At 36.6% G+C, this 1,103,270-nt stretch overlaps 2 protein-coding genes, 3 long non-coding RNA genes, 2 other non-coding genes and 2 pseudogenes across 15 annotated transcripts; 6 read left to right on the plus strand and 3 right to left on the minus strand.

The window, feature by feature from the left end:
• Positions 1-110,878: 110,878 nt before the first annotated feature.
• On the plus strand, positions 110,879-134,163 carry LOC143662609 (uncharacterized). Its single transcript, XR_013165466.1, has 3 exons — positions 110,879-110,968; positions 133,826-133,885; positions 134,086-134,163. It is a non-coding gene; the product is annotated as an uncharacterized LOC143662609 (long non-coding RNA).
• Positions 134,164-154,487: 20,324 nt separating this feature from the next.
• LOC143662132 (uncharacterized) lies at positions 154,488-481,165 on the minus strand. Of its 3 annotated transcripts, none has more exons than XR_013165165.1 (6): positions 480,472-481,165; positions 478,692-478,787; positions 277,512-277,643; positions 245,684-245,821; positions 156,670-156,759; positions 154,488-154,578 (listed from the first exon to the last, which is right to left on the minus strand). It is a non-coding gene; the product is annotated as an uncharacterized LOC143662132 (long non-coding RNA). The 3 variants fall into 3 exon arrangements; XR_013165164.1 differs by having other exon boundaries at positions 277,495-277,643; XR_013165163.1 differs by lacking the exons at positions 154,488-154,578; positions 156,670-156,759; positions 245,684-245,821 and having other exon boundaries at positions 277,065-277,643.
• Positions 265,497-267,767, plus strand: LOC143662610 (uncharacterized). The gene is made up of 3 exons (XR_013165467.1): positions 265,497-265,590; positions 266,089-266,307; positions 266,952-267,767. It is a non-coding gene; the product is annotated as an uncharacterized LOC143662610 (long non-coding RNA).
• Positions 306,662-316,530, plus strand: SYT4 (synaptotagmin 4). Its single transcript, XM_077136136.1, has 4 exons — positions 306,662-306,857; positions 309,772-310,586; positions 312,361-312,481; positions 313,821-316,530. Exons 1-4 carry the CDS (start codon positions 306,824-306,826, stop codon positions 314,126-314,128), a joined length of 1,278 nt encoding a protein of 425 aa, XP_076992251.1. The 5' UTR covers positions 306,662-306,823; the 3' UTR covers positions 314,129-316,530.
• On the plus strand, positions 410,558-411,152 carry LOC143662612 (integrin beta-1-binding protein 1 pseudogene; annotated as a pseudogene).
• LOC143662613 (tetraspanin-31 pseudogene) lies at positions 414,229-415,246 on the minus strand (annotated as a pseudogene).
• LOC143662865 (U2 spliceosomal RNA) lies at positions 433,828-434,018 on the minus strand. The gene has a single exon (XR_013165633.1). It is a non-coding gene; the product is annotated as a U2 spliceosomal RNA (small nuclear RNA).
• On the plus strand, positions 473,078-892,066 carry RIT2 (Ras like without CAAX 2). 7 transcript variants are annotated; one of them, XM_077135582.1, is made up of 6 exons: positions 480,898-480,990; positions 543,809-543,874; positions 574,836-574,892; positions 628,693-628,766; positions 702,177-702,368; positions 891,572-892,066. In XM_077135582.1, exons 3-6 carry the CDS (start codon positions 574,838-574,840, stop codon positions 891,797-891,799), a joined length of 549 nt encoding a protein of 182 aa, XP_076991697.1. In that variant the 5' UTR covers positions 480,898-480,990; positions 543,809-543,874; positions 574,836-574,837; the 3' UTR covers positions 891,800-892,066. The 7 variants fall into 7 exon arrangements, 2 of the variants coding, with proteins under 2 accessions (XP_076991698.1, XP_076991697.1); XM_077135583.1 differs by lacking the exons at positions 480,898-480,990; positions 543,809-543,874 and adding an exon at positions 473,078-473,189; XR_013165160.1 differs by lacking the exons at positions 480,898-480,990; positions 543,809-543,874; positions 574,836-574,892; positions 628,693-628,766; positions 702,177-702,368 and adding exons at positions 870,159-870,212; positions 872,501-872,646 and having other exon boundaries at positions 891,572-891,677.
• On the plus strand, positions 680,397-680,469 carry TRNAG-ACC (transfer RNA glycine (anticodon ACC)). The gene has a single exon. It is a non-coding gene; the product is annotated as a tRNA-Gly (tRNA).
• Positions 892,067-1,103,270: the final 211,204 nt, after the last annotated feature.

Here is a 1,103,270-nt window from a genome sequence, read left to right on the forward strand (position 1 = left end):
GCTTCTTTATTGATCCTCTGCCTAGATATTCTATCCATTGATGAGGGCAGGGAATTGAAGTCTCCAACTATTGGGGTAAAAGTGCCTATTTCTCCTTTTAATGTTTGCCTCATGTACTTTGAAGCACTCTGGTTTAGTGCATAAATATTTATGATTGTTATGTCTTCTTGTTGAATTGTTACTTTGAATAATACATAGTGTCCTTCTTTGTGTCTTTTGTTTTACATTTGAAGTCTAAACTGTTAGATATTAGTATAGCTACTCTTGCTCTTTTCTGTTTGTTGTTTGCATGAAATATCTTTTCCCAAACTTTCACTTTCAACTTATTTTTGTCCTTGGGTCTAAAATGAGTCTTTTGTAGACAGCATGTAGATGGGTCCTGTTTCTGTCAGTCTATGTCTTTTGATTGGGAAGTTTAATCCATTAACATTTAGTGTTAATACTGTAAAGGCAGTACTTCTACCATTTCACCTTTTAGATTTTATATGTCATAGCTAATTTTTTTTCTCTTTTTACCTTTACTTATAGTTTTCATTTTTACACTCTTCTGCAGACCTCTCTCCTGCCTTTTCCTATTTGCTTGTAGGGTTCTTTTTAGTATTTCTTGCATATCTGGTCTCTTGGTCATAAATTCTCTCAGTGATTGTTTGTCTGGAAATATTTTCATCTCCCCCTCATTTTTGAAGAATAATTTTTCTGCATATAGAATTCTTGGTTGGCAGTTTTTCTCTTTTAGAATCTTTAGTATATCATACCATTGCCTTCTTGCCTCCAAGGGTTCTGCTGAGAAATCAACACATATTCTTATTGAACTTCCCTAGTATGTGATAAATTGCTTTTCTCTTTCTGCTTTCAAAATTTTCTTTCTCTTTAACATATGACAATCTGATTAGTGAGTGTCTTGGAATGTGTCTGTTTTGATTTATTCTGTTTGGGTTATGCTGCACTTCTTAGATCTATAAATTTATGTCCTTCATAAGTGTGCCAGTTTGAAAGGATGTATGTACCCTAGAAAAGCCATGTTTTAATCCTAATCCCATTTGTTTCTTCTAATCTCTATTTGGTACTGTATATTTGAAACTGTAATTAGATCATCCTCCTGGAGATGTGACTCAATCAAGAGCAGTTGTTAAACTGGATTAGGAGGAGATGTGTCTCCACCCATTTGGGTGGGTCTTGATTAGTTTATGGAATCCTATAAAAGAAGAAATATCTTGGAGAATGTGAGCGATTCAGAGAGAGCAGAGAATGCTGCAGCACCATGAAGCACAGAGTCTACCAGGGAGTGACCTTTGGAGATGAAGAAGGAAAATGCCTCCTGGGGAGCTTCATGAAATAGGAAGCCAGAAGTGAAAGCTAACAGGTGATGCCATGTTTGCCACGTGCCTTTCTAGATGAGAGAGAAACTCTGACTATGCTTGCCATGTGCCTTCTCACTTGAGATAGAAACCCTGAACTTCATTGGCCTTCTTGAACCAAGGTATCTTTCCCTGGATGCCTTAGATTGGACATTTCTATAGACTTGTTTTAATTGGGACATTTTCTCAGTCTTAGAACTGTAAACTTGCAATTTATTAAATTCCCCCTTTTTAAAGCCATTCTGTTTCTTGTATGTTGCATTCTGGCAGCTAGCAAACTAGAACATATTTTGGTACTAGAGGAGTGGGGTGCTACTGTGGTTTGCAAATACCAAACATGTTGGAATGGCTTTTTAAATGGATAAAGGAAAGATTTTGGAGGAGTTGTGAGGAGCTTGATAGAGAAGGCCTAGAATGTTTTGAAGAGACTGTTGGTAAATATGTGGACTCTAAAGATAACTCTAACTAGGCTCTACACAGAAATGAGGCATGCATTATCGAAGACTGGAAGGAAGACAATCCCTTGTTTTAAAATGGTAGATAATCTGGTGAAGTTGACTACTGGCTGTGGCTGGAAGGAAGATTTTAAAAGCCAAGAACTTGGATATTTAGCAGAAGAGATTTCCAAATTAAATGTGGAAAGCACAGCCTGGTTTCTCCTTGCAGTTTTTAGGGAAATGTGACAGGAAAGGAATAAACTGAGAACTGAACTCTTGGGTACACATAAACCAGAAATTGAAGTTCTGGAAAATTCTGGGCCTCCAAAAAGGCGGACCCCAGGAAACAATGCCCCACAGGAGAACTTGACCAAATGTGGAACCAGTCAGTCATTTCAGAGAAAACCAGGATTGGACATGGAGCTATCCAGGAAGGATTTGTGGAAATTCCTTATGTCTGATGGGCATGGTCCAAGGATACTACATAGAAAGCCAATGAGAGTGTTGCAGGATCTGTATAAAGAGAACCACTGCCAATTGGGACTGAGAGGAACAGAGAAGGGACACATTGGAGTAAAAATAACTTCAGAGACAAAACCATTGAGGCTGGGGTCTGAAGTCAAGAAGTCCCAGGCTAGGAGAGCAGACCCATCCAAGCATGTGGAGAGGATGAGTTTTCCCCAAAGGCAGAGGATGGGTCTTCCACCTTGTTGCAGTGTAAGAGCCATGCTGTCTCAGGCCTTGGAGAGAGTGAAGCACATTCTTTGGGGGTTTGGGGAGATCCTAGTTGCCACTACATGGAGGGATTGAACATGTGCCCGAAGATGGCAGAGTCTTCTCCATGCTTGGAGAGGGTGGAGCCAAGAAAAAGGTGGTCTCCCCAATGTCCCCCAAGTTTGCATTTGGAGAAAGGTAGGCCTCTGCGTAGGCCTTTGGAAAGGGTGGGACTGCCACTTTTAAAGTCCCAAAGATAAATGACTCTCAGACTTTGAAATCTAAAGGACTTTGCCCTGTGGGTTTTCAAACTACACAATTTCAGTGACCCCTGTGTTCCTTCCTCCCTATGGAAATGGTTATATGTATCCTATGACTGTTCCTCCTTTGTATGTTGGCAGTAAATAACGTGTTTGAGTTTTACAGGTCCAGAGCCAGAGGATATTTGTTTCCCTTAGAACAGACCTTGCCTGTAACTAAGTTTGCTAGGAGTCTGTACTGTTTCTAACTTTGCATTTCATTTGTATTACCATTGAAATGGTTTAAGGATTCCTGATATTGTGGTGGAATTAATGTATTTTGTATATGGGGAAAGCATGTCTTTTTTAGGGTCCTGAGGGTGGAATATGCCAGTTTGAAAGTATGTATGTACCCTAGAAAAGCCATGTTTTAATCCTAATCCCATTTTATAAAGGCAGCTGTTTTTTTCTAATCTCTTTTCAGTACTGTATATTTGAAACTGTAATTAGATCATCTCTCTGGAGATGTGACTCAATCAAGAGCGGTTGTTAAACTGGATTAGGTGGAGACATGTCTCCACCCATTTGGGTGGGTCTTGACTATTTTAGGGAATCCTATAAAAGAGGAAATATTTTGGAGAATGTGAGAGATTCAGAGAGAGCAGAGAATGCTGCAGCACCATGAAGCACAGAGTCTACCAACCAGCGACCTTTGGAGATAAAGAAGGAAAACACCTCCTGGGGAGCTTCATGAAACAGGAAGCCAGGAGCAAAAGCTAGCAGATGATGCCATGTTTGCCATGTGCCTTCTCATTTGAGAGATATCTTTCCCTGGATGCCTTAGATTGGACATTTCTATAGACTTGTTTTAATTGGGATATTTTCTCAGTCTTAGAACTGTAAACTTGCAGCTTATTAAATTCCCCCTTTTAAAAGCCATTCTGTTTCTGGTATATTGAATTCTGGCAGCTAGAAAACTAGAACAATAAGAGATGGAAAATTTTCAGTGATTATTTCCTCTATTAGTCTTCCTTCTCATTTTCCCTTCTGTTCTCCTTCTGGGCCACACAAATCACATATATTCATGCACTTCATGTTGTCATTAATTCCCTGAGACCTTGCTCATATTTTTCCATTCTTTTCCCTATATTTTCTTTTGTGTCAGATTTCAGATGTCCAGTTTTCTAGTTCACTAATCCTTTCTTCTACCTCATAATCTATTGTCATAGGTTTCCATAGTTTTTTTCATCTCTTCTACTATGCCTTTCATTCCCATAAGTTCTGTGATTTGTTTTTTCAGACTTTTGATTTCTTCTTTTTCTTGGTCCAATGTCTTCTTTATATCCTTCCTCAACTCATTGCTTTGATTTTTGATGAAACTTTCCATGTCTTTTCGAACATCTTGAATTAGTTGTTTCAACTCCTGTATCTCACTTGAATTGCTGGTTTGTTCCTTTGATTGGGCCATGTTTTTGATTTTCCTAGTATTACTCATTATTTTTTTTTATGGCATCTGGACATTTGATTTCCTTAATTACCTTATTTGAAGGTTAACTTCACTCTTTTACCTAGAATTTTCTTGTTGCATCGCTTTGTTCTCTATCTGTTCTTTGACATTCATTTCAACTTTTTCTGGACCTCTAGCATAGGTTCTGTTTAACTGATTACAATTTTTCAATTCTTTTCTTTCTGTTCTTGTCCTGTCTATATGGGAGCCTTTTTTTTTTTTTTTTTTTTTTTTGAGGAGGAGGAGGAGGAGGATCTCAGATATTACAGACCCCAGTCAGATTTTCCCAGACCAGAGTGGCCTACTCTCAGGAGGAAAGAATTGCTAGCATCAGTTTTCCCTGAGGGTGAGACCCAGCAGGTTGTCAGACTTTTCAGTGGAGCATCTAGAATCTGTGCTTTTCCTATCCAGCCCAGCATGTGATGCTTGTCTGCCTGTGGCTTCCCACCAGCATAAAGTAATATGGTGCCTTTAATTTCAGCAGACTGTTCCTGCCAGGGGTGTGGGTGAGGCAGAGTTGAGGTTATAGGTTGGCATTAATTGTTTCAGTTTTCCAGTACTTGGGGCCTGGATTCATTGAAGGAGGGATTCCACTTGAGCAGAGCCCCACCTTTCTCTTGGGAAAGGTATAGTCTTTAGGGAATTAACTCCTTTCACTTGACTAGTTACTTGGTCTCTCAGGTAAATTTAATGCCACCCTTGCCTGGGGCAGTGCTGGAGCCTGAGTATGTTTCCAGATCTATCTAATGAACTATGACAGAGTAGAAAAAAAGCAAAAGCAAAAGTCTTTTCAGAGCAGAACCCCCACTCCTCAGATTTGTCAATCAAGAGCTTAAGTTGGTTACATGGCTCTATGTATCTCCAGGTTCCATGTGCCCCTTTTCTTGAGGTCCAGTATTTTGGGCTATCCAACTCAAAAAGCCTGTTTTTTGTTCTTAGTTTTTTATTTTCCATTAGCCCCATCCCCTCTCTTCCAGGAAAAAAACTCCTAGTACCTTCAGTGTTTATTCCAGGTTTATCTGTGCTGAAGGCCTGTTTTCAGTAGTCAAAATTTGTTAATTAATTCCACAATTGGAGCTTGGTTGAACTAAGCCCCTGCTGCTAGTAAAGTCTGTTTCCTTTCCCCTTGGGGAACCAGGCTGCCATGCCCATGGGAGAAAGGCACCAGCCTCTGTGGCTTGGAGGACTTACAGTTCTGTGTAGCATCTCAGCTGGTCCACCTGGTCCAGACTGGTGTACGCTATGTGTCTGGTCACTGATATAGCCCCAGCAGCTGTTCTCTACTATTCCTGGCTATTTACTTCCTGCTCTGGAGGACAAACTAAATTCCACATCTCACTAACCCACCATCTTGCCCCACCTCTCTCATTGATATCTAAATGCTCTTCCCTTTTGTAAGGCCATTACTTTCACTCTTTTCTACTGTCAATATGTCTTCCTCTACTGTATCTCTCCCCCAATATCTGTGTATTTGATATTTATAATTTTTTTGATAGAGAGTCAGATGTATTTAGAAGGAATATGTTAAATTTATGTTCAGTGAAATTATAGAGAGCTAAATGTGAATATCTGAGTGCCACTCAACCTCAGGGCATAGATCTTATGACCTCTAGATCTTATGACCTCTATTATGATTGTCCAGGAATCTTAAATGTGCTAAGTTGGAAAGCAAAAGCTCTAATATAGTTCTTGTCTAAGAGAACAAAGAAATCTAGTAAGGACTCTTAACTTCTCTGAATATCAGCTTCTTCAGCTGTATTATTGGATGATAATAATATCTAGCTCATAGATTGTTTTGGGCCTTAAATGAGTTAATACCAGAAAATTGCTTGGAATGGTACTCAAAGAGTGTACATTGAATAGAAACCAATGATTATTTCCTTACTATATGGACATGTATTGGCACCAGAAACCCTGCCTGATGCCTTGGCAATAGACCTATACTCTGGGGAAGTTGAGATTTCCAGGTAGTCTTTGGACACTTAGAAGATCTGACCACAGAAAGAGATTAGTATTGTGAAAACTTGGTTCTTGAGGAATCAGGCTCTAGAGGTCAGGGATCTTTGAATTGTGGTCAAGACAAGATCAGGGGAAGAGGTCAAGGAGATCACAAACACTACCTTTCATACAAATAAAGTGTGAGTTTCAATGGGCTGAAATGGCTGGGGGGAAAAAACTGTAGGGAAATAATACTTAAATTCACAGCTTTCTTGCCCATCTATTTCCTTCTGCAGTTCAACAAAGTTGGTTAGTGTTATTTGAGGCTCTTTGTTATGTGTCACTCATCTCAAAATGTTTTATGACTATGTGAGCCTGCATTCTCTTTTCCATGTCATATAATGATTTTTTGCAATTTAATATAAAAATTTCCTTTATATTTCCCCATCACCTAGGTATGGTGAGGCTACATACACAGACTTCCTTGTGTATACTAACTTCTAATCCTCACCCTTCTCTGAGCCTGGCTCCATTTGTAGCAGAGACCCCACAGCTGCTTCATTTGGTGTTATCAGTTGAAATGGCAAACACTCTGATCCATGTGCAAAGGTGTATAGCAGAAATGAAGATGGAATGGATTATTTGCCACCATATCAGCAACTTGGTGCTTTACCTGTGTTCCAGTGACTATCCTTCACATTGCAGACAACAAGAGAAAAGATTCCTTATAGAACCCTTACCTCTTTCATTATTGGTATGTGCTTGGTTGTCACCCTATTGTAAGAGGATCATTCTTCCTACTGAGATGGATGACAGAGCATAGGCATCCTCAAAAAACATTGACTAACTTCCCCCAGAGTCCTTGACCGGCCATCTATCCCCTGAAATACATCTTTCACATTTTGCAAACAAAGAAACCCAGCATATGGCTGTTAGTTTGAATCTTAACAACTCTTAACTTTGAAAAGACAAATGATCAGCAAGCTGTTTCATACCTTAACCTACAATTTGAAAGGAATAATGTATTACCTAAACAAAATTCCTTTATTAATCAAAGCTTAACATTAAAGTCAAAATTAAGTTATGCTACCAAGGCCATATGTTGGCAGGCATACACACTCTCTCCTCTTCTACAGACACAATACTTTGTCCTATATGAGTTTAAAGCATGTTTTTTTTTAAGTTAATTAAACTCAGACAATGTGTTGTTCATTGGACACATCTCAATAGCTCTTTTAATCAAAGGCTGGCTTGAATAAAAAGCTATTAAACATTTCTGTGAAAGAGAAAGGCACTAGTTAATGAAGAATATAGCAGCAGAAGCAGTCGTCAATTTGCCAGGCAGGGAATGAAATGAAAGTGAAAGTTTGCCGTAAAATTGGCAATAATGACAAAATCCACAAAATAATCTGCAAAGAACTCATGATCCAACAGCAAGCTTCCATCATTAGATTTCTAGACTTCTTAACAAACTGGAAACTAGTTATCTTTCAATTTTAAATACAGAGAAAGAAAATAAGTTTGGGAAAGAAACAAAATCTAAAACCTTTATGATTAAACAAAAAATAGAGATCCCAATGCAAGCACCAGTTGGCATGCCCCTTACTCAATAGCTCAGGTTTTATAAATGATATGATTTGTATGTAATTATAACAAGTGGTCAGTAAATTTGCAAGTCTAGATTACATAAAAACAAACCAATTGAAAGTGGGGAAATAGGTTATAAGAGAGAACATAAAACAAAGCAAAATTATATCTAAGAAAGAAGTCAGAAAAATGTTAAATTGTCAAAAGGGATTAAATAAATTTGAATATGGCTATTTTCTGGAAGGAAATATAATATATTCCTATATATTACAGGAGCTCCTGAAAGATTATTACATAAAAATTGAAGGCAATAGAATAATGACCCAGGAATGGCATTAAATTAAGCATACTATCTATAATACAAGAAGGTAATTAACTACTTATCACTACTATCTAATATTATATAAATTTATACTTTTTTTTTTTTTTTGCATGGGCAGGTATTGGCATGCCCCAGTCTCTGGCATGGTGGGCAAGAACTCTGCCACTGAGCCATCATTGCACCACCTTAATATTATACAAATTTAAATAAATAACTTAGTGCATCCAATGAACATGTTTCAATAACCATTTGTTCCCCTGGTATGCTAGGTATGGAAAGTTTCCCTTTACTTTTCTGGCGCAAAGTTAATTTGGCCTGAGAACTTTAAAGAAAACTCACGGTAGGGTATGAACCTGTATCTGGTGGAATGGGTTTTTAATAGATCCCATGTCAGACCAACTTGGAAGAACTGTAAGTGAGGGTGATACTGGGCTTTCTAGAGATCCCTCATATCACATTGTGAAGACATTCAAATTAGGTTACAAGAGTAAATACTTGGGGGATGCATTAAAAAGGGTTTTTGAAACTCTTTTCATCAGAACCTTAAATTTCCCTGAAACAATTTGGATTTTTAAAACCACTTCATGGGGTGCATGGATGGTTCAGTGGTAGAGTGCTTGCCTTTCATGCGGGAGACCCAGGTTCGATTCCCAGACCATGCACCCAAACAGACAAACAAACAAACAAAAACCACTTTGCTCCTTTTTCTTTCTGTTCTTCCTCCCATCCTCCCTCTCTCCCTCCTTCCTTCCTTCCCTTCGTCTCTGAATCACTTCTGGGCTCACTCTGCATATATAGAAGGGAATTTTCAAGGTTAAGATTATCAGATTATCAGAGATCAGCTATTTATCAACTGGTGAAAACCTGGGCCCTATAGTATTTATGGCCTGGGGATATCCAGTTGAGAAGATCTGCCAGGGAGAAGACACTCTCCACCTGCAGCAGGAAATCGGGGGATGTGAGGGAGTCCTTGATGGCAGAGGAATGTTAGAGCTGAGTCTCTGAGCAGCAAAGAGGCATGAAGCGGTACGGAAGAAAAGCTTCCCTATCCAATCATCATGTTTAAGTCAATCCTGGCTGACTAATATACCATGTTCAGCCAGAAAGCTCCACATCAAGCATATAGAGAGGGAGGGGAAAATAAACAATCAAACCACAGAAACAACTGAAGAAGAGTATCACAAACCCCCTAAGATATTTCTGTTTCATCATGAAGATTTTCTTTAAAAGAGAGGAAAATAAATTAAAATAACTTAAAGTCTTAAAGGCAAACACAGTCTTTACATTTATGCATGCCAATTGCCTCTTTTAATACATAAGGAAACTAAGGCCAATGGAAATCATGATACTGATCCAATGACATAAAGGGCATTGCTACAGAACCATGATAAGAACCATATCATCTAATTTGTCATGTGTGGTGTTATTTGTGCCCCCACCCAATGTCCCAAACCAGTTAACAGCTGTGTAATCTTTGTGATTTATGTGGGTAGCTGAGGAAGGAACAAGAATGAGAAGGAAAAAAAACTACTGATCAGGTGTGGAGCCTTTTTAATGAATTGTCCTTTTAAGTTTTATATTTGGTACAGATTTCTAAATCTCCAAGCCTCCACTTCCTTTCTCTCTCCTTCTTTACTTCTGCCTTTCCCATCCTTTCCCTCTTCTTCCCTTCCCTTTCTCTCTTCGCTTCCCTCTTCTCCTTCGTCCTTTCCCTCCCTCCCTCTCTCTATCTTCCCCCAATCCTTTCCTCTCCTTTCTTCTCCTTACTCTCTTTTTCTATCTCTACTGCTTTGATTTTCTTTGTCTTTTGTTTTCCAATATGTTCTTTCCTACTGAACTGTCTGGTTTCTTTCTACATAATTTACTGATGACTATTACCTGGCCCACTCTTTGTTTATTCCCATCTATTTTTCTATCAGTAGCAGCTGATTAAGGAAGAAAACATTTACTTAGGACAATATACTTAAAAGATTATGTGGCTCTATAATTGTGAAATTTAATGAAAAAAAAAGACATCTATGGATTAATATAAAAGAACTAATCTCATTCATTAATGGAATAATTTAATCCTCGTAAGATTATATGGAAAAGAAGATAGCATAGACTATATTAATAAGACAAATGAACTTTTCTTTTCATGCTCTTAAGCTTTGTGGTCATTTTTCATTATCAATTTTTTTAATAGTTCTCATTAAACAAATAGCTATGTTTTCTTTGATTTGGTGAGTTCAAAATTCAATCATGATAGAGCCTCTTGACATCTCTTAATAGCAGTATTTCAGAACTTTTTGCAGTCTGGGGAAAGGGACAGGATGTTAGCTGAAAGGAGTTTCTGGAGTTTCAGCTCAGTTGCTATAGGATTCATTAAAGCAAACATTTTGTTCTTTGTTAAACTGGTTTGATAATTAGCAATCATATTCTAGTTTCTAACTGAATCTACTACAAATATACAAGGATACTGTTCTGACAGACAAGAAAAGATTCTAGTTGCTCTACCTGCCAGCTCCCTTCTCTGCCTCCCCTCTCCCTTAATTATAGACATTGGGAGAAAACATGAAAACATAATTTTAGTATTCTCTCTTATAAGTATATAATGAATTAAATGAACTTTATTGGCAAATTCATTCAAATTCTGGCCTTATTATTTTCTGTGTGGCATTAGGTAGATTGTTTAAGCCTCAGGTTCCTCATCCATGTTTAGGAATAATAACAATGCTTGTCTCATATCCAAAATAAGAGCTATTTATAACATAAAATCAAAGTAAAGGGTATTGCCTACTGTTTGCGACAGAGAAAATGCTTTACAAATATTGATCCTCTTCATAATGATGATATAATCAATCCAATTTGTCCTAAATATTAATATCTAGAAGCATATATTCCTTAGATTTTCTTATAGCAAAATGGTTTTTGTCTTTATCAGAGTGCTAAGTGACTAGAGTTCTTTATTTGCTCAATATCAATATTAAGAAAAAGAGGTGGGGCAACATAGCAGCATAGGGAAGTGTGGAATTTAGTTAGTCCTCTAGGACAGCTAGTAAATAGACAGGAACTGTCTCGAACAACAGTTTAGGGGACATCTGTGACAGGAGACATATTGTACACCACTCTGGAATTGGTGGAAGCAAGTCTCCTAAATTGTGGAGGCTGGTGGTCCTTCCCTCTGACATGGCAGGCCATTTGGAGACACTTCCCCATGGGAAAAAGTAGCAGTCTCTACTAGAAGCAAGGGAAAGTAGCTCAACTAAGCTCCAATTGCGATTTTAATGAGCAAATTTGCAATGCTGATACAAGCTCTGAGCACAGATAAACCCAAAAAACAAGCACAAAAGGAACCTTGAGATCTCTCCTGACAGAGAGGTAGTGGGGCTGACAGGAAAAAAAAAAAAAACAAAAATCAAAAAACTTAGGCTTTCAGAGTTGGCTGAGCTTAGAATACTGAAAAATACCTGGGCCCCAAGAAAACAGGCACACAAAGCTGGGTACAAAATCCAGCTTTTGATCGGAAAATCTGGGGGGCTAGGGACTGGCTCTGAAAAGGGATATTTTTATTCTTTTTAATTATTCTTAGAAGCCCATTAAATTAAGCCTCAGCCATTTTCAATTGTCAGCACTGACCCAGGTAAGGGTGGAGTAAAGGCATGTCTGAGAGACAAAGTAAGTAGTCAGGAGAAGAAGATAATTCCCTAAAGGGCATATCTTGCCAAGGAGAAGGTTGGGCAGGGGACAGGGCCCAGCACAAATGGTGGCTTGTATTCAGATAAATTCAGATCCCAGAGGCAGGAAAAGAGAAATCACTTAAGCCTGTCTTTTACCTCATCCTGTCTCAACCACACCCACGGTGTGGTTACACCACTGTGGAATGAGAAGTATCACCTGATGGGAGGATAGGAAAAGCAAAGTCAAGAGACTTCACAGGAAAGACTAGCAACCCCCTGGCCTGATTCTCAGGGGAAACTTAAACTGATTCAACTCTCTTCCTGAGACTTGGGTCTGTCTTGTATGGGAAGATCTCATCGGGGTCAGACATATCTGGGAAGACTCTTTCCAAAAAAAGGTTCCATATAAGCAGGGCAAGAACCAGAAAAGCAAGAGCTGATAAACACTGATCAGTTAAACAGTTGCTATGCTAGATGTCTAGAATAAGTTGAACGGAATGTCAAAGAAACGATAGAGAACAAAGGGAAAGCAACAAGAATACTCCACATAAAAGAGTGAAGAAAAAATCTGCAAAATAAACTAATCAAGGAAATCAAATGCCTAGACATCAACAACCACAAAAAATCACAAGATATGTACTAGTAAGCACAAAGACATGGCCCAGACAAAGGAAAAAACTAACACTTCAAAGGAAATACAGGAGTTGAAACAACTAATTAAAGATGTTCAAACAAACCGTCTAAATCAAATCAATGAGTTGAGGGAAGAATGGCAAAACAGATGAAAGATATAAAGAAGACATTGGGCAACAATAAAGAAGAACTCAAAAGCTTGAAGAAACAAATGGCAGAACTTATGGGAAAGAAAGACATAATAGAAAAGATGAAAAACAACGGAGACATACACCAGCAGATTTAAGAGGCAGAAGACAGAATTAATGAACTAGAGGAGAGGACATATGAAATACTACACACACACAAAACAAAAAAAACAGATAGGTAAAAGAAAGGAAAAATATGAGCAGGGTCTCAGAGAATTGAATGACAACATGAAGCACATAATGTGTGTTATGGATGCCCTAGAAGGAGAAAAGAAGGGATAATGCCAAAAAAGTAATAGAGGAAATAATCACTGAAAATTCACTGTTGGTGGGAATGAGGAATGGTACAACTGCTCTGGAAGGCAGGGCAGTTCCTCGGGAAACTTAGAATTGCTGCATGATCCAGCATTCCCATTACTAGGTATATAATCAGAGGAACCGAAGGTAGGGACATGAATGGACATTTGCACATTGATGTCTATGGTGGCATTAGTCACAATTGCCAAGAGATGGAAACAGCTCAGATGCCCATCAACGGATGAGTGGATTAACAAACTGTGGTATGTACATATGATGGAATATTATGCAGCTATAAGACAGAGTAAAATCATGATATATGAAACAACACAGAGGAAGTTTGAGGACATTATGTTGTGCAAAATTAGCCAGAAATAAAAGGACAAATACTGTAAGGTCTCACTAATATGACCCAACTATAATGAGAAAATTCTGAGAGTTTTATGTTGAGAACACAGGTTATCAAGAGATAGAATAAGGGTAGAGATTGGGCATTTGATGCTGAAGGAATGCAGAATGTTTAACAGGACTCATAGCAATGATCCTGAAATACATAGCACAGTTCTAACTGATGGTAGCTCAATATTTCAAGTATTATAAGCAAAGCCGAGTGTGATTACGGTTGAAAGAAGATGGTTAGGGGCATTTATGACACTAGAAGGAAAATAGAGGTTAGAAACTGGGACTGTATAACTTAGCAAAACCTAGAGTGCACAATCATGGTGATTAAATGTTCAAATAGAAGAAAGTTTTACATGAGGGAAACAAATGAATGTCAACATTGCAAGGTGTTGAAAATGGGATGGTATATAGAAAAATACAGTCAATGCAAACTAGGGTCTGTAGTTAACAATAACACTGTATTATGCTTCCATTAATTATAACAAAGCAATATGTCAAAGCTAAATGTCAATATGAGGGGGATATAAGGAAAGGGTATGGGATTCTTGTTGTTGTATCTCCTTTTTATTTTTTTATTCTTCATTTTTTCCCTCTTCTTTCTTTATGAAAGAAATGGAAATGTCCTCATATAGATTGCGGTGATGAATGCATAACTATGTGATTATACGGGGAGCCAATGATTATTTTCTTAGTGTGAATTGTATGGTGTGTGAATAAAACTGTTTAAAAAATAAACAGAAATATATGATTGCTGAAGAAAATGTGGAGAGACAGACGTACCTATTCACTGTTGGTAGGGAAGTAGAATGGTGCAGTCTCTCTGGAGGGCCGTGTGGTGGTTCCACTGGAGGCTAAGTATAGAGTTGCCATATCATCCTGCAACTTTGTTATTAAGTATGCACTTGAAAGAACAGAAAGCAGGAACATGAATTATCATTTGTACATCACTGTTTATGGTGGCAGTTTTCACGATTTGCAGTGGATGGAGGTGGCCTAAGGGTACAACGACTGAGAAATGGAAGGATGAACTGTGGTGTATATATACAATGGAATACAGAACAACTGAAAGAAGGAATGAAGTTATGAGGCATGCAACTAGGTGAATGAACCTTGAAGATGTTATGTTGAGCGAAATAAGCCAAAATCAAAAAAACCAATTTATAAGGCCTCACAAATGGAATTACTAAAATATACAAACTCTGAGAATTGAATTCAGGAGAATAAATTATCAGAGGATAGAATGTGGGCAGACATTGGGCAATCAATGATTAACGAGTACAGAATGTTCAATAAGGCTTGTTATTGTGAAGATTCCTAGATTGAAAGCTCTTATAGCAGTCACATCTATCCCTGACTTTTAACTGCTATTTCTAAATTCTGACATGATGAGCTCTTTGTGTATGACCTGCTCATTCCCTAAAATTTGGGTATCTTTGTGACACCTGAGACTCAGAATCAGGGTTTTTCAGCTCTGAAAGTCAGCATTACCCTTTAAAAAAAGCTTAAAAAAAGAGATCAGACTTCAGTTAGAGATATGAATGAAGCTGCTCTGGTTAGAACTAAGGTAAATCAGAATACAGGGTAAAGTATGATATTGACTATTTTAAAACATCAACTTCTTTGTGAGATCAAGGAAGAGATGTTTGCTGGGTACAAAAAAAATCTATCTTCTATAGCACACTATCTAATTTAACCTGTATGGTCAGTTTATTCAAACAACATAAATACATAGAACCTTGAATAGGGCATAAGATCTTGTTATTTTGTACAGGTTAATGTAGTACCCTGATACATCCTCGCGTAATGTAGGCAGAAAATGAAAAAGTACTTGCAAAGTCCCCTTGAAGGACTGGGGAAAATGTAGAAATATTAACCTTCCTAACCTGGGATATTCCTAATATTCTCTCAAGCATTATAAACTACCAAGTTAATAAGTCAAGCTCTTGATCTTGGGGCTTGTCCTAATGAAACTTATTCCTGCTAAAGAGAAGCTAAGCCTATTTATTAGTATGCCTGAGAGTCACCCCAAGAGAACCTCTTTTGCTGCTCAGATATGGCCTTTCTCTCTAAACCATTACTATAAATAAACTTACTGCCCTCACCCCTAAGTGAGACATAACTCCAGGGATGAGCCTGACCTGGGCACATGGACTGAGAAAACTTTCTGGACCAAAGGGAGAAAAAGAAATGATACAAAGTAAAGTGTCAGTAGCTAAGAAATTTCAAAGAGTTGAAAGATCATTCTGGAGGTTATTTTTATACATTATTTAGATATTCTTTTTAGTTCCTAGTATATTAGAATAGCTAGAAGGAAATTCCTGAAACTGTTGAACTGTAATCCAGTAGCCTTGATTCCTAGAGGTGATTATATAACTATATAGCTTTTATGGTGTGACTGTGTGATTGTGAAAACCTTATGATTGACACTCTCTATCCAATGTATGAGCACACGAGTAAGAAACTAAAGATAAGCAAACAAGCAAATAAAATTTTAAAAATGTTCTGGGAGTTTTTTTTTTTAATTTTTACTCTTATTTTTATGTTTTTTGAGTAATGAAAATGTTCAATAATTGATTGTGGTTACAAACGCACAAATATATGATGATATTGTTAGTCGTTGATTGTATACCTTGGATGATTACAAAGTATGTGAATAGATTTCAATAAAATTGCATTATTTAATGTCTGCCAAATTGACATCTTTATTCTCCCATTGTTTTATTGTCAAATATGGCTGCTAGAGGTCCAGTCAACATGTCAGCCTTCCAAATAGGAAAAAAGGAGAAAGAGGAGGGGCATAGGAAAAGGGAAAGAACAGGGACAAGTACCAACTATCTGGACTAGCTAATTTCTTAATTTCCTTCCACCCTTATGAGTCTAAAGAAAATACTATGCTGAGGAACAGAAAGAGTGCTTTTATATAAACTTTATGTTACATCTAGCTAAAAGGAGGGCTGTCATTAAGATATGACACTGATAATCTGATGAAGTAATCTAAAACTTGCTCTTTCTTTGGAGGGAAAATAGTTCCTCTCCACTTCTCCTTAATTTCTGACCTTTCTCCATTTTCAGCTTCACTATCAATTAATATCTGCTAGTTTGGGAAAGTTTTAAGTACACTGGGTTGCGTTCTTGCTTCAGCATTCTGCAGCCTTCCACACCCCTTAGGCATCCCCCTGGATGTCTAAGCCTCTTCCAGATGAGACCATGCTCAAGCACTGCGATCATCCTTCTTCTTTCCATGTCATTAAAGTCTCCCTGTGCTATTTTCCCAAATTCCCAGAGGAAAAGAAAAGCCTCAACTAACTCACCTTGGGGCATTACCCATGGGCTCTTAGTTTAGTACCCTCCATAAAATGTTCCCTGGCCCCCTCCCCCATATTACTATAATCTGAATTTCTCCTGTGAACTACTACAATCTGTATTACCCATACAATTTACTCCTTCTTTACATATTGCTTTGTATTCCTTAGAAATCATTCTCATGTTTTTCCTCTTCTAGACTGTATGACTTCTGATGCTGTAATATTAAATATTTTACTAGATCCTAGACACATATCTCAGCACTAGACATACTGTATTTGAATTGATGTGATTATTGCTTTTCAAATACTGTTATCATAAAACACAAACTAGAGACTCATGGCATAAGTAGTTTGAAGATGGTTATTTGAAGGTACTAGTTCTAGTTTGTTAGCTGCCATAATGCATTCTACCACAAATGGAATGGCTTTTTAAAAAGAGGAATTTAATAAGTTCCAAATGACTGTTCTAAGGCTGTGAAATTGTCCAAATTAAAACAAGTCTATAGACATGTCCAATCTAAGGCATCCAGGGAAAGATACCTTGATTCAAGAAGGCTGATGATGTTCAGCATTTCTCTTTCAGCTGGAAGGGCACACGGCAGACATGGCAGCATCTGCTAGCTTTCTCTCCAGGCCTCTTGCTTCAGGAAGCTCCCCAGGAGGCTTCTTCATCTGAAGGTCACTGGCTGGTGGCCTCTGTGGTTATCTTATCCTTTGTCATAGTTCTGCAGCCCTCTCCTCATTCTCAAAAGGAACTCTTTCTGAAATGTGTCCTCTTTTATAGGATTCCAGTAAACCAATCAAGACCCACATAGAATGAGTGGAGACACCTCCATCTAATGAATTTTAATACCCACAATTGATTGCGTCACATCTCCATGGTGACAAGCTAATCAAATTTCCAATCTATAGTACTGAATAGGGATTAGAAGAAACCATTGCTCCCACAAAATTGATTAGGATTAAAACATGGCTTCTCTAGGGGACATAAATTCTTTCAAACCAGCACAGTATCAAAGTAGAACTAAAATGCTATGAGAAAACGTAGATGAGATACAAACCAGAGTGACTATATTGCAGTGAACCTAGATGTTCTGAAATTAAAGCTAATCTAAAGGATTAGCAAGAGACATTCTTTGTACAGATAAGAATAAGGTACCATCACATTAAGGTTCCTGTGAAGACTTACACAGACGATTGACAATGACAAAAGTGCTTCCATTGTGGAGAAGCATGTCAAAAAATTATTTCCAGAGGACACCTTCACATTTTCAAATCTATTCCCTATTTAATGAGCACTTAGTTGATTGAAAACACTGTGCTAGTTTTGCATACCAAGGAAATGACTGCTCTAAAAAGCATCAAGGGGACTGTCACATCACCATGTCTCTGTGGTCACATTCACTGTATGAGCTGAACTGCTGAGTGGGCATTACAACTTGTTTTCTCACTCTCATTGTGCCTCATCAAGACTCAATCTCAGTTGAAGAACTCAATCTCTGTTTCTCAGCTCTACGTTATTTGAAATTCAACTTTGATGATCTGAAACAGCAGTGTCTTGAAAAACTGATTTCTGACATCGAAATCTTAGATTCTGCCTGCAAATAGGGTTGATATGAATTTTGGGTGGGAAAACCTTTCAATATTTTTCAACTCCTAATAGTAGATCACTGTTGATTCCTGCATTTTGGGTACGATTGGAGCCACCCTCGCACAGGAAATCATATAGTATAGTTTTTAAACTATTTCCCTTTATGTTAAGTGTATGAAAAGTCAAATAATCACTAATTCAGATATGGCCCCATCTGTGGCCACTCATTGATTCTGCGGTGTTTTTCATTTGGAATCTATCACAGAACTAGCTGCTCTGGGCCCCTGCAAACACCATTAACTGCAATTCAGGGAGTGCCGATTCACCTGGGGGCCAATTGATCCTCAGATATTCTTCTCTTCTTGACTTGAACTGAGCCCAGCCAAGAGTCTGAAGATTTAGCAAAAGTTTCCATCATTTGAGGGATGTATGATGTTATGCCCAGTGACTCCTATTTCCATTGTTTCTGTTTTTGCTCCTTGTGTAGAAAACAGATTTTTAATGTTTTAATAGGAAATCTCAAAAATGTTCATAAATGTTGGTGGAGTTTAGTTACAATTTGAGGCACTGCTTGGGAATGTTAGTGTAATGGTTAGGGACAGGTGTCAACTTGGCCAAGTTGTGGTACCTGTTCATCTGATTGGGCAAGCGCCGGCCTGTCTGTTGCAATGAGGACATTTCATAGGATTAGGTCATGATCACGTCAGCTACATCCACAGCTGATTCCATTTGTAATCAGCCAAGGGGGAGTGTCTTCTGCAATTAGTGATGCTAAATGCAATCATGGGAAGCCTTTTAAGGAGGACTCAGAGGAGACAGATTCCATTCCTGCTTTGGCTGGTGAGCCTCTCCTGTGGAGTTCATCCAGGCCATCCTACAGTCACATGAGACACTTTCATAAATTTTATATTTGCAAGTGTTCCCTGTTGATTCTGTTTCTCTAGAGAACCCTAACTAATACAGTTAGTCATGTGGCTATGTGAACAAATTTTGACATCACCAGGGGCTACTTTCTCTTGCCTCCTTCCCTTATCTTCTCCTCACCCCCTCCTTCCTACTTCCCTCCTCACCCCAAATTTACCTCCCTTTACTATATTGAACCTGTAGAAACTCCTTCTGGGGCAAAGTGAGATTGCAGCTTCACCCACTTCCCTTGGTGCATTCACAAATTTTTACCATGATCTACTGTAGGAAATTCTTTTAACACATGCATGCGTACAAAGAAATGAAACAAAAATTCAACAGAGCATCCTTTTTAGGGAAGAGGTACTTCAATACCATGCATTCTAGTTTGGTCTAGTTTTGAGTATGACTTAATCTATTGCCTTATAAGCAGACTGAAACACCAAACTGATTTCAAATTCCACTAACGGTTATCACAAGCAGCTTTAAAAACAGTACTCTAACTTGTGTACACAAATCTCTCAAGACACCTGACAGAACAATTAGCCTTTTGTTACAATCTATATCTACCTTGAAGAGATATTGGGATTGAGGAAGTAAAAGGTTTTTGTCTCTTTAGTAACAAGCACACTGGTGATAAGAAGGCATATTCGTAGCACTACCTCATCACTTGAAGTGGTCTTGCCACACAGGGAATTATCTGAGTGATATCTCTGAGTCTCCTTACCTTGACTTGCCTACATTTATGAAATTCCCTTGGACATTTTCCTTGTGAGCATTTAATTGTTCTTGGCTTTTGAAAGCATAGAGTTTTAGTTCTTTTTCTGCTCTAATAGATATTCATCATGTCTCAAACCGATTAGCTAGATCATTTTTAACTCATCCATATTAATAGACCTTTTTATTATAGGTGAAGTCATTTTGACTTGACACGGGCCACATGCTTTTATAAAATTTTAATTTTCTATTATTCTTTCTGCAGGTAGAAAGGACGGGTCCTCTTTGAGGAACTGGTATTTTGGGAACATGCAAAAAGATTTTGAGACATAGATACACAGGTCTTCTTGGCCCATACTATATCTCTTTTGTGTGTACATTTATGTATGAATCTTCTATAACTTGCATATACCTCTATTACAGAATGTATTGTACTCTGTTATTCATCTTTTATATCTCTCAGTATATCTGCATTTATTTAAAACCCGTGCTTCTGTAGGTCATCCTAGTTGTGGGATACAAATAAGGGTCATAATTTAATTTCTCTGAATCTTATCCCATCTGCTAGTGTAGCTCCTCCAGCCTTTTATATCCTTCCTCCAGAGTGGCTTCTGCTACTCTGCTGAAAGTTGCAAGCTCTTCCTTCTCCCCTGCAGGAGTCCTCCCAGCAAGCTGCCCTGGGCACTGCTACCAAGCACCAGCCCCTCCGTTGCCCCAACCTGGGGTGCTGTAAATGCCCTGGGGCCCTTGGTGCTCACTCGAGAACCCCAGTGTGTCCAGGACACACAGTGTCAAGCACAGGTGGGGAAGGGAGGTATGGATGCATTTTTACTTATCTCCCAACACCTCACAAAATATCTGCGAATATATATGCTTTTTTAGGAGATATTTTTATCCATAATATTCAGATACTAGACCTGGTTGGAATATATGATGTTTTCAAAGACAACTGAATTATTCCTGAGCCAAGGTTTTTCTCTGGATATTTTTCAGCTTTTCTACCAAATTCTCCTTGTTCCTTATTCACTTATACAAATAATTCCTTATAGTTTTGCTCACTAGTATGTCAGATATTTTAAGAAAGGTCTAAATCCCAGTCATTGACACAATTCAAAGTCAAGATGTAAAACCTCTCTAAGTATAGATGTTTACAGAACTGTCTCCTTTTGAAGAACAGGCTGTTCTATTTGTTTCCACATCATCAGCAATGTGTCTGCCACACAGAAGTCACTTAATATTCATTTGAGTACATCTTAAAGCCAGATAAAGGTGGTTTTAATTATTTGTTTTCATCCACATGGATTTATAGGAATGAAAGCCAGTGCCCTTGCTAGTTAATCAAGTAGCCAATTTTTTTTTCAGGTTCAGTAATGGATTTACAGTATGGAAAAATAAGAAGATACTGGCTGCATAAGGGCTACTTTGTTTTGTTTTGTTTTTAATTTCTGCTACCTAGTCACTGTGTGAGTTAGATAACACATATTTTCCCTTCTCTGAAACTGTTTAATTTTGTATTAAATGAGAGAGTTCAATAAAATAATCGATAACCTTTTATAAATCTATTATTTTATTAATCTAGTTTGTTCTTTATCTGGCATGGTCATTTTGCAGGTTTCCTAGTATGTATTTGGTCCATATTGAAAGCTACTTTTTTCCTGAATAAAATTGCCCATATGAAGTCCACAGTAAGAGCTCTCTGCAATTCACATCATTTGAGTACCAAATCTGTGTCTGACTCATTAAATGTGTATAAATAGACAAAGGATAGTGATATTGGCAAACCATTCATGAATTTCATTTGTGTCTTTCTATTTCAGCAAATTCAGAGCTAGATCTGTACTGAGTACCCAGTTAATGGTTTAAAAGTGAATTTGAAGTGTTAAACTTTGAAAATTTCCCTCTAACTATACTTTTACCTCTTTATGCTTCTTCCCATGAATTTCATCTACATTTATCAGTCATTCCTCAGCTCTAATTCCAGATTACCAGATCCTCCACTCTTTTTTTCTCTACTCATTCTTTTACATCCACCCTTACATACCTGTCACATTTCCTTCTGTACCATTTTATTAATCTCCGAATCTGGACAAGGCTAATTATCTTTTTCTTTAGCTCTTATTTATCCAAGGTTGGTTTTACATTTGTATACAATTGTTTAGATATATTTTAGAATTTGCCTCACTAAAATGTATATTAAATGTATTAGTTTCCTGTGGCTGCTGTAACAAAATACCATAAACTTAGCAGCTTAAAACAGTACAGATTTATCATCTTGCAGTTCTGGAGGTCAGAGGACCAAAGCAGTTCCATTGCGCTAAGTCAGTAGAGCCCCCCACAGTTAAATCTCTTGTTCCTTTCTCCAGTTTCAGCTCTCTTTTCTCCACTGGGTCCTAACCTTTCAGGCAGACATAAGAGTCCCTAGGCTATATCCTACTCAGTAACTGTGATGTATTTGTCTTGGCTGTTCCTTCTACAGTCTTTGCCTGAGGTCATCTTGCACTTCACCCAACCTGCTCTGGCACTTTCCACACCCACACACAAACCCACCCCAGCACATAAAGATACACATACAAGCCCATTCCCACACCTATCCCCCAACAAACTTCCCACACAAACACATACTACACCTTTATATTTCCCCTATATATCCACACTTGCACTGACACCCATCTACCTACACAGATACCATCCACTCATGCACACACACCCGCACTCACCCATACTCACACACATACCTACATCCCCCACACAAATAACCCTCCTCCACATACCTCCTTACAAGCACACACTCAAAAACACACATACCCAAACACAAACCTATCCACTGCCCATACACTCATCCTCCCACACACACTCATATTTGCCTCACGCGCTCACACAAAGACACACAAAAATACACTCACATCCCCGCAGGCCAATAAACTTTCAAATACACAGATCAAAGCACACACACAAACCCATTCACCTCCAAAAACTCACAGAGAAACACACCTTTACCCTCACACACTTGTGCATTCATCTACCCATCTATATACACTAAAATACATCCACACACACCACACACATACCCCCCGCTCACACACAGACACGATGAACTCCAGAAACCTCCCACACATACATGTGGACACACATATACAGTAACATTCACATACACATAGCCCCTTATTCACATATCCCCCACACCTCTACACACGCTTGCACATACTCACACAACTAGCAGTGTCTTTTATAAAACAGAAAGTAAACAGCCCTACATTATCACACCAAAATACAGGCAAATTAGAAAACTGCAATAGAATTTCAGTTAACAACAGTAATAGAACACAAATCTCTTTAGTGTTAAATGAAACATTCTGTAAAGTGAGCATTCTGTGAATGGATTAGGAAATAAGAGAAAACATTTTAAAAATAAATAAATAACAGTGAAATCACCACAAATCAATACCTTGAGATTTTCACAAAACAACATCCAGAAGAAAATTAACCACTTTATAATTGGTTAAAACCTCTACATTTCCACAACAGCCTCTGACACCAACCACAACTACTGCATTAACTCAATCAATTTAATCCTGGCTCTAACTACTGGGCGTCAGGCCAGCCTCCTCAACATAAGAGCAATCTCTGACTCTGCCTTGCAAACAAACCAGTGGTAAGTTTGGAGGCCCAGAGACCTACCACACTTCTGACCAACGGGTTACAAATTCTGGGGGTTCCCATCACCCCTTCAGGTTTGATAATTATCTAGAATGACTCAGAACTCACTGAAAGCTCTATACTTACAATTATAGTTGAATTATAGTAGAAGAACACAAATATGAAGCCAAGAGAAGAGGTGCACAGGGTGAGCTCTGGTAGGGTCTGAGATGCAGACTTCCATGTCCTCTCCAGGTGGAGTCAGCATATACCCACCTCCCCCTCCATCCAGCAGCAATGTATTTTCTCAATCATGAAGTTCTTTGGAGCATCAGGTGTCCAGAGCTTAGTGGGACTAATTAAGTAGGCACAATTGATAGACTCAATGCCCACGTGGATGAACTCAATCTGCAACCTCCCAGAGGTCTAGGAGGTGGGCTGATGGGATGTGGCTCAAAGCCCCAACCTCCTAATCACATGGTTGGTCTTTCCGGGATGGCCAGCCCCCACCCTGTAACTATCTGGCCTGGTCCTGGGACCTGTAAGAGAAAAAAAAGTCCCTCCAATCAGGGGAAATGCCAGAGATTCAGGGGTTGCTTCCCCAGGAACTAGTGACAAAGACCAGTCAAGTTTTTCATTATATCACAATAATAAATTATTATTATAAAATTATTTAAAAGGTAAAAATATAGCAAATTTGAAATTCAATACAATATACTAGGAAAATATGAAAACAGAAATTCTGGGGCATAGACACAATAAAAATGGCAAAAACTAAGTAATTAAACATTAAAATTAACCTAATTTATAATTCATGAGATTTTTCCTTAAAAAAAATTTACTAAATTATACAAACATCTATAAAATAAAACAAAAAGAAGAGAGATATATATTGCCTATAAAGTTGAAAATAAGTTTTTAATAGTATTCTCATATAACCATATGCTGATAGATTTAAATCCTCAATGAAATGGATGATTTTGAGCAAAATATTAATTGTAGAAATAAAAGCTAAAGTAAAAAGCATTGAGAGCATAAAGTTGCAAGTGATAAAAGGATTAAGGTACTACTTTTAAAAATTCTCTAAAAATAAAATCTAATAGTCTCATCTGTTAATTTAACTTCTTGTATATTATATAATTTGGTCAAATTCTCAGACAAATCCTGGTCCAATTTTTATCAAAAGTAGGTAATTCTATAAGCAATTTTGGAAAAAAAATTAAGTATTTTACATTAGGATGAATTTGCAATAGAGAGTGCTTTACAGACATTAAACCAAGTGAAATACAGATTTACCACCTCTTCATGCACAAACCTGGTCAGCACTGTTCATCACTTTAGTTGATTTATATGCAATTTCACACTGAATGTCTTGAGTTTGCTTTATTGCCTTTTCGATTGTCTTAAAAAAGACTTCACTCTGATTCAACACTGAAATGAAAATTTTATGCAGAAAGGCACGAAAACAGCGCATGAGGTGTGCAGGTGATTATCATGAAGCAAACTGTTATTTCTGGAAATGACCACCACCAACAAACCTGGGGAATTCATGTCAGCACCTTAGAAGAAAACCTTAGAGGCAATCTAAGACACATTTTCAGAAGTGCAGCATCACTAATACTCTTCATGCAGTTTCTTCATTGCTAAATTGGGAATCTACTGCTGAAATTGCTATTTTTGGCCCCATATTTATTTCTTAGGAATACAACACCAATCTTTAGCCAGGCGCGTTGCCTCACAGAATATAAATACCTTTTGCAATCTCCCTTCAAACCAGGTCTGAAAGCCATGTTAACAAAATCTTTCCAAATAGATGAAAGTAGAAATACTAAGTGAAACTTCCAAGAAGTGTTTTTAAGAAGGGAGAGTGTCTCCACTTTCTTTTTTTTGCTAAATGTAGGCATGATGGTGAGAACTTGAATAGACATCTTAGATAATGGGATAGAAAACCCATGTCAAGAACAGACAAGTAACAGGATACCACGTTTGTGGGTTCCTAATGATTATGGTGCCATTTCGCTATCTTTGAATCTCATTTATCTGAGAAAACTTAATTTCTATGGTGTTGAACACACTTTCATTTTGGTTTTCTGTCATTTGCAGCCAAAATTCATCTTAACTCATATGGTACCATAATGCATGTGCTTTTTAAAATTTTCTTCTGTGTTTGAAAACTTATATGGTAGAGGTCAACTTTTAACTTTACAGGAAATGCAAAAAAGATGTGACTTTATGAATTATATTTAAACTCATTTTACTCATTCAATCCCCCTAGTGGTGAATATGTGGGTATTGCAATATCTCTTCATAATATGCCACGGAGTATCAGTCTGTTTTTCTTTTCTCAAGAGGTCCTCCTTCCCTCCTTTTTCCAAGTGCTCTGTCTGAGGGAAGCTAATTTATCTTCCCAGAAATGGAACAAATGGCAGCTTCAGTTCACACAACAGTCTGACTCCCCAAGACAGACCTCATCCCAATGGGGTGATGAGATTAATGAAAACAGAAACACTTTGATTTAATATCTCAAAACATTATCTGTATTATGCTTACAATATCATTTAATGCAAATTATAACTGTTACAGTGAACCTAATAGAGCTAGCCAAACACACAATGAGCTAACTTACCATGGCTATTTTGAAGAAACTTCTAGGAAAATACCTTGGAGACAGAAATTTACTTAAGCAACATAGGAAAATGAATTAATGTGTCTTAGTAGTTGATTTGAATTCATTCTAGCTCTAAAATTCAGAATTGCCCTTTCTTTCTTATATCTTGGAAATTGATTTATATATGAAGATTTGGAGGCATCAGATTAGAGATTCAATTGACCTTTCCATGTTTTCAAACACTATGGTTTGAAAGGACAGCCTTGATAGTGTTCAAGCAAGAGAAATATAGACTTCTTGCAGGGCATTAAAGATGGGCAGTCTCTGAATGTTCATTCAGCTGTAAAATACTGGTTTATGATTTCAAGTTAATGCTTGTTAACATCCTGTAATATAGATCTATGGTCATTTCATTTTAACCCAAACTTAAATCTAACTGACCCTCAGTGGAGCTTTATTCAAAACGATTGTGCTGGTTTTAAATGGAAGTCTACAGATTCAGCAGGAGAAAGTGTGCATATGCATTTCAAGTCATTCTTCTGAAAAAAAAATCAATGTTCAATGTGCATGATGTTAGATTTCAGTTGGCCAAATCAATACATTCTGGATGTACATGCCTTGTGATTCTTTTAGTTATCCTCAAGAAGAAAAGAATATGATCTGTAGAAGATGTCAAAAATGTTCACCTTAATTTAAAATTCCATTTTTAAGTTACAAGCTACTTCTGTAATCTTTGGAGTATATTTTAAAGACATGTGCAATGTTGTGAAAATAACTCTGATCTTGGGATTTAAAAAAACCTTGTTTTCAAATATAGTCCCACTGCAACATCTGCACTAGAATCCTTAACAGAAGGCACATACAACTTTAATATCATAAACCCATGACTTCATTTTTTAATTTATTTATTATTAATCAATTTTTAAGGAATAATGCATTTACAAAGAAAACCACCAGTCTACTCTCTGTTGGTGGGTCAGCCAGTTTTCTTCTCCAAAGACAGCCTTGGTTAGCAGTGTCTGATGCATTCCCATAGAGACTGCACCAGCTTGAAAAGGTTTATGTACCCTAGAAAAGCCATGTTTTAATCCTAATCCTACTCTAACTGTTGTGGGAGCAACAGTTTCTCCTAATCCCTATTCAGTACTGTATGGTGGGAACTTTAATTAGCTTATTTCCTTGGAGATGTGACTCAATCAAATATGGGTATTAAACTTGATTAGATAGAGGCATGGTTCCACACGTTTGGGTGGGTCTTGATTAGTTTACTAGAACCCTATAAAAGAGGAAACATTTTGAAGACTGAGGGAGATTCTGAGAGAGCAGAGAATTACATGGCTATGAGAAGCAAAGTCCACCAACCAGCACCCTTTGGAGATGAAAAAGGAAAATGCCTCCCAGGGAGCTTCATGAAACAGGAAGCCAGGAAAGAAAGCTAGCAGATGATGTCGTGTTCACCACATGCCTTTGCAGCTGAGAGAGAAACTCTGACCATGTTTGCCATATGCCTTCTCATTTGGGAGAGAAACCCTGAACTTCTTCAGCCTTCTTGAATCAATATCTTTTCCCTGGATGCCTCAGATTGGACATTTCTATAGACTTGTTTTAATTGGGACATTTTCTTGGCCTTAGAACTGTGAACCTGCAACTTATTAAATTCCCTTTTTAAAAAGCCATTCCGTTCTGGTATATTCCACTCCAGCAGCTGGCAAACTAGAACAGAGACATTCTATATGCATTGAGCATATGTATAAAATTAAATATACATCTGTTGAAATATGTTAAGATGATTGCTTCCTAAGCACCATTCTATGCCTTGAGTTTTCTCTTAGGCTTTCTTGGAGATTCTACCTCAGCTTTCACATCAACCAAACCCTAGTCCTGAAACTTGACTCCATTTTATCTTGTAAAGTTACCATAATTTATCGAATAATTTCCTTATTAATTGTGCTGGTTTGAAGCTATTATGTACCTCAGAAGAGCCATTTCCTTTAATCCTCATTCAATATTGTTTGGTGGAATCTTTTAGATTGTTTCCATGGAGATCCATCCAATTGTAGGTGGTAACTTTTGATTAGGTGGTTTCCATGGTGATGTGTCTCCACTCATTCAAGATGGGGTTGCTTACTGGAGCCCTTACTGGAGTTCTTTAAAAGGGAACCATTTTGGAAAAAGCTTGAGAGTCACCATAACCAACAGAACCCACACAGCCAGAGATCTCTGGAGACGAAGAAGGAAAATGTCCCCAGAGGAGCTTCATGAACCAAGAGAAAAGATAGCAGATATCGCCATGTGCCTTGCCAGCTAAGAGAGAAATCCCGAACATTATCTGCCTTTTTGAACGAAGGTATCTTTCCCTGGATGCCTTAATTTGGACATTTTTATAGCCTGGCCTTAATTTGGACATTTTCATGGCCTGAGAACTGTAAACTTGCAACTCAATAAATTCCCCTTTTTAAAAGCCATTCCTTTTCTAGTATATGCCATTCCATCAGCTTTCAGACTAAAATATTAATGAACATTTAGGTTATTTCTAATCTTTTTCTTTATTAAACATTGTTGTAATGAATATCATATGTTTGTTTTGTGGAGTTCACTTGCAATATATTAGGAGCATAAATTGCTAAATATTAAGTCTTGGGTGAAAGTACATTGAATGATTTGAATACTGTGTCCAAAATTCCTTCATAGAATTTGTACTATTTTATATCCCCATCAACGATGTTTGAGAATGCTAGTCCTCCCACCCAATGGTATCAAATTATTTAATTGAATATATGAAAACGGTACATTATGCCTATCATGTACATTCACTTTATTATGAAATTTAGTCATTTTTTTCTGTTTAAAGGCTGTTTAAATTATTTTTGTTATTGTTGAAGTAGTGTTCACATCCAATTTTATAGAAGCATCTTGTTTTATTTTTCTCATTGTTTTGAATGAGCTTTTTATATATGAGAAATTTAGATATTTGTGAGTATGTTGAAAATATATTCCCCAGTTTTTCATTTATTTTTGAATTTCTTTCTGGTAATTATTTCTTTTCATTCAGATTTTTAAATGTAATCACAGCTATCACTCCTTAATTTATTGCATTTGGGTAATGCATCCAATTTCAAGGACTTTTCCATTCTTGGATTTATTTTAAATTAGTATATATGTCTAAGACCCTTTTCTTGATTTTTACACATAAATTTTGGTTCTATCTAGAATTTATATTGATGTTAAAAGGAAATAGGAAGCACATTTTTAAATCTATATAACTACCTAGTTGTCACAAATTATTTATTGAGATACATTGGGTTTCATCCAGACATATAATATTATTTTCTCATTTGAAGGGAATTGATGAACAGATTTAACTGAACAAGACTCTGGTAAAGATACCCTGACCCTGAATTGCTACTTCCTTGTCAAATACTTGGTTCCAAATTCATTTTGTCAAGACTTGCAACTTCTAAGAAAAAAAAAATGCAGATGTAAACTATTTCTAAATTATAGAATATATTCTGGACTAGTTACAATTCTTATTTTCAAGCAATAGAATCCATTCTAGCTAGTTTAAGGAGAAATACAATTTTTGAAAACAGTTTTAATTGGCTCAAAGAGCAACAAAAGAAGGCCGGTGGGCCAGATTCTGGACATACTCAGATACAGTAACATGCCCAACTCAGTCATGTTGGCTGCTCCATTGAAACACCACTCCCATCATCTCTTGGCACTAAAGAAGCTCAGGGCTGGTCACCACAAGCTTCCCCATTGCCACCCCCATAAACAGATTCCCCTGACACAGCCCTTTTCTGATTAACTCACATAAGGCCACCTTCCACTATTGCTTATTTCCAAATTCAGATCTTTCAGAGTCACAATTTGGTGGAAGCTAAGTCACATACCTATCTACAAAGGAAATGGAGAATGAGAGTTCTCTGTCTTCCTCCTTGGGAATTAACAGAACAGAGGAGGGTGCCTGAAAACATCACAAATGTCCATTTCATATCCATGAGCTAACTTGGTGCCTACCACCACCCTATGAAATAGAGAGCTTTTATCATTGTGCATCCATTTTACGGTTGAGAAAACAAAGCCCAGAGAGGAAGTAAGAAATTAACATTTATATGTCAGCAACTATACTCAGTCTTCCACTTATGTTTTCCCTTTCGATTCTCACTAATCAATGAGTAAGCTAACTACCCTCATTGTATAGATAATGTAATTGTGTCTTAAAACAGTTATCTGATTTGCTAATTGTCACAATGTTAGTAAATTACAGAATGAAGATTAAAATCTCAGGCACTTGGCTCTGCGACCAGTATTTGTTCCAAACTAGTAGGTTGCCTTATTAAAAATACAGTATCATAAATCAAAGACAAGTATATCCCAAAGTCAGCTTCTACTTAAGGAACTGTATCTAGATTTTTTCTTTTTTTTTACATGGGCAGGCACCAGGAAACGAACACAGGTCTCCGGCATGGCAGGCAAGAACTCTGCCACTGAGCCACCATTGTCCACCCCAGATTTCTTAGAATTATCAGTTTAAGATTCCAAAATATGTATGCACAAAAGTACTTGTATAGATTGCATAATACATGGGAAATTAAATTTATTTGTGTATAATTTTATTGTGATTTATAGAATATTATTATATTATTGCAATATTATCTGATCATTTATTATGGTAAAGAGACTTCTCTTTGGTTACACTGACCCAGACAATGGTCTTCCAAATCGTTGGCATTTTCAAGTCAAAATATCTGAGTTATCAACTAAACTAGAAGTCATATTATTTTGAGATTTAAGGATCTATGGTATAAATTAGATTGTGGGGGAGAAGTTAAAGGTTTGAGAATATTATTTCTAAAACCTATACCAGGACATTCTGAATGTCCTAGAATGAAAATCACTTTTTTAAGTTTTCTAAAAGCTTGCATGGCTGAGCCAGTTCAGTTTTTAAGAAATGCCAATACAGAGCTTGGAAAATTCTTTTCCCTCCTCTAGGTACCTGTTTTATCTTCTTCCCATCTACTCCATATTAACTTCCAATTAATCTCAAAAAATGTGAATTCTTATGATGAGGCTTTGTAAGTAAAACTACCTACCTTTGAGACTATAAAATTTAATGAACTGTCTTCTGCCATTATTAGTATAAACATTATTATTGTGACAGCTTCCCGTGTTTATTCTGTCTGCTGTATTTAGTTTATCCTGACTGCTACAGCAGATGTTCACATTCTCCACTTTCAACCCTAACAACCCATTGTGCTTATGAGCCTTTCTAAGGCAGTGATGCTTGAATGTGCACATCAAATATTCCAATAGCCATCCTACCTACCTGACACTTCCCTCCTCTTCTGCTTGGTTCTTCTATGCCGAGGAGTGTTTTTGCTAAACCATCCCATGGATCCTCTATGATGCCTTCACTTTTCCTAAACTCTGCCAAATCCTAGCCCCAGCAGGATAGCCTGTTGCTTCACCAGAAACCCTTTCTGGTACCTGCTGGTTGGGATGCCACTGTTGGCTCATGTGGGTGCCTTGGCGGGAGCTGAAGCCTGTGATGTTACAAACCCACTCAGCACTGGGTGACAAAGTATGGGATATGCCACTCTATTCTGGTTACTCTATAAAAGGGACACCAAAATATTACCTCCTTGGACCCTAATACCTTTAGATCCTTGGTTAGATTTATAGATCTTAGACCCAGAGGCCATGTGGTCACTGGAACGGCAGCATCATGACGTCACTTGACCCAACCCACCTACTGGATCAGAATCTGCATTTTAACAAAAACCTTAGGGGATTCACATGTGTATTAAAGTTTGAGAAGCTATGATTTAGAGGATTTAACTTAAAAAGTGGATCTTTTGATCGTGACTCTGTGATCTCTCCCTTTCTCTTTCACCCTATAATAAAAATGGGCTGAGTCAAGGATATTTCTAGTCTCAGACTTACTATGTGCTCAGAATGATGGACTTCCTTTTAGGAAGTAAATTTGTTATAGAGTTAAACTTGCTGTTTCTAGACCTTTATTCCCACGAAGTGCCTTAGAACCTGATGCAAAGATCTTTGACAAGTTGACTCTCCAGATTCTCAAACACACTTCAGGATAACTGTATCTTAGTAGCTGTCTCTGAACAGCTTACTCCATATGTGTCATGAGTCATTTTTGCTCAAGGGTCTTTCAATTGAAGACTCAACTTTAAGTGAACAACATTTAATCCATTGCAGTAGGAAGCACTTTCTGTGGTCTCTCAGAAAGACCTTGTACAATCGTTTTATTTATCAACTTTGCAGAAACATTTCAAAAAGCAGGTAGGAGGGAAGTTAAAAATAAAACAGGATAATTCTAAAATTTACACCAGGTCATGCTGATGTGTCTCCTAGATGGAGAATCTTTTATTTTATTTTTATTTCTTTAAGCTTTCTAAAATGGTTTCTTGGTTTACTATAAGCAAATCAGTTTGTGAGCTTTAAAATGTTCTTAGAGACAGTCAGCTTTATTAATGCCAGCTGACTGACAGGCTAATTTGTTAATATCCCTTAACAAAACACACTAAATATCTGTTAATCTGCTTATATATAGCATTTGAAGATTTTCTCACTCTCTTCCTCCAAGTCTGCTATTCATTTTGGAATAGCAGTAACTAGAAAAGTGCCTTTGGATTTTTTTTTCCATTGGTCCAATAATTTTGTTACCTTCCAGATCCAACTACCCATTCAGTATTGTACTAGAACTTTTATATGAGAACTTCTGTCTATGTACTAGAACCTATACAGGACATAGTGTGCTGTGCTAAACTAAAAATATTGTACTGCCTTATCCCAGCTCTGTGTTCATCCTTATCATAATCAGTATTATCTTCATTATCGTCCTCATCATATTTCCTTATCCTTTAGCTATGTCTTTAAAATATTAATTGGAATTCTGAGCTTGGTCTTTCTCATCTCCTACTCACAAATAGAGTCAGACCCTTTATTTGTGTACCCTACTGTTGCTCATAGTAACGATCTTGATAGCTTGGACGTAATATTAAAAAATAATAAAGGATCTCGCTAATTAAAGATATAAAAGAGCTAATCCAATTAACCAGGAACTTAATTATTTATTTTAATATCTATTCAAGTTTCTAAAGGCACACCAGGGAAGTGATCAAACAAATAGCAGAGCTACAGCGGCTTGAGTCATGATTCAGAACATAGTCAGCAAGCTGAACACATTCCTTCTGAAGTCTCCGTATAACCAACAAATCAAATAGACTCAGGAAACAAAAACCAACAGAGTAGTTATACAGTTGCCACCGAAGGAAAAACCCATGAACTTTTCTGATGGTCAAAAGCAGAAAATAAAGGACCCAAGGATACAGTGTAAAGGGAGGTCATTAACTCATTTATAATCCCTGTCACCATACAATGGTTTTATTATTATAAATTGTCTTCTATTATTAGTAAAATTCTGTGTTGTTTTACGAATCATTTTGACCAATTATTCCACAAATGACAAAGTTGATAGATCATATATTACCAGAAGTACTATGGTCATTCTCTCTCCTCTTGGTGTATTTTCTGTAAAAGTAAAACATGAGATAAAAGTACATATATTTGTGTTTGTGTACGTGTGTAAATATGCATGTAAAAAAATGTATAGAAATTAGACACACAGGATCCGTAGCCATGTGGCATTGTGGCTTTATCTAGGATGGTAAATGGGTTGGGAAAGGGTCAGCTTGAAGGAAAACTTTCACTCTACCAGGATTATCAGTTTTGTGTGAAATTTTCACAAAGAGAATATTTTTATAGATTATTTGTGTAATTATTTATAACCAAGTATGATTATAAGGAAAAGCATATAGGGAAATGTGTATGTTCTTTGTGAGAGAGAAGTTTTTCCTAAGCATGACACCAAAGACAGAGACAAGTAAGAAAATGGTTATATATTTACTGCATAGAAATATGAGTTCTCAGCATGTCAAACATGTTAAGTAATGTTAACAGTGAATAAACTGAGGAACTGTTGCAACATATTTCTCAGAACAAGAGTCAGACTCCATAATTATAACTCACATGTTAAGGAAGGGAAACACCCTAAAAAAATTATATGGGAGAAAACTTTAGAAGGCTATTCACAAAAGTTTAAATACAAAAATAATAAACTTGTAAATAATGTAGAACCACACTGTAAAACAAACAAACAAAAAAAACAATGTAAAAGCATTATTACAACAATTTCCCTATAAAATTGGCAAAGATTGAAATTAAACGCTAACCCCCAGTTTTGCCATGTGAGAGACATGAGCACAAACTGCTATTGGCAGGAGAAACTGGTAGAAAATAATAAAGGAAGAATTATAAAAACAATTATTTCTGGAGGCCAATTTTGCAATGTGGATCAAAATCCCTAAACCTTGTTTACTGTTTGTCATAACAATTTTGCTTCTAGGAATCAGTCTTAAGGATTTAATTGCATATGTATAGAGATTAATATTCATGTCTGCCTACCATAGTGTCGTTTAAAAAGGCAAACATTAAAAGATTCTAAATATCCAATAGTTTGGAACTTAACTGCAATGGAATGCTGTGGAATTATTAAAAAAGATATTATAATTCTTTATGTTGTGAAACATGTAGCATTGAATTTAAAAAGTCAGTTTATAAAGAAAGGAAGTATATCATAATTTTATTTTGTTTAAAATACAGTGAATAAGAAGGGCAAATAGTACTTTATAGATAGTAGTGCTACTAAAGACAATTTTGGTTTCTTCTATTTGCTTATTTTCTGTATTAAAGTTTTATTACATGCATAATAAAAAGTGTTTCTTGAAAATAACTTTTTTTATTTGCAATTCATAAATCCTGTACAGTGTACACAGATTGATTATAACTGAGTTTGGGATCTTTCATCTTCAGAAAAGAATACAAATCAGAATTAATCTCCCAGGACTCTAGTTCTAGTTATTTTTGAGTTCGGCCAAAGTTTAAAAGTCATTTAATCTCCAATCTTGACAGGATTCAGCGGGTGGCCAATGTAACATGGATTGACATCAAAATGTCAGCTTTAGAAATTTAATCCAAAAGGGATATTTTTTTTCCAGATAGGATGAAATGAGATAACCCGAGGGGGTGAGAATGGAAGCAACAGAGCATTTAATTGAAAAAAAAAAGGCTCTATTGGTTTCAGGATTTCCAGTGCTTTATTGGGCTTTCAGGAAGGAAGGAAACCTTTTGAAATTGGTGGCTGGATACATCTCCCCCAAGGTCCCCTGCAACCTTCTAAATAGTTGACATTTCTCTAGCAGCTTTATAAAATCAATTTACTTTGGGAATTGTACCCATTCAACTTTACAGCTTTAATTTAGTCAAGGTCCTTATATATTTCCAAAGCTTGATTAGTTAAGAAACAAACAAAAATCAAAGTAGTTTGGGATAGTATGAAATCCAATAAAATTAAATACAAGTAACAGTTAGTATTTATGGTGACTTATTGCAAACCATTTTCATATGCATCACTTAGTTGATTCCATATAAGATCATTGTTCAGGTAGATAATTATATAATCCCATATTTATAGATGAAGAACTTGTCCTGGTCACATAACCATGCATGTTATGCTAACAGTCATAATAACAGTTCAAGGCTGACAGCCTGAGATGGAACTACATATTCCAAACAATATGTTAGGACTTTATATAACTTATCTCCAACCTGTAGAATAGAGCTAGAAGATAAGTATCATCATTCCCATATTAAATATTTAGAAACTGGCACACAAACATTAACATGCCTAAGTTCACTTGTCTAGTAAATAGTATTTTCCCCTCTTCTAAATTAATTTCTGATGAACATGTTCACGGGTTCTTAATTGTCTATAAGTTTTTTATCCTGTGCAAGGGGAACAAAAAAGACAGGGTTAAAATTTAGACTGTTTGGAAATTCACGAAACAAGCCAACAAGCCTTTTGAGATGCACAGGGGGGGAAATAGTTACCTTTGTGATCCATTTTTCGGGAGGCCAAAGTAGAACACTCAAATCTGCTTTTCCAGAATACTTGGAGTTTGGTTTTACAGCCTTGAGGCCTTGAGAAATTGATGAAATCTGCATTCTGAGTAGAAATAGGAAACATGAGATTAAAATAGGTGTAGGATAGAATTTTTAAAAATATGTTGGGAAATGCATTGGGATGGCTGGAAAGTTAATTCCAAGATGTATAGTCTCCCCGCCTCCACACACATACACGCACACATTGGAACAATTAAGATAGAGTTAAGAGGCATAATTGCCTTGAAAATGTCTAGAGAACAGCGAAAATATTAAGGCTTAAGGCACACCAGAATCCAAAGTCAGGTGCCTGTCCACCCTAAGACTCTGCTATAGTTAACTTCTAACTCTGTATTAATTTGATAACATAGGGGACATTTAATTATGATTTTTTTTTAAATAATTGTAACTGGCTGTGCTGGTTTGAAGGGAAGTATGCCCCCTAAGAAAAGCCATGTTTTAATATGGATCCCATTTCTTAAAGGTAGAATAGTCTCTATTCAATGCTGTGTATTTGGGACTGTGATGGGATCATCTCCCTGGTTGATGAGATTTGGTTAAGAACGGTTGTTAAACAGGATTAGGGGATGACATGTCTCCACCCATCTGAGTGGGTCTTGATTAGTTTCTGAAGTCCTATAAAAGAGGAAACATTTTGGAGAATGAGAGACTCAGAGAGAGCAGAGAATGCTGCAGCACCACGATGCAGAGTCCACGAGCCAGCAACCTTTGGAGATGAAGAAGGAAAGTGCCTCCCGGGGAGCTTCATGAGATAGGAAGCCAGGAGAGAAAGCTAGCAGATGATGCTGTATTTGCCATGTGCCCTTCCAGCTGAGAGAGGAGCCCTGACCATGTTCACCATGTGCCTTTCCAGATGAGAGAGAAACCCTGAACTTCATCGGCCTTCTTGAACCAAGGTATCTTTCCCTGGATGCCTTTGATTGGACATATCTATAGACTTGTTTTAATTGTTTTAATTCTCGGCCTTAGAACTGTAAACTAGCAACTCATTAAATCACCCCTTGTTAAAAGCCATTCCGTTTCTGGTATATTGCATTCCAGCAGCTAGCAAACTAGAACAGATTTTGGTACCGGAGAGTGGGGTGCTGCTGCTGCAGTTTGCAAATACCAAACATGTTGGAACGGCTTTTTAATTGGATAAGGGGAAGATTCTGGAGGAGTTGTGAGAAGCTTGATAGAGAAGGCCTAGAATGCTTTGGAGAGACTGTTGGTAGAAATGTGGACTCTAAAGACACTTCTGATGAGGCCTTAGACAGAAATGAGGTCCGTGTTATTGTAGACTGGAAGGAAGGCGATCCTTGTTTTAAAATGGCAGATAATCTGGCAAAATTGACTGGTAGTTTTGGCTGGAAGGCAGATTTTAAAAGCCATGAACTTGGATATTTAGCAGAAGAGATCTCCAAATTAAATGTCGAAAGTGCAGTCTGGTTTCTCCTTGCAGCTTATAGTGAAATGCGACAGGAAAGAGATAAACTGAAAACTGAACTCTAGAATAAAAAGAAACCAGAAATTGAGGTCCTGGAAAATTCTGGGCCTACAGAAAGGGAGACTACAGAGTATAGTGTGGATTTAACCAAATGTGGAACCAGCCAGCCATTTCAGAGAAAGTCAGGATCGGACATGGAGTTATCCAGGAAAGATTTGTGGAAACTCCTTATGTCTGATGGGCATGATCCAAGGCTACTGCATAGAAAGCCAACGAGAGTGCTGCGGGACCTGTATAAACAGAGCCGCTGCCAGTCTGGACTGAGGGGTTCAGAGAAGGGACACATTGGAGGAAAAATAACTTCAGAGGCAAAACCGTGGAGGCTGAGGTCTGAAGTCAGGAAGCCTCGGGCCAGGAGAGTGGACCCACCCAAGCCCGTGGAGAGGGTGAGTTTGCCCCAAAGGCAGAGAATGGGCCTTCCACCTCGTTGCAGTGGGAGAGTCATGCCGCCTCAGGTCTTGGAGAGAATGAAGCATATTCCTTGGGGTTTGGGGGGAGCCTGGCTGCCACCACATGGAGGGGTTGAGCGTGTGCCCCGTAGATGGCAGAGAGCCCGGGTGCGGCCCCAATGCTTGGAGAGGGTGGAGCCAAGAGAAAGGTGGTCTCCCCAATATCCCCCAAGGTTGCATTCAGAGAGAGGCAGGCGTAGGCATTTGGAAAGGGTGGGACTGCCACTTTCTAAAGCCCTGAGGATAAATGAGTCTCAGACTTTGAAATCTAATGGACTTTGCCCTGCGGGTTTTCGAAACTGTATGGGTCTGGTGACCCCTGTGTTCCTTCCTCCCTATGGAAATGTGTCTATGTATCCTATGAATGTTCCTTCTTTGTATGTGGGCAGCAAATAACTTGTTATGAGTTTTCAAAGGTCCAGAGCAAATGGAGAGAATTTTGCCTTAGCACAGACCATGCCTGTAACTGATTTGATGCGATTTTATACTGTCTCTAATTTTTTACTTCATTGTATTGCTACTGATAGGTTTAAGGATTTCTGATATTGTTGTGAAGTTAGTGTATTTTGTATTTGGGAAAAACATGTCTTTTTTAGGGGCCAGAGGGTGGAATGTGCTGGTTTGAAGGGAAGTATGCCCCCTAAGAAAAGCCATGTTTTAATATGGATCCCATTTCTTAAAGGTAGAATAGTCTCTATTCAATGCTGTGTATTTGGGACTGTGATGGGATCATCTCCCTGGTTGATGAGATTTGGTTAAGAACGGTTGTTAAACAGGATTAGGGGATGACATGTCTCCACCCATCTGAGTGGGTCTTGATTAGTTTCTGAAGTCCTATAAAAGAGGAAACATTTTGGAGAATGAGAGACTCAGAGAGAGCAGAGAATGCTGCAGCACCACGATGCAGAGTCCACGAGCCAGCAACCTTTGGAGATGAAGAAGGAAAGTGCCTCCCGGGGAGCTTCATGAGATAGGAAGCCAGGAGAGAAAGCTAGCAGATGATGCTGTATTTGCCATGTGCCCTTCCAGCTGAGAGAGGAGCCCTGACCATGTTCACCATGTGCCTTTCCAGATGAGAGAGAAACCCTGAACTTCATCGGCCTTCTTGAACCAAGGTATCTTTCCCTGGATGCCTTTGATTGGACATATCTATAGACTTGTTTTAATTGTTTTAATTCTCGGCCTTAGAACTGTAAACTAGCAACTCATTAAATCACCCCTTGTTAAAAGCCATTCCGTTTCTGGTATATTGCATTCCAGCAGCTAGCAAACTAGAACACTGGCTTAATTTGAAATGATGGCATGCTGGTTTGAAAGGATTTATGTACCCTAGAAAAGCCATTTTTTAATCCTAATCAATCTCCTGGGAGCAACCATTTTTTCTAATCCCTGTTCAGTACGATAGGTTGGAAGCTTAATTAGGTTATCTCCACGGAGATATGATTCAATCAATTGTGGGTATTAAATTTGATTAGATGGAGACATGTCTCTACCCATTCTAAGCGGGTCTGATCAGTTTACTGGAATCCAATAAAAGAGGAGACATGTCGGAGACAGTTCCTTTTAAGAATGAGAGAGAGCTGCAGAACCATGACAGGGCAAGAGAACCACCAGCTAGTGACCTTTGGAGATGAAGAAGGAAAATGCTTCCAGGGGAACTTCATGAAGCAAGAGACCTGGAGAGAAAGCTAACAGACATCATCATATTCGCCATGTGCCCATTCAGCTGAGAGGAATGCTGAACATCACTGGCCTTTTTGAACCAAGGTATCTTTCCCTGGATGCCATAAATTGGACATTTCAATAGGCCTATTTTAATTTGGACAATTTCATAGCCTTAGAACTGTAAACTAGGAACTTATTAAATTCCCCTTTTTGAAAGCTGTTCTGTTTCTGGTATATTGCACTCCGGCAGCTAACAAACTAGAACAGTTGGTTTTGACAGCAAAAAGTAGCCCATTAACTAAAGAAAAGAAACTTAAAATAGGAATTAGGATACTATTTTATTCTTGAAGTTCAATTAGTTATTTAAAAAAGAAATCGATTATGTTCTTTCAAGGAATGAGCTAAATATTTGTTTTAGTTAGGAAATTTAATTTTCATGTACTCTAAAATAGTGATGAATTGAACATCACGTACACTCAATTTAGAATACAGAGGTCAGATTAGATCAGAATAGACTAAAGTCAGGTAATTAAAAGCCTATGAACAGCATAAAATATTATGATTGGGAATTAGGTGCTCTCACTTCATAGATGTCTTATTTATCATTTATTCATATTGCAAACTTTCTTAGATGGATTCAAAAACAGCAAAGTTGAGCAGCTTTTAATCTTAAAACTTTCTTGGAAATATATTTGATTTGATCCTTATCAATGCTTCCCAACCTTGACTCCTCAATGGAATTTGCTGGGAAGCTTTATAAAAACTAATGCCTGGGACTTTTCCCCAGAGCTCCTAATTTACTTGGTCTAGATGCAGCCTATGCAGGGATTTTTAAATCTTCCTTAGTAAATTCTAAAGCATGAGAACACTGGTTTGGAGAAAAAGAGACTTCAGCAACTCCTTATTTCTGCATGACACTGGTTGTCATAAATGAAAGTAGGCATAGTCCAGAGTGGATCTGTGGAATAAGATTGAACCAGAAAGTGTTTTCCAAATGTGCTTTGAATTTATGGCAGTCTTGTTCTCACTGTTCCTATGTCTGTAAAATAACAACTGAACAACAATCATATTGGGAGTTGTGGTAAATATGATTGTAGATATTTAAGGAGTTGTGAGGAGCTCAATTAAAGGAAGATCTCCATAGAAGAACTTTATCTGAATTTTCTATAAAATACTTAGGATTCTTTCTGATATAGTTTGCCTACTTCAGGCCATTATTTAAGTCAATAGCTATTTATGAGCACCGGTTATGTACTAACAATAGTGCTGGATAGAAAAGTGAGTAATAAATGAGCCTTGCTCCAGAAATGCTTACACATGAAAAGATACAACATGTGCACAAAAAGGAATACACAAACATAACTAGAAAGACATGTGATAAACGTGGCTGAAGTACAAGTCAATTACTATGAGGGGTCACCAAAGATGATCTATTCTTCCAGAATTGGGCACTGCTAATTGTAAAGTAAATGACTATGGAAAAAGCATGTCTCATCAAAAATATATATTTCTTAATTGTTTATTATGTGCATTTTGTTCACAGATAAAAATTCAAAGCTAAGAATTCTGTTGTATTTATTTTTATATGTCTTGGATCTAGAAGCATTTAAGACTCGGAGCTGGCCCCAATACATTTTGTTGAACTAAAGCAAATTTACAATTAAAGCAGGTGGAAACACTAATGGATCAAGGACACGTTAGACCTTACCTCTATTTGAAAGCAGAATAGGGGAAGTCTAACAGAGGGTATTACAAGAGAGATGCTATTAAGAATTTTTGTGGGTCTGAGTCCTTAGTTCCAAAACACAGCATCTATTATAGCTTGTTTATAGAGAAAAGATTAGCTTAAGTCATATAGATATTTCACAAAATCGTTGGAAAGGCTAAATAAATTAGCTCTGGGCTGAACTTCCAGCCTATTTCTATTCCACATTACTGAACTGGAAGAAATTTCCCCAGGAAGGAAATTGCCAGCTCTACCCTATTCAAGAAACTTTCAGATCAGGAAACCACCAACACAAGTGCTGGATCTGGCAATTCATACCAGTGAAATAGATGTTTCATTCACACTAGTCACCTTTTCCCCACACAATTTAACTCTGAATCAGCGTTATATCTCATAGGGATACATCTAATTGGCAAAGCTGAAATCATATCCCCGTACTTTAGAATCAATAACTGTAATAACAGCAGTATATATATATATATGCTGGTTTTTGTTTTCATGTTTGCTAATCTGAAATGAAAAGAAGGAACTGTGGGACACTGACGCACTGACTACAGGGCCGAGATGCACCCTGAGAGCACCCCCCCCACAAATGACCTACGCAATCAAGGATGGTAGGAATGCATTAGGAATGAAGACTTACTTCACTGAGTTTTCTAGGCTGTTGGAGTGTAGTTCTCATAAAAGCCTCTTCTGGAATTGGAAATCTGGAGAAAGATTCAAGTTGCCCTAAGAAAACAGCAGTTCCTAATAGCTCACCCCATCTTCCCATGCCTCAAGGGAACTATCCCTAGAGTCCATCCGGGAACCTGATATCTCTGCCAGGCTGGTCCTCATGGTAGCACACTGACCAAGCCACAAGTCTGCTATTGGGAATGAAATCTCAATCCTGTCTTGCCCACTGAAACTACTGATTCTGTCATTGTTTGCAGGACACTCAGCCTGCAGGCTTTCAGGTCTTGCTCTTCCCCCTCCCAGCTCCTTCCAGTCCCCATGCCTACCTCTTCTGCTCTAGGGTCAACAGTGCCAACTTCTCTCCTGATGTTGTTGAAACCAAATCTAAGAAAATCCCCTTGATCAGCCTCTACAGTAGTGCTGACGGTCTGCGTATAAATGACTCTGCTTTGCACCAGACCTCTCAGTGCTAATCACAGGGAAGTGTTTGCTCCTCCTTAGATGCAATTAAACATCATAAAAAGGAAAAAGACTTTTCATATTTGAATGAAAAAAACTATGAGTAACCCATGAGACAGAAAGTTCTTAAACATGACATGTGTAAGAGAAAAATCCTGGACTGAGGAGTGCAGTCAAATGAGAGGACTTCTGAAGCCACAACCAGTTAATTCTATTTAGGTTTCCAGTTAATCAGATTATTTTCTGCCTCAAGACCAGTTCTTTCTCATCAACTAAGCTAAATCCCTTGAAGCAGTTAGAAGGTCTAAATGTTTCCATCCTTCGTTTAGAAACACATTGAATGTCTACTAAGTGAGCTGTTATGCGCAAGTAGATTTGGGTACTGATTTATATTTTTTTGTAATTTTCATGTTTCAAAACATGTCTTCTTCACAGTGTGCAAGATCCATGATTTCCTATAGTTATTTTTCATGGTTTATTCCCTAGTAGATATTCACGTCTTAAACTCCTTTGAAAGTGTATCTCAGAAAGATCTACATCTTAATATATATCTGGATAGTCTTTACTTCTTAAATCAACTGCTTCTGTTGCCTGCTAATTCACTCCTTTTTTTGGAGTAATTCTATTGTTTTCATATCCACCAAGTTCACTGTTGGAAGTTTCAGCTACTACTTTATCCATGTTTTTTTACAAACTTCTGGATTTCTGTTTTACTGAGCTCCTTCCCTTTACTGATTTCAATCTCAGCCTTCAGAATTTCATTTTTCAAAACAGATCTGAGTTCCTATAGGCATCAACAACTTAAAATTATTCCTGATTTGAAAAGATACATTTATAAAAATTGCCTTTGAATAGCAAAATTTTCAGGAACTTTGTTCTATCTATCAGAGAACTCTTCTGTGCCACTAAACATTATCAGATGGTGACAAAAAAGATGATTGAATGAATCATCATTATGAAGTTGACCTGGTTGGTGGGAATCAATATTTTTTTGTTTAATAAAAAGTAAAACAACCAAAGAGTGGCATAATCAACTAGGCAATGTAAACAGCTACTGAAAACCTCTTTCCAGAGATTCAGCAAAAAAAAAAAAGACAATTCTCACTTGTTCCAGGACTCTGGAGGAAGGTATAGACTGGAAAAGGATCCCATGAATGATGACTTGAAGACAGAGAAAAATATTAGGTAAGAAACTTCTTGCCCAGACGGGCCAATCCTGTCCCATCCCCCTCACACAATCCCCTGCAGCTTGGTCCCAGAGACAGTGGTCGAGATCCCTCCCACCTCCCACCAGGACACAGACTATGAAATTTCTCACCACAGAGGCAGATTTCCCCTATATGAGACACAGAGACCCAAACCCACAGGGGCCCGTGGCAGACTTAACCTCTGAGGTTGGGGTGAGTGGGCAGAATATAAAAGAGCAACAAGGAGGACTTTCCAAAATGGAGAATGGCATTCTAAGGGAATGGCAGAAAAAATTTCCCCAAAGCAGCAAGTCACCAGGCAGAAGTTGTCTGAATCAACTCTTTGGGCACCCAGGGGATAAGACCTAGGTCAGTGAGGGACAAAGAGTCTGAGAAAATGTGGACAGAGACTATGTTTCCAGCCATGAGTCTTGATGTCCATCCCTAACCCATGAGGGAAATAGCAACAGGGGCCTCAATCCTTGCCTGGGGAATGGCTGCAGACTGAGGCAGCTGGAGGAATCCTTCGCCACAAGTAAAGTGGGGGACCCAGCCCCACATTGAGCCATTTCAGCCCCACCTCTTCAGACAGTGCTGAGGTCAGACAGCACGTTATTGTGAGAATAATTAACAATGCTGAATGACATATGAATGTGGTGGAAAGGGGAAGTTTAGAGTCATGTATGTCACCAGAGGGAAAGGTGGAGTTTAAATTATGGGAATGTATAACAGCACATCTTGCGGTGGACAATGCCCATGATTAACTGTACAAATATTAAAAAGTTCTTTTATGAACTTTAACAAATGTATGACACTATTAGTAGGAGTTTATAGGGAGGTTTATGGGAAAAATTTATCTATTGCAAATTATGGACTATAGTTAATAGTAATATTTTAGTACTCTTTCATCAATAGTGAGAAATATACTACTTTTAGTACCACAGCAATACTATGGGTCAGTAATCAGGGTGGGGAGGGGATAAAGGGTATGGAAATTTAGGTTGTCTTTATTTTTTCTTTATTTCTTTTCTGGGAGTGTTCTACAATTGATCATGGGATTATATGCACAACTATGTGATGATACTGTGAACCAGTAATAATATTCTTTGGATGGTTTGTATGGTGTGTGAATATATCTCAATAAAATGCAAAAAATAGTAAATGAAAATTTAAAAAGAAAAGAAAAGAGCCACACCCATGTATTCTTAAAGTTTGTTTTTTAAAGCTAACTCTGTAGACCCTGTGGAATAACACTGTAGTTCACCAGTCAGGTCGCATCGCTGGGCACCCTAGTCAATCTGCTGTGACTGCAGCATTAAATCTACCAGATTCCCTCAGTAAAAGGATAAACTTGTCAATGTGACTCCATATTTAAAAATTAAATTAATTGCCTTTGCAAAAAGAAACAGGCCAACAAGTGAGACAGCAAGACCTAGATGGTTCAGAGGAATATGCAGACTTGTTTAAGGACATTAAAATAATCTCTAAAACCCTGAGGACATCCAGCAATAAATGAGGCTCCAATCCGATGACTGTGGAGTGGAGGAGCATTGGGGAGAAACTTGATCCTTGATCACGTCATTGAGATTGTGGACCGTCCATCCCTATAATTCACCCCAACTCAGTGCTTCCCAATTATATCAACTCAAATGGCCTTCTTCTAGTTGTAATAGTGACACTTACATGGTGGCTACGAGAAATGTTGTGTTTTACATATATTAACTCACTTAATCCTCATCGTAAAAAATTATTCTATGGGAGCGATGATACAAGTTAGCTCTCTCCAAATAAAGAAATTTTAAAATTTCTTATTGTTAAAGCATCTTGCTTAGAAAATCTTAAATATTTACGTCTGCAATAATTGTCTCAAAATAATGAATTGATGTCATTAAAAAAAGATCTGGGGGTGCATGGGTGGTTCAGTTGCAGAATGCTCACCTTCCATGCAAGAGACCCAGTTCAATTCCTGGACCATGCACCACCTCCCCAAAAAAAAATCTGAAAAAAAGTAGTAGAAAAAGAAACCCATGAGGTTGCTTCCATTAATATCCCATGTTACAAATAGGGAAAATGAAGTGCAGCTGCAGAGAGATCAACACAATCAGTATACAAAGGAGTTGGATCAAAGCTCTGAAGTATGGTTGCAGAATCCATTTTCTTGACCAATATGCATCATCTTTCAAAGAGTGGCTCCAAGACAGTTGATATTTATTGAGGTCCTTACAATGTGCTAGGTAACTCAGTACTCATTAAGCAGCAATTTCCCATTCTTCCCTCCCCCATCCCTTGTCCACCTCTAATCTTTCTGTCTCTGAATTTGCATAGTCTGGATAGTTCATTTAAGTGTAAGCATAGAATAGAATAGTTGTCCTTTTTTATCTGGTTTATTTCATTTAGCATAATATTGTTAAGGTTCGTTCATGTGTAGCATGTATCAGTACTTCATTTCTTCTTATGACTAATAATAGTCCGCTCTGTTATACCACATTTCGTTTTTCCATTCATCTTTTGATGGACATTTAGGTTGTTTCCACCTTTTGGCCACTGTGAATAATGCTGCTGTGAACACTGCTGTACAAATTCTTGTCTGAGTCTCTGTTTTAATTCTTTGGGGTATATTCCTTGGAATGGAATTGCTGGATCATATTATAGCTCTATGTTTAACTTTTTGAGGAACTGCCAAACTCTTTGTTTTACATTTCCACGAGCAGTAGAGGAGTGACCCAACTTTTTAAGTGTATAATAATTGAGGCCTTTATTTTGTTTCAAGTTTTAAATTAAATTGTATCTCCATGTTGGGTGAAGTTTATTCTCTTTACATTCTTCAGGCATCCTGCAGCCTTCCATGGAAATTTGGGCTCCAAACGAAGGGTAGAAGTTGTGTTTTCAAATACTCCTTTCAGAAGTTATGCTCTGAGTGACCATAAGGAATACATCATGTTCCTTTTAGACTCTCATGGGGACTAAAGATGACAACCATGCTTATCTCACTGTTTCAGGAATCACATGAACTGGCATTTGCAGAATCTCTTTGTGCCTTATAAAGTGCCCTGTAAAGCTTGCTTGTCCTGTCTCCCTTAGCATCTGCCTGTCTGCACGCCACCCTCTCTTTCAGGCTTCTTCCCACCCTAACTTGCTTATCTCAGTCCTTCTCTGGAGTGGACCTTGTTCAGAACATTTCCTGACATTGTAACCTCTACAAACAGAGCCATTTATCCTCTGAAACTCCACATGGGTAATTTAATTCCTCTTAAAAAGATACCACACTAATGCACCCATGCAAAGGTGTGTTAACACTGAAATTAAACATTTAAATACAACATGTTTAATGGTAGTTGCCTCTGGAGAAGGGCACTTTAAATAATGTCAGTGGTGGATAATATATGTTTTCATGCATAAACTCTCTGAGAGTAGTCTTTGTGGCAAAGGATAACTAAGAACAACATGTCTTCATCCAAAGGAATGAACCACTACTGATATTTTCAGGTGCCATGTCTGGATTGGGTGGGGACAGATGTTTCTAAGGTGTTAAGTGAAAACACCAATGCCACACCTGGGCAATAATCAATCCCATGATAGAGTCACAGCTCCTGTTCTTCCCATCATTATGAAAAGACAAGTTGATCTTTGAGCCTCATCACCTGAAATATGACCAAGGCCCGTCATTAGCTCTCTGGATACCCTGGTGACTATGGAGGGAATTGTCATGTTCTCCACACCCACTCACTTTTGACTCTCAGTCTGGTGGGCACAGGCTGAAGTCATGGTAATTGGACGAAAACTGATTAAATCTCTTTAATCTGGAATGACAAAGCAGAAGATAATGCAGAACATTACCAAAAGACTAACTGTCATGTCAGAGCTATCATCTGAGAAGAAATTATAATTTGTGTTTGTTAAAAAAGTCAATTAATTGAATATCATCCTGTATGTTTGATATGATAGATATTTATGCTTTAACTGCAACTGAGAAAAGATATTGTATGATTTTAACACTTCCTTTCCAATTAAAAAAAAGGTAAATACTTCTATTATTTATGCAAGAACCTTAAATTCTGCTAGGTTCCTGCATTTCTTGGCTGAGGTACAAGTTAAAGATATAAGTCACATAATATAAAAACTACATTAAACAAATATTTGTTTCAGGCCCACTATGTACCAATACACTATTCTAGGTATTAGGGAAATAGATGATAACCTATGGCCTTTTAAATTTACAACTTAGTGAAAAGAGGGAGTAAGAAAAAAAAAAAAAAACAAAGGGAGTCAAGAATTGCTAAGTGCAATGAAGAGAAGTAAAGCATGAAAAGAGCACAGATGTGCCTCAACTGGAAGGAGTTTCAATTTTAATTAGTCATCCTGAGAAGGCTTTGTTGAGCTGAAATTTAAAAAAAGATGACGGAAGAATCCACACAGTACCAAGCAAAAATGTTCCATGTAGAGGAAACACCAAGCACATTGTCCAGAAGCAAGAGCAGACTGGCATGTTCGAAGAACTGCAAAGCAACCAGTGTAGCCCGAGTAGACTCGGCAAGGAAGAGAATAGAAGCAGCTGACACCAAACAGGGTAACATGGAGACCATATTGTATGGGTCCCTAAAGATGACTGTAAGCATTTTAATTTTGTTTTGAATGAAATAAGAAGCTATTGGAAAATTTTGACCAAAAATGTTACATGTTGTGAATTATGTTTTTTAACAGCGTTATTGAACTACACTTAGCGTACCATACAATTCACCATTTTAATTTGTGCGAGTCAATGCTTTATTGTTGAATTTTAGTCACAAATGCTCTGTATCCACCAAATATACCCTCCCCAAACATACACCGAGGAATGTTAATTGTGCTTACAATATATTTAAAATATATTCTCAGGGTTATGCAGTCATCAAGTCAATCTAACTTTAGAACATTTTGTTTTCCCAAAAAGAAGCTTCAAATCTGTTAGCAGTCACTTCACATTGTCCCCTTCCCCGTCCCCTCTTTTTTATCCCTAGAAAGATTACTAGTCATTCTGGCAAGTTTAAATCTACTGTAGACTCCCTCTAGGGAATTTTCATTTTGGATGTTTTATTTTCCAAGTCCAGAATTTCCATTTAAAAAAATAATTTCTATCTCTTTTTAGATACACTTTCTATTTTATGAGACATCATCATCTTACCTTCCTTGAATTTTTTAAGCATGGTTTCCTTTAGTTCTTTGGACATATTTATAGTAACTTCTTTGAAGTCTTTGCCTGCTAAGTTTACCATCTGGGCCTTTTCAAAGGGAATTTTATTATCTGCTATTTTTCCTGTATATGAGTCATACTTTCTATTTCTTCGTGTGTCTCATAATTTCTTTTGTTGAAAACTAGGCATTTATTATAGTAACCCCAGTCATTAATCACCACGGAGGTTTTTTTTGTTGTTCTTGTTGTTGTTTGTTTAATGACATGACTGAATTAATTCTGCAATCTATTTCCTCCACAATGTGTAGTAAGCAGAAAAATTCTGTTCAGAATTTCTCCCATGTTTCTTTTCTATACTTTATTTTTTGTTAGAGAAGTTGTAGCTTTACAAAAAAAAATATATACAAAAAATATGGAGTTCCCAAATATTATCCCTCACACACAAACACACTCACACTGTTTTCCCTATTAACACTTTGCATTAGTGTGGAGGCTTTGTTATAATCAATGAGACAATAATATAGTTAAACTACTAACTACAGTACATACTTTACATTAGGTTTCACTGTTTGCATTGTACAACCCCATGTTGCTTTTTTTTTGTAAATGTATATTCTAGTAGCATATGTTCAACCTAAAATTTCCCCTTTCAAGCAAATTAAAGCATATAACTCAGTTATGTTAATTACATTCACAATATTGTGCTACTATCACACCATCCAATACCAAAATTTTCCATCACCCCAAACACAAGGTCTGCACCAATTGAGTACTAATTCCCCACTTCCTACTTCCATCCCAGCCCCCGATAATATGTATTCTAGTTTCCGATTCTATGAATTTGCTAATTCTATTTCATATCAGTGGGATAATACAGTATTTGTCCTTTTGTGTCTGGGTCTTTTCACTCAACATGATGTCTTCAAGGCTTATCCATGTTGTAGCATATATCAGAACTTCATTCCTTTCTATGGCTGAATAATATACCCTTGCGTGTATATACCACATTTTGTATATCCATTCATTTATTGATGAGCACTTGAGTAGCTTCTCTCTTTTGGCAATTATGAATAATACCATATGTACATTGGTGTGCAAATATCTGTTCGAATCCGTGCTTTCAATTTGGAGGGTATATGGCTAGAAGTGACATTACCAGGTCATACTTAATTCTATACTTTCTGAGAAACCACCACTATTTTCCATAGTGTTTCACCATTTTACATTCCCACCAACAATGAATGAATGTTCCTATTTTTCTATGTCCTCACCAATCCTTATCTTCCATTTTTTAAAAAATAACAGTCATTCTAGTGGATGTGAAACAGTATCTCCTTGTGTTTTTTTATTTGTATTTCCCTAATGGCTTATGAGTTTGAACATCTCTTCATCTGCTTTTTTGGCATTTGTTTATTTTCTTTGGAAAAATACTTACTCAAATCTTTTTTGTCATATTTTGCTTGGGTCATGTGCCTTTTGCCATTGAATTGTAGGATTTATTTATATAATCTGGATGTTACACACTTACTGAATATATGGTTTCGAATATTTTCTCCTATTCTGTAGGTCATCTTTACTTTTGTGATGAAGTCTTTTGATGCACAAAATTTTTAATTTTGGTGAAGCCCTATTTATCTAGCTTTTCTTTGGTTGCTCATGCTTTCCTTTGGGTTTAGGAAGCCATTGCCTAACACAAGGTCCTAAAGATTTTCTCCTATGTTTTCTTTTAGGAGCTTTATAGTCCTTGTTCTTTTATTTAGGTCTTTGATTATTTTGATTCAGTTTTTGTATAGACTATGGGTAGGAGCCAACCTTCATTCTTTTTCATATGAATATCCCAGAATCATTTAATGAAGAGACTATTCTTTCTACATTGTGTTGGCTTGGCACGCTTGTTATAAACCAATTGAACATAGATATGAGGGCTTATTTATGAACTCTCAATTTGATTTTAATTGGTCTATTTTTCTGTCCTTATGCTAGAAACATGATGTTTTGATCACTGTAGCTTGTAATAAGTTTTAAAATCAGAAAGTATGAGTAGTCCTCTTTGTTCTCTTTAAAGATATTTTTGGCTATTCAGGGTCCCATAACTTTCCATATAAATTTGATAATTGACATTTCATTTCCACAAAGAAGCCTGCTGAAATTGTGATTGGGATAGCATTGACTCTAAATTGCTTTGGATAGAATTGACATCTTTAGAAAATTTAGTCTTCCAATCCATGAGCACAGAATATCCTTCCATTTATTTAAGTTTTCTTGATTTCTTTTAGCAATATGTTAAGATTTTCCAAGTACAAATCCTTTACATTTGAGGTTAAGAGGTTAAATTCATTACTAGATATTTAATTCTTTTATTTTTTACTGCAAATGCAATTTTTCTTTGATTTCCACTTTGTATAGTTTATTACCAGTAGTAGAAACACTTCTGAATTTGCATGTTGGTATTGTATTCCACCACTTTGCTGAAATCATTTTTAACTTACTAGCTTTGTTGTAGAGTTTTCAGGATTTTTTATATAGAGAGGCATGTCATCTGCAAATAGGAATAGTTTTACTTCTTTTCCAATATAAACATCTTTTATTTATTTTCTTGCCTAATTGCTATGGCTACTTCAAGAATAATGTTGAATAACAATGGTAACAGTGGGTATCCTTGTCTTGTTCCAGATGTGTTTTTATCAAGAAAGTGTGCTAGATTTTGTCAGTTGCCTTTTCTGCAACAAATGAGACAAGCATGTGTTTTTGTCTTTCATTCTATTAATGTGATATCTTACATTAATTGATTTTTTTAAATGTTGGTCCACCCTTAAATATCTGGAATAAGTCTCACTGGATCAAAGTGTATAATTTTTTAATGTGCCATTGGATTTTTGTTTGCTAGCATTTTGTTGAAAGATTATTACATCTCTATTTATAAGGGATATTGATCTGTAAGTTTATTTTGTTAAGATATCTTTACCTGGCTTTGGTATTAGGGAGGGTATACTGGCTTCATAGAATGAGCTAGGACGTGTTCTCTCTTTAATTTTGGAGGAGAGTTTGAGCAGGATTGATGTCAATTCTTGGAATGTTTGGTAAAATTCACCAGTCATCTGGTGCTGGGCTCAATCTCTTGTTATTACTCTATTGACCTTCTATTTTTTCATAAGTCAGGGTAGGGTAGCTTTCTTGTTTCTAGGTATTTGTCCATTTCATTTAAGTTATCTAATTTGTTGGTGTACAGTTGTTCATATTATCTTGTTAAAATCCTTTTAATTTCTGTGGGGTCATAGTAATGTCTTCCCTCTCACTTCTGATTTTAGTCATTTGTATTCTCTTGTTTTCCTTGTTAGTCTAGCTAAAGATTTGTCAATTTTATTGAACTTTTCAAAGAACTAACTTTTGGTTTTACTGATTTTCTCTATTTTTTAAATTATTATTCTCTATTTCATTATTTCTGATCTGCTCATGGTCTAACTATTAGACATATATGTGGCTTGTATGTTGATATTATAGTTCAAGAAGCTCACTTTTTGTTGTTATTGTTGTTTATTTGTTTTGCCCCCAATCAGTAACTTCAACTTTCTTTTTCTGAGTTCTCCTGAGAAGGCACACCTTTGGCATTTATAGTCTTCCAGATTGCCAGGGATTAATCTGTCTATCCATCCTTTTTCCAATAATCTTTTTTATTTCTAGACCAGAGCACCTAAGATGTGGTTGCATTAAAATATTTCTCTTTTAAACTATCTTTTTCTTAAGTGGTGATATTAATCAACTCAGTATAGATTTTTCTAATCAGACTACTTTCCTCTTAACATCTAACTAATATCAGACAAGATAAAGAAAAGAGACTTTTGATAATGGATAAGATAACTTAGGAACTTTGAGTAACCCAGGTGACAGTGTTAGACAGCTATGGATAGTGTTTTGACACCCAGCTCAAGGAGTTTGATGTTATCAAAGAATAAAGGGAGACAACTCAGTATTAAGGGCAAACTTCTCTTACTTGAAAAGTACTCTTCTTCCTTATGCCTCTGTATTCCTATGTATTTTCTAAACCCTTTTTTTCCTACCTCTACACATGACAGAAGATTACAATAGGCACAAAACAGAGAGAGACTCTGCTAGCACATTACTGACTAAATCACTGAACTCTGGGTTCTTTCACTAAACTGGAGAATGAAACAAATCTGGAGAACTAAGGTAAATTTTAAAGAGTCATTCCTTCACAATATCGAAATACTATGTGCACTGACAGGTCATCTATATATGGCTCTGTAATTTATTACATGTGTTAAATATGATTGTTACTATCATCTGTATTTTGTCCTCTGAATCTTTTCACAGACATGCAATGGCTTGTAATAGTATGTGTCATTTCATGTATGATTAAAGCTGTAAGCAATAATAGATGATGTCAAGTCCAAAATCTTCTATTACAGATAAGGAAAATGCGGCCGAAAGAAAATAATCTAAGTCTGATCACGCCCTTAATATAACTCATTGAGATTATTATTCCTGGTATTCCAACTGGCTACTTTTTACTTCTTTTCATATTCTTCTATCCTATGATGCTTTAAGGTGGCCTATTGGAAGGATCTTTTTTTTCTGTCTCTTAAAGAAATAAAAATTACTTCTTGGTCTTTCACTAATATATGCCTATTTAAGTAGGAATCACATTCTCCAAAATTTCCTTTAAATTCCAAGTTGTTTGCTTAGCTCTACATCTAATGTATTTTTTGTAAAAATGTTTGAACAATAGGACTGATTCAACTGTTAGGAGAAAACAAATCCAAATCTCAAATGCATGTAGTTGATGAAGTGTCAAGAGCAGAATGGAAGAATTATATAGGAATCTGCCACAAAGCCAGAAGTACCATGCTTAATCACCTCTTTGCAGCCCTTAGAAGTCAGTAAGCCAAGATTTTTATCCCAACTTGTTGGTTAAGCATATATGCCACTACCTCCCAACTACCTTATTTCAATAAAGCCAAAAGATTTACTTTATAGCACAAAATCAAATAAATTGGAAATGTCAGAGCTACAACTTGCTTCCAATGTAAACCTACTGGTTAGAATAGTACAGAATTGCAAATATGCCCAGGATCAGCCATTGTAAACCCACTGGTAGGAATAATACAGAATTGCAAACATGCCCAGGACCAGGATAGAGTTTGTCACTCCACTTGATGCTTTATAAACATTTCTTAATTTACCAGAGAAATCTGGGGAATGAGGTAGATTGAGTGCTTATGTTTGAGAAGTGGTAGGACCATTGGGCAACATGAATCAGGGTGGAAGCAGAGGAAGTTAATCCTGTTACAAAAGCTGCCCCTATAAAGACAGCCATGTGGTCCAAACTGCAGCATCCAGAGAGTGCACTATTCTGAGGGAGAGGCACCATCAGTTTCAGGGGTAGGGAGGAGGGCGAGGTTGAAAGAACAGTGGAATGGCAAAATCCAGCAATATAACACAAGGGAATTCCAGACAGCTACAGGATAAAGCTGCTAAATAGGCACAATAATATCACATTTCTAAGATATTCCCCCCCTGTAGTCTATGGTGTAGAAAGAGTCTTTAAATAATCTCCCATACATCCAGAGAGAAAAGATAGGAAATTGTTAAAAGGGGCTCCTTTGCTCTAGTCCACTGGGCTGGGGTTCAAGACAGTGTCCCTGGACTAAAGCTAAATGGCAATACCAAGCAGAGTAAATTGCTAGATTACAGGGTAGCTGTCAAGTTCAGAGTCAAGCTCCATAAAATAGTCAATGAAATATTTGTGTGGGCTTAAATGAGTGTGTGTGTGTGTATATCCTTGGAGTTGGGGGTATGGGAGGAGAAATGGGGAATATAGTTGTTCCAAGGATATGACAGTATAATTGAATCTACAAAGTAATTTCAGCAGAGATTGGTGGTGATGCTCTTGGTAATTTATCACCCCTACAATGACTGTCTCAGAAACTGGAATGGCCTTGACTCAAAGGAAGTTCAGTGGATTCAATGGACAATGTGCCATGAAAATATTACCATCCAGTTGGTAGGTGAGTGGAACACATATGTAGCTAAATAAGTAAGGAATTTGGGTCACTGTGCTTAATAATTGTCTGTGCAGTAGCAGTATGAAAAGGGAGAGATTAATCTGAGCTAAATACATCTGAGAAGGATAAATGGATGAAGAACAACTCAAATTCTAAGTTAGAGCATGTGAAACATGGGTAGATATAAGTGAAGAGAGAGGTCACTTCAGGTGTAAAGAGAATAAATTTAGAGAGGTCAGAAAAACTCTACTAGGTAGATTTGAAAGTGAATAAAGAAGTATGATTAAATCAGATTATAGATATTTTTGAACATTATAAAAATATAATTAAAAAGTAGGTGTGCAATGCTGTTGTCAGAGCCAGGCCATGATGTGGGGTCTCTGAGAGGTAATCAGAGCTGTGATACATCTCAAAGTGGTTAGGCACATGGGCTATGGTGAAGTGTGTGATTTAGGAGGACAAGTCTGATGGTGTGCTGCAGTTAGGTAAGAACAGTAAGTGAAAGAGGGGGACAATTAATATAAAATAAAAGGGGGAACTGGATAAATATCTGAAGAAAAATGGGCCTGATATGGTAGCAAAAGAGACATATCCTTTTGATTTCTTTGTATAACATGCTGGATGAGAATAAAATGAAGACCACAGCAATATTACCATTTCTAATGATTTCACTGTTTTCTGCCTTTAATCTGATCTCTCAGACACTAGCTATGTAAAGTGCCTTTCCTGTTAATTTTCCTACCCAAAATAAGAGACTTAATTGACTGTTGCTTCTAAACTTCTCACTAATATTCCCAGACAATCTCAGGAGAAATAAATTTTTCATCACGTATTTTCTCATTATAGAGAACTAATTAGAGTTCTAATTAGTATATAAGTGGTTTTCAAAATAATCTTATTCATACTATGAAATAATTTACTTTTTCAATTAAATTTTGTGTTTGGCAAAATATTGGATTGATTATATTCTGAAAGACTTAGATATTATGGCTGAGATCCTGTTAGAATTCTATTTCCCTGGGGAAGACCAGAGGAAGAAGAAAGAATGAGCATTAATAGAGCTTGTTCTAACTTTATAACTCTGTACATGTCATTAATAGTTCTGTCTCTTTCCAGGTCTTTGATCTTGACTCCTCAACTTCCTTCTTATTTTTTGAAAACTAATTAATTAATTAACTGATTTATCTGTTTGAGTGCGTGTGTGTGTGTGTGTGTGTGCGCATCCAGAGGAACATGTTCCTCAGGGTGCCAGGAAGAGTTAGGGAAAAGAATGACATTCCAAGTTATGCTAGTGAGAAAGTGTGGCATACCCCAGAAAAGCCATGTCCTTTAATCTTGATACAATATTGTAGGGTGGAACCATTCTGATTAGATTATCTCCATAGAAATGCGGTTTCGTGCTTTTGATTGGATTATCTTCACAAAGATGCAGAGTGCCCAATTATTGGTATGGCCTTTTCATTAGATGGAGATGTGACTCCACCCATTCAAGGTGGTCTTGATTAGTTTACTGGAGTTCTTTGAAAGGGGAGACATTTTGAAGAAACCTGAGATGCAGGCACTTGGAAAACTGTTGCTTCAGAGTTGAAAGAGACATGGATGATTCTTAGAGTGCTGACAGAGAAAGCAAATGCCTAGACATGGACAGAGAGAGAGATGTTGTCATGTGCCTTTCAATGAGATGCTAAGCAAGCCAGAACCCAGAGTTGTGTCCCAGAAGAACTAAGTGAAGGTCCACAGAAGCCAAGTGAAGAGCCCCTACAGGAAACAGAGGCTGAAAGTACAGAGCCCAGAAACAAGAAACCAGTAGCAGCTGAGAGGTGTTCTGGATGGCATTAGCCTTTCTTGAGTGAAGGTAAACTCTTGTTGGTGCCTTAATTTGGACATTTTCACAGCCTTAGAATTGTAAACTGGCAACTTAATAAATTCACCTTTTAAAAGCCATTGCATTTCTGGTATACTGCATTCTGGCAGCTTTAGCAAACCATACACAGGTCTTTTAGAAGATCCTGCAAAACAAGCCAAATGAATTTTTAGTGAACTCAGATATAATTTTTAAAGATGAGAAAGTGTTACTCTAAAATACTAAGTACAGAGAGAGGTGATTCTAGCAAGATGTACAAAAGACAGATCTTATGTGTTCTTATAAATCTCTTAAGGAGTTTTGCCTTTATCTTATGAGCAATTAGAAAGCATAAGTATATTTAAGTCAGGAGGTTTTCCAACCCAGCTCTTCAAAGACTCAGGATGGGGCAACTGGAAGACCAAAGAACGTGCCAGGCACAGAGTCAGACATGAGTTTTATTATGAACAGGAGAGTCTCCTGTGGTGGCCATCTGGAAAAGGGAAGTAGCATTCCAAAAAATGGAAGACACACCCCAGGAAATGGAAATAATATTCCACAAAGGCAGGAGTGCAAGGGGCAGCTATAAGGGTTTAAGACAAAGACATTGTATAGGGTATGAGAACAGTGTTTTCTCAGGGTCTTATGACACAGGGGTCTGGAGATTTATTATCAACATATACATTAGGAGAGAGGAGTTTCAGTGCTTTACAAGATAAGCAGCTTATGATACCATCTATTCATTCTTTCGTCCCTGAGGAGGTCTCTTGATACTTAACTTCTGTCTGAGTCATATAGGCAGCTCTGTGCAAAAACTTACTTCCATATGGAGCAGAGAATCTAGCCCTGTGTCTTCACAGGCGGTCACATGATCAGAGTTTCGGTTGGAAAGATTGTTCTGTGTGTAGTGTAGAGAACAAATTTAATGTGGCCCAAGTGGATGACAGTGTAAATATTCATTCCTTGATTCCTTCCAATGACCATTTCTTCCACAAATATTATTAGGTCACTTATGATATTTTAGACACTTGGATACAGATTGAAGTTACTGGTTTTAGTTTCCTGTAATTGGAAATATAGATAAACACATTTTTTAATATTTTCAAGTCTCGAACCCCAGATCCAACACTCTACCTATTGTTCTGACTTGCTTTGCAGAAAAAGTGATTATCACATGATTCTAGCTCACTCAGTTTCTCTCTTTTCCTTTTTAATAGTTATTTATAGTCATATATTTGATCAATAAAAATGCACATGTACTCACACACATATGTATATATCACCTGCTGTATATGCATATATACTATACTATAGTAATATACTGTATATCATTCTCAGTACTGAAGATATATCATTGAACCATAAAAAAAGACCCCTGCCCTTCTAGTCTTATATTCTATTAAATCTCTTCTCATTTGCCAGTCTCAAAACACTGAGTTCCTTCCCTTTTGCAGTCTCTGTTTACGCTTTTCAAATTGAATTAATCACTTCTCATTTACACATTTCCTTTGCAATTAATTTCAAGTGAGAAGCATAGGTTTGATTCCCAGAATCCCTACTGGCTCTACTTCACTTATCTGAACAACAATTCTATTGTCATTATAATGAGAAAATAATCCTTTTCTTCTTAGAACATTGTGATATTTTTCCTTTTTCTAAAAAATAAAGGTATAATTTACATGCAGTAAGCTTCATTCTATTGTTCAGTTCTGTGAGTTTTAAAAAATATATTCAGTCATGCAAATACTACTACAATGAAGACATCAAGCAGTTTCATCACCCAGAAATATTCCTCCATGTCACTTTTAGTCAAACTCTCTACAATATCTAGCCACTGGAAACCACTGGATCTGTTATTTGTCACTTTAATTTTTTGCCTTTTCTAGAATGTATATAAATGAAATCATACAGTGTATAGTCTTTTGGGTCTGCCTATTTTCACTTAGCAAAATGCATTTGAAATTCATCTACATTGCCGCATATATCAACAGTTTCATCCTTTTAATTGTTAAGTATTACTCTATTGAATGATGTGTTACTGTTGAACATTTCCACAGTTGAGGGAAATTTAGGCTGTTTCAAGTTCTCTTGATGATTACAAATAAAGCCTATATATACATTTAAAAAGGGATTTTTCTCTTAAAGATAAGACAACTTCATTTGGATAAATATTAGTTGGATTATTAAGCCATATTGTAAGTGTATGTATAACTTCATAAGAAACTGGCAGAGTGTTCTCCAAAGTGGCCGTATCATTTTTACATTTCTATTACCAGTGTATGAAAGTGCTATTTACTCTGCATCTGTCAGCGCTGGTATTCATTTTTTCTCTTCTTTTCTTTTCCTTTCTTAATTTTTCTTTTCTTTCTTTCTTCCTTCTTGCCTTTCTTTCTTTGTTTTGTTTGTTTGTTTATTTATTTCTTTTTTAAGTATTCTAAAATGTATACAGTGGTATCTCACTGAGGTTTTAAATTGTATTTCTCTAATGACTAATGATGTTGAACATATATTACTGCACTTATTTTCACTCATAAATCATTTTTGGTAAAGTGTCTGTAATAGTCAGGTTTCTCTAGTGAAACAGAACCAACAGGAGATATTTGTAAATATGAGATTTATGAAGGTGACTCATGCAACCATGGGAACGGAAGAGTCCAAAATCCACAGGGTAGGCTGTGAAGCTGGCAGATCCAATGAAGAGACTGGACAAACTTCACAGGAGAGGCTCACTAGCTGAAGAAGCAGTGAAAAAGTCTCTCTTCTTCCTTAAAAGTCTTTGACTGATTGAATTATCTTTTGGCATGTCTAGTTGATCACAAACGTAATCAACTGCAGATGCAATCAACTGATGGATAATTTAATATTCCAGTTTATCAACCAGTCATGAATATCCTTGCAGGAACAGTCAGGCCAGTGCTTATCTAAGCAGACAACGAAGGATCATCACTTGGTCAAGTTAACATCAGAACCTAACCATCACAGGTTCACCATTTGTCAACCTTGCAGCTATACACATCACCTTGAAACATGCTTAATTACCAAATAGAACACAATAACAAACATGTTTAACCTAGCAATGCACAATTTATTGTGACTACAACTAGAAATGTACTGCATCTCTCCAGAATAGGGCGCAAGCCTTTAGGTAACACTGTGAAACTTCATATCCTATGATTTAAATGCTATAATGGGTATAATACAATTTATGTCATATGATAAGAGGAAAACAAGATATTAGCTTATAATACAAATGAAAACATACTCATAACAAAACAGGGAGGAAATATTCATACAATCACGGTCCTTGTTTCTATAATTGGTCACACGGTCATAGTTCATATTTATCGCTACCTTCCTCTACTATCCATTCCATGTTTCCTTTTCCCTCAGCAAGCACTTCAGCCGGGCATGGTTCTTTATCAGGTGGGGTGACCCAAACTTCATTCCTTAAATTTTGAGCCATTGATAGTTCTGTCTGGATTGGGTTGTTGCAGTTTTCCACTGACTTCAATCGCAGGATATGATAGTACTAAGAGACGCCCTAGGGCATTTCCTGTATTTCAGGAAAAAAACCTCTTTTTTTACCTCCATTGTGTAGTTGTAGTCTTATTTCCACTTGATAGTCAGGATTAATCACCCTAGACAGAACAGTAATCCCCTTTCATGCTTCTTGATTCAGTGCATGAGAAGCCCAAAGTAGCCAGTGGCAACTGTAACTTTGAGTTCAATGTAATTATTGTTGTGTCTCCTGGTAGGCACTCTCCTCCTTTTGGAACTAAGACCTGCAGACCAGCAGAGTCAAGGTTTCAGGGACTAGGAAGCAAACATTTTCCTAGTGTATAACTAGGGGTGATAGTAAGTGGTACCACTCCCATTTCCTCTCCTGATTCCTGGACCCATGAATTCTGGCTATGGGAGAAAGAGCACATACAGTGGATGCTGATTCAGAGCATAAACAGCTTCCTGGAGAACACTGCTCCACCCTGCACGGTATTGCCACCTAGTTGGCACCATAATTGCGTCTTCAAAAGGCCATTCCACTGTTCTAACAACCCAGCTGCTTCTGGATGATGGGAAACATGGTAAGACCAGAGAATTCCACGAGCATGTGCCTATTCCCACATTTCATTTGCTGTACAGTGGGTTCCTTGGTCAAAAGCAATGTTGTGTAGGATACCATAGCAGTAGATAAGGCATTCTGTAAGTCCACAGATGGTAGTTTTGTGGAAGCAGACAAGGCAAAATTATATCCAGAGTATCTGTCTATTCCAGTTAGAACAAATTGATGCCCCTTCCATGATGTAAGTGGTCCAATGTAATCAACCTGTCACCAGATAACGGGCTGATCACCTTGGGGAATGGTGCTATATTGGGGACTGAGAGTGGGTTTCTGCAGCTGGTAGATTGAGCACTGAGCAGTGGCCACAGCCAGGTCAGGCTTGGTAAGTGGAAGTCCATGTTTCTGAGCCTCTACATAACCTCCATTTCTACCGCCATGCTCACTTTGTTCATGAGCCCATAAGGCAATGGCTGGAGTGGCTGAGGAAAGAGGATGACTTGTATCCACAGGATGGGTCATCTTATCCACTTGACTAGTAAAACCTTCTTCTGCTGAAGCAACCCTCTGGTAATAATTCACATGGGACAAATATCTGCATGTTCTTTCCCTGTTCAGAAAGCTATCCACACACCTCTTCCCCAACCTCTTTGTCACTAATGTTCCAATCATGCTCCTTCCTAGTCCCTGACTATCCAGCCAAACCGTTCATTAGCAATGACCCATGAGTCAGTACAAATGCACCTCTGTCCAGTTCTCCTTCCAAGCAAAATGAACAACCAGGTGCACTGCTTGAAGATCCATCCACTGGAAGGATTTCCTGTAACCACTGTACTTTGAGGACAACACAGAAAGGCTGTAGTGCTGCAGCTGTCCACTTCTGGGTGGTCTCTGTATATTGTTCACAAGCATCTTTAGACCAGACCCAAGTTTTCTCTTCCTCAGTCAACTGACTGTAAGTCACTTCCCAAGAGGCCATAACTCTAGTCTGAGAAAGAGAAAGTAATGTGGCAGGAGTGGGAGCCATGGGCATTTGAGCCACTTCCTCATGTGACTCACTTATGCCTTCAGGACCTGCTCAAACCCTATGTCTTATATATCATTTTCATGTTATGGTAGAGTGCTGCTGTGTATGCCCAACTTTATGTCCTGGTGGGTCAGACAATGCTCAGCTCATGATAGGCAACTCAGGTCTCATGGTAACTTAGTGGCCCACGGTTAAGTGTTCTTTTCTACTAAGGCCCCATAGCAGGTTAAAAGCTGTTTCTCAAAAGGACAGTATTATCAACAGCAGTTGCTAAGGCTTGCTCCAAAATTGTAAGACTCTGTGTAGTGATTCTCCTATAGGGACTGCCAAAGGCTCCAGACAGCATCCCTATTTGCCACTGACACTTCCAGGACCATTGGATCTCCTGGATCATATGGCCCAAGTTGCATAGCAGCTTGCACAGCAGCCTGGACTTGTCACAGAGCCTCTTCTTATTCAAGATCCCACTCAAAACTAGCAGCTTTTCTTGTCACTCAGTAAATGGGCTGGAGTAGCCCACCCAAATGAGGAATATGTTGTCTCCAAAATCCGAAAAAGTCATCCAGGTGGTGTGTGTCTTTTTTGGTCAAAGGAGGGGCCAGATGCAACAGCTTATCCTTTACCTTAGAAGGGATATCTTGCCATGCCCCACACCACTGGTCACTTAGAAATTTCACTGAGGTTGAAGGCCCTGTATTTTAATTGGATTTATCTTCCATATCCTAACATGGAAATGCCTTACCAATAAGTCTAGAGTAGTTGCTACTTCTTGCTCACTAAGTCCAATCAATTTGATATCACCAATATAATAGACCAGTGTGATATCTTGTGGGAGGGAGAAATGATCAAAGTCCCTGCAGACAAATTTTGACATGGGGTTGGAGAGTTGATATCCCCTGAGTAAGGACAGTGAAGGTATATGTTGTCCTTACTGCTGAATTCAAACTGTTTCTGGCAGTCCTTACTAATAGCTATTGAGAGAAAAAAGCATTTTCCAGATCAGTAGCTGCAACCAGGTACCAAGTAATGTGTTGATTTGTTCCAAGCAATGATACCACATCTGGAGCAGCAGTTGCAATTGGAGTCAATCCTGGTTAAGTTTACTATAATCCACTGTCATGCTCCAAGACCCATTTACTTTCTGCACAGGACAAATAAGAGAGTTGAATGGGGAATATGGTTGGAATCACTACCACTGCATCTTTCAAGTCCTTAAGAGTGCACTAATTTCTTCAATCCCTCCAGAAATCCAGTATTGCTTCTGATTCACTATTTTGCCAGGTAGGGGCAGTTTTAGTGGCTTCCACTTGGCCTTTCCTACCATAATAACCCTTACTCCATGAGTCAGAGAACCAATGTGGAGATTTTTCTAGTTGCTGAATATGTCGATTCCAATTATGCATTCTAGAACTGGGGAAATGAACACAGAATAGGTCCAGGGACCCACTGGACCCACTGTAAGAAGGACCTGAGCTAAAACTCCATTGATCCCCTGACCTCCATAAGCCCCTGCTCTGACTGGTGGACCAAACACTGATCTACTGGAATAGGGTCTACTGGAATTGTCACTTCTGAACCACTGTCTAATATTCCCCCAAATATTTGATCATCTCCTTTTCCCCAATGCAGTCACCCTAGTTAAAGGTCATAGGTCTCCTTGGGAAAGGCTAGGAGGTAGGTTAACAGTGTAAATTTTGAGCAATATAAAAGGGTTCTTCCCCAAGGGGATCTGGCCCTCTCCTTATTCAAGGGGCATTGTGTTTTCAAACTGTCTTAGTCTAGGAATTGATTAAGGGGTCATGAGTCTCTGTTTTTGTAATTCAAATTAGATTTCTGTTCATTTGGCTAGAATTCTTCTGCTTATGCAGCTCAAACAAAAATTTAGTATACTGCCCATCTATTTTATTTCTAGGTACTCCATGATCTACTAGCCAACGCCTCAAGTCTCTGAGTCAGATTATTTTGACTGCTGCTTTGAGTCTACTGTCCATTATGGTGGCCATGCTCGCCTTGTCTCTGGTGATTCTGTTACCACATGGCTTATGCCAACTAAGGATCACATCATCTCCATTGGGTTTCTGGATTACAGTTCAGTGACAGCAGTTCCCATAGTAATATCTGAACAACAGAGAAGGGTGACTCAGAGCTCTTCAGGGATGATGGAGCTAGTCTCATGAATTTATTGCTCAAGCTCTGGTGAAAGATGTGTCCTCTGGACATTCCTGAGGTGTATGATCAGGTCTTCCATGACAAATCCATTCTAAAATTCCAATCTCTCTAAGCCTCTGTATCCCCGCATGCACATTATTCCAAGGAAGTTCTTGCATTTTGACCTCAGGTAATGTTGGCCACCTTTTGATCCACATTTCAGCCAACCACCCAAACAAACTGTTAATCCCATTTCTAACCCATCAAGCTACGACACTGAATGCAGAATCTCCACTTAGTGAGCCTATATCAACAAAGACAACTTGATCCAACTTTATAATCCTTCCACCATTACCCTACAACCTTAATATCCAACCCCACACATATCCCTTTATCTATATAGATTGGAAAACTCATGCAGTTCTTTTGGTGTATAGTGACCTCCTGATGAGTCACACTTTGTATCTCATCTTTCAGGGCCTGTTAGAACTTCAGTCTAGTTATAGGTCTTGAAGTAAAGAGGGGTGGTGGGGGTGGGTCATGAAGAGAAGCAGAAGTGTCTTTCAAGCCAATTATGCAGTTTCATCTGGTGAAACAGAATTAGTTGCTTCAGACAGAGGAGCGAAGGTTTTTTCCCCTGGGGAGGGAGTTACAGGGTTAGCAGGCACTAAAGGGTTACTCTTTTTAGGTGATGGTTGGAGGGCAGACTCCACTGGGCAGACTGGAGGCCAGGAAGCTGTTTCCTCAAGGTAGGCTGGAGGTCAGGAAGGATTTTTTGTCAGGGCAGTCTATTACAGGTCTATCTAGCAAAGATTCCAGGATCTCATCTCCCCATTGTCATCATTATCAAGCCATATATCACCACCCCAAATTTCAGGTTCTCATTCTTTTCCAACCAAAGCCCTTACTTTAACAGCAGACAATCTGCTAGGTTGGAATTTTAGTTGAAAATGTGCTACTTGCGCAATGAAGCTGTGTGTCTAGTTTTCAGAGCTCTCAAATCTTCAACCACAGGAAGTAAGATTTTCTTTCAGGGTACACAGAAACATTTACATCATTCATATGGTGTTTAAGTTGCAAATTTGAATGTTCAGCTCATCCCTTTCCCTCATCACTGTGCCCAGCATATCCAACAAAACTCCATAAAGGTGTCAAAAACACTTTCACCCAGAGTCTTGTTTGGTATAAGTGTACCATTAGCAGAATCTAATGGTGACATTTTGCATATCTCTCTTGGCAACTCAACCCACAGACTGTCAGTGCCATCTTCATTATGGAAACAGTTAGTAGTGCCTTTTAGTCTAGTCAGAGTAGAAAACCAACTGGAAAACCCAGTTTTAAGATTCTGTTTCTCAAGACCCATTCCTGGTACCAAGCTGAATTAGTCAGGGTTCTCTAGAAAACAGAAAAAACAGGAGACATCTGAAAATATGAGATTTTTAAAGGAATCTATGCAACCATGGGACGGAAGAGTCCAAAATTGGTAAGGCAGGCTGTGAAGCGGGCAGCTCTGATGAAGGGTCTGGACAAACTCCACAGGAGAGGCCTGCTGACTGAAGAAGCAGTGAAAAAGTCTCTTCTTCCTTAAAATTTTCAGCTGATTAGATTATCTCATAAGGTGCCTAGGTTGCTTGCAAATGTAACCAACCTCAGATGCAATCAACTGACTAATGATATAATACACCAGCCTTCCGGTTTATCAACTAGCCATAAAATATCCTTGCAGCAGACAACTGGGTCTCATCACTTGGCTAAGTGACACCAGAACCTAACCATCATAATGTCTGCTGAAATATTTTACCCATTTAAAGTTATTATTGAATTTTGGGATATATTTAATTTCTGGGTGTCAGTTCTTTGTTGAATATATCATTTGCAAAATTTTTCTCCGAATCTGTAGCTTGTCTTTTCATCATAACACTTTCATAGATTGTGCTTTCAGTTTTGATGAAGTCCAATGTATCAATTTATTTTATTATGGGCCATGTATTTGATGTCATATCTAAGAACTCTATCTAATTCCAGTCGCTAAAATTTTCTCTTTTATCTTCTTCTAAAAGAAAGCTTATTGTTTTCTGTTTTATATTTAAATCTATGATCCATTTTATATACAATTTTGTATACAATGTGAAGTTTAGGACAGTTTGTTTATTTCCTTTTATTATTTACTTTTGTTTATAAATTCCCAATGGTCACAATACTGTTTGAAAAAGAGACTAGCCTTTCTCCATTGTACTGCATTTGCACATTGGTTAAAAAACATTTAGGTATATTCTTGTTAGTCTATTTTTAAATTCTGTAATCTATTCCATTGATTGAAATGTCTATGTCTTTAAAAATACTTCACTGTCTTGAAAAACTGTCTTTTTAAACTATCATAAAATCAGAAAGTCTGATTACTTTAAATTCATTCTTCTTTCTTAAAATTGTCTTAGCTATTTTAGTTTCCTTGTTTTCTATAAAAATTTTGAATCAAATTCAGGTTAAATTTAGAAATATATTTGGAGAGTTTGGTATATCTTAAATATATTTTTATTTAAGACTGAGTTTTAGGACAGTAGGTTTAGGTTTAGATTTTGTGATCCATAGCACCATATGTTTCTCCATTTGTCTAGGTATTTAATTTTTTATTTCTTTGAACAGCCTTTTGTCATTTTCAGCATACAGATTCTGTGCATTTTGTTAGATTTGTACCTAAGCCTTAATTCTTTGTGGTGCTATTTGTAAATGTAATTTCTCATTTTCTTTAATGTTTATCTCCAGTAGTTCATTGCTAGTATATAGAATTACTATTGTGGTTTTGAATGCTGACTTTGCATCCTGACTCCTTGCTAACTCACTAATAATTAGTGCAAGAAGATTTTTGTTTATGTGTTTGTTTTTTGTAGATTTCTTTGTTTGTTATGTAGAAAAGCCATGTTACCTGCAAATAGGGGTAGCTTTTTTTCTTTCCAATATGTATGTATTTCTTTTTATTTTTCTTGTCTATTTGTACTAGATGGGGCTTTCAGTACAATTTAAAAAAGAATCGAGGGAGTAGACTTCCTTGCCTATTCCCAAGCTGTGCCAGTTTGAAACTGTTGTGTGCCCAAGAAAAGCCATGTTTTTTAATACACATTCAAAATTGTTGGGTAGGATCTTTCTGATTAAATTGTTTCCGTGGAGATGTGACCCACCCAATTGTGAGTCAAACCTTTTGATTAGGTGGTTTCAATGGAAATGTGTCTCCACTCGTTCAAGGTGGGTTTACTTACAGGAGTCCTTTAAGAGGGAACATTTTGGAAAGAGCTAACAGAGCCAAAATGACACCCAGATGTTTGGAGATGCAGAAAGAAAATACCCCTGTGGAAATTGTTTGAAACAAGAAGCCAAAGGGCCAGCAGATGCCAGCCCCGTGCCCTCCCAACTGTGTTACAGACACATCAGCCTTTCTTGAGTCATGGCATCTTTTTTTGGATGCCATATTTTTATGGCTTTGGAATTGTAATCTTGCAACTTAATAAATTCCCTTTTTAAAGATCCATTCTATTTATGGTATATTGCACTCCAACAGCTTTAGCAAAATAAAACATCACCTTAGAGGAAAACATTAAATTTTTCATCATTAAGTATGATGTTATAGTAGATGCCCTTTATCAGTTTAAGGAAGTTTTCTTCTATTTCCACTTGGCAGATAGTTTTATAATGAATGCATATTGAAACCTATCAGTGCTTTTCCTGCATCAATGGATACAATCATGTCAATTTACTTTTTTAGTCTGTTAATATAAAAGATTTGTATGGACTGATGTTGAAAACAGCTTTTGCATTCCCCGGATAAATTATACTTAAGTGTGATTTATCTGTTTTTGTAAATATCCCTGGATTAAATATGCTAATATTTTGTAATCCAAATATGCATTAGCTAATGTACAAGCTAATCAAATGTAGCTTGTGTTTTCATCATCTTAACACTTTCATAGATCATGTTTTTAGTTTTGATGAAGTCCAGTGTATCAATTTATTTTATTATGGGTCATGTATTTGATGTCTAATATTTGTGGATTAAATATGTTAATATCTTTATGTTCATAAGAGATGTTGGCCTGTAGATTTCTTTTCTTGCTCTATCTTTGTCTCATTTTGGTATCAGATTATTGCTGGCTTCATAAGTTCTGTAAGAGAATTGATGAAAATTTAGAATTGATATTATTTTTTCTTTAAATTTTTCATAAAATTCACCAGTGAAACCATTTGGGCCTGGAGATATCTTTTACATAAGATTTTTTCGTTGTTTTGTTTTTTTTTCTTTTTAACTACATAAGAATATTCAGGATATCCATTTCTTCTTGGTGACTTTTGTTTATTTGTAATTTTTGAGGAATTGGTTTATTTCTTTTAAATTGCTGAATTTATGTGCATAGACTAGTATTCCTTTATCATCCTTTCAGTGTCTGTGGGGTCTGTAGTGATATCTGCTCTATCATTTCTGATACTGGTACTATATGTCTACTTTCTTATTTTATCTTGGTCTCTTAGTTTTGACAAATATACCATGGTAATATTTTAGGTCAACAATAGGGGAAAAGGAATAAGGGGTATTAAGGGAACTCTAAGCACTATTTTTTGTGACTTGTAAATTGATATTTTTTGTCCACAGATCATTAGGTTTATTAATTTATATATTATTTCAATATCATATATTGGACAAATGCTAATTATTAATCAATAATAAATAATTGTGAGTTTGATTATATGGAAAATAGAGTCTTCCCTTTCTAGTTTCAATCCAAGTTCTCTTTAATACTTAAACAGAACAATATGAAATAGATTTTGAAGTCAAATATATTTGTCTAATTGTAGCTTAATTACCTAGACCCTTTGCAATACTAGGCACATTAATTTAGTCTTCCAAAGCCTGTTTCTTCTTTTATACAAAAAGGACAATTGACTTTTTCATATACAGCTGTGAAAATTAAATCAGATATCATATCTCATGAGTCTAGAACAGTCTCTGGGACTTATTAACTGCCCAAAAAATATTTTTTTCCCCTTTCAGCCTAAAAAATTGTTTGCCTGTGCTTAGATGCTAATTTCCTTTATATTCTCTCTTTCTTTTTTCTTAGTTTTCTTTTTTGTTTATAAAATTATTAGCTATTAATATTTTACTTGAAGGAAACAGATTTAATCCATAAACCAGAAGACCATAACTTCTGCATCTAATGACTAAAATCTCAAAACCCAGGAAAGCTATGACTTTATCCTAGTGATGTTGTCATAATGGGAAATATCATTTGAAACATGTCATATACCTCTTATAAAAGAGCTTTCAGAGTCTGCTTGAAACACTAAACAATAGTGTCTTATTACTTATATGCATATTATATGACTTAAATGGAAAGTGATGGGGGCTCATTGGTATGTGTAAATAGACAAATTCTTCATTTTCATATCTTCCTGTATGATTTTTATATAAAAATCATTAAAGCCTCATAAAATGAGTAGGAAATTATTCCCTTTTTCTCTGTCTTGGATATATTTTTGAAAGTTTTGGGTGATCTACCACTTGAATTTTTAAACCAGCTGGAAAACATCTCTCTTTCTCTTTTTAAGTTTGAAAGATTTTAAATTAATGATTCAATTTCTTTGATGATTATAAAACTAGTCTGTCTATTTTATCTTGGGTAATTTTTGGTTAGTTATACTTTTCTTGGAGTTTTCAATTTTGTCTAAGCTTTCAAATATATTGCCATAAAAATTATTCAAAGTTGTTTTTCTGTTTTCTTAATTTCTTCAGTATCTAAACTCATGTATTATTTTTCAACCTTATTTATTTTTTTCTTGATCAAGTTTACCATAATTTAATCTATTTTATCAGTTTTCCAATGTCAGCTTTTGAATTTGTCAATTCTGCCTATGTGATTCTTTGTTTTAACTTTTTATAATTTCTGCTCTTTCGATTAGATTATTTTCAAAGAGATGTGGCATACCCAATTGTGAGTGTGAACTTTTGATTAGATGGAGATGTGACTCCACCCATTGCAGATGGGTCTTAATTACTTTACTAGAGTCCTTAACATTTTTGAGAGATCTCCGAGCCAACAGACAGAGCAAATGAAGACATTTGGAAATCAGACAAAAATAGCCCGGGTACTAAGCAAGGACTCACAGAAATAGCCAGAACCTGAAGACAAGAAATCTCCACCCCAAAAGACACTAAGCTAAGACATGAAGCCCAGAGTTTTGTTCTGGAGAAGCTAAGTGAAGGCCTATAAATGCCAAATAAGGAATCCTTACAGGAAACAGAGGCTGAAAGAAACAGAGCCTAGGGACAAGGGATTAGCAGATGCCAACCATGTGCCTTCCCAGATGACAAAGGTGTTCTGGACAGCATTAGTCTTTCTTGAGTGAAGGTAACTTCTTATTGGTGTCTTAATTTGGACACTTTCATGCCATTATAACTGTAAACTTGTAATGTATTACGTTCCCTTTTTAAAAACTGTTCCATTTCTGGCATATTGCATTCTGACAGCTTAACAAGCTGATACACACACTCTATTTGAAATCCTTTCTCCTACATTTGTTGTGAATTTATTCTGTTATTATTTCTTAACTCCTTGGGTTAGATTCTTTACTTGTCAATTGTCAGCTTTACTTATTTTCTATTATAGGTATTTAATATGATAGATTTCCTCCAGGAACTACACTTGCTGCATCCCACAAGTTTTTAAATCTAGTATTACTATTATCATTTGGTTTTAAGTATTTTTAAATTTGTATTATATCTTCTTTGAGCCATCAAATTATATTATGTCCAAATACATGGGAATTTAATATTTGGAATATTATATAATACATGAAACAGGGAGCCAAACAGAGAATCATAGGTAGTTTATAATCATATAAGAAATAAAGCATTATAGATTCTTATTTCTTTGCATTCATTTTTCTAAACAGCACAGAATTCTCTGGGAATTGTCCTTTTAAATTTCCTTTCAAAATGCTCTCATATACAGACATGGAAATGAAAAAAAAAAACAAAACTCACTTTTAGGGCTCTTTATTACAGTATAATTTCCAGATGTTAATATTAATTAGCTATCATCACTTAGCTTTCTCTGACAAAAGAATCAACCGGTTTCTCATTTCTCTATTTTGCATCTCAAATATGCCTGATATGAGGTCCCTGGCTATACAAGAACAAAAGTCCAGTTTCAAATATATGAAAAAATTTTAAAGTTAATTATTATTACTTATTGTTTTTCTTGTTATTGTTAGTTTTATATTCCCTGTGTAGAAATTTCACTAAAGGAACGTATAGTAAGAGTTCATCATGACTTCTGTTTGTGATCTGTTTAATAAAACAAACAAAAAGCTGCAGGAAAAGGTAATATTCAGAAGATGTATTCTTTTCTGAACTTTGTTAATATAAACTACCCAAAAAGTTGTCTGGCTAAAATTTGCACATCCTTCTAGTGACTGCTTAATTCTAATTTACAGAATGAGAATCTTTCTGCTCAAAGAGTACATTTCTCATATATTGTAAGAATTAAATGGTGTAAAAATACTTAATCAGATGATTAAATACTTAGTCACTCAACCAGTAACTTTGTCTGAAAAGCTTGAGGAAATCATTTTAATGGATATAATTGCAATCTCACTGGCATTTTAATTAATTTAACTACTCTTTTAACTAGTAAGAATTTTAAGCACGTACTGTTAGTTTCAAACTATCCCAGTTTTCACAGAGTATTAAAAATCATAAAAAGTAGTTTCACTTCATAAGCAGATAAAATGCACATTAGAAAAATAGTATAAATTAAAATGCTTGATGCTGTGTATAATTAAATAAAAGCAGCTTGAAAAAGTACCAAATATTCTGTTACCACCTACTTTGGACCAAATATTCATTTAAAAGCCAAAAATTATTATAAAGCTTCTATGTGTAAAAGGCACTGCAAATGCAATTATGAGTAGGAAAGAATCTTTTACTAATAGGTCACAGGAAAATGAAAAAAATCATAGTAGGCGAGTAAGCAATTAATTATAATAGAGTGATAGGTATGCTATGCAAATGACAGAGTGTTTACAATCCCACTTGGAGGGTCATCTAACCTGGTCTTTGCAAGCCAGAGAAAATCAAAACCTCACAGATGAGTTCCGGGGGAATAATCAGGAAGAGGAGGAGCCAAGAGTGTGTATTCCAGGATATTACTATGTGCAAAGGACAAGAGAAAGAATGGCACATTAAAAAAATTGCAACTAATATACACAGTTGGAGATGTGTGGAAAGATAGCCAAGAAATGAAGCTAATAAACCTGGAGATGGAAGCAGAGACTAAAACATGAAAGATCTTGTAAGTTATACTGAAAAATTGAGGTACATATTCTGAAAGCTATAGTCCTGGAGGTTTATAAGTAAGGTATCATAAGAGTTTTCTTTCAAAATTTAATCTGCCTTTATCATGGAGAACAGATTGGACATAAGCAAGGCTAGAAGCTCTCTATACACTGCTGCTTTAATCCAAGAACACTGATGGAGGCATAAATTGGGGTAGTTACAATGGGAATATAGCCAACTGCAAGTGTGGAATCAAAAGTTATTAAAGAAGTCAAGTGCAAAGGACCTGTGAATGTCTTACTTTACAGACAAAAGGGAAAATGAAAAGTCAATGGTGAAGTTTAGGCTGATGATTTCTACTATTTAGTGAATGGCAGTGTCATTCACTGAGTTAGAAAACAAAAGAGGAGGTTTAGGTGAATAAGATAGTGAATTTTAGATATATTGAGCTAGAACTGCCTTTGAGATACCCAAGAGGAGATAGTCATTAGGGTGTGGGATGTAGGATGTCTACTGAGCACTGGAGAGAATCTGGATGAGAGATGAAAATCTGGGAGCATCATTATATAAATTATTCTATACACCTCCCCAAATTGTAGATAAGAAAGTTGAGGCTCTGAGTTGTTAAAGGAACTGCCAAATTGTAACACCTGCTAAAAAATGGAATCGATAAAATTCACACCTACCTTTCCTCAAGGTCAATGTTTTCCAAAATGCACTTGCTTATTAAACTCTATTAAAGGAAAAAAAATTCTCATGAATATCCAGTTCATTTAAATTTATTTTTATTATAAAACTAAATACATACAAAAAAGTTACAATATTCTTTTATCTATACTTCTTAAAATAAACTAAAACTAAACTTGAAAAAAATGCAAAAATCAAAACACAAAGTTAATAGAATTTGCTTTAAGGAGATCAGTTTAATATAATAAATGATGTTGTTTAGCTGAAACTAAATCTCTGCTTAGCCTTTGCATGTGATGTGCGGTCTTTTCCATTTGGTTGCCTTTACTACTTGTGCTGGGTAGGAACACAGTTTTCTGTAATTTTTCTTGGTTCTAATTACTGAGAAACTTTCAAACTGATGTTCTCTTGGACTTTCTTCTAGAGGGAGGCCAACAACCATATATTTTCTCTTTTCTCCTTAGGTACAACTAAAGTCGTACAGGGCGAGAATGCTATTGTAAGCACAAATCAAAGCAGGCACAAATCACGTTGTAAGACATTCACTTATATAATGCAGAATATGCTCGTGTTAATTTTGTGAGCATGGTACCATCAAAATGGAGACCAAACCTTAAAATATCATCTTAGAGAATTTGTAAAACCTTGAGAGCATGTAGACAGTCCCCAAGAGGAAATCTGCTGTCTTTTTCTATGAGCCTCCCCTCACAATTGTTAGGTGGACTTTCTCTTTTATCTTTTTTCATACATCTCATTCAGGTAGCCTCTTTGTATTTGTTGTCCACATGAGAACTAAGGTTTTTTGGAAGATATTTTTGGCTAATTAACATTTGATTTCTTCACTTCTCTAGACTATTGTCTAAGCTTGGTTTAAATTTTACATACAATGCTTAATTCCTACACAACTTGATTTGAAAAGGAAAAGTTGTAAGAAAATGGACAAATAAGTTTTGAATATGCGAGGCAGGAACCTCAGGGTTTCTGAGGATGGGGACTCCAAAACGGAGGGAATGTTTTGAACCATTCATTGGAATCTTTTGGAAAGAAATGCAGAAATTCCAGAAACAGAGTCCGTTTGACAATAATGAATATTTTTATGGTGGTTGCATTACAGATGCAGCTCTGCAAAGAGGGAATTCACAGCTGCACAGACATTCTCTATTGAGGAGCTATAGACAACAATTATTAGTTTGCACCCACAGTGCCTGGACAACTTTTGCTAGTACATATTTTCTTCTTGTTCATCACAATGCCCTTCAACACTACCGAGCCTGAGCACAGTGCTTCTTAAACCTTGTTTCATATTGGAGTTTCCTGGTTGGTTTTTAAAAAGCCAATATGCAGAGGCTGCACTTGATGCCAATTAATTCAGAATCCCTGGGGAAGGGAATCTAGACATCAGTAATTTTTAACTCTCCCCAGATTATTCCCAGGTGCAGTCATATTTGAGAATCAGTGCTTTTCGTAGAGAGTGGTGTGAACAATTTATTCAAGCTCTCCCTTCATTTTCTTTGATTAGTGTAAAGTGTGTGAATATGATTACTTCATAAACTATAAATTGTCTGGATTTTATTTAATAGTAGAGACACATGGGGGTCATTTGTTTATAGGAATGATTATAAACAAATCAAGGTTAAAAGTGTCTCTTAGTTTGAGGATTAAAAACCCACATATAAAAAATTGGAAGCAATTGCTTTCTTAACTTCTTCAATATGGACAGGAATGTCAGGGAATTTTGGGTAAAAAAAAAAAAAGATATCCTACAGAATGATTTCTATTTGATACTTAAGCCAATAAGAGTAAATTGCCAAATAATAATTTAATTTGTGATTAAATTAAAATTAGCCTTAAACATGGGTAGAAAAGACAGTCATCTTTGCAGTATTTAAGGAACATTGCTGTCCCCAAACTCACTCCCAATTCTAAAATATCTATACTCGGGCAAGAAAATGCTTCCTCGGTTTGTACATCAGACCTTAGTCATTAATTTCACTGCCAACTCTTTCTCCCTAGAATAAATGTGGGGAGAGCCAGAACCTGAGCAAAGTTAACTGGTTACAGTAGATATTTAATAAATATATATTGACTATATATAAAATAAATGGTTTCTAAAACTCTAAAAATAAAACTCAAGAAGAAATATGCTTTTTACAAAATTTTGTTGGATTTTATTGTGCAGATTATAAAACTGAAGAGCAGTAGAAAATTTTAGCGTTCTTTGTCTTTCATTGGATGTCCGGAAGTTTTATCATTTAAGAAAGAATAGAAGTGATATCAAAGTCTATGAAAGTCAAATAAACCTACAGCAAACTAAGATCTTTTCAGGGTAAATAAGTAGTTTCGAAGTAAGAGCTGTCTGCATTAAATAGAGATCAAAAGTTCTTAGTCTAGAACTCTCTCTTTTGAACAGTAGACATTTGCTTACTTGATATCCAGGTAAACATCCAATAGCTATGTCTTAGTCTCAACACATACCAAATAGAATTCTTGATTTTACTTCCAAATCTCATGCATCCTTGTTCTTTTCCACCTAAATACATGGCATCATCCATCCAGGGACTTAGATTAAATCCTTTATTCCGCTCTTTTCATCACACTTTGTATCCAATCCCTTGGCAAATTCATACTGCTTTACCTTCAAAATATTTAGAAAATTTCACCATTTCTCAAACTTTCCATTAGTAATTATTCAGTATGAATCAGTATGAGTATGGGTAGAAAAAGAGGTTTTTAATTAGCCATGAATCTCTAATATAATTATGTATTTGTTTGTGTCCAGGATACATGTAAACTAAGAAGACTGAGATATAAAAACTGCTGTCTAGGAGGCTAGAATCTAGTTGAAGTGATGAACTTTATTTTTCCTTTTGACATTTCTGTGAGAAGTCTTAAGCATCTAAAGATTATCGAGAAAAATAGATTTAAACTCTGCAAGTATGGAGAACTGAAATTCGTAGACTATGACTATGAAGTAGAAGGGAGGGGATTGGATGAGAGGACCATTCTTGGGATCTCACTTGAAGAAGAGAAGGATTTCTGTCTAGAGAGGGAGATAGCAGAAACAAGAAAAGTGCTGAAAGTCAGAACACAACAAAGGATTCTACAGCATTAACATGGTGGTCAGTTTGTTTTTAAGTGGAATTGAGTCACAAAATTTAACAGAAATCTTACTACCCATTTGTTTCATCTGGAAAACCTCAGAGAGTGAAACATGAGTGTGGAATAAAATGAATCGATGGGGGAGAGTGTTAAGCAGAAGCAAACACAGCATCTCACCTTAGGAATTTTCAGCATAGTTTCCAAATGAATCAGACTTCGGAAAACAGGATCATTGTAAGGGAAGGGATTAAAATAAGGACAGGAGAGCAAATAAGGAAGAAGCAAAAGGCTAAGGAAAATCATACTTAAGCTTTAACTGGGCATAATTTGGAGGAAAAGGAGGATAAGAAAGGGAGGGAAAAGGAGAATAGGAAATAATAAAAGAAAACAAAAGAAGGTGACATTATGAAGCAACACAAGAAGCATGAGTTTAATTTCCATTATCTTGTATAAAAAATGAGAAATTAGCTCATGTGTGCTGGATCTTTAGAGCAGCCTGACATCGTCAGTTACCATTCAGATAATTCTATAGAGGGTTGCTTTGTTTTCCAAATCCAATAATGAAGTCCAAAACTTTCACAGCCCAGAAATAAATGTCTCTCTGCTTTCTCAGTAATCACTTCAATTGGCAAATAGCTGTAACAGCACCATTACCATTTAGTGTCTCCAGCAGTTCCAATGATACCTGAAGATAATAAAGAGGTGTCAGTATTATTCATATCTTTTAATTGCTTCTATTAGCATTTCTTTTGTTATCCTGTGGGCAAAACTGTAACACTTGGCTAGGCATACATTGACATAACAGTCCAGACTAAAATACTCTTCTAAGTACCCATTACACTGGATAGCTATGAGCAACAATATAACTTTGCAATAAAACCTATTTACTGGTAAAAATTAAAATTGCTTTTAACAGCTTTATAGCATGCAAACAATTAAAATAGTTATATCAAGTTGCAGCTGCTGTTCTTGTAGTTCTGACTAAGAAATAGAATAAACCCTTAAGGGAAACAAAAGAAATAAAGGAGAAGAAAAGAAAGTGTACATCCCAAGAACACATGCAAGAACCCTGTGAAATCAGAGACCCTGGAGCCTAGCATTGCCCCCTTTCCCCCAAAGTGATTCTATATTCACACCATTCATATCGTTATAGGCATCTTCATACATACACTTTCATGTTCATAAGTGTTAAAGTAATGAATTGTTTCTACTTATTTACAAGTTCTTATGCAACATTTTGAATGTTCAGTTTTTATAAGGTGTGAGAAATACCTCTTTGATGAATCACTAAGCAATCTTTTCATTTTGCCTTAGTAAACCTTGTCTACAAGCCAGAAATCCCCTTGGCATGATGAATAAAATCATTCCAAAAAGAATTGGAAATCTTACCACATCCATACATTTCATTTGAACATATACTTTTGGTTTTAGTTGTCAGTAAACAATTTACTTTTCTAATAATTCAGTAAAATATTGGAAGTGACTTTTGTGTGAAGTCCAGCAAAACAATAGAAGGAAAGACATGCATGCCACATCAGGCAAGTAAAACCATGAGTTGCCGTCAGTCCACCTTCCGTTCTTTCTACATCTGTATTAGCACACATGGTTGGGTAACCTGAGACTCAGAGGAGACAGGACTGACTCAACATCAAACATGATTCCCAAACAGTAGTAGGGAGATGGTCCTATGAACTGATATTATTTATTTATTCATCATGCAGATTCCAAATATCTGTTATATGCTGGCATTCTATTTCTCATGTAGAATGAAACAATCAGTAGATCACAACCCTTTAAAAATCCGTATGATATAGTGGGAAAGAATGCCACCTAAAGAAGTTATTGCAATGTTATTAGTTCTCAAGGAAAGAGATGAACAAAATATGGGGTGTTTCCTTACTTATATCAGGTAATTCATTTTTCTTCCCAAGTATAATTTAAAACCACATTTCTAGATCCAGGAAGATGGCAGAATAGGATAGGTTGTTCACCCCTGCTCCAAGGAACAACTAGAGAAGTGACAGGAAAGCTAATGGGATGGCAATTCCAGGGTGCTTGTTGATTCCAGAGTATAAGTGACCTGTGAGGGTCATCTACTTCACATAGGGAAGCCCTTGTTGCAAAAGCTGAAAAATTGAGACACAGAGAACCAGAGACTATCCAGCTGGTGCAAACAGAAGCCTGTAGCCCTTGGGAGTGAACAGACAGGGAGACATGGACAAGAAAGTAAGCCAAGCTTCACTCCTTGAAAGAGCTGCCCCAGCCCAGTGACCCCTAACTCCACCCACACCCCATGCACCTAAACTCTGCCACCCACACCCCCACCACACTCCAAGCACCCCCTCCCCTTCCCTGCACATTCCTGCCCCTCACCACCACCCAGCACAAGCGCAAACACCTGTCCCAGCCCAACCCACCCCTCTTGCCCAAGCCCATAGTCTCGCCTGACCCTTCCAGAGACCCATGCGCCAATGCCCAGGCCCTCAACCCCCAATTCCCCCTCCCTGCCCCTTGCAGGTGGGTCCAGTGCATCCTGGCTTCAGGAACTCACCTTTATACCCTGGCCACTTCTGTCCCCTGCCCATACAATCACGCAACCCCGCCCTACTCCCATTAGCTCTGCACATGCATACATCAGCATCTGGACCCCCCCCCCCCAGGTCCTTGCGTGCATGCACATGCATGCACAGATGCCACCCTACCCCACCCCCAAGCTCTGGGCAAGCACTGAGCTGCTCACCTAGGCCACACCTGTCCCCGGCCCATGTAGATGCAACTCTTGCCTGCTCTCCCTGAGCTCTATGCATAAGCACACTAGGGCCCCATCCCACAGACCCATGCACACCAGGCCCTAGACTCCCAGATCATGCACATGCACAACCAGATCCTCCTTGCCAGTGACCCACACATCCATATACTGAACTCTTTACTCCTGTACCCCACCCATTCTGCCCCACACACGTGCACACCCTTGTCTCACCTCCCAGCAAAAGCACCCTGCTCCCACATCTGGCAGATTCTCACCCAGCAAATCTGTACTACATAACCCCTGCCCTGCACATGTGTGCACCCCTGCCCAACCCCCACACACCTACGCAACTGCACCAAGGCCCCACCCACCTGACATCACCCTCTGTCACCACTATTATTCAACATTGTACGAGAAGTTCTAGCGAGAGCAATCGGGCAGGAAGAAGAAATAAAAGGTATCCAAATTGGAAAGGAAGAAATAAAACTTTCATTATTTGCAGATGATACTATACTTGGAAAATCTTGAGAAATCTACAACAAAGTTATTTGAGCTAATGAACAAATTCAGCAAAGTGATAGGATATAAAATAAATGTGCAAAAATCATTATTGTTTCTATACATAAGCAATGACCTAACTGAGGAGTCAATTAAGGAAATAAATCCATTCAAAATAACAACTAAGAGAATAAAATATCTAGGAATGAACTTAACTGGGGATATAAAGGACTTGTACACGGAAAACTACCTAACATTTGTAAAAGATATTATAGAAGATCTAGAAGCTATTTCTAGAAGATATCATAGAAGAAATAGGTGTAAACACATTTCCTGCTCATGGATAGGAAGGTTAAATGTAGTAAAGATGTCAATTCTATCCAAATTGATCTACAGATACAATGCAGTACCAATCAATATTCCAACAGTCTACTTTGAAGACTTGGAAAAGCTCGTTGCCAAGTTTATCTGGAATGGAAAGAGGCCCAGAATAGCTAAAAGCATCCTAAAAAAGAAAAACAAAGTGGGGGGATTAACACCTCCTGACTTTGAAACTTATTATAAAGCCACAGTGGTCAAAATAGCATGGTACTGGCACAAAGTTAGAAATATTGACCAATGGAATTGAATTGAGAGCACAGAAATAAACTACCAAATCTAAATTCAGCTGATCTTTGATGAGGCCCCCAAATCCAGTGAACTGGGACAAAATAGTCTTTTCAATAAATGGGCATGGGAGAACAAATGGCTGATTACACCTGTAATCAACTGAGGAGATTGCTTCAGCAATGAGAGATGTCTCATCCAATCTGTTGAAGGTTTTAAAAGGAGAAATGATGATTTCAGCAGTCAAAGGAGAGAATTTTCATCTGTACTTCAGCCAGCAAGATTCTCCTGGGGAATTAATCAAAAACCTCTTTTGGAATTCCCAGCTTGCAGCCTGCCCTACAGAATTTGGACTTGTACATCTCCACAGTTGCATGAGTCATTTTGTAAAATCTCATATTTACAGATATAGCTTGTCAGTTATGGAGTTCCTGGAGAACTCTGTCTAATACAGCTTTGGTACCAGGATGGGTGGGTAACAAGAAAAATTAGATAGATCTCACTTTCACAAGCCACTTACTTAAGGGCATTCCATTGCAGTTTCATCTGTTGAAACAGGAAACTCTTCAGACAGAGGACTGAGGGCTATTTCCTTAGGGAAGGTTTATCAGGCACAGTAGGGTTAATCTCTTCCAGCAGTGGTTGAATGGGAGGTTCCTCAGGGCAGATTATTAGAGGTCTAGAAATTGTTTCCTCAGGGCAGAGCATTACAGATGTATCTGACAAATACTCAGCAGAATCTAGGGTTTCAATATCCCCACTGGCATCGTTATCAACCCATATGTCCCCATTCCAAATTTTCAGGATTTCATTCCTTGTGAATTAATCCCTTCACTTTAACAGCAGATATGATGTAAGGTTGGGAATTCAGTTTTAGCTTGTAATTTTGTCACTCATACAATAAGACTCTGGGTCTGATTTTCAGAGCTCTCAAGTCTGTAGCTACACAAAATAAGATTTTCTTTCAGGTTACACAGAGATACTTTCACATCTTTCATGCAGCATTTAAATTGCAAATTTGAAGTCTTCAGCTCATCCCTTTCTTTAATAATTGTACCCAGCATATTTAGAAGCAACCAGCCAACATTGTTATACTTTTTAACTCCTCAAAACTATGTTAAGGTGTCAAAAACACTTACACCCAGAGTCTTGCCTCTTATAAGCGTTTGAGTAGTCATATCCATTGGTGATATTTTGCATATCTGAATTGCTAACTCATACCATGGACTATCGTGCCATCTTGATAACTGGAAATCAAGTTCCTTTGAATTTGAAAATTAGTGCCTTTGAATCTAATCAAAGTAGAGAGCCAATTGAAATAACCCCAGAACCAATTCATAAATCCTGTTTTTAGGACTGCTTCTGAAGAATCTCTGACTAACACGTATACCCACCAAGGCCTTGTATTGGTCCAAACTCATGTGGCTTTGAAAATCATGTAGTTGTTTTTCAAGTGTGTGATATAATGCCAATGACTTCCTATGATATCTTCCTTTTTGATGAATAGAATTTCTTAATCTCAATAACAATAAGCTTCATAAGCTTTCTTCATGGCTTATGCATTTTATAGCTAATTTCAGAACTCTTTCCCCAACCAAAGTCATAACAATCTTCTCCTATGTTGTCTTCTAAACTTTTTGTCTTTTATTTTCTTTCCTTAAATAGCCTGTATTTAAAGTTTTAACAGTCAATAACCAATTGTGCAAGACCATTTAGTAAAATTAAAAACTTGATCTACAATAATAAATTTTTTATAAAGCCAGCTTTCCAAAAATGCATGGACAGAAAGTCATCACACTGCATATCTTCCTATCAATATTATCACCCTGTCATGATTGCTTTTCAGGCACATCTTTCATCTTTTTAAAGATATCCTTGACTCTTCTTGGATTGTTCTCCTCCATATAAATTATAGAATCAGATTGTAAAATTCCAATAAATTAATAAATAAATAAGCATTAGGTTCCTGATTTAACTATAGTGGATTTGAATATGAATTTTTGGGAAATTGACATTGTTTCAACCCATGGACATAGTAACTTCCCAAATATATTTTGGTCTTATTTAATAGCAACTTCCTAAATATATTTTGTTCTTATTTAATATATTTCAACAATGTTTTGTAATATTTTTCTTTAAGTACTGTGCATCTTTTTAGATGAACTCTTAAATACTTTATAATTTTTCTATAAAGGCTACTTTGAAACATGACATATTATGTTACATATTTATTTAACATATACATATACTACACAAAGACACACACACACACAGAAAATTAACAAGTATTTTGTACCCAGCAACTTATCAATTTAAATTCTAATAATTGGCCTATAGAGCTTGCATATTTTCTATGTAGATAATCATATTAAATTTTTATTTTTTTCGTTCTCAAACCTTAATCATTTTTTTTTGCCTCATATACTCATTAGGACTTTTGGTTCAATGCTGAATAGAAGTGATGATAGAAGGCAACTTTGTCTTTTTCTTTTTTAAAGAGAATGCCTTTAACATTTTATCACATAGCATGCTCTTCTCTATGATTTTTTTTTTCCATTCGATTCTATCCCTAACTTTCTATTTCTAAAAAATTTCATATGAAAAAAAGTTACTTTTGCCAAATGCTATTCCACCTCTCTTGAATGAAGAGATTGTGTTTCTCCTTTACTTGTTAATGTGATTTTGTTTATCAATTTTCTAAGGTTAAATCTTGTATTCATTCCTAGTGAAAACCCAGTGTGGTCTTAATGTATTATCTTTTTTTTTTGTTAAAACTTGCTGGGATTTAATGAGCCAATGCGTTTTTTTTTGTTTTTTTTTTTTTTTATTGTAAGATGTTACCTCTGTTTTGTTGAGTGAGATTAGACTATAGTTTTCCTCTTTAATATTTTCCAGGCTTTGGTATTATTGCATAAAAATTGAGTTGGGGATGTGTTCTCTATACTTTTTTTTTGACTTTTTAATTGTATAGTATAACATATATACAAAGCAAAGAAATAAAAGAAGGAATAGTTTTCAAAGCACTCTTCAACAAGTAGTTACAGGACAGATTCCAGAGTTTGTCATGTGCTACCATATAATCCTCTCAGATTTTTCCTTCTAGCTGCTCCAGAATATAGGAAGCTAGAAGGCATAAATATTTTTTTATCACCACAGTCGACTTTTTTTCTTCCATTTTTGTGAAAGATAACATAAATAAAAAAAGTAATAAATTTCAAAGCACAGTTCTATTAGTTGTAGAACATATTTCAGAGTTTGACCTGGGTTACCATCCCACAATTTAGGTTTTTACTTCTAACTGTTCTAAAATACTGAAGACTAAAAGAAATATCATTTAATGATTCAGCAATCATATATATTCATTTTTTAAATCCTATCTTCTCTGTACAGCTCCACCATCACCTTTGCTCTTTCTATCCCTCTCTTTAGGGGTATTTGGGCTATGGCCATTCTAACCTTTTTATGTTGGGAGGGCCTGTCACTAATATGGAGCAGGGAGATGGAACTATCTGATGTCCTATACTTTTCCAATATTGGTAAATTGGTGTAACATTTATAATTTTTTCCCTGAATGTTTGACAGAATGTGGCAGAATAATCCTGTCTCTAGTGTTGTGTATGGAGGAAATTTTAAACTTCTGTTTTAACTTTTAAAAAGTAATGAGGCCTTTCAGTTTTCCTATTTCTTTATATTCCCTTCTGATAAGATAGGTTTCTAGGAACATAGGTTTTTAATCCAATGTTGTAATATTTTATACTATCCTTTAATATTATTTTATTACTTACAATGATTATAGTATCACCAGTATCATTCTTGGCAGGTATGTGCATGTGTCTGGGGTGGGGGTGAGGAACATTAGCCTTCTTTCTTTCTTTACCAATATTACTTGAGTTTATAAGGAACTAGCTTTTGAATATGTTAATCTTCACAATTGATGTTCAGACAGTCCACAGTTTGCACAGTTGTGATATGAGTGAATTTAAGTACCCATGGTTTAGTTAATAAACACCAGTTCCCCAACTACACAGTCCAGATTTCAGCTACCATGTTAACTGTGGATTACTTGCATAAACTACAAACTTTGCTGCTAGATCTCTATTTCACCAATCACTCTATAAACACAGGTGCATACCATGAGCAGTCATCAAAAACATCACATTTTTCAAATTTTTTCAGCATTTGGACACTGCAAAGCTGTCACTCAATTCGTGCACAGACTGGAAGGTATGTAATTTTGTTCATCCTTTTTCTCAGTGGTAAACCTATATAATCTTTCAACATGGGTGTCCAAAAGAGGGAATCGGCCAACAAAGATGAAAGTATAGCAAAGAAACAAAAATGATAACACTGGAAGTAAGATTTGGAGTAATTAGAAGATTTGAAAATGTTCACCTAAAGCAAAGATAAGAAAAGACCTATATCTGCATTGAAAAAAGTCTGATAAAGTTAAAAAACAAAGTGAAGTGGCTTCAACATCTTTTAGTTTAAATTGCATTAAGACCAGAAAACACCTTATGATTGAAATAGAGCATTTACTTCTCCTTTGTACTGAAGGCTGTAAAAACACTGTGCTGGTTTGAAAGTATTATGTACCCTAGAAAAGCCATGTTTCAATCCTGATTCAATCTTGTGGGGGCAGCCGTTTCATTTTTTTAAATCCTAATTCAATCTTGTGGTTGGAAAACCTTGATTAGATTATCTTCACAGAGATGTGACACACCCAATTGTTGGTGTGACCTTTGATTAGATGGAGATTGACTCCACCCATTCTGGATGGGTCTCGATGAGTTTACTGGAATCCTTTAAAACAGGAAACATTTGGGAGAGAGCCAGAAACAACAGAAGCCTCAGAGCCTACAGAAATGGCAAAGCCAACAGAGAGAGAGAGTTGACTCAGATGCTTGGGGTCCAGCAGATGTCGTCATGAGAGGTTAAGCCAGCCAGAACCTGAAGAGAGCCAAGGTAAGCCAAGAGACAAAAGCCAGCCATGGAGAAGCAAAGCGAGGAACCCTCACAGGAACAGGCTGAAAGCAATGGAGCCCAGGAACAAGGGATGAGCAGACGGCAGCCACGTGACTTCCCACCTGACAGAGCTGTTCTAGACCCATCGGCCTTTCTTGAATGAAGTGCCTTAATTTGGACAGTTTCACTTCCTTAGAACTGTAAACTTGTAACTTGTTAAATTCCCTTTATAAAAACCATTCCATTTCTGATATACTGCATTCCAAAAGCTTTCAAATTAATACACACACATACACACACATAACTTCCTAAATCAGGAATCCCATTCAGAAATCAGGAATCTCATTCAGGCCAAAGCATTAAAGTTTCTTGGGACATTGAAAGAGAACAGTAATTATGAAGAGACTGGAGAGCATGAAATTTCTTTGGTGAGTTTTGGAAGAAATATAGCAAAGAATGCAACCTAAAATATTCAAGCATCATGTCCATGAAAGGACAATGAGAATATATATGCTTTGAATATATATGCTTTTTAAAAATATATATATATATATTTACAATGCTTTGCAAATAACTTTGCAAAATTCAAATCCAACATCAATGGGCTTTCAGGAGAAATAGCCAACTGAAGGAATATTGACACTGATACCATTTGTGAGCCTCTAGATATAAAAGGAAAAAGAACTTAGTGAAGAAGAACTCCTGGAAATAAATTAGGAGAGAGGTTGTTTGGAAAAGGTTGAAGATATCCCAGAGAAAGTGATGCCTGCAAAATCTTCACATTAAGGAACTCTCGAGATACATCATAACATTGAAAGTACAAATACTAAAAATACTAGTTTTACTATATTTCCCTATATATTATAACTAACAACAAGACAGTTCTTAATACATTGGCAAAACTTTATAAAGGTCACAGAACAACTGTAATTTTTCACTTTGATTATTGTTTGCTTTGTATGTTATTGGCTTGCCTGGTTAATTTTACTATCTGAGCTTAGCGAGGACTGTTATTTGTTTTCTATTTCATTACTTTTTGTTCTTTGCTTACTGTATTCATTATTTCTTTCCTCCTGTTTTCAAGGTATATTTCCTTTTTCTGAATTCTTAGATTGAATGGTTAACACATTAATATTTAGCCTTTCTTATTACTAATTAAGGTTACAAATTTTTATCTAAATATTACTTTGGCTGCATCCCACAATTTGATAGAAAATATTTCATTTTATTCATTTCCAAATCTTTTCTAATTTTCTTCTTTTACATAAGAGTTTACTGGAAGATTATTGCTTAATTCAAAAATGTATGGTATTTAGCTGATTATCTCTGTTATTAAGATTTTAATTTAATTGCATTGTAGTAAGACTACATGATTTATATGCTATGAAACCTTTGAGATTTATTGGTACTTACTATAAATGTGTGGCCAACTTTTATAAATATTTCATGTGTGCTTAAAAAGGATGTGTATTCTATAGTTTTTGAGAGCAGTGTTTTATGTATTTCATAATTACTCAGCTTTTTAATAGTACTGTTCATACCTTAGTGATAGTTTATGTACTTGATTTATCAATTATTGACAGAGATATGTAAAATTTTAAGATCTATTTTTCTGCTAGTAATGTAGCTACTCTTGTTTTATTTTTTAATTTTTTTTTTTAAAGTTATGTTTAGGGGGGTGCAAGGGTGTATCAGTGGTAGAATTCTTACCTATCCTGTGGGAGACCTGTTTTGATTCCTGGCTTATGCACCTCCCAAAACAAACAAACAAAAAATTCAACAAATGGTGCTGCAATAATGGGATACTCACATGGAAAAATAAAGAAATGTGACCCTGGCCATACACCATGCAAAAAAAAAAATTACATTTAAACTTTATTTCTTTAGATTCTGGATAAACCTCCCTTAAAGAACATGTGGTTGGATTTTGAAGGTTTAAAACATTTGGATTTTATTGTTGATGTTAACTGAACCACATATTCATATTGTCATTTGTTGTACTTATTAATATATTTGGATTTATTTTAAGGTAAATGTATATGCCTCTTATGTTTTCCATTTGAACTCCTTGTTTTGCTATTCCTTATCTTTTCTTTTCTTTGTTTTTATTGGATTGAATGTACTTTCTCTTCAATTATTTGACTTTCTATTAGTTTAGCAGTCTAATACTAATTTTTAGTGGTTGTCCTTGAACATTTCTTTTTCTTAATTAAGTCTGCCCAGTATTTTAACCCTTTGCCAAAGAATTCTGTAACTTTAAAAACATACCATTTCAAATATTTCTGTAATGAATTACATAAAAGAGTTGTCAAATATTTAGGTCCATCTTATTTTTTTAACGACACAAGATATTATTATTATTATTTTATACATTCAAATATTTTTTTAATTCATCCAATTAACTGCTACTTTTTTCCCCTTTTGTCATATCACTTTTTTAAATGAAGAACAACTATTTTAAAAGCCTTTAGAGGGGCTGTATAAGTTGGAACTCTCTCCATTTTTTTAAATCTGTAAAACACTTTCTTTTCTCTCACTTTCAAATAATACACATTTCTGTTGATTTAATTAATTTAATTTAATTAAGCCACACTCTGTTGTGGCTGAAAGTTCAGCTGTCATCTAGCAGTTTCTCCTTTGAAAGCAATTCATTCTTTCACACTGGATGCTTTTAAGGTTTTCTTTTGGATGTTTATGTTCTGTCTTTTTACTGTGTTTAAAATTATTTGGAGTTTCTGGGTATATTCATTGTCATTCATAATTTCTAAAACTTTTTCAGCCATTACATATTCAATTATTCCTTCTATATCATTCTCCTCCTTTGAACACATATTAAAACATTCTCCTTATATTCTTCATTCTTTTAAATAGCTTATATTTTTCATCACTTATACTTTCTGTGTAGTATTTTGGATGACTTCTTCAATTTTATTATCCACACCATTAATTTCCTTCTTAACTGAGCCTAATATGTTAAATCTAGTATACTTTATTTCTATTATTGTTATTATTTATTTATGTAGGTTTTTTTTTTTTTTTTTTTTTTTGCATGGGCAGGTACCAGAATCCAACCCAGGTCTTCGGCATGGCAGGTGAGAATTCTGCCACTGAGCCACCATCGCACCACCCTGTAAGTTCTTTCTAATTGAAAAATTCTCTTTAGTTATTTTTCACAGGCTCCTAGTTTTAATAATATTTTTAATGCATTTTTGACTATATTAAACATTTATTTCTGAGTCTACACTGTTAATATCTGAGCTATTTTGAGATCTTTTTCTATGTGTGCATGTTTTTTTTTTTATTTGGCTTTAACTCATAATGCATCATGTTTTTGTATATTTTGTTGTTTTTGAATGTGAGGTCATAGTTCTTGGAACTATGACTGTGATAAGTCTTTAAAGGCAAATTTAAGATAGGTTCTTTCTGAAAAGATTTGCACATACTTCTGCCAATTTCCAGGAAGAACTACATGTTAGAAGCTACTTTAAAACAAATTATTGGCTTGAGATTTTTTCCCAAACCATCAAGGTAGCAGGAATTTAGGATTCCAAGTCATAAGAGAGACTGATTTTTTTGGTATAAATCTTTTTCTCCAATTCTGCTGAGCAACAAGTTTCAAAACTGCACTTTCTCTTTCTTTTTTTTTAATTCCTTTTTTCTTTTTTTGGTAGTTCACTGAAACATTTAAAAATATGTTTAAAATATATTTTTACATTTCTCCAACACAGTGGAGTCATGGGTGTCATTCCACATCGAGCCAGAAATGAAAGAAAGCCCCATCCAGCCTATCACTGCCACATGCTTAATTTTGCTTTATTGTTCCTTTAACTTGTTGGCATTATCTTTTCGTATATTTTCCTTTCAATATGAACTAGCAGTAAGCTCCATAAGGATATGGTCTTTTTTATTGTTATTTTAGATTTTCACATCTGTATTCCATCACCTAGCACATAGCTTAATAAATTTTTATTGGATGGAATAATGATGAATTTCAGGTGGTTAGTGATAAGAGTCAGGGGCAGTCCTTTTCTCTGTTTTCTTTTTTGCTCTTTAAACCTTCTAACTTCCTTACATGTGAGAGGTAGTGTTAAGTCTATTACACCGATCTGTGAAAGCATTAGTTTTGCATCTCACTGAAGCTACAGATTCCAAATTAATATTTAAAATTGGGAACATCAAAGGCACCTAGGTATGCTTTCTTGGCAAAAGCTGTGTCCATTGGTTTAACAGAATCTGTTAGCTCTCTACAGGGTAAAACCTCCAATACTTTACTTAATTAGGGCCAAGAAAGCATTTGTATATTCATTAAATTTTATTTTGGTTTAATTGTTACTGTTTTGTTTTGTTTTGATTTCTGGCTACTCAAATTCATACTTCCAAATACCTTGACCTTAAACTTACATTTAGAGTCCTGGTTACGTAGGTCCCTATTGCACTATGAGAACACAAGTTCCTATTATGAAAACAAATTACCTAAAATTTCTTTAAAGAAATCAGTGTTCCTAGAAGATGAGTTCTAAATTCATGTGTATATGTGTGCATGTACATGTATGTGGTGGGTGTGTGTACACAGATGCTTATACACTTCGATAAAAGGGCTCAGTGTTTTTGAACAAGAGCTGGTTGTATGATTTATTACCCCTCCACTGAACCCCAATTTATTCATTTAATGAAACTGTATTCTTTTTTGGTTCCAACTGGACTCAATTAATGACTACTTATAATCTACTGTTTTAACTATGTGGTTCGGCCTATTTGCTTTTAAAAAGCCACTTTTCAGGTGGGCCACAGTGGCTCAGCAGGTAAGAGTGCTTGCCTGCCATTCCTGAGGACCAGGGTTCGATTCCTAGTGCCTGCCCATGAAAAAAAGAGTAAAAAGCCGTTTTCTTCAAAAGGTTGATTTTTAAAAATGTGTTTTTAGCTGAATGTTTTAACATCCCCTTTTAAAAATACAACTCTTAAATTAAAACTATAATTTCCTTTCTTTATTCTATCAGATGCAACCTTCCTTCCTCCGGCTGCTCCATTCTGCTCATTTGCAAAATGTACTTCTGTTGGTTTTCATATTATAATCTTCTCTCTGTATTAGATGGTCTCTTTTAAAAGATTGTTCAAAGATAAAGCTGAATCCAATGTTTTATTGATGAGTCCCTAGAGAAAAAGCTCTTTCAAAATCATCTGGATTGGAGAAAGCTATTGGCTAAGTACCTGTGGCATTATCTTAAATAGCATCACTAATCTTTATAGAGCAAAAGAAGCCACTTCTGTCATTGTTAAGTCTTAGTGCTGAGCTTCAGAAGCATGGAAGCCTGAAGGCAATGCCTCAGGCATTTGTACTGCTGGTCGTTAATATAAAAATGAGGAGGGCATTATGGGCTGTTGTTATTATGCACTGAATTTACTTTTATGTCTGAAGAGGGGAAAAAAAAGAGCTCATTACTCTTGCTTCTCTTGACTTTTTTGCCCCTACTCATAATTAAAGTGCTTAGAAAATAAAATAGCCGTGGATTCTTATTAGACACATGGAAGGTACTACAACTGATTGCAGATATCATTTTCCTGTCTTCAAGGAAGCAAGTTATTATTCATTTATTATTCATTTATCTGAAGTATTCTCAGAAAAAAACCTCTAATACCATGTTTCTTGTCAAAAGATTTCTTGGCAAAATCTCATTTTCTCAAGAAAATATCTATAGGATAAATCTTTTGGGATTATAAGAACTTTATTTTTAAAAGGAAGCTTTCATAAACTAAGGCTGGAAGTAAAGGATAATATATGAATTAAGTCACTAATGGAGATAATGTGAGTAAGAATATGTATTTTTTTTCATATTTGAGGGAAAATGGATAGAATTGCAAAAAAAGTATTTACCACAGTCCTCTCCTGATTTCAATGACTTGTAGATCCAAGGATTCAAATGGAATTTGGCCCAGATCACCAGCCATGCAACTAATCAATTATAGGGATTTTGTTATATGCATAAACTCTTTAGTAATAAAGATATGTATAGAAATCAGAATAAACCTGGTATTAATTTTGCCAGCTGTAGAAGAAAGAAAAGGCTTCCAACACAAAGAACATGTGCAAAAGTTCAGAAGAGTCAAAAATCAGGGTGGTTTAAGAAACTGCAACTACTTCAATATAACTGAAACACAAAATGAGAAAGAGATTGGTGGAAATGCGACTTAACAGGTGAACAGGAATAGACCAGAAAAGGTCTTAAAAGCAGTGCCAACAAGCCTTCATTTAATCTTATCACTCATGGCCTCTCAACCAAATCTACATGTTGCCTAGTACTGAGGGAACTTTTTCAAATTAGTCATACTTAGTGTTGTTTCTGGATATTTTAATGTAATAGATGTACTGCGGGTCCTCCATAAACATTACATTGAAAAAGAATGCCATTGCCCATGCTCCACTAATGTAGGCAAAGAATGATGATTGAAAAATTTTGAATGAGCCAATTAAATGTACCTGTTAGAAACGACACTCTCTCTAGTAAGAACAAGGTCGAAATAAGAACAGGCAGGCAATATAATTATATTAAGGAGAGAGATGAGCCCTGAATTTAGGCAGTAGCAGAACTGATAAGAGTATAGAAATAAGAAAGACTTTTAGGTGGTTAAGCCAGGAGAACTGACTAAATGTGAGAGGTAAGGAAAAGGAAAGAATACAGAATGACTCAGGGATTTGGGGTTTGTTAAGGTGGGTAGATATAGTTGACACTGATAAAAATATGAAGATCAAATGATAAGTGACTTTTGAGAGTGTGAAGTTAGGATGGTAAATAGCTTTAATAATCACCTTAATTTGCTTTAACTTCCATTTTTGCTCAGGAAGCTACAAAGAAGAAACAAAAAGCAACTGAGGCAGACTGACATACCAACAACCCTTTGCAGTGCTAATCAATACCTCTGCCTCCATGGGAAAGAAGAATTGCAATAAACAAGTCATACTGTCACCAGAAATTCTGCTTATCTTTACCAGATAAGTCCACTCATACATAAACACCCTGGCAAGCAGTTCTTGCAAATTTGTGGCCCATGATCCAAGGACATTCTGCCCCATACAACTCACATAACTCAAGTCCTCCTTGCCTCCCCTTCCCCATCCCCCAAAATCCTTTCATTGTTCTAAGTAGCTATATAAAATGTTTCCCCACCACTTTTCTTTGAACAGTAACTTTATTTTAGTTCTGCTCCCACATGTGTCACTTAGTGCAATGAAGTTATTTGGAACCCTGGTTTTCAGCATCTCTTTTCAACTTAAGAGAAATTTGAGAAGATGAACATATTGAACTGAGGTGTCTTTGAGCCACATGAATGGAGACATCTATAAGGTAATTGATGATATCTTTCCTTGAGGGTTTAGAAATTATGGAAGATAGTATGATTTCAGAAGATTTGAGATGGACTATGGAGAAGCCTGAAAACTAGGTAGTATCGGTTGAAGTCAATGCAGAAGGCATTATGAACTCAGAGGAAAATTTTCCAACTGAGAGCAAAATTGATGAAGATGACATGTGTCAGGCAACTACAATATGTTTGAGGACTAGGATGGGAAAAAAAAAATGCAACAAATTCTGGGAAATCAGCCAGGAAGCTTTTACAATAATTCATCTTAAGAGTCAGGACCAAAATGGCATTTGTAGAGATCAACAAAGAAAGGGAAATATTAAGAAACCGTGGGACTTGGCAACTGAATTAATCCAGAGGAGACTGAAAATAGGGAAGAGGCATGATGTTACTAATTCAAAGTTAAGGTACCCTTTTAGTAGGATTGCAGTTTTGCATGTACCATTAAACAAGCTAGAAAAACATTACAACATAGGCAGGTAGATGAGAAATTCCAAAGGATCACATGAATCAGACCTCATAACTTGACATACTGAAAATGCCAAGGTCCCCAGTCCCTCTGGAACTGTTATTGGACAAAAACAGTGATTTGTTGTCTGATGTGCTCAAATGACCAATTCCTAAGACACTGGCATTTCAAAGAGGAAAAAAATTTATTACTAAGCACACTCAGGAGATTAGATAGCCTCTCAGTCCAAAATCTATCTCCTTGAACTGTAGTAATTTTGATAGTTTATAGCATCAAAAGATGGGCAGGCTTTAAGATAATGACCATGATAGAAAATGAGGTAATTAGAGTGATTTAATTATTGAGCATGTGCAAATTGATTACATGATTAGTTACAGAACTTTTGTAAGAAAATGGTGGCCTAGAGCCAACATAAAGAGAGATATTTGGAGATGTAGAAAGAAAATGCCCCTGGAGAAGCTGTTTGAAACCAAAAGCCAAAGAAACAACAGGTACGAGCCATGGCCTTCCAGCTGCCACAGATGTTCTGGATCTACTGACTTTTCTTGAGTCAAGGAGTCTTCCCTGGATGCCTTAGTTTGGACATATTTATGGCCTCAGAACTGTAAACTTTTAACTTAATAAATTTACTTTATAAAAGCCAACCCATTTCTGATATTTTAAATTCCACCAGCATTAATAAACTAAAAAATATTTTTGTGTCAGAGAAGTGGGATGCTGCAGATAGCAAATACCAAACATGTTGGAATGGCTTTTTAATGGATAAGGGGAAGAACCTGGAAAGGTTGTGAGAAGCTTGATAGAGAAGGTTGAATGCTTTGAAGAGACTGTTGGCAAAATGTGGACTCTAAAGATACTTCTGATAAAGACTTAGACAGAAATGATGCATGTACTATAGTAAACTAGAAGAAAGGTAATCCTTGTTTTAAAGTGGCAGATAAGTTAGCAAAATTTTGTCCTGGTTTTGCATAGAAGATAGAGTTTAAAAGCCAGAAGATGGGATATTTAGGTGAAGATAGTTCCTAATTAAAATATGGAAAATGCAGCCTGACTTCTCCTTGCAGCTTATAGTAAAATATGACAGGAAAGAGATAAGCTGATAAGTGAACTCTGGGGTATAAAGAACCCCAAAACTGATGTTCTGGAAAATTCTAGGCTTCCAGAAAGGAAAACTCCAGATAATAGTGCCCTACATGGTGATTTAAACAAACATGGAACGAGTCAGCCATTTCTGAAAAAGCCAGAATTGGAAATGGAGCTATCCAGAAAGGATTTATGGAAGGCCCTATTATCTGATGAATGTGAGATGTGTATATTGCATGGAAAAATAAGAAGTTTCTTGAGAGCTCTGTATAAACAGAACCACTTCCAGCCTGGACTAAAAGGGACAGAAGGGGACAAATTGATGGAAAAAAAAATTACTTCAAAGGCAGAACCATGGAAGCTAAGGTCTGAAGCCAAGAAATCTTAGGCCAGGAAAGTGGACCCACTTATTCATTTGGAGAGCGTAAGTTTGCCCTGAAGGCAAAGGGTGGGTATTCCACCTCTATGTTTAGGAAGAGTTTTGGTGCCCCAGGTTTAAGAGAGTGTGGAATACATTCCTTGGGGATTGGGGAGAGCTTTGCTGCTGCCCCATTAATCTGAGGGGATTGAGTGTGTGCCATAGAGATGGTAGAGAGCTTGGTTGCTTCCCTGATGTTTGGAGAGAGTGAAGCCAAGAAAAAGGTAGTCTCCCCAATGTTCCCCAAGGTTGTAACCTCACCCCAGCATTTGGAGAGAACAAGGCCACTGTGTAGGCCCTAAGAAAGGGTGGGACTGCTGTTTTCTAAAGCCCTAAGGATGAGTGACACTCAGACTTCAAAATGTAATAAGTTTGCCCTGCACAGTTATAGAACTGTTTGAGTCCAGTGACCCCTGTTTTCCCTCCAATATCCTTCTATGGCAATGGGATCATTTATTCTATGACTTTTCCTCCTCTGTATATTAGCGGCAGATAACTTGTTCCAAGTTTTATGACCTCAATGAGACTTTGTACTGGTTTTGACTTTCTATTGTATTTGTATTGGTAATGAAATGGTTTAAGGTTTTGTGATATTGTAATGGAATGAATGTATTTTGTATATGGAAAGAGCATGTCTTTGGGATGCAAAAGGTGGAATGTGTTGGTCTGAAACTGTTTCATACCCCAGAAAAGCCATGTTCTTTAATCCTGATTCAATATTTTTGGGTGGGATCTTTTCAAGTTGTTTCCATGGAGACATGACCCACCCAATTATGATTGGAACCTTTTGATTAGGTGTTTTTCATGGGGATGTGTCTTCACCCTTTCAAGATGGGTTACTTACTGGAGTCCTTTAAGAAGGAACCATTTTGGGAAGATGCTTCGGAGCTGACACAGAAAGACATTTTGAGATGCAGAAAGAAAATGCCCCCGAAGAAGCTGTTTCAAACTAGAAGCTAAAGGACCAGCAGCATGCCTTCCCAGATAGGCCTTTCTTGAGTTAAGGTATCTGTGCTAGTCTGAATCTGTGGTGGACCCCAGAAAAGCCATGCCCTTTGACCCTCATTCAATATTGCTGGGTGGGAGCATTTTGATTGTTTCCATGAAGATGTGACCCAACCAATTGTGAATGGTAACTTCTGATTGGATGATTTCCATGGAGGTGTTTCTCCACCCACTGAAGGTAGAGTTGCTTACTGGAATCCTATAAAAGAGGAAACATTTTGGAGAAAGGAGATTCAGGGAGAGCAGAGAATGCTGCAGCACCACAAAGCAGAGAGTCCACCAGCCAGCGACCTTTGGAGATGAAGAAGGAAAATGTCCCCCAGGGAGCTTCATGAAACCGGAAGCCAGGAGAGAAAGCTAGCAGATGACCCTGTGTTCGCCATGTGCCCTTCCAGCTGAGAGAGAAGCCCTGAATTTCATCGGCCTTCTTGAACCAAGGCATCTTTCCCTGGGTACATTTTATTGGACATTTCTATAGACTTGCTTTAATTGGGACATTTTCTTGGCCTTAGAACTGTAAATCAGAAATGTATTAAATTCCCCTTTTTAAAAGCCATTCTGCTTCTGGTATATTGCATTCTGGCAGCTAGCAAGCTAGAACAGTATCTTTACCTGGATGCCTCAGTTGGGGCATTTTTATAGGCTTAGAACTGTAAATTTGTAACTTAATAAATTCCCTTTATAAAAGTCAACCCATTCCTGGTATGTTTCATTTATAACAGCATCAACAAACTAAAGCAACACAATGTGGAACATTATTCACCTGTAAAACTGATTGAAGTTCTGGTACATGTGACAACCTGTATTAACCTTGAGGATACCATGTTGAGTGAAATAAGTTCAAAGGGACACAAAGGGACAAATATCATATAAGGTCACTGATATGAAATACTTACAACAAGCAAACCCATAGAGTTAGATTCTACAATAACGGTTACCAGGGGATAAATCGGAGTTAGGGAATAAGGAGTTAGGTATTAAATTATAGCTTCTATTTGGGACAATGGAAATACTTTGGAAATGGATGGCTTTGATGGTAACACAACCTTGTAAATGTAATTAACAGGACTGAGCTATGTGTTTGAATTTGGTTAAAACTGGAGAGTTGGGTTGTATATATGTTGATAAAATAAAAATTTTAAAAAATCATGGAACTGCACAACACAATGATGCCTAAATTAAGCTATGGATCATAGTTAACAATACAATTATAAAAATGTGCTTTTTTCAGTTGTATCAAATGTTCCATATGAATGCAAGTTGTTAACCACAGGGAAGTATTTGGGAACCCTGTACTTTGTGCATAACTATCTGTAAGCTTTCAACTTCCCTAATGAAAAAGAGGGGGGAATATCAGCTTTAATATGAAGATAGGCATGATGTTTAGTATTATAATGAGATATAGGAAACTTGTAAGTTAAAGTCTAAGCTACTGCACATGTCAGGAGGGCCCTTTTTGGTTAGATCCAGTCTTGGTCATCAAGATAACTTTGGACTTGGTGTGGGTTAGTTCTGGACTGACACAGGACCCTTCATTAATAAAAATGAATCTAGTAATCACAAACTCTAAAGTCAAAAACCAGATAAATGAATATAAGTGAAAGTTAGTTACAAGTTTTTTACAGTCACAAGGGCACAAGATCAAGGCTATACAACCATTATCCAAGATCAAAGCAGCTGAATTACAATTCAAAGATTTCAGGTATTTCCCTCTGTCTGTACCGGAAAGCAAAAAGGAGTATCTATATAGTGATTCAGCAGTTTCTCAATTATAGAATGTCTATGGCAGAGTTTTGTATTGCCTGTTCCTGAGATTTCTTGAAATCATTAGAAAGAAATTTATGTTAGCAATATTTTTAAATCAGTCATTATATATTTATTAAGATGCTATAAATGTCTTGGTTCGTGGAACTTGGTTTCCCTTCTTCAAGAGGCAGATCTGATTATCCCTTGAACTACTTTGAACTAACAGTTAAAAATGACCTCCCTGCCTATCCTCCAAAAATATGCTTTTGCATTGGATATCTAAATACTTCTGATTCCAATTGAAGAGATAATGGAAATATGAATTGCCGACTGTTTTCTTTTTTTTGTTTGTTTGTTTTTAACTTTAAAAAAGCTAGAAAATGGAAGTAATGTAATGAAGAATTAACTTTACACAAAGGTAGGTCTGGCCTATTTCTAGTCTCCTTGGAGGTAACATCTAAACAATTGGAATTTCCCTTGATAGGAGTGTCTTTGTTACTCATATCAGGGTTTGGGAGGATGGTGGAGGCCATCTGAGGACACCTCCATACCTGGTAGTTAATGATAGCAAGATGACTAAGGTGGGACCACTCCAGTAGTCTTGGGTGGGTGAGGAGCTGGCCATTCCTGAAAGATCAACCCTGTGAGAAGAGGATTGAGGCAATGAGTCACATGATATCAGCCTAAATTGTAGGAAAAAAGGCATGCTGAAGATGGCCTTCAACCTCATGGGCAATGATTCAGTCAATCATGCCTATATATAAAACCCCAAAAGAACTTAGAACACAGAAGCTCCAGGGGACCTCAGGTTGACAATATACTCTGAGAATTGTCATGCATTGTATGCAGGAGAGCTATGTCCTGGGGAAAGGATAATAGAAGCTCCACACCTGGGACCTTTCCAGACCTCACCTTATGCGTTTCTTCATTTGGTTGGTTTTTATTTGTATCCTTTGCTATAATAAAACTATAATCAGAAGTATAGTACATTCCTGAATTTGTACTTTCCTGAGTTCTATGAATTCTTTTAGCAAGCTCTCTATACCTGAGGAAGTAAAAATCCAAGTCCAATCAGAAACACTGGATAATGTTATCCAGTGTTTCTGATTGGACTTGGATTTTTGATAATTCAAATTTTTGATAATTCAAAAACTTCATTTGAGCTTTCTGATTCCCAAATATATGTGATAAGACTAAGATATCTTTTATCAAAACCCATTTCTTTTCCAAATAGCAAACTGCATTTCTATTTGGATCCTCTAAAATTACATGAACACAACCCAAACAAAAATAGCAAATACATTATTGATCACCACCCTAACATGCCATCTATTTATTCACAGTTTGTATTCTCTACATAAAGTTCTAGTTATTGATATCAATCAAAAGTAAGGTTCTCAGCCCAATGCACAAACATCCAATCTATGACGCTGGGGTTTCAAAAGGAAGAGATTATCACTATGTGAAGCAAGGAGAACAGATGGCCTATCAGCCTAAAATCCATCTCCTTGAGTCTAAGGGGTTTAGGGCTCTTATGGATTCCAGCAAAGGGACGTGAAATCATTACCATTACAATAATAAGTACGAACAGCAATTTACAAAATGTAAAGGAGTGGAAAACAACCATTACAATAACAAGTATAAACAACTATAGTGCCATGTAAAAGCGTGGAAAGTAACAATTACAATATCAAGTACAAATAGTTATAGAATCATGTAAAGGGGTAAAACTATACTGGAGCTAAGCTAAAATAACCATTACAATAACAAGTATAAACATTGCAGTCAGAGTTTAGTTCTGGACTGACTCATATTCCTTCATTATAAATATTAGGGATTGTCTTTGTGATCATGTAAGAATAAAATTAAGTTTAGCTTTCACACAAGATGGTGCAGGAAAAGAGAAACGGAACTCACTAAACAAAGGGCTGCAAGACAACTCAAACTGGTCTTGCAGGTAAGGAAAAGAGTGAGCCTCTGATGCAAACCTAGAATTGGCACCAAATCCTTATATGGGTAAACACAAGTTTAAATAAATTATGACCAGGGTCACTGGAATGTAAAATGCAATCAAAAGCAGGGATTCTCAGAGAGAAATTTGAAATAATTAAGCTGCTCAGATAGGCTGTAACCTCTGGAGTATCCAATCAGGGAGAGACAGGGAAGGGACCTGTATGCTAAGCTTAGGGAATAAATACTACTGCTTTTGGTTGCTTGGCATGCCAGCCATCGTTTTTCGGTTGCACACCTGTTCTTGCAAGATTGTGAATAAATTATTTTCTTCTCCACAATCAGATGAGCAATCATTCTTTTACAGGAAAGGCTGTCTTTCTAACAACTTTGGGGGGCTCATCCAGGGATCCAAGGATTCGGAGGAGGACCCCCCAGGGAGGACAAAGGGAAGGCACCACCCACGGATTGAGCAATCTCGTACTCCACCATTGGGGGCTCACTTCTGACTGCCAGAAGGTCCCAAGACTGGATGTTTGGATCCACTGATTGTGAATGAGAAAAGGGGGAAGGGGTAATCTGCCTCTATGACCATGCACAGATGAAGGTAAGAAAAAGGATTATTAAGTATTTCCTTGGTGGTCAGGAAGAATTCTGATGAGCCTGGAGTTGAGTAAGTGAGTGCAGAGTCCCAATCCATGGTTCCCTTCTTCCAAAGGAAAGGGCTGCAGATGGAAGAACTGAAATGGTGTTGAGAGAAAGGAACCCAGGCAAAACTCAGAATGGGTAATAGAGGCAGTCAGATGACCAGGAAAAAAAGGAACGGGGTACCTATAGAGTCTACCAGGAATGTTCCTCTAGACAGTCCATTAGAATGTTAGAACTTTGTACTGATAGTGATTGGACCAAGGGAAAGGACAACAACAACAAAAAGATTAAATATTCTTGTTACATTTGAACAAAAGAAAGCATTGTCCATCCGATGTATTCTGGCCAAAATACAGGGTAGATGAGGGCTGGCTCTGTGCCCACTTTGTATTTTATGTTAATGGAAAGAAAGTCTACTTCAAACAGAAATATGATTATGCTGTGTGTTAGCTAAAAGAAGATGGGACCACTCTTTATGCCATAAAAGTTAAAACCCCAGACCCAGAAAATAAATCTTTAGAAAGTAAAGCCTAGGATCCTTTGTTGACTCTTCCCCTGCCCTGTGCTTCCCGACCCCTCCGCTCTAGGGCAGGGACTGTTGGACCCTGAAAGCCCAGTAAAACTAACTCACATTGCCCTCCATCCCTCCAGGGAGCTGTAGGGGCAATCAGGGCCAACTGCTCTACCCGTAACAACCCACCAACAATTGAGGAAGGAGTAGGAACAGTGTAAGAAAAATATACAGAATTTTCCATTTCTGGGGGCTCCTGAGGGAAGAAAAGGTGAAAGAACACAGACCTGTTGAGTCCCTATATCCTCTAAGAGAAGTACCTATTGGACCAGGGGAAATCAGTATGTAAACACCCCATTAATGAGTACAGAAGTAAGGAACTTTAAGAAAGAGATGAAATCATTAATGGATGATCCAGCAGGGCTAGCCAAACAACTGGTTCATTTTTTTGGGTCCAGTTTATATACCTGGTTTGGATTTATGTCCATCCTGAATATCCTCTTTATGGGAGAAGAAAGGGGAAAGTGAGGAAGGCAGCTATGAAAGAATAGGAGAGGCAGTACCCACCTGGACAAGGGGCAATGGCAGCAGAGCAGAAATTTCCCAATGTAGATCCCAACTGGTATAATAATGATCAGGAAGACAGGGCACAAGTGAGGGATCTTGGAGACCTCATCATGCAAGGGATAAAATTGGCTGAACCCAAATCTCAGAACTTAAATAAGGCCTTTGAGGTGGTTCAAGATAAAGATGAAACACTCACTGCTTACGTGCAAAAGTTGAGAGATCAGGTGAGGAAATACTCAGGAATGGACCCTGATGGTCCACAGGATGCTAAAAATCAGTTATATAAAGGGGTCTTGGCCTGACATTCAGTAAAAGATCTAGAAAATAGATGGTTGGATGGATAACCCACTAGAAGAGTTATTGAGAGAGTCTCAGAAAGTGTTTGTGAGGAGGGAAGAGGAAAAACAGAAGCAACAAGCTAAAGTCAAGAAGAGATTAGAGATAAAGCAAGGAGGAGACAGGCAGAGACAAGATAGAGAAAGAGTCTGGGCCAAAGGGGATAAAGGAGCAAGGAGGGCACAGGACTCATCAGGGTGTTCTCACTGTGGGAAACATGGTCATTTCAAAAAGGAGTGCATGAGTTTAAAGAAAGGAGAAGTGAAACCCCTGATGGATTTTGAGGATTAGAGGGATCAGAGGCTCTTTGTCTCAAGAGCCCATTGGGAACCTTTGGAAAATCTGAAGGTGGGCCCATATAAGGAAGCAACTACATTTTTGGTAGACATTGAGGCAGCTCAAACTTCTGTGAACCACATCCCAAAGGGGACTGAATTCTCTGGTAGTTCCCTCACAGTTTCAGGGGTAAAAGAGGAGGGGCTTAAGGTTCCCATTTTCAAACCTACTAATATCTATTGGGAAGATAACCAAATTACAAGCCCCCTGCTGTACATTATAGAAGCTGGGTGTAACTGTTGGGAAGGGGCCTGATAGTACCCATGGGACTGGACCTGAAGGTAAGAGATGACCAAATAGAAGTGTTCTTAGCCTTGTTTACCAAGGGACATAAGAAAGGCATCCAAGAAAAAGTGTGGGTGAGGGAGGGAAACAGGAGGGATGTTGCAAGTTCCCTCTAAAACTTGAAAATTTTCATTTTCAAAATTAAAATGAAAAGGGAAGAGGAGGTGGTTTTTCAAAAACAGTATCCCATCCCATTGAAGGGGAGACAGGAACTTCAGCCCATCATTGAAGGTCTCCTTCAAGATGGTCTCTTGGAAATCTGTATGTTCCCTTTCCATACTCCCATACTTTCCATCCAGAAAGCAGACAGCATTTGGAGGATGGTACAAGACCTGAGAGTCATCAACCAAATTGTTAAAGTTAGATACTCCGTGGTCCCTAACCCTTATACTCTCCTTAGTAGCATTCCTTACCATCAAGGATGGTTCATTGCAGTAGAGCTGAAGGATGCCTTTTGGGCCTGCCCTCTTGATCCAGAGAGTTGAGACTTGTTTACATTTGAATAAGAAAATCCCTTTACTGGAAGCAGGCAGCAATATAGGTGGACAGTCCTACTCTAGGGCTTCACAGAATCCCCCAATCTCTTTGGGCAGAATCTAGAAAAAGTGGTGGAAAGATTTTTTATTCCATCTGAAATTACCCTTTTACTGTATGTAGATGATTTGTTAATATCAGGTAAAGAAAAACAGGTCGTTTCCGAGGCTACAAAGGACCTGTTGAACTCCCTAGGAGACCAAGGGATAAGGGTATCAAAAATTAAACCATAGTTTGTGGAAAAGGAAGTTAAGTACTTAAGCCATTTCATAAGTGAAGGAAGAAGGAAAATAAATCCAGAAAGAATTCAGGGCATAATTCAATTGCCTCTTCCCCAGACAAAGAGGGAACTAAGGAAGTTCTTAGGATTAGTGGGGTATTGTAGATTGTGGATATATTCTTATGCCTCTCAAACTAAAGGACTGTTAGAAGGAGAGCCTGACAAATTACAATAGAGGGAGAGGGAAGTAGTAGACTTAGAAGAGCTCAAATGGGCACTGTTCTGGCTCTCCCCTCACTCAAGAAGCTTTTCCATCTATTTGTTACATTAGATAAAGGAACAGCCTTAGGGAAACCAACCCAAACCTGGGGAGGCCAAAGGAGACCCATAGCCTTCCTTTCTAAAATTTTGGACCCTGTCTCCAGAGGACGGCCCAGGTATGTTCATGCTGTTTCAGCAATAGCTCTCCTTGTAGAAGAAAGTAAGAAACTGAACTTTGATGGGGCAGGAGTGGTCAGCACCCTTCATCACGTCAGGACTATCCCAAAGGGCAGGTTGGGATCAGATGGTTGACTGATTTCCAAATCCTGAAGTATGAGGCAATTTTAATGAAAAAGGATGACTTGGTTTTAACTGCAGATAATACCTTAAACCTGGCCTCCTTTCTTTGGAAAGTGCCTGCCAAATGGAAACTCTTGAACATGACTGTTTGGACTTAATTGAGTATCAAACCCAAGTTTGGTCTGACCTAGGGGATTTCTCCTTACATTCAGGGGAAAAACTATTCATAGATGGGTCCTCTAGGGTCCTGGAGGGAAAAAGGCACAATGGTTATACAATTGTGGATGGGCTAACTTGTAAAGTAAGAGAAGCTAGTTGATTGCCCAATAATTGGTCAGCTCAAACTTATGAATTTTATGCATTAAACCAAGCCCTCAGATTATTAGAAGGAAAAGATGGTACAGTCTATACTAACTCTAAGTACACCTTTGGGGTGGTCCACACCTTTCAAAAAATTTGGAAAGAAAGGGAATTAATTAATAGCAAGGGGAAGGCATTGGTCCATGGAGAATTAATAAAACAAGTATTAATTAATTTACTCTTGCCAAGGAAAATATTGGTGGTGTAGGTAAACAGACACCAGAAAGGCCATACCTTTGAGGCAAAAGGCAACAGGTTAGCAGATGAAAAGGCTAAGGAAGCTTCCCTTTGTCCCCCTTCAAAGTTAATGGACTTAATACCCTCCATTCCCAGAGAATTTGAGGTCCCTGTATTCTCTGAGAAGGAAGTAAAGGAACTGGAACGATTGGGAGCAATCACAGATAGTCAGAGGAGATGGGTCCTCCCAGATGACAGGCAGATTTTGAATGAACAAGTAATAGGGGAAATACTAGCAGTCTTACATCAGGGAAGTCACTGGGGAAGGCAGGCCATATATGATCTAGCTCTTAAACATTTTGGGTGTGTGGGCCTCTACACCATAGCTAAACAAATAGGTTAACAATGCATAATCTGCCAAAAGATCAACTAAAAAGTCCTAAGGAAAAGTACAAGGGGGAAGGGAACCAGACCTCAGACCATTTCAGAGCATTGCCGTTGATTACACAGAGATGTCTCCAATAGGAAGACAAAAATGTATTCTGATTCTTGTAGACCATCTACAGGGTAGATAGAGATGTATCCTCTAGCCTCAGCTACAGCATTAGGAACTTCCAAAATTATCCCTGCTATGAGTTGGTAGAAAATATCGATTCTGACAGTGGTAGCCACTTTACCTTCCATATACTACGAGGTGCTATGCAAAACTTAAATATTGCATGGGATTTCCATATACCCTGGCATCTGCTGTCCTCAGGAAGGGTGGAAGGAATGAATCAAACCTAAGGGAAAAAAAATATCTTTCTAAACCAGTTTTAGAAACCAAGTTACCTTGGACTAAGTGTCTATCCATAGCTCTGCTAAGAATTAGAACTGCCCCTAGGAAAGAAAGGGATCTCCTCCAATGAAATGCTCTTTGGCTTACCTTTTCCTGGGAAAACTAGAGATCTTCCTTCCTTAGACTCAAAGGACCTCTTCCTTAAGAATTATGTACTGGCTTTGTCCTCTCCTTTGTCATCCCTCAGGCACCATGGCTTGCTGGCCCAGACCCCACCTCTTGAATTTACTGTCCATCAACACCAACCTAGCAGTTGGGTCCTCATCAAATCATGGAAAGAGCCCAAACTCCAACTGGCCTGGGAAGGACCCTATCAAGTTCTGTCGACAACTGAGACAGCCATCTGAATAGCAGAGAAAAGTTGGACTCACTATACCCGAGTGAAAGGACCAGTATCTGAGCTGGACAATAAGTATACAACAATGCAGCCTGATTCCTTGGAAATAACTACAACTTCAAACCCTTTAAAAATTACTTTAAAGAGACAATAGTTGGGAGGGTAGAAGGGATTTTCGGATTTGCAGTTTAGATTCTGTATTTTAATCTAACGTAGTTAATAGTGATCCTGGTCAGAGAGTCTTACCAAGAAAGATAGATGAGGATTTAAAGCTCAATTTTAAATTGAAAATAATTATACTAGCTATCATGTTCCTAATTCAGGATGCAACAAGCCCCATCAGATTGGTGGTGAATGTAACCAAAAGTTTAGAGTCCTGAACTGTACAGTTTGATGCTTGTTAAGTAATAGACTGTGGAAACTTAATGAGTCAATGGCAATTAAGCAGGGAAAACAAGTACCTGTGTCCAGAACCAGTAGGGGGTAGTTACATTCAAGCCTCTCCTTGCCGCTCCTGGGATGATGCATGATGGACTACCTGGTTTCAAGAGTTGACCATGAATATGGGATTAATTTCACAGACTTAGAGGCCATTAAAGGATGAAATAACCTTTCATAAAGGAAACTCCCCCCACCAAATTGCAAAAATCATCAATATAACCTGGTGGTGATAACCATCCAGAAAATAGATAAACATCCAGCAAGGGGTGGCAGCAGAGATGCAGTGCTAGTTGATAAAATATATGGGATGGGGCAGACATTAATGGGAGAGGCCCTCTGGGAAGGTTCAGGATACAAGTCCTCTCCCTGACACCAAAAACGTCCTCACCAGTTAACTCTGCAATAGTGCCTAAGGAGAACTCAGCTAGAGGTTAGTTCCCCAATACAGCATGATCCCAAAGTTGTCAGGGTGGTCAAGGCAGAAAATTTGAAGCAAACCATGAAATAGAGATAAGGTACAGAGATAAAAATGCCTGGGTGAAATGAATTAAATATACAGTCCAGAGTCCAGACAAAAGCAACTGTTATGCTTGTGCAAGAGGCCAAAGCAGTGCTCTTGTCATGCCCTTTCTGATTGATATGGAGAAACACAAAAAGGAATTCAAATGCATGGTACCCCTTTTATAGAATGCTACTTCAGGTGAAAATTATAGTACATGGTCCTCTTTTTTCATCCAGTCAGGGGTGGAAAAGTCAAGGGCATACTGCCTTCCCACCTCACTCCAGGAAACCACTCAGCCTATCTCTCTAGATGGGGAGAAAAGGTTCAGGACCTTTGGACCAAGGCCTCATGTACTCAAGCATGGGATGTGACTGAGGAGAGTACTGAGAATTTCTTCAGTTCAACCATACCCTGAGTAGACCTTTGGTGGTATTGTGGAAAGGGCATCGTCCTACCAGTATTACCTAAGAAGTGGAAGGGGACCTGTGCTCTGGTCTAATTGGCCATCCTGCTCACCCTGGCATTTGAAAAGAAAGAAGATGTTCTAACCCAAGGAAAAATAAATAAAAGAAGCTTAGTTTGTTCCTTCAATAACTGAGTTTATTTAGACAGTATAGGTGTGCCACAGGGAATCCCAGACAAATTTAAGGCTAGGAATCAAGTAGCTGTAGCATCTGAGTCATCCTTATTCTGGTGTGTCACCATCGACAAAAATGTGGATTGGATTAATTATATATATTATAATCAGCAAAGATTTATCAATTACACCAAGGATGCAGTTAAGGGAATAGCAGAGCAGTTGGATGCTACTAGCTGAATGATATGGGAGAATAGGATGGCCCTAAACCTGATGCTAGCTGAAAAGGGAGGCATTTGTGTTATGATCAGGGGTAGTTGTTTCACATTTATCCCCAATTCAGGGGTAGTTGTTTTATATTTATCCCCAATAATACAGCTCCAGATGGAACTATCACCAAAGCTAAACAAGGCCTAAGGGCATTATCTGAAGAATTGGTGGAAAATTCAGGCATCAATAACCCCCTCATGGGATAGTTAGAAATCTGGTTTGGGAAATGGAAAGGGATGGCACTGTCCATGTTGACTTTAATAATCGTAGCTGGGGGACACAGTACTTGGGTGCTGCATTATCCCATGCCTGAGGATTAGTTCAGAGACTCATTGAGGCTGTCTTAACCAAGCAAATACTTGTTCAGTACAGGCAAAACTATTTGTATCACCTTAAAGAGGAAGATCTCTATGATGAAAGTGTGAAAAGGCTCTTATCGAGTTAAAAAAAACTAACTAAAATGTGAAAGCTAAAAGAGTTCAAAAAGGAAGAGGGAGAATTTGTAAGAATAAAATTAAGTTTAGCTTTCATCATGTAAGATGGTGCAGGAAGAGAGAAATGGAAATCACTAAACAAAGGGCTGCAGGACAACTCAAACCAGTCTTGCAGGTAAGGAAAGGAGAGAGCCTCTGATGCAAACCTAGAATTGGCATCAAATCCTTATATGATCAGAGTCTCATCATTCCTTCCCTGAAATATTGTGCTAAGATACTGAATATATGAACAGACAATGGCCAGACCATCCATAACAACATAATTCTGAACTACAATCTCTGCAGCAACCAGCCCAGAACAGTCAGGATTTGGTCAATGACTGCCAGTTTCCCTAATTTTTTCCTCTTCTCTCAACTCAGGACCAACCAGATACAGCCAATTTGTTTCCCAAACCAATCACAAAAACATCCCCTGCTTTGGTTAGGCTGCCTCCTGCTTTCTCATACCAACAACCTCAATTAGAGTGTGCCTGAAGATTTGCTTTCCCTTTCTTTCACTCGAAAGATTTTCCATCGTCTACCTGTCTTTAAATTTATGCCCAACAAAAATAATGGTAGCTGACTCTCTTGCAAACTCTGAAAAATAGCCCCTGTTTGTTCTCATTTGGGTGACTGTTGTTTACTTCCACAGGGCCCCCTAGGGTCCTGGCTCTGTCAATGACAATTTGAAGATATATCAGTCTAACAGAAAACTATAGATACAATCAATTCCTTTTATTTTTTTAACCTAGACTCTCTACAAAACACAGTAGAGTGGGAAGTGTAAAAAGCCTTGAAATCCTCACTGTCCATTGCTGTTATTCTCAAAGTTCTTCACAAAATGGCATGCCTAAAACTCTATCTCTCTCACTTTCTGCCCCTAACTAAAAGGTTCTTTCCTTCCAACCTGTTCTAGTTTGCTAGCCGCTGGAATGTAATATACAGAAATGGAATGGCTTTTAAAAAGGGGAATTTAATAAGTTGCTAGTTTACAGTTCTAAGGCCAAGATAATGTCCCAATTAAAACAAGTCTATAGAAATGTCCAATCAAAGGCATCCATGGAAAGATACCTTGGTTCACGAAGACCGATGAAGTTCAGAGTTTCTCTCTCAAGTGAGAAGGCACATGGCAAACTCAGTCAGGGCTTCTCTCTCTCTCAGGTGGAAGGGTACATGGTGAACATGGCATCATCTGCTAGCTTTCTCTCCTGGCTTCCTGCTTCATGAAGCTCCCCAGGCGGTGTTTGCCTCCTTCATCTCCAAAGGTCGCCGGTTAATGGACTCTGCCTCTCATGGCTGTGTCATTCTCCTCTGCTCTCTTCGAATCTCTCTCATTCTCCAAAATGTTTCCTCTTTTATAGGATTTCAGAAACTAATTAAGACCCACCCAAATGAGTGGAGGCATGTTGTCACCTAATTGAGTTTAACAACCACTTTTGATTAAATCACATCTCCAGGGAGATGATCTAAATATAATTTCAAACATACAGTATTGAATAGGGATTAGAAGAAACAACTGCCTTTACAAAATGGGATTAGGATTAAAATATTGCTTTTCTAGGGTACATACATCATTTCAAACCAGCACACAACCCAACCATGAACATCCCTACCCTTCTAATTACCCCCATAATTTTCTCACGTTCATGGAATTGCATCCCTTTCTGATGTAAATCTTCTTCATAGGCTCGCCAATTGTTTCCTTTTTTACCCTTTGCTAAGATTCTGTATCAAAAGATATCTGGTGAACTACTAGCACTGAAATATGTAAATGAACATGGTTAAAAGAGGGAATGTTAGGTTGTATACAAGGCAATAGAACAACAATTAAAAAAAAATCCTTGGACCTGCACTATACAAACTGAACCCTATGTTAAACCATGAACTATAGTTAATATATGTGTGCTTTCGACCATGGCAGCAAATGTACCACACCAACGGAAGGTGTAAACAATAGGGTGGTAAATAGGAATTCTGCATGATTTTTCTATAATCCTACAACTTCCCTAAATACATATATATGTATTTTAGGTGCATGGTCCAGGAACTGAACCCTGTTCTCCCACATGGAAGGTATGCATTCTGATCACTGAACTACCCATGCACCTCTAACAATAATTTTTAAGATACCTGGTAATTAAAACTGGGAAAATTTGAATAAGATCTGTGAATTGATTAATGTCAATTATGCTGATGGATAGGCCCTACAGTTTTGCAAAATGTTATTATTGGGAGAAATAGGCAAAATTTACAAGGAATCATTCTATATTATTTCCCGTAGCTGCATGTGAACCTACAATTATCCAAGTAAACATTTCAGTAAAAATAAAAAAGACATCTGGAACTGAAGTAGTCAGCAAAATTCTTCTTCAAGAATGAGATGGGGGCTTAATTGTTAAGTCAAAGACAGAATTCTTTTCTTTTTCTTTAACTTAGGAAAAAAACAGTAGGCTATGAATAGCCTATATAATGCAGTCATAGATATGTTCATTCACAATTCACAATGATGCACTATGATTTTGGGTAGTTGTGTTAATAAGTGACTAGCAAATAGTTTTTGAAAGCATCTACTGAGCATAGGATCTCAGTCTTGGAAATTTGGAAGTTTGGAAAAGTTTAACTGTCCATGTCATACTAAAATTATTTTTATAATATTCCACCTGTGGATATTTAGCCTAGAACTAAATACATACCCTCAGAATGCACTTACTCACAGAGATAACCATGCCTTGCCAAGTCCTTTCTCAAATTGGATGTGCATCTTGCTCTCTGAAGTATTCACCCACTCATATTAGTTGCACTCATTTGGCGACATACCAAGCAAGTCAAAAAACTCTTTTATCTGATTCCCTTCATATATTAATTATAACTATCATTTCCCTAATGAGTCCTTCCTTTCCTAAGTTAAATGCTCTCATTTCCTCTGAATTACCTTCACATAACAAGTTGTTTCACAATGCTAGATATACTGCTCTTTTCACACATAAGTATCCCTCTTAATGGGCATATAGTTAAGTATAGCACTTTGGGCAACATAAGTAGAGTACACTGACCTCTGCTTTTATTTTTAATTTTTAAAGTAACATAATTGCAGTAACTTTGTTGACCAAATAATGCAAACTTACCAATTCTTTTTTTTCTGCCAGTTTCTTTAACTCGCATGTCTTTCTTTCCCATATATACATTTGTTCAGATGTCGCTTTGTTTTATTAGATGTATATTTTAATCAAGGTATTTGATCTCCTTTCCAGTTATAAGGCATCTGACAATCTGATAATCACACTTTTAATGGTATCCAGATCTCAACCTTTAAAGGTCTAAGCAAGATTGGTGTAACCCTCCTACAAGTCCTACGCAAAGTCCAACATCCTTCTTGAAATTTCTGTGGAACACATACCCTGCTCCAGCTTTTTCTGTTTCTCTAAAAGTTCAGTATCTTTCCTTGATCTGTTATCTTCCTGTCCCACATTTTATTTTTAACTTACTTTTACCTTTTTGTAAGTAGCAGACTTTACTTTGTGTTTGTGTTTCAGTGTGCCAGTTTGAAAGGATGTATGTACCCAAAAAAAGCAATGTTTTAATCCTAATCAACCTCGTAGGAGCAACAGTTTCTTCTAATCCCTATTCAGCACTGTATGTTGGAAACTTTAACTAGATTATCTCCATGGAGATGTGACTCAATCAATTGTTGGGCTTGATTAGTTCACTGGAATCCTGTAAAAGAAGTATTTTGGAAAAAGCTTCAGAATGCTGCAGAACCACGAAGCACAGAGTCCACCAGCCAGCAACCTTTGGTGATTCTGGGAGAGCTGAGAAGGAGGACAAACTGACAGAGCCACAAGAAAGCTGCAGCAGAGCCGGGCAGAGCCACAAGGCCAAGAGAACCACAGAGTTCACCAGCCTCTGGAGATGAAGAAAGAGAATGCCCCGGGGGAACGTCATAAAGCAGGAAACCTGGGGAGGAAGCTAGCAGACATAGTGTTCACCATGTGTCTTCCCAGCTGAGAGAGAAACCCTGAAGTTCATTGGCTTTCTTGAATCAAGGTATCTTTCCCTGAATGTCTTAGATTGGACATTTGATTTAATTGGGATATTTTCATGTTTTTAGAACTATAAACTTGTAACTTATTAAATTCCCTTTTTTTTAGCTGTATTCTGGCAGCTAACAAACTAGAACATTGGGGGATAAGCACCAATTCAAAAGTTAAAATACAACACTGTTCTTTAAAAAAAATGATTCAACCATTTCCAAATTTTGCACTGATTGCTCTTACCACTTTGATTTGCTTTTTTCTCTCTATACATCCATCCTCCTCTTACTCTAAATTCATGTTCCACTATAAAACAGAGGTTTTTTGTTTCTTTTGTTTTATTATAGCCTACTGGCCTACAATGTACTTATTTTACTGAGAACTGAGTTTTTAAAAGAAATCTTAAAAGAATTCTACTGTTAGCTAGTAAGAGATATATGTAGTTTATCACTACTCATTAGGCAAGAACACTATATAAGGAAAAGATGCCTAATGGTTCTTTTGCCAAGGAACAAAGAACTTTCGTATTTGCTGTAAAGTGCATGTCTAGAATGAACCTATTAAAAGGCAGTGTCTGGATGTTGAGAACACTGTTGACTAAGCCTCAGTCCTTGCCCTAAAACTGTTCAGAGTCGAGCTGGGGAGATAGAACAATAAATAAAAAAAACATAAGAATTCATCATTGTTATAATAGATACATTTATATAAACTTGAGAAGCACAGATGATGGAATAACTTATTCATGAAACTGAGATGGGTATGACAACCAGAAAAACTGTAAGAAATTATTTGCACTAAATCTTAAATGATTGAACAGGGGGAAACATTCCAACAAAAGGGGAAAACATGGACAAAGTCATGGACTTAATGAATTGTAGAGAATACTTAGAAAAAGGAATGACTAGACTTATGATGAAATGGAGTACTGGTGAAAGGATATAATATGAGAGTAAGATCAGGTTGTACAGGATTCATGTGGACAGTTTTATCGTTTAGTCTATAATAAACCAAAGGACAAAGGAGCTTTAAAATTAGAAAGTCTCATTATCATATATATTCCGTAGGAAGATTGCCTTGACAAGGTGGCAAATTAATTGGCAGGTAGAGATACCTAAATCTGGGGACAGGCAAAGCTATTAAACTAATATATGATATAGGGAAATAGTCACTGAAAACTGGTGCAGACAAGTGGATGTATGGAAAATAGCAATGAATTAAACAACACTGCTTGGCTTAAGTGACTCAATTAGTTGTTAATATCCAATTAATAATCCTTTATGTTGTAGGTGGATATTGGAGCTTCTCAAGACTAAATACATTTTCAGGATCTTCTCCTTTGTGCTAATAGAAGAAGTTATGCTATTATAGCATGAATGGTCTTTATTGATTTCATCATAGATTGTAATGGTCATATTTTTGTTCTTCTCCATGGTTACTAGCAATCCTTTAATAATTCTCCTTCAAATATTTGCAAGGCTGATGAAAGTTTGTATATAAATTGTAGAATGCACTTTTCTCTTTTTAAAAATTGTAATGATGCACATACATTTTTCTCCTTCCAGAAGAACTCTGTTTATTATTTTTTAACTTAACCTAGGTAGATTTTTTATTTTGTATTATTTATTTAACTTTAATTCATCTGTGAGGAGACTTGAAATTACTTGAAAGAACTAGTTTCTGTCTTTCAAACTTTCTTTTCATCTGTGGTTTCAGTTCAAAGATCATTTTCTTTGACAAAAAATCCAAAAGACAAATTAGGGTCAATATTTTCCTCTTTATGTAATCTATTAACAATATACCATCATTTCCAAATGGTTCCAAAGCCTATTTTGTTCCCTTGTATTTTTACAAGACACAGTTTTAACCAATTTCTGAAATTGCCTTAGTTCATTATTTATATTTTAAAGAATAGTTTAAGTATTGATCATTAAAGACTTCTCATCTCTACTGTATTGTTTTCTTCATGGGGGACATTTTTCAGCATACTCACAAATGCAGTGTACAATTGGAGTCTTATAAAAAAAATTCTATGCATGTTTTGTTTTCAGAAAGACTAGGGTTTGAATGTCCTCTTCATTCTAATCACGCTCTTGAAAAGCCACTTAGGTTTCATCATCATATTGTTCTCACCTGTAAAAATGGAAATAATATCTCATTTGATGAGTAAATGAGAAATTGGAAAACCCATTGTCTTAGTTTGCCAGGGCTGCTATGACAAATACACCCAGTAGATTGGTGTAAACAAAAAGAATTTATTGGCCCAGAGTTTGGAATAGAAATCTAAAATCAAGCTGTTCGCAAAGCTATGCTTTCTTTTGGAGTCAATGGCATTCTGGTGACGGCAATACTTGGTCACAAGGCAATCTCTCGATCCTGTGACTTCTTTTTTCTTTTCTTATTGTTTTAATTAGAAATATTGTAGGTTTACAGAAAAGTCATGTAAAAAGTACAGCATTCCTTTATACCTCACCCATCAGTATTAACACTCTGCCTTCGTGAGGTACCATTGTTATAGCTGATCAAAGAATATTACAATTACACTATCAACTGTAGCCCATAGCTTACATTAGGGTATGTTTTTTATCCCAATATACCACCTTATTCTTCACACCTTGCATTAATAGGGTGCATTTGTTAATATTCATGAAAAAACATTCTTATTCTTGTACTATTAAGTATAGTATCAGCTATGACAGGGTTCACTGTGCTGTACTGTCCTATGTTTTATCTTTTATCTTTTATTCTTGTAATATATACAACCTAAAGTTTCTCCCTTTTAGCCACATTCACACATATAGTTCAGTGTTGTTAATTACACTTATAATTGCGCTACCATCACCACCATCCTTTTCCAAAACTTTATGCTCAATCCCAATAGAAATTCTGCACAAATTAAGCACTGGCTCCCCAATCCTTATCTCCAACCCCATCTCTGTCTTCTTGTGACTTACAGCTACTAATACTGACTCCGTTCCAATTCCCTGTTTTGGTAAGGCCTCCAGCCATCAGGATTAAGACCTGCCCTGATTCAATTTGGCCACAACTTAACTAAGCACATCTTCAAAAAGTCCTATTTACAAATGGCTTCACACCCACAAGAACACAGACTAGGGCTTGAACTTGTGTTTTGTGGGAGTTCATGATTTACTCCCCAACCCCCATGTGACAGCTTTAGAAGAGAATTTGGCACATAACATGTTTTTAAATAATAATTTGCATCTTCTAAATTTCTTTTTGAATATAATGATATTGGAATCATGGCTAAGTATTCTCTATTTTTGGAATCGTCTCTATTTTTGGAATCTATCTGTTGTAAAAGTTGGCTCCCATGCTAAAATGATATAAATATTCTTTCTTCAAGTTTATGATTATGGTCACTTTATCAAACAGTCTAACTCAGAAAAAGGAAGAATTAGAGTAAGAGTTCTCTAGTAATTATTTCTGGCTGCAGCTGTTTGACTTTGTCATTATAATGACTCTTGACTAATTCAGGTCTCCATTCTCTAATTCTGTGTGCTCTGTTAACGTCTCTATTTTCCCATTGGCTTGGGACAATGTTGCATGTCAAGTTTTCTTGGACTCACCTAATCACCACAAACAAAAAGCTTACCAGGTGCTCTAAGCCTGGCATTCAGTCTTACTGGCAAGTGTTATGCAATCTTGTTATACAAAGTGTAGTGCATGGGCAAATATGCAGCCTTGGTGTTACCTGGGAGCTTGTTAGGAATGCAGAATCTTAGGCTATACCCCAGGCCTATCAAATTAGAATTCGCATTTTAACAAAATCTTCAGGCGATTCATGTGTGTATTAGCTCTTGAGAAATACTACTATAGAAGGTCAGAGGAGGGGGAAATCTATTTAACAAAAGAATAGAATAGAATAGGCTTTACTTTTATGTAATGAAATATAGGTGAGAACTGAAGGTGAAAGGCTGACTTAAGAAACATCTCAACCTATTCTAGTTTTCTATTTCAGTAAAGAAACCTCAAAAAGCATTTAATTTAATAGAAACTAATTGTTCTCCTACAACTTTCAGGAAGCAGACTCATTTAAATTTGAGATTTCCGACCTTAGAATTTGCATTTAACTGTCATAGTATTAAGATGACTCTACCTTAATAAAATGACAAAACGGGAGTACGGTAATTGCTTCTTAAATGCAATAATGTGAAAGTCTCTGAATCAAGTGAAATAAATGTTGGGCTATGTAGTAGTTAAGTGTCACATGTCAACTTGTCCAGTAATGGTGCTGAGATATTCTGCTGCTTGGACTTAACTCATCAGCATGAGAAATTCATCTATGGCTGATTACATCTGCAGTCAGTTAAGGGGAGTGCCTTCCATGAGTCGTGTTTAACTTAATTAGCTGGAGGCTTAAAAGAGAGAGGTCAGAGCAGTTCAGTACAACTCAGCACACCTCAGTTCAGAGCTTAGTGAAGCTCAGACCCAGATGTTTGGATATGCAGAAAGGACATGCCCCAGGAAAAGCCATTGGAACCCAGAAGTCAGGAAAGGTCAGCAAACATATCAGAAACATAGGATGTGCCTTCCCATGTGACAGAGAAACTCAGATGAAAGCTAGCTGCCTATCCTGTGAGGAACTGTAAATTTGTAACTAAAAAAATTCCCTTTAAAATCCGATTCATCTCTGCTGTGTTGATTCTGGCACCTTTAGCAAACTAAAATAGACTATAAAAGCGTTAACCCATTCTCATTTCTTGATTTATTGCAATGTAAAAATTATCATTAAATTTAGCAATCTGAACAAATAAATATCATTGAATAATCACACTCCCTTTTTATTAGGATTTCCACAATAATAAAGATATTTAAATTTCCCTTTCACATTATATTTGTATTAAATATTTCAGATGAAATGAACAATATGATCAGAGTAGTGAGGGTAAAACTATTTAAAAGGAAATAAGTTGTATTACCAGAAAGGGTCTGCCTCTTTTCTGACCTATTTTGAGTTCCTTTTCTTCTTCTATTGTCCTTTCCTTCCTTTTCCTTTCCTCCCCATCTCTTCTCTCCTCTCTCACCTATTTTTTTCTTTTTCTTTTCTTCCCTTCCTTTCCTTCCTTCCTTCCTCTCCTTCCTTCCTTCTTCCCTTTCTCCTTCTTTCTCTCTCCCATTCATCAACTATTTCTTGAGAATTGTCTATGTGCCCAGAGTAGGAAATGAAGATACCACAGAAAACAACATGAAGTCACTGATCTCTTAAAGTTTACATTTTTAGTGACCTGTTTATACAACAAGACGTGGGTATGCAACCTTACATTGGCAATTATCTGGATTTTTTCTACTTGTGCATCACGCATATCTTTTTTTCCACAATCTATAATGTTTGACTCCTCCTCAAACCTCAGAGCCCTTATTGACTGCTGTGACTCCTTCATTCTCCGTATCAAGCCACCAAAAGCAAGTTTAGTCAATTCTATATATTTTGAACCTACCCAATTGTTTTTATCATTTATTCTCTTCCTGCAAATTTGGTTATTCTCAAGATTATAGAATGATCTCTATAATCTAAATTACATCTCATCTGAATATACCTAATGAAAGGTGAAGACATCTCTACTGGAACCAACAAAATACTTTTGGGGAGGAATTAAAGAAAACCTTAATAATCTGAGGGATTTTATTTAACAGAATTAAAATCAGTACTATAAAGATGTCAGTTTTCCCAAATTAATCTATAGATTTAACCAATCCCAATTAATATCTAAACATCTTTTTTTTTAAACTTTACAAATTAAATTTTAAACTCTTTTAGCAATGCAAAGGTCAAGAATATCCAAGACAGTTTTGTAAAACAAATTTGGAGAACTCCCAACAGTAGATACATGTATTGTAAAGGTATAGTAGTTAAGACAATATGGTATTGTTGCAAAGATAGACAAACTGACTGATAAACCTGAATAGACATTTCAGAAACAGACCAGCAAACACTGCAGAGCAGTGGGGAAAGAATGGCCTTTGCAATAACAGTACTGGGCTGTTAAAACAGTTTGACGCTGTTACGTACCCCAGAAAAGTCATGTCCTTTCTCCTGATCCAGACTTGTGGGGGCAACCATGTTTCTTTAAATCACAACAAATTTGGAGAACCTTGTTATAAATCCAAATATCAGGGAGAATAAACTTGGAATCCCACTATAGTTACTATGAGGAAAGAATACAATTGATTTGATACAGGAAATTTAAGGCTGAAAATGCTACCAGAATGCAATATACCAGAAATGGAATGGCTCTTTTTTTTTTTTTTTTGCATGGGCAGGCACCAGAAATCAAACCCGGTCTCCAGCATGGCAGGTGAGAATTCTGCCACTGAGCTACCTTTGCACCTCCTCTGGAATGGCTTTTAAAAAGGGAATTTATTAAGTCACAAATTTACAGTTCTAAGGCCACAAAAACATCCGAACGAAGGCATCCAGAAAACTATACCTTGACTCAAGAAAGGTACATATTTGTCACCTGTGGCTGGTGTCTGCTGATCCTTGTTCCCAGTTCTGTTGGTTTCAGGTTCTGATGACTGTGGGCTTCCTCTCTAAGCATCTGTGGGCCTTCACTTAGCAAATCCAGGACACAACTCTGGGTTCTGGCTTGCTTAGCATCTCATGGGAAGGCACATGGTGATTTTACCTGGGGCTCTGCATCTCCAAACATCTGTGTCTAGGTGTCTGCTCTCTTTGTCACCATTCCAAGCATCTCCAAACCTCTGCATACCTGTTGGCTCTGAAGCAACTGTATTTTCTCCAAAATGTCTCCATTTTTAAAAGACTCCAGTAAGCTAGTCAAGACTAGGACCTTATATGTATGGAGTCATATTTCCATCTAATCATAAGGCCACACCAACAATTGGGTGTGTCGCATCTCCATGGAGCAATCTAATCAAAAGTTCACACCAATAATTGAGTAGGTCAGTCTCCATAGAAACAATCCAATCAAAGTTTCCACCACACAATATTGAATCAGGATTAAAAGAAACATGATTGCCTCCGCAAGTCTGGATCAGGAAAAAAGACATGGCTTTTCTGGAGTACATAGCAGCTTCAAACTGACCCAGGATGCCATAGTGACTCTAAGATATTCTTTCAGTCTAGATGACTGATAATAGTAGCTGACATTAATACAAACAAGGAAATAGAGAAAGAGTTGTTGGTTTGAGACAGGGGCTCATTGGTTTGATTTTGGATATTTAGATAAACTCATCATTCACAGTAAATGTGTTTGGCCACTCATCGTTGAAAAAAGAACAGTAACCAATAAAAACCCTCAGTGGACGTAACCCAGGAAAAAAAAGTATATCATCTAGGATTCTTGCTCACTTCTCAGACCTATAAAAATATTCATTTACATATATTCTTTAATATAGAGGCACCTGCAAGAAACACTCAATTTAGTCGGTATTATTAAGCTACCGATTCTATGGAGAGAGATGGAGAAGATGGACTATTAAGGACAAAAATCTTTGTTGCCTTTCAAAACTTCCTTTGTTTGTCTTTCTCCTGTGCTTGACAATGCATGATATTTTGTTATTTAGTTTTTGTACTCAGTCCAGGTATGCACATGCTGCTCAGTACATCGTGGAACTTTGAGAATAACCAAATTTAGGGCAATAAAAATGATAAATTATAAGGCCATGTGAGACTCTACAGAAAAAACAAGCAAACAAACAAAAAACTTGTTTTAGCAGTTGGTCTATATTCTGCCTTAAGGCAGGGCCAAATGAGACCGTCAATTCTTCTGACAACAGTGTTTCCACATGCTGCTCAGAGAGCAGAGAATACCTTAGCCTATGGCAATGCTTCAAAGTTTTTGAAATGACACAAGAATTACGTTATTTTACAAATATAGCAAAATATTATCACAGGAGGATGACAAATAGGAAGAGTGGTCTCTCCTTGGCACTTTCTGCTAATTCAAATTTAATACCACCCGATTTACTTTCCAGGTGATGTCAAGAAACACAAAGTGTTTTAGTGGGGATACTGGGGACAGGCATATGTCATCATTAAATTTTAAATAAATAAGATGTCATATTTATTTCTATTACATTCAGCGAAAAACAAATAGTTTAGCAAGCCCATCAATAATTTGATTGTTATTAGCATTCACCATAAATGCATCATTTTTTGACACTGCTAGCATGGTAGCCACTGCAGAGTAAAAGTCTATTGATAACTTTGTTGCTCACATTTTAAATTCTTAAGCACCTACCAAATCCAAGAGACTGTCTCCTCTATAAAGGCAGGTGTTCACTTTTCTGCTCTTTTTAATGTAATCCTTACATATGCGTCAATACAAACCAATTACAATCTACATGGACAAAAATTAACTTCTTCATGAATTTGACAATTAATAGAACCATAAAGTATCAGAAATAGAAAGTGTATTAGAAATCATTTGCTTTGGCCTTATTTGATATTTGGAAGTCAGTAGAGGGTAGGAGAAAAAAATTCACCTGAGACTGATGATAAAAATTGCTAAAGTCATTTGCCTCACCTCTATCTTATAACTATCTCTACCCTAGTACCCTGAATGCATAAAGAATTCTTGCAAACCAGTAAGAAAAATCAAATGTTGTAACAGAAAAAAGAAAAAAAGGCAAGAATATGAATTGCAAGTTCACAGAAGAGAAAATCTGGAAAGCTAATATCAATTTGAAGAGATGTTTAGACTCATTAGTAACCAGAGAAATCAAAATAAAATGACAGTGAGACTATGTATCACACCAGCAGATTATCAAAAACAAAAAATTAGAACTGATCAATTCTAGATGTTGGTCAAAATGTACAGCAGAAACTGGAGCTCTCCCAATTGCTCCAGAGAGTAGTTTGGTTATACCTAGTGGAGGTGAAAATAAAAAATGCCCAGGGACTCAAAAATTTCACTTTTTGGTACATACTCTAAGGGAATTCTTGCAAAGGTACATAAGTACCTATATTCTGGGAAATTCACTGAAGTAGTGTTTGCAATAGCAAAGAATAAATTGTGGCTATGTTTAGCAATGGATATTCTACATATGGTAAAATTAGAGAACTAGATTCACATGTGTCCAAAGGACAAATCTAATAATTAAATATCCTTTAGAAAATGAATACATTATTTATGCAAAAAATTTAAAATACAAAAAGTAATATGCTATACATGGATATATATGTAGGAATAAAACTAAAAAAATACATGGGTTGAAATCAAACCAAACTCATGTTTATGCTACTGAGAAGGGAGAGAAAAATAAGACTAGGGAATAGAATGAGGGACTTAAAACATTTTTTTGTGATATATTATTTCCCCCACAAATTATCCAGGGCTCAATTAAATGGGTCAGTGTTAAAAAGGCATTACATTATATTTCTTAGGAAGAACAAGAACATGAAGAGAAGTTTATCATCTTTTCATTATGAGTAATTCAAATGTACACAAAAGTGCATAGAAGAGTCTTATATTCAACCAGATTCAACAATTGTCAACTCCTGGTCAATCTCTTTCATATATCCTTCCCCTCACATTCTGGTCCTACATGTGTGCATTATTCTGAAATGAATCCCAGCCATCATCTCAACTAATATATTAATTCTAAGGAAAAACTTGTGAAACATAAGATAGTATCATTTGGTAATTCTTGGTGGTGAGTACATGGACAGTTGTTATTTTAGCCTTTAGACATTTCTATAATTAACTTTTTTAAAGGTTTATGGTGGGTTTCATTCATAATTACCCAAACTAACAAATGTAGACCATAGTTCATCCATGCTATTCATTCCATAGAATCCTACTCAGCAAATAAAAGGAGCAAACTACGGATACATAAAAGTCATGGATGACTCTCAAATGCATTTTAAGTGAAAGAAGCCAGAATCAAAAGCCCACATTGTATGACTACATTTATATGATGTTATCATGAAGGAAAAGCTATGGAGACAGAAAACAGGGCAGTACTTGCCCGGGTCAGGAAGTGGGGATGGGACTGGGGATTGACTATAAATGGACATGAAAGAATCTGAGGGGGGCAGATAGGAAATATTCTATATTTTGATCATGTGGCTGTTTACACCACTGTGTACGTTTGTCAAAACTTGCAGAACTACACAAGCAGTGTGGACAACCAAAGCTATAGGCTGAGCCCCCAGTCTTGGGGTTTGTTCATATGAAACTTAACCCCACAAAGGATAGGTCAAGTCTACTTAAAATTTAGGCCTAAGGGTCACCCCCAAGGGAGCCTCTTTCGTTGCTCAGATGTGGCCTCTCTCTCCAGTCAACACAACACGCAATCTCACTGCCCTCCCCCTGTCTAAGTGGGACATGACTCCCAGGGGTGTGGACCTTCCTGGCAACATGGGACAGAAATCCTAGAATGAGCTGAGATTCAGCATCAAGGGATTGAGAAAAACCCTAGAATGAGCTGAAACTCAGCATCAAGGGATTGAGAAAACCTTCTCCACCAAAAGGGGGAAGAGGGAAATGAGACAACGTGTCAATGGCTGAGATATTCCAAACAGAGTTGAGAGGTTATCCTGGAGGTTATTCTTATGCATTGAGTAGATATCACCTTGTTATTCAAGATGTAATGGAGAGGCTGGAGGGAACTGCCTGAAAATGTAGAGCTGTGTTCCAGTAGCCATGTTTCTTGAGGATGATTGAACAATGATATAGCTGTCACAATGTGACTGTGTGATTGTGAAAACCTGTGTCTGATGCTCCTTTTATCTACCTTGTCAACAAATGAGCAGAACATATGGAATAAAAATAAATAATAGGGGGAACAAATGTTAAAATAAATTTAGTTTGAAATGCTAATGATCAATGAAAGTGAGGGGTAAGGGGTATGGTAGGTATAATCTTTTTTTTTTTCTGTTTTCATTTTATCTCTTTTTCTATTGTCTTTTTATTTCTTTTTCTGAAGGATGCAAATGTTCTAGGAAATGATAAATATGCAACTAAGTGATGATATTGTGAATTACTGATTATATATGTTAACGTTCTATTTCGTTTGCTAGTTAATTAAATAATTAATTATTTTTTTAAATTAATAAATAAATTTTAAAAACTTGCAGAACTACCCTAAAAAAGGTGAATTTTTTAACATTCTTTTTTTTTTTAAGAAAATGCAATTTTATTGAGCTATTCACACACCATACAAAGCATCCCATGTGTACAATCACTGGCTGACAGTATCATCACATAGTTGTGGATACATCCCCATGATTAAATTTAGAACGTTTTTTTTTTTTTGGTGGTAAAAATATTTATTGAGTGAATAAGGTTAATTAATACATATTGAATCGGTAATATTACATGTTAACTGAATTAGTGCATTTTGGTAATAGTACTGTTAGAATGACAGTACAAACAAAACTGGTTCTAGAAGTCGGGGTGGGGGTGGGTGGATTTTGAAGTGGCATACTTATTGTGACTCTCTCCCACCTGCTGTCTGGTTCCTGCTGAACCCTTCCTTTTCTTGTCAGATTTTCTCTACAGCACCTCTTGATTTAGCCAGGTGCAAATATTTCCTAAACAACTGAATGTACTGAGAACAATCACTTCTTTGGGAAGCCTCACTGCAGGGAAAGTGCTGGGGTCTCTCCACTTCTCACCTATGGAGCCTTAGATCTGATTTCCCCAAGAGCTGGCACAGCTGTATCTTTTTTTTTTTTTAAACTTTTTTTATTAATTAAAAAAATTAACAAACAAAACATTAAGATACCATTCCATTCTACATATACAATCAGTAATTCTTAATATCATCACATAGTTGCATATTCATCATTTCTTAGAACATTTGTAATTAATTTTTAGAACATTTGTAATTAATTTTTAATTTAAGGAAAAGAAACAATAACATGGCAGGCAGGGATGGGGGACGAAAACAGAAATAACAGAAACAATAGCCCTTGACTATTTCCAATCATTTTATCCAAGGTAATTATACACTTTCACCAATAGATTTACTTTGAATTCTATATAATATAGGTTATTTTCATCTTTCATCCAATTGTAGGATTCTCCTTCCTATACAGAAGGAAGCAGAATTTTAAGATGTCAACATAGAAGAATGTGGTTTTTGTTGTGTTTCTTTTTAACAGAGGAAAGAAGCATCGGGTGGTTATTTCATTAGACAGATTTCCCTTCAGTAAGAATGTCTACAGTTGGGAACTTGCTGGTACGGGACTCCATTCATGCACTTTTCTCAAGGCAACTGTTCAATAAAGCAAGAGAGAGTGTGAGATTTTCAATGTTACCTTTAAGCATCAGAATTGTAAAGAAGATTTTCAGAAGGCTTGTCATCAAGTTCATCTAAACACTCCTCAAACAATCCCCTGGACTCAATAATCTAGAGAGGGAGAGTTTTCACAAGTATTTTTACTTCAGTAAGTGGTAAGAAATTAATATTCAAAAAACTCCCAAGACATCTGTCAGCACGTACTTCTGACTGGGGGAAAGTGCTCCAAGAAATATGCAAACTAGAAATATAAATTTACCCACATACCAGGGGATAGATTAATGACAGGCATAAATTAGAAAGTGGTGAAAAGAAATTTATTATCTTCCTTTATTTTATATAGTAAACACATTATTTGTATGTAGGTGTCCAGGACAGTCAATTTTACTCAGGTGAGAGAGAAGATAATTAGGTATCAGGAGGAAGTATTCCTATGCAGAACTATTTCCTCTTGAATTTGAAAATTTAATCCACATGTCAGATATTAGTTTAAAATTTCTTCTTAGAACATACCAATTGAAATTAAGATGGGAAAATGTTATATGACAAGAAATATTCACTTGGACTCATAAATGGCATAATTAACATTTTCTTAGTTAAATGAACATTTTTTTCAAAAGTAGAACTAGATCATAGAGCTGTTTGATAAATAGCTCAGGAAGAATTGTAACCAAAATTTCAGAAAGTGCAAATATGGAAAATCTTATTTTTTCTTTACTTTAAATTCATATAAATAATTTAAATATAAATATTTAAACAATTTTGGGGGTAGGGCAATTATATTTTAGGAAACTATGAAATACTCAGAAAACTAGAAATGTAGGAATACCTAGCAGCCATCTTCCAGTCCTCACCTACCTCTGCCTCCCTTTCTATGTAAAGTGCAGATGTTTCAGTTTGTTTCTTCCACACCCTGGGGGAGATGTTAGGTCTAATAAAAAGGCCTGACCATACCTTAAACCTGAAAGCAGGGCCAAGCAGCCCCAAATGCTTATCAGGGTGTGAACTCTGTGTCAGGACCTACCACATCCTGGGCTGCATAAATACCACACTCTGGGCAGCACAGATTTGTCTCTCCTCTCCTAAGTGAGGTGGCGTATGCAACGCTGCCATCCACTGACCCTCATATGTAAGGCCACTGGGCCTCTCTGGGAGATGGCCCCAATGCAATCTCTTCCCCTGCTCTTTTGGACCCTTTGTGCTGTGTAGGTAATAAAGTCATCATTTGTTGAAAGTTTGTGCTATGCTTGAGCCTATGTTCCATGAAGCACCATGTAGCAATTTGTTCCACAATGTCCATGAGAGATTTTTGTTCCTCCTGATTACATCTAATTTTAAACATCAGTTGGTTTTATGTCCTACCAGGCTTTAAATGTTTTTCTTCCCATCCCCTCATCCCCAAAGTCAGGTGACTACCTCATTCAACTAAGCACCTGGCAGTTAATAGTGCACATGTAGGTACTGGCTACTCATTAGCTGTTTGCATTTAGGCAAAGTTTAATCTTTCCAAGTCTCAGTTTCTTCATCTATAAAATAGGGATAATAATGGTAACTTCTTTGTATACTTATAATGAGAATTAAGCAAGATATTATGTATAAAGTTCTTTGTATTGTGCTTGGAAATAAATAGCACATACTTATTAAGTGAGTTATTATGATGAATATTTTTATGGGGAAGGCTAAAGTATATTATCTTAATTTATACTTTTTTGTTTGGTTAGAAATGTATATTTAGCAATATTATTGATATTAATACAATTATTTGTATAGATAATTTTCTTCATGGGTTAAAGCTTTTACCAATATCTCTCAGAGGAAAAAGTCCTGGCATAGGAGTGAGAAAACTTAGGGCAGTAAACAATTACTCTGGTCGAGCAAGAAAAATCATTTGAATGGGGTGGGTAGGGCTTGGAAGACAGGGAGGAAGGGGCAATTTCAATAGAATAGGTCAGAAATGCTGCTGGCCTAAATTAATACCAGGGCACTGAAGATGAAAAGGATGGGGTACATTTGAGAGAGATGCAAGGCATATATGCAATGATATCAATAGATATTGCGGAGCCAATATTGGGATTGAAGAGTCTGAAGAAGTAGAAGGCATGCAGGTGGATTCCTATTTTTCTGGTTTGAGTGGCCTGTTGCCTGATAAAACTATTAGCTTGTACATAGTCCACAGAAGGAAGACAGGTCCATAGAGGGGAGGGTGAGTTCAGTATTTTATTGCATCTCTGACAATCTGCATGTACCAATCCACTGGACAGTCTTTTTTTTAAATTATGCTGAATGGTGGGGGTCACATTTTCATTTTTTTTCCACGTGAATATCCCATTATTGCAGCACCATTTGTTGATTTTTTTTATTGTTTGTGGGGAAGTGCAAGACCAGGTATTGAACCCAGATCTCCAATATGACAGGTAAGAATTCTACCACTGAACTACCCTTGCACCTCCTTAGACACTCTTTTAAGAGTCAGCTACAATCATGGATTAGTGATGACTTAAGATATAGGGAAAAGCTTCATATGGGCTTTGGGGCCAAAGTTCTATATTTAAAGCCTATATTTGTCAGTTATTATCTGTGTGACCTTGGACAACTTGTATAAATGTCTTGAGCCTCAGTTTCCCCATATGTAAAATATTTTATTGTGTGTGTGCACACACATGTGCATGTGCAAGAAAGCAAGAGAAGAAAATGATCACTGAGCACATGACTTAGCAAATAATAAGCCTCCAAAAAATCATAATCATTGTTATTACTATTATTACTATTAGGGGGAATTTGAAATCAAATAAGTTAAGCCTCTATAAAGTATTTGTTGCCAGGCATTGTGCTAGGTAGTTTACATATGTGATACACTCATATGAAGATAGTTTGTTCCCATTTCACAGATAAAGGGGGGGAAACTTAGAACTTTGAAGCTGTCATGCCTGTATATTCTGGCTCCCAGACCCCAGCTTCTTTCTACCCTAGGAGTTCCCATGCTCCAGGCTCTTTCTACCCTACCTTTCCTGGCATTTATAGTTTAAGTAGAATGGGAAATAGGAATTGAAAGGATAGCCCAGCCAATTTCACAGGGGTGGAGATGAGCATGAGTTGTTTCAGGGACAGTGGTTCCTGTCAGGGTGTCATTTCCTTGGATGCTGTGGTTCAGACAGAGGATAGCATTTTTGCCAGTTTACCATCCCATCAGCTTCCATCATCCAGCAAGACTTCCCACCCCTAGTGCTATGCTGGGGAGTACTTTTTAATGAAGAGGGAAATGGGTCAAGTTCATTTTTACTGAGTACCTACCAGGATTGGAGGACTTCTCAATAGCATTTGGTGGACTTTTCTGATTCTAAATGCAGTGCAAGTCTATTGTGAAATGTAAGAATACACAAATTTCCTACCATTTCCAACATACAAAAAATAAAAAAAAAGATTTAGCACTTTGGATGGTGGACATCGTCTTTTCCTATGCACATTTAAATTCACACATAAACACAATCATTTTACACATATCAGTATATAGTGTAATTGAACTTGTACATAAATTCTCATAACCATTTTTGCAGTAAGAAGTATTATCTCTAATTTTATAGATGAGAAGACTGAAGCCAGGTTCTTTACTACTATCTCAAGGACTCATAGATAACAAGAGAGATGGCTGGGTTTTAAATGTAGAAGTGCCTACCTCCTAAAGCCTCATTCCTCCTCTTCCATTCTGAGGCTAATCCCTACTTGGTGACTGATGTTTCAGGGAGGTCATGAGGACTCAGCCAAAAGGATACTGTCATGGTCAGGTTCATGTGTCAACTTGGCCAAGTGGTGGAACATGTTTGTCTGGTTAGGCAAGTACTGGCCTGTCTGTTGGAATGAGGACATTTCATAGATTTAAATTATGATCATGTCAGCTGCATCCATAGCTGATTCCATTTGTAATCAGCTAAGGGGAGTGTCTTATGCAATGAGTGATGCTCAATCTAATCACTGGGAGCCTTTTAAGGAGGATTCAGAAGAGACAGGCTCTCTTCTTGCTTTGGCTGGTGAGCCTCTCCTGTAGAATTCGTCCAGACCCTGCATTAGACTCATCAGCTTCACAGCTTGCCCTGTGGATTTTGGACTCTGTGTTCCCAGGGTCATGTGAGACACTTTTATAAATTTTATATTTGGGAGTATTCCCTGTTGATTTTGTTTCTCTAGAGAACCCTAACTAATACATCTTGGTACCAGGAGTGGTTCTTAAGAAATAGAACCTTAAAAAATGGGTTTTTATGAATGGTTTTCTACTCTGACTGGACTCAAAGGCACTAAGGATCCTGACTCTCATAATCAGAATGACACTCTCAATCCATGGAATGAGTTGGCCAAAGAGATAGTCAAAATATCACCATTCAGTTCTCCTAAAGCTTAACTTGTACGAAGCCAGGTTTTGGGGGATAATGTTTTTGACACCTTTACAGAGTTTTGTGGAAATAAGAGGTATAGAGATGTTGGCTTGTTGTTGTTAGATACACTGGCTACATTAAGGAGTGAAAGGGATGAGCTTAAGTCTTCAAACGAGAAGCTTAAGTGCCATTGGACAGATGTAGACGCTTCTATGAATATCCTGAAGGAAAACCTTATTTCCTGTAGCCGTAGACATGAGATCTCTGAAAATAAGACTCAGAATCTTATTGTTAGAGTAGCAACTTTACAATGTAAACTGAAATCTCAATGTTGCATGGTGTCTGCCATTAAAGTAAGGGCATTGATTGGAAAGGAGTGGGACCCTGAAAAATAGGATGGTTACATATGGATTGATGATGTCAGGGGTGAAGTTGAAACCCTAGGTCATGCTGAGTCTTCTCTAGATAACCCTATAATAATCTGCCCTGAGGACACAGCCACCTCATCTCCAGCCTGCCTTGAGGAGTTGGCCACCCAACCTCCTCCTGAAGGGATTAGCCTAGAGTGATTAATCCTGTTTCACCAGATGAAACTGCAAATGAAGGCCCTGAAGCAAATGGTTTGGAAGCTATTTCTAATTCTTTTCATGACCCACCCCGACTACCCCTCATTTCTTCCAGACCTATAACTAGACTAAAGTCACAAAAGGCCCCTAAAGGTGAGGTACAAAGTATCACACATGAGGAGGTACGTTATACTCCAAAAGAACTGTGTGGGTTTTCCAATTTATATAGACAGAAATCAGGGGTATATGTGTGGCAATGGATTTTAAGGATGCTGGATAATGGTGGGAGGAATATAAGGCTGGATCAGGCTGAATCTATTGATATGGGCCCACTTAGCAGAGATTCTGCATTCAATGTTATAGCTCAAGGGGTTAGAAAAGGTATTAGCAGTTTGTTTGGATGGTTGGTTGAAACATGGATCAAAAGGTGGCTGACATTACCTGAGGTTGAAATGCCAGAACTGCCCTGGTATAATGTAGATGAGGGGATCCAAAGGCTTAGAGAGATTGGAATGTTAGAGTGGATTTATCATGCAAAGTCTGCTCTTACACTCCAGGAATGTCCAGAGGATGCACCTTTTACCAGAACAGTGAGAAATAAATTTGTGAGACTAGCACCATCATCCCTGAAGAGCTCTATAGTTGCACTTCTCTGTAGGTCAGATATTACTGTAGGAACTGCTGTCATTGATCTGGAATCCTTAAACACAATGGGAATGATGGGATCCCAAGTTGGCAGAAACCAGTTGGCAGCACTTAAATGCCAAAAACAGGGTAGACGTGGCTATTATAATAGACAGCAAACCCAAAGCAGGAGTTAAGATTATATGACTCACAGAGATTTGTGGCACTGACTAGTAAATCATGGATTACCTAGAAATACAATAGAAGGGCAGTCTACTAAATTCTTATTTGAGTTGTATAAACAAAAGAGTTCTAGGTCAAGTGAACAGAAATCTAACCTGAATTACAAAAACACAGAGTCACAGCCCCTTAATCAATTTCCAGGCTTGAGATAGTTTACAGACCCAGAGCCCCTTGAATGAAGGGGAGGCCAGGTCCCTTTCGGGGAGGACCCTGTTACATTGCCACAAATTTATACTGTTAATTTTCCTCCAAGCCTTCCCCAAGGAGTTGAATGGACTTTTATCAGGGTAACTGTGCACTGGGGTAAAGGAAATGATCAGGTATTTCAGGGATTATTAGACACTGGTTCAGGAGTGACATTAATTCCAGGGGACCCAAAACATCACTCTGGTCTACCAGTCAGGAGGGGGGCTTATGGAGGCCAGGTGATCAATGGAGTTTTAGCTCAGGTCCATCTCACAGTGGGTCCATGGGCCCCCGGACCCATTTTGTAGTTATTTCCCCAGTTCCAGAATGTATAATTGGTATAGGCATACTGAGCAACTGGCAGAATTCCCAAATTGGCTCTCTAACTCATTCAGTGAGGGCTATTATGGTGGGAAAGGCCAAGTGGAAGCTACCAGAACTGCCTCTACTTAGCAAAATAGTAAATCAGAAGCAATGCCCGATTCCTAGAGGAATTGCAGAGATTACTGCCACTCTTAAGGACTTGAAGGGTGCAGGGGTGGTGATTCCCACCACATCCCCATTCAACTCTCCTGTTTGGCCTGTGCAGAAAAGAAATGGGTCTTGGAGGATGACAGTGGATTATTGTAAGCTCAAACAGGTGGTAATTCCAATTGTAGCTGTGTTCCAGATGTGGTACCATTGCTTGAGTAAATCAATGCATCCCCTGGTACCTGGTATGCAGCTATTGATCTGGCAAATGCTTTTTTTTTTTCAATAGCTATTAGTAAGGACCACCAGAAACAGTTTGTTTTCAGCTGGCAAGGTCAGCAATATACTTTCACTGTCCTACCTCAGGGATATATCAACTCTTCAGCCCTAAGTCATAGTCTTGTCCGCAGGGAACTTGTTCATTTCTCCCTCCCACAAGACATCACACTGGTCCATTATATTGATGATATCATATTGATTGGACCTAGTGAGCAAGAAGTAGAAACTACTCTAGACTTACTGGTAAGGCATTTGTGTGTCAGAGGATGGGAGGTAAATCCAAGAAAAATACAGGGGCCTTCCACCTTAGTGGAATTTCTAGGTGTCCAGTTGTGTGGGAATGTTGAGATGTTGAGATATCCCTTCTAAGGTGAAGGAGAAGTTGCTGCATCTGGCCCCTCCAATGACCAAAAAAGAGGCACAACACCTAGTTGGTCTCTTTGGTCACTGGCGACAACGTACTCCTCATTTGGGTGTGCTACTCTGGCCCATTTATTGAGTGACCAGAAAAGCTGCTAATTTTGAGAGGGACCTGAACAAGAGGAGGCTCTGCCACAGGTACAGGCTGATGTACAAGCTGCTCTGCCACTTGGGCCATATGATCCAGCAGATCCAATGGTGCTAGAAGTGTCAGTGGCAAATAGAAATGCTGTCTGAAGCCTTTGGCAGGCCCCTATAGGAGAATCACAATGCAGACCCTTAGGATTTTGGAGCAAAGCCTTACCATCTGCTGCAGATAACTACTCTCCTTTTGAGAAACAGCTTTTGGCCTGCTACTGGGCCTTAGTAGAGACTGAATGCTTAACCATGGGCCACCAAGTTACCATGAGAACTGAGTTGCCTATAACGAGCTGGGTGTTGTCTGACCCACCAAGCCATAAAGTTGGGTGTGCACAGAAGCACTCTATTGTAAAATGGAAATGGTATATATGAGATAGGGCCAGAGCAGGTCCTGAAGGCACAAGTAGGTTACATGAAGAAGTGGTACAAATGCCCATGGTCTCCACTCCTGCCACATTACCTTCCCTTTCCTAGACCAGAGCTATGGCCTCTTGGGGAATTCCTTACAGTGAATTGACTGAGGAAGAGAAAACCCAGGCCTGGTTTACAGATGGTTCAGCATGATATGCAGGTGCCACCTGAAAGTGGCCAGCTGAAGCACTACAACCCCTTTCTGAGGTATCCTTGAAGGACAGTGGTGAGAGGAAATCCTCCCAGTGGGAAGAATTTCAAGCAGTGCACCTGATTGTTCATTTTGCTTGGAAGGAAAACTGGCCAGAGGTGCATTTGTATACAGACTCATAGGCTGTTGCTAATGGCTTGGCTGGATGGTCAGGGACTTGGAAAAACCATAATTGGAAAATTGGTGACAAAGAGGTCTGGGGAAGAATTATGTGGATAGACCTTTCCGAGTGGGCTAAAAACATGAACACATTTGTGTCCCATGTGAATGCACACCAGATGGTGACTTCAGCAAAGGAAGGTTTTAATAATCAAGTGGGTAAGATGACCCATTCTGTGGATGCCACTCAGCCTCTTTCCTCAGCAACTCCTGTCATTGCCCAATGGGCTCATGAACAAAGTGGTCATGATGGTAGGGATGGAGGTTGTGCATGGGCTCAGCTACATGGACTTCCATTCACCAAGGCCGACCTGGCTGCAGCCACTGCTGAGTGCCCAATCTGCCAGCAGCAGAGACCCACACTCATCCCCCAATATGGCACCATTCCCTGAGGTGACCAGCCAGCTACATGGTGGCAGGTTGGTTACAATGGACCACTCCCTTCAATGAAAGGGCAGTGATTTGTTCTAACTGGAATAGACACATACTCTGGATATGGGTTTGCTCTCCCTGCATGCAATGCTTCTGCCAAAACTACCATCCGTGGGCTCACAGAATATCTTATCCATTGTCATGGTATTCCACATAGCTTTTCTTCTGATCAAAGAACACACTTCACAGAAAATGAAGTGCGGGAATGGGCCCATGCTCATGGAATTCTCTGGTCTTACCATTTTTCCCATTATCCAGAAGGAGCTGGATTGATAGAAAGGTGGAATGGCTTTTTGAAAACTCAATTATGGTGCCAACGAGGTAGCAATACCTTGAAAGGCTGGGGTAATGTTCTCCAGGAAGCTGTATATGCTCTGAATCAGCATCTGCTGTATGGTGCTGTTTCTCCCATAGCCAGGATCCATGGGTCCAGGAACCAAGGAGCAGAAATGAGAGTGGCACCACTCACTATTACCCTTAGTGATCCATTTGGAAAATTTTTGCGTCCTGTCCCTGCGACCATGAGCTCTGCTGGTCTATAAGTTTCAGTTCCAAAAGAGGGGAGTGCTTCCATCAGGAGAAACAACAATGATTCCATTGAACTGGTATCTGAGAATGCCACCTGGTCACTTTGGGCTACTCATGCCCCTGGATCAACAAGCCAAGGGGATTGCATTAATGTCTGGAGTGATTGACCCTGACTATCGGGGGAAATAGGACTGCAACTACACAATGGAGGTAAAGAAGTTTTCTTGGAATATAGGAGATCCCCTAGGGCATCTTTTAGTACTACCATGCCTTGTGATTTAAATCAACGGGAAACTGCAACAGCCCAATTCAGGCAGGACTACCAATGGGTTTGAAACTTCAGGAATGAAGGTTTGGGTCACCCCACCAAGCAAAGAACCATGGCCAGCTGAAGTGCTTGCTGAGGGTAAAGAGAATATGGAATGAGTAGTGGAAGAAGGTAGCAATAAGTATGAACTACAATGACGTGATCAGTTACAGAAATGAGGACTGTGATGCTGTTTTGTTCCTGTTATACTATTTGAGTTGTAAGATATCAAGTTTAAGAATGAATATTACCCAAGGACTTGCACCCTATTCTGGAGAGAGTTAATTTATTTCCAGTTATATTCAGAACAGTTGAGTATTGTTAGGTGAAAGAAAAAAAATGTGTGTTTTAATGTTTTTTATTCAGCAATTAGGTATGGTTTAAGGTGATATATGTAGCTGCCGAGTTGACAAGGGGTGGACTGTCATGGTCAGGTTCATGTGTCAACTTGGTCAAGTGGTGGAACATGTTTGTCTGGTTGGGCAAGTGCTGGCCTGTCTGTTACAATGAGGATATTTCATAGAGTTAGATCATGATCATGTCAGCTGTCTCCACAGCTGATTCCATTTGTAATCAGCTAAGAGGAGTATCTTCTGCAATGAGTGATGCTCAGTCTAATCACTGGAAGCCTTTTAAGGAGGATTCAGAAGAGAAAGGCTCTCTTCCTGCTTTGGCTGGCGAGCCTCTCCTGTGGAGTTTATCCAGGCCCTCCATTGGAATCGTAAGCTTCACAGCCTGACCTTATGGATTTTGGGCTCTGTGTTCCCATGGTCACATGAGACACTTTTATAAATTTTACATTTGGGAGTGTTCCCTGTTGATTTTGTTTCTCTAGAGAACCCTAATCAATACAGATACTATGGTGCCCTCAAGCCAGAGCAAGGCAGCAAATTAAAAGACCCAAGTCAGCGTTAGGAGCTGTGACATGAGGTGGGGGGTTGGGGGTTAAGGGTTAAAGGGGCAGGTTGGAGGGTTTCTAAGTCACAGGACTTAGAGGTAGAAAAGATGATAAGTCAAAGTGCTCAACTCACACATTGGCCACAGTCCTCTGCCCAATCAGGAAATGTCTATGAGGAAGGAGGTATGGGTTGAGAGGGAGCCAGATGGAGTACTTAGAGGGAATACTGCTGAGCCTGGACTGGTATCTGGTGGGTCAAATTCTGTGATGCAGTGGTAGCCTTTACCAGACACCATCATATCCCAGTGGTATTTTGATTTCTGCATTTTCTGGATTTTCTTGTCACTGGTTTGCATTCTTCAATTTACTCTTCTCTTCTTTGTAACTATTTTATTGCAGATGCAGTGGTTGAAATATCCAAAATGTAAAAGTCCTAGGAGTAAAGTTCAAGCTCAAATGGTAAATAAATTAAGACACATCTTGTGTGTACATTTATTGCTTAGCTGTAAATACCATTAAGTATTTAACCTTAAAATAATGGGTTTTGTAGAGTTCCTAAACTTCTCCCAGAAATACCAGTATGTCTTTTGTATCTCCTCTCTTCTGATGTCAGACATAACTCAGCAAGCAATACATTCAACTTTGTCTTTTTATTCCAGATATCAATGTGTGGTCTCCTCGTCCTTTGACACCTACAATGAGTTAAGCATTGCACTAAGAACATAATATGTAGTGCCTCATGTAACTCTTACAACTGTTTCATGAACTCCGTGTCATTGTTTTTTGTTATTTTTTTCATGGGCAGGCACTGGGAAGCAAACCCGGGTCTCCAGCATGGCAGGCAAGAACTCTACCTGCTGAGCCACCATGGCCTGCCTAGTATCATTGGCTTTTACATGAAGAAACATAGCCTTGGGGAGAAAGGACATATGGGTACACATGACAAAGCCAAAATTTGACCATAGCTATTTTAAACCCAAAAGACATTATCATATAACAGTCTGCTGAGAGAGTAATTCTATTTCTGTTTATTTTCTTACTTCTGTTAATGGTAAAATGCATTATGTAAAGATTGGACTATGCCTCTCTAAAATTTATCATAGGAGCTGTTCATTTCTCAGTCTCTTTCATTCCACAACTGTCATTTTACACACACACACACACACACACCAAGAAGTTCATAGACTTGTGAAGTTTTTAAGCTGAAAGGAAATTTAGAGACCAATTAAGCCTCATACCTCATTTTTTCTGAGAGGGCAAAACAGTGTTTCTTTCTTTTTTGATTCCCCTTTCCAGGTGATCCACAGATTCAGTTACTTCTCCAACTATATCACATAATCCCAAACAAGGCGCATACATGAACACAACTATCCTCCTTTCCCTCTCCACGATAATGCACATCTCACATCAAGGGAATCAGAATCCATAGTTAAGGTGTGACATAGATCCCTGTTTATACCCAAGAATCTCATTTCTATCAGGGGGAAAAGAGTGACTTGATCACACATCTTATTTTTGGCATGATTATATTTATGTTATCTCAAAAGCTTCTCTTTTTCTTTTCATGTTTAGGACAATGATGTAATGGAAATTGTACCAAGTTTCCTTATCTTTGTTTAAGACAAAAGTTTTATTTTCCTTTTGACTAGAGTCCAAATAAATAGCAAAGATGGATATGTTAGGGGCATACAGAGTTGTCTTGCTTAATCCGACAGAATGAATTTTGCCGTACAAATTACTGTGCAAAATGGAATTACATTAGAGATTATATTGCTCAATTTCCACATGAAATTTTGCTTTCCCCATAACTTTTTTTTTGTTTTCAAGGGAATCAAACCAACATCCATCCCTTTACTCTTTGTAAGCAAGTGATGCTTTTCACAACTGCATCAAACATGGTTTTATTTTTCAGAACTCAAGTTAATGATAGTTGTGTTCACATGTGTGTCTTGTTTGGGATTGTGTGATATAGTTGAAGTAGCTGAATCTGTGGATCACTGGAAAAGGGGAATCAAAAAAGAAAGAAACACTATTTTACCCTCTCAGAAAAATGAGGTATGAGACTTAATTGGTCTCTAAGGTTCCTTTCAGCTTAAAACCTTAACGAGTCTATGAACTTCTTGGTGTGTGTGTGTGTAAAATGACAGTTGTGGAATGAAAGAGACTGAGAAATGAACAGCTCCTATGTCTTATCTTGCATTGATGTCTAATTCTAATATTGCTTTATTCTCCTAAGTTGATTTTATAATTCACAAAGCAACTAACATAGCACTGGTCTGTGGTAGTTTGGAGCTGCATGTACCCCAGAAAAATATTCTAAAATATAATCCATTCCTGTGGGTGTGGACTCATTCTAAGTAAGACCCTTTGTTGAGAGGTTACTTTAGTTAAGATGTGACCTATCTTATTCAGGATGGGTCTTAATCCTATTAATGGAATCCTTTATAAACAGAATGAATACAGAGAGAGAGAGAGGAGAAAAAGCCATGGAAGCAAGAAGATAAAGGCAATGAAACATGGAAGAGAAAGGGGAGACCAGCAGAAGCCACCATGTGCCTTGCCAAGTGACAGAGAAGCCAGAGATTGCCCAAAGCTGGTCCTCCAGAAGAAAGCATCAATTTGATGATGACTTGATTTGTACATTTTCCAAGGCTCTAACTATAAGCTAATAAATTCCTATAGTTTAAGCAAACCCATTTCATAATATTTGCTTTAAGCAGCCTAGGAAACTAAAACATGAGCAGATTGAAAATTTAGTAAATACTCATAAAGCTAAAAAATCTTGGACAAAAGAAACAGCTAATTTATTTACTAGTTGCCATAGTACAAATGAAAAATATCCCTTCCCTTTCCTAAAGTTCAGTAATGGTATATGCATTTAAAATGTGCCCTGTTGGCTTAAATACATTTCCTTTTGTCCTACTGAAAAGTGAGCCTAACAACTGATTAATGTCAAGAACCACAGAAATGAAAATTCCATGAGATGAGTATTATTGACCATGGAATTTCCTTTACATTTTACTATATCATTTAATTATCACAGCACACTTGGAAAGTAGGTCAGGAAGATATTATTTCCAGTTGTAATATAAGTATGAAAACTGAGATTCAGAAAATTTAAGCAATTTAATCATGGTGCCACAATTTTAAATGCTCAGGTCTTCTTTAAATGCTCTAGTCTTCCACTTTCCATTCCACTGCCTCCAAGGTCACAGTGCATGGTCAGGCACCCTCTTCCTATGATTGAGGGCCTTTACAGGAGTTTCAGAAGGAACTGACAGTATCCTTTTATCTGAGCAAGTTTCTCATACCTTGAAAATAAATAGCACTGAGGAAAGTCCTGCATCCTTCCAAAAGATTTAGAAGAGAGTCAAAGAGGGCTGATTTTGCTGAACAAGATGTGAGTACAGTAATAGAGTAAAATCAAGATCTTTAGGTTCTGTCATCACCTCCACCATTATCAGTAATGACCACCAACATAAGCTGCATTCCCATGGAGTCAGAACTGAAAATGTTTTTTTTTTTCTTATATGACTGACCCATGCTCCAGACCTTAGCATGAGTTGACATTTCTTAGATTCTGACTTTTTTAGTCTACTGCTCTTTTCTTCTCCTTGGTATATTTATGAATATAGGAACTTAAGTGCTCCTGAGTCTGTTCTGTACCCACCATTTTTTCCCTTTTCCCAAGCGTCTTCTCATTCCACCCCCACCCTCACTCCCTCATTCTCTATGAAACCACATTCCTTCTTCAGGTGCTAGTCTAGGTGGCATCGTCATTGTAATGCTGACTTGTGGAAAGAAAAGTACCACAAAACTCATTCATTCCACATGTATTAGTTTGTTAAGCTGCCAGAAGCTGTGAGATTCAAGAAATGGAATGGCCTTTTAAAAATGGAATTTAATAAATTGAAAGTTTTCCATTCCAATCCTATAAAAATGTCCAAACTAAGGCATCCAGTGAAAGATACCTTCATTCAAGGAAGGCCTGGAATTAAGTCTGGATATGGGTCTGGGACACCTGTCAGCTGGGAAGTCATGTTGCTGGCATCTGCTGGTCCCTTGCTTTCAGTTTCTGTTACTGTGGGGTTCGTCACTTTACTTCTCCAGGGCTAACTTTTATCTTTTGGCTTCCCTTGGCTCTCTCCAGATTCTGGCTTACTTAATATCTCATGGTGATATCTACTGGGCTCCAAGCATCTTCAAATATCCATATCTCTGTTTATGCCAGTCAGCTCTGCTCTGAAGTTTCCACTGACTTTTTCTCTGTCAGCTCTTAGTTTTTTTCAAAATGTTTCCTCTTTTAAAGGATTCCAGTAAACTAATAAAGACTTACCCTGAATATGTGGAGTCACATCTCCATCTAATCAAAAGGCCACACCCACAATTGGGCAAGATACAGCTTTGTGGAGAAAATCTAATCAAAAAGCTTCTTTCTGCCCTACAATATTGAATCAGGATTAAAAGAAACAGCTGCCTCTGCAAGATTGAAACGGAATTAAAACATGGTTTTTCTGGGGTATACAATAATTCAAACCAGCCCAAAAGATTCAAACCACAAGATATATTGGCTGTGATCATATAATATTTTGCCATCTGCCAGCTGGGAATGGAATGTGTGGTTTGTAAAGTCAGAAGACTTGAGTTCATCTTCAGCTCCCAGAAAAATGAACCATGTGACTTTGGGCAAACCATTTAAATTCTTAAGGCATTTGTGTGTTTGTCATAATTTTTCAATATAAAAAATAGGGGTTACATTAATAAATGTAAATTTCATTATAAAAATAGCAGTTGTATTAATACTTTGACATAATTTTTCAATATAAAATAGGGGTTATGTTAATAATAATTAGCAAACAAAACTAAGAATAATATATTTAAAAGTGCTTTGTCATACTTTGCCAAGTTATAACTTGATTTTTTAATTTAATTATAAAGTTCACAAGAATGTCTCATTAGTTATGTCCTTTCCACTGTATCTAAAGCAATGTTCTTTCTGTATTATATAATCAATGGATACTTACTGAATACATATAACTCCACTTCCCAATTTTCTTTTAAAGCTGTACAATATGTTGGTGTATTCCCCTGTCCTGTTCCAAATGTTATCTATAAACTAAAGATTGAACAATGAATGAATAACAGAATAAATAGCTGCAACTAGAATCAATGCACAGAGAAAAGATATGTTATTGATGTAGAAGTATTTCATTTTTCCACATATATTTCCCTTGGATTGTGCCTGGGCTGCAAGTTTTCTTATTAAGCCAATAAAGATGTAATGAACTATTAGCAGTGAATCCTTGATTATCTTATGGTAATAAGTTAATTATATTATGAAATTAAATGAATATTGCAATAACAACATAACAAAGATTTATAGGGGAAATTTCATGTTCTCAGGCGTTAACCTATTTATTGATGAAATAATAGGTAGATAGATTAATTAAACCCTCTCACCCTCATCAAATGACATATACCAACTTGACTATGCACTTTAACTAGGAGATTGGAAAGTAAATATTGGCAAGTAAAAACTTGCCAATATATTATAGGAGGAAGTTACATCATTTTAAAATATTTACCATTTGGTGTTATTCCTTTTTTCAGGGGAAGATCCTGAAGTGTATGACAAAATATGTTGCACCCTCTTAGCCTTCTCCTCTTCAGTTTTAAGATGCCATTCTGCTCTAATTCTGATTCATTTATAAGCAGGGAACAAATGGAAAGACATGAAATGTAAAGAGATCTTCATTCTTCTCCATCTCCCATCTCCTTCACTTTTCTGACCACAGTTGGAGAGTATAGGAGTTTGCAAATTTAAATCAGACTAAAAAAGATTAAGTTCAGCAGGGCAGAGGCATCCATGATTACTTGGTTACAAATCTTGGGCCTGGTAGAACTCGTATCATGTGGCATTTATCAGGGCTTCAGTGCATTGTCTATAAATGATTTTTGTTTCAAGATAAATTTTTCATGTGTACAGGATAGTTGCTATAATTAATGCCCACTTTTACTTGCTTTGTTTTCTATAAGGAGACCTGAATTAGAACAGATTTACTTTTTCAAAATTCATATCTCCAAAAGTCTCTCAACTGTCATCAAATAAAGCAAAGTCTATTACTGGGGCCATGACAGAGTAACCAGTGCCAGCTTGTCCTTCCATAGAAGAAAAAAGTAAAACTTCACAATATGATAAGGCATCTGTTTGCTACTATAACATGAAGTGCAGGTCTGTGATCCTTGAGAAAGGGGAAAAACATTATATGAGCCCACGATTAAATCTGCATTCTGCCTCGGGAAAGAACTAATCATTCATCTTAAAATCTCTTAAGAGAGAGCTGTGGAGTAATAGTACACTAGTAGCAAGGGGTATACCTACCACCCAGATATTGGTTTCTAAATGCAATTCTTCATTAAAAGGAATCAGGACTTCTTAAAGAAAAGTCTGATTCTAGTTCTGAAGCAGTGAAAGTACTAAATGAGGCTGGAACATCTTGTTACCCCAGAAAGTAAGGAAATGTTCAAGGGATGATGAGGACATATAAAAAATGCACAGGGATCAGTTTGAAGATTAAATTGGCCATACCTTGTCAATTTGAGCATCAAAATAAATAATGACATTAATAAGTAAAGTAAGAATCCATGAAACTATAGTAATATAAATAAATGAACAAATGAGAACAAGATCAAGCACTTTTAGATATAGAAGGAATGAATAAGTTAGGAGATAATCAATGGATCCTAAAAATAGTGGTGAAAAACATGATATTAAAGTTTTTTCAAAGTATCCCCAAACAAAATAGCAATTAGTTTATAAAAGAAAACTTTCTAGTGTCAATTCCTGGTGCATAACACCTTGTGCATCACCCAATTTGAGACTAAATGATATCACGTAACTCCTGATATGATGAACTGAGAGGGGCTCAGCATCACTTCAGAGAATGCATGCAATGGAGAGATCAGAATAATGAACCACAAACTTTAAACTGGCTAAGAAATGAAGAGGAGAACCTGAGGGATTCACACTGTTAGCCTCGTGTTACAGATAAAATCACTGAGATCCAGTAGGTCAACTGATTTTTTCAAATTCTCCCTCCAGTGGAAACAGCTCCAAGCCCTACAATTTTTTATTCCTTCTGTATAATTGCAAACAATTAAAACATGAGATTAGAGAATGGAAATTAAATGGGTTTCCACCCAGAACAAATGCACAATTTTAGATTCACAACTCTGTGTACCTCTATTAATCTTTGCCAATTTGCAATCATATTGTTAAAGTAGAAGGCCTGTGTTTTAGGGTTATTCCCTTATGTGACAGCCCAGTTCCCATATACACACATCAAGTAAAATCCATTCTTTGTGATATTCAAACATATTCAATGTTTTCACATTAAACATAAGTCCAATTCTGGACTTTTATCTGTCATCTCCAAACTGTCAGTAAGAAAGATATAAAAAGTAAAGCAGTAAGTACTGGCAGTATAAAAAAACTGTGCTGACAGACAATGCGTCTATGAAGAAGGAATGCTCATTTAAAACACTACACCACTCAAAAGCACTTAAGAAATTACCCTTTAGGGTTTCCAGATCTCTGTGACAATTTAACTTCTATTTGGAGGTAGTCATGAATAATTACTCCAAATACAGAATTTTCTGTAGGCTCATGCAAATCTCCTAGTTTAATATTTTTTAAAAAGTTTATGAGAGAGACTGGACATGCAGCGTGCCCCAGTCTGGACCAGCTGGACCGGGTGTGAGTCTCCGCAGCAGTGAGTTCCCCGAGCTGCGAGCACTTCCCCAAGCTGCGGCGGTCGGCGGCCAGTGCCCCTCCCCCACAGGTGGCATCCCAGAGGGAAAGGAAGGAGTCTCCAACAGTAGCAGGGACTGAGTCTGACCGAACACCAATAGTGGCATTAATGAACAAATTCTAACTACTGAAAATAGGCCCCCAGCTCAGGCGAAACTGATTGGGGTGGAAGTCACCTATTGGGCTGGCTGGAAGGGAGGAAAGGGGACAAAACAGAGCCTTCTGCGGCTGTTTCTATGGAGGCTTGGTTGCCTCTGGAGTCAGCACCGAGATTACACAGGCTGCAACTGCCCCAAACGCAGAAACAGGCTGCTTTCAGGGCTGTCTACCACCTGAACCTTCCCCACGGGAGGGGTGAAATGCAACTCAAGTGGAATCCCTCTCTCAAGGAATTCAGATCTCATGGCTTCGCAATTTGAACCATTAAAAGCAGCCTACAACCTTTCCTCTGTCTCCAAAATGCCCCCAGCAGGGAGAGCCTTCCAAAGTTAAAGGAGCCACAACATATTTTGCTGGTGGGACCCACAGACAGACAAGCACCACATACTGGGCAGGATAAGAAAAACAGAGCCCAGAGACTTCACAGGAAAGTCTTTCAACCTGCTGGGTCTCACACTCAGGGAAAACTGATGCAGGTAATTCCTTCCCGCCAAAGGAGGCCAGCTTAGTTTGGGAAAACCCAGCTGGAGTCTGTAATACCTATGTAGACCCTGCTAAGGGTAGGAAGGGAAAAGGCACCTTACAAGCAGGACAAGAAACAAGAAAATAAGAACTGAAAATTTACCCTCTGTTAAACAAAACTTAAGCTAGAGGCCCAGAAAAAGCTGAACTGAAGGTCAATGAACAGACAATAAACTCATCTAACAAGAAAACCCTAGGTAAGATAAGTGAAAGCAATCTCCAGAATAAACTAATTAAGGTAATTAAATGTCCAGATGCCAGCAAAAAATAACAAATCACACCAGGAAAATTGAAGATATGGCCCAGTCAAAGGAACAAACCAATAGTTCAAATGAGATACAGGAGCTGAGACAACTAATTCTGAATATACGAACAGAAATGGAAAACTTCTTCAAAAAACAAATCAATAAATTGAGGAAGGACATGAAGAAGGCAAGGAATGAACAAAAAGAAGAAAAGGAAAGTCTGAAAAAACAAATCACAGAACTTATGGGAATGAAAGATACAGTAGAAGAGATGAAAAAAACAATGGAAACCTACAATGGTAGATTTCAAGAGACAGAGGTTAGAATTAGTGAACTGGAGGATGGAACATCTGAAATCCAAAAAGAAACAGAAACTATAGGGAAAAGAATGGAAAAATTTGAGCAGGGGCTCAGGGAATTGAATGACAATATGAAGCACACAAATATATGTGTTGTGGGTGTCCTGGAAGGAGAAGAGAAGGGAAAAGGAGAAAAACTAATGGAAGAAATTATCACTGAAAATTTCCTAACTCTTATGAAAGACCTAAAATTACTGATCCAAGAAGTGCAGCGCACCCCAAAGAGAATAGATCCAAATAGGTGTTCTCCAAGACACTTACTAGTTAGAATGTCAGAGGTCAAAGAGAAAGAGAGGATCTTGAAAGCAGCAAGAGAAAAACAATCCCTCACATACAAGGGAAACCCAATAAGACTATGTGTAGATTTCTCAGCAGAAACCATGAAGGCAAGAAGACAGTGGGATGATATATTTAAATTACTAAAAGAGAAAAACTGCCAACAAAGAATTCTATATCCAGCAAAACTGTCCTTCAAAAATGAGGGAGAAATTAAAACATTTTCAGACAAAAAGTCACTGAGAGAATTTGTGACCAAGAGACCAGCTCTGTAAGAAATACTAAAGGGAGAACTAGAGACAGATATGAAAAGACAAAAGAGAGAGGTGTGGAGAAGAGTGTAGAAAGAAGGAAAATTAGATATGATATATATAATACAAAAGGCAAAATGGTAGAGGAAAGTATTACCCAAACAGCAATAACACTAAATGTTAATGGACTGAACTCCCCAATCAAAAGACATAGACTGGCAGAATGGATTAAAAAACAGGATCCTTCTATATGCTGTCTACAGGAAACACATCTTAGACCCAAAGATAAACATAGGTTGAAAGTGAAAGGTTAGGAAAAGATATTTCATGCAAATAACAACCAAAAAAGAGCAGAAGTACCTATACTAATATCCAACAAATTAGGCTTCAAATGTAAAACAGTTAAAAGAGACAAAGAATGATACCATCTACTAATAAAAGGAACAATTCAACAAGAAGACATAACAATCATAAATATTTATGCACCGAACCAGAATGCCCCAAAATATGTGAGGAATACACTGCAAATATTGAAAAGGGAAATAGACACATCTACCATAATAGTTGGAGACTTCAATTCCCCATTCTCATCAAAGGACAGAACATCTAGACAGAGGATCAATAAAGAAACAGAGAATTTGAATATTACAATAAATGAGCTAGACTTAACAGACATTTATAGGACATTACATCCCACAACAGCAGGATACACCTTTTTCTCAAGTGCTCATGGATCGTTCTCAAAGATAGACCATATGCTGGGTCACAAAGAAAGTCTCAACAAATTTAAAAAGATTGAAATCATACAAAACACTTTCTCAGATCATAAAGGAATGAAGTTGGAAATCAATAATAGGCAGAGTGCCAGAAAATTCACAAATACATGGAGGCTCAACAACATACTCTTAAACAACCAGTGGGTCAAGGAAGAAATTACAAGAGAAATTAGTAAATATCTCGAGGTGAATGAAAATGAAAACACAACATATCAAAACCTATGGGACCCAGCAAAGGCAGTGCTAAGAGGAAAACTGATTGCCCTAAATGCCTATATCAAAAAAGAAGAAAGGGCAAAAATTTGGGAATTAACTGTTCACTTGGAAGAACTGGAGAAAGAACAGCAAACTAACCCCAAAGCAAGCAAAAGGAAAGAAATAACAAAGATTAGAGCAGAAATAAATGAAATTGAGAACATGAAAACAATAGAGAAAATCAATTAGACCGGAAGTTGGTTCTATGAGAAAATCAACAAGATTGATGGGCCCTTAGCAAGATTGACAAAAAGAAGAAGACAGAGGATGCAAATAAATAAGATCAGAAATGGAAGAGGAGACGTAATCACTGACCTCACAGAAATAAAGGAGGTAATAACAGGATACTATGAACAACTCTATGCTAATAAATACAACAATGTAGATGAAATGGACAAGTTCCTAGAAAGGCATGAACAACCAACTTTGACTCAAGAAGAAATAGATGACCTCAACAAACCAATCACAAGTAACGAAATTGAATCAGTCATTCAAAAGCTTTCCAAAAAGAAAAGTCCAGGACCAGATGGCTTCACATGTGAATTCTACCAAACATTCCAGAAAGAATTAGTACCAACTCTGCTCAAACTCTTCAAAAAAATTGAAGTGGAGGGAAAGCTACCTAATTCATTCTATGAAGCCAACATCACCCTCATACCAAAACCAGGCAAAGATATTACAAAAAAAGAAAACTACAGACCAATCTCTCTAATGAATATAGATGCAAAAATCCTCAACAAAATTCTAGCAAATCAAATGCAGCAACACATTAAAAGAATTATACATCATGACCAAGCAGGATTCATCCCAGGTATGCAAGGATGGTTTAACAAGAAAATCAATTAATGTAATACACCATATCAACAAATCAAAGCAGAAAATTCACATGATCCTCTCAATTGATGCAGAGAAGGCATTTGACAGGATTCAACATCCTTTCCTGTTGAAAACACTTCAGAGGATAGGAATACAAGGGAACTTCCTTGAAATGATACAGGGAATATATGAAAAACCCACAGCTAATATCATCCTCAATGGGGAAAAATTGAAAACTTTCCCCCTAAGATTAGGAACAAGACAAGGATGTCCACTATCACCACTGTTATTCAACATCATGTTGGAAGTTCTAACCAGAGCAATTAGACAAGAAAAAGAAATATAAGGCATCAAAATTGGAAAGGAAGAAGTAAAACTCTCACTGTTTGCAGATGATATGATACTATACATCGAAAACCCAGAAAAATCCACAGCAAAACTACTAGAGCTAATAAATGAGTACAGCAAAGTAGCAGATTACAAGATCAACATTCAAAAATCTGTAGTGTTTCTATACACCAGCAATGAACAAGCTGAGGGGGAAATCAAGAAACGAATTCCATTTACAATTGCAACTAAAAGAATAAAATACTTAGGAATAAATTTAACTAAAGAGACAAAAGACCTACAGAAAGAAAACTACAAGAAACTGTTAAAAGAAATCACAGAAGACCTAAATAGACGGAAGGGCATACCATGTTCATGGATTGGAAGACTAAATACAGTTAAGGTGTCAATTCTACCTAAACTGATTTACAGATTCAACGCAATACCAATCAAAATCCCAACAACTTATTTTTCAGAAATAGAAAAACCAATAAGCAAATTTATCTGGAAGGGCAGGGTGCCCCGAATTGCTAAAAGTATCTTGAGGAAAAACAATGAAGCTGGAGGTCTCACGCTGCCTGACTTTACGGCATATTATGAAGTCACAGTGGTCAGAACAGCATGGTACTGGCATAAAGATAGATATATCGACCAATGGAATTGAATAGGGTGCTCAGATATAGACCCTCTCATCTATGGACATTTGATCTTTGATAAGGCAGTCAAGCCAACTCACCTGGGACAGAACAGTCTCTTCAATAAATGGTGCCTAGAGAACTGGATATCCATATGCAAAAGAATGAAAGAGGACCCGTATCTCACACCCTATACAAAAGTTAACTCAAAACAGATCAAAGATCTAAACATTAGGTCTAAGACCATAAAACAGTTAGAGGAAAATGTAGGGAGATATCTTATGAATCTTATAACTGGAGGTGGTTTTATGGACCTTACACCTAAAGCAAGAGCACTGAAGAAATAAATAAATAAATGGGAGCTCCTCAAAATTAAACACTTTTGTGCATCAAAGAACTTCATCAAGAAAGTAGAAAGACACCCAATGGGAGACAATATTTGGAAACGACATATCAGATAAAAGTCTAATATCCAGAATTTATAAAGAGATTGTTCAACTCAACAACAAAAAGACAGCCAATCCAATGACAAAATGGGAAAAAGACTTGAACAGACACTTCTCAGAAGAGGAAATACAAATGGCCAAAAGGCAAATGAAGAGATGCTCAATGTCTCTGGCCATTAGAGAAATGCAAATCAAAACCACAATGAGATATCATCTCACACCCACCATAATGGTCATTATCAACAAAACAGAAAATGACAAGTGCTGGAGAGGATGTGGAGAAAGAGGCACACTTATCCACTGTTGGTGGGAATGTCAAATGGTGCAACCACTGTGGAAGGCAGTTTGGCGGTTCCTCAAAAAGCTGAATATAGAATTGCCATATGACCCAGCAATACCATTGCTAGGTATCTACTCAGAGGACTTAAGGGCAAAGACACAAACGGACATTTGCACACCAATGTTTATAGCAGCATTATTTACAATTGCAAAGAGATGAAAACAGCCAAAATGTCCATCAACAGATGAGTGGTAAACAAACTGTGGTATATACATACGATGGAATATTATGCAGCGCTAAGACAGAATAAACTTATGAAGCATGTAATAACATGGATGGACCTAGAGAACATTATGCTGAGTGAGACTAGCCAAAAACTAAAGGACAAATACTGTATGGTCTCACTGATATGAACTGACATTAGTGAATAAACTTGGAATATGTCATTCATAACAGAGTCCATCAGGAGATAGAAATAGGGTAAGATAATGGGTAATTGGAGCTGAAGGGATACAGACTGTGCAACAGGACTGGATACAAAAACTCAGAAATGGACAGCACAATACTACCTAATTGTAATGTAATTATGTTAAAACATTGAATGAAGCTGCATGTGAGGTATAGTTTTTTTTTTCTATTATCGTTTTATTTCTTTTTCTGTTGTTTTTTTATTTCTTTTTCTAAATCGATGCAAGTGTACTAAGAAAGGATGAATATGCAACTATGTGATGATACTAAAAATTACTGATTGTATATGTAGAATGGAATGATTTCTAAATGTTTTGTTAGTTAATTTTTTAAATTAATAATAAAAAAAAGGTTATGAAAATTTTCAGGCTCTTAAAAATTTTATAGGAAAAATTATTCCCCAAAATTTGTAAAACATGAACTACATATTAAACACAGTTCTAGGGTAGAGATGCCTGAAATACAACACTATCTCCAAGAATTTAAACTCTTAACAGACCCAAAACCCCACATTCATGCAGAGGCTAATAGAGAATGTATCCGAATACCCTATATTCACACACACACTAAGAGAGAATTTCTTGTTGCTATATAGAGACAAGGCCAGGCATGTGTGGTGCAAAGGCAAAAGGAACCTAGAGCTGGGTCTATAATAACTGTGTGAAAAGTTAAGTTTAGCTAAGGGAGTATGGGGTTTGCCATAGATATTAAAGTAAATCATAGGTATGGAGAAATTCTGAAATGTAAAAGCACAGGTTGTATAAGGCATTATATTAACCAATTGTATATATCCATATGCTTCTCTTTTCTGATGTTACCGTTTATTTGGGATGGGGTGTATGAAAAGACACCAGACATGGAGAAACTCACAGAGGCCTTCATTTCATGGGGGCATCCCAGTGAGCCTGTGAGTGTCTGTAGCAGGATTTGAGGGATCTGCAATGATCTTGGAAGGTGATCCCCACTTGTACCCCTATCTTCCCTCCACTTCTGCTCCGACTGCTTTGTTTCTACAAATCTGAGAACGTACTGCTCTTAAAAAAAACATTAGCATAAGGGATGATCAAATTTTCTCATCTAACATTTTTGGAAATATGCCAAAGAGCTCGCTCTGGTAATGGAACCCTAGGACTTCATATTGCCCATATAAATGAAAGAAAAACACACAGTATCTGCAAGTTATGAATTACGAATTGTCTACAGAAGATATTAGAACCTATAATAAAGGTACATATTTTTATCGACAATTACAATTTTAAGAAGAGAAACAAATGACAATAAAGCAAAGTTCTAACACATTTAGAGTCAATAAGGAGAGATCTCTGCATAAGAAAAGGTAAATAGGTACATGCATAAACTAAATAAAAATCCTTTTACCCATAACAATCAGTTAAAAATATATATATAAATAGAAGAGGGAACGCTTTTATAGCACATAACATCAACCAAGTAAAGGTCCAGTGTTTTATATATATTTGACTCATTTAATCTTCTCAACAACACTTTGAGGTAGGTAACTTTTCCAAGGTCATAGAGCTAATGTTGCAGAGTCAAAGTCAAAACAAGGCAGCCCGTCAAAACAAGGCAGCCTGTCCATGGAGTCTTTGCTCATACCACCACCTATTAATTATCCAAATGCCAATTTCAGTGCTGGATACTGGGGACTCAAAGGCACATAAAACTAAGTTTTAATCACAAGAAACTTTCTGCCTGGGAAGAAAAGCATTGAGGGTGTAATGCACAGAGGGATGTGGGCCAGAACACAAAAGTCAGACATCAACTCCAATCTGGACATTAAAGATGAAAAGAAGTGGGGATGTGAAAGAAAATTCCTGGAAGACTTTTGGATTTTATTTATAAATTGTATGTCTTAATATTTATTCATTTTTTTTTCTGATATCACATGGTCGTATATCTTATTTTGGAAAGATAGTGCTAAAAAGATAGGAACCAAGAAAGGGACAACTGCCAGGCTACCATTTTCTGCCTATTTAAATCTTATTTATTTTCAAGGCCCATTTAAATCTTACTTTTTCCTTGAAGCCATCCATGACCAACCAAGCTCATATTTTATCCCTTCCTCCTCTTAACCCTAAAATCATTATGTATCATATTCAAATACAGCCCATTTTGTAACTAGAAAATGCCTTCTTTCAAATAACTGTTAACTTTGAATGCAGTATTTGGTACTGATGAAGAGAATGGCTCTGGATTTTCTACCTATTGAATGTATGTCCTTGAGTAAGTTGTTCAGCTTCTATGAGTTGTTATTTCCTCATCTATGAAATGACTTTAATGATAATTTCAATCTTATGTTGTTCAGAAAATTGAAGAGCTAACGTGTGAAGTGTTTATAAGTGTCTGTTATGCATTATACAAGTTTCAGACATATTTATTATGTGCCAGTCACTCTTTATATTCCAGTCACTGGGTTAGAACAGTGAGCTTACACTTTTCTTCTGTTCTTCACAGCCAGTTCTCAAATATTACATAATATTTTGAATTGGAATAACAGTAATAACTGATAGTAAACCAGAGTATTAGGTTTTTCATGGATAGTTTTTTCCAAATCTATTTATGCTTATCTCAGTATTTGAACATTCACATCAACTGTTCTTTGATCTCAAGCAAGGCACTAAATAAATACAAATTTTTACTTATTTAGTTTTACAATAGTCTTTTTGTAAAAGCAATGAAATCACAGTGTTTTTATTTATAATAATTATCAATTTATTAGATAAATTTGCATAATAGTTATCCATAAACATAAATTAATGAGTCATAATGTTTTCTTTTTTCCTTTTAATCAATTGTTAAAAATAGGGATTCTGCTTTTGTTTAGTTCCTGCTCCTACCTTTGAAAAATCTAAGTTTTATTCAATCACATAGTAAACAATCTTATTTTTTTCTTTTTTTTTTTCTTCATTAACAGCAAATATCATGCCAATGCTATCCAGTATGGTAATGACTATCCACATGTGGCCATTGGGCACTTGAAATGTGTCTAGTCCAAAAATATATGCTGCATTTCTATGAAAAAAATGAATGCAAACATCTTATTAAATGTTTACATTGGTTGCATGCTGAAATGATAATATTTTCATTTCATATATTGGATTAAATAAGATATTTAAACCAATTTCACCTGTTTATTTTTAATTTTTTAATGTTACTACTAGTAAATCTCAAATTACATATGTGGCTTGCATTGTATTTATATTGGACCATTCTGGTCCAAGCAGTAAAAGTGTCTTATCCATAATGAGCATTCAGTTGGTATTCTGATGCATTGCTTGTCTCCTTCTCTACTCCATTCTTCAACTCTAATTGTTGGTACTTGGAGACAGCAGTGGTAGAAAGCATTTACTGAAAGGTAAAAAGATATTGAGAGCTCATTTAATTTATTCTTCAAACTAGAAGCCAAGGGATGTTAAAATGAACCTATGATCATATTACTATCTGTATTAAAAAATTTCAGTGGCTTCCTGTTTTCCTCAGGGTAATTTCCAGAGTCTTTAATACAGTTTATGAGGACTTGCTTTTTTCAAGCTGCATTTCTTCCTACTCACATCTGGCTTTCACATCTGAGTTGGGAAAATTTCGTTGTATCCCTTGAACAGGGTGTCTTCTCTCTTCCCTGCAGACTTTTGCACAAGCCCCAAACCCTTTTCATATGATTAATTTGTATTCATTCTTCACTTTGCCAGATCTTTTGAAAGAACTTCCCTAATTTTCTAAGACACCAAAGTTGGGTTGGACATTTCTAACATATGCTGTGATATCCCTCATATATGACGCAATTCTGCATTTTACATTTTATATATTATGCCATATTTTAAGTGTATATCAATTGTCTTTCCTTCCTGTAAGGTTTGTCAAGACACTATTAGAATTTTGGGCAGGACAATTCTTTCTTGTATGGGTCTCTCCCATGCAGTGCAGGGGTTTAGCCTACCTGGATCTTACCCATTGAGGACCCATAGTACTGCCTAATCACTATGTCAATCAGTAGCATCACTTCTTGGGCACTGCCCCTGCTCTCCCCAACCCTCACCCCACTACCCACATTCCCACCTGCCACTTTCCACTTCTCCAGATACTCTCTAGAGAAGATAATCACTGCAGCTTGAGACTCACCTGACTGTAAGTCCCACGATTCACTACTAGATTTGTTTAATACAGAATTGAGAAAGTTCAAGTGAATTATCTTCCTTATTTAGCAAATATTCATGGAATCTCACAGCCCAGCCCCCACAAGTATCCATGAATTTAGAGCTGAAGAAACTGTATTTCTCCTCATGGTCTCTGAATTCCAAGCTCATTTAAAGACCAAGAATTCTATCTTGGTGCATTTCAAATGAACATATGCAACATGCAGCTAAATAAAGTCATTTCCAACGATTAAAGGATTTAGTCCATGTTTATTGTTCAATAAGCATTTATTAAATTAGATTCCTGTGTAAGTGTATATTTTCTATAAAAGATAATGTTTGGACAAGAAATAAAAATAGGTTTAACATTTCAAGAAAAAGAAGTAATTGGGATTAATGTGGTACTTTGTTGACTAACCCATTGCTAACAAGTTTCTGTGATCCTCCAATTATTATTAAGCAGATGTAGCTTAATGCACAGACGTACTAGACATGGCTGTGGAAGAAAAGGAGGTTTTATTTACACTGGCGGGGGGCAGGAGACCATTCCCAAATCTGCCTCCTCATAGTGATTTTTCTTGTGTTTTTTATATAAGTTAGAGACAAAGAAAGTTAATCATCTTGGGTAACGTAACATTTAGCAGGGGGCCGGAGAACTTCATTAGTTTCTTATCTCAGTTATTTATTATATCTTTTAGGATTACATTCTTTAAGATACATGGTGTATGGTGCCTCTAAGTCTGGGGCAGTGAGGATTAGAAACATAAACAACAGTGATTAATGTATAGCTTAATTAGGGCCTATGTGTGAATGGGTTTTGCTTCTCTGTGAGACTAAAATTTACACATAGCTTGCTTACAGTTTCAGAGTTACATTTAAAATTCTAACACTACAATGTCTAGTGCCTGTTTTCTCCTAAATTCATCTAAATGTCAGATGAAATACTTACCTTGGCTCTCTCATTTCCATCTTCCAAGAATGGCTTCAACATTCCACCTATGCTACCCAAGATACCAGGGTTGACAAAGAGCCCCAGTATCATTGCTGAAATACCCTATATATGTGCCTTGGATCTTTTGTACTAAATAATGAAACTCAAATCTTAAGCTCTGGCCATTAATGGCACAAGATAGAAAATGGGGATTCCTTTCTGGTTCAGAGATTAAAGCCCGACCCCAGCTTTTACAATCAATATTTACGCAACTGTTATGATATTCATAAAATGGAAGCCAGCACAGGCTCAGAAAACAACCAAGTGAGCAAAATGTTTGTCTTTCTGTATCATTATAAACTGCTTAAAATCATTTTGGATTAAGGCTTGAGTGTAAATAAACTAAAAATAACATGTGTTTTTATTTTAAGGGGAAAAGAACTTAGGATCTTGGTGGCTGACATGAGAACAGAAATCAACATCTGCAGAAGAAGAGTGATGACTTTAGAATTTTGTTGTTGTTGTTAGACAGATTTTTAAACCACCTGGCACACCATCTGTGCCAAGAATCTAACAAATTAAAAGAAATGATTTGCGATGTGCAAGCCTAGAAGTACAATAGTCCTCTCCCCCTGTTCCATATTTAGTCTACCACCTGAAAATGTATATTTATGCAGAAATCAAGAATGAAACTTTTAATTCATTTCTATTTCTTTTTATTCTTTTAATTCATTTTCCTACAAGGAGGGTGTATTATTGTTTCATTTAAATGATTCAACATCCAGACTTACGATTCTTATTGATGCCGTGCCAGAAAAATATTTCACCAAGATTGACTGTGTCATCATTTCCTAGTCATAGCTCTTCTAATCAATTTTAGCAGTAATCACTATTGTATATGCTTGTCTTCCTTCTTTGTTGCATTAAAAGAATTTTTGGGTGAAGCACAATATCATTATAGTTGTATACATTCATGTATATATTTAACTGCTTATCAGACATGAATTGAACATTTCCTGAATGGAAAAGCAACAGAAAAAATTTATTTGAATAAAATTTCTTTGGATAATCATTTATCTGAATAAAATATAAATAATGCCTTCAAGGAAGTTGCATTTAAGTGGAAGAGTGAGATTTGAACAAATGGCTTGATTTAAAGACTATAAGATCAGAGTAGTTAGGAATGGGCAGTATCTGGTATATTTTGAGGATGTACTTAAGATTCCATTCTGGAACACCATGTTATGTTAGGTGCAACTTTAAAATCATATTTCAGGAGCTACCTGCTCATTTTTAGAGCTTAATTACTGGAAGCCTGAAAGTGGGCTTATTTCAAGGACTACCTCCAAAGCAATATGCTCAAATTTAAATTTTATCTGGGCAATCAATGAGATTCCTCACTGCTGGAACTCTGTTAAATATTCAACAAAGAAATTCAACAAAGAAATGTCTGGATATTGATACTACAGTGGATACCAATGGTGCCCTTCCCAGATTCCCTTTATTGAGCTACTGCGGCTGTTCTCCAGCTGCTGGAGTAACATCTGCTAATGCTTACAACAGCACATTTCTCTAGAGAATCACCCTCAGTCAAGCGTGAGTTGCCTTGCCTGGAAGGTATGCCTCTTCTCCCCACAACAGGTGGAATCAAAAGATTAGCTGACATGAAAAGCCAGCTTCCTTGCTTTAAAGTTTTCCTTTGTTATTAGGCATGATGTGCCTAACCCCTAGCAAATATCCCAAGAAACTTCCTCCCTCTGTGATTTCCAGGAAACCCCCAACCCGGCCCATACCTTCTTGCCTTCGGGCAGCTGTAATCTTGCGGTAAGCTCCCCTTTCCCCAACATCTGCCCTCTGGCAGTTGCAACCCCGTTTAACTATGGTGGTGTTTAACTTTTAAATCCTGCCAATGAAGAGTTGCCAACTCCCAACTTAGCCCCCTGCTTCCAAAACCAAGCAATGGAAGCCTGCCAACTTCCTGCTAGATAAAGAAAGCCCACTGCCTCCTTTCCCCTATTTCCCCCAATCATCCTATATAACCTGTACCCCTTCCCCGGGCTGTCGCCACTTTAGGCTTCAGCCTCTCAGCTCATAGCCTTGCAATAAGGCTCCTGTAATCGAGTTTTGGTCTCTTCTCCTACCTCCTGGTGGAGAAACTTATCATCTGGGTTGTACAATTTATACTCCACAGAGATTGAGCTGAATCTGGTCTCCAGTTTAGCACATCTGGCTTAGGTTTTTTTTTATCGTATGGGCAGGCCCAGAGAATTGAACCTAGGTCTCCGGCATGGCAGGCAAGAACTCTGCCTGCTGAGCCACCCTGGCCCGCCCAGGTTTTTCCTTGCCCTGTTGCACTTACCTCTTGCTTTTTCTTCAGATGGTGTGCCCTTAAAGAGTCATGTGCACTCAAATCCTTGTCTCAGGTTTTGATTCTAGGATATCTGACTTTACAAAAGCATGCAAAAAATAATTACGTGCAGTACATCTAACTGTAGAAGCTGCATAGTAAGTCTACTAGTAGCTCAGCCTTCCACTGCTTATTATAATATGGAATTTGGTGTACAGTGAATGTAATCTAATTCATAAATATTCACATAATAAAGGACGAAAAGAATTTCACTAAATCTAGTTTCCTTTGTAAAGCATTTCCCTTTAGAAAACATTTACTGAGAACTTCATAGGCTTGATGAAAGATATAGTGATGATTTAAAAATATCACTCTCCTCAAAACATGGTCTTAATGATCACCTGGGTCAATGTAATATGGAGGTGTTTAAAAATAGGGATGTCAGGGTTCTCAAAAGGCCTACCAAATAAGAATAATAGGGAGTGGGTTCTGGGAATCTAGATTTAAAATATTAACATCTTTACCCACCACCCTGAGGGAAAGTAAACATGAAATCACCTACAATACAAAATAGAAAGAAAAGAAAAAAAAAAAAGTTGCTTTAATAAACAAAATCACATTTGCATTGACACAGAGGAAAGAAAACATAGAAGAAAAGCCTTTTATCCTAAACTCATATATATATATAATAGTGCAGTTGATACATGTAATATACAAAACTGGTTCAAAAATGTGTGTGTGTGTGTGCATGTGTGTGTGTGCATGTGAATGTGATAAAATAAGTAAATGGGGTTAAATGCAAACAATGGTGAAACTGGGCAAAGTGTATATGTGTGTGCCTTGTACTATATATTTCTGCAGCATTGTGTAAGCTGGACAAATAGAAAGTTTTTAAAAGTAGTTCAGGACTTTGATAAGTAAGAAAATATTCTTCATGATGGAACAATGATGGCAGATTGCACAAATGAAGGATGAATGTACCAAATACCCTCCTCAGTAAGTTTTTAGAGTCTGTGGGGTTTCACCTCACAGTATCAAGGCCTTCTGTTACTGTTATTTTATTGCCTCTGCTTCTGGAAATTCCCATGGAGTATGGGAAGTATGGAGTATGAGATTCAGAGAATTCCAGTTGCTGTGCTCTTGCAGAAGCATTATAGATTCCAATTCTTTTTTTCACAGGCACGATTTTTTCCCTCTTTGCACAATGGACACTGTGCTGTTTTGAAAATATTGTGTACCCCAGAAAAGCCATGTTTTAATCCTGATTCAGTCTTGTGGAGGCAGCCATTTCTTTTATTCCTGATTCAATAATGCATGTTGGAAACTTTTGATTAAATTATCTTCAAGGAGATGTAGCATGTGCAATTGTGAGTGTAATCCTTTGATTAGATGGAGATGTGACTCCATCCATTCCAAGTGGGTCTTGATTAGTTTACTGAGATCCTTTAAAAGAGGAAACATTTTGGAGAGAGTCGGAAAAGACAGAAATGACAGACACCTCAGAGCCGACAGAAACTTCACAACAGAGATGACACAGATGTGAATATGTGGAGAACAGAGACATGGATGTTTGGAGAGGTTTGGAGTCCAGCAAATATCGCCATGAGATGTTAAGCAAACCAGAACATGGAGAGAATGAAAAGAAGGCCAAGAGATCAACGCCAATCTTGGAGAAGTAAAGTGAAGGACACCCACAAGAACAGAGGCTGAAAGCAATGGAGCCAAGGAGCAAGGGACCAGCAGATGCCAGTCACGTGACTTCCTAGCTCACACAGTTGTTCTAGACCCATTGGCCTTTCTCGATTGAAGGTAACCTCTTGTTTGTCCTTAATTTGGACATTTCCATATAACTGTAAATTGGTAACTTATTAAATTCTCCTTTTTAAAAACTGTTCCAGTTCTAGTATATTGCATTCTGGCAGCTTGCAAACTGAGAGAGACACTCTATGACCACAAAAATTGTAATTTTATGTAAATAGAATAAATTTTTCCCAGGCATATGATTTTCCTATCCACTATACCTAGCAAAGAAAGAAGCGTGGAAGAGCACATGCATGCACCGTTTTTTCCACATCCCTCCATCTCTTGCTTCTTATCTCATCTACTACGGCCATAAGCCACTTTGTAACTTGCTCAGTTTCTGGCCAATAGGAAACATCCACATTTTAGAATGTGCAAACATATCTCACCTTTCCCTTTCTCAATGAACTATGAAATACTTTTCCTGATATGCAGTTCGATCAGTTATTTCCTTATGACTGTGTGATTTGTGTACACATCTGCTGGAAACAGGAAACAATTGGTTATTACATAGTTCAGTTTATAAGTATAACTTGAAATTGATTATAGTGAATGAATGTCGCAATCACTAAAATTGTTCCTACTTTGTGTTGAGTTGGAATGTCTGAAAATCTGGTTTTCCTTGAGTGTGGAGTAGATGGGAAATGTAGAAAGATGAAATTGAAAAAATGGGATAGAGTGAAATCACAAAAGAAATTCAGTGAACAGGGTAGTATTTTGGGCCTCATTCTGCAGAAAACAGGGAGTCACTCAATGCTTTTAAAGGGAGCCATGGTATTATCTGACTGGTGATGTAAGAAGATAAATTGGCCCACAGTGTGAAGGGAAGATTGTTGAGGAAACCAGCCAGGAGACCACTGCCACAATTATCCAGCAACGGCTGCTGAGGGACTGTATGAGGAGCTGTGGCAAAAGTTCCTAATATACTGGATACCATGGCTTGTTGGATGTGGGAAGTGAGCAGAATCTAAAATGATGTTGAGTTTCAAAGAAGTTCAAATTTTCATGTTTATGAATACTGGAGAAGGTATTAATTTGGGGCCAGCCCGAACAGTGATAGTAGCTATTAGGAACTTTCCAGCCTTTAGATATGGGTTTGAATTTGATATGGAGAGATAAGAAATACAAAGAAAAAGCAACTGTTACTTCCATTCCTAAAAATATTCATATGTGTTCTCTATCGTTCTACAGCCGAAGCACACTAGTGACAACATCCCATTTTGGGAAAGCACGTAATTCCCAATGTCTTTCTATGCGTGCTATTTTGTTTTAATGAATGTCAGTAGCCTTCATCAGGGTATGATTTGGAGGATGTCATATGGAGTCAATAACTCTTTAGTGGGGCTCTCTTATACCTAGCACACATATAAATATGTTAATTATGCCTAATTGAAATAGCTCCACTCATTATAGAAATATATTTGTTCTCTTATACAGCCCTGTAGGCGAGTCATATGATAATGTTAACGCTAATTGGCATTTTGTAAATGTAGATGCAGAAATGTGGGCACCAGGTGTTGTTTTTTATTCTTTCAAATTGCATGTCTTGCTAATTTGACTTTCTCAGCACTGAAAGGTAAAGAAGACTTTTGACATGTATTTTATTCTTCAATCTTTAGGAAGACTCTCTTAGATCATGTCCATTTTTAGGTGACAACATGTTTTAGTGGTGTATTAATATGTGATCATTTTAAGCTAAGTACTCCCTATAAGTGATACCTAAGACTCTTGGAGGCATCATGAAACCAGTCTGAGTAACATATTAATTAAGTCTGTTGAACTAAATTATCCCATTGCTTAACCTACTTTATGATTTTTGAAGTAACTGCTCAATCTGCACTCAATTCAATATATTAAGGCTCTTTTAATATATTTTATATACCAGTTCGCATAAAGAAATGTTGTTGGCAATGACAAATATTTGTTTATAATTTAATTTTTCTATTCCATTTCAAAATTAATATTATAATTATAATTAACTGATCATTCTACTAAGAGCTTTTACATGCACTGAAGTATAGCACTAGCATTTCCATGAGCTAGGAACATGGAAAGCTAATATCCCTAGCATTGTTTGACTTTTCACAGCATGATTGGAACATGTTTCTTCAGAAAGAATGAGGGCTTCACTCTAAGATGACTGTTACCCATGGAGATAACCTATTTCCTACTGTACTATCATCAGTATGAGAGTTAATGAATGGGTCCTTTTTGTTTTACAGGGACAAATTTTGATAAAATAATTTAATCCACTAATTTCTAAATATGACTATGCATGAAAATAAACTGTGGGTTTTGTTTAATTTCAAATTTCAAATACACTGAATGGAATCTCTGATTACCCAGAAGATTCTTACACAATTATCCCATCATTAATCCACAAATAGATAAGTGTTTAGGAACCATTGATATGATCAACTTCATCCCTTCCACATTAAAATTCTCTAGACAAATCACTCAGTTTTCAATAAGTCGTATTGCTAGAAAAAGTGAGCACAGTTTAGCAGTCAAGAGCAAAAGGTCTGAAGCTGGTTGGCTTCAGATTTAATTCATTCACTGCCTTTCTCTGGTTATGGCAAGTTACATAATTTCTCTGAGTCTCACTTTGTACATCTATAAAATGGGTTGTTATGCATATTGAATAAGCTAAGATGTCTGACACAGAATGAAGATTATATAAACATTAAATGATAAGATATCTAGCAGTGTCATTTATAACAATGTAACACTATACATTTTTCCTGGCATACATTGATATCTTTAGAGAATGAAGCTGTGTAACAAAAGCCTGCATTTCTCATGGCAAAATGTCACACACCAGTGAAGAGTTGACAGGCCAGAAATGAAACTACAAGTTTTTCTTACTTTCACTGATTCAACAATTATATTTACAGTAAAACAGACAAATACCTAAATGCCAAAAATGTGAGAATAAGATACACTTTCTATACAAAAGAAATCAGTAATTTAATTAGCAAGTCAGCATGTTAATTAATAATTGCAGTATGAAACTAAATAAAAAAACAAATTAAGTACAAGTGAGAGTAGTTTGTACAAAGGAGTGGGTATCAGAAAAGGTAGAAGCATTTGACTTGAGTCTTGAAAGAATTGCATGACTTCACCAGACAAACTATTTTATGTTAGTCATTAATGCTGTGTGCCAGATATTTTAGGATCCTACTACTTTGGGACATATTCTTTTCCTAATCCCCCCACTGAGACAGGCAGGGCACTGGCCAGTTTTTCCCAATGAGCCAGGCTCTTCCTTCTCCCTCTGCCACTGTGATTGGCCACACTGGGGATGGTGTCTGCTCTGCCTGCTGGGTCTCTAAGTGATGAGCAGTGAATATATATGGTTAACAAGAGATGGATCTTGTTGGTTTAGTCCTCTGAGATTTTAGGATATTTATTTATTTTGAACTGCAAAATAATTCAGTGCAGGAAGACAGAAAGAGTTGCAGGTGATGGGGCATGAATGTGTGAGTCAGAGTATTCAGGGGATTTATCAGTAGTTTATTATGGCTGGAGTAGATAGTGAATCATGAGATTTGACGCTCATGAAAGAGGCAGGGTCAGTGAGAAATGAAATTTCAACAGAGGGGTTTAGATTGAGGAATAAAATGGTGAGATCTATGAACTACTAAAATATATTGGTCATTTGGCAGTGTAGAAGGTAAATTCAAGGGGACCAATTTTGAAGAGAGAGAAGCAAAGTAGCAGATTGGTTCATCCTGCTAATTCTGTTCTGCCTGTTTCTCCTATACTAAAGACAATGCTACCTAACAATGATTAGTGCCAGCCTTTAAAAGGTTTACAAATGAAACAGCTTATGTAAAATGCCAAGCCAGCATAGAACCTGGTGTGTGGAAACTGGGAGTAAACAGAAGGACCTCTTACCCCTGAAGGATTAATGTCTATTAGATGAAGGATATGTGAGTGTGTTTGTATTCTCCCTACACCTAGCTCAGCAACCTGCTGTGCTTGTTTGCAACAAAATAAGAATATGGCATTGGAAAGTAAATGCTGTGTTGGAAAACTTAAATCATGACTCCTCTGACATTTTTATAATGCCTAGATCATAGGACATTGATTTGTAAGTTTTGCATGTAATGTACCAAAGTGAAGTGATACATCATTTTTTCAGAACAGTCTCAAAAATTAGGTTATTGATTTTTCTGGTTAGTTGAATCTAACCCATTTAAATAGAACTTGGTAATTATTAATTTTAGAAAGAAAACTTTTTTTTATTGTTTTGTGCTTTATTCCACCTTCAAATTATTATTATTATTATTTTTTCTTACATGGACAGGCACCAGGAACCAAACCCGGGTCTCCGGCATAGGAGATGAAAACTCTGCCACTACACCTTCAAATATAAGGTATCAAAAATAACTTTAAGATATCTTCATAACACACATTTTCCCCACTCTGTTTACTGCATGGATTGCCCTAGAAAAGTCTTATTTTTTTTACAGCAGCCAACCCTTTTTATAAACTTGATTACCTAACTCCAAAGATTACCTTTTCCACTCCAGCTACCCAATTGCAGAGACACATTATTCAAAAAATCCTCTCTGCTTTAGAAAGCAAATGAAAACATTTTACCTTTTAATCCAACATCTACCTTTCAAGACCTGTTATTTCTTTATTCTAATTAGAAATGCTTTTCAGCAAAGGATCTCAACTCTATAGTTGTGTTGCTTGGTTTTAAATTCTACCTTCATTATTAGTGTAAAAACTTTTTACTTAGTATTTCTACACTTCAGTTTACCCAGTTCTAAAATGCAGAGAGTAGAACAGGTGTCATGACGTTGTTGGGACAACTAGATAATCTGTTCAAATGCTTGGGACGCAACATATGTTCATTTATATTAGCTATTATTACTGGTTACTTCCTAGCAGCCAGAAATCTTGTTCAATTTCCTTGATTCCAATAGAGTATCCTCACTTGATCCTCTGTCCAATTCTAGTTTTCTTCCCTTATTACTCTGCTGCTCTTCAAGTACATTTTCCAAGGAATGTCTAAATATGCTGTGCTGGTTTGAAAAGATTTATGTAGTAGAAAAGCCATATTTTGATCCTTGTCAGTCTTTTGAGAGTAACCATTTCTTCTAATCCCTATTCAGTACTATAGGTTGGAACTTGATTAAGTTATCTCCATGGAGATATAACTCAATTGTGGGTATTAAACTTGATTAGATGGAGATGTGTCTCCACCTATTTTATGAGAGTCTTGATTAGTTTACTGGAATTTTACCAAAAAAAAAAAAAAAAGCATTTTGAAGAAAGCTTAGAATACTGCAGAACCATGAAGCAGAGCCCACCAGCCAGCGACTTTCGGAGATGAAGAAGTAAAATGCCATGTGCCTTTCCAGTTGAGAGAGAAATCCTTAACATCATTGGCCTTCTTGAGCCAAAGTATCTTTCCCTAGATGTCTTAGATTGGATATTTCTATAGCCTTGCTTTAGTTGGGACATTTTCACAGCCTTAGAACTATAGACTTGCAACTTAATAAATTCCCCTCTTTAAAAGCCGTTCTATTTCTGGTATATTGTGTTCCAGCAGCTAGCAAATTAGAATAGATTTTAGTACTGGAGAAGTGGGGTGCTGCTGCAGTTGGCAAATATCAAACTTGTTGGAACAGCTGTTTAAATGGATAAGGGGAAGATTTTGCAAGTTGTGAGGAGCTTGATAGAGAAGGCCTAGAATGCTTTGAAGAGACTGTTGGTAGAAATGTGGACTCTAAAGCTACCTCTGATGAGGCTCTAGACAGAAATGAGGCATGTGTTATTGCAAACTGAAAGGAAGGTGGGCCTTGTTTTAAAATGGCAGATAATCTGGCAAAATTGACTAGTGGCTTTGGCTAGAAGGCAGATTTTAAAAGCCACGAACTTGGATATTTAGCACTTTTTAAAAAAATAAGTTACCTTTGTAACTATAGGCTACAACTGGGTTCATTGTGTTGCAGAGTCCTATGTTTTATCTTGTAATCTTTGTTTTAGTAATATATACAACCTAAAATTTCCCCTTTTAACCACATTCACCTGTATATTTCAGTGCTATTGATTATACTCATAATAACTTCCATCTCCAGATCTTTATCATCAACCTAAATAGAAACTCTATACAAGTTAAGGAACAACTCCCCATTCTCTTAACCTAGCCTATCTCCTGGTAACCTATATTCTAGATACTAACTCTGTGAGTTTGCTTATAACAATCAGTTCATAACAGTGGGATTATACAGTATTTGCCCTATTCTGTCTGGCTTAACTCAACATAATATCTTCAAGGTTTGTCCATCTTGACAAGTTTCAAAGCTTCATTCCTTTTTACAGCTGAATAATATTCCACTATATGTAAACACCACATTTTATTTATCATTCATCAATTGATGGACACTTGGGTTGTGGCCATGCTTTGGCAATTTGAATAATGTTGCTATGAACATTGTGTGTGAATATCTGTTCAAGTCCCTGCTTTCAGTTCTTCAGGGTATATATAGTAGGATTGCCAGATCATATGATAATTCTATACTCAGATTCCTGAGGAATTGTTTTCCAGGGCAGCTGCACCAGTTTCCCTTGCCACCAGCAATGTATGAGTGTTTCTATTTCTCCACATCCTCTCTTACACTTACAGTTTTCTGCTTCTTAAATAGCTGCCATTTTAGTAGGTGTGAAATGATATCTGATTGTGGCTTTGATTTGCAAAACCATTGCCTATCACCAGATCCTGAAGATACTTCCCTACATTCTTTTCTAGGAGTTTTATAGTCCTGGTTCTTATATTTAAATGTTTCAACCATTCCGAGTTGATTTTTAGAGTTCGTATGATGTGAGATAAGGTCCTCTTTCATTTTTTTGCATATGGTTATACAGTTTTACCAGTGCTGTTTTTTGAAGTGTCTAGCTTTCCTAGTGGGCAGTTTTCCCAAAAATCAATTGACCATCGAAATGAGGGTCTATTTCCCTATGCAAGTAACATGTTGTTTTGACTACCGTAGCTTTGCAATATGATTTAAAATCAGGAAGTGTGAGGCCTCCAACTTTGTTTTTTTCCAGTGTTCTCTCATCTTCCTTTTTTTTTTTTTAAGAGTTTGAGGAGGATTAAATTAATTCTTTTGAAATAATTGGTAGAATTCACCTGTGAAATCATCTGGTTCTGGACTTTTTCCTTGTTAGGAGGTTTTTGATATTTGATTTCATCTCTTTATTTATAATTGGTCTGTTGAGGTCTTCTATTTCTTCTAGAGTCAGTGTGGGTTGTTCATGTGTTTCTAGGAATTTGCCAATTTCATCTAAGTTGTCTAATTTGTTGGCATATAGTTGTTCATAGTATTCTCTTTTGATCCTTCTTATTTCTGTGGGATCAGTAGTATGGCTCCCCCTCTCTTTTCTGATTTTATTTGCATCCTCCTCCTCCTTCTCTCTTTCTCACTCTCAATCTCATATCAGTCTAGCTAAGGGTTTGTAATTTTATTGATCTTCTAAAAGAGACAACTTTTGGTCTTGCTAATTCTATTGTTTCATTTTCAATTTCCAATAAATTTCATTTATTTCTGCTCTAATACTTATTTCTTTCCTTCTGCTTGTTTTGGGGTTAGTTATTATTCTATTTCTAGTTCCTCCAGGTTTGTAGTTAGTTCGTTGATATTAGCTCTTTCTTCTTTTTTAATGTAAGTTATAAATTTCTCTTTCAGCACTGTCCTCATGCATGCCTTAAGTTTTGATATGTTGGGTTCTAATTTTCATTTGTTTTGAGCTATTTATTGATTTCCCTTGTAATTTCTTCTTTGACTTGCTGATTGTTTAACAACGTGTTTTCTAACTTCCATATATTTGTGAATTTCCCAGTTCTCTGCCCATAATTGATTTCCAGCTTCATTCCATTATCATCAGAGAAAGTGCTTTGTATAATTCAGACTTTTTAAATTTATTGAGTCTTGTGACCCAGCATGTGCTCTACCCTGGAGAATGATCCCATGCACACTTAGAAAAATGTATAATCTACTGTTCTGGGGTGCAATAATCTGTTTGTGTCTGTTAAGTCTAGTTCATTTATTATTTTATTCAAGTTCTGTTTCCTTATTGATCTATATTGTCTATATTGATCTATATTGGCCTATATGTTCTATCTATTGGTGGTAAAGGCATATATAACTCTCCAATTCTTATTGTAGACACACCAATCCTTCCCTTCAATTTTGCCAGTGTTTGCCTCATCTATTTTGGTGGGAACATGATTAGGTGTATAGATATTTATGATTGTTATTTCTTGGTGGATTGCCCCTTTTATTTACACATAAGGTACTTTTTGGCTCTTATAACAGCTTTGCACTTAAAGTCTATTTTGCCTGATATTAGCATAGCTACCCTAGCTCTTTTTGGTCACTGTTTGCATGGAATATCTTTCTCCAACCTTTTACTTTCAACCTATTTGTGGTTTTGGGTTTAAGGAGAATCTCTTGTAAATGGCATATAGTATATCATGTTTTTTCATCCATTCTGCTAATCTGTGTCTTTTGATTGGGGAGTTGAATCCAGTAAAATTCAGTCTTATTACTATAAAAGCATTTACTTCACCCATTTTATCCTTTGGATTTTATATGTCATATCTTATGTTTTCTCTCTTTTTTACCCTTTTATTAACACTTACTAATAATTTTCATTTCTGTACTGTTCTCTATGCCTCTGTCTCCTGCCTTTTCCTTTCAGTTAGAGCAAGAAGATGAAACAACATTTCAAGAAAATGATGGAGCAGGCATGCTTCTGAAGAGTGAATTTCAGAAGACACAGTGAAAGAGTATGTGGCTTATGAAGGGCATAATTGTGGGTTATTGTAGGAGATATTCAGAGCTATAGTGTAAGAAGATCCTGGGAAATCAAGGATCATATTATGGACTTGAATTTCTTTCAGAACCTGAGGAAAACAGGATGTAGGACTCCATTAGTTGTAGCAGTCTTTAGCAAAGATGGTCTACTTTCGGCCTCTTCTTAGAAGTCTGCATTTAGGCTGTTTCAGTGTTGAAGCCTGAGATTATACCAATGATAATATTTCATATTTTAATTTTTCCTTCTAATAATTCTATGGAATGAGAAACTGTATATTAAAGCTATTGAAACAGTGAAATAAATGAGTAATAGTCTGAGATTAGTATTTGCAATAATCATTCAGTGCAGATTTTATTACATTTTTAGCACCTTTAAGTTGTTTTCTATTTTGTCAGTGTCCAACATGTTAAGGATGCTGATCCAGTAATCTCAATTTAGTTAAGTTGTATTATTACTTTATTTTCTCACATAGGCTGTAATAGAAAGATCACAGTAGTTGGAGTCAGACTACCAGTTTAGTTATATATCTCATCTCTGTAATTATGCTTCTCAACGCAACATGTGCATTAGAATCACTTGGGGGAACTCTTGAATATAACGATACCCAGGGCCCACTCTAGAAAAATTATTCAGAATTCTGGGGATGGGGTTGAGGCATTGGTAGCTTTTCAAAGCTCTCTCTGCCATTCTACTGTGAAGCCAGAATTGAGAATCTTTGTCTTACAGCTTGCTGATAATTGCCAATGTGTAAGTACCAATGTAGCTAACCTTTTTGAGCTTTGATTTTTCATGCCTAAAAATAGGAATAATGATCCTTTCTTGACTGATTATTATAAAAATGAAATATTCATACTTAAAACTTAGCTCTGACACTTTAATAAAAATACATGCACTGCATCTATCACAAGGCCTTCCTTTCTTGTAATCAACCCATTGTTTTACTCAACAGAAGTTACAAATAGGACCCAAAAAATTACTATGTAGGCAGCAAGTGATTTTGAGATGATGACTCATAGATTTTAAGTTACTGTGTGGCCTATTCATACATCAATACCTGATTCAAAGCCAACTTTTAGGTAGAAAGAGATACAAGTAACCTTGCTTAAGAAGGTTGGCTGTAGGCCTTTTGATTTTCAAACTTTTTATTTTCTAGCAATTTCAAATTTACAAAAATGTTGCAAGCAATAGTACAAGGAATTTCTGTATATGCTTTACCCAGATCTGCCAAATATTTGCATTTCGTCTCCTTTGCTTTAGTATTTATTGTAATCCTTTTATTTTCTGAATCCTTTGAAAATAAGGTGAGAGTATTGTACCTTTTTGCCATTAAGTATTTGTATTCATATTTCCTAAAACAAGGAAATTTTCTTATAGAACTATATGACATTTATCAAAATCAGGAAATCTGTCATTGATACAATATGATCATCTAATCCACGTTCTATGTTCAAATTTCAGCAATTATACCTATGGAGGTCCATTTTTAAGTGTTTTCTAGCTAGGATTTTCATAGAGTCTATTTCAACATGTATAATGGAGTTAGGACCTCACTCAGGTAATTGTGGTTGCCCCAGGACATAAGCAATTCAGATGGTATGACCACAGACTTCCAAATAAACTGTCATATGTCAGTCTGCTACTTCAAACCTCACCTGGCTCCACTACTTTCAGACCAAGCCACACCAGCCTTTACCATTCTCCAGGTGAAACCTTTGCATAGTAGATATCAGAAAACATTTGTTGATAGAATAAACAAACGAAAGGAAAACCTGTACTTTCTACCACCTGGAATACTTATTCCCTCTACTCTGTACAATCAAAATCACCCTTCTGTAGCTATAGTAATCATTCTTAATGAATCATGCATAGAATAATTATTGATTGTCTATTTATGTGCTAGGCTATGGATTAGGGGCCAGGAATTCAATAGTAAATAAGTTGGATAATGTTCCTACCTCATGGCACTTTCATTCTAATGAAGGGGGTCTCCTCTTTTCTGACCACATGTTTTAAAAACCTTTTTCATTGTATAATCTAACATATATACAAAGCAAAGAAAGAAAAAAAAAAAAAAACAATGGTTTTCAAAGCACTCTTCAACAAGTAGTTACAGGACAGATTCCAGAGTTTGTCATGGGCCACGATGCCATCATCTCAGATCTTTCCTTCTAGCTGTTCTAAAACATTAGAGGCTAAAAGGAATAAATTTTTATCACAACTGACTTTTTTTCTCTTTTGTGAAAAATAACATATGCTCAAAACAGCAATAAATTTCAAAGCACAGCACAACACTTAGCTGGGTGCAGAACAGATTTCAGAGTTTGGTATGGGTTACAATTCCACAATTTTAGGTTTTTGCTTCTAGCTGCCCTAAGATACTGGAGATGAAAAAGAAATATCGATATAATGATTCAACAATCATACTCATTTGTTAAACCCTACCTTCTCTATAACTCCAGCATCACCTTGATTTTTCTATCCCACTCTTTAGGGGTATTTGTGCTATGCCCATTCTAACTTTTACATGTTGGAAGGGGTTATTGATAATATGGGGTAGGGAGATGGAACCAGCTGTTCTGAAAAGGCTGGCCCCTCTAGGTTTCAGGACTTATCTGGTCCAGGGATCCATCCGGGGGTTGTAGGTTTCTGGAAAGTTACCCTGGTACATGGAATCTTTGTAGAATCTTATATATTGCCATAGATGTTCTTTAGGATTGGCTGGAATGGTTAGATTGGGGTTTGGCAAGTTATGGAAGGTAGCAATGTCTAACTGCAACCTGCATAAGAGTGACCTCCAGAGCAGCCTCTCAATTCTATTTGAACTTTCTCAGCCACTGATACTTTGTTACACTTCTTTTCCCCCTTTTAGTCAGGATAGCATTTGTTGATCCCATGGATGAGGGCCAGGCTCATTCCTAGAAGTCATCTCCCATGCTGCCAGGGAGACCTTCCCCCCCTGGATGTCATGTCCCACGTAGAGGGGAGAGCAATAATTTCACTTGCGGAGTTGAGCTTAGAGTGAGTGAGGCCACATCTGGGCAACAAAAGATCCTGACCGATTTGAATATCTAAAATTGAGCATCTCCTGTTGTGTATTTTACTATGTTATACATCCTTAGGTGGTTTGTTTGCATATTTTGTCTTTAGGCCATTGATAAAACTTAAGAGTTTGAGGTTCAGGGTCTGATTGCTTTGGTCTAAGTACTTGCTCTGCAGCTTGCTAGCCATGTGATAGTAAACAGTTCTCTTTACCATTGGAAGCTTTTCTGGAGTAACACCAAGACCACTTACACCACAGTGCAAAGGAGATGATGCTTGCAAAGCTCCTAACAGAGTGCCAGGCACAATGTAAATATTAACCATCAACTGTTAGGATTAAGTATTAATTTTGAGGACTGGGCTTTCTGCTTATACATTTTCTTTTCATGTCCCATAGCAATCAGAGTGGTTCTGGAGTCACAGGCAGGTACACAGTAAATTCTTAATGAATTTAACTAAGTTGAAAACAAATAAAGCTGTGAAAAAGGGTTCATCTAGAAATAATTTGCCAAATATCTATACATAAAACTTTTACTGTTTTTGCTGATATAAGAAAAATAAAAACTTGTCTTTCTAAATGTCTATTCTAATGTTCTATTCTTTCTACTCCATCGAGGTAACATGCTTTACTCTGGAATAATGATTACTTTTTAATAATAATTACTTATTATTCACACCATCATTTGGCAAAATTTTAATGTTGTTTATTTTGTTATTAATATACTTGTAAGCATGAAATAAGCATCTGAAAAACACTTATAGGAAGGTAGCAAGTCCTTTAGACTGAGAAACTGAAATAACAAAGTAACCATCCATAAAACAGAAATGATAACATATATTTCCTAACTTTATTGTAAGGCTCAGTGAGATAGTTTATATGAAATCTATTTAGCGATAAGGAGGTATAGTGGCTATTGTAATTGATATTTAATTTTACATTAATTATGGTCAAATCTAACATCATGATTGGATTCAGGCTACTTGATCTTGTTCATGATAAAGATAATGGAATCAAGAGCAGTTAAGTCAATGGATATGCTGTACACATATGTACTACAGAACATTATCTTTCCTCCTTTGAACAACAGTCTTAGATCCCATTCCATCTTCCTTATAGTTAATAGGAAAGCCACGAGGAAGCAGAAGTGGAGGAGTGGGCCAAGCAGCAGATTTCCAGCAGGGAACCTCTGCCCCCCCCCCCCCCCTTGGTAGGTGACTACTGATATTCTTTAATAGCACCATGCTTTTTTATTACAAGATCAGAGATAAAGCTTAAATTGCAAATTCCCACTGAAAAAGCAACACTGATTTAATCATGTTCAAAAAAGTTGTAACTGATTTTATGGGAAGATAGGTATTCACTTGTCTGTTTACTGAGAGCAAGTTTGATGAGGGAAGTCAGAGAGAGAATACACTGTGTCCAAGTAATAACTTGAGAGGAAATTATAAAAGAGGGAAAAGGGAACAAGAAATGAAGGTCCCCAGAGTAAGGCCACACTCTACTACTATTATATTTGTTAATGACTTCTTGTAGTTGAAGCATTCGAAAGAGATTTATTTTCAAAATTCTATTCCTTAGAACTAAAACTCCACGTCTGTGGGCCCCCCACACCACCCCCAGAGGAGCTTAGGGAAGAGGAGACAGGGGAAAGGGGCCTTCTTCGGCCCACATGTCTGCCCTGTTACTCAGGCCGTCCACCAGCTCCAGAGCTCAGGGAGGACCCCTGATAAGTATGTGTACGTGTGCTGGTGCCAGCAGCGTGGGACACTATCTTTTTGCTTCTGGTTTACTTCAACCTTGAGAATCATGGATTTTGTATCCAGCTTGCAAAAAATCATAAATATGGCCTACTTTTTTACTTTCTGTCTTCCTGTATCTGCCTTCAGTGCCCTCACTCCCTTCTTTCATCCTGTTTTTGCTGCTGCTTTGTTTGTACTCAGACCCCACCCCCACCCCCCACCCTGAGCTCACTCTCCATGGGCGGGACACAAACATTTGAACCTGAACTTTACTCCATCCATATATTTGTGGAAGTTCTACGTTTATCTCATGATCTAGTGTTTGTGGTCTTAAGATAAGCAGTTAATAAATTGATAAGTTGTTTTGTTTTTGTTTTTGTTTTTACTACAATTCTAAAATTCCAGTAATGGAAAGAACATTGATTTGGTAATCACATTTCCACCTTCAAATGTTGTCTTTGTCGTATAACAACTATGTGACTTTGAATGACTTGTTTAACCTCATGAAAGCAGAATCAGGTTTCTCTTCAAGGTAGGAAACGGGCATTCTATAATGATTTAAACATTGTTCCAAATCACAGACAAGAGTAAATCAGGCTTTTCTCTTAATTTTCCAAGTTTTACTCTTATGTGTGTTTTCTTAAGATAAACATTTAAACATTTTTAGAATAGTTTAGATTTCTTTAGTATTTTTAGTTTTGGATAAATATTTTTCTTCATTCTTTCAACTTGATGTTAAAGAAAATCTGGTTATAAATTCCTAAGAAACAATATTGTAAAGCAGAGATTCAAAGAGAACTATTACATATACTTGATTTCTTGGAGAATGAAAAACATTTCTGCATGATATTAAATCAAAATGATACTGTCCACACAAAACAAATAGGTAGTAAGATTGAAGGAGGTTGAAGTGAAAATCAGTATATTCTATAATTTTTCTGTTTTGCGATTTGTATGTGTTTTTTGGAGTGAAAAAGGTAGCATGTCACTTATATTTCTACTACAGTGATGACCCAAAACACCTAAATTTCCTAGTATTCCTAGGTCATTCCTGGAAATGGATAATGAATAGTTTCCACTTAACTTTCTCATTCTTGCATTGAATGATTTGGCATACTGGATTTCAAGAACAATTCCAGGCAATTAAGTTATCACATCAAGACAGTATTATTTTCCCACAGTTGAATATATGCACTCCTATATTGATTCTACTGGCTTTTTGTGTGGTAGTTCTACCACCAGAAACAGACCATGAATTCAATAAGGGCATTGATTATGCACTGGCCCTCTTTTACCTTCTCTAGCTACAGCATTCTACAGGGAGATTTTGAAAGAAATTCCTTATTTGAGCACATCAGTATTATTTTCAATCACCATACACTATAGAAGATCAAACAATACTCTTGTAAACCTTGAAAATAGAAATGCTTTTTATTGGTTTTAGTAGTTGCACATGACGTGGTTGTTACAGAACCCCAAATGAGCACACTCTACCACCTATCTTAGTCAAGCAAGAGGCATATAAGCTTTTAAGCATTATGAAATAACATAATCATTGTTGGTTTTATTACTATGAATAGTTGCCTGAAACTTCTGCAAGGATAAACTAATGCTGCCTAATAAACAAAAAAGACATTTGATAAACTAATGAATATTTATTGCTTATGTGTGTTTGTATGCAGATACACTTAAAGTTCACTCCCATGCACATTATATCACAGTATGAATTACACATTGTATCTATAAAATTCATTTTAAAAAGCATGTGGATAAAACATAATATAGAAATGCTTATTTGGTCTAATTTCTTATATTTAACCTTTAAACATTTACCAATGTAAATCATTGTCATTTGCACAATGCCCCTCCTCCCCCTTGCTTTTACTGCTCTAACTGGTTTTACTTGTAATTTTGCATTTAAGACAGAGCCAGAGCTTTCAGTATTCTCAGAGGAATACTCTACTAACCACACTACTCAGAGAAAAATCACTGATCTTGATGAACACCTCACTACTTAGAGAAAAATCACTGATCTTTATGAACATTAAGGATTACATATTTTACTAACAATTCATCCCTCCAGCAAGAGCAAGCTTGCTGATCTCTCCTGTGCATTCACAGTGCTTAAACTGTAAATGGCTCAAATGCAGGAGGGAGATGGTGCAGCTAATTTCATACTTGGAAGCCTTTCTAATATGCAAAATGGGAATCTTTTAGGTAAATAGTCTATTGTCCTGCCCACATTCTCCAGACATGACTTGAACTTACACACACTTAGTGCTGGGAAGGTGCTTCATCAGCAGTCTTTGACATATCTTCTTTTCCTTGAAATGGCTGCTTTCAGATCTAGTAAGGCAACCTGTAGGAGAGGCAAGGGAATGGTGGCCAATCAGGTCCAAGAGGCTGCCTTGTTCTGCTTCAAAAGAAAACCTGGAGCCTGGGAAGGGTTCTTTGGTCTCCTAGTCAGTTCAGAAAGTGTGATGGGCATCTGTGGAGGCCAATATTGCTTTTTCTCTGTGACAGCAGAGTTCTAAGGTCAGCTGTGTCAATCTCAAAGAAGAGTAATTCTTCCTGTCACATGCTGGGCCTTTCCCCTAGCATGAGGAACCCATATGAGGTGGTAATTTGGGGGAGGTATAGAAATGATAGGGCAGTCTGGGTCGCTGGGTCTGGGTGATCCATCATTCTTTGAACGTTGGTGCAGTCAGCAAGACCTTCAGGCAAACACAGAGAATCTTTTTGTTCAGGGTTTATCTTTTGCTCACACACTTCTTTTTTACGAAGATTCTAATTTGTATGGAGTTGGTGGGGATTCACTGTTTATCACATCAGACGGCCTTCTCTCTAGATACCAGTCTTCTGGGAATTTGACAGATTTTAGATGAAAGTACACATGTACCATATCTAAAGAGGGGATAAAGAAATCAGGGGTGTGATTGGGAGTCATAGCAACTTGGAAAAAAAAGTCCTTGTTTTTACATGTTAGTTTATCTTTTGCTGCAGGCTTTTTTAGACTGGAGCTGGTCCAAACAAACATGCTTTCAGTAGTACTCTTCACTGCAAGATGTGATGCTGCCCACAGCATGATTTCAACCTGAAGGTAGTTTGAGTCCCAGGCTGTGAGGTGATTGAAATCGCTCTCCTGAAATGTTGGAAGGGAACTTGTTGCCTTTTATTAAACCAGACAGCTCTCATTACGTCACACCACGGTCACATATGTCATTGGCATAGCAACAGGAGATAAAGAGCCTGTTATACCCCACTTCAAACTCACCCTGATTCATGCAGCTCCATTACATTGAAGCAGCTCAAAGTGTTTCACATAAAACATGTTTTTTTAAATCTCACACATCTGAGGTGCAAAGTTTAGGAAAGAAAGCTGAGTAAAGTAAAATTATTTGGCAAAATTATTTTGTAGGATACACTTTTTTAATATTATATATATTTATTTTATATACAATGTATAGACTTGAAAGTTTGCTGGTAAAAATGAGCAGGAGGATAAAAAAAGGCTTGTCAATATACTAAATATATACTAAAAATTTGGATACAGTTGGAGTCACTACAGGGGCATCTGTATGTAATTTATAGTGTCCTTATTGATAACATTTATGCTTGTTTTTCATGTTTAGAACACAGCTCTTTCCATTTCCAAAAGCATTTGGAAATTTTATTTTGCTATTTTATATTAAGCATGCCCTAAAGGCTCAGTAATGTACTAATTCACATGGAGGGATTAACATACCACCCCTGACCTTCAGGAACACACACTGTAGACATTTAGTCTTGCAAAAATGATTACAGTGAGAGTAGTATAAATGAAAATGCTGAACTGTGTTTCATGCAGGTATGTGTGATTCGTAGAAGCATGGGCTATTGTAATTAAGGGAAATTGTGGATGAGGCAAAAGCAGTCATCATCTTATGGAGAAAAAAAAGGAAAAGGGCACGGTGCTGGGCATAGAGATAGGACTGTGTACCTTGGTTGTATGGACAGTGGAGAGACTGGCCCAGCCCGGGTGGTGGGGATTATATGCACAAGAAACATAAGGTTGATTAGTAAGTGATGGGAACAGACACCTATGGGGGCTTGAAAAATAAAAAGAGAAGGATAAAATGCATGTACCAGACAATCAGGACACACTACTACTTTGAGAAAATAACTGCAGGCAGTGATTAGGTCAAAGGCTCCACACTGCCTGTCCATGCAGGGGTGAATCCTGCACTCTGGTCTAACTGAAGCTTGCTTTAAGAGCCGATTGCTATTTTGCACTTCCTAGGATACTGGACGTCTCACCTAATCATTCGCTCATCATGTGCTGCATTCAGCTGCCCTGCACTGTAGTGCTCTGTCAAACTATCTAGCTTGCAAGAAAGAACAGATCTGCTATAGCATTTGAAGTTGGGCTTCAATGGGGCCTCTGATGGCGTCTTCAGCCCTCCTTCCTCCAACAGGCAAAATAGCACTTGTAAGAACTAACTTTGCTTTTCATTCATGTGCACGCTATTAAAACAACTAAATCTTTGGAGTAAGATTTGATCATTTTGATCAGCCTTGTGGTATTTGAGGCAGCAGATTGAGTGACAAACTCTCTCTGTAGACTGAGGCTGCTCTTGCTACTGTGGAGGCAGCTAGATTATAGTGGAATGCTAAAGGGTATTGATTCAAAAGTCCACATTTGGTTCATGCCCTGAATTGCCTGAGAACAACTCTTCTAAGGTCCCAGTTCACTGACCTGATCCACCATTATCAAGAGGAAATAAAATAACTATGATAAAATACTTTACAATAACAAAACCTAAGCATTCATGTATTAACAAATAAGTCCATCTGTCCAGTCAAATATATATTGAAACATCCCCTCTGACCTTTACTTAGCACTGGCGATACCAAGGTTAAAAGGGTAGGTTTGTTTCTCTCTCTCATGAAGTGTCCAACCCTGTAAACTAGGGAGTTGGAAGATGAGGTGAAGGTCATTGGGCTAGGAAGAAAGAGGAGGAACGTGAAGGGTGCCAGGCTAAAAAGCTTAGAATAACTAAAATGTAAACTGTAAGTTTCTTGGTAGAAGGAAAAGTAGCAGAATTTGAATTTCCTTGTCCATAATCTCTTGTGTCATTTTGTTCTAATGGCATTCCTACCCCTGTCTTAGAGGATCTGCTGAAATCCTAACATTACTTGTCCCTTAAATATTCCCAGCCTAGCCAGATAAACCACTTGTATGTAGTTGGGTGCAGGTGTCAACTGGGTCAGGTGATGGTGCCTAGTTCTATTACTGCGGACTTAAATCATTAGCATGTGAAATTCATCTATGGCTGATTACATCTCTGGTCGGTGAAGGGAAGTGCCTTCCGTGATGAATAAGTCTTTAAAGGAGAGATCAGAAGAAAGAGGAACAGTTCAGTACAGTCCAACAGAGCTCAGCACAACACAGCACAACCCAGATCAACCTAGCACAATCTAGCACAACCCAGCTTTGGGACTGTGTCAACTCTGATACAGTTGGAAGATGCAGAAAGGAATTGCCCTGAGGAAAGCCGGTTGGACCCAGAAGTCAGGAGGAAAGGCACACAGACATTGTTGGGTACCTTCCCAAGTGACAGAGAAAACCAGAGGAAAGCCAGCTGCCTTTCCTCTGAAGAACTGTAAATCTGTAACTAAATAAATCACCCTTATAAAAGTCAATTCATTTCTGGTGTATGGCATTCTAGCAGCCTTAGAAAATTTAAACTGTTCTAATTCTTAGAATCTCTGTAAATTGATCTGACATCATAGGAATCTTCTCTGGATATTAGATGTGAACAATGAGTTGCAGAGACCATGAAGGAAGGACAAGGGACAATTAAGGCAAAAACAGAGAAACAATGGAGCTTGAGAAAAAAATAGTTAAAATCCTGGCATTCATGTTGATTTTCCTATATCCAGAAGCTCACATTAATATTTTCATTCTTCTACCTTTTGTTGAATTTGTATTAGCGTTTGGTCACATTGAGTTAGATAGTTATGACTATGGTCATAAATGAAAACTAATTCAAATTAGATTAAGCAAAAATCAATGTTAATAATAATCAAAGTGACTTATTCAAGTCTGCAAGGTTGACACACAGAATGGAAAGGCAGCACCACAGCTGGATTCAGGAAACTGAAAGCAAATAATGTACAGTTAACATGGTTGTCTTTTTGACTCTTGTCTCTGCCTTTCTCTGCCTGCTTTATTCAACTCACTAAGCAACAGCTGTCTCTGTTGCAAGTTGGGTTTCTGGGATGAAGAGGCTGAAATAGAGTTAAGGATACAAGTTATTTATCAGGAATCAGCTGTTAAGGGAAGTGCAGGATTGGGTAGAAAAAGAATTCAAATGCTGGCCTCAGCTGCTGCGACAGGCAGCTAGCTCTGGACCAACTATTACCCGTCAGTGCTGCCCACTGTCTGGCCAAAATGGGGCACCTTTGTATGCCTCCTCACTCAGGCACTGGATTCAGGCTGGCCTGAAAAGAAGAGAAAGAGCATAACTTCTGGAAAAGGTGGCTCTGACTCCATGCAGCTGAGCATGATCCTGAAAGGGATGACACTGAGGCCCTCTACTGACCCGACTCGCTACAGTGGGCAGAAGTCCTCCCTCAAAGGGAGATCTGGGCAGCACATCTCTGCATCCATGGCAGTCTCAGACTTTCTTACCCTCATAAGAGTGTAATGGTTCCACTGCAACAGGGTTTCATTCACCTGCTGTCTATCCATTAAACTGTCAGGTTTGGAAGGCTGAAATGGACCTTTACCACTTACATGTTCCCCACAATAGTCTGAGCAATTAGAAACTAGGCAGGCAGAGCCTAGTTTACGTGAACTAGGCTCTTTACATGAAGTGCTACAATCAGTAAGCACTGGTGAAATTCTTGATTAATCTCTAAACAGGGTAAATCTATATAAAATTAGGGATTCTTACAGTTTGGTTGTACAGAAAGAAAGCATTCCAATGAGAAAGAACAATAGAACAGTGTATGAAATAACTTCAAGAGAAAACACATAATTTGTCTAAGAAAAAAAACCATAAAAATTAGTGTTAGCAATCTCAGTTACCGCCTAAATCAAAAACGAATTAGATGTATGACATTGTTTGAGGCACTTAGCTTCCCTGGGTTCAAGTTGCTTAATATGTTAAATAAGAGATTGAGATGAGTTGGCACATTTATTATAATATTTTATTAGATCCATAAGCACATAGAAGGTGACATAATGGGTAGTTTAGCCATGGCACCGAAGAGATAATTTGCATTTTATTTTTCAAAAGTTTTCCAATTTAGGTCTTTGATTTAAAAATGAAAGGTTCATGTGATACATGAATAAAAAGAGAAAAAGAAAGGGGGACAAACTTGAGAAGACAAATTGAAGTAAGTCCCTTACAGGTAGCATGTATAACAATAGTAAAAGCATTTTTTGAAGACTGATTAATAGATAGCACTGCTGTGTGGTGGAAATCAAAGTTTAGAGTGGAAAAATCTGAGTTTCAATTCATCTTCTCCTGCTGATTAGATTAGTGACTGTGGATATATCACTTAAACCCCTCCAACATTTTCCTTGCCTTTTACAAGAGGTACAAATAAGGATATAATCAGATGATATATAGAAAGGTGTTTTGCAAAGTATTAAAGCCATAATTATACAAACATTAGTAATGTGGTTATAATTATTTCAATCCAAGATGGATAATGGATTTGGTAATTTTAAAGCATTTAAAGTACTACAGCTCAGGGTGGGTAAGACCACTTCTCACAATGGCTTGGTAACCTGGGATGATTTGAGGCCCTGAACAGTTGATGAGAGTTAGGGATGTTTGAAACATGCAAACCTGAAGAAAGCAGGGTTGGGGTGCAAAGGATAAAGGTTATTTGTAATTTTTCTGTGATCCAGACCTAACTTCCCATATTATTTTTGTCCCAAGTCTATCAGTTCTTACTATTTCATGATATTTTTTTATTTTACTCCTTAAACTAAAATGCAATTTATGAGAGAAATGTAGTAAAATTTAGCTCTTAAAGAAATAAAGCAAGTCATAAAATTAAGTCCTCTTCAAACCATAAATTTCACTGAAGCCAGCCATTTCAATTAGTCTTCATTCCAAGCATTCATGAGGTTTTCATCTTCTTTTCAGTCATCAGGATATTTCATGGAGCAGGCATAAACTCAGTCATGGATTAATAGTCCAATGATTAATGGAAGAGTTGTGAAATTATCATTTTTAATCACTATAGTTTATAAACAGAAAATTGCACAACAATGGTAAGATGATAATATTTATAATCTCCTGATCTCATATTCATCATGTACTGACCAATTATATTTCATAACAGAAAAGTTGTGCAGAATTCAAATGGTATAAATAAACCCACAAGAGCTTGCATTTTAAAAGAACTCCTTTATGCAACAAAGATTAACTTTGTGAATTAAAAACTTGGCTTATTGTTTGTGTGGCTTTGAATAATCATCTACTGGAATTTTTAGAAATGAAGCATATCTCAATTTCTATTTAAACACAATCACTTAGAGCTGGTAAAACTATTTGAGATTATCTGGTGCAACCTATTTCATCCTTCCCAGAGGATAAAACTGAAACTCTGGAAAGTGAAGACACCTGGCCAAAGCTCACAGTTTTTTTATTGGCAGAACCTGAGACCAGCCTCAGGTTTCTGTGACAAGACCACTGGAAGAACATGCCTCCCTTTGCCCTCCATGCTCTTTGCATGAATACTCATTCTCAAAGTTCTGGATTCTTCCACATTTATAGAAAATTATTGTGCCCAATAGAGAGCATCTTTTGAATTCTAAGTCCTCCAATATCTCTTTAAAAAAAATTTTTTTTTGTATGCATATGGCATGGTCTCATTTCATTATTTTTCTGTGTAAGTAACTTATTATTCCAACACCAATTGTTGAATTTTTGTTTGCTTTTTGTTTGTTTGTTTTTTTGGGAATTGCATGGACCAGGCATCAAACCTGGTTCTTCTGCACGGCAGGTAAGAATTCTACCACTGAACTACCCTTGCACCCCCACTCCAATATCTTTTACCAGTGAATCAATAGTGCATGTCATTTGTATGAATCCATTTAATTCTAGTATACATGATAGTTACAGCAAAAAGTAAAAATCATAATAAAAAAAAGACAGATCTTTGTCTTTTGGGGTAGAAAGATGAGTACTTAGTAGTCTCGTCCTTCCGTGAATGTTTTGATCACTTTTTTCCCTACCCTGAGCCAATAAGCAGTCTTTCTGGTGAGGATCATTCTATGAAGCTAGATGCAGATTACCAAGGATCTGCATGGGTGTAAGGAATGGGGAGCTAATGCTTAAACTATACAGAGTTTCTAACTGGGTGGATGGGAAAATTTACCAATAGGCAGTGGTGATGGTAGTATAGCATTGTGGATGTAAATGACAGTAGTGAATTATATATCTGAATGTATTTAAAAGGGGAACTTTTAGGTTATATATATGTTACTAGAATAAACATTTTTAAAAATAGGACTGTATAACAGTGTACACTATTGTAAATAATGGACTATAGTTAATAGTACAATGGTAAAAATGTTCTTTCATGAATTATAACAGATGTATCACTCTAATGCAAGGTGTTAATAGTAGGATGATATATGAGAACTCTGGATTGTATGTATGATTTTTTTTGTAAACCTACAACCTCTCCAATTTTAAAAAAGAATAGAGAACTCTAAACAGGAGAAAAAAAAATTGTCTTCTGTGGTTGCAGTGCTCAGTACACTTCTGCATGTGACTGGGCTGGGCCAGGTGTGGACTGCGTGTGGCCCATAGAGCGCCAAAGGCTTGGCCCAACCCAAGGGTTACACTGGCGCCAGTGCCCTGGGCCTGCAGGGCTGCATGCAACTCTCTAACTCCCTCCTATTTACTATTGCCCATTTGTTACCTTAATTTCTCTGCCTTCTAGAAGGCACGTTGTCATCTTCAATGTAGTTGCCTGCAAAAGGCCTTATTCCTGATTCCCATCTGCGTTTAAGAATCCTGATTTCAAGAGAGACCTAGATATATTGCTGTTTCTTCTGCCACTTGATTTTTGTGGTTTGGGGTAACTGATTCCAGATCCTCGCTTTGGATTGAGGATTCAGAGGCCTATTGCTGTCTCACGGTTGTGCTTTTACCATTTCCATCTGCAGCACACTAACTGCTTATTAGGGTCTCTAGATACGTTTCCTTGGGATCCTTGGTTGAAGGAAGTTAATTAAAATTGTCCTTATATGACTGATGATTAATCTTGAAACTGAATTTCACTGATCCTCAGGTGTTTAGGGAACGTCATTATCAACTAAAGAATTATTTTCTTGCATGATCATCTCTAAAGTAAAGGAAATACAGTTACCTTAAAAAGAGAGAGAGGGAGGGACATCTTGGAAGTCATTTATTATAACCCTTTACTCCATGTATAAATCCTTTAAACAATGTGGTCATCTAACCCTTGATGAAGTACCTCCAAAGACAGAAACCTCCAGCTTTATGTACTTTTGTTGGGCAGTTTGTTGGGCATTTGTCATTCATGTGTTCAAAAGCACAATATTTTGACTGAAATCAGAAGTTATTTGAGGCAGGATTTTTTCTCCCTACCTATTCTCTTTCTAAGTAAACACAAAAACATTAAGTGATATGGTGATGCTTTATCATAACTACTAATTCTCTATAATCTCCAAATTGATCAGGTCCTTTATTCATTACATAATCATTTGAGAATTTAAAAGATGCATGGCACCAGGCAACAGAAAAATAAATTTGTAAAATAGCTACTAGCATAAAGAATTCACAATCCAGTGGAAAGAAAAGTTAGGTGACTAAATAATTGCAAAACTCCTATATAACCACAATAAAAATTATGCACAAGACAGTGTAGGAACATAAATACTTGAGGATATGTGCCTAAAGCAGAGCAAGGCAGAGGGTTTCAGGAAGCATGCGACTGTTGTACTTGGTGGAATTAGCCCAAGGACCAGAAACAGTAGGGTGCTAAAGATCACTTCCTCTTGCTACATTTAGAGATGGATAAATGGAATCTCAGAAAAAGTAAAGTCCTATTGCTTCTTTAAGGAAGAGCTAAAGGGAGGCTTTGCCAAGAAACTGGAGTTTTGACCCAGAAAGGGATTCAGAAGGGCCCAGAGGTCCTTCAATAAGCAGCACATGGTGGAAGGACTGTTCAGGCCTATGGAAGGCCTGGGAGCAAGAAGCTTCAGGGGTTGCTGGGGTCGGGTTACAGTGAGCAGTTCAGTATGGTGAAGAATGTAGCATCAGGGAAGGTCAAGAGATAGAAAACTTACTATTTGTAAAAATAAGATAAAATAAAATGTCTTCACTGCTTCCATTGTTATCCCAGTTCCAATGTTTCATAACATCCACTGTCAGAAAATTCTTCCTTCCTACTAACATCATTCATTCGTTGTTACCAATTAGAATTATAGAAAAAAATTATATGCTTGCTCTTTATTCATTGTTTTGGCTCAAACTAATGGCTCTTGCTCTTCATATTTTCATAGCAGTTTTCCTCATTTATATCCTGTATAACACAGGGTAGTAGGTTTCTTGTTATCACTTGATATATTTCCTTATTATCTTAAAGCAGGAGAAGCTGGGCCATAACACTGCAGAAATCTACTTGTTTCCTCCTCAGCCCTTTCATTTGATTTCCTATTCTCCACTGACATAGTGGAAGTACCATGCACTTCACCTCATCATCCTTTCTCGGGGCTTCACTTGTTGTCCACCCATATGATATTGTAGAGATGGAACTCAGAGCCCAAGAGCTAAGAAGCCAGGCCTCTGGGAGTCACCACCCCTGGGCTCCTTGTACAGATGAGTGACTGATGTTAGATCGAAAGTAAATAAATGTTACCCTCTGCTGTTTTCCATCTGTAAATATGAGAGTGAACTCAGGAGGAAGAGAGGTGAAATCCTGTCTGCTTAACAACTGAATAACTACATGAAGCCTTAAAAGCCTATAATTTACCTAGGAGCTGAAACATATGTACTCTGAAAATAACCAAAACAAAGCAATCATCTGTTTAAAAGTCATGGGCATTATATTCTCTTAGTTCAAAATTGCATCTTCCATTAATGTGGGAAGAAACCACTTGGATGTATTTTAAAGATAAACAACAAATGTGTTTATGAGGTCCCCAGGAGCTTTGGGGGGTACAACGAAGATGAGCAGGCTCCCTCACAGAAGAGGGGGTGCTGTTTCTGAGCAGACAATGGTAAAGTCTGCCACGGAGAAAAACAAGGATTTCAGGTGTGTGTGTGAGGGGCTGTGAATATGAATCAATTTTCATGATGGTTATATGAGAAAATTTTCAAGCAATATTCTGAAAGAATGGAATTTGGTTCTTTAGATACACTGGGGAAAACAGAAGCAGCATTTTGTCTTTGTGTAATGCTTATTCCTTCTCTCTGCAGCTGTAGGCTCCATCACCACCATCACCATCACCACTCTCCTCTACAGTCCTACCCTGGCCACCACCTCAGACTCAGATTAAACGCTGATTGTTATAGCTGACTTCTAAGGACATTCCAGTAGGTTCAGAGCCTCAATAACATTTGGAAATCAGGGTTTTTTAAATTAATGCATTGGTTAAACCAAGCTCCCACCATCTGCCAAAATTATTGTTCTAGAAGAACTTTCAGACCAGAAGAGGAAACAGAGATGTAAACAAACTCTGAATTACGAGGTAGTATTGTACATTTGGAAATAGAGTTTAATTCCAGGAGTTACAGAAGCATAGGTAAGAGGAAGCTCTTCAGCAAGAGCTCTTTGGCATTTGGGTTCTTTTCCTTCCTATTTTCCTTACCTGAGGGTCTGTATTGCTGACCTACTCTTTCCTCACTGCATTCCCATTGCACCTTATTACCCCAACATCACCTCTCTCAGAGTCTCAAAACGCTGCTTTCAAATCTTCTATTTGAAAGATTTACACTGAGATTTAACCAATAAGAAGGACATGGATGAGAAGTGCTAAATGAAACTCTAGAAGTAAATTTTAAAGCAGAATCCAATCCAATGTATAAAAAAGTACATGCAGCATGTACTGTGAGGGGAAAGAGTCAAAATTAGGCCCTTTGTTGGGACTCTCTGATAATCCACACCAATGCACAAAGCTAATGCTAGAAGGCTTCTTGTAGTTATTCAGTTGTTAGCTCAGATATGCTCAAGAGCAAGCAAAGTCTTTTCTACCTACCATTTCTTGCTATAGTTCTGGTCTTCTGTTTGAGTCATCTGCTTTGCACCTCGGGCTTACATGTTTTCTGTGCTTTTGGTGATTTCAGAAGCTGGTGTTTGTTCCTTTAAGTTATCCCCTGAATGGAGGGTATTCAAGTAGGGTTTACTAAAGAGGTATAACTAATTCCCTTAGCCTTAGACACAGTGACCATAATTCTCAAAACAAAATATGGAACTTAAAAAGGAATATCTTCTAATAAGTGATATATTTATATGAAAACTCTTACACTTTTACAGAAAATAAATTCACATTTATACAATTACATTACTAAATAATAATACAATTATGTAATATAGTGGTTATTAAAATGATTATTTTAATCAGTTACAGTGTCTTACCATGCTTTTTGATTACCATAACTGTTGAAATCTCAATTGCAGAAAATAATTTTGTAAGAAAAATTATTTATTTTGCTTCTAGATATCATCATATAGTATCTTTCAGGCATTTCTATGGCATATGAGGAAACAGAGACAGATACTTGAAAATGGAATCCCTAAAAGTTTTCCTTGCCTTCAAGATCTCTATAGGAAGCAGTCAAACAGAGTTACAATGATTTCAGCAGTAATTGCATTTTATTGAGGTTAACTTACTTCAGGTTACCAAATGATACTCTTTTACTTCCCTGCTGATACCTAACTACTCAGACAGATGTCTGCTTAATTAAAAAACAACAACAAAACATTTTGAAAAGCTAATCAAAGTAGGTAGCTTTGTTGCATTGGGGTTTTTACACTGGTTTATGAGGTCATTAGTACTTCATAGGTGGTTTTGATATCCAATTACTCTGGACAGCCAGTTACAGAATTGGGGCAAGTGTAAGGGATTGTAGGTATTATTTCATTACGTGGAAGTCTAGCAAGACTGACTAGGACAATCGTGATCATTTTTGAGTGTCCCTTGTGCTCACATGAGATTCAGGAGTTTGCCCCATTCTTTATCACATCCCTGCTTTTCCCAATCATGACTACCTTCTCTCCAATGTTCCTTGTACCACACACAACAGTGAAGAAAAAATCGAGCAGAAGACTTCTCGTGATATGCCTCAGTCTCTGTCTTTCCCTTCCTAAATTTGAACTTATTGTGTCAACAGATAATTTCCTGAATTTCTTTACTAGTATCCACAAACTCTTAAATGGAACATGGATGAAAGTATGGGTTCAATTGTGTCCCTCAAAATGTCTGTTGAAGGCCTAACCCCTAATTCCTCAGAATGTGGACTTATTTGGAAATAGAGTTTTTGCAGGTATAGTCAAATTAAGTTGATTTCAGACTTCTAGCCTCCAGAACTGCAAGAGAATAAATTTATATTATTTCAAGTCATCCAGTTGGTGGCACTTTGATGCAGCAGCCCTAGGAAACTGATAGAGAAAATACTGAGGGAATAATGATAGTCTGTGCAAAAATTTAGGTTATATATTTTCAGGTATTTTCCTGGAGAGAGACAGTATCAGGGATTCCATATTTATTCTCCCACCCCACAAGGGACTTTGTCAATACTTTTTAATTATCTGCCCAACATACTCTGGGGTATATCTAGGCATTACATTAAGCTACATGGAATTACACACCCTCATTCCCATTCTGGGCTACATGTGTTTGGGTTGTTTAAATGATCTATCCAGATATACTGGTTAGATTATTTGCTACAGAAAACTTAGGTTTTAGACCACATAAACCTCTCTTCCTTTGATCTCATGCATAGGTGAAGTTCTAAAATACCAAAATATCATCTTTACCCCCGTATTCTGATTTACCTTAGCTCCAACCTGATCAGCTTTGTTCTAATCTCGAATTGAAGCCCAATCTCTTTTTCAGTTTCTTTAACAATTGTGTGTAGCAATGCTGATTTTCAGAGCTGCAGAGCTCCAACTCTGAGTCTTAGATGTCACACAGATAGCCAAAGTTCCAGGCTATCTGTGTATATACAGATATATACACAAGGGTGTATATATATATAGCACAGCATCTCAAAATTTAGAAATAACATTTACAGTTCTGGACTAAATGTGAACTGCTATAAGAGCTTACAATCTATACCCAGATTTTCTTATACATATTTTCTAAAAGAGATCACGTGATATTTGTTCTTTTGTTTCTGGCTTATTTTGTAACACATAATGTCCCCAAGGTTCATTCACCTCATTGCATGCCCCATGCCTTCATTCCTTTCTGTAGCCACATGACATTCCATAATATGTATACACCACAGTTTGCCACTGTACTTCTCAGTTAATGTATCCTTCAGCTAACTTCCATTGGGCATCATGTATAAGGTCCACAGTCAATAATTCATGTGTCACATTATTTGTAAAATCATCAATACACCCAATTTTAGACAATTTTCATTGCTCCAAAGAGAAAAATAATTGATAAACACATGCTCACCAAATAGAAAATCCAAACCTCCCTTAACTTTTGTCCTTCACCCCCAATTACGTACCCCTGATATTGCTGTGGTGTTGTTGACATCTTCCTGTTAAATATATACCATAACATTTGCATAGTAGTTTTTTTCCCTATACCCCTCTATTATTTACTCTTCACAGAAGATTCATACTTTTGAAGTAGTTCATGCAAGAACTTTTGTTTGTAGTGTTAACTGGTGGGATATATAGCTCTATACAACCCTTTTCAATCATGTTCACTTTCAATATGGCAATATTATTTATAGACTCACTATTGAACTGCCTTCATTTCTGTCCATTTCCTTACATTTAAGTTCAACATCATTAGGTAACCATTCACCAGCCTCTAGCTTCAGTGCATCTCTAGGTCCCCTATGTTGTACATTATAAGCCTCTGAGTTTATCTTTACCAAGATCATTATAGGGAAATCATACAGTATCTATCCTTTTGTGTCTGGCTTATTTCACTCAGCATTGTTTCATGTTGTCATGTGCTTCAGGACTTCATTTTGTCTTACTGCTGCATAAAATTCCATCATATGTATATACCGCATTTTGTTTATCTACTCTTCTGTTGAGGGGCACTTGGATTGTTTCCAACTTTTGGCAATTGTGAATAATGCGTCTATGAACATCCATGCGCAAATGTCTGTTTCAGGTCTTTGAGTATATACCAAGTAGTAGTATTGCCAGGTTGTAGGGCAACTCGATGTTTAGTTTTCTAAGGAACTGCCAAACTGTCTTTCATAGTGACTGTGTCATTACACATTGCCATCAATAGTGCATGTATTCCAATTTCTCCAAATCCTTGCCAACATTTGTAGTTTCTTGTTTGTTTAATAATAGTAGCTATTCTTATATGTATGAGGGGATAGCTCATTGTAGTCTTGATCTGCATTTCCCTTATAGCTAATGAAAATGAGTATGTCTTCATGTGTTTTTCAGCCATCTATATTTGCTCTTCAGAAAAATATCTATTCATGTCTTTAGTTCATTTTGTATTTGGGTTTTTTGTTGTTTAGTTGTTGTGTCATATGATTTATTTACGTATACAGGGTATTAAACTTTTATCTGAAAAGCAATTTCCAAATATTTTCATTAAGTTGGCTACCTCTTCACCTTTTTGACAGTCTTTTGAGGCACAGAAGCATTTGATTTTGAGGTGTTCCTATTTACCCATTTTTTCTTTCATTGCTTGTGGTATGGGAGCAAAGTTAGGAAGCTACCTCCTATTACTAGGTTTTGAAGATGTGTCCCTATATTTTCTTCTAGGAGTTTTATTAGTACTGGCTCTTATATTTAGGTCTTTGACTCACTTTGAGTTAATTTTTGTTGTAGGGTAAGGTCTTTTTCATCCTTTGGTTATTAATAACCAGTTCTCCCATGTTGATGTATTGAAAAGACTTTTCTGTACTAGTTCAGTGGATTTGGGAACCTTGTTGAGGATCAATTGACCAAAGATTTGGTGACCTATCTCTGCACTCTTGACTTGATTCCAATGGTTGATACTTCTATCTTTGTGCCAGTACCATGCTGTTTTGACCACTGTGGCTTTGTAATAAGTTTTAAAATCAGAGGGTTAATCCTCCTACTTTGTTTTTCTTTTTTAGGATATTTTTAGCTATTTGAGGTCTCTTTCCCTTCCAAATAAATTTGACAGCAGCTTTTCCAAGTCTTCAAAGTAGGTTGTTGGAATTTTTATTAGTATTGCATTGAATCTGTGTATCAATTTGGGTAGAACTGACATCTTAACATTTAACTCTCCTATCCATGAGCAGGGAATATCTTCCCACCTATTAATATCTTCTAATAAAGCTTTCTTAAGTAGGACAATAAATGCACAAACTATAAAAGAAAATTCTCTGGATTTCATCAACACTAAAGATTTTCCTTTTAAAAGACATTTATGAAAATGAAAATACAAGCCACAGACTTGGAAAAGGTTTGCAAAATGTTTATCTGAACAAATAATTTTATATAAAATACACAAAGAACTTTTACAACTCTCAATAAGAAAATAAACAGCTCAATATAAAGGAGGCAAAATATTTTAATAGACACTTTACAAAGAAGATATATGGGTGGCAAATATGTACTTGAAAAGATACTTACCATTAACCACTAGGGAAATATTACTTTATACTAGAATGAGATATACTACACTCCCAAAAGAATGAGTAAAATGATAAATACTAATGATACTAGTGTTGACAAGAATGTGGAGCAACTGGAAATTTCCTATTCTGCTGGTGGGAATGTAAAGTAGTTCAACCACTTTAGAAAAAATTTACAACTTCTTAAATATTAAGCCTATACCTACTATATGACCTAACCACTATATTCCTAGGTATTTACCTCAGAGAAATGAAAGTATGTGTCCAAACAAAGATTTATACAAGAATATTCATAGCAGTTTTGTTTCTAATATCCTTAAACTGTAAAAAAACAATTGTTTATTTACAGGTGAATAGATAAACAAATTCCACTTGCTATATCCATGCAGTGGAATACTACTCAAGAATACCAAAGAAACACTCATACATGCACTGGTTAAGTGGAGTCAGCTCATACTGGCTCACGAAACCTGGTGTGTGTATCGCCTCCCAATATCAAGTTCATTAACTTGATGCTGACTTGATGTTGACAATTTTAAATCAGTCATCGTAATAATGAGAATCAGCAAATGCAACAAAACTGGGTCCTCCACTGTCACCAGAGAACTGTTTGTTAAATATTTACAAGTGTACCACTGGATACATGCCAAAATATGGATGAATCTGAAATCAGTTATCCTGATTGAAATAAAGCAGACAATAAAAGAGTATGAGTCCATTCAGAAAAAGTTCTAGAAAATGCAAACCAAACTACAGTTCTGGAAAAGATATCAGTGGTTTCCTAGGGACAGAAAGAGCATGGATTTTGATACAAAGGAATACAAGGAAGCTTTTGGAGAAATAAAAATGTTCATTATCTTGGTAGTGATGATAGTTTCATAGGTAGATAGATAGATAAAGATAATAGGTAGATATTGATAGATATAGATATATACATCAATGCTCATCAAATTGTACTCTTTAAATACATGCAGTTTATTGAATGTCAATTTTACCTCAATAAAGATGAAAAAAACTAAATTGATCTACTTCCTGTTACCAAATTATGCTCTGTTGTCCTCCTCAGCATTTTTTTTTCATTAATTCTATATCTTATCCTAGAATTTTTGTCCCCTTCCCTCTTTAATTTTTTTTTGCTACAGAGGTCCATATAATGACCTCCCTGCAGTGCAACACTGCTTCATCACAGCATGTGGAAATTCACCCTTCCTGCTCTGCACCCCCACAATTCTGGCTGCCTGTACTACATTTCAGGACCTTAATTTATCAAGCTTTGAATAGTTTATTAATTTGGTCTATGGACATAAGAATGATAAAAAATGATCCTATAAGAAGAATAATAAGGGACCATTGCACAGAATGGATTTATGTAAAAAGAGTTTGGGCTCATGTCTCCATTAAAAGTATCAGAAGGCAAAAGATGGGTATTCTCCAGAAGCTATTCCAGGGGAAAGCAATACTTAAGCTCATATGATTGAATTCTTTAGAGTGATGCAATTTTTCTGTTTGAGAGGACTATGGAAATCAAGTTCTGAGAACAAACTGGATATTAAAGAATTTGGACAATAATGCATATTCTCAAGGAATCATGTCAACATTTAGAAGATTGAGGAGAGAGTGGAGATATAGGTCACAGCTTAGCTTTTTCTCCAACTTTTCTGCAAATACACAAGGTTCTTCTTCATAAACAAATCATATTGTCTTAAACCTATAGATATACCAGGCCATATATAAGTGTTTCTTCAGGTGGAGAAAATTAATGTCTAGTTCTCATGAAGCATATGAAAGCTCTGAAGAAAGAAAATGCAGGATTGTTAGAAATGATAGATGGGAGCATGAGATGGGTTGCAAAATACTCAAAGCACTCATGCCTGGCTCCCTGGGGTCTTGGAGGAAGAAGGAATCAAAGGAAAATATTGGTAAAATAAAATGTCTGGCTACTTCTTATCACCCAAATTCTTCATTCTATAGTACACTAATTCTTCTCTGAAAATTTTTTTTTCTGAAATATCAAGCAAGCCCAGACAATTTAAAATTTTCATTCTGAAACTAACAATTTTATTTTGCTTTTTAAAGATAGTCAAGCCATCATTTATTTTAAAGAACTGTAAGCAATTTTCACAATGAAACTGTCATGAATTAAATTGCATAAATTAAATTAATGCAGAGTTACTTCATATACCAAATCCTATTTTAAAACTGTTGGAAAAATTCTAAATTCAAAGTAACCTGGCCAAGTAGTCCTGCTATAAATGTTCTTAAAAGTAATTGCTCATTCTCTGATGGAGTATAAGTTGAATTTTTAAAATTCAATTTGTATAATTGTGTCTTCCTATCTTACAAAAAAAAAAATTATTATTTTTTAACACAGAGCATGACCACATAGTGAATTAAAGTGCAGAGTGAGAGAAAATTTTTACCTAAATGGAGAAGTATTTTAAAGGACATGAACAGTGGAAAATAGTGTGCCTGAGGAGAACTGCTCCTACAAACAGGGAAACTATTAACTCAGGTCAGACCCAGCCCAGGTATTGATGGCTGTCCCTAAGTTCCTGGAACTCTGAAAGTTCATTGGAGTCTGGAGATGGACATGACAGTTTCTCCTTGAAAGCAAATGAGGAGAAAGAAACTGTCAAGCCATGCTGTTTCTTAAGGATGAGCAACAAAGGGCATTGGCCCAAGTCTTCAGTTCAGTGATTGAAATTACCCAAATGAAGAAAAGCAAGAACAATATTCTAGGCAGATGGAATGAAATGACCCAAAATCTGAAGCATTAAATAAAAAATATAGATGTAGCTTTATATTTAAACATAAATTGTTAGGTGAGATATGACAGGGAAAATAAGTTAAGGTCAGCATTTTTATGGAGAGGGATGATGTTGTTTGCCATGATGAGTGCCTGTAGAGGGGCTTAAAGCAGGCCAGAAATGTGGTCAGATTTTAGTTTCATATATTGTAATGTGAATGATCAAGTGACTATGAAGTAAAGTAGAACAGTTCAGCTAAAATTTTTATGCTAGATGTATGTTGAAATAAGGTTGACAGAAAAGTAAAGACCAGTTCATCAAAGGTCTTGAAGACTTGCACCATTCTTAAAATCGAGGCCCCAGGGTATATCATTGCTTCCTATTCACCCCTTTGGTGAGGGAAGGAGTCCCACCCTATGCTCATGGAGATCAACAAACACGTGATGGAGGAACACATGATGCCCAACAGTGTCAATGAGACAGAGAGCAATTTATTAGTAATATACCCAAAGCCCAGGAAGGAGGATACCACATACTACTCAGGATCACACGGGAGTTGTGATTGGAAACAAAGTGAAAAACCAGGGACTATGGCAGGCAGACTTTATAGTATCAAGAGGGGATGGAGCATCCCTTGTTTCCTGCAAGAGGATGTGATTGGCTTCTTTGAATAATTCCAAGGGATGGCAGGAAACTGAAACCCATTACTCAGGGATAAAAAGAAACCATGCTTGACTCCCATGTTAAGGAGAATTGTTTGGCTTAGGAACCTTATCCATGGGGAGGGGAATAGGTGGCTGGGCCATTCAAGGCCTTCCCAGTTTCAGTTGTCAAAGCAGTACATAATATTGGGTCAATTTTAGGGTGGCACCACAGTTCTGTATCTCTCCCAGTGAGGATAACAAACATTTCTAACATTTATTGGCCATTTTGTATGTGCTAGGCACTGTTCTAAGAGTTTTACAAGTGTTACTTTTTTCAATAGTCACACAAATCTTTAATAGAAATCTCTCCTCATTTTAAACACAAGGAAACTGAAGTATAAAAAGGTTGTAAGTATGGAAAGGTTATATAATTTTCTTAATTCCTAGTTAATAAATGTTAGAACCAAGATTTGAACCCAGGTTTGTCTAGAGCTGAGGTCCTTGGAATACATATGATACATTATAATAGAAGTCTAGTTTATTCAATGATTTATGTTTGAACTAAGTCCAGCCCAAATATATTATGAATGAAAACATCAAATATGTTTAAATTCTCAGGACAAATTCAAATTATTTTTGCCCACAGGGTACTATTTTGGACTCTGCTCTTAGATCCTCTGCCTTTAAGGGTACATCAGTGGAAATATGTAAAATAACTGGTACTAGAAAGATGTCTGGGTCTCAGTTCTAGCTCTGTCACTAAGAGTAAGACCTGGCATAACATTTGACTTTCCTGAGTTTCAGCTTCCTCATATGTCAAAGGGGGTGGATTAAATTGTTCTCTGAGAACCTAGATAGAGCTCTGGCTACCCAGTCATGAGGATTACAAAATCCTGCCCTCACAGAAATTATATTCTGGCTGTTGGGGATTAAATCATGTCCCCAACAAAAGTCCCAATCCCTGGTCCTGTGGGTGTGATTCACTTATAAACTGGACCTTTGAAGATGTTATTAATTAAGGTGGATCCAAACTGAATGAGGGCAGGCCTTAAGCAAATATGGCTGAAGTCTTTATAAGCAAAGGATATTGGACACTAAAAGGAAGCCACTGGGAGCAGCCAGAAACTAAGTCAACAATACTGGAAAAGAAAGGAGAAGGCATCGCTGTGTGCATTGCAAAGTGATAGAAAAGCCAAGGAACCCCAAGATTGCTGACCAGCTAGAAGATATCAAACCCAGGAGAAAGCAAGTCTTTTAGCCTCTGAAACCATGAGCCAATCAATTGCTATTGTTAAGCCAACCTATTGTATGGTATTTATTTTACCCAAGAAATGAAGAGACTGTTTATGGAAGACAATAAGGAGGCATAAAATAAATAATTGATATCCATTCAGATTGTGATAAGTGCTACAAAGAAAATTAATAATGGTGAAGAGTTAAACTCAGGGAAAGAAAACCCTAAGCAGAGGACAGAAGAAAAGTCTCAGTGTATGTCTGGAAAGCAAGAAGAACATTGAGGGTAGAATGGAGTGAATAAGGAGAACAGTAAGGATTTAGGAAGACAAGCAGTCAAGAGATAAGAGAGACAAGCCACAACTTTGAAATGTGTGTCTAGATTCTTTCACCTAGGATATGTCATCTTTGGAAATATGGCATCTTATACAGGAAAAAAATCTTAGAAAAATATGTAAATTATCTGAATTGAAGAATATTGGATGTAAAAGAGCTAATTCTTATCCAGCAGTATCAGAGATGGAGTCTACCTGGTGGGAGCAGACATCAATAACTAGACAGTGATATCATATACAGTGTAGAAATAATTCCAAGAAAGAAATGAGGTCCACATTATCTAATGCTACAGGATATCAAGAAAGATAATGTGTGACATATTTCCATCACTTGGGGATCAGACAGGGCAACTGGTGATCTTCAAAATTCCAATATAGAAACCAAGAGAAGTCATATTACAGTAGGCAAAAAAATAAATGAGAGATGAGGGAGAGGAGAGAGTGAAGACTATCAAGAGGAGCTTAAAATCCTAAAGGAGTAACTAGGGTGGAAAAATATAACTACAAGATTGATGGGGGAAATTTTAAGTATGACAGAAATTTAAATGTATTTTATGCAGACAGTAAAGAATCAGTAGGGAGAGAGAAATTGCTGGTTCCAAAGAAAAAAGAGTTGATAGAAAAATGTCTTCATTCCAGGCTGAATAGGAAAAAGAAAAAGAATGAATAGTGGAAAGTATAAAGGGGTGGTATGGGTTGAGTTGTGCCCCTGCAAAATATATTGAAGCCCTACCCCCTCACCTTCCAATACCTATGAATGTGAACTTATTTAGAAATAAGTCATTTTAGGTGGCATTAATTAAGTAAATGGAGACATACTGGAGTAGGGTGGGCCTTTAATGCACTATAACTGGCATCCTTACCAGAAGGGAAGAAAAGATACAACAGGAGAAGGTCAGGTGACAACTCAGGTAGAAATTGAATCCCAAAGGATTATGGGTAAAGTACAAAAAACTAGAAAGAAACAAAGTGGCAAGGGAAGAATTTTCCCTACAAATTTTAGATTTCTATCCTCAAAAAGAATGAAACAATAAACGCCTATTGTTTTAACCCATCCAGTTTGTGGTACTTTGTTAAGCTGCTCTAGAAAACCAAGACAGGGCCTTTATAGCAAGATACGGTATGATAAGCACCTGGATTACTGAGAAAAGAGAAGAAAACTGCATGAGATTTAAGGACATGCAAACGAGAACAATAAAAGTGCAAGGACAGAGATTGGAAATTTAGGGATTAAGATTTGGGGGTTGAAATGTTGCACGGACACCAAAAGAATTGGAACTGAGGCACCAGAGCTTCAGGAAGCAAGATTTTATTCATCCACGAGCACAGGGCTCAGCCAAGTCATCTCAAAAGTCTGAGCCTTGAAAAAAAAGGGTACAAAAGCTTTTATAGTCAGGATGACGTATTAAAGACAAGTTATGAAGTGGTGGTGTTGGAAGAAAACAATTGGCTGATTTAAATTGGGAAAGGCGCAAAGCTGGGTTTACAGAAGTGGATGAGTGATTAGGGGAGGGGTTTCTTCACAGGAATTTGTCTTACCTTGTCTACATGCAATTTTGCCCATTCTCAGGGCAAGATTCCTGTTTACCTATAGTTCGAACTGCTCAGAGGAATTTGGGGAATTTCTTTCAGGAGAAGGTAATTTAAATTTGCAGGGAGTGGTGAGGGGCCCACCTGTTGCAAGAGGAAATGGCTTCAGCAAACAGGGGCTGCCTGCTACAAAAGTAGTTCTCAGCATAGTTTGTTATTCTTTCCATGCAGCCCAAAGGATTGTTTATCCTCTTCCTTTATGTCAGAAGTGTTATATGAACCTCTCTTTCTGTCATTTCTGTTGTACACAATTGCTTCCTTTTGTACTATACCTGAGGGCCTTTGGACTTGCATTCTCTTTTGATTATATCAATCTGATTCTAGTTATGGAAAAATGAATCTGGATTAAAAATAGAGTATGCCTTGGTTGATTTTATAAAATCATTCACTTTTCCACATTCTTTTGTATATTTGAAACACCAATGTATTTTCTAGATTTTGAAATTGAGAATTAGGCACTATACATAAACTTTAAATCTGAGTAAGTGTCATAACAGTCCCTGCTCTCATGGACTCAATTTATTTTCCAAATGTATCACACTATGAAATTGGGTTCACAAACAGAAAGGCTTAGAATAGTACTACTCAAAATGTGATCCATGAACCAACAATCAATTCAGGAAATATTTTAGATCATTTGGTGACAAATAAGAAATTGAGAGTAAACATCTAGAAAATTTTGAAGCAATTTGATAGATTAAATTTATGTGAATTGAATATAATAATAAAAATGGGAGCCAGATTGCTTTTTATGTGTCTTTCTTGTTTTTATAGTTCAATTTTCTAGTTTATTCTTGTACTTTCTAAAGGTAGCCAATGTAATAGATTGAAAGAAAAAGCAAAAACAAAATACCTGGCCCTTCAAAACACAGTTTGAAAAGTCTTAGCTTTTCACCAGCTTCAGGTGGCTTTTTGATAAGATGCAAATTACCAAACTTTTTGATGAGATGCAAAATTGTCAAGTTGCAAACCAGGATTGCAATTCAGGTCCTTTCTCCCATATTTCACATAAGCCCTCCAGCCAATATTTGGGCTCCACATTTATACTTCTAGGCCATTGACTGGCATAAGATTCTGAGAATAATACTGATGTCTCAAAAATAGGGCATTTAGCTTCTAATTATCTATGATATCTGAATATTTCCAGAAGACATGGACACTCTAAGGGCCATCTCCCAGCCCTGGCCTACCCCCCACTTCCATTTCTATTGTATGCACAGATATTTCAATATGTTTCCATCCCACAGCCTGGGGTGGAATGCTAGGTGTCATGGGAAGGCCTGATTATACCTTAAAACCATGCAAAGAACTATTAATATTTATTCTAATTCCAATTGAATGTATGACTGCCTTTCTTTTTTTATTTTTATTTTTTTGCTGGAGAGAGAGGCCACATCTGAGCAACAAAAGAGGCTCCTTGGGGGTAACTCTTAGGCCTAGATTTTAAGTAGACTTGACCTATCCTTTGTGGGGTTAAATTTCATATGAACAAACCCCAAGACTGGGGGCTCAGCCTATAGCTTTGGTTGTCACACTGCTTGTGAGAATATCAAGAATTCAACTTGGGGAAGTTGAATTTCTCCCCATTCTCACCTTTCCCGGAAGGGCGCTTTGCAAATACTTTTCCACTCACTGATCGAATCACTCTGGGATTTATAGGGGCATCACTCTGGACAAACCAACAAAATCTCATGTCCTACCTGAGATTCCAAGTACTTATGGCGTTCAATCAAACTATCTACATAAGTTATATTAGGAAATGCACTAGTCAAAACATAAATTTTGTAACAAATAATTTTTTTGCTTTAGTCTCGCACATAAGGTGACATTTTACAACATTAATTACCATCTGTTTTCAGCACCCTGCAATAATGACATTCCTTTGTTCTTCCTCATGCAAAAACATTTTTAAATTTTGTACATTGTACATTTCACTATTATTGTACACTCTAGGCATTCCTAGATTATACCATCTCACTCTTTAACATCTATCTTTCTTTCTGATTTCATTTATGTCCCCAGCCCTCCTCCCTCTATCATTCTCACATGCAGCTTCATTCAGTGTTTTAACATAATTATATTACAGTTAGGTAGTATTGTGCTGTCCATTTCTGAGTTTTTGTATCCAGTCCTGTTGCACAGTCTGTATCCCTTCAGCTCCAATTACCCAATATCTTACCCTATTTCTATCTCCTGATGATCTCTGTTGCCTTTCAATTACAGAAAATCACCAAGACAATTTAGCCAACAAGACAGGTTTCAATTCGCACAGGAATGTAAAGTTTTCAGGTGCTAAATGTGTACATAAATTAATTATGGGGCACAATGCTACAGCAGAGACACAATGGGCTAATAATACTTCATCTTGAAACTAAAAGCAGGCACAGGCCCAAAACAACGGTTGTTTTCTAAAGATTTGCTGCAAAGAAATATTAAGTCCATTCTCTAGGTGGCAGCAGAAGTCTAAAGACTCTCATTCAGGAAAGAGTGTCTGCAAATGCCTAAGGTGAATCTAGGATGAAATCAGTTTTGTAAAACAAGCTCTCTCTCCTTCATGAGTCTGTGAGAAATCAGAATTTTTTAACTGCACAAAAACTCTTGGACTTTGTAAGCCAATTAAATAATATACTAGAGAGTTACTGGTTGCAACAAAATGGCAGCAACTCATCCAGTTTGTGTCTGAGAAGTAAGCAGTTGTCTTATATTTTATTATAGGCAAAAAAGGAAGGTAGAGGAAGATAAAAATATTCTTTCCATATGACAAAGTATATTTTAAATTGTACTGCAAAAGTCCTTCTTATTTTCTTCAAGACCTTGATCACAGATACAAATTTCTTTGGATAACTTAGTATTTAATAGGCAGGAGTTATTTATAATTGAAAAACTGAAGGAAGAATTAAAGTTCTCAGCTAGCCCTCCTTTATTTCTCTCTTTTCCCTTCTGCTGGATTTCTCTGTTTACTTTTCAATTCTTACACCATTTTCTTCACCCCTTTGTTCCTTTCTCCTTTTGTATTCTGAGTCATGTCTACAATTTTAAATCTCTGTATATAAGGAAGGAAAGAAATATTTAGAATTTTAAAAGTGTACAAGAAAACCACTTTTTTGTTTGTTTGTTTTGCTAGTGCTTTTCTTAAAGAAGGGTGTTGACATGTAAGAAGCTCATGTCAGACTAGAGATATGAATGAAGCTGATCTGGATAGGACGAAGGTAAATCAGAAATCAGGGTACAGGATGATATGGTCCATATTTTAAAACTTCAACTTCTGTGTAAGACCAAAGGGAAAGATGTTTATTTGGTGCAAAATTTATATTTTGGGTAGTACATTACCTAATTTAATTTGTATGGTCAATTTAGTACAACATCATAAGTACATGGAATCTTGAGTAGGGCATGAGATCTTACTGGTTTGTACGTGTTAGGTGATACCTATATATATATAGGATATATATATATATATATATATATATATATATATATATATATATATATATATATAGGATAATTAGAGCAGAGAATAAAAAAGTATTTGCAAAATCCCCTTGAGGGACTGAAGAGAAAGAAGGATATATCCAACTTCTCCATTTGGGAAATTCCTGATATTCTCGCAAGCAGTGGGAACAACCAATTCAAGAGGCTGAACCCTCAATCTTGGGGTTTGCCCCTGTGAAATTTATTCCTGCAAAGGAAGGCTAAGCTTACTTAAAATTAAGCCTAAGAGTCACCCCCAGAGAACCTCTTTTGTTGCTCAGATGTGTCCTCTCTCTCTAAGCCAACTCAGCATGTGAACTCACTGCCCTCCCACCTACATGGGTCATGACTCCCAGAGCTGTAAATATCCTTTGCAATGTGGGACAGAACTACAGGGATGAGCCAGGTCCCAGCATCATTGCATTGAGAAAGCCTTCTTGACCAAAGGGGGAAGAGAGAAATGAGGCAAAATAAAGTTTCAGTGGCTGAGGGATTTCAAACAGAGCCAAGAAATTATCCTGGAGGTCATTCTTATGCATAATATAGATACCTTTTTTAGTTTTTAGTGTATTGGAGTGGCTGGGGGAAATACCTGAAACTGTTGAGCTGTGTCCTAGTAGCCTTGATTCTTGAAGAATCAACATAGCTTTCACAATGTGACCATGTGATTATGAAAACCTGATGTCTGATGCTTCTTTTATCCAGGGTATAGGCAGTTGAGTTAAAAAGAAGAAATAAATAAACAATAGAGGGATAAAGGGTAAAAATTGGGTAGATTGAAATACTGCGGTCAATGAGAAGGAAGGGTAAGGAATATGGGATATGTGGGTTTTTTCTTTTTTCTTTTTATTTCTTTTTCTGGAGTCATGGAAATGTCTAAAAATGATCATATGATGAATACACAACTATATGATGATATTGTGAGCTATTGGTTGTATACCATCTATGGACTATATGTGTGTGAAGATTTCTCATTGAACTTTTTTTAAAAAAAGCTCGTGTCAGAGCTAGATGTAATTTTTTATGGCTGAATCAATTCTTCTAGTAATGTAAGGTGATGTCTGGAGCTAGTTAATAAGTTATAAAGATGTGATGCAAAGATTCGAAATACATAATAAATTAAGATAATTTTAATTTTCCAATGGAAGCCTGGGAGATAGGTTCTGAGAGGCTCAAAACTTACATAAGAAGGAAGTAGGAGAAAGCTCCTACAAGGAGAGACACTAAGTCCCTATTACATCGCAGCAAGTGGAGGTCTAAGGAAAAATAGTTCATGAAAAAAATCTTTGTGTTGGTCATTTTCTTTGAAAAGAAAATGTTTGTCTCACTGTAATTCTTACCTAGGAGCTATCAAAACTGACTTTTGTCCATGTAAAAATTTGTACACAAATGTTTATAGCAACAACCTAAATGTCCATCATCTGATGAGTCGATAAACAAAATGGTTATCCATTCATTGGAATACTATTTGGCCAAAGAATGAAAAATTCCTGATACATGCTTTTGAAGCCAGACAGCCCCAAGAGTTCTCAGAGAAATCGAGAACTCAACCAAGGGCTGGCATTGCGAGGGTTCTTGATTCAATTTCAGGAAAGAATTCAAGGACTAGTCAATGTGTACTGCCAGATAGTTTAATAAGCTCAATGCAGAGGAGCTCAAATAGTTCTTGGTGGGATGTGGAAAGCCACTTGAGTTCTAGGTTGGATGCTGCAGATGCCTGGAAATTATCTATTAGATGTCAGAGAGCCCCGGAAATTCTCAACATGATATCAGAGAGCCCTGGGAATTCTCAGAGAAATTGAGACTTTGACCAGGGGCTGACACCATGAAGGTTTCTGACTCAGCCGCGGGATAGAACTTGAGGATTAGTCAATGTATACAGCTCAAAACTTTAATGCATTGTGAAAGCACACACTCGAAGGGAGATGAGCACGGGTCTTCAGCAAAGAAGGAGAAGCAGTCTGAGATCATATCCTTGCATTATAAGGACATGACGGGATCCTTCCCCCTTTGCTATGCTATTAAGGGATTGATAAATTGCACTTTTTATTGGTTCTTTTTAGATGGCTACCTGAATGAGGGCTAGATGTGTGTAGGCTAGGTGTGTCCCCATGCAAAAAACTTCTTGTTATGGATCTTACAGTCACATTCCCCTCTTCTTCCCTATCTAAACTGACTCACATTGACATGGATGAACCTTGGAAACATTTCTAGATAAAAGAAGGTAGTAACAAAAGACCATATTCATCATATGATATGTCCAGAACATGGAAATCTATAAAGACAGAAAGTAGATCAGTGGTTGTTGAAGGTTGAGGGGAATGAGAGTATAGCAGGTAATTCTTAAAGAGTAAGGGGGCTCTTTTGGAGTTGATAATTGTACTTATTTGTTAAAATACTAAAAACCATTGGATTGTACACTTTAAATAGGTGAATTGTATGGTGAATTGTATGGTATGACCTGACTGTTGGATTTCACTCCAAAGGTTCTAACCTGCTAAAGCTGATATAGGACCATAAGTTTTCACTAAGGCACCAGACACTTACTGAATCTAATTAAAGACTTTCTTGACCAGAGAACAAATAAACTGTTTTAATAGCTGAATATAGACCTATTCTGTCCTCTTCAGTGTACTAGTTTTCTGTGCTGCATTAGCATAACTGTCATGGACTTCGTTTTATTTCTTCAAGACCCTGGAGCTTCTCTTTCACTGAAATACTTAGCAAATTTAATCACTGGTCTATCTTCTCTTGCTTGGCACAGTTAATATAGACTCTGCTATATATATATATTTTTTTTGTAGCTCTGCTATTTGTCTTATTTGACACTCTGATATCTAATATTTAATTTGAAGTCCTGTTTTTACTGTCTTCTATTTCTCTTTCCTCATTGCCAAACTTTGACTATAAGTCCATTACATAAAACAGCATTTTCTCCATAGTGCTTTGTGAAATGTCTCTCAAATACCTCACTTTTATTATGTTTTTATTTCTGTAAACACCTGTGTCAGTTTGCTAAAGCTGCCAGAATGCAAAGTACCAGAAATGGGCTCATTTTTAACAATACAGATTTATTAACTTATAATTACAGTTCTTAGGCCATGAAAATGTCCCAATTAAGGCATCAACAGGATGATACCTGAACTCTGAAGAAACACCACTGGCATCTGGGACTCCTCTGTCACATGGGAAGGCACATGGCTGGCATCTGCTAGTCCTTCACTCCTGGCTTCCGTTGCTTTCAGCTTCTGATTCCAGGGGCTTTCTCTCTGAGCATCTGTGGGTCTTTTTTTTTTTTTGAGCATCTCTGGGGCTATTCTTCTCTGTGCTCTCTCTCCAGGTGTTTCTCTCTTTGTGTTTCTCTGGGCTTTTCTCTCTCAATTCTCTCTGGTTGCTTCTCTCTGAGCTCTCTCTGTTGTTTTTTTTTTTTTTTTTTTTTGTCCTGTATCCTCTCATGAAGGACTCCAGTAAAATGTGTTAAGACCTATCTTGCATTGGATGAGCTACATCTCAAAGGAAACAACCTAATCAAAAGGTCCCACCCAAAATAAGTCTGCATCCACAAGAATGGATTAAAAGAACATGGCTTTCTCTGGGGGTACATAATAGCTTCAAACAACTACAACCCTTCTTTAGGATTCCAACAACTGACCCTATAATTAGTCACCCAATTCTCTTATTCCCTTAGTAATGAACTTCAACAGTTTCTACTTATAGAATAAACCCCAAATTCCTTGAATTTCATGAAGGATTTCCTGTATCTGGCCCTAAAACACTTTTGCAGTCTTATCTCCTTCTAGTCTCTTGAATTTATGCATTGCATTGTTGGTTTCTTCCAAACATACCTATTTATTATTCTCTCAATCTGCCTGAACTTCATGACATCCTTATGCTTATTTTTATGTTTTACTTCAAGTCCCATCTTTAACCTAGAATACTATGTTTACCTCTTCAAATTCTATATATGTACCTGATTAAAGTTTTTCTATTTCCAAGAAGTCTTTTAGAGCTTGTTCTTAGCCATTTCTCAAGTCCCCTGGAATCATAGCTCTCATTGTGTGTGCCTTTTTTCAGTGACCAAGCAAGCACTACCTGGTAGCATCTCTTGACTTGTGATTCTGTGTTATAATTTAATTTTCCATAGGCATTTCTCAAATTTATGGCACATTAAGGTAGTAGGTCTTTTCTTCTATGCACTTTTATATTCTCCTCAGCAACTGAAGTGGTCCAGCAATTCAGTTTGGTAAAATCATGTTAAGCATCCATGATGAAACAGAAATCATCCTAGGCTTCAATGTGTCCCAGTCAAGATGTATTGGAGTATAATACAACAACATAGATTTATTTCTCACTCAGGCAATGTTTCCATCACAGGTTGCCTGGGCATCCTGCTCGCTCCCAGATCCAGACTATCAGAGCATCGACTATTGAGAATGTAGCTGCCTCCATGGCACAGGAAAAGAAAGAATGGCTAGTCTTGCACTGGTTCTAAATGGTTTCCACCTGGAATTGATATGCAGCTCTACTGTTCAAAGTTTACTGGTAAAACAAGTCACATGTTCAAACCTTATATGAAGGGTATAGGTTAAGTTCAATTCTACTAGATGCTCAGGAGGAGAACTGGAAATACTTGGCACTGTGGGCAGACAGGATGCAAAAGATAAAATGCTACCTCATGTGATAACTCAATTATCTATTTACAATAGATCATTCTTGTTATAAACTTTGTACACAGTTGTTGGTACTATTAAAACACCTAGCATGTATTCAGTCATCAACTACCATTTAATTATGTATTCTGTATGTTTTCCTTCTTATAATGATCAATTATTTATTAGATTTACTAATAGTGAAGGATGACTGCATCACAGTCCCACTTTGTTCCTTCATCATATACTCCAAATGATAGCCGGAGAATATGCTTACCCTAGCTGAGCTTAGCAGTTTACTCTTTGTACTTAATCCCCAGGACATCAACTAGACCTTCTCAGTTCTGTTTTCAGGAATAAGATAACAGAATAGCATCAAGAACCCCTGTGGCCCAGTGAATCAGTGACTTCCTCCTCAAAAGACAAAAGTTTGAAAAGAGTTTTGAAGATGCCGCATGCAAGAGCTTACACATCAATATCTAAAGCTAATCACTGATGCTGGAGCAACAAGATGTGCTTCAGACAACACATAACTGAGAAATTGCTCATGCCTTCCTTACAAAGATCCAATGTCACTGCTGACCTAACAAGAATGAATCATATGGACAATATTTAGTTTTTGACCCCCTACCCACTTTCTGTTACCTATAAAAACCCTAACTCACATCATTAAACTTGTTTGGGGAAAATTCCTGCAGTTCCTTACAAAGTGCACTTGCAATAAATCACCTTCACACTGAGGGACATTCTCCTTTGTAGCATGGGGTCAGGCAGACCCTTCTATGGAAAGATCCCTGCTTATGAAATCTCGAATAGTTAAGACTTGTAGATAAGCCCTAGGCAAAAATAAATAACAATAAGAAGCATTGAGTTAAATTATTTTCTGTCTAGTCCTTGGAAAGCAGAGCTAATTATAACAGAAAAGAAAAATAATTTAGAGCTGGAATAATCTTCTTGTACTGGTTTTGAAAGTCTACTTAAAATGAGATGTGAATTTGTTTAGAATATATACTCCCTCAAACATGGGCTTGGAGTTATGCTTATACTGTAATTATTATTCAAAATAATGTAAAATATATCAGTTGCATTAACCCCTCATAAAATTCATAGGCTCTAGGGCACATCCTTGTACCTGAGTGCCTGTAGAAAGAATAACCTTTAGCAATCTGCATTTAATTGGAATTTACCTGTTGCTTTAGTTCCATAAAAAGTAATCTTATAAAAGACATCTGTATTGGGAAAAAAAAAAAGGAACAACTAGAACCTCCAATAAAAACAGGACCTGCAGGTGTTGCTTTCTCCACATAGATGTTGGTTCTGTAAATCCAGTCTTGCCTTGTAAAGTTAATGAGGCTCCTCCAAGCCTTTAAAATGACTACAACATGGAATCCACATAACTAGAGAAATGAGGTTAACTGAACCATTGGCTTATTACACGCTCTGTGCTAACAGTCCCATAAAAACTTGAGCTAAGTGAACAGTGATATTAAACCTTTTATTGCATATATATTGAGAACAATTGTTTATTAGGGCTACTGTGAATTGGGCAGTACAGTCAGATCACCCAAGTATATGGTTGTAGTGATTTGGAGCTGCATATAACACAGATAAACATGTTCTTAAACTTAATCCATTCCTGTGGGGTTGAACCCAATGAAAGTAGGACCTTTTGATGAGGTTATTTCAGTTAAGTTATGGCCAATCTCCATCAGGATGGGTTTTCATCCTATTATGGGAATATTTTATAAGTGAAATGAAATTCAGATGTAGAAAAAGCAATAGAGGGAGCAGCCAAAAGCTCAACACAAGGGAATCCAGAAGAAAAGGGAGAGACAAGGAGATACCACCATGTGCACTGCCACATGACAAACTAAGGACCAAAGATCACTAGCAGCCAGTGTCAGAATGTCACAGTCTTTGGGGAAAAAGCATGGCTTTGATGGTGGCTTGATTTGGACTTTTTCTCAGCCTCAAACTATGAGCCATTAAATTCTCATTGTTTAATCCAACCCATTGCATGGTATTTGTTTGAGCAACCAAGGAAAGAAAACAATGGTCTTTTAAAGAGGAAGGAAAAGGAGTAAGTCCAGAAGGAATATAAGACATTGGGATAAACATGAAAACAATTGACAGGGATCCAAAAGCAGAAAAATGATGTGAGAAGAACAAAGGATGGGAAAAAGAAGAGAGCAGAAAAATGATGAAGTGCACAGTGCTGAGCTGTTTTCATAATGAAGGATCTGTACTAAAATTGACAGCTAAAGATTTCTGCACCTATGTTTCCCTTTGGAGCGTGTGTGTGTCTCAACTATTTTTAATGAAGTATAACATACCTAAAGAGGCTAAATCCTAAGTGTTTATCTTAATCCTTTGTTTTTTGTTTTTTTTTTTTTTGCATGGGTAGGCTCCGGGAATCGAACCCTGGTCTCCGGCATGGCAGATGAGAATTCTGCCACTAAGCCACTGTTGCCCACCCTTAATGCATTTTTAAAAAGTTAAACCACCTATGTAATCATCACTCAAATACAAATTCAGAAGCTTTCCAGAGCCCTAAAAGGCCCCCTAGTTAATTGCCTCCACAAGTCACTACCCCTTGCAGTATTTGAAAGTTTGAATCGTACAGAACCTACTCTTTGGTGTCTGGTTTCTTTACCTCAGTGTTGTCTTTGAGATTCGTTCATGCTCTTGTGTGTAGCTTTAGTTTGTTCTTTTTCATTGTTCCATAACATTCTCTTATGAACATACCACAACTTATTGATCCACCTAGTGGACTCGAGGGTTAGTTTAACTGGGTGTTATACTGAATTCTGCTGCTACTGGACTTCTTGGATGTGTCATTTGAGACTCAGGTGTATACATTCATGCTGGGTATACACCTAGTAGTGGAGTTTGGGAATATGAGGTAAGCGCATGTTCAATTTTCCACATGATTTGTACCTATTTACACTTTCAGCAGTGAATGAGAATTAATTCTCATTAAGACTTGATATTGTCAGTGTGTTCAAGTATTTATTTCAAATTTTGCTATTCTGTTAATTTCATATTTTACCATACTTTAATTTTAACTGGCATTTCTACAATGAGTTCTGAAACTAAGCACCTCTTTATATGTTCGACACACTTAATATATCTGCATTTGGGAGGTAGCTGTTCAGATAAACTCTTTTTTGAGACTTCTCTATGTTTTTCTTATTGATGTATAGACATTTTTATATATTCTGGATATAAGTTTTTTTTCAGTTAAATCTTTTCTCCTATACAATAGCTTGCCTTTTCACACTTCCATGGTATTATTAAATAAATATATGCTTCTTAATTTTAATGGAACTTAATTCATCAATCTTTCCACTTAGCATTGGTGCTTTTGTGTGATCTTAAGAAATCTTTGTCCACTTGAAGATTATGATAGAGTTTAGAAGTGATATTGATTACGTCACATATTTAGTTCAACAATTTATTTGGAAATGGTTTTTGCTTTTGGTAAGAGGAAGGGGTTACAGTTCAGAATGTTTTGGGCTTTTTTTTTTTTTTATACACATATGCAGTTGACACAGGACTACTTCTTGAAAAAACTATCTCTAGCTACCCCACCCCCAACCACTACATTGCTGTGGCATCCTTATTTTTAATCAGAGCACTCTACATGTGTGGATCTGTTTCTGGAATCGCCTTTCCTCTCCATTGTTTTATTTAATTATTAAGACATAATTACCATGCTGTTTTAATTATATTGCTTTATAATATGCCTCGGTGTTTGATAGTGTAAATTTTGCCACGTTGTTCTTGTTAGCCATTTTTGGCCCTGTGCATTTCCATAGACATTTTCAGAATCAGCTTGTCACCCTCCACATGGCAAAAATTAATTTCTGCTAGAGTTTTGATTAGGATGAGATTAAATCTATAGATCAATTTGGGAAAGATTGAAATCTTCACACTACTGAGATTCTCAATTATGCATCTGAACTATCTCTCTCTAACTTCTTTAATTTCTGTCAGTGATTTTTGTCATTTTCAGAGTACAGTTCTTAAAATATCATTAATTAAATTTATTCCTAGATATCAGTTGCTATTATTTTCTTCTTTTTTTCAATGAGTTTTGAGATATAATCATACAAATTTTATAACTAGTGGTTCACAGTATCATCATAAAGCAATTACATCACTACAATTGATTTGTGAACATTTTCTTTACTCTAAAAACAATACTAATAAGACTAAAGAATAAAAATCAAAATCAAAGTAAAAAAGAATACCCAAAACATAACCCCCACTCATATCCATTGTTCATTTATTCTTTTGCCTTTTTTTTTACTCATCTGTCCATACATCGTACAAAGGTAGTATCAGTCACAAAGTTTTCACACTCACACATTCACACTGTAAAAGCTCTATAGTCATTCAATCATCTTTAAGAATTAAGGCTACTGGATTACAGCTCAACAGTTTCAGGTATTTCCCTTTAGCTACTCTAATACACCAAAAACTGTAAAGGGATATCTATACACTGCATAAGAATAACCTCCAGAAAGACCTCTCAACTCTATTTGAAATCTCTCAGCCACTGAAGCTTTATTTTATTTCATATATCTTCCCCCTTTTGGTCCAGAAGGATTTCTCATTCCCATGCTGCTAGGGCCAGGCTCCTCCCCAGGATTCATGTTCCACATTGCCAGGGAGATTTACACCCCTGGGAGTCATGTTCCTTGTAGGGGAGAGGGCAATGAGTTTACTTGCTCACATGTGAGCCACAAAAGAGGTTCTCTGGGAGTGACTCTTAGGCATCATAAGTAGACTTAGCTTCTTCTTTGCAGAAATAAGTTCTATAAGGACAAACCCCAAGATCGAAGGCCCATCCCATCAAACTGGCAGTCCCCAGTACTTGCAACTATATCAGGTCTTCCCCAGGTGGGGAAGTTTAAAATCTCAACCTTTTTCCTCAGTCCCTCAAGAGGACTTTGCAAATACTTTTTAATCTTCTGTCCAGCTTAACTCTGGGATATATTGGGGCACCAAACCAACCTGTAAAAACCAATAAGATCTCAGTCCTTATTGAAGTTTCCATGTAATTATGGTGTTCAAATAAGGTGACCATGCAAGTTAAATTAGATAATGTGCTACCTAAAGTATACATTTTTCACCAAATAAAAATCCTTTCCTTTGGTCTTTTACAGAAGTTGAAGTTTTAAAATACCATCAATATCATACTTCTTTAGTCCAATTTATCTGATACTATTAAAATGGTCTTTTAAAATTTCATTTTGATTTATATTCTGCTATTATGCAGAAATACAATTGAAATGTTTACATTGACCTTATACCCAGAAACTTAACTAAAGGCACCTATTAATTGTAATCATTATTTTTTTATTCTTCTAAAATTTTTACATATAAAAGTATACTGTTGACCTATGCTTTTATTTCTTTATTTTTTTATTGCACTGGCTAGGACCTCAAGAATAGTTTTGAACAACCCAGCCATCTTTATTTTGTTCTTCTTCTTTGGGGTAAGTAGTCCCTTGTTTTGATTTTTGTTTTTCATAGGTAGCTTTTATCAAATTAAGAATGTTCTCTTCCATTCTTCCTTTGTTAGATGGTTTTTGTTTTTGCTGTTTTCATCATGAATGGGTGTTGAATTTGATGGCTATATGAGTACTCTCCTTTATTATGTTAATGTGGTGATTTACATTGCCTTGTTTTTAATAAAAGATTGACTTTAAAAAAGTTATATTGGAACCATTCAGATTTTCTCATTTCTTCTTCTATCAGATATTTTAATGCTAATTTTTGGGTAATTTTTCATTTCACCTAAAATTTCATATTTATTATCCTTTAATATCTTCAGTATCTGTAGTGATATTCACATACTGAAATTCTCTGTTGAACCTTGTTTTCTGTTTAATCAATTTTTATTTATTTTTCCTTCTTTCTCCTTTAACTTGTGCTTAACTTGCTGTAGTTTTGAAAAGTTTCTTTATAAACTCCTTACAACATAATTTTTCCATTTTTCTTATTTTATAAAATAGGTGTTTGACAATAGTTTTCCACTATGTTCTTTATTTACTGCATGCCATATGTTTTAATATGCAATGTTTTCATCACCAATCAGTTCAAAATATTTTTCTATTTTTAATTCTGATTTTTGTTGACCACAGGATATTTAGAGTTGTATTTTTTTTTTAATTTCCAAGCATTTGGGATTTTAAAATTTCAGCATTCGTTATTACTTTCTATTTTAATCCACTATAGCCAATGAAAATGTTCTGTATGTTATTTGCTTTATGCTTCACTTGCTGTATGATCCAGCATACTGCCCTTTATTTTAAAGGTTGCATGGTTACTTAAAACATATTTTGCATTTGTTTGTTACATTATTGCATATATGTCCATAAGATCAGTTTTGATAATAATGTTTTCCAATTTCTTTACAAATCTATTGATTTTTTTGTTAGCCTGTCTATCAGTTGTAAGAGAGTTATTTTTAAACCTCCCATGGCAATTTAGGCTTTTCTAATCATCCTTTTATTTTTGAGTCTCTGGTTCAATTTTCAGTTTATCTATTAGGAACATACATACTTATGATAGTTTTTTGCATTGTATTAACCATTTTTATTATTAAGAAATGTTCCTTTTATCTTTAGTAATAATTCTTTCCTTAAAATACACTTAATCAATGAATTTAGGTACACCAGTTTCTATTAGTGTCTGCATGGCAGAAGATTTGCCAACCTTTTCAGTTAAACCTTTCGTGTCATTATATTTATGATGTACCTATTTCAAGCATCAATTGTTGTTTGTTGATGTGTTTGTTTTTACCCAATCTGATCACCTTTGTGCTTTAGTTAGGGCATTTAGTTTAGTCATACTGATATCAACTGATATATTTGAGTTTAAGTACTATGCCAACTTACAGTTTGTTTTCTTTTGCATCCCATGTATTCTTTTGTTTTTTATTCCTTGTTCCTTACTCCTTTTGGCGGGATCTCTCTATATCTACATCTATATAATCATCTGCATCTGCCTATTTCTCTCTGTCTCTCTATCTGTCTATTGATATTCTATTTTCTCTCCTTTGCTATTATTTAAAATTTTTCTCTAGGGCTCATATCATTCTCAATTTACTAGAGTTGTTCTTAGATTATTACTTTCAGCATTTCACATATAATACAAAGATCTACTTAAAACTCATTTACTCCCACTACCAACAATCGTCACATATTTTGATTTCACATAAGTTTAAACTCCACAAGCTTTTGTGAGGAGACACTTTCATTTAGATTTCTTCGATTTACCTTTCACTGCTCTTCATTGCATCCTTCATTACAAAACTGCCATCTATCTGCCTAAAACACTCCTTTAATATTAATTTTAGGGTTGTGGGCTGGCAAAGAATTTTCTCTGTCCCTATTTCACTCTATTTTTGAGTGACATATTAGCTGGGTAGAAAATTCTATGTTCTAAGTTTCAGAAACTCTAAATTTGCCTTTCTATATCCCTGGTTTATCTCCTTTCTGTTAAAGTCAGTGTTCAGTGTCACATTTCTCCTTCAAATATAATATACTTTTCTCGACAGATATTAAGATCTCCCTTTTGATTCTGGTTGTTAGCAATTTTTCTATAATGTACCCTTTGATTAGTGTGTTTACTTCTTGGAGTACGAAGAAATTCTTTCATCTCTGGCTTGAAATTTTCCCTCAGTTTTTAAAGGCATATTCTATATTGCTTTAAATATTGGCCTGCCTATTCTTTACTATATTCCTTTTTTTTTGTGATTCTGCAATGGCAGAGTATGAGCTGTTTCAAGAAGAAGGTGATCTGTGCCAGGGGCATCAGGGAAGGGTGAGACCCAGAACCTGCCGATGCAGCTGCTGATGTACACACAGGAAAAGGAGAGGGGGCCTTGGAAGCCCAGAAAGGACATGGGACCGGACCTGGGGCTTAGGGGAAGGCTTTCTGGAGGAGGTGAAATCTAAGTGAACCCTAAACAGTGACTGAAAGTGAACTAGACAAAGGCACAGGGAGAAAAAAGAGACAGGAAGGAGTATGGCCAAGGGGGTGGGGGTGGCGCAGAGCCATGGGAGGGTTTTTAAAAACATTAATTTTTATTTGTAGTAAAAATATATATATAACATAAAACTCATTTTAACCACTTTAAGTGGATAATTCTTTGACATTAAATACATTGGTAGTACAGTGTAACTTTCACCACTATCAATTTCTAGACCCTTTTCATCATCCCAAACCAAAACTCATATCATTTAGCAATATCTCCCTGTTTGCCCCTCCTCCCACCCCTAATAACTACTCTTCGGCTTTCTACCTCTATGAATTTATTTATTCTAAGTATTTCATAAAAGAGAAATCACACAATAAAAAAAAGAAGAAGAAGAAGAAGGTGATCTATTTTCCAGTTTTTATTTATTCCTTGAGTTTTGTCCCTGCAGTTTCACAATTAAGTCTGCAATTTTTACATGAACCTCTTTTCCTTGGTGGAAATTCAGTTTTTATCTTCTCTAAATCATGAAATTACAGTACTATCTATTCAGGTCTTTAGCAGCTGCTTTCTGTTTTACCATGTTTCGTTTTTCATGCATAGTTTAGGAGTCAGCAAATACCCTAGGAGAACAGTATACACAGAATTTTGGGCCCTGTAGTTCTCTTATCTCAAGGATCTTAGCTTCCCAAGTTCTGGCTGCTTGGTAGTCCTGAACTCTATTTTCTCATGTGACTGCTTTACTCAGCCTCTCATCTGCAGGAATTTGGCCAGTACCACAGAAGCAACAACAACAGAGAATTCAGAGCTCACTTCAATGCATTTCCCTTCTCTCGTGGATCTTAGTTTCTCCATTCTTGACCGCTTTGGTTACTCTCCAGTGCTTTCAGCTGTTGCATATATAGTATCCAGCTTTTATAATTGTTCTCAGAGGGATAGTCAGTCTAATACCAGGTATTATGGTATAGCCAGCCACAGAAGTTACATTTCCTCTTTTATAAGGCCAACAAAATTGACAAGTAAATGACCCTACTGTATTTCTAAATATACTGAGAAAATATCTCAGCAAAAATGCTATGAGCAAGAATATATTGTCCTTTAAATTTCATGAATTATTTGGATTAAAGTTTAATTATAAATGATCACTTATCACCGCAATCAACATTGTCATGGAAGCAAATGTTGTGTTTTTTTTTTACTGCCTAAATTTTAATCAGTAATTGACTGTTCAACTCTATATTGGAACAGGCTAAAAACACAAACTCACCGATAAATGAGTTACCAGCATCCATTTTTGTTAGAACCATTGAATTCAATGGAAAATATAAAACTGACCCAAACAAAGAATCTGAGGTTAAGGATCATGGGTCACTATGTCATCTTCCCATGGAACGGCAACCTCTGAGACCCTTTTCTTGGTTTCCTTCTGGGGGATGCTCCGTGATTGCTCCAACGAGAAGAGCATGAAGACAGCAACAGGATGGGGAGTCACTGTGAATCTGGTCAGGCCACCACAAATGGTAACTGTTTTTACTGATGTATTATTTCACTGTTTAAAAATAAAAAGCTCTGTTTGCTTAAATTGCAGATGAAAATCTTATTGTATGTTAATTTTGGACAAAATTATATAAAGGCAAACAATTTTATGAGGTCTGGAGGGGAAAAGCAGTTTAAATCAAAGGTTGGCAAACTATAATCCACAGCCAAATACAACCTGCACCTGCTTTTGTAAATAAAGTTTTATGGAACATAGTAATGCTCATTCATCTACAGACTGTGTATGGTTGCTTTCACAGTTTAATTGCAGAATTGACTAGTTTCAAAAAAGGCTATTTGGGACCCACAAATCTGAAAATATTTGCCAACAGATCCTTTACAGAAAGAATGTGCTGGTCCCCGATTCAGACATGAATACTGTGTCTTAGTCTCCTAAATCAAAGATAAGGAAATGACACCCAGGATGAAATTAGGAGAGAAACTTCCTTGGTATGAAAAGAAAATTTGAACTCCTAAAACTCAAAGATGGAAGAATCAACTCTGCTTCCTCATAAACATTTTTTTCTGATACGCCTTTCTATCTACTTGCTAACTGTAGGATTTTCCACCTCCAAGTTTTAGTATCCTCAACCATGAATGTCAACAATCTCACTAGCTTCATGGGCTACTTGTGGTGATTAAGAGAGTATTACCTAAAAAATGCCTAGACTAGTGTTTAAGAGTAAAGACCTAATAACTTCTTCTTATCATATATATCTCAAAATTTTTTCAGAGGAAATTTATATAAAACTTTCCTAGGAAGAGCTATAACAAGAAAATTTAACTGGTTAACTTTGACATTGAGAAAATCTCTCTTTTAGCAGATTGTGCCAGATATTTAACAATACTCTCTTCATAAGCTCTGTTTTAAGATTCTTACTGACTGGCTAAGCATTAATATCTGTTTTACTTTTCAGATCAAGTAGTGAAGGAGGTATGATGTATAGAGTGTGTCCTAAAATGCAAAATTGATTTTGAATATGACCTAGATGAGAAAGATTTAATAATTTAAATATTAGGAAATTTTTAGACTTCCAAAAATTTTGTGTAAACACATAGAAAGCCCCTCTATTGCAATCTGCAAATGAGAAAGCTAAGACCTCCAAACAATGAATATTTGTTACATAGATAATTAGAGAATTGGGGTCAGAGATGGGTAAATGACCTGCTCCACGAGATTCTTAAACAGTTGTGCACTTTGCTCTCACTGACTTTCCCATTGCTAATCCAGCAAAATATTATTGGGATTTCTTTGTGCTCAATAAATTATTTTTTTCTGTTGTTGTTTTGACCAATTATCCTTGAAATTCATGAGGATTTTGTTCAGAAGCATACAATTATGTCTTGATTGCTATTTATTTGTTTAAATCTCATAGTGCTTTTTAGTCTTTTAAAATTCCACTTTTCCATTTCAATTGGTTTAGCACATAATTGACAGCAATTATTCATTTTCATTCACAGAAACTAAAATGAAATATGTGATTAAATTTCATACTCCAATGACATGGCATTCATTTGATCTTTATGAGTAATTTTTTTCTTTTTTTATACAGAATTATTCACAGGGTACTCTGAGGATTAGTGGTGAACAGTACTACAGAATGGCTTGTGGGCTGAGGAAGAAATTACCATCTAAGTAAAAAATATTGCTAGTTTCATGGTTGGGTGTTCATTAACTGAATTGTTTCAACATTCAGTTTAGTGCTCTCATGGGCTGCTAGTTAGTCTCACTAATCTCCATAGGAACAGAGTGTTGGCCCTCCAGGCTGAAGCCAGCCATCTTGTAGATACATGCTATTGGATTCAAAGAGTTCTAAGTAGGAGCATGTATTAGGGTATGCAAACCACCAACAAAGTACCTGAAGTGTTAAAACAATTCAAAATGGGCAGGGCACTAATTTACATTCCCACCACTTGACTCCATTCTCTAGTTAGTTAGAGAGCATACTACCTGGAGATCCAGCATAGGTTCCAGAATCAGACACCTAGCTTCTATTTGATAAATCAGTGGCAACAGGGAAATCACTCATATAGGGAAGTTCCATCATCTATGAATTGTGAAGAATAAATAGTAGTTATCTCAGTTATCGGGAATGAATGAGTAACTAGAGCCTGGCACAATGTAGCAACTCAGGAAATGTTAGTTAGGATGATGATGATGATGATGACGATGATGATGCTTACTACTGTTATTTATGGTGAGTCCAATTTTGCCAACTCTTCTATCATGGACTCTTAAACTGTGGAAAGATCTTTAAAATCAGGCATTTTTTTTAGTAAGCAGACATTTTTTTTACTAAGCACAATGTTTAGTAGTGGAACATTGTGCTGGACACTTGGTTAGACACTGTACTTACAAAAATGATGATACATCACAACCAAGCCAAGTCAGCTGCTCTTGCAGCATGCAAGACAAGGGGATGGACATTTAGTCTCATCCTATAAGTCTCTTCCTGACATAGTGCAATTTACTGTTGTATAGATTTTTGTTTACATTTTCAAACCCATTTCATAACACAGTAGTTATAACAACAACTAAAATAGCAATAAAACAAATAAACATTTTACTGTGCTTGATATTTATGATAGTTTCAGTTATATCTGTATAACAAATCACCCCAAACCGATGATCTAGAACAACAACAATTTCCTCTTGCTTATGGATGCTTTGTTTCAGGAATTAGGAAAGAGCATAGAAGAAATGGACTTCTCTTTTCACAGTGTTGTGGAACTCAGGAAGACTCAAATCCTGAGGTGACTCAAAGGCTGTGGACTTGAGTCACCCCCTTGTAAACTCATTCATTCAGATGTCTGGTAATTGGTACAGGTTATTGGCTGGGACCTGAGCAGTGGTGTCTGTCTGCTGGATTGCCTTCATGTGGTCTTGCCACATAGCTGCTTGAACTTCATCACAGCATTGCAGCTGGAATCTAAAGGCGGAATCCTAAGAGAACCTGTTGGAAGCTGTATAGCCTTTTATCACCTAGCCTCAGAAATCACATAGGGTAACTTCTGCTGTAGTCAAGGCCCAAACAAAAGGAACAGGAAGGGACACACATTCCAACTTTCAATGGAAGAGTGTCAAAGTTACATTTTAAGAAATGTGTGTGGGATGAGAAACATTGTTGCCATCATTTTTGAAAAATAACATTCTGAATAAAGATAAAGGGATTTAACTGACATTATCAAAACTTGGGTACGGATTTAGATTTAATTTAATTCAGTCTGCTATTGATGAAACTGAGGCCAGAGAAATAAACTTGCCATTATCTGATCAGAACTTTTGATATTGTGTACTTTTGGAAATTATTCTTTAATCCTCCCACTCCCCTCTAAACATAAAACTTATTAGCAAGAGACCAAGGATATTAATAATGTTATATTTTATGCACAGAGTTATAGTTATCCTGAAGTCATTGCCCAGAAAAATCTTCACCCATCTTAATTGTTACCTCCTGGCCTAGTCTTTTCCAAAGATTTTGTTTTTTCCGTAATCTCAGCTGATAACACAGTTTTGGGATTTAGCCAGGCTCTCATCATTTCTGCTTTTATTATGTAATCACAAAAATTGAATACATTATTGCCTACTGTCTAATAAACATCTCTATAACAAATATCTCAAGTATCTGAGAAAATATTTGTAAGCACAAAAGCTGAGCTGTCTTTAACTAAGAGAACCCACTTCATATTTATTATTCACACACAAAAATAACACTGTAGATGAATAAAGAATTAAAAATAAAACTGAAAAAAGAGAACATTCATAAAAATGTAAAGGTATAGGAACGCTAAAGGAGTTTCATTTTTAAATTTTTGTCATTGTGTAATTATTTTTTAAAATATTGGAAACAGACTCTATAAGGCAAGAATATAATGATAAATTTTAAGATAGTAGTAGTGTGTGAGCTCACAATTTAAACTAAAGGAATGTTGCACTCATTTAAAATTTTATTGCTTGTTAGGGGTGCATGGGTGGGTCAGTGGTTAGAATGCCCACTTTCCATGTGAGAGACCCAGGTTTGATTCCCAGACCATGCACACACACCCCCCCCCCCCCAAATAATGTTTACTGCTTGTTAAAGTTCATTTTTTTATCTACTGAGAGAAAAACATCTTAGTGTTTGCCTTTACCACCTCTAAAGAAATAAACATTAATGACCAACAAGTCTTTCAAATACAGAATGCATAAAAGAAGCAACCCTGTTGTGTAAACTGGGTTTGTACTCACTTTGCTCTGGGTGAAGCTTACTCTGAGGTTGATGTGGGAGTCCTGGTAAGGAAATGCCCACTTGATCTTTAAGAAGCCAATCTGTGCCTCTCAATATAGAAAAAGAAATCTTTGTGCAAAATACTAATTTTTAATCTAAGATCGAAAATCCTGACTCTGTTTGGCTAGGAAACTTTTCTTTTTTTAATTGAACACCTATGTTATACTTGGTTGCTACTAACAGGCTTGTAGAACATTTAACCACTTAGTCATAACTTCCAGTGGTTAGAAAACATGAATCTTTATGAATCATTCCCAAGTTAAACACAAAGGATTCCATCAGCAAAGGAAATTTACATCTTAGAGGGAGACAGGAATGTTTATTCCCTAAGTGAAAATTTTTACTTTGTGAATTAAGTATGGTTTATTTTGTTGTTGTTCCTCTCTATATCATTTGTTTTCCCTCTTTTATCTATCAAAATCAAATTCCCTTTGAGTTATTTGACTCTGCAAGGCCCAAGGCCAGATGCAATGAGATATAATGAGGTTTACAGGAAAACCAGGGTCTGTGACATGAAGGAAAGTCCTGTTTAGAGCAGAATGCAATCAAGTACCTAAATATAGGTGGGGCAAGAAGGCAGGATAGGGAGGTGTGAAATTTAGTTAGTCCTCTACAGCAGTTAGTATAGAGCCAGAACAGCTTTTTTAGGGACATCAGTGAATGGACACACATTGTATACCAGGGTGGAATGGGTGAAAGGACTGAGATCACAGCATTTAACTGTAAAGTGAAGACCCCAAATGCTGAAGCTAGCATTCCTCCCACACTGGTGTGACAGGCTACTGGAGACATTTCCTGGTGGGAAAAAGAAGCAGACACTACTAGAACAAGGGGAGGTAGCTCAACCAATTTTCAATTACAGCATTAATGAACAAATCTGGACTGCTGAATACAAGCTCCAAGCACAGATAGACCCAGGAAAGCAGGAAAATAACCCCGAGATCTCTAAGGGATTGATGAAGAAAAACAAAACAAAAAACAAAAAACAAAAAACAAAACAAAACAAAGACTTCTAGAAACAGCTGAGATCAGAAACTGGGAAAGTGTTGTGTCCTTTTATAGAGTGGGTACCAATACTGGCTCTTGACTGGTAAACCTGGGAGGCTAAGGACTGGCTCGAAAAGGGATTTTATTTCATTTGTTTTCTCTCTTTTTTTCTTTTTTAAAAGTATTCTAAGTAGCTCATTAGAGAAATCCTCAGGATTTTTAACTGTCAGCACTGAACTAGTCAGGGGCAGAGTTAAGATAGGTCTGAGAGACAAAGTAACAAGTTAAGTGAAGGAGATAATTCCCTAAAGGGCATATTTTCCCAAAGTAAAGGAGGGGTGGGGCCCAGCTCAAGTGGCAGCCCTCCTTCAGAGAATTGACAGCCCAGAGGTTGGGAATCAGAAACAGCTTAAACTTTCACCTCAGCCTATATCTCAATCATATACCTGGCAGGCTGAGAATTAAAGACTTCACACCACATTATGCTGGTGGGGTACTGCAGGCCCACAGGCCCCACCTACTGGGCAGGACAGGAAAAACACAGAGTCTAGAGTTTCCGCAGGAAAGTCAGACGACCTGTTGGGTCTCATCCTTAGCAAAACTTGATACTGATAACATCCTCCTCCTAAGACCTGGGCCTGCCTGGTCTTGGAAAATCTGATTGCAGTTGAGCATATTTTGGGAGACCCTCCTCAAAAAAAAATGTTCCATATAGGCAGGGCAAGAAATATAAAAACAAGAGCTGAAAAATTCTGAACAGTTAAATAGAAGCTATGCCGGAGGTCTATAATAAGTTTAACTGAATGCCAAAAAAAAAAAAAAAGAAAAAGAAACAGATAGAGAACAAAGCCAACCAACAAGAAAATCCTAGGTAAAAGGTAAAAATGACCTTCAGAATAAACTAATCAAGGAAATCAATGTCAAGACACCAATACAAAATTGCAAATCATAGTAGGAAAAACAAACATATGGTCCAGTCAAAGGAACAAACTAACACTTCAAATAAGATAGAGGAGTTGAAATGACAATCAATGTCCAATAAAACAAGCTAAGTCAAGTAAAAAATCCAAGCAATGAGTTGCAGGAAGATATGGCAAAAGAGATGAAGAATAAAAAGAAGACATTGGGTGACCATAAAGAAGAACTCAGAAGCTTGAAAAATCAAATGGCAGAAATTATGGGAATGAAAGGCACAATAAAAATTGAACAACACAATGTAGAACTACAACAGCAGATATGAAGATGCAGAGGAAAGGATTAGAGAAACAGAAGACAGGACATCTGAAATCCTACACACAAAAGAACAGATAGGGAAAAGAATGGAGAAATATGAGCAGATTCTCAAGGAATTGAATGACAACATGAAGCACACAAATATACATGTTATGGGTGTCCCAGAAGGAGAAGGGAAAATGGCCAGAAAGAATAACAGAGGAACTTATCACTGAAAATTTCCATCACTTATGAAAGACATAAAATTACAGATTCAAGAAGTGCAGTGTACTTCAAACAGAATAGATCCACATAGACCTACTCAAAGACACTTACTAATAAAATTGTCAAATGTCAAAGACAGAGAGAATTTGGAAAGCAGCAAGGAAAAAGTGATCCATCACACACAAGAGAAGTTCAATAAGAATATGCAGATTTGTCAGCAGAAACCATGGATGCAAGAAGACAGTAGTTGATATATTTAAGATACTGAGAGAGAAACTGCGAACCAATAATTCTATATCCAGCAAAACTGTCTTTCAAAAATGAGTGAGAGTTTAAAATATTTTCAGACAAACAGTCACTGATAGAGGTTGTGAATAAAAGACTAGCTCTACAAGAAATACTAAAGGGAGTATTATAGGCAGATAGGAAAAGACAAGAGAGTGAGGTCTGAAGAAGAATGGAAAAATTAAGACTATCACTAAAGGTAAAAGAAAGATATGACAAATAAAATCCAAAAGACAAAATGGCAGAAGAAAGTACTGCCTTTACAGTAATAACATTAAATATTAATGAATTAAATTCCCTAATCAAAAGACATAGACTAGCAGAATGGATTAAAAAACAGGACCCAACTATAAGCTGTCTACAAGAGATTCACTTTATATCCAAGACAAAATGGTTGAAAGGTTAGAAAAAGATATTTCACACAAACAACAACCAGAAAAGAATGGGGGTAGCTATATTAATATCTGACAAATTAGACTATAAATGTAAAACATTTAAAAGAGACAAAGGAATTATTTGTCTTTTTTATTTTATTAATACATAATTATTACATAATAATTATGTATTAATAAAAGGAAAAATTAATCAAGAAGACATAACAATCATAAATATTTATGCATTGAACCAGAGTGTCCAAAAATACATGAGGCACACACTGACAACACTGAAGGGGAAAGTAGACACCTCCACAATAATATTCAGAGACATCGATACACTGCTCTCATCAATGGAAAGAACATCTAGACAGAGGATCAATAAGGTAACAGAGATATTGAATAGCACAATAAATGAACTAGATTTAAAAGATTTACAGAAGATTATGCCCCACACAGCAGGATACCCATTTTTCTCAAGTGCTCATGGATCATTCTCAAGGATAGCCCATATTAAGTCACAAAGCCAGGCTCCATAAATTTGAAAAGATTGAAATTACACAAAACACTTTTTCATATCATAATGGAATGAAGTTGGAAATCAGTAAAAGGTGGAAGGCAGGAAAACTCACAAATATATGAATGCTAAATAACCTATTCTTAAACTACCAGTGTGTCAAGGAAGAAATTATAAGAGAAATCAGTAAATATCTTGAGGCAAATGAAAACAAAAATATAACATATCAAAATTTGTGGGTTGAAACAAAGATGGTGCTGAAAGGGAAATTTATTTCTCTAAATGCCCATATTAAAAATGAAGAAAGAGCTAAAAATGAGCAATTAAACATACACCTGGAAGAACTAGAGAAAGAACAGCAAAAAAACCCCAAAGTACACAGAAGGAAAGAAATAATGAAGATTAAAATAGGAATAAATGAAATTGAGAACATTGAAAACGATAGAGAGAATCAACAAAATAGAAGTTGGTTCTTTGAGAAAATCAATAAAATCAATGGTCCCTTAGCCAGCCTGAAAGAAAGGAGAGAGAGAGAAAGAGAAAGAGAGAGAGAGAGAGAGAGAGAGAGAGAGAGAGAGAGAGAGAGAGAGAGAGATGCAAATAAACAAAATCAGGAATGGGAGAGGGGGACCTAACTACTGATCCCACAAAAATAAAGAAGATAATGAGAGGATACTATGAGCAACTATATGATAAACTAAATAATGTAGACAAAAGGTGCAACTTCATAAAAAAATTTGAAAAACCAATAATAAATACCCTCAACAAACCAATCACAAGTAAACAGACTGAATCAGTCATCCAGAAACTTCCACAAAAGAAAAATCCAGCTGGCTTCACATGTGTATTCTACCAAGTATTCAAGAAAGAATATCAATTGTTCTAGTTTGCTAGCTGCCGGAATGCAATATATCAGAAATGGAATGACTTTTAAAAAGGAAAGTTTAATAAGTTGCTAGTTTACAGTTCTAAGGCTGAGAAAGTGTTCCCATTAAAGCAAGTCTATAGAAATGTCCAATCTAAGGCATCCAGAGAAAGATACCTTGGTTCAAGAAGGCCAATGAAGTTCAGAGTTTTTTTTCTCAAGTGAGAAGGCACATGGTGAACACAATCAGAGTTTCTCTCTCATCTGGAAAGGCACATGGTGAACACAGTCAGAGTTCCTCTCTCATCTGGAAGGGCACATGGAGAACATGGTATCATCTGCTAGCTTCTTCTGGCTTCCTGTTTCATGATGCTCCCTGAGAGGCAATTTCCTTCTTCATCTCCAAAGGTCTCTGGCTGGTGGACTCTGCTTCTTGTGGATGTGTTGTTCTGCTCTCTCAGAATCTTTCTCATTCTCCAAAATGTTTCCTCTTTTATAGGACTTCAGAAACTAATCAAGACCCACCCAAATGGGTGGAGACATGTTATCATCTAATCTAGTTTAACAACCACTTTGGATTAAATCACATCTCCAGGGAGATGATCTGATTATAGTATCAAACATACAGTATTGAGTAGGGATTATTCTGACTTTACAAAATGGGATTTTGATTAAAACATGGCTTTTCTAGGGGACATACATCCTTTCAAACAAGCACACCAATCCTGCTCAAACTGTTCAAAAAAATTGAGGAGGGAAAGCTACCTAATTCATTCCATGAAGTCAATATTACCCTAATACCAAAGCCAGAGAAAGATGCTAAAAGAAAATAAAATAACAGACGAATCTCTTTAATGAAAACAAATGCAAAAATCTTTAGCAAAATACTTGCAAATTGAATCCAGCAGCACATTAAAAGAATTATACATGATGACCAAGTGGCATTTATTCCAGGTAATGCAAGGTGGGTTCAACACAAGAAAACGAATTAACATAATACACCATATCAATAAATCAAAGTGGAAAAACCACATGATCATCTTGATTGATATAGAAAAGCCATTTGGCAAAATTCAACATCCTTTCTTGATAAAAAATACTTCAAAGGATAGGAATAGAGGGAAATTTCCTCAACATGAGAAAGATAATATATGAAAAACTCACACCTAATATCATGTTCAATGGGCAAAAACTGAAAGCTTTCTCTCTAAGATCAGGAACAAGGCAAGGATGCCCACAGTTACCATTGTGTTCAACATTGTGCTGTAAGTTCTAGCTAGAGAAATGAGACAAGAAAAAGAAAGAAAAGACACCCACATTGGAAAGGAAGAATAAGACTTTCACTGTTTGCAGAGGGTATGACACTATATGTGGAAAATACCAAAAAATATACAGCAAAGTTACTATAGCTAATAAATGAATACAGCAAAGTAGCAGGGTACAAGATCAACACTGAAAATCAGCAGTGTTTCTATACATTAGTAATGAGCAACCTAAGGAAGAAGTCAAGAAAACATATATCATTGACAATAGCAACCAAAAGAATCAAATGTTTAGGAATAAATTTAATCAAGGCCACAAAAGGCCTATACATGTAAAACTGAAACAAATTGCTAAAAGAAATCAGGGAAGACCTAAATAAATGGAAGAACTTATCATGTTCATGGATTGGAAGACTAAAATATAGTTAAGATGTCAATTCTACCCAAATTGATTAATAGATTCAATCAATACCAATTAAAATCTTAAGATCTGGGTGGTGCAAGGGTAGTTCAGTGGTAGAATTCTTGTCTGCCATGTGGGAGACCCAGGTTCCATTTCCAGACCATGCACCCTCAAAAATTTTTTTCTTTAAATTCTAAGAACTTATTGTACAGAAATAGAAAAAACACTCACCAAATCTATCTGGAAGGGTAATGTTCCCTGAATAGCTAAAAATATCTTGCAAAAGAGGAATGAAGTAGTAGGTCTCACACTACCTGAGACCTACTACTTTAAAGTAGCATATTTTAAATCTACAGTGGCCAAAACAGCATGGTTCTGGAATAAAGATACACTAACCAATGCAATCTAGAGCCTCTCATAAGGCAGTCAAGCCAACTCAACTGGGACAGCAGTCTCTTCAATAAATGGTGTTTGGAGTACTGGATATCCATATCCCAAAGAAAGAAAAAGGACCCATATCTCACATCTTATACAAAAATAAACTCAAAATGGATCAAACACCTAAATGTTAGGGGTAAGACCATAAAACTTTTAGAAGAAAGTGTTGGGAAATATTTTAAAGACCTAGTGATATTAGGTGGTTTTCTAGACCTTATACCTAGAGCAATGAAAAAAGAATTTCATGAGCAATGAAAAAAGAAATAGATGAATGGGATGTCCTCAAAAGTAAACACTTTGTGCATGAAAGGACTTTGCCAGGAAAGTAAAAAGGCAGCCTACACAATAGGAGACAATATTTGGAAAAACATATCAGATAAGGGATTAATATCCAGAATATTTAAATATGTTCTACAAATCAACAACAACAACAACAACAAAAAACAACCCCAAAATGGGCAAAAGACATAGACAGACTCTTTTTAGATGAAATACAAATGGCTCAAAAACATATGAAAAGATGCTCAATCCCACTGGCTGTTAGGGAAATGCAAATCAAAACCACAATGAGATATCATCTCACACCAACTAGAATGGCCATAATAAATAAAAAGAAAAAAAAAAAACAGAAAACAACAAGTGTTGGAGAGTTGGTGGGAATGTAGAGTGGTGCAACCACTCTGGAGGGCAGTTTGGCAGTTCCTCAGTCTATCAGTCAGGGTTCTCTAGAGAAACAGAACCAACAGGAGATATCTGTAAATTTAAGATTTATAAAAGTATCTCATGCAACCGTCGGAATGAAAGAGTTCCAAATCCATAGGGCAGACTGTGAGGCTGGCAACTCAGATGAAGTGTCTTTATGAACTCCACAAGACAGCTCACTGGCTGAAGAAGCAGTGAAATTTTTCTCTTCTCTCTTAAAAGTCTCCCACTGATAGGATCAAATTCAACTGATTGGCTTATCTTGTTTGTAAGAGACACACCCTTATTTGATCATAGATGTAATCAGCTACAGTTGCAATTAACTGACTGATGACTTAACAAAGCAAACTTCTGGGTGATCAATGAGCCACAAAATATCCTTGCAGTAATGGTTAGGGCAGTGCTTGCCAGACAACTGGGCACTATCACCTGGCCAAGTTGACACCCTAACCATCACACTCACAAAGCTAAGTTTAGAATTACAAATGATCCAGCAATCCTATTACTAGGTATATATATACATATATTTTCACATGAACTGAAGGCAAGGGTACAAACAGACATTTGCACACCTATGTTTAAAGCAGAATTATTCACAATTGCCAAGAGATGGAAAAGCCCAAATATCCACCAATGGACAAGTGGCCAAACTGTGGTAAATACATATGATAGAAAATTACATAGTGCAAGACAGAATAAAGTAGTGAGGCATGTAACAAAGTGGATGAATTTTTAGGACATTATGCTGGGTGAAATTAGCCAGAAACAAAAGGTCAAATCTTATATGGTCTCACTAATATGAACTAACATCAATGAATGAACTGTGAGAGTTAAAGTTATGAGAAGATAGAAAGAGGGCAGAGATTGGACATTTGATGCAGAAGGATTACAGAATGTTCAATAGGAATGACTATAAAGATTCAGAAATGGATAATACAAGTCTATCTGATGGTAGCACAATATTGTAAGTACATTGAATGAAGCTGAGTGTGATTATGGTCAAGGGAGGTGAGCTGGAGGCATGTATGACACCAGAAGGAAAGACAGAGGATAAAGACTGGGAGGGTAAAATTTAGCAATGCCTAGAATGAACAATGATGGTGATTAAATGTACAAATATAAGAATGTTTTTGCCTGAGAACAAATGAATGGCAACAATGCAAGGTGTTGAAAATGAGACAGTATATGGGGAAAAATACAAACAATACAAACTAGGGTCTACAGTTAGCAATAATGTTGCAATATGCTTCCATTGAATGGAACAAAGACAAAGCTAAATGTCAATAAGTGGGGGATATGGAGAGGGGTATGGAATTCTTTGCAGAAAAAATGGAAATGTCCTCATATAGGTTCCTGGTAGTGACTATACCAGGAACCGCCGATATTTTTACTTAGGTTAGACTGTATGATGTTTGAATAAAACTGTTTAAAAATAAACAGAGAGATAAAAGTTCTGGAGAAAATGTGGAGAGAGATGTACCTAGTCACTGTTGGTAGGGAAACAGTGTGGTGCAGCCCCTCTGGAGGCTAGGTTTGGGGTTGCCATACGATCATACAATCTCATAGCTAGGTATTTAGTTGGAAGAATTGAGAGCAGGGACAGGAACGGACATTTGCATACTGTTGTTTATGGTGGCAGTGTTTATGATTTGCAATGAATGGAGGTAGCCCATGGGTACATGACTGACAATGGAGGGAGGAACCATGGTGCATCCATACAATGGACTGTTGAGCAACTACAAGAAGGAATGAAGTTGTGAGACATACAATGAAGTGAATGAAACTTGAGGTCAGTATGCTGAGTGAAATAAGCCAGAAATGAAAAGACGAATATTATAATGCCTCACTAATATGGACTAACTATAATGTGCAAACTCTGAAAATTGAATTTAAGAGCATAGATTATTAGGTGAAGGCCTATCATAAAGGTTCCTATATTGTGAGCTCTTAGAGTAGTCACATCTATCTCTGAGTTGTAACAGTTATTTCTAAATTCTGAGGTGCTGAGCTCTTTGTGTACAGCCTGGTCATTCCCTGTAACTTTGGATATTTGTGTAACACCTGAGACTCAGAGCTAGAGTTCTACAGCTATGAAAGTCAGAGTTACCCAATACAATAACTGTTAAAAACACTGAAAATGTGATCAGACTTCAATTAGAGATATGAATGGGGCTGATCTGGGTAAGACCAAGGTAAATTAGAATAAATGGTAAAGGATGATATTGACTGTGTTTCAAAGCTCAACTTCTGTATGAGACCAAAGGAAGAAATGTTTATTTCATGCAAAATTTATATTTTAAGTAGCACACTATTCAGATTAATTTATATGGTCACTTTATTTGAACACCATAATTACATTAAACCTTGAATAGGGAGTGAGATCTTGTTGGTTTGTACAGGTTGGTGTGATGCCCCAATATATCCCAATGTAATCTGGGTGGAAGATTAAAAAGTATTTGCAATGTCCCTTTGAGAGACTGGGGAAAAAGGTGGAGATATTGAACTTCCCCACCTGGGGAAGACCTGATGTACTTGCAAGCATTGAGGACTGCCAATTTGATGGCATGGGCCCTTGATTTTGGACTTGCTGTTATGAAACTTAGTTGTGTAGAGGAGAGGCCAAGCCTGCTTATGATTAGTCTAAGAGTCATCCCCAGAGAACCTCTTTTGTTGCTCAGATGTGGCCTTGCTCTTTAATCCAACTATACAGGTGAACAACCCCTCCTCCCCAACATGGGACATGACTCCCAGGGGTGTAAATCTCTTAACAATGTGGGCCATGTCTCTCAGGGATGAGCCTGGCACTGGCAATGTGGGAGTGAAAAAGTCTTGTGGACCAAAAGGGGAAATATAAATAAAACAAAATAAAGTTTCAGTGGTTGAGAAATTTCAAATGGAGTTGAGAGGTCATTCTGGAGGTTATTCAGATATCCCTTTTCAGTTCTTGGTGTATTGGAGTAGCTAGAGTGAAATACCTGAAACTACTGAACTCCAGTCTAATAGCCCTGATTCTTGAAGATGAATGAATAACTATAGAGCTTTCAAGGTGTGTTTGTGTTATTGTGCAAACTTTGTTATTGACAATCCCTTTATCCAGTGTATGGACAGATGAGTATGAGAGAAAAATACAAAAAATAAATAAACAATAGGGGTTATGGTATGTTTGAGTATTCTTTTTTACTTTTACTTTTATTCTTTGTTTTTTGAATAATGAAAATGTTCAAAACTTGCTTGTGATGTTGAATGTATGTCCTTATACATGATGATCTGATTGATGACCTGATTGGATGATTATATGGCATATGAATATATAATATATGTCAATAAAAATTTTTTAAAGTACCTAGATATAAAAGTGGAGCATGGTAAATTCCTAAAGAAGTAAGAGCCATATTTCCAATGTAGAAGCTTAATGAAGATGTGTTATCTGAGTCTGAAGTATGGGGGACAGGGGTAGATTGCAGAGAATGAACTAGATATGAATGTGCAGAATCTCTTCTGATCACAGAGGAAACTGGTCAGATAAATCCCTTTATCACAGATACCCACTCAGAATTACTCCATTCCCCAAAGAAGTGCCTGCCCTCATGGAAAGCCACATATGAAAGTAAGACATTTTTATTTGAGGATGCTCCTTATGTTCATCAATTACACCATGGATTTGAATTTCTGTTCCAACTTAACAAACACCTTTGCTTCTAACACAAGATTGCAATAGTTAATTGTGCTTTCAAGTGTGGTCAGATGTGTGTTAGCCAGATATAAATAAAGGAAGTGAACCATAGGTAGTTTATGACTTTGTGGATAGTGAGATGTCCTTGGGAAGGCATGCATTTGAGTTTCCACTGGGCCTTTAAGGTATATTATGGAGACATGTGGGCCAAGGAAAGGGTGTTGCATGAAAAGATAGATAGTAACAGGAAGAAGAAGGAAAATCAGTCAGGAGTTTATAAACTTCCTTCAAAAAGTGAAACTCTACTGCTTAAAGTATTTAATTGACAATGAATCTCCAAGCTTTTTCTCTTGGTCCAATATATCTTCCTAAGTGTCTGGTACTCCAGAAGTACCCTAAAATTTCACCAGTCCAACTATTTGGCGTTTCCCAAATGAGAGGTGTGGTCAATCTCTTGATACATATCTACACCTTGATTTCCCATCCTGAAGTGGTTCGTAACTCCTTTCTTAGTAAATGCTTTCTAAATTTTCAAACTCAGCTCAGATTTTAATCTTCCTGTGAACTTTTCTTTAATATTTTCATTTTACTCTGTCATTATTTGTTTAAAGTTGATTTGATCCATTCTGCTAAGGAACCCTTACATAAGTTGAAACATTAAGTCATAAGTAGTTGTCTATATTCCTGTCACAACTCTCACCATAATTTTGCCACTGAGTGTAAAAACCCATGCCTATTCAGCTTAACATTTTAGTGGTCCATAATATAGTAAATGGCATGTAGTTATCACCCAATAAAAATGTGGGGAATGAATAAAGAAATGAAGGCAGGGCTGATAAAAGCATATAATGAGGCATCAAGGGCCCGTGTAGAATACACATAAACGTAAGACAAATTCCCAGCATCCTTGTTTAGGTGGGATTGGAAGTTGATATTGAAAACAAGTTAAGCCAATGTGGTAGTTAGATTCACTTGTCAACTTGGCCAGGTGAACGTGCCTCGTTCTGTTGCTGTGGACATGAGCCAATGGCATGTGAACCTCATCTGTTGCTCATTACATCTGCAGTGGGCTAAGAGATGTGCCTGCTGCAATGAATGATGTTTGAGTTAATTGGCTGGTGCTTAAATGAGGGAGCTCAGTGTAGAACAGCCCAAGCTGCTTAGCATACCTTCTCTCAACACTCACAGCTCAGCCCAGGCCTTTGGAGATGCAGAAAGAAATCACCCTGGGGAAAGTTGTTGGAATCCAGAGGTCTGGAGAGAAGGCCAGCAGAGACCATCCTCTGCCTTTCCATGTAAGAAAGAACCTCAGAGGAAAGTTAGCTGCCTTTCCTCTGAAGAACTAACAAAATAAATCCCCTTTTATTAAAAGCCAATCCGTCTCTGTTGTGTTGCATTCTGGCAGCTAGCAAACTAGAACAGTCAATATAGTCAAACTTAAACAAAATAAGTCCAAGACTTTTACTCTCTTTGGAAAGTTTATCCATACACTAAAAGCATAGTAAAATATGGCAATGCTAACAGGATGGTTACCCTTGATGGGGGCTGATGAAATTCATTTAAACTTCAGGTGGAGATGGCAGTTGATGAGGCTAGTCCTTTGTGGAAAATGAATCAATGCTAATAAGTGTCACTGTAAGTAAGAACTGCTGAAAGATTGTTAGATAATGAGGGAAATAAGAATTAGTCATAGTTCTTGAAAATCTTATAATCCAGTGGGGCAAGTAAGATCTGAATAATTATAGAAGAAAAAAGAAAATCCATTTATTAGGAGATTAGTGTAGAATTATTTAGAGGCAGGATTGGTTCTGGACTGTATTTAGGGACAGGAAGAAGGTCAAAGTACTGGATAATGGGTTGCATCTGAGTGAAAAAGTTTATATAATGCTAGATCAGTGTTTATATAGGCAGGATGAAAGTGATAATAGTGCTAGATTAGTGTTTATATAGGCAAGATGGAAGTGATATAACTGTTAATAAAATTCCCTAACACTAATTCAGCTCCTCTTTTATTCTGATTATGACTGGCGACTTACATAGGTATGATACCAGTAATTGTCATACTTGCCTAGTAAGTACGTTATGATTTATTTCTGCTTATGTGGACAAAATTAAAAATCTTCATGATTCTTAAGATTGTTTCAAGATTATCAATGCTTTCATGATTGCCCACCATGGATAAGCTGGTATGAAGCCATGTTAGTCAGGGTTCTCTAGAGAAAAAGAACCAACAGAAGAAATCTGTAAATATGAGATTTATAAAGTTGCTTCACACAACCATGGAAATAGAAGAGTCCAAAATCCAGAGGGCAGGCTGATGAAACTAGCAGCTCCAATGAAGGGTCAGGACAAACTCCATAGGAGAGGCTTACCGGCTGAAGAAGCAGTGTAAGAGTCTTCTTCCTTAAAGACCTTCAGCTGACTGCTTTATCTCATTGTTTGAGAAATGCCTTAGTTGATCACAGATGTAACCAACCACAGATGCAATCAAATGACTGATAGTTTAGTACACCAGCCTTTCCATTATCAACTAGCCATGAAATATCATTGCAGCAATAGACAGGCCAGTGCTTGCCTAACCAGACAACTGGGCATTGTGTTTAAGGATTCCCGTTGAGTGACAACAGTTTCAACAGTAATATCTGACCTATAGAGAAGGGCGACTACTGAGGTCTTCAGGGATGATGGAGCTAGTCCCATGAATTTATTTTTCAAAGTTCTGGTGAAAGATATATCCTCTGGATATTCCTGGGGTGTGTGAGCAGGTCTTCCATGATAAATTAACTTTAACATTTCCATCTCTCTAATCTCACCTACATTATACCAGGGCAGTTCTGGCATTTTGACCTCAGATAATGTTGGCCACCTTTTAATCCATATTTCAGCCAGCCATGCAAATAAACTGTTAGTGCCCTTTCTAACCCCTTGTGCACAACCCTGAATGCAAAATCTCTGCTTAGTGGGGCCATATCAATAAATTCAGCTTGATCCAACATTTTATTCTTTCTATCATTTATCCCACACCCTTAATATCCATTTGCACATATATTCCTCTGATTTCTGACTACATAGATGGGAAAACTTAGGAAGTTCTTTTGAAGTATAGCATACCTCCTCATGGGTCACACTATGCACCTCACCTTTTGGGGCCATTGGGACTTTAGTCATAGAACTTGAAAAAAAGTGGGGTGGTGGGGGTGGGTCCTGAAAAGAAATAGAAGGGTCTTTCAAGCTAATTACCTTAGGGCATTCCATTGCAGTTTCATCTTTTGAAACAGGATTAGTCACTCCAGAATGAGGAGTGAGGGCTGTTTCCCCAGGGGACATGGTTACAGGGTTAGCAAGCAGTGAAGGGTGAATCTCAATAGGTAGAGATTGGATGGCAGATTCCTCTGAAGAGACTGGAGGCTGGAAAGCTCTTTCCTCTGCTAGCTGGAGGTCAGAAAGCTCCTTCTTCAGGGCAGTCTATTACAGGTCTATCTAGCAAAGGCTTGGGATGTTCCAGGGATCCCTTCTTCTCATCACCATCATTATCAAGCCATAAATCATCATCCCACATTTCAGGATCCCATTCTTTTCCAAAGTCCTTACTTTAACAAAAGACATCTTGCAAGTTTAAGATTTTAGTTTATGTTGCAAATCTGTACAATAAGGCTTTTTGTCTGGTTTTCAGAGATCTCAAGTCTGTGACCACAGAAAATAAGATTTTCTTTCAGGTCACATATGGAAACTTTTACATTGTTCATATGGCACTTAAGGTGCAAATTTGAAGCCTTCAACTCATCCCTTTCACTCATCACTGTATCCAGTGTATCTAACAACAACCAGCCATCATTATACCTCTAATTCACAAAATTCCATAAAGGTGTCAAAAATACTATCACTTAGAGTCTTGTCTCAATAAGCATACCATTAGCAGAATCTAATGGTGATGTTTTGAGTGCCTATTTTGGCAGCTCACCTCATGGATTGTCAGTGCAATCTTGATTATCAGAAATAGTCATTAGTGCCTCTGAGTCTAGTCAGAGTAGAAAACCAATTGTAAAAACCCATTTTTAAGATTCTATTTCTCATAAACTACTCCTGGTACCAAGCTGTGTTAGTTAGGATTCTCTAGAGAGACAGAACCAACAGGAGAGATCTGTAAATATGAGACTTATGAAGACGTCTCAGACAACCATGGGAATGGAAGGTCCAAAAGGGCAGGCTGTGAAGCTGGTAGCTCCAATGAAGGATTCAGATGAACTCCATAGGAGAGGCTCACTGGTTGAAGAAGCAGTGAAATACACCAGCCTTCCAGTTTATCAACCAGCCACAAAATATCCTTGCAGCAATGGTCAGGCCAGTGCTTGCATGACCAGACAACTGGGCATAAACACTTGACCAAGTGGACACCAGAATCTAAGCATAACAGAAGCCAAGACTAAGACTCATGTGGATCAGACCCCAAAGTCTATTCCATTATGCCATTTTCATTCTTGGTGTGAGGTTCACGTAGATATATTCTTTAAGTGAGGAATAGTCTTCACTCTGAGTATATTTTCAGGTCAGAAATTGTCTGCATTAATTTTATTAATTTAATCAATTAAATTAATTAATTAGATTAATTCCAGGTGCTGAAAACAAAAACCCAACTCTAATTTTAAACGATATAATTTTTAAATCATTACCATCATGCCGATATAAAATGAACATGTGTTAAAGGTTTTATTTGACTCATTATTAATGAAAACTTATATGATGTTATAAGTTGAAAAGCAAAATCAAAGTACAAATACATTTATAGATCAGGAATATTAATATTTACACATAAATGGACACACAACTGGCTTTTGGAAGGTGGATTTCCCTCTACTGTACAGAATTATTTGCAAGAATTACTTGCATTGCAATCAGTTATCTACAACTTCCAGAGTTGTAAGACAGATACAAGAAAATGAACTTGCCAGAATTAGATAACCCAGAAGAGTGTATGCAAAACAATGTGTAATTTTTCACTCAAGTTACCAGTAAGATTTATTTGCTAATTCAAATTTTCTTTATAGTGAGTTAAGTAAAATAAACTGTAATCATAAAGACATACTGATCATGATACCCAACCACAGCTCACTCAGAGAATAATTAAACCAGGAGCCCTAATGCTTTCCTGAATCCTTAGCATTCATGTCTTTTCCCTTTCTCTCTCTCTTTTTCCTCTTTCTTATTCCATAAGACAGAAGATAACTACTAACAGCATGGGAGTTTACATATTTCATGGAAAGCAGCCATAATATTCTGGTTCTCATTCTCCAATTAAAAATTCCTAAGGAAAAAAGTCTGATTTATCCTTCTTGGGTTAATCACCCATTCTTGGACTTATAGATTTATGACAAGGGAGCTGTTCTGGTTTGAATCTGTTGTATATCCTAGAAAAGCCAAGTTCTTTAATCCTCATTTAATTTTGCTGGGTGGGAGCTTTTTATTGTTACCATGGAGATGTGATCCACCCAATTGTAGGTGGTAACTTTTATTAACTGGTTTCCATGGAGATGTGTCTCCACCTATTCAAGGTGGGGCTTGCTTACTGGAGTCCTTTAAGAGGGAACCATTTTGGAAAAAGCAATCAATTTTTCACAACTTCCAGAGTCGTAAGACAGGTCCAAGAAAATGAACTGTCAGAATCAGATAGTCCAGAAGGGTGTGTGCAAACAATGTGTAATTTTTCATTGAAGCAGCCAGACACCTTTGGACATAAAGAAGGAAAACATCCCTGAGGGAGCTTCATGAAACAAGAAGCCTGGAGAGAAACCTAGCAGAAGTAGGCATGTTCACCATGTGCTTTTCCAGTTGAGAGAGAAACCCTGAACATCATCAGCTTTCTTGAATCAAGGTATCTTTCCCTGAATGCCTTAGATTGGACTTGCTTTAATTTGGACATTTTCATAGCCTTGCTGTAACTTGGAAATTTTCATGGCCTTAGAACTGTAAACTAGCAACTTAATAAATTCCCCTGTTTAAAAGCCATTCTGGAGTGGTGCAATGGTGGTTCAGGGTGGCACAACAGTGGTTTAGCGGCAGAATTCTCACCTGCCATACTGGAGACCGGGGTTTGATTCCTGGTGCTAGCTCATGCAAAAGAAAAAAAAAGCCATTCTGTTTCTGGTATAAAGCATTCTGGCAGCTTGCAGACTAACATAGTAGTGCTATTTCATTAACATAATTGAACGATTTACTTAGTAACAAGGTGGATGGAGGAATGAAGAACAGTGGTGATTCCACAAGAAGGGGTAAAGCTGGGCAGATAAAACAATTGATACTTAACTCACTGTGTAGGCCAGAAGGAAAAATCCAATGTAGACAACCTTCCTTTGGTCACAATTCTATTATTTTGAGAACTCATCTTCTCACTCCACTTTTCTCCATTTGTAGGAGATATCTTTGGTAAATTGAGAAGTACCCTAAACCACTGTTTCTCAAATTTTAAAGTATATTCTAATCATCTGGGGAAATGAAATTCAAACCTGATACTGTAGGTGTTAAGGGCTTGAGCATCTGCATTTTGAAAAATTCTTCAGATGATGCTAATGTTACTGCTTCTAGAACAACTCTGAGAAGCTAAGTTCCAGAACCATCAACATATAGATTTTTAAGTTGATTTAGATGATGGTGTGTGAATTTCATTATCTTCTTTGTTCTGACTAGGCAATTTTTACTGAAACTGAGTAATAGGGGCTGGAAGATCAAGGCCATTTAAGGTCTTAGATTGTCTTTCTGAGCAGCACTTGAAAGCTTAATTAGAAGTAGAGAAATAAAATTCTTGTTTTTTAATTTGGTAGGCACATATTAAACTTGATAACATAGAAAGTATGTTTGCAAAGCATATTCTTAATGCACCCATGGACAAAGATTTTTAGCTGCCTTATTAACCCATAAAACACTTTTTGTGTATACCTACTATGTGTTGCACACTAGAGACACACAGGTCTTGACTTATAGAATGTTCATTTTAGCAGGGAAATGGTCGCATATGCAGAAAGTTTCAAAGCACTGTGGTAAGTTCAAGAAGACTTTTGTACTGGGAACTAAAACTAAGAGGGATTTGCATGTCATTTACTTATAATTAACCTGCCCAATAACCAGCAAAATTGTGAAAAGCTGCTGTTGGAATGTAAGACAATGAAGAAAGAATGAGGAATTTGGTCTCACTTTCAACAGTGTTCTACTGCCAGTGGCCTTCTCTTGAAACATTTAAAGATCCAAGGAGGTGCTCTCCTTGTCTGTGGTTGCAGGTTTATTTATAACAGATACAATTTACGTTACTTAGATTATTCTCCATCATCTTTTTGAAGGATTAGAATAAAAGCACACTATTTGATAAATACATCTGATATTCACAGTAGTGTTTTGGAATTTGGGAAGTAATGGAAAGCAGTAAGATTTAGGGAAAGGGGAAACTCCAGTGAAATTATGATAAACCTGCCCAAATGGGGAAGAAGGTTATCACTAGATAATAGAATTTCGTAGTTGACAGATGATAACTGAAACCCCTTTTTCTCTCACCTTATTGAAAAAACTCTCCACAGTATGTGGTCACATTACCATGCTTTAGTTAATAAAATATAGAAACTTGAATTTCATTTATATTAAAATTCTGTGAAATGCTGCACTGGTTTGCTAAAGCTGCTAGAATGCAATATACCAGAAATAGAATGGCTTTGAAAAGGGAATTCAATAAGTTACTAGTTTACAGTTCTATGGTCATAAATATGTCCAAACTAAGGCATCCAGAGAAAGATACTTGACTCAAGGAAGGCTGATCTGGGAAGGCATGTGGCTGGTGTCTGCTGGTCCATGTTCCTGATTCATGGCTTCCAACTTGTGATGCCAGTGGTTTCCTTTCAGAGTGTCTGTGGGCCTTCACTTACTTCCTTTGGGACACAATTTTGGATTCTGGCTTGCCTAGCATCTCATGGGAAGGCACATGGTAACATCTGCCAGGCTCTGCCCATGTCTAAGCATCTGCTCTCTTTATTTGCACTCTAAGCGTCTCCAAACATGTGTGTCTCTGTCAGCACTGAAGCAACTATTCTTCAAGTGTCTGCATCTGCGGTTTCTCCAAAATGTTTCCTCTTTTAAAGGACTCTAGTAAACTAATCAAGACTTAGTAAACTAAGCTAGTAAATCTAATATCTAGTAAATCTAGTAATCTAGTAAACTAATCAACTCATCTGGTCATACTCACCATTGGACGTGTCAACTTTCCATGGAAGTACTTTAACCAAAAGATCATACCCACAACTGTGTGTGCCACATCTCCATGGAAACAATCCAATCAAAGTTTCCCACCCTAAACAATAGGTCTGGCCCCATGAGATTGGATCAGGATTAAAACATGGCTTTTCTGGGGTACATAATAGTTTCAATCCAGTACTGATGTCTTTCCTGGGTCTTCACTCATGTTTTTTGGTGTTCAAGTCAGGTGCCAAAGGAAACACATAGTAATTTTACAGTCTTGTTATTTTTTCTGTCATCAAAAGAAATATACAAAATATATTTTTCACTGAGAAATACATTGAAAAGCTGACTCTGTTTATCGGTGTTGTTCATTTCAAATTAATTTCAATTATTTGAATAAGGCAATATATATTTGGAAAAATCAATCAGCCACAGATTATAAATATTCTTAAAGTTCAGAAGCCATGTACTTCCTTGCTTAAATGAAAATACCTTTCTCATGGTACTCTATTTGGAAACCAAACTCCCTAAACTCAATGTATTTCTAAATATATCTTCATTCTGAGGGACCTGGATGTAGAGTAGCTGATCCTGACTTTTGCCAGCTTTCCCTTTTCCCCTAGGAAGTAATTTCTTAATTGGTTGGGTACAGCGGTATGTGTAAAGGAAATGGAATGATTGTAAAGAGAAATCTCTTCCTTCAGGGAACTTATGCTTATGCTTAGTTTTAGGCATATATGACTGGCAGATGTTAGTTCTGGAGGCTGAATCTAGGGCAGAACAATATCTAAACCTAAGGTTTGTTATCCTAGTTGCTAGAGACCAGGAAGGCAAAATAACTCAAAGAGATGAGTTCCAAATCTAGGAGGTGAGCAGCTAACATTGTTTCAGCAATTGAAGGCATAACTTCTACCCATGGAGACAATAAGGTAGGCCAATACTGGAGGAAAAGAAGAAAGACAAACAGATTCCTCAGAAAAAGCAGAACCTTGACATTTGTTTTGATTTGCTAAGCTGCCAGAATATCAGAAATGGACTGATTTTTATAAAGGTGAGTTATTACATTACAAATTTACAGTTCTAAGTCAATGAAAATGTCCAAATTAAGGCATCAACAAGAGCATATATTTACTCAAGAAAGTACAATTATGTCTGGGGCTTCTCTGTCAAATGCAAAGGCACATGGTGATTTCTGCTTTTCTTCTCTCCTGGTTTCTGGGTTCAAATGGCTCTCTCAGCAACTTCTGCATCTCCAGATGTCTGGGTGTGAGTTTTCTCCAAAATGTTTCCTTTCTTAAAGGGCTCCACTAAGTGGATTGAGACCAACCATGAATGAGTGGGGTCACATCTCCATGGAAACACCTAATCAAAAGTCTCACCCACAATATGTCTGACCCAAAAGATTCGATTAGAAGAACATAGTGTTTCTGGGATTCATAACAGTTTCAAACCAATACATTCCTTCCTCTGGACCCCCAAAAGACATTTCCTTCCATATATATAAAAAAAAATTCAGGCAGTGCAATGGTGGCTAAGTGGCAGAATTCTTGCCTTCCATGCCAGAGACCCAGGTTTGATTCCCAAAGCCTGCCCATGCCCAACCCCCCCCTCAAAAAAAAAATTTCATCACAGTATCACAAAAGCCTTAAACCATTTTAGTAATAATCAAAGTCAGTTACAGGTGTGGATTGTCATAAGGTAGAATTCTCTTCTGGCTATGGACCTGTGAAACTTAGAACAAGTTACCTGCTGCCAATATACAAAGGAGGGAAAGTCATAGGATGCATATTCCTATTTTCAAAAGGAAAAATTGAAATGGACCAAACAATTCTGAAAATCTGCAGGGCCTATTCCCTTAGATTTCAAAGTCTGAGAGTCACTTATAGACTTTTTTTCTATCTCAGAGCTTGAAAATGTGGTAGTTCTACCCTTTTCAAGGGTTTAGACAGTGGCCCTTCTCTCTCCAAACACTGGGGTGTGAGGGTTTTAATATATCCAAGCACTGGGGAGATCACCTTGTTCTTGGCCCTACCTTCTTCAAGCATCAGGGCAGCACCTAGACTCTCTGCCATCTCTGGGGTACATGCTTAACCCCTTCAGAACAATGGGATGGTCACCAGGTTGCCTCCAATCACTTGGGAATGTGCTCCCTCTCTGAGGCCTGAGGGGGTGACATTCTTCCTGAATATCGAGACAAAGGACCACCCTTGGCCTTCAGGGCAAACTCACCCTCTCTGTGTGCATGGGTGGACCCCCAGATTTCCTGGCTCTGGACCTTATCTTCCATGGTTCTTACTTTTAAGTCATTTCTCCTTCAATCTGTCCCTATAGACCAGATTTGCAATGTTCTGTTCATACAGATCTCACAAAAAATTTGTCAACTTGGCATGCAGCATACATGGGTCAAAACCATCAGACAATAGGACTCTCCACAAATTCTTTCTGGATAACTCCATTCCAATCCTGGCTTTTCCTGAAATCAGGCAGTACAATGGTGGCTATTTCTATGTTTGGTTAAGTCCTCACATATGGCAATGTTCTTTTTACAAAAGCTCAGAATTTTCCAAACTACCAGTTTCTGTTTTCTTTGTACCCAAGAATTCAGTTCTCAGCTTATCTCTTTCCTGTAACATTTTACTATAAGCTGTAAGAAGCCAGACTACACTTTCCACATTTAGTGTGGAAATTTCCTCAGCTAGATATCCAAGCTCATTGCTATCAAATTCTAACTTCTATTCAACACCAGGACTCAATTTTGCCAAATTCATTGTCACTTTATAACAAGGGCTGTCTTCCTTTCAGTTGCCACATTCATTATTTCTAAATGTCATTGGAAGTATCTTTAGAGTCTACATATCTACCAACAGTCCATTCAAAGTAATTCAGGCCTTTTCTATCAAGTATATCACAGTTCTTCCAGACCCTTCCTTTTATCCATGTAAAAAGCCATTCCAACATGTTTGCTATTTGTAAACTGCACCTCTTCACTTGTCTGGCACCAAAATCTGTTTCAGTTTGCTAGGGCTACTGGAATGCAATGTACCAGAAGTGGACTGGCTTTTACAAAGGGTATTTATTAAGTTACAAGTTTTCAGTTCTAGGCCCATAAAAATGTCCAAATTAAGGTATCAAAAAGAGAACACCTTCATTCAAGAAAGGCTGATCATGTGCAGGGTTTTTTGGTCAGCTGGGAAGGATGTGGCTGGCATCTCCTGGTCCTTTGCTCACAGGTTGTGTTGCTTTCTGATTCCAGCAGTTTTATATGTTGGCTCTCCAAGTATTTCCAAAAGTCTGTGTCCAGACATCTGCTCTCTGTATTGGTTCTGACTCTTATGAGCTCTTTTAAGGACTTCAGTAAATTAATTAATACCCACCTAGAATGAGCATGTCTGCATTTCCATGGAAATAAAATTAAAAATCCTACCCAAACAATAGGTCTGTCCCCCCAAGACTGGATTTGGACTAAAAGAAAGTCACTTTTCTGGGGTACATAACAGTCTCAAACCAGCACAACATCTGAGGAATTTTATATATGAATGTGAAAAGATCAGCCATCATGATAAAAGCCAATTCTGAGTGAACTTGGTCTGTGAAAAGTGAACAGCTGTGTACATCTAAATGGACAGTAAATGTAGGTGGGAGGAAAAGAAGAACAGGGATTGATTGAATATATCAGATAAAACCTTAGGCTCTGAGAGTAAGCATACCTAGGTCAGAATTCCAGTTCATTATTTCCTAGCTGTGTGCTCTTGTGCAACTTCATTTCTTTCATCTGTACAATGGGGAGAAATATAGGAATTACCTCAGAGGGTACCGGACAATTCAATAGGAAACTGCACATAAAGCACAAGGTTTGGGCTAAGAGTTGTTTATTATTACGGTAGGCAGCTTCTGAGATGGCCCCCAATGATCCTGGGAATCACACTCTACTATGGCCCCTACCACATAAACCAGGGGTGGTTGGCGTTACCAATAGGCCTATGGGGAGGGTAAGTGTATATGACTTCTGAGATTAGTTTATGAAAGACTGTGGCTTCCATCTCAGGCACTCTCTCCATCTCCTTTCTCTTGAAGAAAAAGCCATGTCATAAGAAGTTCTCTGGGGATGCCCATATGTGAAGAACTGAGGTCTCAGGCCAATGAGGAGACATGAGTGATATATTCTCCAGTAGGCCTTGAGATGACAGCATCCCTCACAGATACTGTGAGCCAGTACCACACAGCTCCCAGATTCCTGACTCTTAGAAACTATATGAAATACTAATAAATATGCATGGTTTAAGCTGCCAGATTTGGGATAATTTATTATACAGCAATAAATAACTAATATAATCATTGTCATACAGAATAATATAGTTCCCACTTCTAAATTTAAGGCAAGACATGGATTCAGATGAAACCATGAGACTATTAAGTATTCATATATGCCAAAGAGCAAGGGTACATAAGAACTTAGGAAGTAATGAAATCAATGAGTATTAAATTCTCTGTTTTTCAATATAAGCTGTGTTGAGTAATATAAACAAGCAGAAATGGGTTCATATTGAAAATCAGCCACCTGAGTTTCAGGGAGAAATATATATTCCAGATCTGTTCCATATCTCAAAGTGAGTATTGCTATTGCATCCAGCACTTTTCTATAATTTGTCCTTCACCCCTAAAGGACATATTGGTTCATATGTAGCTTCTTCCTTTTTGCAATTGAAGGTAAAAGTAAATGCTTAATCCCATTTACAGAAAACTAGATTTGATAGCTCCTAGGAGAATGCTCTAGAAACTTAGTGGACAAGCATTTGGAGGAATCAAAATTTCTTTGCTTCCTTTTTTTTTTTATGTTTTAAATTTCTTTGCTTCTTATAAATGCATTTTTCATTGTGCCAATGAAACAGTAAACGTCCCATGAAGTGTACCAGGATAAAATCCACAAATAAAGGGCACAAATTTCCACCATTTCAGTGTATTCCTTCTAATAAAAACAACAGAAAGAGAGCCTCCCCTTCAAATCTTTCTTTGGTTCTCTTAAGATGTAGGTTGTTCTAGTTTATCTAAGAGGTTTCTTGAATACTCCCCTTCTTTTTTTAATATTCTAAGACATTAATTTATGAATGCCCTTTTGTGGGACACTTTCCAAGAACCTACACATTTGACATGAACTTCTTATAAATTATCAATAAAGTCTTTAAAGCCAAAACAATATATTTTACATGTTTATGCACATGCCTGTGTGTATATGCAAACATATAGGCCAGGCAAGGCCAGTGTTTGTGCTTATCAAGGACTTGGTTCCTATTGCCTAGAATAAAGGAATTATACTTCAAGGCAGGCTAATGGGTAGATAATTTCTAACAGATTTTTCATTCTTTTTATCCCTCCTTGTTACTCTCAAATGAAATATACTATGAAGCCAATTCACATAATCACTTGCACATATCAAATGCTCTTCAAATATTGCTTCTCCTCTTGTCATTTTTTTTTCTTACAGTAATAGCAATGTGCCTATGAGAAACAAATTAAATGAAGCCTAATCTCTGTTTTCTACCCTCTCTGCACAAGACTGTGAGAGGATGGTAAGAGACACTTAAAAAATCCCCAGTCACCTTTAAACACTTAATCTTACCACAGTTCATCACAGGATCTTCCAGAAAGAAAAACAAAAGTGGTTTACTGAAATTGCTATTACAGTAAACTATAAAATTAAACAAGTAATTATATCTGTGGATGAAAAGGATATTGGCAAAATGATACTGGACAATGTTTGATTTGAGAGCTAGTAAATGGGGTTTTATATTTGAAAGACCCTTATTTTCACTTATTAAAATTAGGGAATAAAACCCCTCAGATTTATTTTAAAAATCAGCATGGTCTAAGTATATTATATAAAAAAGAGTCTAAACCAAAAGAGCCTTAGAAACGTTAAAACAGAAGGATAAGCACAGAGTCCCTGCATATGCAAAAAAAAAGCAGAACTGCAATATTATTAAGAGCAAGGTAGAATTTAAGGTGAAATGAACCAAATAGGACAAAGAAGGTCATGTTTTGTGGGTAAAATGTTAAATCTAAAATGGTCATATAAACATCACAGATCTTTATTTGCTAAATAGCAAAGCTTTAAAATATATTAATTGAAAATTCTTGAAAATCAAGAAAAAATGAGACACTGTAGTAAGTGAAGGCTTTAGATATCACTCTTGGTCCCAGTTAGATCAAACAGGGCAAAAGTAAATAAGGATGAAGAACATCTAAACAATATAGTGAATAAGGTTGCTTAATAGTGATATAGTACATTTTAAATTTCTTACTCTACACACAGAAAATATACCCTCTTCAACATGACCACAAAATATACTCAAAAGAACTGACTATGCATTAAGCCACAAGGAATACATCTACAAAAAAAAGCAGTCTCATATGGGCCATATTCTTTAATCAAAGTAATAAGTTAGAAATTGATGAAAAATAGAAACAATAGCAACAACTAGTTAAAAAATTGTGGGTAAAAACATTACCCTTAATACTTGCTACAACTCCAAAACGGACTATGCCAAGTTGCACTCATGGTGGAAGAAATGGCAATTATGAAGCTAATGTAATTTCACATTGCAAAGGCCTTTAGTGGAAAACCTAGTTACTTGTTCTATCAGAACAAAGTATTGCCTCCTGTCTCTTATGTATCACTTCACACCACATCCTTATTCAATGGCTCTGTATTTTTTTTTTTTACAGAAGAAAGAAGAGACGAGCATGAAGATTCTTCTCCTTCTACCATCTCTTTCATTATACCAAAATCAATGTTTCTAGAAATGAACAGCTTCCAACCACACAAAAGCATTCTAGTCACCCAGTGTCAAAATGAATGAGTTATAAGATAAGCCTCAAACTCTGGAATGTAAAAAAAAAAAAAGGGTGGGGGTGGTTACATAATAATAACCAAATAGACTTCAGTCAATGATTGAGAAAACTCAGATTAAAAAACCCAGTGAATCTCAAAAAATTTATTAAAGACTGACATGAATTCCCTCTATAATCAACTGTTCTAGTTTGCTAGCTGCCGGAATGCAATATACCAGAAACTGAATGGCTTTTAAAAGGGGGGATTTTATAAGTTGCTAGTGTACAGTTTTAAGGCTGAGAAAATGTCCCAATTAAACAAGTCTATAGAAATTTCCAATCACATGCATCCAGGGAAAGATACTTTGATTCAGGAAGGCTGATGAAGTTCAGGGTTTCTCTCTCAAATGAGAAGGTGCACGGTGAACACAGTCAGAGTTTCTCTCTCAGATGGAAAGGCACATGGCAAACACGGTATCATCTGCTAGCTTTCTCTCCTGGCTTCCTGTTTCATGACACTCCGCAGGAGGTGTTTTCCTTCTTCATCTCCAACAGTCGTTGGCCAGTGGACTCTGATTTGTGGTGCTGCAGCATTCTCTACTCTCTCTGAATCTCTTATTCTCCAAAATGTTTCCTCTTTTATAGGATTTCAGAAACTAATCAAGAGCCACGCAAATGGGTGGAGACACACCTCTACCTAATCCACTTAACAACCACTCTTGATCAAATCACATCTCCAGGGAGATTATCTAATTACAATTCAAACATACAATACTGAATAGGGATTAGAAGAAATGGCTGTCTTTACAAAATGGGATTAGGATTAAAATATGGCTTTTCTAGGGTACATACATCATTTCAAACCAACACATCAGCTTTACTTAAAATATAGACATTTATTTGATTTTTGTTTTTATTCAAAGAAAATAAGGAAAATACTTTTAATCCTTAATTATTTTCACAAGTGAGTTGCTTGACATCTGTAACCATCTTTTTTATTTCTCTAGTGCCTTGTTCAATATCTGGTATATTACAGGAAATAAATAAATGCTTGATGAATATATGAAATATTGGATGAATTAAGCCCTTAAAGTTTGGACCAGGGTAAAAGTAAAAGTCTAAGCAGGAACTACTGAAGCACACGAAGAAATCCTCTTATGTAAAGAAGTGAATCAACAATACCAAAGTGGGTCAAAATTTCCCCAGAACTTCAATGAGTTAAAGAGATTAGAGTTTAGTTTTTGTGGTTTTAGTTCTTTTTTTAAATATCACAATGCTCCAATAGCTGTAAGAGGAGACAAAAAGGGTGTTCAATCTAAGAGAAGAGAGTCAATAATCTGTGCTAAGAAGTTCCTCATGAAAGGATTCAGTTGACATTAAATTCACTTGTACTTCTCAGAAGAGCTTTAGGGGATTTTTATTTTAAAATCTCCTTACAATTTTTTAGACCTAATTAGTTTGAATAGGATTTTCAGCTGAGGAAAGTAGTCAGGATACCAGCTTTTCTGTGCTATGTGCTTTTCAGTGCTATGGACTATACATATAGGCAACTTCAGCATTGATGGTCCCTGATTTCCCCCATTCCTTCTAAATATGCCATAGAGTTGTTTGCTTTAACTGCCAATTGTAGGGAAAAAGATAAGAGTCAACTTAAAAGTACTTATGAATGTTGCAGTTTGCTGCATGGATAAGCTACTGAGAAAGGCATGTTATCAGATATGCTCTGGTGGGGTGAGGAGCCAAGCAGAAGGACAGAGCAGCAGCAGAGGGAAGACTGCAAGTCCACAGGTTGCACAACCACAGAAGTCCTCTGAGATGGAACAGTTAACAGCCAAGTCGAGACTGGGAGCTTACTTCTTGGTTATAATCCACATCAGAGAGCACAAGGAGCCATCTTGTGCCTGCCATTTTGATAAGCAAGACTTCCTCAAACAGCACCCCTCCCCCAGCCCCATCATGCCATTCTCTCTTGCACACTTTCTCTCTATTCACTAAATAACTTTCATTGAGATAAGCTAAGTTCATAGTGATTATTCCTTACAGTCACTCACTACACCCTAGACCAAGCTACCATAAAAGACTTAAAACTTAGCAAAGCATTAAGACATGTATGAACATAGAAGAATCAAGCATGTGATCTATCAATTTCTTTTGTTTGTAAACATGAGAGGCTATTACCTTTAATGTGCACAGCTAACAGGTGTGCTGGTTTGAATCTGTTATGTACTCCAGAAAAGCCTATATTCTTTTAATCCATTCCTGTGTTTGCAGACCTACTGTGGGTGAGACATTTTGCTAAGGTTGTTTCCATGGAGATGTGACCCAGCCCATTCAAGGTGGGTATTAACCCACTTCTTGAAGTCCTTCACGAGAGGATAAAAGGCATAGACTATTTTGGAGAGAGCTCAGAGAAGCTAAGAGAGAAACACCCAGATATATTTTGGAGAGAAGGACCAGCAGACATCACTATGTGTCTTCCCATGTGACAGAAGAAACTTGGATAACAGCAGCCTTTCCTGAGAGATGTTCTCTTCCTCTTGATGCCTTAATTTGGACATTTTCATGGCCTTAGAACTGTAACCTTCTAACCTAATAAATCCCCTTTGTAAAAGCCAACCCATTTCTAGTAAATTGCATTCTAGCAGCTTTAGCAAACTAAAACCATGGGCTACTTCTGGAACGTAACATCTCTTTCAATCAAGCATTTAAAAACTATTTTAGGAAAAAATAAAGGCAATCATATTCACCTATACTCAATTGTTCTTTTAAAATGCAGCCCTATAACAATTTGGATTATCAGCTATTCTGGCTGATTCTGGACCAAATAAAATTGTCTCCTGTCCTAGTATAACTACTCAGAATTCTGAGAATAAATGGGCACGTGTGATTCCTTACGAACATGAGTCTAACTTTCACACCAAGGCTTACAATGAAGGAAAATACAATGATCACCAGATGGGATGCTATTTCTCTTGATAGAACACATAATACAGTGTGGGAGCCATTCAAAAAGCCTTACATGGAACCAACAGAAATCTAGATGGCTATTAGCACATTGCGTAAAGATTGAGACCATGTTTTCCTGGAAGCTCCTTCCTTTCTTCCTCCCTTTCTTCCTTCCCTCCTTCTTTTTCTTGTCTACTTGCCTGCCCTTCTTTCATCAATTTCCACACATTGATATTGAGCACAATATTTCACGTACATTTTATTTTTCAGGAGTTCAAGAAATATAATTTTATCGCTATAGTGCAATGCAGTTATGATTTTTGATTGCCAGATTAGCACTTCAGACAATTTTAAAGTTTAATTTAATCTTTTCGTCTCACTTTAGCTCATTGTTATCCTTTTATTTTGTATGCTGAACTCACAGAACCTCAAAATCCGCATTTGGCAATCCATCATCTGTTATAAACATTTTATGTTTACTTCATATTAACATTTGGTATATTTATTCCTTGTATAAATTTAATATGTTCCTATCTATACATATATCTTATGTCCCACCATACCTGTTGCAATAGTGGGCACCTAATAAATACTCACAGCCTTTGATGAATGAATGGTAGTGTGCAGCTGGCTGGGTTCTCACATTAGCTACACTCATGCAAGGAAGAAATGAAACAAGAAATGCTGAGCCAAGATATTACATTTCTTGTGGGGATACCATAGGCAGTTAAAAAGCTGAGGACCATAAAGGAAAAGATTGATAGATTTAATTTTATAAAAATTAAAAAGTGCTCTACATTAAATAATAAAAATCATTAAAAGTCAAATAATGCACTAAGGAAATTTATAACATAGACAAGTAATCATTTATATCCTTTATATATAAAGAAATATTACATTTTTTTAGAAAAAAATGTAGGCACTATTCACAGAATGCAGCAATGAGCAAAAAGACAAAGATAGCTGCCCTCATTACATTCACAGTCTAGTGGTGGGGAGTAGACAGAATAACTTTTAAAATTAAGCAAATTCTAACAAGCTCCAGTCTTCTGAGTATGGCTTGTGCTTGTTTAACTACACTGCATTTAAAAAAAAACAAAGGTTCTAACTTTGTTTTACTATTTTATAAAGATACATGCACACACACACACACACACACACACACACACACACACACACACACACACACACACACACACAGAAGCAACAGAAAATGCTGGACATTTCTGGCGTTTCAAGAGGAGCCAGAAGTCACTATCTCAACAGAATACAAGACCATCAGGCAGGAACTGACAACCCCGTTTGAAACAAAGCTCTTTCCTCTTTGTAGGAGATAAAGACAATCAGGGTTGGGGAGCAGAGGAAGGAGCATGGCTAAGAATTATTTGTTGTATAAAGATGATAAATTACTGTCCTATTCATTTTCGAAACCATCAACCATGGCTAATGGTATGAGAGCTAGTCATTGCAGCTATATTTTGTGATTTTTGTATTCTCTGAAAATCGGAAATCTACAAATGGTACACAAGCCCTAACTCTCGTGGATAACTGGGAGATGAAGATATCTCTCACTTCAGTCAGTTCAGTTCAAAAGAAAAATACAAAAACCTTCACTGAAGCAAAATATTTTTTGGCTCAAAGATGAAATTCCAAGTTTAAAGTAAATGAAGTTATTTTAGATAGGCTATGTCAATATTTTACAAGTCAGAGAGCTGAAGTGTCTGGGATGGCTGGCAAACTGAGAAAACTTCATTGTAGATATGCTAAGGAAAAGGGAATAAAAGGACAGGACCTGCCCTAGCCTAAAAATTTAAACAGCCATTGAAAGAGAGTAGCGATCCAACCCTGTGGCATCTCTAAGACGGAAATATGCAATGTTTCTACAAGATGATTGATCTGTAGTTCAAAGGAAATTTATTCTCTTGAAATCTGAGCAAAGAGCTTGAGCCTTTTTGCAAGTTTGGCATATAGAATATTCACACTCTCCCATAAACTCTGCATTTTTCTCCAGTGAGATACAGAAAAAAATTCATTTTTCAGGAATCCTACAGGTTTTTAAAGACAGACAGATGATTTTTGTCGACATATATAGGTTTATTTAGAGTCCTCTCATCATAGCTAGGTGCACTAGTTAAATACTAGCAGCCTTTTCATACAAACATACAGTTTAGTTCTAAAAACCCTGTGGTGATGCCCAGAAACAAAAACACTCCAATTTTATTAACATTTATAACTCTAATACTATTTTAATGAGGGAAATAAGAGCCATGATTATTATTGTGTCTGGCTAACAGACATTTCTGAGGAAAAGAACCAAGGCTTCTTGAGGTATGGATGTTTTCTACCAAAGATACATGAGATTTTTAGAGCAATGTTTCTTACACAGGAGGCCATGAATTTTTTTTTTCTTTTTTATGGTTCCAAGCTTTTTACTTTGTACTTTCTACTTTGACACATTTTATATCATTTAATCTTTACAACAACCCTTTAAGGTAGGAATTTTCTGCATTTTGCAGATGAAAAAACAATTGCAAAGAGGTTCATTGATTTGTTCAAGTGTATCATACAGCATTTTTTTAATACACACACACTATACTGTTAGCGAGGCCTGTATGTGTAGGTTGCTTTATCACTTAGTATTTCTTGTCTTCTCTATTTGTGGAGCAATTGCTCCACTTGTACAGGTCCCCTTCTTTCTTCTCTTTTCAACAGCCCATGTGGGCTTTTCTTTTTTAATACTGCATTTAATAGCACAAAAAAAAAATCACAAATACAAAGAAACTAGCAAAGATGTTTGTCAATGAAATATCCCTGCCTCCTCCACTTTTTTGCCTTGATACCCATATACTTAATGGGCTACTTTTTTGCAAACTTTTCTTCTTATCCCCCAAACTTGTAACTGTTACATGATCAGTTAGTTGAAGCTGGAACATGCACAAAGAAAGATGTTTTATGGTTACAAGGGCACACTTGGTATATACCTAAAATTGCTGAGGGCAGTGACAAGAACAGACGTTTGCATACCGATGTTCATAGAGGTACTGTTCACAATTGCCAAAAGATGGAAGCTATCCAAATGTCCATCAAAAGATGAAGGGATAAACAAAATGTGGTATATAAATAAGATGGAATAATTATTATGCGGTAGTAAGATGAAATGAGGTCATGAAGCATATAACACATGGATGAACATTGAGGACGTAACACTGAGTGAAATAAATTAGACAAAAGGACAGATACTGTATGATTCCACTATTACGACTCTTGTAAAGGTAACCAATAGCAAAGGATTAAAAAAAAAGTGAATTGATATGTATAAGACACAAACTGGTAAGATATTTTACCAAGGAGGGGGAGGAGGGATTCCTAGTATGCCTTATTTCGGATCATGAAGACGTATACCAACAGAGTCAGTAAAATTGGGTCATTGTAGCCTAGTCGTGGCTTCGGTATAATCAATTTGGTCTGAACTGAACCAATCTGAAATGAGGCTGCATCTCAGATAGTGGAGGAGGTCTTGGCACAGAACAGAGAATCTATATGTGGTTATTTTTGTCATAAATACAAAGGGTTAAGGGTTTAGTATCACTAATGCACAACTTTTTAAATAAAAAAAATGTTTCCACCCTGATCAAGGAAAATAGAGCACTAGGGTGGAAGAAACATTTAGAACTTCAGTATTTACTTGAGGGAAAAATGTAATTTTTTTGTAAAAAATGTAATTTTACATTTGTAAAATGTAACCTTTTGCTTAGGTGTGATCATTCCATATTTTATAGGGACAATTTTTAATAAAATTGATAATAAAATAAAGATAGATTTTCAAGAACTTAGAGGTTCATCTTTCTTCCCATAATAGAGTAGAACCCAAAGGAGAAAGAAAGTAGGTATGAATGGTAGAAGAAAGTACTACCCATACAGTAATAACACTAAATGTTAATGGATTAAACTCCTCAATCAAAAACATAGACTGGAAGAATGGATTAAAAAACAGGACCCATCTATATGCTGTCTGCAGGAAACACATCTTAGACCCAAGGATAAACATAGGTTGAAAGTGAAAGGTTGGCATAAAAAGATATTTCATGCAAATAACAATCAGAAAAGAGCAGGAGTAGCTATACCAATATCCAACAAATTAGACTTAAAATGTAAAACAGTTGAAAGAGACAAAAAAGGACACTATGTATTAATAAGAGAAAAAATTCAATAAGATGACATAACAATCATAAATATTTATGCACCAAACCAGAATGCTCCAAAATACAAGGTGTGCTGGTTTGAAAGGAAGTATGCCCCATAAGAAAAGCCATGTTTTAATATAAATCCCATTTCATAAAGGTAGAATAATCTCTATTCAATACTGTATGTTTGAAACTGTAATGAGATCATCTCCCTGGATGATGTGATTTAGTCAAGAGTGGTTGTTAAACTGGATTAGGGGATGACATGTCTCCACCCATCTGAGTGGGTCTTGATTGGTTTATTGGAGTCCTATAAAAGAGGAAATATTTTGGAGAATGAGAGATTCAGAGAGAGCAGAGAATGCTGCAACACTACGAAGCAGAGAGTCCACTAGCCAGTGCCCTTTGGAGATGAAGAAGGAAGACGCCTCCCAGGGAGCTTCATGAAACCGGAAGCCAGGAGAGAAAGCTAGCAGATGATGCCGTGTTCACCATGTGCCCCTTCCAGATGAGAGAGAAACCCTGAACTTCATCAGCCTTCTTGAACCAAGGTATCTTTCGATGGATGCCTTAGATTGGACATTTCTATAGACTTGTTTTAATTGGGACATTTTCTCAGCCTTAGAACTGTAAACTAGCAACTCATTAAATTCCCCTTGTTAAAAGCCATTCCATTTCTGGTATATTGCATTCTGGCAGCAAGCAAACTAGAACACAAGGCAAACACTGAAAAGAGAAATAGACACATCTACCTTAATAGTTGGGGACTTCAATTCCCCACTCTCATCAATGGACAGAACATCTAGGCAGAGGATCAATAAAGAAACAGAGAATTTGAACAATGCAGCAAATGAATTAGACTTAACAGACATTTATAGAACATTATACCCCACAACAGCAGGATACACATTTTTCTCAAGTGCTCATGAATCATTCTCAAGGATAGACCATACACTGGGTCACAAAGCAAGGCTCAATAAATTTAAAAAGATTGAAATCATACAAAACACTTTCTCAGATCATAAAGAAATGAAGTTGGAAATCAATACTAGGCAGAGTGCCAGAAAGTTCACAAATATGTGGAGGCTCAACAACATACTCTTAAACAACCAGTGGGTCAATCATTAGGAATCAGTCATTAGGAAGCTCCCCAAAAAGAAAAGTTCAGGACCAGATGGCTTCACATGTGAATTGTATCAAACATTCCAGAAAGAATTAGTACCAATCCTGCTCAAACTCTTCAAAAAAATTGAAGAGGAGGGAAAGCTACCTAACTAATTCTATGAAGCCAACATCACCCTCATACCAAAGCCAGACAAAGATATTACAAAAAAAGAATACTACAGAATAATCTCTCTAATGAATATAGATGCAAAAATCCTCAACAAAATTCTAGCAAATCAAATCCAGCAACACATTAAAATAATTATACACCATGACCAAGTAAGATTCATCCCAGGGATGCAAGGATGTTTCAACAAATGAAAATCAATTAATGTAATACACCATATCAACAAATCAAAGCAGAAAAACCACATGATCATCACAATTGAAGCAGAAAAGGCATTTGACAAAATTCAACATCTTTTCCTGTTGAAAACACTTCAAAGATAGGAATAAAGGGGAACTCCCACTAAATGATAAAGAGAATATATGAAAAACCCACAGCTAACATCATCCTCAATGGGGAAAAACTGAAAACTTTCCCCCTAAGATCAGGAACAAGACAAAGATGTCCACTATCACCACTGTTATTCAACATTGTGTTGGAAGTTCTAGCCAGAGCAATTAGACAAGAAAAAGAAATATAAGCATCAAAATTGGAAAGGAAGAAGTAAAAGTCTCACTGTTTGTAGATGATATGATACTATATGTTAAAAACCTTGAAAAATCCACAGCAAAACTACTAGAGGTAATAAATGAATACAGCAAAGCAGCAGGTTACAAGATCAATACTCAAAAATCTGTAGTATTTCTGTACACCAGTAATGAACAATCTGAGGGGTAATCAAGAAAAAAAATTCCATTTACAATTGCAACCAAAAGAATAAAATATTTAGGAATAAATTTAACTAAAGAGACAAAAGACCTATACAAAGAAAACTACAAGAAATTGTTAAAAGAAATCACAGAAGACCTAAATAAATGGAAGGGCATACCAGGTTCATGGAAGACTAAATATAGTTAAGATGTCAATTCTACCTAAATTGATTTATAGATTCAATGCAATACTTTAATTGAGAATTAAAGTCTGAAAAACTTACTTTTCAGAAATAAAAAATAACAAAAACAATAACCAAATTTATCTGGAAGGGCAGGGTGCCCAAGATAGCTAAAAGTATCCTGATAAAAAACAAAACAAAACAAAACAACAACAACAACAAAAAACGAAGTGAGAGGTCTCACACTACCTGACTTTTAGGCGTACTATGAAGCGACAGTGGTCAAAACAGCATGGTACTGGCATAAAAAAGATAGATATACTGACCAATGAAATAGAATAGAGTGTTCAGATATTGACCCTCTCATCTATGGACAATTGATCTTTGATAAGGCAATTAAGGCAACTCACCTGGGACAGAACAATCTCTTCAATAAATGGTGCCTAGAGAACTGGATATCCATATGCAAAAGAATGAAAGAGGATTCATATCTCACATCCTATACAAAAATTAATTCAAAATGGATCAAAGGCCTAAACATTAGATCTAAGACCATAAAACTGTCAGAAGAAAATGTAGGGAACTATCTTATAAACCTTATACTAGGAAGAGGTTTTCTAGACCTTACATGCAAAGCAAGAGCATTGAAGAAATAAATAAATAAATGGAATTCCTCAAAAGTAAACACTTTTGCACATCAAAGAACTTTGTCAAGAAAGTAAAAAGACAGCCTACACAATGGGAGACAATATTTGGAAACAGTATATCAGATAAAGGTCTAGTATCCAAAATATATAAAGAGATTGTTCAACTCAACAACAAAAAGACAGACAACCCAATTACAAAATGGGCAAAAGACTTGAACAGACACTTCTCGAAAGAGGGAATACAAATGGCCAAAAGGCACATGAAAAGATGCTCAACTTCCCTGGCTATTAGAGAAATGCAAATCAAAACCACAATGAGATATCAACTCACATCACCAGAATGGCCATTATCAATAAAACAGAAAATAAAAAGTGCTGGAAAGGATGTGGTGAAAGAGGCACACTTATCCACTGTTGGTGGGAATGTTAAATGGCACAACTGCTGTGGAAGGCAGTTTGGTGGTTCCTCAGGAAGCTAAATATAGAATTGCCATATGACCTGGCAATACCATTGTTAGTTATCTACACAGAGGACATGAATGCAAGGACACAAATGGACATTTGCACACCAATGTTTATAGCAGCATTATTTACAATTGCAAAGAGATGGAAACAGCCAAAATATCCATCAACAGATGAGTGGCTAAACAAACTGTGGTATATACATACAATGGAATATTATGCAGCTGTAAGACAGAATAAATTTATGAAGTATGTAACAACATGGATGGACCTTAAGGACATTATGCTGAGTGAGACTAGCCAGAAACAGAAGGACAAATACTGCATGGTTTCACTGATATGAACTGACATTAGTGGGTAAACTTGGAGAATTTCACTGGTAACAGAGACCATCAGGAGATAGAAATGGGGTAAGATATTGGGTAATTGGAGCTGAAGGGATACAGATTATGCAACAGGACTGATTGTAAAAATTCAGAAATGGACAGCACAATACTACCTAAGTGTAATACAATTATGTTAAAACACTGAATGAAGCAGAATGTGAGAATGATAGAGGGAGGAGGGCTGGGGGCACAAATGAAGTCAGAAAGAAAGATAGAAAACAAAGACTGAGATGGTATACTCTAGGAATGCCTAGAGTGTATAATGATAGTGACTAAACATACAAATTTAAAACATGTTTTTGCATGAGGAACAACAAAGGAATGTCATTACTGCAGGGTATTGAAAATAGATGGTAATTAATATTTTAAAATTTTAACTTATGTGTGAGACTAAAGGAAAAAAATGTTTATTTGGTACAAAATTTATGTTCTGACTAGTGGATTTTCTAATATAACTTATGTAGACAGCTTAATTGAACACCATAAGTACATGGAACTTTGAGTAGGGCATGAGATTTTGTTGGTTTGTCCAGAGTGATGCCCTGATAAATCCCAGAGTGATTTGAACAGCGAATAAAAAAGTATTTGCAAAGTCCCCTTCAGGGAATGGTGAGAAAGGGGGAAAATTCACCTTCCCCAAGTTAAATTTTTGAGATAATCACAAGCACTGAGGACAACCAAAGCTATAGGCTGAGCCCCCAATCTTGGGGTTTGTTCATATGAAACTTAACCCCACAAAGGATAGGTCAAGCCTACTGAAAATTAGGCCTAAGAGTCACCCCCAAGAGAACCTCTTTTGTTGCTCAGATGTGGCCTCTCTCTTTCCAGGCAACACAACAAGCAAACTCACTGCCCTCCCCCTGTCTACATGGGACATGACTCCCAGGGGTGCAGACCTTCCTGGCAACGTGAGACAGAAATCCTAGAATGAGCTGAGACTCAGCATCAAGGGATTGAGAAACCCCCTAGAATGAGCTGAGACTCAGAATCAAGGGATTGAGAAAAACTTCTCGACCAAAAGGGGGAAGAGTGAAATGAGACAAAATAAAGAGTCAATGGCTGAGAGATTCCAAACAGAGTCGAGAGACTATCCTGGAAGTTATTCTTACATATTAAACAGATATCACCTTGTTAGTCAAGATGTAATGGAGAGGCTGGAGGGAACTGCCTGAAAATATAGAGCTGTGTTCCAGTAGCCATGTTACTTGAAGATGATTGTATATTGATATAGCTTTCACAATGTGACTGTGTGGATTGTGAAAACCTTGTGTCCAATGCTCCTTTTATCTACCTTATTAACAGATGAGTAAAACATATGAAATAAAAATAAATAATAGGGGGAACAAATGTTACAAAAAATTTAGATTGAAATGCTAGTGATCAATGAAAGGGGGAGTAAGGGGTATGGTATTTATTTCTTTCTGTTGTCTCTTTATTTCTTTTTCTGAATCGATGCAAATGTTCTAAGAAATGATCACGATGATGAATATGTCAAAAAAAAAAAAAAACCAAACCAAAAAAACCTAGTGGCCAATAAAATGCCCATGGCCTGAGGGAGGATTTCTCTTTCTTGGTGGTCAAGTAAAAAATCCTTGGTCTTGGCCATTCCTTTTTAATTTTTTGTGTTTCCCTACTTGAACGAATATCTATATTTATGCATACATACATACACATAGAGGCAGATATATGTAATGTATATTATAGGGAATTTTTGCTCACAATATTTTTTTGGTGGGGGTCGGTAGTGGATGGACCAGGAATCGAACTGGGTCTCCTGCATTGGACCATTCCTATTAATAGGAATGATGAAAAGGAAGAGTCTTCCATTTCACTTAAACACCAATATTTCAACTAAATCACTCACTGTTCCAGATCATATGCCCAATGCTTCACCTTCCAGTGACACTTAGGTTGCTAAGAATCAGGAGACTCTGTGATATCATAGAAGGATATAAAACACTTATTTCTATTCCCTGCCAGGGGAAGCAGGTGAATTATGCTCTCCTAAAAATGGCTGTCTATTAATCCATGCCAAAACCTTTCATGACATCAAAGCAATTTGATGGTGTGGCAATATATATATTTACAGAGTGGCTATTTTTCCCTTGGCATTGTGAATTTTTTTAATTTAAATTATTTAGTTATTTAATTCACATTGGTATATCTTTATTTTTTTTAATCTAGCTCAGGTCAAATTCAGCTGAAAATCAGAATCTTCAATTTCACATGTTTGTCTATTAATTCTTACCTTATAAACAATAATTATAACATTTACAATTATAACAAAGGCATGTAATCATATAAATACTTTTTTTTAAATAAGCCTATATTCCCAGAGCCTGCCCATGCCAAAAAAAAAAAAAAAAAAAAAAAAAAAAGCCTATAAAACCTTGAAATCTCTGAGTATGGGAAATAAGTACCTTAAAATTGACTCCATTTTTCACTTTATTTTTGAAATTCTAGATGTTATGGTATTCTATAAATACCATTAATTTGAGCACTATACTAGCTTTTCATATGGTAACAAGGCCTCCTGACACAAAGGCAACAACTTCCTCACTCAATTCCTACACTCAGCAGTTGTTCACTTACATAGCTCATGGATTTGCATTTATCTAAATATTTATTAAGCTGGCAAAGGCGATAACAGTGTGGAGGAATTTGTTTCTGATAAGTCAGATTCTAAAGAATAACATAGGGAAAAAGCCAAAATTTTGCAAGAGTTTTCCTATGATCCTCTTCTCTACATTCCCTGCACTGCTTTGTCAACCAAGAAATAACAAACTGAGCTGTAAAGCCAAAAAAAAAGCGTTTATTTAGGGTCTAGAATTGCAATTCAGGAAGCAAAGATTCAGGTAGCAACCTAAATTATGTCCCAAGTTGGAGTTGTCAAGCAAGAGATTTTAAAAGGAAAAAAAGGAAGATGAAAAAGAAGTTGGTTAGGATGAGAGTTTTAGAAATAGGTTTCGTTTTTCCAGAAAGGGAATGGTTTTGTTGGCTGCTTAAGTTTTGCTTATAACAGCCAGTTTTTGGGTTTCAGGGGTGGCGTAAGGGCCTTTATGTTGTGCACAGTTCTCCAACTTCTTTTTAAGTCTCTTAGCCTAAGTTACTTTATTTTGTTTTATCTTCTGCCGCAGATTTAAGAATTGGGTTCTTAAAGAATGGATTGCACAGTATTGGCCAACACACAGGCTATAAGTTAACTTTTCCTACTGGTAAGGAATGTAGGAACACTGGAAATCCAAGCTTTCCATAATAAAAATAAAAATAATAATAATAATGTAAAACTACAGGAGAAGATTTTAGAAAATAATGAAATCTCATTTATCTCACAGTGAACTCAAGTATATACATTGATTTTACAGTGAAAATAAAGGAGATGAGTAAATTGTAGCTCAGAGGAGCAGTGGGGTAGGAGAGTCAAGGTGAGTGGTTCTGACAATTTCACATTTCCACTAAAAAAACTTTCAATGATTTTTCATTGTCCAATTTAATATAAATCCCTCATCTCATTATATAATTTCATATATTCTGAGAAATAGCTATTATGCTATTTTACAGATGAGGAAAGCAGTTCTCAAATTAGGTATGTGGTGTAAATTCATACAACCACTAAGGGGAGCATTTGGGATGTGAACCTGTCCATCCTGGGTCTAATTAGGTATTCTTTCTAGATCTGCATTGTCTGTCATTTAAGGCACTCCAGAATATGACCCTACACTGCATTTTCCATTTTATCTCCCACTAATTTGCTACATCTGGCTCCATCCTTGACTTTGTTCCTTTATAATGTCTTCTTGTCTTCCACTCCAATCTCTGCCTGCTAAAATTTTGTCCATCCTTCAAGGTTTTACCCCAAATATCAACTATTTCATAAAGTAGATGTCCTCAACTTTGGTTGCAGGAGATTTTAAAATCCCAATGTCCCACCAGTAAATGATAAATCAGTGTCATGGGGATGGGGGCAGCTATAAATATTTCTCAAATACTTATAGCTTAATACAGGTGATTCCAGTGTGTGGTCAAAGGTGAGTATAACCTTAAAATAGTCCCTCATCCCATCATCAGCTAACTATTTGTCAACATTTTTCTCTAATGGATTTCTCTATTACATTTTACTGGTTGTTTTCTTCCTCTCCCCCACTCTCACCAACCACAACCCCTTATATATTTTAGGCACTTAGTAAGAATGCATTTTAATTGAAATTAATTGATTCACTTAAGGAGAGTAAAAAACAATTGGGGGTGGTTCTAGTCTCATTATTCAGAAAATAACTTTTAATATTTTTCCTGGAAGATTGACTTGAACTTTTGGCCAAAAAGATACACAGTAAGCAGAAACATAACAAAAAGAAATCCATATTTTAGGGCTTCCCTTTATGGTGTTGCTGACTTATTCTTTTAGCTGGAAGACTTTAAACTTAGTGCACATATATTGGAATTTTCCACTTAAAATAATTATCCATTTATAACGTAATGTCTGTCTTATCTCAAAGGCAATATTATAATGGATTGAAATTATATAGCTGTCATGTATCAGGGTATTTATATTTCCAAGAAAGCCAGATGAGTATAATTTATTCTGATTTGCTTTATATCTTTTATTCCAATGGCCTTTACCTATAGGTACCACAAAAATGTTCTCATCCTGATAGATCATATCCATAACAGCATCATCCTCACTGTTATTATCATTTCCTAGCTATTGGCCTCAGCCTATCATCAATGCTGAGTTCTACTATTGCAGTAGCTTACTACCTGATCAAATCACCCTTTTCATTCTCTAAATCTGCTTTCATTATGATTCTACAGGTAGTTTCCTAAATTACTGATTTTCTTAGTTTAGCCACAACTTCAGTGGCTGCCTAAACTTGTAGGATCAAGACAAAGGTCCTCAGTGGGGCATTCAAGTTTCTATCAAATAGGACTTCTACCTAAAATTTGCAGTATTTCTCCACAGGGCATAGTCCTTGTACCTTATAGTCTGTAGAGGTCCTCCTACCTTTGTTTGATTATACATCAAATATGTTCTGCTGTTTCCGATATCTATCTGGGAAAATTCTTTAAAATTCCTTATAAACACATTAAATCCATTCCATCAAAAAACCTTTTCATAGTCTCCCCAATGAAATTAATTTCTGTCATGTTTTCTTAGTAATTCTCTGGTTCTTCCAATGCAGAATCATGAATGGGGTTTAAAGTTTCATTGATAGTATGGTAAATTATAATCAAGATTTCTTGTGTATGTGATTGGGTGGGCGGGGGGGGGTTCCATCATCAAAAATGTCTGTGTTCCCCAAAATAGGTAGGAACCAATGATCTGTGATAACGCTTATTAGTCTACTTTGGTTTAAGTTGTTTATCCATCCCCCATTTCATCTACAGTCTGTTAGACAGGTCTTTGCACTATGGTTTAGTTTTCTTGGCTGCTCCCTGTGACTTTCTCTTTGTATGAATTTCAGGCTCTTATGAAGGACTCCAATAATACTATTAAGTTCTATCCTGATAGAGGAGGGCCACACCTTAACCAAAGTAATCCTATCAAAAAGTCCAACTTGCAATGCTTTGCACCACAGGAATGGTTTAAGTTTAAGGACATGTTTTTCTGGGGTATCAACAGCTCCAAACCATCACATTTCCCTCACAGAACTTAACTTAAAATGAAGCATAAGAATGATCTAGAAACAAATGGAAATTGAGCTAGTCTATAAAAACTGGGTGGGCATCTATTTGCATCATGTGGTTTAATTACTATATAACTTCTTTCTAGCTGATTAGACTAGATTCACAGGAATGAGAAAACTAGTCTAGGGAACAACACCTTAAGGGAATTTTTTAAAGACCTGATAGCACAGTGAACATAGAGGCTTGTTTCTAAGAAAGAGTAGGTAAAATATAAAAATAACACTGGAATTCACCATCACAAGAGCAGTGAATTCCTAAGGAATAAGGAAGTAGTTTGGGTGAAAAGAAATATCACACTATTTTTTTCTTGTCTGCGTTTCTCTAATACCTAGCCCAGTTTCCTGGAAGTGATAGGTACTGAATATAAGTTTACGGATTCACTAAGTGAATGAGAAGCTCACAGGTGTCTGAATCATATGCATGTATCAGAAGAGGCAAATTGTTGAGACTGGCAACTTGGTGAGATTATCTCATCTTCCCTAGAAGAAGAGGTGATGCCTAAGTAAAGAGACATTGGAAAGTTTATTTCACTTTCCCCCTACCACATAAGGCCAGTGAATCATTTTGCAGACCATGTACTCTTACAGTTAAAATACTGGATCAAAAATAGTTAATAGGTTATATCCCAGATGGCTGATATTTAACTCATTTGGGCATCAATTTATTGGAGCTATATTACCAGGTGGCTTATGTTACAAAATACATAATTGTGGGGACAAAATCAAACATGAATGTGAGAACTTGGCTTTGAATAAACGCTTAAAGATCAAACCTTTAGTGGTTTTGTTACTTTTTTCCTAATTCTTTCAATATTCCTCTAATGATAAAATAAATGAAGAGTGGTGATTTTAACTTAAATTCATCATGACCATTTTAGGGGTTCCCTGATATTAGAATATGCAAAAGAAAATTTTATGATAATGTTTGGTGCCTAGGCTAACTCCCTACCATTACAAACATTTCCTAGGTGTACAAAAACAAAACCATACATTGCACAGGGAATTCTGAATTGGAGTTTGGAGAATGGCAGTCTTCTACCACCAACGGACACCATGATGAAAAGAATAAGAACACGGGCTTTACCATAGTTACAAGGTATTTGCCATACATTTCTCACCCTTCAAATCTGCACTGTTTTTAGTGTTTGAAATGTTCATAGGCTGTCCCAGCTGCAAGAGCAAAGAAACCAGGATCACGCCAAGAGAAGGATCCTCTTAAAAGCATTTCTTCAAGAGAATAAACACTACTCTGAACTATAGCTTGATTTGATACATAGCATAGTTTCAGGGCAGCCAGATAATTTGCCTATTGCACTAGCATGTTTAACACAGAGGCAGAATTGAAATGCTTCATCCAACAACCTCCAAAATCCCAAATTGCCCACTTGTAGGCACAGCAAGAAAATGGCTCACTATTGAGCTTGCCACATTTCCCTGGAACAGGTAGGGAAAACTCTGCTGTTCCAGTCACCCACATATGATCATTCCGAACAACGCGGACCCTACTCACATATAGGGAGGGCCTACTGATAGCTGCCATCATGTTATCATTTCAGATATTTGAGACAAATAATTTCTCTACTTTGGGCCAAAGTAAGTTAATATTTATTTTTCTTAACCCTTTTGTCATTGTTTTGGGATGTGAGACATATAAATCGTCATAGTTGTTAAGGTATTTGGTATTAAGTTGTTTCTACACAAACTTACCAAAAAAAAATGATCATTTTTATCTTAAGTACGGTGCCATTATAGAACTCTTTACATAGAAAAGAGTATCTTAATTATGAATGGCAGTATTTTTTGAACTTGAACATGTATAAGAATTATGTGAAAGACTTATTGAAACGTGGACTGCCAGGTCCCATCCCACAGGACTGGGTTCTGTGGGTCTGGGTGGGGCCTGAGAATTTTTAGTGAATTCTTAGTGAAAATTCTTAGAATTTTCAACGTGATACTACTACTGTGGTCCAGAAACCACAGTTTTAAATCAGTGATGTAAGGATGTATGGGTCATATTTAGTGAGGATGGTAAGATTATGAGGAAATTCATGCCATCTCTAAGGTATCATGTTACTCTGTATGTGAAGATTGTGATGCTGTCATTGGAGAAAGTTGGACTTTCATGTTTATTGTTCATCCAGGGTTTTTTTTTTTTTTTTTTAACTTACCACAGTGAAATAGGTTTGTTCCACTGTATCCACTCACTTCCCTACACCCCCACTCTTGCCAATGTTTGTAGTTGAGAGTCACCTAGGAAACTAGTAACTGCTTTGGAATATAGCTGATTCAGGCCAACACAGTGAATTCAACTAGAACTGTGTATAGAAAAAAGAACATGCCTTCTGCTATTTTCAACTCAAGATGGTATAAAATATTCATGTTCTATCTTCATATTTTTAAAAGAAGTATGATTGCTTTACTGCTTTTTACCTTTGGTTATCAAGTTCAGCTCTAAACAAGTTCTTTATTTCCCTTTCTAAACACTTGTCCATAGTTAGTACTTAGTGAGTGGGATTCCTACCTATGGCCTTAAGGCAGATAATAGAAGAATTTCAACTCTAGGCATAGCTAGGGCAATAACAACACACACCCAGGCACACACACACACATTCACTGAGGTTAACCATAAAAGAGAAAAAAACAAAGGTCTAATTTATTTGTTTAGTGCTTGTTTTGTGTTCTTAAACCTCCCCTTTGATCAGCATATTCCTTTAGGGACACCATTTATCTTGGTTCAACTTTTATATCCTGTCACTTTCATTACTCCAGAGACACAGGTCAACCTAGCATCTTAAGTCCTAGAAATGTCTATGACTCAGTCTTCTGGCATGTCAACTGAGAGTAAAATTATGACTACAAACTTTTGTGGGCTACTCCTGAAGAAATACAGCATTTGTTTACCTCCTTTCTCTTTGTACTTGTCTTTCAAAAAATATTTAAAAATCAACAACATTCACCTGTATAATTTAAACTTATTTTTGACAGAGACATTCCACCTGCCTTACTTATTTGATTTTGTCCAGTTAGCTGTCTAGTGAGCTAGGAGGAATTTAACTTTATATTCCCCCCAACAGTAAGATATCATACTTGCTTATAATATAGAGATTATAAATTTCAAATCTCAGTTTTTAGCAGAAGTTGCTCTGAAAATTTTTGGCAAGGTTTTAAAACTGAGTCTTTAATTTATTTTCCTCCTAAAAATTTTACATTTTAGAGATTTAAAGTGATGAGTTATAAAAATATGATTATTTTAAATTAGCATCTGTGTATTCTATATGCTAAATACTTGGATTTTGACTTTTCATATAGCATTCCAATTGACAGGCTGTGGGCCCAGAGCATTTTTTCTATTTAGAAACTTTTTAAAAAAATTTGTCAGAATACCATGAGTTTAATAACTGTACATGTATAGGTATGTTGATATCTAGAAATGGCACAATTTAAAGTGAGGAAAATATTTGGGGTAACTGTGACAAGAGGGAAATCTACAGGTCACAGTGTTCCATGAACTAGAAGGAACTCATATATATGTAGGAAAGCACTGGAAGACTGCACATAAAATGCTAAGAAAGTTCTTGCTTATTTTTCTGGGTAACAAGCTTGTTTTTTTTTTTTTTTTTTAAACTTTTTTTTTTTAACATGGGCAGGCACCAGGAATCGAACCCGGGTCCTCTGGCATGGCAGGCACGCATTCTTGCCTGCTGAGCCACCGTGGCCCGCCCACAAGCTTGTTTTTATTCCACTTATTTTTGCCTATCTTTATTTACTAAATTACTATAGTAAAACCATGCTGCTTATGTAACATTTTTTAAAAAGAAAAAAATATAACACATGTTAACTCTATTGGTATTGTAAGGAGAAACTTTGGAGAGTTTTTGTATTTTTGCGGTCAGTTAAAGCACAAAATATCTTCCAAAAAATAAGAATAGAAGAAGTTTTTCTAGGTATGTCATCTATGAACCTAGCATTGCAGTAGATACATTATAAATGCCAACTAAATTCTTTCTTTGGTGATCTTAGATTATCAGTTTTTCAATTATGCTGTGTTTAAAAAATGTCAAATAACTGGTAATTAAATCTTTGAATGGCAGGATTCTAGAATACTCTGTAGGCATACTATTAAATTTTTCCTGACTCCTTTTTCTAAATTGGGGTCAATTACGTCACATTTGTAAAGATGGTGATGCATTTACGACACTTTTCTCTATCACTTTCTTTTTCTTTAATGTGCATCTTACTTCATACATGTGCTGTCATTTCTCAATTCTTGCCACCCTTACCTCTCTTGGTCAAGGATTATAATTATGGTCTTCTTACTAGCTGCTCCCCTCCCCACAACATTTTTTTCTTCTTTTTCAAACGATTCTGTATGTTATATTAATAATCAACTTGCTAGTCTAGATTTCAAAGTTTCATAAGAACTATACTTAAATGTCTTTCATGTTCAGTTTACTTCTCAAACCCTTTCATGAATTGTATCCTCTTGCCATAGCTTAACTATTCACTTTTCCCATATGCCCCCAAGGGTACCTTCATGTGAACACTTTGTCCATGCAGGCAAAGTGCTTTTTTGCACAGAGCTGATTGAATGCAGGAGTTCAGAAAATGCTAACGCACCTTCATCTGTAGCTGTGCAAATTCTCCCTACACTACCCTCAACAAAGTCCTGATCAAATACCACTGCATCAGGAAACCTTAATTAACACAACTAGAGCTCATTTTACCTCCTTTTCAATTTCCATAGTACTTAGTTGTAATATTCATGACAATTGTTGTTTCTACCCAGAATCATAGCAAGCTATGTATTTCTCTTTATTGGACTTAACACCCCTAAAGCTCAAACAAGGTCTTTGTATCTCCAACATTGCCTAATATTTACTTCCCTATAGTTGTTGCTCAATAAATATCTACTGAATTCAGGAATAAAATCTGCAGCTTACTGGAGGTCCTTATTAGGTGACCCATTTTGCTGAAGTGTAACCCTTTTCCTGGTATGTCTTTGCAAAAATAAACAGTGCTCATCTTTTTGAAAATGTAGTCTCAGGAAACATAATTTAAAACTTCTCACCAAAAAAAAAAAATTTAAATCTTGATTTTAAGCTAAAAAAAATTCTACATTTTCATACACTTGTTCGTATATAGGTGTACACCCAAACATGTGCATGTGAACACCCACATCATTCTTCACAGTCTGGTTATAATGGCCACACTGGGGAAGGGTGGTTTATCAGAGAGAGGCGAGAGGCAATTTACACTTAGATTCAGGAAAATGCATCTAAAAGTTTAACTTCCTTGGACTGTTGTTGGGGGTTTTGATAGGCCTTAACAATGTGTTTAAAATATTCCTGTCCTGGAAAAACAAAATTAACAGTGGTTTTCCCTGCCAAAACTTTGTTTCATTTACTTTCAAATGTGACTTGGTACTGTGAAAAAGTTTAGCAGTTGCGGTTAAACTGTTAACAGTTCTAATGGCAGTTGCTGTTAAACTGTTAACAGTTCTAACTTGTACTGTTAAAAGTTAAACAGAACTACCATATGACCTGGCAATCTCAATGCTAGTTTTGTGCCTACAAGAACTGAAAGTAGGAACTCAGTCAGACATTTGTACAATCAATGTTCATAGCAGCATTATTCACAGTAGTCAATGAATGGAAGCAACCCAAATGTCCATCAGCAGATGCATGGAAAACAAAATGCAGTATGTACATGCAATGGAATATTACTCAGTTCTATCAGGAATGAAGTTTTGATACATGCTGCTACATGGATGAACTGCGAAGACATCATGTTGAGTGAAGTAAATCAAATAGAAAGAGCCCAATGTTGAATGATTCCTTTTATACAAACCAGCTAGAATATGCAAACACAGAGACAAAAAGAAGAATACAGGTATGAGGGTTTGAAGCTATTATGTACCCCAGAAAAACTATGTCCTTTAGTCCTCATTCAGTATTGCTGGGTGGGACAGAGCCCTGGGGAAGCCATTGAAAAGAAAGCTAGCAGATCTCACCATGTGTCTTTTGAGCTGAGAGAGAAACCCTAAATGTCATCGGCCTTTTTGAGCCAAGGTATTTTTCCTTAGATGCCTTAGATTGGACATTTTTATAGCCTTGCTTTAATTTAGACATTTTCATGGCCTTAGAACTGTAAATTAGAAACTTAGTAAATTTCCTTTTAGAAAAATTGCTAAATTTCTGTGTATCGTATTCTGGCAGCTTGCAAACTAAAACAGCAGGTTACTAGGACTCTTGGGTGTAACCATGATGAAGGGATCATATTTTGGTTTTCGGGAGATGACTTGTTTCTTACAAATGTTGGGACCCCACTTCATCTCTGGGATGGATAGTTCTGTTTTCTAGCCATGTGAAACTCATCATCTCTCTTTTTTGGAATAGAATGGCGTTCTAGTATGCCAGCTGCTGGAATGCGATCTACCAGAAATGGAATGGCTTTTAAAAGGGGAAATTTATTAAGTTGCAAGTTTACAGTTCTAAGGCCATGCAGGTCTATAAAAATATTCAAATTAAGGCACCAACAAGAGGCTACCTTCACTCAAGGAAGGCTGATGAAGTTCAGGGTTTCTCTCTCAACTGGAAAGGCACAAGGCAAACATGGCAATGTCTGCTAGCTTTCTCTCTAGGATTCTTGTTTTATGAAGCTCCCAGGGGGGCATATTCCTTCTAAATCTCCAAAAGTCTCTGGTTGCATGGGTTCTGTGGTTCTTGTGGCTCTGTTGCTCTCTCCAAAATGCTTCCTCTTTTATAGGTATCCAGTAAACTAATCAAGACCCACCCGGAATGGGTGGAGTCACATCTCCATCCAATCAAAAAGTTAACACCCATAATTGGGTGTGTCACATCTCCATGGAGACATTCCAACCAAAACATTCCATCCAACATTTTTGAGTAAGAATTACAAGAAACTGTTGCTCCCACAAGATTGGATTCAGGGCCAAAATTTTTGGATCAGCTTTTCTAGGGTATATAAATCCTTTCAAACTGGCACAAATGGAACTTGAAGAAAAATTTAATTAAGAATTCAGAAATTGGGGCAGGCCACAGTGGCTCAGCAGGCAGAGTCCTTGCCTGCCATGCAGGAGACCAAGGTTTGATTCCCGGTGCCTGCCCATGCAAAAATAAATAAAAGAATTAAAAAATTATCCAATTGTAGAAAATCTGTTCTCCTTTGTTGAAAACTAAAAGTGAAATAGAAATAGGTAGGAATAAGGAAGTGTTGGAAGGAGTAATAAAAAGCACAGGATCACACTGCTTGGACCATTTAATTTGGTTACTTCAGGTGGTTTCCAACTAACTTTATTATTTAAATTACTTCTTTAGTCATTAAAACTGCAAAAGGCATGTCCCTAGATCAACAAAATAACAATCAGGTGGTATTTCCTTCAGGGACCTCTTAGTGCACTGCAGAGACAAGGAAACTGATATACAACTTCTGCAATTAACATTTCTCTTCCACACAGGAGCATAAAGAGAAGTAAGTATACGTCACTTTGCCCAGGTGGGAAAATAGCAGCTCCTTGCATTAATGGAAAGAAGATGATAATGAAATGTGGGCAAGTTAATGGAGATCCTATCACTTGTATTCCTACAATCATCATTGCCAGCACCTCCTTGTGTGCTAGCACACAGATATTTATTGAGCTGTGTCATACACCGTACTAATCAATGGAGAGATGACGGTAAGCAAGATAGACATGATCCCTGCCCTACTTTCTAGTGGAGAGAAACACAGAAAAACAGTAAGCAAGTGAATTTTTCAAATTAGAACAGAAAAGAAATGAACAGTTATAATCGGTGATAACACTGGGAAAAAATTCAAAGCGTGGTCCAAAAAGGCTTTTCTGAAAAGCTGACATTACTTAAAAAGTGGTAGAATACATATTTTGCTGTTCTCATATATAAATGTGCTTGTATATTACTAAACTTCTATAAACTTTATAACTACATCTTTAGATGTATCGGATTGATCCAGTGGTTAAATTTTTCCAGACATTCCCTATTGCCCTGGTTTAAAATTGAAGGTACACATCATGGCCTATAAGAATGGCTCTTCTTAAAGGTCTAACTTTTTTCCCGTGATACTATTGCTTCATATCCTTCTCCCAAGTCAGAGTGACTACCTGCATTTCCCTAATTAATGTGTTCTTCCAAAGTAGACAAATTTTTATTGCTAAGTACCCCCAAAACCCTGGACGTTAAATATAATACCAACATAGGAAGACTCTTAAAGGTAGAGAGAAGAAGGAAGATTGGCTAGGGATCTTGGGATATGAGGGCTGACATGGTTGTGAATTCCTTGTTTTTTTTGCCTCATATATCCCAGATTTAGACCTGAAGAAGCAAGCAACCCAGAATCACCAACAGGCTTTGATAAAGGTCATTATACTCACCCCAAAGCCTACTTGCTCTAGAAGAAGGACCAGTGAAGAGGCAGCCTAGCAAGGCAGAAAACTTTTAGACAATGAACACGCTATTCAGTCAAACACCACAGAAATAAACATTAATTTCCACCCAATAACGGCTAAGTAAAGAGCCTAGAATTCCACCCTTCTCAAGGTGAAACAAACTGCCCCAACATCTCTGCTTGGATGGTGTCAAAGGTCAATTAGGGATTCTGGATTTTCACTTCTGTCAGACAGAACTGCGTGCCTACCTTCCCACTGTCACAGTGTCAATGGAGACCACTTGGGATACTTGGACTTCCATTCCCACCGGTAATAACAAGATAGCCCTCACTCATTGCACTTAGCCAGAGGTAACAAGGCCCTCCTACCTATCCTAGCCAGGGAAGTTTCACCTGAGGTTGAGAAGGATCCAGAACTCCCACTTCTACCTAGCAATAACAAAAACGCCATGTTACTGAAAAGGCACAGGAATATATGTCCCACATCATTAGCTATTAGGGAAATGCAAATTAACACCACAATGAGATATCAGAATGGCTGTGATAAGAAACAGTGACAACACCAATTTTGGCAAGGATGTGATGAAACTGGATCACTCATATATTGCTGGTAGGAATGTTAAATGTTGCACACACTATGGAAAAGAGTTTGGCAGTTAAAAAATAAAATAAACATGCAATTCCTATGCCACCCAGCAACTGCATTCCTGGGCATTTATTCCAGAGAATTGAAAATTTATGTTCACACAAAATCCCATTAAAAATGGGTATAACAGCTTTATTTGAAACATTCAATTAATGGAAGCAACTCATATGTCTTTCAGTGGGTGAATGGTTAATCCATCCCATGAAATACTATTCAGCAATAAAATGGAACAATTATATATGCAACAATCTGAATGAATCTCCAGAGATTGTGTTGATTGACAAAAGCCAATCCCAAAAGGCTGCGTGCTGTATGACTTAATTTATATTACATTTTTGAAATGGAAAAATTATAGAAATGGAGAACAGATAGTGGTTGCCAGGAGTTGGGGGAGGGGTGTAGTGGGCAGGAAGGAAGTAACTCTGACTACAAAAATACAAAATAAGGAATATTTATGGGAATGGGAATGTTCTGCATCTTGACTTTATCAATGTAAATATCCTAGTTATGACATTATCCTGTAGTTCTGCAAGACTCTGATTTTTAGAAGAGACTGGGTAAAAAGTACAAGGAATTTCTGTTTTATTTTGTATAACTGTATGTGAATCCATACTTATCTCAAAATAAGAAGTTTAATTAAAAATATAATAATCTCTACAAAAATCCAGTAAATTTATTTTTCAGCAGCATTTTTCATAATTTCCAAACTGTAGAAACAACACATATGTCTTTCAATGGATAAATGGATAAACAAACTATTATATATTCATTCAATGGAATACTACTATGCAATAAAAAGCAACTCAGTATAGGGAACAACATGTACAAATCTCAAATTATTTTGCTAAATGAAATATGCCAGTATCAAAAGTTTACCTACTCTGTGATTCCATTTGTATGATACTCTTTAAAAGGCAAAATTATACTGTCAGAACAGTTCAGTGGTTGCCAGAGGTTAAGGGGCAGGATGTGTCTGAAAAGGAGCAACAGAAGGGGATTTTTTTAGAGCATTAGGATTGTTCCATATCCTGTTTGTGGTGGCAGCTACAAGAAGTAGGCATGGACTACTTCTTGTAGCCATAAAACTGTACCTACAAAAAGTAAATTTTACTGCATGTAAATTTAAAATGCAGTAAATATTAGAAAAATTAAGTCACAACAACACAATAGTAATACTAAAAATAAACCTTTGTGGTGCTTGGCAAGGATTTCAACATAGTCAAATTCCTCTACAATTATGTGGAAGTCCAGAGTCTTTGCTTCAAATTAAAAAAAAAAAAAAACTTGTATAGACTGCCTTCCCTGTTCCTGCTCCCACCCTCTCCAACTTCACCTTGACCTCTTTGGCTGGGAAGCTTCATCATCCAATTTTGCCAGAGCTGAAGAAACCCAGTCCAAAGTTTCCATCCCACTGATAACCATGATAAAGACACCAACACGAAATGTTCTCTCTGGTTTCTTACATGGTCCTAGTGGATGATGTTTCACCTTGATGCTCATTCCAGTAGGGGCTGATAGTTTAGCCAAATAGAGAAAATATCTAGAATCTTTCATTGTATTAAAAGGCAATATTGTCTTACCCTATAAATTTACAGAGAACTTAGGTTTCTTCTAGTTATTATTATAGTTTTTAGTCCACCAAATCTCTACTACCATCCCAGCAAATTCTAATAGTAATTCAAAGGATTCTGTTGGACAACCTCCTAAGTTCTACATTTATGCTACTCTCAGAATTGCCAATTCTGTCTCTTTTTCTTGACCAAAGCTTTGCTCTTCACTGTGAGGATAACTTTCATAATCTACTTCTAGTGGGCATGTAAGACTAGTCCTTCCCACTTTCCCAGCATGTAGGAACCCAGGATGAACATGTCTTTGCTTCTAGCTAGAACTGCCTCTTACAAAGGAACCAAATCATAGATAACTGTCACTAAAAAACTAAAAGATCAAGCTTGCTCTTTTGTGATGCACTATTAGATTTTACCCCACTATGGACCAAAGAATTTCCATTTTCTTCTATCAAGTATGAAAATAAGAGTGGGATAGCAGCCATTATACAAGCTACCTTATTAGGAATGGAGATGATCATTTCTGATTCTGTCCAAGGAATATTAATAACTGTACAGATAGCAAGAAACAGCAAGTAAGAAATTGCCTACCTAATTAAAATTTCCAATATTTCAATTATAGTGAGCTATTGAACATATAAATGCAACCAACCTTGTAATACATATGAATTATGTTCTGGCCATGGAAAACAGCCTCACAATGTCTCCACTTGATAGAGTAAATAGCATCTCATTCATTAATAAAGGTTGTCAATGTAAATATTGAAAGGCTGTTGTAGAGAATGCACACACAGTGCTCACCAATGGTATATTGGTCAGGGCCTATTTTGCCCTCTTACCTCTTCATCATGATTCAATGTCAAATGGCATCTTTGTGAAGAAAAGGAACTTCTTGTTTCTTTCCTTCTTAGCTCTCACCAACTAAATAGACAATCATTGTTATGAGCTTGGAAAATCCACTCGACACTTAAGTGGCTCTCTTCATTTGAAATCAGCCATCGTTTCTCTCTTACCAGAAAAAAGAAGTGCAATTTCAGCCCCATTTCTTATTATGAATATCAATCTTCTGAAAGTTTATATTAGAGTTTATATATACCTTTTATATATATAAAAAGTTTATATATATCTTTTCACTAATTCAAAGTGATCAGCATGTGTGCTTCATTCCATTTTTCCCAAAATTGTTTTAACATTGACATAATTTTTATTCTTTACATGATAATATGTTATATAGCAATAAATGATAATTTCTTGCAAGTTGTTATTACAATTAATGTGGTATAATAATATCCTTTGGACAGGTTCCTGATGGCAGTGATGATATATGTCAATGGTAAAGAATTGCTATAGTAACTAAAGTGTGGAAAGAGAAAAATATTATTCCCCACTCATTTTCCAGAGAACTCCACTTAACAGTCCTTTTACATGTAATCAAGCACATGTTTTATTTCTTTCACCTTAATGATACTGCTTATCCCATTGCTTCTTCCTAAAGTTGCTCTTTTTTTTTTTTTTTACATGGGCAGGCACCGGGAATTGAACCTGGGTCCTCTGGCATGGCAGGCGAGCATTCTTGCCTGCTGAGCCACCATGGCCCGCCCCTAAAATTACTTCTTGCTAAAATGCGGATAATGTTAGCCTATAGTTGATACCGTCTTCCTCAAGAAAAATGTTACCAAGCTGATCCCACCCTTGTGTGTGCTTGCTATGTATGCATCCACACATGTATGTATTTTTTACTGCACCACTAGCATTATATTGTAATTTCTAAGAAATGCAAATTCTTGGGCACACCTCAGTCCCACTGAATTTAGATCTCTTATGTGGGGAACAGTAATCTTGTTTTAACAAGATCTCCAGCCAATTCTTCCACATACTGAAGTTTAAGAAGATCTGCTTTCATCACACTTTCTTTTAAATCACTGATTCCTTCAGGAAATTTTAATTAAGCACTTTCCAAATCAAGAGACTTTTCTGGATAGAACAGACATGAATCCTCTCCTGAGAGAGTAAACCATCTAGAAGGAATGGTAATAGAAACTAAATAACATTCCTAAGTGGTTCTAATGGATATTGTCACAAGAGAGATTCAGATACAGCTCTTTGGGCAATTGTATGAGGCAAAAGATTCTTTCTAACTAAGAGATTTAGTAAGATGTGATACAGAAGTGGGATTGCTGTAGGATTTTGATGGAATGGGCTGTGGAACTAGAAATGTAGGAAGAGAGAGGGCCAGTGGTGTGGAAGACAGAAAGAACAAAGGTACAAGGAACAGGGTGGCATATGGTAGCAGCAGGGAATGGCGAATTGAAGCATGTGGTGCATAAATGCTTATAGCTGGACATAAGAAAATATAGCATAGTCAAGGATATACCAGAAAGGACTTTGAAAGAAAGTCTAATACATGTTTACTTAGGTCATTTTGTTGTTGTTGTTATTTTCACTTAATCTTAGGGAAAAAAAAAAGCTCTCAACCCACACACTATAAAAGTCCTTAGGCTTTGGCATCTTTGCATCCACAATACTCAGCATGGTTCCTGACACACCACAGAGACTCAATATTTATTTACTGGGTAAATCACTGTGTTAGAGTCCTCCAGAGCAACAGAACCAACAGGAGAGATCTGTAAATATGAGATTTATAAAGGTGTCTCATGCAACCGTGGGAGTGGAAGAGTCTAAAGTGTGCAGGGCAGGCTATGCAGTAGGCAGCTCAGATGAAGGGTCTGGATGAACTCCACAGAAGAGGCTTGCTGGCTGAAGAGGCAGTGAAAGAGTCTCTCTTCTTCCTTAAAAGCCTACAACTGATTGGATTATCACATTGTGGGAGGTATGCCTTAGTTGACCTCAAATGTAAGCAGCCACAGATATAATCGACTGATTGATAAGTTAATCAACCAGTCACAAAATATCCTTGCAGCATAATCCTGGGCATAATTCTTTGGTCAAGTTGAACCAGAACCTAACCATCACAATCATTGACATTTTATTCAGAAAGTTAAGAATTTATATCTTCCAAATAACTAACAGCAAACAGAAGCTTTAACTTTGCATATGGGCCACATATATCTGGTTGAAAACTCCAAAGAGAAATTTAGATGGCTCATTGCATCCAAATATTCAATGACACAGCAAAATAATGGGATTTTTAGGAAATATTCATTTTTTTCTTTATGAAAGTATTAGTGTAATGAAATCCTTTTTTGAGAAATTAGAAATATGTTACAATGTGTTTGAAATGTTCTGATAATTCTATCATAGGATTCTACATCACTTCTTGTGGGCCACTGGTGATTATAATTTTGGCTAATTCTAAAACTTTGGACAAGAAGAGAAGGTGATAAGCTCTTTTAGGCAAGAGGCCATGTTTATTCATTACCATCTTTCATGATGTCTTGCACATAATAGGTAATCAATAAACATTCTTAAAATTAAATAAACACCTGGGGGATATTTGAGGTAGCCTAGGTTTTAAAACACATTGCAAAATAACAGTGCTTATGACTGAAATAAAAATTCTCTGGATTAAAAGGCTATATTTACAATAGTAGGTGGGGGTGGGGATTTTATTACTATGTAGGGAAAATACGCAGTCAGCGCTTCTGGGAAGTCAGGGGCTCAGCGAAATGACCCATGCATATCTACCATCATAATTTTATTGCTGCTCTGGGATTTGGACACTGAATGGAGACAGTTATAAAGCCTCATTTTGCAAGCACAATAACATCTCCTTCACCTTAAATGAGCCAGGGTAAGTGCAATAATGCTCTCTTCCTTCTCTGGAAGGGGTCGGGTTACATGCTAGGCTCCAAGATAGAAAGCAAACTGACTAATGGGAAAGACCTGTTTTTATTTCTCTCTCTTCTCCAACTGTGGCTCAGAAATATAGGAAAGGTGAAGACTTTATTAACCCTGTGTGAGTCTTCGAGGAGAAATTTCGTTTTGCTGAGCTTTCACAAGACATGTAGATAGAAGTGATGACTTCTACCATCGATTTTCTGGTGGAAAATAAGAAACAAGTAGCTACTTCGGCTAGTAAAATTCTCAACAGGCAAATCTGTCCCACACAACGGGGCTGCAATTTCAAAGTCTTGCAAAGAAAACAATAGTTTTGAGGCAAAATGAACAAGTTCTTTCTCTCATCCACTTCCTTTTTCTCTCTTCTCTTCCAAAACCAGTTGATAGCCCTATTAAATATCTTCTTGGCTAAGTAGGAAGACAAATGGTTTGTCACGAAAGATTGCTGTTCTCGTTTGCTAGCTGCCAGAATGCAACACACCAGAGATGGATTGGCTTTTAATAAAAGGGGATTTATTTCATTAGTTCTTCAGAGGAAAGGCAGCTAACTTACAACTGAGGTTCTTTCTTATGTGGGAAGGCACAGGGAGATCTCTAATGGCCTTCTCTCCAGGCCTCTGGGTTCCAACAACTTTCCCTGGGGCAATTCCTTTCTGCATCTCCAAAGGCCTGGGCTGAACTGCGAGTGCTAAGATTAGGTATGTGAGCTGCTTAGGGTGTGCTATGTTGTGCTCTCTCATTTAAGCACCAGCCAATTAATCAAACATCATTCATTGCAGCAGGCATGCCTCCTAGCCAACTGCAGATATAATGAGCAACAGATGAGATTCATGTACCATTGGCTCATGTCCACAGCAATAGAAATAAGCACCTTCACCTAGCCAAGTTGACACCTGAATCTAACTACCACAATTGCTTACCCAGAAGACATCAAACTTTTGTCTTTTGGCCTGGATATGCTGTTGGTGGTACTGAGGAAGGTAACTTTACAATCCATGTCCTTTCCTCCTCTTCTACACAGAGTATCATTTCCTATGGTTGGGAGAGCTAACTTCCAGCACTCAGATCTTTTCTTGGAGACATTGAAGCAAACATGAAGGATAAAAATTGCTATTTTGAATGGCTTGTAGGCTATGATTTAGAGTAGTGTGTCCTTTAAATGATTTGAAGACCAGTTTGCAATGCAGCAGTATATATGAACACTTGGAACCTCCTAGAACTGGAAAACTTTTTTTTTACAACATAACACATTACCATTTAAAAAAATATAATCCTATCTAATTCTTTATTATAAGTCAAGGAAAGTGCTAAAAAAATTATCTGGATTCTCTCTCTCATTTACAGGACAACCTCTAAATATTATTCATCATTAACTATTGCCTCTCTACCCTTCACCCATCCCCAACCAATGACCACTACACAGAAATGAAGCTCCAAGAGAAGAGAGTATTGTCTGATTTGTCTACACCTTGCTCACCAGTTTAGGATTGAGCCCAATGCATAATAGGTGCTTATTTAAAATGTTCAGATAAATTACTCCAGTATTATTAATTAGGAGCCTGTGGGCTGTACTCTACACAAAGTTATGCAGTGGTGGTGGGACTGAAATCCATCCTGTGCTCATAGATGCTGGCATTAGCCTAGGGGAGGAAAGTGTTCCTTTTAGTAATAATCATAGAGACCCCCTAGTGCTATCAGCCTCTGTGCTGGAGACTTTTTTGACCTGAACTGATTAGCTCAATTTTAGCATGCACAGTGGAGCCAGGAGGACAAACAAGTCCTCACTCCAGCTACACTCTCATGATTATATCAAAAGAGACATGTTCTCCTTTCAGCCAGTTGCCATTATCCGATTCAGAGGTATATGGTGATGACGGTGGTAAGCGTTCCCTTGGCAAAACTAATCAAAGCTCTGAATCCTCTCTCCAGATGAAGATACACACGCACACACACACACTTTTGTACACAATTTTAAAGACTTCATGAAAGTACTGTAGCAAAGATTAAGAATTCTTGTCTTTGTACAGTCTTTGTTCCTGCCTGCTGTAAGCTAGTGTAGGTTTCTAGGTTTGAACTTGTATTAGAGGACCTCCTTCTCTGATAAACACTGATATTTGATGTTAAATCTAGAATCTGAAAGCAAGTTGAATTTGTCTCACCAGATCCAGAGGACCTCTGAGTCAAGTTAGTGTTCTACTGTCCCTCTGAACCCTCATCAGCATCTCAAACTCTTGCCCTTGCTCAATAAGCACTGAGAGGTGCACTTGTCAAGGACAAATTATACTCAGAAAGGGCACTGTCAGTCTGTAAGAACCTCTCCTTTTGACTGAAAAGTCTGAGGTTAGCATTATGAGAGTCCCAAATATAAATAACTCCATTATCATAAAATGGAAGACATGCACCTAGTTCGAAAATGTGAACTTAATTTTAAGTCTCAGTAGAATCCTTAAATATTTGAAAAAAATTTTTTCAATAATTGTAATATCTCTTTAGACTGAATAGTCTCTTTTGATTCATAGGGTAATAGAATTAGAACAAACTTTTAAAAATCAGAAAACATTCATGAACTGGGTTTAAGATCTGAAGACCTGAGTGCTGACCTAATAATTGATGAAGAGTGCATCTAGCCAAGGAGGCTATCTTTGATCTAAGGTAAAAATGTAGGTATATTTGCTACAGAACTGCAAAGTTATCATTCAAAATATCTGTTCCAAGTAGTAAAGGACATTACTAGGAAAATTTATACTTAATTCATTAAAAACTACCAGTGGGATTTTGTCTAACTCTTTTTACAACTAGTTTTCACTAAAAAAAGAAAATTATAGTGTGATCATCTTGCAAAGTAAATTTTTGTTTGATAACAAGATAAATTATTTATAGTGGCATAATTTTGATTTTTTCATTATGCCCAGTGTCAGTAGATGACTATTTTGCTTACATTGTAAATGGCTCATGGATTTTTTCACCTCATATTTAATCTCTTAAAAGCAAAATTATAATATAATACATAAATGAGAGTAAGATTTTTAGCAAGATGTTTTCTACTAACAACTGTAATGATAATGTGTTTTTGCTTATTTGTTATATAAATCCTGATTGCATTTCCACCTTAAATCTTGATAAAATAACTTGCATTTCAATGCATTCTTAATTTAAGCATTAAAAACTAAGCATTTTTAAAGCAAAAATCTGTTTTGGTTTTTGTATAAAAAGCACCATAATTGTAATTAAGGACAAAAGCTGCTGTGGTTTTCTTATTATAGTGATAGATAAATACTGTAACTACATTGTTGGTGTCTAAATGAATGTAATAAGCTGTCAGCAGAAGATGGTTCTATTGTAGATATGGATATATTCTGCCTTGTAAAGCTAAAAATTCATTTTGCTATCAATTTCTTAATTATTTATTATGCAGAGTATATTTAAGCCATGTCTACATGAGATAAGAGCTTTACATTGCTCTGCATCCTTTGGCCCCAAATGATTCTTTCTTTTCACCAATACATAAAAATTCAGATAACAGAAATCCAGTAAATTAGAGTATTAAAGAGAAGCCAAGGCTTTAATTGATTGGGAATGGCTGTTGACCCACGTACTTTGGTAGTGAACACTGTCTCATTTTATTCTGGTAAAATACTGTCTTTGTTCATTGTCTGATATATAGGGTAGGATGATAACTTGCATTTATAGACATGAAATAAACAGGAGAATAATTTCCTCTCACAATAGTATAATTCATCACTAATTTAAAAGTAATATTCAAACAGGGAGCTCAATCTCTAGCGTATGGAAACTATATCTCAAACTAATATGCATCTCTTGATTCTTGGTTGAGATGTCCTTTCCTCTAACAGACCTTTGGGAATATCATGGGGTCATTGATTTTCAGTTGCTTTTATAGCAGGCTTCCCTGCGCTCACACAGAAGGAATTGAGCTCTGCATCCCTTAGTAATTTGGTTCTTTGTGTTTAGGATTGAGGGCTGGGGGAATACACTGGAAGGCACTTACATTCAATCAATATTTATTGCTTATACAACATGGTAAGGTAAGGGCTAGTTGCAATAAAGCAGTCATTTACTAAAATCTCCCCCAAATTCTGGTAGATAAGCAACTGGAGCGAAAATGAGTAAAAGTACAATTAACCCTCAATTAACCCTCACACTTAAGAGTTTGTTTACAGATATCAAAAGGGAGCTCTTTTAGAAAAACATCTGTGGTACCACTGCCTTCTCCTCCTCCAACTTCTACATCCTCTATACCTTCATATATGCAGCTACAGCTTTCTGGGCGACATGCAGCATATACATCATTCTAGGAAGCACACAACTTCAGCAAAAATTATGGCTGGAGAGAATAAATTTTGAATGTTCATGCAGCTGAAAAGCTGTTTACTGTAGCATTAGTTGGTCTGAGCATTGGAGAATCAAATCAGACACACTCTTATTTGCATACCAGAAAGCAGAGCCCACCTGGAGCCTTCCAGCCTACAGCTGTTTCTAAAGACTGTTTCTCTGGTTCTGAGTGCAGAGGTGGAGCCATCTGTACTGCCGTAGGTTTTCTGGTGGGCACATCCAGTACTCTGCTACAGGCTCTTTAATTAACTGAAAGTGAGATAAAGAATGTTCAGCTTCTGAAGCTAGAGTAAGAAAGCCAAAATCAAACAAAAAGCACATTATTTTATTATTATTGAGTGACTCATATCCTGTACACAATACCCTGAAAACAGACCCCGGTTTGAACCAGTTCCCAGAGTACTATATCAGTTCAAAAGGACAGAGACATTAGCGCAGTATGAAGAAGGGGAGCAAATCATCATAGTTATGCAGAGTAGAACGAGCGTGGTGCTACAGGGCCTTATCCACAAAATGTAAGTGTTTGAGATTTACTATAAAGGTAAAATGCATTCACTGAAATAGAGAGCCCCAGAAAGTATAATGCACTACGGAGTTTACTTTTGATTTTGCTGAAGGTGTTTTCTAAATAGCTCAATTAGAATAATTTTCTCCATTTAAGATTAAACTCATTTAAGTACAAATCTTTGCATATAATAGCATGATTCAAATGTACAACTATAGCCAAGTAGTTTAGAATGTATTTCATCATTATCTTTCTAAGCATTTGCCACCTCCCCACTCTGTGATCCTCTTTCACAGTATTCTCTCCCTGTCCCACTCCTGCAGTTCCTACTCTCCCTGCTGTCCTGTGATTTTTGCTGCAATCTTAGGGATGGAAAGTCTGTTATTTAAGTTTTATTTAAGCAATTAATACACTATTCAGAGGTAAGTTTCAGTGGAATTCTACAAAAGAAACAGTTTTTACTCTATTATAATTATAGTGTTTAAATATCACAAGTAATTTTTATCATAATTACCAATTTTTTCAGCTCTCTACCATCAGTGAATGTCAACAAATAACTCCACCTAGTCTGATTTTACCTCTAAAGCAACCAAATTGCATTTTCCTTTTTTTCGCATGGGCAGGCACCAGAAATCGAACCCGGGTCTCCAGCATGGCAGGCAAGAACTCTGCCTGCTGAGCCTCCATGGCCGCCCTGTATTTTCCTTTTGATTCTTCCAAAAAAATAAAGGGAGTACTGCTGTCGGGTTTAGTGTGTGTAAACGATCCCCACTGTTGTTTAGAAAAGATTCCACAGAAAAAGACAATTCCAATCAGTAACATTGGCTCATATGTTCCTGAAATGGACCAGTATTCACTGAACAGATTGAATCAATAAATCACTACTTTTTAATAAATTTTCATCTTGAAACCCAGTTTCAGCCCTAGGTTACAACTTTACCTTTCTAAAGGCATGGTGAGTATTTCTGTTTGCATTTAATCACATTTACTATTAAAACTACTTCTGCTTGAGACTACTACCCTAGATTTCATTTCTATCACTAACAAAGTGAATTTACCACAGCAAACAACATTTAAAATTGTAGTGATTTTCCCATTCCCTACTACTACCTACATTATGTTGCTGCAATTCTTGCTTTGTATTACTACTTGAATATGCATGCTTTTTCCTGTTTCTACCGAGAACACCCTAAAGCAAGTACCTCATCCCTTCCTGATCCTTTTGGCACATGCCTTTTTCCTTGAGCCTGTGTTTGTGGTCCTCAGAATTTCCCATCTACACATCTCTGGGGAAAGTTTCCTCATGGTCCTGGGCACCACACTAGATGTTCTACTGCCACTTGCTTTTGTAAACAAAGTTTGACTGGAATACAGCCATGTCCCCTTTTTACATTTTATCTATGGCTGCTTCCACACTATATGGTGGAGTTGAATAGTTTGGTGACAGATACCACCGGCCTGCAAAACTTTAAATACTTAGTCTCTGATCTTGTACAAAACATATTGGCTGAATGCTAGTGTAAACTGATGTTATAAATACTGGGGGAACTTGATTCAGTAACCGGATTTCAGACTTAAAGAAGGCAAGAGATGTCAATTTAACAGAAGTCAGTAATTAACCTCATATAAGTATTTAAGTTTTATAAAAATCCTTTGGTTGGCATATATTATATGCAAAAACTTAATCATAGGACTCTCTTTATTCACAAATTCTTATAGATAAAAGCCCCCTAAAGAGCACTGCTTATGTCATTTTCCAAAATTCTATTCTGACCATGTTATACTCCATACTGAAAAAGGGCTGAGGCTATGCTTCCTACGTGTTACACTCAGCCAACAACTAAGTGCAACAGGGATACTAAGACAGATTCATTCTTGGGGAACATGTGCTCCTTTTATTGGCTGGCTTTGCCTTGTAGGTTCCTCAAAGACCTTGTTGAATATTCCTTAGATTGTTCAGTGCCTTAGGACGGTTCTACCCAATCTGTTTTCTTCACTCAGAGACAGACTTGCATCTCGATCTGACAGCTCTGCCTGTTTTTTCTGGCTCTCACCCCATTTTCTCTTACTGTTGTTTTCGTAATAAAATTCTTACACATTAATTCCACCATAGTGTCTGCTCTAGAGGTATCTGAATATTCCTTTTTCTACAAAAGAGGTCTTATTGCACTTAATCTTTTCCCCGTCCTTTCCTCATTTGTCTTTCCCCCACTGTTGAAAAAAAATCATGCTTTTTCTTTGCTATTTTATTTTTCTCTAGAGAATTTCTGTAAATAAATAATTAAGTCTGGAAAGCACCTTAACCAAACTTTGTTCCTTCTGTTGGAATTTATTAAAATGTTGTTCTTTTGGACACGTAAAATTGTCATCTAGCCTTTATTTGTACACTTGTATTTTAATTTGTTAAGGCTGCTGGAATGCAATATATCAGAAATGGAACAGCTTTTAAAAAGGGAATTCATTAAGTTGCAAGTTTACAGTTCTAAGGCCATGAAAATGTCCAAATTAAGGCACCAACAAGAGATTACCATCACTCAAGAAAGGCTGATACCATCTGGAACACTTCTGTCAGCTGGGAAGGCATGTGACTGGCGCCTACTGGGGTCTCTGGCTTCTGGACACCTCTCTCAGCTGAGAAGGCATATGATGTCTGCCAGCCTTCTCTCCTCATTTCATAAGGCTTCTCCAGGGGTATTTTTTTTCTGCATCTCCAAAGATGTCTCGATGTGTAGACTCTGTCAGCACTTTCCAAAATGATTCCTTCTTAAACGGCTCCAGTTAGCAATCCCACCTTGAATGGATGGAGACACATCTCCATGGAAACCATCTAATCAAAAGTCACCACCCACAACTGGATGGGTCACATCTCCATGGAAACAATAAAAAACCCCCTCTAGCAATATTGAATGACGATCATAAAGATTAAAGGGCATGCTTTTCTGGGGTACATGACAGTTTCCCACTGGCACAACTTGTAAGCATACTGTAGGGCATGGTGATTAAAGGTCCATAGTGGAGTATTTTCAGTGAAATCATGTAAAGTGGCCATTCTGCACCTCCTTACTTTCTTGAAAGCATCATGATTTGCAGAATTCCAGAATAAGCTGGATGTTATTCTCTGACCCATCCATAAAGCTTTGAGAATAGTAAGTAAATTGGACATAAAAGTTTCTATTTTCATCTGGGGATATTCTACTCTTATTAATTAAAGAAGTGGAGAGCTCAAAATTGTGATATGCTCACATGGTGTCCATTTCCTGAGTCATAAAGCAAGTATTTATTGAACATTTGCTGTGTATGAGTCAGGCACTGTTCTAGGCTATGAATCGGGCCCTTCATTCAGCAGACTTCAGGATGTTGGTACCAAATTTCTCATATTATGGCTATACTTCTTGGGGAGAACTTTGATGATTCAGGGATTAGTCAATGAATTAGAAAGTACCTATTTGCTGAAATATACTCACCCACATATTCTATAAATGGGAAGTTAATTTGGGCCCACTTTTAAATTGCAAATATATTTTTGAAGAGTTAAGATGAAATCAGATCACAATCTAGAATTTGTTTATTTAATCAAACAATTATATCTCAGCTAGAGACTTGAATGATTTCTCAGTGTGAAGCTTAGCAATATAAAATAAACTCAGAAAGCACAAAATGAACAAAATTTCTATTTGGAATGATGGAAATCCTTCCATAATGAATGGTGGTGATGGCGGCAAAGCATTGTAAATGTAATTAATAGCACTGAAATACATATCTGAATGAAGCTAAAAGGGGAGATACTAGGATGTATATATGGTAACAGAATAAAAAAAAAATCATCGAATTAAACTGCATAAACAGTGTAAGTTTCCCTGGCAATGTGGGACATGATTTCCAGATACGAGCCTGGTCCTGGCACTGTGGGATTGAGAATGGTTTCTTGACCAAAATTTGGAAAAATAAATGAAACAAATTAAAGTTTCAGTGGCTGCAATATTTCAAATACAGTCAAGACATCATTCTGCAGGTTATTCTTATGCAAGCTTCAGTCAGATATTTCGAATTGCAACAGTATGCCAAGCCCTAACCAATAATATTCCTGAAACCTAAAGAATACCTTCAGCTCTATCTAAGACTAGAAATGTTTTACTTAGTAAGTTTATTTTTTTCATAAACTTAAGGCCTCTAGATTGTTCCTATGTCAGATAAGCTCTGAAACCCAGAGGTACCAGTCTCTCCAAGGATAACAACAAGTTTCATTCCTCTATGCTTTAAGGTCAACACCACCTTAAAGCATAGAGGAAGCTAAAATGGTTATTGCCCAGATATTCCTGAAGATTGAGGAAATGATCAAATGAGAGGGAGGAGGTATAACTGAGAAATTAGGGTTTAACAAATGATTATGACTACTGACTCATTTTATAGAAATTTTTTTTTTAGTTTCTACTGTATCTGAATATCCAGAAGGAAATACCTGAAATTTTGAACTGTAATCCACTGGCCTTGATGTTTGATAATGATTATATAATTTTATAGCTTTTATCATGGGTTCTAGTTTGCTAGCTGCCGGAATGCAATATACCAGAAATGGAATGGCTTTTATAAGGGGGAATTTAATGAGTTGCTAGTTTGCAGTTCTAAGGCCAAGAAAATGTTCCAATTAAAACAAGTCTATAGAGATGTCCAATCTATGGCATCCATCCAGGGAAACATACCTTGGTTCAAGAAGGCTGATGAACTTCAGGATTGCTCTCTCAAGTGAGAAGGCACACGGCGAACATAGTCAGGGCTTCTTTCAGCTGGAAGGGCACATGGCGAACACAGCGTCATCTGCTAGCTTTCTCTCCTGGCTTCTGGTTCCATGAAGCTCCCTGGGAGGCATTTTCCTTCTTCATCTCCAAAGGTCACTGGCTCGTGAATTCTTTGCTTCATGGTGCTGTAGCATTCTCTGCTCCCATTTGAATCTCCCATTCTCCAAAATGTTTCCTCTTTTATAGGACTCCAATAAACCAATCAAGACCCACCCAAATGGGTGGAGACATGTCTTTACCTAATCCAGTTTAACAACCACTTTGACTAAATCATATCATACAGGGAGATGATCTGATTACAGTTTCAAACATACAGTATTGAATAGGGATTACTCTACCTTTATGAAATGGGATTTTGATTAAAACATGGCTTTTCTAGGGGGGCATACATCCTTTCAAACCAGCACATCATGTGACCATGTGATTGTTAAAACCGTGTGACTGACACTACCTTTATCCAAGGTATGGGTAGATGATAATAAAATAAAGACATGCATGAAAAAAATAGGTCGCAAATATGGTGAAAAACTACCCCCATGTAAACTATGGACAATATTTATAATACTACTTTAATAATCTTTCATCAATTGTAACAAATGTAACAACTGTTAAAAAAGAGTAGAATTACAAAAAAAGTGTTAACATCAATTTTAACAAATTTTCCACACCAATATAAGTTTGGTGGTGGAATGGTATATGAGAATCCTGCATTTTATGCCTGATTATTCTGTTAACCCAGAACTTCTCTAATAAAAACATTTTTCAAAAAAGAATGCATAAAGACTCCAACAAATAAAAATAAAAGCAGCAATAACCTAATTTTAAAATGGGCAAAAAACAATAAACAAACATTTCTAAAGAAGCTGAGAGATGATGATCATGCTCCTAACAGGAAACCGCAAATCAGGACTGCAATGAGATAGCATTTTAAACCTGCTCAATTGGGGCAAAAACGTTTAACAATGCCAAGCAAATGTAGACCACTAATTTATTATATACTTTTGGTTAAGAATGTAAATTTTCAAAATTATTTTGCTAATAGTAACAGAATAGTTTCTGTTATATCTGACCATTCTTTTACCCTCTGATCCAGCAATTTCTCATGTTGGTAAGTAACTAAGAAAAAAATTGCATATGTGTAATAGGAAATGTGTACAAGAACTTTTTTTTCAGAAGCACTGTTTATAATACAAGAATATGGAAATAACACAAGCATCCATTGACAGGAGAGAAGGAAAATAAACTTACATTCACCCAATGAAATAATGTATGTTCTAGCATTCTGATATTGATATAATAAATTACAACAAACTTAGTGACAGAAGACAAATTTATTATCTTACAATTCTAGAGGTATGAAGCCCAAGATGGGAGATTTTCTGGGCTAAAATCAGTGTTTCTGCAGGGTTATCTTTCTCTTTGGAGATTCTAAGGGAGACTCTGTTTTGTGGCCTTTTCCAATTTCTAGGAGGTTGCCTGAATTTCTTGGCTTGTTGCCCCTTTCTCACATGAGCATGTCTTTCTCACATGGATTGATTGATTCTCACTCTCCTAACTCACTCTTCTATTTATAGGACTTCTGTGGTTACACTGCTCATATCTTCATAAACTATCTTTTTGACTGAATTACTCCCCCAACAGAGGCATATTCATGTCCCAACCCCTGGTCCTGTGGATACAAACCCCTTTGTAAATTGGACCTTTCAAGATGTCACTAGTTATCATGTGCCAGAATTGAATGAGGGTGCACCTTAAAAGCAAAGGAAATTGGACACAGAGGGACAACCATAAATTGGAAGTCAATGGGGCCTGGGAGGAAAAGAAGAAGACACCACAATGTACACTGCAATGTGATGTAAAAGCCAAGGAACGTCAAAGATTACTCATCGGCCAAAAGATACCAACCACAGGAGGAAGCAAGCTTTCTAGCCTCTGAAAATATGACCCAATAAATTACTAGTGTATGGTATTTGTTTTAGCAGCCAAGAAATTCAAAGGAAAGCTCCCCATTTCAAGGTCAGCTGACAGCAACTTTAATTCCATCTGTATCCTTATTCCTCTTTGTCATGTAACTTAACATAAACACAGTTTCCAGGGATTAGAACTTGGACATCTTTGTGGGGTCATTATTCTACCTACTATAGTAAACTACCATCAAAACAAATAAGTTACACTGATGTCACATATGATTGAACTTTTGCAACATAATATTATGTGAAAAGTTATTGTTGGAAAATTATATATAGTATGGCATCTTTTTTTAAAGTAAAAATAAATGTTTAAAAAGCATATACTTAAAAAACAATGGGGCATTATAGAAAATGGGAGTTTGGGGCACTCTGAATGTATGGCTGTAGGAAGTGGGTGAAGGGGATGGGATGAGCAAGGTGGAATTTTTGGAACACCTACAAGAATGTCTCAGGTATAGCTTAATTTGTAAGGAAACAACTTATCTTCCTCCACCAAGTAATTTTTAACAGTGTGGATTTTAATCTTCTGATGGAAAATTTTCTACACCTTACAGGAAATTTAAATCAATATTGCTGCTCTGTAGGCCAAAAAAAATACATATCTTCAACTTAATTATATATGCAACTCTACTATATTTCAGGCAATTATGCAGAAATAAATGCAAAAGCGGGTCAGGGAATTTGAAAGTTCTGCTCAGAATTTTAAGAGTTTGGCCATTTAGCATCACTCCAATGACTTCACACGTAATATTTTTTTTCCATTGATGTATCTACTAGAGAGAATGAGATTAATCTGATTTAGATCTGAGTGAAGCTATCAGTTAGATTATGATTGACCTTTGTTTTTAATTTAGTGTTTCTCCTGAGAATGTCATGTTCAGGGGAGCAGCTTCAAACTGAGGTGTGAAAGACAGAGCCTTTTGGAACCATGTGATAATTCTGTTTCTCTAGAACATTGTGAGGCTTCCTCTATACTAATCACCATTTAAGAAGTTGACATGGGAATCAACCATTTATAAAAGTAGCAAGATCTGCTGTTCTTCAATTTACTGGTCACTTGAGAGGCCTGGACATCTGAAATTATTTTATAAAGCCCTGCACTCATATCATGCATCAGGCTTTGCAAAGTGTTCTCAGATCCATTATCTTCTTAGGGTACTCTTGTGATCCTGTATGATTGGTTAGAAAAACATCATTTGTGCCATTCTACAGATGAGGACATTGAGATATGGCAAGATTAAACACATCATCTGAATTTTAGTCTCATCAGCATCTGATGATAAAACCCAAAGCATATTTCAATTCTACTGAATCTTAGCTGTGTTAATTAAGGTAATACTGTTTATTACAACAAACACCAAAGCAAGTAATAGCTAAAATAGACAGACATTTATTTCACATTCATGTAAATGCTAACTGGTGTTTTTAATTGGTGGGTAATTTCCTCCAAGCATGATTCAAGGAAGAGGCTCAACTACAAACTTCCAAGGTCAATGTGTCTATGTGCGTCAAGCCAGGTTTGTAGGGCCCAATCCAGGAAGTAGCATGCATCACTTTCACTCATATTCCATTGGCAAAGTTTAGGCTAAAGGAAGGAAAGCTAGAAAATAACATCTAGTGTGTTCCCAGGAAGATGAGAAAACAATTTGAAGAACACACAGTCTGTGTCTGCTATACTAGCTGAAGGCATTTTCTACTATATTAAGTTACCACATAGGAGAGCAAACTGAAGATTCTACCACAGTGGTTAATTTATACCCATTTCCTCTTCCAAAGCCATGTAGTACTGAAGATTAAGAAGCTTCTTCTCTCAGGATCTGTAATATATCAAGTGACCATGTTCAATGAGTATTATGAATGTGTCAGAGACAAACCTAAATGGATGTGTCAATAAGGGGCCAACAGGCTTTTGTGTCAATCTTGCCATTGCTAACCTTTTACTGTCCACCTGGATGAAGACAGAGAAGACATAACAGCCAATATTTCAGGTTCCAAAAATTACTGAAAACTAGTTAATGTGATATTCCATTCCTAGAAATGGAAGAAGTGTCTTAAGGATATTGCATTTAATAACAGGGGCCATTTTATTAAACAATGTTTCCATGTGCCAGGCATAGTCCTGATCAGTTTAAAATGTATTATCTCCTAGATAACATAAGTGTTATTATTATACCCATTTATAAATGCAGTTATGAGACCTGGAGAGGTCAAATGACTTGCTAAAGTCACGTTACTGATAAGTTATAGGTCCTGAGTCTACTCGGCTCTAGAGCCTGAGCCCTTAATCATGATGCTATTTATCTCATGATTCCTCTGCTGTGGCTCATGAGTCAATAACCCTATAAAAGGGATCCTTATATGTATATGCAAACAGAGTTGTCAGACTACATGACTTCTATTGAGATTCAATTATTCTAAGAGTGATTTTCTTGTTTTTGTAAGTTCTAATGTATTATGGGGTTGAAATTTTGACAATTTCTCTAACAGGCTGACATATTTTTCTATAAGCTCTAAACAATTTTAACTGTGATTTATATAATCACATTTATATATATATTATTTATATATATAAATATTATTATATATATATTCTTTATATAATCACATAATAAATGAGTGATTTATTATGCAGTATTTCTTTACCATCTTCTATAACATAAAAACATTAAATATGGACAGCTTTACTAAGCCTCTTTTACAAAAATCTAGATTAGGAATCTTTCTGAATTTTTGCTGTTATCATTCAATGAGAGACAGATCCAATTTTGTGCAGGCTATGATTTGTTTTTCATTCCTATTACATGCCTCTGGTAACATTCAGGGGCCTTGCACAATAATATGGTCAGGAATCACAAATACTAAGTTGGCCTTTTTGAGAAATTCAATTTGACCTCAGTTCTCAAAAGTAGGTTCTGAAATTCTTCACTAGATATTACATTTTGTATCATAATTTCTAACATTAAAAATTGCTAATATGAACTATTATACTTCCAATTGTATATAGCATCCTCTTACTATCCTCATCGCTCTGTTAATCAAATTCTTGAGGTAATCATAAATTTAAAGGGATCTTCTAAAGACAGGGAGGAAAGGGGCAGGAATTGAATAAGAAACTTAACCCAATCATCAGAGATATTTCCTGGATATTGAAACAAAACTTCCCCAAATCTCCACTCCTGCATGGTTTTAGCAGTAGGAATTTATGAAAAATATTTCAGTAGAAGGGGCTCCACCATGAAATATGCAGGGTTACCAAGAAGGATTTCTTTTTACAAAATAAGAATCTCTTTCTTTGGCAATGTTTGGAGCAAAATGTTTTAAATTTATTCCTAGTCACATGATCAGGCTCAATTTGTTATTTTTCTATTATACTTTCTTTCCAGATCCTCTGTCAGAATACTTTTAGGGGCAAATTTTCCCACTGTAATTTGTGTCATTGGTCTCATTTTTTTCTCTTATGTAATGCATGAATGAAGGAATATTTCATAAATCCCTGTAGCTATATTTATATAGCGTTTACGGACAATGTATGAAATAAATAGTACAGTGATCTATGATGATGCCTTAACCTCTTCACAGAAGTTGGACTAAATCAATGAATTGGATGGAGAACCTATGCACTTTTCCTTATGGAATCACAAATCTGGTAATATCTCCTGCAACTAGCAGAAGTCATGTACAGGATTCTGCTCTCCAACATTAGTCCTGGGAGCCCAGTGGACACCAGGCCATGTACCAAACTCATTCACCATGCTGCACAGCTTTTAGGAGTGCTCTGTATGTCTTGGCCACTGCTGCATGTCTCCTTGCACTTCTTCTTCATAGACAATCACCTCTGCATGGGCTCTAGCTGTTTCTGAATTCTACACATCAGCAAACAGTAGCCTAGGTGACACAATCCATCTTTGGAGGTCAATCAATGTGTTCACCTGAACAGGACTCATGCCTGGCTTCTGAGATGCTGCACTTCTATCACTCTTATGGCCTTGTAAAGTAGGTTATTAGGGCTTTTAAAATGAAGCCTACTAAGCAAACCAGATAAAGTTGATAAAAGTTGCCATGGTTACCCAGATTTCCCATGTTCATCAATCCTTGCAAATGGAGCCTGAGTTTTCTGCATGATTCCCCAAGGCTTTGTGACTAAAGTCTAAATCCATTTGACTAATTAGAGACCTAGGGTTAAGTCATGATTCCATCTCATTCTCTGGAAGCTCTCAGGAACTTTTGCTGCTGTCTTAGACCTTCTTTCAGACCAGAGTCCTATGCCGATCCCCAATAACTTGGATGGGGCCTCCCTCCTGCATCTTCCTCTTCCTATGAAATTAGGGCTCTATTGTAAATGGAAGAATTGCCCAGAACTATGATGCAACTTGAAATTTCCTTTTACTCCCTCATTAGATTTTGTAGCTGACTCCTGTTGCTTTGCTTTCACTGATTTGATTCCCCAGCTTAGACTTCATCTTAGGACACATCAGCTCCAGATGGACAGAAGTAACCAATATATGTCATGGTAAATTGAGTTATGTACCCCAGAAAATACATGTTCTTAATCCTAAGGACATTTGAAGATGTTATTATTAACTTAATTGAGCTCAAATGGAATAAGGGTGTATCTTAATGCAAAATAGTGAAGTCCTTATGAACATAGAAAACTGTACATGGAAGAGGTAGCTACAGGGAGAAGCCAAAAGTTAGCAGGAAACTGCAAGAAAAAGAAGAAGACAAAGCTATGTGATGGGAAAGTCAAGGAACCTAAGAATTGCCAGCCCACCAATATGCTGTCCCAGGAAGAAGCCCACCAATATGCTGCCCCAAGTTTCCTGCTTCTGAAACCATGACACAATAAATTCCTGTTGTTTAAGCCAACCCATCATGTGGTATTTGTCATAACAGCTGGAAAACTAAGACATGTGAAGACAAAGGTATCCAAATTAGATACAGCCCCAGATTTGAGACTGTAGCATAAAACACCTTCCAAATTTTCATCCTCCACCCCAAGTTACACCTTGATCTGGGTGTAGAGCTCTCAGCACCTAGCACACAAATTCTTCCAGGAGTTCTTTTACCCCTTGTCCATAAAGGGCTATGAAACACTTTGCCACTGCTGCTGAAGTCTAGGAGGCAAAATCCCTTCTGGGCTGCACTCCAATCTGTGTAATGCAATAACAAGGATCAATTTCACCCAGCATGGCAGTTCAGTGTGGGGACATTGGGATGCACCATGAGAACCTGCTCCAAGGAGTCCAAGAGGTAGCCATCTAATGGTGAAGGGGAGTTCCCAAGAGATTTGTCTGCCCCAGGCCCAGCCACCTTGAGGAATCAGTGATTAAATTATTGAATCAAATATAGATCAGTTCTGTCCACTGTGCATCACAGATTACATTGACTGGATTAAGCAATAGGAGGTTCAAGGATGAAAGAGAAGACAGCTTCAGGGACCTGGTAACATATTCCCATGTGGGACCTAACCAGTCGTGCAGGGGAGACAAAAGGGATATAGTGGTACTTTGTATCTTAGAGAGATAATGGTGATAGATCCCTTTAAGAGCAGCCACCATGATGTTTATCCCTACCTCATTTCAGACATCCTCTTAAACTTCATTAGAAAGAAGGAGACTGTATGCTAAAACATATATCAACACACACACACACAGACATATGTGCCCCTGTTTTCTCTGAGTAAAATAGGCAATTGATTAGTTAATATTTGGAATTTACTACCATTCTATGTTGAGTATTTCTGCTTGTTCTGAATGTCTGACTTGAGGTGCAGCCACTTTAACATTACTCATTATTATTCATGAGCTTTAAACAGGGTGAGAAATTCTTAATGAGAGAAAGTTCTTTGGGGTCTGATTATGATGACTAAATTCAGCTGACCACTCTATAGTTCTGGTGGCTTTGCTTCAGCTCAGATAAGAATTGCTATAGAAATTCCAGTAGTTGGGTTATAGAAAGAATACTCATTTTCCCATTAGAGGAGAACCCAATCAATGATGCATTGCTTTAGAACCAATAGTTAAAGGGGTTAGCTATAGAACCATTTCTACCACCAGATGTTGTTTGTCTGCTTCTGTGTATTAATTGCTATCAATAATTAAATACAGGCCTCTGATTCATGGGCACAGAGGCAGTGATTCTTAAATTAAACATTTCAGAATCATTATAGTGCAGTTTATAGGTTCAGCTAAACACAAAACTCTGGCTGATTATGATTAAACATACTGATACTAAATTACATATTGATCCCATAAATATCAATGCATACAAGGAAGCAATGAGAAGAATGCTTGTAACTAGAAGGAGAATTCTAGTCTTAGAGGATGATGGGGGCAGATTTTAGTGGGGCATCTTGCAGAAGTTTTGGCTTTCCCAGCTAACTTCCATTACAAAGGAAATAGGTTTATTTTTCTTCCCTACTATTAAACATTAATTATAGACTATGTCTAATTTTTTGAAGTACATAACCAGCTGAAGTATATTTAGATATCTGAAATATGAAAAGGAGAACTATTTTAGGTTATCTCAGTGTTTTCTTTGGACTTTAAACATAATAACATAACTTAAAGCTGTTTCTACTTCCTTGAATTTTTATCAGTAGTAGAGACAGATGAACTAAATAGCATTTACAAAATGCAGAAAATGTAAAAGTTCTTTTAAAAAGGACATCACTTTGAATGTTAAAAATTAACAACATGAAAGGATTGTGGTTCAGAGAGGCTGCTACCTTTCCATGTGACCTTGTACCAAGACTCTTAAGCAAACTGCGTGTTACTGTCCTCACCTTGGTTATAAACCATATAGCTCAAAGATCTCAGAGGTCTCTTACAGCTCTAAAATTATATGATTCTACTGTCTTATTAAAATCCACAGCTATTTGAAAGGAAGGCACATTAATGCAAGTAGGAACTGAGACTTCTCACCGAAGCCAGAAGTTACTCTTGATGATTCACTCATTTCCAGTCATTTCATCTGCATATGCATTGAATGATGCAGATACTTTACACATTCTGCATCATCATCTTCCACCAAAGCCATCAGATGATGCAACTGTATAAAGGTTTGTCTCTCAATTATGAATCATATGTTAAACTGTGCAACAGGAGACAATAAATAATGAAAACATCTATATCAGAAGTGGAAAAGCACTGTTTTTATAAAAATACATAAGTGAATTAATATTTTGTTTTGGTAAATTGCTAACTGCTTTGTCTCTGGTTTTACTAAATTGGTTACTAATCTCTGGCAAATTATAGTGTGTGAGATATATAAAGAACTGATGACTCCTCAGATACTTTTTAGTGCTTTTGCCTTCAAAGGGTTCCAAACAACTTACAGTAGATTTTTAAAGTCATATTTGATTCATTCTCACTTGTTTCCTCTTGCTTTACCTTGCTACAGGAGTGCCTGTGCCAGGTTAGAGATGAGTACAACACAGCGACATAGCAACACAAGGCACATAGTTTCAATAACGTCAAAGAACTAACCTTTTAAAAGAAGGAGTAACCACAGCCCAATTCATCAGGTTTTTGAAATGTGGCGTCAGGGATTTATCAACTCCTTCAGCTTCTAGGGGTCTCATTTTCTAAGGAAATATTTTTCAAAATAGGTGATAAACACATCTTCATCTGTAAAATCAAACTATCGGGCAGTGCAACGGTGGCTCAATGGCAGAATTCTTGCCTGCCTTTGCAGAGACCTGGGTTCAAGTCCCAGAGTCTGCCCATGCCAAAAAAGAAACTATGAATATTCTCATGCAAGTATTAAATATGTTGAAGGCTAAGGCTTGTCAATTAATGGAATTAAATCATCATGTTGTAGTCCATAGCCCACCCTGAGCACTGTATTTTATCTGTTGCCTAAACAAATGATACAGAAATAAAACATAGTAGCCACTACTCTTAGTAGCCTCTTCAAATTCCTTCTACTCTCTAGCTGTAATGACACTGCTTGTTTTTTTTTTGTTTATTTGGAAATTTTAACTAACATACATAAAATGATGGTGTCATTTTAGGTTGATGGAAACACTATAAATATATTAGATTTCAACATAAATGTAACATCATTTTAGATTACTTACTCAGCACATTGAAGTAACCAAGATAATGGCAGTGTAAAATTTTAAATATATTGATCTGTAATGTATTTTATGGATTATAAAGACATATTTCATAGTAAAATAAAAAATATATATTAAAATAACAAGAGTCAGAAATACAATAGGATGTACATTTTACATGTTACAGAAGAAGTCAAGTATACAATGAAAGTGCCATCCATCCCAAGCTTAGTGATTGGGAAAAAAATAAGAACAATAGAAAAGCATATTTAGAGCAGAGAACATATTTTTATTTTCCTAACATTGTGCTTCAGAGTGAACTCTCAATAAATACTGACACAAAGTAAACTGAAGCAAACATCACAAGGGGCCATAAAGACAATACAAAGAATTGGATGACTGCAGCTAAATCTATAGAGACCTGAGAAGAGAAAATGCAGTTCATGGTACATACAAAGATACAAACAAAGAACCACATTACACATGTAAGCTGCTGCCCAGACAGGCAAAAAAACATTATTCATAAGCTCACAAAGGTCATTTGAAATGGAGAAATAGCCAAAATACAAGACTGCATAGAACAAGCATGCTGTGATGCAGATACTCATGTACAGATGTGCTTTGGAAAGGAATAACATTGTCATCACCTGTTTTTGCCAGTTCAGAATGTAAGTCTGAGTGGATAAGAATGTTATTAACTTTTGAGTCTCTATGTAAGGACACTATTATCTGCAAAGGGAATTAATGCCAAGTGTGACTGATAAGGAACACCTGACAAGGGAACATTTTTGTTATTGATCTTGAGAAATCCTTAGGAGAAGTAACAGGAGGTTGTGCTCATAGGATTTGGGCATTTCCCCTTGCAATAGGCACTTTATTCATTTAACAATCTGATTCTGAGAAGGCACAATAATTTGATGGCCCCATAGTGAAGGGAATCACTGCAGCAATTACTTCATTTATTGCACATCAGTCTTCAAACCTGGTGACATTTATTTAGTCCAGTCCAAGTACTTTCCATTCCATTTAGAAAAATACACAACTACATTTTACATGTAAAGCATCAGGGCATTTTTTACTCTCATCCTGTGTGAAAGTGCCTAATATGTGTCTTGAAATTTACAGCTATATTTAGCTATTTACTAAAACTTGTTCTCAGGTTTTAATTTTGGCTCCAGCATTAGTGAAGGTAGTGCAAAAGCCATATAAGAAAATTACCTTCATTATTGTCTTCTTGAATGAATCCTGTATTCATGATTCACCTGAGCTCCTTGGAGCTGTTCAGTTAGTTCATAATATTGTAACATAGAGAATATTGCAACATAGAGAATATTCTCTCTATAATTAAGCCAATTATTAAGGCGGGTCCGATATTTGCCAAAGAGAGGTTGTCAGTATGATGTATCTATTGTCTCAGACCCTAGCAAATATTTTAGTTTCCCCAACTTCTCCAGTAAATAACTTGAAATGGGTTGGCTTGAACAATGGGGATTTACTAGCATATAATTTTGAGGTTGAGAAAATGTCCAAATCAAGGAATCATGAGGGTGATGCATGGTTCCCAAAGATTGGCTACCAGCAGTCTTTGGTTCCTCTCCCACATGGCAAGGAACAAGGCATCATTTCCTGGTCTCCACTTTCTCTTCTGGGTTTTGTTGATTCCAGCTTCTTGCTTCTGTGGCTTTTTCTCTGTCTAAATTTCATTGTCTTATAAAGGACTCTGGTAATAGGATTAAAACTCACCCTGTGTGAGATGGGTCATATCTTAGCTGAAGTAGCCTCATGAAGAAGTCCTCCTTATATGAATCCACACCCATAGGAATGGATTAAATTTAAACACATACTTTTCTGTGGTACATACAACTTCAATTCACTTATTAATTTATAACGGGTACCAGAGAATAGTGCCTGCAGAAAGGATTGCGATTCAATACTAAACTGAATCTAGTTTATCAGATAAGCCCAAGACAAGCTAGAATAAAGGAGGGAAAAGTAAAGGAAGAGCTAGGAAAGTTTGGATTATGGGCAAATTCCTTACCCCGAGTGGGGCTTTGGAAGTAAATTCTTGGAATCATTGCTGTTGACAAAGAAAAAGGAAGAAATGCTGATGGTAAATACAGAAATGCTGTAATTTTTATTTTATCATTTTTATACCAAGGGCCACACCTGAATAAATGTTGTCATACCCTGAACATCTGTCAGGGAAATGTTATTGTAGAAAAAAGGACCAGAATTAGACTCTGCCTTTTTCTTCCTCAACCTCTTCAACCCTATGTCATTCATTTTGATAGACAGCAGTAGAAAGCAAATGTTAGAAGTAATTTAGAAAATGTTATAAATTATTAAAAGATAAGGATACAAAACCAGGGGGAGGAGCTTTGGATTTGGGATATCCTGATAGCACTGTTAGTCTAAAGCATGGTATGAAAACCTGTTTATCCAATAAAATATGTTTCTCAAAGACAAGGGTCAACATTCATACATCTCATAAGCTACCCCCATTTTTTAGAGACGCTAATAAGGGTTTTCACTCCTTGAGATGAGCTTGGGTTCTAAATTCACATGGAATGAAAAGTTTGCTGATGACCTGACCTAACTGTGTTAGTCCCAACTGCTGCTAATAATAACTAGAAGAGTAATTGCTCTAGGTTAATAATTTCTGGCCAGATGAGGCATAATTTGTGAATGATTGAATTTGGAAAGATATTGGGAATAGACTAAAATAAAATTCATTTCCTCTTATGAAAGAGCTAGAATAATTTAAAACTACTTTTAATATATCATTCCTTACCCCTTCAAAGCATGAAATATTTCCAAATTACCAAGTGGATAGACTGAGTAAATGTGCATTCTCATTTATAACACTTACCGTACATTACTGTGATTTTGTTTCACTGAAATATGAAATCCTTGAATACAGATTCTGAAATTTTTTTGATCCTTTTAGGTTCAGTCTCTACAATATTCCATAGGGTATATAGACACTCAGTAAATGCTTATTGAATAAATCACTCAAACAAATTCAAAGCCCTTAAGTTTGTGTTCAAGCTGTATTACAAACACTTCCAACACTATTTCCAATATTTTAATCACTACTGTCCTGTACAAATGGTACTAAAATAAACCTAACTTCTATACTCACTGTACTCATTTAAATCCTTCCTTTTCAGGACAACCTTTGATGATGCAGCTCTCTTTCTTTTTATATGATGAATCATTTATACAATTTTCCAGTGGTTGATACTGGTTTAACCATACTGCTACAGACCATTTACATTTGGGACTAATATTCTAAAATGTCTGTTGGTCCTGCCTTACTCCAAGAAAGGCCAGAAAATGGTAGAACACAAATGTATTTATCTCCCGTGAAATTTTTTAAATAAACTTTATTTTGGAATAACTTTAGATTTACATAAATGTTGCAAAGATAATATAGATAAGTTCTTTTTTTTATTTTTTATGGAGAAAATCCCAGGGAATAAGAGAAAAAAATACTTCCAGAACTAATAAGTGAGTTTAGCAAGGCCACAGGATACAAAGTCAATGCAGAAAATTCCATCATACTTCTATATACAGGCAGTGAAAATATGGACACCAAAATTTAAAAACACAGTATTATCATCTATAATAGATTAAAAAAATGAAATACTTAGGCATTAATCTTACAAAATAGGTATAGGATGTGTATATGGAACTCTACAAAATGTTGATAAAATAAATTTTAAAAGACTTTCAATGGAGAGACTTACTGTGTTCATGGTTTGATAGACTCAACATAGTAAAGATTTCAATTCTTCTCAAAGTGATCTATGGATATAACACAATACCAATCTAAATCCCAACTGGAGTTTTATAGATGCAGACAGTCTGATTCTAAAGTTTATATGGAAGGGCAAAGGAACTGGAATAGCCAAAGCAATTTTGAAAAATAACAATATTGGAGGAATCACACTATGATTTTAAGAGTTAATAGTAGGCTCAGTAATCGAGACAGTTGCAAATGGTTATACATATAGATAAATGCAACAGAATAGAGAGTCCAGAAAGTCCACACAAACATGGTCATTTGAGCATGACAAAGTGCAAAAGCAATTCAATAAAGAAAGGAAAGCCTTCTCAACAAACAGTTTTGGGACAACTGTTAATACATATGCAAACAAAGATAAACCTTGATATAAACCTCATACCTTATTCAAAATTAACTCAAAATTGATTATAGATCTAAATGGAAAAATAAAACTGAATATAAAAAAACTTTTAAAAGAAAACCTTCACTAGTCAAGCAAAGAGTTCTTCAAAATGACAGCGTGATCCATAAAAGTAAAACTTGATACATTGTACTTTTTCAAAATTAATAACTTTTTCACTGCCAAAGACACAGTCAAGAAAATGCAAAGACATGCTACAGACTGGGAGCAAATATTTGTAAAACATTATTATATAATAAAGCAAAGGATTTGAATATATAAAAGTCCTCCAGAACATATAAAGAAATCTCAAAACTCAAAAATAATAAAACAAACAACCCAGTTTGAAAACTAGTGGGCCAAAGACTTGAACAAACTGGTAAAGTGTTTGTTCAAGTGGGTATACAGATGTCAAGCAAGCATTTGAAAAAATGTTTGACATTAATGCCTGTTAGGGAAATACAAATTAAAATCACAATGAGACATCACTATACATATTTCATACCTGGTAGGAAGTCTAAAATGAAAATTACTAACCAATGCACAATCTTGGCAAGGATGCGGAACAACTGGAATGCCCATGCATTAATGATGAGAATGCAAAATGGTACAGTAATTCTGCAAAATGATTTGGCAGCTTCTTATAAAACTGTACACATACTACAAGACCCATCAATCCCACTCCTGGGTATTTATCCTAGAAAAATGAAAAGATATTTACACAAAAGCCTGGACATGAAAGTTCTTAGCAGCTTTCTTCGTAATAGACAAAACCTTCACTGGGTGAGTGAGCTATGAGTCATCCACACAACGAAATATTATTCAGCGATAAAAAGGAGCAAACTATTAGATGCAACAACTTTTGATTCTCAAAAGACCTTATGCTGCATGAGAGAAGACTATCTTAAAAGATACCTACTGAATGATTCCTTCTACATGACGTACTCAGAAAGACAAAACTATAATCTTGGAGAACAGAAGCAGTTTTCTGCTTTATGCATGGAAAAATAGTATAGCTACAAAGGGGTAACATACGAGGGTTTGTTGGAGTGGTGGAACTGTATCTTGATTGTGGTTGGGGGTATGTGAATCTTTACATGTGTTTAAATTCACAAAACCATGCCAAAACAAGGAAAGATATGTCAATTTTGCTGTATGATAATTTAAACTATTAAATTTTTAAAACTCCATAAAAATGGCAGAATAAAAAAGACAAAGGGAGGAAACAGAAGAAAAAAGAGGATAATAATGAAAATAGAGTCCAAAGGAAGTAAATTTCTGTGACTAATAACCAGTTATTTGCTGGTAAATGACCAAATTATCTCGATACTAATTTCTCTGTTCTAGAGAAATTCTCTTTTCTTTTCCTCCTCTCTTCCTTTCTCCATCCCAACCTTCTCTCCTTCCTCCCTTCTACTTTTCCTTCTTTCCTTTCTTCCTCACTCATCTCTTTGCCAAACTTCTTCCTTTCTGTTTCCCTTCTGCTTCTCTAGTTTTAAATCTTCTTTTCCCTTGCCCCATCCCTTAACTCTAGTTTCTCTGCATCCTTTCATCCTTTATTTCTAAGCTCATGCTGTATCCTAGACATTGACAACAATTTAACCTTGGATGTTTAGATGACAGTTCATGATTTTCCTTAACTTCCAAAGAACTGATCAGCAATTCTATGGGCCATGGCTGTATATCAGATGGGATAAATGTGGTTGAATGCCAAATGTTACTCAGTAGGTCGCAATTAAAAAAAAAAAAAAAGATTCCTGTAAAAGACGTGAGAAGTGCAGGAAAAATGTGCAAACCAGACAAAATTAATTTCAGTTATAACTAGTTGTTATAACTAATTGTGTACTATCATCTAAAAATATAAGATTTCAATAGTCATGATTTGGGTAAATAAAATATCATTGACATTTCTTTTTCTTACAGATTATGGATCTGTTCTCAGCATCAAATGATTCCTAATTTTCAATTTTTTAACTTTTCAATTTATTTTTCTATCTCTCTGCCACTATTAAATCAATATTTTAAACTGTGATCTTAATTTCTCCAATATTTCTCATATGTGGTGCCATCCTCTGCTCCTGAGAAGGCATGAAGAAGTACTTCCTATGCCTGCTTTCCAAGGGAAGTGTTATTGGTTCATTCAATTCACCAAAAAGAAATATTGAATTTCTAAACCCTGTACCTGTTAATGTGATCTTATTTGGAAATAAGGCAACCACAAATGTAATTAGTTGACTTGAAATGAGGTCATGGTGTAGCAGGGTGGCCCCTTAATCAAATATGACTGCATTCTTATAAGAAGAAAAAATTGAGAGACACACAAAGACAAACACTGGAAGAACACAATGTGATGACTGGGGCAGAGATTGAAATGCTTTAAGCCAAGGAATGAAAAAGATTGAAGCATATCACCAGAAGCTAGGAAGAGGCAAGAATGGATTCTGTTCTACAGGTTTCAGATGGAGCACGGTTCTGCTAATACCTTAATTTCAGACTTCTATTCTCCAGAACTGTAAGACAATACATTTCCTCTGTTTTTAAGCAATCCAGTTTGTGTCAATTTGTTAAGATAGCCCTTGGAAACTAAAGCAAGGAAATACTGTAAGGAGAGACAAAACATCATAATCACTACATGTTTTAAGAAGCTCAGGTTGAGGCACAGTTGATTTCCATCTTTTTCTTTTTTTCTTGGAGTATAGAAGGGTCTTTTACTATACACAGATGTAATTTAAAAAAAAATACTTATCTTCTCAGAAGTCACAAAAGGATTTTATCTGCAAGTAAACTATGAACGACTGTTACTAGCTTTTTTTAAAAAACCTTTTTTGTTGGTGTTTTGTTTTAAAATCTTTTTAATATGGGTATTAAGTGCGCTTAAAGTTATTATCATTACTGATATCTTTGGTTAATACCATCCAACGTTTTATGTTTTCTATTGTACCACTTTGTTGCCTATTTCTTTTCTTTAACATGTATTACCTTTTGGCACCTAGTAGGTTCTTACACGCACATTTTTCCCTGGTATTTATTAAGATTCATCTGAGTGATTTCAAGATAAATATACTTTTAACATTTCTGATATTTTAAAACACTGGAACTAAATATATCCCTTTTTACTCTTTTAACCATTGTTGGTCATGAATTTCAATTATATATATAATGGATATTGGATAGCAAACATCACAATGCATTTTTATTATTTTAAGCAGTTAATATTCATTTATTTCAGATACACATTTGCTCTTATCATTGTTTTTATTTTGCTCTGAATTTCTGTATTTTTGGTCTTTGATTGTTTTCCTTCTGTTAATTGGCATTTGCTGTCAATGAGTTCTCTCAGTTTTCTTTTGTTTTTCCTAAAAATATCTTTCACCTTATTTTTAAAGAATAATTTTGTTGGTACATAATTCTAGATTGGCAGTGATTTTAATGTTTTCAGACTTTTATCTTCTCTCATGAAACCTAAGGTAAGTTTTTTGATGCTGCATGAAGGTAGTGTAGCTTATTTTTGGATGGTTTTCAAGATTATTGTCTTTGCCTTCTGTTTTCAGCCATTTAACTGTGGGCTTCCCCTGTGTGATTTCCTTTATGCTAATCTTGCTTAGAACTCTTAGTGAAGCTTGTACATGTGGGTTGATACTTTTCATTGAAATTTTGTTATTTCTCTTCAAATATTGCTTATACCTCATCATGACTTTCTAATATATATATTTGCTGTCTCAAACTCTTTTCTGAATTTTCTGTTTCTTTTAGTGCTCTATGCTTTAGTCTGGAGATTACCTGTTGACTAGACTTTTCTTCCAGTTCACTAATCCTCTCTACTGTTGTACTCAATCATTCATTTATTATAGTCACTTATTTCTTCATCTCAAAAATTGTATTTTTCAGGTCTAGTATGTCTAGTATAGTCTGAGTCATATAGATTCTTGTTCTCTGGTAAATTTTCTGATTTTACTTTTTTTATCAAACTATTAATAGCAGTTATCTGCAGATCATCTACGGGTCTGTTTTTATTATCTATTTTCTCCTTTGTTAGATTTCCCATTATGACTAATGATTATTGATTGAATGCTGACAATGTGTATGAAAAGTTGTAATAACTGTAGATGATATCTTCTAGCAAGTTTTGTTAGGGCTTATTCCACATTCATCTATTAAGGAAGTAATCTGAGCCTAGGTTATGTTTCTATAAGGCTTTTTCTATTGGTGATTTATCTTCTCTCCTTGATATACTTCTTCAACAGTACCAAGTACAGCCTGTGGTGTTTGCTTTTGATATTTTCCCTGGTAGGTAATAAGGTATACTTTTTGTCTTTACAGCCTGTGAGTCAGGTGAAATCACCGTTTTGTTTTTCAATGGCTTTCTGGTTAGCATCTAAGACTCTTGATTTCAATTTTGAAGAACTGAACATGTGTCTTGGGAGGAAATCCACTCAGTGCAGGGACCATTTCTAGGTACCTCCTTCCTTTCCAAGATGTGGAGGCCTTTTCTCTTAGCTGCCTTGATGTCCTAACTCCACTTATCATTTCTCCATTCCTGTAAGACTGCCAACAGATCGACTTCTCTCTTTCTTACCTATGCTTTTTTTAATTGCCTGATTTCTTAATTTCTCATTGTGTTTTAAAAATCAGATAGTTCCCTGTGAAGAAAAGTGACAAGCAGAATGAAAGCTCACCTCCTTGTCGCTTCCTTTCTCTTGTAGCTTGGCTCTTGTAGGTTTAGTTGCCTCCGTATTTCTTAACTGCCTTAAAATAAATTCTTATAACAGGTTTTATTTGTGTTTTCTAATTATCCTTGGCAGGTCTGCCACAAATGAATCCATTATTGATTTATACTGAATCAATAGTATTGAAAAATATGTAGTGATATTTGCATGTATATGCATTTATTTTGCATAAATGATGCTTTGCTCTAACTCTGTTTTGTAGTGTTCTCTTCAAAACAATCTTTTATAAAGTACAGATATGTTGGAAAGTATATATCTAATTTAATGCCTTTAACTGCAGAATAATGTTAACATGAATTGTTCCCAACACTATTTATTTATTCATTCATATTATGATGGATATTCACATGGGGTCTTCAACTCCCTGAAACTATAAACAATGCTGTCATGTATATTATTATGTGTGTTCCATTTCTGGCCCTGTGTGATAATTTATCTTTTATGTATATGTACGAATAAAATAATTGTTGGATCATTAGGTATATATGCACTTAAGTTACTTTACCTCTTTAAATATTGTTCAAAGTTATACTCTTTGAAAATTATGGCTTATTTATGTTAAAGTTCCTTATTAAATACCAATATTACATATTTTAATATCTTCTTTTTTCTTAATATTCTTAGTAATCCCAGATGAAAATACTTTAAGAAAAGTTTTCATTATTTTCCCTGCTATTCAGAGTTTGTATGCTTGAGAAATATTTATTCTTTAAAGCTTGAGAAAAAGCCACATATAAAATAAATATAAAATTGCATAATTTCTCCTTTTTTATTTTTTCTTTACTTTTTTCTTGATGTTTATTTTTTTATCTCCATATTTTAAGTAAATAATCGTACCTTCTGTTATTTCAATATTTCTTAGCCATTTTTGTTCAGGTATTTTTACTGTAAACAGCATATATTTTAACGTTACTTTCTAACAATTTATCTTGATGCCTATAAATCTTTTATGTTTACTTAGATAATTATATTTTAATTTATTTTCTGTTTTTTATTGTATTTTTGATCATTTTTGTTTTTCCCTTACGTCCTCTATTTTATATCACTATTTTATGTTAGAACAGATATTATGCAGTGACTTTTTAGATATTAACCTTTTCAATTGTACAATGTCAGTCTTTTAAAAAAAAATATATATATATATATCATGAATTGTCAAGTAACATAAACCATTGTTAAATCTCCACTAATTAAGATGGAAAATTTTGTCTACTTCTAGTGCTCCCACACTTCCCAACACACATAAAAAATATCCCTAATGGAAGGAAAAAGCTCTCATAGGGATATATGAAAGAAAGAGAATGGATGTGTCATGAGGAGCTATAAAGAATGCCTTAAAGGTAAACTAAAATTCAGTAATAAAATTCAGAATAATTCAGGTCAAAATTCATGTTGGGGAACAAAGATTCAAAAACAGGGTAAATCAGTTCAAACACTACATCTTAAATAAATATCTAGGATATAAAAATAAAATGATGCATAGTTATAAAAAAACAAATGGAGAAAGCAGATCAGGATGCAGGGACTTGTATTATATTTGGGTGTGCATTAATGGAGGTCTTCGGTTTACTTTTGGGATACTTGCTGGTATATAGATTAAAGATGCATTAAGCTGCTTTAAGGACATCATTAGAAATAGTGCTATAAGGACATCATCACAAATAGTGATATAAAAATTCAAAGTAGAGAAAAAAATCCAGGAGTTGGTAAGTCAGAGATTCATAATATAAATGAAACTTTAAAATTAAAGGAGAAAGATGATGTGGGCAAGGCAGAAGGAATGAAATTATGTGTTCTCTGTGTTAAAATCATTCATTAATCCACAGACATGAAAAAAGGGTCAATAAGATCACTCTGGGTGGAAGAGGGTGGTGGCTGTGTAATAATGTGGAACAGAGTTAAGTAACAGGTAAAACAAATATAAATATAATAATAATCATAGACATTTTTCCCTAATTCTAGAGGAAGGACTGTCAATTTCTTCAGTAGTCTGTAAACTCCATGAGGGCAAGAATCGTTTTTAGCATCTTGGCCCATGTAAATCTTCCTCTTAGCAAGAGCCTAGGAGGTGATACATATTTAATAAGTATGCGCTAAAAGAAAGGAAAGAAGAAAGCAAGGAAGATTGTAAGCTTACTTTTAGTTTGGACTAATGAGTTTTTCATTTGTGTGCCATTAGAAAGGAAGATAGGCTGGCATATAACAAATGTTGAATATGTGAAAGAAAGACAAACATAGAAAAAGGACTTCTGAGCTACCTATTGGGAAAGCATTTGCCTTGCAGAATTTTAACTTGGTTGTGCTTGCAATATATATATATTCCATTAGCGTTCTAATAGCGTGATATGGAACATTAAAACAATTACCATTATCTGTTATCAAATACTCCATTCTACTCCACCCACACACTGGAACATGCTTTTATTAATGCTCATATTAATCTGAGTATTACTAAAGATTATTGCAACATTTCCAAAACCTAAAGTTTCTTTTGTTTAACAGAAGTCTCTAATTACATCCTGCAATCATATCTTTAAAGAAAAGACTGAAGAATATATAGAATAACCATATAATTAATAACTGATATGAATAAAATGTGTAATTCAAACTATATATTAAGTTAATATAAATAAAATGAGTGATAGAGAAAAAAGTGTCATGTATTGAGTTATCAATACTGTTTAAATTCAACTGGATTTCTTACAACTAAATTGAATTTAAATATTTTGTTAATAGTTTCTCAGAGTATATAGAGACATTGGCAATCAGAACTAATGTAAACACTAAGCACCTTCAAGAGTCAAGGAATCATTCTGAAGTAAACACTGCCGCCTGTGTTTCCCAGGGCAAGAACTTGTTTGAGGCTGTGTGTTTAGGATAGTGAGGAGATGGTTACCTAGCAACAACCCCTCCTCCCAAGTCTTTGCTGCAAGAGTGATATTGCGCATGTCAGTGAATTGATTACTGGTTTGCTGGATCTGAAATGAACAATGCAATAATGTGGTAGGGCATTCGTCTTGATCGTAAGAAACTTACTGTTTTTTATTTTTTTTTCCTCTACATGGGGTCTCCTGCCATTTCTCATCTAATGCTGTTAGAAGTATATCTAAAGAGATTGGGTAGCGAATAATATGCTATTCAGCATATTCAGACACTTTAATTAATAACATTTATTTTCAATTTCCTTTTAAAGCAAGCAATGAAACAGTTACTACGTCCACAATAGCACCAGCTCCGGGCAAGAGGTAATCTAATCACAGTGTGTCCTCGTATGAGGCAGCCAAGGTGGGGTGGGGTTTTGTGGAAACAGAGTTTAAACAATCTAGGCAGATTTTAGATGACAGCTTTTTACCACCTGAAAGTAAAACTAATGAGATACTAATTTATATAGAACATACAAATAAACTACCTATGTATACAACAAATGAGCTTAACCATATGTCAGCAATAACTTAGATGGAAAACAAGCACTTTAGTAAACCTCACACCATATATTTTGCCTACCTGATATACATCACAAATAGTGCCACCCTTTCTTTCATTAAATGGATGTTTATTCCTAGGGACAATTTCACCAGGTGCACGCATCACTGAGGAAGCAGCCAATCTGAATGAAGTGAAAAGAGAAGGACACAAAACATAGACAAAGCCAACAGAAATATCAAATAGAGTATAATAGTTTGTGCATTTTCATAGTGTGAAAATACAAGACAAAAGTACAAATCTTTAAGAAGAATGCTAAAATACCAAGTATGTGGGGGCAGATAGAAACAGAAAAAAAAGAAGTTTTGGTTTATAAAATTTTCCATGATGCAAAGGACTGAAGCCAAGCTCTCCCCAGACACAGCCCTGATGCTCAGGGAAGTTACTCTCTAATGTACAGGAACCTGTCACTTGTACAGTAGATTTTAGAGACCCACCCACTGCCCCCTCTCCCCCATCCCTGCACACACTGAATGCCATTTACTCACTGAGCTTCAAAGCAAAGGAGTTCTTCGAGGAGCAATCGTTGACATTTGTAGTCATAACTCTTATTCTGTCCTCTGGAAATTTGATAAATATTGTTTTAAAAGGCACAGATTCAAATAATTAGAAGATGACATCATATTTTCCTCATTTCCTCACCCCCCAGAATGTCATCAATTTTGCAAAAATAATGTTTACCACTGAAAATAACCAATAATAATCCATGCCACTTTAGATTTTTGTCTTTATCTTATAACTATGTTGCATGAGCCTATAAGAAGTTGGGCTTTTAATCAGAAATGCCATTGCAGAAGAAGTTTTATTCTACACAAAAATCATAGCTGAGCGTGAGTACAGATTATTCCCATCTGCTCTAAGTACTATGGTCAAATTTCAGATATTAAGGGGAAGAGTTTGGGATAGAACAACATTATCAGGAAAATGTTTAAAATAATAATTTATTTGAAAATAAGGGATTATAATGGGGAAATGTCATCCTATTTCAGATAGATCAAAGTGAAGTTGATTTTTTGAGGCATAAATATAATGTGTCAAAGAAAAAAGCAGGAAAGGCAGAAAATATGTTCTTACATTTTACAATGGGTCATACGATGCAGAAGTTTTCCCTCTTTTAATTCCTTCCTTAATCCTTTCTGTAAATCATATGTTATTCTGAAAACTTAGAGATAAATTTTTACTCATCTAGATCAGCATATTTTTGTATTAGGAACTGATAGGTAACAGTTTCGGGGAGCATTTCCGTGTGCCTCCAAGTCCCCCCGCCCCCCCCCCCCCCCCAAGAATAGGAAAGCTAATCTTCAGTCTTTCATCAGTTAAAATAATTGATGATTGTGTGTGGAATCCTCAGGAGAGAAGGGAGGAAGCAAGAAAGAGGCAGAGAGGAGGTTGGGGGGGCGGGGGGGCAGGTGCTGATTTCAGCCCTGTAGCGTCAAGATTGCGTCAATTCGGGTTTCAGCCACGTCTAGAGTCTGGGGAGACAGCTTCTCAGAAGAGCCAAAACAGGAACAAGGGTGGCAAATCACTGCGCGAGGGCAAGTGGACCTCCCTCTTTGCCTCCTCCCCGTTCCAGGCGCAGGTCCCCTGAGCTCTGCGTTGTTGTTTTCAGCACTCGGGAAAGCCGGCGTCTCCGCGTCCTGGCAAGTGCACCAAGCTAGGGAGTTTTCCGTTCAGCACCTCGGACAGAACACTCAGCAAAAAAATGGCTCCGATCAGTAGCACCCGGGAAGAATTTGGTAAGCAAGTTCCACACTCAACTTCTAACTGTGGCTGTTCCTTGAATACTCTGGGGTGGTCTTTTTTTTTTTTTTTTTTTTTTTTCCCCTCGCTGAATGTTGGATATCAATTTCCAAGGTAGTTAATCTGAAAGGAAAATGAGAACAGCAGCCTGGCAATCGTGATTTAGCTCTGCTCTTTCTCTCTTCGGTATCTTTTTCTTCTTAGAAATTGCTCTCTGCTAGTGCATTTTTACCTCCAAGAAGTTCCTAAACGTTCAGGCAGCTCTGTAAATTGTAGCACGCGTTGAGAAAAGGAAAAGAGATCTGTTGTTTGCTTGTTTGTTTCATCTATATCGTAGGTGATTCTAATTTCTAGGTAAATCTGATCTACATTTAACTTATGAGGGGAACCAAATATATCTGTGGTTACATAAGGATTTGATCTTGGTACCAACAACTTGTACAGCTTGGTTTGTAATGTATATCTCATTGCAGGATGTTTTTCTCTGCTGTGCTTTTTCTTGGATCCTTAGAATATGTTGCTAATGAAAGAAATAGAATCCTATAATTAGATTTAAAGAGATTTTCAAGATGATCTAGTCCTGTCCATTTCATTTCACTGGCGAGATAACTGAAGCTCAAAGAGGTGACGAGAAATGTTTCAGGTCACACAGCTAGCTAAAAGGTGCTGGGCACTGGAATTAGGGCTCCCACCTTCCAGTTCAATATCCCTTTCCTACATCAAATTTTTGGCATCATTTTTCTCCTTTTCTGTTTCAGTAAATAAAATCAAGCACACTTTTCTGAATGAAAAAGTAGTATTATATAGCATCCCATTACATGGCAAAGTCAATTGGAGTTTTACTTACTCTACTAGTTAAAAAGAAAAAAAAAAGAACAAGAAGGCTTATGCATATAGGGAATGGTATCTACAAATATGGGATTATTTTTAGTAAACTGAGTGAAATGACTGAGATCTTTGCTCTCAAAAGCTTAAGTCTTAACAGTAGAGAATACATCAGGAGTAGATGAGTCTTTCCAAGTTATATTGAATGTTTTGCTATTAGACATGTTTATCCAATAGAGAAAATTTGTGATATCATATTCAGAATTTTTTCTTTCCCCTACAGACTTCCATTTGGGTGTTTGGGTTTATTTTGCCATGATATTTATTCCCAATTACTATATTTAAAAATGAGCAATTTTCTAATACTGAGGGTTTCAGAAACTGTGCTTATGAAAGTATGTTTTAGCTTGGGCTACTAGTTAATTTATGAAAAATAATTAAATGCTTTTATTGTTGTTTGTGCATTGGCCAAAGGATTACCTTAGTTCATGACTTTGCTTTGCTTCTTGGCTTTGGCTTATAAGAGAGTTCAAGAGTGAGGGTGGTGGTGTATTTCTTTTTTCTTCCCACAAAGATTTGGTAGAAGGAAAAACTAAAAAGCTGATACTAAGTTTAGCAGATAAGCTTCAGCTCTTGCCTCATTCATTTTCCATAGCAGTCTCTGCTTCTTCTATTTTAGGATTCCAAAGGATAATTTTTTATCTCTACATGATTGAAGTTTTTGAGATCAACAAAATACAATATGTTTATTTTTATATTCTCAGATACTTCTGCTCCTATTTTCCTATACTTTTTGTGTTCAGTTTTGTGATTATGAAATAAGTAGAAGGAAGATTTGGTGGGATGGGGAAGGGAGGTAACATAAGATTGGGGTTATCGAAACAAGCTTTAACCCTTTCCTGACTGGGATGTTTGACTTCATTTTCACCATTTGGAATAGAAATTAGGAACGGAACTAAGGACAATCAACATTACATTAGTTACAGTCACTTTGTGCTAAATCCTGATTCATTTGATGTATTTTGTCCAATTGTAATGTTGCTTTTACCTACAGAGTGTTATTAATCATTGTTGGAGATATATGCTTATATACAGAACATGATGAGCTTCATGCATAATCGATGTTACCTAATGTCGGTAATTTAGTGTGCCCTCATTCAAGGAAAGAATGCCAATTTGTAGTTGACTGTCATTTACCATGTGGACATATGCTAGAAAAAAATTAGTTATAGATACAATTGAACTCAGAATTATCTATGCCTACTTACTCTTCTCATTATGTGTTAGGGAGCAGTGATTTACTTATAACCACTGTTCTGTTTTTATCTTATTTAAGTGTAATTAATTTGTACTTCAGATAATTCAGTGCTTGCTTAAGAGAGGAATCTGAGTTGGACTATAACAGTTTGCAATGTTATAAGTTATATGATATTAGTATCCTGCTGCTCCTCTTTTTTTCTAATATATGCACATTTCTCTTAAAACTCTTCTATAATTAGAATGAAACTAATCAATGTATCTGTGGCAATGGCAAATAATGTTCCAATGCTTCTTAAAATTCCCTGTACCACTGAGTCCATAGACATTTGCTGCTCAAATCCTGAGGAATTAAAGAACTGCTAAGAATCCCTCATATATGAAGAATGTGTGCATTTAGATTTCCAGTCAGTGAGAACTGATCCTTCTGTAAAGCATCAAAATGTCAATGAAAAAATAATGAAATTAGTATTGAACCATCATACTATAGTTGTCTCATACAATCTGAGAAAATGAAGATGAGTCAGAGTCTTTAAGCTTCTAACATCGCTGACCCAAGCCCAGTTTCATCTTTGTATTTTATTTATGGAAAACCACTAAAAGGAAGGAGTTTCCATTATACAGTATTTTTTTCTGCTTGTCAAACAGATGATGTGTTTATCCCTGAAGGTAGTGTGAAATGTGTACATAACTCATACTCAGAAGAGCTGGAAAGTAATTCAGTCTGTCTAACCTACAGCACTTGCCAGCTCTATTATGCTTTTCAAATAGGCTTCTATCTCCAATCCTGCTCTTTTAATGTATGTTATTCGTCATTTGATTTTTCAGATGAAATTCCCACAGTGGTGGGGATCTTCAGCGCATTTGGCCTGGTCTTCACAGTTTCTCTGTTTGCATGGATCTGCTGTCAGAGAAAATCATCCAAGTCTAACAAGACTCCTCCATACAAGTTTGTGCATGTGCTTAAGGGAGTTGATATTTACCCTGAAAACCTAAATAGCAAAAAGAAGTTTGGAGTGGATGACAAAAATGAAGGAAAGAATAAACCAGCTGTGCCAAAGAATTCATTGCATCTCGACCTTGAGAAAAGAGATCTCAATGGCAATTTTCCCAAAACAAATCTTAAAGCTGGCAGCCCTTCTAACCCTGAGAATGTGACCAATAAGGTCTTTTCAGAAGGGGAGAAAGAGGCTATTTCCCCTGATAGCTTGAAGTCCAACACTTCCTTGTCTTCTGAAGAGAAACAAGAGAAGCTGGGAACCCTCTTTTTCTCCTTAGAGTACAATTTTGAGAAGAAAGCATTTGTCGTAAATATCAAGGAAGCACGTGGCTTGCCAGCCATGGATGAGCAGTCAATGACCTCTGACCCATACATCAAAATGACGATCCTCCCAGAGAAGAAGCATAAAGTGAAAACCAGAGTTCTAAGAAAGACCTTGGACCCAGCTTTTGATGAGACCTTTACATTCTATGGCATCCCCTATACCCAGATCCAAGAGTTGGCCCTAAACTTCACAGTCTTGAGTTTTGACAGGTTTTCAAGAGATGATATCATTGGAGAAGTCCTTATCCCTCTCTCAGGAATTGAATTGTCTAATGGAAAAATGTTAATGAACAGAGAAATTATCAAGAGAAATGTTAGGGTAATTCATTTTTAGTACTTAAAGTATTTATTAACAATTTTTTACATTGCTTTTTTGTTTCTAGGGGATTTTCATCAAAATGATGAGTTTATGTCATTATGTCCTTGCCATTTTAAATTATTGTTAATTATAATCAAATGGAGATCAAAGGAAGAGAGTAGAGAAAAGAAAATTTAAACCACAACTGAAAACGTTAAAAGTATTTTAAGGATATAAAATAAATATGTATCTATTATGTGTATTTAAATATCAATTAAATAAATATTTTTAATAATTTTTATCGTAAATGTTTTGACAAAGACTATAACAAACTAAATTCCAAGTAAGCGTTTCTTATTCATAAACAAGTTAACACAGATGTTTCCCAGTTAAGGCAATTGAATTTGAGATTGAAATTGAAAATTAAATCACTTTATCCTGAGGACTTGAAACTTACATTGACTTTTAATTGAATTGCTTTTCAAGGAGGAGATATCACATTATATTGAGTTATAAATGTCCATCCTTATGCTGTACAATAGGAAGTGAGTTCCTTTGCCTTTGCATTACATTTATTTTGGTTGTTCTGTGATTATTGGAAAATGATAAGGCATACATTAAACAGATTTAATCCTCTTTCCATGTTAAACTCAAGACTCGGTATTTAAAATGACTTGTGCCTATAGTGACATAATTTTGTACAATTCCATAAATATGTTAGTTTATGATTTTTAACCATATTTTATAACTACATTTTTGAGCTCATTTTGACCATATCTTCATTTTTTGTCTTTTTGTTGAAGCTAAAAATATTCAAGACCCACATTAAATAGCTAGTTTGAGATACCTGGCTATTTAATGGCACAGCGGAAATAAAGATATGTCCTCTTACTGATATTCTTTTTGGAGTACTTATTAATATATTTACCCCCTGTCTGCTTCTATATAAATATAAACTGAAGTTATAGGGACCTTGGCCCAGTCATCATTCTTAGTTATAACCAAGACTTATTATAATCAAGCCCTACGTTTATATTTTCTTTTCAGTTAAAATTTATATTTTGAATTTTTGGTCATTCTACTAATGTCTTTAATGTACAAATAAAATCTATGTAGCATGCAAAGAAGGATCCTATGACATCATCTAGAGACAAAGGATTGTCCAAAAACAAAGGATTAGAAAGTATGAGCCAATTCTCTCCCAAATTTAATTCATTCCTTGCATTAAATTGGATTGTGGGGTAGGGCCAGAGAGTTTTAGCTTCATCAGCACTTAGGGTCAGTGGACTTGGTAGGGGTCAGGAAAAATATCCGTTGGTCTGAACTCGAATTTCAATAATGTCAGTGCTAAAGAGTTATAAATCAAATCAAATTTAATATAAGGATGAGTCATTTTCTACTACACAAATTCATTCAAGTGATCCAATACTTTTTAAACTGTTATTTACTACAAAAAGTATATGTGTAACTAAAAAGCAAGAGTCACAAATATTCCCTATATTTGAAATATCCTTTTAAATATTTTTATAATGGGTGTGGCTAACTCATGACGAATTATAACATCTGCAGTATCTAAAACGTCCACGAGATGGCAGGCAGGTGTTCTTAGGAGGCCACAGCACAGCACAACTTTCAGTTATTCTGATTCTTGAGCATATTAAATAAAAATAAGTAGGAACGTTTTAATTTAAATACTACAAAATGCTACTATATTGCTTTAAAATATTTAGAAGTCCAAATTACAAAACTAAAAAATAATAAAATAGTTATAACTCATTTCTCTTCATTTGTTTAGAAGTCCTCAGGTCGGGGTGAGCTACTGATCTCTCTCTGCTACCAGTCTACCACAAATACTCTCACTGTGGTTGTTTTAAAAGCTCGACACCTGCCTAAATCTGATGTTTCTGGGCTTTCAGGTAAGTTTATATGTGTATAATATATCAGGCAAAATAGTTAAGTTTCGCCTCTGATTTTTATTTAGCCTGTTATTCACAATTTCAAGTGCTGTGACTGTTTTTCTGAGTTCATGGAACACTAATTGAGGTAAAATCATTAGCAAGAAGAAGATATTTACATAGATCTCAGAAATCTAAGCCAAAGCTAGGTACATGGTAGAAATCTGATTGATTGGGGTTGGAGAAGAAAGTAGTGATGAATGCAGAAGCCAGAGGCTAATGCCAAAAGTACAATGATAGAAATAAAATTAAGATTTGAGAGATTTTTTTATTGTAATAGTTAAATTAGGCTGCCCATACTTACCCTCCTGTTATTTTTTTTATATTTAATTCTTTATGCATTTGCTTTAAGAATCAAAACCAGCTTTCAGTTTTGGAACTAGTTTTACAGAACACTCACAACAAAAACTTTGTGGTGTAGTGTGATGGAAAAGAACATGAATTATAATTAGAATAACCTATGTTCAAATCCTAACCCTTCCATTTCTTAGTTTAGTAACCTTGACTATGTTTCTTAAACTCTGAAGATTGGACACTGTGCCTATTGTGAGAATTAGAAATGTATAGCTCATTGAATATCATCTAGTGCTGCCATTATTTTGTCATTAGATCATGGAAGTTGAAGGTATGGTATTAAAGGTTTATATGAGAAAGCTAAAATTAACTTATATGACTCAATAGGAAGAAGTAAACAAAAATAATATATTTTAATGTGTGATAAAATAGCATGATTCTAAAATCCATACAACAAATGTTTAGAAGGGCGACACAGGAAATACCAACACTGAGAAACAGGAAGCAAACCTAGCAGGTGTTTAAAGAACCACAGAAAAGTTAAAGCCAAAAAAAAAAAAAAAAAAGGCAGTAGCATTAAGGAATCTAAATTTCCATTTATTAGAATAAACTATTGAAACCCCAGAGAGGTAGAGAGTTTTATCCAAAGTCACACAATTCAGCAGTGCCAAACGTCATCTAATGAGTCTTCTTACTATCTCATTCTCTGGCATGAGTTATCAATAATCAGAATGTATCCACAGAACATTTTTAAAATTTTCTCTTCAGTTCCTTCCCCATCTGCTGGTTAAGAAGCAAGTTTTCTCTTATGTAGCATATACTTACTTCATTGCAATTTGTTGACAAGAGAGAGGTGAGGTTTTATCCTTATTTGCACTTTGTTCTGACTCATTTTTGTTGTAATTACATTTCAATGGCATGCAATGATCTTAAAAGGCACCTTAATCTTGAGATTCACTTTCCAGCCCTGTTCTGTGAGGATAATGCCTGCTATTTGCGGTTGCAGATCCCTATGTCAAAGTGAACCTGTACCATGCCAAAAAGAGGATCTCCAAAAAGAAGACTCATGTGAAGAAATGCACCCCTAACGCAGTTTTCAATGAATTGTTTGTCTTTGATATTCCTTGTGAGGGTCTTGAAGAAATAAGTGTTGAATTTCTAGTTTTGGATTCCGAAAGGGGATCCCGAAATGAGGTCATTGGTCGGTTGGTCCTGGGCGCAGCAGCAGAAGGAACCGGTGGAGAGCACTGGAAGGAGATCTGTGACTACCCCAGGAGACAAATCGCCAAATGGCATATGCTTTGTGATGGTTAGCATGCTAGCCGAGAGTTGGAACTTAACTGATTTTTACTAGGCAAGGAGCAATTTTCTTTCTTTGTGAAACATAACTGTAAGCCTGTAACAGCAAGCTATCTTTTTTGTTAGAGAAGAAATGAATTAGCAGATCAGAAAGTAACTGTAAAGGTGTACCATGATAATTTCCCCCTTTATCTAGAGAAATTGGATAAATTTTCAGAAGATGTTGAATTTTCCTTGAAGGGTAACAGTGATATAAATAAGAGTAGTCAAGCACATTATAAACATGGGACCATAATCCCAGATTATGGGTGCTGTTTAGAAGGTGATGACTTCATTGGAATATGTCATTGGAAGTTAATATGATTGTTAGGATTTAGAAATTAAAAGTATGCCTTCTCTTATGAAAATTAATCCATTTTCTTCAGGTTGGGAAATCAGTTTTTCTTTAAATCCAAAGATATTGCAGAAATGTTCTCTAGTTTGTTTTTCATTAATTATGTCATGTGCAAATGGTTGTCCTGCATTTAAAAGTGTGTGGTCATTTCTCTTTGGTTTGTAATCATGAGGGGAATAACTTCGGTTTATTTTTTAAGGACAGTGACCAAGCTGAGAAATCATTTTATCAAAGGGCTTAACTGAGAACTCTGTAGCTGAAATGTGACTTTCCTTTCTCCTAAAGTTACATGTGAGTCAAAAGATTGTAAAATATAATCTCACATACAAAGCATAATCTTGAATTATTCACTGTCTGTCATAAACCTCAGTGTGGCCTAAGGAATCCCTATTTACCTTTGTGAATTTGTTGACTTAGCTAATGGATAAAGAATAAATTTCAGTGAGAATACAGTTTTCTTATAGGAAATATGTACAGTGTGCAGGTGTGTTTTCAGAGTCATTCTCTGTACCCAGAGATGGCACTGCTAACAATGTCTTCCTTTAGTTTGTTCTCCCAGACAGTTGACTAAGCTATTTGGTAACAAAATGAAATAAAATAAAAGGCCTGTGGAGTTTTAACCATTTCCAGACAGAAAGTGTTAGATAAAACTAAGTGATAAGACTAAAAAATAGTTAAACAATAAGCCTAATATAATTTACATATTTTCGCACAAATATATTTAGGCTGTCAAATTAGCACAATGGAGTATGTGTTTCATTATCTTTTCTAGGCTAATTTGTCTTGAGCTGTTGTCTGTGGAACAGTTTATAGACTTGTGTCTTGTACCATTTTCCAGTGCCAGGGCTCTGAAATTCATTTAAAAACCTCTTAAAGTAAAGCAGTGCCATGTAATTATTTGGAAGAATTAACTTGAGGCAACTTCACTATATTTGAGTTTTTAGAGAAGTACGAGTGAAATTCGGGTAGAGTTGAAATATTAAATATGCAAGTTAGAAATAAGGTCTTCTGAAAATTTTACATTTAGAGTCTTTCAGGTTTTGTGTCAGTACTTTAGCAGTTTTTGAGAATGTGTTTGATATGACAGTGTTTGTAAAATTCTATGAAAATGCATTTTCAAAACAACTTATACATGCTTTTTATGACTATACCTAATGTAAAAAATGTATTTCATTCTAGATGTACAAGGATTAAAAATCAACCTCTTCTTTTTTTGTGCTTTAAGCTGACTTAAAACAAACACACACATCCCTATCACTGTTTTTATCCTACCACAAAATCACGTCAAGCATCTTGTTCCACTCAACATTTCTGTAAAAGCAACAGGAAGCAAGTTGTAGTCAGTTTGTGGTTTGGGGAAATCAGATGGCCTTTTTACTGATGTATGTTTTGATATCTGAGGCCATGGAACAGCATTTATTCTGAAGCTCTGCAAGACTGTAAGTGAGAAGTCAGGAGTTAATGGTGTTACCAACTTAAAAATGGTTGTTGGAAAATTGTGAATTTTTCTTTAAGTGGAAAAACAAAACCAACAACAAATACTTTTAAAATTACACTGGGTAATTTGTACATAGGTTTTACCTTTAGCTTTAAAATTTTAAGGTGTTTTTGAGTGTGAAAAGTCAAGTAAACTATTTGCAACTAGTTTTAAGAAAAGAAGGATGAAAAACAAGAAAGAAATTGAAACAGGCAGGGACATATATGATCCCATCATCTTCTAAAAATTTTAACGTTTTATAATGTATACAATATCAATGTGGGTATCTTGAACTGTTACAAATCCTGCACTGTAATAAACATGTAAATTAACTGTTTGTCTGATTAGCCAACCTAAACACCCTACTAGGGTGGCATTCATATTTGAAAAACTGTGTAACTCAGTAACTGACTTGTTCTGTTGTCGTAACTTAATAGAAGTGATTTGGAAGGAAGCATGGTGTGTGAGATGGTGTCTCTTCTTTCGTGACAGCTCTGTATGGTATCTGTAAGACCATGTTTGTAAGACATGAATAAATTGCTGCTTTTGCCCACCCTGTTTCAATTCAAACTTTCTGCCAATGGATTCTTCAGTAAATCTTCTCTCATTGCTGTTTGAGCTCTCAAGTTTCTCGAATATATCTCTTGGCACAAATTCAGAAGCATTAGTGACTGAATACCAATCTCTTCCATGTGCTTTATTTTATTTATTCCTCACAACAATCTTCTGTGGCAAATATCATTATACCCCCTATACTGAAGTAAAACTTGAGCCCCAGAGAGCACAGGCAATTGACTCAAGTATCCACTGATGGTAAGTAAAAGGATTTCATGCATAACCCATTCTTCCTTCCAACCCACTCTCTCCCAGGGCATCTCATTAATTTGTTCTATTAGATTCTTAAAGGAGATTATCCCCACTTTCTTTGCCTTCTCCTTTCTACATTTTTATTTGCTTTTCCATTTTATTTACTTTTTTGCACTATTTTCCATTGCCATTCTTTCTCTACTTGTTTCAGTTTGCTAATGTGGCCAGAATGCAATATACCAGAAATGAACTGGGCTTTTCAAATGAGATTCATTAGGTTACAAATTTATAGTTCTAAGGCCATGAAAATGTCTAACTTAAGGCATCAACAAGTGTATACCTTTACTCTAAAAAGGCTGATCACTTCTGGGATCTCTCTGTTATATGGGAAGTTACTAGGCAACATCTGCTGGCCCTTTGCTCCGGGTTTCATTGCTTTCAGCTCCTGCTTCCAGGCCTCGTCTCTGAACATCTGAAAGCCTTCACTTAGCTTTTCTGGGACAAACTCTGGATTAGCATCTCCAAATGTCTATGTCTCAGTTTCTTTCCTTTGCTCTCCATGTCGGCTCTGAGCTCATCTCTCTCCATGAGCTCCTTTAAGGATTCCAATAAACTAATTAAGACCCACCTTGAATGGGCAAGGTCACAACTCCATGAATGCAATCTAATTGCAATGTCACACCCACAATTAGTTGGGTCACATCTCCATGGAAACAACTTAATCAAAAGATCGCATCCTCCAATAGGTCTGCACCCATGAGATTGGTTTAGGATTAAAAGATCACTTTTACACCAGATCACTTTTCTGGTGTACATAACAGTTTTAAACCAGCACATTATACCCTCTGGACCCCAAAAAGACATGTTCTTTGAATATACAAACTACATTTATTCCATCACAATATCACAAAAGCCTTAAACCATTTCGGTAACAATATAAATACCAACAGCCACTCAAAAGTACTATGAAATCTCATCAAAGTCAGTTACAGGCATGGTCTGTCCTATGGTAAAAATTATCCTCTGGCTGTAGACCTGTGAAGCTTAGAACAAGTTATCTGCTGCCAATATACAAAGGAGGGACAGTCATAGGATAAATATTCCCATTTACATAGGGTGATATTAGAAGGAAAACAGGGGTCAAAGGTCTCAAACAGATCCTAAAACCTGCAGGGCAAACTCTATTAGACTTTAAAGTCTAAGAGTCATTTATCCTCATGGCTTGAGAGAGCAGTAGTCCCACCCTTTCCAGGGGCTTATGCAGTGGTCCTGTTCTCTCCAAACACTGGAATGAGGGTTGCAACATTAGGGGGCATTGAGAAGACCATCTTTTTTGGCCCCATCCTCTTCAAGCATCTGAGTGGGACCCAGATTCTCTGCCATCTCCAAGGCACATACTCAACCCGTTCCAAACAACAGACTGGCAGCCAGGCTCCTCGCAATCTCTGGGGAATGTGTTCCACCCTCTCTGAGGCCTGAGGTAGCAAAATTCTTCCTGAGCAATGAAACAGAAGTCCTGTCCTTTGCTTCCAGGGCAAACTCACCCTCTCCACATGCATGGCTGGATCCACTCTCCCTGTCTGAGATTTCTTGGCTTCAGATGTTAGCTCCCCTGGTTCTGCCTTTGAAGTCATTTTTCCTTCAATCTAGTCTCTTTTCTTTCCCTTTAAACCACTGTATTGATGGCAGCAATTCCGTTTACACAGATCTCACAAAAATTATTGGTTTAGCATGTAGCATATAGGAATCAAAGCCATCAGACAATAGGACCTTCTACAAATTCTGTTTTGTGCTGAAATGGCTGACTAGTTTCATGTTTGGTTAAATCCTCATGTGGGACACTAGCATCTGGGGATCTCACTTTCTGGAAGCCCAGGATTTTCTAGACCATTAATTTCTGATTTCTTTGTACCCAAGAGTTCAGTTCTCAGCTTATCCCTTTCCTGTTGCATTTTACTATTAGCTGCAAGAATAAGCCAGCTACATTTGCCACATTCAATTTGGAAATTTCTTCAGCTAGATATCCAAGATCATTGTCTTTAAGTTCTACCTTTCACCCAACACAAGGACTTTATTTTGCCAAATTATCTTCCACTTTATTAAAACAAGTATCATGTTTCTTCCAGTTTGCAATGATATATTCACTACTTCTGTCTAAGGCCTCATTGGAAACACCTTTAGTATCAAATTTTTTACCAACAGTTCTTTTCAAAGCAATCCAAGCCTCTCCTATTCACCTACTCAAAATTCTTCCAGAACCTTCTCCTTAGCCATAAAAAAAAGCAGTTCCAGCATGTTCCATGTTTGGTGTTTGTAAAATGCAGCACCCCACTTCTCTGGTACCCAAATCTGTTTCCATTTACCAATGTTACCAGAGTTCAATATATCAGAAATGGGTTGGCTTTTACAAAGGAGATTTATTAGGTTACAAATTTACAGTTCTATTGCCATGAAAATGTCCAAAAATTAAGGCAAATTAAGTATGCCTTCACTCCAGAAGGGCCAGTCACTTCTGGGGTTTCTCTGCCACATGCAAAGGACCATGGCAACATCTGCTGGCCCTTTGCTTCTGGGTTTCATTGCTTTCAGCTCCTGCTTAAGTGGCCTCCTCTCTGAGCTTCTGTGGGCCCTCACTTAGCTTCTTCAGTGCAAACTCTGGATCAATATCTCCAAACATTTGTGCCTTGGTTTCCTTTTTCAGCTCTCTGTGTTGGTTCTGAGCTTTTTCTCTCTCCATGAGCTTCTTTAAGAACTCCAGCAAACTAATTAAGACCCACCTTGAATGGGCAGGGGACACAACTCCATGGAAGTACTAATTGAAAAGTCACACCCACAACTGGGTGGGTCACATCTCCATAGAAACAACCTCATCAAAATACCTCACCTTGCATAGGTCTGCATTCACCCACATGATTGGATTAGGATTAAGAGAACATGGCTTTTCCGGGGTACATAATAGTTTCAACCAGCAGACTCTCCTTCCTTTTTTCTATTTATTTTACTTCTTACTTTCAAGCTCTTTAATTTCTTCTTTTATGTTACACCTTTTTATTCATGTATTCATTATTTCAACTCCACATTCCTGCACTGGATGGATTTAGTTAGGAAAATGGGTGTGAAAATGGAAGTCTTATTTCTTCTCAAGCAGGGAGCAAACCTCAGGACATCTGCAATATATCTATCAGACACTTCCTAAGGTAAGTGGGAGCAAGAAGCTCCACTACGTGGAGGGTCAGCCATTTTTTAAGGCACTGGGATTTTGCAGTTATTCGGTATTGACCAAATTTGAAAAAATAGCCTTGTAATTAGAATACAACTAGAATTCACTGCCATTATATTTTTCCTTTAAATAATATTGACAATATCAAAAGTATATACATGTATATTAAAACTGATTGGTCCTTATAGGTGATTGATCATTATCAGTAGTTGGTCATTGATTCAAGAGCTCAAATATATTTGAAGGATGCCCCCAAACAACCAGAAGCATCGAAGAGATTTTCCAAGGTCATTAGTATTATTAGGGAAAAGTTCATTAAAACCACAGTGTGATACCACTGCATACCTATTTAGAACGGCTAAATTAAAACAACAGGCCAAGAGATGGCGATGATATGGAGGAACTGGACGTCTCCTACACTGCTGGTGGGAATATAAAATGTGCATCTCCAATGGAACACATATTGGTTTCCTAAAAATTTAAATATACACCTGATGTAAGACCCAGTTATTCCACTTCTAGGTAACTACCCAAAAGAAATGAAAGCATTTTATTTACACAAACACTTGCATATGAATACTCATAGCAGCTTATCTGTAATAGTCTCAAACTAAAATTAGCTCAAATGGTCATCAACAGGTGAATGAATAAACAATTTGTGGTATACCCACACAATGGAATATAATAAAAAACAGAATAAACTATTGATACCTACAACATATATGAATCTCAAAATAATTTTGCTGAGTGAAAGAAGTCAGACACCCACCCAAAATAGAGCACATTCCATAAGATTTCATTTGTAAAGAGTTTTAGAAAATGAAACCTAGTCTATAGGGATAAAAAATAGATCTATGTTTACCCAGGAACAGATAATGAGATGTGAGGAGGTGTGAGAGCTGTTTGTATATAAACTGGTCATTTCCAGAAACTTTGGGTATTTATGTAACACTTGATACTCAGAGTTAGAGCTCTGAAGTTATTCAAGTCAGCAGTCCCCTACACAGGAACTGTTTAAAAAGTTCAAAAAGTGATTGGACTTTGAGTAGAGATATAGATGAAGCCAATCTGGATAGGACTAACAGAAATCAGAATACAGGGTAAAGGATGATATTGCCCATATTTTAAAACTTCAATGTGTATGTGAAATTAAAGGGAGAGACATTTATTTGGTGCAAAATTTATATTTTTGGGTAGTGCATTATCTAATTTAACTTGTATGGTCAGTTTAGTTGAACACCATAAGTACATGGAATCTTGAATAGGACATGAGATTTTATTGGTTTGTCCAGGTTAGTGTGAAGCCCCAATATATCCCTGAGTAATTTAGGCAGTGAATAAACAAGTATTTGCAAAGTTTCCTTTGGGAACTGGGGAGAAAGGAGGAAATAGTCAACTTCCCCATTTGGAGAATTTCTGATAGTCTCACAAGAACTGGGGAAACCAAATTAATACGCTATGCCCTTGATCTTTGGGGCTTGTTCCTCCAAAAGATAGGCTAAGTCTATTTAAAATTAGGTCTAAGAGTCACCCTCAGATAACTTCTTTTGTAGCTCAGATGTGGCCTCCCTCCCTCTAAGCAACTCAGCATAACCCTTAGGGGTGAAAATCTCCCTGGCAATATGGGACAGAACTCCTGGGATGAGCTAGGACCCAGCATCAAGGGAACGAGAAAGCCTTCTTGATCAAAAGGGGGAAGAGAGAAATGAGACAAAATAAAGTTTCAATGTCTGGGAGATTCAAACAGAGAGGTTATCCTGGAGGCTATTCTTATGCATTACATAGACATCCTTTTTTAGTTCATGGTGTATTGGAATGGCTGGAGGGAAGTACTTGAAACTGTTAAGCCTTGTGTTCCAGTAATCTTGATACTTGAAGATGACTGTATAAAGATATAATTTTTACAGTTGAGTGAAAAAATACGGGTTAAAATAAATAAATAATAGGGAAGATAAGGGGTAAAATAAATTGGGTAGATGGAAATACTAGTGATCAATGAGAGGGAGGGGTAAGGGGTATAATATGTATGAGTTTTTTCTTTTTTCTTTTCATTTCTTTTTCTGGAGTGACGTAATTGTTCTAAAAAATTTTTTTTTTTTTTACATGGGCAGGCACCAGGAATCAGACCCCGGTCCTCTGGCATGGCAGGTGAGCATTCTTGCCTGCTGAGCCACTGTGGCCCGCCCCTAAAATTTTTTTATGTTGATGAATACACAACTATGTGTTGATATTGTGAGCCACTAGCTTGTACTCCATGTATGGAATGTATGTGTGTGAAGATTTATTAATAAAAATATTTTTTAAAAAAGGGGAAAGAGAAAACTTTTAAGAGTTATGAATAAATTAATTATTTTGACTGTGGTGATGATTTCATGGGTGTGTACTACCAAAATACATCAAATTTTACACTTTAATGTGTGCACTTTATTGTATATAAATTATACTTGAACAAAACTATACAAGCGGAATTGTATAACAAAATTATACAAGGGGAAAAAAAAACATAATGCAAAAGCCAGTTACAACCCACATTAAAAAAATAATAATTTGACACCATTACTACCAGCAACATGATTTCTGAAAATTTAGTAATAAATTTTGATATTCCTCTTGGTCAGTTCCTTTGTCTCTTAAGATTCATCTCCCTAAGGATATATAGTTATGTGATTAATTTTTTTTATGTGATTAATTTTTAAGGTCATTTGCGATAATTCTTGCATTATAATGCCACCAACTCATAGTTAATTTAAGTACATTTCTTTGTTTGCTTTTTATTTCAATTTATAAGAAATTGCTTTTTAAATTATATTTTGTTTTAGAGTTATGTAAAATATTTACATTGTTCTACAGTAAAATTTACAAAGCAAATTATATTTAGAGAATTCTTTATCATATAAGAAGATTTTCAAAGTGTAGGTTAATACTTTTACTTTTAATATAAGCAAATATATACATATATTAATATTTCCCTCTCTATAGATGAACAAAATCATGCTATACACAATCTTCTCCACTTGCAATTGTCATTTAACAATATATTCTCAAGTCATTCCCTAACTCCCATAGAAATAGTCTTCATTCTTTTTTACTGCTGTATGGTACTACTGAACAGCATCCATTTTTGATCATGTGTCTGCTCTCCTACTTTAAAATAAGACTGTCACAAAGAAGAAATTTAGTTTTATTGATATTACTTTTCCATACGAGTTAGGTTGGAGTTTTCAGATAATAAGCTCAGTGAGTACCTATTTAATTAATGAAAATGTGAGCCACCATAAATGTCAAATTTGTATCAGATTTAATTAATTTTATATAGGAAAGCATCATGAAACCAATTATTGTACAGAAATAGTAGACAAAAAAAGCACTTATTCCCAAAGATTTAAAAGGATTTTTGTCATTCTGATATAATTGATTACATAGGAGGAACCACAGAGATATAATAGATACACACTAGATTTTTAAAAATTAGTCTTCATCTTTTTTTCCTTAGAATTGAATTTGTATTCCTGATGTTAGTATGAAGCTAATAAAGATGGATCTTTTTTTTAATCCCTATAGACTAGTTTGCATTTTCTAAAACTCTCTACAAATGAAATCATATGGTATGTGCTCTATTTTGGGTGTGGATGCCTGACTTCTTTCACTCAACAAAATTATTTTGCTGGAAGAGATTTTGTATTTTTTTGATAGGACATCAAGGAAATATAATTGAAAAGTTAACAGTTTGCTTATGCTGCTTTGAAAAACACCACACAACGGGCTGGCTTAAACAGAAAGCATTTATTATCTTATGGTTTTGAAACCTATTAGTTCAAAATCAAAGCTTCTGCAAGGCCATGCTTTCTCCCTGAGTCAGTAACATTCTGGGGATGGCAAACTTCTGTCAAAGGGAAATGTCCTTGGCCTCCTCCTGTGGCTGTGTCTTATTTCTGCCTTCTCTTTATAAGCCCTCTGACAACAAAGAATTAAACCTACTCTGATTTAGTTGGCCACACCTAAAGAGGACCCTGGAAGATCCCTTTTACAAAGGAGTCCACACCCTGATTTATCTTTACATATTCAAAAGATACTATCTACAAATGGGTTCACATCCACAGGATCATGGATTAAGACTTGAATATATCTTTTGTGTGGTGCATGATTAAATCTCCAACAGAACTAATAAAGTATCAAAGATCATCTAAGCAAAATATTTTAAGATCAAATAATTATTGGAGGTCCTGCTATGGTGGGCTGTGCAGAGCCATGCAGATAGCATGTGGGAAATCACAGTAAACAGGCAGGTGTCTAGGCTGCTCCTCAAATGTCCACATAACTCAGGCAAAGAAAAGACAGGAGCATACTGAAAGCATCATTTCAGCCTCTGCTATATTTATTGGCTTTTTATTCAAAGGAGAACCCCTAGAAACACATGACCCTGGAATGGGGACTAAGGTCCAGTTCTCAGCCGTAAACAGTTTCCCAGGGTCATAGATAGCACTGATCATGCTTAAGCTGCTGCTGCTGTATTTCCTGTAAACCACCACCTTATACTTAGAACTACTTGTTTAAAGTTCATCTTCTAGCTTGCTAGGGAACTGTTCTGTGAGTTTCATTGCTGTATTCCAGGGCCTTGATTCACAGGTACCCAAACATTCATTGGATTGAAATAGAAAACAATACTGTTGTGATTTTCTAACTTATATCATCACATTTAATTCACAACACAACTCAAGGTGTAGGTATTATTCCTCTAGTTCTGCTTATAATAAGACTAAATCTCAAAATGTTATCTAATTTGAAACCACAAAATGGCAGTGATAGTATGTAACCCAGGGCTGCTTGAAACTCAAATCCCTGCTTTTTGATAAGCCTCATACTGACTACTTCAAAGCAGCAAGGTATCATATGTTTTAATTCTTTGCACCACAATTCCTGGGATAATGGGAAATAGGAAATAAATAAATAGCAAATAAGGAAATATTGAGGTTTACTGGTTGAATTAATTTCCTGCTTTTGTTGTTATTTCTAACAAAGATCATATAACAAGTAAATGGTAGAATCAGGCACCAGGAACAGAATACATGTTTTTTTTCCACTGAAAGTTTTAAGAATTACTGTCTACTTCTCTGAACATTCAGGTTTGCAAGTTTGTTGCAGAGAAGAGAACTGGATGTCATCTTGAATACAAATACCCATGCAGTGCTCAAAACTAACCAGGAACATCATGTTGAAATGCATTATGAGGCCAATTCAGGGCTTAACAAAAAACTATTGGACTTGATTTTCTATGGAGTGGGATAGGTTTTTAATGGTCTTAGGAAAGTTAAATTCCATACTTCTTGATTTTATGTTGGAGAAAAGGGAATTGATTAAATTGTTTTAGTAAGTCAATTTCTCTCTTTTTTATTTAAAATGATATTTTCATTCTCCTTGTAGCTTAGTGTATAAAGCTGAAGCTCAATAGTCAGACTCCCTTTGGTATGAACCCTGGTTGTATCTCTTACTAGCTGTGTGAGCACTGTCATGGGTTAATAATAATTAGCTCATTAAATGGGCTAATAATAATAATTCCACAAAATCAGAATGTCCATATTGCATAGAATAGTGGTGAGAGTGATAAGGTCAATGTGAAGAAGGAGGATAAGATCTCCCGAGTATCCAGACACCTTGTCCAGAAGCATCATGTTTATAGCACCAACCAGCTCTAGACAGCGCCATCAGCATGCTTATAGGCAGCTCAGTCTAACATGCCCAGAGCCAAACAACGTCTTTCAGCATAAGCCCTCTCCCTCTGAAATGTCTTCCACATATAACAGCACCAGGAACTAAGCTAGAAACCAGGGTCCATATGAAGTAGAGTTGAGGTTTTCTTGAATAGATGCAGGTAGAAACTGATGATGACTAATGTTTCAGTTTTGGGTTTCAGGCTTGGGTTTTAGCTTTAGGATTTTAGATTTGGTGACTCAAAGGGTACTTAGAAGAAGATGAATAGTAACTTTATGATTATTTTTCAACCACTTTCATCATGACACTAACAATTTTATGTAACATGTTCAATCTTTTATGTGTGGAGTTTGAAATATTTATTACAGGAAAGAAAGTAAGGGAAGAAGTAATTTGAAGGCGATGTATTAAGTGCCATGAAGAGGTCAACTTCGAACTGAAAAAAAAGTCTTCACATTTGATAACTAGTCGGCTTTAGGAATTGGTGAGATAAATTTCAATGGATAAGTGGTGGTCAATACCACACTGCAGTGATTTGAGGTGTCTATTTCACTTTCTTTATCTCCTTAAAGGGCTAACAATAATCCCATTATAGTAGTGTGTCAAAACTTCATAGAAAAAGAAATCAGAGGTGATCTAAAAATGTGGAAAGACATTCCCTGCTCATGGATAGAGAAAGTTAAACAAAGTTAAGATGTCAATTTTCCCCAAATTGATCTACAGGTTCAATGCAATACCAATCAAAATTCCAACAACCTACTTTGAAAACTTGGAAAAGCTAGTTACCAAATTCATCTGCAAGGGAAAGAGACCTCAAATAGCTAAAAGCATCCTAAAAAAAGAAGAACAAAGTGGGAGGATTAACACTTTCTGACTTTAAAACTCATTATAAAAGCCACAGTGGTCAAAACAGCATGGTACTGGCACAAAGATAGAAGTATTGACCAAGGGAGTTGAATCAAGAGTACAGAAATAGACCACCAACTCTATGGTCAACTGATTTTTGACAAGGCCCCCAAATCCACTGAACTGGGACAAAATAGTCTTCTCAGTAAATGGGCATGGGAAAACTGGATATCAATAGCCAAAAGAATGAAAGAGGTTCCTTATCTTACACCCTATTCAAAAATTAACTCAAAATGGATCAAACACCTAACTATAAGAACTAACACCATAAAGCTTCCAGAAGAAAATGTAAGGAAACATCGTCAAAACCTAGTAATAGGAGATAGCTTCCTAAACTTCAGTCCCAAAGCACAAGCAACAAAATAAATAATAGATAAATGGGAACTCCTCAAAATCAGATGCTTTTGCACCTCAAAAGACTCTGTCAAAAAGATGAAGAGGCAGCCAACTCAATGGGAAAAAAATTTGGAAATCACACAGTGGATAAAGGTTTGATATCTTGCATATATAAAGAAATCATACAACTCAACAACAAAAGAGAAAACAACCCAATTATAAAATGGGCTAAAGATATGAGTAGGCATTTTTCTGAACAGCAAATACAGATGGCTTGAAAGCACATGAAGAGATGCTCATTTTCATTAACTGTAAGAGAAATTCACATGAAGACTATAATGAGATAACACCTCACACCTGTAAGAATGACTGCTATTAAACAAACAGGAAGCTATAAAAATATTGGAGAGTATGTAGATAATTCGGGACACCAATGCACTGCTGGTGGGAATATATAATGAAATAGCTGCTATGGAAGACAGTTTGGTGGTTCCTTAGGAAACTAAATATCGAGTTGCCCCATGACCCAGCAACAGGACTACTTGATACATACCCAGAAGAGCTGAAAGCAGTGACACAGACATTTGCACACTGATATTCACAGCAGCATTATTCACAATTGCCAAAAGATGGAAACAATCCAAATGCCCATCAATAGACAAGTGGATTAACAAAATGTGGTATATACATATGATGGAATATTATGCAGAACTAAGACAAAATGATATCCTCAAGCACATGACAAGATGGATGAGTGTTGAGGACATAATGCTGAATGAAAAAAGCCAGACACAAAAGGATAGGTATTGTATGTCTCCACTTTTTTACCATGGTAAAGGTAAAATCAGAGGCATATAAAACAGAATATAGGGGACTTAGAGATACATAGAAGCTAAAGCTGGGTGAATGGTTAGCTAATGAAGTTGAATTCAAATGTAGGGGAATAGATAGAAGTGGAGGCAGTTCTCTAGTGGGTCTATAAGTAATATTACCATATTGAAGGTGAACAAGATTGAAAGGAGTTGTATAGACCTATGTGTCCCACTGATTAACACTAAAAATATGAATCTGTTCTTGTGAGAACTACTTCAAAGGTATGATTCATGTACAAAGAGTGTTTAAGTCCAGGGTACAGGGCGAAAAATACTATTACATGCTATGGGTTATGTTTAACAGGAAAACATCAGCAGTACCAGAGCAACAGCAGAGGTAAATAATGGGAGGAGGGACAAGAGTTAAGGGGAGGTTTAGATTTCCTATTTGGTCAGGGTGCATTTATTAGTTATTGCCATGGTTAGGGACATATGTCAACTTGGCCAAGTTGTGGTACCTGCTTATCTGATTGGGCAAGGGCTGGCCTGTCCATTGCAATGAGGACATTTCATAGGATTAGGTCATGATCACGTCAGCTGCATCCACAGTTGATTCCATTTGTAATCGGCCAAAGGGGGGAGTGTCTTCTACAATTAGTGATGCTAAATCTAATCATGGGAAGCCTTTTAAGGAGGACTCAGAGGAGACAGGTTCCATTCCTGCTTCGGCTGGTGAGCCTCTCCTGTGGAGTTCATCCAGACCTTCCATCGGAGTCGTTGGCTTCACAGCCTGCCCTGTGGATTTTGGACTCTGCGTTCCTGCGGTCACGTGAGACAACTTTATAGATTTTATATTTGCAAGTGTTCCCTGTCAATTCTGTTTCTCTAGAGAACCCTAACTAGTTATCTTTCTCTTGGGAACAATCAAATTACCTAAAATTGAGAGTGTTGGTGGACTGTGGATTTTGGACATTATACATGATGCCTAATGAATGTAGATGGCTGAAAGAAGCAATGATTAGGAAGTAGGTTGTTGAATGATGGTAGATACAGATGATGAAAATTGTGTTACTACAAAAAGGAACAAAGTCATGAGACATGCAATGATGTGAATGGACTTGTGGGATATTTGGTGAGGCAAAATAAGCCAGAAATGAAAGAACAAATATTGTATGGTCTCCTTTAGAAAATGCTTACAAGGAAACAGGGGACTAGATTGTAAGCTCTTATAGCAGACACATTTAGTCTGGAGTGGTAACTATTATTTCTGGATTTTGAGAGGCTGTTTTATGTATCCATAACCTTGTATTTAGAGGTAAGAATGAATCCAATCAGGTTGGGATTAAAGTAACTTAGAACACAGGGATAAGGAAGACATTGTACCACACTTACTCTTTGAGACCAAAGTAAGAAAACTTTATTTTGTATGAAACATAAATTTTCTAACTCAACCTGCCGGTATAGCTTTTTGAACAATTAAAACACGGGGGCCTTTAGTCCTGTGTATACCTTAATGTAGTGCCTTGATATAACCTAGAATATTAAGCAAATAATCAAAAAGTATTGGCAAAGTCCCTTAGGGATGGGAGAAAAAATATGGAACTATTAAACTTTACCATCAGGGAATCACCTGATACTGTGTCAAACATTAGGGACACCCAAATCAATAGGCCAAGTGCTTGATCTTGAGGCTTACTCTTGCTTATGTAGGTAGCAGAGAAGCTTAGTCTACTTGTAGGTATGCCTAAGAGTTACTTCTGGAGGACTTCTTTTGTTGCTCAAATGTGGCCTCGCTCTCTCTAAGCCCAACTCTGCAAGGGAAATCATTGCCTTCCCCTCTACGTGGGGCATGACATCCAGGGGTGAAAGTCTCCCTGGCAGCATGGGAGTTGACTCCCAGGGATGAGTCCAGCCCTGGCATCAAGGGATCAACAATTTCATCTTGACCAAAATGGGGAAAAGAAGTGTAACTAATAAAATATCAGAAGCTTGGAGAGTTCAAATAGAGTTGAGAGGCTACTCTGGAGGTCACCCTTACCCCTAAAGAGTGGTATAGGCAAAGGTGATGGTGGAATTATACAAAGAAGGTAGGTTTTAACAAGCAAATATGATTGCTGAATCATAAATTGATATTTCTTTTAGTCTCCAGTATCTTAGAGCACTAGAAGTAAAAACCTAAAATACCAAACTCTGAAATATGTTCTACAACAAATTGTTATGCTGTGCTTTGAGATGTATCGCCTTTTTGTATATATGTTATTTTTCTCAAAAAAAAGAAAAAAGTGGTGATTGTGATGATTAAAAAAAAATGTTTATTCCTTCTAGCCTCCTATATTATGGAGCAACTAGAAGGAAAAATCTGAGAGGATGGTATGGTAGCCATGATAAACTCTGGGATCTGTTCTGTAACTAAGTGTTGAAGGAAGCTTTGAAACTTATTGCTTTTTTCTTTCTTTGCTTTGTATATATGTTATATTATACAATTGAAAAAGTTTGCATAGAAGACTTGTGGAGGGAGTGCAGTGAGAAGTGGAACCATAAAGTTCATCAAGTGCAAAAACTGAGCTGCATCAAGGGAATGGAAGAATAAGGTTTTAATTATAGAATGTGATACTAGAATTAAAACTTCCATACGTGGACTAGTTGAAGGTGACAATAAGCTCTAGGATGAGACTTCAGTGTGAATTGCTGAAGTGAGTTTAACAATGAGTTTTCAGAAAATGCTTATTAGATTTCTTTATATCCAAAAATACAAAAAGGAAAACTCTAGTAAATCAAACTGAGAGCCTTTAAAAATAGGTATTGATATCCTTAGTAGTGCAACTGCTCCTAGAAGTATTTTATTTCATACCATAGCATAGATTCATTTTAATATTTAATCTTCCCAACAAATCTATAAAGATATTGGCTTTTATCATTTGACACATCAAATTTGACATATCAGAGGATAACATTTCCATTTTATCAGTGGAAGCAGTTGGGGATAGAAAATAAGGTCGCAGCAGAGAGAGATAGCATTTCAGGGAGAGTTTAGGATTAGGGTAGGACAGACCCAATTCACATTAGAAAGAGAAAAAACATGTTGACTTAGGGAAAATCCAAACCATTCAGTGACATGAATGATAGGGAGTTTTGATGGGGTAAAGAGGGTGAGTAGACATACCACTTAAGTGAAAAATATTTTGTTTGTAGATAATTGAAACTCCAAATATTTTTTGGTGGACCTATTTTATTACTCTGCTAATGCAAGCTCTGGGTTCTTTCATGCACCTTAATACATACATGCAGAATCCTGGATGCTTTGTATGTAACTAAATATCAAATAAGCTATCAACTTTATTAAGTTTTGAAAGCTGTTAAAGGAATCATACTAAGGCAAAATATTTATAAAGATGAACATTATTAAATATCATTCATTTAGCATTACAATTTTACTAAAACAACTATAGCAGAAGCACATAGGTATACAACATAAAGAATTGCATAGTGACCATACCAAAAACAAATATAGACTTATACTCTGAGAAATGTAAAAAAGAGACAGATGGAGGGCAGGTCACGGTGGCTCAGCAGGCAGAGTTCTCATCTGCCATGCTGGAGACCCGGGTTTGATTTCTGGTGCCTGCCCATATGAAAAAAAAAAAAGAGGAGAGAGAGATAGATGGAGGAGGAGAAAGAATAATTTATTCTCCCAAATGTATACTGAGATGCTGTTTTATATTCAATGTAGAAGAAACACCTTTTCAAGATCACATTAACTTCAAGACTTTGTTATACTATTATTGCCTCCTTTAACATATATGGGTAACAGAGTCTGCTTACTTATGCCCCAAAGACGGTCACAGAAACAGTCATGTATATCCAGAGAGAGATTGTGTAAACATTGTAACTTCATTTGGAAAACATAATTTGTGGGAAGAAATTAGTAAAAAGAAATTCACTGTTATTAATAAATATATTAATACTATTTTTAGATAATATCATAGGTGGCTTTTTCATTACATTAATAAAATAAAACTAGTCTTTTCATGATTTACCTAATTAGAGATAGGAAGACGTCTAAAGGATAGATTAGACTTTCATTTTCTATAGCATAGAGAAACTAAATTTTGACTTAAAAGTGATAACAAAATTGCTACAGAGTTTAAATTGTTTTCATAATCTTGTCATGTTGACTATCCTAGAGATATGTGCATTGAAAAAATGATGAGGTAGTATGGTACAGTGCTACAATGAGATAGGAATGGCAGTTAAGATATCAAGGTCCTAATCTAAGTTCTACAATTAACAGGGGCAAGTCTGTTGTCTGTTTCATTCTAATATTTTAATGTTTTGTGATTTTGCTTGATCAATATAACTTTTTTGGGGGGGCAGCATTTAGTTATTTAAGGAATGTAAGTGAAGTCAATACAAATCTTCCATATTTTTCATCAAAGTCAATTTGGCAAGAAACAGTAGATAAAAGCAACAATGTTGAAACCAAGATCCATATTTGATCAATATGGACCTTTTTTCTTCTGGTATTTGGTCTTCACCATCACCCTGCCAAATGAGAAGTAAAAGGATCTGTTGATTTCTTCAGTGACTGACCTGGGCCCTCTGTTGCCACCACATTCTCTCAGACTGATCAAGACTCATCTTCCCTGCAGGTGACAGGGACTGCTTTCTAAATAGCATGGTATGAATGGTTCAAACACAGCCCATCTATTAAATAAATATTCAGCTGGAAATACTTTGGATTTTACCATTTATCCTTTAGAAGTCAATATTGCCTCTTCCAAATGACCACTTTAGAATATGCTGACAACTTAAGAGGCACATTAAGTTGTTCCTCAGAACTAAGATCCTCAGAACTAAGGTGAAAACATGTAAATCAATCAGGTTACTCTGGACAGGGGAATCTGGGTTCTTATATGTGAGTATAAGATGGGCAAGTTAAAAAAAAAGAAAAAAGAGAGGGTGTGTAAAGGAACGGTAGAATCTGAAGGTGAACTTGATGTTCTTCAGCATTGTGCTGGAGATTTGGCCTTAGAATTGTGACAGAATTGCGTTATCTTGTGCAATACACCAATAGTTTATCATTGAAAAAGAGTGAACAAAACAACATGTTATAAAACAAATTCTACTTAATACTGATTTGTGGAGTTGATTATACAAAGGAATGAGATTTTTAAAATTTACGTGTAAATAAAAAAAATTATGTGTATAATCATTTGGAGCAGGGAGACTTAAAAGTGGAGGGAGATGGAAGATGGAAGACATTCAGATTTTAGAGAGGTATCTTAAAAATTGCCACTCTGGAAGGTTCTGTCTCAGTAGACTTCAGGTAGGACTATTCAGACTGGACTATTTCCATAACTTCTTACTTTTTCCTCTGCTTACATCTTTTAACCACCCACCAAAACTATTCTTCACACAACAACCAGAATCATTTTTTTTAAACATAAGCATATCCTTTTATTCTATGCTGAAAACCCATGAGAACCTTCCCATCTGAACACGGCCAGGAAGCTCCATGAGCTCCGTCAGTCTTCTTTCTGATCTCTTCATCTGATCTTTCCCTCCCTTACTGTGCTTCAGCCAAAATAAGGCTTAATATTCTTCAGACATATCAAACACATTGCTCTCTCAGAAACTTCACATGCATTGCCCTCTGCCTTGAATGGTTTCCTTGCAGAACTCCAACATGCTTTGTTCTTCATTTTCTCCAGATTTCTGTTTAGCTTTCCTTCATCAGAGATTTACTGGAGTTCCATATTCTGCCCCACCCCCTCCCTCACTCTATTTTTCTCCATGGTTCTTATTGCCTCCTTAAAAAAAGTATTTGGTTGTGTACTTTTTTGTCTCACCCACTAGACTGGAAGCTTCATGAGAGAAATGAGTTTCTTTATTCCCAGATCCTAGAAGAAGGACTGATATATTCTGAGTTCTCTGTTAACATTTGTTAAATGGATGTATGAGTGTAAGAAGCTAGGCCTATAAATGTCAAAAGTGAAGTTTCTGAAAATTTTACCAGACATTTTGAACTATGTTCCTTTGTGAAAACCCCTTTCATCTGTGTAGCAGTCCTACCAGGGGATTTTATGGGAAGAAAGGAAGCCAGCTGAGGGTAGAAGTCCCCAGAACTCTCTGGGAAAGGTTCTCTGCTGCCTACTAGCAGATGAGGACAGCCAGACTCCTAATTATTTCCGAATCACACCATCCTGTTCCCAACCACTTTCTGGAAGGCCTTTCATAAATGTGTTTAACAATTAAGAGTTGGACATTTTCAAGGCCTATAAATGTAATCAGTCCTCATCAACAGTCTGTCAAAGAGATGTGAGCAGGTCCTTGAAAACCAAAATTGGGCCTCTTTAATCTTAACTTCTAACCAATTTCTTAATTTAGGAAGGTCCATACAGGAAGGAAAAGCTTAAGGAAAACTGTGTACAAAACCTTCTCTCCTGAATCTGAAACACAAAATAATTTCAGAAATCCTGCCTGACCTTTGGAACGTTATTGCCATGTTCTTTAAATTGACAGCTACTCCCTCACAATGAAGGTGAAAAGGCTAAATCTGCCATGGGAGCACTAGCAGCAAACTGGAACACAATGCAATCCATCCAGGGAACAGCAGACTGGCCCTTTCATTTTGTTGCAATTTGTAATAACTTCTGAGAGATGAAAATGTTACCAACAAAATATGTTCCAGACAGCTTACAAGTCAGTGGAGCGAGATATGGGCTGATGGGTGAAAGACGGCTGAATGCAGATAGAGCCCTCTGCTCCGAAGGATGACTATGACCCACTGTGTCATCTTGGAGTCCTGAAATTCCAACAGTGGCAGTAAACTAGAATATGAATGATAGGCTTTCAGACCTTGCAGAGATGTAAATATCTAATATTCTCATTTAATAAGAGGAATTTAGGAAGGCACATGGTAGTAACAGTGTTACCTGTAGAACTCACTGACCTAAGGGTCAGAGCAATGCGTATCACCAAACAGGGCTGGATTGACATGCAGGCACCAGTTTCCTGGTACCACAAAATTGACAATTTGAACAACATATTCATTGTCGTTTGCATTATGACAAGGCAAAAGTTTGATTTGGTGAATGGTTTAGTTTGGTGTAGTGTCAGAGGTTAAAAAAAAATGGATGCATTTTTGAGGGCCTCAAGTAGGTCCCTTGGCCAGTTGAAGAGCACCCTGATGGTGTTTGGCATCTTGTGCAAGTAAGGGTGGAAAATTCAAGCTTTAGGAAATAATGAAGAAAGTCTGGGAAGGAAAATGTAAGCTTTCATTCTCCTAGTTGTGCAAAATTTCATTTCCCAAGACATAAGTTTCCTCATCCCTAAGAGGCCATACGAGTTAGGGCTGACAAACAAAATTTCACTGACAGTCATAATCAACCGTAGTCGGGATCTTCCTGTAAAAGCTCCTAGTATAAGTATTGCCAGTTTTTCTCCCTGATTCCACCTCCATTCCCACCCACACAGAATCTTCTGTCTGTGAGAGCTACCAGGGAGTGTCAACCATATGCATCATAGCCAACATTTTCAACATTGCCCATTTGCTTCCACTCAGCAGTGAGCTTCTCTCCTCTGCAAACTTCAGTAATCCAAATGAGTCTTCCCTGAAGTCACAGTGACTTTCCTCCTGCCTCTGCCCCAGTACTGTGGGTAATCTCATTTTTCAACCAATGAATGCCTCTGTCTGAAGCTGCTCTGTACTACTAGCATTGTCAGTGTTCAACTAGTGTGGTATTTTTCAAAGCCCAGAAATCACCACTGCAACTCTCTTTTCCATGAAACAGGGGAGAACTGTCCACCTCCTTTTTGTCAAATTATGTGCGTCCTTGAAATTTTCCCTTTCCTGCTACCAAAAGAACATAGTTCTTCTATTCAAAGAGTAGCTGTGGCCATAAGATATGTTCCATTGCTCTGAGATAAGCCCATAAAAGTTGCCAGAGAGTAAGGTAAAGTACACAAGTTGTAATTTGTGGTACTGACAGCCTTCCACAGTCTGTCCCCCTCCTCCATCCCCGACACTTTATCTTTAGATTGAGTTTATATACCTTTGTGTGTGTGTGTATGTGGATGGATCATCTCCCAGAAGATTCTAGGGTACTCTGGCAGGACCCCTGAAGCTCCCTGACAAACTTTCCAAACATACCTGAATCCCAGAGTGAGTGGAGCGGAAGTTTGCACTAAGCAGACTCCTGTTACTTATAAAATTGGGAGGTCAGATGAGCCCTATTGTCCACCCGTGATTAAAGTGCTTGCCTCAAGCTAAATATTAGCCAGAATTATCATGGTAACACCACGAACCATCAGGATTTCTATCTCTAAAAAGCTAAACTAGTGTTCTGATATTTGGAAATTGAACAGCTTCATATATCTCAGTAGTCTTTTCCTAAAAAATGTTTGAAGATGTTTTAAAAATAGCAAGTATAATTTGTGCAATGACAAGGAATTTGGGAGGTAAATGGTATACTGGTAGAGCAAGGGGAATTTATTTCAAATCAAGGAAAGTATTAAGCACACAAATGCTTGTAGAATTGAAACTGATGGGATTAAATGATCAATAAAACATGTTTCCTGCCCTCAAGGCCTCCACCAGTGTTGCTAGAAAAAGTAGACCTAAGTGCAAAAACTTAAAAGTACAGGGCAGAATGTGCTACATGCTATAATTATGCTATAAAGTAAGATGGGGCTTATAGGAAATGGAGAGAATAATTATAATGAAAAAATCTATTGTGTCATTGCAGAGGAGATTTTAAGCTAAAGATTTAAAAGTTTGTATGTTAATAAGCATTTATACAAGGAAAACATGGATAAACCAAAAGAAAGCACATGGCTTGTCATAATTAGGGAACAAATGCTTGGAGAGATATAGTTATAAATATATACTTAGTCTAGATTTTAGAAGGCTATAAATGACTTGGTAAAGCATTTAAATATTATTTTACAAATACCGAGTAAACAGAAAGTTGTTTGTTGCTGTTTTACTACCACTTTGGGCTTTTATCTTTATCACCCCATCCCACCTCCTCCAAAAGTAGCAAATGTGGAGTTTCAAATACTGGAGGGGGTTGTGCCAATTTGAAACTGTTGTGTACCCCAAAAAAGCCATACTCTTCATTCAATATTGCTAACTGGGATCTTTTTTCTTGTTTCCATGGAGATGTGCCCCACCCAATTGTGGGTGGTAATTTTTTATTGGATGGTTTCCATGGAGGTGTGTCTCTACCTATTCAAAGTGGGGTTGCATACTGGAGCCCTTGAAGAGGGAACCATTTCGTAAAAAGCTCAGAACTGACAGAGCCCACACAATCAGAGACCTTAGGAGATGCAGGAGGAAGATGCCCCTGGGGAAGCCTTATGAAATGAGGGGTGAAAGCTACAGATGTTGCCATGTACCCACCCAGCTGACAGTGAAACCCTGAACTTCATTGACCCATTCTTTGGGGTTGAGGAATCTTTTTCTGGATGCCTTAATTTGGACATTTTCATTGCCTTAGAAATATGAACTTGCAAATTAATAAAAGCCATTTAAAAGCCTTTTTAAAAACCATTCCATTTCTGGTATATTGCCTTTCCAATAGCTTTTACAAACTAAAATGGGGGGGGGGTGTATTTTTAAAAATTTCTAGTATGTTTTCCTTCTATAAGAGACAATCTCAATTGGTTACTGAAAGATGGTATTTTATATATATACTGTTCATTTTGAAATATTTCAAACTTACAGGACAGATGAAAAATAATACTAACTCCATACAGTGAAATCCAACATTCCTTCAACCCCTAGATATTCAGATCCACCAATGTGAACATTTTGCCACCTTTGTCACCTTCCTTCCTCCTTCTCTCCCTTCCTTTCTCCCTCTCTCCCTCTCTCTCACTATTTTATGAACACTTGAGAGTAGGTTGCACAATTCGTACTCCTTGAACACGCAATAATTCATTATAGATTTTCTATGAACAAGAATATTTACTTATGTAACACCTTAAGTGCAGTTATCAAGTTCAAAAAAATTAACATTGATGTAAAGCTTACATCTATATGCCAATTTTTTCTTAAGTCTCAATAATGTCCTTTTGAGCCTTTCCCTTCCATTCTCAATACACTCAGTCAGTATGTATTGCATTTAATTGTCATTATCTGACTAGTTTATTTATTTAAATTTTGGAAATATATATGCCACTTAAATCTTCCTATCCCTACCCCTCTCAAACATACCATTCAGTGGGATTAATCACATTCACAATGTTGCAATACCCTCACCATCATCCATTGCTATAAATAGCCCTTCACCCCAACAGAAACCCTACACTCATGTTCCATGAATTTCACATTGTCCCTGCCCCACAACACTAGTAACCTGTATTCTACTTTCTTTCTCTATGAGTTTGCATATTCTCTGATATTTTTGTTGTGGTTACCATAGGGCTTAAATTTAATATCATAAATCTGTAACAAACTCCTTTGCTTTGATACCAATTTAACTATTTCAATAGCTAATACAATGTTCCTTTATCCCACTGTGCTGCCACACTTATGTAATTATTGTTACAAATTATCTAGTTATATTTTGAGCTAAAACATTGATGCATCATTATATTTTATACATTTGCCTTTTACATCACATAGGAAGTAAAACTTGGAGTTACAAATAAAAAATCCAATAGTACTGTTATTTATATTTACCTATGCCATTATCTTTACCAGAGATCTTGATTTCTTCATGTGGAGCCACTCAATTTTCTAGTGCCTTTCTTTTCAACCTGCAGAACTCTTTATAGCATTACTTGTAGGAATGTCTATGAAGTCTCTTAGCTTTTGTTAATCTGGGACTATTTTAATTTCACCCTCATTTTTGAAGACAGTTTTTCCAGAAACAGAATTCTTGTTTGGCATTTTTGTTTTGTTTCGTTTTGTTTTCAGTGTACAAATATGTCTTCCCACTGCCTTCCTGTGTCAATGGCTTCTGTTGAAAAATTGACACTTCATCTCAGTGAGGCTCACTTGTATGTAACACCTTGGTGTCCTCTTGTGGCTTTCAGAATTCTCTCTTTATTTCTGGTATTTAAAAGTTTAATTATAGCATGGTATGGTGCTGGTCTATTTGAGTTTATCCTGTATGGAGTTCACTGACCATCTTGGCTGTATATATTCATTCATGACTTTTGTTAAATTGGCAAAATTTTCAACCATTATTTCTTTGAGTAGTCTCTCTTTCACCTTGCCCTCAGACAGATGAGAGTTTCAACCTCATTTTTCTCAATTATTGGTTTGTGTGACCTTGAGTAACTTATTTTGGAACTTGGTTTCCTCATCGGTAGAAAGATACAAGAAATATGTCCATTGCAGGCCTTCCTGAGATCAATGTGTGCAAAATGCTTGACAAACCAAAGATGCCCCAAAATTGGAAGAATAGATACCCTAGCAGGCTTTTCTCTGCCCTTTTCTATGCTGCAGCAATCAGGCCCAGCTGCAGAATAGTGGCTCCCTCTGGAAAATACAAATGGTAAGCCGTATTCTCTAAGTAATACTAAAGAACGTATAAAATGCTAGACATACATACTTGTCAGGTCCTCTTTAATTTTTCCCATACTGCAAGTGTGCTTAACACCAAGGGAAAGAACAGACACCTCCTGGTAAGGGTTATTTTTCTCTATCATGGTGACACTCTTATATGGGTCTACACATGAGAAAGAATTTGGATACAGAAGTACTGCGGCGGGTCTCCCAGTCTGATCTCTACTGCAATAGTTTTATGTTTTCTTCTTCATATTTGGACACAGGCTTCTTCCAAAATTCAGAGACTATGTCTTTACCATGCCTTCAATATGTTTTATTTCTCTTGACCCTATACATACCTAATATCTTACTGTTTCTTCTGTTTTGGCCATTTCCACAAATATGAACATGGGATGTCCTGAGCCATGTTTCTTTTTTTTTTTTAGTTTGAATAGATACTCTTTTTTTTTTTTTTTTTTTTTTAAGAAAGGGAAACATCTTTAAACATTTTCTTATTTTATTATATTTTGTTTGTTTGTTTGTTTTTTACATGGGCTGGGGCCGGGAATCGAACCGGGGTCCTCCGGCATGGCAGGCAAGCACTCTTGCCCGCTGAGCCACCGCGGCCCGCCTGAATAGATACTCTTAAGCTATTAGTTGTTTTTTTTACCTTCCAAAGTCATGTTAGCTGCACATACTTTCTTCCTTTATTAACATTTCTCAGAAATCCTTGTACACACTACTTTCAGCCAGAAAGCCATGTCTGGTTCACCATGTATTTGCTTGCTTACTGCTATCAATAGCTTAGCACTGATGCTGAGAAAGAAAATATGTGGACTAAGAGTCATGGAACCTCAAACGTGGACCACAAGCTCTTGATATGCAACATAAGAAAGGGACCAAGTGAAATAAATATGAAATCATTTCCTTTCTCTTTATACATGTGGAGACCCCTGCTACAATTCTTCATTTTCACTAAATGCTAAAATAATTCAACATAATTTAGGTCCTGTAACCATCTGGGAATTGACTCAAATGGGATATAGTTTACTACAAGCTGAGCACTGCTGCCAATTTTTCCATGTGGGAACAGCCAGAGAAGTCCTGGACATATTTAGAGAAAGACTGAGCTACATCTCACTTGGCAGACTCGGGACTGCAGATCATACGGATGAGCAATTTTTCTAAGGTTAAGGTCCTGACCCTGGAGGGCTCATCCATATCCATAAGGTCAATAAAAAAATACTACAATTGTGCTATGCTGAGCATACCTTGTCTATACCTTGTCTATACCTTGTCTGTACCTTGTCTATGCCTTGTCTGTACCTTGGGCCTGGTTTCTATTGTGACCTTAGCAAAACTTCTCTGGCTTTGTGCTAAAATTTCACTCATTGCTCCTTTTTCAACCAAATCCATTTGTTGACTTGATGTAACTTAAACCCATTAGATGCATTTCCATATAAGCAGACAATATTTAATGTGACATCTAATGTTTGTTGAAAAAACCTTAAAACAAAAAAACTCAAAATGTTGGATATGTAGGTGGTAAGCAGCCAGATGACTGGTACATTCTCCATCTCCTCCACCCACTAGAATCTTGCAGCGTGGTGTTCCAACATTCATTAGGATCCCAGGGCCTATCTCATGTTATATTAATAAATATTTGCTAATAATAGTTCATTATTAAAATATTATATTTCAGGGGTGTGCAAGGGTAGTTCAGTGGTAGAATTCTCACCTGCCATGCAGACACCTGGGTTCAATCTCCAGCCCATTCCAAAGGGGAGGAAAATTTAACAAACGGTGCTGCAATAATGGGACAGTCACTTGGAAAATGAATAAAATGTGACCCGCACCATACAGCATACACGAAACATTATATTTTAATAAATAAATATTTAATAAATAAATATTTAAGTTCATGGGCCTGATTAATTGAGCTACCAGAGAAGTCAAGAGGTAGAGAGTAAATAGAGACATCCAATGTGTACAAATTCCCTATTTACTATATCTAAATGAGGCTGTCTTATAATGCTTTGTTACCATGAAGCTCAGTCTTGAAATCAGAAGAAATGAATTTGGGAGCTTAGATTTGGAACTTTATCATTGTATTTTCAACAAAATACTTAACTTCTCAGTTTCAGTTTTCCCATCTGTAAAATGGGATAATAGCATCCTACCTTTCTAGCTGTTGAGAAGGTCATGGGATAATATGTTAAAATAAGTTTTCAAGCCATTGTTTGGATTAAAGTAAATATTTCTATAAAATGAGCAGTTATTCTTATCATTTCCTTTTGCTCACATCTATGACATTTGCTCATGTGTGATATAGTCAATGTAATTCAGCCAAAATCACATCCATTTCTTAAATACTACATAAATCTTTAGTTCTGAATTATTGATAATGTATGGCTCCTACCCGAACCAGAAGGGCTAGAGTACAGTACAGAAGTTTAAACACTCGAGGAGTGCGATAAATAAATATGGGCATATTGAAAAGTGAGCCATTATTTCAAGCTGGGATGACCTAAAGAGTAAAGTATATGAAAACTAAAGTGAGCCTTGAATTATTTGAGGAATTTTGAAGATAGAAATATAGGAGAGGCACTTAAGAGAATGTGTCAAAACCAAGTGCATACTACTAAAAGCTGAAGCCCAGGAAACATGCAAGAGAAAGTGAGAGATATAGTGGAAAAGGTATGTTAGTGCTACATTACTGAGGTTATTGAATACCAGGATGAGATCTGTGAACATCATTTTGTAGGCAATGAAATAATTTAAAAGCCTAAACAGGGGTTGAGAGAATCTAAGCAGCGCTTAGAGAAACAAAATTAAGAGTGGTCCAAAAAGGAAAGAAAGATCAGGTTTTAAAAAAATGAGTAACTAGGATGCAGACATGTGGTAGCTACTGTCTTCACCATCCCTCCTCCACCCCTGCCATCCTTTCATTGTTAGGTCAGTAGTTAAAATGCAAAATGACATACATTGTACAAGTGAAAAAGAAGCCACAGGTAGACATCTTGGATGTATGTTTATAATAATGTACAACTTCTCATGTTATTACTTGATAATTCCTACCTTTTACTTTTGACACAAGTTTTCTGTTTGTTTTACTTTTGTTTTTATCCTGCCCAGGAATTTCTACTATTGCTCTTATTCCTTTCTAAATTCAACATATGCCTTTAATATGGGATCAAGACTTATGGCTCCTGTAAAATCACTACTGGCTCATCCAGTTCCTACTATTCTTCCACTTATTTGCATACATTCTTATTTTATAATCTAAAACTTATAAATAAATGCCTAGTTATGTTCATATGCTGTGTGGCTAACTTACTATGTGTTCATCTTGAATCTCTTGTTATACCTCAAACTTCTAAATGTATAGTTCTATAATTTACGCTTTGTTTTGTTTTGTTTTGAGCATATAGTAAATATTCAGGCAATATGTCCAGAGGCATTACCTAATTTGGTTATAGTAATCCTTTTCCTGTAGTATCATTTATTCTTATTCTCCAGCATGCGGAAATCAGTTAATCTGCATAGGTAGAATTTTCTTGTTGGGTGTGGACAAATAGATGTTCAACTTCAAGTTTCTAATTTTATAGGTGAAACCAAGGAACCAGAAAATAGGACCAGATCAGGGTAATGAGTTTACCATGGTTTCCCTGCTGCTTACCTTGGAACCAGAATTCAGCACTAGCGAAAAGTTGTGTCTGTGGATGTGTGTTCAATCTCTCAGATCTTGCTTTTTGTATACAGAAGCATACAGACATTTTTTCTCAGAGAGTAGAGAAGAAAAAAAGAAGTTATTCCTCACTAAATTTTAGAGAAAGTGTATGATGGAGATCATACATAAGGTGAAATTAATCACTTATTTTCATATTATGGTAATCTTATCCCCATAATAAGAAACTACCTAAACTGAGTTTCTTCCCTGAGTTTCTTATTGCTCCTGCCTGCTCTATACCTTGGAAAATTGAACCAATTTTAAAGGACATCTCAAATCTTACGAAGGATAGGAAAAGAAAAAATGAAAAAAAGAATCACTGAATCCAATTAAGTCTAAATTATCCCAATAATTAATATAAATATAGACAGTATTAATAAGGAAACTGAGACTTAAAGAGATTGACTTATCCATGGTCATTCTTAAATATCAACAACAACAACAACAACAAAAAACAATTGAAAGACCAAATACGCTTAAACTAACTAAGTAATAACTACTTTCCACCTCATTTTGTGCACATTTGCTATGGCAACATTGTTCTAAGGTTTAATGTATTTTAAAGCATTCTGATCCTTTAAGTGTATATAAGTGGAAAGATTTACAGGCATATATAGATGAAGGAAGTCAGAAAACTAATTGTGCCATGGCTTTCTGTATAAAAACAATATAACACAAAGTTTCTGAATTATAATATTTAGGATGATGAATCAATTCACTAGTTCTTGAATTGATCGTGGGGAACATACAAGTGAACTGGTGTACTGGTTGAACTCCATCGATAAAGCCTGCAGAATATTGTCTGCATTCCTCCAATTTAAGGTAAACCTAAATTCATTTAGAATTTGTTAATTTTATGAGGAATTTCTGAGGATATAGAGCAAACTGACTACTGAATTTAGAGATAAAATCTAAGCCCCAGCAAAATTCAGGATATGAAATTTGACCAGGTCAACATGGGGTCTATTTTTTATTTTTATATGCTATATGATGTGGTCACATTTCATTAATTTTCTATATGCACACCCTGTTATTACAGCACCAATCGTTGAATTTTTGTTTGTTTGGGTTTTTGTTTGTTTGTTTGCTTTGCTTGTTTATTTTTGGGGAAGTGCACGGACTGGGAATCGAACCCAGGTCTCCACATGGCAGGCAAGAATTCTACACTCAACTACTCTTGCAACCCTCAACATAGGGTCTATTTAAGATCAGTGTTTCATTCTAAAGAAGCAGATATTTTCCCAAAGAGGTGACAATGAAAGTCAAAAACAGATAGAAGATTACAAGTAACTGAGTTGTAATTTAAGAAAATACTTGCTACAGTACCATATAAAAGAGTAATATATAAGCCTGGCAGGTACACAGCCTTGATGAAATAGTGTATTGGGTGAAAAAAAAGGACCAAAATATAGAAACCAGACTATGGTGATAAATAGCCTTCCTAATGGAAATAGCAAAAGTTCCATCACTGAGGTCATTTACAATTGAATTGGTCAAAGTACTAGAAAATATTTTCAAATAACAACCCTGGAAGAGATGGAGTAGATGTTCTAGCAGGCTCTTCCTTTGGAGACCAAGTAGCTAAGAATCACATAAATTTGATAGGTAGAATTTTAAAGAGAATCAGGTCTGGGTATATTCCTACACATACGAAACACTGTGAGAGTAAGAGAAAACATAACTAAAGTTAGGATGCATCTGCCTAACGAGAAATACTGCTTAATTCTGTCTCATAAGGCAATGAATGACACCATAATTCTTTGATCTTATGGTGACAAGGCAATTCAATGAATCTTAACTCTGTAAAAATAATTAAATAAAATAAGAGAATTAGAAATCCATTCTTACAAACTTGTCTTAATTAAATATATAACATCGTTGAACTTTTAATTTTGCAATCTACTTTATAGCATGGACGATTTTTATTGGTCTTTACATTCCCTGTTTCTAGCACAAAATCACACAATGATTAGGTATTAAAAATTTTTGTTGAATTAATGAATCAATCAATTAATTAATATACCACAGTTTAGGAACCATATGATAAAAAATAATAGAAGATGTGACAGGATATGAAATTGCACATTATATGATAATAATGCTATTTAGAATACAGTGATATCTAAAAGTGTAACTTAGAATGGGATTTGAAGCAGAGAAAATAACATTTGGCCTGGGAGTTTGGAAAGCCTTTATAAGGGCCATGTTTGAGATGATCAAAATTTTAATAGACTGGGAGAGAAAAAATGTCTGTGAAAAGCAAAAGAGCAGAATCAGCAAAGAAATGGAGAGAATGTGTATGGACAATAGTAAGGGGTTGAACTGCATTGGCATATAGGTTATGTTTAGAGAAATAAGAGAAAATAAGCTGGCCAAAGAAAATTAAGGGTATGGTAGATGAGACCATATAACAGTGACACTATCAGTGACAAAATGTTATGGGATGAGGAAACCACATTTGTAAAGGAAAGAGGAACACCAACACGACACACACATTTATATCTCTTTCAGTATCCAATATGGTACAATAAAAATTTTCAAACATAAAAGTAGTTGAAAGAACAATGTGATGAATACCCAAATGCCCACCATCAAGAACTAATGACCACTGATATCTGGTAGATCTGGCACATTTGACAAAATATCAAATATGGTCTTTTAAAGGCTTTCCAAACTCCCAGGCCAAATGTTATTTTCTCTGTTTCAAATCCTATCTGTTCGTTTATTTTTGTGGAAGCATCTGGAAATCAGATACATCACCTCTACAAAGTTCAGAATGTACCTCAGAAAATAGTAGTGTGCATAATTGTCATACATTTGTCATATCAAAAAAGCTGTAATAATTCACTAGCATCATCTAATAATCAGTTTATTAGCTTTTTAAAAATTTTTATTTTTTCATTTATTTTATTTTTTTAGTTGTGCATTTATCATCCCAATTGACTTTTTTCTTTTTTGTGAAAAATAAAATGTATATGGAAAATTAATATATTTCAAAGCACATCACAACAATTAGTCGTAGAACAGGTTTCAGAGTTTGGTATAGGTTACAATTCCACAATTTTAGGTTTTTACTTCTAGCTGCTCTAAGATACTGGAGACTAAAAGACATATTAACATATTAATGATTCAGCAATAGTAATCATTTGTTAAATTTAACCTTCTCTGTATAATTCCACCATTACCTTTAATCTTTCTCTCACCTTTTAGGGATATTTAGGCTATGCCCATTCTGTCTTTTTCATATTGGAAGGAGCTGTCAATAATATGGGATAAAGAGATGGAACTAGGTGATTTTCTGGAGAGGCTGGCCCCTCTGCATTACAGAATTCACCTGGTCCAGGAACCCATCTGGAGGTTGTACAGTTCTGGAAAGTTACCCTAGTGCATGGACCCTTTGTAGAATAACACCCTAGGTGCTCTTTAGGATTGGCAGGAATGGTTTTGATTGGGGTTTGGCAAGTTATGATAGGTAGTTATGTGTAACTGAAGCCTGTATAAGAGTAACCTCCAGAGTAGCCTCTCAACTTTATTTGATCTCACTCAGCCTCCAAAACCTTATTTGTTACACTTCTTTTCCCCCTTTTGGTCACGATAGCATTGTCAATCCCACAGTGCCAAGACCAGGATCATCCCTGCAAGTCACCTCCCATGCTGTCAGGGAGACTTTCACCCTCGAATGTTAAGTCCCATGTAGGGGATAGGACAATATACTAGCTTTTTAATTTTTTTTTTTGCTTTGTTTTGGTTTTGCTTCTGTAAACCAGGATACAATCAAGGTTTACCCATAGTATTTACCATTTAGGCTTTTTTAGTCTCTTTAATTTAAGATAGCTTACCACCATTTTTCTTTCTTCCTTCCTTCCTTCCTTCTTTCTTTCTTTTTAACAAAACTGACTTTCTGAGGAGACTAGGTCAATTTTCCAGAATGTCCTACCATTCTAGACTCATGTGATTATTTCTTCTAGGTACTCATCAACATATTTCTTTATTCCCCTGCATTTATTGTAAAATAAAAAATAGATAAAGTCTTGATGAGATTAGTGAGAATGCATCATAGAAATGTTTTTGTTATTATTGCCTCATATCAGCAGGCACATACTGCTGATATTTTTGTCATGCTATTATTGATTGTAAGTTTACTCACTGGGTTAAAGCAGTGATTGATAGATCTGCCCATAAAGGTATATATATTTCCCTTGTCAATTAGCTATTAATTTGTGAGATGATGCTTTGATACCTGGTGAATATCTTATTAGCCATTTCCCTAAGGAATGCATTTGTTAAGAAACTGACATATGGGTGCTGGAGATACTGCTCCTGTAGTGTCATAGCCTCCAGACACTTTTGATAAGAATATATGTGTTTAAACGATATATCTATTCTACTATTTTCAATAAAATTTTAGCACAGTGTATATTTCCTTTGTTTACCTCACTTTTGATTTCTTTTTTTTTCTTATAATGAATATCATGGCTCCACATAACATGAATATTTTTACTTATTTGTTTCATCTGCAACATACACAAAATAGTTTCAAAACTGCAATGTTATTATTAACAGATTTCCTCCATGGTGAATTTCTTGTTCATCTCCTTTGCTCATTTTTCTATTCAATTTCTCTTTAATAATTTGTGCTTTTTCATTAATATGGATATTAGCAATGTTTTCTGACATATATATTGGAAATAACAAGGATTGCTCCCTGCCTTATCTTCGTCCTTCCTTACACATTTAACCTTGCTGGCTACCTTGGAAGTTGGAATTTTTTTCCCCATTTCACAGATGATGACAAATATGTTCCTATGTATGGGAGCAAAATCACAGGATATGGGGACAGAATTCAAGCCTAGTTCAGTTTTTATTTTTCGTCTTTCTACTCTATTTCTATGATATTTCTTATACATTTATTCTGATTACTGAGCTCACAATTAGTACATCTTGGTTATTTTGAATGTTTTTGAATATCTGTCCACATTTTGGCGCTTTTCTTTGAAGAGTTTCTATGAATGGTATTCCTGTATAAAAGTACTACAATCTTAGCAAATGTAATATAACATGTGTGCATAAAACAGAAATAAGAGTGCTGTATTACACCATTAAGAAACAAGCGGGTATACATAAATGGGTAAAATGTAGAAGTTGAAGTGCATGTAAGGTTTAATCGCTCTTTTATAATTGCTCAGTAAACAGTGGTTTTGCAGGCATCCCTTAATAAAATTAAGGGAATGCATTTTCCTATCCAAATGGAGTTTTAGGCAATTGTTCAGAGAAAGCCTGCTTTTTTTTTTTTTTTTTTGAGGATTTTAGCTAAGGTGAGGATTCACTATATGCTAATTATCTAATTATCTCATTTAATCCTCTCTAAATAAGCTTGTATTTCTCATTAAAGAGTTTCATTGCACAAGTAACTTAAGTGTATCTGAGGAAGTGTTAAGCAACCTGCTTAAATGTACAGAGCTAATGAGAGTGAAGCCAAGATTAAATTCTAGTTTGTTCTATTTTTAAAAAGTCTATTTTCTCTAGTAATTCCAAAACTGCTTCCAAGAAAAGAGAACACAATTTTAGTTTGCAAAAAAGAGAACCACAGTACTTAGATTAAGGGCTTGCATATTCTGTTGTTCTCTTCCCTGGCTAATCACCTCCAGAGCATTGAACTAATATTGGGAAATGATGACTATCCAGAAAAGAACAACTTGGCTGGTGAAGTCACAGGCAAACTATATCATTTGAGAGTAAGAAGGAAGTAGGGGTATTTAGTGAGAAGAGGAAGAGATTTAAGTCTTATCTCCAGATCTTTGGAAGGGTGAAGTATTGAAAAGGAGATTCATTTTATCCTTTGAAGTAATTAAACAAAGGAAGAAGTTATGGATATTATTTCATTATAAGAGAGGAATGAGTTTTTCAGTCAAGAAAAGGTCCAGACAAGTACTCCACCATGATTATATTTTTCTTGGTTTATCTTAGACCAACAATGGAAGAATGGGTATTCTAGTGACTTCTCACAGGACCACATGGAAATCAGTGGAGAAGCTTTCTCCCTAACCAAAGTTAGGTAAAAAGTTCTTTTCAGCAAGAGATGGCTTTCCTTGAGCGAGCTTCTGCCAGTACACATACAGAGATTAGTAACACAGAAAACCTGTTTTCCCTTTCACTTACATGTAAGTCAAAGTGGACACAGGCAAGATTATATTTTCTAATGACCTGTTTTAATGTTTATTTCTATATTATCAGAATTTCCCAATCTTTTTTTGAACCCTTGTAGAAATGTATGCAAGTCCAAACCTCATTGGAGAAGCCACTAAAATATTCCCCTTAGACATCATAGAAAGAGCAAGATAATTTCAATTACAGATTAGCATAAATATTTTATACAATAAAAATATTAACCTGAGTGAAATTTAGCCTTCTTACTCTACCCATTGTTTTCATGTACCTTCAGCCAAATTTGGTTTCTGTCTCTGACTTCCTGCTTTTTGGGCATTACCTAGTTTCAATTATAGCTTTCTTTACCTGCTCTGAATCTCTGTTTCTGGTAGCCTATCCTTCACTCCCTTCTGTTTCTAAGTTTGTCCCTGTGGACTACAGGACTCCTTCTCTTACGGGTGAGATGTGCTGTTTGAAATGATGTATGTACCCTAGAAAAGCCACGTTTTAATCCTAATCCCATTTTGTAAATGCAGCCGTTTCTTTTAATCCCTATTCAACACTATATGTTTGAATCTGTAATCAGATCATCTCCCTGGAGATGTGATTTAATCGAGACTGGTTGTTAAACTGGATTAAGTGATGACATGTGTCCACCCATTCAGGTGGATCTTGATAAACTTCTGGAGTCCTATAAAAGAGGAAACATTTTGGAGAATAAAAGAGATTCAGAGAGAGCAGAGCAGAATGACATAGCCACAAGAAGCAGAGCCCACCAGCCAGTGACCTTTGGAGATGAAGAAGAAAAATGTCTCCTGGGGAGCTTCATGAAACAGGAAACCAGGAGAAGAAGCCAGTAGATGATGCTGTATTTGCCATGTGCCCTTCCAGATGAGAGAGGGACCTTGACTGTGTCCACTATGTGCCCTTCCAGCTGAGACAGAAACCCTGACTGTGTTCGCCATATGCCTTTTCACTTGGAAGAGAAACCCTGAATTTCATTGACCTTCTTGAACCAAGGTATCTTTCCCTGGATGCCTTTAATTGGACATTTCTACAGACTTCTGGTATCTTTCCCTGGATGCCTTTGATTGGACATTTCTATAGACGTCTATGGACATTTTTTCAGGCTTAGAACTGTAAACTAGCAACTCATTATATTCCCCTTTTTAAAAGCCATTCCATTTCCAGTATATTACATTCTGGCAGCTAGCAAACTAGAACAGGAGACTTCAGAGATTATTCAGGATATCTAACATCCTATACCAATAGTTCTCAAACTTCAGTGTGCATAAAAATTTCATGGGTCGAGTGAGATTCTACAAACGTAGACTCCAAGGACCAATCCTCCCAAAATATGACATAGTAGGTAAAGCATACAAATCTGCACTTTAACAAGAACTCCAGGTGGCTCTGCCAGAGGTTGTCTGCACCGGTTGCCTTATCAATAAATTTGATGACATAATAATAACATAATTTCTATCTAGGTTAAGGATTTTTGTGACACTTAAAGGCAATATGTATCTTATAAGTGTATACAAAGATAAGTTTGCATTGATAACAATTTTGTTTATTATGATCATTACTAGAGATGTGGATTATGTGCACTGGTCCATGCACATTGCTTATTCCTTTTTATTAGTTTACTAGAGACTACTTCCTCAGAGCCAGTCTTACCTCCAGGAGCTGGGTGATACAAAAAACTGTAGAAATTTAGAGATAGAAGGATTGTCAAGAGTGTAGATAAAACCTCTTATTTTTTAATTCATCCATTCACTCACTCACTCAGTTAAATACTGTTCTAGAAGCATGCTCAGTATGTACAAAAAAGCCAGAGGAAAAAAATGGCCAACTTCCAGATGAAGTAAAGAGAAGATTTGCAAAAATAGACCTGTAATCTAGGTCTTGAATATGGAGTATAATTTTGACAAACAACAACATGTGGGATAGGCAGAAATAATGGTGTGAACAAAATGCATTTTAACAGAGAGGGCTTATTCTTTTATGATGCTGGGTGGGTTTGAAATGTGTCCAGTTGGCAATGGAGAATCATTGGAAGCCAACTGTATATAATGTTATATACATATGTATACATACACATTATACACACATACACACAGGCATATGTATATAATATGTGTGAGGATTAGGTTAGCCATGTGAAGAATTGAGCGGAACGTGGTGTGAGGAGACAAATTAGGAGACTATTGCAATAGTCTAGGTATTAGAGAGTAAAGAAACCTAAACTAAAGTTGTGGGTGTGAAAAGGAGTAATGCAAACCAGGAAAGACTAAATTTAAATGAACATATTTTTGTCAATAATAGTTCCCCACAGATGACAGAATACAGAACTTCCTATTGTCTGCCCCACTTTATGATAGGAACTGAGCCAAGGCCTAGGGAGATTGGATTAGCTGCACACTAGTGAACCAGTGAGAGGAAGGGGTAACAAGTGGTTGGTATGCTCTTGAGAAAATTTTTCACTAGCGAATGAGGGTAGTACTGGGTCTAAGACTGAACTGGATTAGATTCTGAGGGTTTAGCACGTGAAGTAGAAGACTGGATAAAGAAGGAGGCCATGTTAAGCACCAGAGAAAATCAACTTACCAGAGCAAACCTGGAAAGCAAAGAAACATGGCTTAAACTTGAATCTTTTGTCACTAAATCATACACAATATTGCTATATTTCTTGTTTCTATTGTTTCTATGAAACTGGACAATTCATTAGATTTTAAATCTATGTTAATATTTCTGTTTTAGATAGTAGGGTTCTTTCAAATCTCCTTGTAGCAGGAGTTCAAAAACAGATTGCTAAATTTTAAAGGAATCAAAACAAAATAAAAGGAAAATCTCAACTGTTAAGTATATCAAATTATTTCTTTATCTCTTTCATTCAGAATCTACTTGCTTTTTAAGTGTCAGGCTGGCTTAAGTTATTTGCATTCAGGACTCAGCCAAATGGTGAATATGCTCTTGTTTGTCCAGGAAAGAGAAACCATTTATTTTAAAGATAAGATAACCATCTACATGTTCCTACAGTTGTAAATACCAGAGGAAAAAGCTGAATTATTTACTACCTAAAAGGGCGTAATTAACTCTCTATGTAATGTGAAGAGATTGAAAGGAGGAAATTGAAGGTAAAGTCAGAGAACTATGACTTTAGGGTAAGACCTATGAGAGGTCTGATGCAGAAACTTCCTAGGATGTGGTAGAAGCTCAGGTATTTTAAGTGCTTCACTCATACTGGGCAGAGGTTGAAATACTTGATATCAAAAAATGACACCCTGAAAAAAGAAGAGACAAAAAAAGTTAAGATCCAACCTTGTTCCAGTCCCTAGAAACATGAAATTATTCTTCATTCCTATTTGAAAAGGGAGACAAGATTGAGGAGACCAAAGTTACACATATCATTACTATGAGGGTTCAACAAATTCACAGAAAATCGAACTGGATAAAGCAGTGTGCATTGCCAAAATCAGGGGAGGAACTTTGCACTTTGTGACTCTTCTCTATAACTCATTATTTTGAGTGTGTACCTTGAAATTGCCCGTCAAACCATCTCCCCCCACCCAACACCCATAACACATATTCACACACATCCCTACCTCCTACCATACATATTTCTCTTTCTGAGATAGCTACGCTGGGAATTATTGCAAACATAATAGGGAGAAATGAGTGGGAAAGCTGTTTGCAAACAATGCATGACACTGCAGAGAAACACACTAATAATGGAGGGCAATTAACTATTTCACAATAAAGCCAGAAGCTTATAGATTGGTAATTGCACTTTTTTACCCTTTTCTAAATCCAATTAGGTGAATTTAGCAGGAGTTGCCATTGCAATCTTGGTATCTATGGTAACTCTTGAGAGGGGGGAAAAAAGCAGCTTCTGTGTTATTCTGTCCTCATATTTAAGGAGTTCTTGGAATGTGGATATTTTAAGTTTTAATAACCCAAATGAGTCACAGACTGTTTTTCCTTAATAGCAAAACATGCCCATTAGAGACGAAGAGTCATGTTGAAAGTAGGCGCTACTAGAATTAATGGTGCCAATGAGAGAGATACTGCAATGTAACTTAGCTAGGACATGACCAACCAACCATAGCTGCAGAATATGGCCTGATGCCCTAAATTCTGACATATGGGGTAGATGAGACAAATAGCAAGAGTGGTGTCAGACATCTCTTTCTAAGAGCTTAGCCCCTTTGGAGCTTGAGCAGGTATCTTTTCCACAATTGGACATTGTACCCCCTGCTATGAAGGGTGGTAGGAGGAACTTCTGCATATTTAACCATTGCTTTCCAGTGTTCAGAATAAAGGATGGCAAGTTTCCAATGTCCCTATTTGTTCACTTTGATCATACTTTCCATTTGTAGCAGAGTAGCATGGTGTGCTATAAGTTAAAAGCAAGATGAATCTTTGGAGATCTGATTAGAATTTTAATTTTACCACTGAAGAAAGAATGTATGTTAGTATGTAAGGAGTGAACCCCAGAGAGGGAAAATATCTGCCCCAAGCTTATAGTGCCAAAGCACTTTCTGCTTGTCATTATATTGCCTTCACTCCAACATTCCTGTGAAGAGATAGGATGCAAATATATGTTTGGAGGCCCAGATAGGACCAAAATGTCATCCCTGGTATAAATTGTTTATTTCCTCATAGTTCAGTATGAACATGGTTTGATTCACATCTGATTAGAATTTCTGTTTCAACTGCATTTTAATTCTCTAACAATTTGGGAAGTTCAATTTTATCTTGAACTGAATCATTTAATTTTCCACCTGAAAATTACTTTGAACTCCCCAGAGATAATACTAACAAAGGAGAAGACATTGTCATTGTTTTTGCATTACTTGAAAACTACAGATGCTAATGAATAACTCTAAGCATAGTGGTATTTATTTTTCACATAGATAGTTCTACAGTGGCTTAAAGCATGTCAGACTTTTTACTCAGTTATGAGGGGAAAATTCCTGGAGCTTAAGTTAATATTTCCTATCTAGAATGAAATATCCTTAAGGGAAAGGACTATTTCTCATGTACTTATACTTCTTCTATTACTAGTATTGATGGCTATCATTTATTGAGCCTTTGTTCTTTAAAACAATCTCTAACCCACTTACCAATCCTACAAAGAAGGCATTATTAGCTATCAATCTTCTCCCCCTTTTTTATTACAGATAAGGGTGATAATGAATCATGTAATGTGTAGTTCCCTAAACAGTTAAGTGATTCATCATTATGTTAAGTAACATAAAGTAGCATAAAACAGTTAAATAATATATTAAAAATCCCATAGCTAAAATGAGGTTCAGTGTTTTGAAAACAAGGTCTATATGATTCTAAATCTTACACTTTTTCCATTATAGCACACACAGAGTATCCCATTTTATGTAGTAGAATTTCAATAATTCCATGATGTGTATGGTATTATATTATACTAGGTATATATTAGGGTTGCATGACTGATGATAAGACTACATAGAAAAAACAGAAAATGTAGTCAATTCCATAAAGAACTTTCCAATAATAATTCCACATTGCAGTTTTCAAATTCTATGATGCATTCTTTAGAATATTCACAGTAATTTCACAGTAATTTATTTTAATGTTATTATCTACATTTTACAGAAAAGGATGCTGAGGAAAAAATATAACAGAATCCACCACTGTCATTTCTGGAAATGAGACTTTAAGATGTATTAGGTATAAGGATATCATTTAACAATAAATAAGTGCAGTGAATAACTGTTAATTGTTTATGATGCACCCAGTATATGATAAAGATGAGGAAAAGCTGTATCACAGCTCCAGTCAAGATAGAGAAGTGAGAATTTTCAGAAGCTTTGAACAAACAGTAAGATCTGGCAGAAACATTTCTCCAAAGTGCCAGGCAACAGTTAAAGAAATGTAATAACAGGCGAGCAGCAAATCAAGAGGAAGGCTATTTTAAAGTCTTAGGATTGAAAGATGCTTCCCTATGTTTCCTTCTAAGTGATGATACTGTAATATTGTAAATGCAATTAACAGCACTGAAATATATATCTGAATGTGATTAAAAGGTGGAAATGTTAGATTGTATATATAGTTACAAAATAAAAACTTTTTAAAAAAGTCCATCAAACTACAGTACTCAGTGAACCCTAAGTCAAACCAACATGGACTATAGTTAATACTACAATTATAAACATGTACTTTTGTTAGGCACAGAGTCCTTAAGGAATCCATGTAGGACAGCAAGTCAAAGCTTAACAGATTTATTGAGGTGAGGAGGCAGTGAGAAGGTAGGTAGGAGCCTGAAAGAGAGAAAGCAGGTGGGAACCATTTTCAGGCTCCCACCTGGGGAGCCAGTGAAAGGGAAGAGAAAATGGCTCCAGTTTTTTGTTCTGGGAGCTGGGTTTTAAAGGTACAGCGATGTTGGGCGGGGAGGGTGCCCATTAGGTGGTGTGTCGTCCCTTGATTGTATGGGATTCATGACTTATGATTTGATTGGGTGCTGGGTTTCTTACACACTGTTCTGTCACTGACACACTGCTTTGTCTCTCAAACATCAGGCTCTGCAAAAAAAGCTGACGAAAAGAAGCCGAGGGACCCCTGGTTCACAAGTCCATTTTAAAAGTTCCTTTTCTGAGACCTGGGATTTTAATCAATTGTAACAAATGTTGCAACCATTGCAAGGTATTGTTGGTGGTGTGGTGTGTGGGAATCCTGTATTTTATGCATGATTGTTAGGCAAACCCATACCTTCTCTACAGAATGCTGTGGGAGAAAAGTCAAGTCATGCCACCTGAGGTAAGGGATTACTGGCTTTAGGACACAGAGTGCAGTGTCTAGAACCATGAAGAAACTGTTTCCTAGGGAAGAGGGGATGTTTCTATCTGTATAAATGGAGGAATTCCTAGGGCCAAATGTGCACACCTAAGAGAAGACACTTACACAGAAACAACCACAGAGGGCCCTACGTTTTGGCCTGGCTCTTTCTCTAAAATAATTTTATGGTTAAGTCCTGAAGGAGAGCAGCCTCATACTCTTTTTGTTTTCTTTTTGTCCTTTTTCTTTTTTGTTAGTTCCTGGCATTTAAGGAAAAGTCTGTCATAATATTAGCTGGAAACAAGCTTAAGGAACAGATGACTCAGAATTTAAATTCCAGTGATAAATATTAAAATATCAAAAAATCTAGGCTTCAACAAAAGATTACAAAACATACAAAGAAAGTGGAAGCAATGACTCAGGCAAAGGAAAAGATTAAAGCATTACAAACCATCAAGGAGTAGGATCAAGTATGGGACATTCCAGACAAAGACGTAAAAGAAAAAAGGCCCTAAATGTGCACAAAGAGCTAAAGAAAAACATGGATAAAAAGCTGAAGGGAATTAAAAAAACAATAGATGAGCACAAATTGAATATCAATATAGAGGTGGAAAATATGTAAAGGAACCAAACATATCTGAAGACCACTGTAAAAGAAATTAAAAATACCCTAGAACATTATCAATATGGTGATATAAGACATCCCCTGAAAATACCGCCCCAGAAATTCAGCAAATGAAAAGACAAATCCCACTGGCTTAGAATTTTGGAGGAAGGTAGGGACTAGTGAAGGACTCCACAAATGCTAAATGGAAGAAGGAAAAAAAATATATAAGGGAGGAAACTTCTGTCCTCACCCACTGATCCTCTTCCCTTCCCCTCACTTGGTCTCAGCTAGGGGGTTGCTTGGAGTTGCTAAGAGGCAGAGAGCAACTGCTCACTCAAAGGCAGCAAACTAGATCCCTCCCTCCCACCAGGAACATAGACTATAAAGCCACTTAGAGAAGTCACTTAGAACCCCACACATATTCAGGTTCAGGGACCCAAGTCCACAGAGACTCAGGACAGAACACAAGCCACTGAGGAGTGATGCAAGCAAAAGCGGCCCTGGGGGTAATGATAGCAATAAAGTAGTTGCCAAGTCCTGTACTGATTTAGTCCAGTTCCTGTTAGCCTGAGAGCCTAAAAGCAAAACAGACTCTTCTGGAGTGATCTACCTTTCTGAATTGACCCACTCTGGGTCAGAAAAGTCTCACGGGGGTGGAAAAAAAAAGTAGGGGTGGGGGGCAGGGATGAACTGAACTGCTATAAGACGGGGGGGCCTAAGAATTTAAAAGTACAAGGAAAACAGGGCACTAAGTGAGGGAGAGAATTAAAACAAATCAAATCACAGGAGCTGGGGAGAAAACTGTACACAAAAACAAACGGAACAGATCAGATTTCTGGAGAAGGAGCAGATGAAAGGAAGCTTTCTTCCTGAGGTAAAACAGTTACACAAAGGTACAATCTTAAAGATTGTACTGCATATCCAGAGCAATAAAGGAAAAGAGAGAAAAAAAAATACATATCTATCATCTAAAAACCAAAGGACAAGAGGTGCAAGGGTAGTTCAGCGGTAGAATTCTAGTCTGCCATGCCAGGTTCGATTCCCAGTCCATGAACTTCCTAAAAAGCAAACAAATAAGCAAAACAAACAAACAAACAATTCAACAAATGGTGCTACAGTAACAGGGTACTCACATGGAAAAATAATGAAATGTGACCCTGCCATACACAGCATACAAAAATAAATAAATAAATTAATTAATTAATTAAAAAAAAATCAACCAAAGGACAAAATGGCTGAAGTAAGCACTGCCTTTACAGTAATAACACACAATGTCAATAGCTTAACCTCTCCAAACGAAAGACATAGATTGGCAGAATGGATTAAAAAGCATGATCCAACTATAGGTTGTTTACAAGAGACTCATTTTAGACCCAAAGTCACAAATAGGTTGAAAGTGAAGGTTGGAAAAGGATATTCCAAGCAATAAGCAACCAAAATAGAGCTGGGCTAATTATACTAATTTTGGAGAAAATATATTTTATGTCAAAAGCTGTTATAAGACAAAGAAGGACACAATATATAACAATAAAAGGGGCAACCCAACAAGAAGAAATAGCAATCATAAATATTCATGTATCTAGCCATGGTACCCCAAAATACATTGAGCAAACACTGGAAAAAGTGAAGGGTGAAATAGACACCTCTACAATAATATTTGGAAACTTCAATAAACTACTCTCATCAATAGATAGAACATCTGGACAAAAGATCAATAAGAAAACAGAGAACTTGAATAATATGATAAATGAGCTAGATGTAACAGACACATAAGAACACTGAACCCCAAAACAGTAAGATACACATATTTCTCAAGTGTTCATGGAATATTCTCCAGGATAGACCACACATTTGGTCATAAAACAAGTCTCAGTAAATTTAAAAAGATTGAAATTATACACAGCACTTTCTCTGACCATAATGGAATAAATCTGGAAATCAATAATGTGTAGAGAAGTGGAAAATTCACAAATATGTGGAAGTTAAATAACACACTTTTAAATGATCAGTGGTTCAAATAAAAAACTTCAAGAGAAATCAGTAAATACCTTGAGACGAAGGAAAACAAGAACACAATATATAAAAACTTATGAGATTCAGCAAAGACAGTGCTAGAAGGAAAATTTATAGCCCTAAGAACGCACATAAAAAAAGAAGAAAGGGGTTGCTCGGGTGGTTCAGTGGTAGAATGTTAGCCTTCCCATGCAGGAGACCTTGGTTAAATTCCCGGACCATGCACCCAGACCCCCCCAAAAAAATTAAAAAAGAAGAAATGGCTAAAATCAAAGACCTAACTACACACCTGGAAGAACTAGGAAAAAAAATGGCAAACTCATCCCAAAGCAAGCAGAAAGTAAGAAATAAAAATTAGAGTAGAAATAAATGAAATGAAGAAAAAAAGGAGAGAAAATGAATAAAACTAAAAGTTGGTTGTTTGAAAAAGTCAATAAAATCAACAAACTCTTAGCTAAATCAACAAAGAAAAAAAGGGAGAAAACACAAATAAATAAAATAAAAAAGGAGAAGGGGTATTTAACAACTGACCCCTCCCCCCAAATATAAAGGATCATAAGAGGATACTATAAATAACTGTATGCCAAAAAATTAGACAACCTGTATGAAATGGACAAATTCCCAGAAACATATGAACAACCTACATGGACTCTAGAGGAAATACATTATCTCAATAGATTAGTGGTCACAGCATCATGGTATTACCCCAAGGATAGATATATTGACCAATGTAATCAAATTGACAGCTGAGAAATAAACACACATATCTATGGCCAACTGATTTTGACAAGGGTGCCAAGTTTACTCAGTTGGGAAAGAATAGTCTCTTCAACAGATAGTGCTTGGATAATTGTATATCTATATGTGAAAGAATGAAAAGGGACCTCTATCTCACCCCATGTACAAAAATTAACTTAAAATGGATCAAAGACTGAAATATAAGAACCATGACTACAAAACTCTTAGAAAAACATGTCAGAAAGTATCTTCAGGATCTTGTGCTATGCAATGATTTTTAGACCTTACACCCAAAGCACAAGCAACAACAACACAAAAATAAATAAATGGGATCTCTAAAAATTAAAAAAAAAAAAACTTTTGCATTTCAAAGGACTTTCTCATGAAAGTGAAAAGACATCGATTTAATGGGAGAAAGAGGTTGGAAACCACATATCCACATATCTTGGATGCTTAAGGGTTAAATATCCAAAATATTCAAAGAAATCCTACAACTCAACAATGAAAGGACTAACAACATAATTTAAAAATGGGCAAAAGCCCTAAATACACATTTTTCCAAAGAATATATACAAATGGCTAAAAAGCACATGAAAATATGCTCACATTCCTAGCTATTAGAGAAATGTGAATCAAAACCACACAGTTATCATTTCACACCCACTAGAATAGCTACTATTGAAAAAAACTAGAAGTATTGGAGATAATGTTCAAAAACAAGAACACTCATTCATTGCTAGGGAGAATGTAAAATGGTACAGCCACTGTGGAAGACAGTTTGACAGTTTGACAATTCCTTGGGAAGCTAAGTATAGAATTACCAAAAGTATTAGTTAGGGTTCTCTAGAGAAACAGAATCAATAGTGAACACTCGCAAATATACAATTTATAAAAGTGTCTCAGGTGACTGTGGGAACACAGAGTCCAAAATACACAGGGCATGCTGTGAAGCCAAAGATTCCAATGGAGGGTCTGGATGAACTCCACAGTAAAGGCTCACCAATAGAAGCAAGAAGAGAACCTGTCTCTTCTGAATCCTCCTTAAAAGGCTTTAAGTGATTAGATTGAGCATTACTCATTGTAGAAGACACTCCCCTTGGCTGATTACAAATGGAATCATCTGTGGATGCAGCTGACGTGATCATGACTTAATTCTATGAAATGTCCTCACTGCAACAGACAGGCAAGCACTTGACCAACCAGACAAACCGGTACCACCACTTGGCCAAGTTGACATATGAACCTGACCATGACAGTCCATCCCTTTTTCAACTTGGTAACTATACATACCATCTTAAACCATACCTAATTTCTAAATAAAAAACATTAAAACCCACATTTTTTCTCTCACCTAACAAATACTCAACTGTTCCAAATATAACTGGAAACAAATTAACTCTATCCAGAATAGGGTGCAAGATCTTGGGTAATATTCATTCTCAAACTTGATATCTTACAACTTAAGTAGTATAACAGGAATAAAACAGCATCATAGTCCTCGTTTCTGAAACTGATCATGTGGTCATAGTTCAGATTTATCACTACCTTCTTCCATAACCCATTCCATGTTCCCTTTAACCTCAGCAAGCACTTCAGCTGGCCGTGGTTCTTTGCCTGGTGGGGTGACCCAAACCTTCATTCCTGAAGTTTCAGACCCATTGGTAGTCCTGCCTGGATTGGGTTGTTGCAATTTTCCATTGATTTTAATCACAGGGCATGGTAGTACTAAAGGATGCCCTAGGATATCTCCTATGTTCCAAGAAAACTCTTCTTTACCTCAGTTGTGTAGTTGCAGTCCTATTTCCCCCTGATAGTCAGGGTTAATCACCCCAGACAATAATGCAATCCCCTTCTTGGCTTGTTGATCCAGGAGCATGAGTAGCCCAAAGTGACCAGGTGGCAGTCTTAGATTCCAGTTCAATGGAATCATTGTTGTTTCTCCTGGTGGAAACACTACCCTTTTTGGAACTAAAACCTGTAGACCAGCAGAGCTCAGGGTCGAAGGGACAGGAAGCAAAAATTTTCCTAGTGGATTACTAGGGGTAATACTGAGAGGTACCACTCCCATTTCCACCTGTTGGTTCCTGGACCCATGGATCCCGGCTATGGGAGAAACAGCACCATACAGCGGATGCTGATTGAGAGCATATACAGCTTCCTGGAGAACATTACCCCAGTCTTTCAAGGTACTGCCACCTAGTTGGCACCATAATTGGGTTTTCAAAAGGCCATTCCACCATTCTATCAATCTAGCTGCTTCTGGATGATGGAGAACATGGTAAGACCAGAGAATTCCATGAGCATGTGCCCATTCCCACACTTCATTTGTTATGAAATGTGTTCCTTGATCAGAAGCAATGCTATGTGGAATACCATGATGATGGATAAGGCATTCTGTAAGCCCATGGACGGTAGTTTTGGCAGAAGCATTGCATGCAGGGAAAGCAAGCCCCATATCCAGAGTACGTGTCTATTCCAGTTAGAACAAATCACTGCCACTTCCAGGAAGGGAGTGGTCCAATGTAATCAACCTGCCAACATGTAGCTGGCTGGTCACCTCAGGGAATGGTGCCATATCGGGGGCTGAGGGTGGGTCTCTGCTGCTGGCATATTGGGCACTCAGCAGTGGCTGTAGCCAAGTCAGCCTTGGTAAGTGGAAGTCCATGTTGCTGAGCCCATGCATAACCTCCATCTCTACCACCATGCCCACTTTTTTCATGAGCCCATTGGGCAATGACAGGATTTGCTGGAGAAAGAGGCTGACTGGTATTCACAGAACAGGTCATTTTATCCATTTAATTATTAAAACCATACTCTGCTGAAGTCACCCTCTGGTGTGCATTCACATGGGATATGTTCATGTTTTTAGCCCACTCAAAAGGTCTATCCACATACTTCTTCCCCAGACCTCTTTGTCACCAATTTTCTAATTATGGTCTTTCCAAGTCCCTGACCATCCAGCCAAACCATTGGCAACAGCCATGAGTCAGTATAAAAATGCATCTCTGGCCAATTCTCCTTTCATGTAAAATTAACAACCAGGTGTACTGCTTGAAATTCTGCCCACTGGGAGGATTTCCTCTCACCACTGTCCTTCAAGGACACCCCAGAAAGGGGTTCTAGTGCTGCAGTTGTCCACTTTTGGGTGGTACGTGCATATTGTGCTGAACCATCTGTAAACCAGGCCCAAGTTTTCTCTTCCTCAGTCAATTCACTGTAAGGACTCCCCAAGAGGCCATAGCTCTGGTCTGGGAAAGAGAAGGCAATGTGGCAGGAGTGGAGACTATGGGCATTTGGGCCACTTCCTCATGTAACTTATTTGTGCCTTCAGGACCTGCTCTGGCCCTATCTCATATATACCATTTCCATTTTACAATAGAGTGCTGCTGTGCACACCCAACTTTATGGCTTGGTGGGTCAGACAACATCCAGCTCATGATAGGCAACTCAGGTCTCTTGGTAACTTGATGGCCCATGGTTAAGTGTTCATTCTCTGCTAAGGCCCAGTAGCAGGACAAAATCTGTTTCAAAAGGGAGAGTAGTTATCTGCAGCAGATGGTAAGGCTTTGCTCCAAAATCCTAAGGGTCTGTGTGTGATTCTCCTATAGGAGCCTGCCAAAGGCTCCAGATAGCATCTCTATTTGCCACTGACACTTCCAGCACCACTGGATCTGCTGGATCATACGGCCCAACTGGCAGAGCAGCTTGTACAGCAGCCTGGACCTATCGCAGCGCCTCCTCTTGGTCAGGTCCCCACTCAAAATTAGCAGCTTTTCTGGTCACTCGATAAGTGGGCCAGAGTAACACATCCAAATGAGGAATATGTTGTCACCAAAATTCAAAGAGACCAACTAGGCATTGTGCCTATTTTTTGGTCTTAGAAGGGGCCAGATGCAGCAAATTATCCTTCACCTGAGAAGGTATATCGCGACATGCCCCACACCACTGGACACCTAGAAATTTCACTAAGGTGGAAGTCCCCTGTATTTTTGTTGGATTTATCTCCCATCCTCTGACACGCAAATGCCTTACCAGTAAGTCTAGAGTAGTCGCTACTTCTTGCTCACTAGGTGTGATCAACATGATGTCATCAATGTAATGGACCAGTATGATGTCTTGTGGGAGGGAGAAATGATCAAGGCCCCTGTCCCTGCAACCCTGAGCTAAAACTCTATTGATCACCTGGCCTCCATAAGGCCTCACTCTGACTGGTAGAGCAGAGTGATGTTTTGGGTCCCCTCCAATTAATGTTACTTCTGAACTAGTGTCTAATAATCCCTGAAATATCTGATCATTTCTTTTTCCCCAATGCACGGATACCCTGGTAAAAGGCCATCAGTCTCCTTGGGGAAGGCTTGGAGGAAGATTACCAGTATAAATTTGTGGCAGTATAACAGAGTTCTCCCCCAAAAGGACCTGGCTTCCCTTTCATTCAAGGGGCTCCGGGTCTGAAAACTGTCTCAAGTCTGGAAATTGATTAAAGGGGCCATGACTCTGTGTTTTTGTAATTCAGGTTAGACTTCTGTTCATTTGACCTAGAATGCTTTTGTTTATACAGCTCAAACAAGAATTTAGTAGACTGCCCTTCTATTGTATTTCTAGGTACCCCATGATTTACTAGCCAATGCCACAAATCTCTGTGAGTCATATAATTTTGACTCCTGCTTTGAGTTTGCTGTCTATTATAATAGCCACATCAAGTCTGTCTTTGGTGATTAAGTGCTGCCACCTGGCTTCTGCCAACTCGGGATCCCATCATCCCCATTGTGTTTAAGGATTCCAGCTCAGTGGCAGCAGTTTCTACAGTAATATCTGACCTACAGAGAAGTGCAACTATAGAGCTTTTCAGGGATGATGGTGCTAGTCTCACAAATTTATTTCTTACTGTTCTGGTAAAAGGTGCATCCTCTGGACATTCCTGGGGTATAAGGACAGGCTTTGCATAATAAATCCACTCTAAAATTCCAATCTCTCTAAGCCTCTAGATCCCCTCATATACATTATACCAGGGCAGTTCTGGCATTTTAACCTCAGGTAATGTCGACCACCTTTTGATCCATGTTTCAACCAACCATCCAAACAAACTGTTAATACCTTTTCTAACCCCTCAAGCTATAACATTGAATGCAGAATCTCTGCTTAGTGGGCCCAAATCAATAAATTCAGCCTGATCCAGCCTTATATTCCTTCCATAATTATCCCACACCCTTAAAATCCATTGCCACACATATTCCCCTGATTTCTGTCTATATAAATTGGAAAACTCACATAGTTCTCTTGGAATATAATGTAACTTCTCATGTGTGATACTTTGTACCTCACCTTTAGGGGCCTGTTGGGACTTTAGTCTAGTAATAGGTCTGGAAGAAACGAGGGGTGATGGGGGTGGGTCATGAAAAGAATTAGAAATAGCTTCTAAGCCATTTGCTTCAGGGCATTCATTTGCAGTTTCATCTGGTGCAACAGGATTAATCACTCTAGGGCTAATCCCTTCAGAAGGAAGTTGGGTAGCCAATTCCTCAAGGCAGGCTGGAGGTGGGATAGCTATGTCTTCAGGGCAGACTATTACAGTGTTATCTAGAGAAGACGCAGCATTACCTAGGGCTTCAACCTCATCCCCAACATCATTATCAATCCATATGTCACCATCCATTTTTCAGGGTCCCACTCCTTTCCAATCAATGCCCTCACTTGAACAGCAGACACCATGCAACATTGAGATTTCAGTTTATGTTGTAAAGTTGCTACTCTAACAATAAGATTCTGAGCCCAATTTTCAGAGATCTCAAGTTTACGGCTAAAGGAAATAAGATTTCCCTTCAGGATATTCATAGAAACTTCTACATCTGTCAGGAAGCACTTAAGCTTCTTGTTTGAAGCCTTAAGAACATCCCTTTTACCCCTTAATGTAGCCAGTGTATCTAACAACAACCAGCCAACATCTCTATACCTCTGATTTCCAAAAAAACTCTGTAAAGGTGTCAAAAACATTATTCATATAAGTGAAGCATTAGGAGAATCAAACGGTGATATTTTGACTATCTCTTTTGCCAACTCACTCCATGGATTGGGATTGTCATTCTGATTATGGGAATCAGAGTCATTGAGTCTAGTCCGAGTAGAAAACCATTCATAAAAACCCATTTTTAAGATTCTGTCTCTTAAGAACCACTCCTTGTACCAAGTTATATTAGAGTTCTCTAGAGAAACAGAATCAACAGGGAACACTTGCAAATACAAAATTTATAAAAGTGTCTCACATGACTGAGGGAACACAGAGTCCAAAATCCACAGGGCAGGCTGTGAAGTCGATGATTCCAATGGAGGTTCTGGACAAACTCCACAGGAAAGGCTCACCAGCAGAAGCAGGAAGAGAGCCTGTCTCTTCTGAATCCTCCTTAAAAGGCTTCTAATGATTAGATTGAGCATCACTCATTGCAGAAGACACTCCCTTTGGCTGATTACAAATGGAATTAGCTGTGGATGCAGTTGACATGATCATGATTTAATTCTATGAAATGTCCTCAGTGCAACAGACAGTCCAGCACCTGGCCTACCAGACAAACAGGTACCACCACTTGGTCAAGTTGACACATGTACCTGACCAGGACACCATATGACCCAGCAATCCTGCTACTAGATATATACCGAGAAGACTTGAAAGCAAGGACGCAAACTGATATTTGCACACCAATGTTCATATTTGCATTATTCACAATTGCCAAAAGATTGAATAAACCTAAATGTACTTCAGCCATGAATGAATAACAAAATGTATATACATACAATGAAATATTATTCAGCTGTAGAAAGGAATGAAGTCCTGATACATGAGATGACATGAATGAACCTTGAAGCCATTATGCTGAGTGAAATAAGGTAGATGCAAAAGGATGAATGCTGTATGATCTCACTGATATGAAAGAATTCTAATTAGCAAACTCACTGAGTTAGAATCTAGAATGTATGCTACTAGGGGATAGATTGGGGTCAATAAATGGGGAGTTGATTCTTAATTTGTACAGATTTTCTATTAGGTTAGTTGCAATGGTTTAGAAACGGATAGTAGTGATGGTTGCACATTACTGGTGGTGTGCTGGTTTGAAAGGATATATGTCCCCTAGAAAAGCCATTTTTTGTAAAGGCAGAATAATCCCTATTCAATACTGTATATTTGAAACTATAATCAGATTATCTCCCTGGAGATGTTTTTTTAATCAAGAGTGGTTGCTAAACTGGATTAGGTGATGACATGTCTCCACCCATTTGGGTGGGTCTTGATAAGTTTCTAGAGTTCTATAAATGAGGAAACATTTCAGAGAATGGAAGATTCAGAGAGAGCAGAGAATGCTGCAGCACCATGAAGCAGAGAATTTGACAACCAATTCTTTGGAGATGAAGAAGGAAAATGCCTCCTGGGGAGCTTCATGAAACAGGAAGGCAGGAGAAGAAGCTAGCAGATGACACCGTGTTTGCCATGTGTACTTTCAGCTGATAGAGAAGCCATGACTGTGTTCACCATGTGCCTTCTCACTTGAGAGCGAAACCCTGAACTTCATCGGCCTTCTTGAACCAAGGTATCTTTTCCTGGATGCCTTTGATTGTACATTTCTATAGACTTGCTTTAATTGGAACATTTTCTTGGTCTTAGAACTATAAACTAGCAACTTATTAAATTCTCCTTTTTAAAAGCCATTCTGCTTCTGGTATACTGCATTCTGGCAGCTAGCAAACTAGAACAGATTTTGGTACTGGAGAGTGGGGTGTTGCTGCTGTGGTTTGCAAATGCCAAACATGTTGAAATGGCTTTTTAAATGGATAAGGGGAAGAATCTGGAGGAGTTGTGAAAAGCTTGATAGAGAAGGCCTAGAATGCTTTGAAGAGACTGTTGGTAGAAATGTGGACTCTAAAGATACCTCTGACTAGGCTTTAGACAGAGATGAGTGATGTGCTATTGTAGACTGGAAGGAAAGCAATCCTTGTTTTAAAATGGCAGCTAATCTGGCAAAATTGACTGGCTTTGGCTGGAAGGCAGATTTTACAAGCCATGAACTTGGATATTTAACAGAAGAGATCTCTAAATTAAATGTGGAAAGTGTAGCCTGGTTTCTCCTCACAGCTTATAGTGAAATGTGACAGGAAAGAGATAAGCTGAGAATTGAACTCCTGGGTACAAAGAAACCAGAAGTTGATGTTCTGGAGAATTCTGGGCTTCCTGGAAGGGAGACACCAGACAATAGTGCCCTACGTGACAACTTGGCCAAATGTGAAACCAGTCAGATGTTTCAGAGAAAGCAGAGATCGGGCATGGAGTTGTCCTAGGAAGGAATTGTGGAAACTCCTTATGTCTGATGGGCATGATCCAAGGTTACTGCATAGAAAGCCAATGAGAGTGCCATGGGACCTGAATAAACAGAGCTGCTGCCAGTCTGGACTGGGGGGTTCAGAAAAGGGACATATTGGAGGAAAAATAACTTCAGAGGCAAAACCATGGAGGCTGAGGTCTGAAGTGAAGAAGCCTCGGGCCAGGAGAGCAGACCCACCCAAGCCCGTGAAGAGGGTGAGTTTGCCCCGAAGTCACAGGATGGGCCTTCCACCTCATTGCAGTGGAAGAGTCATGCTGCCTCAGGCCTTGGAGATGGTGAAGCACATTTCTTGGGGTTTGGGGAGAGTCTGGCTGCCACTACATGGTGGGGTTGAGCATGTGCCTTGGAGATGGCAGAGAGCCTGGGTGCATTCCCAATGCTTGGAGAGGGTGGAGCCAAGAAAAAGATGGTCTTCCCAATGTCCCCCAAGGTTGCATTTAGAGAGAGGCAGGGCTCTGTGTAGGCCTTTGGAAAGGGTGGAACTGATGCTTTCAGAAGCCCCGAAGATAAATGACACTTAGACTTTGAAATCTAATGGACTTTGCCCTGTGAGTTTTCAAAACCGTGTGTGTCCAGTGACCCCTGTGTTCTTTCCTCCCTATGGAAATGTGTATATGAATCCCATGACTGTTCCTCCTTTGTATGTTGGCAGCAAATAACTTGTTATGAGTTTTTAAAGGTCCAAAGCCAGAGGATAATTTTGCCTTAGAAAGACCATGCCCATAACTAACTTTGATAGGAGTTTGTACTGTTTCTAATTTTATATTTCATTTGTACTGCTACTGAAATGGTTAAAGGATTTCTGATATTGTTATGGAATGGATGTATTTTGCATATGGGAAAACATGTCTTTTTTAGGGTTCAGAGGGTGGAATGTGCTGGTTTGAAAGGATGTATGCCCCCTAGAAAAGCCATGTTTTAATCAAAATCCCATTTTGTAAAGGCAAAATAATCCCTACTCAATACTGTATGTTTGAAACTGAAAACAGATCATCTTCCTGGAGGTGTGATTTAATCAAGAGTGGTTGCTAAGCTGAATTAGGTGATGACATGTCTCCACCCATTTGGGTGGGTCTTGATAAGTTTCTAGAGTCCTATAAATGAGGAAACATTTTGGAGAATGGTAGATTCAGAGAGAGCAGAGAATGCTGCAGCACCATGAAGCAGAGAGTTCATCAGCCAGTTCTTTGGAAATGAAGAAGGAAAATGCCTCCTGGGGAGCTTCATGAAACAGGAAGGCAGGAGAAGAAGCTAGCAGATGACACTGTGTTTGCCATGTGTGCTTCCAGCTGAGAGAGAAGACCTGACTGTGTTCACCATGTGCCATTTCACTTGAGAGAGAAACCCTGAACTTCATCAGCGTTCTTGAACCAAGATCTCTTTCCCTGGATGCCTTTGATTGGACATTTCTATAGACTTGCTTTAATTGGGGCATTTTCTCAGCCTTAGAACTATAAACTAGTAACTTATTAAATTTCCCTTTAAAAGCCGTTCTGTTTCTAGTTTACTGCATTCTGGCAGCTAGCAAGCTAGAACAGTTGGCACAATTAACAACAATGAAATTATATCAGTAAATGTGGTTAATAGGGGAAACTTTAGGCTGCACATAATTTCTCAAGTAAAAAATTGAAAGATAAAGTAGGTCTGTGTAACATAGTGAACCCTATATTAGATGATGGACTATAGTTAATAGTACAAGTATAAGAACATTCATAAATTATAATAAATGTACAGCACTAATATAAGGTGCTAATAATAGGGTAGAATATGGGAAAAATACATACAGTGTAAACTATGGATGATAATAATAGTACTATTTTAATAATCTTTCATCAATTAGAACCAAGGGGTAACTACTATTAAAAATAGCATAATTATGAAAAAATACTGTCATCAATTGAAACAAAAGTTCCACATCAATGCAAGGTGTTGCTGGTAGAGTGGTATATAGGAATTCTGTATTTCATGCATTATTGTTTTGTAAACCCACAACTTCTCTAATAATAAATAAATAAATAAATAAATAAATAAATAAATAAATAGAATGGAAATGTTTTTCACATTACAAAAAACAAAAATAGAAACAAAAAATCTAGATGGGTTCAACAGTAGATGGGAGTTAAAAGAAAAAATAGTCCATGAACTTGAAGATAAGACCACTGAAATCATTCAGAATGAGGAACAGAAAGAAGAATGAAAAAAAAAAAGTGAAAAGAGTTTGAGGAACCTGCAAGACAACATCAAATATACCAATATGTGCATTGTGAAAGTCCCAGATGGAGAATCAATAAAAGGGCAAAGAAAAATTCAAAGAAATAATGGCTGAAAATTTCACAAATTTAATGAAATGCATGGATATAAATATACAAGGTGCTAAAAAAAAATCCATATAGGATGAACCCAAATATGCCCACAATGTGACATATTATAATGAAACTCCTGAATGCCAAAGATAAAGAGAATTCTGCAAGTCTCAAGAGAGAAGCAACTTGTTATGTACAAGGGAATCTCAATAAGATTAAGTTCTGATTTCTCATCAGAAACCATGGATGCAAGATGGTAGTTGGATGACATATTTAAAATGCTGAAAGCAAAAAATCACCAACCAAGAATTCTGTGTTTGACAAAACTGTCTTTCATATATGAGGAAGAATTAAGGCATTTCTAGATACATGAAAGCTGAGAGATTTTGTCACCACTAGAACAGATCTATAACAAATGATGAGAAAACAGTCTTTTCATTTCTGGACAAGCGATCTATTTAACCCATCATATTATATTTTATTTCAGTCACATAATCAATGTTTCCAGTATTCATGTTAAGACTGGATATAGGCATTACTATGCACAGATTCCAGCTGATTGAGTACTTAATGAAAATCTTCTGCCCTAATTAAAGGGCCTCTGCTATATATGATCCCACTCCACATTCTTCATCTATAAATTCCCCTGATTTAGCCAGAACAGTCTCCAGTGTGTCCTCTATCCATCCATAATTAAGCCAACTTTCTCTACTCAATGCCTTCACTCATTCCATACCTCCCACTAAACTTTCTGCCCCTACTCTCTAACTAATAAAATCCTATAGAGTTTTTAAGAACCACTTTTCACAGGATGCCTCATCTGGCTACTGAAGTCAATAGTTCCACCCTTTCCAGGATTATTGCATTTAAGTATTTTTTTCCAATTCTTTTATTAATGACCTTTTGTCTTGCTCTTAATTTTCTTCCTATTCATAATTTAATAGATCTCCTCAAAGTGAGAATGTTTCCTCCTTCCTTGATAATTCCCACAGTGTTAATCAAATAAACCCTGTCATTTCATTGACTTCTTGGTCTTCAATAAACTTAGTTATATTAACTGAATTTATGTAAATTATAGTGGAACCCAGGGAAAATCCCAAAACCCAGTTTATAGTGTTTAGCATTTTTATTTATAAGACATACTGATAAACAAAATCATCATAGCAATTAAATTTCACTTTTCTATTAATCACATGGTCAGAGGTGAGAGAAGGACATGAAGATAATCCTCTGGGGAGTTCAATCACATTGGGAAACCTGACAAGGAGTTAATAGGAAAAGCTCTTGGCCATGTAACTATTCATGGCGCTAAAAGTTTATGCTATGGATTACCACGATGCTTCAAACCCAGTGACTTCTCTTCTGATATGAGAGATCATTGCCATTCTGCAAGTTTGAGGTACAAAGACTTAAAATTGCCCACCCTACCTGGGGATTAAAACACACATTCATGGTGCAGTTTAAAATCCTCTCCAAGGTTTATAGAGGCAGCTGCTGGCAGCCACAATATTAAAACAATCTTCCTTCAACCAGCAAAATGATTTTACTCGGGAGATCTATTATTCAATAATGACTCTTTAGAGTAAAAGTTTTATTGGGGTAGAGGAAAAAAAATAGCAATAAATAGACCATCAGAAACACTGGAGCCTGTCTGATTAGGTCTACATAATGAGAAAGTCATAATACAGATAGAGAATAATTTTCAGGAAATTTCCAACCAAGACGTGTAAAAATCGTAGCTTCTGATTGACTCTTTCCATTTTTATAGAAACAATATTGCAGAATGAATTATTTATTGAATGTAAGAGGCAAAAAGTCCAGTAAACAGTTTTTGGGAGCCAAAATCAAACTATTCAGGTTCCAGTGGAGACCTTGGCCCATTCTGGGGAAGAAGTATCCATTAACTTCTGTGTAAACTCAGGATTTAGCTCAACTGACCATTTCTGAAGTTTTACTTTTGAAAAGAAAGGGCATTTGTTACTGCCACGTCTCCTTATGATATATATATATTTTATCTATGTCTCCAATGGTCAGTGTGGGTGATTTAATTTAATAAAGTATGTGTCAATGAGGATCTAATTCGATTAAACAATAGAAGGCTATTTAACTTACTTGGTGATAATTTTATTAAACAAGGTTCCTCCAGGGAGACATTACCTACATTTCCCCTCCCTTTCTGTTTCAGTACATTCCTCTTCCTTCCTTCTATCACTTACCTCCTCACCAGCCACTTTTAACAGTTTTCATTTTCCTCAACTAATATAAACACAGAATTTTGCAACATAAAAGAATCTTACTATGGCTTAAATTGTATTTTTCTTCTCGGATATCCAAAGAACAAGAGAATTTCACAATTTGAGAAAACAAACACACTTAGGTATCAGTCAGCTGATAATGATTTCACTATCTCTCTTTGGAAAGAAAATGAGGAAAGACAAGAAGAAAACATTGTCACAGCAAAGCAGATAATCCAAAACAGATTTTGAGTATAAGCAGAAGTGTCATTGCATACATACATTTAAGAGAGATATTTTAATGAAAGGTGAGCAGTCTGAGATTCTGAAGAAGGAAGGTTTAGGGAAGCAATCCTGGGTGAGAGAGCTTTATACAAGGTGTTCAGCATACATACTAATTTCACAACCTCCTTGGATGGTGCATTTTTTTATTCCTATTTTGAGATTAAAATGCATGGCCCAAGATCTAAATGACTCTCCAAATATCACACAGCAGCTAATCAGAACTCTAGCCTAGATTCAAACCCCATATAACCTACTCTGGAGCCCATGTTGTTGACTCAAACTAGTCTTTCCTTATTATCTCCCATTGGTAATTGCCAAACTCCAGACTACCTTTGTTAGCAGTTGTGTAATTTATTGCATAGGGGGCATAGACCAACTGAGATATTTAATCTCTTTGCTTTTAAATGGATGCATTTGTATTCAGAACATCTTAAAATTTTTGAATGGTGAAAAATGATAAAAGTTGTCTAACTTTTGTAATGAAGTGATCAGAATATGCTTGTCACTGTCTATTCTGTCCATTCAGTGAATGGACTCCTGAAATGGAAAAAAAAAATCTCTCTTTAGGCATTCTGCCCTTTTTTAACTCTGCTCTTTGTACAAAGCACTAGCAATGTAACAAAAGGGATGGGGCAAGGGATGAAGTGGGATATTCGTGCAATATAGTATAACTAGAGGTCTAGACAATACCAAACTAATTATCAACAATGAAAGCCTTTTCTCCTTGGTCTTTCCTCTATCAGAGGGACCAGAGGGAAGGGAGTTCAGAGGCTAAGCAGAAATATGGCATCAAGTAAAGAGGTCCTGGAACGAAGGATAGGAAATAAGTTAGCTACATTACCTTGCAAACTATTTAAACTCACTGAGCCGCAGGATCACATCTGCAGGTAAAAATAAGTTTGCATTATCCACAGCAGATCTGGCCAATTTGGAGCCATGTGAAAAGCAACAGTGCTTCTTTGGCTTGCCACTACTGTCCACTGCAGGCAGGACTTTTGGCTTGCTTTCCATTCTCCCAACTCACCACACTTTGGTGAGGTCCTCATTCAATAAGTGTGAAGCCACCAGTTTTTACTCCCTTTTCTTCCCAACTCACCATCTACACTTTGCTCATAAAAGCGGTTACAAATGACAACTACTATTTCCTACTGCAATAGGTGTCCACATCCAAGAAAAGAGTGTTTTATATCCCCATCTTTGGGGCACTACAAATATTTTCCATAGATTAAAGTGTGCTGATTTGAGATTTCACTAAATTCATTGCTACTTGTGTCAGAACATCTCTGGAAAGATGATGAGAAGAGGTGCTTCCCATCCCCTTTTTATCTATAACCTATTTGTGAATACAGAGCCCATATAGAATAATTTACAAAGGAAGATTCTTGTAGGGGAAAAAGAAATAATAACAGGGATGTGAATAATTATTTAAAGGAAATGCCCTGCTCAAAGTAAGTCAAAGCTTGGTATGGTAGGTAACTCCAAAGTGTCAAAGTGCAATCAGAGGAAGTGAAAAATGTAATTGGGATTAAAGAAATATGGGAGCAAATATTTGAATTCAGAGTAAAATTATGGTTTAGTTTACAGTTTGACATAGAGCAGCTCCCAAAATCTGAAAGGTCTTCATAGAGAGAAAATTGGAATTGAAGGAATTCAAAAGACTAATGCAGTATGAATAATGTATGAAAATTCAAGGTGATGAGAGAAAAATTCCAATATACATTTAGGTCAAGTGACATGAAAATCTCTGACACCTCTAACTCTGAAAGAGGTCAAGTTGGAACCTGACAACAGGCCAAGGGAATGAATGAGACAGTATAGAATGAAAGGAGGAGAAAATAGAAGAGATCTCTAAGTGTGAATCACACAACTAATGAGGAAATTCCTGGGGGTCAAACGAACTGTGTACAATCCCAAAATACAGTCAAATGACACAAATAAAACAATCCTGCTAAAAGGGAATATATCTATATTTATATATCTACATTTGTTTTGAAAGAAAGTGGCCATAGTGGGATACTAAACTAGAGCACATCATATGTTCTTGAGTGGGAAAAGGAAGGTTCAGGGAAAAGGAACTAGCTGAAATCCTGGAGTCAACTGAAGAAATAATCATTACCCAAATCAGCTGAAGAAATCGCAGTGAATACCACATTAAGCCAAGGCAGAGCAGTCTCTTAGAGAATGTTGTACATCAAACCTTGACACATCTGTGCAAAGGCAATCCCCTAAACAGTTAAAGGTCGCTAGTACAAGTCATAGTTTCTGAGACCTCAATATATCTATAAATGATGTAAGGACATCTTGGAAATATCAACATAAATGCATTTCATACCTGCTCCATCTCCTTAAAAGTGCAGTTTTAAAAATAATTGAATTTATGGAATAGATGAATGAGAACAAATAGAAACTAATCACTACAAAAAGTCAAATTAATATTATAAAAATAAATGGGTAAATTGTACTAGGGAATACGTGGAAGGAGATTTCTATAGCAGACAAAATGCTATCATTTACCTCCTTAGCACATGAGGACTTATATTTCCCAGTGTTGCTGATGTTTAGGCTGGGCCATATTATTCATTCTGGCCATGGATTTGTGGGTAGAAGCCTTGTCATAAAACTTCTCTTTTTATCCCTCAGGTGTTTTTTCATCTTTTCCATGCAGCCAGAAGCAAAAGACTGAATACCAGAGTCCCATGAATGAGGCAGCTGGAATCTCTGAAACACCACATGGAGCAGAGTAGCCCTGGACAACCTAATCAGTAACCTCCAGGTTAGACAGTACATGCTGGTGATATAAACCTTTGTTATACTAGGCCATTCTGATTTGATGGGGTGGGGTTGGAGGGCATGGGGGATATCTGTTATTACTGCATAGCTTATTCTACCTGGAATAATATATTGCCAACTACACACTTTTTTTTTTGAGAATATTTTAGAATTCTGTCTTTTATTCCAGGATTAACTGCCATGTGCTTTTTCTTCTCCTTCTCATCCACTTCTTTCTCTTTCCCCCCCTCTTTCTTCTTTTTCTTCTTCCAACTAATATTAAATACCTCTTCGATGGAAATGCAATCTGATAGGTGATACAAAGTCTAAAATGTTAACTCTGCCCAACAGTTTATAATCAACTTCATGTCTTTTTCTTTCACTTTGAGACCAATAACTTGGCATATTCATGTTAAAATGTGGAAACAAGATCAAAACTTCCTGAGCATATAGGAAAATCATATTATATACAGTACAGATTATTTATAACTATTATCTACTTTTATTCTGGACAAAAATCTTCAAGTAATGGATCTAAGAACAATTAGATAGTTTTGGTAGCTGCTACAATATTTTTTCTTTTTAGCTTATGTTAGATTTATAGTCACCTATTCTATCTTTTATATTAATTGTGGTTGACACATTTTTCACAATTATCTCTCACCTCTGTAATGTATGTATTAAATACATTAATTATTGCCCGTATTAAACATTGGCAGATTCCTATTAGATGAGAAAAGGCTGTGACAATATGCAAAGGAAAAGTGGGCTAATTTCTGAATCTTCCAAAGACCATCTTTTGAAGGTGTTGCTGCCTTTCTATTCTTGGAAGCTTCATTCCAACGGAATGTACATAGTAGCAATCCATTTGACTGATTTTCTAGTGAGTAAATACATAGTCAACTCCATTTGACAATATATATGCCCTTAAATCCAGGACTGACTCACAAAGGGGAGTGATCATGTCATCTAAATGTTATGATTAACTGAAAGTTAAATAGAAAGGGGAAGATCGACCAAAATGCCAACTTGCTAATTTTCTTCAGTTACCATAACTTTTATCTTTCAAACTGAAATAAAACCATTTTAACCTTTCATTTCAGATATCATTTACAATTTAATCACCGAATATGTTCATATATTGCTAATAATGTCTCCGACATTCAGTAATTTTTGGGTGGTTTGCAGAATTTAATTGCTGTTATTTCACAGAAGTATTCATTCTAAATAGCAGTAGCACAATTTTAAATGTATTTAGAACTGATTTTTTTTTTTAATGGAAACACTTTTTGAGAAAAAAAATTCATTTTTTTTTTGCCTAGAAAGAAACCTCAACAACAACAAAAAATGTCTATCATTGGTTTTTGATCTAGTTACTTTATTTATTATATTTTAAGAATTTAGATAGTATATTCTTCATTACTGTTCAAATACCACATGCAAAAATATCTCTCTGACAATTCTACTCTTGGATAAACAAATCCTAATTTCTGTGATTATGAGGAAATTTTTCTGCTATTCCATTCTGAAAGCACTCAAATAGCTACAGAAATAGATTCTTCAGTCTCTTGGATGTAATGTCTGTTGGAATAATTGCCTGCAATACTGAAGGATATTACTTGAAAAAAGTGATTTATAATTTTTTAAGTACCTTACACTTCGACTACTAGTTCTGGGCACAGCTTTCAAAGACTCACATTGTATTCTTTTGGCTTAAATTTTATTTAAGTTGATTATATATATTTGTGAATAGTTTAGAATTATGAAATATCTTCATATTCCTTTGCAGACCCTTTATGACCTTTAAACCTAGAAAACTAATGTTACATGTACAAAAAGGTAAGTTTTATATTGAAGACTCATGGAAGATTAGAATTGGAAATGAATTTAAACATAAATCAGTATCAGAGTATTAAGTTTTTAGATTGGGGAACTGAACACTAGAGAAGAAAAGACAAAGTAACAGACAATAGGCAGAGCAAGACTGCAAATTCTGGCAGAAGGAATATACAAGAAGTCCTTAAACTGCCCTGGCACTCTGCCTAGAGAAAAGTAGTCAGCTGCAACACAGAGAACTCCAGTCTGAGCACAGCTCATTGGACTTTCTGTGATGAGCAGGCATGGGTAAGAATGAATGGAAACCACAATACCTGGGATCTGCAGTAAGGCAGGGAGAAAGGGATTGTTCAGAGTAGTCTCCAGAAACATATATTAAGATCCCATGTGAGTCTTTTGTGGAAGAATGGGCAACACATTTGCAGAGCAATACTACCTGAGGGTTATCAGAGAATAGGTGTTGTGACGTTGAGAGCAGAACAGAGAGACTGGCAAGTCTAATGGTGCTGTAGGGCATTGCTTTTTTCAGTCAGAGGACACAACTGTCTAACTTCATTAACACTTCAGACATCCAGCTAAGACACCAGAAAAATCCTCCTGTAATGAACAAGCACCATACCCTAAGTTAGGATCTATTCTTGATCCTCCCTAGCAAAGATATGAGATAGGAAAAGAAAACAGAGTTTGGAATTCTCATCCATAAAAGTTTGCTGTAGTCCCCAGGAATCTCATGGGCAACTGTCTTTCATATGGTAGCACTGTGGTTTGTTGCTTAGTAACTTGATTTTTTTTTTTTTTTAGAATATAAGCAGGACAGGTCAAAAAGTATAATCCTCTTACCATATGTGGGGATGAAACATTCCATTCTAATAAGAAGAGATTCATCGGGGCATCACTCTGGACAAACCAGCAAAATCTCATGTCCTACCTGATATTCCAAGTACTTATGGTGTTCAATCAAACTATCTACATAAGTTATATTAGGAAATACACTAGTCAAAATATAAATTTTTTAACAAATAAATATAGTAATTTGATTTTGTTTTCTCAAAAGTAGGCCAACTCCATGATCAGCACAGTATTCATAGAGAAACAAGAATCACATCAGCAAAGAAATGCTGCAGCATGTGACACATCACTTCTGCTCCATATACAACAGCAAGAACTAGCACATAACTATGCCTAACTACCAACAGATAGAGAATTATAATTTTCTCATTTCCCAGCAAATTAGAAGAACTGGATGTGTGTGGACAATAAAAGTCTCTACCACAGATAAATTCTAGAAATAAACCTTGTTTTGTTAAACCAGTGAGATTTTGGAATTGCTTTTGCCATAGTAAAATATTACTGACAAAAATATTCACTCATGTACTGAAAGGTATATAAAAAATATTTATTCTTATAATATGATATATAGAAAAGAATATTCATTGTTATAATAATAATAAAAAAAAACAACCTGGGAACAAGTAAATCCCATACATAGGAAACATTAAATAAATTATAGTACAGATATACAATGCATACGGAAAAATATACAATTCATTTTTGACAGTACTCATTTGTGGAGAATCCTATGATTAGATGTGACAGTGGAAACATACTCATTTGTCATGATGAAATATTCTGCATCATTTTAATTGTAATGGACTAACGTTATTTTTATAGCAACCTTTTTAAAAAACTTTAATTTATATTGATTCACTGTTATGCACTACAAATTTGCAAACCTTAAGACTTTAATATACATTGAAAAAATTAACTTTATTAAACAAATATTAATGTCTGACTAAATTATTAACCAATCCAAATTTACTAATTAATGAATGTGAACAGATTATAAAATTAAAAATTAAAAAATTAAAAACTGAACATTAAATATTGAAAAACAATGTATCAACTTCTTCAAGTTAAAGCCAATTCATTGAAAAATAATTGTTAAAGAATTTATAAAGATAAGTAGTTATAACAATAAAACTGGGTGAATCAGGATTTTCGACCTAGACAAATTATAAATGTAAATATTGAGCCAGTTTTTCATGCATAATTCTATAGGTTTCAAATTCTTGTGGTCATAAAATAGACTTACTCTTCCTATTGACTGGTGTGCTGCTTTGAAATGAATGTATGGACCCTAGAAAAACCATGCTTTAATCCTAATCCCATTTTGTAAAGGCAATCATTTCTTCTAATTCCTATTCAGCATTGTATGTTTGAAAGTGTAATTAGATCATCTCCCCGGAGATGTGATTTAATCAAGAGTGGTTGTTAAACCGGATTAGGTGTAGGTGTGTCTCCACCCATTTGAGTGGGTCTTGATTATTTTACTGGAATCCTAGAAAAGAGGAAACATTTTGGAGAATGTGAGATATTTCTGAGAGAGCAGAAAAATGACATAGCCATGAGAAGCAGAGAGTCTATCAGCCAGCAACCTTTGGAGATGAAAAAGGAAAATGCCTCCCAGGGAGCTTCATGAAACAGAAAGCCAGGAGAGAGAGCTAGCAGATGCCATGTTCACCATGTGCCTTTCCAGCTGAGAGAGAACCCCGACTTTGTTTGCCATGTGCCTTTCCACTTGCGAGAGAAATCCTGAACTTCATCAGCCTTCATGAATCAAGGTATCTTTCCCTGGATGCCTGTGATTGGACATTTCTATGGACTTGTTTAATTGGGACATTTTCTCGGCCTTAGAACTGTACACTAGCAACTTATTAAATTCCCCTTTTTAAAAGCCATTCATTTCTGGTATATTGCATTCCAGCAGCTAGCAAACTAGTAACAACTGGTTTTATGACAAATAAATAATTATTAAATGAAATTTATAGGATATATTTATGCTAATCAAATACCTATCTTCTCATGTATAAGGTTCTGCTTAAGATTTTGTTTGCAAAAATGGTTTCTATAATGGAAATGATCACAATGGATCATTTTTCAACTCTAGGATTTAATGATTCTATGATCATTTTCTAATAATTATAAGCCAGAGTTGGTAATGTTCATCAATCTACTTAACACTTGACACATTAAGTGTATCTCTTCAACAGAGCTGAAATTGGGAAATTATTACTCTTTTTTGAGCCTAGAAGAATATATATGCTGAATAAATTGCTAGTGACTGAATAACTCACTTTGTGAGGAGAATGGAAAGAAAGAACATTTGACAGATTTTTAAAATGCAATATTCAGGGGCAATACCCTGCATATATTCATTTCTGAGGTGCCTAGCGACAATAGCTTCACTTAAAATACTACCAATTGTTTAACAAGGGAATCATCACTGAAATTCAGACAGCTTAAAGTGAAAGTAACTCCTTGCAACTATTCTTCAAGTATTATATTCATTTAACACAGCTTTTATTGGAGCCTAGTTTTAAAGAAACTTAAACATCATAAAAAAATCCCAATTTACAGACTGAAAGCATTCATTTCTTTAGCTTTTAAAGTGCTTTTTATGAGACAACAAATCCATAAAAACATCTTAAGATGTGATTTTATGTGGTAAATTACTGACCCAATAATGTCTCTGTTCTCCCATATATTATCTCGTGGTCTTTCATTTCAACTGCATCTTATTTCAAAAACCATGTATGTACACCCTCCTATGTGTCCAGCATTGAACTCGTTTTGAAAACATGATTGGACTGGTTCTCCACTACTGAAGAACTCTCTATAATTCTTGTCTCTATTTCTGCCTTTTTCATGTACAGGCATGCACAAGCACACACACACAAACACACACACACACAAATGTGCACACATTCACACAAAATAAGATTATTTTCATAGAGTACTACACCTCACCAGAGTTTTACTATTAGTATTAGTGGAAGTTCTTTCTTACATCATTATTTTCAGCATTATAATAGTTATACTCAAATGGAAAGGTTCTTTGGATGCTGCGTAGAAAAAAAAAAACAAAGCATAACTTTCTGTAACAGAGAGTTTATCATTCTGTTCCTAAAACTAAGTGATGGGTTGCTGGAAGGAAGATACATGGTTCATACAGTTCTCAATAAACTAACTACCAGCAGGACCATTTGCAGAAGGCATCAATGACTATTTGGCAAGTGTTGACAGCTATGGTTGGCTTCAACTAATTTAGTCTTCTTGTATCAGTGAACTATCTCTGAAATGAGTGAAAACTATAATAGTAGATTTTCTTGAAATGTAGACAATATCTTATCTTTTTTAAAAAGTGTGCTTCTATGTATTTTTTGTGTCTCATATCTACATTAGCAATCTCCTCTGTCTATTTATCTTGATTATTCCAATTATGGAAACTAATGGGAAGGTGTAGGACATTTTTTGAATAATATTACCTAATATGGTGAATTATAATGGTTTAGTTCTCATTCACATGTACCAGTTTGCCTTATTTTTTCCTTTTCTCCCTTGATGTTAGCAGTGATTTGGAAGCAGAAAATAGAAAGATATAACTCTGAGAGCAAGAAAGAACATTTGGGAATTATGCAAAAATGGCATCCAAAAGTTTTACCAGGAATTTGATTTAAACACAGAGTGAAATTCTAGCCTGAGATGCTGACTGAATTTTAATGATATGAGCTGGTTCCTAATTTAAGTCTCAGGCAATCAAGTCTAGAAAAATGTAAAATATCTTGGGAACTGAAGATGACATAGCTTGACTACACCTGCCTCTTCATTTAACTCTGAATCCTTTGTCATTTTTACCTACATGTGGCATCTCTTTTTGCTATCATCTCATAGTAGTTAAGATTACCATTTTCATGTAGTTTTGCTCAGTTAAATTTCTTTAGGAGAGCATTATCAGAGAATTAAGAGACTCCTGAAAGTATAATTAAGCTCCACTAAAATTCAGGTTTCTAGTATTATGAAAATTAGAATTAGTTCAAATATAAAAATAATATAAAAACATTGCCATTGCCAGCGAATGAGAATATTTTAAAAATAAATAGGCCAAACATAAATGAACATAAAAATACATCTTCAAAGAACTTCCTTTGGGAGGGAGTATATTTATTTTATCGATGCTGCCTTTTCTAAACTCAATTTAGAACAGCTTTAGAAATTATATTTAAATTAAGATTACAGGTTTTACATGAAAATCAATCTAATTTATTTTGACTCCTATATTGTTTCAGGTTTATTAGACATATATCCCAGGTTGATTTGTAAACAATTAATTAACAAAATAATTAATATGCATGTACCATGCACCAATCTTACATGTATGGTTTATAAAAACAAACAAAATAGACAATCCATTGATGAACATTCGATAGCTTTGGTTCCCATGACAAATAATGCTGCAATAAAGGTTACATTTTAATGGCAGACAAAGATATCAATCAATTAAAAAAAAAAAAAAGCCCCAAATTTCCTTTGAGATAAATGCCATGAAGGACAATACAAAGGGAGACCTAATTTAAGATGAGGAAAGTAATACTTTATATGGGATGTAGAAAATAACTTGGCACCATTGGGGGGGATTAAGGATAAAAAGTATTCCACAAGAATAGAAAGCATGTAAAAAGTGTCAACTCCTTGAAAAGCTTTGTGTAGTCAAAGAACCGAAATTCAGTACGAAACTGATTTGGGAGCCATATTTAGGATAGTGGTGTTTCTCTTAAGAGTGGTTATCTGCCATTGAAATTATTTCAACATGGGGTTGACTAATCAAGTGCTCAGAGGAAACAAAGGTTTGGTGAATCAGTGTGTTGGGTTGAGGGGAGAAAAACCTCACCTGCTTCTGTAAGTAACAGCCTAAAACCTGGGTAGGCTAAATCTTAGGAGGAAGCTTCCACTTCTGTACCTAGGTAAGGCTAAAGAAGGAAAGGATTGACCACAAAAGATTAATCAAATGTGTGCTTTGTCCTAAATTAAACATGTTTTAGCAGGTAAATGGCATATACATGCATAGTAATAATATTTGGTAAGAAGTGGTATAATGTATGTTTTTTGTATTACTTGAGAGTATTCTTTTCAGCTTTGTTAAGGAATGAAGAGAAAAAGGATGGATGAAACTCATGAGAAGTTTTATGTACATATAGTGTGTACATTAGTAATCTGTGAGAAAATGGAGTACATGTTGGATGGAAAATCAAGAGTGTCTGATAAATAAAATAAGATACAAAGACCAAGTAAATCTTAAATATAGGGAGTAGATATTGACAGCTCCAGATTGACAACTTTGTAAAGCATAGACACACACTGATGGAGAGTTGCCAGAATTAGCAAACAAAAATATAGGACACACAGTTAACTTTGCATTCCAGATAAATTGTGTACAATTTTTACTACAAGTATTGACCATACAATATTTGGGACATATCTATACTGAAAAATATTCATTGTCTAATTGAAATTCAAATTTAGCTGGGTACCTAAATTCTGCTGTTCTTGAAACTGTTATGTATACCAGAAGAGCCATGTTCTTTTAATTCAATCATGTGGGGGCAGACCTACTGTTGGGTGGGACCTTTTGATTAGGCTGTTTCCATAGAGATGTGACCCTGCCAGTTCAGGGTGGGTCCTAATCCATTTACTGGAGACCTATAAGAGGGAGACCTTTGGAGAAAGCAAAGATACTTGGTTGCAGAATTGTCCTGGGAGATGCTAACAAAGGACCAACAGAATCTGAAGGACCTAGAAACTAGAGAGATGCAATCTAAAGTTTGTCCCAGAGAAGATAAGGGAGGACCCACAGATGCCTGAAGGAGGAAAATGCCCCAGGAGAGGCCAGAATGACCCACGGGAGCTGAGAGTGTCATTCTGGAGACCAATTCAGGAGAGGGGCCAGCAGACTCACCATGTGCCTTCCCATATGTCAGAGAAACCCCAGACATGACTAGCCTTTCTCAAGTGAAGGAATTCTCTTGTTGATGCCTTTAATTTGGACATTTTCATAGCCTTAGAACTAAAATTTGTAGCCTAATAAATCCTCTTTATGAAAGCTAATCCATTTCTGATATATTGCATTCTGGCAGCCTTAGCAAACTGGAACACCTGTATTTTATCTGATATTTCTACACTAATGCCACATATTATGTTCTTGATCTTGCCCCATGCAGATAAAACCTATACCTGCTAAGCACATTAGTCACCAGGCTACAGCTTTAGCAGATAATTGGCCCTCTATTTCTTCAATGGAGCAAGGGTGTCCTGTTGGCTTCAGGTATATTCCATATGCTGAGGCCCCCAGCTCAAACCTCAACTTTGGTCCTTGTAACCAAACTAGCAATGGGGCTGGCTGCTGCTACAGACAATAACAGGAGATAGGACTGTTGCATGACAGAAAATTCAGGCACAGAAATATTTCAACCATGGCCCAAGGTTGTTAACCTATCCTATTTCTTTCCCCTGCTTCTTACTGCATTTAATGTATTGATTTAAGAAACTGTTTGATTTGAGCATCTTAGTTTGGTATGCAAGTCTCTCTAGTCTATTACCACTGGGATAGTCTGCCAGGTATGCACTTGTTGACAAGCATTGCATCAGCATAACTTCCCACATGACAAATAGTATAAAATTGGGCAGATCAAGAAATTCTACTTCAAGAGATTTATCTATAGAAAACAAGAACCATAAATATAGTCAGAGATATGTGTAAAGACAGTTCTCATTTGTTATTTTTAGGACAAGAAAATGATCTAAAAATAACACACTGAAAGGATTTATTAAATTAACTATGGTTCATTCAAAGAATTAGACATCATGCAGATACTAATACTGATATTATAGAAGAATGTTATTCAAAGGAACATAGCAGAATTTTTATGGTGAAAAAGCAGAGTGCGATGCCAAAGGGAGTGTAAATTGCTGTAGTCTTTTTGAAAAACCATCTGGTCCTATATGGTAGGTTTTAAAATGCATATAACTTTTATCCCAGAAATTCATCTTTTAGGTGTCTAGCCCACATTTATCTAAAGATATGTGTGCAGTTTGTTTTTCATTTACTTCTTCCCTGTTTTTTGCCTAGTACAGAGGGAGCAGGACTGACAGAAAAAGAAAAAGAAAAAGAAAAAACAAAGGTTTTTTTGGATTTGAAAAGTTCTGGGCCCTGAAGAAAAGGAGGGGGCACACAGGACCCAGAGATACACAGAACAATGTACCAACTTAAGCTTTTGATTGGCAAGCCTGAGTATCGGGGTCCTTCTCTGAAAATTATTTTTCTCTTTCATTTTGGTGGTGTTTCTATGGTTTGACTACTCTTTGGATTCAGCTGCAAGGCTTCTTGGGCTCCACTGCCCCAGGCATAGGCAGAATTAAGCTTGTCTGAATGTTTATCTGGAGCCTGTGCCTTCCCCAGGAGAGGAGTGGGGCCCATCTCAGGTGGAATCCCTTCCTCAAGGAGTTCAGACCCCAGGGTCTGGGAAAGTGAAGCGATTAAAACCAGACTACAACCTCTCCTCTGTTTCCTCCATGCCCCAGCAGTGAGAGTCTGATAAAGTTAAAGATACTGCATCACCTTATGCTGGTTGGACCTGCAGGCAGACAGGCACCACATACTGGGCAGGATAGGAAAAATGGAGAGCCCAGAGGCTTCACAGGAAAGCCTTTTAAGCTGCTGGGTCTCACCCTTAGGGAAAACTGATGCAGGTGACTCTTCCTCCTGACAGGAGGCCAGTTTGGTCTGGGAAAATCTGGCTGCGGTCTATAACACCTAAGTAGACCTTCTTAAGGTGGGGAAAAAAGGCACCATGCAGGCAAGGTGAGAAACAAGAAAACAAGAATTGAAAAATTCTGATCTGTTAAACAAAACCTATGCTAGAGGTCCAAAATAAGCTGAACTGAATGTCAAAGAACAGACAGACAACAAAGTCATCCAGCAAGAAAATTCTAGGTGAAAAAAAAAAAAAAAATGAAAGCAATCTCCAGAATAAACTAATTATGGTAATCAAATGCCTAGATGCCAGCAAAAAATAACAAATCACACTAGGAAAATTGAAGATATGACCAATCAAAGGAACAAACCAACAACTCAAATGAGATACAGGAGTTGAAACAATTAATTCAGAAGGTTTGAACAGAAATGGAAAACCTCATCAAAAATAAAATCAGTGAATTGAGGGAGGATATAAAGAAGGCAAGGAATGAACAAAAAGAATAAATCAAAAGTCTGAAAAACAAATTACAGAACTTATGGGAATGAAAGGCACAGTAGAAGAGATGAAAGAAACAATGGAAACCTACAATGTCAGATTTCAAGAGGCAGGAGATAGGATTAGTGAACTGGAGGATGGGAAATCTGAAATCTGATGAGCACAAGAAAATATTTGGAAAGAATGGAAAAATATGAACAAGGACTCAGGGAATTGAATGACAATATGAAGCACAGGAATATACATGTTGTGTGTGTCCAAGAAGGAGAAGAGAAGGGAAAAGGAAGAGAAAAACTAATGGAGGAAATTACCACTGAAAATTTCCCAACTCTTATAAAAGACCTAAAATTACAGATCCAAGAAGTGCAGCATAACCCAAACAAAATAGATCCAAATAGATGTACTCCAAGACACTTACTAATCAGAATGTTAGATGTCAAAGAGAAAGAGAGAATCTTGAAAGCAGCAAGAGAAAAGTAATCCATCACATACAAGGGAAGCCCAATAAGACTATGCATAGATTTCTCAGCAGAAACCATGGAGGTGAGAAGACAGTGGGATGATATATTTAAATTACTAAAACAGAAAAAGTGCCAATCAAGAATTCTATATCCTGCAAAACTGTCCTTCAAAAATGAGGGAGAAATTAAAACATTTTCAGACAAAAAAAATCACTGAGAGAATGTGTGACCAAGAGACCAGCTCTGCAATAAATACCAAAGGGAGCACTATAGACAGATACAAAAAGACAGGAGAGAGAGGTGTGGAGAAGAGTTTAGAAATGAGACTATCGGTAAAAGTAAAAAGAAGGAAAATTAGATAAGACATATGAAATCCAAAAGGCAAAATGGTAGAAGAAAGTACTGCCCATATACTAATAACACTAAATGTTAATGGATTAAACTCCCCAATCAAAAGACATAGACTGGCAGAACAGGTTAAAAAACAGGACCTATTTTTTTTTTTTTTTAACATTTGATTCAACATAGTTACAAATTGCTTTTTATTTATTTATTTTTTTTACATACATGGGCAGGCACCGGGAATCGAACGGGGGTCCTCTGGCATTCCAGGCAAGCGTTCTTGCCTGCTGAGCCACCATGGCCCAAAACAGGATCTATTTATATGCTGTCTATAGGAAATGATCTTAGACCCAAGTATAAACATAGGTTGAAAGTGAAAGGTTGGGAAAAGATATTTCATGCAAATAACATTCAGAAAAGAGCAGGAGTAGCTATAGCAATATCCAACAAATTAGACTTAAAATTTAAAACAGTTGAAAGAGACAAAAAAGGACACTATGTATTAATAAGAGAAACAATTCAACAAGAAGACATAACAATCATAAATATTTATGCACCAAGCCAGAATGCTCCAAAATATGAGGCAAACACTGAAAAGAGAAATAGACACATTTACCACAATAGTTAGAGACTTCAATTTCCCACTCTCATCAATGGACAGAGCATCTAACAGAGGATCAATAAAGAAACAGAGAATTTGAACAATGCAATAAATTAATTAGACTTAACAGACATTTATAGAACATTACACCCCACAGCAGCAGGATATATCTTTTTCTCAAGAGCACATGGATCATTCTCAAGGATAGACCATTTACTGGGTCACAAAGCAAGACTCAATAAATTTAAAAAGATTGAAATCATACAAAACACTTTCTCAGATCATAAAGGAACAAAGTTGGAAATCAATACTAGGCAGAGTGTCAGAAAATTCACAAATATAGGAAGGTTCAACAACACACTCTTAAACAACCAGTAGGTAAAGGGAGAAATTAGTAAATATCTTGAGGCAAATTAATATGAAAACAGCATATTAAAATTTATGGAATGCAGCAAAGGCAGTGCTAAGAGGGAAATTTATTGCCCTAAATGCCTATATCAAAAAAGAAGAAAGAGCAAAAGTCGAGGAATTAATTGTCCACTTGGAAGAACTAGAGAAAGAACAGAAAACTAACCCCAAAACAAGCAAAAGGAAAGAAATAATGAAGATTAGAGCAGAAATAAACGAAATTGAGAACATGAAAACAATTGAGAAAATCAACAAAACCAGAAGTTGGTTCTGTGAGAAAATCAATAAGATTGATGGACCCTTAGCAAGGTTGACAAAAAGGAGAAGACAGAGGATGCAAATAAATAAAATCAGAAATGGAAGAGGAGACATAACCACTGACCCCACAGAAATAAAGGAAGTAATGATAGGATACTATGAACAACTTTATGCTAATAAACTCGACAATGTATATGAAATGGACAACTTCCTAGAATGGTATGAACCAGGAACACTGACTCGAGAAGAAACAGAGGATCTCAACAAGCCAATCACAAGTAAAGAAACTGAATCAGTCATTAAGAAGCTCCCCAAAAAGAAAAGTCCAGGACCAGATGGCTTCACATGTGAAGTCTACCAAACATTCAAGAAACAATTAGTATCAATCCTGCTCAAACTCCTCATGAAAATTGAAGAAGAGGGAAAGCTACCTAACTCATTCTATAAAGCCACATCACCCTCATACCAAAGCCAAAGATATTACCAAAAAAGAAAACTACAGACCAGTCTCTCTAATGAGTATAGATGCAAAAACCTCAACAAAATACTTGCAGATTGAATCCAACAGCATATTAAAAGAATTATACACCATGACCAAGTAGGATTCATCCCAGGTATGCAAGGAAATCAATTAATGTAATATATCATATCAACAAATCAAAGCAGAAAAATCACATGATCATTTCGATTGATGCAGAAAAGGCATTTGACAAAATTCAACATCCTTTCCTGTTGAAAACACTTCAAAGGATAGGAATAGGGGGGAACTTTCTCAACATGATAAAGGAAATACATGAAAAACCCACAGCTAACATCATCCTCAATAGGGAAAAACTGAAAACATTCCCCCTAAGATCAGGAACAAGACAAGGATGTCCACTATCATCACTGTTATTCACCATTGTGTTAGAAGTTAGTCAGAGCAATTAGTCAAGAAAAAGAAGATACAAGGCATCTAAATTGGAAAGGAAGAAGTAAAACTCTCACTGTTTGCAGATGATATGTAACTATATGTCAAAAACCCCAAAAAATCCACAGCAAAACTACAAGAGCTAATAAATGAGTACAGCAAAGTGGCAGGTTACAAGATCAACACTCAAAAATCTGTAGTATTTCTATACACTAGTAATGAACAATCTGAGGGGGAATCAAGATAAAAATTCAATTTACAATTGCAACCAAAAGAATAAAATATTTAGGAATAAATTTAACTAAAGAGACAAAAAACAGAGAAAACTAAAAGAAATTGTTAAAAGAAATCACAGAAGACATAAGTAGATGGAAGGGCATACTGTGTTCATGGATTGGAAGACTAAATATAGTTAAGATATCAATTCTACCTAAATTGATTTACAGTTTCAATGCAATATCAATTAAAATCCCAAAAACTTACTTTTCAGAAATAGAAAAACAAATAACGAAATTTATCTGGAAAAGCAGGGTGCCCCAAATAGCTAAAAGTATCCTGAGAAAGAAAAATGAAGTTGGAGGTCTCACGCTACCTGACTTTCAGGCATATTACGAAGCTACAGTAGTCAAAACAGCATGGTACTGGCATAAAGATAGATATATTGAGCAATGGAATCTAATAGTGTTCAAATATAGACCCTCCCACCTATGGACAATTGATCTTTGACAAGGCAGTTAAGGCAACTTACCCGGGACAGAACAGTCTGTTCACTAAATGGTGTCTAGAAAACTGGATATCCACTTGCAAAAGAATGAAGGAGGATCCATATCTCATACCCTGTACAAAAATTAACTCAAAATGGATCAAAGACCTAAACGTTAGATATAAAACTGTTAGAAGAAAGTGTAGGGAAATTTATTATAAATCTTATAATAGGAGGCAGTTTCCTAGACCTTACACCCAAAGCATGAGCATTGAATAAATAAATATATGGCAATTTCTCAAAATTAAACACTTTTGTGCATCAAATAACTTCATTAAGAAAGTAAACAGACAGCCTACACAATGGGAGACAATATTTGGAAACAATATATTTGATAAAGGTCTAGTATCCAGAATACATAAACAGATTGTTCAACTCAACAACAAAAAGACAGACAACCCAATTACAAAATGGGCAAAAGGCATGAACAGACACTTCTCAGAAGAGGAAATAAAAATTGTCAAAAGGCACATGAAAAGATGCTTAACTTCCCTGGCTATTAGGGAAATGTAAATCAAAACCACAATGAGATATCATCTCACACCCACCAGAATGGCCATTATCAATAAAACAGAAAACGACAACTGCTGGAGAGGACATGGAGAAAGATGCACACTGATCCACTATTGGTGGGAATGTGAAATGGTGCAAGTGCTGTGGAAGGCAGTTTGGTGATTCCTCAGGAAGCTCAGTATAGACTTACAATATGACCTGGCAATACCATTGCTAGGTATCTACTCAGTGGACATGAGGGCAAAGACACAAGTGGATGTTTTCACACCAATGTTTATAGCAGCGTTATTACAATTGCCAAGAGATGGAAATAGCTCAAATGTCCGTCAAGAGATGAGTGACTAAACAAGCTGTGGTATGTACATACAATGGAATATTATGCAGCTGCAAGGCAGAATAAAGTGATGAAGTATGTAACAACATGGATGGACCTTAATGACATGCTGAGTGAGATTATCCAGAAATAAAAGGACATATACTGTATGGTCTCACTGATAGGAAGTTACAGTAATGAATGACCTTGGATAATTTCAGTTAAGAACAGAGGTCATCAGGAGCTAGAAATAAGGTAGATAGACATTGGGTGATTGGAGCTGTAAGTTTAAAGGTTGTGTGACGGGACTTATTGTAAAAATTCAGAAATGGATAGCACAATATTACCTAACTGTAACACAGTAATATTAAAACACTGAATGAAGCTGAATGTGAGAATGATAGAGGGTGGAGGTCTGGGGGCACAAAGGAAATCAGAAGGAAAGACATGCAATAAAAACTGAGATGGTATAATGTAGGAATACCTAGAGTATATAATAACAGTGACTAAATGTACAAATTAAAAAATGTTTTTGCATGAGGAAGAACAAAAGAATGTCAATAATGCAGGGTGTTGAAAATAGATGGTAATTACTATTTTAAAACTTTAACTCATGTGTGAGACTAAAGCAAAAAATGTTTATTTGTACAAAATTTATATTTTGACTAGTACATTTCCTAATATAATTTATGTGGACAGCTTAATTGAACACCATAAGTACATGTAACCTTGAGTAGGGCATGAGATTTTGTAGGTTTGTCCAGACTGATGCCTCAATAAATCCCAGAAGGAATTAAACAGTGAATGAAAAAGTATCAGCTAAGTACTCTTGGGGCAATGGTGAGAAAGGGGGAAAATTCAACTTCCTCAAGTAGAGAATTCTTGATATTCTCACAACAAGAATTGGGGACAACCAAAGCAATAGGCTGAGCCTCCAAACTTGGGGTTTGTTCATATGAAACTTAACCCTGCAAAAGATAGGCTAAGCCTACTTAAAAATAGGCCTAAGAGTCACCTCCAAGAGAACCTCTTTTGTTGCTCAGATGTGGCCTCTCTCTCTCTCAGTCAACACGGCAAGCAAACTCACTGCCCTCTCCACGTGGGACATGACTCCCAGGGCTGTGGACCTTCCTGGCAACATGGGACAGAAATCCTAGAATAAACTGAGACTCAACATCAAGGAATTGAGAAAACCTTCTCGACCAAAAGGGGGATGAGAGAAATGAGACAAAATAAAGTGTTGATGGCTGAGAGATTCCAAATAGAGTTGAGAGATTATCCTGGAGGTTATTCTTATGCATTAAACAGATATCATCCTTTTAGTTAAGGCCTAACAGAGAGGCTGGAGGAAACTGCCTGAAAATTTAGAGCTGTGTTCCAGTAGCTATATTTCTTGAAAATTATTGTATAATGATATAGCTGTTGCAATGTGACTGTGTGATTGTGAGAACCTTGTGCTGATGCTTCTTTTATCTACCTTATGGACAGAAGAGTAAAACATATGGATTAAAAATAAATAAATAATAGGGGGAACAAATGTTAAAATAAATTTAGTAGATTGAGGTACTAGTGATCAATGAGGGGGAGGGATAAGGGGTATGGTATGTATGAATTTTTTTCTGTTTTCTTTTTATTTATTTTTCTGAATTGATGCAAATGTTCTAAGGAATGATCATGATGATAAATATACAATTATGTGATAAAAAAGAATGTTCACATTGTATGTTGATTGGTTTTATTAATAAAATTTTTTTAAAAATTAAAAAAAAATAAAATAAAATGTCCTAGAATTAATAGTGAGTTCACAGTTCTGGGATATAAGATAAACACATAAAAACAAATTTTATTTCTAAATACTAGTTATGAACATAAACTGAAATTGAAAATACAATACCATTTACAATTGCTCAAAACAATGAGGCACTTAAATAGCAATGTATCAAAAAATATTTAAAAAAAGTCAGTTGGCTCATTTATAAAATTTTTAATAAAAATATGCAGTCCTTTCAAATTAAAAATAAAACACAATACTGATGAAATGTACAAAGAGTGAGAAAAGAGTCAAATATATACTGAAGTTTGAGCCAGGGTGATGGGGAGGATGGTGACAGCATTGCCAAGGCAGTGAAAATTAGGCAGAGAGCAGACTTGCGCTGGTCTCAGGGTCATCACTTTGAGTATGCAGACAGCCTCCTTCATTAGCCTTGTTTCCTCCTTTTTGCAAGACTGATTAAAATTAGAAACTGGTTAAACATGCTATTTTAGGTCCTCTTAGAACATCTGTGTTAGGATGCATATGAGTAGAGTGTTGGAAACAGTAGAATTTAGTCCAGAAGAAAGTGATTGGAGTTATCAAAATAGATATGGGAAATTTTCCACAAAAAATTTGTATCCGATACCTGAGATCTGAGGTTGGAAGGAACACAGTGAGCACAAATTAAGGTAGAATCAATGACTCTTGAAGGTCAGAGTGAGAAGAGGAAAAATATGTCTAAGACACTAAAGGCTATTCACAACCCGAAACCGTAGATTTTTCCTTAATGTAATATTCTGCATTTTGTAACAAGGTATGATTTCTAAAAGGGACTGTTTTCACTTCCAGTAATATTTCTGGTCTCAAATTGGTTCTCAAAGACTAGCCTGCAGCAGAATCACCTGGGAAGCTTGTTAAAACACAAGCTGGACCCCACCTGAGAGACTCTCATTCAGCAGGTCTTGGTGGGACTCTGGAATTTGCATTTCTTACAAGTTTCCTAAAAGGAGCACTTGCTATTTTCCACAGTCTTTCCTAGGCATCTTACATGTATTACACACATAATATTCACAACAACTGAGAGATAGGTTCTAATACAATACATTTTGGGGGAGAGAAAACAAGGAGTTGAAATTATTAATTCAACCAGATCACAGAAAAAGCATGTCGTATTAAAAAGTATACACAGAAAGTTTGACTCTTCACTGCATTAACTAGTTAGTGACAGAATTTTTCTTTATTCTCTTTCAAATAATTCATAGGAAAAATAATTTATCTTTAGAGTTCTTGTAAACTTGGGATTCTTAATTCAGTCTATCTATTCTTATTTCAACAGCAAAGTATTATCTCACACAGTTTACCATTTAGAAAAGTAATGCTCTAGGATTATATGGCAAGCCTATTCTGTGGCTTCATGGGGCCTCTTAAAACTTCTAGGTATCATCAAAACTAAATTTACTGCAGTTTGAAAAATACAGCTATGAGGGATGTAAATAATAGTGTGATTATTTATGCATAAGACATCATCTCTACCATCTAGAAAAAAACAAGAATTGGGAAAATATATTCATTTATGAATGAACAAGTATTAAGTAATATGATGTGCACTATATTAAAATGTTATGATTGAGAACAATTTACTTATTCAGTTTCCTCTTAACTGGATCTGGTAAAACTACATTCTTGTACTTAATATTTGCCTTCTTAACAAGGATTTAACCCACAATTGGGTCTAGAAGTTTTGGTTTTGTTTTCTTAACTGGGGTATTAATATTCCAAAATGTCAAAACAATATCACAAATATTAATATGAAGATGCTAATAATAGTGGTTGTGATACTGTCAAAATGCTTTCACTATCTCATTTGATGATTTTCTCTTCATTATCAGATTATTATTTTATTCCCATTCAACTCTAAGAGCTCTGGTCTTGTGATTAAAAAAGAAATTGATTTCTGCATGGACTAGGCATATGAATTTTAGAGAGTTTTGCACAGCAAAGCTTCTAACAACAATGGATTTTGGAGTTTTATTTTTATGTAGTACTTTTTCTTCAGCATTTGGAGATTATTAATAAGAAGTCTATATACTTATTTTAGGGGAGAAGACATGAATCCATACAGTGTTTTCTCATTTTTTTTTCTCAAAATATTTAATAAGCTATTCTAGAAATCAGCTTCAATTCTCTGGGCACAAGGTAAAACTCCATGTGAAGAAACCAAGTTCCACAGAAAGGTGAAAATTTAGTAATTCTGCCTCCAGCAATCCGCTATGATCTAAATTCTCCTCTCTTCTACTCACAAAAGTCTGGCTTTCCGTTCAGATAGATAAATAGAAGACACTAAACAAATTAATAAAAAGGAAAATTATAGTCCACTTTGTTGTGAAGACCTTTGAAACACCTAGTTCTCAAATTTTATCAAGTGAATCAAAAACTACTCAATTCCAATAATTTGCATATATATGCATCTGTGTCTCAGCAAGCAATTTAAAACAATTCCATTTCACTCAAGTTACATTAGAATTCAGATTGTCTCCAATTTAATTTAACTGTCTTTCTCAATGATCTCAAGTGTGTTGGATATAAAAGTCCACATTGACAGTTGGGAGACTTGGTTCAAATAAGAAATATCACTGAATATTTTCTAGCTTGTCTTCACTATAACTTCAAAATGAAATTCTCTGAACAGTAATTTCCTGCTAATATCTGGGCCATTGTCCCATAATAATCTAACTTTCTTGTTTGGAAACCAGTAAGAATAATGAACTGAACACATGATGAGAGTTAACAATTTAAAACTCATATCAAAGATGGTTTTTACAGTTTTGTGAGTAGATATTTCCTTAAGGAATCATTTTTAGCACAGCAGTTTTTGAGCATGGGGTGGTAGATGTAATCCAGAGCCCATCTATGGTGGAATTAGTACTGGCCTTGGTTTTTATTGGCTCTGGAAGACACAATTCCACATAATCTCCATAAAAAGAGTTAGAGAAATGAACTTATGTTCCAATTCAGATCAAGGAGCCTTTTTCCCTGAGAAAAGTCAGAAAGTAAAAAGAAAGGTGTGTGTCTACAATCAACCTGACTTTACTTCATAAAGAATCTGATACTCAGGCTTTAGTATCTCTTAGGTTAATTGCTTAGTCCACAAATTTGTAATGAATGTCTTTGTGTATCTGGCACCTTTCTACAACCTGGGAGGAGACAGAGGGTGTCACGAAAATCCATAATCTGTTAGGGAAAAGACCTGTATCTTTCCCCTGTTCATCTGCCTACCAGATATTTGGCATTAAAGAACTTGGTTAAATGTTTAAAATGCTAGGAAATGTTAATACTATTTCTCTTAAGATGTCTGGAAAATGCTTAGCATAACGGATGATACACAGTTGATACCCTGTTAATACTGGTTTATGGTTAATTTCATGTGTCAACTTCGCTAGGTTATGGTGTTCAGTTGTTTGGTCAAACAAACATTGGCCTGATCGTAACTTTGAGGGTATTTCATAGATGAATTAGCATCTATAGTCAGTGATTGCACATGTGGTTTAATTGCATCTACAGTCAACAAAGGAGAGTGCCCTCAGCAATGAGAGGAGTCTACTTATCCAATCAGTTAGAGGTTTTAAAGAAAGAAGTGAGGATTTCAGAAGTCAGAAAGAAGAATTTCTGCCTCTTTTAGCTAGGCAGGTTCTTCTGGGGGCTACAACTTCACCTTAATCGGCATTTCCAGCTTGCCTTTTATCCTATGGAATTCAGACTTTCCAATCTCCATGGTTGTGTGAATAAATTCCTAAAATAAATCAACCTCGGAAGAGAGAGAGGGAACAGGGAGAGAGGGGAAAGAAGGGAGACAGAGGAGAGAGGGGAGAGAGGAGAGAGAGAGAGGTGAAAGAAAGAGAAGCATATACATACATCCTGTGAGTTATGTTTCTCTGAAGAACTCTGACTTGATACAACTGGTTCATTCTCTTATTTCTGATTTCTGTGAGATTTTAGTATAATAGATGGTCTTTGTCCTCAAAGAACTAATAAACCAGGGTAAGATATGGATGCAAACAACTACAAAAGAAGATGATGGAAAATTAACTTTGTTTAAAATATTCTAAAGGCCAGACACAGAGTATGATTCTCATATATTATCTTCCTTAATCTCAGAGTGGATACATAATACAAAACACAAAGTAATCCAAAATACATGAGATCTTAATGATGATCATAATAACAATAAAAACACTATGCCAAGCTTTGTGCTAAATTCTTTATTTTGGATAAACCTCACAATAACAATGAAGCATATATCTATCATTATTATTGCTGTTATTATTTTCAGATGAAGAAATTGAGGATTAGAAAAGTAAAATAACTTTCCCATATCACACAGCTAGTAAGTAGAGAGGGACTAAACTTAGCTCATACTCAAAATAAGCAAACCTTTTACTGAAATTTCAGCTCAGCCCTACAACTCCACTCTCTACATTCTGCATTGATATCAGTGTGTTTATTCATTATCTAAAATGAAAATGATTTATTATTTACAATATGTTTTAACTAAAAATTAGGCAGTGAAAAACCTGGATTATAACTAAACATTGCCGATACAATATTCACTTTGTAAATTTTGAAAAAAATATGATTATTCAGATGTAAATATAATAATTCTAAATATAAAGAAGACATTTACAGCACACATCATTTTTTTGAGTGAGACAGTTTATAAACAATCTAAAATACATATCTATCTCAGAATAACACAGAAATTACTGAATCGAGCCAACTAGAGGCCTTCCAGCTGTTCTCATATGTAAACTAATCTGACTTTCATTTCTTTCCCACTGACTTTCTTCCATGAGGTGAATTTTTTCATGATATCATATTGCTCTTTTCCTCCTGAGGCACCAACAACGATATATTCTTTATCATCTAAGACCTCGCATTTCAAATGATATCTTCTTGCCATGAGCTCTCATTTTATTAATTTAACAAATTTATAAACTATTCGTAATCTAAAATGATTAAATAACATAATATATACATAATTCCTAAATAAAGTGTTCATTAATTTATCAGTACTATATTAATTTTTACTCTATAGAACATGATGTATAATTTCATAAGATAATCCACAAAGACAAATTCTCAAATTTTGTCCTGAGAAACCAGAGTTGTAAAAGTAATTGAAAACACAGCTAATACCAGGGGTAAAAATAGAAATTAAAAAATTTTGAGGGAGTTATTGCAATTACCGAAATAAGAAACCATGTAGGCTTGAATGTAGAGATGTGAATTTTGTGACATGTGTAAGGAAAAGGAAAGAGACAAACATAATTTTGAACTAAGTGACTTGTTCTACAGACTCACTGCAAAATTAAGAGAAATGTTAGAGCTCATCTACCCTGGAGATTCACACCCAGATATTTGGCAACCTTGCCCAAGGTTTTCAATTTGTCCACTGAAAAAAGAATTAGGATCTGGAGCAGAGAAGTCCAAACCGCCAAATGTTCAGTCAAATGTTCTTTTAGGTATCCTAGACTCATAAACAAAAATGGGAGAATCATCAGGTAGAAGTGAGTGTGTGTGTATACGTGTGTTTGTCAGTTCCATTTTAGAATACAAATTGTAAGCAGATAATTTGAGGGTTTTTTGTTTTGCTTTGATTTTTAAGTCTATTCTGGTAAAATGTTTAATACAATTTAGAATAATTTCAAACCTGATTAACCATCATTATATTTTTTTATGCATTGGTATGTACATGTATAGGAATCCATTATCTGACCATTTAATTTTGAGGCGACTCCTTCCCTACAATGTCTAAAAATATGGAGGTTATGCTCTGTCCAATATACTGTACAGATCTCTATAGTTAGTTAAAACATTCAAAGTGATTTCTGTGACTTTACTTATGTAGAAGGATAGAAATCTGTTAATATTCAGCTCTTCTACATTTCTGGTGAAAATGTAAAGTACTATAACCCCAGATGAGGGTAATCTAGCAGGATCAATTGACATGTAGTTCCATTCTTTAGAATTGAATATGTATGCAGCTATTGATTTCAACATTGCTTATAAGAACCAAAGAATAAAATCACCCCAATGTCCTAATACTGCTTTAAAAAATATTTTTAAAAATTGGGGCAATCTCTTTACTTTTTGATATGGAATGCTTGCCAAGGTGCATTAAGTAAAAAAGCCAAGAAACAAAAAATTCTTTACCATTTTTCTAAAAAAGGAGAAAAAAATCATACACATGCATACACACATGCATGTGCATAGATATACACACATATGCTTGTATATGTATAACAGTTCTGGAAGGATAAACAAAAAACAAGTTACAATGGTTTACATATTGGGGAATGGATATATAGGAGAAAATAATGGGTGGGAAATTTTTTTACTCAAACTTTTTTGCATTTTCAAGTATTTGAAAGTTACAAGTATATTACCTATCTAATAAATAAGCAAACAAATAATAAGTCTCCAGTCATTAGATAGAGGTTTTTTTTTTTTCTATTTTAAGATAAAACTTTATTCATCTGGTCATATTTTTCTTGTTTTGTTCTTTTTCTTTTTAAGTTTTAAATAGTATTTTTGGAAATCTACTATGCTAATCTCTTATTAAGATATAAAAAGACACATCCAATTTGCCTTCTAAGGAATGACTTTTTAAGGATACATTTATAAGAACCAAAGAATAAAATCACCCCAATGTCCTAATAATACTGCTTTACTTGGTACACTGGTACACAATCCTAGGACCAAGTAGTGTGATTTGCCTTAGATTTTATCTTTACTAGCTATAGTAGTTAGGTTCTATACTAACTACCAAGTAGTAGTTCTATACTAGTACTAGTAGTACTAACTACTTGGTTGTTAGTATAGAACCTATACTTGGTAGACTGGGCACAATCCTAGGACCAAGCAGTGTGATTTGCCTTAGATTTTGTCTTTATTAGCTATAGTAGTTAGGTTCAGGTTTCAACTTGGCAACTCAAACAGTGGCTTTGAAGTGATGGTGATCAGTTGTTCTGGTGCTGTGGACTTAAATCAGCAGCATGTGAATTTCATCTATGATTGACTGCATCTGCAGTCAGTTAAGGGGAGTGCCTTCCACAATGAATGAGGCTTGAAAGGAGAGGTCAGAAGAAAGAGAAACAGCTTAGTATAGCTCAGAGTAGCTCAGACCTAGACATTTGGAGATGCAACAAAGGATATGCCCTGGGGAAAACCGTTGGAACCCAGAAGCCAGGAGAGACGGCCAAAAGATGTCCCCAAGTGCTTTCCCAATAACAGAAATGCAGATGAAAGTCGGTGGCCTTTCTTTCATGGAACTGTAAATTCGTAAGTAAATAAACCCCCTTACTAAAAGCCAATCCATTTCTGGTGTGTTGCATTCCAGAAGTTTTAGCAAACTAAAATACTAGCTTTACTAACTATGCTATATCAAAACCTTTCCCCTTCCCTATTCCACCTGATAATTATGATGGTCAGAAGTAACAGAATGCTTACAGCAAAATTCCATGCAAGAAGGTAAAACATTGCACAATAATAATTGTTTTTAACATGCTTCACAATTTTCAAGCACTGTATATTATTTGATTCTTGTAAATAAGTTTCATAATACTCATTTTCCAGATAGGAAAACTAATGCTTTCCTTGATTTAACCTTTCATTTAAAGGCATATGGCAAAACATTAAAAAGCAAAGGGGAGTAACTAGCTTTACTTTCAAATCTATTCTACTGGTCTTATGAAGCGTTAGTAATAATTTGATCATTGTAATGAGTTAGTAATCATTTGATAATCGTAATGAGCAAGAATTATATTCACAAGAACCTAAAATGAAGTAAAACCTAGAAGAGGGCCCAAATCATTAAACATCTTGATCAAAGCTTCCATTTAGATTCAGTTCAAAGGCAGAGATGCAATGTCCCCCAAATACGATGCTACTACTGATTCATTTCCTCCCTATCAACCTCATACAACCATGAAGGTTTTCCCCATTCTGATCTCTTGTTAGTTTTCTCACCATATCCCTGATGAGAATCTCCTTTCCCCTTCCTTATCTTGCCTATTATTTTACCTCGGAGTCAAGTGCCACTTCTTCCACATACCACCTATCTGGAAGATGGTTTTTGAATAGGAGGATGAAGGAGAAGAATGATGTGTGTACCAAGCAATAAATTAATAAATTAATCTGCATTAGAGGTTTTACATCTTGAAATTTACACAAAAATGTTTTCATATGAATGGAATGGCTTAATGCTCTCACTAAGGACATTTGAATTTTGTAAGCTGATTCTGAACTTTTTAACTCAAGCAAATAAGTGCATACTGGTGAAAAAGAATAAGTTGAAACTAAAGACTAATACAAAAAAAAAAAATCAGGAAAGGGGTATATTTCCAATACTGGATCTTGTGAGTTTCCTGCTCTGCTACATAAAAGCAGGATCAAGGAATGTGTGCTATAAATAACTGCTAGGGCTATATTCATCTGCAACAGAGTGAGGTGGTTTGAGACCTGGCTCCTAGAGCCAAATTGCCTGAATTCCAATCCAGCTCTGACACTTTACTACTTTACTGGCCATATGAATGTGGACAAGCCACTCCCCCTTTCTGCCCATCAGTGGCATCATCTGCAAAGTGGAAGATAATACAAGTACCTACCTCATAGGGTGGTTGCAATTCAAAGGACATAGAAGGGTGCCTGACCCAGAAAAAGTATATTAGGTGTTAGCATTTGGAAATATTCTGCTTCTTATGTCTCCTTTTCTTGCTCTTGTGTTCAATTTGGTTATGAGTGACTAGATTATATACATCATGCACAGTTTGTAGCACTGGTATCACCAAAATTTAGAAGGTTGGTTTTCCTACACAAAGCAGTTTTCTATTGTAATGAGGACATACAGACTGGAAGATACTTGTCAAATCAAACAGAATCAATTCTCATTATTTGCAGATTCTACATTTGTGTATTTGTCTACTTGCTAAAATTTATTTGGAACCCTAAGATCAATACTCATAGTGCTTTTGCAATCATTTACAGGCATGCACTGAGCAGCAAAATGTTTGAGTTGCCTGATGTGCATGTTTCCAGATGAGGTTGAACAAGAAATATTTTATCTTTTTGTTTTAGCTTTCATACTGTAAACATGTGTCTATTTGTGGCATATTTGGTACCATGTTTTTCATATATATATATTGAGATCTCATTGTTTAAAATGACCTCCAAAGACAGGGCTTAACTATTGTCTATTGTTCATAAGCTCAAGAATGCTGTGATGTGCATTATGGAGAAAATACGCGTGTTAGATAGATGTGTCAAAGTGCTGTTGGCTGTGAATTCAATGTCAATGAATCAACAATATATATTAAGTAGGATTTCTTTAAATATAAAACAAAATTATGTATTTATTGGTTGATGAAAATTTGTGACCAGAGGCTTGCAGGAACCTAACAATATATTTCTCTAAGTAAGAGTCGTTTAGTATTCACAAATTCAGTGTCTTTGGTAACTTTATAGGACATATTACCATGAAGAATGAGAATTGAGCATAGCACAATCACTTCAAGTTCCAGATGAGAACACTGTGGCTCCCTGGTGACTGGCCAGTATTAGAAAACTGCTGGTTTGTTCATGATCATAAAGCCGAGGTTTTTAGGTAGAACAAGCAACAGGCAGACCTGGACTTGAACCTTGCCTCTAGTCCACATAGTAAATATTTTTTGAGAACATTGTTTAATTTTCCTGAGCCCCTTTACATACAAAGCACATCTTCTTTATTATTGTTGTTCAAGATTAATACATGAAAGAACACAACACAGTTCCTACAGATATTATGTGTGTTAGTCACAAAAGTCAATGCTGTATCAAATCAGCCACTGAATGTAAAATGGCTGTGGTTGATTATATTACTATTCTCAATTACTTTCTACTTCCTTGAAGGGGATAATATGACCATTCTTCTCCCCTCACCTTGGCCTTGACTTTGGGCTTATTCATGTGACTTTTTTCTGTTTTGTTTTTGCTAAAAAAAATGCACATAGATATAATGAATACCACTGAATTATAAATGTGATTGCCCTCTACTTTGGCCAGGCTTGTATCTTTTCCTCTGACAAGAGAATGGCATCCCTTAGATAAAGGCTATTCTGCCCTGGCCCCAGATTTGAAGACATGTGCAGTAAACCCAGAGTCATCTACTGCCTGGGGAATAGCTGCTTCTGACTTTCAACTGTCAGGTAATATAAATGAAATATATATATATATATATATATATATATATATATTTGCTCTTATTAGAAACTGAGGTTTTAGGGCATCCACCCAGAAAATCTTATCAACCAAGATCCTCAAACACAATAGAAGCTTATTTCTTACATAAGTCCAAAACAAGTGTTTCTGATTAGTGGGCAACTCTTCTCCAAGCTGTACGTCAGGGAACATTTTGCAGCTTCAAGTGTTTCAATATATGGCTTCCAAAGTCCCCAAGCTCCCTAAGAGCAAGACTTGAAGTATTATTAGAAAGATCATGAAGAATTGAGAATGGGTAGTTTTATGCACAGGGCCTAGAAGTGAAGCACAATATTTAAACTTATTCCATTGGTGGAAACTTAATCATATGGCCACATCTAGCTGCAAGGTAGGCAGAATATGTAGTTTATCTGGATATTCAAGAAGGAAAGAAAGTTGTTTCAATGAAACACTTGCCAGCCTCTGTCACAATAGGATGCAAATAAGTATCAGTTTACTTTATTTTCACACTGCATCTGCATTATTTTTGTCATTTAGTGATTAAGAAAACAAAAATCTATTTTCTTTAACAGCCAATCCATTCTATATATAGCTAATAGAGTGGCTTTGCCAGAGTTTGACTAGGATTTCATGCTCCTCTGCCAATTCATGCAAAGGCTTCCCAATATCTAAAAATACCAACAACAACAGTAATAAAGCTCTCCAAACTTTATAACTAGGTATTCAAGATCCTCCTATATAATGCCAACTTAAATCTTTAATACTTCTTTGGGTATCTCTCATAAACAGGTGAAGCCAGGTATGTCCTGTTGGCTCAGACAGGGATAATACTTTTTGCCTATATAGTCATTGTGTGTCACACAGAGGGGAAATTATTGGAAGAAGCATGCAAAAGGTAAATCAGTAAAGAACCAGATTTTGATTACCAGATTCAACTGGTAATTATTAATTTTGATTATCAAATTTGAACTGGACTAGGCAGGGCATGGGTTGCAAGTGACAGGGCCAGGAAAATTTGGGGCCAAAAAAGGGATTTTAAAGCATGAAAGAAAAGTAAGCCTGTGCAAATGCCTTGATCTAAGCACAGATTGCTCTTGTTGGTTTTTATAAGGCTGTTCAGAACCTGAATTGAAAATCCAGGATAACTTAAAACAGCTGAAATTGGGCACACTCTCACCACTGTTGAGAGTATTACCATTCCAGTGTAACTTGCTTTGATTTCTTCCAATGAAAGTTAACCTTTCTTTTTCTGAACTTACTTTTATCAAATATCTTCTGCATATGATTCAATACTTAGTATATTTTCATATTATAATAAAAGCTTATGTGTTTACATGTCATAACTCTCTATTAAGTCACTAATTGGACACCAGAATTTTATAAAATAAATAATATTTTAAAACATCAAACAAAATATTGAATACATAACAGTGTTAAAAAAATTAGTGATCCTTCTCTCAAAAATATCCCAAGTCTCCTACCTTCTTCATTCCTTACAAAACAGTTTTTAATTTTTTTTTTTTTTTTTTTTTTTTTTTGTACACAGGCAGGCTCCAGGAATCGAACCCAGGTCTCTGGCTTGGTAGGCAAGAATTCTGCCTGCTGAGCCACCATTGCACTGCCCTCAAATAATATTTTTGAGTTAATAAATCAACAGACAAATGTAGTATAGAAATTAGGAGACTATTTAATGATATAATTGCTTATAATCTATGACATTGGGCAACTTCTCTTGAGCTTACTATAAGAATCTCTCTAAGATCCTGCCTACTTCTCAAATGTATTAGTTTTCAATTGTGGTTTAACACATTACCACCAACTAAACAGCACATATTTACTAACTCACAATTCCATGGGTCAAAACTCAGACATAACTTAACACAGTTGGCTCCTCTGCTTAGGGTCTCACAGGATTGAAATTAATGTGGGAACTAGACTGGACTCATATCTGGAGACTCTGGGGATTAATATACTTCTAAAATCTTTCAGGTTGTTGGTATAAATTAATTTCTTTGGTAAAAAACTTTACCCTTCTTCCTTGAATGTGGCCCCTTCCATCTTCAATCCAACAAAGGCACATTTAATCTTTTTCATACTTCAGATATCTTTCTCTTTTTCTTGTAAAGGCTCATGTGACTACTTTGGACTGACCTGTATAATTCATAATTGTCATTTTGACTTAAGGTCAGCTGATGAGTAACCTTTAAAACGTCTGCAAATTGCTGTTGTCATGTAATGTAATATAATCTTGGGAATAAAGTCAGAGAGCAGAGATCATGGGGACCAAAATCTACCTACTGTAAACATTGCGATATTGACAAATTCAGAAAAAAAAAAAGTTTCAGAAGTAATATGTGTCCAAAAATTGGAGGTTTTCAAGCAAAGGCATTTTAGATGAGCACCAATTGAAGCATATGCTTTTTCAGACCCTTTTCAACTCTGAGAATAAATGATTCTTTGTTACATAGTTTGCTATTTTAAATTATTAATTTAGTGGATTTTTCTATTTGCTGCAGCATACTGTAGTTCTTTGATCTCATGGAATGCCTGAGGAAGATGCAAAAGATACTCCAGGGCATGGTAGGGTCAAAAGGAAAAATTCTTTGAGCTCTTTCCTTTATTTTCAAAGATAAGGAGTCACAATAACATATTCCACTATATTATATAAAGGTGTACCTAATTCATGCCTCTTGTTTAACTGATATATCTAGTCCTGGCATAAGCTTTAATGTTAATGTACATATTGCAATACTGCCAGCAAACTTGGAAAAGTATGTGAAATGTATTTAGAAATAATGCAAATCAGAGAAAGAAACTCCTCAAAAATATCTGGAATGCATCTGAATGCAGAATGAGCATCATCTGGGAATGTTTCAATTTCACCTGCTGTCATCTCTCTCTAAATTATTTCAGAAATGCCATGCTTGGTTGAGTGCTATATACACAGGTGGCTCTGTATCAATGGTTTTTAATGATGGTATGTATATAGAAGAGAGGGGAGGAGTGAAATACAATCTTAGAATATGTGACTTTGAGCAGAACTACATTAACAAATGTAAAGCATGTTATAATAAAACCTCTATCATCTGGAGAGCTATTGAGGAGAGTAAAGTGTTCCAGAAACCTCAATATCCTGGTCTGTGGATGATAAGTCTGTCCTCTCTCCCTTCTTTCACACTTGTTGAAATATATTTTTTAAATTGTACATGTTCACTGTTCTGGATTGAAACTTTTACTATCATGAAATACTAAATTATTATGTGAAGAACTCTATCATAGATCTTTGTTGAAGATTGAAAGTAGGAAATGGATAAGATATAGTGGGCTGGACTGAACTGCTCTGATCTCAACACATGCCCCAGAAATGTTGAGTGTAAGTGAACTGCACGAGATGTCAAATCAATTTGTCATACTGACCTGTATTGCTGTCGTTAAGCTCTAGCATTGAAATGCAGTAAATTCAATTGGCTGAGGATATTGGTGAGTAAAAGCTTATTTTTCTGTGTGTGTGTGTGTGTGTGTGTGTGTGTGTGTGTGTGTGTGTGTACACTCACTTGCAAACTGAAACAAATGCTGGCACTTGTTCCTTTAGCTGTTCACAACTTTATGGCCAGCTGGTGATGAGAGAGATGCACTGTCGTTATTTGAAAATACTTTTTATAACTCTTGGTAAAGACCAAGGACACTGAAGGAATAATTTTGGAGGTCTTGAGTTGAAATGATGTGATTTTGAGGGCCAATTTTTTCAGCCTCAAAACAAAAATGACTAGAATAAACAGATTATTTCCAAACTGAGGTATGTCTGTCAAATGACCATATATCCAGTTTATCCAGGAAAGATTTAATTTATGTTAGGTCTCACAAAATAATTATTATTTGTGTTCCCTTCTACTTTCAACTGTCCCAATGGGCTAATAAATTATACATAAATACCATATTGGTGCACTTCTTTTGGAAGAAAAAACTTTTTTCCTGTATTCTCAGAGTGCAAAAATAAAGCTTGGTAAAATCTACATATGCTTATAATTCTCATGTAGTATTATACATAAAGATATTTACAAAGGAAATAAAAACTCACCTGCAAAACCTATACAATTCTAAGAACTCCAATATTAATTTTTGTTGTAGATAATGTTTGGCTGATAATGCTGCTTGTGGCATAATGTCTTTCATCAGTTTTGGAAAATACCAGCTATTATTTCTTCAAGTATTGCACTTGCCTCATCATCTCTTTGAGTTGTTTTTTTTGGTCTACTATAGAGGTTGTTTAAGTTTTCTGGGTTCTAAAACAAATACCATATAATAGGTTGGCATAACATAGGAATTTATTGTCTCATGGTTTAAGAGACTACAGGGCTTACTTCCTCTTGGTGTAGGTATCTTTTGACTAGCCGTTAATCCCTGGGGTTCCCTGGCTTTTCCATAACATGGAGATATCCTCTCCTTTCTCTTCTGGCTTCTACCTCTTGCAGCTTCCTGCAGCTTTTCACTCTGTGACCTTCTGTGTAAAGCCTCCAGCAACAGCATTAAGACCCATCCTGATTCAGCTGGGCCACATCTTTAACAAGGTTATTTCATCAGAAGTCCTATTTACACTGGGTTCACACCTATAGGAATGGATTAAGACTAAGATTATGTTTTTCTGGAGTAGATAACTCCCAGTCATCACAGTCTGCTCTCTGGACCCCAAAAAGATATGTTTTGCCCATATGCACAATACATTCATTTCAACATAACATCCAAAAGCCTTAAATCATTTCAGTGACAATGCTAAGTATGAAGTCTCATAAAAATCAACTATGGGTATAGTCTATACTGGGGCAAAATTCCTCCTCAATTGACAGACCTGTGAAACCTAGCAAGTAAGTCATTCATGTCCAATATTATACAATGGTTAGACAGGCATAGAATACATATTTCCATTCCAGAAAGAAGAAATTGGGAGGAAATCAGGGGTCATGGGACACAAGTCTGAAACTGAGCAGAGAAAACTCCATTAGATAACAAGGTCTAAGAGCCATTTATGGATCAAAATTTGTCCTCTAGAACTACCAGAGCTGCTCTCACAAATTTATTTCTTATATTTCTGGTGAAAAGAATATCCTTTGGACATTCCTGGGGTGGGTGAGGAGGTCTCTCATGATAAATCCACTCTAATATTCAATTATTTTTAAGGTTTTGGATCCCCTCACCTACATTATACCAAGGCAATTCTGGTATTTCAACTTCAAGTAATGTAGGCTACCTTTTGATCCATTCTTTACCCAACCACCCAAATAAACTGTTAGAGCCCTTTCTAACCCCTTGAGCCACAACACTGAATCCAGGATCTCTGCTTAGTGTGTCCATATAAAAAAATGTGACCTTATACAACTTTATGTTCCTTCCATCATTACCACACATACTTCCCTGATTTTGCTATATATAAACTGTAAAAATCATGCAGTTATTTTGGAGTGTCATGCACCTCCTCATGAGTCACACTTTGTATCTTAGCTTTCAGGGCCTGTTGTGGCTACAGTCTAGCTATATGTCTGAAAGAAGGGTGGAGTCATAGGGATGGGTCATGAGAAGAACTGGCAGTGACCTGCAAGCCAATGAGATATTCTCTTACAGTTTCATCTGTTGAAACAGAGTTAATTTCTCTAGATGGAGGTGTGAAGACCATTTCCTTGGGGGAAGCAGTTACAGGTTTATCAGTCATAGCAAGGATAATCTCTTCAGATAGAGGCAGGGTGACTAATTTCCTAAAGACTGAAGGTCAGGAAGCTGATTCCTCAGGGTAGAGTGGAAGTTGGGTGGCTGATCCCTCAGGGGGATACCATTACAACTTTATCTGGCAAAGAGGACTCAACAGAATATAGGGTTTCAAAATCTCAACCATCATTATTATTAGCCCTCATGTTCTCATTGCAATATTCAGGATCCCATTCCTCTCCAATGAAAGTTTTTTTCAGGGAACACATAGACATTTTCACGTCCTTCATGAACTAGGAAACTGAAGCCTTGAACTCATCCTTTTCTTTAACAAGTATATTCAGCATATTTAGGTACCACCAGCCAACATCATTATAATAACTTTTAACTCCAGAAAACTCTGTTAAAATATCAAACACACTTTCATCCAGAGTTTTGCTTCTTATAAGCATTTGAGTAGCAATATCTATTGGTGATATTTTGCATATCTCTATTGCCAATTTATACCACTGACTATCAGTGCCATCTTGATCACTGGAAATAGTCATTAGTGCCTTTTAATTTACTCAGATTAGAGGACAGATTACAAAATAAATCACCTGAATTAATTCAGAAATCTCATACTTAAGATTCTGTTTCTTAAGAACCACTCTTGGTGCCAAAATCTATTTGTCCAAGTTGAAACAGAACTGATAGTATTCCTGGATTTTGGCTTCCAGGTTCTTGGCTATGCCATGAGAAAGACTTCAAAGGCCTGGCACAGAACAAAATAAGGCAGAAAATTTATTGAGAACACATGTGTGGTAGTTAGATTCAGTTGTCAACTTGGCCAGGTGAAGGCACCTAGTTCTGTTGCTGTGGCCATGAGCCAATAGTATGTGAACCTTATCTGTTGCTGATTTACATCTGCATTTGGCTAGGAGGCTTGCCTGCTGCAATGAATGACTTTTGACTTAAGTGGCTGGTGCTTAAATGAGAGAGCGCAGTGTAGCACAGCCTAAGCAGCTCGGCATACCTCATCTCAGCACTCGCAGCTCAGCCCAGGTTTTTGGAGATGCAGAAAGAAATCACCCCAGGGAAAGTTGTTGGAACCCGGAGGCCTGGAGAGAAGGCCAGTAGAGACCATCCTGTGCCTTCCCACATAAGAAAGAACCTCAGTGGAAAGTTAGCTGCCTTTCCTCTGAAGAACTAACAAAATAAATCCCCTTTAATAAAAGCCAATCTGTCTCTGATGTGTTGCATTCCAGCAGCTAGCAAACTAGAACAACATGCAAGAGAAAATGTAAGCACTCTCAAAAATAGAGGTGAGGAAGGCAAGAGGCAATAGGCAATAGGCAATGTGGGACTATTTGCCTTTATAGATGAGCTTTATTTGTTCCCCCTCCCCCTTCCTTGTTCAGGGCTTTTTATTCTACCTTCCTTTCTCTCCAACGCAGTGCCTAGTGGTAGATAGAGCATTTGGGTGGGTTGACTGGCTCCAGTCTTCTCTGTATAGATTACTCAGGTGGGGTCCCTTGGCTTCAGATAGGTAGGCTGTCACTGGGTGTTTCCAATAAGTGGGTGCAGATTGTCTGTCCAGGAGGGCCTGACTTTGATTAATCATCTTTGCTTAAAGGATCCTTCATGTTTTGTTTTCTTTTTTCTCTCTCCCATCTCTCCTTGTCATAGCCTGTCTCAACAGGATATAAATATTTATGTAAATATTAGGAGATTTATTATAGGAATTGAGTCACATGACCATGGGACTGGCAGATCCAAATTCCATAGGGCAGGTTGCAAGTTAGGAACTCTGATGAAGGTTTCAATAAATTCCCTAGGAGACAGAGGACTGAAAAGTTGGCGCCAGAATTAGAACTGGAAGAACTGCCCTGCATGCTGGCTGCCAGAGTAGACCCCTCTGATCCCAACCAAAAGCAGCTCCAAAGATGGGTTGGCAGTTATGAGGCACATCCTTTTTCCTAAAGGAACTGATCATGTCAGAAAGAAAGGAAGCCAACTGTATAGACTGCTGTCTATGGAACTTTGGAAGACATTAAAATAGCAATCATTTCTATAGGGAGCTTCTTTGGATTAAGTTATGGTGAAAATGTTTCAGAAAAGCAAAAAACGACACAGTAGTAGCAGTTTCCAAAGTAGTGAAATCAGTACTAAGAGCAAGTCTGTAGATTTCAGCTTTGGGGGGCTCTCCCGATCCAGTACTGTAGCACCCGCCTCAATACAGACTTACCAAAATCTCAGGACAAAGCAGCAATAATTCAGATACCTGCACAGAATTTCAAATAAAATATGTTGGTGCCATTGAGAAACTGAAAGTCTCTGAGGGAAGATGTCTTGAAGGGCCAATAGATCTGACAAATTTATAGATGTTACCCAGAAAGACAGAAAGCTGCCCTTTGTTCCTTTGCAGGGAGAATTTATTCTGGGAGTTTCCAAGTATGGTATAAAAATATCAACATCAGATCAGTCTGATGTTCTGCCATAGGCATGTTCTGCATAGGATGGTGTGCTATGATGATGGTCTGGGGGCAGAGAAAAGCTTACTGGCGCTGAACACCACAGATGCAAGCAATAAAGAATACAGCCTACGGATTTATCAGTGCAACAGCCTGGAACAAGCACAAGTCATTTACAAAGTTTTATCCACTGCTTTTGACTTTGTATTGTTATCTGAGAAATCCTGAATTCTGCAATCAAGTAGAAGTTGACTTCATTTGGAAGAAAGTTCAGATGTTTTCTAAATAGTTATTTTTTTCAATCTGCAATGTTGAACAATTATGGAAATTTGAAGTGATCCCTTGTTCTAGAGTTTTTGAAGAAAAGGAAATGTATAAAATACTGATCATGTTTTTATATTAATATGTGAGTGTCTTAAAGAAAAAAAGAAGAAGCTGGTTGGCTGAATAAGAGAAATTCTTCTCTTTGACTGCTAAAATCTCCCTTTAAGCCCTCCAATTGATTAGATGTGACTTCTCATGCTGAAGTCAATTACCTTTGCTGATTATAGATGTTATTGGTCACAGATGAAATCAACTAATGATTTCAATCCATGAAATACCCTCAAAGTAACAACCAAGCCGGTGCTTGCTTGACCAAATAAACAGGACACCCTAACCCAGCCAAGTTGACATGTGAGCTTATCATCACAGATGTATTATCAAAATATTAAGAAGAGAAAAAAATGGAGTTTTCAGGGAAGTTTTCCTACAGGATTAGGAGGTTGAAAGAAAACTAGAATTTGCAATAAGTAGAGTCATGTGGAATCATTTTTTCAGTAATATCTCTGATAAACAATATGATGAAATAAATGTTAAAAATGTGTATTTAATGGAAGGGAACATTTACATATTGAAAAAATCTTACTCATTGAAAATACCACAATTATTCTGCTATTGCAATTAAATAAAAAAACTTTATATCAATTATAGCCTATGAATTCTATCACCAGAATTACTGATGGAACCTACAAAAATAAAATTTATCAATTGAGGAAGAAATAAAATTCAGTAATACAAAATAAGAAGAGTAATAGTACAAACTATTCAATCAGTAATTAATTCTGAGTTGATTAATTAAAAAAGCTCACTAAGATGCTTTAATAGAAACATCTTTGAAGTATGACCTATTATTATCACTTATTATGAAAGGAGAGCTTATTAAATTCATTGCAGTTTGGTCTGGAGGTGGTATATATTATAAACAGGAGTGATTAGTGATTTATAATTTACAACTTTCTTTTCTACAGGTTCATTGCAGTTTGGTCTGGAGGTGGTATATATTATAAACAGGAGTGATTAGTGATTTATAATTTACAACTTTCTTTTCTACAGGAACAACTGAAATGTTCTTTGGATGGATTTATGGCAAACCACAGAGCACTGTTTTTATTTTGCTGTTGTTGTCTGCTTGTTTTTCCATGCCCAGACCTGAAAAGCTCTTCTCAGAGCATTTGAATCCCTCTGTATTACATTCGGTTTGACAAGTCCCTTCTCTCAACCCAGTTTAGACCATATTATCAAGCACAGACAGTTTTTTCCTAGGCATTTCAGGAATCCATCTTTTGTTTCTGAAGGGCTGAGAAGCAAAAGAAAAGAGAGGAGAAAGGTGAGTTAAAAGCTCTACTGAAATACTTATAGCTCCATTATGGTCATAGCATCTGAGATTATATTTTTCGTATTTGGCTTAAGTTTCAGTTCAGAACTACCTTTCCAGAATTAGTTCATGATTGTTGGCCAGTTAGGGGCCAAATTGATATTATCAGCAGTCTCAGTTTGCTAAAGCTGTCAGAATGCAATATACCAGAAATGGGTTGGTTTTTACAAGGGGGTTTATTAGGTTACAAATTTTCAGTTTTAAGGTCATTAAAATATCTGAATTAAGGCATCAACAGGATGATACCTGGACTCTGAAGAAAGGCTGCTGGCATCTGGAACACCTCTTCAGCTGGGAAGGCACATAGCTGGCATCTGCTGGTCCTTGCCCCCAGTTCATTGCTTTTAACTTCTGATTCTCATGGCTTTCTCTCTATGAGTCTTCTCTTAGCATCTCAGGGACTTTTCTCTCTCTAAGCATCTGTGGGTCCTCTCAGCTTCTCTGGGGCAAACTCTGGATTTCATCTCAGCTTAGCATCTCCTGGTACATTGATTGTCGTCAAGCATCTGTGCTCTGATTTTCATAGCTGTCTCCAAAATTCATTCTCATAAAGAACTCCAGTGAGCAGATTAAGAATCCCCAAGAACATGGCTTTTCTGAGGCACATAAGAGATTCAAAACAGCACTAGACACCCCCCCATAAAAAAAAAAAACAGAAACAACAACAAAACTGATTCCATCAGAGTTTCAGAATAAGCCACAGTTTAAGTTTTTAAACATCAGAAGATAATTCAGCCATCAATGAGAACAACCAGTCTTCCATGGATCATCACCATTTTATTTCCTCTGAAAGTAATCCTAGATGCTCCCTCTTTCATTAGATGTGCCAACAGGCTTACTATCTCTCCTTAACTGTGATCAATCACAGAAGGCTAAGCTGCCAAGAAAGATTTCCTCAAATATGAACAAAAATCTACTATCTGAAGTTAAGAAACCCATAACATGTATATTTTCTACAGTCACTTTTGGACTTTGCTGCATGTGTACAAACACAGCAGCAACAGAATGTGTGGGCTGATGAGAAAAATGCAAACAAACTGATTTCACTAAATTTAAGAATCATGGAGATGATCCTAATTGCTAAGAATATATATTATCAAATTGTGAAATCATTTTGCCTCAGTTTTAAATTAACATATGAATATAGAAAGCAGCTTCTTTAAATAAGCAATATAAGAATGATCAGTGTGGTAGACTACAATAATGGCTCCAAATCTGTATCATAATCCTTTGGAATTTGGCTTTGCAGAACACCCCCTCCATGAGCACAGTGGTGACTTATCCCACCCCTTGACACTGTGACCCACCATGTGACTTGCTTTGGCCATTGGGAAGTGGCAGACATGAAGCAAAATGAGGCTTGAAATGGCTTATGTATTTGAACAGGTCTGCAAAACTTGACTATTAAGAATTCAGGACTTTATGAGCCATAAATTAAATCACTGATGGCATGAAATCAGCTATGGTGGGAGAATTAATACCACAGAAGCCAAAAAATGCTACAAAGCAGGGTTTTTATATTTTATTCCTAGACAATCAGTTTACCAGCACATCATTGCATGTGGAATAGAGCCAAGTCACCTGCTGGCCCAAAGCACTAACCAGCCAACCACCAGACATATGACCAAACCCAGCCTAGACCAGTCAATCTGCTTAGCCAATACTCACCTGACCAGACATGTGAGCAGTAAATGTACTGTATGTCATTAAGGCATTGCTGTGTGTGTGTATGTGTGCACACGCATGATGTGTGTTTGGTCTTTTAAAAACACTTCTTCCTCTGATTGGCTTTTCCATTGGAGGATTTGGAAAAACCACTTGGAAGAAAGAACTTCCTTGCAGAATGTTAAAGATTCTCCTTAAGTCACCGTGCCTACCCAGAAGGAAGTCAGTGGAATCCCTTGGCTGATAAAGAGAAGAAATGAACATAAATTTCTTCTTTGAATGTGGAGTTAAATGGTCTTCATTTTTATATCCACTGAACTGTCCTACACTGAGTCCTGCTTAGTATAAGAAAGAGGTCTTGTTGTTTTCTATCTCTTCTTCTGGTCCTGATTGATCAGGTGTTTTAGCATATGAAAGGAGGAAGAGGAGAAACAGAGTCAGGCCACTTTGGGTGAGCAGAAGCAGGAGAGAACTCAGAAGAAACCAAAATCTCATAGAAAGGCACTGGGGCTGGCTTTAGGGGTTTTTTGATTCTGAAATTTCATCACTAGCCAAACATCAAAAATCTCTGAAAAACTGAAGAAGAGTCCATTCCCACCCCCAAACCCCAGGATTTTCAGAGCCTCATCTGAAGGCTTAAGGAACTTTTCTTCATCTTCTTGCTACAAGATTGTGAGTTTGAAGAAGCTACAACAATAAGTTTCTTTGTAGTTCATCCAGTGTCTTTTTAGTTATGACCCACCAAAAAACATTGATGGCATCTATCTGTTTGCTTCTATTAATAGTCAAACATGAATAAGAAACCCCAACCTGGAAGACAAAGATAAAACCAAGGCTGATCATGTAAAAGAACAGAAGGACTTGGTGGATTAGAGCATCTACCAGTCTAGCCACCATGATGAGGAGAAGGAAGACTCCATAGCAGTGATTCCCCCACTGATGTGTTTGCTCAACACCAGTCCTAAGCCCTTAAACCTAGTAGCTACTCCATTAAGCAACAAATCCACCAGCTATGGGAAACAGAATGAATTCAGTGCAGGTTATATTTCAGAAGAATCCTAGTGTGATGCATAGTCCAAGGCCATGCAAGGTCTGCAGCATGGGCAGAAAAGGAGTATTGAATTGTATGTGAATGTGGGGAGGGAAGATGGGGGAAGAAGAAGAGGAGCATCCCAGGAGACTACTGCTATTAGAAGTCAAGTGGCAGAAATGCAGTTATCAGATGGCAGGGAAGGGAGACTCTTTGAATATAAAAATGGAAGCCCTTAGCTTCATCTCTTCACTTCTCTCCATTTTGGGAGAAACTGAGGTTCACAGAAGGGAACTTTATGTCCACAGATTTCTGTTTATCTCCCCCAACACACACATACCCACTGTGCTTTTTTTATACATTATTGTGGGATATGTAACTGATATAACTAGAAAATTGACTTTACAAATTAATGCAGAGGATAACTGGGATATGAGACATGAGGTTTTCAGTCTTCCTAAGTCTTGTATTGATTATAGGCAAAGATGAGTATATAAAGAGTGAATAATTACTTTATTATTTATTAAAGAGAGAAAAGAATTGTTGAGTACTTAGAATGTTTCAAGAATTTCATATTTACTAAGAGCAATCCAGTAATATTACTTATCATCAAATGGAAAACAGGCTGATTAAAGTTTCCAAAATGGCTACAACAAGAGTTCTCATCCCATATATTCTCGTTTAATGTGATATTGACTCTCCTCCCATGAAGAGGCGAATCATTCCTCTTGAATATAGAAAGTCTTATGACTAAGGCAGAAATGATGTGAAAATGACTTTCAGGCCTAGGTCATAAAATGGAATACAACTTCTACTTGGTTCCCTTGGGATGGTTACTCTTAGAAACAAGCTGTTTTTTGTTTTTGCTTTTTTCTTTTGGGACTTAGACCTTATATAAGGACAGGCTACATGCATGTGTCCCAGCACAAATCTCCAGCTGAGAGCCAGCACCAGATGACAGCTATACCAATTCCAGAAATGTGAGTGAGAAAGTTTTTGAGATGACAACAGTCTCAGCTACCATAATGAGGAATGAGTCTTTTAAATCTATATCAATTTTGGGGCCACATTAAGAACTATGTCTAAAATGAGGAAATCATATAGTTTTTTTTTTTTCTTTTTTTTAATTTCCAAACTTTAAAAATTTTTATTCTAGAGAAATTAAGTTATGAGAAAGGGACAAATTTAAAGAGGTAAAAAGTCATATGCAGCAATTTGGGGACTGTGTAATGGAGAATGGAGAGTCCTAGTTCTTTTGGTTTCCTTATGGCAGAATTAGAAAGAGGAATGGAACATAAGACCCACTGGCAACTCCAGTCTCTCAAAGGTTGTATGGGGTCACAATCCTTTAAGTAAAGCCTAACTTTTGAAAGTTTGCTCATCTTAAAAGTCCAATTCACATTTCTCCTCCTTCTTAAATATTTTACATTTTCTCTCTCTCCCTGGTTAGAATTTATTACTTCCTCCTTGGTGGTCACATGCAGTTGTATTTTCTAGTAAAGGCACGGTATGTACTTGGAATTTTATAAGTATTTCATTTAATGCTCAAAACTCCCTGAGGAAGGAGTTGTTGCTTTCCCCCTTTTATAGGTGAGGTAAAGGAGACTTGGAGAAGGCTAGATACTTCCCTATGGCTATTCAATGAGTGTTGGAGCTTGTATTAGTTAGGGTTCTCTAGAGAAACAGAATCAACAGGGAACACTTGCAAATATAAAATTTATGAAAGTGTCTCACGTGACCGTAGGAACGCAGAGTCCAAAATCCACAGGGCAGGCTGCGAAGTTGATGACTCCAATGGATGGCCTGGATGAACTCCACAGGAGAGGCTCACCAGCCAAAGCAGGAATGCAACCTGTCTCCTCTGAGTCCTCCTTAAAAGGCTTCCCATGATTGGATTTAGCATCACTAATTGCAGAAGACACTCCCCTTTGGCTGATTACAAATGGAATCAGCTGTGGATGTAGCTGATGTGATCATGACCTAATCCTATGAAATGTCCTCATTGCAACAGACAGGCCAGCGCTTGCCCAATCAGATGAACAGGTACGTCAACTTACACCTGTCCCTAACCATGACAGTCCATCCCTTGTCAACTTGGCACACACACACACACACACACACACACACACACACACACATATATATATATATATATATCACCTTAGACCATACTTAATTTCGAAATGAAAACAAATAAGCACACATTTTTTTTTTTACCTGACAATACTCAACTGTCCTGCATATAACTGGAAACACATTAAATCTCTCCAGATAGCGTGCAAATCCTTGGGCAACATTCATTCTTAAACTTGATATCTTACAACTTAAATAGTATAACACAAACAAAACAGCATTACAGTCCTCGTTTCTGTAACTGATCACGTGGTCGAAGTTCATATTTATCACTACCTTCTTCCACTACCCATTCCATGTTCCCTTTCCCCTCAGCAAGCACTTCAGCTGGCCATGGTTTTTTGCCTGGTGGGGTGACCCAAACCTTCATTCCTGAAGTCTCAGAGCCATTAGTGGTCCTGCCTGGATTGTGTTGTTGCAGTTTTCCATTGATTTTAATCACAGGGCATGGTAGTACTAATACACGCCCCAGGGGATCTCCTATATTCCAAGAAAACTCTTCTTTACCTCCATTATGTAGTTGCAGTCCTACTTCCTTCTGATAGTCAGGGTCAATTACCCCAGACAATAATGTAATCCCCTTCTTGGTGTGTTGATCCAGAGGCATAAGTAGCCCAAAGTGGCCAGGTGGCAATCTTAACTTCCAGTTCAGTGGTATCACTGTTGTTTCTCCTGGAGAAAGCACACCCTGTTTTGGAACTAAAACCTGTAGACCAGCAGAACTCAGGGTAGCAGGGACAGGAAGCAAAAATTTTCCTAGCGGATCACTAGGAGTAATAGTGAGTGGCACCACACCCATTTCCACCCCTTGGTTCCTGGACCCATGGATCCTGGCTATGGGAGAAACAGCACCATACAGCGGACGCTGATTCAGAGCATACACAGCTTCCTGGAGAACATTACCCCAGCCTTTCAAGTTTTTGCCACCTAGTTGACACCGTAATTGAGTTTTCAAAAGGCCATTCCACCGTTCTATCAATCCAGCTGCTTCTGGATGATGGGGAACATGGTAAGACCAGAGAATTCCATGAGCATGTGCCCATTCCCGCACTTCATTTGCTGTGAAGTGTGTTCCTTGATCCGAAGCAATGCTATGTGGAATGCCATGATGATGGATAAGGCATTCTGTAAGCCCATGGATGGTAGTTTTGGCAGAAGCATTGCGTGCAGGGAAAGAAAACCCATATCCAGAGTATGTGTCTATTCCAGTTAGAACAAATCGCTGCCCCTTCCATGAAGGGAGTGGTCCAATGTAATCAACCTGCCACCATGTAGCTGGCTGGTCACCTCGGGGAATGGTGCCATATCGGGGGCTGAGTGTGGGTCTCTGCTGCTGGCAGATTGGGCACTCAGCAGTGGCTGTAGCCAGGTCAGCCTTGGTGAGTGGAAGCCCATGTTGCTGAGCCCATGCATAACCTCCATCCCTACCACCATGACCACTTTGTTCATGAGCCCATTGGGCAATAACAGGAGTTGCTGGGTAAAGAGGCTGACTGGTATCCACAGAACGGGTCATCTTATCCACTTGATTATTAAAATCTTCCTCTGCTGAAGTCACCCTCTGGTGTGCATTCACATGGGACACAAATATCTTCATCTTTTTAGCCCACTCAGAAAGGTCTATCCACATACTTCTTCCCCAGACCTCTTTGTCACCAATTTTCCAATTATGGTCTTTCCAAGTCCCTGACCATCCAGCCAAACCATTAGCAACAGCCCATGAGTCAGTATACAAACGCACCTCTGGCCAGTTTTCCTTCCAAGCAAAATGAACAACCAGGTGCACTGCTCAAAGTTCTGCCCACTGGGAGGATTTCCCCTCACCACTGTCCTTCAAGGACACCCCAGAAAGGGGTTGTAATGCTGCAGCTGTCCACTTTCGGGTAGTACCTGCATATCGTGCTGAACCATCTGTAAACCAGGCCCGAGTTTTCTCTTCCTCAGTCAATTCACTGTAAGGAACACCCCAAGAGGCCATAGCTCTGGTCTGGGAAAGAGAAGGTAATGTGGCAGCAGGAGTGGAAACCATGGGCATTTGTGCCACTTCTTCAGGTAACTTACTTGTGCCTTCAGGACCTGCTCTGGCTCTATCTCGTATATACCATTTCCACTTTACAATAGAGTGCTACTGTGCACGCCCAACTTTATGGCTTGGTGGGTCAGACAACACCCAACTCATGATAGGCAACTCAGGTCTCATGGTAACTTGGTGGCCCATGGTTAAGCGTTCAGTCTCTACTAAGGCCCAGTAGCAGGCCAAAAGCTGTTTCTCAAAAGGAGAGCAGTTATCTGCAGCAGATGGTAAGGCTTTGCTCCAAAATCCTAAGGGTCTGCGTTGTGATTCTCCTATTGGGGCCTGCCAAAGGCTCCAGACAGCATCTCTATTTGCCACTGACACTTCCAGCACCATTGGATCTGCTGGATCATATGGCCCAAGTGGCAGAGCAGCTTGCACAGCAGCCTGGACCTGTCGTAGAGCCTCCTCTTGTTCAGGTCCCCACTCAAAATTAGCAGCTTTTCTGGTCACTCGATAAATGGGCTGCAGTAGCACACCCAAATGAGGAATATGTTGTCGCCAAAATCCAAAAAGACCCACTAGGCGTTGTGCCTCTTTTTTGGATGTGGGAGGGGCCAGATGCAGCAATTTATCCTTCACCTTAGAAGGGATATCCCAACATGCCCCACACCACTGGACACCTAAAAATTTTACTGAGGTGGAAGGCCCCTGTATTTTTGTTGGATTTATCTCCCATCCTCTGACACGCAAATGCCTTACCAGTAAATCTAGAGTAGTTGCTACTTCTTGCTCACTAGGTTCAATCAACATGATATCATCAATATAATGGACCAGTGTGATGTCTTGTAGGAGGGAGAAACGATCAAGGTCTCTGTGAACAAGATTATGACATAGGGCTGGAGAGTTGATATACCCCTGAGGTAGGACAGTGAAAGTATATTGCTGACCTTGCCAGCTGAAAGCAAACTGTTTCTGGTGGTCCTTACTAATAGCTATTGAGAAAAAAGCATTTGCCAGATCAATAGCTGCATACCAGGTACCAGGGGATGTATTGATTTGCTCAAGCAATGATATTACATCTGGAACAGCAGCTGCAATTGGAGTTACCACCTGGTTGAGTTTACGATAATCCACTGTCATTCTCCAAGACCCATCTGTTTTCTGCACAGGCCAAATAAGAGAGTTGAACGGGGATGTGGTGGGAATCACCACCCCTGCATCTTTCAAGTCCTTAAGAGTGGCAGTAATCTCTGCAATCCCTCCAGGAATATGGTATTGCTTCTGATTTACTATTTTGCTTGGTAGGGGCAGTTCTAGTGGCTTCCACTTGGCCTTTCCCACCATAATAGCCCTCACTGCACGAGTTAGAGAACCAACGTGGGGATTCTGCCAGTTGCTCAGTATGTCTATGCCAATTATACATTCCGGAACTGGGGAAATAACTACAGGATGGGTCCGGGGGCCCACTGGACCCACTGTGAGACAGACCTGAGCTAAAACTCCATTGATCACCTGGCCTCCATAAGCCCCCACTCTGACTGGTGGTCCAGAGTGACGTTTTGGGTCCCCTGGAATTAATGTCACTTCTGAACCAGTGTCTAATAATCCCCAAAATATCTGATCATTTCCTTTTCCCCAATGCACAGTTACCCTGGTAAAAGGCTGTCGGTCTCCTTGGGGAAGACTTAGAGGAAGGTTAACAGTATAAATTTGTGGCAATGTAACAGGTTTCTCCCCCATAGGGACCTGGCCTCCCCTTCATTCAAGGGGCTCAGGGTCTGTAAACTGTTTCAAGTCTGGAAATTGGTTAAGGGGCCGTGACTCTGTGTTTTTGTAATTCAGGTTAGACTTCTGTTCCCTTGACCTAGAACTCTTTTGTTTATACAGCTCCAACAAGAATTTAGTAGACTGCCCTTCTATTATATTTCTAGGCAACCCATGATTTACTAGCCAATGCCACAAATCTCTGCGTGTCATATAATTTTGATGCCTCCTTTGAGTTTGCTGTCTATTATAATAGCCACATCTACCCTGTCTTTGGTGATTAAGTGCTGCCACCTGGCTTCTGCCAACTCGGGATCCCATCATCCCCATTGTGTTTAAGGATTCCAGCTCAGTGACAGCAGTTCCTACAGTAATATCTGACCTACAGAGAAGTGCAACCACAGAGCTCTTGAGGGATGATGGTGCTAGTCTCACAAATTTATTTCTCACTGTTCTGGTAAAAGGTGCATCCTCTGGACATTCCTGGGGTGTAAGAGCAGGCTTTGCATGATAAATCCACTCTAACATCCCAATCTCTCTAAGCCTCTGGATCCCATCATCTACATTATACCAGGGCAGTTCTGGCATTTCAACCTCAGGTAATGTTGGCCACCTTTTGATCCATGTTTCAACCAACCACCCAAACAAGCTGTTAACACCTTTTCTAACTGCTCTAGCTATAACATTGAATGCAGAATCTCTGCTTTGTGGGCCCATATCAATAAATTCAGCCTGATCCAGCCTTATATTCCTCCCACCATTATCCCACACTCTTAAAATCCATTGCCACACATATTCCCCTGATTTCTGTCTATATAAATTGGAAAACTCACACAGTTCTTTTGAAGTATAACGTACCTCCTCATGTGTGATACTTTGTACCTCACCTTTAGGGGCCTGTTGGGACTTTAGTCTAGTTATAGGTCTAGAAGAAATGAGGGGTGGTGGGGGTGGGTCATGAAAAGAATTAGAAATAGCTTCTAAGCCATTTGCTTCAGGGCATTCATTTGCAGTTTCATCTGGTGAAACAGGATTAATAACTCTAGGACTAATCCCTTCAGGAGGAGGTTGGGTGGCCAATTCCTCAAGGCAGGCTGGAGGTGGGGCGGCTATGTCCTCAGGGCAGACTATTACAGGGTTATCTAAAGAAGGCTCAGCATGGTCTAGGGTTTCAACCTCACCCCCAACATCATTATCAATCCATATGTCACCATCCCATTTTTCAGGGTCCCACTCCTTTCCAATCAATGCCCTCACTTTAATGGCAGACACCATGCAAGACTGAGATTTCAGTTTACGTTGTAAAGTTGCTACTCTAACAATAAGATTCTGAGTCTGATTTTCAGAGATCTCAAGTCTACGGCTACAGGAAATAAAATTTTCCTTCAGGATACTCATAGAAACCTCTACATCTTTCAGACGGCACTTACGCTTCTTGTTTGAAGCCTTAAGCCCATCCCTTTCACCCTTTAATGTAGACAGTGTATCTAACAACAACCAACCAACATCTCTATAACTCTTATTTCTACAAAACTCTGTAAAGGTGTCAAAAACATTATCCCGCAGAGTCTGGCTTCGTACAAGCGAAGCATTAGGAGAATCGAATGATGATATTTTGACTATCTCTTTTGCCAACTCAGTCCATGGATTGGGAGTGTCATTCTGATTATGGGAATCAGAGTCCTTAGTGTCTCTGAGCCCAGTCAGAGTAGAAAACCATTCATAAAAACCCATTTTTAAGATTCTGTTCCTTGAGAACCACTCCTGGTACCAAGATGTATTAGTTAGGGTTCTCTAGAGAAACAGAATCAACAGGGAACACTTGCAAATATAAAATTTATGAAAGTGTCTCATGTGACCGTAGGAACGCAGAGTCCAAAATCCACAGGGCAGGCTGCAAAGTCGATGACTCCAATGGATGGCCTGGCTGAACTCCACAGGAGAGGCTCACCAGCCAAAGCAGAAATGCAACCTGTCTCCTCTGAGTCCTCCTTAAAAGGCTTCCCATGTTTGGATTTAGCATCACTAATTGCAGAAGACACTCCCCTTTGGCTGATTACAAATGGAATCAGCTGTGGATGTAGCTGATGTGATCATGACCTAATCCTATGAAATGTCCTCATTGCAACAGACAGGCCAGCGCTTGCCCAATCAGATGAACAGGTACCACAACTTGGCCAAGTTGACACCTGACCCTAACCATGACAGAGCTTGTCCTTGAACCCTGTCTTTTCTGACTCCATAGCAGGGATTCAATTTACTCTACCATTCTGCTCCTTGGTTCCTATTATTTCATTAAAAAAAAAAACTGGGCAGGCCACAGTGACTCAGCAGGCAGAGTTCTTGCCTGCCAGCCCGGAGACCCGGGTCCGATTCCCAAACAACAACAAAAAAATGTCAGAACCCATAAAATGATCTAAAATCTTCCACTTCATCGTACTTAATCTTTCAGAATCTCTACATAGCATTAAATTTGTGTAGAGATTAGGTCTATCATAATGTGCCATTAGTTTCTTTTAACAAACCACAAGAAAAAAACAAATTTCTTAGTCTGATATAAAGGGCTTTGTTTTAGTTTGCTAATGCTGCCAGAATGCCGTATACCTGAAATGGAATGGTTTTTACAAAGGGGATTTATTAAATTACAAGTTTACAGTTCTAAGGGCTCAAAAATGTCCATACTTAAGGCATTCATAAAAAGACACCTTGACTCCAAAGAAAGGCTGATCTCTGTAACATGTGAAGGCATGTGGCTGGCATCTGCTGGTCCTTATTCCTGGTTCCATTGCCCTCAGTTTTGGATTTCAATGGCTTTTTCTTTAGGTGTCTGTAGGTCCTGACTTAGCTGCTCTGGGACAAAACTCTGGGTTTCATCTCTTAGCTTAGCATCTCATGAAAAAGGCACATGGTGACCTCTGCTGGGCTCTGATTCCTATCTAGCTTCTCTTGGCTTTCTCAGCTTCTGATGTCTCCTGGAACTTCTGCATTTCCAAATGTCTGCATCTAAGCTCTCTCTGTATTTGCTATCCGTGTATCTCTGTCGGCCACTTCAAATATCTGCATCTCTCAGTTCTGACTGGTCTCTTTCTCTGTAAGCTCTTTTTTTGCATGGGCAGGCACCTCCATAAGCTCTTTTGAGGACTCCAGTAAAAACTAATTAAGACCCACCTTGACAGGTGAGTATAACATTTCCATCTAATCAAAAGGTCACACCCACAATTGGGTGTGTCACGTCTCCATGGAAACAATTTAATCAAAGGTTCCACCCTCAACAATAGGTCTACCCCCACAAATGTGAATTAGGATTGAAAGAATATGGCTTTTCTGGGGTACATAAAAGTTTTAAACAAGCACAGGCCTCCATTCTTTAGCCCTAAGTTTCCCCTTCAGCCTTATCTCTCAGTGCTTGCTTACCCTGTCTCTTCCATCCAAGTAAACTTCTTGTGTCCTTAAAATTCTGTGCTTATGTACATATATGTTAATTATTCTTGGTATACTCCCTTTTATCTACTTTTTTGAGTTACTCAAGTTGCAATTCCCTATTAAAACCTATTTTACTCTTCCAGCCTACAAGTACTTCTTAGTACTCTGAAAATCTATAGTTCTTTCTGCCATTCATTTAAACTTAATACATATTTATTTTATTGATTATGTTTTGCATAATATTTTTTAATCAGATTACATGAAAACTCTTATGTTAAAATGGCTGTAGTATTAGTTTTCTGAGTGAAAGAAACCTGACAAATAAAAGAATACACTATATGATTCTAATAATATAACATTCCAGAACAGGAAAAACTAATCAACTGTTGCGAAAGACATTCAAACAGCAGTTTCTTTGATTGACTGGAAAAGGCCATGAGGGAATTGTCTGGAGTGTTACAACTCAGTAATCCATACCACCTAATACTCCACATTTTAATTATTGTAAATTTATGCCTCATAAAATTTTAAGAATAATTTTATGCCAAAAAATGAAATGCCAAAAATTAAAATATACTTTATTTTTTATTTCTTTGTTCCCTACATTTACTATGAGTCATTTTCCAAAATTGTAACTGTGGAAGTTGAAATGGTTGAAATATATCCATAGTGATTCCAATATATTCTCTGCATATATTCTCTTAAAATAAAATAAAATTACAGCCAGGATATCAAGTCCCTCATCGCCTATCTCTTTGAATATACTACTTTCTACAAAGCATGTACAGCAGAATTCAGATTCCATTAAACAATGACTCCGTTTGGTGAACTGAGGCTCTTGTAGCAAGTAGAAGGGCTTGAGCATTTCCCCAATCTATAATGTTGCCTCCTGAACAACTTAACCTTTCTATACCTCATTTTCTTACTCTTTAAAAGGAAGATAACTCTGTAAAAAATAGTTCTCAAATAGTTTTAAAGTTTTTTTGAAGTCCAGAATAGAGTCAGTAGAAAAGTGAAAATCATATCTGATAGTAACTGCTTTGGAAATAATGTAGAATTTAAATAAGATATAATAGTAAATTGTTCTAATACTGTTCTGACATGTGGAGTTCTTAATGCCAGATACATTGATAGGTTTTCCTTATCTCACTTTATTTTACATTATTTTCCTTGTGGAATTATTTTATTATTCTTCCTACATTAAGTTCAAACCAGCAACCATATTTCAAGCCTTATCATTCTGAAGCAGCTATCTTTAGTGCATTTCAGATGATATTAAGACACTAGACTGAAGTTATACTGATTTGTTATGCTGAGTTTCTTGAGATAGCCTATCTTATTGCTGATCAAAAAATGAAATTTGGATATGAAATATGAATTCTTATTAGTCCTCTCTGCAGTCACTGACTTAACGGCTAAGGTTATGTTGTAAGAATTCGAGAGTTTTGCCATGCAAAGGAGGACTCCAAGAGACGTTCTCTCATGCAACACGCAAGGGGTTTATTTACCACACATGCGTGGGGCTCACTGAACACGCAGGAACAGAGAGCCCCTAGCCTGGGTTTGGGGAAGCTTTTTAAGGGGGAGGAGGAGGGGGGTGGGGGTCAAGCATGGGTCACAGGTGCTGCTTCATGCAAGAAGCAGGTAACGATCATTTTCACAACAAGCATTTCTGGCGCAAGGAGTCATGGGGGTTGGGAGAGGCAGATAACCACCCCGGAAGGTCCCGAGTTGTTTTTCTTAGCCTGATGGGGCCCATAACTCTTTCCTTTACAATCCTTAACTCACACCAAATGCATAGTAGTGAATATAAAATGACACAAATCCTTTTGCTAGATATTTCTATCATTCAGAAGCTAAAATACATGTAAACAGCTAAATTAGGCAAGAAAAGTTAGCTACTGCTAAGTTTTATAAAATCCTTCTTTACATAAGAAAAGTTAGCTACTGTTAAGTTTTATAAAATCCTTCTTTACATAAGAAAAGTTAGCTACTGTTAAGCTTTATAAAATCCTTCTTTACCTAAGAAAAGTTAGCTACTGTTAAGCTTTATAAAATCCTTCTTTACCTAAGAAAAGTTAGCTACTGTTAAGCTTTATAAAATCCTTCTTTACAACGTCATTGTTGACAGCTGCTCAGAATGCCTCAGTGTTCTTTGTTACAAACCCATTGATACCAACACTTTTGCTTGAATACGCTGAAGGAAATTTTAAGAATAAAACATACATGTTTTCTTGATTTATGAAGTGTTCTAGAAACAATTCACTAGATTTTTGCTCTTTATAGAGAGAAACATATGCACAGAAGAACTTCTCAGGGAAAATTCGGCAAGTGAGTAGGATGAATAGCCAACACGATCTGGGTGGTCTGGCAGGAAGTATTTCATGCCATGGTCAGCTGTTTCTCAAGATGAGCTGTTAAGGGAGAATGCTCAGCATTTTAGTGCTTGCTCAGTCTTGGGGGGCAAGCCAAAATTCAGAAGCCTATGGGGAGGAAAGAAGTCTAAGTTAATTTGGCCAAGCTAAGTTAATGGGCAAGTAAATGCGCAAGCAGTTGTAACAAACTGGTTGTTAATTTGCTAGAAACCCTATTTTTAAATCAAATTGAATTCCAGTCAACAAACACTTTTGAGTGCTTACCATGAACAAGACTGTGAAAAATGACAAATTATGTTCAAAATAATCTTGTTACCCATAACCTTCTCTCTTTCTTTGGTATTGACCACTGGGAACTTTCTGTTCTACTGTACCTTTATTGTACTTGTTTCCTATAACTTGGAACACTTTAATGAATGACTGATGGCAAGGCAATAGAAATAAACCCAGTCGTAAGTTCACTAAAAGTGCCTATAGGTAGTGGTAGATATTCTCTGCTAGGGAGTCCATTTTTCATGAGTGGATTTAGAAATAATTTATGGCAAAAAGATATCATGGAGTGTGAGTGTGTGTGTGTGTGTGTGTGTGTGTGTGTATGTGTTTGTGTGTGTGTGTTTCATGTATTGAGATGGTGCTGAAAGGGTCAATTAGCAAGAGGCAAAGTTTCCTGGCAAGTAGTCTACGGTTGGTTGAGTGCCTTCCTCAGAACACAAGTTGGGTACTCCATAAATAGAAATAAAGACTAAACTTACAAATTTGAAACCAAAGAAATGACAGGAAAAAACAACAGCAAGAGGCCTTACTCCTTTTAAAGTGTAAGAAAACGAGGTATAGAAAGGTTAGGTTGTTCAGGAGGCAACATTATAGATCATGTTATGCAAGCCGTTTTACTCTTTGAACATCAGGGCTAGCATCTCCAGAATAATGAAGGTATTTGATGAATGTTAGTTTATTTTTTAGTTTGTTTTGAATTCTAACAAACTATGATCATCATTGATCACAATAAAGTTGCATATTAAATTTCATTTACCTTTGCAGAGATATGAGAAAATGTAAATTTCAACATTTTATTTGGTTAAATATAATAATAGTCAAATATTATATGTGATTATCAAATAAATGCTATAGATATTTATGTAATGGTAGTTAATAGAAGAGTGAGAACACTTGCAAAAAACATGAGAAAAATGCAACATTCTATTCAAATTTTCAATTTTTTCCCCTTTGAAACACATTAGGCAAACTTATTTTTTGTGGTTTGGAAGTTAGTGTATCAGGAAAAAGCAACTCATGGACTGACGATTTTTTGTTTGGAGGAACTTTAAATGAATCACTTATGAAGGTATTTTCTCAAGCTAATCTATTTGTTTATTCATGAGAATTGGGTCTGAAATATATGATCACCTGGCATGCATGCATAGATGCAGTTTTTATCAATATTTATACTATTTAAATTTACCACAGGGTGATATAATGTTTGACTATGAATCGTGGCTTTTGGGTAATAATAATGTCAACTTTCAAAACCTGAGAAAATGAAAAATAAAACTTGATAACTTGATAGGTTTTTTTTATGTTATCAGAGACAAATGGTAGTTAATAATTAACTCAGCCCCATATTGAACCAAACTTCTTAGTATATTTAATAGAATCTATTCAAATCTATCAGAGAAAATGTAAAATTTACAATGCAATGCAATAAAATAAACTGCAAATACAATTCATTTATCTGTAAATATTAACTGTAATTGCATAAACTGTAAATGTAAATACAATTATACAACTCATTAATATGCAGGTGTCTCTTAAAGTGGCCTTAAAGCATGACATATTCAAAGTAGGATATAGTCATTATATCTGAACTAAGAATTAGAGTGTGAGTAGCCATGAAAAGTGGTAGCACATTAATCTATATTTTAAAGAGAAAGGCTCACATGTGGAGAGAGCATTTTGGTATTAGAGAAGGTAGGCATTACATGATTTGCTATGAACCAACAAATAGGATTAATCCCTACCTATCTATCAGGAAGACGGATGGCCCCTTTTAGCTAGTTAATGCAGGGTCCTTTCAAGTATCTGATCTCTTTGTAATGTGCATTTTATGGCTCAATAATTTTCCAAGGTTACTCTATTTATGTTGGAGAGTAATTTGCCAATTCAACCACTGTTGCTTGGATCTTCAACTACAAGTTCATATTTATTATGATATGTAATGAATGTCCTGTCACTACTGAGTGAGGCCCAAAACATTTACTGTAGTAACTGCAAGACAGTAAAAAATTTTCCCAAACCTTCTTTGGAGTTAAAATATAAATGAGCTTACATTCACATCTGTTGTCATCTCATTCTTATATTTATGTACAGAATTTCCAAGATCTTCATTCTGTTCTTTGTTAACAATTGATGAAATAGACCCAGTAACTTTCAGAATTTTTGCTGTTCTATAAATATATTTGGTCTAAAGAGGAAGAAAGAGCTAAAATATAGCTAACATCTGTTAGTGCTTCCTGTGTACTGGGTACTGTATCAGATATATTATTCCCTTTATTCATAAAACATCCTCAAACTGTACTACATTAGTCTCTCTAGGAGGCAAGGGTAATCTGTCTTTTAGAGGAAATGTAATGAATATATTCATTTCTCAAATACAAGGAATTTCCATACCTAAAATGCAAAGATGTCTTAATTTCAGTCTGAGTAGTAATATTAGACAATGTACAAATCCAGTAGAACATGCAGGGATGGTGTTCCCTAGAATTCCACAGTATTTACAAAATGCTCTTGAGTATCTAGCACCATTAATTGTAGTTGGGTGTCAAGAGATCCTCTAGAATGCATGGAAGTGAGATGGCACCACGTATAGGCCAGAGCAGTTCAAGAAATCTAGAGAGGGACAGATATACAAAGGATGGCAAGGTAGAGAGGAGAAAAAGGCATGTAGAGGGAGCAGGGCTGGTAGCCTGCCATCACCAGCTGTTCTCCAAAGAAGACCCCAGGCCTTTTCAGGAGATAGGGATTCTCACTCTTCCACACTGAAGCTGGGTTGGGATTATGACTAGCTTCAACTGATACAAGGTGATAGTAGGAGCACTGGGTCCATTGTGAGTCAGCATCTTAAACAGGCCTGGCAGTTTCTGTCTGTGTGCTTTGGGGAGACCTGAGCCTCCATGTAAGGGGTCTGACTACCCTGCTGGAAAGGCCACTTGGGACAGGGAGAAACCCTGAGGCTATGTGTAAAATATATTCCTCCATGAGTATGAAAGAACTTATGAATTCTATATCCTGAAATAATTAAATTGCCCTATTACTGGTTTGAAAGGATGCATGTACCCTATAAAAGCCATGTTTTAATCAAAATCTCATTTCATAAAGGCAGAATAATCCCTATTCAATACTATATGTTTGAAACTGTAATCAGATCATCTCCCTGGAGATGTGACTTCATCAAGAGTGGTTGTTAAACTGGATTAGGTGATGACATGTCTCCACCCACTTGGGTGGTTCTTGATAAGTTTCTGGAGTCCTATAAATGAAGAAACATTTTAGAGAATGAAGGAGATTCAGAGAGAGCAGAGAATGCTGCAGCACCACGAAGTAGAGAGTCCATTCAACAGCGCTTTGGAGATGAAGAAGGAAAACACCTCCCGCGGAGCTTCATGAAACTAGTAGCCAGGAGAGAAAGCTAGCAGATGACACCTTTTTCGCCATGTGCCCTTCCAGCCAAGAGAGAAACCCAGACCCTGTTCACCATGTGCCTTCTCACTTGAGAGAGAAACTGTGAACTTCATCAACCTTCTAGAATCAAGGTATCTTTCCCTGGGTGCCTGTGATTGGACATTTCTATAGACTTGTTTAATTGGGACATTTTCTCAGCCTTAGAACTGTACACTAGCAACTTATTAAATTCCCCTTTTTAAAAGCCATTCCATTTCTGGTATATTGCATTCTGACACCTAGCAAACTAGAACACCCTAAAGTGTATTTATGCTTATTTATACCACCAACAATTGAGTGTAACTTTCTCATCACTTTATAAATATATAAAATGCATTCTTAAATATGCTTGTGTGAATTGTCCATATTCATTTTTTGCTTCTACTGAATTAGTAGTATTTCTCTTGCTGGTTTCCAAGACTTCACATATTTTTATTGCAGTAACACATATAGCATTTTTTTTTCAAAAGTCTTTTCTTTTTTTCTGAAGTGTACAATTCAGTAGTATTAATTCTTTCAAAATGTTGTGTTAATATGACCCTTATCTATTACCAAAACTTTCACCTCAAACAGAAACTCTGTACCCATTAAGCAATAACTTCCATTCCCCCTCCTCCCAGTTCCAGGTAACTTCTAACCACTTTTCTTCTTTATAAATTTGCTAATTCTAGATACTTCATATAAGTATAATCATACAGTATTTGTTCTTTTGTGTCTGGCTTGTTTCACTGAACAAAATATTTTTAAGTTTCTAACATGTTGTACCATGTATCAGAACTTCATTTCTTTCTATGGCTGAATAATAATTGATTGTGTATATAATAGTTCCTCATATGTTAAAAATATGTGTATGTACATATGTATCTATCTATCATCTATTTGTCTATCCTTTGTCATGTTATAAATATGTTTACTAGTCTTTTATTTGTCTTTTGAATACTTCAGGGTACATTTGCAAAGCAGAATTTTTTAATAGTTCAACTTATCAATTCATCCCTCTATAAAATTTTGGCTCTCTGCCTTTCTTAGAAAATTTAGCCTCACTCTGAATTAAAAAGGAAAAAAATCTACCATGCTTCCATCAGTATTTTTATACTTTTATATTTTACAAGAAAAACTTTGACATATCTTATGGGTTGTTTATGTATATATGGTTTAAGGTAAATATCTGTATTTTCCCATATGGTTATTAATTACGTCAAATTCAATTATTAAGCAATGTGGGTTTGGGAGGAGTGGGAGGACATGTTACAACTATTTAAGGAAATGTTTCATTGAGAAAATATGACATAGTCATATAATATATTCATATTCTTACCTTACAATGTATACAAGGATAACTAAATCACACTTAAGTTACTAAGCATAAATTAATATATATCTAAATGACACCATATAAGTGTTTAGATGACTATCCTTATAAACTTGGCTTGGGGGAAGTCTTTACAACTAATAATTTTTGAAAGAAATGTTTTCAATTAAAAAAAATATTTTCTCAGAAGCTAGTAGGAAAATCACTGCAAAAATATTGTAAATATTTAGAAGAGACAGTGTGATACACTTAAGGACATAAGGAATCACTATCCACTTCCCTATCTACCACCACCAACAGTAGGTGATGGGCGAGTCATGGCTGGATACAAAAGCCTGTTCCTCTGCCTGAAGGGGAAATAACCCTGCAGGTTTTTTTCTGCCCTAGAGGAATCCCAGAAAGGGTCAGCAAACTATAGCCCAAGGGCCAAATCCAGCTTGTTTTTGTAAACAGAGCATTGCTGGAACACAGCCACATCCATTCATTTATGTATCATCCATAGTTAATGGACCGAATATTTGACAAGTGGTGACAAAGATCACACTTTGTCTTCAAACTGAAAATATTTACTCCTTGGTTTTAGACTGAAAAACTTTGCTGATCCCTGTCTAGCAGAGCCTACTGGTGGTTTTATTTATTGATTTAGTTCATCTATTAATTGGGCAATTGCCTTCTGGGCTTAATAAGTATAACAAGTTGTAAGAGATAATTCTGGCTTTTGGACAGTTTGCAGTCTAAAATAGGACAAACGCACATGAAGATAAACTCAAAGCTCAACCAGCATTGGGATCACCTCTCGCCTTCTCAACACTCTATTTCCAGATCTAGCCATTACTCAGCATACAATAAATAACCATATATCTGTTGAGTTAAATCCCAAGAAGCATATTTTTAAAATATTTTATTAGATAAATTATCAGTTTACACAACAATCGTGCAAAAACATACAGGATTCCCATATACCCCATTATTAACAATTGGCATTGGTATGGTACATTTGATATAATTGATGAAAGCACATTTTTATAATTGCACTATTAATTATAGTCCATGATTTAACTTAGGGTACACTGTTTGTGAAGGGAAGTTTCATGGATTTTTAAGCATTTTTTGTTCTATTACTAAATATACAATCTAAGATATTCTGCAACAATCACCTAAGCACCTAAGAAGCATATTAAGTAAAATATTGTTGCATATTCAGTAAATAAGTTTGATGTGTTTGAGAAGCTTCAAAGAGGGGTAATGTTTTGAGCTGGACTCTTGAAGAGAAGGGAATATTTTAAATGGAGATGAGTGAGGATGACCCATCATACAAAAGAGGCAAAATGAAATAAAATACAAGGGTGAGTTATGCATGTGGTGGGTCTGCACACCAATCATGGAGTAGTTTTTTTTTTTTTCAAGCATCCTCTTCCTCCTTTTCTCTCTCTTCCCCTTCTTCCTTCCCTTCTTTTCTTCCTCCTTCTCCTAATCAAGAGTTTTAGAAACTTTAACCATAGAAAAACATTTGGAGAAAATTTATGCTCAGTTTACAGAAGACTTTAATAGTAGGCTAAGAAATTTTTATTTTGTAGTCATGGAGGGGGATGTTAAAATGTTTGATACAAGGAAACCGTAAATCCCATAACCAAATGAACTTTCAGAATAAACTTTATAACCACAGGTTAGCTTACTCATGAAAGAACTTCTTGATGAAATCAGGCAACAATTACTCTTGAACTTATATTCTTTTTTTTTTCTTCTGATTTTTCATATGTTTATTATTTCCCCGAAGTGGTGCACTGTTCCTAGAAGTACTGCAATACCAAGTTGATGCATGGAGTGGACAGAGCAAGCTTCTATTCCATCTCTTAACTCCAAAAATCCGTTTAATATATTGTCCTCAGATAGAGGACGTATCAGATATTAAACTGATAAGAACAGACACTACTCCTGATTTTAGCCAAAAGGCCGAGAAGCTATTTTGAACTTATTCTTGATTAGATTATAACATAGTAAATCCATGCCCATATACGTGTTAATACCCATTGAATAATGTATACCAGCAACCACTTCATAGTAATTTTTTTGCATTTGCCTTGAGGCAAAAAAAGGTCAGTTACTAATTCTTTTTCCTTTCTCATAAATATGTATGCAATATATATATATATGTGTGTGTGTGTGTGTGTGTGTGTGTGTATAATAACTTTTATACTCTTCTTGAAAATACAAAACTCACTGGATGCATTGCTGGGCAGTTGACAAATTTATACATTTTCTTTTTAATCAGCCTATGTCAGCATTGTCTCAGGAGAATATGGTTAGAAAATTACCTGGAAACTTGCTTAGCATAAATGTGATGTTTACTCCTACAGTCAAATTCATCATTAAAATTTAGGATAAAATTCAGTATAAGTCATTTTAAGAGGAAAGTCTCTTAGGAAAAAAAGGAGGAAGATAAGTGTCAAGGGCGAGCATTACCAAAAAATAAATCCTCAGTCCCCAAGACCCCTAGTTTCTCTGTTTCCATTGATGCACAGTCTAAGTAACCTTGTTTGACTCTCTCCTGGTGGGATATAGATTTTTTGCTTCTGTAAAGTGGGAAATGATAGAACAGTTAATAGAGTTTAACAATGATCTGGCTGTTTATAAATCATAAATATATAAAAGAATGAAAAATAGTTAACCACAATGGATTATAGAAATAGGAAGTTAGCCAAAAATGCGAACACATAGTGGAAAAATATTGTTGGAACACAGAAGTTTATGATTGCTGTTCGCTAGATTGGAATGAAGATCAGATAAACAGGAAGTTACACCGAGATAATGCCGTGAAATTCACAGACTAAACCAAGTTTTATGTATCTTTATAAAAATCATTTCTCTTGTAGGTCAAAAACCTAGTGTGGGCCCAATGTTGAGGTGCTGTCATATCAGAGATATAAGACACTGATAAGTACTAAAATATTATTTTAACGGATATAGAAGACTTCACAAAGAAACAGCTTTGTGGGTCTTTGTTATCGGCAGGAGGGAATTATAAGTTTATGCTTGCAAGGTTTCAATAGGTCTGCATTTTGCTATTTAAGATTCAATGAAGCTGATTCTAAAGGTGAACTGAATGTTAGAAGAAAGACTGATAATTATAACAGAAAATCTCAGGTAAGGACACTTGCTGAAATCGGGCATGTGTTTTAGTTTGGTTCTTCCTGGAAAACTAGAAATCTCATGAGTTATTGATCTCATAAGAGAATGTTTGTCATGAAATTCAGCCTTTTGTCTTATGAGTTTAATCAGGAACAAGAACAGAGTAATGATTCCGAATAGCTATGTTTTAGTTAAATTAGAGTGATAGCTCTATTATTTCAGTTACCCAAGAAGATAGTAGTGATTATCTGGACAGGGTCTCTGGGATGAAAACTTCCCTTGTATTCTAATATTCCTGTGGGAGAGTTTTTTTTAGAAGTTTTGACTATTGCTTGTTTCTGTCATTCCAGTAACTAAGAGATAACCTGGCACACAGTAGGAGCTCAATATATATATATATATATATATATATATATATATATATATATATATATATATATATATATATATAATCAATGAATGGCATAGTCACTTCTAAATTAAAGTGGAATTTAAAGGGAGTTTGAGGTGGTTTTACAGGAAAAGAGCAATGAAAATTTTTCTCAATAAAATAGCAGCAAGAAGTCCTATATCCAAATGACTATACTGTGTCAAGCTCTAAATTTGTTAACTATTTCAGGGGGAATCAGATAGCCCACATGTTTCTCAAAATTCAAGTGCAAATGATTTAGGCTGGCTTAGACAAAAGTAATCTAATGTTTTGGACATCTTAGAATATTTTATGCCTTTCTCCTCTAGTGGTCATAACTCTTACAGATCGCTTATTTCTAATGCTATTAGCCAGAGGCAAAATTGAATAGTAAAAAGTAATTTGTGGAAGTCAGGCCTGTTTTACAGGGTCCTGGGTTAATGTGAACCATTAAGAACAAGTGTGTTAAATATTCACTTGCCAGTTTTTTCCTTTCTTTTTTCTTCAGCATATTTTCCTTTTCCTTTTTTGTTTTTAGCTTCATGATGTATCTTAAAATCTTTTGGTATATGGCATGAGATGAGGTATTAACCTGATTATGTTCCCTAAATAATAATATATTAGGCAATGTGGTGCTTTTCATATACATGCATGTATATGAAATATGTATATATGTATTTTGTACCTTTACCAAAAATTCCATTCCTTAATTGTGAAGAAGGCAGAAGGCAGACTTGTTATATGATGACTTCATTTTGTGTATGTCCTTGATGCATCCATTTAGTCCTTGACACATAGTAAAATGTTTTCTTGAGGTGTTCTGAGTAATGGTAGGGGGAAGAGGGTGATTGCAGCCATTCCTGACCTCTGGCACCACAAATGAAACCATTCTATGCAGCTGCCCACCTAAGATAGAATTCTTTGCCAATACTATGTGTTAATATCATTAAGTGGAAATGGACAAATGTAGCTTTATGCTGCTGACATCTCCAAATGAACCTATCTCTTTCATACTGATGGGAATTCCTTTCCCTCTTCATTATCCTGACTCCTAAATGTAAGAATTTTCAAAGCTTTGGTGCAACATAAGCCCCTATTTCCAATAAGTTACCAAATCATGTCTCTATTCACCATATCTTTTGGGTCCAGTTCCTCTCCTCTGTCCCATTTCCCAATACCATTCTAGATAACTGGATCTCTGAACTCCTCCCCACCCCTGCAAATGGTCTTCCTTTCTGCTATTTTATCCCCTCTAATGTATCTAAAACTGTTGCTCTGAATGTATCAGACTGTTGCTCTGAATCATTACTCTGTTCTTGTTCCTGATTAAATCATAAAACAAAGGCTGGGTTTCATGACAAAATATTCTCATTACAAGATCAATAACTCACGAGATTTCTAAATTTCCAGGAAGCACTGAACAAAAATCCATGCCCAATTTTAGCAAGTGTCCTTAGCTGAGATTTTCTGTTAGAATTACCGTATCTATTTCAGCTTTAGTTTCCCTTTTTTGCCTCTTTGTAAGAATTTGCTGTTAAGTCTAGAATTCTTTTTACAAACTGGCAGATTAAAAAAAAAAACTGTGATTAAAATTTACAAGCAGATTCATCCTCCTAAGTAAATTAAATCTAAATATAAAATAGAACTTACTTTTTTTTTGTATGCTGTATAGCAGGGTCACATTTCATTATTTTTCCATCTGAGTTTCCCATTATTGCAGTACCATTTGTTGAATTTTTCTTTGTTTTTTTTGTTTGCTTTGCTTATTTGTTTGTTTTTTGGGAAGTACATGGACCAGGAATTGAACCCAGGTCTCCCACATGGCAGGCAAGAATTCTACCTCTGAACTACCCTTGAGCCCTCCAGAATTTACTTTTAAGGTAAACTATTGATTTTTATTTTCAGCAAATGACAATATACAAGTTGTCATTTTCTCAGTGATGTGAGTTATTTCTTGAATAGTGAAGTAAATTTTAGGAGGTTGTCTTCAATTTAGTAAACCACTCTGCTTAATAATGGAAAAACTCTTAGCATAGTCAAGCCACTGCAGAGATTTTAATGCTGGTGACAAGAAAGCTACAATGGCATAGTTCTACAATTCTTTATATTATAACGCCTCTACTAGTCATATATGTTCTACTGAACATTCTCCTTTGGCTGCTCTAGATCCACTCTCCAACCTAACCTTTATAGATTTCATCAACTGGGCCCCTTTGCCGTGTCCTTCTGGTTGGGTTCAGCCAAGGTGAGGTACTAACCAGGAGATCAAGGGAGGGAGAAGAGAGATTAGGGAGTTTATTCTCCCAGTTCTCTCCTTCTGTAATGAGTGGTAGTATAACTATTAGAGAAGGAGAGTAGAAATACAGCAGTAGTACAGTACAGCAGTGATTGAGTTTTTATCCCCAAGACCTCAGCTCCTGTAGAGTAAGCATCTCCTACTGCCATATGTGTCACTGGGTTCTAAAGGCATTCAGCACTTATCACAGCTCCATTGCAATCACAAGCTTCACCATTCACTGCTGGCCTCCATTAATTCTGTTCAAGTTTTAAAATATTCTCTTTATTAAACATTATTTAGTTGCAATTTTATCATTTTTTAAAAATTTGCCATCTGTTTCTTGCCTGGGCCTGACCAATACATCCAAGCTCTTGTTTGCCTGAGCAGGAAAAACAGGTGAAATCTTTGTTTGTACATCTACCCTCAACCCTTTCTGGCTGCAAAAAGTCATGAACTTCACCTCACATGGGAGAAGAGTTAGAAAAAAGGTACCTGGATTAAATCCATGATGTGATGTATTTTAAAACTTACTTAACTTAAAATATACCAAATGTAATAGATTAGTCTCTTGTATCTTGATATAGCTGAGATGGCCTAATAATTGCTCTAAGGGCAATACAAAACTCTTGTGTGATGGCGAGTTTCTACTGTCCACCATAAATAGAAGGAACTGATTCTAGGAAAGGAAATGAGAACTTGGGAAATGAGCCTTAGACAAGGGTGAAGGAGAAACACTGTCTATTTTCTGAGACATTATGTCTGCTCTGTCTAGATTATAGGGCATGATGAATCCTGTGAACTTCTTAAAGAGATGTAAGTTGAGCTTGCAAAAAGTGAAGTGTTAGACAGGAAGACAGAACTGGAAAGTACAAATGATGCTATTTCAAACAGCAAAAGTGCTCTATGTAATACCTGCTTGGGTTAACAAGATTTTACCAAAAGTTAGGCTGATGCAATGGTCTGGACATTCTAGGCCTAGCTGGGTGCCTTAAAGTACTGGTGGCTCAGTTATGGCAACTAAACAATAACTATGTTCAGGAAAGATTAATTTCCAGAGGTTCATCATCAAACAAGCAGCAATAAAAGCAAATAAACAGCAGGAAACTGGTTCTTAGTCTACCTTTGGTAGCTTGTGCGAGTACTCTCAGAAACACTTGAGAAACATTTGAGATGGGATAATTTCTGGTAATCAACCTGGAAAGAACTAATGCATGCAAACAATGGCTCCTGAAAGAACAACTGACCCCTATTTTATAATCAGTTGTTGATGAATCCAGACCATTTGTATTATAATTGTTTAATGCTTGACTACACTCTAAATACTTTCACTGTAAGCTGGTCTTTTATCTTTCTCCAATTCTTTTTGGTTATCGGTATACAAATAAAAGTAAGTATACATAGTAAATACGCATAAGAGAAAATGAGAAATATTGGATAGATGAAAGAGGCCCTATTCCAGAATGGGTTAAGGCCATGAGTTTCAAGAACTCGGTGACCACAGGCAAGTTACTTAACCTTACTCTCTGCTTCAGTTTTCATCACCACTAAAATGGGGTTAACAAAAATACTTAGCACAAACAGTTGTTGTGAATAATAAGCTTTCAATATATGTAAAGCACATAGATCAGTGTTGGTATATACTGAAGTCCAAACAGGTTAGTTGCTAATTTTATAATTTTTATCATTGTCATTACTACCAGTACTTAAGGGAATGGTTATAGAAAGTAATTGGATACAAATGAGATAGCAGTGACAGCTAAAACTCTTATCTTTCAAGAGATTTTTCATTTATCCTCTCTAATTACTTTTTTCACTATCATCTTTCCTAAAGCTGAACCATTATGCTTTAATTATACATAAACACAAGTATGTACAGAGAGTTATACTAACTTTTTGTTCTTTTTTTTTTGCATTTGTTTCATGTATTCTATTGCTATAAGATTTCTCCAAACTTGTTATTTCTTTAAAGACTGGGCATTTTCTCTTGTTCCCTTTGGATACTTCATATTTCTATCACATTGCTGAATAGAAAGCTAAGGCACAAATGATAAGTGCAAATTCACTGGAAATGAGTAAACAGGAAAATAATTATGGACATTTTTATAATGACTAAATATCTTCATACCATTAATTTCGGTTTAGTAATTAGACAATTTTACTATTGCATTAATATAACTTCTTAATGGACAAATAGAGAATTGGTCATTTTTCTCTTTGCTTCAAAGAGTTTCTCTTCATTATTTTTAGATTATTTAAAGCCAAAGTGCATGGACTAGAAAGCCAGGATGTTCATGTTGGTTTGAGCAGAAAAGAAAGGTAAACATTATATATGTGTAACAAACATTTTATGTCCAAGTTTGGATGTCCTAAGGGCAGAGAAACCCAATTTGCTTGGACCATAGAATTATCACCATCTCAGCACAAACCCAGGAAAGATTGGCTTTACATAATGTTCTATTTTTCTAGCTGCCAGAATGCAATATACCAGAAACAGAATGGCTTTTAAAAGGGGAAATTTAATAAGTTGCTAGTTTACAGTTCTAAGGCTGAGAAAATGTCCCAATTAAGACAAGTCTATAGAAATGTCCAATTTAAAGCATCCAGGGAAAGATACCTTGGTTCAGGAAGGCCGTTAAAGTTCAATGTTTCTCTCTCAGCTGGAAGGGCACATGGTGAACATGGTGGTGTCCGCTGCCTTTCTCGTGGCTCTACAAAAGGGACGCTCTCTAAAATGTTTCCTCTTTTAAAGGATTCCAGCAAGCAACGACACCTTCAGTGGGTGGAGACACACCTCCATGGGAAATCATCTAATCAAAAGTTACCATCCACAATTGGGTGGGTCACATCATCATGGAAACAATCAAAATGCTCCCACCTAGCAATACCAAATGAGAATTCAAGGGCATGGCTTTTCTGGGGTCCACCACAAATTCAAGCTGACACACATAAGCAAAGCTGGCAGCTGTTTGTATTATTACACAACTTGTGATATTTGAGAAAAGTTCTACTGGATTAAAACCATCTCCTCCATAACTATTACAATCTATAACACCTGGAATTCTATCATTAATTTTTTTCCAGGAGATGATGTACTTTCCCTTTTAAAATGTAAAAAATAAGGAATTGAAATTAAGGCATTATATAGGTGAAATAGGCTCATCAAGGCTTCCCCCAAGTGACCATACCTTAAGCTGGGTCCCTCCAGTTAGATATAAGGGAATCAAATGACAGAGCATATGATATGAAATCTTGAAGCATTAGTCAGGCAACCTGGATTCTACTTGTGAATCTCCCACTACCTTGGCATATGACTTCTACAAATGTATTCACTCATTTTAGGGTCATTCACTCATTCATTGAGCACTCTGGGTGTAAAATGGTGTGCTGGCCTAACATGGCTTCTAATCTTGAGAATATTACAGACCTGTTGAGGAAATAAAATAGGCCCATGTGACAGGTGAAATACCAGTGCAATGTCATGCATAGTTTTCAAATGAGTAGTATAAAAAATATTAGAATTTAGAGGAAGGTGGATTATTGTGAGCTGATTAGTTAGGGGAAGTAGTTCTGAGGAATTTGTGAAGGGTGAGACTGGTTGAGGTCTCTGAAAAGAGAGTACAACATGGACAAGCTAAGTGCATTATATTAGGTAACTTGGGATACAAACTTTTTATGACTCAGTCAAACAATTATAGAGAGGAAATTTTGTTTTATGATCTCATTAAAATTCCTGATAGCTTACACTGGAATGCACATTTCTAGTTTCATTTTTTTTAGGCAAGAGTTAGCATTCTCTGTTTAACTAAGAATTTATACATAAGACGGAAATAATCGGGAGATCTAGATGTTTCTCTTTGGTTTAATAAAACAAAGATTTTTTTTTAAGACAATGCCAAATGGAACTGCTGATTTTTATTTCGAACTAAGTTAACTACAGTCTATTCTTTGATAAAAATGAAGAATTTTGTTTTCTTACAGGGTGTTTATCTTTGGCTAATCACAGAAAGAACTTGGCCCTAAGGATCCATCTGCTTTTATGAGAATTTGTTAACACAAAGTAACAATGAGGCTGAAAATGGCTTTTGACTATCAGATCCTTATATTATCTGGCACTCCATCAATGAAGGAAACTAAAAGTCAGGTGACAATTAAAGCAGATGAACATTTTCTAAAATCAAAACAAATGTGGGAAATGGAAGGCTTCCCCCCCTCATTCTCAGGTACTATATGAAAATTACTGTCTCTTGTGTTCCCAAAGAATAAAGTTCTTCATTCTTATCTCCTTTGTCTTGAAAGCATGTGCTTAGTTAGCATAGTATGTGAACAAAGAAAGAAATCTAGGGCTTAATCCTACAGCAACCCATTCTTTTTTTTTTTTTATATGTTGTATGGTGGGGTCACATTTCATTATTTTTCCATGTGAGCATCCCATTATTGCAGCACCCCTTGTTGAATTTTTGTTTGTTTGCTTTTTGGGGAGGTGCATGGACCAGGAATTGAACCTAGGTCTCCCGCATGGCAGGCGAGAATTCTATCACTCAGCTTTCCCCACCCCCACCCCCACCCCCCACCCCCCACAGCAATCCATTCTTAAACCTCCTTGACAATTATCTCAGCAGTTTGGGATGTCCTTACAAGCTGGAGGTTGTGATACAGCTACTGCAGAATGAGGTAAAATAAACCACGGGAGGAGAATATTATTTCTGCTCTCATATTGTAAATTTCTAGAAGGATCTCCACAGAATTTTCTTTTTTTTTTTTTACATATTAAAAATAAAAATGTCTCAATAAAGTCAACTCTCTTAATGACAACTTTTATAAGAAGTAAAGGGTACTTTCTGATTCTCTTATTATTACAACTATGTATCAGTGTGGGAAAATGATCAACCTCAATGATCACTTTGTCTTCAGCATTAGAATCTCTTCTAAGAATCCTTAATATATGTCTATTCAATACCTGCTTGAACAGCTCCACTAAAAGGAGTTCCTACTCCTGGAGATAACTGATCCCATTTTGCACAGCTAATACTGTTAGGCAGCTACTCTTAGGCTGAGTTTTCTCTTAATAGGTTTTTTTTTTTACAAAGAAACAATGGTTTCTTTGTAAAAAAGCATATTAGTGCTTCAAATATTTGAAGAACTCCTCTTTGTATTTTATTTATTTGTTCATGAATTTTTAGCTTTCTCTACTACTGGCATTCTCACCTGCTGTAACTCTAAATCATGTGACTTGGTTCCTATTATCCTGGCCTTTACCCTGTGGACTTATTTTAATATAAAAATAAGTCTATTAAATATTTTATTCAGAATTGAACACTGTATTCCAGGTTTGAATTGACAAGTATAGACCACTCTGAGGAATTATACAGGAAAGTGTGACTTGGTATTTTTACCGAAGTAATCTATTAATACGCATATCATGTGATTTGGAGCCAATCCAAATCCCAAGATTTGTTTTTGTTCTCATCTGCTAATATCTACTTGCAGATAGGTACTTTTTAAGAATCTAAGCATAAAAGTTAGCATTATTACAGTTAAATTTCAACTTGTCCTTTGTGCCCAGCATTTGCTATTCATAGGTGTTGTGCATTTATGATCTTGCCTTCTAGGAATTTATCTAGAACACTGATTACAGATATCAAGGACTATTGTCATGGAAAGAGTTTTCAGATACATGAGTGACTCCAGTACTCCCATGAGGGTATGTCCTGGTTTGAAAGGATGTATGTACCCTAGAAAAGTCATGTCTTAATCTTAATCCCACTTTGTAAAGACAGCCGTTCCTTCTAATCCTTATTCAGTACTGTATGTTTGAAACTGTTATTAGATCATCTCCCTGGAGATGTGACTCAATCAAGAATGGTTATTAAACTGAATTTGGTGGAGACATGTCTCCACCCATTCACATGGCTCTTGATTAGTTTACTGGAATCCTATAAAAGAGGAAACATTTGGGAGAAAGCTACAGATTCTGAGAGAGCAGAACAACACAGCCACGATAAGCAGAGAGTCCACCAGTCAGCAAACTTTGGAGATGAAGAAGGAAAATGCCTCCCAGGGAGCTTCATGAAAGGAAGTCAGGAGAGAAAGCTAGCAGATGATGCTGTGTTCGCCACATGCCTTTACAGATGAGAGAAAAACCCTGACCCTCATCACCTCATGCCTTCTCACTTGAGAGAGAGACCTTGAACTTCATCAGTCTTCTTGAACAAAGGTATCTTTCCCTGGATGCCTTAGATTGGACATTTCTATAGACTTATTTTAATTGGGACATTTTCTCAGACTCAGAACTATAAACTAGCAATTTATTAAATTCCCCTTTTTAAAACCCATTCCGTTTCTGGTATATTATATTCCAGCAGCTAGCAAACAAGAACAGTAGTCATCACAGAGTGCTCTCTTATCATGGACTTTCTCCACTCTTCTTAAAGACCTTAGGCCTTACCAGTTGTGTTTCAGTTCAAGTCACATATAAATAAAGGGGAGTTTTAGTGTCCCTTTAACACAAACTCAGATATTTTACTAAAGTTCAAAGTTTCCAAACAGAAAATAAGATAAAAGGAAAGTATTGATTAAAAACACAGTACTTTCAGAAATGGGATTTTATAGCTACAAGATAACAAAGTTTATGCAAGGAATCCTCATTAAAATAACCAATTAACAAGTAATCTTTAAATGTACTAGTGGTGAAGGACACACAAGAAAGGGCTAGACACAATTACACTCTAAAGGAGAGTATAGTCTAGTCAGGTGATACATGAGGACAAGACTAACATGAAAAAATGAAGGAAAATTAAATGTTTTATACAGATATTTTAGGTAAAAGCATAGGAGAAGTTACAGATAAGTGGTGAGTGTAAAATGTGTGGCATAGGTAATGAATGAGGTCACTGTACAGTGGTGTGGTCCAACAGAACTCTGACAGGGCAGCTTAAATGGGGCTTAAAAGGTGAGAAGGGGTTGCCATTGTAAAGCATGAGGAGTTACAGCATGGACTGTCTTCATTGACACCAGCTCATTTCATATTCTGGAATATTTTACTACTCTGTTTATATGATCAGGGTCCTATTTGTTTTGGAAAATAATTTAATTCCCATACAGTCTTTGAGAGAGATGATTATTAATGGTTCTACTGTAATGTGAAGGATTTTTAAAGAAATATATTGGAATTATATATCCAAATGTAAGTTTTCTTTCCTTGTTTTCAAAATGAGAGGACCTTAAAAAGCTGTATATCATGTCTGGGGTGCAGAGAGAGAAATCAGAAAAGCCATGATTTTCTGGGGTAGAACTATGGGGCTTCACAAGGCCATTCCTCTGTTCTGTCAACCCAGCTGCCTCTTGACGATGGAAAACATGGTAAGACCAGAGAATTCCATGAGCATGTGCCCATTTCCACATTTCACTTGCTGTGAAGTGGGTTCCTTGATCAGAAGTAGTGTTGTGTGGAATACCACGACTGTGGATAAGGCATTCTGCAAGCCCACGTCTAATAGTTGGCATTCTGTAAGACCCAGTTTGGTGAAGAAGAGACATTACATGCAAATCATATAGGCCAACTCTGAGAAGGGCATAAGTCTAAGTTACAACAATTCAGAGGGACCCAGATAGCTTTTCTAGAGAGCACGGAAGCACAAAGTCCAGGAGCAAGGTTAAATTATGGAATGTTCTGTGTGAATTTGGTCTCATATAAATTTCAGAATTTCTTCAAATATTCTTCCTTAACACTCTAAACTATTTTTTTTTCTAATGAGATTCCTTACCTGAGATGATCTTAAAGCATCTATGCACTTAGATTATACTGTCTACTTAGTCCAAGGTACTGCCTTGTTTAGAACAAAGTAAGCTATTTTCTTTGGGAATTTCTTTAAAGCCTGAGGTATACTGTTCGGAACATGATCATTGGGTGGGATAATAAACAATACGAAACAGTAAATTCTTGAGACTTATATTTACTATTTTATGAACTGGTATGATGGTTAGGTTCTGGTATCAACTTGGCCAAATGATTATGCCCAGTTGTCTGGTTAGGCAAGCCTGGCCTGACCATTGCTACAAGGATATTTCCTTGAGTACACTGGACCACTTCCATCATGGAACGGACAGCAATATGTTCTAACAGGAATAGAACACATACTCCACATATGGGTTTGCATTCCCTGCATTCAATGCTTCTGCAAAAACTACCAGATGTGGGCTTACAGAATCCTTATTCACAGTCATGGTATTCCATGAAGCACTGCTTCTGATCAGGGAACCCACTTCACAGAAAATGAAATGTGAGAATGGGCACATGCTCATGGAATTCTCTGATCTTACCATGTTTCCCATCATCAAGAGGCAGCTGGGTTGATAGAACAGTGTAATGGCCTTTTGAAGACCCAATTATAGTGCCAACTAGGTGGCAATACCTTGCAGGGCTGGGGCAATATTCTCTAGGAGGCTGTGTCTGCTCTGAATCAGTGTCCACTGTATGGTGTTCTTTCTCCAGTAGCTAGGATTTACAGGTCCAGGAATCAAGTGGTGGAAATGGCAATGGCACCAGTCTCTATCATCCCTATGTTCCACTAGGACATTTTTGCTTCTTGTCCCTGAAACCTTAAGTTCTGCTGGTCTGCAGGTTTTAGCTCCAAAAGGAGGAGAGCGCCAACCAAGAGACACAATGATTTCATTGAACTGGAAGTTAAAACTGCCACCTGGTGGGCAGTGCAAAGGTGGTTCAGTGGCAGAATTCTCGCTTGCCATGCTGAGGCCTGGGTTCGATATCTGGTGCTCTGCCCATGCAATAAAAACAAACAAGAAAACTGCCACCTGACCATTTGGGTTTCTTATGTCACTGAATCAACAGGTACTAAGGGGGACTACTATTCTGTCTGGGGTGATTGTTTCTGACTATCAAGGGGAAATAGGACTGCAACTACACAATGGATGTAAAGAAGAATATTCTTGGACTAAAGGAGATGCCCTAGGGTGTTTCTTAGTACTATGATTAAAATCAATGGAAAACTGCCACAGCCTAATCCAGGTAGGACTACTAATGGCCCAGAAACTTCAGGAATGAAGGTCTAGGTCACCCCACCTGGAAAAGAACCATGGCCAGCTAAAGTGCTTGGTGAGGGTGAAGGGAATATGGAATGGGTAGTAGAAGAAGGCAGTGATAAATATCAACTATGATTATGTTACCAGTTACAGAAATAAGGACTATGATTACATGAATATTTTTTCCTTGTTTTGTTAGGAGTATGTTTTGCATTTGTACATAAGCAAATATCTTGTTTTCCTCTTATCATATGACATAGGTTGTATTGTTCCTGTTATAGTATTTAAGTCATAGGCTGTGAAGTTTGAGAGTGAATGTTACCTAAGAACTTGCACCTTATTCTAGAGAGATGTGGTACATTTCTGGTTGCACACAGGAAAGCTGAGTACTGTTAGGTGAAATACATGTCTGTTATACCGAGTTCTATTTGGAAATTAAGCATTTTTAAAGGTGACAGGTATAGCTGCCAAGTTGACAAGGGGTGGACTGTGATGGTTAGGTTTTGGTGTCAACTTGGCCAAATGATTATGCCCAGTTGTCTGGTCAGACAAATGCCGGCCTGACCATTGCTGCAAGGATATTTTGTGGCTGGTTGATTAAATCACCAGCCAGTTGATTGCATCTGTGGCTGATTATACCTGTGATCACCTAAGGTATGTCTCCCACAAATATATAATCTAACTAGTTGAAGGCTTTTAAGGAAGAAGAGAGACTCTTTTACTGTTTCTTCTGCCAGAGAGCTTCTCCTGTAGTTTGTCCAGATACCTCATCAGAGCCACCAGCTTCACAGCCTGCCCTATGAATTTTGGATTCTTCCATTCCCACAGATGTGTGAGATACTTTCATAAATCTCATATTTACAAATCTCTCCTGTTGGTTCTGTTCCTCTAGAGTACCCTAACACAGTTGGCTCTGAAGATAAGTCCAAAGAAGAGTTGCTGAAATACTTGTGCTCCTTTTGAATATTTATAACAGTGATGGTTTATGGAGAATACATTAATAATATTCATCTGAGTGTATGAGTTTTAATCTACTTGTAAAAATATCAGTTCAATTAATTTATAATCATAAACTGATATTACGACTATAAACCTAACAAATTGAGAGACATGTAATTAAAATTTTCTGAAAAGATAATTTATCTTTACTTTTCAATTTAGAAGCCATTTTTCTATATCTTAAAAGGCTAAAGTTTTATTTATGGGCTTCTGATAACTACTACAACTGCAATAGTTAAAGTGAATGGGGGCAGGCCATGGTGGCTCAGCAGGCAGAGTTCTCGCGAGTCCCTGGTTCGATTACCAGTGCATGCCCATGCAAAAAACAAAACAAAACACTTACAAAAGTGAATGGGGAACGAGGTGGGCAATGGTGGCTCAGTGGCAGAGTTCTCACCTGCCACACCAGTACCCGGGTTCGCTTCCCAGAGTCTGCTTATGTTTAAAAAAAAAAAAAAAGTGAATATATTCAGATTTGTTCACAATATCCAAATGCCAAAATTTTATAGGAAGGAGCTCTGGAAAATTCCTTCAAGATACTATACCAAAGAATGCTGCCTGGCATGGGGGCAGTATAGGGGATGGAGTAACCACAAGTATTTCACAGGCAATAATTATCCTGTAACCCTGCCCCTAAGTACTTACTAAACCCAGTAATTAATACCTTCATCTCTATTAACAGGGTAATGAAGAACAAGAGAATGGAAACTGACCATCCTGGAGCATCACATGAGTGGTGACTATGTGGATATTCTCCTTTTGCACTGCTACACAGTCTCAGTCTTGAAATCGTTGACCAACTCAAACTTGAAAGCCATTGTCCTGGGATTTCTGAACTTTAAATTCCTGGCAAACTTTAGGTTATATTCAGCATCTTTTGCCTTAGTACAGTGACCATGATGGATGATATTTTAATTTACATGCATTTTAACTAGGAGTGAGTGAGAGATAACATAAAAAAAGCTAGGATCATAGTATGGAAAGTCTTGAATGACAGGTGACAGGGTAAGAATTGGAAATAACTCTGTAATAGTGTCGAATCCAACAGATTTGTGAACAAACATGTCATTTGTATGGAGCAATTCTTTTGGAAGATTAATCTGGCAACTCTGTGTAAGAATTCCATGAAGAAAATGAGTAAAGAGGAGGACTTGGTAGCTATTCAAGTAGTAGTAAGTACTTGAACTATGGGTTATGGTAATGTCAATGGCAACAACATCTTGAAGGACACAGATTCATTGGGAGATGGTGGGGGGGGCACGGTGGATATTTGGCTTAGCAATTGGCAAGGAGGTAGCTGTGAGGTAGATTAAATAGACAGACGGCTAACTTATCCAGGTCTACAATATACCAGGCATGGTACCAAGAATATTATATGTTATATACATGGCAGTAACTGTCTCTCCACCTATGTATCATTTATAGAAAACCAGCCTTAGTATAGCTGCTGGAAGAGTTTTTAACTCCATGTGCCACAAGATTCTCCCTTCCATTCCACTCACCCTTAACCACAGAGGAAGGAACAACAGCTGTCACTTGTCCAATCAGACCCTACCTACAGTCCTTTTAATTGCACTCTGAGAGACAGATTCAGGATGGTAGGCATCTGAAGTTGAAATAAACTCACATGGAGACTGAAATTATAGCAGCAGTGATTGTATTTGTTGGAACACACAGAACTGTCTATAGAGAGAATAAAAAATAGTCAGCAAAATGGATCTTGTCATGTAGGATTTATCATCTGTATCATGGAAACAGCATCTAAATATATGAAATTTAAAGCAAGAATACAACATTTTAATTATGCACCCAGATATTACTAGAAAAAATATATAGTTGTAAGAAATCTTAGAAGTCATCTATCCATAGCTTTTATTTTACAGATAAACAAAAATGAAATTAAGGAAGCATACAGTAAGAACTGGTACCTATCCATCATGCCATGTTGCCCTGTAATATCACCAGGAGGTGTACAGTTCAATGCTATTTTATCTAATTATCCTTAGTCATCCATTAAGTAACTACTGTGTGATTTCTATAATTTAGGAACTGAATTGGTCACTAAAGATACAGAGCTGAATAAATTCAGGTCCCTGACACAAATAACTAGACTCTAATGAAAAATAATAAGAAGCACATAAATATTTCAATACAGTATGACAGGTATTAGGGGATATTTAAGCGAAAGATGCTATCAAATTTGATTGGGTAGGCATCTGAATCAAACTGCACATCTGGGAGAGTGGAAATATTTAGATGAATGGGAGATATGATTAAGTTTATATTTCAGAAATCTCACTGTTGCAAAGGGAAAGGAAAGGGTCAACTGCAGCCAATAGTTACCCTTGGGGCCTGTTTCAGAGATCCCAGCAAAGATGGGGTGGGGATGCTAAAGAGAGATGATTGTTAAAGCTTTTTAGAGAGAATGGAGTCCTTGGAGTGGTAGAAGTAATAGAAGGACTTGGACACATCCTTGACATAGATGAGAGGAGAAGCAGCCTAGGACATAGCAGGAATTGCTGGGCAACACCCAGGGCTAGAAACTAAGCATTAGTAGCAGCATTCAACTTTCAGGCTTGGTGATTCTCTGCAGCAGAGCTTAAGGCTTTGGGTACTGTAAATGCATACAGTGGTTAGATCGATTAGGGATTGTCATTTGTCAGGGTATCTGTGACAGAAAAACAAATATACTAAAGGGTCAAAAATGCATTCTTTATCTGCTGAGGAACTGCAAGTCCTTCTCATATAAATGATCAGTGCCAGACTCATGGGGAAGGATTATATCCTAGCATGTGGAGAGATCCTGGGAAAGAGGTAATTCTGGTTTCTCTTCCAAAATCTGGGCAAGAACTCAAAGGGAATACATACGCATCAAGTGGTGACTACTCTGTTTCTATGTCATAGTACATAGCAGAGAACCTCAGAAAATAAGAAAATACAAAGTCTTTCTTTGATTTTTAAGTTACGCCTACATTAAAGGGAAGATATGAATGTACAGATCTAAGAAGCCCAGAAAATAGGAAACAGCCCCAACACAAACTGGTCCAATTGTTAAACGGAAAGAACTAGAAGAGTATTCTAAAAGCTGGAAAAGAAAAGCAACACATTAGTCTCAATTAGATTGTGTGCCAGTGTCTCATCAGAAATCATGGAGGCAAGAAAGCAGTGGGTTGAAATATTTAACATGCAGAGAAAACAACTACCAACTATGAATTTTATATCCAGCAAGACTTTCTTTTTCAGAATGAGGGAGAGATTAAGACATTCCCAGATAAATACAAACTAAGGGAGGTCATTACCATTAGACATTCCCTACAAGCAATGCTAAAGGAGCTTTTCAGATTGAAAGAAAAGGACACTAGACAGTGTTACAAAGAGACATAAAGAAATAAAGAACTCCATGGGTAATTATAAATGCCAGTACTATTGTATTATATTTTTTGGAGTGCATTCCACATCTTACATCCTACAGGTACTAAATGCAAATGCATAAAAAGTAATGATATCTCTTACTGCTACATAATTTGAAATAAGTAAAAAAAAAGGGGGTGTGATGGGATATAGGAACAGTGATTTTATATGCTATTGAAATCAAATTGTTATACATACAATATACAAAAGTATAAGTAACAGCAAGTATGAAAAAAGGTGGATGGGGGAGGGAGGAGTACAGGGAAAATACATGTGTATGCTATTCAAGTTAAGCTGGTATCAAACCAGCTTGACTGTCATAAATTTAGGAAAGTAAAATTTAACCCCATGGGAAAATAGGAAAATATATGTAAAGTAAATCCAGAAGGAAATGAGAAGTATCTCAATGTGGTACAATACAAAACAATCAAATAAATATGGGGAAACTAGGCACTAAAAGAATAATTGAGGGACAAGTAAGGTTCACGAGTGACAGAAATTAAATAGCAAAATGGCAGAAGAAAGTAGTTCATTATAAATAGTGACCATAAGTGTAAATGGATTAAAATCCTCAGCCAAAAGGCAGAGACTAGTGCAATGGATAAAAACGCTGTCTGTGAGAGACTAACCTTAAATGCAAAACATAAGTAGGGTGAAAGTGAAAGGATAGAAAAAATATATACCATGCAAGTAGTGACCAAAAGAGAGCTGAATAGCTGTACTAATATCATATAAAATACATATAAAGTAAAAAACTTTTATGAAGGACAAAGATAGCCATTATAGCCTGATAAAGGAGTCAATTTGACAAGAAGATACAATAATTATAAATATACAGCACCTGAAAGCAGGGCCCCAAAATATATGAAGTAAATACTGACATATTTGAAAACAGAAATAGATGGTTCTATATTAAACATAGGAAACTTTAATGTGCAACTTTTAATAATGAATACAACATCTGGAAAGAAGATCAATAAGGAAATAGAAAACTTGAATAATGTTCTAAATCAACAAGACCTAACAGACATATAGAGCATTTCAGCCAATAGCAACAGAACACACATTCTTCTCAAGTGCACATGGATCATTCTACAGGATAGACTATATGTTAGGTCGTGAAACAAGTCTCAATAAATTAGAAAATCTTGAAATCATACAATGTTGTATTTTCTCTGACAACAATGGAATAAAGGTAGAAATCAGTAACAGAGGGAGACATGGAAAAATCACAAATATGTGGAAATTAAACAATGTACTATTACACAAGCCATGGGTGAAAGAGCAAATCACATGAGAAAATTAGGAAATATCTTAAGGCAAATGAAAATGAAAACACAACATACCAAACCTTATAGGATGCAGCAAAGGCAGTGCTGAAAAGGAAATTTATAGCTTAATTGCTTACATTAAAAAACAGGAATGATTTCATATTAGAGACCTATTTACCTCAAAACTGGAAGAAATAAAAAAGGAAGAGTAATCTAAATCCAAATCAATCAGAACATTGATTAGAGTAGAGATAAATGAAATATAGAATAAAAACATAATAGAATCAACAAAACCAAATTTGGCTCTTTGAAAGTGGTAATATAATTGACAAACTTTTATCTAGACTATCAAAGAAAAAATGGATGCAGAAACAAATAACTAAAATCAGAAAAGGGGACATTACTATAAATCCCACTGAAATAAAAAAAAAAAGACAGTAAGAGGATGCTATTAAGAACTGTATGACAACAAATTAGATAGCCTAAATAAAATGGACAAATTCCTAAAAAAACAGAGATGATGTACACTGACTAAAGAAGAAAGGGAAGATGCTGATAAACTCATAACCAGTAAAGAGACTGAATCAGTAATCAAAAATGTCCCACCAGAGAAATCCCAGGACCAGATGGCAACACGGGGGAATTTTTACCAAACATTCTAAAAAGGCAATGCAAATTCTACTCAATCTCTTCTAAAAACTGAAGAGAAGGGAACATTCCCTAACTCATTCTGCGAGGCTAACATCACCCATATACCAAAGCCAGGTAAAGACAGTATACACATAAAAATTCTAGACCAGTATGTCTTATGAAAATAGACACAAAAATTTTTAACAAAAATAGTAGCAAAATAAATCCAACAGCATATTAAAAGAGTAATACACCATGATCAAGTAGGATTTATTTCAGGTATGCAAGAGTGGCTCAATATATGAAAATCAATTAATATAGTACAACACATTAGCAGAATGACGGAAAACACACAAGCAAACATGATCATCTCAATGGAGAAAAGGCATTTGACAAAATCCAGTACTTCTTCTTGAAAGAAACATTTAGGAAACTAGGAACAGAATGAAACTCCTTAATATGATAAAGGACCTATAAGAAAAACCCACGGCTAACCTCATACTTAATAGTGAAAGAATGAAAGCATTTCCTGTAAGATAAGGAACAAAGCAAGGATGCCCACTGTCAACACTGCTCTTCAATATAATAATGGAAGTTCTAGCTAGAGCAATTAAAAAATAAATAAAAGGCTTTCAAATTGCAAAGAGAGGAGTCAAACTTTCCCTATTTGCAGATGCCATGATTTTATATGCAAAAAAACCCTAAAAATCCACAACAAAGCTCCTAGAGCTCATAAACAAATTCAGTAAAGTGGTGGGATATAAGAAAAATACCCCCCAAATCAGCAGTGTTTTTATACACTAGTAATCAACAATTAGAAGAATAAATCAAGAATTTATTCTACTACTGTTTACAATAGTAACTAAAAGAACTAAATATCTAGGAATAAATATAGCCAAAGATGTAAAAACTGAATGCAGAAAACTATAAAAGACTGTTAAAAGAAATCCAAGAACACCTAAATGAATGGAAGGACATTATTTTTTCTTGGCTTGGAAGATTAAATTTGTTAAGATGTCAATTCTACCCAAAGTGATTTGCAGATTGAATGAAATCTAACAACCTTCTTTGCAGAAAAGGAAAAGTCAGTCATCAAATTTATGTGGAAGGGTATGGGCTCGAAATAGTAAAAGCCATCTTGAAAAAGAAGAACAAAGTTAAAGAACTCATACTTTTTGATCTTAAAACTTATTAGAAAGCCACAGAAATCAAAACAGCATGGACTGGCACAAAGGCAGACATACAGACCAATGGAATTAATTAGAAAGCTCAGAAATCAACACTCATATTTATGGCCAAATGATTTTTGACAAGGGGCAAAGATCAGTAAAGTGAGAAAGAATAGTCTCTTCAACAGATGCTACTGTGAAACTGGGTTTCCATATGCAAAAGAATGAAGGTGGACCTCTATTTCACACCATATAAAAAAATCAACTCAATATGGATGGAAGATCTAAACATGAGAGCCAAAACTATCAGACTCCTAGAAGAAAATGTAGGGGGAAGCCATCTCCTGGACCTTGTTTTAGATGATGGCATCTTAGACTTTATATCCAAAGTACAAGCAGCAAAAGAAAAAAAAAAAAACTAGATAAATGGAACTTCACGGAAATTAAAAACTTTTGTGTATCAAAGGACTTTATAATGCAAGAAAAATGACAACCAATGCAATGAGAGAAAGCATTTAGATACCATATATGTGCTAAGGGTTTAATATCCAGAATATTAAAGAAATCCTTCAACTTAACAAAAAAATGGAACACAACTTAAAAATGGGGAACAGATTTGAAAAGACACTTCTCCAAAGAAGATACACAAAGGAGAGCGCATGAAAAGATGGTCAATATCGTTAGCCAAGAGGGAAATTCAAATCAAACCACCAAGAGATATTTTTCCACACCAATTAGAATGGCTATTTAAAAAACAAACAAACAAACAAACAGAAAAATACAAGTGTTGGAGAGCATGTAGATAAACTGAAACATTCATCCATTGCTGGGGTAATGTAAAATGGTGATGCCTGTGGAATATGGTTTGATTGTTCCTCATAAAGTTAGGCAGAAAATTACCATATGACCAGCCATATATATACACACCAAAGAATTAAAAGCAACAACTTGAACAGATATTTTCCCACCAATGTTCATAGCAACATTATTCACAATTGTCAAAAGATGAAAGTAACCCCAGTGTCCATCAACTGATGAATGGATAAGCAAAAAGTGGTATATACACACAATGGAATATTGTTCAGCAATAAAAAGGAATGATCCTTACGACAATATGGATGAACCTTGAATACACCAGGTGGAGTTAAATAAAACAGATACAAAAGCACAAATATTGTATGATTTCACTGACTTGAAATAATTAAAATAAACAAATGCATGTAGTCAGAATCTAGAATTAGGTCACCAGAGATGGGGTAGGCATGGGGAATAGGAACTCAGTGCTTAAAATGTACAGAATTTTTATTTGAGATGATGGAAAAGTTTTAGTAATTGATTATGGCTTGGTAACACAATATTTCAAAAGTAATTAAAGGTACTGAAGAAAATATTTGAATGTGGTTTTATTAAAAAGGGAAACTTTAGGTTGTAAATATAAATGTTTATTTATATATATATTTATGTGTGCATATATATATATATATATACATATATATATATAATTTTTTAAAATAATGGCACTATACAACACAGAGTGGACCCTAACTTAATTAATGGACCATAGTTAGTACAATTATAAAAATGTGCTTTTATCAATTGTAACAATTGTACCATAATAATGCAAGGTGTAATTATAAGGTATTATATGGGAATTCTGTATTTTCATGTATCTTATGCATGATTTCTGCAAGCCTACAACTTCTCTCTATAAATAAATAAACAAACAAAAAACAAATTAAAAAGAAAAAAAAAGCCATGAATTATTTCCCATCTTTAAATTGGATATCAAAATTTGACATACTATGTACATGACATTAAAATTTTTCTCATTTTCAATTCAAAATTTCCTATTTTCCTTTCAAATTAAAAATGCATATCTGGTGAACTCATTATTTGGAAATGTTAGTGAAGCACTTAAATTAAAATCAGATAGTTCAACTATGGCATATTCAACCATGAACTATAAGGCAGACTGTTTTCAGTCCTGTTATCAGCATGCTTCACATACAGCTTCATGGAAAAATGAGGCTACACCTAGTGGAATAGGGTTAGCATTTCCCAAATTCCTCTTCAAAATTGAAGCTTTTCTTTTGGTTTAACCTTTGTGTTTTGTTCCAACCTTTCTGGTCTTATTAGAATCTGTAAACTATGCACTTGTATAGGTTTGATCTTTTTTTTAACTTTTTTTTTATTAATAAAACCAATCAACATACAACATGAACATTCTTAATGTTTGAAAATTCCATACTTTGTGTGTAATCAAGGGCTTACAATATCATCACATAGTTGTATATTCATCACTATGATCATTTCTCAGAACATTTACATCACTCCAGAAAAAGAAGTTAAAAGATAAAAGAAAAAACTCTTACATACCATACTCTTTACCCCTCCCTCTCATTGACCACTAGTACTTCCCTCTACCCAATTTATTTTAGTATTTGTTCCCCCTATTATTTATTTATTTTTAATCCATAGGTTTTTTACTCATCTGTCCATACCACAGAAAAAAGGAGCATCAGAACAAGGTTTTCACAATCACACAGTCACTTTGTGAAAGTTATATCGTTATACACTCATCTTAAAGAAACATGGCTATTGGAACACAGCTCTACAGTTTCAGGCACTTTCCTCTAGCCTCTCCAATACACCTTAAACTAAAAAGGGGTTATCTATATAATGTGTGAGAATAATCTCCAGGATAACCATTCGACTCTACTTGAAATTTCTCAGCCACTGTCACTTTTTTTGTCGCATTTCTCTCTTCCCCCTTTCAGTCAAGAAGGTTTTCTCAATCCCTTGATGCTGAGTCCAGCTGATCCTAAGATTTCTGTCCCATATTGCCAGGGAGGTTTACATCCCTGGGAGTGATGTCCCATGTAGAGAGGGGGAGGGCAGTGAGTATGCTTGCCATGTTGGCTGAGAGGTAGACCACATATGAGCAACAAAAGAGGTTCTCTGGAGGTGGTTCTTAGGCCTAATTTTAAGTAGGCTTAGCCTATCTTTTGCGGGGATAAGTTTCAGATGAACAAATCCCAAGACTGAGGGCTTGGCCTATTGATTTTGTTGTCCTCACTGCTTGCAAGAATATCAGGCCTTCTCCAAATGGGGAAGTTGAATTTTCCCTCTTTCTCACCATTACTCCAAGGGGATTTTGCAAATTCTTTTTTTATTCACTGTTCAAATCACTCTGGGATTTATTAGGGCATCACTCTGGACAAACCTACAAAATCTTATGCCCTATTTAAGGTTCCATATATTTATGGTGTTCAGTTATATTAGGAGATGCACTAGTCAAGATATAAATTTTGTACCAAAGAAACATTTTTTGCTTTAATCTCACATAAAAATTAAAGTTTTAAAATATGATTTACCATTTTAAAATATGAATTGCCAAGTTTGATAATTTTTAAGAGAAATACTCTTTTATTCAAAGGGAAAAATAATAGGGAGGGAGAACACCAGTTGGATCAGTTTTCACCTAAGGTTGATTTTTTTATTTGTTTTTTAATTTTTAATTTTTTAACTCCCAGGACAGAGGATGCTTCCCATGCAAATTTGGGTTACTAGGTGATAATCACAAGTTTTCAACTGAAAGTGTAAACTTTTTAATGCTAAATCTTCTCCCAAAGCAGTGAGTAGTGAGCTGGAAGTGTTAGGCTGTTTTAACTTATAGCGACAGGCTGGAGTGAAGATTGCCTGTTCTAAGGGGCCTAGTCTCCAGATTTGGAGAAACTCTTCTATCTCCAAAATCCTCTCCAGTGCAACTCCCTGTGGGGCTTATTATTTTCAAAGTCATAATCTGGAGACTCCAACCTGACCTTTTGCCTCACAGAGCCTCTTGTTTCCTCAGTTACAACTCTAGCCTGATGCTTCACTGAGGCAGAATATCTAAGGGCTTTCTTTGTCATTGCTGATATAAAGGGGCACGGAGGTTTTCGCTTGGCTATATTATAGCTCACCTACTCACACCTTACTCTACAGAACACTTCTCCAAATTAAGGGGTGCAACAAGAATATCTTCAAGTGTCTGAAAACAATCCATGGATCTGATGATAAATGTCAGAAATGCTACAAGAGTGTCAAATTATATTATAAAAGAAAGAGGGGATGAGAAAATATAAGAATGAAGGCATGTTAGGTTGAATTATGTGCCCCGATTTAGACATGATCTTAATCTTAATCCACATTCCTTTGGGTGTGAACCTACTATAAATAGGATCTCCTGAAGATGTTATTTAAGTTGGGGCCGAATTGAATTAGATTGGGCCTTAATCTGGATTACTTGAGAATTTATAAAAGAACAGAAACTGGAAGCCAGAGTGAGAGAAGGTCACAGGGAGAAGCCAGGAAGCCAAGTATTCCCAAGGATTACCGGTAGCCAGAATCAGAATGTTAGACTCTGGGGGGAAAGCATTGCCTTCCTGATGCCTTGATTTTGAATTTCACCTAGCCTCAAGACTGTGAGCCATAAATTCCTGTTGTTTAAGACAGCCTGTTTAGTGGTATTTGTCACAGCAACCTGACAAACTAAGACTGAAAGCTGTAAATCACATAACATTTACATGTAGGATAGTACAAAAGAATTGGCATTTGTGGAAAGGACAGGCCAGAGTATAGAACAGCAAACTGAGTGCCAAGATGCTGTCAGTTCCCTGTAGCCTTCTGAGGAGATACACTGCACACTGGGGTTGCTGTTGAGGGGGCATGAAAACCTCCACTCCATTCTATCAGTGCCTCCTGAAGTGTTCACTGTAGACAAAAAACCTTTACAAATCAAACCCTTGCTTGCCCCAGGCTTAGATCTCCGTCGCGTGATGATCAATCTTCATTTCTGATTGATCCTCAATTAGCAGTGGTTCCAAACTCTTTAGCTTTAATTTTCACCTCCCCCTTGTCCCCATTCCCCACAGCCTCTCAATCAAATGCTTAATGATCTAGAAACAATTAAAGGTACTAGGAGAGTGGGATGCTTTAATGGGCCTTTTGAAAACTGGAATAATTTTTTAAGGGAACAGTCATTTGCTAATATATTAGCAAATTCTGATCAAGATATATTCATTTTTCTTAAAGAAAGTCTATCCTCTCCTAAGTCTTCACACGATATATTGGAATGCTATCATAAGGCTTCCATACAGATTCTGTAAATATTCACAAAAAGATTTTATTGAACATAGGTTAATTGCATTGGAGGTAGGTGATCTTTGCCAGCCTTTTTTATTTTGTGTTTTCCTGTGATTCTAATTTTCTTACTTTCTGTAACAAGAATGTTCTTAGCTAGTATCATGTATGTTAAAGAACAAGCTTACTTTGTACTTTAGTAAAGTACAGTTTAATTTGACATGATTTAACATATAATCTCTTTGAGTACCTACTATAAACTCTGCACTAGGCCAGTGGCCATTTGGGGCCCGAAGGAGGAATCTCTACCCTTAAGAAATTTGCCATCTATCTGGAAAAATATGTCATAGATAAAAAATAAACAGTAAAAGGGAGGATTTGTATGAACATCAAAATGCACAAAACAAAACAAAACAAAAAGCCTGATTTATTTTTATGAATGCATAGTTGACTAAAATAAGATGCCTTAATAAAAACACATGATCCAGATTGTGAGAACAGTTATCTCACAGGATTTGGGTGTGCGCAATGATATTGGAAGTGTTATGTCACACCCAGCCCCCATTGCGCGAGTTACACAGACAAATCAGAGATGATACACTGAGGAAGGTAAGTAACAGGATGTGTGGATTTTCTCACATAAGGAACACTGGTGAAAGTTGAGGGTAGCTTACCTACAAAAGAGAAAACTAAATCTAAGAAAAGTAATGGCCTCCAAGTATATGAACACTTCTGGAGAACAGAGAGTATATTTAAAAACTAAAATAAATACAAAGAAATTACCAAAAAAAAAAAAAAAAAAACTAGATTTTACTAGATTGTAAATTTTTTATACATACATCCACACATATATAATGAAATTTATAAAACCTAGTGCATCATCCTTGTAATAAATGTCAGAGTCCTTAACTGAGCCATTACTGGCACTGTGGATTCACCCTGAAGACTGAGCTTATTCTCTATCACAGAAGGGGTTCAAGCCAACATGGCAAGACCATCTTCAGGGGTCCTTAATTAGGTAGTAAATTGTGCTGGGACAAACTGTTAACACTCCTGTAGCTCTAAGACAAGGATTTTTTTTTTTCCTTCTATTTTTAGCAGTTACAGACTCCACAAGTGATTCACAAAACAACTTCTGTTAAACTGGCTCATGGGTGAGAATGACTTAGGTAAGTTACTTTTAACTGGTCCTTTTCTTATTTGAAAGTCAAAATTTCCTACTGATGCTGTCTGTAAAAGGTCAATAGGACTTCAGGTTACTAGACTCTCCACTTTAAGCATCTAACAGATACCTAATGATATTTCAGCCTCAATCTTTAGCCAACCTCATTCCTTTAAGAGCCTGCAGAAATCTAAAGGCAGTAAGTAATATTTTCCTCACTTCTCCTAATCTTTCTTCTTCAAGCCCAATAATACTTCAGCAACATTTCTCATGCACTGTGAGTCTTAACATATATACTTAAATTCTCAGTGAATCCATATTTATCAATTTCATTAAGGATTTTGTCTTACTTTAATTTATCTAACATTTAGCCCCCATTATTTTCTCAAAGCTGCCAATGTCTTCTTCCTTTGGAAACTGAGATTAACCACAAAAAATCTGCACTTCACATTGTTGATCTATTTTGGGGTTTTTATGAGATTCACCAAGCACGTCAGCAAGCAACAGGAAATACACAACCATTGGATATTTCATGTCTTCTTCTGTCTAGGAAGTTGTTTGAGGCATTTCTGCATGCATGCATAAATCCACATTTGGAAAAAAAAATAGAGGCTGTGTTCCTATGTGTGTAAAACAGCTATTAAACCTAAGAATTACTTTGGTTGGAATTTGAGGCCACATAGAACAGAGCATACTGTTTGCTCAATATGATTACAGATGACTTTTATTGATTTCTCCAGTCATGCTAGTACATAGATCATGTTTGAACTAGTTATCTGGTTGTAAAAAAAGATATTGTATGTTTTCTGATATAGCAGTAAGAAGAATTTTGAAGAGAACTTTTATGAGGGTGAACAGGATGCGGTAAAGTCTCAATCTATGTCAGAAATGATAACAGAAACTGTTGTTGTGCCTGTAAAGTAGAAGAGTAGGAGATGAAGCACCTGCATTAAAAGCACAAAAGGCTTTTTCATCAAAGTTGGGCTAGATTGCTTCTGCTTCACTTCAGAAGGCAGAACTAGGATAGGTAGAAAATAAGATAAAGATTTAAACTCAATATAAAACAATTCTTTGTAACCATCACAATGGAAAATACTGAATTAGGTCACTTTGCACTCTCAGTTTCTGGATGTATCAAGTAGAAGCCAGATAAATAATGCAAATCTGGAATGTGACCGGGAATGTTGCAAAGATGGAGAAGTAAATCTTTGTGACCACTAAAAAGTGTCCCTGTTTCAGAACTGAGGATAAAACTTCCTGGATAGAAAAATTAAAACCAGAATGCTGCTTAATGAGCACAGAGTTAACAAGCTCCAAGTGCTTCAGCCAGGGGTGGGCTCTGAGGGCTCCTGGAGCTCTCCCCATTATAGACAGGAACATCTGACTAGGTACATAGAGTATATCAGCTGATGTCCCAGCAACTCTTTCTCCTTGACTCTCATTTCATTGGCTAGGCTTCTTGCTGGCCATTCATCTTTATTTAGATCAGCATTCTCTTTCTTAAACATCTTTATGAACTATGCTCAGTACAAAACAAAATAAGACTTCATAACCTGAGACACAAATTAGCTATTTGAACTTAGACAAATAACAAATTTTCTGGAAACCAGATTCTCTCCAGGCAAAACTGGCCCCTGGAATGGCTACCTCTCATTCAAAACTTAAAGGCAAAGACACCTAATTAAACACAGTGTTTGTGACCCAAGAAATTTCTCCTAGCTTGATCACCTCAATGTCAGCTATGGATTCTCTTGTTTTTGTTGGGATTCCTTTGTTTCTACATTATCTGTGTGTCTTTGGATTCCCACCTCAGATTAGCTGCTTTTGCTTCTGTTTTTAATACTTTCCAGGATGTTCTTCCTTATGTTTGTTTCCTAAGGTATAACAGAGCAGTTAAATGGAGAAAGAATTCTATTTCTTATCTGCCCTGTACCTGTTCCTTCAGTCCCAGAGTTTTGAACTGACAGCTTTAGCTGATGCTTTGTATAAAATCCTTCATTATGCCCAAGAGTATTCACTCTTCACTTCTCTAAGAGGAATGGAGAGAATTAAAACAATTAATAAAACAATTTGGGTGAAAGTACAATGCCTTCCAGCTCTGTCCTTTCATCCTTCCTACCAACTTGTCTTTTTCTTCTGCATTCTGGGAAAAGTCTTTTCAGTTTTTCTTCCACACCACTGCTGTAACTTTCAATAAAGTCAGTTCCAATTTTACAACCTCCAATTTGGATTTACACTCCATTATCAAAACATAAGATTCCTTGCCTTTTCCAGTAGCATACGTTATAATCTTTATATCAGTCTGTTGTGATTGCATATAGGAGGTAATATTTTTTAAGAATCCACTGTATATCAGTCCTGTTACCCAGTGCTAACTAACATGGATTACCTTATGAACATTAATTAACTCCCACTACTGTACTTCTTTTTTTTTTCAATGCCACATATTTTTCAGAAGCTCCTTTTCTGGTTACTGATCCTCATATGGTAGTTCTGTCTGAACCTCATGTTTCACCGCCTGCTTGATTGTGACTCTTAGATCCTTTAATAGGAGTGCACAGATGATTTACAGTATCTGGCATGTCCTCCTTCCATATATATTCATTTTTCAGGGTTTTTGAGACTAACTTCCCAGAATGTAATATATAACAATCCACACCTCTCTCATGTCCCTAACACGTTGTCATTTTCTGTGAGTTGCAAATATGAATAGATTAAAAAAAACAAAAAGGGTAATGGGAAAGTGAGCATCTGACCATCTCCAAAATCACTATCTGAATTATAGAGCAATCCATTCAATTTTATGTTTGGTTCAGACCCTTGTCTTTACACCAGCAGGAGGGTGCCGAGAGTGCGTGACTGTTGGAGACTGAATTATGTCTCCCACAAAAGTCATGTTTGGGTCCTAACTATTGGTCCTACAGTTGTGAATCCATTGTAAATAGGACTTTTGAAGATGTTCTTAGTTAAAGTGCGCCCAAATTGAATGAGGGTGGGCCTTAATCCAGTGTGATTGAAGCCTTTATAAGCAAAAGAAACTAGACTCAGAAAAAGAAGCCACAGGGAGCAGCCAGAAACTGGAAGAGAAAGGAGGAAGTTGCTATCATGTGCATTGCCTTGTGATAGAAAAGCTTTAATTCCCAAAGACTGTCCACAAGGCAGAAGACAGTAATCCTGGGAGGAAACATACTTTCTAGTCTCTAAAACTGTAAGCCAATGAATTCCTGTTGTTAAGCCAATCCATTGTGTAATATTTGTTTGGCTTTCACATATCTCCCTATTTCTTTTAGGACAGCAGACTTGGTAGATTTCATCATGCCAAGTACAAGAAGTATCAGAGATTTTTTCCACCTCTATTTAGCCTTATAGCTTCTTGACTTTAACTTCTATGTAATTGTTCTTGTTTTTCCACATCTTCATAAATACGTTAGTTAAAAATGTTAAAGAAGCTATTTTTTTTGCTTTTTGTCAGATATCATTAGCTTCCCATCCTAGTTTTTCTCTGCAATACTGACAAGCTATAGAAGTGATCTGAGAAAAAAAAAATCAGAAGGCCACCAAAATATCTCCCAGGATAAGAGGGCAAGACATATGAGTTTAGACATAAGGGACTAAATTTATACAGTCTAAAAAGAGAGGTATCCAAAGAAAACTCTCTATGACATGATCTATACATATCCTTAAGGTAATGAAATAAACAAAGTGAAGAATTTATAGTCACAGAAGATAATAGGGCAGGAATGACTGTCTGGAGTTAAGCGGGGTTATAAAAAGAAAAAAAAAATTGGCTGAGAGCAAAACCAAGCAATACAACCAACACACAAAAGTAAAGACCCATCATAGATATAACAAATATATATATTTTTAATTACAGGAATAGACAATAATATGCATATCTTTTTAAACTAAAGATGAATGATCATCAAATATTCATTGTAAAAGTTAACTCTCAGTGTTTCCTGCTCCCTAGATATATGATATTTGATGCACTATTTTTAAATATATATAATTAGAATGCTGATTACATCATAAGTATTGGTTCCACTAGATTCTAAAAGTGATTTACCATAAATTCTATAACCATTTCAAATTATGTCCTCAACAATGACAACATGTAATCTTATTTCACCCTTTTCTTTCACTACCAACTTTTCCAAATGAAATTGAATGTGTCTGTATTTAATTTCTCAACTCCAACTTATTTCTCATCTTTTATCTGATTTCCATTTTTTTCTTTTCTATCAAGATCTTTCTGTTTTCACTGATGAGCTCTTTAAATGGTATGGCACATCACCCTTTCTATTCTTACATGACCAATCTGATCATTTGATGCCATTGACCAATTTTTGCTTCTTGAAGGCTCTCCTTGCTCAGATCCTATTCTCCTACTGACTTTCCTAAATCTCTGATTTTCTTTGTCCTCTTAATAACATGGACACAAACCTCAGAGGATTATTGTGCAGATTCAATAATAAAATGCATAAAAAGTGCTTAGCGAATTACCTTATACAGGGAACTCATTAAATATTATCTCTGTCAATCATAGAGCATTCATAAAGATATCCTTTGTTCTCTTCTTCTTCTAGCAAGCACTCCATAGGGAAACTCATCTCTTGCTGTGCTTTTATTTACCACTACTAAGCAGATTTCTTAATCAACGATCCATTTTTCTATGTCTCAACTCTCCCGAGTTTCAAACCTGTTTTAAAATTGTCTTTCTTTCATATCTAACAAGATATTTAAAAATCTCCTCAAACAATCTAAATTGAACTCCTTATTACATTTCCCCACTTTTACTGTACCCCCTGCCCATCTTTCTTTTCTATATCTCAACCAATGATGATTTAACCCACCTGGTATTACCAGTGATCCAAGAAAATTATCTCAGTCATTTTTTATTCCTGTCCCTCTCTTATTTCCATACACCCATGGAGCACCTGCACCTGCCAATTTTCCTCCAGTAATGTGACATGAGTCACATTCCCTTTTCCCAGTGCTTCCACTACTGGCCTAGTTAACCTCCTCCACATCATCATCTTCTCTCAGCTGATGACTACAAGAGTCATCAGGCAAGTTTCTTGACCCCTGGCTTCTTTTCACTATAATCAATCCTCTACACTACCTTGAGAGAGAGCTTTGTAAATTACAGACCTGCTTAAAAACCATCCTTGGCTTTGCATCACTTGTCAGGTAAGTCCAAATTTCTCAAAGTAGGAAAAAAAAAATGGCCACCACAGTTTGAACAGTTTAGTTTCAAACCATCCTTCCAGACTTCTCTGCAACCCTCCTATACATAGCACCCAGGAGACGGAGCAACGTTCCTAAGCACTCCACATCTTTTCTCCCATGTTTTGGTATAAACTGAACATCTGCATTTGTGATTCTTCCATGCTCCAACTCAGTGTTCATCTTGCATGTGACTGGAATAACCAAGACCCCAAACTCACTCCTCTCTTTCTTGGATGGTGGTTGGCAAATTAGTGACCTTTCTAATATTTAATTGTCCAATTAACAATTGCTTCCAGGCACTGGGTTTATATCATCTCATATTAATCTCACAAAACCAAGTAAATTAGTATTCTGTTTTGCAGATGAGAAACTGAAGCTCTGGGAAGAGAAAAGGGTTTGTCCATTTTCAAACTGCTAGTAAGTTGGTGAGAAAGGCCAGATTCATATTGTGGCCTCCCTTACTCCAAAACCTAAGTGTTCTTCCATTATGTCAGACTGCCACAGCAGGTTATCTAGTCATGTAGTGAACTCTCTGACAAATAGTAATCAAATAGATTCAGTGGTCACTGGCTTGGAACATCTGTCCCAGATGGAAGGCTATGCTAAGCATGTCTAAGGCATTCGCAAATTAGAATTTCTTATCTCTCTCTAAGGGGAGACTGAATCAGAGAGGGCACAAAGTTTTCCAACTAACCTGTGGTGAAATTGTAACAATATCTCAATTTTTTAAGTGCTGAGAAACTATTATTACAATACTAACAATATTAGTATTAGGTGGCATTTCACTTAACATTAGTTATTAGGTGGCATTTTCAACCAAATATAAAATTATCCAAGCACAACATTATTAAATTTGACTACTTATTTAGTCTGCTATACCACCATGTGTGCAGTAGGGAGGTTATACTGGTCTTTTGTTTATCCAGAATTTGCAAACAATAATATATTCTGAATATTCAACTAATCAAATTGATAATTAACTGACAATCTCTATTATAAGATAAAATTATGATAAATATATCAGTAAATACATTGATCAAATTAAATATTTATTTTACATTATATTAAGGGAACTCACAAGGTCTCAGGGTCATCAATACATACATTAACTACAGTTGTACTGTAAATAAATAAAAGTAAAAGGTAATTACAAATTCTGGTCAATAAAATACAGAAAGAAAATCTGTATGATATTCATCTGAAATTTACCACAATTCAAAAATTTGTTTTCATCTAGTTTAAATATTCACATTATCTTGTTATGTGTTTTTAAAAGCCTTAACTTAGCATTTTTTTCCCTTTTATATGATAAGTCAACTTTGAGTGGAGCAAAAATTGCAACCAGATTTTATTATGAAGTATAACAATATAAAAAAAAATAACAGCCTTTATTTGGTGCTTATGATATGCCAATAACTGATCCCAGAATCACGGGAAATAAAAAGAAAAATAGAACATGGACCTCTCTCTCAAGCAGCTTACATTTTAATAAATTGTGGGTGAATGCTAAGTGTCAGATTACTGATCCAGATAATAATATATATTATAGAAATATAGCTGAGTTACAAATCACTGGGATTTTGGAAAGCGAAAATGGTACTTTGAAGTGGGCACCAAGCTTTACTTAAAGAAAAAAAAAAGTAAAAAAAAAACACAAGCAAAACAAACAACACAAATAAATCTAAACTCTGCATGCTATAATTTAAAACTCTCCATGATTCACCTATAATCAATTTTTTTAATATGTTCCTGTACTCTCATGTATATGCTAACAGCTTATAATTCGCCAAATACCCCCTATACTTTAAATTTTGAATCTCTCTGTTGCTTGTAATCAGTCCCATTTAAAGTCCTACTTTAAGTCCTAGTCTCAACTACTCCCCTTTCTTAACATTCACCTTGCCTTTCTATATGGGATCTAGTTCTTCTTACCCTGAATTTCTGTCACACTGTGCTTTCATTTTTTCAATCACTTGGCACATTCTGGTTTATTCCAGAGCCTGGAATGCAGGTGTCTTTCTCACACACAAGGGTACAATTACTTTATTGTGCTTTCCTTTACTTTTCTGAAAAGCCTATAAAAGTTTATTGAATGAATGAATGAATGAATTTGAGAATAAGCAAATTAGTCCATATTTAATGAATGAATACATGTTATATGATAAGTGAATAGATTCAGGTTTTGTAGAACAGATCTATTTTTTCTAGGTTTTCAACCCTAATAAGCCTTTAGGATGAAAGTTGGACAGTCCCACAAACAGAAATATTAACACTTTATTGTAAAATGCTGTGAGAAGGGTAGTGTGATATACAAGTCTGTGTTCTGCAAACAGAAATCAAACTAATGATGTGTCTGGAGGTCTTCCCTCCTGTGCTGGTTTGGAACTATTATGTATCCCAGCAAAGCCATGCCCTTTAATTCTCATTCCATGCTGCTGGGTGGGATCTTTTTTATTGTTTTCATGGAGATGTGACCCATCCAATTGTGGGAGGTAACTTTTGATTAGATGGCTTCCATGGAGATGTCTCCACCCATTAAAGGTGGGGTTGCTTATTGGAGCCCTTTTAAGAGGGAACCATCTTGGAAAAAGCTCAGAGCCAACAGAACTGAAAGAGCTCACACAGCCAGAGATCTTTGAAGATACAGAAGAACACCCCCAGGGAATCCTAATGAAATGAGAAGCCAGGAGAGAAAGCTAGCAGACCTTGCCATGTGTCTTTCCAGCTGACAGAGGTGTTCTGAACCTACCAGTCTTTCTTGAATCAAGGAATCTTCCCCTGGATGCCTTCATTTGGACACTTTCATGGCCTTAGAACTGCAAACTTGCAACTTAATAAATCCCTCTTTTCAATGCCATTCCATTTCTGGTAGGTGCATTCCAGCAGCTTGTACAAAATCAAACATCTCCACTCCCCAAATGACCTTTTTACTATTCATCCTTTGGCTTGAAGCTCCCAGTTTATTTTTGGCCTGAGTTTTGTGTTATTTTCTACCCATATAGTAATGGTTCACAATGGTCATAAACTTCATGGTGAGCAAATGTATACAGAATATTCATTTACCCAGAGGTTAACAGCAAAGTTTCTAACTATTTCTGTCCTCCATGATTTATTGTTTCATTAGAGTATAAACAGAAAATAGCACATGCTAACCAGTTAATTTCATTAGTCGAGGCGATAGGCAGTCATCTACTTGGTACAATTAATTCCCTCATTTCATAAAAATATCTCAATAACCAACACATACTAGATTCTGTGTTAAGCTCTAAGCTTTCTATGCATATAAAGATGAATATAGCTAGCTGGAGGTTGCAGCCTTTAACCAACTTGACAACTAGTAAGGTGATTTGAAATAGGAGTAAATACTTGTAATAAATATAATAAATACTCTAATAAAGGAAATAGTGGCTTTGTGGACAAGGTTATGAGAAATCTACCTGCCAGTGATTGGAGAGTAAGAAAAGGACTCTCTGCTACAGATCTATCATAATGGACGGCTTAGCCAGTCCTAAAGGGGTTTTGAAAGATCTCAGTTTGAATGGTTAATGGAGGAAATTGCTTTTTAGGGAATTACTTGATAAAATTATTTCCTCCTTTTGTCTTCTAGGAAGGAATGGAAAGATGAGCAGGATCAGCAGGTAGAGCCAGCCAATGATGAATTTTATGAGGTAAAGTGTACTTGGAGCTTGCTCAGGGAGTTGAGTGGCTCCAAATGGGCACTAAACACCTAGGTCTTCATTTGATGGGAATGGGACCTCAAAAGGGAATAATGTGCATCCAAAAAGGATGGCAACTGCCATGGTAGATTAGGGGAAGGGAATACAAACCCCAATCATTTAAGAATTTTCCCGAGATTAAAGCAATCTATCCTGTTATGATTTTGATTATTCAGAGGTCCTGTTTCAATCAGTATTTATATATCTGTGAGTGCACTTGCTCTTACACTGTCACTCACGCAAACACACACATACACATATACAAACATCAAAAACACACTTTCGTGGGTGTAATAATCAAGAAACAAGACATACAAACACATAAAAGTTCATTAATCAGAATGGAAAACCAGTAGCACTGGAATATTCTATAACTAAACCATTATTAGTTGGGGATGGGGTTGTGGCTCTTTGTAATTCAAGAGAAAGAAACAAAGTAGAGTAGTGCTTTAGAATTTCAAGGAAGAGTAGACAAAGAGGGCTTTGTGGCTGGGGAAGTCTCTTACCCGTCATGATTTTGCTCTTCTATGTATACAGGGAAAACATACTGACTTCCATATGAGGAATGCAGACAGTTCTTAACTAACTGTTATGAAGAAATTCACTAGCTAAATTTGCTTAGTACAGTGTCCACTGAGACTTGGCAAGCCATTCATTTATTTACCTTGAAGGGATATTTCCACATACTCGTCTCTCTTACCCAGCATTAAAATAGTGTGCCAGATATAGAATAGGACAAAGACACAGCTGGTATGACAGTTCCTGCATTTTATCACCAATCAGAATGGCTGACACCAAAAGCAGAGTAACAGATGGTGGGACAGATAGCTAGAGAGTCAAGTGATTTGTTCAAGGTCATAAGAATTTCAGCAGTAAAACTAATATAAATATCCAGAAAGACCTTGAAGCTAAATGGTATTGTGTGTATATATATATCCTATCTCACTGATTAATTAGTTACAGGAAAATTATCTTGTATCCACAGTTCTTTATTATATCCAAATTATGGAAATGATAGTTTTGTTGGAAAAAATGCAAGTAGCCCACTTTGCCTGCCTCTCCAGAACAGAATGGGAGGGGAACACTGGAATGTGAGACTGGAATAAATGCTGAGTCCCAATTGTCATTCTAATCGATTGAACTGTATTCTTTATACATTTGATTTATGAATATGTGCAGAGAAGTCATTCAGGTTGACATCTTAAGTGGATTCCCTTGATATCAGTGTTTAGGATGAATTGAGCAGAGCATGGAAGAGGGGAAAGGGCAGTGAGCTTGAACTCAGACAGGATAAACTAGGAAGTGCTTCAGTCAAGGAGGTCAAATATAAGAAGAGGCTAAACCATAGATAGGACTTTAAGGGTGGTGATGCCCCATAAAGATAGAAAAGTATTGGCTTTTCTTATTCATGATGAGAGTGCTGTTTTTCTGCACTAAGACAACATCACAGTCTCTGATGGGAATATCCATGAGGCAGTCAGATACACTTCTGCATCTCAGAGGGAAAACTGGATCTAGAGTTACAGACTTGGCAGTCACCCACAAAAGGTGATAAATAGCGCTATGACAGTGAGAGACAGATGAGAAGATAGACAGGAACAGAATGATTGGGCAAGATTTCATTTAAAATTTGATGGATGATCCAAAAAGAAAAATAATGATAAATTAGACTACAACAAATTTTAAAACTTCTGCTCTTTGAAGGACACTGTTAAAAAAAAAATAAAAAAGAAAAGCTCACAGACTGGGAGAAAATATATGCAGAACACTTATTTTATAAAAGGCTTACATTCAGAATATATAAAGAATTCTCCAAACTAAGTAATGAGAAAGTAAACAGCTCGGTAAAAAAAAAAAAAGTGAACTAAATGTTTGAATAGGTTCTTCAGTAAAGTACATATTCAGATGGCTAATAAACATGTGAAAAGATCATCTTTTCTACTGATAAGTGGTTATACATAATGGTCTGGGGGCACCATTAACTCAAAATAATAAAAGAATAGTTATAACAGCAGAAATCATGTAGTTCTTATCACTTGCCAGACACTGTTATAAGCACTCTACATATATTAGCTCAATGAGTTAACCAAGTAGCATTTTAATAAAAAAATTTACAGATGAAGAAACCGAAGCACAAAGAGATGAAGTAATCTGCCCAAGGCTATACATCTAGTAAGTAGCTGACCCCAGATTTGAACACAGCAATCTAACTCCAGACACTGTGGTCTCGGCTACGACTGTCTATTGCCTCTCAAATAACCAACAACTAAGTATCGGGCACCTACCAGTGCCCAGTACTTGGCCATATGCTATAGGAATTATTTAGTCACAAAGAATTGATTAAACATAGTTCCTTCCTTAGAGGAATTTAAAGTCTAGATGCAGAGACAGGACTATGTCCACCAAACACTTGACTGGATCTAATTATATCAGAAAATAGATCATAAATATGCAGAACACTATCATTTTGTTTGAAAGACAGGGTCTGACTAAGGCAATTAGGGATTACTGAAAGCATTCTAAAACCTTTATAGCTTAGAAGCTCTCCAGAGAAAAGCAAAAACTCCAACGTTTTGAAAGAGTTCAAATAAGGAAGAGGAGTTTAAACATTTTGGAAAATAATCTTCTATTATCTTTTATGCTTCTATAATTTTCAGCAAGAATATTCATCAAGTTTTCCTTTCATGCTTAGCTGTGTCCTTGGATTTTAGGTTGTTTTTAATATAGTGTAAACAAGGATGATCCATGTCTAAACATGACAATGACACATTTAAAATACCTCCCTATGTTAGTCTTGTAACTGTCAAGGTAACTGAAGCACTTCCTGTTAGTCCTGAATTATCTCAACAGATAAAGACCTATTCTTGAGTCCTGAGTTTCTGTTTTTGTCTTTATTTTTCCTTTTCTCAGATTGAAAATGTACAGGAGGATAGTGATAAAAAGCAATAGAAATCTTTATTAATTAATTGGCTCTGTGAAGCACAGCATTTCTGCTTAATCTCAGATTCCCTCCATTCCGGCAACCCAGCCTATTTGGAAGGAAGCCAAATAGGTGTGCCTCTAACAACGCGATTGTGGGGGATGGGCATGAAGAGAAAGGAGAATGACAGTCAGGAATGGAAATGGGGAAAGAAACAGAAAAGAGAAGAAGTAAAAAAGAAAAGAAAGGCAGTGAGAGAGAGAAAGAGTGTGTACGTTAGGGGAGATTGTGGGAGAGATTTGAGAGTGAAGGATTGGGGCGGGGGGGGGGGGGATGTAAAAGCCAGATTTTTATTGGAAGCAATTGAAGTGGTTGCTATGAGACCCGCTCCCGCACAGGACCAGCAGCCAGCCCCTTGCTGATGGTTCTTACCTCGCACTACACCTTTCTATTGACAGTTTTAGAGTTCTTTAATATCTGAGCAAGCACCTGACACGGGCGACTTTTTCCTTCCTATTTTTTTTTTTTTTCCTCCAGTCCCTCGGGTAAGATGGAGGTAGAAAATGAAGCCAGCTGCTCCACGAGCAGCGGATCAGGAGGGTCCAGAGAGTACAAGGTGGTGATGCTGGGAGCAGGGGGAGTTGGTAAAAGCGGTAAGTTTTAATACCAAATGCTGGGGAATGAGGGTTAGGGGATGAAGCAACTCTATAGAATTAAAACAACAATAATAATGCTAATGCTGTCAGTGACTAACTGTAGCAGTTAAACACTGAGCATCTGGAAGGATGTTTAAAAACATAGAGACTGATAAAGGGATGTTGATGAGTCAGGAGAATGTAGAGACAGCTAGCGATGACATATATAACTTTAAGAGGAATGTTTACCCTTTGATTCCATGCTGGGTGATATTTGCTCTTATTTTATATGCTTTTCTGAAAAATAAAAATGTGACATTTATTAAATAGCCGTGAAATGAAAAACGTGTGTTCCTATTTTCAAAATAGTCACATAAAGAAATGTTGTAAATATTCAACTAAATACACATTCACACACACTCAAGATTGTTAGAGCGGAGTGCTTTCGTTTCTTACATTGAGGAGCTTTAGGTCTCCTGTTCCTTATTTGTGCTCTCACTTAGTGTGTGTGGGTGTTGAATACCAAAAGAAAAGTTGATTTTTGAAAGTGACAGAGGTTTAAGGTTTATAGAATGTTATTCACTGTGGGTCCTGTTTGCAGGTTGAGGGGTATGGGGGATCAAACAAAACTTAGTGTTTAACTGAATTGAAAGGGAGAGCTACAAGAATAAAGGAAGGTGTTGGTGGTGACAGTGAATACTAGTAAATTTGTTTCCATACATGTATGAAGGAAAAAAGAGTATCAGTGGTTGGGTTTCTTGGAGGATCTTTTTAAACACAAAATACAGCAAATTAAGAAATGGATATGTAGTTGTAGCATATGAGGATGAGTAAATGTGGATAGCCTGGGGCTATGAATGTCACTGGAAAATAAACAGATGAATATAACATTTTATGTGAGGCTGGGAGTGGGGGCCCAAAGGGGCTACATTCTTGGGGAGGTAAAAGCTAGAAGAAATATTAGAGTAACATGGAGGAAAATAATCAAAATGCTTCAAAAGTTTTAGTGCTTAACAAAAAGATTCAAAATTCAGGCCAAAATTCTACGCACAAGAAATCCAGAAACTATTAACTTTGATGGAGGATTATCAAAAGTTAAGCAATAAAGAAATGAGGAAGGAAAGTGTGTTTTGGGGCTATAGCAAAGATGTAGAGGTAAGAAAAATAGTAAGAGATGTAAAAGGGGCACTCTCTCAAATAACATTCCTCTCCAAAAATGAATGACCATAAAGAGAAAAGATGTGGTCAGCTGCTAAATGCTTGGCAAAATGTGAAAAATAATTCATCTTTCCTAAGAAGGACAGGTGAAATAAAAACTTTGCAACTGTGTATATATGAGGAATTAAAAAAAAAAGCTTTCCATTTATTTTTTAATATAATGGTTTGAGAGGGGAGGAATCAAAGAAGCTGACATTTTAAAAAGAGAGAAAGGAAGGGGGAAGTTGTGGGGGAGGGACAAAAAGAAGAAAGATAAGGAGAAAAATCTATATAAAAGAAACCCATGCTTTGAAAGAATACAAGTAGGCAGCCATGATGAGGAAGAAACACACAGTAAGTGAGAATAGAATTTAAAGAACTATCTAAGAAAAAAGTAGGAAGTCAATCAATAAAAAAATGCCACCCAGCAGCTTATGAGGGAGTTTGTGCTACAAGGGTCCTATAAAGAACATGTCCACATATTACCCGTGTTTGCTGGCTCCATATTTTCTTGATAAATCAGGAGGTTGGGTTGTAGCAACAGAATGACTACTTTTCACCTACCTTATTGTTCATAGAAACAGAACTTGGAGAGGTAAGGTGTTGGACAGGGGCATCCTTCAGCAATACTCTTATCTTACCCTGGAGGTGACTTGATCTCTCCTATTTTGACCACTTCCAACACTGTACTGATTGATCACTGTCACCACTGATCATATTTCAACATAAATGCAATAGCAGACAGAGTGGCTTTGGTTGCTCCCACCTTTGCTTTATACAAAAGAAGTCAGTTCATGATTAAATGGTAGAGCAAAAACTTTTCCAATATGATAAAGACTAGATAGGAGTAGCTACTTCTCCTCAGAGAGGATTAACAATAAAAGAGGGTAAATGAGTCTAGTTGTCCTGATTATATGAATGGCATACTTGGTTATTTGTGCAGAGAGAATGTTATTCAAATTCAAATTCCACACCTGGAAATTGTTGTCCTTTTGGCCAAATGCCACTCAGGCCTTAATTTCTTGCCCCTATGATAAGAAATGTTCAAGCACTGATTTCCAATATTATCTTCTCTTGAAAGTTAAAACACTCACTTTCAAATGAATTAGAAAAAACACTTTAAAAATAAAAAGTCACTTTTTATATTGCTGAAGATCTGGAGCAATAGAGGTACATTTAAAATTTTCTTCCTACATTTTCAGTGGCTTATGTGAAGGGATTTTACAAGTCAATTGGAGTGGACTGTGTAAAGGTTTTTCAAGCAGTCTGCTGTTCTAAAGAAACTAAAGAAGATGAATCAAACTATCACCTATTTCCAGTTCTGAGATTCAATTCACATCAGCCATGAGCATGGATGAGAAACTCAATTTACTGTACTATAAATAAAAGCCAAAAAACCCACACTCTTGGAGAGTTACTTTGCTTCCCAAGAAATTAGCTTGCTTTCTACCTATAAATTTCTAAGTTTGCTTATGTGAGTAGGAAATTTTGAAAGAATTTGCAACTTCATTGGAGAACTTTGCATAAAATTTAAAATATGTTATTGCATAAGTGTACTGTGTGTGAGAAATTTCAAAGCACAAGCAATCAATCAACAAGTTATTGAACATATACTACACATGGGCACTTTACTGATTACTGTAGAGGGGAGGTAAGAAGGAAATAAACATTTATAGAGCACCTACTGTGTAGCTATGAGTTCTTCGGCTTATATTCAGTCCCCACCACAATCTGATTGGGTTATCTCCATTTTACAGATGGAAAAATTGATGCTCAGGGAAATAACTTGTGCCTGGTCATCTGGATAACAAATTATAGAGTTGAATGAAGTTGTATCTAACTCTACTACATCAAATACAATACCTTGAGAAGGAAAAGCAAAACATTGCACCACTATTTAGATGAAACCAGAGCTGCTGGTAATGCATTCTCTACCTCTTGAATGCTGAAACTGGAAGAGATCTTAACTAGATAGACTAACACTCCCATTTATATATCTATGTCCTTTAAATATTTAAATTTGTATAATGAAATATTATACATACTGTTTATATTCAATAAGTACAATTAAGCATTATATGTAAGTGCTGACAAAACAGAGCTAAATACGTTATAGTTCCTGCCCTCAAGGAGCTGACATCTATTTTGAAAGATAAACTGAGGCCCTGAAAATTGAAGGAATTTGTCAAGCTCATGCATACAGTAGCGGTAGAGTCATATCTGGAATGCAACCCTCCTGAACCCCTTTATGTTGCTTTTCCTGCTACAGTCCAAGTTTTATATAGGGTAAACGAAATAAAAATTGGACCAATTATCCAATAAATTTGATACAATTTACATACAATCTTAGACCTCTCTCCTTGCTCCACTGCCTACCCTCCATTCCACTCTTCAAAAAAAAAAGAGAGGGCAGGCCACAGTGGTTCAGCAGGTAAGAATGCTTGCCTGCCAAGCCCGAGGACCCGGGTTCGATTCCCGGTGCCTGCCCATGTCAAAAAAAAAAAAAAAAAAAGAATTAAAATCTCACAGTTATAGTTTAGAATTTTGTTGAGACTAAACATCTATGGGACTTTTAAATAATGATTTTTCTCTATCTTTGTGGTTTGATGTATCAAGGAGGTTCCTCAATGATAGAATACGAATGGTGTCTGTTTGCTTTCATTTTCCAAAATACATTTTACCTATTCTGTTTTATGGTCTTATTTGATACTAAAATAAGTAGGCTGCCTATCCCTATGTTTAGATGAGGTATCTACGACTCAGAAATGTTAAGAGATTTGCCCTGAAATGTATATTATGTTAGAAGTAGGATATCAACTCAGATTTTCTAATTCTAACTTATTTTTCTATGTTTTTTGGGAAAAACATAGAAAGTATCCAAATATTTGATGAGATCTACATGTTCTTCTTAGTTCCCTAGGACACATCTTGGAACTACCTTGATAAAATATTGTCTTAATGTACATCTTCAAGTGTCAAAATTGTACTAAATGTTATGCAAGACACTGGTTAAGGGAGAGGATATTAATTAAAATTTCAGATTTCATTCCTGCCCTTTAGAAGATGAACATTTTCAGGAGGCGGGCAGGGGGGCGATGTAAAATATAAATATTAAGTATAGTACAAAATTATAACTTTATATTAGGCCTATGAACTAAGAACCGTGGAAATTTAAGGTAAGAGATGGCTAACTCTGCAAGGGAAAGTTGAGAAGGAATCACAATGGAGATGGTGTTTGAATTGTGCATTGAAGGATGAATAAGATTTCTTGAGATTGAGAAGGGAAAAAAAGGGAGAAATGGGGCTAGGGAGGAAGAGATATTCAAGGGAACAGTGTAAGCAAGAAAAGAAGGAATGTGGGGAATTATAACTTTTCAAGAAGAGAGTATGATAATCTACTGTCTTTTTACTCTCTTGAGATTTTCTTTTAAATACAGATCTTAGGAAACTGTAAAAAGTTATACCAAACAAAGCAAACAATCTGAAAACATGTTATAAATGTATTTGATGACTCAGAAGATATTCAAATACATCCATTGTGAATTTTCCGCAAAGGAAAAAATCATTTGCAAATTAAGAAATCATACTCCCCCACTCCCACCATTTTGTAATTTGTCTCTTTTATAAAGTCAGAGTTTTGTGTAGCAGGAGCTCATAAAATTAAAGCAAGAGCAATATTTTCTGAGGTGCTAAGAAATCAGCACAAAAAACAATTCCTGCAACTTCAATGAACTGGCATAAGCAGACAAAAAAAATTGAGCCTTTATCTGATGAATCATATCAAGGCAAACCAAGTGAATCATTCATGTCCCTGAGGCTTTGCATTTTACCTCATTAGCAGAACTCTGGTTCTGACAAAACTGAACACTGTCACGTCATGGCCATGTGTTATCTGAAACTGCGGAATTGCAAAAGTAAATGCAAAAATAAACAAGATTTTAAGACCCAGGGCCTCTGGCTTTCTCCCTTAATTGTTACCAGCCTCATTATACTTCATACAATCATTCACTGCAATCCTGCAGCAAGGAGGTCAACTCCCAAGAAAAGTAAATTGGTTAATATCTGCTCACTCAAATAGCAAGTGGAGGCATAATTCAGGCAAACAAGGTTGACTGACAATATTTCCAAGATTATTTGGACCCTACAGATTCTCAGTTGATGAAAAATATTACAGCTCTGTGACTTCATCAGAGAAAGGGACTAGAGATGAAGGAGCATGTATGACACCAGCCAAACTGATGTATACTAAGATACTGGAAAATTATCATTTTTTTACCCCCAAATCCTTATTAGATGAAGCAAGGGAGAATGGGGAGTTCTGACCTGAAAATTTCAGTGTGGAGGCACTGAAGATACAGGGTGCTCTTGTCCATTCATGGATGCCTGGGAGCCTTGGCCACGAGAGAATGGATGATAATCCTTGAAAAATCAAACAATACGGTAATTACAAGAACTTATTACACACTGTGATCATGCTAGTGAAGAAACTGAAACACGATGCTGAATATACCAGGTGGATGTTTGAAATGTATTAAGTGTTGATATACTTGGGGAAGGATGTTTTCTCTAAATATATATATCAGAGAGTGATAGACTTACAGAAGTACAAGTCAGAAATGGAATATGTCTTCCGTATTCCATTTATTTAACAGGAACTGAGGGTGAAAGTGTGTGGGTGAGTGAATGAATACATTCCAGACCTGTGCAAGGCACCAAATAAAAAGAACTGTAATGCAATATAGTAGGTACAATAATAGAGATGCATACATGGGTATTTTGAAAGCAATGGGGACCATGGCCCAGGAAGTTAGAGTGCCCTACAATAGGCTGGCCAGCACTGGGACTAGAAGCCAAGCTTCATGACTTCTAGGGCCATGGATTTTTCCACTAGGCCTTGCTGCTTCCCAGAAACCAGCAAAAATCTGCCACTCCTAGGTGAAGATTAGATTGCTGATGATGATTGAAATTATTTCTCTGTGCACATATGTCTTTGTGGTGTGGAGGAATTGTGACTACACACTGATCAACTGTAGTCCTTGGCATTGCTCACACTCATGAAGTTAACTATTTTATCACTGAATTTGTTGTTATTTACAAAGTATGTCTATGATCTCAAGTCTGCCATTTGGAATTTCTTCATAAATATCAGCTCTCTGATGACTGTCACCAAGAGACGGCATTTGCTCTTCTGGTCTGGCAGCAGGTACAGCTAAGTGCCATCTGGTAGCTGGGCCAGATAATCCTTTCTGCCCTTTCTGTCTCTCATGACCTCTCTCCAGCTAATGCTACAGAATCAGAATGGGAATACTGACCTGTTCTAGTTTCTACACACTCCCATACTCTTCAACATCCTGCCACTGCCAAGTGTATGGAAAGGATGCAAGTACATGCCTGTTCTTGCTGTAGTATGTGTGAAGGATGAAAAGATAAGGCCTGTAGTCTTTCCTGGGATATGTATTGAGAGGAAAGTCAGGAAACACAGGGTCTGAAGTCCCAGGAAAAATAACCTACTGAACTGGAATGAGAATGTATAGAAAATTTATGTTCATGCAATGGAACACCCAGAAGAGGATTTTTAACTGGATAGAAAAGTTTTGGAAGGGAGGATTTTAGGTATTTGGTTAGAAGATTGCTTTTGCATAAGTAAGGCTATGATTGCTGAGTAGTCACATATTGAATGGATAAGAAAACCTAAAACAGATTACCAGGCCATAGTTTCCCTTAATATACTTTAAAATATATCTATATATCCATAAATCTATATGTACTCACAGAGATTATCCTGCAAAAATGATTCTCTTTTCTTCATATATATATATGTATATATGTATATATATATACATATTTATATATGATATAATGTGTGTGTGTATATATATATATATATATATATATATATATATATATATATACATTTTTTTTTTAAGAGCGTTGACAATGTCCATGATTGGTTATTGGAATGTCTGTTCTTCCTCTGTTGGTTTTATTTTAATTCCTTCAAATGTGCCATCTCTTTCTTTGTATGTCTTATAAGCCTTAGCTGAAATCTGGGAATTTGATTATTCTAATGTTATAACTTTGTAAGTTATATTCTCATTCTTACCTAAGGTTTCAGTGCAGATTTTCCTCAACTTAGACCAGTTTACATGGACCCTATAGAAGAGCTTGTGGCTAAGGCTCAGGCGAGCCTCTTCCTGCTGTAGGCTGCCAGGTACTTTCAAGTACTCCCCAGAATGTGACTATTTCCCCTCAAGAAAGGAGTGCGTCTTTTTCCTCACGGGCCCTAGGCCTGTGTCTTGGTTTTTAACCACAGTTTTCCCCCCTGGAAGCTCCGGCACCTCTGGGGGCTGTTTCACTCCAGCGTTTGGCTGTGCGTCCACTCCGCGCTTGTGCGGCTCAGAGCCTCCTTGGCACCGCTTTTCTACTCCGGTAATTTCCGGGTTAGGAGATCCCAGACCCATGCCTGGAGTTTGTCTTCCACGGAGACGGCTGGGGTCAGTGTACAGACACTCAGTATTTTTGTGTGGGTTCTCCAGGAATCAGGCCACAGGGCCTCGCATAGGGAATGCGCCCAGCCGCCAAACCGTCCTCGCAGTTCCGAACTTAGGGAGGGGTCAGGCCGGTAAGTTTGTCCCGTTCCTACCTTTATAAATGTTATTTTATTTTTTAATTCAGCGATCCATTGACTTGTTCTCTAGTCCCAGTAGTCTTTCAGAGTTTTGAGGAAGTTGATTCTACCCATCTTTTGCTGTTTCTAAGGGGGGACGTTCACCAGGCCGGCTCTCGCCGCCATTTTGATGACGTCACCAGGGAGTCTTAATTGGCTCGAACTGTTTCTCCATCTTTCACTTTCTTCCCCAGTGAATAGTAAAATTAAAAGATAACATTTTCTAGTGTTACATATGCCTGGCACTGTCCTAAGTGTTTCACACACATCATTTCATTGAATTCGTGTAAAACCCTGCATGATGGAGGTGCGGTGATCTTGAATTTACAAAAGAGAAAAGTGAGTGTTAAAGTGAGTGAGTAATTTATGCAGGAACCCAGAGCCTCTAGTGGCTTTGAAGGATTTATCCATTATCAGACCCCCATGACATTTGCCAACCCCAGTGTTCTTTCATCTACTCTTGATTTATATAATGAGGTCTCAATCAAGAGATTATGACAGTAATATGAATTGCAGATTTTGGCCTCCTAGGAAGTCCAGCTTTCTGTTTCATCCTCTGTAAAATCAGATAACAGTGATAGCTACAGCAATGACTCCTGCTTATATAGGATGAATAAGCTGACCCTGTGTTTAGGATGCTCAGTAACATCAACAAACTGAGTAGATCAAAACCTGATGGATAGTCAAAGACAAGTAAGATGAAAATGCTGTAAAACAAAAGGTGATCTCATGGCAGGCAGAGGCCCTAGAACCAGGAGAAGTGCACAGTCATTGAAAGCCAACCTGTAAGGACAGCTGGCAGTGGAATACATGTGAGATATTGAAAATTGTTACCCAAAGCACTTGCCATTGGATGCCAAACCTGGGGATGGATCCTCAAAATTCAGTTTCCCCAAAAGGGCAAAAAAAAAAAAAAAAAAGAACAAAAAGTATTTTTATTTACTGGGAAAACCTCAGTAAATAAGCCTGTACAGCTTTGTTCACTCTTGTGGTTTTGAGTTCAAAATGCTTATTAACATCTCAGTGAACATTTTTTTTTGTGAACACAAGGAAACACTGAGTTAGATTATAATTAAGAAACAGGATTTTGAGTCAGCCACAAGTACCACGCTTTTTTTATGATGATGAAAATCAATCCTGGGACATGATTTAATTTTGATAACCTTTATTCTAAAATGAGATCAATAGTAACCCCTGAGCATAGCAGATAATCAGAGGGTTAGATGATAATCAAGGCATGAACATGCCTTCTCCTTGATTTCAAGAAGTTCTAAAATGAAGAAGGCAGGATTCATTTCGTAGGTAAAGTTGTTGCTGCTATTAAAAGAAAAAAAGAAAAAAAAATATTCCTATTTTTCTCCTCTTATTTACCTACTCTATCTTTTCTACTTGCTTGATTATAACAAAAAAGCTTAAGCAATTTAATAGCGACTGCTGTTTCTTTAGGCCCACTTCCACAACAATCTTTAATATATTTGTGCCTTTAAAAGACGTGTATCTTTGATTTCAGCCAACACAAAGTAGCAAATGGAAACCATTTTCACATAAAATTCTCTGTATAGCCAAAGTACAAGCATAGCAAATTGTCTTCTAGACTTGTTTACAGACTCCATAGTACAACAAAATTCTAAGGTAGCTCAGCATAATTGAAACAGTGTGGACTTTGATGACAGATGGACATCACTTCTGCTGCTTACTAGCAGGGCCAAGTGACTTTGACCTCTTGTTTTCCAGCCATTGTTCTAGGTCTAGAAATAGAGCACTGTACTAATTCCAACTTCTGGGCTTCAAAAACCTGTGGCATAATGGCAAAGAGAGGCAAGTAATCAGGAAACTATAATTACCAAAGCTGCAGAGATGATTTTGTTAGTGTTCATTCCATTTTATCTTTCTCATGTCAATTTGCCTCATCTGTTTTATCTAGAACCAAATAGTGACACTGATCAAAAGCAATGGGTTCTCTGCCTGGTGCACTTAAATTCCTGAGACCCATGAGTGTTTCAAAGAGAGAGGAGTTTATTGATAGTCATAAAGCAAATCAGATGGCCTATTGAGCTAAAAGCCTGTCTTCTCAAACTCCAGTAATTCTGAAAGTTTTATAGTCATAAAAGATGGGCAGGTTTTAGGAAAATGAGCTTGAGATGACAAAGTTAGAGATGATCTAATTACTGAGCATGTGCAGATTGATTACATGTTTAGTCATATAACATATGTAAGGAAATGGTGGCTTTAATGTGATGATGGGCACTGAAAATTAGTATTATAATGAGGGTATAGGTCACTTATAGGTTAAAGTTTAAGCTATTGTGCATCTCAGGCTGGCCAATTTTGGCTAGATCCAATTCTGTCTAGCAAGATAGTTTTGGAATTGGAGTGGTTTAGTCCTGGGCTGACATAGGACCCTTCATTAATAAACATTCGGGGCTGTCTTGAGTGATCATAAGACTGACTCTAAAGTTGAAAAGCAGAATAAGAAGGTACGAGTGAGGGTCAGTCACAAGGTTTTTTATAATCATAAGATAAAGACTATGTAGTTAGACAGTCATTATCAGGGCTTAAAGCAGCTGGATTACAGTTCAGAGATTTCAGGCATTTCCCTCTGGCTAATCTAATACATTTGGAAAGTAAAAAGAAATATCTATATAATGATTCAGTAATCATAATCATTTCTTAAATCCTAACTTCTCAGTCACAATAGAAAACCAGAAAACTCTGGTTTTCTTCCTTTCCCTATTTGTACCTCTGCTGTTAGTCATGTGGGTTTCACTCCTGTGCGCAGCCAGGATGTTGCCTTTCTGTCTCTGTATTTAATCCTAGATACTGACGTGACTGTTCAGTCATTGTGGGCTAAGTTTGCTTTATATGGGATATGCTTATTAAGAGCACTGTTTTAGGAACCTGACTGACAGTATTAAAATCCTCATTCATTCATTTAGTAGTGATGTGATCTTGGGCATGTTACTCAGCATCTCTGAACCTGTTTCCATCTTAGACAAATGGGGATAATAAAGCATTTTAAATCATAGACTTCAAATGAACTAATGTAAATAAAGTGCTGACAACAGTATCAGGCATTTCTATATAAGTGTTAGCTATTCTTATTATTATCTCTTTCCAGACACATTATTCAGCACAGCCCGGGCTGAGTTTTCTATATTTTATCAAAGGCTGAGATAACATTTCTTTCCCTTACTCCTAGAAAAGTGTTCCTTATTTGCATCCCAGTTTACAACAACTCATTTTGGGGTCTAGGGTAAATATATTAATGTAACTCTGAGCTCATGGGTCAGAGAGATAGGGACCTAAGTCTCCCTCCCCTCCCCATCCCCCAACACACTAACTAGATTCTGGAGTAGAAATGACTTCTGATTTCAAAAACTCTAGTCCTTCCTAGAAAGGAAGAGACATGGTTCTGAATTTTTCAAAAATTCTCTCCATTTGAGTGTAAACAGTCACTACCTGGAACCACTCTGGAACTTCCTAATAATAGTTCTTCCAAAATTTCAAGCTTGTATCTAGTTTCTTAGGTAGAAAACCTCATATATAATGAAATTTTAGAATCGGACTAATTTAAATGAGAATTAGGGAAGCCAGGGTAGTCTCAGTGTCTTGTTCCATTTGAACTCATAATGGAAGGTCACACCTTTTCCGTCTCTCTGAGTTTCTTCCCATTGTACTTGACATATGCAGTCATTTTTAATTTACAACGTTTATGGTCAGCGCTTGAGCTATACCTGTCTAACTAATAAGGTCCTCTGCTTGCACCTTTATTGATTCATTATCTGTTGGAGTTTTTAATATACATTTTTGTTTAATTTTCTGAGATTAAAAATGTCTTATTCCTGACAGTGATAAAGCGTCTTCTAAAAGATAGGACTTTGGTTTTTATTTATGTAATAGTGAGTTCACTGGAGTCTGGCTAGAAACTTGCCCTTGGAAATAATTTTAATAAAGGGCCCTGTAATGGACACTTAGAGTGCAATGGACACTTACTGCCCAATGGATAAACATTTTTTTCTAGATTTTCTAGCCTCTACTTCCAATAAGACTAGTCCAATGCCAACTACTTTTTCCAGGCACAAACCTACTGCTGCAGTCAGAGGGATCTTCTCATTTTGTCCCAAACTGTGTATGTCCTACTAATTCCCAATGACTTCCTAGAATTTTCTCTGCCTATTTGAATTACATTTATTCCTCAAGAACCATCAGGTAAACATCCAAACCTATAATAATTTATACTTCCCATCAATATTTCTAGCTTTTATTGTCTTTAAAATTCCGTTAATACTTAACATATTCTGATTTGTATTTTTAACTCTCTCTGGGTATACCCTATCTGTTCACTATTATATAAACTCCTTTAAGTTAAAAACTAGTTTTATATGCTTGATACCATTAGTTCTCAAAGTGTGGTTCCCTGGCCTTCAGCAGCAGCTGGGAACTTGTTAGAAAAATTCTCTGCTCCCCTCCAGACCTTCAGAATCAGAAACTCCCAGAGTGAGACTCCACAACTTCTATTTTATTAGCCCTTTTGGTGACACTAATGTAAGTTCAAGTTTGAGAATCACTGCCTTGCATACTGCTTCTCAAACTTGGGTGAGCATTGGAATCACTTGAGAGAGTTATAAAAATACTGATTCTTGGGTTCCATCCCAAGATATTCAGATTTACTAAGTTTTGGGTGCAGCCCAGGCAATGAAATGTTTCACAGCTTCCCATCTGATTATATTGTGCATCAATGTTTGGGAACCTCTACATTCCACTACCCTACTTTGTTTCTCTCAGTGCAGCCAGGGCTAAGCATATACTGAGCACTTATATTTGTGAGGTAAAAATGAGCTTCTCCTAAATCTATCCAGAGCTAAAACAATATGATAGCTACAAAGACACATCTCTTCCAGAGCACAAATCTTGTTTTGATTTTCTTTCTCCATTTTTCTTCATTCCTTTACTACATTCCTCTCCCAACCATTTAGATTTCATCTTTAGTATTATACTTTCTCATAGAATTCCACATTCAACATACAAAATACTTATGTGAGTAACTGTGGCATAGATGAGTGTATCAATTATTTCCCTGGGATTTTATTTTTCTTGTATAATTTTTTAGTATGAAATAATTGACAGATGAACAAGAATATATGCAGCATAGAGTCAGGAAGAAAAATGGAACAAATACCTGTGAACCCATCACCCCACTTAACTATATGATTTTGGTTGTTCTTAAGTATCTTTAATTACCCAAAACAAGGGAAAACAGAGAGCATGTTTTTCAAATGAAACCGTTTTAGATATATTAAAGGCTTGTGAAAGAGAAATATTGGGCCAAAGGTATGTTTAGAGTGGTAATCAAAACATAATATGTAGTCAAAGAGAAAGCCATGGAAGCAAGAAGCTGAAAACAATGGAACTTGGAAAAGAAGGGAGAGACCAACAGATACTGTCATGTGCCCTGCCATGTTACAGAAGTGTCCAGGATTGTCAGCAGCTGGTCTTCAGGAAGAAAGCATCATCTTTTTTATTTTTTAATTTTTTTTAAACATAACATACAAACACAAGCATTCTTATCATATGCTCATTCCATTCTTGGTATATAATCAGTAACTCGCAATATCATCACGTAGTTGTTTATTAATCACCATGATCATTTCTTAGAACATTTAAATCAATTCAGAAAAAGAAATAAGAAAAAAACTCATATGTACCATACGTTTTACCCCTCCCTCTCATTGACTGCTAGTATTTCCATCTACCCAATATATTTTAACTTTTGTTTCCCCTTTTTTTTCTATAACCCTTGCCACTTCCCTTCATTGATCACTAGCATTTCTGTCTACTAAATATATTTTAGTGTTTGTTCCCCCTATTGTTTGCTTATTTTTAATCCATATGTTTTACTCATCTGTCCATACTATAGATAAAAGGAGCATCAGACACAAGGTTTTCACAGTCACACAGTCACATTGCAAAAGCTATATCATTATACAATCGTCTTCAAGAAACGTGGCTACTGGAACACAGCTCCACATTTTCAGGCACATCCTTCCAGCCCCTCCAATATACCTTAACTAAAAAGGTGATATCTAAACAATGTGTAAGAATAACCTCTAGGATAACCTCTAAACTCTGTTTGAAATCTCTCAGCCATTGACACTTTATTTTGTCTCATTTCTCTCCTCCCCATTTTGGTCTAGAAGGTTTTCTCAATTCCTTGATGCTGAGTCCCAGCTCATTCTAGGATTTCTGTCTCATGTTGCCAGGTTGGTTTACACCCCTGGGAGTCAAATCCCATGTAGAGAAGGAGAAGGCAGTGAGTTTGCTTGCCATTTGGTCTGAGAGAGAGATAGGCCACATCTGAGCAACAAAAGAAGTTCTCTGGGGGTGACTGATAGGCCTAATTTTAAGTAGGCTTAGCCTATCCTTTGCAGGGATAAGTTTCATATGAAGAAACCCCAAGACTGAGGGCTCAGCCTATTGCTTTGTTTGTCCCCACTGCTTATGAGAATATTAGGAATTCTCCACATGGTGAAGAATTAATTCCCCCAAGGGGACATTGCAAATATTTTTTTTTATTTACTGTTCAAATTACTCTGGGATTTATTCGGGCATCGTTCTGGACAAACCAACAAAATCTCATGCCCTACTCAAGGTTCTATGTACTTATGGCGTTCAATTGAACTGTCTACATAAGTTGTATTAGGAAATGCACTAGTCAAATGATAAGTTTTGTACCAAATAAACATTTTTTGCTTTAGTCTTACACAGAAGTTAAAGTTTTAAAATATTAAATACAGTCTATTTTCAACACCCTGCAATATTGACATCCCTTTGTTCTTCCTCATGCAAAATCATTTTTAATTTTGTACATTTAGTCACTATTGTTGTACACTCTAGGCATTCCTAGATTATGCCATCTCAGTCTTTGTCATCTATCTTTCCTTCTGATTTCATTTGTGCCTCCAGCCCTCCTCCCTCTATCATTCTCACATTCAGCTTCATTCAGTGTACTAATATTATTGTATTACAGTCAAGTAGTATTGTGCTATTCATTTCTGAATTTTTACAATCAGTCCTGTTGCACAATCTGTATCCCTTCAGCTCTAATACCCCAATATCTGCCCTATTGCTGTCTCCTAATGGTCTCTGTTCTTGGCTGAAGTTCTCCAAGTTCATTCACTAATGTTAGTTCATATCAGTGAGACCATACAGTATTTATCCTTTTGTTTCTGGCTATTCTCACTCAGCATTATGTCTTCAAGGTCCATCCATGTTGTTACATACTTCGTAACTTTGTTTTGTCTTACAGCTGCATCGTATTCTATCCTATGTATATACCACAACTTGTTTAGCCACTCATCTGTTGATGGACATCTGGTCATTTCCATCTCTTGGCAATTGTAAATAATGCTGCTATAAACATTGGTGTGCAAATGTCCGTATGTGTTCTTGCCCTCATGTCTTCTGAGTAAATACCTAGTAATGCTATGGCCAGATCATATGACAGTTCTATACTTAGCTTCCTGAGGAACTGCTGAACTGCCTTCCACAGCGGTTGTAACATTTTACATTCCCACCAACAGTAGATAAGTTTGCCTCTTTCTCCACATCCTCTCCAGCACTTGTCATTTTCTGGTTTATTGATAATGGCCATTCTGGTGGTGTGAGATGATATCATTGTGGTTTTGATTTGCATTTTCCTAATAGCCAGGGGAAGTTGAGCATCTTTTCATGTGCCTTTTGGCCATTTGCAGTTCCTCTTTTGAGAAGTGTCTGTTAAGTCTTTTGCCCATTTTGGAATTGGGTTATTTGTCTTTTTGTTGTTGAGTTGAACAATCTCTTTATATATTCTGGATACTAGACTTTTATCTGATAAGTCATTTCCCAAAATTGTCTCCTATTGTGTAAGCTGTCTTTTTTCACTTTCTTGATGAAGTTCTTTGATGCACAAAAGTGTTTAATTTGAGGCGCTCCCATTTCTTTCTTTCTTTCTTCAATGCTTGTGCTTTGGGTGTAAGATCTAGGAAACTGCCTCCTATTATAAGATTTATATGATATTTCCCTACATTTTCTTCTAAAATTTTTATGGTCTCAGATCTAATGTTTAGGTCTTTGATCCATTTTGAGTTAATTTTTGTATAGGATGTGAGATATGGATCCTCTTTCATTCTTTTGTTTGTGGATATCCAGTTCTCTAGGCACCATTTATTGAAGCGACTGTTCTGTCCCAGATGAGTTGGCTTGACTGCCTTATCAAAGATCAAATGTCCATAGCTGAGAGGGTCTACATCTGAATAATCTATTCAATTCCATTGGTCAGTATATCTATCTTTATGCTGTTTTTGACCACTGTAGCTTCATAATACACCTTAAAGTCAGGTAGTGTGAGACCTCTGACTTCATTTTTCTTTCTCAGTATATTTTTTTGCTATTTGAAGCACCCTCCCCTTCCAGGTAAATTTGGTTACTGGTTTTTCTGTTTCTGAAAAGTAAGATTTTGGGATTTTAATTGTTATTGCATTGAATCTGTAAATCAGTTTAGGTAGAATTGACATCTTAACTGTATTTAGTCTTCCAGTCCATGAACATGGTATGTCCTTCCATTTATTTAGGTTTTTCTGCTTTGATTTGTTGATATGCCTATTACATTAGTTGATTTTCTTATGTTGAACCATCCTTAGAAAGCATCATTTTGGGGCTGCTACTCCATCAGGCCCAGAGGTCACAACATCATTCTATAGATAACTCTTAGACCTTGAAATATAATGCTGTATACCCTGCAGGGTTTTGGAACTGTTTGCGACCTGTGACCCCTGTTTTCCTTTCAGCTTCTCCCTGTGAGAATGGGAATGGGAATGTTTATCCTATGATGTCCCTCCTTTGTATATTGGAAATGATGCCTTGATTTGGACATTTTCAGTTTCAAAACTGTAAGCTAATAAGGCAGTAAATTCCCAACTCATTTCTTAGTATCTTCTTTGAGCAGCTTAGCAAACTAAAACAGATTTTGGTACCAGAGGAGTGGGTTGCTGCTTTTGCAAATACCAAAAATGTTTTTAAAAGTCTTTATAATTGGGTTTTGAAGAGAGATGTGAAGAATTGTGAGGTGTTTGATAGAAAAGGCCTTGATTGCTTTGAAGAGACTGTAGGTAGAAATATGGATGCTAAAGATCCAGTGAAGCCTTAGACAGAAATGGTGAAAGTGACTTTGCAAACTGGAAAAAAGGTGACCCTTGTTTTTAAGTGGCAGAGAACTTGACAACCTTTTCTGATGTTAGATGGAAGACAGAGTTTGAAAATGACAAGCTTTGATATTTAGCTAAGGAAATTCCCAAGCAAAATGTTGAAAGTACAGCTTGGCTACTCCATGCAGCTTATAGTAAAAAGTGAGAGGAAAGGAATAAGCCGATAACTGAATTCCTGGGCACCCCCCTGCCCACACACACACACACAAAACAGAAATATATGAATTGAAAATTCTGAGCTTCTACAAAATGAGTACCCCAGAGAACAATGTTCCATGTGAGGGTTTAACTGAACATGGAACAGTCTCCCCATTTCAGTGCAAGTCACCATTGGGAAATGCAGTTACCCAGAAAGGATTTGTGGAACATTCTTTCATATTATGGTTTGGACCCCTGTGTACTACATGTGAAACCAGTAAGCTTTTTTTGTGAGATCTGTAAGAAAAGGACCACTGTCAGCTGGACTAAAAGGGACAGAAAAAGGAGTGATTAAAGGAAAAGTGACTTCAAAGGAAAAACCATGGAAAATGAGGTCTAGACAGAAGACATCTTCTCAGGCCAAGAGAATAGTCCCACTCATGTATGTGGAAAAGGTGACCTTCCACCCTGTTGTTCAGGAAGAGTGTTATCACTCCAGTGTTCTCAGATACTTGGGGGATTGTAGTGAGTCTGGCCATCATTCAGATGCTTGAAGATAATGAAACCTTCATCCCAGTGTTTGGGGAGACAATGGCCACTATACAAGCACTTGCAAAGGGTGGGGCTGCTACTCCATCAGGCCCAGAGGTCACAACATCATTCTGTAGATAACTCTTAGACCTTGAAATATAATGCTGTATACCCTGCAGGATTTTGGAACTGTGTGCGACCTGTGACCCCTGTTTTCCTTTCAACTTCTCCCTATGGGAATGGGAATGTTTATCCTATGATGTCCCTTCTTTGTATATTGGAAGCAGATAATTTATTCTCTAGGTTTCACAGGCCCACAGACTTAGGGGAATTATGCCCCAGGACAGTCCATACCTATAACTGATTTTGATGAGACTTTGTATTTAGTATTGTCAACAAAATGATTTAAGGCTTTTGGGATATTGTGATGGAATGGATGTATTTTGCATACAGAAAGGACATCCAGAGGGTAAAGTATAGTAGTTTGGAAATGTATATATTCCAGAAAATTACATTCTTAAAACTAATCCATTCCTATGGGTGTGGACTCATTGCAAGTAGGATCTTTTGGTGAGGCTACTTACATTAAGGTATGACCCACCTCATTTGTGGGGGGGGGGGTCGTCTTAATCCTTTTACTGGAATCCTTTATAAGAAATGAAATTTAGGCAAAGAGAGAAAGCCATGAGAGAGAGAAGCTGAAAGCAGTAAAACTTGGAAGAGAAGGCCGACAACAGCAGTTACTCCCATGTGCCTTGCTGTGTGATAGAGAAGCCCAGGATAACCAGCAGCTGGTCTTCAGGAAGAAAGCATCAGCTAGATGATTCCTTGATTTGGACGTTTTCATGATTTCAAAACTGCAAGCTTGTGAGGTAATAAATTCCGATAATTAAAGCCAAAAAACCCCAAATAAACATAATATATACATGACCTGTTCCCATACTAGCATGTTTCTTTGAATAGTATAAATGTATATTGTTGTTTTAATAGGAATTTGACATATTATGAAATAATCTTTATAGTTCCTTTATTATAGGATGAATGTGCTTGCTTCTTCTTGAAAATATGGATTCATTTTTTAATTTAGGAAGCCTGTTAACTTTATAGGAAGGGTTGTTTTAATAAAATGATATTGAAGAACACTTTCCCTGTAATTCAAGCCTCTGAATTACTAAACTATGGGCCATGGATATTAAAATAGGCTGAATTTTACAATTCCATTTAAATTCATCTGCATCTGATTTGCTGTGATCTAGGCTATCTTCATTAGAAAATGTTTTTTTTTTTTTTTTGTCAGATTTCCTAATAGACCTTCAGCAAACACTTGTAAAAAAATAATGAATTTTTATATTCGTGTCTCTGTTCCCTACCTCCCATATTTTACTCTAAGGTGAAATGTCCTCCCTACTCTGATTGTTCAGCTTCTTGAACATGTACTCTTTGAGACTTTTCCTGATTATCACCATTTCTGCAATATTTGTACTACTGTAAGTGTAGACATTGTCTATAAGCTTTGGTGTATTCTAATAAGCCAGTATTCAACAGCAGAGCTGAGGGATCAGACCTCTCCTGATCTTAGTTTCCTCACCTTTAATCTTAGAGTTAAGACAATAGGTGGATAAGATGGTATACAAAATCAGTGTACCATTTTTTTTCAGGAATAATAATATTAAATATCTTGTCCAATAACATTGTCATGGCAATTGAGTTAAATTCTTAGAATCTGCTTCTTTGAAGTAGTACTCAAGTTACAAAATCAGCCAGCATATGAAATTATACTGCAGGTAGATATATAGATAGATCTTAGAGATATGATCTTCTTTATGGCATTTTGGTTTACATGAAATGATTGCATTGAATTTTAAATGAAATTTATTTTTTAACATTGTTCTAGTGATTTAAATAAATTTTCTCCTGAGTAGTAAGTTTTGAATTTATTTGTCAGCTTGTCTGTGTTTTTCAACTGTACTTATGATCTCGGTTTTCTACTTGGTGGCAACAATAGTTTGTTCATTTATGCCCGATAGTCTAATATATTTTCATCCCTCATTCCTTATAATTATTTTCCCACATTTCATTCCATAATACCTATTAATTTATTAACTGTGGAACCTTTATACACAAAGTAAGCATGTATTCAATACAGTTTTTCCAAATATACTTCCATGTGAAACTCAGCACCATTTTCAATATTGTCAAACTCCTGTTATCCCAAATGTATCTTTAGTCTTTCTTATACCAGTTTATTCAATTTGACGTTATTAAAAATCCATGGTATTATCAAGTACCAGATAAAGAGAAAATATATTGCACAATTTATGAACACTAATTCAGAGTATGGAATGATTGAAAGCATGAGGGAGGTGAATATGAAACTGATCAATACACAGTCATTTCACATCGGTTTCTACACCAAATTCTGTCATTATTCATCCTCTCTAATCCCATTCCTATAATATTCAATACCATGAAAATATATAATTTCTCAATTTCCTTCCAGTTTTCTTTGATCTTTGATATCTTCTGTGAGGGCCTTGCTGAGCTGTATTGGAGCCAGAGGAAAAATGAAAAATCAGTAATACTGATTCTGATCTGTTCCTCCTTGTGAATTTCTTGCATTAATTTTGAATTTTCATATACTGCATTAAAGTATTATTTATCATGATTAATGAATTTTTTGGTGTCTCTCAGATCTTGTCCCCACCTCTCCTGGCCCTGGCTTCCATTTTAATATTCCCTTTATACATTCATTTTTTTTCTGTGTAACCCAAACACTGGTGGCTGAAGTCGCATGACGCCTCTCAGCCTAAAGTGAAAATGTAAGTTGTATGTCTGAGGGAAAATTTAGTATTTCCAAGAGGCCATATCAGTCCTGATATGAGTGATAACTAAGAACTTGCTTTCCCTTCACCGTTCTCCGCAGGCATCTCTTCCCCCCACACCCTCCTCTTCCTTCCCAAATCAAATACTGGAGTTAACACCTAAGCAGAAAAGTTTTATTCTCTTTTCCACTGAGTTGGCACTTAACTGACACCTGGAAATTTCAGTTTTGAAGGAAACGTTGCCTTCCCCATGCCAACAGGTCCCATCAGCTCCAGTGTATTCATGCTCTCTTCCTTTGTTATATGCTTAAATGTGGCTACTTCTGGGAAACTTACCCTCCTCCACCATCAACGAGTTATTAAAAACAGGGAGTGGGGGGTTAAGTAGAAGAGTAGAGTCTATAAAAATAAATTGCTGATGGTAGTACATATTTTAAAAAATGCATCACCCTTATACATAGCTAAGATAAGTGTGTTTTATTGCTACTGAAAATCAGGGAAGCATCTATTCCTCTCCTAAATGAAAGCCATTTGTTAGACTTTGCCCTTGTTAGGAGGGAGTGAGTTACAGAGGAATCTGATGGACTCAGAGACATGAGCGTTTTAACTTAATTGGCAGACATGGCTTAGAAAGAAATACCACCATAAACCCCACTCCTTTAGGGTTCAGGTCTCTCATTTAAAAAAAATAAAGCACTTTTTGGTTTAACTCAGGATGTTTTTCAGCTCTTAAAAAAATTCCCACCTACTCATACTTTCTCCAGAAGTTTCTCTGTTTGACTCAATTTATAAATGTTAGTGGGATTATAGAGCAATTTCATTCTTTTAAACATTATAATAGTCATTGTGTAGAAACGATTACCCTGCTTACGGATAAAAATGTGTCATGGCCTTATCAAAGCTTATATTAGCTAATGTGTGGTGATGAAAATGGAATCTTTTAAATTGTTCTTATCATTAATAGAAAGACTGAAACTTGCCCTGACCACTGCAGTGGCAAAGGAGACAGAAACTAAGCTCCAGCCCTGATTCTTGGCTTTATTAATACTATATTACTCATAATTATAATACTGTCTTGCACCACTGTTGTTTCTTGAGCATGTACTTGATAATGAGAAGCAGCTCGGGAGCAGAGTGTTGCCTGTAAGCCCAGTGCTCTTACAACAGTCAACGTGGAGCTCATCTTTGGGACCAGCATTCTCCCACTTTGCAGTCAGATAGGTCTTTGATGTGAAAGAGGACTTAACGCCTTTCATATGCTCCCAGGATACCCCATAGTTAGTCTAGAGACCATATTTAGCCACCCAAAGTCACACATACACTCCTTATTTAGTAAGAATCTGTTTTGCCCTTCTTATATGATGAAATAACAAATTTGACTTTAGTTAACCAGATTTTGGAAGATAAGGGCACTTTTGTACAAAGTAGCTCAAAGACTTTGTGAACTGCTCAGACAGGTGATTCCTTAATTTTAAAGATGAAAAAAATGTGGATAGTGGCTCATGCAAATGGACTACAGCCTGAGATTCTTCTAACCCCAAGAATATCAACTTTTGGAACCTAAGATGTTAGAATTTTCTGGAGCCTTTGCTAAAAATACATAATAATAATAAAATAAAATGAAACAGATGTTTCCTGGGATGGGATAACTGCATGAGCATCTTCAGACAAGAGTCTTTCTCTGCTCTCTAACAACAGTTTTATAATTTAAGTGGGGATCCTGGTACCTTGTAAAGTAGGAATATTTCTAACATTGTGTCTGTATGTGATTCCATGGACAGAAGAGCTCTGTGATCTGTGTTGACCATAAATATCATTAAAACTCTCTGTGAAATAATGTGCATGGAGGTATCAATGCCTGGAATTATTTCACTTAGGTATGTGTAGCTAATGCCTAAAAACCTAGATGTAGCTGAAGTCCAAGGAAAAATGGACTCATTAGATGTTTTAAAATATTGCTAAAGAAGGAAAGGTTAAATGAAACAGATGATATTTTCTCTCAGTTATTGCAGGCAAGGATGGGATCAGAAGCATGCAGAATCCTAAATAACAGATAATTCAAAGGTCATCTTTGTCTTTGGACCATATAATGCAATTTGTTTGGCAGTACATCTCCTTCCTGCTACATAACCAAACCAATTTTGTTTTAATTTCTGTGGAACAATTCAGTTTATGGTGCAGGGCTCACAGATACATGTGGCTCCCAGGAAGTCAGGGTCACAGTTCCAGTCACAGGTGAAGGTCCAAATGAAGATAACCATGATCCTGCTTATGGTCACGTTTGCCAGAAGCAAGGGGGTTTCCAAATGGGGCTACCGAAAAGGTTGCATTATTCAACTCTTTATTTCCTTAATAGCTTTAACCCTCGTGTTTATATCACCCAAAGCAAAATATAAATATCAGGACACATAATCAAACTTCTAACAGGGGATACTAGTGAAACTCATCACTTAATCTTGGTGAGGAAAAACAGCAATAACAAAAAATAAACACTAAAAGCAGAAAACAAAGTTTACTTCTGTCTCAAGACTTGCATGGGTACTTTAGTCTCCCCAGTAAATTACTGTATAAAATTTTGCAGCACAACAATTACAGTTTCTTTGTCTTGTATCAGAGCATAGAACCCAGTGCCTTGAACAAAGAAAATATTTAATTCATACATATTAAAAGAAAGAATGAATGAAAACACATCCTCTTTATTTACTTTTAAGTTATGGCTAAAGAATTAGGTAACTTGATTAAAAAAACAAACAAATAAACAAAAAACCTACCTGGGGAACCATGGATTAACTTTTGCTTAACTGTATATTCAATGAACTCTCATACTGTATTTTCCAGAAATAGTGGATGACAAAACATTTGCCATATGTTATATGTTTTTTTCATAATTAATACCTTCACATTCATTTCCTTAGATTATCTGTTTCTGGTCCAAACATTCCAGGAAGGAAAATATCAATGGATATGTTTCCTTTGGATTTCCCTAAGCTAGGTTGTCCGTGTCTCCTCGCTCAACGTCGGGCCCCCGGCCGGCGGAGGGTACGACAAGAAAAGGGGGAGAGAGAAAGAGACGCAGACAAACCGGTCCTGGCGGTAGAAAACGAGTCCAGAATACGCAGCAGTTGTAAGTACAAATCTTTACTGGGTCTAAGCTTGCATTATCTATAACTTTCCCCGACCGGGTGAATACATCCCGCGGGGGAGCGACCTCTGTGCGGCCGTCAGGCACGGCTCCTTGTGGGTCGTCCCCCCCGCCTCGTCCGGGTAATACCTTATATACATAATTCAAGCCCAATAGGTTGTTGCCGCGTCTAAGAGGGTGATTGGTAGATCGGGTTGGTGGGCGTGTGTGTCATACGCGGAAGCAGGATGTGGGCGCCATCTTGGCTCACTCGATGGGCGGGGGGAGCTCTAGAGCAGGCTGCAGCGCGTCCACTAGGCCTGACCCGGGTGGCGGCTCTCCACATCTCCCCCTTTTTTACTTATTTTGACCCGGTGTCTCCATTGATGAGTGAGCTCCCGTGGGCCGGAACGGCCCACTACATGTTTTGGTGCTTTGGGGAGTCTGGACTAGGCTTGCTAGGCACCAACCAGAATGCCTCCTCATATAGAGACCGGAGGGCCCGTGAACCGGAAACCACGTGACCCTCCCTGCAGTGCTTCGCCTCGCAACCGGGTTATGAGGGGGGCAGGAGAGCGGCAACCAGAGTCGAGAGTGTCGTAGGTGTCTCTGTGCAATGGCTTAAGTCTAGTCTGGCCAGGACCGCGACTTTGCCTAGAGACCCTCTTTCGACCAAAATTATGACTTCTGGTGCCGCCACTTATACCCGGGATACAGTCATGGGCTTTGCGGCAGACCTTACTTTCGAGCGTCCCGCCTTGAGTGGCCGTGACGGGCCACGCAGTGGGGGGGAGGACAGGGCTACGGTGCGGGTGTCGCCAGGGGCATCAGGGGCAAGTGACATAGCCAACATAGTGGTGACGCGTAGCGCGATTGGCAAACGAGAGGATCAACGTGTCGTCGGTAAGGGGGAAAGACTCATTAAAGGACATACATGAAATGTTGTTAGTTAAAGGCAGATAATGGAGGCTTAAGGAGGGAGCACGAGTGAAGAGTTGAGGAGAGGCGGGAGACCCAGCGGAAAATGGACTGAGAAGGCAAAGGTAAGTTAGAAGGAAGCTCGTAGTGGGAAAAGTGGGGTTAAAGCTAGTTTCTCTTCTACTCGGTCGGAGGGTCACTTGCACTGTTGTTGTCATCTTTTCGGTCGTCGCCATCATCAGTAGGGCTGGAGACCGGGCCTGATGGTTCAGGTCGAAAACTTGCTGACTTGTCGGGCAGCAGTTTCTCGGCGCCCCTGGGCGGTGTCACGGTTCTCACCAGTCTCTCCGGAATCCACACCGGCTGGCGTCCTGGTTCCTGGGGAAAGACACAAACAGAGCCTCTGGCCCAGCTGAGCACCGGGTCAGGGCCTTGCCACAGTCCTGACAAGACATCTTTCCATCGGACCAAACCTCTATGTGATGGGTTTGGAGTGGTATGCTGGAGGGCAGGTGTCATTCCTTGTGAGTTTTCATTTAAGAAATTATATGTAAACAAGGCTACTGACAGTTGGGCTTTTGGGGATAGGCCGTGGCCTATTCCTTCCTTTTGTTTTTTAAGCAATTCTTTGAGAGATCTGTGTGCTCTCTCTATGATACCTTGCCCTTGGGGATTGTAAGGGATACCATGCTTTAACTGCACTTCCATAGTTTCACAAAATTTTTGAAAGGTTTTACTGGTATAAGCAGGTCCGTTATCTGTTTTCAATATTTTTGGCTTGCCCCATGCCGCCCAGGCGGCAAGGCAGTGAGCAATAACTTGATGGACCTTTTCTCCTGTTTCAGCGGAGGCAAACATAACTTGAGAGCATGTGTCTATTGACACATGTAGATATTTGGCCTTACCATACTCTGAATGGTGAGTGACATCCATTTGCCAGATGTCTCCCGGAATGAGGCCTCTAGGGTTGACTCCGATTGAAGGAAGCACTCTTGACTCTGTGCAATTTTGGCAGGCTCTGACTATATCTCTAGCAGCTGCGCGCGGTATGTTGAATCGCTTGGCTAGAGTGCCTGCATTGATGTGAAACTTAGCGTGAAACTCTTGAGCTTGCTGATGGGGTGTCAGCGCTGGGAAAATGTGTGGCTGTCGCGTGGCCATATCTACTATGTTATTTCCCTGTGCCATAGGGCCTGGCAAGCCTGTATGAGCTCTAATGTGGGTTATGTAAAAGGGACACTGTCGGGCATGTATAGTTTCCTGAAGCTCGATAAAGAACGGTCTTACTGGGGAGGAATATTTTATCATGCCTACCGTTTCTAAGACCGCCACAGAATTCACGACATAATTGGAGTCGGATATAATATTCAGGGGGTCGTCAAACTCTTTTAGGATTGCGATGACGACTTGTAATTCAACCCATTGAGGCCTCTGTGGCTGAAAGAGTACTGTTTTTGGGGTACGCCCTTCTACCCAGTATGCTCCTGCACCAGTGCTTGAACCATCCGTATACACGGTGATTGCGCCTACCAGGGGCTTGGGCGAGGTTACTTTGGGAAAAATTACCGGGTGCCGGGTGATAAATTGTAAGAGGGGATCTTTTGGGAACTGGTTGTTAATATTTCCTTGGAAGGTACATCGAAGAATGGCCCATTGATCTATGCACCCAGTAAGCACCTCAAGTTGTTGGGCGGTGTAAGGTACCCTGAGATCTTTAGGTTGTTGGCCAAAATGCTGCACAGCCCTTTTGATTGCTTCCAATGCTAAATCTGCGAGTGCCGTAGGGTAATGCTCTAAACTTTTCTTTGGGGAGATTCCAGGATGGATCCAAAGTAATGGCCCTTGTTGCCATAACACTGCTGTGGGCTGTAGTATGGTTGGCAGCAGACAAGCTTCAAGAGGTTTTTGGGGGTCTATTCTTGTTAAAGCAGTGCTACTGAGCGCTTGTTCTACCTGACCGAGTGCTTGTCTCGCCTCCGGAGAGAGGCACCGGGATGAATTTATGTCTGGATTTCCTTTTAGTAAATCGAATAGAGGCATCAGGCTCGCGTTGGGTATTTTTAGATACGGACGAACCCAATTGATGTCTCCCACAAGTTTCTGTAGATCATTGAGGGTGCGTATGCCATCTAGTCTGAGGGTCATTTTTTGGGGGGAGACTTGACTAGGCATAATCTTTGCTCCCAGGAATGTGCTGACTTCTGCTATTTGAATCTTCTCCGGGGCTACTTCTAGGCATGCCTTTTTAAGCGTCAGGACTAGGTGTGAGAGAGCTGTTTTAAGAAGTTCCATGTCTTTATAGGCTAGTAGAATGTTGTCCATATAATGGATAATTTTTACTTGTGGGAACTGCTGTCGAGTGCTAGCCAGCGTTGTGGTAACGTACAGCTGGCACATAGTGGGGCTATTAATCATGCCTTGAGGTAAAACTGTCCACTCGAAACGTAGACAGGGCTCCTCTTGGTTAATAGAGGGCACGGTAAAGGCAAACCTTTTAGTGTCTTCGGGGTGAAGGGGAATGGAAAAGAAACAGTCTTTGAGATCTAGTATAAAAATGGGCCAGTGTTTTGGCAGGGCTGAAAGGAGGGGCAACCCCATTTGAACAGGCCCTAAGGACTCTATGCAGTTGTTGATGGCTCTCAAATCTTGTAACAATCTCCATTTGCCCGATTTCTTCTTTATAACAAACACAGGGGTGTTCCAAGGTGATGTGGAAGGGATAATGTGACCTTTTTCTAATTGCTCTGTGACGAGATGGTGTAGTGCTGAGAGTTTTTCCTTTGGTAGGGGCCACTGAGGCACCCAAACTGGAGTTTCGGTTTTCCACCGCAATCGTATAGGCGTGAGTGGGAAATTCCCCTCAGTGGCCCCTAGGAAAAACCCAGACCTCGTTTGTCGGGGTTGGACACAGTTTGTACAGGCACTGTGCGCCCTTGTAGTGAGGCTCCTAAACCCTTGCCAGGGACGTATCCCATCCCTTTCAACAGATGTTTTGAGGTTGGGGAGCAGTTACTAGTTAAGGTGACGTCCATTTGGGTAAGGACGTCTCTCCCCCATAAGGATACGGGCAGGGGTAATACATATGGTTGGAAACTGCCTTGGTGTCCTTCATCATCAGCCCAATGAAGGGCAGTTGCGCTCAACATGGGTGTCGAGACTTGACCTATGCCGTTAAGGGTTTCTTCTGCCCTGCACGTTGGCCAGGCAGAGGGCCATTCTTGCTGTCTTATGATTGACCTATCAGCCCCGGTATCTAGCAGGCCCAAAAGGGGCCTGCCTTGCACTTTAATAGTCAGCATGGGTCGGTGCTCTAAAGACATATGAAGGCCTTCAAAAATCCCCTCGGTAGATTTTTGTTCCTTTTCCGTTTTCCTCCTGTTTTTGCTCGGAAGGAGCGCGTGTAAGCTGGGAAGGAGTAAAAGTTGTGCTATTTTATCACCCTCTTCAATAACCAGGGTGCCTCGCATAGATTGAACCATGATCTGGACAGTATTTGTGGAGTTAGGGTTGATAACACCTGGCACAACTGCCAATCCTTTCAGGGTTGTGGACGCTCTTCCTAACAGGAGCCCCACAGTGCCTGGTGGCAGAGGTCCTTTAAAGGAGGTTTCTACCAACCGAACTCCTTCAGATGGGGTCAGTATGAGTGTGGAGGTGGCACAGAGGTCCAGTCCTGCTGACTCATGGGAGGCACGGACTTGGACTGGTGTTGCATCATTGTATTGCCAGCAAGGGGGTCCACCGGAAAGGCGGACCCCCTCTGCCCGTTTTTTGGCGCCTGCTCCGGGCGGCCAGAGAGGCGCTTGCCGTTTGCATCGAAGGCTGATCTACAGTCCTCCGCGCGATGGGGTCCCTTACGGCAACGGCCACAGAGCTTGGCCACCTGTTGAGTGTGGGTTAGCTGGCTCATATTAGGACAATTTCTTTTAATGTGTCCTGGTTTTCCACATTGGAAACATCCTTTCTGCCTCGCTACTGCGTTCTTAGCTTGTTCTGCATTTACTCGCAGTGAGCTAGCCAGCATGGCAGCTAGAGTTGTACTAGTTAGTGGGCTGCCAGTGTCCCTGCATAAACGAACCCAATCGGTTAGGCTTTTACCCTTGTTCTGCACTAGGATTACCTTGCAGTCTTTGTTGCATTGTTCAAATATCATTTGTTTGACTACAGTTTCTGCTATCCCTGGGTCGGTGAAAATCCTTTCTGCTGTGTTTTGCATCCTAGCTACGAACTCGACAAATGGTTCAGTGGGGCCCTGGTGTATGTTACTGAGAGATGCTTGAGCTTCTCCCTGGCTCGTTAATTTCTTCCAGGCGCCTATGAAGCAGCGGAAGATCTGCCCATAGACTTCTATAGGGAACCCTGTTTGATTTTGGGAGTGGGGCCCTTTCCCTAGGAGCATGTCCGCATTCCAGGCGCCACGTCTAACCGCGGCGTTTTTCGCGGCTTGCTCTTCAGCTAGCTCTTCAAACCAGGCCTTCCAGTCTATATACCGACCCGGTGGCAAACAAGCACGGGCTAGCTGGTATATATCTGCGGGCGTGTGGTTTAGGGTGGCAAGATTTTCAACTAAATTTAACGTAAAAGGAGCATTGGGGCCATATTGATGGACGGCTTGCCTCAATTCCCTCAGAACTTTATAATCATAGGATTCATGCTGATTACCACCTTGGGGATTGATAATAACCGGATACATTTCTGAGTCTGGTTCTGATTTAAGCGGCTGGTATCCGCCTAGAACTCCGAAAGGTCTAAAGGTAAATGAAGGGGTCCATTTCCAGAAATGCCTTTTACCACTGCTTAATGAGATGGAGTCCTGAGGGCCTGCGTACGCAGGTGGGGGATACAGCTGTGGCTGCCCCTCCCCTACCCAGCTTCCAGGGAACTCTGGGCTGTGCAAGGGCGGGCCAGTGCAGCCTGATTCGGCCACCAGGGGGAGCCCTCAGTGAGGTTTTTTGGCGGGATCGCCGTGACCACTCGCTGAAAACCGCCGCGTACTCATTGGCGGGGCAGAGGGCTGCGTGGGTGAGGCAGGGGGCTTCTCCCAATCGATCAGCGGAGGTTCGTCTACACCCTCATTCTGATCATCATCCGACTCAGAGTCAGAGGTGTCCGAACTATCGCTGGACTCTGGCCGTTCACGGATTGGCGGCTCCCCTTTACAGGAGCCATCCGCAGACAAAACTGATTGAGTTTCCCGAAGCGCGCCCCGTGCCTGCTGCAGGACGAGGGACGGGCCGAGGCCCGTGGCAGCCTCTGCCTCAAGACAAGCGCGAACAGTTTCCCAAACGGGAACTAGGATTGGGTCCAGACATAGGCCCGTCCGGCGCGCTCGGTCCATGTCGTGGCCAAGCTTTATCCAGGAGGGCAAACTAAGGCTCCCAGTCTGGGCGAACCAGGGGGCAAAAACTGTAACATCATCAAGGAACCTTAGGAGAGAACTTTTCTTAACTGAGAGGCCCCGCTGTTTCAAGAGGGTCATTAGCGGAGCTAACAGGGGTGAGCTTTCGGACTGCCCCATGATTGCAGTCGGCGCTGTCTCTTAACCACTCGGGGAGCTCTCCCGAGTCACCGGGGCTGCCTGAAAACCCGCGGCCCTTAGTTTCCACGTAAAGAAAAAGTACTTACCTCTCCGCGATGATCAGGCGCGGAAAGACAACCACAGACTCCGGAGGCACGTCCTCATCAGCTCGCGGATGCAAAGGGAGGTTCCCCGTATGGGCCACCACTTGTCCGTGTCTCCTCGCTCAATGTCGGGCCCCCGGCCGGCGGAGGGTACGACAAGAAAAGGGGGAGAGAGAAAGAGACGCAGACAAACCGGTCCTGGCGGTAGAAAACGAGTCCAGAATACGCAGCAGTTGTAAGTACAAATCTTTACTGGGTCTAAGATTGCATTATCTATAACTTTCCCCGACCGGGTGAATACATCCCGCAGGGGAGCGACCTCTGTGCGGCCGTCAGGCACGGCTCCTTGTGGGTCGTCCCCCCCGCCTCGTCCGGGTAATACCTTATATACATAATTCAAGCCCAATAGGTTGTTGCCGCGTCTAAGAGGGTGATTGGTAGATCGGGTTGGTGGGCGTGTGTGTCATACGCGGAAGCAGGATGTGGGCGCCATCTTGGCTCACTCGATGGGCGGGGGGAGCTCTAGAGCAGGCTGCAGCGCGTCCACTAGGCCTGACCCGGGTGGCGGCTCTCCACACTAGGTTACTGTGGCTTCGGTTAATTTGATATATCTGTTCAATAATGATTCAAGCAAAGTAGAATGGAGACTGTGGAAATGATGATGAATATTTCTGATCAAAGACAATGTGTTCATCAAAGTTCATTTCTAGTTCAAGAAAATATTTGTGGACAAATTTCATAAATAATTCAGCCTGAATATCACTGTTATCTGTTAATGAAAATCATGAAATACTAATTTACTTCAACTTTGTGTATGTCTCTCTTCATCCTGTTTCTGTTCTTCCCCTGAGTTGTACCAGTCCTTTCACCTGAGGTAAAATTCATGCAATGGAATTATTCATAAAAGTCTACTTCATATGTTTGCACAACATAGGGACTAGCCAACTTTTTATGCTGCTTCATTTTTCTCATAAGCTACTTTGACTGTACTGCCCATAAATAAAATGCAATTTATTAGACATTTGAACACTGAAAAACTTTTAATGGGGCATTATTGTTTTATATGTTGCCGTTTTTTAAAATGTTGAGCAGCTGTAAACAGAAAGGTTTACAGTAAGCCTGTCTCAGATAATAAATCATTTATAATTCTTTGGTAACAGTTTAAAGTCTTTAAAGCTTTTTCTTTAATTCTATGATAGTTCCTCTAAGAACCACTAAAAAAGATGGTATATGGAGTAATATGCCTTTTTCAGTGATGAGGAATCTGAGACCCTATTAAAAAATTTCTTATGGCTATGCAGCTACTACATGACAGGAACTGAACTAGAGCCCGACTGTTCTGATTATTAGGTATTTGCTCTGTAATCTTGTTCTGAGGCTAGGCTGGTATTACAGTAATAAAATGATGAGTACACAATAGGCTAATAATAGAGCATGGAGAGGATTAATATTGTGTGTAACTTGGGGCAAACTTTGAGTTCTAGATATATTTCCCATGTCGTTTTCACTCGGTGTGTTCCCAGAAACAGACCATTATTTTTGTTCATGTCTCAGAAACAATACATAGTTGTATAAGGAGTGAGGCCATTTCTTTACTCCATGTCACAACTCTCTGTGTCCACTTGCACGATGGTGTTAGGTGTGGTGAGCAGAGAAATGGCAGTTGACCTCAGATACTACCAGCTACACAAAGAATCACTAAATAAGAGGTTCTTACAGGAATGACAAAAATAAACAAGTGCTTCTTAATAATCTTATGAGTGTTCATGCAGTATTGAAATAGACAAATTCTGTCAAGACCCTTACCAACTAAACCCGAAGGACAAAGATAGTGCAAGAAAGACATATGATGAAGAACACTTGAAGTAAGGTGATATGAGGTTTTCAGTAATAATATTGTTGAATACAGATACTCTAGGATCAGAGAGAAGAAAGAACCATACTTCTACTTTTGGGTAGCGCCGAGTAAGGTAAACTTACCATCAGTTAAAACTAATCAAAACCCAAATACCTGTTTTGGGCTCAAAGGAAGAAGTAGGTACTCACATGCCTCATAGGGTTATCTTGAAGATTAGTTGTAATATTGCATGTAAAATTCTCACTAGAGTGGATAGCAAGGCAGTGTGTTAGCTCTTTTTATAGCAATTATTGAAATTATGGGGTCATCTCATCCAGAGAATTGAAGTCCTCAGGCTTTCTACTGTTTGCCCACAGCCCTTGCTGTGGCACCCTTTGTGTGCTCTAGGTGACTGGACACCGTGGGCCCTGGGGCAGTGTTGTGGGTAGCTCTTGAGCACATTTTTGCAGAGTGAGATATGGTGCCTAGCAGCAGTATTTACGTTAAAGTACAAATCCTACAGTGAGACATCATGACCTTCAATATTTGACCTACCTTCCTCTTCAATTTCTATACAAGTTTTGGCTCAGATGCTACTTCTGAGTCTTGCACCAGCTAATGCTCCAGAGACTTTTTTCTCTCATTCTGCCAAGGACCGACTCTTACCTGTCCGGGACTTCTCGCTCAGCGTCAAGCCCCCGGCCGGCGAAGGGGACAGAGGAGAGAGAGACAGACGCAGACAAACCGACTTGAATGGCAGACACGAATCCGTAACACGCGGCGGTTGTGAGCACAGACCTTTACTGGAGCTAAGCTTGCATTCTTTGTAACAGGTTCCGCGCGGGCTAAAATACCCCACGGGGGAGCAACCTCTATGCGGCCGTCAGGTACGGCTCCCTGCGGGTCGTCTCACTTTCCCCGTCCGGGTAACGCCTTTATATACAAAATCCAAACCCAATGGGCTAACGCCACGTATACAAGGGTGATTGGTAGACAGGGTTGGCGGGCGCGTACGTCATACGCGGAGGCAGGATGCGGGCGCCATCTTGGCTCACTCGATGGGCGGGGGGAACTCTAGGGCAGGCTGCGGCGTGTCCACTAGGCCCGACCCGGGAGGCGGCTCTCCACATCTCCCCCTTTTTTATTCATTTTGACCCAGTGTCTCCATTGATGAGTGAGCTCCCGTGGGCCACTCAGGCCCACTACATGTTTTGGTGCTTTGGGGAGTCTGGACTAGGCTTGCTAGGCACCAACCAGAATGCCTCCTCATATAGAGACCGGAGAGCCCGTGAACTGGAAACAACGTGACTCTCCCTGCAGTGCTTCGCCTCGCAACTGGGTTATGAGGGGGGGCAGGAGAGCGGCAACCAGAATCGAGAGTGTCGCTAGGTGTCTCTGTGCAATGGCTGGAGTCTAGTCTGGCCAGGACTGCGACTTCGCCTAAGAGATCAGCCTACGACCAAAATTATGACTGCTGGTGCCGCCTTTTATACCCGGGACACAGCCATGGGCCTTGCAGCGGGTCTTGCTTTCGAGCGTCCCGCCCTGAGTGGCCGGGATGGGTCATACGGTGAAATGGGGGACTGGGCAGCAGGGCGGTCGTTGTCAGGAGCACCAGGGGCGAGTGACATAGCCAACATGGTAGTAACACGCAATTGCTGCTGTGTCTGGAACAAGCGTTCTAACAAGCATTTAACAGTGACTAATCCCACTAATAGTCCCACCGCTACGAGAATCCAAGTAGTCAAATTGGGCCAAGAGAACCAAGAGGTGACTCGGTTCCACAGACTTTGTACAGTCTCGCCCAGTTTGGAAAGGTCGAAGGCAACGGGGGTTAACTTGATCTTCCCAAGCACTTTAAGGTCTGATTCCACCTGTTGGGAGAGCGGGGGGTATTAAAACTGGTCCCCCCCTTCTAAACAGTCGAAGGGTGACCGGCGTTTTCGTTGCCATCTCGTCAGTCGCCGCCGTCATCAGCAGAGTTGGAGGCTTGATATGATGGTTCAGGTTGAAGGCTTGTTGGTTTTTTGGGCAACAGCTCCGTGGCCTCCTCGGGCGATGTCACGGTTCTCACCAGTCTTTCCGGAACCCACACTGGTTGACGTCCTGGTTCCTGGGGAAAAACACAAACAGAGCCTCTGGCCCAGCTGAGCACTGGGTCAGGGCCTTGCCATTGTCCTGACAGGACATCCTTCCAACGGACTAGACCTCTATGTGGAGGACTCGGAGTAGTGTGCTGAAGAGCAGGTGTCATTCCTAGTGAATTTTCATTTAAAAAATTATATGTAAATAAGGCTACAGACAGTTGAGCCTTCGGGGACAGGCCGTGGCCTATTCCCCCTTTCTGTTTTTTGAGCAAGTCTTTAAGAGACCTGTGTGCTCTTTCAATGATTCCTTGCCCTTGAGGGTTGTAGGGGATACCATGTTTTAATTGCACTTCCATATTTGCACAAAATCTTTGGAAGGCTTTGCTGGTGTAAGCGGGTCCGTTGTCTGTTTTTAATATTTTCGGCTTACCCCAAGCTGCCCAAGCGGCAAGGCAGTGTGCAATTACTTGGTGGACTCTTTCTCCTGATTCGGCAGAGGCAAATAAAACTTGAGAACAAGTATCCACTGACACATGCAGGTATTTAACTTTACCATACTCTGAGTGATGGGTGACATCCATTTGCCAAATGTCTCCCGGGATGAGACCTTTAGGGTTAACCCCAACTGAAGGGACTGCTCTTTGTTCTACACAATTTCCGCACGCTCGGACTATATCTCTAGCTGTCGCACGTGGTATATTAAACCGCCTAGCTAGGGTACCTGCATTGATGTGAAATCTGTCATGGAATTCTCGGGCTTGCTGATATGGTGTCAGCGCAGGGAAGATGTGTGGCTGTCGAGTGGCTACATCTACTATGTGATTTCCTTGTGCCATGGGGCCAGGCAGGCCTGTATGCGCTCTAATGTGAGTTATGTAGAAAGGATGTTGTCTGGCACATATTGTCTCTTGAAGTTTGATAAAGAATGGTCTTACTGAGGAGGAATATTTTATAATGCCCACCGTCTCTAAAATATTTACAGAATTTACGACATAAATCGAATCAGATATAATATTTATGGGATCGGTAATTTCTTTCAGGACTGTAATAATGACCTGTAATTCTACCCATTGAGGTCTCTGTGGTTGGAAGAACACTGTTTTGGGAGTACTCCCTTCCACACAGTATGCTCCTGAACCGGAGCTGGAACCGTCCGTGTACACGGTGAGGGCGTTCACTAGTGGCTTGGGTGAAGTCACTCTAGGAAAGATTACTGGGTGTCGGGTAACGAATTGCAAGAGGGGATCTTTTGGGTATTGGTTGTCAATACTTCCTAAAAAGGTACACCGGAGAATGGCCCATTGATCTATACATCCAGTAAGTGTCTCAAGTTGCTGGGAAGAGTAAGGTACTCTGAGGTTTTTAGGTTGTTGGCCAAAATGTTGTACGGCCCTTTTTATGGCTTCTAAGGCCAACTCTGCAATCGCCGTAGGATAATGCTCTAAACTCTTCTTAGGAGAAACTCCGGGGTGGACCCAGAGTAATGGTCCCTGTTGCCACAGCACCGCCGTGGGCTGTAGCTCTGTTGGCAGTAAGCAGGCCTCAAAGGGCTCATGGGGGTTTATTCTTTTTAAAGCAGCGCTACTGAGTGCCTGTTCTACTTGATATAGTGCTTGCCTCGCTTCGGGAGTGAGGTGCCGGGGCGAAGTTATGTTCGAATCCCCTTTTAGCAAGTCAAATAAAGGCGCTAATTTGGCATTAGGTAATTTCAGGTACGGGCGAATCCAATTGATATCTCCCATGAGTTGTTGCAAGTCATTGAGGGTATGTATGTTGTCTAGCCTAAGAGACACCTTTCGGGGGGATACATGAGTAGGTGTAATTTTTGCCCCCAGGAAGGTGGTAATCTCTGCTATCTGGACTTTTTCAGGGGCTACTTCTAGGTTGGCTTTTCTAAGTGTAAGGACTAAATGTGACAGAGCTGTCTTAAGGAGATCTGTGTCTTTATGAGTCAGCAAAATGTCATCCATATAATGAAGGATTTTTACTTGGGGGAAGTGCTGCCGGGTATCGGCCAGTTTTGCAGCAACATACAACTGGCACATGGTAGGGCTGTTAGTCATGCCCTGGGGCAGGACTGTCCACTCGAAGCGGTGACAGGGCTTCTCTTGGTTAAGAGAGGGCACAGTAAAAGCAAATTTTGGGGTATCTTCAGGGTGAAGTGGAATGGAAAAGAAGCAGTCCTTGAGATCCAAGATGACAATAGGCCAATGTTTTGGTAGAGCTGAGAGGAGGGGCAGCCCAATCTGAACAGGTCCTAAGGGCTCCATGCAGTTATTAATAGCCCTTAAGTCATGTAACAGTCTCCATTTACCTGATTTCTTTTTTATGACAAATACGGGGGTGTTCCAAGGTGATGTGGAAGGAATGATGTGGCCCTTTTTTAGTTGTGCTGACACAAGAGTGTGTAATGCTGAGAGTTTTTCCTTTGGTAAGGGCCACTGAGGCACCCAAACCGGGGTTTCGGTTTTCCACCTTAGTCTTATAGGTGTGGATGGGAATCTCCCCTCAGTGGCCCCTAGGAAAAACCCAGGCCTCGTTTATCAGAATTGGAGACAGCCTGTATAGGTGTTGTGCGCCCCTGCAATGAGGCTCCTAAGCCTTTGCCAGGGACATATCCCATTCCTTTTAACAGATGCTTAGAAGTTGGAGAACAGTTACTGGTCAAAGTAACGTCCATCTGGGCTAGAATGTCTCTTCCCCATAAGGACACGGGCAGGGCTAACACATAAGGCTGAAAGCTACCTTGATGTCCTTCTTCATCTGCCCAATGAAGGGCAGTTGCACTCAGCATGGGTGCTGAGACCTGGCCTATTCCTCTAATGGTGTCCTCCGCCTTGCACGTCGGCCAGGCGGAGGGCCATTCTTGTTGTCTTATAATCGACCGATCGGCCCCGGTATCTAGCAGGCCCAGGAAGGGTCTGCCTTGTACCTTAATAGTCAACATGGGTCGAGACTCCAGAGACATATGGAGGCCCTCAAAAACTTCTCCAGTAGACCCAAATCCCTTATCTCCTCTTTGTCTGGCTTTACTCGGAAAGAGCGGATGTAAGCTGGGCAAGAGCAGGAGCTGTGCCAGCTTATCACCCTCTGCAATGACCAGAGTACCTTGCTGAGATTGTACCATAATCTGGACATAACCTGTGAAATCTGAGTCTACAATACCTGGTATAACTGTTAATCCTTTCAAGGCTGTGGATGCTCTCCCTAATAGGAGCCCCACAGTACCTGTTGGTAAGGGCCCTTTAAAGGAGGTCCCCACCAATTGGACTCCCATGGAGGGGGTCAGTACAAGCCTGGAGGTGGCACAGAGGTCCAGTCCTGCTGATCCGGGGGATGCACGAACGTGGACGGATGTTGTGTCGTCGTATGGCAAGCAAGGGGGCCCACCGGAAGGGCGGACCCCCTCTGCCCGTTTTTTGGAACCTGCTCAGGACGGCCAGAAATGCGCTTGCCCTGCGCATCGAAGGCTGATCTACAGTCTTCTGCGCGATGGGGTCCCTTGCGGCAACGGCCACATAGTCTGGTCATCGCATGCGGCCTATCATATTGTTGAGTGGTGGGTGGTTGGTCTTTATTGGGACAGTTTCTCTTAATGTGTCCCGACCGGCCACAGTGATAACATCCCTTAGGTCTTATTCCTAAGTCTTTGGTTTTCTTTGTATTTACTTGTAAGGAGCTGGCTAGCATGGCAGCTAGACCTGCAGCAGTTAACGGGCTGCCAGCGTCTCTACAGAGACGAACCCACTCCGTCATGCTCTTTCCCTTGTTTTGTACCAGGATAGCTTTACACTCTTTATTGCATTGTTCAAATATCATTTGTTTGACTACGGTCTCTGCTACTCCTGGGTCTGAGAAAATTCTCTCAGCCGCAGTTTGCATTCTGGCTATAAAATCCACGAATGGTTCAGTGGGGCCCTGGTGTATGCTACTGAGTGAAGCTTGAGCCTCTCCCTGGCCTGCCAACTTTTTCCAGGCGCCTATGAAACAGCGGAAAATCTGTCCATAGACTTCTTGAGGGAACCCTGTTTGATTCTGGGAATGGGCACCTTTCCCCAATAGCATATCTGCATTCCACCCGCCACGTCTCCCCGCTGCGTTTTTTGCGGCTTGTTCCTCAGCCAACTCCTCAAACCATGCTTTCCAATCTATGTATCGGCCTGGTGGCAAAGAAGCACGGGCCAACTGATATATATCTGCGGGTGTGTGATTCAGGGCGGAAAGGTTTTCAACCATATTCAATGTAAAAGGGGCATTGGGGCCATACTGATGGACGGCCTGCCTCAACTCCTTTAAGACTTTGTAATCATATGACTCATACTGATTATTACCTTGGGGATTGATAATAACCGGGTACATTTCTGAAGCTGGTTCTGGCTTAAGCGGTTGGTAACCGCCCAGCACACCGAAAGGTCTAAAGGTTGAAAAAGGAATCCAATTCCAGAAATGCCTCCCTCTATTGTTTGATGACGTGGGACCCTGAGGGCCTGCGTACGCAGGCGGGGGGCACAGCTGTAACTGCCCCTCCCTAGACCAGCCTGTAGGGGGTTCCGGGTCTCGCAAAGGAGGGCCACTGTAATTACCTGATTCGGCCACCAGAGGGAGCCCGTGGTGAGGGTTTTTGGCGAGATCACCAAAACCATTCACCGGAAACCGCCGCGCCCCTGCAGCAGGCGCTGGCGGGGCGGAAGGCTGCGTGGGTGAGACAGGGGGCCTCCCCCAATCGATCAGCGGAGGCGCGTCTGCACCCTCGGTCTCATCACCATCTGACTCTGAGTCAGAGGTGTCTGAACTAGTGCTTGACTCTGGCGGCTTACAAGTGGGCGGCTCACTTTCACAGGAGCCGTCCGCTAAAAGGGTCTTTAAGGGAGCTAACAAAGGTGAACTTCCTGACTGCCCCATGCTTGCAGTCGGCACTGGACCTTAACCAATCGGGGAGCTCTCCCGACTCACTGGGGCTACCTGAACGCCCACAGCCCTTAACTCTCACGTAGCAGAAAGCACTTACCCTCTCACGTTGATCAGGCGCGGAGGTTCCGCCGTGAACCCGAGAAGCACGTCCTCACCAGCTCGGGGAGAGGCAGCAGAAGAAGGTTCCCCGTACGGGCCACCACTTGTCCGGGACTTCTTGCTCAGCGTCAAGCCCCCGGCCGGCGAAGGGGACAGAGGAGAGAGAGACAGACGCAGACAAACCGACTTGAATGGCAGACATGAATCCGTAACACGCGGCGGTTGTGAGCACAGACCTTTACTGGAGCTAAGCTTGCATTCTTTGTAACAGGTTCCGCGCGGGCTAAAATACCCCACGGGGGAGCAACCTCTATGCGGCCGTCAGGTACGGCTCCCTGCGGGTCGTCTCGCTTTCCCCGTCCGGGTAACGCCTTTATATACAAAATCCAAACCCAATGGGCTAACGCCACGTATACAAGGGTGATTGGTAGACAGGGTTGGCGGGCGCGTACGTCATACGCGGAGGCAGGATGCGGGCGCCATCTTGGCTCACTCGATGGGCGGGGGGAGCTCTAGGGCAGGCTGCGGCGTGTCCACTAGGCCCGACCCGGGAGGCGGCTCTCCACACTTACCTACCTTCCATGGCCCGTCCTCAAAGAAGTCTTCTGTCTTCTCTTCCCCTTTCTTTCTGTTTCTTTCTACCATACCTCTTCTCCCAGTTCCATCTACAGGGCAGATACTTGCTCCCACTGTCCCTCATACCTCACGCTGGTGCAGAGTACAGTAATTCTTGACTTACAGCTCTGCATGCTCCCTTAGATTGTGGGCATCTTAAACAAAGTGGCTGTGTCTTGAGTGCCCCGCACCCATCCTAATGCTAAGAATAAAGCAGGTATTCAAAGGATGTTTAATGATGGAATGCAAGAAAGAAGAACGGTAGGAGAATGGGAAAGAAGGAAGGGGGGTGGGAAGGAAACTTAAAAGAGAATGAGAGAAAATGCAATTAGTGTAGGCCTTGAAGCTCAAATTAAAGAGCTGAAATATGATTCAGTGAGCTATTGTGTTGATTAAAAATAAATCTATTATTCATGAAGCACTGAGGGATAAAAGAGGGGAAAACTGACAGGAAATGAAAATACCTGAGTTTCAAATATAGTTCTTCCACTTAGTAATCAGGAGAGTTTTAGGAAGAACTTGTCCTATCTATACCTCAGTTTGCTCATGTGTGAAAGAAACAGGAAGGATGACACAAACCCTGTCTGTGTCAGGGTGGAGAAACTAATAATGCAGTGTGGTTAAGAGGACACTTCTGGCAGTGTTATTTTTACTGGCAGTGTTACAGGCAGTATGATGGTAAAGTTACCAGACCTTTCTATCCTTCAGTTTTTATCCCTGTTATATAGAGAGAATAATAATATTTACTCCTTAGGTTACTGTGAAAACTGATTGAGAGGATGCATTCAAAGCATTTAGGACATAAGAGTTTCTCAATTAATAGTAATCATCATTATTATGATCATTATGACTATTATCATATATTTTTTAATATTAAATTATATAATCTGCTTCTGAGAAGCAATATATAAATTGTAAAGTACCGTGACACAAGCAATATTATAATTATTCTGTTTTTGATATAAAAAATAAGTTCAAAGGCCATTGCTTAAAATATTCTGAAGCCTTCTGACTAGTGTTTATGTATATCCATTAACAAAGTCTGCTAATGATAACGATTTCCAAGGAAAACAGGATTACGTAAATAACAGGGATTGAAATATGTCACCTGAATTTCTAACAATTTGATAACCAGCATTGTTATTCTTTTTTAAAGAGAATTTTGGGTTCATTAAAATTAGAGTGACCATTTGGTAAAACATACCTAGGAGTTCCTGTGTATTCCTGTTGTCCTGGCTTAATTTTTGACAGTAGCCCATTTCATTCTCAAAACTGTCCTAATCTGAATAATAAATGATATGGTCAAGCTCCTTAAGAAGAAGAATCCCATGGAAGGTACACAGAACACAAAAAGAGAAAGAGGCCTGTTCTTAGAACAGTGACACTAAGAAATATTAAAGCAGTCATTGAAGCTCTGCCTTGAGATTCAATTTCCTCTACAGTTGATTGAGGTATTTAGAGTTTTCTTCTTACCTGCTATATTTTGAAAGCATCAAATAAGCATATGATGGACTTTAAAAAATAAATAATTTATTAATGTCCATTTTTCAAATCTGATGGCATAGGAAATGAGGCACAGAAAAGCAGTAAGGAGGGGAAGGGGAAAGTAGAGTTAGGGGGGTGAAAATATAGGCTATTTTGTCATTTGGCTTTGGGTAGCCTTGAGTGACCACATTCTTTTCATCAGTAAAACGAGAGGAAAATGCTCTGCCTTTGCAGAGGCATGCTGAGGAATTAGGCAATGTGCATACATTCTGTAGCAGGGAAAGGTGTCCTGGTACAAAGTAGGAATGAAGGGATTAGTGACCTAAGAGTCAATGAGGTCCTTGCCCCTCAGAATGACATAGAAAGATAAGAACTGACTGTAAAGAATACTGCGTGAAATTTAAGGCCACAATGCCTCAATTCTCTCCCATTGGTTATTTTTTAAAGATGGAAAATAACCAACTTCTTAATAAAACTACAGCATCCACAAAGCAGTTTTCATCACATGGGATAAAAATGAGTGTGATTTACAGTGTTTGTGACAGGACCCAAGCATATGACAGAAGGTAATTTTTCCAGCTAAAACTGTACACTGATGCTCAGAAATCTTTCCAGGACTCTAATTTAACAAGACTCAGAAATTCAAAGAGGGGAGATACCTCAGCTTATATGTAGGTGAGAAGTCCAATAGTGAGGAGGTCGCTGGCCCATAGTGAGCCTGATGAAAACAGAATTATGGCTTCCAAACTTAACATTTCAACATAGTGTATCTCTAGTTTTCTTCAATAGGCTACTGGAGCCTAGAATACAGAATAGGGAAAATAGAGTTAAAAAATTAACTCAGAGACTTGGAAGGAAAAGCATTTTTTGTACTCACCTGTCATAAATCAGGTCACTCTAACATGCAGTTTCTCCAAGGCACCCACTTGATGGCTGTCATCAGAGCCCAACTCAAAATGGTCCACAGGGATCCTGCCTGCCTATAGAATAGACCAAAATGCTTCACTTGCTAATTAGCGTTGTCTTAATTCAGGTATAAAGATCAGGATAGTGTACCTTTTCTTGATGTGTGGTCATCTGGCTGCCAAAGTCTTCATTGTGGATTAAAAAGAAATCATTAATTATATTGTGCCTGATAAATCCTTTCTGATTTATCAGTTTAATTTTTTTTTATTCCCAGTCTTTTTATTAAAAACAACATGAGGCTATTCAGCTCCAGCATTCACTCCTGGGTGGTCATGTGTGAATTTTACAAACTCCTGTGATTATTGCTATTATTGTTGTCATGATTATTGGTTCTTCATTTGAAAACTTAAAAGATTGAATTAGATGATGTGTAAGGCCCTATATTTCAATAAATAATTTGGTTACCACTGGAACAATATTTATAAAGCAACTGCAAGGGGCTTATTTTCTTTTTTAAAGGAAACAATTATCTTTGATGTTTGCCCAAGAGAGGAAAGTGCTAAGTATCTAAACAGAATGTAATTTGTCTGACACAGCTTTCCTCTGTCACTGAAATTCTGTTTAATTACTGTGTAGATCATACAGTCCAGCCAGGGCATGTCCTTTAAAGTGCCCCCAGCTTCTTGCTCTGTTCCTCTGGACTGCACACTGGCCCCTCTTGGCTCTGTAGATGTGCCCAAACAGAAGATTGATGCAGCTAAAATTAAAGGGACATAGTCATAGTGAAACAAATCAAAAGACAGTGAGAAAAATATCTGAGAGTCTGCCTCTAGATCTCCTATGTTTAAAGTCAAGAATGCCTGGGACTAGGAGTCTGGGATGCCCTTACACTTCTCTCAATTTTTTTCAACTCTATTCTAGTTTGCCAGCTGCTAGAATGCAATATACCAGAAACAGAACAGCTTTTAAAAGGGGGAATTTTATTAAGTTGCAAGTTTACACTTCTAGGCCTGTGATAACATTGAAATTAAAGCAAGGCTATAGAAATGTTCGATCTAAGGCATCTAGGGAAAAATACCTTGGTTCAAGAAGGCCAATGAAGTTCAGGGTCTCTCTGTCAACTGGAAAGGCACATGGCAAACATGGCGACATCTGCTAGCTTTCTCTCCAGGCTTGTGGTTTCATGAAGCTCCCCTGGGGGAGTTTTCCTTCTTCATCTCCAAAGGTCTCTGGCTGTGTGGCCTCTTTGGTGCTCTCCAAAATGTTTCCTCTTTTAAAGAATTCTGGTAAACTAATCAAGCCCCTCCTGAAATAGGTAGGATTTTATCTCTCGCTAATACCCACTGCTGGGTGTATCCTATCTCTGTGGAGATAACCTAATCAAGTTTCCAAACTACAGTGATGAATAGGGATTACAAGAAATGGTTACCTACACATGACAGATCAGGATTAATACATGACTTTTCTAGGGTGCATGATCCTTTCAAATTGGCGCAAACTCCCTGCCTATACTCTGGAGGGAAGTTAGGGTATGCTAAATGGTATTTAGAGTCACTGATATTTAGTGTGTATACAATATGAGGATCAGTCTGACTTAGAGAAATTTGCAGAGTGCTGGGGGACGTTTGCCATGCTTATAAAAACAGAATTCTCGAGTTCCAGGAGACTTGACTGTGCCTGGAAGGAAGAACAGCTGGAAAGAAATGAGCAGGGACTTCCAATGAGTACTGGGAAGAGGTGCAGAGGCAAAAATGTACCTGACTCACTGAGTTCTGCAGGGACCGGCTCAGCACTTGAAGGATCAGGTTTGTTGAAAGGGAGATATGGTTAGAGGAATGCAGTAGGACCAGACTATGGAGAGATGTGAAATCCTAACCTAGGAAGTTAAAAATAAACATATTAACAGCACATGATGATTACTCACAGTATCTGGGGTTATGTCTGAAATTGGACTCAGACATGGGACGACTCTTTTTGTTATGCATCCCTTTAGGAATAACATGTCTTTGTGGTAAGAAGTTAATGTCTGTTTGAAATACAGAAATGTTTTGCTGAATTTGAAGATCTGATGATGCTATTAGGCTGGGTTAGCTAATGCAAAGGAGTGACCATCTCAGTTTGTTTCACTTTATACAGAAAAACAGAAACATATAACATTTTTGAAAAATATTTGTTTTCCAGAAAAAAATGTACTACCGACTCTTGACACTAATTGCCTTGAGCTCCAATCCAGTCTAATAAAGGACAGATGGATAAATACACATTTACTTTTGGTATTCAGGCAATAGAAATAGACATGATGACAGAGCATTGGGTAAAATCGCTGTCAGATAAACAAGGGGCTGTGAGATAAAAAATAACTTATATTGCTCATGTGATAAATTACGTGAAGAAGAGCCTGCATGAATCATCACTACTAGTTAGGGTTCAAACCTGGACTAGAACTTGTATTTCCTAACAATATAGTTTTCTCACTGAAAATGCAATAAAGATAAAATGGATAAGATCTTGAGTTACAAAGGGCCAGACATAAACTGAACACAGAGAAGTACTTCTTTGGAATACAAGCCATCCAACTGTTGCATGCAATTGCAAGAAAAAGGGGACAAGGCTTTAAGCCTCCTGGAATGTTATATAGAAATAGAATAAACCAGGCTGAGGCTCTGAAGTTTCAGGAAGTAGGTTTTATTTTCTATGGCCATAGGGCTCAGCCCAGTAGCCTCTGAAAGTCTGAGCCCCGAACAAAAGGCAACCTTAGCTTTTATAGACTGTATTACATGCTAGAGATAAGGTAATCTTAATATGGCCACTGGCAATATTAAAGGAAAAACAATTGGTTAGTTCAAGGTGCAAAATGGGTTACAGAAGCAAATGAGCTGTTAGGGGAGGGTCCCCATCCCAGGTGTCTTACCTCACTTGCCTGCAGTTTCACCTGGTCCTGAAGGCGAGGAGAGGGGTGTCTATCCCAGGAATGTGTGTTATCTTGCTTACCTGCAGTTTTACCTGTTCCTGAAGGTCAGGAGAGGGGGTTTGGGGATTTTCCACCGAGAAGGCAGCTGAACCAGAAGAAGAAGGGGTGGAGAACCCTGCCTGCTTTAAAGCCTGCTCGCTACACCACAACAAAATACCACCAAAGGAAAGTGTTCAGGGATGCTTTAGCCATCTGGTCAGGGATGTGTGCAAGGAATTCCTGCCCCAGCTTATGAGTTTGAACTAGATGCCATCTGCTACCTGATAATGGGCACTTTATGGATAAGATTCTATAATAAACATCTATACATGCACAAACAAAACTTTTCCTTCTCAGTAGCTATGTTTGGAAAGCACTCATAGGGATCCTTTCACTTCCAGGCACCATATAACTAAACTTGCTCTGACAGTCTTTGCAAAGAAACAGATATTATAGGTCATATGTTAGATTCAATTGAAAATTTTTGTGAGTTTCTTAAAAAGAAACAACTAAATTGTTGTTACCTTGGAACAAAACATTGCCCCCAGCCCCTTCCACACCTGTGTCATAAAAGGAGCCCTGATTCATTTCCTGGACCATGCATTGAAAAAAAAAGGAGCACTGGGTTGAAGGAAATCACGGTGCTGACCACATGCAGCAGGATTTTGCTGTGGTCAGTAATACCAGCCCTAAAGGCAGACAGCCTGATTCAAAGCCAGGCTGTACAAGTGATGTGACATCAAGTTTATTTACTGCTCTAAGCCTCTCTTTTCTCACCTGTAATATGGGAATAGTATGTGTACGTACTTCATAGAATTGCTATGAGGACTAAGTAAATGAGATGATGAGTGTAAAGTACCTTATACAAAGTCTTGTGCATATTATATGCTATTAGATATAATATGCACAGGACTCTATGCATATTAGAATCTGCTATCAGAATCATTACTGTTTTTGTTACCATGGTAATTTTCATATTTCTATGACCCCAAATGAACCAGTTTACCTTTGTTACACTGCTTTATGTGCTCCATTGCTTGTGTGCAAATGTTGTATTATATGAATGAAATATATCTATTGTTATGGGATATATTTTGTCTGTGAATCCACATGTTGTGAAAAAATTATGTATGAGGGACTGCCTTATATATAATAAGATTTTAAATATGAAATGTGGTTCTTAGTGTCTCAGCTCTGCCTACTTTGTTGAGATCTTTAGATCTAGGGAAAGAGTTGTAGGCTTAGCATCAGAGCAATATTTTAATTAAACTCCTTTAACCATTAGGCTTCTAACTTTGGGGAAATATTTTCATGATCCAAAGCCTGCCTTCTTTGGAAAATAAACATAACACTAACTTATCAACCTCATTAGGAGGCTATGAAGAACAAATGAGAAATAAATGTAAAATTACTTTGAAAAATTGATTGCCCTATCAAATATAATTTATTTATATGTGGATATGTCCACATGCATCTCATGGCGCATATCAAGGTATGTGGATATTTATATTGCAGAGTAGTCAGGAGTTCACAGTATGGAGGCAGATAGACATGGGTTTGGATCTAGCTTTGAATCTGGTTCTTCCATTTGTTAGCTGTGCACAAGTTTCAGTGTCCTTCCTTGTTAAATGAAATACTATAATTTGTCTCAGAAAGTTGATGAAAGGATTAAATGAAATACTATATTTAAAGAACTTTACAAAATGTCTTATAAGTATTATGCATTCAAGTAGTTCTTAAAAAGAAACAGAGTCTCCATGTGAAATCGAGTAGCTCAGAAATTCGCTCAAAGTTTCAGCAAGTAGGAGTGAGAGTGCACAGTGAAAATTCTGAACTTCCCTTTGGATTGAAGTCATGCCCAGTCTTTTCTGGTTACATGAATCTTCCCTACCTTCTTCAGAATCTTGGAATGAAAATAAATCCCTGCAAATATCTAGAGCTTATCCCTTCACCTCTTTTAGGGCTTTACTCAAAAGTCACCTCTACGTGACATTCCTGGCAACTGTCCCTGCTCCTATGCCCTATACATACTTTCTAAATTCCTTGCCTGCTTTAAGACTCTCCTTAGCACTTACTATAATCCAATATAGTTTGTGTTATACATGCTGTTCTTTCCTACATAATATAACTATGTGAGATAGTGATATATATATATATATTTATATTCTGTTCATTGGTGGATCCACAGCTTAACATATAGTAGATGTTCAATAATTGTTTGTTGACTAATAAATCAGTTTCAAGGGAAAAAGGCTGTAGTTATGCAGCTATAATATAAGGAGCTTATAAGCACTTAATAAACTGTAGAAATCATGGTCATCACATTTTGGGGACTGTTTTGATTTCATTGCAGTTCTGTATATCCAGGTCTCACTTCTGTTTTAAGCTCTTTAGAAAGAAACACTAATATAGTCTCACAGTCTAAATAATGTGAAGCTGTAAATACTACATTATAAGGCAGAGGAAATAGAATAGCATTTAGATATTATAAAAAAAAGAGCCTTTCTAGGAATGCCAACAACTCTCTAAAGCCAAGCCTATGTTTAATTGTCCTCTATCTAGCTTGTTTCTATTGAATTGCATCCCATGTTAAATTGACAAAAAGATAGGATACTTGGTATTGCAGGAGTTTGCAAATATCCTTTGATTCACTAAAGCCAGAAAGGAAATGAATTTTGGATTCACACAAAATTCAATCATCTTCATCAAAAAGCCCATTTTTCTCTCTTTTCCTTTTTGTTTACAGCAGCTTAAAAAGAGCTAGGGCATGCTGCTCATTTGATGAGGCTGATGGTGTTTTCAGGCCAAGGGGGAGGAGCAGACTGAAATTTTGTGGTGAGAGGCAAAAGTATGTCAGCATTATTGAATGCTGGTTGCAACCACAATTCCAACTATGATTAAATCATGCTGAAAATAATACACGTGTGTATTTAAGCAGAAAAAAACAAGTACCATATTTAAACAAAGTCTGTTGGAAGTGCATGCTTTTGATTGTGAACCTTAGGGCAGAATTCAAATTAATTTTTTATAAAAAGTCATTCTTTAAAAAGTGTGGGTCATGTATGCTGAGAACCGGCTATATCTAAGTCTCCTACAGTTTCAGAACTAATTAAGCATTAGCATTCACAAGCGAGTCTATTTCTTGTTTGGAATTGCACCTCTATTCATGGGCTAACAAAGAAAGAAAATGCCAGTACATTTTCTCCACCACAATCTTTGTTCACAATATTGTTCATAAACTGATGTAAAAGAATGTATTTTTCAGTTGGTAATCCTAGCCGTATTAGCAATAGAAGAGGCAGAGCTGCTGATTTGAAAATTAAATATAGTAGGAAAGTATGTAAGCATGATACCAAAACATTATATATTTGGATTTAAACAACATCATCAACACAGCCAAACTAAGAATGATAAATAATTTAAGACACATTTTTGGACTGGGCTAAGTTAAAAAGAGCCATAGGTATAAAACAATAAGGGGAAATGCACAGTTCTGGATAGAATCCCAGTTTGGACAAATAAGCTATGAAGGACATGTTGGAAATCATTGGAGAAATTTAAATATACACTGAATTTTAGCTAAGAGAATATTTATGGAAATAGAAATATGCAGGTTATTAGCTGAAAAAGTAAGGTAAACAAAAGTATATACAGTGCAATCTCATTTCTACTTAATACATATATTTATATTTAAACATGAAAATACATAATATACATGTAAAGGAAAAAATTGAAAGGATATACAATAAGGCATTAAGAACTTTAAGTATTAAAATCTCTGGGTGGTTTTGACTTATACTTTTATTTAAATATTAAACTTATTTTAGCTTATCTCTACTTTTTAAATGCTGCCACTGTGCATATACTGCCTCTAAATTTAGATTATTCAACAAGAATTACTGTTTGAAATTGTATATTCAAAGACACGAGACCTGGCTGCTGAAGCCATCTACTTTTTGTTAAAACTACCTACCCATTCCTCTTCCCTCACACACATTACGATCCAGGCACACCAGATTATGCAACCTTTCTTTTCTTCCTCCATTTCTCTCTCTCACCTCTGCCTGTCCAATTCCCATCTATGGTTCCAGACCTATTGCAGATGCCACTCCTTCCATGAAGTATCATGGAGCTTCTGTTAGTTTTCTAGCTACCAGAATGCAGTGTATCAGAACTGGAAGGGCTTTTATTAAAGGTAATTTAATAAGTTACAAGTTTACAGTTCTGAGGAAGTGAAAGTGTCCAAACTAAGGCGTCCAGGAACAGATACCTTGCTTCAAGGAAAACTGTTGCATCTGCAACACCTCTGTCAGCTGGGAAGGTACACTAGTCTCTTGCTCCTGGGCTCTGTTGCTCCTGGGTCCCTTGCTCCTTTGTTCCTATGGAGGTTCCTCACTTTACTTCACCAGAGCTGGCTTTCATCTCTTGGCTGTGCTTGGCTCTCTCCAGGTTCTGGCTTACTTAACATCTCATGGCGATGTCTGCTGAGCTCCAAGCATCCCCAGACATCCATGTCTCTGTTCTCCACATGTGCACATCTATGTCAGCTCTGCTATGAAGCTTCTGTTGGTTCTGAGGCTTCTGTTGTTTCTGTAGGCTGTGTCTGCTCTGAGCTCTCTCCAAAATGTTTTCCTCCTTTAAAGGATACCGGTGAGCTAATCAAGACCCACCTGGATGGAGTCACTTCTTCAACTAATCAGAGTTAATACTCACAATTGGGTGTGTCCTATCTCTCTGGAGAAAATCTAATAAAAAATTCTAACATATAGTACTGAATAGGGACTAAAAGAAACAGTTGCTCCCACAAGATTGGATCAGGGTTAAAACATGGCTTTTCTGGGGTACATAATAGATTCAAGCCAGCACAGAGCTCAAAAAAACTTATAATATATATTTTTTTCTGTTTGTTGCAACAGTTCTTCAAACTCCAATAGATTCTTACTCTGTTTTGTTTTATGGTTAATTGAACCACTTATGCCTTTCCCACCAGCCAGCACATGCTGGGGTGGCAGCGCCCATGCACTCTTTCATCTTTGCATCCACCTCCACATCAAGCTCAGTGGACACAAGAAGAGATCTGTAAAAGTTAATCCATGGTTAGAGAAAGAAAACTGCATTTTAAACTTAGCTGATCCAACTAGATCATCTTTAGATGAGGACCTTGAGTTACATAAAAGATAAATAATGGAGATGATAAATTTATGTCAGAAGTTAGCATAAAAAGAATGAAATTGTGTCTTTAAAGACTATTACTAACACCCAAAGAAAGAAAACTATTAGAAACTTTGAACTTCTTTAACATTTTTCTTGTATTATGTTGTAATGAAATGGGCATACCAAACACTTAAAGTCAAAACTCGAGCGTATGCCAGTTTCCTTTTAAACAGTTATGTGGTGAGTTCTAAGGGCTATTGGAGAAACAAAAAGCATTTCAAGATGGTGCAACCTTTAATGGTTTTACCAGGATTGGCACTAAATAATGGGAAGATGAGATGTCATCAGATTGGGAAGATTAGGGGCATTAAGTTTTTCAAATTATACAGTCCTTCTCCCACCTCACTCTTTAGACCTAGAGTATGGCCTCTCCTCTCACCTTATTGGGTAGTCCTATACCTAAGTTACTTTTTTTAGTAATGTTCTAAGGTCACTTTTCTTTTTTTTGCTTGAATAATTGATTGAATGAAGAATATTTTCATAAGGCCCTCATGTCATTATCTAAATACTTTATTTTTGTATTATTTGTTTTATTCCATCATTTGAAATTCCCACTAGGTATATATTAGATTCGTGCAAACTACCTGTTATGGCTTTTTAAATAATTTTTTTCTCATAATTTTAATCTATCATTATTTTTATCTAGGGTTTGCAGTCTATTCTTTAGCTTTTAATGGATTTTGATTTCTTATTTTATGTTTTATCAGTTATGTATTTTATTTTCCAAGAATTTTGCTTCTGTTTTATGGCATATTTTATTCTTATTTTATAAGTGTAATATACTCTCATATCACTGAGGGAACTCATTTTACTTATTTCAAAGTTGTCTTCTATTTCTTGAGTTTGCTCTATGCTTGTGGGGCCTTCAGTTCTTTCAGTCTGCTATTTCTCTTTTATAATGCTGTTTTCCTTGAATAGTTGGAAATTTTAGATTGTCTACTCACTTTTAAAATTGATTCTCTAAGCATCTAAATATATATGCTGTACCTAACTTATTCCCTTTACTAATTGAAGGGGAAATGAAAATGAATCACAATAGGTCTGTGAGTGTTCAGTTTATTCTCTGCATTTGAGAATATGGGGATTATTCGATATGTGGTCATAGTCCATTAAAGTGTTCAAGTAAGATTATTGTGCCTGTACTAAATTGCCAGGCATTGAAGACAGAAATATGAGTAAGTTTCTGCCCTTCTTCTTTTCAGTTAAGTAAGGGGAGACATACATGTAAACAGGTTATGATCGCATGCTATTAAAGCTATGATGATAATGGATTGTCAAAAAAGAAAACAGAAAGATAAGAATTTGGAAAAGTTCTGAAGTCTTTGAAAGGGACAAAGGCAGTTATTTCCGCTTTGCAGCCCTAGTGTCTGGGACATAGCATGTACACTTCTATTGCAGCACAGACATTCAGACAGAATTCATGTAAAAATAGATCACTTCTAAAATTCACATCCAAGATATGCTGGTTAGAAAGGATTATGTACCCTAGAAAAGCTGTGTTTTAATCCTGATCCAATCTTGTGAGAGCAACCATTTCTTTTAATCCCTATTCAGTGCTATAGGTTGGAAACTTTATGAGATTATCTCCATGGAGATGTGACTTACCCAATATGGGTATTAACCTTTCATTTGAGGGAAATGTGACTCACCCATTCCAGGTGGGTCTTGATTAGTTTGCTGAAATCCTTTAAAAATGGAAGGGTTTTAGAGAGTCCCTTTTAGAGCCACAGCAGAGCCATGAGATGAGAGAGCCGCAAGAACCACAGAGTCCATACAACCAGAGACCTTTGGAGATGAAGAAGGAATACTCCCCCAGGGGAGCTTCATGAAACAAGAATCCTGGAGAGAAAGCCAGCACATGTTGCCGTGTTTGCCATGTGCCTTTCCAGTTGCGAAAGAAACCCTGAACTTCATCAGCCTTTCTTGAGTGAAGGTAATCTCTTGTTGGTGCCTTAACATGGACATTTTTATAGACTCACTTTAGTTGGGACATTTTCATGACCTTAGAATTGTAAACTTGCAACTTAATAAATTCACCCTTTTAAAAGCCATTCCATTTCTGATATATCACATACTAGTAGCTAGCAAACTAGAACACAAGGATAACAAAGGAACATATGGGGAGCAAATTGCAATGAGGAGAGACTATATTGTATGAGAGAGCCTTGAGGTCAGGCACCATGCTTTATTTTTCTTTCTCTCCACAATCTCTAGCATCTAGTAAGTGTTCAATAAATGTTGAATAAATTAATAAGTCAATGTTAAGTGAATTTTTCCTCAACCTTTCTTTCTTATTTTAGTTTCATTTCTATTAACATATGACTTAGCTATCTCCTTGCATGATACAGGGAGTGCCAAAAAGTGTGAGGAAATGAGATGTGGAAAAGATACAATGCAAACATAGCAGAGAATGCAAGAAGGGAAATATTTGTGGAAGAAACCTGTATGGGGAAATATTCTCACTATCCTTCAGCCAGAGTGGCCCTACAATCCATTCTAGTTATTTAGCTAGAGTTAATGGAAATGGATAGCTTGTTAGTTGATTGTTTTGTTTTACACCGTAACAATAGGACTGTGATTTCCTGAAGATTTGGAGGGTTTCTTTTCATTTACCTCAAAGAATGATGTTAGATTTCCTTATGCAATTCTGAATATTCATAAAAAAAGCTCAAAAGAATTCTTAGTCCTATATGACTAGCTGAATTGTCAACTCTGTCAGCAGCATTATGAGCAGAGCAATTTGCAAAAAAAAAGATCCCCTCCCCCTGCCACTCTGGAAATTTCTTAGTGAATTCATTAGGAATAAAAGTACCAAAGATTAGAATATGAAGAAGCATGGAGGAACATTTTGAAAATTGATGATTATTTTGATTATAGTCTGATTTATAGAACAACAAGGTGTGTGAACAAAATAGAACAGACTATCCTAACCCCATCTCTCAGGTTTTGACCCATGCACATCTTTAGCCATCTATGGAATCCCTCCTCAGAATAATGCTTTTAAATGCATAAAATAAAGCACATAGAACCTCAAAGGAAAACAATTATGCTCAAATACATTTATCAGAATAGTAAAAACTGAGCTGCGTTAATGTAAATGCTTCTTTAATAACACATTAAGTGATAAGAGCTAGCAGAAGAGAAAATAACTACTGTAATATCAAAGTAGTAGCAACCATAAGTGATATCTAATGAGATATATGCACAAGTTGCAGGTGATGTGAAAATACTGTCATTTCTAATGATATCAGAGACATCAATACTGCTAATAGTATTCCAGTAGTTTTGGCACTGTTCACAATGGAAGGAAATGCCACCTCTTGATTAGAGATTAGTTAAAAATGAAGATGTTCTCTTTTGTCCCATTCAAATTCACAGACCCTATAAATTCAAATGTATGCTCTGCTGCATTTATTCTGGCAACTCAGAAATAATAGTATGGATTACAGTTGAAATAAAACATGAGTGTATGATAATTCAATGTGTTTCAGGAAACTTAAGACTAACTTCAAGGCTGTTTTGCAGGTGAGGTTCTTTAAGACCTAAACTGTTTTCAAATTTCTGGAAACTGAGCCACTAAAGCAAGTCTCTGGATTGGAAATCTGCATCCTTGACAAAAGCAATAGGAGGACATCTGCATGATCTCTATTATTCAGATGGAGGAAATAATTGGGGAAAATTTGGAGGAAGATTTCTTATTAAGAAAAGTATTGGAAAAAAATACCCATTTCATTTTGAAGCAAAAAAACCCCAAGAAAACTAGTGTTCTTGTTCATTTCTATTTTAAACTGCTTCAGAGGCATGTTCTGTACAAGTATAAGAAAGGGTTAATTACCAGCTCCTTTACAGGATCTAAGGGGTGATAAAACTGATTGCATATGAAAAGTAAATGAATAAGGTAGACCTGGCTTGAAAGTGCCAGAAGCATGTGGACTGTTATAGAAATATCCAAATCTATGGGCAGACATTTAGTGGGCTGGATTAGCTGCTGTATATCTCACGGGCATTATTCTACAAAAGAGTTGCTCTGGTAATTTTCAACCTAATATATTCATTGTGTTGGAGAAATTCACTACATAATAGCTGATGCACTTAATGAACACTGTGGTAAACAGGCAAATCATGTTTTCATATAAATAACAAGATCAATAAAAGCTGCTTCCCTTATCCCCTGTTGTGTTCATTCTGGTTAAAAATGCACCCTATGTGACTTGAGTACAAATTTGATTTTTTGTGTGTGAGCCCATGTTTATTCTTATTTTTTTAATGATTATTTAAAAAATGCCACTTTGCTGTTGGTATCTAGGGCAGTCCTTGTCACTTAGGAGCTTGCTGTATTTTTAATTAGTTGATCTGAATCATCAGCCTTAAGATCATGTTCCATGTTGACATAAATAGAGAAGTTGGAGAACCATGGAAGCTTTGTCTTCTGAATAATTCTACATGGAGAAAGAGAAATTGTGACCTTAGCTTTCCTTTGAATTCCCAAGCTTTTAAATCCTGGCAAAGCAAGTATATTCTATTGATTATCAATTCCTGCTACCTCACATTTTCTGTTTGCCAATGTGATGATAAATGTTCTTTTCCAACAATGTGCACCATTACTATAAACATCCTTTCCTTCCTCTGTTAATTAGGCACATTTATCAAGGATTATTCTATGCAAGCCTCTGTTCTGGATTTGAGACTCAGGGGATTTACATTTTAAGAGAGCTAATACATAAGTATGCCATATATATATTAATGATAAGTGCTGTGATGAAAACAAGAGAGGGCAAGAGGAGCAGAGAATCATGGGGAGCTATTATAGTGTTCAAGAATGCCCTCTCTGAGGATATGACATTTGTGTAGAGACCAGAAGGAAGTGAGGGAATACATTTGGTGAATAAATTGAGGGAAGCAAAATCCAGAAAGAGACACAATAAGGTATGAAGTCATAGAGGTACTAGGGGTCACGTTAGGAAGGCCATGCAGGCTTTTGATAAATATTTTATATTTTATATTAATTGGGATAAGAGGTCCATTGGAGGATTTTGAGTTGGAATTTGATATGGTCTGTTTGAAATTTTCCAAATATCACTTTGTTCTATGGAGAATAGACTGTAAATGGGCAAGGGCAGAAGGAGGAAGTTAGGATGTGGGGACAATTGAGTCCATTTGGGATTAAGGATAGTGATTACTGGTTCTCCTAAATTAAAAGATACATCCCTAAGGTTTACTCAGAACAAACTGAATTTAGGTAAGGTTTAGAAGTTGCATATCTTTGAAGACTGGCAGCTAAACAAGTCACAGCCTTTCGTCTTTGTCCTTGAATTTATCTTGTTTTTTTCTCTTACAAACTTTCAAAAAAAGTAGTGATGGTCACTTTACTCAGTTATTGCATTCCCAATTCTGATCCCACTTGTATCCCAAAATTCTACTGAGACTGCTTGCACAAATACTTTCTCTTAACTGCCAAATCAATGAGGACTTTTTCATTAACCTCTCAGACACAGTTATATGATTGATCACTACTTTCCTCTCTAGTCTCTTGACTAATCATGACACTGTGCAGCCTGGTTCTCCGTGGATTTCTCTAATTTGTCTCACTCATAAACACACCTTCTGCTAAAATAATAAATTTGGAACACCAAGTGCTGGAATTCCCCAGGGCTCTGCCTTTCCCCACACCTCCTCACACTCAATCTACACTCTTCCACTGAAGCCAAATAGCCCAGTAGTTACAGGCAGATTCTCTGAGCTTGGGTCTGAGCTTTGCTACTCCTTGGTAGCTGTTTGACTTAGGGTAATTCACTTCTTGATACCAAGCTTCAAGTTACTCATCTATAATATGAGGACTTTATTAGTTCCTATTTCATAGATTTGTTGTGAGTCTAAAATGGGAAAAAGTCCCTTAAAGGACTTTGGATAGTGGCATGCTATAATTGCTGAATTAATTGAAGCTATCACAGCCTCAAACGTCATCATCAATTATTTAACTGTTAAACTGTTGGATCTTAATACTGTATTTTTAGGGCATAGCATTTGTCCATATTTTAGATTTGCATATTCATTTACGAACAGAGCTTTTAACTTGACATCCCACAAGCTCTACAATCTCAATGTGTCAAAAATTAAACTTATTATTTTCTCTTTGATGTTTTCTTTTATTATACTACTCTCATTCTCAGTTGATACATATTTCCTAACTAGAAAACTGGTTTATTCCTGATTCCCTCCTTTCAGTCCTTCCCTCATGCAGTCATGTGGTGCTTTTACTCTTGGAATATATTTCTCATCTTTCTGTTATCTTTCTCTGTCACCAGTATTTTACCCTAGGTCTTTATCATTGTTTTGAATAATATTACAAACTCCTATATGGCTATTATCCCTATAATTCTTCCTCTCAGAGTTATCATACTAAAATGCAAAGTTAACTAGGTCACTGATTGCTTTCTATATTACAGGAGCTATATGACTTAAAACCAGCTCTTTAACACAGATTTACTACATCTGCAGGGACCTAACTACTATCTCCTTTTCCATTCTCATTCCCTAATATGCAACAGCTTTGCACTTTTGCAGTGTCAAAGAAACATTATTCATACCCTTTTTTCTGCTTTCAGTATGCCTCCCCCACTTCCACCCCTGGCTTTTACACAAACACATGCCCAAACATATACTTAAACACAGTGTCTGTTCCCTGCTTAACATTTGGCCCTACCATTTCCGACTTCCAAGCTTTATTAAATGGTACTTCTCTGTCAATTTCTCTACCATTACATCCCCATATTGAATTCTTATATGTCAAGAGGCCTTCTTCCCAAATAGACTGTGAGCTTCTTTACGGCAGGAACCATATATCCATCTTTGTTTCACTAACGCATAGTACCTAGGTGGAACTTCAGGGCTTAACTAAATGTTGATTGATAGAATCATTTAATGAGCAAGTTATTTCAAAGGATTCCTAGTGTCTCTTCAGATGAAATTCTGAATATTTTTTTCTAAAGTGCCAGTTTGATTGCACTTTAAATTCTAATGGCTCTTGACTATGAAACAGTGCTTCCCTAAATTGGGGTTTATGAACCTTTGCTTTCAGGATTTATATTTATCTTCAGGGTTTATAATCTCTCCATGGATTTTTTTTAATTTTGTAAATTCATTAAAATGGCAATCTATTAATTATTGTAAGCATATTCTGGATCATTCTGGATGGTCAGCTTGCAGCCCATACTTCCTCTTGGTTTCAGTGTGTATGTTTACATTTTTATTGTAATGATAAGACATCAAGTATATATTTAGATAGACAGCACTCAATTTTAAATTCAGCTACAATCTCTGGACCTGGTGAAACATTGAAATATCTTTGGGAGATCCACAGAGCCTCAAATTTGAAAAATATTACTATTAATTCAAATCAATTAAAGCACTGTATTCCAAATATGATTTAATAGTCTAAACATAAATGCTACTCTTTAAACAGACCCTCCACATAATTTATTCTATCCTATCTCCATTCTTCAGATTAAGCCATTATCACTGTTTCAAAGAAATACTACTTGTCATTCTTCCTATCTAAATTCAGATTATTTTTCATGTTCTCACTCAGGTACTATCTTCTGTATATAATGCAGTGGGGTGGGGAGGGTTACCTAGTTCTACTCTCTTTGACCCTCTTTTGTTACTATAATTCCTTTATGGCTTGCAAGTGCACCTGTATGATATCTTACATTTTTTTCAAAGCAGAAACTTGGGAGAAGAGGGGTATTATTCATTCAAGTGAATATAGAGGAGAAACCATTTTGATTATTATACAAGTACCAGTACCTGTATAAATTGCTGAAGATGCTTTCCCTGCATCTCGCAAAGTGAATTTATTAACATTAATTCACTCAAGGAAAACATAGAGAAGTAAGAGCAGAAGTAGAAGAATGGCCATGAAAATCACATAAATTACTATGATGTAACTTACTTTGCATTCTTATAAAAGAACATTAGGATAGAACTGGACTCTTGATGAGAAAACTCAGTAAAGTCCAATACCCCTTGATAAAATATATTTGTTAGAAGTATTTTAGGAGGATGGTAGAATTTCAATTTGTTTGTTGATTTGTGGCTAGAGTGACATCTGGTCAGTGAACTAGTCACCTCATTGGGCATAAGAGTTTGATGCTCAATGATTTTAAAATAAATGCTTGAAAGTGTCCATATTGACCTATCATTATTTGAGAACTTCATTGTACAAGTCATTGCATTGTATTAAAATACATCTCATTAACACAGAAGAAAAACTGCTCCAAAATCATATTGCTCCAGTGTTCTTTAAGTGTTTTATGGGGATCTGTCTGGCATCCAGTGATCCCAAGTACTATGCTCTGACTGAAATTGCATCTCTTTATTTAATTCCTGCATTATCCTGGGCAAAATGTTCATAACTTAGTAATAGGATGTAAAAGAGATTTGTCACCTCCAAATAGTACATTACTTAGAGCTACTGCAGTCAGGGGAATAAGCTATTCACCAATAATAAATGCACTTAACTCTCTTCTGAAAAGGCTATGCATTACTCTACTTGAAATTAATGTATAACAAATGTTTTTTTTTATTAGTTTATTATATATTCTGGTATATGACTTTATGGTGTGTTGATATTTCTGGAGTTGGGAAGATGCCGGTATTCCTACAGCCTTGCTCCTTGATGTGCTTTCTTTCAACAGAAGTTAAGATTGGATTCTACCAATTTCTGTTCAGAAATTTGTGACTGCCTTATGAAGGCATTTATTCATTAATTTAATAGACTTTCTTTACTGAGTGAATGTCAAGGATGTCTTGAAATCTTTGTGTCTGCTTCCAGTGGTATCATCACACAAGCATGTATAATCCTAACTAAATCCCTCAGCCTCTCTAGATATTGAATTTTTCATCTGTAAAATAAGTGGTTGAATTTTTAAGATGCTGGAATTCTATAATGAAGAGATGGCACCTGAGTGAGACCTCTCTTCCACATGTAATCCCACAATGTCAAATATGTAGATTCCTAATAGACTTTTCCATCTTCATCCCCAAGGACCACATTTTGTTTTAACATAATGTATCAAGTTGTTTGTATAGTAACAAATTGAAAGAAGTCTCTGATCCTTGATTTTGTGAAAAGGGTTTTAGTCCTCATTAAAGATTTTATATCCTAAACAAAGGAAAATATCCAGTGACCCCAAAGTGAAGTTTAAAGATATCAGATTGGATTCCCAATGTGGATACTAAAAAGTACTCATAAAGCTTCTCCAACAAGCCTTAAAATCAATTTTTAAAAAACACAGTAAAATGAAAGACTTTTATGAAATGTACCAGTGGTTTAGGGTTACCCAGGGACCCTAAATTATTCATTATACAAATGGAAATGTTTTAGGTTGATCTTGTGACTTTGTTTCCTATATATAAACCAGAGTTTGTCCATCTCATTAGTCCTAAAGGTCACCAGTTGTACTGGTTTGAGATGATGTATGTACCCTAAAAAAGCCATTTTTTAATCCTATTCCCATTTTGTAAAGGTAGTCATTTCTTCTAATCCCTATTCAGTGTTGTATGTTTGAGACTTTAATTAGATCATCTCCCTGGAGATATGATTTAATCTAGAGTGGTTGTTAAACTGGATTAGCTGGAGGCATGTCTCCACCCATTTGGGTGGATCTTGATTAGTTTCTGAAGTCTTATAAAAGAGGAAACATTTTGGAGAATGAGAGTGATTCAGAGAGAACAGAACAGAATGACACACCCATGAGAAGCAGAGTCCACCAGCCAGTGACCTTTGGAGATGAAGAAGAAAAATGCCTCCCAGGGAGCTTCATGAAACCGGAAGCCAGGAGAAGAAGCTAGCAGATGATGCCATGTTTGCCATGTGCACTTGCAGATGAGAGAGAAGCTTGGACTGTGTTTGGCATGTGCCCTTCCAGTTAAGAGAGAAACCCTGAACTTCATCAGGCTTCTTGAACCAAGGTATCTTTCCCTGGATGTCTTAGATTGGACATTTCTATAGACTTGTTTTAATTGGGACAATTTCTCAGCCTTAGATCTGTAAACTAGCCCCTTATTAAATTCCCCTTTTGAAAGCCATTCTATTTCTGGTATGTTGCATTCCAGCAGCTAGCAAATTAGACCGCCAGTGAAGTCAAGAAAGTCAATTGATACTGGTCACTGCCCTCATGAGGTTGAAGTTGTACAAAACTAGCTTTGAGTGGCTGTCATGGAACAAAAATTCCAAATACAAATAAGGTTCCTATTATTTTAAACCACCCTCTCCCTAAGGTAGATCACACAATACAGTGATTTGCATCTACTCTTGTTGTTTAAGCTTGTTTCTCTGGTCTTACCCTCTGAGAAAATATACAGTAGCTGCCTGAGTCATCTCTTCATTTTATCCCTAGCTTCAATATGGCCCCAGCTTCTCCCTTTAAAGCAAACTAACCACAACTTTCTAATTAAAAAAAAATCTTAATTATCACATACTCTCTGAGTTATCTACATAGTACTTGAGTAGTATATCTTTGTCTAATCAATGCTTAATCTGCCACTCTGAATCTCTATTTGTGTGCCAGAATTACTTTCTCCTTTTCATGTACCTAGTTAATTCTGCATCACTAACACATTTTTAACCATGTTAGTCATTCCATTCTGTCAGCTAATATGAATACTTATCAAAAGTGTATTAACTTTCCCAGGGTGTGAGGGTAATTCAGTGGTAGAATTCTCGCCTGCCATGTGGGAGACCCGGGTTCCATTCCCAGCCCATGTATTTCCCAAACAAAGAAACCAACAAAAGCAAACAAACAAAAAAATTCAATAAATGGTACTGCAATAAAAGGATACTTACATGGAAAAAGAGTGAAATGTGACCCTGCAATACAACATACAATAAAAAAAAAATGTGTTAACTTTCCTAGGGCTGTTCTAGAGAGCCTACATAGATGAGAGAATTAAGTTAATGATCTTGAGTTTATGGAGCTCACTAGTTCACCAGTTCTCATGGCAACAAAGAATGTCTTATCAAAATCTGTATGGGTATGTAAGCAGTTTGAAAATGCATATTCAATATTATAATCTAATATTTATTTTGAACAAAATGTCAGGATCCATGATTCTTAAAATATGTACCATCATCAAAATGTTTCTAGGCACTGAGATTTATAGAATACAGGATATATAGAGATACATAAAATATACAGATTAGGAAAGAATGCAGCATTTTTGTTTCTAACTGAGACACATCTGGCCATCTTGAGGATTTCTTCTGAGTCTGGAAGCCTTGAAGCACAATGTAGATATTTATTGTCAATTTTCTTGAGGGGATAGTGAGGAGATTTTAAGAATATATCACACAGCAAATGCCTTACTTTTATTTTTCATCCATCCATATTCCAATGTCTACCCAATTAATAATAAAACAGTTCAAACATGTGACCCTCCCTGCAGCATACAGCACACTGACAAAAACATTCAGGTCTTCCATGCTTATTATTTTTCTCTCTTGGAAAAGAGGCCCCTAGTATTTCTTTGAACACATTTACATAAGTGAATCAGAAAATTTTGGACTTTTAAAAAGGGTAATGCAGAATTCTGTTTTGTGAATTATTTCTTATATATGAGTCTAAACAAAAGAGCATAAAGTCATTATTATAAAAAAAAATGAAAAACTGCAAATTGTCTTAGAAACCAGAAAATAAACCATCATAAAATGTTTGAGATAACTGGTTTTGGAATCTGGTAAACCTGAAAACAGATTCTGTCTTGACTATCAGTTATGTGACTCTATGCTAATTACCTTACAATATTTCTGAGCCTCCACATTCTTCATATGTAGTTTGGGAATGGTAATGCCTCGATCAAGGGATTGTTGTAGAAAATAAGTGTGTTGAAAGCACTCGCTATGGGGTGAATAATACTCAACTACTTAATCCTGGGCACATGATCACTGCTGTATTTATTTAAAATATGACCTGCATAGGGGAGCTTTTCTCATATTGGAGTTGCCTGAAAGAGGATTTATATGTGCAGGATGGATCAGGGCAGTCAAACATGTGCAAGATCCTTTTCCTTCATAAAGTGGAGACAATTTGTGAACATTTTGTTTCAGTTCATTTATTTATTTGCTGAATTGCTTTTGTTGGATTGGTCTCCTTGGTGTACTTCATCGTATATATGCCTACATTTTGAGAAAAGTTCTCATGAGAACTCATCCTATCTTCAATGAATTTAATGCCATTAGCATCAGCCAAGTCATTGGATCTAGTTTGTTAGTGATTGCTATACCCCAAATCCTCTGGAATGATATTGAGGCATTGCCACTTCTCTTGAAGTGTACCTTGACCCTACCTCCAGCCACATCGGCACTCAACTGCAAGCAAGATTTTATCTGAGGGATTATTCTGGCATCATTATGGTGATATTTTGGGTCTCAGAATCAAGTGCATTATTAAAAGAGATTATTTCACATATATGGCCAGTACATGTTTCACAAGCATGTCAAGTCCACCCAAAAGGGAAAGAATAGTCTGCTTTACATATGGTATTAGTAAAACTGGGTATCCATATTGAAAAGAATATGGATGCATACAAAAGAAAACCTCAATATGGACTAACAACCTAAATATAAGAACCAGAACTATAAAATCCTAGAAGAAAACACAGGGAAGTATCTTCAAGACTTTGTGTTAGACAATGGTTACTTAAACTTTACACCAAAAATATGAACAGTAAAATTAAAAATATATAAATTGGACTTCATCAAAATTTAAAATTGTTTTACATCAAAAGACTTCATCATGAAAGTAAAAAGTACCTATAGAATGGGAGAAAATATTTGGAAATCACATATCTGATAAAGGTTTAATACCATGCCTATATAAATCATTCCTGTAACTCAATAACAAAAATAAACCCTGTTTAAAATGGGTAACAACTTGAATAGCCATTTCTCCATGAGGATATACAAATGACCAAGAAGCACATGAAGAGATGCTCAACATCATTAGCCATTAGGGAAATACAAATCAAAACAATAATGAGACACCATTTCACACCCAGTAGAATGGTTACTATTAAAAAACAGAAAAGCACAAGTATTAGAGAGGATGCTAAGAAATAGGAACACTAATTTATTATTGGTGGAATCTTTTTTTTTAGGTGCATGGTCCGGGAATCAAACCAGGGTCTCCCACATGGAACGTGGGCATTCTCACCACTGAACTACCTGTGCACCCTTGTTGGTGGGAATTTAAATGGTGCAGCCACTATAGAAAACAGTTTGATGTTCCTTAAAACATTAAGTAGAGAATTACCATATGACATGGTATTCCCACTTCTAGGTATTACCCAAAGGTTTTAAAGCTTGGACACCACGATTTGTACACAAATGTTCAGAGAAACGTTACTCACAATTGTCGAAAGATGTACATAACACATGCCCATCAATAACTAAATGAATAAATAAAATGCGATATATACATACAGTGAAACATTATTCAGCTATAAAAGGGAATGAAGTTCTGATATATTCAGCAATGTGGATGAACAGTGAAGACATCATATTGAGTGAAATAAGGCACAAAAGGACAGATATTGTATGGCCTCATTGATATAATTAGAAAAAGCAAAATCATAGCATCAGAAACTTGAATTAGTTACCAGAGGCCAGTATAGGGGTGTTTGGGTGTTTAATGCTTAATTGATGCATTTCTGTTTCAGATGGTGGACAAGTTTTTGCAATGGATGTTGGTGATGGAACATCACAACATAAATGCAGTTAACAGCACTGAATTATTTATTTGAATGTGGTTTAAAGGGGAAATGTTAGGGTGTATATATATTACTAGGATAAAAATGTTAAAAAAAAATTTGTAGGTGTGGGACACCCATGCATCAGTTTAAGAAGACTTCATCTAAGGGTTGGTACACCATTATGCAAGTTGACTTGTTCAGGCAGGCTGAGAGAATAACAAATAGTTCTGTTTGCTGTCCTATTTCTAACCTAATGATGCTATCCTAGTCGAACTTCTGATTTCGATTTTGTCTGTGATAATTTGTACTAAATCCTGGAATTGCTCAAACTTAAAGTAGTGTCCAACCCCTGCTTTGCACACACATAAAAAGAGAGTAACATAGTGGGTTATGTTGTATGAATCTTGGCTCTGCCACTTGCTATTACTGTGTGCCCCTAGGCAATTTATTTAAAGTTTCTAAAACTCAGTATTGGCATCTTGAAAACATGGGGATAATCATATCCACATCATAGGGTTGTTATGAGGATAAATGAGGCAATGCATATAAAACTCTTGGAAGCAACATTGCATGTTTGCACCTGCTTAATAAATGTTATCAATTACTCATTATTTTAAGAAGATTATCATGACATCCTTCACTGGAGGAAGTCAGAGGGAATTTATGCACCTTCTGAGACCTTCACATTCTGCAAGCTTGCCCAGGGTGTAAGGCTAGAAGGAATGGGGTGCTTTACTAAAGATAACAGAAAATTGGGAGTTAATAGTTCCTGTGGTGCAGGTAAATGGGACCAGTATTAATAATCAACCCAAGATCGCAACATGTTAGACATTGAAAGAGGTTTTTTTAGAGATTGTGACTTTTGATGATACTATGGATACTATGATTTGTTGTGAATGATTTGTGTGTATCTTGCACACTCATGTATATCAACAAAGACGCAAAAATTCCTGAGTATAATTGAGCAGTGTTTCTCAAATGTGGATGTGCATAGGAATCGCCTGAGGTTCTTGTTAAGCTGTGAATCTAATTCAGCAGGCCTGCATTTCTAACAAGCTCCCTGGTAATAATACCAATGCTGTTGTATATGGACCACTATTTGAGTTGCAAGGTAGACTTCACAGCTAGGCCTCTCATATTGGTCACTTGTTTCATTTTTCTGTATATAAATCCAGTAGTAATTTTTGTGTCATATATTCAAGTATTATTTTTATTTAAAATATTAAAAAAAGAAATACTTCAACATTACTACAGAAAAATTTACAACAACCAGATTGCGATTCTAAATCATCTAGTATGGCAATGATGTATTTGACTCCTAAGCCACCACACATTTTATTTTTCTCTCATTTCAATCACCACATTAATTTGGGTATAATAAACTGACCAGATGCCAGGCCCAAAATGAAATCTTCCTGGTACATTTGTGATTAGCTTTGTTTGTTCCTTGTGTATTGATTGCTTCTTCTCACATAAATCCAGAAAGTCCAATGCTGTATTTTGTATTGCCCAGACAGGACTCACCAAAACCCTCCTGTACTGGTTTGAAAAGATTTATGTACCCTAGAAAAGCCATGTATTAATCCTAATCAGCCTTGTGGGAGCAATGGTTTCTTCTAATCCCTATTCAGTACTGTATGTTTGAAACTTTAATTAAATCACCCCCCTGGAGAAGTGACTCAATCAAGAGTTGTTTAAACTGTATTGGGTGGAGACGTGTCTCTGCCCATTCCAGGTGGGCCTTGATTAGTTTACTGGAATCCTATAAAAGAGGAAACATTTTGGAGAAAGGAGAAGATTCTGAGAGAACAGAGAATAACATAGCCACGAGAAGCAGAGAATTCACCAGCCAGCGACCTTTGAAGATGAAGAAGGAAAATGCCTCCTGGGGAGCTTTGTGAAACAGGAAGCCAGGAGAGAAAGCTAGCAGATGATGTGTTCACCATGTGCCTTTCCAGATGAGAGAGAAACCCTGACTGTTTGCCACGTCCCTTCTCACTTGAGAAGCGCTGAACTTCATTGGTCTTCTTGACCCAAGGTATCTTTCACTGGATGCCTTAGATTGAACATTTCTATAGACTTGTTTTAATTGGAACATTTTCTCAGCCTTAGAACTGTAAACTTGCAACTTATTAAATTCCCCTTTTTAAAAGCCACTCTGTTTCTGGTATATTGCATTCAGGCAGCTAGCAAACTAGAATGCTTCCTAAGGAGATTCAGCTTCTGAGCTAATTCTCAATTCTAGGCCAAATGCATTTGCTGCATCTGGCTCTGCTTTAGACAATATATCAATAAGTGTCAATCCTTTGGAGATTAGCTCCATTGTTAGAAAAAGTAATAACATCTGCTGCTCCATGACTGTTTGCTCTTCTTGGGTGGTATGTGGAAAACAGCAGGGTGCTTCCAGTATATATTAAACCCAAACTAAATACCTTTTGCTTTTTACACTAGCTAAATATTGAATGCCAGTTTAATGTGGCACATGCACACACACACACGATAGCCCCACATCAGAAGCAATTCAAAATGATGCATGTTTAATACTCCCATTTCCTTTGCATTGTTGAGAGTGTGTTGAAACATGAGATTCATAAATGCCTAACATTAATAGAAGCTTGCCCTTTTTCAGTGCAAGGTAGTATCAGGAAAATGCATGGGTCTATTTGGAAATGAAATCCTAGAGATGAGGTTGATAGGTTTATGGCACTGGCCCTTGTCTTATTTTCAGTAATTCATTTTATATATAGTGCCTCACATTGGGGAAGTGAAGGGCTAGAGCCCTCTGTGATTTAACTCAAACAATAAGTGAGATTGTGGCATCAAAGAGGACAGAAAATAGGTCGGCTGATTAGAACAATATATTATGGCACAAGAGGAGGCAAAATGCAAAAAATAAACAAACTGGATGCAATAAATATGAGCAAGCATTTCCCTTACTGAATAAATAGGGTAACACAATGTGCTATATCTAGAAATAGCCTCTGCTGACACCCCACAGTTGTGTAACCTGTGGTTGGACTTCCTATCTAACCTTCATAAGAACTAGAGCAAGGCATTTTGTTTGTTTTTGTCAGAATTCAGGCTATGGAAAAGCAAAGCACTGTGAGTAGAATTAAAGCTTATTTAGGGCACTTGAAGTATCAGAGGGCAGGAGTAATGAAACAGGGAGTTTACTTTGTTTGGTGATAAGGTGATTCAAAGATTATAACAGCTCAGTCAAAAGCTATTGTCCCAACCAAAGCTCTGCTGAGGACTGGGGGACACAAGACTGCCAAGTTCCGTACCAATGCTCCGAGCAATTCAGACAAGTTCAGTGCCTAGAATCCATCTTCTGAGTCTCCATGAAGATTGGCTTTTGTTCCCAGGCCTAGGGTTTCAAAACCCCAAATTCTTTATGACCTTCATGGCTTATTTCTTTAATATGTTCAAGGTCTAATAAAATGGCTGTCAAGTGTCAACATCTTGTTTCATAAGTGCCACCACTGACATCATCCCCTATTGGTCATTTCTCAACCTAAAATATGATGGATGATGGAGTTTCCTTTAAACCGCAGCTCCTGTAAGTACATATTTCCCCGGGAGAAAACAGCTCCGGGAAGCTACCCAATAATCTTTTGCAATAAATGTTTATTAGCTTTGATGACAGTGTCAGCAGTCTTGGAAGTATTACTTCTGTGGGTTTTCAAATTTGGTGTGCTGTGGTATCTGGACTTTGTCTTTACCAATAACTTTGAAAAGTTAAACACTTATTTGTACCATTAAATGTATCCATGAGCAAGAAATTCCTGAAAAGCTTAGGATTCTGCATGTGTAATAATAATAATAGACAGTTACTGAGTGGCCACTACATGCGAGCATAGACATGTTGTTTACATGTCCTCATTTAATTCTTACTGCCACCAGATAGAACTGGACTCTGCACACAAACACCACCTCCACGCTCTAAGTCACCCACCCACACACAACATGGAAACCAATGAAATTCAGAGAACAGCTGTGGGCTAGGTCTAAAATAGGTCCAGAATTCACCTTCAGTGGATCCTCATTTTTAGACTGCAATTGCTAACCTGTAACATCAGTTTGCCAACACCTATAGTATCTGTCTAGCCCTGGCTCATTTAATTTGCTTCTCTGCACTCAGACCCGTGTTTATTAAACTCATTGTTTGCCTATTAACTTTTATGTTCCTTTGAACCCAAATTCTTCCCTCTTAGACCAACAACTTACAAAAAAACTTTGAAACTATCCCTACAATACCTTCTTTGTTACTCGACATTATTTGACATGAGTCTTATGGAGTTTCTCTTTGTGCCATATGGTAAATGACATTATTTTCATTAAAAAAAAAAATGGGACACTCTTTTTATCTTTTTTTTAAGGAAGTACTAAATGAGCTGCAAAAAAAAAAAGCTGAAAAGGTAGCATGCAACCTGCTCGTCGTAAATGGGGAAGAGACTAGTAATTTTTTATTCTTCTGTGGAGAACTTAAAGAACATCATAAGCACCATCTTTTGCTTTAGAGGAAGATACACTTGAAGTTGAGAGACTGTACTAATTAATTTGCTTCTACTTCAGCCTCTGATATAGCATTGTCAGACATCCACAATCATAATTTCCATCTTTGTGTGCTTGTGCCATTTCATCATTCTTTTCATCACTAGACATCCATCACTCTCAGAGGATATGGCTCTACATGTGGTCTTCTGGGGAGTACAGAGGGAATTATGCTCCTTGCACTGATTATCTCTGTAAGAATATGTTTTTTTTTTTTTTGAGGTTGTGATTTGCACAAATAATTAAGAAGCTATTTCAGATTTATCAAGCCAATCTTCCATAAATATGGTATGATTTTAATTCATAAAGTATGGCAAATGCAGCATCAGAATCAAGCTGAAGAGCATTTTTTAATAGAAATGTATTAGCCCCAGCTGATAGCACAGGTCTGGAGGGGTACCCATGGATTAATGCATTTAACAGCAACCCAGGTGAATTCAGTGCACAGCTAGACTTGACAGCCCCTGGTGTATCTGAAAGATATCTGCAGACTGAAAGTCACAAATGTCACTATGGGGGCATCTCAGCAGATTCAGGACCTCCTTGACTTTGCAGTTTCAGAAACAAGCATGTAAGAATGTACCACTGAAAAACCTGAATGGCTAATTTACAGTGAGTTACGTGTTTTTTTTTTTGTTTTTTTTTTTTTGGTGATCAGAAAATTCATTTTTTCTATGCCAGAAACCCTTCTATTATTAAGAAACCAAGCAAACAATATGATAGGAAAGAAGACAGGTTTTAGAACATAAGGAAAAAGAGCATAAGAAATTGGAAAGACCTGTGGAAATTTTATCCAGATTATCCTGAATCTTTCTGATGATTAAAATACTCATTTGCCAGATATCATTTCTTTCTCCTCAGTCATTGCTGAATGAACCCTGACATCTATTTACTCTCCAATTAATTTTCTTGAATCCACACAGACACTTTTCTTATTATGCATCTTAAAAAAAAAAAAAAACATGTCACTTGACATGATCCAATTTAGCTCTCTGGATTTACAGGCGAGTCTTCTTTCTGAGATTTAGTAATCTTCCTAATCTTATTAGTAACATATTTATAAATTGCCTCAAGGGGTGAATTTGGATTTCATTCTGAAATTCTCTGAATCCCCAGCTTGGTGTTCTCATTAACCTGTCTACATTCAGACTCTCCATTTACCTATCCTCACCCTACCCCCACCCCCAATAAAGGAGATATTTGTGAACTGATCCAGCAGTACTTTCTAGCCTTGCCATCCCTATAATCCAGACATACATTTTCAGTGGGGCTGTCTGGAATTTAGGGATGGGGACAAAGTAAAGCTAACTTTCACAAAAGTGCTCACTCCACAATTTTTACCCTCCCAGCACAAATATAAAAGCCATAATAGCCAATGCCTTCCAGGAACTCTGCTGTGGGAGCCTCTAAATATCCAAGTGTGATAAAGGGAGTAATAGAAACTGATGGGACAGAGCCCACAGTATATTTGGTTTTCTGTTCTAGGCAAATGCATTTAAACAAGTACTCTGATTTTGTGGTAGATTAAATTGATAGTATGCATTGTCAAATGAATGTAAGATCCAGTGAGGGAATTTGCCCCTCAAGGTGATTCTTCTTATATTCTAGCATAAAACAAGGCTCTTATTGTTTACTCTGCCTAAAATCTAAAGTAAATTGATACTATGCCAATTTATATCACTATTTGATAATGTCCTACCTATTTTCTCCTTACCATCTTTCAAAAAAACCAATGTATTAAATAATAAAATCAGCAAGTATCTATGAAGCAGTAACTATATGTGCAACCCAGATGCTCTGTGATGAGCTGAAGATATCTGCTCCCTACCCCTACCCCTCCAGACAGCCCTGTAAAATAACGATGGTAACAACAATCATTAATTATTCACTTCCTACTATGTGTAAGCCGTTATTTTAGTGTCCTTCTATTATTCTATTTAATCCTCAAAACAACACTATCTCCATTTTATAGGTGAGAAAACTATGGATGCTTAAAGGGAAGTTTTCTATAAAGGCTGTATAGCATGATGATTAAGAGGTAAGGTTCAAACTGCCTGGGATCAAAATAAGGTTATGCATCTTACTGTTTAACCTTGTAACCTTGAATAAATTAGTGCAGACTCCCTGTGCTTCAGGTCCCTTGTTTATAAAATGAGGATAATATCAGGGATTTTGCTACAACCCAATCTGTAATAAGTTTGAAGACATAGAAAGTATTAAATAAATTAGCCCACAAAACTAGTGACGAGTGGCATTGGGGTTCAAAACCCACCACCTTGACTCTGAAGCCTGTTTCCGCTATATGATGTGACTGCAGATAACAGGAGGAAGAGTATTCATCAGGCAGTACTGGATTAAAATCCAGCGCCTCAAAATATGCTGAGGAGGCTTTAGTAAATTATTTGAACTGCTCTGTGTCTCTTTTTATAATCTAAAAGTAATAATACCCACCTAACAATACTAAGAGGTTGACTTGAAAAAACATGCCTGGCGCTAATAGGCAAGACATGAGTGTTATCCAGTTATCACTTCTGGACACCCTATCATAGGCTACTTGGGGGACCTAAGATCTTTATATATATATATATATTAAAAAATGATTGGGGTGCAGAGAATAAATGCTAAAGGTAATTACAGATCACTAGAGACTGGAAGGATCAGGGAGGTTCTCAGGGAAGAAGAAAAATGGAACTGAAAGCTGTAGAGTTTAGATAGAGAGTAAGGATGCAGGCATATAGAGACATGGTGGGGATCAATGACAAAGGTCTAGAAAGGAGCAGCTGAGCAGATAAGGAGACCAGCCTTACCAGAGCTCACAGGTGATATTCCTGTGTGACATCAGATTAGGAAGAATTTTTGAGTGTCAAATCAGGGAGTTTCAAATTGTTCCCTATTTGGAGTTGCTCCTATATGTAATGTGGATTAGGGATTCTTATGTGAGAGGTTACATGATATATTTCATGAAGCATTCAGGGAGTTAGAGATAGAAAATATTTATTATCAGTTTTCAAGTCAGGTTTAGATCATAAAAATTGCCATGCCTATTATAATAGAAACAAATAAATCCACTTAATAAATTATTCCTATAAACAGCTCAAAATGTTCAAATTAAATTTCTCAGATTATTCATTTTTTTGGTAATGATTTCGGTTCAGATCTTTTTCACATATGTAAGTTACCATATGACATGTTAATTAGATGTATAATAAAAGTTAATGCACTAATTAAAGGTTGACATTTTTAGGAAAATAAAGGTCATGAGTTTTATATGTTAGTCATTTTGTAATAGAAAGACAGTGAGCCAAAAGGAGAAATAGTTTAAGGTCAGTCATAAGAGAAGAATATCTGTTGCTCCAGAAGCTATTGTCTGGCAATTCTCGGCCTGAAAAATTTCAGTAGAACCCTAGGTGCCCTATCTCTATATCAGGAGGAGTATGAGCAGACTTGTGATAATTGAAAAAAAATCACACATACAAAGAATGGGAGTGGAAAAACAGTTTAAAGGAAGCACTTGCTTAAAATATAATTAATTTCATCTGGAAAGAGGTGATTGAGGGATAGCCTCAAGATGTTAAACAATTAAAAATTGTACAATTTCTTTGGAATTTATTTCCTATCATGGAAGATAATTATTATACAGCATAACTGTGATGGTTAAATTCATGTGTCAACTTAGCCAGGTGATGGTGCCCAGTGATCTGGTCAAGCAAGAACTGGCCTATATTTTGCTGTGAAGAGATTTTGTGGACTTAAATCATCAGTATGTTGGTTGCATCTATGGCTAATTACATCTGCGATCAGGTAAGGAGCTGTCTTCTGCAATGAGTGACACTTAGTCAAATCACCTGGAGGCTTTGATGGAGCATTCAGAAGAAAGAATCTCTCTCTCTCTCCTTCAGCCAGCCAGTGTCTTCTGGGAAGTTTGTTGAGGACCTTCATTGGAGCTGCCAGCTTGCAGCCTGCCCTACAAATTTTGAACTCTTTCATCCCCACAGTTGTGTGAGGCGCTTTTATAATCTCATATTCACAGTATCAACCATTGGTTCTGTTTCTCTGAAAACTCTAATACAATGACTTACATCCTTTCTAACTGAGCTTATTCAAAGCAACAGAGATATATAGCAAATATCCAAATAATATTTATTTGTTTGTTTATTTAGATTTAGAGTGATGCTTAGCACATAGTTAATGCTGAAATGTTTTCTGTAGTTGAATTTATTGTTTTTTGTTTGTAAATTTATTTACAGTATTTGTTTTAAGTTACCTGAGAGATCATCTCTAGACTCATATGTCTAATATCTTGAAGGATATTTTTCATTATAAACCCACAGGTGCCTTAAACTCAACCTATCCTATGTGGGAATTCACCATCTTTCTCAACCTCTTTTCATTCCTATGTTCCCTCAGCAAAGGGCACCACCACCATCCAGCCAGCATAATAACTCTCATTTCCTACATTCAGTTAGTCTCCAATTCCTGCATGTTCTATTCCTGTTATATTTTTTGTGCTGGTTTGAAAGGATGTATGTTTTACACCCCAGAAAAGCCATGTTTTAATCAAATACCCATTTTATAAAGGCAGAATAATCCCTATTCAATACTGTGTGTTTGAAACTGTAATCAGAGTATCTCCCTGAAGATGTGATTTAGTCAAGAGCAGTTGTTAAGCTCGATTAGGTGACAACATGTTCCCACCCATTTGTGTGGGTCTTGATAAGTTTCCGGAGTCCTATAAAAACAAAACATTTTGGAGAATGAGCGATTCAGAGACAGCAGAGCAGAATGACATAGCCACGAGAAGCAGAGTCCACCAGCCAGCAAACTTTGGAGATGAAGAAGGTAAATGCCTCCTGGGAAGCGTCATGAAACAGGAAATGAGGAGAAGAAGGTAGCAGATGATGCCATGTTCACCATGTGCCCTTCCAGATGAGAGAGGAACCCTGACCGTGTTCACCATGTACCTTTCCAGATGAAAGAGAAACTGTGACTGTGTTTGCCATGTGCCTTCTCACTTGAGAGAGAAATCCTGAACTTCATTGGCCTTCTTGAACCAAGGTACCTTTCCTTGGATGCCTTTGATTAGACATTTCTATAGACTTATTTTAATTGGGACATTTTCTCAGCCTTAGAACTGTAAACTAGCAACTTATTAAATTCCCCTTTTTAAAAAGTCGTTCTGTTTCTGGTATATTACATTCTGGTAGTTAGCAAACTAGAACATTTGTCAGTTTTCTGTTCGTTCCTTTCTGCCTCAACTTTTGGAGCCTTCCTCATGTTTCACTTAGTTTCTCACAGTAGCTTCTGAACAGGTATACCTGTTCTGATTTCTCCCACTGGATTTTGTTTTCAAAATGTAAATCTGATTGTCACATCCCTCAAAAAATTCCTTAAAGATTTCTCATTGCTTTCAGCATATCCTTGGTGATAGGATCTCAGTTTCTCTCTCCAGCCACCATCTTTCCCTGGGTACCTTACATCTACTCTGATTCCATCTGTTCTGAACTACCAGACATGTCTTATTGTAGCATGTTACCTTTGCCTGTTGATTTAGGACTTCAGAGCATGCTGTTTCCTTTGGCTGAAAGTCTCTTCTAGTCCCTGCCTCATTTGCATTATTAACACATGCTCATTCTTCAAGACTGAGAGGAGCCACCACCTTGTCAGAGAATCATTGGCTAATCTTTGAGTTTAGATTTCATTCTCCTCTGCTTTGCCTAAATTAGAACCTGTGATTAGCTATCATAACATTAAGAATACAGTGATATAATTGTCTATCTAATTCTCATCCTTCACTCTACCGAGAGTTCCTTGCAGGCAAGGTTTACCTCTTTCAACCCTGAGTTCCAAAAATGTTACAGAATCCCTAGTTGCTGTGCAATTGTTTGTTGAATAAAAGTACAGAAACATTATAATAATACTAAAGAGCAAATCTGTTGCAGCCCTTGTGGCTTAGAATTAAGGAAATTTAAACTAGAGCATCTTTTTTGTGATTTTTCTAAATTAATTTAATGGGCTAGCATTAGCCATTATGAAAACTCAGTTCTCTTGATACTGTTGCTCAATGTTCTTTCTGTCAAATCCTGGACAACTTCCAGGTCATTCCTGTTATATCATTGTTTTTATGAAAGGAAAGTGAAGGCTGTCTTTGGGACTTCACAGGCCAGGATTTACTCTCATCATGTATGCCAGTGCTGTTTTGCCAGTTATCTGTTCATAATTCACTTAGCTTTTGTTCTAGAGCTAGAGTGCCATAGTGGTCATGCTGCAATTTATATTAACAAAAGTAAGCAAACAAACAGCAACCCTAACCAACTAAGCAGAGTGTTTATTCCAGATTCAAATAAATTTTCCGTTCAGTGTAACATATGGTTGGGCCAATTTTAGAAACCAGTACATTAATTATATTCTCTTCTCATTGTTTAATATTCAACAACAAGAAAAATGAACAGTTGACATTCCCATGATATTACAAAAATGATCAAACAAGGTACACTCATAAAATAAAAACACCAGTTGGTTGAAAGATTTATATTTCAAACAGATGTGATAGCATCATATGAACATATGTGAGTTGTGGTTAAAAAGCAACCATGTATTTTACCTGATTTGACCTTGAGACCATCGTGCAATATTAGAAAAGAGAAAATATTTGAATGGGTCTAAGTATTAGAGTTTAAGAGCAAACTTTGGTAAATAATGCTCATTGAGAGCTTACAATTGTCCAGTTGGTAGTTCAAGTTCTTTAGATATATTGTCTTACTTTTCCTAATCACCCCAGTACTAGGAATTATTGTTAATCCATTTTACAGATGACACTGTTCAGAAACAGAACAAATTATTTATTGATTCCCCAAAATCACACAACATGTAAGTAATGGGGTAAGATTCAAATCCAGGAAATGTCTTAATATTCTAGGCATTTTTTCGTTAATCATTCACCAGCATGGTAAAATTTGGTGTGATCTTTTATTGAATACCTCCTATACTTAGTGTGTTGTTTGAATTAATGGGTTCACAAGAGAAATAGGAACTGGAGTCCCAAAAAAGTCCCTTTTACTGAATACCTCCTATACTTAGTGTGTTGTTTGAATTAATGGGTTCACAAGAGAAATAGGAAGAGTCCCTAGAATCTTTTACTGAATACCTCCTATACTTAGTGTGTTGTTTGAATTAATGGATTCACAAGAGAAATAGGAACTGGAGTCCCTAACTTAGTTTTCCAGGGCTGCTATGACAAATACTGTGCAATGAATTGGCTTTAAAAACAGGAATTTAGTGACTCACAATTTTGGAGGCTCAAAATCCAAAATCAAGAACTCAGCAGGCCATGTCTTCTCCTAGATTCCATAGCATTATGGTGCTGGCTTGCATCAGTGCTTGTGGTTCAGTAACATGACTCTGCCTCCTTCACATGGTGATCTGTTACCTTTGTCTCCTCTTATGGCTTTCTCTGACTAGTTGCATCCAAATTTCTTCTGCCTTATTCAGACTCCACTCATATGGATTCAGGCATCCTGATTCAGTTTGGTCTCATCTAAATAGGATCTTCAAAGATCCTATTCACAAGTTAGTCCATACCTTAATTGCTATACTATTTTCAAAGGTCCTATTTACAAATAAGTGCACACCTGCAGAAAAATGGATTAGACTTGAACATTCTTCTAGCTTTATATCAAATAGAAGATAAAACCAATTAACATAATACAATTATAGGGAAAAGAACTGGATTAGAAGTTAAAGAATCTCTCAGTTGAATAGCTCAAGCCCTGACATAATACATTGTATGAAGGTAAACATACCCTTCTCTACACTTTTGACAATTCCAAAGGTGACTTGTATTTTACTGAGTCAGTCCACAGTTGCAGCTTCTTCACTGCTTTTATGTCCTCTTTAACCAGCCTTTTTCCACTCCATGATGGAACTAAACATTAGAATCCCCCTAAAATTTTGCTTGTAATTTTTCTAAAGGGAGGTATAACAGAGTATATTTTTAACATAATACAAGAACAAATATCAAATTTGACATCCATTATTAAATCACCCCAAATTTCTAACCATTAATCGTTGCAGAGCATTTCCCCCTGGCTTTGCCCCTTCCTTCTAGGCCCCTGGCTTCAGACATTGTCAAGGCAGCTTTTTCATTTTTATTCATGTTCACCTACTCTTCTCATTATGAGACTCCTAACTCCCAAGTTTATAAATAAAATAATTTTAACTTACTTTCTCTATGCATTTCTAAGGATGTTAAAATGCATTTCTAGAAAAAATTCTAAACATTACGTTAAAGTGTATCTTATATTTGGTGTTTTTCTGGTTTTAGGAATAGTCTCTAAAATTTTAACATCAGTTATCTCCAAAAATGAAGGGAGGGATATAGTATAACACTTACTGAAATTTATTAACTAGACAAAGCAATTATTTTAATTTTATAATTTATGAAATTATAAAATGATTATTACAATAATCATTGTCATAGATAGAGTTCACTGTGCTGCACAGTCCTGTGTTTTTAAAACAATATTTTATTGAGCTATATTCATGCATCAGAGACTTCATCCAAAGATACCATCAGTGGCTCCCAGTAGCATCATACTTGTACAATCATCACCACATTCAATTTTAGAACATTTTCGTTACTCTATAATAATAATAGTAGTAATAATAATAGCATGAAATATAAAAGAACCCCCCCGCCAAAAAAAAACCCATACTCCTTATACCCACCTATTGTTGATGCCTAATATTGATGTGGTACATTTGTACCTGTTGAAAGAGAATATTAAGATATTACTGTTAATTATAGTCCAATTGTTTGCAATTGGTACATTTTCTCTCAAATACACCTCTATTATTAACTCTTACAGTAGTATTTTGCATTTGTTCTTGTTCATAAGAGAGCCTTTTAATATTTGAGCTGTTAATCATGTTAATCATAATCATCATCCACCACAAGATTCATTGTGTTATATATTCCCATGTTTTCACCTCTAGCTTTCCTTCTGTTGACATGCATGGCTCTAGATATGATTATGTCTTCTTGTTGAATTGTTCCTTTTATTAATAACTAGTGTCCCTCTTTGTCTCTTTTAACATTTTTTACATTTGAAGTCTAATTTGTTGGATATTGGTATAGCTACTCCTGCTCTTTTCTGATTGTTATTTGCATGAAATATATTTTCACAACCTTTCACTTTCAACCTATGTTTATCCTTGGGTCTAAGATGTGTTTCCTGTAGACAGCATATAGATGGGTCCTATTTTTTAATCCTTTCTGCTAGTCTATGTCTTTTGATTGGGGAGTTTAATCCATTAACATTTAGTGTTATTACTGTACAGGTAGTACTTTCTTCTACCATTTTGCCTTTTGGATTTGATATGTCATATTTAACTTTTCTTCTTTTTACCTTTACTCATAGCCTTCATTTCTACACTCTTCTCCACGCCTCTCTCTCCTGTCTTTTTGTATCTGCCTCTAGTGCTCCCTTTAGTATTTCTTGCAGAGTCAGTCTCTGTCTGGGTCACAAATTCTCTCAGTGATTTTTTGTCTGAAAGTGTTTTAATTTCTCCCTTATTTCTGAAGGACAATTTTGCTGGATATAGAATTCTTGGTTGGCAGTTTTTCTTTTTTAGTATTTTAAATACATCATTCCACTGTCTTCTCGCCTCCATGGTTTTTGCTGAGAAATCTACACATAGTCTTATTGGGCTTCTTTTGTATGTGATGGATTCCTTTTGTCTTGCTGCTTTCAAGATTCTCTCTTTCACTTTGACATCTGACATTCTGATTAGTAAGTGTCTTGAAGTATGTTTATTTGGATCTATTCTGTTTGGGGTACACTGCACTTCTCGGATCTGTAATTTTAAGTCTTTCATAAGAGTTAGGAAGTTATCAGTGATAATTTCCTCCATTAGGTTTTCTCCTCCTTTTCCCTTATCTTCTCCTTCTGGCATACCCACAACACGTATATCTGTGTGCTTCATGTTCTCATTCAATTCACTGAGTCTCTGCTTATATATTTTTTCCATTCTTTTCCCTATATTTTATTTTGCTTGTTGGATTTCAGATGTCCTGTCCTCCAGTTCACTAATCCTGTCTTCTGTCTCTTGGAATCTGACATTGTAAGTTTCCATTGTTTTTTTCATGTCTTCTACTGTGCCTTTCATCCCCATAAGTTCTGTAATTTGTTTTTTCAGACTTTTGATTTCTTCTTTTTGTTCACTCCTTGCCTTCTTTATATCCTCCCTCAATTCATTGATTTGATTTTTGATGAGGTTTTCCATGTCTGTCTGAACATTCTGAATTAATTGTTTCAACTCCTGTATCTCATTTGAATAGTTAGCTTGTTCCTTTAACTGGGCCATATCTTCAATTTCCCTAGTGTGATTTGTTATTTTTTGTTGGTGTCTAGGCATTTAATTACCTTAATTAGTTTATCTGGAGATTGTTTTCACTTCTTTTACCTAGGATTTTCTTGCCAGATAACTTTGTTGTGTATTTGTTCTTTGACATTCAGTTCAGCTTATTCTGGACCACTAGCTTAAGTTTTGTTTAACAGAGCAGAATTTTTCCGTTCTTGTTTTCTTGTTTCTTGCCCTGCCTGTATAGTGCCTTCCCCCCCCCCCCCCGCCCATCCTTAGGAGGGTCAACTCAGGTATTATAGACCCCAGCCAGATTTTCCCAGACCAAACTGGCTTCCTTTAAGGAGAAAAGAGTCACCTACATCAGTTTTCCCTGAGGGTGAGACTCAGCAGGTTGAAAGACCTTCCTGTGAAGTCTCTGGACTCTGGGTTTTTCCTATCCTGCCCAGTATGTGGCACTTGTCTGCCTGCAGGTACCACCAGCATAAGGGGATGTGGTACCCTTTAACTTTGGCAGACTCTCCCTACTGGGGGCATGGTGGAGACAGAGGAGAGATTGTAGGCTGGCTTTAATTGTTTTAAATTTCCAAACCCTGTGTTCTGAATTCCTTGAGGGAGGTAATCCACCTGAGCTGGGCCCTACCCCTCCCTTGGGGAAGGCACAGGCTCCAGATAAGCTCTCAAACAAGCTTGTTTCTGCCTATGCCTGGGGCAGTTGCAGCCTGAGAAGCCCAACCATTGTATCCAAAGGCAGTCAAGCCTTTGTAGAAGCACAGCCACAAAAAAGAAAGAGAAAAGTCCTTCTCAGAGCAGGACCCCCATTCCTCAGGTTTGCCAGTCAAGAGCATATGTTGGCATGTAGCTTTGTGTACCATCAGATCCTATGTGCCCCCTCCTTTCCTTCAGGGCCCAGACCCTTTCAAGTATTATCTGCTAGCCAATTAAAAAAAAACTCTGTTTCTTTTTTTTTCTTTGTTCTTTTTCTATCAGCCCTGCACCCTTAGTGCTGGGGCAAAAATCAGCAACCTCTGCTTTGACCAGGTTCAGCCGAGCTAGGGGCCTATTTTTAGTAGTCAGAATTTGTGAATTAATTCCGCACTTGACGCTTAGTTGTGTTCAGCCCCTGCTACTGGTAATGTCCCTTTTCTATCCCCTCTGGGAAGCAGCCTGTGGGGGAGGAGCACCGGCCACTGCCGCTTGGGGAACTCACAGTTCTGAGGGTGCTCACAGCCAGTTCTGCTGGTCCAGACTGGGGTACATTGAGTGTCCGGTCACTGACATGGCCCCAGCAGTTGTTCTGTTCTGTTGCTGGCTATTTAGTAGCTGTTCTGGGGAATAAACTAAATCCCATACCTCACTAAGCCGCCATCTTCCCCCTATTGACATACATGACTCTAAACCACCTTTTTCAACCACATTCACTCACAATTCAGCACTATTAATTCTACTGGCAATTACTGTCATGTCTATCCATTTCCAAACATTTAAGTTCAACCTAGTTTAACATTCTGCACATATTAATTAGCCGGTCCGCATTCCATAGCCTCATTTTGTCCCCTGATAACTTATATTCTAGATTTTATAGCTATGAGTTTACATATTATAATTAGTTCATATTCATGAGATCATATAATATTTGTCCCTAGGTATCTGACTTATTTTACTCAACATAATGTCCTCCAAAGTTCATCCATATTGTTGTGTACTTTAGAGCACCATTCCTTGTTTTGTTTATTTATTTATTAATGGACACTTGGGTTGTTTCCATCTTTTGGTAATTGTGAACAATGTCAGTATGAATATCACTGTGCAAATGTCTGTTCATGTACCTCCTTTCACATCTTTTTTTAGTATATACTGAGTAACAGAATTGGCAATTCATAAGACACCTCAATACTTAGCTTTCTGACAAACTGCCTGCCTTGTCTTCCACAGCAACTGTACAATTTTGCATTCCCACCAGCAATGAAGAAATGTTCCTGTTTCACTACATCGTCTCCACCACTTGTGGTTTCCTGTTTGTTTAATAGCTGCCATTATAGTAGGTGTGAAATGATGTCTCATTGTGGTTTTGATTTGTATTTCTGTAATAGCTGGTGAAGTGGAGTATCTTTTCAATGTACTTTTTTACCATTTGTCTTTCTTCTTTGAAGGAATGTTTATTCATGTTTTTTCCCCATTTTTAAATTGGGCTGTTTGTCTTTTAATTGTTGCATTCTAGGATTTCTTTATATATTCTAGATATCAAACCCTTGTCAAATATAGGGTTTCCAAATATTTTCTCCCATTGAGTTGGCTGCCTTTTCACCCTTTGACAAAGTCCTTTGAAGCACGAAAGTATTCAGTTTTGAGGAGTATTCATTTGTCTATTTTTTCTTTCTTACTTGTGGTTTGGGTATAACGTCTAAGAAGCTGCCTCTCATTACTAGATCTTGAAGATGTTTCCCTATATTTTCCTCTATGAATTTTATGGCACTGGCTCTGATATTTAGTTCTTTATCTGTTTTTAATTAATTTTTATATAGGGTGTAAGATAGGCACCTTCTTAATTTTTTGGATATGGATATCCAGTTCTCCCAACACCATTTACTGAAGAGACTATTCTGTCCCAGGTGGGTGGATTTTGGAGCCTTGTAAAAAATCAGTTGACCATAGATCTAAGGGTCTACCTCTGAACTCTCAATTTGATTCCATTGATCAATATGTCTATCCTTATGGCAGTACCATGCTGTTTTGAACACTGGTTTTATAATATGCCTTGAAGTCCAGAAGTATGAGTCCTTCTGCTTCATTTCAAGATGTTTTTGGCAATTTGAGGCCCCTTACGCTTCCAAATAAATTTTATAATTAGCTTTTCCATTTTTACAAAGTAGGCTGTTGGGAATTTGATTGGTATTGCATTGAATTTGTAAATCCATTTGGGTAGAATTGACATCTTAACGACATTTAGTGTTTTGATCCTTGAACACAGGGTGTCTTTCCATGTATTTAGGTCTTCTTTGATTTATTTTAGTAATGTTTTGTGGTTGTCTGCGTACAGATGCTTTATATTCTTAGTTAAGTTTATTCCTAGATATTTAATTCTTTTAATGGCTATTGCAAATGAAAGTTTTTTTCCTTTATTACCTTCTTGGATAGCTTATTACTAGTGTATAGAAACCCTACTGATTTTTGCATGTTGATCTTGTTTCCTGCCATTTTGCTGAAATAGTTTGTTAGCGTAAGTAGCTTTGCTGCAAGTTTTTTTTTTTTTTGGTATTTTCTAAATATAGGATCATGGTGTCTGCAAATACAGAAAGTTGCTTCTTCCTTTGTGATTTGGATGCCCTTTTTTTCTGCCTAACTACTTTAGCTAGAACATCTACACAATGTTGAGGAACAGGGGGACAGTGAGAATCTTTGTCTTGTTCCCAATCTAAAAGGGAAATCTTTCAATCTCTCACGATTGAGTACAATGTTAGCTGTTCATTTTTCATATATGCCTTTATCATGTTGAGGAAATTTTCTTCAGTTCCTGTCTTTTGAAGTGTTTTATCAAGAAAGGGTGCTGAATTTTGTCAATGCCTTTTCTGTATCAATCGAGAAGATCAGGTGGTTTTTCCCTTTTGATTTATTGATGATGTGTATTACATTAATTGATTTTCATTGTTGAACCACCCTTCCTACCTGGGATAAAATCCACTTGGTCATGATGTATAATCCTTTTTAATGTGTATTTGATTTGCAAGTATTGTATTGAAGATTTTTGCATCTGTATTCATTAGAAATATTGGTCTGTAGTTTTCTTGTTTTATCTTTAGCAGGCTTCGATATAAGGATGATATTGGCTTCATAGAATAAGTTAATTTTTCTTAGAATACTTGGTAAAATTCACTTCTGAATTTATCTAGATTGGGCTTTTCTTTGTGGGAAGGTTGTTGATGACTGATTCAATTCTTTTGATTGATATATTGAGATTTTCTGCTTCTTGAGTCAGTGTAGGTTATGTGTTTCAAAGAAATTGTTCATTTCTTGTAAGTTGTCTAGTTTGTTGGCATACAGCTGTTCATTGTATTCCTTGAGCACTTTTTATTTCTCTGGGGTCCATGGTAACGACCCCCTCTCATTTCAGGGTTTTTTTATGTGCATCCTCTCTCGATTTATCTTTGTCAGTTTAAGGGTTTGTCATTTTTATTGATACTCCCAAAAAACCAACTTTTGCTTTTATTGATTCTCTCTGTTGTTTTCTTGTTCTCCCTTTTATTTAATTTTTCTTCAATCTTTGCTACTTCTTTCCTTTTGCTTGCTTTACAATTAGTTTGCGGTTCTTTCTCTACATTCTTTAGTTGTTCAATTAGGTCTTTTCTTCCTTTTAAATGTAGGCATTTAGGTCTATGAATATCTCTCTCAGAACTGCCTTTGCTGAATCCCTTAAGTTTTGATATGCTGTATTCGTATTTTCATTCATCTTGAGATATATACTGATTTCTCTTACATTTGTTTCACCCACTGATTGTGTAACTGTTGTTGAACTTCATATGTTTGAATTTTCCAATTCCCTGCTTGTTATAGATTTCCATATTCATTCTATATGGTCAGAGTAGGTGCTTTGTATAATTTCAGTCTTTCTACATTTATTGAAACTTGTTTGTGACCCTACATGTGGTCTCTCCTGGAGAATGATCCATGAGCACTTGAAAAGAATGTATATCCTGTGGTTTTGTGGTACAGTGTTATGCCTATGTGTTAGATCTAGTTCATTTATCAAATTATTCCAACTCTCTGTTTCCTTATTGATCATCTCTAAATGTTCTATGTATTGATGAGAGTGGTATATTGAAGTCTTGAACTATTATTATACAGGTATATAATTCACCCTTCAGTTTTACTATTTGCTTAATGTATTTTGGGACTTCATGGTTAGATACATAAATATTTGACTTATTTCTTTTTGGTGAATTGCCATTTTATTATTACATAGTGTCTTTCTTTGTGTCTTATAGCAGTTTTGCATTTAAAGGCTATTCTGTCTGATATTATTATTGCTGTCCCAGCTCTTTTTTGGTTATGGTTTGCATGGAATATCTTTTCCCAATATTTCATTTTCGACTTGCATGTGTCTTTGGGTCTAAAGTGAGTCTCTGTTAGACAGCTTATAGTTGGATCATACTTTTTTTTATCCCATCTGCCAATCTGTGTCTTTTGATTGGGGAGTTTAATCAATTACCATTCAATGTTACTAATGTAAAAGCAGACCTTATCCAACCATTTTTAACCTATGGCTATATATGTCATATATTTTTATGTCTCTCTGTTTCCCCTTTTAGTTATCCTTACCATAGTCTTCATTTTTACAATCTCAAGCCTCACTTTTCTGTCTTTTCCTTTCATCCTACAGAACTCCCTTTAGTATTTCTTATAGAGCAGGTCTCTTGTTGAGGAACCCTCTGAGTTTTTTATCTGTGAATATTTTAAACTCTCCCTTGTTTTTTAAGGCTAATTTGCCAGAGGAAGAATTATTCATTGGCCATATTTTTCTTTCCATACATTAAATATATCATATCACTGCCTTCCTGCCTCCATGGTTTTTAATGAGAAAACAGGACTTAGTCATATAGCAGTTTTCTTGTATGTGATGAATTGCTTTTCTCTTGCTGCTTCCAGGATTCTCTCTTTGGCATTTGACATTCTTATTTATGTGTCTTGGAGTACACATAATGGTCTACTAAGATTTATTCTGTTTAGAGTTCATTGTGTTCTTGGACATGTATATTTATGTCCTTTATAAGAGGTGCGTAATTTTCAGCTGTTATTTCCTCAGATATTCTTTCTGTCCCTTTTCCCTTCTCTTCTCCTTTTGGGACACCCATGATGTATATGTTTGTGGACTTCATGCTTTCACTCAAATAACTGAGACCATTTTTTTCCCTTTCCTTTTTTGTTTCTGTTCTTCTATCTGTAAGATTTTTATTTTGCCTTCTAGTTTGCGGATTTCTTTATTCTGCCTGTGCAAATTTCTTATATGCCTCTGGTATATTTTTTAAGCTCCTGTATTTGTACCTTTCATTCCCATAATTTCTGTTATATTTCTTTTTAAATTCTCAAATTCTTCTTTATCTTCACACATTGTTGTCTTAATATCCTTTATCTCTTTAGCCATATTTTACTCCATCTCCTTCAATTGTTTTAGGAGATTTGTTTGAACATCTTTGATGAGTTCAAAGTTCCATGTTTCCTTTGAGGTTTTCATTTGTTCCTTTGACTGGTTTACATGTTCCTGTTTCTTAATATGGCTTTTAATTTTTTGCTGTCATCTAGGTATCTGATTATCTTGATGAGTTACTCTGAAGTTCAATTTTTCTTTCTTGCCTGGATTTTATTCTTGGTTGGCTTTGTGTTATAGCTCTTCCTTTGACACAGGATTAAATCATGCTTAACCTTTAGAATAGGTGTGTTTAACTGATCAGATTTTTTTCAGCTCTTCATCTGATTCTTACCCTGGTACAACTTTTAAGACTGTACTATTTGTACAGTTATTTCACCTCCATGACAAAGCTTCCTTTTCTCTGTTACTTCTCCATGAATCTTGATCTGTTTTTTTTTGTTTTTTTTTTTTTTGCACCATAATTTTTTTTTTCTTCTTTGTCTTCTTTTTTTCCTTACACTCCTTTCATTGACTTTTTCTGCTTTTGTTGAGGGAAAATTCTAAAAGGATGGTCATCCTGGAGAGAACTTTCCCAAGTTAATATTTTCTAGCCCAAACAGGGCCATAGACCTACAAATGTGGTACAGACCAACTCCACAGCGACTTGGTGAGAGGGTCAGGAAAGATGCCAGAAGACTTTTTGATGTTTTCCCCAAGCCGTGCTTTCCTAGCTTTCCCATAAGATGGCACCCTTCATCACACTGTTCTCCACAGTCCTAGGAGGCAGTATGCCTTTAAAATCCACTGCCTCAGTCCACCAGGGTTGAAAGAGTGGCTATCACTGTTGTGCCTTTATTTGGGGTGGGTTGAAACAGTAGCTTAGAAATGGGACCCAGCACTCTGAGTTCTCTGATCAAAAGCCAAGATCAGGGTGTGCAAGGGTAGTTCAGTGGTAGAATTCTCGCCTGTCATGAGAGAGACCCGGTTTTCATTCCTGGACCATGCACTTTCCAAAAAACAAACAAGCAAAAACAAACAAGCAACAAAAATTCAACAAAATGGTGTTACAATTACAATAAAAGGATATTCACATGGGAAAAGAATGAAATGTGACCTTGCCATACAGCATAAAAAAAAAAAAAAAAAAGCCAAGATCTTGTAGTCAGTGGTGTCTTCTCCTCTACCCCTCATCTTTGGGGAAGACAATTATTATATCTTTTTCTGTCAACAGCAGCTAGCCTGGGCCTGGATCCTGAGGCCTGCTAGGTGAGTCTTGGATGAGCACTGGCAGCTGCTGTGCAGAGTGAGCTACTCACAGCTCTTTACCACAGTTTATCATCCTCTTCCCTCTGCTCTTCCCTAGATGATGTACAGTGTTATTCTTGCCTCCAGAGCCCTGGAACAATTGTTTCAGACAATTCCTGACAGTTTTCTAGCTGTTAGTCATTCGTGGAACTCCTTACTTTTCCACCCTCCCTGGAAATTCTCTATGTGGGCTATTTATTTTTTTTTTTACTATTTACCACATTATAAATTAAAACTAAGAAAAGATAATATTTACTAATTCACTTAAAAATAATCAAATACATTAACATAAGTAACATAGCTTTAAAAAAAAACTGCACTTTTGAAACAACAAAACTATTAAGTGAAAAGAATGACATTGTTTCTCATCCAAAGGTGCCTAGCCTATTAAACAGATTCTCATATCTGCTTCTGAATGCTATAGCATGTTGTTTTAGTTGAGTATATTAATAAAATACAGTTTCACACAGATACGAAGTTGAAAAAGGGAGGACTTTCGAACACTGTGAAAGGCCTTATAGACCCATAGAGGTCATCTGATCGTACTTTGATAACCACTGCCCTAGAAAGCAAAGACACAATTCAGTTCAGTAAATGTTGACTGAGCAAGCACCTGTAATCTTCTGGCCACCACACTGCCAGTCACCAGGGAGCCAGGGTCCAGGCCTGCCAGCCATGTACAGGGTATCAGAAGCAGCCTAACTCTAGGCACAGCTCCTCTCAGGGTTGTGTCCAAGGCCTAAGCATATTGCCACATGGGCTAAATGTAAGCAAGCCCCAGTTGCTGAATCAGCCAGTAGACTAAATGTCCACGTGTACTACAACACTACCAATATAGAGAACCGAGCAATGCCATGTTGAAATCTAATAATGTATTCACAGTCTGCCCTAAATTGAACATCTACTTCAAATTTTGTGCTGTATCAGATAAATTTGTAGTCCTAGCCATAACTTCCAAGCCTTTTAAAAATCAAACATGTCATAGATCCAACCGGTTCTGGACTTTTGTAATTGTAAAAATAATTATTTGAATTCAAATGTAAGACTTTTGCATTGACTTGTTGCCATTCATATTTCTGGGTTTGTCTCATCCTTCCAGTCAGTCAGGATTGCTCTAAATCTTGCTTCTGACCCCCAGCCTGTAAAACATCGCCTTTAAATTGATGTCCTCTGAACTTCACATTTGTTATAAAAAGAAATGTATACAAAATAATATATAACCAAAAAGTATTCTATAAAAGGTATAGTGTTATTATCAAGATTATTGTAATTGTTAGAATTATTAATGTATAAGGCCTTGGAAAAATTGTGCCTTTAATCCAAATACAGCCCATCCCCCCTTTCAGAGCTTTTCTCCCTTGCTGGGGCATCAATTGCATCTTGAAGAACTGTGAAATCTGAGAGAAGCTAATACAGTCTTAAAAAGGAAGTCCAGGGACCTAAAAAAACATTCAAGGCACAAGGTACTAAATAGAAAATTTCAGGCAGGAAAGAGAGAGTTATTATGGGTAAAGAAAAAGTTGTTCGTGCCCTTCAGTGCCTCCTGGTCAGTAGGTGACTGATGAGCCTGTAAGTTGGCCTACATCTCTGTACAGTACAGCATTTTTAAGAAGAGGGTGGAAATCCATCAAATAAACTAAAATGCTTAGCAAGTAGAATAATAATATTTAAGTCACTGGTATTTTAGTTTTTGGGAATTTTCTTTTAAACCTAGGAAAGGAAAAATCTCAGCCCAAAGGTATAATGTATTGTCAGTCAGTTAACATGAAATGCCAGAAGATATTTTCACTACAGGATTAGGGTACAAAGGGAAAGTAAACTCTTATTATGGCAAATAAGAATATCAACTCTGGGCTACGCTAGTTATTAATGCCTATGATAATGTCTGTGACAGATCATACACATTCTGAAACCTGAGCAGTCCAGAATTATCTGTGGGTACCACCACCCATTTACATGAATGAGGCTCCTATAATTGCCTCATTAACTGTCATGCTCTCAGGATGGAGCTAAAGAGAAATATACACTACTTGTGTTGGTCCAGGCAGGCAAGGCATCAGCGGTGTTTCATTTACCTGAGGAGAATATACGATAAAATGCTTGAGAAAGAATTGATGAAAATGTCTATTTTTCTTCTTTGTTTTATTGAATATAAAACAAACTGTCAGCATAGAGAGCAAATAAGTAATGACTAGTAATACTGAGTTTTTTTTTTTTTTTTTTTTTTTTTTTTAAAGGAAAGACAGAGAGAAGGAAGGAAGGATAGAAGGAAGGAAGGAAGGAAGAAAGGGAAACATTTTTAAACATTTTCTTGTTTTATTGTATTCTGTTTCTCCGTTTTTGTTACATGGGCTGGGGCCGGGAATCGAACCGAGGTCCTCCGGCATAGCAGGCAAGCACTTTGCCCGCTGAGCCACCGCGGCCCACCCAAATACTGAGTTTTAATATTCGTTGCTTCTTTTTGTGTCCCATCAATCTTCCTTTAAAATCAGTCAGTAAAGATGAATAGATTTTTTTGAAGTCCTGGAAAGCACAGTTTCTTTCAGTTAGTAGTGGTCTGAGGGGGAGAGAAAGAGAAAGCTTAGTGAAGGGAATGTTTCATAGAAGGGGAAACCTAAGGGAAATGGAGAACAGCAAAAGTTGCCTCTACCATCAAGCTCTCTAATTTAAAACTGATCTCCCAACTAAATGGCTCCATTTTCTAATCTGTCCTTCAATCCCTAAATCTCAACCCTCTCTTACTTAACATCAGTTACCAAGAAACATATGAAAACATATAGGAGGCCTGTAATAAATATTTTATGAATAAATGAGCAAATTAAATTACATGCTCAGGTTAACTGTTTCCCTTTGAATTATGATAGTTTTATTGTGAGAAAATAATAATTGATGGAGAAAATCTGACAATTGTAGGTGTAGGTTAGCTCTGACTATCTTTCTTGCTTGGGTTACTGAGTTACATGCTTTGTAATATAAATATGTGGGAATGTATTTTTGATTTGGCATAATTCACCAAGCATTACCATAATGACACCCGACAAGTTGTTCTGAATACCCCTTTCTAAATATTAATTTTATAAAGTTGTAGAACCAGTTGGGCCCCTAGAGAAGAAAGAAGAGAACCCCTGTCATGTTAGAAGTTCATTACTAAGAAAAAAAAAAGATGACATTACTGTGGAAATTAGGATTCTCTTCACCCAATTTGGCATTCTTTTATTCTACACCACAGTTCAGCCTCTTCAAAACTAAAATGTGCAAAGAGAAATGGATGAAGCCATTGGTAGTCTTGGTCAAACTCCACGAAGACCTTATTTTACCATTATTCTTAACACCTTCCTACTACCTCGATTTTAAAAGTATCCTATTATTCCCTTCTGGAGACATTCCAGGTTGGTGGCCATCTCAGCACATTCAAGATGATCAGCTAGATGGCTGCCAGGGTGCCCCACAGCTGTGCTTCCTTCAGGCATGCCCTCCTTGTGAAATATCCCATGCTTTGGTTTCTCATGAACTTATTCCTGCCCCTCACCCCAACACAATTTAGAAAATGTTTATAAATGTGGGTCTTGATGAGCAAATGATGACTATGAACCATTTTACTTGAGTTTGACTCAAGTCAAGAGATAATTTTAGATGCATTCATTAATTTATTCATTAAGAGAAACAATTCTCTTCTCATACATCCATTCTATCATTCAGCAATTATCATGAACTACCTATCACAGAGCACAAATTTGTTAAGAAAGAGGAATTAATGGCAAACAATTAACAATGGAAAGCATCTGACTTTGGAGTACTATGACCTGTTAAGTTTGAATCCCATGATTTATTCTTTTATAGTTCTTTCATCCTGGTCAAGTTAATTCAGAGATCTTAAAAACATTTTTGTTAAAATATACCCTATAGGACTTTTGAAAGATTAGGTACCCACTTACACACTTAAAGATTTATATCTAAAAATTTCATGCTAAATTTCAATTGTTTTAGAGGATATGATTCCCCAGTTTATTAAAACTTATGATGCTTTAAACAAAAAATGCTACATTTCTTATCTACTGTGACATAAATAACATAGTAATTGATACTATTACCAATTAAAAAATGTATATCCATAACATTTCTTCCACAAACTTTCATCTTACTGAATTTTTTTTTGTTTTCATGGACAGGCACCAGGAATGTAATGCATTTTTGTATTTTAATGTTTCCTGTAAAAAAAAGTATTTTTCCCTAGCAGTTGTCACTATCTAAAATATGTGTGTATATATTTTATAGTTTGTATCCCTCTCAAACTCCCCATCTTCATCTAGAACACAAGCCCCTAGAGGACAAAGGTTTTATTGTTTTGTTCACTGATGTGTCCCAAAAAAACTAAAGCAAAGTCTTTCATATGATGAATGTTTTTGAATATGTGAGCAAATGAAGGAAGGAGGGAGAGAGGGATTTCCAGCCAGCAGAAATGGACTCTGATTATAAATACAGTAGTGAGGGAAAGCCTCCTAAAGGAAGCCGCATGTGAGTTATAATCTGAAAGAGGTAAGCAAACAAGCCAAGCAGTTATCTGGGAGAAGAGCATTCCAGGAAGAGGGGCTTGCCCTAAGAGGAGCACCACTAGTAGCATTTGGGAAGGAGCATGCCTAGAGGGTTTGTAAAACTCCCAGGAGGCCAGCAGCGTCAAAATAAGATGAGTAAGACAGAAGCTGGAAGTGGAAGGGATATAATAGCAACCAGATTCTAAATAGTTGAAGAATGAATGATGATGGTGATAGTGATGATGTAATAAAGAAGACAGAGGAATTGAAGAATGCTTAATGTGGATGCAGATTTAAATAAAATCTTTCCTCCCTCTTCTCATTTTGTAGAGGAGAAAACTGAGCCATGGGAGGTTAAGTAATTTTCCAAGCGCGTGAGCGTGCACGCACACACACACACACACACACACACACACACACACACACAACACACACACAAGAGGAATGGGACTAAATCCCAGACACCCATTTCACCATTTGCAATTCACAGACAGGCCATTAAGTCCCAAAAGAACAGTGAATTATCAACCTCTATTTCTCTGTTATTAAATTGTATCATTCTTCAGAGTGTGTCTGTTTAAAACTTCCCATAAATCTTAAATTTCTTTGAGGGGGAAATAATAATAATAAAGTAGTGTGATTTTAACAGTATTTTAATCTTTGTTATAGAAAATAACTCCTTTCTTTTTATAATTTTCCTTTTTTGTAACTGACATTTTCTGCCTCTGGCTAAATACCACTGAGAATCCAAGAGGAGTAATATATAATATTGTCAGATTTTTCAGTTAGGTGAATTCGATGGTTTAATACTGATTTTTGTAAAATAGGAAACAGTTGATTTAAATGCAACTTTAAAGCTAATAGTAAATTGGAATATCCGAATAATAAAATGGAAATTTAAATAAAAAACATATGCATGAAAAAGAGGAATAAATCCTATCAAATGGGTTTGCTTTAAAAATGAGTGTTTTTAATCTCTCACCACTCCTTTTTTGAGAACATTTATGATGCAATGAGTTTGCTTTAAAAATGAGTGTTTTTAATCTCTCACCACTCCTTTTTTGAGAACATTTATGATGCAATTGGCCCTTATTTATTGTATGCATTCAATGAATATTTTAAAATGTCTGGGTAAACACTACATTTACATAACATATGTTAACAGTATGGCCACTAATGAAGGAAAAAAAATCTTTGATATGGAATCCATCAGGTACTTTCTGATGGTTTTTACAGTTTAAAATTAAGTAAATGTCCATTTCTGAAGAGACAAAAGAGGATTCTTTTGTTATGAAAGGTTGCTCACTAATTATAATTTCAGAAAGCAAAATACAGAAGCTATTTGAGTCCATCAAATATTCTTTATTTCTATCCTTAATTATTTTTATTAAATTTACAACAGGTGCTTCTATTTTTCTGATCTTCAAATGGTTTCTGTATGCACACACATTGTGCATTTTCTTTGCATTTATAAAGCCAGTGAAAGACTGTCACAATGAGAAACACTTATGTGTATGGAATGGCACAAATTTCCTATTGCTATTTCTTTTCCCAGATTTTTTCATGATGGTCACACAGAACTGGGCTGAAAAGGCTCCTACTCTATCATTTCAGCCACATTGCCTAGCTAAAGAATTCATATGCTAGAGCCTGCTTTGTGTTCACTAAAACCCATTTTCTTTTCCTACTAACATAGAGCCCAGCCTCATAGCAGTTAGATACTCAGGTAACTGAATTCTGAGAATGGATACAGGTAACATACGGAGTTTTTCCCTAGATATCTCTCAGGGAGTCCTCCATGAATTCTTTCTTTTAACTCCTCTGCCAGTTTGATATAAAGAATCCAGTGTAGATCATGGAGGCCTGAGGTGTGGCAGAGTTACCTGGAAGGATCCTGGGCCCCTGAATGACTCCATGGAATGGAGCCTTCAGTTCTTCCCACCTCTGCATTGTGCTTTGACATGAGTAAAAAATAAATATTTGTGAAAAGAAACTGCAGTTTTCCTCAGATATTGGTAAATCCCCTTTTACACAAAGTCAGAAAATAGTTTTCTTATGCATTCTACTAATGGCAGGGTAACCATTTCTGTCAACCTCTCCCCACCCCACACTGATACATGCAGGCACCCTAATTTTCTGATTCAGGAGGCATAAAATGGGTTTTGAATATAACACATTCAAAGGGCTCAACTTATTAATTTGGTGTTAATTATCCAGTATGTAGCGCATAGTAAGTGTTTTGTGGGTGAACTGGAAAATCATTTGAAGTGGACAGTACATTTTTTGGTTATTCAAAGTGACTTTGATCAAAGTGTAATTGCGTGACATCCTTTTTGCACTCCTCTCTCTGCCTTCCTTATATTAATGCATTTCTAGTCATCCAGTTAAAGTAATTCATTGCATAGATACCATTGGAAGAAAAACTAAATATACTACCTTTAGGTCATATTTGACCTAAATTCTCAGTCAGAAAAATTTACTGCTCATTTCTGTCACTAAGCTACAGTGATGTACAGCTCATGAATTTTGTTGCCTCCACCTTATACATTCAAAATTTAATGCTCAATGAGAAATGAATTGGAGACCTTGGAATCCACTTGAATCTGAATTTCTCTGTGAATCCTGACCCAAAGCCATAATACCAACATTGAAGACAAAATTATATGTGATTCACAACATAAATATCAAATTACTTGTAAGCAGAGAAATAAAACTGAATTTCAACAGAACTTTCACTGCCATTACAAGCCAGTGATTATAGAGTGTGAAGACAGTGAAGATTTAAAATACTCTGTGTAAAATAGGAGAGGTAAGTGAAATACTTAATGAAGCACAGGTAAAATCATCCTCAGAAAGAAAGAGTCTAATACTACCAAAATACTAAAAAGATGTCTGGAATTTGGTGTTTCACTGCTGGAGACCAAGCATTTTATATCCACCCAAGCTGCCTTCCAAGTATCAAGGCTACAAGGAAACAGTTTTGAATGGGGAAGACCTATGGAAACACTGTACCCATGAACACCTTTAAAGAAGTTTCCTGAAAAATAAGCAACATCCACCTAAAAGATGACTGAGAAAATGTTGGCAAAAGGACTAATGGTGAAGATATAATATATGTAATTGTAAAACTAAGAATACAGCATAGGTAGGGAAATAGGTGAAGAAGAGTAGGCAAATGTGAATGGTCTTAACTTACCTATTAAAGGGGCTCTATGTAAATTGGTTCTAAAACAAAATTTAACTCTATATGGTACAGAAAAGAACCCCCAAACACATTAACTTAAAAGATCATAAACATAAAAGAATGGGCAAATTTAAACTAGGCACATTAAAACAAAAATAAAACAGGAATTACTTTATACCAAAGTAGACAAAAAGAATTATATGAAACAAGGACAATGTTAATAATAAAAACTATAATCTACAATGAAAATATTACAGTTAAGAATAAAGATATACACACGGTTTGGTTCCTGGTGCCTGCCCATGCCAAAAAAAAAGAATATATACATGCAAAATAATGCTAAAAGTACCTAAATAAGTGATTGGTAAGTTTGTGTATCACTCAGGTGAAAGGAGAAATGAAAAGAGAAATTATAAAATTTCAAGAAAATAATACCATAATATATAGGTAAATTTAAAATAGAGAGCAGAAGACAATATTAATAAAATTATGAATTTAATCAAAATAAACTTAAAAGAATGAAAATAAATGCTTTGAAGTAAAAATGCATGAGCTAGGAAAAAAGCAAAGAAATAAATCTAAAGAATCGCAATACATAAATAACAATGGGAAAAGCAGAAAAGTACAGCAAATAAAATTAGGAATGATGATTATGATAGTAATGATGATGAAATAAAATGATGATTGTTTGAAAAATAAAATAGACAAACCACTAGTTAATTTAGTCAAATTAAATAGGAGAGAGCATGAATGAAAAATTATAAGAGAAAATAGCTATTAATATGGTAGAAATTTAAAACATGAAATATGTTGGCACATCTACTTGAAAATAAGATCGGAAACCTAAATAAAATGGCTAATTTCTTAGGATAATATAATTTTCCAATTTTTTTCCTGTAGAATTAGAAAGCTTAAAGATACTAAATTGCATAGAAGAAACAAGGAAACATTATTAATTAACCCTATTAAAAAAATCAACATAAGGCCCACATGTTTCACAGGGGATTCTACCAAACTTTTAAAGATCAGATAGTTCCAATGTTAGAAAAATTATGCTAGAGCATAAAAAATAAATGAAAACTTCCAAAATTATTTTATAAAACACATACAACATTGATAACTAATGCCGATAAAGATATCCCCCCAAAGAAAACTGCAATATCACTTATGGATAATAATTTGAAAATCTTAGTATATTAGCCAATAGGCTGTAGCAACTCATTAAGAAAATAAAACATTATTACATTTACCAAAAGATGGAAGCAATCTGAGTGTCTATCAACCAGTGAATGGATAAAGAAATTATGGTATATAAGCACAAAGTAATGACATTCTGATACATGTGAGGACAAAGGTGACCCTTGAAGATGCCATGTTGAGTGAAAAAGCCAGATGCAAAAGTACAAATGTCATATGATCTCACTGAAATGAAATAATTAGATTAAACAAATTCATAGAATCAGAATCTAGAATATAGATTACCAGGGGACAGGGTAGAAATAGGGAATGGGAAGTTGAGGCTTAAAATATACAGTTTCTATTTGGGTTGATGGAAAAGTTTTGGTAATGGATGGAGGTGATGATAATACAATATTGTGAATGTAATTAACAACACTGAATTATATATTTGAATGTGATTAAAAGGGGGAAATTTTAGGTTGCATTTATGTTTCTAGAATAAAAATTTGTGAAAAAACCCAAGATTGTACAGGACAAAGAATGAACCCTAAATTAAAGCATAGTTCTATTATAAATATATTCTTTCATGAATTATAACAAATGTGCACTAATGCAAGTTGTTAATAATTGAGTGGTATATGGGAAACTGCATTTTTGCATGATTTTTCTGTAAATCTATGATTTCTCTAATAACAAAAAAAGAGTGTGACTAAAAACACTCTATTTTCAATAGATTTTGAACCTTGATTGAAGGATGTCTTAATATTTGGAGGTCTATCAATATTGGTCACCACATTAATAATTCTAAGGAGAAAAAACATATAATTATCTTTCTATTACTGAAATGCCTTTGAAAAAGTATAATCTTTTTTCCTTATTAAAGATTTCAGGAAAATAGAAATGAATGGCTACCTCCATAACATGACTATGTATATAAATATAGTTCAATACTTAAACCTGTATCTTATTTAGTGGGGACAAAAAAGAAAAAAGTTATTCTCACTAAGGTCACAAACAAGTTAGAAATGACAGATATCTTCACTACTGTTATATTGTTTCAAATGGACTAACCAATGAATGCACACATACAACAGAAGTTTGCAGATGATATGATAGTACATATGGAAGCACCTGTACAATCAATGATAAAAATAACTCAAACAAAATAACTTAGCAAGGTGAAAGAATATAAAATTTACATACCTAACCAACATGGAACAAAACCTTTATGGAACAAATAACTGCTTTATGGCTTCACTCTGATGTAAAGATTCAGTGGTTGAATACCAGTATTCACCTGATTCATACTCATAATTCTGTTTTACTCTAGGAGTCTAAAATACTTCATGAGATTCACCCACTTCTTTTTTTTTAATTTTTAAATTTTTATTATTTTTAAAAATATTTTTATTGAAAATATCCACACATGTACAATCCAATCATATTCTACAATCAGTGGCTCTCATCATCTCATTGTGTATTCATCACCAAGATCATTTTTTAGAACATTTGCTTCACTCTAGAAAAGGAAATAACAAGAAAAAAAAAGAACTCATATATCCATACCCCTTACCACTCCCTCTGATTGCCCCACAGTATTTCAATCCACTGAATTTTACCCTTTACCTCCCCTTATTATTTATTTATATTTTATCCTTAATTTTTTACTTATCTCTCCATATTCTGGATAAATGGAGCAGCCAACACAAGATTTTCACAGTCACCATCACATTGTAAAACCTGTATAGTAAACAGTCTTCTTCAAGAATTAAGGCTACTGAAACAGAGTTCAGCAATTTCAGGTACTTCCCTCCAGCCACTCCAATGCACCATTAACTAAAAAGGAATATCTACATAATGCGTAAGAATAATCTCCAAGACAGTCTCCTGACTCTGTTAGAAATCTTTCAGCCACTGAGACTTTATTTTGTCTCATTTCTCTCTTCCCTCTTTTGGTCAAGAAGATTTTCTCATTCCCCTGCTCCTGGGTCCTGGCTCATTGCCAGGAGTGAGGTCCCACACTGCCAGGGATATTTACACACCTGGGAGTCATTTCCCACTTAGGGGGACAGGGCGATGCATTTACCTGCCAAGTTGGCTTAGGCCACATCTAAGCAACAAAAGAGGCTCTCCAGGGGTGACTCTTAGGCATAGTTATCAGTAAGCTTAGTCACTCCTTTGCAGGAATAAGCTTCATAGGGGTGAGTCCCGAGATTGAGAGCTCAGTCTCTTGAATTGGTTGTCCCCACTTCTTGTAAGAATATCAGGAATTCCCCAGATGGAGAAGTTGAATATTTCTTCCTTTCTCCCCAGCCCCACTTTGTAAGCACTGTTTTTCTTCACTGTCCAAATTACTCTGATATATATCAGGTATCACACTTAGCTGTACAAAACCAACAAGATCTCATGCCCTTTCTGAGATTCCATGTAATTATGGTGTTCAAGTAAACTGACTATATAAGTTAAATTAGATAATGTGCTACTCAGTATTAATTTTGCTCCAAATAAACATCTTTCCCCTTGGTCTCGCACAGAGGTTGAAGTGTGAAAATAAAAGCCATATCATCTTTTACCCAATATTGTGATTTACCTTAGTCCTATCCAGATCAGCTTCATTTGTCTATCTAGACAAAGTCTGATCACTTTTTCAGCCTTTTTTAACAGTTACTGAATGCGGTAATTTTCATAGATTCAGTGCTCTAACTTACTTGAGTATCAGTCAACCATTTCTTGAGCTGACTTCTCATCATCCCAACTTTTCACATCCCAGTTCTTCCTGGCTAACATCCATGGCCTCCTGCTGACTTGGGTGTTAAGTCTTCTTTGACATGAACTGCTAAGTGTTGTTGGCGATGATCTTGTCGGTGAGTGAATCCTTGAGTACAGTAAATGCATCATGATATCATCCAGAGGTTCAGTACTGTGTAGAAAATGTCTAACCACTTCAAATACACCCATGTAAACAGGTTTCTCCATCATTGAAATACAGTAATTTCTGGTAATCCCAGCAAACTGTCCTGAGTCTATTGACTTAGCACATTTTCTTAAGTGGTTGTGAAGTTGTCATGGCCTCGATGGGAGACTGTCCTCTCTGAAATTTTCAGAGATGACTTACTGAACTTTCATAGAACAGCAAAGCCTCACTTAGGCTAAGTTCTAGGATGAGTATTCCCAAAATTTATTTTCAATACTATCTTGTCCTGCTTTGTTGTTTCTTTCCTGAACATATTTTCAGATACAGTCCATATTGTCAGGTGGACATTATTACTTGGTTCATTTAACTGGTTTATACTCAAGTATTAGGAGCTTTATGTATTACTCCTCCAAAGGTGTACTTGCATTTTAAAAACATAGATGGTAAGGATTTAACACCTAAGTTGCATGATAAGAATGTCTGAGATGGGGGTTCCAGATTCTCTGAAATTGCATTGTTCATGGTTATCCCTTCTTTCCCATCAGAATGCTGATTGCTGACTTATGTTGGTATCTGCTAAGGCAGATGTTATTACATGAGGCCTATTGATTCCTATATGTCCTTCAATAGTATGTGTGTGAGTGTATTTGAGGACATATCTTAGAAGGAAGACATAGACCTGTTTTTCTTTAGCTTCTTAGGAACCACTGTATTATGGAGTCAATACAACTGAAATCTCTGAATAGAGACATAGATGCAATATTTGAATTTCTCAAGCTTTGACTGTTCAGCAAAGAATGATAGAATCCTAAATTTCTGAGGATGAAAACCCGTACATCATAAAAATAGTGTTTATTCCCCAGTCTTGCATATTTGGCTGGTTGTGTCTAACATTGAACTTGGTAGATATTTAAGAAGTGTTTTTTTTTTTTAATATTTGTTTTACATATTACTTTGCAAAGGAAAATAGCTCGTAGATGTTCCATCAGACATCCACTTTGTAAAACACAAAAGAAACTTTTACAAATCAATTTTTCTACAGTTATCTTTTAAAGTTCTAGAACAGAGCTCTGTTGGCTCCCTTTTCTTTAGTTCTGTCTCAGTGGTATGTCAGAGGATTTGAGAATTAAGGTGCTTTTTCAATTATACAATAAGCAGCAGGTTTCCAATAAAGTACAAACTCTATCATCTAAATATATGTTAGGTATTCTTATAAATAACTGCAATAGGTAAATCCTTGACTGATTTATTTATTTTTGAGACTGGTTGTGTGATTCTCCAGTTTAATATCCACAAAAGTCTGGCACTTCATAAAATGTTTATATATCTTTGCTTTAAACCTGTTCCACAGTTCTTTCACATGCAAAACTTCTTCCCAGGTCTAAGGTACTTAACCCATAATTATACACAACGTTGTCTACTATGTCTTGATATCCTCCATGACTATCATGTACTGGCACTTGGTAAATAAAAAGTTTAAATGTGTTTGAGTGAATCATTGACATTTGAACAGAGATATGAATTGTTAGGATATAAAAATGGAGGAAACGGTAAAAGCCTCTTCTCAGCCATAAGGGATAAAGGCATGTTCATGGAGGGAAAGAACTTCTGTAAATCTGAGAACACAGAATACATTTTTTGAGAGTAGGAGAAGTTGAGACTGAAAAGATAAGATGAGGCTGTTTTACCAAAGATCACGTTTACTAGCATGTCATGTTAATGATTGTGTATGGTGGTCTAAATAGTTGCTAGCATATGAGTGACATGAATTTTGTTTAAATGATTATTGTGGTGCCATTGTGAAAGATCAAATGGAAGGGAAAGAAAATGAAATTGTTATATAGAAAACATTTTAAAGTCCACTGTAATAAAGATTTTCAAGAGAAATACAGGATTCTGAATCAGAATAATGCCTGAAAGAATGGAGGTATATTTGAAAGATATTTTTGAAATAAAATAGAAAGTTCGTAGTGACTGATTGGATGGGGTGGGGGTGGAGCACGAGAGAGGAAGGGTTCAAAGACATCTTCAAAATTTTAGCCTAAAAAAACTATGATAAGGTGCATGATGGTAAGGCTGTTAATCACATTAGGGAATAGGTTTCTTTCTATATTTTTAGTTTAAGTGGGCTGGAGTAAGAATCATCTGATTATAATTTTAAATTTACTGATTCTGACTTACCTTTGAAATTGAGATGACTGATTAGCCAAAATTGTGCACTAGGAGGGCAGGCCTCTGACCCCTGTGGTTAATTTGAGAGCAAGCCAGCCAGAGGACAAGAAATACCACTCATGAGTGATTATATTTTAAAACTCAGAAAAATATTTTCCAATTTCTCCTAGTATCTTTGATGCCACTTCATAAACTTTAGGTTGGATTGCTGAAATATTCTAACTCCTGAGGCTATCTGTAAAAGATTTTGATTTGCATTTCAAAAATTTGCCCTTGAACTGCCAAACTAAGGAATAATTTCTTGTGATAACATCCTCAGTCAGTGCAAAAATGGGTGCTAAGCACCTGTTAACACGTTAAACAGAAATTATCTTCCACTGGGTCAAGTTTCATTTCTTTGCATTTCTCAGTAGGTTAGACTAGTGGCTTGTATATGTTTGTTGAATTTAATGGATTAACCCTGCTCTGAGCAGTTACTGAAGTACATTCTGTATGCATACGTGTATGAACATAACCCTAGATAATAAGAAAAGAAAGAAAATCTTTATTTTTCCCTTCCAATGCTTGATCCTTCACTTCAGAATTCTTCGTCTCCAAAAATGGAAATTTGCATAAGGAAATATCTCTATAATAGAAACACTGCAAATGTTTTACAAAATCATTGATTTGGTAAGAATGCAGAGAATTTGGAGGGCACAGAAAAAAATGAAAATTTGTAAACATTTGTAAATAGCATGGGTTGGGCAAAATAAAAGTGACTGAGATTACTTAAACTGAGAAAAGTTGACTAAGAATAAAAAATCATATAATAACACACCTTTATAATTATCAGGGAGCTCAGAGATTATCTCCTCATTTTAAAGATAAGGAAAGTCCCAGCAAATTTACAGGTCCTTTAGTGAACAGACCTACCCCCTCTATACCAACTATTGAACCACAGCAAGCCAACAAGGATTATACAGCTAGTTTACATTCTCATTAGGTCAATAAGAACCTTCTTATTTTTATTTTAATATACTTAAAAATTCAACATATTTATTCCAGGGAAATATCTGACTTATCTCACACATTTTTCCCTCTATATTTTGTCTTCATTATTATCATTTGGTGATTCATATTATGAAATATTAACACAAATAAGTTATATATCCTGTTAAAGTTTGTGACCTTCATTGATGAATTGGTGAATTTTTATTAAATTGAATTTATTTTTACCTTTTATTCTTTCAGCAATGACAATGCAGTTTATTAGTCATCAGTTCCCTGATTATCATGACCCCACAATAGGTGAGTAAAAGCCTCTTTTTTCCTTTTGTCCAAATATAGAAGCTCCAAATAAGTGGCTTACAAATATGACACAATTACAAATATGAACCATTTATATATGTACAATATATGTGTATAATATATAAGCTACCAAATTAAAAGTTTCCAGAAATAATATTTTCCCTTAGTTCTTGTGTCATGCACTCTGCGCTTTTCTATCCCATTCTGTTTCTTTCTGGGCAGTGGTGATTGGTATTTATTAAGTTGATCTCAGTATCCACTAATGGATCAGATGTACCTGCATTTAAAAAACTGTTCTTTGGAAAATATAACTGGTATAATTATTTGCTTATTTGGATATTTATTCATTTTTATCAATCTCTGAATCTTCTATTGTAGAATTACTTAAGAATATTAATGTAATGTTTGGAAAAGGCACAATAAAAGTTTTCTTCCTCAAAGCAGAAAGTATGTCTTGAAATAACTTTACTCATTCAAAGAGCTACTTAATGGAATAGGTTGACAATTACCAAGCAAAGTGCCATAACATTCTTTGTTTAAAAACACATTGACACTGGAAATACAAATACATGTTATTTCGTAGGAGAGAGAAGCAGGTAGCTTCTGAACCTCTAATGGCTGACTACTTGACTGGACTGTGAGCAACTTAGTGTATACCCTGTTACTTACTCTGTTTATTCCCTTAGCTTGAATATCTCCTGTCCCCACTCCTGGTGGGTAAGATCTTCTAATTTCTATTCTGCTTATGAAACAATTTCAGTTCAAAGCCTTAAAATATAACATTTTATCCTGCATATAGTTATCCTCTGTTTCTTCCTGAAACTCCTCCAGGACATTTTATTGAAAGCTATTGTTGAAATGAATAAAATATAGTTTTTTTTTTAAATGTTCAATAATGCAGTAAAACCTTCTCATCAACTGTGGCAAATTAGTAAGATTTAACTGTGGGCTATTAATATGTCGCTAATCAAGAAGGACTTCCACAAGGAGTTGAGTTTTGGTTCTGAAAAGAAAATATTACTCTGTAAAGTTTTAGAAGTGATTAGCTAGACTACTTGTTTAATAATCTAAACCCACGTTTTAAAAATCTTGATTCTGGAATATCAGTTACTTTGTATCACCAGCTATGAGTTATAGAAGAGGGAAAACCTCTGAGAAAAAGCTCTCAATCTTTAATCTTGGTCAAGTTCAACAGTAGAATATATCATCTAAAAAGCCGCAAATTCATTCTGTTGTTCATATAGTCCAGTTTTTAAGCTTTATAAACATAGTGTTTCAAAAATCTGCCTCTTGCTCACTCACCTCTCACTTCTAATAGTCTGAATAGTGCAACAGATGTGAATAAATCATAAATGGCTTCTTCAAGAGGAAGAAATGAGAAGTATGTGATGATGACTCCTTTACATATCATGAGGCACATCAGTCATTTGAGATTAACCTAAATGGACATTTGCTACTAACTGATAGCTGAAATCATACCTTTATCTAGCAGTAAATAAAATAGCTTTAAGGAAAGATGTTTTAAAATGGAGGCACAGAACACTTTATTACTTTCAGTTCAATTTTCCATCACTTCATTTCTTCACTTCTCTAAGGGAACATTGGTTAACAGTTTTCCATTGCTACCCTGCTGGAAAAGGTGAAAGACCCAAATAATTTACTTTTCTTCTGCTAAGGCTACATAACTGTAACTCAGTCTAGCTCACTTAATGACCCTTCAAGAGGAAATTCATATTAGTGCAATTTATAAATCATACAAATTAGACAATAAGAACACCAATCAAGGGTGCTTATTGCACAGTTTAGATAAGAATATTTTTCAAAGGAATTGAAATGAATATTGAAAGTAAATGTTTTTCAATATGTGTCCAGACTGTCATCCTATTGACTAAGGTTTTTGATAGATTTTCCCTGAAATTTTTAAAAGATTTGAACAGTGTTTCTTTCTTGCTTGTGTTTAGCTTAGAATTATGTTCTGTCAAATCTCTATCATTTCTGAAAGCCTAGATTCCCTTTATAACTAACAAGAATTAGAGATACTATACTAATGTTTCTCCTAAAGGAGTAACTACTCTTCTTATTTACTTGGTGACAGTTTCAAAATTCCAGAAATTCCTGCATCTGTTATAGAACTCAGAAGTTCTTCTGTGAGGACATTTTTCAGAGAACTCTAGATTTCTTGAAGACTTTTGTGAAAATGCAGCAGAAAATTGTGTTTTTGCTCTGCCCCTTTAGTCTCATTGCATACTGCTTAAAATTATTGTACATAATTATAATGCAATGTGAATTGAAATGTATTAGAAATCAAATTGTTGAATATTTTTCTGCATTAGAAATGATATCCCTTTTCTTAAAGAATATAAATATCAGATTCTCATTTGTAGTCTATATATTTTAGTTCAAGTGTACAATGAAAGAGTACCAGTATTGGTTACTGACGTCTTGATATGTTGAGGATTCCTTCTGTTCATACTTACTGGTAATCTGGGGAATGCAGAAATGTAAGTGTAGAAAACCATGTTACTTCACTTAGAAAATGAATACAAATGGAAGCAAGATAGAGAATCCCAAGTAGCTTGTTCTGAATAAGATATTTGGTACTGGCCAGAAAATTCTGAACTCTGAAGAATTTATAATCCCTCTGAGTTACAAGAATATCATAACTTTGATAAAGTCGTATTTGTGACTAGGGATAATTGCCTATAATTGTCAAAGACTGCTGTCTTAGCATCCTTTCCCTTGATGTCTATAAGACTTAGCCATATTTGTACATAGCACCTATTATGTTCCAAGTTCCAAGATAGATGTGGGATATATAGAGATTTTAAAAAGTCTCTGCTATCAAAGCACTAATAATCTATTAGAGAAGGTAAATAAGCAAACAAGACAGCATCATGAGTTCATGAAATAGAAGGGCATAGGGTAAAGAAGAGGGAGAGTGTTTTGGTTTGTTTAACATCTCATGGGAAGACACGTGGTAACGTCTTCTGGGCTGTCCAAATATCTGCAATTGAGTTTTTGCCAAAATGTTTCCCCTTTTGAAAGACTATAATAAACTAATCAAGACCCACCTTGAATGGGCATGTTGACAGTTTCGTAGAAATAACCTAGCCAAAAGGTTCCACCTAAGCAATAGTCTTCCCCCATAAGACTGAATTTGGACTAAAAGAATGTTGCTTTTCTGGGGGTACATAACGGTTTTAAACCAGTACATTCTACCCTCTGAACTACAAGAAGACATGTTCTTTCCATATACAAATATGTTCATTCTATCACAATATTACAAAGCCTTAAACCATTTCAGTAATAATACAAATACAATACCAAGTGAGAAGCAGTACAAAATCTAATCAAAGTCAGTTACAGATGTGGTCCATCCTAAGGCAAAAATCTCCTCTGGCTGTTGACCTGTGAAAGTCTGAACAAGTTATATGCTTCCATTATACAAAGGTGGGATAGTCATAGGATAAACATTCCCATTACCATAGGGAGATATTGAAAGGAAAACAGGGGTCACCAGACCCAAACAGTTCCAAAAACCTGCAGGGCAAACCCCATTAGATTTCGAAGTCTGTGAATCATTTATCATCCTCAGGGCTTGGGAGAGTAGCAGTCCCACCCATTCCAAAAGCTTATTAAGAGGCCCTGTTCTCTTTAAATGCTGGCGTGAGAATTGCAACCTTGGGGAACTTTGGGGAGACTACCTTCTACTTGGCTCCATTCTCTCCAAGTATCAGGACAGCATCAGGTCTGTCTTCCATCTCAGAGGCACACACTCAATCCCCTCAGAACAGTGAGGTGGCAGCAAGGCTCCCCCCAATCCTCAAGGAATGTGCTCCACCCTCTCTTAGGCCTGTGATACCAAAACTTGTCCTGAACATAGAGGCAGAAGGCCTGCCCTCTGCCTTTGGGGAAAACTCACACTTTCCATGTGGATGGGTGGGTTTGCTCTCTTTCCTTGAGATTCCTTGGCTTAAAACCTTAGCTTCCAAGATTCTGCCTTTGAAGTCATTTTTCCTTCAGTCTGTCCTTTTTCTGTCCCTTTTAGTCCAGACTTGCAGTAGTTCTGTTTATACAGATCTCACAAAAAAATTGTTCATTTAGCATGTAACATACAGAGATCAGAGCCATCAGACAATAGAACCTTCCACAAATCCTTTCTGGGCAACTCCATCTCCAAACCTGGCTTTTTCTGAAATGATTAACTGGTTCCATGTGTGGTTAAATCCTCATGTGCTACCCTAGCCTTTGGGGTCTCACTTTTTGCAAGCCCAGAATTTTCCAGACCATCAATTTCTGGTTCCTTTGTACTCAGGATTTCAGTACTTAGTTTATCCCTTTCATGTCTCATTTCTTCAACAAAGTATCCCAGCTCATTGCTTTTAAATTCTCCCTCCCAACCAACATGGAACTCAATTTTGCCAAATTCTTTGCCATTGTAAAATAAGGATCAGCTTCCTTCCAGTTTGCAGTGACACATTCATCATTTCTATGTGAAGCCTCATTGGAAATATCTTTTAAATCCATATTTCTATCAATAGTCTCTTTAAAACATTCTAAGCCTTTCCTATTAAACTCATCACAATTCTTCCAAAATCTTCCCCTTATCAAGTTAAAAAGCCTTTCCAACATGTATGGTATTTACAAACTGCAGCACCCTGCCCTGCTTATCTGGTACCAAAATCTATTTTGGCTTGCTTAGCATCTCATGGGAAGGCACATAGTGATGTGTGCTGGGGTCTCCAAATATCTACATCTGAGCTTTCTCCAAAATATTTTCCCTTTTAAAGGACCCCAGTAAAGTAATCAAGATTCACTTTCAATGGGCAGGGTCATACAGCTGTGCAAAAATCTAATCAAAAGACTCTACCCAAAACAAATCTAATCAAAAGGGCTACTCCCCTCACAAGATTGGATTAGTATTTTAAGAACATGGCTCTTGTGGGGTACATAACAGTTTCTAATCAGCACAGACAACATAGGTATCTTCTCCCTTGAAGGAAAAGGGCAAGAAATGCTTTAAGAGAAGAGAAATGCTCTTTGCACTGATTATTATTATTATTTTTTTGTATGAGCAAGCACTGGGAATCAAACCCAGGTCTTCAGCATGGTAGGGAAGAACTCTCCTTGCTGAGCCACTGTGGCTCTCCCTGCACTGATTTTTGAAGGGTGTATAGGAATTAAACAAGTGAAGAAGACAGAAAAATAGTTATTCTCAGAAGAACAAAAAACACAGTCACTAGAGCAGGGCAACACAGCATGTGACTGAGATTGGACATTTTTTTGGAACCAGAATTTCCAAGAGGAAAGTGAATGGCATAATGCAGAGGGTGGCAAGAGAGAGCTGAAGAGATTGTCAGAGATCTCATCTTGAAAATTTTATGGACCAAGTTAGGAGTTTAGATATCTGCAGCCTTGTCCTCAGCTCTGAGATAAAGATGACTATTGCTGATTGCCTACTTTTCATTGAGATCACTTCAAGGCAGTCAAAAGTAAACATGGCTAAATGTTAACTAATCATTCTCCGAAGTAGACTTTTCTCATCGTGGTAAGGCATCTTCATTTACCAAGATCTTATGCCAGGAACCCAATAATAATCCTCGATATCTGCTTTGCGTTCTCTTATATTAAGTCATTCAACAAGCTGTGCTGTTTCTATGTTCTAAATATGTATTGAACTTGTCGCCATCTCTCCCTCACCTCTGCTGTCATCTTGATCTAAGTCACCCCATCTTCAATGTGGACTAGACCTTCTAAGTAGTTTTTACATGGAACCCACAAATGTCTTTATAAATACAAATTTAGGCTACTTTAATATCTACTAAAAAGCTTCTCAGTTGTTTTTATGATAAAGAACAAAATTCTAAGCATAAAGTGAAGGCTCCCATAATCCTGCCACTATTTACCTCTCCAGTTTCCATACTTGCTGCTTCCAACTTTTTGGTTTTCAGCTACATCTACTTTTTTGGGGTGGTCCCCAAGCTAGTTAAGTCCCTTGCTCCCTTAGGGCATTTACATCCTTCTGCCGATAATACTCTTAACTCCCTGTTCTAGTTTGCTAGCTGCAGGAATGCAATATACCAGAAATTAATGGCTTTTAAAAAGGGGAATTTAGTAAGTTGCTAGTTTATAGTTCTAAGGCCGAGAAAATGTCCCAATTAAAACAAGTCTATAAAATGTCCAATTTAAGGCATCCAGAGAAAGATACCTTGGTTCAAGAAGGCCAGTGAAGTTCAGTGTTTCCCTCTCAGCTAGAAGGGTACATGGCAAACATGGCAGCGTCTGCTGGCTTTCTCGTGGCTCTACAAAAAGGGACTCTCTCCAAAATGTTTCCTCTTTTAAAGGATTCCAATAAGCAACTCCACCTTCAATGGGTGGAGATACACCTCCATGGAAGTCATCTAATCAAAAGTTACCACCCACAATTGGGTGGGTCTCCCCTCCATGGGAACTATCAAAATGTTCCCATCCAGCAATAATGAATGAAGATTAAAGGACATGGCTTTTCTGGGGTCCACCACAGAACAAACCGGCACACTCCACCCTTTGGACCCCAAAAAGACATGGTCTTTTCCAAATGCAAATTACATTCATTCCATGACAGTATTAGAAAACCATTTCTGTATTCATACAAATACAAAGTTAGAAACAGCATAAAATCTCATCAAAGTTAGTTACAGGAATGGTCTGTCCTAAGGCAAAATCTCCTCTGGCTCTGGACCTGTAAAACTCACAACAAGTTATTTACTGCCAACATACAAAAGAGGAACATTCATAGGATAAATATACCCATTTCCATAGGGAGGAAGGAACATAGAGGTCACCGAATCCAAGCAGTTTGAAAAACCTGCAGGGCCAAGTCCATTAGATTTTAAGGTCTGAGAGTCATTTATCTTCGGGGTTTTAGAAAGCAGCAATTCCACCCTTTCCAAGGGCCTATGCAGTGGCTTGCCTCTCTCCAAATACAACCTTGGGGGACACTGGGGAGACCTCTTTTTTCTTGGCTCCACCTTCTCCAAGCATCGAGGCTGCACCCAGGCTCTCTCCCATCTCCAGGGTACACGCTCAACCCCTCCATGTGGTGGCAGCCAGGCTCTCTCCCCAAACCCCAAGGAATGTGCTTCACCCTCTCCAAGGCCTGAGGCAGCATGATTCTTCCACTGCAACCAGATGGAAGGCCCATCCTCTGCCTTTGGGGCAAACTCACCCTCTCCACATGCTTGGGTGGGTCTGCTCTCCTGGCCCAAGTCTTCTTGACTCCAAATCCCAGCCTCAATGGTTTTGCCTCTGAAGTTATTTTTCCTCCAGTGTGTCCCTTCTCTGAACCCCCCAGTACAGACTGGCAGTTGCTCTGTTTATACAGGTCCCACAGCACTCTCGTTGGCTTTCTATGCAGTAGCCTTGGATTGTACCCATCAGACATAAGAAGTTTCCACAAATCCTTCCTGGATAACTCCATGTCTTATCCTGGCTTTCTCTGAAATGGTTGACTGGTTTCACATTTGGTCACATCCTCATGTGGGGCACTTTTCTCTAGGGTGTCTCCTCCAGGAAGCCCAGAATTCTCCAGAACATCAACTTCTGGTTTCTTTGTACCCAAGAGTTCAGTTCTCAGCTTATCTCTTTCCTGTCACATTTCACTATAAGCTGCAAGGGGACACCAGGCTGTACTTTCCACATTTAATTTGGAGATCCCTTCTGCTAAATATTCAAGTTAATGGCTTTTAAAATATGCCTTCTAGCCAAAGCCACTAGTCAGTTTTGCCAGATTATCTGCTGTTTTAAAACAAGGATTGGCTTCCTTCCAGTCTGCAATAGCACACACCTCATTTCTGTCTAGAGCCTGATCAGAGGTATCTTTAGAGTCCACATTTCTACCAACAGTTTCTTCTAAGCATTCTAGGCCTTCTCTATCAAGCTTCTCACAACTCCTCCAATGTCTTCACCTTATCCATTTAAAAAGCCACTCCGACATGTTTGATATTTGCAAACCGTAACAGCACCCCACTCCTTAGGTACCAAAATCTGTTCTAGTTTGCTAGCTGCCAGAATGCAATATACCAGAAACAGAATGGCTTTTAAAAAGGGGAATTTGTTAAGTTGCTAGTTTACAGTTCTAAGGCCGAGAAAATGACCCAATTAAAACAAGTCTATAAAATGTCCAATTTAAGGCATCCAGAGAAAGATGCCTTGGTTCAAGAAGGCTGAGGAAGTTTAATGTTTCCCTCTCAGCTGGAAGGGCACATGGAGAACATGGCAGTGTCTGCTGGCTTTCTCGCAGCTCTACAAAAAGGGACTCTCTCCAAAATGTTTCCTCTTTTAAAAGATTCCAGTAAGCAACTCCACCTTCAATGGGTAGAGATACACCTCCATGAAAATCATCTAATCAAAAGTTACCACCCACAATTGGGCAGTTGGGTGGATCACTTCTCCATGGGAACAATCAAAATGTTCCCATCTTGCAATATTGAATGAGGATTAAAGGACATGGCTTTTCTGGGTCCACCACAGATTCAAACCAGCACACTCTCCAACCTCCGTCTTTGCCAGATTACATTCACTTTTTGTCAAATTTCAGTTTAAATATTGCTTACTCAAAAGAGACCTCTTTTACTATCCAAAATAAGAAAAGTCCTCTTTCATGTATTCTTTCAGAACCTTAAATTTCTCCTTAATATTATTTATCTCTATGTAATTAAATAGTTATATGGGTAGTTATCTGTTTAATTAAAGTGTCATGAAGGTAGTAGCCCCCAGTATATTATTCAGCAGTGTATCCCAGAGTATAACAGAATAGCTAACATATAGTAGGTAATAAATATTTACTGAGTGAAAATAAAGGTAAGAACAAATACATTGGAAAGTATGACTTTTTTTTTTTTTAGAATTTGCTACAGCTAAATTTAGAGTCCTGGGGTAAATTAAACTAAGAGTTAGTCAAAGATATTTTAGTGGCCTTTAGTAGAAATTTTCTGTGTATGTTAATTTCTATTTATTGGCCTGACATCATTATTAGAAAAAGAGTCTTTGAAAAAATTAAAAACACCATGCTAATGTCAACTATTATTTCTTCTATTTCCACTTCTTCTTCTCCATTTAATATTAATTCATTTAAATATTTGTTGGATATTCACTATATGCCAGGCATTGTACAAGGCCTCGCTATTTTAGTGACCAAGAAGGCAGGGATTCTGTCTTCAATGAACTTTCCTAATTTTATTTCATCTGTCTCTAGGAGTTAATATCCCTATATCTCTCGCTCTGTTTTTTTTTTTTGTATGCTGTATGGCAGAGTCACATTTCAGTATTTTTCCATGTAAGCTGCCCATTATTATGGCACCATTTGTTGAAATTTTGTTTGTTTTCATTTGCTTTTTGGGAGGAAGTACGTAGACTGGGTTATCAAACCCGGGTCTCCCACATGGCAGGTGAGAACTCTACCACTGAACTGCTCTTGCACCTCTTATCCCTCTATCTCTTTATCTTTATTTTTTCTCATTGTATTAAGATGACTTTATGTCCTTATACAAGTAAGCAAACAATTTTATTAGAGTAAACTAACCTCAAGGACCTATCCAATATTTCTTTGGTTGCTTTTCCTATAGAAAGAAAATAGCTTTAACAATTCAGGAATCAGTTATCACTTTATTACCTCACCTGCCCAAATATATATTCAATTCGTTCAATGTTCAGGAATTCATGAGACCAGCAGATTTCCAACTCTACTGTATAACCTATTTTCGAGGAACACAATTGTACATATTCTTGTAATTGACTCAACTGTGAATGCTTTTCCGCTTTCAGTGTTTTAGCCCTCCAATTTCACTTACAAGCCATGAATACTGCATAATGTACTCATCTGAAAGATTTATATTCTCCCTGAGCAATTGGTAAGGACTGTAACAAGCTCTACTGGAAAAGAATGAAATACCATATATACAGTTAAATCTTCCTGAATGATTTGGAAGGCTTGAAAAAACAAGGACCTCGTGTAAGTGGCAAAGTGCATGGACAAAGTAGACAGCTCATTTGTAGAGAGCATCAGGCCCAATGACTGTTAGTGCACTGCAATGCATGGAACATGAAAAATATCAACACGATTAAACTAGTGTGGGACTAATGTACCACATCAAGCATATATATCCCTAGTGTTTCTGGAGAGATTCACAGTTCCTAAGCTAAGGCTATTAGGAAAATAGTGTGTTTGGAGCACACTAATATAGCCTGCTGAGTGTCTAAAATATACACCTACAGAGTCATTCCTTTGTCTCTCCAGAAAATCCCTTTTGAAATGTGAATGCTCCTGGGAGAGGTAATTCCCAGTCATTAGAAGTCATTTATATATTAGCATAGATTAATGCATCCATTTATTCTGTGGAGCAATCACAGAGCTGTGGTCTACAGAACAGCACTGAAGGGACAGCCATGAGATCTGGCATGAGGTCACTCCCAAGTAGAATAAGTGCTACAGTGTAATACTTGAAGGCAATCAAGGCTTGTAAACTGAACTTGTAGAATTAAAATTATTAGTGACTCTGTTACATTAAACATGATAGGCTATCATGAAATTAATGCAGATTGGTAGATCATAAATTGAATTCTTCCTTCACACTTGGCTCTGATTCTCCTTCCTTGTTCATCCTGTGCCACCTCTTTTCTGTTTTGCTTCAGTCACACTGGTCTCCCTTCAGTTACTTAAATATGACTCGGGGGGCCCTTCCCTGCCTTTGGACTTTCAACAACATGCTTTCTTCTACCATGAATATTTTCCTTCTGCTTTCTTCATTCTTAAAGTCTCAGCTTGTATATTGCCTCTTTCTTTGACCTTTCTTCTTCCATTGCCTTATCTAAATTAACTAACATAAGAACAGAGACACCTTCCAACACACTCACGTGTAGGTGCAACGTACAAATTTATTCCCTATATCAGCACTTAGCTTGTTTCCTTAATAATATTGAATTTTGCGTTAAACATTTTGCTGTTTTTTTTCTTTGTATCCCCAGTTGTTATGAAGGCAGGAACCACATCTCCCCTATATATTGTACTTTACGCCGGACCAAGCATATTCAGTAGATCTCGTCCCCTTTCCTGTTCAAAGATCCTGCTCCAATAAATCTCCCTCTTATGGATCATCTCCAGCAGCATAAAAAAAAAAATGCTGTTATTTCTTCTATTCTAAAAATTAAAAAAAGGAAACAAATTTTATAATCCCTGTTGGATCCCTTTTCCTCTGCCAAATCCTGCCACATTTCTCTGCTTTTTTGCTATAAAACAACTCAGAGTTGTTTGTACTACGGTCTCTAATTCCCCTTTTCCTATCTTATTAAATCAACTCCAGCATGGTTCTACCCCCACTATCCCACTGAAATTGCTTTAAGCAAGGTCACTTTGACCCCTTCACTACTAAGCCAATGATTAATTTCGTTCTCTTCAACTTGACCTATGAGTAGTGTTTTACAGTGTCTTTCACACTCTCTTGACTTTTTATCCACTATCACTTTTTTCACTTGCCATGCAGGACATTGTGTTCTCTTAGTTTTCCTCTAACCTGTATAACAGTCTCCCTGACCCCCTTGTCTGGCTCTCCCTCTTCTCCCGGACATCTGAATAATAAAGTGCCCATAGGACTTAGTGCTTGGTCTGCTTATTGTCGCTATCCAAATTCCGTAGCTTAGTGATCCCCTTCACTGTTTTGGCCTTCAGTGTTATTTATATGCTACAACTCCAAAATTTACATCTCCATCTCATATTTCAATCCCAGACATGTATAACAAACTTCCTTCTCAAATTCTGCAATTGGAAGTCTAATAGACATCATAAACTTACCTTGTCCAAAACTGACTTCTGTTTTTTTTTTCTCACCAAAAAAAAAATCTTTTACTTTTGTAGTCTTTCTCACCACCATGACAATTCCATCCTTCCAGATATTGTTGACTGAAATTTTTAAATCTTCCTTGATTCCTTTCTTTTTCTCAAAAACATATCCTTAATTAAATCTTGTTGACTCTACTCTCAAAATATATCCTCAAACCCTCTTCTTCTCACTACTTCTACTGCCACCATCTTGATGTAAATCAGAAGAATTCCCATCCTGGATTACTTCACTAGCTCCTAAGAAGTCTCCCTGCTTCTTCTCTTGCCCTCCCCTCCAACTCCAAGTCTTTTTCAACACAGCAGACACAATGTTATTTAAAAAATAATAATAAGATGGATTATGTTATTCTATTCAAAATCCTCCAGTGAATCCTTATTTCTCTCAGAGTAAAAGCCAACACGCTGACGAAGTATGTTCCTTACCTCTCAGACTTCATTTCCCTACTCTCCCTTCCTTCATTTTGTCTTAATCATCCTGCAATCCTTGCTGTTTCTGAAACATGTCAGAGAATCTCCAATCTTGGCATCTTTGCATTGCCTTTTCCTTTCCTGGAACACTCTTTCCCTGGATGACCACTGAGTAACTTCATTATTTTCTTCAAATTGTTCAGATGCTTCTCAATCAAGCCTATCCTGACACCCCCAGAACTGCTGACTGCCCTCACCCTCTTCTATGTGTCTTCTCCAGAACACGTACTACATTCTGACTTACTATATAATTATGTCTGTTTTCCTTTAAACTGAGTCCAGAAACTATCAAAAGAACACTTTCTGTTTTCTTAGCATTCATGATAAACTAACTGCCTTAATGATATATCCATCAAGGTATCATTAAGTATGTTTAGATATATGCTAAAAGCATCTTATTTCTATAGAGTACACTACAGGTTTGGGGCAATTTTGATTCTTTCAGATTGCTTTGTCTATCTGTATTCTGACTCATGTCCACTCATTCTTTCACAAATAATTATTACCTACTTAATGTGTGGTATACCCTCTTCTTGGAGTTGGACTACAGCAGTGAACAAAACAAAGTTACTGCCCTTAATGAGTTTACTTTTCAGTTGAGGAAACAAATAATACACACTTTCCAACAAAAATGTAATATCAGGTGATGATAAAAGCAATGGACAAAAATAAGGCAGAGTAAGAGTTAGAGAGTGATAGTAATTAACCCTCCCTGTGGGGTGACATATTGGCAGAGTCATGAATGAAGAGAAGGAACAGGAAAAACCCTGGGGAAGGAGCCTTCAGGCAAGGGTACCTCAGAGGCCTGTAGGCTGTGACACTTGTGAAATGTAAGCTTCAAGGCTGCTCACTTACAGGGGCCCCTTCCAAGCCCCATAACTATTTCTTCATTCAAAATTTTGCATATTTTTTTCATGAAAAGGGGTAGAAGTATTTCTGGAAGTCATGTTCAGTGAGCTGGCAAGAACTTAACTATCCATGGAAGTGACTGCAAACCAAATAAGTGTATACAGCAAATTAATTGTGTCCTGAAATTAGCCTTCCTTTAGCCAGAACCTCCAAAATACATGTGGATACACTACTATTTTCTTTGTAGTTACCATGGAGCTTAAATTAAACGTCCTAAGTCTTTAACAGTGTTGTTTGCTTCAGTAGCTACTTAACTTCAAAAGTATATACAAACTATGTTTCTATGCCCCTCCATCACCCTGTTTATATGTAGTTCTTGTCACAAACTACATGTTTATACATTATGAGGCTAAAACCACAGATTTTTCATTACATTTTATACAGGTGCCTTTAAGATACTTTTAAGAACTATGCATTTATTTTAGGAAATAAAAAGGGGAGTTACAAACACAAAATACAATTGTACTAGCATTTATATTTACCCATGTTGTTATCTTTACCAGAAATCATTACTTCTTCCTGTGGCTTCAATCTATTGTCTGTTGTCCTTCCTCTTCAACATGCAGAACTCTCCTTAGCACTTCTGGTAGGGCTTGTCCAATGGTATGAATTCCCTCAGTTTTTGTTTATTTGGAATGTCAGTCTTTTCTGCATCTTTGAAAGACAGTTTAGTAGATATAGAATTCTTGGTTGGCAGTGTTTTGCTTGGAGCACTTTAAATATATCATTCCACTGCCTTTTGGCCTTGATGGTTTCCAAACAGAAATTAGCACTTAATCTTTTTGTTTTTAATGTATTTTATTGAGATATATTCAGATGCTTATAATCATCCAAAGTGCACAGTGGTTCACAGTATCATGGTATAGTTGTGTATTCATTACCACAACCAATTTTTGAACATGTTATTTACTCCAAAAAAATAAAAATAAAAATAAAAAAGAACACCCAAAACACCCCATACACCTTGTCCCCCCTATTATTTATTTATTTTTTGTCATTATTTTCTTACTCATCTGTCCATACACTGCATAAAGGGAGTGTCCATCACAAGGTTTTAATAATCACATGGTTGCATCATGGAACTTATATAGTTATATAATCATCTTCAGGAATCAAGGCTACTGGATTACAGTTCAATAGTTTCAGGTATTTCCTTTTAGCTATTTTAATACATTAAAAGTGAAAAGAAATATCTATATAATGTATAAAAATAACTTTCAGAATGTCCTCTTGACTCTACTTGAAATCTCTCAGCCACTGAAATTTATTTTGTTTCATTTCTGTTCCCCCTTTTGGTCAAGAAAGCTTTCACAATCCCAGGATGCCAGGTCCAGGCTTATATACAGGCATCATGTCCCACATTCCCAGGGAGATTTACACCCATGGGAGTCATATCCCTTGTAGGATGGAAGACAGTGAGTTTACCTGCAGAGCTGACTTTGAAAGAGAGGCCGCATCTGACCAACAGAAGAGTTTCTCTGGGATTGATTCTTAGGCATAATTATAAGTAGGCTTAGCTTCTTCTCCTCTGCAGGAATAAATTTCATAAGGTCAAGCCCCAAGATTTGCTTGGCCTATTAAATTGGTAGTCTCCAGTGCGTACAGGAATATTAGGAATTCCCCAGGTGGGGAAGTTTAATATTTCCAGTTTTTCTCCCCGTCCCTCACGGGATTTTGCAAATCCTTTTTTATTTTCTACCCAGTTTACTCTGGGCTGTATCGGGCCATCACACTAACCTGTACAAACCAACAAGATCTCACTACTTTTCAAGGTTCCATGAAATTATGGTGTTCAAGTAAGTTGACCATTCAAGTTAAATTAGATAGTGTGCTACAGGAAGTATAAATTTTGCAACAAATAAACCTCTCTTCCTTTGGTCTCAAATAGAAGTTGAAATCTTAAAACATAGTCAATATCGTCCTTTACCCTGAATTCTCATTTACCATAGTCCTAACTAGATCAGCTTCATTCATATCTCTAACTGGTGTCCAATCTCTTTTTTCCGCTTTTTAAACAGTTGCTCTCTGGAGTATGTTGACTTTCATAGCTATAGAACTCACTTTGAGCCTCAGGTGTCACACAGATACCTGATCAGTTTATAGACAAAGAGCCCAGCATCTCAGAATTTAGATATAACCATTACAATTCAGGAATAGATGTAACTGCTATAAAAGCTTACAATCTAGCAGTCTTTAAAATAAGCCTTCCCCTGATAACCTATACTCTCAAATTCAAATCTCAGAGCTTGCACATTATGATCAGTCCATATTAATGAAATGTTGTAATATTTGTCTTTTTGTTTCTGGCTTATTTCACTCAACATAATGTCCTCAGGTTCATTCACCGGGTTACATGCCTCACAGCTTCATTTCTTCTTGCACCCACTCAATATTCCCTTGTATGTGTATGCCACAGTTCAGCCTTCTGTTCTTCAATTGATGTACCCTTGAATCACCTCCATCCATTGTAAATTGTGAATACTGCCACTATAAACAACAGGGGTGCAAATGTCCATCCATATTCCTGCTTTCAGGTCTTTCAAATATATACCTAATGACAGTGTTGGACAATCATATGGCAGCCCTATACTTAGCCTCCTATAGTACCACCACAGTGCCCTCCAGAAGGACTGCACCATTCTACTTCCCTACCAACAGTGAATAAGTACATCCCTCTCTCCACATCTTTTGACACTTGTATCTTTCTGTTTCTTTTTTAAACGGTTTATTCACACACCATACAGTCCATCCTAAGTAAACAGTGGTTCCCTGTATAATTGCGTAGTTATGTATTTACCACCACAGTCTATAGGAGCATATTTCCATTTCTTCCACAAAGAAAGAAGGGGAAAAATGAAGAATAAAACATTAAAAATAGCAAGTAAATAAAAGGAGAAATAATAACACCACCAAGAACCCATGCCTTTCCCTTATATCCCCCTTTTATTGACATTCAGCTTTCATATATTGCCTTTGCTACATTTAATGGAAGCATATAGTGCAATGTTACTGTTAACTATAGACCCTGTTTGCATTGATTGTATTTTTCTATATACCATCCCATTTTTGACTCTTTGCAATGTTGACATTCATTTATTTTCCCTCATGTAAAAGCTTTCTTACATTTGTGCTTGATTTCTCTAAGTTTTGCAGTCTCAGACTTTATTCTCTACCTTTCCTTCTGGTGTCACATATGCTCCTAGTCTTCCTCTTTCAACAATACTCACACTCAGCTTTGTTCTTTGTACTTACAGTATTGTGCTACTATCATATAGTATTGTGATATCCATTTCTGGATCTTTAAAATCAGTCCTGCTGAACATTCTGTACTCCTTCAGCATCAAATGTCCAATCTTTACACTCTTTTTACCTCCTGATAGCCTGTATCCTCAACTTTAACTCTCAAAGTATGCTCATTATTGTTAGTTAATATTCAGTTAGTTCATAGTAAGTCCATATAATATTTGTCTTTTTGTTTCTGGATAGTTTCACCATGTTTATTTGAACATCTTTAGTTGTTTTAACTCCTGCATCTCATTTGAAGTGTGAGTTTGTTCCTTTGACTGGGCCATATCTTAGTTTTTCCTAGTATGACTTGTAATTTTTTGCTGGTGTTCAGGCATCCTATTTCCTTGATTAATTTATTCTGGAGGTTGTTTTCAGTCTTTTACCTAGGGTTTTCTTGTTGGCTGTCTTTGTTCTCTGTCTGTTCTTTGGCTTTCAAAAGCTCTAGCTTTGCTTCTGTTTAGCTGATCCAATGTTTTTGAGCTCTTGTTTTTCTGGTTCTTTCCCTACCTATATGGAATTTTCTTTTTGAGAAGGGTCTCCCCAAATATGACTAATCTCTATCAGATTTTCCCAGACAAAACAAGCCCAGGTCTCAGAAGGTGTGTGTAATCGATATCAAGATTCCCTGAGGATCAGATTGTCAGACTTTGCTCTGAAGTCCCTAGATTCTGTGTTTTTACTCCTTCCAGTAGGTGGCACTTGTTAGCCCTCAACTCCCTACCAGCTTAACATGGTGTGGTGCCTTTAATTCTCAACAGACCCTTTCCCTGTCAGGGATATGTTGAGACAGAGGCTGAGCTAGAAGGCAGCCTTAGGTTGTTTCTGTTTTCCAGGACCTGGGGGTCTGAATTCTCTGAATGAGTGCCACCTCTTGACCCTTTGCTTGGGAAAGATACACCCTTTAGGGAATAATCTCTTTCACTTGACTAGTTACTTGTCTTTCAGATGTATCTTAACTTTGCCTTGCCTGGGTCAGTGACAATTGAAAATGTTGAAGCTTCTTCTAATGAGCAACTTAGAATAATTTAAAAAATAAAATAAAATAAGGAATCCCTTTTCAGAGCCAGTCTCCAGCCCTCAAGTTTTACCAGTCAAAAGCCAATTGGTACTGGGGATCTATGCACCTCTTTTCTTGGGGCACAGTCCTTTTCCAGTATTCTGAGCTTGGCCTAGTCCACAAGCCTCTGTTGTTTTTTTGTTTGTTTTTTTTGTTTTTTGTCAGCTCTGCCTCTCTCTGCTGGGAGAGACCTCAGGGCTTCGTTCCTGCTTGCCATGGGTTTATCTGTGCTCAAAGCTTGTATACAGTAGTCCAAATTTGTTCATTAAAACTTCAGTTACAGCTTGGTTGCACTACCATCCTTTGCTCCTAGTACAGAGTACTCCTTTTTCAATGGGGAAGTGTTTCCAACACAGCCTGCCATGCCAGTGGAGTAGGGGCACCAGCCTCCACAGTTTTCAGGCTTAATTTAACAGTTCTGTGCTGTAATCTGGGCCCGTACACCCATTCCAAACTGGTGCATGATGTGTGTCTGGTCACGGATGTCCCACGAAGAGTTGTTTCAGACAGTTCTGGGCTATCTAATAACTGCCCTAGAGGACTAATTAAATTCCACACCTTCCTGTGCTGCCGTCTTGCCCTGCTTCCCTCTTAATCTTATTGAGACTCTCTTGTATTTGCCATGTTGCTTCATCTTACAGACTTCAGAATTCCTTCTTTATCTTAGGCATTTGGCAGTTTGATTATAACAGGGTTATATTTGGGTTTATCCTTTTTGGAGTTTGTTAAGTTTCTTGGATGTTTATATTCCTGCCTTTTTTCAAATTTGGGAAATTTTCAGATATTAATTTTTGAATATTCTATTTCCCCCTTTCTTTCTTCTCCTTCTGGGACCTAAGACCTTTCCTTAAATACTAGGAGATAACAAATAAATTAAGGAGATAAGAAAACCCTTTTTCTGGTCTTTGCAGATTGACCTGTGTAGGTGCTCTCCTTCAGGGCTTTTCCATACAAGGAATTTATAGCATATCTCCAGGCCAAAGTGAAGAAGCCTCCTTGATCCTTTCTGAGCATAGGTTAGATGTAGTTTCCTCATGGTCTTGGCCACTTCACAGTGTATCCTCTGGCCAGAAATCCCTTGCCCCAGGCAGCATGACTTGACTCTTTTTCCATGGTGTTCTGTGCTAGAGCACTGTGAACTGCCTTCTATACATAGGGGGAGTTCTGGGATGGTCTGCAACAAGTATCCTGTTTCCGTCCCTCAAATTGCCACCAGCCAGATTGTGCCAGACATGCAGGCTCCCAGTATGTGCGTGAGAATTACTCTGCTCCCTCTAGAACTGGGAGCATAAACTTGTACTGAGAATGTGGACTAGCTCTGCATTGAGCTAGTGAGAGGGTAGGGAGGTACCAACCAAGGAACCTTGAAATTGTACTGCTTTTCAGTAGACTTTTCCTTGAGTCATCATTCACCCTGTTTTGCAAGCCTTTATCTATTCTCTGGAGCTTTTAGGAAGATATTTCTCCTGGTTCTTGCTGATCGTTCAGATTTTCTGTGGGAGGATGGAGTCCTGAAACTGCTCATTCTGTCATCTTGATCAGAGTGGGATCACTGTATGCTTTTTTTTTTGTTTGTTTGTTTATTTTTCATGGACAGGCACCGTAAATTGAACCCTGATCTCCAGCATGGCAGGTGAGAACTCTGCCTGCTAAGTCACTGTGGCCCACCCTGTATGTCTTTTTAAATACATGAATAGTAATGAATCACATGCAGCATTCTGCAACTTGCATTTTTAATTAAAAAAAATATGATTTGGAAGAATTATCATGTCAGTATCCACAAAACTATCTTGGTGAATATAAAACTTGTGTGACCAGTACATGCAACTGATATAACTCAATCTTTTTAACTGATGGATAGCATCTATTTCCTAGTTTTTGATCATTTCCAACGATGATCAATTAAATTATAGCAATTTTCTAATGTTAATCAATTTTTACTGGTTTCTAATGATAGTTACCTAATTTTTCAGCATTTCTTAGAAATGGACAGACTTATTTGTTTCTAGTGTTTCTCTGATATAAATAACACTACAGTGAACATCTTCCTTGGGCACAGATTTGGGTGTTTTCTATAAGTTAGATATTGATCTATGGAATTGCAAAAGCGTAGCATGTATAAATTTTATATTTCAATAAAACCTATAAAATTACCCTCTGAAGAGTCAATACTAAATCCCATGACAGTATATGAGAGTTATATATTTTATAATTTGCCTAACACTTAATAGTCACATTTTTTTCAAAAATTTTTCCCTAATGAATAAATTATGTCATATTGTGGTTTTTCTTTTTTAAAACTTGCTGCGAAATATATAGAAGCTGTACTAAGTAAAATTCAAAAATCAATAATTTTTCAGATAGTAACTATTTATATAACTACCACACAGTTAAAATATTTTACAACATTGCCAGTACCTCAGAAGCACCGTTCTTCTGCCTACCAGTTATAACACTCTCTAACATCTAAGTTTTTTTGTGATCTCCTTGCTTTTCTTAATAGTTTTAAAACTGATCAAGCATCACTAAACATATGGCCAATTTTTTTTTCCCATTTTGTGATAATTATAAAAATGGAATCATAAAATCTGTATTGTTCAGCATCTGGCTTCTTAAATCAACCTTATGTTTGTATAGGTCATCAGTGTTATTGAACATAGTCATAAATATGTCAGTTATTGAGATAATTATTTAATTGTATAATTATCATTTGATATTAACAATTATTAATTGTTGAGATAATGATTATCTCTATAATAGGCTGTACCGATTATTGAAAGATTTATTGCTACCTATATATACAGCTTTTATTAAATTTTTCATTTAATCAGATAATTTTTGTTTATAATAGGTGACTCTGACCCATTCACATTCATTTTGATTTCTGACATATGTAAAATCATTCCTGTTACCTTGTTTTCTGTTTTCTATTCGCCTTGCTTTTTTCTTTGCTCTTATTCCCATCTTTCTTCCCTCTTTCTTTTCTTGCAGGCATTCCTCAAAGTTTCTAATCCACTGAGAGTCTCATTCCTGCAAGGGTAGGGGATTGATTATTTTTTATTATATATATTTTAAAACCCTCTTTGTAAAAAAAAAAAATCACTTCTAAGTTTTGAGGCAGGAAGAAAAACTTCCATCTTGAAATGAAAGTCTCCAGAGTGATCTTTTGAAAATAGAAATATGTTGATATCTTAACATAAATTCACACAACATACACATGTACATATGCACACAGACATCACTATTACTGCTTAAAATTCTTGCTTGCATTGGCATTTAGAAAAAAAACAATTATATAATATACACTGCTGGAATGCCAGGTCTGCTTTTTGCCAGCATTTCAAGACTCGTCAGGGATCCTTCTCTCTCCTTTCTCTGTATTTAAGTAATTTTGGCTTTCTTTCAGTTTTGCTCTAAAATTCAGTGTCTACCCTCTCTCCACAGCATTCCTTCAGAAAGTGATCCGTGGGCCTGAGTGTTTTCTCACTCCTTGTTCCATTCCTCCTTCTACCTAGTTCTTTCTGTTTTGTTTAGTTAACTTCAATTCATGCTTCAGAGCTCAGCTCAAATTCTGCATCTTCAGGAATTAATACCCTCACATTTCTGTCTCCCTGGACCATATGTAACCATGTCTTCATGAATGCAATTATTAGTTTCATGCTCACCTTTTCCTCTCTAATGCCAATGGCTGGCCCAGTAACAGAGCCTTGAAGAAACAACAATTTGTATTTGGTGAATACGTTTCTCAATACTATTGTTTTACTTCTCAAGAAAAGGTTTATGTTTCAATTATAGTAACACTTCACATACCTAGGCTGGAGCTGGAGAACCTTGAAGAAACCAAATAAAGTCTCAGTTTATGAAAGGGATTCATAGGAGAAAATCTCAGTCCTCCTGTTAAAGTCTGTTTAGCCTTTTTATTTTTACGCTTACAATTCTAATAAACTTATTTATTTAGTTACCAAGCCCATAGCATTGGATACCAAAAATTTCAGTGGCATAATAGATCACTCAGATGATCACTCTGATAGTACCAAAAATAATAGCTTCCAAAGGAAGACACAGTGAATCAAGTCCAATGGCTTAAATCCACATAATGCAGGATTAAAGTTATGATACAGGGATATTTCAGGTCCTTTGGTAGCATAACAAAAATAGCCCTGTTGTCTTTGTCGTAAATGATAGCATATTTGTCTGACAGAGTTGTACTTTTCTTTTCTGAGTTCATCTATAAATACTAAGAACAATAAACTTTGTCACTGGATAATGAAAGTTCAACATGGTCCCCACTAGAAATCAGGAACTGCAAGAACAGCAATTCTTAATTCTGTTCTCCAGATACCATAATATCACTAATGCTACTAGGAAAAGTGAAAATGATTGAAACATATTTATGTTCATCACACATATGCACACTATATATCTGTTTAGGTGCTAGCTAGCTATATCTCATAGTATATTTTAATTTGTTTTATTAAGAAATAAACCACTGTGCTTGATCATAACAGTTTGTAACAGTTTGTAAACAAAGTATCAAGTATTCAAATAAGAGTGTCTTCTTCAAATTGATCATGTTGAATACTTAATTATTTCAATGATGTTGCAATTTTTCAAACATGATTCCACTGTGCGTTTTCTGCACACATAAACACATATGCACAGGGAGAGAGAGAAAAGGAGGGGGAGGAGATCATTCTCACAGAGAAGATTTAACTTCTACATGGAAGAGATGAGTTAAGTGATTGATTTCGAGAAGAGCATTTGGAACACAAACTGATATGGCTGAAGCTTTTTTTTTCTTCTTTGTACAACTTATTAGCAACTTAAATGGGATTTTATTTAACAGAGGAACTCCTGAAATATTTATCAAATCAGTAATATTGTTATAAATGTGCAGCTCTTCACATGATGGTTAGTATCTATCTTATCAAAATGCAGGGTTGTGATAAGGACTGTTCATATAATATATGGCAAACTTTATAAACTATAAAAAGTCATTACTTAAAAATTAACTTACTCTATATAATCACAGTTTGTAAATATATGCTAACTTTTATTTATATAGAAACATTGTACACATATTTACTCTGTGTAATTCTTAGAGACCAGAGTAGAGAAAGTAAAACCAAGGAAGTAAGTGCAGATTAACACTCAGAATTCAGGAATATACATGCTACTATTTAAATTTCCATAAATTTGATTGAAATAATATTTATTTTTTCTCTTAGACTTTCAGAAGTATAATACACAAATCTTTCATAATAATCTGTATCATATTTTAAATAAGATGCTGATGTATTATATATGAATTTAAGTTTAAACTGCAGCCCTGAAGAACATGTATTTGAAAAACACTGTAGTTTGAGATTATAGAAACCAGAAAAAAAAAAAAAAATGAAAAGCAGTCTGTGATGGCAATAAGGTATTTTTCTCTTGCTGCAATCCAATAAATTTAAATCATATAGTCTTGATCTTTGCACAATAATGCTCAGTCCGCAGTAATTTATATTTCTAGGTCACACCATATAAAAAAGAGAAATGTGTTGAACATTGAAGAACCTTAAACTTTAGTATAACCCCTTTCACAATTGATGTTGCTCATAGCTGGATTCTGCCTGGTGCAGTCCTAGGGTTATAGGTTGGGTTACACGCAGACATAGGAAGAATAGATAGCTGCCCACTGGAGTAATTTCAGGGATATCAGAAGGCTCTTCTGGCCTTGAGTATCCTACTGTCTGTGACTTATATCATCCTTAATTTAATAGCAAAATATTGATGTTTCCTATTAAAAAACAAAAGTATAAATGTAAGGGGTCTATTATTACTTTCTCAAATATTGCAAGACAATGACATTTAGACTATGTATTTTGGAATTCCAGAGAGTAACAGTGATCCCTTCGGGTTAGAGAAGTCTCAGAAAACACTAGAAGGCATAATATTGGAGCTGACACTGAAATAACTGTAGGATTCATAGAAGGAAAAAAGGTGAGAGGGAAGTGGGCAGACAAAAAAAGACCAGGGCAGTGCAATCTGGATTTTGTCATCTAGATATTATCTTAACTGTCTTCTCTTTAGAATATTTCGCTGAATCAGACAATCTTTTTAAAATGTACTGCATAGCACCTATCAATATCTGCTAACCTTACTGGACATATATTTAGTGTTTCATTGTCTTTCATGGGAACAGAGACCTTGTCTGTCTCCTTCAGTGCTGTGTCCCCAGTACCCAGAATTTTATGGTGGTGACAGCTGTTGTTAGGGATCAAATTATTCTCCCACATTTCTCACCTAATTATGTAATGTTGAATATGTGGAAACGTCCAACCATAACAAAATCATTTATGATTTTTTTCTCCAATTTTATTCCCATAACATTAATCATTGCCCAGAGCTCTGGAATGTGTGTATGTAGATGCATTCTCAAATAATAATAGTACAGCTCTTCAATTAAACTAGTAGCTTACCCATGAATAGTATGGAACCAAGATTCCCAATGGCTACTTTTCCTTTGTGAAACAGAAATATAGCCTGATTCTTGCATTCAAAACTAACCATTTTAGGGTGGTGCAACAGTGGCTGAGTGGCAGAATTCTCGCTTGCCATGCAGAGACCCGGGTTCGATTCCCAGTGTCTGCCTATGCAAAGAAAAAGAAAAAGCAACCATTTAAAAAAGCAACTATTTTATTTTATTTTTAAGAGTTTGTAATAATTATTAATGATGAATCAAACCTGAACAGAACTGTTGCAAAGGACATACAATAGTTTTCTTTTGGAGTTATACATGAGTTAGAAAATTTGTCAATTAAATTGAGATGGTGTGAAAGTAAGACAAACAGAACATAATTTTCATGTTATGACCGGATGTTCAAAGAATAAAAAATTGCAAAGTTCAGTTAGTGGTGACAGGGAGAAAAAGGAATAAAATATGGTGGTAAGAAAACAATAGCATACATCTTTCATTTCTGTGTTATAAAACTATTTTTACATAAATGCCCTTCTGTTTGAGGATTGCAGCCTAATCCAACTTTGATAGCAACAACTCATTATGAGAATTTCCCTACAAACCTCAGTGTTTTCTTCCGGGACTGGAGAATGAAGGTTGTGGAGTACAAGTTTGGGGTATGATAAATATTGAATATTGAATATTGAAGAGTTGAGAGGTTGGGTTTGTGAGTAAAGGGAAATACTTGCTGATATAAATATGATAATTAATTGTCCTTACCAGTGGAAAACAAGTTACAAACTGCAGTCGATGTGATTGTTTTCTGGAACAAATGGACAAGCATAATTTATACTGTGTACAACCACTTGGCAACAGCTGGGAGACTTAATCGAGTCTGGTAGTGGGAATAAGGAGAGCATGACAGAGTGTATAAAATTGGACACTCTCCAAGATGCTCATTAACCACGTGACTAATCTGAAAATGAATGCATCATGCAAATTAGAGGTGAAAGTGGCTTCCTGGTTTGGAGCGATACCAGCTTGTGAGATTGTGCGCATTCTCAATGCTTCATAAGGCGGGATCCCAGGTCGTGTCAATATCATGCTTTAATTGGAATGGGGTAGTGGGTGGAACATGTTTTAGAATTAAACATAAATTTCCATAAGATTTATTCTGGTTAAAACGACATCCAGTGATGCAGGGAAACATTTCTGAAATTGTCTTTAGAAAGACCATGGAAATATTCAGCTTTTTCCAAGAAGAGATGAGGAAGGGTGGGGATGGGGTGGGGGTTGGGCAGATATACTGTGAAAATATTACAGCTGCCTAATTTCTCTGAATTCCACCAATGATCAACTCTCCATTTCCTGACACTTCTCTTCTTCTACTCCATTTTTATTGAAAATGGGAGGTTTTTTTTTTAGCTCTTTGAGGAAATCTGCTTTATTCTAGCCCTATAAATATAACCAGAGAGAGCACAAGAACAACTTTTGTCTAAGTGCAAATTCTTCTTCGGCCATGTGTCATAAATGATCCATCCATTCAGGCAATTAGATCAACTGAATGCAAAGGATAACTGGCATTTTCTAGCATTTCTTTTCTTTTTATAAAACAATAAACAAAAAATTACATTTTCAAAAAATTTTAAATGTTTATAATGATGTATTGTGTATACTAAATAAAAATCTTTCCTGGCATAGACATGGAGAATCAGAATATTTTAGATTATATTTAGATAAACTGAGATTCTTCATAGACATTCTTACTGATTTATTGGTATCTAATTCATATTTTAGAATAAATACTAATTATTTAAAATTTTTACTACTTGAAGATACTATAGAGTAGTAGGCTTTTGCCACATTGCGTGTTGTTTTTTTTTCCTGTTTTCTGTTTAATATCTTATCTAATCCAACAGAGCAGGCTTACTCCCTATATATTTTTAACCATAATTTTTAACTCCATAAATACTGTGAATTCTTCAAGCTTACACAACTAGAAAGCATCTTCTGAATTCTGTGTTTTGTGTACTTTTGTAATAAAACAAAATTGATGCTGTTTGTTCAGACAGAGCTCATTTGTCTTATTCATCAAGGTGCTATTACTACTTTTTTAAAAAACTGTTTTTTTTCCTAGTGCAGAAGGATGTATACAAATCCATCCACACTTTGTTTTTCAGAGCCTGTGGAAATATAAGATGCATTCAGGGGGTTAATAAGGTTTATTTCATAATGAAAATAGAGATCTGGTTAAATGGAATAACCAACTCTAGCTCTTTTTTTATTATTCTTTCATTGCTCTATGCGGTAGTCTGATTTTAGAACCCCTAATTTAGATGTGTTCTTAATCTTAATCCTCATTCCTGTGGATGTGAACCCATTGTAAATAATATCTCTTGAAGATGTTATTTTAGTTAAGATATGGCCTAACTAAATGATGGTGGGCCTTAATCTTCATTACTGCAGTCATTTATAAGCAGAATAAATTCAGACAGAGAGAAAGCCGAGAGGAGGAGCTAAAAGGCAGAAGTCAGTGGAACCCTAAAGATAAAGAAGAGGATATCACGGTAGGATGCAAAGCAGAGGTACAAGCCTAGGATTCCCCAAGGATCGCTAGCAGTTAGCTCCAAAATGTTATCGACTTTGTGAAGAAAGCATCACTTTGCTGATGCCCCAATGGATTTCTCCTAGCCTCAAAATCATGAACAAATAATTTCCCATTGTTTAAGCCAATCCATAGTGTAGAATTTAACCTAGCACCCTGGGAAACTAAGACAATGTGTATTTAAAAGAGTGTAAAAATGTCCAACTTAATAAGGTATGATAAGGAAAACATTCCTATAACTAGCACCCACAAAAGAAAATACAACCTTGCCAGCTACCCCAAAGGCTTTCTTTATGCCCTTTCTACTATGAGTAACCCCTATTGTTGCTTTTATGAACTGAGTTTTTAAATTTTCTTTAAAGTTTTTGTAACCCAATTCACTGTTATTTAACTTTGCCTTTCCCACCCATCATTAGATATTCTATTTTCTTCAATCTATACATGTCCCCTTAATTAGTTTGTTCCCTTGAAGAGTTTGTTTAAAAAAAACATGTAATTTGTCCTATAGTGTTATCCATAATGTATTTTAATGTATTAGTCTACACTCTGTATTTCCTACAAATTGGTAGTTGGATCTAGAGGTTTGATCAGATTCAGGTTTAATATTATGTGAGAAGACTACTTCATATATAGTGTTGTATTCTTTATCCAAAGAAGGCATATCACGTCTTATTGTTTCTCTTTTGTATTGTTAACAGTCACTGATGCTCAGTGCTTATATATTTAGATTCATTAAAGGTTGGAAAAATATTACAATTCTATCATTTTTATTTTATGTTTTTTTGAGGTACTTTTGTAAAGCAGAATATTCTGTCAGATACTATTTGGTTATCCAGTGATTTAGTTGGTATAAGAATGGCCAAATGAATTCTTGAGTCTCTCCTTTTTATTTATTAGTTGATTCTCTTACATCCTCCAAAGGTAACCAATTAGATTTTTTTTATATATCATTGTGAACTTATAGACCCTGATGTATTTGCTGGGTTCTAGTTCATTGAAGTTTTTATTCCTAGTGATGTTCATAATGTCCCATCATTTGTCAATGTCAATCTTTTAAGTTAACTCCCGAGCCATTGGAACACATCCCAATTACTCATTCATAGTTTTGTACCTATCTGATATGACAAGATTTTCTAGGCTCATCTTGCTTGTCTCCAGCCACAGAACCAGATTCAGTCATCTCTCCAAGAAATCCTAAATTGTTTTAATGATAAATTACAATTCAAGAATCAAAACTGAGTGGTAGGATTACTAATTGCTTTTGTGTTACCCCTTGTTCGTAAGCATTTTTAGTGGCCAGAGCTAGGAAATATGATTACTAAAAGTAAATATTTTTTTCATATGTTCCTCCAATTCTCTTTATATTTATTTTACAGTTTTAGCATATCTCTGTTGCTAGAGTATATGGCCATTATATAACTCTTCTTCATGTAGTCTTAATTCTACACATAACTATAGAATTAATGCTTTCCAACAGTTTTATGTCAGTGCCTCTCCATCTGTTTTGGTCATCTGAAGTTTCTTCTCTAGCATATGCCTAAGAAATGATTTATCAAAATAAAGACTTTAACTTTTTGCACATAAGGTAGTTTGTCTTTTGCCTTTATTCTTTTTAAGTTAGTTTGCATGCATTTAAAATCCTTGGCTTGTATTTATTCCTTGAGCACATTTTGGGGTTCTTTGGGCGCCTTTTCATTTACGTTTTGATTTTGTCCTAGATGCCTTGTATGTGTATGTATCTGTGTGGTGTATATGTATTGTGTGTATGTGTGTATTTGTGTGTGTGTTACCTTTGGGAAAGAGGCAATTAAGGAAGATTCAAACTCTATGCCATCCACCATCTACCCAGAATCCAATTTGGACTTCTTAGGAAACAGAACTCACTGGTTTCACCTTAATCAATCATAGTCAGTTCCACTAATATTTATTAAGGTTTTGCAGTATATTCTATAAGTGCCACAAAGTTGGGACACACATTAGAGCAACGGGGTGAAGCCCTCATCATGAAACATGGATATGCATTTGTTATACTCTGTTTTCCTACTGTCATTACATTCAGACCCATTAGCTCATGGACTCAAAAAATAGAAACACATCTTAGAGAAGATGATTTTTTTAATTGTAGATATTTAACGTATTTTCTTTGTAAAGAACTGAAATATATATATGTAGAAATTAGAAAGCAACACTATTTTATTATTTATTATTAGCCTGTTTTCGCTCCAATCTCATAAATCAATATTATAATAACTAGTCGACCTACAGACATCTTTTTATAAACATCTCATATTCTCAGACTTTGGTTAGTGTTAATCACTGATGTCTTGGAACCCAAAATGGATGAAATGAGATAGAATTATCTCATACATTAGAGATGAAGAGTACATGCTATAATTTAATAGTTCTATATTATAATCCCTATTCTATATTATGCTCCCTACTATTATTTTTTTACTATTTTTTTCTTCCTTAGCTGTCCTCCACATGATGTTCCCTCCCTCCTATGGGAGTAATATCCAATATTTCATTAAAAAGATCAACTTTTTATTTCTCTAAAATCTTGGAGCATGCACACGGAAACTTAAAATATATTCCCTGAACTATTAAAAGTGAATTGTGTTGTGAAAATGGGTGCTGATAGAGACATTCCTGAGTACTGTGGCAGAGGGAAGTTACTCTTGATTGTGTTAAAGTTTATATTTTATTTAGCTATGAGTAGCAGAGACCCCATAAAATAGAGTTTAATCAGGAAAGGTTAACTGTTCCCATAAATCAAGAAATCAGAAGGCATGAATTCCTAAAATTATGTGACAGCTAAGAGAGGCCTCTTGGCCCAATATTCTCATGAATTCTACCACACTTTTCTCTGTTGTGCTTATCATACTATGGATAAAATGTGACTCCAGCAAATCCAGAAATTACATTTGAGACAGAAAAAACAAGGCCAGGTGTATGGCAAAGGACAAAACAGGGATGCAAGAAATGCAAGGTGATTCTTACTCCTTTAAAATGCTTTTCTGGAATCATCATCTAGGAAATTGCCATTAAGTGAGTTATATTACAAAATCTATCTGCAAGGAAGTATAAGAGGGCTGATGCATATTATTACACTGCTTCTGTGACCAAAAATTGAGCTTCTCTTTATAATCATGGTAGGTAAAATTGTATGCTGTCCCACAGTGAGTTATATGCTTGTGTAACCTCCGTTCCCCCCTCCCCCTGAGTGTGATGGAACCTGTGACTTGCTTCTAACCATATGGAATATGACCAGAAGATGAAGGAATTTGCAGGTATCATTAAAACCCCTCATCAGTGGACTTCAAGTTAATCATCTGAATTCTTTAGAAGCAGCTCAGAGGCTGAGAAAGTCATAGAGTCTCCTCCTGGCTTTGAATAAATAAGCTACCATATTGTGAGTAGGCATGTGACTAGGCTACTAAAGGTGGTTTCTTGGAGCTGAAAATGATCCTTCACCAAAAGTCTGTGAGAAAATGTCAATTTTTGACCTACCACTATAAGGAATTGAATTCTGCCAATAACCTGAATAAATTTGGAAGTAAACTCAGATTCTACAGAGTATATTAGACTCCTTACACCTTCATATCAGCCTATGAGACACTGAGCAGAGAACCAACTGTTCCATGTACAGATTTTTAACCCAAAAACTGTTAGTAAATGGATGTTGTTTTAAGATGTTGAGTTTGTGGTAATTTGTTATGTCCCAATATAACACTTATAAAATAATAAGTAGTATAGAATGTAAATTTGAAGGCAAATTGAAGAACTACCACAAATAACACATTCTAGCAAATCCTGAGAGGAAAATGGGATATTAGAAGAGATTTGCAAGGCTAAAATTTCAAAGCACTATCATTGTATCTAACTTTAATATAATAGCAAACTATGAGGTAGGGAGGTTGATATATTTCCATTAATATTTTACATACAGTCAATTTAGCTAAATATAATATGTGATTTCCTAAAGCATCACAGCACTATGTAAAATCACACTGTAAAATACAAGCAAATGAACAACAAAAACAGTGACTTCAAGGGAAAAGTGGGGATGGAACACAATGCTCAAAAACGTCATTAATGACCACTTAAAAAAAAAAGATAGGAACTTAATAGGAATGGAAGCATGATTTTATATATGTTAAATGGTTACAAAATACATAAATATTAGTATAAATATGGCACTTTACCTTGAAAAAGACAAAGGTGTCTGTGGAAGTGGGTGTTGGAAGGATTGTGGCTTGTTAGTTATTGTGAAATCGAGGAAGGAAATTGATCTGAAACCAGACAGAAAGTTGTAATACCAGATATGGGTAGTTGAGGCTTATACTATGCAGTGGATTGTGGCAGCTAGTAGCTGTTTGAGGTGTTTGTGTGTGTGTGTGAGAGAGAGAAGGTGTGTGTGCATCTGTTTTATATTCCTACTCAGCTCAGTTCATCTGGTTGCAGTTTTTTGCCTTCAGTTAGTATTTCACAAGGATAAAATCATTCAGAAGAGAACATGAGATTTACCTTATGATGCAACTGTTCCCTAATATATCAGTTGCCTTGTAAGTAATTCACATTTACGCAACATTTCTTTATAGTAGAAATCACTATATGAGGAAACTTATTCTCAGAGAACTGCAGTGATTTGTTTAAAGGCCATCAGCTAAGAAGTACCCAAGCTTATGAAAAAGTAGTTTTTCTAGATTCTGGCATAGTAGACTCTCCTCTGTCTGACTCCTCTCTTTGATAGTTTAGTTCACATTCTATGAGCCAGGTGATATGTCCAGTGCTGTAGAGACAGGCAAATGCAAATAAGACACAGTTACAGCTCTGCAAATCTTACAAACTAATAGGAACCTAATAACCAGCAAAAATAATACAATAAAAAGTGTAATGTGAAAAACACTACAGAAAAGGAAAATCAGTGGGAGTAGCAAAGGACAATTATTGCTATAATCTAGAGAATGGTCTCATGAAAGTGCAGGAAGTATTTAGCCCAAGTCCTGCAGGATGTGTGTGAAGCAGTAGTGGTACGAATGTATTCCAAGGGGAAGATCAGTATAGGAGCAAAACCCAGAGTCAGCAAAATGGACTAATTGTACTTCCCAGAACTCACATGGTACATTGGGCAATTTGAAGACTCCCAGCAGATTTGAATTTGCTTACTGGGATGCCTGCTACATGACTTATGCTAACTTAAAAAAAAAAGATAAATATATGAAAGTGTATGATTTTCATATTGCTTTTTCAAAGTGTTATAGCCCCCTTGGAGATAAATTGAAATACTCTAATATATTGTATGCCAACTATTGTGAATCACATATCCATAAAATGTCTCTAATATCAGTTCCTACTGAGCTAAATTTAATCTATGCAACACTGGGAACGCTGACCTGCGGGGAGTGTTGCCTCTCTATGATAGACATGTTAATTCAGGCCTAGGAAACAAGAATGGGAAACCCTTTCATAATGGTATATGTTTATTATAGACCCAATTTTTTAGTATTCCCCACTTTGAAAGATAGGTTTATAACCCAAAGAAAAAAGATGTTTGGTCTGGAACCTACATTTTTTGTAGCACATAATCTAACTCAACCTATCTGTATAGCTCATTTGAACAATTGAAACACAGGGTGCCCAGAATAAGAAAGAGGTCCTTTAATCCTGTATAACTTATTATAATGCCTGGATTCATCCTAGAGTATATTAAGCAGATAATCAAAAAGTATTGACAAAGTCTCTTGAGGGATGGGAGTTAAAATATGAAACTTTTAAACTTTATCATCAAGGAATCACCTAATACTGTGTCAAACTTTAGGGACACCCAAATCAAGAAGCCAAACCCTTGATCTTGAGGCTTACTCTGGTGAAGTTTGTGGAGAAGCTTAGACTACCTATAAGTATCCTAACAGTGACTTCTGGAGAACCTCTTTTATTGCTCAGATGTGGTCTCACTCTCTGTAAGTCCAACTCTGCAAGTGAAATAAATCATTGCCCTCCCCCTTACTTGGAAGATGACATTCAGGGGTAAAAGTCTCCCTGGTGACATGGAAGATGACTCCCAGGGATGAATCCGGCCCTGACACTATGGGATCAACAATGCCATCCTGACCAAAAGGGAGAAAAGAAATATAACTAATAAAGTGTCAGTAGCAGAGAGAGTTCAAATAGATTTAAGAGGCTACTCTAGAGGTTGTGCTTATGCAATTTTCTGTTAGACAATGCTACCTATCATAACCTGCCAAACTCTAACCAGGACTATTCCAGTCAATCTGAAAGAACACCTAGGGCAATATATAAGATCACAAAATGGTTCCATGCACTAGAGTAATTTTTCAGAAACCTACAACCTCCAGATGGGTCCCTAGACCAGATAAATCCTGAAAACTACAGGGCCCAGCCTCTCCAGAACAACAGCTAGTTCCATCTCCCTACCCCGTATTAGTGATAGACCCTTTCCACATGAAAAAGTTAGAATAGCCATAGCCCAAATATTCCTAAAGAGAGGGATAGAAAGATCAAAGGTGATGGTGGAATTATACAGAGAAGATAGGATTTAACAAATGAATATGATTGCTGAATCATTAAATTGATATCTCTTTTAGTCTCCAGTATCTTAGAGTAACTAGGAATAAAAACCTAAAATTGTGGAATTGTAACCCATACCAAACTCTGAAATATGTTTTGCAACTAATTGTAGTGCTGTGCTTTGAAATTTATTGTTTTTTGTATATATGTTACTTTTTGCAAAAAAGGAAAAAAAAGGTCGATAGTGATGATAAAAAAATATTTAAGCCTTCTAGCCTCCTACATTCTGTAGTAGCTAAAAGGAAAAATCTGAGAGGGTCATTTAGTAGCCCATGACAAACTCTGGGATATGTCCTGTAAATACTTGTTGAAGAGTGCTTTGAAAACTATTGCTTTTTTATTTCTTTACTTTGTATATATGTTATATTATACAATTAAAACATTTTAAAAAAGATAGGTTTATAAACAACAACAGCAAATGAAAATCCTCTGCATAGAGATAAGTAGAACAGATGGCCAGGGTAACCAAATAATTGAAGGACATCTGGACTGCTTTTGGCAGTTAAAGAAACAACTGTGAAAAAGCATTATAGGTTTGTTGGGGATCAATTCATGTCCCACACGAAATGATTTACTAGGTCCTAACCCCTAGTCCTGTGGGTATGAACCCATTTACGAATAGGACCTTTGAAGATGTTATTAGTTAAGGTTTCCCCAAAGTAAATAAAAAAGGGGCTTAATCCAGTTTGACTGAAGTCCTTATAGTAAAGGAAATTGGACATGTGGTGGTAGTGAGGAGACCATGGGGAACAGCTGGAAGCTGGAAGTCAACAGAACCTGGAGGAGAAAGGAAAAGACATTGCTGCATGCATTGCCACATGATAGAAAAGCCAAGGAACTCCAAAGATGGCTGACCAGCCTGAAAATACTAACTCCAGGAGGAAGCAAGCCTTTTTGCCTCTGAAACCATGAACTAATAAAGTCCTATCATTAAGCCAATGCATTTTATGGTATGTGTTTTAGCAGCAAGGAAACTAAAACAAGGTCAAACGTAGATCCTTCTCAACTGTTGAATACAGCACAGAAGAAACCGTGAGAAAAAAAGTATGCTTTGCCATAGAAGGAGGTCACAGCAAATATATTAGTAGGGTTGAAAGTGGTGGGAGTGAGAGTGGCGGGATTTAGATGTTTTTTTCTTTTCAAAGGGGATAGTGGGAAAACAACTATTAAGACACCTATTATGGATCTTAGTGACCATTCTTCTAAATCTGGGTTGGTCCAGAAGTAATACATTTATAGAGCAGACAAAAACGTTTGTAAATGATGGATTGGAAAGGAAGAGGATCTGGTATCAGACAGACAAAGGTTTTAGTCCCAGAATTCCAGTATTTGGGAAGAAAGCACCATCTTGATGATGCCTTGACTTGAACTTTCTTTTGGCCTCAAAACCATAAACTAATCAATTCTCATTGGTTAAGCAACTCATCTCATGGTGTTTGCTTTGAGCAGAATAGGAAATGAAAACATGAAATACTCTCAATTGTCTTAATTTTCCCAGACTTAAAACAGCATTTTTAAAAATTGCTTAATCCTATTTTAATTAATGAATAGTCTTTTGTTAAATAAAATATGAAAAAAGTGCAATTTGAGAATGTAACATAAGGAAAAAACAAATAAAATAATATTTAAAAGAAATGAAATAAAAAACGTTCATGTCTCCTGATAAAATCTATAAAGCCATTATGGAGTAAGTATTATTTCTCTTCTCAGATCTCTTTATAATTATCTGAGTCATGTCTGTTTTTATAATTCCTCCTTAAGAAAATGGAGGAAGTCTTAAAGATGGGTAGCTTAACTACCCATCATATGTTTGAACCCTCTTTACCACATCTCCTCTAATGATTATACAGTCTGTGTTTGCCTGCACCAGTTTTCCTTAAAGATAACCCAATCCTCTATTTTGGCACTTTCTTGCCTATTTTTTTTTTCCTTTCTTATATTGAGCTAAAATATTTTCCCTTGAAATTTAAACAACCACTGGAAATTGTTTGTCTTCCTGCCTCGCTTGGGGCCACTTAGAAAATGTCTAATTCTTGTTCCACATGAAAGCTCTTCAAATATTTGAAGATATTAAACATTTATTGCATGACTCTTATCCTCTCCAGGCTGAACATCTGTCACTCCTCAATCATCTCTTCTGTGGCAAGGTCTCAAATCTAGACATGCCTCTTGTCTTTCCTTGCTTACATCACAGTCTGCCAATATCCCACCTGGAATAGTATTCCAGTGCACTGGATAAAACTTTCCTATAGCATGACCAGTGGAGACCACGGTGGGTTCTTTCCACCCTTGTTCTAAACAAATGAAGTTTCCCCCACCTTCCCCGATTCTAATCCCCTACAGCCCAAGAGAGTTTCTCTGTTACTTTTTGTATGTGTTTGTGTGTGTGTGTGTGTGTGTGTGTGAATATTTTAACTCATATTAGAATAACTTTCAATAGGAAAATCCTCAGATATTTTATCATAACTTCCATTTAGAATTAAAATCTCTTTCATCCTATTCATAAGCATTAAGTGTAAAAACACCCTCAAAAAATTATGTCAACCTCTAATGAGTGTTGTTCTGTTACATACAGTCCATTTCCCAAATGTCCTTCTGCCATGGACATTTGTGTACCAATTATATCATTCCTACTATTCACTACATCTCTTGAGTTTCTAATCATCTTTCCATAAGAACATGTATTCTTCCTACATTAAAATCATTAATAAAAATGGAAAACATATGGCCAGCAGCAGAGTGCATAGCAAACATGCTATATAATGACAACAGTGTACATTTATCATTGTGAATAAGGGGCTTCAATCATTTACTACTCATTCCAGTCATCTTTCCCTTCAGTTTATACTCCATTTCATCAACTGAAATTACAAATAAAACACCTATCTGAAGTCCATTTCCTTGCTCAGTTATGGATCAAAAAGCCATTCATTCATTTTCTTAGAAGGCTAGAAAATCATTAATCTGAAGAGAGTTGTATTCAGAGTAACTATATGTTCCCTTAAAATCTAATCACATATTTTGGCATTTCATTCTGTCTTTATTAGTACTAGTTCTATATTTTGATTCTCAATGCAATTATCCTGATAAAAAAGGAAATAAGGAATTCTGTTGTTTTTCCATTCATAAACATTTCACATTCATGATGAAGTTGTTTGGTTCATAACAGTTTTACTTTTGATTAAGTCCCATTTATCTAATTTTTCTTTTGTAGTTCAGGTTTTGTAAAGTTCAAGAAATCATGTATAATACAAGGTCCTGAAAATGTTTTCCTGTTTTTTTTTTTTAATATACATTTTATTTTATAGTTTGGGTTCTTACAAATCTTTGATCCATATCGAGTTGATTTTTGTATATGGTGTGAGATAGGGGACCACCTTCATTCTTTTGCATATGGATATACAGCTTTCCCAGAACCATTTGTTGAAGTGACTTTTATTTTCCTATGGAGTAGACATGGCATCCTTGACAAAGATGAACTGGCCAAAGGTGTGAGGGTTTATCTCTGAACCCTCAGTTCTTGGTCTATATATCTGTCTTTGTGCTGCTACCATGTTGTTCTGCTTACTATAGCTTTGTAATATTTTTTATAATCAGGAAGTGGAGAACAAAGCAAACTTTTATTTATTCTCACGATGGTTTTCACTATTTGAAACTTCTTACCTTTCTATATAAATTCAGTGATTGACATTTCCATTTCTGCAGAGAAGTATGTTGGAATTTTGTTTGGTATTGTATTGAATCTGATATTGAATCTGGATATTGTTGGAGGATTTGACTCAACAAAACTTAATCTTAAAATTCATAAACATGAACTGTCCTTTTTGTGTATTTAGATCTTAATTTCTTCATCACTATTTTCTCGTTTTTCATGTACAGGTCCTTTAGATCCTTGGTTAAATTTATTCCTTGATATTTGATCATTTTATTTGCTATTATAAATGGAACTTATTGTTTCCTCTTCAAATTGTTTAGTACTAATGTCTAGAAACACCACTGATTTTTGCATGTTGATGATGTGTCCCATTATTTTGCTGAATTCATTTATTAGCCATTGAGGCTTTATTGTGGATTTGCCAGGATTCTTCATGTGTAAAATCATATTATCTGCATTTTTAGGTTGCTTTTCTCTTTCTAAATCCTTCAGTTATGAAGTGAGGTCTCTGAATTGAGATTTTGCTTCTTTTTTAATGTAATCATTTAGAGCTGTAAATTTCCCTCTCAGTATGACTTTGCTGCATACCATAAGGTTTGATATTTTGTGTTTCCAACCTCATTTATCTCAAGATAAATTCCTGATTTCTGTGTTGATTTCTTCTTTGATCCATTGATGTTTTAAGAACATATCATTTAACTTTCATGTATTTGTTTATTTTATGGTTCTCCCTCTCTCTTTTATTTCTCATGTCATTCCATTATGGTCGGGGAAAGTGCTTTGTATGATTTCAATCTTTTTGAACTTTTTGGGGCTTCTTTTCTGACCTACCATGTGATCCATGCTGGAAAATGTGCCTTGTGCCCTTGAGAAGAATATGTATTCTGCTGTTTTAGGGTGCAGTGTTCTGTCTGTATCTATTCAGTCTAGTTCATTTATAGTATTGTTCACATTTTCTGTTTCCTTATTGATGTTTTCTCTAGATGTTCTATCCATTGGTGAAAGTGGTGTATTGAAGTGTCAAAGTGTTATTGTAGAATTGTCAGTTTTTCCCTTCAGCTCTGTCAATGTTTGCTTCATATATTTTGGGCCACTGTCATTAGATGCATAACATTTGGGTTATTATTTTTCATGTTGTATTGACCATTTTATTAATATATAGTGTCCTTCTTTGTCTCTTGAAACAGTTTTTGATTTAACATCTATTTTTTTGCTCAATATTGGAATGGCTACTCCAGCTCTCTTCTGGTTACTGTTTTCATGGGATATTTTTCCCCATTCTTCCACTTTCAATTTTTGTGAGTATTTGGATCTAAGATGAATCTTTTGTAAATCATGTAATGTTGGTTTCCAATTCTGCTAATCTGTGTCTTTTGACTCTGGAGTTTAATGCATTTACATTCAGTGTAATTACTTATAAGCTAAGACTTACTTCAGCCATTTATCCTTTGTTTCTTGTATATCTTACATATTTTTTTGTATCTCTTTGCCTTATCATACCCCTCTTTTGTGTATAGTTGATCCTTTGTGATACAACTGATTGCTTCTTTTCCATTTCTATTTCTATATATTTTTATCTTTTTTGGCATGGACAGGCTCTGGGAATCAAACCCGGGTCTCTGGCATGGCAGGCAAAATTCTGCCACTGAGCTACTGTTACACCACCCTCTCTCTATATTTTAAATGCTTTGCATTTACCCTGAGGTTTATATAAACAATGTAAGTCTGTAATCTACACTTCAAAATATACCGATTTAAATTCAATAGCATACACAATCTTTGCTCCTATACCTCTCTGTATCCCCTCTTTATGTTGTTTATGTTACACATTCTCTTTAATTTTGTGTGTTCATGGCGTAGATATATGATTATTTCTTATTTCAACGTTTTCTTAATCTTATAATAAATAAATAATGGAGGATACTTTACTATTGGGTTTTTCATACACCCATGTAATTATGTTTACTGCAGGCCTTCACTTTTTCATACTGCTCCAAGCTATTTTCTCTTATCTTTTCCCTTCAATCTGAAGAACTCCCTTTAGCATTTCTTGGTTATTAGCTCTTTCAGTTTTTATTTTATCCATGAATGTCTTAAATTGTCCCTCATTTTTGAAAGATGCTGTTGCCAGATATAGAATTCTTGGCTGGCAATTTGTCTTTTTTAAGATTTGTGAAATTTGTGGCCATTAATTCCTCAAATATTCTTTCTGCCCCTTTTTCCATCTCCTCATCTTCATTAGATAAATATCTCCTTGAGTCACTAGTTATTTTCCAAAGTTTAAGGGGAACACCTTGAATTAATAAAATTATACCTTCATGTTTATCATGTTTTATTGTTTTTAGGCTCTCTACCTTTGGGTTATAAATATGTGAGGACAGGGACAATGTCTGCTTCATTCACATTATACCCCAGACCAAAATACACAGAGTCGCTAAAAATATTTTTGAATGATTTGATGAAATTCATGATGACAAATATAGGATACAAGATTAACCACACTAGCTGTGTCTTTTCTTGCATAAAAAAGTATAAAGAAATGAGCTTCTAGTCAGGTAATAACTCCAGGCCAGGTTCTTCTCTGATGTCTCAAAGGTTGTTTTTTTTTTTTTTTTTTTCCAAAATAGAGCCATAACATCAAACATAAGAAGGAGAGTAGGAGAAGGGATAGGTGAAAGAGGTCTACATCTGTGAATCCTTGCTGATAGTGTTACAATCAAATAGAGGGGACATATATCAGTCATGCAGCCTTCAGACTTGTCAAACATCTTCTATATTTAGTACTTCAAAAAAGGAGAGAAAAAAATGAAGAGAAAGTAGTGTGTTTTGAAAATCAGTAAGGCTCTGTCTGTACCTTGTGTGTCCATTCTTTCTGCTCTGATACCTAGCTCTGAAGCACCAGGTGTTCCCACTGAATGATAGAAAGGTAAACGGAGAACAGATGTTTGAGGGTTACACATAGACTGTAAGTGATAGTGGATGCTGTGGGGAAGAGAAGAGAAAGCTAAATAGTACATGGTTGAGAACCTGTAAGAAGAAAGGAAGAATCAGAATAGGGTCTGGGAAAAATTCTCATAATGAGGGCCAGGTTGTGGGATGGTCAGTTCAAGTACTCTTTAAAGAGGAGTGTGCAGTCACTTTTCTAGGATGGTTTGAAGGTACCCAATTTTAGAAGATCTTAGGCATAGATTTCTCACACAACTTCCAGTGGATACAGAGAAGTGGACCCAGAGGATATACGTACTGTGCAAGGTCTAAGTTGTATCCTGACTGTACCCATCAAGAAAGGAAGCTGTCCCTGCTGCCACTGTGTGTGGGAAGGGTGTTTGCCATGCTCTGCCATACTCCCAGAGCCAATTACTCATGGTATAAGCATCCTTTGTGGCTCATGTTTGAGTAGAAGATTTGGGTGGCTGTATCTGAATGGCAGAGCTTCTGTCACATTCCTGTAATAATTGCAAAGAAGTCTGGGAAAGTGACTTACTAATTCTATCTCAGTCATGGAATGTAGAGCTCAAAAGATACAGGTGGAGGCTACCCATGTTAAAAAAAAATAAAAGATACTGGATGGCCACAGACTTAACAGTTGTCCTAGATGCTGCCTTACAATGCATGGCTTCAGGAGAGATTCAGCTCTCTGTTATCTATATCTGTGTGTTAACTTAAGCTTGGACCAGATTTGGGAGTTATTTATTCACTCAGTTCATTTACGGAACACTACCTAATATACAAAGTGAACCTCTTTACTTACTTGATTCATCTTTGAAAAGCTGTCAATCTGGCAAACAAGGACAGCCTTTGGTGTCTAATAGGCTTAGTTCAGTCTCCCAACCACCTCCTGCTTGTTGGTTTTGTGAGCTTTGTAAAATTTAATAGCTCTCTCATTTTTTCATATTTAAAATATGCATATTGATATATACCTCACAGCATGTTGGTATCAAATCTGAAAAAAATCAAGTTCTAGTCACAATATGAAAAGAAGGTGATTGAATTCATTCAGTACTTATGTATCCATCAGGATGCTAGAAAATGCATATGGAAAGATGAGTAAGTCATCCATGAATAAGTGTTCCATCCTTTCAAATAGCTAAGATTAAGTCAAATAATTAGAATAGAATTGTTAGCATGCTTTAATAGAGCTATGAGCAGGATGTTACAGAAGTACCTGAGGGGGCATGGAAGTCTCTTCCTGAGTAAATCCAGGTGGGCTTCTCAGGATAAGTAAAATATAGAACATTTACCTGAAGAGTAGGTAGGAATTTACAATATAATTAGGGAAGTATGTATTTTAAATTCATATTCAGCCTCCTCTAATAAAAAAGGCCATAAATGACTGTGAGAGAATATCTTTTACTTACATTTTGAGTCTGTGGAAATCCATTGCTTTACAGAAATCTGTTCTCTCTGCCTAGACCTGCCCTGCCCAACAGAGCAACCATGTGACACATGGTATTATTGTGTACTCGACAGGTGGCTAATCCAAAATGAGATATGCTGTAAATGTAAAATAGTCAATGGCTTTTGAAACTTAGTACAGACAAGAGTATATGAAATATCTCATTAATGTCTTTGCTTATACATTCAAATGATATTTTGGAAAATTGAGGTAAATAAAGTAGATTAAAACTAATTTTCCCATTTCCCCATTCCAGCCTTGGCTGAATGTATGCCTTTTAACAAAGTCCCCAGGTAATTCATATGTACCACAAAGTCTGTGAAGTCCTCCTGTAACTTACTACCCTAAAATATCCCCTTGTTCCTCCATCCGTAAAGGTTTCATTTCTGCAGCCTCTTCTCCTAGACAGGCTGACATGGTAAGGGTTGTCTGACTATATAAAAGGCAAACTTAGAATTCTGAAAATCATGTTACCCTGGATCAAGTTTATTTTTAGTGTTGACGTGGAATTCAATTGTTAAAACCCCATACTCAGAAAGCTTAGAAAACTAAAAGCTTCATTTTAGAGCAGACTTTTGTCATCAGTATTGAGCAAGAGGCAGACTCAGCAGGTCCTTTCTGGTCCTCAGGGCTCCATCGGCCTCCTGCAACTCCTTTGTTCACCTGCCATTTTTTCCAGTCTCTGCACCCTAAGCTGTTAGCAGACCCCCTTCCCCAACCCCTCCTTTTCCATCCTGCCTTCCACTCCCCTATATCATCCCTGCTGATCATCCCCTCAGGCTCTGCTTTCTGCTTTCTCTCTTGTGACAGCTAATTTTGTGCAAAAGTGATCTCAGTGTAAGGTGTTTGTGGTTGATAATAGCTTAATATTTTACCTCTTCCGTAGTTTTATTGCATTTTAATAAGGGGTTCCTGGAATTAAAATGGCCTATCGTAACCAGAAGAAAAGAAGCAGGAAAGGTAGAATTTTGGGCATCATGCCAGGCCAATGAGAAAGATATTTTGGCAGAAAGGTCCCCTGACATCATTCTGTTTTCTCTTCCCATAGGCCAAATTGATCAGCATTGTCAGCCATATATTTATTGAGTGTGAAGATTAAATATCTAGAAATTGTCCTTATATGAGATAACATAGATACACACTACAGGAAAAAAAAGAGGGAAATCATTGAAAAATGCTAGTTAACTTGTGGTTTAATATCATGCCAATATTTTTTATTATGAAGAATATGAACAACTGAGAACTGGGATTGGATATTTTCTTCTTCTCTTACAGTTGAGTAATTTGTAATATTCCCCTTTTAAAACTTTTTTCTAAAAAAACTTACAGTGGGCAATGCAGCTGTGGCTCGGTGGCACAATTCTCATCTGCCATGGCAGAGACCAGGGTTCAATTCCTGGAGCCTGCTCATGCCAAAAAAAAAAAAAAAAAAGTTGAAGTATGATACAAAGAAAAAAGTATATGATACAATGGATTATTGCAAATCAAATATCCAAGCAATCTCCAGCCTGGTTAAGAAAGTCGTTCCCAATAACTATAGCTTAGTTTGAGTGTTTTTTATTTTGAATTTTATGTCTGACTTCTTTCACTTATGTTTCTAAGATTCAGCTATGTTGTTTTGTGCTGTAGTTTTTAAATTCTATAGCTAAAATTAATCCACTGTAGGAGGATATACTGCAGCTTATTTATACACCCTACTACTGGTGCACTTTGGGTTGTTTTTAGCTTAGGGTTTTAAAGAGTAATGTTGCTAATGCATATTCTTGCCCGTGCCTTTTTGTGCTCATGTATATCTTTATATGTGCAGATATTCCTGATAGGTGAGATTTCTTGTTATTAGATTTCTAATAAGTTTTTACTTTGAATATTAAAGCTAGTAAGTTTTAATATTCTTGATAGGTGAGATTGCTTGTTATTAGCTTTCTAGATAGATTTTACTTTGAGTAGTGGAAAATAATATTTACCTTTCACTTAAACACCTGTAGGTAAACTGGGGTGCCTTTGCTTCAGACTGGCATATATCTTGCTTCTAAAACCAGTGAATTTCCCTTGGTGTATTCTTCTCATGGAGATGGCAGAATCAAAAGAGCACAGACCTTCCTGCACATGTATTTCATGCCTCTGTGCACAGCACATTCATTAACATTTCATTGGCCAAAGCAAGTGACATGGTCATCCTAAAACTAAAGGTTAGGGAAATGCACTCCACCCACCATCAGGCCATGGCAGGGATGTAGATATATCATATTAGTACAGAGAAAAACTAGGACCAGTAGTCCAACATGCAAAATATATTATGCATATAGCTTTAGTAGAAAGTCCCATTGAGTTTTTGAAACTGGTAAACTATTTTGCACTCCATCTGTAGTGTAAAAGAGATCTCATGGCTCCACAAGCTTAACACTGTTAAAAGACTGGCTGCAGTCTTTTAAATTAAATTTGTTATTCTTCTTGTTGAGCACTTGTATATACTCGTTTGATGCGAAACTCAATTCTGTTGCCTACTTTTCATTTGACAGTGTTACCTCTTCCTGATTGATTTGTAGGAATTCTTTTCATATTCTGGATATTAACCCTTTGTTGTTACACATACTTTCTCCTACACCATGGCTTGCATTTTGTTCTCTTAATAATGCCTTTGATGAACCAAATTCCTGTCTTTGAATATAGTCCAATTTTAATAAATGTACCCCAGTTTTTCAGTGTTTTTTAGTTAGGATGTTGATATTAATGTTTAAGAGGTCTTAATATTTGCCAACCTGAGAAGATATTCTCCTACACTCTCTACTAGATTATTTATTGTTCAGTTTGTCATACTTAGATTTATAATATAACCAGAATTTATTTTTTTCTACACTGAGAGGTTTCAGTCAATTCCATTATTTTCCATATTTATATCCCATTGACAGGGTTATTTATTGAAAAGATTGTTTTTCTCCCTTCTGTGATATACCAACTCTGTCATTAAAAAAAAAAATAGGTTCATAATGTGCCATTCCTCTATTTTATTAACTTATTTTTCAGCCCATGTGTGAATACCACCTTATCTTAATTAATGTGGACTGACACTAAATCTTGATGTATGGTAGGAATTGTCCTTTTTCAACATTGTCTCAACCATTCTTGACTGTGTTCTTCTCTATGTAAATTTAAAATCAGATGGTGAAATATCCCCCACCCCCCAAAAAAAACTATTTGGTGTGTGTTATAGATGAGTTAGAAAAAAATTGACATCCTTACAATATTGAATTTTCCAATCCATAAACATGGCATGTACTTCCACTTATTTAGATCATTTTTAATTCTACTTATCTTAAGTAGAGATCTTGTGAAACTTTTCTCAGATTTATCCTTTGACATTTTTTATGGTATGGTAAATAATAATTTAAAAATTTTTCCTTATCTGTTTGTTGTTCATATATAGGAATAAAACTGATTTTTTTGGTTGATTTTGTTGCCAGAAAACTTGCTGAATTCATTTACGTAATCTATTATTTTAGCAGTAGCTTCTTGGAATTTTCTACATACTCAGAGGATATTTTCCATGAATAATGATTTTCTTCTTTCTGAAATTTTATATTCATCAGCCATTATTTTTGCCTAAATAAGCAGATTAGAACCACCAATGTAATGTTGAATAGAAGTGGTGTTGGTGACTTCATTTGTTTGTTTGTTTGATTTAATCTTGTATCCAATTTCAGAGGACCTGATTTTAGTGTTTAGATTTTGTTTAGATCAAGCAAACTACCTTCTATACCTGGTTTTCTAAGGGTAGTTTTTGAGATTTTGTAGTTTTTTTTTTTTTTTTTTTAATATGAATGGATATTGTTTGGTGGTAGTTTATGGTTTACAAGGAATTAGTCTATTTAATCTACGTTGTCAAGCATATGTGTATATGGTTATTTGTAGTATGCTCTATTATCTTTTGTTTTCTGAAAGGTCTGTAGTGATAGCTGCTGTATCATTTTTTTCTTGTTGTTGGTAATTTGTGTCTTTAATTTTTCTTTTTCAGTCTTGCTAGATGTTTGCCAACTTTATGGACATCTTCAAAGGACTGGCTCTCAGTTACATTGATTTGATACCTTGTTTTTCTTTCCAATTCCATTGACATCTGATCTTATAGTAATTATTTCTTTTATTCTGCTTGCTGTGAATTTATTTTACTCTTCTTTGTGTGGATTCTTGAGATGGGAGCTTAGATCGTTGAGTTGCATCTTTTCCTCTTTTCTAATGTATGTATTTAGTGTTATAAATTTTCTTCTCAGCATTGCTTTAGCTGTTTCCCATACATTTTAAAATATTTTTTAACAGTTTTAAATTGTGAAATATAACATAAATACAAAAACCAATAAACTTCCAAGTACATTTAAAAAGTAGTTATGGACAGATTTTAAAGTTTAATTACAGTTCCATGATTTTTCTTTCCTGTTTTCTTCTAACTGCTCCAAGATACTGAAGATCAAAAGAAATATCAATATAATGATTCAGCAGTCATACTCATTTAAGTCTTATTTTCTCTGTTATACTCCTCATTCTCTTTTTTCTTTCTCTTGTGTGATAAATAACATATATACAAAAAGGCAATACATTTCAAAGTACATCACAACGATTAGTTGTAGAACAGATTTCAGAATTTGTATGGATTACAATTCCACAACTTTAGGTCTTTACTTCTAGCTGCTCTAAGATATTGGAGACCAAAAGAGATGTCAGTTGAATGATTCAGCAATCATACTCATTTGTTAAACCCTACCTTTTCTGTATACCTTCACCATCACCTTTGATCTTTCTCCCATTCTTTAGGAGTATTTGGGATATGACCATTCTAACTTTTTCCTGTTGGAAGGGGCTGTTGATAATATGGAATAGGGGCTGGAACTAATTGATGTTCTGGAGAGATTAACTCCTCTGCATTTCAGGACTTGTCTGGTCCAGGGACCCATCTGGAGGTTGTAGGTTTCTAGAAAGTTACTCTAATTGAATGGAACCTTTGTGGAATCGTATATATTGCCCTAGGTGTTCTTTAGGATTGGCTGGAAAGATCCTGATTGGGATTTGGCAGGTTATGTTAAATAGCAATGTCTAACTGAAGCTTGCATAAGAGTGACCTCCAGAGTAGCCCCTTGACTCTATTTGAATTCTCTCAGCCACTGATAACTTATTTGTAACACTTATTTTCCCCCTCTTGGTCAGGATGGCACTGTTGATCCCACAATGTCAGGGCCAGACTCACCCTTGAGAGTCATCTCCCATGCCACCAGAGAGGCTTTCACCCGTGGATGTCATGCCCATGCTGCAGGGAGGGCAGTGGTTTCACTTACAAAATTGGGCTTAGAGAGAGAAAGAGAGGCCACATCTGAGCAATGAAAGAGATCCTCTGGATGTGACTCTTAGACATACCTATAGGTAGACTAAGCTCCTCCAGTACATACATAAGCTTCACAAGAGCAAGCCTAAAGATCAAGGGCTTGGCCTGTTGATTTGGTTGTCTCTAATGTTTGACACAGTATCAGGGGTTTCCCCAGTGGTAAAGTTTAATAGTTCCATATTTTATCTCCCATCCCTCAAGGGACGCAGCCAATACTCTTTGATTGTCTGGTTAATGTACTCTGGGATGTATCCAGGCATTACATTAAGCTATATAGGATTACCATACAGTTTTATATACTATATTTTATTTTCACTGAGTTCAATATATTATTTGATTTCCTTGACATTTCCTCTTTGACCTATGGATTATTTATAAGTATGCTGTTTGTTTCCAATAACTTGGAAATTTTCCTGTTATTCTGTTATTGATTCTATTTTAATCTGTTATGGTCAGAGAACACACTCTGTATATAATTTCAATTCTTTAAATTTGTTGAGAAGGTTTGTTTTAAGAACAGGATATGATCTATTTTGGTATGTGTTCTGTGAGCACTTGGGAAGTATGTGCATCTTTCTATTGTTGAGTTGTTGCTCTATATATGTAAATAAAATAATGTTGTTTAGTGTTGACATCCATTTATATCCTTGTTCCTTTTCTCTCTAGTGGTTGTATCCACTAAGTCTCCAACTAGAATTATAGGTTTGTTTATTTTTCATTTCAGTTGTATCAGATTCTGCTTCACATGTTTTGAAGCTGTGTAGGGTATGAATACATTGTAAGATGATTTTGCCTTTCTGATGGATTGACCCTTTTATGATTATATAATTTCCCTCTCTGTTGGCAAATTTTGCTGTTAAATCTGCTTTACCTGATATTAATATTGATACACCAGTTTTCCTTTTATTAAGGTTTGCATTACATATCTTTTCCATTTTTTTTTTATTTTCAACTTGTCTGTATCATTGCAACTAGTGAATTTCTTATAAATAGCATATGGTTATCATATTTTTAATCTATTCTGTCAATCTCCATCCTTTAACTGGTATAGTTAAGCCATTTATATTTAATGTATTTAATTTATATGCCAGGGCTTGTCTGACATTTTATTTTTTGTTTTCTCTTTGTTCTCTGCTTTTATTTATTTATCTTTTTTCTTTTTTTTTCTTTTTTTTTTTTTGCCTTCCTCTAGGTTACTTAGTTTTGTAAACTGGATTCCTCTATCCTCTCAGTTTATGATCAAAGAAATACTCTACAACATTTTCTGTAACTGATGGCCTTAGGGAAGAACTTTGTTTCTAACTCCTGCACCAGCAATCTCTTACCTAGGCTGCAAGGCCACTTGCTGGAGGTAGCATGTTTCTTTTCAAAGGCTTCCCCAGCTTCTGTTCCTGCTCTCGGCAGCCTTTGTTTGGAATGATATCTCCATTAGAGGCCTTCTGCAGGTGCAGATCTCCATGTGAGAACCTATAGCTCCAGAGGGGCTCTACAGCTCATGCCCCTCATTGTGTCTGACTGTGACAGTCTCCTGCAGCAAAGACACTATACCAGCAAATCTTCCTGAGAACAGTCTAGAATGTATGTTGTTCTCTAGAATCTATGTTGTTGGCTGTCCTGGGGTCAGACTCCCCAGAGCGGCAGCATTGGTCCCCTGGAACCAGCAGAGAGATGTGGGCTGATATGAACTAAGCCACTAGGATCTCTTTGTATGTTACTTTCTCTGTAATCCAGATAGCATTAAGGAGTCCATAGCCTTCAGAGACCCAAGAAAACTTGGCTCAAATCTCCGATTTCACAGCAGGAGAAAAACAATGCATATGTAATTCCTGTGACTTTCCAAGACTTATATTCTTATTGCTCTCTTTCCTGCAGCTCTGATTTCCATGGTGGGAACAGTGTTTTCCTTTGTCCTGAGTCAGCCCAAAACTTAAATTTAGCCAATTTTCAAAACCTTTCCATCCCTGACAGGATTTATATTCTTCTTAGATTTCACTGAATTAGTTTAGGTTCAAGGAAGGGGTTACATCAGCCCACACACAGCCCTTCTTTTTCTCTTCCTGGCCTCTCACATGCTTCCGCCTTCAAAACTCTTTTCCATCCCCTTCCTTTGAGGACTGAATTCAGCTTGACATCAGCTCTTCTAGATGTCCTCTGCTGTCTCCCTAAATAAGCAACTTTCAATGTGCTTCTAACAAAGCACTCATTATTATACAGAGAAATTATCTATTTATTTTTATATATTTCCCTAAGATTATAAACACTACATGAACAGAAACCATCTTTGCTTTTTAGCGTTGTAGACTCTGTCTAATAAAGTGAGTTGCACATATTAAGCACTCAGGTGTTTATTGAATTCATTATTGATGAATATATTGATAAGTGCATTGCAATTGTATCCATGCTGATTCAGGTATGGTTTAACTTGTTCAAGAGAAACTGACCAGTAAGTCTACATTGCAGTAGACTTACAATATAGTCTGCTATACACACTCATGCACATACACACACACACAAACATACACACACACACACACACACAACTGAGGTAAGATTTAAGTAACACTTTGAGAAAATTCTAATAAACACACTATTTTTTAAAGAACTTTGGATTGACTGTTAATATCCAGGAGATTTATGCTAGCACAGTGCTATATAAAAATAGCTTCCCTGTAATACCACTTTTCATACATTTCAGATTTAGGGATAGACTGATACTAGAAATATTCAACTGTCATAAGACTTCTTAAAGTCACCTGGAAAAATTCACCTTCCTACTATTTTTTCTCATGATATATTGTTGTGATTTTAAATTATTCTAATTTCATATTAAAAACAAAATATTTAAAAATAATTTTAAATTCATGTTTGTTTTGCTAGCAGAATGAAATAAAGTACTTTTGGAAATTATCTAGAACACCTTAATGCTTTTTAATTAAGAATTTTATATTCTGTATGGTTATTGCAAAATATCCTATCAAATCTTCTATGATTTACTTGTTGGGTAGAAAGTATTCCCACATGGGTAAATATAAATAGCAGAAGTGATTTAGTTTTTAATATAATTTCATGATTAATTTGAAGCAATATTAAAAAGAAATCCCAAATAATATAACTTGAGTTTGTATTATGCTTCCTTTTCTTTCAAAGCATTACTAATATGATACTTATGTTTATTCTTACAGAGTTCCTATGCATTGAATAGCATATATTATTATCTCCATCTTACAAATAAGGTTAGATGGTTGGCCAATAGTAACATATAATTAGTGATAGATTTGAGGCTTAAAAACAGGCCTTTTATAATTTCTTGTTGAATTCTTCTGGAGGGGGAGAGTGAAAAGACATATTCAAAAAGAAACAATTATTTAAAATGAAACATTGTGTTTCAAAATAAGTGTTAAGATGGTAGATACCTCCAAGAATAGGGCTCCATTTTGCTTTTCTGTGCAAATCATATAGCAGGCAGCTAAGACCATTTCTGCCTGATAAAGCTTTGTGTATATTTGGTCTCTGCCTTGGGAAGATAAATGAGCTCACTTCAGAGTTGAGTCTATAGGCAGATGATTGAAATTCAGGAAGGGGTTTATATGCATTCAATAGAGTATTTCTGTCAGTGTGTTTCTGCATGAGAGGTCTCAAAGGGAGTGAATGGAGGAAACAGAAGAGAAGATTTTGTTTATTGAGAGGAAATGAAAGGGATTAGTTTCTATGGAGGCCAGCCAGGTGACATAGATTTCTAACACTGGAATGTGTACTCTGATGGACACACTTTAAAAGAGGGAAAGAAACCTTGGATAGAGAGCCTGGCTTTAGTTTCTAACCAATTCATATCAAGTTTCTTTGAAGAGGTTTTCTCATCCCAAGAGAAGCCTTTATTTAATATATGTCTCATGTGCCAGGCTTACATAGGGCTTAGATAATTACACAGAGCATTTCTCGTCTACATTAATCAGCATGCTCCTGGCCTCAGCAGGCTCTTCTTTGGACCTTTGAGTTTAAATAAACAAACATGAAATCTGTAAGACTCACATGTGAAGAGCCCCTCACAGAGAAAATATTCTTATTTCCTTGTGAAATTGAAATACAACTCTATGTGTTTTCAAAGAAAGTGCAAGTAATTCCGCAAAATTTCTCTTCTGTGAAAAGAAGATTAGTTAAAGTACAAAGGAAACTAGAAAGATTGTGCGGTTGGCCATGCACTGAATGGATTTAGAATGGCTGGCAGTTGCTAAATCTACACTAGATTGACCACTTTGCAAATGATATTTCCCATAACTTCAGCCTTTGGTGCAATCATAAAGAATGAAGTTCTTTTGAAGGTAAGAAATGTATGCTGTAAATTTTTTTAGCTTTTACATCCCATTGCATATCTGTGTTTATATATCTCTGTCATAATTATGCTTTCATTTAATGTCTTCATAAGCTAGTGCTGATTTATCTTTTAAGATTCATCAGTCAATATTCACTCCTCTCAATTGTAGCACATAACCACACTGAAATGATCTAAATTCATTTTTTGTTCCAAACTTTCTTTAATATCTGGCTTCTGTCTTTCAGTTTTCCTCTGTTCTCATTTTTTTCCTAATTCCAGTGCTCTGTCTTCCAGACCACAGTTCGTGCCCTTCCAACTATATACTGGAAGTCCTTCTATGCTCTGTTAACACCTAGAATTTTTATTGTCGTGGTTCTCATCAATTTGTCCTCTATCTGCTTTATAACATAGTTTTGGTCAGCATTTCTCCCATTAAATCTTCGTCAATTTTGCATGATTAGAAAATATATCTGACTCATATGTAATTTTATCTTTATCAAGCCAAGTGCCCGGCACAGAGTAGGAGTTCAATAAATTCTTATTGAATGAGTAACATAATAAATTATAAAGGAAGGAAAAATATGAAAGTGATATTATGAAGGAAAGGCCCTAAAAAGTACTTCCCCTGCATTCTCCAGCTACCTGTTGTTGAATCCTATGTATAACTCCAAGACCATCCACTGCCTGAACTAATCAATTAAGATTAAAAGGGTAGAGTTGAATGTTCCTTTTGGGTCGAAGGAAATGATGGAAAGAGGAGAATGTAATTCAAGGGAGTGGTGAACATTGAAGAGAAAGGGTTCTAATGGGCATAGTCCTAATAAATTGGAGAGTGTGCAGGGAAGGTTTGACCTCAAGACTGGGACAAAATAGAAAGAGAAATTATTTAGAAGTTGTGCAAACTTGTTGACAGCACTGTCACAGATAATGAGATAAAAAGGTAAGAAACAATAGTAAACAAAAGATTCATTAATTTTTCCAGATACTCTGATTCAGTATCATAGGGTATGACCAGGCTACTGTATTAAAAAAAAAAAAAAAATCGCTACAGATGCTTATCTACTCATGATGATCAATCATTAAAGCATGCACATACACACACACACACACACACACACACACACACAAAACGCTATTCTAGAACAGCAAATGTTAACTTTAAAAACCATGTAAGAAAGGCATCTTTCATGGAGTGTCAAGTTTCTGTAGGTCTCCTGGAATTATGTTTTTATCTTATCAAGATTGTCCTACTCGAAAGAGATACTACCTCTCCTGGGAATGTCCCTCATTCTTTCTTATGGAAATCTCCCATTCACTCTGACAAGCTGTTCAAACATTCATTTCTCTGTAAAGTTTTAAACTGTAATCCCCACTAGATAAAATTTATCAATTTCTCTTCATGACTTAGACATTTAAACATATTTTAGTTGAAAACATAATATATTCTGCTCTTTACATGTATGCTACCTTTCATTAGACCATAAGTTTCTTAATGCACAAATGAGGACTTATTGTTCTGAATCCAAGAACCTTGCACATGTTAAATACTCAAATTTATTTATCTCTTTTTCATAGCACTGTAAATTCCTTTTTTGTTCCATACTTGCCAAAGAAGAGAACTAGAAGTACCTAGTCAATTACAACACCTGGTGACTTTTAAAACTTTCTAGTCTCTTCCTAACAGACACAACAACTCTGAATAAAATCACACTTCTCTGATGAAAGTTTAAAGGGATTGTCCTGTTCTTCAGAAACCTGAAGAAAAATGTTCTCTCTGAATGGGAATGCAAAACTTGCAAGTCATTCAATCTTCAGTGTGTGTACTGAATTGTGTGAGCATCACATAATAAAATACTAATGAAAACTAAATAAAAATTAGCTAATGAAAGCTAAATGAAAATACGAATATAAAGGATTTCATAAATCTTGGGCCAGAAAGTTCTGTCACTGGACAGAGCTCTCTGTGGGGCTATCACCCCCAAATCTCATTAGTTATAAATGCCTACTCATGTGGCCCTTCTCATCCCAACACATTCTGATTCTTCTCACTCAGCTTTATTCTTCCTGGAAGGAATAGAATAGTCCCCAAATTAAAATATTTTGATATATTATGAATAATATTAATTAGGGATAGTACCTGCTTTTTACTCATCCTCAGTGTTTATCTTTACAACCTATGTTTCAGTGTTCTTTTCCCTTTTATATTTCTTTCTTCCCTCCCTCTCCTCTCTATGAACTGATCTGGACCTGGTCTTATCAACATCTCAATAGGTGATCTCACTGTTGCTTATTTCTGTCTTTAAGGTCATTTGTATTTATGAAATTTCAAAATAGTAAATTATTTCTAGGTAGAGACTGCTCCAAGTTTGGACTGGTACAGTTCTTCAGGATTCTTCTTTGTTAAACATACTTATGACAATGGACCTATTAGAAAACTCTCAAGAACAGGCTTCTTCTGAGTTCCTCATATTTTGTGGTCTTAGTTGATATAAAACCTTTAGCCTCATTTATTGTGCATATTTTCTATTATTTATGTAGAAGGGATGCAATTTTGAGATGTATAACTTAAAAATAGCTGATGCATTTGTTCCATGGGTTGTTATCTAAGTAGCATAACTAGGGCACCTCAGATCAATTATCCTTTCTTATATCTACTTTCTAGATACTACTCTATTCCAGTGTTACAATGTTCTCATTCATATACTCTTCCTGGGTAGAGTACGCATTTCTCTTAATTAATCATTTAGAAGTTCTTCTTTGTTATTTAATCTAGAAGTTGATTATGTACTACTGTTGGATATGTTTAAGTGTATATCTTATCTTGTGTTTTTCAGAAGATGCTTATAAGACCCAGGTTAGGATCGACAGTGAACCAGCTTATTTGGATATCTTAGACACTGCTGGTCAGGTATGTGATTTTTCTTAGACTTCACCATCCTCCAGGACCAGCTTACGTTTTGGCTTCAAATATACTTACCATGATGTAGAAGATGAGTTTAACTATTCAAACCGAAGAAGAACATGTTTTCAGTGGTGTTCAGCAATTAGATACAGAATGGAAAAAGGCACTGTTGGCAGGGAAATGTGACTCATTGCCAGGAAGAATAATTCAACATTCCCTTAATTTTCTCAATATAAAAGTAAAAGTATATGGACTCTCGTTATCAGTACTACCTTAATATTCTTTCATCAACAGTAACAAAGGTACTACACAAATACTAGGGATGAATAATAGGGCAGGATAAAGGGTATAGGATATTTGGGTTTTTTTTTCTTTCTGTTTATTTTTGAAATAATGAACATACTCTAAAATTGATCGTGGCAATGTTGCTGAGAGCCATTGATTGTATACTTTGGATGGTTTATATGGTATTTGAATATATTTCAATAAAATTGTATTAAAAATAAAATTATAGGCATAATATTGCTAAAAATTTTAATTGAATACTCAAAAGAAAGGTCTACCTAGCAAACATGCCCATGAAACCAAGGCTTTGTCAATGGAATAGGTTGATATAATCAAAATTTAACATGATCTAATGGTCTGGAATGCTAAGTCTCAAATTCATTGCACAGAGATAGTATTTTCAGAAAACAAACCTGTAGTTTTATCTGGTTTGACAACACTTACTGTGAGAAAAAGCTCTAGGGGTCTTTATGTCCTAGGCAATATGGTGGAATAGTAAACTTTTTTATTGGAAACATCTAGAAAGGGTAAATGTAATATGACAAACATGTTTTAAATGCAAAGATGAACTTAAACAAATGTATTTGAAATCATTGGAGTGACAAACAGAGGTATGAAAACCATTCTTAATATTAATAAAATTAATAATATAAGGGCTTAAATCTTAGTATCTTTTTTTATTAATTAAAGAAAAAAAGAAATTAACACAACATTTAGAAATCATTCCATTCTACATATGCAATCAGTAATTCTTAACATCATCACATAGATGCATGATCATCATTTCTTAGTACATTTGCATCAATTTAGGAAAAGAACTAGCAAAACAACAGAAAAATATATAGAATGTTAATATAGGAAAAAAATAAAAATGATAATAATAGTTAAAAAAAAAGAAAAGAAAAAAGAAAAAAAGACAAACAAACAAACAGACAGACAAAAAAAAAAAACCTATAGCTCAGATGCAGCTTCATTCAGTGTTTTAACAGGATTACTTTACAATTAGGTATTATTGTGCTGTCCATTTTTGAGTTTTTGTATCTAGTCCTGTTGCACAGTCTGTATCCCTTCAGCTCCAATTACCCATTATCTTACCCTGTTTCTAACTCCTGCTGGACTCTGTTACCAATGACATATTCCAAGTTTATTCTCGAATGTTGGTTCACATCAGTGGGACCATACAGTATTTGTCCTTTAGTTTTTGGCTAGACTCACTCAGCATAATATTCTCTAGGTCCATCCATGTTATTACATGCTTCATAAGTTTATTCTGTCTTAAAGCTGCATAATATTCCATCGTATGTATATACCACAGTTTGTTTAGCCACTCCTCTGTTGATGGACATTTTGGCTGTTTCCATCTCTTTGCAATTGTAAATAACGCTGCTATAAACATTGGTGTGCAAATGTCCGTTTGTGTCTTTGCCCTTAAGTCCTTTGAGTAGATACCTAGCAATGGTATTGCTGGGTCGTATGGCAATTCTATATTCAGCTTTTTGAGGAACCGCCAAACTGCCTTCCACAGTGGTGGCACCATTTGACATTCCCACCAACAGTGGATAAGTGTGCCTCTTTCTCCACATCCTCTCCAGCACTTGTCATTTTCTGTTTTGTTGATAATGGCCATTCTGGTGGGTGTGAGATGATTTCTCATTGTGGTTTTGATTTGCATTTCTCTAATAGCCAGGGACATTGAGCATCTCTTCATGTGCCTTTTGGCCATTTGTATTTCCTCTTCTGAGAGGTGTCTGTTCAAGTCTTTTTCCCATTTTGTAATTGGGTTGACTGTCTTTTTGTTGTTGAGTTGGACAATCTCTTTATAAATTCTGGATACTAGACCTTTATCTGATATGTCGTTTCCAAATATTGTCTCCCATTGTGTAGGCTGTCTTTCTACTTTCTTGATGAAGTTCTTGATGCACAAAAGTGTTTAATTTTGAGGAGCTCCCATTTATTTATTTCCTTCTTCAGTGCTCTTGCTTTAGGTTTAAGGTCCATAAATCCGCCTCCAATTGTAAGTTTCATAAGATATCTCTCTACATTTTCCTCTAACTGTTTTATGGTCTTAGACCTAATGTTTAGATCTTTGATCCATTTTGAGTTAACTTTTGTATAGGGTGTGAGAGATGGGTCTTCTTTCATTCTTTTGCGTATGGATATCCAGTTTTCAAGGCACCATTTATTGAAGAGACTGTTCTGTCCCAGGTGAGTTGGCTTGACTGCCTTATCAAAGATCAAATGTCCATAGATGAGAGGGTCTATATCTGAGCACTCTATTCGATTCCACTGGTCGATATATCTATCTTTATGCCAATACCATGATGTTTTGACCACTGTGGCTTCATAATATGCCTTAAAGTCAGGCAGCGTGAGACCTCCAGCTTCGTTTTTTTTTCCTCAAGATGTTTTTAGCAATTCGGGGGCACCCTGCCCTTCCAGATAAATTTGCTTATTGGTTTTTCTATTTTTGAAAAATAAGTTGTTGGGATTTTGATTGGTATTATATTGAATCTGTAAATCAATTTAGGTAGGATCTTAGTATCATAGTATAGATACTAAGAGATAAGGAGATAAGGTGAATACAAGGCAGGTAGTTGGAATTCAATCCAGCAAAAAGCAAGATCCTAAATGATTTCACCCTCAGTGAAAGAAAGGATTTAAAACAATCTATCTTTTAGCATATTGAGATGACAGAGATTGTTTTGTCTTGCCCTAGACTAGATAGAACAAAGATAATTTATTCTGAAAATTTGTAAATAGAGGCCTGCCTTCATATGTGTGTAGGTTCACAAGTATAATACATGGAGGGTTTTACCCTCAAAGTCAGGAAACTACCATAAAAATTGATTCCAGGACAGTGATAGCTGGGATACTTAACAGAAGCAAATGCTAAATTGTCCTGAATGGACATATCCTCAAGCACAGCTATACAGGACTCCTGCAGTGAAGATTGATAGTGAGCTCAAAGTCCCAAATTACAGAACCTACAAAAAAACAATTCACTATAAATGGGAATCAAACACATAATACAATTGGGTTGAATTTCAACCAATAAAACAATTTGATGGAAACTAAAAATACTTGTTTATTAAATAACAATTCACTTTTAAAAACATTGTCAAAAAATAACTTGCAGAATATCAATATAATTAAATGAAAGCTCTTAAAATGAAAGAATATTGAAATTATAAATAGACATGCTGAAAAGAAATTTTGTGAAGTGGAAGATGAATATGAGAAAATGACCCTGCATGCAGTAAATAGTGGCAAAGAAATAGAAAATATGAAAGAGAGGTTTGAGGATTGTGCAAGAAAGTATGCCATATTTCTAACAGTACTTGTAGAAAAAGAGAATAGAAAAGTGTTGATATTTAAAGAGATATGGATGAGAATTTTTCAGAATTCATAAGACACAGGACTTATAATCAGGAAACACAGTTAATCCAAGTAGAACAAATAAAATGATCCAAGCAGATAAAACATAGCAGATTACCTTTAAAAGACAAAGTAATTAGACCACTGTTGTCTCAATTATAATAGCTCAGACCAAAAAAACAACAAAATATCATCAAAATGCTGAGAGAAAATAAATATCATCTTAGGATACTGGAACAAGTTAAAAGATCAATAAAGAATAGAAAAAATAAGGACATTTTTAGATAAAGACTAAAAGACGTAACCACTAACAGATGCACATTTTAAAAGGACTGCTAAAGATAGGCTTCAGGAAGAAGGAAACTGAAACCCATATGTAAGAAGTGAAAGGGAGAGACAATGATGAAGAAAGAAATTAGGAAACAATATGTGTAAACCAAAATAGACTATATAAAATAAAGGCAATCTTGATAATAATAAACAAGCATGAAAAATTTGTGTCATATAAAAATAACACTAGGACTAACATAAAATAGGGAGTACTGTCAATGTTATTTTAAATAAAACAATAAAAGTAACTGTTCTAGTTTGCTAGCTGCTGGAATGCAATATACCAGAAACGGAATGGCTTTTAACAAGGGGAATTTAATGAGTTGCTAGTTTACAGTTCTAAGGCTGAGAATTAAAACAAGTCTATAGAAAAGTCCAATCAAAGGCATCCAGGGAAAGATACCTTGGTTCAAGAAGGCCGATGAAGTTCAGGGTTTCTCTCTCATCTGGAAAGGCACATGGCGAATGCAGTCAGGGCTTCTCTCTCGGCTGGAAGGGCACATGGCAGACACGGCGTCATCTGCTAGCTTACTCTCCTGGCTTCTGGTTTCATGAAGCTCCCCGGGAGGCATTTCCCTTCTTCATCTTCAAAGGTCACTGGCTGGTGGACTCTCTGCTTCGTGGTGCTGCAGCATTCTCTGCTCTCTCCGAGTCTCTCTGAGTCTCCAAAATATTTCCTCTTTTATAGGACTCCAGTAAACCAATCAAGACCCACTCAAATGGGTGGAGACATGTCATCCCCTAATCCGGTTTAACAACCGTTCTTAACTAAATCTCATCAACCAGGGAGATGATCCCATCACAGTCCCAAATACACAGCATTGAATAGAGACTATTCTACCTTTAAGAAATGGGATCCATATTAAAACATGGCTTTTCTTAGGGGGCATACTTCCCTTCAAACCAGCACATTCCACCCTCTGGCCCCTAAAAAAGACATGTTTTTCCCAAATACAAAATACATTAATTTCATAACAATATCAGAAATCTTAAACCTTTCAGTAGCAATACAAATGAAGTACAAAATTAAAGACAGTATAAAATCTCATCAAGTCAGTTACAGGCATGGTCTGTCCTAAGGCAAAATTCTCTCCATTTGCTCTGGACCTTTGAAAACTCATAACAAGTTATTTGCTGCCAACATACAAAGAAGGAACATTCATAGGATACATACACACATTTCCATAGGGAGGAAGGAACACAGGGGTCACCAGACCCATACAGTTTCGAAAACCCACAGGGCAAAGTCCATTAGATTTCAAAGTCTGAGACTCATTTACCCTCAGGGCTTTAGAAAGTGGCAGTCCCACCCTTTCCAAATGCCTACGTCTGCCTCTCTCTGAATACAACCTTGGGGGATATTGGGGAGACCACCTTTCTCTCGGCTCCACCCTCTCCAAACATTGGGGCCGCACCCGGGCTCTCTGCCATCTCCGGGGCACACACTCAACCCCTCCATGTGGTGGCAGCCAGGCTCTCCCCAAACCCCAAGAAACGTGCTTCACCCTCTCCAAGGCCTGAGGCGGCATGACTCTTCCACTGCAACGAGGTGGAAGGCCCATTCTCTGCCTTTGGGGCAAACTCACCCTCTCCACGGGCTTGGGTGGGTCTGCTCTCCTGGCCCGAGGCTTCTTGACTTCAGACCTCAACCTCCATGGTTTTGCCTCTGAAGTTATTTTTCCTCCAATGTGTCCCTTCTCTGAACCCCTCAGTCCAGACTGGCAGCAGCTCTGTTTATACAGGTCCCACAGCACTCTCATTGGCTTTCTATGCAGTAGCCTTGGATCATGCCCATCAGACATAAGGATTTTCCACAAATCCTTCCTGGATAACTTCATGTCCGATCCTGACTTTCTCTGAAATAGCTGGCTGGTTTCACATTTGGTTAAATCCACACACAGGGTTCTATTCTCTGGGATCTCCTCTCCTGGAAGCCCAGAATTTTCTAGGACATCAATTTCTGGTTTCTTTGTACCCAAGAGTTCACTTTTCAGCTTATCTCTTTCCTGTCGCATTTCACTATAAGCTGTAAGGAGAAACCAGGCTGCACTTTCCACATTTAATTTGGAGATCTCTTCTGCTAAATATCCAAGTTCATGGCTTTTAAAATCTGCCTTCCAGCCAAAGCCACTAGTCAATTTTGCCAGATTATCTGCCATTTTAAAACAAGGATCGCCTTCCTTCCAGTTTTCAATAACACGTACCTCATTTCTTTCTAAGGCCTCATCAGAAGTATCTTTAGAGTCTACATTTCTACCAACAGTCTCTCCAAAGCATTCTAGGCCTTCTCTATCAAGCTTTTCACAACTCTTCCAGAATCTTCCCCATATCCATTTAAAAAGCCATTTCAACATGTTTGGTATTTGCAAACTGCAGCAGCAGCACCCCACTCCCGGTACCAAAATCTGTTCTGGTTTGCTAGCTGCTGGAATGCAATATACCAGAAACGGAATGGCTTTTAAAAGGGGTGATTTAATGAGTTGCTAGTTTACAGTTCTAAGGCCGAGAATTAAAACAAGTCTATAGAAAAGTCCAATCAAAGGCATCCAGGGAAAGATACCTTGGTTCAAGAAGGCCGATGAAGTTCAGGGTTTCTCTCTCATCTGGAAAGGCACATGGCGAACGCAGTCAGGGCTTCTCTCTCGGCTGGAAGGGCACATGGCAGACATGGCGTCATCTGCTAGCTTACTCTCCTGGCTTCTGGTTTCATAAAGCTCCCCGGGAGGCATTTCCCTTCTTCATCTCCAAAGGTCGCTGGCTGGTGGACTCTCTGCTTTGTGGTGCTGCAGCATTCTCTGCTCTCTCTGAGTCTCTCATTCTCCAAAATATTTCCTCTTTTATAGGACTCCAGTAAACCAATCAAGACCCACTCAAATGGGTGGAGACATGTCATCCCCTAATCCGGTTTAACAACCGTTCTTAACTAAATCTCATCAACCAGGGAGATGATCCCATCACAGTCCCAAATACACAGCATTGAATAGAGACTATTCTACCTTTAAGAAATGGGATCCATATTAAAACATGGCTTTTCTTAGGGGGCATACTTCCCTTCAAACCAGCACAGTAACCTATATTTAGATCTTGTTTAAGAAATCTTTAGAGAAACCCAAAGACAACAGGGGAGACAAAAACAAACACACCAGAGGAATTTTAGCATCTAACACATGCAGCTACAGAAAATGATAAACAAAGCCTAACTCTAAGCTAGAAAAACATAAAACCTCACATTCAAGGCACTTCTACCTGTTATGTTATATCTTGCTTTCCACAAAAAAAATTATAAGGCATACTGTTCTAGTTTGCTAGCTGCCAGAATGCAACACATTAAAGAGGGATTGGCTTTTAATAAAAGGGGATTTATTTTGTTAGTTCTTCGGAGGAAAGGCAGCTAACTTTCAACTAAGGTTCTTTCTTATGTGAGAAGGCACAGGGTGATCTATGCTGGCCTTCTCTCCAGGCCTCTGGCTTCCAACAATTTTCCCTGGAGTGATTTCTTTCTGAATCTCCAAAGGCCTGGGCTGAGCTTCAGGTGCTGAGATGAGGTATGCTGAGCTGCTTGGGCTGTGCTATGTTGAGCTCTCTCATTTAAGCACCAGCCAATTAAATGGAACATCATTCATTACAGCAGGCATGCCTCTTAGCCAGCTGCAGATGTAATGAGTAACAGATGAGGTTCAGGTACCATTGGCTCATGTCCACAGCAATAGAACTAGGCACTTTCACCTAGCCAAGTTGCACCTGAGTCTAACTACCACACATACTGACAGATCAAAAAAACATGGTCTGGAGAAACAGAGTAAGCATCAGAACAAGCCTCAGATATGACAGAGATATTGGAATCATAACCAAGAACTTAAATGATTGATTAATATGCTAAGGGTTCTAATGGAAAAAGTGGACTACATGTAAGAACAGATGGGTAATGTAAGCAAAGAGATGAAAATTCTAAGAAACAATAAAAGGAAATGCCAGAAGTCAAAAACACTTTTACAGAAATGAAGAGTATTTTCTATGGACTGAACAGCAGACTTGACCCAGATAAGGAAAGAATTAGGGAGCTTGAAGAGATACCAATAAAAACTTCCAAAACTAAAATACAAAGACAAAAAATACAATGAAAAAAATGATTAAAAAGTTTTAAAAATTCAATGTAAAATATTAAAGACAAATGGAGGGGGTTATAAAGAGAAAATTGTAAATCCAAAATCCTACATAGTAGAAAAACTAAATATACCTCTTTCAGCAAGTGTTAGATCACAAAGTAGTATAGTTGTAGAGTAGCTTAAAAAGAATGCTGCATTCTTTTCACATACACATGTTGTTTATATTCCTATTGATTTCTAATCTAATAGCAAAGAAAATGTTATATTATGTAGGAGATTAATTATTTGATGTATTTAGAATTTTATTTTGTGGCTTACAATGTGATAATTTTTTATAAAATGTTTAAGCTAGTGGTTATCTCTTAAAGGCAAGACAGAAATTGCTAGAGATACAAAGCAGACTTCAACTATTTAAATAATACTTTGTTTTTATAAAAGTTCTGATTAAATGTAGCAAATTTTAATATTTATTCATGGGTACAAAGATCTTTACATTGCTTTCCTTTATACTTAAACTAGTTCATAATTTTTAAAACACCTTTTATTGTTTCATGTATTTGGTGTAACTTTTTAAATGAATGTGTTAATTTGGAATATAGATAGTTTACAAGCCCCTGGAAATAGAGTTCTATTTCTACATTCATGAGAATATCAAAATTATTTAAAATGTATTTACTGATAAGCTGATTTGAGTCCAGGACAGGGAGATTTTGACAATTGATTTTTGGGGGAAGAAATTTGAAGTCATTAGGAATATTTAGGATGGAAAAATAATTTCAAATATTGGAAAGGCTGATCTTATCAAAGTAAAAGTGCCCTTTTTTTTCAAGGGAACTGGAGGACTAATAGGAAGAAGATTAAGTAGGCCAAATTTGTGTTCAGTATAATAAAGCATTTGTAACAACTGAAATCCTCAAACTAAAAAAGTTGCATTGGGAAATAGCAAATATGCATCACTAAAGTACTCAAGTAGAATTATGCTTTGGTTCATTTCCACCAAAATGAAAAATACATTCAGTTTACAAGTATCTATGAGCACTTAACCTGATTCCAAGCATTGTGCTAATGTAATGGTGAATACCTATATAGTTATCCTCTGCACTCACATAGTCTTGCTCTGTTAACTACTTAAGCCAATGGGCTGTAGGCAGATGAAATAATCTACTAGTACTGGGCCAAGGCTTAAGAGGCATTGAGAGTGCTTCTGATCTTTCCCAGGAGGAGAGCAGACCCACAGGAAGCTTCCTAGGAGAATGAGGAATGTGTAGCACAGACTTAAACTCAACTCAGAGGCTGGAACCCAGGCCAGCTCTCCTAAAGTTAGAAGCAGATCTGCCCCAGCTACCACACAGGCATGTTAATTGGAAAAATTATGCATGCAGGTTACTATAAGCCTCCGAGTTTGAGGAGATTTTAATGCAGCATTATGGTAGCAGTACCTGATCAATATATCATATTAAGGGAACATTTAGCAGTTCAGTATGGCTGGAGATGCAGAACATTACCTGTTTGTGGATGAAGTGGTGAGTGATGAGAGAGAAATCTGCATATATTCACTTAATGGTTTTCTAACTCTGAACTTTTATGCTGTGGAAACAATGAGAAACTTGCAAATATACAATAAAAAAAGATTAAGTAATTAAATTTGAATACCATTAAATATTTGAGAAGCTAGTCTTAACTATAGTCAAACATAGTCAGGAGTACATCAGGCTAAACAGATGGTGGCTCATTGACATCCAAACAATTATTAAATTCTCATATGCAGGAGATGGTCTATGCAGTTGATTTAACAGAATTTATGTGCCTGAGAGAACTCCATTGAAATGTTTTTCGTACTTTTAATACCACCTTGTTTTCTTTGTATGCTACCATGTTTTTCTATCTTTTTTTATCATCACAATCAACTTTTTTTCTCTTTTTTGTGAGAATTAGCATATGTACAAAAAAGCAATAAATTTAAAAGTACATCACAACAATTAGTTGTATAATAGATTTCAGAGTTTGGTATAAGTTACAATTCCACAATTTTAGGTTTTTACTTCTTCTAGCTGTTCTAAGATACTGGAGAATAAAAAAAATATCAATACAATGATTCAGCACTCATACTCCTTTGTTAAACCCTACCTTCTTTGTATAACTCCACCTTCACCTTTGATCTTTCTCCCACTCTTTAGGGGTATTTAGGCTATGCCCATTCTAACCTTTTCATGTTGGAAGGGACTATCAATAATATAAAATGGGGAATGGAATGAGTTGATGTTCTAGAGAGGCTGGCCTCTCTGCATTTCAGGACTTCTCTGGTCCAGGGACCCATCTGAAGGTTGTAGGTTTCTATAAAGTTACCCATGTGCATGGAATCATTGTGGAATCTTATAGAATGCCCAAGGTGTTCTTTAGGTTTGGCAGGGATGGTAAGTAGCAGTGTCTAAGTGAACCTTGCTTAAGAGTGACCTCCAGAGTAGCCTCTCAACTCTATTTGAACTCTCTCAACCACTGATACTGAGCCACCGTGGCCCGCCCAATACTTTATTTGTTACACTTCTTTTCCCCCTTTTGGTCAGGATGGCATTGTTGATCCCACTGTGCCAGGGCCAGACTCATCCCTGAGAGTCAGATCCCACGCCGCCAGGAGACTTTCACCCCTGAATGTCATGTTTCATATAGAGGAGAGAGGAATGATTTCAATTGTATAGTTGACTTAAAGAGAGGTCATATTTGACAACTAAAGAGGGCCTCTGGAAGTAACTCTTAAGCATACCTATCAGTAGGCTTAACTTCTCTGATACATATATAAGCTTCAGAAGAGCAAGCCTCAAGATCAAGGGCTTGGCCTGTTGATTTGGGTGTCCCTAATGTTTGACACAGTGTCAGTACCATGCCTCCCTGGTGGTAAAGTTTAATAGTTCCATACTTTTTGTCTCATCCCTCAAAGGATCTTGTCAATACTTTTTTTTTTTTTTAACTTTTTTATTGTACAATATAACATATATACAAAGCAAAGAAATAAAAAAGTAATAGTTTTAAAAGCATTCTTCAACAAGAATGGGCTGCTATATGATCCTCTCAGATATTTTTCCTTCCAGCTGCTCCAGAATATAGGAGGCTAGAAGGCTTGAATATTTTTTGTCATCATAATCGACTTTTTTCCCTCTTTTTTTTGTGAAAAATAACAGATGTACAAAAAAGCAATAAATTTCAAAGTACAGCACCACAATTAGTTGTAGAACATATTTCAGGGTTTGACATGGGTTAAAATTCCACAATTTTAGGTTTTTACTTCTAGCTGCTCTAAGATTCTGGATACTAAAAGAAATATCAATTTAATGATTCAGCATTCATATCCATTGTTAAACACTATCTTCACTGTATAACTCCACCATCACCTTTGATCTTTCCATACCTCTTTTAGGGTTGTTTGGGCTATGGCCATTCTAACTTTTTCATATTGGACGAGTCCATCACTAATATGGGGTAAGGAGATGAAACTATCTGATATTCTGGAGAGGCTGGGGCCTCTAGGTTTCAGACATCTGGTCCAGGGACCTATCTGGAGGTTGTAGGTTTCTGGAGAGTTACTCTAGTGCCTGAAACCCTTGTGGAACCTTATATATTGCCCTAGGTGTTCTTTAGGATGGGTTGGAATGGTCCTGGTTGGGGGTTGGCATGTTTTGATAGTTAGCAAGGTCTAACTGAAGCTTGCATAAGAGCAACCTCCAGAGTAGCCTCTCAATTCTATTTGAACTCTCCCAGCCACTGATATTTTATTAGTTATACTTCTTTTCCCCATTTTGGTCAGGATGGAATTGTTGGATCCCAACATGCCAGGGCCAGATTCATCACTGGGAGTCATCTCCCACGTCGCCAGGGAGACTTTCACCCCTGGATATCATGTCCCGTGCAGCGGGGAGGGAAATTTTTTCACTTGCAAAGTTGGGCTTAGAGAGAGTGAAGCCACATGTGAGCGACAATAGAGGTCCTCCAGAAGTAACTCTTAGGCATGCCTATTGGTAATCTGAGCTTCTCCACTACCTACATAAGCTTCACAAGAGTAAGCATCAGGATCAAGGGTATGGCCTATTGATTTGGGTGTCCCTAAATTTTGACACAGTACCAGGGGATTTAATAGTTCCATATTCTTTCTGCCATCCCTCAAGGGACTTTGCCAATACTTTTTGATTATCTGCTTAATATACTGTAAGATGTATCCAGGCATTATAATGATCTATCCAAGATTAAAGGACTTCTTTCTTATTCTGGGCTCCCTGTGTTTCAGTTGTTCAAATAAGGTTGAGTATATTATGTGCTAGAGAAAATTTCAGCTCCAGACCAAATAAACCTTTCTTCTTTTGATTTCAAAGAGTATGTGTGGTTCTAAAAGATAGACACTGTCTTCCTTACCCCTGTGTTCTGAATTACTTTAACCCCAACCTGATCGGCATTGTTCTTATTTGTAAATATCAGGTTATATGTATCTACATCTATATCTAGACAGACAGACAGACAGACAGACAGACAGACAGACAGACAGACAGATAGATAGATAGATAGATAGATAGATAGATAGATAGATAGACAGATAGACAGATAGATAGAAAACAGCCTCTCAAAATCCAGAAATAATAATCACGACTCCAGACTTTTGTGTCTGCTCTACAAGCTTACCATCTAGGCCCCTGTTTTCTTATAAGCATTTTCTAAAGATGACCATACCATTGTTGTCCTTTTGTTCCTAGCTTCTTTTGCTTCACCAAATGCCCCTCATGTTCATTCACATCATTGCATGCCTCACGACTTTGTTTCTTTTTGTAGCAGCACAATGTTCATTCATAAGTATACACCATCATTTGCCAATCTACTTCTCATTCAGTGCATCCTTCAACCATCTGCTTTCATCAGGCATCATGTATAGTACCCAAAGTCCACAGTCCATCAACATTCTCAATTTTAGGTAATTTAATTGTTCCCAAGTGAAAGAAAACCAATAAACACATACTCACCAAATAGGAAATCTAAACCTCCTCTTAACTCCTATCCCTCCCCCGTTATTTACCTCCTCATTCCTGTGGTAGTGCTGATATTTTCCTTCTGAGCTTAGCCCATAGCATGCAATAGCAGTTTTCCCCCTGCACCCTGCACTTAAACACTCTTTGTACGGGAAGCCTATCTTTGAAGTAATTATTGCAAGAACTAATTCATATTTCTAGGGTTAATCGGTGGGACACATAGGTCTATACAACACTTTCAATCTTGTTCATCTCAATATGGTATTACTTATAGAGAACGACCTTTTACTTCTATCTTTTCCTTTACTTTGGAATTCAACCTCATTAGCTAACAGTTCACCCATCTCTAGCTTCTATGTATCTCTAAGTCCCATAGTCTATGTATTAAAAGCCTCTGGTTATACCTTTATGCTGGTCATAAAAGTAGAATCATACAGTATCTATCCTTTTGCATCTGGCTTATTTCACTCAGCATTATGTCCTCAAGGCTCATCCATCTTGTCATGTGCTTCAGGCTGTCATTTCACCTTACTAATGCATAATATTCCTTCATATATATATATATATATATATATACATACATATATATATATATATATATATATATATATATATATATATATATATGTATGTATATACACACCATCTTTTTTTGATCCACTAGTCTGTTGATGGGCATTTGGTTTGTTTCTATCTTTTGGCAATTGTGAATAATGCTGCTATGAACATAGGTTGCAAGTGCCTGTTTATGTCATTGCTTTCAGCTCTTCTGGGTATATAACAAGTAGTAGTATTGCTGGGTCACAGGGCAACTCGATATTTAGTTTTCTAAAGAAGCACCAAACGGTCTTCCATTGTGGCTGCACCATTATACATTCCCACCAGCAGTGCATCAATGTACCAGTTTCTCCACATCCTCTCCAACATTTATAGTTTCCCGTTTGTTTAATAGCAGCCATTCTTATAGGTGTGAGGTGGTATCTCATTGTAGTCTTTTTTTTAAATTTTTTTATTGTATAGTATAATATATATACAAAGCAAAGAAATAAAAAATGCAGTAGTTTTCAAAGCACTCTTCAACAAGTGGTTACAGGACAGATCCCAGAGTTTGTCATGGGCTACCATACAATCCTCTCAGATTTTTCCTTCCAGCTGCTCCAGAAGATAGGAGGCTAGAAGACTTAAATACTTTTTTATCATCACAGTTGGCTTTTTTTTCCTTCTTTTTTTTTTGTGAAAAACAATATATATACAAAAAAGCTATAAATTTCAAAGCACAGCACCATAATTAGTTGTGGAACATTTTTCAGACTTTGACATGGGTTACAATTTCACAATTTTAGGTTTTTACTTCTAGCTGCTCTAAAATACTGGAGACTAAAAGAGATATCAATTTAATGGTTCAGCATTCATATTCATTTGTTAAGTCTTATCTTTTATGTGTAATTCCACCATCACATTGATCTTTCCATACCTCTCTTTAGGGTTGTTTGGGCTATGATAAATCTAAATTTTTGGTATTGGAAGGGTCTGTCACTAATATGGTATACGGAAATGGAGCTATCTGATGTTCTGGAGAGGTTGGACTAGGTTTCAGGACTTACCTGGACCAGGTTCCCATCTAGAGGTTGTAGGTTTCTGGAAAGTTACTCTAGTACCTGGAACCCCTGTGGAATCTTATATATTGCCCTAGGAGTTCTTTAGGATTGCTGGAATGGTCCTGGTGGTGGTTGACAGGTTAGAATAGGTAGCAAGGTCTGCCTGAAACTTGCATAAGAGCAACTTCCACAGTAGGCTCTCGACTCTATTTGAACTCTCTCTGCCACCGATACTTTATTAATTACAGTTCTTTTCCCCCTTTTGGTCAAGATGTAATTGTTGATCCCATGGTTCCAGGTCTGGATTTATCCCTGAGAGTCATCTCCCACGTTGCCAGGGAGACTTTCACCACTGGATGTCATGTCCCATGTAGGGGGCAGTTGTCAATACTTTTTGGTTATCTGTTTAATATGCTCTAGGATATATCCAAGCATTATATTAAGCTCTACAGGATTAAAGGTCCTCATTCTTATTCTGGGCTCCCTCTGTTTGGATTGTTTAAATAATCTATCCAGACAGGTTGAGTTAGATTATGTACTACAGAAAATTTAGGTACAGGACAAAATAAACCTTTCTTCCTTTGGTCTCAAAGAGTAGATGAGGTTCTATGCTGTAGACAATGTCTTCCTTACCCCTGTACTCTGAATTACCTTAATTCCGACCTGATCAGGTTCATTCTTATCTCTAAATACCAGGTTATACACGTATAAAACAGCCTCTCAAAATCCAGAAATAACAATTACCACTCTGGACCGTGTGATTGCTAGAAATGCTTACAATCTAGGCCCCTGTTTTCTTATACATGTTTTCTAAATGAAACCATACAATATATGCTCTTTTGTTTCTGGCTTATTTTGCCTGACCAATGTCCTACATTCACAATGTTGCATGTCTCACAACTTCGTTCCTTTTGTAGCAGCAGAATATTTGATCATATGTGTATACCATTGTTAGCCAATCTTCTTCTCAGTCAGTGCATTATTCAGCCACCTCCATTCACAAACCCTGACCAAAAAGAAAATCTAAACCTCCCCTTAACTCTTATCTCCCCCCTGCCATTATTTACCCCTGGTGTGGCTGTGGTACTGCTGATGTTTTCCTGTTAAACATAGCCAATAGCATCTAATAGCAGTTTTCCATTTATATCCCAAACTTACACACACGTGTACAAGATTCATACCTTTGCAGTAGTTCATTCAAGAAATAATTAATATTTATAATGTTAATCAGTGGGACACATGGGTCAATACAACCACTTTCAATTATGTTCATCTTCAATATGGTAATATTACTTATAGACACACTAATGAACTACCTTCACTTTTTTCTATTCCCTTACATTTAAGTTAAATCTCATTAGCTAACCATTCACCCATATCTACCTTCTGTGTATCTCCAGGGCCCCTATATTCTGTATTAGAAGCCTCTGATTTTACCTGTACCATGATCATAAAGTAGAATCATACGGTATCTATCCTTTTATGTCTGGCTTATTTCACTCAGCATTATGTCCTCAAGGTTCATCCATTTTGTCATGTGCTTCAGGACGTCATTTTGTCTTACTGCTGCATAATATTCCATCATATGTATATACCACATTTTCTTAATCCACTGGTCAGTTGATGGGCACTTGGATTGTTTCTATCTTTTGGTGATTGTGAATAATACTGTTATGGACATCGGTTTGGGAATTCCTGTCTGTGTCACTGCTTTGAGCTCTTCTGGCTATATACCAAGTAGTGGTGTTTCTGGATCATGGGGCAACTCGATATTTAATTTCCTAAGGAACCACCAAACTGTATTCCATAGCAGCTGTACCACTATACATTCCCACCAGCAGTACATAAGTGTTCCAATTTATCCAAATCCTCTCCAACATTTGTAGTTTGCTGTTTGATTAATAGTAGCCTTTTTTATAAGTATGAGGTGGTATCTCATTGTAGTCCTGATCCACATTTCCCTTATCACTAATGAAAATGAGCATCTCTTCATGAGCTTTTTAGCCACCTGTATTTGCTCTTCAGAAAAAATGATTGTTCATATGTTTAGCCCATTTTATATTTGGGTTGTCTGTTCTTTTGTTGTAGAGTTGTATGATTTCCTTATGTATACAGGATATCAAACCTTTATCTGATGTGTCATTTCCAAATATTTTCTTCCATTGAGTGGCTATCTTTACACCTTTTTGACAGAGTCATTTGAGGCACAAAAGCATTTGATTTTGAGGAGTTCCCATTTATCTGTTTTTTTCTTTTCATTGCTTATGCTTTGGATGTCAAGTTTAGGAAGGTATCTACTATTATTAGGTCTTGAAGATGTTTCCCTACATTTTCTTCTAGGAGCTTTATGGTACTGGTTCTTATATTTAGGTGTTTGATGCACTTTGAGTTATTTTTTGTGTAAGGTAAGGGTCCTCCTTCTTCTTTTGGCTAATGATATACAGCTCTACCATGCCCATTTATTGAAAAGGCTGTTTTGTCCCAGTTCAGTGGATTTGGAGGCCTTCTCAAAAATTAGTTGACCATAGATTTGTTTGTCTATTTCTGCACTCTCAATTCAATTCTGTGAGTTAGTACTTCTGTCTTTGTGCCAGTACTATGCTGTTTTGACCACTGTGGTTTTATAAGTTTTAAAATCAGGAAGCGTTAATCCTCCCACTTTCTTCTTCTTTTTTAGAATCCTTTTAGCTATTTGGGGTCTCTTTCCCTTCCAGATGAATTTGGTAAGTAGCTTTTACAAGTCTTCAAAATAGGTTGTTGGAATTTTGATTGGTATTGCATTAAATCTGTAGATCAGTTTGGATAGAATTAACATCTTAACTACATTTAACCTTCCTGTCCAAGAGGAGGGTATGCCTTTCCACCTATTTAGATCTTCTTTGATTTCTTTTAGCAATGCTGTGTAGTTTTCTGTGTACAAGTCATTTGCGTCCCTAGTTAAGTTCATCTGTAGATACTTGATTATTTTTGTTGCTATTTTGAATGGACTTTTTTCCTTAATTGACTCCTCAGGTCATTGCTTGTGTCTAGAAACATTACTTGATTTTTGCACATTGATTTTATATCCCACCACCTTGCTGAATATGTTTTTTGGCTCAAGTAACTTTGTTGTAGATTTCTCAGGATTTTCCATGTATAGTATCATGTCATAAGCAAATAATGAAAGTTTTACTTCTTCCTTTCCAATCTAGATGCTTTTTATTTCTTTTCCTGCCTGATTGTTCAAGTTAGAACTGGTAGTACAATGTTGAATTATAGTGGTGACAGTGGCATCCTTTTCTCATTCCTAATCTTAGGGTAAAAGCTTTCATTCTCTCATCATTGAGTATGATGCTAGCTATGGGTTTATCATATATGCCCTCAATCATATTGAGGAAGTTACTGTTGATTCTTTCTTTTTGAAGGGTTTGTGTCAGAAAAGGATGTTGAATTTTATCAAATGCTTTTTCAGTATCAATCAAGATGATCATGTGATTTTCTCCTTTCAATTTGTTAATGTACCATATTATATTTATTGATTTTTTTTTGTGTTGAACCATCCTTGCATTCCTGGTATAACCCCCACTTGGTTGTGGTGTATAATTATTTTAATGTATTGTTGGATTCGATTTACTAATATTTTCTTGAGAATTTTTGCGTCTATGGATGAAAAAAATCTCCATCTAGGGAGATTGGCCTGTAGTTTTCCTTTCTTAAAGCATCTTTATCCAGCTTTGGTATTAAGTGATGTTAGCTTCATAAAATGCTTTAGATAGTGTTCCTTTTCCCACAATTTTTGGAAAAGTTTAAACAGGATTGGTGTTAGTTCTTCTTGGAATGTTTGATAAAATTCTCCTGTGAAGTCATCTGGTCCTGGGTTTTTTTTACTTGCGATTGGTTTGAAATCTTCTGTTTCTTCTTGAGGCAGTGTGGCTTGTTCCTATTTTTCCAGGAATTTATCCATTTAATCTAAGTCATCTAGTTTGTTGGCATGTACTTGTTCATAGTATCCCCTTATAATTTTTTTTTTTTTTCTTCAGGGTCTGTGAATAGTAGTGATTGCCCTCTCATTCCTGGTTTTGCTTATTTGCATCCTCTCTCTATTTTTCTTTGTCAGCCTTGCTAGTGGCCCATCAATTTTATTGATTTTCTCAAAAAACAACTTTTGATTTTATTGATTTTTTCTACTCTTGCTTTCTTTTCCCATTCACTTAAGTTTGCTTTAATCATTGTTATTTCTCTTCTTATATTTGCTTTGGGATTAGTCTGCTGTTCTTTCTCAAGTTCTTCAGGTGTGCAGTTAAGTCCTTGATTTTTGCTCTTTTTTCTTTTTAATATAGGCATTTAGGGCAATAAATTTCTCTCTCAGTAGAGCCATTGTTGCATCCCATAAATTCTGATTTGTTGTATTCTTGTTTTCATTCATTTCCACATAGCTACTGATTTCTCTAGCAATTTCTTCTTTAACCTATTGGTTTTTTAAGAGTGTGTTATTTAATTTCCATACATTTGTGAAAGTTCTCATTCTTTGGTGGTTATTGATACCCAGCTTCATTCCATTGTGATCAGAGAAGGTGATCTGAATAATTTCAATGTTTTTAAATTTATTAAGATCTTTTTTGTGCCCCAGCATATGCTCTATCCTGAAGAATGTTCTATGAGCACTAGAGAAGAATGCATATCCTTGTGTTTTGGGGCATAACTACATATATATATATATATATATATATATATATATATGTGTGTGTGTTAGATCTCATTCAGTTATCAAATTGTTTAAGTTCTTTATTTCCTTGTTGATCCTTTATATAGTTGTTCTATTTATAGAGGAGAGTGGTGCTTTGAAATCTTCTACTATTATTGTTGAAATGTCCATCACTCCCTTCAGTTTTGCCAAAATTTGTCTCATGTACTTTGGAGCTCCTTGAATGAGAGCATAAACATTTATGATTGTAATTTCTTCTTGATGAATTGTCCTTTTTATTAATTTATAGTGCCCTTCTTTGTATTTAATGATGTCTTTACATTTAAAACCTATTTTGTCTGATATTACTATAGTTACTCATGCTTACTTTTGATTACAGCTTGTGTGGAACATTTTTTCCATCCTTTCACCTTCAGTCTATTTGTGTCCTTGTGTTTTAGATGAGTCTCCTGTAAACAGCATATAGCTGGATTGTATTTCTTAATCCATTCTGCCAATCTGTATCTTTTAATTGGTAAGTTCAGACCATTAACATTAAATGTTATTACTGTAAAGGTGTTATTTGATCTAATATCTTGTCCTTTGGACATTATGTATCAGATCTATATATTTTTTTCCTTCTTTCTCTTTTAATCTTTTAAATTACCCTTACCAGTACTCTTCAATTCTGTGCCCTTCTCCAGACCTCCCTCTCCTGTCTTTTTTTCAGCCGGCAGAAATCCCTTTAGTACTTCTTGTACAGCTGGTCTCTTTTTGACACATTCTTTCAGGATTTGTTTGTCTCTGAAAATTTTAGTCTCTCCCTCAGTTTTGAAGGACAGTTTGGCTGGGTACAGAATTCTTGGTTAGAAGTCTTCATCTTTCAGGATCTAAAATACATCATACCACTGCCTTCTGGCCTCCATAGTGACAGTTGAGTGGTCCAAATTCAGTCTTATGTGATTTCCCTTGTATGTAGTAGATTGTTTTTCTCTTGCCGCTTTCAGGATTTTCTGATTCTCTTCAGCATTTGACAGACTGATTTGTATGTATCTTGGGGAAGGCCTATTTGGATTTATTCTATTTGGAATTCATTGGGCTTCTTTGATTTGCATATTAATCTTCCTAGGCCTTTACTCTTCTCTTCTCCTTCTGGGACACTGATGATTCTTAAGTTTTTCACTTTGTCTTGTCTATCATTTTCCTAGGATCCAGTTCAAATTTTTCCATCTTTTTTGCCGTTTGCTATTTTGTGCATTAGAAATCGGTTGTCTTAGCCTCTAGTTTGCTTATTCTTTCTTCTGCCTCTTCAATTCTGCTGTTATGTGTCTCCAATATATTTTTTATTTTGTCTGCAACATCTTTAATCTCTGTGATAAGGAGATTTTTTTTCTATTCTTTCAAATTCATCTTTATGCCCTTCTAATGTCTTCTTGATCTCCTTTATGTCATTAGCCATCCCAATGATTTTTTTTTAGTAGAGTTATATGAACATCTTTGATTAGTTGTTCCAAAGTCTATGTATCCTCTGGTGTTTTAATTTGGTCATTAGGCTGGGCTATATCTGTCTGCATCTTGATCAGCTTAGTAATCTTCTGTTGCCTTCAAGTCATGTAAGTATTTTGATAGGGTTACTCTGGAAGTTGATTTCCTTCAGTTATCTAAAGCTTTGCGTTTGTGGGATGGATGTGAAGCAGGATGTGGGGTGTGGACTGGGGTACAACAGTGCACTGACAGGTTGCATTGCCGTATATGCATGGGTTAGGGACTCTGCGCTGGTGCCTGTAAGCATGGGATGTGGAGCCCATGGTTGTGGAGGTGTGGTATAGGGGCTGTTGGTATAGAGTACAGTTCAGGCAGGCCTTGAACTGTGGGAGCAGGTTGTGGCATGGGGGACACAGAGTTGGGGTGTGGTGAGATGCTGATGGGGGGGCTGTGCAGATGCCTGGGGGTCTGGTACACAGGGAGGATGTGGGTAGGCACATGGGGCATGGGGGTTGTGGGTATCAAGGTGTGGGGTATGGGGCACAGAGTTTGGGGCACAAGGATAGCAGGACACAGGTGTGTCCTTGCACAGAAGAGGGTGTCCAGGGGGACCCAGAATGCAGATGCATGAGTAGGTAGGGGAGGGACACAGAACCTAGGTGTTGCAGGATGTGCATCTGGGGCGGGTGATGTTGGGTGAATGGGGCTCTGTCACAGGTGTGCAGGTGCAAAGGTGGGGGTTTAGGTCAGGGGTGCAGATGTGTGCAGGGTGGGGGCTATATAGCACAGATGCACATATGAGCACCTACCAGGTGTGGGAGCAGGGCACTTGTGCTGGGGGATGGTGCAAGGGTGTGCACATGTGCTGGGCCTGGGGTTGGGGTGCAGGGGTCAAGAGGTTGGTGCACGGATGCCTGGGTGCCATGTGGAGAGGAGGTGGTTGTGTGCGTGTGTCTCTCTAATTGGGTAGGGTCCTGGTTTTCCTGTGCACAGAGCTCAGTGGCAGCGGGGCTGGGATTGTGCCTGTGTGGGCTGGGGATGAGTGTCCACCAGATGCACAGATCAGCACTTGCCCAAAGCTGGGGTGCATAGCGGGCATGTGAGCGTGAGTGTGTGTGGATGGGGGGGCTGGACACTGATGCATGCATGTGCAGAGCTGGGTGGGGGCAAAGTGGGTCTGTACGACTGTATGAGCTGGGGGTGGTTGTGGCCCAGTTATGAAGGTGGGTGTCCATAGCCGAGTTGCACAGGTGACTGCCTACAGGGGGCATGTATGGGGAGGTGGAGGTCTTGGGAGGGGCGGGACAAGATGAGACGGCTCTCCAGGGAGATGTAGGTTGGGCTGGGACAGGCATTTGCATGCGGGTCGGAAGCGTGGGGGGCGGGGCGAGTGACAAAGTTCAAGTGCATGGCTTGTGAGCGGAGTCGTGGGTCTTGGGGCCAGGTCACCGCATGTGAAGGTAGCGGGTTCAAGGAATGTGACTCGGCTACTTCCTAGTCCCCATTTCCCTGTCCCTGCACTCCTAAGGTCTCCATTCGGTAAGGGATGCATTAGGCTGTTTGCAGTAGGGGACTGTCTCCAGTTCTCTGCCTCTTGCTACTGCTTTTTAACATGTTGAAATTTAGTACACTTATAACAAACCCAGGAGGTAGACAGAAAAAGTATTAATTTTCATCACCATCTTGAATTTGAGTGAAGTGTTGTACAGAGAAGTAAAGTGACTGCCTAATTGGAGGCAGTATTGGCACCTTGGTCAAGTCTTAATGTGTCCCGGTGATTGTACTTGTACAATCAATGAACAGTAACCCTGTCATGGTCAGATTCATGTGTCAACTTGGCTAAGATGTGGTAGCCGATTGTCTGGTTGGACGCAGTGCTTCTGCCAAAACTACCATCTGTGGGTTTACAGAATGCCTTATCCATCATCATGGCATTCCACATAGCATTGCTTCTGATCAAGGAACACACTTCACAGCAAATGAAGTGAGGGAATGGGCACATGTTTATGGAATTCTCTGGTCTTACCATGTTCCCTATCATCCAGAAGCAGCTGGATTGATAGAACGGTGGAATGGCCTTTTGAAAACTCAATTACGGTGCCAACTAGGTGACAATACCTTGAAAGTCTGGGTAATGTTCTCCAGGAAGCTGTATATGCTCTCAATCAGTGTCCACTGTATGGTGCTGTTTCTCCCATACCAGAATCCATGGGTCCAGGAACCAAGTGGGGGAAATGGGAATGGTATCACTCACTATTACCCCTAGTGATCCACTAGGAAAATGTTTGCTTCCTGTCCCTGTGACCCTGAGCTCTGCTGGTCTACAGGTTTTATTTCCAAAATGGAGAGTGCTTCCTCCAGGAGAAACAACGATTCCACTGAACTGGAAGTTAAGACTGCCACCTGGTCAACTGTGGGCTACTTATGCCACTGGATCAACAAGCCAAGAAGGGGATTACATTATTGTCTGGGGTGATTGACCCTGACTATCAGGAGGAAGTAGGACTGCAACTACATAATGGAGGTAAAGAAGAGTTTTCTTAGAATATAGGAGATCCCCTAGGGAGTCTATTAGTACTGCCATTCCCTGTGATTAAAATCAATGGAAAACTGCAACAACCCAATCCAGGCAGAACTACCAATGGCTCTGAAACTTCAGGAATGAAGGTCTGGGTCACCCCAGCAGGCAAAGAACCACGGCCAGCTGAAGTGCTTTCTGAGGGTGAAGGGAACATGAAATGGGTAGTGGAAGAAGGTAGTGATAAATATGAACTTCAACCATGTGATCAGTTACAGAAATGAGGACTGTAATGCTGTTTTGTTCATGTTATACTGTTTAAGTTGTAAGATATCAAGTTTAAGAATGAATGTTGCCCAAGGATTTGTGCCCTATTCTAGAGAGATTTAATGTGTTTCCAGTTATATGCAGGAGAGTTGAGTATTGTTAGGTAAAAGAAAAAATGTGTTTTATTGTTTTTATTTGGAAACTGTGTATGGCTTAAGGTGATGTATATAACTGCCAAATTGGCAAAGGGTGGACTGTCATGGTCAGGTTCATGTGTCAACTTGGCCAAGTTGTGGTGCCTGTTTGTCTGGTTGGGCAAATGCTGGCCTATCTGTTGCACTGATGACATTTCATAGAATTAGATCATGATCACATCAGCTGCATCCATAGCTAATTCCATTTGTAATCAGCCAAAGGGGAGTGTCTTCTGCAATGAGTGTAGCTTAATCTAATCACAGGAAGCCTTTTAAGGAGGATTCAGAAGAGACACGCTGTATTCCTGCTGGCGAGCCTCTCCTGTGGAGTTTGTCCAGACCCTCCATCGGAGTTGTCGGCTTCACAGCCTGCCCTGTGGATTTTGGATCTGCATTCCCACAGTCATGTGAGACACTTCTATAAATTTTATATTTGCAAATATTCCCTGTTGATTCTGTTTCTCTAGAGAACCCTAACAATACAGACCCCATGGAAGAAAGAATGGCCATCACCAAATCTCAGGTTGGAAAGGATTTTTATCTCCAGTGTTTGAATTCTCTTTTCCATCTTCCCACCAAATGCTATGTTAAGCCTATGTTTGAGCACTTCTATTGATCAGGAACTCAACTGCTAGAGACAAGTTTAGTCTTTGCAGAGCTTTGTTAGAATTTTTTTCTAAATTTTTTTTTCTAAAAATTGAGATGAAATTTTATTCTCTCTTGTTTTCACCTATTAACCTCATATACATCCATTTATAAAATTATATTATTCAACTTACAGATGACAAATTTAAAGCTCATGAAGGTTAACTGATTTATTTAAAGCAACACAGCAGGTTATTGATTTAGCTATGACAAGAATCCATCCATTCTCCCTCTCCAGCTCTTACTTATTTCACTCCTGTTATGTAATCTATCTTATATAACAGAACCAAACACTGTCCTAGGCCAGAGAAATACAGACTAGAATAAAATTTAATCTCTACTCTCAAAGTGCTAGAGATTTGGAGCATTGTGGGCTGGGGAACACAAAATTAAAGATTGTAACAAATTGTGCATGTCTACAATGGTAGACGTGTAAAAGTTTTCTAATGGGTTTCCTTTGATCCCTAAAGTCTCATTTGTCCTGGCATAAATACAGCAACCATGTTACCTAAACCAAAAATATAAATATATAGATTTTCTTCTAATTTATAAATGTATTTGTGAGTAACTCTGGCAATTATTTATAGTAAGTTAACCTGAATTGTGAATGTATTAAGTCATCCTCATTCTTACTAGAAATAATAAATGTAGTTCTCCTCAAAATCATCCAGATTCCATTATTTTAGCATGACAATATATCCAGTTACTGAAACTTCTTAAACTTAGGCATTTTCTGGACCCCTGGCTGGATGCTGCCTGTTTTAAAGAATTGAGGAACAATGAGAAATGTAATTGTCAGCTGGTATTTGGTTCAGCCTCTGACCAGCTGTGCAGTCACAAGTGAGTCCATTGGCCTCTCTGGACTCAAATTACTCATCTATGAAGTGGATTTGGATTTGATCTCTAAGGTTTCTGCCATTAGTAAAACCTTGTGATTCTCTGAATTTTTATTAGCCTCACTTTCATAGAATTCTTATCTGAAAGCTTTGCTTTTTTTTAGCTACAGATCTTTAAAAATATATATATATATTTGTGCTTTACCCTTAGTGTAAGAGTTTTAGAGCATGATCCCTTCCTTCAGGAATCATCTCATTCTGCAAATGGTTGTGAATATTTCAGGGTTCTTGGGATGGAATTTTTCCCAAACTGGAATGAAGCTCTGGGATAGTCAAGAGATCCTGTTGGAGAAATGGGTATTTAGGAAAGCTCCTCACTAATTATATCCTAGTGCTGGCACACATTTCCTAACTTATTGGTTAGCTTTTGTTGCATTTTGATATTTTAAACTTTTTATAGATGCTGACTAATCTACAGAGAACCAGTGCAGAGAAGATCAAGTCAAAACTGAAAGACGTGAGGAGGTGGCATTAAGAATGCTCCCCATCTTGAGTTTGACAGGAGCTGTCTTCAATTATGTTCATCAGGATCTGACACTGAGAAAATATAGAGCTCTCTGCTGTCCTTCAACTACTCCCTTCAGTGTCCATCTCACTTCTGCCCACCCAACACCAGACTCTAATAGAGGTCTCCTATAACACTAACCTTAAAATATGGGTTCCCTTCAGACATTTCTCAAATTACACTGTGAACATAACACTTAATTCATCAAAAAATGACATGTTTGAAGAAATGGTTTTAATTCTAATAATAAGACTTTCTTAGAAGGGCTTACCGTATAGCCAGAAATATATGAGGAAAAGTTAAAAGAAAATATTAAAAATTTAAAATGTAAAAAAAATTAATGTAGAGAGATTAAAGTGAAAACCAAAATTCAAATATTGGTATTCAGTGAATCAACAATGGTTCATCCGGCTCTAAATATGAGAAGATGGAGCATGTTCATAACCAAATTTATTTCCTAAATTGGTTTGTCTTGGTCAAAGCCTTTGATCTTGGAGAAATGGGCCAATGTCATGGTGATCATTGTATTGGGTCTAAGACACTTGAAAAAAATTCACTGTTAATGTCTAATATAAATAGAATGGTCATGAATCCTGATTTTCCAAGGACAGTCTTAATTTTTACCTGCTATGCATTGATTAATGCTTGTTAATTCCTTTAATAGCACTGCCTTTTGTTCTAAAAAATTTTCCAGTTTGGGTGATAATGTACATAGTCATACTAACTATAAGCAACTCACTCTCTCTCCTTCTCCAATAAGTCACAATTATAAAGCTGCCTGTTATCTAATTATGCAAACCAAAACAGAATCCACTGTACCAGATAAAACCATAATCCAGAAACCAAACAAAAACGATTCTGAGTAGCCAAAACAAATGTCAAAAATCCATAAAATAAAGTTCATATTCTCTATTAACAAGAAAGAACATCAGGTTCTCATTCTGAGTCTATTTGATATTAGGGTCAGAAATAATATGCTGGTTACTACATTTTTCAGTTCATGGTTCTTTGGAACCAATATTACAAGAAGTTAATTTCTAGAAGCAAAGATTTTTTATAGTAAAATACATTAACAACTGATAATTTTGGAGCAAGAGAAAAAGATTTTTAAATATAAGATGAAATTTTTAAAAAAATTAGAAGCATATGAGTCTGGTACTGTTTGCTGTAAAGACAAACATTACTACAGATAGGTGCAATAATGGATATTCATAAATTATGTTATTAAATTACAGAGAAATTATGGATTATGTTTTAGATTTTCTCCAAAGAAGTCAAAAAGTCTGCAATTAAAATTTTTCTACAAGATAACCATTTTTAAAGGATGTTTTAAGAATAAATTTCCACTGACAGAAAAAAATCTGTGATTCATGAACTATATAAAAATCTATAAAAGATAGGCCAATCATAATGCCTTTAGTAATTCTATATATGTGAGATATAATTATATAAGATTATATGTCTTTATCTGTGTGTGTATCTCACATCCTCAACTTGATTTTTGGGGTTTCATAGTTAATGGATTAATTGTTCTGTGGTGATACAAAAGGCATAGAACCACTGTAGCCTCTGACCTTGAAAAGCTTACACTTTTATTTATGCACATGTGAATTTAGACTTAAAACAGAGGATTGAGATCTCAGATTTCACTGGCATGCCTTTAATCATGTCACTTCTTTAGGCTTCTTTCATAAACACCAAGTGTTCCTTATCAAACCATGTTTAAAAATATATTTACTCACCATTGTGATATGTAAAATATTAAGTTTTATATTTATCATTTATATTTTAGGTGAAACATAACAGTTTCAAGAATATATCTTCCAAATGTAATAAAAAATAAGACAATTTATAGTTGGCATAAATATACTAAGATGATTGCTCTAAAGTATATTTTGAATGAAAATAGCTGAAAAACAGAATGTTATTCATGACTTCATCATTCATATCTCAGCTTACTGTGCCATTAATTCAAAGCATTTCCTTCAGTTCCATTTTTTTGGTGGACAATGCCAGAGCTTTATAACCTATTATTATAGATGTGCCACTGTAAATTTTAAACTTTCATAATGGTCCCTAGCAGAAATTGTGCAGTCAAATCCACAAGTATGTCTATTTACTAACTATGCTAATGACCCATAAACATGAATATCTAAATTTAGAAAGGACTTTAGAAGTCACTTATTTCAGTTTTCTCTGTTGACAAATATGGACACTGAGATTCAGAAGAGGTATGTGGCTTCCCAAGGTCACATGGCTTCCAGGGACCAAAATTGGAATGATCCCAGCACTCTACCCATGAGTCATCCCTGAAGTCCTATAGCAACCTGACTGTATTACTTCTTCTAAAAGCCATCACTGTGAACAGTGATTAGTACTGGACTATCTATAATGGTAACATTTGTTATCTGTGTATTATTTTCTCTATTGTGTCTATGATCTTTTGATGAAAAATTTTAATTGAAAACCAGTACTTGCATGAACAATGTATCCAAAAAATCAGATTTTTCCTAGAAAATTATATTGCCCATACATTGATCCGTTAGAAAAAGATTTAGATGACATAAATGAAAGACAATATTGCGTTCTATTTGGTATCTAGGTGAATGATCAAATTAGCAAGAACAGTAGGTTCAGCCCATCTGACTTCCTGAAATTCCTGTAGAGCTCCATCATGAAGAATGGGCCAAGTTAAGAATAAACTACTCAATTAAGGTTAAAGAAACATATATGTCTTATGATCTTCATTTTTACAATGTCTGACATAATTTTGATATATGGCATTAGAAAAAAATATTCATTGTCTCTGAAATAAACTTTCTCCCATTTTTTAGATGGAGAGCTTGGATTAAGTGTTATTTAAAACATTTTCTGGGGCCACGGTGGCTCAGTAGGTAAGAGTGCTTGCCTGCCATGCCCGAGGACCCGGATTTGATTCCCGGTGCCTGCCCATGTTAAAAAGAAAAAAAAAAACATTTTCTGCTCTAAAAATCTATCATTTTCAAAACCTGTTCATTCATTCAACAGTGAGCTATTATATCGTGGACACTGATTATGCTTTCTGAACAGTGCTAGTAGCTATGAAAGATTCAAACTAGCTTGAAAAATGTTTCTTGCCCCAGGTATCATACGATTTAGTTATAGAGGCAAGATGCACCTTGTTGGTTAAGAGAAAATATCATTAATGCATCATAAAAGTAGTTCTGAACTAAGTGTTAAGAATGAAAATGCAGACAAAAGAAGACAGAGAAGTATGAGAGTAGACCAGCTACCAACAAGCTGTTAATTTCTCTGTGGAAGTACAACTAAACACACATATTCTAGTGTCCTTTTCTATGAAAAGAAAAACAAATGAGTAATACTATCTGTCATCACAGGCACTCTGGAGTGGGGTAGTTTGATGAGAAAACCAAAGGTAATGTAAAAACTTTTCCTTTGATTTGTCTCTTTTCTTCCTTTATTAACATAGTTAAATTTATGATGCTAAAACATCTCCCTGTACTCTTTTTTTCTTTTTTTTTTTTTTTCTGGAGAGAAGTCATGGAGGGAGGTTGACTCTGGGTGTATTTAAAGCAGTTTGTATACATAGAAAGTTACCAGAAGTCAAGACAGAATTCAGAGGAAAGCAAATGGAAAATTGTGTTCTTCAAACTAATTCTGTGCTTAAGGAAGAATTTTGATGTTTCTTTCTAGAGCATTTTTCCACACTTTTCAGCCCAAATCAGTAGGTTGGGAAGATATATGACAAAGGGGAAAAAAGCCTTATCCAGAAATTAGTACATGAATTTGGCTGGAGTGATCTGTAGACTGAGTAGATGAGATGCAATCAAAAATCACTTGGAAATACCAATAATCCTTGATTACTTACTTCATAGCTAATATATTAAATTTTTAAGTAGGTTACTTAATCGCCTTTGTAAAATGAAAATATCCTTTGAGGTGATTGATTGTGCCTTATTTTATGCAACTGTCCATGATATCTTCTTAGATATATTGTGAGAGCTTCATTATGTAACTTTTTCAATCAATTATAGACGCAAAGAATATATACAGTATTTTTTGGCCCAAGACTCCCATCAAACTTATTTTTCCTTAAACCCATTCTTAGTCCTAAGAGTCTTCAAAGGCCCTGAAAAATAAGGATGTTACATTTCATTTGAAATTCAGAGACAGATGGAGAAAGGAGAACCAAACTTTTCCTTTAGAAATCAATTCTGCAATTAGGCAGCAGAACTGCTAAAATATTCTCAGTTCTAAGGGACTTGGGTTATATTTGTTGGACTAACTGGTAAATAGCATGCTGATTTCTACTTCAGTGAGCAACTGGAGACAAACTGTGATCAAAAGAGTTGGAAAATATTTTGCCCCAGAGTCATTAAGTGCCTTCAAAGTAACAAACTTCTTCTAATCAACAGAATTTGATGAGGAGGTACTTTTTATAATATTGTTCTAGAGAATGTTCACCATATATATATATATATATATATATACCAGCATTCTCTGAATTCCTTTTAACACAAATGAAAATGATAATGAGCACCTCATTCAGAGACTGCTGAAGTAATAGGGGGTCTGTGGTAGGCTGACAGTTTGAAACTAAATGATAAGTCCACCCACTGGACTAACAAGCATCTTTGGTACCAAAGAAGACAAAAGACTTGCAGGATCCTAAGCCAAAAACTTTGCACCCTGCTTTCTGCTTTGAAGCAAAACTATTCCAGTCCAAAAGCTCTTCAGATAAACACACTTTCATATTCTAAGCAATATATTTCTGTGAGTTGCACTGGAAGTTATCTAGGATCTTCCAGATTATTATCCAAACAGGCTACTGTCTCTTCCTGTAGCAAATCAAGTTTCAAATGAAAGCAAAAATATTTTATCTAATGAAAATTCAAAATGTGTTTTATCAGTAATATTTTAATGGACTCATAAACTGAGTTCCTCAAAGGATAAAAACAGTTTTAAAACCATTTTAAATTGGTTTCCCCTACTGTAATATGGGAAAAACACATTTATGATAAATTACAGAGTGATATTACTTTTCTTTGCAGATATCCAACTTTGATTTCAAAATCAAGTTGCTTTTCTGGGAAACCCAAAGTGCTTACTGGTGGAATGATTCACTGTATTATATAGGGGAGGTTTCATGCAAAGTAAGATAGAAGTCTGCCTTTATAGCAACCAATGTTTTCGCTCCTTAACATTTCCCTCCTTTATTCTTAACATATAATTTTAGAGAAAAAAGATTGTGCTATAGAATGTTAAAAATAGGCAAACACAGGTGAGACAGTCATTTTTTTGTCTAAAAATTACAATGGGCTAATCCCGCTAAATAGCATATTCTCATTAAACTAGAGCAAGTCAATAGGACCAACAGATTTATAATAACTATAATGCCAGTGCTGTGTAACATACAAGCCATTTCTCCCCTCTGAGAGAATACCAGTTGAGGAGGCACTTCTGCTAATAGGCGCCAAAATGTCAGAACACTTCACCTTGTAAATTGTAGTGGTTAATGAAAGATCATTGCTTCTTTTACTTTTGTCACTTGTGAGACCATAGGAAATATAGCCTAAATAGCAATACCCCAGAGGTTCCAAGGAGATCCTTATGAAAACTGAATTGTGGTGTTAAATTTTTCATGTGGGTAAGGCATCTTCAAAATGATCACTAAGAAGATGCCGCAATTCTTCTCTTGAATTGGTCATAAGCCCAATGCCTGTTTCCGCCTTGAGTTAGCACTCTACTTATACATAAGTGAAGCAGTGTGTGATTACAACTAAAAGTCAGGATGGGCCACAGTGGCTCAGCAGACAGAGTTCTAGCCTGCCATGCTGGAGAACTGGGTTCAAATCCCGGTGCCTGCCCATGCAAAAAAAAAAAAAAAAAAAAAAAAAAAAAAAATATATATATATATATATATATATATATATATATATACACACTAAAAGTCACTTAGCAGAGGGAAGTGTAAACATGGCTGAAACTTGGATGATTTTACTTAAATGTTGATAAGAACTCTAGTATTAGGGAATTCAGCATTCATGTTGTTGAACTCAAGGTCATATGTCCAGCAATACATTAGCCTTACTGTCCAATCACCTCCAAGCCTCCATTTCTGACCTTCCTCATCCGTCTGCAATGCCCAGACTGTTTTCTTAGGAATAACAGAGTACACTGATGACAGCTCTAGTAATATTTCTAATCAGACACTTATATAACATTGAGAGAAAAAAGTCAGTTCAGAATGTGAGCCACTCCAGGAAGAACTGAAATTATTGATTTATTTTCACAATAGTTGATTGGGATATGTGTTAGCTGGATATATGTGATAGTGTCTATGACATCTATGGATTTCAATTTTTTGTTTTATTATATATAGCCTTATAAACCAGAATGACTTCTCAGATAATCCCCAAAGTTATATCCTCTGCTTATCTTATAAATAATATAGTCTTGAAATATGGCAACACATCTGGAATCCTACAAATCATACTCTCCAAGATATAATGAGAATCATTTAGGATGATGGGTGATAGGTAGATGGATAAATAGATAGATAGAAAAACAAATAGTTTTAAAATTAAAATGCAATTGTAAAACAAAGACACTTGGTTAAAAATAAACAAATAATTTTAAAATTAAAACACAATTGTAAAACAAAGACACTTGGTTAAAAATATGCAAATACATGATATTTTTAAACTTTTTTTTGAATAGTATAACATATATACAAAGCAAAAAAAAAAAAAAAGTAATAATTTTCAAAGCACTCTTCAATAGGTAGTTACAGGACAGATCCCAGAGTTTATCATGGGTTGCCATACGATCCTCTCAGATTTTTCCTTCTAGCTGCTACAGAATATAGGAGGCTAGAAGGCTTAACTATTTTTTTTATCATCACAATCGACTTCTTTTCTTTTTTGTGAAAAATAAGATACAAACAAAAAAGCAATAAATTTCAAAGCACAGCACCACAATTAATTGTAGAACATATTTCAGAGTTTGGCATGTGTAACAATTTCACGTTTTTGCTTCTAGCTGCTCTAATATACTGGAGACTAAAAGAGATATCAATTTAATGATTCAGCAATCATATGCATTTGTTAAATCCTATCTTCTCTGTATAACTCCACCATCACCTTTGATCTTTCTGTTCTTCTCTTTAGGGATGCTTGGGCTATAGCCATTCTGAATTTTTCATGTTGGAAGGGTCTGTCACTAATATGGGGTAGGGAGACGGAACTATCTGATGTTATGGAGAGGCTGGGCTGTCTAGGTTTCAGGAGTTATCTGGTCCAGGGGCCCATCTGGAAGTTGTAGGTTTCTGGAAGGCTACAGTAGTGCATGGAACCCTTGTGGATTCTTATATATTGCCCTAGATGTCTTTAGGATTGGCTGGAAAGATCCTGGTTGGGGGTTGGCAGGCTATGATAGATAGCTATGTCTAACTGAAGCTTGAGTAAGAGCAATCTCCAGAGGGGCCTCTCGACTGCTGGCAAATACATGATATTTTAAAAAGCATGTATAGTGACTTTCTTGTATCTGAAGAAGGTCATGAGTTATACTTTCTCTATAATAAAAGAAAAATGCTAGTCAGTGTATTTGCTGGTAATAGCTCTCTGTATTTAATCTTAATGAATATGTGCTAGCCTACAACATCAGTAGAGAACCTGTTGAGAATATATGGTTGGGAAATATCTTTACGCTTATTTAGATTAGAGAGCGGGTGTCAACCTCCAGCTTGAACTCATGATTACTTAGAAGTACTACTGCAAATACTAGCAATAACAAAGACTTTTCCCAAAATCTTCTGAACTGTACATGGCTTCTGGTTGTAAGTATGCTCATCATGTGAGGCAATGTAAACCTCCGTGACAATTCTTACATTTCCTCCTGAGATGATCTTCAGAATGGTCAACCTTCATAAAGATTATGTGTCCTTGAAAATCTACCACAGGAGAGAGAAGTTTGATTAGGGCTTAACATATCTTAATTAATCTGCAGAAATAAGCTTTGTGACTATTCGTTATTGATATCATTTACTTTTTTGGGGGAGGTGGGGTCTTTTTTGGGGGGGATACATGGTCCAGGAATCGAACCTGGGTCTCCTGCATGAAAGGCGGGCATCCTAACCACTAAACTACCTGCACACCCGATATCATTTACTTTTAAAATATCTTTATTCAAAGTTGTCTTCTGTTTGGTAATAGATATATTATCATTCAGCTTGTCCTTTAACTTTACTTAAGTTAAAATTATGTTCATGAAGAGGTACAAGCTAATAGCTTCGTCAAGAGTTCACATGCATGTTGATCCCCTAGTCATCATTTCAGAAAATTTCCAAATTTAATCATAAGATAAATGACTCAGTTATTTTCCATAAGCAGGGTAATGCCCTCACCAGACTGTTGATTTCCCTTTGGAACAGTTAAATCTCTAAACAGTGGTTGGTAGTGCAAATGAATTATGAACTTTTATTAATGTAACAGTTTCCTCACATGAATTAATCTTAAATGGAGTGCAGTGACCTAAATCTGACAAATGACTGGTCCCCACAGCCTATTAAGAGAATAGTGACATTCTAGCCTGGGCCTTCAATTCTGTTTGCTTTAAGACAGAATGAAAGCCTCTTATCATGTAAATCTCAGAGATTGATATATAAAAATTTTCAGCAAGCCACCCAACTGTCATTTCAGGTTTAGTTCAGTTTAGGATCTACAGTGAAAGCTTTAACTATTTATCTGTAGGATTTAAGAGTGATGGTGCAATCTTTTCCATACTTATGATTACATGTACTATCCTTGAAAACAGAAAAGATGTTTAGCTTAAAATTTTTTGTAAACAAATTCTTACAAAAGTATTTTTATTTGTTGTCTTAAAATGTCTGTCTTCTAATATTGACAAATTTTCTGCAACTTTTAACTTTAGCAATCAAAAAAGTCAAACAATAAGCCCCCAGTTGTTTTCCAAACAATAAAAAAAATTCAGTCAGTAAATTTTGATTGAGTCTATGTTTACATATGAGGCTGGACACAAGGAACTGTAATGACAAAGCAGAGATTGGACTTTGGTGTCACAGAGCTTGGTCTAGGGCAGAAGACAAAGTAAAACAAACCAAAACAAAAACATAAAAGAACAGCGTGCAAAGGGTACCTGCTCAAATGTGGAGGATTAAGGTTAGTGAAGTCTTTAAGTTAAGATCTAAGCTTGAGTTCATGAGGCAAGTGGGGAAAGGTGGGAAATAAAAACTATTCCAGGTATAGGAGATGGCATGTTGGGCTATCTGTAGCAGGAAAGAGAATGTTAAGATTGCTGAAAGAAACTCAGTACAGCTCAGAGAGGGTTATATGGGAGCTGTGTGACAAGATGGGACTAAAGAGGTCACCTTGAACATTGCAAGCCAGGTTGAGCATCCTGAATTTTATTCCAGGAGTAATGGGAAGCTGTTGAAGGAGAGTAATAAAATTCAGGCTGTATTTTTTAATTCTCATCCTGGAGCAGTATAGAGAAAGAACTATAAGGAGACAATAAATATGGAAAAATCTGTAAGAGACCCTTGCAGAATTCCAGACAGTGATGGCAGACTGGCCAGGTGGGTGGAGGGAAGTGGCACACTTCAGAGTCATTTCAGAGTTAGAAATAAGATTTTGGGGAAATGTTCCAGAAACTTGGCAATATTGTTACAGTTTAGCTATGGTTTGATACTTTAGTATTTTTCATGATCAAATTTTAAATTTCTAATTGGTATAATAATTTAGTTCTAAAAACATTTTTCCCCAGATTTTCATGAAAAGCACTCAGTTTATTTATGTACCATTAATATGGTTGTATGATTATGCTAACTGACTCTTGGCTTGTTGACACAGCCATGCTAATCCAAATGGATATTATTCTTATCACAGCACCTGGACCCAGCTAAAATGGCACTTGTATTTTCTGAGTGCAGAGGTAGGCAGTGAAAGGCTAAATACCCTGGTCAATAATATTCTATATATTTATTAATCCAAAAGAGCCAGATCCTCAGCTTTATGGAAAATGATACATGGAAATTTCTGGAATTCTCTTGCAAAATGACATTTAAAAACAGAAATTATGCATCTACTAATTTTATAAACCTGCAAATTTTCAAGTCACTGCTCTTGGAATAAAGTCTTATATAAAAAACTCATTTTTATAGTCCAGGTTTTGCCTTGCCAAGCACATGCACATTCATGGTTTCATGGAGACTCATGCTAGTACTAGGAAAAAAGCACCTTATTTTTGTATTTATTTCACAGATGGAGGTGCTTAGGCACTGGGAGGTAAAGTATTTCATTGTATTTTGGCATCTCAGCTAGAATTCAGGCATTTTTATTCCCTACCCAATGCACTTACTCTTCTGCATTGCTTAAATACATATTAGGAAGACAAGTGGTAAGGGATTAGATGTTAGCAGTGCACCTACAGAAATTTCAGGCATCATGCCAAAGCTTATCTGGGAAGACCTTGTTTACCTAAAGATTTAATGAGCCTTTTTTGGGGTGCAGAGTATGGAGTGATAAGTACGTTGGGGTTAATGAGTGCCCCCAAACTAAAAAGCATGAAATACTGAAGCTCCTATCTTGCCCTTTACAGCCATATGTCTTCAAGTTTCTCTAGTCTTTCTTATAGATAAATATATATATATGTACATATCATCCGTCATGTTATATATACAGCTCTATATGTATTTTATCTAATATATGTGTATAGTGTATTAAATGTGTATAATATATTATGTATTATTTCAATGAAATGTATGATATTTGCCTTGCCAAAAGTGAGAAAATATATTATTTGTAATTCCATCAGGATTTCTTTCACTTGGGGTGACCTGTTTCTTTTCTCTTTCAGGCCAAGGCCTTTTCAAGCACTCCGATCTCACATTTCCTGGGTTGGGTGAAAGATGAGCAACCCCTTGACTCCCAATATATGCAACATCACACTACCCTCTGTTCTTGTGACCAGTTATAGCAGGAACTCTTAACCAACCTCCATTTAGCTCACCCACCAGGTTAACTGGGGACCTCTGCTCCGTCTCTAAGCCATAATGATTGATGCTCCCTGCTCTCTAAATGCAGACAGGCAGGAGTTATACCTACACTTCAGCTTTCCCCAAAGCACTTACTTAGAGTCAGTTATGTTTGTTTTCAACCAATTTAGACCAGTTGTTTTTAAATTTGTAATTATGTAATTTGAATAAATCATATTACCTGATAAAATACTGTGAGAAAGTCAACATTTAAACTAAGTGTTTTGTGTTTTGTAGTGATATGTTAAAGATGAATTTTACCTCCTTTCCTCCCCAAATTGTTGATGGAATAGATATAGGCAGTACAATTTAAAAATTGGGATTAAAAAGAAAATCATGATTCTGAACTCTGATGACTTCAAAGTGTCTTAAATTCTTGTTCCACTTTAAAGATGTCAAAACATTAAGGCATAAAGGATGCATTATGGATGTTTTGTGCAAAAATAACAACTCCATTTGGCAGGCATTTTTAGAAAAGGAGTCTTGGATCACCATCAAAGATTGAAAAATGAGTATACATTTGTATGTTTAAATGAATATAAAATGTTTAATGTATATATAATTTAAAATTATTCCACTTCTTAACCAATATCAATTAACCAGAATTTTATGATGCCAGATTGAGCGGTTTGTTGTCTCGTAAAGGCCCTGGCCAGAGAATAGCCCAGACATCAGAAATTCCTTGCTTAAATCATCAGTTGATATTCTGTCTTCTGGATCTCTGCTCACTTTCCTGGACTAAACTCTGGCTTCCCTGATTTACAACAGTCTTCACTTTACTTCTTGCCAAAAAGACTTCTGTCCAGATTGGCCTGCTCTCCTGTCTTAGCAGCCTCTGTGACACCAGGATTCCATTGTAATTGTTGACACATATCGAGATCAAACCTTTGAACTCTGCCTCCCACTACCAAATTAAAGCTGAGAAATCGAGTACTGAGCTTTTGGATTTTTTCCTTCCCTCTCTTAGGTACCAAGAGAGTAATAACTAAGATAGCATCAGGTGCAAGCAAACCCTTATCCAAGAGGCTGCTGACTGCTGCCCGTTGATGGTGCAACACCTTGGAATAATTAAAACAGGCAGTTTGATCACAGATGCATTTCTCTTGTTAATCATCAGGTCATTAGCCTTAATAAGATCAATCTGTGATTAAATTCACTGTATCGCAAACCAGTGAAATGGAGTAGAGAAGAAATCAGATTTCAACTACATGTTTCATTTGTAATCTTTATTTTATGCTACAAAGCTGAAATTGAATAGTCTGTGGAGGTTACAGATGTGCTACTCAATGCCTAAGTGAATAAGGTTTCAGCAGAATGACAGCAAAGGGAGGACATGTAGAAGAATAAAAGGTACTTATTAGTGATATATCCGCATTTCTGGGACACCTGACCAGTGTTGGTTAGCTGTACTGCCTGGGATTTGACTTATTTCTTTTAATTATCAGTGGCCTCCAGCAGAGATGTAGATTGTGGATAGAAGCTAGCACTGTCATTTTGGTGGTAAAGGAAGCAGATCTGTCCTTAGATATCAAGGATTACCTCGAACCCCAAAGTAAACCTAAACCCTGATACCTCAGTGATTCAGTTTTTGCATGCTGTTGTGGTTCTTTCTGAAGTCAAGAGCTCTTTGTGCGGTAAGAGCTTCAAAGGAGATGAACCTTGAAACAGTTATGCTAATTGAAAGAAGACCCATGCTAAACACCACTTATTGAATGATTCCACTTGTATAAAATGTCCAGAATAGGCATATCCATATAGACAGAAACCTATCAGTGGTTGCCAGGGGCTGGTTGAGGGAGAATGGGGAATGACTGCTAATGGCCATGGGGTCTCTTTTTGAGGTAATGAAAATGTTTTTGGTTTAGATAGTGGTGATGGTGCCATAACTTTATGAATATTCTAAGAACAAAACTTAAAATAGTATACTTTAAAATGGCAAATTTTATTATACGTGAATTTTTTCAATAAAGAACAAAGATGATTAAAATTTTGAAAACAACCTGTAGCTCAGCCTGCACCCAGACGAATTGCATCAGAATATCTGGTCAGAGACCTGGGGCTTATAACCAAAGAACAGAGGTCCCAGCTTTTGTTGTAACATTGACTTGATATGTCACATGAGAATGCAGTGATATTGTAAAAGGTGAGAAGTAGAAGAACTTTGTGACCCCTTATCTGGCAGTAACCTCTTTAAAACTTAGCTGCAAAGAGTCTCAGGGCAACTTCAATACAAAAACAAAGGTCAGTTTAAAATCAAACTGTTATTTTTCATGTACCATCATGGTCTTCTGGCCTCCACCTTCTCATCAACCTCGTATCATTTGTGCATCTTGCTTGTTCTCTTACTCATCTATAGGTCAAAAGTTTTATCTGAGTCCTTGGACTCTCCAGCACCAAATCTTTTGTTGGTTACAGCAGGAACTCTTGGTTGAAATGGCAATAGAGCTACTGGAAAACTTCAGTGAGTGCATACAGCTGTGTCCTCTATTTTGACGTAAAGTACGATACGCAACTCTTTTCTGATCATTTGATAATTATTTATATGATTCCTTAGAAATGTCATAAAATTTTGATCTTAGTCTCTTAATATCTACAAGGAGTAAATTATGTGCTCTCTTGGTGTCTTGGAGTGCCTCAGATAATATGTTGACTGAAGTAAAATACATTGGAATGAATGTCCAATGACACAAGTATTATTAAACAAAATACAAATTATTGCCTTCACATGTATTTTGACCTAAATCTGTTGTACACAGAGGGAACAATAATATATTGAATAATATGTTGAAGATGATAAGAGGACTGGCTAAAGTAAACATTTATAATATTGAAAGGATAAGGTTGACAAATGTATGAATTTAAATATCCTTTAAATTCATGAAGTAAATATGAAGAGGGAAGGATGGGTTCCTTTGATACCTGACAGAGGCAAAGTTAAGTCACCAAAAGGATTTATAGTGCAGTTTCACACTACATGGAGTAAACTAATGAAAAATATATTTCTGAAACAGTTGATAGGTATTATGTATCTAGTTCACGAATATGTCTGTTCACAGTACCATCTCTCTATGAGCTATTATTTTACATTTATTAATATGCTTTTGGCTTTTGATCATTCCTGTCTGTTCAACATACATTTTTAACCATTTCTGCATGATTCTGAAAGAAGGACAGTAAAGTGTAGAGACAATTCCTTGTACATTATAATTGTTTGCATAACCCTCAGCAACATTTCACTTGGCAGAGTTGCAACTAATTAAGACAATCCCTCACCATTGTTTTTGTCAACATTGAGATGGCATGATTTTTATATGTGTTCATTAGAACTAAAACCACATTATTAGTATTGGAAAATATATATAGATTAGAGTTTAATATCAGTCATTTTAAATGAAAGAAGATGGCAATTGTTGCTCCATCTTCCAGGTCTCTTCTAGAAAGGACTCTTTTTGTTACAAGATAAAGCACCAACTCACCATATAAGCTGGATATTAAGGCCCTAAAAATGCAGCAGAAAAGCAGTTAGAAGACTATGAATTTACATATGTGTCTCAGTACGATTTAAAAAATAAAACAAAGGAATATAAAGGTCCAAAATACATTTGGTTTCAAGCTAGTTAAGAGATGGCTCAAAAACTAAAAAGTTATCATATCTCTATAACATGGAATTTGTGGGGGATTCTGCATCTTAAGTTAGAACATGACTCAGAAGACATTTCATGCAGTTCTATCATTTATCTATCTGGTTTCTTTTGGAGGTTGATGCCCTTTAGAAATTATATATACTATATTTTTAAACATATAATACCATAGTTATTGATTTTTGTCCTCACTCTTCTCTATGATACTTTTTTCCTTCTGACCTCAGGAATTTGGGGGGCATAAAGCCTGTATTTTGCAAGGGAATCCTGGTCAGCAAGCTTGTAACCCTTTCTTTTCAAGACTTAGATGAATAAAATCCCCTTTAGAAGATAAGGAAAGCACACTGTCCATGCTCAGCCCGGAATATTATAGCTACAAGGCTCTCTAGATATGATCTGGCCTTTAGTATTATTCTTATGAGTGTGTCACCCACTTTTAGTTGACATTGAGATGTTTTTTTCTTACACAAAATACCTTTCCCTTATAATCATTGATTCTTAGAATTCCCTTACCATGAGTCAATACTATAATAAAGATGCCATTTTTGGGAGAGGGAACCCAGTTATTTAAATTTGTATTTTAATGATATCTGATGACTTACAGATAAACATGACAATTCTCAACATGTATCTATCTGTTCTTCCTTTCAAAACATATCAAAATGATGCTAAAGGACTAAATATGTTACAGTCACAAAGAGTGAGAGTGGGGACAGCAGATGAGAGATCACAACACAAGTTTGGAAGAAACAAAATGAATATGAATGGGACTGAATTTGTAGGTGACGCAAACTACAACCTTGGTGTCTGCAGACATGAGCAACAATGAAATACCATGTGATTTACCCTGTAGAAAGGGCTAAAGCAGTGGAGGTATAAATTACTTAAAAAGAAACAGGATATAAAATCATTTAAAAAAAAAAACAAGAGATAAACACAAAATGCAGAATAGCATTCACTTTGGGAAGAAGAAGTTGTTTTCAGGGAAAGATATATAAGAGACTTTAATAGTCTAGTGGTATTTTATTTATTAAGCTGGGTGGTGGCTTATATTATTTCTTATATATTATAAATGTAGTATATATTATTTTGTATTTTAAAAACTAAGAATATGATTTTTAAAGTAAACTGAAAGGGTTAAAGCTTGAGATTAAGTATAGAGGAATTTGCTGAGGATTTATGTAGAAGGATACTGTTGGGAGGAACAGAATAGATGACTATTGCTTTTTGATATAAGCCTTGTCCTATGATTTAACTTTTAAAATCTTGTCCATAGATTATTAAAAATATCAAAACAGACATGCAAAGAAAAACTTTACAGCTGCTAAGACAGGGTTCCTCTGTCTTGTGTATCTAAGTGAGTAGCAGATAGTCATTCTTTTCATCTTGTTCTTTTATTATTTTATTCTCTCTTACTCTATTATTTATTCTTACAAACTCTAGGAATGCTTCTTCTGGAGTGGCTTTGAATGTTGATCAGTTGGGGGTAGAGATTCTGTGAGATTTTTTTCCTTTTCTATTCAACCAAAAATGTACTTTAAATGCTCTCTCCACTGTGGAGACAGTTTTCAGGCCATAAAACCAAAAGTCCTGTGCTGTTCTGTTCCCTTTGCAGATCCTTCATCCAGAGAGTTTCTCACTGTCCTCGAGTTAAATGGGATGGATTGCCACTTCATGGGATACCTTCTCCCCAATCCTAAACACACACACCTTTTGGAGCAGGCGGATGTGTTTGTTGTACAGGTCTTTTTTGGCTTGGAAGCTCTGGTCTATGTTACTCTCCTAGTTGTGATTATTGCTGCAGCAATCTCTATTTTAATTTCTCTCCAGCTGTGAGACTGGCTGAAACACAGATGGGAAGTAGAGCTGTGGGAAATCAGAATTGAAAAGTGAGTTGAAAAACCAATGAAGCTTTAACAAGAGCAGAGTTGCTCAGAGAGCTCTACATGCCCAGGGTGGGCAGGGTTCTCTGACTTTTTTCATTTCCTTTCTTACTCTTTGGGGTTCACCTTGTATCTTGATGTATAAAAGGGGAGGAAAGTGGGTGGTTGGAAGGTATCTTGGGAGATGATTGCTCCCAGTGAACCTCTTTTCTTCTGGTTAAGGTGACCATATAATTATTCCTCAAAATTGGACACTTTTTAGAGCATCAGAATATATTAATAAATAATGAAGACAAGTCAAGCATATCCAGGACTCCTCATTCAAACTGAGACATCTTCTGTTTTGTATTCTGCTGGGTGTGTTACCTAGACTGCATGTCCACTTTCTAAACTTGTATTTCATTTTTTGACTTCCATTTTCATACGCCCATCTCATATGGTCCATTCATATGATAATTAAATTACCAGTCTCCTATTTGACATCATTCTGGGACCTGCCATACTTGTGCTTTACCCTTTAGCTTCAGACCCTCATGCTCCAGCAGACTTTTCACTGTCACTGGAAAAAATCAAATATCAGTGATCTGACCTTGGGAGTAAACTCATAATAGCGAAATCTCCCACTCTCCACTACTAACTAAACCTTGCTAATGCCTTTGAGCATTTGAACCACACATCATCTCCTTGTATTATTTAAGAAAATTAACCCTGACTTTAGTTTTCCATCTCTCATTCTAATTATGGTATCATAAATGTCTCAAAATAATCTGTATAAGATAAAATGCAATTCATGCCAAGTAAAAACATAGTATATGTACCTTATCTAGGACAATAGGAGGTACAGTATATCACATAGAGACAGAAATAATTCCATCGAAAAGGGCATTCTACAAGGAGTTCTGTTAACTTTATTTATATGCAATCCATCTAATTTATATATATATAAATATGTATCAGCAATTCCTGACCAAGTTGTTTACTTTAGATCTTTAGGCACAGGACAAAATTATATATTAAAAGCAACAGTATCTATCCTCTAGGGTAAGAATTGCATATATTTTATTCTGCTGTCAATCTCAACATATTTTATATATAGCAAACTGCAAATATTGAACAGTGGTAATCCATTTCAACTCTCAGTTCTTCCAGTGTCCTCTGTCCTGATGCTGTCTGGACTGTACTTTATCCATGTGATGCTGATCCTCTCTTCTTTGTCTAACTCCTTTGCGTGCCCCTTGCTTTCTTTGCTAGAATAGCAGCTGTGTTGCTATTGCATGGCCTCATCTGTACAAAAAACCTTCATATTTATATCTCTAAGTTTTAAAGTTCCTTTTAAATGTAGTCTTTATCAAGTGGTTTCTAGGAAGGTTTGCTCTGATGTGCCCTGTAAAATCAGACCCATGAAATGACACAGAAAGTAACAAAGGTTAATACAGGAAATCAAAACAAACCACCGGAGAAACCAAATTCCATTTTCTTAATGTGTTCAGTCATGGGCAATGAAAGATTCACTCACTGAATTGTAAAGAATCACCCAATCTGAACATTTACAAACAATTTGACCTGGATTCCACAAATGGAATAATCAATCCAGTTGTCAACCATGTTTTCAAGACAAAGGAATTCAGTTGGCAATCTTGTGAACCTTCTCACCAAACAGAACCGCTAGCCAGTCACCATTTATTTATGCATCTCAATTTCCAGCCTTTTTGTCTTTGGAAATATTCTTTTGTGCTCCTATAGGGTCACTTTACCCCATACCCACATGTCTCAATTCTTTCTTGAGTAAAGGAGTTACACAAACCTAGCTCTTCTATGAATCATCCCCTGAACTGCTTAGCTGGAAATGCTGTATTGTCTCCTCATATTCGTAGTCATACTTTTCATATTGAGGTATGTAAGAAAGGTAAGCAAGAAATTCCATCTCTTCTGTGACCTATCCCCTTTCTTGGTGCAAAATACCTCTTGCCAGGCAAAGGACTGCAAGCAAGAGGAAAAAGGTGGGGGGTAGGGGTGGGGTTCATCTTCTCTGGAGCTTCTAAAGCTTAGGCTAGGTAATTTAAAGTTAATAAATTTTGACCCAGCATATTTTTCTCTTTTATTCCCATTGCATAGTAACTGATGGATCCCACTTAAATTTACATCTCTTCTGAACTTGCAGAGGACTTGAAAACCTTCTGTACCAGGAATGACACCTAGTTCCTAATTGTTTCACAAGTCCCTTAGCAAGAACCAGTGTGACAAGTGTTAGATTAGTAGAGCTTCTTATAGTATTTAGAAAGGATTTCTATCCCTAACATTATATCCCCATCAACAATAGGAAAAATACCTAGTCTTCAACCACTTTGAAGTCTCTTTTAATTTCAGGTACAGTATATATGATGAATTAAATGGTATTTAAAGAATTACTCTGTGTTTCAGTTTGTTAAAGCTGCCAGAATGCAGTATACCAAAAATGGAATGTGTTTTAAAAAGAGAATTTATTGTTACAAGTTTATAGTTCTAAGACTATAAAATGTTAAAACTAAGGCATCCAGATAAAGACACCATAGTTCAAAAAAGGCCAATGGGTCCAGAACAGCTCTATCAGCTGGGAAGGCATGTGGCTGGCATCTGCTAGGTTCTCTGGCTTCTTGTTTCAAACGTCTTCCCTAGGGGCATTTTCTCTCTTCATCTCCAAAGGTCTCTGGCTGTGTGAGCACTGTTGGCACTAAAGCTTTTTCTAAAATGATTCCCTCTTAAAGAACTCCAGTAAGCAACCCCACCTTGAAAGAGTAGAGACACTCTCCATGGAAACCACCTAATCAAAAGTTATTTTGATCACATGTCGATGGAAACAATCCAAAGGATCCCACTCAGAATATTGACTAAGGATTAAAGAACATGGTTTTTCTGGGATACACAATAGTTTCAAACCAGCACACCCTATATATAAACTAGTTTAGTAGCAAATAGGGAACATTGTATTCACTGAAATTTAAAGGAGAGTAGGTTCCTACCTGAGCGCAAAGATTTTGTTTTGTAATGTGTTTATGGAGTTATAGGAGGCCCGCCAAAAAGGGGGGATATAGAAAGGCATTGTCTACATCAGTGGTTTTCAAAGAGTAATTCCCAGACCAGCAGTGATAGTATCCCTTGGGAATTTGTTACAAATGCAAAATCCAGGAGCTAGCAATATGTGGTTGAAGAAGTGCTACAGGTGATTCTTATGCATGCTAAAATTTCAGAAATTTTTATCTACATTAGTTTGCTAAGGACTGGACAGTTTTTTCACAGTGTGATGTCTGCTTGAAACTTATACCCCTTATACTACCATAATATTTTGTAATGTTTACATATCATGGTTAGTTTATTTAATTTTATATATTGTTTTTGTTTTAAAGGATAGTATAGGGTTACAAAAATGTGCATCCAAAATATTCATAGCACTAAAAATTTGCCCATGTATGATTCTTAAAAAAAAAAATAATAGAATGAAAACTTAAATAGTAAAAATTAGCAAATCAAAAGGTTTGTTGCTTCTAACTACAACCCATTTCTGATATTCTTCATTTCTGTGTTTTTTCATGCAGGTATTACAGATGCTCTAACTAGCTAAATCCATCAAATTAATGTTTTGTTTAATTTTTTTGCCTCCTCTTTGTTGATAAACTGATTGGTATGACTACTGGTTTTGTTATATGTAGCTTATAAATATGACCCTTAACAGATATGCATTTTAGAAAAAGGATGAAAGATAGTGGTTAATGAGAGATCACACCTAATACAAAATAATTTCATTAGTTGCCAAATCAAATCTAATCTCATCATTGCCTAATTGAAGCAAGCGTGTTTTCCTGCCATGAAGGGAAACGCAACCACAAAACCCATACTGTTTGCTTATGTATGTTTCCAGTGTCAGACACCTCAACCCAGTTCATACAGTTTTTGTGCCCCTATTCTCATTCAGCCTATCATGTCCTAAAAGAATGAGTTTTTGCCTATGTTTTGCCTCTTTAAAGAAGAGTGCTACTTAAATGAGGGTTAAACTGACATCCCAACATTTTCTCTTCCGTGGTACAAACAAAGAAAATAAAACAAAACAATACACACCAAAATTAGTTCACTGCCAATTCTTATTTGCAGAAAACATTTTCTGTAATAGATCATTTTATAGTTTAATTAAATGGTCAGTGACATAAATGCACCTGTCAAATATCTTGTAAAGTACAAATGCCATATTTTTCTGATGAAAGGAAATTGCATTTGAGAAAAAATATATAAAAATAAATCTACCACCTTCAGTAACATAGTTAATGATTAAGGAGCAATTTGAGAAATACTTTTCTATAAATACAACCCAGAAACTAATGCTTGGATTTCAGACAGAAGGACAAGCTAATGCCATTACCTCGAGGTAGGTGCTTGTCTGGCTTGTTTGAAGAACAGAGAAGGTGGCAGTGTGGCTGGAATGAGGTGATCAAGGGGGTTGTAGTAAGAGGCATGGTCAGAGAGATAGGGACACTCTACATAAGGCCTTGGGGCCCATTGACAGGCCAGTGGCTTTTCCTCTGAATGACACAGGGAGTCATTAACCAGTTCTGAGCAGGGAAGTGACATGATCTGACTTTCACTAATCTGAATGCTGTGTTGAGGAGTAAGTATTAGAGCAGGAAGAGCAGCTGGGGGCTACAGCAGTGATGTAAATGAGAGGTGATGGTGGCTTACACCACAGTGGTGGCAGTGGTAAAAGAAAAGGAGCCAGGTTCTGGATATCCAGCTTAACAGTAGAACTGGCAAAAACTTAATAGAATTAATGTGAGACGTGGGGAAAAGATAAAAGTCAAGGATGCCCCCACAAATTGGGACCAGAGCAAGTGAAAGGTGGAATGATTGTTAAGTAAGAAAAGAAAGATTGTACGTAATAAGAAAATTAAATTTGGCATTAATTACACCAGAAAACAAGTTATTGGACTGAAAGTCCACTTGTTCATTTTTCCAAGGGTGAAGGGACATGCATGCCTTCTTTGTAGATTTGAAAGTATTACATACCCAAGAAAAGCCGTGCTTAATCCCAATCCATTTTGTGGAGGCACCCGTTTCTTTTAATCCCTATCCAGCACTGTAGGTTAGAAACTTGATCATCTACACAGAGATGTGACACACCCAATTGTGGGTATTAACTTTTGATTAGAGAGAGATATGGTTCCACCCATTCCAGGTGGGTCTTGATTAGCTTACTGGAATCCTTTAAAAGAGGGAATCTTTTTGGAAAAAAGCTTGAGAGCCATAAGAACCATGAGGACCCACACAGCTAGAGACCTTTGGAAATGAAAAAGGAAAATCCCCACGGAGGAGTTCATGAAACAAGAAGCCTGAAGAGAAAGCTAGCAGATTGCCATGTTCACCATGTGCCCTTCTGGTTGAGAGAGAAACCCTGAAATTCATTGCCCTTTCTTGAGTGAAGGCAACCTTTTGTTGGTGCCTTAATTTGGATATTTTTATAGACTTGCTTTAACTGGGACATTTTCATGGCCTTAGAACTGTAACCTAGCAATTTAATAAATCCTCCCTTTTAAAAGCTGTTCTGTTTCTGGCACATTGCATTCCATCAGCTAGCAAACTAGAACACCTCTATGGATTAAAAAATTATAGAAGGAGTCAGGGAGGAAGGCCTGGCAGCAGCAACCAGATATTTACCAGAGAAAAGCAATCTGTAAACTAAATGTGCATCCAGAAGTTTTTCTGTGATCACTTCCTATTTCTAGGTTCTAGGAGATAGTTTTTCTTGGAAAAGGCAAAGGGTAATTTGATATAAGTTGTGACATACTATTTTCTTAAACATTTGTGATAATTCTAAAGCAATTTATATGAAGGTTTAACCTTATATGATACCTGGCATGTTTATCTGCCAATGAGAAAATAAACTATCTTTTTTTTTAATTGTTGCAATGAAAATGAGAGAGATAAAAATATTTACTGCTGTAATCCCAGTTCTACCACTAACTAGCCTTGTGGCAATGGACAAGTTGCTTAGCCCCTCTATACTTTAGTGTTTTACCACTTTAATTCCTTAGTCCCTTCCATGTTGGGTTGTTCCTAAAACTATTGAACACACACAGACACACACATATATAGATATGTGTGTGTAATTATACATAGGTATATGCATGCATAATAAAAACATGTATGTAATATATATAAACAGATATGTATAAAGTGTACAGAATAATAGCTGATAACTAGTATGAAATAAATGTTAGTTCTTAATTGTATGACTGTTTTTAAATGCAACATATTAGATATCAGTATTTTTTAAATAAAGAAGAATATATTATATTTGTCTAGCACATTTTCTCCTAGAAAATTGATGCGATTCATTTTGTCCCACAAAAATGTTGTTAGGAAGGGCAGGTATTATCATCACCTTTTCTGAAGAAACTGGGCCTGTGGGGACTCTTACTCAAGACCATATCATAATTGGTGGTAGTTCCAGTTCTTTCAGTGAGACCTTCCCTCTAATGGTGTATGGAATGATACGCCTGTGGGACTGCAGCATCTTGAGACTTTCTCTAAGTTCTGAATAATTCCCCTTATTTTTAGAGCTAAAGTTGTAAACAGGCAAGTAAGTAATTGGAACAATGAATTCAAGTAAAGAGTTTTTAGCAACATTTCTCTAGATACTTTATGTTAGATTTTCTAGCATTGTTTTAAGGTTCTTATTACACAAAGCCCTTTCTAATCAGATCATCCATTTCACATTATGTCAAAGGGCAGCAAATAGTGAAAGTTTCACCCCTCATAGAAAACAGACTTGCCTGCAAACAGAAACTTTTGATGCCCTAACTCAGAAAAATAACTAGTGTGGGAGGAGAAGAGGTCAGTAGGGGAAGTGTTTTTAGGCAAGGGAATGGCTTTTAGGGTCCCTCTAATCATACCATCCTGACAGTTTCTGATCCTGATTTTATGTGCAGCCAGTCCGTCTTCTTCCCTGACAGAAGCTCTTGGCTCCAGTCATGCAAATCTATTTGAAATGATAAACGCGACTTGTTCATCTCTTCCCTTCCCCACATTCAAGACCACACTATTCCTTCTTTCCCTTACACATGCTTTAAAATTCCCCTTCTCCTGAATAATGCCATTAAGCCAAATGTATGTGTTAGAAGCCTGAATGTCAAGCCTGACAGAATGAACACAATTTTCGAAGCTATAAAAGTGGGAATAAATGGGACCCCAGTTATACCATCAGAGTGGTTGCATTTAGACCACTGGGGTTTTGTACAAGGAAACAAATAACTCCATTACTCTAAGAGTCAGAAACTTATCAGTTTGGTACTGAGGAAAGTACACAGAAATTAGTCAGACGGGGCTAAGTTTAAATCCTCATTCCCCCACTTGCAAACTGTGTACATGTGGTCAAAATACTGAATATTCCTGAGCCTCATTTTCACTAACTGTAAAGTGGAGTTCTTGATACTCTCCTAGTCAATGCTGTTGTCTTAAGGAAATAAAGTTTCTGAGAGCAATAGACATTACATAAAGTATGACTCGCTATTCACTTTTCACGTGGTTGTGGGGAACTTAATAAGTGCCCAGCTCTGTTGGCACTGTCCTCACTCCCATTGGTAAGATCCAGCACTGACCTTGCAGCCTCCAGGAGTGGAATATACAAACTAGATGATGAAATGCATGCTTGAGGAGAGGGGACATGACAGGGGTATATACATATCACATGCTTTGAGTTTTCAGAAATAGCATTTCTCCTCTGAACAGAAGGTTGAGAGATGACCTGCGATATTTAAATGGAACCTTGAGGAATAAAAATGAAATTTAAGGCGTTGGCCACCACTTAAGCAAATGCATGGGTGCATTACAATTTCTCTCTACTCGGCCATTGTTATTCAGAGATGGTTACAGTAACTTGCATAAAGGCATTAAAATACCAGTGTTGGCTTCTTCTCAGAATGTTAATCTATATGATTTATACCTATGAAGACCTTCATTCAGGTAGACAAACAGTAGGGGAGCAGTCAGATTAGTGTGAATTGCCATGAGCTTGTATGAAATCCTCTCAAGCAAATCCTTCTGGCTATAGTTATTATTTTCCAACTATTGTACTTATGAAAATTAAAAAAGAAAAAACAACCTTATTTTGTGTTCATGCTGTAGCAAGAGCTGTCAAAGCTTATATTGTTTTCTATCATGTTGGAAGGGAGCACTGTGTTTGTAACTAGCCTTGCTGTTCAGACTTAGAAATGACTATTAATGCCACTACACTATATTTTATAAGTAACTATTTTATAAAGGTACCTTTACTTGGAATAAATATGAAAAACATTAGGAATCAATATGAAAAAATTTTTGGAACTTTGAAAAATTATTTTCTTTTAGTAGTAATATCAGATGAAGCATTAGTAAACTCTTTCATGGGATAAGTAAAATTTCCTCCAGAAGGGTTATTATCTGAGGCTTTAGGCTCATTTGTAACTCTGTCATCCTAACTATAGGTGATTAAAAGGGACAAGTCCAAATTGCAAATTACACATTACATATCCCATTCCTGACCATTTATGACAAATAGAGCTATTAGTTCTCGTGTGCTAAGCAGAAGAAACAGAGCTAGTAGAACAAGGAATATTAATAGTACCTAAAGTGTAGTAGGTCGTACTGTGTCCAGGAACTCTTGAAGTCTTTACATAGAGAAATCTTCGCAGCGCTTTAGAGGTGCTAACCTACCTGGTCCTCACAACAACCTTATGCGTTACATTCTGTTATTAATACCACTTCACAGGTAAAGACACAGTCTGAGGAAGCTGTGAAGAGGTAGAGTCAGAATTCAAACCCAGCCAGTCTGACTCAAGAGTCCCATACTCAGTATCCCTCTTTGGCTGCTCGCTGTTTGTAATTCTGTGATAGATTTTAGGCTTTCAAACCATCTGTTTTTTGTGACTTGAATGTCAGTATTATAGATGTTTCTGTTAAGTTAGTTGTTTTATTCAATCTCTTCTCTGCAAATCAGAAGTAGTCTATCATATCTGTTACTAATAATCTTGTATCTGATTATGTTATTATTCTGTTGATTTTTTTAACCTAAATATGAATAGAACATTTTTCCATATTTGGGTCATTATTAATTTAGTAATACTAAAGTCTAACACTGCAGTATGTGGTTGTCTATTTGTGGAAACAAAATCAAATCATGGGGATGCAAGGGTAGTTTAGTGGTAGAATTCTTGCCTACCATGCAGGAGACCTGGGTTCGATTCCCAGCCCATGTGCTCCCCAAAGAAACAAGCAAAACAAACAAATGACAAAAAAAAAAAACAAGTAAACAAACAAAAATTCAACAAATGGTGCTGCAAAATGGGATACTCACATGGAAAAAATAAATAAAATGAGACCCTGCCATACAGCATACAAAAAAATATCATACCACAAAGTGTGTTTTTAGGTTAAGACTTGGTTATCTTGTTATGCCTTACTTCAGCAACTTCAAAATATCAAATGTATTGCAAATTTTGGAAGTACCATCAACTGGTGTTATTCTCTACAGATTCTTGAAAACTAAATGAGAAAGACTTTATGTTGTTTTGCTCTTCCTCATCCAGGACAGAAATCTCATGAAATAGATTAGTTCAGCCTTGTTCAGTCTCAAGGTAAATATGATTGGGACTAACATTTCTACTATCAGACTGTCTTGCATGGGCTACTTAAAAGTCCCTTGTCTTCATTTTCTTCTATGATTCCTCTTTCGTTTCTGCCCCTACTTGGTCATGCTCAATACAGTATCTCCTTTCTCATTTAGAGCTTTCAAATACCGAATTGCAAACATCTGTTGAACCAAGGGGAACATGTTTCATTTTTGCCTTTTTCTTTCCTATCACTCATATTCCCTTTATTAAATACTTGAATACTTGGAATCTTTTGGACACCCATATTTCAACACCCTTCCATTAATCTACTCTAGCTGGTGCTGAGGCTTCTGGAGACAATGATTTTCCAAAGGCATTGGAGTCTTCAGAAAGTGGTAGAAAACTTTGTCTCTCAAATAACCCGGGCCAATCCCTTATCCCCTTCATACCATTACCTCCCTAAATAGATAGACACCATTACTATTTCCTGATTTCTTTGCACTGTTTAAGATTAGGTTTGCTTTTATTTTTCCCTAATGTATTTTCATTTCTGTTGTTTGCAATTTGTGTTGACTCCCTAAAATATTCCATACATGTCCATCTTTTTTTCCCCATCTGATTTTAATAGACTGAATACAACACTGAAATTCTGTAGAGCAGGAAGTTTTGTGGTTAGTTGATAGCTAAACCAGCTTTACAGATGGTTTAACATTTCCCAGAGCACATTTCCTACTTACCTTTTTTTGGTTTCCTACATATATTCCATACATGCCAGCCTATTTGCTGCCCAAATGCCAGCAGAATGAGTCTCTTATTATCTTCTTCATCAGCTTCTCTAATATATCTATGAGGTTGACAGAGTGTAAAACAAAATTTTAGAATCACCTTAATAATATAACATTCTCCACATGGTTATTGCATATCAAGTAGACACATTTTTGTGGACTTCTACAGACAATAATAGTGAACAGATTATTCAGTAATAAAAATTGAACTTAGTGTGCTAGTTTGAATCTGTTATATACCCCAGAAAAGCCTATGATCTTTTAATCCAATCTTGTGGGGCAGACCTATTGTTAGTGGGAGTTTTTGATTAGGTTGTTTCCATGGAGAGGCGACTCTGCCCATTCAAGAGGGGTCTTAATCCGCTTGCTGATGTCCTTTAAGGAAGAGACATTTTGGAGAGAGCTCAGAGCTAAAAGAAGCACAGAGAGATGGAAGTGGGGAGAACAAGCAAGGACACGCTGAAGTCCAGAGACATTTTGGAGAGAAGGACCAGCAGGTGTCGCCATGTGCCTGGATGCCATCGATCTTTCTTCAGAGTCAAAGTATCTGTCTCTGGATGCCTTAGTTTCGACATTTTCATGGCCTGAAAACTGTATATTGCAACCTAATAAATCCCCTTTGTAAAACCCAACTCATTTCTGGTATATTACATTCCAGCAGCTTTAGCAAACCAAAACATTAGGGTTTGTTTAGTACTTGGCAAATTCCATGAACTATTAAAAGAGAGTGATAGGAGCAGGAGGCATATACCTAGTATTTTTTAGCAGCAAACCCGTTTAGAGCCAAACCCATTTAAAATATTTTTCATGCGATATCTCCTTTAACCCTAACAACTGTGGTATTAGAGAGACATTGATCTCCCACATTCTAGATAAGGAAATAGATGGTCCGAGAGAGGAAACTTGCCTACGGGACCAAAGTCTTTTTGTGGGGCTCTCAAGTCCTTATTCTCTTTATTATGTCACATGAACTCTCTGATCTTGAAGAATCAGTGGAGTGACAAGACTGTCAAATATAATAAAGAATTATGTACTTCATTGTTAAATTGGTGTTTCATGTATGACAGTTCCTAAAAGATGGAGATTATGGGATGGTGAAGGACTCAGAACAGTCTTGACTGTTCTAATATCTCTTGATTCTTTACTTCAGCAGTTTAAAATGTGTGAGAATGGCCCATATATACAAGTTCCCTGAATAAATAAAACCCTCCTGTTTTTTCTTTGTTGTTCCACATATTTAATGAAAACTCCCTAAAAGCGTTGCTTCATGTGAATAGAAACTCTGGTTCTAGTTTTGTTATGACACAAAGCTTGTTGGGAAATGGAAGCCTGTATGTGTCATGACAGTTTTACCAGTTAAATAATAATGTGCATGGTACTGTGATTAAAAAATTCCTGTCTAGTTATTAAACATATATTTATAATGTGCCTAATATTACGTATCAGACACCATTGGGTGAATGTAAAGATGAACACATTAGACAACTTTCCTTCCTTCATGGGCCTTGGATCCAGCCAGGGTACCAGATAATTATGATCACACCCTGTAATATGCTTTTCAATAATTTGATCCAGGGCATCACGACATTTAACTAGCTGCAAGGCATCAGTATACACTGGAACCTCAGGGACAAATGCCAATAGCTATTTAGTGAGTGCCTACTATGCACATGACAGGGGATAGAAAGGGCAGGAAGGGAAAGAGGGATATGGGTAGAAGGAACAGCAAAGTGGGAGCAAAAGGTAGCTTTTCTAGTTTGCTAGCTGCTGAAATGCAATGTACCAGAAATGGAATGGCTTTTAAAAAGGAGGAATTTATTAACTTGCAAGTTTACAGTTCTGAGGCCATGAAAATGTCCCAATTAAAGTAAGACATATAGAAATGTCCAAATTAAGGCACCAACAAGAGGTTACCTTCACTCAAGAAAGGTCAGTGATGTTCAGTGTCCCTCTTTCAGCTGGAAAGGTGCATGTCAAACATGGTGACATCTGCTAGCTTTCTCTCCAGGCTTCTTCTTACTTTGTGAAGCTCTCCGAAGGGCATTTTCCTTCTTTGTCTCCAAAAGTCTTGGTGAACTCTCCACATGGCTCTTGTCATTCTCCAAAATGCTTCCTCTTTTAAAGAATTCCAGTAAACTGAGCAAGATCCACCTAGATTTGGGTGGAGTCACATCTCTCTCTAATACAGGTTAATACCCACATTTGGATGAGTCACATCTCCTTGGAGATAATTGAATCCATCCTACATTATTGAATGGGGATTAAAAGAAACATTGCTCCCACAAAATTGGATCAGGATCAGAACATGGCTTATCTCCTTACATAATCCTTTCAAACCAGTACATTGGCAAAAGAGAGTCATGTCAAATTTTCCCACAAACTATTAAAAGAAGTGAATCATTGATACCAGGTCTTTCAGGACAAAACAAAATGCTGACATTGGCTTCTGAAAGACCAAAATTTTTTGTAGTCCAGTGTTATAACTTAAAAATTTGTGGAAATATTTATTTTAGAGTGCTCATTAAGGTGCATAAGAAAGGAACAGTCTTGCAGATGTGAGACCTGCATAATAGGAGATTCTTCTCCAGGAGTGATACAGGGGATTCCTTGAGCATATTTTCCACCTGAGCAGGGTCCTCATTCATTCACCCCCTGCCATGATCCACTGTCTTGTGAATTCAGAATTCAGAATCACCTCTGAATTTTCTGGTTCCTCTCTTGAAACCCTAATATCCCCAGCTACAGTCAGGGGAAAGGGTATTATTTGTTTAAGATTTGTTTTTTGTTTTTTTTTAATTTACCTTGATCACTGCCTACTCTTTCTCTTTCTGTTTATTCTGGCACTGAGTTTGAAGATTTCTGAGATTTCATTAGGAAGTCATATCACCTCTGATCATCTTTTTTCTGCTTTTACCTTTAATGTTCCAAAACCTTGAGGCACTTTTGCCACCAATGTTGTTTTCCAGTGGTGATATATCTATATGTGTGTGTATTTCTGAGATACAGTGCATTTTTGAGGAACAAGGGAAGAAACTCTTCTCCCCAGTCGTGAAGTGGAATCTTCCAAAATTTAAATGCTACTTAAGTGACGCGTTTTCAGAAAATTATTGCTTGAGATTTTTAACATATGAGCATATATAAATATCTATACTTTTTATATTGACTGCTGAAGCTTATCAACAATTCACAAGAGCTATCGTCTCCACTCTCAAATCCATTTTGAGGCATCTCGCAAACAACAGTAGCTATAATAGTAACCAACCCTGATTTTTAAAACTCACTTTTCCTGATTATCTTGTCTTTCTCCATTATCCCCATAAGTTTCCTGGCTTTAGTCTAATACTGCAAAACCCTGTTTTTCACAATATATATAGTCAAATATGCAATTTTAAAATTATTATATTTTATACAGCTATGGGAAAATGATTTTTAAATTACCAAACCAAAATTTACAATATATTTATGTTACCGAAGAACTCAATGAAGCAAAAAGTAGAACCAAGCACAATTACGTTTGGGCAATCAAATTACTTGCTAAAGCACAGTTGCTGCAGGAAGTTAACATAATTGGGGAAAACAATGCTTTTTGTATATTAAAAAGAATCTTTAAATATATTGATATACAAGGCTGCAAATTTATTTAAAGAAGAGAGAAAGATGTTGACTTAATTAAGATAGAAATTATACTGATTTTGCTTGTGGGAACATGTTCTTTAAAAATGTAATTTTTCAACTTTTATTTTTCCTCCAAAGTATGTTAAAAGATTGATATTGGAAGATATATCTTATATATCCTTGCAAACCCCCTTAGTGTTAGAAGCTTGCTTATTATCTCTGCTCCATTCTTTATACATTCTCTATAGGGAAAACATATCAATTTATTTATTTGAAATGATATCCATTCATTCAAACAATAGCTGTTTAATGGTAGCTTTTCAGATGTCCAAAATCTACTGGGGAATATGAGAATTAGAGATAGTTTAAGTGTATTTGTTGACCATCCCCCCCCCCCAGAATATTATAAATCTACTAGGTGACACAAATCTAACTCCCCTAAATAATAATATGAGGAAGATGTAATTAATTGCTAATTTTAGAGTTTTATAAGTGATGAAAATGTACAAAAAAGGAATCATCAATAAGGACTAGATTTGTTATACATAGGCTCATAAAAAAGGAAAGAATTTAATTTTTTTGTGAAACTCAGAGCATTCAGGAGAAAGGAAGGTTCTCTATACAATGTAAAAATGATTGAAATACTGTTTTCTGACCTGGCTATTTTTTAACTAGCCATGAGGAAATGATGTTATCACTGGATTTCTGTGCCCTGATTTCTTCGTCTGTAAAATAAAAGGGTTGTGTCTGCTAACCACTCTGTTGGCTAGAAAAAGTGCAAGCACAGGCAATAATGAGAGTGAAAGCACAATGGTGACAGGAGGCAACTTATATGATTAAGCCGAGAGAGAAGTGACCCCATTAGAGCAGAGAGTGCATAGTCAGGATTAATTGAAAATAAAGCAGGATATGTAGCATGATATCAGATTGCATAGGGTCTTAAAATCAGGCAGATGAGTAAAGATTTGATGTGAAAGCAAAAGAGTAACCAATGGACCTTTGGAGGCAGAATAGCTGCATAATGAATGTTGTGCTTAAATGAGATTAATCTCACTGGGCAATGCATGATGGATGGATGGCACTTGAGAGAGCCTGGGGTTAGAGTGGCCACCAGGAGATTAACTAAACTGGATGGTGAGGTATATGCAACACTTTATGACCAGGAACCCTGTAATCTCTTCCTTCACCATACCTCTGATATTAAGGAGGATTTGGAAAAGCACATACTTCATCTGGGCATAACTTTATTCACTTGTGTAATGAAGGAGTGCATGCTTCTCAATACGACTCTAAAAGTCTAGGATTCTTTGGTGATAATTTATGATAAATTTTATAAAACTTGGTCATTTGGTTATTACCTGGGGATGAACTCGAAAGTAATTTATTTTCCTTTTTAGTCTATAGAAATTTAAATATTTTGTGTGATGGAGGAGCATTTTAGCTCTTTGATATAATATTTTTTTCATTTTTTTTACTGTAGTATCCTATCATATACACTAAATCATTAGCAATTACAACTTCTTTGTGAATTTTTGTATTCATTGTAATTTTGTGTTGGGATCATGCTTTCAGAATTACATTGGGGAAGACTAAAATGCAGTGGATGAAATCCTCTCATAGCACAGTTATGCTGGATTCTTCCAAGATGTGTTCCTGTAGGTTTTATCAGCAGGAAAACTGTTTTCAATATGTGTGACTTCCAGGATAAGCAGGCAACCAGCTGTGATTAGAAATACCTCTTAGAGAATTTGTACCACCAGAGGTAGTCCCAAAAGCTTAAGTCTTTAACCAAGTACAAGTCTGACAGAGAGGTGAAAAGCGAATAGACATCTCTAGGAAAGATATTTTGATGCATCCAAAGATAGTAAAATGCATCTTTCCTCCCTTCTTAGAATTAGACAAAAGATGGAAGCTAGAGAATGAAATAAGAAATATTAAATTGCTTTTTATTTCAGGTGGATTTGGTAGGATATATGTTTACATAAAAGTTAAACCAGACCTGGTCCTACATGTACAGGAAGAAATAAGTCACTAAGAGCTTTGTCACTTGATTTAAAGACTCAATTGTCTTTTCCTTTTATCTCTACCCTCTGGTCTCCAAACCTCATCCTCCTTACAGTATAGCTATCTTGGGAATGGTAACATACTTAAAAACATATGACTTAAGTAAGTAAGCAAATGATAATTTTATACTTATCTATTGGGCTCTGATCCAAACACTATACCTAGTGCTTTAGAGAAAATGATGCTGAATTGTCCATATCTCAGGTAGTTTATAGTCTACTCGTGGTATTGAGAACAAAGTAAATGTAATTATAAGACAAAGAAAGAGTTATAGGTGCCACAGGATGCAAATAGTGAAGTATTGGACCTGTTTGGCAAGAGATAGCAACTTGAAAAAAGCTGTCAAAAACAATTTTTATAAAATCTCCTTTAAAATAGATGAAAATATTCTCAATGGGGAGAATAAACAAAAGATAAAAGTTTGTGCAAACAATTTCTGTCCCCCAAAACTGATCCTAGATAGTTAACTTTGCACCTTAATTTCTGTCCTCATATTCTATCTAAAGTGTGGCTTTTACCAAATTGAATGAGCATTAAAGGACATGGCTTTTCTGGGGTACATAATAGCTTCAAACCAGCACAGATAGTGAAAATATCTTTTCACGTGCTTTTTAGCCATTTGTCCATCATTCTGGATAAATGTTTAAGTATTTTGCCCATTTTTAAATGTAGTTAGTTGTCTTTTTATTGTTGCACATGGGATCACTTTATATATTCTGGAGTTTAAACTCTTATTGGATATATGGTTCCTATTGAGTAAGCTGTATTTTCACTTTCATGATAAAGCCCTTTGATACACAGAAGTTTTTAATTTTGATGGGGGCCCATTTATCTTTTTTTTGTGCTGCTTGTGCTTAGGATGTAAAGTCTAAGAAGCCATTGCCTAATAGAAGATCCTAAAGATGCTTCACTACATTTTTTTCTAGATGTTTTATAGTTGTGGTGATTATATTTAGGTCTTTGTTCCATTTTGAGTTAATTTTTGTATATGGTGTGAGGGAGAAGCCCTCTTTTATTCTTTCAGAAATGAATATCCAGTTCTCCCAGCACCATCTGCTGAAGAGACTATTATTTCCCAGTTGTGTAAACTTGGAACGCTTTTCAAAAATCAGTTAGCCATAGATGCAAGAGTTTATTTCTGAATTCTCAATTTGATTCCATTGGTCAATATTTCTATCTTTGTGCCAGTATCATGCCGTTTTAACCACTGTTCCTTTGTAATAAACTTTAAAGTAAGAAAGTGGAAGTCCTCAACTTCATTCTTCTTTTTCAAGATGTTTTGGTTACTCAGGGTCTCTTACCCTACCAAAATATTTCAATGATTGGCTTTTCTATTTCTGCAAAATGGTCTGTTGGAATTTTTTTTGGGATTGCATTGAATCTATGAATCATTTCATGGAGAATTGACACTTTAACGATATTTAGTCTTTCAAGTGAGCATGAAATCTTGTTCCCTTTATTTAGGTCTTCTTTGATTCACTTTAGCAATGTTTTGTAGTTTTCTGTATACAAGTCCCTGGCATCCTTGGTTAAATTTATGCCTATATATTTGACTTTTTCAGTTGCTATTATATTTTTTTTTATTTCCTTTTCAGATAGTTCATTACTCATATATAGAAACCCTATCACTTTTGAGTGTTGATCTTATACCCTTCTTCTTTGTTGAATTTGCTTATTAGCTCTAGTAGCTTTGTTATTGATTTCTACATGTAAAATAATGTCATCTGCAAACAGTGAAAGTTTTATTTCTTCCTTTCCAATTTGGATACCTTTTATTTCTTTTTCTTGTGCGACTGCTCTGGATATAATTTCCAGTGCAGTACTGAATAACAGTGGTGACGATGGGTGTTCTTGTCTTATTCCATATCTTAGAGGGAATGTTTTTAGTCCTTCCCCACTGAGAAATAATTTTCAAAGAAGTTGCCTTTTATAATGTTGAGGAAGTTGCCTTCTATTCCTATTTTCCAAAGCATCTTCATCAAAAAAGGATGCCGGATTTGGCAATGCCTTTTCCGTGTCAATTGGAGTTACCAATGACTTTTTCTTCACGTTTTGTTAACATGATGTATTACATTAATTGATTTTCTTATATTGAACCATCCTTACCTACCATTGTGTATAATTATCTTAATGTACTGTGGTATTTGATTTGCAAGTATTTTGTTGAGAATTTTTGCATCTATATTCGTAAGAGAAATTGGTCTCTAATTTTCTTTTCTTGTGCGATTTTGCGTAGTTTGGGTATTAGGGTGATATTGGCTTCATAAAATGAGTTAGTATATTCCCTCCTCTTCAGTTTTTGGATGAATTTAAGCAGGACTGTTAATTATTCTTGGAATGATCTGTAAAATTCACCTGCAAATCCATCTGGTCCTGGGCTTTTCTTAGTTGGAAGTTCTTGATGATTGATTCCATTTCTTTGCTTGTAATTTATCTGTTGATATCTTCTATTTCTTCTAGAGTCAGGATAAGTTGTTCCTGTATTTCTTGAAATCAGTCCATTTCTTTTAGTTTGACTACTTTGTTGGCCTACAGTTATTCATAGTATCTCTTATGATCCTTTTATTTCTGTGGAGTCAATAGTGTCCGTAGTAACATCTCCCACACCTCATTTCTGATATTATTTATTTGCATATTCTCTCTCTTTCCTTTTTTTTTCTGTGTCAACCTAACTAAGGGTTTGTCAATTTTATTGATGTTTGCAAAGAATCAACGTTTGGTTTTATTAATGTGCTCTACTGATTTTATGTTCTTATTTCACTTATTTCTGTTCTAATCTTTGTTATTTCTCTCCAGCTTGCTTTGGGTTTTGTTTTGCTGCTCTTTTTCTAATTCCTCCAGGTATGCAGATAGCTCTTTGATTTAACTCTTTCTAGTGTTTTGATGAAGTGTTTAGGGCTGTAAATTTCTTTCTCAGTACGGCCTTCACTGCAGCCCATAAGTTTCAATATGTGTGATCTTGTTTTCATTCATCTCAAAATAGTTGCTGTTTCTGTTGCATTTATTTTTTGACCCACTGGTTTTTTAAAAATGTATTATTTAAATCCCATGTATTTTAATATTTTCCAGTTCTCTGCCTGACATTGATTTCTAGCTTCTTTCCATTGTGGTCAGAGAAGATAATTTTTATAATTTCAATATTTTTAAATTTATTTTGTGACCCAACATATGTTCTATCCTGGAGAATGTCCATGTGCACTTGAGAAAACTATATAGTCTGCTGTTTAGGGATGTGATGTGGTATGCATGTCTGTTAGGTCTAGTGCACTTATTGTATTATTCAAATTTTCTGTTTTCTTACTGATTTTCTGTCTAGATGGTCAGTCTATTGAGTATGGTGTATTGAAGTCTCCAACTGTTATTGTAGAGGTGTCTGTTTCTCCCTTCAGTTTTACTAGGGTTATCTTCACATATTTTGTAGCCCCATAGTAGAGGCATGAATATTTATGATTGTTATTTCTTCCTGATGGATTGCCCCTTTTACTAATACATAGTGTCCTTCTTTATCTTTAAAACAGCTTTTGACTTAAAGTCTATTTTGTCCATTATCAGTATAGCTACTCCAGTTCTTTTTTTATTACTATTTTCATGAATTATATTTTTCTATCCTTTCACTTTCAACTTATTTGTGTCTTCAGGTTTAAGTTGAGTCTCTTGTAAACAACATATTGTTTGATCATTCTTTTTTTTTTTATCTGTTCTTCTTATCTGTGTCTTTTAATTCAGGAGCTTAATCCAATGCATTCAGTGTTTTTACTGTAAAGGCTATACTTACTTCAGCCATTTTTTCCTTTGGTTTTCACATATCCTATCTTTTTGTTTTTTTTTATTTTTTTATTTTTTTTATTTTTATTTTGTGTATGTGTGCGTGGGCAGGCACTGGAAATCGAACCTGGGTCTCCGGCATGGCAGACAAGAATCCTGCCGCTGAGCCACCATCGCATCATCCCATATGTCCTCTCTTTTTGTTGTCTCTATTTGTCTTTATCGCAAACTTCTTTTCTGTATAGTTGATCTTTTGTTATGTATTTGACTGGTTGCTTTCTCACTTCTGTTTCTGCATATTTTTAAAATATTCTCTTTGTGATTACCCTAATGCTTTATTATATAACCTACATTTATAACTTAGTAATTTGAAAAGATACTGAACTCAGTTCAAAAGCATATATTTTCTCTGCTTTCATATCCTTCTGTTTTCCCTCTTTATGTTGTTTTTGTCCCCTCTTTATGCTTTTTATATTTCCCATGTCTGTTATCAAGAAATATGCCTTTTCCTGGTTCAATTGTATTCTGACTTATAGAAATTAAAGAGTAGAGTTGTACATTGAGTCCACAGTACTATATGTTTTTACATTCATTTTTTGTTACCCTTTTTGATGATCTTCATTTTTTTCACTCTACTCCAAGCCACTCTTTAATGCCTTCTCCTTTCAACCTGCAGAACTCTCTTTAACAATTCCTATAGGGTAATCTCTTGTTGATAAATTATCTGTATCTGTTTACCTATAATATTTTTAAACTCTTCCTCAATTTTGAAGGACAGATTTGCCAAATAAAGAGTATTTGGCTGGCAGTTTTTGTCTTTCAATACCTTAAATATATTATATAACTGCCTTCTCACCTCCTTGATTTCTAATGAGAAATCAACACTAACTTCAGTAGAGGATCCTTTGTATGTGACAAATTGCCTTTCTCTTGCTTCTTTCAAGATTATCTCTTTATCTCTAGCATTTGACATTCTGATTAGTATGTTTCTTGGAGTAAGTCTGTTCAGATTTATTCTGTTCAGAATATGTTGCACCTTTTGAACATGTGTCTTTACCTTTCATAAGAGTTGGGAAAATTTTGGCAGTTCTTTCCTCAAATATTCTTTCTGTCTCTTTTCCTTTTCTTCTCCTCTGGAATACTCATGACATGTCTATTTCTATACTTAATCCTGTCACTGTAATCCCTGAAACACTGCTCATTTTTTTCCCAATCTTTTTTCTATCTGTTCTGACTGTATCATTTCCATTGTCCTATCTTCTAGTTCCCTGATTCTTTCTTCTTCCTGTTTAAATCTGTATGCTTCTATTGTATTTTTAATCTCTATTATCATGCCTTCATCCCCATAGTTTCTGTTATGTTTCTTTTTATATATTAAAATTCTTCTTTATGTTCACATTGTCATCTTAATATTGCTTAACTCCCTTATCCATATTTTCCTTCATCTCCTTGAATTGATTTAGGAGATTTGTTTGAAGTTATTTGATTAGTTTCAAAGTCTGTGTCTCCTCTGAAGTTTTAGTCTGTTCTCTGGATATGTGGTACAGTTTTCAAGATTGTGGTTTACCTCCAAGAGAAAGCTTCCTTTCCTCTATTCCTTCTCCAGGAGTCTTGATTTGTTCTGTTTGTTATTGTACAGAATTTTCTACCCTGCTCATATTATTTGTTTAAATTCTCTCCCTGACTTAGTGTCCTGTTTTTCAGTTCTAGGACCTGTTCTGTCCTACAGTGGTTCAGCACCACCCTGTCTCGTTCTCCCCCCCCCCCACTACCCCCCACCCAATACACATACCTTCTTTTATTTCATGAGGCTTTTCTGCCTCTGGTTTCTTTTCCAATAGGATACACCACCCTGGGGACCCAGACAGGATAAATACAGAAAGGTTAGCCAATCCAGAAAAGTCCTTTTTGCATTTAGTGATCCTGCCAACAGAACCTGAGTTCAATATGCAGACCACTTGTCAAAGGTTCTTATGTGGTCCCTCTCTCCATATTTCCCTGCTGTGGTCCCTTTTGCATGCAGCACACAGCATGACTCAGTAGCTTATGTTATGCTTTGGGTCTCCAGACTTGTGTCCTTGTGCCTAGATATGCATAGGGTTCTAACTTGCTGCTGTGAGTGGCTTTATAATCTCCATCTGTGACATGAAGGACCCAAATCATGCTGCTTCTGTGACATGTGCTGGACTGAGAAAGCAGGGAAGGAGGGTCTGGACTAACAGGCCCAGGACAGAAATTTCCTACCTGATCTTAGAGATCATTTTTCTTTTTCTTCAATTCAGCATTTCTAGAGTCCCTCTTCAGTATCTGTTATCCTCCAGTGTTCTAAAAATCAGTGGGATTTGTCCTTTTATTAGCTTATTCTGAGGGGAGTTTTTCCAGGGGATGTCTTACATCACCATGCTGGTGACTCAATATATTGTTTTACATATCACAAAAGTCACTCGTGTTTCCGTTGTAGCTTTAACTGTCTAGAAGCTCAGGGTCAAATTTGCCGATCAATCTCTGTCTTCTCACTCATCCTGGTTTTGATATTTTAGTTTCTCTTTGCTCTTTTCCAAATTTATTTCTTCCTCTTTTTGTTTTATTCTATGTATTCATTTAAGCTCTCTTAAATCTTACATGCCTGCCACATATAAAGTAAGTACTCAATAAATATTTGATGAATGATTTAGGCAGAATACAGGCAGTACTCTATGACATAATGCTTTCCTCAAAATATATGAGAGTTGAATATTTAGAGGCAGATGATAAATTGATTATAATCGTGGAAATAGTTATGTTCTCTGCATATAAATATATAGAAAATAATATGCACTACTTAATTATATTTTGCCTTTTAGACATAATTTTGACCATATATTGTCAGCATTTGTAAAAGTTCTTTTTTTTATTTCAATTGACCACCTCTAACCATTTAAGACATCTAACAGACTTCATAAGTCACTACTACTGATTTTAATCTATTTGCTTTGTGTCAATTACAAACAGTTTTTGACATACACTTTCATGACTAATATTTTAATTTTCTGTGTTTTTCGTTTTTTAAAAGCAAACAAACAAAGGCAGCAATAACTACTTTGCTCCTCTGGTAGCCTCTGGAACATGAACTTTGACAGTGAGCAGGCACCAGATGTTTAAGGGCACATGAAAGCTGAATTTGGATCATGAAAGCTTGTTTCAGATCATACTGTATCACTTTGGAAATGGGGTTGCATGAAAGTTGACCTCTTATATAAATAATATTTTTTAAAAAATTTATTAATGAAGTTGTTGGTGTACCAAACAATAATGTATACAATACAGGATACACATACCAACACTTGCATTAGTGTGGAAAATTAATTAAAATTGGTGATAACGCTTTCTTCATAATTCTATTTTTTTAACAGTAGCTAAATTTGTTATACTTGATAAAAGATTATTAAAATAGTATTATAACTATTGTCCATTGTTTACATAGGGGTGTTTTTTCCCTGTATTCCTGACCTATTATTTTATTTTTCATGTATTTTGTAATTGTTTTATTACTCATCTACCCATACACTGGATAGAGGGAGTGTCAGTCACATGGGTTTTACAATTACATGGTGACATGATAAAAGTTATATAGTTATACAGTCATTATCAAAGATCAGGGTTACTGGATTATAGTTCAACAATTTCAGGTGTTTCCTTCTGGCCATTCTGATATTCTAGAAACTAAAAAGAAATATCTGTGTAATGAGTCAGTAGTCATAATCATGTGTGAAATCCTAATTTCTCAGTTACAACTCCTTCTCATTTGATCATTCTCTCAATCTTCAGGGATATCTGGGCAATGACCATTTTAGCTTCTTGGTACTAGAAAGAGGTGTCACCCTTATGGGGTAGAGGAATGAAACTGGTTGATGTTCTTAGAGAGACTAGTACCTCTAGGTTTCAGAGCTTATCTGGCCTAGGAACAATCTGGAGGCCTTAAATTTCTGAAAAAGTAAATGTATTAAGTAAAACATGTATAGAGTCTTAGGAAGAGCCCAGGGTATTCTTTAGGATTTTCAGGTATTCTTTTGGTTGGTTCTTGATGTACAGTAGCATTTTGCAGTATCTGGTAAAGCTTGCATAAGAGTAACTCTAGAATGACTTCTCAACTCTATTTGAACTCTCTTAGCCACTGAAACTTTATTTTTTTTCATTTCTCTTCCCACTTTTGGTGATAAATAATAATTAAGGGGAAAAAAATCACATCTCCTTTTCTCTATCAAGCCCTCTCTGCCGTCCTCTTGCAGAGCTCTTGCTCTTCTCTGAACTCCCATGGTTCACTTAGCACTTAATTGTTCTTCATTTGTTTTATACCTCTTAGTTGTGTTTTTCCAACCAGGAAAACACCATGTCCTATTTTGCTTCTTATATATCCTAACAGTTGGCATGGTGTTAGGTGCAGAGCAAGCAGTAAATGCTTAATTTGCATTTTACTTTCTGCTCTAGGAGGCTAAACCTTGTGGCTATGATGGAGACGGTAAGAAGGCTTTTGGATCACAATAAGCAGTGGTATGTGCATGTTAAACTAGGGAGGGGGTAGTTAAAAAGCTGATCTGAATATAATGCTATTTTTTAAAAACAGGATTTATAATTTATAGTACTGTGAGTTGCATGCAATGGGATGCTGTTCCATTCCCTGGATTTCCTAAATCTGCACATAATAGCTTATTCTGATAATCAAGATGCTGGAATGGGAAATTAATTAAAAAATTCTTTATTTTGAGAATTGAGAAAATTCCCACTCTATTTTAATACCAGAAAGAAAATCAAAGGGAACAGATCAAACTTCAGTGTTGTATTCAGAACAAATTTGAAGATATTAGAAATGCTTATCTTCTGTGTAGCATTTTACATGATGGGCCTGTTTCATAGATATTTTGCTACTTATGGGTAGCAAATGGAATCTTGTAATGTTCCTGAATAATTAACCAACAAGTTTCTTTTATAGCAGGAAGCAAATGAGGATGATATTAACATTCAGGATACACAGAACATAAAGCACAAGGATCTTTAATTCATGGATGAATGAAAACTGAAACAGAATATTGAACATAGCATTTTTCCTTATAATTGACTACAGTATCATATATTATTAAATGAATACATAGCTTCAAAGGTTCTGCTCAGTTCCTTGGGTCCCATCAGCCTCCAGTGCATCTTTAAGTAAAACACATATGTATTGGGTAAGACCAGCTCAAAGGAAGTATCCTCCCTGTTCAGTCTGATAATTTTATCTGTTTTATTGGTGGAGAGAGTCTATTTGAGAAAAAAATAGCTTAATAATTTCCTGATTAAGCATATTTGAAAATACTGCCACATTTATGTGTAAAGCTGCTCAAAGAGGATTTCATGCATGTTCTCACAGCAAAAGGTTTTATTCTCCTGGATCTGTACCCAAGATAATAATAGGGTTATTTTTTATTGTATTTTAAATATTCATCAAAGTATTTTCACATCTGTTCTCTCATGTGATACTTTCTACAGCCCCATAAAGATGGGTTAAGTGTGTATCCTAATCCATCTTTGAGAAAGAAAGAAATTGAGGCATTGAAGGAATATGTGATTTGTTAGAGGATACATTCTAAGTCAGTAATGGTCCTAGAATTCAGGTTCCATGCCTTTCAGATTCTAGGCTTACATGTCATGAAGACAGTTTTTGAATATATTCACAGAATTGCATTCTCCTACATGCATGTGGAAAGCAGAGTCAACAAAGGAACTTATTGAAAATTCATATGATGGGACCTCATACCTGGAGATTCTAATTCAGATCAGATGGGTGGGCTGGTATACCTAATTTATGGGGGGTGAGTGGGGGGGGACATGGTCCAGGAATCGAATCTGGGTCTCCTGCATGACAGGTGAGCATTCTACCACTGAACCAGCTGTGCATCTGGTGTACCTATTTTTAACATAACTTATAATATGACTTTGAGCTAGACTTTGTCTAGTTGGACACTAATTCATCTAATATTGTTCTCTCTGTATTTTCCCTTCATGTTCATTGCCTGTCTTTCTGATAGGCTGATGGATTTTTTTTTTATTTTTTTTTATTTATTGGCCTTTTTTTATATTATTATTTAAGTAGTCAGATTTTTTTTTTTTCTTATTTCTTGTATGGAAAGGATCTTCTCCAATACAGATTTTACAATATTAAATTTTAAAATAAGCTGAATTTTCTATTTCATTCCTTACAACAAATTGAAATCCACACACAGAAGAAAATAATTATAGAAGATGCCCAGTATTACTCATAAATGCATGTCTACTAAAGAAAACAGGATACATTTTTTTAACCATGAAAATGTTGTAAAATTATTCTGATAACCAGCTTTGGTGAGTATGAAGGGAAACAGCCACTTTAATATAATTTAAGGAAAGTATCATTGTTAATGTCCTGGAAGTGATATTGGCATTATCTCTCAAAATTAAAAATGTATGTTTTCTTTGATCTAGAAATACCCCTTCTCAAATCTGTACAATATGGATGTTTAAGAATATGCATCACATCCATCAACAGACAAGTGGCTAAACAAACTGTGATATATATATACGTACGATGGAATATTATGCAACTGTAAGACAGAATAAAGTTATAAAGTATGCAACAACATGGATAGACCTTAAGGACATTATGCTGAGTGAGATTAGCCAGAAACAAAAGAACAAATACTGTATGGTCTCACTGACATGAACTAACATTAATGAATGAAGTTGGATAATTTCAGTTAAGAACAGAGATCATCAGGAAATAGAAATAGGGTAGATACTGGGTAATTGGAACTGAAGGGATACAGATTGTACAATGAAACTGATTGTAAAAATTCAGAAATAGATAGCACAATACTACCTAACTGCAATACAATAATGTTAGAACAATAAATGAAGCTGAATATGAGGATGATAGAGGAAGGAGGCCTGGGAGCACAAATGAAATCAGAAGGAAAAATATGTGATAAATACTGAGATGGTATAATCTAGGAATGCCTAGAGTGTATAATGATAGTGACTAAATGTACAAATTTTAAAATGTTTTGCATGAAGAAGAACAAAGGAATGTCAATAATGCAGGGTGTTAAAAATAGATGGTAATTAATATTTTAAAACTTTAACTTATATGTGAGACTAAAGCAAAAAATATTTATTTGGTACAAAATTTATATTTCGACTAGTACATTTCCTAGTATAACTTATGTGAACCCCTTAATTGAACACCATAAATACATGGAACCTTGAGTAGGGCATGAAATTTTGTAGGTTTGTCCAGAGTGATGCCTCGATAAATCCCAGAAGGAATTAAACAGTGAATGAAAAAGTATTGGCTAAGTACTCTTGGGGGAATGGTGAGAAAGGGGGAAAATTCAATTTCCCCAAGTGGAGAATTCTTGATATTCTCACAACAAGAATTGGGGACAACCAAAGCAATAGGCTGAGCCTCCAAACTTGGGGTTTGTTCATATGAAACTTAACCCTGCAAAGGATAGGCTAAGCCTACTTAAAAATAGGCCTAAGAGTCACCCCCAAGAGAACCTCTTTTGTTGCTCAGATGTGGCCTCTCTCTGGGCCATCTCGGCAAGCAAACTCACTGCCCTCTCCCTCTCTACGTGGGACATGACTCCCAGGCATGTGGACCTTCCTGGCAACATGGGACAGAAATCCTAGAATAAGCTGAGACTTAACATCAGAAATTGAGAAAACCTTCTCGACCAAAAGGGGGAAGAGAGAAATGAGACAAAATAAAGTGTTGATGGTTGAGAGATTCCAAATAGAGTTGGGAGGTTATCCAGGAGGTTATTCTTATGCATTAAACAGATATCACCCTTTTAGTTAAGGTGTAACAGAGAGGCTGGAGGAAACTGCCTGAAAATGTAGAGCTGTGTTCCAGTAGCCGTGTTTATTGAAGATCATTGTATAATGATAGAGCTTTCACAATGTGACTGTGTGATTGTGGAAAAAAAAAAAAAAAGAATATGCATTGCAGCATTGTTTTTAAAAGGAATAAAAGGAAAATATCTAAATGTTCATTCATAGTAAATCAGTTAAATTATCATACATGCATAAAATGAACTGTGAAAAGATGCACTCATAGATATGAGCAATATTTATATATGTTTCTATGGAATGGTCTCAAAGGTGTATTAAGGCTACTGTATTTTAGTTAATGATAAACTAAAAGTTTCTGGAAGATAAAGAACTGTTAACCGTGATTGCTTTAGGGAAGTCAACTGGGAATTTAATGGGTAGAAAATTAAATTCATTACATATATTTCTGTGCCATTTGACTATTTTACCATGAGTATTTGCTATATTTCAATAAAATGAGAAATTAAAAATAAAGAACTCCAATGCTTAAAATAATAATTGGCAAATAGAATGATTTGTACATCTGTGATAACTTCTGTCGTCAACTATATGCTATTCTGATTCTAATTACCTGAGTTAAGGGCAGATTCCTCCATAAGACTTAAGATACCAGCCATGGGTTTGGGGATTCTGAGACCACCTTCACTGTAGATCAAGTGGCTCCAAATCTGGGGATGCCCATTTTCCCCTCAGTTTGGATAATTCACTCAAATGACTCAGAGAACTCAGGAAAGTATGTACTTAGGGATATAGTTTTCCTATAGCAAAATGGCTGCAGAACAGGACCAGCCAAAAGAGAAGATGCATAGGGTAAGGACTGGGTGGACTCTCAAACATCAAGCTCCTGTGTCCTTTCCCTGTGGAGTCAGGATGGGTTACCTTCCTGGAACATCATTCTCATTACCAATCTTAGAAGACCTCCCAAGTTTCTGTATCCAGGGTTGTAAATTTTTTTTTAATTTTTTAATTAGCATTTCATTACTTAAGGATGGTTAATGGAATCAATGCCCATTTGGTTTGAATTCATTTTCTAGTCTCCTCCCTTTCCCAGAAGTCAGGCTGGTATCACCTGGTTCAAGGTCTAATCACATGGTTAGCCTTTCTGATGTGGTCAGCCTCCACCCCAAAACAGCTGGTGTGGTCAGCCCCTCCCTGAGTCCCCTCATTAGCACAAACTATCAGGTGTGGCTCTGGCCCACCATGAATAACAAAGACACTTCTTTAGTTTCTACAGATTTAGAGGATATCTTTCCAAAACCTGGAAAAAGGCCAAATTCTTTAATATACAATGATATTCCTTACCCGTTTAGTTTGCATTTTTTATGGTTTCAAATCCTATACAATTGATGTAACAAATCCATTTATATTTTCTTGAAAACCATATATATTTCTATATTTTCATAAAATTTGGGAAACATCACCTATCATATTTAGTTCATTCTTTTCCCACCTATCTATCCCTATCAACTGTGGGGTTCTGACTGAGGTCAGAATATAATATAAATCAGGGAATATGAGTGGAAGGTGATTTCATATATTTTATAATCCTGCTTTACTTTGGAGATGAATAAAATAAGGACCAGTAGGAGTTCCCCCATGTCTCCTTACCCCTCCATGGTGAAATCAAGGTTTGCATTAAAGTAAAATTAATGCTAAGATAATTGATAAGTGAGAGTCAGGAAATATGAATTATTTAAACCAATTCTACATTACCTGGTTGTTCTGCCTTGAACAAGTCCTCCTTTCCTTTCTGGGCACCTGTTCTTACAACTTTGAAATGATTGGTTGAAACTGAATTTGCATTTATTCCATATTGACTGGGAATGACTTAAGAGATTCATCCACTAACTCAGGACCTTACTAACTTTATCACGACATCTGTATTTACAAGAATCCCATTTTTCTAAATTTCCTGCATCTATGTAAATGCCATCATCCTTCAAATGTCAAGTAATATTAAATCAGATTAACATTTGTTTAGGTAATTACTCTGAGCAGGGCCTATCAGTAGTTCTTGTAAACCATTTGTTGGGTTAAGGAATCCCATCTTCTCAAAGTCTTGAAACGCACTTCAAGCTCACCTAAACTTTCCTTTCTTTGATTACTTAGAACACATATTGTCAGCGTCTCAATATGTCATTGTGGTGCCCTTTTGTTGTTTTATGTGGCTTGTTCCCTAGCCAAAGTCTAAGTTTTTTATTTCCCGTTGCAGATATCTAATTAGTCCTTGTAAATTTAATACAGTCAAGAAAAAAAAGTGATTAAAAACAGATATTTCATCCTCAAGAAATTTTCCAGATTGCAATTCAGACCAAATTTATGAATTTTTAATTGCAAGGTACTTACAGTTTGATTAGAATGCAACATCAGAAGCTGATGCAGCAATTTCTTCCAGACTGCATTAGTACAGTCTGGAAAGTGTTGCTGTCCTCCCCCATAAGAGAGAAGATACAGGAGTGAGCCGAAGGTGGAAGTTGACCCATGGTTCATCTCTCTAGATCCCTCTGCTTGTGTGCCTCATGGAGACAAATTTAAGAATGCCCAAACATATAACTGGGTTTGAGATTATCTGTGCTAATAATTTGTTCCATTCACAAAGATATTCAAAGTTGAACTCATTTGTTTTCATATATTTTAGTAGAAAATTAGTTCCTCCTTGGAGGCTGTATGGCAGATTCCCTATGAAACCCACTCTCATTTGCAAGGTGTAGCCAAGTTCTTTAGATCACACATAATTTTTTTTCCCCAAATGACTTCTAGAAAAAACCGGTTTCAAGTGGCTGGAAATGAGAAAATATCTGAAGTAAGTAGTTTAAAGAACCTTTAGCATAGGTTCAAATAAGTTTACTGATGTGAGTGTACGAGTTTAGGTTCCTTTTCTTAAAATGGTATTAAATGGAAGACCAAAACAAAAACATATAATCTGTATATAAGGCCCAAGAGTTCTTGAGTAAAGTCTATTTTATATATCATCCTAAGAACTCTTTAATCAAAGCTTCTATAATTAAAGATCAATAGTCCGACAAGTTTAAAACATTCAGATTTTAAATGGTACATTTAGACCTCACATGGCTTCTCTGTATCCAAAGGTAATAAACGTGATTTTTGAAAATTTCTTCCCAAACTAGTTAGTCTTACAATATATCTTCCTTTGATATTTTATTTTGTTGATGTTATGTATTGGCTTTCTTGCGTTCACTTATATAACAAAGCAAATACATAATTTTGCTCTTTCTCTGCAGGCGGAATTCACAGCCATGCGGGAGCAGTACATGCGAGGTGGGGAGGGCTTTATCATCTGCTACTCTGTCACTGACCGCCAGTCATTCCAGGAGGCTGCCAAGTTTAAAGAGCTCATTTTCCAGGTCCGCCACACTTGTGAAATTCCCCTGGTGCTGGTGGGCAACAAAATCGACCTGGAACAGTTTCGCCAGGTGAGTGCTAATTTCATCTGTTATCTCTGCTTTTTCTTCTGGGGATCTATAACAAAAAGTATGGCTGCTTTCCAAGGTTCACATTGAGAAACATGAGGAAGAAATGTTGCACATGGCTTTTCTAGGAAGTCTGTGGGTACCAATGGTAGATTGTTATCCCATCCCACATGCTATTTTCCATGTCCTTAACACTACCCAGTCAGGAAGCTTAGCCTATTTCCCCATTCCCCTCAAATATTACCTATGCTAATCACTTACATCCTAATGCTAATAACAAAATAATAACATGCTATGCTAATAACAAAAGTAGAAATGGCTCTGTGATTTGTTTTAATGAGTAGAGTGTGGTAAAAGTGATGCTGTTTAACTTCTGAGTTCGGGTGTTGAGTTGTGCAACATCCATCTGCCTTTGCCATTTGAAATGCTCACTCTTGAGATCCAGCCACCATTTAAAGAAGCTCATGTGGAGAGAAGTATGTGGACAAAGCAAGAGGGTTGTCCTAACCTCAGGGCTGTAACACCAAAACACCATACATGTGGGTGAAGCTGGAATTTGGAATTTCCAGCACCAGCTGCCATCGGACTGTAGTCTCATAAGGGACTCTGCCAGTGTCACCTGGAGCAAAAGGCTCACCTGGCTGAGCCTTGTCTTGATTTCCAAACCTTCAGAACTATGGGCAAATAAAGTGGTTCCTGTTTTAAGCCATTAAGTTTTGGGGTAATTTGTCATGGAGCAATAGATCACCAAAGCAGGACATTTCCTCCTTCCTGAATTACAGCAAGACACGACCTGTCAGTTTGAACTGGAAAAACCCCTATATGCATCAACTGCTACAAGCTGCTCCTGTAAATCATCAGGATCCTCATGGTTGGTGCCCCCCCCCAAAAAAAACAGAATTGATAAGGCAGAAATAATTTTTGCTTTAGACTGGTATTTACAACAAATTCATATAGCTTACTATAGTTTATATTCATCTATAAAGATACTACTTCTTGGACAGGACCTGATGGACAAGCTATGATAGCCTCCTCCCTGACATCACTGCATGCCAAGGATGCTTCAGCTGTCCTTAGTACACCTGAGGAGACAAAGGGAACACCTAGTTCAGTGACGAGACAGATAATCTCACAATTCCATTGCCATGACTCAGTTTGTACAAGGTTATAGTACCAAGAAGTTATATGCAAAGTAAACTTTTGTAAATCATGTTCTCTAGACCCAATAGCTTAGTTATAATTTGAGATGCCTCATCTTTATTTGCATTGAGCTTAAATTCCAACTAGTTTTTAATAGTTTACATTATTCCAGTTAATGATTTATTTTTAGTCTGCTTAAAAGTGGCCTGCTAATAGTACCTTTTGCTAAGGTAAGATTTTTTAAATTATTCTTTCATATTTTAACTGTTTTATATAGTTGGATTTTCATATTTAATGTACTTTGAGTTTTCTTTGAGTAGATCTTACAGAGAATCAATGTTTATAAAATTATACTTAAATTATTATGTGAAAACATAATACTATGATTTAATGCCATGCATGTTTTATATATTTTATTTGGAAACCTAACCTTCTTCAATGTGTAGCTAACACTTTTAAAGAAGCCATAGGAATCGCTTGCCTCTTACACCTGTTCTTCTGCCTTGCTTTGTTGTTTCCTTTTTCTAAAACAATGTTTAATGTGATGTGGTTGCATTTTCTTGGAGTTGAAAAGCCAAGTTTCAACTTAAATAAGAATTAATTCTCAGGGACTTGGTAGAAAGGAAGAAGTAGGAGTATAGGCATAGCGATTGAGCCCTTCACATATTCCTCTCAAGAATGGAGATGTTTTACTTTTTTAGGACTTTGAAAGGAGCTTGAGAGAGTACCCTAAGAGGGAAGTATGTACCATCAGTGACCCTAAGACCACTTTTGTTGCACTTCTCAGAATTCTTGGAGACAAATCCTCTGATTAGGTGCTAGATGACCATTAAGTGATTCTGAGAAAGCTGATAAATTTAAGAAAATTAGGGAGTCCAGCTCATTCTACAGCAGATGTTAACCAGATTTTCTCCAGAGCCAGAATCCAGAATTCTCAGTGATTCCAATGTGAGCTGACATTTCCCTTCCCCCATACTCCCGGGCACAGAGTCAGCTTTCTTAGGCTCAGAGATGATCCTTAGACGATCAAAGAATTGTTCAGCAAGACCCCCCCGCCCCCATCCCAGCTTGGTAATGAACTATTCCTTTCAGATTAGCAGGGAAGTGAATCACAAGCATCACAATTGTCACAGACACAAACACCAGAAAGATGTTAAGTAATTTTGCAGATTTGACAGACCTTTCCTCTTAGATAAAAGCAAGTAAACAAGATAGTTACAAAAAGTGCAAAAAACATGAAAACTCAAATTACAGTCTTTGTAAAAATGTTCATGTACCAACATCTCCAATAATGAAGTGAGGATGTGTAAATTTGGCTTCTGGCTATGGTGTTTGTGCTGGAAATAAGTATTCCTATAATTGTAGAGTGTTTTTTTTTTTCCTTTTCAAAATGCTTTCAATTCACACTTTATTCTAATCTCATAACTGCCCTGTGTAGTTGTAAGGCAAGCATTTGTGGGATGAGAATATTTGAGAAGTGAATATATTGATAGAAATGGACTGTACTTCACTGAAGTTAGTAATGAAATTAAGACCCAAACCCAGATAGCGTATTTTCCTTTTGTCACATCAATATGTGAAAGGTTTAGGTCTCTACTTCATCCAAAAAAAGGCAAAAAAAAAAAAAAAAGGATGCTGACATTTGATCCTTTACAGCTAAAAGAAGTTTTGAGAGGATTCTAAAAGTTAAACTCTTAAAGGCCCTGAAGAAAGCCACCTAGGTTGGTGCTTTTGTTTATTGCTGAGAGGAAGAGAAGTAGGATTCTCATTAGCCAGTTCTTCTACCTCAGACTACAATGGAAGATTTTATATGGGAAGAAAATACTGAAAACTAAACCTGTTTCTTATATTTGGTAGAGAGTTAGAGGCCTGAACTCTTAGTGCATTTTGACAAATTGCAAATCCCTCTCTCCCAAAAAAAAAGGTTTTCATTTTTTGTTGCTATTTACTTCTTTAAGCTAAGCTATAAAAGGCTGGTATTTTATATGGGAACCACATTCTTTTTGATGCTGATGTTGCTGATTCTGCCCTTGCTATTTGCTGGCACTTTGCACCAATTAGTTTTATTTAATCCTTACGACAAGCCCATGCCACAGTCTGTGTAATACCTACTCACTTATGAGTCAGCTGATGTTTCAGTAGGTCAGCACACTTAATCAAAGTCACAACATTACTAAGAATTGAGAGACAAAACCCATTCTGTTCTGATTCTAAACCTCACTGTTTTATACTGCTGGCCTGCCAACCACTGCTGTTTCATCATAAATAAGTTGTTTATTTTTTAATTCTCAGCTTCAAGATCTTAGCGTGTTCCTCAGAGAATGGAACAGAAGCAATTACATTTTATTGGCAAATAGGAGCAGGCAAGATTAGGACAAGAATGCCTTCAGTGTGAAGTGGGGGGCTCCAGGCAATGGACAAGCCAGAAATAGCCAGATGTTGCAAGGAAAAATAAGCATAAAGTGGCAAGATTCAGTACTGCAAAAAAGGAACTATTTTCTAATCAGCTGAACAATTTTGTCCTGTCTGCCTAAAGCCCTTTTAGACTCCCAAGCAATGTTAGGTCCCTGTGCTTCCATGTTCTTTGTCCCGATTTATCATGTCTTCAGCTACTACACAAGGGAGAAAGGGATAATTCTATTTACTATTTTTTTTTACAAAGCCCTGACCAACTGTGCAAGGCAAAAATGATGCTACAAATGGAATGATTTCCAGGGATTTGGGAGCTAGATTAAAAAAGTTTTTCATCTGTCATAGACCACAGACTGAAATAGTCCATGACAAACCCCTCAGTGCTGAAGGTCTAATTGCAGCTTAATAATCAGCCAGCTGAGTCCTGGGAGCTCGGCTTTCCACAACCTTAGTAACTCTTTGAGTGCTGACTTGGGATCAATATAGACTCCTTATTTATTCTTTAGTGAAATTAGTAATGAAAATAGCAAGAACAAATCTAGAGAGGATGAAATAAATTTGTGGGGCTGTACATGTGTGTACAAGTGATGGAGAGTGCTTGCTGGGGATTTGGGGAGATCAGTCTACCTAGAAACACACATCAAGCATCCTTAGGATGATTTCATAAGCAGTATCTGCCTTGAAAACACATGTAATCAAAGACAAACTATAAATATTGAATATGCTGCAATGCATATTAATAATTGCAAATGTTACTCAAACAAAGAATAGGAAAGTGCTGATTCATCCATCATCAGTGTATCAGATAATCCACATAATCACGTTTTCCAAATTATTAAGATTTTTTAATTGTGAAATATAACATATAAACAAAAAAGCAGTAAATTTCCAAATATATTTTAACAAGTAGCTATAGAACAGATTTTAAAGTTTGGTATGGATTACAGTTCAATGATTTTTTGTTTTTTCTTCTAGCTGCTCCAAGACACTGGAGACCAAGAGAAATATCAATTTAATGATTCAGCAGTCATACTCATTTGTTAAATCCTATCTTCTCTATTATACTCCTCCTTCTCTTTAAATAACATATACATAAAAGCAATAAATTTCAAAGTACATTGCAACAATTAGTTGTAGAACAGATTTCACAGTTTGGCATGGGTTACAGTTGCACAGTTTCAGGTTTTTATTTCTAGCTACTCTAAGGTATTGAAAGCTAAAAGAAATATCAGTGTAATGATTCAGCACTCATACTCATTTGTTAAACCCGACCTTCTCTGTATAACTCTACCATCACCTTTGATCTTACTCCCATTCTTTAGGGGTATTTGGGCTGTGCACATTCTAACTTTTTCATTTTGGTAGAGGCTGTCAAAAATATGGGATAGGGAGATAGAACTAGTTGATGTTCTGAAAAGGCTAGCCCCTCCGCATTTCAAGACTTATCTGGTCCAAAGATCCATCTGGAGGTTGTAGGTTTTGAAGAATATTAAGGTTTATTTTTTAAGAAAAAAAAAGTTTTTGGTAATTTTATAGAAATATGTACTGAAATTCAATTAGCAATTATTTTAACTCTATTCTTTTCATGACATTTTCTTTATATGTTATATCACTCAATTACAAAAAAACACAACGTAAATGTATTAATTAATTTGAAATGGTTATTTATTCCTTCAACCCTCCTATATTTTGGAGCAGCTGGAAGGAAGAAACTGAGATGATGGAATGGTAGTCCATGACAAACTCTGGGATCTGTCCTATAACTACTTGTTGAAGAGTGCTTTGAAAACGGTTGCTTTTTTCTTTATTTACTTTGTATATATATTATGTTATACAATAAAAAGGTTTAAAAACATAAAAAACTATTATCCACTAAAAAAAGTTTTTTTTGAGATGGTAAATAAAACAAAACAAAGCTTAGAGTTTTAAAGTAATTTATTCAAACTGGTAGGTTGTAGGTAGTTTTCTGACTGTTAACATTTCTTCCTATCATCTTTCTTTCATTCAATTTGTTTACCAAATATGTAATAATCACCAAATGCGTGACAAGTACTATTTAAGAATCTAGGTGCTCAGGAGTAAACAGGATAGGTAAAGTCTCTACTTTTAAGGAAATAAAATTATAGTGGAGAAGTAAAATACTGAATAAATTGACTGTGTGTGTGTGGTCACGCATATGTGTGTGTGTATGTATGTATCTCAACTGCACACAACAAAAACTACTGCTATGAATAAAATTGATTCAACTGCAATTAAAATTAACTAATGCAATTAAGCATTGAGGAGTTTATCACGGTCTGTCTTCAGGATAAACCAGTCTGTGGTCTATGACAGAAGTAAAACTTTTCTAATCTAGTTCCTATATCCCTGTATGTCATCCCATTTGTGACACCATTTTTGCTTTGCACAGACACCCAGACACATGATTTCAAGTAGTGAGAAGAGATACGGAGAAAAAGAAATCAGGGAAAGGGGACATAGTAGCATGAAGTGAATGAGAGAGAGTGTTCACTTAGCTAGAGCAGTCAGGGAAGATGTCATTGAGCAGGAGGAGATCTGGAGGGAAGTGAGGATTTTGGCAATGAGCATTCCAGACAGAGCCAACAGCATCTGTAAAGTCTTTGTGGTGGAATTTAGCTCAAAGTGTTTGAAGGTCCAATGGCTAGTGAGGAGATAGAGTCAGGCTGCATAGGGTCTTTAAAGGACTTTGGTGTAGAGATTGGATTTTATTAAGTGTGAAGAGAAATTATTTAAACTGTTTGAGCAGAGTTGTGGCATGAGTGGATTTTCATTAAATCGGTCTAGCTGTTGGGGTGGAGCAAGAATAAAAGCAGGTAGAGCACTTAAGAGACTCCTCAGGTAGTCAGGATGAAAAATTATGGTGTCTTGGGTAGAGTAATAGAGTAATAAGGTTGGCCATTTGCTGATTAGATAGTCATGCAGCACAGTGACAGGATGACAGGTAAAACAATTACAGTGAGATTTGGTCACCTTTCAGGGAAGGACAAACTCTATTATATTCCTATGATTCCTGATCATTTAATTATCAGACGAAACAGTGGGTGTCCATAATGGACTTCTCAAGACATAGTAAAGAAATAAACTTAGTATATATATTTTACAGTAACAAAGAATATGGGCAACAAAAGCAGACAGTCCTGGGTTTGAATTTTCACTCAGATAATTACTACATATGTTTGGATAGATCTGTGGCAGACACAAGATACTTCTTCAAAGATGTACTTGCTTTCCCACTGTGGGGCTGGGAGAATATATTGAGTAGACAGCTTCCACCACCCACCCCAACCTGAGGTCACACCCGTCCTGGGGAGACCTACTCTTATGGATTGAAGTGGGTCCCCCAGTAAGACCGATAAAGACGAGCTGCCTGTGATCCTTGATTCCTCTACCACATGGCAAGGCACATGATGACGTTGCTAGTCTCTCTCTTCCCTTCTGGGTTTCATTGCTTTCAGCTTCTTGCTTCGGTGGTTCCCTCCCTCCTTCCTTCCCTCTCTCTCTTCCTTCATTCCTTCCTTCCTCTGTATTCATCCTATTTATAAAGGACACCAGTAAGAAAATTACGCCATAAATGAAGTAACCTCAACCAAAGGTCCTACTTAAAATAGGTTTACACCCACAGGAATGGATTAGCTTTAAGAACATGATTTTCTTGGGTACATACAATGCCAAACCACCACAGTATGTATCTCTGTGTGTGTTTAATATGGGATATAGGTAGATTTAAATAAGTTTTAGATAGTATGAGTTGGAGCTTTCAAAAATAAGATTATATAGGGCCTACAAAGGTCCTAAAATGACCTTAGTGACTTGAACCTCAAAGACCCTCCCTTCAGTGACAAAAATATTACAGATTAAATCCAGTTTTAACTGGAAAATTCATCATATGCAATGAAACTTCACTGTATATATTGTTCAAGTACAGCTAATTGGCCTTCCAGTTGATAGTTTCTTGTTTCATGGGAACAGAGGTTGTGCCTGTTCAGCTTGAACTGACATTGAAACTGTTTGCTTCCCTTCCTTATTCAAATCATGTTACACTGAATTGTTTAGTTTTCTTGGATCATTGACTGCATTTGTAAAATTGACAAGTCAGTGAAAGGTTGTGAAAATAAGCTTGTTTCTTTTTTTAAGGAAAAGAGGAAAGAAAAGAGATATGGGGTCACTTGAAATGACAGGATTGCTCTGCAGATATTTGATGTTTTAAAACCAACCACTTTGGGAGCAGAACCAAAGGGGAGGGGGGAATGTCCAAAGTGTGAAGTTTTTAATTTTGTATTGTCCTATCAAGATTTCAGCATTCTATGACCTTCCCAAAGTATTTTAGCCTGACCAAACTCTGACATTTTTGAGACTTTTCATCAACAACTTCTGGTTGTACCCAATAAATCTGCGTATGTGAATGTGCATATTGGTGTATCTTTTCCATCCTTTCACTTTCAAATTACCTATATCATTATGTTTGAAGTGAGTTTCTTGTAGCATGCATATAGTTGGAATGTGTTTTATTAATCTACTCTTTCAGTCTCTTTTAATTGGGTTTTGTAGACCAGTTACATTTAAAATGACTATTAATAGGTTAGGGCCAAGATGTATTTGCTCCCTCTGTTACTCATTCTTGTGTTGTTGTACTTTTTCTTGCCTTGCTGTGGGTTACTAGAACTTTTTTTTTGGTTCCATTTTGACTTATTTATGATGTTTTTGAGTATAGCCCTCTGTAGAGTTTTCTTAGCAGTTGGTCTAAGCATTACCATATAACATATGTACCAATCAAAGCTTACTAGAGTCAATGATTTACCACTGTGAATGAAGTGTAGAAACTTTATTTCAGTTTCAATCTTTTAATCCAATTTTAAGTATGTTTATCTTAAGATTTCCTTTACATACACTGAGCACTACAACAGATGATATTATGTCTTTTATTCAACTATAAGATATGATTAAAGAACCTCATAAAGTAAAGGTTTTTTACTTCTTTGCTTTTGTTCTTCTTTACTTTCTGAAGGTCCAAGCCTCATGCTCTTATTATTATTTTATGTTTGGAGAGCTTCCTTTACTCATGGTTTAAGGGTAGTTCTGCTAGCAGCAAACTGTCTTAGTTTCCCTTAGTTTCCCTTCATCTGAGAGTGTCTGTTTCCCCTTCATTCCTGATGCAAATTTCCAATCTTTATAATGAACTTTATTTCTTTTTCTTAAAAAAAAATTAAGAAATTATTTTTTTCTTAATTGCTGGGAACTCCGATAAATGTTGAGTAGAACTGTTAATCTAAATGTGAAAGGTAAATTAAATTGGACATACTGTCTCTTTCCTGATTTCAGAGAGGAAATTCTAAGCATTTCTTCATTAAATGTGTTTTCAGTACTTTTTCCAGGTATCCTTTTTTACAGAAAGTTCCTTTCTGTATTTGGTAAGAGTCTTAATCATGAGAAGATACTGAATTTAATCGATGGTTTTGCTGTCTTTTGAGAATATCATGATTTTTCTCCTTTACTTTATCAAATTGATGGATTTCATTCATTTATTTTCAATTTTAAAATCCACCGTATTTTTTTTAACAAGCCAAATCTTGATGTATTACTACTTTTATTTTGCTGGATTCAGTTGGTTGCTATTTTGTTTGCAATTTCTTGCTTCTATACTAATAAGCGAGAATGACCTGCTTTCCTCTATTGTTATATCATGGCCAGCTGTTGATTTCAAGATTATAGTGGCTTCAAAACAAGTTTGGAGTTGTTCTCTCTCTGTTATCCTAAATAAGTTGTGTAAGATTGATGCTATTTCTAGAATGTTTAGAATAACTTTATTGAAGTATTTTCAGACTGTTTTCATTATTAGAAATTTTTAATTATGGATTCAACATTTTTAAGAGTTATAGGACTATTCGGGTTTCCTATTTCTTCTTTTATTCATTTGGGTAATTTTTTTTATTTTTTCTGTAAATTTGTCTTTAAATTCTTAAATTTGTTTGAATAAAATTATTATAATAGGCTCTCCTCATATTTTTCATGTCTGTAAAGTCTGAAATGATGTCTACTTTATTCCTGATATTGCTTATGTGTGCTTCTTTTATATTTTTTTGACTAGTCTTGACATGTATTTACAAACTGTGATAGTCTTCTCAAAGTACCAATTTCTGACTTCGTTATTAAGATGTTGAATTCCATTGATTCATTTTGAATTGTAAAATCTATAGCGTATTTCTGGAATAAACCCAGGTTTTGATGTTATGTTACTTAAAAAATCTTACTAGTTTTAGGAGTGAGATTATCCTGAAATTTTCTTATTTTATTATTAACTGCTCTTATTTAGTTATTTCTTCCTTCAATTTTGTGGGAGTTTAATATGCAATTCTGTTTCTGAATGATCGGGATGATGCTTAGCTCATTTACTCAGTATTTTTTTTCTAGCATAGGTACTTAAGGATGTGATTGTCCTACCAAGGAAGACTTTAGCTATTTAGTTATATTCCATATTTCTCTATTTTGTATTTTCATCATTATTTATTTTAACATATTTTCTGATTTCCATTGTGATTTCTGTTTTGACTCATGGGTGTTCAGAGTATATTTCTTAAGTTCTGATGATTTGGGAAATTGCTAGTTGTCATTTTATTACTGATTTTCTGCCTAATTTCTCCTCTTCTTAAAGGAAATGCTGCATAATTTTAGTTCTTTGAAATTTATAGAGTATTGATTTTTAGCACTCATATAATAGATTTGGTAAATGTCCCATTCACATTTGAAAGGAATATATTGTTTTTGGCTGCCACATTCTATATCTAGTTTGGCAGTTATTTTCTTTCAGCAATTTGAAGATAATGTTCCACTTTTGGGGTTGAAAACTCAGCTGTACATCCAATTTTTATTTTGAAGGTAAACTACAGCATACCTCTATGCCGAACGTCCCCAATCCTAATGCGTTTAAGATTTTTGTACTTTTCAACTGGTTCAGTCTTCTGTTCCTTTGTCTCCTTATGTCTCTCTCTCTTGCCCCCACACCTCTGTTTAGGAGTTTCTTGTTATCTGTAGTGCTTTTTGAATTATGGGCTCCTTTTCTTTAAAATCAGATTTGAAAATTCTTAGTCATTATATCCATATATTACCTCTGTTTATTCTCTCCGCTCTTCTGGCTTTCCATTTAGACTGGTGGCAACCCTTTTCACCTTATTCTATATATTTTGGTGCTCTTGTCTGTATTTTCTATCCTATCTCCTTTTGCTTCATTCTGAGTATTTTCTCCTGACCTTTCTTTCTGTTAACTACTTCTCTCTTCCCTTATGTCTAATCTGGGTTGCACTCATCCACTGAGTTCTGAATCTCATTTTTTTTTTTGTATTTTTTAGTTTCCAAAATTCTGTTTTCTTAAATATCATCTTCTTTGCTGAAAATTTTGATCTTTTAGTTCAAAATACCAAGCACAGTAATTTTATAACTTGTGATTAACAACTTTTCCTTAATCTACTTAGTTTCTCTGTCTTTCTTTTTAGTCTTTGTTTTTCAGTCATTGTGACTTATCATATTTACTTTCAGCAGAAGGCTGAAAGGACTAGAAACCCCACATATCCATTTACACCAACCAGGAATTTAAATAAATGGAAGCTGAATTACAGACCCTGTGAGAGCATGTTTTATTCCCTTATTCTTAGTGTGAGGATGTTTGGGCCCCAATCCAAATCTTGCAAGGAAAGGTACCTTCCAGCCATCCCTCTCCTTGGCATGACCTGCATTATCATTTTTGCAGTCATTCCTGTGATTCTGTCTGAAGCTCTGTTTGGTTTCTCAGTGAGAGGGCACATACCTCTGCGGTAAACAATTCCAGCACCTGTCTCCCTCTTTGGCTTTCCTTTTCTGCTTTATCTGTTCCTTAGTAACAGTTCAGCACCTTCAAAGAGATTATTTTTTCCCTTCAGCTCTGCTAGCTTGCCTCGATGGGATGATTGTTTCCCATTACCTAGGCTGCCATTGCCAAAAGTGGAACTCACCCTCAAGTTTTGACACTTTTCTTTGACAAGCAGACTCTCTGCTAAAGTGGTTGAAGCTTGTATACCTTGTACATACAGAGAGCTGTTCTAAATTGATCCTTAATTTAAATGCCACTGAGTGTGATTGGATTTTAAGTATGTTTTTTAAAAGATCTGTGAGTTGTGTCACACCTGCCTGCTGAAGTCCTGCTATTCTTTTTTTTTTCTTTATGCTGTATGGTGGGGTCACATTTCATTATTATTTTTCCATGTGAGTATCCCACTATTGCAGCATCATATGTTGAATTTTTGCTTGTTTGTTTGTTTTTTGGGAAGTGCATGGACCAGGAGTCAAACCCAGGTCTCCCGCATGGCAGGCAAGAATTCTACCACTGAACTGCCCTTGCAGCCCCCCAGTCCTGCTATTTTTGATAAGAATAGGAATATATCAATATGGTCCTATATAGCCCATAGGGGAGGCAGCCACCATCTAAATAGAAGCTGAAGTGCAAGTGTCACATCCAAGTAAGGGAGTACTTATGTTAGACTCTTCCCAGCCCACATCCAGCACCCTTGGTAGGTTTTGGCTTTGAGCTCACGCTTTGTTTTCCCCTGAATACATGTCTGGTAAAGTCTTTATTCCCTATGCTCAGTGCTTCTGTTTTTCCACAGGAAATTCCAATGCTCTACCCCATCTGACATGGCCCTTGGCTTTTTTTTTAAGTAGGAAGTCTGCTTTTATTACATTGTACTTGGCAAAGAGCTGTATCAGTGATAGGAAAAGGTAGAAACAAGGGTGAGAAGCCAACGTCTATATGGAGATGCTCATGGGAAAATGTTAAGAAGGATTTGGAAATGGGTGGACATCAGCAGATACACCGCCAAGAGGATAGGTGACTCCTATGATGAAAACTGTCTGATTTTCTGGATCCTTCCATGGCCAGTCTATCAGCTTCTTCATTGCCTTCGATGCTACAATGACCAGGAACATATTTCTGTTGAATATCCATTCCTTGGGAAGCTTCATCAATCTTCTCAAAATCTGCCCTGTTGAACAACATCCCTTCTGGAAACCGATTTCCATCCATTTTCTTTCCAGTGTATCAATCCATTCTGTCATGCCTTTGATGACAGACTTGCTATCTGCTACAATAATGAATTTGCCCAGGTTTTGGCTCTTCACTTGCTTAGTTACTGTGTGGGCTTCCTGCAGTTCAGCTCTTTGGTTTGTCTGCTGTCCAAAACCTCTCTTACTTACATTTAAGAGATTGTCAGGTGCCAAGTAAACTCCAAATCCTGCATTTGCACCATTTCTTCCATTATTTTTATAGTTGCCATCTATACAAACAGTTGGGTATGGTCTTGGCCCCAGCCAGAAGCCAGTCCCTGTCATCCCTAGGAGCTCATGTCATCCTTTTCCAATCCAAACGCTCAGCATTGTCCCGGTATCCAGAGAAGGGGTATCTTTGGTTTCCTCACCCTTGACTGTTAAACCATCACCATACTAAACCACTTACAGTTCACTGTGTGCAGTACACATTGGTTTGCCCTTTTCTTGGACCTCTCTACTTGTCCGTGCTTCTGCTTTTTTACTTTCTGCACCGTATTCATTTGTGCATACGTCTATCTACACAACTAGTCTGTGAACTTAATGGGGGCATGAAACAGTCATACAAAATTAGAAAAAAAGTATTTTCAGAAAGGAAACGTATTTTCTGGCAGTAAAAAGAAACAGGTACTTATTATTTCTTTTTGTCTTGAAATGCAAATGGAAGAACATAGGAGAGAAATAGAAAGTTGGAGATAGTGACCCAGTAGAACATAACCATGCTAAGGAAAGACAATACAAAAATAAATGATTATCTCCTCTCTAAGCACCAGACCCTGGGGATGGTATGGAAATGATGAAAGAAAGAAACAGAGAACAGGCAGGAAGCTTGGTCTAGTGCAGGCATTAAGTGAAGTGTAAGGAGAAAAAAAAATAATTGGAAAAGCTGAACTGCTTTCAGTAGTGGTTCTCTTAATGGTGAATAATTACCATTTTTGTAATAATCAGACAAAATTTGGGGTAGACGAGACAGGTTTTGAAATCCAGTGCTCTTCACATAGCGAGTAATGATGTATAGCACCTGTATCCAATCTTTCAATAGTGTCTCAAGTCAAGAATAATTCCCAATTAAAATTATTATAAGGGGCGGGCCGCGGTGGCTCAGCGGGCAAAGTGCTTGCCTGCTATGCCGGAGGACCTCGGTTCGATTCCCGGCCCCAGCCCATGTAACAAAAACGGAGAAACAGAATACAATAAAACAAGAAAATGTTTAAAAATGTTTCCCTTTCTTCCTTCCTTCCTTCCTTCTATCCTTCCTTCCTTCTCTCTGTCTTTAAAAAAAAAAAAAAAAATTATTATAAGGAGCCACAGGACAGAGAATGGAAAGGAGGTGTTTTTTTTCCCTAATAAACCAATAATTTCAGAAATATCATTTGAGTGTCTTAAGTATATCATGCAAAATTTTTAAAATTAATATGTATTCTTTAAAGTTTATTTTTAATTAGAAGAGCTCAAAGAATACGGACCCTTTCCTTTGTAATCAAAGGTGATATTTCTTATAAAGAAACCCATATAGCAATAAATAACATTTATATGATTTAGCAGTTTTATGACTGCATTTTGCTGTATATTCACTATTATGTGTACATATGTAGAGATGAGACATTAGGAAAGGGAGGATTTAGTTTTTGTTGTTGTTTTGTTTGGGCAGCCACTGGGAATCGAACCCAGGTCTCCAGCATGGCAGGCAAGAATTCTTGCCACTGAGCCACCATTGCACCACACTGGATTTGTTTTTTATTTGGAGAATAAGAAAAAACATATCATTTGGTTCCTGCCTCATGGCAGGTAGAGCCTGAATAATGTTCAGTGCATGTTATTGCCTATGTAATGGGAATTCAGGCTGGCAGGGGCACTCCCAGGCAGGGAATACGTTCTTCCCCTGCTTACTGAAATGTGGTATATCATATTGGAAATACAAAGGCTTAAAATGAAAATACTCCTGGGAGTAGATATGTTTAATTAAATTTGCTTCAGTTACTTTTATTGAATAAAACAAAAAAAAATTTTGCTTATAAATACAGGTTCATCTTTTTACTTCTTCAGCTTTTTTTCCTAGTTCTGTGTAATGTAGCAAGCCACCTGCCACTTACCTGTTTTTCTCTTTGTTTAGATCATCACCCCTAGATTCTGGCTCTTTAAGAGTAGAGATGATAAATAGCATAAATATATGTTGTTGTACCTTTATAAAGCTTACATACCTAGAAATAATATCCGTTGTTGTATTACCTATATGTAAAGTTTAAATACATTTAAGTACACTATCATATACACACATACCTATTCATATACACAGATGTACATGTATAGGCACATGTAAAAGAAATCCCCTGGTAGAAATAACTTGAAGTAGAGTATAAACATGTACATTTACAGTTTTAATGGCTATAGACAGGTTGCTTTTCAAATTTTTTTTTGTACCAGTTTATACACCCTCTGGCATATATAGAATTCATCCTTCGATGTTCTAATTATTGGTATTGTTAGACTTTTTTGCCAGTCTCGTGTGAAATATTCTATCTTTCTTCTGTTCTGATTTTCATTTTCCTGATTATCTATGAGGCTTGGGAAATTTTTCGTTTGCCTCTGGTTTCCTTTTCTGTGAATTGTTTGTTCACACACTTTGCCCACTTTTTTATTCTATTACCTTCCCTTTGCATATGGATTAATAGGAGTTTCTTATATATCCTGACTAATCCTTTGTTAATATATATATATCTGTATGTGTGTGTACCAGTCAGTCACTTCTCTTTTAACTTTATTGTCTCAAATTTCCTTTGTGAGTTGCTTAGTGTGATTTACTTTAAAATTTCTTCCTTAGTAGGACAGATTGGCATTGGTGGTTACACATTGATACAGAATGCTTATTATAAAAACATTGAAATAGTCTTGTACTGGTTCTTAATAACCACCTCCCAGACCTCCTAAGTGCCCCACTGCTGCCTGAGCCTTCTACAACCTGCTTTTGGACAACTCCCCTCTGCCCCCTCCACCCCGGCCACTACAGATTCACATTTGGCACCGCTGAGACCAATGGGATCCTACTCCAGTGCTTCGGCAGAGAGCTTCTGGTTGAGTGGTTCTCAGTGTTGTCTGTGCTGTTAAAGACTTTGAATATCACTCTTGCTTAAAACCGTAGGGATATTCCTCTATGTTCTATTCTAATAAAATGAAAGTTTTGAGTTTTACGTTTATGCCTTTAATCCATCTGGAATTTATTTTGTGTATGGTATAAGGTTGAGAGAGAATATTTTTCCCATTATAAAAATTTGTTTGGCCAAACATCAGATTTTGATTTACAGTATCACATAAAGCAAGTTCCCATACATGCCTGGGTCCATTTCAGGGAACACTATATATTTCCATTTCTCTTCCTGGTATATTATTTTAATTAATATACTGCAGTGATTCATCCTAATATATTGTAGGCAAGTATCCCTTCTTAATTTTTATTGTAGTTTGCTTGCTTTTAGTATCACTTTGTTTATTCTTGGACCTGCATTCTTTCACATGCCTATTTTTGCGGAGTGGCTGGGTGGTGTGCATAGTCCAGGAAATAACCCAGGTCTCCCGCATGGAAAGTGATAATTCTACTACTGAACCACCCGTCTTTCATATGCATTTTAGAAACAGTTTACCTGGTTTCATGAAAAATTCTGTTTTGAATTTGGAATTTTGTTAATTGATTTGCATATCTTTTTTTTCATTTAGGATTCCTTTTGTTTGTATTTGTAAGTAAAATTGGCTTATTTTTTTTGTTCTTATTTCTTATCTATTTTTGGCATCAAAGGAAAGAATGACTTATAAAATGAGTCTGTTAGTTTACCTTCTTTATCTATGCCCTAAAATAGAATTATCTCTTCTATGAAGGCCCTCTTGTAAGGGTCGTTTAACATGGAAGGCTCTCTTCCATGTTAAAACCCTCTTGTAAACTTTCTGGACTTGATGTATTTTCCCTTTTGTGGGAATGGGTTGTACTGGTAATGGGTTAGGCTGAAAGGTTACCCTTTATTTAAGAGGTAATTATTATAGTTTAAATTTCTGTAAATAAATATCATAACTTCATGATGTCCAGGACTTATCATATGTTTAGGTTTCACACATGTATTTATTTATCTATATTGCTGATTGAGTTATATTGTGGCTAGATACCTTAGTCTCTATGAGATCAGTTCTTTGAATGGAAAATCTCTTTGCAATTGTAAAATCTTCTTTGCCTGAAAATAACTTCCCTTCGGTATTTGTTGGGCTGTAGAAATAGACCTCTAGCTATCCACCTAATGAATTATCTATTTATTTGTTCTGTATCTGTCTATCTGCCTTTCTTTCTTTCTATCTATCTATCTACCTATCAACCTACCTACCTACCTACCTATCTTCCTATTACCGATCATTGATCACATGAAGTTTAAATTGGTCTCTATTGTATGAGACTCTGAAAGAGACGTATTAAAATTCTCACATTAAGATAGAATATTTGTCATTTTTTTCTTATAACTTAACCAGTTTGTGCCATGTTCAAGATGGTTTTCTTAAGTGTGTGCATGTACATGGATGCTGAATCTTGTAGATTTCTTTTATCTATTTTTTTTGTTTCTCTCTCCTTTTTATTGCTTTGCACATCAAATTCTATTACTATATCTTCTTTCCTTTAGTTATATTTTCCATCCTTTTATTTTCTATTTTTTGCCATTTTGTTTAAATTGTTCTTGTAATTAGCATATAAACTGATTTTATTTTAATATGAAATCCACTTTTTAGATTTCTTAATAGAAAATACTCAGCAATTTGCATTGATTGTAATTACTGATACATTTTTTGTTTGATTAGTATTTCCTTTTTTGTTGTTATTTGTTTCTCTTTAATCCTTTTATGGTTTTAAAGAATCTTTTTCTTTTTTTTCCCTTTTTGTCCCTCTTTTTGTTTGGAAGTTATAAGCTTCATTTTTTTTTAATGCTGTATGCTACTCTCCACATCCTCACAAACATATTTATCTTTATTTTTTCTGAAGAAAATCCAAAATTATTCAGCGTTTTTATTCTCTTGATAAACAGTTTACAGCATACCTTAATTGCCCTAGTTTTAGTCACTCACCAATTCCAATTAATTGTTACCTGAATTTTGCTTCTACCTTTAAAATTTTAAAATAGTTGATATAACAGTTTATTTTTCCCATTGATGGACATTTGAAATGTTGCCTGCAGACTTTTGTTTTGCGTGGGCCAGGCACTGGGAATCAAACTCAGGTCCCTGGCATGGCAGGCAAGAATTCTGCCACTGAGTCACCATCACATCTTCGCTCCTGCAGGCTTTTTGAAAAAAATTTTTTTTCCAATATTTTTTATTGTGAAGTATAAAATATATACAAAAAGCAATAAATTTCAAAGTACAATGTAACAAGTAGTTATAGAACAGATTTCAGAGTTTGGTATGGGTTACAGATCCACAATTTTACAGTTTTCCTTCTAGCTTCTCCATGACCCTGGAGACTAAAAGAAATGTCAATATAATGATTCAACAGTCATACTCATTTATTAAATCCTATCTTCTCTGTTATAACTCCACCTTCTCCTTTGATCCTTCTTCCAATCTTAAGGAGTATTTGGGCTATGCCAATTCTAACTTTTTCATGTTGGAGAGGGCTGTCAACAATATGAAATAGGGGGATGGAACTGGATGTTGTCTGGAGAGGCTGGCCCCTCTATGTTTCAGGATTTAACTGTCCTAGGAACCCATCTGGAGGTTGTAGGTTTTTGGAAAGAAATCATAATGTGTGACACTTTTATAGAATCTCAGATAAAGCCCTAGCTGTTCTTTAGTTAAAAAAAAAATTAATCTAAGAAATGCTGCCATGAACATTCTTATGAAGGGCTCCTGCTGTTCTAACATTAAAAGTTCTTTAAGGTATATGATGAGGAAAGAGATTGCTAGGTCATAGTAAAGATAAGTTTAATCGGAAGTGTAATATCAGTTTATACTACAATGAGATCTAAATGAGAGTTCTATTCCTTCGCATTCTATTTCATATTTGGTATCATCACTATTTTAAATTTTGGGTAATCTGAATGGGTATAAAATGTAATCTTAAAGTAATTCTAATTCACATATCCTTTTACTAGTGTAGGTGAATAGTTTTTTAGTGTTTATTTACCGTTTTACTTTTTCTGTGAAATGTTCATTCACGTTTTTGCTTATTTTTCTATGTGTTTATTTTGTTGATCAATTTATGTTATTTTCCCAGGACTGCTATGGCAGATAGCCCATACAGGCTGGCATAAATAAACTGAATGTCTCACCATTTTGGAGTCTAAAAATCCAAAATCAGGGTCTCCACAGACCGTGTTTTCTCTTGGAGTCTCTGTCTTCCCTGCTCTATCCCTAAGCAATGAGAGTGTTAAAAATTGTTTATTGTTAGCTGACATCTTGAACTCATACATCATTCTGAATGAGTTATACTCTATTCCTAAACTGGAAAGGCATTATTTTGTAAAGAAAATTGTGTATAGATTGTGGAAGCTGAATATTCTTCTCTGAAGACAAAAACTTCCATTTTTATATCTTGGCCCGGTGTTTGTTCTGGTGGCAGGTAATTTTCTTATAGCATCTTCACCATCAAACATATAGAATCTACTATTGTATAAAGGTGACAGAGATACAAAAAGGTAGAACAAACAGTGCCAGGACAGATGGAGCCTTGTTTGTTTATAGAGGATTTATTCATTGCAGAATGGTTAAAAATCCAAGAAAAATCTATAAATTGCCAAGGAAAAGGCACAAACACCAGATAAAATTCCAAGAAAAAGGAAATTTAATTGCAGTAAACCCTAAAGAAATGATCCAAATTTGGATTGTCCTGAAATTTTAAATGTGACTCTTCTGGGAGCTCTAAGTGAGCATGACCCAAGCCTTTGGAAGTCTTGCTGATGGACTCAGACTTTAGAAGTCATATGCTTATTTCATATAATTTGTCTTTATAAGTATATATTTGATTTGGAATCCAGAGACTTAGGGTGGAATAAAAACACATTGGTTGGAATTCTGGTTTTGCATAGGTCGTTTCAGCACCTATGCTTTAGTTTTCTCAGCTGTAAACAGCGGTTAACATAATCTCTTCTGCTTTCTTTGTGAGGCTCAAATAAAAGCCGCAGTAATGCATGTGAAAGTGCTTTTACATGCATAAAAATGTTCATTTATAAATCATGACTGAATAAGCCTCATTCTGATATTCTCCAATTATCATATTGTCTTTAGTCAGCGTGCTACAGGCTTATCTCCTTAAAAACCTGTAACAACCTGAAACTCGGGAATCATGCATCTATCATCTTTGTAACTCCAGTCACCAGCATAGGGTCTGACGCATGTTATGTGCTCAGTAAGTGCTGACCAGTGCATGGGTAAAAGGATAAACGACTCCCTTAGTTTTCCAGGGTTGCTATGACAAATTACAAACACTGATTGGCTTGAACAACAGGAATTTATTGTCTCATTGCTTTGGAGGCTAATAGTCCAACATCAAGGAATTGGCAGGGTTGCTTTCTCCTGGAGTCTGTACCATAGTGGCAATCTTCTATCACATTGCAATCTCTCTCTCTCTCTCGTCTCTTTTATCTACTCTGGTTTCTGCTGACTTCTGACTTAAACTTCCGTTTCCAATTTCATTTGCTTATACGGACTTTAGCCATACTGGACTAAGGCCCATCTTCATTCGGTTTGACCACATCTTAAATAATAATTGAACCTAATTACTAATGTGTTCCCATGGGAAAGTAGATTAAAACTTGAATATGTCTTCTGTTGGGTACATGATTCAATCCCAAGTAATAATATAGCCTTAAGATTATTCATATGTGCATCCTATGGTCAAAATGCTCAAATAGCCTCTTGGTTTTGATTATTATGGTTCCCAAGTTCAGCACTTCTTGGGTGTCTGAATAGCATTCTGATGCTTGCCAGGAGGGCATTAATAAATTAATCAGAAATGGACTTTATCAAACTTGACTTTACATCCCAATCAAATTGTTTTACATGATTGACTCTAGCTCCTGGGATTTTGAGATGATTTGTGCTTTTGGTTCATTATTGTCTAACAACTCTAGTATTATGCATTGAAAACATGAGAAGAGTAGAGAGGGACAGCGGAGTTGAAAATGATTGTGAAGGGGCAGGCCATAGCAGCTCAGTGGCAGAGTTCTCTCCTGCCATGCGGAGACCTGGGTTCGTTTCTTGGTGCCTGCCCATGTGAAAAAAAAAAAAGAGGAAGGTTGAGAAAAATAATACAAATAAAGGTATTCTAATCCTGAAAAACTGTTTTGTTCTAAGAGAAAGATAAGCTTTCTCACATTTTTCTTTTATACAAGAACTGATAAACTTAGTCACTGTCTGATAACTATCTTCAATTTGGATAGTACTTTTTGTTTTCCAAAAGAATTACCTTATTTTAAAATCAAAATAGCCTCTGGAAATAAATAGGGCTCCAATAATTTACTGCATACAAGTAATTAATCATTTTACCCAAAATCATGTGATTGTTCAGTCTAGGATACAGGTCTTCTATCTCTCCCCCAGTTGTATCCACCAGATTCCTCTGTTAGCTTGTCACATAATATCCAGCAACTTTCTTCTCAAGCCCTCAGTAACATTATTTTTCCCTTTATTTTCAATATTGATTTCACCTTTATTTTACTTTTACTATCATGCTTTTACTACCACTTTAAAGTATCTCTGTATATTTACCCATCTTAATTATAATAATTATGGCTATATTGCTACCATAGTGGAAGTAAAAATAGTCCTTCAGTAATAATAACAACTATTTTCTGAGAGGAAATCCTTTAAACCCTTAAGAAAATACTTTTGCTTACTCTTCACAAGATGCCTTTAAGTAGATATTTTATGTGCATTTTTGTAACAGCTTTATTGGGATGTGATTAGCATGCCATACAATTCACCATTTCAATGTGCACAATTACATGGTTTTTCATATAGTCCAAGAATTGTGTACCCATCACCAAGACTATTTTTAGAATATTTGCATCCTTCTAAAAGAAACCCTAAGCTCTTTAGCCCGCTCTCCCCAAACTCATCATATCCACCAGCCATAAGCAAATAGTAATCCAGTACCCATCTCTATAGATTTGTCTATTCTGGACAGTTCACATAAATGAATTCATACTATATGTGGTCTTCTATGACTTCCTTCTTTTACTTGGTGTGATTATTCCAAGGTTCGTTCATGTAGCATGTATCATTACTTCATTTTTTTTTATGGCTGAATAATATCGCATTGTATGGATATACAATATTTTATTTATCCATTCTTCAGTTGATTGACTTTGATTGTTTACACCTTTTGGGTATTATATACAATTAATATTTTTTTCTAAATGGATCTCAAGTTCATGGAATTTACTAATCAGCATCATGCCCATTTATACAGAATTTATAGATAAGAAAAAGAAAAAGAAATAAGATATAAGGCTTTTCATCAAGACCAGCAGTTCTCAAGGACCCCTTAATACTTTTAAAATTATTGAGAACCCAAAAAAGCTTTTCTTTATCTAGGTCATATATGTTGATATAGCTATACTAAAAATTGAAAAGAGACAATTTGAATGGATCATTGTTAATTATTTCATTTAAATTAATAATAATAAACCCATTGCATGTTAATAAGATATTTTTATGAAAAATACTTATATTTTCCATCAAAATTAGTGACAAGTGAAATTGTTGTATTTTTTTGTACATCTTTTAAATGTCTGGCCTCATGGAATACAGCTCGATTATCATATCTGCTTCTTCATTTACTCTGTTGTGAATATATTTTATTTAAAACGTGAAAAGAAAATTCAGTCTCTGAAAAGAGGATATTTTAATGGCTTTTTCAGGTAATTGTGGATATTCTTTGATACCGCAACAAAATTTAACAAGTAATATTTTTCTTAAAATTAGTTGCATAATGGAATCTAAAACCAAAAATATGAAATGTCTTACTTTGCTGCATTAAAATCCATTGGTCTATCTTGTACTTTGAATACAACATCAGCCCATGTATGTTTTGTAATATTATGCATTGTTTTTTTGGAAAATATTGGTTCAAGAACTTATGCAAAAACAATATTTCATTATATATCATCCAAACATCAAATTTATTAATTTCATCACCAATCTCATTTCAGAAATTCTTTCAGATTTGGAAAGTCACCAAGTTCATGGGAGAGGATACAGGTTTTCCAAATTTCTAGTTTTTTTGTTTGGAAACAATTTTTTTTTTGGCCACAATTACAGTTGTTTTCCATGAAATAAAAGTTTTTCTTCCTTCCTTGTCAAAATAATGTGTGCTGGATACCCAAGTCTGAATAATTATGGTTTGACTGCCAGTCGTTTTTTTCAAGCAAATGTGGTGTTCTGTAAAAATGTGGGTAGTTCAGTTTGCAAATAAAACACTTGTGCATGTACTTTAATGTGGTCTTCCGTGACTCATTTCTTTCACTTGTATTTCCAGGATTCACCCATGTAGCCTGAGCCATTCCTTCATTTCTTTTTACAGCGGAATAATACTCCATTGTATGGATATGCCACATTTTAAAAATCTATTCATTAGCTGATGGAAATTTGGATTCTTTGTTATACCATTGTACATTGGCAACAGATGTGTTTATGCATACTTCACATTCATTACACAAAATACTGTAAAAAATAGAAACTCAAGGGTCCAGATTTAATACAATTAATAATTTTTACCGCTTCATCAAGTTTATTAAATTAACTTGCTATTCTTTACACTGTGAGTATACACAATGAAAAACACAGGAGGAATAGTTCAATTGGTGCCACTGCCTTGATTTGTGCTGAAGCAAGAGCAGTTTTAACTTATATTACTCCTGCACCATCAGTCCAAATATCAGCACAGTGAAAGAGCAAAGTACAATCTTAGTATTATATGGAAATGGTTTTGGCCTCCTGAATCCTCTGAAAGAATTTTGGGAATGCCCAGGATTCTGTGTTCTACACTTTGAGAACTGCTTAATGATTAATCCACTTTCACTACTTTTGTATTGTATGCTCTCTATCTCTTGGTGATGCAATTTCATAAACTTTTCTGTTTCACCGAAATCTTCAAATTATCTCTTTCCTCTAACCCTATCCTACAAAGTTGAGTTTTTGCTATCCACATATATCTTTTTACTGAAAATACTATCAACATTGATCTAAAAGAGTAGAGAATTTTTTAGTCTAATATTAATCCTTTCAGGGAAGTATTTTGTAGAACTTTGAACCAGGGAGGTGATATATGGTATTTAGATTTACTCCATACCATCAGAAGAGAGCCTTTCATTAAGGGATATTTACAGGTAAATATTTTAACTTCTTTTTGTACTGAGAGCTGTAGTATGAGGATCAACTTGGTACATTTTAAACCCAATCATTTAATCTAAGAATTAGATTAATTTAAACTATTACCTGTGCTTGCCTATATCATGACATGAAACACTAACCTGACTTCTCATTTAGATTTTTGACTCCAAGGTGGGTTTTGTTCAAAATTCCAGGGACATCGTTTGAATTTTAGAACTAGTTAAATGACTATACAGTGTATTATAATGATATCTTTCACCTAAGAGAAGGAGAAATTTCCCCCAAATTATATAGCAGTTGCATTTTGTAGAATGCAAAACACCTTACTAAAAATAAAATTATCTTAATTTTCTTAATCACACACTTAATTTAAATCAATTAAAAGAGATAATGCATGCTCTGTAATTACTAATTGATTATTTAATATAATTATTAGAATTTAGTTAATAATTAGTTTCTGGTTTTTCATTTTCATTAATTGTTTTGAAATTGCATGGTTTTACATTTATTAATCCAACTTGCTCAATTTAATAAAAAATGAAATTATATGTGTAATGCAGTGTTGAAGGAGTATGCACATTTATGAAGATTATTTTGAAACTTAACTACAATGTTAAATGGTTCTATATATTTTAATGTCAGAAAGAAAGTAATCCAGACATGTTATGGACATTTGTTAACTGTTTATTGAATGTTGCCATTTAATTAACAGTAGAAATCATTGAGGGAAGTGCCTTTTCTTATGCTTAAGTATACAGATATTTCAGGTCATGTTTTTTTAGCTATTTTGCAACCAACTCATTAAATAAAAATGGGTACAGAAAAAACTAACTTGAAATTCTTCTTTTAGAAATAGAAGAGATGCTACAATGATTTTTTTTTTCTGTGAAAATCAGGATATCCAAATTTCAGGACATGTTTAAGTACATTTACGTCTTTAAATACAAAAATACATAATATTTCCTGAAGGAAATGAATTTCTCAAAACTGGACTCTTTATGTGTCTCAGGTTTGCATTACCTCATAGTCTTGACCATGAGTCAAAATGGGTAAAAATCAGTATGAACTTAGTCTTGAAGTTTGGGGAAGTTCTTGATAAATAGGTATACAGGAAGGGTGTTCTTGAAGTTTGGGGAAGTTCTTGATAAATAGGTATACAGGAAGGGTGTTCATGGTCTGATGAATATAAGTGAACAAATACTGAGAAACAACAATGGCGTTGGGAACATAGAGGGGCCATATAAAGGACCCCACAGACAACAAGATCTCACTCACTTTGGAGGCCATCTAAACTCTCCTGATCTCTCCCTCAGCCTGATCTCTGTCTCATCCACAAATCCACTGAATTGAAGCAGCTTAACTTTCAAATATATCGAAGTTTCTCACATTTCAGTGGGCATGGGAAATACTCAGGGAGAGCATAAGTTTTGAAGATTCTTGTGCTTTACCTACTGAGATTTGTATTTGTTCTGTCTGGGCTGGGAACCCCAGAATTTGCATGTTAATGAGCACTCACGATGATTCTAATGAAGATGTTCCATGGACTGCTATTTGAGAAACACTGCCTGAGACAACGTTTTCCCAGGACAAATGTCATCTCTCTCTATCACTAACTATTAAGTCAGACTTACTTCTGTCATGCTGTGACAGCTCTCTGATCTAGTACCCCAGTTCTGTGCATGGGCTTCTTGTCCTCTTGTGTTTGACCAGCCTTTCAACTTAGATCTTTATTTAGATCACTTAGTTCTTATTCATCCTGTCCTCAGTCACCTGCTTAGTTACCTGCTTAATTCTCTTCATATGTGGATGGGTGCTCAAGAATCTTCATGACCACCTGAACCAGCCTTCTTGTTGGTCACATGTCATATAACTTTTCTAAGTCCTACTCTTGATACATCTAAATATGACCTTATTTGAACATAGGTTTTTGTAGATGTAACTAAGTTAAGGGTCTTGAGGTGGGATCATCCTGAATTTAGGGTGGAACCTAAATCCATTGACTGGTGTCCTCTGAAGAAAGGGAGTGAACACAGAGACATACAGGGAGACAGAAGATATGGGAAGACAGAGCAGAGACTGAAGTTAAGCCAAGCAATGTCAGGAGCCACCAAAGAGTAAGAGGTAAGGACAGATTCTCCTCTATATTCTTCAGAGGGAGCATGGCCCTACTATACTAACCCCTTAATTTTGGACTTCTGGGCTCCAGAACTATGAGAGAAAAGGTGTCTCTGTTTTAAACTGCCAAGTTTTGGGGATTTTTTTATTTCAGCAGCCCTACACTTTTAGTTTCCTAGCTGCTAAGAAACTACCATGAAATGGTTCAGCTTAAACAATGGGAATTTATTCGCTCACAGTTTTGAGGCTGAAAAATGTCCAAATCAAGGCATCATCAAGGTGATGCTTTTTTTCCCCAAAGACCAGCTGCTGGTGATCCTTGGCTCCCCTGTCACATGGAAGGGTACATGACAGCATCTATTGGTCTCTCCCTTCACTTCCAGCTTTTGTTGATTTCAGCTTCTTGCTTCTGGGGCTTTCTTTCCGTCTAACTTCTATTCTCTTTTAAAGGATTCCAGTAAGAGGATTAAGACCCATCCTGATTGAGTTGGGACACACCTTCACTGAAGTAACCTCATCAAAAGTTCCTGCTTACAATTGCTTTATATCCACAAGAATAGATTAGATTTAAGAACATGCTCTTTGGGGGGTACATACAGCTTCAAACCAACACATATACCTTAAAAATGGGGCCTAAATTTTATTTTTTTTTCATAATTACATTCACAAGTATGCAGAAGTAACAGCTGTTGTGTGATTATTTTGCATCACTTTGTCCCACTCAGTGATCATGGTGTTCATGATATCCCAAGCTCAACCATAGATTCCTCTGAGGTGGCTGTTATCCTATTCTTGTTCATTTTTGTTCTCAGTTTATGCTCTATCTATATTAACTCTACTGCCCAATTTACCCAGGCAAATCTCAGTTTATGCATCTGGTGCACCTTAGCATCTTTCTTGAATTTTTCATTTTTGGGTGAAGTATTATTAAAATTATATTTTGGAAAATAGTGTTTTTTGATAAATTCATTTTGCATGTTTAACAATGTAACAAAAGCAGCTTCACTGATTTGAAACTGTTATGTACCCCCAGAAAAGCCATGCTCTTCTAATACAGTTTTATGGGGTCAGACTTATTGTTGGTGGGATCTTTTTGTTTAGGTTATTTCTTGGAGGTACAAGCCATCCAGCTGTGGATGGGGCCTTTTGATTAGATTATTTGTATGGCGATGTGGCACCACTCATTCAAGGTAGGTCTTAATTGGTTTACTGGAGTCTTTAAAAGAGCTCACAGAGAGAGAAAATGCTTAGAGCTGACTCAGAGAGCAGAGAGTACAGATCCTTGGAGACACACAGAAGCTCATAAAGGAGGCCACTGGAACCAGGAACTGAAAGCAGTGAAACCTGGGAGCAAAGAGCCAGCAGATGTTGCCATGTGTCTTCCCATGTGTGTTAGTTTGCAAGCTGCCAAAATGCCATATGCCAGAACTGGAATAGTTTTTAAAAAGGAGAATTTAATAAGTTACAAGCTTATAGTTCTATGCCTATAAAAATGTCCAAACTAAGGCATCCAGGGAAAGACACCTGAATTCAAGGAAGGTCAATGGGTCAAGAACACCTGTGTCAGCTAGGTAGTCACATGGCCGGCATCTGCTGGTCCCTTGCTCCTGGGCTCTGTTGCTTTCAGCCTCTGTTTCTGTGGGGGCTTCTCACTTCGCTTTTCCAGTGCTGGCTTTTATCTCTTGGCTTCCTTTTGTGCTCTCCAGTTTTTGACTTGCTTAACATCTCATGGCAACGACTACTTGGCTCCAAGCATTTCCAAACATCTGTGTGTCTGTTCTCCTGGTGTTGGCATCTGTGTCAGCTCTACTCTGAAGTTTCTGTTGGCTCTTGTGCCAGTTTGAAAGGATTTATGTACCCTAGAAAAGGCATATTTTAATTCTGATCCAATCTTGTGAGAGCAACCATTTCTTTTAATCCCTATTCAATACTGTAGCTTGGGTGTTTTTGATTAGATTATCTCCACAGAGATGTGATTTACCCAATTGTAGGTATTAACCTTGGATTAGAGGGAGATGATCCACCTATTCCACATGGGTCTTGATTAGCTTACTGGAATTCTTTAAAAGTGGAAGCATTTTAGAGAAAGCTTCATAATGACAAAGAGAGTGACAAGAGCCATAAGAGACAAGAGAGCTCATGCAGCCAGAGACCTTTGGAAATGAATGCTTCTGGGGGAGCTTCTTGAAACAAGAAGCCTGGAGAGAAAACTAGCAGATGTTGCCATGTTAGCCATGTGCCTTTCCAGTTGAGAGAGAAACCCTTAACTTCATCAACCTTTTTTTGAGTGAAGGTAATTTCTTGTCCATGCCTTAATTTGGACATTTTTATAGACTTGCTTTAATTTGGATTTTTCCATGGCCTTAGAACTGTAAACTAGAAATTTATTAAATTCCCTTTTTTAAAAACCATTCCATTTCTTGTATATGGCATTCTGGCAGCTAGCAAAATAGAATAGCTCTGAAGTTTCTCTAAAATGTTTCCCCTCTTAAAGACTCTAGTAAACTAATCAAGGCCCACCAGGAATGGGTGGAGTTACACCACCATGTAATCAAAAGGTCATACCCACAATTGGGTGTATCACATCTCTGTGGAGATAATCTAATCAAACATTTCCAACCTACAGTTTCGAATTAGGATTAAAAGACACAGCTGCCCCTACAAGATTGTATTAGGATTAATACATGGCTTTTCTATGGTAGATCATATTTTCAAATCAGCACATCATCTAACAGAGGAATACTGGAAGTGATTGGCCTTTAAGTGAAGGCATCTCTTGTTGATGCCTTAATTTGGACATTTTCCTAGCCTTAGAACTGTAAATTTGTAACCTAATAAATTCCCGCTGTAAAGGCCAATCTATTTCTGATATATTGCATTCCAGCAGCATTAGCAAACTGAAACACCAGCTTATTCATCAGTAAATAAATATTATAAAAATATGAAATAATTTATTTAGACAAGAGCTATCAATAATGTTAAAACTGTTGTGTGATAACTTGATGAGGAACAGAATGTTTAGATAGCAAAAAATAGCTTCATACAAATTATTTACTCATGACAAAAGGGAAAAGTTTTAACCTTACAGTGGAGACCCCTATAATTTATTATCTTAACCAAATAATCAAACTTAATACCAATAGTATAGAGGCAAAAAATATCTTGTGCTTCGATTTAATACATTGAGAAGGACAAAACTCATTGAATCATTCCTGCCTGAACTGTGTAACTTAAACCCAATCACAATAAAATAACAGAGGAGCCTAAATTGTGGAAACCTCTACAAAATAACTGCCCATACTTTTCACAATTTGTCTATGTGATGAAAGACAAAGAAAGGCTGCAGATATGCCAGATTGAAGGAAGCTAAAGAAACAGGAAATCATATGCATCATTTTATATACCTGTCAGCAATGTATAAGGGTTCTAATTTCTCTACATCCTTAGCAAAACTTGTAATTTATTTTATTTTTATTATTTCCATCCTATTATGTGTGAAATAATATTTCATTGTGGGTTTTATTTGTATTTCCCTAAGACTAATGATATTGAGCATTTTTCATGTGATTATTGGCCATATGTTTCTCTTCTTTTGAGAAATTGTATTCGAGTATTTTGCTCATTTTTTATAAACTATTTATTATAGTAACATATGCACAACAAAAAATGTCCCATTTTATATAGTGAGCTTTTTACTTTTTACTTTTGTGTTTCTATAAGCACTGATACTTTAATGTTGAAGTCTATGTCTAGATATCTATCTCCCACCAAACAGTTAAAATTTGGAGATTGAAAAAACATAAAGTATAAATCAAAAAATGCCTATAAAAGGGAATCACCCAAGATTCCTAAGATTGTAATGAGGGGTAAATAGGAAATATGCTATTTTCAAATAATTCTGTTTCAATAGCAAGAATCTAGACTGTATGTGACAGATAACAAGAGGAAAAAGTATTTTAAGTGAGATCTTTAATTGGTAACAAATGGTACACTTACAGACAATGTACAAATTATTGAGGATTTGAGTATTATGATATAAGGCAATGCTGTTTGGGCAGAAAAAAATCATAAAAAAAAAAAACATAAAGAATGGGGGGTGGGTGAGAAAAGTGAGGTTTCTCCATTTGCATCCTATATCTGATTGCATGAATTTAAAATGCCATAGCTGAATTCCTCATCTTAAAACTATCTGCAGATTTTCACATTGTAAATAAGAGAGAAAACTCTCATTTTCTCCCTCTACTTAATTTGCAGCTTCTCCTCTAAAACTAGAATATTCATGATGTGAGAAGAGACTGTGAGTTAACACCTGAATTTGTTTTCATGCTACCTGGAACAGCAAAACCAGAGGAATTGATCCCTAGGCTAAAAACTGGTTCCCTAATCTATGACAATTATGGTTAGTTCCTGAACATTCTTATACAAGGTGGCATACACAACCTATTCAAAAGTGTATCTAAATACATAAAGTCTATCACATTCCAAGAAGTCTTGTAATACAAAAGTATGATTTCTTGATGCAACACCATATAATTTAATTCTAAATTAACTGCAATTTTAACTGTAACTGTAAATTCACTCTTAATTTTGACTTACTAGGCCTACTCATTTAATCTCCTTTTTAGAGATGATTTTATAGTTTACTATTTATCAATACCAGAAATATTCACGATCTATTTCATGAAATATCATAACCCAGTCCATATACTGACCCATTGGCTATTTTATCGCTGTACTCTGAATGTATTTACTTTAGATGTAGTTCTGCAAAATGTCTACATTTTTGGCTTTTAAAATATTTTTTCAGCAAGTAGGAAGCTTCTTTCATGATCATCATATGCAACTTGCGCCTTAGATAAATTTGTCTTTGTTGAAGTGTGAAATCTTCCCCTGACACTTCAAGCAAGTATGTGTCTTGCTGATGATTGGGTTCCCATTGGTTTTTTACTGATTACTGCTAGGATTTGGGCTTCAAGAAATTCATAGTTTGTGTCATCTGTGCCTTTTGATGGACAATCTCTTTGTTTTGCCAGCTATCTGGCAAAGCACTCACTGCATTGACTATGCCAGTTCCTTTCCTCTCTCCATTTTCGTGTGTCATTGACACCACAGGGTTCATAGGGAAATGACAGCAGTGATGTATAGCTGCAAGGGCTCAACTAAGCTGCACAGTTTCTGTTGAGTGCCTTCAACATTCTGACAAAAAACAAAGCACTCGGTCCGGCTTCTTGTCCCAAACACAATTTAGTCTTTCAATTTGTAAATTCATGTTACTAAAATTTGATCTTTTGGATGCAAAGATTTCTTAAAGAAGCTAATCCTAATGCTCATTCACATTTCTGTGTCATTTTTTTTTTTAATCTGGTGAGCTGACCCACTCAAAAAACAAGCAAAAAAATCGAAAAGGAATAAAAGGATGAGAAACACCACAGCCCACGATAGAATAGAGTCAATGGATCATTTTATCATTGACTCCCTCTTCCTTTCCTCACTTTCATCTCTTTTATAAATACTTAGAAATTCTCTACTAGCAGAAACATATAAAATCTTTTCAAAGATGGGGTTTTCTTTTCACCATATTTCATTTCCTAGCTTGACCTATTCTTTGTCCTTAATATCCTACAGCATTATGTTCTCTTTAAAAAATCTGATGTAAACCTTAAGTCTCCAAATACCATGGACTTGATATTGTAAAGCTGACCAGTTCTCTGTCTGAAATAAAATTTCAATAAAGCCCACCATGCTGCCGTATGATTTTTTGCCTCAAGACCTTATGGAGATCAAAGTAGTACACAAAGACAATCAATGTTAGTTACCATACTTTAGCACACCTAACTTAGATTGCCTTGACGATGGCCCAGCCAGAGATCTGTAACATAACCTCATGATTTCAGTGTACAGACTTACTTCCAGGCAAAGTAGAATGATTTAGACAATCTTTTAATATTTATAAACAAGAGATTTACAGTAATTTTATTTAGCTGTTTTTGTCTAAAGGAAAAAGATATTATTAGTTTATTTCTCATCAGCATTTGGTCCCTAATGCATATTTTATGTTCATAATTCTAAATTCACATTATTTCCCAAACAGCTTTGTTGTTTTCTCCAATACATTTTCAAGTGTTGTGCTTTGTTTAGATTTGAAGCAACTCTAGATTTTGAGCATTAAAGGGTCAGGCAGCCCAATTACAGATAAAATTTAATGGGGGTAAAACTCTTTAGGAATGCAGATCTCAGCTTCTTAAGTGGTATTACTTTTTCTGAAATAGCAAGATATTCTGAAAACAGAGATGTTTTGAGGGGAAAATAAACCCAAAGCTCAAGAGTTGGTATAATTCAATGGACCACACAAAGCTTGTATTAAAATACATTAATTCATGAGAGTTTTGTAGTCATAGTAAGTCTAGCACTGGGCTAGATTTGACAAAAAATGTTTATACTTCACTGGAGAAAATGGAACATATACATATGAAAGATTTTACCAGTGCAAGGTAGAAAGTTCTAAATGCTGAATTAGGGTTCCAGGTGAGAAGTGCCACAGGTGTTTAGGATTAGTGTAGACTGAAAAAGGCAAGCATGAGCTTTGGCAGGAGGTAGCACTATCTAGGGTTCTCATAATCTACATAAATAAGATACAGATAAAAATATTTGAACGAACTGAGTAACAATACGTGCTTTATGTTTTTAGTATAGAGATAGAGAATTACATGACAATTCAATTAAAACACATAAATATTTGGGCAGTGAGTTTAATTTGCTTTCAGGTGACTATTTTTAAAATTCTAGTAGAGCATTTATTTAGTATTTATTTACTTTGAGCACAGCAGTAGGAAAAGGCAAAAAAAGGACTACCTGTGCCAATTATGGGTCTCTGTCGTTGTCTGTCATTGAGCTGTGCCCCATACTCTGAACTTAGCAAAACACAAACTCTGTAGTTCCCCCCACTTTTCTCATCTTAAGCCGTTGAATGATGATCTGTTTTGATTTGAATATATCTGTTGGAGTTCTCAATCTTCCCCCTCACCCAAAGGGTTTATCGAAACATTAATTCCAACTACAAACCGAATAATCTCTGACATAAATCTGATAAATATAAATTTCTTCACTGTGTTCTATTTCTAGTGATAGTTTAGTGTCCCTTTAGAATCAAACCCCAGGCTGCTTATTACTTAATATAGCTCTCTGCTTATGGAAGTTTAATAAGGAGCATGTAAAATGATTTATCTTTATTATTTTTATTTTGTTTGTTTATATAATTTTTGATTTGGCATTATAGCTAAGAAAATGGGGAACCAATTGAGTAGTTCTAAAATAACTGACTATATTAATGTCCTAAGTCTTCGCACAGAAAATGCCTAGAGGACATATTTTTTGGACTTTTTTGTTGTCTCTTAAGAAATCCTTCCTTCCTTCTTCTTTATAACTCTCTTTCTGATTACTTCCTTCCTTCCTTTCTTGGTATTTTAAGAATTGCACAAACTAAGTTTCCTGCCAAATAGGGTTCAAGCTGTCTTTGAAACAGTCTTTAAAAATTTATCTACAAGGTAAAAACTAAATTGTAATTCTCTTTGCTTTTTTGTGAATACTTAGAAGAAGCATTTTATTTAGAAATTGATAGTAGTAATATTGATGGTGATAATGATTAGTCCAAATAAAGAGTAGCCATGTTTTCTTCTGTCATGCCTGTGCACACTTAGAATTGGACGGTAATATAGTGATAAACTATTCTAAAGTTCTCATTTTGTAAATTGGAATCCCTAAAATCAAATGATTTCCCTGTGGTCATATCAGTGATAGCCAAAAATGGCACCTAAATCACTCAGAAGCTTGTATTATTACAATGTATAATGGCATAATACATAACCACATTAATATAGCTAATGATAATTTAAAGAAATCACTCAAAAGAGACTAATCATTTGAAGGGAGGAAGTTTTATCTCTTCAGATGTATGTCCTTTGTAGAAAATAAAACAAAACAAAATCATAGCAGAAGGTAAATATAGTTAAGTAGATGGTGAATCTTATCCCTACTTGGAAATGTTTAAAGTTGTAGAATATAAATAGCAATGCAACTTCATGTTCTTTTTGTATTTCTCTGTCCCTTTCTTGTCTACACACGTGCCTGCTTATGTTACAAGACACATTGTTCATGTTTATCTTCTGTAATTATATGTATAAATGTTTGATAGCAGTATACATTTTTAAAAGGAAGCTTGTCAATAATGTGTCTATCATAAAATGACTTTTCTCCTTAGCTTTGCGGCACATATGCCAATCACCAACCCATTATAAATGAATCAGTTTGCTGATTTTCCATTTGGGGCATTGCAAAACCAGCACCTTTCTTTAGTTAACAACCCACTTCAAATGAACATAATAAAGAACATAGGTCTTCCACCATATCAAGGATGTCAAGAAATTAAATATACATGAAATTTCATATTTAATTGTGACTGTGTTTATTTCTTTGCAGAAAAGCAATGCAAATAACCACATTATACTATAGTTGTAGTGATATAAATAATGTAATATACTGAGCATGGACTGAAATTGGAAATTTTAACATCTGGTAAGGGTAAGGAATCTAGTTTTTTATAGTCTATTTAAATTCACTTGCATGCTATAATTATACTTGAGCAGATACCTCTGAGTAACTTTGGGTCAGTAGAATGTCTTCATGGATCAATAGCTGAGGAGTCACCTTGGTGATTTTTAAAGGCATGTATCATTATTTTTGAAAAAGCATATATGTAACTCTTTATGTAACTTATACAATTGATTGAAGTATTGTCCATTATATTAAAATACATTTACATTTCTTATCTAGAGTATTATTTTTCTCTTACTTCTAAGTTTCCAAATAACTTTTTACAATTGATAATTGTGAATGCTTACTCTAAATAAGCAGGGGAAATGAGGATGGCCCCTGCCCTCTATTGTTTATAGTTGAGTAGGGAAGATGAAACAGAGAAACACAACAAATTTTAGTTGAAGCATAATGTGGTTGAGTTAAAGGATACTCCCAAACAAAGTGTCATTCAGGTTCGGGGAAAGGAGAGATCACAGCCAGGCAGGGGAAGACATGAAAAGCTTTTGGATTTTTGGAAGTGAAGGGAAATGTGTTAGATGACTTTGTATGTCAGACCCTCTCACATGCACAGAGTTGAGCTTATCTGGAGCCTGTTTCTGATCAACTTAAGCACGATGGAGTCATGTAACTTATTAGTATGGACAATCTCTTATCCTGTTAATCAAGAACAGTCACAGTATCTAAAAGAAATGATTAAAGTTGAAGTGCAAAGTATAGCCTTCATTGGACAATATTCTGAATTTATGAATTAAGAAAAAGATATTAGGAGGTTTGGAATGTCAATTTTAAATTTTAGATGCAGTACACTTAGCAACTCCCTAAATAAACTCTGCTTTTTATTGGAGTTTGTCTTAAAGTAGAATTCACCAGCCATTCAACCATAATGAATTATCTGATTTTAAAGCACAAAATGCTTAATTGGTGAACTGCCAACACTCTCCTTATTGCCCCTTGTAGCAAACCCAATTATTTCCAACTTTTTCTGCTATTCTTGTAGCTGTGATTGTGAGGGTTTGGGGATACAGGTATTAGAGATTACCTTTGGGAAGTTTTTCTTTTCTTTCCTAACATTTTTCTTAGTGTAGTAATGAAACCAGAGTCCAATTTCATACGTTCACTTCTTGGCTCTGTTTCTTTTTTGTATTTCACTGATGAAGTCATTTGATTTCTCCATTTAGAAAACCAAGATCATGGTACATGTCATATCCATTTTGAATAGCTGCTTTGGATATAGATGTCAGAGAGTTTGTGAGAAACTGTTTTAAAATTGCACATCCTACAAATATAAAAGGCCATTATTAACACTTATAGTATTGTTGACTCAGTAAATATTATTGTATCATCCACAAAGATTCTGAGAGCCGCAGAGAAGATGTCTTCCTTCTTTCCTTTCTTTATTAAAATATTTATTCAACAAATATTTGTTAATCACCTATTATGGGAGGCTTCTCATCACTGAGGATTCAGAAATGAACGAAGACAAGGCCCCTGCACTCATGGACTTTACATATTAATGTCAGATGGTGAAGAAGGGAGCCAGAAAATAAAGGAGAAAATAAATTAACAAGATAATTTCTGAGTGTGTTTAGTGCTCTTAAGAAAATTTTAAAAAGAGTAATGGAGTAGGAAGAAAGTGTGATGTGGGAACTACTCTAGATATATGATGAGGGAAATGTTTTTTTAAAGAAGTATTATCTGAGTGATCATCTGAGAGATGAGAAGGAATCAGCCATGGAGAGACCCAGAGGAAGTATGTTACAGAGAGAGGGAATAAAGAGGAGTAAACCAGCTTCACAAGTTAAAAATTAGCAACAGCCCAGGGGCAGGAGCCCAAAGTTGGAGGAAAAGAAGATTTTGGTGAAGTCAGAGCGATAGACAGGGAACAGATCAGGTTGCATTTTGATGACTGTTGTAAAATATATTTTCTAAGTGCAGTGGTTACCCCTGGAAGGATTTCCGAACAGGGCTGTGATAGAATGTGATTTGTGTTTTGAAATGCTTACCCTGATATTGTGTGGGAGAAAAGAGCAGAGGAAAGAAAATCAGTTTGGAGGCTATTCCAAGGGAGAAAGGATGATGACTCGGACAGCAAGGCTGGTAGCAAGGAATATAGTCAGATGTGGACAGATTCAAAAAGTATGTAGGCAAGAAGAGCCCTGTAATGGTTGGATGTAGATACTGAAGACATGAGAGATGAGGGATGTCTTTTAGACAGTATGCTGGTGCCATTATTTGAAATGGGGAAGACTAGGAAAGTAAGTTTGTGGTAGATGAGCAGAAAATCAAGGGTTCCATTTTGTCCATGTTCAGTTTGATATGCACATAGCCAAGAGATGATGTTAATGGGCAGTCTGGTACTCAGATTGAAGTCAGAGCTGGAGGTAGAAATTAGAGAATTCCAGCAAATGAAGTCTATGGTATCTCCTCTTGAAGACCTTACAAGAAAGAAAGACAGGACAATCAAGTGTGGATTTTTCCAGAACATTATAACAGCTAACTTACCACACATATAAGATCAATTATAATTGCAGTGATTGGCATTTATATATACACTGGTGTAGAAAGGTGATTCAAATGGTAGATCATTTTAGTTTATCACTGTAAGTACTGAGTAAGGTACTGAGGCAAATTTTCCATCTGATTTGATAATCTCTGGACAGGTGTGCTGGTGTGGGAGAGCATAAAAAAGACAAATGCGATTTTCCTGGTTTTGTGTGTGTGTGTGTGTGTGTGTGTATGTGTGTGTGTATGTGAAATAGACTGTCAGCTCTTTTGAAAGTGTTAATGTACCCAGATCTGCCAATTAAGGACACAGTATAGGATAGAATTATAGAACCAGCTGTTCTTCATTATAAAAGAAATTCAGAGTCCATTACTCTACACATTATTAAAATCAAATATTGGGTGGGCCACGGTGGCTCAGCAGGCAGAGTTCTCACCTGCCATGCCGGAGACCCAGGTTCATTTCCCGGTGCCTGCCCATGGGGAAAAAAAATCAGATATTACAGTTTGAGATAGATGAGATCAATAATCTTCTTGGCAGTGGTCTAAGAAAAGAGTACCCTGGGGGGGTTGTATCTCTCCCCTTTGCTTTTAAGCCAAAAGTGTGGAAAAGCAGCTCTTTTTCCTCTTGTCAAAATTCGTGTTTTGAAGGAAGCAAAGTGGATCATCATTTACATAAAATAATGGGGGTATTTGGAGATATTGATCAGTCCCAAATCTTTCCCCTTCATCAGCTGGCAAATTACTGGGAAACCAAGGTTATCTGAGGATCAGTAGCTGTGACTCCAAGTTTGGGGGCACACTAGAGGATATGAAAAGAAACAGAAGATAATTTGTCAACTCATGAGAGAATAGCCTTACAAGGGAAAAACATATTAAGCACCTTATTAGTTTATTGCTTCCTAGTCTCTGGCTTTCTAACTATCCATTTCCTCTGTGTTAACTTGCAAGAGGAGAAATTGATTTTCTCAGTGACCTGACTGGCTCCTGATGATATCTTAGGAAGTCATTTTGTTGTTCTGATGCATTTCTTTAACAGCCCTGGGCTATAGGGCCCAGAACAGATGGGCTATTTGTTTTCCCTCATTCTAAATGATGAAGTTTTGCCTGAAAAGAAAACTTCTGTAAGAGCCTGGATTCTTAGACATCAAGAAAGAGGTTCCTGCTTCTCCGTAAGGTAGCATCTTAGAAAATAAGCACTCACAAGTACTAGTTCCTTAGGATAAAGGCAGTAGTAGGAGGTATTGAACTTTTAAATACGCTGGTAGAATCAATAAACCTTGAAAAACAAAATATCCTAGAAAACACCCAGGAATCTACAGAATTTAGCATTGATATTTATGCGATGTGTTAATGATAGTAATTTCTTGGGGGACTTTATATGATACACCTTTATGAATCAACTCTTACTAAAGCTGCATGGTAAATCTTGGGTTCTGAAATTTGAGCATGTTTTAATTTCTGTTGTTGCATCTAAACAGCTTTTCATATTAAAGGGAAAGCTTCCAATAGCCCCTCCATCTCTGTTGTTATGGCCAGGGCCACATAGCATCCATTTGTCAGCTCATCCCAATTGCAGAAACTGACTGTATCTTAACCTCAGGGGGGATGACAGCATAAAATCCTCTGGAACAAGTTACTGATTAGCTTAGAGCAAACTGAATAGCAGTAACATTAATAAAAACAATTGCCATCGACTAATAAACAGCAGTAAAAGCATTGCTCTGGATAAATATAGATATGTAAGTATAAATATTAATATAAACAACACTGTTAAGACTTATAACCAAGCTTTTATCCTGTATTATTAAGCCCATTTTTCAAATGAGGAAACAGGGTCAGAAAGAATTCATTATCATTCCCAAGTCTTACAGATAATACTGGGGTGTTTGATTCTAATAAAGTTCAGCCTGACTCCACAGCCCATGCTTTTCCTCCCTTCATATTACTTTTATACGTAACTCTAGAAATTTCTCCCATAACCAAGTTTGCTTTCTAGGACTACAGTTTCTTCCCTAGTCTTGCCCCTGGTGTGCTTTATACTATACTTTGCACTATAGAGTCAGCCCAGGCAAGAGATCTTGCCTGTGAATGCCCATAAATGACCTTTCAGGGGCAAAATAGTGAATGTCCATTAGGGTAGGATGTGCCCACCTGAGGCCACTTGTGGGGGTAGTCTTTTGAGAGTGGCTTCAAGTCAGATCATTTCACAAACTGGGTATTCAATCAGATGCCAAAGTAAGTAGTGGTGGCCTTTAAGATAGAAAGTGTCTAATGTAAAGGAAGACCTTTTCAACCCAGTGTGGATAGATGGTGGGGAGGGGGTTTGGGTATACTGCTGGATGGTTCTGGAATTCTGGATACAGCATTCTAGTCATTGTACGTTTTTAAATATGCATTTCCACTTAGGCCAGATGATTAAATTTGTGCACACTTGGATCGCTGTTCCCATGACTGAGCTTCTGTAGTTGGAACCCACCATGTTCTATGACATTATGTGCTAACCACTTGGGACTTGAATTTGCCATGTATTTCTCTGGCCTTCTGGAGGCCATGCTTGAACAAGTTCTTGCATCATCTGCTAAGCCTGAACTCCGGAACTTTTTAGTTTATACTACTTCTCAAAGTCTAGGAGAAATGACCATGAACTCAGATGTGCACATGCTTGGCTATAAAATCCTTGTTAAGATTGTTTTTCCCAAATAGAAGATGTATTTTCTTTCTTGGAGGAAACACTGTTTTCTCTCTTAATTATTTAGGTGTGGGGTATTTACTGATTAAATACTTATATTTTTATATATTTAATCTACTTAGTAACTCTCCTAACAGACCATTAAACTTTAAACTGGATGCTTTTATTTAGCCTAATATTTGCTTAGATATTAATAGGATTACATCCTTTACTCCCCAAACTATACTTTAAAATGAATTAAATGGAACAAAGCATTATTCTTAAACAGATTTATAAAGAAATTTTGTAATGAAAAAATCTTTTTTTATGCACCACCATTTTACAAAATATGATCCTTGCCAATTTCTAGAAATAACCTCGAATGATCTAAGACTTGAACTCTAATCCTTGAGGAATGAATTTGGCACTGAGGTATTGAGAAAAATATGAGACCTCATTTGTATTCTTTTTTAAATAAATGGCTACCAATCCAAAGAAATTGGGCAGGGGGGTGGGCAGGTGGCAGCCAGACATGCCTATATTGTCCTGTAGTTAGAAAACAGCCAATCTTACTACCAATCACTGTTTGTAGTTTAATTTTCACATTGCCCTTTATCGTTCCTATGTTGGTTCATTTCATTTGTTGTATTAATGCTCAGCACTAAAATTACATTAGCATTCATTTTGTGCTACAAAATAATCTGCCAATTTACTCGTACAATAGATTTCATTAAGACAAGGTATGGCAATAAAACTTGACTGCTCAGTTACCTTCTCTCTTCTAAGATTCACAATTATTTCCATAATTTCCCAAATGTTCCAGCAGCCCTTCTTGACCATGAAAGACCATAAGAAAGCTGGCATTTGAATCTCTGTTCCATAATAGGAGCAAATAGCTAAGATAGGAGTTTATAAAGTCTCGACATTTCAATTTATTAATGGTCTATCTTTTCCTATTTTGTTGTCTGGCTGATCATCATTTTTGTTATTAGAGTTTACTTATACCCCACTAATTATTATTAAACTTGTGTCGTTATCTGCTCACAATATGATTACTAAGATATGTTTAAAATATCCATCATTCTGTTGTCTGATGGAGCTTTCATGATGCTTTTGTTGGGAAGCAACTACCACAACTGACAGAAATGAAAATGTATTTTCAAATTTATATTTTTAAAACTTATACTTTAATCAGCAGCCTATCATGGGAAATTAGAGGGAGCCATAAATCAGAGATTACATTTTGCCTTTATTTCCCATTTCAATTTAAAGTAAAAATCGAAAGAATGCATTTTGAAGGGAAAAAAAAAAACGATAAACGGAGTTAATGTAATCACACATCCCGGTTATTAAACCGGCACTGCCTAAGGAGGAAGCAGTGCGGTTTTTGAACTCAGATCCTTAGATAGTCATGGTAGAGAACTAATGTAAATCAGTTTACTTCCAAGGCAGAGAACTAAAGCAATCAGCTTAATTCCAGGGTTTTTTTCTTGCAAATTTGTGGAATTCATGAAGAATGGGAGAGTTAATACCATAAAGCAATAAGATGGATTAATTAGTATGCCAGAATTCCAGAAACTACACATGTCAGCATGGGTCAAATCATTCAAAAAAGTTTTACATTAATTTTAAGAGATTTTGGTTGTTTATTTTAAATATCTATATGGAAATCCTACAATATGAAAATTAATCGAATATTATTGCCATCACACGAACCCTCTCCTGTAATAGTGAAGATTCTTATAAATATTTTAGTAGTATTTACAAAATATCTTCCCATTGTGGCCTCCATTTGTTTGTTCTCTAGACTTCACTACAAGATGCTTCTTCATTAGTAATCAGTGCTTTTGTTAGGGATGTAACCAAGTCCAACTTTCTTTCTCTAAAATGAATGTTACATAGGATACCATCACCTAACATTGATTGAGTTATTTGTCTGATTGCTTTCCACTTCCATTTCAGTGCTCTTCATGCTACTTGCTGTCAGCCACACCTATGATAGCCAACTGTTATCTTCATTTAAGATTAAATAGCATTAGAGGTTGTTCTAGTTTGCTCGCTGCCGGAATGCAACACACCAGAGATGGATTGGCTTTTTAATAAAAGGGGATTTATTTTGTTAGTTCTTCAGAGGAAAGGCAGCTAACTTTCCACTGAGGTTCTTTCTTACGTGGGAAGGCACAGGATGGTCTCTGCTGGCCTTCTCTCCAGGCCCCTGGGTTCCAACAACTTTCCCCGGGGTGACTTCTTTCTGTACCTCCAAAGGCCTGGGCTGAGCTGCGAGTGCTGAGATGACAAATGCCGAGCTGCTTAGGCTGTGCTACATTGTGCTCTCTCATTTAGGCACCAGCCAATTAAGTCAAACGTCATTCATTGCAGTAGGCATGTCTCCTAGCTGACTGTAGATAAATGTGCAACAGATGAGGTTCAGGTACCATTGGCTCATGTCCACAGCAACAGAACTAGGTGCCTTCACCTGGCCAAGTTGACAACTGAATCTAACTACCACAGAAGTCATTCAAAAATCACAGTTGACTTTAGGTATGATCCAGGGCCTAAGATGCTCTGAAAAGCCATTCACTTTGGTAACCTTGGTGAGACAGTTTCAGAGGAGGGGGGAGCTGTAGAAGAAACTCCTTGGTTTAAATCGGTTAAAGAGTGAGAGCTGAGGAGGTAGAAATTTTAATTGCAGATAGCCCTTAAAGAAGCTTGACTGTAAAATGGAGGAAGATTTCTGTGAGGTGGGGTCCAAAGGTGTCCTTTTATAATATGCACTAATTGCATTATAACAAACCAGCCTAGCCTCTTCAAGTTCCAAAATTTTCTAATGTTCCTCAACCAAAGTTTTACCTATTCTAAATTCTGTTTCCTTTGACCTATCAGGTAGCATTTTGCTCCTCTGACAAATTAATCTTTGCTCTGTGGATAATAACAGGTTGCTAGAGTACTATTCCAGGTAACGTAATAATACACTGACAGAACTCTCCAGGAGAATGAAATGAATGCCTCTAATAATGGGTGTAGTGTCAGGGAATGAAATTTGAGAACAACTGGGGTATCTAACATTTTGAGAACGATGTGGCCTATGAAAGCTACAACATCAACAGCCATAATGTGGAGAAAATGTGATGGAAAACTATCAACCATTACAAAAGCTGGACCCAAAGTTCCTTTTATTTATTCCAGGGTTATGTATGGAGATTTCCAAAGGGAACTTTTCTCAGATGACTAGTATTACCTTGGGTTTCTTATAGCTTTGACCTTAACTGTTGACATTAGGAAAAAGAGGGTAGTTTCCTTCAGAGGTTTGCACCATCTGTGCTGAGATAATTCAACTGACAATCCATAGGGACAAACAGCCTCAGAAGATATATCAAGTTCAAAAACTGTAAGCTCCCAAGAGAGACTGCCTAGATTGACCATGGGCTACCAGTGTCTTCTTAGAATGCCTTTGGGATTCACTGCTATGCTTAGCTTTAAACTGACAGTTTTCAGAATGTTTCTCTGAGTTGAGTCTTAAGATATCACAATTCTTAATTTTGTGATATGTATTATTTGGGTTTATTTGGATTATTTGCTAGAAATTGATGCCTTGAAAACATTTTTTATCTTTTTTAAAGCTGCATGACTCTCAGATTTCTATGGAAAAAGTAATAGGGTGTTGGGAAGACACTGCTCTGCTCCTTATAAGCTGCATCATTTCAGGGGAGCCAGTTGATGCTCCTGGGTTCCTAATCAGAATATGATACTGGCTGGACTCATGATCTTCATGGCCCCTGTTTTAATAAGTAATAGTTGGATTAAAGAGAAAAATTAGTCATCTGAGCAGAGGATCTCTGGGGTGTGAAACATCTGGGTATTTTGGATCACCCAAGATTTGAATAAAACTTTTCCCTCTTTATATGCCTGGAATCATAAAATCATACTTCAAAGGATTATTTACATAGTCACAATTCAACTTTTTCTGAAAATAGTACTGGGGCTTCCCACTGAGAGAAGAGATTTGCTCTTCCTTTCAAGTGTTGGACAAAACAAAAGGAAATTTGAGAAACCCTAAGCATTCATCCTTAGTAACCAATTTGCAAAAGTGCCGTGTGGAATCTGTCTCCTGCTGAGGCTCTAATGTCCAATTTCTTCGACAGAGAATTTGCACATGAAGTATGATAATATTTGGCAAGGAAATTAACGTAGTTATAGATGGAACAAATACAGAGTACCTGAAATTAACTACAGAGCAATTACAATGACGTTGTGCACCGTGCAATACTCCATTAAGCAATATTAGATCACCAGCTACTTCTGTGTCTGGCTTTATTGTCAGGAAAAAAACTTACATAGCCTTAGTAGAGTTTTGTGTAATCATCAGGGTTTTACATATGGTAGCATCTCCGGTCTACCTGGGTTCTGAAATTCATAAAGAAACACACACACACCAGTTTAAACCCCAAGGTATTTATTTAATTTTATTTCAAAAGTGCTCTTATTTTGTAACTTATAGACTTATGACTATTGGTCTTTAGATACACAGTGAGAACATATATTTCTTAGGTAAGGATTTTATTAATATATTTAAATGTATATAATTTCATATTCATTTAAATGAAGATTAACTGTATACAATAAACAAAGATTGTGGAGTATCGTATCAAGGGAGAAGATATCACACTATCAAATTCCCTGCCATCACACTGCTTTCAAATGGGACTTTATCCAAATTCTCCTAGGTAATTATCTTTATCCAATTTGAAAATATTTTAGATAAAACAAACTTACCACTTTCTCTATGTCTAATTCCAATAAAAACTTTCTTTTCCAGGCAAAATCCTCTCTCTATACACATGGGTCATGATTGTTTTTTCTGTGGAGGTAGTCAGTACTGATCTATATACACAGCTACAAATGCAATTAAAATGTAGGCTCATAAAGGACTTTGTTCTGTTGCTCACTGTGTTCCAAGCACCTAGAGCATTTCCTCTTACACAAGGGCTGCTCAATAAATATGTTATTAATATTGGGCTAGGATGCCTGTATGCAACACTAGAGGTGGAGGCAGGTGCTGACAGTAGATCCCCCATTGCAAATACATGGCCAAACAATGACCCCCTTGGTTACCAACCCTCCTATTCACTATTAAACATTGTTTAAGTGTGAGGGGAGGCATATCATAAATCTAAAAATAATTCTGCATAGCTTACTAGAATTATAAACCAATGTTCTCACAGACTGTACAAGAAGTTCTGCAACAGGAATTAATTATACAAGTAGAGCTCTATGTTCAACATGAGACAGTGGTCTCCTCCAGTGCACACCATTCTCATGCAACCACCCCATTTGCCACTAGCAGAAATCAAAGCTTATCATTTCACTGATTGATCAGAGTCAAGCTAGTAGTGAGCAATTGCCAGTGACTGGAACCAATGATCTTCCTTCCAAATTCAGGCCTGTTTTATGCTGACATGAAAAATTCACCCCTTTTGACTGAATTTCTAGTCAGTTCCACAAGCCAAGCAGTACACTTAGCATAAAGCATAACAAGAATTAACTGGTTGTTTAACTGGACTGATGGATACTTCCAGGTCCAAATACTTGAAGCAAATGGTCATAGTTCCTGTTCTAAGTAAATAACCATCACTGAATTTACCAAACACTACTGTAAGCATAACATTTTTAAATGGGTAACATAGAGGAATGAAAAATGATCAGCCTCATAAGAAGTAATATACCACCGTCTAAGACCCAGACACCTCACATTCGGCCTGCAAGCGTTTGCAGACATATGTCAAGGGTGGCAAGGATGGATCAGCATTGCCTCTAGTTTGATATCTTCAGTGCCTCAGTAGCTGGATGATTTCCCATCCTTGACTGCTGTCCCATTAAGCTTGCATTTTACTGCCCAGCCATAAACTTGAATGACAGAAAATAAATAGTTAAAAACTAATCAGATGGAAGGCTAGGGCCCAATGTGACCTCATCTGTTTGAAATAGGAAGGCATAAATGGCAACTCGAGGCTAATTTGGAAAAAGCATGAAGTGCTTGTTTTCTGTAGCAAGGAGGAAATAAGGTCTTTATAGCCCCGTGAAAGAAACTTTTAGATTTAAATAAACAACAAGCTCTGGAATGATCCATCCTTGTGCCTGGAAACAATTTAAAAAGGAAGATTCATATTTCCTTTATAAAACATCCAGATTATGTGATTTAGAGCTTAGTTGAGGAGGAAAAACATAATGGAAACTCGGTGTGCATTTGGACAATAATATACAGAGAATCTTGCCTGACTGTTTTAGATTTGCCTTGCTGCATGGTAGGTCCAGCTAATCACTGTACTGCTGATTATAAAACATGACAGAGTATAGTAATGCATTGCTCTCTGTCCAGTATAATAGTGGTTATACCATAACAACCTGTGTTAAAAATAAGCCCTCCCTTTTGATCCTTATGGTCTGCTACAGGCAAAAACATCTGTGCAAAATTAAGATGTAGACTCTTAAGTTTTGCTCCATTCTACCGCTTTCTTTTTTCTAAATGTGTCCCTTTGGTTGTCCAATTCTCTACTCATTGCCAGGACATAAACAACAGGTGTTTATAATTAGAGCCAGCTTCGCTCCTTCCACATTATACCTTGTTGCTTTCCAACATTCATTAATTCAATAAATATTCCTCATCCACTTCCTGAGTACTGAATATTGGCCATGAATGCAATGCACATTTGTTTCTTGGCAAGCTCTTGATTGAATGGCCATAATGTGCATAATGTTTAACGTACCAAGGGAATTAATGAACAGGGGGCAGAAGAGGGACATCTACCCAAGTTGACCATTTAGGGATGTTTAGTAGAGGAGATAACATCTAAATTGAGATCCTAATGGAGAACTGGCATTACTTAGATGAAGAAAGAGATAAACAGAACAGAGTATGATGAGAGAGAGAGAGCATGGACAATCTGAAGAATTTCAAATCATTTCTGGGTATACTGCATGCATATGGAGGAGTCAGAAAGGAACCAGAAGAGTGGCCAAGCAGCTGGATCATGGAGAGCCTTAGGCTTTTACACCCCAATTTGTATTTTACCCTGAAGATTAAGAGATATTACTGATAGATTTAAATAAAGGAGTTACTTATTTTTATTTACATATTAGAAAAGATCATTCCAGAGACAGAATAAAAGGTCATTTAAAGGGACAAAACCAGATACAATCAGTTAAATCTACTACAGTGAGAAAAGAAATGCAGAATGGTAACTCAACAAGGCAGTGACAATGGGAAAGCAGAGAGGTGTTGGGAGACAGAAGAAAGAAATGGATTCAAGGCTACTGAGATAGTCAATAAGAAATTTATTGAATAATTTTAATTACATAACAAGTAAAAATGAGGTGTTTGAGCAAACTCCCAGGCTGGTTGGTTTGTTTCTTTCTTGGGTTGTGCTTTGCTTTTTATTTGTTTTTGTTTTTGCTTTGGCATGTGCAGGCTCCAGGTTTTTTTTGTTTTTTTTTTTTTGTTTTTGTGCTTTGTTTTTATAATCAGTGTGTTAGGTGTAGTGCCATTCACAATGATGTATGGATTATCAGAGAAGCAGCAGGCTTGCAGTGGGTGGGGAAGAAAAGAGGAATTTTGCATAGGACCCACAGCTTGCCTTTAGTCACTGTTTCAAAATAAAGAAGTTTGGAGATTCCAGTTTCAAAGTCATCAATGATATGTAGTATTCAAAGGAGGGGAAGTAACAGAAAAAAAGACAGAGACAGGAAGCTTTGGGGATCAGGGACGAGACCAGGGAGAAAATATCTAAGAAAGAAAGTGAGAAAATTAACCTTAAATGAAGAACAGGGAAGAACAATGACACAAACGCAATGACAAAGAAAAGGTTTCGAGAATGGCAGAATGGTTCCTGCTACAGGTGGTAGATTGAACACGTGCAGACATTTTCAGTCCTCTGCCAATCCTACAAAATCAACAGTAAGTGGATGTTTTCAGGGGGGAAAATCTACAGGGTAAAGTAAACAGAAGAGAAGACATGCACAATAAAAGTTGAGAAGCTGGAAAGCAGTTCCTAACTTAGCAGTAACGGAAACTGATAAATAAACTGATTTATGACACAGAATCACCAAATGACTCTGTTTATTGATGGGGCTAGAGATAGGGCTTAATTAGGAGGATAACTGGATAGTCTGTGTTAAAATAAATTTTAATAGTACATGTGCTACCCTTTACCCTTCTTGCATTGAGAAAAAGGTTGATTTGGGGAAGGGCAGAATAGCAACTCTAACAGGGACACAAGGCTCGCTTGAGTGAGGTGGGACCATACTCTAAGGAGAGGAATTAAATGAACATTGTAATCCTGTGTGTTGCAGCCCTTAGCCCTCTTTTCCACTCAGCTCCCAGAAATTTGGTGGCCAGATCAGAAAATTGGAGTCAGTGTTTCCAGAAGAAAATGAGCAGCCCGAAAGAAAGTAATGCCTAAATATTTTCATATAAAAACTTTTCAGCCAAATCACCATTTTATGAAGCTTATGATTGAGAGACCTTACCTATCATTCAGAATTTCTTATTAACTGTTTGGTTCCCCACTCTTAAATCTGAGAAGATGGCGTCAGATCACCTCATGTTGGAGGAAAGCCTTTTAAGGTAAAATCTAGAAGACAAAACAAATGGAAATGGGGAAGAAAATTTAAGACACAAATCCTTCATTGTTGTCCTCAGAAAGAGGAAACAATACTGTATCCATGAAATAAGAAAAAAGATACTGTTATAAAAGGAATATTTAAAGAACCAAAACAATCAGTTTGTAGAAAGAAAATAAAAAACAAACAAAACACAAATGACACATAAAGGATCAGGAATTAAAATTACTCCTGCTCCATGAGACTTTCTAGCAACATTTGAACTTTGAAAACAGTGAAACAATGTCTTAAAAAGTCTGAGTGTGAATTCCAATAAAATCCATATCTAGCCTAAAATTAATTAAGGGTGATATCCAGATTTTAAGATCTTATTTTCCTCCATGCACCTTTTTTAGTTAACTCTGGGAAAATATTCTCCATCAAATGAAGGGGTATAACAATGTAGAGGAAGACCTGATGCATAGAAAAGGAGGGCTTCACCTCCAAAGGAAGGTGAAGGAAATTCCTCAGAGTGGTGCTGAAAGGATATTCCAGGATGACAACTGTATACCAGGGTTGGAAACCAACCACTCAGATTGGAACAGGTCAGAAGTTATTAGGAAACATTTCTATAGGGAGATAGATTTGGTAGACTACCTGATATATCTATATGACTATATAATATAGTAATATAATGAGAGAATGAGGATAATTGGAGGAGAGGTTAGTGTTGCTAAAAATACAGAAACAAAAACAAAGACCCAGGTATTTATTAACTCCAGAATTAATAAAAGCTGAGGAATCACATGGCTCGATTTAGATTAAAATCCAACACTCCAATCAAATTATGTTATAAGGATATGGGGAAAATGATTGATCAGACAATATGTATGTGCATAGGGAAGAGGAGATTAAAAAAGCTAGATCCTCACTTTCCAGAGTGGGATGTCAAGAGAAAATGCCTAACACAGGAAAATCAGGAAGTAGCAATATAAGCATAGTTTGTTGTAATGTGAAAGGTTAACACTGAAAGAATAACAAAAGGTTTGAAAGTGTTTACAAATAAGAAGGGAAAGTTTAGCAGAAGAAATGGGGGAGTGGTATGGAGGTAGTGAGAGGCAGGAGATTGTTGTTTTTGTAGCTTTAGTAAGTATAAATTTCAAGCTAGAACCTAGGCACCTAGAGGATAGAGGTTTTGTCTATATGTTCCGTCATGTATGGCCAGCATCTAGACCACAGCCTAGCACACAGTGGCTACATAAGAAATATTCACTGATGAGATGCCAACATTAGCCATGGAGAATTAGGAAGTTACTATTATAGAGATAATTCCAGAAATAAAAATTAATAGTATTTGCAATTTCAATGTCACCTTAGAGAAAGATCTCTCAGGTCAGTAACACAGTAGAAATTGAACATTAAACCATAAATGAGGGAGGGCCATGGTGGCTCAGCGGCAGAGTTCTCACCTGCCATGCCAGAGACCCCTGGTTCGATTCCCAGTGCCTGCCCACTCAAAAACAACAATGACAACAAAGAAACCGTAAATGAAAATTAAGAACATCACATTAAGTTATATATATATCACACAGCCTGATTATATGTTTTCTACCTATATCTGAGCTGTTCTGATTCTTTTAATAACTTGATAGTTCTATTCTTTGGCTTCAAAAATATCTATCTTTAAACATGATATTTCTCATGGGTAGTAGGAGATGGGGTGGGGGTGGGGCAAAATGTTTTCTTTACTCCTTGGAAAAATGGAAATCCTTAGATAATTAAAAATGAGAATAAACTTTCTCTATGGCTAATGTTCTGTGTCATTCTTTACTGTCAGGTGTGGCCTATCCTGGGAAAGTGGAGTTTAAAGCTGTGAGTGGAATGGCTCAAAGGGTCTGGATTTTCCACTACTGCTTTCACAGCTAGCAAGACTTTTAAAAATCTAGGTCTCTAAATGTCACAAGAATTGACCTTTAATCATCTTAATGCATGTGATAGAAGCTAATTTTCACAAAATATTGTTATGTAGTAACAGAGAATTAAATATACCCGTAAAAGACCATAAGAGCATAATGCTGCCACTTAAACAATGTACTTCCCAGTGCATTCACTGTTACTTATTAGAGAAAACATGCAGTGAAATAAATATGGATCTCTAAATAAATGAACAGGAAAGACGCATTTCTCAAAACTACCTGAGGACATGTTTTCCAGTGTTATTTACCAACTTTACAAGATTCGGTTATAATGTTATTCAAGGTGTGGTGTTTTTTCCCTCTCCTCTTGTGATTACTTTTCTCACAAGTGGTGGAGACCAGGGAGAGCCAAGAGGCATGCAATTGAAAACAAAGTTAATATAAGATCTCGTTCCTCCTCCCTCATCCTAGATGCTCCCTTTCCCTCTACTCCCCTAAAAGGTGGTACGTTATATGAAGAATCTTTCTTCACAAATTAGTATATTTTCTTTCCCAAACGATTTCTTACACAGTTCAAATAATGCTTGATTTCAAAATGCATTATGAGTATTTGGTTATGTGGAAAGCATCTGAGCTAGGAGTCAGAGACCTAAGTTATATACAATCTCGGTTATTCTAGTGAGAGCTGTTTTAGTCATCTCACTTCTCTGAGAACAAATTTTTAAACCACTGGTCACAGTATTGAAATCTTAAATGGGTTGGGAGGACCTTTCCAGCTTAAAATGTTGTGATTTTAATATTTCAGTGACTAATTGAATTGACTTTTTTTTTTTTTTTTACGTGTGTGATTTGACCTTCAGACATCTGTTGATGTTTTAGGAGGTACACAGGTTAAGGGATCCCCTTGCAAAAAGCATCTCCTTCCCAAGTGTCATTCTGATGATGACAACATTTGAGAAGAATCCATTGGCATAAAGACTTTTTTCCTCTCTCTTTCAATGCTCTTCTCAAATGCAAATAGCAGAGTCATGCAGTGCGTTGCATCTTTAGAACTCTGTCATGATAAAATTGATTAGATCACTCGATTCACCATGAGAAAAAGGACAGGAAAAAAAATACGATAAGAATATTTAAGGTGGGGATGAACAAAAGGTGGCATCAGTAATTGTATCTATTCTTGCTCATTTTTCCTGAAGCTATCTGTAATTGTAATATAAGTATCTGGCTTTCCAATTGTGTTCTTTTTGCAAGCTCCCAAAATGTGTCATTAAACTAATCTGCAGCTACATGAAATCAACATGTTGAATAAGGACTGTAAAAATGGTATCAACCAAAAGATTTGCCCACATTCCATTAAGTATCTCAATGTTTCCACATATTCAAATGTTTGTTATTTGTGGCGCAATAACCAAAACATCAATGACAGCACAATACCTCTTACTAATGCTTTGCAATATGTGACATAATGTTCTCTTGCTTATGTACTAAACAATGCTGGAGAGTTGACTGGTGTATTATTTACTTATTTTTAGCAAAGAAGGCAACTAGGGGCTTTAGGAAGAATAACTTAGCGTACCGAAGTATGACAGCCAAAAATCCTAAAACCCAAGACTGTATTCATTGCCCTTTGCCTCAAGAGACAAGAATGACATGGGCAAGCAAAAGCTACAGAGCAAAGAAAGTAAAATATGGGCAGAACGAGAAATACTAAAAGAAAATGAAGTAAAGAGGCTGCAGACACCATTCTAGAGATAGCTGAGAGGAAGAAAAGCTATTCGCAGAAGTAATGACATGCTTTAGGTGATTACTATCAAGGGTGCCAGACACACTGAGAGGCCAACTTCTCTGATTCTGAAGTTTTCTGCCTGCTTGGATCTGGACTGTGTGACTTTACTTCTCCACCAGAGGCTGCATGTGCACATCAGTCTGTGCCTGAGAATAGGTGTGATTCCATGTGTTCAAATATTTGTTATTCATGGTGCAGTAACCAAGACAGCTGGTTCTTAACCAAGAGGGGTGAGCCCTCTTCACCCCCCTCACTACTGTTTCCTCTACAGATTTCCCGAACTGTGGACTGGTGTGCAAAATTACATCATCAGAACTTCAGCTTAGCATTTTGGTGCCTGAGAGAATTCACATCCCACAGTGAAGAGATGTTTTCCCAGTTCTCAGGACACACAACACTGTGACCAGGGGGACCCGGTTAGAAGTCAGGGCAGAGGGCCTGGGACATGACATATGGGGAACAGTCACACGGTGTCACGACGGCAAGGCCTCAGAAACACAAGACTGATTCTTAGTCCCGAACACACATGAATAAAAATAGAGCATTTCACCAAAATTACTTTTTCAGTTAAAATTAGAAATCTTCAAGAGTTTCAACAAGGCAAAAGAGAACAAGGTTTCTTCTGCTGTAAAGATTCCTATTTCAGTCACATACAAATATCAGTTGTGTTTATGTAAAACAGTTTGACTAAAATATGGATCCTCAACAAATCTGCAAGTATAAATACGAAGACAAAAAAAAAAAAAAAAGAAAACTTCTTTTACATAGACCTCAATTAAATTACAATATTAAGCAGGCTGCAGCAGGAGTCCATTAAAGATTTAGTTACCTTCTGTGGCAAACATTAAGAAGCTATTACTCAAATTCTATTTAAACTGTTAAAAGGAATTAAAATGTATAAGAAATACCAATACATATCATAAGCTAATTTTCTAAGAAAAGCTTAGCAGCTGATAGATTGTTTAAGCCTGTCCAAGGTTTTAGTCTCATACTCAATAATTCAGAGCCGAGAGCTAGGTTATGTTGATTCGTAATTTGCTCCCGTCCATCTCTCAGTGGAATGGTGATGGAGAATCGGGCCTTGTTGCCCGTTCTGCATCGGAAGTTGTGCTCTCCAACTTAAACTCAGCAGTTATCAGCAAGTAAGTGACTGTCTTCTTCCAGGGCCTACAGATCACTCACCCTCGAGGTTTCTGATTCCCAATTCACTACTTCACACTGTCATGCAGCACTTTCTGCTTCAAAACCATTGCTAAGAACAGAGAAGTTAGTATTTCCCTTTTTTTTTAGCTTAGAAAATTTGTGCTCCCCCTCCTTCCTGAAATGAATTACTTTTAAGGATGGAGGGTTCCTTCTTTTTAGTTTTATTTCTGTTGTATGCTTGCTTTAAAAAGTTTGCAACATCTGCTTTCATCATCTTGAGAGTGCTTTCTGTTCAGCAAAAGAAAAATACTATTTTTTTCCTCCTTAGTGTGCTTACACCATTTTTCTCTAATCAAAAGATTGTCAAGTAGCTGTTATCCAGTTAGGTGGATAACAAAAGAAAATAATTTACTAGACCTGTGTAAAATGAAACTATGCAAAATAAAAAAGGGGAATTATTATTTAGAATTAAAGTGTCCTTTAATTTGCCTTTTGTGTTTTCACTCATAAGAATTACTCTCACTCTCATAATTAGTCAGTAATTATTTATTGAGTACCATCTATTATGTGAATCAGCTTTGCTTTACTTACAGGGGATAATTTAATAGTATGAATTGTGCTATGAACATTAAATGTAATGGTTTCAACGATAGGAATATTTCCTCCATTGGAAAGCTTTAAGTTTCATTCAGGAGATAAAAAGAGGGAGCGGGGGTGGGGGAGAGAGAGAGAGGGAGGGAGAAAGGAAGAGAAAGATTACATTTCAATGATAAAAAAATAAACTGGGCATAATGGACATGCTACTGCCCAGCAATGCTCTGATATTTTTTATTATTAGAGAAGTTGTAGCTTAAGAGAAAAATCACACAGAAGAAACAGAGTTTCCATATAGCCACCATTACACACAGTTTTACTGATTATTAACTTTGAATTAACATGGCACCTTTTTTACAATTGGTGAAGCAAAATTATAATTATACTATGAACTATAGGTTATACATAGTTTGCATTAGGGTTCACTGTTGTACAGTCCCATGGTTGTTTTGTTGTTGTTGTTATATTCTAGTAACATATATACAATGTAAAATTTCCCTTTTTACCACATTCACATATATAAGTGTTGTTCATTACATTCACAATATTGTGCTACCATTGTGCATTATCAAAAGTTTTCTGTCATCCCAAACAGAAACTCTGTACCAATTTAGCCCTAAACCACCATTCCCAACCCCCACTGTGGCCCCTGGTAAGTGTATTCTAGTTTCTGTCCCTATGGATTTGCTTATTCTAATTATTTCGTATCTGTGAGCTCTCACAACATTTGTCCTTTTGTGTATGGCTTATTTTATTCAACATTATGTCTTCAAGGTTCATTCACATTGTCACATGTATATCAGAACTTCATTATTTTTACAGCTGAATAATATACCATTGAGTGCATATACCACTTTTTATTTATTCATCCATTGGTCAATACACACTTGGGTTATGACCATCTTTGGCAATTGTGAATAATGCCTCTATGAACATAGGTGTGCAAATATCTGTTTGAACCCCTGCTTTCAAATCTTTTGGGTATATTTATATCTAGAAGTGGGTTTGTTAGGTCATATGGTAATTCTATACTTACATTTCTGAGAAAGCCCTGATCTGTTTTCCACAGAGATTCTGCCATTTTTCATTTCCACCAGCAATGGACAAGTGTTCCTATTTCTCTACATTCTTCCCCACACTTGTTTTTTGTTTTGTTTTAATAGTAGTCATTCTAGTGGGTGTGAAGTGGTATCTCATTGTGGTTTTGATTTATATTTCCCTAATGGCTAATAATATTCAGCATCTTTACTTCATGTGCTTTTTGGCCATTTGAATATCTTCTTTGGAGAAATGTGTATTTGCATCTTTTGCTCAATTATAAATTCGGCTGTTTGTTTTTTTCTGTTGTTGTTATTAAGTTCTAGGATTTCTTCATATATTCTGAATATTAAACACTTATCAGATGTATAGTTCCCAAATATTTTCTCCCATTAAGTAGGTTATCTTTTTAATTTCATGGTCAAGTCCTTTTGTGCACAGAAGTTTTACTTTTGATGAAGTTTCATTTATCTATTTTCTTCTTTTGTTGTCCATGCTTTTGATGTAAGGTCTGAGAAACCGTTGCTTAATAAAAGGTGCTGCAATGCTTCCCTATGTTTCCTTCTAGAAGTTTTATAGTTTTGTTTCTTGTAATTGGGTCTTTGGTCCATTTTGGGTAATTTTGTATATAGTATGTGGTAGGGGTCTGCTTCAGTTTGCTAAAGCCACCAGAATGCAGTATACCAGAAATGAGTTGGCTTTTGCAACAGGGATTTATTAGTTTACAAATTTACTGTTCTAAGGCCATGAAAATGTTCAAGTTAAGGCATCAGAGAAGGAAGATACCTTCTCTGAGGAAAGGCTGCTTGCATCTGGGGTTCCTCTGTCATATGGGAAAGCACATGGCTAGGAATCTGCTGGTCTTTCACTCCCTATTCCGTTGTTTTCAGCTTCTAATTCCAGTGACTTTCTCTCTGTGTCCTGTAGATCTTCTCTTGGTGTCTCTGGGGCATTTCTCTCTCTGAGCTCACTCTCATTGTTTCTGCCTTTTATCCTTTCATAAAGGACTCCAGTAAAACATTAAGACCCACCTTGAATTCAGTGGGTCACATCTTTTTTTTTTTTTGGCATGGGTAGGCACTGGGAATTGTTCACATCCAATTGAAACAACCTAACCAAAAAGTCCTGCCCACAATAGGTCTGCACCCATGTTTTAGTATGCCAAAGCTGCCAGAATTCAACACACCAGAAATGGATCAGCTTTTAACCAAAGGAGATTTATTTAGTTAAAAATTTATAGTTCTTCAGAGGAAAGACAGCTAACTTTAATCTAAGGTTCTCTGTTACATGGGAAGGCACACAGCCATGTCTGATGGCCTTCTCTCCTGGCTTCGGGGTCCAAGGGCCTTCCCTGGGGTGATTCCTTTCTGCATCTCTAAACAGTTGGGCTGAGCTGTGACTGCTGAGATGATGTATACTGAGCTTCTTGGGTTGTGCTGGGTTGAGCTCTCTTCTGATCTCTCTCTCTTTTAAGCCTCCAGCTAATTAAACTAAACATCACTCATTGTCGAAGGCACTCCCCTTTTCACATTGGAATTTCACATGCTAATGATTCAAGTCTACAGCATGAGAACTCAGCACCATTAACCTGGCCAAGTTGACACCTGAGCCTAACTACCACAACCCATAAGACTGGATTAAAGGAACATGGCCTTTTCTGGTACATAACAGCTCCAAACTACCACAGGGTCCACTTCCATGCTTTTGGATATGGACAGCCTGTTTTCCTAGCAGCATTTGTTGAAGAAACTATTATTTCCCCATGAGTAGACTTGACCTCCTTGCAGAAATCATTTTGTTGTATATTTGAGGACTTATTTCTGAACTCAATTCGATTCATTAGTCTATATGTCTGTTCTTATGCCAGTACGATGCTGTTTTGTTTACTGTAGATTTAAAATGTTTTAAAATCAGGAGGTGTGAGTCCTCTACCTTTGTTCTTTTTCAAGATGTTTTTGGCCACTGGGACTCTTAGCCTTCCTTATGGATTTGATGATTGGCTTTTCCATTTCCTCAAAAAAGGCTATTGGAATTTTGATCAAGGTTGTATTGAATCTGTTCATTGCTTTGAGTAGACTTGACATCTTAACAGTATTTAGTCCCCCAGTTCATGTGTCCATGAACAGAAAATGTGCTTCCAATGATTTAGGTCATCTTTGGTTTCTTTTATACATTGTTTTCCATATACAAGGGCTTTACATTCTTGGTTGTGTTTATTATAAATATATTACAAATAGAATTTTTTTCTTGATTTCTTCTTCAGATTATTCATTGCTAATGTATAAAAGCAGTATGAATTTTCGTGTGTTTATCTTGTATCCTGCCACTTACTGATTTCATTTATTAGCTCTGGTAGCTTTGTTGTAGATTTTTCAGGATTTTTCTATATAAAGGACCATGTCATCTGCAAATAGGGAAAGTTTCATTTTTTCCTTTCCAACATAGATACCTTTTCTTTCTTTCTTTTGCCTAATTCCTCTGGCTAGAATTTACAGTAAAGGATTGAATAACAGTGGTAACAGGGGGCAGCTTTATCTTATTCTTCATATTAGTGGGAAAGTTTTCAGTATTTCACCAGTATAATGTTAGCTATGGATTTTTCATATATACCTTCTGATTTCTTTTAATAAAACTGTCCCTTTGGTTCCCATCGGGGAAAGACACATTATTGCTTTTTGCCATGTGGAGTCAGCTTGGGGATTGGATATGACCAGTTAAGCACAAGAAGCAAAGTCCGTCATTCTGACCACAGCTGTGGTTCCCAAACTGTGAGCCATAGGATCTGGGAAATTTTCAAGAGGAACAGCATTAAGTCACATCTTTTGGACACCATAACACAACAGATGGAACTGCAGCTTTCCACAACATCACATATTTGTGAAACTGGCTTTTCAGCATTTATTGTGATATTAAAAACAAAACAAAAAACCAAGCACTAAGTGCAAATCAATATGAGATAGTCTGAATCTAATATTTGAGTTGTATGATACCCAATAAGCAGGAAATCCTGCTAGTAATTACTTGTGATTATTTAAGTATAAAAATTTAAATAATTTTCTTTCAATTTACATGTACTGTGTTTTCAAATGGCTACTACATTTTTTTTTTTTTAACATGGGCAGGCACCGGGAATCGAACCCAGGTCCTCAGGCACAGCAGGCAAGCGTTCTTGCCTGCTGAGCCACTGTGGCCCTACTACATTTTAATTAGCAGTACATAATGCTAATTAAATTGATTGGATCTAACTACTTAACAAAGAGAACTGTTAAGTGTATTTACTTTGGCCTGGCACGCCATGAAAAAATTGAGACACAAGTGAATAGAATTGTTTGGAATCCCCTCGACAAAAGTGATTGATTCAGGATGGGCACAGAATGCACATCTAGCCAGTGAGTTCTAAGTCCTCTATTTAAGGGTTGTAGGGGGAAGTTCTTTTCCCTCTGGCAGAAATTTTGTGATGTGAGGGGGAGGTCTGACAGTGCTTAGGGTCACAACATGAACCTTGAAGATGAAGCCAACAATAGATCACAAGGAAGAAGAAAACAAATCAGGATCTTGGTGACATTTGAGCAACTGAAACAATACATGACTGAATCCCAGTTCTGTCTCTGGACCTTTAAGCTTTATGAGCTAACAAAATTCCCTCTATTATCTTAGATATATTGAGTCTATATTTTAGCTATATTTTATGTCACTTACTACTAGAATAATTTAGAATGATAAATTGATAGAACAAAGTCAAGTCCTGTATATTTTGTTTAGTTAATATAAAAAATGTATATATGGAAAATCACTTAAAAAATTTTTTTTTGTATGCTGGGTCACATTTCAGTATTTTTCCGTGTGAGTATCCCATTACTGCAGCATCATTTATTGAATTTTTGTTTGTTGTTTGTTTGTTTTGCTTGTTTGTTTTTGGGGAAGTGCATGGACTAAGAATCGAACCCGGGTTCCCCACATGGCAAACAAAAATTCTACCACTGAACTACCTTTGCACCCCCTTCATTTTTTTAAAGCTCTATGATGAGAAACAATGTCGATGGCTCTGCGTGTTCGTTTTCTTCCCCCTTTTGATTGTGTAGCAGGAGGTAGTTCCCTGAAAGGAGCAAGTCTATGGGACAAGGCCTTGGACAACATCCATTTCCTGGTGCATAGGCTGTCCTCCAGGGCCTGATGTATGCACTCCTTAACATGGTTCGGGGTCCCAGATTCCTTGATATTTCCCTTGTTACTTAGATAAACTGCCACTTAGCAACTCTTGAAGCAGACGTGTAAATATGTTGCTTGGTAAAGAGGTGGAGTTTACTCTCCATTGCATGTTCAGCCTCTTGGACAAAGCAGGCCCAGTTCTTCTATATATTTTTGCCCATCATATACACCTGACAGGCTTAGGCTGTGGAATATTGAGGTTGGGGAATGCATTTGCTCTTCTACTTCTCTGCTTATAAGTTTTCCCCCAATGGTATGTGTTCATGACACACTATTATCTACAGATAGAAATAACATCTGGCTTAAAACCTAAAGTAGTTTGGTATGGATTCCTTGTGTGCTCAGGTAATACTTTATTTGGTATAAATCAGACGATCCACCAAAAACCAGATGATCTGGTTTTATTTTGGCATCATATAATACAAAATATAATTAATTAACTAATCAGCTAATATATGTACATATATCTCCACATCATGTATATGTATTTGTACTTCAAAGAGTTTAAATATAATTTAAAATAAACTTTCCCAGATGAAATAGCATCAGACAAGAAATAACTAGAAAATATTAACCACTAAAATGTGTGTTTATTAGTATAACTGAGTTAAGAAGGGTTAGGGAATGAATATGAGCTTGAGCAATCATTGAAGGTTTAATCTGAGGAGCTTTTACAAACATCAGTTAAATCATAATCTCCCATCATGAGATAGTTATTTTAAGAGTGGTCCATTGTCTGATGTAGGTCACTGCAATTCGAATGTAGACCATAACAATAGCTAAGAGGTCTGCATTCCATATAATAACAATAATAATAGTAGACTTCTTTCAGTTGATGGGAAAGTTAATCCTTTAGGGTGAAATGCTTAATCTTTTGGAGCAAACTTACATTTTTCAGGACTTAAGTAGTTGTTTGTGTACCATAAATCTATTAAGTAATATATAGGAAAAACAAATGGAATTGAAATTCACTGGTGTTAAAACTTAAATCTAAATGTTCTCATTTTTGAGTTTATTTTGGACAGGGTTGCCAACATGCACGTTAACATAGGGAACATTTTACAAGGAATATAGGAGGTATCCTTGCTTCTCCACTGCCCATTACTTCCTCGTGTATGGGATCCTCACTAGTGACACTTTAAAAATGAGTCTGCAGTGAAAGGGAGGTATAAGGGGTATGGAATGTATGATTTTTTCTGTTTTCTTTTTCTTTCTTTTTCTGTATTGATGCAAATGTTCTAAGAAATGATCACGATGATGAATATACCAAAAAAAAAAGAGTCTGTTTCTAAAGTGTTTGATACTCTTTATTGTGTTTTTCATAATTAATAAATAACAAAACCAATACTAGAAAAAGAAGATTTATTTATATGAGAACATTCTTCAGAAGATCAGCTATGTAAACCTCAGCTGATTATGTTGTTAAGAAAAATTCTGATTATGCGTATTTGCTATATATATAAATTTGAATCAGATGACAAGAAAATGGTTCAGGTAGAAATAATATTTTCTAATGCTCAGTTATGTATTGAAGCAAGTAGTCCTTGAGCCATTATCATTCAAGAAACCCGAACTGAAAGAGTATCATTTGGAAGAGAAAGTAAATCTGTTCTGGAACTTGAACTAAAGGAACCTTTTGCATGCAAACATGTTTGGGGCTTCACTGGGGGAGTAATTCACCAATTAGAGCTTCCAGCAATGTAATGGACTGTCCAGCAAAAAAGTGAGAGTCTCTTCAATCCAAATGTACAAGCCAGGGCTGAACTAACATCAGTAACATATGTTTTATAATGGAATTATTGAATTGGGAGAAGAAAGCCAGAAAAAGATGGTCAGTAAGTACCCTCATTCTATGATGATTCTATAATAATTCCAGTTTCCAGTAGAATATTACAATAATAAGTAAAATTGTGGAACCTTCACACATGGTAATTTCTAAGTCATTTGTCAGCCTGTACTCTTCAGTCTTTGGCTTTGATGTTAACAAACATGGATTATTTCTTCCTGAATCCTGTATGTATTCCATCTCCATATAGTTCAGCATAATTTTAATTTAATATAGAGTAGAAGTTAAAAGTTTCCATAATACACACTCTGGTGCCTAGCAAATAATAAGCACTCAATACATCTTTTGGAATGAAAGAATATGTGAAATAAAACATATGCCTGTTGTATCTACCACTAACTGTCCTTAAGACCTTATGAAAATTACCTTGTCAGTTTCAGTTTATTTTCATTGAGATTTAAAAAGTAGAACCTTGCCCTTTACCTACCTCAGATGTCCAGCATATAATTAGCTATTAATATTAATAAGTTATTGAGTATGGGCATGGAAACAAAGGGGACAATTCTGAGAGATCTTATTGAAAAAAAAAATGTTGATTTTGACTTACCTTGTGAAAAGAATACACAAAGTAAGACGGTGATTCTCAGTCTCAGCTGCACATTGAAATCATCTTTGTAGTTTTAGCAGCTACTAATGACTGGGCCCCACCACCAAGGTATTGTGATTTAATTGACCTGGGAGTCCAGAGATTTAACAACTTTCAGGTGATTATAATGGTCAGGCCTTGTGAGAACCATGGGGCACCATGGATGATCCCATGAGGTAGTAAGCATCAGAACGTAGAGAGAGCTGATGTAGAAAAGCTAAGTGAAGGTCCATGGATGCTTGGAGAGGAAACCACTGGAATCACAAGCACAAAGCAGCAAATCAGGAGCCAGGATCTCAGTTGCCAGCCACATGCCTTCCCATCTGACAGAGAAATTCCAGATGCCATTTGGCTTTTCTTTGGAGTCAAGGTATCTTTTTCTGGATGTCTTAGTTTGGACATTTTATGGGCTTACAACTGTAGGCTTTTAACTTAATAAATCCCCTTTATAAAAGCAAATCCATTTCTGGAATATTACATTCCAGAAGCATTAGCAAACTGGAACAGATGGTGAGCTCAAACTAAGGTGGTTTCCTTTTGCTGATGTGTATGGAGGTCCTTAACAAGTAAACTATCTTTTAACACTTAATGGGAAACTGGGAGGTGTTGAGCCTGTAGATTGAACTCACTAAAACTTTTAACAAGGCAGGAATGTGAAAGCAGTATAGACAGCCTCAGTGAAAAGGAATCACAATTACTAGTCTTTTTTGTAATGCATAGATACCATAGTAGATGGACTGGTATGGTGGAAATAGCAAAAATTCCCCTAAAGTGACCAAGAATTTCAGTATGAGTGAGTATCTTTGACAAGTGTCAGACTTACTAAATAAAGGACTTTAATTCCCTTCCTGTGCTTTACTCATTTTGTAATAGGATCCAGACTCTGGCTATTTCCTGTGAAAATACAGATACAGTAGCCCTAGTTTCCTTTCAGGTATACCAGAGTATAGAACAGGCAGTGGAAGTGCCAATTACTCTATTAATGATGACAACAGCAGAAAGAATTGAGTAATTAAATAACTATTTTACACAGGGGTTTCATGGGGATTTGTAATTTATAAAACTTCTTTCAATTATTCAGGGGCATGATGTGGAAAACAATGAAATTGAAAAGCAAATTGAAAGTCTCATTAATATTGTAGACACCTCAGTTGTTGATATCAGATTCTTCTTTGATGGTTTTCAAATAAGAGGGAGACAGGCCTAACGATCAGCAGGCAGCCATGATTGATTGATAAAAAAAGTGGTTATTTACTGTGTTCTGGTTCAGGAAGTTATTGAAAAGACTGATTGATTCTGTTTAACAGTGCCACCTTCATATAGTTTTTCTCCATTTTCTTAAGTAGTCTTGGTATTTGATTTGTGAGTAGAGTTGTTAGTACCCCAGATCAACTCCTCATATTTTGTGACTGTTAATTCCTTTTTATGGAACTAGTATCTGATTTAATTAGTGTATCTTCCATCTCCCATTTCATAGATATCAATTATTTATTTCTTCACTCTAATTCATTTAGATTTATTTTTGAAGTATAGGTCCTGCTATACCCATTCAAAAGGATTACATAGAGTTTTTTGTAATGTGAGCTGAGATTGGAAATCAGACATATTCAAATTTTATGTACTGGGAAAGTAACTCTCTTAGCCTAGTTGAAAAAAGGTTTAGAAGTAGAGAAGGTTCTAAGGAGTACCCTAGGAGTTAAGTAAGGGGAAGAATTGAAGAGTACATTTCCTCGAATTTACAAGGGACCATGTTTGGTTTCTGTATTTAATTTGGAAGATACTTACTATATGTAATATATATATAGTATATATATATATATATATATATATATATATATATATATATATATATATATTATAACATTTTACTGAAGCCCGATGAAATGAATATAAGACTCTTAATCTAAATTGTCATAGTTTACTTCTACCATTATTTTCCCATTAAATAAGCCTGATTCTCCTTTTGACATTTTTAGAAAAGAGAAGAAAATTATCTCTTTATACCTCAACTGATTTCTCCAGTTCAGCTAAAGAAAAAAAATCTGGTGGCTTAAAACAACAGAAATTTATTCTCACAGTTCTGGAGCCTAGAATTCTGAAATAAAATTGTCATCATGGCCATGATCTTTTTGAAGGTTCTAGGAAAGAATCCTTCTTTGCCTCTTCCTAACTTCTGATATTCACAGGCATACCTTGGCTTATAACAGCATAACTCCAATTTCTGCCTCTGTCTTCTCTGACTTCTACCTTTGTATCTTCATACACCATTCTCCTCTGTCTTTTCTCATCTTTAAATGAGAATATCAGTCATATTGGATTAAGGGCACCCTCCTCCAGTATAATCACATCTCAACTAATTATATCTTCAACCATCCTATTTCCAAATAAGATCACATTCTGAAGTAGTGGAGGTTAGCACTTCAACATATCTTTGGGTGACTCAATTCAATCCATAACAATTCCCCTGATTTTGACAAACTGAGGGGTAATTTGAATTCTTCCCCCACTGCCTATGCTTATGGACAGCCTTGGATTGAGGCTTTACACTCTAGGTTATTGAGTCTACAATGGGCTGATAGATGCCCCAAGACCACATGGGATTTCGGTTAATGATCCTGAAACTTCTCTTGTCTAAAACCACTGTGAAGGATTTTTATTTAGTGTTTAAATACAGATCGAGTTTCCTACTCCAGAGTCTGATTCAACACATGGGGAAATGCACCTAGGAATTTGCATTTTAAACAAGTACCCTTGGGAATTCTGAAGGAGTATTTGTGAGAAGTCTCTCTCTCTCTGGCACCAAATCAAAACAAGTATGTTTTTTAAAAAGTGTCCTTTTGAATGATGTGAAGTCCAAAATACACACATTCACACACACACACAAATGTCAAAAGGAGAAATTTCTGATACACTAAGTACACTTCTCTGAACATTTTCATCTGTCACGAAGCATTTATTCCATTGGCATATCAACACAGTAAATTCTGAGATTCCTGCCTAGAGGAAAATCACAAACTATAAATGTTATTCTAAAATTACTTGATGTGAGTCTTCTGCTCAATTCATTGGATCAAAGTACTTCATCTTTTTGATGTATCTGTCCTTAAAAAGAGATAGGAAACAGATAAACAGGAAGCATGTGAATTCAAATTTGGTTCCTTTGTGAGGACTTAATGTCTGTAAATAGTAATAGATTATTCAGTGTGTATTTTATACAGCCTAGCAGTATGCACAACCTAATAGTTGTTGTTAAAAATATAAGAATTAGGGCCATGCAACAGTGGCTCAGTGGCAGAATTCTCACCTGCCGTGCCAGAGATCCAGGTTCGATTCCCGGAGACTGCCCATGAAATAATAATAATAATAATAATAATAATAATAATAATAATTTTATATATATATATATATATATATTCATATATATATATATATGTTAGGAAATTTATCCTCTCATAAGTTTCATAATTTTATTAGGGAAGTTAGAGGTACCCAAAAGAGAGAGTTAAATTATAATGAAAAGTGATACCCACTGAGGAGGCTGAATCAATCATGTTGATAAGCACACTTTTGGATTCAGACAGTTTGAATATTGGGCTGTTAAGTAAAGTGCGTGGTGCATAGTACACCATAAAGGACATGGAGAAATAGAGAACCTCTGAGAATTAAGCCATGTTTGGATGGATACATGAAATATGGAATTGGCATTACAAGTTCACTATTTATAATTTGCAGCTAGTAACCTCAAATTGCTGATTCTTGCTTTTTGATGGATATGGTTGTATTGAATGTTATTTGCCATAGTGAAATGTGCCTGGCCTCATAAATCACTGTATCTCTCTCTGGGTATCCGGATCGTATTGAAGATATAAGTAATGTTAATATTTGGTGGAAAAATAAAGAGCAATATGATTTGTTCTCTTACTTTTCCATATATTGACCTTTTTTTCCCATCAAGGATAAATATTCAACTACCAGGGTAAAAGGCTGGATTAGGTTTGTGGTAGCAGAAATAGAAAAAAAAAGTACTTCTGGGACTCAAAATAATATTATGCCCTGATTAAATAGAATTAAAATCTGGTAATTATTGAAAGAGATGAAATTGTCTCATTCCTTTAGCCCCTCTTTAGAATGGACCTAGTGGAGGAGAGAGAAGATGTATTGGATTAGTTGATGGAATACTGAGGGCAGAGGGATCCTTGACACATTTATTTTAGACCCTGTAGAAGGAGGTTGCTCTGCAGAATCCTCCAACTAAGAGTGACCCCCAAACCAACATAGAAAAGCATCACATTATCAATAGTGTGGGACAGTATGGTCAGAAAGAAAGAGGGTGTATTTTGTAATTCTGAGCCTTCCTCTGTCTCCCTGCCATGTGAGCATTCAAGGCAGTGCACCTGCCATGGGGCATACAGTGGTGGGAAGCCTCTGGCAATGTCACCCCACAGATGTGGATTCAGGGGTTTGAAATTACCCATTAAAAAGTGTGGCAGTTTTTTAGGGCCACAGAAGAGAAGATTTCTCAATAAAAATATTTTTAAAAAGAGACCACAGAATAATTTTAGTCAAATTCCAATATCATACAGAAACAGTCCCAGAATGGCAGAGTAAGAACCTGCAAAAATCTATTCCTCCATAAAAGCAATGAGATCACTGGCAAAAATTGGCAAGATCAACTTTTTTACAAACTCTGAAAATAAACAAATACTTGCAAAAAAGCCAAGAAGCATTTATTTTAAAAATCTGACTCTTAGTATGGTTAGAAAGAGTGGTATTTTAACTTTTACCATTCCCACCCTTCTCTCCCCAGCTTTATGGTAGCCTTGAAAACTAGCAGTCTCAGAGCCATGGTATATGACAACACCAGCCACCTGGCATTCAACAGAGAGGAGAACCTAAGAGGTTTCTAGCACCCCCAAAAAAGCTTAATTTCCAGAAAATCGTCACTATGCATGTGTCTGAGAGCTCCCTGAAACAGCCATGTGCTGGTTTGAAAGGATTATGTAACCTAGAAAAGCCATGTTTTAATTTTGATCCATCTTGTGGAGGCAGCCATTTCTTTTAATTCCTATTTGGCACTGTAGGAGAAACTTGATTAGATTATCTCCACACACCCAATTGTAGGCATTAACCTTTGATTAGAGGGAGGTGTGACTCCACTCATTCCAGCTGGGTCTTGATTAGTTTACTGGAATCCTTTAAAAGAGGAAACATTTTTGGGGGGGAGCAAAAGAGCCATGAGAGAGCCACAGCAGAGCCATAAGAACCACAGGAGCCCACACAGCTAGAGACCTTTGGAGATGAAGAAGGAAACCTCCTGGGGGAGTTTCATTAAACAAGAAGATTGAAGAGAAAATTAGCAGATGTTGCCATGATAGCCATGTGCCTTTCAAGTTGAGAGAAAAACCCTGAACTTCATCAGTCTTTCTTGAGTGAAAATAATCTCTTGTTGGTGCCTTAATTTGGTCATTTCTAAAGATTTGCTTTAATTGGGACATTTTCATGGCCTTAAAACTGTAAACTAGCAACTTAATAAATTCCCCCTTTTTAGAAGCCATTCCATTTCTGGTATATTGCATTCTGGCAGCTAGCAAACTAGAACAAGCCCCATTAACAGAGTTGACTTTCTTTAAAAAGAAATAGAAAATCTGTATAGCCCTACAACAAGAGATTGAATTAATAATTAAAAGTTGCCACTAGAAAATCCCAGATGCAGATAATTCCACTAGTAAATTCTACCTAATGTTTAAAGAATACCAATCTTTCACAATCTCTTTCCAAAAAAAATAGAGGAGGGGATGAACCCTTCTCAAATCAACTTTTGAAGCCTGAATAACCTTAATAACAATGCCAGACAAAGACATCACAAGAAAACTGCAGACCAATATCCTTTGTGAATTTAGACACAAAAATCCTCAGGAAAATACTAGCAAACGGAATTCAGCAACATATAAAAAGAATTATGCACTATGGCCAAATGGAATTTATCCCAGGAATGCAAGGTTGGATCAACATATAAAATCAGCCAATATAATGCTGCATGTTAATAGAATACAGGATAAAAAACACTTGATCATCTCAATAGAAGAGAAAAACATTTGAAAAAATGTAATACTTTTTCAGGAGAAAACACTGAATGACCTAGGAACAGAAATGAACTTCCCCTTCCCCATTAAGGGCATCTATGAAATACCCAAAGCAACATAGCTAATGGCTAAAGACTGAATGCTTTCACCTTAAGTCAGAAAGAAAATAAAGATATCTACTCTCACTGCTTCTGTTCAATGGTGTACTAGAGTTTCTAGCCACTGCAATAGGAAAGAAAAAAAAATGCATCCATATTATGAAAGAAGTAAAACTATCTTTATTTGCATATGAATATTTGTGTATTTAGAAAATCCTAAGGAATCCACCAGAAAAAGAATATTAGAACTAATAAACCAGCTCAGCAGGTGTTCTAGTTGCTAGCTGCTGGAATGGAATATGTCAGAAACAGAATGGCTTTTAAAAAGGGGAATTTAATAAGTCGCTAGTTCACAGTTCTAAGGCTGAGAAAAAGGTATCTTTCCCTAGGTGCCTTTGATTGGACATTTCTATAGACTTGTTTTAATTGGGACATTATCTTGGCCTTAGAACTGTAAACTAACAATTTATTAAAGTTCCCTTTTTAAAAAACCATTCCATTTCTGGTATATTATATTCCGGAAGCTAGCAAACTAGACCAGTAGGCTTACAGGATACATTATCAATATGCAAAAATTAATTGTATTTGTATACAATAGCAATGAGCAATCCGAAAATGAAATTAAGAACACAATTCTGTTTGAAATTTTGACCACCTGACACTTTTTATTCCATTTACAAAGGAATAAAATACCAAGAAATGATTTAACAAAGTAAGTGAAAGATAAAGTTTGTTACCACAAATGACAAAATATTATTGACAGAAATTAAAGAAGATTCTGTTAGTTTGTTAAAACTGCCAGAATGCAATATACTATAAATGGAAAGGCTTTTTAAAAGGGGAATTTATTAAATTGCAATTTCATTGTTCTAAGACCATGGAAATGTCCAAATTAAGGTATCTAAGGAAAAATACCTTGATTTCAAGAAAGGTTAATAGGTCTTGAAAAACGTCTGTCCTCTGGGAAGGCAGATGGTGATGTCTACTAGCATTGTCTTCTCATTTCATTAGGTTTCCCCAGGGGCATTCTCCTTCTGCATCTCCAAAGCTCTCTGGCTGTATGTGTTAAGTTGGCTCTCCAGTCTTTTTCCCTCTTAAAGGACTCCAGTAAGCAACCCCACCTTGAATGGGTAGAGACACATCTCCATGGAAACCATCTAATCAAAAGTTACCACCCCAATTAGGTGGGTCACATCTCCATGGAAATAATCAAAAGAATCCCACCCAGTAATATTGAATGAGGATTAAGGACATGGCTTTTCTGGGTACATGACAGTTTCAAACTAGAACAAAGATTTACATAAATGGTGAGACATCCTATGCTCATGGATTAGATGACATAATATTGTTAAAATGGCAGTACTTCCCATATTGATGTAGAGATTCAGTGTGATCCTTATTAAAATTGAAAACAACTTCCAGCTGACTTTTTGGAAAAAAATGATGAGCTGCCAAAATCCTAGCTTACTATTTGGCAGAAATTTAAAAGCTGATCCTAAAATTCTTATTAATTTTTAGGAGACCCAGAATAGCCCTAGAAATCTTTAAAAAAAAGAACAAAGTTCGAGAACTCACACTTCCTGGCTTCAGAAATTACTACAAACTACATAGTAAAGATAGTGTAGCACTAGGACAAGGATTAACATATGGATCAATGGAGCAGAATTGAGACTCTAAAAATGACCCCTTTCTTTTACAGTAAGTTGATTTTGACAAAGGAGTGAAGATAATTCAATGGGAAATAAATACCCTTATTTTCAAATGATGCTGAAGAATGCGATATACACTTGTAAAATAATTACCTTGGACTTTTATGTCACACCATATAGAAAAGTTAGCTAAAAATGAATAATATAAATGTATGAGGTAAAACTACAAAAATTTTAGAAGAAAACATTGGAGTAAATCATCATTGGCTTGCTTAAGCAACAGTTTCTTAGATATAACACCAAAAGAACAAGTGGCAAAAGGGAAAAATAAGATAATTTGGACTTCTTCATATTATAAGCCTTTGTATTTCAAGAATGCCATCAAGAAAGTATAAAGGTAACCCACAGAATGGGAGAAAATATTTTCAAATCATTTATATACTAAGGAATTTGTATCCAGAGTATATAAGAAACACTTGTACCTCAACAATATAAAAACAAATAATCCAACTTAAAATATTGGCACAGGCTATAAGTAGGCATTTTGCAAAAGAAAATATAAAAATCACACAAAAGAAAAGATGCTCAACATCATTTGTCATTAGGGAAATGCAAATCAAAACTAAACTTAGCGCCACTAAGATGGCAAACTGAAGAGAAGGAATCCAATGAGTGTTGATGAAGATGTGGAGATATTGGAACTCTCATACATTGCTGGTGGGGTGTTAAAATGGTGTACCGTTTCTACTTTGAGAAAGAATTTAATCACTCCTAAGATTCTAAACATAGAGGTTTCCTATGACCCAGCAGTTCCCCTCCTAAGTGCAAACCAAAAAGAAATGAAAATATATGTCCATGCATAAAATTGTACATGAATGTTCATAGCAGCATTAATCATAACACCCCAAAAGCAGTAAAAACCCAAATGCTCACCAACTGATAAATTTTTAAACAAAATGTGGTATATCATACGATGAAATATTATTAGGCAATACAGAGGAATGAAGTACTGATACATGCTACAACGTGGATGAACCTTATAAACATTATGCTAAGTGAAAGAAACCAATCACAAAAGACTACATATTCTATAGTTCCATATTTATGAATCATCCAGAGTGGATAAATCTATAGAAACAGAAAGTAGGTTAATGGTTGCCAGAGGCTATGGCCAAGGGACAATAGGGAATGGGGAGTGACTGCTTCAAAGGGTTCAGAATTTCTTTTAGGGTGGTAAAAATGTTCTAAAATTAGAAAATATTGATGGTTGTATGACTCTCTGAATATATTAAAAATCACTTAATTATATACTTTAAAGAGGTGATTTTATCATATGTGAATTTTACTTCAATATAGCTGTGATATATAAGAATTTCCAATAGGGCAATATCTCAGAGGATTCCCTTGTGCCATATAAGCCACAACATTCACTTGCCTTCCATGAATTCATCTTTCCTCTTCTGGCATCCAATCATATCTTTTTATTCCCTCTTCTTATGAAACATTTGGTATAAGTATCAGCTCCCAATCCTATGGGGGCCCACTTATGATAATACTGGTCAAAAAGTCTTCAATGAGAATTATTATATCTCTCACCTCTCTAGTCATAACTCTTTCCCAGAACAAGGGTGTTGAGCATCGCCAGATAATATGCAGTTACATCCATATATTTTATCTTTTGCCTACAGCCTGACCCTAATCAAAGCATCTCACCCCTGTCACAAAAGTAAGGACCCCATGAAGATCAATAGATGTATAAATATCTTAGGCACAGCCAAATTGTTGCACAATTTTAAAGTTGTGCAGGGTAGAGATCCTTTACAGGGACTGGCTATGATGTGTGTGTTATGATCATTAACTCTCCCAATATGTCTGAGCTCTTTCATTGAAAATATTTGTTCTATAAACATGTACCTTTTTTCTAGTAATTTTTTTCTATTATTGTATTGTGTTGTGTGAATTCAATTGTGTTTTTATGTGCTAAGGATCTGTTAGACTGGGTTCGGAAAAAAAATAGCACCAGAGTAATGAGAAATTCTAACTTACAGCAAATAACGCAGTGCTATTTGCCACAACTTTGTGTATAATATGTATATATAAATGAGCTATATATAAAAATGAGCTGTGTAGAACCACATGGATCAGGAATTTACAGCAAGAATTTTAGAACTTGAAGGGATGTTTGAGATGCTTTAGGACAGAGTTATTCAACTGTAGCCCTATTGACATCTTGGCCTAGATCATTCTTTGTTGTTAGACATTGTCCTATGCTGGGGAGGATATTTAGCAGTACCTTGGCCTCTCCCATTAGATTCTAATTGCATGTCCCACCCCCAGAAGACACATTTGAAAATGTCTCCAGGCATTGCTAATTTACCCTTGAGCAAGGCAAGGTTCTTCCCCATTGAGAACCACTCTTTTAGTCTAATTCCTTCATTTCAGGAGGGAAATTGTGGGTTGGTGAATTTTAATAAATTCTTTGTGGTAACATACAATGGAAGGTACAACCAGGTTAGAATAGTCTTATGACTCCTTGTCTGGTATTTCTACTCCACCCCCCCCACCTTATATACAGAAAAGACATACTGGATATTAAAAATATATATATTCCTCAAATTTCACTAATTGTATGATTTAGTTAGAATAATTATTTATGTGGAGGCCAATATTTATCATATACTTACATATTAACCTCTTTTTGTGGCCTTTAATTTAATAACTCTGAAACAAGCTGAAAAACTATGCAATAGACAAAAGAACCGGATTCAATATGTTCTTCTTGATTAAACTCTATACCTGTTATATACAATGCTGACTAGACTTTTGTGAACTTTCTAAAATGGAAGAGAGGTAAGATTTAGAAAAGATATATTGTGAAATAATCTAAGGAAAACCATGAGGTTACAGCTGAATTGTGACTTTTACAAGGTGTGATTCTGTAGCATTTCCCTCTTTCTACTTACATCTTGGGTCAAATGAATAGATGAATTAATTCCATTTTCTGTTCTCATTACAGGTTTTGTCAGGAAAAGTGAGTTATCACAGAATTTTATTGTGTGATACATTTGGTGAATTATTACAGTGAGCAGAAGACGGTTAACCTCTCTTGTAATTGTATATCTTGAGTGACTATTCTGCCCTTTCTAAGCCCTCCTAGAATAAAAATTTACCTCTTAATCTCTATCTAAATTTCAAAGTGGTAATGCTTAAATGAAGGGTTAAGCATATTTTCTTGATGAAGAAAAGTTTCTCTCCAATAATTGAAGCTCAAACAAAAGCAAGCTCCTACCAGTCTTTATCTGAAGAATGCAAACTGTAGTTAGGAATCTCATAAATAACATTTAATGTAGATGTGTCATAGCTTTCAAATAGTTTGCTATATTCTAGATGTGAAAAAAATTTAAATATGTAATTTGGCTAACTGATTTTCTACCTTGCCTAAAAGATTGTTGATTGTTGACACTCCTAAAAGACCACTAAAATAGCCTAAGGTAAGCTAGGTTTTTTTTTTTTTTTTTGTACCTACTGCAGTAAGAGAGACCAGTGTCCTTGATAAGCTCTTAGAAATATCTCAGAACAGGGAGGGAGGTCAGAGGAGGCTATTCAAAGGATTTTGGGCTTAGGATGCATAATTTTAAAGTGGACCTTGTAAGAAGGATAAATTGTTGGGGATACTCAGTTTACAACATACTGGCTTTGGATTAATAACTAGTGAGTCTTGATGAGCAAGCTTTAGCCTTCATATGAAGCTATTTTAATTGGATCATAGTCTTAGCTTTCTGGAGCACGTATCTCCTGAAGCAAGTAATTTAGTTATTTTGTTTATTTTCAGTATTAACAGTATGCGTGGCCCTATTATTTCTCAGTAATACAGGGAAAGAAAATTATTTTGGTTTCAGTTTCAAAGACCATTCTAAAATCGGCAAAATGCTATTAAGGCCCCTAAGGAAGTTTTGGGACTAATTAACAGCAGAGCATCCTGGGAAATGCAGAAGACCCAAAACAGTCCCACCAAGGAATGGTCTACGACTGTGTTTATTGGTAAATTGGGGTAGAATTTTGCCTCTCATTAGCCTTCCTTTGTAATGTACAAGGTCTTTTGTCTGCCAGTTACTTATATGTTCACAATATTTAAGATACTATGAACCATACATAGCCCCTTATTAATTGAGCAAAAGTTATAACATCTTGCTACCTGACATATTGGTTGGACAACTGGGAGCCTTACAACTAAGAAAGCAATGAAAGTGTATGTAAAATAACCACTTTGGGCTATGTCCTAGCTGATAGAATGTGGGGAACTAAAGTAGTTTAAGAAGTGGCTGTTGCCTTCAAGGAGTTCACAACCTATTTGTTCTATCTGTAGAGAATAATTTATTTAAAATGTTATATAATAAACAAATTTCACAGCATAATTAAAGGATGAAGCAATGTAGTAAGCTGCCAGTTGTGTGAAATAATAAGAGGTAGAGAAGAAATAGGTTGTTTCCTTTGAGTCTATTTTCAACAGAACTTCCAAGTTGAAAATAAGTTTCCTTTGCACAGAGTGAACTTAATCATCTGATCAGTTTGTAAACTCAAAGAGCTCTTCTCTAAGCATTTACTGCAACCTATTTTTAAGCACACAGGTCAGAGATTTAGGGAGAGATATTCAACTTGCATCTTAGCAGAACCAAAATAGAAAACCCAAGCAACTGGTTAAAAGTATTGAACATGTACACAGGGCTTTAATAGCTTCACTAGGAGATACAGACCTACAGGAGAGAGTCCTCAGATTCTGAACAGTTCTGCTACAGAAGCAGTATTAAGTTATAATAGTAGCTTAAAACCTGAGGTTGAAATGCAAAATATAAAGTTATAAATGAGAAGAGGGATCCTGCAATGCTCATGATCTGTACAACTATTGGACTTTATCTTTCTTAACTTCAGATTTTATGCTTGTAACATGCAAAGATTAGAAAATACATACTCATGACAAAGTAATCAGAATTTTTAGAAGGGAGACTTTATCAATTTATTCCAAATTATAGATTCAGTTGCTATGCTTAGTCATAGCCTGCATTTAATCCAGTGTCTAAGAGGGTTTCTGACTTAGACATGGTCAGTGCATGGTCAGGCTTTATGAAAATAGAGTGTCTTATTACAGGTAGCAAAGCAGATGCAATTATGGCAAGGGCATTAAATTCCTCAAATGGCTTAGCAGCTAGATCTAGTTTTTTCTATCATTGTTACATTACTAGTGAAGGCATAAGTAGCTAACTGTAAGTGTAAGTACAAGACTGGTATCTCAAATATATTTCAAAACCCATTACAGAATTCTCAAATTCATGTCTTTAAAGAGAATTAGGTTGAATTCACTAAATTTTAGAGAGATTTGTAAATTATAGGGCCCTCAGCTATAAAGAGAATGTGATATGACTGTAGAGGGCATGTGATCATTAAAAAGGGCATGATCTTGAAACTGGAGAGCGTTTGGAAATGGAATTCCATTGCCATTTAGTTTTGTCTCTACTTTCTGTCCCTTAACAGCGTCTCTGAATGACAAATAAATGCCATAGGTGAGGAAGAAGTCCCAGAGTCACTCCGCCGTTTGGTAAACTTCCTGTGACTTCAGCTAATCTCAACCCCATATTTAGCCACATCAGTTCAGGTGTTCAGGGAATTATTAGTGCTTTTATGTCTCTAAGTTCACTAGGACTTTTTACTGTGTCCTCTATATTCTAAATTCATTATTCCTTTTCTTGTTACCTTCAATCTCTATCAAAACTGACCTTTCCTAAGTTTTAGGGCCATTCTCATGGATTTAAAAGCAACAGTGAGGAAGTCTAATTAACTTGTTCATCTAAATATATTAAACCATAAATGAGAAAGAGCAGTATCATAATCTGCTTTCATTTTACTGACTTAAGGAACAGTTTGTGTTTTTATAGATGTCTTCAGGACTTAATGACTTAATTTGAAGAATACATTTTTTTTTTGGTGGAGAGTTGAAGGTGATAGTAGCCTGTGAACACCACAGTAATGTCTCTGTGGTTGTCTCTAACTGGAGATCAGGTGTACGGTTCTAGTGCATGGAAGCACACAGAGATCAGAGAATGCCTTTGTAGCTACATATGGAATGCTGCAGCCTGTATCATCACTGCAGCCAAGTCCATAGAGCAAACATCATAGGAGGTAGACTTCCATGCTTTGAGCATTATTAGTCCTTTAAGTGTGTGGAGGTAAAAAGAAAAAACATTATAAAGAACCTCCATGTAACTATTCCATCTACATCAACCACTGGTTTTATAAATAAGACATGATAGACACTATTGAGCATACTGGAAAATCGATGTATATTTTTTGTTGTTACTGTTGTTGTTTGTTTTTCAAAACACTGAGCCTTTTGATCTCTTCTGTGTGAATTATAAAACAACCTACAGGCAAAATTAGGATTCTAAAATACACTACTAGGTTCAGTGTCCCAATTAAACAAAATTCTACATTAGAAAATAAATGTTAAACAGTTAACACACTGCAAATATAAAGTATCAAGTGGTGGTCAGAGTTAGGAAAGAGAATAACTACCTCAGAATGGTTGGGGACATCTAAGGAATAACAGCCTAATCAGGCTAGATTTCTTGAATCATCCAAATAAAATAGCAGAATCAATTTATCAAGATTAAAGGAACGTTATCTTTAGTTATTGGCACTACCACTTAGTTTATTAGTTCATTGTCATTTATTTTTTTCACTTCCTTGGTCATGAACACTGTTGTTTACACTACTCTAGGAGGATTTAAAATAATTTAATACCTGTTTTCTTGGCTTCTAGAAATTCTAGGGTAGTTGAGGAACCATGGTATATACATGACAGGAAAAACAGTAGAGAGCATGTTTAATGTGTTGTCAAAACATTAATTTCAGAGATGGATGAGATCATTGGGGAATCAGGGCTGGAGGGGGGTGATGGACAGAGAGAGGTAGAAAAAGAAGCAACCTGGACAAAGTGGGACTTGCAGTGAGCATTTGAGCTAAGTTAGCGTTAGTCAAGTTTCTTGACTGAAATTTGCTGTCAAGAAAACAACTTTAGTTTCTCTCATATGGAGCCCAAAGGAAAGGCAAAATGTATCTATTGAGTCTTCTATTCATTACTCGCATGAAAATATTTCCTTTCCATGTATACATACCGTACAACTTCAACTTTCTCTAAGCATTGAATTTCTGACTGGCACATGAAAGCATAGCTGTGCTTCATCTATTCTCAATAATCTGCCCCAAGCCTTTGAAATCACTCTGTTTTCTAGGAATATTTTTGCCAGTGACTCTGCTTGGCATGTAAAAGGAACTCATGCATAAAGGCTATTAACACATTCATCATCAAATGCAGTGTGCCACCAGATTTATGTCCAGACCAACCTTACTCTTTACAATACAATCCATTAACTGTGCACAAATATGTTCAGGCAATTGAGATAATGTAAGTAATGGTGAAACTGAGTGATGATCATGCCCTAATGATTCAAAACTGGTGGCATTTGAATTTGCTGGCCAGATGTTAACTGATTTTTATAGCAAATTAAACAGAAAGGGGTAAAAGGGGGAGCATTCAAAAGAATTATCATGCCCAGATATGTTTCTTTTCTACATATCCCTCCATGACCCAAAATGGATTCATTATCATTCTGTTCATCTCAGTTATTTTTACTTACATACATACATATGCACAAGTGTTTTTTGCTTAAAGGAAAAATTTTCCTCCTGGAATATTTCAGAATGAAGATATATTTTGATCCTTAGTTTAGAATTCTTAGCATAAGAATTGTGGGCTTTTAGGTTTTTATGGTTTAAAGGAAATTTAGAGATTATCTGATTCAGTCCTAATTTATAGATGGGAAAATTGAAGTCCAAGAGGACTGGTTAAATGGCTTGATCCACATTGGATAGCTCATTATAGGCTGAACTGAAAACCTGGCTCACTTTCTGCCTCCCTTAGATTCTCTGATATGTTAACTTTCCATGATCCCACTGCACGTCAGAGAGGTCAGCATTGAAGGTTTGTATGTGTGTGTGTTTTCCTTATTGTTGAAACCCCACTCTTTAACTTAAAGATAATTTGGTACTTCAGCAGTAGTAATATAAATAGTCATGATAATTAGTGACTTTATTGAGTGAGTACTATGTGCTGCACACTATGTTGAGCACTTAAATGTATCATCTCAGCTAATCCTCTTGGTTAATCAGAAAAAGCACTAGTTCAAGTCCCATTTTACCTATTGTAGAATTGGCTAAGAATGTTGAGCTATAACTTGGCTAAGGTCTTAAGGTAGTAATAGTGGTACTGGGATTTGATTCCAGTTAGTCTGACTCTAAAATATATTTAGATGCATTGACAAACATAGACAGTAACTCAAGAGTTATTCCTTCTGTTTTCTTCTAAAACTAATTTCATAATTGCAAGAGGAGAGCCTAGCTATAGTTGACTCTAGGCTTATAGTACTATTGTAGACAAATCATAATCAATTATTTTGTGTTCCCTAATTTTATACAGACAATTTAAAGCAGTCAAAAAGTTAATTCATTTATCAAGTTTTTTCAATGAATAACTCCTAAAAATGAATGCTTTACTAATGATTTCAGAACTATACTTTGAAAATATTTATCACTATTTAACTTAACACACCTCTACAAAGTTCTTTCTTTGAAGAAGAAGCAGTTTCGTCTAACAGATGAGGGGACTCTGTTGCCAGACTACCTTTATGAACCCTAGTTATCGTGCATTAGCCCCACAAAAAAATACGTTCACATAACAGAGCCTGTAAATATGACCTAACTTGGTAAAGTTGTCTTTAAAGCTGTAATTAAGTTAAGCCTCAGGAAGAGATGATCCTGAATAATCCACATGGGTCATAAATCCAATGATAAATGTCCTTCTAAGAAACATAGAGGAGAGAGACACACAGAATGAAGAGATGAAAGCCATATGAAGACAGAAGCAAGGATTGGAGTTATGCAGCCACAAGCCAAGGAACACCTGGAGCCCCTAGAGGCTGTATTATGAGAGGATTTTCCTCTATGGCCCTAAAAACAGGGTCCTGACAACACATTGATTTTGGACTTCTACAGTCCAGAACTGTCAGAAAATAAATGTCTGTTTTCAGCCAACAAGTTTGCAGTAATTTGTTATGGCAGTCCATGGAAACTAATATGATGGGCCATTTTTGGGCTCTATAACCTGAGCTAGCTCCTTAGAATATCTACATCAATTTTCTCATTAAAAAATGGTGGTAATAATAACTCTTACCTTATAATGCAGTTGTTAGGAATTAATACATCCACATGGACACATAACTAACAGCTCTATTATTTTTCCTTACTAGATGATTAGGTTCTAGTTGGGACTATTTTAGTCTGTGAACACAGAGAGATATTGATAATCTGAAATATATACTTTAACTCACATTGGAGAAAACCACTCAGGTCTTATATTCTTGGACATTTCATATTAGCATAGCTTTTTTAAGACCCTGGGGCTGTTGCAATCTAAATTCTGTAAGAAGCAGACTTGGAGATGTAGTTTAGCATGCAGTTGTCCCAGGAAGGAGCATGATGTTGGGCTAAGTGGCACTCTGCAGCACAGGCAATGCCTAAAGGAGCTGACAGCTGAAGACTATCTTCCCATAATACTCCTGGCAGCTGAGCCTAATGTAATCACACAAGTGTTTTTCCCTCCTCGTGGCAAAAGAAGACTGTAAGAAAGACTCAGAGCATTGTTGTTTTGAAGATTGAAGAGCCACGTGAAAAAGCATGTGGGCAGCCTCCTAGGCTGAGGGTGACTACCAGCTGGCACACTACAGAACTTTGAACTAATAAATGTGTATTGTTTTTAAGCTGCTAAATTTGTGGCAATTGTTATCTAGCAATAGCATACTGGCTCAGGCTGTATCTCATGGACAGTACATAGATGAGGGACCAGTGGATCTTAGAAGATTGTCAAAGGATATTGGTGTAGGGTATTTCTAATGATGAAAGAGACCATGGTCATCCTCTGCTTACTTTCTGTTCATCCCTGTTGTAGTCTTGCCTCTTCTCCCAATATCATTGCCCTAGTAAATTACCCTAGTAAAGCTTACCAATAACTTGTTTGTTATCAAATTTGATGGACTATCTTCATGTAGAATCTTATCTCACCTCTTAATGCTATCTGAAAGAGTTAATCTACTATCTTGTCTCTGTAATCTCTTCTCCCTTTAGCTTGTCTTTAATTTTTGCTGCTGTATGGAGTTTCATCTTCAATTCTGTTTTATTTTTTATGTGTTTTTATTTTTTATGTGCCTCCTAAGAAATCTCTTCAATTTTTATTGCCCCAGTTGTCACAATATGTGGTGACACTAAATCTGTATTACAGTGTAGATTTTTTTTAACTGAGTTATAATCCCGAACACCCAGCTTCCTAATTTGGATATCTTATAAATCTTTCAAATTCAAGGCATTCAAACTTGAGCTTATCATCTTTCTTCAAACCTTCTTATGTTTTTGTATCAATAAATGACAACCTTGTCCACTAAGATGCCTTCTCTGCAAACCTTAATATTATAATTGATTACTTCATCATATTCCTGGGCAATGAATAAAACAATCATTCTCACATACTTATTGAATGTCTCTTATATGTCTGGAATTGATTTAATTGCCAGTTAGATTCCTACTTTAATATGTCTTAAATCATTCTTATCTTTCTATCCCTGCCACAGATAACATATTCCCTTTTCCAGGAGCATTCTTATCCTTTTTCTTCACCAAAGTAATTCCTATTTGTCATCAATTTCTTTGGGAATTTATGTATTCTGAGATTTCTTCTGAGCTTAGAGACCTTGTTTTATAACTGTCACTATTGTTATTACCACGAAACTCAACAATTTCCTGATATCCAAATCTCAGCTGCATAACTGCCAAAGTTCTAGAGAAATGGGTCACAATAACTTTCTAAACTTGGAAGCCCTTATGCTTGCCTGCATTATTCCAGTGTCACTGAGGACAATAAAATGGTAAATGAGGAGAGTTGTGCTTTGAATGTGGAGTGCTATACATCTATATATCCTACTTGAGCTCTTCCCTTTGTGTCTTCCTGTGTCTGACTTCTATATGCCTACCTTCTATACAGGACATCATGCTTTGAAAGGAATCTTGGAATGAGCATTAACAATTTTATTAAAATGTATTTTATAATTTCCAAACTATTATCCTGAGATTGATATTATTCCCCTGTTTTGATATCTTAATAGGAAAATAGAAATTCTTGGGAGAAACATGTAAGCAGTTGTGACTGAAAAGTCTAAGAAGGTGGATTTTAAAGTTCATGGATTTTACACATGTAATATTAAAGTATGATGCCTTCATGGATAGTTTTTTTTAGTTCAACATGCTGTCCCTTTTCGGTCTCCCACAGAAGACAAATATGATGTCTCTCTTTGGAGTTCCCATAGCCTTGTGCTTTCTGTAGCATGCATCACATTCTGTATGAGTTGCCTGTTAACCTGGCTGCACTGACCAGAATTCTTTAGATATATGTTGACAGGGCTTTCATATTTTTCCCTATAATATCCCCAGTGTTTGGAATAATACCTAGTGCCACAGTAATTATTAGGTAAATATGTTGAATTTAATAGATTCCAACGAAGACATGGATAGAAGTGCCACTGGCTTAAAAATCATTGGAAACGTGATAAAATCAGTAAACTTCTATGGGTCTTAGTTTCTTATGTTTAAAATGATGTTAGAATAGATTTGTTCTAAATTTTCTTTCTGCCATAACAGATGATAATTCCAAGTATCAAATGAAATGGTCCACAGAAAGGACAAGTTGATAGAGATGGATTTGGGAGCTCAACTGAAGTCATCAGGACCTGATATTCTCCATTCCTTAACTACATTTTCTTTGGGATAAGTTCATTCTCAAGTAATCATTTCTCATGGTTACATGATAGTTACCAGCAGAAACGAAATCTTCATTTCCCTTATAATTTGAGCAAAAGTCTTATACCAGACTCTTTTTGAATAGAATTGAGTCATATGCCTTTCATTATTTTGAGGAGTGGTATAACTCACTGACTGACTTAGGCTTGGATCAGGTGCTTATTCCTGAATAGGAGAGAGGAGTCAGCCTTATTCAAAACTATACATTGATAATAGGGTAATTATCACTTAGAAGAAGACCCAAAGAAGGGAGAAAAGATGTTGAGTGGTCAAAAAACAACTTTCCAAATGTCTGCTGCAACTAATGAAAGTCATAAATATTAATACTCACTACTCCAAATATATATAAATGGAACTTCAGCTTTTGGAGATAAATTATATCCTTCCATTGTATGTCCTTTGGAACATTTATGATAAACTAGAAAGAACATGGATCTCACCCAGTGTTGTAATGCATATGTTTCAAAGAAACACTTATTTGACATGCATCAATTACTGGTTAATAGTTTTAAAAATAGTTTCACATATTTATAATTTCTTTCATCCCTCCTAACCCCAAAGCCAATACCGTTCAGTCATCATACACTAACTGCATGCCCAGTGGCTACTGATAAAGCTATTAAGTGATTTGGGGAAAGTCAGTTTGGCTATGGTGGAAGCAATCCAGATTGAGGACTTTCTCCATCACTCATTTCTTCTTGAAATGAATGACTGAAAATTTATCTCAGCTTGAGGTGGGAATATAAATAGATAAGTCTCCTCTTAAAATTTAGCTCAACCTCTTAAATTTGAGCTTGATAAGCATCTGAAGAACATTTTTATAAGGCTTTAGTCATTCTACTATCTTCAATTTACATATGCATAAGTTGAGTATCTTATAGTTATATTCAATAAAATGATGTTTTGTGGGAAGGCAAATATTTTTCATCAGTAATTTGCATCTTCAATTTTGGCCTATTTCTGGGTAAGTAATCTATATACTTTTGTTAGAGGATGACAGACATTGATAATAAGGGACCCAAAGCAATTTTATTCCTAAACAGTTTGATAACGTCCCTGGTACACTTTCTACCAGATGGAAAATAAGTTAATCGTGGGTGACATATATATTAATGGATCAATGAATGCAAATAAAGATAACAAATGGCAATCAGACCTGCATCACAGCAGAAGGTGAACCTGACAGAGATCTTGAACAAATGCTTTCCCCCGGGTGGAACCATCATTAATAGGCAAACTGGTTGCATATCAGCTCCCAGCAAATAAGTGCTTTCTATCTTCCCCAGTTGGCTAGAAATTGCTTGGAACAATGGAGTAAACCACAGAAATGAATTGTAGCTTGATAAATATGACATTCTAACTATATGTTTAGAAGAACAGAGTCTCTGACTATGGAGTGAGGACATGCAAGACCTGAGTGACAATAAGCTTTAAGAAAAAGTTTTGAGGGTTGAATTGCAATAGATACTTGATGTCACTTGATGGTATAAATAAGGTACTTCAAAGGTTGGATAGTCCTGGGCTGAATTAAAAAAAATGTGATTGCGCCCCAGTATTGTTTATTGTTCAAGCTAATTTGGAGTAATTATGTATTTATAATTTATGATGCAGAATCCACTAACTTTTCATTAGGATTTGAAGGAGTTACAACCATGGAAGCATATACATATGTTAGAATGTTAAAAGAGTAAATTAAAATGCACAGAGGGGAAGGGAAAATAAATAAGACACAATCCAAATTATTATACTCTACTGGCCTAATAGTGTTATTGAATGATCAAATATAGAAATATAAAGAAAAGGTCAGAGCTTGAAGGAAGCATAATCTGTGTAAACTGAGACCCCAAATTTAGACATCTTAAATTTGACTCTAATTTCTGCTTGTCAGGGCATAAAGAGGAAAAATTATGGGTTACCTATTTTTATTGTTAGACAAAAGAAGCATATTAATAGGAGCAAGAAACATTTTTTCTAGAAATGAATTTTCAACTAAATTCAACATATAGATACTTGTAGAAGGGAAAGGCAGTTTGAAGAAGGAGCTGCTATAATGCTAACTGAAGGCTTTTTTCTACAAGTTTAAGGTGAGCAGGGGGTGTGAGAGAGAGGACAATATATGTGAGTTTTTCAGCTATACCAATCATAGTTATTATGTTTGCTATTTGAATTTCTTAAATTCGATTTTCATCAGAGCATTTACTGGCACTGACCATTGATAGCCTTCACAGTATTCGCTCACTCTCATTTCCTTCCTCCCCCCACCATATCTGCTGTATCCCTTATGCTGAGGAGCCTAAGCTGCCAGATTCTGCCTGCTGACTACCAGCTCGTGGATTAGCATCCAAGTCTTGTAAAACAGGAGTTGTGCACAGATTTTGTTGTGGAAATTCTCTCAATTCTGGAAAGTAGTCTAAAGGTAAAGGACATAGGCTTTGCCATCTGACTGATGTGGTTTTGAAAACCCTCCTCCTAGCACTCAAGCACATTGCTAGATATCTCTAGGCCACAGTTTCCCAATTTGGGAACGATAATACCTACTTCAGAATATTGTCAGAGGGTTAAAAGCAAAACTGTGTCAATATCTTAAAGCTGTTCTTGGCACATGGTAAGAAAGTTTCACCAGAATTAGCCCATAAGACAATAGGATATCCATTTAAATTTGAATTTTAATTGGACGACAAATAATTGTATAGTGTAGGTGTGTCACAAATATTGGGTGGTGTTCTGTATTTTATCTGGCAGCCCTAATATTAAGCACTTACTAAATGATAGCTGTCATATTGATAATGACTTGATGGATTATCTGCCCATCGCAAATTGCATTTTATGAAAAGACCAATGAAGACATGATACTTTATTGTGATGAAATCGGCCTCTGATGATGTACTTACTTCTAGCTGTGGAATTTTCTTGAGGGAACTTTAAGTCCATCAAGTCCTCAAATCACTCTGTGCTTATGATGGTTAATAAATCATCATAAGTAAACTGAGTCAAGACATAATCTCTTTCAGGTGATAAAAATAGTTTAGATTGGTTAGAAAATACTTGGCTCCCAAGCAGTTACCTATACCTTTCACCTTAGTAAAGTCTGGTATTCTCACAGTAGTTTTTTCTTGCCTCCCTCTCTCTAGACCCTCTGATGTTTATTGATTCTACATCCTTTATCACTTTTCATTGATTGGAGGCTGTCTATAGTTATGCATTAAGGGTATTGATCTTGAAGGAATGGCCTTCTAATGGGGGTCAGCTAAAGGCGTACATAGAACTTGGCCCTTTCTTGATTTTTGTTAATTTGGTTTATCGGGATTTTGCTCATATTTTCCAGTGTGCAATGGATTGGTTTGGGTTGAGGGAAGACTTTTAGCATGTTCTCTCCTGGGCTGGTTGCTGTGCGGTAGCAACCTTGTTACTCTGAGGTGGGCTGTTGATGTACATTGCCTCACCCCATCTGCTTTGAGATGTAGATGCAGGAAATTGCTCTGCATGAGGTGTGCACCAACTCTCACAAGCTCTTTTTTACTCAAGTGAGAGGAAGCTTGCCAGTTTCAATAACATATGTAGCTATTACTTATGCTTGTTCTCTTTGGTTTGCTGAGGCAAACTGTCTAATTCTCAGTCAGAACTCATGGGGTATAGAGTATCTAATTGAAACCACAGGTTTTGGTTTTCAAATTCCAATGCCCACCAATAAGGAAAACACTGTAAGTTTAAAAATGCAACATGGTCTAGAGAGAAACATCAGTATGAAGAAAAGGGGCTGTGGAACCATATAGACCTGTTTTAATACTTTTGCACCAACAAAAGTATTAATAGCTATTTGAGCATAAGTTATTTAACTGATCTCTGATTTTCAGTTTCTCATCTATGAATTTGGGAGTAATACCTCTTTCATTGCCATGGAGGATTAGAGGTGATAGATACATTTCAAAACCCTCTAGCCTTGAATCTTGTCATCAATACTCACTCGTCAGCATCATTGTTGTCACAACATTATTACAATTTAGAAGGTGGAGAAGGACTTCTAGAAATTATTTTAAAGATTCAGTAGGGCTCCAGCACATCATATTTTCAACCAAAAATGCTATTGAATAAACTTAGGAGGAAATTTTTCCAAATTGACTGAAAAAGTTGAAAAGTGCTCTTCCTTGGAACCTCACTCTTTCTTGATGAGCAAAAGTCAACAGAAGTTTTGGAGTCACAGGAAAAAATGACATGTTGCATGAACCTAGCTTTTGGAAAGCTTTTAATCTGCTTGGAGAAGGGAAAAGGTAAATAAAATATATAAAACAATTAGAGAGTAGCACCATGGAATACATAATCAAGAATCAGGTTATGTGGTACCACATAGGTTCTGCAGTACCTCAGTTAAGAGATTAATCAGCCTGAGCTGGTCGAGTTTTCATAATTCCATGTTGTTTGCATTGCCTTTCCTCCATATTTCTCCCACAAAGTCCCTCAAGTGTTTTCCTTCCTGGAAAATACTTGGTAGTATGTTTCATTTGTGTTTGTACTTAATGTTTCAGTGTTACTTGCACTGACTTAATTTCATTGATGCCATGTAGACACAAACTTAGAGTATGCTACTTCTGAAATCCTGGTTTAATTTTAGTTTCAAGTATATCTTTAAAACATGTATGTCAATTGATTAAAAATAAAACAACAAAGCTTGAGCAAAATGGCATAACATCTCAAGTCAAGACCACAGAAAGATTGTGATTTTCTTTGTTCAACTCCCAGTATTTTCTTTATTTATCTTCCTTCATGTAGTTGTGTCCACCTAACCTGTGTTCCCCTAATTTGGAGAGTATACTTGCATAAATTCTTATGCAAACAACTGAATAGCCTTGAGTAACAGGTCTACTCAAAGTAGTCCCCTGACCTGAAGCCAGTCAGAGAACTGTGTGTTCTTGGTAAAATATAGTTTTAAAGATAAATACAGAATATGAGAGTGTTTAGAAATTTTTATAGCAATTCAACACTGCCGTGATATTCAAGGGCATAATTAGTGGTGTCACTGAAGAGAATTAGCTCAGTTTGGGTATGGGTGAATTCACGTGGTAAGTTGTAAAGTGACTTGAAGTTTTTAGAATTTCAGATAAAGCTGTAGGTATTCTTTAGGGTTGACTGCAATGGTTTTATTTGGGGTTTGGCAAACTATGATAGGTAGCAATGTCTACCTGAGGCTTGTGTAAGAATAGCCTCCAGAGTAGCCTCTCAACTCTATTTGAACTCTCTCAGCCACTGATATCTTACACTTCTTTTCCCTTTTTTAGTCAGGATGACATTTTGGATCTCAGGGTGCCAGGGCCAGGCTCATCTCTGTGAGTCATCTCCCACGCCGCCAAAGAGACTTTCACCCCTGATGTCACATCCCATGTATGGGAGAGGGTGAAGACCTAATCTTTTTTAAAAAAGATTATTTTAAGGCACAATTCTAATTTTTAATGTGTGTTTCTCTGCATATGTTTGTACATGTCCTGCTGTCATGTCTATTGAATTTGAGGTAGAAATTTGAGTATTGAAACCTTGAATAAGCAAATAGAAGTGGAAGTTTTTTAAGAAGACCAAATGAGTTGAGTGGACTAATGTAAGCTCGGGGGAAATGTCTTTACAACTGTGTTTAGTGTGGCCAGAGTACAATATGGATTTCCAGAATCACTTTAATCTAGTTAGAAATATTTTTTAAAGGGAGGTTTTAACTGGAGCCTTTATGGATTAAAATTGCATATGGGTCTCAAGTAGAATCATTTGTCTTATGTCGAATGCTAGAGTGAGGACAAATTGCAGACTCCCATTTGACCAACTCATTCAGCAAAATTAAATGAATTTTATTTTGTGCTCAGGTGATTTAGCAATCATGTCTGTTATGGGACTAATTTGTGTCAAGCATGTCAAAAGCATTCTGAAAGATACAATGAATTCAATGTGGCATCAGCTGTTTTTAGCTTAATTTGCAGGTACATATTTAAGTGAACAAAATATTGAACGTATCTATTGTAGTAGGACCTTTTTTGAAAAGAATAGTACAATTCTCCACAGTATATTAAAACTTCTTTCTTTTTAAAAAATATTCCTATTTTGGTAAGTTGAATTTTTTCCTTTGTAATTTAATAGACGTATTCATGTATAGATAATCCTCTTTTGATTGGGAAGAAATTTTGAAAGCTGCTCAAAACCACTGTAGAAGAGAGAAAGATGAAGAGAGGAAGGGAAAAAAATATTTCATCTCCTCCCCATTACATATAAATAATAGAATTGCAATATCCTGTAATATGATTTAGACAGACCAAGCTCAGTTAAAGAATTATTTCAGAAATAAGAGGGACTATTGGATGCATCTAATTCAATCCACCCATTTACAGGTGAGAAAACTAAGAGTCATGGAATTTATATGCATTGCTTGAGCTTGCAAAATGAATGCAAAGCAGAGACAAACCTAGACTACAAATTCTTTAATTTCCTATTTAGAAAACTTTCAGCCACCCCGTAAGAGTCTGGAACTTTGTACAAAACAGTCAATCCTATTCTGTCCTCCCTGTGAACTTCCAGAATAAATGAGTTTTTACCTGTCATTTATTTATACACCAGAGGAAGGAACAAAGGATGGAAGCAGCTTTGAGGCTAAACAAGTCCACCCCACACTAGCAGGAGGACAGTGGGCAAGTTATTTAAATTCTCTTTGTCAGCCTTCACTCTGTGTAAAACAGAAACAGTTTGTACCCTGAATGATTGTTGGAAGGATTAAAGTATATTGCCTGCATTAAATTACATGACACTATACAACATAATGCTTCTCCCCCAGTGCCTTTTCACTGCAGTAAGATTGTACCTTAAAGACAGTTTTGTGTCTTATATTTTCTTTGTTTTTTTTAATTTTTTCTTTAAGCAGTGCTTACCACAATGCTGGGCACAGAGTTGGTACTTAATAAACATCTGTTGAGCTATAGTGACTGAATTGAATCAATCAATTAGAATATATGGAATAAGTGGCAACTCTTGTTTAATTTGCAATTGAGACAACTTGAGATTTTGACTCAGAAAAATCCATTTGAGTCTGCCTGTGGCTTTCAAGCTGCCTGATCTGAGATACAAATTATTTTATATATTTTAGTTGCATGAGATAGTATATGTGAATGCATGTGTAAGAAAGAAAATGCTGTGCAAAATAAAGTAGCTCTCTTACTGACAGAGTTTATCCTCTTATTTGGAAGAAAAAAAAATTGTTTTCAAAGACCTTTTCACAGTTCTATGAGAAGGAACTGTTCTTTAATTCAACCCCAGAGACTTCAGAAAGGAACCACGTTTAAGTTATAGGTTGATCTGATCAGGGGATCTTTAGCCATGCTTTTGCCAACTACGTTAGGGAAGATTAGATAAGATCATGTAGGAGCAATACTTGCCTAGAAGACCCAATGTTTATTGAGTGCATTTAAACTGTTTTCTTACAGTGGGAAATGTTTGGAAATCTGCTTTTGAGTAAAATGACTTAAACAAGAATACCTCATTTTATCACTTTGTGGATGAGACAGAGAAGTGATTACTTTTTATATGTGTATTTCATTGCCACTTTCCATCTGGCATTTGCAGTATTGATAAATAAATTCAAACCTAAAGTTGTTCTGCTTGATCACATGTTTCTTCCAGCCCTGGATATTTGTTACTGCTTCCAACTCAAGATCAGTCCTTGTGGATGAGCTTATTCATATCTGAGCCAATACTAAATGTGATCCACATCCCAGACCACAAGCTGCCTCCTCATCAGCTTCCTGCTTGCTCCCTCTCTTCCCACCCATTTTACAACTTCTCCTGTGGTCTTAGCTCGTTCTGAAGCTTTCTCTGAATCTACATCTGACCTCGGAAGAGAAAGTATAAAACTAGGACATGATACTCTGTGTCTCAGGCTAGTCAGGAGTGTATGTTGGATAAGAAGAAAGTCAGTTGAGTATCAAGTCTGATCATCCAAAGTCAGTGGTCTAGAAACCAGGATATCAACACAGAGTCATGGCTGTTGGAAGAAAGGGTGATTACAGAGAAAGGCATGAGCAGTGGTTAATCACTCAGCTGATTTTTCCAACTGTGATGTGTCTTTGTACCTGGGGAGTGGGCAGAGAAACTACAGTCAAGTCCCCTGGGACATTCCTTGCTGAATTTAGTGTTTTATATGCCTGTGCTCCATACCTGCATGGCTTAAGTCATTATCATTCACAGAAGTAGCCTGTTTAAGTTGTTCTTCCTGCCTCCAACCCTGTCTCCTCTCCCTTGGTTCTCTATCAGTTTTTCTGCATTTTGGGTCTCTTCTTTTAGGCCTTCAGCACCCCCCCACACACACACACACATGCACACACATACACACACATAGAGCATGCCTGTCTTCCTGACACCTACCAGGAGATTTAAAGTTAAAAGAAAAGAAACTTAATCAGAACAATTCTTAACCCAAAAGGAAGAATCTTTTAAAAATAAATAAATAAATAAAACCAAAGAAGAACTAATTTTATAGAGAATGGGTACTTCCTACTGTCCTTCAAATTATTCTTCTGAAACATTTGTGTGTTTAGATATAAAACCAGCTTTATGAGTGTTTTACCACTGAGATGATTCTAAGCCCAGATGTTTAATTCATTTTATTTGAGAAACCATCCCTGTCTCTCATTGCACGCCCAAAGAATAAACTATCAAATATTCTCATTTACATAATCTGTTCAGTTTTAAATGGCAGTTAGTCCCAGGCTAGAATATACAGCTCAGCAGGCGAAAGTAATTTTAAGATCATTAGACTTATATGTCATGGTCAGGAGGTCAGCACACTTGAATTTCATTATGCAATAAGGAAAAGCACTTTCTTTCAGTTCTCACATCTTTGTTCTGTGTCCTTATTTGGAATAGTAAATTAGAAAATAATATGGGAGGGAGAATCCTTTTCTATCACTTTCAAGAAGAAAATAAAATTGGTGACCAAGTGATTCTGTTTGTAAGTGGAGACCTTCCTCCACTTAATGGTCCTGGAAAGGAAAAAAAATAATTCAAAACAACAAGCTTACCGTTAAAAAGCAGTTGTTATAAACCTGTCTGTTATTGAAGCAGCATTCATTCACTATCTTGGCTTAAATTCCTATAGCACCTACTGTTTTGCACACTTATATAATACTCAGACAAGGAGGGCACAATGTTATGAGAGGAAATTAGCTCATTTCTGCCATTATTTAGTTCCAGTGGAGCTTGGGTCTGCACATCTCAGATCCAGAGTTTAATCTTCTGCCAGCACTCCAGCAAGCCTGATGAAGAGGCTGCATATACTTCCCTCTGAGCCGTTCATGGAGGCTCCTTCTCCTGGAAGATTCCTCAAAACAGGGTGAAGCCTTTATTGAAGGATTTCTCACTGATGTCCACTCATATGAATCATATGAAACCAGCATACACTGACCATCTTACAGTGGAGAACAGTTCAAATTGCCATTTCAAATAACCATTGTGAATAGAAAACAACAGACCAGGCAACACCAAACAGGGTTGTTTTCTTAGCATAGACTCTCTGCTGCTTTTGTAACCCAGAAATCAGACCCACAGCTCCATACTAAAAGCCCATGTTCTCATCTTTTCACATAGGGGCCCATCAGCCTGCTCCTTAAGAAATGGAGAGCTGACTGGACATAGCTGGCAAGTAAGTTATTGTCCGTAAATTCTGTCGATAAGGATCACAAGACAGAGGGAAGGGTATCTCTCAAGGACAACTGGACAGCCCCACGAACTCTGTATGCTTCTAATAATGTTTTTTTTTTATCTTCCCTTTTCCTGTTGTTTCTCATCTTCTCATTATTTGATTTATCATTTAAATATGCTTTTCTTTGATTCTGTTTTTATATTGATATTTTTGTTATTTAATTCCTGCTATTAGTACTAGAGCCCAACTCATTTTCTGTTCAACATTTTAATTTCTATTTGATCGTAGATTTATTTTCTGGTCTTTTAATTTATAAATTATAACGTGGCCTTTATATCTTTTTTCTTTTTTCTCTTACTACTCCTATTTATTATAATAGCAAATGTTTTTTGATCCACTTCCTCTCACCTCACACACTATGTATTTTCTTTCTGGTTTTTGTCCTCTTATAATTTTCCTTCTGTTTTCTTGAGTTAGACTGCTCTTTATGCTGACTTTTAGTAAGCATAGCCAGAAAGATGCTGTTTATTTGAAAGAGTCCAGTACAACAACAAAGAATCAGGGGTTGACTCCGTACTCTTCAGAAGCCACTCTGTGCACCCAAAGCCACACTGAGCATTCATGATCTCCTGCAAGAGATCCCTGTGCCATTTAAGACCAAATCTAGAGACACCAGAAGCTCACAAGTCAACCCTCCACAGACTGCTAATTTTTCCTCTGCATAATTTAACTTTGTGTGAGGATGTTACTTCCTGGAATTTCACACTGTCCAGACATTATATAAAGAGATGTATTTACAATATTACTATCACTTTTACTTTTGTAATCTCAATTTTTAAAACCATATTTTAAAAGTCATGCTCTTGATATCAAGAAAATATTTATTAACATAGGTCATTATGATAGCAATGCAGATATTTATAAGAACTTTCGACTTGATATTTTGAGAACATTCACAGTTTTGACAGCTGATCAAATGGTATCTAAATTAGTGTTTAATATTTAGAATTTAAGAACTCTGTTATCTGAATTTGTAGATTTTTTCCTTGTTGCCTTAATTTTAAACTGGTTGATGAAGTTTATGCGTAAACACAGGTTTTACAATGATTACATGGATACTTTATTTAAATATGCCTATGGCTAAGCTAAGATATCCATTTTTGGTGGTTCTACGTGTATTGTTTGTTTTCTTAAATAAAAAATTTAAAAATGTAAAAAAAAAAGTCATGCTATCCTAATGTGTTGGTCATCTTATCTTGTATGAACAATATTTATTGCAGACATGAAGCAGAAAGATAAAAATGAGGGGTCAGGGGTCTTCCTTAAAGAGGTGCCTTCATTGCTATCTGCTACTCCCCCTGCCACGAGTCACTTTGCTGAAGAGTCAGATAGAATTGGATTTTCAGAGAGGGACAATCTAAGGAAAAAAAGTCAGACTTCTGGCACTAACCCATCTCTAATATACTTCCACATTTCCAGATGGTTCCTCCAACCATCTAAGTAAGATCCCAAGAAGTTGTTTTCAGCCACACTGTAACTGCCATGAAAGGGCCACTCAGAATAGGCAGCCACTCTGCACTTGCTGGAATTACCTCTTGTTTTTGTCAGGACTTATTTTAGATTTTTTGAGCCCACTCTGAAGATTAGAGCCTAAGGCGAAGGGATGCTAATTTCACTTCTTGAACACGGGTTTAGTTCTTAGGAAACATGATGATGGCTGAGGCTGGGCTTTTTCAGTCTTCTGCCTCCAGAGGTAGAACAAGAAACTATGAATCTTCAGACTCCAGACTTATGATGATAATTCCTTTGACTTCACACATTTCATTACCTGAAATTGATGTTGAATTTCCTTTCAGAATACTACCAAGAGTTAGTTTTCATTTCATAAAGGGCTTAAGTCCATTATCATTTAAGCTGACTGATTATCTCTGCAAATTTAATTGCTTTAATAGCCAACCAGCCTTGTTAATGAGTTTATGCCAAAATGAATGGGTACATGTCAACTATTCTGAAACCAAAGTCATCACTTTAAATAGAAATCTCCAGTCATATAACTAGATGGTAGTTGAGAATTCTACTGGTGGATTAAACAATATAGTCACCTAAGCAGATATTTTGCAACAGCTTATCTTTGAGAATGCTCCAAGTGATGCTTAAGATGAAATATTCTATGGGTACCAGACCATGAGGTTCTAATTTCAGTGACTAATGTGTTTGATAATAACTGTACTGATATCTCCTAAGCTGTTTTTGAGATTAATGAGTACACGTGCACAATGTGCTAAATATTGGCAAACCACTCTCCAAAGTGGTTAAAAACTTACGTTGACAGTAGAGTCTGAGAGTTTCTTATCAACACATATCCTTACCAATACTACATATTGTCATGCTTGCCATTACAATAATGGACATTTCAATGTTGAGATAAAATTAACAGTCCTAATATTCAAAATATGGTTTTGTTACTTATTATATGAGTGGCCTTGATGAAGTTATTTAACATTTCTATGCTTCAGCTTTCTCTTCCATAAAATGGGGCTCACAGCATGCATACCTCATTGGGTATTTTATCATATATAATGTATTTGCATTTCTCATATATGATGTATTTGTATTTACACACATACATATGTGTGTGTGTGTATGCATAGGTATGTGAGTGTGGCTGGCCACAACTTCCTGTTTATACTTAGTGTTAAGAGGTTATAGTTAAATTCATAATTCACTCTAGCTTATATTTAAGACACTGTGGCAAGGATTTTGCTTCATGTTATTTTTCTTGCTCTTATTTTTGCTTTATCCAATTTTCCCCATTATTTATTTTAATGTTTATTTTATCTTGATGACGTAATGCGTATGCTTATGGAACCCACTTTGACCAGTTAAAAAAAGAAACTTGAAGTGATCATTATTTTTTATTAAATTGAGTAACATGAATTTGACTAAATCACGAAATTATTTGACTAAACTGACTGAAGAATTCAGTCAAAAGTATAGAACTAGTTGTGTGTGTAAAATGTCAAATTCCTGCAATTAATGGAATTGATGAGAACAGTCCACTCAAATATTATTCTTTTTAGCCTAGAAATGGAAGTTAATTCAGCTGCATGAAAAGAGCCCTCTGAAAATGACCTTCTATCAGGCATGGACACAACTTGTAAAATTTTACAAACGAAATGGTTATATTATGTGCTTGGCATTTTTCTTCTTTCTCAAAAATTTTCTCCTTAGTTCTTTTTCCCATTAATGAAAAAAAAAACATGATTTACACTAGCTTTAGCTAGAGATTTATCTAGAGAGTAATTTGATATGAATATCATTATTACAGTCCCACTGCTCCAAATGGATTTTTAGATTAATATATCTGCAGAGATATAAAATTATCTGATTTATAACTATGCATTATTAGATCTGAAATGTCAGTTATTATCTCCTCAGCATAACACTTAGATTACCATATAATTTTATGCATCTTTGAGAAAAAAGGTTGAAAAGTAGCATGGAAATGAATCTTGTGTCTATTATTACAATTGGAATGTCGTGTCAAGAATAGCTATGGATAATGTACAACTTCATATTGACTTAATTCTAAGCACGAAGGGACAATGGTAACAAAAGTGGCACACATCTTCATTAATCATTCCTTATTTATGTCTATTCTTTGTAACACTAATTGATTTACTGTACTATGACCTTCCACCCATTCTTTTGCTTTTAAATTGGGAATGTATGAAATTAAACCAAGATAATTTATCAACTCAACTTTCATGTATAACATTCAAGGTTAGCAAAATGCTGCATACTGAAGGAGAGATTTGAGGGTTCAAATCTTTCTCATAAGGCCCTCAGCTCATGAATCTAGGAGTCATTAATAGTAGTAAAATTTATCTTTTCTCATGCCTTATTTACTGACACTTATTAACTATTTGATATAAGGCTGAAAGTGAGTGGAGGCTAAAGTCTTCATCTGTAAAGATGATGTCTAATATGGAATTATTATATATGGAGCTTTGCCAAGTAATAGTAATGTTGAATGCATTCTTATTCAACAAACGTCCCAATAGTAGAATAGGGAAAAGAATAATAATGAAGATGGCATGGGCTTCAATCCAAGCTCTCCCTCTTACTCACTTTGTGAATTCAACCCAAGTTTCCTTATCCAGTAAATGCAGGTATGTCTCATGTTTACTATGAACATTAACAAATGATGAATGGAAATACACCTGCTATATTATTGATGCATTACAAAATTCCATAAATTTTAGCCACTGTATTTTCCATTATTATTTTTTATTGTAATCCACATCCTTATTTTATAATTAAGAAACTTGGGTATATTGAAAGCCAGTTGCCAGCTTGAGGCTCAAGCATATTAGGCAAAACTAAAAGTAGAAGCTCGATTGGTTGACTCTCTTATAGTGCTATTTCCACCAAAATATGCTTTTTTTATATTGGCAATTATTTAATAGTCAAATATTTGTTCAAACAGCTTTATCAAAGTGCCTTGCATGAAGTAGGCATTTAGTAAATGCCTGTGGAACGCAGATGCATGGAAATAAGTTCATTTTCCTCTCATTCGTTTTCAGCCAAATTGTTACAGGCTAAATAATAGACAGGGATTAGTTACTTGCCATATCCCTCCTTCTCCATAATTTTGAAACAAATGTGTGAGACATTTTCTTGTATCATTGTAGTTGAATTGACTGGGCTCTGAGGTTTTAGTTTGTAAAAACATCACAGCTGAAGGAGCATTTGTGGAATTTTTCCTACTAAAAACGGAAATGGTTATTGTTTGCATTTACCTCTCACAGAGCAGGCTTTGGGGTTGTCTGATTTGATACTATCAATACATCTGGCCCATCAGGACCTCCACAGGATCTAGATACCACATTGTTGGTTGTCTGATGCTGATTTCTCTGCCAGTGTCATGGGGTCACACCAGAGATGGACCTGGCAGAACAACCTTCTCTGGCACAGTTTCAACATTGGGTATCAGTTAGCTTCTTTCTTCTCTCTTTGGATGTTGGCCAATGTTTTGTATTTCAAATTTCATGTGGAAGCTTTGTAAGCTATGGATTCTTAATTCCTGTTTTCAAATTGCTGCAAGTGTAATTTGTAAGGACATTTGCATAGCATTTTAATATAGTCTCAAAGACTGATTCCATTATTTCTTTAACAATGTAGAATAAGAATTGTATTGGCAAACCTATTTAATAGAGAGATCCTAGACACACAGTTTTAGGAATTTTTTGAATGTCAGAATACTTAGAAGCATAGCTGGAGGTAGGTTCCAGGTTTCCTGCCACTCAGTCTATTGTACTTTCTACCAGTACTCCAGCCTTGGGCAGAGTGCTGTGCTTTTTAAAATTAATAGTAGTCCTCCAGACTATTAGGAACAAACATTGCAGATGAATTAGACTGGGTCATAAGGTCTAAGAAGACTTGGGACATCTTTTTAAACTGCCACCCTCATCTGTCTTCAGTAGCAGGCACCCAGTTTTCTTCAGTATGAGTGAAATTGGCAAACAACCTTAGGGTCCAAATTTTAGATCTAGAGTTTGTACATTGTCTAGCCATTGAGCCAACTACAATTGGTGCCATTTATAAGTCATCTCCCAAGGTGTGGAGGCTTTGAGAAGTTTAAGATGGTTCTTAGTTCTTGCTCTTTAGAAGGGAAGAAAGCAGCTTCAAGCATAAATGTAATCATTAAATAAAAATATTCTAGTAACAAAGTATTTCATAACTTGAAAACATACATGTAATAACTAGTGGAATCTGCCAATTCCTCGTATCTCTAAAGTCTTCATGTGTTGTCTCTTCTGTATCCAGCTTTCTTTCCTGAATTACCCGATTCCTACTGAATTCTTGTTCAGACAAATCTTTTCTGACCTAATTGGCAATCCCTTCCACCTACCATTTTAAGTTCTCTTCTTTGCAGTTGCCACACTTTACGCGGTTTGTATTTTATATTTATTTGTAAAATTATTTTTATTAAGGACCACTTTCTCCATTTAAGTCTATTCTCAGTAAGATTAGGGACAATGTTCCTTTTTGTATACTACTCTATCCCAGTGCTTCACATTGTGAGGTAGGTGCTTAGTAAGTATTTGTTGAATTAATGAAACTTTCCTGAATTTTTGTGGAAGGACAAACAGTCAACTAGTATCAAATGTATTCCAAAATTGGCTTTAAAGCAGGGTTTTCAACCTTGGCACCATTGACATTTTGGGCTGGATAATTGTTTGTGGAGGGGCTATTCTGCGCACTGTAGGCTATTTAGCAGTATCCCTGGACTGTTCCCCTAGCTGTCAGTAGCACTTCACCCCCAACCCCAAATCTCCAGTCCTAACAAAAAAAAATGTCTCTAGACATAGCCAATATGATAATCCCTGGTTGAGAACCACTGCTTTAAAATAATTACAACATTATTCTCTGCCTTTTCAAAGTATAAATTATACACTCATTGAAACTAATGTATTTGCAGTCCTGTAAATCCACCTTGCTCTATCCTGCCATAGTTATTGTGGTGTGTTTGTTTATTCTTATTTCCTTAAATCTGTGTCATTCTACCTCATTTCCCCGAATATACTTCATTCTTGAGCTTCAATTCCCATTAGTTAAATGAAGCTCTTCCTATCAGTTAGAGTCCCACCAGGAAACAGAGGCCATACCCAAATTAGGATAAAAAGATTCTGTACAAGGGATAACGTAGCACTCCAGAGTTGCTATCACCTTTAGGCCTGTCAGGACAAAAGGATGGAGTGATGACCAGAATCTAGATTGCCACCTTCATAGGCTCTGCGACTTTCAGTAGAAGCGCCAAGCCAAACCAAAGTGACCCAGTAGGGAGGAAGACAAAGGAATAAAGATTCTGGTCACACTGTTCTTCATTCCAGTTTCTTCCAGGGTTCTTAATTGGCTGGGCCCATCAGGAATGCAGAGTAAGAAAGCCTGTTAATATAGTCCTGTAACTCAAACTATTAAGGTAGAGAACAAAGAGAAGAAAGAAACGGGCATTTATCTGGAGAGGCAAATGGAAATACAGCCCAGCTTTTCTTGCTATTTTAGTAAACAAAACAGAATTGCCCTGAACATTTTTAGCACCTATAATTTGCATTATTTCCATGAAATTTATTTGTATGGCAGACAATAGCTCTTCCTTAATTGCCTTTATTTGTGTTTGTGTGTGTATGTATGTGTGTGTGTGTGTGTGTGTGTCATATTAAATTTAGGGTATTGGCATACAGCTTGCTTGTCTTTATGTCAAGCAAACCAATTAGGGCGAATCTAAGTCTTTTGAAGGAGCGATCATGTTTTAATTATAGTACATTCTCTTTGTCATAGTTTGTGAACAGAGAAGATTTTCAAAACTCTTTATGATATTTTAACTGTTTAAATTTATTTTGATTTCTTGTTGGAGAGAGTACAAGGATCTCTTGCTTTATCTCTTCTAACCTTGAACTGATTTTATAAAATTGGTTCCATCTTTCTCTGCTAAGCCACTCTTTTTTGTGTGGGTGATAACGTTTTATTTTATTTTATTTTTATTTACAAACACTCTACATCTACCAAGCAAAAGCTCCCCCTTGCCCCTCTCTCTCCCTCTCCTGCTAACCTCTAATATCCATTCTTTCTCTGTGAATATACAATGTCTAGGTATCTCACTTAAATAACATTATATAATGTTTGCCCTTAGGTGACTTGCTTATTTCACTCGGCATGTTTTCAAGGTTCCGCATTTTGCTTGTTGCTGACTCAGAACCTCATTCCTTCTTATACCATTGTGTGTATGTATCACATTTTGTTTATCCTTTCATTGGTTAATGGACACGTGGGTTGTTGCAACCTCTCGGTTATTATGAATAACGCTGCTATGAACATTGGTGTAAAAGTTGTATTTGAGACCTTGTTTTCACTTTCTTTGGGTATATACCTAGGAGTGGAATTGCCAGTCATACGTTAATACTGTATTTAACTTTTTGGAGAACTGCTCTATTGCTTTTCCCAGTAGCTGCACCAGTTTATGCTCTCACCAACAATAAACCGCACTTCTAATTTCTCCACATCCTCTCCAACACTTATTACTGTCCATTTTTAAAACAATAATTAGCTTTATGGGTTGAAGTGGTATCTCCTAGTTTTGATTTGCATTTCCTTAATAGCCAATGATGTTGAACATCATTTCCTGTTCTTATTGGTCAATTGTGTATCTTCTTTGGAAAAATATCTATGCAAGTCATTTGTCCATTTATTTTTGTGGTTTCCCAGCTAAAGCTGAATTGTTGCCATTACTCTCAGCAATCTAATGATCTTTTAATAATGTAATTTTCTCCTTCTTCTTGAACAGTTATTTAAGTAAATTAAATGCTTGCTGATTAACATGCATAATTAGTGTTAACTTTTTACTAAAGAGATATACTTGTGACTTGCCTAAAAAACATCCAGACAGACACAATCTATAGTTTGCAGGCTGAAAAGTAAGATTTATAATCCTGTCATTAAGCCTAGGTCCTCCTATTTCCATTTGTCTTTCTTTTCACTGTCCTAACATTCTTTAAACTTTCTTTCTTTCCTTTTCTTAGTCATCCAGGGTTTTTTCTTCCCCTTAGAAAAGTTTTTTTTTTCTCTTAAAGAAATTGTTGCTTTACAGAAAAATCCTGCATAAAATACAGGATTCCCATATAACTCCCTATTATTAACATCTTGCATTGATATGGTAATTTACTGTGATTGATAAAAGTACATTTTTATAATTGTACTATTAACTGTATAATCCATGGTTAAACTTAGGATTCACCATTTGTGTTGTGCAGTTCCATGATTTTTAAAAATTTCTATTCTGTTATTATGTATATAAACTAAAATTTCCCCCTCTAACCACATTTAAATATATAATTTATGGCTTTTGATTATGTTCACAATGTTGTGCTACTATACTTTTCCATTATCCCAAGTAGAAACTCTGTACATTTTAAGCGTTTAACTCCCTATTTGCTACCCCCACCCTGTCCCCTGGTAATCTATATTCTAGATTCTGACTTTATGAGTTTGCTTACTATAATTATTCATATCAGTGAAATCATACAGTATTTGTCATTTTGTATCCAGCTTACCTAATTTAGAATGACATCTTCAGCGTTCATTTGTGTTGTTGTATGTCTCAGAACTTCATTCTTTTATACAGCTGAATGGTATTCTATTGTGGGTTTATACCACTATTGTTTATGAATACATTAGTTGATGGACACTTGGGTTGCTTCCATCTTCTGGCAAATGTAAATAATGCTGCTATGAACATCAGTGTGCAAATGCTGTTCAATAATGTCCACTTTTAATTGGTTGTTTATGTTCTTAATGTTGCATTTTGCAAGTTCTTTTTATATTCAAGGTATTAAGATCTTATCTAATTCATCATTTGCAACTCTTTTCTGCAGTCTGTCCTTTTACTCTCTTGATAATGTCCTTTGATACAAAAAGTTCTTAGTTTTGATATAGTCAAATTTATCTATTGTTCCTTTAGTGGGTTATCTTTCTCATTTCTCTTTTTACTCTAAATATTCTTCCTCATTAAACTTTTAGTACTCTTAACTTCTGTCAATTAACTCTTGATTCTTCAATCCATAATCATGTTATATCCCAAAGGCTGTCAAACTAATTTTTTCCAAAATTGAACTCATTATCTTTCTCCTTTTCCAAACTAGATATTCAAAATAATCTCTTGACAGAGATGTTTCAAATGGTAGCAACATCATTTACTTTGGAATCCACCAAACCAAATGCCTCAGAATCATTTTACTAGCCAATATTGCAGTCAGTTCATCTTTCTAATCACCCATCTATAAGCCTTTGCAAATTCATTGTAGTTAATCTTCTCAGTATCTTTCTGGACATCTTTGCATTATATGATGACAGAATCTACTGTTTTTTGAGTGTATATGATTTGGCTGGAGTCTTGCTATAGGCCAACTCTTGGAAGTGGTTCATATGAAACCAGTACTGTTTAACAAGTTAGTCCAAAGCAGGGAGAAAATGTTAAATGAGTCCAAAACAGATCATATGGTAGCTAGAGAGACATAATACAAATACCAAGTCCAAAGATAAAACAGCAAAATGATAAACCAAAAAGAGACAGGGTCAAGAATCTGTTGGAGATCTACATGAAATAGGTAGAGGATGAGAGGAGTCAAGTTCAGAATAATTAAGTCTTTATAATATGGGCACCCACCCATCAGAAAAGATGTGGGCAATAGCCTTAGAGCAAGATCTTGCAGATTACCCATTGTTTAGGCACTGAGAGGGTCTTGGGAAGGATGTGTAGGGAGCATGACTGGGAGAGCAGAAGTGTGGGGGCACTTATGGGGCTCGGTGTAGTATCTTTATGGCAGTTGATATGGAAATAATACAGTTCAGCTTTTGTGAAATGGCTGAATGTCCATCCCTCAGAGAAAGTGAGAGATGCCTGGGTAAAATGTCAATGGGTAAAATATCCCATATTGAGTTACCAGGTCCCTAAATATGCTCTGTTTAATAAAAACTATATGGTTGTGATGGACTATACTATGCTAATTAGTGTCCATCTTCCAGTAGTACCCTTCTCTGACTTATTCTCCATATTGCCACTTTTGATCTTTTACAATAGAAATGTTATCATGCAGTCTCTTGTATAAACTTTTCAATAGCTCTTCGGTCTCTTGACATGCATGTAAAGCTCTGTGTGGTTTTCCTCATCCAAGTACATCTGTATTATATCCCACTTTTCCCCACCTTTTACTTTAAAGTTTGTTAATACTTTCAAGCATAGGCTTTTCCATTCTCTTGTTCCTCTGTTTATATTTTTCTGGCTTCCTGGGACACCTAATAGGTTCCCATATGTAAAACTCCTATTTGTCATTCAAGAAGCTAAAACGTCATTAATCCTAAATAGACTTCTCTGACTCCTGAAGCCTTCAGTTTTGGATGTTATAGTCCCACCCCATACATTCTCTTGGTAATAACCCTCAGAATTTGCCACTGTGTTAAAATGGTTTCTTTCTGTCTCCCATATTAGACACTCATTTTCTGTTCAAGGTCAGACTCCTGATGTGATCATCTTAAAATCTACTTCCAGGCATAGTGCCTGATGCTTGAAAGGTGATGAGCAAATAAATGAATATTTGTTGGTCAAAGCTGAATGAAAGGCGAATGCCAGTGTTGAAATGTCAATGTAGTTGAATATTCATGTTGGACTTGCATTAAAAACATCCATTTTCTCTTAACTGTTGAGGAAATTGAGGTCAAAAAAAAACAAATTAATGACTTAAATCAGTTGGGATTTAAGTGTGTTCATGTTTTCCTTTTCATTGATGTCTGTTTTTTTGTTGTTTTTTTCTTGAATTTCTTGCAGTCTTGAATGAATTGAACAGGTGGGTAGAATTGAGCAATGAATTCAGGCATGCCAGTTGTACATGTTAATCAAGTCATTGTTTTTCCTCTGTAAGGTAAAACAAGGACACCATCTTTTAAGGCCAGGAGATAACATAAATAATTGAATTAATTGATATTTATAGAGCATGATGTTACATGTATAAATATCCTTATTTTAATATAAAAATATATAATAAAAGCCCGCTATGCTGAAAAACACAGTCAGGCTTGTTTTAAAAGAAGAAAAACAACAAAACCATACCTAACATAATAAGTATTCAACAAGATGTTCTTTGGAAATAAGCAGTTTGTGAATTGCAGTATTTCCTATGTTTGACATGTTGTTTGCATGGTATTCCAAATCTCTAGTGATTTTAATGAAATGGAACTAAGGGGTTTCAGGATTAAGTGTTGGAATACAGATGTAAGGATGTATCATTTGCATTGTTTTTGCATAATTTGCAAATTTGGTAACCCCAATAATTTGGATGCTACCAACTCCTCTGACTTCAGCTATATCATTGCATCATATAAAACAGAAAGAGAAACATTTGTTTTAGATAAGAGTATCTCACTTTTGCTCACAGTGAGGGCTTCTTACCAACTCTCTCTTCATTTGGATTTCATTTTCCCAAACAAAGGATTTTTCTGCTCTAAGCATCGGTATAGCATAGATACAGCTCTCTGTTATCTTCTAAATTATGTACAATATTTGCATCTAACACTTGAAATACATATGAGAAATGCGAACATAATTTAAAGGCTCAATATTTATGGGACTTTTGGTGACTGCTATATTCTTTCTGACTTAAATATCTCTCCATTCCAATCCTTCCTACATAAAACCACCCTAATAGTTGACCAAATGCACTCTTTATTATATTACTGTTCTGTCTATCATTTTACTCTCAAGGCTGTTTTGTTCTGGTCCAGATGCTCCATAATCTTTCCCATCCTACTACCTAGCTATATTGATCATGTCGTCTCAGGATCCACTTCTCCCTGCTATTAGTGAAGTGTCTTTCAGAGTTCTTATTCTGTGCTTATTGACATGCTGATTCTCAGCTATGTGACCATGATCCATTCCTGCTTGCAGCAACCTTTCCAAATCCAATGTAACCTTCGAGGTCAATATTTAGATCCTGTTACTTCTTCAGTGACTTTTATGATGAATCTCTTATCCAAGGAGTTCATTTTTTTCTAAATATCTATGTACAGACAGAGCACTACACAGTCTACTATTTAAGAGTTTAATTGCCTCACATGTGAATTCTGTCCTCTAATTGCTCAGGGGAAAAGAATCACTTTCTACATTTTAAATGTTTCACATGGTACTAATTATAACATGTAGCACAGACAGGTAACAATAGACTCATAAAGTTTCCTCAGGGTTGCAGTTTGCCTGTTTTTGCCCATTCTGGGCATCAACATTTTTGACAGATTATCAGGCCGTGTGCAGCCAGTTTGTTCTAGTCAAGAAGTTAATGCCTCGCATTTAGATATCATATTTTATACTTTCTCAAATAAGTTTCATGTACAGGGCCTCTTTTATCTTAGCAATTGACATGTTAAACAGATACTTCATTAATAATGATTACTGTTTTAATAAAACTAAGCTCATAAAATATCAAAATAGCATGACTAATACAATATTCTGATATATACTCTAATATATATTGTAAATAAATAAAGTATTTAAATAAATCACTCATCTAATATTTAATATAAAATCTTCACATGAAATAATATAAATATTTCAATGGTAATTATGATGATTATTTTTTATAAATGACTTCTCAGTGGTTGCTTGCTATGTGTTATGTACTGTACCAGATATTTTATAGATTGTACCTCTTATTCTCACAACAGTCCTAAAAGATAGGCATAATTATTACTGTTTTTATATATGAGGAAATTAAGGCACAGAAAAGTTATCTGGCTTGTTTCAGGCCACACAATTATGACTCGGGTAATCAAAATATCAAGCCCAGATTTTAATCGCCCGAAGTCCTCCCTGTTTGCCCTGTACCAAGCTCCATCTCTTGAACCCTATTTAAAGATAAGTGACACTTATCAAAGATCCAGCACAGGCAAGCTTCAAATTCAAACCCAGTTTTATATTGCAATTGCCTTCAAATGCTATGATCATCTGTTATTATTTTTTTAAAGATGTGGTCTATTCTTTTTTTTGGTTTTTATAAAGGAAATTTATTACGTTAAAAATTTAGATTTCTAAGGACATTAGACTGTTCAAACTAAGGCATCCAGAGAAATATTCTTTGACTCAAGAAAGGCTGATCTAGGAAGGCCCATGGCTTGTGTCTGCTGGTCCCTTAGCTCCTGGTTTCAAACAGCTTCCCAGGATGTTGTCTTGAGCTCTAAATACCTCTGTCATCTCTGAGATCTTTCCACGATTCCCTCTTTTTTTTTCTTTTATTAATTTTTAAAATTAAAAAAAAACCAAACACAAACATTCTTAACATATGATCATTCCATTCTACATATATAATCAGTAATTCACAATATCATCACATAGTTGCATATTCATCATCATGATCATTTCTTAGAACATCTGCATGAATTCAGAAAAAGAAATAAAAAGACAACAGAAAAAAATTCAAACATACCATACCCCTTACTCCTCCCTTTCACTGATCACTAGCATTTCAATCTACTAAATTTATTTTATCATTTGTTGCCCCCACTATTTATTTTTATGCCGTATGTTTTACTCATCTGTTGATAAGGTAGATAAAAGGAGCATAAGACACAAAGTTTTCACAATCACACAGTCACATTGTGAAAGCTGTATCATTATACAATCGTTCCAGTACTCATGTTTCTTGAAGATGATCAACTGTTATTTTAAACTCCTTTGGTGCATATCATAATTAAGCATCTAATAAATGTTAACCTTTTGATAGAAGTAATTTTAAACCTACATGAACATTATCGAATTAAACTCAGAGGCATTGTTGGATAATAATTATGAAATGAATTATCTCATATCAAACCAGTCATAAAATGGATTTTCTTTTTCATTTACACAAATGTAATCCATTGTCTTTCATTCTGTCAAGTCATTTAGCTAGAGGAAAAGTTTCAAAAGAAAATCAACTTTGAGAAACAGTGAATCAAATGATGAATTCAGCCTTAATATATGGTGAATGATTTGTCTATCAAAGTGAGTTCAGACCTACCTAAAAAGTCTATGTGATTTGAGCACGTTTTCTCTCCCTGGAGCTCCCCTATCTGCTTTCTGTGTGAGCCCAGCGGTGTCATTCTCCAAGGCAATCAAGAGTGGTGTTCAGGCTGTATCTGGCCAGCTGACTTCAGTTTTAACCAAGTATGGGTAAGAAGTTCAGTCTGGCTATTTTTCCCTTTTCTATAGATCCAGATTGTGGCCTGAGGAACTAAAACATCTTTTACCTAAAAAAGCCTTGCTATTTAAAATATAATCCTGAGACCAGCTGCATAGCATTACTTGGGAGCTTCCTGAAAATGCAGACCCTTGGACCTTATCCCAGACCTTCTGAACCTGAATCTGAATTTTATCAAGATCCCCAGGAAATTTTGATGCACAGTGTAGTATGGGAGACACTGGGTTTGTTGATACTTTTAACTATTTGATGTGCAGTGGACAGTGGAACCAAGGCAAAGAGTTTCCCCTTTCTCTTTTCCTTAGCTCTAGGTCTGAAAATACTGCCTTGTCATTAAATATTATTTTCCAGTCCATGGTTTTCATTGTTTATTGTTCCTTTTCTATGAATATAAAATAGAATTGATTCATATATATATTGTTCTTTAAAAGAAGTATTATTGTCCCTAGGTTAGCTTAGATATAGTAATCATAAGGCCATTCCCTGCTATTCACATTACACAGTTATATAGGATTACAGTATTGAATAAAAAAAAGGTCTCAGGAACAAAGTGATTCAGGTTTTTTATTTGCATTTAAAAACCTGAGATTTAAAGAATTGAACAGACTTGTTCAAAGTATCATAGCTAGTTATTGGCAGAGCTGGGACTAGATTATATGCCTCTTAACTCTAAATCTTGTACTTCCTTACTGTTCCATTTTACTTTTCTATGTGATCTTCAATAACAGAATAGCATTTGAACATCATGGTAATACTCAACCACCCTAAAGAGACTCTTTTGTGGACACTGCCAGGCAAATGAGGATATAGGCCTATCGTTGACTCAGTGGTATGTTGGAGCTGGCTCTCACTGGCTCATAAAAGCCAGTTGGGTGCAAATATCTCTTCCCAACTCTATGTTCAGTGACACCACAGAGGTGGTTTGAAATCAGCCATTGTAGAGATATTTATATCATGGAAACTGACAAACAACAAATCGGACATTTTTAACACCCATTTAGAGAGCTGTTTTTAAAATATTTACCAGCACACCAATGTTCTAACTGTACTGTTATTTCACCTGATTTAAGAATCAAGGTTGAGGGAGTGTAAGTGTAGTTCAGTGGTAGAATTCCCACCTGCCATTCGGGAGACCAGGTTCAATTTCCAGCCCACTCACTTCCCAAAAAATGAACAAAATCAAGCAAACAGTTCAACAAATCGTGCTGCAATAACAGGATACTCGCATGGAAAAAGAATGAAATGTGACCCCCACCGTACAACATACAAAAAACTTAAAAAAAAGAATTAAGATTGAAACTGTTCTTGGGAATCAACTATGGACTGGATCCTGGAAGTCGCTCAACTGACTTCTGCCATTTAGCAATGATGTTTATTAATATGTGTGATCAATTTGTACTTTAAGGTTTCTCCCTGTTGTCTTTTTAAGTAATCAGTTTCCTTCCCTGACACCTCTTTTTTAAATTAAAAACTACAAAAACAATTAATGCACTGAAGAACACAAAGAAAAAATTATAAATCTTAACTATACAGAGCTAAGCACTATTACTATTTTCCCTAAATATACCTAGTCTTTTCCTGCATATATATACATATACATAGTCATGTATCATGAAGATTTTTGATATTTTAAACATATATGATAGCATCACATGAGATTTAAAAAGCATTCTGTCCCTAGTTGCTATGCATACAAGATTTTGAGTGACTTATATTTCCACTATTGCCACTGATGCTCTGGGGACCTTCTGGGAAAATGCTTTCTCCCCTTCTTAAGAAAAGCGTCACCTTTGGCCTTATTAGTTTCTGCAGTCATACCAGGGCAGGGCCACTCTACTGATGGTCATCAAATATTGACTTATGTTTCATTCTCCTCCATTCTTTGAACATGTCAGTTCTCTTAATTCTTTATATACATTGTTATACCATTGTTGTGCTGGCATATTGATGTTTTCTAAGCAATTCCCCATTTATTTGCATTGATATTTTGAATACCGTTTTATGGTAAGCCAAGACCACAGGAGGACTGTCATTCAAACTTCTTATTTGTGGAGTTGCTATCTGATGAAATAGCATTCTAAGAAGATCCTATGAATAGGGCATTGTAGCCGCAAGTTCTGTGTGAGAAAAACTGCCATTAGCTTTTCCTTTACCCTTGCTTGGTTTTGAAGAGATCAGAGCTATTCACAGTTGTATGGTTTTGCCATTCTGCCTGTGTCACAGGCAGGTGATTACCTGTCAAGGTATATTAGAGTTAGAGCCACCTGCCCCCCAAGACTGCTATTTCTTTCTTATACTTTAAGTTTACTGTCTCTAGGAGGCAACAAGAAATCATGACAGCAAAGTTGTCTTGAATCAGTAAGGATTATGATGATGCTGGTGATTCTACCCTGACTGACACTATTGTGTGTCACTATTGTGTGGCTTGTCCAGTCCTAGATTTTCTGTATTTTTGTTTGTTTTATTTTGTTTCACTATAGAAGGTCTCACTCTTAAGCTGAAAGGAAGACCACATTAGGAGTGTGGATTGTGGAGACCACTGCAGGTTTCTCCTGGAACATCACCATTGCCAGCACCACCCTGTCGCAGAACCAGAGAGAGGAAAACAAAAGAAGTGTAGAGGGCAGTTGTAACCCAAATGGAGCTATGGAGCTAGACCCTCTGAGGCCTGCTCCTTCTAGTCAATGTATTAAAAAAGCAAAACTAAACTGAAATATACGCACAAATCCAACATGGTTTGAAGAATAATATACTTCTTTATCATGGGTTTCTCTAAAGAAGAAGCAAGGGAATTTATCAGTTGAAGAACTTGATTAAGAGAAACAAGCAAACAAAAAAACAACGACATTTTCACAGAAATAGAGACATTCATATTTAACTCATTTTTAAAAGTTCTACTTGTGGGCATATAGTAACCATCTCAAATCTAAAATATCTAAATCTGAACTTCTACTCTACTCACTCCCCATCCAAAACCTATTCCACAGTCTTCCCTAACTCAATGACAACTCCATCCTATCACTTGCTAAAGCAAAAAATCATGTAGTAATATTTGGTTTCTCTCTCACATCCCACACCCAATACTTCAGCAAATTCTTTTGCCAGTGCTCCCAAAATATACCCCAAATCCAGAGATTTCTTAGCACCTGCACTGCTCCCACTCTAATACAATCCATCATTATCCCTCACCTAAATGATTGCTGTAGCCTCCTAGATGGTCCTTCTTGTTTCTACCTTTGCCTCCTCCCTTCAGTCTTTTCTCAAATGGTAGCCAGAATGATCCTAAAATGAAATCCATGAACTATTTCACTTTTCCTTCAAAAGCTTAAAATGCCTTTCCATGCCATTCATTGTAAAATCCAAAACCCTTCTCACGGACGTTTAAAGCCCTCATAATGTGCTTGCTCTTCTCAGTACCTCTTTTCCTTCAACTCTAGCTAATTTCCATCTTTTTTCTCTGTTTCAGACTTACTGACCCCCTCATTCCTTGTTGAAATCCAGCCTTAGGACTTTTACTCTGGCTATTTTGCTACCTACCTGCTCTTTCCCCAGATTGTGTGTTGCTTATTCCCTCCCTTCCTTTAGATCTTTACCCAAATGTCACCTTCCCAATGAGTCCTTCCCCAACCACTCTACTAAAAAATTGATTTGCTTTTTTTTTTATTAATTAATGGAAAAAAAAAAGAAATTAACCCAACATTTAGAAATCATACCATTCTACATATGCAATCAGTAATTCTTAACATCATCACATAGATGCATGATCATCGTTTCTTAGTACATTTGCATCGGTTTAGAAGAACTAGCAACACACCAGACAAAGATATAGAATGTTAATATAGAGAAAAGAAATAAAAGTAATAATAATAGTAAAAAAACAAAACAAACAAAAAACAAAAACAAACAAACAAACAAAAACAAACAAACAAACAAAACCTATAGCTCAGATGCAGCTTCATTCAGTGTTTTAACATGATTACTTTACAATTAGGTATTATTGTGCTGTCCATTTTTGAGCAGCATAAACATAAAGAGAGGTTGAAAGGGACCTTTGGATAACCTTAAGTCATCGTATATGGAATAATATTTCTTGTAGGGCTTTCTCTTTTATCATAAGCGATCATCCCACTCTAATTCCTCAATGATGTATGGTTTCATTCAGCCTACATTAGATGAAAGGTTTTATTTCCTTTGAAATTCTGTAAATAATTAAGAATTTATTGAAACTGAGTTATTAAAAATGGAATTTCTAAACAATTCTTTTCGAATTTATAGTCTAGTAGAATAATAAAAAAATTTTTAAAAACCATCAAGATGATAGTAAGTACTCTGCAAAAACAGATGAAACTGAAGTTTTGCCATTTTGGCAACTCTTCCAGTATACCTATTGTGCCTCGATACATTTTTTTTTTTACCTCAATATATTAAAAAAAAAAAATTGATTTGCTCCTCTCGATTTTCTCTATGTCCCTCATCCTTACTTGCCCCACTACACCCTATAGAAGTTCTTACTGTGATCTGCACAGTGACATTATACTTATCTCCTGCTGTTTGTTTCTTCTGACTCTTCCCATGAATACAAGCTCTATAAGGGCAAGGATTCTGTTTGTATTGCCTTTTGCTGTTACCCCAGTGCCTAGGACAGTCCCTGTCCTATAAAAAGGCACTTGTTAAAAACTTTTCAAATAATTAAGTCTCTCTCTTTTCCCAATATTTCCCTCTAAGAGGAGGTGGTAAAAAATAGTCTCTCATCTTTTTTTTTTCTCTCTAGCTCTTCTTCCCACCCAGTTTCCAGGTACCATGCTATTTCTTTAGTGCTTTCTCCTTTTCTTGCTGAAGTCTTAACATGCCATCTTCCCAGGGTGCACTGCCTGGAAAAGACACTTCATCTCCTACTTTGACTTTTTCGTGTTTTTGTTTCTTGAGAATTAACTTTCTTCAGGATGTTAGTAATTAAATTTCCCTCTTTTACTAAATGTTTTTTCTCTAACTTGAATAATAATGTTTTTTTAAAAGGAGAATATCTCTGTCCATATTCAGTATTGACTTGAATAACTACGTTTTTAATGTTATTGAAATATGTACAAATACAATGCTGGAATGAACTTCCATTTTCCTACTTCTTGTATCATTATTAACCCTAGAGAAAAAAATATATATAACTAAAGTACCAAGAAAATTCAAATTAATAGTCAATGGACAGTGATGCTTTGGTAAAATATCACTGCTAATATTAAAGAAAATACACTCACAAGATGCAACCTCATTATTTTTCTTTATAGTTTAAATATGATGGGCTATCCATTTGAAGTATTTTAATGATTAGTTCCTTAATTCTTTCTTGTTACAAGTAAATGCAGTTTAATCTATGATCATAATTTTAATAAAGCTATCAATTGACTAGACACTCCAAAATAAAATACTGAGTATATAAAAATTACCTTTAATAGACATTTCCCATTTACCCTTAATACTGTAATAGCTGCTAGTGAATTATCTGAAGTTTGCATGTACAAAGACAAGAGCTGCTCATTATGTCCTTTAATATCTTCTTTTGTACTGCTTGCTATGGAATTATTTAGCTTTATGTAGATTGAGTTAAGTTGTGACATAAACCTAAACTCAGGATCTAATATTCCTTGGATAGTCATGTAAATAAAGAAAATTTCATTTAATACTTATTATATCCATGGAAAACATAAAATTTTAAATTTGTCATGTAACTTGTGAAAAGAAGAAAGTATGTTTATAAACTGAAAATTTATGAACTTCTTTTTCTTGAGAAATACTACTTGTATGATTGCAGAATTACAGCTATTGGAGGGCTTTCTTTGAATGAATTCATCTCTGGGGGGAATAAATATGTCACAAACTCTGAAATATATTTATCTTTCAGATTTGCAATCAGTGTGAAAAGCCCAGGGAAACTTATATCAATCCTTTTTTTCCTTCCTTTGCTTCTTAAGTTTTTTCCTTCTCTCCTTCCTTCCACAAGCATTTATCAGAGATCTTTCTATATACCAGATTCTGAGCTACACACCAGAAATGCAAGATAAAGAAGCTATGTGTGCTGTGAGGAGCTAATGATCTAAGGAGCAGATCAGTCACAATCAATTACTTTGCTGTGATATCACATAATAGACGTATAGTAGAGAAATGAGTACTTTCTAACAGATTCCCCAGGCCAATTATGCCACTCAGGATGAACGAGTTTATGCTGCACTGAAAACTTTCCTCTAATTTCAATGGCTTGAAACAATAAAAATTTATTTCTTATTTGTTCTCTTGTCAATCTTGGACTGACACAGAGTTCTGCTTTACAGTGTTCTCACTTACAGACCCAAGCAGAGAGAGTGGTATCTCTGGGTTGACATAATTTTCAAGACAGAAAAAAATGGGTATGTGAAGACTTGACATATGAGCTTTTAAAACTTCTGTTCACATCTCATAGGCCAATGGTAGGCCAGGATGAATACCTTGCTATATCCTGAAAACAAAGGCAAAGGTAATTGGTGAACAACACTATTAACTTCAGACCAAGAGAATTTACAATGAAAAGTCATTCCTATCACATGAAGCACACTCCACTGCAAACTTCTAAGTCTCTGAGATTTTTTCTACTTGCAAGTATTCTTTATGGACTTAAAAGCCCAGAAATTCCACATCTATGTAGACTGAGCAATACTTATACACAGATATCTCATATTTAATTTAGTTACCTGAAGTGTGCTGAAAATTTAATCTGGGTATTTCATTCTTTAGATACTTCATTTATTTTTCATAAGTTGTTCATTTTCTTTTTTCATCCCTGTATATATAGTCCCTTAGTGGTCATTTATCTCAAATCCTAGGGCCATACAGGTGTTGCAGATGAATCACTCAATTCTACTTAAATTTTTCAACTAAAGCATGACAATTCATGGATTTGTAGGTAGTGGTCATTATTACCTATTGGATACTTATCATTTTAAAATATTTTTAAATTTATTTTCTGAAAAAAGAAGGAGAATTTCCCCCTCAGACCTCATTCTAGAGGAGGTTAAACACCAGGTTCATCCATTTGGGTTTAACATAACTTTCTGAACTCCTGCGAGATCTTTAGAGCCCAGGTAACATCCAGGATTACAAACACATTGCCCTTTCTGGCTTCAGGCATCAGTAGGATCCTGCAACCCTGGTATTGGTCTTTGCTTTCTCGTTGTGGCCCTGCTTAACAATTATTCCTTTACATATTCTTATACCAGCGTGTCTCCTAGAAATAATGCCTGCAATGTGAATAGTTTGTGAATTTTCTAAAATGTTTCCTGTTATTGGTGAGATGATCCTGACATTTAATATTAAGTGAGAAACCTTAGATAATGCTGGAATTGCTCAGAAATCAAGGGTAGCATTAGTTATTTCAAGATTTTGCTAATCATCACTTTCTAGATCTTCGATTTGGTACTAATGTTATCTTATTGATCATATTCATCAGGATTTTCAAGAGAAACAGAACTGACAGAAGATGTGTCTATGCATATATACATATATATGTAGAGAGAAAGAGAGAAGAAAGAATTTATAGAATTCAGACGACCATGGGGATTGGCAAATCTGAATTCTCTAGGTCTGGTCATGGTCACAAGCTGGAAATTCCGATGAAGTTGAATTCCTCAGGAGAAGCTGGTTGGCTGAAGTGGTGGCAAAATTTCTTCTTTCTGACTTCTGAGATCCTCAATTCTGGTTTTACACATCTCTGTCTGGATGAATGAGGAGACTCCTCTGTCATGGTTAGGGACAGGTGTCAACTTGGCCAAGTTGTGGTACCTGTTCATCTGATTGGGCAAGCGCTGGCCTGTCTGTTGCAATGAGGACATTTCATAGGATTAGGTCATGATCACATCAGCTACATCCACAGCTGATTCCATTTGTAATCAGCCAAAGGGGAGTGTCTTCTGCAATTAGTGATGGTAAATCTAATCATGGGAAGCCTTTTAAGGAGGACTCAGAGGAGACAGGTTCCATTCCTGCTTTGGCTGGTGAGCTCTCCTGTGGAATTCATCCAGGCCATCCATCGGAGTCATCGGCTTTGCAGCCTGCCCTGTGGATTTTGGACTCTGCGTTCCTACGGTCACATGAGACACTTTCATAAATTTTATATTTGCAAGTGTTCCCTGTTGATTCTGTTTCTCTAGAGAACCCTAACTAATACATCCTCACATTACTGAGAACAGCCTCCTTTGTTGATTATAGAGCAATTAACATAGATGCAAATAAACTGCTTATAGATGCAAATCCATCTACCAAATACCCTCATAGTAACAATCAATCTAGTGCTTGTTTTACCAAATAACTGGATACTGTAACCTAGCCAAATTGACCATCATAATGCCGGATGACACATCAGTGATTAATAAGAAACAGAGGTCTCTAATCTGTACATTTATTCCTGAGTTTTAAGTGTTATTTCTAAATTCTGGGATGCTGTGCTCTGTGTGTGTAATCTGGCATTTCCCTGGAACTTTGGGTTCCTGTGTAACTCCAATGACTCAGAGTTCTGCAGGTCTGAACTATATGAAGAGCTCTGCAGTTCCATACAGCTCTAGTGAAGAAGCCAAAAAGAGATCAGACTTCAATTAGAGATGTGAATGAAGCTGATCTGGTTGGGACTAAGGTAAATCAGAATATAGGATAAAGGATGATATTGTCTGTATTTTAAAACATCACCTTCTGTGTGAGACCAAAGGAAAAGATGTTTATTTTGTTCAAAAGTTATATTTTCTATAGCACACAATCTAACTTAACCTTTCTGGATACTTCATTTAAACAACTTAATTACCAAGAACCTAGAATAGGGAATAAGATCCTGTAATTCTGTATACTTAATATAATACCCTGATACATTCTAGAGTATGTTGGACAAATAATAAAAAAGTTTTTGCAAAGCCCCTTGAGGGACTGGAGAAAAAATAATGGAACTATTAAACTTCTCCACCTGGGGAATGCCTGATACTCTCTCAAGCATTAGGAACTCCCAAATTCATAGGCCAAGCCCTCAAACTTGAGACTTGCTCTTATGAAACCTATTTCTGTAACAGGGAAGCTAAATGTACCTGTAATTATGCCTAAGAGTCACTTCCAAAGAACCACTTTTGGTTCTCAGATGTGTCCTCTCTATTTCTAAACCCAACTCTGGGTTATCTCATTTAGATATGATATCCAGGGGTGAACGTGTCTGTGGCAATGTAGGATATGACTCCCAGGATGAGCCTAGCCCTGGCATCGTGAGATTGACAATACCCTCTTGACCAAAAGGGGGAAAAGATATGTTACAAAATAAGATTTCAGTAGATAGAAGATTTCAGATAGAGTGAGAGGCTATTCTGGAGGTTACTCTTAAGCAAACTTCAACTGGATAGCACACATTGCCACCACAGTAGGCCAAGACTCAATGGTATTCCTGAAAACCATAAAGAATACCCAGGGCTCTATCTGAAACACTATAAAAGTTTAGCTCACTAGGTTTGTTTTTCAGAAACTTGGAACCCCTAGAAAAGCCCTGAAGGCCAGAGGTACCAGTCTCTCCAAGAACATCTACCAGTTGCATCCCCTTACCCCATAATATCAAAACCCCTTTTCAACATAAAGTTAGAATGGTCATTGTCCAAATATCCATGAAGATTGGGAGAAGAATCAAATGAGAGGGAAGAGTTACAAGAGAAGATAGGATTTAATATTATATTGATATTTCATTTTTTATAATTTTATTGAGTTTCATTTATTTTATGCATTAGAACAACTAGAAGGAAATACCTGAAGTTGTGGAGGTGTAAGCCATACCATACTTTGAAATTTACTTTACAACTACTTAGACTGTACTTTGAAATTTATCACTTTTCTGCATATATGTTATATTTCACAATACAAAAATGTTAAAAAAACACAACTCTAGTCTGAAAACTGGAAGAGGACATTGAGGTCATATAATCTAACTTCCCAGCCAGATCTTAACATTTTTTTTTGCATTTTCCTGAATTTGAAAGGAACAAACCTGGTATGGGTGAGAGAATGGCATTAAATAAGGAAAAGCCGGAGGAAATTGTAAAACTTCTTGGAGAAATAACAATTTAAAAAGTTTATCTGAAGCATAGGCTTCAAATTCACAGATCAGGCAATGGTAGGAGCTGAAAACTGAAAACTAATTTGTAGTTATATTGTTCAAACCATATAATAAAAGTAGTTTAGTTTTAATATCTTAAGGTTCAGAAGCTTCATATTAGAGGTAGTGAGAAGGCATTAAAAGTTTTCTGTTGAGGAGTTGCTCTGAAATTTAGCACCCATTCTCCTCCTCAAGAAATCCCAATAATTTTTTTCAGGAATAAAGAGCATTAATGTCATAGATACTGCTTTTTAGAAAGAAAACAGTCATTGTTAGTGAGGTCAGTGAGACTCTTTGCCTGATATTAAAGAATTGGACATTATAAAGAACCGCCTCTCTATTTCCAGGTAGATGAATGTGGATGACCCCATAGTTTTCTTTCATCTTGGATTTTTATGTTGCTGATTAGATTAATTAGGAGAAGATGCTGAATAATGAAGTCTGTCAGGAAAAAAATTAGCAGGTTACTTTAATAAGTTTTTTTTCTGTGATTTGTGTTGCTGATATGAACAGCAATTATCCACCTAGGTAATGAGCTACTAATGAGCATGTCTTTCTTGAATGACTTTGTAAGTGCACTAGAGGAGTTATAATGTAAAAGCAAGCAATGATTTATTTTCCAAAGATGATTTTGGCAAGAGTATTTATAAAATCTCACAATAATGCACCACATTATCTATTCATATGGTTCCAAAATATACCTCATTAATGTTACCTTACATTTCTTTGTCTCTTTATTTGTACAGTTACTGTTATATTTCACATGGATTCATGAAAAAAAAAACAAAACTTTCTCAGAGCTGGTAGTGATCTGCTCTACAAAATGGCCTTCTACCAATGAAATGGGAAAGGCTGAACATCAGTTCCAGGAGTGAGACCCAGATTTCTTTCAGAACTCTCCCTTGGTGATATGTACACAATCCAATATAGCTTTTGAATCCATTTGAAAATTTTCTAAATTTTTATTTCAAAATAAAGCTTTGTTTGATAGACGTTCACAAAATATATATAATTGGGCAGCTTAGCATGATGGGGCGAAAATAACACTGGGAGTTAGGAGATCTGAATTTAAATCTATTTCAAATGAATATATATTCATTTGAACAAATGAATTACAGTCAAGTATTTTTAATCTTGCCCCTATTTTTTCATCTGCATAAAGAACAAGATTTTTCTCTAAATTTCTTTAAAGCTCTAAAATTTTGAGACTTAAAAGAGATGATTTTCAAATCATCATATAATCAGAATTTTTCTTGAATTTAATATTTCTACTATCTCTTTGTCACTGATAATACATAAGTATATATGACCTTTCACTTTTGTTTTGCCTACCCTATCTCAAGTCATATAAAATTCTTGGGAACAAGGTCAAACATAAAAATACAATGCAGATTTCCTCCTGATATTAAACACATTCTAGAAAAATAGTCTGTGATGGTATCACTAAACAATAACATTTAAGAAATCTGTATCTTTACTGTAAAGCTTAAAAGACTAGCATTTATAGTAGGTGTTTTAGTTTGTAAGCTGACAGAATGTGATATACCATAAATGGAATGGCTTTTAAAAGGGGGAATTTATTAAGTTGATAGTTTATAGTTCTAAGGCCAAAAACGTCCAAATTAAGGCAAGGCTATACAAATGTCCAATCTAAGGCATCCAGGGAAAGATACCTTGGTTCAAGAAGGCTGATGGTGTTCAGGGTTTCTCTCTCAACTGGAAAGGCACCTGGCAAACATGGCAGCATCTGCTAGCTTTGTCTCCAGGCTTCTTGCTTCATGAATCTACCCCAGGGGCATTTTCCTTCTTCATCTCCAAAGTTCTCTGACTCCATGGCCTCTCACGGTTCTCATAGCTCTCTCCAAAAGCTTTCCTCTTTTAAAGGATCCACGTAAACTATCAAGACCCACCTGGAATGGTTGGAGTCACACCTCCCTCTAATCAAAGGTTAATGCCTACAATAGGGTGAGTCACATCTCTTTGGAGATAATCTAATGAAGTTTCCAGCCTACAGTACTGAATAGGGATTAAAATAAATGGTTGCCTCCACAAGATGGATCCAGATTAAAACACGGTTTTTCTAGGATACATAATCCTTTCAAACTGGCACAGTAGGTATGGTTATCATTTCAAATTTAATGGCTGGCACTGGTAAAGGACTAGTCTAAATAGAACAGAATTACATTCTAGTCATTGATATAATTGTACAACATTGTTTATTGAGCCCGGTATTTGGTGAAATTTTGCACACAGTGAACATTTACATGAGAAAGCACCTGTCTTCCCATTCTTTCCAGTGGTTACAAAATTGAGCAAAAGTAGTTTTAAGAGGGAACCCTATTGACCTAGGTTGTCCTCATTTTCAGTTTAATCAAACTTGTGTTGGATGGCCCCTTTTCCTCTTACTCACTAAGTAAAAAGCCACTGAATTTTTTGTCACTTAATTCAAATGATGAGGACTTAAGTTTATTTAAGTGTAAATATTTTGTATCATGGCATCTCTACTAAGATATAGCTCTATCCTTTCCCACAGCTCTTCTCTTTAGGGATAATGTGGAAAAAAGAAATCTCCACTGAAAATTAAGACTTCACTGTTTCCTTTATGTGTGTTCTTTGTATGAGTGCAAAATCTCTCTTTCCTGAAATGCATTATTTTCCAGATTTCTTGATTTGTTTTAGTAGAATGTAGACCATGAAGCATGCTAAACAGCCAGCATCTGTGATGTACAACTACATGTTAATATTTTAGTTCTTCACAGCAGTAACTCAGTGTTTTCGGTTAGCTCATACAGTTCTGAAGTGAGAAGATAGATGTTCAATGATTTTGCTTTTACTCCATTGAGCAAAACAACCTTGAGAGGTGCCATACTAGGTCTTTTAGGAATTTGCTATTGCTGGTATGTATCCTGGCGTTCTGATTGCTATGACAAGCTGACCAGACCAACAGGTCATTAGTCTATTGGGCTCTTCCTAACACATCATGCATATGTGCCAAAAGAACCAGCCTTGAAATCTTTTCATTTCTCTATAGGGCAGCATAATCAAAAATTCTTCCTTAACATCTTTAGCATTGATTGTTATCTACACTAATACCGGCTGAAATGCCCAAGAAAACTCATATCTAATTTATTTTACTGCAGATGAGATATATACTCACTTTGTATTAAAGCCTTTTTGCTTCTTAGGGACAGCAGTTTCCATAAATAGCAAAAACACAAGGACTAGAAATGTTTTATTTTTATGTGCTTAGATTCAGGATCCGTGGTGCAGTTTTCAGATACTGTTTTAAAATAGCAGTGTTCTCACACAATCACTTTTTTCAAGGAAGCTTAAAATGTTTGAAATATAGTACCCATTCTCATAAAAACAGAAGAATTTAAGGTCTCTGCCTTTTCAAGAAAATCATAAGGGAAAAATGACCCACCCAGAGTAACATGTTTTTGTTATTGTTTGATTGGTTTTATAATAAAATAAATTTATAAATTTAAAGACTCAGAAGCAGATAGTGTAAAAGGTCAATACTATGGTGATGAACTCAGCATAGAAAAGTTAGTATATGTAAGACTTATTTAAAAGCTACATCCTCCCACATATCATAGGAATCATCCTTCAAACTTGCCATGTCAAAAAGTTATTTCCTTCCACGTAAACTAGTTCTTCCCACCTATTGAGCCCAGAAAATTCTATTTACATTCTGTGCTGCATTTCATCAGTATTGTTTAATATGGTCTCTTTAATCCTGCCGTTAGGAGTATTGAGAATTTAATAGCTATTGTATTTACAAATGCAACAGACATTTACTTACTAAAGTCAAGTGAATTTAGCCTAATTATTGGCAAAGTAACATTCTAGATTAGTTGCTCACAAAATTTCCAGGGGGAATTTCCTGAGACCCCTGTAGGGGATTTATGAGACCACAACTATTTCCATGAAAATACTAGGTTGTTATTGCTTCTCTCACTATTTTAACATTTGCACTGATGATATAAGAGCAAAGGTGGGTTATGCTCCTGACCCTTTAGTACAAATTAGAGCCACAGCACTAAGTTGTACAAGTAGTCAATTGTGCTCTTCCAAGCCGAGTAGCCCTGATAAAAAAAAAAGAAGACTGCTTCAATTTAAAATGTCCTTTGTCCTTGATGAATCAATAAAATTATTAATTTCATCAAATCTTAATACTTGAGTACACATCTCTTTACTCTTTTGTTGACAAAATGCAAACCCACATAAAGCACTTCTGTGGCACACAGAAGTTCAAAATAGTCTTGAGTACAAGCACTTGTGAGATGGAATTGCAAGTTAAACTAGTGGATTTTTTCATGGAACGCTATTTTTAACTTGAAAGTATGACTGACAAACAAACTGTGATTATTCAGACTTGGGTAGTTGGCAGACATTTCCTCAAATATATAAAGTAAGCCTGTCACTTCAAGGGAAACAACTGACAGTTATTTGTAGCCAGTGATATAAAATCTGAGTAAGGGACAGTTGGAATTTTGGAAAGCTTGTATCTTGCATCCTGAGCTTGCAGCTTCTAATACATAAAGGCTTTTCTTAGGAGTTGGGTGGTGATGTTAACATGTGATCCTTTTGATATTGCATAATAAAATATATTAACATTTGAAAGATCTGTATACCTCAGTGAACCAATATTTTCCAAATGATCAAAGCATAGTGTTACAAAATCGGCATAGATAAAAGAGCCAATCAAAGTGCAAGATAGAATAATGTATTTAAATGTTAGAGAGTATGAGAGTTTTATTCATATGGTTTCAAGTTCTACGTTGCAACTAACTTTTAGTCAACTGTTAGTAAAATAACCCAGATGGTCTTCCTGTACTTCAAACTAATCAATATATTGCAACATATTAAATGAAGACGCAAATATCAGAGTCAGCTTTCTTCTATTTTCCACATATTAATACGATTTGCAGAAATGTAAAATAATGCAGTTCTTCTCACTCATTTGTTTTGTTTTAGAAAATACATTTTTATAAAAGGTATTTATGTAAAATATAATGGATTTATCATTATTTTAAAGGATTAATAAATATAATAAAAATCATGGTTATTATTTCTGATATTGTAAATATCAGTAGATATAACCAACATAAACATAAGCTCCTTTGTGGTCCTTAACAATTTATGAGTATAAAAATGCCCTAAAACCAAGTTTGAGAACCAGAACCATTGATCTAAACCTTTGTCTCTAGTCTCACAATTCTATAGACAGAGAAATGTGGATTTTTTGCTGTTGTTCTTGATTTTGCTTGTTTTTTGAGAAAGATCTGAACTGGTAAAATTGCCTCAAGTATCCTTAAAATTCTCTATCTAGAATCTTTGCTGTACTTCCTGATGTCCCCAAACTGCCCAGAATCCTGCCCAGCCTAACTCATATATCCCCTTCTTGAGTAAGGCAAATCTTGTAAAATAGAAAATTACAAAGCCCAGGTCCTTAAATTCATCCCTGGCTGGAAATTAAAACAGGAGTAAGAAATATGGTAGGAGCTGCTGATAGAGAATCTCAAGAGGGCAGGGATAGTTAACACCTGTTTTAAGGACCAAGGACTATCCTGTTAAAAGACAGATATGGACCATGGGATATGTGAAAGACATTTCTCTGTAATTTATAAAGAATATGAACCTTATTCTATGTAAGGGTGAATAGTCTCTCCTGCCCAGTTTATCAGTCTGTAATTTGTTATCCTGAAAATGCTGACATGTTTATAAAATTTCCTCTGGGAAATCCTGATTTTAAAAACTCATTGTCATCTCCTATGATATATAACCTACCATCTGTGACAATATTTGTCAGTGCACTTACAAGTGGTTTGATTTTTGTCCGTGTTTTCCTTCCAAGCCTAATTGTAACAAAAATTTGTTTTCTTAAAAGCAGCCCAGACCTCAAAATTTACCTGTACTCTGGTAAGTTTCAGCATCTAACCTTATGCTAACTAATAATCATAGATTCTATTTCTTAAGGTGGAGCCATCTTAAAAAGTAATTAAAACTGAGTTCTTGCTGAAATTGAATTTTTAGAGTGAATGTTTCTGTTTTTATCAGAGTAATGTTGTTTGAAACATGCTTCATAAGACTATTAATAAATACCTTGGACAGCAAATAGCATCAAATTGAAATGTACCAAAACATGCATTAATTGCCCCATAAAGCATGCTCAGTTGTGTCTTATTGCTTAAATTAGGTGGTTTCCACAGCAACCCTTGCATCCTGTAATATGGCATGGCTAAAAGAATGCATACTAAATTCCATACAACACTCACAGAAAAGATAACAGAAAAGCTGCACAGAAATGAAGAGTTATCATTGTCTAAACTCATTTACAAATATGCTCATACTGCTATACAGTGGTCAGTAACAACATTAGATGGAGGTAAAACCGCTTCAGATATTAGTTATTTTCAATGGACTGCTGAAATTGATGGTAAAAGATTTCCTAGTGGGTGCTAAACTTACACACCATGTGAGTGTGAAGGCATGAACTACTTTTTACTTCCTAGTTATCCATTCCCATTGTGTGGAAAGAAAGGCATTAATATAATGTTTCAATACCTTAGGGTATTTGGACTGTTTCCTCATGATTTATTCGTTTATTTATTCATCAGTATTGTCTTTGAGCTCTCATTAGATATAATGTGCTTTGCTTTGCAAGTGGTTGAGTTAATGCTATCTCTTGATTCTAAAGTCTAGAAGTGCTACACTATGCATTAGTTAGGGTAAGGTTTGCTAACTGCTGTCACAACCAACAACAAAATCTCAGTGGTTTAACAACACATGGCTTCATTTCTAGCCTCTGTCATAACCTGATATGGGTTGGGCAACTCTGATGGATGGTTTTTCTCAAACAGTGATTCAGGAATGTAGGTTCCTTCCATTTTGTGAAGCTATTGTCTTCAACATATGGTCCCTACAGTTACTGCCAAAGGATAGGAGAAAGTGTAGGTGACTATGCAGGTGAATATATGCTGTAAGTATTCTTCATCATCTTTTTTTTTTTTTTTTTTTTTTTTTTTTTATGGCATGAATAGACTCCGGGAACCAAACCGGGTCTCTGGCACGGCAGGTGAGAGTTCTGCCACTGAGCCACCATTGCACCACCCCTCATCATGTTTTAATGTGGCTTCTCTTTGTACAGTGTTCTATGTAGTAAAGGATAATTTATTTATCTCCCCACACATTCAATTTACACAATTCAATTTACCTATATAGTTCACATCAGGCACTAGATAATCCAATAGATTTCTCCATGCAGAAAATGTGACAAATAGGAAACATAGCAGTCTTTATGCCTTAATAATTTAGAAATCCTACCTAACAACTATTTTAAAGTATCCCACACTAGGGTTCAAGGAGATCACATAATTAGGTCCTGTTTCTTCTCTTGCCCCCTTTTTCCCTGATCCTAAGCTCAGATTTGGGCATTGAGGAGCATGCACAAACTCAAGTGTGTGAGTTACCTTTTAGGGTAGTTCCTTGAGGCTTATGTAGACTTAAAAATTGCCTGTGTTCATGAACATTTAGGGACTTAAGGATTGTTTTAGGTTCTTGAACAGTCCAACATATTTAAATCGAGATTTCCGTTTCTTGGTATTACAATTCCTTGAAAAAGATATTAGCCTTCTCATCAATTTATTTCCAGTTATTTTTCATGAGCCAGTTAACTCTCTCATATTCTTTGTAAGACATAGCTCTTAATTCATCTCTATTTATCTTTCTAGGTTTAATAGCAGTACCTTAGAGCTATATGAAACAATAATTGACAAGGCTGCTGTATAATCTGATCTTTGCCTGAATCATTTTATTCAATTAAGAATTTGTATGGTCCTTTGTTGCTCTGAGTCTTATCAAAATCTCTATTTGGTGTCTAGACCTTCCCTGTCCCTCATGGTGGCACCAGCCTCAGATGGCTCTTGAGTACTTGAAATAAAGGTAGTCCAAATTGAGATTTAATGTAAGTGTAAAATACACACTGGGTTCTGAATTGGGGGTATGAAAAAGAGGTAAAATATTTACTTAATATTTGATATTGATTGTTGAAATAATATTTGAAATAGATTAAATAAAATAGCTTTTTAAATTGATTTCACCAGTTTCTTTTTACTTTCTGATGTAGCTGCTAGAAAATTTAAGATTACCTATATAGTTCACATCATTTTTTATTGGTCAACTCTGGAAAATAAAAGTCAGTATATAACATTAACATTGTATTTCCCGAAGTCATGCATGAGCAACACAAACTCATTAAGTGCCTGAGTTACACAGCCTGATGTCGTTTGGACAGCATTTCTGGGCAGCTCTTCTTTAAGAGATGACCCAGAGATACAGACTTCTGATGCTTTCATTGTGGTTTTGGAAGGGATGAAGTGATAATGGCACAGGGGTTAGATGCCAGGCTTGGAATCGTTTTACGTCATTTTAACCCCATCCCATTGGCCAGCTGCCAGTCCCATGGTCCCCAATCCAGGTACAAGGAAAGCTAGGAAAAGTTGTTTTCCTGTCTGTCCAAAAAGAGGCAATGGGATTGCTGAGCATTTAGCCAATTTCTGACCAAATGAGTTGCAAAACCACATAAGGAGTATATGATCAGGGTCATGTACATCCTCTATAAACTTTCACCTTTGTTTCTGGTACTCATAGTTCATGCCATGAGTGGGACACATGACATCTGAATCCCCTCTGGACAATTCACTAGATGGAAGTTGAAGAAACTTTGGGCACCTAACACACTACCTACCAAGCAGTAGGTACTCAGTCAATGTTTGTCATTGGGGCAAGATGAGAGCTGCATTTAAATAACAGAAGTGAAGCATAGACTGGACTTATGTAAGTACTGTTCCACGGGAAGAACTGAGACTATTTGGTTGAAAGTACTATGGGGAAAATAAGGTTCAACAGAATAAATTATTTGATGGATATTGAAATCATCTATACATTTCAAAAGTTGTTTTGTAAGATATTGAGAGTCTCATTATCAAAAGGCTAATAAGATCCTTTAGAAACAATCTGTCAGAATCATTTTTGAAGAATTTCCTGGATACATTAGTTGGCCTCTGGCTTTTTCAAATCTAAAAGCCTAAGATTTTGAGGATTCAAATATATATGTAAGACAAACGTTAACAGTGAGGTTTTACCAAAGACAATTGCATCTACAAATGGAACATATTATGCTAAAAGCTATGTAATGAAATATAAAAAGTGCCATTTTCTGGAGACTTTTATCACATCTTTAAAGCAAAGATATCATAATGTTTTAGATTGATATCAGAATTAATTTTAATCAGGGGGAGTTTAAAGATACACCCTTTTCCAGTTCCCCATAATAGACCTCATTCTATCAGCTAATTACTGAACTATCACCAAGAAAATTTTGCCAAGAGAATGTTAAAATGAATAATAAAATGATGATGACAAATTTAATTGGAAAAGTAGGAGACAGAAAATCTTTGGGTCTTGTTCTAGTTGTCATTTTTACAACCTTTCTCAACAATCTGATTACTAGCTGGAAGTCTAGTGTAGTAACTAAAAAATGCTTGAACTTTGCGATGTTTTGTATCAAGCATTCCAGATGATTCTGGGAAGTCCTTTATTCAAGAAAAGTATTAACTAATTTGGGATATTATTTGAAGGTATTCATATTTTTTCAAACACAGATCTGGAATTTATAGACATTTTACCTATGGTTCCATGTTAAAAAAGAGCCAGTATACCATACAAAATGTTCAGTCCAACAATGTAAAAATTCCTAACAACACATGGGAAATAAACTCAATGAAAAGTAATTGAAATCCCATGTATCCCATTATCAACTTCCCTGTGCAGTCTACTGTTATCTGTTTTAGCATCTCTGTACTTCTCAGAAATCATAAACTCAGTTATAAATTCAAATAAAAATATAATTCTGAATTTAAATAAATGTTATTTTTAATTAATTTTGTTACATATGTCATTTGTGAAAATCTCAGCTCTCCCATATAGTGGTGAGATTTGAAGAACACTTTGTACTGAACATTCATAGCTAATATCCAGTGATTAGAATAAAATAACAAATGCATAATTTTTATCTGTTTGTTGAAATATATCCTAACCTGTGAATTATGCAAATATACGTGAATATTGAATTTCAGTGTAATATTCAAGTATCATCAGACTTGAATAAAATATTCTTTCTCATCTGTATCTACTGCAGAGAAGCTGACATTACCCAACATATAAACAGGCACTTGAAGAAAAAACAGGGACAGTAAGGCTGATTAGGACAGTCACCATATTTCTCTTTGAGAAAATAAATATATAATGTACAATTGATTAGGTCAAGATATATTTTTTATCCCATTAATTTGACACTCAGAAACAGAAACAAGTAGCTTTTGAACATACAAAGATTTGAGTTGGCCAGTTCTCCATTTTAACACTAAAAGTACATAGAAATTTTATAAGCCCACTTTATCACACTAAAATACTTCTTGTCAACTAATACATCATGGAAATATTAGTTTATTGGCTAAGACTATCTTTCTCATAGTTTGAAAATTTAAAGAAATATATTTCAAATAATTTTTTTAGTTATAACTGATTTATATATAATAAAAAATGCTTACCAAACCAATATAAACAAATATCACATTTCTCCTTTAAGTGAGTTATTTGTCATTCTTCATACTAACTGAAAATGTAACTCTATTCTATCAGCTGAAAAGAGACCAAGATACGAAATTTTATCAAAAAGCCCACTAAGAGTTAACACATATCTCTATTTTAAACCAAAGGTTTATTTTATACATTTCCCAATCTGTTTTTACCTTTAAACATTACTCTTATAGTCTTGTAAAATCATTAAACTTATTTGTCTATGAACTGTTTTTATACTATTTAAATATATATGGACAAATGACTTACTTTCTAGCTCTTTTAATACCACCAAAATACAGGATAAAAATTACAACTGCAATATTTATAATAAGCATTTCAATATCCAGATTCTAGTAATAGAACCAGATAAGGAGAATAAGACTGAATAATTTGAAGGAAAATTCCAATGAAAATGTAAATGGAAGAAAAAGATAAGTTTCAGAATCAAAGGCTTCTGTTATGCCATATTATTGATAGAAAAACTCAATAAATAATTAGGAAAGGGCCATTTGAGAGATACAAAATGATGTCTGTGAATAAAAAAGAAATGAATATTTGTGAGTTCAAAAGGTTTTGTTAAATATTTTCATCTCAGTTCCTTTCTTTGGAAAATGTGAGACCAGGAAATTTTGATGTATGTAATTTAGTTTACCCAAAGTAGGATATGTGCTTGAATAAAGAATAGGCTGAAATGAAGACTTTATTGAAATTTACTGATGAAAATAGGAATGGCAGTTAACATTTGTTGAATATTAACTGCATATTCATTATCTATATTTTATTACAAATATATCTGTGACTGAAGGGACAGATGGCACTATTATCTCCATTTTACAGATGAGGAAACTAAGACTTAGCAAGATTTAATATTTTGCCCAAGTTTAGTACACTGGTAGGTGGTAGACTCATGATTTCCTTAGTGCTAGCTAACTTCAAAGTCTATAGCTTCAGCAACTATGCTATAAAGCCTCATATAACAAACAGAAATCGTGAAATATTTTAGAGTATTGATTTTTTGGTTTTAAATAGAGAATAAAGCTTCAAATTGTCTGGCAACAACATAGTTTAGGGAGTTAATGACAAAATGTATCTGTACTAGGATCACCCAGCAAGAGGAAAAGAATGAGGAAAGAAATGTCTATATAAACAGCAATATCTGCATAATCAGTCAAGCCGTCAGTAAAATGAAAGATGCCTCCCCAAAAGGCCCAAAAGACCTCCCCATGGATTTGAAGGATTGCTATATGAAAAACGTATTCTAAGTGTCAAGAAGAGTTTACAAAATATCTAACGGTTCCTTCCTTTAATCTCTTTTAGCCCTTACTCTAGGTAGCAGGGTTTCCCATCTCTTCTCATTGTGCTGTACAAGGTTGCCACTGATCTTCCACATCAGTGCTCACCGCCATGAATGTTCTCCTTAAGACATGATGCCCCAAACAGCATGCATGACTTATTATCTAAGCAGTGCAAGAGCAATGCCATTGCTGACCTACTTATTTTTAGTATTTTTCTATGTATTAAATATAAAATTCAATTTACTTTTCCTGACTACACTGTACCACTGTTTGATCTTACTGAGCATGCAATTAAATATCCCCCTCCTTATATATGACATGGTTTTTAAACGGGATACCAAGCGTCTTCACGTTTTTTTCTTTATATTTTGAACCCAAGGACTTAACATTTATCTTTGGTTATAATCTTAATTAAAATACATGTTTTCGGTTTTGACCCCACTATCAAACCTTTTGATTCCTGACTTTTATGTCCTATATAATCTGCATATGGACTTCCTAATTTTTAGTTTGTTGCCTTATTGATATTCCTGTTTTATAACTCTTTTTAGGAGTTAATTAAAGATTATTTAAAAATGAGAAATAAATAATGATAAGACTGTGTATAGGACTAAAGACAAAAATCCTGTGGCTCATGGTATTTAATCTCCAAAATCATATTGAGCAGAGGCCCAATGTCATACTCAGTGAGTACATTGTTCAACAAACTACCATTACATCCAATAGCACCGGCACCCAGTCTACATTTTTACCTATTATTCAACAGGCTGTCATTTTAAACACTTTCAAGTATCTGTTTAAATCTAACTTCTTCCCTCAGCTACTCAGGAGACAGATCTAAGAAAGAGATATGGAATGGCAATGATCTGCATTTAGTGCTAGTGAAACCCATGGGAGAAGATAACATTGCCCAAGGAAAGAATATATAATTAATAGGATGGATTAGAGGACAAGATTGTGGAATTTATCAAAAATTATAAATTAAAGGGGAAAAGTCCAGTATAGGAGACCAAGAGGAAAATGTGAGAGAGGTTGGAGAAGGAAGAGTGCAATATCCTGGAAACAAAGGGCAGAGTAAGAGATTGGTTCATCTCTGAAGTTCATTTCCACATGCAATTTAATAACGTTAAAGTCCGCATACAAAATGGTTTAAATATAAAACCCCAAAGTTACAGGAAATCTAGATCTAGAGCAGGGCAAGCTAAAGATTAAAACAAAGACCTCAGAAAAATGGGTAGAGTTATTAATGAAGACTGGTTTCAAGAATACTATACATACTTAAGGGGAATGCACTACTTGTAAATATAGGACCAAATATGTGTATCTCCAAAGAACCAGACTAATGAGAATGGATGGAATATACTGTTCCATTAATGGAACAGCCCTCTCTCGTAATAGAGCAGTTGATTTGATTTTGAAAAATAAATGTCATTTATTCATTCATTCTTTTGAGTAACCAATGTTTATTGAGCTAGATCATATGTCACATACTAAGTGCCAGGGATACAAACTATGTTACCTCCCTGAGATGGGCATATTCTCTAACCTATATTCTAGGGTGGGGATGGGAGAAGAACCCAAAACTCATTTAAAATAATTATTTAAATTCCACTTATGACAAGCTGAATGAGAGAGAAATACAAGGTCTATAACAGCATTTGTGGAAGAATTAAGCTAGTCTGAAAAACTCAGGCAAATCTTTTCTGTGTGGACATGATATACTAGTTGAGAAGATCAGAAGAAGATTGAAAACTCAGGGGAAAATCATGAGCAGGGAGCTTAAGTACAAAAGCCACTGGTTACAAATATGAAACTAAAAGAAAACCAGTATGGATAAAGACTTGTGATCATGAGAAAGTGAATTCCTAAAGGAAATTAGAAGGTTATGCAAGAGCTAGATTATCTAGGGTTCTGTGAGATTTTCTTCTTCATTTCAAGATGAAAAAGTGATCACTGGAGAAAGGAAAGTGACATGGATTAATTTGGTCTGAGGACATCTCTCTGGCAGCTGAGAGGACAATAGATTAGTGGGACTGAGAGAATGAGGCAGTAATAATTAGGAGGATATCACAATAGTCTAATTGGGAAACAATGGTAGCTTCAACTAGGGTGTTGACAGTGAAGATGAATAAGTGAATTCAGTTTTTTGTAGAATTATTTATTTTTGTGTTCAAATGGATATGAAAGATGATTATTAATGAGAAATGCAATAGTGAGAAATTCTGTTTTGGATACAGGTTTGACTAGATTATTTCCTTCGTATGTGTGTATATGCTGTGTGTGGGGGTCACATTTCATTCTTTTTCCATGTGAGTATCCTATTATTGTAGCACCATTTGTTGAAAAAAAATTTTGGGGGTGTGGGGTGTGGCAGAGAGTGTATAGGCTGGGAATCGAACTTGAGTTTCCCACATGCAGGCAAGAATTCTACCACTGAACTACCCTTGCACCCCTGACGAAATTATTTCTAAGAGTCCTTCCAAGAAATTCTATATTCCTATTGTTCTGTAATGATCTTATAACCAATTTATATTGCAATTCCATGTCAGGAGACTTGCCTTTGAATCCATTGTCATGGCTCCACTGGGGCAGGGGCGAGGAGGATTTGAGGGCAAAGATTTATTTGGTTCACTGTATTATTTGGTTTCTGTGACCTCTGAAGGCCTGACAGAGGTGCCCTACTGATTTATTTTTCAGAATACTTAATTTCCTCTTGATAACTGCTGAAGTTAATATGTTTACAGTGTTACAGTAGTGGAAGATAAGTAATTACAAACAAACACTAAAACTAAAATAAACAGTTTATGCAATGAGACTGACTGTTTTTCCTTGGGTTGATCCTGATTAGAGACCTGTGAAAATCCTCTGGAATGATTCTCCAGCATGCTGAGAACTGAGGGAGGCTCCTTGTGGGCCCCATCAGCATCAGAGTTATCACCAGGCTCCATCTTACAGAGGGACAGGAGATTTTCAATTAAGGATTTGTGAATAAAGACGAAAATTGTTTCTGAAGCAATTGCCTGGCAACCCAACTTTTGGCTTGCAGCCTGGGCCATTTATTGATGGTAGAGAGGGGCTGGGGAGAAAGTATGTGAGAGTAGAACAGAAGGTTCAATTTTGAGGTCCTTTGGCAAGTTTGCTTTCCTGTAATCCAGTCAGAAGGGAGAGTTTGATTGAAGATTTATACTCATCTTTCCAATTTAATATCTATTGGTTATATGCTATACCCTATTTTCATAATACTTTATGTTATCTCAATAGATTTTAGAGAAGGAAAGCCAATAAGCTCTTTGCAGAGCCAATCAACTCTTTGCTCAAAGAGGCAATAAGCTCTTTTCAATTGAATTAAACTAGCTGTCACCAAAGATACATAATGCCAATGTTTTAAAAAAATTAAAGTGGGACTATTGTTTGTCAGAAGGGTTTCAGTTTTAACTTTGTATGACTGTGGGGTATTAAGTTCACAAATTCCAGACTGTCCCATCCCCCCATCTTCCCCTTTGACTCCCCAAATTAATAGAGGTAAATTCTAAGATAATTTCTAAATTGTTCTTTAGACAATTCAGAAAGGTTCTTAGCATGCATGGAGTATTCAGTAATGAGTGTTAAGTGACTAAAGACAACACAGCAATCTCAAAGTATATAGGCTGACAGAACAAGTGATAAAATGGCATAAGCCCTGATAATAGCTTTAAATGCTTGACTCACCCCGAAGATCAAATTTAAACACAACTAGATCTTCATCAGTTATCTCCAACTAGTTTTCTACTTCCTAGCCAACTAATTTCCTTATTCTACTTTCTACTCTCTACTTTCTAATGTACCACCTAAGTAAAATGAAAACTTAATGTCAATTAGAATATTTCCTCACTTCCACATTCCCCCTATTTGAGCTTCTCCTCTCTACTCACTTATGGCACTTCCTTCTACCTTGTGTATGGGATACTGCTGGATATATGAATTGCTCAATAAATCTGCGATATCCTAATTGCCTGAAAAGTTTTTAACATAAGCTAAAGTCCTAATGGGCTAATGGCTCAAAGATCAGAATATGAAAACTTTATCTTCCATGGTATCATGTAAGAGCCTGCAGATTTTCTGAAACTTAATTTGTGATCTAGACTAATAGAATTTGAAGACCTGGAAGTATAGGATGATGTAAACACTATATTTCGTGAATTAGCCTCCAGAGAATCAGTTTTTTAAGTTGCATAAGTTCAAAACCCTTACCTCTCATGGGGGCAGAATTTTAATCCAGGTCTCTCAGTTCCTACTGTGTCATATTTCCCATTATTTGGCCAACTCTTTGTAGAAGGTCATGCCTTGCCATTTTAGTGTTTTCTAAAACTTTTGAAGTTGTCTTTTTAATAATTAAATTCCATAGATCTTCCCACTAGGTGCCTATTTGCCGCTGCCCATGCTCATTTCCCATGTAAGTTCAGTTAATAGCAAGGGAATGTTTGTGGATTTAGCTAAAGAGGTAAATATATTTTTAGATGCTCTGGGCCAGTGCTGCTCCAAGGCCAAGCAGTGACCCAGGCTAGAGCCATGGGGCCACCCTAGACGTCTTGCCCCTGCCTGTGTTGAGATAGTTGTGAGGGCTCTTCCTAGGATTTGTAAATAACTACAGGTAAAGTGTCCAAGTTTGCATATTAACTACTTTTAAATGGTAAGAGACAGAGCTGTTAAGTTATCTCCATAACAGTCTCAACCTCACTCAGCTGCATTATTTTATTTCCTCTTTTTTGTGAGAAGGGGTTGTTTTCTGATGGGACAGAAAGGAATGATGTTTTGGCTAAAGAAACTAGAATTTCACTTGGAATTTTTTTCCTCATGTGTGTTGAAGAGAAGAAAAGATTGGCACTGCTGAAATAGGTACATCTTGTTCTCTCCCTCAGCACTTCCCTCCATAAACATGAACTTTGTGATTCCCTAAATGACCTTCCTTAGGATCTCTTCCTTCATGGATCATATGCCTTGTTTCCTTTCATTTACATTTCTTCCTTAGTGCTACAAAGTGAGCTAAGGAGTAAGGAAGGAGGTTAATATTTACTAAAGACCTGCTTGTATAGACACTCTCCATAAACACATGTTTATCTTATTTAAATCTCTCAATAACCTTATGAGGTTTTAACCACTCTACATTGCAAATAGGTATATTGGGGTTTAGAGAAACATAAGATGTACCAGCAAGTAAGTGCTGAAAAAATGGAATTTAAATTTATTTTTATTCATTTTTACCAAAAATCTGTTATTTCACTACCCTGCAGCTCTAATCTAATTCCTGTATTTGCTTAAGGAGGCAGGAACCAAAGTTGGATGTTCTACAAGCTTGGTATCAAATGACCTTTGTAATTGGTTCCATTCTGAGCGTGTATTGCAGTTCTGGTAACTAAGTTCTCTGCAAAATCCAGCATATGAATATGAGGGAAACATGAAGAGGATTCTGAAGGTCCCAAAGGACAATAAGCCTATTAACTAGATAACAAAACAGGAATTCCAAGGAACCATGAGTTCAATTTGTAGGAGGTTGAAGGGCAGTGGTATATTAAAGGGAAAAATATCAGAATGCTACAGTAATAACATTCCTAGTTTTTAGAAAACCACATAAAAAAATCCTAATGTGTAAACACAGTCTTTTCTGGAAAAGGAGGATAGAGCATCCACATCAAAGAGGCATCTGGTAGAAACAACCCTATGAGAAAAATCCATGTAAACTGCATATACAGCACCCAGCTCACTAGGATCTGAAGCAAACTTCAATACTCTTGCCCATTCCTCTCCTTCATCTCAATGAAGAGGAAACATTAAAATGTTCTTGTCAATTTTTGCACTGCCTTTGGCATATTAAAAACTTTCTGTAGATAACAAATGCATAGGTAAACCATGTATGCCTCTCACCAGTGTCAGGTTACTTGACAATTATTTTCAACGTTTTTAATGCATCATTTCTCATAATGTTGAAAGAAAAAGTTTTCCCTTCCCATTAGCAAGGCAGACCTCAAAGATTTTTTATTCTCTTTTGATAAATGATATGATATTATGAATCAGCTTTTACTGTACAATATGAACTATTTCCTATAATAAAAATGTGCCTTGCAACAATTCCATTGCATTTATTAGATTTAAGGTTTTTCATTTTTGCTCTTTGTACCCAGAGTTCCATCTGAACACTTTTTTTTAGCAGAAGCAGAAACAAGAAGTGTAAACTGTATCTCTAAGATATCATTACCTATTTTAACCTTAAAACAAACAAACAACAAAGCAAGCCCATCTTAGCTTAGGTTTCTACCCCACAGAATCAAGAGAAGAGTTAAGAGAAATTTTTGGAAGCATATTGTAGAAGCAAGCATTATAATCAATGGAAAGTTAAACTAGTTAGTTTAGTCCATTATTTTCATACAGTAGATTATCCAGTGATCTATACTATTTGATGTGATTTCATATAAATGAATCATTTTATTTCCTTCATACCCTTTGGACCTTCAAATACATATTACTACTTTAAATATGAGATTCCAGAGATTAAAAAAATCAATGACCTGCCTAATGTTACCAAGTCAGTGTTGGAACTAGGACTAGTGCATTGCACTCCTTTACCTGAAGCATTTCTCTACCAAGTTCTTATCAATATGTCTGAATAGTTACACCATGACAGACATTACAAAAGGAGGAGAAGTAGAAGCATATGGCCTCACCTTCACAACAAGAGTTAACTGTTGTGTCAGAAGTGAATTAAAATGTTTGCTTATGAAATTATTGTGACCGTTCTTGTTCATTAGTTAAGTGTCAATCTGGGGAACACAGAAATTTTAGTTATATGACAATATCAGAAAAATTGCTATTCTATTGGGAGGGTACTAATTACAAGTATAAAAGGACTTGGATATGAAGGAGGGACCTCCCAAAATGTTTCAGGCTATCCCAGAAAAAAATATGAAAAGAGAAGAAAAAGTCATGAAACCTTGTGGTTAATCTCCATACCCATTTCCCTCCGTCAGGTCTTAGCTGAGTATGGAAGTGAAAATGAATCATGGTTTATCAGCAGCATTTGACACAGTTGATCAGTATCTTCTTGAAATACTTTCTTCTTTCACTTTTCAGGACACACAGTTTACTTGACTTTTTTTTTTTTTTTTTTTAACTTCAAATGGTCCCCCTGCTCCTTCTTAGTCTACTTTTGCTTCCTTCATACCTTATCAACCTCTAAATTTACAGAGCATTAGGGTTCAATCCTCAGAATTCTCTTTTCTTTCTCTTCTCTTCCCTTCCCTTTTCTCTCTCTCTCTTCCTTCTCCCTCCCTACCTCAACTGTACTCAATTACAAGAAAATCTCATTCAGTTTCATAACTTTATTTGCCATCAATATACTGATGTCTCCCATGTTCCTATCTCCACCTGAGACCTTTCCCTTCAACAAAGCTAAGTGCAGATAGAAGAGACGACTGTGGATTTTGAGACGTCAATATGGGCTTCATGGAGTAGGTTGTATTTGAACTGAATTTGAATGATGGAGTAGGTTTTCAGATGGAGAAAAGTGATATACACAGTTCATGAAAAATGGTTAGAAATGCCTATTTCCTGTTCAGAGACCAAGAGATTAAATAGGTTTGAATGGAGAAATAAAGTTGAGCAGAATAGAGAAAAGAGCTTTGAAAGTAAAATTAGGATCCTCTTCTTGATAAACTTAAATTCGAGGAGAAATCTTATTTTGCATTTAGCTGCACCCTCCTATAACCTATGCATTTTAAAGAGCCACTTATAATATTTTTAGTTGTTATGATACTAGAATAAATTCAAACGATACAAAGGAGGAGCTGGAACTAATAAAAATATTATAACTGAAGTACACTTTCCCCATGAAGGCTCCGGGTTAACAGTGAGGATACTTGTGGGGAGAAAACATTTCCTAAGTTTCAAAATTTCTTCTAGTACATAAATAAGAACACTCATAAGTCAGCTATTACTTTGGAGAGAAAATATTGTTAATAAAACCTCACTTTTGCTACAATTTTGCAAAGGAGTGCAAGAAAGGCTAGAATTGGCCATTCAATAAAAGCTGACATTAATACAATTTGCCAATGACATATCACTAATAAGAAATTGATTTTGGATGTGTGTGTGTCTAATTTACACATTAATTTATTGTTAAGCATAAAGGTCAATCAGTGGAGTAGGGCAGTATAAGGAACTGGCCTTAGATTAGAAATGGGGTTTAGCTTCATTATTGACCCAGTACATAAGTTTAGGCATATCACATACTCTGTATGTTCCTAATTGTTCTCATTTGTAAAATGAAAATGATACTTTCCCTACTTCATTGAATCATTCTGTGGATTGAATAGATAATGAGTATGAAAGAGCTTTGATGTATAAATCATAAGGCAAATGGAAGGTGATATTTTGATTACACCTATTATTATAAATAATATTGTATACTAGTAGATTAGGATAGATGGAAAAAATAGAATTAAGAGGTGAGCCTAGTTATGCCAACATGTTGTGAACTGCAAGATGTGAATTAAATTGATTAAATCATGATTCATTCTTTCCTTTTTGACGAGACTTTTAAACCGCTAATGGTTGTATGACTACCTTGTACTAAGTCAGCTGCAAATCAAAAAACAACCAAATGAAATTGGTTTAAGGAGGTGATAAAAAAGGTGGAGGAGATGAATTCAGTAAATTAGTAAGTCTAAAGTCCAGACATCTACATGGCTAGTGGTATAGTTTGAACCACGCTAAATGTATATCAAGTAGGCCTGTTCTCTCTTTGTTGATTTTTACTTTCTATGTGATGGTTCCATCTCTGAATAGATTTCCCCATCATGGTGGCAAAGTGACTATATCCTGATGATGACCAGTTCATGTCCAATGAAAAAGAGTCCAGCAAAATCTTCACTGTATTTTATTTACTCTGTTTCAATCATATTTCATTCCCTGAACAAATGCCGGTGGCCGGAAGTAGGCAGTGCTTTGATTGGTCAGGTCAGTGCCAAGTAAACTCCTCTGGGGTCAGAATTGGGTTCAATATCACCAGAATGACATAATTAAGAACAGAAGTAGGAAAATTTGGTTCAATTAAGAAAATAAGCAGGAATGGATACTGAGAAAGCAAAAAATAGCAAAGGTCTGCTATAACGATATATTAAAACAATAAGAATTGAAATTGTCAATAAAATGTTTTTGTAATTTTTAAGTCTAGTCTAGCATTTTAGAATCAAGATTTAATAATCATAGGAAAACAGACTTGTTCACCAAAATACAGCCGAATGTGCAAGGAAAATGGCAATATAGGAAATCAGGCCAGCAAGACATAACAGATAACTATAAACTGCAGCAGAAATTAAATATCTGGTTATTGGCAAACATCTTACTGAAAAAACATAATATGGCTTCATTCACATAGAAGAAAAACAGTACTAAGATAATCTCCAAAGAAGGGTTGGCTACCCAGGGGAACTAACAGTAGCTTGAAATACAAAGCCACTCTCCATGTTATAACTTGGTAAAACAAGAAGGTGGAGGTGCTCACCTAATTTGGTCATGGAAGAAGGTAGTACTGAGGGATTTACCCGGGGGTGGTATAGAGAGCTGATGGACACATTGTGTGAAAAATTGTATGCAGTTAAGAAGAAAAGGTGTGGGGCAGTTATTTTATATGAATATGTTAATTCAAACATGCAGATTTGATTATTTGGAGGATCCTGCAGTCCTACTTCTCCCTCTGACACTCTCAAGCCAACTTAATTAATAAAGAATGTAAGTTTATTGCCATATTGGATCACCTGTTCTACTAATAGCAATGACTTTGTAAGAAGGGAGCCCTTATGCTGGAGAAAGGATGAAGGCGCCCTCTCCTGGGCCCCAAGTGAACTGGCCTATGTGGGTCATCCAGTCAACCAATCAGAGCACTGCCACAGGCATTTGTTCAAGGATGGAAATATGACTGAAGCAGAGTAAATAAAATACAATGGGTATTTTGCTGGACTCTTTTTCACTGGATATGAATTGGACATTATCAGGATATTTCACTTTGCCACCATGGCAGGATTGGAACCATCACATAGAAAGTGAAAATCAAGAGAGTACAGATCTCCTTGATAAACATTTAGCCTGGGCTCAGTGTACTTTCAACTCAATGATACTTTCCAACCTCTATTACGTGACATGACTAGGCCAGCCTGGAGCAGCAAGGAAAATAGAGTTAACAAGGTCTTAGGTTATCTGACCATCAATTTCCTCATCTACAAAATGAGAATACATTACTTATCTATTCCACCATATGCATGTCATCAAAATAAAATGAATTAAGGAGCTTCAAAATTTAGTAATGAGATGCAGGTACATGGGTGGTTCAGTGGAGACTCAGCTTCGATTCCTGGACCATACACCAAAAAAAAAAAATTAATAATAAGAAAATTAAGGTCGCTCTTCTAATCTAATGTGTTGCTCTGCATTTGAGGTGCCTGCATTCTTAACATAGGCAGGAGATGCTGTACCTGGAGAGGAAGATGCACGCGCTTATTGATGCATCTGTTCAACCAAGTATTACTTAAATAGGAGAAAGAAGAGGGTAGAGACATAGCAGGATGTTTAAACTGAAAGCATTCAAATTGCAGTGAAATTTTAAGTGTGTGGGGGTAGCAATGATATATAAAACTTTGGATTTGTAAATTACGCTAGTTAACAATGGGTTTGCTTTATGTGAAAGAAATGATGTACAAAGATGGTCTTTTAAGAAGATAAACAGAATTACCTTTTAATAGAAAATGTAAAATGTTTCAACATTATGGCTCATAAGGTCACTAAGTCTTTGGAACCATATCTGTCCTCTTCTTTCCTCAGGCTCCATATGATGACAACTCTCTCTTCTTGATTATTAAAGGAAATGGAAAAAATATTATTTCATTAAAAAATAAATTAAAGCAACATGTTCAACAGTGAAGCTCTTAAACTAAGAAATATGTAAGACAAGATAGTGACAAACTTCCTATTAAGAGGTGGAAAACTGATAACAGTTTTCCTGATTATAATTTTTTTTTTCTTTTTCAAACTATGTTCCCCCAAGCAAGAAAATGGAGGGAATGAAGTATCTTATCTGGTGACTATAGTGAAAAGGACTCAAGTTGTGTCATTTATGCCAAACTTCCCATGCAGCCACCAGAATTATCTGATGAATTGGTCTAATTTCCTTCTTCTCATCTCAGAAATCACTGTCATTGTTGTGTTAGACAATATTAAAAAACATATAAAAAACAGTGAGAAATCTATATAGCTGTCTCATTACTGGGCTTGTTTAGGTGGTGACAAAATAAGTGGTTTTCTCAAGATGTTGAGATAATTGAGAATAGATGTTTAGTTGTTTGTGTTTCTTCTTCAACACTGATGAACAATAAACACTCGTGTCACTCAAATAAGCAGTTCTTATTAGCTCCACTCCTAAAAGACTTTTATTTACTTTTGACATAAGCATCTGAAATGTGTTTACTGTCTACTTAGATAGAAGCTTGCTATTCTGTATACTCTTCCTCTTTCCTTTCCTTTTCTCCCTGTGCTGCTTCCCTTCTGAAATCGGCCTGGTCTCGTGCTGATATAGATTCTGACTCCTGTCACAGGGCCATGCTTTATAACTAATCTTTTCAAAAGAGGAAAGGGAGAAAAACAACAGCAGGTTTAAAAATGCACATATAATAAATACTCCCACCTATTACCAGAAAGGATGTGGAGTGTTTTGAGGCAGTAATTTGATAGCTGACAGCCAAACTGATTCCACAAAACAGAGCATTGCAGTCAAGATAATAATAGTCATTAGTTACTTCTCTATTTCTAAATCTGTGCTTGATCCCAGCTTGATTGGGATGACTAAGAGATGCAGAATAAAAGGCAAACACTAGGGAAAATCCAGCCAGAAGACCCTTTTGTAGATAGTATTCCTGGTCTAAGAGGAGAAATGAAATAATGATTTTCTGAGAGTAGAAAAGGACACACGACTACAATTGCTGCCACTTCTGTTGACTCTGAAAATGAATGTTTTAGCCCAAATAGCAATATTGGTGGCCCAGTATAAATATAAACTTAGACCAGTGGTTCTCAGTGGGTCTATATATTCCTAGGGGACCCCAAGACCCAATCAGAGAATCCAGAGGTTAAAATTATTTTCATTTAAATGTAAGATATTTTCTTTTTTCACTGTGTTGACATTTGTATAATGTCACAGAAAAATGATGAGTACAAGCTGGTTCTTAAAATGAATCAGGGTGATGGCACCAAATACTACTGGTTATCATTGTATTCTTAACCACCACACATTTTTCAGTAAAAATATGCTGGTTTCTCTTAATGTTGTTCTTGACGAATCAGTAGAAGTTATTGATTTTATTAAACTCTACCATTGAATACATATCTCTCGTATCCTCTGTGAGGAAATGGTAAGTATGCATGAAGCACCCCTGCCCAAACCAAAGTTAGATGGTTATCTTCAGGAAAGGCACTTGTACAATTGAATGGGATGATAACAGCCACTTTGTTCATGGAATACCATTTTTTGTTTAGAAAATTTGACTGAAGGACAAAGTATCGTTCTTCAGGCTTAAATATTAGGCAAATATCTTTTTTCAAAAATGAATGAAGTAACTTTAACTTGAGACTAAAAGCAAAAAAATGTTTATTTGGTACAAAATTTATATTTTGACTAGTGCATTTCCTAATGTAACTTATCTGGCAGTTTAATTGAACACCATAAGTATATGAAACCTTGAGTAGGGCATGAGATTTTGTACATTTGTCCAGAGTGATGCCCTGATAAATCCCAGAGTGATTTGAACAGTGAATAAAAAAGTATTTGCAAAGCCCCCTGGGGGAATGGTGAAAAAGGGGGGAAATTCAACTTCCCCGTGTGAAGAATTTCTGATATTCTCACGAGCAGTGGGGACAACCAAAGCAATAGGTTGAGCCCTCAGTCTTGGTGTTTGTTCATATGAAACTTATCCCTGCAAAGGATAGTCTAAGTCTACTTAAAATTAGACCTAAGAAATTAGGTCTAATTAGACCCCAAAGAACCTCTTTTGTTGCTCAGATGTAGCCTCTCTCTCAACCAACATGACAAGCACACTCACTGCTCTTCCCCATCTCTATGTGGGACATGACTCCCAGGGGTGTGGACCTTCCTGGCAGTGTGGGACAGAAATCCTACAATGAGCTGGGACTCAGCATCAAGAGATTGAAAACCTTCTCAACCAAAAGGGGGAGAGAGAAATGAGACAAAATAAAGTGTCAATGGCTGAGAGATTTCAAAGAGAGTTGAGAGATTATCCTGGAGGTTATTTTTACACGTTGTATAGATATCTCCTTTTTAGTTCAAGGTGTATTAGGCTAGAGGGAAGTGCCTGAAACTGGAGAGCTGTGTTCCGGTAGCCATGTTTCTTGAAGATGATTATAATGATAAAGCTTTCACAATGTGACTGTGCAATTGTGAAAACCGTGTGTCTGATGCTCCTTTTATCTATGGTATGGACAGAGAAGTAAAACATATGGATTAAAAATAAATAAATAATAGAGGGAACAATGTTAAAATAAATTTAGTAGATTGAAATGCTAGTGATCAATGAAAGAAAGTGGTAAGGGGTAGTATAGAAAAAAATAGGGGAAACAAAGGTTGAAATATATTGGGTAGATGGAAATACTAGCAGTCAGTGAGAGGGAGGGGTAAGGGGGATGGTATATATGAGATTTTTTCTTTTCCCTTTTTATTTATTTTTCTGAATTGATGCAAATGTTCTAAGAACTGATCATGGTGATGAATATACAACTATGTGATGATATTGTGAGTTATTGATTATATACCAAGAATGGAATGATCATATGGTAAGAATGTTTGTGTTTGCATATTATGTTTATAAAAATTAAAAAAACAAAAAAAGTGGATAAAGTGAGCCTATTATTTTAAAATAAATGACCGACAGTATTTGTAGCCAGATGTAAAATTAAACTTTCAAATAAAAATTGGAATTTTGGAAAATTTGTATCTGCCACATGGAGCTTGACAGCTTTCCAATATTTACAGTTTTTTGGTGAAATTGGTGGTGATGTTAAGGAAATGATTTTTGATATTGCACAATGAAATAGGTCAACATTTAAAAGTTCACCATAAGTTAGTAAACCAATCTTTTATAAGTGATTAATGTACAATGTTTCAGAACCCACTCATGAGTGAAGATTCTTTCAGACTGCAATTGACCAATGGATTTTAATGTAGCAGAGTACAAAAAGTTCATTGATTTGGTCTTAAATTTCTACATTGCAACTAATGTTTAGGAAATCACACGTTCTCAAGTTTTGGTGTAATATCAAAGGGAATGTTTTCGGTTTTCTGAAAAGACTATTAAAAAACACTTCTTTTCCAGTTAAATTTCTTCTGAGCCCAGATTTTCATTATATACTTCAACCAAACAAAATATTGCAAACAGTTTGAAATAAAAATCAGATATGAGAATCCAATGTCTTCTTTTATGCTAGATGGATTTACAAAAAATATAAAAGATCTCACTCTTCTCACCAAATTTATTTTGTTTTAGAAATTGTGTTTTTTTTTAATGAAAAATTTACTTATGCTTATGTGGAATGGGTTTAGTTAACAATTGTCTTCAATTTCTAATATGGAAAATACTGATTCATATAATCTATATAAACAAAAGCTCTATAAGGGCTGAAATAATTTTTGAGACTGGGGTCTTGAGATCAAAAGTTTTGAGAACTAATGCCTTGGACTTTCAGGATTCATTTTTAATGAATTAATTCTGAATTATCATATACTGTCCAGACTATTAGAGAGATTAAAAAAACAGTTTAAAAATTATTTCCTAGTGTAATGGTTAGTTTTATATTTCAACTTGGCTAAGTTATGATATTCAGTTGTTTGGTCAAACACTGTTCTAGATGTTGCTATGAAGGAATTTTATAAAAGCAATTAACATCTACATTAGTTGATTTTAATAAAGGAGATTACTCTCAACCATGTGGGTGGAACTCATCCGATCAGCTGAGGACCTTAAAAGCAAAAGCTATACTTCCAGAAGAAGAAGAAATTTTGCCTCAAAACTGCAACATTAATTCTTGCTTGGGTTTCCAGCCTGCTGATCTGCCATACAAAATTCAAACTTGCTAGCTCCCCTAATTGGTGTAAACCAATTCTTTAAAATAAATCTCTTTATATATGTACATACACACATACACATATACATACAAACATACATATATCCAGTTGTTTTTTTCCCTCTGGCGAACCCTTACTTGATACCCCTAGTAACTCATAATTTAGTTAAAGAGACAAGGCATATTCTTATCAATAGCTAAATAAGTGTATGGAGGCAAACAACAAAGCAAAATAAGTGACTGTTTTGACTCCTAAGCTACTAATTCATCTTTGAAAAGCAAAAGAAATTTCTTAAGGATCATATTTTTAGAGTTTGCTTCTTTCATGCCCAGTTGGCATCTCTATATGCATTTGATATGCATTATATCATTTATGCCAGACCAGTCTTTGGAATTACTGTAGGGAAGTTTTCATCCCTACTGGAAGCAGGCAGATATCGTTGACCCCTTCTCTAGAAAATTCATTTTTTCCTTTGAGGCTCAGTCTTCCTATCCTTAAATTTAATGACCGCTAGGGCCCAATTCTTCTCTGAAATTCTATGATGGTCTGGTATGATAATAAGAGCTTGCAGATATTCCTAACAAGAGGAAGATAAAATAATGTAGGGCCATGGGGGGAAGTACTGTGGTAGGTAGGATAAGGCTAGATCTGAACAATGAAGGTTAAACATGTTTTAATTGATGGAAGGAAAGTTGATGGATTTTTCAGGTGTAACACAAAGTCACAGCATTGAGAATTATTAAGCAGGTGTGTAGGTGGAAATGGGGAAGCTTTATCTGACTGGAACAAAGAGTTCACATAGAAGAATAGTGATAACACTGGAAAAAGAGGGTGAAACAGGATGCATGGAAGTCCTGATTCTTAAGAGTTTGACTCTGTTTGCCACCTTGTGCTCCCAAACTGTGCTGTGTGAACTAGTAGTGAAAGACAAATAAATATGCTTTCATATCTTGATATCTGTGCACCTGAATTCTTGTGTGTGTATTTTAATAAATAAATTTCTATTAGAAACAGGTAAACCAAGTAGTTATAAAGGTATACTGGTAGTGATGTAAAATTCTTCTTAGAATTCAGTACTTAGGGATAATGAACCCTTTTATAAAACATCTTAAGTAAATAATACACATGGAAGGTAGCCAACTAATTAAATAATTTTGAGTAGGTAAATCATCTTAATAAAACAGTTAATTACATTTAGAATAAATTTGGATACTTTGTGAATTGTGAAACTCATCCTAATATAAATCAATTAACTATCAATACAAAGTCCTTACCTGGATACGATAATTGTCAATATATCAGGCCTCTGTCAGTTTCATATCTAGGACCATGTCTCAGTCATAGACCTTGTTGTTTTGTTTCGTTTATTCAGATGCCCCAGGGATTTGGGCCATTTACCTTTGTGTTTCAGCTTTTTCATCTGCTTCAGATTATTGTTCTCCCTATCTAGTTCTAAAATGTTACTTTTAGTCATACCACATAAAATTTAAAAAGGCATTCTTTATTGCCTACTGTTTTAGTTTCCTGGCAGCTAAACTAAATATCCTACAATGGGTTGGCTTATATAATAGGAATTTATTGGCTCATGGTTTTGAGGCTAGTACAAGCCCAAAATCTAGGTGTCAGCAATGCAATACTTTCTTCCTAAAGACTGGTGTTCTGGGGCTGGCTGCCAGCAATCCTTGATTCTGGTCTTTTCTGTCACATGTCAATGCACATGGCAGTGTCTCCTCTATTTCTTCTAGGTTCCATTGACTTCCAGCTGTTCCCGTAGGCTTCTCTTTCTGTGGTCTTCCCTACAAAACCGGATTAGTAACAGGATTAAGACCTATCCTATTTCTGTTGAACCATAACATAACTGAGTAACCTCATCAAAATGTCCTATTTACGATGGGTTTACACACACAGGAATGGATTAAGATTAACAACATGTTTTTCTGCGGTACATAACTCCAAGCCACCACACCTACTATGCCAGTTTGAGAAGATTTGTGTACCCTAAAAAAGCCAAGCTTTAATCCTAATCCAATCTTGTGGGAGCAACCATTTCTCTTGATCCCTATGCAATAATGTACATTGAAACAGTTAGATTATCTCCAGTGAGATGTGACTCACCCAGTTGCGGGTGTGAACTTTTTTTTTTTTTTTTTTTTTTTTTTTTTTTTTTAACTTTTTTTTTCTTAAAGGAAAGACAGAGAGAAGGAAGGAAGGATAGAAGGAAGGAAGAGAGGAAGAAAGGGAAACATCTTTTAAACATTTTCCTGTTTTATTGTATTTTGTTTCTCCGTTTTCGTTACATGGGCTGGGGCCGGGAATCGAACCGAGGTCCTCCGGCATAGCAGGCAAGCACCTTGCCCGCTGAGCCACCGCGGCCCGCCCCGGGTGTGAACTTTTGAGTAGAGGGAGATGTGACTACACCCATTCCAGGTGGGCCTTGATTACTTTTCTGGAATCCTTTAAAAGAGGAAGCATTTTGGAAAAGCCTTGAGATTCTGAGAGAGCAGAGAATGACAACAGAATGATGAGAGCTATGAAACAGAGAGCCCATGCTGCCAGAGACCTTTGGAAATGAAGAAGGACTACATCCCCGGGGAAGCTTCATGAAACAAGAAGCCTGGAGAGAAAGCTAGCAGATATTGCTGTGTTCGCCATGTGCCTTTCCAGTTGAAAGACAAACCCTGAACTTCATCAGCCTTCTTGAACCAGGGTAACTTTCCCTAGATGCCTTAATTTGGACATTTTTATAGGCTTGCTTTAATTGGGATATTTTCTCAGCCTTAGAACTGTAAACTAGCAGCTTGTTAAATTCCTCTTTTTAAAGGCTGTTCTGTTGCATTCCTGCAGCTAGCAAACTAGAGCACCTCCCAAAGGGTAAGCTGGGTAGGGATTCTGGAAGCCTGGGTTCTTGTTTTGATCGCATTGCCTTGGGTAGGTTATATGGACATCAATATGTTTAGATGATGCTTGTGACTTCTAACTCTAAAATGCCTGAAGCATTCAGAAGTGTTAGGCACAATGCCAAGTATATTATATGCTATCTCATTTGATCATCACAATAGTTCTCTAACTGTAGGTTTGGATTTAGAAGTGAGAATCCTGATGTCCAATGAAGGTAATATTCACATACGCTTAAATATAAAACTATCCTTCATAAAAATAATAGACACAATATTTTTGTGTCCTTCAAGATATCTCAAAATATGGGACACTCTCTGTTAACTTATTTTATACAATAAAATGATATATGGGAAAGCACCCTAGTCTTGAAATATACTTAGTCATAGCTGATTTGGATATTTATAGAAATGGAATGGGTTTAATTTTTTTAAAAAAATAGGTCAAGAAATTTAACATGGATTTAATAATGATTCTGGAGAGAGGATCTCACAGTTCTAAATAATGGTAATAATTATAAACAAGTCTTTTGAAGATAATTTTAAAAACCAATTACAGTTAATAGCTATGATCATAGCTATTCCTACTAGACAAAAGGAACAAAATCAACTGTACTAAAGTCATACAAATGAAACTTGTGACTTACAGTGAATTTTTTATTGACAGCATCATTAAGAATATTTTAAAGTACAGAATCTCAACCACTTCTTGGAAATAATGCTTATTGACCTTAAAACTGCTCTACTTATAAGATACTGATGCCAAAGATGATTATGAAGAATTTGAATAATTTTTTTCATGAAATTTGAAAAAATTGAGCTATATAAAAATTGTTTTATTATTTAATAAATGATTTTAAATATATAATTAATTTTTTAAATTAAATATAAGTGAATATGTGACTCATAATATAAAAATTCAAACTTATTTTGAGTCTTCTCATTTGGAAATTTGAGGATTTCCTTATAATTGATCATTTATAATTGTTTGTTTAATGATACAAGGCCAAGAAATGACAAAGAAGGGATTCAAGCTAAGGTCTATTTAAATTTAAAGCACATTCTTTGTTCTCTAAGTCATGTTGTTAAAATTTTATTTTACCCCCTAAGAATCCTATAGTAATTCAAGGGAGATATTGGGAGAGGCTCGATCTCTGATGTAATTTTGAACTAAGTGTTAAGGATAGTTAGGATTTTTAGTGGCAGAAAAAAACATTTTAAATCCAGGTAAATATCAAAAATCAAGGTAATCCATTCCTGATTTTTTTTTTCTGAACAGTAGGCATGATTTAAAAAAAAAATTTGGTGAGATAATAGTTATACTGATATTATTATGACAAAAAATGCCTTACATTTATTAAACATATCCAGCATGCCAAGCAATTCTCATAGCAGTCCTGAGGTTTGCCATATTGCTTCCCATTCTAACAAGAAGAAAATTGAGAAGGGAGATTTGGTAACTTGCCTGATAGCATAAAGAAAATAACAGAATGGTGGTCCAAACCACGACGGAGCTCTTAAACTGGAGCACTATGTTGCCTTAAACCTTCATTCTATTTCAAGGTCAAAAACAGAGATTAGTGAAGAATGGAATTGTCAAGGAAGGCTTTCTGCAAAGAGTATACTTTGAGTTTGGCCTGGAAGGATATATGCATTTTAGAAGTAGAAAAGGAAAACTGAGAGATAGGATGATAATGTGAATAAAAGCGCATAACTGTGGAAAAGCTGTGTGCAGTAGGGGGGTCAGGGGAGCAACGTGCTCAGCACATACATCCTGATTGACATGTCTCTGCTATTGTTAGTTCTTTGTCATTTTCTTCCATTAAAAGTTTTCTTGAGCAGCCCATGACCATGTTTTACTAAGTGTACACAGACACTGGGTACACTTAGTAAATGATTCACCGTTGAGTAAGGAACAAATATCCTTAATACATTTCCCGAAAGGCAGTAATAAGCAAACATGCTATGGTAGAGTTGGTACAAATTGCATTTTACATTGGATTGTTAAAATTATAATCCGATTCTCATATCTCTGGCCACCACCTGTGCTCTCTCATATATATATATATATATATATATGTTTAATGTGAGGTGAGTACTGACAACTACAGTGACATGTTCTATGACAGTTATCTGATGTTTAAGAAAACCCAAGCAAATAACCTATTGAATTGCTCTCTTCTCCCTCATCTTAACTCCCTCTCATAGTGGTACAAGTGATACTTTAGCTGATTTTAAATAGTGCTTAATATGTAACTATGAACACAGACTATTCATATGCGGGTTTCCCTCAAACTGTTCCATTGTCCCATCTGCCCAGTCACTGTAAAATTAAAAAAAGATAGAAATTTTAAAGTTTCAGCATTTTTACTTCAAAGAACACATTTTTGTTAGTTCAGTTTGAAAACCATTCTGGTAGCATCTTACAGTCACAGTTTTTATTACCCTTAAAATTAGTGTTCAGAAGGGCATTTTAAATGCACAGGTCAAATATAATTTGGGCCAATCCATGTAAAAAGCCTCATTACCTCCTACTTATGACTTCCCTTCATTGCTTCTCCCACACCTTTATTCCCCCAATTCTCTGTGCCCTAATTTCTCCTTCAGCACTCTCTGCCTGTCCTTTTCTGCCCACTTATCAAATGCCCAGCTCAAGTTTCATTTCCTGTAGGAAGCTGTTCCTAGCTCCTTGAGCCATCACTGAGTTTGTCTCCTTTGCAATTTATCTAACATTTAGAGTGATGTGTTCACGTAAGTCACTCAACTCTATTTATGGTGTCAGAATCTGCACATCAAACAAATGCACAAGCATTTGTTTGATGAGGTACTATGATTAAGAACCAAAGGGGTGAGATTTAAAATTATTTCAGTCACAGGCATTTAGACTTCGTAGGTGCAAATTGAATCCTAGAATATTTTGTCTGGTCAACCGACCTGTGATCGATTGTGTGTGAATGTACCCATCAACCATCATCCTTCTGTTTATCACTTTTTATTATGGCATTGTGGGATTATTACCTTTCCAGGCTACCTAGCAAAGGTCTTCCTTATTCCGTGTCCATCTCTAGCACTTGACTTTCTAAGATTCCACACATATACCCCACCTGCCCCATTCCCTTCGTTTAGGACTTACCTTCTTATCATTTGGGGTGTTTAGATTTCCCTAGTGGGGAAAATCCTAGGCTACATGTGCTCAAGCTTGAAGCCATAATTTCTAGAGCTTATCCGCTTTTCAGTTCTTGTGATTCCTTGTATGAACTCTAATCTCCAGAGATCTGAATATATCCTTAGATATTTTTTAGCCTGTAAGTTCAATTTTTGGTATTTTTTTCTTTGCCTAAATGGTCTTAAACTTATGCAGCACCATTGTCCTATGTTAATATGTGTCTGTATAGGTGTGTATCTTTTTAAATCTTTATCTGTCTAGTCAGCTAGCCATAAATATCAATGAATAAGGAGTTATATGGGATAAATCTCTATATCTGTGTATCTCTATACCTATGTCTGCTTGTCTGGCTATCTATCTATCTTAACGATTGTGCTGTTTGATACTGTTTATACCGCAGAAAAGCCATGCTCTTTCTCCTAATCCAATCTTGTGATGGCAGACCTATTGTTTAGAGTAAGACACTTTGATTAGGTTATTTCCATGGAAATGTAACCCACTCAGTTGTGGGTGGGACCTTTTTAGTTGTGTCCATGGAGATGTGACCCACTCAATTGTGGGTGGACATTTTGATTAGGTGGTTTCCATGGAGATGCATCTGTGCCATTCAAGGTGAGACTTAATCCACTTACTGGAGGCCTTTAAGGGGAACCTATTTTGGAAAAAAAAATGACAACCAATACAGAGACTTCTGGGGATGCAGAAAGAAAATACCCCCCAGGGAAGTCTGCTTGAAATTAGAAGCCAAAGAGCCAGCTGACCCAGCTGTGTGCCTTCCCACATCAGCCTTTGTTGCGTCAATGTATCTTTCTCTGAATGCCTTAGTTTGGACATTTTTATGGCCTCAAAATAGTAAATTTGAAACATAATAAATTCCTTTTATAAAAACCTGCCCATTTCTGGTATATTGTATTTCCATCAACATTAACAAACTAAAACAATGGTCATCCCATTTCCTGTTATGTGGTGTAACAATTTAGTTAGAGTTAAGTGACATATCACATAACCCTTAGGACTAGTAACATATTAGGTGCTCAATAAATATTTGTACCAAAAATATATGAGCAACTGTTTTTAATGATTAATGTTACTAATAAACTATAGATGTGAGGAACACTTTTGGAATTTACCACCTTACTGCCTGTTGAATGAGTGGCTAAATGGCTGCCTTCTAGACTCCTAGGCCTGGTTCATTCTTTTGCATCCAGATAAAGTCAATATAGAATACATAAAGAAACTGAATATTTTGCCAATGTTTTGATATATGTAGAAAAAATGCTCTCCTGAAATTTGAAGTTGTCATTTAATATATTTTCAAGGTGCTATCACAAATTATTTACTTTATGCTCAGTTTCAGAAGTAAAACTTGCTCATTAGAAGACAAAACAAAATCTTGTAATCAAACCAAGATTGCAACGATGATAAAAAAGAGGGGAAAAATTACCCATTGTCCTGCCACAGCAAAAGTCTGCCATTTCTAGTTCCGCCAGCAAACCTTTGCTTACACAACTATAACTGAATGGTTTCATTACATTTGCATAGCTTTCCTTGTCCTTGCTTGTCCTCCAGGATGTGTAAACAATTATGCAAATGCCTGAATAGCAATGGGCAAGAGCAAAGAGGATCAAGAGAACAGGAATCCTCCCATTTTTCATTCACGCAACCGTAATATCTATCAGTATCCATTTCACTTCTACCATCCTTTCGGTGCTGATGCCTAAAATTCATGAGGAACGTGATGACAGATGTGTGAAGCTTAGGCCTGACCTTCAGAATGGATACCACTGAGGTTCCCAGGGAGAGATCAGAGAGGATGCTCCAGGCAGGTGGCCAGACACAGTAAACAAAAGGAAAGGCTCTCAGCTCCAGCAGCTTTCCTCTCCCTTGCTTTCAGTGGGGAGAAGGCACAAATTTCCATCTGTCCTTAGCATTCTGAAGAAAAACCGTCACAGAGAAACTCTACTTCTGATCCAGGAATGTAGATATTTAAGCAGAGTTTTCAAACAAGTAGGAAAGAGAGAGACAGACTGATGATCATATAGAATATGGGAATGGCAAGGAATATCAGGAAAAATGCCTTGTATAGAGTTTATTAGGCTTTAACAGCCAGAATGTATAGAATCCGAAAAATTTCATAACTCAACTTGTTTTCATAACAGACATTCATTTCTATTGACATTTACTTTATTTTTCTCCTATTTTTTTTTTGTTGGTGTTTTTCAGTTTGAAAGTACATTCACAGATCTTTTTTTAGTGTAGTAAACAGTAAAGTATAGTGCTTGGATTTTTCCTATAGCTCAAACTGCTTATAAGGTGATAATCTTAACCAAGAGATTTACTCTCTCTGTGCCTCAGTTTCCTCCTTTGTAAAATAGTACCACCTAAAATTGTAAAAATTTAAGCATTTAGAAGAGCACACATGCCATATCATAATCATCCAACGAATTTTGGCTATTTTTAAATCTTATAGCATAATTAAATCAGCTTTTCTCCCATCTCATGGTTGTGGGATCCAAAATGCGCAGATATTAAGTAACTTGCTAAGAGCACAGAGCAGCCAGGGCAAAGTCAGAGATCTTCTTTGGGACATATAGGTGTTGACTAAAGATCTTGTTTATTGACCATCACCAAATCTCATTGACTTCTCCTTTTTAGAAATTGTTACACCTATTTTTTCACTAATTGTTTTGGGTGTTTTTATTCTTGTTTATTGAACAGATTGTAAGTTCTGTGAGTATGTGAGTATAAGAATAGTATTCATATTTTTGCTTCCTCTTTTACAGCCTTGTCTATCATACTAAAATCATTGTATCATCACTAAATTTATTTTTTTAGAATCATAAAAGATCTTAAGATCACTCCAATGGAGTGAACCTTGTAAAAACAATTTTCATTAATAGTGGGTTCTGCAGATAAAATAAGAACATAGAAAAAGGCTTTCTTAAAACTACAATAAATGAGAAAGAAAGTAAATGTTCTTATTTTTACACTGTGCATTGGTTGAATTAATATTTTGTGTGGTGGGTGGATATATAGGAAACTTAAAAAGAGTTTATAGGCAGTTATGAATTTAATGAATCCTGAATGCATTGCCTCTTTTTGTGTGTGTACTGTCCCCATTTTCTGGTGCAAGTGCTCATCAGCATTAAGATGCTAACAAATAGCTAAGGAAAATATATGAAACAAGAAACTGGCTATTCAAATTTAGACATTTGGGATGTTTAAATCTACATAGAATCTTTAGCAACCAGGACTCAAGAGAAGGGATACAGGCATTATTAAATGGAGTGATGGAGCTGGTAAAAATGATTGGAAAGCCACTGCAATGGTGCTGTGGTGAAGCCCTGTAATAGAATAGCTTCTAAAAAGGTGATAGAACTTCATGTCATTTTTCATCCAAAACAGGTTTAAAGTGTTCACCAGGAAAATGGCTCAGTCTTTCTGAAGTATCAGTTTAATGTTTTGTGTCCATTTATTTTGGGGAAAAAAAAGTCCTGTACAAATTCCAGTTGATTCCATACATAAATAATTATCAGCGATCATATATTAATATCTTTCATGGAAAAAATAGATTAAAGGGAGATGAAAAATAACTGACAGTAGGATTTCCAAGGGTTAACTAAAATTATCTGTTATCTTAATTGATGGAAAGTCACCATCTGGAACTGCCATATTTTCTGTAAGGAATTTCTTCTTTTGGTGACACTATGAGCATATAATTCCTATTCTGACTGCAGAAAGGAGCAGTCTAGACCCAATTAACTAAGGCGCTTAATGATATGATTTTAGAATACATGTGTATATCAGTCCTTCTCTGTGCTTTTGCTCAAAAAGCACAGACTCCAGCAAACTCATTATAAGAGCTTTGGATAGCCAAGTTCCTAATGGTTGCTGAAGGGCAAACAAGCAGACCAAGTTTTCTTAAGGGCCAATCTGCAAGTGAAGGTCAATAAGAGAAATAGTAGGTAAAGTGAGGGTTAGAACTGTGTGACTGTTCTTTATTTATTGGTAATCATTTTATGAAATATATTTTTGAGTATCTATGATTATTTTATTTGCTAGTTAGAAGTTATATAGTTCATACTAGATAGATAAAAAGGTATAATGCCCAATTTTTTTTTTTTTTTTTGGCATGGGCAGGCTCCGGGAATCAAACCCGGGTCTTCAGTTTGTCAGGTGAGAATTCTTGCCACCGAACACTGTTGCATGACCCAGTGCCCAAATTTTAATGACTGAGATATGGTATTATTTTTATATGTCAACATTTATGCGTTTATTGAACTTAATCTTATAGTGTTCACACAATAACCTGATATGACAGCTTGTCTTCTGCTAGCTGTTTAAATTAAGGATATCATTTTAGGAGACAGTAACCAGCCTCTCCAATGGAGTGAGTCTTGTAAATACAATTTTCATTAATAATAGGTTCCACAGATAGAATAAGACTGTAGAAAAAGGCTTTATTTCTTAAAACTACAATAAATCACTGCAAATGGGTAACCTCTAACTAAATGGCCATTTGACTATTGTCAATGAATTCCTTATATCAAATGCCATACTTAATTCTCTATCCACCTAACTTGACCCATGAGCAACACTTGACATGATGACTTTTTTTTCTTACAACTTGAATCTTTCTTCTCTTGGCTTCTAGGATTCCGTATTCCTAAGGTTGTCTTACTATTTTATTGGCCACTACTTCTAAATATCCTTTGTTGGTTTCTCTTTCTTTTCCTGACTTGAAAATGTTGAAAGTCCCAGAGATTTATTTACACTCGAATCCCCAGGCCCATGGGGTAATTACCATCTATATGTTATTATATTCCAAATTTATGTCTCCAGTCTCATTTTGTGTTTTGTGGGTTTTTTTTGCCTTGAATTCCCCATATGTGTTTCCAGCTGCCAGACTGATATCTTTAGTCTCATTGGAAAGCTTAATAAGGAATCTCAAACTTAACATTTTTGGGACAAAAGTTTTTTATATCTCCTACCCCCAAAACTTCTTCCATGTTGTATTCCATCTCAGTAAATGGCACTGGCATTCACCAGATTGCCCAAACCACAAACTCGGAGCTATTCTTTTACTCCCTACTTTCCTTATATCCACATGCAATCTGTGGGCCATCCCTTCAAACTATGTTCAAATTCTTATCATTTTTACCTACCCCTTCTATTACTGTCCTAATCCAAGCCACTCTGATATATTTTAAAAATATTTCAATAAACCATTCTTTTTTTTCCACTCAAGACTCCCTTACTCTAGACTCCTGAAATCTATCTTCTGCACGGATTTAAAAATGTAACTCTGATAATGTCACATCATTTCTTACTGCCCTCCTGTTGGCTTCTCATCATACATAAATGCTACATAAGATTATGTGTGTTATTTTTTGTAGTTCAGTAATTACTGTATGGGATCTGGGGTCAGAATTCTTAGATTTAAATATAGACTCTACTGTTGGTTTTTAGCGAATTCTAAACCTCTTCAAGTTACAATGACCTTTTTTATAAAAAGGGCTTCATAGTAATACTACTACTTCCTAAGGTTGCTTGCTTGAAAATTTAAGGTATTTGATACAGAACATTTGAACTGGCAATTTCTATTTCTTATGTATAATTTTTAATGAACACAACAGAATGAGCTTGTAATAGTACTCAATAAAGGTTAAAAATTGATGGCAATTATGAAGTTGATGCTTTCTCCATCAGCCTGTGAGTTCCATGAGGACAGGGACTGAATTTATCTTGCAGGTCCGACTATAGGATTAGCATATATCAGGAGATCAGTAAGACTGAAGGGAGGAAAGAGGAGAGAGAGAAGTGGCTACAATGAGCAGAACGCTCATTTAATTACTTATGGACACTTGGTATATGCAAGAAATAAACTCCTGTTGTGTTGCAACATTGAAATATGGAGTCTTTATTATTGCAACACAACCTCACCTAGCCTGGCTTACATATAAATTGAATTTTCTACTTATTTTGTTTATTTAGCAGCAAAAAATATATAAATGAGAACATACCATGTGCTCCAAAACATAAAAAACTTTGAATCTAATCTCTGTTATTATATTCTGCATGTAAACTCTCAGTGGAAAAACATACATGTGGTCATAATGGTCTTTTGTTGCTGTTGCTGCCTATGGAAGATCATGGAATTTAAGAATAGAATCTGAACTTCTCATTCAAAAATTGTTTTACCTGTAGGAAAACTGAGATGGGATTTATAAGACACTGAGCTAGAAATCTAATTTTCTTTCTGGTATTTAATACTAATATTGATCTCAAAAATAAGTAAACAAGTGGAGGAGGGATATCACTCCAAAGTGTCAAATTATTCATTTGGTTTGATTAAAATAAAATATAGTCAATATATTCCCCTGATACTAGGTAGAGAAAATGTCAGGTTAGCTGACCAGATATCTTTGTGTCACATAGCGATAGTCTGGGAAAAAAAGATAACTGTGATGTTAGCTGAGGCCAAAGCTTTCATAAAAAATAGACTAATGGGGGGGGGAGGGTAGGGAGAACATACACTGTTCTTCGAGGAAGAGGAGAAACAAACTTCTTTAGGCCTCTTCTTAGGGATTTCCCCCTGTAGTCAAACTTATCAGACAATGTCTAAGAGAATGACCTAGCTATATCAGCCATGCAGTTAGATGGAAGAAATAGAAGAGGAAAGAAAAGAACAGAATAGAAATATCGCTGAGTCTGCCATTTGAATGTGTGGACTGGTTTTGAATTGAGACTTAGAGGAGAGAAAATATTTTGTCAATTTTCTGAACTGCTCTCCTTCTCTTAAATTTTATGGGTTTGGAAATACCTTTATACATTGTTTAAAAGGAAGGGCTAACCTATTGGCTCCTAGTGACACTGATTAATTGCTTTTCACAGCATTGGTAAAACTGTCAATTCTATTATTCTCTTATTCATGCCAAGTCCAACATTTTCTACAGAATCTTTTGTGTAGCACTTAGAACTTAGAGAAAAACCAAGGAAAATGGAAAAGCGACATACCTTTATTCAAGTATTTTAAAGTAATTATTATTTTAAAGAATAAAACATAGCCGCAATCAGCTTTTGTACGTAGCGAGAAACCTGGTAAATCTACTTACCTCCCTGGATATATTCAAGTTTTTATATTCCTTAAAGTTTCATTTAGTTAGCCTTTATAACATTTATCATAATTGCTGTTTTATATTACGTTAAATAATTGATCACTGTCTGTTTTATTACTTAAATGTAGATTCAGTGAAGGCAGGGGTTATATATGATTTTTTCTCACCTAACCTGTAGTACAAACTTGGCACAAAATAAGTACTTAAAACAAATTTGCCAAAAGGAAAACATATTACAGGGTCTGCTGTTCTCTATCTAACTATTGAAGATGCCACTGTTGCTAATATCTTGCCTTGCTACACCCAAGTTCTTGAAAAGGAATATTTTCCCATTCATCAGTTTACATTCCTGATATCCTTACCTTAACTATGTTCCACTTCTATCATTTATTCCAAGCATATACAAAAAGTTCCTTCCATTGCTTTTAGTTTGAATTGATTTCCTTTCAATCTGTTTTTCTCAGGGAGTCAGAGATGTCAGTTCTGCCTCAAACTTTATGATCAGTTTATAAATATTGGGATTTTTAAAGATTTTTACTTTATTTACATACACATAAATATTTATCAAGAAAATACCAATATTTAGTCTTCTCCTTGCACAAAGGGGGTTAAAAAGAATTCTGCCTTTTCTTGGATGGATAGATATCTATGGTTAAGAAAATAAACTTTTTTTAGTTATTGCTTCAGGCTGTCTCTCTCATTGGAGATAAATCTTCCTTCCTTCCCCTTCCACACCCTTTTCTCAGCCCCATGGCTCTCCAAGGTCACACTAGACCTGGTGGGTAGCAGCGATGTGTGCAAAGAGCTTCCCAAAAGGTAATGACAAGCATCCTTCCAAATACCCCTGCCCTTTCCACCCTCAGTCCCCCTTTTCTGAGAGCCAATGCTTATGAGCTTTTATCTAGATAATAAAAGCAAATGTAGTGATGTAGTCCATAAAGAACTCACAGAGTAGAAAAAAAAAGCTCACTTAGTTTTCAACCTGCTTTCTCTTGAATTATTGTGACTATTTGTTGGGGGCCATAAATAAATTGTCATATATTAGGTGTTTTTCCCAAACTAATGGCCTATATAGAGCCAGCTTCCTAAATCCATCGTTACCCTCTGCTTCTGCAGATATGTCAGTAGTTCTTAGACCTTGCATTTAGGGTTTTTAGGACAGGATGGAACACTATTTATAAATTATTAGCTAGTAGAGTTGGTGAGGAAGAAGAAATAGGAGTCTAAGATTAATCACTATGAAGCTGGTTTGCTGCAAATAAGATAAAGGAACACGTGGAAAAGCAAAACAACATGTGTTTATAAGAGAGTGGTAGGCTGAATTCATTTTTAGGCATATTACATTTGAAACTAGAGATAATCCGGGTGGACATATTCACAGGGAAATGAGAAACTTAGATCTAGATTTCAGCAGAGTGTATGGCTGGCTGTGACAGCTAAGAGAATTCACTGCCTTCCGATGGAGTTAAAAAATATGGAAGTGAATAAACTTGTCTAGAGAAAGCACCTAGGCAGGGCTGCCTCTAGTTTTTGTGGGCCCAGGGCAAGAATAGAAATGGTTGCCTTGGAGGTCCCATGGCTAACTTCCCTCTTTTCTTTTTGACTTTACACTTCCTCTTAAGAGCCCTCCTGCCCACATATCCAAGCTCTATAAGTGCCCTCCTGCCCACACACATGTCCTCACCTGCTGAGAGCCACCTCTTGGGTACCTTCCCAAACAGGGATATGCACACTGTTAAAGGACAGAGTCCAGTTGGGTAGTCAGATCCTGGGACAAGGCTCTGAACATGGACTTAGAGTTGTGAAGGCAATAATTCTGAGTTGGCAGTTACCATGTTCTATAAAGGTATGGGCTCCATGTAATCATCTAATCTTGGCCCTGTGTGGAGGGCTTTTACCAGAGGAGAGCTAGAGAAGGTCAGTCTCTCTTTAGTACAGGACCCCTGGATAGGGGCCTTGGTAACTCAAGTCTGAAAACAGTGGTACTACTTGTAAGATGAAGCTGAGTACAGATCTCTGAGGTTGCCAACCCTCAGTGAATCAGTAGGAGAACAAGGACCAGAAAAACAGGTAGCAAGAGAATCATTTCAAAATCTATTGAAGGTAGAATTTCAAAGTGTTGTAGTGACAAATACTATTGAAAGAGTGGGGTGGGGGGAACCTGCGAAGTAATCATGGATTTAGAGATACTAATGAAATAATTGTGTACTTTCATCAGAGCAATTTTGCTATAGGATGAGGAAGATGCCTAACTTTAGTAAGTTGAATTACAAATGGTATATAAGTGTGAAGTACACTTTGAAGGAAGAAAATTTGAAAAAGAAGTAGAGAAAAATAAGTGGTAAGTAGAGGGAATTACAGGTCATCCAGGAATAAAATCTCAAAAATAGGAGATACAGTGTCCCACTTGTTTTGTGAAGGAAAGGAGCCCATAATGATGATCAAGTTGAGCATTACTAGGAGTGAGAGAAGAAATGATATTTGGAAGACATGAAAGGGAAAAGAATTTACAGAGTAAGTGGGGCAATAGAAAGAAGGAGCATTCTCCCACACCCACTAAACTAGAACTAAGAAGGAAAAGATGTCATGCAAAATCAGAAGAATTTGAAGATAGATAATTTGAGAAAGCTCGTACCCAATATCTTTTCTTTTCTTTGTGAACTAGAAGACAGTTCAGCTACTGTGATTAGATTCGAGAAGGAACTGGCCATGAGACAGAAGGAGTATGATAAAGATATGAAGCAATTACCCAAAATGCAAAGAATGATGACCAAAGACAGGCAAAGAATGGTTGCAGAGGGAGCATGGAGTTGAAATCTGTCAAGAAATCAAGATGAAAGTTTGCACAATTTTATCTGGTAGTGCTTGAATACCTAAGGAAGACCTCAGTGTTTGTAGGATTTATATATTAAACTACAAAAGTTTGAAGAATTGATGATGCTGCTGAAAAATTCTTCACATGGTTAAACAACTGGTTCATTTTCAAAAAGGAAGAAAGTAAATTCAGAAAAAAGTTATTTGCCTTGAAAAAAAAAGTAAGATCAAGAGAAGCTGCCTTTGAAGACAGTGGGCAAGTTTGTGTTCTTTGCAAGCTATTTTCTGTAAATGAAGAAATTGTAGTTCAACGAGAAATTCTGAGGCCTGAGGAAACACCATGGCATTCTAGAGTCTTTCTCTAGTTTTGACAAAAACTGAATATGATGCCAAAAGACTGAGAGACTCATCTCAACCCTACCATTAATTTGCCGTGCAACTTTGGATGAATTGCTTAAGTTTTGAAGAGCCTATGTCCCTTAAAGGATAATTTCCAAGTTTCCTAAATCTCTAATTCTTTGACCAATCCCCATGGAGTTACTTCTGCCATCACCATTCAGTGACCCCATTATAGCTGTTTTATTTCTCTTTAGGCCTTGGATAAATGCCATAGCAACAACTCATACATGAACTGACAGACAACAAAAAGGTTACAAAGGACAATGTGTCAATATTTCTAAGTCCTGTCTCATGTGAAAGGTCAATATAATTCTTTCATGTAACTCATGTTTGATGAAGGGAATATACCTGGAGAAGTTAGCTACAAGCCAATAAGCACCAAATCTTTTAATTAAGCTATATTTCAACATATACAACATAAGTTTCACTCTAAAAAGAAATACAGAAATTTCCCAAATTGTTTAGTGACTTCTCCCCCTTATTCAAGTCTAAATTTATCTTAACAACTTCATGTATATATTCATATCAGTTCACTCATTATTTAAAAAATCAAAATTTATTAAATATAATACTATGTGGCAAACACAATACTAAATTCTGGGTAAAAATAAATGAACAGCCAAATTGAGGACTGGAGAGGGCAAGTAGCAAGCTTAAGCTACTATATAACTAGAAAGAGTCAGGATTTGAGCAAATTGAATTCTGGCTTCAGAATTCATGCTTATAACCAATACTCCATGCTTCTTTCCTTCCCTAAGGAGCTTAACTTCAAGTTTAAGTAGATATGAAACAAATATTGCAGAGAAATGTGATAAGTTTCATCTTAGAAGAATGTACAAGGTACATAAGGGAAAGTATTTAACTCATCTTGGAGGGTTCCAGAATGAAATCACAATGGAACTGATGATTCATCTATATCTTGATATATGGGTATCCTTTGTCTAGGAAGATAAGAAAGGAAAGATAATTTCAGCTAAGGAAAGAGTGGGTACATTAACAATTGGAGGAAAGCTATCAAAAGACATTCATGAATTCTATATAGTTTAGTAAGGTTGCGTTGATTCATGGGGCGAAGGTGGGGGGCAGTGATCCTGGAATATTTGGTGGGCTGGGGATATAGCTGTGCCATATGAAACAGTCTGTACTTTGGCCCCAGTACCATCCCATAGTGACATCTATACCATTCTACCCTGAAATAGAAAAATAAAATGGTGTAGGTTGTTTTTATATTTGCCAATATTAAATGCCATCGTTTGTTTTGATATTACTTTCTAATCATTTAATGTTTAGTTTGAAAATCACCTTTTATGAAATGGTGGCTATAAAAGATTATATCTATCCTTCCATCTTTCCTTCCTTCCACTGTTAGTGCCTGTACTTGGGTAGGGAAATTATACTGAGCAAAGCTGACATCTGTTTTGCTTTCCAAATCTCTACACTGTGTGAACTGGCATGAAAAGTAGTTAACTGAATATTGCAAATCAGTAATATCTTAATTCCTTACAATAGATATCAACCTTATCCTATAGCTCTTCAGTCAGTTCCCGCCTAATGCTACCCCATTTCAATTATTCCATTTCAACCAAGTCTGTGTTGTTATTGTTGTCACTGTTCAGTTCAGAGTTCCATCTTCAATAGGTGGACAGAACCCCCATAGAACTAGAATGAGCCTCAGGCCAGAGGGAGGGAATGTTAAATCACCTCTTTTCATCCTCTCCTTCCCTCTTCTATCATCATTCTCTTGCTGCATAAGTTGTATGTATATATGTGTGTATGCCATGTCAACAAGTCATACATGGATATATATGATTTGCTTTTAGGCCGTGTGGATTCTTTGCTGGTTCTGGATGCTTGTGACCACCCTACAAGCTGGTCTTTGGCATTGGTAGTAGCTTGCACTGACTGTACTACATTGGCTTGTATTTTGGTACCCAGTTAGCTCCTTCTTTGAAGATTTCTAACATTGGAGATACTATAGGGAAGTTCCACTTCCTTCCTTTATTCATTTTGTGATCTCAGCACATCTCCCAGAAAACCTTTGTGTGAGGTCAGCCAGAAATTGTTTGTAACTTCTTTGCAAACCTGGCTTAGGCCACAGGAAAGTCCCAGAAACCCAGCCATGACCACCTCAGATCTGTTGAAGCCAGTATTGGACTTCTTCCCACTCACTATATCACTCTGCCCTTTCCTAGTTTTATTCCCCATAGTCCACTGGCTCTGGGCCTGGTATATCTTGCAGTCCAGAACACACCCAATCTCCAGCTAGGATATGTGATACTGTTCTTAGAAATCCTTCTTATGGATACCTCATATTTTCCAAGCAATTACAGATAAAGTGACCCTCTTTAGTCCCAGGAGTCAGGGAGGGGAGATGGGATAAAAGTGCCTTCTTCACCAATTTGGCAAAAAAGCAATTTTCTTTTCTCCTTTTAGCCCACTCTGAAACATTTCTAAAGACCAGTGCTACCAAAACAGTCCTTGAAATTTAATGCAAAATATGAAGGTTCAGCACTAGTAATCAGATTCCCAATGACCTTGGACAGTTGAAATTTATCATCTTTGTTTTCAACCATGGCTTCTTGCCACAATAATTCCTGTAGTGATTTGTAACCCCAGAGTATAAGAAAGGAGTCTCAGGCAATGCTTTACATCACTATATTACTTCTGCCAAAATAAAAAGTTAAAACTGTATTAGTCATAACACATTCAGTTGTGACAGAATCAAACATAAACTAGTTTAAACAATAGCAAAAAGCACGCAAAAATATATGTACTAGCTCTTATAACTGGGAAACCCAGTTCGGTTGACTTCAGGCATAAATAAATTCATCATAATCCTTCTCTTTCCTTGATTTTCTTACCTTTTTATTGATTTTATTCTTAGATAGGCATTTACATTTCACAAGCTCATTTACTCTTACCAATGAACATGACCAATCATGCTAGCAAAATTCCCAGAAACGGGTCTCATTAGCCTAGTATAGGTCATATGTTAATCTCACAAGCAAAAATTTGGCTAGAGAGATGCAATTCTCTGATTGGTCAGGCCTGGGCTACTTATCTACTCCTGAATCCAGGAAAAGATCAACCACATCAAAAGTATTGGACTGAGAAATGGAGAAGGATAACTGTCCCAGAGGGAAATTGGTGAATTATTTCAAAAAGGAGATGATAGACTTCTGGGTGGGCAAAAATAATAGATGTCTATATTGAAATGCCTACAAAATCACTCTACTCTCCAAATTTAAGAAATTACTCTGTTGATGAAAACCAGAAATCTGGGAATTTCTGTTGTAGACAATAGGGATTCAGTCAATCATGTTAAACAGAAGTGTAAGAAAAACAGATACAGGATTTTAAAGCTTTACTTTACTGCCTTCCACAAATTCACTTCCTCATCCCTTTCTGTCTGTTAATTAAAGTGGAATTTGGAAGCTGTTCATAGAAACCTGCTTCCCTCTAGTAACTAATTAGGCTAACCTCCACTGAACTCCAAGCCATAGTGTTTGTGCAAAGAACTACAGAAGAGTTCTCATTTTACCTGTGCCCAGGATGAGGTATCCATGGAAACCTTGAACTTTTAATGACTGGTGGTTGGCAGGCTCAGGCACCCAGAGGGCCATTTATTGCTAGGCTGCCTGGAGACCAGCACTTGGACCTGCCATCCTGATTTAGATGGTTTTGTTAATGGCAACTCCCCACCAAAGACTGTCTTGAACTGATGCTAGTATCATTCTGACAAACTCATTCAGAAAGGTAAATATATGAATTCAACCAAATTGCAAGAGTAAGAAGCAGATTTCTGTAAGGACAGCCAAGGACATTAAAAAATCAATGCATTTTTACCCTCATGACATATATATATGATATACACATAGATACATAGATATGCATGAGCACTCTACATATATATATATACATTTATATTATATGCATGTGTATATAATAAATATGCAAGTGAACATTTAGATGTATATGCATGCCCACAAACATAAAGTAATAGTCTTTCCTTTTAGGCTAGGACTGCAGATCACTGATGTTGACACGCTTTGTTCTTTCAGCCTCTCTGCTCTCCCTTGACCTCGTGTTTTGCTTTTGTCCTCTCAGTATGTGAGGGCTGACCTTAGCAGAGAGCCGGCTGTCTTAAATATGGCAGGCCATCTATCAATGCCTCCATAGGCTGTCGGTGTTCCTTTTAATCTCACTTGTAACTTTCCAGGGGAGATTTAGAAAAGCCACAAACAGAATTGTAATGCTGTAAAATACATATGGAGACAGTAAATACTTCCTTTTTCATGAGGACAGGATGTTCGTCAACTGGTATCAAAGAAGATGAAGACATTTTCCAAGTTAAAGTTTATTGTACTTAAGTTGTCCCTGGAATGGATCATTTGCATTGCTCTTCTGAACTAATTCTCTCTCTATATAGTTACAGGTTAGGCATAAAAATATGTTTCTTGTTATTGAATGCCTGCTTCTTGGAAGTTTTTTTCCTCTGACAGAACTATAATATTAATTGCTTTCATAATTGCAAAATATTCACCCCACTAATTTGCAAATGCATTCATTATGCATTCCAAGCACTGCATCCAGAAACTAATGGCAGAATTAATGGATATTCCAAACTCCCATTGAGAAAGAAATATAGGCCCAAGGAAGCTTTACTGATTAAGGATAGACTGAATATCCCTAAATATTAAAGCAATAATGACTTTTGAAGATAGTTAGATAAATGGACTATCAAATTTCTTATATCAGCCAGCAAGTAAACACTATAAACTAAATAAGGTTGCATCACAAATTAGTTCAGTAAGTGAGCTTTTGTTTTAATTATTTATGCTAATACTTCATAGCTTTCTCAGAGATGGCACATACTTAGTAAAATAAGGTTAATAGAAAATCTTCCCGTAGTAAGCCCCTATATGAGTCTGCAGATGAGAGAATAAAATTAATGATATGTGACTTTACTTTCTGAATCCAATCTATTCAATAGATATTTATTCAAGTCCTTCTATGGTTAAATTCTGATAATACAAAATAACCAAGATAGTTCCTACCCTCAAAAAAGTGCTGTTTATTGGAACAAAGGGCATCTGTCCCATGAAACACATGGAAAGATGCCTGGCATTAAATATGAAGATAATTCACTTAAGGACAGTAGAAATTAAACCTTAATAAGATGGGGTGCATTCCTGGCAAATGTATTTAGTAAGAGAAAATGGTGTATTCTGGAAAGCAGTTTTAAATAGTTGGGATATGGGTATTGGAGGAGAGGTGTTTAGCATCTGAGTGAATGTCGGTTGTATTCCTGAAAAATGGGGCATTAAAAGAAAATTGATCCAGGAAAATACAGTGGGAAGTCATAGAGAGAAAGGCAAAGCAGTAACACTGAGTTTGAGGAATCATGAAAATCTGCGAGCAGAAGTAACCTTAGGAGTTATCTGGTCTTCACTCTTAATTTTATAGGTAAAGTGGAGTCCAAATCAGCATGGTCATTGTGTTGTTTTCCAGAGCACCTCTTTTAAAATGAAACTCATGTATAAAAGTCATCTTTAGTCTCCATTAGTTTCCTCTCCCCTGAAGCATTATTTATTTGATCCAGATGATCATCTGCCTCTGCCAAAGTAGTACTGCCCATCTCAGACATGACAAGTAGATGTATGCTGGGACTCATGCTCCTATTCTCCCGCACTATTCTAGTTTAGGAAATACTTAACAAAGATCTATTATTTACAAGTCAGCTTCTTATGGACATTGACAAGGTTTTAGATGTCTCTGAATCAACCAACAGAGCTTACCAGTACTCCCTCCTGCAACACTGTTGATTGATTGGGGGTCAGCTAAAACCTTGCAAATGTCCAAAAACTGCACACTAGGGAAGTATGTTTATGGAGTAAGTCATTGAAGGAAGCAAACAGTGCTAATAATGATATTCCCAAGAGTATAGTTCAATCTCCTGCATTTTTGCTTGCCTATTTGATAAATTAAAAAGCAGTGACCCAGCTATCTGCCTTGATCTTATAAGAGAAAGTAACAATCTAGTTACAAAACCCTTTATGTCTATCATGGTCAAGCACTTATGTATACTCTGTGGTTAGAAAAGTAGTGATCTTGTAACCAAAGGTTTCATCGTTGTTGCTGCTGTCTATATAATTTATAGAGATTTTGGTTAGTCACACATACTCTATAAGTGCAAAGCAAAGAAGAACCATCTACTCATTTTTCTTCCTTTTTTTTTTCAACTTAAGATTCTGCAAGATGAAGAGAGTCTTCTTAAAATAAATAGCAATATCTACTGAAGACAAACTAAATGGTAAAATGAAGACATGATCTCTGTTTTCTACGTATAGAAGGAAAACAGTGGATATTCTAAATGGTGTTATAAGACCAGTATAAAGCCTATAGGTAGAAAATAGAGGCAAAAAGATTTTCTTCTTGATATTATTGACTCTCTTCCATTGAGAGATATCCATCAGTGTCCATCAAAGGGCTCGAGTGCCCCATTTCACAGAAATGCATTAGAAATGATGATGCCTAGTACCTTTTATAGCTCTAATGTGTTTGAGTCCATGGTTCCACGGTTTGTTTCTCTATCCAGCATGGTTTGCACTCGGGGAAATCACAACTTCTGAAGTAGACAGGGGATTTTGCTGAATTAGATGCCACTGTGAAAGACCAAAGTCTGTCTTCAAGAACAAATCTAGTCTGCTTTGACATTTGAGAGAAGAATAGACTAATAAGAATTGAAATTCCTGAGGAAAAGCTGAATGGCATAAGCTACATTAATGGTATAAGAGGGAAAGAGTTTTAAAGTTAGCTCATTAGTTAGCTAATTAGTAGTTAGTTTTAGGAGATAACAGGAGCCAGGTTTTCAAGTCAGTTTGAACCTTTTATAGGTCTAGGAGGCACAGAGGTGAAAGGAACACCGTTCTTATGTCCATGAAACTCACTCTTTGGTAAGAAAAAAAAAAAGAAAGAAAGAAAGGATTAAACAATTGGGAAAAAAAGAGTGAATGATAACCAAATGTTTAAAATTTAAAAACTGGAAGAAATCATACCCATTCTCAAGGATCAGCAAACACTTTGTGGAGTGCAGTGGGGAAATTGTTTTCAAAAAGACTTAGGGACTAATCCAAAGAATGTGACTGATATGAAGAAGGATAAGAGAAGTGAGGAGAAAAAGTAAAGGAACAAATAAGAGAATGTATGGAAAAGGAATTTAATGGGTATGCAGGAAAAATGGGTTGAGGGAAAACAACAACTGGGGAACTGAAGAATTATCCATGGCTTTCAACAGAACTGAAGAAAAAACAGACTCCATCCCGATCCATTAAACATGAGTATGTTTGCTTGTACAATGAATGGTGTGAGATTTTAGCAAAATGCTTTTATGATGCATTCAATAAAATATACCCAAAGGAGGATTCAGCCTTTCTGAAGACAGATGTGGTAAGGGAGGCAGTTGTCTCAGAAGAGTTCTGATAACAGAAACTCCCCCACCCAACCCTCCGGTGGTGGGAATAAAGGCAAGAGTTAAACTTCTCCCTCACATCACAGCTGCATGAGAGGAGACAAGCCAGTCACATTTCTTGAATGAAAAAAGCCCAAATAAATAGTGCAGTCAATGGATAATAAGCATAAGCCTTTCTGTTTATTATTTCTTTTGTCTCTCATTAACCCCATTTTAGGATGAAGACATTGGGAGTTAGAGAGTATTTGAGTTCCCTGGCTGTTAAAACAAATATTATCATGCAGTGGGCTGGTTTAAATAAGGGGAATTTATTGGTTCACGGTTTTGAATTAGGAGAAGTCCAAAATCAAGTCATCAGTGAGGTGATGCTTTCTCCCAGAGGACTGTGGCATTTGGGGGCTGGCTACTGGAAATCCTTGCTCTTCAGCTTTTCTATCACATGGCAGTGCCCATGGTGGCTTCTCCTAGCTTCTCTGCTTATAATGACTCCAGTAATCTGGATTAAAATACAATTTGACTCAGTTGGACCACCCCTTAACTGAACTAATTTCATCAAAACCTTCTATTTACAATGGGTTCAAATTCACAGGAATGAATTAAGAATAAGAACATTTTTCCCTGGGGTTCCTAACTCCAGGTTACCACAAAAAGGCTAAGTAACTCAATTAAGATCACTCAACTAGTAAGTAACAGAGCTGTGATTAGAATCCAGGCCAGGCCTTATGATTTCAGAAACCATCCTCTAAAATAGGATGGTTTTCTCCCTTCTAACTTATTGAGACTTGCTGTTTTGACTAACATGAACTCTGTTCCCAGCTGCTTCTGTGGAGCATAGAACACAGATAACAACAGTGAGCTGACAAGTCGTCATGGTGATAGGATTGTTTGCCATGTGTTCTGACATGACCAGAATCTAGAAGAGAAAACAGGTATCACTGTCTTGGAGATGCAGTCTCAGGCCTCTGCTCCTTAACAGAACTGTCAGGATTACGCTCCTGATTTGCCCCGTTCCCACCTGGTGAAGCAGGTCATTTGGTTCACCTGGGGACAAATCAGACACCTGGGCTCGGGAAGCAACAAATGGAAGGAATTTCTAAGGCCACAGAGGGTTTTCTTGTAAGAGTTAAAAGCTATCATCCGTGCATCCACTTGAATCTACATTTTATATATTCCAAATCCAAGGATGGGAACTTGCAGATATACATTCTATTATAAAATAAATGTATCGGTTTAATTTAACAAAGTGAAAGCTCCAGCCCAGATGTGTAGGCACTTCAGGGGCTCTCTGGTTAAAAAAGGCCAAAGGACAGCCCCTAGCCTTCCTCTCCCCTTTGTCTCCTCTCATGTAAGCCTACTATCCAGAAAGTGTCTCGTCTCTCAGCCTTTTCTTCTTTCCTGACCTGTAACAGAATGCTCTTATACTATGTACCATCTCTTCAGGTTCATGGTCTCTGTATTTTAGGTAAAGAGTGTGATAAAAAGAGAGTCATAGGTGTTTGTGAAAACTCTAATATTGAGAAACTACTGTCTTGTAAATATAGGTGTCCTCAAACTGTTTTAGTTTATTAAGTCATATAAGAAGGAATTTGGCATGTCTGAGACCCAAGGACAATTTCAGCTCTGAAATTGTAATTCTCTTCTGACTAAATGTAAGAACCCTTGGAAGAAGGGATCATTTTGCAATGGAATATGTTCATACGTAAGTCTGTGCCTACAGAAACTGTATAGTAACTGAAAGATTTGTTGCGGGAGAGATTTAGGCAGTGACTAGGTGGCTTGAAGATGATTCAAAGGACCATTGCAATCCTGAAATCTTTTGCTTTGCAGATATTCCAAACACTTTCACACTGTTAGCTGAGCTGATGCCCTTTATCCTTTTAAGGGCCTAGACTGCTCCAGTAGTAACTGGATGGGTGTATCCTAATTCTCTATGCTAGGAAGAGTACTAACCATGTTTCTACATCATCTCCAATAATCTGCGTAACAGTCTTCTGAGAGGTACAGTTATTCTCATTTTAATGAGGGTGAAGTTTAGGTTTGAGAGGCTTAGTGACTTGACAAAGTAAAATATAAATCTGATTTTTTCTAGTAGTAATTACGGGAATCCTATCGCTGTTTTGAAGCACTTATGTGCTACCTATTGTATACTGACGATGAGGGAATCACTGAGAGAATTTAAATTGTAGAACTAAATATTAGCCTTTAGGTATGGAAATCTCCCTCTAGATAGAGTGTGAAGTTTAGATTTGAGGAGGACAAATCTAAAGGTGAGAAAATTATTTAGGAGGTAAATTTATGAGAACCTAAATGAAAGTACTTGCTGTATAAATGGAGAGGAAAAGCACAATATATAATAATAAGGGAATAGGAGGATGTAGGAGATAGGGAAATCCAGAATGACTTCAAGGATGCTCACCTGGATTACCAGGAGATTGGTGCTATTAACAAAGAAGGAACATTCAGGAAGAGAAACATTAATTGAATTTCATCATTTTAATTTTTAAGCACTTGAGGGAAATTCCAGAAGTGCTCTACAGTAGAGTTGTACTTGTGGTTCTGAACTTAAGCAGAAAAGTGAGGTTTGAAGAAGCCTATGTGGAACTCGTTTGCAATCTGACAATACCCAGAGCTACGGATTTAAGTAAAAGTAAACACAGGAAGGAAAAGTCACGTGAGAAGAGATATGAAGAAGGACAAGAACAGAACCCATGGACACAGTCAATTAGAAAATGGGCGCATGAAGAACAGGAATCTGAGACAGGTTATCCAGAAAGAGTAAACAGAAAGAGGTTAGATACATCAGAAAAGGTGGTCATCAATTCAAAGTGGAAGAGTTTAAAGAAGGGAGTACTCAAATTTGACAAATGTTGCAGATGGTGAAAGATCCTTGGAAGTATCTGTTAAATTTGGCAGCAGGGATGATATTGATACCTTTGCAAACATTTTAGCCAAATGAGGGGACAGAATCCAGATTGTAAAGGCTAATGTACAAGTAGAAGTCAGAGAAAACAAGCACATAAATTTATAATGTATTTTACCTTGAAAATGCACAGCCTCTCTTACTCTTCTTCCCAGCCCTGCTCCCATCCTTTCTCTTTTTACCTTGTAAAATTATTTTCCTGAGTAGTCTACATTTTATGATGAATAGAGGGAAACCTATAAGAAAGTAACTAGAACTAGAACACTTAAAATGTATGACTTGCATATTTTCTAACAGGAAAGAGACTTCTAGACAAGAAGGTTGAAAATATGGGACAGATGAGTGAGAACAGATGGTACAAGAGTGAAGTCAATATAAAAAGGAACTCATAGTCCAGAGGAGGTACAGACTGAATTGGAAACTTCTCTTCATCTGAGATGGTAGTGAGTAAGATAAGGGTGTCTCATGATACAGATAAACTTCTAGGTGCATGTCCAGGACATTGAAGTCCTGCTTTTTAGATGCTTTGCTTTTTTTTCACTGAGAGAAAGTAAGAGGGTGCTCTAGTTTGCTAGCTTCCGGAATGCAATATACCAAAAACAGGATGGCTTTTAAAAAGGGGAATTAAATGAGTTGCTAGTTTACAGTTCTAAGGCCAAGACAATGTCCCAATTAAAGCAAGTCTATAGAAACGTCCCATCAAAGGCATCCAGAGAAACATACCTTGGATCAAGAAGGCAGATGAAGTTCAGGGTTTCTCTCTCAAGTGAGAAGACACATGGCAAACACCATCACAGTTTTCTCTCTCAGCTGGAAAGGCACATGGTGAACACGGTCAGGGTTCCTCTCTCATCTTGAAGGGCACGTGGCAAAACACAGCATCATCTGCTAGCTTCTTCTCCTGGCTTCTGGTTTCATGAAACTCCCTGGAAGGCATTTTCCTTCTTCATCTCCAAAGGCCACTGGCTCGTGGACTCTGCTTCGTGATACTGCAGCATTCTCTGCTCTCTCTGAATCTCTTTCATTCTCCAAAATGTTTCCTTTTTTTATACGACTCCAGTAATTTATCAAGACCCACCCAAATGGGTGGAGACATGTCATCACCTAATCCAGTTTAACAACCACTCTTGGTTAAATCACATCTCCAGGGAGATGATCTGATGACAGTTTCAAACATACAGTATTGAATAGGGATTATTCTACCTTTATGAAATGGGATTTAGATTAAAATGTGGCTTTTCTAGGGGACATACATCCTTTCAAACCAGCACAGAGGGCAAGATACTGTTCTGAAAAATGAGAATAAAGGAAGAGACTTGAAGAGAAGTGAAGGTTTTGAAGAACAAATGAGGGACTAGAAAAAGGCACTGGATAATAAGTAAAACAATTCACAAAGGCATTGATGACTCTGTTAAGACTTCCTATACTTTTTTTTAAAAGATGCCCAGCAACTTGTGTATAGGACCAGACAATAAGGAAAATATATTTATTTTGGCTTTCTGTAGATCCCAGTATTAAAAGTCAAATCAAGCTAACTTTTTTTCACATCCATCCTTTTTTGGGGATATATTTTCCAGATATGATCCAAAAGGATCATGAACTTGAAGAAAGCTCTGGGAAGCCTTGAGCTTTCCTTTGGACCTCATCAGAGTCATCTGCCACTGTGATCACATTCAAGCAAATACCATAGTCCTGCCCTCTTTTCTGTCTCTAAAGATACTGCAATGTGCATGTTCCATAAAGACAGTTTATGAAATAGGGCATTTGTGATACTGAGGATGAAGTGCTTGGACATTTTATAGGAAAAGATTTAAAACTTTCAGCAATATAAATAAAATTCTAGCTTCTAAGTTCTCTGGTTAATTCATGGAGAGTTTCTGTTCTATTGGTTAGTTCCTCCTTGCTCAGCTTTCTGTCCATTTATTCACCCATCCGTTCAATGAAAAGAGAGGAAAAATATTTAATGAGAACATTCCATGTACAAAGCATTGAGCCGTTGCTGCCAATGAAATATTCCTTAACTTCATGGTTTTATATTCTGCAGGGTATCCAGAATTATAGTTATACAATTTATTACTTAATTATAATTGTTATATGTTTTACAAGTATAATACTCACATAAGTTCCCTCTTTGTCTTTTATCTAATGCAAATTTATTAATGTAATAAATTAAGCACAAATAATTTTTCATGCTTGAAGAGTACAATTTTGGCTACTTGGAAGACCTAGTTTTCCATAATAACTAGTTCCCTTATGGTTCAGGATAGCCATTCATTCAATATATATTAAATACACACATTTATTAGTGCAAATATATGAAAATGTCTTTAGATATGTGCATATATATGTATAAATGCACATACATACCCATGCACATATATTGCAATATTGCAATACTGCCTAAGTTTATTGATTTATGTTTTTAATGAGATATTAAAGATAAAATAAAATCCTTGAAGAAAAATTCAAAAGAAGCAACCAGATATTGCTGTTAGCAAAATATTTAGCATTAATCTTCCCTCTCCCCCTCCATAGCAACGACTGGCTGCTATGGCAACCTTTCCCCCAGCACTGCGGAGCTTCTCCAATGAAAAGCACAAGGCCTTGGAGACTTCAAATGTCTTAGAGACTTCAAATGTCTTTTGTACAAAGCAGTCTAAACCTTTTACCCTAGAGCCATTACCATTCTGTGCTTCAGAGCGCCTGCCTACACACATTTAATTTTTTACATCCTGACTTTCTCTCGATTCACTCAACATCTCTCCAGTATAGCAGGAAAAAGAAAATCTATAACATTTCCTTGCACAGAGTAGGTTCTCAAGAAATAGTGTTTTTTGTTGTTGTTGTTGATTTTTGATTACTTAACTGATTGGTTCCAAGCAAGTTTCATATAGATCTAAATAAGTTGGGCATTTAACCTAATTTCTTCTGATTGCACTGTTCTTTCACTCCTTTCTCCCTCGTCTCTGATCCAACCCACATTAATTACTGATGATCCTACAAAAGCTCTGTGATCACTTCTGCCTTAGGCATTTGTTAGCATTCTTTCTGCTCCCAAAATACTCCACCTCCCCACCAAATTGAGTAATTCCTACTTGTCATCCAGGTCTCGGATTAAGGTTCTCTTCCTCAAGAAGCCATGACCATGAGTCCTGGGGCTGGGCACTACTTGTCAGTGCTGCCCAAATGCCTGGCGCTGGCCACACCCACCATACCAAACTGAAATTTCCCTTGAATTTTCTACTGTCCCAGCCAACAACCAGTTCCTCTTCTCATTGTAGCCCCAGATTATTCCCATGGCCTACATTTGGGTAGGCTCATTCTACTAATATTGAGTGCCTACTAGTGCCAGTTCCTGAGTTGGGGAACAGGTATAGAGATGAACAAGACAGTCAAAGTCTTGTTCTGTGCTGTGGTGGAGGAAGACCAAAAATAAACACATAAGCAAATTGGCCAGATGATTTCAGAGAGCACTTTAGGGCCAGGAAAGAAAGAAAGCAAGGAATGGGATAGTGTTACTGGCAATGTGTGAGAATTCTTTTGAGAGGATAGGGAGGTGGTGTGTCTCAAAGGAGGAGGCATTTTAGCTTAGACAGGAATGATGAAAAGAAACAACCAGGAAGAGATCTGGGGACACAGATTCCAGGCAGAAGACGCAGCATATGCGAATATCTGAGGGCATAAGATTGTACTTGGCATATATGGAAATATATGGTTGGGCATGAAAAATGAGACAGAATTGAATTTGGAGAGGCCAATAGAAGTCATATTATATAGGATCTGTTGGTTTTGATGAGAAATAGAAAAAAATTTAAGTAGATCCATAATATGATCTAAAGGAGTTGAAATTTTCCTCTGGCCTCTTCAGTCATTGTAAAAAAGTAGCATTTATTTTGGGTGTACACTCTATGCCAGGAACTAATGCGAAGTACTTTTTATGTAATAAGTCATTGAATTATTTTAACTCCTATGAGAGAGGCTTTCATACATGAGGATGTTGAGGCATAGAAGGCTAAGGAACTTCCCAAGCATTAATGGCTAGGAAGCGGTGTTGCCAGACTTTGGATCCTATAGTCTGATTCCAGGATCCATACTCTTATCCTTGGTGGCAGGAGTGTCGGGTGCCTTACTAAAAGCCATACTTTGACACAATTACAATTGGAATATCCTGTGGCTTCTGGAATGCTCCTTGATGGATTCCCTATAATGGAATTTGGAGTCACCAGTGACTATTTATGGAATATCATTATCACCATTCTTAAGATTAAATATTTAATGAACATCTGCCACCTGCAGTGTTAATAGCTAAACACATAAGGATTAAAAGATGAACAAGATATAATTTCTCTGTCTTGCAGTTTGGTTTGTGTGATAAAAAAAATTATATAAGGCCCATAAACTACCCTCATGGATGATGAGTTACACAGTAAAGCCAAAGCCAACTTTGGACTGGGATGGTCTATGAAGACTTGATAAGAGAGAAAGTTCTGCCCTAGGTCTGGAAGAGGTGGGAGAGAAGGAAAAAAAGAGGGCTTTTTAGACTGGGGCAAAAGGAATATGCAAATGATAGAACTCAGTAAGTCCAAACAAGTTTATTGACAAGATAGGCTAGTTTACTAAAACAGTAATTTTCAATTTTATTATCAGTTTAGCAGAGTGAATTCTCACAGGAAACTTTTATCTATGATGTAAGCAGAAATCAATGGTAAAGAAGCAGACAACTCCAAAGCAAAATGGATAGAACTTATAAACTTGGAAAAGGAAATTAGAACAACCAATGAGTGGGAGAAGGTGCTCACCCTCTCTAATAATCAGGAGAGTGGATATCATGGTGGAAAGTTCTATTAATGACAAACCAACATGAGCTTCCTTTATTCTTAAATGTGTCCATACTGTCCAGGACCCTGCCCATCATTCAAGACCAATCCTCCCAATCTTCCCAGAACAGACCTCCTACTTGTTCCCTTCCTGTCTTAAAATTTTGTCCAGCCCGAAGTTTTCTGGGTTCTGATCCTGTTATTAGAATTTCAACCACTGTCCAGTTTGCCATCTTTAGCTTTGAGCTTGCTCTCCTCAAAAGTTCTATCCTCCCACTCTTCCCCATCTGTTCTTTTTTAGTAAACTTTCATTCAGTGAGGGGTGGGATTTGGGGCAGCAACAAGGTCCCACTGCTGCTGGTGTCTTTTTGGGATGTGATACTATGGGCTATTTCTGCTTGTTGTAGCTCCAGTTTGGCACTGTCTTGGAGAAGGGCATAAGATCCTAGTGCCAATCTGGTTCATTCTGGTATGAGTCACCTCCGTGGATGTGTAGTTACCTCATGGATAGTAATAGTGGTTTCCTCAGGTATGGTCAGCTTCATAGGGAGGCCCCTGTTGTTCCAGGATCCCCCAGAGAGACCACTTTCTCTCTCTTTAGCACCCAGCAGTACACAGACCAACCCCATTGATAACTGTGCCTTTTCATTTGTCCCATTTGATTCCAGGACTATTACTCAGTTTCCATCTATGCTGGGTTGAAAGGGGTTATGTACCCTAGAAAAGTCGTGTTTTAATCCTATATTCCATTTTGTAAAGACAGCATTTCTTCTAATCCCTATTCTGCACTGTATGTTGGAAATTTTAATTAGATTATCTTCATCTCTGATTACCTTCATTAGGTGTAGACGTGTCTCCACCCACTCTATGTAGGTCTTGATTAGTTTACCAGAATCCTACAAAAGTGGAAGCTTTTGGAGAAAGCTTCAGAAAGACATAGCCACAAGAAGCAGAGAGTCCACCAGTCATTGACTTTTGGAGATGAAGAAGGAAAATACCTCCTGGGGAGCTTCATGAAACAAGAAGCCTGGAGAGAAAGCCACAGCAGATGCCACCGTGTTCACCATGTGCCCTTCCAGCTGAGAGAGAAGTGCTGAACGTCATCAGCTTTCTTGAACCAAGGCATCTTTTCCTGGATGCCTTATATTGGACATTTCTATAGACTTGCTTTAATTGGGACATTTTCTCAGCCTAGAACTATAAACTAGCACTTATTATATTCCCCTTTTTAAAAGCCATTCCATTTCTGGTATATTGCATTCTGGCAGCTAGCAAACTAGAACACCATCCTTCAAGCCAAGTGAGGCCAATGGGAATGGAATTGCTCCCATTCTCTTTTTTGTATCCTATATTTTGTTTTATTTTAATGTCCTACTGTCACAGGATAGTCCATAGAACTCCCCACCCCTCACTTTAGTTATTACTAATAAGAATGGAACACCAATTTCTAGGTGAAAGTAAACTTCATTCTCAAGGGCATGTTCAGCAAAATCCATCCCACTTTACCTTGCCCTCACCCACAGACTGGAAGCAAACAAAACTATGCTAACAGTTGCTAATCCTAAGTGATGGTTGGTTTCATTGGCCTTCAAACTTGTCTATATTTATTTATTTTTTTTTACCTAAGAAGAGAAAACAAAAAATATCTTAATTTACTCAAGGTTCAGCCTGCCTGAAGTAAGGGACATGTTAAAGGATAGTTGCCCCTTGGTCATCGCCAATTCAGAAAACTTAGTTCTTTTAAATTTTTTACCTACAACAGCTTTTGGGTCTCCTTGTCCACTTGCCTTAGAAGGCACTGTGATTTAGCATATATACCATCTTGGAGACTGATTTCAGCACCTCCTGATTTAAGTCCCAACTCTGTCACTTATTTTAAACGTAGACTCCGATAAGTTATTAAGCTTTTATTAGGCTCAGTTTTGTTCTGTAATATAAAGATACAACCCAGCTTTCAGGGATGCTATATAGGTAATGTGAAAATGTATGTTTAAATGTTAGCACAGTGCTTAGTACATAAAAAGAACTCAAAAATGATAGTACTATTCAATCAAGTTGGGGAACAGAAATAATACCCATTGGCATAAACTGTGTTCTGTAAGAGAAGGCAGAATGAAGGGATTATGAGCAGAAGGTTGTGAGCACATTAACAGAGTAGGTTTCATGGTGTGTTTTCTTTTTTTTTTTTTAATTTTTTTATTAATCAAAAAAAAGAAAAGAAATTAACACAACATTTAGAAATCATTCCATTCTACAAATGCACTCAGTAATTCTTAGTATCATCACATAGATGTATGATCATCAATTCTTAGTACATTTGCATCGATTTAGGAAAAGAACTAGCAAAACAGCAGAAAAAGATATAGAATGTTAATATAGAGAAGAGAATTAAAATAATAATACTAATAATATATATATATATATAAAAAGGAAAGAGAAAAAAAACAAAAACAAAAGATACAAACACACAAACAAACAAAAAACCATATTTCAGGTGCAGCTTCATTCAGTGTTCCAACCTAGTTACATTACACTTAGGTATTATTGTGCTGTCCATTTTTGAGTTTTTGTATCTAGTCCTGTTGCACAGTCTGTATCCCTTCAGCTCCAATTACCCATTATCTTACCCTGTTTCTAACTCCTGCTGGTCTCTGTTACCAATGATATATTCCAAGCTGATTCTCGAATGTCGGTTCACATCAGTGGGACCTTACAGTATTTGTCCTTTAGTTTTGGGCTAGACTCACTCAGCATAATGTTCTCTAGGTCCATCCATGTTATTACATGCTTCATAAGTTTAGTCTGTCTTAAAGCTGCATAATATTCCATCGTAGGTATACGCCACAGTTTGTTTAGCCACTCCTCTGTTGATGAACATTTTGGCTGTTTCCATCTCTTTGCAATTGTAGATAATGCTGCTATAAACACTGGTGTGCAAATGTCCGTCTGTGTCTTTGCCCTTAAGTCCCTTGAGTAGATACCTAGCAGTGGTATTGCTGGGTCGTAATCCATTCTGCCATTCTATGTCTTTTGATTGGGAAATTCAGTCCATTAACTTTTAGTATTATTACTGTTTGGATAATATTTTCCTCTACCATTTTGGCTTTTGTATTATATATATCATATCTGATTTTCCTTCTTTCTACACTTTACTCCATACCTCTCTCTTCTGTCTTTTCGTATCTGACTCTAGTGCTCCCTTTAGTATTTCTTGCAGAGCTGGTCTCTTGGTCACAAATTCTCTCAGTGACTTTTTGTCTATAAATGTTTTAATTTCTCCTTCATTTTTGAAGGACAATTTTGCTGGATATAGGAGTCTTGGTTGGCAGTTTTTCTCTTTTAGTAATTTAAATATATCATCCCACTGTCTTCTAGCTTCCATGGTTTCTGCTGAGAAATCTACACATAGTCTTATTGGGTTTCCCTTGTATGTGACAGATTGTTTTTCTCTTGCTGCTTTCAAGATCCTCTCTTTCTCTTTGACCTCTGACATTCTAACTAGTAAGTGTCTTGGAGAACGCCTATTTGGGTCTATTCTCTTTGGGGTGCGCTGCACTTCTTGGATCTGCAAATTTAGGTCTTTCATAAGAGTTGGGAAATTTTCAGTGATAATTTCTTCCATTAGTTTTTCTCCTCCTTTTCCCTTCTCTTCTCCTTCTGGGACACCCACAACATGTATATTTGTGCGCTTCATATTGTCATTCAGTTCCCTGATTCCCTGCTCAAGTTTTTCCATTCTTTTCCCTATAGTTTCTGTTTCTTTTTGGAATTCAGATGTTCCATCCTCCAGTTCACTAATTGTAGCTTCTGTCTCTTTAGATCTACCATTGTAGGTATCCATTGTTTTTTCCATTTTTTCTTCTTTGTCCTTCACTCCCATAAGTTCTGTGATTTGTTTTTTCAGATTTTCTATTTCTTCTTTTTGTTCAGCCCATGTCTTCTTCATGTCCTCCCTCAATTTATTGATTTGGTTTTTGAAGAGTTTTTCCATTTCTGTTCGTATATTCAGCATTAGTTGTCTCAGCTCCTGTATCTCATTTGAACTATTGGTTTGTTCCTTTGACTGGGCCATATCTTCAATTTTTCGAGCGTCATCCATTATTTTCTGCTGGTGTCTGGGCATTTGATCAGATTTCCCTGGGTGTGGGACCTAGCTGGTTGAAAGCTTTTTCTGTGAAATCTCTGGGCTCTGTTTTTCTTTTCCTGCCCAGTAGGTGGCGCTCCTGGCGCTCGTCTGTCTGCACGGCAGTCGGCCCGGGAAACCGCGCGTGGAGGCGGGGGGTCGCTGGCCTCCGCAGCTTGGGAGAGTGCCGGTCCTAATTGCCCAGCTGGCCCGAAACGCCAAGCGTGACGGGAGGGCCCCGCTATCCAATGTTCCCAGTCAGACCGGGGAGCCACGTGCGTGGAGGGGACCCCAGTCGCCAGCCGCCTGGGCTGGGAAAACGCGCGCCCCTCGGGTATCTCACCGCAGCAGATTCTCCCTGCCCGTTCAGCTGTTCCAGAATGGGGTACGCTGTCTTTTTGGTCTCTGTCGTGACTCCGGGAGCTGTTTCCTATTGTTTCTGTTTCTTTAGTTGCTTTTCTGGAGGAGGAACTAAGACCCGCGCGTCTTACTAAGCCGCCATCTTCTCCGGAAGTCTTCATGGTGTGTTTTCTTGAAACCCAAGGTTTGTGTAGTGGAATGGTAGACCCTATGTCCTCAACAAAGCCTCAGACAATTGGGCAACCAAAATGGCTCTGAGACTTCCTCTCACGTTTCTCAGGCTAAAAGGAAAACTGCCGGTCTGGAGTGGGACAGATTCAGTGTTGGGGTGAGGGTAGGTGGGAAACAGTGACTGAAATCTTTGTTCTTGAAGCCAAGATGAGGAGTGGCTTGCCCTCACCTTCACCACGACAAGGGAAGTAGCTCCAATATAATCGCTCCTCAAACTTAGAGGGACCTGCAAAAAGAGGCTGTTATCTCTTCTCCACTTGATCTTCTGAATGGGTCACAGATTTTTTTCACCTATCTGGAAATGAGAGTTGAAGAAAACTGGCAGGGCAGTGAGATGGAACGTGCTATAAGCGTATTCTTTGGTGTGTCAAAATCTTGGGTTTCCATGTGTCAGTGACTATAGCTGAGGCTGGGACATCTTGACAGTGCTTTGCTTTGTTTTGTTTCTTGTTTTCCTCATAAGAAATTTGAGATGAAATCTAAGCACTTACCTTCTAAGAATTATTCTCAGATTGAACAAGTAAACAAATCAGGCTAAATATGTCAAAAGGACTTTCATTAGAATTGCCCAAGGAAACTGGCTTGGCCTCTCATGGTTAAAACTGATCAAACCAATTGTACAAGTAAACAAAATCCAAATCTGACAATCACAGATTTGGGCAGCTCTTCCTTCAAGTGATCAACAAAGATGTTTTGATCGCAAATGTCTCAGGAAAGGTCTGCTGTACTTCCTTGTTATCTTGATGATGTAGGTTGTATAAGGAAAATTAAGAGCTCTATGGGCAAGAATGAAGTGAAACTCAAACAGGAACATATTAAAGTATAGAATAAATCTCAGAGTTTGTTCTATACAGTTTTAACAATACCCACAAGGCTTAACCACAAAGGTACTTTTCTTGTGAACTTCTCTTGGAGGAACCAGATCCATCTTTCTACCATTCCCTCCTCATTCAAGTTATCAGTTAGGGCGGAGAAGTATCAGTTTTCTTTTGTCTTTAAGAATTATATAGGCTACAAGGCAACAAACATTACCCTGACTACTTTTACAGTAATTTAATTTATGGTATTTATTTTACTTTTACCTAACTCAGGTAAAAGCCAAAAAGATATAAAGGGTGATGAAGCGCCTGAAGTCAGCAGATTGTTGGGAATGGAACTCGAATTGACCACCGTGTTTGCCACCTCCCACTGGCAGCTGGACCTGAGCTAGAATAGGCTCTGCTTGCCAGTGGGCCCCAGTGGTCACATCAACCCCCCATGCAGCTATGGTTGTCTTCTAATGCCTACTCTGGCAAGTGGCATTGCAGAGAGCACCTACTGTATCACACAATGATATTCCTTGGTGAAAAAGATCACATATATTAAGAAGATGGCTCCCTTGGATTGTTGAAATTTACTATTACTTGTAAGTAATATTTTACTTACATTCCTTCTATTTCTGCTATTGCTTTCAGAGGCCTCAGGTGGCACATTAAATCACAAACTCTTCTTTGCAATTGAAGGCACTGAGGTACAATGTTATCTGTGTCAACTGCCCCCCAAATAATTTTTCTGCTATATTGTGTGGACTTGCTCTTTATTTTTCACCCATATTTCTGTATTTATTTAAACTTTCTTTTTATGTAAATGTGATGTGAAATATTCTATGCCATTTGCTTGCCATTTAAGAATTATCTTAAGTTGTAAAGACTCACATCAGAAGAATCAAATATATTTGGAAAATTAGCAAAGGTTGCTGAAAGAGCATGAGTCATAAAACCTCACATCATAATAATCAATTAAATACATTTGAAGAATTAGCAAAGGCAGCTGAAAATAACATGAGAAATAGAACTACAAATAATATTTGATGGAAGTGAATGAAACTTGATGGCTGTTTTACTTAACTAGGTATGTGACCTTGAACCAATTCCTCAACCTTTCTAGGCATGAAGCTCCTCATGAGAACTAATTTTTTTTTAATTAATTCCTTTCGAACACTGTGCTTCATTCTTAGCAGTTACTGTATCATGTTGATGAATATTGATGACTTTAGGAATACTTAATTTTACTTGAGATTTGAATAGACAAGATATAATACATTAAAAGAATATGTTGATTATCTCGTTCTTGAAACCAATAGAAGCTGTTAATTCTTGTCATACATATGGTTCTGATCCAGTCAATGGCCTCCTGTGGTCCTAAAATTACTTTCAGAAAAAGTATTGAAAAATTTATGGCCTTCAAACCCACCATAATTACCAAGCATAAAACCTAGAGACCTTTAAAAATGCATGTTTGATGGGGTTGTTTTTTTCTTAGATGTTTGGGCCTATGATCTTCCATTGAATTTATGGTATATAAACTCCAAGGTCAAAAGAAGCAATGACAAATGCCTGGTTTGGCAGCACTGATGTGAGATAGAAAAATATCTGTTTTCTTTTTCATTTCCTTAAAAGCTTCTTATTAGATCAGTAACCTATTTTTTTTTTATTTTTAAGAAAAATCTTAAAGTAGAAATATACTTTAAAATTAATTTCAGTGTTTTAATAAAATTCTAAGTTTAATTTCCATCTAGGTTTCATTAAACTGTAAAATGAGTAAGTTGTTCTTCAATTAGATAACATGGAATTAATATTCTGATGATGAATCTAAGAATAGATGAAACTACATTTCATACTTTAAAAACAGGGTTCATGATTCTTAATTACTTACCAAAGAAATGAGTAGCCACAGAGTTAGATGTGTTCCAATGTGCTAAAAATCATAAAACATGCAGTTATGTCATCTAGTAAAGATATTATTCTGCTGAATATGATTCCTATCTGAATCTTTGCATGTAATGCATCTTCTGATTTTATTTTATGGTTCATCTTGATTGTTGCATTGGAATTTTTAATGAATTTTGGTGTCTAAGAATTTATTCAATTTTTACATTTTTATTATGTAAAAATGGACAATATATAAGGGTGTGTGTGCATTTGTAAAGAGAAATGTGCATATATATGAATGTATATGTGCGTGTATATATATATATATGTATATATAGAGAGAGAGGATGATATATTCATCTCTAGATGTAAAAATTTTGCCACATTTCCTCTTGATCTTTATTTTCATGAGTGGTATTTTAAAAAGTGTTGATTTAATTAAACATTTAACCCTAATCCCTTTCTATTTCTCTCCCTAGAGAAAACTTACCTTCCACCTTTCCTTTGCATGTGGAAGCAATTTCCAATAATCCCCATCCATCTTGAATAATAATAATAATAAGGCCAACTCAGTGTCAAAGCACCATTGAATGTACTTTCATTTCCCTACCAATTTGGAATGCAATGCCATTAATACATATATCAAATTCCTATATATATATTGATATTTTTATAGATTCTCTATTCTACAGTATTAGTCTATCCATTTATAGACAGTATTAATAGAGTAAGTTTAACATTATTGTTCTCCTCCTCTTGCCTCCTTATTAGAATTAAAATACTTCTTTCCTAGTTTTATCTTTATTATTCACTAGGGACTTTACTATCTCGTATTATATGAGATATTTTATTGAATGAGATATTATATGAATATGATATTGAATTATAGAATGCCATTCTATAATTCAAAACTGTTCAGCATTTGTATTTATTTGCCTTGAAGTTACACAGTAATTTCAAGTTATTTGTAAGTTTTATATTGAAGCTCACCACCAAAAACATAGTATAAGTCCATTATATCTATCTGATTTTATAAATTTAAAATAATATGAAAAGTAAAAGTTATTCTTAATAAATTTGCTTGCAAAACCTGACCAGACTCGATGCATTTTGTGGCAAAAACCAGTCTGTCATGATCTGTGATCTATTTAGAGACCTTATATATTCTTCTTACTGTGAGTGTACAAATATTGAGTTATAGAAATGTTACTATACTTGAGGACAGGGTGCTGCCCCAAATTCAAAAGGGGGTACTACATAATAAACAATGCATCTGTTAAATAGATTTTATTGAGATATCATACAGAGAGTGCGCAAATTACAATCAAGTGCAAAATTATGTGACTTTATCACAAAATAAATCCATCTTGGCACCACCATGTAGATCAAGGAAGATAAGTAAAAGCATCCAGAAAACTCCCTTGTGTCCTCTCCCAAAGAAAAACTATATTGATTCCTAACACTAAAGAATAGCTTTTATATTTTTCCCGCTTAATGGAATGAAATTGCATACCAGACTAAAGTAGCAATAAGGGAAACTAGCTGTGGGGCATGTGAGACCTTTCTGTGCTATCGTTGCAACATTTCTATAATTCTAAAACTATAATGAAATATAAATGTTATTAAAAATATCCCCTTGATCTGGTATATTTTACTCAACATTATTATGTTTGTGAGATTTATCTGAATTGTGTATAATGGTATTTTATTCGTTTATATTGGACAGTGTCCCATTTGATTACTATATAACCAATTATTTACTAAGTCTATTAATGATAATATTTGTGTTGCTTTCAGTTTTTTGTCTATTAAAGATAATGGTGCAATAGACAAATTTGTACCTTTATTTTGTTACATATATCTACTTAATTTTCTTGAATATACCACTATGAGTATAATTGTGAGTCATGCAGTATATCTATGTTCAGCTTTAGTAGATACTGCCAAGCATTTTTCCAAGATGATTGTATAATTACCCACATACCAACAGGGTAGGAGAAGTTTATTTGTGTTACATCCTAACCAACCTCAGCCTTTTAAATTTCAATCATTCTGTGGTAGTATCTCCCGTGGTTTTAATTTGCTCTTCCCTGATGATGAATTAGGTTGTGTATATTTTCATCCAATTTTGTAGGCCATTTGGATAACATCTTTGTGAAATCCTCTTTGGATTGCCTACATTATTTTTCTTATGTAATTGCAGAAGTTCATAGATTTTGGATATGCATCCCTTGTTGGTTATGTATAATGCTAATATCTTCTCCCATTCCATGGCTTGCCATTTCACCTTCTTAATGGTGCCCTTTGTGGCACCTCCATAATGTTTAATTTATCAGTCATTTCCTGCATGATCATGCCTTCTGTATCCTACTTAAGAATATTTGCCTATCCTTAAGACATGAATTTATTCTCTTATAATGTCGTCTAGAAACAATATTGTTTGATTTTTCATTCCTAGGTCTATAATTCACTGGAATTCATTTTCACATATTGTATTAAGTAAGGATCCAGAGTCTTTTCTTTTTTTAATATGTGGCTATCCAGTTGAGGTAGCACTACTTATTAATAAATAAATAAATAATGATTTCCCCCATTTCTTATGGCAATTATTTGTCTTAATGTAAGTGCTCCTAAATGTGAAAATTTGTTTCTGGACTCTCTAGTCTATTCCATTCTATGTGTCTATCCTTGTGCCAAGACCACACTGTTTAAATAAGGCAGCTATATAATTTTTTTTTATTTTTATATTCAGTAGTGTAAGGCCTCAATGCTTATTCGAGATTGACTTGGCTATTTTTGATCCTTTCCATGTAAAGCCACAACAAAATTTAAAACATAGTTATTTTCTCCAAAATCATTCTGTGATACATAAGTAAATTTGTGTAGAAGTGCCGTCTTTATGATATTCAATCTCCCAACTCATGTATGTGGCGTATATAAATGTCCATTTACATAATTCTTCTTAGATTTCATTTGTGAAGATAAGTAGTTTTCTATGTAGAGTACTGCCTAGCTTTTATTTTTTAAAAAATAAATTATTTTTATGAATATCTATTAATATATTCATTGTAGTTGTTACACTTTATTGCATTATCTCCAGTTCAGTATTCAATAAAATGGTAAAAGCAGCCTTTCATCTCTTATTTTCAATCACAGGGAGAAAGTTTTCAGAATATTACCATTAAATATAATGTTATCTGTTAAATATAATGTTTCTGTAGGTGTCATTTATCAGATTTTAAAAGTTCCACTCTACCCCTAGTTTTCTAAGGATTTTTGTCATAAATAGGGTGTTGAATTTTTTTAATACTTTTTATGCATTTAATGAGATGATCATATGATTTCTTTTTCCTTTATTCTCTTAATGTTGGTAAATTCCCTAGTTGTTTTCCTTGTGGTAAACCAACCTTGCATTTCTGGCATGAATGCAGATTGGTCATGATATGTTAGCTTTGTTATATGTTACTGAAATCAGTTAGCTAATATTTGGTTTAGGATTTTTTGCATCTGTGTTCATGAGAATGATTAGCTGCAATTTTCCCTTTCTTATTATATCCTTGTCATGTGTTGATATCAATCCTCTGGGGCTTCATAAAGTAAGTTGTAAATCATCTTTTTTCTATTTTCTAGATTAGCTTGCGTAAGCTTGATTTATTTCTTCCTTAAATGTCAGGAAGAAGGAATTGAATAAGTCCTCTGGACTAGATACTTGACTGTAGGAAAGCTTCAATTATACATTTAATCTCTTTTCTAAAGATATAGGATTATTCAAATTTTCTATTCTTCTGTACTTTTTGGTAAATTGTTGTTTTGGTTAGGAATTTGTCCCTTGTGTGACTTGTCAGATTTATTTGCACAAGGTTATTCCCTTATTATCTTTTTATGTTTGTAGGATCTATAGTGATGTATTCTTTGTCTTTCTTGATATTGTTTACTTGTACTTTCTCTCCTTCTCTCTTTCTCCCTTTAATCTGTCTTGTTAGGGCAAGATATTTGGATATCTTTTTAAAAATCCCACATTAGTTTTTGTTAATCTTGACTATGTCAAATTGTTTTCTGTTTCATTGATTTCTGCCTTTATTGTTATCATTTCCTTCTTTGTGTTTATCATTATTTTTCTAACTTGTTGAGCTGAATATTGATTATTAAATTCTTAGCGTTTCTACTTTTCATAAATATGCATGCAATCCTATAAACATTCTTCTAAACAAAGATTTATATAATTCCACACACTTTGGTATGTTATGTTTATTATTACTCAGTAATAAACATTTTCTAATTTTGACCTATTTCTTGTTTCCCAAACATTTGGGGAATTACTGTATTTTTTTCTATTAATATATATAGCTCAATGCTACTTGTTGGAGACTATGACATGATTTTGATTTTTTGATAAGTTTTGAGATTTCCTTTATAGTTTACCACAAAGTCAGTTTCTATAAATGCCATAGGTTCACTTGAAGAGGATGTGACTTTTTCAGTTGTTGGGTACAGCATTTTATATATGTAAATAAATAAACATAAAGTAAATGAGCTCAATTTTGTTAATAATGTAATTCAAATCCTCTGTATCCTTAATGACATTTTTCCTACTTATTCTTTCAGTTTCTGAGAGAGGTGTGTTAAAATCTCTCATGGTAATTTTAGATTTGAGTTCTGTCAACTTTTTCTTTATATAAACTCAGCCTGTATTTTTGAGTACATACAAATTTATAAGTATAATATATTCCTGAGAGATTGGCCTTTTTCATTATAAGTCTCTCATATCTAATAATGATCTTTTTACTTATTGTCTACTTTGTCTAATATTGTGTCAATCTACTACCTTTTGTGTTTCAAATCCATTCAAAATTCAAACTTTCTATATTCTCATATTTAAAGTGTTTCAACAGAAAGTGAACTTACAGAAATCTAGTCTACCAATCTTTGTCTCTTCTAATCAGAGTATGTACTGCATTTATGTATAACTGATAGCCACAGTCTAGCAATTATTTGTAATTCTTCATTCCCTCCCCACCTTTGACATCTTCAGTATGAGCTGCATATACACACTGCCCCATTAACTTTAGGTATCTCCGTGGTCTTCTTTTGATCATTGGAATATCGGCAAAAATATCTCACCTCTTGCCCACCTGCCCTCTGTCATGAGAACATCATATCCTACATAAGAGGTGCTCTTTCAGCCTTGGAATAAGAAATCCCTAGAATAAGTAGATAGGAGGAACAAACCTGAACACAACCAAGTCTGGAGCTGAGCTGCCACAGCCTACCCTTCCCCCCTCAACTTCTAACAGGCAATGTAGTCAAGAAATAAATGCTTTTCTACACCACAGAGATTTTTTTTTTAGCTATTTTTTAATACAGCATAACCTAACGAAAGTTGATTAATATAGGAAATTGTACCAGGACTGTAATGTTGCTATGGAAAACTTAAAATTTGTGTCGTTTGGCTTCTGGGTGAGGAAAATGACTGTTGAAAGAGACTAAAAAATTGACTGGCAACCATTCTATACAGTGTAAAACATTTGGTGAGTTTATTATTGTCTAATAAACTTATGACTGTGCAATTAGTAGTAACTCAGAACATTAATAACTTTAGTTGCTTGTTTTTACTATAATACAGAAATGAGCTCAGAAAAAGCTAGCAAAAAGTCTGTTTGCTAGGAGGAATGAAAGAGAGACATAATCCAGATGTTCTGAATCTTACAGGGTTAAAATATAATGCTCATCTCTGTTTAACAGCCCTTGGTGCAGTTCATCTAACAGAATGCAGTGAAGAGCCTGGCTTTGGATTCAGAGAGACATGGGGGGTTTCACATCCCAGCTCAGTCACTTATTAGCAATATGGTGTGGTATAGTAGTTAAAAAAAAAAAAAAAAAAAGACAGCGTTTTGATCTGGTGTCAGACAACTTCAAAATTTCAAAAACATAAAAGAACAAAATTTCCTTCTTAGTTATGCCACGTATGTAGCGTGGTTGAGCTAGGGACACTACTCCTCATAGTCTTAGAGTCTCTCGAGATCCCAAACTAGGATGGAGCCTGCACCTCACCATAAGCTTCCATTTGGCAGGAAAAGCAAACAAGTAAAAATGTAAACAGGTGAGTAACTGTACGAAAATAAATAGGTCAGTATGAGGCAAAAAGGCTGTCTGACCATGTCAGGTGAAGGCAGGCTTATTCCAGCTTTCTCAATCAATGTGGATGGTCTGGCAGGACTTAATATGAACTCTAAACCTTGATCAGGTTTATTAATACCCAGCTACAGTGACAAGAAATCCACTGTACATATTTGTGCATCATTATATGTTTATATCTGTATGAACTCATTAAACCCAAAGTAATTATATTAACTGTTCTTTAACACATCTAAAACCTTTGTCTTGGTGATTTGGGCCCCAGGCACTGAAGAGGTGATAATGAGGCACAGTTCCTGACCTAGGAGTCAGTTTATAATCTCTGGAGGGTCCATTACAGTAACATAAGCCATGCCATGGTTGAGTGCCTCAAAGACTCAGAGTCAGACGCATCCCCTTAAGAGCTCTGCTAGAGAAAGGCTCATTTATCTCAATGGTGATGTTTTGCTTTTATTGTTTTGTCAGAAGATTGCTTTTAAAGTTCCATGACAGTTTTATTCTGACTTACTCTTAATTAAAAGTTTTTGACTATAACTAATAATAACTAACATTAATAGAGCTTTAAATATGTATCCAGCATGTTCAGTGCACCTTTGAGAGATTATTTCAGTTAGCCCTAACAAAGAGCCTTTGGGGTAGTTGTTACTATCCTGTGTTACAGATGAAGAAAATGAGGCAAAAAAGCTAAGAAACTTACTCACGTTTGCCAGGCTAAAGAGTATTACAGCTTGGATTTGAAACCAATCAGTTTCAATCGAAGGCCATCCTTTTTACTGCTATGCTGTATGCTGCTGTTTTAAAGTCGAGAAAGCTGATTTTAGTTCCATTTCAGTCTTTTCTAATCAGCTATCCTTTCAAGCATTGATTTCTCATTTGTCCTTCAAATTTAGAAATCCCCAGAATCTCCCCCTAAACCAAATCCTCACATTTCACATTTTATCATGTATGTCCACAGCCCAGATACTGAACTACACTGATCCTCTCCATTTACCATCATCTGCTTCTCCCTTAGGTCTCTACAGAAGAAGGCTGGAGTCTGGCCCGAGAATATAACTGTGCTTTTTTTGAGACCTCAGCCGCCCTCAGATTCGGTGTTGATGACGCCTTTCATGGCTTAGTGAGGGAAATCCGTAAGAAGGAGTCCGCGCCGGCACTGATGGAAAAGAAATTGAAGAGAAAAGACAGCCTGTGGAAGAAGTTAAAAGGCTCATTGAAGAAGAAGAGAGAAACTATGACATGATATCCCTGCTCTGACTCCCTCACTCTCTTTCTCTTTCTGAATTCTATCAGTCACACAATTCCAGATGTAGCATTCTGCTTCAGTGTTCACTGTCTCTCTCTCTCTCTCTTTAAATATCTGCCTGTAGGTAAAAGCAAGACCTGCATAACTGTCCCTCTCAAGATAGTTTTGTTTTGCTTTTAACAGTTGGATGGATTTTGTCAATCAGCCGGATATGCTGTTCAGTTTTTACAATATATTACTAAATAAAATTGACATTCCAATTGCCTCATTTCCCTTTAAAGAGTCTTGCTTCATTTGGTATTCCTCTCTGGTTAGAGAGGAAATATTCAAAATTGCAGCCAGAATGATAAAAGGCTCAGGGGATCTGTCTTTGCCTGATAAGACTCTGGTTGTTTGCATTTTAAGAATCTTGGTAAATAATGAAGAAGCTCAGAAAATAATTCAGAGCCAGAGTCTGCGGCCTGGTCTTTCCTTAAGTGTTGAAATCAGGTTGCTGCTTCTTGAATGTTCCAGAGATGAACCTCAGAGGAATAAGTAATGGTAGGAACTGGTTGTGGGTCATTGGAGAGCGGAACAGAAATGAAATATCCCCATATTTATAGTGCTCTGCTCCTGTTAAAGTCTGGCAAAATTATCACAAGGAAGTCACTGGACTGTGGCAAAAGGATATTGTCTCTAGCAGGGTAAGAGCATTCACTAGGAACGTGATGGTTCACACACTCATAAAAGCACCCGGTTCTCTCTCAGTGAGAAATTCATCTTAGAACTCCTTCGCCTGCATTAGGACCATTGGCAGGGAAAAGGGCTTGGTGACTCTTGAGACCCTACCATTCCCCCCACATTGCTGAAATTCCTTCCATCTCTTTACTCAAACAATGAAATATCAGCATTTAGAAGTTTTTTTGTTTGTTTCTTTTACAATGAGTCATGGTGTAAAATGTAATTGTGCATTCACTCATTTCCCCATGTTGTCAATCGGTTTAATCAAATTCAAGTTCAGAAGACACAATAGGAGTTAGGACAGTTCTGAATATTTAATAGACAAATGTTAAAAGAAAAGCCACAAAGAACAGACAGCTAAGCATGGGATGAACTTGATCTAATCAATCTTTATGAGATGGGGGAAATTTGTACCATAAATTAGAGAAAAGGAAGATGAGGAGTACAGTTATCATTCAACATTTCAACACTTTTTTTTTCCTTTACAAAGCCCCCAGCATGTGTTAAACTCTGAGAATGGAAGGGCGAACCAGATAACCTAGGCCTTGCCAAGCCAGGATACTAGGCTGAAAAAATAATGGGATTAAAAATTCCTACACAAGAAGACATAGTACCATAGGTAAAGCTTAAAGAGAATTTAGAGAATATCATTTTTTGACTGTTGGACTTAAAAGAATAACTTTTCAGAGAATTATGTTTATGAGTTCTTTTACGACTTTGGACCAGTTTCCTTTCTTAAGCCCTTGCTGATTTCATTGTTTTTACCCCCAGATCCTATGATCAAGGCACTCAGCATGCACCTAGCTTTTCTTAGTAGAAGCTTCAACATCAGTGACCCTCCTGTTAATCATAAGATGCAATCTAGGAAGCATAGTAGTTGGCACCTTATTTCGTATGGTGAGCCTGCATCTTTGAAAACCTGGGTGATTTCCCTGTCAATGAATATCAGTGTTTGTGGTATCCTTACACAGCTAAGTTTCTGTTAATTTTACTATTTATCCTTTACTGTCAACTCCCCTGCCTTTAACTCCAGAGTTTTGCAACTAATTTATCCTTTCACTCCTCCCCTTTCTTCATATCCCTCAAGTCCTGGCAAATAATTTATGTAGTTTACATATTCTCAATGAGGCTTAGATTGAGCTATGGTCCCAAGTCCAGCAATTGAATTCTATAGAAAGAAGGCACTCTGTAAATTATTACCCAAAGGGCTGAAAGAACTTGAGATAGTTATCACCAGCACCACAGAGACCAACTGCAAACACTGATTTAAACAAGTCTTTCTTCTAGAAGACTGGACCAGAAGGGAATGCCCCAGAATAAAACCTAAAAATTTCTACCCAAGGATCTTTGGATCATTATCTTTGGTATAAGATCAGAAGCCCAAGGTCCAGATTTTATCCCTGAAAACCTCTACCCAGAACTAGGGCATCTAAGTCAATCAGAAAAGCTCAGAAAATCACAATATGCATAAGCAAGTATCAAAAAATTGTAGGACATTAAGTATTACTGTCTACTATAGAAAACCAAGCTAAGACAACATATAAGGACCCAATGCAACTTATCAAAGAGTCACTAAATGTCTACTATGGACAAAGACTTTTTAAATACCATGTGATTATATGCATGAGTGCATGTGATATTTGTGGGAAGACACCAGGCAACTCTGAATAAAGTTTCTTCCATCTAGAAGTGGACTATTCATCCATTTTGGGGTGTTTTTCATTAACTTGTCTTGTGGATCCCACAAATAAAATGATTATCGGGTCAGAGGAAAATGGCAGTCTAATATTGTATCTGGTTTTCCACATGCACTAGTTGAACTAGGAAACTTCAGTAGAAAATACCAGTGAAGAAATAATCTGAGCAGTTGGGCCAAACATATCCCACATCATGTTCATATATACAAGGAAAAGATTAGCTGCTCTATTTCTCTATAGTTCTGAAATCTGTTCTTCTCATGAGCTCCCAACTACTGGGTAGCTGGGGGGAGGGGAGAGCTAAATTTAAGTTTAGACTGGAAATTTAGTGCTAAACTAAGGCAATAATTTGAGAAATCTCTTTTTAAAAACCTATTCTTGTTGCACTCAGTTCAGTATTTGATCATTCCAAGTTCTACCCTATTTATTCTTCTTTCCAAAATAGCATCTGAGTATGGAGAGAAAGTATGTATGACTTATGTAACTTCTTAGCAATTGAGGTCCCTCCTCTCATTTTCTAAACCCTGTAGTATCCTTTTTTTCCCTCTGAGATCTCTTTACTTTTTTTTTTTTTTTTTGGCATGGGCAGGCACTGGGAGTTGAACCCAGGTCTCTGACATGGCAGGTGAGAATTCTGCTACTGAGCAACCATTGCCCACCCCCTCTGAGATCTCTTTAATTTGAAGGTCTATCCTAAATCTCTTTTACTGGACTGGTTGACTCAAGGAGTGTTGGGGACAAGCAAATGTAGCTATGATAAATAGTCACTTCCTCCTGGAGTCCATGAACTTGCCCTTTTGCCTCTGGTTCCCAAGGTTTCTCCACACAGTTTCTTTATTCTTATCCCAGGAGTTCCCAGCCCCATCTCTTTCAATATCTCTTCCTGTCTTTGGAATCTGTTGTATGCTATACACAGGCCAAAGGGATTCTTGAGCACTGCCTCAGTGAAGCTATTCCACCTTCTGTCCCACCTCTGTATAGCTCATGCAGGGCTAGCATAAAGAGTCAAATTTCCTCCTAGTATTCCTTGGCAAAGATGATTGCAATCACAGATCAATCAGAGCAGATGCCAAGCCAATCAGAACAGAGATTAGTTGCTAAAGTGGTTTGAAGCTGTACGTAACCCAGAACACACGTTCTTAAATTTAATCCATTCTTTAGGTATAAACCCATTGTTTAAGTAGGACCCTTTAATGATGTTACTTCAGTTAAGGTGTGTTCAGGTTTGAAAGGATTTATGTACCCTAGAAAAGCCATATTTTAATCCTGATCAACCTTGTGGGAGCAATGGTTTCTTCTAATCCTTATTCAGTACTATAGGTTGGAAACTTGATGATATTCTCTCCATGGAGATGTGACGAAATCAGTTGTGGGTATTAAACTTGATTAGATGGAGACATGTCTCTACCCATTCTAATGGGCCTTGATTAGTTTACTGGAATCCTATAAAAGAGGAGACATTTTGGGGAGAGTTCCTCTTGAGAACGTGGAGAGAGCCACAGAACCATGGCAGAACCATGAAGCTGAGAGTCCATCTGCCAGAGACCTTTGGAGATAAAGAAGGAGAACACCCCAGGGAGCTTCATCAAGCAAGAAGCCTGAAGAGGAAACTAAAAGACACTGCCATATTTGCCATTTGCCCTTCCAGCTGAGAGAGAAATCCTGAATCTCACTGGCCCTCTTGAACCAAGGTATCTTTCCCTGGATGCCTTAGATCGGACATTTCCATAGACTTGCCTTAATTGGGGCATTTCCATGGTCTAACAACTGTAAATTTGCAACTTACTAAATTCCCCTTTTTAAAAGCCATTCCGTTTCTGCTGTATTGCATTCCGACAGCAGGAAACTAGAATAAGATGTAATCCAGCTCAACCAGGATGGGTCCTAATCCTAGAATGAAATTTAGACACAGTGAGAGAAAGACAAAGAAGCAAGCAATTGGAATCAATGAGTCCTTGAAGAGAAGGAAAAGAACAGGAGACCCTGCCATATGCCTTGCCACATGGCAGAGGAGCCAAGGATTGCCAGCAGTCTTGTGATATCGGGAAGAAAGCATGTCTTGATGATGCCTTGATTTGGATGTTTTCCTGGTGTCAGAACTGTAAACTAATAAATTCCCATTGTTTAAGACAACCCATTTAATGGTATTTGCTGAAGCAACCTAGGAAACATAGCTGCAAACAATAAGTGCATCTGCTCTTAGTCACTAGCCTCAGCGTTATACTTCCTTGTGTTTGTTTTTAAACAAATTCACACAGATATTAAGTTTTGAAGGACCAGGGGTGGGGCATTAGGGAAAGGATCCTGTGCTTTTATTAGTGCCTCTTCCACAAGGCATCTTCTGGAAGGACAGTGGCCTGCATGCTTTTCTTTTTCTTTATGTAGCTCCACAACATACTGCAAACTAAAACAAACAAGAACCAGAATGGAATAGTCAAAAATGAGAAATGGTGGTTTCTGTTTTTCCATCATAAGATGGAAACCCAATTTCAATAAGGCTGCTATAAAAATAAATTTTAAAAGAGAATGAAAACCCCAAGGGCAGGAAAAACTTAAAATTATGGGAATACATCTAAAAATATGTCTTTACACAAAAAGACCCCCATGCAGTATTGGAGACTAAACCTTCTGACCACCTTTATATAAATTAAGGTTGTAGCTCTCCTGGTTTGAGTCTTTACATAATATGAAGAGGTGCCCTAAAATCTGCATAGCCTAGATTCTCTCTACTTCCAGCTTGTGCCTGAATCTCTCTATTTGGCCTGAGGTTTCCTCCATTAACTTTTCTATTTGGGGTTATTTGGCAAAAGTTCACGCATTCCTACAGGCCATCCACTGTTAAATGCAATGGAAGAAAGTAGAAACATTAGCCATCTCTGATTAAAATGTCAACAGTATAAATTTACCTATCACATGATACAGTTGCTGCTTTTAAAAGCAAAAAGGATGGCCTGTGATGGAAGGGGCAAGAACTATAAAGTTGGGTGAAAGGCATAATAGATCTAAGCAGGCTACAGTAGCTGGAATCTCTGAAAAATAGGATAAAATGAGGGACCAGAGACCATAGGATGAAAGTGTTACTAAAGAGAATAGAGGAATACTGACTACCAAAGCTGGGTAGGAAGTAAGAATGTAACACAGAACTTACATGGGTGTCATACATCCTGCTTCATTCATCCCTTTTCTTCAGCCCAAATCTGCCTCTAATTCTCTATTATATAGATAACCTGGTATAGTTGTTCCCCTTCAAAAATATGCTAAATTTGGGAGGGATAAAAGTACACCAATGAATCAGTATTTCAGTCTTGTAAAAAATTGGTGCAAAGTTTAAATGCTGATGTCAGTGTGATTTGTATCCCCTTCCTTTTGTTAATAGTCCATAGTAATTAGCCTCTGAATATTAAAAAAAAAAGTTAAAAAGTTAAATTAAATAAAATATTTTGAAAATTATCTAGCTTCAAGAAACCACATAACTCATGATGACACAGTCCTCACCAATAGGTGAAGAATATGAGTACCAGAGAAAAGAGAAGTCTCCTGGCACAGGAGGTTAGTTGGCTTCCTCATCCTCATTCTAATTCTTCTCTTAGTGCCCTTCATTGCCCTGGAGGTACTTAATAGGCCAAATTGCAATACGAAAATGTCATTGTTGCTACTGTCCATTTGATCTTATATGTCTCTTAAAGAAGGTGTATAACAACTAAAGGCAGCGTGAGATGTCAGGAACTCCAGATGCCAATTTTTGCTAGAATAAGTTATCATATCTTGCGTTTTTAGTGAAAATTGTCTCAAAAGAATGAAAAAGAAAACATTTTATTTTTCTTGTGCACTCAGTATGCCACTAAGATCACAACTATAATATATTCTGCTGACAGTCCATGTTACAATTTGGGCATCACTCAGCTCTCTCCAGAGGTATAATTAAAACCAGCTAATAAATAAAATGGAAAATATGGATTCATAGGGTCTCTTTAAAATCTATAAAATATTGAGGACTCTTTACCTCCTTTTCAGGGTAAGCAAATAAGAAACTGAAAACGATAAGATCATAAGTCAATCTCAGCCAGTCCCTGGAGAGTAGCATATTAGACAAGGGGAGGTGGGGAAAACATCAATTAGAGGGAGTTTGCCAAAGGTTTTTAATTTACTGCTGGTGAGATGTGCTGGACTTATAGCAGCGAGGCTGTATATTTGAGTGTAAAAGAGGTAGAGGAAGAACTGAAAACACTATCACCACTACCCTGGAGATGGCTGGAAAACTCTGAGCAAACATGACTTATAGACTCAAGAGCTTTCTGTATATGTCATGCCAGAATCACAGACAAACCTTGTCAGTTTGGGTTAGTCAAGTGTCTTTTAGGTTAATAATAGAAATTAATGTTAAACTTTCAGCTATCATTGGGAGAAAATAGGAACTCTATAATAGTAAATACATGGCAAAAAAATCAGACTAAAAGCAGAGATGCCTCACAGATTCACAAGTATCTAATTCACCCACAGATGATGTAATATTCACTTATCATGCATTCATTCACTTAATATTTTGGAGCTCTTACTGTGTATCATACATTCAGATTGATGTTCCTTTATTAACCCCTCAGCAATCAAGGCAATAAATCATATATACATTAAGAAATTAATTTCTCACCACCAATTGAGTGTCAAGTACTGTGCGAACTCAAGTATTCTGGAGTTAACAATGGTATGAAAACAGCTATGGCCATTGCCATTTCTTGAGATTACAGTCTAATCAGGGAGAAAGCAATAAAATATTTAGCAATTTTAAAATTGGGATCATAATCAATACTACAAAGGAGAGTTACACAGCAAGTGTTGCTAATAATAGGAAGATTTGGTCTTGTTGAGGATGCCAGGGGCTTCCTTGCAGAAATGAGGATTGAGTTAGAATATGAAGTATGATGATCAATCATCCAGTCCAAGAGGTGAGGCAAGGTGTTTCAGGAGGGAGCACAGCATAGATATCAGGCCTGAGGTAGGTGAGTAGGAAGGCCTATTGTGATTAGGATGGAAAAGAGAAAGGGGGTCTGTGGCATGAAAGACAGAAGAAGGTTGCTGTAATGTTTGAATCGTCCCCCAAAAAGATACATTTAAGTCCTAACTCCTGTCCTTGAATGTGACCTCATTTGAAAATAAATCTTTGAAGATGTGATTTGCTACGATAAGGCCAAACTAGTCTAGGGTGGGCCCTAATCTACTATGACTGGTCTCCTTATCAGAAGAGGGCAATTTGGACACAGAGGTAGAGACACAATAGAGAAAATGATCCTATGAAGACAAAGGCAGAGATTGGAGTTATGCTATAAATCACCACCAGAAGCCAGGATAGAAGCATGGAGCGGATTCTCCCCTGTAGATTTCAGAAGGAACATGGCCCTGCCACCACCTTGATTCTAGCCTCCAGAACTACAAGAGAATAAATTTTTGTTACTTTACACCACTTAGTTTGTGGCACTTTATGTCATCCCTAGAAAACTAAGATATTTAGGGACAAGACCATGAAGGTTAACTTAGTTGAGGGTTGTAAGTTTTGCCTTTAGCCGAGGAAAAATGAGACTTTAAAGGGATTAACAAATGGAATGAAGTGACAATTCTTTGCCTTTTAAAATGATAGTTCTGGCACTGGGGAATAAATTGGAAAGAGAACAGAGTAAAATATCATAACTCTATTCTTTTATCTGAAATAACTAATTTACTTTATTTTATCTGGAATTATGTAATTCAATACCTATAATTTACTCAAATCTGAATAAAGATCTAAAAGAAATGATCACTCTCTGGAAACATGTAATGTTGTCATTTTCTTATCAGTAACTACACATTCATTCCTCTTTACAAAGAATTCTACAGAACCTTTCTCCAAACAGACCAAGAAATTTATTCAGACTGTTCTCCAGATTTCTTTGAGCTCTATCTAGGAAAGCAGGGCTATTCCATGGCACAATTTCATTGGACACCTCATTTTCCTTACAGTAGTTTCTCATATGCTGGTGTTCTACAAATGCATCCTTTGACTGATATAACATTGATTTCCAGACCCCTCTCCAAAATTCATTAAGATTAAGTTCTTTGATTGTCTCAACATAATATCAGGAACTAATAGAGATGGGATTATTGCATTGGGCTGTGTCATACTGTGTTCTGTTTTATTGTTTGAGAAGACAATCAAGAGGCTACAAGATGACGGAAGGTGAAAATAAGATGAAGTTATCAAACCTCATTAATAGAAAATATAATGAGTTTGCTAATAACTGGAGACTATTGTTATAGAGAGAAGATAGCAGTCATTAAAAAATTGTGCCTAAAATGGGGTGAGATGATACCTCATCTGTGAGAAGCATGGGATTGTGGCATTTGGGTTTTTCCCTCAAAGTTTTTTGAACCTCTAGATTGGCCTAGCTGTTACTCTCAGCAGAAAGAAGGAAATTAAATGAAGATTTTGATCTTTCATAATATCTTCTACAATTACGTTTCTTCCTCTAGTTCTCTAATTTAGGCCTAAATGGGCTCATATTTTCCAAAAGAATTTTATCCCTTTAGAATCCTGTGGGGAAAAATATATGACAAGGAACACAGTCCAGCCATAAAAGGGAAGGTTATCAATCCTATAAAACTAATCCCTAAGTAAGGTTTGCAGCAGTATTCCTTTCAACAACAGGTTAGATTTGCAGCAAGTATTTCTTTCAACAACAGGTTTAAACCTCCCAATTTAGAATCATAGCATCTTCCTATTTCCATTTCTTTGTAATCCCTTCTCTCATAGAAAAGGTTGCCAAGTCACAGATTTTTTCTAACGCACACTAAGGCAGAGACAGGTAGAGGGCCATGTTACCTCCTATCAGTTATTATTAAAAGACAAATGGTGAACTGTATGATTATAGACATTTTAGATAGAAAGCCAAAGTTCCCAGCAGATTTGCACTTTTAAGAAGGATTTGGGGAGACTTCTGGTTCTAGGACAAAATGGCGTAGACTCACTCTTCCCTGATTCTCACCTCTTAATACAACAAAATATCCAGGCAATTTTTTTTTTCAGTCAGGCAAAGACAGTCTCTAAAAGCTGGAAGGAAGAAGAAAAACCGATTAGATACTTTAGGACTTGATAAACGACAACATGCTGAGTTTCACAGATCTTTTTTATTATCTCTCATATGCCCCCAGACTGGATACCAGAGAGACCTGCAACATGGATCAGGCTTAGCCAAAACTAAAACAAATGGGGTTGGGGGGAAGGGGAACAAATACAAAAACAAAAGAAATCTGCTCTCTGACCAACAGACCAGAAAAGCTCAAGTCCAAAAGAGTCCTAGTGGCTAGCTCCAGTCCTTCTTCCTAATCTGGGCCTCAGAGATTGCCCAGTCTGCTGACAACAGGAACAGAAAAGAACCTGAACTGTCCCAGCTTCCTCTGCACACCTGGTGCGGTAGCTAATTAACCCCCTGTTAGCAGTAAACCCAAGACATTTCCAGTCACTACTTTATAACCAGGGCAATGAGGGCAGAGGACAACTGCCAGCAGTGGTAACAGCAAACCCCCACCCCATTATTAGGGCACTAATCTACTGGAAGGGTGGGCATCAGCTTTGCCTCCCTGCCTTTCATCTAGTGGTATAAAGAGATCTAGACCCAGTGTCTTCTGTCCTCTCCCTCACTCTGCAGCTGAACAAGTGATACAAGGCATCCCAGGGAAGTACCTTTTAACCACGCAGAGGTCACAAGTAGGAACTGAGTAGGCGCTCTAGCAGTATCAGAGAAATGAAGTAGACAAAAAGAGCATTGTAAGGGCTTGAAAACGAAAGTGTCATTGGAACTAAAGCCCACATAAGCAGGACAGAACACATGCATGAAAATTAAACAGGGTTACAATGTGTTAAAATAGAAGAATAAGCTCAAGAATCTCCTAATATAATAAAGTGACCAGAATGTAATAGAAAAATCACTTGTCATACCAAAAACCAGCAAAACCACAATCTGAGCAATAAGAGATAATTAACTAACATCAATAACATCATGAATCCGATGTTGCAATTACCTAAAAAGTAATTTAAAGCTGCTACCATAAAAAAAGTTTCAATAATAAATTAAGGGTTGTTTAAAAAACTTGAAACACATTTTTTTAAAAAAGGAAATATCAGCAAAGAAATGAAAGTTATAAAATAGAACCAAGTGTAAATTAGAGAAATGAAAAATGCAGTAAGTGAAATGAAAAATTCATTGGATTATCTCAATAATAGAATGGAGATGACAGAATACAGAATTGGTGAACTTGAAGACATATCAGTAGAATTCATCCAATCTTAAGAACAGAAATTAAAAAAAGAAAAAAGTGAACAGAGGTTCAGGAATATGTGGAATAATTATGAAATATCTAATATCCCTTTCAAAAAAATAGGAGAGTGTGAGGATAAAAAAGCATTCAGGGAAATAATGATTGAAAATATCATCAGTCTTGTGAAATACATAAACCTATATATTCAAGAAAATGAGAGTTCCCCAAATACAATAAACCCAAAGAAAAACACATCAGGGCACCCCATAATTAAACTCTTAAAAACTAAAGAAAAAGAAAATATCTTAAAAACAGCCAGATAAATAGCACATTGCCGATAAAAGAACATCAAATTGAATGACAGACAGTCTTATCTGAAATCAAGGAATCTAGAAAGAAATGGCACAACATCTTTCAAGTGCTGAAGGAAAAACATTGTCAACCCCAAATTCTCTATCAGGCAAAACTCTCCTTTAGGAATGAGGGGCAAATAAAGACATTCTCAAATGATAGGGAATGCAAAGAATTGTTGCTAACAGATATATGCTTAAAAATTAGGTAAAGGAACCCAATCAATCAGAGAGAAAATAGTAAGAGAAGCCTAGAAACTTCAAGATGGACATATTTTGTGGTTGAAGCAAAAGAGTAAGATAATCTTGATATACTTAATATGAAGAGGAAATACATATTATTTACATAAATAAATAAATAATATGAATTTATGATATTATATAGTAGATGTAATATACCTAAATATAAAAAGAACCATAGTTAGAAGTGCTCTTTCAACTCTATCACCTAATTTTAACTGGTTACAGAAGAAATGGTCTTAAAAAAAGAATTAAGTAGTATAATATCAGGCAAGTTTACAATATCTCTGAGCTCTAAGCTTTGATCTCTTAATCTGTAAAATGGGGATAATGGTAAAATCTATTTCATAAAATTGGTATAAGACTAAATGAGATTGTGTATGTTAAAGCATTGCACATTTTGTATAGTATATGATAAATAAATGAATGAATAAACATAGCTAGTGTTGTTGATATAATACTGTTGCAGTCTGGGCTGTTCTTAAAAGATGTTGGAAAGTCTTACCATAACTGTATAGATAAATGCTTTGGCAGAAAATGCATACATCCACTTAAAAAATAAATATTGGCCTTCCACCTTCTAGAATTCAAGCAGCCAGAGTGCCTTGGGTAAAACAGAATGAAGATAATTTGTGAAAATATGGAATTAAAATATGGAAAGAAGGGGAATCCATACCTTTCACTCAAGAAAGGAATGTCAAAATGAGGATTCTCCCACTGTAAGTTCAGCCTGGAAGTTACCATTGATAAAGCTTCATGCTCAGAAAGGGGAATATGAAGTATTTAAAGGATATTAGGGACACCAGTTTTCTACCATTAGCAAAATTATTAAATGCTCTATAATTAAACCATTAAACAACACAATGTCTCCAATGTAGTAGAACAGCTAACTTTGAAAACAGTGCCCTTGAGATGCAGAGATCTGTTTAGTACTATTTTAACTTTTCAAGCAAATGGAATCTAAAACGTCTCTGAACATTGTTTACGATTTTAAAGACACATCCCATAAGATTTTAACAGAACACAACATAAGTGAAGGGAAGAGGAGAAGGAGAGGGCATCTTAGTTCTAAAAAAAAATTATTTTACCCATGCTCCAAATTCCAGTAAGCTACAGGAGTAGCAAATTTAAGTCTTCAAAGCAGACCCTAAAGATTCAACATTATGAAAAGAATAAAAAGACAACAAAATGGGGAACATGTTCTTTTGTAGATGGGCCTTTCTAAAAGCCAATCCTAAGCATAAGAATACAATTTACAGGGAAAAAATCATCCAAGATTAATTATTTGCTTTGTAAAGGGGTTCTAAAATTGCATTGATATTCCCCTTGGTATGAACAACCCTGATCCTGACCCTGTGCATTTATTTATTTATTCTTTATACGAGAGACTAAAAGCACAGAAAAGCATGTCCAGAGCCAAGGGGTAAATGGGGGAAAAAGCATAAGAGAAATATGGTCAAAACTCTAGAGCTGGATTAATAGCATTAGTATTAAGATCATAAGACTTATAAAAGATCAATAAAAAGATAAATGACTAAGGGAGATTAGAAGAACGGAAACAAAGCAGTTTTATTATATATGAAAAAGTGACTACAAATAGACTTAGAGAAAACAAATGGAAGCACAAAAAATAATTGAATTAAAAATAGTTAAATCAAGTCTTATTACCTTACTCAAAATCACTCAAGACTTCTCAGAACTGCAGATGTAGACCCTAAATTCCTGTGTTAATTGGCCCCTGTCTCTCCTACCTTGTTTCTCAGCTGGGTCTACTTATTAAACAGAGACCTCACATAATACTTGAAACTAAATATATTCAGCAAAAATGTGCTTTACTTTCTATATCATTTAGAATGATTTCAGATTTGAGTTATAGAAAATCCTATCCAGGTGCACTTAAACCATGGAAGGACTTGGCTACCTCACATAATGTGAAGTCCAAGGTAGGTTGGCTCCCAGGTGTGACCTGGTTGATAACTCAGCATCTTAAAAATTTCTTGAAGGATGCACATTTTGAGCTTTTATTCAGTCATTCCCAATGCTTGACTGGTTTCCTTATAGTTGCAAGATGCAGCACATCTTCCCATACATAAACCCTTAAGAAAAAATAAATGTGAAGGGATAGCTTTTTTCTACTGCTTGAAGAGCAGAGACATCCTCAGAAGCAACATATACAGATTTAATCTCACATCTCATTGAGCATGGGTCACGTGGGATTGGTGAGGGTAATGCTATTACCATGGTTGATTTGGTTTGGCATGTAACCACTGTCTTCCACAAGGTTATGTACTTCAACAAAGGCTGGACCAGCATTGCCTGCTAACCTTGTGGAAGACAGCGGCTATATGCCAAACTCAGAGTTTTCTTAGCAGAGAAGAGTAATATGTGGGAGCAGTATAGAGAAGATAGCTTTTGAGTATGTACATCAATAGTTGCAGCACCCTCTGTGTGCCAGGTACTTCTATGCCAAGCTTGTAGTCCCTATAGGAAGGCAGAGATGTGAATCGCCATTTAAAATGAAGGGAATTATAGCATTGGTGCTTGTATTAGTTTGCTAAAGCTGCCAGAATGAAATATGCCAGAAATGGAATGGCATTTAAAAAAGGAATTTATTAAGTTGCAATTGTCAATGCTAAGGCTATAAAAATGTCCAAATTAAGACACCAACAAAAGGTTACCTTCATTCAAGAAAGGCTGATGCTGTCCAGAACACCTCTGTCAGCTGGGAAGGCACACAGCGACGTCTGCTAGCTTTCTCTCCCAGCTTTCATAAAGCCTCCCAAGGGATATTTTTCTTCTGCATCTCCAAATGCCTTGGGCTGTGTGGGCTCTGAAGTTTTTTCCAAATGGTTCCCTCTTAAAGAACTCCAATATGTGACCCCACCTTAAATGGGAGGAGACACATCTCTATGGGAACCAGCTAATCATAGATCCCACCCACAATTGGATGGGTCACATCTTCATGGAAACAGCTTAATCAGAAAGATCCCAGCCAGCAGTATTGAAACAGGATTAAAGAACATGACTTTTCTGAGGTACATAACAGTTTCAAGTAGCACAGTCCTTCTCGCAAACATTTCTTTCTTTAGTTGGTGCATTAGTGGTAAGGCCACACCTCAAAGGAATACAGGCTAGAATGTTTTTGTATGTTATATTTTGTTTCTTCTTAGATCCAGAACTACAAAGAACTATCCTAGTAGTCATAGGTTTTACTTACAAATAATAATTTACCACGGTGTACATATACAACATGTTGCCAAAATACAGAGGAAAGAAATGTGGTCTATATACATATTCCTTTATTTATTTTTTTTCCTTTATTTTTTAAGAAAAAAAAATCTGATATTATTTCCTCTTCTCCATATTACCAATTAGTCTCTGTTTTTATTTTCAATACAATTTTGAATTTTTGATAGAGAAAATATAAGGTATTCCTTACTTTGCAAGGAGAAAAAAATTATGTGACATATTACAGATATATTTCACTTTATGTGGTGATATGTTCTTGAAAAATGAAGTCATAACTTCATTTTTATAAACTTAAAAATGGAAGAATCCCTCCAGAGTATTTTTGTGTATATATGTGCTTATATATATACAAATTGTACATAGCTAACATAATGTTTTATGTGCAATTTAATACCAGGTATTTTCCACTAAAATCTCTATAAGCATGACTCTAAGTGACTGCAAAACAGTCCATCAAATGTATGTACTGTATATTACTAATCATTTATCTAATTTTGGACATTTAATTTGTTTCTGGGTTTTTAATATTATAACTATCACAGAAATGGCATATTTATACACAATTTTTACCTGCCTTTCAAATTGTTTCTCCAAGATTTTAGGACAAATTACTAACTGTCAAATTGTAAGGTTATATCAATTTACACTCCTCAAAAGGTGTTCATGAATAAAAATTTATTTCAGCTATAAGCACAGTTAGAACTATATCGGTAACTTCTTAAAAGATTTACTTATCACTCTAGTAGTTGATTGCAGTGTTTTCAACTCCCATCTCCCCCTCATTCAAAAATCAACTCTCACTGAAAAATTAACCTCTCTAAACTTCTAAGGCCAATGAAGCAGCACAAGAGCCAAAATTCATACAAAAGCAGACGTGATTCTGCACATACCTTTGCTCCTTGCCTGAATTTTCTCCTGTGCTCAAGCCAAGCCCTTCCCAACTCCTCTTTCCCACTGCCAGACAGCTGGCCATCTCTCCTCCTCCAATAGACTTCAACCTTGGGGGATGGCGTACCTCCATGCTGTTGAGGCTGTGCTATCTGGATGTCCCACAGTTGACCTTGTCTGAGATCTGATATAGAGAAAAACTTTGGGTCTCTAAAATAATCTGTTTGTTGGAATTAATAATGGTCATGTAAGTCATGAAATACAGCCTGTTAACTAAGAAGAAATCCAAGGCCCATCCTCAAACATCCTATCTTCAAGTATTTCTCCATCTGCCAGTCATATTTATTCTTGCCTCTCTGTTGTTTGTTCCTACTGTTAAGTTGCCTTACAATATTTCCTAATCCCACCTCTCTCCACCAGTGTTCAGATGAAAATAGAACACAAATCAATGTCTGGCCTCTTGAGCAGCCCCTGAAAGATAGGCACACAATAAGAGTTCTTTGAAACTTATTAAAGAAAACTTTTTTATCATAAAATGTGTGTATTTATTAGAGGGAAAATAGAAAATAAAATGTAAGGAAAAATAAATAGTCTATAATTCTTCAGATCACATTGGTGCATAGCCTTTCAAATCTATATTTTTAATATCTTTTTATGATAGCTTTTATCAATAAAAATGAGGTCAGAACCAGAGAAGGATTCTGCTTCTCCCCAATAATTTATTATGAACTTTCCACGTATTTTCTTGCATTTTCATAATATCCATTTGAATAACTAGAATATTTTAAATGACATCCAAGTATCGCATTCTTCGGACTTAATTTAATTTTCTATCATTGTAAACCGGTACATTTCAACATCTTATAATTGCAAATAGTTGAGTATGGGTGCTGTTTATAGGAGAATCAAAGGAAGCCATGGGTGGGCGTGCGGGGAGAGTTGGTCCTCAGAAAACCTGGACTCTCTCATAGATCTGCCATTCACCACATATACAACTTTTGGAAGCCACCGAACTGCATTGGTCTTCAGATTTCCTCTCTGTCAAACAAAATGTAATTAAAAGATCTGTATTTTACCCTTAATGTGAGAATGATCATTTGACCTTGTGCAAACCTTGTAAATGTTTCATGTGTCTTCAGCTGGTCCCACCTGCTTGATTCCACACTCCCTAGCTATTTAGGCTCCTCAGAAAAGTGTTTGTGTTAGATTCCTGTGGCTATTGAAATTAACACAAACTTGATAACTTGAAACAAGAGAAATTTATTCTTTAAAGGATTTGGAGGTAAGAAGTCCCAAATCAATTGTGCCTGTGGCCATGATCCCTCCAAAGGTCTAGAGGAGAAACTGTTCTTGCGTCTTCCAACTTCTGGTGGTTACAGGTGCTCCTTGGCTTGTGGCTGCATCACTCTAATCTCCACCTCTGTGATCACATTGCTTTCTCCTCTTCCGTCTCAAAACTCCCTCTTCCTCTGTCTTACAAGGAATGATATGATTGAATTTGGGGCCCATCTGTTACAATCCAGGATAAGCTCCTCCTTTCAAAATCCTTAACTCAATTACATATTTTACCATATAAGCTAATATTTACTCTTTTATGATACATATCCCAGGAATTAGGCCCTCTACAGCCCACTATGGTGCTCAATGTACGTGATTCCACACATTCAAGCTCAATGAAGAAATAACCTTCTTAGAACACCATAACTCAAGGTTTCTGCTAGGTAACTGATTCATTTCATTAAAATTTCAGAATTCATTATTTTAGGGTCTTACATATGCCACCAAGAAGTTGATAGGATTTTGTGAAAACTGAACAATATAAAGTAGCAGAAGAGAAAACTGGTAAGTTTTGAAAGATCCACCTCAAGAAAGGTATTTTATGTAATATCAAGCAAATTAGACTTATTTTGAAAGATCTAGGGACCCTCCCAGAGATCGGCCTGAAGAATGAAGTGAAATGAGCAGGACCAGGAGCAAGAAGGCCAGTTAAAAGGTTAGTATGGCGAGTTTATGGGTAAATGATGGATAACTGTACTGGGCAAGAGATGAAAGAGGTAGAGATGAGAAAAATCCTGCTGATTGATTCAAAATGAGCATCCTTGGCTTCTCAATTCATCTGTTTTAAAAGTAGCTCCTAATGGTAATTTGGTGTTAATTTCCCTTTACATGGGCTTTTTAACATAGTGTTTTGAAAGGTTCCATATAATAATAGCAGTTACATTTTGTGCTGCCACTATCAGTCATACAATCCCAAAATCCATTCAGCACTGTGCCACAAGCAGTGGCCTACAAGGCCTTAGAGGACCCTGCCAATGAGGGCAATTGGTGATGGCACAGCTGAGTGAGTGAGGAGAGCTTCACAAGGAGAAACTGTCAGTTTAGGAGGGATTGGTAAAGACAGGCAGGTAAACTCCTTCTCCAAGTCACGCAGTTCCTTTTATGGCTTAGGAAGCTGGATCCTGTTTTATTTAGGGTCATATTAACCCAGGGTGAGAATAAGGCTTAGAAGCACATTTTGTAGATTTTTCTTCTTGTCTTAAAGAAAATTCAAGCGTCTTACCCTCAACATGAAAGGTCAGAATTGTGGAGTCACCTCAGCAGATTGTACCAACTTCTCACCCAAAGGAAAAACTATTAAAGTAGGAAGGACTAGAGAAAATCTGGTACCATCTCCCTACCCCTTATTTATTTATTTATTTATTTATTTACAGGCACTGGGAAACAAGCCTGGGTCTCCAGCATGGCAGGCAAGAATTCTGCTGCTGAGCCACCATCACACCGCCCATTATTTTTTAGTTTTTAACAATGAGGAGGTTGAAATCCAGAGAAGTGAGAATTTGAATGAAGTCACAAATCTAGTCAGTAGCAACGCAAGACTTGAGTCCAGGTTGTCTTAATGCAAATACATATTTTATAGTGTAAAAAGGACATACTTAGTTTCACCCTATAATGAAGTTAAATAAAGACCTGTAGTTAGGCCTAGATTAATAGTTAAAAGATGTGGGATATATTCCTAGATATATCAATAAATGAAGTTTTGATCATGAAAACATTTTGATGTAAGTTTCGATGCACTTATTTTAAAAATAGGAACAGTGAGCCCTACTGACTATTAATATGTGAGGATCATATATTAGTGAATATGAGATAAAAATGAAATAGTTATTTCATTAGGGAAAACATGACTTATGTTTCCTAAATGCAGTAAATTGTTTGGAACTTTATGTGGATACTGAAGCAGGAAGCTAGTTCAGGAGAAGAAAGAAATGGGCCATAACACAGAGAAAAGATTGTTGTTGTGAAAGAAAGATGCAGCCAGGGCAGAGATTTTGGCAAAGTTGATTTGGAGATTCTAATTCTTATGAATAATAATCACTGATAATGAGATTTGGTGAGGAGAAAATTTGGAGAGAGAAATGGCATCAGAGTGTTTAGAGAGATCAAATGGAATAAGCAGGACAAGGATGGAAAAAAACAGAACAGAGTTGCAAGAAAACGGTTCGTATTTCACAAAGAGTTATAAGTCTAATAAAAATGGACCTATATTAGAGCTTGAAGTGTATCTTAGATGTATAAAAGTATCTGGGAGAGTGATTAGAAATTCTTAGAAATAAGAAAGTCAGCATCTACCTGGGTTTAGATGTAGCTACTTTGAAAACTAAGGATGCAGAATTTATAAGGGAGAAGTTGTTAATGAGTTTTGAATCATTTGTGTCCTAGATTATTTGAGAGTCTGGTGAAAGCTATGAAATCTCAAGAGATAAGCACAAATAAAGTATTTGCCTACACAAACCTATATCCATGGGCTGGTGTGAAGCCATTATATACACGAGAAAGCCAAGTTCTTTAATCCTCATTCAGTATTGCTGTGTGGGAACTTATTTACTGTTTCCATGGAGATGTGACCCACCCAATTGTGGGTGATGACTTTTGATTAGATGGTTTCTGTGGAGACATGTCTCCACCTATTCAAGTTGGGGTTACTTACTGGAGCCCTTTAAGAGGGAACCATTTTGGAAAAACCTTCAGAACTGACAGGCCCCACCTAGCCAGAGACCTTTGGAGATGCATTAAGAAAACACCCACAGGGAAGCCACTGAAGAAGCCTGGAGACAAAGCTAGCAGACGTTGTGATGTGCTTTTCCATCTGAGAGAGGAACTCTGAATGTCATCGGCTTTCTTGAGTCAAGGTATATTTCCCTGGGTGCCTTAGTTTGGGCATTTTTATAGCCTTGCCTAAATTTGGACATTTTCTTGGCCTTAGAACTGTAAATTTGCAACCTAATAAATTCTCCTTTTAAAAGTCATTCCATTTCTGGTATTTTACACTACAGCAGCTTTTACAAACTAAAACACTATCTAAATCCAACTACACATGTTGATGTACAAACTTTTACATATGTATATATAAATTCAAGGGAGTTTATGGATTCCCTGAAGTTGATCTACAGATTCCTAGATACATGAATTTCTACTGTGCTCTAAATATTATCTAGAATATTTGTTTTTATGATCTGGTGGTAATTTATCTGTTTAAGTAACAGAGAAGGAAAAATTTTGAAACAGAAACACTTAAAAAACATGGCATCATATAGTGCAACATAGTAACAGTTTAACCATAACTCCTTTATCTAGTTCCAAGGTAAATGGACAAGTTATTGACAATTCCTTGTATAAAAGAACAAATATCATCCTGTGTGATAGTTGGTAAGTGAAGAGAAAATTTGGTTAAAATGTTATATTAAACAATTCATGCATGCCTAAATATAATATTTTAACATATACATTGGTATACATTTATTTACCCATCTTTTAATTTAAGATGTTTGAGCTTCCTGGTTGCTAACACAAATATCATGCAATGGGGTGGCTTAAACAACAGAAGTGTATTGGTTTGTGATTTTGAGGCTAGGAAAAGTGGCAGCAAGTCAATGCTTTACTCCCAGAAGATTGTGGCTTTCTGGGGCTGGCTGCCTGTGATCCTTGGTCCTTGGCTTTTCTGTCACATGGCAGTACACCTGGAACTCCCCTGGGTTCTCTTTGTCTGATTTTCATTCTGCCTATTAAAGGACTCTAGTTAACTGGATCAAAGCTCTATCTGTTAATGGGGCCACACCTTAACTGAAGTATCATCATAAAGATCTTATTTACAATGGGCCCACACCCATAAAAATGCCAAACAAAACCAAGAACATGTCCAAACTGGGGTACACAGTTCGATCCACCACATAAGATAAAACCTTTTTTTTCCTAGAGAAGCTCCATGGATTGGCATGAAAGCTTAAAAATACTTGCAAAGTAATCTAAGTGCAAAATTCTTATACAAATTTAAGAGTTAAAAGTCATATAGCATTGCATTCCCCTTGGAGACGTTTTAATTTTAACTTATATTTTTATTTTTATACACACATTAAGTTTGCAAATTGGTGAAAAAAAAGAACCTATACATTGTTGATTGCGGATAAGCAGATATATTGTAAAAATACAAAGAAAAGCAAGAGGACATTTATTATAAAATTCAAGGAGTTTTCATCTAGGGTGTGGGGACCATGGTGGAGGAGACAGAGACATTGTAGGTACCGAAGCTGGTGATATTTGTTATCTTTATGTTTCAACTTGTATATAGAACTTATGTAAATTAATCTGTACATTGAAGTGTTTCTCAAAGCAAAATGTTTAAAATATGAATTTAAGAAGAAATTCAGCTTTTGATAAAAATCTTAGATAATTTTGGCTACAAAAATAAAAGAAATGGGGTGTTAATTGAGAAGACATGTCTAATGTAAAATGCAAATCTGGTCATATAATTCACCTGGTCAAATCCCGTGATGGCTTCCCATGGTCTTCCCTGACCTCCGTAGGCTGGGTTCATTTCTCCTGGTCTGTGCTTCCATATCCCTTCGCTTTATAAGTGATTTACTTCACTAGTGTGAGACCCTGAGCACAGGCAGCACTGCCTCGTCATTATCCATAGCCCCTCAGCACAGTGCCCAGGTGTATATTTGCTTCTTAACCAATGCTGCATTACTAAATGAATGAACACAAAATAGTAAGTCTCAAAGCCCAACTAATCTTAGTACAGACCCAGGGTTCTCTCCAACACAGGGTGCAATTCCACATTCTGTAATATTCCATCTGTATCTGTCAGAGGCATAGATGACAAAAATTCTCATTTAATGTGAATTTGGAGTTACTGTGAATTCTTTTCCCCTATTCCATGTATCAATTCCCTAGTTTTACCCTACACAAATTTTATTATTATTATTTTTTGAATCTTCCTTTTGCGTTACTACCTTATGATTGTTAAAATACAAATAACCTTGTAAGAGAACAGATCCTCTAAGTTATGTTATTAGTTGCTAATATTTGAATTGCTGGATCCTTTACTACCTGACAGCTGCTATGAGCATCTTCTTAAAGCTACAACACGTAGCTGAGCTGTGAGGGAGAGGTGAGACTTGCTTAGGAAAGACACTGCTAGATCAGACACAAAATTAGCTAAAAAGAGCAGGAAATGATGGAGTGGAAGAGACGCAAAGCAACTTCTATCTTTTCCAGAATTTTTAAAAACTTGATCCTGATTACATTAAAAATTATATTTGCAAATCTGCATTGTTTCCATTTTGAACTGAGAGTATCTCAACTTTGGAATCAGAAGGCCTGACTATTAACCCTGGACCAGATTCTCAGATTCTCAGAAATGATCTCAGTCAGGTCACTTAAATTCGCTCTCACTTCCTGGAACCTCATGGTACTGTTATCAGATTTGAATGAAATGATATGTTGAAAGTATTTTAACAACATGCCTATTCCATAAAAGGTGTTCAACGAATGTATTTTTTTTGCAATAATAGTAATAATAAATCTGAATGCGGATAAATAGGGCAGGGACTGGACAGGCTCTATTTACACAGAAAACAAAGGTGTAACACAAAGATGTAAAGACATCAGACCAAAAATGGAAGTGGCAGTGGCCATCAGAGAGCAGTGTAAACATGGCAATATGAGGCCAGACACTAAAATGAGAGTCCCAGCCTCTGAAAGATTTAACCTGGGGGCTCTCTGACCCACAGATGGGAACATTAGACTCTGACTCAGTGTGACCAAAGAGAAGAATTAGCTCCGTTTCAGGATGATCTTTAACCAGAAGGTAAGGTGGAACAATTACCTAACAGGAGTCAGCACATGGCTTGCGAGTCCTGATGTCACCTTGAAGAAATAATTAAAACATTTTGGCTTAATTTTCTTGTCTGTAAAAGGCCAGGACAACAACAAACATACTCGCCCAAACATCTTCTACTGTCACTCCCACCACTCTGGCTTGACTTTTCTCCAAAATGTTTTTTTGTGTATTCATATCACAGATCAATGTATAATTTATATTAGGCTTTAAAAATATTTGAAAATAGCTCTTCAGGAACCCTGGATTAGGAACCACTAGATATGATAATCCCCAAGCTCTCTTCCAGCTCTCAAAAATTTATGATTTTAATATATTCTGTCAATAAACCTATGTGGCTTATAAACAGCACAATTTGCCAGAAGCAAAACCTCTTTATTTTTCCCCCTGTGTCTTTTATTATCTACAAAATTAAAAAAAATGATTTTAAGGTAATCACAGCTAGTGGCATAAATGAAGCTAGGGCATAAAATAAACCTTCACTATTTTTCAAATGGCCGTGTTTCTCCTTTTATTTTTGGTCCAGCACATAAGCTTTCATTCTGCTCAGGAACCAGAACACACATAAAAGTAGTTTTGTGTGAACACACCAGGATTTTATCTGTGTCATTAAATTTCAATGTCAGACTGCTCAATTGTAAATCAAAGGGAGGAGGCAAAAATGAGCATTTTAAAAAGTGAATTTTTATTTGGCCCACTAGGAAATGATTTCTTATAATAGAGACCAGACCAGAAAGACACAAAAAGACTTAAGTAGTAAAAAGTCAATCTCTTTGTCTACCTGCAGATTAAGCATAAGCAATAGATGGATTTTATATATAGGGAAAGTGTAGACTTTCAGAAGTCAGAATTGGAAGGAAATTTGAACATCTTAACATAAATTGATAGTTGAAGAAACTGAGCAAGAAATTGAGTCACTTGGCCACTGTCATAGAGCCAGGCAGTACTCGAGTCTGAGATAGAACCCAGGTGCAATAGAGAAACTTTTCTACCACGGTCTTAAGAACAGGCTGAATGCCCACACTTCTGGAATGCCCTGATTTTCAGAGAGATTTGGAGAAAAAAAAAAAAAAAAACTGGAGTCAAAGTCATTTTCTAAAATCTATTTAGAAACTAAGTCCACTCAATTAAAAAACCCTGTAAGGATTTCAAGGAAGAGACAGATAAGATACCATCCCTGTGCCAGTCTGATACTGTCATGTACCCCAGAAAAGCCATGCCCTTTAATCCTCATTCAATAATGCTGGGTGGATTTTTAGTGTTTCCATGGAGATGACCCTCCCAATTGTGAGTGGTAACTTTTGGTTAGATGGGTTCTATGGAGATGTGTCTTCACCCATTCAAGGTGGGGTTGCTTACTGGAGCCCTATAAGACGGAACCATTTTGGAAAAAAATTTCGAGCCCACATAGCCAGAGACCTTTGGAGATGCAGAAGGAAACTTCCCCTGGGGAAGTCCTGTGGAATGAGAAGAAAATGTTGGCAGAGTTGCCATGGCCTTCCCAGCTGACAGAGGTGTTTCAGACCCATCATCCTTTCTTGAGTGAAGGTGACCTCTTATTGGTGTCTTAATTTTGACATTTTCATGGCCTTAGAACTGTAACTTGCAACTTAATAAATTCCTTTTTAAAAGCCTTTCGTTTCTGGTATTTGCATTCCAGCAGCTTTAACAAACTAAAACACTCCTATGTAAAATTATAAGAAGTAGAATATGAATAATTAAACAAAAAGAATATATGCACTTAGAGAAGAACAAAAAAAAAATGCAATCAGTTTCAAAAGAAGGGATTATATCTGAATTACATAAAGTGATGAAGTGGGAATAGCAATATAATTAGAAATACCATTTATTAAATGTTCATGCCAAACACTAATAGTTTTACATGTTCAATCTTATTTAATCTGTATATCAATTTTTTAGGTAGGCAAATATTATCCATATGTTTTAGATATAATAATATTTACTTAAAAAAAAAAAAGGAATGTTAGCTGAAATGTTAGCTGAAAAAGGAATGTTAGCTGAAATCACGCAGTTTACAATGAGCAGAGCTAGAACTCAAACTCAGTTCTGTTTGACTGCGAATCAAGGTATTCAAGCTCTAGGATACACTGCAAATGACATATGATTTGTAATCAGGATAATTTTGGTGGAAAGGTTTTTTCTTTTTTTCATCTCAAGGAAACAATGTATAAACCATATACAGAGTCTCAGTAGTCAAAAAGGATAATTGCAGTAAAAGTTTTGTTTCAGTTAGATTGCAACTCCGGGTTTATAACAATGCAGTGTGAACACATGAAAGGATAGGCTAAAATGGACTTTGAAGATCAGACTTAGAGGCATATATTTTATCTTTCAACAAATGCATATTCCAAAGTAATGGAAGGCATCTTTGAGAGGAGCTATGGTTCATCTCTATATTAGTTATCTATTGTTGCATAATAAATTACTCCAAAACTTAGTACCTCAAAATAACAGTATTTTTTATCTCCCATTGTGTGTGTCAGGAATCTGGGTACCTAGGCAGTAGGTTCTTAATGTATTTCTCATGATTTTTTCAGTCAAATTGTCAGTTGGGGCTGCAGTCTCATGTGAAAGCTCGACTGAGAAACAATTTCTTTCCAAGCTCCCTCACACAGTCCTTGGTAGACCTCAGTTCCTTGCACGATGTTAGACTGAGGACCTCAGGGCCTTCCTGGGTATTAGTCAGAGTCTTCTTTCAGTTGCTAGCATGTGGCCTCTTCATAGGGCATCTTCAAACATAGAAACTGGCTTCCCTCAGCAACTGAGAGAGAGAGAGAGACAGAGTGCACAAGACGGTTGACTGGGCCTTTTTGTAACCTGTTCTCATAAGCTAAATAACATAAATTCTTCCACATTCTATTCTGAAGGAAGGCTATCAAAATTTGTGGACATAATTGTCAAACCACCACAATCCCCCTGCCTTTAAATTAGATAAATGATTGCTATCCAGGATGGATGGCCATCTATTATCTTCTTAATTACTTCTCTATAATTAAGCTACTTTCTTATCTCAGAGAGTCAAGACATTCCTGCTTTAAAAGTTTAGGCCATATTCACCTTTTTCAGGGAATCATAGGGAAAAATCCTGCATACACTATAAAACACTTATTTTGTTTTCAAAACAATAATTATCTGCATTTTAATTTTCTTTTGTTTCTAGATAAAAATATACCCCAACAAAAGTAAGAATTATAGAATTACAGCTCTGGAAAAGTTCAGGAATCTTTTGCTCTCAGTAAGACTGTTTAAACCATGTCAGCAAGATATATTTAAACATCTGGGATTTTCTAATCCAACCATTTCATTTCATGGCTGAACATATTAAAGTTAAAAAATATAACATTATATTCCTAATTTTCAGTACAGATAGTCAACTTAATATTAGAATCTGGATGTTTGTCTTTCCATTTCATCCTATGTCATTTTGCATGTTTTAAAAATATCAATTTCCCTTTCATCTTTCTCAATTCTTTTCCTTTAACTTTACCTTATTATTCCTATAATTTCTACTGTGATATTTTCAGTGAGTTCAATAGTGATCCAGAAACAGTTTATTTTCCAATGGAGATGATATCACACCTAAACTTTGAATGGGAGCATACATCTGCAGTTGTTACTTCAACACCTGTATCATATCTTGGGTAATTTTTGCTTGGACAGAGATTCAGGAGAAAAACAGCCTAAACCATTACCTCCTCAAAATGAAATTTGAGAGCTAACCAGCTATAAGGAAGTAATAGTGTCACAAGCCAACATTAATTGGTCAGTATTTCAGGATATAATTTTGAAGTCTGGTAATCTATAGGTTTCTAAAAGATGAGATCACTTGGGCCAGATGCTTTGGTCAAAGTAAGATAAGAAAATAGAAGTTATTGAGGCTTGGACTAGAATGGTTATGCTTTGTTTTATTAGTTTTAATAGAAAGAATGTCATCTTTCTCCTCTTGACTCTGTCTTCTCCAAACTGCATGAAAGGACAAAACTCTACCACCTCCCACCACACACTAGGGCATACCTTCCTCAACTTGGCACCAACAAACTTCTTAGTCTGTTCTGCAGTTCTTTCCATGTTAAATCTGAAGTCTGTAAGGCAGGGACTTTGTTTTGTTTTGATCACTGTTGAATCCCTTGTGATTAAGATAATGTTCGACTCATAACAGAAGCTCAGAAACTAATGTTAAGTGATGGAACGCTCAGAGAAAGTCTTCATTAATAATCCAATTGAACAAGATATGCACTGATGACCAACTTCTCCAAGTTGTCGCTCCTTCCCTGATTTTGTATCATTGTTATTTCTCCCAAATAACAATGATAGATGAGCATAATTCTAATTAAAATAAAATATAGCTTAATGGCTGATAATTATTTGATTGATGTTATTGACCATTCAAGTTATTTGAGGATCACTTGGTTCAGTGTCAAGAATTAATGATTTAAATATTTTTGGAGGCTTATACTAGCTTTGGAAGGAAGCTTAAAGATCAATTTGCTTGTTAGCACTTACAGTCTAAGTGGATCACCCAACATTCCTTGGATAATTAATGAAATAATAAAAGAAGAGAGGTTTTCTGAAAGGTTGTTCACAGTTGTTGCTCCTTAAGCACATCACCAATTTGCTTGTTATTAATTGTGACATGTCTGGAGTTTTTCATAAAGCTAGCAAAGCAGCCTAGAGGTGAAACTATAAACACAATGAAAACAGCATAAATAGTCAACAACGGGTGAGTGGTTAAGTAAACATAAATGCTGGTATGCAGAGAGGAAATATATTCTACTTAAGCAATTTCTCCATCCCAAGGTAAAGAAAAACTGTAATTTCAGGAGAGTTGGCCAATTGTTTCAAGAAATACAGTTATTAGACTGCATTTCTTATGGACATGTCTTAAAGTGGAGGTTGTGCAAATAGGAACTGATATCTGTTACTTTCCTTCAGAATCATGCAAAGCTCTCTCTCCACCTTGAGCTGTGTGAATTATTTGCAGTATGCCCTAATGCAATGTTTTTGCATTAGGAAAAAAAAAAACAAAAGAAAATATGCCTTCCATAAAACGGATTTTGATTATCCTCTGTGTCAGGACTGTTGCTTGAATTTGTGTGTGTATAACCACATGAATAAATGTATATGAGTGAGTCTGATCTAATAGTTGTCCACTGTAAGACTGGAGAAAGACAAAGAAGGGAAAGTTCTATCTTCAAAGATCACGCAAGCACCAGTCTTGTAGCTTCACTGCCTCCAGGCTGGACTGGTCTCTGAAAAACATAGCCCCTTCTTTTCAGACCACTTCTCACCCCTTTTCCATGTGTGTATTTCTAATAACAAATACTTCAGATTGGGAAATGTGATGTTCCAGGATATTATGTCTTTTTTAGGGAAAGCCAGGAGGAGCAGACCTCAAGGGAGGGCAGCATTTCAAGGCAATGGTGAACCCATTTAGTGTTTACTCCCTCACCTTGGATTCTGGGAATTACCATAGCTTCCAGGTGATCTTTCACCCCACCTCCCCAACCCAGGAACCATAATCACTTCTGGTTATTCTCAATCCTTCAGTGAAGTGTATTATAAGTGTACAGTCTTCTTTGGGAGGTGTTCGGGAAAATTCACAGTTGGGACAATCAAGAGGCATGAACTTACCTGTATCACTCTTTGATGAGACCAGCACAGTGGTAGCCACATTAAGTCAGGGGAATTTGGTCTGGAAGTCCCATCAGTGAGCTTCTATGGTGGGAGCAGGGGTACCACAGAGGATGAATATGTGCAGGGGGAAGCAATGGAAAAATGAATTGACTCAAGAATCATGGTCTTGCAAACTCTCCTTTGTACTCTTTCATCTACTAGAAGAAGGTGACCTTGAAAGAAGAGAGGTTAACGCCTAGGTTTACATAAAACACTACAAATCACATTCTTTCAAAAACACCTTAGACATTTTTTTTAATTCTATAATCTTGAAGTGGGGAATAAAATTGGATTCAAAACTGTATACATAGTGTATTCACAATTTAAATAAAATATATTCTCAATGTCTATAATGTTTCATATAATTATTATACATGTAATAGTAATTGCATATCACAAATATATAAAACCATTTTCTACACATATGCAAGTAAAAGACTGGAATTAAATACTCTGAAATTTCAGTGGTGGGCTATAGTCAGGATTTAACAATATGAATGATTCTAATTTCAACCTTTTCTAAATTTTTCACAGTTGGCATGTGCATTAGTTTCCTAGGGCTGCTGGAACAAAATGCCACAAATTTAGTGTCTTGAAACAGCAGAACTTTATTCTCTGAGACTCCTGGAGGTCAGAAGTTTGAAATTGAAGTGTCAGCAGGGTCAGGCTTGCCTTGAATACGCTAGGAGAGAATACTTTGCCTCTTTCAGCCTCTGGTGGTTCTTGGTGTTCCTTGGCTTGCAAGTATAACTCTAATTTCTACCTCCATTTTTACATAACCTTCTCCTCTGTTGTCCTGCATTTCAAATGTTCCTCTCCTTTCTTCTGTAAGGATACCATTCATTACATTTAATTATAGGTAGTTAGGGCCTACCCTAACTCTTTATGATCTCATCTCAAGATCCTGAATGTAATTACATCTGCAAGACCCTATTTCCAAATAAGGTTATTTTCACAGGTATGGGAGTTTAGAACATAGCCATATCTTTCCTGGGGGACATAATTCAACCCACTACAGAATGCACTGCTTTAGTATTTAGAAGAAAAATAAAGTTTAACTCCTGAGTGATGGTTCTTCTTGTGTTAGGTAATGGGGTCTTTAGGAAAACTTGACAATATCAGAAAGCCTCATCAGCTCTAAATTCTCACTTGATTGATTTAAAACCAGCCCAAGCTTCAATCCAAGGAACACTGCCTTTAGGCACACCTGTTAAATCTGGCCTCAAACTGGAACATGGTAAAGTTTATTTGGTTAATTCTCTTTTATCCTGGTTACTTCAGGAGAAATGAAAGTATAACAAAAGAAGTATCTGTTAGTCTTCATCAGGTTCCCAGTGCACTGAGGTTCCTGCTCACCCCAGGAACACCGTGACTTAGAGGCTGGGACGCTGCTGCCCCACCCATGATGCTGACCTCCTGCCCGCTCAGAAACCAGCTCTTCAAAATCCAATGCTTGGAGGTTTCCCTAGGTACAGCTCCTGCCTCTTGTTGCTTTTCTACTTTTAGTTCTCACATAGCAGCTTACTTTCTCCATGTTCACACTGCTTGTTCACACCGTTTACACTGCCTACTCCACAGTGGTTCAAACATGGCCTGGATCCTATCACCAATAAAGTCATGACACCTTCTTGACAGAAGTTCTGTTCCTGTCTCTGGTCTTCTTTGTTAGAATGCCACTCCTTCCAACTCTTCTGCATTTCACCAGGTAACCTCGTGTTTCACCAGGTGCCTGATGTATACCTCTCACATGACAGATATGTCACACTCTGTGTTATCCTCCCCGAACTGCAGTTTGTGTAAGGGCGGAAAAATGACCTGGCTTTATACCTAGTATACCAACTACTAACTGAATGACTTGGGGAAACCTTTTGCCTGGACAGTCTTGTTTTTGCGGTTAGAAGGTGGAAATTCCCCAGCATTTGTTCTGGAAGTCAATTAAGTAATGAATGCAAAACCACTTTGTAAACAACAAATTCATGAAAGTACATGCAACATGTTTATTCATTGTCCATGCTTGAGGTCGAAGCATGGTTTATAATCATGCAGCCTTCAGGATGCCTAAAACAAGGCTTGGTACCTACTAGAACCGTAAGTATTACTGTTTAAATTAATAAATAAATACTTGATAAGAAAACTCATACAGCATTGACCAAAAAGAGTTTTGAGAACAACCCCATCCCAGCATTCTTTTTAAAGATCAGATTGTTCAAACTTTCTTAAAAGTTAATGCTTTGATGTGTCTCCTAGGCTCACACCCATCTCTTCTTATTACTGGTTTATAAGCCCATTCATGGACAGATTGTTCCCATGTCCATCTACTACCAGCTCCCTTGCTGCCCATATTTCTTCTTGATGGCTTTTAAAAAGCCAGCCAGCCCTTTGTCCCAGTACAGCTACCACAATTCTCCTTTTAGATCATGTTCATCCGTTTACGAGACAACAAAACACACATAAACATCCTTGACACTGCCCAGTGGTGGGAAAGTGTGGTAATAATAATCTTGATTTTCTGGCGAGTAGTGAATGGTGTGTCTATATCCCAGAAGAGAGATCATTAGAAATAATTTCAGCATTCAGATGCCATATGACACCTCACACATATAATGCTGATGAGGACTTGTAGAAAAATGTATTTTGTGATTATTTGTTTTTTAATGGTGATAATACCTAAGATGATGATTACTGTGAGGATACTAGTGAAATAATATCTTATTCTAGCATCAGAATATGCATTTGCATTCCTATATCTTATTTATTTCTCATAAATACCCTTCAAGATGAGTAAGCATTGACTATTAGCCCAAGTAATAGAGGAAGAAACTGAGATATCAAGTAACTTTCTCAGCCTCCCTTCTTGCAAATAAAACTTGTGTAGCCAGCCCTACAGGCCAAGTTCATTCCCGAAAAGAAACCAGAGATCTTTGTCCTTAGACAGCCTGTATTCTAATAGACACATATGGAAGCAGAAAATGACATAGAGGCTACTGGGAGGGAGGGTAGGCACAAGAGAGCTTCTCTCAGAAAGGGTGGTCAGCAAAGGTCTCTTTAAGGGGTCATTGCTTGGCCTGAGTTGGAAGAAAGAAGAGAGTCACTTAGAAAGCTACTGTAAAAGAATTCTGGAATTCCTGTTTGGAGTGATGGAAAAGTTTTGGTAAGGAATGTTGGTGATATAACTCAATGCTGTGAACATAATTAATAGCGCTGAATTATTCATTTGAAGTTGGTTAGAAGGAGAAATGTTAGGTTCCATATATGTTAGTAGAGTAAAAATTTTTTTAAAAACAGAGGATTGTGCAACACAGTGAACTCATGTAAATTTTGAACTACTTTTAAAAATATAATCATAATAATATTTTTTCGTCAATTATAAAAAAAGGTACCAGTCTAATGTAAGGTATTAATGAAAGTAGGACTATATGGGAACTCTGTATTTTCTGCATGATTTTCTGTTAATTTAAAACTTCTCTAACAAAAAACCACAGTAAACAACAACAATAATAAAAGAGCAGGGAGTTACAAGCACAAGGACCCTGAGGCAGGGAAGAGCTGACTCTCATAACTGTGGGTAAAGAGACACACATTAAGTGGAAATGAGTAGGCAGGGATCAGATCATGCCCATGGTTAGGTGTTTCAATAGTAATTTACTATTAACCATCTTGAATACTGGCTTAAATCCTGTTTGATCATAATATATCTTTTTGCATTGCACTGTTGGATCCTGTTGGCTAATATTTGCTACTGAATTTTTATCTTTTTCTTCCCTTGACTTGTCTATGTCTATCAGGGATAAAATTTATACAGGCCGCATAAGACAACAAAACAAGCATCTCTCTTTCCCTGGAAAATAGTGTATATAAGAGAAAAATGTCAATTTCTTAAAAAGCTTGATAAAATACACTTAAAAGTATTAGGCCAAGCTGGTGGTGGTGGTCATCGTTTTTCATTTTTCATATTTTTGGAGAGGTAGCTTTTGTTTTTTGATTAGTATCTTACTATCATTAAAAGTTATCATTAGCAATCCATCAATTTAATCACATTTCAGGTTCTTCTTAGGTTACCTTAGAATTTTTCTAAGGTAAATTTCCAGGAATTTATCCTTATCATTTATGAAGTTATTGGCATATATTTTATGCTATTATAAATTCTATTTTGGCTGAACTTTTTCTCTTTTTTTCATAACACTTTACTTATATCTTTCCTTTGATTATTATCACTATACCAGAAATTGTTTATCTATTTAAGACCAAGAAGGAAGTATTTTCAAAGAAGCAATTTATGATTTTCTTCCTATTTTCTTTGAATTTACTTTGTTGTTCTTTCTTAGCAGTATAACATACGTCTTACCAAATGAACAGATACAGCTTTTTCTCATCATTTTGATGGCTGCATAATGTTCCATCAAAACAATTTCACATAACTTTAATCATCTCCCAGTTAATAGTTATTTCCAATTGTTTCCTATTATAAATAAATCTGAACACTTGTTCTATGATTTTCTCAAGAAAAGCTATTACAAGTCGGTTTTCAAAACCAAAGATTATAAACATTTCAGCTTTTAATGCATATTATCAAAAATTCCTACAGAAAGTTTGATCAGTTGATATTCTTCCCTATACCCAAAAATGCTCTTAAGCTCCTGTTCCTTCTGACTTTCCCAATATTCAGTGTTATTAATCATTTAATCTTTGGTTATTTAAGGATAATAATAAAAACATCCTGAAATGTCTCATCTGATATAAAACACAATGTCCTTGAAATAACTGCAGGGCCCTATAAGATGTGCCCCTCCCTCCTCCACCCTCTCACCCAGCTGACCCATCTCCTTTCATCCTCTCTTGCATTCTGCTCTGCACCAGCTATGCTGAGCTCCTCACGATTCCTCACACTAAGGAAGGTCCTGCCTAAGCGTTTCTGTACTTGATGATTTCTTTAACTAGTACGCCCTTCCCCAAGATATTACTTAGCCTGTCTTCACCTTCTTTATGTCAGTTTTTCTGTAAGCCCTCTCCTGACTATCCTATCCCACTCCCTATATATATATATATATACATCCTCTCACTGTAAATTTAGAGGTGATTTAGAAATAGCAATTGGAAATCATGATTTTTTGGCATCTATATAACAAAATTGCCAACAAACCAGGTCATTCCTGTACTACAAACCTGGTATATATCCCAAGAATCCATACATCTGTCTCTAATATAATTTTCAGCCAAAATGGGTAATTCCTATGCATGAAGTAGGCATAACAGAAGGGGCTCCTTGGATATCATGTGCCAAAAATAAGGAAAGCTTTTAAAGATTAAGAAAGTTAGCATTAATGTTAATTATTATTAATTTTTATTAATAAGAATAAATGAATCAACTTGAAGGAGGTTCTACTGACCAAAGTTATGACCATGGACAATATGAACATCAAAAAGATAATCATGATAATATATATTATCATGATTATATTTGAAATAAAATGAATCTATGAAAAGTCATTGGTACATAATCATCTAAAAATTGAGAAAAACCAATATGCTACATATAAAATCACCACTGATATTCTGTTTGGCAAAAACTTTAATTTATATTTAATTGAATATTTAGCATTAACTTCAAATTTATAGGAATTATAGGGGTAAGGAAAAATTAAATGATGCCACAAGGGAATAAGCACATAGGCTCAAAATGAGCAATTTATGGGACACTTGGTGGAAAGACTTTGCAAAAGGGAGTCTTGAAAACTGAAAGGCACTTAAGAGCTATAACAACTAGAGGCAACGTAGGTTCTAAGTTGGATTATGGCTGGGTAGCTCAGGTGCAAATGAAATGTTTGAATAGATGGGGAAATTTTATTGCTTATTAAATGATGTTGAAGTTTGTTAATATTGATAAGCTGATCACATTAGGGCTATGTAGAAAACACCTTGAAATATTTAGAATTTAGAATGGATTGTCATGATGTGTATTTTATTTTTTAAAAAATCAGCATAGGCTGTAGTACGTATGTGTGAAGGAAGATGCCAGTGTTAATTTTTATTTATATATCAGAGTGGTCAACTGATAATGTGTTCCTTCATCCTTGGCTTCTGATGAATATGTATCTTAACAACTCAGCCATTGGGCATATTTTAAGGTATGCCAAACTATTTTTGGTGTACCTCAATTTAGCATAATAAATAAAGGAAATGGGTTTGCACTAGTAAATTAATGACAAATTAATAGCATAAAGTATGAAATATGTTGAGATTTTATTGGTAAAATTTAGTGGTGGTCAAAATCTGTGGATTCTCTAAAGCATTAAAACATTCTACATCTTTGCATGCATAAAGTATTAAAATCTAGTGAATTCTTCATTGTTCATATTTCAGAATCATGCTCTAGGCTTAATTCATAACTGGACTTGTATCTAGCAACTGACTTTTGGTAACCTGATTCTGATTATAATGGTTAGCTAATCTTGCCTCTATTGTATTGTCACATTTACATCAATTGCACTTTTCTTGCAAATCACTGTTACAACTCACAAAGGACCAGAGATACGAGATTGCATTATATCTCAAAGAGGTTCTATGCTTATTTTGTGTCTCTTTGCTAACAAATGTTTGTGTGTGTGAAGTTGCCTTTCTCCATAGTTGTAGGTGTAGAAAAGTACACTTATCATTTATATGTGACTATTGATAAGTAATGAATTATAACAAAAATACCATGATATTGTTCATGACAAAATGGCTTTGGTTAGTTCATAATAACATACATTCCTCACCCATTTATGATGAAAATTGAGATATAGTCACACATCATCATCATCATCGTCACCATTGTCTTCCCTCTTTCTGATAATGGTTATTACATCTTCTATCACTTTCCTTCAGGTAAAAATTATTATATATTAGTGGGGAAACCCAAGGGATTGTGTCATGCCACAGATGCCTTCATTCCACCTCAGAGTGTAATCATGCTTGGTTATAGAGGTGGGTCAAGTAGGTATAACTTAAATGAAATGTTCATGCCCCATGTTCCAAGCTACTATTGACAGAAACAAATGCAGTTTCAATAAGCTGAAGGCAAACTATAGTTTAATGTAGAAGATGGAGGGAAGAAGGGGAGAAGAGGAGAGGAGAGAAGAGAAGTGACACAGCTTTTTCCCCTCCTCCTTCCTCCTTCTTCTTTCCCTTCCTCTTTGTCTAGCCATGGTTTTGGCAGGTGTGCCAGGGTAGAAGTTGGGTAGCATTACAGTGCAAACTTTCTGCTGATGTGGCCGGGAGATAGTTCACACAGAGGGGAGACTGAGCACATCAGTAAACACTTTGAAAATGATTTTGCAGCCAGATTTCTCACTGTTGGAGAAGGGATTACAAAAATGGAAAGTAAGGATGACTAAAATAAATCCTGTGTTGCTGTATTGAAATTGGAGATCATGGAATGAATTTATGGATTGATAGATGATAGATGGATGGTAGGCAGATGGTAGGTATATATCTATGGAGAGATAGATAAATATCTGTGTACATGCATGCATGTGCTTTGATTTCTAAACTTCATTTTCTACTAAAAAAAAGTCCCAAGTCTCCTTAGAAAAGTAGTTGACTCCACAACTGAAATACACAAAAAATAAGATAAGACCAGAAGAATTTATATCAGAAAATAAAAAAGTATCCAAGGAATGATATGGGTGTGCCTAAAAGACAAAGAAGCCAGCTTGAAGGGCTTTTGTTGGCCAAGACTGGATTAATTTAAGCATCTATATATCTATATTTAGATAAATGTAGAAGGATAGATAGATAGATACTAAGATTTTAGAACTTTGAGTAAATAAGAACCCATGATTCTATTCTGAGAAATAAAAAAATGGGGAAGAATGTACAGCTCTACTTTATAGAAATCTCAATATATCACCACAAAATACTTCTTATGTTCTTATTAAGTAGTGATTAAAATATTTATATGTGAACTTTTGCAGTGGAGGAATCAAGCAGGTACTATCTTAGCCAAGTGACAAAAGTTAATATCCCCAGTAATGTAACAAATTGACATCTTGTGCAGTGTAATGACACAATGGAAAGAAGACAGCATTGTTTTGATTTATTTCTACAGAAATTTAAGCATTAAAATGAAAATTCAGACAAATATAAACCAAGATAATGTGTACAAAGTAACTGGCCTATACTCTAAAAATATCAAGATCATGAAAGACAAAGATTGATGAACCATTCCAGATGGGAGCTGATAAAGAGAAATAACTAAATGCAACACATAATCCTGGACATTGTGGATGACATTTTTGAGACAATTAGTAAAATTTGAATGAGTCCCTTGCAAAGATGGTAATATTGGATCAATATTAATTTTCTGATTTTGATAAATTCTTATGAGGAAAATGTTTGGGGGACTATGCAATGAAGCATTGAGTTACTAGGACATCATATCCAATGCTTACTCTCAAGTGATACCAAAAAAAATGAGAGAGAGAAAAAAATTCTAATGCAAATGTGGTAATATATTAACAATTAGAGAAGCTTAGTAAAGGTTATGCTGGAGATTTTGGAGTATTGCAACATTTTTTTGAGTTTGAAATTATTTCAAAATAAGGAGTTTAAAAATTACTGAAATAGACCACTTTATACCAATCCCTGAAATGGTAGCCCTCAGTTTTTCTTGCTATTGAAGAATTTGTGGATCTCTGATGAAGCTAAAAAGTAATTCTTATTAAAAACCCTCGTGTACTGACCACAGCAACATCAATTGTTACTGATAAGGTTCTGAGCCCTGTTATTAATAAGAAATATAAAAGGTTGCTGCACCCTGAATCATTACTCAAATTCCTTCCCAGGCTCTCTAAACTCTACTCTCCTATAAATCCTGTACAAATAAAGAAGAAATTATCCTGTCTCATTTTAAATCCAAACCAGATGCATCTAAGTAGATTAAATGTAGTCTGTAGAAATAACCTTAAAAACCAAAGCACTCACTAGCTAGCCAAGTTTTTCATTGTCTGCTCCTAAAAAAATCAATAAACCTAAAAGTGCACAAAAATATGTTCACTAACCTGCATTTTTACCCATATAACCATCTCCAAAGTATATAGAAACAAATAAAGAAGATTAAAATCTTCTGTCTAGTAATTTGTCATCAATTGTGATATCTTCTCTCAAAAACTCATAATGAATTTCTTCCCAGAGCAACCCTGATAATGTCCAAATAATAAATTTTCTAAAGGTGTATAGAGTTACAGAGGTGCATGAATGTGGGCAGAAGAAGATGTTTTAGCCTAGAATGAGGTTAACTTTGAACTCCCATGGCTCTTGCTCTAAGGAATCCTTCGAGACTGAGCTGACTCTATCTTCAAACTGTGGATAAATCAAAATCAGGGTACCTTTCTAGGGTAAACTGTAAACTATCAGTTCACTGTCTCTGAAGCTGTCTTTTCAATTCAAGTTTTTTACCCTTATGAGATTGCATTTTGTTGTTGGTAACTGGTGGTAAGGTGGAATACAAAGCCTACAGAGAGAATTCTTTCTTTCTTTGGGATTCTACAACACGTTTTCATACCATATATACTGTTCTTACTATGTTTCATTATGGCAATGGTGAGCATGGCTGTTTTACTGAGCAAGGGCTTGCTGTCTAATACACACAGAAATCAAGCTGTGATGCCAGGATTTCAAGAAGAGAAAGAATTTTATTACCTGGCAACCAAGTACAAAGAAAGGAGAAAAGAAAATCTCAAATCTGTCTCTCTAAGTCTAAAGACCTTAGTCTTAGGGTTTTTATACAGTATTTAAATAAAGGGATGTAGAGATAATGATGTTATTTAATGTTTCAATTACAATTAATAGGTAATGTGTAAGCACTGCCCCGAGAAGCCCTTGCAGACTTTAGGATTGTCAAGAAAGGTAAGATTTGATTCCAGAATGTTATAAATTTCTCGATTAACATAAGGTAACAACCACAATAACAAGTAAAGGTATGGTAATAAGCTAAAATAACAATTACAATTACAAAAAAAACTGTTGCTGTCAGTGGTTACAGCTGTCTGTCCAGCTAGGTGAATGCTCCTGGAGGAAAGGAATTGTGTCTTATTTATCTTGGTATTTCTGGGATTTTGTACATGCCTGGTTCATGTATAGGCATTAATAAGTATTTATTGTGTTAAATGCAGAACATTTGTTCCCTTTTGGAGATTCACAATATTTAAATACCTAAAAAACCTAAGTTCAAGAAAATAGATGCCTAAGAGTAGCACTAAATTATAAAAATGCATTATAACAAAGAAGAAAAATGCTGATCTTGTATTTGCATTTTTCTCTAGTGGATTTTGGCCTTAGTGAAAATTACCAAATTAAATTAACCAGAAAAAATGAGAAAGGTGCTGAGAGGTTACTTGTGATGCCAAGGAAAGATGGTAATATTGTGCATCTAGTCTCCTTCCCCACACATACTCATTAATCCTTTCTTTTAATCCCAGAAGAACAAATTAGAATTTATAAGGAGCAAGAATTATGGACACATTGCTGGTAGGTAACCTACAGCTGCAGCTGAATGTGTCTCTACTGCAGATTCAAGATGCTTATGCTTTGTTCTGTTTTTTTTCCCTCCCCAAAGAGTAAGGCCAGTGAAGACACTACTGATTCATAAAAAAAAAAAAAAACATATATATGTGCCAATGGCTCTTTTTGCTGTTCTCTATAGATAAGAAAAGTTTTATATTAAATAAAACCTAGGCTGCTGGCAAATTCTACATTTGGTTCATTTGCCTCAATTAGCTGAAAATTAAGCAAGCTAAAATTAATGTTTCCAGGGACTTACCATTGTTTACCTATGGAGTAAATCTTTTCAAGGAATTAAATCTCTAGTTCTGAGAATTTCAGGGAAGTAATTTAAACGTGATAAATATGTTGGGCAAGATAAAATTTTTCATTTTTAATTTATTAGATAAATATAATAAACATGAAAATAAAAGACAGCTCAAGATAATGATCTTGGTTTATTCACTCATGGGCTATAGTATGAACAACACCAAAGGAGGACATGAAAAAGTTTCAAAATTACCTTGGATTTTGAACAATGGGTAATTTGAAAGTTTGTATTTTTTCTATGAAACACTAACTATGGTATTATAGAGGTCTTTACTGAGAATGCTTTAAATTTGACCCATTTTATTTAATTCCCCTAATTAATTGTTCTTTAAACCTTGCATGTAAGCCACTTAGCAAACTCCTGCATGGTATTAGCAATCACGTGTGTAAGGAAACAATTGTACAAGCATTATGGAAATAATCCTGCAGGTAAGGCTCCTTCTTCGAGGTGCCTGGCCAGGCTTCTTAATTATTAGTTTCCCATGTGAACATTGGTTGATCTGCCGCAATTCTCAGGAATAATAATCCATAGATGGCATTCTTTGTAGTGACAGTCCTATCTCAAGAGGGCCTTCCAGCTCATCATTATCTGATCCAGGGTTCTTGATTTCTATGCCTATACTTGTTCCTTTTTCCTATTCATGATTGGGCAAAGCAAATTACCTGCTTTTTCTCATACATTGGCACTGTCTACTCTGGCAGTTCCCTGATGGCTCTTAACATTGTCATCATCACATTACATGTGGCTGCTCTGAAAATTTCTCAGTCAGACTTTAAAAAAAAAGCAATCTGGTGTTAGGCACTTGGGTTCAGGCAGAATCCTTGGAATGCTAGCTATCTGCAACAAAGAAATTGTTGACTTTTAAGATGGCATCTTCCCAAAGTGGAGTCTGCTACTTAACCATTATTTATTTGATTATATAAATGATGTATATTTTACCAAATTCAGACCATCTATATGTTTTGAATAAGGAATAAATTATCAATATTTGCTTCTGGACAAGACAGTTTAATGGGGACTGGGTTTATCCTCTCACTGCAGACAATGAAAACAAAGAAAGAAAGAAGGTAAACCAGACAAAATATTTGAAATAATTTTTCAAGGTACTGGACATCAGGTAATGAACAGTGATCTTTGAAAGATGAGAAACAAGCTAGGTGAACCCTTGCCTCAGCTTACTGGTGTGAGAAAGTTTCCAAATTCCAGACAGAGAGTAATATGCTAAACAGAGTTTAATGAACTCCCAGAGTTGAGAAGAGAGTGTTGAGATGCTACAGAAACCAATATGATTAGACTTCAAAGGACAATGTACCAGAGAGGAGAAAACCACAAAAGAATTATCACTGCTATTTTCTGAGAGTCTTCCTGAGTACCCAGTAGAGCCCATTTGTGCGAGGAAAAATACCAGACATTCTGGAAAAAAACATCCAAAAGTATTAGAGAAAACAATGTCTGGCTCCCACAAAGCTAGGGATAGTACATGTTCCCATTAGCAAGACTGGAAAAATGTGTAAATCATAGGGTATTGGACAGAGTACTGGAAGGGTCTTGCCTCAGTAGTGGGAAATAATTAGCCCTAGACTAAGCATGGCTCTGGTCCCAGTTAAGAAATTTAAAAAGCAAAACCAGAAATGTCAAACTTTTTCTATAACAGAAAAAGTCTCAAGAGTCCTATAAGGATAAAAGCATACCATCACTCAATAAGGTAAAATTACTAATGCCTGGTATCCAATAGAAGAAAACAAGATGTTCAAACAAACAGAAAAATATAACCCATAATAAGGAGAATAATTAATCAAATGATTCTGAACCAGAACTGTCATAGATTGTTAGCAGACAGACATTAAAACAGTTATTATAACTCTATACATTCAAAAAGTTAAGTAGACATGGAAGATATAAAAATATTAAAATTGTATTTCTAGAGATGAAAATTACAAAGTTTGTGATAAAAATACATTGAGTGGGATTGATGATAGGCTATATATTACAGAAGAGACGATTAAGGAACTCAAAGAGAAAGCAGTAGAAATGATCCAAAAGGAAGACATGGAGAAAAATGATTCTTTAAAAAATGAAAAGAGTATCAGTGGGCTGTGTAACAACCCCAAAAGGTGTAATATATGTGTTATTGGAGTTCCTGAAAGACAGGATAGAAGGGAACAGAATAAATATTTGAAGAAATAATGATAATTTCCCTACATTTGAAGAACACTGTAAATGCACAGATCTAAGAAACTCAACAAATTTCTGACTTATGAAATATGAAGAACAACCACACCAAGGAAAATCATAATCAAATTCTTAAAAACCAGAAATAAATAGAAAATCTTAAAAGTCATTGAGGAGGGGGATGCTGTGAAATGCAGAAGAACGAAAATAAGGTTGACAGGAGATTTTGGAAACAATGCAAGTTAGAAGGCAGTGGAGCTGACTCATAAAATACTGAAAGAAAAAGAAAGTCAACCTAGAATCCTATGTCCGCTGAAAATATCTTTCAAAAACAAAGGTGAAATCAACCCTCTTTTAGACATACAAAATATGAAAGAATTAATCGTCAACAGACCACAGTACAAGAAATGTTATAGGAAACTCTTTAGGGAAAAGGAAAATAGTATCAGATAGAAATCTGGACCTACACTAAGGAAGGAATAGCACTACAAGTGGAAATTATGTGAGTAAATATGTAAGATTTGTTTTTGACATTTGAATCATTTTAAAAGATAACTTATTGTTTAATAAAAGTAACGACAATATACTGAGGGATTTATAGTATATGTTTAAGTAAAATCTATGAAAAGAGTAATTAAACAGCCAGAAAAGGAGAAAATGAAAGGCACAATTATAAAGATCTTATATTTGAAGTGGAATATTGTAACTTGAAGATAGAGTGTGATAGGTTAAATATGTATACTCTAAACCTTAAAGCAACCAGGAAAATAAGAAAATGTTATAGCTAATAAGCCAACTAGGGAAATAAAATGAAATAATTTAAAGTATGCAATTTTTATAAGAGGCAGAAAAGAATTAAAAAGAAACAATGATGATATGCTGTCTCTAAGAAATGCACTTTAAATGTAGAAACAAATAAATTAAAAGTAAAAGCATTGGGAAAATTATTTTAACACTAATTAACATTAAAATCATGATTGTACCACTCAAACACTAATACATGTCTAATGGCTGTATTACTATTAGATAAAATAGATTTTGGTGATAAGAATATTACCAGAAAAATAAATTCTATAATAATAAAGATATGAATTCGAAAGTGCGTTACAATTCTAAATGTTTATGTAGTTAACAATGCAGCTTCAGAATGCTCATTTGTTTTTCCCTCAAGCCTTACCAGGCCCCTTATCTTGCAAAGCAAAAGTCATACCTATCACTGAACTGTAGCCCCCTCAAATATTTCCACAAAGAAGGCCATACCAAAGAGCCTAAGAAATGGAAGTGGAATGAGAGAATTTGTCTTCTTCTCTCTGCCACCACCACCAACGCGGTCTAGACCAGGTTGAATAAATAGCCTGATGTATTGCAAGACTCATAAGTGGAAGGGAGTGGTATGAAACCGAGTTAGGATTTCTGTGAAGAGAAGGAAAGTATTAAATGAAGACAGACAGAAATAGCTCAGGGTGTGCTCTTTACCACCCAGCTGTCCATGGGTGTAATTCTGACCATTTGCATCCTTTGTTAGGGAAGTAAAGGATGGGGTTGCCATTTGTTCTCCTTGCCCTCTGCCCCACTCATGTGACTCATTTTGGGGCTCTAAATTGTCCCACATATTGCCCCCACCATAAAAAAAAGCTTCATAAATATACTGTTTCCCAATTAAACACATCTCAGAGATAAAATGATGGTTCATCTTAGTCTGAGATTGTAATTTATCTTTAACTAGAAAAATAAGGAAACAGAACTGAAGGACCAATAGGTACATATCTGAGAGCACAGATTTTTTTATCCCACCTTAACTGAGCCTGGCCACAGACAGAATGGCTGACACAGAGCACAGGGCTTCAGGGCCAGACTCTTGCATTTCATTTCCCAGTTTCATTCCTTTGACGTTTCTCCCTCTTAATTCTTTTATTCTGTGCTCCCCACACCAGTGGCAAAACTCGGGCCTGAATAATTAATAATTCCAGGATGGTTAGGTCACAATTGTCACTTCCTAGGATTAGTGGGCATATTGGCACGCTTCTAATCATAGAACATCTTCCTTCTATTTAAAGAAGAGAGAGCTTTTCCCTTAACAGTACATAGGAAGTTGGGAGAACCAAGTGAGTTTACATTGAGTGAACTGTTTTTATCTAATGTAATCAAGCATAGAGATACTTGGAATCCATGTTGATTATGTAAATTGCTTACATATGCCTGGACAGTTTGTAGGCATCCTTTCCTTTTCAAAAGAGAGATTTTTTTAAAAATTTGTTCCTTCTTTCTTTCACTCTGAAACTAAGTGATGGTTAGGTTCTGGTATCAACTTGGCCAAGTGATGATTCAGAGTTGTCTGGTGAGGCAAGCACAGACCTGATCATTGCTTTAAGGATATTTCCTGGCTGGGTGATAAACTGGAAGTCAAGTGTATTAAATCATCAGTCAGTTGATTGCATCTGTGGCTGATTACATCTGTGATCAAGTAAGGCATGCTTCCCACCAATGAGATAATCCAATCAGCTGAGGACTTTTAAGGAAGGAGAGAGGCTTTTATACTGTTTCTTCAGCCAGCGTGACTTTCCTGTGGATTTCATCCAGACCCTTCATCGGAGCTGCCAGCTTCACAGCCTGTCCTACTGATGCTGGACTTTTCCATTCCCATGATTGCATAAGACACCTTTATAAATTTTATATTGACAGATCTCTCCTGTTGGTTCTCTTTCTCTAGAGAACCCTGACTAATACAAACTATTTAGAGAAACTTGGAGCAGAGAGCCACAGCCACCTTTTATTTATTTATTCACTTCCTAAACATAAGACCTCTATTTCTTTGCATATTTTTCAAACAAGTTTCTTTGAAGCAAGCAATAGAAAGGCTTGAGACACTCCGGTTTAAAGTGGGTGTCGTGTACATCAAAATCCCCAGCTTATTCAAAAAGAAGGGCTTCCGTGCGCTGCACCACACAAGGTCTCAACAGCCAGAATTTGGGTTTCATCTGTGAGAAAGAGGTAAGTGTTGAAGAGTCATAAATTGAAGTGTAGCTATAAGTTGATGAGTGAAATGAAAAATTTGGAGATTCAAGGAAGATGAATTTGGCAACTGTGTGCAGATGGATGGAGCTGAGGGGAAGAGAAATGAGTTAAATTGTATACACATTCCACAGAAGGTGCCCTCCAGCCTTCCCCATTAACAGGAGATCTTTATCAGATCACCAGGTGCCACCTGCAGGAGGCCTAGAATCTTCTGCCCTCCCTATCTAATACCTAAGGGTGTGTCCTTCTGACAGCATGCATCCCATAGAGAACTGGGCTGAGAAAAATACACACATCCACATGCACATATATATTCACATTGTAATGCACTCAATCCATAGGTGAGCATTTTATAACATATAAAATGTATATTAAGTTACATTTCAATGACAAATAACATCCAGGTTGTCAATGATTTAGTGCAAGATGTCCTCATTAATTCAGCTCTGTGAGGCTGTGCTCGTAGAAGATCTAAGCTCCTGATGTGCTTTTGACAGCATTATTTATTTTATGCCACTTTCTCAAGTGTCGATATTCCTCCCCCAAAAAGGAGCCTCTCAAAAGTGCTTCAAAAATGCGCTACTGTTTTCACCCCGAATCCATATTCTCATTTAATACCTCTTCTTTTTCGCTTAGATTTCCCACTGCAACTGTGTTTATTTGTCGAAGAAAGATGACTTTTTCAGTGTGAACTCAGTGTACACCCTGGGGGGCCATGCAGTAGAGACTACCTTCAAAATATGAATTAGATAACAGCAAAATCAATCCCTTCCCCCAGATCTCTTTTAGCCTGGCCAAAGTCCCTAAAATACCCAGGAAATGATATAATCCTTAAATTGGGAACTGACTCAAACCAATTCAATTGTGTATAATTACTGCACTCTGTTTGGAGACAATAAGAGCCATTGAAGGATGGGGAACCATGAAGGCTAGCTCCCCTCACAACCTTAAAATCAGCATTTCATTGGAAGGCAATCATAAACCATATCTTGCCACCTAAACAATGTTTATCTGAAAGATAAAACCTTTATTTGTAAGCAGGCATGAAACCATTTACTCAAGCTGTTCTGCAAACCTATAGCCCTGTATTCCTTTTGGATATTTTGACTGCTCCAAATGCATATGATAACCTTTCAAAGGTAGGATTCTGTTAACTTTCCATCACCATCATCATCATCAGGCACCTATACATTCTCTTAAACCATGGTAGGACCATATAATGTAGAGTGCCCTAAATAAAGAGTATGGAACATGTACACTGCTTCCACAAGGGTGGGGAGTGACTTTAAATGTTTTTTCATTCCTTATACCTTGGGCACATTTAAATTTCACCAGTGAGTATTCATTTTTATCATTTATCAATCTGATTATCAAATAACTAATTTCATTGGTAAGAATCTGGTTGTAATACTCACCAGGCTAACTAGCAAAATACGAGGTCTTGGTCAAGATAACTTGTAGTAGCTGCTTCTGGAATATGGATTTTTCATGGCATTCTGCCTACAACCCCAGAAGCATGGATTCTTAGTGATGTAGTTGACATCAGCATCCAATAATGAAAGTTTCTGAAATATATTTTTGTACTCCTTTTCCTTCTTTGATAGAGCAGTTAATTGAATAATTGGGCCTGAGCAAATAATAGATTTCTCATCTCTTTGTTCTAGAAATTTCTCTGTCAATAAGCTCCTCTTTGAGATGACAACTTTCTGTTTCCTAAGAACCTTCCATCCTAAATGATGGCATCTCTGCTTCCTTCAGCCCTTCATGCTTTGGGGAATAAACAACATATTCAAAAGAGCTGTGGGTTCAGAAGTTGCACATTTGGCCATGGCCTGTTTCTGTGTTTCCCTGGCGCAGAGTTTCACATCCCATTTCTCCTTCCACATCTTCTGAGTTTCATAAAGAGGAAGGAAAGAGGGGTCTTCAAATCTTTTCTGTAGAGCTCATCTTTTCCCTCACTTGCTGCCTGGCAACTTGGTTCCAGGGTGACAAAGTAGCAATCCCCATCAGTCTTCATTTAGGCAGAAAATATTGTTTTATAAACTGCCAAAATTAGAGACCATTTCTTCCTCAGGACTAAAGTGTCTCTTTTGTTTATCTAATTGGAGTGAGTCAAGTTTGTTGAAACAAGTGACAGAAACTGGTGAAAGTGTTTTACAAGAACTTTTACTCTATGCCAAATGCAGTACCCAGACTGTGTTTAGGTATTCTCTATGCCTCATTCAATCCACTGTCCAAAGGTCAGATACCTCACTTCTCTGAGTGGACCTGGCAGTACTCTCTTGAGATTAAGGGCAAAAAACCACTCATTGGCATGGCCTTCAGCAGTGTCACCATTCCAGCACAGGGCAGGAATGTTCTGACCTGTTTTATACCTTTTGTGGGACAAAGATTAGAGAACCCATGATCAAATTCATTCACAATATGCCACCTTGTGCTATACCTCCACCTGTAGCACAATCCCATTAGTCTTTCTTTTTTGTTTATTTGGTAAACAAAGGGACAAATCCCCACACAAATAGTTTAGGGGAAAATACCTGTCAAAAAGCAAGTAAAGCAGTATTCCTAGAGAAAGGAGTTTTAAGTAGGAGATTTGTAAATGTTATTCATTCTCCCACAGTCCACTGCAGATAATATATGGTTAATACACAGCAAATTGATGCCAACAGTGGTCCTAATTTACTCATCCCTCTTTTCCCATAAGATGGAAAAGTATTTACTTGTCCATGTTCAGACTCACAAGGGGATTTTAGTAAAGAAATCCCATAATAGTGATGGCCGTGTCTCTTATTAAACCTATTGCCACTTTATATCTGCATTTTTATCTACACAACCGCCATCACAGATAGGGTACAATTTCCTTAGGTATCAGTAGTTTCATATTTTTTACGGATGTCTATATAAAATTTATTATTTCTACCAGTGCCCTAGAGCAACATATTGGGACTTAAAGCTCTGCAACATTGGTCAAGTCTTAAAGCATCTTAATGTTTCTCAGTTAGTTTAAGTACGTATAGTTAGAGCTCGCTGAGTCTTCACTGTTATGCCACAGTAAACGTCAATGCCATCCACACCACATAGAAGAATCTATGCTGTCAGGGAGCTGTTGGTGTCAGATGGTACGAAATTTTGCAATTCCTCTATTTTAAATTCACCAGAAATTAATCATGGAGGATTTAGAGGGAGAAAGGACTTACACAGTAAAAGTGTCATCATTCCTCATCGCATTGTGGGTAGGCACCAGGAATATCTTTTTTTTCCTTAAATGCTCAAAATTACATGATTAAATATCTGAAACAGTAGATCTACATAAAATATAATAGCATGGAACTCGTTAATTGTATATCGTCCAACTGACTTCCTACTTGGAGGCACCCCAGGCTTTCAGCTCTGCCACATAAGGAAACAACACCACACCCTAGGATTCTCAATGGTCCTGATGCTCTCACTAGGGGACTGTGAATATGCTCAGTGTAAAAAAGTAAATAATTCATTAAGACAAACCTACAATATGCACCTTACGGTTATAGCCACCACTGTAAAATTCTGTCCAGCTTCATGTTAGTGATAAACCAAGTTACAAAACTCTTAATTCATACCTGGAAAGCAATGCCACACATATATTCCTGGACTTTTTCTATGATTGCTCACTCTGGTACAAAGAACTCAAATTTTTGACAAAACTTCTACTGATAAACGTATAGGTTTCTGTGCTGGTTTGAAAATATTATGTACCCCAGAAAAGCCATGTTTTAGTTCTGATCCAATCTTGTGGAAGCAGCCATTTCTTTTCATCCTGATTCAATACTGTAGGTTGGAAACTTTTAATTAGATTATCTCCATGGAGATGTGACACTCTCAATTGTGGGTGTGAACTTTTGATTAGATGGAGATGTGACTCCACCCATTCCAGGTGAGGCGTGACTAGTTTACTGGAATCCTTTAAAAGAGGAAACATTTTGGAGAGAGTTAGAAATGACAGATGCTTCAGAGCTGACATAGAGAGAGCTGACAGAGATATGACTGGAGTTTAGCACAGAGGTGACGCAGATGGCGACCCTTGGAGAACAGAGACATGGATGTTTGGAGATGCTTGGAGCCCAACAGATATTGCTATGAGATGTCAAGCAAGCTAGAATGTGGAGAGAGCCAAGAGCATCCAAGAAATGAAGGCTAGTCCCAGAGAAACAAAGTGAGGAACCCCCACAGGAACAGAGACTGAAAGCAACGGAGCCCAGGAGCAAGGGACCAGCAGATGCCAACCATGTGACTATCCAGCTGACAGAGTTATTCCTGACCCATTAGTCTTCCTTGAATTAAGGTATCTTTCCCTGGGTGCCTGAATTAGGATGTTTTTATAGGCTTACAACTGTAAACTTGTAACTTATTAAATTCCATTTTTAAAAGCCATTCCAGTTCTGGTATATCACATTCTGACAGCTTGCAAACTACCGCATATTTTTATATGTTTATCTTTGTACTTTTATAAAGTGACAAGACTCTGAAAGCTGTCATTAGTGACAAATATGCAGCACATAGTAGGATCTATAAGTAGATCTTTGGAGAGTGAACAAAAAGCCAACCAAAGTTTTGTCAAAGTTGACTTCCGACATGGATTCCCTAAGGGTTCAAGAGGCTAGAAGGCCTTATTTCTCTCTTGTCCATGGAATGTCCCTTTTAGCATCTGTCCTCTGAGTCCCACACTCATACTTGAAACTCATTAATAAGGCTTTTAATGAGGGGGTAGTTCTTCATAAATATCCCAGATTCACCCATTGCACCCCTAGAGGCCTTCAAACCTCAGTGATTGGTGGGCGGGACAGATAGCCATTGAAAAAATCTGCTAATTGGTGCTTATATCTGTGTCAATGTATTCCATGTATTTCAAAGAGGCCCAACAAGCTAATGCATGTTCAGGGATAATTTCAAACTGGCTTCATGTCTGGTAATTTGGGATGTGAAGAAGTCCTGCCAATGACAATATCACTCAAGAGAATACTGACACCTTTTCAAAGTTAATGTCAAATACAAACTTCTCACTGGCTTTTTTGGGGGAGGGCAGGTGGGATGATTAGGGTTGCCTGCTTTGCCAGTTACTAATTTTGTGACTTTATTTCTTTATAAGGTTGCCAGATTAAGCAAATCAATAAATAGGATACCAAGTTACATTTGAATTTCAGATAAGCATACAATACAATTATTGCATTGGGATATACTTATATTAAAAATTATTTGTTGTTTAGATGAAATTTAAATTTAGCTGGATGGCCTGTATTTTATCTAGCAACACTAATACTATCCCTTATCCTAAGTAATTTTCATTCTTCTCATCTCTGAAACATTGTTTTCAATGAACTGCTGACTATATTAAACACATTTATTTCCATAAAGCTTGTATTTAATCTACTCCCAAATGAAATATTTAAATATTTATTTACGTTTTTACACACTGTAATATACTTTTTCAAAAGGGCCAAAATAATGGTCTATGTTTATTTAAGGTAGTGTTTGGTGTCTTTGGACATAAAAGCAGTTTTCCTCTTAGTTTTTTCCTGGCATTGATGGATTGTCTACATCTGTTGTACAAATAATCATGGTGAAACAATAGGAAACACGGCTCCAACTTGACTTTACTCCCTGAAAATTTCTAAACATATGGTGAAGTGGTAAGAGTCTGGTCCCAGGGTGGAAATTTTGAGTGGGAGAGGGAACCTACATTTTTACATCTCTCAGAAGGTTCCCTGGAGCCTTCATTAGCAACATAATCTCAGGAAGAAGTGGCCAAATGGCTGGGCTCCTTCCCATGCTACTAAAATGATAGCACCTAGGGAAGCCTAAATGTCAGAAGTCAGCAAAACATACTTTATTAAGAAGACACTAGTTAGCATTTTCCAATGAAAGTTTACATTTGGGGGCAATAGGAGGAAAGAGATAATAGGAAAAAAAAATCTGGGGTTATTGGCTGTCAATCAAGTTTCCAAGCAAAGATCCAGTCTGGACACTTTCCAGATTTCAAAACAAAACAAACAAAAAAGCTTCACACAAACCTTCAAGATCTAGAAAGTATTGAAGAAATCAAAGAAAGGGGGCTATTGGTATATGTTTCTTTTGTAGGTCAATATAATTTTAGCAAACGGGACCTCCTTCACAAAATCATTAAGGCATCTGTTCTGAAAAGAAGTAGAGGGAGGATGGGGCAGGCCAAACAAAGGTGATTTCATGGAGATTACATCTTCCAGGGCATAATAATCAGCGATCCTGGTTATGAGTGAGAAAAACCCAATATAGACTAACTTAGGGACAAACAAGACAGAGACTGAAATATATCATATAATCAGTTAACCTGAAAGAAGGTCAGTGTTGTAGCCTGGCCTCTGGGACATATGCAAATATTGCTGGCATTCTCAATCCTTTTCTCATCCATGATCCTTTCTGCATGTCAGTCTCATTCTCTCCCTTTGTCAACCTCTAGGACTCCTCCAAATAGTGTGTGCAAGACTTCCAAGAGCACCAGAATTCCACTTGAGAACAGGGTGTCTGTGATATTAGCAGTTTGAAATTCCTTGGGAAGAGCTCTAATTGGCTGCTCACATTGGCCCAACTAGCATTAGGTACCCATTTTGTTGTAGACAGCTGAATCTAGGATAGGGTTACAATTATATAAGAGAATAGGCACTGGTTGGAGAAATCACATAGAAGGAGTAGGAGAAGAAGTTTCCAAAAGGAGATTTCTACTTCAATATTTACCTCACAGGATAGTGATGTAAATTTGAAACAAATAACCCAGAGCTGGACCCAGAGTAAGAACTCAACAGATAAATTTTTGTGTGGCTGTTTTCCATATCTTCCCTCAGAGAGGTTCCATCTTATGATGAGACCATCAGACTTAGTTTGAGCTTCAGGAGCTGCCACCTCACAATTCTGATGAAACCTGATCAATTAAGGATGAGGATGTTTTTGCAGATGAGGTGGGAGTTAGGGCTCTACCAGATGATATTTGGCTTTGCCAAGAAGGTCTATGGCCCATCCTGCCCTTCTTCCCTTGGTGTTCCCAAGGTTACTATGCACAACATAAACAGGATCATTTTCTTTAAGCCAAGTGTCTATAGGACTGAAGGCAGTGGCCTCTGGACCGGGTCACAGCCTAACCTCTCCCTCTATAGAAAATCTAGATCTTGAGAGATTATTCAAACGAGAAGGAAGGAGTGTGGTGAGACAGAAAGAAAGAATATAAATGAAAGAACTGGTCTCATGTAGCAAGTTTCCCAGCCATCTAAGCATAATGAGAAATTAGATTGGAGAGATCCATTGGCAAGGAATGACCTTCAAACACACAGGAAACTAACACCTGAGTGTGCATGGATAAATCAATGTCCTGGGGTTTGATCTCACCAATTAGCTGGATAGCTCTCTTTTGAGAAGCAGAGAGGAAGGTATTAAAAGAGAACAGAGACTTCTCTCTCCCAGCCAGGAAGGAGCGTCCCTAATTTCATGGCAGGGATAGGTAAGAGGGGTATTAAATAAAATTTCCGGGGAAAGAATCAAATCAAATATAGAATGATTCTTATATAGGCATTGTACTAGAATATGAAAATTGCTGAATAAGTCTGTTACAAATGCATCCTAAATGAATAATATCTGTGTCTTCACAGGGAGGAGAGTTAATGTTTAATATTAAACTTATTCTTGTCAAAGAAGCAAGAAGGAATTAGGCTACTGGTTATGGAAACATGCTAAGATGCAAGCAACATGATAAATCTTTTATAAGTTGCTTTTTTAATATATACATATAAGTTGGCTCTAAACAGCATTGCTGAATAATTTCTTATAAATTGTATGGGAAATTGGCATCCTTTAAATCTTCTGAGAAACCAAATAGTAATAGAATATATTAGAATGAAGTATGGTTGCAATTTATAGTAAGCATCAAAGACACAAGATAAATTTGTTTTAAATCAGGAAAGTTTATGAGATAATTAAACTATTTTTATGGCTAGGAAAAATAATTTAGGACTAGTCCTATAGAACCAGCATGTTCTTTGTTCGTGAAAGTTGAATTTTATGGAGTATACATGCCCAAGCGATTTGACAACTTGTAATGTGTCTAAAGAGGGAAAACTGTATCTGCAGAGAAATGGTAAAAGTGAAAATGTGTTCATTCATTGGTATATATAGTGAAAGGTATTCTGAAAGCCTGGGTTATGCAGGCACTGATGTGTAAGAAAAATTCTGAGTCCTCAAAGAACCTGCACTCAGCCTCTGATCGTGGATATATTCCACAAGATAAAAAGTGATCTTTTTTACATCATCTGAACAAAAATATTTGTTCTGCTAAAATGCAATTGTTTTTACTAATAAAGGGTTTTGTGAGGTGCAACAGAGCTATAAAATTAGTTGTCTGATGGAAAGGGGAGTATGAGGTCTTCACAGAATTGCTCTGTTGGAGTTTGGTTTCTTGGATTTTTTTTTTCATGAAGGAATTTTAATAATAGTGGACATTAAGAAAATTATAAAAATAGAATTCTACAACCCAAACATTACTGAACAAATCCAGCATTGATTGTCTCTCTCATGTGCTCGAGAGCAATTGGTTCTGCCTTTCCCTATTGTGGCAAGTACTGTGGCTATCTCAGATCAGACACATTATATTTCCCTTAATCATCCTAGCAGTGTGGCAAATAGAAACACAGCAACTGTATTTGGGTTTTGCACAGTATTAATTCCCACTTGCCATTTCAGTATAAGTGATCATAGTTCATGTATTGGAAATCACATATGTTCCCTACTCCAAGGTGTAAAACTGTCACTTGCAAGTAATAATTGTTAATAGTATTTCCTAGAATCTGAAAGAAGACATTGTTCCATTCTTGAATAACCCCACACACATCTTCCCACCTGTGCACACCCATTTTTGCAAATGCACCACACACACACAAATCTGTTTTTCTATTTGCTAACTCAATTTCTGGTTTGGTCTTTATTATTTCCCTTCTCAATCTTTCTTTGAGTTGTTCTTTTTTTGGTTTCTTGAACTGGTTATTTCATTTCTTTCAATTCTTTCATTTCACTAGTGAATGTGTGCTATGAATTTTTCTTATCACTACTTTAAATGTATCACAGAGTTCTTACACATAGTGTTTTCATTATTTAATTTTACTACCTTATTTCAATTTGTATTTCTTGGTAGAAAGGACTTTTGATTTTTTTATTGTGTTAATTTCTAGTTCTATTGCATAGTAATAGGAAATTATTGCTTATAGTATATCTACTTTATTGGACATATTGATGTTTTCCTTGTGAACTAGGGCATGAAAATTTTGTTAATGTTCCATGAGCACCTGAAAAGAAATTGTATTTTCTATGACTACGGTCTAAAATTTAATATATATCCACAAAACTACTTTATTCACTGTATTGTTAGGTCTTCTAGTTCCTTAATGTTTTTTTTATTTGCTTGTCCACTTCATCTGTCTTGATTTGAGAGTGGTTTGTTAAAGCCTCATATTATTATGGTGTTTCTATCTGTATCTCCTTGCATCCCTTACAGTTTTAGTTCATAAAGGTGATTGTTGAATTATGTGGTTCATAGATATGCATAAATTTTATACCTTCATTCTGAATCGTGGCAATTAGCCTCATCATTTTTATTGATAAAAAGGGCTTGAAACTTCTTTGTCTGATTTCAGGTTCACTGCCTCTCCTTCCTTATCGTTTCAGTTTGCCTAGTTCTCATTTTATCTTGAATATCCCAAGAATTCCCATTTTATTTTTGTCTTTTCTCACCTAATTGCCAAAAGTTACTTCTCCCTTACTTTTGGTCCTTTTCTTTCCAGAAGTATGCCTCTGGAGGTTTGCCATTTCAAGTAGTATGTCCTTTAAACTTCTTCCCTGCCATCCAGGCTTTGAGCTACTCAATATTTTCTAACATTTTTGGAAATGTTTTTAGAGTGGTTTTAGCTCAACTTTAGTCCCCAGGCACTAGTTACTTTAGTCATACCTAATCACTTGCTCTCTTCCTGCTTCCTCTCCGTGCTTTTCCTCAGACTACTCTTGCTTGATCTCAAAGGCTGTGGCGTGGCTGGATCATAAGAGATAATTTGCCAGGATATGATATATTTTTCTTTTCCTTTTCCTTTTTTTTTTTGTTTACAATTATTTTTAAAGTCAGCCATACTCTGTCTTCAAGTTATACTGAATATTTTTTTTTCTTGTATAGTTTTATTGTTTTTCTGTGTTACTTTGGAGAGAATATTAGGAGATGCAGACCTGGTTGCCACTTGTCTTCATCTACTCATTTCACTTCTCTTTTTCACAGGAAACCAGAGCTCAGACTTCCCCTTCAGGGAATAAGGCATTACCTAATACTTCTCTTCTGTGCTTAACCCTATCTAGTCTATAGGCCATTATAGTCTAACTAGGTCCAAGATAAATGTACCTTAAGATTCTCTTAATTAGAAATGTTTTTGTTTGTGCCCTAAAATATACTTAATCTCCCAAGAGTGGGGAAATAAATTGCTGATTTATCTTCAATCTGCCCAAAGCCCCAACATAAATAACATCAGGGTCATGAAACCCTAAATATCTTTCTCATGAGTATTTAGCAGCAAAGAATGTGGCTTCATCATGGAAGTTCAAACCTGTAAGAGGCCTTAGAAATGATCTGATAAGAGTAGAAAATATAAACCTTAGCAGATAAAACTGATTTTTCAGTTTGCCATGGATATTGGCTGACTCATCACAAGAAGCCAGGTTTGCCAAGTCCTTGTCTAGTGCCCTTTTTGTCATGTACAAACATCCAGCTTAATGAGAAAATGCTTGGGCAGTGTCAGGAACTACAGCCTGATCAGAAAACACAGACTTGTTACACTTCCCATAAGGCACTCTAAAGAAATCCAGAGCTTCAGATCTCCACTGAGCACACCATAGCAGCACTACCTATGTCCTGAGTTAGTGTCAAAACAGTCAGAAGCAAATGAAGTTGATCTTTACACCTGTGTGATTTCTAGGAACTTTTCTGAAACATTAAAAATGATTATCAACCTACCGTTCTACCCCTATAGATCTTTCAGGCCCTGCGGCTCTCAGGATGAAAACCCATGAACTAAATGTTTTTTATATATCAAGGGCTTCCTTTGTCTTTCTAATAGTATATATCAAATCATCAGGCTATGGAAACCTACCTTATTATAAATATACTAATTGATAATGAGGAATTTGGCTTTTGGTGTATTCTTTTTAATATAGTCTTCAAATCTGGGATAAAATAAAGAGATTGGTTTTCCTAAAAACACTTGTTTTTGTGACCCCTGCACCCATGGGTATTACATGTATTGGTGCACACTGCTTTGTTTTAGAAGGGAACAAGGTTCCACTCAGACTCTATAAACTGGTTTTCACAGAAGTAATATTTTCTTATGTTGACAGCATCAATTTTCTGTTGATGCACTTCCGAGTTTTCATGAGCAGTTGAACGCAAATGTGACAGTAACCCTGAATGAAACACGGCTTTTCTCTTAGGGTCTTTGATGCTGAAACAGAGGCAAGTTATAACCACCTCACCCCTGTCACCCATTTGCACAGTGAAGTTTCTCATTGCAAACCTACCAACTATTTTTGACCTCTCGACCCAAAGACCATCAATTACCCAGCTTACAGAGGTGGAATACGGTGAACCAGTAGGATCATGTGGCTGTCACCAGTTAACACCCTACCATAGGTTGAAAAGCAATTTGTCCAATATTTCAAATGCCAGGGAGAATTCTTTATTAGCTTTTGGATAGGTTTGCCTTTCAATCAGATGATTTGAATAGCTTCTGTGGTAAGAGAGATGCTGCCCTCAGATAATGATTTTGCCTTTCACATCGTCATTAATGCTTTGGACCTCAAGGGGAAGTCACTGCGCCTTTTAGGAAGGTCGAAGCATTTTATAACCTTAATAGAGACTCATAGCCCCCAGGAACAGCAAGTGTGAGCTAGTGTGGGAGAATGACTGAATAAAAATATAATTAAATTGCCACTTTAGACCACACCAGCTGAAGGATTTCAAATGCAAATCAACAGTTAAAGAGTAAAATGGCACCTTAAACTTCAATGCTATTCAAAACTGCATACAAACTAAAACTAGCATTATTCAAAGAAAAATGAGAGAAATTACCTTTTTACTCCTTTTGGGGAAAGCTTTTCTCTACAATTGCATATTTAATTGTTGAAGAATTTTACGTGGATGCTATACCAAGGTAGGTTCAATAAGTACCTTGGTAAATTTGAATTCAAAATAATGAAGTCATGGTGGCTTTTAGTTATTGTAATCACATTCCCATATAGAGTTTATGTTGCTGTATTTTGAAGTGTGAAATGACTTTCAAGATAATAAACAAGAATGATCATGAGAACTGCATCATCTTCCACTTGGTCCCGTATATCACTAATAAATGACAGTGCAAATGGATTATTTAAGGTGCTCTTCATGGGAATCATCTCAACTTATAAATTCAATGAATCTTTTTTTCAGTTTTCCTATGCTTCCAATTCCTTTCTCCTGGTATAGTTCACTGGTTATACTTTTGTTCACAGGGAGTGAGAAAGAAAATAGGGTCGGCTATGCTAAACAGTGTGATAGAATAATATTTCATCTTCTTTGACCTTCAGAGAAACCTTTAAAGGAAGGCATTAATATTCCTATTTATAGGCTGTGGATCAGAGAGGTTAAATAATTTTGCAGGATCATAATACTGATGAGTATCAGAGCTGAGTTCTGCTGAATTCAAGTGCAGCAAACCATGTTGGGTCCCACTGCAATAAAAGAGAGCAGGCCAGAGGGTCGGAGAATGACCTTGGTAGGATGGTGGTGGTAGGTCTGAAATGGATCTCAGGCTGGTAAAATATCCCGACTTGAGTGCTAGTTCTGAGGATGACTACTGGGGAGCCTGACATGACAGACTGAACAGGGAGCAAGTAAATCTCAGATTTAACTTAGCAGCTTAAAGTAGAATGCTGAATAGTCAGCTTGGTACAGCTGTAAATGGCTAGAAGGCCACTGAGTTTCCCACGAAATTATCCTATTAGCTATAGGGATGATTTGAAACTGCCATTTAATTGTTTGAGATTTCATCTGTATATTCCTACAGCATATGCAGCTTGTATGCATATGCCCCACAAACACATACATGTTGCTGACCATTCCTAGTTCACTCCCTCCAGCTCCCCTAAGCACTATGTCTCTATCCACTTATTTTAACATCCCATCATTCATTACTTTGTTCTCTAATGTTTGCTAAGGTCATAGTGTATATACCAGGCAATGGGGAAAAAATAGCTTATTAACTGTCATGGAGCATGCCAACGGATAGGAAAACAGAAAACTACACAATAGCTTACATTAAAATGTGAAGAAGTTACAATGTGGAAAAAAATATAACGGTGGGAAATTCCATATGTGTCTTCCCTTGATTATTTTGCCAATGTACTCCTGGCATCCCCTCCTTTCTTGAAGGCTTCTTTATTTAGATATTTCAAAGGAGTGTTTCCAAGGAAATCCATCAACACAGGACGTGTCATGCAGGTCTCAGAATCCAAAGACTTACTTCTTGGATCAGTTGATTTGCTTTCATAGACATTGGATATTAAGCTGATCTGTATCCCCTCTTTACTGTTACCAGAAAGACAATTAAAATTGAATATACAACCTCTGATTTGCAGTTATATGCAATAATTTCATCCCTTCCCGATCTTGTTTTCCATTTGACTCATTTCCTTCAGCTACTTATTTTCTTTTTTTATGCTTTCTAAATTGCCTCAGATCATTATCAGAATGAGATAGAGTATGAATAAATAGATATTTCATTCCAGAAACACCCCCTCTTACCTATTGGGCATATGGTAACTTTTTACATAAGCAAATTTTCTCAAATCTATTTTTTTCCTTGCTGCTGAGAGATTGGAATTTCCTTTTTAAATTTAAATGTTTGAGGGAACAGGAGGTATTATTCTGATTGAATCAAGTAGGACAGAGGCAGAAAGCTACAACTATGAAATTATTTATTCATTCACCATTTATTTTTATGGGCCCATTCTGTGCCAGTTTCTGGTTTTAAGCACTACAGGATTAAGCTGTATCAAAGAAATACAAAAAACAAATTAGTTGATCTCATGGAACTTAAATACTAGAAAAAGAAATAAACCATGAACAGATAAACACATACAATTCCTGAGATGAGAAGTAGTGTGAAAAAGATGACGTAAGGAAGGGGAATAGAGATGGTTAGGGTGCTGTTTTATACAGGAAAGCCAGAAAGAATCCCTGATAAGAAATCTAAATAATATAAGAGAATAGTCAGGAGGTTTTCTGGCAAAGAACCTTCCAGACAGAGGGAACCACAATTGCAAAGACCCTAAGATATGAGTTGTGTTGAGAAGTTTGAGGAATACAGAGGAGGCCACCATGGCTGTGGTAGAATGATGGTGGTTAATAGAAAATGAGGTCAGAGATGTAATGATCTTTCAGATTTCTATATAAAGCAAGGATGTTGTACTGGTTTGAATCTGTGATGGACCCCAGAAAGGCCATGTCCTTTAATCCTCAATCAATATTGCTGGCTGGGAGCTTTTTGATTGTCCCCATGGAGATGTGACTCATCCAATTGTGGGTGGTAACTGTTAACTAGATGGCTTCCATGGAGTTGTGACGCTACCCATTCCAGGTGGGTCTTGATTAGTTTACTGGAATATTTTAAAAGAGAAAGTGTTTTGGAGAGAGACACAGATCCACGAGAGCCTGTGCTGCCAGAGACCTTTGGAGATGAAGAAGGAAAATATCCCTGGAGATGCTTCATGACACAAGAAGCTATGAGAGAAAGCTAGCAGATCCCACTATATTTGCCATGTGCTTTCAAATTGATAGAGAAACTCAACATCGTTGGCCTTCTTGAACCAAGGTATCTTTTCCTTGATGCCTTAGATTGGACATTTCTACTGCTTTAATTTGGACATTGTTATGGCCTTAAAACATATAAACTTGCTACTTAATACATCCCCCTTTAAAAGCCATTCTGTTTCTGGTGTATCGCATTCAGCAGCTAGCAAACTAGAACAGGTGGAAACAGAGTGAACATTTTGGAGGCTAAGCAACAAGCCAGGAAAGCAATGATGTTGGCTTGGATTGAGTAGTGATGGTGGAGGTGATGTGAAATAATCAAACTGAAGAAAAATGTTGAAGGGAAAGCTAAAAAGTTAGGCTAATTGATTTGATGGTGGATGTGAACAGTCAGATTTTCAGTCTGTAAATAGGAAATAGGCAGAGAACTGATCAAGTTGAAAAGGTTGAGCAAGATTAGGGTGGACAAGCACTAGCTAAGCAAGGGTGGATGCAAAATAGAGATAATGGTTTGAATTAAAGCCAGGAATGATGAGGGAGCAAGTGAAGAATAGGATAAGGCCATTGAGATGAAAAAAAGCAATCTCAGGATCAAGAGAAGCTTTCGTGTGCTCCCTGGGGAGGGGTTACAAGATGCAAGTGCTTATTGATGATGACCAGGAACTACTGACCACAATTGCAATACCAGCTTTCCTGACCACTGCCTTGAATTAAATATAGACAGTTCATTGAAAGCATATCCACAAAATTCTAGCCTTGGATCTGCCTTATTGGCAAAGCTGGTTTATAAAGAGTTCCTTGAGTGACTCTTGAGCAAAGTACCTATCACTAATGTAATCTTTCCTCTGAAGTAATTTTGATTATAATGAGGGTATAGTGTTTTTATGTATTTCTTCAAGAATGTGCTTATGTTTTCATCTGCGTATTTCCTCTGACATTTCCAATTACAATGGACATTTTAAAACAATAATAAGTGTGCAATCTTTCTCTTTCTACCTTCCAAATTGGCACTCCTGCCACACTGGCCAAAATCTAGTCACCCAAGATGGAGCCCATTTAGGGTTTTGTGTCAACAATCTTGCTCTCCAAAGTCTCGGACATTAATTTACTGACAAATGTTTACTTTCTTATAATGCAGTACTTAGCTAACAACAATGCTGTTGGGTTTGATCCATCAGGGATCTTGTTTAAGTGACCAGATGGAAACTCTTTTGACAGGAAAACATTATTTTTTTTGGTGATGCATTATAACAAATGATATAGCCACTCTAGAATATTAAAATTCCTTCTTCTGACTCTACAAGCAAGATGTTGTTTTTTTAAAAAAATGATACAAGATATTTTGAGGGCTGAGCCCTCTTTTCTCTTGCTTGAGGAAAGGAGGATTTAAAAAAAAATTGGCTGTAAATAATGCAGAAAAAAAGTAGGATTTTTATACTGAAGATTGACCAATAAGAAGGGGGTGATGGTGGTAGTGCTGGGACTCAAAGAGGATAAGAGAGAGAAAGAAGAATGTAATGGAAGAGTGAAATTATACCTATGGAGTATGATTTTCTTACCCATGGCTTATAGGAAGCAGGAAAATGAATAAGCAAGCTCAAGACTCCCAAGTTGGAACTGTGCTTGGTAAAATTTCCATTCATTTAAAGAAAACTTCTCCCTCTATGATATAGTGAAGTATAGAGTTTGGTGTTATTTTAAATATCTTAAAACATAAAATGGGCATTTTTTTCCCTGAGAGCCTAAGTCTGAATTTTAATAGCTTTTATAGGTGGTAGGTTGTATATTATAAAGTGCTGAAGACCAACAAATAGACTGGTTTGAAAATCAAACCTAGATATTAGAAGAAAGTGGGTAGCTTCCAAGTCTTATGCCTGGTAATTTGAATCTAATTTAATGGGTAAAAAAAGTCATGAGATTCCAATTTTCTTCCCTAATGTATAGAAATTAGGTATAAATAAGTTCTAGCTATAATTCTTTACTAATTTCCAAATCAAATTTCTCATTATTAGAAGTTTTCTAGAGACATAAAAAATAGCAATTATTAATTAATAATTCCTACTTACAAAAATAGGAAAGTGAACAAAGATCATGATGAAATAATTTCCAAAAGAAAATAATGTAAATTTCTATTACATAAGTAAGGGAATATTCACTTTATGAATACTGCTCATGAAAACAATGTTATTATTTTTCACATATCAAAATTGCCAAACACCTTTTAGAAATGATCAAATCTAATTTGGCAAGGCGTTTTTCTTTAATGAAATAGATGAGCCTTTTCATATATTGACTAAATTGATAAGCTGGCTTTCCTAGAACAGCATTTTAGCAAAATCAGCAAAAACGTTCATAAGTTTTAATCCAGACATTTTACTTCTAAGGATTTTCCCTAAGGAAACAGTGAACTATGGACTGATGTGCAGTTATATTTACTAGAGTGTTAACTGTTCAAATAAAATATTGTAAACTATGTAAATATTCAAGAATATGGAATACTTCAATAAACTATGTTATATAGAGAGTAAGTAAATTTTGAAAATGACATAGGAAACAATTTAACATGACACAAGGGAAAAACAGCAAAATACCAACCGTGTATAGAGCAGGATTCCAATTTTATGAAAGTAAATGAAAAATTGTGATATAGGAATAAAAGGATGAATGGACAGTCACCAAAATATTCACTGTGGTTGTTTTGATTGATAAGATTTTGGTTGAGTTTTTATAAATTCATATTTTGCTCTAAATTGTATTGCAAGCTAGGAAGACAGAGACTGGATTTTAAGAATGTTGTTTTCTGTGCATATGAGTTCTTAGTAACAATTGTATAAGTGAAAGTGGAAATATAACAGGCAAATGTAGCTATTATAATATCTCCAAAACCCAGCCTTGTAAAGAAAGCTGTAGACTGACAATTCTGAGGATAATGTATGAGGGGCCAAGGGAAGCAGAATGAATACTTGCCCTTATGAAAGAACCATGAGATTTTGCAAATTTAATACAAGACTTTGAAAATGTCTGCTTTCTTGGCCTGATATGAAAGATCCACACACATAAAAAATTCCTCAGAATTAAATTTGTCTACTTTCCTGAAAGATGGTTAGCTTTTGCTGGGAACTCACCTCACATTTCACCCACTTAATCTAGAATTTCCTCCAGGACATATGCTCATGATGCCCACATGTGGACATTAGGAACAGCCAATCCATATGGCTGCTGATGATATGACTTCACAGGATATTCCTATTCTCTTCTTGCTTTGTCATCTCTATACTTTTTCCCTATGTTTTTGTTCATTTAGCTATTCCTCGTAAGGTGAACCTTTATTTTACCTTCTTCTCATGAAGTCTCTTCCCCAAAGTCCAAATCAAGTCTCGCACTTCTCCCATAAAAATTTCTTTTATTCAACAATCTTTAGTTCCTTTTTCCCTTAACCACTTAAAGCATTACCCAATCTAACAACTGATCACAGAGTAATTTTTCCATAGCTTCCCAGCTAGTCTGAAGGTATTAAAAAGCAGGAATCTTGGGGCACAATTGTGATGTTTTTCTCCCAAATGTCTAACACAGTGCTTTTGCACTCAGTGAAGACAAATGGAATAATTTCCAAAAAATGTTTGAAGTAATTCAGTGTGCCTTTGGGAGATTTTTATCAAAATAATTCAGTGCATTGAGTACAAATGAGTTTTTTTTTTTTTTTTAACGAAATACTCATAAGGAATGTAAGAATTTGGACCAGATGGGTGCTCATTTCAATATGGTAGAGGAACATTTCCAAAGCTGAAGGTCTACTTCTCTCCACCTCTTCCTGTATAAACTCTGGCTTGTCAAACACACCTCAATTATTTAACAGCCCCTGCCTGGCATGGAACCAGAAGAAACTGGCTCATAAATGTTCCATTCCAGCACACATACTTTCTGAAAGCCTTTAAGAAACTCATGAATATTTCATTGCCCCCATCAGTGCCAGGAAGATGGCACCATTATCTAGGAAACCAAATACTACTTGCTAAGTTTGTTTCTCTGAGCTACTTGCACCCAAACGGGGTGTGTTCACCCAACAATCATTTCTGCGAATTCATACACATTCACATAGTTATAAAGGAGGGCAATCAATAGAAGAAAGCATTTAGAGGCCTCTTTAAAGGCAAATATCTACTTCAGACTGGGAATATAAACTCAAGTTTATAAAAGTTCAAGTTATTTTAATTTCTTAATGATACCTATTAAAAAGTGAAAAAAAATGAAGGAAATAAATCTGACCATAGGAGATATCTTAATAGACAGAGTGGAAAAACTCTGATCTCTTTTTTCTTTCCTTTTTTTCCTTTTTAAAGAAAATACTTCCAGCCAAGAAAGCTGTAGGGAGTTTGAATTGTTAATATAATGTTTTCCCACCCTCTCCTTTCACACTCTTCCCTATATGCTTAAGAGCCATATGATTGGGGCCATAAGGAAGAGCTGCTTTGCTCAAATACATCAAGCTGTGAGCCAATTTTGAAAATAGTAACTAAAAAACAGAAAAGTATACCATTTTTCAAAGCATCCTAGGTCCAAAATGGCTAGTGAATTATAATACATAAGACATAGGATATAATAATTATAAACCTTGCATTATTAAATGATAATATATTTTCCAAATAATTATACTTCTGCAAATGTACATTTCACATCTTAGAATTCCTGAAAGATTCACAGGCATCATTTTCCCACTTTGTAGGAGAGAAAACCAATGTATAGAGAAATTAAATCATTTATCTAAAAAAAAATATATATATATATATATCTTTGTGGTGATGAGTCTAATTGTAGAATTTTGTTTGTGATCAGTCCAGATCTCTTCAGTTGAAACGATGTGCTGCATTCCTCTCCCAGAAACCCAGCGATAATTTTCTCTGGGAAAGATTAATTCTCCATTTTAAAAACTGTTTCAAAGTATTCAAAAGTTGTATGCAAGACAGTTTGAAATTGGCAAGGAAATATCTGAACTGTCTCTAACTGACAACTAATTGCCTTTTTCCATAATTTAAAAATAATTTTCCAAAATATCTGATTATTGAGAACGTGACTTTAGATTACAGAATTGCTGTAAACCCCAGAGCTCATGATTACTCATTTGAATTCCTCATTAGACCACGTTTGCTCCCAAAGGCATATTTTCTTCTATCTTCATGAGAATGACAGGTCATTAACTGCAATTTGACAACAGAAGAGAGAATTAAAATGCAGACTGACCATTGCTAAGATAATAGTGCTTGCATGTAGAGTAACTGTATTATAACTTCAGGTGGTGGTATGCACTGATTTTTGTTTTGGTTTGGTTTGTTTTTAACTGAATACAATTATTGAGCCAGTCTCTGCAGATTAAAGTTTCCTATAGTTTGAAATTGTTTGTCTCCCTGATAATTAATCCACTGCTTTGATCCATATCACTTTTCTTCTGAGGACAGGATCAGTTTTAGGTATAGGCAGTTACAGATAAAAAGTAGCATTAGATGATTTCTGGGGCACAGAAATATTGTCACTCTACTAGTCTCCAGATACTCCCACCTGTCCATGGATCAAGGTTGTTGCTAAGCGCAATGGTACTTTTAAAATTCAGCAATTCAGAGGTGATTGCTCCTTGAAGGCTCTGATATTGGCTACAGGGCTAAGACCTTAAACACCAGCCCTTTAAAGTGAATAAGGCATCAGGTAACTTGAAGGGGTTCTTCAGATGGTGGTAGCTGTCAAATTCTTACTAGCTATAAGCCATAGACCAAATAAATGTTTCATGGGATGTGTAAGGAATCATTTCTATTTAGACGACAGTAATTATCTTTCATTTCAAACATATCATAGAAACCTGAGAAAGGAAGGCAAGCACCAAACTGGCGTACACTTGAAAGTAAATGTCACAAATGCATTGACTGAGATATTTCAGTTCAAGATTCTTGGACTGGAAAGTAAAGACTGAATTCTAATCCCAGTTCTGTCACTAAATGGAAATAAATGTATCTTCTAGTTTAGCTTTTTGGGATTAGTCAAGATGAGATAACTAATGTGAAAATTAAACATAAAACAAGTGAAAGGTGCTCTTAGTAAGAATAGTTCATTAACATTACTATCAATACGTAAAATAAGAAAAAAGTTAACAGAAAACAATTACAGGAATAAATAATTATCTTACTATAATTTTTTTAACTTTTTTATTGTATAGTATAACATATAAACAAAGAAATAAAAAAAAAGCAATAGTTTTCAAAGATGCCTCAACAAGTAGTTACAGGACAGATCCCAGAGTTTGTCATGGGCTACCATATGATCCTCTCAGATTTTTCCTTCTAACTGCTCCAGAGTATAGGAGGCTAGAAAGCTTAAATATTTTTTATCACTGCAATCAACTTTCTTTCTCTCCTTTTTTTTGTGAAAAATAACATATATACAACAAAGCTATAAATTTCAAAGCACAGCACCATAATTAGATGTAGAACATGTTTTAGAGTTTGACATGGGTTACGATTCCAGAATTTTAGGTTTTTACTTCTAACTGCTTGAAGATATGGAGAATAAAGAGATATCCATTTAATGATTCAGCAATCATATTCATTTGTTAAATCCTATCTTCTCTGTATAACTCCACCATCACCTTTGATCTTTCTATCCTTCTCTTTAGAGGTGTTTGGGCTATTGCCATTCTAACTTTTTCATGTTGGAAGGATCTGTCACTAATATGGGGTGGGGAGATGGAACTATCTGATGTTTGGGAGAGGCTGGGCCCTCTAGGTTTCAGGACGTGTCTGGTCCAGGGACGCTTCTGGAAGTTGTAGGTTTCTGGAACGTTACACTAGTGTGTGGAACACTTGTGGAATCTTATATATTGCCCTAGGTGTTCTTTAGGATTGGCTGGAATGGTCTTACTACAGTTTTATAATACAATGTTGTATTCTAAAACAGAGGTCATTGCCAGAGACTTGGGGACTAACATTAAAAATATTTACAGAAGACTGTTTAAAAAAAACTCTTGGGTAGAGTCTATCAAAATTCTTGGACATAGGAATAATTATTTTCTAATTTCTATCCAAATTCCTGTTTCTGGCATGCAATACTATGTATTTTCCTCAGAATCTCATTTGTTGATTTAGCAACCTCAATGCTTACAGTGTTTAAATATCAATAAAAAATTTATTGCACGCTTACTGTCCATTTAGACCTGGGAACACATAGAGGTGGAAGACCTCCCCGCACTGAACAAGATTAAGTTAATAGGTTGCTTTTAGCACTTTATATATGTCATCCCATTGCCTTCTTGACCCTGTGATGTCTGATAAAAGAAATTCAGCACTTAGTCTTATTTAGGCTCCCTTGTACATGACATATTGCTCCTCTCTTGCAACTTTCAGAATTCTCTCTGTATCATTGGCATTCAGCAGTTTGATTATAATATGCCACAAGGAGGGTCTATTTTGATCTATCCAGGCTGGAGTTTATTGCATGTCTTGGATGTGTATATTCATGTCTTTCGTTAAATTTGAGAAGTTTTTGGCCATTATGTCTGAATATTCTCTCTTTCTTCTCCTTCTGTGTCTCTCACATTGTATATGTTGGTATGCTTGATTTAGGATCCCACAGGTTCCTCAGGCTCTGTTCACTATTCTTCATTCTTTCTTCCTACTACTCCTTAGACTAGATGATTTCAATTATCTTGTCTTCAAGTTCACTGATACTTCCTTCTGTAAGATCCAGTCTGCAGCTGAAAACTTGTAGGGAATTTTGACTTTCTGTGGCTACGATCTTGAGACCCGTTTGGTTCCTTTACATAATTTCCACCTTTCTGCTGATCTTTTCTTTGTCTTCATCTATGGGTTTCCTGATTTCCTTTTGTTCTTTGTCCATGTTTTTCTTTAGCTCTATGAGCATATTTAGGACCATTTTTTAAAAGTCTTTCTCTGATATGTCCCAAGTATGGCCCTCTTCACTGATGGTTTCTAATGCTTTCATTTGTTCTTTCACCATTACTTCCTATTTCTTTGCATGTTCTGGAAACTTTTGTTGAAACTTGGATATTTTGATATTTTAATATTTTATCATTGGGATTTGTACTCTGAGATCTGTTCCTTAAAATTGTATCCAGCTATTCTTATGACAGAGCTTTCCTTGAATTCCAGGAAATAACGAATGAATGAAGATAAAAAGAAGAAAACACCTTTCCAGTCTTTGCAGATAGACCTGTGTGAGGCATCTCCTTCAGGGATTACCCATACAATGAGTCTGGACAAGAGCCCAAGGCTAAAGCATAGGAGGCTGCCCTGATCCTTTCTACACATGTTTCTTATCTTGGGCATGCATGTGTGGGCCTAGGAATTTCCATATATACATGGATAAGAATATCCTCTCTTCTCATGGAAACTTTTCCTCATGGTTCTGGGCACTGCATTGTATGGCCCACAGCTGGCAATCCTTTGCCACAGGAATCCACTTTACTGCTGTTTCACATGTTCTGTAGAAGAGCTTGTGAGCTGCCTTCTGCCTGCAGGGCAAGTTCTGGGATGGTGAGTTCCTTAGACCACCACCAGGTGTACATGCTCCCAGTGTATGCATGAGGGTCACTCTCTTCCCTCTGGACTGGAACAGAGACCTGGGATCCATACAATGAGAACATGGGTTGACTCTGTGCCAGGCTGGTTAGGTGGGGGAGGAGCCAGGCAGAGCACCAAGAGATCATACCACTTTTAAGTGACTTTCTTTTTTTTGCTGCTTGCCTTGTTACTGAAGTCCTTTAACTGTTTTCTGGAGCTTTGAGGAAGGTGGTTCTAGTTTTTTCTTGTTGTCCTAAATTCTGTAGGGGAACAGAGCCCTGAAGTATCTCATTCTACTATCTTGGTCAGGTGGACTAGACTATTATTCCTTTTTAAATGCTGTCTACTTCATTAGGTAACATTACTATCGACTCAGTTGCCTGAACTAGAAAACAGAAATCGCTTTTAGCTTTTACATTTTTTCTTAATCCATATAATCTCTCATGAAAATTTTCAGATTCCACCTCCATCTTTAGTATCTGTGTGTCCATTTCTTTGCACCACCACTTACCTAACATTATTTTAGGCTAAAAATACTCAGTTTATCCTCCACTCCTATCCCAGATACTCAATAATCTATTTTCCATGTTGCAGTTTGAATGATTTTTTTTGTTTGAATGATTTTTTAGGAGTCGAAACTGGTCATACCATTTCCCTGCTTAATATCTTTCAATGAATTCATATTTTCCATAGGATATAGTCCTAATTTTTTAGGCTATTACTAAGGTTTTTCATGACCTGGCTGTTGTTTGCCTTATCAGCCTCATAACTCACCATTTTCCCTTCAACTTTATGCAGTTTCTTGAATGTACTGTACTCTCTCCTGCCTCTGAGACCTTGCATTTCTGTGCCTTCTGCCTAAAGTTCTCTCCATGACTTCATTGCCTCTTTCCCCTTAGTTTCCACTTTAAACTTTGCTTCTTCTTGGATGTTTTCTATGGCTCCCCTATATTAACCTACAAAGGGCTACATAGATCTAAGACAAATTAGTCAATGTCTAAACCAGTGGGAAAAAAATCTAGAAATTTAATTTTTAAAAATCTAGAAATTTCATATAATAATATCTTACATTTTTACTCCACAGGCTAATTAACTATGTAGGAAACTGCCTCTGATATGCATGTATATATATGAACATATATATATGTATATATATATATATATGTATATATTCATAAACTAAAGAATTTCTGCATTTTGCAAATATGTTTGAATTTCTCAAGTTCTGCGTTACTTACTAGAAGCATATCCAACAGACATGCTCATATAAGCACAATTCCAATTAAGGTAAAAGATTGTACTTAAATCAATAATAAGCCCTTAATATAAAATCGACCTAAGAAAATCTAATTGAATCAGATTGCAGTGCTTATGTATTCAATAGACCAAATTTTATCCTTGACAATAAACTGATTCAGTTTATTTTTGTTTGTTTGCTTGTCCCAAAATACTGTGAATAGGCTCATCTAATTGGGCTTATCTATAAATATTGAGTTCTACTTTATAAATATTTTTATTGGAAACAACTCCTGTGTTAAAGAAAACTAAAGTAGATCATTGAAGCAATTATTATGACTTGTAGTTTTACTGCAAAAAATACCTAAATAACATTTATTTCAGCAAAATGCAAGCTTACTTCCTTTTCACTTACTTTAAAGTGAAAATAAAGATGGGCTTTTCCTTATGTTCTCCAAAGTCTATACTTCAAACATCATAATTTATAATTCATGAGAACTCTGTTGCTTTAATCCCACAGATCTGACAAGCTTTTAAAACATATCCACATATGTTGTCTTTTTTTCATATTTAATAATTTTCTCTAGTTTTACATTAACTGAAACTACATAATATAGCAGTGCTGTTCTAGATCTGCATGTGACATTACATTCTTGCCACAGTGCCCCAGAATTTATTTTCTTAGTCTTTTTAGAAACATGTATGGTTTTTAAAGGGATCTGTGCTTGCATTCAAATCTTTCCATTTTTCAACTGGAAGGACTTAAAAATTGTGGTCCATAAAAAAGAAAAATCAATTCTGAACAGGAATGGCGGCCAATATATAGAAACCCTAATTACATGAAGGGCTCCTTCTAAAATTTTTCTTTCCTGCTTGAAAATAGCTACAGTCCCCTTCAATCAGGGATTCAATCTTCTTTCTATTCTTGCATATAAAGGTTAAAATGTATCTCCCATTGAGCAAGGAAAACTAATAATTTATAATTGCTGATGCCTAAATGACTTAGCAGTTTCTTATGAGTTTTTAAGGAAGAAGAGGAAAGAGATGAAGAAAAAGAGAGAAAGAATAACAGAAGGAAAGGGGGCAGAAAAGGAAATGCCAGGACACCAGAGTCAGACATCAACAATTTTATAATTTTGAAGCCATTGAGTCTTTCTCCTTCTTTTATGATCTACCCACTTCTGACTCCTTTGGTTATTTGCAGTTGGTAAATGCAAGCCCTCAGGTGAAGGGTTCATTCTTTAGCCCCTCAAAAGTCAACACATTACTGTTTTCTTTTTTTTTTTTTTTTGCAAGAGAAGGGTCGGCTTACATACCACCTACAAATTCAACAGCATACTGAAATATCATAAGGTATTTGTTAACGACTCAGAAAAAATGGAGCAGCTCCATGTTCTAGTATTATAATCTGTTAATGCTTTTAACCTCAGGAATTTGTAGTTTAATCTAACAAAAGGGATCTCTAGTTAATTTTGTCTGTCCTGAGGATCAAAGAGGTTGCAAGGAGAAAAACAAAATGAGGAGGACCACAATTTATTGAACATTGAACCTACATACCAGGCTGTGCCCCTTATCCACATTGTTGCTTTAAATCTTCACAAAGACCCTGCAAAGTAGGTATCATGAACCCCTTTTTGAAGATAAATAACAATAAAACAATGCTAGGGAAAGTTAAATCACCTACTAACGAGGGCCACATAACAAGCCTACAGAGCTACAATTACATCTGTCTTGTATGGCTCAAAGCCCTTTGAGTAGGGAAGGTAGGTGGCTGCAATCCTGGGTGAGAATGAAGTTATGTATCCCACAGATCCACTGCTGAGTAGGAATGGTCAAGAACAAGATAGAACCAGAGAAGAAGGGGTTTAGAAGTTACCCTACATCTCCCAGAAGCAGACAGTACACAATGCAGACATAATAAGAGATAGGCCACTAAACAAAAACAGTAGAGTTGTATAGTAATTCTACAACCAAGATTTCATGCCCTCCATTACAAACCCTGCTGGGATAATGAGCAAGTGTTTGCCTGAAGTGTCTGGAGCAGGGAACAGACAAGGCCTTAGCATTGGAACCCTTTTGGAATGGACTTGCCATCTTCCAAAGTGCCTAGAGATGGAGTGAAAGAAAATAAGATCTCAGAGAGGATAAGAGCATAGCAAACCATAATTCTGGCCATTCTAGGTGTTCCTTAGCAGTCTAGGTTTTAAGGGAAGTATTCCTCAGACTTTCTTGGATCCTGCATAGTTCTTTATAAAGTTGGAATCAAGGCCAGGCTTAGCATAGGTAAAATAGACAAGCCATCATGTGGTTTGAGAGGAGGCCAACAACCTCTTGCCTCTCCCTTCCTGGCCTTCTACAGGTCTTGAAACTCCTACTGTGAGACCATGTCATTTCTCAAAAGTCCAATGTTTAATTATAAATTCATGTAGAATGGATAAAACTTGGATGAACCCTAAATACCTCAGTAAAAATTGGTCTGTAACCACACTCAACGAGGATGTCCTGAAAGATTGGAACGGTTAAATTTTGATTTAGGGAAACAAATGGAAAGGAGGTCTGAGAACCTTACCCAGGAAGGAGCAGTGGTCAGAGCACCAATGAAGTTGACTGTGAGAACAATGGAGGGGCGCCCTTGAGGGAGCAAGTTCCTTGGTCCTGGAAGGCAGGTACAGGTGTTCTGAAGTGTTAAAATTGGAGAAAAGAGGTAATCCATGAAGAATCTTTACTGCATTTGCATGTGCCTTTTCTCTTTGAACAGATTATAAAATCTTTTTAATCCCTTGGTGGTTTTACATAGCAAAGGACATAGGATCAGAACTAGACAATTCGTGTGGATATAAAATGAAATCCTTAATATCTGCATTAAAAAAATAAATAAATCTGCTGACTATAGTCCACACCTGATTTTCAATGGCAAACCCTATCAAAATACAATTGAAGCACCATGGTTGTAGGTCTTACTCTGCCACACAACTCTAGTTCAAAGAAGATTCATTTCTCTTAAGTGCATTCTCAGAGAGAAGAAAAGATCACATAGCATTTGTAATTAAGTGTGAATGACCTGGAGTCCCTGCCAACCTAGTCTGAATTTAGAGCATTTCATTTAATCCAACATATGATTTACAAGTCAGCAGACGAGCTGTGAAGAAATCTCATGATCATAACTCCCGGGATCAGGGCGATACCAAAATAGCTATAAGAGCGACTCAAGGAAGCCATCCGCCCAAGGGAACAGTTAAATCCGAATGACATTCTATTCTGCTGCAGCTGGCAGACTGTATATCACAGCAGTTTACCCTCTAATTTCCCATCTACCAGCACTGAACAGCTTGCATATTCAAGCACTCCGCACTGTGGTTTCCTCATCTATCAGGCAATTTTACAGACAGGGCTGCAAAGAAAGAACAACTGGGAACTGCTGATACCTTAAGATATATTTTGGGTTCCTTTGTTGAGCAGGCAATTAGCTACTTTTGTTTATTTTTCTTTTCTTCTGTTAAAAAAAGTTTCCTGATCTTTGGAAAAGATGAGAGTATAATTAAAACTGCAATTAGTGACTAAGTAATCGGGAGTAGTGAGGATAAAAGAGACGAAATTTGGAAGAGCTATTTTTTAAAATCAGAATCTAACTGGATCCTAAATATAGGATGCTGTAGGCTAAAAATAAAGGAAGTGCCCTGTTAATTATGGCCACGATTCTACCTGGTTCTTAATTCCAGTAAAAGAAAAAAAAAAAAACACTGGAGTAATTTTAAGAAATCCATTATTTATCATGTTCTGAGCAGGGGAAAGAAAGTATGAGCATCATGTACATTCATATCCCAAAATAAGAATATAATTTGTTGTATATTTAAAATGTAAAAGAGATGGTTTTATTATTTTAACAAGGAGTAAAAGGTAATGTATTAAGATGACCCCAGAGTCTTGAATACCTAGTAGGAAATGGACCAAACACTTTGAGATACTCTGCAAACATCACTCAAAACGTTTTGAAAAAAAAAAATCAGCGCTGTATAATTGTAGAAACAGAGAATTGTCTTTCTTCTGTAAAAATGTTTTCAAGCATCAACTCTATATTCTGGGAGGTTGTCTTTAAAGTTATGTACTCACTTTTGTTTTCTCCTCGTCAATCAAGTTTTGCTTAATGCTTACACTGAATTTTCTCAAAGTGAGGTCAATCTCTACCTTCTAGTTAGGTTTTATGTTCAATTTATTTTATTCTAGTATATTTTATTTTCTTTGCAACAACCCAAACTATTTAAGACCAAGACTCTTTTCTTGTTTGATTCTGAGACAATTCAGAATTTCAAAATAGTGTTTCCTCAAAGAGGTTGAGCCCTGACAATAATAGTGGGTCATGGTGTTTCATCTCAAGGTGACCAGGTGGAAGGGATCTCACACACCCATTTTTTATCCCTCTGCACAATACACACTGAGTCATGCCATATGCAAAGTACATCCGGGTTGTAGGGAAAATGGTATAGAGCCTGCCCTGGGGTGGGGAGTGGGGGGTTGCAGGGAGAGAATATGAGTGAGAATCAAATAGGAATAAGTAGTAATTAAAAGAGTTATTACAGAAGTGTTTGAAGGATACAATGAGGGCCAGAGAAGGGGAGTGGTCATTCTCTGAAGTAGAGATGATGGGGAGTATTGAGGTAGGCTCATTTCAGCATAAATAAATATCACCTTGAATCCCCAGATCAGATTAGTGCTCCAAGTATCCATTCATTTAGCAAACTGCACCACTCCTATGTAGCACTTATTAATTAATTGGTCAATTATTATTTGTATTCTGTGTCACCACTAGATCTGACTGCAAGCCCCCATGTATGCAGTGAGTTTGTGTACCCTCAGTACCTGAGTACAGAGTGAGAAAGGGACAAAGGCGGGGATGCTGAGTCACGCAGGTGATGGTATGGAGAAGAGAAAGCAGAACACTCCCCAACATGTCCAGGACATCAGTGGTGACACGATTTCAATTTGGTACTTTGCTTTGGCTTGGCATGACCAGCCTGTGACCCATCCTCTCATTTTATCTCTACAAGGACTTCACACAACTACTCTGTGAAAGGACAAATTGTATCAAACTGCTACTCCATATCTCTCCTTCAATCCCTATTATTGGTTTTACTATCAGTACTGATATGCTAGAATCTATTTAATACATAACATGATGAGATGATACTTTGCTCTGGTATTTGAGGACTAGCTGCCATTTCTTTCTGGATCCCAAAACCAACTCGTAATTTCAGAGCAAAAGTACATTCTCTATTGTGACCAAAAATTGAAAGTGGATTCTACACTAAACGAGTTTATTCATCCTTAAACTTTTGTGGTTGGAATTAGGAATCTACCAATTATCCTCTCCTCTCTGTTCTGAAAGTTGCTCCTCTAATTAATACATGCCCTTCTTATTCCTTACAGTTACTCCTTTTGGTTCACTCCATCACATCTCTAAGCAAGATTCTTTTAAAAATATCTTTTCATTCTTTAGTCACCTGCCTTTCTGTCTTTCTCCCTAGGGATTCCTTACCTGTTTCCTGTTTATCTGCTGCTGATTATAAAAGCAGTATATCCAAAATTCTTTTGCCTCCTGCATGTAAATGTCCCTATGCAGCTGTCACACCAAGCCGGAGGAGAAAGTGGTCTCAATGATCAAGTGAGGAGTTCAGATGCAGGAAGCTGAGCACACATGAAATGAACAGACCGAGGTTATCTAGAGAAAAATGGAAACACTAGGAATGAAGCTACATAAAGAAGAGAGCAAGTTAAGGAGTCAATTGTCCATGAAAACACTCAACAACCAAGAGCTCTGTAGAGAAAGATAAGCTAGCTGAAAAAAAAAAAAAAGCAGTCCTTTTAAAATGATAGAGAGGAAGTTTCCAAGGACTGAGAGAAGAGTTCAGGTGCAAGGATGATACAAAAAACCCACAGCAAGGAAAGTGTGATGCTGAAGACTCTTTGGCCCCAGCCTCAGCCCCCCGAAATTCTTCTCTCATCCCAGTAAGAGCTAGCCTTAGATGACCTGTCCTGAGGACAGCTAACTGGCATACAAATTCCCTTTAGAAATAGGTCCAGTGTACCTAAGAGTGGAAGAAGGGGTAACACTGTAACACTGGTGTAATGAGGTATTTTCACAATTAGCTACATTAAGCTGCCACCTTAAGGAACAGAGAGAGAGTTTATGATTTGGAATATGAATGCCTTGACTAAATTAGCATCAGATACATTTAGTCTTTTGAATTTTCCCTCTAAAAGAACCCCAATCCCTTGTCCAAACCAAGCTGTGTTATCACTAATGAATATTTCCTGCAGCGAGAACTCCCGTCTCTAAGGCTCTAATTCCATTAACCTTGGATTATTTCTTCAGTACCACCATGGTGATTTCTTCAAGATGTTGTGAAAATGGCAAGTGAATGTAACTTCTTAGCAGCTTTATCAAAGTATTCTGATTACTTTGGGAGCAATAATTTTTCTACCCCATTATACCGCCCTCCTATTTCAAAAGGATTATTTATTCAAAATTTGTGATGTGCTTGTTTATTATTTGAAACCATGTTCATTATAAAATGTAGTATACAACAGAAAAATGTACAAAAAATTAACAGCTCAGTGGCTTATCACAAAGTTGGATAAACGCCTTCCAGGTAAAGAAACAGAACGATGACAGCATCTAAAGCAGCTTCCCCATGCCCCTTTCTTAACACAAACCCGCCCTCCCCTAAAAGTAACTGCTAGCCTGAATTTTTAGTATACTTTTCAAAATAATTTGCCACCTGATCATGCATCCCCAAATGCAATATCTTAATTTTGCCTGTTTGTATGAACTTTATATAAATGAAATACAGAAATGATTTTTGCACCATACTTCTTTTACTTTACCTTGGCTTTGTTTAATTCACGTGTTGTTGCTTTTAGCTAAAGTTCATTGATCTTTACTGCTATATTGCAGGGTCTGCAAACTACAACATGCAGTCCAAATTCAACTTGCCACCTGTTTTTGTAAAGAAACTTTTATTGGGACATAGTGTATTGTAAGACCTAAAAATTTCAAAGGCTGCCTAGACATCCTTGAGCCTCATAAGGTCCCAAAGGATTAACGTGTAATTTTCCCCTGCCCCCACCCAGACAGAAAGGCTTCCCACCCAGTTAACTCCCCCATCATCATGATCAGATAGGTGCATTCCACCTGGTCCTCAACCTAACCAGCTTTAGTTTCCTGCCAGCCCACAGGATTCTTTAAACAGACCAATCACATCCTCCATGAAAACCCAGGAGATACCCCACCCTCTGGTTAATCGAAAGCCTGCCTCCCGCAACCCCTGCTGGTTTAGTCTGTTCTGCTCCCAAGTTCTGGTCCATTCTGCTCTCAAGTGCAACCTCCTCTCCTGGGCTGTGAATATATGTGACCAGTACTACTGCTGCCAATGTCTTCTCTCCAAAGTTGGGTGACTTGTGTTCAGCCATCTTGTACTTCTCAGGGTAAGAGGTTCCTCCTTCCCCAACACAGCAACCTGTTGGTTTGCATTTTGTTTGTCACTGCTTTACACTGCGACAGCAGTGACTGAATGGCCTGTGCTTGCCAAAAATATTTACTATTTGGCTTTTTACAGAAATAATTTGACCCCTGTTCAATGGTATTGTGCCAATTGAATATCCAAAATGATGATTAATCTGTTCTATTATTGATAAGACATTTGTGTTGTTTCCTTGTTGGGACAATTTATGATTAAGCTGTTGTGAACCTTCTTATACCTTTCTCTTGGGTGTATATTGTAGACTTCGGAGAGTATCTGTAACTTTAGTCAATAATAGTAAAAGGGTACGTTAAGTGGTTTTGTCAATTAGCCTTCTCACCAACAGTGTGTGAGAGACCTCAGACCCCTTTTTCCTCTCCAATTAACTTTAACCAATCTGATATGCATAATTGTTAGTAATTCTGATTTTAATTTTAGTTTTGTATTTTAATTGACCATTGGGATATCTTTTGTGAAGTGCCCATTCCAGACTCTGGTCAAACTTTTATTATGCTGCCTTTTCTTTGTTGATTTGTAGGAGATCTTATTTATTCTTAATTTATGCCCTTCATTGGTTATATATATTGTAATTACCTTCGTTTTTGTGGCTTTCTTTTTTTTTCAAGGCAACAATGTTTAATGTCTTTGGTTATATGTTACAAATAGATACAAAATTAAACACTGTTATTCATGTCATTCAAGTTACATATATATCTTTTTTTAGTAACATCAATAGACTTTATTCTGTGATTGTGTGATGTTACTATTATAATTTTCCTTGTAATTTTGTTTTTCTCTTTAAGTATTTTTATTGGGAAATATTCACACCTGTACAGTCCAACCATATGATACAATCAGTGACTCACAATATCATCACATAGTTATGTGTTCTTAGCCACGATCATTTTTAGAACATTTCCATCACTCTAGAAAAAGAAATACAAAGGAAAGAACTCATTCATCTCATACCACCTACCCCTCCCTAGTGTTTCAATCTATGCAATTTTTGCTCATTATCTCCCCTTATTATTTATTTATTTTAGTCGTCTGTCCATACCCTGGACAAAAGGAGCATCAGACACAAGGTTTTCACAATCACACAGTCACACTGGAAAAGCTACATAGTTATACAGTTGTTCAGGAATCAAGGCTACTAGAACACAGTTCAACAGTTTCAAGTACTTCCCTCTAGCCAACTACTCCAATATACCATAAAGCTAAAAAGGGATATCTATATAATACATAAGAATAACCTCCAGGATAACCTCCCAACTCTGTTTGAAATCTCTCAGCCATAGAGACTTTATTTTGTCTAATTTCTCCCTTCCCCCTTTTGGTCAAGAAGGCTTTCTCATCCCCATGATGCTGGGTCCTGGCTCATCCCCGGGAGTCAGGTCCCACGTGGGGGGTGGGCAATGATTTCAGCTGGTTTAGAGAGAGAGGCTGTATCTGAGCAACAAAACAGGCTCTCCGGGTATGACTCTTAAGCATAATTATCAGTAGGCTTAGTCCCTTCTTTTCAGGAATAAACTTCATAGGGTTGAGCTCCAAGATTTAGGGCTCAGCCTATTGAATTTGTTGTCCCCACCGCACATATCATAAATTCCCCAGATGGGGAAGTTGAATATTTCCTCCTTTCTCCCCAGTCCCCCAAGGGGACTTCGCAAATTTTTTTTTGTTCTCTAAATTGCTCTGGAATATATCAGGGCATCACACCAACCTGTACAAACCAACAAGCTCTCATGCCCTATTCAAGATTTCATGTAATTATGATGTTCAGGTAAACCAATTATACAAGTTAAATTAGATAATATGCTACCCAAAATATAAATTTTGTACTAAATAGACATCTATCCCTTTGATCTCGCACAGGGGTTGAAGTTGGAAAATATGGACCATATCACCCTTTACCCAGTATTTGGATTTATCTTAGTCCTATCCAGATCAGCTTCATTCATATCTCTAGATGAAGTCTGATCACATTTTTACATTTTTTAACAGTTACTAAATGGGGTAATGCTGACTTTCATAGCTTCTGTTCTCTAACTCTAAGTCTCAGGTGTCACATAAATACCTGAAGTTTCAGGGAATGATCAGGTATGTATGAATAGCTCAGTATCTCAGAATTTAGAAATATCAGTTACAACTCCTGAAAATATGTGCCTGCTGTAAGAACTTACAATCTAGGATTCTTTACAATAGGCACCAACCTGATAACTCATGTTCTCGACTTCAATTCTCTGAGTTTGTATATTCTAGTTAGTCCATATGAGTGAAGCATGATAATATTTGTCTTTTTGTTTCTGCCATTTCATTCAACATACTTTCCTTAAGGTTCATTCGCCTAATTGCTTGCTTCATTTCCTCCTGCAGCGGCTCAGTACTCCATTGTATTTAAGCACCACAGTTCCCCCTTCCATGCCTCAGTTTTTGTGCCCTTGGGCTGCCTCCATCCATTGTGAATCAGGAATGCTGCCACCATAAACACCAGTATGCAACTGTCCATTTGTGTCCCCACTCTAACTTCCTCTAAATACGTACCTAGCAACGGGGCTTTCAAAATTCTATGGCAACCCCACCCCTAGTCTCCCATGGCACCACCACACTGCCCTCCAGAGGGGCTGTACTTCTTAGCTTCCCTACCAACAGTGAAGAGGTACATCTCTTTCTCTACATTTTCTCTAGCACTTGTTTCTCTCTGTTCATTTTTAACCAATTTTATTCGCATATCATACAATCCAACCTAAGTAAATAGACATTTCTTTCCCACCATAATCTATATGAAGACATTTCCTTTTCTTCCACTTAGAATTCATACCCCTCCCCCATGCCCCCTGTGCCCCACCCCCCACCCTACCTCCACCCTGCTTGCTGACATTTAGTTTTAGTATAATGCCTTTGTTACATTCAGTGGACACATGTTACAATGTTACTGTTGACCACAGACCCTAGCTTGCATTGATTGTACCTGTATACCATCCATTTTCAACCCTTTGCAATGTTAACATTCATTTGGTCTCCCCCATGCAAAAATGTTTTTATATATGTACATGTAATCACCATCCTTGTGGCTTGCCTTTTGATTTTCTTAAGAATGTTTCTTAATGTTAATATGGTAATATTTAATCAATCTTTTCCTTTATGTTCCATGCTTTCTATAAACTATTTTAAAAGTTTTTACCAGCCTAAAAGTCATGACAGTATATGATAATGTTTCTAATATAAGTCCTCAAAGCTCTTGTTTGAGCATCAATATTTAAGATACAATCCACCGGAATTGCTTTTGTATATAGAGGTACAGACAAGGGTCATCTTTATTTAATATGTATAACTAAGTGTTCCAATGATATTTATTGAAATACTATCTTTTAACCAACAGCTTTGCAATGTTAAGTTGACTTAAAATCAAATGTCCATACATAAAGGTATTTACCAATAATTTGGAAGTATCTACAAAGTTAAATGCATTCATATATTATGATCCAGAAGTTACATTCCTCCATATATACCCAACAAAGAAGCATCTATATTTATCAAAAGATATATACAAAAAAAAAGAAAAAGTTATAAAGGCAGTATAGCTTTTTTTTTTTAAGCATTGCCAGGCACAGGGAACTGAATCGGGTCTCCGGCATGGCAGGCGAGAATTCTGCCACTGAGCCACCATTCGCACCGCCCCAGTACAGCTTTTAAATACATCATGATTTGAAACAACTTAAATGACCATCAATACCAGAATGGATAAATAACTTGTATGGATTTATTTAGCATAATTATCCATACGATGAAAATAAAGGCAATAAAAATGATGAACTACAGTTACACATTTTAGGAACAAATATCGTGAATATAATGTTCAGCAAACTTAGTCAAAGGAAAAAGAAAATACACTTTCTTTTTATGCTGATAATGTTATTGTTTTTGCTGAATTGTTTTTATATATGGGTTCATTTTGAGAAAATTCATCAATCAGAGCCTGTACAATTTGTGCATTATTTTCTGTATCTGTTATATTTTGATAAAAAGAGTTTATTTGAAAAAAAAGGAATAAGGTGAAAAATAAAAAACAAAACATTCATGTTGGCCTGGAACGTATCAATATTAAAGAGCTAGCAATGCTTTATGGGTGAAAGAGTATGGAAAAGGGTCTGCGGGAGATGATATTTTTATCTTGGCTTTGTCATTGACTGTTTTGCAAATTTAAAGTCCCTTAAGCTTTCTGAAGCATTGTTTCCTCAGCTGTAAAGTAAGTAGCATTAGACCCTCCATAGGCCCTTCCAGCTCTATATTCTAAAATTACATTTACCTGGATAATGAGGGCAGAGTTAGTTGTACACCTTCCCTATGCCTGTCCACGTGGGAACTCTATGTTTTATTTCTGTTTCTTGCGCTTTCTTTGTTGCTATTATTGTTGGCCTGTCTCTATGGGCTGTTCCCACAATAGCTTGCATCTTAGAAAAATCAAAAAATGGTTTTGGTTTTTCTTGCTTTTTTTGTAGAAAAAAAGATCAGTTGAGTGTTTCTCGGTGGCATGTGTGACTGGCCATCTGGTTGCATTTACAGCAATGGTGAGATGACACGTGAAGTTATTAATTCAGTACATGTCTTTCTTGGAGCAATTTGAATGGTCACATTTAATTCCAACTTTCCTGTTAACACTCATAGTGACTAGGCAACCATTTGTCCCTTTTAAGTTAAGATACATGCCCATCCCTTTGCTATTTCTTAATGGTGGTGTAGGGATCAATATACTAGAGGATGTCTTTTAAGTACATCAAAATAAAACATTCATATAGTGATCTCTTTTATTCATTATCATGATTTAAAGCCATACCCACACCCAAATACCAAGATTAATATCCATTCTCAGGCCTTTTGACCTGTTTTAGATGTGCAATAGCCTCCATCTGTCATTGATCCAATCAGTCTAGTACAGCATCAACAAATTAATCTTCCTGAAGCACAACTTTCAAACCGCTTCAGTAGCTTCTGGCTTCTTACTTCACATCAGAGCCCCTAACATTTTAGCAAGCAAGAGAATCACTATGGAGTAGATGCTGGATTAAAAGGCAGGTTCTGTGTTCCTTATTTGAAAGGCTGATTCAGTAAGTCCAGAATGAGGTCTAGAAATGTGCACTTGTTTGCCTCTCAAATTTGGGAAAAGATAGAAAACCTCTAACTCTTCCAGCCATTTATATAGGTGCTTCTCTGCCTTCCATGAGTAGAGTAATAACTATGTAAAAAAGGATCTCTGTGCTTTGGCCAAGCATCATAGAACCCTGAATTTATGGGCTATCAAGAAGCTAACTGTCCCTTAATTGTGCAGTAAAACTTGAACTGACTTGTGACATAGCAGAAAAAGATCTAAATAACAAGGTAAGATAGCATGGGCTTGTTTCTTAGAAGTTAAGATAGGAGACTTTGGACAATTTCCCAAAAAGTGACAAGGGGTTCATTCACAGTGGTTCTTCAGGAAGAATGAAAAGTCAATTTGACACTGTTTCAGAAAATAAGAAATCAAGTTCCTATAGAAGCAGTCACTGCCACCAAAGGCTTTAGCCAACTCCCTGGAATAATGAATTATAGCTCCATAGAGATCAACAGAGGAAAAGGATATTTATTGTTTGGAGATTTCCACTCTCTTTTCTCTCCACCCCAGGACATCATCCATGATGGAATGTACACATTGTCATCTCACATGGAAAAGAAAAAGAACAGATGGGAAGAAGTGTTTTGAATTTTATTATAGGCCCAATGAGAAGGGAGAACTTGATTACCCATAAAGAAACATGGTGGGAATAGAAATTATCAAGACTCGCCATACGATTTTTGCCTACACCTCCCACTCCCTCTCCCCACCTCCTTGACACTTTTCTTCTGTAACCGAAGTTGTTGTGCTGAATGTGCTTGCTATATCATTCCTCCAAGGATTTGCCTAGACTTTTTCCACTGCCTTTGGCTCAAGCTCTCTATCCCCAGTCTAGCCCCCTCTGACCCACTCGATATAATTGTTCATTTTCTTCTGTTACCCTCTGCTAACATCTTACCGCTTACATAATTTTATTATTGTGCTACTTATATAACACTATGTTATGATTATTTGTCTTCCCCACTAGATTGACTCTTAAGGCTAGAGTCTAAAACTTTATGTTCTGTATATTCTCAATGTATTAAAATAGAGGATACTGTATTTGTTGACTTAAATGGACTTTAAATCATTGAGAGGGTAGTAAATTCAAAATGAAATACCTAAACAGTAGCTGTATCTTCATTTCCTGGCCAAATGTGTAACACTGAGAGAGAAATATTAATATTTTATCTTCCACAATGGCTAAGAAAGGGCATACATGGGAAGTTCAATATATATATATATATATTGACTATACAATTATTATACACAATGGCATTGAATTTAATTAAATTAAGCAAAGAACAAAAAAACTAAAGGACCAATTTAGATTTTCAATGACTATGACTGTTTTGATTTGCTGTGCCACTAAATTAATAGATACATTTAGTTAGAACAAAATTGTTATTTTCATCTTAGGGCAAGAGCTATTATATACCGAATGCTTAGAACAGACCAAGTACCATGCCAAGTATGCACATGCATTATCTCATTTAAAAACTCACAGTTAGCCTATGATGTAGGTACTGATGCTATCTTAGTTTGGGGGAAACTGAAGCTTAGAGTGGTTGCATAACCTACCCAAGGTCACGTAGCTGAAAAGAGCCGTTAGTCAATGTGACTAAAGACTGAACATAAAGTAATCATACTATAACCTACCACAGGACTGTGAGGTTATTGGTAAGAAGAAAAGGCCCAGTGTAATTTTTTCCACATCAAATCATATTTTTTATTTTTGAAAACTTTTTACAAGTTTAAATGATCTTCTGCAGGTGTTTAAACTCAATAAAAAAGTTTTTTGTATTTTTTTCAAATATACATGTATATTAAATATATTAAAAGCCAGGTAGCATAGAATACTGTTAAATGGCCAACTTTAGTAAATATTTCTAATGAAACTGATATTCTAATAAAGTCCACCTCTCCTTATGTTGGAAAAACCATAAAATTCCCTTCTGCCTGGTAAATTATAACCATGTCCAGGGAGCGAAAATAACATGCCCCTGTACATATTCTTCCAAAGAAAACAGATAAGACTACGGTGCTCCAAACCTCTGGGCTCCAATAGATTTTCTAAAGCTTAAGTAAATGGAAAATCATTGCAGAAAGGAAAATGGACTATGCCATTTTTTGTGACATTTCCCAAGCAAAAGCCCCAGTCAGAGATTGCAAATGAGCTGAGTTCTGTTAATATTAACACTCATCTCACAGACCCAAATGCACCAACTTGATGTTGGAGTCCTATAACTGTACTTCCTCACTTTGGATAACCTGACCATTCCATTCCTTCCTACATTTTCATGAAGTCTAGTTGGTATTATTGACCAGAATGAAAGGAAGTTCACTTAATGTCTTACTCTTGATGACTAGTAAGAAGTGTCACAGTATCCCTAGAACTAGTCAATTTTCATTAATCTGTATCAGAGAGATTAACATTGAAGTTTAATTCTTACGTTGGCAACATTAACACAAGTATTAATCAACCCAATGAAAGGGAACTATCTCGTTAACCTGATCATGTTCTTCTCCATCCTACAAAAATTCTAGGTTTCAAACAATTCATGAATAATTATATGTTAGTGTTTCTTTGTACAGTTTTGAAGAGATCACTTTTGGTAACACTTTTATTTTGATATAATTTCAAACATAGAGAAAAGTTCTAAGAATAGTTTAATGAACTCCCACATACCCTTTACAGGAGAGTCACCAATTATTTACATTGTACCTCATTTGCTTTATCATTTGTATTTAGTTAAAAACAGGTAGAATATCTTGGTCCTCATTTCCAGTAAAGACAGTGCTTGTTCCTTGCATCCTCTTTTCAATTCTGTCTCTGGTGAAGTACATTATCTGCTTAGAATTCATCTAACCCCTACAGGCTGATAACTCCCAGAAGAGCATCATTATGTGAGACTTCTCCCCTTAGTTCCTCAGCTATAATGGAATTTGGCAGCTGACCTTCCTCACTTAGGTAAACTATTCAGCTAATACTCATCTTTCCCAAAAGAGATTCCCAATATCTCTTCCCAATTCTGAATCCCAATCCCATCTACATACCCTACCTTGATTAATAGCATCAATTATTAAAGCAGTTAATCCAAGTTATAATCATCAATATGGTAATCCTTGATATTTTGGCCCCTTTCACGTTCCAGATCCATTTGCAATCTTAAACTTCTCCATTTTACATTTTCCTTTTCATTAGAGGTTCTGTTGTCTTAGGTAAAACTTTTTCCATCTCTTACTTGGACTTGAAATAATCTCCTATGCATTTTCCTTATATATAGTGTTTCTCGTTACCCTCAAAAATGCTATCTCAAAGTTTTCTCAAAATACAAGGAAAACACATGGCAGTATATCACTCCTATTTTTCCTATGTGAATGACTGCCTGTTGCCTAAAGGATGAAATCCCAAAGTCCTTAGATTAATAAATGATATCCTTCAAAATCCAGCTCTTGTCCTCTTTCCTGATTTATGTCCCTATAGTTTCTCCAACCATGAACACCAAAAACTAGTTAAGTGAAAATTTTCACCATTAATTGCTGACAAAATTATTTATAAACAAGTGCAAACAGTTTTTGTTTGCATAAAAGGCCAACCCCTTCTCACTTATAATAATTTCCTTCTGGAAAACTCCAATATATCACACAAATTAGGGCTCAAATATCACCTCTTCTATGCAGTGATTCCTGAATTCACCATATTCTATTATTTAATTCTACACCCATATATCATATAGTATCTCTCTTTGGTTCTTGTCATATCATAATATTCCTATTTATTATTTGTCTATTGTTCCATTAAATTGTGAGCTGCTTATTGATTCACTGTTCCCAAATTCTAGCTTGCTGGTCTACCAAAATAATTGCTCAATATATATTTTATAAACAATTCCACAGATATGAAGAGCTAACAATTATTGAACCCTTACTTGTTTTTCAGGGACCATGTGTATCTCACTTAATCCTACCAAAACTGTAGGGATAGACCATCAAATGCTGCTACTGCTCAATAAGGGAAAGGAAAGACAAGACACTTTTTCTGATCTTACAGAAATAGTGTGGTCACCATCAGGGGAAAACTATGGGTATACTGATCCAGAGGTTGGACTCTTAGGCCCTTCACTATAATGAAAAGAGACTTCCTTGTTATTCAAGTGAAGAATTTTCTTCTTCCCAAATAGCAATGTCCTTTACATTTCTCTTTGCCATGAAGTAAAGGCTTGTGTTTCAAAAGAATCTCTCTCAAATTTCTAAACATTTCTCCTAATAGCTTTCACATTCCTTCATTTTTTTTTTTTTTTTTTACTTTCCTGACATTCCTAGTCAAGCTGGAAGAAGTTTTCTAAAGCTCAGGATTGTTCCAAATGTGAATGGTTGCTATTCAAGTCTTGGCCTTGAATCTGCTGACTCATCTAGACCTTTAAATTATTCAACTCAGTGTTTCAATTATTATTGCAAATAATGAACTGGATGATTCTTCAGAACACTCAGTTATTTTCTGCCACACCAGGGAAACCATTCTTTCCTTAAGAAAGACTCAAGAGGGAAATCTGCAAAGGAAAAGGGGGTTTTGCTGTTAGCACTAAATTTAGGTCATGGTCTGCACACACAAAATTCATAGAAGGAGTTGAATCTAGTGAGACCCATTACCTTGAAATTGAGTATTTATAACCCCATTACAAATAACTATGTAGCTTCATTCCACCATAGTTCCCCCAAACCAGTTTGTGTATATACATCTTAAATTTGTTTGGTTCCTCAACTCTCTTTTTCCTCATAGACTCTGGGAGTGATGTAAAAGCTCAGGGTTGGCCACATTGAGAGCGCCCTTTTCCATGAATTCAGGTGAATAGAGGCATGGTTTGTGTTTTTAACACTCCTTTTCCCATTTCAGCCTTGTAAGCTTGAAATGAATATAGTAAGTAGAAGAGACATTATTACTGAATCCAACATTTTTCCTGACACTCATTTAACTTTTTTGAACAAAGTCCCAGATGCTAAAGGATTATTTGATAATATATCCACTTCATAATCAGATGAAAATGTTGAAAGCCCTGATAAATTGTTTGCATTAAACTTTCTTGCTTCACAGTTTCTTCAATGTCTCCCCAATAAACTGTGATTTATTTATTTAACTCTTTCAGAAGTAAGATCCATCTATGGTTTGGGGAAACAGATGCGCATAACAAATAGAGTTCCTTGAGAACAAAATGAGGTTAACAAAAATTAAAATAACACAAATTCTTCCCAGAGAGCTTTAAATTGAGTCCTAGGAATTTAGAGCTGGAAAAAAAACTTGGAGATAAGCCAACAGGAATTTATGGGTTAGCTGAGATTCAGAGAAGAGAAGGATTTACTAGTCACATGGCCTATGAGACAGCTGGATGATAAACCTGCCAACTTTACTCTGTAACTTTGCTGACACTTACCATGCTCCCTGAAATGGTACATATGGAGGGTGAACAAGGCTGTCTTTTTGGCCATGACCAAGCCATTATAAGGGAAATTCCCTCAGGTAAGAGGGAAGGCAGTAGACATGAGCATCCTTAATGGCTTTTCTTTATCACACTAACTTCCATTATGCTTAAGGCTAAGAAAATAGTAATGACATATGACTTGTAGTTTAAGAAATAACTCATTTCATTTCAATATGGTAAATGTATTGTTATTGTCAGCTCTAATACTGTTTTCCCCTATGCAAAAGTCTGTTTACAAAAATGAAATTCATGATGTGAATACTTTATTCTCTGGGTCATGGTATTAGAGAATAATTTTATTTCCTTGCATTTATATATTTTACACTTTCCAAGTTTTCCATAGTGAGCATGTGGATTTTCATTTAAAAAATAAACTGAAAAAAAAAAAGCAAAGGCAGTCTCATTTAAGGCACATCTCTAATAGGACCCCATATTAGTTCTCCTAGTGCTGCTCTAGCAAATGACCACACATTAGAGGCTTAAAATGAAAGAAATTTATTTTCTTAGAGTTCTGGAGATCAGAATTCTGAAATGGGTTGGCAGGGCTGCATTCTTTCTGGAAGCTCTAGGGGAAGACCCATTTCCTTGCCTTTTCCAGCTACTAGAAGCTATCTGCATTTCTCGGCTCGTGGCCCCTTCCTCTCTCTTCAAAGCCAGCGACATAGCATCTTTCTCATCTCTGTTTGCATCACTACATCTACCTCTCTGACCCTCCTGTCCTCCTTTCTAAGTACCATTGGGATCATCCTGGAGAATAGTCCCATCTCAAGATCATCACATCTGCAAAGACTCTTTTGCCATATAAAGGACATAGTCACAGTTTCTGGGTGTCAGGACATGGATGTCTTTGGGGCCATTATTCAACCTACATGTATCCCTTTTTTCAATCCTTTCTGATTTCTTCCAAAGATTCTCAACCACACCTTCATACACTACCCTCTGTTCCCAATACACAACCACACACACAGAGCATTTGGTGGTTTGTTTGTTTTTTAACCTCTCTGCAGGTTGTAAAATTATTCTACTTAATATTACATTTATTAACAGTCTTGACCTATTTCCCTCTAGACTTTAAATGGTTTTTTTCTCTCTCATTTTCCCTTCCTTTATTCAGTTGGCAAACATGAATCAAGCCCCTTCAGGGCTGCAGGCATGGTATAGGTGCTCAAGGTATTTTGGTGAGCAACACACAAAAGGACCCTATCTCAGACACTTTCATTCTGGTAGGCAGGCTGGAACAAAACCCTGCAGACAAATATATAAGTGAAATAATTGGAGTTTTTCACATGTCGGGAAGAAAATGCAGAGTACCACGATGGAAATAATAGGGATGTGGTGACAGGATTGTAAATGATATCCCTTCTGAGGTTGAAACTGAGGCTGAGACCAGAAGTGGGAGAAGGAGATGAGTAGAACCATAGGCTGAAGCATTGTGGATAAGCTCTGTTCTAAATTATTTCTTTTCCTACAACATCTAGAATAGAGGCATGAACAAACTAGTTTTGTTTAGTGACAAGAGCACTGATTTGGGATGTGAGAGACACAAAGAACTAATTTTTAGGACATTTAATAAATTTCTATATCTCTCTATCCTCCATCTCCTTATCCTCAGTATGAGGGATTTAAATAAACAATCAGATATTCTTTACGTATATGATGAATATGTCTGAAATTTTATTTTACATAGTTTTAGATTCCCTGTTCTTTGGGATATGGAAAGCAGTAAGCATTCAGCACTAATAAATTGCTTTATTTACATTGTGTGTGTGTGTGTGTGTGTGTGTGTGTATCCACTAAATGTGGATTTGGTTGAGTGTTTCATTTCAGGAAACATCAAAAAGACCAATTGACTGAAAAATAATTGCAAGTTTATTATGACTATCTAAATCCACATTAGCATCATCTTGGCAGTGAAGCTTCTGATTCCTTTGTGCTCCTAATAGAAGTGCATGCCCTGTGGAAGTTTATTGCTATGGCTCTGACATGCTGTCCACAAGCTGTGCTCATCTCATCGCCACCTCTCAATGCTGGGAAATTGTCTAACACCGCTGACCCCAATATGGTTTGGATTCTATTCAATACCCAGGAAAACATTATAGATCATTCTTATTTGATCATAACAAGGCAGCTTAGCCCTGTTTTATAATGGTCATAAGTAAAAATAAATAACCAATTTTGCCTGAATGAAATAAAATCAATACTTCTCCTTTGCAATATGCTTGTCAGGAACAAATTTGTCTCGTTCCTAAAGGTCTAGTGGCAAATCACTCAGAGGGATAAATTCTTTTTCAAGTTAGCATGAAATGGTCCAAAGTGTGCTATCCAGATCTTGCATGAGCCCAACAAGCTCATAGTGGCTCAACTTAAAGCAATTTTTACAGATGATTACAATGGATATATATCCTCTTGCCCCTTAGAGCAACACAATCTAATTCTTCTTTGTGACCAAGCATATCATAAAATGAGATTTATCTATGTGCCTGCAGTATCTATTAGGTTCTGTGAGCTGGAGATCAGGTGAGTTATCTGTTTATTCAGTAAGACATTATCACTGATAACGTTCTGACACTTAGGGTGAATGCAATTATAGCAGCACAGCTATATGAGTCATTTTTTTTTTCTTTTTTCCTTCTTAAACACCCATGTTTCTATTGGTAGTTATCATAACATTTATACTTGACTCTTATGTATATTCAAGTTTTCTGGTTCCTTTGTGAATTTTTAATGTGTGTGTTTTTTTTTTTTTTGAATGGGTGGGCTCCAGGAATTGAACCCAGGTCTCTGGCACAGCAGGTGAGAATTCTGCCACTGAGCCACTGGTGCACCACCGTCCCTTTGTGAATTTTTAATTAATGTTGTTAGGTAATGTGAATAACATAAATAATATTGGAGACCTGACTTTGTTTAGGAATAGGTAAGTGAAAAGGGAAAGTCTGAAACATTTAAAAGTGAAAACTGTAACTGTTTCACCCAATGATATAGTAAAAATAGAAACAAAGTTAAAAAAACATGTAATTCCAAGTATTTTCTTGGTTTATAATGCCTCTTCAAATAACTCGGAAAAAATTGGGAGAAGTTTGTGTGTCATATGAGACCCAAAGAAAAGGCACATGGCCAAAAAAAAAATGCATTATTTGCTTTGTCAGTGCGTTGTTTATTTTTGGTTTCATTTAGTTTTGCTTGCATTTTGAAAATTATGGAAATAAGTTTACAAAGGCAAACGCATTTTTTAAAAAATGCTTTATAAGGTCATAGGCTAAGGTTAATCTCTAACACTGGAGGTTGTCCTTTCTGTCTAATTAGTCCTGCTGGAATGGCACAGAACCACCTACTTTCCATTTCTGCTTTTCACGCAGTCTGTAGTTCAACACTACCATAGGCACTTAAACTTCTTCCCTCAGATGGCATTGAATGAAACTGAAAACAGCGCAAAATACATGATACTTTTGAAACATTGTTTTTCTCCATGTCAACAAGGGTACAGCAATTTTTAAGAAAAACTTTATGTGCATAATAATGGTACAGAGATATTAAATGTTGTCTGATTCTCACCTATGACCTAAAGACTAAGCTTTCTTCCCCCATATTTCTCTTCCCCATGTTTCCACTTTTGCTCATATCCATGGATATCAGTCATATCTCCTTCTATGTACCCATCCCTCAATGTGCTCACACCAACCTTGGGGGGGATTACAACAATCCTTAAATTGCAAATGTAGGAAAGGGGATAGTGGAAAGAAGTAGAGAACACAACACCCTTCCCTGGGTGTATGTCAAGGGCAATGAATTAGAAGTTAGATTCCTGAGTTCCAGTGTGACCCTCTCCAGAACTCGAGTGATACTGCCCAGTTTCCTTAATCTCACTTTATCTTACTTTCTTTACATGTAAGAGAAAGGGGTTGGGCTAGATAAACTTCAAGGCTTCTTTCAGAATCCCTATGAATTCCACTTGGGTGGAATACACTTGAATAAAAAGTGATTTCCTTCTTCCCTTCACCATGTGGTTCGTTTTATGTAAATAACCTGGAGCTACAAAACCCTTTACCATTTGCCAGCTGGGTATGTGTAGCTGACCTCTTCTCACACTGCCTGTATGGCTCACTGGACTGCTCATTTGCAAGTCCACCTCCTAACCATCTATCTTATCTTTGAGAGTTCCTAGCAAATCAGTGGTTCAGACAACTGGAATAACCTTCTAGCTCTGCTTCAGCACAAAATCAACCCTTTGTTGTCTGATGCAGCTAAGCCTCATCCTTACAGCATTTAGTTCAGAAAGCTAAGATTCTTAGACTTATTTCTGGAAAGATGATCAGTAACTCTGCAATTAAGAGGCTGCTCAGCCATTTCACCTCCTCCGTGTAGGTCCAAAGGGACACTAAGTGCTGCTCTACCAAAGTCTGGAGATGGGCCATTCCAAGAGAGAGCCATCTGTACATCATTCCACACACTGAAGCAGATGCACATCTTCACTCCCAGAAAACCTAAGTCAACAGAGAAAATGCAAATACAAGGAATTTGTTACTGGAAAGAGAACCAGATCTTCAGTTCTTCAATGTTCATGATAAATTTCTGTTAATAAAAGGATATGCTAATCTTGGAAAAAGGCTATGGGTCAGACTAACACCATTGACTCAAAGATCAGATTTAAGAAACAACTCATGTTTATTCAAGTACCACCACACATTGCCACGAAGTTGAATAGCTTTAAATGTCCTTTTGTAACAAGTACACCATGCATTGCTATGAAGTTGAACAGTTTTAAATGTCCTTTTGTAACAAGTACACCATGCATTGCTATGAAGTTGAACAGTTTTACATGTCCTTTTGTAACAAGTACACCATGCATTGCTATGAAGTTGAACAGTTTTAAATGTCCTTTTGTAACAAGTACACCATGCATTGCTATGAAGTTGAACAGTTTTAAATGTCCTTTTGTAACAAGTACACCATGCATTGCTATGAAGTTGAACAGTTTTAAATGCCCTTTTGTAACAAGTACACCATGCATTGCTATGAAGTTGAACAGTTTTAAATGCCCTTTTGTAACAAGCAACTCCTGCTGGTGGAAATGGGTTTTCTTACTCATCAACTGGGGACGATATTTTCTGTAACACTGTCATAAATCACTTGAAATTTTAAAGGTTAAATGTCACCTGAAAAACATATCCTACTTTGGAGATGTCACTGACTACGCATCTTTCCTTTGTGACTCAATTGGACTTCAATCATGCCCTACCACAGTGTAAAACAATCCAGGATATTGCTATTTTAACTACTTTCTATCTTTTTTGTGCATTACACTTAGAAAAAAAATAGCTTTTTTAAATCTCACAGCTCTACTCTCAAAAAAAGCTGGAAAACTTCCCAAGATCACCAACCAATGGGGAATGGCCTGGAATTCTGATTCCAAACCTGGTGCTTTTCCACTGCATGCAGAAGCACAGTCCAAACAAGCTACAGAGTTGCCACCAGGGAGTTAGGGCCAGTGTTAGAGCTTGGAACACAAAAAGTCAGGAATCTAAGAACATGGAGCATAAAGGTTGCTTCGAGATACTAAATCCAACTTGAAGTGGTTCCCAAGATGAGTAGAATGAGATTATACCACACATGGAGTTTCTTTCGCCAAAACTGAGTTTCTGGACCCCTGATGTGTGAATTTCCTGTCTTCCCCTTAAAATGATCACCATTTTTAATGATGTATCCAGCTTTGGAGAATTATGGAATGACTTTTTCTTTCTAAATTACTTTCCCCAAAAATGAAGACTGAGGACCTCTGCTACTAAAACTGTTTTGCATTTAAAAGACCAAGGAAACATGTTTGGCAACTACTTAGATTCTGATATTTAAATCAAAGCCAATTTTCACCCTTTAAAACTAAAGTAAATCTTAAATATCTTTGTTCTCTACAAATAGGGGGTGAGTTGACCTCAATGAAATATACAATATGTGGACTATCACCCCCAATTCTAGACAAACTATTTGATAGTAAAGAATCCACAAAGCCCATGTTAGGCCACGGAAATTCACGTTGTAGAACCAGCTTACAGCTTGAAATATGTTGCCTGAATCCCCAACATCAGTCATTTCAAGGAAAAATAATGACAGGCAAATGGACCCAACCCAAAAGAAATGACTGTGCACATTCAGTGAAGATCATATTAAAAAAAAAAAATCAACAAAACATCTAATCTCAATATCAGAAAGCAAACCCGTGAATGGAAGCATGTCACTCCTTACTTCAGCAGGAATACATACCAATTTAGAATATAGCTAAGACTTTCACTGAACATATCAAAGAGGAAAGCAAAATTTTGTGATTAAAAAATTCTCTTTTTTTCACCTCATGGCTCTATGGATTTTGAGAGGTGGATTTGCAGTTTTTGTTTCTAGATATCAAAAAGAAAACTAAGAGGTATATATTACCCCCATAAATGTTCAAATTAAAATGGGTCAAACAAGGTCACATTTCCAAATACATCAGACCTCTGGAGAATTTACTATGCCTCATGCAACATTTGTTTCCCTGGCTTAGCTAGACTTTTTGTCAAGAATCCCAACACTGTTATCATGATATGATGAATTGTTGCCACAGGAATAATTTTTCCTCACAAATGTACTTTTTCAAAGGCTATGTCTATACAACACACAAAGGGTTGATTGAGTGGTTCTAATATGCCTATCAAAAGTTGCTTTTTTTTAATTCATGAGACAAGTATCTTGAATGACTACTTTGGGAATTACCTTGACTGGTTGTTTTGGCTTTGTGAAGATATAGTTTTCATTTTAACAAGGATTTGCTACAAATCTAGAAAATGACGCTGTCAACAGGCAGGAGCCTTTACATTGTCTACTGTTTGTTTGATAGCACTAGAGAGTTCACTTAGGTAGAACTGCGCAGGCAACTAGTTTTTGGACTTTGATGTTAGAACCTATAGTTCCAAAGAAGTGAGTACACCAGGAATTTCTTAAGCATTTCGTTTTAAATTTCAATTAAAATATATTTGAACATTTTTCAAACAGTAATAATAACTTGCACACACAATTTCTGTCTTGTCCTCATGAAAATTGTCCTAGCCTAAACGTCTCCTTCCCTGGAAGAACAATATCCAAACCTTTAAGTCCTAAACAAGTAAAAACAAACAAACAAACAAAAACCCCAAAGCCTACTAGGTTCACGCAGGCAATGTATATGTTTGTGGTGAGCAGAACATGGATGCATACTGGGGGTGAGGGGTGGGAGAAGGTGTGTGTAAAGAGGGTGAATGGTTGAGGCAGACACTGAATTCACTCCTGCTCCCTGTTCCTGAGGTTCTCTCTGGCCTGGCTTGTTCTCCCCCACCTAGGAAGGAGAGAGCAATTCTGTTCTGTTGTGTTCATAACCCAGGCAGAAGAAACCATTCCCATGTATTTCAAGGTTAGACCTCTGAACTGGGATTATAAGAGGAGGCGTTAGAGAAGTTAGCTTAGAAAGAAGTGGCCCCCTCCACAGTGGAAGTGGATGGTTGGGGGTTTCGGAAAGAGCTGAGAGTTTAAGGGGCAGCAAGTGCTATGAACAGCGATCTCTGCACCTTCAGCCAAGCAGATTCCAGAACTCTGATGGGAACCTCAAAGTGGCCAGGGGTCACTGTGGCTAAAGCTGTTGAGTCAGCAAAAGAAGAATGTGTTTTGGAGCAAATCTAGACTTGAATGTTTTTTCACCTGAACTCATGCTGATATCCTTGGCTAGGGCTACTTCAAACCTCTCCTGACATCTAACAACCTTCAGGAACTGACTGAAACTTTACCTTTTTCCTTAATATTCCTGAATAGTCTCAGCCCTCTCATCCCAATAGGGATGGAGTATTGAAGGTTGTGGTATGAAGGCTGTGCTCAAGCTGGAGAACAGTATGCTCTGTTCCAGCATCGAGCATATGCCATCCTGGGATGTCTCATTCCCCATTCACTGAGGCAGCCATTCAATAATTGGATTGTGTATTTTTTGTTTTCTAAGCTCTAGGCTATGTGTTGGGGACACAAAAAATCATAAGTCACAAGGAGCACAAAGGAGGAAGTGAATTTTTTTAAAATCTAGGAATGTTTTTTTAAGTAAGAGAATTTTTTTTAGGTAAGGAGAAGATTTAAATGAAGAAGGTAAGATTTAAAGCTACCCAGGAACCTATGGTTATTAATTTGGCTGAAGACAAAGGACGGGATGCCCTGTTTAGGCACAGAGAGCACTGGAAGCCAAACACAGAGGCAGGAAAGAGGTAGCACAATGGCGGCAGGTGCAAATGCCTGGGTATGGCAGGAGAGAAAGGAGCATATGAGGGGTATAGTGAGAAGAGTGAAAAATAAGATTGTATCTGAGAGTAGCCAGTACTCAGTGTTGGATGAGTTAGACGTTGCCCAGCAGGCAGAGAGAAGCCCTGGAGGGTTTTAATTGAGGGAAAGAGAATAGCAGTTTTGGTTTTGTTCTGAATAATGTATTACTACATAACTTCCTACATGTGGAAACCAAGGTTCAGAATTATGGGGATTCCCATAGTAACACATTGACTAAGTGGTGTTACTTGCACTCAAATCTAGAGTTTAAAACCTTGTAGTCTGACTCCAAATTCAGTACTCTCTCTACTATAAGACAAATCCTTGCCACAGCAGCCTGATTTCAATGTCCACAAGTGCTCACAGATACCTGTAAAAATCATAACAATGTAATAGGGAAACAAAATCCATATACAGAGTTTTTAATATCATTTAGTTTGGATGACATGAGTACAATTATGTCTAATTCCCTGCCTTCTCCTGCTAGCATGTGCAGAGCCAGGAGTCTTTCTCTTTGGCCCGCCTTCTCTTTATATTTCAGAGCACTTCCAATGAGAAACATCTGTGCCTACAAGGCCTAACCAGGGCCTGTGCTGGAAGCCCCAAAATGCCACAGCAAAGATCATGAATAAGGTATCACTGCCACACTGGAGCCAAGTCTGTTCTCAGAGATTTTCCTCCTCAATTGAGCAAACACTGCCTCTTTAAGTTGAACCAGAAAGAGCCATGATCATTCAAGACAGCTGGGAGCGAGAAAGCAAATGATCCTCCTATTACATATTGGCTAAATGGCTGGGTTTTTTTCAACATCATGTTGTAGTGATACAAAGGAATAAAGCATCTGCGTGAGGGTGGGGAAGGGTCAGTCTTCCAGTGCTTTCCTGGGCCCATTCCCCATTTTCCCCTTCTCTCCACTGCATTTCAATGTCTGTCTCATCCGATCCACACTGAGATGTCACCCACCTTCTTGATGTTAGCTGTTCATGCTATTATGTTAATTCCCCTGTGGCTGGTCTCAGGTCCCCTAATTATTACCTAGCTATTTAAGAGGAATGGTGTAGAGTCTGGCATTCCCAGAGAGTTGCCTGTCTCCTCTGATTATTTTAGATAAAACTGAGTATCTCAAGTTTTCCAGCCCTCAGGAGATCATGCACCCTTTAATATCCAGTTGATTTCTGATATCACTGATTGCAGGCAGCTCCATTCCTGATCTTTCTGAGAGGAGTCCTATAGGGAAACAAAGCATTTGTGGTGGCAATGTGACTCTCGTCCCTCAAATTGGCCTACCTTATTGGCTCACACTTGCCCTCTCTAGCCTCCCCCTGCTTCACATCACTGCTGTCTCCCTTTTCTATCTCCCTCCAAGCGTGGCCACATGCTCCTCCCTTCATTCTCCCCAGAATGGTGAACAACAGGCTGAAAATGTGACAAAACTCGTGGAAGGAATAAGTAAAATATGACACGGGAGAAATGAATGACATGGGTACCATTGAGAGTCCACCATGGCTCACTCTACCAAAGGTTTCTTCCCGGCATTCGCCTCCCTTAGCTCCTTGCTGGCAACCGTATTGTTTGATTTCTTATGTATGCATGATTGGTAGCAGTGGCTGTGGGGTAATTTTGTTTCGGTAGATGGAAGTGTATTTGATCATCTCCCTCTCTATTCAGAATCCAGACCATCAAACCTCTTTGAGCCCAACAAGAAGGAAAATCCTCCCATTCCCCTACCCTGCTTTCTTATATCTGCTTCAAAGTCCATCTATTATTGGTCCCTCTAAGATGTCACCTTGCTCCAGTGATGATAGCCTTTTATATAATTATAAAGAGCATATTAGTGTCTTGTATTCTAGGCTAGCTACATTCCAGAGAACCTATGCCGATCCAAAAGTTGCAACAGAATGAATTTTCCCAAACAAACATGAAGATGAATAAATACGATAAAAGAAAATCTTCCTAACAATATAAAAATTAGGATCTCACAGCTTTATTGGATAATTTATGAATTGGGCAGCATCTCATTTAGAAAGGAGAAGGGAGCTACATGGAGAGGGTAGAAAGGGAGAGCTTATATAAGGTAAACCAGAAACAAATGAGGAAATGTTTTGATTGGCTGACATTAAGTTTTCAGTTTACATGGTCGGGGGTCTTATAAAGTGGGAAACAGATATACATTGGTTAGTATAGCATATGTGTGCCTTTTTAATAGGCTATCCGTACAGGACCAAGTCAGCTAATTGCTAAATATTGTAAAAACTGTGACGTTGGGGGCACTACTTTGCTCACTTAGAAAATCCTATCTTGGTCAGCTTTTGTTTTTAAAAAGGCCCTGCTGTGTCTTGAAAGGAGCCACTCCTGGCAACTCCCAATGCAGGTGATCATTTTACTTGGGATTTTATCTCTTCAGCTCATCTGCTGTCCTGATTCTGCAGTTTATTTCTAGTGTTAATGGAGAGAAAACCTTAAGTTTTCTGTTTACCCTAATCATGCAATTTTTTTCAGATGGCAATTTTTTAGTATATTAGTCTACCCCAGAATGTGCAAACAATTATATTCTATATATTTTCAGAGCTTTCACATGCAGGTCCTTCTTAATGATTTTAATAGATTCTTCCATAAGTCACCCAGAAAAACAAAACAAGTAAAAAAAAGTAGATAGACATTGTCACTGTGCACTGTAAATGTCAGACGCAACGATGAATAAGGCATTACCTTTGCCATCACTGAGGACGAGGATATGTAGAATACATATATCGATTACAGATGAAAACAAAGCTCAGGGAAACTCTGCAGGAAGAGAATCTGAATATGCTTAGCAGTGAGATTTCATTTTGCCTGGATACTAACAATGAGTAGGATTTGGACAGGTAGAGCTGAGGGACAGAGGCCAGCAATGGAGGAGAGAAACATAGAGGGAGAGAAATTTTGCTGTTGCATAGAACAAAGGAAGCAAACATTTATTAATTTCTGAGGATCAGGATTTAGTGGCAGGGTGGAGATGGTCATATCACCTTTGCAATTATTGCAAATCTGAGGAGCCATTCTCTGTCTCTTCTTCTAGCCGCAGTACTCCAATTCTCAGGGGAGGCCCTTTCCAAAAGGGAGAGAGTACATTGCATTCAGTGGCAAAGATGCAGCTTTTCAAGTGGCAGTACCCAGCCTTAGAGATTAACTGAGAAACAAATGCTGTGTTCACTCCAAACAAAAGATGTGTCCTGTGTCATAGCGCCTGGAATTGCCACTCTAAAATAATGAGATATTTTATAAAACATGTGCCTACAATGTAATAAAAAAAAAACAGACCAGCATTCATCCCAGTTGCTAGCTGAGCATCTCCAGATCTGGCTAGAATATGTGTCTGACGACCTCATTAGTTTTCTCAGGGGTGGGAGGTAGCACAGACAGATGTCCTGGGCCATGTGACTGGGCAAAGACAAATAGCCAGGATGCAGCTGTGTAGACAGCTGTCCAAACCAATTAAAAAATAGATCTATTCATTTCCCTCGGTACCTTGAAATACTATGGGATTATCACAATTTATATACCAGTCTCAAATATGTCTCTTGCATAATAATATAACTTTGCACTTCCCTGGCAATGCAATTTTTCAAAGGTCTCTGCAAATATAGGCTCAATTTTACAGTCTTTAAAGAAGATGAGTAGGACTTTCAAGTAATGTAAATATACAAATGGATTGGTTCCTGGCCCCAATTAATTAATTAAATCTCTGAACAACATTTTAGGATATGTGGTTCATAATTTCATGAACTTGAGTAGATGCAGCAACAGAGGCCTAGAAACAGAGACCTAGAATCAAAGCCATCTATTTTGTGTAACCCTAGGCCATGCAGTCTGTGTAATGGAGCAGATTAGGCACCTTCAAAAATCTGTATATGGTGTACCAACACTGTGACCCCCACATTTACAATCTTAAATATTAACCCTAGAGACACAAAACTAAATAGCTCAGTTGTCCATCAATAGAAAGATGGGCAAACTTGGGCACTCATGCAATGGAGTACTGCACAACAAAGAAAAATGAACAATTTACTGATTACTTCCAGGCTTCAGATGAGATCATCAAAGCTGAGGTATGAAAAGACATGCATCATGCTGCAGTCAGGTCTGCATTGCCAGCCCAAGATTTCACCTCCTCATCTGGTCATCACCATCCGGGTCTGAATGCTAACCTCTGCAGCAATGACCATGGAAAATAATTAATTTGAATAGTAATAAATAATTCATAATAATTAATTTGAATAATTTGTCATTTATTTGGGTTTCTCTAAGTATATAATCAATCACCTAACAACAATGATAATTTGGTTTCATCCTTTCTAAAGAACAAACAATAAATAACCAATGTCATTTTCTTTTAGAATTCTACTTTCAAAATAATGGAAATAAAAAGGAACAAATAAAGAAACTGACCTTTCAAGAACACATTCTGGTTATGAAGTACATATTCTTATAAATGGCAAGTTGCTAAGGTGAAGCAAAAAAAAAAAAATTAGTTTTAAAGGAATGACCCAACCCTCATAACAGAGTGAATATTTAAATTTAACGTGAAATAAAAAACAACTTAAAAAAATTGATGAACTCAGCAAGCATGAAGTATTTTTAATGTTAATGTAGCAATCACAGATATGGAAGCCAGCTGTATTTTTTTTTTTTATTGAAAGTATTATGGAATGGAATACTACTGGACTGAAACACAAATCCCGGGACTCTTTTTCCAGCTTTGCCACTAATTGGTCTGTGGCCCCAAAAAGTTATCTTATTTCTCAGGAATATTGACCATTTAATACCATGTCCCTTCCCTACTTGAAAATCAAATTTATTGATAAATATTCAGAAGACGCTATTTGATTGCATTTCAAGAAATATGTTAACAAAATTCCTATAGTTAGACTGACTGTGATAATTCCTGCAATTAAAAAACAATACCCCCCAAAGGAAAAAAACAAAAACAACCAAAATGCCCTACCCTAATATCCTACCCTAATATTGTCTTTCAAAATTCTTTTTCCACCATAACCTTCTTTGACTTCAACCATAACCCTCTGTGATTGGTATGATGGTGAATTTTCAGATAATGCACCTGAAAGTCAAAGTTGGAAAGTGACTTGTCAGAGATCCCACAGCAAGGTATTAACAGAGAAGAAACAGTATTTAAGTCCAGGGCTTTAGTTTACCATCATCCCCATTTGAAGTGTAATTAATAGGGGGTGACTTTCAGTTTGGTGTTATAACATGGTTTCAACGTCGAAGAGTGAAATGTTTGCTCTTGAAGAGTTTGCAATTTGAGAGTCCTAGGAATGGAGGAGCCACAGTCAATAGGAAACTTCAGGGTAGTATGTGGAAATTAAAATTTCCAGGCCTCTATGCCACGTGTGAAGAAACAAGGAGAGACCATGAGCTCCAGATGAGTAAAAATGCACATCATGCACTGTGCTTAAGAAATAGTTTGTTTTGAGCTGCAATGTGCTGTGCCTCTAGGATGAATTTGGCTGGCAGCAGGGCAAGAGAGCCTTGGCTTCGAATAACAACATCTGTGTGTGTGGCCGAGAGGCAGAATGAGTGTCAATTTGAATAGAAAACTCCAAATCTGAAGATCATCCCAGCTCGTGGATATGCAGAAAGGCATCTATGTTGCCAGGTTGGGAGTGAGATGCCAGGCACTGAGGATGGCAGTGTGAAGTTGGAAGAGTCCATCTTGGCTGCAAAAGATGTAGCTACTACTGCCACAGGAGATGATATGTGGGTCCTCAAATAAACTTACCCACATGGGCTGAGTTTATGCCTTTAGAGTACCTCCAGTAATCCTCAACACGGGCCCAGTATTGTTGATTCTCAGTAGTATCAACCAGTAGTGTCCGTAAGACAAACTTGAGGCCAAAAACATGCAGTTACACATTCCATTCTGAATTATTCACTCCTCTGCTTCCAGTTCTGAATGTACTTTCCCCATACTTTCATAACTTTCCAGCAGAGGCGCTCTCAATTTTCTCCCTCCAGTAATATTTTTTCCCTAGGATGTGAAATCATTTCCAAAAAAGTCTGTGGTAGACTGTAAAATGACCCCCAAAGATATACCCCTAATGATATCCTAATGCTTGGAACCCATGAGTGTTATCTTATACGCAAAAGAGACTTTGCATGTGTGATTAAGTTAAGAATCTTGGGGAAATTATCCTGAATTATCCAGGTGGGTCCTAAATACAATCACAAGTGTCCTTATAAGAAGGAGGTAAAAGGAGATTTGATGCAGAAGAAAACAATGTGACACTGAAACAAGATGCTATGATACTGACTTTGATGATGAAGGAAGAAATGCAACTCTTGAAGCTGGAAAAGGCAAGGAACAGGATTCTTCCCTGGAGTCTCCAGAGGCAACAAAGTTTGAGACCTTCATTTCAGGCTAAGACAAGTGATTTTGGACTTCCAATCTCCAAAACTATAGGAGAATAAATGTGTGTTCTTTTAAGCTACAAAGTTTTTTGCTAATTTATTACAGCAGCAATAGGAAATTAAGGCAAAGTCTAAATAATTGAGAAGGTTAATCAGTAGGGGGTGAAAAATGCATCTAATATCTCAAAACTAAGCAAATAAAACTTTGGGCAGTTGACTCTCTAGGGGTCACCCAATTTGTCTCAACCTTTGTTAGGCTCAGTCCATCTTTTAATAATGGTTTGTTATCAGTTTACAATGGCCTATCTTTGTATACCTACATTCTACTTGTGTTTCCAGAATACTACTACAGAGTCTTCTCATTCAATAAGAAGATTGCAAGTCTTGGGCCATCTTTCCCTGAAGCAGAAAGTTGTGTTTTCCTTTTGTTTCCCTCTGAATGCCTATTGCAGACTGTTGCATGTGGGAGATGTTTAATAAATATTTGAGTTACTCAATAATTGATGGATAAACTGACCTGAATATTTATTGAACAAAGTTCACCATGACATAGCTAAAACAAACGATTTGATCCTTCATTTTTAATGAGAAACAAGCTCCTTTAACCAGTTTGGGAACAGGCAAAAGAAAGAAATTAGTGTCTAAAAGGAATGTAAGCATACAGGCCTACAAAAGCCTTCAAATTCCATAATATGGAATTAGAACTTGTTGAGGATGTGACACTGATTTGGAAGAGATGATTCCAGGACTAACTGTTAGAATCAGAGAGACAGTGGCCATTAGTGACAGAAGCATTCCATAATAGTTTTTCTTTGAAAAACCAATTTTGCTTGGAGAGCAAATTGTGCATGGCCAGCAATCTTGACCAAAGCAAGCTTAGATGAAAACAATTTTTAACCTGAAGAACATGACACAGATCTCAGATTAAAAAGACCAGTTCTCTTTGTATCAAGAGAAATTATTATAGCAAAAAAACAATACTGTACAATAATCAAAGCAAGTCATATTTCTACTCAGTTTCAATCTGCCCTGACCATATGACCAAAGTTAGAAGACTAACCACCAATGTTTAGCTTGATTCGAAGATTTGCTTTTCTGTTTTTGTTGTTTCATACTTTTGAAAAAGCCCTACTTTGATGAACTTTCTCTAGCATGCAAATTACTTATAATCTTACACAATTATGCAAAACTGTAAGCTATTTAGCGTAAAGAAAGTTTGCCAGTCTTTATGATTTAAGGACTGTTCTCACTGAAGAATTTGTGAAACATGGTAGTTCTATTTCAATTGAGAGGAATTTATTATGGAAAGGAGCCCACATCTGGAGAGATGAGAAAAGACAATTAATGAACAGGCATTTTCACAGGAGGGAATGCATCCTTTTCTAGAAAGCCTTCCTGCTTTAATAACTTCTTCTTTACCTATTGGGTATCAACTGAAGTCTGGAGAACAAAGAGGGAAAAAACTGAAAAATTTAAGAGATTTTTGCTAAATCAACCATTGACCTTTCCTAACCTCCCTTTAATGTTGCCTTCTATTATTGACTTCTGAGTTGTTCCTCTCTGGCCTCCCATCTTCTCTGGTGTTTTGAGTTTTGAGTTTATATTCCTAGTTGATAGGCAACTCATATTCACAATCATTCCTTTGTTTTGACTTTCCTTCTGCTTCCCCACCCTCTACCCCACAGCTCATATAATATCTCTTTTAGACCATTTATTTTAATTCTCAGCTACTTATGGTTTGGGGATCAAAACTCACAAACTATTAATCACATGTGTAAAATTATATTTCTAATTTAACTTCATCTAGGCTTGTCTATCTCTTTCATCCCAATTTCCATCTTGAAATTATCACAAATTCATTCAATTTATAGCTTGTTTTAATTTAGGTAATTATTTGGCCTTTCAATATTTCCTGCATACACTCAAGGCTTTTCTATCCTACTCCTCACTCTAAGGATAGGACTATCCCCTGACCAGGGGAAACTTTTATAACTCAATACGTAGGGTAGGGTTGTACAATTCTGGCCTCTCTATCAGATTCTTGCTGTGCTCAATGTGGTGCCCCCTGAGCCACCTCATCCATATCACCCTGAACTCCTATCACTGACACAGAGCTACTCCCAGCTAGTCTTTTGGGCATGACTGGTAGCTGATGATGACAATGCTACTGCCTCCCTCCCAACTTGATTATTCTCTCACCTATAGTCAGTGATCTACTCAATCGCTATATATGGGCCTTCTTAGTGGCATGCAGCCTATCCTGGCTGTTCTAGAAAAGCTAGGAATCAGCCATGATGTTCTTGAATCTTCCTAAACTATTTTCTATTCCTCAAGTGCACTGACACTTGCTCTGACTTCTTACACATTGCTCTCTCTCTCTCCTGGCACCACCACTCATTGACAGCAAAGGTTTTCCTCCCATTATATGAAAGGAACTCCTCTTATTTATGTCACTTTATTTCACATTAGATACTCTATGGTCAAGCCTCCAAACAGTTATTCTTGATCTCTAATGATCTAGATAAACAGGCTGCTTTTAAGATCCAAGAAATTTTAAGATGTCTTGTTTGAAATGCAAACCTAAACAATGACTTATTTTACCCAGTTATATCTGCTTTCTTTTTCTCCGGAGCACTGAACCTGGCAAAGGGGCAGCAGGAAATGTTTCCAATTTGGTGATGCTGTTCAAAATGCTATCCAACTATATAAGCTCACCTTGATTTTTAGCAATTTTATGAACTCTGTATAAATGAACATGTGTTATGGTACTTTGCCAATGGAGATTTATGAGAGACTGTGCAAAAAGGCATGGTATGAAAAATGCATCTCTATTTCTCCAACCAATTACTCAATACAGTTTATGAATTTCACTAGTGCTTCCGATAAGTGGAGATTCTTCCAATAGAATGTAAAGAATTAGTGCCTATCAAACTGTTTAGTATCCTTGGTTGCTGGGCCAAGACAGAGTCAACCAATTCTAGTTACTGATTTCTATCTAGAAAGCTTATGAACATCATATCATACTTCTTTCTTATCTTCTATTATATTTATACCAGGCATGGGGACATATTAGGCAATTAAAAATGCTTAGTGAGATAAATTAATTAGGTTAGTGTTTTTCAAAAGGGTATTAAAACTATGACTGCTTGATCAAAATGAAATATTACAAAGCTTGCCCATATAAGAAGAACTGTGGGGGTGGAGGTATAGAGCTAAGTGTAATATCTCTGTTCTATCTCATTGTACATAGCAGGGAAGAATGTAAATTACAATGAAAATAATATTTTAGCCTTAAAACCACAATGTTTCCATTTCTGTTGTAAAAATGAAGCAAATTTAGATGCAGCAGAGACTGTAAACCCAGAAAGAAGATTCCACTGACTTATCTTCTCCCTAAGTCCCTTCAGAAGCCATTTCTTCTTAATATCCATAGTCAAATGACAGACTTCCCTGGAATTAGCAGCAAATTCTTTACCTAACAGACAGAGTATTAAATATTTCTTATAGGTTGAGCACCTCACTGAACAAGTCTTTAACCACCTAAGTGCACAATTTTCCAATTACCTTTTCAGAAATGATGTGCAGGAACAGTCCCAACTAGAAGGTGAAACCTTAGCTCACTCACTGATTTGAAATTGATTGCTTTCTTTGTTCCCAGTGATATTTTTCTTAAAAAAAAAGAAAAAGACAAATCAATTTAAGTGCTGAATTGACAGCCCTGAGACTAGAGCGCCAATAGACATTTATTTGCTAAAAGATGAAATAAACTAGATGCAAAGTTAAAGCACACTTTTCTGTGGTGGAAATTAAAATGCCTGAAGCAAACCGGTACCTAAAACCAGGTGGGTGTTCCTGGTCCCCAATGCTGGGCTAAGTCACCTTCCTCAGAAAAGATGTGAATATGAGCATAATGTGCAGAGTTGAACCCCTTCTAGTCTACTTTAGTACTTTGATCTAGACTCCTTCTTTCTCCTCAGCCCTAACATGGATTGACAAAAGTTGCAAAGCTTAGGGTCTATTAATTATGCTTCAGATTGTCTTCACTTGAATATTGACAATAGTGAAGCAAAGTCTTAGATAGTTGACAAGATCCTGATATCAGCACAGGAATAATTGGACAGTCATTGAGAATACAGCTAAAAATCGTGTTTTTAATATTTTGCTTCAGGTTCTCTTTATATGAAATATGTGCTTGCAGTAAGTAGAAGGCTTATCTGAATCTTTTTAAATACAATCTAAGAGAAATGGCTGAATATTTGAAAAATAGAATCAGTCTCCAGTGGGTTAAAATAATGGATGAAGTCAAACAAGATAAACTTTATTAGGAACAAATGCAAAATTTTCCCATTAAGTTAAATGACGAACCAACAAGGGCACAAAATAAACACTGGTTCATGTGCAATTGATATGAAGGTCTCTTAGGAGTTCAATTTACAGAAAACTTCATGAAATTTAGTGGATGTTGAAAAGGTAAACTTTGGTTAAGGCAGGTTTCTAGAATAACAGTGCTCAGGTCCACCCAGGAGTTTTCCACCCTGCATTGTCAGGGCTCAACCAGGATGGTATATTCAGTTCTGGATGCTGCATTAAAAAAAAGACTTACATTCCAGGAGATCATTCAGAGATGAGGGTGACAGGAACGTTTATTCTAGAGAAAAAAAGGCTCCAGGAGACGAGGGAGGTATCTTCAAATAACAGTTGTCTTTAAAAGAAAAAATAGCCAACATTTACCGAGTGCTCATTCTGTGCCTGTTTACATATATCATCTCATTTAATAGAAACCACAAGCTAGAATTTGCTACTAATGTAAACCTGCACTTTTCCCAAGAGAAAACTGAGGAAGGGAGATAGGTAATTTCTCAGAGTTAAAGGGCCATCCTGAGGAAGAGAGATTAAAGCTGTTCTGCTTGGCTAAAATAGATAGAACAGAGAGTAAGGCTAAAAGCCACAAGAAAGCAGAATTTGTCTCCATTAAAGGGAAATGGCTTTAAGATTTGGATCTATCTAAAAGTATAATATGCTGTACTTGTGAGCTTGTTCAAGAAGCAGTGGAATCGTCACTGAATGGGGATGTGATGAAGAAAATGTATCCGTTTAGTAGCAGCTCTGCTCACATACTAGTCTGCCATGAGTCTAAGAGAATCATTAGCATTTTGATATAATATGAACCAACCTATTGTACAAAAGTGATTTCTAACTTGAATACAACAGATCCTGACCTCCTGTCCTAAATAAATTGGAGAAAGAGGAGATACGAGGAGCATACACATTGGTCAGTAGAAAGACTGAAAAGGCAAAGCATCCAGTTGCAAAAAGGAGACCAAAGCTTGACGTCTTTTCAACCATCTTTAATCTCAGTCTACCCTGAGAATATAATTGCTTTTGAAGAACATCTTACATCCATATCTCGTGCCATTATGTTGTCTCTTGCCTGTAAAAAATAGAATGATGCAAATTTCTAACATGGTGTCATCTCGAAAAGGTAGTTAGTAGGCTCTAGACTTGAAGCCAGTTTGTTTCTGGAGAACAAAAATGCCTTTCAATGGGGAAAAACACAAATTCTCTGTACATTTAAACACTTACCATATCTCTCAAGATTTTAACCACCCCAGAACTGTTATAGAATGTGATTCACTTTATTAATAATATTTTTAGCACACAGCCTCTAGCTACCACAGGTCAATATATCTTAATAAGATTTTCTGATTTCCTCTGAAATAAATGCTTCTAGGCAAAGCTAAACGCTTCGTTTCTGGTCAATTATCTGTAAGAAGTGAAATAAAGACCCTCTGTTTCCTGGCTGAAAGTGAAGGAAGGATATGCTTACTAAGAAGTTCATCCAACTCTATTTCAGCTAAAATAACTTTCTCAAGAGTGAAGACCAGTGGGCAGGAGAACAAGTGAGGTGACCGGTGGAGAGGGGAAGAGTGATTTTTTCCTGGCGTCTGCCCTGGATCCCCCAGGGCTTGCTGCCCAGCAGAGCGGAGCAGAGGGAACTTCCTGTGGCCCCACTTCTCTTTTACATGAATGAGATCAAAACTGTGACACGACAGGGCTATGCGGCAACGATGAAACAAGAATGGTGAGAAAGGGAGATCTTTTCACATCTGCATCCCCAGTTCTTCATCCTCTTTCCACTTCTTTTCTCTCATTTTGAAAACTATGCCTTCTCCTCCTTCAGTTACAGAACATGGAATATTAAAGTTCAGGTGAGTAGAGAGAAATCAGAAATATTTGTTTTCTCTCTTCTTTTCTTGCTAGAAAATTATTTCTTGATAAGAATCTTATATGCAATGATGACAAAGACACATATGTGCAACTCATACTGTCTTCGTTTTGTAGGGCTGCTATAACAAAGTACCACAAATCGTGGGTGGCTTAGGGCAACAGAAATTTGTCTCATAGCTCTGGAGGCCAGAAGCATGATTCATGGTGCTTATAGGATCCTGCTTCCTCTGAAGTCTGTAGGGTTCTAGCCTCAGCTTGTAGCATTAACACAACCTCTGCCTCCATCAGTCACGCAGCTATCTTCTCATGATGTCTCTGTCCGTACTTCCTCTCGTAAGGATACTAGACATACTGTATTATGGTCCCCTCTAATCCAGTTTGACCTCCTCTTAACTAGCAACATCTTCAAAGATCCTATTTCCTTATAATGATCACAGTCACAAAATGAGGGTAAAGGCTAGAATGTATCATTTGGGGGGATACAATTCAATCCTTAACACCCTATAGTCTTATATACCTTGTTTAAAACTTTTTAAATTTTTTTTATTTTTATTTATTTTATTTTTTTTGCATGGCTAGGCACTGGGAATAGAACCCAGGTCTCTGGCATGGCAGGCAAGAATTCTGACACCAAGCCACCATTGCACTGTCCCATAGTGCACTTTTAATTGCAGGTCCCTTATAAGAGTGAGTTTCTCTCCATAAGCTTAAAGCCATTAGTATTTTCTTTTCGGTGAACTCATTTCATTGCTTTTCTCTGTTATTGGGTTGAGTAATTGATACCTAGAAATCTCAAAATTGTAGGGTATTAGCCACCTAAATATGATGTGAATTACAAATATTTTTGCCACTTTGACATTTGTATTTTTATTTTCTTACTGGAATGTGCAGAATGGGTGTGCATATGTGTTCCTTTATGTTTGTCGTTGCCGTGTAGGTATTTTTATACAATCAGGTCCATTTTTTAAAAACTTTTATGGATCACTGGTTCGGTGTTGGGAAAGGCATTCCCCACTATCGAGATTATTAGAAAAGTTTCCTGTATCATTTTCAATTTTATTCCTTTCATCATTTCATCAGTTTGATAGTTAAATAATTAATTCACCAAGACTTTATTTTGGTATGAGATGAAATATAAAGATATATTTTTTTAAATGGCAGCTTACTTGTCTCAACAAATCTTATCTTCACTATCTTATTTGTAACCTTCATTACATGCTAAATTCATGTTGATATGAGGCTTCTCAGTGTAGTAGTCTGTTCATGCACCTGGCCTTGAGCCTTAAAGGATGAATGTGGGTTGGGGTGGGATAAGTGGATGTTACCTCACAGCACAGAGGCAATAAGGCAAAGAGTTAGAGAGGAAAAAAAAAATCACAGGAGTATGGAGGGAACTACTATAATTACCATGGTGCTAAAACAAAAGTTTGGGATAAGAATTAGAGAAAAACATTATAGAGAAGGGTTGGCAGCACTATATACTGCATTAAGTTGCTTATGTTTCATTATGGAAGGGGTCAACTGAATGAATTTCAGAATAACAACATGGCCCAATTTATGCATTCAAGGCTTGCTGTAGTGGCAGAGTAGAGGTTTGAGTTGAAAGACCAGTCCTATAGATAATGTGGGCATTTTGAGAGGCTACTGCAGTCATCCAAGAGAGAGTCAGCAAGAGCTAGAGTTTTGTGGATGGATAAGAAAGGGTAGACTGGAGAGATGTTTCAGAGGAAAACTTCATAGCATTTGGTGATTGATAAGAAGAGAAAATAGTTAAAAAGTAAAATTGTTTTGTATCTCTCATGTAGTATAGTGAAACTGATGCTTAAAGTTGAGCTCTGTAGTAGGATATCAGTTGGGATGCAGCATATGGACTTTAACTTATAATATGAGGGGACCCAAAATCATCCATAGAGGGAGCATGCATAGAGCAGAGGAGTGGGCTAAGGGCAAAACCCTAAGGAGTTCAATGCTGAAGAGGAAGCATCATCACAGAAAAAGAAGATACTAGAACTATGCAGTCATGATATGCTAGAGAAGAAAAGAAAAAAAAATTGAAGTGGGAAGAAATGAGCATGATCAAGGGAAGCAGAGAAATACAATAATCTAATCAGTGAGGGTATATCCTGGATTTGACAATTAGTATCTTTGAGAACTTCTTAGAGTATAATCAGTGGAGAGATGGGATTAATAATGGATTCCAGTTGTTTCAGAAAAGAATAGGAGACTGAAAACAAATACAACAGAGAATGAGAGATTAGAGCCTGTACATGGGTTGAAGAATGTATCTGTGCAGAGGGAGAGGTTGAAGACATGAGAGTATTAGTCATGGGGTCAAAGGCACAGGTGAAAAGGTTAACCTGGAGCAGGAGAAGCAACACCTCATTTTTTGAAACTGGAAGAGAAAAGCTGCCCCTCTGAGTTTCAGATGCATATGAAAGTGTTTGTATATTGGGCAGGAATTTCAGGAAGGTCATTCCTCATGACAACCATTTTTTTTTCTTTTTTTTTTTTTTAACTTTTTTATTAATTAAAAAAATTAACAAACAAAACATTAAGATATCATTCCATTCTACATATACTATCAGTAATTCTTAATATCATCACATAGTTGCATATTCATCATTTCTTAGAACATTTGCATTGATTTAGAAAAAGAAATAAAAAGACAACAGAAAAAGAAATAAAAAGATAACAGAGAAAAAAAAGATTATACATACCATACCCCTTACCCCTCGCTTTCATTTACCACTAGCATTTCAAACTAAATTTATTTTAACATTTGTTCCCCCTATTATTTATTTTTATTCCTTATGTTCTACTCTTCTGTTGATATAGTAGCTAAAAGGAGCATCAGACACAAAGGTTTTCACATTCACAGAGTCTCATTGTGAAAGCTATATCATTGTTCAATCATCATCAAGAAACATGGCTACTGGAACACAGCTCCACATTTTCAGGCAGTTCCCTCCAGCCTCTCTGCTACATCTTGAACAACAAGGTGATATCTACTTAATGCATAAGAATAACCTCCAGGAAAACCTCTCAACTCCGTTTGGAATCTCTCAGCCATTGACACTTAGTCTCATTTCACTCTTCCCCCTTTGGTCGAGAAGGTTCTCTCAATCCCTTGATGTTAATTCTCAGCTCATTCTAGGGTTTTTCTCAGTCCCTTGATGCTGAGTCTCAGCTCATTCCAGGATCTCTGTCCCACGTTGCCAGGAAGTTTCACACCCCTGGGAGTCATGTCCCACGCAGAGAAGGGGAGGGTGGTGAGACTGCTCGTCATGTTGGCTGGAGAGAGAGGCCACATCTGAGCAACAAAAGAGGCTCTCTTAGGGGTGATTCTTAGGCCTAAATTTTAAGTAGACTTGACATATCCTTTGTGGGGTTAAGTTTCATATGAACAACCCCCAAGACTGGGGGCTCAGCCTATAGCTTTGGTTGTCTACACTGCTTGTGAGAATATCAGGAATTCAACTTGAGGAAGTTGAATTTTTCCCCACTCTCACCATTCCCCGAAGGGGGCTTGCAAACACATTTCTGGTCACTGATCAAATCAATCTGGGATTCATCGGGGCATCACTTTGGACAAACTAACAAAATCTCATGTCCTACCTGAGATTCCAAGTACTTATGACATTCAATCAAACTAACTACATGAGTTATATTAGGAAATGCTCTAGTCAAAATCTAAATTTTGTAACAAATAAACATTTTTTGCTTTAGTCTCACACATAAGGTGACATTTTAAAGTATTAATTATCATCTATTTTCAGCACCCTGCAATAATGACATTCCTTTGTTCTTCCTCATGCAAAAACATTTTTAAAATTTGTACATTGTACATTTCACTATTATTATACATGCTAGGCATTCCTAGATTATACCATCTTGATCTTTACCATCTATCTTTCTTTCTGATTTCATTTATGTCCCCAGCCCTCCTCCCTCTATCATTCTCACATGCAGCTTCATTCAGTGTTTTAACATAATTACATTACAGTTAGGTAGTATTGTGCTATCCATTTCTGAGTTTTTATATTCAGTCCTGTTGCACAATCTGTATCCCTTCAGCTCCAATTACCCAATATCTCACCCTATTTCTATCTCCTGATGGTCTCTGTTACCAAGGAAATATTCCAAGTTTATTCACTAATGTCAGTTCATATCAGTGAGACCATACATATTTGTCCTTTTGTTCCTGGCTAATCACACTCAGCATAATGTCCTTAGGGTCCATTCATGTTGTTACATACTTCTTAACTTTATTCTGTCTTACAGCTGCATAATATTCCATCTTATGTAAATGTCACAGATTGTTTAGTCAGCTGTCTGTTGATGGACATTTTGGCTGTTTCCATCTCTTGGTAATTGTTAATAATGCTGCTATAAACATTGATGTGTAAAATGTCCATTTGTGTCCTTGACCTCATGTCCTTTGAGTAGAGACAGCATATAGATGGGTCCTGTTTTTTTAATCCATTCTGCCAGACTATGTCTTTTGACTGGAGAGTTTAATCCATTAACATTCAGTGTTATTACTGCATGGGTCATCCAGCAAGAAAACCCTAGATAAAAGAAGTGAAAGCAACCTCCAGAATAAACTAATTAAGGTAATTAAATGCCTAGACGCCAGCAAAAATAACAAATCACACTAGGAAAACTGAAGAGATGGCCCAGTCAATGGAACAAACCAACAATTCAAATGACATACAGGAGCTGAAACAATTAATTCAGAATGTACGAACAGACATGGAAAACCTCATCAAAAACCAAATCAATGAATTGAGGGAGGATATAAAGAAGGCAAGGAAAGAACAAAAAGAGGAAACTGAAAGTCTGAAAAAACAAATCACAGAACTTATGGGAATAAAAGACACAGTAGAAGAGATGAAAAAAACAATGGAAACCTACAATGGTAGATTTCGAGAGACAGAACATAGGATTTCAAAACTGGAGGATGGAACATCTGAAATCCGACAAGAAGCAGAAACTATAGGAAAAACAATGGAAAAATATGAGCAGGGACTCAGGGAATTGAAAGACAATATGAAGTGCATGAATATACGTGTTGTGGGTGTCCCAGAAGAAGAAGAGAAGGGAAAAGGAGGAGAAAAACTAATGGAGGAAATTATCACTGAAAATTTCCCAACTCTTATGAAAGACTTAAAATTACAGATCCAAGAAGTGCAGCATACCCCAAAGAGAATAGATCCAAATAGACATACTCCAAGACATTTAATATTCAGAATGTCAGAAGTCAAAGAGAAAGAGAGGATCTTGAAAGCAGCAAGAGAAAAGCAACCCATCACATACAAGGAAAGCCCAATAAGACTATGTGCAGATCTCTCAGCAGAAACCATGGAGGCGAGAAGACAGTGGGATAATATATTTAAATTATTAAAAGAGAAAAACTGCCAACCAAGAATTCTATATCCAGCAAAACTGTCCTTCAAAAATGAGAGAGAAATTAAAGCATTTTCAGACAAAAAATCACTGAGAGAATTTGTGACCCAGAGACCAGCTCTGCAAGAAATACTAAAGGGAACACTAGAGACAGATACGAAGACTGAAGAGAGAGGTGTGGAGAAGAGTGTAGAAAGGAAGACTATGAGTAAAGGTAAAAAGAAGGAAAAATAGATATGACATATAAAATCCAGAAGGCAAAATAGCATGACAACCATTTTGATGTGCTAAAAGACAAAGTTTATGAAAAAAACATATGACACTAATACAAGCTGTTAATATTAGGGAGGTATGTGGGAAAACATAAGCTAAACTATAGATGATCATTAATAATACTGTTTTAATAATCTTTCATTGGTTGTAACAAGTGTACTTTTTAAACAGTAGTTAAAATTATTAAAAATTGCTATCAACAATTGTAACAAATATTCCATAGCAATACAAGGTGTTGGTGGTGGGGTGGGGTATGGAAATCCTGTATTTTACCCATGATTGTTCTGTAGACACACAACTTCTTTAACAAAAAACAAGTTAAATAAAAAAATACTATGGGTAATAGAAAGTTAAATAAAAAAATACTATGATGACTGTTTTAGTTTGCTCAAGTAGCCAGAATGCAATACACCACAGACAGACTGGCTTTTATAAAGGGGATTTATTTAGTTAGAAATGTATAGTTCTATGGAGAAAAGGCTGCTGGATTTCCTCTCCCTTTCATTGCCATGTGGAAGGCACATGATGATATCTGCTGGCCTTCCCTACCAAAGCGGCTTCCTCAGGGTGATTCCTTTCTGCATGTCCAAAAAGAGAGCTGATGAGCCTCTCTTCTGATCTCTCTCTTTTAAGTCTCCAGCTAATTAAATCAATAAACTTCACTCTTTCCGGAAGGCACTCCCCTTAGCCAATCGCAGATGCAATCAGCCATAGATGACTTTCATGTACTGATGATTTTTTGTCCACAGCAACAGAATAACAGAGCCCCATCGCCTGGCCAAGTTGATAACTGAACCTAACTACTAAAAAAAAAAAAAAAAAAAAAAGGTAAGTTTTATTGCTGATGGTGAAAGGGGTAGACGTTGAATAACGGGTTTAAGAGCATTGAGAAGACTGAAATCATTGTTGAGCAGAATATTCAGAAAAAGGAAAATCAAAGATGGGTAATAGAAAGTGCCTCTCTTTAATATAGTGGATTGTTCTGTATTAAAAACAAAGCAAAACTATGGAGTCTCTAAGTGTCCAAAGAGTATCAGGTATTGTGGTAATAAAAATAAATCTTCAAGTTTTTTATGATCAAGTTGGAAAGGACATGCATGTACCAACAAGCAACTAACTTCTTCATCAGAAAAACCAGTGATTGGTTTGGACAGTAATTATAGAGGAAGAACTTGGGAGGTAGCCGAAGTCTTTGTGGTGTTGGGAAATCTGATCTGGGGCCCTGCAATGCTGGTAGCTTTCCACAGATTGAAAGGCAGGAAGAGAGTGTTGGGTAGGGGACACATCAGGAGCAAAGCTAGCAGAGATTGAAATGGTATTTTTTTTAAATATTTTTATTGACAAATCTTCACACACAGTCCATACACGTATAGAATCAGTGGCTCACAATATCATCACATAATTGTGAATTCATCACCATGATCATTTTTAGAACATTCGCATCACTCTAGAAAAAGAAATAAAAGGAAAAAACTCACACATCCCATACCTCTTACCCCTCCCTCTCATTGACCATTAGTATGAAATGGTATTTTTAAAGGAAGGGGCAGTAATGACATTGCCATTTGAGAATTGACAGTTAGGAAAGAAGGTAGAGGAAGATGGCAGTAGACTTTAAGAAGACTCATGGGTATTTTTCTCTTTTCTGAAACAAAACTATCAACACAATGTCAAACTTGAAAGCTTTAGACCCCAAAATACAGTTCTCATCTGAGATTCTCACCTTGGATAACATGTAGTGTATTAGCTTTGCATTTTTGCATTCTTAGTGAATGTACAGAGTGTTCATCAATCTAATCAGAACTTGTTCTCAACAAAGCTCTGATATTTACACAAGAGAGAAAATCAGCTCCAGGCTGCGCCTTGTGCTTTCTGTTTCCTCCATTGAGTCAGTACCACATGTCCCAGCTGCAGTTTCAGGGACCAATTATTTGTAGACCACCAATCAATTTTTCCTAAGAAATCATGTCTCTTGGTCAGCCCTGAAATGGAAATAGAGGCAATTTAGAAGTTTATAGGAGATTTGGGATGTGCACTTCACTGAGGTTTGCATTTTTGTCTCAGGGATACTATACCCATGGTATCAGCACTTTGTTTTGCTTCTGTCCCTTCAGTAACCAAGGAGGAACATAAAACTGAAATTCTCCTTGGTCTTTGAAGGTGAGTGCCTTCTTCCAAGTCTGAACTAGTTGCCAAAGCTTTTATTTGCCTTCCTCAGCAGTCCTGCAAAAGGAGACTGTCTCAAAGAATATACAAGTTGAGCTTGTTCAGCAGATCCTCTTCATAAGGATGCTTATTTCTATTTCTCAAGTGAAATTAAAATAATAAGAATAATAAAATAATGTTAGGGTCCCTAAATGTAGAACTCTGTATTTGTCATGAATGGATTTGAAGAAAAGAAATAAAATTGTCAGAAATTGAAAAAATCCAAATACCTAAAATCAAAATATAAGTTTCTATGGTAGTAAGTACCATATAAGCACCCTGGTTTGGGTTATCCCAAAAGCAAACACAGATTCAATAATTAAAATGGTGAGTATTTATTTGGGATATGAAGGAAGTATGGTATGGGACTGGGGAATTGAGTCAGGGAAAGGAAGGCAAATAATAGAGGGCAGATTTTCAATCCAGCTACCATGATAGAAGACTGGAGATTCAGAGAGTAGGGAAATTCTAGGAGTTTAACATAATACACCTGAGAATTATTCCATCCAAAGGGAACAGGTCTGGGGATTTCAGTGGCAAGAGAAAATATGTAGATTATAAAACTCAGGTGCTGTTAGTTGGAAGTTGATGGGGACACTGACAGATCTTCCCTAAAAGACGGAATGCTTTTGTAAGTTTATATGTGCCAGAAATAGCATAATTAGAATTTTTTTCAAATAAAAACTTCTTAGAATGCAAGCACATTCAGCTTTTTTGCAGCACTGCCTCCCTGTTCATAAACTGAATATATATAGTCAGTTTAGGTGCTAAACTGGTTTTATAGCAGCACAAGGGAATCTCATGGTACAACTTATATGTTGTATTGTAGTCTGTACTTAAAGACATGCTTAATTTTCCTAGAAAGAGGAATTTACTTCAACAGCTTCCTTACCATGGTGAAATTGTCCCTCTTTTTTTTTGCAGTAATATCATCATATATTAACAACTACTGTATATAGAATAATTTAATTGTGACCATAGATAGAAAAGAATCTGAAAACATAATTGCTGGCTTGTGGAATGATTCCACTAAAGAAGGAAATTCTTGACAAGTGCACAAAAGAAGATGCAAAATGTACAAAATATAAAATGTAAATAGTGGTAAACAAAGTCAATTGATCAGAACATATTCAATGAGTACCATTCCTATGCTAAATCACATATTAAGTACTATGTGACTAAGCCAAAGCTTTGTTCCCAAAGAACTTGCAATATATTTGGAGGAAATAAAGACAACAAAACCATGGGAGAATTCCACAAGTAGAGCACACACTCAATTTATATGCTGGATAGCAGAGCCGAGTGATTTCAGAAAAGAGGGCCATTGAAATGGGCTACGCAGAGAGTACTGCACACAGGAAGAATGCGAGGACATTCCCTATGAGTGTTATCAAAGGAACAGATAACATTGTGGAAAATGATTAATTGTGTGACTCTGTCCCTTTTTCCCCCACCTTGAATTGGCCAGTGTTTTTCTGAATTAATTGAGCCAACACTGTTTTTGTAAAAGCGACATCTCTTCATGCGTTAGTTATAATTCTTCATCGATATACAGAAAATGAAGTAAATACAATCCGATGCAAACACTAAAAATTAAATTTTGCTTCTAAACATGATAATTAGGTTTCAGAAGGCAATTTATAAACATGTCAGATAAGCCTCCAGAGAACCAGCCCTAAAGTTTTTCTCAATGGAGCCCAAGGATTTTCTTTTGTTCCCATGACAAAAGAGCCAGAGGAAAAAAACGAGAGAGACTATACTATAGATCTGAATGTATAATGTGTAGTAATTCATATTTATTGAACACCTACTATGAATGGGGCACTGTGTAATGTCCTCCTTGTCCAGACATTAGTATAAGAAAGTAAAATGTAGAGAGAAACAGGCAAGAATAAAATCTAGCCAGTGACCAAATAAAACCCTTCAGCCATGGGAAATCTACTGGAATTATTAATAAGGAGAAAAGCTTAGGCACATTTAGAAATGCATTATTTATTAGGGAACTGTCAGTGGGACTCATAAAAGGCAGGCTGTGAGTGAAAAATATGCTTGTTTTGGTTGAGTATATTACTACAGACAGGCTGGAGATAAGCTGGAAACAAAGGGGGACGTTAATCTGACTCTCAGGAAAGCATTTGTTATGGCAGAAACCATTGCGGTGGTTTTAAGCAGATGAATCACCATATGGGGTGAAAGTAAGTAGGAGTAATTAAAGTACAAGGGTTGTACATTGTCTCAACAATGGAGGTGATTTTATTTCATCTCAAGATCAGCTGGAGGCAAGCCAGTACCTAAGAGTGCTCTCCCTGCCCCTTATAATAGATTTGAGGAATGAGAAAGATGTACAGGGAGGAACACTTGACTGAGAATTTAAATGTGGGGTTTCTGCATTAACAAGAAGTGTGAGTGAGACCCCTGCCCCAACCCCACAACGTTAGATTGTGAACTTGCTGGCAAGGACTCATCAGGGCTGGGGGATTTTTTTTCCCCCAGAGCACTAAATAAAAGTATTTGCGTATCCTCCATATAAGATGGTACAACAAGCAGAGATGTTAGAATAAGCAGATTTGGATTTCAACTTGGGTTCTGTCTCCTTTAGCCATATAACCTGTTCTCAGAGTCTCAAGTTTTCTATCTGTTATATGGGAATAGTAACATCAGTTTTGAAGCCATTTCAAGACAACACTTTGAAAAGAGGTAATGAACATAAAATGTCTAGCACAGTACTTGGTGAATATTAACTATTTTCTCTTTCCTGGGCCTTATATTTTCCTGGGTTCAGTATATAATGACTTCTTATAATTGTTCCAGGCATGCTTTTTTTAAAAAATATTTTTATTGGCAAATCTTCACAAACATACACCCCATACATGGTATACAATCAATGGCTCACAATATCATGACATAGTATTCTTCACCATATCATTTTTTATGAAACATAACCACATACAAATACAAGCATTCTTACCGTATCATCATTCCATTCTTGTTATATAATCAATAACTCACAAAATCATCACATAGTGTATATTGATCATCATGAACATTTCTCAGAAAATCTATATCAATTCAGAAAAAGAAATAAAAAGAAAACAGAAAAAAACTCATACATACTATACCCCTTACCCCCCTTTCATTGATCACTAGCATTTCAATCTACTAAATTTATTTTAACATATGTTCCCCCTATTATTTATTTATTTTTAATCCATATGTTCTACTCGTCTGTCGATAAGGTAGATAAAAGGAGCATCAGACACAAGGTTTTCACAACCACACAGTCACATTGTGAAAGCTGTATCGTTATACAATCACCTTCAAGAAACATGTCTACTGGAGCACAGCTCTACATTTTCAGGCAGTTCCCTCCACCCTCTCCAGGACACCTTAACTAAACAGGTGATATCTATTTAATGTGTAAGAATAACCTCCAGGATAACCTCTCGACTCTGTTTGGAATCTCTCAGCCATTGACAGTTTATTTTGTCTCATTTTGCTCTTCCCTCTTTTGGTCAAGAAGGTTTTCTCAATCCCTTGATGTTGAGTCCCAGCTCATTCTAGGATTTCTGTCCCACATTGCCAGGAAGGTCCACACCCCTGGGAGTCATGTCCTACGTACAGAGGGAAAGGACAGTGTGTTTGCTTGTCATATTGGCTGAGAGAGAAAGGCCGCATCTGAGCAACATAAGAGGTTCTCTTGGGGATGACTCTTAGGCCTAATTTTAAGTAGGCTTAGCCTATCCTTTGTGGGGTTAAGTTTCTTATGAACAAACTGCAAATTTGGGGACTCAGCATATTGCTTTGGTTGTCCCCACTGCTCGTGAGGATATCAAGAATTCTCTACTTGGGAAAGTTGAATTTTCCCCCTTTTATATCACTCACCCAAGGGGACTTTGCAAATACATTTTTATTCAGTTTAAATCACTCTGGGATCTATCTGGGCATCACTCTGGACAAACCTACAAAATTTCATGCCCTACTCAAGGTTCCAAGTATTATGGTGTTCAATTAAGCTGTCCACATAAGATATATTAGGAAATGCACTAGTCAAAATAAAAATTTTGTACCGAATTAACATTTTTTGCTTTAGTCTCACACATAAGTTAAAGTTTTAAAATGTCAATTACCATCTATTTTGAATGCCCTGCATTATTGACATTCCTTTGTTCTTCCTCATGCAAAACATTTTTAAATTTGTACATTCGGTCACTATCATTATACACTCTAGGCATTCCTAGAGTGTACCATCTCAGTCTTTATCATATATCTTTCTTTCTTATTTCATTTCTTCTAGGTCTTCTTAAACAGAAAGAATATAATCTGTGTTGTCCAAAATTTGATATGTATTTATTCATTTAAATTCGGGATTATATTTGATGTTCTTCAAGGCTTGCTTGTTTACTTGGCTCAACATAGGCTGAGAGAGGTAAATACTATTTAATTTTTATTCTTTTTTTTTTTCACACTTTAAATTCTCATTCTGATCTATTTCATTGACTGCACCAGCTTCAGCCAGAGGCATATGCCTAGACTTCCCAGATGTTGGTCTCCATCCTTACCACTCTCCTAACCACCATCACCACATCTACAACTCCATGTTGGTCATTCACACCTTGACATTGTACCAGAGACTCAATGAAGCTCCACAAACCAGCTCATTACTCTTGCAGTTTCCATCTTAAATAACGGGATCTTAATTTCCTCCATCATCCAGGCTTGAGATCTTAGGACCTTTCAGTTCTTCCTCTTTCTGAGTGCAGTCCCAATCAATTGTTATTTCCAGACACCACTTTACACCCTCCGGAGTTTTTCTGAATGGTTTAATCTCTAGTGCCTGTTATCTCACCATTATCATATGACATGAGCTAGACTTCTATATTCCAAAACTGTGCTAAAAGCTTTATATGTAACCTTCATGGCAATGCTATGGAATGGTTCATACTCTTACACAGTACTCACTTTACAGATGAGAAAAACTAAAGCTTAGGGGAGTTAAACAACTTTTCCAAAGTTATACAACCAGTAAAGTGTAAGAAAATTTTCCTTCTTGAAGGGCAATAGAATACAGAAAGAAAATAGTCTTGATATTAGATGAATCTACATCCATACATTGTTTCTTCTATTTAGTCTCTCTGTATAGCTATTTAATACCTGTGAGTTTTGGTTTCCCCATTCATAGGATGGTTACAATAACAGATGCAGCAAGAATTCAGTATAAGTAAAGTGTCTGAAACATAAGAAATAATTTTTTGAATGTTATTTTTCTTTTCTATAGTAGAAAAATCGAAGTAGTACGTTGATCCTCTCTCAGTCAACTGACCAGGGTTATAAGAGATTCTGTGATCTCTAAATCTTACCTTGAAGCTAATATACATAAATACAACTTTTGATTTCCTATTATAATATTCAGCCTTCAATCTTGGCATTTAAAAATGTTAAATTAATGGCTGATCAATTCCAAATAAATTACCATCTTTAGAGGTGAGGCTAATCAATGGAGGGCATTGCAGGGTTGTTTTGAGAAAAGCCTAATTTGACACTGAAGAAGATGGGATAATAATAGCTTGGTATTTGTGATGTTTTGTTCACTTATCATGTCATTACCACAGCAAACTTAATAACTCTAATTAAGCCCTTTGATGCTATATGACTTCTACCAAGCTGATGATGATAATCAAGTTATTATGAAAATTTCTAATAATAGGACTAACTCTGTAAAATAGAGGTTTATAGCAACAATAATTTAATTGTATCTATATTCTTCAAGTATCATCAGAGAAGTCTCAATCACAGGCATGGATTATAGAAGCATGTTTGAAACAGGCGATAACAAGCAGAGAACAGCTGAAAAAGAGGAGGGGACGGGACATCCAGAAAGGTCTAGAGAGGTAGGCAGCCTTTGAAGGTTAAAATTAAGGGATGGTCTGTATCAAGAGATGCTACATGAGCCCATTATACCTTTTGGGGTCCACAGGACATCAAGAGGTATACCACTTCAGAAATACGCAGATAGATCTACCTAAGCCAGAGAAATTCTGTGCACAATAGGATCAGATATCAGCAAAGTAGTGTAGAATTGTGAACCTTATGCTGCAAACTTGGAAATAGCTTTAAGGATCTAAGAAAAGATTCTAAGTAACAAAGTATAGTGTCAAGTCAGAGAACTTGACCAAGATGTTCATGTACTGCAGAGAGAGACAGACAGACAGACAGAGAGAATTTAACAACAAACAACTTTCGACATTAGTCCAGGAAATAATATTAAATTCAGCACTGCTACAATTTTCAAGGATTGACAGAAGACACTCTAGCATGACTTTAAGAATACCAAGCTAACATGATAAATGTCAGATCCAAATGATACATGTAGATCAGAACTTGAGCCAATATAATAAAATATAAAATTATAAATTTTTTTTTTAATTATGGCTAGGGTGAGCCATGGTGGCTCAGCAGACAGAGTTCTCACCTGTCATGCCAGGGACCTGGGTTCGATTCCTGGTGCCTGCCCATGCAGAAAAAAATAATAATAATAAATAAATAAATAAATAAATATATTTATTAATAAATATATATATTATATATATATATAAATAGCTATATATATATATATATATATATAGCTATTACTACATTCTATTCAGGACATGAATTATTACACAAAAGGAATTGAATATACTTGTCAGACTGGAGGTGAGTGGGTTCTAAAACTTAGCCACTTGTAGAAATTAAAATAATAATACTAAAATCTTGATTTTTGCTTTGTTAAAATTAAAAGACGCCATACATCACAGTGGTGTTTGATGGCAAACCTTGGGATGGAAAAAGTCTTATTGGCCTAGGTACAATTGAGGTAAGTTCAGCGCTAGCCATTATTATCATTAACATAAGGAAGAGAAATTTTGAGCATATGCATATTCTTGTGACCATGGGAGTGAAATGAACAGAGCTATTAAGAGACAAGCCAGGTTGAGAGAATGTCATCTATTAAACTTATTAAATTTAATTCTGAAAAATTTTGATAAATTTTAAAGATGTACAGTCTTAAGGGGAAGATGGCAGTTTTAAGGGAAAGACTTGAGACTTTCACATACTACAAGCTCAATCCAAGTCAATTTAGAAGATGGCAATTTTCATTAAATTCTGCAATTGTCAGATTGTATCTAGAAAATCGTGGTCCATTCTGGACAGCACCTTTTAAAGAATAAAATGAGTTAATGCAAAGAAAAGGGAAAAGCTATCTGATGAAACAGTCAAGAAAACCAAAGACTTGAAAGCTCTGAGAATGAATAGAAATCTCTGAAAGGAAACAATAAATCCAAATATTTGTCATATATCACCATATTCAAATATATGATGTATTTGCTGGTCAATTTAGTAGATTTTGGACGTTAAATGATAAAAGGTTATAATTTAGAATTGTGCAAAAATTGTACAGGCTGTTTGATTCACTACACTAGAAGTATCAAAATTATCTGCAAAGAGTCCAAAGTAAGGAAAAGAGGTTGAGCTCTACCTTTCCTCGTCTTTGGAATTTGTGATTCATGTATGATATAAGGATTTAAAGATAAGCGGTGTTCTTGTTTGCTCTCTAAACTCTGGCCCACTGGCCAGTTCATTCTCACTTATCCTCTGAAAACCCTTTGGCTAATCACAAATTTGCATACAGATTCTATGAATGTCAAGAGCACAGAAAATATGGAGGCAGTCAAAGTTTACTATTTTTTCTAAAATGCTTACTCCATCCATAATGGCTTTGCTTAGTAATACAAATGAAGGCTTCTGCTTGATTGTCCATCATAAAAACAACCCATCCAAGACTTTTTTTCTTATGTTCAGAATTATTTGTCTCCATACCCAGATATACTTTGCATAAATTAACTGGCCACTGCAAACGGAGCTGAGGAAAACAAGTTTATTTATTTTACAAGATGCTGAAGAATTCAATCTGATTCTCGGGTCCTTTCTCTGGTTCAAAGTTAATATGTTCTTACAATGTTCCATTTAGACACTTATTGTTTTTCAGATAAAGTGATTTGGGTACTTAGCTTATATGTTTAATTAATTTGCAGCTAAATAAGTGTAAACCTTATCCTTTCCCATCAAGGGGAAATAACCAACATCAGTACCGAGGAAGTTTTTCTTATGGAAAAACTAGACAAAAAAGGGGCCAATGATGTTATTGACTCCAGTTCCATCATTTCAAAACTAAAGAAATTCAGCCCAAATGAGTTTTACGACTCACCTAAAGTGGTAACATTTGTCAGCAGAAGAGCCAAGACTAAAATATCTGTCTTCTAACTCCTGTACCATTCTTCTTTCTCCACTAATAATAACATCCTTGTGTTATGCTGCATGATTTCTAGATATTTTTCACATTACCTCATTTATTTCTAAAATGAACCCTGTGAGTTAGCTAATGAGAAAACTAAGACTTGGGCTCAAAAGATTTTAAATATATCCCAAGTTACTTGGCTCCTCAATTTTATCTCCAAATCCTTAACAGTTCTGATTCATGTATGTACCTACACTTGTGACATATCCAATGAATGTTAATTTGCATCTCAAACTTAACATGACAAATAGGAGGCTTTATTTCCTCCCCATCCTCTGCTCTTACCTTCCAGCACTCTAATTTTCTGTATCTTATTAGGTGGCACCACTACACATCCAATTCAGACCACAGTTCTAAACACTGTCTTTGAGTTCTCTCTTTCCCTTCCTCCTTATATAGCCCAAGCATGCACCACATATGACTGCCTCCAAAACATATCTCAAATCTGCCCAATTCTTTCCAACTCTACCACAATCATCTAAGCCACCTTCATCTTTTGTCTAGATTATCAATACAGCTTTCCCTCTGGTCTCTCTGCTTCTACCACTGCCCTTCTGCAATTCATTGTCCACAGAGCAGTCAGAAAAATATCTATAAAATGTGAATCACTTCTTCATGCCACTTAAAACTGCTTAGTGGTTTCATAACACACTTTAAAGTGCATATTTATATAGCGTTATATGATCCTTTTCTAAATTCTCCAAATTCACTTTACATGATTCCCTCATACATTCACCTCCAGCAACTCACTGACTTTGTTCTTTTTTTTGTTTCCCTCCTTGGGTCCTTTTATACTAACTCTTTCTCTGCCTGGAATTCTCTTCTATTCTTTGAGAAGCCAACGTAGAGTAGCCACCAAGTGTCTCTCTATCACAAAGAGCACTACCAGTAACCAAATCCAGAAAGAATAAGGAGAAAACTTTAAGCCAATAATTCTACAGAGTGGCTATCCTTATCAAGATAATATGCTAATCCTAAAAACCCTAGTATTACATGTCAGCCATAAGGAAGTCCTGATTGAGAGATATGCAGATACCATATACAAAGAAGAAATTTTAAAAGTCACGTCTACCAAATGTCAATTAAGATAAAATGTAAAAGAGGATCTCAGGAGAGACATAGCACTGTGTGCTGAGAAACAGCAGACATTTACAAGATGTGTGTTTCATGCCAGGCTCCAAGCTAAGAATTTTACAGATAGCATTCATTGACTCCTTTGACTAGCCTGTGAGCAACACTTATAGATTAAGAAAAATGAGATACAGGAGAGGTGAAATAACTTGTCCAAAATCACTTGGCTAATATACAATGGAGCCAGTACTTGAACCTAGGACATCTGGCTTTAGAGTGTATGTGCTTCACCAGTACTCCATACTGCCAAGCCTAGAACCAATGAGCAAAGCCAAAGATTTATTTTTACGACACATAAGAGGAAGTTAAAAAGTAAGTGGGCTTGCAGGTGGCTAATCCAGAGGTCCATCAAGGATGCAGGTGCTTTTTGTCTCTCTATTCAGCTGTTCACATTTTTAGTTTCATCCTAAAGTTGGCTGTCTTCGTATTTGTAGGGCTCCTGGGAACAGGGACACATGCTTTCCTCATTCATGCCAGGTAGGGAGAAGAAACTGGTTGCCGTGGCCTCCTTTTTTTCCCCTCCTTTCAGGACTGAGAAGAAATTTCCTTAGAAATCAAGCAAGCACACTTTCATAGCTTCTAGGCCATGGCCACTCTGAAAATAGTTGCACTTGCTTGTTCATCTCTCTATCAGCAGGCCAAGGGATGAGAGCCTCTTGAGGGCAGAATTTACATGGCATACATTCAAAATATGTGCCTAAATATAAATACAGAGTACATACTTAAGTTACAAGAGGCAATAAATACCCGTGAATCTACCGTTTAGCTCAAGGATACCTTGAAGTGCCTAGTGTTGCTGGCCCCTTATGACTGTGAATCTTCCTTCCCAAGCCCCAGAAAGAAAACAGCATCCTGAAGTGTATGTGCACCAGGCCCTGCTTTACTTGGTAGTTATATAATACATGATTATAATCCAAAATACATTTGGTAATTTTGTTTTTATTTAAATTGTAAATAAGTGGAACCATAGTTGTTGCATTCTTTCTTTTTCATAATTCAACACTGTGAAATTTGCACATGCTAACCTATATAACTCATTAATTTTCACTGCTATGTAGTCCACTCCATGACTACAACACTATCCATTTTATTGTCAATTTTTATTTGGGTTGCTTTTAGTTTTTTGATTATACTAAAATACCGCTAAAAATTATTGCATGTCTCCTTGTGCACATGTATAAGAGTTTCTTCCGTGTTTATATCTAGGGGTGAAATTGCTGGGTTGTAAGATTTGGTCATCTTCAAATTTACGAAGTAGTGTCAAATTGTCTTGTAGGGTGGTTTTACAAATATACTTCTACTCCTACCAGCAGTCTATACAATTCCCTACCATCTCCCAACTCTTGACACTATTAGAAAGTTTAACTTTTGCCAGAATGATGAATGTAAGATTGAAGCTTTTATGGCTTTATTTTAAATTTCCCTGATTTAAATTTCCCTAATTAAGTAATAATGAGCTTAGAATGATTTCATGTATATTGGCCATTAATATTTCTTTTTCTATGAAATGCCCTTTTTAATCTTTACCTTAATTTTTTGTTGTTTTTTTATTTATTTGAGTCATAGGGGTTCTTTATACATTTTAGATACAAATCCTTTGTTGATTTACTGTTTGGTGATATTTTCTCCAAATGTGTAGCATGCATTTTAACTTTAAAATATGTATTTGATGAATTAAGATATTAAATTATAATTTAATTAAGTTTATCAAAAAAATTGCTCTTATTTTATGATTTCAAAAAAAGTGTTTTCTTCCCCCAAAGGCAGTAGAGATATTCTCCCAATAATCTTAAAGGTTTGCATTTCACATTTAAATCTTTAATCTTCTTGGATGGTATTATTGCATATGGTATGGATTTATATTTCTTCTCATAGAGAACCAATTGCCCTAGTACCATTTATTAAATAGTCCATCCTTTAATACATATATAGATTCCATATATGTTTGGATCTATTTCTGAGTTCTCTTTTATGTTTTATGGGTTATTTGTTTATCCTTAGACCAATTTCACACTCACTATATTGTTACAGCAAATTATAGAAGCAATATAGCGTTAGGCTTAGGAGAGTGGAATCTGCAGGCAGATTGCCTTGGTTTGACTTCTAGTTCTACCATTGTTAGTTGTGTGACCCAGAGCAGGTTGTTTAATCTCTCTATTTATTCAATCTATAAAATGGGGACAACTCTACCTATTTCAAAGGTTAGTTATGAAGATTAGTCAATATGCAATTTTTAAAAAAACCTTATGTCATTAATGTATAGTAATATTTAGTAAATGTTAGTATTTATTTAAAAATTAATTTTTCATTAAAGTTGTTTTTTAGACTCAAGAAATCTGGGTAAAAAATTATGTTTTTTTTTGGACAGACAAATACAAACCACTTTCTTTTAGTCTTCTCATTTTCAAATGTAATTAATATCACTGTATCTTCAGGTCATACCTGCTGTCCACAAACCTGCTGTAAATTCTCCATTCAGAATTGTCCTTGTCAAGTGATTCTGGCATCTTGCCCTGGCCTGCTGCCAGCCTTCTGCTTATTTCTTGGGACCTGCAGTGTTATATATTGTTTCCAGCCTTGGTATTGTTCAATGTTCATACACCAAAAGCAAACTGACGTTTCTAGGAGCTTATTCTTCCAAGCCAAGTCTGTGCCTGTGCTGGGTCCAATCTGTCCCAAGTCCCCATGGCCTTTTGGCTGGGGTATCAGAGGTCCCCATGGTTTCCTTGGCCTTAAGTCTTTGGCCTAAAAAGCCCACACTTTAAGAAAAGTTTCATCTCTTAATGGAGAGAATAAAAACTCTCTAAAAGTTCTACTAAGTTGCTTGTCTGAGTAAGAAAAGGTACAAGATATTCAGAAAAAGTGACTACATTTTCCGCGTTGTAGTATGTTCCATGCTCCTTACCTGAGACAGGTAAAACATTCAATATATGTTTGTTGAATGAATGAATGATAATAATACTACTACATTTTATCTTTTCCTCATACATTAGTCCCATTTACTCATATAACCTTGGGCAATTTTACTCATCATCCACTCTTTATGTCAACTTCATTTTTACCATTTGAAAGAAGAAATGACAATTTTGGATTCAATCAAAGTTACACAACAAATACATGTATATTGTTTCATTTAGTCAGTTAATAAACTTTTTAAAAACTTTATTCTAGACAATATATACAATCTACAATTTCCCCCTTTTAACCACATTCAAATTCAGTGCTGTTAATTATGTCCACCAGTTAGCAATTATTGAATGTCTACTCTCTGCCAGGAACTGCTGGTTACTAGAGAAGCAAAGATGATTAACATAAGGTTCTTGACCCCTCAGTAATTTGCCTAGTCACACAGATTCACATTGTAGCAGGAGAATAGGTATAATTACATAATTATAAAACAAACCTATACATGCTATGACAGAGATTTGTACAGAGCACAGATAGCACCAATTGATCAGAGAAGTAAATTCTACTTAGACCAAGAAGGTAGCATTTTAGTAGAGTCTTAAAAAATCAATAGATGCTTCTGAGATAAAGAAATAAAGTAAGGGCAGTGAAAGCAGAGGAAAACATAAAGGAAAAAGGTAGTTTTGTTTTCAGGAATGATATATACAGTTCTACTGGGGTAGAACATAAGGATGTAGGCAGGGTGGGTTAAAAAGGGCAAGAAATAAGGTTAGAAAAAGAAACAAATCTTGAAATTGCTCCATCTACCACAAGTGGAGGTTGAGATAATTCAATAAAATAAAACATGCAAACACACATGGTACATTTTATAATATGATACAAACACTAAGCATTACACTTTATTATATATAGTGAACACTGCTGATTCTCTTATGAACATATACTACCTGCCCTCCCCTTCCTCTCTTCCTGGAGAGCTGTGATTCTGATGAGGTTTCCATACTACGTGTGTGCTTCAGAGGAAACAAAACCCATCCACAAATCTAGGGATGGGACTGATTGGTCTAAAGATAATTTCTCCTCCTTTCAAAATGATGGACCTGATAATGTGCATGTAACCCCATTCAGACCAATAAGAGAAGAAAAATTTGTTGGGAAATACTCTTCCTAACTTACAAAGTTACCTTCCATTTTCCTCTGGGTGGTGTCATATGGGAATATGGAGTCACTGCAGTAATTTCTCAGGCATTAGCCTGAGAATGGTGCCAGCATTCTTTAGAGGGGGGAAGAAGAAAATTTAGGTAAAGAGATTCAGAAATGTTGGGTTAAGTCAGTCCTTGAGGCCTGTCCTTTCTCTGGACTTTTCAGATGTGAGCCAAAACTTCCTTATGGCTTTAGCCAGTTCTGTGCTGAGTTTCTGTTATTTGATGCACCACATATCATGAAAATACCCTATTATTGGTATATTATTAAGGCTATTTATGCTATTGGAAAAAATGCTCTCTCAATCATAGGAAAAAGCTGATAGTTCTATAGCCATGTTGCTATGTAATCAACAACTTAACTCAGTGACTACATTTCTACAAGCCGACTGGTTAGTGATAGCCCTGCCTTCTAAAGTCAATCAGGAGTGGATTCACACCTATGAACATACTTCTGAATGACCACCACTCTTGTTGGAGCACGCACGTCAATTCATTCCCAACTTTGAAAATATCCCATACCCCTGAATTCTACATTTTCCAAAGACTTCGTAGAAGATCAATAGTCTACTCTCTTAAAAGGACTGTTCCTGACCAGCATAGCCTCTGTATAAGTCAGGGTTCTCTAGAGAAACAGATCCAACAGGAGATAACTATAATATGAGATTTATAAAGGTGTCTCAAGCAACTGTGGAAATGGAAGGGTCCATAATCCACAGGGCAAGCTGTGAAGCTGGCAGCTCTGATGAAGTGTCTGTACAAATGTCACAGGAGAAGCTTGCTGACTAAAGAGGCAACGAAAAGGTCTCTATTCTTCCTTTAAAAGTCCTCAACAGATTGGATTATCTCCCACACCTTAGTTGGGTGCAGATGTAATCAGCCACAGATGCAATCAACTGATGATTTAATACACCAGCCTTCCAGTTTATCAACCAACCGTGAAATATCCTTGTAGCATTATTCAGGCCAGGTCTTGCCTGACCAGACAACTGGGCATCATCACTTGGCCAAGCTGGCCAAAGAACCTAACCATCACAGCCTACAGTTCTTGTTAACTTGGCAGCAATACACATCACCTTGAAACATGCTTAATTTCCAAATAGATCACAATAAAAGACATATGCTTCACCTAACAATACTCAACTGTCCTGTGTACAACCAGAAATGCCCTATATCTTTCCAGAATAGGGTGCAAGTCCTTAGGTAACATTCATTCTTAAACTTCATAGCCCATGACTTAAATACTATTATAATATGGACAATACCACTTATGTCATATAATAAGAGGAATACAAGATATTTGCTTATGTACAAATGCAAACATACTCATAAACAAAACAGGGAGAAAATATTCATACAATCACAGTCCTCATTTCTGTAACTGGTCATGTGGTCATAGTTCATATTTATTACTAACTTCTTCCTCTACCCAACCCCTGTTCCCTTTATCTTCAGCAAGCAGTTCAGTTGTCCATGGTTCTTTGCCAGGTGAGGTGACTCAAACTGTCATTCCTGAAGTTTCTGGGCCATTGTCAGTCCTGCCTGGATTGGGTCGTTGCAATTTTCCATTGACTTTACCTTTTTCTTTTTTTGCTTGGGCACACACTGGGAATTGAACCCTGGTCCCTGGCATGGCAGGTGAGACTTCTGCCACTGAGCCACTGTTGCACTGCCCGCATTGACTTTAATCGCAGGGCATGGTAGTACTAAGAGATACCTTAGGGGATCTCCTGTATTCCAGGAAAACTCTTTTTTACCTCCATTGTGTAGTTTAACTCCTATTTCCTCTTGATAGTCAGGATCAATCACCCCAGACAGAACAGTAATCCCCTCTGTGCCTGTTGATTCACTGGCATGAGAAGCCCAAAGTGGCCAGGTGGCGATCTTAACTTCCAGTTTAATGGAATCATTGTTGTGTCTCCTGGTAGGAGCACTCCTTCTTTTGGAACTGTAGACCAGCAGAGCTTAAGGTTTCAGGAACAGGAAGGAAAAATTTTCCTAGTGTATCACTAGAGGTGATAGTAAGTGGTGCCACTCCCATTTCTACCCCTTGATTCCTAGACCCATGTATTCTGGCTATGGGAGATATAGCACCATACAGTGGATACTGATTCAGAGCAGCATACAGAGGCTCCTGGAGAACATTGTCTCAGTCCTGCAAGGTATTGCCAGATAATTGGTGCTATAATTGGGTCTTCAAAAGGCTATTCCACTATTATATCAACCTAGCTGTCTCTGGATGATGGGGAACATGGAGAATATCATAAGCATGTGCCCATTCCCACATTTTATTTGCTCTAAAATGTATTCCTTGATCAGAAGCAATGCTGTGTGTAATAACATAATGGTGGAATAGGTATTCTGTAAGTCCATGGATAGTAATTTTTGTGGAAGCATTGTGTACAGGAAGACAAACTTATATCTGGAGTATGTGTCATTCCAGTTAGAACAAATTGCTGCCCCTTCCATTGTGGAGGTGGTCCAATGTAATCAACCTGCCACCAGGTAGCAGGCTGATAACCTCAGGGAATAGTGCCATATCAGGGACAGGGTGTGGATCTCTGATGCTGGCAGATTGGGCACTCAGCAGTGGCTAGAGTTTGGTAGGCCTTGGTGAGTGGAAGTCCATGTTGCTGAGCCCATGCATAACCTCTATCCCTACCATCATGCCTACTTTTCTCATGAGACCCTTGGGCAATGGCAGAGGGGCTAAGGAAGGAGGATGACTTGTATCCACAGGATGGGTCATCGTCTCCACTTGATTATTAAAACCTTCCACTGCTGAAGTCACCCTCTGGTGAGCATTCATATGGGACACAAATATCTTCATGTTCTTTGCCCAATCAGAAAGGTCTATTCATATACCTCTTCCCCAGACTTTCTTGTCACCAATTTTCCAATCGTGCTCCTTCCAAGTCCCTGACCATCCACCCAAACCATTAACAACAGCCCATGAGTCAGTATAACAAATGCACCTCTGACCTGTTCTCCTTCCAAGCAAAATGAACAACCATGTGCACTGCTCAAAGTTCTGCCCATTGGGAGAATTTTCTCTCACCATTGCCCTTCAAAGACATCCCAGAATGGGTTTGTAGTGCTGCAGCTATCCACTTTTGGGTGGTCCCTACGTATTTTGCAGAACCAGCTGTAAAACAGGCCTGAGTTTTCTATTTCTCAGTCAATTGACTGTAAGGAACTCCCCAAGAAGCCATAGCTCCGGTCTGGGAAAGAGAAGGTAACGTGGCAGGAGTGGGGGCCATGGGCATTTGGGCCACTTCCTGATGTAACTTACTTGTACCTGCAGGACCTGCTTGATATATCTCGTATACACATTTCCATTTTATGATGGAGTGCTGCTGTGTATGCTCAACTCTATAGCTAGTGGATCAGACAACACCCAGCTCATGATAGTCAACTCAGGTCTCATGGTAACTTGGTGGCCCATGGTTGAGCATTCAGTCTCTACTAAGGCCCAGTAGCAGGCTAAAAGCTGTGTCTCAACAGGAGAGTAGTTACCTACAGTAGATGGTAAGACTTTGTTCCAAAATCCTAAGGGTCTGCATTGTGATTCTCCTTTAGGGGCCTGTCAAAATCCCCAGACAGCATCCCTATTTGCCACTGACACTTCCAGCACCACTGGATCTGCTGGCAGATGGCCCAAATGGCAGAGCAGCTTGCCCAGCAGCCTGGACATGTCATACCTCCTCCACTTGTTCCGGGCCCTCCTCAAAGTTAGCAGCTTTTCTGGTCTCTTGGTAAATGGTCAGGAGTAGCACACCCAAACAAGGAATATGTTGTTTCAAAAATGCAAAGAGATCAGCCAGGTGTCGTGCCTCTCTTTTGGTCATAGGAGGGGGCAGGTGCAACAGACCAGTGTGATATCTTGTGGGAGGGAGAAACAGTCAAGGTCCCTGCAGACAAGATTGTGACATAGGGCTGGAGAGTTGATATAACCCTGAATCAGGACAGTGAAGGTATACTGCTGACCTTGCAAGCTGAATGCAGACTTTTTCTGGTGGTCCTTACTGACAGTTATTGAGAAAAAAGCATTTGTCAGGTCAATAGCTGTATACCAGGTACCAGGCAATATGTTGATTTGTACTGAAATGGAATGGCTTTTTAAAAAGGAATTTAATATGTTATAAGTTTACAGTTCTAAGCCTTTAAAAATGCCCAAATTAAGGCATCCCGGGAAAGACACCTTAAATCAACAAAGCCCGATGGGTCTAGAATACTCTGTCATCTGGGAAGTCATGTGGCTGTCATTTGCTGGTCCCTTGCTCCTGGTCTGTACTGCCTTAAGCCTCTATTCCTGTAGGGGTTCCTCATTTGCTTCTCTGGGGCTGGCTTTCATCTCTTAGCTTCCCTTGGCTCTTTCCAGATTCTGACTTGAGTAACGTTTCATGGTGATATCTGCTGTGCTCAAGCATCTTCAAACATCTGTGTCAGCTCCTCCCTGTCAGCTCTGCTTTGTCAGCTGTAAATTCTCTCTAAAATGTTTCCTCTTTTAAAGGCCTCCATTAAACTAATGAAGACCCACCTGGAATGGATGCAGTCACATCTCCCTCTAATGAACAGGTTAGACTCATAGTTGGGCATGCCACATCTCTATGGAGACAATCTAATCAAAGGTTTCTGCCCTACAGTACTGAATCAGGATGAAAGGAGATGGCTGCTCCCACAAGATTGGGTCAGGATTAAAACATGACTTTTGTGTAGTACATAATACTTTCAAACCAACACAGCCATGTAAAGGAATTTGGTCAAGGTTTGGACATGTCCTCTGACATCACCTTCTGCAAAACCAAACCTCTGAAAATCAAGCATTTAATTAATCCAAAGATGCATTGTGGATACTTTCAGTTATTGTTTAATTAGGTCTCAGAATATTTTTTGTTTAAAACAAATGATCCCACTGAAAACAAATTTGTGTCTTCCAATTTTAAAATCTGAGACTATAATTTACTAATGTTTGTGAATGGCTTAAAAGCTTTCAGTGGTATTTAAATAGATTTACTTCTGAGGATATACTGTTTGTTGAAAAGAATTCTGTAAGATATTCTGTAGAAAGGTCAAGAAATTTCTGTTAATGTAAATCATCAAATTTTATGCCATTTGGTTGGTATAATTTCATGTCTTCCATCTAACCAGGATTGTATCATAATTAGTATGTATCTATACACTGTCACCCTCCATTGTCTTAATATGACTGATGTTTGTGGCCATTACCCCATGAACATATTGTTCTTGCAGCCAAGCAAGCATAGATGAGACTACAATCTGTGAAACTTGATTTGAGAGGTGGCCTAACCATAAAGATCTTCTCCATCTGTATCTGTATAATTCCAAGTTGAGTTTAAAATACAAATGTGCTAGGAAGTGTAACACATTAAATTGCTACAAAGTAAATATAAGGTAGTTAATAAGATTATCTTCTCTATTTTAGGAAGAGTCAGGGGCCTCATGAGAACAGAAAGCATCAGAATGGAGAGTTGGGGGTGTGCATTTCTGCATTGTGGCAAAAGGGTAATAAAATGTCTTCAAGTTAATTCTACAAAGAAAGAAATCCCCAAAGGGAGCTCACTATAGCAAATAAGCAGGTGGCACTTTTCCACCTTTGGGTACATATGGGAGTTGGGCCAAATGGAAAATGGACTTGCCTGATATTAGTGGCAGCTCTCCTGCCCCATGTGAAAATTAACATGTTAGAATTTCAATAAAATAAAGATTCCCCAGCTTTATCACACTTTAAATGTACTTTTATAAGAGGTTTATTGGCAAATAAAGTGCTTTATTATCTGTGGAGAAAGGCAGGCCATTGGATTCAAGTTCGCTTTCACCAAGGAGCTTTAAGACTCTGCTCCATACAGCCAACTTCAACTGGGGAAAATAATGTGAAAATTATTTGGATTATCCAAATAAATATTCATACGTAAAAGATTGCTGGAAGGGATAAGTGGTAGAGGAATAACAAAAAGAAATCTCATCAATAGTTTATGTGATTAGTTTTAATGTATGTGATCATTTTATTGCACATTGTTTTATATATACTCAAATTGATTTTTTGGCTTCAATTCAGTTTAGTCTGACTATTAAGATAAGGTCAGTTCTCATGTAGATTGTGTCAGCTCTCTAGAACTACTATTTTCTGAAGGGTTTAACTTATGTCTTGCCTGAATTTACTCTTTTGTCTCCAAAATAATTTCCCTTTTTGATATTTATGAGAATTAACCCAATGTTTTCTCTGTTTTGAAGTGATAGACAGCTGTGTTAGGTTTCAGACATTTACAATGTGCCACTTTAGGCTATAACATTGTATCATGTTCTGTTTATTTGTAAATTAGTAAAAACAACCAGTTTTCAACTATATTGAAGTACATCAGCAGAAGTCATTTTTTTAATTAACATTCACACAACCAATCCTCTTAAGTGAATTTCTTTATGTGGTAGACATTTAGATTGATGTTTTCAACTCTAATGTCACATTCTTACTAATTAAAAGTTGAGGAACAGAGGAGAAAACTATTTCTCCTAGACTTTCTTTCATTCGGGATCTGGAGTGATTCAGGTCTCCCTAATTTGATGTGCTGAGGCGGCAGCTGAAGGGCAGAAGTGCAGAGGAGGCTCATCCTGGAACAGATGGAGAGACATTTCTTTGCAGCAGCTGGTCTCTGCATTTTAGGGTCTAGTCACCAACTATGGATGGGAGAGCCAGTTATGGTGACACGAGATGTAGTTGTTGCAACAGCAGGAACTTGTTGACCTCTCAACTCTGCTTGAGGTAGTGGGACATGGAAATTAACCCTCCAATGGTGGCATTAATCTTTGGAACATCCAGTTCCATCTATTACATTTCTTTCAGGTTGAAATGCTCGGAGTAGTGTCTGTTTCCTGCACTGGAGCTTGACTGAGACATTGTAATAGCTCACAATTTACTTCTGATTAAAAGCAAAACAAAACAAAAACCTACCTATCCAGAGCTCAGGTAAAATCTACTAAAGGAAAGCCAATAGAATCAGTCTCCTCTTGTATTAACCCTTTATCATAACAACTTTTATACTATTTGCAAATATCCCTTTATATGTCCATTGTTTCCATTGTATTGTAATTTTTGGAGGAGAGTGAGTTTCAAACTTGTTTTTAACTTCCTAAATCTTTCTTTGAATGAAATTAGCTCTGTGTTCTACTTTCTTCTCTGGATATGTACAGTTTCAGAGAGTTCACAGACACTTGAAACCTATTCTTGGATGCCCTAAGAGTTGATCAAGCCAGGATAAGAGTATTTAGGTTAGTGCAAAGGTTCTCAACCAGTGGCTATTTTGAGTCTCAGGGGATATTTGGAAATATCTGAAGACATTTAGATTTTTACAACTGGGTGTGAGGTGCTTCTGAGAGGAAGTGGGCAGAGGTCAAGGATGCTGTTAAACATCCTACAGTGTACGGGGCAGCCCCCCACCACAAGGAATTACCCTGCCCCAAATGTCAGTAGTGCCAAGGTTTAAAAGCTCTGGTCAAGAGTGGAAAAACAAAAGTATATGCATTAAAATAAAAAACAACAAAAATTGTTTAAAGGTGTATTCTATATCCTTGTAAACTGTTTTAAAAATACAATGCTCAAAACAAAATTAAAAACAGCCAGGCACACTAGAAGAGAAGACCACATATATGAGAACCAACAAAACAACAGAAATTAGAATTAGACCTACAGGGCTCCAAGTCATTGGAATTGTCAGATATAGATTTCAAAGTAATGTAATTACTATGTTTCAAGAAATAAAAGACAATAATACAAATTTTAGTTCATAAGTGAAAATATTTTAAGTGATTACTTGAAAAAAACAGGGAAAAGCACTTGTCAGAAGAAAAGCAGTGGCCACGTGTCTAGCTGCCTTTCTCCTTCCACTGTAGTAAGAACAGCTAATACTTAGCGGGCACTTATTAGTGCCAGACCTATTCTAAGTAAGTTACATGTTTCAACATATTTAATCTTTATAGTAACCCTATGAAGTCAGTAATATTATTACGTGTCCAGGTTTGAAGCTGTTATCAACCCCAGAAAAGGCCATGTTCCTTTCATTCATCCCTGTGGTTGCAGATCTACTGTGGGTGGGACCTTCTGGTTAGGTTGTTTCAATTGAGATGTGACCCAGTCCATTCAATGTGGGTCTTAACCCTTTAATGGAGTCCTTTATGAGAGGATAAAGGACAGAAAAAGCTGAGAGAGCTTAAAGAGAAAAACCCTACGGGAGCCTGAAATACATTGTATCATTTTCCACTTGAGCACTGGATTTGTTGGAAAGGAGGAGCAGTATATAGAAGGTAATTTTTTTAAAATGAGAACAACTCATTATAAATAAGTTTCCCTAATCTTCATAAATGAATTAGAATAAAGTATATAGGAAACATCTAAAATCACATTGGATTATTGGGAAACATGAATAAATTCAATTGGTTGTATTTTACTTGATGGTGTATGACTTTGTGGCAAACAGAAGCATGTGGCATTTTTCATTTATTTATAAAAATATTTAGAAAATGTAATTTAATGTTAGAAATAAAATACTTGAACAAAAGATGCCTCAGTTATTTTATGAAGCAGAGTTAAACATCCAAAGTGTAAAGACAGATTTGTGTTTATTTTGTTCGACTTGGCTGCTAATTACGTCCTCATTTAAGTATATGAAAGTTCTTTGATATTTTATTGTTACCTTGTATTTTTCAAATGGCCATTAGTTTTGAAAATCTGAGTGTCAACATTTTCAAATGCTTTATGAAAAGTTTATATTTATGTATTTTAAGAAATTACAGTAGTACCATTTTAATTAATCTGAATGTTTCCAGGTATTGAAATAAATCTTGACTAAGAGAAAAAAATACCCTAGAGTTGCTAAGAAAAGACCCAGAAGGGAAACCACTGGAACCAGAGCTAATGGCAAGGAAACCCAGGAGTGAAGGGTCAACAAACATGAGCCACATGCCTTCCCATGTGATACAGGTGTCCCAGATGCCAGCAGCTTTTCTTCCGAGTCCAGATATTATCCTGCTGATGCCTGAATTTGGACATTTTCACAGCCTAAAAACTGTAAATTGTAAGTTAATAAATCCCCATTGCAAAAGCCAACCCATTTCTGGTATATTGCATTGCGGCAGTTTTAGCAAACTGAAGCATTACCTCATTTTACAGTTGAAAAACAGAGGCAAAGAGACCATAAATGATTTAACCTAGGTCACAGAGCTGGGATTCATATGCCCCCTCTGGAGCCTGACCTTTTAGCTTGAATATCCTTTTTATATGAATACATCAGTCCCTTACAGGAATACTTGAGCTCCTTAATCAAATTTGGAGAATCTGGGTTTCTTTTTTTTTTCCCAAGAAAGCAATTTCACTTCACAAATATGCATAACACAAACTGCATATTAGATTCCAAGTCTTATCCCCCCAAAAATAAAAAAGAGCAAGCCCATGCAGAGCAAATAATTTAAGCAGAAGAGATTCAAAATGATAGAAGAATCACATGTGAACTGGCTCTCCCTGAACGGGAATGATTTGACATTTGTAGAAAGTAGAGAAGGACTTTATGGACAGAATGAATGGCACTTGATGTATCTAGGGCTCGTGACTTGTTCCCTGTACATGGAATATCAAGTTAAAAAAAAATGATTCTGTGATGGTAAACTGAGACTGTGAAAGGCTTGAACTGATCCTAGCATGGCTTCTAGATGAATAAAATCATCCAAGACTTTGAACAGAGAAGTATTTTAGAACATGGCAGAGATGCACAGCAGAGAATGAGCAGACAGCCCATTTGGAACCAATTGCCATGGTTTGGAAAGAGAAGACTAGTGACTCTTTTAAGATAAGGGGTAAAAGAATTAGAAAGGAGGGAACACATTTTTAAATGTGGTATTTAGACCAGTATAAACCAAAAAAAATTGGAAAATAATCTATTATATCAGAAGTTTAAAATGTGAAATATGAGCTCTTGTATGGCTGGGATCACCTAGGCAATTGTTTCAAATATCTTTTTTTAGAATTGTTCTAGACTTATTTTAAATATATTTACATCCCCAAAATGTTTGCATTGCCTCGACTTTTCTTCTGTTATTTTAATTCTAAGCATATTGTTGACTCATCGCAAGTAGAACTGTAATGGAAGAAGAATAAGTTGGGCTGCCTTTTGAGTTTTCACCCCTAGGCTATAATCAGACTGTGTAAGGCTGGGAAAGTCACTCAGTTCTCTGTAGCTCAGTCTTTCTTCAAAATTAAGAGAAACTGGACTAACTTAATCTCATCTGAACCGATTGTCAAATTAATAGCCTGGTTATTTACATTTCACAAAGAAATAATTCCTTCAAATGTTAATTTAAAAGAAGGCCTGAGCACTGCCTGAGCTATTTGTTTGCTGAGGTTGTTTTTAAGAAATATCAGCATGAAAGGGTTCTTCATCTTTCTTGCTCCTTTCACCCTTTGTGAATCAGAAAGAAAGAAGCTGAGAGTTCAAGATTTCTTAACAAAACTTGCTCCCTAAAAAGCTGTTCTGTCCTTAGTTGTAACTGATAGTTCAGAAACTGGGTGGAGAGAATTGTGAGAGGAGGGGTTGGCCAATTTTTCATTGGGCCTGGGATGCAGATAAGGAACTTATTTTCAGGGTTGGTTCTCAACTCCAGGGAGATTTTTCAAGAAAGCCCGTCTATGAAAGAAGCAGCATTCACCCAGAAAGGACCCGGGGTTGACAATTATTTAATTTCCTGACCAAGCTGCCAGCCAGGCCTCCCAAATCTTTAAGATGAGAGTGAATAAAACATTACATATTACGTGAAAAAGCAAAGCCTTTCCTAATTCTTCTGCTTGTTCTGGAGATGCCTGATTTCTCAGGTGGTCTTCTGCCTTCAAGCCCCTGTTTCCAAGCCAGCTTTCTCTGTTTCCTTCTACATTTGTCCCAGATGTGACTCAGCTTTAAATAATATTACAAAATGTTGGATCATTGTTCTATCAATCTCATAGAGCACTTATAGAATCCCCAATGTGAAACATGAGAAGTACATATATGTCCTTCCATTTCTGAGTTTTCTCCTCTACCTCAAGTTCTGAAACAAAATTACATTTATATTTAACATTTGCAGTCTGTTAAAATTATTTTCTATCTTTTGATTAAAAGTGGGTCCTAAAATATTAAACCTAATAAAGCTATTAGCAATGTTAATAATGTGTACATATTATTTTCTAGTGAAGCAAATAGTAAGATGAGAACCACAGAGAAGGAAATGTAATGATGTGTCCCTAAATCCATTTTGCTTGAGGGAGAATGCCTTGAGGGAGAATGCATCCAAAATCGAAGAAAACTCCTTTGATCTTTGTTCACCTTTTAACTTTGACTTCTAACTTATTTCTTTACTAATATATGTACGAAAGTAATATTTTCAAAGTCAGGATACTTTGGGAAGTAAAATTTCTAATACTGTCAATATTTGTCAATTTTTTTCATTAACACTCGACTAATAGTTTTGTCATATATAGAAATATAGGTTAATATATTTTTTGCCTCAAATTTTTGAAAGGGTTATGTCATCAACTTTAGTATTTAAGCACAGGGGATACATGGTCTGGGATCAAAGCAAGACTCTTATTCTCAGTTCCTTGTTCACTTTAGGCAATTTACTTTGGTTTTCCGTACCTTACCTTCCTCATTTACAAAGTGAAATAATACTACTAAGACAGCTGTCAGGATGTAGCATAGAGTCTGCTACATGGTAGCTCAGTGGAGGTTGGCTATTCCTGGAAGCAGCCAAAGTTGCCATTAGGCTGTTGATGTCCTTCTAATTTCATACCTTTATAGAGAATTTTCTTTTATGTTTAGTTTTTTTTTTTATCTATTTCTAGACATTTTCAGGATTTCTTCTTTTCCTTAGAGAAGTTAAATTTCATACAACATGTTGAGGTATGATCTGTAATTATCCATCCTGTTCAGCTAAGTAGATCTTTAATTTTGAATTCTGTCTTTGTCTCAGAGAAAGTTCATTCTATATTTCTTTGATGATTTATTTCCTTGATTATCTATTCTTTCTATATCTGGAAATGGTATCTATTCTATCTAGAATAGAGATATCTATTCTAAGTCAATCCAACATTTCTCCATGTTTTCTCATATTTTCTCTCTTTGAATTTTTCATTTAAGTTACAGGAGGTACACCTAATTTTTCTTTCCTACTGAAAATTTGGTCATTCATTGAATTTTTTAATTTCAGTAGTTAAATATATTTTGATTTTCAGAAAATCTTTCTTGTTATCCAATTGTTGCTTTTTCATAGCAGTCTATTATTATTTTTTTTAATGTGATATTCTTAATATCCTAGTAGATGGATATTAGTACTTGATTCTCAATTCTTGTCTTTTTCCTGAGTTGTGTCACCTTCCTCTGGGACTGGGCACTCTGTTCTTCACTCATCTCAGTTCTTCTTTATTCAGTTCTCATGTTCTACTAACTGTCTGGTGAACTTTGGTTGTATGTTTATATGTGTATATTTTAAATTTTGACTTCAGTCAAAGAGATGCATGCACATAATTCAAAACTTCAAATATGGCCAAAAGGACTATAATGTCAAACTGCACCCCTCCACTACTTAACCTTTCCTCATTTTTCACACTTGCGGCCATCACTTTCTACCCTCTCATTCCCTCTCGTGTGTAATGCAGTTTTACTAAATGTTATATTTATACTTCTGTATGCTCATTTATCAGTTCTAGATTTTTTGTGTTGATTTTCTATTATGAGTGATGAAAATTTAGCACTCCTATTATGATCCCAACATATATCTCCTCTGTGTTTTTAATATCCCGATATTTGGTTATATCAGCATGCAGCATTTATATTATAATGTCCTAGGTGTGCTTTTACTCTGTACTTATTGAGTTTGGGATTTGTTGTGCCTATTGAATCTGTGGGTTACATTGTTCTCAGTAGAAAAATTGCTCAGTCAGATTAGTCTAGAAGCAGAAGACCCTACTATACTTGAGTTTAAAACTTCTAGTTTATTTTGTGTTATCATTGTCTTCATGGCAATAAAATGGGAAATGTGTCTGCCAAATCCAATATGTTGGCCTGAATTACCTGAATGACTAAAAGAAAGGCAGATTTACATGTGTAAAAGATTCAGTGTTTTCCCATCTGCTATTTTCTTTTCCCGCACCCCCCATTGGAAATTACAGAGTGATTTCCAAGAAGTGCTAAATTTTCATTGCTTATCACATAATATGATAAAACTTCCAGTAAATAATTCAAAACTAGACTTTTGAAAATCAGGCTTATGTGTGTATTTAACTGACTGCCCGTTCTTTGTCTCCACAACACTATCTTTCAATATGATAAGGGAAGTATTTAAACCCAGAATTCTGTTTGGTTAAATATGAATCCTTAGAGAATGCAATCAATTAGTTCAGAGGGTTCTAGGGGGGATAAAAAAGATCACTGGACTCTTTTTAAATTTGCTCTTGATTATTCAATACATTTTCCATTAGAAAATGTTTCCCAGTGGTACTAAGGAAATTCTTCACTTGCAAAGGTCATTTTGGACTTTGCTTTCAGGATAGCCTTGCACTATGAATTAATTACTTACATCAATGGTGAGCAATGTTTTTGAATCAGGACTAATTCAAGGAAAACACAAATTTTTACAAATTTAGGGAAGAGGGCACTTTTATTACCTAATTTCAAAGAAACAGTTTTCTTTGGAAACGCATTTAAAAAAAAAAAACTGTTTTCTGAACACTTTAGTCAGATATCCTCAAACTTTCTATAAAGGGCAGATATTAAATATTTTAGACTTCATGGGCTGTGTGGTCTCTGTTACAACTACTCAACTCTGACCTTGTAGCTGAAAAGCGGCAAAAGATAATATGTAAAATCGGCATGGCTGTATTCCTAATAAAACTTTATAAAAACAGGCGGTGGACCAAACTTCCTCACAAGCCACAGTTTCCCATCCCCTACATTAGTGTATCACTTCCTGCTATTTAACTTTCCCTTATGTTCTGCCCCTCTTCTAGCTCAAATTGACTCCCCTTAAGGAACTAAAAGCCCCATAATGTTCAAAAATCTGTCTAGAATTTCCGCTAGATTACTAAAAAGGCAGCATCACCACCTATATTCACTTCAGTGTGGTCTTGTGCATGGCAGTTAAGAAGGATAAAAGGAGGAATTAGATAAACATTCACAGTCCAAATTCACTATGTTTCTCCAAGAAATCCTTAGGGCATTTCATTTAAAAAAAAAAGAAGAAGAAAGAAAAAGAAAAGCCTGGTGGCAAGTAAGAGAATGATATGCCAAATGAGAAATAGATCCAAAACACCTATATATAAGAAAATCCAATGAACATGTTCCAGTTTTTGTCTTACTTGACCTCACAAGACCAATACACCTAAAGAAACACTCCTCCCTTCTCTTAATTTCCATACCCTGTATTCTTCTGGCTTCTACTTTCTTCTGTGGTCACACATGTACCTCATTCTCTCCCTGAATTGTTAATATTGGCATTCTTTAAAATTCCATCCTAGCCATTTTCTTTTCTCATTCTGTACTGCTCTCCAGGGCATTTCATTTATGTGTGTGACTTCAATTATTGACATATGTTCATGACTCTCATTCATGCATTCATTCAACATAAACTATTCTAAGCACTAAAATACAGCATTGAACAAATAGATTTTTATGGAACTTACAATATAGAGGAGAGGGCAGACAATAAAACATAAACAAACAAGAAGGTGATGAAACAAAGCAAGGTGATGTGTCAGGTAGTGAATTGGGACTGCTCTTGGTTTCTCTTATCACTCAGGTCTCAGATTAAATGTCATTACTAAACCCTAGTGAGGCCTCTTTCATGGTTACCCAACCAACATTTATAAAGAACTGCCCAAGTAGAAGAAATAGTGAGTACAAAAGACCTAAGGAAGAAGAAAACTTAGGTCATTTGAAGAAGGGTCTGGGGAAAGAGAAATTAACTGTGCCCTGATTACAGAGAGAAAAGACTATACAAATACCAGTTAAGTTTAGAGAAATGGCCTGGGGTCTAGATGCTTGGGCTTATGGTGTTCAATGAGCTATCACTTAGAATGATAGGGGGCCAGAGGAAGATTTTGAGCATAGGAGTGATATATGATTTACTTTTGAGAACAGATCAATCTGGCTACTGTGTGGAAAATGGGAAGAAATGAGGTGGGATATGAACGCTAGGAGAGGAGTTAGGAGTTTATTGCAACAGTAGAAACATGATTTAATGGCAGCTTAAATGAAGAAGTAATCTGATTTGGACAGAAGTTGGAAGTTAAGTTTAAAGGATTTCATGGTGAATTTAATGTATGGAATCAGTTTTGTTATTGAGCTGAGCAACTGGGTAGATGATGGTTCCATTCACTGTAAAGAGACATATTAGGGAAGAAGCAGGTTTCAGTGGGAGAGTCAAGAATTCTGTTTTGATATGTGAATTTTGAGATCCAGGTGGAAATGCTGAGTTGAGAGTTGGATATATGTATCTGATTGGGGAGGAGAAAACATGACTAGAGATGTAAATTGAGAGTTATTGGCAGATATAAGGTACCCAAATGATTGCTAGTTGAGATGACATTGGGAGGGCTCAATAAAACAAGAGAGATGGTAGAGAAGAAAGAGTCCTGAATAACTGCGGAGTTTCTGACTTGCATGACTAAAAGAGTTTTGATAGAGAAGAACAGTTCGTCTCAAAACCAATTCCAACATGTAAAGTGGGAAAAAGGAGTGCAGGTCAGCAAAAGAGATTGAGAAGACATGGCCAATAATATAGGAAGATAAACAGAGATTGAGATATCACAAAAGTCAAATAAGGAACTGTTTCAAGAAGGAGAGGAGACTTAGCTCAGTTTAAATCTGTTGAGAAGTTAAGTAAGATAGAGACAGAGAAGGGGCTAAAAATGTTGACATTAATATCTTTAACCCAGATCTTACCTGTGAGTACTAGTTCTCTAAATCTGCCTGATATCCACCTGGATGTCTCACACATTTTTTTATTCAACCAAACTAAGGATCTTCCCAGACTGAACAGATTCCTGCCCCTGGATGAACAAGAACACCATTCATTCAGTTGTACAAGTCAGAAACCCTGCAGTTATCCAGGACTCTATCATCTCTCTTGTTTTATTTATTAACTTTTTCTCAAATGAACCTGTTCTCATAATTACGGCTACTCCCGAGAATCAAACTGTAAGCCATCTTTTGCTTTCACATTGGAATAAGATCTAAAGACTCAGTCTTTCTCCCCTTCAAACATCTTCTTTATTGCAGGTAAGTGATCTTCTAAAAGTGTAAAATTTGAATTCACTTTCCTGTAGTACCCCCTTCAAGTCCACTTCAAAATACTTCAGGGCTCTCTCTTCTCATTGCACTTAAGATAAGAACATCAGTAGAAATAATGAGTAAGTAGTGGGATGAAATTTAAGAAGGTAATTTATCTTTTGTTTTTCAGTGCTATTAGAAGAGGGGTTCTCGCAGGTGAGTGAGGAGTAGGTGACCCATCAGAGATTCATAACATATTTTTGCTACCTTTTCAAATGAGCCATCAGTGCTATTGTGGGAGAACCAGAGTTGAAGGAAGGCCTTTGCATTAAAAGTCTTTAGTAGAGAGAGGAGGACCCTGAAGGGAGAATAGAGGGGAAGGGTGAACAGATGATAAGGAAAGACAATAGAAGAGTTTTGGGGTCCAGATGATTGAACACTGAAGTTTTATCTTGTCATGTGTGAGATTTGGCTTGGGTGGCAGGGAGGGTGGTGTTATGTGAGTAATCAGGATGGGTGAACTGAGTAGGGGACACATATGGGCAGAAGTCTGGGTTTGATTCAATAGAACATGCTGGGCCATGCTTGGCATAAGTTCATTTTAATTTCTATGCTTGAGACATTGCCCAAAGATCATCTCATATCATATGAAAATATATCTCAGCAATACTCCAGTATTATACTTGAGCAAGTTCTGGCAACCTCCAAACACTTAAAAGGTAGAGAAGGAGGGCAGATACTACTTCTCTGATCTAGATAAGGGCTTCTCAATAAGCCTCAAGCAGAAAATGAAAAATAATGGACACCATTATTCAATAGTAATCCTCAGGAAATCCTGCAAGACCCCCACCTACCTTGCCAGCCTGATCTTTAGTTCTCCATTTGCCAGCTACTCCAATCTCTTTTGGTTCTTCATAGTTGCTATCTTACTTCCTATCCAAGACCTTTAAATGTACTATTCCTTCTGTGAAGAAAATGTTTCTTTCCCTGAAATCCATCTTCACATACATCCAATAAACATTTAAATATCTACTATGTATCAGAACTTATTCTTGGGCCAAAAATACTGTGATGAATAACGAGACTTCCCTGACCTCCTAGAGACTCCAATCTATTTGGGGGAAACAGGCAATAAGCAAGTAAGTAAACAAATATATCATTACAAAGTACGCCATTGTTAAGCGTACTTTGATGATGAAAAGATCTAAAATTGATTGTAGTGACAGTTGTACAACTGCATTGAATTGAACAACTTAAATGAGTGAATCATATGATATGTGAATTATATCTCAATATATATGGTTTTTTTTTTAAAGAAAAAACACCTGTGTAATAATAAATAGTAATGGGATGGAGACAGCAATGTAATTTGGGGTACTAAGATGAGACTGGTTAAGAAGGAAGACACATCAAGAAATGTCTGGGGAAAGGGATTAAGTGTTAGGGATCAGTGTTCCATGAAACAGCATGTACAATGGCCCTGAGGTGAAAAAGAAGTAAGCGGGTTTGAGAAAAGGAGGGAAAGTCAATGTGGCTGGAGGATTAGAGAGATACAAGCCATTAACTATAGATGACTCTGGTGGGCAGGGCAGAAGTCAATCCTATGTAATTGTGTGAGGTGGTGGGTTTTTTTTTCCTTTCTTCAATATGCAAGAAAGAGCCAGAGTTAAAATCAGATTTATGTTATGAAAAGATAATTCTAGTAGCTATAGAGTGCACATAAATTAGACAAGAATGAAAAAAATGCAAGTGGTCAGAAGCTATTGCAATAAACCAACCAAGAGATGAAGGTGAGTTGGACCAGTGTGGCTGTTGGAAGATAACCTTTCATGGGTCTAGTGTTTTTTCCACATCTTCTGAGCTAAGGGCATTTACAACTTTGTTCTAGAATGTTTGTATAACAAACTGCCTTGGAAGCTAAAAACAGCATCTCCAGATCAGAGGGCAGATCTTTTCTTGATAAGGAAAACAAAGATAATATTTTCCCTCTGGAGCAATGTTTGGACAAGTTTTGTAGCAGCTCACTTAAAAAAAATCAGGGTTTTTCTAAGCTCTGACATAAATCCTTGGACTTACCTCTGTATCATCCCCACAGGACTTAGGGTTGGGAGGAGCTGAAGTGAATAAGGGACTCATGCTGTTGCTGTGCCTTGAGGAATAAGTTGTCTGAATCCATTTGAGCTCACTGTCCCCCCTTATAGACTCTATGTAAGAGTAGACAGCCAGCCTAGCAGCTGCAGTAGTCATTGTTGTTTAGTAACACTGAAGGAAAAATGATGACAGATTGACAATGGCGGCAGTTGTGAAGGAGAATGGAGATGGATTCCAGGTAGATATTTTGAAATTGAAGTACAGGATTCTTATTTGTCGTTCATATATCAGCTAAAATGTTTCATCCTCAAGGAAGCTTTTCCTGAACCTTCAATCCTCCCTTTATACACATATAACTCTTCACTTCCCTTTTGTGTCAATTGCCACAGTTGTAAGTAAATGCTTGTAATGTATTATGTCAATTGTTATTTCATGATTGCCTATCTCCTTTCTGGAATGAAAACTCCTTGAAGATAGTGAATTGTGCTGGTTCGAATCTGTTATGTACCACAGAAAAGCCTATGCTCTTCTAATCCATCCATTTGGGGGCACACCTACTGTGAGTGGGACCTATTGATTAGGTTGTTTCCACGGAGATGCAATCCAGCCCATTCAAGGTGGGTCTTAATCCCTTGCTATTGTCCATTATAAGAAGATAAAAGATAGATGAAACTTAGAGCTCAAAGAAGGAAAACACCCCAGGAGGACCAACAGGAGCTGAGAGAGTCATTTTGAAACCAGATGTTGGGAAAGCAGGACCAGCAAAAGTCACCATGGGCTTTCTCATGTGACACAGGAGCCCCAAAGCAAGCAGCCTTTCCTTAGAGAAAGTATTTCCCTTTTGATGCCTTACTTTGGACATTTTCATGGCCTTAGAATTGTAACTTGTAACTTAATAAATCCCCATTGAAATAGCCAACCCATTACTGATATATTGCATTCCAGCAGCCTTAGCAAACCAGAACAGATCTTGGTACCAGGAGTGGGCTGGTGTGATCTGCAAACACCAAAAATGCTGGAACAGCTTTATAAATGGATAGGGGGAAGTTTCTGGAAGACATGTGATATGCTTTATAGGAAAGGCCTAGATTGCTTTGAAGAGACTGGTGGTAGAAATATGGACTTGCAAATGTACTAAGAAACGATGATCATGCATCTATGTGATGATGTTAAGAATTACTGATTGCATATGTAGAATGGTATGATTTCTAAATGTTGGGTTAATTTCTTTTTTTTTTTCCGTTAATTAATAATAATAAAAAAACTATCAACCAGTGGCAAAAAAAAAAAAAGATACTTCTGAGAGGACTTAGAATGTATCATTGCAAAGTGAAAGGAAAATGACCCTTATTTTAAAGGCAGAGAACTTGGCAAAATTCAGTACTGGTGTAATATGGAAGGGAGAATTTGAAAGTGACAAACTGGAATGTCTAGCTGAAGAAATCTCCAAACTAAATGTGGAAATGTAGGCTGGCCACTCCTTGCAGCTTATAGTAAAATGAGAGAGGAAAATAATAAACTGAGAACTGAACTCTTGGAGACAAACCAGAAACTGATAGTTTGGGAAATGCTAAGCTTTTTGAAAAGAGTCCCCAGACCATAGTGCCCCACATGAGAATTTAACCAAACATGGAACCAGCCAGCCTTTAAGGGACAAGCCAAGATTGGAAATGGAGTGATCCTAGAAGGACTTGTGGAAAGTCCTACTGTCTGATGGTTGGACACCCTGCATGCTGTATGCCAAACTGAAGAGGTTTTTGCAAGATCTTTATGAACAGAACCACTGCCAACCTGAACTCACAGAGACAGAAAAGGGACAGATTGAAGGGAAAATTATGTCAAAGGCAGAACCATGGAAGCTAAGATCTAGAGCCTAGAAACCTCAGGCCAGAAGAGTGGACCTACCTGTGCATGTGGAGAGGGTAAATTTGCCCTGGAGTGTGCAGAAGGTGGGCCTTCCCCCACATTTTTCCAGAAGAGGGTTACCACTTGAGGGCTCTCAGATGCCTGAAGAACTGATGTATTCAGCAGCCCCGTTGTACAGGAAGAATGCTGCCACCCTAGGCTTCAGAGAGGGTGAAGACATTTTTTAGGGATTGGGGAAAACATGGTCACCATCCCAGTGTTCTGAAGGGGTTGAGAGTTTGCCCCAGAGGTGGCAGAGAGTCCAGATGCCACCCATATACTTGAAGATGGTGGAACAAAGAATAAGGTGGTCTCCCCAGTGATTGGAGGTGTTACAGCCCACACCCCAATGTTTGGATAGAACAGGGCTACTACACAAGCCCTTGGAAGGGTGGAACTGCCACTCTTTCAAGCCCCAAAGACAGAACATCATTCTATAGACAACTCTCAGACCTTAAAATCTAATGATGTTTGCCCTGTAGGTTTTCAGAACTGTTTGGGTCCCATGACCCCTGTTTTCCTTCCAATTTCTCCGTAAGGAAATGGTAATGTTTATCCTATGACTGTCCCACATTTGTGTATTAGAAGCAGATACTTTGTCTGAGTTTCACAGGTCCACAGCCAGAGGAGAATTTTGCCTTAGGACAAACTACATCTATAACTGATTTTGTTAAAACTTTGCACTTAGTATAGTCACTGAAATTATTTAAACTTTTGTGACATTATGATGGAATGAATGTATTTTACATATGGAAAGAACCTGTCTTTATGGGTCCAAAAGGTGGAGTGTGCGGGTTTGAAACTGTTATGCACTCCAAAAAACCTATGTTCTTTTAATTCACCCCTGTGGGTGCAGACCTATTTTGGGTGGGACCTTTGGTTTAGATTGTTTCCATGGAGATATGACTCAGCCCAGTTAAGGTGGATCTTAATCCCCTTGCTGGAGTCCTTCTTGAGAGGATGAAAAGCAGAGACATTTTGGAGACAGCAGGGTCAGAAAACACCCCAAGAGAAGCCAGAAGGATCCACAGGAGCTGAAGAGCCATTTTGAAATCAGAAGCTGGGAGAGAAGGACCCGGAGACATCGCCATTTGCCTTCCCATGTGACAGAGAAACCCCAGATGCCTTCCTCAATGAAGATATCCTCTTGTTGATGCCTTAATTTGGACATTTCCATGCCCTTAGAATTATAACTTGTAACTTAATAAATCCCCATAGAAAAAGCCAGCCCGTTTCTGGTATATTGCATTCTGGCACCTTCAGCAAATGAAATATGAATATTCTTGCCTCACTCAACACTCTGTCTGGCTTGGCACAATTGAATGTTTGCTGAATGATAAATGGGTAGGTGGGGATGACTGTCAGTGGCGTTTAGCTGAGGACTGGACATCTCTGAGTTCAAGTTGGGACCCATATTACTGTGGGGACCATGAGCATATGCAAAGCACCCACCATAACCACTGACAGGAATGCCTTACAGGAAGACCAGGGAACAGTGAATGTGTGCAACATATTCCATTCTTATGACTAGAGACAATTCTCTACTCATAGCTTAAGGGTACAATGACACAATGATATCCTTTTCATAAAGGCTCCAGACTCCCCTAACTAGCTGTGCAAATTTAGGCAAGTCATTTCCCATCAGTGGGACACACTATACTCATGTATAATGTGATGGAGTAGAGTATATGCATTTTGTTTCATTCTGGAATTTCAATGGTGCCCACATATAATAAAGTTAAATATTTTGGGAGAATGCTGAATCAGTTGTTTTGTTAGGTAACAGTTTATCCCAAAATTTAGTAGTTCTAAGGCAACAGTTTACTTTGCTCATGATTCTGCAGGTCACTAATGTGAGCTGGGATTAGCTGGTCAGTTGAGCTGCTTTGGGCTAGATTTGGCTGATTGTGTCTGGGATTCACTAATGAGTCTGTTGTCAGCTGCTTGGTCAGCAGAGGCCTGGCTGACCGCTGTCCGGGCATCTTGCTTTCCCACCATGAAGTTTCTCATCTTCCAGCAGATTAGCCTGCTGAGCTATTCACTTGGTAGTAAAGTTCCAAAAACAGCAAGAGGGAATGGCCAAAGAAAAAGTACCTTGCAAATCTCTGCAACTGTCATATTGGCTTCCATCTGATTACCCAAAGCAAGTCACATAGCCAAGTCCAGAGTCAATGTAGAAGGAAACAAGAGGGCATGAACAAATTGGGGCCATTATTGTACTCAATCTGCTATAGAAAGAGATATTAACAATGAAAATTTGGATGATAGCTATTCAGTGAATCCACGACAAAGCTACCATATATCTGGAAAATGTTTCAAAGTATTTTAGATTCAGAAACTTTATTTTCAATTATAAAAGATTGATTAAACGTTTGCTAAATATTACTTAATCTTACACATTTCTTTGTAGATAAATTAGAAAATCAAATTTTTTTTTTCCAAGTGTGTACCTTTATTTTCAGTTTGGGAAATTTGGCTACTGTCATTATTCACTATTCAGAGATGTGTTAGTGATAATCACCAGTAGATAAGAATGGGGCATTACGATTATTGAAGGCTATGTTTCTCAACCTGAAACCGATAAGGATAGCTGATCCAATTAATAACTAATACCACCTTTAAGATACAAAAGCTGAAATCCTTTCATTTTTGGATTATAACTGCTAGAGAAGGAGCAGTCTCTATGATTTTTCCTCTTTAAGGTAAAGAGCGCTACTAAGTCAGAATTGTTTTTTAAATCTTCCCTCTTTTTTTGCAATTACTCTTACTCATTTAACTATATCAGGTCAAAAGTCACTTTTCCCACACCTAAATACTATGTTTCAACTAATTCAGAAGACAGCTGCAATTGGAGAGCAGAAGGCTTTGTGTGTCTGCCTTTGACCTGTAAGAACAGCCAGCCAGCAGACAGGGACCTTTCTGCAAATTAGGAAATCACTTAGAAAGAGAGACATAAGCAGAGCCTCTGTTCTTGCCACTTTCCTGTCCCCGGATAAGATCAGATTATCTTCTTGTCTAATCGAAATGCTGTTAGGTAGATTAACTACTCTTGCAGAAACCCAGGAGAGAGATTTGGTGTAAGTGGAACCGGAACACGTGTGCCATCCAGAGCAGCAGTTGTCAAATCCCAAAATTAGAGAAGAAACGTCCTCAGAGAAAGCAGGGAGGGGGACTGCCCTTCATTTTGAGCCCTCATTTTCCCTGGAATTGTTTACTTTTCTTCTGGAATCAAAGAAGGCTTGGGCAAGAGCACTGTAACTATATGTTTATGGGGTCAAAATAGGTTTTGTTCTGCCCATAAGAATCCTTTCCTCAGAATTAAACAGATTTGTTTTGTAAAATTAATTCAATGTCACTACATCTTAATGACCAATTTTGGCTTGTTCTTAAAGTACATTCTTAGAGTGATTTCAAAACACCTGGAGCTGAAATTTAGTTATTTTTTCTAACACTTTTTCTCTTGTAGAAAGTGAATTTTCCCTTCAATATCATATATTTAATGCTGGGAAGGAATGTATATGGATGAATTGATTTTAAAAACTAACAAGAATCCTAAAAGAACATGTACACTGTGTTGCTACAAATTTGTATTTTATTGGGCAATGTATCAATAAACTTGTTCCTTCCTTAGAGTGTAGGATGAAATAAAAGGAGTATAAAGAAAAGAAAGCAGTATGCAAAATTTAATGAATGCAAAGACCTTGACAGTGTCACTGGGCCTGCAAGTGCAAAGCTTATCCCACTGATGGAATATGCAGAGGTAAAGCTATTAGCTCTTATCTGGCCTGATGATCATTTGTACATGTACAACTCTTTTTCATTCCTCTGGTCACTGTCTGCTGTTTTTGTTTATCACTGAATCATATTTTGTTTCTTTCATATGCAGTTGATCATAGGAAAGGGGTTTTTGTTTAATTCCTCATGATGCCCAGTGCGCTAGAGGAGAACTTTAATATTTTACATTGTTTGGCTCTTTGCTTTTATATAATCATTTGTTAAATTGACCTAATTTTTCCCCCAAATTGTATCAAAGTCATCTTCCCTGAATGCTTTAAGGAATAGTCCTGTTTGCACTGATGAGCTTAAAAATAACATACATCAAGAGAGAAAAACAAGTAATTAAAATGCAGAGAATTCCTGTTCAGGTTCCCCCCACCCTTAACCTCCCCAGAGGGTCAGTAAGGGAGGTCAGCACTCCAAACGCAATTAATTCAAATATATGCTTCTGAAAAATGGCAAAAAAAAAAAAAAAGCCCCTGAAGAGACATCAATTTTTCTTACACATATACAAAAAGAAATAGAATTTCTCTGTATCTCTCAACACACGCTCTCAGAGTTACATAAATGCACATAATAGCCTTCCTATGAGCGCACATGCGTACACACTTCTAAATGAGACCCATGTCTGAAGGTGAAAGGAAATGGGGAAAGGAAGTTTATGGCATTTAGGTAGACATCAGAGAGTATGCAGTGGTTCAATTTGTTGAGGAGATAAATTTTGAAAGATTTATATTTTTAATATGTTTTTCTTAGAGAAAAATTAAGAAGCATTACCCTCACTTTCCTTAATTATAATAGTGAAAAAGATAAAAGGGAATCTAGTCTGTGAGGCAGATGGGGTCTCAAGTATTAGTTATAAGCATATGTGAAATTTCCAATAGCAGCAAACTGCCTATGGTGAATTGGACTAGAATGAGCCCCTCCCATCACCCTGTACCTTTCTCTGAGGCTGATTATCAACACAAGAGGGGTGCATAGATCACCTCTTGACAGAGGGGAAGGGAAACAGTTTTAAGGGTGGAAGCCTGGGGCACTCTTACTGAGGTACAGAAACCCCATGATCACATTATGGTATTATTAGCTATGACAAAATCCCAATAGGCTTGACCTTTCAGATTGGCTGAGCAGTTGGAATCTAAGAGCTCTGCCCCACGTCATCCAACCTCTGAAACCGAGCCTGAGAAGGAGGACAGGAGTGCAGAACTTTCATTCATTCCTGACACCGTCAGCTCAAGCTGAAAGTGAAGCATTGGAACTAATACCTAGGCTTCCATTTTTGCAAGTATAGTTTGAGTTCCAGGGACTTTCTATTCTGTAACCCTCTATAAGACTTCTGGAAAGATTCCTTAAGGAATATAACAGCTTTTAATATATATAACATTAACTTTAGGAACAAAAATACAGTTTGTTGCAAATCTGAAGATATTTTACTTTACAACTATATCATTTATAAACTATGTGAATGTGGGAAACTTGCTTCTATTTTCTCATTGGTAAAATGTAGAATGTACAAAGTGATGTCAAGTAAATGCCCTCTGAAAATTACACATGTAAGATAAAATCATCCATTAAAGGAAAAGTAATGGTCTAAATAGTAAAGAAATCAGAAGTAAAAGATCCCATTCCAATCCCTCTAAGTCAAAGGAAAGTGATAAAGAATTTATCATAAAAGAAGATATCAGTATAATAGAGAAGCTACTCTACATATGATAAACCCTAAGAGTTGTTTCCAGAGGCCCTCTTGTTGCTCAGATGTGGCCTCTTTCTGTCCAAGCCCAACTCTAAAGTAAAATCATTACCCTCCCCCACTACATGGGCCATGATGTCAAGGGATGTAAGTCTCCTTGGCAACGTAGGACATGACCACCAGGGGTGAACCTTGCCCTGGGACCGTGGGAATGACAATGCCTACCTGAACAAAATGGGGAAAAGAAAGGTAACAAAATTAGGTATCAGTGGCTAAGAGATTTCAAATAGAGTTGAGAAGCTGTTTTGGAGGTTACTCTTGCACTAGCTTCAGCTAGATATTGCTAACTGCCATGGTATGCCAACTCCCAACAAAAAACATTCCTGCAAACCTGAAAGAATACCCAGGGTTCTATCTGAGACTCTATAAAGTTTCACTCACTAAGTGTTTTTTTCAGAAACCTAAAACCTCCAGATGATTTCTAGCCAGATAAGCCCTGAAACCCAGTTACCAGTCTCTCCAAGAGCATCAACCAGTTGCATCCCCCTACCACATAATGTTGATACCCTTTTTCAACATGAACAAGTTAGAATAGCCATTGTTTAAATATCTCTAAAGAATAGGAGAAGGATCAAAGGAGAAGGAGGAGTTGTGTCAGAAAAGATAGGGTTTAACAAATGAGTATGACTGCTGAATCATTATACTGATATTTCGTTTTTCTCCAGTGTCTTGGAGCAGCCAGAAGAAAACCCTTGAAGTGGTAAAACTGTAACCCATACCATACTTTGAAATTTGTTCTAAAACTACTTACTGAACTGTATTTTAAATTGTATCATTTTTTGTATATACATTATATTTCACAGTAAAACATGTTAAAAAAACTATCATAGGAACATAGGAGGAGAAGTAAAAAATGAGAATAGAATCTTAACCTTCTCAATTCAGAAGGGACGGTCCGAAGTCCCTATTGTTTTTACCTATTGTGCTGGTTTGAACCTATTATGTACCCCAGAAAAGCCGGTGTTCTTTTAATCCATCCCTTTGGCGGGAGACCTATTATAGATTGGGACCTTTTGGTTAGGTTGTTTCAACTGAAATGTGACCCAGCCCATCCAAGGTGGATCTTAATTCCCTTGCTGGAGTCCTTTATGAGAGGATAAAAGACAGATGAAACTCAGAGAGAGCTCAGAGAAGGAAAGCACCCTAGGAGAAGCCAGAAGAACCCACAGGAGCTGAGAGACCCATTTTAAAACCAGAATCAAGGAGAGAAAGACAAGCAAACATTACCATGTGCCTTCTAGGGTGACAGAGGGACCCCGGATGCCAGCAGCCTTTCCTCAGAAATGGTATTTCCGCCTTGATACCTCAATTCAGAAATTTTCATGGCCTTAGAATTTTAACTTGTAACTTAATAAATCCCCATTGTTAAAGTAAACTCACTTCTCGTATATTGCATTTTGGCAGCTTTAGTAAACTAAAACACCCCTCTTTAGGTCCAAATATTAGTAGTTCATTTATTTAAAATTATTTCCACCCATTCATTAGAAAAATATCTATTTAGCACTTATTATTCATCAAGCACTGGGTTATCTTAAGAAAAATAAAATCTTTAAAAACAGATCCAGTTTATGCCCTCAGCAAAGCTTACAATCTGATAGAAGAGACACGCATTATCTAATCATGCACAAAAAGAAGAATTGCAATTGTGGTACCTGGTGCTATATGAGCACCAGACAGGAGGATTAATTAGGGTGGTCAGGGAAGCCCTCAAGAGGAAATGACACTTCATCATAGACATGAACTATCAGTTTATAGTTCATGAAGACTGCTTCATAAACTATCAGTTTATAGTTCATGAAGACTGCTTCTTCACGGACTCCCATTTCAGTCTTTTCCAAACATTCCCCAGGATGATGTTTTGAAAGCATGTGACAGAAATGATTCTTTGAGTTCAATAAACCATTGCATTTTCCACCTGGACGTACACAAACTCTCTTTTTCAGCCTGCACTGAATCTGGGTGGGCTGCAAGACTAGGTCTTGTCAAGGGAATGGTGAGCAGTTGTGGGATACACAAGTGCAATTCAAAGTGTGGTCAGTAGACCAATGATGGTCTCAAACTATTGTTATTGGTCTGTGCCAAGATTAAAAACTTGCACCAGAATATAATTGTCTATGACATTAACACTTTTGTTTTAAGTGACATTTATTATGGACATTTCATTTAGAACATTATTAGATTTACAGAAAAACTGAGATCATACAGAGTACCCATATCTAGTTTCCCCTACTGTTATCATTATTTTAAAATATTTTTATTGAGAAATCTTCACACACCTGCAGTCCATACATGGTGTACAATCAATGGTTTGCAATATCATCAAATAGTTGTGTATTCATCACCATGATCATCTTTATAACATTTGCATCTCTCCAGAAAAAGAAATAAAAAGAAAAAATTAAAAATTCATGCATCCCATACCCTCCCTCTCATTGACCACTAGTATTTTAATTTACCCAATTTATTTTATCCCTTATCCCCCCTGTTATTTATTTATTTATTAGTCTTATTTTTTTTTCACTTATCTGCCCATACCCTAGATAAAAGGAGCATCAGACTCAAGACTCTCACAATGATACAGTCACATTGTAAAAGCTATATCACTACGCAATTGTTTTCAAGTATCAAGGCTACTGGAAAGCAGCTCAACAGCTTCAGGTACTTCCCTCCAGCCAGTCCAATATACCATAAACTAAAAAGGGTTATCTATAGAATACATAAGAATAACCTCCAGGATAACCTCTCAACTCTATTTGAAATCTCTCAGCCACTAAAGCTTTATTTTGTGTTATTTCTCTCTACTCCCTTTTGGTCAAGAAGACTTTCTCAATCCTGTGATTCTAGGTCCTGGCTTATTCCAGGAGATCTGTCCCACACTGCCAGGAGATTTATATCCCTGGGAGTCATGTCCCACACAGTGAGAGAGGGCAGCGAGTTCACCTACTGAGTTGGCTTAGAAAGAGATGCCACATCTGGGTAACAAAAGAGGTTCTCTGGGAGTGACTGTTAGGCATACATATAAGTACACTTAACTTCTCCTTTGTAGGAACAAGTTTAAAGGGGAGAACCTCAAGGTGGAGGGCTCAGCCCACTGACCAGATCATCCCCACTGCTTGCATGGATACCAGGAAATTCCCCAAATGGGGAAGATGGATATTTCCTCCTTCCTCCTCAGTCCCCCAAGCAAATGCTACTTTATTCACTGCCCAAATCACTCTGGGATAATTGGGGCATCACACTAACCTGGACAAACCAACAAGATCTCATGCCCTATTATTAGCATATTACATTAATATGATATATTTGTTACAGCTAATGAACCAATATTTACACATTATCATTAGCCAAAGTCTATATTTCATTCAAGTTTCCTTAGTTTTTACCTAATGTCCTTTTTTTGTTCTAGGATCCCATCTAAATAACCATATAATAGTCGATTGCCATGTCTCTTGATACTCCTTTTACTTGTGGCAGTTTCTCAGAATTTTCTTGTTTTTGATGACCATTAACAGTTTTAAGGAGTACTGTTCAGGTATTTTGTAGAATGCAGAATTGTGAATTTCCAGGGTGATTTTTTTTTTCATGATTAGGCTGGGGTTACATGTTTTGGGGAGGGAAATCACAGAGAGAAAGAGCCAATTTTATCACATCTTATTAAAAGTACATACTGTCACCCTTGATGTTGACCTTGATCACCTGGCTGAGATAATGTTCATAAGCTTTCTCTACTCTAAAGTTACTCTTTTCCCCCCTTTCTAAACTGGACCCTTTGGGATGAAGTCACTATGCATCCCATAGTGAAGAAGTAGAGTTTTACTTTATCTCCTCAAGGGGAGTATCTACATTAGTGATTTGGAATTTGCATTGGATATCTCGTCTTCCCATTTAATTATATTTCCAATCATTTATTTATACCACCATGGACTGGCAGACATTGATTTTATAATTTGGGTTACAATTCAACATTTATTTATATTTTTTATTTATTACTGAAATAGTGGTGCTAAAGTGGCCAAATACAATAGCAGATTTGCCTATTTCTTCTTTCACATGATCACTTTTTACACTGTTTTTAGGAACATACAGATTTAGGATTCTGATGTCTTATTTGGGAATTGACCTCAATTAGTATTTAGTGGCCTTGATTTTCCCAAATTTGTTGTCCTTTTCCTGAAATCGTCTTTGTTTGAAATTAATATAGTTACTATACTTTCCTTTTGATTAGTGTTAACATGGTATATCTTTCTCCATTCCTTTACTTTGAGCCTATCTGTATGTATTTAAAATGGGTTCCTTGTAGGCAATATATTTCGTTTGTGTTTCCTTACCCACTCGGAAAATCTTTACCTTTTATTGGTATATTTAGACCATTCACATTTAATGTGATTTTTTATATAATTTGATTAATATTTGCCATGTATTTAACTGTTTCATATCTGTTTAATTCTTTAATTTCTTCTCTTCTTCCTTCCTTAGTTTGTTTTTGTTTTTGTTTTTGGGAGAGATGCATAGTCTGGGAAACGAAACTGGGTCCTTTCCTAGTTTAATTGAGCATTTTTTATGAATCTATTTTCTACCTTCTCTTATACTGTCCAGTATACTTCCTTTGCAAACAAAAAATTTAGTGACTGACCTAGATTTGCCAGTATACATTTTTTAACTAATCTAAGTCCATTTTCAGATAATGCTACCACTTCACATATAGTGCAGGTACCTCATAACAAAGTATTCACAATACCTCCCTCCCATCCCTAAAAAAAATATATTGTTCCCATTCATTTCACTGATCCATGTGTTATACTCAACAAATATATTGTTAGTATTATTTTTAACAGAAATTTATCTTTTAGATCAATTTAGAATGGGAGAAATAAAATATTTTATTTTACCTTTTTTCTTTTCTGACTCTCTTCTTTATGTACCTCCAAGTTTCTGACCCATATCATTTTCATTCTCCCTGAAGAACTTTTAACATTTTTTTATACAGCATGTCTGCTAGCAATTAATTCCCTCATATTTTATTTGAAATTTTTAAATTTTTCTTTACCTTTTGAAGGATGGCGTCAATGGATATCTGAGTTGGTTTGCCTTTTCTTTTAGCATTTTAAATATTTAAATATTTCACTCAATTCTCTTCTTGCTTGCATGGTTTCTGATAAGAAATCCCTGTAATTCTCACCCTTTGTTCTCTATAGATAAGGTGTGATTTTTTTCCGATGGCATCTTTCAAGATTTTAGCTATGTTTTGGTTTTCTGCTGCTCAATATAATATGACCACGTGCAGTGTCTTTTGTTTTTTATCTTGCTTGGTGTTTTCTGAGTCTGCTAGATCTCTGATTTGGGTGTCTGCTATTAAATTTTGAATGTTCACAGCCATTATTACTTCAAATATTTCTTCTGCTCTATTCGCTCTTTATTTTCCTTTTGGTATTCTAGTTGTACAAATGTTAAATCTTTTGAAATCTTCCCACAGTTTTTGGATGTTCTAGTCTTCTTTTTTTTCTTTCTGTTTTTTTTTTTTTTTTTCCTTCACTCTTGATTCTTTTTGCATTTAAGTTTGGGAGGTTTCTAATGATCTATCTTCAATGTCACTGATTATTTCCTTGGTTATGTTGTCCAGTCTACTGACGATTCAGAAAAAATCACCTTCATTCATTTTAGAGTGCTTTTAGATTTCTGACATTTCTTTTTCATGAATTCTTTTAGTATTTACCTTCTGTTACATTACCCATTTATTCTTGCATGTTTTCTATTTTTTCTATTAAAGCCATTAACATAATAGTTATAGGAATGTTTCCTGTCTGAAAATTCTAACGTATTTGTCATATCTAAGTCTAATTTTGATGGCTACTTTGTTTAGATTGTATTTTTTTCCTTTGCCTTTGGCCTGGTTTATTTCTTGTTGTTGTTGTTGTTGAAAGCCAGATATTCCTATTGCATAATAGGAACTGAAGCAAACAGACCTTTCAGTATGAGTGATTATGTTAATTTGGCCGGGAGTTGGGATGTGTTTAATGTTTGCTGCCGCTGTAGGTGCCAGAGATCTTAATTCTTCTGTGTCCTTATTGTGGCTCTTTTCTTGACTTTTGTCTTTTCTAAGGTATTCCTTCTCAGAGAAAGTCTGCATCTTGTACCTTTTTTTTAGCTCTAATCCACTGTTACTGTACTGGAGACTTGTTGGAATGGTGGTAAGGCATGGGAGAAGGGGATGGCCAACAATCCCATGGTTAAATCTCAGTCTTTTAGTGGGCTTACACATATACATGTGCTGTGAACATCATTTATATAGCATCTTATTTCCCCATTTAGTGAGACAGAAAGGCAAGAAGAAACTAGATTGTGAATAATACCATTCTTCAAGCTGGGATAAAGCTCTGGCAAAGTTATTTCCCCTGGAGAATAGCCCTGTGCTAAGGAAAATGCTCTGAGCATATTTTACAATGATTTCCCTTCTTCTCCTCTCCTCTGCCAGAGTCACGAAGGGATATTTCTTGAATCTTTACCATGAAAACTTGTTGGTGTTCCTGGAGGGAATTTCACAAATATGTGGGAGTCCCCTTAAGACTGTAACCCCAAGAAATTTCTCACTCTCATACTAGTCCATATATGTCAAAATTACCATTGAAGTGATCCTACCAGTTTGGCTCCAGTGGCTTCCATTCCAGGTTTTCAGATCTCACCTGTGACTCGAGATCTCCTGTCTCTCCAGATTTTGTGGTCTCAGTTTTCCCTGCTACTTCTGTTCTTTGAAAGGCCTAAGTGATGTTGGTGACTTTCAATTTACTCACATTTTTTTTTATTGTTCTAAGGATAGGAGTGATGATTTCCAAGCTGAAATCAGAAGTCCTGACTTTTTCGTAGCATAACTTCCTTGAAGAAGGAAGCAGTGTTTTGGTTTAGATTATGGTTGAGCTTCACATCATGTCACTAATACATGCTGCTTCAAGTTTTTCACCTTAAAGTTTCCTGAAAGAGCCTCCACTTATTTTCCCATTACCCTGTCTTTCTTCACTCACTAGTCACCTGAGTGTAAAAGACAGTGGAGGAATTAATGAAGATCTAAAATATGGTAATGCCACAAGATGGAAGGAGCTGGGATCTCTGAGTCACCCAATATCTGCAGAGGAGCTGCTCAGAAAAGTCCCTGACTAGAGACACCAGCATCAAATTTTGTGTTCATGAAATAAATTTCTATTTTGTTAAGACCCTGAAATCTTGGAGTTATTTTTCATAGCATCTAGCCATAATTAGCCTAATTCAAAGCACATGTCAGGTCATATCTGTTCTAAAGTTTCTATTGAACTCTTATCTCAATTTTTGTAAAAGTCAAAAGTATTTACAATGGTCCCTATGGCCAACCATATACAGAATGACCTCCACCACCTGACCTTGTTACTCTTACTTCATCTCCTACCACCTTCTCATTCATTCACTCTATTCCATCTACTCCAGTCCTATCTATATAAACCAACCAGGCATGCTTACCTCTCTGGACTTTTTATCTGCTTTGCCCAGAACTCTTGTCTCAGATATCGCTTAGTGCATTCTCCCTCACCTTTTCAGTGCTTTTTTTTTGGCATGGGCAAGCTCTTGGAATCAAACCCTGGTCTCTGGCATGGCAGGTGAGAATTTTACCACTGAGTCACCATTGTACTGCCCTCTCCCTCACCTTTTTCATATGACAGCGAGGCAACTGGATACACAGTTCTGCTCATAGGGCAGTTCTGGGCTGGAATCACAAATATTTGAATCATTTCTATATTTAAGTACACAAGGGAGATGTGTTAGGGAGAAGGTAGTTGGAAGAGCATTAGGACAAAGCCTCAAGGCACTCTGACACTGACTGACCAGAAAGCAGAAGGTGAAATTTCAAAGGATGCTGAGAAGTAACAGCCAGATGGGTAAGAGGAAAATCAAGAGTGATATTTAATATAAGGTGACAAGGGTAAAGGGTGTTTCAAGAAGAATGATGTATTAACCTGCAAGATCCTACTAAGAAGGGACAGGACATAGAAAGAGAACTTAAAAATGTTCATTGGCTTTAGCAATATGGATCCCACATATGAACTTATCGTGACTATTATGATGGAGTGATTGAGATGAACGCCAGCAGTAAAGGTTTATGTAGGGCATGGAAGATGAGGAAGTGGATTAAAAGAATACAGACAACATCCTTGAGAATTTGTAGAAAGGATTCTGAGAGAGCTAGGATGATAGCTGGAAAAGGAAGAAGTTCCTTTCTTTTTTTTAAGGCTGATATTTGAGTGTATCGTAAAAATAATGGTAAGTATCTGGAAGACAGGGAGATGTTAAGAATGCAAGATAAGTAGGATTGCCAATAGCAAAAGGTTCATGAAAATCAAAACAGCCAAGGAGAGAATAAGGTCGGAGAGTAGAAAGATGAGAGTTTTTGCCTCTCACGAAATTCTTCCATATATAAACTTTTAAAAATTGTACAGTCCATAGCTGGACATAGATATAGTCAGAGATCCCTGTGACTCCTGTAAAAACTATTTGATATTGTGACGTAAATTTATTTCTTGTCTGCACTCTCACAACAGCCTTGTCCCTAGTTTCTCTGCCTCCAGACTTACCTACCAGCTTTGATTTTTCTCTGAATCTGCCACCAGTGTTATTTATAAAATACAAATATGTTCAAATAAAAAAGAAATAGAAGAAAAGAGAAAAGGAGACAAGGAGAAAGGAAAGAAAATCAATGAAATGAAGGGAAGTAGTAGGGATGGGGAAGGAAAAGGAAGTAAAGGAAGAAAAATCTGTGTAAAACATATTGGCTCCTGGTACCTAACAAAACCCATCCTTTAGACAGAGGTTCACAAACTATAACACAGGGCCAAATCCTGACCATATCTGTTATTGTAAATAAAGTTTTATTAGAACACAGCCACACCCATTTACTTATGTATTGTCTACAATTGTTTTCGTGCTACAACAGCAGAATTGAGCAATAGCAACAGAGACCATCTGACCCACAAATCTGAAAGTGTTTACTGTCTGCCCTTACAGGAAAAGTTTGTCATCCCCTAACTTTTGAATGTGTCAGTATGGTCAGCATTAAGACCGGATGACCTCTTCAGTTCTTTTCTCCCTCACATCTCACTCTCCTGCCATTCTGAACTCCTCTTGTACCTGCTAATTCTTATCATTCTATGTCTGCATAGACTCCTCCTCTTTGTCCAGTAAACTTACTTCATCCCTTAGAGCACAGTTAGCTGTCGTCTTCTTTAAATCAGTCTTTTCCTTTCTCATAAACTTCCCAGTACCCTATGGCTATCACAGGACACTGAAATATAATGTCCATATCAGAACTTTCTGCAATGATGGAATTGTTCTCTATCTGTACTGTTATATATTGCAGCCACTAGTCCCATGTGACTATAGACTTCTTGAAGTATGACTAGTCCAGCTGAGAAACTGAATTTTTAATTACATTTAACTTTATTTAATTGAAACTTAAGTTTAAGTAACCACATAGTGCAAGTGACTGTTTGTTGGACAGCCTAGGTCTATATATTTGTCAATTTCATTAGACATGACACTATTCCCTGTACCTCCATTGCCTTGTATATGGTAGTGGGTGCTGTATTGAACTATTATTGGAAGCAAATAAATACATGAAGAAAAGGAACAGCAAACTTGATTCAGAACACACCCTTTGTATTGAAGTTCAAGGGGTTAGTAATAGTTTGTGCATCACCCAGGTACACCTCACCATATAAAACCACCCCTCTTGTTTTAGGGTCAGGGCTATGTGAGGATTTTTTTGAAGAAGAAGAAGAATTCTGGACCTTCATAAAAATAATCAGTAGTGCAATGTTTAAAGGCACAACCCTTGTGAAGGGTCTTCTGGCTCCATTTTTGGTATAATGGCATTGCTTTGAAATACAACTCTGAGCCACAGTCAAGAATGGTATCTGATGTGGGATAGACAGGAGCTTGAACACTGACTCCATTCTTATCAGCTGTGTAAATTTAAAAAGCCTTTGACCTATTTAGATCATAATTTCCTCATCTATAAAATGAGAATAATATCCATAGCATATGTTATGAATACATATCAAGATAATACACATAAAGTCAATAATCCAATACTTAGCAGAGAGCACATGCTCAATAAATATTGTGATTTCTATGAGCCCATGACCACAGGGAGTCTAACACAATCCACAGCCAAAATTGTTTCCAGATGGATTCTGTGTGGGGAAGTCACTGTGAGAATCTGCAATGATTCAAGAGACCCTAAAAAGCACCATGTCTTCAGAAATCTTTTGTACTCAACTGCCATCATTATCATAAGGAAAGGAAACAAATTGTGTGAAATGAAAATATGTTGCCAATATGAGGCAATGGTTAAATGAATGGCAAGTATATGAGATTAGTTAGTGTTTCCCAGAAGGACATCAGGAATCAAACAGAAGTCAGAGATGTTTAATTTGGGGGAGGATTGACTAGAGAGAAGGAGAAACAATTGTAAATATTATAATGATCTAGACCAGGGTCCTAAGGAGAGGTCCTGGTCCGATATAGAAACAAACAAACATAAAATAACAAAAGAGCATTACAATAACCTTGCCTAATTCTAAAATAAAATCTAGTTCCTTCTTTAGGGCTGGCACTGAAGTTATATGTTCCAGCAGAATGTCGACGTGGAGATGGTATCCCATGGACTGCTGGATTCATTCATTATGTTGTCCAGGGGGTAGTTCTGGGTAAAAATACCAATTTCTGAAATGTCAAATTGGATTAATCATTCATGGATTACTTTTTTCAAACACCTATTGATAATTAGCTAAGGGGTCATGTCATGCAGCCAGGTTTCATTTTATAAGTTAATGTCCTTGAATCCAATGAGAGGCTGAGGAGCAGCAGGGAGAGGAAGATTCCTGCCCTAGTTTTCAGACAAGTTGGTTTATAACCCCAGGTCCCAGGCCAGCCTTTTCTTAAACTCATCTCTTAGCAAGTTCCTCCACACTTCTCTACCTCCTGTTCAGCCCTATTTCCCCTCTACCTGCTTCCTTTTCTCCAGGTGACCTGGTTTTCCTACTAATTCTTCAACTAGCTATTTTCATTCTCACTGCAGCTATTTATTCACGTCACTAACCTGACCCAGAATTCATTCTCTCCTCCATTTAAAATCTTTTATACAGTTTACTCCAAGTTCCAGCTCCTGCAGGAGAATTCTATGACTACCTAGCCCATAATGGTCAGCAATTATTAGGCACATACTCTGTACAGATTATTACATGTTTTAACTAATTTAATCTTCATAGTAGCTGCAATAGTCAATGATATTATCTCTACCTTATAGGTGAGGAAACTGAGGTAGAGAGTGAGGTTAACAGAGGGGCCACACAGCTAATGAATGGTGGAAATGGGGTGGAATCTGAACAATCTGACTGTAGGGCCCCTGCATTTAGCCTCTACCTGAAAATGGCTCTCACCATACTGGGGCTCCACTTCATCCTTCTGTCAGTAACATAATTTATTATTTAACTACTCTTGGTTTCATAGATGAGTGTCTTACCTCATATAATATAATCAGTTCCAAAACTGGGACCATGTCTTACAGTTTTCTGTATCTTGATCAGCACATAACACAGAACCAGGCACATAGTAACTATTAAATAAATACATTTCAACTGATATGTATCCTTATCCAGACAAGTAATAAAAGGGGGATAATAACACAATAAATGCAAATTCAAATAGTGTTATCTATGTGCATCTAAAATACATGTTTCTGCATATTTAATGGGACTCAAAAGAGCATGACTTAAAACACTCAACAAATACCCTTCACATCAGCATCCATAACCATAGCTCAGAAAGAAAATATAGGAAATGTTCTTTTACCCCTTGATTCTGAAAGGGCCACAGCTGAGTACAGAAGTAGAGTCAGCAAGCCCCTCCCCTGACGTTCAGCCCCAACGTGTTCTTTCCTTCATGTATGCTACATTAGGAATCTGCGTGGAACAATTTATATGTAGACATTTCGATAGGATGTGAGACCCCAGGCCCAAAGAAATTTAAGACATCACCAACTATGAGATATAATTTCTGTTCTGTCAGTGTGAATTTGGCCAGAGAGTCTTAAGCCTTCCACAATCTTGGACCTCGGTATTCTCACTTAAAAATGGAGTTCATAAGCTACCTGATTAATTCATGGACTAGCAATGAGGAATGTTAAAAACATGTGTTTAAATACTTTGAAAAGAGCCTAAAGTATTAAATAATACCAAATAATAATAATAATTGAGGAAGTGGAGACATATTTGCTCTTAAGTGTGATGCTTTGGCAAAGCACATGACTTCATACAGTCCAATCTGTTCCCTAAGGTGGGGTCATGAGAAGTTGACCTCTGAAAGATGGGGTCCCAGTCTACTAATGAAGAACTTGCTTCTCTAGATCAAGGGGAGAGGATCTCATTTTTGAAGTTTCTTTTTCCTTGGAAACTGTAATTAACTGTATACATATAATTGGGAAGAAGTGGGGGAAAATGTTTTTCCCACTTCTAAGCCCCTTTCTCTCAGCCTCAAACTTTTTGAGAAATAGACTAAATGTTTCTATGTAAGTGGTGTACAAATATATGAAGGAAGTCTGTGATATCAGCATATTCTAGCTCCCTAACAAAAGTCTTCTAATCTCCAAATCCCATGATCATTATTTTGCATAACAAATGAAATTAACAGTTTTAATTAAGTATACAAACTAGTGACTTGGAAAATGCTGACTTTCACTGGATTCTAATTTATTAGCAAATAAAAGTTATCTAAATATGCACATATCTAGTATTTTCAGGCAGAGGAAGAAGTATTTGATTTTTCAATTTAGTAGGAAATGTAAATGTTGAAGCACACCTGATGTTATCATTAGTTTTCGTGAGTGTTTTCTCTACAATAAACATGCATCTGGCCCAGGTTTGGAAATTCTTCATGGTCTGGAAAGGGTAAGAATTTCAAAGATAATTCTTGTCCCAATTGCATTTTCCATGCCATGATGTCTAAAACACAGTGTTTGACATGTCATCAAAACAAAGCTCACTCTTATGCTGTAGGACAAAAAGAAATTGAACACTTTAGGATACTTTAAAATTTCATCTTTTGCTTGATAATCACTAGAAGCTGCCTTTGCACATGAATTTCAAGGCCAGTGGGCACTTATTAAGGTAATAAAAGGCCAATAAAAAGAGTTGTGTGCTATTTTTTGAACCTGAATTATCTGCTTAATTGCCTTGTCTCTCCATCTTCTAGATATTAGAACTGCCCAAGGCTAAAAGGATGGCAAAATGGGGATAGAGGAGGATGGGAGATGATGAGATGCTAGGAATGAAAATGGACGTTATCAAGTGGTTTAATAATATTTTTTATCCTAGCGATTTTAAAAAATGTTTAAGATTATGATTAAGTTCCTGTGGAAACTCTATAAAGAGCTCTCTTATTCTGAAATCTTTTTTTTCCCCACAGAAAGTGTTATGCATGATGGGAAGATTCCTCTGTAGCCAAAACCCTGAGTTGATTTTCTCAGGATGGTAGGCAATAGCTGTCCACCACTGTAGAAAACAAATCATGGAAGCCAAGCCATTCTACAAACAGATGGAAAAGCTATAATTTAAGGATTTGATTGGGTACTCATATATATACTTCAGGTGATGTTTCAATTTGCTAATGCTGCTAGAATGCAATATGCCAGAAATAGATTGGCTTTTACAAAGAGGATTTATTAGGTTACAAACTTACAGTTCTAAGGCCATGAAAATGTCCAAAGTGAGGCATCAACAAGAGTATACCTTCACTCTAGAAAGGCAGATCACTTCTGAGGTTTCTCTGTTGCATGGGAAGGCACATGGCAATGTCTGCTGGCTCTTTACTCCCAGGTTTCATTGCTTTCAACTCCTGATTCTAGTGGCCTCCTCTCTGAGCTTTTGTGGGTCCTCACTTAGCTTCTTTGGGGAAAACTCTGTATTCCATCTCTTAGCTTAGCATCTCCAAACATCTGTGTCTTGGTCTCATTTCTCTCCTCTCTATGTCAGTTCTGAGCTCTCTCTTTCACTCCATGAGCTTTTATAAGGACTCTAGTAACTTAATTAAGACCCATCTTGAATGGGTGAGGTCACATTTCCATCTAATCAAATGGTCACACCCACAACGGGTGGATCACAACTCTACGGAAACAATCTAATCAAAAGATCCCATCCCACAATAGGTCTGCCCTCACAAGACTGGATTAGGATTAAAAGAACATGGCTTTTCTGTGGTACATAACAGTTTCAAACCAGCACAGGTGATATATAAGTTTTTATTTTCAGATGAAAGATATTTTAGAATATGCAACTTGAGTTTATGACCAATGGAGATTGGCAAGGTAGAAGTAAGGAGTGGTTCGTCATGTGCTTCCCCATCAATAGAGTAGCTGCATCTCCTGCCCAGAAATATCATATCCTTTTTCAAAAGAACTAACAGTTAAAAAATTTAACACAAAGGAGTTCCTTTCAAACACCTCTTCCTTTTGCCCTTTCCTGGCCTTGCAATGGTACAGTGAGTTAGGTTGGGGAGAAGGGGACAACTGCCGTCTAGAGTTTCTCACTGACCCCATTCTCCTTAGCATGATAGTAGGAGTCCTAGCCCCTCAAGGATGAAGAGGTTGCAGCACACTTTCTCTTGTGGAGATATCAGAAATATTCCAGGAGACCTCCCTCTACCTCCTCCTTACCCCATTCAGCATAAGAACAAATTCACTCCTAATGTACTTCCCACAATAGGAGCAATTTCTGGCATCTACTCCAGTGGGAAGGGAAGTGGAAATCCAATTTCTTAGAAGGCCCCTTTCTCAGTGATCATGGAATTTTATTCTGACTTTCTCCTAAAATGGGGGTTCAAGAATAGGGTGGAGACACTCTTAACACACTTTGTGGATTTTTATCAAAAGATAGCAAGCATGCAAGAAATGTACAGAAAAATATTTAATTTACAAAGAAAGTGAACATATGTAGGTAATAAAAAAATTAAAAAATATTACCAGACCCCAGAAACCTGCCTGGTTGTGTTTCCTTTTGGTCATCCCCTCCTATCCCAGCCCAACTAAGGAAAACCGCTATCTTAACTTCTAATGCTATAGATTTTGTCTGTTCTTGGAATGTATAAAAGTGGAATCAAACTGTTTATGTCATTTATGTCTGGCTTCTTTTACTCAATAATATGCCTGTGAAGTTCTTCCATGCTGTTGCATTCAGTTAGAATCCATTCATTTTCATTGCTGTACAATGTTTTATGGTGTGAATTTATGAAAAGATATTTATCCATTAGAATCTTCAGGGTCTTTGGGTAGCTTCCATTTTTAGTAAATTATCAACAGTGTTGCTGTGAATAATTCTTATTTTTTATATCATGTCTTTTATTGGACATATGCACTCATTTATCTTGGGTGTATTTCTCAAGTAGAATTGCTGGGTCATAGGGTATGCATATGTTCAACTTTAATAGGTACTTAAATAGTTGTTCAAAGTAGTTATACCAATTTAAATTCCTACCAGTAATGAATGAGAGATCCAGACATTCCATATCTATACTAGTAGTTTAATATTATTTCGCTCTGTTTTTCCTTGTTGTGGTGATGGTGTTGAGTTATGGTTTTTATTGCATTATGGTTTTAATTTGCACTTCCCTATGACTAATTTTTTTCTGTTTATTGGCCATTTGAATGTCCTCTTGTATAAGATGCCTGCTCAAGTCTTTTCTCAACTTTTCCATTGAATCGTCTTTTATTTTCTTTTTAATTGATTGGTAGAAGTTCTTTATATATTCTGACTATGAATCCTTTATTGGACATGCTTTGCTATTATCTTCTTCCATTCCTATAGGGCTGCTTTTTCACTCTTAATGGTGCCTTTTGATGATTACAAGTCCTTAATTCTTATTGTTAAAGCATTTTGTATTCTACTTAAGAAATTTTGTCTACTACAAAGTCATGGTGATACTTTTCCTATGTTTTCTCTTAAAAGTGTAATTGTTTTACCTTTCATATTTAGGTCTACAATCCATTTCAGATTGCTCTTAGAACATTTTGTCATATATTCCTTTGATGCTTAAATTTTGATTCAGAGTACTATAAAAACATTTTCATTTGAATTAACCTAATACTGATGAAATTTTCTTGAATATTTTCCAGACTGAACTCCATGAACTCAGTGTAATTCTATGATTAATTTCCTATTCAGAGTAAATTGTTTTCAGTCTTTTAGACTTCATTTACATATTTTTTAAAAACATGTCAGCTGTGATTAAATACTTAGGATTAAATTTTACAATGAAGATATGATTCAATATCAAAGATATATTCTCCTATATTGAGTTATTTTTATATGCTTTTTTCACCAAACCAAATTTCTTTTGGTCAAATTTTAACAAACCTGAATTTGACAAAAATATAAGATTATTTCTGCCATTTATAGTAAATATATTTAAACATGTAACAATTACCATCACTTCAAATACTATCTATATAAGAATTGAATAAAGCCTAGGAGATGGCATTATTTATTAACATGGAACATATGAGTTTTCTTCAATTAATTAAAAAAACAGAAATAGAAAGAGATGGGATGGGGTGGGAAAGTTCGAGACACAGTCTTATATACCCAGATGTTTGTACATGCCCAATGCATGGCAGGGCAAAACATAACACAGAAAAATGAAAGGATAAACATCCTGCTCCATTCCTAGGAAAAAACATCCCACTCCTCTACCTATCCTTCTAGAGATTCTAGTTGTTCCTACCAGAATTTCTGGTCATTATCCCAATTATATTGATGATGCCTGACTTGGTAAGCACACTTTCAATTTGGGAAGATTCAACTTTTCAATCCCACACGAAAGCAATATTATATAAAATAGTGTAAAGGCAATACAGTGAAAAAAAAAACTCTTTATATCTTTGTTAGGTCTATTCTATTGTAGTGTCAAACAATTTTATTTTATTCTCAAATAGGTTGGAACTTGCCTAGTGGGGCACAAAGATTCACTGATGAATTAAGAGGATTCATTTACCACAGCCCAAGTGAGAGATGGTCAGAACTACTTAGAACTGATTCTAACAAATTGTGAATTCAAAGGTAAGACTGATATTTCAGAGAAAATTGAGGGGTCAAGAAGAACCTGGTTCCTAAGGAAGCTGGGGAAGGGAGTCAAAATTGGCCCAAAGCCAATTCAATATCCAAAGTTTCTTTCCTAATTCCTTTAAGATGTTTTGGATCTTTTTCCAATGCTCCTTGACTCCCCACTCTTTTCTGGCTCCTTCAGCCTGGTAGCTTGCAGGATGACATATATTAAGTGGTTTAATAATTATTTCACATACATCAACCGTATCTCTATATCCCATGCTTCCTGAGGACAAGTGGGGAGCCATGATTGTAAAACAAAAGGGGGGCACATAACTTTGAGTAGTTTTAGGGGGCTATAGAAAGGATTATTTTTACCCGTCATATATTCTCCTTTTTATTTAATTGCCTGAGATTCCAATTCCAGGAACCAAAGCTCTTCATTACATAGTTAGAAGCATGCCTTAATAATATGTGTGATAAACTTCCACTGAAGTATAGATAACATTGTGAGAGCAATTTAGATAATGGAGAGAGACTTCAGATCAGATTTGCTGCCAAAGAGAATCTGAGACAGAGTGGGATACATCAGGAACTGGCCCAAAGATGTATAAAAACGAGTTTAGATGAGAAAATGGGTAGTCAAGGGTAATCTCTCCTATGTAAGATTTTGCACAGCAGCTGGTCCTGAGGATGCTAATTGCATCCTATGCTTTTCTCATGTACCCCTATAGTATTTCAAACTTTAATTTTTGACTTGTTAGCTAAATTTGTGTGATATTAAAATAGCAATAATATATATTTTGTGGATTTGTAGATAAGTCAATTATTGGTTAAATAACTGTCTGTCAGATAAGAAGCATCTTCACATTATGGCTGTTATGTTTGAATAATACATGCTTATTATTGCACAATATGATAAATTGACTTTTCTTTTTTTAAAAAATGTATTACAAGCCTTTCCTTCCTAACAGACAATGTAGGTGCTGCTTGTAATTCCAGGAGTTACCTCTGCTCCCAAATAATGAATGTAAAAGGAAGAGGTTACGCAGATTTATGATGTGATTTCACGGCAATATGGTGAATGCTTGCAACTATAGGGCCTGGTAGAAAGCACAACCTGCTTTTTAACTCAAGCAGTCTGGACCCTATCCTCTGAGGGAGACATAGATATTCTTGTAGCTTAAGGCCATCTTTGAAGCATAGATATACATGACCTGAAAGTTGTAACATTTTGTGAGAATGTGCGGAGAATTTATCTTTTCCAGTCATTCTCGGCATCATTTTTAACAATTGAAAAGCTTTACCCTCGTTATGTGATGCCCTGTTTCTTGCTATAAAAATGAGAAATGTTTTTGTTTCCCCCCAGAAATGTTTGATTAAAAAAAAGATACAAACAACTTGCTGTCAAGCTTTGGTTTTCAGATACAAATTGTGCATTTTACAACTTCACTGAAATAAATGTTATCTTTCCCGAGAGGTCACTGTTCAGAAATGCATAAACAAGAGTTATTGATAACATAAAATTACTCGGTACTTTTCAGAAAAGTAAAGGAAGAAAAATTTGTTTAACATACGGAGATAGTCTTCTTAGTGTCTCTGTTTTCAACCTTGAAACTAATCACAGTGAATTGTGGAAACAATACACACAGTACAGGTAGGATGCAACTTTGATAGAACCCTTTTTCCTCAGGGTTTTCCTTTCTCTCTTTGGGTTTTAGAAAGACACATCTTTCTAATTGGTCTCTCTGCTTGGAGTTTCCCTATCACCACAGCCACAAACACCTGAACATTTTCTTGAAAACTATTGTTAAGATGCACACGAATCTAATTTTAATATCTTTGTGTAGGGGATGCAAGATCCACCTTACTGATGAGTTCTATGTCCACCACAAAGCATTTCAAAACATAACTACATTGTGAACAGTTAAAATTGGGAGAGTGCACACACACACACACACACACACAAAGACAACAAGCATCTTTCTGAATTTTCTCAACCATTAGAACGCTCCTGGTCTGCCACATTTGGGCCCAGATTCTGGTAGGATGAAATTAACCTTCAATTCTCCCCCCTGCCCTTTAATTATTTATATTACCTGCCTGATCCCCTGCAAGGTTTGCATTCTATACTCCCAAGACCCAAAAACAGCCATCACTCCTCATCCTACATATGTGAAACTTTTAATCATACATTCCTTGATGCCACTAGCCTTCTTGAAAGGCCCGCCTTCTGCCTGTTCCTCATCTGACCCTTCAAGCTCTGCCTTCACCCAGGGCCTTGTTGGACCACCATAGTCCATTATGATTTCCCTTTGCTCTGAATTTAAGTTACACCACGTAAATTAGTACTTGATCAAGTTCTATCTTGCTGATAGCCAAGGACAGTCTCAGTTGGACCTTTGATCAAAGTCACCATTTGTTCATGCACAAGTTAAGAGGCAGGGATGAGCTGCCTGCAACTTTGTGCACTAGGCCATAAAATGGTTTTCTGGACTCTAAATCCCCTTTCTTTTCCCTTTCCTCTCAGGAAGAAACTTCACTTCACCCTCTATTATCCCTTTCTGACAGTTCAGAGGAGCAACGGGATCAAGCCGGAAGTTAGTGCATCCCTCTTTCATCTCAAGGCTGGATTAGGGAATCGTTGTCTCCCTAAGGACAGGGATTGTATCTTTCTCCCAGGTACCATGCACAGGGCTAGGAACACCATGGGTAAGCAATAAAAGCATTTGAATGAACTAATGAAGAAAAAAGAGCAGGGTACATGGGCTGAATTTAGCTGAGTCATTTAAGCATGATTAGCTTTAGCAACAAACAGAGCAGGTGGTGGCTAATGCAGTGTGATTCAATGGGAAATGGTCTCTAAGCGGAAGTAACTTCCACCATTCATCACTGTATCTCAAAAATCATTCCTCAGGATCATTTTTAAGAATTCTAACACAATGTAAATATCCCAGAGAGAGGTAGTTCTTGTAAGTTACCAGCTTTTCTTTAAGTAGGATTTCATTCTGTGTGCCTTCTCGCTGTAAGAGCTAGTGAACTGGGGAGAATTTATCCCATAAGAAGGTGGGAGAAAACATGCTAGTTTAGAACACATGGGAAGTGTGTTTCATTCTGCAAACCAAACTCATAAAATCATTAAAAAAGGGAAGATATAATAGCGGACATTTATCTTTACCCTTTCCCTCAGGAAAAAAACTCTTTCTGAGAGCACATGAGCCTAACTACCCCCTACCCACACCCCATTACATGTATGTCAAGACCACATAAGTAATCAGTGTCCCACTAAAGGGCTGGCTCCTCCACACAGCACTGACCTCCATGCCTTGGTCAATGCCACTGACAAATGGTATTTTCTTCATCACCTATTAAATAATTTGTGCTTTGAAAACTGGTCAATGGCTTGAGTCAATTTTCCATGTCATTTTAAAGCAGGCCCTAGCACCAAGACCTGGTTGAGGAGTGAACCTCATTATCCCTCTGATGGGTATAATTGCCCAAGCTCTGTTACTGTGAATGGGAAGACCTGGCCCTGGGAACAGGTGGTCGCCGTTACAGCGTGAAATAAGTGAAGTGTGAAATAAGAGCAGCCTGAGCTATACTGCTGGGAGACTGGAACTATTCAAAGCCTGCTTATCTGGTCACTTCTTCTCTGGCATCTGCTCCTAAACTTCATTCATCAAGGACTGGAGAAAAAAATCTCTGGTTTTATGCACTCACCCTAACAGTTAGGGAGCTCAAGGATGGAGGAGAATGTGTAAACATATCTACGGGGGTGGGAAATGGAAGTGAGGAGGAAAAAAAATACTTGGAGCATTGTAAATCTATTTAAAAACAAAATCTAAATGTCACACTATATATCATCCTGTAATGGATCTCCTGCTGTGTCCTTCACTGTCTCCTTCCTGCTTTGGCTCCACACTGACCAGCACAGCATCAGCCAAGGAGTAATGACTATGTATGTTTTTCAGACAACAGCACTGAACAAAAAGATGCTGGTGGCAGTTTCCCAATTTGAATTCTAGAATAAAGGAAGAGCTGGCCTTTGGCAAAGTTGTAAATTAAGTCGCAACCTTACTGATCTTCTCAGCTTTTCACTTCTCTATCCCTCTTCTCTCATTTTTGATTCCTTCTACCTTCTTATGGTGGTTGGTATTCACAGATTCTCTCCTTTTCGTTCATGTAAGATCTGCTTGTTACAAAGCATTCAGAATATATTTACACTGAAGTGTGCAGGTCAAGGGGCAGACTTTGGTAGGCAAATTGTCCACCAAAAGAAAATAAGGAAGTTTTGATGAATGAAATTACAGTTATCAATTATCAAATGATACATTTTAGAAAGAGGAATGGGAAAAGGCTAGACAAAGTTTTGAGAGCTGTGCCCCTTCCCTGTAAAAGTGGCTTAAAAAATTTGGCCACTGTTCCTTGGACCACACTGTTCTCACTGAGAATGGAAGGGGAAGGGAGGGTCTGTAGGGGTGGGGTGGGGTGGGGTGGGAGTAGGGCAGAATAGACCTCACTGCCACTCTGTGATGATCAAGCAATGCTATCCCTGTTTCCAAAAAAGCAAGAACTGGATAGAGGTCCAGATATTAAAATTCAGAAGTTATTACATGATTGGCTCATTAAAATCTGAAAGCCAGTAAATAATCTATTCCAATGCTACCAAGTCATTAACTTTCTCTGATTTAAAAAAAAAAAATGGCAGAATGAGGGTAAGGGTGCATACTGTTCATTTCTTTTGAAACCTCTTTTTTTTTTTTTAGCTCTGACCCTTGTCTAATGAAACAACATTGGGGGGTGGAATTGGTGAAGGGTGAAGCTTTCTGGGAGGGAAGAAGTTAAAAATCAGGCATCAATAATAAATAAATAAGATCTACACAGGCTGGCCAATTGCAATCCCAGACCTCTAACGAGACCCCATAGAGCAGGCACCGCTTTAAAAAGAGGCAACCTGTTTTCACTGAGCCTCAAGACAGGGAGCAGGTGGTGAGAAGTTCACTGCATTCTTTCTGTGGGGCTATCATTACTTCATTCCAGGCTCTCAACTGTTAGCGTGTGGTTGGGGTTTCTAGAGGAACAGGCAGCTCACAGTGTTAATATTCTTTATTAAAGATCAAACAAGAACACAAAAGGAAAGGCATCCTGAAGGGCTTCCTCATGGCAGGATGCTCATCTCTTGGAAATAATGGCCATCCATTTGCTTTGTCTTGTGTCTTTCCCATTAGAGGCCCCCAGAGTGCTCCTGGCGACATCTCTAATCACCTACCCTCAGGACAGCCCTGTAAGAGTGATTTTTCTTTAATGAAAAAGCTCAAGGCCACTGGAGACCGGAGTGGAGGAAGAGGCTGTAGTTTGTGTTATGTTTGACTAACAGAATGTGGTATTATTAGACTTCAAGTCACTTATACATCAGTGGAATAAGCTAAACCATTAAAATTTTAATTGTGTTTTCAAGGATGTTTCACTGAAAGTACTAGTTAAATATGTTCATTTTTAGTGAACACTTAAAAGAGCCCATTAGTAAACAGAATTTAGAATTTCAGGAGAAACAGTAAAATACTAATTCTATTTAGAAACAGTAGATTTCAGAATTTCTGAATAGCTAATATCAGGCGATAGAGCTCCTCCCCATGATAGCATTTTGAAAGGAACTTTCCAAACACTCCTGTCTTCTGTCTTGATATCTGTAATATCTAGTACCAGAGAGCTTGGATAGCTCATCAGTGCTAAATAATGGTAATGTGGTATGTTAGTTTCCCAGCGGCTAAACAAATACCATATAATGGGTTGGCTTAAACAAGGTGAATTCTTTGGCTCATGGTTTTCAAGCTGGGAAAATTCTGAAATCCACACACATCTGCTGGGAGATGCTTTGTCTCAGAAGATATGGATTTCTGGGGCTGGCTGCTGGTGATCATTGGTCCTTAACTGTTCCATACATGACAGTCTCTTTTCTGTTCTCTTCCGGCTTCCACTGACTTCCAGCTTCAACTGCTTCAGTGGCTTCTCCCTTGTGTTCAATATCAGTTGTGTATAGGGACACCAACCATCTTGGATTGCAGCCCAATCTCGTTTGGTTTGGGTGCACCTTAACTAATAACATCTCCAAGATCCTACTGGCAATTGGGTTTACACCCACACAGTCAAGAATTGGGACCTGGCTGTGCCTTTTGTGGGGGACATGATTCAATTACCAACAATACTTCACAGGATTGTCAGGAGAATCAAAGAAAGAAATACACAAGAAGCACTTAAATTGTGCCTGGCACATAGTAAGAGCTTCCTGAAGATATCCTATAGAGCTACAAAAGGAAATAAATTGAAATTGGTGATGAAGTCTAGCACACAAACCAGAAGGTTTGGCATAAAAAGCATAGAAAATAAAACTTTAAATGCTAAAATCCGGATGTAAGTTCGAGTGGGCCCAGGTGAAGGCTGATCTGCTAGAATGCTGAAGTCCTTGCCATAATTTTCCTTATATTCCTTCTACCCACAAACAGGACTCCTTTCACTGTGAATGGTCAAATTCAGTGTGTGACCAGGAACCAGTTATTTCTAACTTTTCTGGGAAGGGAGAGGTGAGGGGACCCAACAAAAATCAATAGATTATTTTCCTCTTTGGATTTTATTGCTACCCCTCTCTTCTTCTCTCATTGCTTATTCAGATGTTGTATTGGAAATCCCTACATATTGTTTAATGTTTCTTTATCTCTAAGCATCGAATGATATCAAATTTCTTAGCTTACAGGTGTGAGTAATTTAAATATGAAACAGTTGCTTCCCTTTAGGAACTCCTTTATCCCCTAAGGATGCAGGATATAGACATATGAGAAGGTAAATAGCAGCATATAGCAGCATATAGCAATACTGCAAAACTCTTATGTGCACCATATTGAGAAGAGAGAGAGAAACCACTGTGACATGGGTAGACTTTAGGCAGGACAGGGAAATTAGATTGAGGCACAGGGGCCATAAGTTTAGGCTGTTTGTTTTTTCTCAAATTTGTACAGCTAGTTTGAAATGTTGCTTAAATGGGAACATGGCTCTGGCAAGTCTAGCCAGCTACAAATTTCTGTCATTAGTAATAAATGATCCTGGTAGTCTTGGAAATTAATTGCATCCAGAGTCATGAAATGGTTTTGTTCCAGATGATGTTTGTTTACGTGCAGCAATTAGAGCCCAGTTGCCATAGGGAGACAGGCAGGTTCCCAGCTGGATTTTTGGAAACATGGTCTTTAATTAACGACTGCCTACAAGATATAGGACTTATATGTGTGTGTGTGTATGCATTTAAACTTGAAGAGATGGATTTTGCAAAGATATGTCAAAAGTATCCCATATAATCCTGTACCCCACACTGACTCACACTGACCATCCATTCATGACAGCCAGAGGAGTGCAGAATGTATTACACCTATCAAGAAAGATCTGTAGTGGGGCTGCCTCAGGCAAAAAGAGAGAGGTTCCTGCCTTCAGGGCAGTAGTCATGGATCTTTATTTGGATTGTTAGACCCAAACTTCTCCTTTAAACAGTTTCAATTTGAAGAGCTTGAATTCAAGGAGGAATTGAAGCACTACAGGACAATAGTGGATTTGGGGTGGGGAATGAGTTGATAAAATTTGAGGAGTGGTAGTTCTAAGTGGAAATTCTGGCAGAAGATCAGCTGAGAAGACTTAAAAAAACAAAATGTAACTCCAGAGCTACATTCCTGGATCATGTGGAGTGGCAGGATAAATTACTGAGGTATCACTGTTGTTTGTAATTCCTTATTTTTCCCCTGTGTCCATAACCTTTATATTTCCCCTTATCCATTCCTCCACAGAACAGTTCCAGATTCTGTACCCCACTGACCTGTAGAATGGGTGGGGGAAGGATGGGGTTGGACTTGTAGCCAAGGGGATGTGCCACTTGGCAGAAGGCAGAAACTCTCTGGACGACCACTTTCTCCCTATCCTTTATCTTCCCCTAAAAGCCCATAAACATTGAGAAGACTATCACAAGTATCCTGGACAGAGGTCCAAAATGGGCAGTTCGCAGGTGGTCTTATCAGCCAATAGAGACAGGCATTTTTAAATTGAACTTGTTGCTAATACTAAACCTAAGCATATTTCATGCAAAACCCTTTGTTTCTGACATTTCCTGAAAACGTCAGCAGTCTGACAACACTGTGCACAAATCCCCTGCGAGCCACAACCCACTGAACCCTGTGAAGGCTGTCCCTTCCATAAGGGACATGGATAGTCCCCACATGCTTTCTTTACTTATTAATTTAGCTCTCTGGTGTCAAGTAGCATTTGGTTTGGTGACTGCTAAAATAGGGTTTGAGGAAAGAAGGCTGTCTTCTGAGGAAAATTGAAGATAAAGCACCCTAGGTATCTGGGGAAAGAGGTTCCTGTCCCTTATTCAGGGAATGGGGAAGGCCTTCGAAGTCTCAGGTATGTGGAGAAAAACTCAATACCAGACCTCACCAAAAATGCCAAACCCCATTCAAGGCACAGAAAGAAGAATGGTAATTCAAGCCCTAAAGGATGCTTGGAGGTAAAGGTCCTCTCCCCAGCCACCAGCATGGAGAGTACAGCCATGACTAGACACTCCTCCCTGGCATGTTGGCTCTGCCTGCAACCCTGGAACCTTGGCTCCACCCTGGGCAGCAGGGAAAAGGGTGGAAGCCTCAACAGACCTGAGATTACATTTCTTATTAACCTCAATAAGTCACCGACCCTCTGGGTTGGAAATGAAATTGGTTTAAGAAAAAAAAAAAGAAACCTTTATTTCCTGCAAGCTGAGTTTGTGGATTTGGAATTGTGTCCCTCATAAAGAGTGATGAAGAAACTGAAAGTCAAGGGTTCTATTGCAACACAGATATTAATGACAGTCAAAGGATATATTTTTGTCACAGCTGAATTACACACAAATTCATATGAAAAAACAAAAGTAACAAAATTGAATTCAGTAAAGTTTTTTTCAAATAATCAGGAGTAGCATTCAACAGCATCCCTCTAGAAGTGACGAAAATTCCTCATTCTGTTGTTGGCATTGTTGGCAACTTTTTGGTGAAGGCTGGACTGGATCTCCCTATGTTGTTTTCCCACAATCACACAAGGCCAAAAACAAATGAGCTCACACGGCTCCTTGAATTCTCTGATAACCTCCAAAATATCTTGTGCAGTTGATCTGAATCAGACACATTGTATTGGAATGCACTTACAAACACCAATACAGCCTTTAAAACTCTACCTTTATTTTTTCTTCTCAAAGTATGACCTATTAAATGCCATCAATACCCTGATGGCATAAGTGTGTCAGCTGCATGTAAGCACCAAAGGAGATAGCATTGCAAATAAGAGTGCTTGGGCCATCTGACTTTTCACATTTAGCATGCCTTTTAAAATTAACAATATTATCCTGCAAATGCTTGGCAAGCCACAGTGAATACTTATCTTCATGAGGGAACATGAAAGGACACTCCACACTCAATATCAGCTCATGGTTTGGCATGTTGTAGTAATAAGGAAATGCGGTGCCACAGTGATGAGACTCATCTTATCCACATCACAATCTTAACTGATACTGCACTAGCTGTAAAACAAGGCAGGCTTCTTCCATAAAATGCCTAAAATGTTTTCGTTTTTTCCTAAATGTCAAATCCACTGAAGATTTTAAGTGTTGCCTCAGCTTTGAGAAACTGGGAACTTTAAACCATGGTTTATGACAATAGATATCAAACAAACAGAGGTGGTAATTTTCCTTATGTGACTCTTGGTTTTAGAGTACATTCTCCCAGGTAGATATTTTTTTTGTCTTTGCACAATAGTTACCCAAAATATTCAGCTTCCCAACAACCTAAACCTGCTTTGTGATTCCGGATTTAGGAAAAGCATTGGGGCACTCTGTCTAAAAAGCAAAGGAGGCTAGTGCTAAAGGAAGAACTCATTTAATCATGTCAGAATCAGAAGTAACAGGAACTAAAGGAGACTTCTCATAGGATCCATATACCTGGTAGAACTCTAAAGCTACTTAGTTAAATTCTAAAATAAATTGGTCTAACTTTGATCAGATTTTTCTGGTATTTTGATACAAAGACCTTGCATTTTTCAGTGGGTAAGGATGCCATTTTGAAGCTGTTATGTACCCCAGAAAAGCCATGTCCTTTAATCCTGATTCAATATTGTAGGGTGGAAACACTTTTGATTAGATTGTCTCCATGGAGATGTGATACTCCCAGTTGTGGGTGTGGCTTTTTTATTAGATTAACTCCATGGAGATGTGGCATGCCTACACATGGGTATGGCCTTTTGGTTAGATAGAGATGTGACACCACCTATTCAATGTGGGTCTTGATTAGTTTCTTGGAGTCCTTTAAAAGGGAAAACATTTTTGAAAAACCTTAGATGCTTCAAGTTCCAACAGAGAGAGCAGTTGCAGGCACTTGGAGAACAGTTGCTTCAGAGCTGACAAAGCCAACACAAGACCTAAATGTTTGGAGCTGCAGGGCCCAGCAGATGTCGTTATGTAACTTCCCATGAGGTGCTAAACAAATCAGAACCCAGAGTTGTGTATTAGAGGAGCTAAATGAATGCCCATAGATGCCAAGTGAGGAACCTCACAGGAAACAGAGGCTAAAAGCAACAAAGCCCAAGAGTAAGGGACCAACAGATGCCAACCACATACCTGCTGATGAAGTGTTTCAGACAGCATCAGCCTTTTTGAATCAAGGTAACCTTTTGTTGGTGCCTTAGTTTGGACATTTTCTCTGCACTAGAACTGTAAACTTGTAAGTAATAAATTCCCTTTATAAAGCCATTCCCCTTCTGTTATATTGCATTCTGGCAGAATTAGCAGATTAAAACAATGAGATTAAGTATTTTGTTAATTTTAAACTCAACTTCTAGAAATATGTACTTTAAACCACATATCTAAATCTATGTCTATGTATCTTTAAAAAAAATGAATGAGCTGGAGGAATCCTGATCCTGGCCAAAAGCCTATGTGTGATCTTCAGGCCCAATCAAAGGCAACTGCACAGGCTTTCCAGGGCAGGCCTCATTGGGGAAAGGATGCCCTTCCCAAACAGACTTGGTGTACAGCCAGTGCACTGCAGTCCGAAGGGAATTTCAGTCAAGGACTCAGGCCTCCCTGCCCTGTCAAGGTCTTATGCATATCTACATTCCTAACCTAGGTGCCTCCATTCAGTGACTTCCCTAACCAGAGCCCAAAACTGAGGCCTTCCTTAGGCACCTCTTACTGTTAAGGGTAAGAGGTTGTTTGGATTTGGTAAAGCTGCTGGAATGCAATATACCAGATATGGAATGTTTTTATAAAGGGAATTTATTAAGTTATAAGTTTATAGTTCTAAGGCCATAAAAATATCCAAACTAAGACATCCAGAAAAAGATACCTTGACTCAAGAAAGGCCGATGTCTGTCACATGGGAAGGCATGAGACTGGCATCTGCTGGCCGTTGCTCCCAGTAATGTTGCTTCCAGCCTCTGATGCCAGTGGTTTCCTCTCTAAGCTTCTGTGGGCCTTCACTTATCTCCTCCCAGAAACAACTCTGAGTTCTGGCTTGCTTAGCATCTCATGGGAAGACACATGATGACATCTGCTGGGCTATGCATCTCCAAACATCCATGTCTAGGGATCTGCTCTCTCTGTCAGCTCTGTCTTCTCTGAGGCAACTGTTCTCCAAACGTCTGCATCTGAGGTTTCTCCAAAATGTTTCCCTTTTTAAAGGATTCCAGTAAACTAATCAAGACATACCTTGAGGGGGTAGAGTCACACCCACAATTGAGCAGATTACACCTCCATGGAAACTAATCAAAAGGTCCCATCCTACAATATTGAATTAGGATTAGAAGAACAAGGCTTTTCTGGGGTACAGAACAATTTCAAACCAGCATAGAGGGGGGAGGACTTAAATACTCTTTTCCACTTCTCACCTTTACTCCTCTACCAACCTCCTGTCCCCCACATCATAAAACTGCAGGAGGCTTTTGTTCAGGCCACCTCATTGGTGAGAGGCTTCCCCACATCTGTGCTACTCCATCTGTCCCTCGTTAGCAGTGCAGTTCCATGGAATAATGGAGGAGTTGGTGCTTTCCACAGTTAGCCACTTGGTTTAGCCCCTTGCTTTTATTACAGCAGTAAATGATTAAAAGCTTGACTATTATTTTTCAGTTTGGTATATTGTCTTAACTGGCTACTCTGGCAACTGCCCACTTAGCTCTCTCAACTCAGCTTAGCTCTTGACAAATCAATCAAATAATTTAAAATAGAAATTTCAGAACAACTTACTAACAACTTACCTGTACTATTTCAGGAATTTATCAATAGGTAGTCTTACAACTAATTAAAATTATTTTCATGAAATATTCTTGTCACATTTCCTGTAAATATGTCAGGAAAATTTAGAAATTTTCTTCAAAATCTTGTTTTTCTCGACTTCACTAAATCAATCACATTTTATTTTTAAATTCCTTTCAAAGCATGAGTAAATAATTGACAATTTCCCTCTCAGGTTAGTATTCTTTTTAATTTTCATCCCGGATACTGTTGTGAACCATGTAAACTTCTTTTACAGGCATAGATTATTTCGGTTGAACACTATTCATCTTTCAAAAATATTTCATCCCATGCTAACCACAAACTTTTCAGCAACACAAAACATTGTTATTTTTCTCCCATAAAAGTAAGGAATGAGCTATGCCCTTAAATTGCTGTTTGTTGACTCTGCACATGTGGGAGTGGTGTGTGTGTGTGTATGTGTGTGCATCTATGTGTATGTAAAGGGCTCAATTAGTATTCTGTGGTAATCTGCTCATTACATAGAAACAGCATCTAAGCAGAGGGCTTGACATTTAGAATCAATACTGTGCTGAACATTTAAGTGTCACAGCAAATATCAATACATCCAAAGTCGTTCACATGCTAGATAGTGTTTAATTGACAATGCAACTAGAATACCTGATTTGATTCCAAATTCCTCCCACCAGCATGTTCTCCCGCACTTACATCCAGATGTTTAAATATTACACCATCAGAAAGTGAGGGGACCTGAGCATGTTCAGGGATGGCTCAGTAAACCTGAGGTCCATAGGAATGGAGCAGTTTCTCCAAAATCACACAGGAACTTAAACACAAACTGTCAGCCTGTGGATCTGGTTCTTGTCCTTCAACTATATAGCCTTCCCTCTTCTTTGATTTCATGTTTTTACTCATGATTATATGAAATAGGACCTTGAAAAAAGAAAATAATTTAAAAACTAGTTGAATATGAAGAAAAGAATCCAGTGGACCCTAAACAAAATCCATAGTATGACCAAGTTAAATGCAGATGTGAACTGTAGCTTATTCAAGCTAAGTAGATATTACTAAAACAGCTGGATGATTAAACTGATCAGGTACTCCAGGCTGTGAGAGGCATGGTACTATCCTGGAAAGATCAAGAAACTCAGGATATTAAGCATGAAATCTCCCTACCCTCACTCTTTCCTTGCTTCTCTAATATGGTTGCTTAACCTCTCTGAGCCTCCCTTCTTTTTGGTCAAGTAGGGACAATAGCACTTGTCTTGTCTATCTTATAGAGATTGAATGAGATAATTAGAAAGTATCATGCAAATGTAAAACAATATTAATATTGTCTGTATCTAGCTTATTAGATTTAGAGTTCTTAACTTATGCTATTTAGACAAAATTTTTTTTAAAAACTGAATTTAGCCAAACAGCTGTTTTTCAATTAAAAAGTAGCTACTTGTATTAAATGTCTCCTATTTTAAATAGCTTGCCAATACAAGAATTCCATGAAAACAGCTAATTTAAGGAACCATCTTTCCATACCATTGTTAAATGGGTAGTCCCTCAATCTGCAGACTTGATTTCTCAAAGATCTGCCTCAAAATTCAAGTATCAGAAGGAGTCACAAACACATCAACTTGAGATGGACATATTGTGCACAAAGCTCAGAGGTACCTAGAGACCAAGATGTCCACATCCAAGCCTGTCCCACCCCAGCCCTGAGTCAACCTAAATCTCAGTCAGCTGGTGTTAGAGCACTGTGGAGGTAGGCAGCCAGTGAGGCCACTATTAGCATTCAGCTACTCAAGTTTGTTTTTCATTATTCAAGAAATACTTATTGGATATTGTTCTAGTTTGCCAGCTGCTAGAATGCAATATACCAGAACTGGAATGGCTTTTAAAAAGGGGGAATTTATTAAGGTGCAAGTTTACAGTTCTAAGGCTGTGAAAAATGTCCATATTAAGGCTTCCAGGGCAAGACACTTTGGTTGAAGAAGGCTGATGATGTTCAGGGTTTCTCTCTCAGCTGGAAAGGCATATGGTGACTTCTGCTAGCTTTCTCTCCAGGAATCTTCAGTGGCTTCCGCAGTGCTTTGTTCGTTCTGTTGACTCTCTCAGTTCTGGTGGCTCTAAAGCTTTTTCCAAAATGATTCTGTCTTAAAGGGCTCCAGTAAGCAACACTACCTAGAATGGATAGAGACACATCTCCATGGAAACCATCTAATCAAAAGTTACCGCCCACAATTGGATAGATCACATCTCCATGGAAACAATCAGAAAGGTCCCACCCAGCAATATTGAATGAGGATTAAAGGACATGGCTTTTCTGGGGTACATAATAGCTTTAAACCGGCAAAGGTATAAAACATTGTTTAAAAGTGGAATATATAAAGATAATTCAACATTGTCACTTACAAAAAAAAGAATCTGTGAAAAGTACTTACCATGAAAAATCCGACAGGCCTTCCTCAATAAGATTCTTCATCTAGCTCATCCCACCATTCCTTTCATTCCCCACTAAAGAAATTAAGACCCTGTATTTCTCTCATAGGTCGTTTAGGTAACCGGGAAATTCATTCAACAGGTATTAATCTGCTATCAAATAGGCTTGCATGTCCAAAGGATTATGAAGGAATAGAGAGAGCAGAGACAAGGAAACTACAGAATTGGATACTACCTTAAAGCTAATTTCTTAGGGCTAATTATACAAAGCGCAATTTAACTCACCGTACTGGGAAAAGCATGAAGAAATGTCACTTGGGCACTGACAATATTAATATTCTCTCTAGGTCATCTATTCATGGAAGCGGCACTGCCAAACCTACCTCATTTCCCTGACTTTGTCCTTCCCGTGTTCTTCACCGAGGGATCTGCCACTTCCCCAGATGAAGCCCATCCCAGTCTCACACAGTCCCAACCAGGTTGTAAGCAGCATCAGCCCCATCATTTGCTACAATTTGCAAGAGGAGAGAAATGAGAGAAAGGAGAGAAGTCAAGTGTCTAATATATCAGGCGTTACCATCATTACTTTTACATACATCAATTGTTTAATTATTCATTCATCTGTTTGACACTCATTCTTGTCTTGCCTGCTTTCATTAAGCACTTCCTGAGTGCCTGGCATTAAACCACATTTTGGGGATTCAAAGATGGACAAGAGAATAATGGCGCCTGCCATCTCCTCATCTTATTTTCATTTTTGCCCAGTCCTGAGTGTTATATACTTGGGCACATCTTCTGGGTTCCTATGTTGTCTCTGGGGCTTACCTGGTCAGGGATCTAGTATTCAGGAACAAATTCTTGTTATACTCTTAAGGTCCCTACAGCATCTTTACTGACAGCCCCACCAATGTCTGCCCTATTCATTAAATTAGACTTCTCCCCAACACCCTAAAACACTCAAGAATTTGCTCTATTGTCCTCCTGAATGCCTAATCTCCTCTGTAGCACCAAAGCTAAGCCTAGAACTTACTAAAGGCTGAGGATTCCTGATTAGTATTGATCAGCTTTTCTTTTCTAGAACTACATTCTTCTTCTGATTTGCCCATTCACCTAAATTACTATTTTAGTCTGTTAGGCAACAAGTATTGATTTAGGACTTATCATGTATCATAAACCATACTGAAGGTGAGATGATAAATATGAGTTATGGTTTCTTCTATCATGGGACTTAGGTTCTAGAAAAAGTGATAGGCAGGAAAAAAAAAAAGACGAAAACAAATATCTAAGTGGTACGCAGATAAACAAAACAATGACCAGGTCTAAGACCTCCTATTAAAACAAAAACAAAGGAGTAAAAGAGAATAAAAGAAGAGGTGGGGAACTCTTTCCTAAGGAGGTAATGTTTAAATTGACATCTAAAGTAATAAAAGTAACTAGCCTACAATTATGGGTAAAAGCACAGGAAGCCAGACAAAGAGCTTGTGCAAAGGCCCTAAAACATTGGAGAGCATGTTGCATTCCAAAAACTGAAAGAAGATCATATAGTCAGGGCACAGTAGATGAATGGGAGAAGTGACCTTATTCGTTTTCAATACTACTGTAGCAAATTACCACAAACCTGGTGGCTTAAAACAATACAAATATAATTGTCTTCCTGTTCAGAAAGTCAAAAGTCTGAAATGGGTCTCAATAGGCTAAAATCAATGTGTCAGCAGAACTGTATTCCTTCTAGAGGTACTAGGGAAGAAGTCATTTCCTTGCTTTTCCAGCTTCTAGAGATTGCCTGAATTCCTTGACTCATAGGTCCTTCCATCAATCGCAATGCTCCAACCTCTGCTTCCATCATCAAACCTCTTCCCTCACTCTGATCCTTCTGACTCCCTTTTGTTGGGACCCTGTGATTACACTGGGCTCAGTGGGGGAAAATCTCATATCCTGATCCATAGTGCATTCCCATCAGCAAAGTCTCTCTTGCCATGTGAGGTAAAATAGTCATAGGTTTTGGCAATCAGGACATTGGTATTTTTGTTGGTCATTATTCTGCCTGCCACAATGACATAAATCAATATTGGAGCAAAGTGAAAAGACAGATCATGTGGAGAACATATGCTGTGGTAAATAATCAGATGTTTCTTAGTGAAAGTGGGAAACTCTTGAAGGTTTCAAGAAGGGAAGTGTAGTTTTCTAACTTGCATTTTTAAGAAGATTACTTATTCTACTAGGTGGAGAAATGATTCAATGTATGGGAGAAGACTAATTTGAATTAGGGAGAAAAGAGGTTATTTATTCCATTAACTTGGCTAAAAGATGGTAGATACCCAGAATAAAATGGTGGCAACAGAGGTGGAGGATAAAAGGCTAATCCAATTATATCAACTGAATTTGATAATAGTTTATATATTGAGTGAAAGAAGGAAAAAACAAGAACGACTCTTTAGTTTTAAAATCACTCATTTATGATAGTGTTATTTACTAAGATGGAAAGACTACGGGAGAAGACGGGGAGGGACCCAGAATTCTATTTGATCATGTTAAATTTTAATTGTCTTTGAGAAAGCCAAGGATAGACATTAGTTTCGCATGTGACTCTGGAAATCGGAGGACTGGGATAAATAAACAAATCTGGGAATGGTCATAATAAAGGTAACTTTCACATTGATGAGACCTAAGGGAGTAACTTAAAAAGAAAGCATGAGTGAGGAGAAGGAAGAAGAAAGGCAGGAGCAGTCTGGAGGGGTGAGGAGAGGAGGAAAGGGAAGGGAAAGTTCTCTGAACTCTCCATCACCAATTGTCGGCCTCTGACTTTTTCACACTTAGCTGTCTTCTCTATGCTTGGCTTCATGCCTCTCTGACTGATGCTTCCAGTTCCCCCAAATTCCATTCTCACCCTCCTAGAATATTATAAAAGGCTCTTCTTGTCCATTTCAACTCAAATTCTAGCTTCTATTTACCTGTTCTCAGCTCTTGCTCTCAGTATTTTACAGTAAATGTGAAAATTTCTCTGTTCCTCAGCTAGTGACTTCCAAATAAAGTTACCACCCACCTAATAGTCAATCATTAAAATAATAACCCCTTTCTAGGGAAAAAGCCTCAGTCCAATTAGCCACGGGACTACCGCAAGCCCTTTCAGGAAATGGAAAACATGTCAGTTCTATAATTCTGTAATGTCAGAGGTGAATTTGAGATATCCAGTCTAATGTCCTTTCCCTGAAAGGTGGGGAAAGTAAATCTCCCAAACTATATTCAATGTTTGGCAGATAATGCAGAGCAGAAACTAAAACAGGCAACAAAGCCTTCGTGAAATGAAGGTCCTTTCTACTAAACTGTCATATTAGACAGACAGAAAATGGCAATCTCATGACATGTTTTTGCTCACACAGATACAACAATGCTACTGAGAAAGGCTATGGAATCTCAGCGTATTGTCTGTATTCTGCAAGATTTCAATAAATAAAACAAGACTGTTTCTACAGGTGACTGTGCTTCCAGCTATCTCTTTACGTGAAGACAGGAACTGTGGATAATTGTGCTGCCCCAGCTAGAAGAAAAGGCTATAAATTGTCTCCGTCACGTTATGCTAATGAAAGCTGTCCAGTTGGCAAACCTAAAGACTTAAATTGTTCTCTTCTAAAGAAGGGCAAAACTCTAATAAGCCTCAGTGCATGTGTAGAAGGTGGACTGGGAAGATGCTTATTCAATTTCCAAGACCAATTCAATCTCTGACCCTCTTTCTCAAGTTCCAGCAGGTCTCGATAGCCATCAATTGTGAAGGTGCTTTTTGACTATGCAAGGAACTTAACCAAGACCAATAACTCATTTCATAAGTCACCGAACCGTTGACAAAGAATAATGACTTTCAGTCAGTCTTAAGCTGGGGATAGAGTCAAACCAAAGACATAAAGGTGAAAGTCCTTTACCCAGTGTCTACTATGCAGCCCGGAGGTAGATAATTTATGCTTAATGCAATTGTATATTTGAAGGCTGAAAAGATCTGAGTAGCAATTAATCTTCAAGGATGTGTTTAGCGGTGACTAGTCTTTCTGAAAGCTTTTGCCTTAACCTACTTTGGAAAGTGGACCTTGCAAACTCCTCCCCATTAAATAGCTATGCCTGTATGTCAAGCACAACATGGTTTTGTAGAACTCATTGGAGCAGCAAAGTAAAATCTAATTCAAGATAACAGATACATAATTATGTTATAGTTTTGGTGATTGGTTTGTTTTTGTTTATAATATTGTGATGTAGAGGGGTGGTTCCTTTGGTAGGTAATAAAGATTTTTTTAGACATTGCTCAGTGTCTCCCAAATCCATTATTTACCAGAACTCCATAAGATAATAAATATGGCTATCGTTATAAATGCATTAATGTTTCTGAACAAAAATATTTCACAACGAATGGATTTTTTTTAATATGGATAAAAACAAATTCTTGATAGAAAATCACTACATATATTGTTAAATATCTCCCTTTGAACAACAGGGATATTCATAAATTGTTTTAACTGGATGGAACATCAGAATTCTCTGATACAAGCCTCCCATTTTGTAAATGAGCAAACTGAATCCCAGGGTGCTGGAATGATTTGCCTGTGCTTACATAACTTGTAGTCTCTAAACCAAATCTTTTGATTAGAGAATAATGTACTTTTGACTTTACTGTACTTTCTTACGCACAATACATCCTGATTGAATGAAACAGTATAAATTGACAAATCAAATAATACATACACACACACATAAAAATCATATTTACTATCCTCTATGACTCTTTGCAAAATGTCTTTTATTCCTACCAGATGCCTTCTTTCTCCCAGGAAAACTCACTGGTCAGGTAGACTGTAGAGTATGTACATGCATGCACTAGGCAGAACCTATGGTAATTTGGGGGATGGCCCCCAAATGATGAAGGCACTATTTCTGTCGGATCAAATTGGGAATAATGATAATTTCACAATAAATTAAGTACTGGCATAGCAATTTAAGGTGTTTTTTTGTTTTCTTTTTTTTTTGGTGGAGGCAGGGGCCCATTTTACTTTGGGAGGAAGAGTGGGAGACTCCCTGGCCCAGTCTCCTTGGCTTCAGATCCTTGTCTGAGGCCCCACATTCTACTCAGACATAAGTTTTGAAATACAGCTTTTCTGGTAACATAATTTGTATATATCACTTGAGTTTTTTTGCTTCTTTCTGCCCTAAAAAAAAATCTGCACCATCCATAGCTTCAACTTTCAAACTGCATTTATTCATATGCTGTAAGTTAGGCACTATGAGGGAATGATGCAGTGAACATGATCCTAGCCTTTTACAGTCTAGTGACAAGACAGGCAACTTGGAACAATTACAAGGAAGTGGGAAGATGTTTATGTATGAAGAAAGGCCTGCCCCAAATAGCATGATATGGCAGCTCATGTGTGGACATCCAGTCAAATTTCCAGTATCCAGAAAAGTTTCCAGAGGGAAGGGAAGTTGGTTTGAGATCTAAAAGATGAGTGAGAGAACTAGCATGTTGGCTTGTGGCAAAATGTTCCAAGCTAAAGGATCAGCAAATATAATAGCCCAGAGATAAGAGAGAACAGGCAAGTTCCAAATACTGAACGAAGTATGGGAAGTGGCATCATCCTGACCAGTGAGGCTAGAGGAATAAGCAAGAGGATATCAAGAGAACTTGAAAACCAAAATATGGGATTCTATTTTCTCCTTTGGGCAAAAGATTATATTATTTTGAATGGATACATCAGGTCAGCCTTTTAGCTAGGCTTCTACCAACCTTATTTACAGAATTCGTAAAGATGATCTTTAGAATGGGACAATGTTCTGAAGGGTTTTGAAAGCTATAGTAATGGATCAGATATTTATTCTATAGGCAGTGGGAGAATTTATCAAAAGAAATATGAAATAGTAGACATGATATTTTATGTATATCTATTTCGCAGCAATGCTAAAAAGTTATGGCAAGAAGAAAACATAGAAAACTGGAAAAGAATTATATGGCAAATGCAATGTACATTAAACAGTATAGTAGTTGATGTCATATAAAGCCCCTTTGAAATTAGTTGCTTACTGATGAGATGGTCCTTCTCTAATTTGAGTTACAGCTGCCAAACGGTTATTATTATTATTTTTTTACTATTCAGGATAGCTTTAGCCTTTAGACCTTGACTTTCTTATATATAACTAGTAATGTCTGAGGGAAATTTGCATAAAACCCATAACCTGATATTTCATAAAATTAGGCAATTACATAAAGTGAATTATAATTTTCAAATACATAGATTCTTTACAGGAGGTAGACAACAGTGATAAGCAAGGAGACACACTTAAGGAACACTTGCTAGAATAAAAACCTCACCTCCAGTCAGTATTACTCATTTTAATGAACTTTAACTCCATTCTCTATCCAGTACTGAAAGCTTAGTCCTAGTTCCATGAGAAACAACATCAGGTTTATGTCACTGACACTTATTGCCATGTATCTTTCTTTCAGCTCTGAGACCACAGTCATCAACATCAGGGGTAAAGGACACTAGCTACTCCAGGTATCAAAAGACAGAAGCACTCCAGCTGTTCTATTCTAAGTACTTGTTTTTAGTTTAAGACTCATGGCTTTCACAGGTGAAATTGGTAGCTTAAAACTCTTGTGCGTTTTTATTTACTCCATACTGTATCTAAAGAAGCTCTCCAAGACTGTTCATGCTTCCCTTTGTTGTTCAAGGTGAACTAACTCCACCTATGTACCGTGTCCCAAAAGCTGACACGCTACTCAGCATGCAACACTGATAGAGCCAAGACTGACACAGTTACATCTCTTCTGGGGCCAGGAAAGCCATCCAACAAAGAAAAGTCACTTCAAAAGAATTCAGCCTGTTTGCTTCCATTTCTTAAGAGGCATAAGGATGGTTTAAAGTATAATGTATGAAAATATACATGTATATAATGCCTGGGCAGCACTTATTAGAATTCCTTGGATTGTCCAATCTACCTTCCTCACACCCTGCAACTGGTACTCCAACAACTCTCCTGGAGAAAGCAAAATGAAATGCAAAATAAAATAAAACACAATGCTTCCTCCATACTCAGCTTGCTCAAACTTTCTCCTCTTTCCTTTTAGCTCTTGCAAGTCAAGTCCTTTCCTAACTGCTCCCCTTCCCTCCAGCTTCTTCTCTCAAATTTTTTCCCTTTTCCTAAAAGTGCATTTCCAAAGTCCAAAGATTCAGTCTGGCAAAGAGAGATCTCATGAGAAAGATCAGCTGGAGAAAGAAGGCATGTTGAGAGTATTTGTTAGGAAAGATGTGAAAAGGACAACCTAAGCAGGTAGAGACCCAAACTTATTTTGGAGGTGTTGGTGCTATGAACACTTACATGGTAATTATAGCTTACTCAGACTATACTCATTCTCCAGCTTCCTTCCTCCATCCTCTTCTTCCTACTTGTACCTTCCATCCTCTTTGATTCCTGCCTCCCTATTTTTCTCATTGTCCTGGGCCCAAACATGTGAATCTACTATGGAATTATAGTACTCAAGCTTTCCCTAAATACTTCCTCTCCCCTGCATGGTTTTTACTTGTCACCCTTTCCTAGCTTCAGCCTCTGCACTTTCTTGTGACAATCCCCAGTCTCAGTCATTGGTCATGCTGTTCTCCTATTCTTCCTTTCAATTGGATACTGACCTAGGAATTCTTCTGTATGAAAATGCTCAAATTTATTTTTTAATCCACCCAACGGTATGATGGCTCTCAGAAATTTGCAAATTTAGATTTTGAGATTCAAAATAATTTGCAGTCTTTTACATCTTGCCTTCCTTTACAGGATGCATAAATACCTTAGCACTTTGACATAAAAATTTATTTAACAGAAAGTTGTGCTTTTAAATTGCCACCATCTTCTCTGCAAATAGGTACTGTTTGTCTCTTTGCACTTTATTCTTAGTGTTTCATTTCAGAACTGAAGTCTCCTTCGATGCCTTAAGAAATTTCTAGACAGAATGTGTGTGATTGGGGGGGAGCATTCAAACAATTAGTTGCATGGTCTGATAACAATGTGATGTTGCAGAGATTATAGGAGGTAAACTCAAGAATCACTTCTGAGACTCCACAATCTGGGATATTATTTTGTTTTCTTAGTTAATGCTGCTATTGATCAACTTTTCTAAGCAAAGCACTAAGCTTTCTGGATATTGGTAAACCTGTCCACAAACCTCATGATGTGAACAATCTTCACCCTCCTTAAAGGAGAGACACACCTTCAGTGAGCTAGTTAGAAGTGAAATTGAGTAAAGAAAGGTCTGGTCTGAAGGTGATAGGGCTTAATAACACTGGAAACTAGAGAGAAATTCCAGATACCCTAAAGTACCACAAGAAAGGATTCCAAGATTCAATTATAGGCTGTTTTTGTTGCCATAGAGATCCAACATTGCCCTATACATTCTGTAAAATCATAAACATTCCATTGAAGGGCTTTTGTGGGAAGTCACATTAAGAGACTGAGTCCCATGTTGGACCAGCTCAGAGCATTGGAACAAAAGCCACCACAAGAGGGGAGATATAGTATGGTCCAAGGTCCCCTGGAGGGTGGGCTCAGGGCCAGAAATCTGGGAGAATGCAAGACCCAAAGAATTCATTAAAGTCTTAGAAAGAACAGGGGACCTCCCACAAAACATGGAGATAAATTGGGCCCATTGTTTCACATCTTCATTGGGTACAGTGACCTCTGCTATTATCTAGGTGATACCCCATTTTAAAGCATCCGTTCCAATTATGTCTAGATCAAAAAAGGTACAAATTATCACAGAAGTTGTTTTCTCCTTTCAAGTTGTTAGTTGAATCTATCCACAACTTTAAAAAAAATGCATCTGTGTCATTTGTTTGAATAATTATTCTAGAGATTTATACTCTGTCATCCTTATTCATTTTCTTTTTTTTTTCTGCTCCCACCCCTCCTTTCCCCACTGCTGGTTTCATCTAAATGAAGGCATGGCAAGGTTCTTTCCCGAAGTCCCAATTGAAGATAAATATATACAACTAGCTACTTACTTGCAGATTGAAAACTGCCCACTAAAATTGAAGGTTACAACTGTCCCTTATTGCTCATAATTTAACTAATGAAGAAATACCATTTTAAGTACTTTTATATTTTGGGAACTTGTTAGTTCATTCTGCATCTGTATAGTATGAAGTGACCTAACTGTCACCAGCAGTGTTCTCAGGGCACAGGCAATGTTCCATCAAATCCATGAGCCCATAATGACCTTTCAGATAAATAGATCATATGGACACACCTTCTCTAAGGGAGCCTGTTGCTGGATTTGGCATCATGTAGATCATAGAAACACAGGCCAATGGAGCTGGCATGAAATTTAAAGATCATGTAATCTAGGATTTTAGATGAAAAAACTGAGTGTATAAGACACATGCCTAAAGCCATGTAGTTCTTTGGGGAGATTATTTCCACTTCCCATTTCCCCATTATTGAAATTACATGATCTACATGATACTCATCAGCAAGCATTACTGGGGACACCTACTCTAGTTCAAGTAACCATAAAAGCATTATGGTAAATTTTTAAATAGAGAAGGTTTCCAAACATGAGAATATTGTTTGGACATATGGACGTGCGTACAAGTTCCATGATAATTATTTTAAAAGGAATAGCAATTTTTGAAGGATAAATAATTTTTTTGTTCAACAAAAGTAGTCACATAAATGACCAGTAATAGCTCATGAGACAGAACATACTCAACTCCTAACCTTTGGACTAACTTGTTACATGGGTCCCCTAAGTGAACTGTCAGTAGCTCCTTAAGATGTTCTGTGACATGCCATAGTTCTTGAAACAAATTTATATCCACAAGATGCCAGCCCATAAGATGTCAGTCAAAAACCAGGTAACTACTTGTGAAAACCCAACCTAGTGTTCTTAGTTCACATACCCTAAGTTTATGACCCAAAGCCCTAGAATGAAAATAATGTAATAAGGGACAATGCAAGAATATTATGGGGCTGACCTTTTTGAGCCTTTAAGAGGACTTCGCTAATGCATTTGGGTTATACAAAAAAACATAAGAATTAGAAACTGAGGTGATGCGCACATGTCTTTTCCTTTTTTCCTAGGAAAAGGGCATTTTATCTGTTAGTCACATAACTATACTGGTGTGGAGAGGGTCAATTTGTCACAGAGAAGTAAAACTATTTCTATGTGTATGGGAGGAAAAAATGGAGGTGTCAAAAAATAATTGAGCATACAGAGAAAGGAAGGTGAGAGGAAATTAAGAAAAGAAGCAAGGAGAGAAAAGAAAAGGAGGGTGTGGGGGAAGGAGGGAAGCAAGGAAGCTATTCACTGACAAGTCGAATTACTGGAATCACCCAACTTTTCTGTGCTTGGCTTTTTTAACTAAAAAATCAGAAGATCTGGACTAAAGAGTTGCTAAAATCTTTTAGAAATCCACAGGAATTCTGCAATTTTAATTTTCTCTTTGAACTTCAAGGGAACATGCACATAAACAAAATCTAGAAAAGCACTGTTGTGAAGCATCACTCTCCAATATACTTTGTATAATGAAAAGAAGAAGAGGTTCAGGATACTTCCCCCATAAATTATCAAGGCTTCAACACAGGGCTAATGTGCTGAAGGTGGCTGTTGAAGCTGTCTGCTAACCATTAAACTAAATAGAACACCATTTCATGCCTGACTTCTTTCCCCTATATGAAGATTGCAGTGGAACCGTTCGAAAAGGTAGCAGGGTTTCAAAGAAATAAAGAACTCGTCTTTGTGATAGGTGACAGTCCCCTCTGATTTAAACATCTTTTTAAAAGAGCAACAATATCCCACTCATGGGAGCATAACACTTTCACAGATGACACTGCCCACCTGGATGATAGCACAATTGTTTGTCTTCTTCACAATAAAAGGGATAGGAATAAAATGAACTGGTAATACTGAGCGTCACAGATAATAAACACAGTAATAAGATACTGGTCTTGAGAAGTAGGCAGTTAAATGAACAATCTCGTATATTTCAGAAAGCCAGCTTGACCCAAGGCAAAATTGAAAATTAGATTGGCCAAAACTTCCCTCTGTCACTCCAGACATTCACTTTTAGTTTCTCTTTCTTCAACCTTCCTTCTCATTTATTGAACTCTCTATTCCACTTTTTAGGATTGAGTAATTTTCTAACCCTACTTTCTTCCTTCTTGCACCCTATAACTCACTTACAGTGAAGAATTCAGAACTTACTACATGGTTGTTTTATAATGGTTTATTTAAAGGTTCTTTGGATGGTGTGACACAAAACAAAGACATTCGGGTAGATGAAAGGCAGGAGTCTTTATTACTGACAGCACCAAATGGGAGAAGGTGCCCTGCAGAACCACATAGGGGCTGGTCTCCACGGAGAGGGTATAGCAAGCTGGACCGTAGGAGGTAGCTTATGAATGACAGGAGGAGTGGGGTTAGTTAGGTTTTCACAGGCTTCCTGTGGACTGTATATTTTGAATACTTCTGCAGGCCTGAGGAAAAAGGGGCCATTCCTGAATTATTGCCACCAGGGGCCTCTGGCAGATGGGGTGTGTATGTTATAACTCAGGAGTGTTAGAGTCCTGTAAAGAAAGCTGTTGGGATGTGGGATTAGAGAACTGCCCACAGAAGGGCAAGCCACAAAACAGGGACAAGATGGCATTTAAAAAATATTATATTGCAATGGTCTCTTAAATTATTTGACGGCTAAATTAAATATTGATAAGAGCAGTGATTAACCCAAATGCAATACAAGAAAAAAGCACATAGAACAAGAATCCAGGAGTTCTACTTTCTTAGCTTTGTAGACAAGTAGCTGTGTGGCCTTAGGCAATTTACCTCACTTCTCTGCATTCTCATTTTCTCACATGGAAAATGATCTAGGGATTATTTATGATTAATTGATCATTGTGATGGTTTGAATCTGTGGTGGACCCCAGAAAAGTCATATCCTGAAATCCTCATTCAATATTGCTGTCTGGAAGCTTTTTGATTTTCCCATGGAGATGTCATCCACTCAATAGTGAGTGATAACTTTTGATTAGATGACCTGCATGGAGTTGATGAGTTCCATGGACTCCACCCATTCCAGATGGGTCTTGATTACTTTACTGGAATCCTTTAAAAGAGAAAGGATTTTGGAGAAAGTCCCGGTTTTTGGAGCCACAGGAGAGCCATGAGGCAGAGAGCCCGTACAGCCAGAGACATTTAGAGATGAAGGAAAATGCCCCGGGGGAGCTTCATGAAACAAGAAGCCTGGAGAGAAAGCAAGCAGACCTTGCCATGTTTGCCATGTGCCTTTCCAGTTCAGAGAGAAACCCTGAAGTTCATCGGCCTTTCTTGAGTGAAGGTAACCTCTTTTTTGGTGCCTTAATTTGGACATTTTTTACAGACTTGCTTTAATTAGGACAATTTCAAGGCCTTAGAACTGTAAACATGCAACTTAATAAATTCCCCCTTTTAAAAGCTGTTCCATTTTTGGTATATCACATTCCAGCAACTTGCAAACTAGAACAATTGTTAAAGCAGAAAATTAGGCCTCAATGGAAGGGAATATGGGGAGATTTGGAAAAAAAAACAAGCAAAATTAATTTTATTCCCAAATATCATTGGCCTCCCCATTCTCCATATTCTCTCATAGATAAGACTGGCTGGCTTGGTTAGAAGCAAATAGTAAGCATTATAATGTAATCGCAGATATGGAATAATCCTTTTTCTAATATCATCTTAAAAGTGTTTCATGACATAGCAACAAAACTCCCTGGCTGATGCAGACCACCTTTATCTCCCTCAAGCATAGGAACATATCACTGGCTGAAACTGGCAAAAGCATCACTCCCTTTCTGTGTTGTCCTGGTATTGTGAGTAAATCACTTAGGGTATAATTCCTGCCAAGCTTACATCCACTTGACAAAGTAATGGGATGCTATAATGCTGTGAGTCCATTGATACTGTCCTACAAATTAAACAAAATATGATAACTTGGCTTTGCAAGTCCACTTAAATAAGACCAATGAACTCCTTTTTATCTCTTAAGAGAGGTTAATCTCAGAATAAATAGCTGGTAGGAGTGTGAGAGTATTTCCAGGTAGTATCCGAGGAGACCATGAGCCATGGTCTAACAAAGGGAGTATTCAGAGAACTGCATGAGAGGAGACAGTCTGAGAAATGATGAAGATAGATAAGGGGAAATGATGTACAGTAACATGGAAAAAGACATTTTCTACCACTAATGGGAGTTAAAATCCTAGGGCTGTGGCTGACACTTTGGAAAGATATAGGAGACCGTGTTACTTGCGACCTCTTAATACTTAGTGACTCAATGGAAGGAGATCCCACACCTCACTATCCTAGTTGCAAAGGGTTGCCCTTGATTGTACAGTGTGTGCACTGTGCAAAGGCCCCTGGTCAGGAAGGAGTTGGGTGAGGCTTGAAGTCCAATCAGTGCTGTACTTGCCAAACCCCACATCTTAGCCCAAGGCTGGGTCTTTCCTGGAGGTGGGAGGATGACACACTCTAATTCAAAGGAAGATGCCATATAAGTTAGCAGGGGCCCTGGTCCTAAGAATCACCTGGGAAGCTTCTATTGTTAGGGTGATTGGCTTATTTGGGGGCATATATCTTTTAAACCTATTCAGATAGACTCTCCAGAAGTGTGGTCTGTGTACTTATTTTTTAAAGAATTTGCAAATTATTCTGATAGGAACCCAAGTACATCAACCACAGCATTGACCAACACCATCTTCTCAACACTTTTATTTCTCCAATATCTATTCATACAGGTAAAACTGTTCCTCTCTCTCTCTCTCTCATTCTTTCTCATTTTCTCACTATATCTATGCTTATCATCTTTATCTCTATCTATCTCCCACTTATGGGGGTTGAGAACATTACTTTTTTCAAGAACAAAATAAAGCCAGCAGGAAAATATGATCCTTTGGTGAGAGGAATAAAATCAGGGTTACTTTTTTCCTTGCTGCTGTTCTACTTTTCACTCTGTCTTTCAGTATGGTGCAATAGGACTAGGCTTGCCTTCTCATGAGAGATACTTTCTACTTAAAAAAGGCTTCACGAAGTCAGGGAAGAATCTGGAGGAAGAACCATTGTATTGGGTGCTCTGGTCTGGTTCCAGTCTTGACTTTAAAGGAAAAAATTAGAAGTTCCTGAGGTTTTAGTTCTTTGAACAGATCCTCAAAGTAGAAGAGCACAAAAGGAATTCAGAACCTTGTTAGTATTAAAAAGTGTACATCTGGCTATAACAGATCCCCAGAGAGCCATTATGCCAACAGGAGATGAGACTGAATAGATCTAATTGAACCCACAAGATGAAAGTCTAAAGATTTTGGAAACTATGGATAACCTTTTGCTTCCAAATATTCACCAGCACAATTCCCCCCATAAAACAAAAAAGTCAAATAATCCTTGTAGATCTTTTTGATGTTCAGAATGCTCAGGCACAAGTGGGCACAGTATTAAAATATATGCATTCTTTTCATCTAATCTATCCATATTCTTCAACCTTATTTTTTATTGTAACATGTATAGAACATAAAATTTTGCTATTTGTAAGTGTGTCATTGAATGTCATTAATTGCATCTACAATGTGGTGTCACATCACCATCACCCATTACCAAAACTTTGTCATCACTTCAAACCGAGCTGTGTGAACATTAAGCAAAAACCCCCAAATCTCCTCCCTCCAGCCCCTGGTTACCTCTAACGTACTTTCTATTTCTAATCCTTTGTTCATTCTAAATATTTTATGTAAGTAAATTTAGACAATGTTTGTCCTTTCATAACTGACTTCTTTCACTTAGCATAATGTTTTCAAGATTCTTCCATGTTGCTGCATGTATCAGAATTTCATTCCTTTTCAGCTGAATAATATTTCATAGTATGAATATATCACATTTTGTGTAGCCATTTATCCTCTGATAGACATTTGTATTGTTTCTACATTTTGGCTACTGTGAATACGCTGCTATGAATATCGCTGTACAAGTATCTGGATGAATTCCCGCTTTCAGTTCTTTTGGCTATGTACCTGGAGTGGAATTATTGGTTCATATGGTAATTTCATTAGTTGGGGTTCTCCAGAGAAAGAAACACAAAACCACAAAAATTGGCAAGTCCAAATTCTGTAAGGCAAGCTATAAGCTGGAAACTGTGAGGAAGGTTTCAGTAAACTCCCCAGGAGTAGCTGGCTGGCTGGAGGAGAGATAGAGCTACTTCTGACGCTGAAGTCATCAGTTCTCCATTAGATGGAGACTTCTCTCATTGCTGAAAACAATCACCTTTGTAGATTGTAGATATAAGCAGCCACAGATGCAATCAAACTAATGATTTAAGTTCATGAAATACCCTCGCAGTAACTATGTTGGTTTAACCAAACAAATGGACACCATAACCTAGCCAATTTGACATATGATGTTAACTATAACAGTAATTCAATAAAATACACCCATTTTAATGTCAAATAATGCCACATAATTTTTTTGGATTGTCTCATTATTCTCTGCAGCTTTATTTATCAGATGAAGTAGATGATGCCTCAAATCTTAATCTCTTATGCCTAGAGAAGACATTGACATTTTTGTCCGTATCTTGAACTCAGCCTACCTAAAAGCTAAATTCGTCTTCACCCTCAAAATATGTCCAAGTTTGTGTTCTCTAGTTCTGACATAACATATATTCTTAGTTACCTCCCCTAAAATATCCAGAGTTCAATTTTATTGTTTTTCTCTCCATCTTTTCCATATGTGATCAGGATTGGAGAGATATCCTCACCACAATATGTCTTGAATTCATACCTTTACTTCCATTCTCATTACAAGTGCTCCAAACCAACTCTTGATCACCTAAGTCCTAGACTTTTAAAATAGCTTCCCAATATATTTATCTGCTTTCAGACCCCTTGTGATCTAATCAATTATACACAGCAATAGTTAATTAATATTTCTGAGTCAGCTCCCTCCACTGTAAACAGAACAAAAATCATATACTCTAATCTGACTTCCGAACTCCTCTAGGAGTTTGACTCAACTATCTTTCCAAATTTGCCTTTCACTATGTGGTAGTTAGATTTAGTTGTCACCTTGGCCAGGTGAAGGCACCTAGTTCTGTTGTTGTGGACATGAGCCAATGGTACGTGAACCTCATCTGTTGCTGATTTTATCTGCAGTTGGCTAGGAGGTGTGCCTGCTTCAATGAATGACGTTTGAGTTAACTGGCTGGTGCTTAAATGAGAGAGCACAATGTAGCACAGCCCAGGCAGCTTGGCATACCTCATCTCAGCACTCACAGCTCAGCCCAGGCTTTTGGAGATGCAGAAAGGAATCACCCAGGGGAAAGTTGCTGGAACCCAGAGGCCTGGAGAGAAGGCCAGCAGAGATTACCCTGAGCCTTCCCACGTAAGAAAGAACCTCAGATGAAAGTTAGCTGCCTTTCCTCTGAAGAACTAACAAAATAAATCCTCTTTTATTAAAAGCCAATCTGCCTCTGGTGTGTTGCATTCCAGCAGCTAGCAAACTAGAACACACTATCACACCAAATTATTTACAGGACTTGCCTTTTACCAAACACAAGTGACATTTTTCTGCTGCCGTATCCCACATTTTCCTGCTTTCACTCATTGACCTTCCCTTTCTGCATTTCTTTCTTTATTAAAGTCCTTTACATCTTTTAAGACCAAGTTTCATACTTCTTCCACTGTACCTTCTTTGATAATCACAGCCAGAATGGACCTCCTTGGGCCCCAGCACTTAGCTCTTACTTGTCAATTACACATTACACTTCCACTTCGATTTGAAGTGCAGATATTTATGTATATAACATTTTCCTTGTTATGGTTTGTCAACTCAACATATGGTAGAATTTCCCAGTAAGTATAACTAACTAAAAACAGAATTGGCCCCAAGGGTGGAAGGGAGTTATATTTCAATGAAGTTTTTCACAAATAAAGCAGAGGTTATTGGGTAGAAATGGTAAAGAGATAATCCAAGCTCCATGTAGAGCAACGATAGGTTCTCAAAAAGTCATAACCATTACTTATCAAAGGCGTATTTTATTCACTAAAGGATAGGAAATAAAAAGTTCATTTAACAGTTTATAATGACTATCATTTACATGTAAAATATTATGATAGGCATTATAGATAAATAGTTAAAAACATAAGACCCTCTCATTGATGAAACTGTTTTTAGTAGAAAAGGCGAAATTCTGATAGTGCTAGGCTAGAGATTTGCATTGATCCTGTCACTGAAACAAATAAACAAAAAATCCTGGATTATAGATACACATATAAATACATGCATAGCATCTTAATGCATCTAATGTATCACAAAGAATAAGGAGGAGGAAAGGGAGGGAGGTAGGAAAATAAAATAAAATAAAATAAAATAAAAGGGAATTCAGGATTTAAAGCAACCTGCTTTGACCTTAAGCTCATTTGCCAAACTTGGAAGTTTTGGTTTTGAAGACCTTACAGAGTGGGAAGGGATAAGAAAAAAAAAAGACAGTTCAGGGTTTGCACTAGTTGGAAGTCTAAAAGGAGATCTTAAATTACCCGTGTGCCCAAATGGTTACTACCTTAATGTAAGCTTGATCTATAAATAAACTCTTCTTTATACCACCCTGGTGTTCATAAAAATAGACTTTTTCAACTTAGTTGCAGAGCAGAGTGAGGTAAACCTCCACACACGTGGCCAGCCTTTACCTAGATTTATAGCCCAAATTCATATCACTTCCATAAGCCATAGAAACCTCAGGCCAAAATGTACTTTGAGTGGCACTATATTCGTAGTGCCTAAACTTCTCTACATGAAAATTCTTTATCCAAGGCCTCACAAAATCCTTACCAATGTTTCAAAAGAAAAATAATTAAATATACTAGGCATCATGAGCAAGAACCTGCAGAACTCAACAGAGAGTAGAAAGAGACTAACAAGGATTTCAGATACAGAGACTGCTAGATGGAGATCATAAAATAACTATTTGGGCTTAGGTATCATGTATGGATCTATGGTGGGGTAGAGGATTTGGGTGAATCTTCTACCCCCAAAGCACGTATAAAATTGGCCAAATGGTCAAAATCATTTTTGCAGCTCTGGCAATTATGGCAATTAATCAACGGTAAAGAACTAATTGAAAAATACCTATTCATTGCAAACTGCTAGAACTTAGGATATGAGTGGAATCTGTTGCTTATTTCCTGGGGCTGCCCCAATCCTGCCCCATCCACTTAGAAACAAGCAGTGTTACGAGTGCGAGGGTGGCCAGGAAAACTCAGTATGTATGCTGACAGAAGACAGGGATGGGTTTCAGTTTTAGGTGGAGGGTGAAAATGAACAGTAGTATTTTTAGGAAAAGTAAAAACTGGATAGGAAATGAACTGGCAGAACTGAGTTCTACCATCCTAAGGTTGTGATCCTGGTGGGGCAAGAAGTGGACCAGCCATGAATTTAATTGGGGGAGATCCTGGAAGTGAGAGAGACCTAGTAGGTATTAAATAGGTTGTCCACACATCCTTGACTGTTCAGGAAACTATGTGCCCATGAGGACCAGAGCCAAGTCAGCTGTGCTGAAAATGAGAACCACGGCATATTAGATGTCCTGCTGAATTTTGATTGGCTCCCAATCAAACAATGTTACTGATGAAACAACGTGCATCAGTAGAGGCAGCAAGAATTATGGCCTCAAAGACTTTAAGTTCAACTATGTCCAGTCATTGGCTGAATGCAAGAGATGAGAACACTGGATTAATGTCTAAGAAATTAGGATAAAAATTAATGTGAAAATTAAAAATCTGAGTAGAGATATCAGTGGCAATACACCATGGGGGAGAAAGATGCAACAGTGTTAGGAAATTTTTAAATATTTAAAAAATAAAAAATATATAATACACCAAAATTGCTATGTTATAGAATCTAAGATGTTCAGTTTTTGAAAGAGAGAGAGACCAAGAGAGAGAAAGAGAGGGAAGCAAACAGAAAGGATGTCCTATACTCAGGGGGAAAAAAAAAAAGAACAGTCAACATAGACTAAGTGTGAGTGGAACCAAATGATAAATTTTAGTGTATAAAGATTTTTAAATAGCTCTTAAAATTTATTAACCCAATTAAGAAAAAACTATGTTCAAAGAATTAAAAGAAGAATATGAGGACTAAACAAAAAAGGAATCTCAATAGAGAAATAGAAGCAATAATAAAGAGCCAAATGAACATTATAAAGTCAAAATGAAAAAATTACTAAACAATAGTTTAAATGAAAAATAATGATTAACTTTTAAAGGAAATGCAAGACAAGTTTAAATATGTACATAAAGCAAGCATCTATAAAGACTAGACAAACAGGTTTTGAATTGGCAAATAGAATTTCCAGTAATTAAAAAAAATACATTATTTGAATTTAAAACATCAGTAAAACTGAGGTGAGAATTATCAATGCGGAATATAGATCAGAGAAATTATTAAGTATGTGGTAAATGGGGCAGAATTATAGAAAGTATGAAAGGAAGCTCAGAGACATGGAGCATAGAATGAGAAAACCTGCCATTGTTCCACAAAAAGAAAAGAAACAGAATGTGGCAGAGACAATATTTTAATGAAAATGGCTAAGAAATTTCCAGAACTAAAGAAAGACACCAATCCATATTTTCAACAAAACTCAATAAATCCCATAAAAGTTCCAAAATGGAGTAAAATTACAAAACATAAAAGATAAAAAGAAAATCTTAAAGTTGCTAGGGAGAAAGAGAAATTACCTTCAAAGATATGACAGACTGATAGCTGAGATCTCTTTGGCAAAAAATGAAATCTAAGAGGAAAAAAATGTAGTCAAAATTTTATACAAGTGAAAATATCTTTAAAAGAGCAATACAAAGATATTTTCTGAATTCCAAAAATTGAATTTGCTATCATAATCTATTTTTATGAGACAGACATGCTTATAAAATATACAAAATCACTAGGGCATGGGTCAGAAAGTAGCTGAAGGGAGTTAAAAATGTCCTGAAGTCCTTGTATTATTCAGAAGAAGCCTCATTGTTTGAATTTCTAGAGTATTTACTAATGAAGTAATGCAATACTTCCAAACTACTAGAAGAAAAAAATCTAAGGAAAAAAATAATCAACAATTCCAGATATATCTCCCTGGATACCTTAGATTGGACATTCCTATAGCCTTGCTTTAATTGAGATATTATCATGGGCTTAAAACTGTAAACTTGCAACTTAATAAATTCCCCCTTTTAAAGACCGTTCTGTTTCTAGTATGTCGCATTCTGGCAGCTAGCAAACAAGTACAGGTTGGCTTAAACAATAGGAATTGATTGGCTCATGGTTTCAGAACTAGAAGGCTTGCTTCCTCCCCAGTTTGGTAAGGTTCTGGCTGCCCACATGGCCAGCAATCCTTGAGTTTCTCTGCTTCTCCCAACACATGGCGATGTTCTCTCCTTCCTCTTCTGTGATCTATTGACTTCTGGCTTCTGGTTTTGGGCTACTCCCCTTGGATTTCTCTTTATAAGACTTTTAATATAAGATTAAGATCCATCTTGATTCAGTTGGTCACGACTTAATTAAAAATAACATGTTCAAAAGGTCCTAATTACAGTGGGTTCATGCCCACAGGAATGCAATTAAGAACATGTCTTTTCCCGGAGTATATAATTCCATACCCTGGATGGAGAAAATTATGATTGAAAGACACTAAAGGAGATGTAAATAAATAGAAATTTTATGTTCCTGGATCCTGAGTTAGGAGACTAAATATTATAAAAATATCAGTTCTCCCCAAATTAATCTTTAAATTCAATATAAGCCCAATTTAATTCCCAAAAGATTCAGTTATGGAATTTGACAAACTAATTATAAAATACATTTGGAAGGGCAAAGATCAACAATAGCAAAGACATTCTGAAGAAATAGATCAAGTATGGGGACTCATCATATTAGATATCAAGATTATTGTAAATAAGACACTGTAGAATTGATGTATAGACAAGTAGATCATTAGAACAACATAGAGAACCAATAAACAGACAGGCAAATATGAAGATGGGCTACATGACAAATTTTGTGATGCACATATATGGAAAAAGGATAGACTATATAATAAATAGTGCTGGGGAAATTGGTTGTCCTTGTGGATAAAATAAACTTAGATCTTTATTTCACACAATATGCCAAAATCAATTATGGGTTCCTTAAAGATTTAAACCAAAAAGAAAAAAAAAAACTCTAATAGCATAAGAAAAGAATGGAGGATATATCATGAGAATCTAGGGGTAGGTAAAAGTTCATTACACAAGATACAAAATACACTAACCATAAAGGCAATGATTGAATAATCCATCAATATTAAAGTTAAGGATCCCTATTCTTCAAAAAAGATGGTTATATTAGTTTGCTAAAACTGCTGGAATGCAATATACCAGAAATGGAACAACTTTTAAAAGGAGAATTTATTAAGTTGCAGATTTATAGTTCTAAGGCCATGAAAATATTCAAATTAAGGCACCAACAAGAGTTTACCTTCACTCAGGAAAGGGTGATGCCATCCAGAACACTTTTGTCAGCTGGGAAGGCACCTGGGTAGCATCTGCTGGTCCCTTGCTCCTGGGGTCTGTGGCTTTCAGTCTCTGTTTCCTGTGGGAGTGCCTTACTTGGCTTCTCCAGGGCTGGGTTTCATCTCTTGGCTTCCCTTGGCTCTCTTCAGTTTCTGGCTTGCATAGCTTCTCATGGGAAGGCGTATGGCAACATCTGCTAGGCCCTGCCTCTCCAAATGTCTGGGTTGCATGTTGGCTCTGATGGCTGTCTAAGCATCTAAGCTTCCTCCAAAATGTTTCCCCTTGTAAAGGACTCCAGTAAACTAATCAAGACCCACCTTGAATGGCAGGGTCACATCTCCATCTAATCAAAAGGCCACACCCACAATTGGGTGTGCCACTTCTCCATGGAAGTAATCTAATCAAAAGTTCCCACCCTAAACAATAGGTCTCGCCCCACAAGACTGGATCAGGATTAAAACATGGCTTTGGTGGGGTACATAATAGTTTTAAACCAGCACAACGTCATAGCATGAAACAAACAACAAACCGAAAGAAGATGTTTATAAAGAACCTAACTGACAAAGGGGTAGTATCTGTAACATATAAAGATGTCTTATGAATCAATTAAAAAGAGGAAACTTTCTAATGGAAGTTAGGGGCAAAGTTATTGAAGATACTTTACAGAGAAAGAAACCCAAATGAACATTAACATTTGGGGAAAATGTCATTTATATTAATCAAGGAAATGCAAATTAAACCCTCAGAGAGGTACCATTACATAATTATCAGACTGTCAAAAATCACAGAATTTCCACCATATTATGATGCTGCAATCTGGGTTTGCTGCATCAGGAAAAGAGCATGGAGAATTACTTACCAGCTCTTAAATGTTTTGACACAGAAGTGAACATTACTGGCCAAACTAAGTCACATGGTTTTGCTTAACTTTGAAGAGTTGAGGAAGCATAATCAACCTTGTTCCTGTAAGAAGAGGGGACCTGGAAATATTGATGGGCACTAGTAGTATCTACCACACCACATAATGGATAATGGCTGACAGATGCATCAATGAGAACTGTCACATGCTGTTGGAAGATGTACAAACTGGTACAACCAATGTAGTCAAAGTTCAGCATTGCCTGGTAAAGAGGAATATATACATATCCTACAACTCAGCAATTCCACCTTTAGGTATATACTGTAGAGTAATTAATATGCATCTGTACCAGGAGAAATTGCACATGGCTCCACAGAGTCATTCACAAGAACAAAAAAATCGGAAACAACCAAAAATTCATCAATATAATAGATACTAAATTGTGATTTCTTCATGGAGAGAAATTCCATAGAGTAGTGAAAATGCTTCCCTCATCAACATGGATGAATATAACAGTTATAATGTTGAGGGCAAAATAATGCATACAGCATGATTCCATTTATATTATGCCCCAAACAGGCAAAACTGATACCCACATACACATGCACATGTACGCATTTTCATTTAAATAATAGGAATATTTTTATACATGTATGTATATATATTTAAATTTTGGAATATATATACATAAATGTATTGTATATATATTTAAATATATTTAGGAATTAATTTGTAAATAATTGCATAAGTAGAAAAGTTTTAAAAAGAGCAAGAGAAGAATTATCACAAAGGTCATCATAAGTGGTTACCTCGGGGTAGAGGTAGGAGGACACAACTGGGGGTATACACAGGAGGTTTCTTAGGTACGGTCAGTACCTTTCTCTTACCTGTTTGGTTGTTATAAAGGTATTTGCTGAATTCTTTATACTGTCTGTGTACACACAGATATGTGTGTGCCTTAGAAATAAGTATAGGTAATATAGAAAATATTTCTCAAATAGGGAAAGCAATATTTAAGAAAGAAAATCCACCAGACAATAAATTATAAATAATATCAAGTGAGACTATAGTCATTTAATCCAAAAATATCAGGGAAGGGTGAGATGCCCACGGGCTACAATAGTCAGGAATGCATTAATGAAGGAGCCAGGACTTGACTTAGGCATTAAAGGAGGATAAAATTCTAATAAGTGGGAAAGAAGTGGGGGACTTGCTAAATGAAAATGGCAAAAGACAGAAAAGGCTGAAGGAAAATTTAGTAGATGGCGAACTGCACACAGGCTTGGGCAGTGGGTTTACATGGTGCAATGGCATAATTCTGTTTCCTTTCTATCCAGTCATTGAATTCTCCTCAGTAAGGTATGTATGACAGTAGCACAAAGTGTGTGCCATTGCAAACATATGTGCATTTCACTGAGATAAAATCCTTAAGCCAAAAAGTATAATTTTAGTCATTCCCCAAAATCTGCCGGAAATAGGCAATGTAGAAATGGAAGGGAGAAAAGAGAGCCCGGGGCCTTCATGAAATTTCTGAACTATCATTGTGGAAATGATTCTCCAGGCCAATGTTACTTTGAAGTTTGAGTCGTGCTGGCAGGTGTTGGCTGTACTGTTTGTTTCCAGTACGAGTCAACCAAGCTCAGAAATGAAATACAGGAATGTAGAAATTTTTATAGTGATTTGACAGTGTAATTTTACATCTGTTGAAAGAAATAATAAAAAATTGAGACTTGTATTTACATGTCGGTTTTTTACTCATTATATCTTTTTAGCAATTTCTAGTATTGGTCAGGGATGGATAGGAAATTTTAGACGAGAAAGAATCTTCCAC

Source organism: Tamandua tetradactyla, chromosome 18 (genome assembly GCF_023851605.1).
Source record: "Tamandua tetradactyla isolate mTamTet1 chromosome 18, mTamTet1.pri, whole genome shotgun sequence".
In the NCBI taxonomy this organism is placed as follows: Eukaryota; Metazoa; Chordata; class Mammalia; order Pilosa; family Myrmecophagidae; genus Tamandua; species Tamandua tetradactyla.

Excerpts from the sequence above, each read along its gene's own strand:
- SYT4 (XM_077136136.1), top strand. The coding sequence starts at position 306,824 with ATGGCTCCGATCAGTAGCACCCGGGAAGAATTTG. Across the intron at positions 306,858-309,771 it reads TAGCACCCGGGAAGAATTTG|ATGAAATTCCCACAGTGGTG; the intron begins GTAAGCAAGTTC and ends TTGATTTTTCAG. Across the intron at positions 312,482-313,820 it reads TGATGTTTCTGGGCTTTCAG|ATCCCTATGTCAAAGTGAAC; the intron begins GTAAGTTTATAT and ends TTGCGGTTGCAG.
- RIT2 (XM_077135583.1), top strand. The coding sequence starts at position 473,087 with ATGGAGGTAGAAAATGAAGCCAGCTGCTCCACGAGCAGCGGATCAGGA. Across the intron at positions 473,190-574,835 it reads AGGGGGAGTTGGTAAAAGCG|CAATGACAATGCAGTTTATT; the intron begins GTAAGTTTTAAT and ends TTATTCTTTCAG. Across the intron at positions 702,369-891,571 it reads ACCTGGAACAGTTTCGCCAG|GTCTCTACAGAAGAAGGCTG; the intron begins GTGAGTGCTAAT and ends CTTCTCCCTTAG.